This window comes from Homo sapiens, chromosome 3 (assembly GCF_000001405.40).
Source record: "Homo sapiens chromosome 3, GRCh38.p14 Primary Assembly".
Taxonomy (NCBI): domain Eukaryota; kingdom Metazoa; phylum Chordata; class Mammalia; order Primates; family Hominidae; genus Homo; species Homo sapiens.
Window position 1 is genome coordinate 139,832,382 of NC_000003.12, and position 1,153,433 is coordinate 140,985,814.

The following is a 1,153,433-nucleotide window of genomic DNA, read 5'->3' on the forward strand; positions in this document are numbered from 1 at the left end:
GTTAATCACATTTTTCATCTCCCAGGCATGTCAAACTCAACTTGTGCAGAATCAAGCTCAGCAATCTCCATTTCCCTTACCCCCAAAACCTGTTCCTTCTCCCAAGTTCCAACTTCAGTGAATGGCTCCATCATCCTCTAATTACCCAAGCCAGAAGCCTACTGACTCCTCTCTCACTCCCACAACTCACGAATCACTCAGCCTTACCTGTGTCCTGTCTCCCAAACTTGCTCTCTTGTCCTCATTACCATGGCCACTGCTCAAGTCCAAGTTCCAATCACCTGGCACCTAAGATGATGGGAAAATCATCTCATTGGTCTTCCTATTGCCTCCCCAAATGGTTTTCAACACCTACAGAGAGAGGGATCTTTATAAACATATGCAACAGATTCCATTACTTTCTATTTTAAAAGGCCTTCAATAGTTTTGTATTATTTATTGGATAATGTCCAAACTCATTAGCATGGCCTATTGGGTCCTCTGCAATCTTGTCCCTGCTAACCTACCTCACTTGAAAACAGCCCAATTCCCTACCACTTCATGTTCTGATTGAACTCAGTAAATTCACTTTCCTTAGGAGCGTTTGTCACTGTTTTTACTCACACACTTCTCTGGAGGGTCCTTCTCCTTTCGAATTTTATTTCAAGCTCAGCTGATGTCACCCTTCAGAAGACTTTCCTGACTCTTCCAGTTAGAACTGGTGTTCTGTGTTAGCTGTTGTCTGTTGATACTCAATGGTCCTCCTGACGTTCTAAGCTTGTTCTTGTGTCACAGAGCCTGGAAGTCTGGAAAGCACATTGTCCAGATTCCTTTGCCGGCAGAACATGGAGTGATAGAAAACAGGGGCTGGGTTGAGGCAAGACAGGTAAAAGTTCCAGCTTAAATTCTTCAAATGACAGACTGGCGCATGAGATTTGCAAGGCAAAAGCAAATAACAAATCATTATTTCTTCCAGGAATGGCAGATAGATGCATGGAGAGATGGCAGTTTTTGATGTTTTTCTTTTTTTTCCCCACTTGCTGATTTCCTGAAAGCCAGCATCGGCTTTCCATTCCCATTGCTTCCCCAGCTCTCCCACCAGTTTTATGAGTTTTGAATTTCTTGAGATAAATTCCTCCCTCTTGAAATATGCAGAGTAGTTTGTATTTCCCTAACGGATATGTGTGCTTCCTACTTTCTCAGGCATAATTAGTGTTTGTGTATCCAGCATTTCATCCAGGAGCTGGCAGTTAATAAGTATTAAATACTGTTGTTACTAAGTTAAATTGAATTGAATTATACAAAGAAATAAAAATACCATGGGTCACTTACCCATCAAGGCTAGCCCCTGAGGCGAGGTGTTTCACTCATTTCATTGCACCCGTTTCTTCATCCTCCTTCTCTGTATGTGTAATGTCAGATCATGTATGGAATGAAATGCAACAAAAAGAAAAATCCTTTGAAGTATGACAGTCATGGGTTCAAATCCCACACCTGTTACTTATTATCTGTGTGATCTTGAGCAAGTTACTAATTTCTCTAAGCCTCTGTTTTCTAATCCATATAGTGAGAATCTTTATGCTTTACAGAGTACTTATGAGGATACTCAATAAACATTAGTTCCCTATCCTTTCCAGTGTAGAAGAAACATAGAATTTTTGAAATTTAAGTGGCCTTAGAGATTATTTGTGACCTTATCCCCTCATTTTACAAGGAAACAGAGGCCCAGGCAGGGAAAGTGATTGACACAAAATTACATAGTTATTGAGTGGTGAAGCCAGGACTAAGGTAAAGTCTTTTGACTGAAAGTGCAGTTCATTTTTATATTATAGATATAAATAATGATGCTGATGAAAATGAATATAATTTATAATTGCAGAAGGACAGAGACGTTTCCTCAGTCAAGGTCCCAAATGAAGAAAACATAGAGCAAAGGACCCTCTTTTCCCACAGATGTCCTGTGACTTAATATAGTGTGAGTGGGAAATAAGCACTTGCTTGGCTACTGGGATTTGAAGGCTTTTTGTTACTGCAACATAACGTAGCCTATCCTGATTGAAAGAGGATGTGAGCTGATTGGGAATCCATGGTGTTTGGCTGATGTGGGATATAGCAACTCACCCAAAGCCTGTATGAGATGCATGGTACTCAGAATTGCCAGAAATATCCATGTTCCACATGAGAATTGAGAACTAGAGTATGGGAAAGAGACACAGGCTCACTTGTCTCATATACATTTTTTTTTTTGGAGTCTGCATCTAGGACCTAGAAAGATTCTTATGGGTCAACCTGGGATCCTTGTGTCTGGTTCTTGGGCTCCTGAAACCACCTCCTTCCTTATTCTCTCAAACCAGCTTTGGATTGTTCCTTACATATGGTCTGAGCATCCCGGTATATTCAGGGTCCTAAATGTGGGGTTGTTCCTCAGAGAAGTGGCAGATTTTAATCCATGAGTGGACAAACAGGTATGAGAATTCTGGCTATATAATGTAAATATCATTTTCCCGGATTGATGTGTCAAAAGTAAGATGGAATTATTATGAATCCTATGGCTAAGAAGAGAATTAAAAGCTTTAGCTAGAAAGAGTCCATGATAAAAGCAATTAGGGAACCCCTCTTTGAAGATGAGATGGCTATACAAGGAGGTTAAAGACAGTCTGCATAGAGTTGAGAAGGGAAGATGAGAATAGCCCAAGAGAATGACTCAAGCATATGAAGGCAAATTCAAGGTGCAGCACTTATCTGAGTGGGAAGGCAGTCCCGGCACAGGTTTTGAAGAAATGTGTTAGAAAAACATGTGAAGCTTGGACTGGAAAAGAAGTAGCAGAGCCAGGTAGGAAAACCATCATAGCTGAATGAAGTCCAGGTTAGATGTTGGACTGGTTTGCTGAGTGTAAGCTCCAGGAAGGCAGGGACTTCTTTTTGATCACTGCTGTATCCCACTATCCAGGGCAGTTCCTAGCCCGTAGCAAGGCCTTTATAGATTGTTGGATGAACGGCTGTAGAGAAGATACCCCCTGGTGTTTTTCCTTTCTTCAGAGTGACAAAGGTAGGCAGGACATATTTGGAAAATGGAAACTTTTGCCTCTGACTCTGGCTTTCTCTCTTGCTATGGGAGACCATACCTGACAAATACAGTCGAAGGCTAGAAACACAAACATCTGGGTCTGAAACAAACAAATAAACAAACAAAAAATAAAAAAATAAAGCACCAGGATCTGGCAGAAAAAAAAAAAAGAGAATACTAGCCCTGCCCATGGTAGAGAAGGGAAGAGGCTGACTGAAGAGGCAGGTTATTCATTTTAAAACTGAGCCTGAAAGGAGCCAGAGAATGACAGACAGAGGGAAATGGAATGCGAGAGGCCTGTCCCACTGCCCCAGGAAAGGAGGTGGCAGGAAGAACAATTCAGAAGATGAGGAGAAGTGAGGTTTCAGAAGGGAGCCCAGGGCAGAAGAGATGGTCTTCTCTGGAAATGTGAACAGCAGCTTCAGTTCCCAGTGTTCATATAGCTGAGTCAAGAAAACTAAGAAGAAAAATGCCCTAATTGACAGGATTCATAGGGCCTGGACTGGAGGCAGAACAGCAGCCAACATGGCCAGGCCAGGAAACATTCAAGGCTGCAGGTAACAACTCCAGAAAAGAGAGTGTGAGAAGAGCCACATGTGTTTGGCTTGGGCAAACCCTGCTTGCAGGAGCAAAGGGCATGGGAGACCAAACACATGAAACAGCCCCAGGGGTGCCGGGAACATAGGCTCAGACGTGAAATGGGAATTAGGAGTTTTTATAAATTTGAAGGAGATGGAACCCCAAGTAAAATCTGGAGGCTCGGCTGCACCTGGGCAAATGCCAGTCTTATTGGCAACTGTAGTGAGTTTGAAATTCAGAATCTTTTCTATGTCTCACATTTGTTTTCTCCAACTCTTCTTTCCCAGATGTCACCAAGCATCTGCTACATCCCATGGCTGGCAACAGAAACATGGCTTCTGAGAACATAATGTTGCTCAGCTAAATTTGGTAGGTTTGGGGCTGGGGCTGCGATATTCTTGTGTACCCTATTGACTTTCATATCCCTTGCAAACCAGGACACATGAGGGCCTTGGGATTGGATAAGTCCGACCTCCTTGTTGCTTCAGGAGTCACACCCATTCTGGGTAGACACGCAGTGAGCAGCTGCTCCCAAAGGAGACACTCAGACTCCAGCAGGGAAGCTACCCTGGTTGAGACGAGGGAGACTCCAAGTCTCAGGGAGGAAAGGCCTTTCATTTCTTTGGATTTTGATTTGCAAAGGGAAGGGAGCTCTGGTTTTGAACTTTGATTTTCCTCCTAGAATTTAATAAAGGAGAGGGCTCCAGAAGGCTGAAGTTCAGGGTATTTTTAAGTTGCTGGTATTGTGCTCATTGGGGTATTTTTATGCTGTCATGTGATGTTTGTGGCACAGCTTCCTCTACTGAGCTATATTGGACAGTGTGGCTTGAAATTTGAGATGGAAAATACAATCAGGATAAATTTTTGGCCCAGGGTACAGTGAGGACTTGGAGTGATTTTACTGAATGCCTTGTTCTGATTATTTCAGAGGCTTCTGAAGGTAACAGCTGAACTGCCCCTCCCTCTAGCCCCTGGGTAGTGATGAGAGGCATGAGCGTATGTTGTGAGAGTAGAGTGCCTCTGCTGGCCTCCATCCTTGGAAGGACAGAGGTACCCTGGCTGGTCAGGCTTGGCAAGTTGACCCAATGAGATAAGTAGACAAAACCTGGGTGGAATCAGGGAAGAACCCTAATCCCACCTGATTTCTGTTTTCGCAGAGAAGAGCCTTCTCTTTCTCTGCTATCTGCTAACTTAATCCTTCTAAGGGCGGTGGAGTTGCTAACATTCAGGCCAGGTGTTGACCAGGAAGTGAAGCGAGATTATTAAGAGTACACTTACACACAGCAAGCTGCATCACAAGTGCCTCAGAATGCTTGAAAATGAGGTCCTATCTGGCACAGCTGCCCAGGGTTTGGTGAGTAGATGTATTTGTGCAGGGACAATTGTGCCCCTTTTGCCTTTATAGGATGCTTGGTGAGTGAAGCTGGGGCTAGCTTCTAGTTCCTGCTTGTCTCCTCAGGGGATGTTTTCAGCCCTGAATACTCTTTCTTGCTCTCCACTCAGCACTAGGTGAGGCCAAACTGCAAGGCCAAGCTCTGGACCTTTACTCTCTGTTCAGCTTCTTGGGGCCTATGGTCTTCAAGTTGGGAGAGGCAAATGAAGGAAAATCTCCTCCTTAGCCCAGCTTGTTCAGTGGTTCATGTGCATTAGGAGTTACTGTGTACCCATCTGGCCCGTGAGTAAAACATCATCAGGTCCCTTCTACTTAGCATCCCTTGTGATATCCTCTGTCTGCCAGAGTCTTAAAAGGCAGGAGGGGTAAGAGAAATAATAAATCAAACTTCGCCCCGATTTCTAATAACAATGGTAATTAATAATATTTATTTTTTATATAATAACAACATGAGGTCTTGTGGTATTTAAAAACTGTTTTTTTAAGGTGATTTTATGTCATGGCTGAAGATTTTACACTGTGGCTTCTGACAGAAATGAATGATGTGTAAACCCACATTTTGATCCATCAGAGGCTTCACTTTTGCCCTCCTAGAACACTATTGCCCTACCTAGGGCTTATGAAATCCTGTTTGTAAGAATTTAAGCCAGAATATTACTCTAATAATCAGGCCAAGCCTGCTTCATCCAGGTATTCACCTATGACATGATCAAAAAGTGTTCTTTAATTAAGTACTTTGTAAGGTGGACCAAAGAATACATTGAACATGACTGAGCCTCATCCACACACAAAGAGGAGAAAGAAATACTCGTTATAGTTCTATGCATAGACTGTAAGAGATACATAGTGGGTTCTGATCACCATTTCCAAGTCTTGCACAGAACTTTGCAGAACCAGTGTGTTAACCTGGGCTTGTCTTCCTGCAGCCTTACCTGTTCACATCTGTGGGTTCTCTGTGATCAAGAACTGCCTGCCCTGGGAAATCCATTTGTTTTCCTCCACTCAGTGCCAAATGCCTTCGTCTTTGTTTCTGCAAGCTCTCAACATTCACTGTAAGTGTTGCTTGTGAGGGGGCTTTCCAGTCTTTTCTTGAGCTTTGCATAATTCTACCTGCCTGCCTTTGGTTTAATTCAGGAATGGCTGCGGAGGCTGCAGCTTCTGCTTTTTTCTAAACTGAGTGCCCTTATGCTAGGGGTTTGCCTGAGTCTGAGGGGTTTCCTGGTACATAGACTTTCAGTGCTAAAAGTAGGAACGTTCCAGGCAAGCCAGGATTTGTTGGCTTCCCTACCTAGTGCCCTGATTGTTTTGTCCTTCTAGTGGCTGTATTCCCTGTACCTGATGAGAATTGCCTGCTTGCTCTAATGCCAGCCCTTTGACCTTCTGGACTTTCCACCAGCCAGCAGCATGCTGTGTAACTGAGCTTGCATAGGAATATTGGGTGTGAGTTTGAATTATAATAGATAATTAAATTGAGCCTTTTCCTCTTTTGTGTGTCCTGAGCCTGTGGGAGAGAAAGCCTCACAGACATAGGTGTTTCCTATTGTCTGCAGGGTCCTGGCCAAAAGGCAATTCAGAAAGTGGGTCTTACTTTGGCATCCAGCCCCGCCATGCTTAGAAGTATTGTTGTGTTTCTCTGGATTAAAATAGCATCTCCACCTCTTCTACACAAAGTTGGCATTCTCTCTTGTTTCAGATCCATTCCATGCCAAATATGCTGAGGTTGGTTTGGGAGTTGTGTCACTTTCCTCAGTTTCTCTTGTTTCCATGGTGCTGACATGGCCAACTACCAAATTCCTAGGATTTTTTTTTTTTAGTTTGAAAAGTCTGGTCTGTTGCCACAGCACCTACAGCCATATGGAACTTTCCAGTGGCAACCATGTGACTCAACAAGGGAGCCAAAATGCAGTTTATAAGATCTTCTGGAAATCCGTGCCTATGGGTTTGGCTACAGTGGGTAATGTTCTGATACCATCAACTCCAGGACAGAAGTAATCTGTTTGCAATTCCAAACTCATTATTTCTTTATTTGCATTCAGTATCACAAAGCCATTCATGAGAAACCCATTTTTAAAGCCTCATTACTATGAAATTTGTTAAACTGAGTGTAAACATTTTATCAGCAATATGTTCTGAAGAGTCTTTTTTCTTTTTTAACCTGAAACATCATTTCACAGCTGCCTGGCTCCTAGGTTGGGTCACAAGTTAATAATGTCTCTACCTTGAAACAAAATTAGGCTGTGGCTGCCTGTCTTATAAATTAGGCCACAGTGAGATTTTCATTCCTTATGGCTGCAGCAGTAAGCAGTGCATCATCATTATGAAGCTTTCTTTTTTACTGTATCTTGTTCTATCAAGTGTAATCAGAGGGCCAGGAGGGCCTGTGTTCCTTGGAAGGAGATTTCAGGCACAAAAACATTTGGTTCATGGGCCTCAGGGGAGTCCTGGTGCTTTTCACTCTAGGGAGGTTGCTTGGCACAAATGTTGTCCAGACAGCAGAGATGCTCTGGGATAGAACGACCTTTCCAAGGGTAGAAACCAGATTCCCCTTTGGCTGACAGCATACTAGAGTTGAAATAGCCTCGACCCTTGACCTTTTCTGATGTTACAATATTTTAAGTTTAGGTTTACACGTTTATGATTCAAAAGTGTGTTTGTCTCTTCCCAGGCACATTGGTTGCAAGTGGTGGAATCCTCACCAAATGAATAGGAATAACTTGTGCTCAGAACAACTAAGCAGAAAAGGGGAAAATTGGGAGGGAACAACCCACTGTCCATCAGGTTCACCTGAGTTTATGTTTTTTATTTTTTTTCTTCTTCTACTTTTATTTTAGGTTCTGGGGGTACATGTGCAGGTCTCTTATATGGATAAATTGTGTGTTGTTGAGGCTTGGAGTACAAATGATCCTGTCACTCAGGTAGTGACCACCGGTACCTAATAGGTAGCCTTCCAACCTATACTGTCCTCCCTACCTTTCCTCTCAAGCAGTCCTTGGTGTCTTTTGTTACCATCTTTACGTCCATGTGTATTCAGTGTTTAGCTCCCACTTATACGTGAGAACACGTGGTATTTGGTTTTCTGTTCCTGCATTAGTTTGCCTAGGATAATGTCTTCTGACTTCATCCATATTGCCACAAAGGACATGATTTTGTTTTTGTGTGTGTGTGTGTGGCTGCATAGTATTCCATGGTGTATATGTACTTTCTTTATCCATGTATATGTGTTTTCTTTATCCAGTCCATCATAGATGGGCACCTAGGTTGATTCCATGTCTTTGCTATTGTGAATAGTACTGCCATGAACACACAAGTGCATCAGAGCAAGGAAAACCAAAACCAAAATGAGATACTGCCTCATACCAGTCAGAATAGTTATTATTAAAAAGTCAAAGAACAATAGATGCTGGTGAGGTTGCAGAGAAAAGGGAACATTTATACACTGTTGGTGGGAGTATAAATTAGTTCAACCATTGTGGAAAGCAATGTGGAGATTTCTCAAAAAACTTAAAACAGAACTCACATTCAACCCAGTAATCCCACTAATGGACATATACCCAAGGGGAAATAAACCATTTCACCTGAGTTTTAGTTTTGCCTGCATCTAGTTATGTGACCTTAGAGAAATTATTTAGCCTCTCAGCTTCATTTCCTTATCTCCAAAATGAAGATGATAATGCTCACCTTGGAGAGTAATTGTAAAGATTAAAAGATAAGCCATGGAAAAATTTCAGTAGAGGCTCTTTGCTAGTATAATTATGATGACTTTTTTTTTTTAACTGTTTCTAAAGCTGTAATCTCTGAGGAGACCCACCAAGCGTTTGTGCTATGCTGTGCTGTAGAGATAAGTGTGTGTTGGAGCTGTAAGTGCAGGGGTATGAAGACCATCTAAGATTCACTGTTGATGAGAGAACGGTCCCATCTATTCTCGTCTGAGCAACAACTGTAAAAGAGTACTAGTCGCTTCTTACGTTCGTATAATCATTTCAACTGAACTTTTCTAAAACACATGTTCCTCACTCCAGGCCTGTGGGCAGCACATAACTGTTTATCCACATTGGTATTAAGAGAAAAGCTCACTTTGGGGAAGAGTGTAGACTTTTATAGAACATTTGGAAAGCACTTGCAGCCAGATAACAACAGCTAGCATTAGCCTTTGCCTGCAGTTTTTAGAAGGGCCCTTGGGGAGCACATTCCTTACACTTGTGCCTTTCATGGAGTTTGGAAATAGAACATTGGTGTTTATGCTATTCCTAGGTTGATGTGAGGTGGTGAGGATCTCCAGAGGCTGAAGGGTTGGTTATAATCACCAGTCCTCTATGGAGACTGGCCTCACCTCTGGGACCATGTGGGTGGAGACAAAGAACTGGAGTCCCAGAGTCAGTACTTGGGTTCAGGATGGGATGAATCCTTTTGTTGTTGTTGTTGTTGTTGTTGTTTTTTAGTGCTGAGCTTCTGTTCCCAGGACCCTGATTATAATGCCATCTCCTAGGCACAAATTCTAAGACCAATATTATATTAGTTGTTCAAACTTCCAGGGGACCACAGTCCCTGCCATTAAAGAAGTTATAATGGGGAGAGATGTATCCCTATATAAAATTATCAAAAACATGATAAATGCTCAGATAAAGGGTGTGTTATGTTAGGAGGAAACCTAATGAGGTCCTGAGAAATTAGAGAGCTTCTAGAAAGACAAGGTTCTGAAGGGTAGGTAGGAATTTGCTAAGTGAAGAGAGTGACAGTGTCGTAAAAGTAAAACAGTATATGTAACTTTCAGGAGGCAGAGAAAGCACAGTGCCTTTGAGTAACTGAAATTGATTTGCAATAGTTGAAGGACAAGTGTTTGCTGGAGTTTGGAGTGAGGAAATATCAAGCACGAGTAAGATCATGCTTGACCTAGTACAGTGCAGAAAGGAGCTGGAGTTTGTACTTAAGACAATGGGGAATCCATTGAATAATTTTATAAAGAGGAATGACATGATCAAATTTGCAATAGAGAAAGTTCATTCTGTGGTGTGTGTGAAACATAGAGGTGAACCATGATATTGGCCTTAATTAGAGAAGTGGCAGTAAGTAGTGGATAGTGAAGTGTGTTAATAGGCAGAAGAAGATAAAAGAATAAAAAATAAGACCTAGGTTTCTAGACTAAGCTACAAAAAGTTAGGTGGTAAAGGAATCCTATTAGTTTTTTTTTTATTATTACAAATCTCTGGTAAAATGCTTTTTTAATCTATTTTCTTGATCATCATAATAATAGTTGTTTTAAAGTACATATCTGATAACTCTATTTTCTGGGTCTATTTATACTGGCTCCTATTTTGTTTCTTTATTTCTTCTAAAAAAAAATGGGATACATTTGCGTAACGTGCAGGTTTGTTACATAGGTATATGTGTGCCATGGTGGTTGGCTGCACCTACTGACCTGTCCTCTAAGTTCCCTCCCCTCACTCCGCACCCCCAGCAGGCCCTGGTGTTTGTTGTTCCCCTCTCTGTGCCCACGTGTTCTCAATGTTCAACTCCCATTTATGAGCGAGAACATGTTGTTTCGTTTGCTGTTCCTGTGTTAGTTTGCTGAGGATGATGGCTTCCAGCTTCATCCATGTCCCTTCAAAGGACATGATCTCATTCCTTTTTATGGCTGCATAGTATTCCATGGTGTATATGTACCATATTTTCTTTACCCAGCCTATCACTGATGGGCATTTGGGTTGGTTCCATGTCTTTGCTATTGTAAATAATACTGCAATAAACATACATATGTATGTGTCTTTATAGTAGAATGATTTATATTCCTTTGGGTATATACCCAGTAATGCGATTGCTGGGTCAAATGGTGTTTCTCATCCTAGATCCTTGAGGAATCGCCACACTGTCTTCCACAATGGTTGAACTAATTTACATTCCCACCAACAGTGTAAAAGCGTTCCTATTTCTCCACAGCCTCACCAGCATCTATTGTTTCCTGACTTTTTAATAATTGCCATTCTGACTGGTGTGAGATGATATCTCATTGTGCTTTTGATTTGCATTTCTCTGATGATCAGTGATGTTGAGTTTTTTTTTCATATGTTTTTTGGCCACATAAATGTCTTCTTTTGAGAAGTGTCTGTTCATATCCTTTGCCCACTTTTTAATGAGGTTGTTTGTCGTATGTTTAAGTTTCTTGTAAATTCTGGATATTAGATCTTTGTCAGATGGGTAGATCGCAAATATTTTCTCTCATTCTGTAGGTTGCCTGTTCACTCTGATGACAGTTTCTTCTGTTCAGAATCTCTTTAGTTTAATTAGATCCCATTTGTCAATTTTGGCTTTTGTTGCAATTGCTTTTGGTGTTTTTGTCAGGAAGTCTTTGCCCATGCCTATTTCCTGAATTGTATTGCCTGTGTTTTCTTCTAGGGTTTTTATGGTTTTGGGTCTTACATTTAAATCTTTAATACATCTTGAGTTAATTTTTGTATACGGTTTAAGGAAGGGGTCCAGTTTCACTTTTCTGCATATGGCTAGCCAGTTTTTCCAGCACCATTTACTGAGTAGGAGATCCTTTCCCCATTGCTTGTTTTTGTCAGGTTTGTTGAGGATCAGATGGTTGTAGATGTGTGGTGTTATTTCTGAGGTCTCTGTTCTGCTTCATTCGTCTATATGTCTGTTTTGGAATCAGTACCATGCTGTCTTGGTGACTGTAGCCTTGTAGTATAGTTTGAAGTCAGGTAGCGTGATGCCTCCAGCTTTGTTCTTTTTGCTTTGTTCTTTCGTCTTGGCTATACGGGGTCTTCTTTAATTCCATATGAAATTTAAAATACTTTTTTCTAATTCTTTGAAGAATGTCAATGGTAGTATGATGGGAATAGCATTGAATCTATATATAACTTTGAGCAGTATGGCCCTTTTCATGATACTGATTCTTCCTATCCATGAGAATGGAATGTTTTTCTATTTGTTTGTGTCCTGTCTTATTTCCTTGAGCAGTGGTTTGTAGCTCTCCTTGAAGAGGTTCTTCACATCCCTTGTTAGCTGTATTCCTAGGTATTTTATTCTCTTTGTAGTAATTGTGAATGGGAGTTCATTCATGATTTGGTTCTCTGCTTGCATATTGTTGGTGTAAAGGAATGCTTGTGATGTTTGCACATTGATTTTGTATCCTGAGACTTGCTGAAGTTGCTTATCAGTTCAAGGAGTTTTTGGGCTGAGAAGATGCGGTTTTCTAAATATAAAATCATGTCACCTACAAACCAAGACAACTTGACTTCCTCTCTTCCTATTTGAATACTGTTTATTTCTTTGTCTTTACTGGCTCTATTTTTCTCTTGGATTTCAATGATTTAGTCTCTTTTTGTGGCATGTCTCGTAATTTTTGTTTGAAATTTTTATTGAATTATGAACACTGTATTTAAACATTTTAGAAACTTTGGATGATGTGTTCTGTTGTCTTATGCCTGGGAGAAGAATAAGTCCCTTGCCTCCGCCTTTATCTCCCCCTCCTCTTCTTCTCTTTTTTTCTTTTTCTTCTTCTGGTTTTGAATCTTTAATGAGAAAAACAAATATAATATTGATCTCAAGAACACTGTGTGTTTGATGTGTCATCAGGTCAAGGGTTGAAGATATACATGACAGAGAGAGCAAACATAATATACATAAAGAAAGATATATACACAATCACAGAATGAAAAATTGGTGTCTGTACTGGCTAAGTTTCAATTTCCTCATCATTCAGCAGCATTTTGGGGGATCCTGAGGCTAATGAAGAACAGATTCCTGCAGCACATTGTGCATCTTCCTCAGAAATTTCTCCTCATGCTCTTACCCTTAGATTGGCCTTTTAAACACCTCAACCAGAAGCAAGATATTGGCCACCCTCAGAAGCACTGCCCACTTCATGTTGGGTACCATACATGCCACCAAGTCAGGATGACTGCTGTAGGGTTGATGTGAACCTCTGTGGCCTAGAGTCACCTGGGAAAGCCAGAGGGCCTCACCCCACACATGTGGGAGCTCAGCAGGTTGTGGGTGAGTAGCTTCATGTTGCTGTAACTCTTTCTCTAGGTCAGACCAGAAAGGGAATAAGTCTTCCTGCAAGCAGACAGGATATGGAGAAATCACGTTGATTCAGTGTAGGCTTTCTATTTATGATTTGTCCTTACCCCTAAAACAGCCCTTCTGGAGTCTCAACTGAAACTCTTGTGTTTACCAGGGCTTTACTCATGGCAGGCCCCAAACACCAATTTTTGTTTTCCTAGCACCATGAGGGTGTATAATCCTATGCTAAGATTTTTACTGTCTTGAAAGTTTTTTTCCACTTGGTTTCTCTGTCTCAACCAACATGTAGCTTGGAAATAATAAAATGTCTCAAGAAGGAATTGTATATCAGTTTTATCTTTTTGTGGTTCCCTCTTCTCTAGCATTTTGGGCCTCAAGTTTTGATTTCTTTGTAGCCTGAACTCTAATTTTTGTCTATCCAGCCCAGTGAGACTTCTGTGAGCTCTAGGGCACTGCCTTGCTTCTCCCCTTCACCCCATGCCAGGAAATGATAAACAACTCAAATAGAAAACACATTATTGAATGCAAGGCTCATCACAAAATGTTTCTGTTTTTCAGAGGCGTTTGGCCCCTCAGGTCTTAGATGCTTTGGTTATTTTCTGATGCCACCAGACAGCTGTTTTGGGACTGTTATCCAGCTTTTATAGTTTTTCTTAGCCCAAGTTAGTCTGATACTATCCACTCTATCTTAATTGGAACTGTAAATCTGGTCTTAATGTATTTCTTAAATATTCATAAACACAAAACTAGATTCAAATTCCTATATTTATAGGCTAATGCAAAAATATCAAAACAAATTAAGAAATTTCAACCATTAAATGTGATTAACAAATTTAACCAATTTAAAAAATTGATTAAACTTTTTTAATCCATGATGGATGATGGATTAAGATTTGTGACTATCTCCCAATTTCAGGTTTTTAATTGTGCTGTGTGATTATTCAATTCTCATATCTCCTTTCTCTATTTCTGCAATGTAATAACTTAAACTACAATTCATACCATGTGCTGTGACATTATTTGGCCTTCAGTTTGCATAAGCATTTTATTTATACATAGGATTCAACTATGTTCTTTTCATTTTGGCTCTGAGCACTTAAAATAGTGTTTTTTGGCACCAACACAATGATAGAAATGAACACAAATGTAGGCACTGAAATGTCACTGCAGTCCTTGCCTCTGGGTGGTCATCTTGATATTTCAGGATGTACTTATGTTAATGTTCTTAGATGATCATTAAAATGAAAATACAAATTTAAAAAATTACCCATATTGAGGCTTTAAGACTCTATGAATATGAAAGTGGACTCTAGTTATTGAAACAGCTCAGCCATGAGACCCAGCAGGGTAGGGTAGATCTGCTTGGGTCCCAACTCTCCTACTCTGTTCTTCATAGCCTTTTAACACCCACCTGTGACAAATTGCACCAAGCTCAGAAACCCTTCCTTGAAACCTCTAGGATCCCTTGGGAGCCCTCTACACTAACAGAAACCTTCCCCTTTCCCAGCCCTTGGCTAGCACCTGTTGCTCTCTTTCTCATTAACGAGGAGCAGGTGGCTGCTGAGGCACTGAGTTTCTCTTCCTGAGAAAACCTGAGATATAGGAAATCCCAGGGTGACAGGTACAGCTTCAGCCTCAACCTAGCATTTGCCACCTTCTTTCAATAGTTGAGAGAGTGTGTGAGTTAGGGACTGAATTGTGTCCGCCAAAATTTACATGTTAAAGTTCCAACCCCCAGTACTTCAGAATATCACTGTATTTGGAGATATGGTCTTTAAAGAGATAATTAAGTTAAAATGAGGTTATTAGGGTAGGCTCTAAGCCAATATTACTGGCATTATGACCTTACCAGAAGAGAAAATTTGGACACAGAGAGATAAGACCATGTGAAGGCACAGGAACAAGACAGCAATCTATGATGAAAGGAGAGAGCCTCAGAAAACTAACTTTGCTTACACCTTAATCTTGGACTTCTAGCCTCCAGATCTACAAGAAAATATATTTCTGTTGTTCAACATACCCCATTGGTGGTACATTGTTCTGGTAGCCCTAGCAACTAAGAGAGAGGGAGGGAGAAGAAGGGGGAGTAGGGGGAGAGAGAGGATGAGAATAGGGGAGGGGTAGAGAGGAAGTGAGAAATAAAATGAAAGAGGAGAGAGACAAGTTCAAGGTTTGTCAAGCATGCAGATGTGATCCTGGCTGCTGGTGAGTGCAGGAGTCAAGGGGGAGGCTGAGGGAATACCACTCTGGCTGCATCCCAGTCACTAAGGGTCTGTGCTTTCAGAGAAAACAAGACACTGCCTGAAGACTCAGGCTTTTATTTTGGAATGTGTTATACAACAGCAGCAAAAAGCAGCGGGCATCCTTGCTTTTCCTAAGTGTATGTTCTCCTTTCTGTGTCTGGCTGACCATGGGATTGAACAGACAGGATGATGAAGTGACCAACTCATAACCCAGAGCAGGAAGAAGCAGGGACAGATCTGGATGCAGAAAGTAAGCAGAGCTGATACAGATCTAGGTGCTGTTTAAAAAATCTTATAATCTTAAAACACACACACACATAGATATATTAAAGCCAACTTCCATAAGTTGGAATATTGGGAAATATATTGGACTTGGAGTTAAAGAGACTTGAATTTAAATCTCCACTCCCCCACTTAGTTGTGAATAACCTGGGTAAGACACTTAAAGTCCCTGAAACTGTTTTTGAATCCATAAAATGAAGATAATGACATCTGCATCACCACATTATTAGAGAATTAAATAAGAAAAATGTGTGGAAAGGGAGTTTGGCTGGTGTCCGGCACAGAGTAGGAGCTCGATAGATGTCACTTTTCTCTTTCAAGAAGAAATAAATCCTTTCCTTCCACTACCCAAGTGTAGAGTCCTTAACATTCAACAGTCACTCTGAAGTGTAAATTTAAAATGCTTGGTTATCTCTTGAGATTGGGTTTGATGGGAGTGAGGGTGTGGAGTATTGGGTGAAATACCAAAGTGAATGGAAGTAGGAGTGAGTGGGCGGGGGAAGGGGATGGACTGAAGAGGACACCTGGGGACATGGGGAAGGTTGACTTCATCATCAGAACAGCCCACCAAAGGGGGTGACAACCCTGTGGCTGCCACAGGGTGGGGTATCCTGCAAGTTAAGTGAGCTGAGGTGAGCCAGGTGTCTGGACCTGGGCAGCAGGAGGTGTAGCCTTGTTGAGGAGCTAAGGTGGGCTTCAGGAGAAACAGTCCAACAGTGGTGGCAGGGCTGGTCTATGCTCCTCTTCAGGTTTCTGAGACCTGGCTACAAACTGAAATGCTAAAACAAAGGGAGCCAGAGAAGTTATATAAGAAAGCCTGGGAGCAAAGAAGAGGCCAAGTTTCTCTCTGTCTTGGTTACTGTTTCTCACCGGAGAACAGCAACCATAGCAATTAACCCAACGGAAAAGCCTATGTCAGCAAACATACTCAAGGCTTGACTATCACCCTAATGTTTTCAGTGCCTGTAGTATGGTAGACACTTACATGCATTCATAATCTTCTTTAGATATCTCGTTTTATGTTAGGGAGGCTGAAAAAAGGTAAAGTCACCTGAACAAGGCCACAGGTTGTTGATTCAAAAGTTATGAATGTGAGACAGCTAATCATGGGAAGGATGACGGGGTCTCCTCCAAGGTTGGGCATAAGCTCCTGGATAGAACATACATCAGTGTGCTGTTCCTGTCCTGCAGTCAGAAAAGGGAAAACCTTGTACGGTGATTAGCTGGAATTGTTTCTAATATGGGCTGTGTGGGTGTGGGTGTTGGGGTGGAGAGTGGGGACCCAAAAATAAGGAAGAGATACTTCTAATTTTATTATTTGGGTCTGTTCCAGTATCTAGCCTAAAGCCAGGCACTTGGTAATTGTTCAGTATGTGCTTATTGAAGAATTGAAGGAGGAGAGGGAGAGCAAAAGGAGGCAAGGGGGAAAAGGAGTTATTACTAAAATAACTAACATTTACATAGTGCTTACTATGTTCTGTATGCTCCCTAAGAGTAATTTAATTCTCCCATCATTGTTATGAGGTAGGTTTTTATCACCATCATCATCACCATTTTATTTATTCATTTATTAATAATTTCAACTTTCATTTTAGATTCAGGGGTTTCATGTGCAGGCTCGTTACATGGGTATATTGTGTGATGCTGAGCTTTGGAGTATACGATTGATCCCATCACCCAGGTAGTCAGCATAGTACTCAATAGTTTTTCAGCCTTTGCCCCACTCCCTTCCTTCCCTCTTTAGTAGTCACCAGTGTCTATTGTTGCCATCTTTATGTCCACGTGCATCAATGTTTAGCTTCTACTTATAAGTGAGAACATGTGGTGTTTGGTTTTCTGTTCCTGTGTTAGTTCACTTAGGATAATGACCTCCAGCTGCATCCACGTAACTGCAAAGAACATGATTTCACTGTATTTTTTATGACTGTGTAGTATTCCATGAGGTATATGTACCACATTTTCCTTATCCAATCCACTGTTGATGGGCACCTAGATTGATTCCATAGCTTTGCTTTTGTGAGTAGTGCTGTGATGAACATGCAAGTTCATGTGTTTTTTTTTTTGGTAGAATGATTTATTTTCCTTTGGATATATACCCAGTAAGGGCATTGCTGGGTCAAATGGTAGTTGCGTTTTAAGTTCTTTGAGAAATCCCCTAACTGCTTCCCATAAAGGCTGAATTAATTTACATTCTCACCAACATGAATACACATTCCCTTCTCTCTACAACTTCAACAGTATCTGTTGTTTATTTATTTATTTTGAGACAGGGTCTCACTCTGTCACCAAGGCTAGTGTGCAGTGGTGTGATTATGGCTCACTGCAGCCTTGACCTCCTAGGCTCAAGTCATTCTTTTGCCTCGGTCTCCTAAGTAAGCTGGGACTACAGGCATGTGCCACCATATTTTTTTGATTTTTTTTTAAATACGGACAGGGTCTCACTATATTGCCCAGGCTATTCTTGAACTCCTGATCTCAACTGATCCTCCTGCCCCAGCCACCCAAAGTGTTGGGATTACAGGTGTGTGCCACCATGCCCAGCCTATTTTTTGACTTTTTAATAGTGTGTATTTTGACTGATGTGAGATGGCATCTCATTGTGATTTTGATTTGTATTTTTCTGATGATTAGTGATGATGAGCATTTTTTCATATGCTTGGCCGCTTGCATGTCTTCTTTCCAGAAGTGTCTGTTCATGTCTTTAGCCCACTTTTTAATGATTTTGATTTTTTTTTCTTGCTTGTCAAATTAAGTTCCTTATGGATTTGGGATATTAGACTTTTGTCAGATGTATAGTTTGTGAATATTTTCTCCCATTCTGTAGGTTGTCTACTTTGTTGATAGTTTATTTTGTTGCACAGAAGCTCTTTCATTTAATTAGATCCCACTTGTCAATTTTTGTTTTGTTGCAATTGCTTTTAAACACTTAGTCATAAATTCTTTCCCAAAGCTAATGTCCAGAGTGGTATTTCCTAGATTTTCTTCTAGGATTCCTATAGTTTGAGGTCTTATATTTAAATCTTTAATATATTTTAGGTTAATTTTGTATACGGTGAAAGGTAGGGGTCTAGTTTCATTCTTTTGCATATGGCTAGCCAGTTACTCCAGCACCATTGATTGAACAGGGAGTACTTTCCCCATTGCTTATTTTTATTGACTTTGTTGAAGATCATATGGCTGTAGGTTGTGTGGCTTTCTTTCAGAGTTCTCACTTTCATTGGTCTATGTGTCTGTTTTTGTACTAGTGCCATGCTGTTTTAGTTACTGTAGCCTTATAGTATAGTCTGAATTCAGGTAATGTAATGTCTCTGGCTTTGTTATTTTTGATTAGGATTGCTTTGGCTACTTGGGTTCTTTTTTTTTGGTTCCATATGAATTTTAGACTAGTTTTTTTCTTCTGTGAAAAATGACATTGGTAGTTTGATAGCAATAGCATTGAATCTGTAGATTGCTTTGGGCATTATGGCCATTTTAACTATATTGATTCTCCCAATCCATGAGCATGGAATGTTCTTCCATTTGTTCATGTCAATTTGTGATGTCTTTCATCAGTGTTTTGTAGTTCTCCTTGTAGAGATCTTTCTACATCCTTGGCTACATGTATTCCTGGGTGGGTGGGTGCATGCATATATCTCTGTGTGTGTGTGTGTGTGTGTGTGTGTGTGTGTGTCTATTATAAATGGAGTTACATTCTCAATCTGGTTCTAAGCTTGAATTTATTGATGTATATAAATGCTAATGGTTTTTGTAGATTGATTTTGTATCTTGAAACTTTATTGAAGTCATTTATCAGTTCTAGAATCCTTTCGGTATAATCTTTAGGGTTTTTTAGGTGTAAAATCATATCATCAGCAAAGAGAGATATTTTGACTTCTTTTTCTATTTGGATGCCTTTCATTTCTTTCTCTTGTCTGACTGCTCTGGTTAGGACTTCCAATACTATGTTGAATAGGAGTGGTGAGAGTGGGCATTCTTGTCTTGTTCCAGTTCTTAAGAGGAATGCTTCTAGCTTTTGCCCATTCAGTATGATGTTGGTTGTGGGTTTGTCACAGGTGTCCCTTATTATTTTGAGGTGTGTTCCTTTGATGCCCTGTTTGTTGAGCATTTTTATCATGAAGGGATATGGAATTTTATCCAAAGCTTTTTCCATGTCTATTGAGATGGTCATATGGTTTTTGTTTTTAATTATATTTATGTGTTGAATCACATTTATTGATTTGTGTATGTTGAACCAACCTTGCTTCTCAGGAAAGAACCCTACTTGATTGTGGTGGATTAACTGATGTGCTGCTGGATTTGGTTGGCTAGTATTTTGTTGAGGATTTTTGCACCTATGTTCTTCAGAGATATTGGCTTATAGTTTTCTTTTTTCATTGTGTCTTTGTCAGGTTTTGGTATGAGGGTGATGCTGGCTTTAGAGAATGAGTTGGAGAGAATTCCCTCCTCCTCAATTTATTTGAATAGTTTCAGTAGAATAGTTATGAGTTGTTTGTATGTCTGGTAGAATTCAGCTGTGAATCTGTCTAGTCCAGGGCTTATTTTGGTTGGTAGGTTTTTTATAACTGATTCAATTTTGGAATTAAATATTGGTCTGTTCGAGGTTTCAATTTCTTCCTTATTCAATCTTGAGAGGTTTTGTGTTCCCAGGAATTTATCCATATCCTCTAGATTTTCTAGTTTGTGTGCATAGAGATGTTCATAATAGTCTCTGAGAATCTTTTGTATTTCTGTGGGATCAGTTGTCACCTTTGTCATTTCTGACGCTGCTTATTTGGATATTCTCTCTTTTTTCCTTGTTAATCTATCTACCAGTGTGTTGATCTTGCTTATCCTTTCAAAAAAAAAAAAAAACACGAACTTTTGGTTTCGTTGATTCTTTGTGTGGATTTTTGGGTCCCAATTTTGTTTCATTCTGCTATGAATTTAGTTATTTTCCTCTGCTTGCTTTGGAGTTAGTTTGTTCACATTTTGTAGTTCCTGTAGGTGTGATGTTAGATCATTAATTTGAGATATTTCTAACTTTTAAAAGTAGGCAGTGCTATTAAATTTTCCTCTCAACACTATTTTTGCTGCATCCCAGAGATTTTGGTATGTTCTATCTCTGTTTTCATTTTTTTCAAATAATTTTTTGATTGCTCTCTGAATTTTATTGCTTACTCAAAAGTCATTTTGGAGCAAGTTGTTTAATTTCCATGTAATTGTGGGGTTTTGAGAGATCATCTTGATATTGATTTCTGTTTTTATTCTATTTCTATTACATTGGCCTTAGAATATGGTTGGTATGATTTTGATTCTTTTGAGTTTATTGAGACTTGCTTTATGGCCAATTATGTGGTTGATCTTGGAGTATTTTCCACATACAGATGAGAAGAATAAACATTCTTTGGTTGACAGGTGGAATATTCTGTGAATTTCTATTAGGTCCAATTGGTCAAATGTTGAATTTTAGTTCAGAATTTCTTTGTTAAGTTTTCTGCTTTGATGATCTGTCTAATGCTGTCAATGGGGTGTTGAAGTCCCCTACTATTATTGTTTGGCTGTCTATATCTTTTTGTATGTCTAGAAGTAGACATGCATGAATCTGGGTGCTCCAATGTTGGGTGCATATGTATTTAGGATACTTAAGTCTTCTTGAACTGAACACTTTATTATTACATAATGCCCTTCTTTGTCCTTTTTTACTGTTGTTGGTCTAGAATCTGGTTTATCTGATAAAGGAATAGCGACCCCTACTCTTTTTTGTTTTCCATTTACATGATAGATCTTTCTCCAATCCTTCACTTCAAGCCCCTAGGTGTTTTTATGTGTGAGATGGGTCTTGTTATTTTATCCAACTTGCCACTTTCTGCCTTTTAAGTGTGGCATTTAGATCATTAAAAGATTTTATTTCTCCTTTACTTATGAAGCTTAGTTTGATGGAATATGAAATTCTTGGTTGGAAATTTTTTCTTTACGAATGCAAAAAAAAAGAAAAAAATAGGCCCCCAGTCTCTCCTGAGTTGTAAGGTTTCTGCTGAGAAGTCTGCTATTGAACTGATAGAGTTCTTTTTATACAAGATCTCTAGTTTCCTTTATCAGTGTTTTCTAGCCGGGTGCGGTAGCTCACGCTTGTAATCCCAACACTTGGGGAGGCCGAGGTTGGTGGATCACAAGGTGAGGAGATCGAGACCATCCTGGCTAACACAGTGAGACCCTATTTCTAGTAAAAATACAAAAACTTAGCCTGGCGTGGTGGCACACGCCTGTAATCCCAGCTACTCGGGAGGCTGAGGCAGGAGAATGGCGTGAACCTGGGAGGTGGAGCTTGCAGTGAGCCAAGATCACGCCACTGCATTCCAGCCTGGGAGACAGAGTGAGACTCCCTGAAAAAAAAAAAAAAAAAAAAAAAAAAAAAGACTTTTTTCTTTAGCATTGACCTTGGACAGTCTGCTGACTATATGTCTTGGTGACATTCATTTGTATAGTATCTCACAGGTGTTCTCTGGGTTTCTTGTATCTGAATGTTTATGTCTCTGGCAAGATTAGAGAAATTTTCTTGAATTATTCTCCCAAATATGTTTTCCAGGTTGTTTATGTTTTCTCCTTTTATCTCAAGAATGTCAATAATTTATCATAGATGTGTTTGCTTTACATAATTCTATATTTCTCAAAAATTTTATCTTTTAAATTTATTTTTTAAAAATTTTTATCTGAGTGTGTTACTTGGAAAGACTGGTATTCAAGCTCTAAAATTATTTCTTCTGTTTGGTCCAGTCTATTGATAAAACTTTCAGTTGTATTTTTAAATTCCTTAAGTGGGTTTTTCAATTCCAGAAGCTCCAGTTGATTTCTTTTTAAGATATTTATCTCTTCCATCATTTCCTGCTTTAGAAGTTACTTTGTATTGATTTTTGACCTTGTCTTGGATCTCATTGTGCTTCCTTGCAATCCATGCTTTGAATTCTTTGCCTGTTATTTCTGAGTTTCAATTTTGGGTAGGAACAATTGCTGGAGAACTAAAGTGATCCTCTGGTGGTGTCACTACATTCAGATTTTTAAATGATACTAAAATTCTCATGCTGGTTCCTTCTTACCTGCAGATACATGTGCTTCTTATTTCTATAATTATTTTTGTTTAGATAGGATTTCTTTCTTTCTTTTTCTATAATATTATCGTTTATTTTCTTTCCCTTTCTCTTTCTTCCTATCCTCAAGCCATATGACTGTAGAGAATGTTGGGTAGAGCCTTTTGACTTTGCTTCTACAGCTGTATACAGTTCTTTTGGCTGGTTTATTGGGCTGCTTAGTTTGACCTATAAGCCTGTAGATGGCACTTATAGGTAAGAGCCAGCTGTGGACAACATGGCTCAGTATATACTTGATCCTTTTTTACTGGGAGAAGCTCTCTGTTGCCTCAAGCCAGGGGCTGATCCATGAAGTGCACCATGGTCTTAGCTCGCTGTTTATCCCTGTGGGGCAGGGGCAAAGAGGAAAGATGGGCAGGGCCAGACTGGTTAGGTCTGCCCACAGATCCCCTGACGGCAGTCTCAAGCACCAGTGCCAAGGGAGAATCCAATGGGCAGCCACCAAGTACCCAGAGGTATACCTGTGTGTGGATCTGGGAAACCTCCTTGGCCCCAAGTTCTCTGAATGGGGAAGGGAGTGAGATGGGCTAAACTTCTAATCCAGGAGCATGTACTCCAGGTGGCTGGAGATCTGCCTGGGAATGAAGTGTAGAAGACCCTGTTGCATGACAATCTCTGCATAGGAAGGGTGGGGGACACTCAAGCAGCTGAACCAGGCAAACAAGTGCTCTGAATGCCTGGAGATCTTCCTGGACATGTAGCAGAGAGGGTCTCCTTTCACCAGGATTTCTGCACAGGAAGTTTGGGCCAGCTTAGCTGCTAATCCAGGCAAACAGGTACTCCGACTGCCTGGAGGTATCCCTGAGCATAGGGTAGAGAGGGCCCCACTTCACCATGGTCACCAAGCAGGAAGGGCAGGCTGGCTTAGGCTGCTGATTAAGGCAAGTGTTCAAAATGAACGGAGATCTGCCTAGGTGTTGAATGGAAAGGGCCCCCCTTCACCACAATCTCTGCACAAGAAGAGTAGGGTGGCTTAGGCTGCTTGTCCTGGTGAGCTGGTCATCTGAATGCCTGGAGATCTGCCTGGGCATGAAGCACAGAGGGGCCCCTGTACCTAGATCCCTGCACTGGAAGGGCAGGGTAGCTCAGGCTGCCAATCCAGGTGAGCAAGTGCTTTGAATGCCTGGAGATCTTCCTGGGTGTGGAGCAGAGAGGGCTCTATTGCACCACAATCTATGCACAGGGAGGATGGAGCAGCTTAGGGTGCTAATCCAGATGAGTGGGTGCTGTGAATGCCTGGAGATCTGCTTTGGCATGAAGTAAAGAGGTACTTGCCTTCACCAGGATCTCTCATCACCATTTTAGTGATGAGGAAGCAGAGGCACAGGAAAATTAGGTAACTGCCTGAAGCCTAGGATTGCCAGTAAAATACAAAATGCCAGGTTAAATTTGAATTTCAGATCAACAGTGAATAAATATTAGTATAAATGTATCCTAAATATTGCATGGAAGTATTTATATTAAAAATTATTTGTTACTTATCTGAAATTCAAATTTAGCTGGGTATACTGTATCTTTATTTGCTAAATCTGGCAGCCAGGTTAAAGTGACAAGCAGAGCAAGGATTAAAACTCAGAGTCTTCACTCTCAACTACTATACTACACATTTTAAATGTGTCAAGTTTTTTTGTGTGTGTGATATGTCTTTGACAACTTATCGTTTTCTCTGGCTCTTGATCTGTTCAAGTTTCCTACTTCTTTTTGAATCAGTTCTGGTAGTTAATATTGTCTTAGACAACCATTTATTGCATCTAGGTTTTCAAAGTAATTGGCATAGTGCATTGGCTCAAATTTTTAAATCTTCTTAGTGTTTGTAATTTTATCTTTGTGCCATTCCTGATGGGGCTTACTGTCTTTTTGTTCATCAAAGTCATAGCCTTTCCATTATTTTTACGTTTTTCTGAAGAACAAACTTTTCATGTTATTTATGACCACAGAGTTTTCTTTTTGTTTTCTATTTCAGTAATTTCTGTTTTTATTTTTTCCTATTTATTTTCATTTTACTCTGTACTTTTACCTTCTTGAGTTGGATGCTTAGTTTCTTGTGTAAAATCTTCCTAGTTTCCTAATATATAACATTAAGGCTACACATTTTCTACTAAATATCACTATTTGACTTAGTCTTATAGTTTTTAGTATGTAATTTTCTCATTGTTTTTCTAATTAAAATTCCAGTTTTGATTTATTCTTTAATTCACAGATTATTTAGAGGATACTTTATAAAATTTCTAAGTGGTTTTAAAATATTTGTTTACATTTTATGGATTAAGTTTCTCTTGACTTTCTCCAGTTTTATTTTATGATTTTTATCTCATTTGGCAAAAATAGACGTTTTCCTTGAGCCATGGTCAAAGTTACATCCAGGGTGTGTGGTGTGTGTGTGTGTGTGTGTGTGTGTGTGTGTGTGTGTGTATCCATTGCATAAACTGTAATAAATTTGCCCAATAACTATAGTTCAAACCATGTAGATGTTTATATCTTGCTTACATAACAATACATAGTCATTCAGTGATACAAGCTGACTGTCATCTTCAGCACGTGGCTGTCTTTGACAGTCTTCCTTGGAGTTATTTCCATTTCAACCACCTGGAGGAGAAAACAGACAGGGAGAAGTGCATATGAGCGTTTTTTATGGGCAAAAAGTGAATATCATTTCTGTTTATGTTGAACTGGCTGGACCTCTCATAGCCACACCCAACTTCCAGGAAGGCTGGGAAATGCAGCCTAGCTGTGTGTCCTAGAATAAGAGGAAGAACCTGGATTTTAGTGAGTTGATAGGGATCTCTTATACACTATTTCCTTTTAATGACCAGGGTGTTTGAAAAGAATGTACATTTTCTATTTTTTGAGTATAAAATTTTACCTGTGTATGTGTATCAAGTTTGTTAAATATTATTCAAGTCATCTACAGTCTTTACTTTATACTTATCTACTAGATTTGACTAGCAGATAATTTAAGAGAAGTCTATTAAGGTGTATTATAATTTCTTAATATGATTGTGGCATTGCCTATCTGTTGTAGCTCTAACAATTATCATTTTAAATATTTTAAAGTTATGCTATTGATACATTAAAGCTTTTTGACTCAGAACATCTTTATGGATTTTTCTTTTATTATTACAAAATATCTATATTGTTTTACAATACTTTTAGCCTCAAAATCTACCTACATAATATAAATGTTGCCAACCCTGTTTTCTATTTGTTCCCACTTGCTGCCCTTCTTTTCAGGCTTTCTTTGTCCTTTCTAGGTATATGCATGGGCATAAAATTGGAGTATGCTTTTTCTCAATCTTAGAATTGTTGTTTTGTCTTTAAGGCAGCTTTATTAAGGTGGAATTGATGTACCATAACTGCAAATATTTTAAAGTGCACGATTGTACACTTATGAAAATAATCATCATAATGATTGTTTTTAATGATGGTTTAATACCTTTTTATCATTATTTATAATAGAGATGTTAAATACAATTGTGGTAATTAAAATGAAGGACATGTTTGGTCTTATTTTATCTTATTTTATGCTTTCTGTACTATTATGTATTATTTGTTCCTATTTTTTCCCTCACCAAGTTTTACTGTATTGAAAGAGTTTTTATTTTTAGCTACTCTCTTGGCATTTGATGATTTGGAATCATTTAAATGTTTCTATTTTTTGGTGAATACATATATTTTGAAGAGTGTCTTCAAGTTTGTATTTTTATACCAATACAGTAAACATCTCAATGTTTCAAGAGGAGACTTTTTAGTATAGCTTTTATTTAATTAAAATCAGCCATACACGCCATACTAAAATGAAGCTTTCAGGATGCTTTTACTTCTCTAACTTCTCTGTATCTCCCCCACTAACTCCTGGGATTTTTTTGGACTCCTTTGAAATTTTGGTTCCTAGCTTTTTAAATTATATAGTATGCCTGATCTCTTTCAATCCCGTATGTTGTAGTTGGCAATCCCTTTATAATTGTTTGTTCTGAGTTAGGCATGACTTTCAGTTCCTCGTAATTGCTGTCTAGACCCCTTAGTCCTGCCTCTCACTAGTTGTTGCCTCTAGCACCTCTAGCACCAGACTCACCCCTTAGCCACTCCTTTCATCATTGTGGGGCTTTATCACCATGTTGGTGATACAACCAACATCCTGATATCTAAATCCCATCCTCCAGTGGAGTTTTCTCAGGCATCACCTCAGTAAACCACTTGGATGCCCATTCCCCAGACTTTGTTATCATCAATAACTGAACTCTGTCAGCCATTGTAATGCCACCCTTTTTCTCCTCCCCAACTCCCAGCTCCCTTGCTCAGCCATTCTCCAATCTGATCTCACCAGTTTCACGGCCTCCTTCCCTTGCTCATCCAGCCTGGATTCCACAATCTAGCCTTATAGCTTCCTTGGCAACTCCTTTTAACTCACTTGCCTTCCGTTGTAGTGGGTTGAACAGTGGCTCCCAAAAGATAAGCTTAGGAATCTGTAAATGACCTTATCTGAAAAAAGGAATCTTTGCAGATATAATCAAATTAAGGATCCTGAAATGTGATTATCTGGATTCAGGCAGGCTCTAACCCAATGACAAGTCTTTAGAAGAGAAGAGAGGGAAAAATAGACAGAAACACACCAAGGAGAAGACAATGTGAAGACAGAGGCAGATATTGGAGTGATGCATCTACAGGCCAAGGAATGCCAAGAATTGCCAGCAGCCACCAGAAGCCAGGAGATAACAGATTCTCTGTTCGAGCCTCCAGAAGGATCCAATGCAGCTGACACCTTGATTTCAGACTTCTGGCCTCCAGAACTGTGAGAATAAATATCTGATGTTTTAAACTACCAATTTGTTATGGCAGCCTTAGAAAACTAACACATTGCTGCTCATGTACTTGACTGGAAAAGCCCTGAACTATTTAACCAACTATCTCCTTATTCCTCTTTCACATGTCCTGTTTCTCCAAATTAGTTAATCTCAATTCCAAAGCTTCAGTCCAAGCCACAATCATCTCTCTCCAAGACTGTGACAACGGCCTCTTGATTGATTAGGAGCCCTGCCCCTAGAACCTAGAGTATTAATCTGACCGTGTCACTTACTTTCTGAACTCCTCTACATCCCCCAACACATACAAACATATACAGTCCTTTTTGTTACACCTGGAGAGAAATTCAGACTCTGCGCTATGGTTCTGCAAGACCCTGCCAACCTGTAATGGTCAGAGAGCATTAACTGCTGTAATAAATTTGCCCAATAACTAACTATGGCTCAAATGGTGTAGATCTTTATTTCTTGCTCACATAACAACATACAGTCATTCAGGGATATAGGCTGACTGTCATCTCCTACACGAGTCTGTCTTTCAAAGTCACCCTTGGGGTCATTTCCATTTCGACTAGCTGGAGGAGAAAACACAGAGAGAAGTACATATGAGTGTTTTTTATGTGCAGAAACGGGTATCACTTCTGTTAATATTGCACTGGCTGGGTCTCTCATAGCCACGTCCAATTTCCAGGAAGGCTGGGAAATGCAGTCTAGCTCTGTGTTATAGAATAAGAGGAAGAACCTGGATTTCAGTGTGTTGATAGTGGTCTCTGCCACACTGCCTCCTTGATCTTATCTTCTCCCATGTCTGCCCAAATTCCCTATGCCTAGTCATTGTGGTTTTTTTTCTGAATGAGCTGAACACACTAAGCTTATTTCCTTCTGGAGACTCATTTCTGGTCAGAATGCTCTTCCATAAGTGTGCAGAGTTACTTCCTTCTTACGTTCAATTCTCAACTTGAATGTCTTCTCCAACTTTGCCAAAGCATTCCCTTTTCTCATTATCCTATTTAATCTCCTTCACAACATTTAGTATCTGAATATACACTTTTAAATGGCAGGGGCTCTGTCTTGTTCACCACTGTATTTTGGAACAGAATAGGAAATTAATGAATATTTTTTGACTGACTCCTACTCTTGGAATAGTCTATCATACCTTGAGATTTTTGTTCTGATTTTATTTTATTTATTATTGTACTCCATTAAGCAATTTACTTAGAAGGTGTATCTGGGTGGCACACATTATGAATTTCCTTGTGGTGAAAAACTTTTTTCTCTTCCCACATAAACATTTTATTGAATGGTGTAAGATTCATGGATCACAAAGCTTTTCTCTAAATGCTAAGCATATTTTGTTCCATTGTCTTTGAGTTTCTGGAGTTGCAGGTGAGAAATCTGTTGCTGATTTGATTCTCTTGCCTTTGAAACTAGATTTTTCTCCTGTTTGAAAACCTATAAGCAAATTTCCTTATTCTAAGAGTTCAGACATTTTACAAGGCATGTATATATATGTATACATATTTCATAATTCCTATATGACACTATAAGTACACTTTTCATTTGAAAATGTATATCTTTTTACAACTCAGAGTTTTTTCTTCTTCTTTTTACATTTTTTGCTTCTCTTAGGTCTATTCATTTGTCTCCTGAAACTACTCCATTTTGCATATTACATCTCCTGGATATATCCTCCATGTCTCTTATTCTTTTCACTTGTTTTGTTTCTTTGTATATTTTTGCTTTTGTGTAGTAATATAATTCTTACTCCACAAGAGTAAGATTACTTATTCAGTTTTCAGTTGAATCAATTCTATGTTTTAGTTCTGAAACTAAATTTTTCAATTCAGAATTTAAAAAATTTACCCGAATTCTTATTGCATAACTTTACATATTTTCTATGGATTTTTATTTTCTTTTCCATCTGTTTCTTTCATTAAAGCATCCTTATAAGAAAGAGGTCTGGCTCTTTGCTTGGTCTCCCTTTATGCTATGAAGTCTCTTGACTGGTAGTTATTCATTCTATGCCTATGTTGGCAGTTCTAGTTTCCTCTAGCACATGTTCAGATCAGGCTGATGGGTCAAGCTAAGGTGAATTGGAGGGTAAGGAGGAGGAAATGAAAGACTGTGATTTTCTTCAGTACTGTGAGCAGTGATTGGGTGGCAGCCACAGCTCTTGTCTGTGCTCTGGGAGTTAGCAGGCCCAGCACACGGAGCTATTTATGCTGATGGGTGGTCAGATGTCCTCACTCCATGCTTTTCCAGCAAAGACACCTCCTCCCTTACCATGGGGTCCTAGGTCCTCTGGGTAATAGAAGCAAGTTCCACAGAACAGACATTGCCCACTGCCCAGATCTGCCCAGTCCCCTTGGAATCTGAAACCTCAGATGTGAGTTGGCTTTCCATTAGGATTCAGCATCAGGTATACTCTCATTTTCAATGCCTTTTTTTGTGTTGTGGGAAGTCAGGGAACCCGAACAGAAGGACCTGCTGAAGCTGTGACAGAAGAATATAAATTGTGAAGATTTCATGGACATTTGTTATTTCTCCAAATTAATAATTTTATAATTTCTTACACCTGTCTTTACTACAATCTCTGAACATAAATTGTGAAGATTTCATGGACATTTATCACTTCCCCAGTCAAAACTCTTATAATTTCCTATGCCTGTCTTTACTTTAATCTCCTAATCCGTCATTATAATTTCCTACACCTGTCTTTACTTTAATCTCTTAATCCGTCATCTTCATAAGCTGAGGATGTATGTCGCCTCAGAACCCTGTGATGATTGCATTAACTGCACAAATTGTTCATAAAGCATGTGTGTTTGAACACTATGAAATCTGGGCACCTTGGAAAAGGAACAGGATAACAGCGATGTTCAGGGAACAAGGGAGATAACCATTAGGTCTGACTGCCTGGGATCCAGGCAGGACAGAGCCATATTTCTCTTATTGCCGAAAACGGGTAAGAGAAATATTGCCAAATTCTTTCCCCAGTAAAGAATAAAGATATATTTTTTGCCTTCTTGTTGAGTTACTGCTGGAGGGAATTTGGTGATAGAGGGTATCAGAAATATGGGCTCAGGCTGCCTTCTTCTCAGAATTCCTACTAGATCCTGATTTAATTTACTTGTCCAATGTGTAACTGTGATCACTCTCCAACTGTTCACCTCAACCCTACTTCCACTCCATTCCCAGGGCTGACAAGCTCAGGTCTGGGTCAAGGACCCGATAGGAACAAGGGCCCTATGAGACCATCACATTCTCCCCCAGGGAGGTGGAGTGAGATAAAGAGGTTGGGGCCAGAAATGGAAGGAGGAAAGATGGGTAATACCTCTTAGAGCACTGTGATCAGCTAGGCCTGAGAATGCCTCCTACACAATAGGCATTATCCCAGCAGAAACAGAGGGAAATCGAGGCAGAAATAGTACAACTTGTTGGGCCTCTGGTATAGTTCTCAAACAAGAGGGATAGGAGGGATCCTTGATGATTCCCATTCTTCAACCCATTACCCAGGCAGGAGAGAAGCTTGGAAGTTGCACTTTCTGAAGTGAATTTCCCTGGAGTGGCCATTCTGCTATTATACTTGGAGGACCTAGCAGGGATATCTGGGAAGTAGATTGGCCAGGGATTTTGGATAAGTCTTGACCATCTCTCTCCTTATGAAACACAACTAACATAGCTATTAGGTTGCTGCATAGGATTGGGAAATGTAGTATGTTTAGAAAAAAGGTTAAAGTTCATCTTGGAAAGGTAGATTCTTCTTTAGTGTTTATATCACTTTAAGACTTAGGCAGTCTCAAAAGTTTATCAGAGAAGAGGATTAATATTTCTTTCCGAACTACACGGGTAAAAATCAAAAGTTGAGGAATCACATTTGTCACGGAAGCTGAAGCAAACACAGATGATCTTCAAGAACTATCAACTCAGGTCCTGCTAGTCTTCCTGTTTAAAATAAACCAACTCTTTAACTGTTTGTCTCCAATGTGCCTGGATCTGCACTATGTGCTGAGGATACTGAGATGTATGACAAGATTCCTGTTCTACAGAGCCTCTCATATTGGGAAAGGGATATGAATTGAGGAAAGGTAAGAAAATACAAAGAAAATGAAATAAATGAATGATAAAGGGAAGCATGGGATACCGGAGGAGAGAACGACACCTAACCTGCCTAACCAGTCTGAAGGGCAGGGGAGGTTAGGGAGCTTTCCCTACAGAGATACTCTGAGCCAACTGGCTACACTTGGGCTGAAAGAACATGTGTTGCTATCTGCATCTATCCTATGATGTTATCCACAGGTCAGAACACAGCCCTGATGAAGAGAATCTGAACCACCTCTGCCACTTCTACCCTCGGCCCCTACCCAGAGGCACCAGGTGGGTCTGGTCAGTATTTGAAACCTGGACAACCCTGGCTAGGGAGAAGGACCTACATGGGTGTATAGAAGTGGAGGATTAGAGGACAAAGGATAGAGTATAAAATGCCAAATGCACTCAACAGTCTACAGGAGGGAGAAGAAGGCCAAAAATGGTCAGTAGAACCAAGATTTCAAGGGGTAATGTTGGAGCAGAGGCCAGAGAATCTGTCATGACACGATCATGAAGCTGAGAAGCCACATGTGACACATGTGCAGCAAGAGGACTAGGAAAATGGCTGGGACTGGAAAAAGAGGGAGGACTGGGCTGGCTAACTGTTCCATTAAAAACTCCAAAAAATAGAGAGAGGCCAGCTCCAGGTACCAAAAACTTTTCAAGCATCAATTTTCAAAAAATTCTATACTTATAAAAACTGCCTGAATACCCTATGTGTTCTTGAATTTCCAATAAGATTTTCTGAATTGGAGAAAATATTTCCATACTTTGGTACTTCTGCTAGTGTCCTGGAGTGACTGGTCAATAGGAGAGAATGACTGAGCATAAGTCTTCTCCTACTGTTCTTTTTCCTCTAATGGCTTTATTGAAGTTCAATTGGGATACAATAAACTGTACATATTTGAAGTGTAAAATCTGATGTCTTGCCAAATGTATCCACCCAGGAAATAATCATTAGAATCGACCCCATAAGTTTCATCATGCTCTTTTGTAATCCCTCCCTCCTGCCTACTCATCTCCAGACAACTGTAGTTGTCTATTACCACACATTAGTTTACATTTCCTTGAATTTTATATAAATGGAGTCATACATTACATACTCTATTTTTGTCTGGCTTCTTTCACTCAGCATAATTATTTTAAGATTCTTTCATGTCATGTATATTGATAATTCATCTTTTTATCACTGAATAGTCTTATTGAGTAGTATTCCATTGTATGGATATACCATGACTTATTATCCATTCACCTATTAATGAACATTTGGGTTCTTTGTAGCTCAGGAGTATTACAAATAAAGTTATAAACATTTAAGTATAAGTCTTTTTGTATAAATGCATTCTTTCTTTTCTCTTGGGTAAATAGCTAAGAGTGCAATGGCTGGATCATATGGTAAGTGTAAGTTTGAGTTTTTAAGAAACTTTGCCAAACTAGTTCAAAGTAGTTCTTCCATTTTACATTCCCACAAGCAGTGTATAGGGACTCTGGCATCTCAGCAACACTTGCTATAGTGAGAATTTCTTATAATGCTCATTTTAATAGGCATGTAGTGGAACTTCATTATATTTTTAATGCACATTTTTCTAATGACAATGGATATTGAGTTCTTTAGATATTGTAGATATATGTTCTTTATCAGATATATGATTTACAAGTATTTTTCTCCCAGTCTTTGGCTTGTTTTGACAATATTACCAGAAGCTTTTAATTTTAACTAAGTCCAATATATCAGTGTTTTTCTTTTATGGACTGTATTTTTGGTGCCATATCTAAGACATATTTGCCTAACCCAAAGCATAAATCTCATTTTAAGAAGGCCTTGGTGTTCCAGCCCTGTCCAAAAATTGGAACTCAAGGGCATTATTCAGGGAAAATCCCAAGTTCTGATTTAGTCTTATTTTCTTTGAAACAATTGTATTCTCCTGACTCTGTATCAGCCTATGGAGCTGTCACCCAGAATTATTGCCTTCCAGAGGGTCTGTACTATCCCAGATTATCAAGGAAGAGTGTTCTCTTGTGAAGGCTAGAACAAGGGCCTTTATGGGCACCAGTCCTGCCTGTCCTTGCTACCTGCTCCTTTCCACTCCCATGGCCCAGATCATTAGGGAAAGGGAAAGGTATCACATAGCAGGAGGTATGTTAAAGTCTGATGTGCTGTGCCTTGGATTTTTCTGGCAAGTGCTTCCTTCAGATTCTAGAGACAGGAGGAGGCAAAATGTGCTTCTTGCAATACTGAGGCCCCTTGCAAAATCAACTGTGTCCACAGAAAGGGAAACAGAAATCACTATTACAAGGTACCTACTTTGTGCATTAGTGAGCTCACAGAATTCTTGCTATGAGCTGTGAAGATAAGTATTACTGTCCCTAGTTCACAAGTAAGGACACAGGCTGAGAATTGTGACATAATCTGTCCAAGTTACACCAAAAGTCAGTGGCAGAGTTGGGACTTGAACCTATGTCACTATAATTTGAAAGCTTCCTTCTGGTCTCATCAAGGTGCGTCTTGGGAACAGTAACCATCTGGCAGTTGATTCATTCATACAAAGGGGTGTTTATTTAAAAATCACCCTCAGGAGAAGCTGTCTGTTTCCTATGGCTATGGGTTTTGTATCTGATTCGGATTGTAGGGGCAGTGTAGATGACACAAGACCACTTGTGTCATCCCCCTTCAGAGCACTTGAGCACACTGGGAAGTGCCTGGGTTTTGGAATCAGAGAAGTTTAAATCCTAGTCTCACAAGTTATTATAGTTGTGTGACCTCAAATAACTTTCTTAATGTTTCTGAGCCTCAGCCTTCTTGTTAGTTAGAAAAAAAAATTGAAATAGAAAGTCCTGTTGCTGGGGGCAATGTCAATATAAAGCTTCCTTGCGATGGAGGTAAGGTGCACAGATGCAGACACAGGAGGACCCAGGCCAAGCTGCCATTGACTACCTGATAGTTTGGAAATAGCAAAAATAACATAATTGGAGAGGGACTGTGAGTAACCAATATGAGCCCTGGATCTGGATAGAAGTTGAGTTCAGAGGGAGAGAGATTTAAAAAAATAAACCTTACTCAAGGTGATCCTGTAAATACAAATCCTAAAACCTAAGAGACAATCTAATGCTAAGAAAGATTGAAAATTGTAAGCTGAATCCACTCCAAATGACATAAAAATAACAGATAATGTGAAAATTATGTATGTAAAGATATATTTAGGATTCTCAAAGAGATAAAGACATCCAGGAACAAAATAGAAATTTATGAAATTAAACTGGCATAATGAAACAGGACAAGTGGATATGAAAATGAGTAATTTGAAATCCTAGAAATATGAACAAAAAATACTAAAATTAAAATATTAACGGGATTAACTTAACACTGGAAGCTGCTGAAGAAGGAACTCATTAATTGGAAGGTAGGCTTGAATTTATTTGGAACACAGCACAAAAAGTTTATAATAGAAAAGGGCAATTAGGGACACGGAGAGACTTTGAAGTGTGTTAAATAGATTTTCAGAAAAAGAAAATAAAGGAAATGGCAGAACAATTAAGTAAACATATTAAAAATAAAAACATAGGTATAAATGTTTATGACTTCAGATTGGGCAATAGTTTCTTAGAAATGACATCAAAGGCACAAGCAACAAAAGTTGATAACTTGAAAATCAATAAACTAAAAATTTATGTGTGTCAAAGGACACACCAAGAAAAGGGGAAAATTTTTGCCAATAATGTTGAATAAGAGACTTAAACCTAGCAAGACTATGTAAAGAAATACTATTAAATAATAAAAAGACAAATAACACAATTTAAAAATGGGCAAAGGATCTGAAAAGACTTTTGTCCAAATAAGATACACAAATATCCAAAAAAAAAAAAAAAGCTCAATGTTAGCCATCAGGGAAATGCAAATCAAAATCACAATGAGATATCAGTTCACATCCACTGGGATGGCAATAATAAAGAAGACAGGTAATTACAAATGTTGGTGAGAATGTGGAGAAATTAGAGCCCTCATACACTGCTAGTGAAATGTAAAGTGATGCAGCCACTTTGGAAAACAGTCCAGCAGTTCCTCAACAGATTAAAAGACTAGCTTCCATATGACCTAAAAATTTTACTTCTAGGTATATACTTCACTCCAAGGTAAAATGGAGGTATATATTCACACAAATATCTTGTATATGAATGTTTATAGCAGCATTACTCATAACAGCCAATATGTGGAAGCAACCCAAATGTTTATCAACCAATAAATGAATAAATAAAATGTGGTACATCTATACAGTGGAGTATTATGTGGCAATGGAAAAGAATGAAGTACTGTTACATGCTAGAGCATCGGTAAATCTTGAAAACATTATGCTAAGTGAAAGCAGTCAGTCACAAAAAAATTGCATAACATATGATTCCATTTATAAGAAGTGTCCAGAACAGGCAAATCCACAGAATGACAGAAAGTAGATATGGTTTGCTTAGGGATAGGATGGAGAAGTTGAGGAGAAATAAATAGGGGCTGCTATAGGTAGCAGCCTTTTGGGGGTGATGACATGTTCTAAAATAAATTGGGATGATGGTTGTACCATTCCACAAATATATTAAAACTATTGAATTGTACATTATGAATGGGTAAATTGTATAAGAATTATAACTTAGTTTTTTAGGTTTTTAAAGTTTTTAAATTTGAACTTTTATTGATGGCTCAGGGGTGCTTGTGCAGGTTTGTTACATGGGGAACTTGTGTGTCACAGGGGCAGATCTTTGATCCTCACTCTCCTCTGTCAAGTAGGCCTGTGTCTGTTGTTCCCTTCTTTGTGTACTTATGTCCTCAATGTTTAGCTTCCACTTATAACATGAGAACATGCGGTATTTGGTTTTATGTTCCCGTGTGATACTGGCCTCTAGCTTCATTCTAACTTAGTATTTTTTATTTTAAAAAAAGTGAACAAGAATAATGTAAACAAACAAAAACTAGCTTAAATAATGTAAACATTATTAATAATTAATAATTATTAGCATAATTAATAATTAATAACATTATTAATAATTAATAATGTAAACAACAAACAAAAACTAGTCTAAATCTTTCAAACCAGCTAAGGAGAAAAAGGAAAGAATAAGGAAAACTCTATCAATTCAACAGGAGGCAAAAAGAAGCAAGAAAGGAAATTAGAAGAATCAAAGAAGCAAATAAACAAAAAATTACCTGGTAATAATTAAATCTAAATATATTCACATTCATAAGCTTAAAATCATCTATCAAAATATGGCAACAACAATAACCAATATCACTGTTACAAATAGTAAAAGTCAAACTTTTTGTTGTTCATTAAAAACATCCTTAATACAAAATCACAGAGAACACAGTATTTGCAAATAAAGAAATGGGCAAGCTATACCTATAAATGTAAATAAAAGAAAGAAAGTTGTGTAACATTTCCAACATGAAGAAAATTGAATTTAATAGTGTATTATTAGGAATAAAAAGGGACTCTACATATTGATTACATATTCCACAAAGAAAATATAACAATCATGAATATATAAGTCATAATATATTTAGACAATGAAATACATCGCGACAATTAAAACGAATGAGCTAGGTCTTCATAAATCTTAAAAATGCATTATTGAGTGGAAAAACAAGATACATCTCAAAACATAAAGAACGATACTTTATGTGTACTTTTATATAAGTTCTAGAACATAGAACAATGTATCTTATATATGGATAAATATATAGTCCACAGTTTTTATAATTGTATGACATATTTTATGCTTAAATTAACGCTTAAATTCATTTTTCTGCTCCTTTAATCTAGGAATTGCAGGGAATAAAGGAAGTATTTTACTCCTTCATAGTATCTGAATTTGTGTAGTTTTTACCAATGGAAGCTAAATCCACACTTGGGTTCAAATTCCAGAAAATATACAGGATGCCTACAATATTCCTGGTCTGTTGTTTTATATTGGGAATAGGAAGATGAATGAGATACAGCCCCTGCCCTGAGGGACCTTCCAGAATGAGGGATAATAAAAGATAAACAACAATGTGATGTGACAGATGGAGGGATGAAAAAGTTCAGAGAGAACATACCCATCTCTCTCTGTGGGCTTTCTGGAGGAGGTGCCTCCTGCAGGAGTTTGAAAGAATGGGTGTCGCTCTTCAGATGAAAGTGATAGGTGAGGCTGGTGGGAACAAAAGCATGCAGCCAGATCAGCAAGGTCTGTGTGGGCACCCCACGTGGTTTGGGCATGAAGTTCAGGGAATGGATGGCATAGGTGGAGAGTATGCCTGGCCAGAGAGATGGGCAGGGGAAGATCACTGAGGACAATGTAGGCATGCCAAAGAACTGGAACTTGAACATAGGGGAAAACAGGAGCCACCACAGGGTTTTTTTGTTGTTGTTGATTGTTTGTTTGTTTGTTTTTTTAAGCAGGGCAGGAACATGACCAGATTTCTGTTTTAGATACTTCATCCAGACAGCCAGGTGGAAGAGTCAGACTCAGAGCCAGGAAGTGACTCAGAGAGGGGGAAGATCTGAGGCAGAACCTGGGGTTGGAGAAGTAGATACACCTAAGGAGATTTAGTAAGATTGGCATGAGATGGTGAGGAATTTGGAAATACAGCCAGGTTGGGGCTTGGTTGATTAGGAGGGGGTGATCTACAGGGTTTGGGGTGGGTGGATGTGTGAAGACAATTATGGGTTCATTTTCTGATGCTTCATGGCTCTGAAGGCCACCAAGGAGTTCAATCAACCCCCTCATTCTCATGACTGTGGACTGTGCAATTTATCCAGGTCATTGACAAAAAGTGTGGGAAGAAATGATTCGTAAATTATTTCAGCTTGTGGCTTTTTGATATTTCCTTGTAATAATTATCTTGAATTCACATTATCTGCTTTATGACAAGGAACACTGACACAAGGATTGCACTGCAAAGTTAAGCATTGCTGAATTGTATTGAAATAAGAGGATTGCTAATGTGTATTCCTGACATTTTAGCAGTATCAAATCTGATTTCATCACATTTACAAGGTACTATGAGCTGGGACCCAGAGGCGGTGTGTTATCATCGCCTAACATAGTGTTCCTTAATTATCAGCACTCTCACACTTCCTGCATAGCAGATTGGAATTGCTAGAAATAGCACAAACTTGAAAATTAGCGTTTTTCTCTTAAATAATCAGGATGCTATATTTATGGTTTTTATGGGATTGGTGTCTTCACGAAGGTAAACTAATTTCACACTCAAAGGTGAGGTATTTTTCTCCCTTCTTTTACTCCCCCATTTTCTAGAGTCTATTTTTTCAGTTTCTCAAAATTCATGAATAATCCTCTTCATTTCCCCCCTCCCCAAAAGGGTGTTTCTGCACTTGGCTTGCCCTTGTGATAATTCACTATGTTGGCAATGAGCCCATGAAGAAATGGAAGATTTTGCTCTTCTTTACAGTTACTCATCAGCCTGTGACATTAGCAATACTTGATCAAATGAATTGCACAATTTTTAAACTTCAAGAAAAGTCCAAATGCCTTGTCTAGTTCACTGAGTTCTGAATCACATATATACTACTGCCCATCTACTGACAATTGAGTGGAAAAGGAAAAGAGAAGTGAGAGAAAATTAAACAAGGACTAATGAATGGGTAGAATTCTGAGTGGTCTTTGGCACAGAAGTGCAGTAGATGTATTCAATGTAATGAGGTTTCCTCCACATGTAGATCATTTTTCTTCCCCTGTACCACCTTATCCTGCAGCACAGGCACATGATTCCCTATGGGGAGCCCCATGCAGGCCCACTTCTCCAATATGGATCCCTGGTGTAGAATCCCTCTCCTATCAGATTAAAACTGCCATCTTGCATTTAGATTGATACTGCCAATCTTAGAAAGTAAAATTTTGGAGCCAATTAATCCTCCAATATAAATGGGGAGTGTTCAGCATGCTAGTGATTCTCATTACGGGAATTTCAGGAAGTGTGAAGAGGTAAAGTGTGGAATCTGAAGTCCTGGGAAAAACAAAGTATTCAAGGTTTTGGATGCCTTTCCAGAGTTCCAGAAGCTTTTAGTTATGCTGTCTGTTCATAAGGCCAACCTTGGAAGAATGCACAGCCAGTACTGTCAGCATCACTCAAGTTGTACTCTCTTGTTATACTTCTGTGGTGAGCTTTGCATTGAATGACAGGTTCTTTCTGGCAAAGACATTGTAAACTTGAGGGAAGAAGTGTAGCTAATACATCTTTGTTTTTGCAATGTTGTAGCTGTGCACAGTGCCTGACTGTTGTGGGTGTTTGGTAAATTGATTCTGATAATAGACAAGGAGAGAGAAATAGAGCAAGAGTGAGAGTGAGAGCGAGAGCGAGAGCGAGAGAGAGAGAAAACAGAGAGACGGAATGACAGAAACAGAACAGGGATGGGAAAGATATAAGAAATGTTAAAATAGGGGCCAGGCTCAGTGGCTCATGATGTAATCTTAGCACTTTGAGAGGCTGAGACGAATGGATCACCTGAGGCCAGGAGTTCAAGACCAGCCTGGCCAAAAGTGGTAAAACCCCGTCTCTATTAAAAATACAAAAAGTACCCAGGCATGGTGGTGCGCACCTGTAATCCCAGTTACTCAGGAGGCTGAGGCGGGAGAATTGCTTGAACCTTGGAGGAGGATGTTGCAGTGAGTGGAGATTGCACCACTGAACTCCAGCCTGGGTGACAAAGTGAGACTCTGTCTAAAGAAAAAAAAAAGTTAAAATAATACTTAGCTGAAAAGAAGGAAGAAGAGGCTCAAAAGCACATAAAAACTAAAATGTAAAACAAAAGAGAAATTTAGAATTCTAGGTTTTTAGGCTTAGGGTAGAAAGAGATTTTAGAGGGCACTGAAGTCTGCTCCCATCTGAAGCCAGATTTCTGTGTCCTTGGATCATAGGAGGCTTTGTCTGTCTGGTATCATTAAGAAGTCAGCAAGGCTGGGTGGTCAGACATGATCTCCTTGAAGGTGGTGAACAGTGTAGGTGTTGGGCACTGGCCTGTGATGTAAGGCCTCCACATAGGGAATCACAACCCTGAAGGGAGACTGTTGTGAATTTTGACTGGTTTTACCACCTGGCATCATGTCTTCTTTCAAGGAAAATGACTCCAATTTACTACTGGAAGACCACCCCTCTCCATTCTCAGGCTAGATGCTGTAGGTAGTGGCTTGGTCGGTCACAGTAATGCATTCCCCTGGCTGCTGTGAGTGGTTCAAGGATGGGCACACAACCCAATCCCAATCCAGGAGAAGAAAACACAAACTTGGCACTTTTTGGAGCTGTTAGGAAAGAAGACCACCAACTCCAAATTTTCCTAAACATAAAAAATGCCGTCTAGTTTCTTCTGGCATGGTGGAGTAAAGAGACTCATGAATCCTCTGTTCAGAATACAACTAACAAACTGAAAATCATTATCAAAAACAACCATTTCAGAGGTCTGGAAATTGACCAGAGGCAAACAACATATTGAGAGGTGTTTATTCATGTAAAAACCGCTGAGCTTCAGATAAGAAGGGTAGAGTATGTGGCATTCCTGCCGGGGACTACTTTATTTCTTATTTCCCTTCCCTTAAGCTTAGTATCCAAAGTGGTTCTACCAGGGTGGGGTGGGGCACAGATACTAGAAGCTTAGCCATAACTGGGAAAAAATATTTGCAAATCATGGTATGCAAAGGATTTGTATTCAAAATATGTAACGAATACTTACAATCAAATAATAAGAAAGCAAGCAACCCAATTTAAAAACAGGTAAAAATTTGAATTAGATGTTTTACCAAGGAGATATACAAATGGCTAATATGCGCATGATAAGGTGCTCAGCATCATTAGTCATTAGGGAAATGAAGTTTTAAGCCACAATAAGATATCATTACACACCTGCTAGGATGGCTATAATCAAAATGGCAAAAATCAAGGCAATCCTAAGCAAAAAGAACAAAGCAGGAGGCATCGTGCTGCCTGACTTCAAACTGTACTGCAGGGCTACAGTAACTAAAACAGCATGGTACTGGTACAAGAACAGACACACCGACCAATGAAACAGAATAGAGAGCTCAGAAATTAGACTGCACACCTACAACTGTCTGATATTTGACAAACCTGACAAAAACAAGCAATGGGGAAAGGATGCCCTATTCAATAAAAATGGTACTGGGATAACTGGCTAGCCATATGCAGAAAACTGAAACTGGATCCCTTCCCCACACCATATATTAAAATTAACTCGACAGATTAAAGAGTTAAATGTAAAATCCCAAACTATAGAAACCCTGGAAGACAACCTAGGCAATGCTATTCAAGACATAGGGACAGGCGAAGATTTCATGATGAAGATGCCAAAGCAATTGCAACAAAAACAAACATTGATAAGTGGGATCTAATTAAACTAAAGAGCTTCTGCACAGCAAAAGAAACACAGTAAACAGACAACCTACACAATGGGAGAATATTTTTGCAAACTATTGCATCTGACGAAGGTCTAATATCCAGCATCTATAAGGAATTTAAACTGACAAGAAAAAGAACTAATAACCCCACTAAAAATTGGGCAAAGGACATGAGCAACACGTTTCAAAAGAAGACATACATGCAGCAAACAATCATATGAAAAAAAGATCAACATCACTTATCATTAGAGAAATGCAAATCAAAACTACAATGATATACTATCTCACATCAGTCAGAATGGCTACTATTAAAAAGTCAAAAAATATCCAGTGAAACCCCATTTCTACTAAAAATACAAAAAAAAAATTAGCTGGGCATGGTGGCAGGTGCCTGTAGTCCCAGCTACTCCGGAGGATGAGGCAGGAGAATGGCATGAACCTGGGAGGCGGAGCTTGCAGTGAGCCGAGATAGGGCCACTGCATTCCAGCCTGGATGAAGAGCCGAGGAAAAGGAACACTTATATACTGTTGGTGGGAGTGTAAATTAGTTCAACCATTGTGGAAGACAGTGTGACGATTTCTCCAAGACCTAAAGACAGGAATACCATTTGACCCAACAATCCCACTACTGGATGTATACCCAAAGGAATAAAAATCATTCAGGCAGGGCATGGTGGTCCATGCCTCTAATCCCAGCACTTTGGGAGGCCGAGGCAGGTGGATCACCTGAGGTCAAGAGTTCAAGACCAGCCTGGCTAACATGGAGAAACCCCGTCTCTACTAAAAATACAAAAATTAGCTGGGTGTGGTGGCACACGCCTGTAATCCCAGTTACTCAGGAGGTTGAGGCAGGAGAATCGCTTGAATACAGGACACAGAGGTTGCAGTGAGCCGAGATTGTGCCACTGGACTCCAGCCTGGGTGACAGAATGAGACTCCATCTAAAAAAAAATGAATATAAATCATTCTATTATAAAGGCACACATGAGCATGTTTACTGCAGCACTATTCACAATAGCAAAGACATGGAATCAACCTAAATGTATTCATATGCATAGTATTCTACGGTGTATTCTTGATAGACTGGATAAAGAAAATGTGGTACATATACACCATAGAATACCATGCAGCCATCAAAAAAACGAATGAGGGCATGTACTTTGCAGAGACATGGATGGAGCTGGAGGCCATTATCCTTAGCAAACTAACACAGGAACAGAAAACCAAATAGAGCATGTTCTCATTTATAAGCGGGAGCTAAATGAGAACACATGGACACATAGAGGGGAACAACACTCACTGGGGCCTATCAGAAGGTGAAAGGTGGCAGGAGAGAGAGGACCAGGAAAAATAATGATGGATACTAGGCTTTATTCCTGGTTGATGAAATAATCTATATAACAAACCCCCATAACACACATTTACCTATGTAACAAACTTGCATATTCTGCTCATGTACCCCTGAACTTAAAATAAGTTTTAAAAATGGCAAAGTCAAGTGCTGGAGAAGGTGTGGAGAAACAAATCCTTGTACATTACTGGTAGAAAAGTAGGCAGACTTTGGAAAACAGTTTGGCACTTAAAAAAATTAAACATGGGCCGGGCGCGGTGGCTCACGCCTGTAATCCCAGCACTTTGGGAGGCCGAGGCGGGCGGATCACGAGGTCAGGAGATCGAGACCATCCTGGCTTACACGGTGAAACCCTGTCTCTACTAAAAATACAAAAAATTAGCCAGGTGTGGTAGCGGGCGCCTGTAGTCCCAGCTACTCGGGAGGCTGAGGCAGGAGAATGGCGTGAACCCGGGAGGCGGAGCTTGCAGTGAGCCGAGTTCGCGCCACTGCACTCCAGCCTGGGCGACAGAGCGAGACTCCGTCTCAAAAAAAAAAAAAAAAAAAAAAAAAAAAAAAAAAAATTAAACATGAATTTACTATATGACTCAACAATTTTATCCTTAGATACCTACCCAAGAGAAGTACAAATATATGTTTACACAAACACCTGTACACAAAATGTCGTAGCAGCATCATGTGTAATAGCCCAAAGTAGAAACAATCCAAATGTATATCAACTAGTGAATAAATAAATGAAATGCAGTTTACCTATACAATGAAATATTATTCAGCAACAAAAATGATATTCTGATACATGCTACAGCATGGATGAACCTTGAAAATGTTATGCTAAATGAAAGAAGCCAGATACAAAACACTATAAGTTATTTATTAGGTTGTTATTTATTACTTTCATTGAATGGCAAAAATCACAATTATGTTTGCAGCAACCTAATATTTCTATTTATATAAAATGTCCTAAAAGGGAAAATCAGTAGCGACAGAAAGCAGGTCAATGGTTGTCTGGATCTGGGGATGGGAGCAGAGATTGATTACAAACAGGCACCAGAACGTTTTTAGATAGAGAAACAAGTTCTAAAATTAAATTATGGTCCTGGTTGCATGACTCTAAAAATTTGCTAAAAATATTCAATTGCACACTTACAATAAGTGAATTTTATGGTATTAAATTATACCTCAATAAAGTTGTAAAAAAAAGGAAGAGATGCCTAGCTTCACTAGTGGTAAGAGACATGCAAAGTAAAGGACCTGATAAATAACATTTTTCACCTATCAGATTGTCAAAAATAGTAAAGAGTTAAATCATGTATCACTAGTAAATATGCAGGAAAAAGTGGAAGTAATAATTATTTCAGCTTTTAAATAAAGAAACATGGAAATAACTTTTAAATTTAAAAACACCTGGCAGGGTACAGTGGCTCACACCTGTAACCCTAGCACTCTGGGAGGCCGGCGTGGAAGGATTGCTTGAGCCCAGCAGTTTAGGCTCCAGAGAGCTATGATTGTGCTACTGCACTCCAGCCTATGCAAAAGGACAACACCTTGTCTCTTAAAACCAAACCAAACCAAACCAAAACACACCTATGTTCTTTGGCTCTGGAATCCCACATCTTGAAATTTATCCCATAGGAAGATACAGCAGTAAGTATACATTTTTTTTTTAACAGGCAAGGAAGACTTTATTCAAGACTATTTCAATAGAGGAGACAAACTGAACTCAACTTCCTCAAAACAAAGGGCTGGAGAGTTCTTCTTTTTTTTTTTTTTTAAGTTGTGGGATACATGTGCTGAGCCTACAGGTTTGTTACATAGGTATACATGTGCCATGGTGGTTTGCTGCACCTATCAACTTGTCATTTACATTAGGTATTTCTCCTAATGCTATCCCTCCCCCAGACCCTGATCCTATGACAGGCCCTGGTGTGTGATGTTCCCTGACCTGTGTCCAAGTGTTCTCATTGTTCAATTCCCACCTATGAGTGAGAACATGTGGTGTTTGATTTTCTGTCCTTGTGATAGTTTGCTGAGAATGATGGTTTCCAGCTTCATCCATGTCCCTGCAAAGGACATGAACTCATCCTTTTTTATGGCTGCATAGTATTCTATGGTGTTTATGTGCCATATTTTCTTAATCCAGTCTATCGTTGATGGACATTTGGGTTGATTCCAAGTCTTTGCTGTTGTGAATAGTGCCGCAATAAACATATGTGTGCATGTGTCTTTATAGTAGCATGATTTATAATCCTTTGGGTATATACCCAGTAATGGGACTGCTGGGTCGAATGGTATATCTAGTTCTAGATCCTTAAGGAATTGCCACACTGTCTTTCACAATGGTGGAACTAGTTTACACTCCCACCAACAGTGTAAAAGCATTCTTATTTCTCCACATCCTCTCCAGCATCTGTTGTTTCCTGACATTTTGATGATCGCCATTCTAACTGGTGTGAGATGGTATCTCATTGTGGTTTTGATTTGCATTTCCCTGATGGCCAGTGATGATGAGCATTTTTTCATATGTCTGTTGGCTGCATAAATATCTTCTTTTGAGAAGTGTCTCTTCATATCCTTTGCCCACTTTTTGATGGGTTTTTTTTTCTTGTAAATTTGTTTAGTTCTTTGTAGATTCTGGATATTAGCCCTTTGTCAGATGGGTAGATTGTAAAAATTTTCTCCCATACTGTAGGTTGCCTGTTCACTCTGATGGTAATTTCTTTTGCTGTGCAGAAGCTCTTTAGTTTAATTAGATCCCATTTGTCAATTTTGGCTTTTGTTGCCATTGTCATGAAGTCCTTGTCCACGCCTATGTCCTGAATGGTATTGTCTAGGTTTTCTTCTAGGGTTTTTATGGTTTTAGGTCTAACATGTAAGTCTTTAATCCATCTTGAATTAATTTTTGTATAAGGTGTAAGGAAGGGATCCAGTTTCAGCTTTCTACATATGGCTAGCCAGTTTTCCCAGCACCATTTATTAAATAGGGAATCCTTTCCCCATTTCTTGTTTTTGTCAGGTTTGTCAAAGATCAGATGGTTGTAGATGTGTGGTATTATTTTTGAGGGCTCTGTTCTGTTCCTTTGGTCTATATCTCTGTTTTGGTACCAGTACCATGCTGTTTTGGTTACTGTAGCCTCACAGCATAGTTTGAAGTCAGGTAGCATGATGCCTCCAGCTTTGTTCTTTTGGCTTAGGATAGTCTTGGCTATGTGGGCTCTTTTTTCGTTCCATATGAACTTTAAAGTAGTTTTTTCCAATTCTGTGAAGAAAGTCATTAGTAGCTTGATGTGATGGCATTGAATCTATAAATTACCTTGGGCAGTATGGCCATTTTCATGATATTGATTCTTCCTATCCATGAGCATGGAATGTTCTTCCATTTGTTTGTATCCTCTTTTATATCCTTGAGCAGTGGTTTGTAGTTCTCCTTGAAGAGGTCCTTCACATCCCTTGTAAGTTGGATTCCTACGTATTTTATTCTTTGTAGCAATTGTGAATGGGAATTAACTCATGATTTGGTTCTCTGCTTGTCTGTTAATGGTGTATAGGAATGCTTGTGATTTTTGCACATTGATTTTGTATCCTGAGACTTTGCTGAAGTTGCTTATCAACTTAAGGAGATTTGGGGCTGAGACAATGGGGTTTCTAGATATACAATCATGTCATCTGCAAATAGCGACAATTTGACTTCCTCTTTTCCTAATTGAATACCCTTTATTTCTTTCTCCTGCCTGATTGCCCTGGCCAGAACTTCCAACACAATGTTGAATAGGAGTGGTGAGAGAGGGCATCCCTGTCTTGCAGCAGTTTTCAAAGGGAATTCTCCCAGTTTTTGCCCATTCAGTATGATATTGGCTGTGGGTTGTCATAAATAGTTCTTATTATTTTGAGATACATGCCATCACTACCTAGTTTCTTGAGAGTTTTTAGCATGAAGGGCTGCTGAATTTTGTTGAAGGCCTTTTCTGCATCTATTGACATAATCATGTGGTTATTGCTGTTCGTTCTGTTTATGTGATGGATTACGTTAATTGACTTGTGTATGTTGAACCAGCCTTGCATTCCTGGGATGAAGCTGACTTGATTATGGTGGATAAGCTTTTTGATGTGCTGCTGGATTCGATTTGCCAGTACTTCATTGAGGATTTTTGCATCAATGTTCATCAGGGATATTGGTCTAAAATTCTCTTTTTGTTGTGTCTCTGCCAGGCTTTGGTATCAGGATGATGCTGGCCTCATAAAATGAGTTAGTGAGGATTCTCTCTTTTTCTATTGATTGGAATAGTTTCAGAAGGAATGGTACCAGCTCCTCTTTGTGCCTCTGGTAGAATTCGGCTGTGAATCCGTCTGGTCCTGGACTTTTTTTGACTGGTAGGCTATTGATTATTGCCTCAATTTCAGGACCTGTTATTGGTCTATTCAGAGATTCCACTTCTTCCTGGTTTAGTCTTGGGAGGGGTACGTGTCCAGGAATTTATCCATTTCTTCTAGATTTTCTACTTTATTTCCACAGATGTGTTTATACTATTCTCTGATGGTAGTTTGTATTTCTGTGAGATTGGTGGTGATATCCCCTTTATCATTTTTTATTGTGTCTATTTGATTCTTCTCTCTTTTCTTCTTTATTAGTCTTGCTAGTGGCCTATCAATTTTGTTGATCTTTTCAAAAAACCAGCTGCTGGATTCATTGATTTTTTGAAGGGTTTTTTTGTGTCTCTATCTCCTTCTGTCTCTCAGACAAACTAAGATCTGCTCTGATCTTAGTTATTTCTTGCCTTCTGCTAGCTTTTGAATTTGTTTGCTGTTGCTTCTCTAGTTCTTTTAATTGTGATGTTAGGGTGTCAATTTTAGATCTTTCCTGCTTTCTCTTGTGGTCATTTAGTGGTATAAATTTCCCTCTACAAACTGCTTGAAATGTGTCCCAGAGATTCTGGTACGTTGTGTTTTTGTTCTCATTGGTTTCAAAGAACATCTTTATTTCTACCTTCATTTTATTATTTACCCAGTAGTCATTCAGGAGCAGGTTGTTCAGTTTCCATGTAGTTGTGTGATTTTGAGTGAGTTTCTTAATCCTGAGTTCTAATTTGATTGCACTGTGGTCTGAGAGACAGTCTGTTTTGATTTCTGTTCTTTTACATTTGCTGAGGAGTGCTTTACTTTCAACTCTGTGGTCAATTTTGGAATAAGTGCAGTGTGGTACTGAGAAGAATGTATATTCTGTTGATTTGGAGTGGAGAATTCTATAGATGTCTATTAGTTCTGCTTGGTGCAGAGCTGAGTTCAAGTCCTGGATATCCTTGTTAACCTTCTGTCTCATTGATCTGTCCAATATTGACAGTGGGGTGTTAAAGTCTCCCATTATTATTGTGTGGGAGTCTAAGTCTCTTTGTAGGTCTCTAAGGACTTGCTTTATGAGTCTGGGTGCTCCTATATTGGGTGCATATATATTTAGGATACTTATCTCTTCTCGTTGAATTGATCCCTTTACCATTATGTAATGGCCTTCTTTGTCTCTTTTGATGTTTGTTGGTTTAAAGTCTGTTTTATCAGAGATGAGGATTGCCACTCCTGCTTTTTTTTTGCTCTCCATTGGCTTGGTAGATCTTCCTCCATCCCTTTATTTTGAGCCTATGTGTGTCTTCTGCACGTGAGATGGATCTCCTGAATACAGCACACTGATGGGTCTTGACTCTCTATCCAATTTGCCAGTTTGTGTCTCTTAATTGGGGTATTTAGCCCATTTACACTTAAGGTTAATATTGTTATGTGTGAATTTGATCCTGATATTATGATGTTAGCTGGTTATTTTGCCCGTTAGTTGATGCAGTTTCTCCCTTGCATCAATGGTCTTTACAATTTGGCATGTTTTTGCAGTGGCTGATATTGGTTGTTCCTTTCCATGTTTAGTGCTTCCTTCAGGAGCTCTTGTAAGGCAGGCCTGATCGTGACAAAATCTTTCAGCATTTGCTTGTCTGTAAAGGATTTTATTTCTCCTTCTCTTATGAGGCTAAGTTTGGCTGGATATGAAATTGTGGGTTGAAAATTCTTTTCTTTAAGAATGTTAAATATTGGCCCCACTCTCTTCTGGCTTGTAGAGTTTCTGCTGAGAGATCCGCTGTTAGTCTGATGGGTTTCCCTTTGTGGGTAACCCGACCTTTCTCTCTGGCTGCCCTTAACATTTTTTCCTTCATTTCAACCTTGGTGAATCTCACAATTATGTGTCTTGGGGTTACTCTTTTCGAGGAGTATCTTTGTGGTGTTCTCTGTATTTCCTGAATTTGAATATTGGCCTGCCTTGCTAGGTTGGGGAAATTCTCCTGGACAATATCCTGAAGAGTGTTTTCCATCGTGGTTCCATTTTCCCCGTCACTTTCAGGTACACCAATCAAATGTAGATTTGGTCTTTCCACATACTCCCATATTTCTTGGAGGCTTTGTTCATTTCTTTTTACTCTTTTTTATCTAAACTTCTCTTCTCACTTTATTTCATTCATTTGATCTTCAATCACTGATACCCTTTCTTCCACTTGATCAGATCGGCTACTGAAGCTTGTGCATGCATCACATAGTTCTCGTGCCATGGTTTTCAGCTCCATCAGCTCATTTAAGGTCTTCTCTACATTGTTTATTCTAGTTAGCCATTTCAAGGTTTTTAGCTTCCTTGCGATGGGTTTGAACATCATCATGTAGCTCAGAGAAGTTTGTTATTACCCACCTTCTGAAGCCTACTTCTGTGAACTCATCAAAATCATTCTCCTTCCAGCTTTGTTCCATTGGTGGCAAGGAGCTGCGATCCTTTGGAGGAGAAGAGGCTCTCTGGTTTTTAGAATTTTCAGCTTTTCTGCTCTGGTTTCTCCCCATCTTTGTGGTTTTATCTACCTTTGGTCTTTGACGATGGTGACCTACAGATGGGGTTTTGGTATGGATGTCCTTTTTGTTGACGTTGATGCTATTCCTTTCCATTTGTTAGTTTTCCTTCTAACAGGTCCCTCAGCTGCAGTTCTGTTGGAGTTTGCTAGAGGTCCACTCCAGACCCTGTTTGCCTGAGTATCACCAGAGGAGGCTGCAGAACAGCAAATATTGCTGCCTAATCCTTCCTCTGGAAGCTTGGTCCCAGAGGAGCACCTGGCTGTATGAGGAGTCAGTCAGTCCCTACTGGGAGGTGTCTCCTAGTTAGGCTACACTGGGGTCAGGGATCCACTGGAGGAGGCAGTCTCTCTGTTCTCAGAGCTCAAACGCCATGCTGGGAGAACCACTACTCTCTTTAGAGCTGTCAGACAGGGAAGTTTAAGTCTGCAGAAGTTTCTGCTGCCTTTTGTTCTGCTATGCCCTGCCCCCAGAGGTGGAGTCAACAGAGGCAGCAGGCCTTGCTGAGCTGTGGTGGGCTCCACCCACTTCGAGCTTCCCTGGCTGCTTTGTTTACCTACTCAAGCCTCAGCAATGGTGGACGCCCCTCCCCCTGCCAGGCTGCTGCCCCGCAGGTCAATCTCGGACTGCTGTGCTAGCAGTGAGCAAGGCTCTGTGGGTGTGGGACCTACCAAGCCAGGTGCAGGATATAATCTCCTGGTGTGCCCTTTGCTAAGACTGTTGGAAAAGCACAGTATTTAGGTGGGAATGTCCCATTTTTCCAGGTACAGTCTGTCATGGCTTCCCTTGGCTAGGAAAGGGAAATCCCCTGACCCCTTGCACTTCCCGGGTGAGATGATGCCCCATCCTGCTTTGGCTCACCCTCCGTGGGCTGCACCCACTGTTCAACCAGTCCCAGTGAGATGAACCAGGTACTTCAGTTGGACATGCAGAAATCACCCTTCTTCTGCATCGATCATGTTGGGAGCTGCAGACCAGAGCTCTTCCTATTCGGCCATCTTGGAAGGGATCTGTAAATTGCATTTGTCTTTATAGTAGAATGATTGATAATCCTTTGGGTCTATACCCAGTAATGGGATTGCTGGGTCAAATGGTATTTCTGGTTCTAGATCCTTGAGGAATCACCACATTGTCTTCCACAATGGTTGAACTAATTTACACTCCCACCAACAGCGTAAAAGCATTCCTATTTCTCCACATCCTCCAGCATCCATTGTTTCCAGACTTCTTAATAATCGCTATTCTAACTGGTGTGAGATGGTATCTCATTATGGTTTTGATTTGCATTTCTCTAATGACCACTGATGATGAGCTTTTTTTCATTTGTTTGTTGGCCACATAAATACCTTCTTTTGAGAAGTGTCTGTTCATATCCTTTACCCACTTTTTGATGGGGTTTTTTGTTTTTTCCTTGTAAATTTGTTTAAGTTCTTTGTAGATTCTGGCTATTAGACATTTTTCAGATGGATAGACTGAAAAAATTTCCTCTCATACTGTAGGTTGCCTGTTCACTCTGATGATATTTTCTTTTGCTAAGCAGAAGCTCTTTAGTTTAATTAGATCCCGTTTGTCAATTTTGGCTTTTGTTGCAATTGCTTTTGGTGTTCTAGTCATGAAGTCTTTGCCCATACCTATGTCCTGAATGGTATTGCCTAGGTTTTCTTCTAGGGTTTTTATGGTTTTAGGTTTTCTATTTAAGTTTTTAATCCATCTTGAGTTAATATTTGTATAAGGTGTAAGGAAGGGGTCCAATTTCTGTTTTCTGCATATAGCTAGCCAGTTTTCCCAGCACCATTTATTAAATAGGGAATCCTTTGCCCATTGATTTTTTTTTCTCAGATTTGTCAAATATCAGATGGCTGTAGATGTGTGGTGTTATTTCTGAGGCCTCTGTTCTGTTCCACTGGTCTATATATCTGTTTTGATACTTTGAAAACTGGCACAAGATAAGGATGCCTTCTCTCACCATTCCTATTCAACATATTATTGGAAGTTCTGGCCAGAGCAACAAGGCAAAAGAAAGAAATAAAGCATATTTAAATAGGAAGAGAGGAAGTCAAATTATCTCTGTTTGCAGATAACATAATTGAATATTTAGAAAACCCCATCATCTCAGCCCCAAATCTCCTTAAGCTGATAAGCAACTTCAGCAAAGTCTCAGGATACAAAATCAATGTGCAAAAATCACAAGGATTCCTATACACCAATAATAGACAAGCAGAGAGCCAAATCATGAGTGAACTCCCATTCACAATCACTACAAAGAGAATAAAATACCTAGGAATACAACTAACAAGGGATGTGAAGGACCTCTTCAAGGAGAACTACAAACCACTGCTCAAGGAAATAAGAGAGGACACAAACAAATGGAAAAACATTCCACGCTCATGTATAGGAAGAATCAATATCATGAAAATGGCCATACTGCCCAAAGTAATTTATAGATTCAATGCTATTCCCATCAAGCTACCATTGACTTTCTTCACAGAACTAGAAAAAAACTACTTTAAATTTCATATGGAACCAAAAAAGAGACCGTATAGCCAAGACAATCCTAAGCAAAAAGAACAAAGCTGGAGGCATCATGCTACCCGACTTCAAACTATACAGTAAGTATACATTTTAAAGAATTTTGTTGCAGCATTCTATTTAGTAGCAAAATGAAAACAACAACCTGGAAACAAAGGAATGTGTATCAATGTGGAATGAATAAATGGTGATACATCCATATTATGGCTGTAGAGTTCAATTATAGTTAAGTTGAAGAGGAAGTGAGTTAACATGGGTGAATTGGGTAGGTACGCAATCCTTGATAGGGCTGGATTGAGGGTGCAGAGTGAATTTGTAGAATACAAGCATTGAACTGGCCCACCAAGATTGCTCCTCTCTCTGGCATGATCAGATAACAATGATGGTAGATTGTTGTCAGTAGTTGATTGGTAGATAATGGTGGTATTATTGTTCTCAATTATTTGCTCCCCTTACTTGTTAGGGGATTATATTTTCCACCCCATTAACATAAAGTGTGGCCACATGATTTGCTTTGATGCAATGTCAGTGGGGGTGATGTGTGCCAGCTTCAAATAAAGGTGTTAAGTGCCTTTACATAGTTCTGCTGTCTTTTCAATCTAGCACAACTATGATATGTCCTTGATATGGGCTGCTCCTTCACCCTGAGTTCAAGAATAATGAAGACACAGGAGTAGAGGCAAATCAAACCCATAGCCAAGGTGTATGCTCAGAGAGAAATTACTCTTTGTCTTTAGCCAATAAGATTTTTTTTAAGCAGCATGATCTAGCAAAAGCTGACTAATAAAGCTAGAGATTCAGGAAGCTGCAGCCTCAATTTCTGGACCCAAGATGCACTATGGTAGTCAGGATTTAAAGCAGCAAATAAGTGCCTTGCCCTTGACTCTTGGTATCCATGAAGCTAGGCACCAGTCACTGGGACTCCTAGGACAGCTCCCATGTAGCAGCCTCCATGACTGCAGCTGAGATGCCAGAAACAGTCAAGGCAAAATTCCTCCACACTTTGACTTCTGAATCTCTCAGGTACCTGTTTGGTAGAAACTAGGTCAAATGAGCAATCACAGGTCTAGGAGAGGCTGGAGATGTTGTCCTTAACACTCAGTAAGACATACTCCAACAAGATTAGATTGCAGGTGAGTGAGCTCGGCTTCAATATCTGCCACTCATATCACGAACTATCATTTAAGCTTTAGAAAGAATGAATTAACCTTCATCATTTAGGTTGTGGTCTCCAAATGGCATTTTATACTAGAAGACTGTCAAAGACTAGCAGACATGCCAAAAGAATATAGCAGTCAATCATAGGAGTTTCTGTTGGCTACAGTTGGGAAAACTTGAGTATTAAAATAATGATTGCAAAAAAAAATAAAATTTATCAAATATATACAAATAAGTTTTAGTGATACCCAAACAATGTTTGAAATAATGGATTTAGGCCCTTTAGTCCCAGTATCATTGAGTGAAAAGCTGTGGGAAAACTACAATAGATGGATAGGTTGACAGCACCTGAACCACCAATCCGTCTCCATATTACTGAAGGCGAAACAACCAGATGCAATGCAACAGGAAGCCAAAAGAGTTTAATCAAAATATCTAAATTGGGGATTAGATATTGGGCATAGTAGCTTACACTTGTAATCCCAGCATTTTGGGAGGCCAAGTTGGAAAGACTGATTGAAGCCAAGAGTTTGAGACCAGCCAGAACATCAAAGCTAGACTCCATCTCTACAAAATAAAAATGAAACAAACAAACAAACAAACAAAAAACAACTGGTGAGGGGGCCAGTGGTGTGCCGTTGTAGTGTCAGCTACTAGAGAGCCTGAGGTAGGCGGATCACTTATGCCCAGGTGTTCAAGGCTGTAGTGCGCTATGAATGCACCACAGCAATCCAGCTTGGGAGACAGAGCAACACCCCTTCTCAAAATAAATAAATAGATAGATGAGAGATAGATAGATGGATAGAATCAAGCCTCTAGCTCTAACTGCTAGTTTACAGGAAATACAGGAAATAGGTTACAAGTTAATTGACACCTTGAGGGTGTGGTTGGCTTACTTCAGACTGTAGTAAATTTTACTAAGCAAATGGACAGGTCTCTTCATGTGCGCGCACACACACACACACACACACACACACACACACACACACACAGTGCCTGTTTAAAAGGGGAGAAACGAAAACTATTATGACTTAAGACAAGTATCAATGAAATGTAACTTGAGGTCTTTAGAACCTGATTAAACACACCAGGTATAAAAAGAGACTTTTTCAGACAATAAGAAAATGCTAAACACACAGTATTACATGATATTAAGCAATTGTTCATTCTGTAAAGGATGATAGGTATTGTGATTATTTTTAAGCTCTTCATCTGTTAAAATACATAGTGAAATATTATAGTAAAATATTTATGGGTAAAATGCTATCATGTCTGAAATTCTCTATAAAATACTCCAGCCCCTACTAGAAAGAAGGAAGGAAGGAAGGAAGGAAGGAAGGAAGGAAGGAAATGAAGGTGTATTTGTTTTTCATTGTTGCTGTTGCAAATTATTAGAAACTGAGAAGCCTAAAAAAACACACATTTATTATCTTGCAGTTGTATGATTTGGAAGTCTGATGCTGGTCTCACTGGGCTAAAGTTAAAAGTGTTGGTGGGACTGTGTTCTTTCCTGAGGACATAGGAGATAATCCATGTCCTTACCTTTTCCAGCTTCCAGAGGCCATGGCTCATGGCCCTCTTTCTCCATTTTCAAAACCAGCAAGATGTGATTTCTTTAATCATCTTTCCATAGTTGCATGTTCTCTAATTACAGTGAGAAAAGATACTCTTATTTTAAGGATTCACAAAATTAGGTTGAGCCCACATGGACAATAAAGGATAATTTCTTCATCTCATGTTATTTAAATTTAAGCATATCTGCAAAGTCCCTTTGCTATGTAAGGTAACATATTCACAGAGAATTAGGATGTGGACATCTTTGAGGGGGCAATATTCTGCTTACCAGAGGAAGGACTAATGAAACAAGATTGGGAAAATATAAATATTGATCATTGTTGAAGCTGAGTGACGGATATGTGGGAGTTCATCATATGTTTCTCACTTCTTTTGTTTATGTATGAAACTTCCATAATGAAAACTCACAAAATATCATTGGGTGTTTTGTTAGTCCACTTTGCATTACTATAAAGGAATACCTGAGCCCAGATAATTTATAAAGAAAAGAGGTTTATTTTTCACAGTTCTGCAGGCTGGACAGGAAGTATGGCGCTGACATCTTCTCCTGGTAAGGCCCCAGGAAGCCTTAAATCATGGCAGATGGCAAAGGTGGAGCAGCCATGTCACATAGCGAGAGCAGGAGCCAGAGAGAGAAAGGATGAGATGCTAGGCTCCTTTAAACAACTAGCTCTCTTGTAAGCTAACAGAATGAGAACTCACTCATTACTATGGGGAGGGCAACAAGCCATTCATGAGGGATCCACACCCATGACCCAACACCTCACACTAGGCCCCACCTCCAACTTTGGGGATCACATTTCAACACAAGATTTGGAAGGGATGCACATCCTAAACCTTATCAAGTGCATTGCAGCTGACGATTTACACGATGAATTATAAAGTGGTAAAAGCAAACTTCAAAGAAGTACAAGTAATATAATCCCAGTTTAATAACACAGCAATGACTTAAATTCTTTATATTTGTTTGCTCCCCTCCCCTCCCCTCCCCCCTCCTCTCCTCTCTTCTCCTCTCCTCTCCCCTTCCTTCCTTCCCTCCCTTGCTTTCTTTTCTCTCTCTCTCCCTCCCTCCCTCCCTTCCTTCCTTCTTCCTTCCTTCCTTCCTTCCTTCCTTCCTTCCTTCCTTCCTTCCTTCCTTCCTTCCCTTCCTTCTTCATCATTTATCTACATATGATTAAATGAACCTTGAGAAAGGCAGGACAGAATATTTAGGTAAGCTGTTAATATATTGGCTATATAAGATGTGTCTATTGGAATAGGGGAGAGGTACACAAAAATCCAAACAGAGTTCAATAATTACTTGATTTTAAAAGTGAGCATATAAGCCAATTTATGTAAAGTTTATATATGAAAATCTATATTTGTATAGAGTCATGCACTGTATACATGTTGACTGAAATAACATTTCAGTCAACAATGAAGGTACATATATAATTGTAGTTCCATAAGATTATAATAAAACTAAAAAGTTTTTATCGCCTAGTGCAACACATTACTCACATATTTGTGGTGATGCTGATGTAAACAAATCTACTTTGCTGCCAGACATATAAAATTATAACATATATAATTATGAGTAGTACATAGTACTTAATGATAATAGATGACTATGTTACTGGTTTATGTACTTACTATACTATAATTTTTCATTATTTTAGAGTACATTTGTACATTTCTTCTACATATATGCACACACACATATAAACTGTGTGTATTTATGTATCCATCTACCTTTCTACTCTCTCTGTATATACATATTGACTGTAGAACAGCCTCAGGCAAGTTCTTCAGGGGGAATTCCAGAAGAAGGCTTTGTTACAGATGATGACAGCTTCATGTATATTATTACCCCTGAAGACCTTCTAGTGGAACAAGGTGTGTAGGTGGAACAAGATGTGGAGGTGGAAGACAGCACTATGGCTAATGTGTATGTTTGTGTCTTAGGTTTTAATAACATAGTCTAAAAAGTTAAAAAAAATAAGTAAAAATAAAAAGTATATAAAATACAAATATAAAACAATTTGTATAGCTGTGTACTGTGTTTGTCTTTTAAGCTACATGTTAATATAAAAGAGTTAAAAAGTTTATAAAGTGAAAATGTTACAGTAAGCTAAGATTAACTTATTGAAGAAAAAATATTTTTATGTAAATTTAGTATAGCCTAGTGCACTGTGTTTGTAAAGTGTACAGTAGTGTACAATACGAGGCCTTCACGTTCACTCACCACTCACTCACTCACTCACCCATAGCGACTTCCCATCCTGCAAGTTCCATTCATGATATGGGCCCTATTCAGGTGTACCATTTTTAAACTTTTACACCATATTTTTACTGTATCTTTTCCATGTTTAGATATGTACAGATACAGAAATACTTACCATTATGTTACAATTGCCGATAATATTCAGTACAGTAACATGCTGTACAGTTCTGTAGCCTAGGAGCAATAGGCTATGCCACATAGCTTAAGTGTGTAGTAGGTTATACCATATAGGGCTGTGTAAGTGCACTCTAATGTTCACACAATGACAAAATTGCCTAATGACACATTTGTTAGAATGCATTCCCATTGTTAAGCAATATGTGACTATATTTGTGTCATTTACATAGAGATACATGAATGGATACATGAATGGATGAAATCACCAGAATCTAGTTATCTCAGGGTAGAAAGTATTTGGGGTGATTTTTATTTTCCCCTTGCCATTTTCTATATTGCTTGAATTTTTTCAATAAACATACATTCTAAAAAATCATAACACAGACAATAAAGTGATTTTAATTGTGGAAAATAAAACATGAATGAATATTATGAATATTCCTTGTGTCATAGACTTCACCTCCACCCCCTGCTTCCTTCCTCTCTCACACCTCCTTAACAGAGGTAGAACTAAAATTCTACATACCATTGACACTGAAGATGATTCTGCATGGTTTAGAGGGAGAAAGTAGGGTCTAATATGCCAAACTTTACACGTTGTTAGAAGATATACAATAAAAATATATATTAAAAGTTTTGAGCAACCATTAAAAGAACAGAAATTGTAACTATCAAACCAACAAAAGGGGGAAAATGTGTATGTGTGTGTGTGTGTGTGTGCACAAAATAAAACCAGTGGAAAGAGGAAGTTTAGGAAAGAGAAAAAAATGATAAGTAAAACATGACAAACAAAGAATAAAAAAGTATATATTGGTAATCACATGTGTAAACATATTCAACTAACCATATTAAAGTACAGGGACTACCATGTTGACTAGAAATCAAATTGTTTTAAAATCCATTTCTTCACTGCTTATAAGAGTCACAACTAAAATTAATGTAGAAAGGTTAAAAGCATGAGCAGGCTCTTTGGTGCAATGGATAGCACATTGGACTTGTAGCCTAAATTGAAAAAGTAAATGATGGAAATAGCATATAAGACAAATGCTAGCCACAAGAAAGTTGTTCCATGAGATAAAATAGAATTTAAGGTGAAAAGCACTAAGACCTTGCATAAGTGGTATAATTCATTGAGATATATTAATTGTGACCTTATGCTACTAGTAACATGACCTAGAAATAGGATACAAGGTAAAAATGATAATCCCTAGTCCCAGTGGGAGGGTTTAATATAGAACCATCACAAACTGATGAATCAGGAAGACAAAAATTAGTCAAGGGCTTTAGGACCCATGAGTTCCACAAAAAATGGCACAGAAACAGAGCTGGGCAGGTAGAAGGAAGGAGGAGAAAAGTTTTGGGGGATGCCCATTTCCAGTCATCCTCAGGCACACGTCAGTGAAGATATAAACCTCAAATTTATTCTTTGCTCTGAGCTCATTCTCTTGGGTTTCAGAATCTGTTACCCTGCAGCCTAGAGAGATCAGCCAAGTCTTTAAGGCCAAATCAAAGCCAATTCAGACATTGGAATACAAATTGAGAAGAATTATTTGCTACTCACATACATTTTTTCAAGTATATGTAAGTTTTGGGCCAAGGAGAGGTGAAGGAATGTTTTATTCTGAAAATAAAGGATTGAAAAGAAACAACATTAATGTGAATGATGTTTACAGTGTGCTGTTAACAATCCTTGTGAGTGAAACTCAAATGCTAGAGTGATCACTCACTCTGAATTGCTCGCTTTGCAAAATGGTTTGCCACAGGGCACCCTTGAGTAATGAGTTCCTTGGTGCATTTTGTTTGGGGCACTTGTTTCCAAGGTGCAGCTGACAGCAGTTCTGGGGCCAGGAGTCCTTCACAGGAAGGAACGCCTAGCTTGGTACACTTTGCTTCTTATAGTTAGACTCCTGCAGCTGGGAATGGAACCACTGCCTTGGTGCAGTTGTACACCAGACTGCACATTCCAGGTGGCATTAGGGAGCTGGGGCCACTGGTGCTCCCAGTTCCCAGGGCCCACTCCTTAATTAAATGATGATGGGGTCATAAACCCACTGCTGGAGCATTCTTAGTAATGAAACTAGAAAGGATTATGGCTACGATGCCAGCCTTGTCCAGCAGTGCCAGACCAAGGGGATGGGGGTCTGAGAGTCTATTTAGAGTGGGAAAAACAAAACACTTCTGGAAAAGTCGTGAGCTCAAGAGAAATTCATCACAATGGGGAAAGCTGCACAGCTGGACACATTTCAATAACGTATAACTTGAGTGAATAACAGCTCACTGCAGAAAAATAAGAAAACATAGGCAAGCAAGAAGACAGAAAGTACCCCATTTGTCAGGTATGCCTGATAACCTGGCACTGTTTTTCTCCTGGAGGTGTTTTCCAATTTGAAATACCAAACAGAGGCTGAAAAGATAAATAGAGCTTTAATTATCTCATGAGGATGGATGTGGTAGACAAAAATATGAAGTGGAGCCCAACATCAGAGAGAGGCCTGGTAAACACCAAGCTTTCAACTAGGACTTTTAAAAGTTTGCAGCTTAGTAATACAGAAGCCTACTTGTGAATTATCTCAAAACCTGTCTGAATTTAAGCAAACTGTGCCCTTCCTAAATGCCTGATACAAGAAGACTAAATTCTTTTTGGAGAAATATAGCATTATCCAGTACCTTAAATGATTTCTTCAATTGTTCATATGCAATATCTGGCCTGCAACAACAATTGACAAGCATAGAAAAAAGAAAAAAATAAAATGACTCATGATCAAGATTTTAAAAAATTGGCAATATAAAAGGTCTGTAGGATATCCAGTTATTGGAGGCTTTAAACTATGATTCAGATTTTAGAAAATAAAAAAGAAGATAATTATAGTTGAGAACTGAAAACTACATATAAACTATATATAAAATGCATCAAATGGAAAAATTAATTACTCAATGACCTTTTAGATGCAGAACCTAGAATATCAATGCTTAACTCAAAGGAATGAATCCATGAGGACAGCATTTCAGGTGGTGCTGGAGGGAGAACAGCTCAGTCTGCTTTTACAAGACAGGGTGGGTTTTGTGGCCAGGTCAGAGTTCTTCCAGGACTCCTAATACCACCATTTAGTTGGAGTGATAATGAATAGTAGATGTGCTTTTAGCAGAAGGGCAATAAATTGTTTGATGAAAGATTTACTCTCATCCCCCCCCAAGGAATCTCTTCTCTTAATGGTCCTGTCAATAGTGTCTTTCAGGGAAGACATACAGTAAGTGGCACTTTTATGGAAGCTGATTGCCGAGCTCAGCCCTAAGAGCTAGATTCTGAGAGCTAGCTGGGATTAACAAGAGATGCATTATTACAATCCAGGGGAAAATCTCCTATTTGAGTTGTGTAAATGCGTTATATTTCTATAGCACTTTACCTCTTATTTATTTTTTGATAATCTAGTACATTTCTTGGAGAAAATGGGATAAAATTGCAGCAAGATAAATTTATGCCTATAATAAGGATGAATTTCTTATTGTGATGGTCATTAGGTTTAGGAAAGGGATTTTGCAAGGCAGTTGTGAAATCTCTGTCTCCTGAGGCTCATGAGAACAGACTCAGACACATTGGCTTATCTGGGGGTGGGGAAACTGGCCAGTTTGGTTTTCATCTTTTCTGTAGCAAAAACAAAAAGGCTAGAGAACATTAACCCTAAAATCTTAGGGCCTACCCATTCTTCCTGCTGCTCCCAAGCCTGCTCAGTCCCATCAGGTTCTGGGATTTCCTCTCCCTGACCCGCACACCTACTTTCTATTCAAGGGCTACATTTTATCTTCATTGTTGTCCCCATTTGCCCCATGCTCCCTTCCCCACTTCTGTTTGGGAGCCACGGGTGATGTCATAGGGGACAGAAATGGGTTTGGGCTCAGACATCCAAACATTCATCCACATACACTGAAGGAGGGCTTGCCATGGGCTGGGCATTGTGTAGAGCACACTGGTTAGAGCAATGTTTTGCCTTCATTCTACCGTGGGAGACAAAAATAAACCAGCAAATAAAAATATGAATAACGTGCTGTCAGGTAGGGATAAGTGGTAGAAACAAAGCAGAGTAAGGCATTAAAAAATGACTGGGGCAGAAGATAGTGCATTAGAGGTAAGGCGGTCAGAAAGGCCTTTCTTAAGAGATAATATTGGAGCAGAGACCTGAGTGAAATAGTGCAGAAACCATGTGAAAATGGGGAGAAATACTAGTGCCAAGGCCCTGAGACTGGAATGTTCTCAGAGTGTTTAAGAAACAGAAAGGAGGTCAATATGGCTGAGCTGAAGGAGCCAGATGGAGCATGATCAGAGATGAGACTGGAAAGCTAGGCAGGGGCCAGGCCATATGGGGGCTTGTTGGACATGCAAGCATTTTGGATTTAATTCTCAGTGATGTGGGACTGAGACAGCTTTGAAAGATTTTGAGGTGGGAAGTGACATAATTTGATTTCTATTTCTAAGGGGCTGCTCTGGTTGCTGTGTGGAATAGATTGGTTGGGTATGGTGGGAGACAGGGGTCAGGGATGAGGCTATGGCAACAGGCCAGGTGAGAAGCGATATTGGCTTGGTCCAGGGCAGCAGCAGTCAAGTGATGACTCATTTTGATACTAAGTCTGAATTCTGGCACTGCCTCTTACAAACTGTGACCTTGGGCAAGTTGTTTAGTTTCTCTGAACTTCAATTTCTTCTTTTTAAAAAATTGAAGATGAATATATAATACTTTATGGCCATTTGGTGCACTGTGGGCCCTCACAAGGGTCTTCACAGCAAAACTTCTGTCTTCTAGATCATTGTCCTCCTTCCCCTGAAAGGGAGTTCCTACAACCAATTTTTAAGCCTTGGGTGCAGATTGTTGAGTTAGCCTCTTCAGTTTGTGGCTCATAATCATCGTTGGTCCATGCCTCTTTTGTTTTATTTACTTCCTTATTCTCCATTCTCTATTCCCATTTCCTTCTAGCTTCTGCCCTCAGTCAGTCATTCTAAAGTGTTTAATGTGTATCCTTCTATAAATGACATACTGTTGTTCTGTATACTTGTATTTTAAATTTACCTAAATGGTATTGTATCATATATATTTCATTATTTTTCTTATTTTACTGAGCTCTGTGTTTTCCAGATCCATCCTCATTGCCATGTACATAGTTGATTGGTTACTGCTAACTGTTATCTAGTACATACATTATGGTGAGCATCACAATTTAACTAGCTACTCTTCCAACCTCCTGCAACCTGAAAGTTCAACATCTGCATACTCGTGCCCCTTGAACCTGTGTGAGAATTACTTGGGGCATATGCCCCAGGAGCAGAGTAGCTGGGTCATAGGTATGTGTATACCTAACTTGATTAAGTACCACCAGACTGTTTTTCAGAATGGCTGTACCACATTCATCAGCAGCACAAGACAATTTCCATGCCCCTACTTTCCCTCCAGCATTTGGCATTATCCAGTTTTCCAATTTTACAAGACTAATAAGTTCTAAGCTCAGAACTTATTAGTTCTCTTTGTTATTTAATTAGCATTTCTCTGATTAAAAATGAGTTTGAGCATCTCTTCACATGTTTATTAGCCCTTTGAGTTTTTTTCTATAAAATGCTAAGTCATATCCTTTGAACATTTTAAATTCAGGGTTGCTATCTATTTTCCATTTGACTTGCAGAAGTTTCTTGTATATTATAAATAATACATTTTTTGTTGATATAAAATGCCACAAATATATTCTTCCATTCCGTCCATTCTGTCACCTATTAACACCTATTAACTCTTTCCATATATCTTACATTGAACTGAAAAATACAAAAATACTTTTGATATGATTAAATCCACCTGTTTTCTGCTATGTGTTTTGTGTTTTTGAAACTGCTTAGGAAGTGCTTTCCTACCTCTATGTCACAGTGATATTATGCTTTCTATATTTTATCCTAATCATTATAGACATTTATCTTACACATTTAGATCTTGTATCCATTTGGAATAAAATTATATCAAGTATCATTGGATACCTGATATTAAATATTAGGATATTGGAATAAAATGATATTAGGATCCTGCTTTATTTTTCTTGTGTTCCAGTTTTGCCAGCCCTGTTATTAAACAATATTTTCTTTGATTCACAGTGTCATTTTATCCTATAAGAAGCATGGTAATGGGTCTGTATTAGCCCTCTATTCTGTTCTTTTGGTTTGTATTTTGTTTGTAGAACAATATTAGACTGTTTTTATTACTGTGGCTTTATAGTATATTTTATTATCTGATAAAGCCTTCTTTATTCTTCTTAAGGTTGACTTATTTAACTATACATTTTTATTCTTCCATAGAAATTATTGAGGCACAACTTGCATACATCAAAGGTTATATATAATTTTCAGTGGGCGCAGTGGCTCATGCCTGTAATCCCAACACTTAGGAAGCCGAGGTGGGAGGATTGCTTGAACTCAAGAGTTTGAGGCCAACCTAGGCAACCTAGCAAGACTCTGTCTTGAAAAAAATGATATATATAATTTTCAAATTCTTAAGCTGAATACTTATGATCTTTCCATGTTTGTTATGTATAAGAGTATATCTCAATTTATATGGAAGAATAAAATTTTTTACTAAATTTTTAATTTTAAATGTTTGTGGGTTCATAGTAGGTGTATATATTTATGAGGTATATGAGATATTTTGATACAGGCATGTAATGTGTAGTAATCACAAGCACAGGTAACCAAAGCAAAAGTGGACAAATAGGATCACAACAACTTAAAAAAGCTTTTGCACAGCAAAGGAAACAATCAATAAAAAGAATAAAAATTTTTAATTAGCTGAGACAGTCTTAGGATGTAGAATATTTTTATCACCCCAGAAAATTTCCATGTGAACTTCTGTCAATCCCCCCCACACTATGATCATTTTGTTTACTACTACCATTGATTAGTTTTTCCTGAATAGAACCTCATGTAGATGGAATTAGACAGCCCATATTCTTTTAGATCTAGGTTTTATTTTTTAAGTTTCACCACTGTTATTGCAAGTATTTACATTTCATTCCTTTTTAGTGCTGAGTAGGTTTGTTTTTCCATTTACCTGTTGACAGACACTTGTAACCGCTCTGAATTTTTTGATGTTATATAAATGAACATTATAAACATTATTGTTGAACTCTTTTTGTGGTCACATGTTTCATTTGTCTTTGGTAAATACTTAGAATAAATATTGCTAGGTCTTAGGGTATAGACTTACATTTAACTTTATAAAACAATGCCAAACTAATTTTCAGAATCACTGTAGGCTAGGCATGGTAGCTCACACCTGTAATCCCAGCACTTTGGGAGGCCAAGGTGGTTGGAGCACCTGAGGTCGGGAGTTTGAGACAGCCTGGCCAGCACAGTGAGACACTGTCTCTATTAAAAATACAAAAATTAGCCGGGTGTGGTGGTGGGCACCTGTAATCCCAGGTACTTGGGAGGCTGAGGCAAGAGAATCACTTAAACTCAGAAGGCAGAGGTTGCAGTGAGTCAAGATCGTGCCATTGCACTCCAGCCTGGGTGACAGAGTGAGACTCTGTCTCAAAAAGCAAACAAGCAAAAAAAAAAAATCACTGTAGCAGTTTACATTTCACCAGCAATGTCTGAGAGTTGCAGTTGCTCCACATTCTCATCGACATTTGGTATTGTCAGTCTTTTAGATAAAAGCTATTCTAGTGGGTATGAAATGTATCTCGTTTTAATTTGCATTTCCCTGGTGACTAATGATGGTGAAAACTTTACCTGTGCTTATTGCGTAATCTTTCATGAAGTGACTCTTCAGTCTCTTCCCTATTTTTTCTTGGATTACTTATCTTTTCATTATTGACTTATAGACGTTCTCAGCACTCCCTCCTCACTTCAATGTGTTGAACACGAGTCTTTTGTCAAATAAATATATTGTGAATTTTTTTCCAATATATCTATTGGAAATTTAAAATTTTCCAATTTTCCATATTTTCCAATATGGCTTGCCTTTTCATTTTCTAAATGGTACCATTTTATCAGCAGAAAGTTTTAATTTTGTGGGAGCTTAATTTATCATTTTTATTTTATGGTTAGTTCTTTTTGAGTTATCATTAAGAAATCTTTACCTACCCATGGTCACAAAGACATTCTTGTATGTTTTATTTAAGAAAGTTTATGGTTCTAATATTTAAAGTTAGGTCTATAATCTCTCTGAAATTATTATTTTTTACATATGTTACTGAGCTAGATTTTAATTTTTTTTCCTCCACAGAGATATCAGTTGTTTAGCACATTCTGTTAAAAAGACTTTCCTTTCCTCACTGAATTACTTTGGTTCTTTGGTCAAAAATCTCTATATGTGTAGGCATATTTTGGGATTTTCTATTCTGTTTCATTGACCTACAGGTTTTTTTTAATGCTGATAACACATGGTCTTGATTACTGTAACTTTACAGTAGGTTTTGAAATCAGGTAGTGTAAGTCCTCCAACTTTGTTCTTATTTTTTCAGATTATTTTGAATATTCTAGATTCTTTACATTTCCATATACATTTTAGAATTAGACTTACCTTTTCAATTTATTTTTTAAAATACTTCTAAAATTTCAACTGGGATTGTACTAAATCTTTTGGTTAATTTAGAGAAAGTAGACAATTTTATCAGCTTTGAATAGTATAACCCACGAATATGATGCTATCTTTCCATTTTGTTCTTTAATTTCTCCCAGAAATATTTTATAATTTTCAGGGTAGAAGTCTTGCTTATCTTTTGTTACATTCATCTTAGGTATTTTTTTTTACTTTTAAAATTTCATTTTCTGTTTATTCATACTAATATATAAATATATAATAAATTTTTAAATGTTGATCTCATATCCTTTAACCTTAGTAAAGTCAATTACCAAATTTAGGTGATTCCATAGTATTTTCTACATATAAAATTATGGTATTTGTGAATAAAGACTGTTTTTATTCTTCCTTTTCAATTTTTGCACTTTTTTTTTTCTTGTCTTATTGCACTGAGTTAAGAGTTCTCGGACAATGTTGTAGAGAAGTGGTGAGAGAAGAAATCTTTGGAAACAGTTGTTCCCAATCTTAAGGTATTCAATGTTTTACTTTTTACATTCAAATGTGAACTTTTTACTGCATGCTTTTCACTGTTGCCTTATATTAGATCAAGGAAGTTCCCTTCTGTGGTAGGCAATATAATGGCTCCCGAAGACGTCCATGTCCTAATTTCAGAAGCCTAAAAATATGTTATGTTACTTGCCAAAGTGGAATTAAGATTACAGATGGAATTAAATTTGCTAATTGGCCTTAAAATAATAGATAATTCTAGATTACCTGGATAGGCCCAAAGTAATCACAAAGGTCCTTAAAAGTGGAAGAGGGAAGCAAAAGAAGAGAGTCAGATGGAGATGGAACTACTAGAAAAATGGCCAGAGAGATCCATTGTTGGTGGTGTTGAAGGTGGAGAAAGAGGGCTACGTGCCAAGAATGTAGATATCCTGTAAAAACTGGAAAATGCAAGAGAGCAAATTCTCCTGTTGTGCCTCTGGAAAGGCACACAGCCCTGCCAATGTCTTGATTTGAGTCCAGTGAAAACTGTTTAAGATTTCAAATTCTCAAAACTGTAAGATCATGTTTGTGTTGTTTAAGCCACTATATCTATGGTTGTTTGTTACAGCAGCAATAGGAAACTAATACACTTTCAAATTTGACTTTTCTTAGAGGTTGTTTTTTAAATAAATGAGTGCTTTGCTGTTTCCGCTCTTGACCATGCATCACACTGTCTTGATTGTCCTGTGTCTCATAATTTTTAAACTGTATTTCAGACACTGTGTTAAAATCACAGTAGAGACTGAGGTAAATAATTTTGTCCTCCAGGAAAAGGCATGATTGATTCTTCTTTTCTCAGGCTGCTTAGTGTAGGGGATGAGTTAATCTAAAGTCTAGTTCAACTGGGCCCAGAGATTTCTTGAACTTTTAATTTGTTTCAATTCCCACTGGCTTCAAATATTTTGAGGGTAGAATCAAGACTTCCCCTTCAGTAGGGTTGGGGATCCAGGGATCCAGGGCTCTGAGTATCTCTTTATACTTTACAGCTTAACTACCAGCTTTCTGAGCCATGTTAGCTCTTTTGCTGTGAGGAGTTCACTCTGATTTCTGTCCCCACCCTGTCTTTCTACACCCCAGGAAATCTCTCTCTGCCTTGTTCCCCTGCTCCAGTTTTCAGAGGGCCACCTCAATGTACCTGTTGAGGTTCGTGATGTCTTTGAACTTTTCAAGAGGTTTTCAGCTCTCCAGCCTGTCCTCAACTGATGGCAGCTACTTTTTATGAAGGCCAGCATGCCCCAGAGGAAATCTTTTTAGTTCTCCTGTTTCATGTAAATTATAAAGTACATTTATCAAGTCCCTTTAACACTCCAGCTGGAAAATTAATTGGACTTACATTGAATTTATAAACTAATTTGGGGAGAATTCACATTCTTGTGATATTAACTGGCCCATTCATGACTTTGGAATGGGTCTCCATTTATTCAGATCATCATACATACATATATTTTTATTTGTTATAACTTTAAATTTTACTCACTGTAGGCATTTTTATTCTTACATATTTTGTGTTTTTTGTAGCTATTGTGAATGGTATCTTTTTAGAAATTATATTTGCCAGTTATTATACACTAGATTATTACTAGTGTAAAGAAATGATACTAATTTTTGAAATTGCTCTTCAATCCAGTAACTTCAGCAAGTTCTTGTATTTTGTTTGATTCTGCTGTTGTTTCTTGGTAGATGTTTATAACATTTCCAAATACTGAGTGTTTTATTTTCCAAGTATTTTACCTCTTTTTTTTCCCACTGCTGGCCTGGACTTGAGTGCTCTGTTGATCAGTGGCAGACAATCATTTTTATACCACCTGATGCTTCCCAGCCCCATTTCATGTCTTCCTGGCCACAGCTGTATTGAACTAAAAATGAGCACCTGATGTAAGCTGGGCTAATCAGATCCTCTCCCCCAGGAATTTGGGGTTGGAATTCAGAATTGGTGGGCAGCCTCTCTCCGGCAGGTGAATTAAAGGATATTGTAAATGTTGAACGGAAGCAGCCATGTTTGGTCACTTGCACACAAAAACAGAGAGAGAGAGGAGGAAGCAAGGAAAAAGAAGGCAGTTTAAGAGAGTGCAGAGAGAGAGAGAACAGGCAGACAAAAGGACACACAGAGACAGACACACAGATAATTATAAAGACATATGGAGAGATATACCATGAAGAGGCAAGGTCAGGGAGGCACACCCTACACATGCAGCCACACTTTTAGAGAAAGAGATGGACACACAGAAAGAAAGGCAGACAGGAATGGAGAAAAATGCAGAGACAGACACAGCAGGTAGAGAGAGAGAGAGACAGACAGACAGACTGGAGTCCCAGACTCAGAGAAGCCATATGAGACCATCAAAGATACAGAGGCAGAGAAGCTGCTTCCACTCCTGGGGTCTGCATGGCTTGTTGGCTGCAGCTCCTTGGGAGGACTGTCTATAATTTCTGCCCACAGGTTTGGTGAGATTCCTCTGAATCCTCATAACAAATCTGATTTTACATAAGCTTGCTTGAGGGGCTTCTTTTGACATTAAATGCACAATCCAGCCCAGAGCTCTTCTCTGCACTCCAGTTTTGAACAAAACTTTACTGTAGCTTAAAAGTTCAAAGACACCACAAACCTAACCCTTCCAAATGAAGCTCTTGATTATTTCCTCCCAAACACAACATCACACCCCTGTCCTACATTCTCAGAAATACAGGAGCCACTTTTGATTCCTCCCTTTCCCTCAGCCCCTATAGCCAACCCATCACTTCATTTGGTTAGTTGTGTCTGTAATTGGTCCACATTTCTCCATTTGCACATCCCCATCCTGGTCTAGCCACCATTGTCCCTCACCTGTATCACCCCAGCAGCCTCCTCATTTGTCATCCTGCCTTCGCTTTTACCCACTCCTATCCATTCTTTATACAGTTTCCAGAGGATTCCTCTTAAAATGTATATTATCTCATAACATGTCCCTGCTTACTTTTAGAAAGGCTTCCTATTCCACTTTGCACAAAATGTGGCACCTACTGCAGCTTAGCAGGCCTGCAGGACCTGCACCTACATCCTCCCTCAGTCACTAGGTGCCACGCCACACACCAAGCCCATACTGACCTCAGGGCAGTGGCACCTGCTGGGGTCTCTGCCCTGACACTTTCTATGGTCAGCTTCTTATCAGGAAGGTCTCACTTAAGTGTCATTATACCAGGAAGGTCTCACTTAAGTGTCATTATACCTGTTAGATGCTGTTTAAGTTCTTTCCTTATCAATCTATCTTTGCCAGTGGGTGCTTTGCCCTCATTTAGGAAGTCCTCTCACATGAAAGCCTAAACCCTGTGATCCTGGATGGTGCAACTCAAAGTCCCTCCAGGGAAGGTTCCAGGAACTCGGTTGTGAGCAGTTTTATCCTCCACTGAACTCTCAGATCACTTTGTCCTCTAAGTTCTTGTGACCACATTGGCAAGGAAGATATGTTTTGGGGTGTCTGTCTACCTCACAAACATCTCCTGTTTTGACAGACTGCCACCCCACAGCCACAGGAAGGGTCCCAGAGCTGTCTGCATCACATGGCCCATCTCCATATATTCCCCCATAGTTGATTGGATGAGAAAGGGCCAGGTTGGGTTAGCTGGACTCTCTGTCCTGGGATGCTGCTTTAGGCCTGAGAGGCATTGATTTCAAGCTGTGTTTTGAGGCTAGAACTAAGGCATTGTGGAGCAACCATGTGACCTGTGCAGCAGAGAGTATGGGGATGAGGCAAAAGGCAAGCTGGAGGAGCTGCTTCTAGTCTCAGGTCAGCCCCTGGGAGCCCTAGCTGTTCTTCCCTTTCCTGATGTAGTCATATCTATGTCTTTATAGTGAACAATTCCATGGCTTATGTCTACAGCTTGCTTTAGCTAATTTGTATAGATTTCTGCTACATACAACCACAAGTCTTGACTAAATTGGATATTTATGGCAGTGTGTTATGGTTACCACATCTTTCCTCTGAGCTTTCAGCTTCTGGAGGGCAGAAATCTGATTCCACACATTTTTGTATCCTCACAGTGCCTAGTGCAGTGTGATATGAACAGTAGGGTTTCAATTACAAATTTGTCAAATAAATGAACTATTTATACTAGAAAATATATCCAGATGACCTTATTTATATTGTCTACGAAATAGAACTAAATGCAGTAATAATGTTTTCCAAGAAACAGTGATTAATCTTAAAAATGCTTAGTATTCAAACAGCAGATACTTAAGAAAGTTTTCATTTTAATGTGAACTCAAGCAATCATATCTTGTAAGTAACTTTTTTTGATCCTTCTCTGCTTCTGAATCTTCAGTGACTCCCAGTGCCTACTGAATTCTATCCAAAATCTTAGAGTGGGAATTCAAGATCCCCCAGAATATGGTCCTAGGTTCTCTTCTCCATTTTATCTTCTGTCTCATACTCCAGTCAGATTAGACCACTCCTGATTCTTCCTCTCAACCATTTTGCTTAGACTCCTACTATAATACTTACGATGCCCTCCCTTCATCTTTACTCTCAAAATTCTTAGCTTCTTCTTGGAGTTGGGAACTGCATTTCTTTTTTACTTTATACAAATTCAACTTGCTCCCTCTTCCTCCAGAAATTCTCAAAGCAGTGCACAAAGGATCATGGTAGGAAGGGAAGTACATATGCAGGGGCTTGAGCTCAAAGAACCAAGGTGTAAGAAACGCTCATAAGTAAAATTAGTCCATCAATTAAATACTTTCAACAAATGCTTCCTGGGTACTTACAACATACAGACACTGCACCAATTGTTAAGGTTTTTCTTAATTTTTCAATAGCCCCTTCTCCACAATTGTTGACATGGACAAGTGGTATTTCCTCAATCCTTTTGAAAAGAATAGAAAACTACAGCTTTAGCTAGCCCTTACCCACCAGCTTGAAGTCCATTAACCCATTTCTGTAGAAAAATTCTTGAGCCTTCAATAAATAATAGCTTCAAGGATTTAAGCCCTGGAGACTGTGAGAACATAAAGAAAAAGGTACCCTCCTCCTCGTCTGGCTGAACCTAGGGATGTCAAGGAGGACTTCCTGGAGGAGGTAAACTGAGTTATGTTTGAAAATTATGGTGAATTTGTTTCTGGCAACCCATCTGAAGCTGCCTTTTGGTCTTCCCACACCATCACTCCTCTCCTTCTAGGTCTGGAGAGGTGGCTGAAGTGTGAATGCTTCTCCCACAAACCTTTTAGATAGACCAAAAATACCCCAGTGTCACTTACATTCATAATTAACCCTTAAGCACTTCATTTTATGAAGAGTAGCATTGTCTTCTCAGTTATTTCTGTGCTAATTCAGACTTTGAGAAATCAAGTTTGCTGAAGGTGAGGGGCCCCCAGACGCAGGGTGACAGTTGGTCAGGATCAGCACTTGCTGTTTTCTATATTCAGCATCTTAATGCGGCTGGCAAAAATCCATACTGCACGGCCTGCGCCTGCTGCACAAGTCTCTTTGGGTCATAGAAAACTCTATAATATTCATTTTCCAGAAATCGAAAATTTCCCTTCAGGTAACACATCAAGATTTACAGCACCTTGGACAAAATTAGGCATTGGATTAGGAATTCAATGCATGACAATCTGTCTTCCTTCCAGAGAGATATTGTTGCACAAATCAGAAAATCATAGCCTGGTTGTATAATCAACAACATTTCATTCCAGAAAGCATATTATAGCTGGAGTGATAAGGCCTATTGAAGCCACGGATGGCAATTCTTGAGGTTTCTGAACAGCCACACTTTCTGGGAACCCTTGTGGCTTTTCCAAACGCATTTGAGCATTTGAGGATTTTCAAGTCAGCTCTGTTCCTTGTAACAGGAGCTGATACAGCCAAGGTCATGGGTTCATTCCAACAAGGGACAGTTTTCTTCACTTTTTATGGCTATATTTTCAATCTTTAAAGCTGTTCCAGTGAATATCTTCCATGTTAAAAAAAAAACACAAAAATAAATCTACTAATCCCACATCTCATTCTTGTTACAATCTTATTTTTCAAATCCTTCACAGCCAAGCAACAACATTAATACATGTCATGTTTCCCCTAATTACCATTTATGGCACACTTACTATTTGTCAAATACACAATGTTTTATCTAATTTTATTTCATCACAGCAATCCTATAAGATCAGTATTGATATACCTATTTCTAGGTTGAAAAACAGAGGTTTGGAGAGGTCAAGAAAGTTCTTTGAGGTGCCACAGCTAAGACGTGGCACAGTGAGGATGACTTTCTGGGCCTCTTTTCACTCCCACTTGTACCCAGGGCAGCCTGGCTTTCTCCTCCATGGGGTTGCTGCAATGACTCTCATTGAGGACATCAGTGACTACAGTTAAATCCAGTGGAAAGTTTTCACTCCTTACCTTAGCTGACCTCTCTGCAGCATTTGCCACGGCCCTCTTCCCTCAGCCTGCATGATGCCATGCCTTCTGAGTCTCCTTCACCTCCACTGGATGCTCCTTCTGTCTCCTGTGTAGCTTTGCTTGTCTCTGTCATCTCTTGATGTTGGTGTTATTGGGAGTCCTGTGCACCTCACAGGGTGCCCACCCTCAGATGGTCTCATGGATCCCCATGGCTGCAGCAGCCATCTGTACGCTGCCAACTCCTAGGTCTGTATCTCAGCTTGGCCCTCTCTTCTCAGTCTCAGACCTGAAGGTCCCACCGCCCACTGGACCTCAATGTCCTGGATGCCCTGCAGGCACATCAAGTCCACACTAAAGGGAACATATGACACAGTAGTCCTTAGGGACAATCAAGATTGACCCAATCAGGCCTCCCACCACTGTGGATCTCTTACCTTATTCACACACTCTACATAGCTCTGTGTGGCTCAAGCTCCCCACCGCCCAACCTCCTATCCACTTCTCCTGCTGTCTGGGATTTATATACCTCTTCTCTGAATGATCCTTCCACTTTCTTGCTCTCATTGACACCTGAGTTCCCACTAGGAATATGACTGTCTCAGCAGCCTTCTCAAGTAGAGGCTGTCTTTTCCCTTTCAGAGCCTAGGCTTGAGAGAGGTGTCCTCCTTGCTCCTCATTGTCATTTCCTGGTGGTCATGTCTTCCTTATTCCTAGACAGGTCTCCATGACAGGCCTCCATGCTAGTTTGTTTGACTTGAACATCATTGGGTTATACACTGTCTAACACTGTTTGTTGCAATTATATACTCTCCTCTTAGTGACTCTTCTTCTGGTATCAGTCATCAAAGATTTTAACGCCTGGCTCACTGTATTTTTCTCCTCCACTAGCTCTGCCATCACTTGTTGTGACTTCAGCATTCCTGGAGATGAGTCATCTAACTTCCTGACCTCTCAGTTGCTTAACTGACTCATCTCCAATAATACCTTCCTCCACTCCACTTCAGTCATCCCCTCCCAGGGCCCACCAAAGACCTTGTCTTTAAAAGATCTTAACCCCAGAGTCTTAATGCTATGCATAGCTACTCTGACCACTGCCAGCTTTCCTGCTTGTTTCCTTTAGTGTCCTCCTTCTGGCAAGTCTTTGACTCACTGGGATCTCTAACATTGAGCCTGCCACATTTTCACTACCCAACACCATGATTTCTGTTATTTTAAAACTTCTATTCCATCACTATATTTAATTCTTGGATACACCTCTGCTTCTCTCTCTCTCTCTTTTTTTTTCATTATACTTTCCTGGAAAAATCCTAATCCTGTCAGTTAAAGCCAACTTTCCAAACATTCTACACCTGCATCTAAGTAGTTAGCCCTGGCCACAGAAAAATATCAAGTCTCATGTCTTAGTTCACTTTGAGCTGCTATAACAGAATGCCTGAGACTTGGCAATTTATACAGAATAGAGATTTGTTTCTCCCAGTTCTGGAGGCTGGGAAGTCCAAGGGTAAAGGTTCCACATCTGATGAGGGCATTCTTGCTGTTCATCCCATGGCAGAAGGCATCAAATTCATGAGAGAGAGAGAGAAGCGGGGACAAACTCATTTTTTTTTTTTTTTGAGACAAGATCTCGGCTCACTGCAACCTCCACCTCCCAAGTTCAAACAATTCTCTTGCATCAGCCTCCCGAGTAGCTGGGATTATAGGCATGCTCTACCATGCTCAGCTAATTTTTTGTATTTTTTAGTAAAGACAGGGTTTCACTATGTTGGCCAGGCTAGTCTTGAACTCTTGACCTCAAGTGATCTACCCACCTCAGCCTCCTAAACTGCTGGGTTACAGGCGTGAGCCACCGTGCCCAGCCATAAACTCATTTTTTATCAGGTGCCCACTCATGCATTAATGGCATCACTCCATTCATGACAGAAGAGGCTTTATGAGGTCCTACCTCTCAAAACTGTTACATTAGGGACTGAGTTCCAGCACAGAAACTTTGGGGAGACACATTTGAACCATAATACCTCATTTAAAATGTATCTTCACAGATCTCAGTGGGTCTCTAGATCTAAACAACTATTTCACACTTCTTTTTTTTTTTTCAAACTTCCCATCTTCTCACTCTCAGCATGAATCTTGCTTCTTCTTTCACTGAGAAAAAATAAATAGGAAGAAAACTGCCTCAATCTCCCACTAGCACATCCACCAGCCTACCTTCATTTGTGTCCAAGTGCTCTGCCTTTCCCCTTATAACAATGGATCCATTGTTCCTGCTCCACTCTAAGGCCAACCATTCTACCTGTATACTGGCTTCCTCAAGCGTTATTCTCCTACAGTTTTTCACTCTCTTTTTTTCTGTAACATCAGAATTCTCTTCTCTATTGGCTCATTCTTATCAGCTTACAAGCATGCTTTAACTACCATCTTAAAAGCAGAACATTCCTTGACCCCATATTCCTTTCTACTGCCCTATTTCTTTGCTCTCCTTTATAGCAAATTTTGTTGAAAAATTTTATAGTCACTGTCTCCACTTCCTCATCTGTTGTTTTTTGAGTGCACCAAAAAATAGCATGTGTCTTGACCACTTGACTGATTTCATTCTTGCTCCATGCTGCCAAATTAAAAAATCTATTCCCAATCTTTTTCTTAATTGTCAATCACTCTTTCTTTCTTGAAACCCTGTCTTTGCTTGACCACTGGGATACCAGGATTGACTTCTGTCTTGAAATATAGACTCTGCCTATCTGTCCAATTTGTATGTTTAACTAGCATTTCAAACTTAACCAACTTAGTATTGTTGATTTCTACCTAAACCTATGCCTAAATCTGTTTGTTGCAATTATTAGTTGTAAATCATTGGGAAAAAATCCATACCTGTGTACCTTAGTATCTTATTTGTAAATTGGGTGTGATAATATTACCTAATGTATAATATTGTAGTGAGGATTAAATGAGATAATAACATGAAAAGCACTGCTCTTAAAGCCTGGCATATAGCACGTGCACAATAAATGATGGTTCTTCCTGTATCCCTGCCCACACTGGTGTCTCCTCTTGAGTGTTCTCCACTCAGTGAATGGCATCATCCAGTCACCCAAGTCAGAGCTGATATCACCCTTAACCCCTTCCTATTACTAACGTCCCACATCAGTCAATAACTAAGCGCTCTCAAGCCTACCTTTTAAAATATTTCTCAAGCCCCTCTGTTTTGTTCTGTTTTGTTTCTACCCCACTCCCCTTATCCTCACTGCAGTCCATCTCTTGCCTGGCTGCAGCTTCTTGTTGGTTTTCTAGTCCTGTCTCCATCCTGTAGCCAGTGATTAACTTAAAATTCATTATCTTCTCATATAATTTCCCTTCAACTTATCCTGAGTTATCTCAGGAAGTGATTCAAATTCCCTCACATTTCTGTGCATTACGATTACTCAACAGGACACTTTTGAATTTGGCCTCAGCTCCTTTTCCCCTCTCACTGCTTCCCACCCTGTCTCCAAAGCCATGGTACAGAATTTAGGAACCATTTGCCATTTCCAGAATTTGCCATGAGTTCTTACATCAAGGCTTCTGTATGCATGGTTTCTTCTGTCTACGACAGTATATTACCTACCCACCTCACCCTTTTTACCAGACTAACTCATATCAGTTAGTGTCGGTCCACATATTTCCATTTCTAAGAGGCTGGGGTTGATTCTTCCTGTCCAGGGTTAGCCACTCCATCCTGCCAGCACTCATAGCTTCTTATACTTCCCTTGTGATTGCCCATTCAAATGATATGTTTTCCCACCAGCTCTGAGATCCTGGAGGGAAGAACCTCATGCTCAAAACTCCTGGAGAACACATGGTCTTTTTGGAATGCTGTCCAGTTTATTGATATCTTAGATGTACACCTAATTGAGTACAGCACACACGTACTTATGTGTGCCTTGACATACTTTTTTTTTTGATAATTAAAATGAAGCTCCAGGGTTATATGGTCTGTAAGATTCTTTCTAATTCTAAAATATTAGAACTGTCTGGTGTATTGGGCTCTATGGGGTCAGGATGCCACTCACCAGAATTGAAGAACTGAAGATACTGGAGGATTCTGAGCCCACCCTTACCCAGCCTAAAATAGCTGGGCAATTACTTTTTACTTTCCTATCTAGTTGTTTAGAAACCATGTAGACACTGTCTAAAAGCAAAGTTATTATTAAACCGTTTTCTTTGGGGAATGACTTAACTGTTTTAAATTCATTTTCGACCCAAGCTTCTTAGAATAATGGAGACAGCTAGATATAACAATTAAATGGTGCTACTCCCCAAAGGCCACTTGTTCCAGTTTATAATCCTGTTCCTGCCACACTATAGCAAACAATCCTTCCTACTGTGACTCCCCTTGGTGTGTTAATGAATTCATCTACTTACAAACCAGTGCTATTGCAGGCCTCGTTGACTCTTTGGAGGAGGAAAGTTTCAGCAGTTAGTTGTCTGGCATCTAGGTGAACCTGATGGAGAGAGACAAACTTTTTTATTTCTCTTCATAATAGATAAACTAATTTCTTTAATAGATAAATGATTGTCTATTAATAGATAAACTGTTAATTTCTTTAATAGATAACCTAATTTCTCCAAAAACCCAAACCCAGACCCAAGTTTTGGGTTTTTTGAGAAATTAGGTTATCTAGTATGGAGTGCCTATTTCACTCTGGGTCTCTGTGCTACCTAGTAGTGATGTGAAGACGAACAATACGCAGTCCCTGGCCTTAAGAAACTCAACAGCTAGAGAAGGGACAGCAAGAACAATAAAGTGTGAGATGTGATATGACAGAGGGAAGGAAGCCCAGGTGTGGGAATGCAGAAGACAGATACCTAACCCACATGAAGGCATTGGAGAAGGTTTCTGGAAGGTTCTGGATTTTTATGATGAGGCCTAAGTAATAAGTAGTAATTCGTCTGGCAAAGAAAAAAGTATAAAAGGTAAAAGAGCATAAGAAAGAGGGGAAAAACAAGAAAATGCATGTTTAAAACTCTAGGGGAATGAGAAAGAATGGCACCAGAGATCTGCAGTTCATATGCATTTCTCTAAGGAATGGCTGTAGGGTATGAGAAAGGAGCATTAGAGACATGGGCACCTCAGGGGCTTTCCCCATGAAGAGCCAGGCAATTGTCTGATGTCTAAGAGCCTTTGTATTTCTGAAATTGTAGGACACTTTGGTGCTTGGCAATAAATGGGGCTAAGGTATCACCAAATAGAATGGATACTGAAGGGTAATGAAGATACTTAAGAATTCTGAGACCATCTCTATCCGTTTAAAAATATCCATGTAGCTAATTGCACTTATTCCCCTTTCTGTTCAGTTGTTTGCAAAACATGTAGACACTATAAGAGCAGAAAGTTATTACACTGCCATGTTGAAGAGATTTACCTGATTTCTGAAGGCAATAGGGAGCCGTTGAAGATTCCTAAGCAAGGAAGTAACCTGATTTATGTAGTCTTTTAGAAACATCAATCTGCAGGAGCAGGAGAGATGGAGAATGCATTTGAGGGCAGAGATGAGAGGTAAGGGGACAAATGAAGAAGCTATTATGCTGTCAGTATCATCTGCAAGGACTAGAAAAGTCATTCTGCCTTCATGTTGCCACAGGCAGCCATAAGTGGGACCTGTGCAGGCTGGCAGAGAGGGAGACATGCTATGGGAGCTGTGAGAGGAACCAGAGGAACCAGCCCTTTCTGCTTGGGTCCTCTGTCTGCCCAGCTACTCCCTTTAGCCCCCATTAACAAGGTCATCTCACCCTTCTTTTTGATATCCCACCTCTGGTCCTTTTATTATTATTATTTTACTTTAAGTTCTGGGATACATGTGCAGAACGTGCAGGTTTGTTACATAGATATACATGTGCCATGGTGGTTTGCCTTACTTATCATCCTGTCATCTAGGTTTTAAGCCCCACATGCACTAGGTATTTGTCCTAATGCTCTCCCTCCCCTTACTCCCCACTCCCTGACAGGCCCCAGTGTATGATGTTCCCCTCCCTGTGTCCATGTGTTCTCATCGTCCAACTCCCACTTATGAGTGAGAACATGTGGTGTTTGGTTTTCTGTTCCTGTGTTAGTTTGCTGAGAATGATGGCTTCCAGCTTCATCCATGTCCCTGCAAAGGAGATGAACTCATTCTTTTTTATGGCTGCATAGTATTCCATGGTGTATATGTGCCACATTTTCTTTACCCAGTCTATCATTGATGGCCATTTGGGTTGGTTCCAAGTCTTCGCTATTGTAAATAGTGCTGCAATAAACATACGTGTGCGTGTGTCTTTACAGTAGAATGATTTATAATCCTTTGGGCATATATCCAGTAATGGGATTGCTGGGTCAAATGGTATTTCTAGTTCTAGATCCTTGAGGAATCACCACACTGTCTTCCACAATGGTTGAACTAATTTACCCTCACACCAACAGTGTAAAAGCGTTCCTATTTTTCCACATCCTCTCCAGCATCTGTTGTTTCCTGACTTTTTAATGATCGCCATTCTAACTGGTGTGAGATGGTATCTCATTGTGGTTTTGATTTGCATTTCTCTAATGACCCCACCTCTGGTCCTTTAAGCTAGTCCAACCAAACTTGTCCCAGATCCAAAGTCCTCACCCTCCCTTCCCTAACCTGACTTCCTCCTGCTTTGTTTCAGAGACCAGCACCACCAACCACTCGGCCTCCCAGGCTAGAAGCCTGGCCTGGATTTTTCCTTCCACCATCTATATCCAACCCACCTCCTAGTTCTGCCACTTTTTGCTTTTGATTATTTCTGGACTCCACTACCCTCAGTCAGCCCCAGGTACATCTGGCCTGGATTGCCACCCTGAATTCCTCGCCACTCTGCCTTCACATATTCTTTCCCTCAGCAGGGGCTTGTCACCAATGCCAGAGCAATCCTTCTGGAATGCAGAGCCCCCTCCTGACTCTCCACGACCCCTGAAGAGAGGCCAAACCGTTTGGTGCTCCCTACAAAGCTCTAGCCCCTGCCCAGCTCTCAGGCTCAGCCTCTCTCAGGCCCTGCTCCATGAGTAGAGGCTCCTCAGCCCCAAGCTAATCATCTTTCTTCTCCAAGCACCGTCTTGCTGCTTATCACCTTCCTACTTTTGCTTATGGTTCATCCTCTTTCTGACCTGCCCTCCTGATATCCCATCTTCCTCTTTACCGAGTTAGTTTCTACTCCCTTTTCAAGGCAGACCAAGAGTCAAGCCCTCCAGAAGCCTTGCCTGGCCCCGCCTGGGCGCAGTGGCCTTCCTCCATGGTTCAGCAGCCTCTGGCTGCCTCTCCAAGCATATTCACCCTGTGCTATAGCTGTTGTGTCTTCACTGGCCTCTTTCTTCCTGAATTATATGTTCCGATGGGACAGCGATTCTGTTGGGTTTATTTCTGCATGGCACAGACAGCAAGGCTTGGCCAACTTAGTAGGCACTTGATATATATTTGTTGAAAAATGAATGAAGCCATAGGTAACATGTACTGAAGGCTTCTTTCGTGCCAGGCCCCATGCTTACTTGACTTAAATGATCTTATTGGATCCTTATGTCATCCCAACAGGAACGTATTATTAAATGGAGTTTTAGAAGTACAGTCACCCTGTGGTATCTGAGGTGGATTGGTTCCAGGACTACAAGGCTCAAGTTCCTGATGTAAAATAACATAGTACTTGCACATAATCTATGTACATCCTCCCATGTACTTTAAATCATCTCTAGATTACTTATAATACCTAATATAATACATATATGTTACTACATTAGCATAGACTTAACATAGTACTAGGTGAATTTTTAAATTTTACTTTTCGGAATTTTGTGGGATTTTTTCCCAAATATTTTCCAGACGTGGTTAGTTGAATCCATGAAGGCAGGACCCATGGATACAAAGGGTCTGTATAAGCGTTAGAGCCAGAATTTAATCCCATCGTCTATACTCTGGAACTTGAGCTCTTTATCACAAATGAAATCACCTACTATGACAATGAAGAAAGCTGGGGCCCCCGGGGCCATGATGATTGTAAAGGAATTGCCCTCTGGAAATGAAAGATGGATGAGTGGAAGGGTTCAGGGTCTTTCTCTACTTGGCTTTCAACAGCCAGATAGAGGCATTGCATTTTTTAATTTAAAATTTTATTTTTAGTTGATTCAATGATTTATGGCATAGAATGGTGAATATAATAAATAATAATGCATTGTATATTTCAAAATGGCTAAAAGAGTACATTTTAAATGTTTTCACTACCAAAAAAATGAGTACATCAGGCAATGGATTTCTTAACCCATTGCACTTTTAACTTCCTCTCTCTTATTCCAAGGCTATAAGTCTGACTCCTATTCACATCAAATCCAGCCAAGTCTCAACTTGCTGCTGCTTCTGCCTCTGGACTTGGCTTTTAAATTGTCCTCTTTTTCCATGTTCCTTATTGCCTCTCATGAAGAACTTCTAACATAACTTGCCTCAGATTCTGGGTGAATACTGGACAGTTCTTATCCTGAAGGCTGACACAGCTTGAAGCTCAACCCTGCAATGAAGTTGGGGAGCATTTGCCGGAAGCCTGGCTCATAGCTCTCTAGCTGGAGCCAGCAGTTCAGTTTGACCTAGGGTGGGGGAGATGGTAGCTCGTCTCCATCTTTTATTCTGTTTATGGCTTAGCCTAGCTCAGGCTTGGGGCACAGCAAGGAGCTCGATAAATACTTGCTGAATTCAATTGAGAACCATCCTGCAACCAGGGACTTGTGATTCGCTGCCCAGCCTGCTGTTGGATATTCTAGTCATTTCCAAAAGGGGGCTTTTGTGTAAACTATCTGCTGGCTTTGCCTCCTAGAGTCCAGGTAGAGTAAATGCTTCATGAGATCCAGAAGATTAACCGATAAGAACAAATTATTCTACTTTTTTGTTCCTCCTGAAGCCATTTTCACACATAGTACTCTGTTAAGAAGCAGGATTGAGTCATTTATTTCTACATCAGTGAATCAAATCTGTCTATATAAGGCTTCTGTATCCCGAGAAAAAAACAGTTTGTGTGTGTGTGTGTGTGTGTGTGTGTGTGTGTGTGTGTGTGTGTCCATGCATGCGTGTATTTTCAGGCTAAAGGGATTAACTTCTCTGGGAGCTGAAAATTCTTCAGGAGTGTTGTGCATATTAGCCTAAGACTCTGCAATAACTGAAATGTGATCCTCTCTTCATTAGCTAATCAGTGGTCTTCCTATTACTTCCTATAGCAGACACTTGTAATTCAGTCTCCTTAATTTTAAATTTCATTTGAAAGGCAATAGCCTTCCAATACAAGGCAATATTTCCTATGTATGCCCTCTTTAGCCTTCTTTGGAGTGACCTGCATTAGCCTTACCCCCTTTGTTTGGTAGAGAAAGAGACCAGCTGCCCACACTGCTGATTTGTGAACTTCAATTTGTTTCCAAGCTGCCAAATGGCATGGGTAGAGCACCGAACATGAGGCCAGGCCAGGGCTCCACAGTTGGGAGGGCGGAGAGCTTAGTGCTTGGCAAAGTGCTCTACAGAACTCAGCCAGGCTAACAAAGCACAGAGTACTCTTCCAGGCCAGGACAGGCGACACTGGGCACATGGAAGTGTCCAGTGGCCTGAAAAACACATCATAGTCTGAATACAGAAGCTCAGAGTGGATTCCAAACTGCCTACCACCAAGGGCATGGTTAGATACGACGAAAAAAGATACTCTTTCAAGCATGGCCAACATCTGACCATTTTAATTTGGAGATCTCTGTCCAGGCCACAGGAGCACAGCTTGTCCATAATTCTCATATCTTTTTTTTTTTTAGTTATCAGTTTTTATAGAATGTAGCTATGCACCATGTTCTACGAGAGCTATTTGGACCTTGTTCCATTAGTCAGAGCTACCAAATGTTTCCCTTTTCTTTTTTTTTTTTTTTAGGTATGTGAATTTATTTATTTATTTTTATTTTTTTTACAATTTTTTAAGAGTTTTTATTTTTATTTATTTATTTTATTATTATTATACTTTAAGTTTTAGGGTACATGTGCACAATGTGCAGGTTAGTTACATATGTATACATGTGCCATGCTGGTGTGCTGCACCCATTAACTCGTCATTTAGCATTAGGTATATCTCCTAATGCTATGCCTCCTTGCTCTTCCCACACCACAACAGTCCCCAGAGTGTGATGTTCCCCTTCCTGTGTCCATGTGTTCTCATTGTTCAATTCCCACCTATGAGTGAGAACATGTGGTGTTTGGTTTTTTGTCCTTGTGATAGTTCACTGAGAATGATGATTTCCAATTTGAAAATGTTTCCCTTTTCAAAAGGCCATTTTCATTTTCCTCAATGGCAGTTCAAATTTATTTTTATTAGAAGTGAAAAATTTTGTGCCTCTCTCAAGCCCATTTCTCATCCTTAGAAGCACATTTTCCTCTTTAATCTTTGGATGAGGCTCAGATTTGGAGTTTCCTCACCATCTAGGGCAATGTGTGCTTGTTTAGAAGAAGAGGTGATCTGGAGGCAGAGGCCATGGCATGAATTGAATGAAGTCACCTCATGATTTTTCTCAACACTTACTCTGTTCCACTTCAGTCTCATCACCTCAACACTAAGAGGAGAGGCTTCCATCTTCCCCCCAATCAGCCTGGTCTTGCCTTTGCAAATATTCCAGGTGGAAGTAAACCTAGGGTTTAATTAGGACTGCAATGACAAGATTTATGAGACCATTTCATTTCCCTAAAACCCCACTGTAGCTTCATGAGATGCATGCAAAGAGGCAGTGTTTGCAGGGATAATCTGAGACTGGAATCTCAACGGCACATTGTTTATCTTGGATTGAAAACTCAACCGGCAGGCAGTGATCTAGGATATGTAGAGGAAAAGTCACATTTGCTATACCTGTGTTTCTTCTGTAATGTAGCAACACATACCCAAAGGGCATGTAACTGCTCTCCTTGGTATTTTGAGAAGCTGTGTGTTGGGCTCTAGTTAATAATTATTTCCCACAATTTAATTAAAACTGGAAGGCAAAGATAATCTCCTCCTTCACAGCTTTACTTACATGTTGCATCTGATTCCAGGATATCAGCTTCTGGAGTCTGGAATCATGAAGTCTGGAAGCAAAGAGCTCTTCCTCTGAGCCAGTTAAGGCTATCGAAGATAAGAACCAGTTTCCCTAGCTGAGTTGGTGGTTTTTTGTTGCCTCTCAAACCTCATTTGGAGGCTCATCTTGCTCTGTGTTCTTCAAGAAGTCCTGTCTAGGCTGGAAGTCCCTCTTCCGTAAACTGGGTCACAGCAACAGAGCACACAGCTGTGAAAACACAAGGGCAAGATCTGCCGGACTTGGGAATATCTCCCTTTGAAGGTGACAAGGCAGAGACTAAATCAGGAACATGCTCACACTTGCTCCCCAAACTGAGAGCCTCAGAGAGAGGTTGGCTTTCTGAAGGTTCTCACCTCGTGTCTCCACACCTGTGTCCTGTGGATCCACACACAGTTGTCTCAAATACGCTTTGCGATATATTTGGAAAAGAGATTTTTACAAGCTCCATTTGTCTTATTTTGTGATTACCCACTGTGCAACTTACTTTACATCTCCAACTTCCTCCTGCATCCTAGGGAAATGCAGTCTCGCAATGGGAAACAGAGTCCCTCTGCCACCCTGTGTTGGTCACTGGGTGAGCAAAGTCAGCCGCCCAGGTGAACCAGAACCTGCAGACCCCCTTAATAAGCCAAGCCCCGCCTGTCAGGTTGACAGCGGAAGGAGACACTTGGTGCGGGGAGATGTAGCTGGGCTTGGTAGCCCTGATTGTAGTCTTCTTATGTTTACATCCCCTTGAAGATTCCCGGCAAGTCACCACTCTCCTCACCACAGTGGCTTCATGGAGTGCCATTCCCCTTCCAAATCCTAATGACTTGTAGCTTTTCACTTATTTCCCTATGCGCAGCTGTTGGCAACAGGTGGGAATATTTAACCGAGACTCTACAACAAGCTCCTGGATAACACTAAGGAATAAACACACAGTAACTGGCAGCTCAATCGATCTGGGACTCCTACTTGGGGCCTCCTGGACCACCTCCATCATCAGCGGCCATCCCCACTGACCACTCTCACCAGCACACCCAAGTCCCTCAGGTCCAAGCTCTTCCCAAGATGCCAGCCCTCTTCAGTCCCAAGTCCTCCTTCCAAGGAACTATGTCTGGTCAGATGACCATCCCCTTCCATGGGTGATGCCCCTCCCTTCCCTTCTCAGGATACGTAGCCCCAACCCTCACTATCAAAATCCATCCTCTGCTGTGTGCACTGAGTAGGGGGCTGAGAGATAGAATGAAGAGCAGGTGAAAAGGCGGGAGACATTTTGTTCCAGAAGTAGTGAGTAGTAGTAAGTAGAAGTGGTGAGATATGGAATGTCCAGTAAATCTCTCCTCCCTTCCCTCATCATTTGCCAAACTACATCACACAAACCTTCTTCTGTAAGCACCTAGCTAGAAGATTGAAGATCTCTGTTAAAAAGAATTCATTTTCACAACTGATATAACATATTTAATCATTAACAATAATTCTTTAATGCCCTACACTCTTTTGTCATTGTCTCTTTTCTTGCCTGCCTCCTCTTCATGATGCAACCGCCTGGGGGAAAGATCTGTGGGTCTTTTTTTCTTTTTAATGTCCATTGCCTAAAATACAGTGTTGCCTAAAAAAGCATGACAACGAATAAATCTTAGGCACTCTCAGCCAGCACTGCATGAGGGAGTCCTGACCAGCAGGGGTTATTTTATGATTGTCCTGTTTGGAACCTGAAGCCTGGAATGAAAATAAATTTAGACTAGAAAGCATTCAATAATTAAACTTTAGTAACTTATATTGTAGATAGCAAAACATCCAATTAAAAAATTTATGAGTGCCAACTGTGTGTCTGGCTTGTGCTAGCTGCTGAAGATAAAGATAATAAGACTCGGCCCCTGCCCTCAAGGGGCTTACACTCCAGAGGTAAACCTATCCTGATGTTTGTCATAATCATGTCTGCGTTGTGCTTTATAGTTTTACTATATATGTATGTATCCATAAGTAATACAACCTACTTTTGCCTCTGAAATCTTATATAAAAGGAATGACATCACAGATACATCCATGTTTTTAAGTGTGTAGCTGTAGTTTGTTCATTTTCATTATTTTATTTTATTCCATTGAATGAAGATGTCACTATTTATTTATCCCTTCTACTGAGAATTGACATTTGGGGCATTTTCAGTTTGAAACTGTTTCAAACAATGCTTCCATAAACACTCTTGCCCATGTTTCCTGATCCACACCTGTAAGTTTCTCTTGGGGAAATATCTAGGAATAGTATTGTTGGGTCACTGCGTTACATCTTAAATTTTACTATGTAACAGTTTGTCAAAGAATTGTAGCAATTTCCACTCCAACCTGTAAGATAAGATAGTCTCCTTGATCCAAATTCTCACCAACATTTGATACAATCAGACGTTTAATTTTGGACAATTTAGTGGTTATAATTAATATTATAAATTAATGAGCCTACATATATTCAGGATACTAGAACTTAGTCACTTAGATGTATTACAAATACCTTCTAATGTGGCTCCTGTTTTCACTCTCTTTATGGTACTGGAAGATACTTATTTTTAATTTAATATAATGTTTTCCTTTATGGTATTTCTTGTTTATTGTTAAAAAAATACTCCCCTATCCCAAGGCCTTGAAGATGTTCTCCTATATTATCTTCTGAAAACTTTATGGATTTGCCTTTCATGTAGGGTTTTTTTTTTTCCTCCACATGGAATTGGTATAGGGTAAGGATTGAATTTCATTTGGTTTCCTTATGGATATCCAATTATCCCAGCACAATTTATTGAAAAGGCATTATGTCCTCATCTGTATCCAATACCTCTTTATCCATATATAGGTACATTTCTTCATACTTCATTCTAGTCCCCTGGCCTAGTTGTTAGTCTCTGAACAAATAGCATTCTATCTTAATTACTATAGCTTTATAATAAGTTTTGATATAAGGTAAAGCAGGGTCTCATACCTTGTTCCAAAAGAGTGTAATGGTTTTTCTTGTCCTCCTGTATTTATAAAATACATTTTAGACCAGCTTATAAAGCTCCACAAAACAAACAGTAAGCAATACTTTTTGGATTCTTATTGAGATTTCATTGAATTGATATGTTATTTTGGAGATAAATGACATCTTTACAATTAATACTTTTGATCCCATAACTTGGTATCTCTAGTCACTTTTTTAGGTCTTTTTAGTGTCTCTTGAAAATGTTTCATAATAATCTCTATAAAGGCTGCTTATACATTCCTAGTTATTTCATATTTTTTGATGCTTATATTTTTAAATTTTTTATTTTTAATTATTTGTACCTGGTACATGGAAATGCAAATGATTTTTGCATCCTGTTTTAGTATCTGATAATCTTGCTAAAGTTCTTATTAATTCTAATGATTTACATATAGACTTTTTTTAACTTTCTACATTCAGTCATATAACCTGAATCTGAAGAAAACAATAATTGTTTCCTTTTTATCTCAATCCTCAGAGCTTTTTCTTTCTTTCTTTTTTTTTTTTTTTTTGAGACGGAGTCTCGCTCTGTTGCCCAGGCTGGAGTGCAGTGGCGCGCGATCTCGGCTCACTGCAAGCTCCGCCTCCCGGGTTCACGCCATTCTCCTGCCTCAGCCTCCCAAGTAGCTGGGACTACAGGCGCCCACCACCGCGCCCAGCTAATTTTTTGTATTTTTAGTAGAGACGGGGTTTCACCGTTTTAGCCGGGATGGTCTCGATCTCCTGACCTCGTGATCCGCCTGCCTCGGCCTCCCAATTCTTTCTTTTTTTTAATCATGCTTACTAAATCCTCTAGTGCAAAGCTGAACAGAAGTCATGAGAGCAGCATTCTTACCTAATTCCCAGTCTCAGAAGGGAAAGCTTTCAAAGTTTCACAATTAAATGTGATATTTAATACATGACTTTTATGTATATTAATATGTAGTATACATAATATAAACTTAAATATAATACATACATAGATATGTATACAGAAGTGGATATATTCACTTTATAAGGGTGACGAACTTTCATAGTTTTCTGAGACTTTTTAAAAAATCATGAATATACATATAATTTTAAAAACACCTCTCTGCATCTTTTAAATTAGCATTCCATTTATTTCTTTAAATATCTTAATGTGGTGAATTACATTACTCTGTTTTCTGCAATTAAATGAACCTTGTGTTTTTGCAATAAACCCTAATCTTCAATACCTTGTTAGGTCACCTTGATAATTTTTTTTTTCCTAGGGGAAGGAAATTCTTTTCATGTAAGTTCATTAGTGAGTTTGCTTTTTAATTTCCTCTCTTTCTGTGCAGTCCTTGTCAGATTTGGCCATCATGATTTAGCCATTCTTACTTTTTCTATCTTTAGAAAATTTTATGTAAGATTGAAACTATTGGTTTCTTGAAAGCTTAGTAAAATGTCCAATGAAAACTGACTAAGTCTGGTGGGGTAAGATAGAAATTACTGAATCAATATAGATACATTGCTTGTCAGTATTCTCGTATTTTTCTTATATTTGTGTTGTATATAATACTTATATTGTTAATTTGTATTTAAATTATTTTGAAACTTTTCAATCCTTCTGAAAGGTTTCAAGAATCATTTAGTGAGTACTCATACCCTTCAGGTAGATTCATCAATTGTTAACATTTTGCCACGTTTGTACTTTCCTGCTTGCTGGAATTATCTTTCTCTTTCACCTTCTCCATCTCTCTCCTCCCTGTCTTTCACACACAAACACAGACAACATCTTGACATGGATTTTTATGAAAGATTTACCTTGTTTTAAATTTATTAGAATTTCTGTACTTGAGACTTGGTAAGGCTCAACAATTCTAAAACATTCTCAGAAACTATTTTTATATTATCTCTTCTTTTTATTTCTTCTGGAATTTCAGTTATAGTATTCTCCCTTTATCTTTTAGTTCCTTGAACTTTCTTTTAAATTTTTAAACCACTGGCCTGAATTTTACATACTTATTTGGATCTATTTTACAATTCAAAATGTATCTCTTTAGCTACATCAAGTTTGTTGATTATGTTACTCATTTTGGTTTTTTAGTCAAATATATTTATTGTATATTTTTTATTTCTAAAGTTGAATTTGTTTTTTTTCCAAAATCTTCTTGTTCATATATGATCCCTTCTATTCTATTGATCTTTCTAAGCTTGTCTTTTATTTCTTTAGATATATCTTCAACATAATTTAGACTTTTATGTCTGTAAATTCCAATACCTGGTGCTTTTGTGTATGTTTCTGTTGTCTCCTCTTTCTGCCTGTTTGTGTTCATGTAAGTGTACATAGTATTTTGTGCTACTTGTTTTATCTCACCCTTTACCTGTGGCGATTCTTTGATGCCTAGGTAAAGTTTTATTCCTCAGTGCACACAGTTGCTTCTGCCACCTGTAGGTGCTACCATTTTGGGACCTTCATTTTTACTTTCTGCATAGTAGGGTGACTATAGTTAACATAGTTAACAACAATGTATTGTATATTTCAAAATAGGTGGAAGAGAGGATTTGAAATCTTCCCAACACAGAACTAATAAATGCTCACTGTGCTGGATATCTTAAATATTCTAATTTGACTATTACATGTTCTATGCATGTAACAAAATATCACATGTACCCCAGAAATATGTACAAACATTATGTGCCAATTAAAAAACCACAAACGGCAAAACCAGCTTTGGTGCTCACACACTTCCCGGTGTTTCCGGTTTCACTTAATTTTAGATTTTGCGGAATCCTTATTTTTGCATCAGCTCAGGAATGTGTTTAAAACTTCTCTATTTTGTCCATTATTTTAATATCTAATCTATCACTCTGTTGAAACAGAAAATTTCCAACTTTTATTTTATGTTTGTCATTATGTATTTTGGTTTCCCCATGTGATGGGAGAATTTCTATTTCATTAAATTTAATTTAGTTTTATTCTATTTGATTTAATTTAATATTCCATTAAATATATATCATAATTTATAAACTTATCTTCTGTTAAAGGTTTATATTTTATATTTTCATAATTATGAAAAATGCTGCAACAAACATTTACATATGTTTTCATGTGCATGGGTATATTTTAAATATGTATAACTAGTAGTTATGGCTAGATGTTATGGGTAACATTTTGTCCTCCAAAAACTAGTACCTCAGAATATGACCTTATTTGGAAATACAGTTGTCACACAGTATCCATGGGTGATTGGTTCCAGGACTCCTCATGGATGCCAGAAATCCATGGATGCTCAAGTCCCTTATATAAAATGGCATAGTGTTTGTGCCTATCCTACGTATGTCCTTCCATGTACCTTAAATCATCTCTAGAGTACAGTGAAATAAAATGTTATGTAGTTCATTGTTACACTGTATTGTTTAGAAAATGATGACAAGGGCTGGGTGCAGAGGCTTATGCCTGTAATCCCAGGACTTTGGGAGGCCGAGGTGGGCAGATCACCTGAGGTCAGGAGTTCGAGACCAGCCTGGCCAACATGGTGAAATCCCATCTCTACTAAAAATACAAAAATTAGCTGGGCATGGTGGCCCGTGCCTGTAATCCCAGTTACTTGGGAGGCTGAGACAGGAGAATTGCTTGAACCCGGGAGGTGGAGGTTGCAGTGAGCCGAGAACACGCCATTGCACTGCAGTCTGGCACGAACAGTGAAACTCCATCTCAAAAAAAGAAAAGAAAAGAAAAGAATGACAAGAAAAAACATCTATCCGTGTTTACTACAGATGCTTTTTTTTTTTCTTTCAAATATTTCAATTAGCTGTTGGTTGAATCCACAGACGTGGAACCTACAGCCCCCACAGCTATTGAGGGCTGACTGCAGTCATTGCAGATGTATTTAGTTCAGTTAAGATGAGGTCACATTGAAGTAGGGTGGCTCCTAATCTCATATGACTGGTGTTTGTCTAAGAAGATGGCAGTGTAAAGATACAGAGACACAAGGAGAATGCAATGTGAAGATTGAGGTGGAGATTATGCTGCCTCCAGCCCGCAAACATCCAGAGCTACTAAAAGCCAGAAAAGGCAAGGAAGGGTCTTCCTCTAGAGGCTTCGGAAGGCACCACACAACTGACATCTTGAATTTGGACATCTAGCCTCCCGAACTGTGACAGAATAAATTTCTATTGTTTAAACCAGCTGGTTGGTGGTGGTGCTTTGTTACGGCAGCACTAGGAAATTAATATACTAGGTTGCAGAGTATGTGCATATTCAGTTTTAGTAGATTCTATCTCATGCTGTCTAAAGTGGTTGTACCAATTATATTTCCATTAGCAGTGTATAAATAGTCCCATTGCTCCTTATTCTCGCTAATATATAGTATTATTAGACTTTTAAAACTTTTCTAATTTGTTAAGTGTGAAATAGTATTTTGCTGTTATTTTTAACTTTTATTTCCCCAATGACCTATAATATTGAACATTTTTTTCTTGTGCATTTTCCTATCAGACTTATTTTTTATGGATTGCCAGTTTATAAATTTCCCCTTTTTTCTTAATTGTTTATTGTTACTGATTCGTAGAAATTCTTCATATATGTGAGACCAATCCTTTGTTAGTTACAAGAGTCACAGATATCAATCTTCACCTCATGGCTTTCTATTTCCCTTTATTTTTGGTGTCTTTTGATGAACAAAATTTCTTAATTTTGATGTGTTGAATATATCAATACTTTTCTTCATGATTTGTGCCTTTTGTGTTTAAGAAATTCTTTCTTACTTTTAAGTCATACAAATATTCTACTAATATTTTTTCTAAAACTTATAATTTTGTATTTTTCAGATTAAGCCATTGTTCCATTGAAATGATTTTATTACCATTGATAGAGTAGTCCATCTTTTCCTTCATTGACTTCTAAGCATACATTAAGTATTTATACAAGTATGTTTCTATTTCCAAGTTATCTATTCTGTTCCATTTCTCTATTTTTCTATTGCTTTAGCAATATCACACAATCCTAAGAACTATTGTTGTTCATTTTATGACTTTTTGTCTGGGATACTCAACAGAAAATTCCCCAGACTTTCTTATTTTCTAAGATAAGCATTAAAGGCTATTATTTCTAAATTCCATTCAGCTTCATTCTGTAAGTGTTGATATGTAGTATTTTCACTGTTGTTCAGTTCTAAATGTTTTCTAATTTGTATTTTTACTTTCTCTTTTATCTATTGGCCATGTAGAAGATTTTCCCCTCAATTTCCAAATATGTGCATATTAAAAATTGTTATTAATTGTATTTTGGTATAATAGTAACAAAAATATTGTCTACATAATAGAGATTCCTTAGTATTTGTTGAGATGTACTTTATAAATAGCTAACTTGTGCCTGAAGATAAATTGTTTCCTTTAATTGTTAATTGCTAGGTTTAAATTTGTCCATTTGAGCAGTTGTTAATAGTGTTGTTCAAATTGTCTCTATTGTTACTAACGTTTATTGTTTTGGTCCATACATTGCAAAATGAAGTACATTAACATCTTTTATTATGACTGTGAATTTGTGAGTCTTTTATTCTGTAAATTTTTGCTTTTCTGTATATTTTGAGATTATGTTACTAAGTGCATGGAGGATTAGAACTGTTATGTCTTTCTGACAAATTGAACATTTTACCTTTATATAGTGATCCTCATTAATTTTAGAACTTTTTTGCCTTAAATTTTATTTTATGTGAAAATAAAAAGCAACACTTATGATCTATATATATGTATACACACACACATATATGTGTATACACAATATAATACATATGTAAATATATATGCATACTCACATATACATTGTACATTTCAACTTTTCTGTGTACTTATATTTTCAGTGTGCCAATTGCAAACATATGATAGCATTAAAATATATCTAACTTCAGAATCTCTATTATTAATACATAAGTCTAATCCTTCCCTTTTTAGTGTGGTACATAGGAACTTATCATATCAATTTATTTTGTTCTAATAAACCTGCTTTTCTATTCTTCACGTTTTATTCCTTTACTATCATTTATTGGATGGGTTTCCTTTCATTCCCCTCTTCTTCTTGATTTTTTGGAAACTATTTGTTCTCTATCTAATCTTTAACTGTTCACCCTTAAAATCTTGACAAGAACACTTGCATGAGAAAAGTCTGAAAGTATTCTATATCTTTACTCTCCTTTTGAACAATATATGGAACCTAGGATATTTTAATCTTGATCCCTCTATTTTAGTTTTCATGTTACTTTTGTCTAGTATTTTGTTCCTATTTTGCTTACATCCCATGCAAATTACTCATTATTTAACTCTTATTTTAATTTTGTTTAAATCTTGTTTAGATCAATATATCTTTGTTGTTCACGATGCCTTCTTTCATCTTAAGGTTTTCTTTCATGATGGCCTGTTGGTTTTAAATGAGCACGGGGTATCTAAGAATGTCTAGATATCATATTCACTTTTGAGTGACAGCTTAAATATTTAAATAATTTATTAATTACAGACCTGTTTTAAGCACTTTGATGATACAGGCATCTAGTGAATTTCTATGAAGAGTGTAAAGGAAACCTTAATCTTTGTTTGCAAAGTACAAAGTTTCATATTCATGTATATGAATTGTATCATATAAATACTCAAAAATCCTTAATCATTGTTTATGTAGCTCCTCTTTGACGTTTCCCCCCCTCTTTCTTCCACTCACTCTCTCTCTTACTCCTCCTAGTTCAGCATTAAATCAATCTCTAGACCAGTTTTAAGGAAATGTATTTAGAATGGATTTTAGTAGTCTGCTTTAAGAGTATTCATCCCTGAATCCTAAAGTCAAAAAATAGCTGGATATCTTTTACCATAAAGTCAGCCTCCAATATTCAGTTACTTATAGACTAAAGCAGGAATGAAGCCACACTTTGCCCTTTAGGCATGGCATTGGGTGTTTAAGGTCCTTCAATTCCCCCACGGGCAAATACATACCGTTTATCATGTGCCATCCACTCTACACCACTTTTTGGCATTCCCAGATGTTATAGAACATTGTATGAAGATGATATAATATATCCTGTCCCCTTTGGACACATGATTCATGACACATAACCACGCCAACCTGGAAAAAAATTTCTTAAATACTGAGAAATGAAAGACATAAAACTTTAAAATTACTTAGGTGAAATGATTTCCTTGGAGCAGTCTAGCAAGTCAGCTTGTCGATCTTAGACTAGAAGGCTCTGAAGAGCAGGCATAGGCTGCTTTTTGAGTTGGGAAAGCAAATGAACGTTTAACCCTTCTCTTCTCTTTCATAGGGATCTCTCCATTGGGGTGTTTGTGTGGAAGGCATTTCCTGACTCCTAGCTCAGTCAGCTCCAGGCATTTTAAGCACTGGTGTTTGTGCACTCTACTTATTGACTCTGACTATGTACCAAGACATGATATAGAAAAAGAGTTCTGAACCAGGACTCAAGAAAACTAGAATCTAGCCCAGGCTGTGTGAGCTTAAGCCAGTGATGTAACCTCTCTTTGCATCCATTTCCTTATGTATAAAACGAAAACAGTATCTGTACTACTCACCCTTTAAAATGCTTTCTTACTTAACACCACCCTCCCACCCATGAGTATGAATTTTGCAGTATCATGCTCAAGCTACATGAAAATATAAGTTCTAGATTTTTATAAGAAGAATATACATTTAAGTGATTTTTCAATAGGATGTTTATGTCAATAGTCAAAAAAGAGGGATGCAGGACAAAACGTGCTCTGCTCAGAGAAGGTAAACCATTCATTCATGCATTCATTCATTCACTCAGTAAATAACTATCTAGCACCCATGTGTCAGGCACATGAGTCTCGCCTCTCCTGCAATTTAGGTTCTATTGGGAGGAGGCTGGAAATAAATGAGCAAGTAAACTTTCAAGAAAATATCAGCAAGGAGTGATTACAGAGAATTAAAAAAGAAACGCTATATAGAGTAATGGAATGACTTCCCTGGAGAAGTGACATTTAAAATGAAACCTGAATGCCATGTGATGTAAGAGGGAAGTACAATCCCAGTTTAAAGCAAAGGCAGGAAAGAGCTGGTTATGTTCAAAGGACCAAAGGCCAGTAGGCAAGGTGGGAGAGGTCAGAGAAGCAGGCAGGAATAATCAAGTTGGGCTTTGTGAGTTAGACTAAAATGGTTTAATTTTTTTTTTTTTATTTTAAGAGTGATGAGAAGCCTCTTGAAGACTTTAAGATAAGCAAGTGCTTGGGGAGGTAGAAAAAATATTTATTTTGGAAGTAAGACTGAGAAGGTTATTTGGGGAGAAAGAGGAAGAGACTGTAGGTAGGTGTATTAGTGTGGAGGGCTGCATAACAAAATACCACAGACTGTGTGGCTTAATAACTTATTTTCTGACAATTTTGGAGGTGGGAAGTTCAAGATCAAGGTGTTGGCAGGGTTGGTTTCTTCTTAGGCCTCTCTCCTGGGCTGGTAGATGGCTGTCTTTTCTCTGTCTTCACATTATATTTCCAAATCTCCTCTTCTTAGAAGGAAAGGCACCAGTCATATTAAATTAAGGCCCACCTTAATAACCTCACTTTAACTTAATTACCACTTTAAAGGCCATATCTTCAAATACAGTCATATTCTGAATCATATTCTGAGGTACCAGTGGTTAGACCTTCAACACAAGACTTTTTGAGAAACACAATTCAGCCCCACTACAGTAGAGGGTCTAGCGTGAGCAAAGGTGTAGAAGCAGGATTGGTGTGGTCCCTATTGAAAAACAGTGGAGTCCCCAGACTGGCTGGAGCAGAGTTTACATAAAATGGAGTCACAGGAAATCAGGTTATCAATGGAAGTTGAGGCCAGGCTGGTGAGGGACTTGAATTTTTGTTAAGCAACTTTGGCCTTCTGCAGTAAGTCTTGATGAGTCTTGGAAAGTATCTGAGCAGTGTAGGAGAGCTAGGTATTGATGATCAAACCACTGGTTATGTGAAAGCCTTGCAGGAGAGGATGGAGTCAGGAGACAGCCTGAGGTGTGGAGCTTGAGTCAGGCCCTTAGGGACAGAAAGGAAATAAAAGAGAAAGGAACATCTCTAGGGAAGATCTCCAGTACCAACTGAGACAGTGGGGAAACAGGATTCCAACCTGGGAAACTTCAGAGAATCACTGAAAGACAACGACTTCTGTGTAAAACCTGGGATTATGGCCAGAATGAGTCAGGGTAGTGCATTTGGTCTCTGTACAAACCCTGCACCTACAGCTGTGGTGGAGGCTGGACACATTGCCTCACTTGGCTGGAAAAACATGGCTTCAGAGTCAGACAGGACCCAGACAATTCAAATTCCAGCTTCTTCATTTTTAGCAGTGCACCTTAATTTCTTTGAGCAAGTTGCTGAATCTCTTTGAAACTTAATCTCCCTAGATGTCCAATGGAAATGATAAATCACCTTTCTAGACTTTTGGAGGGTTGAAGTAATATGTGCAGTGTCTGGCTCATCGTAGGTGCTCAATAAGTGGTAGGTTCCTTCTCATCTCCCTTAGTGGAACAAAGCCCTGGAATGACACAGAGCAGATAGATTTAGGTACTTGAGACACATCTGAATTGCTCTGGCAGGGCACGTGGGCTGGTGCTTCCTGTGGCAGGATTGGCAAAGGTGCTGGTGGGGCTGGAGCTTCTGTGGTGTCATGTGTGTCCATATCTGTCCACGTTTTACCTGCATAGAAAACACCAAATACTGGATCAAGTCAGGCAAAAGGCTATCCACAACCTGTGTGGCCCTGGGTGAGTGTCCATTGTAACTATCAATGGCCCTATTTACTGTATCCCTACCATCTGGCATGGAAAGAATTCAGCAGTTTACAGTTCATTTTACTCTGAAAACAACCTGCTTCATTAGTCTAAGTTTATAGATGAGGAAACTGAGGTTCAGAGTAAGTAGCTTTCTCGAGTCAGACATCATTAGAAAACAGGAAAGCTAGGTTTGCAACTTAGGTCTGTCTGATTCTAGAAATCATTTTCTTTCCACTAAGCTCTACTTATTCCTTGCCTTGGCTTCTACAAGTCTCAACATCTGAGCTACAAAATAGGACTAATTACACATGACTTGCCTCGAAATATAATATTTATCTTTTCCCAGCCTTTGTTGTAGGGAACAAATGAAAATAAATATGTTCTATTTCCTCTAGATGTATTATAAATGACACCAAAACTTAGTGGTATAAACAACCATTTGATTACATTCATGGATTCTATGGGTCAGGAATTTGGGCAGGGCATAGTGGGAAGAATTATTTGGAACTTTCAGGATAACTCAAATGTTGGACTCAGCTGGGGCTGTAAACTACTTATATACAGCCTTTCTGCATGGCCTGTGATCCTTAAAACATGGCGGCCTTAGCGTAGTTAGAATTCTTACATGGAGGCTCCAGCCTCCATATGTGAGCATCCTAGCAAGCAAGGCAAATGCTGCATCACCATTATTATCTAGTCTGGGAAGTCACACAGCATCACTGCTGGTGCAGTCTACTGATAGAAACAATGCTCAGATTCAAGGCTGTTTGGATTCAAGGAGAAGAGATATAGATTCCATCTCTCAATGGAGGAAGAGCCACAGAATTTTATGGCTGCTTAAAAAAACAAACAAGCAAAACACCACAGGGCATAAAATTCCAAGGAAAGTATACATAAGTGTACTGGAATAATGCCTTGCTATTATTAATGATATCTTTGTTTTCAGCCAGGGCACTCCACCTTGCCAAGCATAAAACACTCATGTCCAAACAATGCTGAACTGGATTTGGTTGTGAACAAGCTTTTTTTTTTTTTTTTAACTTTTTCCTGAAGAGAAATGCCTAAACTTTTTTTAAAAGAAGTTCCTTTGGCAGCAACAGCGTAAAAACTTCCAAGAACAATGTTAAAAAATCTGCAAACTGTCCAGTTGTTCAAGCGTCATGAAGCCCCAGTTTTACCTGTCAAGATGGGAAAAAAGAATGACAAATGACTCTAGTTCTGTAAAGATCAGCTTTTCAACCTTTCTTTTAAAGTTAAGTACTTTTAGTTGAATTAAATCTGGGTCATGGAGAAAGCCTCAGTTTAATTTTCTTTTTAAAAATAAGTTTCCATAAGTATATATAATTTATTTATTTTCTTTGATTACCCAGCTTAAATTATTTAGGGCCTGTGTTTTGGTGCTTAATTGGGCAACGCATTAATGATCCTGGTGAAATGAGAGGAAATGGCTATGTTTATATGGGGCCTATGCCAGTTAGATTCTATTTTCTGGAATAGGGGAGTTATTTATTTATTAAGAACTATTGACCCAGATAAATTACCTGAGATTCATTATTACACTGCCAGGTGGTGCCCCAGACTTGAGGCTTAGAGTGACCAAGCTTTACATCATCCTGTTCACCATTTTTTTTTTTTGAGATGGAGTCTTGCTCTGTCACCCAGGCTGCAGTGCAGTGGCATGATCTCGGCTCACAGCAATCTCTGCCTCCCAGGTTCAAGCGAGTCTCCTGCCTCAGCTTCCCGAGTAGCTGGGACTACAGGCACGCACCACCACACCTGACTAATTTTTGTATTTTTAGTAGAGATGGGGTTTCACCATGTTGGCCAGGCTGGTCTTGAACTCCTGACCTCGTGATCCGCCCGCCTCGGCCTCCCAAAGTGCTGGGATTACAGGCATGAGCCACCGCGCCCGGCCCTGTTCACCATTTTTTGAATAAAATCTTTAGAGGAATATGCCACAATACTAAGTCCAGAATAAGTAATGGATATTCAGAGATTTGTATCTCTACTTTGGTGACAGTTGGCTATTTAAATTGGTCCTTAATCAGAGGTAGTGATAGATAAAGGTTTTTTAAAAATCAAATCCCCAAAGCTATCTTTTCTGATTTGAAACTATTTTTTGTTGCTTACTTATCCCGCATGCCTCTCCCAAAGTCATGATGTGTGGGAGAAAGATGAAATTTGGAATTAAGCAGACATGAATTGATATTCTGCACAATTATGCAAATATGGATAAGTTGCTCAAACTTTCTGAGCCAGTAATCTGATTATGATTAAATAGGGAAAATAGCACAATTGTCTTAGTCAATTTTCTGTTGCTTATAACAGAATACCTGAAACTAGGTAATTTATAAAGAAAACAAATTTATTTCTTAAAATTATGGAGGCTGAGAGGCCTGAGGTTGAGAGTCCAAATCTGGTGAGGTCCTTCTTGTTCATGTGGATTCTGTAGAGGTGGCAAAGGGCATCACATCATGTAATAGCTCAGGTCTCTCTACTTCTTGTTATAAAACTACCAGTCCCATTCCCATGATAACCCATTGATCTATTGACACATTAATATATTAATCTATGCACAGATTAATCTATTCATGAGAGCAGAGCCATCATGAACCAGCCCCCTGCCAAATGTCTCACCTCTCAATACTGCCACATTGAGGATTAAGCTTCAACATGAGTTTTGGAGGGGACACATATTCAAACCACAGCACACTTGTTGCAAAGATTAAAGAAGGTGTAGGTGTGGAATGTATATCCTCCATTGTAAAGCCTGGCATGGAAAGAATGAGGACTCATTAACTGTTAGGTTGCTTTACCCCATCTTTTGCATCTGCAATGGCCCAGCAGAAGCAGACAGCACAGTAGTGCTCCATACAAATGATGTGGACTTAAAAGCTCTTATGTCTGAGTATTTCTAAGGCTGAACTTACTTACTTTTATCTCCTCTAAGGCAGGTCATTGTTGCCTGTTCCCCAAATGAATCAAATCAAATGTGTGACTGGCACACTTGTTTTCAGAGATATAGGAAGTAGGATAAGGGGAAGACATTTTTACATTTATTGAACATTGACTATGTGCAACATACTGTTTAACATATTTTTAAAATTTACTTCTTGTAATGATCTTATGAAGTAGGCATAATGCTGCTCAATCAATTGCTCCAGAACATAATGAATTAATGCAAAAACCACTTATTGTATCTCATAAGTCAGCTGGATAGTTCTGATGTGAGCCAGGCTTGGCTGATCTTGGTTGAGCTTACCTGGGCTTGCTCATGTGTCTGTGGTTAGCCAGCCTGTAGGCCAGTTGGTTCTGACCAGCCTAGTGTGACCTTGGCTGTCTGAAACAGCTCAGTTCTACTCCATGCAGTCTCCTACCCTTCTGCAGGTTAGCTTAGGCTTGTTCTCATGTCAGCAGCAGGGATTCAAGGCAGGAAGAAGCAACATGCATGCCACTGTCCCACTGACCAAAGCAAATCATATGGCCTAGCTCAGAGTTGGGGTGGGAGGGCACATCCAAAGGAAACAGATTCAGAGAAGCATGGACAAATGGCCATTAGTGCACTTGATCTACCACAATAGGCATTGTTATTACCCTCATTGGTAGAGGAGGAGATGGAGGCTAGCAATTTTGTGCCTGTTGGTAACTGGCCCACCCCCTAGTGTTTTTCTTTGCTGTGTTCTTTCCTGGCTATCTCTCCATGGAGATGCTTCCTAATAAGCTACATTTCCCCCTGTTTCTCATTATTTGGTCTGAATTTGAAACTTCACATAAAATTATTAGGACCAATCAGTGATCTTAACAAAGCCCAGTATAATGACATCAAAGAACAGTGCAGGTAAGTCAGTAAGATAGGTCTACTTATTAGAGAAAATGAAGGGAGGAGGGCAGATATGTAGTTGGGTGGAGCATAAATGGAAGAAAATGAGACAAATTTACATTTCTCTTCTATTTTCTGGCTTTTTTATTTTCCCTGGGTCAGCTACCACCTTTCCATGCCATCTTTTCTAGATTCTGAAACCAACATCTGACAAAGGCAAGGTCCTGGTGTCGGCCTGGGACATTTACTAGATTTTTGACCCTGAACAAGGAAGTTACCTAACTTCCCTGAGCCTCTATTTCATCATGTGTGAAATGAGAATAATAGCGCACATGTTGATTTGTGGGCTAAAGGAGACCTGAAGGTAAAGAGCCCCACATGGGTCTGAGCCCCATGCAGCCACCATGATTCACTGCTGTCCCCAAGCACATCCTGGTGCCTGAAATCCTGAAGAGTTGGCTTTCACCACTGCAGAGGCTCTGAGTGAGCTGCCAGGGCAGCAGAGGGAGGCTGAGCTGCAGGAGTGCTGTTAATGGATTTTATGGCTTTGTTGAGTACCTCAAACTACAGTTATTAATTAGAGGATGCTGTTTAGGCACTCTTGCAATATATACATTTTGTTAATTGATTTGTATAGGCTCATAGCTAGCAACATAAAGAATGTGCAGGACCATAACACTTACAAGGGATTGTAATTGCCTTTGCTGCCCTCTCTGGCTCCCCAAGCAGGGAACAAAAGCTTTGAGGATAGGACCCACTCTCTCCTCTGTCTTTGGATCTCCAACGACTAATCCAGTGCTCACTGTCAGGGTGATACAGCCTGTCTAGATGCTCAGCAAACGTCTTGAATCAATGACTAAATAAATAATATTGTTTGTTTCTGTATTTCCATATCTACTTTATTTCCAAACTATTCCTCATAAACCCTGCATTGTGTGTGATGTTGGCATTTCATTTAGGTAAATATGGTCAAGGATTTATTCTGAGTCCTTACTGTTTTTTTTTTTTTTTTTTTTGAGTACCTTTGTAATTTTTTCACGGCCTAGAGATGGTTGAGGATGCAAAGATATGCACTGGCTCCTGCACTCAGGGAACTGACAATACTCAACGGCACGAGATTTTACAATGCATGACGTCAAGTAGCCTGTTCTTAGAGATGCGGAGTGACAACATAAAGGTGGCAACTTCTTGCATGGCACCATACCGCAGGGAATTTTAAGTTTGACACCCCGCCCCCGCCACTGCAGCCTCAGCAGGCCCAGCACCCCAAGTTTTCTGATCTAGCTGTTCTATCAGCCTCTAAGAGCCGCGGCTGCCCCTGCTTCTCGGAGATGACGCGGAGCCCTGCCATTGCCATCCAGGTCCAAGGCTATCTACTCTGCCCGACAACCCCTAGCACCACTAGGCGCTGCTCTAGTGTGCGCCTGGCGCCCTCCCCAGACCAGTCGACGCAGAACGCCCAGAGACCCAGCCAAGGGCAAGACCCTTAGCGACGCCCGTCAGTCCTCTCCGCCCAGATATCAGTTCAAAGGGCATGGCAGGTCAGGGTCCCTCGCGCCACCCCAGATGACCCTCAGGCCTCGGGTGGCCACTTTCTGGGGGAGCCCTCCATCCCTTGCGGCAGCTTTTCCGAGAGTCGGAGTGGAGGCGCGGGGCTGGAGGGCTCTCCGGAGCCGCCCACCAGGGTCCTCTGGGGGCCCGGTCCCGACTGGGCAGGGGGACCTGGACAGGGCCCCGGAGCGTGGAGACGGCTGAGGAAAGTTGGGGGTCGGGGCCTTGGGGCGGGGAGCGCGGAACCCGGCGCCGATGCCCGCGTTCATGAATATGCACGAGCCACCTCCCTCCCTCCGTGACGTCACGGGCCGTCCCGGGGTGAGCGCCTGAGCCGCTCCGGGTCCGCGCCAGTGAGCGCGGCTGCTGCCGGCGAGCTAGCGGCGCAGCGGCGGGAACCCGAGGCCGAGCGCCGCGGCGGCAGCGCTAGAAGCGCACCCATCGGGCACGGCGAGGCGGCCCACGGTGCGGCAGGCACCGGGAGGCGAGAGCCGGCGCGGACAGTAGGCGGCGGCTGCAGCTCGTTGGCGGCTGCTGCGAGGATGCTGCCTGGGCGGCTGTGCTGGGTGCCGCTCCTGCTGGCGCTGGGCGTGGGGAGCGGCAGCGGCGGTGGCGGGGACAGCCGGCAGCGCCGCCTCCTCGCGGCTAAAGGTGGGTGCTGGGGAAGTTTGCTCTTCTCCCAGGAGGGAGGCAGGGCAGGCTTGAGGGTGAAAGCGGCAAGGACCTAGGCTCAAGCTGGATTTGCCCACCCTCCCTTGCCGCAGCTTCTTTGGCCTCTGTGCGCCCTGGATTCCCGAAGTCAGTTCCCTGCGCAGCGGACCAGAGAGGTCCACCCGCGGACGTCAACTCAACCCCTGGGCGGGGTCCGGGGGCTGAGCAGAAGGCGAGGTCTGGGGAGTACGGACAACTTTGAGGGCTGTCTGTGCCGGGGTGGGAGCGCAGTGGGTGAGTTTCGAGCTCTGGCCCAGGGACGGCTAGAGCAGGGCGCTGGCGCGCCGTGGGGACAAGCAGGTGTCTGCTCCTGCCTGGGGGAAGGATCAGCGGCGGTGCTTTCAAGGAGGGAGCCGAGCTGTGACTTGTCTCCCAGCTCGGGGATGGAGTGGAAACTTGTAGGCTCCAGGGAAGGCCCCGCTGACACTCCTCAAGCTCCCCCAGGGCGTCTCTGACTCCCCGGGGAACGTGTACCCTCCGGGTAGGCGGCGGGGTCCGGAAGAAGCGCGGGATGTGAGGCTCCCCGCTGCCTTTCCTACTCCGCTCTGACTACCGAGGACCGAGGAGCCTAACCTGGCACCACTCCCCTGCCCACCCTGTTCCTTTGAAGAGCTTGACCTCCCCGCGCCTCCCGCCCGGAAGGAAGCTAGATCCAAGCGAACGCCTGGCTCTGTCAGGCGAGCCTGGAAGCCGGCGAACCCCGGACTTTGACAGCTGCCTGGGAGCGTCGGGAGCTCTGGGGTGGGGGGCCGGGTCTGAAACAGGAGGTCACGTGCTTGCAGGGGGTGGGGAGGCGAGGGAAGAGCAGAGCTGGTGGGGAACAGTGGTGGGCTCAGGGGAGGCTGTGGCAGATCCTAGCTGGGGCGCACAGCTTAGTGATAACTTGTTGATTCTCTGCGCTGTTCATAAGTAGGGCTTGCGTTTGGTTTGTGGACTGTGGCCAAATCCGCCAGGTGACAATGAGGGGTACTTGGTCCCCAAATCCTGCCTGGCAATCATCAGAGGGCGGAGGGGTTTGCGCCTGTCAGAAAATAGATTCCCTGTTAGAGACAGCCTGATTCGGACGCTTGCTTTGAGCTACACTTGACCACTAGCTTAGGGGAGGAAATGCCTATCAGGCTGCATTACTCTTGGAGGTTGGGGAGAGCTGGAGGCAGGCAGTTCGCCTTGTCTGGGCTTTAGAAACTGGCCCTCCAATAACTTAGGAGTGATATATTTGAGAAGAACATGGGAGATTATGTTTATCTGTAATTTTTAAATTTTTTGGTGTCATCGTTTTGAAAATATTTTATAAGCAGGCATTCTGTTTCTTTTCAGCATTTTTTTTCTTGGTGTATCTTTGACAGGCAGTTTCTATTTTTAGAAATGAGAAATTTCATGAGAGAAAAACTCGTTATGAAAATATCTCAGAGTGCGGTAAAGAAGTGGCTGATATGAAGGGATCAAGCTGAGAGACTGTTGTTTTGGTGAAGACAAGAATAAAAAACAATGAACTTCCAAACATCTCCCCCCTGCTTTCCCAATATAGACACTTTGTTAAACAGGCAAATTACTTTTTTGGGGGGTGGGGGGGAGGAGATTTCCCATCACTTTGTAGCACAGTAATTGATATAAGCAGATGTCTGCAAACGGGAGTTTGAAGGAGGGTGAGAAGCACACAGCAAGTGCAGAACAGGGAAGAAATCATTTGGGAAGAGGATCTGGTGTGAGTAGTAATAATGCACGGCTGAGTTCTCAGGTCAGAATGGGAAGCTTCATAGAGGTAAGCGAGAAAGAGAAGGAGAGAGATAAAAAAGGAAAATAAAAACCCCAGGCTTTCAATGATTCACTTTATGTGGATAATTATGTGCATTTTAACCAACATCCGACTTAGAACATATTCATTTTTTGGTTAAAACTAGGCATTTGTCAGGTCGGGCATGGTGGCTCATGCCTGTAATCCCAGCACTTTGGGAGGCCGAGGCGGGCGGATCACCTGAGGTTAGGGGTTCGAGACCAGCCTGACCAACATGGAGAAACCCCGTCTCTACTAAAAAAAAAAAAAAAAAAAATTAGATGGGTGTGGTGACACGCACCTGTAATCCCAGCTACTCGGGAGGCTGAGGCAGGAGAATCACTTGAACCCGGGAGGCAGAGGTTTCAATGAGCCGAGATCGCGCTATTACACTCCAGCCTGGGCAACAAGAATGAAACTCCGTCTCAAAAACAAACAAACAAACAAACAAACTAGACATTTGTTTTTCCAGGGTAAAAAGTTTATTGGCCCTGCAGATTGAGAGTTAACTGTCCGAATTCCCCTTGTTCTCGCTTCTTTCCCCTTCCAACCACTGGGGGGCTGCAAAGAGCTCTGTTTGCTGCTGATTTTTTTTTCAAGATAAATGTGTAATATTTGATTACAACAGAGACATTTATTATGACACTTTAGTTAGTATTTACAGGACTGACTTTCCTTATAACAATGCACTTGCATTTTATGTTTCCAAATCATATGATCTCTGAAGAATGTTTGAAATGATAAAGCTGTATGTTTTGTGTATAATGCACCCTGCCTCTGACTTTGCCATTTTTAAGGTTCATACCATTGTTATTCCCATCACAAAAAAAAAAAAAAAAAAATCAGGAAGGCGTGTGAAGATTGAACAAAAAACCAGATACTTCTTTCGTACAATTCTGTATTCATGTGTAGAAAAACACTGGGAGTCTGGAGTCAAGCTTTCTGACAGAGTTGAATGCACCCTCCAAACAACTGTCTGGAAGCATGTGCTCCCAGCTTCAGTCTTGTGTAAGATGTTGTGTCTGTGGTGCACAGCTTGTTCTGCCTTTGTGCTTCTTGCTTCTTGCTTCTTGCTTTAGGGACTCGAGCAGTTAATCCCGGACAACTACCTGGGGTTTTCACAGAATCACTGTACTTTCAGTGTAGACATATTTCCAATTTCAGAAATCACACAGTGGCCAGGCAATTATAACTCCTTCCCTTCACCCTTACATATTTTGGCTATTCAAAAAAGATAAATACTTCTTGGATTCCATGAAGAGACCAGATCACATGCTCATGTTCTATGAGTAAAGCTGGTAAGGTGTTGTGGACCCAAAGAGTTTCTGGAGGCAGAGAAAGACATGTCTTATCCAAGGGAAGGAAGACAATGCAATCTAGACAACACCTCAAAGTTTGTGCTAAATTTGGCAAAATGTCAGTGGTCCCAAGACCTCAAGGACTTGGTACACAGTCCTTCTTAAGTTCCCAACATCTAGGCATAGAGGTCATTTGGAACAATACTCAAGTATAGACCATCAATTGTTGTAGTGCCCGCCTTGTGTGCTAAGAGCCTTGCTCAGTGCTCTGGTTCTGAGCCAGTAGCAGAGGACCACCCTCCACCCCTCCCACCCCTACCTTTCTTTTTTTTTTAATTTTTATTATTATTATACTTTAAGTTTTAGGGTTGAGGAGCTTCTGTTTTAGTTGGAGAGACAAGATTTTTATGTGAAAATTTTAAGAGAGTGGCAGCGGAGAGAATTTGTCCAAAGTATAGTATTGACTGTGATAGAGACACAGGCAAAGGAGATGGGAGTGCAGAGACAAAGTTTACAAAAGCAGCATGTGGTAATAGGTAAGGAGGAGGATGGAGCAGAATTATAACAACAGTATGGTGTAATTGTAGTAATTTCAGTGTATGGAGTCCCTCTTTAGTATGTCACAGGCACTGTTGCTAATCCCATTACATGGGCAATCTCTAACTCTTACAACACATGCAGAGCCAGTGTTAGCCCATTTCACAGATGAAGAAACAAATTCTATGAGAGGGTAAATGAACTTGCCAAGACCTCCAGCTAGAGGGTGTGGCACTGGGATGAGAATATAAAGGTCACTATACCCAGTGCCCCCTATTTGTCAGATAGTCTTCCCAGTGGTTTTGAAAGCAGGTCTAGGGACCACAAGGAAGCTGAGCTGTTTGCATCTTTGAGTTACCCAGGAGCCCTTGTGGTCCTGCCCACAGAAGAGCACAGTATGAGTGTCTAAGGCTGTTTAAAAGGGCATGCAGGTGAGGTGAGGGAAACGGACCTTGCTCTCACCATGGAAACCAATGTTCTCGCTTAGAGCAGTCACCTCATTCTCTCTCCCACAGATTCAAAAACCATCCTTGAATATTCCAGATTGCACACTGCAGAACTTCCTGCAGGGGCAAAGGTAGTGTGGAATTTTTATGGTGGATTGTTCTAAGTCATCTTTGGGTAAGTAGCAGGTGTCTTCTAGTGGTATAACAGAGTCATTTTTCCAACTGAAGCACAAATGCCAAAAAGCCCTCAGCAATGCATCAGAAAGTGTACTCTGACCTGCTGCCATCCTGAAACGCCTGTGGTTCTTGGACCGGAATGTGCCCTTTACCTCTCTTGGATTCTCTGGGCATCAAGCTAGTAGGTCACCTTCCTCAGCCCAATTTTCACTGTTACTCAAGATTTGGCCTTCCATAAGGAACCTTCCCAGGCTGGTTACTTCTGAGTGACTTGCCTCTCTTTCCTGCATGCCTGTGTTTCCTTGTCTGACTCTAGTCCTCAGGGCTCAAAGACCAGTGCTAGAGGCTCATTCTGACTCTCCTGGTATCTCCAGAGCCTTGCCTCAAGATATGAGATGAGCAGTATGCAGTGATTTGCTTGGTGAACACACCTGTTTGTAATCCCTAGTGCTGTCATTTCTTGACATAGACAATTTATGTGTTTTTCCTTCTCCTCTATAAAGTAAAATTTGGGCATATGGCCAGAAAAACTTGAGTTCCAAACCTGGCCCTACTGCTTCCTAGTTAGATGATCTTGGACAAGTTAGTTAACCCATCTGAGACTCAGTTTCCTCATCTCTAAAATGGGGATACAGAGATCTACCTTGTAAAATAGTTGTCAGGGCACTTAGCCCAGTTTGGGGCATGTAAAATGCACTAAATATACAATGACTAATTATTGATCACTTGAACAGTTAGTTTAGTGTCTGAGATTTGGTGAATTTTTTTTTTTCTGATCTCTTAGAAATCCAATAGCTTTGTTCATATCTTTTCTCAGCTCAAACTGTTATCCGTTCCTCTGTTTCTCAGTCTCTCTCTGCCTCTCTCTCCTTGTGTGGATATGCACCTGTGTGTAAATATCATATATAAATGTAAATGCACATGCATACACACGCATTTGGCTTGACTTGTTTGTAAAAAGACATGCTTTTTTTCACTAGTCTATGGATGTCTTTGAAGCCAGAGCTCCATCTCATTCATCTCAAAGGCCCTGGCACTTAGTGCAGGGCCAGCTCAGAGTAAAGGTCAGCAATATTTGCTATCTAAGTAAATAAACAAGCCTGTCTCCATGTGCTAGTGCCAGAGGTGTGGGAGGTTCTGGTCTCTGGAGGGAGAGCTTATGTGGTGTGATCTGGGTTGTAAGGAAAGATCTCCTGCCCAGTTCATACTTTCCTCCAAGCCCTGCTACCTGAGAAAACAGAAAGGCATACTTTTTTGTTTAAGGTATTGACAAGTTTTGTGATAATACATGTTTATATGGAATGGGGTAACTGAAGCTATGATATTCAAATAACAGCTTGAAATCGATGATTGTTTTATTAGCTGTTATCTAACCCATGACTAATTGGACCCTGTGGAAATGGTTCCCTGGGAAAGACAGGTTTTGAGGGTAGACCATGGGGAGGCCTGAGCTGGGGAAGAGCACTGAGCTGAAGATCCTGGCACTGTGTAGGACAGAGGATCATGCTCTGAGATTTGGGAAAGAAACAAGCAGTAGGCCAGAGGGAGTATTGGTCAGAGGAGAATGGTTAGAATGAGAGTTAGCCCTTCCAGACATGCACTAGGTCCTGTTCTCTAGCCTTTTCAGCCAATTACTATTTCTCAGCCTCCTGTTATTCTCTGTGAGGGGAACAAAAAGATAAAAGCAAGTTCCAATTATCAAAGAGTTCACACTCTGTCTAGGGCAAACACTGCACATCACACATCACACAAACTATTGCAGAACTTGGTGACTTATGGGAAAATCATAGATTGTGCATCACAGACCCCCCGAAGCCTTGCAGGAAAGGAAGAAGTTGGCAACAATAGAGGTCAGGAAAGACTTATGGAGAAAGTAAAAGGGATGTTGATGGGTGGGTAGGCATTGGGTAAGCATATGTCAGGGGCAGGGGTTTGCACTGGACAGGTAAATACAAGGTGGTAAGAGTGATTGGCACACAGGCACGAGTGAAGAGGGAGCTCAGCCAGGTCAAATATTATTTCTGCATCAGATTCCAGAGCTAATAAAACAGTGAATGTTTATTGAGTTCATACTATGTGCCAAGCACTATCTTGAAGCACTTCACATATGTCGGTTGGTTTGATCCTCGTACCAACCCTATGAAGGAGGTAAATCTACAATCTTATTTTTACAGAGGAGTAAACTGAGTCACTGAGAAGTGAGGTAACTTGCCCAAAGTCTCAGAGCTCAGAGGTGGTAAAACTGGGGTTACAAACTCAGAATACACTGGTAGGCATGGGTTCCCCTCTTCACACAGGCTTACCTATTCAGAATGATGTGATGTCTGCTTGAGGAAGGCTCTGAGTGAGGTCAGAGAGGCTCTGCTGCCCTGGAAGGCATTGCCTTGCTGTCCAAGAATATTTGCTTGGATTTTACTTCAAAATTGCTGAAAGAATCGGTTTCCCTGAAAGCCTCACTCTCTGACTCACTTCTCCAAGTGAGCAATACCTGTTTCTTCTCATCCAGACAGCTTGAAGCCCTCCTCACCTCCTGTCATGCTTGGCCTCAAGCAGAGGAGGCAGCCTTCTGCACTGTATAGTCCCAGATGTGTTTGGAGGGGTCTCCTGCACCAGAAAGACTATCCCAGCTGGCTGGCCTTTGTACCGACAGTTCTCCTGATTCGGTTATTCATTTGGGTTAAATATTGCCCTCTTCTGACTCCGTTTTAGGCCAGGATACATACTTTTAAACATATTAGGTGGCTAGATAACAAAGTGGATAAGAAGGGGATGTTGAGAGGTGTGCATGGCAAGGGCGGGAGGAGATCATATAGGAATAGCAGATAACCAGACTGTTGATCGGGCTGCCTTTTCTTCCACTCTCACGGCAGGATTTTATATATGCCCATTGTATTGTTCTCAGATACCCCTCTTACACATTGGTAAATGCACATTACAGGGCATATAGCAGCAGATCAAAAATCAGGACAAGGGGTCAGACTGTGTGCAGTTGATTGCAATCCAGCACCAGCGAGCCAGTGTGGTGAGCTAGGTGACATCTTGGACCATGGCCACTTGAAGCCCATTTCTTTCACTACTGAGCAGTTTTCTAACTCTAAGGACAGGCAACTTATTTCCAATACTTTCTCAGGATCTTGCTTGTCTCCAGCTCAAGACCCTCTACTCATATCAGTCCTCCCCAGAGATTGGCCAGAGATGCCCCTGATCAATACTTTTTTTCCCTAGCTCACTTTGAGCCTCCTACCCCACCCAAGGCTCACTCAGTATCTGTTTCCTTTAGGATGCCGCAGCCCCATATGTCCCAAACTAAGCTCTCATTTTTCCTCCAAGAATCTACTGCTTCTGCTGTGGCCTCTGGGTGAAAGGTACATCATCCATACATTCACCCAAGCCAGAGCCCCCAAGAGTCCTCCAGCATGCTTGTCTCTCCACAAATATCACAACCCATCCTTCCTCATGTCTGGTTGATCCTATCATCACCATCTAGAACCTCTCCTCAATTCCCATTGCTTCTGCCTTGTTTAGCATCTTGTGCAAATGAAAGCACTAAATTCTAATTTTGACCCCCTCTCCAACCCTCCCATTATGCTGCTGTCAAGGTGGCAGCATGTATGCCAGTCCCACCAGGCCTGCAAGAAACTCCATCTCAGTCATGAATTCTATCTTTCACCCTCCACGCTAAGGTCTGTAAGGTTTTTAAGAATAGCTTAACACTCTGGAATTGCCTCAGATTTCCCTCCCTCACAGGTTATTACTGCTTGTGATGCCCATTGTCCAAACAGCATGGTGCCTTGAGATCCTGGGGTGTCTACTTCCACAGGCAACAGACGATACCACCAGCACCTAGAATCTAATATTCATGCCACATTCTGTAGTCACTTCCCCAGGGGTGCTATCACCATCTGGGGATGGGAGCTGGAACAGGCTACCGGTTCCCATCCCAAAGGAAATCAGCTCGTCTCAGTTTTAGGGTGGGTACACAAAAGCCACCCACCTCCAACCTCTCCCATCCCAACCATAACCTCAGTTAGGGGCTCAGGCATTCACAGAGCAAAGGCCAGGACTGGAGGTATCTTCAGAGAACTTCTGCCTTCATCCTTACAACCCAAACCTCCTTCTTAGAACAGGCAGCCATACCCCTTCTGATAAACCTGTCCAGGGAAGCCCCAGACCTCCCAAAATAGATCCCAAACTCTCCAGCCTGGCGTAAAAGTCTACGATTTTGCCCATCTGGCCTTCTCTCCTGTCAGTGAACTTTCTAGAAATTTCCAAATAGTTAATGCTTTCATCTTTCAAGAACTTACTATGCACCAAGCACTATTCTGACTGCTTTATAGATATTAACTCATTCAGCCTTCCTGACCACCAAGTGAGATGTGCACTCTTATTATCCCCTTTACAGATGAGGAAACTGAGGCAAGGAAGGTTAAGCTACTTATCCAGTTTACCCAAGTAGTAAAACAGCAGAACTGGGATTTAAATCTAGAAAGTCTAGTTTCAGAGTCCCCCCTTTTATCCAGCCCTGGATGCAAAGTGGAGCCACTTGAGAGAGATTTAAAATAACACCAATGCCCAGAACCCATCCCAGAGATTTTGTTGTAATTGCTCAGGGACAGCACCTGGGAATCTATGTGAAGCTCTCCAGTATTTCTGGTGCCCAGCCAAGACTGAGAACCACTCCAGCAAACTCTACTGCTTCTGCCAACTAAGTGGTACTTCCAGGTGGGGGCTGTGCTCCTCTGTCTTTCACCCACCAGTCCTTTATTTTCTCTGTCAAAGCTCCCATTGCCACCTGTCTCCCAGGGTGGCTGTGAGCCCTTGGAGGGGGAAGTGCCCTGCTCACCTCTGTATGACTGTTGCCCAGCACTGTCCAAGGCCCAGAGCAAATGCTGAGTGTTGAGGGGGTGACTGGTGCTAGGGCGCTGCTGCCCACGCTGGCTGCAAATCCTGCAGGGCTCTGTGCCCATGTACCTTCTCCCGTCAGCACTGCTTCCTTCCTTTGGTCATGGGGAGGAGCTGCCCATCAGGCCTTTCCCTTTTAGTTATTTGACTATCTGCCCAAACCAACTTGCAGCATTTGCTCCGTAGTGGTTTAAAATACTCGCTTCCGCACATGCGTCAAGAGAACATTAACCACCTTGAAATGTATTAAACAGTCAGGCCGGCAGATACCAGTGGAATTCTCATTCAGAAAGGCTGTCGGTGTTTTTCTCATTGCTTCTGAGAATGCTTAATTGGCTAACATTTGACTTATTTCTATGGAATCACTGCATCAAATTGTCATGTGAAAATTGCCAGTTAAAAAAAAAGACATCATTTTTGTGACTTCAGCCACTTTGCATCTCTATGATGTCTGCTGTATTATATAGTTAGGTAAAACTTTGGAGTCTTAATCAAGTCTGACTAGAAAACCACTGTGGAGTATCAAAGAAAGGTCATGGTCTCGGACTCATGTGACCTAGATCCACTGATGAGTTGTGAGGTTCAGGGCAAATCACTCAGCCCCTCTGGGTGTGAGTCTCTATCACATGCAGAAAGGACACAATGGCACCTCCTCTACCCAAGAAAGTTCTAAGTATTCAAATGGAAGTGGCTCTGTATGCCTTTTGAAAGGATAAAGCGCTTACAAAAACAAGGTGATCATATTTAAGAAATCTTCGAGGCTTAAACCCCAAAACAAAACTCTACGTCTTTCTTTCTTTATACTGTCTTATTAATTTAGTTAATTATATTTTCAGGAGAAGTTTGAATTTAGTGTGAGTCTCTTCCCAGTTCTTTGATGTGTAGCCTGCATGTGTCACACAGCTGGTAGTCACCATGGTTACACAAAAAATGCAGCAGTTGCAGGCCCATAAATTTTCAGGAAGAACCAGTCAAAACTGTTAATATTATGTCAAGTTGATGTGTTGTTTTCCAATTTGCGTGGATAACTGCATTGCAGCAGATTAATTAAAACAGATAAATGTTAATCTAATGCATGTCTCCTTGTAATTAATGAAATATAACCATTACAGAGGTGTTTGATTTATTATTTTAATATATAAAATGCTGAATTCTCCTATAAAGTTAGTTATAGTAATAGGAAAAGCTGACCCATATATAGCATTAAGAAAAATAATCACATTTCTATAAATTAATCACTCTCTAAAAGCATATAGTTCATTAACACTATGAACTGAAAGTGTTGGATGTAAATTAGATTAACCTTTTTAGTGACACTTCCATTTATATTGCACATTCTCTTCAAACTAAAAGCACTTTACATATATTAATTCAATTAACCCTCCCTAGACCCTTGTTAAGTAAGTACATATATCAAAGTTGGAAGGGAGGAGAAATGAAACCCTTCAAAAATACTGAAATCCTGCCCTTAGGATGTATGATTTATGATTTCCTCTGCAGCAATACAGTTTATCCAGATTTATATGGCTTGAGAACATGGGTACATATCCATGCTTTCTCTCTCATGCTGCCAAGAAACCCTTAACATGTCACTTCATGCCTGAAGCTGGAGATGCTTCTGCCTGAAGCTTAGGCCAGATGCTGTAAGGAAATTTCTGTTTTATTTAATAAAAGGTACCCCAGCAACTCTGGGTTTGGTGGTAGACAGGGCATGTCCAAGTGGGTATGGGTGGCCAGACCTTAGTGCCCCATTCAACAACCAGAGGGCCATTGTCCCTTGGTCTTGCTGCTACTCCACCTCTACCCTTTTCACTTGATCATCTGGAGGCTCAGGTCAGACTGCAGCTCTTGAACAAGACCTTGGGATGCTACTGGGAGGAGAAACAAGGATCTGCAGGGAGGTAGGGATGGGCATCAATCTTCCTTAGCTGGGGTCCCTCCTCAGACCTGCCTTGGTGAGGGGCAGAGGCTGCTGCTCCCTCACCTGCTGAGATGGAGGGCAAGGATCAGCCAGAAGAAGACTTCATTCTCCATCCTGCCTAAAAGCCTGTTTCTCAAGGAAAGTTTCCTGAGTGAGGATCTGGGTCTTCTGCTGTAGTGTGTCACTAGGAGTGCCCCATCTTTTATGAGGCCATGCCTCTTTGGAGCACTTACCATTATTGCTCAGGCTTCCTGGAGATAACTATGCACCCAGAGAGAAGAAAAGGATGGAAGCAGTCTTGCATTATAAGAACTAGAAGACTCAAGGCAGAGACTACAAACATTTCCTTAGTTTCATTGAATATGTGTTTGGTGACTTGAGGTTCTGAATGTTCATTTTTCCAACTCTTTCTGCTCCTTAAAGTTCTGAAATGCACAAGCACTCTCCTAGGGGCAGTGTCACACTATATTCCACAAACCAGTCTTCTTTGAAATGGAGTGCATCTCAGATAACAGCCTACCTTTTAGCTGATGGTTCCAAACCTACCAAGGGCAATGGCTAACCCAAAGGAGTGAATCACTAATGATAAAGCATGAAATCTAGTGTAGAAAAAACATTTTGGAGTGTTTGGATTCTTCTCCCTGACTCTGCAGTTAGAAAATAACCTACTCTTGTCCTCCCAGCCAACATGCAAGGACAGTTTAAGCCCACAGTCCTAGAATCTCACCACATTGTACTCTGCCAATACTTATTGGTGCACATCTCTTTGCTGCAAATTGCCCTAGCTTCTCTCCTCTAAGTAGTGCCTCACAGGGATTAATAATCAGGACTTAAAGCCAAGAACTAAAATGTTATCATTCAGGAAACTCACAAAGATGCTGGAGAGTGAGAAAAAATATTCACTTTTCAGTTCATGATATTTTAAGAGTTTTCTTTTTTCTATGATGCTTTTATTTGTGGGAGAATGGACCATCATTTGGAGTAGGAAAGAAAGCTAAAATTACTCACAATGAGAGTAAAAAGAATGTCATAGCTAAGACCCCGATTTCACCTTCCTAGATTTATTTTTGTTGTTGTTTTTTCTCCCAAAGGAAAACCAATTATTTTGACTTTATTGTGCTATCATCAGAAATGTCAAGATGGCTGTATCTTGCTTAATTATTAATGTTAGAATTATATTTAAGACTTTTTAGTAATTTACTGTGATTTTAATTAGAAGTCATAAATAAAGCATTTTTATTGCACTTGCATTTTTTTTTTCCTTTTTTAACAACTCCTGCCTCCTTTCCATGCCAATCTTCCAGAAATTAAATTCCAGTCTTCCTAGGGAGAAGGAACTCAAGTCAGGGACCAGCCAAGAATCTTCTTAAAACCATAGCTTTTCCTTCAGTTTTGCTTTTTAAATATTCCACTACTACTTTGTCCCAATGGCCACAGCAACAGAAGAGGAGAACAAACAGAATCATCACATTAGCCTTTAGCACTCCTCTTGTCTCACTCTTCCCTTATCTTGCCCTCACCCCTCCAGGATCTTTCTCTGCTTGTCCTTGGTAGCATCAAGGACTGCTTTTGAAGGTAGGGTTTGGCTGCTCCCTGGAAGCCACTCCTTAAAATACTACCCATAATGGAGAGAATCATCATCACCCTAGCTTTACAATTTGTGTTTTCTCAATTCAATGGAAAATGTGAGCAAAAGCATCTTTAGAAAATATTGCTACTTTTTGGGCATGGTGGTGGGTGCCTGTAATCCCAGCTACTCAGGAGAGTGAGGCAGGAGAATCACTTGAATCTGGGAGGCAGAGGTTGCAGTGAGCCAAGATAGCGCCATTGCACTCCGGCTTGGGTGACAGAGCGACTCCATCTCAAGAAAAAAAAAAGCAAAGAAAAAAAAATTGTTACTTTTATTGATCAGAACCAGCCAACCTTGCTAAAGACCAAGGGCTTGCTATGAGCCACCATTTCAAAACAAGTCACCTGTTCTTATATAGGAGGCCATTTGATTGGAAGTGTGAATGAGGTGACTTGCTTTGAAGTGGTGGCTCATAGCAAGTCCTCTGTCTTTAGTACAGTGCTTTTACTCACATTTTCCACTAGCTTGTGGACTGATCTCTCTTTCATCCAGTTCTACACAGCCCTTGGTGGATCTTCCAGATACACACACACAGTCACTCCTGCTCAAAATTCCTCATGTGACTTCACCACTTTCATGATACAGTCCACATTCCTTGGCTTGTCTTAAAAGGCCCTTAGTTGGTGCCTACCTGTTCCTGGGCTAGAAATGAAGCTCTCTGTAAGCACAGCCCAGCACCTAGCCCAGTGTTGGAGTGAGCAAATGAGGGAACCCTCTCCACACTTGCCCCTCTCACTTCAGCCCCATCTGCAGGACGACCCAGTTTTCTGCCTGGAGGAGTTTTCCTGTGTTCTGTCTGCTGTGCACACTGCTCTGTCTCCTCCTATGCTTTGTCCTGCCTGGCAGCCTGGAAGGCCTCCCCCACGCTGTCAGCATTTCTGGGAATCCCCTGGGGCACTCCCCTCCCTTCATTATGTGGCTCCCATATAGAACTCCACAGTGACACTACTCAATTGCATTGTCATTGCTCACCTATCTGCGCCTCACTAGATTGCGTTCCTTCTTCCCAGGTTCTCAGACTCGGTCTAACGCTATGGATGAAGTAGGTGGATGAATGATGGATGGAGCTCCCTGGAACCCAGCTCTTTGCCTTGTGGGGGAATGTAAGGCTGGTGTGTGGAGTTTTCCTTGTCTAATCTTTCTCCTTCATTCCCTGGGATCCCCAGTGTTCATCTCCTCAGTACACACACATAAGGGCTGGCAGAGCAGGAGGATTAGGAGAGGTCAACATCCCAGGAAGGGCCCTACTGGTTATTGCTGGCATGAGCTGATACATTCAAGATGGGGAGATAGAGCCCAGCTGGGGTTAGGGACCTTTTGGGTATAAGTTATGGCTGGGGAGCGGAAGCTAGATAGCCCAGGGTCATGAGCCTCTGCAGCAATTTCCAGAGTGTGCACCCTTCCTGGATAATTAATGTAAATTACCTTTGCTATCAGTGAATTAGCATAGACATAAGGCCCCACTTTGCTCCATAGCATTGGATACCAAACACGTGGGAGAATATCTTCTGTCACGCACTGATGAGAATTTGGTTGTAACCATCAGCTGCTGCAGGTGGATCTGACACTTTCCTATGTCATTCCTTGGGTCCTCCTTGCTCCTATCAGCATTCCCTTAAACCCTAGACTGTACAAGTTTTAAGTGGATAAAGCATGCTCCATTTTCCAAACAGGTCATTAAAAACAATTTGCAATTTGTGATATCAGATGCATGTGTGTGTAGAGGCAAGAAGGAAGTTTTTAATTGGAAAAGCTTTGTCTTCAATTAAAGTGGGATGCTGAATGTGATGAGGCCTGTGGAGTTCTGAGCCTACAGCTAGGGAGGCAGGGCAGCAGGAAGAGGGGCCAACCTTTGGCTGTGCTGAGATTTCCAGGTTGTGTATGTAGTCCACAAAATGAACAAACGGGAGTCTCTCTGAAGACAGAAAATTTACTTTTTGCTGGGATTCCCTTATGGGAATCCATAAGGATAGGCTGGTTTGGTTCTGAGTGATAAAGCTTTGGCACTCTACATGGGGAAATACCATCTTCCTCAACCAAACCAAAATCCTGAGCTTTTGAGGCTGGTGTTGAGAGGGTCACCTTCTGAGGGACAGTCCCCAGGCACATGGATGAGAGCTAGGTTGCTAACAGCCCTGATTCTCTTCTTGAAATTCCCTTTCTTCTAGGGGTAGAGGTTTTTCTCCAAATAATGCTGCCACTCCCTACATGGGCTGAGGTTGAGCCAAGATAGAATAGACCATTTTTTCTGTAACTCTGGCTCTAGTGGAAATAACAATTCCCTTTAGATATCAAGGCTTGAACTTGGACCAAACAGGATTTTACTAAAGTTTCAGGATGGATAACGGAAATAAACATAAAGAATCATGAACTTTCAACCGTATCAGAACCAATGGTCCCTTTTAACAACACATATTTTGTAGTGCCCCCATTATTATTTCTGAAATGAAAGGTACTGATACTGTTATGCATTTATATAATTTAACAAATCAATATAATGTCTTCACTGAATACAAAGAAATTAGAAGTTAAATAATGTATAATAAAATGATATGTATTTCAACAAATGCTTGGGCCCAACCATACAAAAGGAAGTAGTGAATTAGATGCTTGTTGTCAGTTCGCAGCAACACCACGTGAATCACTGTGAATTCAACAGCTTACAGATGCAAACAGATCTGTGTGTGTTGTATTGGTGATTCAGATGTCATGGACATATTGTGGCGATGTGACTTTTTTAAATGCTGAAAGACTTCTGGCAATATTTTGAATAAGACAAAGCATTCTTTGGCCTCAATTCATAGGATGGTTGTATTCCTGGAAAGCTCAGGGTTTATCAAAGCTACACAGAGAATATCCAGCTGACTCACTTTAATGCCACTGGTACAGGGAAGAGAACTGTGGGGCTCTAGATGGTATGCTGGGGGCCATTCAAGCAGAGTGGTGCCTGGATCACCCCTCCACCACACATGCACTCACCATTTCCTGGTTCTAAGAGGTACCCAAGAAGTATCTCATATGTGCTTACAGGCCGAAATTGCCTTAAAGGGTAGACAATTTCTAGAACAGTAAATAGGTCTTTCTAAAGACATTTTTGGGGAAAAGAGGAAAATGTCACCAGCTGGTGGTCAACTGAAAGAGGCCAGGATTTCACAAGGAGATCTTCTGGAGAATAGGGTCTCCCTGGTGGGGGATGCTGGAAGACCACTTGGGGAGCCCATAGATCATGTGCGAGAACATCATTTAGACCAAGCAAAAGGAGAATCACTGCTTTGCCAGTTAAGCATGGGGACATCTTGTGGTCTTTCCCATTGCCTGCTTCTCTACCTGACACAGAAGCACTGTTAGGGGGTGTGCGGGGAGACCACACTGGGCCCAGAGACAATGACCTTTGGATCAGATATAAGATTGAAGTTTAAAAGTGAACTGGACTAAGTCTTCTTAACAAAAAAGAAATGAAAAGCTATGAATTGGGCTGGAATATCTTTAAGGCAGCTGCCACCCTTTGGGAAAGAGGAGCTTGACAAATCATGGTAGGGAGCAAAAATAACATCATTTGATGTTTATAGTCCAGTGGATTAGACTCCAGCAAACTGGCTAGAGTGTTTATTAAGGTCAATACTGATATTTCAGAGATAAAATGCTATTCTCTTGGATAAAAATTATTCCTTAATTTTCTCGTGGATAATTTATAGAGGTGAGGGTTTTTATTTTGTTTTTGTTTTAATCCCTACATGGCTCTTTCTTTTTCCCCCTCCTCACATAAGCTTGAAGTGTTTCTAAGAGAGAGGCTGGATTGCCTAAGAGAGTTTCAGCAACTTTGAGATGAAAATGCATTTTAATATTTTGATTTAATGGGGAATGGTATAGCCCCTTAATAAGTAGTTCAGTGACATTTGGTAGTTCTGTAATATTTGACTTGGACTTGAGTTTATAAAAATTTCAGCCCAACAGTAACTTCAGGGCACTAAGGGATGTATGTATTTCTGAAATGAGAAGACCTGGTTGACATTCTGATTCTAAAATCAACACCATTCCTTATGCGTCACCATATTTTCGATTATAATGGATGATGGGCTATGAATTTTAAAAACAGCTTCTCTGCAAGCTCCTGCACAGACCCAGCTTGTGCAATAAAAAGAAGAGCTTGGGAGAGAGAGGAGTGTCCTCATGCCCACTCTTCTGACTTGACTTACTAAAATGCTTCCTTCTCCGAGACTGCTTTGGTTTTTTGCCCCTACATTGGTTCCTTGGGAATTTTTTAGAACGTGGAATCTTTTCTAACTTTGTGGGGAATTTTTATCCTGATTTGCTGAAATGGTTGAGCTTAGGAAAGGTAAAGTCCTGTCAGTAAAAACCTGAGATTTTATGAAATACCTATGACAGCCAGACAAAAGTATTTCTAAAAAAAAATTGGGGGAGCAAAACGGATGCCTAGGGCATGGTGTTCTTGCATCTCTTTGCCATTTCAGGATAAATTCAGGCCTTTGCTACCTGTTCGTTTCCCATTTCACCGTCGTCTCACCTTCCAAGTAGAAAATACCCTAAATGGATTATATTAAGGTCCCAACATGTCATTCCTAGGCAGTGATTAAGGTCGGGGTTATTCTCAGGGAGCCCCAGGATGCAATGGTTTTGTGGGTACTGGGCTTACGTTTGTTTTTACCAGGAGGTTCAGAAACAGACCTCCCTTCACCAAGGGTGGTCACAAAATCAGGTCTGAAACGGCCCCATATTCTACCCATAGCCAGCTCAGAATGGGGAAGGGCCAGCCCTACCCGCTACCCCACTGTGCTGAACTGGAGGAGTAGAATGGTTGTTGAGTTAGGTGGGACCTGCTAATAGTGGCTTAGAATTTGGGGCTTCCTCCCCAGAGGGAATGTGAGCTTTGGGTTCAACCTCATAGCTGGCCTTGATACCTTCTAGGAAATGCCTTTCATCAGGCTCAATAAGGTACAGGTTGAATAGAGACTAGATAGTCTCTATCATATGGGCAGGGCATATCTGGTACAACCACCCTCTATGCCCACACAGATCCTCTCCCCTACAGGATTGAGAAACTACCTATTGGGTACTCTGTTTATTACCTGGGTGATAAAACAATCTGTACACCACACCCCTGTGACACGCAATTTACTCATGTAACAAACCCAACATGTTCCCCCTGAACCTCTAGGGAAGAGGGTATTTGCAGGCATAGAGGGTGGTTGTAGCTGTCAGTGCTGTGCCTGTATCCCCTCTGCTCATGCCTTTTTCGTGCAGGTAGGCCTGACTTCCAGCAGCACCTGTGGTCTCTCCCTGGCCCCTAGACCCCTCTGTGCTTGCCAAGTGTGGCAGGTCAGTAGTCAGAGGGAATTAATGCCTTTGGGAACTGTCCTTACCAATGACTCACAGGCATTGATGGAGCAGCATTCCAACTCCCCCTTCCCTCTCCCTCAGGTGGGAGGATGACTGAGGTATTTTACCCAGTGTCTGGGCATCTCCAAGAGGATTAAGCTCCAGTTTTGCCCACACTGGTAACTTGCTTCTAGCCTTTACTGGCTTTCTTCCCTTCCTGAGTCACTTCTCCACTCCCCTACTGGTATTTCCTGAGACCACCTCCTACACACACACCTTTGCTCAAATCCTTGCCTCAGGGCCTGCTTTTGATGGAGCTCAAACTAAGAGGGAACAAACAAGAGAAGGGCTCTGTGTGTGTGTGTTTGTGTGTGTGTGTGTGTGTGTGTTTGTGTTGGCTTTTTTCCCCTTCTAACTTTTATTTTGGGTTCAGGGGGAACATGTTGGGTTTGTTATATGGGTAAATTGCATGTCACAGGGGTTTGGTATATAAATTGTTTCGTCACCCAGGTAATAAGCAGAGTACCTGATAGGTAGTTTCTTGATCTTCATCCCCCTCCAACCCTCCATCCTCAAGTTGGTCCCTGTTGTTTCCTAAGAGAAAATATTTTGTAGTAGAGTACTTGACACTCTTCTGCATCTACCTATACAGTAAATCTATTTCAGGCTATCAATTCTGGGATTCCTTTGGGCATCCAGTCAGACTTGCTGGCCAGCTGTGAGGTTTGTGGGGCATTTGGAGAATACTGTGTAGTCATTGAACTCTCAGCGCTTGTGTGCAGCACTTAAACTTGTCTTCACATCCATCTGGGGCTAGGAGACTTTGCTAGAGTAAGCTGTGCTGTGTTCTGCAGCTGAGGCAGGCACTGAGCCTGGCAGTGGTGGTGATTTTTCCTCTGGGCTCAGGACTCTGAAGGCTCCTTGAGGGCAGGGTTGCCCTAGCTCTTTTCCCAAGATCTAGGGTATGGCAGTCACCTACCCTTTGGAGGTGAAATGACTTGAATTAAGTTGAGTGCCTGCAGCCTACATAACCCAAGTGTCTGGGGGAACATCTGGCACCTCTGATCACAGCCAGATTTCTCGAGTGTCTATTTTCAGTATTTTCCCAGAGCACCTATAAGTGGATTTGCAAAGCACTTACCTCTGTCTTCACCACTTCCTTTGATGGTGTGGAACAGCTGGCAGAACTAAAAATCCTTCCCCTGTATCCACCATAGCTTGTGCATAGGTCTAAATTACTACGGCATTTCAGGTATTTCAGGTAAGACAATGAAAAATCTGATTGATACAAATTCTGCGTTTCTCTAAGAGACTTAGTGCACCGAGCCATTGTCAGCTGAGCAGTTTGATGTGAATTAGTCCATTAGTTTAGACACATGGCCCAGCTTAAATGGATGGGATTTAGTATCTTTTACTTTTTTGACAGCCAAATAACTTTATTTCAGTGAGGAGAGTGTTAGCATATATAACATATATATTAAATATAGCATATATGTTGCTATATATACACACATATATACACATACATGTATATATGGCAATATTGCTATATATATATATATATATATATATATGGCAATTCCAGTCACTGAAATATAACATCTGATTTATTTGAAAAGTTCTCTTAATTCTGGGTGGCTGACCCGTGCATTGTGTGTGAATAGTGTATGAATCCTCACAATGCCACTGAGAAGCTACAGGATGTTGGATAAATTGCATAACTCCTCTGTGACTCAGATTTCTCATCTCTAAAATGGGTATATTAAACTCTGGCTCAAGAGGCTGTTGTAAAGATGCAGTAAGCCTGAGGATATAAAAACCTGGCATACAAGAGGCTGGTGTTTAGGTTATCCATTGCTGCCTAACAAACCCCTGCACAACTTAGCGAAACAGTGACCATTTGATTATGCTCACAGGTCCTGTGGCTCGGGCATTTAGACATGGGGTTATAGTTTATCCCTGCTCTACGATTTCTGTTGCCTTGAATAACTGGTGGTTGGGATCATCTGGAGGTGTCTTCGGGCCGGGCTCATGGGCTGCTATTGGCACTCCAGTGCACAGGGACTTCTGTGGATTCAGCTGAGTCCCTCTTCGAAGTCATCTAGAGCTAGGCCCTTCTCATCTCAGATGTGCCTCTCACTAGCTGATGGCTTGCATTTTCTCCTGGATTCCTTTTGTTCCTGACCTTGACATTAGCTACAGTGGTCTCTATGCTCTGAGAGAGAAAGGATGGATAGGGGACATTCGTTTCTTGGGGAATCACAGCCCCGGAGGTGGGCAGCATGCATGGAGGGAGCTCTGGAGCAAAGATGGAGTCCCTGGAGAGGGTTAGACCCAAAGGCTGGAGAGATGTGCAGTGACAGGGGGTGGTAGGACCCTGAGGATAGTTACATATCTTCGTTAAGTTGCATTCAGCCTGCCCTACAGCTAACACTTGATGAGCACTCACCAGGAGCCAGCCTCTTCTGGAGATTCCTCATGCATCAGACTACCTGAGATTTCCCTTGTCACGACTCTGTGAGTTGGGTCTCCTGACTTCCCTATTTTCCAGTTATGGAAACTGAGTCTCAGAGAGCTTCAGAAAGTCCATAAGTAGTGGTATTAGGACGTGAACCCAGAGTTCAGAGCCTATGCTGGTCATGTTGCTTCAGTATTCAGCCTCCCACTTGGTAACATGTTCTCATATTTTGTTCTGTATTTATTGTGTATTACTCATTTTCTCTAACTCTACTTTGTACTCATTGAAGGCGAGACTGTGCCTTCTCTTATATTCTCCTCCTCTGCAGATGTGAGTACCTCAGAAGAGAAGACTAGGGCTTGACAGAGAGGCCACCATCCCTCTCAGTGGCCCAGCATGGTGGTTGTCTTGTTAGTCACCCCCGCTGGGCTTGGGTCGATGGAGAACAGAGAAGGCGTTGTTGCTCACATCCTGTTCTCCAAAGGAAATTTTGTTCTAGTTTATTGTGAAAGTATTGGTTTTGAAATTGAAACACAGAGGTCTACTAAAGGGATGTTCTGTTTGGAACAGACTCTCTTTTTTCCTGTTTTCAGGTGAAAAGCAATAACCATGAAGAAAACAGAAAGAAAGCCCTCTAAAGAATATTGTCAATGGCTCTGACAGGTTAAAGCTATTGGATAAGTGCAGAATTTACATGACAAAAACTTTGAGTGCAATGCTGATTGTCATTCACCAGTAATAGGATTCCCTGAAAAGCAAAAATATCTTAATTAAAAAAATACATAATTTATTTTTTTCTGGTATGCATCCTTTTGCCTCACCCTCACAAACTAATTAGACTGGGATATCACTTTCCCCAAACTTAACTTTACCAAGGCTGTGTCTGCTTCATCCGTAATGCATCCTCCCCTCTTTCTGGGCTTAGCAGGCTGCTTAGAGCATAGAAAGCTGCAATGAGCGTTGCCAATTTGAAAGACAGGTTTTTTGCCCTCAGACAATTTAAGTTTTGATGCAGAAACTAGCAAGCTGACAGATTAAAATATTAAATGATGATGCTGTACAGGAGGGCAACACAGACATTGAATGAGGCTGGAGTCAGGATTGGCAGAGGTGATGACAGCAGGTGATGCCTGCTCTGAGGAGGGGCCATTCATCCCTCTGGGGCTGCCCAGAGATGAGCTCTCCAGCCTCATCTCTGCCACACCTGACACTTCGAGCTCAGGAAGAAATCAGGTGATTCACCCCTCCAGGCAGCACCACTTACTCTCCCAGCAGGATCTGGGATGCCCTCATCTTCTCCCTACCCACAGCCTACATCCAGATCCCAACTGGTGCAGAGAGATCAAGTATCCTCTCAACACTAACCTTCTCTATGTCATCTTAAAATGAAGTTTCATCTTTCTCCTTCTATAATTTTGCCTCAACTCTAACCTGTATATGCCTCAAATAGAGTTTATGTAATCTTTACTTTTTTTTTTTTTATCTGAGAAGCCTGATTGGTTTATTAGATAATGAGCTATGTGAAGGTGCAGGGCTCATGTCTTAATTCATACTGGCATCCCAGCATCTGGTAACTAATTATTGACTGGCTGAATAGACAAAGGAATGAATGAAGTGATTTAATGAGATGGTCTTAGAGCATGGGGGACTTTACAGGGGTAATGAGGGTTTGAGGTTTGAAAGGGTTTCAGAGAGGGGAAATGATGTCAGCTGATGGCCCTAAGTCAGCAGAGGACATGTGCTAGTTTGGGCACAAGCTAAGACCAGCCTGTTTGCCACAAGCTGCTCTTGGAAGGCCTGGGCAGAATAGGAATCCCATGATCTTGAGCTGGAGGGGCTGGGCTAGTGCAGGAAACTTTCTTGGGCACTCACAGTCTCAGAATCGCCGGGCGATCCCCTGTGTCAAACTCATCAAAGGCAAGCACTTGTCCTTGTTTTTCTGATTCTCTTTTCCTGCTGAGTTACTGCCTGTGTGAAAGCAGCTGTGAGGCCCCCGGTTTGATATTGATCCATCCTGCAGATGAAGTCAGAGCTCAACAACACAGGGCTTAGCCAGGGTGCCTGGCTGCTTGCTCTCCTTCAAAAGGAGAAACTAGGGGCCAACTCTCATACAGGAGGCCAGTCAGAGCAAATCCCTGCTCCTGCTTGATTTGTGGCCTGGATACATTGTTGCCCCTTGGCAGGGGTACAGCCACCAGAACATTTGCCCCATTGTGATGTCTCCTATGTCTCCACAGTCATCAAACACCAAGAATATTGCTGGCCACTCTTGGGAGGGCTTATCAGCCACAAGGTGTATGTGCCCACCACTAGCCCTTGTCAGGAGGTGTGAGGTGAGTTTTGTGTGCTCATTCATTTTTAGCTTTACCTTTCTGTTGTCTGTATTTCTCCTTCCTCTGCCTCAGTGATTACTTTTCTTTTGAGGCACACCATGCATTTCTGTACAAAAGACTGAAATCCATTATAGAATTTGGTAGGACATCAAGGAATAAAATAAATTTGATTTATGTCCAGGGTGGTATAATGAACATGAAAATGTGGCTGGCCATGATGTACCAGGTGGGCTGGGGGAAGGGAGATCAACTGGGAACCTGCAGAGAAGCACACCTGGCAGCTCTGTGCTCCTTCTAAGTGGTCGGTGTGTGATTCTGTAGACTCGGGATTTGACGACAGTCTTATGCAAAGAAAACCCCACATGTCTGGAACAATAGATAGGCCGTGAAGCATTGTACCATCTGATCCTGTCTCTGCAGGTATACCATATTTCATCAATTCTAAGATGGCTTTTGAAAAATAATAACATCTCTTAAATCAGGATGAGTCTTATAATTGATGGCATCCTAGATGTGATGAAATGTGTTAAATGATAGTGTCATTCATTTGCCTGTTTGGTGTCAGATCTATTTCTACCCTTCTGTTACTTAGCTCTGTAAGGTGGGAAACTACGTCCTCCAGATGTCTTGCCAACTTGCTTATGGTGAGGAAGGGGAGGCACTGGTGGAAGACAAGAGTGAGAGGAAGAGAGAAACCAAAGTATTCCCCTGTGTCTTTCTCTACCTTGGGCAATCTCACTGTCAGTGACCACTTCTCCTCTTCTGTAGCTCTAGCTTCTGGCACACGTCTTCTGTCTCTGCTGAGCCCCCCTTGCAGAGGATGGCTGCCAAAGTTCCAGGTCTACTATGTGGTCCCACTTCCTGGGCTGTGGAGACCGTGTCTCCTTCTTTTATCCCTCCAGCTGTGGGGTGGTAGTGGCCTCCTGCCTTGCCATTTGCTGCTTAGCTTCCCATTCTCCATCACTTGGGTAACTGATTTTTCATGTTACATTTCCTCTCTTTGAGGTACATAGTGTCGTTAGTTTCTTCTTAGTTAAATCTTGACTGTTACAATGATACATAATCACCAGATTAAACAGATATCGAGGGGGCATTGTTTCTCTTTTCCACATCCACACATTCTGCAGAATCTATTCTAGTTAGGGTGACCAGTGATACATTTGATGCCAAACTCAGAGGATTCTTTGGGGTCTCTAGTATTTGACAGTGACGCTATCCCCATTTGTTGAAGTTTCCTCTTTCATTGTCTCCTGGGTGATCACCCCTTCTTTCCTTTTGCTCCTTAAATTTTCCCCACTCTCCTTGCCAGTCATCTCTTCTGCAAGTCTCTAAACTATTGGGTTCTGTAGCGTTCTAAGCTCATTCTGTGCCCTCAGCCAACCCCGCCCCCCTTTTTTTACTCTACCTGCTCACACCCATGGCTTTAAATACAACTTCTCTCTGCAGCACAGAGCTCTTTCCCAAGCTTCAGACACAGAATGTCACTATCCACAAACCACATTCTTTGGATTATCTTATCCCACAAACCAAAATGTCTTTGACTGAGCTAACCTTCTCCTCTCCCACCCCCTACCAGCTTATTCTCCTGTGTTTTCTATCTCAAACGATGGAATTGTATCCATTCTAAAATCCAGACTAGAAACATCATGGGGTTATCCTGGACTCTTCTCTCTACTTTACCTCCCAAATCCACCTGGTTTTCAAATGCTTTATTCGTGGTGTGTGTAAATGCTTAAACACCAGCTTTTAGTGGGAGAGGGAAGGGAAAGCCCTCTGATTTGTAGCATTTGCCAATTTCTTTAGTGTAAATGCTCCCATCATGACTGATTTCAAGTTACCAATGCGATATCACTGAGCATGGGTTTGGAAAGTGATGCACAATTTGTTCCTGTGAGGTGAGCCAGCTCAGCATACTATGGTGCCGTATGCATCCTCTCATTCACATCTTCTCTTTCTCACCCTGGTTCAAGCCCCCCACATTTCCCTTTCAGAGTTTTGAGATGTCTCCTCACTATATTCTCTGTCTTGACCTCCTTTGAGGCATCCCACACTAGATGTGAACTTATCAGTCCTTAATAAAAAAAGCTTTGGTGGCTTCCTATTACCTAGAAGAGTATCAAAGATGGAATCTTCCAGGCATTTTTATTCTGGAGGACATGAGCCATGCTTATCTCTCCTCCAAGGCCTAGCACTGGGTTTGAGCCACTAGTACCCACTTACTATCTGTCTTGACATTTTGCCTTCCTTTCCTTCTCTGCCTTCCATCATTTTAGCTGTTTTAAGCATTCAATCATTTCATGAGCTTGATGCACTGCGTGCTGCACCATGGAGATAGGTTCAACCATGTTAGAATATTTGCCCAGTGGGCTGTGTGATGATGACCATGATAGAAGCCAGGGGCTGACTCAGCTTCATACTTGGGGGCTGGGAGACTCTTGAGATAAGGGGGCAGGATCTCCTCAGTGTGTCAATCATTTAGAACTGCTGCAAAGACTCTCGTGAAACACATTGTTTAGAGGGTTACATCTTTGAGAAATTATTAAATAGGTCTTGAAAAACTGAAGATTATCTTGGATGTATGTTATATTAGAGAAAATGGAATCAAATGAATAGCCATCCCTTTGCCAATTTGCTAACCCTTTCATCTAGAAATCACTCACAAAAATTTACCAAATACCCGCCTTGGGCACTAGAGATACAAAACTGAGTAGGATAGCATGGAAGCTCACAGGCAAGTGAGTGACTCCAGAGTACCAGTACTTTTGTCTATTGTTCACATAGGGAAGTCAGGGAAAGGCTCCTGAAATTAGACTCAGCCAAAGTTAGTCCTTTGATCTCATTTTCTTCTTTATAAAACGGGTCCGAAGTATCACATCCCCCCACCCCCAGGGCTATTGTTTTGTTGGAGTTTTGATTCAAAAAGGAAGGTGTTTTAAGAACATGATATAGCATTATTATGAATGTGTCATCATTGTGCACGTGTTTGTGTGTCCCCTTGTATCCTTAGCTTTTTCCTAGGTATTGTGGCAAGGTGGGATGGATGTGGCAGAGGAGGCATTAAGTGAAGAAAAAGACCTCACCTCTGTCTTCAGGAAGCTCACACTTAAGGTGTAGATAGAAGCAGAGTTTGAACAAAATATGCAACAAAGTTAGGTGAAAATGAGTGATGTTGATCTGCTGGTTCTCCAGGTTGTCTGAAAGTAGAAAAAGGAACATGGGTTCACATTATAGGGTGGCACTTTGCAGAGAAGACATTTCTACATTTTCACAGGGCAAGGATTGAAGAAATGCAATCTGTTTTTTTATAAGGGCTTGCCTTTTTAAGGGACAAGAAAGATTAGCGGATTTTCTTAAATATTGTTTATTTATTTTATAATAAAATATGTTCTTTAATGAAATACTTAAAAATAGTAACAACATTTTAAATTTTGCATTAAAAGATTAAAAATGAATGATAACCCCCATTACTCAGAGATAATCCTAAAGGTATTTCAGAGATTTTTCTATGCATATTTTTACATAATTTAGTTTATACCATATTTACAATTTATATCTTAGTTTTTTTCACTTAACACTAGCACATAAGTATTTTTCCAGGTTATTAAAAACTCCTCATAAATGTTACTTTTAATGGCTACATAATATTTCAATATGTGAGTGTACTACAATTTATTTGAGCAGGATTTTTTTGGTCAGATATATTAGTGGTTTCCAATTTTTTCATTATAAATAATTCTGCAGTAAAAATTTTGTAACTTATTTTATGTCCTTAGGATACAGTTCTAAAGGAAATATCAAAGAATAAAAACATTTTAAAGTTTCTGATACATATCACCAAACTGCTTTTCAAGAGGGATCCATCAATTTGTATTCCTATTTATATTGTTGCAAAACATTCTTTACTGTCATTTTTAACAGGTTTAATTAGCATATAATAAAGTGCACATATTGAAAGTATATGATCTGATAACTTTTGACGTATGTATATACCCATCAAGACATCATCACAACCAAGATAATGAACAAATATATGACCTCCAACAGTTTTCTAATTTCCTTTTGTAATCCCTCCCTGCTACTCCCTTCCAACCTCATTCTTCACTCCATAAGCAACTACTGTTCTGCTCTCTGTCACTATAGATAAGTTTCCCAGAATTTTATTTAAACAGAACTATATAGGAACAAGAAAGATTAGCAGATTTCCTTAAATATGATTTATTTATTTTGTAATTAAAAAAAGTTCTTCATGTAGAAATACTGAAAAAATAATGACAACATTTAAAAATTTGGATTAAGAATTTTCTTCTTTTCGTTTGGCTTCTTTTACTCAGTATAATCATTTTGAGATTCATCTGTTGTTGCATTAATAGTTCATTCTTTTCTATTGCTGAATAGTATTCCATCATCTGTATGTACCACAATTTGTTTCTCCATTCAGCTGATGGACATTTAGAGTGTCTTCAGTTTTTGGTTATTCCCAATAAAGCTGATATGAGCATTCATGTACAAGTCTCCTGTGAACATATGCTTTAATTTCCCATGGGTAAATACCTAGGAATGGAATGGATGAGTTGTATGGTACCTGTATGTTTAACTAACTAGCATATTTTGTGACTGGTGATTATCTCTTAGGATAACACATTGATTTAATATTATTATTATTATTATTACAACACATTAAATTATTTTAATTGACTCATTGAATATTATTCTGGTCCCCTCATAAAAGATGAGAATGAGGAGGAGGAGGGGGGCAGAGACCCCTTTCTTGCCATACTCTTCTAGGAACTCAGCTTGGAGTGACCAAAAGGGACACTCTGTGCACACAAGGACTTCTTCAGCCTCTGCTTCCCACACAGGGTTTGGAGCCTTACTTTTGCTCTACATACCTCCAGACCCCTCCCTGTTTTTCTTGGAAGAGCAGTCTCAGGTGCTCTGGTGTTTGGTTTGAATGTCCTGCTTGAATTCAGCTTTTTTCTCTCTCTCTCTCTTCAGTACTTTATAATGATATGATCTAGTCCTACTTTTCCAATCACATTACCTCCTTTTCCTCCTGTATGCCCAATAGACTTCCTAATATTAAGAGTGGGAGGTAGTGGTGATATGGGTAGGAAGAATTGAAAATAGCTCACACATGACCCACCTTGGAGGGCCTGCATTTCAGCATCTCTGGGGTTATTTTAGAGCTAGGAAGAGGGGCAGAGATTGGTATTGTCTCTGTACTAGTCTTTCCAAATTCTGCTGTGAGCTTTTTGCTTAGACTGTAAGCCTTAGAGTCACTCATCACAGTAATCCTAAAGACAGATGTTTCTGTTCTATTTGATAAGGCCTTTTTGTGGGTTGTGCCGACTGTCAGTTTCATGTTTGTTTGTTTGTTTTGGAACTGCAGTTACATCCAGGAGACCTGTGGTGAGCATAATGGGCTGTAGTTTGTGCAGTTGTCAGTATAGCTTGTTAGGGAGCTCTTCCTGGGCAGAGTCTTGCACAGCAGAGCCCAGTGCTGAGCTGAGTTCTTGGCACATAGTAGGAGCATAGCCTATGCTGTAGTGAAATTGGTGGGCAGGCACTGTCACATCACAGGTGGGCTTCAATGCTGTTGCCAGGGCAGCTCCAGGAGCTGTCTCCCCCACTCTCTCTATTAACTTCACCTTAGGGCAGATGTTCCCCAGCTGCCTTGGCTCACACCACCGTTTGTGTCTCAGTAATTTTTTTATATTTCCTCTAGGAAAAAAATCCAACATTTCATTTTATTGAATAGATTGCTTCCTAAAATGTAATTAGTATTTATATTCTAACAACATAGTGCTATAGAGCACTGCACCACATTTCAGATCACGATATCAGCAGCCGTACTCTCCTCCCTCAGCTCACCCCAGGGTTTATTGGGTTCTGGCAGTGTCCTCTGTTCCAGGGATACAGCCATGCAGGGAGTGCCCTTGGGACCTCCTAGTCTCATGGGCTAGAGGAATGTAGGAATGATCACAATGTAATCTAATTTGGGCCATGTTGGAGGTCGGTGCAAGTGTTAGGTGTGACAGGTGAAGAGCCCATTTCTAAGAGAGTACATGATGATATAAAGTAGGTGCAGGATATGGAGAGTCAGAGGAAGCTGCAGGGTAGAGGTGACACACAAACTTGGTTTCAAAGTGTCATCTGGAAGGGGGAAGAGGGCCTTAGTTAAGGGAGGAACCTGCCATTGTGCCTTGGCAGGGGGGTCAAGGGGCCAAGCTGCCCTGGAGGATCTCAGGGGAGGGCTGTGGAGCTGGACTGAAGATCTACATTTCCAGGGCTGAGATGCCTTCTGGAGGGAGTGAGGTGGGTACATGAACAATGAACATAAGGACTGACTCCTGTGTCTTCTCCCAGGAACCTGGACATTGTGCAACCTGAAACCATTTTTGCAATGATTTTTCCCTCTTCATTTTTATTTAAATGAGAAAGAAATGCATTTTGCTGGTTGCATGCAGTGCTATTTCCAGGAGGTTTGATTTTTACCTCCCGGCCACACATCTTTGTCCCATTACGGCTGCCTCACTTCTCTTCAATTGGGGAATGACCTGTTTTGTCCTTCAGAGCAGTAAGTTGACAAATACCATCTGATATTTCTCCCAGGCACCCCAATTCATCTTGATGGCAGGCTTCAGACAATGCCACTACGGTTGATATTTTATACTTTGGGAGTTTTCTTCAGTGATTTCATTTAATGTGCTTTTGATTTTCATGCCACCCTCTCTTGGCCCCACGAAGTTTGCATGGTGTTATTTGGTGAAGAAAATGCTGTTCTGAAATTCTGTTCAAAGCTGTTTAAAGTAATTAATCAAAGGTTCTATCATTAGCTCAAGACTGATTTTGGGCAGTGGTTCTGCATGGGAAGGATTGGAATTGATTGATCCATTGACAAGAGAGCTGAACCAACCTCCCTACTTTGGTATACCAGGCAGTCTCTCTCTTAACTTTTGCAGTGTCTCAGAGGAAGCAAGGAGCAGGGGCATTTGTACTTCTGAGAAAGTCATGGTTCCTGAGCAGCTCTGGAGGCAGAAGTCAAGCTGATGTGTCTCCGATGCCTCTCCAGGGGTAATGTGGGAGTGGTATTCTCCACTTCTGGGGCCTGGGCTCCTGGGCCATGGTCTCAGGGCCTCCCTTCTGGCGAGTACTGAGGGAAAAGGCAGAGAAGGGTAAATGGCAATGCTCTATCCAGATTCGAGAAAGAGTGTCTAGCTATGTCATATTGTATCAAAAGACCCACTTGCATTTTCTCAGAGGACGGGGGCAAACACAATCCTTTCTCAGGCTTCCAACCTCAAAGCTGGCTCAGCCCTTTTCAGAACCAGGTAAGATGGCAGAGCCTAGCTTTCTTGCATTCTGGGACCTGTCCCTCCTTCTTGCAGGGGCCCAGAGCCCTCATGTAGCCTCCTCCTTTCTCTAGAAGCCTCTAGCATCCTCCTGAAGCCCCAGGATGGCCCAGTGTTATTCGGAGGCATGCCCACTCATTTGTTTTCCCCAACAAACCAGTGACCTTCTCTCCCACTCTTCTTCAAAATCAACTTGCCCCGTCAACCCGTTAGATGGTGGTTTGATGTTAGCCTATTGAAATAGTGATCCTCTGGTTGCCCTAGAGTGTGCTAGCATTTTGACGCTAGCCAATGGAACACAGCCAGGTGCTAGAAGAACTGGGCCAGGGTCAAAAGAACAGACAAGCTAGTGGAAAAGGTGCTCTGGGTTCTGACTTACTGTGACTAAATGACAGAGAAAGACCTGGGCTCCACAGGGCCAGTGTTGTTATCCAAGTAGGTCTTAGCTGTGGGTAGGGGTAACTGCAGAAACTTCCTACCCAGTCCACAGCTCCTGCTCTCTCTCCACAACCTTCAATGTGCTCTGCAGCCAGGGACATCATCCTCAAACCCAGTTTTCACTGGGCTACTGTCTCATTATTTCCTGTCAGTAATTCCAGTCATATTAAGGACATAATTAAAGCTCCTTAATATGCATCTATGATCCTTTATGATCTAGCCCCAGCCTAACTCCTGACTCCATGGTTGTCTGTACTTCCCCTATTATGCCTTGACGATGGTGGTTGTTCTCTCCTGCTCTTGCTGATGCGGTTTCCTCTGCCTGGGATAGTTGTTTGTTTCCTCCCTGCCTCCCACCCAATTTGCCTGCCAATCCTTATTCATCTTTTCAGACTCAGCTCAGGCCTCACCCCTTTTAGAAAGTCCTCCTTGTGTGCTGCTGGTTGGGTTTGGAGCCTCTTCTCTGAGCTTGCATAGCACCATGGTCTCCTTTGGAGCATGAATAATACTGCATTCTCATGACTTATTTATTTTTGTGTCTCCTTCCCTAGAACATGAAATAGTTGAAGTAAACTGTTGCAATCCTCAGAGGCTCATAAGTGTTTGTTGATGGACTGAGTGAAGGGAAGGTGCTGAGTCAGGCCTATGGCTGAATTATCTTTTGGGTCTGTTTGTGCGAAGTGGGCAGGACCCAAGGTAGAGACTGAGGTCCTATGCTGATGACCCAAGAATATGGCTGCAGTAACAGTATTGAGTGAGGCAGGGGATCATCACTCTATCGTGCTGCCAGGGTTCTAGTCTGTCCTCACGGGGACACTGGAGTGCAAATCAGAAGAGGAAAATGGCTAGGGGCATACACGTGAGTAAATGTGTTGGAGGTGGAGGAAACTTGCAACTTATTAAGGTTATGCCTGATAAATTGCTGCCATCCCTGCTATAGGGCCTAGGCAGGGCTGACCCCTGGGCCAGTGCTCCTAAACACCTGCCCCTGTCCATGGCAGAAGTCATGGACTGACTTGGAAGCTGAAGGGATGATGGATAAATGGGATAGATTTGGGGGTCAGGAGAATAAGGACTACTTTGAAAGGAGGTCTGTACATGGGTGGGAGGCCTCCTGCCATCCTCTGCTTTCTTCTATGACTGGTCAAACAGCAGTCTGCAAAGTAGTCTTGTTTTCTAAAGTTATACCCACTAAGGTGTGATTGATTGAACTGGCTGCGCTTCTATCATACTTCTGGGCATTGGGGTCTATAAGAAGCTGCCAACTAGTGGGCACTGTTGTCTGCCAGCTGCACCTCAGCAACACCCATGCCTTTGAGAAAGGACAGCCAGGGAATGGTCATGGCTGTCACCTATGTTCATCCTTCAGCAACAAGCCAAGGGAGTTTGGCATGTGGGACTCAAGGCAGCTATCAGGAAACGTCACATACATCTCTGGAAGCCTCACTGTGTTTTCTCTGTATTATTTTGTTTCCAAGACTATGATACCTTTCTGTTTCCCCTCCTGTTTTAGAAAAGGCTGTATTGTTATTAAAAGTGGTTGCCAATTTATTCTTTTCTTGAAAATGAGAGCTCCCAGCTTCCCAGGAGTAAAATATTCCAGTTGTTTGCTAGATGTTTTGAAGTCATACCAAATAGCTATTTAAAAATGATTAAACAGTTCCATGGTTTTACACATCTACACTAATATTTAAACATGATGTGCAGGCAGAAACTACCCATTTTTCAGGGGGCCAATTTGCCTAGTGGTCCTGCCAGTTCTGTTGGAATGAAGGGAACTACATGTGATGATTCACACCTCTGAGGTCCCATAGTCTCATACAGACACATATATGTGTGTCTGTGTGTGTGTGTGTGCATGTGTGTGTGTAGCAGCAAACAGTTAAATATTAGGTACAATCAAAATATCTAATAATTGGTTATTTGGTTTAGAATAGGTGAGAAGCCCAAATAAGACTCTCCTTTTGGACGGCCTATATACCCTGTTGAACACATAAAGTGTCCTTCTAGAATTTATCACTCACATTAGAGGCCACAGAATAAACTGGAAGCCAGAATTAACCAGAATTCCAGAGTTCCAAGGACTTTGTTCCCTTGGAACAGTGCAATACTTGTTAATAGAATTCTGGGGATAATTGAGGATTGGTCTTCAAACCTGTTCTCTTCTGCAAGTCCCTCTCCTGTGTCCTCAGTTTCAATAAATATAATTGATTGAAGACCCCTGTCATAAACATGATGATCCTCATGGCTACCACCTTCAGAGGTGAACCCCTCATGAGTTGATTAATGCCACTATCAAAAGGGCTTGTGGGAGTAGATTTACTCTCTTCTACTCTTTTGTCATGTGAGAATACAATGCTGCTCCCCGTTTTGCTCTTCCACCTTTCACCATATGAAGACAGAGTGAGAAGGCCCTCACCAGAAAGCAGATGTCAGCACCTTGATCTTGGACATCCTAGTCTCCACAGATATGAGAAATAAACTATTCTTTATACATTACCCAGTTTGTGGTATTCTGTTACAGAAGCACAAATGCAACGAGGCAATGACTTCGTGGTTTGGTTAGTTTGGATTCTGAAGTATTCCAGAAACTCAATAGGTAGAATATATTGCTGCATAAAATATGGAAAAACTATAAAAAAGAAATTAAATATATTTTAAGAAACTCAAATGAAAAGTTATTGACATTTTAATTCAAATTCATATTGCTAAGTCGGTTCGCCAGCAACAGTAGAAGACATAAACTCTTTTTATTTGTTCATAACTTTAAGCTATAAAAGACATCATTATTAACACTTTTTTCTCATATAGTAGTGCAGCCTTCAAGTTTAAGAGCTTGGAAAAGTAAAGAGAACATGCAGAGTATTAATAACATTATGGAGTTGTCTAGGACTTGGTATGTATATGCTTTTTTATTCCTCTGACTTGTTCACATGCATTATCTCATTTGAGACTCAGAGCCAGCCTGCGAGATGGATAGGAAGGGTCTTATTCCCATTCACCAGAGCTGTATACTAAGGCATGGAGGTTTAAGTGACTTGCCCAAGGTCACCTAACTAGTAAATGTCAGGGCTGCTACCAAAAGTAAAGCCTCCCACGTTGCCAGTCACTGCTACATTTTGTCCAATCTGCCATCCCAATTGCTCTTTGTCTTTTCAGTGTCACTGCCTACCCTGGGTGGGTACTTAATTCCTGGGGAGGTTGCATCCTTCCCCTAGTTATCTCCTATACCAGTTAATCTGACCTCTCAATCAGTTTCTTTCTACAGTAGACCTTGAGTGCCTCCCCTGTGCCACAGCTAGAAGACTCTTCCTAGAGTTTATGCACAATCTTGTCACTGCCAGTTGGAGAGTCTTCAGGGTCTTCTTGTTACCAACTACATACATCACTACCTCCTCCCTCTGACTCTCAGGCCCTGCCATCACTGCACCCACCTGTCTTTCTAGCCCTGCCTCCACATTCTCCCTGTTAGTCTGCAAAACACCAACCCAACTGCGTGAGTGTCTTCACTTAGACCCTGTCTGCTCTCCTGCCTGCTGCTTTGTGCATGTTGTGTGCTCCACCTATAACACCTCCCACCACCACTCTTGGAGGAGGACCTGTGCCTCCAGCCTCCTTTCAAATGAGACTCTCCAAAAGCAACCATCACCCACTGGCTCCAAATTCGGGGATCTCTCCTCTCTTAAACCCTGTACCCCTTTGGACCCACATCATGGCATTGATTCTCCCCTGTGACACCCTAGACTGTCCTGGTTCTTTTTATTAGAGTCTGTGGGTAACTTGAAGTTAGGTACCTACAGAGTGACATAAAAGGAGAGGGCACCTGCTTTGGAGTCATAAAACTGGGCTCAATTCACCCTGTTCCCCTACTTACCAGCCATGGGAACTTCAATTTGTCATTAGGCTATTTCTGGAATGACTGGAATGTGTGATGGAGGGTAATACAAAGTAGTGTCTGTGTTCCACTCCAAGAGATTTGGATGTAATTTGGGCTGGGGTGTGGCTTGGACATCAGAATTTTTAAAAGCTGCTCAGATGACTCTGAGGAGGAGCAAAGTTTGAGAGCCACTTGGCTAACCTGCCTGAGTAAGTAGGTTAAAACTTACTCTGAGACCACATCCCTGCCACACAGGGTTCCTGGCACCATGTGAGCTGGCATGTGTGAAGCATCTGGGGGGGGATGCTCTCCATACGCTGCCAATAGATGGTGGTCATTATAATTATGATTACATTTTGTAATCTCCACAGTACTTGGCATCATATCTTGGACAGAGGAGGTGCTCAAAGCCTAGTTCTAAAATACAAAACATAAGAAAGTATGTGACAGATATGTGATCTGTCTATGACCTCATGAGGGCTTGTGAGGCATGTGTGAAAGCCCTTAGTGGAAGATCATTTATTGCGTGCTCCTCTGTGCCAGGCATCTGGACCATTTCGGTGATGATGCTTGTCACAAATGACCTGTAAATGGCTTTGCGTGCCTCATCCTGAACACAGCGGCAGTGGACCATAGTGGGCCCTCTGCCCCTGCAGATGCATGCAGGATTTCCACCTGAGATTGCCTCCTGCCATCCATTGAGATGGAGCTGACCAGGTGCTGAAATTGTTGTTTCCAAGGGTAACTGTAGCCTCCTCAAGTCATAAGTCATGACAGGACAGTGGTCGGGAGAGGGTGAAAACTGTAGAAATAGTTCTTATATGTAATGATGGGATTCAGCTAAAGCTAAGGGAATGGTGACAAGATCCACTGTGAACCTGCCCTTTGCCCCATGTCAGTGCATTACAGAGTATTATGGAGGGCTGATGGTCTTTGTAAAAACTGGGGTAGGCAACATTGCTTTTAATGGTGACTTTTTGCCTTGAGGAAATCAATCAAAGGGAAGATTATGGTTTAGAATTATCAAACTTTCTTCTTTGCACTCATTTGCTCTTTACAGTCTGAATAGCTATTAGTAGTCCTTTTTGATGCCAGAGAAAAGAAGTGACCACTGAAGATCTGGGGTCTTAGTACTGTTAAATGAAATGCCTACAGAATAAATAGTACCTCTGATTATGAGGGATATTGAGGAGCTTCAGTGCTTTGCAGGGCTGGAGAGAAATTAGATGAGAGGCATCATAAAAGAGCAGTCAATTATATTAAAGATGAGTTGGCATCTTTTAATTTCTCACCAGATAATGAAATATCTATTTGAGCCTGAGGCTGTTGTTTCATTTCTGGTGTATTCAACAAAATTTATTCAACAATCATTTATTGAGTGTTCCTCGGTGCCAGGCCCTGGGCTTGAGGCTGGAGATACACAAAGGAGTGGGCTACAGTTGCTGTCCTTGGGAAGATCCCTGTCTGCAAGGGAAAAGCTGTAGAATGCAGAGCATTGCAGACTTCCTGGAGGAGGTATGGCCTGAGACAGGCTTGAAGAAAGGGGAGCGGTTCCCCAAGCAGGAACAGTTGTTAAGCATGGAATGAGTCTATATCCAAGTGAGCCAAGGCTTACCCAGAAATTTAGCATTTCATTCATGAGCAGGAAGGTACCTTGAATTCTGAACCCACACATGGTTGCAGAGTACAAACCAGACCCACATTCCAGTCACAGAGAATGGGACAAGACAGATCTTCCTTAATCAGCAGGTAGGGAAATGGAGACTGAAGGATGGGAGACATGGATTCTAGTCCAGCTGTGCCTCATGCCCATGTATGACATCAGCCTTCCTGGTCCCCTGGGCTCCAGTGTCACCATCTGCAAAATGAAACCTCTGGTAGTCTCTGAATCCCTGACCATAGGTGTTGAGGAGGGTCAGGGAGACTGTCTGCAGAGGCTCCTTAAAAGAACAAGTTTGAGCCAGGCGTGGTGGCTCATGCCTGTAATCCCAGTACTTTGGGAGGCTGAGGTGGGTGAACCACCTGAGGTCAGGAGTTCAAGACCAGCATGGCTAACACGGTGAGACCCCACCTCTACTAAAAATACAAAAATTAGCTGGGTGTGGTGGCAGGCGCCTGTAGTCCCAGCTACTTGGGAGGCTGAGGCAGGAGAATCGCTTGAACCTGGGAGGCGGAGGTTGCAGTGAGCCAAGATCGCACCACTGCACTCCAGCCTGGGCGACAGAGTGGGACTCTGCCTCAAAAAAAAAAAAGTTTGATAGGACCCTGGGGGGTGTGGGTTTTACAATTTAGTGGGTCCTCCTTTACTCTTTCAGGCATCCTAAAAGTATTTCAGTCCTCTGTCCTACCTCCAGACTGCAGGCAGAGGCTGAGTGAAGGAAATAATGATGTTATTGTTAGCATCTCTCTGGGGATGTGAATACTAAGCTGAGTGGAGAGGAAAGAGTAGGCCACGGAGCCAGACAGTGGACTAAACACTCTGCTCCATCACTTGCTGACAACATCACCCCTATTCTCAGAGTTTTGCTCTCCTTGTCAGTAAAATGACTGCAACCCCAGTTATTCAATGGCTTATAAGGATTCCATGAGCTCATCCGTGGAAGCCCATAGCAGAAGGCCTAGTCCATTGCTAGCACTCAGTAAATTGTAGTCAAGGACATGCATTAATGCTGTGACGGCTCCCACAGTGAAGGGGATTCATGATGAAGAATGCAGGGAGCAATGCTGGAGGTACCTCCTGCTGCCTTCCGCCAGGAAGAAGAGTGTGAGGACTGTAGAACCACTGTTTCCTCCTGCCTGGCCCACAGGTGGCTCTCAGTAGTAGTATTACATGACTGGATGGATGAACGAATGAATGAATGAATAGACAGAAATGGCCCTCCAGCATTTTTGGCTCAGAATTTTTTCTGCATATGTGCCTCTATTACACATTAATTGCTCCTTTAGTCTACCTTAAAAAATTAAAAAGGACTTCTACAGTTTCATTTATGGATGAAATGTTGGATAATCAGGTTCTTGATCAGACTGGTGGGAAAGGAAACTGCTCCTTATTTGGTGCTCACTGTGAGCAGGGCTCTGAGGGCTTTCGTGGCAGATGTCTGAGGTGAGGCCTTGTAGCCAGGGACCCTTGATCCTATAGCCCTAGGTGGGCTCTGGCAGGAGCGTGATCTGCCATGAACCATCCCCACATTTCTGTGAGGTTTCCTTCATGACTGAGAAGCCACATCTCCATGGCTGCCTTGGATTCAAGGGAAGCATAATGTGGCTGAGAAGCAAGGCAGGGTGTCTGGTCTTCCCAAGCATCAAGTTCCAGCCACAGGCTTGTTAGTGACTGGCTCAGGTCAGTAGCCAGAACATAGAAACCCAGCTAAAAATTGGAGGGCTCATCTCAGTAGAGCTTTCATAAGTGAATTTGTCTGATCTAAAGATAAGATGTTAGGAACTTGGGGGTTGGGGGGAAGGACTTGTCCTCAAGAACAAGGGCCATCAGCTGGTCTGCAACACTGGAGACAGGGGTGTGTGGGGTAGAGGGAGAATAGGAACTTGGGGCTCTGACCCTGCCTGGCTGGGAAAAAATGGTACTCTTTCTCTCTCTCTTTGTCCTCTTTCTTTTCTTTCTTTCTTTTTTAAATTGAGACAGGGTCTCTTTCTGTCACCCAGGCCAGAGTACAGTGGTACAATCACGGCTCATTGCAGCCTTGACTACCTGAGTTCAAGCAATCCTCCTGCCCCAGCCTCCCGAGTAGCTGCAACTACAGATGTGTGCCACCATGCCCAGCTAAATTTTTAATATATTTGTAGAGATGGGGTCTCTCTTTGTTGCCTAGGCTGGTCCCAAACTCTTGGGATTCAATTTTCCCGCCTCGGCCTCCCAAAGTATTGGGATTACAGGCATGAGCCACCACTCCTGGCCAGAAATGGTACTTTCAAGAAGCTGATATTGCCCACCCTGGCACAGTTCTAGGGAAGGATGGGCAGGGTCTGTGGTTTTATCAGGAAGAAGAATTTAGTTTAGCATTGTGAAGCCTGGCCCTGGAACTTAGGGTGGAAACTGCTGAATTATTTAGAACAACTCAATCTTTATTGTTCTTTTTCCAAGTTGTGAATTTTGCAGTTCGACCCAAGCCCAAAGTGCTTGTAAGCCTGAGAGAAAGTGATTTTGATGTAAACATTTGTGGGAAACTGCAATGACAGGGTGAAGACGCAGGCTTTGGGGCCTCAAAATGACACTGCCTGTCCTTTGAGAACCAGTTTGGAAACTGGAGCCATAGGGCAAGGACTAAAATCTCTGGTTTCCTGGACTCAACCAAGACATGTTCACACCTTCCTCCATAAGAATCTCTCTCTGTACTCCTGCCCACATCTAGAAGTGGTCCAAGATATGCTGTCAGTTGTCCTGCTCCAGGGGAGTGATATACCAGGGCTAATTTGGACCACCTTTCCCTGCTTCCCCAGAGGGCATCATGTGATCTCCCCAGGGCCCAGCAAAGGGGAGATGGGGTGTCTGGAAGAAAAGCAACGTTTCCAGGGAGCTGCATTGACTGAATTTACACTCTTGCTAAATGTTTTACAGCATATGTTGCACTGAGTAAATTGAAATTGGGCAGGAAGGTTTTTAACTAATTCATCAGTCCAAGTAAATCCCTGTTAAGAGGTAGAAATGAGCTTTTATGGGGATAATAGCCATAGGAAAACAAAGTACAATAATATTCTTCTCTTTCTAAATTGTATATAAAATCCATTGCTGGTTCCCTACTAAAGAGCCTAATGCCTTGCATGGTAATTTATTCTGGGTAATCAGGCCTGAGGGTTGTTGGCAGACTGGCAGCCCCCTGGCCCTGTACAGAGGTCTAGGATATTCATCTTAGAGAGGAGAGCGGAGGAGGAGAGTCAGGTGGGATGGTAGTGGTGTGGCCAAGATTACAGGGCTCTAAGGGGCAGGTGGGGTGAGGGTGCTATCTCACTCTGAGTGCCTCACTCTCATGCTTCAGCTCACATAGTCCCAGGATATCTCTATGGAGGAGGAGCTGTGTGTGCAGACAGGAGGCTGAGACTCTGAGTGAGAAAGTGCATTCTAAAATGCCTCCTGGCTGGTTAGAGACAAAGCTGGGAGTGGTAACCTCCACCCTGGGCCTTGATATAAGAGCTGTAGCTTCCTAGAGCCCTAAGGAGGGGGAGTAGCAGGCACAGCCTCAAGAACTGGGGTGGGAGGTAGGGCTGAGGAAGTCTGCCAAGATAGCACCTTGGGCAAAGTGGGGGGCACTAGGAAGAACTGAATGAGTTCTTCAGGCCCTGGCATGGGAAGAGGAGGCTGCAGGACCTGGGCTTGATTGTGTACTCCCTGCAGTCAGAGGCCACACCTCTCACAGACCCACTGTCTCCGTAGTGCCTGGCATGGAGTGAGTGCTTGTTGAGTGTTAATGAATGAATACCATTATGTCTGATATTAATTGCAAATGTGACATAGGATTATGAGAAGTCATTCAACTTAATCAGGACCGAGAGGCTGATGGAGGCATCACAAAATAGCATTCAGGAGCTCTTGGTTATAAGAAAGAAGCTGTGATGTCTTGCCCTCAGACACATGTGAAGATAGGAATGAAACAACTTGGGCTTCTTGAAACACAACTTCATGAAGACAGGGACTGTGTTCTGGTCGTATGTATGTCCCAGCATCCAGGCCAGGCTGACACATAGTGGGACGCAGGGGGTGCTTGTCCAGTGAATGAGTGAATGGACAATTTCCCCACCACCTCTCTGCAGTGAATGGATGCTCTCTGTCATGCCACAGCCATGGCAACAGCTGCCACAACACAGGAGCTGCCACAACAACAGGCTGCATTGGGTTCTTGCAGCCTGTGAGGCAGTGTGCTAAGGGCTTTTGACACCGTACTACATGTAATTCTTATGACACAGTTATGAGGCAGGTACTAGTACAGAGAGACTCAGGTTTGTGGGTAGCATTAAGTTGACTTTTCCATGAAGTGATTTCAAATCAAAAGACTGAAAAATACAACTAATCAAGCTACCATAACCCCCATGGGCAGATCGTGGTTGTATGCAGAACATTGACATTTCAGAATCTGTCCAACACTCTGTCACCAAATGTTTTTGCAGAGTAGTCATAGCTGGCAGACTAGCCTGTAGATTATAGGAAGAGCCTGCTCTACTACCCTGGGGATCGGGAGCCTCCTGGTGGGATAGTGCCCTTATCTCCTTTGCTGATGTACCCTGATCCCTTTCTCTGGGTCCATCCAGGAATTAAAGGCCTTCCAGGATGGGCAGAGCCATCTAAATTTGCCACAAATCTGAATATAAAGAAGAGAATTACTAACATCTGCCACTTAAGGAAGCAGCATCTGTGTGCAAGGCACTGAGCCAGGTGCTCTGCATATGGGATTTCAGAGAATTCATCAAACAAAGTGGGAAGTAGGTACTGTTCTCCTCAGTGCACGGATGAGGGAAACTGAGGCTCAGGGACTTTAAACAACTTGCCCCAAGCCACTCAGCTAGTAAGTGGTAGAGCCAGGATTCAAATGGAATCTGCCTGAGGTCAAAGTCCCTCCCTTTCCCACTGTGCCCAGAGTGCCAAGTCCTGGGATGAATTCACTCAGCAGGGATAGCTGGGGCAGAGGAAAGAACAGTGCCCACTGTCCTGGCTCAGCATACAGTTGCTACTGTGGCCTCGGACTGGTCATCTCACCTCTCCAAGCCTCCTCTCCCACACCTGTAATATGAGGGTGTGAAACACGCTGAGGGGTTGATTCCCTAGGGTTATTTGTGCACTTCTGTGTGTGCATTGATGTGTGTGTGCATGCATGTGCACACATGTGTGTTGGCAAGAGACCTACAACCGTCCCAAGCAATTATACTGCCTAGAAGGCAAATATTCAGTTTACTCCTTTAGAGACCTCCAATAATGAAGCACCCGCCCGCTCCATCTGCCTCCTCTTCCTGCTCCAGCCAGTTGCCACCTGGACCTGGGGCCTGGGGAGGACAAGCAGACACTCCATTTGCAAACAGGAATCAGTGGGGGAGAAAAGACAAAACCTCAAACTCTCTATCCTGCCTGCCAGTGCTAGCATTTGATTTGCAGGTGAGAATATGAGTCAGTGTTATTCCCGCTGTTTCCTCAAGTGTTCCTGGGTCCTTAGATGATCTCTCATCCCCACCACATCTCTTCTACCAAGGAGCTGGCTGGGAAATGCTTTGGAGACACACAGGCAAGCAGGCTGCAGGTTCGTACAGGGATGGAACAAGGGATAAAGGAAGAATGGACAGAAGGAGGGAAGGAGAGGCCCCAGAGAAAAGCACCTCATGGTGGGAGAACACCATGAGCAGGAACCCTCTTTGGCTGGCATCCCTGGGCTCAGGCCTCCATGGTCTCCTGAGTCTTACTACACTGACCTCTGTTCTTCTCTTGTTCTTCCAGAAACCTAGATTGATCTTGAGTAAAATAAGGGCATTAGCCATAAACAGTATCAACTGTGCTGTTTTTACCCCCTTACTCATGAATGTCTCAGGAACCTGCTAGATTAAGTATTTTGGCATCAGGGTGGCTGAGTCTGTGCCAGCACCATTCCAATTCACATGCTTTGGACCATTTCTGGGACGCTCCTTTGTTCATACTGACTTTTTTGTTAACCAGGTCTGTGTGGCCTGGAGGCTGGTGGGGCTGGGGAGGGGGTGGGGGGCAGTGGGCAAAGCCCTGAACAGGCAGCCTGGGCATTGCAGAAGAGCCACTGCTTAGCATAGAACAGACCTGCAGGTGCTTCTGTATACTGGCCAGGGCAGAGGTCAAACACATTGTTTTTTATTCTTCACCTGCTGAGAAAAATATAGCTTTGGAATTGAGATTATTTTTCCATGGTCTCTGCTCAGCGTGTTCTTAATGCTTCCTTTGCTGGCCTGTTTCTGTGATGCATGATGACATGAGACAGAACTGACATTTCCCATTTCGACACTGGGAGGGGCTGGCTCTGAGGAAGGCCCCCAAGCAGGAACATTCACATCTGGGGAACCCTGTGCCAAACACAAGCACCAGAGAAAGGGCTTGTGCAGAGCTGAGAGAGAAACAAAAGAGACATTTTACCTTAATGGAACCAGGAGCAGAAAAAAGCAAGGGATCCTGAGCTCCTCTCTGCAATAGTTCAAAAAATTTGAGTCTAACAAAACCAAGTATCTGTTATTGCCAGGCACCCTGTTAGACCTTTCCCAACCCTGTTGGTGTTAGAACTGTTTTCTCATGGGATATCTATACACTTGTTTTTGAACTGTTGCTCTGGGGATAATGTCTTCTTCCTCATTAAAAACTCTCTGATATGTGAGAGCGTGGGACAGAGACTGAGAGAATGAGCGTGTAAACTTCAAGTTTGGACGTTTAGGTTTTGCTTAGTCTTATTATTGTTGCATAGAAAGTACCCAGAGCATAAGAATGATAGAATCAAGATGATTATTAAGTTTGGAAAACACAAAATCTTGTGCAAAAAAAGGAAAAGTTAACTATGGCATCTCTGTGACTTAGCTGGGAATAGCATCTATAGTCATCATTGTGTAAACACTGAATATTGAGCTAACCAAAGTACAATATAACTAACTCTGCTGGGAGGATGGGGGATGGGGGATTGTGTGTGTGTGTGTGTGTGTGTGTGTGTGTGTGTGTGTGTGTGTGTGTGTGTGTTGTGTGGAAGGGAGAGGGAACCAGAACTAAATCCTCATCTTCCAAAGTAGAAAGTCAATACCTAATGCCAAGAGGTGAAAAATTAGGTAGCAATATAAGCATGTTGTTTAGTGATGTGGAGGCAAATAATGAAAGAGTTGGCTAAAATAGTTCAAAGCAGTTGCCTCAGACAAGTGGAACATGGGGCAGAGGGAAGATTCAGGATAAATGCTATGTTTTGGCAACAAGCCCTGTAGAGTGATTTGACTCTTTTAAAACTATGTGCCTATAGAACTTTGATGACAAATAATTATTCATTTTTTTAAGTGAAATATTCAAAAATAGTTCTATAATACCCAGGGGATCCCCTTGTACATGCCCCAGAATGTGCGCCCCGCTTTGGAGGTGGAAGGCCTAGAGAACTGTGAGAGCTTGACCCTGGTTTCTGAGACTTACACACTGGTGCCTCTGATCTGCAATACGTGACCAGGATTCCAGGCCAGTCTTGGTGACTGTGGGCCTCCGTGCCTTTCCACACTGGCACCCCTGCATCTTTTGTGAGGGCTTCATTAGCAATGACCATTGCCCCAGATAGCAGAGCCCTTAAGGTTTCTCACCTGTTCACAGAGGGAATCCAGGGTGAATGTGAGGCAGTTCTGTGGTCATTCATTATTTAAATATTTCCTTGCTCATGGAGCTCAAAATAACTTTGGTCCATTTCTCACCAGGCAAGTAGCTAAAGTCCAGGTTCTGTGGACATGCCTGGATCTGTGGAAGTTAGGGCTCTCACACACCACAGCCCGCACATCCCTGCGAGATTGCTCGCCTACATGTCTCAGGCACAGAGGCACATTTCTAAAAAAATAATTTAAAAAATTAAGTCCAGGTTCCTATAGAGAGCTGCAAGAGGGGAGCTTTTACTATTATGTCTCAGTGGCCTCATCTCTTTTCTCACAACTTTTTGGAAAATGTCATTCTCTCAACTGACTTTTTGAGAAGATTTAGCTGTGTGCATGGGGAATAGTATCCCTGAGGAATACTATTTAATTTTTGAAAATCAAGATGAACTCTTTACTCTGCTTTCTGCTGTATCACCATTGGTGTCATTATCATCATCATTAGCCAGGATTTATGTGCCAAAACTGAACTCTTGGCTCCTCCCTCTCAAACCCACGACCCTTCTTCCCCCTCGCCTAGTGTTCCCTATTTCAGCAAATGGCATTTCCATTCATCTGCTTGTTCAGGTCATCTTGCAGTCACCTTTGACTCTTGTCTGTTTCTCTCACTTCACATCACATCCACTAGGAAATCCTGTGAATTCAACTTTCAAAATGCATTTATAATCTATTAACTTCTACACCTGTTTAGTGAACACAACAAAGACCTGGTTGGTCCAGGCCACCATCATCTCTCACCTGAATGACTGCAGTAGTCTCCTGATAGTCTCTTTGTTCCCACCCTAGGCCCCCAGTCTGAAAATGCAAACCTTAAAACTCTATTGCCTTCCCAGGCATCTATGTTTCACATGAACTGGCCACCTCCCCAGCTTCATTTTCTATCATTCTGTCCCCACCTTTCTCAGCTTCATCCACACTGTTCTTCTTGCACTTTCTTCACCACTTCAAGCTTACTCCTGCCTCAGGGCCTTTGCACTTGCCGTTCCCTGATGGACTTTTACTCCAGATGTCCATGTCCCTTGCTCTTTCACTTCATTTAAGTCTCTGCTGAAACACAGGCTCATCAGAAAGTCCATCTATGACTATATTATGGAAAATGGTTCCATAGAACTAATTTCTTGTCTCTTTGTGTGTTTGTCTCTTTCTTGTTCATCAAGAAAATGGTTCCAAGAACTAATTTCTTGTCCTTTATGTGTTTGTCTCTTTCTTGTTCATCACTCTCTCTTTCCTTCTCTTGCTTTACATTTCTTCATAGTACTTACCGATTCTACACTATATTATCTATTAGTTTATTTATCTTCTCCTCCAGACCATAATCTGTATGAGAGTATCTCACATTTTGATCCCCTGATTTATCCACAGCCCCAGAACAGTGCCACCACAAGTAGGCACTTGGTAGATATGTGCTGAATGTCTCAATGAAAGGATTGTGCACCCACTGTGGGCAGAGCACTTCCAGGCACTACAGGATATAAGAGACTTCAGACCTATGCCTACACCAAGTTTGTCATACATATGGAGAGCTATGTGACCACAAAAGTGGTCCACACTGACTTCCAGCAGCCATTGGGGAGGTCATTTACTGCCTTCTTCTTTCTTTCTTGTAACTTGTGCCTAGATAACTGAAATTAATGGTGTGTGCTATGATGTGGGGAGGGGCAGAGAATTCCCTGCAGTTGGAATTTTATGTGTGGGTTTGATTGGGCAATCAAAGCTATCTTGCCTGTGGGTCATCTGCACATATTTGGGTTTTACTATTATGTCTCAGTGGCCTCATCTCTTTTCTCACAACTTTTTGGAAAATGTCATTCTCTCAACTGACTTTTTGAGAAGATTTAGCTGTGTGCATGGGGAATAGTGCAGCCACCCACCCCCGAATTGCCCTCTTTGTGAAAACGCAGTGATATTTTAAAATCCTTTTGAGCATCTGCTGTATTCTTAGCTCTGTTCTAGGCAGTAGGGACACAGGTAGAACATCAGCCCTAAAGTTTAAGCTTCTTCACAGGGACAAGAATGAACCACATAAAATAGTATAAGTATTCTTGTGTTATTAATGGCCTTTGAAAGCACAGACCTCATGTAATTTTTATCATTGCCTATTCTTCAAGATGGCTATGCCAAGTTTCCATTACTTCAACTTTCTTCTTCAACAAATGGAATGCCAGACATTAATTAAATGTCAATGACTATTCCTGCCAGTTCAATTTTCTGGCTCTATCTGATTAGAATTAAATGGTGAGAGAGGTTAGGCAGACTAAATCAAAGGAACAAAAAGAGTTCAGGCGTCCAAACTGTGTCCCTGCATTTGCTAAATCAATTTCAATTAGCTGCCTAAAGCTATGTAGCTGCTTTGTGAGGCAAGGTGGTTGGTTGCCTTTTTGGAGAGAATCTTTGCTCTTCTCAGTTATCCACTTTGACTTTGGGCCACCCCAATGCCCTGAGAGCCTCTATCTCCTTTGGGTTCGTGCTACAATGTAAGCAAATGAAAAAGTGGATTTCCACACTGGGAATCACAGGTAGAGAAGGAAATTCTGTCTGTTTCCAAGGCTGCCCCACCCTGACCCCTCCCTCTCTTGCTGATCAATATCTGTCTTCAGTATTCCAGCGCAGCTGGGTTGGAGAGTTGCCATGATTTGAGCATTCCCTTTCCTCTATTGGCAGAGCAAGGAAGAGTAGACCTGAGAGATGAGGAGCTTGCTAATTCAGCCAATAATAATTTATTTGCTACTCAGGAGAAGCCAAATTTACTGTGGGCAGGTTTTCCTAACTGAATTAAGTGTTCATCAGCAAATTAAAATACACAACTAATTTCTTGTCTCTGTGTGGTTTGTTTTTGGTTGAATTTTTATATTTTCAGGTATTATTATTAATATAATTTTATATTACAGTCCGCCAAATGAACTTACCATCTGCTCCAATTATACTTTAGGGGGGCTTTTTGGTACAAAATTTAAATATATTTATACTTGTGAATGATAGTATATTATATTAATATTAAAACATCTTAAATTTTTTTTTAGTTACAAAATGCTCAGAGGTTTCTTAGTGGATATAATACCCTTGGTATTCAGATGCTTCTGTGGGGGCTTAATTTCTGCTGTATGAGAATATTTAATAGCTGCAAATGCTAGAAAGTTTTCAAACAAGGCTCAGAGAGGCTTCTTTATTTGGCATCTGCAATTTATAAACTTTCATAGATCTGAGAAAGCGATGTATGGCAACTCTGACCCACCACTGGGTGGTAGTGTTCAGAACCAATCTGTCTGTGAGTAAAGGTTCATCTGTAGTTTCACTGTGTTGCTGCTAAAAATCCTCCTGTGGAGTAATGCATCATGGCTAAAGTCTCAAATCAGCCCTTGTTGCAGCCTATGAGGAAGTAATGTGCATGTAACCTGAATAGAATAGAGAAAAATCATTATAGACTCAATAAAACTAGACATGTCTAGATAATATTGAGATAAGTTGGAAATGTTGATAGTGGACCAATTCTAGACATTAGTTCAGACTATATATAGAGAGAGACCATATGTATATTATAGATTACAAAGGGTATTACATAGACTATACACATATGACTATATATATGAACTATATTATATATACACTATATATACTTTATATATATAGTGTATATATATAATCTGGCTGTGCATGAGAGTTTTGTAATGATCAGTACTTCAAAGCAGTCACTGATATTTTAGAAACAAAAGCAACAAATAAAAACGTCAGAGATCAGCTCTTTCCTATGCAAGGTCTTCCTCTAATCTGGTATTTTTTGTCTACTATTACTGGAAGGATTTGGGGCTAGTTTTGGCATGTTATATTCATATATTTCGATTGGCGAAATTTGATTATACATGTGTTGCTCACCTTTAATAATTTCCACTCTTGTGGAAATCTGTTTATAAAAAGAGTGGACTGAAAGAAAAAAAGATGGGAAGGATGGTTTTCATCTGATTTAGTATAATCTAACCACATTAAAATCTTAATTAGAAAAGAAGTTTGAAGTTGTGGGTCTCATCTGGAGAAATATGCCTGAAAGCACTCCAAAGAGAGAAAAGAGCTTTTTCCTTAATTCACTATCATAAGGTTTACATATTCACTCCAAGGCCTTGAAATCATCTTCTGTTTTAACCTTAAAGCCATGAGAATCCAAATGCTGTTATGTTATGAACTTTGGAGATAGGAGGGATTATTTCATAGTAATAACACTGCTGTCTACTGGATTTCTAAAAGTATAAAATTGTATGTAAAGTCCATTTTTAATTAAATATTTAAATACCATTTAATTTAAATTTCTTGGGGAATCAAAATGCCTCTTTCTTTCAATATTATAGTTAATTAAACTATGTAATAATTTACTATGTAGTTTTAGCATTTAAAAAAATCAACCTCCAAATTATTTAGGAGATATTGTATATCTTGTTTTGTTTTGTATAAAGTGCTATACATGTTAAATGAAGCTTACCCAATCAATAGTATATTATTAACTTTGCATATTTGTAATAATATGAAATTAAAACCCAGTAGTCTAATGCTTCTAAAAATAAATATATAAGGCTATATTATTTCTTAATCATTTGTAATTTGATTCAACCTCCCCAAATGTTCTTCATTCCTTACATTTCTTTCTTTCATTCTTCATTCTCTCTTGGAACTGAAGGTAAAACTTATTGGCATCAGTCCACAAATTGATCTGCCTCTTTAATCAGCTAAGCAATGGGTTATTTGCAATAATGGCATGTTCAAAAATACTCATCATGGGACTTGAGAAGGAGAGTAAGAGGGACCTTGTGTTTGAGACAGCAGTGGAGACACCCACTGCGTGGTAACTGAGGGAACAGGTACATTCCAATTTTAGCCAAAAGCCTAGGTTGTTACTCCAGAAACTATTCTCCAGGATGATCCATAGTCATGGAGGCTGCAGGTGGTCAGTATCCCTCATAAACAAAGAATGTTATCAAAGATGCTGCTTCAGGAGATGAGAGCACTACCAGAAAGAGGTACATCTAGTCACTCTCTCTGCTCTTATTCTCCCTTCACCCTGTTCCTATTTGGTTTTGGTGGCCATGAGACATTGACAGGGTCCTGTTCTCACTGCCTGCTCCAAGGATTCTTCTTCATTCTTATATGACTGGATCTCTCAGCAGCCTTTAACATTGTTGACCACCTCTTCTCCCAAAAACACTGCCTTCTCTTAGATGCTGTGACACCAGAGTCTCTGTTCCTCTTACCTCCCACACCACTCTGTCCTGATTGTCTCTCTTCTTTCCAACTCCTCTGACCCTTGTATTGGCCTTTTCTTGGGCTATCTCCAAGGTGCTCTTCTGAGCTCTGCTTACATGACTCCCTAGGTAATCCTATCCAGTGCTGTGATGAGATGTTTTAAATATCATCTATAAGATGAAAGTTTCCAAAAGTTATACCTCTAACTCCTGCCTTGTATCTCAGATTCCTTGCTTGATATTTCCACTTGGATCCTAACTGAATATCTCAAAGGTCAAAACAGAATGCTTCTTCCCCTACTCCCCACTGCCAATCCTCAGCAAATCTGTTCCTTTTTGTATCTATACCACAGCTGCTCCAGCCAAAAATGTTTTCTTTACTTATTACTTGCAATCCAGTAACAATGCCATCAGCTTCATCTCCAAAATGTGTTTCAGATCTGCCCATTTCTCTCCATCTCCACTGCCACAAGCAAGCGCACACCATTGCTGCCTGTCAGGATCTCCTGTCACCTGTTACATGGTCTCCTGCTCTGGTCTCCACAATTCACTCTCCGTAGGCAATTCTCCACTCAACACATTTTTTAAGGCAAATAAGATTAGCTCACATTCCTGCTTAAAACCTTCCAATGGCTGCACATTGTCCTCTATCTGAAATCTAAACTCAGCCATGATGTGCAAGTCTCCGAGTGGGGGTGGACCGAGTCTAGTACGAAGTGAAAAACTGGAGAGTTGGCCATTTCTGTATAAGTAAGGAAAGACAACCCAAATAAAGCGGTGTGAAACAGAATTTGGAGAGCTTTTTGAGCTTTGTTCCCTCGCAAAACCTCTTAGATGACCCTCTCAGCTTGATAAAAGTCAACTGTTTCATAAATGGTCCTTTGGGGTCTCTAGATTGCGTTTCCTAGCTGGGGTGTCTATGGGTGTGTATGTCCTGAAACTCTGACATTGTTTGCAGAATTCTGTGTGCGTGTATGATTGTGTATTTATGTTCCCACGTGCATTGTTTTTCCTAAAGATAGAATCCATTGCTCTCATCAGTTCTCAAAGAGAACTGTAGCTGTCACTAAAAAAGGCTTATTTGAAACAGAGACTTAGGCACAAAGCTGGGGAAACGAAAGCAATTGAATCTTGGTTGCTCTGCCATGCCTTTGGAGTGTGTATTCAAGGTCTGGTTGCCAGGAGGTTCAGTTTATGTTATCCAGAGTGAACAGTAGGGCTTCCTTGGATTATGGGAATGTTCTGTATCTGTGCCATTCAGTATGGTAGTTACTAGCAATATGTGCATTGGAAATGTAGCTCGTCTGACTAAGAAACAGAATTTTTAAACTTCATTTAATTTTGATGAATTTAAATTGAAATAGCCACATGTGGCTAGTGGCTGCTACACTCGACATGGCAGACTCAAGCCTTGTTGTCCAGGTGTTTAGCTGGATATCAATTAACTATTCCTGATTATCTAGCATTTCAGTTCTTTACAAGCTCTTTAGCATCTCTTTCTCAAGTCATGGTAACCTTGGGAGGCAGATTGGGCATGTTTTCATCTATGATATTAGCGAGGAAACAGTCATAGCTGCATGATTGGTCTGGGTTTTTGAGAATACAACTGAATTTTTATAAAGCAAGTTTCAGAGTGTATTGGATATTTTAAAGTAAATCATTACATGCACATAAAGACTTTTGCTGTGAGTCATTACCATAATTATTAATAATAACAGTTACCCTTTATTCCATGGCTTCTGAGGCACTAGATATTAGGCTTTGTTATCTCATCAATCTCCTCCCCAGCCCTTTGAGGGAATATGGTCTCTGAGCCAGAGAGGCTCAGTATCTTGCCCAATGTAAGTGGCAGGGCTAAGTTCTAACATTTGGGTGTCTGTGACCCTGCAGGGCCTGGAATACTATAGGGAGGGTGTTTGTTCAGTGCAACCCTTCTGCCCTCTTCTTGTGGAGAACATTAAGCTTTCTATCATGTCTAGTAGTAGGGTCTCTGGTTTCCGTTCTCCTTCCACCCAGATTATTCAGCGCCTAGATTAAATTTCTCTGTTGCTTTTGGTGAGGTCTCCTCCAGCCCTTTATGGACTTTTCATTGTGGCATTGCACATTCCTATATTGTTTGATCGTGCTCAGCAATGCCATTAGCTGGTAGTACAATGTACACTCTTCCCTGCCTGTAAGGACAGGGATGTCTCTCATGGACTAACTCTATGGCACCAGCACACAAAGTACCAGAGAGCTGGATTTGTCTTCACCATCCATTGTACACTTGGGGGCTGGCTATGGGCTGTATTTGAAAGGTGGTGGAGATGCCTGAGAAACAGCGTTGGTATGAAGGCTGGGTATCTATATGGAAAGATACTTCTTAATCATCCTCAGTTACTGTTCTTACGCACTCTCCTTGACTTAAAATTATATCATACATCCCTATTATGTAGCTTGATGCTGTTAAAAAAAAATTCCCCTGGGCCTATCAATCCTAAGAATACAAGTCACCCACAATGATTTAGTTCCTCTGTCTTTTGGAGAGTCAAGTATTTTTTAATAATCCAATTAATGCAAACTGAAAGTATAGCTGCTTTTTCCTTTCTGCTCATATAACTTAAAAAGATAGTAAGGAATGGCCATGTCCAATGCCAGGCCCTTACAAACTTCTGGTTGCATGATGCTTTTGCAGTATGTGTCAAATGGTCTTAAAATGTTTATACCCCTGCATTCAGTAATTAAAGTCATAGAAATTTCCCTAAGGAAGGAATATTAGAAATGGACAAGAGCTTATACATTTAAAAATGTTAATTGCAGCATTATCTATGGCAGGAAAAACTAGATGGCAAACAGAGCCACTGAAAATAGACGATAAAGTAATTGGCTGAGCTAATCAGTCCTCCGTCTTTCAGCCTGACCCTCAAGTAGTCCCACCTTTCTCACCAACAGGGTCTCTTTCCAAAAGCTGCCTGCCATTATGCCATCGGCTTAGAGCTTATATTGCATAGGTAAGAGAGATATTAAATAAAAAAGTAAGAGCACTTCCTTAGAACTATTTTTCTGTCAATCAACAAACAGTACAGGGACATCATTGTTGTCAGTGGAATTTAATCACCTCAGGTAGTAGGAGGTTGCCAGGTCTTCTGCCTCCCATGTCCTTGATCTTCCTAGAGAGATCTGCTGAGGTACCAGGCAAACAACAAATCAAATTGTACACCCAGAGGGTGATAGATTAGTTGCTGAACCCCTGGGGAATTCAGTCCCTGAGATACAGGAACTGGAATGATTTTAATTTTCCAGAAGAAGACCTGTACTTCTTGTATAACAGCTGCCACAGTTACGCCAAACCACAGTGACGAGACAAGACAAGTAAAGTGGTTTTCTCACAGGGAATAAGGATAGTGAATGTGAATTCTCAGAAACAGAGAATGGGCCAGATCCCTTATTTAGCATTGGAAGACCAGCACTAGATATCTTCCAGCTTTTAGCATTGTAAAACCTGCATGTTTCTAAAAGCATCTTAATGGGAATGCTGCTTTTGGGACCTGGGGGCATTTGCTGAGTGCGGCTGGAGCTGGTGCAGCGCTTGTCCTTATAGCCTTGTGTTTCCCCTTTCAGGGAAGCTCTGACTTGGTGCTACCAGCCAGAGTTTCAAACATTTTTCTTTACTTTGTTGGGCCCAATTAGACTTTCCCTTTAAATTTCATACATTAAAAACAAGAAACAAGGGGGAAAAACAGGCAAATTTTGCTACATTCACAAAGATAGGCAAACTTCACAGGTTAAAATTTTAAAATAGAGTATTGACAGCACAACACCAACATAATGAGGAGAACTTCCACATACGGTGACCACTTGGTCCATATCCCATGGTGTTTGTGGAGCATCAGTTACAAAGTCCGTTTATTGAGTTGTGTTCAGTATGTACTGGCTGCTCTGCTAGGTAATGACATAAAAGGAGGAATAAGATATAGTCCCTGCCCCAGAAACTTTCTTGTGATGGAGAGGATAAGAAGTAAACAGACATCTGGAGAATATGGGTGCACTGAGGAGAAGCACTTGCCATGGTCTGTGTGGTTTGGAAGGCTTTCTGGATAGGCAAGGTGGTACCGTGGTGGGGAGCAAGGGGTGGGAGGATGTCTAAGCAGAGAAAGTTGCAAGGATGCACCAGAGAGCTTGGTAGGACTTGAGTATTGGGGAGGTAAGTATTGCCTCCATGCAAGTAAAAGTCCACTGCTGGCTGATGGGATCCTGCCTGGTTTTAGAAATTTTTATTTGAACAAATTCCATTAGGAGTTTGTGGCTTATAATGCAGATGGATTTGCATGATTACTTAGTCACTCCCAGTAAGCCGAAGGACAGAGTGTGATAGAAATGTGTCATCTCATGTGTGTAATATGAACAGGAGTTCAGCCATACTCCCTCCTCAGCAAGGGCAGGGAAAGCCCGCTAACCTGAGACAGCTCCTTCAATCTGCTTTACAATTTGGGGAGCACTTGGACTTGTGTTATTCAGTCAGTCCTTACAGCAGTGACAGCCAGCCCAAGTCTCACAGGCAAAAAATGGTCAAGCTGGGTCTAGGATTCTGCTGGGGTTTCTCCTCTGATGTTGCAAACCCTATCAGAGCCTCCTTATCTTCCCATTTAGCCTCAGGCCTGGTGCAAAGCCTTGAGGACACTTTGCAGCCACCTAGGACCCCACCTTATTACTGCAGGGGCAGGGTACCCCTTTTCTGTAGCCATCACAGCTCTATACTTCCTCTTCCACTCACCTTCCTCCCATGCTTTCCAGCTGTGGTTGTTTCCCCACCCTGCATTTCTGAGGCCTTTCACTCCCTACTCCAGATTGTTTATCTTTTCTGTTGCAGAGAGTGCTGCCCTCCACACGGCTTGTGCCTCTTACTTCCACGTGGCCTGTTACCAGTCTCCGCCACTCTCCATCCTTCTGGGTGTTGCAGGGCCCTTTGCTCTGTCTGCCCTCACTCCCCAGTAGTCTGCCTTCTCCTGGACCCAGCAGAGGTCAGAAAATCCTGGAACCTCCCCATGCCTCTGGATTTCTGAGCTCTAAAATAGGATGTAAGAATCAATTGAGATAATGTACTCAACAATTCTGCACTGAGCCTTACTGTGTCTGTAGTGGTGTCAAATGGCAAGCACCTCTACCTGCCACCACCCTTGGCAAATCCCCTACCTTTAAATTCCACCAAGAGGCTTTTCCCACCACCCGGCCAGTCCATGGCACTTCCTAGTTCTTCCCTTCTGAAAGACTCTTCACAGCAACAATGCAATCTATGTGAAATTGAATTAGCAGATTTGAAAAGTGTAATGTGAAAGTTTTAATTGTCACTTTATGCACAAATTTGGAAACAATTTGATCCTCCCATTATTTTTTCTTACAAATTACAAGATTTCAAAGCCAGATGGCTGAACTATAAACTCTGCTCACCCTTGAACTGGTAAACCGAAATAGCCCATCCTTTGTCCACATCCTGTGAATCTTTTGTTGCTTGTAGGCATTGGAAGGCTGTGAGTCATTTTGGTAATGATTGTGCTGTTATTTTAACATACACTGTTATTATAATTGGAAATCCTTTTTTATACCCTATAACAGTGTCATCCAAGTGTTCATTAAGGAACATTACTAGTCCTGAAAATTGCACCTGAATGTCAATAAGTTTGGTCCAGAAGGCATAACTGCTAAAATACCATGAAGAAGGCCAGATGGCTGCCATGATATGCTGGATGGTGGCGTAGGTGGGAGCACTCTGTGGAATATTAGGCCCAGTGTTGAGAAAATGAAAAGCAGCCTTAAAATCAAATATGCAAGAGTGTGCTTGCAGATTTAGGTGTTTCTAGGACCCGCCCCCTTACTTCATATTTATCCCTAGGTCTTGAAATTTACTTATTTTAAATTGTCTGACACCTTCAGAAATGCATCCTTTGCTTAAAATGTAATAACCCTGCCAGATCAAAGAGGTCATTCACTATGTAAAAGATAATTTTAACTTTTTACTGAAAGTCCCTAGTTTATCAATAAATAAGTAAATGCTTAATAAAGAGAAGGCTCACTACGGGGAGGTCCAAGGTAGAGACCCCACCTGGGGGGTGAGAGCTGAACAGGTAGATGTCATGTGACACAGATAGGCTAGGAAGGTGCTAGACAAGATGCCCTTGGAGTTCATAGGCTCAGGAAGGTGCTAGACAAGATGCCCTTGTAGTTCTCACTGTAATGGTTTAATTCACTTGTTTTCCCCAAATGTACCATAATGCCATTGTTGGTATACAGAATGACTTCAGATTGGTGCAGAGATAAACCATTTTTATATTAATTGTTATGTCTTCATTTTAATATTGTCTTAAAGAATAGCTAGCATAGCCAGCTCATTATATAAAATTTTATTTTTAAAATAAAATTATTTAAATGAACAAAGTGAGTCTATTTAAAGAAATATTTAAAGTAAATAATAGTACAGGTGGCACATAGCTATAGCAGAAATCATGAAAGTATCATGCAAATGATGATGGAATTATGGAAAATGTTGGTTTTATCTTATTTGGGTAAATACAGGTGCTGTGTTGATGGAAATTGTGATGAGCACATATTGTTCTTTTGGGGCAATATATTGCATACTTGAATGCAGTGCTATTTTATACGTGGCTAATTTCAGAAGCTAAAACAACCGTATCTATTAAATGCTATTTGATTTGATTAATAAAAATGCTAGATTGTTTTAGGATTGAATAAATATAAAATGCTAATTGGATATAAAATGCTTATTTATGTGACCATGGGCATTGCCATAAAACTATAAGACAGTTATTACTGTTTAATATTGCTTTAATTAGAAGTGCTCTTCCAAAAGTTAGAAGACAATAAGCTTCTCCTTATAGCAGTTCCCGAGAAACCAAAGTGATATTGCAATGAGATCAGCAGTCAAAATAGAACAGGGAGATTTTCTTTGTCCCAAGAAGACATAGAGTGATGTTAAATTGCACTTTTAAAGGCCAGAGTTTCAATAGGCTGCTACCGAGTTGCTGAATTTAATTAAATATTTATTTAATGTGCAGTATGCACCATGCTCTGTTAGATCCCTCGGGATATGGTGATATTTATATTAGCCAAGGTTGTTTCAGATGCAAGGGATAGAAAACTTGACTCAAACTGGCTCGAACACACAAACAGAGAAAGAATTTGTAGGTTTACACAATGAAAAGTCTAAGTGTGAACTTCTGGCATGGCTGAATCCAGGTGCTTGGGCAACATGGTTGTTATATAGCCTCTGTCTCTCAGGTTTGCTTTCTTCCTTACCCTCCCATACAGCCCCTGACAACTTGAGGTCATCCTGTTGATTTTGGGTCTAATAAGGAGAGGGATTTACTCCACAGCAGCTTTGACATCAGTCTTATAATTGAGACCCATTGTCCAGGTCTGCTTGTTCTGTTATGTGGGGTGGGGATGCAATCACTTGTGTGGACTGAAGGTGGTTTCCAAAGAAAAATAGGATACCTGCTACTAGAGGAATGGAAATCGACAAGTATTCTGTCTTCAAGGGGCTCACTAGCAACTGGGAAGAAGGTATCCTTGTACAAGACTTTTAACAGATGGATGAGTGTGGAGAGGGCAATTTATGAGGGTGTCAGAATGCACAAAGGCATGGAAGTATGAATGAGGATGGGGCATTTGGTAAATGAAAAATTGAGGATCGCTCGTGCAATGACTCTTAGAGGGAGAAGAGTAAAATATAGTCATGCCAGAATCTTCTCAGAATTGAAAGAATGCCTCCTTCTCTTTGATAACCCTGTACTCTACTCTTACGTCCTGAGACATGGTAGGAGGAGGGAGTGGTGGGCCAGGAGACATGACAGGAAGCTCAGAATCTGCCTGTGCAAAGCTCAGAAGAGAGGGCTCACCAGAGTCAAAGCTCTCCTGCAGCAGTGCCAGCCTCTAGTGCTATTTTTCCTGTAGGCAAAACAGAGCCTCAGCCATTTGTTCAACAAGTATGTATTGAGCACCTATTATGTGTCAGGCACTGTGCCAGACTCATTAATCAAATCAAAGCTCCTGTGCCCCTTATCTGCTGCAATACCATTTACAAAGTGCATCCTGGTTACCAGGGATTCTAGGAGCGGACATGGGAGTGTGAAACAAGAGAAGCAGAATTTTCCCTCAAGGAGAAATAGAAGAATATGAAGCCAGGAGCTCTGGAGAGGAGGCTGGAAGGTACAGAAAATTGAGGAGTAGAAGGGCTAGACAGTTGAAGGCTGCTTTGCTCTAAACCTCCTTATCTCCTGTTGATCCTTTCCTCTCTTCCTCCACTTCCCTGGAGACCAGACTACACTTAAGAGTGTACTCATGCACACTTTGAGTTCCTTTCTTCTGCATCCTATTGGGACGAACAGGAAGTTAATTTTATTTTCCCTTTTTGCAGTTCTCTCTTTCTTCTAAAGTTCATTTTCAATTCCCCTATGAGGAAAGAGGGCTGATTGGTCAATGCGTGAGATCTTAATTGTGCCTCAATTTCTGTTGTGTGTGTGTATGGGAGGGGGCGGTCAGTCACTCTGGAATGCTGGACACAGGCCCTCTTTCTTCTCATTCCCTCATAGGGAGATCCAGCCTGGCCTTTCCTCCTTCCCTCCTATTCCAAGAGTACCTCTTGGTGGGTAATTTAGGCTAAACCCTTCTTTGGGCTGATGGTCTCTCTCTTTCTCCTTCTACCTGCAGAGGTTCTAGCACTGGTTCCAAGATTTAGATTCATGTGGTTCTAGATCCATGTGGCCTGTACCTCATATCCTAACTCAGCTTGTACTGTCGACCCCTGTCCTGGGGATACTGGGTGGCCCTTCGTTTCCTAATACGTACTGCTTCCTCCCTGGAGTCTGCAAGGAAGAGGAGGGGTGAACAATGGCTAGTGTCCAGCTACTCTTGAGTCTGTGGCTAAAAGATGATCAAATGGATATCAGAGCCTCACCTTGATCCCCAGTGTGCACTCTCTTGAAGGGCCTTTGGCTCAAACAGTATATCTCACCCCCTGCACTCCATGCCCCACCCTGCCAAAAAAGAAACTCACAAACCGTGCCTGTACTTTCTGGATGTTGTTCTGATGACTTTATTAATGCTGAGGTCCCAAACAGTGGCTTTGTGGCCAAGAATGTATCAGTTTAAATCCTGACTTTGCCATAAACCACTTACATGACTTTGGGCCAGTTTGAGTCTTAGTTTCCTCATCTGACAAACGGGTATAAAAATACTGACAGATGTGATGGGATTGGGAGAACTTAAAGAAAGTATATGACAAGTGAATCACAAACGGCAGGAAACTGCACAAATGAGAGTTGTGACTGATACAATGAATCTGTGGAAGTAGGGCCAGTCCTTGGGAGCTATTTTCTGGGAGCTGCCTGGGGGTGGTTCCGTGGCTTGCTGTTGCCTAACCCCTAGGATGAGTGTGATGGGATCTTCACAGAGACTTAGGGAAGGTCTCCCAGTGGAGCGCTGAGTTAACCTCTCTCTCTCCCCAGGGATGATAGTTCTGCTCTTCACATGCACCTGCCACAGCAGGGGCTGCTGAGTAAATCTTATTCACAGGGGTCTTCAGGCAGACCCAGTGCTTTTCTGCTATGCCTAAACCAGTTCAGGTCTTGGGTTTGGGCACTGTATCTTCCTGCACTTTCTGCAGGCAAGAATTTGCAACTTGCCTATACCTAGCCACATTTTTGAGTAGCACTTGTCAGTGACCTTTCCTTGTGTTTCTACAGTGTTTCAAGCTTTTTGTCATAATTCCACATCCATGTCCATATCACTTAATCCTTACACAACCTTGGTAGTCATCATACCCACTTAACTGATGAGGAAACTGAGAAATGATGCCTTACTTTAGACTTCTGAATTTCTGATTTTGTGCTCACTCCACTGCCCTGGGCCACCACGTAAAGTATTCTGTCTTTATTATTCTTATATGGAGACAACTTTCTGTGAGGTGTTAATCCCCCTACTACTCTGCCCTCACTGAGATCCTGGGCTGCAAGCAAACCTTCCAGGATACACAGTTCCCTTGATAGGACTGCTCCCCTTTGTTTCTCCCTTGATACCCCTCCACTGCCAGCCTCTGATCCTGTTTAATGCTTGCATGACACGTCCTTCCCCTGAATATTTCCTGTTGCTTAAATGAGCCTCATGGATTGGAGGAACTGAGTAGGAAATAGACAGCACTTATTGAGAATATACTATGCCTCATATACTGCTAGGCAGTAAAGGTGCCGTAAAAAATTCACAGCTGTTTCCTTTGCCACTAAGGAGTTTACAAGAGAAAGATGGTCCCTTCCTTCTTATTTCTTTTCCTGCTTTCCTCTCTTAGATGTCCTTCCTAAATGACTCAAGTCCCAGGCCCAAAAGACTTTGGCTTTAAACCAAAAGAAAGAACCATGCATCACGGGTGCCTCAGACTTTATCTCTCTGACATTTGCTGGGGCACCTGTTCTGAGTTGTGGCTCTGGCTCGGAGTAGCTCTGGGGACAATTGGATCAAAAAGGCTGCTGATATCAGCCATGCCCACGGGTCTTCTTTGGAATCATCTGTCTTGGCTAAGGTCCTGATTGCTGTGAGCATCCAGGGAGGCATTGGAGGAATCACATTTCCTTCCTGAGCTCTCAATATCCAGTCTTCCCTCAGGGACCCCAAATGACCCCATCACCCATGAACAGAGATCTTTCTTCAGGAAATTGCTTTCTATTTCCAGCCTCCACACCTCACAGCATAGCATATTTTCCACATGTCAAGTTAAATACGCTATTGTCTATCCTGATTTTTCTCTTTCTCTCTGGGACCAAGGCAGGAAGTAGCTTGAGCTCAGGACTTTCTCAAGCTGGGAGCCACATGGCAGTTTCATGGACTTCTCATCCTTCTTCATTAGCAGTCTTTTCTCCTCTCCCCTTACCTTTGATCCCTTGAATTCTTCATCTCTGAATTGTCTGCAGTTCTGGACATCTTGATGTGGCTTCTGTGTACAGAACTTACCCACTGTTCCATACGTTTTGTCCCAGGTGACTATCTGGAGAGCTGTGTGGAAAAGGAATTTGAAGTCTTGGCAGGTCCATTGTTGAGGTCTGCCATGCCCATGACAAGGAAGAGTGGTTGCAGGATTAAGGGGCCGCAGATCTATCTGCCATCTGTGCTCAGGGGTAAAGGGGGAGTGCAGAGCCACATGGCCACAAGTCTCTAATCTGCAGCTACATGGATGGCAGACAGGAACTTTAATAGATGGAAGTTTTGGAAATTGCCGATCTTCAATTGCATCTATATCCTAGAATTTTAAAATTTGACCTCGGGTATATTGAATTGGATTAATCATAATTATTTTCATTATGTACTATTAGGATTGGCCCTCTTTTATTAAAAAATGTAATAAACACTTGTGAACCTATAGCTCAAACTAAGCATCATATATTACTAGTAACTTACATCTACCCATGTGCTCCTTCCATCTCCCATCTATCTTCCTCTTGTACACCACAGAGGTGACCATGATTCTAAAGGTTGTGATTATTATTATCTTGTTCATTTTTCAAAAGTTTTAATCATACATAATACCTTTACCCAAAATTGTTTGGTTTTACTTGTGCTGAACATTATAAAAACTGTCTTACTGGATATTGTCTTCTGGGACTTTTTTTTCACAGTATGCTTTAATATGTTACTTTGTGTATCTGTATAATATTCCAGTGTGTGAAATATCCTCATTTTATTTGTTCATTCTGCTGTTGGGTCTTTGGGTAGGTGGCTGTCCACATTTACAAGATAATGCCAAATTATCTTTCAAAGCATTTGTTGTTTTTTGTTTTTTTTGAGACGGAGTCTCGCTCTGTCGCCCAGGCTGGAGTACAGTGGCGCGATCTCGGCTCACTGCAAGCTCTGCCTCCCGGGTTCATGCCATTCTGCCTCAGCCTCCCAAGTAGCCGGGACTACAGGTGCCTGCCACCATCAAAGCATTTGTATCATTTTACACTCCTCCTGGTAATGTATAAAATATCTACATTAAACCATATTCTCTTGAACACTGAGTATTGTCAGACTTCTTATTTTTCCAACTGAATGAATTCTCATGGTCTTTATTTTTCATTTTCCTGTTTGCTATCAAGGCTTAGCATTTCTTCATATGTTACTAGCTATAAGTGTTTAATTATCTGTGAAAATACCTGACTGTGGCCGGGTGTGGCGGCTCATGACTGTGATCCCAGCTCTTTGGGAGGCCGAGGTGGGTGGATCACCTGAGGTCAGGAGTTCAAGATCAGCCTGACCAACATGAAGAAACCCTGTCTCTACTAAAAATACAAAATTAGCCGGGCGTGGTGGCGGGCACCTGTAATCCCAGCTACTTGGGAGGCTGAGGCAGGAGAATTGCTTGAACCCAGGAGGCGGAAGTTGCAGTCAGCCAAGATCGCGCCATTGCACTCCAGCCTGGGCAACAAGAGCAAGACTCTGTCTCAAAAAAAAAAAAAAAAAAAGAAAAGGAAATACCTGATCGTGACTGCTGCTGATTTTTCTATTGCATTGTTTGCATTTTAAAAAATAGTTTTCATAGGTGCTGTTTATAGATTCTCGATATTAATATATTAATGTTTTGTTAGTCATTTATTTCTCAGATCTCTTATCTGGGTTTTACCTTGTCCTTTTTCTTTGAGACGTCTTTTGATGAATAAAAGTTTTTAATTTTAGTGAAGTCAAATGTATCAATCTTTTATTTTATTGCAGTAATTTTCTGCTCATTCTGCTTCATTTGTCAGAAAGACGCAAACACACACAGAAGGTTGATTTTGTGAAAAATATGAGATAAAGATGCAATTGCAATTCAATTTTTACACATGGAGAACCAAATTTTGCAGCTCCATGGAGTGAATTGTCCCTCCTTTCTCTTGTGCTGTTTCTTTTATACATTAAAGTTCCATGTATATGAAGATCTCTTTATGTGCTATTTTGGTTCATTGTTAATTTTTTCTAGTCCTGTTAGTAAGACAGAATGGCATTCTAGTTAACGCCATTCTGCCTTAATCATTACACATCTGTACTTAGTCTTTGTATCTGGTAGGGCAAATTCCTCCACTTCATTCTTCTTCAGAAGTGATGTGGTCTATTTTCTTTCAAATACACATTTCAAATGTACATTTTCAAATATACATTTCAAATATACATTTTCAAATATACATTTCAAATGTACATTTAGAGTCAATTTGTAGAGCCTCTTGAAAAAAAATTTTTTTTGAATGGAGTTGCATCAGATTTATAGGCCACTTTTAGAAAACATCAGCGTATTTCTAAGTATTAAAACTTCCTTTCTATAAATGTGTTATGTCTCTCCATGAAAGAGAGACTTGGAATTTGTAGTTTTCTGGGGACCCTGGAGTTATAGGGCACATGTTTAGACTAGTGCCAACTTCTCTCTTCTTCCCAGTCAGAGGTATATCCAGTATTAGAAAAAAACCTTGATGGACATTTAGTATGGTCAAAAAGTTTTCTTTTCTACTTGCAAGTGGGTTGTGAGAATTAAGAGAAAGTCATGTTTGTACAGGGTCTTCTAGTGCAGTGTTGGTCCAGGACAATGGGTCAATAATCAGAACAGAACTTTGTGTGGAGAAACAAGCCTTCCTGAGCTCAGGAATCAGACAGACCTGACTCTACATTCTTGCACCTGCCAATAGGAGAACTGGAGCAGAGACTTCACATCTCCCAACCTCAGTTTTAAATTGGGATAATGGGATAATAGTTCCCCCACATGCCTTTTTTTTTTTTTTTTTTTTGTGACGGAGTCTCTCTTTGTCGCCCAGGCTGGAGTGCAGTGGCGCGAGGCTCACTGCAAGCTCCGCCTCCCGGGTTCACGCCATTCTCCTATTCTCCTGCCTCAGCCTCCCGAGTAGCTGGGACCACAGGCGCCCGCCACCACGCCTGGCTAATTTTTTTTGTATTTTTAGTAGAGACGGGGTTTCACCGTGTTTGCCAGGATGGTCTCTATCTCCTGACCTCGTGATCCGCCCGCCTCGGCCTCCCAAAGTGCTGGGATTACAGGCGTGAGCCACCGTGCCTGGCCACTTTTAGGAGAGTTCCCTAAAGTCTGCAGTCAGTGTTTGATGCTTGGCACAAGCTCAATAAAGAGTGGTTACCTTTCATAAATCAAGACCAGGGCAGGACATTGAAGATCTTCCTTCCAGCTTCAGAACTGCAGAGTCTCACCACCTGCTCTGGCCCAGAGCAGAACTTAGAAGCTGACATCCTCATTTTCTCAGCGGATTTTCTGGCTTATATTCTAGTCACACACACAGGCTACATAAGATCTAAGTAGGTTTCTGGAAACCTTGAGGCCAAATTTAAAATGAGATTACCTCTGATGGGAAGAGCAGGAGCTTCAGACTCAGCTTTCCTCTTCTGCCCGGACCTTGTGTTTTTTTTTTCTGAATCCTTTAATGACCCCATTATGTTTGCCTGTCCCCGTGACCTACCCGGCCTGGGAGCAGACACATTGCTGGTGCCAGCCCTTTGGAGAGGGGCTGCCTTCAGGCATCAGCCACTTGAGGCGGTCTGTGGTGATGGCCCCAAGGACCCTGAAGTTTCCTTTCATTTTTAAAATTTCAACTTTTATTTTAGATACAGGGGGTACATGAGCAAGTTTGTTACATGGGAATATTGTGTGATGTTGCTCCCTCCCTCCCTCCCTTTCCAGTAGTCTGCAGTGTCTGTTGTTTCCATGTTTATGTCCATGTGTGCTCAGTGTTTGGCTCCCACTTATAAGCAAGAACATGCAGTATTTGGTTTTTAGTTTGAGTGTAAATTTGTCCAGGGTGAAGTTTTCTAATCCTGACTTCTGGGGAACCTGGGAATGGGGAACTGATCCAGCATCCCATACCTGCCTGCCTCATACCTCAACGCTCTTCCTTTACCTGTGCAGCTCTTTAAAGGTGAATCTGAGTCCTGAATGGGGACCCTGTGGGTTATCTGCTTGGTCAGAGAGGGGCAGCTCTTCTGAGGGCCTCAGAGGGATCTCAGGTTTTCCTGATAGACATGGGACCAATTAAAATAATGTTTCTGCTACACTCCAGTAAGCTCTGATATTTGAACTTGCAACTCTAAACCAAATTGGAGACAGACAATTTGGTCTGACATATCTGTTATTTATTTAACTTTCATCAAGTACATTAAAAAGTACAATAAAAGTAGGTGTTCCTAGGTTTCATTTGCTGTGTGAATTATATGTATGGTCTAGGCATGGTGGCATGTACCTCTAGTCCCAGCTACTCAGGATGCTGAGGTGGGAGGATCACTTGGGCCTGGGAGTTTGAGGCTGCAGAGAGCTATGATCACGCCACTGCATTCTAACCTGGGCAATGGCGTGAAACCTTGTCTCAAAAAAAAAAAAAAATTACATGTATAGAACAGTTTTAAGTTAAAGATCCTCCCTCCCTCCCTCCCTCCCTCCGTCTTTTCCTTCCTTCCTTCTCATGTGAGGATCACTGTGATGGGCATTTCATATAGTCATCCCCTTTAAGATTTACAGCAGCAGTGTGGGGCTAGCAATGGTTAACAACATAACTACATTTGTAGATGAGGGAACTGAATCTCAGAGGCTACAGTTTGAATTCAATCAGACAAGTGTAAAAGGTTCCTGACATATAGCGGGCACTCAGCAGGTATTACCCATTCCTGGGGTAGTACTTTAGAATTGACAGAGAACCTTGTTAGCTGGGCGGCCCTGAGGAAGATATTTAGTTAGCACTTATTAATATTTTGGAAGGTTGTTATGATAAATAGTTAATATACATGTGAAATGTGAAGACCAGTGCCTGGCACATAGTTTGTGCCCATTAAAGATTAGCTACAGTTGAAATAAGATGTAATAAATCATAATAGTAATTAATACAATTGTGATAATATAATGAACATTGGAATTATCAGTTCATTTTATTCATGTCTTGATCCATAAAACAGGGGTTACCCAAATGGAGAAGGTTAGATGAGGACTTAACAAAGTGTCAGGACCCAGATGAGTATTAACTCCTACTGCATTCTGTAGATTGTCCCATTTCTGTGGTCACTATTGGATAATGGCCGTGGGAAGCCTCCCTAAGAGCTGAGCTGTTTAAAGGTGATCCCTGGGTGCTGCCAGGGGATGTTGCTTGCGCTGGTAGAGCTGCTAGATTTCTCATCTTGCTCTTCTCTGGCCTATATTATCTTTCCTTTCTCTAGTTTTCTATCCTATGTCATCTCTACTGTTGTCCAGGAGACAGGAAAAGCCATTCCATGAGACTTCATCCCTATACCAAAGGCCTGTAAGCCTGACAGTCCAGTATTAGGGGCCTTTATTTTAGGGTTCTGTGGTTATTGGCATGTGTCTTGATTCTGAGGCTCGTAAAATGAAGGCGCTTGTTGGACTGCAAGGATGGCTGTGAGAAGCACTCAGATACTACTTCAAAATAACTTACCTCACTTTTAAAAAGCCTACAGTGTTGACTTATTTGTTCCCATATTGTACATGCGGAAATTGAAGCTTGGAAGAGTTAGATCACTTACCAAGAATACTACTTACTCATCCTATAAGTAAGGAGGCTGAAGTTTGACTCAGGTCTTTCTGAAGTCAAAACACAGTACAACTCTTACTACGTGTAAGTTAGATTATTTGGCTGTTTCCCACAGAGCTCTTGTGCTCTTCTCTTCTCCTCCCATCCTTTTTTCTCTCTCCACTTTAGCATTGCTATCTACTAATCTCATCTTCTGCTTTATCTAGTTTGCTATCAAATACACCTGATGAGTTCTTAATTTAATACAGCACATATTTGAGTTCCAAATGCCTTTTAAAACTTTTTTTGTAAGTTCTAGTTTCTGTGCCAGTTCTCCATTTTTTTTTTATCTTTTATTTTCTTCAACTTTTTAAAAAACTTTTGTGAGTACATAGTAGGTGTATGTATTTATGGGGTTCATGAGATGTTTTGATACAGGCATGCAATATATAATAATAGCATCTCATAAAGTGGGGTATCTATCCCCTCAGCCATTTATCCTTTGTGTTACAAACGATCCAAAATACTTTTTTTAAGCTATTTTTAAATGTACAATTAAATTATTGACTGTAGTCACCCTGCTATCAAATACTAAGTCTCATTCATGATTTCTGTTTTTTTTTTTTCTGTACCCATTAACCATCCGTACCTCCTTCCCCACCCTCTTACTACCCATCCCAACCTCTGGTAAACATCCTTCTACTCTCTATCTTCATGAGTTCAATTGTTTTAATTTCTAGATCCCATAAATAAGTGGGAACGTGTGATGTTTGCCCTTTCTGTGCCTGGCTTATTTCACTTACATAATGACCTCCAGTTCCATCCATTTTGTTGCAAATGACAGGATCTCATTCTTTTTTATGGCAGAATAGTGCTCCATTGTGCATAAGTACCACATTTTCTTGATCCATTTATCTGCTAATGGACACTTAGGTTGCTTCCAAATTTTGGCTATTGCAAACAGTGCTGCAATAAACTTGGGAGTGCAGTGGGATTGCTGGATCATATGGTAGCTTTTAGTTTTCTGAGGAACCATCAAACCGTTCTCTGTAGTGGGATGTACTCATTTACATTCCCACCAACAGTGTACAAGCATTTTCTCCACGTCCTCACCAGCATTTGTTATTGCGTGTCTTTTGGATATAAGTTATTTTAACTGGAGTGAGATGATATCTCATAGTTTTGATTTGCATTTCTCTGATGATCAGTGATGTTAAGCACCTTTTCATATGCCTGTTTATCATTTGTATGTCTTCTTTTGAGAAATATCTGTTCAAATCTTTTGCCCATTTTAATTGGATTATTAGACTTTTACCTATAGAGTTGTTTGAGTTCCTTATATATTATGGTTATTAATCCCTTGTCAGATGAGTAATTTGCAAATATTTTCTGCCATTATGTGGGTTGTCTCTTCATTTTGTTTATTGTTTCCTTTGCTGTGCAGAAGCTTTTTAATTTGATGTGATCTCATTGCTTCATTTTTGCTTTGGTTGCCTGTGCTTGCGGGGTATTACTCAGTGAATTTTTGCTCAGACCAAAGTCCTGGAGAGTTTCCCCAACGTTTTCTTGTAGTAGTTTCATAATTTGAGGTCATAGATTTTTAAGTCTTTAATCCATTTTGATTTGATTTTTGTATATAGCAAGAGATAGGAGTCAAGTTTCATTCTTCTGCATATGGATATCCCGCTTTCCTAGCACCATTTTGAAGAGACTGTATTTTCCCCCCAATGTATGTTCTTGTCACTTTTATTGAAAATGAGTTCATTGTAGGTGTGTGGATTTGTTTCTGGGTTCTCTATTCTGTTCCATTGGTCTGTGTGTCTGTTTTTATGCCAGTACCATGCTGTTTTGGTTACTATAGCTGTGTAGTATAATTTGAAGTCAAATAATGTGATTCCTCCAGTTTTATTCATTTTGCTTAGGATAGCTTTGGCTACTCTGGGTCTTTTGTGGTTCCATATAAATTTTAGCATTTCTTTTTCTATTTCTGTGAAGAATGTAATTGGTATTTTGATAGGAATTGCATTGAATTTGTACATTGCTTTGGGTAGTATAGCCATTTTAACAATATTGATTCTTCCAATCTACGAACATGGAAAGTCTTTCAATTTTTTGTCTTCTTCAATTTCTGTGTTTTACAGTTTTTCTTATATAAACCTTTTACTTCTTAAGTTAATTCCTAGGTATTTAAATTTATGTGTGGCTATTATAAATGGGATTACTTTTTAAATTTATTTTTCGTATTGTTCACTATTGACCTATAGAAACACTACTGATTTTTGTATGTTGATTTTGTATCCTGAAACTTTACTGAATTTGTTTATCAGTTTTAATAGCTTTTTGTGGAATCTTAAGGTTTATCATTAGCAAACAAAGATAATTTCACTTCTTCCTTTCCAATTTGGATGCCCTTTATACCTTTCTCTTTTCTGATTGCTCCAGCTAGGACTTCCAGTACTATGTTGAATAACAGTGGTAAAAGTGGGCATCCTTGTCATGTTCCAGATCTTAGAGGAAAGGCTGTTTTTTTTTCCATTCAGTATGATACTAGCTGTGGGTCTGTCATATATGCCTTTTATTATGTTGAGGTATGTTTCCTCTATACCAAGTTTTTTGAGAATTTTTTGATGAAGGGATGTTGAATTTTATCAAATACTTTTTTAGCATCAATTGAAATAATCATGTGGTTTTTGTTATTCATTCTGTTGATGTGATGTAACACATTAATTGATTTGATTCTTTAACATGTTAATGACAATTACTTTAAAGTCCTTGTTGCCACTCCAATGTATGGATTATCCATGAGTCCATTTCTACGATCTTTATTTCTTTGATTATTGATCAAATTTTCTCGCCTCTTCATATGTCTGATAATTTTTTTGTATGCTCGTCATTGCATATAAAATGTTATGGAGGTGCTAATATTATTTTCCACAAGAGAAGGCTCTCCATTTCCTCTATTAGGCAGATAGAATGAGGAAATAATTACCTCAATTCAATAAAAAATATGCACTCATATTTTATACATCAAGCAATGCCCACTGTCTCTTTGAAGTTTCCATAGCCAGGTAGCCTTCACTGCAATTTCTCTTATACTAATTAATTAAATAAGTACCTTCATTAGTATGCAGTTCTCTTGTTTACTTATAGAATTAAAACAAAGAGAGATAGCTAATAAATTGGAAAGTGACTTTCTTATGTAAACAGAGGACTAATCTGACCTTGGTTTCCATTTATGACAGGTGCCATCTGGAGAGCCCTCTAGGTGAGGTGCAGGCATTGATTAGGTGAGATGTGGGAGAAGTTAGTGCAAATCCACCTCTGGCCATCTGGATCCCCACAGGGAAACCCCATACAGCAATCAGCACCAAGAGCCATTCACAGGAGCAGCAGGGAGGATGAACCTCTAAAAATATTTAAGCAGTCCTTCTTTAGAGAGCCTCTCTGATGCTGGGGCCCTCTTAGAAAGCTAGCTCCCTGCTGTTCATGGACTTTCAGTAATTTACTAACATAGTGGAGATTTTCATCAGGGAGCCAAGACTTGGAAAAGATATCTGAATTGGAAAAAAGAGACGTATTTCCAGTCAAGAAGGTTTGATTTCTGGCTCCTTTAATCAATACAAGTAAAATCCAGTGGGAGAGGCTGCTTGTGCTAATTTGATTGTTATCTTTGGCCAGTTCACAATAAAACCCAATGGAATTGTTTGTGGGGGCTCCATGGTATTTTATACCTTGTTAAGCAAGGTATAAAAATTGCAGATGAGTTTCTCTCTATCCTGTAGCTGATACTGTTGTGCTGTTCTCCACATATTGTCCATATAATATGCCCCTTCTATTGGTCCACTGGGACCACAGTTTATGATTCAAAAACAAGTGCTGTTGCATTAGGTGGTCTCTGTCTCCTATGGCCATTGTAGAAGGATAGGGAAGAAAGAGTGGTGGTCTGTGGCTAGCCCTGGATCTTACACCCACTAGAGAATGTGGAGCTGAAGCTGAGCTCCAAGAACCCAAGGGTAAAGGAGACAAGCACTAGAGACCTTGGCCCAGGAATGGAGGAAGGTCATGGCAGGGCAGCTCTGAGGAGGACAGTGTCCATGAACCCTTGGCCACTAGTATTCTCTAACACTCTGATGTCAGGCATGGCCTCAGTCCTGAGCCACATCCGTGGGTGGATTTTTGCCCCTCTCCTCACTCCAGATCTTCCACGCTTGTGTTGTAATTATTGGTTCCCTTGTTCTCATTCTCTCTCCATTTGTACTTGTTTGTTGATGACCTTGGCTTTATTCCCTGCATTTGGTGTTGATCCAGCCTCTTGTTAAATTTCCTTAGAGTACCAATGTAGTCCCATCAGGGCCCTAGATCTTCGTTCACCCCCTGCCCACCAGGACTCACACACAGAGCCTCTCCTGCTTTTCTTTGTGTCTCCTTTCGGCCTCAGTAAGCCTTTTACCTGAAGCTTGATATGTGCTCATCCCTAAACTGAATGCATGGGAGTAAGTAAAACAAAATTCCCACCGTTGAACAGCTAGTTAGACCTGAGGAGACAAAAGTTTCTCAATTTTTAACAAGATAGGACTGTATTTTAATTAAATACAGTGCTAAAGGGTGTGGGGCTAGAGAAGTCTGATGTGAAAAAAATTAATGCAATTTGAAGTGGGAAAAGCAGCAGATCTTGACTTGGGATATGTTTTCTGGTCCACTTTTGGACTTGGGCCAATGCCATCATCAGCTGGTAAGGTATGTGGCAAACAGCAATGGCAAAAGGCAAAATGATAACAAAATTGTAGAAAGGTGCCAACCCACACATGCCAGAATGGTGATAGCCAACACTCTCTAATGTAGGCAGCTTAGTCTGAACAATATTGTATACTTGATCTCATCTAAGAGTTAATATCTAAGTTCATTCGTACTACTGCTAATATTAGCACAATTATGATTCAGAAACCAGAGTTGACATTGATATTCAATATAATATACATGTTCTTGGAAAAAGAGCTTCCAGTTTAATCCACATTGAGGTTTTGTGGTTTCTCAGTGGAGTTTCCATGGGTCCCACGGTGTTAATAAGAATATGATATTTATGAGCAGATGAATAAACTGACCTATGGCTTTAAATCAAATTAGACATTTTTGCATGTGCAAGATACTTTGTTTAATTCTGAAAAAGAAATTGCAAGAAAAGTACTTGTGGCCACAGATTTTATAATAATCTTCCTCCCACAAATCTAAAATAATCTTATGAAAAATTCAAAGCCTGGGTTCTAAAACACCTACCAGGCTTTCTTTAGGATGTGACTCCTCTAGCAGGGAAGCCTTTCCTTAGTCCATATGCAAATGTTCATGGAGGCAGTTGGTCTCCACAGCCTCCTTCAAATCCCTTGGAACCTCTCCAGGCACCTTGGAATCCACGCTTAATCTCTCTGGCTGGCTGCATAGTGCTTTATCATGCTTTCCCCATGTCACTGCTCCCTAAATAAGATCCACAGCACGCTGGTATTTCCTAGTCAAGCATGGCTGTCTTTCCTGTCTCCTGAGTTTCTGTTCCACACCTGTTACCAGCTGTGTGATATTTGCTATGACATTTACTTTTGGTGCCTCAGTTTTCCCATTTGTCAAATTAAAACATTCCTCACTACGATTGAGAGTATTGCAAGGGTTATATATAAGTGTTTTTATAAGTGCAGTGTCTGGTTTATTATTGGTACTCAGTAAATAGTAGCTCTATCAATAGTAGCTCTAATGATTAGGATGAAATGAGGGAGGCGCTTAGCTGCAAAATTTAAGGAGGCACCAAAAGAAACCACTCTAATATCAGAATAAATATTTAATGCAATATTTTAGAAAATAAAGATTAATGCAAAAATCCATGATAAACAAATGTCAAGATTTCAAATAAATACAAGATTAGCGTTACTGATTTTTCCTTTTGCCTCAGGCTGTAATAGACAGTAGCATGTCACTGAGGGTGATGAATAACTACACATTCATGCCTATTTCTGACCCACCGAGAAGTTCCTTTTCCCTCTGTCACTTACTAGGGATATGAAAATGAGATGGAATGGGGTGGGAGACTGTCCATCTTGCAGAGATGGTTTCACTAAGCTGTTGGGCTTGCTGAGGAAATAGCACTCAGAAAGCCCTGCATGTGTCCAGAAGCAGACAGATCTGAGTTGAGACTGAATAACTAACTGGTGTGAGCCCAGGCCAAGGCCTGATTAGATGGTGTGGAAACAGGGCCTGGGGGTCAGGAGAGGCAGGTGTGCTGGCAGCTGGTGTGGTTAGCACAGGCATGAGGGGTGCCAATGGGAGCTGCTGGCCAGGGCTGCATTTCGACGGGGCAGCCTTTCCCCTTCCCCCATCCTGTCCCCTTTTCGTTTTGGGTTTATGGTAATCCAATTACAGGAATGGATTTGAGTCCCATGAAATATGAATTTAATTCATTCATCTGTGCTTCCAGCAGTTTTGAAAAGGAGAAAAGGAAGATGGTTTAAATAATGCTGGGGATTCCATCCACCATCCCACTCAGAGTGAGCTTGCAAGGCGGCGGTGGGAGGCTCGGTCTGGCTCTCCTCTCCGTGGGTCTCAGTTCCCACATACCTACTACAGTGTGAGAACCTTGCAAAGCTAAGTACGCTCCTTGTGTTTGTTACTTGTGTGTGCATACTGAGACTGTACATCATGTTAACTTTATGTGAGCCCCTTCCTCTGGCATTCAGCAGAGAACCACTGACCTTGTCCGGTGGTGGAGGAGAGATGTTGGCTGATTCTGTATGTACCTTCTGGGCAATCTAAGGGATTTCCTGGAGGTAACTTGAACTATCCATGATTTTCACAGCACGTGCTGATCTAGAACTAGCCTTTAGATTTGCTGTTTTATGCATCCATCTACTCATCTAACTGCCAACAGTTATTGAGTGAAGAGTCTTGGTTCAATACTGTGCCAGCTGCAGTGATGCCAAGTCTAGTAAGATGTAGCACCAGCTGCAGGAGTTCATATTCCAGGGGGAATAACCACACATGAATGCCTGATTTCAGAGTGAGTAGTGTTGGGAGCATGGTTCTGGGAGGTGATGACATCTCTTCTTTCCTAAGTCTTTGAATGTGTCCCATGAGTGTCCTGTGCTTCCTCAAGGGAATAGCTGTGAGCTGCCTGATTGCCCTAGGCCATTGCATGGCCTGTGTGACCATGCTTCTGGCATCATTGCCCCTGGTATCATTGCCCCTGGCATCCTTTTCTCTTTGCCCAGTATTCCAAGGCTCAGGTCGCCTCTGCTCCTGCAGCCTGCCTTACTTCTTCAGCCTGCTGTGAACACCTTCCATACTGGGCTGAGTAAGGAGGCTGTAGCCTGGTAGGTGAGACAAGCCCAAGAAAGCAGGAGCCATGCTGCTTGTGCAGGGCCTGGGACGCTATGTGGGAGACAGGCAGCTGTTCTTGCAATGTGTGGGGGTCCTCCGGGGCCCAGTTCCCGCCATTTGGCCAGCTCTCCACAGCACCTGCTGTCTGCTTTATTCTACTCTGCCTGGATCAGAGCCAATGCTTTGCCTCCATCAGGGCTTCCAGAGTTTCAAAGTTAACAGAATTTTCCTAATACGAACAATCAGAGTATTACAATTTGACTCCAGAAGGCCATCAAAGAGTCAGTTATGTTACTTGCCCAGCACATGTTTCCAGTGATGGCAAAGACGGAGCTGGCTGTGTTTGTGCCCAGTTACTGGCTTGATTGTTGGAAGCTGCATTCTCTATTATGCTAACACATCAGAGAAACATGGATGATACCATCAGTCCCCCTAGAAGTTGATCCAAATAGCATTTGTTTTGCAGACTTTCTCAAATATTTAGATGTTTGGAATACAAAGACTTTTTAAATGTAATTTTTTGGCCTCATGCACACAGAAGCCTTGTTGACTTTATTTTTGCATCAATGTAAATGTTTTCCTTTTACTAATATTTAACTAATGTGCAGTGTTACAGATAGCTAAATAAATAATAAACATGGAATGGACTTGTCTTGGACAAATTTTGGCTGTGACATTGAAGAAAGATTTCTTTCTCCTTAATGTTCATAGGAGGAATATTTCCTATCTATTGTACTTATCCAGCCATGCTATTTTCTGTTCTTTCCTGAAGCCCCATTTTCTGATTCCAAGTGTCGATCTTTAAAACTGACCTTGGTAAGTCATTGCCTGCTTTGAATAGATTTCCTTCTTTATTCCTGTTTATTGTGCAAGTAATTCATGGGCATTTTACAAAAAAAATTAGATAGTTCAGATAAACAAATTCAGAAAAGAATTTAAAATCACCAATAATCTCTTCACCCAGAAATAATGAATGTGAGTGTTTTATTTGGTATTAATCTGTTCAGATATATTTATTTGCTATTTATTCAATAAATATTTATTGAATTCCTATTTTGTACTCAATACATGGAATCATCCTATCCATATTCTCTGAGACCTGCTCATTTCTTCTAGATGTGTGTATTTTTCCAAGTCAATAAATTTATGTTTACATTGTCTTTTAAAGTGTTTTTCAGTTGTAAGTTTATATTGGCATGTCTTATTTTTAAGTTTCTGTTGTTATAAATTTTTGTTGTTATAAAAATTGCTGCAACAAAAAAGTTCTTGTAAATATTTCTTTGCATGCTTATCTGATCAGTTTGGAAAGATTTTCATATGTATTTATTTCCAAACTACAAAAGAAGCTGTAGCATCCACTTGTATTGCTCCCACAAAAGTGCATCAGCACTCATGAGTCACTAATAATGAAATTGCTGTCTCGGCAATGGGTCTTCACCCACGCTGTTGCCCTTGTCCAGACGTTGCTTCATGAGGCTCACATTTGATTGTCCTTCAGTTTCAATTTAAATGTGACATTCTGAGAATGTCTTTCCTGGCCTTCCCTCAGACTAGGTGTGTATTATTACTGTTGCCACCCACAGTCATCCATAACACCTACACTTCTGTTCTATTAAGATTACTGAACACAAGGATCCTGTATCTTTGGCTTATTACCGTCTTTCCAGCCTATTTGCATGGTATTTGGCCCGTAAATATTTGTTGAATGAATAAAAGTAACTGTTTGCGGTAGGAAACTTATGCTTGTCTTTTATTTTCATTTCTATCTTTTGGGAGATTTCTGTACCCTGCCATGAACTAGGAGGTGTTGGTTTTATTCTTTGTGTTGGTGTGAAGACTCTTTCTGTCATAAATAAGATGAGAAAATATTGACTCATGTAACTGAAAATTCCAGAGGTAGAGCTGGCTTTAGACATGGCTGCATTTGTGTGTTCCATGTTCCCAGAAATTCGTCTTTCCATTTCTAGGGCTGGCCTGCCTTGTTGTCTGGCAGGCGCTCCTCTCTGATCAGAGGAATGGCCCATATTTACATCTTGCTCTTTCCTGATAATTTCCAGGTTTACATCTTGCTCTTTCCTGATAATTCCATCAAACATCCTAGGAAGGACTCTGAATGGCCTGACTAGGGTCACAGGCTCCTCCATGAACCTCCTGCTGTGTCCAGGGTTATGATGTCCTCTGGACACTGCATCCCACAGGAGACCAGAAGGAAAGAGAGGAAGACTAAATTGATTACTCCCACCATCCACTGCACTCCCCAACTGTTGTGAGGTCTTCAGCATGCTAGACTTCCTGGAGCTTTGCTTTGTTGTTGATGATGATGTTCATGTAGAAAATTTGAAAAGCAACACTGGCTTCATTGTTGTGAGGACCCAGTGGAATAATGGATATGAAATTACTTTGTCAATTATAAAACAACTTTAAACAAGAAGGGCCCTTTTATATTCTAGATCTGGTAGTCCCTTTGTCTTTGTGCTTCAGATGCACCTGAATGGCCTGTGTGTTCTGGGGGTTACAGTGAGCATCAGTAGAGGGGTGGAATCTGAGCTGGGGCAGACGGCGGTCCTCCCAACCACCTGCAAAGGGGCATGTCACCATGGTCAGAGGATAAACAGGTTGCTGGCCTCAGCAGGCAGGTTGCTTCCACAGGCCCTCCTGGAAAGACCCAGGGACCCACCCCAGAGGGCTCTGAGCTTGAGCCATGGTGCTGTTAACCTAGAAGCCTGGTTAGGGAGCAATGTTTTCAGGAGTCTATAATCCTTGACTGGCATTTTGTCTACATAATGACAAGTATTGTGGTATCAGAGTTAGGCCTGTCACACCTCCTCTGCTGGAGTTTTGGTGGATGTCTTGCTTTAGGAAGTGGTCTCAGCAGAGCCGAGGAGCCAGCAGCAAAGGGTAGGGGGAGGTGGCTATTCTCTTCCAGGACATGAAACCTTGAACTGCAGACCACCAGCTCTTCCAACTTCATTTTTCTCTACCGCAGATGACCATCCTGCCCACTATGTGCTATGTGACCAGACCAACTGCTGAATCTCTCTGAACCTCAGAATCCATTCTCTGTAAAACTATCCCAAATGTGCATTTTAAAATGAGAGAATACACAGATGCTACCTGGCCTAGTGCTTAGTAGTACATAGCATATACTTAATAAGGGGTTATCTCTCCCTGGCCTCATCCTTCTCACAACTCACCTCAGGGCTCTTTGGTTCTTGTGTCCTAACATAAGCCTGGTTCTTCCTACATGCTTTGACTGCTGGGCCCTTTTTCCTGGCTGCTGTGACCTTGCATGAGAGTTTTGTTGAGTTCTGGCAGGATGGGTAAGTGTCTGGCAGGGGTCGGGGGGGATTGAATTGCTGACACCAGGGTCCCAGTGACAGGCAGTGGGTGTGGGGTGAGAGTGGGGCTGTGAGGGAAAGGACCCCAGATCTGGGGTGCCGAATGGTCCTAGTCAGGAAATTGAGACCAGGGAACCCTCTGGGAGACCTGAAGGCCATTGCAATACTTCACTGGAGAAAACCTGAGATTCTAATTGTGCTGGAGGTGTGCAGGAAACCCTGAAGAAGGCAAAGCTGACTGTGGCTGGAGGCTGACAAGGCTGGGCACTGCCTGAGTAAGGTGCACAAGGAAGATGGACGGGAGGGTGCTCTCTATGGTCCAGTGCGTGGTTGGCTCCTGCTTTCTCTCTGTGAGGCAGTACAGAGCGGGTCCAGAGTGAGTGCTCAAAAAGCACTTGCAAGGAGAATGCCAAGAGAAGGGAGGAAGGAAGGGAGAGGGAAACAGGTGATAGCAATTGAGTAAGAAGCTGTGTGTATGAAAGAAAGGGGAGGGAGCAGGGAGAGAAGAAATAAAGAATATTACTATGTGTATCAGTAAGGATGCTTTCACTGCAAGCAACAGAAAATTCAATAAAAACATGTATTTATCTTCCAGGACAGGCTGTCCAGAGCTTGGTGGCGATGCCGTCAAGGTCCCCAGCATTCTCTTCCTGCCTTCGACTCTTAGCCTGTGTATTTGCTGTGCCCCAGGGAGTCAGGACTGTTGTAGCAGCTCCAGATAATGCATCGATGTTGCAGGGAAGAAGGGGCAAAGGGGACCCAAGGAAGAGGGATGACCAGCAAAATCTTTCCCAGACTCCCCAGTGGACTTCTCTTTCTAACTCATGGGCAGAACTGCATCTCATCGACTCTCCCAGCTGCAAGGAAGGAGAGTCATTAGGTTTTGCAGCCTCCACAGTGAGGCAGGCAAATAGGAAGGGTTGGAAATGTGTAGAAGGTGAGCTAGAGCAAGTTCCATAGATCCTGCTGGGTAAGCCTGGGTGCCTGAGGCATGGAAGGTTGAATTAACACAGTGAGGAAGGTCAGAAAGCAGGAGGGACTTTAGAGGGAAACTGATGAGCCTGAAATTTCAAGGTGTATCTGAATAGAAACAGCAGTGGTGCTGGAAATGCAGCTTGGAGGTATGGCTGGACACAGAGACATGAGTGGCTGTTACAACTATGGATGATAGCAGCTTTAGGGGGAAGAGGGCTGTCTTGGCCCAGGCAGCAGGAGGGAGCCAGAGGAAGTGTCAGCATCATGGAGGCCAAGGGAGGAGGGCCTGCTCAATGGATGGATGAGCCAAGGAGCAGCTATAGGGAGAGACAGCCAGGAGAGCATCATCCACCAAGGAGGATGTGGTGGGGTCACAGAACCAGTAGGAAAACCAGGTCTCTTCAGGCAAACAGTTATCATGTACTTTCTGTACACCAGGAATTAATCCCAGAAACATGCCAGAGAGCCTTGTTGGGAATCCATGAATCTAATTGTGAGTGAGAGAAAGCCCATATGGGCCTGAAGCTCTGGAGCCTAGGGCTGGGGGTGAAGTCTGCAGGCTGTGCTGCCCTGTCCCAGCCACATGTGGTGACAGCAGAGCTTGGCATGGAGAGAAGGCCTAGCTACTTGTTCCGGCTCTTTGTTTTGGCTCACAAGGATCCGGAGTTTGTCGCTGGAAGTGTGGGAATAGAAAGCAGTGCGTGGAGACAGGGACACATGTGGGTGATATGGAAATAAGGCCGTTTGGGTGCCAAATATTGAAATATCTCTTTTCTGAGGCTTTTTCAATCCAAATATATAAACTGCATATATGAACACACAATGCTACATCACAGAAAATCCAGTGCTTAGATCTCAAGTTTTAATTTAAGAAAATCAAATTGCAAAACCCTAAAAATAATCAGAAACATAAATAGCAAAGAAGGCCTGTCATAATCACCAAACTAAAAACCATAACTAAAAAAAAAATAAGATGCTGTAGAAATGTACTAGTTGAATATATAAGCTGACTCCTCCAGATGTCACTAGCCAGCGTTAGAGGTGGGGGCAGCCTCCACCTCTTGAATGCCCACATCACTGTAGTTTAAGCCTTCTTTTAACTGAAGGTCAGAGCTCAGCCCTGTGTCACATCTTCCTCCCCAGGTATTTCTGCAACTCCCCAGGGAATCTGGACATTACACCAACTATGTAAGTCATCCCTTGTTCCCTTTGTTCTGGCTTCTTTCTGAACAGAAAGCTACTTCCTTCTGACTACTATTGTATTCCTTGATGCCATTTTCCAATTCCATAGCCAAGAGGACCTCAGGTCTGTTGCTGACCTATTGGTCTGCCATTGTCAGGGGTGGCACTGAGACTAGGTCAGTGTTGCCCTTTGGGGAACCTTGAGTTAGAGAAGTAATGTCGAGAGCCTGTGATGGCAGGGAGGATGCAATTTTGTTTTATTTTATTTTATTTATCTATTTATTTTTCAGACAGAGCCTCACTCTGTCACCCAGGCTGCAGTGCAGTGGTACTATTTTGCCTCACAGCAACCTCTACCTCCCGGGTTCAAGTATGCCTCAGACTCTCCAGAAGCTGGAGAGTACAGGTGCATGCTACCATGCCTGGCAAATTTTTGTGTTTTTAGTAGAGACGGAGTTTCACTATGTTGGCCAGGCTGGTCTCAAACTCCTAGTCTTAAATAATCCACCCACCTTGGCCTCCAAAATTGTTGAGATTACAGGCATGGGACACTGTACCCAGCCAGGATGCAATTTTAAATAGGGGGTTCGAGCTCAGTAAGAAGGGCATGTTGAACAAAGACAGAAGAAGATGAGCAAGTGGGCCAAGGGTGTGAGGGAAGGAGAGTCCCACAAACAGAAGAGCAAGTATAAAGGTCCACAGTAGGGCCTGTGCCCAGCGTGTCTGAGGAACTGCAGGGAGGCCCATATGGCTGGAGAAGAGTGAGGAATAGGGAGAGGAGCAGGGATGGGGTCAGAGACAGGATGAGATGGCAGAGTGTGCAGGAGGATGGGAGTGATCAGTCAGAGTTTTGTGGCCATCGTAAGAACTTTGGATTTTTCTCTGAAATGGGAGTGATTGTAGGATTTTGAGTAAAGGAGGGACTTGATCTGACTTAGATATGAAATGAGATCTTTGGCTCCTCTGTGTCAAGAACTGTGAAAGTTCTGCTTACAAGCTAACAGCCTGCTGCAGTTTCACAGATGCTAGCAGAGACACGGGGCTCCTGGTCAGAGACAAAGGACTTTGTGACCACAACACAGCAGACAGCGTGAGCCTCTTATTCACATCCATCCCCCTTGCTCCGTGAGTCCCATAGGGGTGGTTTGGAGCAGCCCTGTGGGTCTGTGTCATAGCTGAGGAACTCTGATCTTAGGAAACCCCTACTCTTACAAGGGACTACTAGCAAATCTGCCCTAACTTTGCCCTGGAGTAAGTCAATATCTTTATTATCCTGCTCAGGAAACAATCAGATCTCTGTCCAGGAAGAGTACACAGAGTATACCCCTAGGCATTTGTGTGTAAACATCCTTGACAAGACAGTCCAGGACAAATGCCATGGAGAACTGTCCCCCAACACTATGATGATGATACAGTAGGAGAAGGAGGGAAGTAGGAGGTTGTTGCTGTCACCTGAGAGAGAGAGATGACAGTGCTTGGATGAGGGTCACAGGAGTAGGAGTATTGCAAAACAAAAGCCAGAATCTGGGTGTACACTGGAGGTTGGTCAACAGGATTTCCTGACAGATTGGATAAGGAGTGTGAGAGAAGAAAAAAGCAAGAAGGACTGCAAGGTTTGGGGCCTGAGAAACAGAAGAATGGGATTTCTGTCAACCTAGTTGGAGGAACATCATGGGAGGAACAGATTTGGGTGGAAAGATCAATAGTTCTGGACATGATGAGTTTGATTTACCTGTTTATTTGAATGGCTCAGAAGCAAGACTGTGGAAGCTGGGCCTAGGGCCCGATGATCAGGCCTGTCTGCCTAGAGCAGTTGCTCTTGTGATTATGGCAGACTGTTCTGGTCAGGGCGGGAAGGACTCCCGGAAAAAGCAGGCTGTCAGCCTCTGCTCCACCTTTCTGACCACTTTCCCTCCTATGCCATTGTAATTGACTTTCTCTTTAAGTTTCCCAGTTGGTACCTGCTCAGGAACATTGGCCAGTATCTGCCCTAGGCTAGGCCGTTCTGGGACACAAAGCTGAGAAAGCCATGTCACTGCCCTGAAGAGTGCAGCCTCAGCCCAGAAGGGCAGCCAGATAAGCAGTCTGTAGTCACTTTATAGGAGGACTTAGACTGTTACACAGGTGCAGAAATGGACAGGCCTCCCTAGACAGGGTAGTGGCATGTGCAGAGGCATGGCTGTGGGGTGGGTGGGAGATGAAAGCTTGGACCTTTTAAGAGCTCTAGGAGCTGAAGCTTACTGTGGCAAAGGAGGTTGGCAAGAAATGAGGAGAGCTGAGACTGGCTTGGAATCCCTCAGTCTGCCAGGCCAAGAAATCTGGCAAACCAGTGATTTTCAAACTGTGACTTAAGACCTATGGAGTGGTTATACATTCAATTTAATAGGATAGAAGCAAAATTTTAGAAAACATCTGACGTGCTAGGATAGGAATAGAATAGAATACGAATTGACCCTTGAATAACATGGATTTGAACAGTGAGCATCCATTCATATGAAATTTTTTTTCAATGAATATATTAGAATATTTTTTGAAGATTTGTGACAATTTGAAAAAACTCACAGGCTGGGCATGGTGGCTCACACCTGTAATCCCAGGACTTTGGGAGGCCGAGGCGGGCGGATCATGAGGTCAGGAGATGGAGACCATTCTGGCCAACATGGTGAAACCCCGTCTCTGCTAAAAATACAAAAATTAGCTGGGTGTGGTGGCATGTGCCTGTAGCCCCAGCTACTCAAGAGGCTGAGGCAGGAGAATCGCTTGAACCTCAGAGGCGCAGTTTGCAGTGAGCCGAGATCATACTACTGCACTCCAGCCTGGTGACAGAGTGAGACTCTGAAAAAAAAAAAAAAAAAAAAAGAAACAAACAAAAAAACCTCACAGGTGAACCATGATGGATGCATAAAGTATATACATTAATCAACTGTTTATGTTATCTGTAAGCTTCCAGTCAAAGTAGGCTATTAGTAGTTAAGTTTTAGGGGAGTCAAAAGTTACACACTGATTTTTAACTGCACAAGCGATGTCGGTGTCCCTAACTCTTGAGTTGTTCTAGAATCAACTGTAGGCTAGAATTGAATATCAGGGAGTACCACAGGCAGTTAGAGTGCTCTTTCATGAAAGCTGTCTTTCAGTTACATGCCTGTGGTGTGTCCTGGTCCCATGTAGTTGTGTGGCTCGCTGTGGATCTTGTTAAATGTCTGGAAGTCCTATTAGTGTGCTCTCAGCTGATGACATATGTGCTGGCTTGACCTCTCAGGTCTGGAGATGGCTTGAGCCTGGGCAGGTACTCTCCAGGCACAGCCTCCTGTTTCAGCTACTGTTCCATGCAGAGGTCGTTGTTTCCTATGCATGCTGTGATACAGGAAGGTTGGGAAGTGCTTGTCAGAAGGGTGGTCACTGAAGGGTTTTGAAAGCAAGGAGAATGGGTTGGATAGGCATAGCTACAGAGAGGGAAGCCTGGAAAAGGCTGGACCTGGATATAGGGATGCTGAGATAACACCTGCCACTGACCTTCCATGAGCATTGACTATGTGGTTTCAACATTGGTCCCACCAGCCCCATGCAAAGTTCCTTGGGGGCCTGAGCTGAGCCGAGTGCCCCTCCACCTCCAGGCACATGTGTAGGGCTGTGCATACAGTGGAACACAACTAGGCTCAAGGCACTGTGTGGGATTGAGTTGGGCAGCGGGGCCCATCAGCCTTTGGATGGTTGGGGTGGAGTGACTCCTTTCCAAGAGGAGGGGAGGGAGATGACATTCTAGAGGCAACAAAGTGGAAGGAGACCTGGAGTAAGATTGTCTTCATTTTAGAGCCTCCCGCACAAGCAAAAGCTGGCCACAGGCCTGACGCAGGCCTTTGCTTCTACCTGCAAATGTGTAGGCCAGTGTCCTGAGGTTGGGCCATGCCAGGACCTGGGAGCGGCTTTATTGTCTCATCCTGAAGTATTTATGAGCACTCGGCCTATGCCAGAGATTATTTTTCCTAAATAACTCTGACAGTGGAGGAAGATATCATCTTGGTGCCTCTGCAGACAGACCAGTACAGTCTATTTTTGTTTCTAAAGAAGGAAGGAAGGAAGGAATGGAGGGCTTTGTTCTTTTGAGTCTGAGAAATGGAACAAAAATTATAAGGTACAACTTCAGGGCACCCCTTTTCTCCACATTTTAAAAGAAAAATATCTTTCTATCCTTACGTCTCATTGTAGTGGCTGAGCAATTGGCTGTGGTCGCTGTGTTTCTGTGTCTGGAAGATGCTTTCAATGTGACATTACGCTTCTATTCATATTTACTTAATGGTCAGATGAAAACCCACTTGCAGTTGTAATGTGATGCTTCTTTATATGAGTGCTCAGGCCTGGAGGGGAGACATTTTGCCATAACTCCAGCAGCAGCAATATTATAGCAGTCTCTGCTGGTAGAAGTCCTGCTTGAGCACGGGGGTTGGCTGTCATAAGAAACTTGTGCAGAAGCTAGGAAGGCATTGGATCTGAATAAGCCCAAGGCATGCCCTCTTCTAGGACTGCAGCCTGCTGCATAGGGCAGGGTGTACAGTCCTGTCTCCCTTGAGGGTCTCTGTGGGTAGTGGACTCTTTGTGCTTTGGTGGCTCTCTGAGGAGGAACATGGCAGGAAAAGGGTGGAAGAAAGTAGGTAGTCTGTGGGTTAGCTCAGTTTCAAGGCTGAGCTCCTGCTTACTGCAGTGTGACCTCCAGTGGGTCATTTCCATGTGCCTCTGGTGTTCTTCCTCTGCAGAGTAAGACAGTTTGTGTGTAAACAGCTGCATTTCCAAACGAGGGAGGGATCTTAGGGAATCATCCTCATTCATCTGCCCCAAGTCACTCAAGATAAGGAGATAAGCTAAGTAAACATTAAGTACTCATTGGTAGATACTGCATTGTAGGGGATGTTCAACTTATGTGTTCTCTAATGTTACTCATATTTTAAATACTTACTGATTTGATCCGCAGCACATCTTGCCTTCCCAGTTAATGGATTATTACATGTGTATGGGACCTTGACTCTGGGCATCTCTTCCCATTGCTTCAAGAGAGGGTCTAATCAGATGATCCTGGGAGTCTCCTCGGCTCTGAAGGTCTGGCTTCCTCTGCTTCAAACCACTCAGAGGAGTCTGCACTGGTCATGCAGGAGGGAGATAAACCCTCCTTGCTCCCCAAAGCCCCAATCCCATTATTATAAAAAAAGATGGTGTGACGGTTAATTTTATGTGTCCTCTTAACTGGGCCAATTTGCTCACATATTGTGTCAAACATCATTTTGAATGTTTTTGTGAGGTGTTGTTTAGATGTTATTAACACTTAAATCAGTAGACTTTGAGTAAAGCAGATTACCTTTCATAATGTGGGTGTGCCTCATCCAATCATTTGAAGGCCTGAATAGAATCAAGACTGACCTCCCCTGGGTAAGAAGGACTCCTGCCAGCCAGTGGCCTGTGAACTTCAACTGCAACCTGGGCTCTTCCCTGGGTCACCATAATCACCTGTTTCCTAAAATTAAATCTCTGTCTCCCTTTCTCTCTCACTCTTTTTCTCTGCACACATTTTATTGGTTCTGTTTCTCTGGAAAACCCAGACTAATACAGATGGCATAGTTGGGTATTTTTAAGAAATGTTTGTCAGACATATTTCCAGGCAAAGCTGATTTTGGCAGGAGTCACTGAAGAGTTTAAAGCAGAGGAAGGATATGATTGGGTTTGCACTTTAGAAAGGTTCTCGGAGGGTCAGATTGTGAGTAGGGAGACTGGGTTGAGGGGACCAGTGTACTTATCTGGGTGGGATGTGGCACATTTGGTGGTTGCAGTGGGCATGGAAAGGAGAGGCCAGAGTGGAAAGATACTTAGGCAAAATAACCTTAAAGGAATCAGGACCCAGTTCATGAGAGTCAGAGTGGGCTCACTTTCTGGCTTGGGTACCCAGGGGATGCTGGTGCCTGAGGGTGCAGATGAAGGCAATAGGTCGGGGAAGGTGATGAATGTTCTGTGGGGCATGTCAAATTGGGTGGAACCTCTGGGGCCTTCTGTGGGAGATGCCCAGGGAGCACAGATTTAGGAGATGGGAGCAACTAGTGTGATGGTGGTGAGGGCTGGTTGAAACCCTGGGGAGTATGTGGAGCTCATCTGTGTTTCCACAGAGCTTATCTCCCAGGAGATAGCCATCGGGAGTGCCTTGCCTGGCATGTTCCCCTGCTGAGGTCTGTTACCCAGGAGCCTGCAGACACAAAGAGCAGGCTGGTAATGCTGAGAAGCGAACATTCAGTACCTGTCACCAGAACCCAGCATGGGTGTTCAACACTATCTGGTGACTCTGTGAGAAGACCCTATGCTCAGGGGATGAAGTGTGTTGCTTGTGCAAGAGGGATGGAGAGAGAGTGTTTTCCAAGTATATGTGTGTGTGCATGTGTGTGTACCCAGGTGGAACCCTCCTGCATGCTCACATATGCCTTTATGAATACTGGAATCTCTAAACCTACCATCATGCATCTCGTCTTAGCTTCCTACCTCTCTCTTTCTACCCCTGCAACAGCCATGTTATTGCCAGTAACACATGAGAAGAGTGAGGGAGACCTGTCTGTAGACAAGCTCAGTGTGCTGCTAAGGAGGCAGGCAGCAGTTCTGTCCTCATGCGTTCCCATTGTGCCCTGTCCTGGGATGGCAAATGCAAGGCCAGACAGGCTCTGGGCTCTCTGGTCTGACCACTAATAGCATCTTCTCCTCCCGCTAGGCTGACCAGCCTCCAAGGCAGGACTCTGACACCAGGGTTATAAATGCATCTGTCTGGGCACATTATCTAAATTGTTATGTATCACCCTGGGTAATGGCAAAAGTAAAAACCGCTGTTAGCTCAGTGAATAAATCCTTGGTGCTGATCAATCATTGCACGACATAGACTCTTTTAATAGGCACAATTTACACAGAGGCTTGGCAGACTGCTTCGTCTTCTAATTGCCGATGGAAAATGGATGCCGATCTCTGCTGTGCCGTAAAAATGTAAACTATAAATGACTTAAAAACTTGTGTGCTCCCTTCTCCACCCAGCACTCATTTTAACCTTTTATTTAGAAACAAAACAAAGAAAAAAACTACTCTCTTGTGAGATAATAACTTTTACGATGTGGGACTTGATGCTCCTCCCACCTGATGCTCCAAATGCTTCCTCGAGCCAGGGTTTCCCCAGGTCTCCGTCCATGGGGGAAGCATCATTGCTAGCTACATAGACCATCCCCATCCTCCTAAGTGCCGTGATGTTATTACACACTCTTAAGTACTCTGAGTTACTGCCCCTTGTGCTCATTAATGCTTCTGTGGGCTGAAGGGATCTGGAGCTTCAAGAAGGGCTTCACTCCAGCACAGAGCCCTGGGAGAAGTGGATTCTAATGGCAGTTATGTGCCAGTGATGGACTGAAAGCAGAGCAGGACTGTCAACGTAGTCAACCCAATGGCGTGGCGTACCGGCAGCATTGCAGTGAGCCAGGCATGCATCATCCTATGTTTAGCTCCCAGACACCAGCAAGCCCTGTCCTGTTAGAAACTTCCCCTGTCAGAGTTAGAACCACCGGTGTGTACCTGGTATTCTGTGGTCTGGGTGGGTTGTGTGTGTTTATGAATGTGTCTCTGTATGCTGGGGTTGGTTTGTAATTTATGCTCCAGGAGCACCAAGGAAGTACACGTGACCACTCTGGGATGATGAGGGGAGCATCTGGAAGTACTCTCTTCTCAGGTCCAGAACTTTTACTCACCCACATGCCACTGCACTTGATATTCTACCCATAAGAGATCAATTTCTTTGGGGTTTAAGGCAAAAATACCCCCATTAAAATCCAGATGACAGGACTACCCTATAAGGCATTCTCCATTGTTAATACATTGGTTCACACAATAGTGGAGCCATTGAATGTTAACAATAAGATGATGCCATCCAACACACTCATTTTAGGGGTAAGAAGGACAAAGGCCAGAGTGGGTATATGACTTGCCGAGTCAGGCGGCAGACAGAACTGGGACCTGGGCACAGCTTTTCTGACAGGAAGTCACCTGGAAAGATGCTGAAGGCCAGGCTGTTTTGATGAAAAAAAATGGAAGCTTATGCTACGAACTCTGGGTCCTCCAGTGTGGAGGACTCACTGGGCAGCAGTGGGAATGGGGAGTGGCCTTGGCTGGGGGCAGCCTGGTTGCCCCAGAGGGCTCTGAAGGAGATGAGAGAAGCACAGAAGTGCTGGGGGCCTCAGCTGCTCTCTGCATGGTCCCTCCCTTTCCTGTGACTCTAGCTGGAGCCTGGCAGCTGGCTGGGGTGAGGAGGGAAGAAATACAGGCCACAGAGGGCCTGAGCCATCCCTGCGTATAGATGAGAGTCACTGAGAGTGACTGAGAGAGAACACTCCTGCCACCAGGCAGGTGCTGGGACAAGTTCACATGCGATGTGCAAGTAAGGGTTTGCAGAAGAGCAATGAGCCTGGGTCTGGAGATGGAGGCAAGCTGCCCAGGAGAGGGGTCCACTGAACCAAGGAATAGGGAGAGCTGCGTGTGAGAGGCCCAGACAGCACAAATGCTGTGAGGCTGAACCAGGCCAGGAGACTGGGCGCTGCAGGAGGGACGGCTGCACAATGAGCCAGCAAGGGCTGTTTGGTAAGGCTCCAGCCAGCCCTGCTGGAGGCAATGGGGAGGGCCAGGAAGGAGAGTGACCTAATTTCACCCATGGTGCTGCTGTGTGGAGAATGGGATGGAGGTGGGGGTGGTGGGCAAGTTTTATGTAATAGTGATAGACCCCCTTGCACAAGGAGACAGGTGCTGGTGTGACTTGTAGAATCTTAGGTAGTTTTATCCTTAATTCCTGTTTGGTCCCATGGGAGCTAAGGCATGAGCCTCTCCAGACAGGCCCAGAATCAGATGTTCTGAACAGGACATATGGAAAGGAGCAGATCCCTGAGTCCCTGTGCGAGCCCCTCCCAGGGGTAATGTCCTCAAGGTCCCAACCCTGCATCTCTAATATAGCAAAGGTGCTGATTGGGAGAAGAAAGTGAGGCAAAATTGGGAGGAAAGGGCTTCAACGTTCCTCTGCTCTTCTTTGGGAGCTGTGTGTTTTGGGAGCCCCTTAGCTTCCTGGCTTCACTGGTTATCCTGCCTGGCTCCTGGACACTGCCACTCACCCAAAACCAGTGGGTTCGTTTCACTGATCTCACCCCCAGGGAAAGGGTAACCAGGCCCAGGACAGTGAGAGGAGAGGTTGTCTTGCAGGTGGAAGTCACCTTCAGGGTAAGAGGCCATGTAGAGGGTGGCTGCTGCTGCATCCTGCCCTGTGTCATTGGAGGCTTAGACATGGGAGGCTGAGATAAGGAGCGCGCAAACCTCACAAAAACAGCTTAACTCCCACCACGATGTGCACCTGGAAACCTTGTGAGGCTTGTTATGTTTCTGCCTAAGTTATGGCCAAAACAGGGAGTCAGGGGGTAGAGTAGACAGAGGAGAACTCGCTCAACAGTTCAGAGTGAGGAGGACTGACAGACACACACATTGAGAGCAGATGGGAACCTCTGAAACACAGGAACGCACTTTCCTTGAGTTTGGGCCTGGACTGACCCTTGCTGTTCTGAGCCTGGTTCCCTATTTGTAAAACAAGAAAGCAGACTCCATTTGATGACCCTCCAAGGGGGGAGCTGCTCTGTGTCCCCAGCACACTGGGGCACCTCTACTGCCCCAGGAGGTGCTCAAGCTGAGCACCAGCCCCCTTCGTGTTGGCTGCAGGCCCAGGGGAGCTCCGAGCAGACTCCTTGTTTACCAAGAGGCTCTCCCTAGACATTGTGCCTCGCATTTTCACCTCCCCGCTTCGCTCACCCAGGCGCTGCTGCTTCTTGGCAGGAGTCTGGCTCTCAGGAAAAGTGCCCAGGCTGGAAGCACTGAGCCTGGGTGTGTCCTCCGTCTGGCACCAGGCTACGGGGCCAAACCACTGCAGGCCTCACTGCCTCCCTCTGCCCTGTCTCACAGTAGCAGGGAGGGCTCTTTGGGGGACTACAGTTGCTTCTAAGCAGTCAACAAGGAGGTTAAAGTTTCAGCCTCTGAAGCCAAACTGCTTGGGTGTGAACCCCGGCTCTGCTAATTGCATAATGTAGCCAATCTGGGTCTCAGTTACTTCTTCTGCAAAATGGGGGTGGATCATGTCACCAACTTTGTAGAATGGTGAGGACTCAATGCAAGAGTGTATGTAAAGACCTTACCACACTTCCTGAGGCATCTTTAGCCCTGATTAAATGCCAGCTGCTTCATGGTTATGACTAAAAAGATGTTATGAGTCTGAGTATGGAGGTGGCAGTGTTCCGCAGTGTGGGTGTCCTGCGGCATGGGTGCCCACCTTCTGCCTTTTCTTGTATCTGTTCCTCACACATGTGGGCGGCCTGGGAAGTGTGCTGCCTTCCCCAGGGAGCCCTGGACTGAGTCACAGGCAGGACCCACATCAGCTGCATGGCTGTTTTTTTGTTTTTGTTTTTGTTTTCTCAAGGAAGCAAGGTTTTCTTTTCCCTGGAGAGAACTAAGGGTGTTAAATGGGTTTTCTGCAGCCCCCTAGGCAGTCTCGGCCTGGCCTTGGTGTCAGCTAGTCGCAAACAACACCCTGCAGCTCAGGCTGCAGGCAGGAGCTGGGTACTCCTGCACCACACGCAGCTGGCTCTGACTGGCAGCTGGTTGTCAGAACAGGACTGTTAGTGTTGAGTCTCACGGTGGTTTGACTGATGGAGAACTTAGGAGAACTTAGGACTTAGGTGAAGGTCCAAATCTTGGCTTATAGCCTCAAGACAGTCAGACCTTTCCAACCTCTGTCTTGTCATTTATAAAATGGAGTGGTAATTCTTGTGTTGTAGGATTGTTTTGAGACTCAAATTACTGCAGATAAAGTACATGGCACATATTTTATGCTCAATAAATGGTAGTTGTGGCTACTTTTGTTAAATGAATGTATATAATGCCAGGGATTTGACTTTTTAGTGATAAATCTTAATAGTTATATACAAAGGTATTTGAACTAGACCAAGAATTTTGAGCTGGAAGAAACCATAGTCAAGTCCTTCCATTTTGCAGATGAGAAATTAAGCCCCATGGAGGGTTGGTAACTTGTCTAGGGTCTCCCTGGCCAGGAACCTTGCCATTTTTCAAATCCTTTCCCTTCAGCTCCCCATTTTTTGTTTGTAAGAACTTCAAAAGTGACCCCAGCATTGTTACCCAAGCAATTTTGTTTCTGTTTACTCTCTTGGATACATCAGAAATGTGCTCAGAAAAATTTTATTCCTGGGTGTGCTGACCCCAACTAAAGATGTGTACATCTAGTGGCAGGCCTTAAGAATACCTACAGAAATGATGGAAGTTCAGAAAGCTGATTCACTTTGTTCCAGGTGCAGCTTTGCAAGAGCAGAGTTCTGGGGGCTCTGGGCTCAGATCCTGACTCTGCAGCTTGTCCAGCTTTGTGACCTTCCACAAGTTGCTCATCCTGCCTGACCCTCAGCTTTCCGTCTGTAGAAAGGAAATCAAACAAAAATTAGGCCAACCATATGAGATTTTGGTTGTTGTTATTGTGGAGGTTATTTCAAATCTCCCCCTGCCTCCCAACCAATGCTCTTGTTGATGGGGTTGACAGATGATGAGGAGGGAGTTAAAATGTTCTTCACGAGCAAAGCAGGAAGAAGAGGAGAGAGAGAGATGACAGCTGCAGCCAAAGAGTTGTCCAAAGAAGATTTAAAAGAAGATTTTGGCATAACATATGACGCAGTCCTCTCCAAAATCTTCAGTGATATCTGTTTTGCTGAGTGTACTGCTCTACTGCATGAGGTTGGATTTGCTTTATGGGATGAGGATAGACTTGAGTCCTGTTTCAAGATGAACATGCGATGGAGACAGAAGCAGCTCACTGGGGCCATGTAATGAAATGATGTGGGCACTGGGCTGCGTGATAGTGGGAACTGAGCAAGTACCGCGCATGTGGAGTCAAGGGCTCTGTGGTTGCTGCTGCTGATAGTGAAGGTGATCCCTTGTTCCCTTCCCTCCTGACAGCCCAGACCCTGCTAGTTTCTGGAGATGGAGTGATGGGGAGCATTGGCAGGTCCATCTGCTCTCCAGGATCTCTCCTGGAGATTAAGCTCCTAACCCTACTTTCAGCATATTGATGAGTTCTGTTTGATGAATTCAAACCTCTGCACTTTAGTATTCTTGACATGAGGATATGTGGCTATGGAAAACATTGGAGTTGGGGACTATTAAAGTGTTTTCTGAAGTCAGGCCATGGACTGTAGATTTATAGGGAAGGATTTTGTTGGGGGGAAAGTGCCGAGAGCATAAAAGCCAACCATACCCAATATCTTTCCCAGACAGAAATGATATTTCAGTAAGTAAAATAAATAGTATATGGAAGTGCTTGCACATACATCACCAAGCCCTTTCTGTGCTGTGTGGGGTGTGTATGTGCTAAATGTGTCCCAAGGCTCAGGAAGCAGGAAAAAAACTAAATGGACAAAAAAGTTTGCCCTCACATAAAGTGCCATCTTTTCTCTGCTTCCTGTCTCTGTCATGAAATGCTTTGGGGTTTGAGAAACTGGATTGCTACTTGTTTCTTATTGGATTGATCACAGGGATGGGAGAAGGAGGGACTGGAGTCTACTCTTCAGAAGTTCCCGCCCCTCAGGGATCTTGGCCTCAGATGGCAAGGTGACCTTCCAGGCTGAATGGCTGACTGAGTGTGATATCTTCTCTGTCTTTTCATGGTCAGGAATGTCTTAGTCAAAGAACTGGCTCCTCATTTTACAAACAGGTATAAGAGGCCCATAGAAGGGAGGTGAGACCCCCTACTTCCTATCTCAGGGAACCCCCTTCCCATCTCAGAGGACTCCCTGGTCAGATTGACATTGCTGTTCCTGGGGTGGTCACTTTTCCTCTTGGCTGGATCGCAGGTCCCTGAGCCAAGGTGGGAGAGTGACTGCAGGAGCTCTGGCATGCAGCCTCTGCAGATCCATAGCCTTACCCCATGGAATGGAGCTCTGGGAATTATCGCCAATGGGAGCATAGATTAGACTTGGGGCTGGTGGTGAGATTTCTCTTTAAGCTGTGAATTTTAATAGAACTTTGAAAGACCTTTGATCATATCAGCCCTTCTTCTGAAATTGTCAGCCCAGGGCGTTCATCAGAGCAAAACTGATCTGGCAGGCCAAGTGGAGGGGCAGGAGAAATGGCTTTGCTTTAGATACTGCAGTGGGTTGGATTGAGTCTTCCTCAAATTCATGTCCACCCAGAACCTCAGAATATAGCCTTGTTTGGAAAGAGAACCTTTGCAGATGCAAATAGTTAAGATGAAGTCATACTGGATTAAGGTGGGTCCCAAATTCAATAACTGATGTCTTTATAAGAAGAGATGGCACACAGAGACACAAGGGAGAGGACCGTGTGAAGATGGAGGCAGCCCCAAACCAATGAATGCCAAGCTCCACCAGAAGCTAGAAGGGTCATCCCTTGGAACCTTCAGAGGGATCATAGCCTTGCTGACATTTTGATTTTAGACTTTTGGCCTCCACAGCCATTGGAGAATACATTTCTTTTGTTTCAAGCCTCCCAGTTTGTGGTAATTTGTTACTGCAGCCCATAAAAACTAATATAGACTCCATGATTCTCATTCCCCATCCTCAATCAGTGTGAAGGCATCATCCTGAGAACTGGAGTTCAGGTCTGCTGTCTGCTCATGAGTGAGCTTTGTGACCATTTAAGCCTTCAGACCCCAGTGTCATCCACAGTAAAGGAAGCCGCCACAGCTGATGCTTCTACTGACAAATCCCTGGGCTATAAAAATTTTGTTTCCGCAAAGATCTTTTAACCCAGAGGGGACAAAAGAGAAGGGATAGAGCAGGTAGCAGCTCACTCCGTGGTTGAGAGCAGAAGCTGTGGCATCATACCTGATTGGGGATACTGGTTTGCCACTGACTCGCTTGGTAACATTGGGGCCACTTACTTGCCCTCTCTGAGCAGTGGCTTCTTCATGTGTAAAGTGAAGCAATCCTATCACCCTCCCATGCATGCTGTGCAGAAGGTAATGATGTGTTCAGGAAGCTGGGGCTGTGCTTGGGTCAGAGCAGGTCAGGGAAAAGGTAGTTGCTGTTGTTCAGGAGGACTTTCCACATCCATGGGCTCTGCTGTCAACTAGGATGATGATCTCTAGGACTTCCTGGATCCCTAGCACATTGGGGGAATAGCAGCAACCTGGAGGGAAGGTCGTGTTTCTTAAGTAGAAGCTTGTCCTGGTCTCAAGGTTGTGCTGTCCATTCCCAGCAAGTGGCAGGCATGCACAGGGGAAGAGGGGCACTCAGACACTCAGCCAGGCCCCAGAACACTAGCTACTTCTCTTATCATTGTGCTGGAGCCTTTTGCACATGAGAGAAGTTGCCTGTCCCTTCACAGATACTCCCAAACACCAGGGCACCTCCCTTATGGTTCAGTGTGAACTCTTGACACCAGGGACTCCAGATGGAGGGTGAAAGATGCTGTGAGAGGAAAGGAAGGGCTCCCATGTTAGGATACAGATACCGTATTTCATCCCAAGATTATCTTACATTTCAAATACAACGATCGGAAAAGGAATTTGGGGCAGAGAATGCATGTGACTACAAGTGTGGGTGAAAGAATTGCAAGAATGGGCTGAGTGCCAGCCACAACAAATGAATGGGCAACTGCCTATGGAGCATGAACTGTGGGGTGAGAATCCCCGGCGCCAAGGCCATAAATGGTCCCTGAATGTCTTCTGTTAGTGTATTTTCCAGGTTCCCTTAATACAGAGCAGACAATATTGGGAGAAATAAGCAAGGATTGGTATTCTGTTAACACATAGGTCAGAAGGACAGGGCCAGGGAAAGCCAGATTGGTGTGTGACCGCTTCACTTTGACTGAAAATGGACCCTCTGGTCCCACACCTCCACTGCTGGTGCCCTAGTGTCGCTAAGCAGAAGACCCATTATGTGGTAGAAAAAGGCTGGATGACTCCTGCAAAGTGAATGGTGAAGGTTTCATGTTCCATTTGGAAGCAGCACTGACTAGCATGGAGTAGGTTATGCAGAACACTGAGGCCTTCGTCTTGTCATTGCACGATGAGTTTGGTGGGTGCACTTCCACATTCATGCTGATGTGCCTTCTTAAAATTGAGTCTACTTCCTTTTTTTTCTTGCCTTCTCCAAAACCTATCAAATGATCCAGAACATTTTCATTCTGAGAATCTGATACATACTTCTAAGTTTCTCTTAGGTTGTCTGGAGTGAAAGTGTGGGTTGGCTTGAATAAATGGAGGTTTTATGAAAAGAAGTGAATTCTATTCTTTGCCAATTCTTTTCCTACATTTTTACATCTTAAAGATAGCAAAAATAATGAGTTTTGTGACTAAAAGTATATAGTATACATATGGTATGTATATGTTCTTAAATTAATTTTTAAATTTAGGTCTGTAAAGGAGGCTGGGAGAAAATAGAACAGCTGATACGGATGTCTGCCCAATGCCTGCAAGACCTGAGTCCCACATGCTGATTTTTAATGTTATTGTTTGAGATCTGAAGTCATTTCTTACAAAACCATAATGTAGCCTTCAGAGCAATCTTCCCCAAACAGTTTGACTCAATGAATTAAGGACTTCACAGGGGATTTGGGCCTGGGGAATATCTGTATATAAGAAATGCACAGAAACCAAACACATAGAGATGAGAAATGCTTATACAGCAGGTGTCTAAAATTTTGTAAATTTTAAATTAAATTTTTCCCAATATTTTAAAGTTTGGGGTATTTTCACCTCTTGTCTTGGGAGCATTATCTTCCCCTGCGATTCCTCTAGGATTACTTCTTATTTTCACTCTCCAACTGCTGATACCTCTGTATCACTTGGTTCATCAAACACTGAGATCTCCAAGACCCAAATTGGAGGCAACCGAATTTCAAAGTTGCCAGAATGCAGAAGATGCCCTATAGAGGCCCCAGAGTTTTACTTCAGAGAAGGTAAAGCTATTTTCAAGAGGTCATGGTTTCAGCTGATTCTCTTCGCATCTCATCTTGGTCCTTTGCTTTTGTTCAGTGATAAAGCACGTTGCCAAATACTGCATTTGGCAGCACCAAGATTTGTCAGGAGCTGTGTGCTGGTAAGAGCAACAGACCGAGGGGACAGCAACAGGACCACAGAGAAAAAATTACTGTTTCCTGTCTGGAGGGCTTGCAATGTGCCAGGTGCTGTCCTGGGGACTTCACATATTCAACATGACAACATCCTTTGCAATCCTGTTGAGAGACAGATGATATTATTCCCCTTATGAACATGGATGTGAAGAGTTGGGTAGCTTCCCCAATGTTATACCTCTGGTGTGAGTAGAATATACTTCCTAGGATGGCTGACCTCAAAGCCCCAGCTCTTTCTTCTTTCCTGGATCCTGACTCTGATCAGCTGTGTCATTGGAAGGCTAAGAAGTAGACAGAAGGAGAGTGGGTAGGGGTGGGGGTGGTTCATTCCTGCAGCCTCCATTTCCCTTTTTTAAAAATTAGTCCAGGAGGTCTATTCTAGGTCACTCACTAGGCAGGTGGTAGACTCAGAGAACACTGGGTGGGAAGAGAGTGTGGATAATTTGACATTCCCTGCTTTTTACCACTGAGGAAACAGCACCAGGGTGGAGAGGACACAGGGCTACTCAGGTACCCTGACTCTCAGCTCTCTTTCACACCCCTCTGTGGTCCCTTATCGAGAAAGATAGTTCTAATACTTCGTAGGAGATAATTTAGCTGAAATGAAAATTCCTTCATATAGTTTTGGAATTGTTAATTAAAAAACGCATGCCCAACAACATCTTCACTAAGTACCCAAAATGGCAGATAAATTGCAGCTTCCGCCTTGAATTCCCTTTGGTGGGACGCATTATTAAAATCAGAGAAATTGTGTAATGACTCTGTGGCATAAATTAGACTGAGGGAAAGATGCACCCCAGATGAATGGGCACATTTCCTTCCCTTGTTTATGTCAGCCCTTCTGTTGGGGAGGTGCGTTTGCTTTGACACTGCCTCTTCTTGCTTTTATTCCTCTTGGGAAATCTTGACAAAGCCATGGCCAAAGGCTAGGATGCCCTTCTGCTAAAGACATCAACATACACTTTTAATTTTTCTTAAAAGCTTTAAATAAATCCAATTAGAAAACTGGCAGCAGTTTTCCTAGGAAAGCAATGTAGGGTCATGCTTTGCTTCTCTTTGGTTATGTTATAAATCAAACTGGACTTCACATGCAGAATGTGGAGGGAAGACATCCTTGGACTATGAAGAGCATTGTTTGGTCATTTTTGGTTCTTTGTTAGTGACGCGCAGCATGAAATTCTGAATTAGTGAGGAGAAAATAATCACTACATTCCTGGGATGGTTGAGGCATTGGCTGCCTAAACCCTGGTAGCCGCTTGGAAGTGTCCCAGGGAGGCATCCTCCACTATCTGAAGCTCTTGCCTTCCAAATTTAGGAGATTAATAGGTTTGGATAAATGTTTTGAAATAGGGCTGGTATCCTTAGCTAGCCAAATTCTCGCTGTTTTGCTATCCAACTTTCAGGAACTAAATAGGTTCAGATAATTAGGTATCCTTCTGTATTTTGGAGATACATCCTAGTTTTCTCCTTTCAACTGTATTGGTTTGAATATGGAGGGATATTTGTAGTTTCCTGATTCCAGGTATTTCTTGAAAACAAGGATAGTGTATGTGAGTTTCAATCTGATGCGATGGAGAAGACACAGACTCAGAAGCTGTTTGTTAGAGCTGGGTCCCCAACTGCTATAAATAGATGGGGTGATGCTATCCAAAGTCTTTAAGTAATCTGTCAAAGTCATATGGTTATTAAGAGGCAAAGCTGGATTCAAACCAGCCAGTCTGGCTCCAGTGTCCTTCAGCCACTGCACAATTGATGGTGTGATCTTGGGGAAGTCATTTGTCTTTCGGACCTCACAACCCTTCCGTAAAATGAAGAGGTTAGACTCCAGGGTTTCCAAACTGCTCACTAGTCCTAATACTCTGTAGCGATGGGAACACTGTTACATGGTGCTCTATACCCAGAACAAGCACAAGTAGAGGTGGGAAGGACCCTTGACCTCCTTCCCCCACAGACCAAAGGAAAGCGCTGCCCATGAACATATTGCATAGACTTGTCATGAAAGTTATAACTGCAAAATGAACAGACTTATTGGGGAGAAAAGACCCATACATTTACTCACAATGAAAAATTAATTTGTTAAAAATGTATTTCACATGTAACCTTTTTTTTTTTTTGAGTCTGCTTAAAATGTATTCTTATTCTCCTGCTTTCTCTGTGTGCTCCCACCAAGCCTAAGATCAAGGGCTAACAAGTACTTTTTTTTTTTTTTTTTTTTGAGACGGAGTCTCACTCTTGTTGCCTAGGCTGGAGTGCAGTGGCGTGATCTTGGCTCACTGCAACCTCCACCCCCGGGTTCAAGCGCGATTCTCCTGCCTCAGCCTCCTCAGTAGCTGGGATTACAGGTGCCAGCCACCACATCTGGCTAATTTTTGTATTTTTAGTAGAGATGGGGTTTTGCCATATTGGCCAGGCTGGTCTCGAACTCCTGACCTCAGGTGATCTGCCCACCTCGGGCTCCCAAAGTGCTGGGATAATGGGCGTGTACCACCATGCCCAGCCACAAGTACTTTTTTCTGGGTGGTCCAAAGCTGGTACAGGGTTGCAGAGGTATGTGCATGCCTTCCTGCCATATGGGCATCAGGCATGGGGTAGGATCTACAGTGGCTTCCAGCCCTGCAGCCCTGTTGGTTAGTCATCTGTGTGACCTTGGGCAAATCCCTTGGTCTCATGTCCCTCAAGTTCTCCAATTACAAAATGGCAATTGAGGATAACAAAATGCTCCTCTGGGTTTGTCTGTGAGAAATGAGTTGGTCTGTGAGCAAACTGAAAAGTGCTATAGATGTGGGAGAGGCAGACTGACCCTTACAGTAGAGCAAGGACATTAAAGTGAGACAGTACCCATTGAATCTGACTATACCTATGGACAGCCAGAAAGCCAACATGAGCCCCTTCACCTTTCTGAGCTTACTTATTTCTGTGGTTTACTTATTTTTAAAACTGGAATAATGATACTCGCTTCATAGAGTTGTTGCAATATTTGAAAAGAAATAGGAGGACTGACACGTAGTAGATAACACATAAAAACTATAGTGTGCTCTGAGACATCTTAAGAGAACAGTAATACTGCACAGACCTTCTGTGTAGACGGAGGGGGACTAGTAGGATGGCAGGATCAACCCGCTTCATTAGGGAACCAGGCAGGAATTAGTTTCTGTGCCCCCCCAAACACAATAGCTTCACAGTGATAGTCAAATAATTTTTATTGAGTGCCTTTCTTATGCCAGGTGCTGGCTTTGGATAAGAAAGAGGCTTCCTCTTCTGCTATACCTTGCTTTGAGTGCCAGGCATGATTCTTTGTTTTTCTTTTCCATTCCAATGGTACCTTTAGCCAGATGTCCTCCCCAGAGGCCATTAGCACATATTAAGTGTGTGTGCAAAATACCTGATAATTGAGCTTAAGAGCAGAGAAATGAACACAAACACCACTATCACTGTGTACCTTCACTACTTCATTCTGCACTAATCCCACAAATGAAACAGGCAGCCATTAGTTTAGTGACCTATTCAATAGACTGAAAAAAGAAGAGACGCAGAATATTCTTCAGGGTTCCTGGCTCTCAGGGAGGCTAGGAAATATCTGAAATTGTGCTTTATGTAAGTGCAAAATTATCTTTTTTCTGTGCAGGTAGGCATAGGCGGGTGAAATTATACATTTTTCTGGGGAGAGGGTCTATATCACCTTTCATATCCTTAAAGGGATGAAGATCTAAAAATTGTAGCCCACTAATCTACTGAGTTGTTATTTCTTTTTAGACAGGAGGAGGTTGAAATAATTAGCTTTACCTTAATATGCGGGAGAGAAAATGTCTCTCATTAGCCTTTAACAGCCTGAAAGGGTACAAACTTTCAAGACTGCACCAATGTACATTTTCAATTAATGTTGAGTAAATTTGCATTTTGTAAATGTGATCAAATGTGTATGACTCTATATTAAAAACATTTCTATGCTCTGGTGGAAAGCACAAAGCCAGTGCATGGGGTTAACACTGACAATCCTGAGTCAACTCTCTATTTGTTTTAGAGGTAGCTCTGCAGTGCATAGAAATTAATAAGTAATTTTCTTGGTGACAGCCTGAGGCAACTGAATGAATGCTTATATCAAAGTCATATGCAGCATGGAAAAGAGCAAATGATTTTCAGAGAGGGAGTCTATGGTAGTGGAGGAGGGAGTAGTGCTATGGGGAAGCAACTAATGGGAATTCTCATATTTTAGTCATTAACCTAGAACTGGGATGTCATCATTTTGTCAGAAAGAGGGAATAAAAATCCCAGAGGCCACAGGAGTCTTGAATGCCAAATTGGAATCAAAGTTTGAAATGGGGCTTGTACTCCCCATAGAGGTACCCTGTGTTCTTTTCTTGGGAATAATCCGCACCCTGCCATTAAGCATTCCACATGGATGGCACACTTGCAAATGCTGAGCCTGGCCTTACATGGCTTGTAGGCTTAGGGGAGCCCACCCTGCCTTCCTCTCTTTTGCCAGAGCATCTTCTTCAGTTGGAATTCCAGCCTCCAAAGCTCTGGGAGAGTGAGAAGCAGGGAGGGCGGGGAGGAGAAATTATTTGAAGTTTGGTATCTGTTGATAGCAATCAACTCTTTTCCTCCAACCTCCTCACTCTGTAGTGTGAGATAGAGACTGTAAGTCAAATAGACCTAGATACAAATGCAAATTTCTCATCCATAAAGTGGGGCTAGTAATGACTACCTCACAGGGTGACTAAAAAGCATACTACTTATGCAAACCCCAGATTGCACAAGAGGTACACAACAGAAGTTAGGATCTAAGTATTGTCATCCTTGTGTGGGCAAGAAGCAGTCTATCCACACACAAATCTTTTCTTGGGCTTTGGAGTTCCATTCTTGATGGCTCTCTTATGCCCCTAGCAGCCTTTATAGAAATTCCCGGGAACCTACCTTTACCTAGTTTGGGGATTATTGACACACTGAGGACATTGTTTTCTGCCTAATTATACATATTGGAGCTTTTTTGAAGTAAACATTTACCTTTTGGAGTTTTAAATCCTGGCAAGCCAGATTTCCATCCTAATGACCATTAGCCAAGAAACTTTAATGGACTCTCAGCTGTAGGAATTCTGATCAGTCCCAAGACCAAAAGAGAGCTTGGAGATCCCAGTGGTACCTTGTCAAGGGAATCACTAAGTAAGTAGCAATGGTCTATGGATGGGAATGTCATGGTGCTGTAAACTTTCTGTAAAGCACATAGGGCAGTAGGAAGTGGATGACTGCAGCAGCCTGCCTGTGCTTTTCCTTCACATCCTGTCCCTTTGCAGCCCATTTTCTCCATAGCAGCCAATGTGAGCACAAAAGGCAAAAGAGCATCAGGGACTGTTAGAGGGTGAACTGTAGAGTCAGTTGGAATCCAAGTTCTAAATCTTACTAGCTGTGAGAACTTGTGTGTATGTTATTTAACTTCCTTCTGCCTCCATCATTCCATGTAGGATAATAATAGTACCTGCCTCATAGGGTTGTTTTGTGGATTAAGTGAGGGAACCTATGTAAGCCCCAGAATGGTACTTGATTCACAGAAAAGCTTGCTGATATTAGCAATTTTTATTATTTTGCCAGTCATTTGTTTAAGCTACTTCACTGACTGAACACCAAAAGTTTTAGTATGGCTGTTAAGTCCCTGCAAGACCTGCCCTCTGCCTGCCTCTCCAACTTCATCCTGAGCTCCTTGCCTGTGGTCTTATTGTATTTGTTTTCTTTTTGTCCTTGAAAAGTGCTACCTTTGGAGCTCTTTTCTCCCTGTGCATTTTCTTCCCAACTCACCTTCCCAGTTGCTCGGGTAACATATGCCACTTCTCAGCTTGGACTCCAGCAGGGAGCCAGGGCTCCCTGTCATGAGCTCACAAAGTAGCCTCTTCTTTCTCTGCATGGCATTTATCACCACTTGTAATTATACACTGTGTCTTTATCTGATTAGAACCTGTCTCTTCCAGAAATCTGTGAGCTCTGCAGGGGCAGGGGCAGCATTCATTTGCTTGCCCTTGTTTCCTGGTGCCTGGCCTAGGATTCAGTACTATCTGTAAGCTAGATAGTATTTGAGGAGTGAGTGGTTGAGCATTCACTTTCTGAAGCACTAACAATCACATACATTCTACTTACGTTCTGTATCATTTTTTAGAACTGTTTCCATGTCATTAATTAAAACAATTATAGTCCAGCCCCAAATCCATATAGTGATTTATGCTGCTTTTAATTAGGGACCAACACTGAGACAGCTTGGCTGAAGCCTAGAATAACCCCCTCGGCCTTGTGAAGTGTTTTCCCTGAAGAATCAGAGGGCATTGTTCATCTCTACCTTTTCTAGTTGATACTTTTGTTTGAAGTAAGTGGGAAATAATGATATCCAGGGGCATGGTCTCAAAATACAGATATGTAGGTAAAAAGCCCAAAATGTGCACAACTCAGGAAATCTAGAAACATTTGGATTTTCACTTTAAGATTCTGCTTTCCTTCACAATTGTGTATGAAGTGAACATATTGTTAATATCCAAATCACAGCATTATGTCAAATGTCCCACCCATCCCTGTTGTTCTGATCACATCAGTGGGCATGCTAGATCTATCTTTACAGGGGGCCCAACATCAGATAGAATGCAAGGCATCTGTTACTCATCAGCATATTTCCAGTATTTAGCATGTTGTCACTAATTTCTGTCCTACATTTTAGATTATATTTATTTAGGATGAGGACACATTTACTCTAACTCTTGTATATTGTATATACTAAATGCTAGATGTAAAAATGCTTTTTCAATTAAAACACATGCTATTAAGTATAAAAGAAATACATAAAAAAATTAAAACATAATTCCTGTACCCTGAGATAATTAAAGTCTGCATTTGGAGTATAATTTATAATTTTTGTCTTTTCTCTTGTGTTATATGTACAACTGCATTTATGCACCAAGTTGGAATTATATAGTACATATTTTCTTTGAAAATAAATACATCAAGGACACTTTTAAACCTTCTTAATTATTGTTTTCAAACTTGTAAAAAAACTTTTGAGCCCGGAAACTTTCAAACATGCATAAAAACACAGAACATGGTAACAACCCTTTATGTACCTATTACCCAGACCCAACACCTACCACAGAGCAATTTTGAAGCAACTTTCAGCTATCACATTACTTCCTCCATAAATATGTAGCCTGGATTGATAAAAGATAAGGACCTCTTTTTTCCCCTAATCAATTGGTAATTTTGAAATTAAATTGTAACATAATCAAGAGGCTGTATGACAAGAGTGATAAAATTGTTAATGGAGATTAAGCACAAACTAGATGGAATTTGTAAAATCTCGTATTTAAAAAAATAATCTGGATGATGTTATGTAGTTTTTTGTTTGTTTCTTTCTTTCTTTTTTCTTATGCATTCGTCTTTTTTTTTTTCATTCAACTTTTATTTTAAGTTCTGGTAGTGCAGGTTTGTTACATAGGTAAACACGTGCCATGGTGGTTTGCTGCACAGATCAACTCATCACCCAGGTATTAAGCACAGCATCCATTGGCTTTTCTTCCTGATGCTCTCCCTACCCCGACCCCACTGACTGGCCTCAATGTGTGTTGTTCCCCCCATGTGTTCATGAGTTCTCATCATTCAGCTCCCACTTGTAATTGAGAACATGTGGTGTTTGGTTTTTTGTTCATGTGTTAGTTTGCTGAGGATAGTGGCTTCCAAATCTATCCATGTGCCTCCAAAAAACATGATCTTGCTCCTTTATATGGCTGCATAGTATTCCATGGTGTATATGAACCACATTTTATTTATCCAGTCTATCATTGATGGGCATTTGGGTTGATTCCATGTCTTTGGAATTGTGAATAGTGCTGCAATGAACATACACGTGCAAGTATCTCTATAACAGAATGATTTATATTCCTTTGGGTATATACCCAGTAATGGGATTGCTGGGTCAAATGGTATTTCTGCCTCTAGGTCTTTGAGGAATCACCACACTGTCCTCCACAATGGTTGAACTAATTTACACTCCCACCAACAGTGTAAAAGCATTCCTTTTTCACTGCAACCTTGCCAGCATCTGTTGCTTCCTGACTTTTTAATAATCACCATTCTGACTGGCATGAGATGGTATCTCATTTCTGATTTTGATTTGCATTTCTCTAATGATCAGTGATGTTGAGCTTTTTTTTATATGTTTCTTGGCCACATGAGTGTCTTTTTTTGATAAGTGTCTGTTCATGTCTTTTCATACTTTTAATGGGGTGGTTTTTTTCTTGTAAATTTGTTTAAGTTCCTTGTAGACTCTGGATATTAGACTCTTGTCAGATGGACAGATTGTAAAAATGTTCTTCCATTCTGTAGGTTGTCTGTTCACTCTGATGATATTTTCTTTCGGTGTGCAGACGCTGTTTAGTTTAACTAGACCCCATTTATCAATTTTTGCTTTTGTTGCAATTGCTTTTGGCGTTTTTGTCATGAAATTTTTGAGATAAGGCTTCTTTTATTAAATACATACCCACAATGTCATTATCGCTCCTAAAAAAGTAATTCCTCACTATCATGAAATATTTAGTCATGGTTAAATTTTACAAAATTGACTTATCTTAGTTTCTTGTATTAGAAAATGTTTTCTAGATACTAAGGGTGTTCTTTGCTACTAAGATTTTTCATTGTTCCTAGTCTTCTCATTAGATAGAGCAAAGGACAATGTATTAGGTCAAACTATAAGAAATTGTCTTGTTATTAGTTAAAGTGATCTGATATTGGCAATTTCACTTGGTTTAACCTATTTTTAGGACAAAACATATTATGAGTTGCAACTGACACATCCCAGTGAGTTTACTTGACTTCATTGGTCTTGGCAGTCTGACACCACTTACCCCAGATATCTGGTAAGGTTAGTTTCTACTCATTGCCTTTCTTCTCTTAAGGGATGTCTTGGTTTGGAACCTCGTTCATTCATCCAGTGGTTGCATAATAGTCCATCACTTACCTGTACCATAATTTATTTAATCCATTTCTTTTACCTGGATATCTTTATGCCCATATTTCTCTATTGTAAATGTGGTAGTGGTGAACACACTCACATTTGAATCTCTGTTTTAAATCTGATTATTACTTTAAAATAAATTTTAAAATGTGAAATTTCTGGGTCCAGGGGGTAGAACCCCTTTGAAGGCTTTTAGCGTTACTTTTAATGGTAAAAAAAACAGCAATCACTTTAGTAGCAGTGTAATACATTTTGCCAAATTTCTTTCCCCCCTTACTCCCATTGCTGTCCCACTGTTAGCTTTTCCATTTAATTCTCTATTCCTAGCTAATTGGATATTTCTAGTTTGTACTTTTTACATTTGCATATTAATACTTGTGCTATTTATACTAACAATATTTAAAAGCATGAACTATTTGTAAATAAATTAGAGTTTATTTTCTTCCATAACCATGCATGACATTCCTACAACTGATTCAGATTAAGGGCCTGTCTTAAAAATACTATTGATTTTCTTCTCCACAACAATGCTCTGATGTCTCTCCACTGCCACCAAGTAATTTGTGGGGCTGAAAACAACTCGAAGGCTAGGATTCTAGGCTCTGGAGAATGTCTTGTTTTGTGTGTATAGATTTATGTATGTATCTATTTATGTGTGTTTGTGCATGCATATGTGTATAAATAGACATAGATATATTACAAAGTATTTAACTTATTAAATAAGTATAAACAAATGAATTAAACAATACCAACTAGATTAAAAGATGACAGTAACAACTTCTAAGTATCAAGTATGTTGAGCTATTTCTAAGTTATTTTGAGTTAAATAAATCTGAACTTTCCTTATTTTAAGACGTTTTAAGAAATCAAGGCTCTCATATTAATTACAATTCTGTACAGTAAAATTCATTGTCCATCTTCTATAAGCCAAGCATTTTACTAGGTGAGTTTACATAGTTTATGACATTGTTTACTAAGTTGCTAAAGCTATAGTGTTTTGAATTCACCCAGTCTGATTCTCCCATGTTTTACACATCAGCCATTTTCAGTAGCTGTACCTTTCTTTTCTCATCTTTTTTGGTGTCTTTCAATGACCCCCTACATATGGCTGAGGCAATTCTCACCCTGAAACAGATGGCACTGCGCTATCCGTGTGCTCTCTAGCTCCTCTTTGCCATTTATCATAGAAACACATCACTAAAGTTTTAGTCAACACTCCTGGGGTGCTAATGTGCAAAGAAAGGAATAGTCTGAATCTGTTCAGGCCAGACAATGCATTGCATAGGTTAGATATAGTCAAATTACTTAACAGAACAGTTACAAGGTGTGTTTATGGAGAGGAGCAGATTCCTCACCCCTGGCAAGCATTCTCATATGCCCTTTCTTTGCTTGGGAGGTGGAGAGAAGAAGGTCAGTGACTAATGTCCCACAGGTGCACATGTTAGTATTCCTCACCAGGTAACTTAATCCTACCTCATCTGAATTCTGCCCGGGGTCTGAATATTTTATTCAGTGCTGATGGCTTTTCCCATTGGTGAAAGGAAAGTCAAGTCTCCAAGCAATTTGAGGAGATTAAAGAAAATATAACACTTCTTTAGAAATGTGCCTTTACTTCTTATTTAGTTTGAACACAGTGGAAAGAGAAAAAGAATAAAGTCTTGGCTTGGAGGCTGTTGATAATGCAGCACGAGTGACAGCCCTATTGAAGGGGAGAGGGTATTTTTCATGATTACAAGGTGGAGTGTGTGGATCTGGCTGTTAGGAGGGCCTTGTGGTAAATCTGTCATTTCTGGCATGATGGGAGGATGAGGAAAGAAAATGGGTCTTTGACATCCAACTCATGCTGCCGATGGCAGTGATAAATGAAGGAAATAAGTGCTCTCCAAATCAGACGGCCCGAGTGGAGAAAAGGCACAGTAATAAAGATTGGAGATATCTTTCACCGGAGCTTCTGTGAGCTCTCCCTGCAGTATATTACCTCTTCCATTCATCACGTTAAATCCGGAGAGCAGTGGGAACACATAACTGTTCATTTTTATCATCTTGAGATATACAGGCTGTGATCTTGACTTTAATTAACTGACTCGAAGTAAGTTTATTTAGAGTTGCTTCTCAAGGCCAAATAAAGGAAGGTCACTTGGCCACGTACAGCCAGCTCATGGCTGAGATGGCCAACTGCTCTGCACCAGTGACCATTTGGTGCATGTGCGAAGGTTTTTATTTTATAGATAACAGAGGGGTCAGCAGAAAAGGCTTCTGGGCAGACCCTTGTCTCTCCATATCCAGGAAGTTGGGAGTAAGAGAACTCAGGTTCACCTTACCAAAGACCTTCACTGAGGACAGTCCCAGAGGAAGTGCAGATTCTTCCCTTTATAAATTATGGAGAGGGGTAGGTGGTGGAGGAGGAGAGATGCAGAGCTGGGCCTCTCCATGCCCCCACCTGTCATTTTGGACTTATCTCCTTCCAGCCTTTGTATTCTGTACAAACTCCTTGTAGCTTTGAAAGCCTCCATCTCTCTGGCTTCCATGCTTTGCACATGTTGCTCTTTCTGCCTGAAAGGTGTTGGTCTCCTTTCCGGGCCTCACCGACTCCTATGAAGCTTTAGAGGCATATCTGTGTCATTGTGGACCATGAGTGTCGTTGCTTCTCTCAACCCATCAGGCAAGAACCTGCACAGAGGAAGGAAATTGTCTGTCTGGGTCTCTGCTGTGTCTGCAGCAGCCCCTGCGATAGCTTATACAGACTGGGTGAGACAAACCTGTGTGAGGAGGGAAGAGGGGGCTGAGCTGTTATCAGCCATGATACCTCTCTTCTGCTCCATCTACATGCCAGCCCTAGTCTTCGTTTGTTTATTTTCATACATAATGGCTGTATAATATATATCTCAGCTTTCTTGACATAGAATTTATCTGCCATACAATTCACCTATTTAAAGAGCATGAGTCAATGGGTTTTAGTATATTCACAGAGCTGTGTAACCATCACCAAAATTTTAGAACATTTTCATCAATGAAACTCCAAACACATTAGCAGTTAATACACATTTAGGTTCATTTGGTTCAGTATTCAGTTTGAAACCAGTAAGAAATCCCTGTACCCATCAGCAACTTTCCTTTTTCTCCACCAGGCCCCAGCAGCCACTAATCTACTTTATGTTTCTGCTGCACAGTTATCCATATTGAGTATTGCGCATAAATGGAATTAGAAAAAATGTGGGCTTTTGTGTCTGACTTTTTTCACTCAGTACCGTGTTGTCAAGGTTTACCATATTGTGGTGTCTATTAGTACTTTATCCCTTTTTATTTCCAAGTAGTATTTCATTGTATGGATGTACCCCATTTTATTTTTCCATTCATCAGTTGATGGGCCCTAGCCCAGATGCTTAATGACAGCTGTAGTTTCTTTTATTATTATTATTATTATACTTTAAGTTCTAGGGTACATGTGCACAATGTGCAGGTTTGTTACATATGTGTACGTGCGCCATGTTGGTGTGCTGCACCCATTAACTCATCATTTACATTAGGTATATCTCCTAATGCTATCCCTCCCTCCTCCCGCTACACCATGACAGGCCCCGGTGTGTGATGTTCCCCACCCTGTGTCCAAGTGTTCTCATTGTTCAATTCCCACCTATGAGTGAGAACATGTGGTGTTTGGTTTTCTGTCCTTGTGATAGTTTGCTGAGAATGATGGTTTGCAGCTTCATCCATGTCCCTATAAAAGACATGAACTCATCCTTTTTTATGGCTGCATAGTATTCCATAGTGTATATGTGCCACATTTTCTTAATCCAGTCTATCACTGATGGACATTTGGGTTGGTTCCACGTCTTTGCTATTGTGAATAGTGCCACAATAAACATACGAGTGCATGTGTCTTTATAGCAGCATGATTTATAATCCTTTGGGTATATAGCCAGTAATGGGATGGCTGGGTCAAATGGTATGTCTAGTTCTAGATCCCTGAGGAATCGCCACACTGTCTTCCACAATGGTTGAACTAGTTTACAGTCCCACCAACAGTGTAAAAGTGTTCCTGTTTCTCCACATCCTCTCCAGCACCTGTTGTTTCCTGACTTTTTAATGATCGCCATTCTAACTGGTGTGAGATGGTATCTCATTGTGGTTTTGATTTGCATTTCTCTGATGGCCAGTGATGATGAGCATTTTTTCATGTGTCTGTTGGCTGCATAAATGTCTTCTTTTGAGAAGTGTCTGTTCATATCCTTTGCCCACATGTTGATGGGGTTGTTTATTTTTTTCTTGTAAATTTGTTTGAGTTCTTTGTAGATTCTGGATATTAGCCCTTTGCCAGATGGGTAGATTGTAAAAAGTTTCTCCCATTCTGTAGGTTGCCTGTTCATTCTGATGGTAGTTTCTTTTGCTAGGCAGAAGCTCTTTAGTTTAATTAGATCCCATTTGCCAATTTTGGCTTCTGTTGCCATTGCTTTTGGTGTTTTAGACATTAAGATCTTGCCCATGCCTATGTCCTGAATGGTATTGCCTAGGTTTTCTTCTAGGGTTTTTATGGTTTTAGGTCTAACATTTAAGTCTTTAATCCATCTTGAATTAATTTTTATATAAGGTGTAAGGAAGGGATCCAGTTTCAGCTTTCTACATATGGCTAGCCAGTTTTCCTAGCACCATTTATTAAATAGGGAATCCTTTCCCCATTTCTTGTTTTTGTCAGGTTTGTCAAAGATCAGATGTTTGTAGATGTGTGGTATTATTTCTGAGGGCTCTGTTCTGTTCCATTGGTCTATATCTCTGTTTTGGTACCAGTACCATGCTGTTTTGGTTACTATAGCCTTGTAGTGTAGTTTGAAGTCAGGTAGCGTGATGCCTCCAGCTTTATTCTTTTGGGTTAGGATTGTCATGGCAATGCAGGACCTTTTTTGGTTCCATATGAACTTTACTTAAAGTAGTTTTTTCCAATTCTGTGAAGAAAGTCATTGGTAGCTTGATGGGGATGGCATTGAATCTATAAATTACCTTGGGCAGTATGGCCATTTTCACGATATTGATTCTTCCTATCCATGAGCATGGAATGTTCTTCCATTTGTTTGTGTCCTCTTTTATTTCATTGAGCAGTGGTTTGTAGTTCTCCTTGAAGTGGTCCTTCACGTCCCTTGTAAGTTGGATTCCTAGGTATTTTATTCTCTTTGAAGCAATTGTGAATGGGAGTTCACTCATGATTTGGCTCTCTGTTTGTCTGTTATTGATGTATAAGAATGCTTGTGATTTTTGCACATTGATTTTGTATCCTGAGACTTTGCTGAAGTTGCTTATCAGCTTAAGGAGATTTTGGGCTGAGACGATGGCGTTTTCTAGATATACAATCATGTCATCTGCAAACAGGGACAATTTGACTTCCTCTTTTCCTAATTGAATACCCTTTATTTCTTTCTCCTGCCTGATTGCCCTGGCCAGAACTTCCAACACTATGTTGAATAGGAGTGGTGAGAGAGGGCATCCCTGTCTTGTGGCAGTTTTCAAAGGGAATTCTTCCAGTTTTTGCCCATTCAGTATGATATTGGCTGTGGGTTTGTCATAAATAGCTCTTATTATTTTGAGATACATCCCATCAATACCTAACTTATTGAGAGTTTTTAGCATGAATTGCTGTTGAATTTTGTCGAAGGCCTTTTCTGCATCTATTGAGATAATCATGTGGTTTTTGTCTTTGGTTCTGTTTATATGCTGGATTAAGTTTATTGATTTGCATATGTTGAACCAGCCTTGCATCCCAGGGATGAAGCCCACTTGATCATGGTGGATAAGCTTTTTGATGTGCTGCTGGATTCGGTTTGCCAATATTTTATTGAGGATTTTTGCATCGATGTTCATCAGGGATATTGGTCTAAAATTATCTTTTTTGGTTGTGTCTCTGCCAGGCTTCGGTATCAGGATGATGCTGGCCTCATAAAATGAGTTAGAGAGGATTCTCTCTTTTTCTATTGATTGGAATAGTTTCAGAAGGAATGGTACCAGCTCCTCCTTGTACCTCTGGTAGAATTCGGCTGTGAATCCGTCTGGTCCTGGACTTTTTTTGGTTGGTAGGCTATTAGTTATTGCCTCAGTTTCAGAGCCTGTTATTGGTCTATTGAGGGATTCAAGTTCTTCCTGGTTTAGTCTTGGGAGGGTGTATGTGTCCAGGAATTTATCCATTCCTTCTAGATTTTCTAGTTTATTTGCATGGAGGTACCATTCTCTGATGGTAATCTGTATTTCTGTGGGATCGGTGGTGATATCCCCTTTATCATTTTTTGTTGCGTCTATTTGATTCTTCTCTCTTTTCTTTTTTATTAGTCTTGCTAGCAGTCTATCAATTTTGTTGATCTTTTCAAAAAAACCAGCTCCTGGATTCATTGATTTTTTGAAGGGTTTTTTGTGTCTCTATCTCCTTCAGTTCTGCTAGTTATTTCTTGTCTTCTGCTAGCTTTTGAATGCGTTTGCTCTTGCTTCTCTAGTTCTTTTGATTGCGATGTTAGGGTGTCAATTTTAGATCTTTCCTGCTTTCTCTTGTGGGCATTTAATGCTATAAATTTCCCTCTACACACTGCTTTAAATGTGTCCCAGAGATTCTGGTATGTTGTGTCTTTGTTCTCATTGGTTTCAAAGAACATCTTTATTTCTGCCTTCATTTCGTTATGTACCCAGTAGTCATTCAAGAGCAGGTTGTTCAGTTTCCATGCAGTGGAGCGGTTTTGAGTGAGTTTCTTAATCCTGAGTTCTAGTTTGATTGCACTGTGGTCTGAGAGACAGTTTGTTATAATTTCTGTTCTTTTACATTTGCTGATGAGTGCTTTACTTCCAACTACGTGGTCAGTTTTGGAATAAGTGCGATGTGGTGCTGAGAAGAATGTATATTCTGTTGATTAGGGTGGAGAGTTCTGTAAATGTCTATTAGGTCCGCTTGGTGCAGAGCTGCGTTCAATTCCTGTATATCCTTGTTAACTTTCTGTCTTGTTGATCTAATATTGATAGTGGGGTGTTAAAGTCTCCCATTATTATTGTGTGGGAGTCTAAGTCTCTTTGTAGGTCTCTAAGGACTTGCTTTATGAATCTGGGTGCTCCTGTATTGGGGGCATATATATTTAGGATAGTTACCTCTTCTTGTTGACTTGATCCCTTTACCATTATGTAATGGCCTTCTTTGTCTCTTTTGATCTTTGTTGGTTTAAAGTCTGTTTTATCAGAGACTAGGATTGCAACCCCTGCCTTTTTTTGTTTTCCATTTGCTTGGTGGATCTTCCTCCATCCCTTTATTTTGAGCCTGTGTGTGTCTCTGCACGTGAGATGGGTCTCCTGAATACAGTACACTGATAGGTCTTGACTCTTTATCCAATTTGCCAGTCTGTGTCTTTTAATTGGAGCATTTAGCCCATTTACATTTAAGGTTAATATTGTCATGTGTGAATTTGATCCTGTCATTATGTTGTTAGCTGGTTATTTTGCTCGTTAGTTGATGCAGTTCCTTCCTAGCATCGATGGTCTTTACAATTTGGCATGTTTTTGCAGTGGCTGGTACCGGTTGTTCCTTTCCATGTTTAGGGCTTCCTTCAGGAGCTCTTGTAGGGCAGGCCTGGTAGTGACAAAATCTCTCAGCATTTGCTTGTCTGTAAAGGATTTTATTTCTCCTTCACTTATGAAGCTTAGTTTGGACAGCTTTGGTTTCATCTTCTCTAGGAGGCATCCCTGGCTTACCTCTGTCAAAGAATTGTGGAAATTGTCTTTCTTTGTTCCACATTTGAGTGAAGTGCCTGACATTTCTGCATCCCTGCCACTTTGTAGCATCCTGGATTGGTGTTGCCTGCTTCCAACTGTCCCTCTAGGGGATTTTTGAACATTTGCCTACCACGTATATTATCATTGATATTGAGAGATTAATAAAATGAAGAAAAAGTCAAGAATATTTAGTAAATATCCATGTTGCTTCCACCAAGATTGCTAGCATTGTGTCACATATTCTTCAAGTTACTTCCTCTTCCTTTAAAAATAAAAAAGAAATTAAAACCTTTAGTAAACTTATGTGCCCTACAAAGGGGCCACACATCAATCTGAGCTATATTCCTTTCTCTTCTCTTTCTGCTTCACTTCCCATGGGAAACACCACCTTGTAGTCAATTTTGTGTATCTTTACAGAGTAAATACATATAGTAATAAGAAATCCTAATAGTAATATAGTGAGTACATTTTAGTTTCCCACAAATGATATACAACATATATATGGCCTTACAACTTTCTTTTTCATTCATCCATGTGTCTTAACTATCTGTGTTGGTATATAAAGTTTATTATTTCTAACTGCCATATAATATTCTATCTGTGCTTTTTATTTATATAATATTTTATTTTAACTTCTAATGTAAATTAATTTAGGAAGGAAACTCTATGTGTCTTAGTTCATTTTCTGTTGCTTGTAATAGAATTCCTGAAACTGGTTAATTTATAAAGAAGGGAATTTATTTCTTACAGTTATAGAAGCTGAGAAGCCCAAGGTTGAGGGGTCACATCTGGTAAGGATCTTCTCACTGGTGGGGACTCTCTGTGGAGTCCGCAGGTAGTGCAGGGCATCCCGTGGTGACGAGGCTGAGCATGCTAGCTCAGGTCTCTCTTCCTCTTCTTGTAAAGCCACCACTCCTGTTCCCACCATAACCCATTAGTTCGTTAACACATTAATCCATTACTCTATGAATTGGGCTCTGCCCTTATGACCCAATCACCTTTTAAAGGCCTCACCTCTCAATGCTGCCACAATAGAGATTAAGTTTCAACATGAGTTTTGAAGTGGCCAAGTAGTCAAACCATAGCAATACGTTAACGCTATAAATGGGAAATGATCATTACTTGCCTTAAATAATGACACAAGGAAATAAATGCATGGCTATTAAAGTTAAAATATGAAATATTAAAAAATGACCAGAAGAATATTGTTCCCATATGACTGAGGGGAGAAAGGAGGAGGAAGGAATATGGCTGAAAATTGTGATCAAAATGGGCATAAATTTATCTAAAATGTTGTCATTATTTAAATGGAAGCTGATATTTCTTGCCTTAAATATTGATATGAGAAAAACTTTTTAAATGCACGGCTATTAAAATTAAAACAATCTCTAGTGTAAACCCTACTGTCAAATTATATACCACAGTTGTGCATGGACCATATCTTGGGAAATACAGCCTAGGTCATAGTTGAATGAGTGGATGAATAAAGATCTCCAGTGAGATTTCTGGCACTAACCAACAACTGGTGGTGGGCTGTACTGAGATTCAGATTTCCTTAAGTCCTGCCTACATACTGAATGACTCTCAGAGTTGACCACCTTCTTGCTAACAGCAATGGTAGCTGACCCAAAGTAGTGCTTGCTCCTCGGGGGCCAGGCATTGTCCACATTCTTTATACACATTAATTTAGACCTCACAACAGCCCTATTGGGTAGATATTCTTACTATCATCACCATTTTACAAATAAAGAAACTGAGGCAAAGAGAGATTAGATAGATTGCCTAGGGTCATATAGCTAGAGAGTAGAAGAGCTGGGTGTGACCTGGGGCAGGTAATGTCGGCTTCCTTACTGGGGGGAGTGGGGGGCAGTGGGCCTGTGTTAAAAGCCTCAGGGCAAGCTGGAGAACGACCCTGTAAATTCCAGGTGCACTTGTACTGAGGCCACAGCCCTCCAGCTGCCACAGTTGATCCCACCAGGCCCACCACACCCAGAGGGAAAGACCAAACTCAAATCCTGCCCATGCCTCCAGCTCTCCCAGACTCTCACTTCCTGTTCTCCAGTCCCTGCTGCTTCACTACCTCCATTCCCTCCCGATTTGACCAGCGGCACTGCTCTAGGTGGCCCCAATGAGCACCTGTTTGTGCTGGTCTTTGCACACCCCCTCCCCCCATCTCTTGGAGGAGGCCCATGCAGGCAGCACTGGCTGGAACTTGAGTTTGAGCCAGAGAAACAATTGAAGGGACTGGGCAAGCATGGGGAGTTAATTCTATCTAAGGCACAGACGGCATCTCCATTGAGGATACACTGACCAGCATCCCTGAAGAGGGCCAGCTCTGGAGTGGAATAAATCACCTTCACGTCTTTCCCCTTTGGGTGGCCTCTGACTGACTTCTTCGTCTTCCTGAAAGCTGTTGCCAAGGAAATCCTGAAATTTAACAGTAAAATCAAGAAAACCATCTTTTAAGGAGAGTTTTTCTAACCCCAGTTGCAGAAAAATCAAAGTGTGATAAACAGTATTAGTCTCCCTTCTTAAATCACCAATTATAATCTTTAGATTAGAAATATTATTTCCGGAATGAGGGAACAGAACCAGCCATTTATTAAATGCTTATTAGGGACTACACATTTTACCCAGGCCATCTTTATTTTCTCTTCTCAGCCTCCCTGAGGGGGGACTATTACCTCCAGTACTGGGGCTGACACACATGAGCAATGAGGCCAGGTGGGGTTGTCCATAGACACCTTCTGCATAGAGAGTGCCTAAGCTGGGCCATGATCTGTCTGGCTCAAAAGTTTCCTTTTGACCACGTTGCTTCAAGAGACACACATCAGGATCCCAGTGGCTGAACATGAACTTAACAGGGTCATGGGAAGGAGAGGCGAGCTCTGCCCCAGCACAAGGCCTCAAGACAGTGGTGATCCCAGTGACCCCTCAAAAGGTGATCACAGTGTGGAGCCCTTAGCTAGCATATCTCCTTTTATTTTAATCAAAAGCATGGAAGCTTGTTTTATCCTGTCTTGTCCCTCCAGATCTCTTCTCTACTTTCTCTATTCTGTTTTGGGCCCCAGGATCCTGACCTCTACCGACTTGCTTCATCTGAGTTCACCTTCTCTCTTGCTTCTGGCTGGGTTTAACCAAAGGAAGGTACCTGGATTAGCTACCAGGGTCTTGATTTCTTCATTGATAAAATCTGTGTAACAGCAGTCCCTATCTCAGAGTATCAAGGATTACATGAGTTAATCTGTAGAAACTGCTTACACAGTGCCTGGCACACAGTATATTCTCAGCTTGTTATTGCTATTATTTTTTCAACCATACATTAGATAATCTTGAGCAAATCCACAAAGCTTTTTGAGTCTCTGTTTCTCACCTGGGAACAGGGGTCAACGCCATCTCTCCAAGCCTGCTGTGTGAGTTGAACAGGAAACAAAAGCTTGCTCAGAGCAGGTGATGAGAGACCATTGGAGAAAGGATGTTTACTATGTTGAGCCATATGAAATCACTACTATTTGACCTACACACACGGCAATTTCACATAGTTCAGAGATGTAGCAATGTTAAGGGATACCAGAAAGGGATAGTGAAATATTCAGGGCTAGCATCATGGAAGCCATGACCATCCCCAGGCTGAAGGAGAAGTGGAAAGAGAATTACCAGGAGCAGTTAGTGGGCCAGCCGAAGAGCTGCAGCTGTAGGAGTGAGGCCAGCCCATAGGAATTGTGACCCTCTGTTGAAGAACAGGAGACCAAACTGGGACCCAGCAGAGAGGAAGTCAGAGGAACAAATACTCTAACCTTTTGTTCCTCCTGCCCTTCAGTTTTTTGCTGTTTTGTCAAACCCAGCCAGACAAGGAGAGGGAGCTTGGATGAAGCAGTCCATAGAGGTCAGCCTCCCAGGGCACAGAAGAGAGAAGGGTAGTGGAGGATGGATATGAAGGGCAAGATGGGAAAATAGCAAGTTCACATGCTTTTGGTTTAGACAAAAGAAGATATTCTACAGGGTGCAATGCTGGGTCTGGTGCTGAGTGGGTGCCTCCTTGCTATTTTTATTGTTACTGTTGGGGTTTTGAAGGCTAAACAGGGGTAAACAAGGATGGAAGGTTTCAATACAAAGAAAGAAACACAGCTTTTGAACAACAAAAGAACACACAAAGGGCACATTTGGGGGCTGTCCTGGATTGAACACAGCGTCTAACATTCCCTGGCTGGGCCCGGGGGCTGGCCTGCCCACTCCCTCTCCCCTGCCCATCCTTGGGGCCTCCCTCAGCTCCAAGGGAACAGGAAACAGGGCTTCCAATGCCCATTCACAGCTCAGGCTTCGCTGATCGTGTGAACAGCTTCAAGGTCTTTGGTAGAACTGGGGTTTAAACAGCAAATTGCATCAGAGAGAGGCTGTCTGGAGAAGCCATCAATCTTGTGGGATGTGTAATTTGCACAAGTTTGCAGACCTTCAGGACTGTTTCTGATAAATGAGAAACAATCACACTTGGGTAAAATATTACAGACTTTTATGGAGCCCATTAAAATCATTGCTGAAACCCTTCCTGCCTTCAGTCCATTCCCGTTCCATCCTCAGCATGGTCGCTGCACATCTTCCTAAACATCTCTCTCCTTATTCTTACCCCGCCTGCACCCTTTTTGGGCTCTGCTGAACAGGCAAAAGGATAGGGAGGAGCAATAGTGCCGTCTGCTGGCTGCAAGGGGCCAGGAGGAGGGATTATTCACACGCGTGTTTCTCCATCTGTTGTCTCATTCTACTCCCTGTGAGGACTGTGTTGTTACTTCCAGAGAACAGTGGTTCTCAACCGGGCTACATCTGGAATCACCTGGGAAGCCTCAAAACACTATTGAGGCTGGGTTCCACATCATTCATATCAGAGATGGTGGTGTCATTGGTCTGGAATGTGGCTTGGATTCTGGGATTGTTGTAAAATCCCTCCAGGTGATTTCAATATGCAGCCACAAAGCACTACACCTTAGAGCAGGGACATGGAAACCACCTGGAGGGGCTGGCAAAACAGATCACGTGGCCCCCACCCCACAGTTGCTGATGCAGGTGATCTGGGGCAGAGCCTGAGAATCTTGCATTTTAAGAAGTTTGCAGGGCAGGCTGAGCTGCTGGTCTGGGAACCCCACTTTGAGAAGCATGGCCTTAGTGAAAGCGAAGACTCAGATAGTTTAAGTGACTTGTTTGAGATCAATTGGTCCAGAGTGGATGTAGAATTGAAATCTGTTTATCTTTCTCCAGGCCTGGCTGGCTGAGTCTGTGCAGTGGGCTCTTCTTTTTCTCAAAATATTTCTGTTATTATTTATTTATTTATATTTTGAGACAGAGTCTCGCTCTGTCGCCCAGGCTGGAGTGTAATGGCATGATCTCAGCTCACTGCAACCTCCACCTCCTGGGTTCAAGCGATTCTTCTGCCTCAGCCTCCCGAGTAGCTGGGACTACAGGCGCACGCCACCAAAACCAGCTAATTTTTGTATTTTTAGTAAGACAGGGTTTTACCGTATTGGCCAGGCTGGCCTCTAACTCCTGACCTAGTGATCCACCTGCCTCGGCCTCCCAAAGTGCTGAGATTACAGGCATAAGCCACCGCACCTGGCCAATATTTCTGTTATTAAATGATCCCAGGGTCCACACCTGCTCCCCACCCTGATTCTAGGTTTATTCTCATAGGCCTCTGTTTAGCAGCCTTGCTGGATCATAACCCTGGGGGAAGGCAGGAAAGGAGCACTTGCTTAAAATATTTATTTGTAACCAGCTGTGTCTCCCACCACCACAAAGTCGGATTGGAAATGCCCCCTGAGGTAAGAGTTGGCCTCTCTGAGCTTCTCTTTTGAAGCGTAGCCCTTTCATTCTTCTCCTCAGAAAACCAACTCTGCCCAGCTGATACGTGAAAAAACTCATTTTTGACATGGGCTCTGGAGCCCAACAAACCTGGGTTCCAAGCAAGCATGCCTATTCACAGGCTGTGTGGTCTTGGGCACATTACCTAACCTTCCTGAGCCTTCCTTCTCTGGCAGCCCCACATGTATATAGTGAGGATTTAATAGCAAACCTTGGGTGTGGTTGCAGCACATTGTTTCTCCCCCATGCAGGGCAGAAGCAGGCTGTTTGTAGGGACAGACACAGCTCTCATCAAGACAGCACAGCCAACCACGAGCCTGCAGGGGTGAGCACAGAGCCCTTCTCTGGATGGCGCTGGCAGTCAGGCCTCCCATGCATCCCTTTGGGCTCCCTGTCATTCTCGGGTGAGGGAGGACATGAAGCCTGAACACAAGCATCCTCCTGCCTGAGGGCCACTCCTCACAGTCAGCAGCCTCTGCTGAGCTCCTGCCATCCTCTGGACTCTGGATGGGAGGTAATTTCACGCTTCTGGCTCTTCACACCCTGGTGATGAATGTGTGTAAGTGACCTTGGCCCCTTCAGCCACCACCAGCACACAGGATGATGTAATTGAATTTGTATACACCGTAAATTTTATTAGAGGAAAGCAATCTAGTTCCAATTCTGGTTCTCCGGAGTTACTGGATTGTGTCTGAGGATAAACTCGCTGGTCAGCTGGGTGGGGACAGAGGTCAGAGTCACAGCTACTGTCTCACTAGCTTTCATTGGGCACGATTAACAAAAGTGTACAGCAGCTGCAAAGGCACCAGATGCAGCGTGGTGGTGAGTGTTAAGAGAAGGGATGTGTGTGGAGGACTGCCCAGGAGCCAGCTCGCAACAGGAGCTCAACTGACAAGAATTTACTTTTGCTTTTCACGTTTGACTGTCTGCTCTCTGTCTTCCCCATTCCCTCATCTCCCTCCTCTCTCTCTTATTTCTGTCTTCTCTTCCTTCTCCAAAGATCTGCCTTCATTCCTGCCCCCTGAGCTGTGAGGCTTTGGTGAAGCTACTAGCTCACCTTCATAAGCCTGTTTCATTATGTGTGAAATGGAATCAATAACACCTATCTCAGGGGGTTATTGTGGAGATGGAGTGAGATGGGTGATGTGAAGTGATTGGCACATAGTCAGGTATCAACACATGTAAGGAACCTTTTTCACTGAAGCCCCTTTTGGTGTTTGAATGACTTGTCTGTAGGCACATGTTTGCCAGTTGCCATCTCTGAGTTAGACTCGGGCCCAATACAAGAGGGTCATCACAGCTGGTCCTCGGGCAGCTACCATCTGGCTGGGAAATCCTGGCATGCACAGATGTTTAACTCTCACAGGGCAAGCAGTGAGTGACCAAAGACAAGGGGCTGGTGGTGACCAAAGGTACTATGGAGCTCGTGGGAGGGGGAGGTTCTTGGTCAGGGAAGGCTTTCTGGAGGAGGTGAGCTTGAACTAGGACTTCAAGAATGGGTCACATTTGGGGAGGGTGGAGAATAGCAAGGAGGCTGGGCATTTATCAAGTACCTTCCTGAAGCCCAGAATCTTATACTGTCATTTTTAAGATGCGTTTGCTTAACCCTAAGTAACAGGCACTTTTTTTCTCCCTTTGATAGTTGCTGAAACCTCAATGATAGTGCCATTCTAGCAGCACCAGGTTGAAAAGAAATGCTCAAAGCTGTCCATATGCAGATATCTGTGAAAAAAAAATGTGAACTATTTTGTAGCATTGAAGGTAAATAATTTGTCCAAGACCACGCGGTCAGTAAGGGGTGGAGATGACTTGTAAACCTAGATCTATCTGGCCACAGGCTTTGCTTATAGCCACCCACATACCCACTGACTTATACACTCTCCTGCTTCCCATTTCTGCCAGGGACCCTTACCTGCTAGCCAAGTGAGGAGACAAGATCTTCACCTTTTGACTAATAGAATGCAGTGGGCCATGTATAGGACAAGCCACTGCATATGAGTTTGTAGGGGGTGTATGTGATCATAGACAAATTCATTAGAGGAGGTCAACCAGAGTCTGTTGACTACTGTTAACTGTTTATCAAAGGTAGACTTTTTGGGGTAGGAAAAAGGAGAAGGGAGTTTGGGAGAAAAACTTAAAGCTGATGTCATAAGAGGCACTATGCCTATCGGATTCTGTAGCAACAAAGGTCCATCTCCCTCATTTTGGTAATGGGGACAAGGTCACCCAAATTTGATTTCCACCCAACTTCTCAGAAACCTGACTATTTATGGAATACACCTGGGATATGCCTGCAGGCTTATATATTGTTGTTTCTGAACTTGACAGGAAAATTGGCTTTGATTTTGTTGAAGGTTTTCTGTTTTATTAATGTTGGATTTTCCTTCTAGATAGGAAAGCAGCTCAGTGATGTGTAAAACTTTCATTTTCATCTCTCTTTTTTTCCTCAGAATTTCATTCCATTTCATCACCTGCTGCTTCCTATCTAAGACTTTCCAGAGATGGATGGCAGTGTCCAGAAACCATTTTCTTACTCTGCTTATCTTGTTTGCTTAAACTCTGGCCTGGAGGGGCCTGCCTCTCCCTTGAGGAAGCCTAGGATTTTCACCTGATTTTGAGCCACCACCACACAGCAAACACCTTATGTTTATCTTTCCAGATTGCAGCATTTAAGCAGATCTTTGGAGGTAGAAAAGAACATGTGTTCTTGGGAGAAAGCTTGTTGGAAGAAGTGCTTAGATTTCAAAACCACATGGCTGTTTTTACATTCGAGTTTTGCCACTCATTAGCTGTGAGACCAAGGACAGGTTAACCAACCTGCAGGTTAACAAACCAAGGCGTAAACCTTGGTTTCTGTACATGCAACAAGGAAATAACAATGCTTGCCTTACAGGGTTGTGGTGGGGATTAAAACAATAAAACTAAAGCGTTCAGCGTAGTACCTACCGTGAAGTAGGTGCTCAGTAAATGTTTCCTTTTTCCTTCTGTCTCCTTGAACAACAACAACAAAAACTCAAGTGTGCTCTGGTTTAGCACTAATCTTAGAAAGGCGCTAACAGGTAGGAGGAAACATCTCATTTTCAGAGCCTAGTTAATCAGTCTCCCAGTCCCAGTCTGGCACAATAATGTGTAAAAGAAGAAAGGAGCAGAGCCTTAGATCAAAGGAGGGTAGAGCCTGAGTGGGAATATAAGATGCATCTACATGAAAGAGCTGGATGCCCATCAGGCTGGCCCATTGAGAGTGAAGTACACAATGGCACTCATCATTGATATAAAGAGAAGGTCTTTGAGGAGGCTGGATTGGAGAGTACCAAGAACTTTGTGGTCGTTGGTACCAATACCACAAAAGGATGGGAGAGGGGGCCTACTCTGGAGGGGACATTTGAGGAAGAAAGACGGTTTGTTCGCTGGGAAGCCCAGGCCACATTGGAGAAGTCATGTCAGGGAGGCAGCAGAGTATGGAATGAACACTGAAGTGAGTGGCTAGAGGGAGCTCTCGTGGATGGCTGATTAAGGAAATGACATCATTCAATGATGTAACCTCAGCACCTAGCACAGTGCCTGGTACACAGTAGTTACACAATAAATAGTTACTGGCTAGATGAATGTCTGTTTGGATGTCAAGGACTCTACCAAGTATCTCCCCTCCTGCCAACCCCCACTCTGGGTTAGGTGACCTCCCCTCTGTACCCGCAGGGCTCCAGGTGTACTTCTCTGTCATAAACCATGCCCCACTGGGATGGCCTTGTCTGTTTCTGGCCTGTGACCTCCATTTGACTTCAGTCTTTCTGAGGACAGGACTGAACTCTGTATCCTCAGCCTGGGTGGGGAGCCTGGCTTATGGAACACGTGGGTTAGGTTAATGGCCAAAACATGAACTGAAGGATAGGGAGCAGCTCCCAGATAGGAACTGAGAAAGAGTAGAGAGGAAGTTTGCAAAATTCAGAGGCCCTTCAGGGCTACAAATTACACTCTCTAATTACAGTGTAATTGTGGGCACCTACAGTTGTGGACCTAAACTCAACTAAGTTGACAGTAGGTCATATTTGGAGAAATTCAGGCTATTTAGTAACAAGATATTTGTGAAAAAAAATGAACTATTTTGTAGCATTGAACAAGGGTAGGTTCCTTGAATAGTGCCTTGAAAATCATTTACTTAAATGCTATCATTTTATGGATACTGAAAGTGTGACATCAGTGCCCAAGATTACATGGCTTAAACTTAGAGGGTAGGGTGGGACCCAGAATCCTGACTTGTGAATCTCCCTTGCTAGAGTTTTCTGCCTCATGCCAGAGCCTCCTCCTGCACAGGGATTTCTCACGCCCTCCCCACCCTGCAGCTTCAATAGGGATTTTCCCTGGACATACTGGCTGCTCTTCTCCATAGTAGGCATTTTTCCATGAAGCAAGTGTCATTATGCCCATGCACAGATGAAGAAACTGAAGCCATGCATATGGAGGAAGCAAACCAATACACATCCAAAGCAATGCACATCCAATGACATGGATGATCCAAAGCCACTCAGCTGTAACTGCTGGAGCTGAGACTTGAGCCCAGTGCTCCTAACCCCTGCATTAGTGCCATTCTACTGATGCCAGGTTGAAAAGAAGCTGTACACATGCAGAAGACACTTTTGGGAGCCTTTGCAATAGCAGATGTTTTATAGCTGAGCAGATCAAGCTGGGAAGAAATGGTCGCTTTTCATAGCCATCTCTCTGCACTTGTTGGCCTTCCCTGACAGTAGCAACGTTCTTCATTCTTAGATCCCTTTCATCACTAAGGGGATGCCACTAAACTGAATTTCTTAGCATGGAAATGTTACATTCCAGGGATTGATTTTCCTGCATAGTATTTCTAGAAAAGTTAATCGCCTCATTAGTCATATTTACATTTTATTTTAATTGCATCCTCGAGAGCAAATGTATTCATTTTTTTCCTATGTTATAGTTCTCTCTTTAACAACCCCTTAATAAAGCAGAGACAAGATCAGAGCACATGAAGAGCACTTTGCTTTCTTAAAATATGCCACCTCCCAAAAATGTAGGGCCCAATTATCACTGCGGCTATAAGCTAATTATCAGATACAAAATATGGATCACAACTAATTATCAGAATCTGACCTTATTTCCAAGTCATAGATTCCTATAAACTAGGTTAACATTAGAGATTTAAGCAGGAACTCAAGAACTGCAGTAACCCATGGAAATGAATGTTTATATTTCTAACAAATGGCTAAGGCAAGAGATGATTTTCTGAGGCTTATGTCTGGTGAAATTTTCCAGAAGTTCACGCTCTGCAAGGCCTTATTAGTAGAACATGGATGATGAACGGTCCATTTCATTAGTAACCTGAAACCTTCTATTTGGAGATAAAGATGACTGCTTCCATTTAAAAAAAAAAATTTCAAAAACTAAACACTCAGGCATGCTGTCTACAGAGTTCTATGCTAGGTGAAGTGAACGGTTGTGAGATGACTAAGCCAGTATCCCTGCCCTCAAGGGGTCAAATCAGGTAGGTGGAAATAAGATGTGTTCCTAAATCCCAGGCAGTAGAGCACTGAAATTCTGTGTGGGTAGCTGTGGGTGAAATTCTCAAGGGAAAGCCCTCATCTGGCCTAGTAATATTGGAACTGGGCTTTGATAGGTCACCAGGATCTCATTAGGATTTTATTAATGATGGAGGAAGCATCATGGATGGAAGACATGGCATGAGATGTTGAAAGGGAGGTGGACAGATGCATTGTATGTTAAAGGAATTTAGGAACAGTAATAGAATTTGCATGCCTGGAGCGGAGATCTTCATGGTGAAAGCTTGAGCTGGTTAAGTCTAGGAAGGGGGTGATATCTTTGGGAAGAGCTCTCAATTGTTTGTTTTCCTGGGAAGGAAAGGTCTATAACTTTTGTCATCTATTCAAAAGGGCCAATGATTACCCCAAAAGTTTAGACCTACTCTCCTGGTGAACAGTTTTTGTCAACTAAGCATTGTAGAACAGAGGGAGATATGCAAAATTTTGTGCTGGACTGACTCTGGGGGGCCTTGAAGGCCAGGGTTAAATGTCTAGACACTATTGGGACCCATGACAAAAAAAAAAAAAGGTCAGGTGGGGTCCAAGACAGAATGAAGGTGAGAGGGGGTAGGTGGGAATTGGATGGTGTCCTGCGAAAGGCAGGAAAGCCAGAGGGAGGCTGCTGTGTTTCCAGGAGGAGGGGGAGGGCCCTGACCAGCAGGGAGCAGAGACAGAGAAGACCCAAGAAGCCATGGAGGATAAGAAGCTATGGAGGATAAGGTGAAAAAGTTTGGCACCCAATTAGCAGAAGTTAGGCATGTAAAGACCCATGGCAGTAGTATGTGATGTTGGGGTGTGGGCTCTGTCATCAGATTCCCTGGGTTCAAGCCCCAGTTCCACTGCGTCCTGCATGTGCAATCTGGGGAAATGTACCTAACCTCACTGTGCCTTGGTTTCCTTAGCTAACATACTAGCTCTTGCCTCAAAGTTTTATGGGAAAGGATTAAGTGAGCAAATGCACAAAAACTACCTGGAACCACCCATGATAAGTGTCCTAAGAGTGTTAGTTCTGATTCCCAGATGGCTGACAGCTCCAGAGGGGCAGGGCTTTGTGTTGTGTGCACTGCTGCCCCCCAGGGCCTGGAACTGTGCTGGGAACACAAGAGGGACTCCATAAATGTGTGTTCAATGTGGAATGGGTGGCTCAGGGTGATGTGCCAGGGAATTAAGACACAGGTGTGTTCCTGATGGAGCTAAAAGTGCTGATGAGCAGGAGACTAAAGAGAGCTACATGGAGAGGGTTCTGGGGGGCCATCAGACCCTGCTCAGTCTTCCCCTCAAGCCTTCCTGTCAAGCCCTCACTCAACCATCAGCTTGCTCAGTCCTCTTGGTGGCCCCCTCTGAGGATGGCAGGGTGGATATAATTATCCTTACTTTTCAGATGAGAGGATGAGGTCAGGGCAGTGAAGAAGCTTGCCCTATTAAGACACCCACTTGGAAGCAGCTGAAGTGAGCCTACTCCCAGGCACTGATGGTCTCTTCTCCATTCAGGCTGAACCTGCAACCTTTCTGCTTTCCAAAATTGCAATGGGAGGTATTTGTCTATTAAGAAGAAATGTCCAGGGAAAATATTTTAAATAATGAAAAATAAGGGCTCTTAGTTATAAAGAAAGACCTCATTCAAGACATTAATGGTTTTGCTTAATGATGGAGTTAAGAATAACATCCTAATACACCGATCTGGGGAGGAACTGGCATAATACCCTAGCCCTTCCACTGACCATGTCTGTGGCAATTGATGAATTGCTTAATCTCTCTGGGCCTCAGTTTCCTCATCTGTAAAATGATATAATAAATCTTCTTCATGTGCTGTTAGGGGAATTAAATAACATGTTTGTAAATAACTCAGCGAGGTTCCTGGCATATAGGAAGAGTTCAATACAAGTTTGCCATCATTTTCTTGCATCGTTATGCCTTTGTTCTTATAGCCTGGCACTGAGAGAATAATATATGTACCGTTGTGAAAGCTGAAAGACTGGTTCTCCAGATGGTAGGAGAGTAAACTTGGTGGGGAGGGTTGGTGTGATATCAGTAGGGAAGAAAGCTCATGGAGTAGGGGCTGGGGGTCATGGGAAGAAGACTGCCTATGACTCTTACTATAGCTGCCTCACTGCCAACTTGATGGCTTGATGAGGAGCTGCTTTAATACGATCCCCAAAATCCTCTTGGAAATGAACTCCACAAGGGTAAGGGTGGGCTTGACTTTCCCAGGTAAGTGAAATGTGTAGATTCCAGGAAATCCCTGGTCCTCAGGGGTAGCCCCAGCTCTGACACTTCCTGGCTGTCTGAGTGTCCTGGCCCTCGGCAATGGGAAGGCCGAAGGATGATTGTCATCAGAGCCCAGTGGATACCTGGCTCAGGGGAGGTGCTTCACTTCTGACTGTTAGAGCCAGCCCTGTAATGTCTGGGCCCATCACCAATAGGGCTGCCTGATGTGGCATCCAGAGTAACAAGGCCTGCGGTTGACCTGATGGGTAACTGGTGTTAACCACAGTGGTGGGCAACACAGGGACCCTTTTGTGCTTTGTACACATAGATACTGAGTTCAGGATCTGATTTTCGTGGGTGTGCTATTTCTTTTATTCCTTCATCATTTCCTGACCATCTCTTAGGGTCAGATCTTGTGCCAAGCCAAGCAAATCCAGAGAAGGATGAATTTCTGCCTTCAGTGAGTTTGCAGCCTGGAGAGGGAGACAGAGGAGTTAACGATCAGGACCAGACATAGGGTCAGAGCGCTGGCAGAGGGAAGCCCTGAGCAGAGGGGCATAAGAGAAGATATTACTTACTCAGCCTAGGGGCCAGAAAGCAAGATTCCTCGAGGCTTTTCTGATTTCTCCTAAGCTGCCAATATTTCAGTTTTCTCAATTCACATGGAAATACTAATGTTGGTCATTTTCTCAAAGTGAGCTTTTCTGAATCAACTTCTATTTTGCAACCAATGTGGTAGGTAAACCCTCAGGGGAGAGGAATTAAAGGGCCGGCAGATAAATGGATGTGAATGGACACATTTCCTTTATCTGGAGCATTAGTTGGTTTCTAACATAAGTCCATTTAGACCCCATGCTCTATAACACTGTGTAAATGAGAAAAGCTAAATCAAACAGCCCAGTACTGCAGTCTCAATTTGCCCACCCCTTTCCTACATCCCTGACTTTCTAGGAAGAGGATCTCTCTGGGTTGCCCTAGGAGACCTCATGGCTGTGGATTTCACACAGGAAGCTGGCTTACACCTCACCCCACCAGCCCTGCTTCTTTCCAGGTTTAGGGCAGTTGCTCTCCTATAGTGGGAGGTGGAAGTCCCCTGCACCACTCTCCTCTGGCCTGGAGTCCCCTCCAAGAATACGATAGAAGTTACTTTCCTATCATAACTCCTGCCGGGCTCTAAACCAAAGATAACTTTGCCTCTCTGAGAAATTCCACCTACATTGTTGCAGTTTACCCAGGGCAGGACACAGTTGCATTCTGCACCAAGGCAGATGGAAAATCTTGCCATGGCCTGAAAGGACCATGCTGTTTCTTGCCATAGTGCCTTTGCATGTGCTGCTTTCTATGCTTGGAATTCTTTTTACTTCCACACTTCTTCAAGAGTTAGCTAAAAGGTCAATTCTTCTAGGTGCTACAGAAGCCTGTGCTCGCTTCTCCTGACACTGATCACACAGTATTTAAAATGGCTGTTTTTGCAGAAGCTTCCTTTTATAGACTGAAAGCTCCTGTCTGCCAATAGTCTGCAAGCTGCAGGAGTGGCTAACCAATTATTATTATAGTTAGTATTAATATTAATAGTGGTAGTGGTAGAGTACTGTAGAGAAGTAATTTCAGGTGAGAACTCAGCATGAGTGAAATGCATCAGGTATGCAGGGAAGGCCAGGAGAGTGGTGGGTCCATGCCGTAGAGCCCCGGGTACTCAGTTTGCAAACTACTGGTCATGATGACGTCAGTCCTCCCTAAACATGTGAACATCCTCTTCTGAGAAGCACCTCTTTCTGGTTCCAAGTTTTCAATCTCAGCAAGTCTCAGGTAGCAGCAAAAAGAACCATACTCCACATTGAGGGGTCCCTATTCTACAGGCAGGCATGCCCACCCTCATGAGATATTATATTGAAGTATTCTATTATCTTTCTGAGCTGCTCAATACAATTATGAAGTATACACGTGTGTGATGTGGGTTTTAAGTGCAAAGAGAAATCAAGCCTCCTCACCCTTTTGTGTGGCTACTAAAGAATCATTTAATCTATTACCCAGTTCCATGTGAGCAGACTTCAGCAAAACAAATAATAAATGTTTGTAACCAGCTCCCTGGCTGAGCAGGCAGAGCTGCAGACTGCATAGATAGCTTTTTATTTTCCTTTTCCTTGCCCTGCCCTGGCTGAGCCAAAGTCCCTCTCCCAGAGCTGCCATGACTCATTATGTGACTACTGTACCCCTGTGTTTCCCCACTTTTTGTAAGCTCATGGTATGCTAGTAGGGTGGGAAAACTTGGGTTCTTGTCCCAGCTCTGCTGTGTGACCTTGAGTGAATCACATCTCTCCTCTGGGCCCATTTCCTTGTCTGAACCAGGGTTCTTAAACACCCTGGTTTTTATATGAGGGGTCTCTGTAGCAGTCTGATGAAGCCCCTATGTACATTATCTCAGCATAAAGATTCTTAATCAGCAAAATATAATACATTTGATTATAAAATAAGCTAATTATATTGAAGTAGAGTTATCAAAATATTAAAAATTGTGATCTTGAGATACATATGCTTCCTTCACACATTAAGTGACAAGATCTAGTTGTGGGTTTAATACCTAATCTAATTCTGAAGTAGTGATTAATGTAAATGACATTTTGAGATGTCTGGGGCAACTATGTCACATAAACACCAGTGATTTCTGTTGGTCACAATGTTCTAGATCCACAGCTAGGAGAGCTGTGGTCTGTCACCTGCATGCATAATGAAGGACATTCTATATTGCTATGAGATTAGTGAGGATCAAGTGTTTCCCACCTAAATTTTAGTACCCCCTGAATTCTACCCAGGAACTCCAGTAGTGAACCCTGGGCTAGATGGTATTGCTGGGCTTTTTTCTAGCTCTGGCACTTGAGTGGTGTCTGCTTTTGCAAGAGGTAGGCTGCCATCTCCCAGCTAGAACCAAAATGATAAAAGGGGAGAGGAGTAAAGCTCCTGCTTTCTTCACTCCGCGTCCATGCTAACTGAGCACCTGCCACATGTAAAGCTTTGATATGCATTGCAGTCTCCAGGGCTCACAGTCACACTGTGAGGCAGGTAAAGTCATCCTTATCTTAGGGAATACAAGAAGTGCATGTGGACAGAGTGTGGAAAATAAATCTTTTAAAAGTTAAATATGTAAATGATAATTTAAAACCCTGGCAGAACCCCAGCAGTCCTTCATTAAACAACCCCTTCCGTTGCCTCCTCTGACATAGGAATGTCTAAATCCCTACTATATCCTCCTTCAGTATCTTGTCACCCTTTTGTAGGAGGGGCCATCTTGCACCTTGAGCCCTGACATGGAGGAGGTTTCTTCATCTTTCTGAGCCTCAGTTGATTTATCTGTGAAGGGGACTAATAACTACTTCATAGGATTAAACAACTCAATTATGGAGTATCACACCCAGAACAGCACGGCCATTTGACCCTCTCTGGACAAGTCTAACAGTGACCCCTGGGTGCTGTTCTTGCAGCTGGAGTGCTTGTGTTCAATCCCAGAAGCCCCTGCCAGGGCCTTTGCTTCTGCTGCTCTGGATCTGTTCTGAAAGATGGAGCAGTAACCATTGGCTACCTTATACCTGCCCGGTGAGCAAGCGTGAACAGATAGCAGAGTACTCTGGGGAGCTGCCTCTCAGTCTGACTGAAGGAGGGCCTGCCCACTCCATTATAAGGATGGCTTCCAGCTGCTAAAAACACTTCTAAAACATCCAAATCACTTCCCTCCTCAGACCTAAGACAGGCCATCAACAGTTATGCAATCCCTTTTGCTGAAGAAGGATTGTAGGGAGCGTCTACTTATGCAAAAGGTTTTGATCTCCTTTTCCTGTTTCTGGTTTCATTGCTAATTATCACTAAAGTTTTAGGCTGGCCACTTCACCTCATCATGCTTCAGGTTCTTACTCTATAAAAAGTGGAGTAGAATGTCTTTCCTGCCTATGGAGAATCATGTTTTAGCACTTGTAATTAAAATCAAAGCAAAATAAAACCAAATCACATGGAAAGAAAAAAAGCATAGCTTTCTTAAACAACTTTGGGTACAAATGAAAATCAAAACCACAATGACCACCTATTACTAGAACAACCAAAACTTATGGGATGTGACCAAAGCTGTACTTAGAAGCAAACCCATAGCCTTAAATACCTTCTGAATCAATGAGAAAGAATGAAAGCATCCAACACAAGAAGTTAAAAAAGATTCATCTGAGGAAATTAAGAAGCAATAAGCCATAAGTATAAGTAGAAATTAATGTATTAGAAAAGAGAATAACATTAGAATTTATAAGTGAATCTAAAAGCTTATTCTTTAAAGAAACCAGTAGACATTCTTTTCTTAGATATAATTGAGAAAATAAGAGATAAAGCACAAAGATTAAAGATGACAAAGGGAATATCAAAAGCACAAAGATTAAAGATGACAAAGGGAATATCACCATGGATATGGAATAGATTAAGTCAAATTACAAGAAGATAATACATATAGATCTCAGCTAAGATATTGGAAAATCTCTGAAATGTATGGCATTCTGAGAAAGTATGCATTATCAGATTTGGCTCAAAAAGTTAACTTGGCTAACAACCATGGAAGCAATTTAAAATGATGATTAATGAATTATCCAAAAGAAGAGAAATGAGCTTCAGAGAAGAATCAAAACAGACTTAGTATTTTACAGGAGCAGGCAAAGGGATGGGGCCAGATAATGAGCAGGTGGTCTTCACCTGACTTCACCTGCAAGGGCAGGTGTGTGGAAGGTGAGGCCAGGTGAGCCGAAGGTCTGGGATGATTGGATTTGGAGACCAATCCACAGCGTCCTGTCTTTGAGGCTCAGGCCCTGCCTTCTGGGCCCTGCGTTTCACCTTCACAGTCATCTAGGGAGCCCCTTACCACTTACTCACCACTGAGTTTGACTGTCAATGGGAAAGGGTTTTAGAAGTTTTGAGCACTTGTTCAAATGCAATTTTAACAGTAACTTGAGGAGAAGAACTATCCTTATCTTGGTCAGGAAGTTGATTTATACAAAGCTATTGTGTTGAAAACTTCACAACTTCAGGTAATTCCTATGGACTTGAATGTGTTATCCTGAGAGGAGAAGCCAGGAGCACTGGGGGCAGAGAGAGTTGCCCTGGAAAGCAAATTCGCCTTTCTCTCTAGGTCAACACCCAGACTTAACTGGTCTCTAAGATACTATAAAGTCTCTCTAGACCAGAAGGTCAGAAGATGTGGGGATTTTAAAGGCCCACTTCCCTGGAACTATTAAATGCATCATAGGCTTTACTTCATTTGTTTAAATGGTGCTGTTGGCAAATACAGCCTTGGGAGTGAGGGGCACCTTATCCAATAAGTAGTAAAATTCTAGATGGAAATATTAAGCCTCAATGGGCTACTTTTATAATCCCATGGAAGGATTAATTTAATATGATCTGCCCAACCATGGTGGAAAGAGAAGGGAACTAATGGTTTTCATGTTTTCATGATTTTCCACCCATTTTGCATTCACTACCCCATATAACATTCACCACCACTGATTGATGGGCAGATATTATTATCCCGTTCAACAGAATTGGTAACTGAAGCTTTACGCAATCAAATAATTTGCCAATGGTTTTTCAGGTAGCAAGTGACAGAGATGAGCTTTGCCCCTTGATTCTAAGACCTTTGATATTTCTACTCCACCATCCTACTATATTTCAGACAGGCATAAATGCAGACAGAATATTTTGTGCATGTCTCATTCTGTGCTTCTCAGTGTCTGTGGAGCCCCCAGCAGCCTGTCTGTCTGCAGTCCCAGTGTGAGCTGCAGAGCAGCCTCCCACTTCCTACCTCTTAAAGGGAAGCACATAGCCTCCACCATGGTGTTTCTTCAAGACTCTTTCTCTAATCTTTACCTGGTGCCTGAAATTCTATTTATAGCTGCCAAACCCTTTGCTCCAGTATTAGAGGAAAGGCTTGGGTAGCCAATGACCCTGTGAAAGAAGACAAGTGGCTTTATATTAACATTAAAGTCTGACTGATTTTTAGGAGATAGTCCCCTGAGAGAAGCTCTAGAAAGGAAGAGGATTAGGGCTGAAAATACCAAACCTTTTTTACAGGAATGTTTCTGTGAGAAAGGAATAGGCCCAAACAGGAGAGGCTGCTGCATGTCAAGACAATCCACCATTTTACTGTTCTGCTACCTTGGGTGGGGGAACTCTACTTAGGCTCCCGATATATTAAGCAAAAGCAGTAGGTTGTTGGTTTACATTCATCTTTGACCACTATAACCTCCAGATCCCATTCTAATTCATCAGATGCATTACCTTTCACTCACAGACACTCACAGATGCTTAGGAGTCAGAAAACTATGGCAAAGAGGTAGCTGTGCATCACTATTCTTGTTCTTCTCTTTGCTGTGATCTCCCTGGACCAGTTGTCTGTGGCACTTCTGTCACTCACGTCTCTATGTTAAGGAGTTTAGTAATTTATCATTGGTGTATTTTAATCAGAGCAAGAGATGACATAAGTGGATTTCATCAATCTCAACGAAGAGGTTTGATCCCTGACCCTTTCCCCAACATCCAGTCTGTGTGATCTCATGATGGATGATATGAGGTGACATGGGGTAACAAGGAAGAAGTCTTATTCACTCAAAGGGGAATGTGGTGATAGTATACAAGCTCTCTGGGCCTCAGTGTCCTCCTCACTAGACTGGCAACCCTGGGACCTACTTGGCAGGGCCATGCTGAAGATCATGAGTGTAGAGCTCCAAGCAGAGTAACACATGCTTGGGGCTGAACAGCATTTGGTTTCTTACCTTTCTCAATTTGAAAACAAAAATAACAGTTATTGCTATAATTCTCTGAAACTGCAAAATTCGTGTTCAGCTCTCCAGCTCCATTGATGGGGTGATTCACAGCTTTCATCTGTTTCCCACAGATGAAACTCCCCCATGGTCTCTGCAGTTCTGTGCCGATATTGCCCCTGTAGCTCCAAGGAGGGAAACATCATACCAAGAACCTACTTGGCACAAAGGCTGTTACATAAATGCTCTTATTTAAACCTCGAGAAGGTCCATTCAAGTGGGCATTATGCCCATTTTAGAGAGGAGAAGGTGGAGTCTCAGAAAGGTTAAAAAATTTCCCAGAGATTCCACACTGGAAGAGGTGATGTCAGGATGTAAATCTGTGTGTTGTGGAAGATTAAGTGCCTGGATCACAGATGCTGTCACCCTTTCTGATCACAAGGGCTCCCCTGTGAGTGGTCATTTTAGGAAGGGATGTTTCCTGGGAGAGACGGGGCTGCTTCTATCGTTTTGATGCTGATATTTTTGCCTCATTGACTTTTCAGTAATGGGATTCTTAAAATAAGCAGTCTTCTTACCTCATCCTGCTGCCTTCCTAAAAAGGACTAAAAAAAAGTAGTAATGTGCATTAGGTTACTGTCTCTCTGGTTGAAAGGAAAATGCTGCCTCTTGTCAGAAGTGTTGGTAGAATCTTGGCACTGCGTGTACGAGACTTCTGTGGCTCATTCCAGGCTCTGTGCTGGACACTATGGACACAGCTCTGTTCTTTTAGGACTCCCAAGCCCGGGGGCAGTGGCAGAGAGTTAAATCCAAATACTCCTTGGAAGATGGTTTAAAAGGCAGCAAAGAGGCTGCTCCTGGGCAGAGCCAGACTTGATTCAGTTTTGAAGGAGGCAGAGTTTTCCCTGGGCATAGGCCACTCTTTCTCTGGGGACACATTGCAGCCAGGTTGGAGATGACACTGAAATTTGGTAGAAAGGGCCTGGAGCCACTGTTTCATAATCCCAGGTCTACCATTTATAAGCTCCACAAATCTAGACAATTCATTTAACGCTCTTTGGGCCTTAGAATCTTTACAAACAGACTCAATGAACCCTTTTAGAGTTCTTATAAGACCTAGAGAAACTGATAGCTGGAGGTTCCTGGCACTTGGTAGATTACCCTCCTACTCCAGATGGACTCAAACCCATGTCTTTGCCTTCTTCTTTCCATGCAAATGGACTTGAAAGAATCCCTGGGTACTTGGATTTGAGATGCATTCAATAGCAATGTGTTTTCTTTTTCCACTAAAGAACAATGTCTGTTGAATTCAAGCCCACCTTGTGACAGTTTGATTCCTGGGCAGGCATCAGCTGGAAGATTGCCTTTTAGAATCATCCTGACAAGATGACCAATTCCTGATGGAATATTCAGTTTCTGATGGAGTGGACAGTGTCTGAAATTATGGCCAGTTGGCAGGAGGCCAATTCCTAATAAGAAGACCAATTTCTGCTTCAAGAATAGGAAACTATCATTCATTAAACATCTACCATGGACACAGTGGTAGAAATTTATGATTGTATATATTTAAAGCACTGCATGAGACAGACATGTAAATGATAGTGATTAAGAGCCTAGGTTCTAACATCATACTGTCTGGTTCAGATTTCATTTTTGTCACTTCAGTCATATGACTTAACCACTCTGTGCTCTTTGATAATAATAGAATCTCTCTCATAGGATTTTGGGGAGGAATTTTTTCCTGCCACATAGTAGGTATTCAATAACATTTTGCTGCCCTTATTTTTGTCTACATCTTGCAGACAAGAAAGCTAAGGCTTGGGAAATGTCAGTGAGAGAGTCTTCCTCTTCCAAGAGGAAAATTAAATTTAAGTCTTGCCTGAGATCTAATTGTGGATTTCAGAGTTATCCTATCCTCATTCTCAGTACAGACCAGCTCTTTGCAATGTGAGGACATAACCCTCCCTCTCTGTATATAGCAAAACAAGTCTCTCACCTTTGGTGGGTTTGGTCTGGAGTCAGTGGCTGCCGGAAATTATACTAAGTGCACCATGTTAACTTGGCTATCAGGAGCATCCTGGGTACAGCATGACACCAAGACACCAGATCAATGGTAGGGCCTGGATAGACCTCTCCTGTTGAGATGCTGAGACCCCTGCAGAAAGCAGACCCCAACTAGTGGGAAGGGGGAGTGCACAATTTTCCATGGGCTTCATGGGCAGTGATGGAGGCTGGTTGATGCTAGTTGATTGTATAAGAAGTAAGTATGACCCTTCCATGCCTGAATGACAAGCTCCATATCATAAGAGTGGATTTCAGCTTTTATGCTTTGTCTCCACTAATCCCTATAGCCATGCTTGGGAGGTGTTCATGTTGCCCTTTTACTGTGAGAAAGCTGAGGTCAGAGAAGTTCACATCTTCCCTTATAGCGCATGTTGGCAAAGGCAAGATTTAAACTTGATTTAGCTAGACTCTGAAGTCTGTGTCCTTCCTCCATCCCATGCTGCTTCTCTCCATGAGGCTAGGACTACAGGGTTGATAGAGGGTCAGCAGGGGGCACTGGCAGGAGATTAGGATGTAGCTGGGAGTGCATGGATCAGACAATCCATGATCTCAATAAGCAGTTAGAACAAGGCTATATGGGAAGGAAGTGAGAAGACACCTCAGCATGAAAGTTAGGGAAAGTTGTTTGAGAGCAAGATTGATGGCCTCAGACCTTCTGGAATGCTTTAGCCTTCAGGTAGCACTGCCTGCATGGATGACAGTGGGAAAGTGCTCCATAAACCTGACCATCACACCTACTCTTGGATAGCCTGAGCAGGTCAGTGGCTCTCACTGTCTTTGGTCCTGCTGTCAGCACATTTGTGGTCACCTATATTTTGATTTCATTTAGATGCCAGATTCCATTTAGATAACAGCATCCTTGCCTTTACCTATCTTAAGTCAGAGATCTCATATTTGGTGCAGAAGAATGAATGTTGATCTTGAAGTTCTGGTGAAAGACGTAGACTCTCTTCCTAGAAAAATATACTTTTTCACAAATGTTGCATACAATTTCAGGAGGTATATAGCTCCCATAGGATTTCTCCATCAACCTCATGGAGGTCTACAGACCTCATTATAAGCCTTGTATTAAACTAGGAGGTTGACTCCTGATGTCTGTGCATCTTGAACAAAAACCAAAGGGAACAAACAATTTCATATGCAATGATAAACAAATAGAAAAACAGACAAAATACACTAAGCTTAACAAGAAATGTTCAGGAGCTATAGGAGAAAACTTCAAAATCTTACTGAGGAACAAAATCAAAGCTGTGACTAAGTAGAAAGAGTATATTTTTTGGATGGCCAGATTTGATACTTAAAAATGTTAATTTCCCAGCTATTAACTATTACATTGTAAGCAATCCCAAACAATAGTCCCAAAAGGTTTGTTTTTTCTTGGTGGGAAGAGTTTCCAAAATGATACTATGGCTCATTCAGAAGAGGGATTGGCAGTCTGTGGCTTGCTCAAATCCAGCCCACTGCTGTTTTTGTAAATAAAATTTTATTAGAACACAGCCACTATCATTTGGTTATGTATGGTCTGTGGCTGTTTTCCAGCTACAAAGGCAGAGTTGAGTAGTTACTACAGAGACTGAATGGGTCACAAAAGTCTAAATTATTTATTATCCATCCCTTTAAGAAAAAGTTTGCAGATTTCTGATCCAGAAAATTAAGCCCATGAGAAGACCTGTGAAAACGTAAAAAAAGAAGATTGGCACGGCAAGACTAGCCTTATCGAATTTCAAATGTTTTATAAATACACACTACTTACTGGCACAGGAATAGACAAATAGTTCAGTGCAACAGAAAAGTGCAGAAATAGGTACAAATATTGGGAGAACTTACATCTAGTATATGTTAACTTGACATTTCAAATGAGCAGGAAAAGATGGATTATTCAATAATAAACTATGTTGATATTTGGAAAAAGGGAAAGACATTGCAATACCTTCCGCATGCTTTCTAGACAAGAAATTCTAGATGGGTACAATAGTCAGTAAAATCACAAAAAGGTTACAGAAAAGGAGGGTTGATGTATTTTATTCTAAAAAAAAAATCCTGTTCAATACCTTTACTTTAGAGAAGCCAACAGAGACATGAAAAACAAGACCAAGTATTCCCCACATGAAAGATAAAGAAATGTTATGCAAAGATGACTAACAAATGAGAAAATCAATAAACAATCCAATAGAAAATCAGCAAAGAGCATCAATAGGCAATCCATACATACACAATAAAAAATGAAAAAGGCCGGGCGCAGTGGCTCACGCCTGTAATCCCAGCCCTTTGGGAGGCTGAGGCGGGTGGATCACCAAGTCAGGAAATTGAGACCATCCTGTCTAACACGGTGAAACCCCATCTCTACTAAAAATACAAAAAATTAGCCGGGCGTGGTGGCGGGCGCCTGTAGTCCCAGCTACCCAGGAGGCTGAGGCAGGAGAATGGCATGAACTCGGGAGGCGGAGCTTGCAGTGAGCCGAGACTGCGCCACTGCACTCCAGGCTGGGGGACAGAGTGAGACTCCGTCTAAAAAATAAATAAATAAATAAATAAATAAATAAAAAAGAAAAACACCAAACATGAAAAAATGCTCAACCTTCTTTTGATTAGAGAAATGTAAGTGAAAACAACTATGATATATCTTTATCTGTCAGATTTGCTGATTGGCAAAGATTCAAAACATGTCAAGGGTATGTTGAAATAGACATTTCCCATGCATAGTTTGAAAGAATAATTGCAATCTTGTTGGAGGGTAATTTAACAACATTTATGAGCATCAAACTTTCTTCTACAGTTTGACCCAGCATTGCCGTATTTAGAAATTTATCCTATAGGTATGCTCAAACACACAAAGATACTTGGAAAAAAGATTAATTGCACATTGTTTATATTTCTTAAAAAAAACAGAAAACAACATAAATATCCATTAGTAGGGTTTCATTATGTCAATGTTGCTGAAACCTGAGTAATGAATCAATTCCATTTGAAAGAAAAAGGAATTCTCAGAAATCCTTATGTTGAATCTAATGATTTTTATTCTGTTGTTTCTCTAATATGTGCAACTATTAAACTAAGTATAAATCTCATAGCCTTATAGTTCTTCTATAAATCAAAACCACGTGTGTTAGTTATATGTAAATGAATACAAATAAAATTCAAATTAACAATGTTAATTTTATCAGATGTATGTTTTCTGTTTAAAGTGTTGATGCTGTGTTTACAGTGGGGTTGTGTAGACACAGATTCAATTTATATGTAACATCTATGTTTTAGTCTAATAATACTAATGAAGGGAAGGCCTGTTTACAAAAATAAGCTTCAAAATTGTATTAATACATTGAGGCTTTCCTTGTTAGTTCAAGATATTCAGATCCATGATTAATCAAAATCTCCAAAGCCAGTTTTAATGAGCTGTCACTGATAATTCCATGAAGCTACTCGGTTTATTTGAAGATAAGGGTAGCATTGTGGCTTATTGAAATGTGTGTTAAATAGTATTTAATCTAATTATCCCTGGAACTGAGAACAGAGACATTTTTCCTGGAGTACTTACTGCCATCCTTATGCTAATGAACTGATGCGTGTTACCAAGGCACAGACTGCTACGGAGATTGTTTGAGTTCCGCTTCTTGCTTATTCTACCCGGAGGACTCAATTTATCTCCTCACTTTTCTCTTTTCAAATTACTCTGAAACCTTTATCTCCACAGATGACCATGATGTCATTCGATCTTAATTTGCAGCGACTGTCCTGGTAAACACAAACACGAATGGTGGCACTGGAACTTTGGGCTGTTCTTTGTAAAAAATGGCCACCCAGATGATCCAAAACACTGCTTTTCGGTCATTTTCTTGTAAGATATCATCAAAGTGAAAATGCAGAATTGACAAGTCTGAGTTCCTGACTACAAGACGATCCTGTAATGTGGTGAAATTGTAAAGGTATAGACGAGTGGGAAGAAAGAAGGAGAGAGGGGGATTATCCCAACTCCAAAAACACAGCCACATTTACCACTCCCACCCCCCAGGATGTATTTTCTGGTTAGGTTGTGTGGATACCCATTGAAAATATGCCAGAGCTTTGGAACTAAGACAATGTAGGTTTGAATCTGGGTTCAGCTGCTGCCTCACCAGCTGACTAATTTGGGACTTGAAGAATGGTGAGAGCCAAGCTGGCACTGCAGACAACTGGGCCCTTGGCACAGGCCACACACATTCCTTTGCCAGGCCCAATTGACCCCCTGCTCCTCATTCATGGTGCCATGCAGACATCCATCCCTGTAAAGCATCTCCCAATGGACCAAGGATGTACTTGGCCTCCTAGAGCACTGGCGAGGGTGGGGCAGGTACACCAGAGCTCTCCTTAAAGCACTGGACACTTAGCTGTAGGTGTTAAATAGATGTTGGCAGAGAGCATTTAAAATCCTTACCTCAGATGTTTTCACGCACTTCCCTGCCTAGAAGTGCAAAGGGTGCATGGTTTAACTGTGGTTATTTACAGCCAAAAGAAAGTGACTGGCAGTTCTTGAGAAGCCAGGGGTTTTATTTCTTGCTCTTGTTTTCCATTTCTGTGATTTACAGTCCTGTGAACTTGCCTGAAAAGCTCTGAACTCAGTCCATTCTGCCCTGCCCCTGTGAAAAGCAGACTCGGCTCTCTGGTGGTCAAGGAAGGCTGAAGAGCATGATGCCTTGTACTCCAGGAGGCCCAGACACAGGTGCTGCTGCCTGGTGGTTTTCAGCCTGGCTACCCTCCTCCACTTATGGCTACTGTGCACACCAGCACCCTAGCTCTTGGCATGAAAGCTGAGATCAAAGCTATAGCTTGCTGTTTTGCTTTTTTTTTCCCACCTGCCATTTGACCTTTGATTTTCCTTAGATAAAATGTTTATTTTTTAAAAATCACCCACTTCCACTCAGGGCTAATTATCATCAACTTTTGTCTTGATTCTTGAGCACTTGAGTATCTGAGAGATAATTCCTCACCTTGCCTCCCCCCACCCCCCAACAGTGGATGGACAGAGGGCCCGGTTTGGCATGTGCATTGGCCGGGGTGTTGACTGGAGATGCCCCTCCATTCTGGGCAGCATGTCGACAACCTGGGTTGGGGGAGTAGCTGTTCTTAGCCCAAAGGAGGTGCTTAATAAATGACTGCCGAGCAGATGGAGAGATGAGGGATGCCTTATTGTCTGGGCCTATTCACAGAAGTGCAGTTCTGGCTTCTTGCCCAAATTGGTACATTATACTACGTTAACAGAGGTGTAAAAATAATAATAGTAATACTCAATGCAGCTGAGTACTCTTTAATGTTCATGACAACCTTTAAGGGAGAGATGCTATCATTACTCTCGTTTTACAGATGAGGAAACAGAGGCACAGAGATTTGTACAATGTCACAAAGCTGGTAGTTGCAGAGATGGGATGCAAATTCAGTTCCATTTGACTCCGGAGCCTGAGCTTGGGGAGATTATGAGATGCAGTCTTCTTTCATATCACCTGTGTTCCCTCAATCATTAAAAGTTCTCCTTGTGGGATCCAACAGTGACCTACCCCCACTGCAATGCCTTCCCTGGCTTTCCCAGTCAGGGGCTCACTCTCCACCGAACCCCGGGCCCAGAGTACTTACTTTCTCCAAATCACTTCCTGGTATTTTTCATGGACACAGTTTGTCTCTCCCCTGCATTTTCAGGATCCTGAAGTAGAGGCCAAGGCTTTACCTCTGGAAGCACCAATAATACCCAGCTAAATGCCCTCACTAGTCATCCCTGATACTAGTTATTTGCTCCTTTCTTTTTGTGAGCCTCACCAGAAGTATATCAACTTTATTAGCTTTTTCAAAGAACCTGCTATTGGCTATCTTGGCCCTCTCTAAATTACATTTATTATTTTATTAGTAGCAGCTTTAATATTTATTATTTTCTTTCTTCTACTTTCTTTGGGTTCCTTTTCTCTTTTTCTAGTTTAGGTGGATGTTTCAGTGCACTAATATTTGTCCTTCCTTCACTTAAGTCTCTGCATTTTCCTCCACTGCTTCAGCCAAATCCTGCATGTTTATATATACATATCTCATAGAACTCGAAATAGTTTCCTGTTTGTATTATAATTTCTTTTTTGACTCATGGGTTATTTAGAGGTATGTTTCTTAACTTCCAAGTATATAGGAGAGTTTTCTGTTTTATCTTTTGATTATTGATTTTTCCTTAAGTTCTAATACTCTTACATCAAAACAGAAACACCCTCCCATTTATATCTCCTAACCTTGTGGCAGGAATTCCTCATTATCTCTGCTCCTTATGCCATCCCTGCTCAGGTGGTGTCAATTTCTCCATTTCACAAATGAGGATATTAAGGTTAGAGACTTCACCTGGTGTCAAGAAGCTATTATGTGTGAGTTGTTGTTGGGATGCAGAAGGAACGTGGTCCAGTCAAACTCAGCTTTTTTGGTTCTAGTGCTCAGCTTTTGCCTCTACCTTCTCCGCATGGCACAGTCACTGGGGATGTGAACAAGTTGGTGTTCGTGTTGGCGGAGGGACAGGAGGGGCCGTGTCATCATGTCTCAGGTGGGCACCAAATTCTCTTGCCCTGCAGGTATCTCTGCAGTTCCTATCTTGTGCTCCTTAAAAAAAAAAAATTGTAGTAAGAACACTTCACATGAGGTCTACCCTCTTAAAAATATTCCCTGTGTGCAATACAGTATTGTTAACTATAGACCCACTGTTGTACAGCAGATCTCTAATGGAAACTTTACACCTCTTACAGCCTCTTCCCATTTCCCCCTCTCCCCAGCTTCTGGCAACCACCATCCGGCCTTCTGTATGTGTTTGACTATTTACATACCTCATGTAAGTGGAATCCTACAGTATTTGTCCTCTGTGATGGGCTTGTTTCACTTAGCATAATGTTCTTCGCGTTCATCCTTGTTGTTGCCTATGGCAGGATTTTCACCTTTTTAAAGGCTGGATAATATTCTATTATGTGTATATGCCACGGTTGCTTTATCCATTCATCTGTTGATGGACTCTTAGGCTGTTTCCTCACCTGCTTTGTGCTCATTTTTACTAATTTAAAGCCTCCCTCCCAGACTTCCTGGGTTATTTTTGACAAACTCCAGGCTCTGCTCATTTTAGTCGCCACAAGAAGCAACAGTGCTCCTATAGTTAAAGCAGGAAAAGTCTCCTATAGCTTGGTAGGCAGGACCTGCCTTGGGATGTGAATTTCATGTCACTTGAGTGGCTGATGGATGTCAATGCCGGCCTCCCACACTCTGGCTGACAGGCAGACTTGCCTGCCCAACTTTGTGGTCAATGACTCCCCTCTCACCAGCAGTGTTTTTTTTTTTTTTTTTTTTTTTTTTTTCCTAGCCTTCGAGGCCCACCTTCTCTCTGAAGTCTTCCCTGGCCACCCTGGGTCACACTGTGCTGCCTAGGAACTCTACAGCAGTGAATGCCTGCATGATTTATTTGGTACTTAGCCTGTGCAGTGTGAATTATTCTGTATATCTTTATAGCTCTCTCTGGCCTCCCTACCTTGACCAAGGATGCCATGAAGGGTGAGAACACCATGAAAAGGGAGACCACAGTCCCTGCATCTGTGTGTTCACAGCTTTAAACACTGCCTTGCACGGTGGGATGCTCAGCACACACAATATGCCCGCCCAGGCACTGTGCTTTGGAGCTGGTGATTATCTGTCTTCTCTACTATGGCTCCCCAGCATTTAATGCCTGAATTACATTTTTCAACTCTGAATTTACAAGGACGACTAGCTCTAAGATGAATGAAGAAGGCCAAATTCTCTCAATGAAATGGAAAGCATGTAGAAGTTATTAGAAACAAACAAGCAAAAAAAGCATTCTGATCATCTGCAGGTTATGCCTAAGAGAGCCTCATTGTGAACCTGAAGTTTTCTTAGACATCCATATGTAAATTTGGATTCCCAGTCCTAGCTCTCTTCTGGGCCTCTTCTGTCCTAGTCATTCTCCGCCAGTGGCTACCTCTTCCTTTGTTCTTTGCCAGGTTACCCCTCTGTGCTCCTTCCTGGCCCATGATCAATCAGTTCCAGGCCACAGCAGGCTGATTGGCTTATCACAGGGCTCTCATTTACATCATAGAGTTCTCAGTCTTTCTGTCCAGCACCTGCTCAAAACTCCTTCCTTGAACCAAGGTTCTTAATCTAAGAGCTCTATTGGTGGTTCGGTTGCTCAGTTATTTCTGTTTCTGTTGGTACCACACATATGTCTGCAAATGTGCGAGATGTGGGGGAGACTCTCTTTAGTGAGAAGGGGCTCTGCCTGTCAGGAAGGCCTGCCCTGTACACTGCTGAGGCTTGCCTACAAAACCCCATTGTGCCTGCGGTGAAAGAGGTCTTCTCAGTTTCCCTCTCATGTAGAGGGGAGGAAAAAAAAAAAACCTCAAACCTTATAGTTTGAAAATACTCAAACCTAGAATACTTTTGCTCACTGCCCACAAAGCTCTTTCCTCTGTTGTCCTTTCATCCAGTATCAAATGCTCACTTTGCCGTAGCTGCTTATGTTTGGAATGGCCGGTTTGCTCCCTCTCTAGCATTTAACTGTTTGATAATTTATATGAACTCTCCTGGAATCCAAACCAGATTTGAGTGTGATTATTAAGGCTTGAAGTTCCTTCTCAAGGGAAGTTGTAGGAACTGGAGAGAAATGTTGCTGGGATTGGTAGAAAATTTCCCCTGCAAAGGGTCAACTGTGAAGCTGAATTTTGGGTAACACGGTGGATGAGGGGAAGATGAAAGAGGAAGCAGAGGTCACCATGTGTGCTGGTGGCATTTGGAGGCTCCCTCTAGCCCACTTGAGCTTTATCCTGTGGACTCACAGGACACCCTGCACCCTCTTTTGGATCAATGTCAGGAGATGCTTGCAGTAGTTCTCCTGTGATCAGCTCTAATCCTTAACCTTTCATTGGTGCTTGACTTACCTCCTCAATGGGTAAAACATTGAAGTACTGAACTAGCTCCTTCTGGTTAATTTGTTGATTGGATTGGAAATTAGAACATGGAGCTGGTCAATGCACGGTATCTGGTAATTGTGGATGGGGGAGATGACTGGGGCAGAACTGAGCTCTATTTTTGCCAACATAGTACCAATGTGTGATATAATGTACTACTGAGACCATTACAAAATTAAAGGTGACTTTTTAATCTGGAATTGCAAACCGACAGCAGCCTGTCTGGGGAGCTCCATGTAATGAGTGTATGTCTCCAACAGTCTTCAATGACTGACAGGTGAAAAGCTGTGCCACAGCCTGGAATTATTATGCTGACACACAAAAGAGGGCGGGAGTGACAGCGTGGTGATCTACCAGTGCTGTCTGTGGGGTTAATGGTAAGCTTTCCCACTGCTAATGGTTTATAAAAAGAACAAAGAAAAGGAAAACGGTGCAGGGGAAAATCAATAGTATTAACAGAGTCATGGTAATGAATGCAATCGTTTATTTCTGGGATGGCTTTTATTGAACTGGTTTTGAACTTGATACCTTTTATTTTAAGTTTATGAGTTAGTGAATAAGAAATTCAGGGAAAAAATCAACTTTCTGCCAGACACAGCAGCCATGTTGTGTTGATCAAAGCTAAAGTTTTCAGTCTTTGAAAAAGGGAATTGAGATAGGAATATATAAATGTTTATCCATAAGGAGGATACCATGGAAATGCTGGGGAATAAGGTGTGGTTTTTGATATCAGAAAGACCTATTTTTGAGTCCTAGTTCTGTCTGTTAGCTGCATGACCATTGATCAATTTCTTTTTGCATGAAACAGGATCTCCCTAGCCAGGGTTGTTATGAGACTCAGGTGACATCATGTCTATTTATAAAGGCTTCTAACATGGTGCCTGGTAGGTTTCCTACTTACCAAACCACAGGTATGGTTTGCTGATGCCATCATTATCTTGGTATTTTATACTTCATTATAGTCTCCCAATTCAATGAACTCTTGAGCTGAAGGCCAAGAAAGAGTTGTATGGTGTATGTGACCTTTTCAATCTGTTGATTAACGATATTCATATTAATATCAATTTTCAGGAGAGAGCATAAATTTCCAAGAGATAGAGAAAATCGTTCTAAAAGATGACAATCTCTAGAAATACTCAAGCAAATGTGGTAGGATCATGTACTATGGACACTGTAGAAAAGAATACCAGGGTAGGCTGGGTGCAGTGGCTCACACCTGTAATCCCAGCACTTTGGGAGGCCAACGCAGGGGCAGATCATGAGGTCAGGAGATTGAGACCATCCTGGCTAACACAGTGAAACCCCATCTTTACTAAAAATATAAAAAATTAGCCGGGCATGGTGGCACATGCCTGTAATCCCAGCTACTTGGGAGGCTGAAGCAGGAGAATCGCTTGAACCCGGGAGGCAGAGGTTGCAGTGAGCCGAGGTTGTGCCACTGCACTCCAGCCTGGACAACAGAGTGAGACTATGTCTCAAAAAAAAAAAGAAAGAAAAAAAAGAAAGAAACTAGGGTGGATGAGAAGGAGAAATAAGAGTTTACATTTGTTTACTTTTTACTCAAAATAAGTTTCAAATTGATATTTTTAAAATCTAGAAACAATTTTGATGAATAATGGTTTTTATGTTTTCATGTTTAGGTCCAGTGCATATAAGTTTATTCTTGATTAATGGCAGGAGGAATTAACATACACTAACTTTGAGGAAGATGTGCTCATATACATTATTTTTATAATTCAGTCATATGAGGCATTTTATTCACATCCTACATGAGGAGATTGAGAACAAAATATGTAATGTAGATTCAAGTTGCACAGCTAGAGTGAGGCCAGAGTTCATACCCCAGTCTCGTGGTCTTTCTGCAGCCTCATGATAGAGCAAGGATATTGTCACCTGAGAAACCAACATTGAACCTCCTTCTCTGAAGCCCAGTGAGTGCCCTTCCTCTAGACTCTGGCCACAGCTGGGCCTCCCTCCATCAGCCCACATAACTCATTGCAGTGTGCTTATCTGTTCACTACTCTTTGTCTTCAAAGGAAACTCCAGAATTGTAATAGCTGTATCCTCTTCATCTCTGAACCTCCAGGACTTCAAAAGAAGTGACTGGACGTAGTAGGTGCCTGGGAAAGGTTTTTGAATGAATGTTTGAAGACAGCATCTAGGTGTCCAGCTCCTAGACCTTTCTTTGAGCGACAGTGGGTCTCAGTCTCATCTATTCAAGCTCCTGTTTGGGTTCATATTTATCCCAACCCAACCTTCTTTCTCTGGCCCTTGAGTCTCTCTTCATTAAGACTAATGTTTTCCCAGCTCACCAAACTTGCAGTCTCCTGGGATTCTCTGCTTCCCCCTATTATTTTCCACTAGTCTAAGGTGCTGCTTCATAGGCTTTCACAGTCCCATCTGCAGTTCAAGCTATTTGGCTGTATCTGCTCATCAGCCATCAATGAGGACTCCAGGAAACCACCGCCCCAAACACCCTCCAATCAGTCCCCCTACTCCTGGGGGCTGGAGCTCTGTTAGCCCACAATGGCTATGCAGCACCCAAGGTTTGCCACAAGGATGGGGTGAGTGCGTGGTGTGTTACACGGATAAGTACAAGGCTATAAGGGTGGAAACTTCCATCCCACTTCTGCTTCTTACCAGCTATGGGACACTGCACTGTGAGAAGGCTGTGTGTGAAAGTGAGTCAGTAAAGTGGAGATAGGGATGAGCTGACCTCTGAATATCCTTCACTCCACAGCGTACTTAGCTGTGCCAGTGATGTGACACCGATGCTATGTCTTTGTGGAAAATGGGCCTCCAAAAGAAAGAAAGATGCTTATGTTGATGACAGAATGGAACAAAAGGTGAAGATGTGTGAGCAAGTGATGGTTCTCTGCAAGAAAACAGATATTCACGGGGGAAATTTTGAACAATAGTGGAATTTTTCAATTTGGTTTTTCCCCCCTTAGGGCAAATCCCTCACAAATGTCAAGACACTACTAAAAATGAACAATGAAGAAAAGATAAAGAATACGAAAGTATTGACAGCAATGGAAAGTTTAATTTCTTCTTTTGTATTGAAAGATTAATTTTCTTCGTGCCAAGGTTGATGTTTCTCCTCTTTTGCATGTTTGTCATTAGTATTCTGCGTGAAAAGTTAAACACTTGAAAGGGATAAAGATTACCTGCCAGTGCTTTCCCCATGAATCAGATTCAAAATGCAAACTGTGACATGAGGCGGAGACGTTTATTTTATTTAGTACGGAATCAGGAGAGGAAATTGCTCAGTTTCTGCGCTGCAGCCCCAGGCACTGGGAGGGTCACACTGGTGTATCCCTCCCCCTCCTCCCACCCTTACCCCCACCTGCAGAGTCCTCCCTTTCCTGCTCAATTCTCTCCTTCCCCTTCTCTTTCCCAAGCTGTGCCTGATATCATGATATCATACCACCCCTTCTGCACACCGCAAAGCCTCTGTCCAGAGCAAGGGTTAGAGCCTTGCTCATTCCGATCAACTGGATTTAGCATCACTCTACTCTGGAGACTGGAGAGAGGTTGGGGTTCAGCTATCCAGCTCTGTAATTCAAAAGCTGTTTGACCTTCAGCAAGTTGCTAAACCCTTCTGGATCTAGCTTACTTATTTTTTATTATATATAAAACTCAGCTGTAACTACCTATTGGCTGATTCATTTAACTAACTGTAACTTGTTCATGGCTCACCACCCTCCACCTACCTAGAGTTAATGTCAAGCAGGGCATTTCTCTCCAGCTTTTTGAAGACAACAAGCCTATTAGAGGTGCTAAAACACCTTAAATGGAGCAGCAGGAGTGGACCAAGGACTGCTTCTGACTCACAGCGGGTGGATGCCCAGTGGGAGGCAAGACTACTGTCATAAATATTGTTCTGTCCCCTAGAGCAGGAGAATTTTGAGCAATGTAATCCTTTCTGCTTCACACTGCAGCCTTTCTCCTGAAGTTATTTGACTACTGGGGGCTCTTCTCCTGTGGCTGGCATTCTTTCCCTTCTCTCCTATTCCTTGAATATAGAGGGCTGTGTGCTGCGTCTGGAGGGCTGGCAGGGGGAATGATGGGAATGTGCATTGCTTTTTGGCTTGGGGTTTATCTATTAAGAAATTGCGGGATGGGCCATCTTTTCAGGCTTTGCATTGCAGGGGACAGGCCAACAAGGTTGGCAAATGCATCTTTGAAATGAACATATCTCCATCGTGCCTCATTTCTGGGATCAGAATGAATTAAGTCCACCCTGGATTTTGAGAGCCTCCCACTGTGGCACCCACTACTTCTACAAGTCTCTGACTACAGTCTAATGCTCCCCCATACACCCCTCCAAACAGAGGAGTTGCTTCCTACACCTTCTCATCCCCTCGTTGTGTTGCTGCTTTCAAGCCTTGCTCTGTCACCATCCCCTTTCTGGAGTTGTCTTGCCAGAAGTTGTCTGTACAACTTCAAGTCTTTTAGCTCAATCCATGAAGCCCCCATGATCCACCATAGTTTCCTATGGGACTGTGTTAGGTTCTAGGGATATGAGGAAGAACTGGATGTGGTCCCTTGCTTCAGTGAACTCACACCTCAGGCTGTATCTTTTATATATTCTCCATCTTTGCCTTAGTAGCAAGCCCAGGTCTTGATGTCAAGGAGCACGTGGAAAATGTGTATACCTTCTACTTGGGTGCAGCCATGGACAGCACCATCATTTCAACCAGAGGGCCTTTACACATGCTGTTTCCGCTGCCTGAGAAAATCTACCTTATCCCTTCAATAATTAAACTTTATTAGGTCTTAGCTGACATGTTACTTCCTTGTGGAAGCCTTTTGCTGGACACTATATGGCTCATTTTTATAAGAACTCATGGCTTCTTGTATTCTTCTGTTATAGCATTTATTACGTTTTTTGCTGATTTGTTTGTATGATGATTTGAATATTTAATGTCGTCTTCTCAAGACTGTAAGCTCTATGATCTAATTTTTTCACCACTCTGTGCCCAGTGCCAGACACAGTGGCAAGTCTACTATGTTGCTATCTGATTAATCTGTATTAAATAAATGACTGGTAACTTGATAGCCCAAATTTTCTAATGGCAGCAAGGAGGGATGAATTTTCAAAGTAAATGTCTAAAAAGCTGGAAAGAAAACCTTAAATGGCTGGCTAGTTGGATGAATGGATGAATGAATTAATGATTGGTTGGATGAATTAATATTTCAGAAAATAAAACCAGGTCTTCCCGAGCAGCAAGTTCTGGCAATTGAGAGCCATCCAGAGATTTACCATATGTCTGTCTTTTCCTCTCCAAACTCTAGCTCATGTTTTGCCCCACCAATATTCTATTACCCCAGAATCCCACATTCTTACGTGTCTGCACATTCAGAGGCAGAACCTGGTGCTTGTGCTACGTGGCACATGATGAGTTCAAGTTTTAGTGTAGGATTTTCCATCCACTGGCTTTTATCCCACCTGTGCTGGGGAGTCTTCCCTGAGCACAGCAAAACTACACAGTTCTGGTGGTAGTGCAGCCCATGGGACATCTGTGGGCAGGACACCACCAAGGGAATACAAAGGAGTGAAGATATTAGCATGCATGTGTCTTAAGGTCAGCATTTTTTTTCAAGTGTTTTTTCATTTCTTTTAAAAAACAGTAAACTTTGATCTTCTGCCTCCATTCAGTAAGCATCAAAAGTGGACTCCTGATACTTCCATTTTTGATGTAACACATAAACTGGAGATCGGTAGGAGATATTCTTTATTGCCTTTAAAAGGATTTTACCAAAGAAAAGTAGTAGGTCCTCTTAACCTGGAAATGTAGACTTTTCATGATGCTGCATATAACCCTAGAGGAGTGGGAGGTCACATCCCGATGAATCAGCATATTGGTGTTCTCCTTGCCTTTCTTGTTTCAAATGGGATGCATGTACATCTCCCGTGTGCCCTCCTGAGAGGCACCACCACATGCTTGCAACATCACTACCCTGTGGTGGTGACCAAAGACAGAGAGGTACAGATATGAGGCCAGGATTCAGGATGTGACTATATGAAATAAGTATAGCCTCCTCCTACAGCCCAAGTAACTGAATGAAGTACTGGGCAGGGAATAGGAACATGAGGTCCTTATTCAGCAAAGACCTTAACCCCCTGTATGAGCTCTGGAAAGTCCTTTAATATCTGTGTGGTTTCACTAAGGTTAGGAATAAGTGTGTATGTAGATACGTATGCATTCAAATGTATGATAGCTGACTGACAAAATCTAATTTCCTTCAGTAGTCTACTGAAGTCTATCAGAAACCAAGTCTACAGACAACTGCAACAGAATGTGTTGCTGTTTTATGGTTATTTTACCAAATTCCCAGGTTCAAGGAAACTACCTGAGGGTTCTCTAATATACTTCATGGTGCAAGACACACTGATATGGGATATAACCTATTGCTGGACTTGAGCAAATTTTGAAATCACAAATTCTAAGGGATTCAGGGAAGCCTAAAGGCATTCCAGCCCCAGCAGATACTTGAATCTCCTTTCCAGCATCTGCAACAAGCATTTTCTACTCCTGCTTACCTACTTCCTAGCAACAGAGAATACAGTACCCTCCTGAGGAAGTCTACTTGCTTTTTGAATTGGGACTCAACCTGTGTATGAGTTTGTGTGAACTGAATGTGTGTGCATACACATAAGCATGTGTGTGAGTGCAAATGTGGTGTACCCACAGCATGTGCAATCCATGAGTTTGTTTCTAGTGTGTGTGTGGCTGAGTCTTCTACCGTTTACTTCTCCAACATTTTCAAGGAGAAATAAAACTTTTCTAGGATTGTCAGATATTTCGATTCTTGCAGCCTCTCTCCACCAGCACAGTTAATTGAGGGTTGATTTTGTTTGCACATGTTATGCATTATTCATCCAGGGTCTCTGTGGACACCTAATTTCCTGCCTTAGAAAAGAAATCAACAAACAGATGGATGTCACTGCTGTTGCATTGCTGCACTGAAAGAAAGATGGTGGGCTAGAGAACGTGTTCCCCTGTTTGCACAAGGTGCTTTTCTTGCCAGCAATGAGAGAGCCTCATTTTCTTACAGTGACAAGCTTTCTGACCAGCCTTTAGACCCGCTTACTTTCCTCATTACATATACGTAAGCAGGGCTGTGGTATAAGCTGGTATTTAACCACACTAGGGACATTTCTCCAAGTCTTCTGCTCACAGTCTTACCCTGCTGGGACCAACCTCACCTAGAAGCAGGGAGAGGCCAGTTGGGCTGTGGACATCTTCTCACCTTTAATGAGAATCCAAATCCTCTGGGGGCAATTTACTATGGCTAGAGAGCTGACACAACTAGTTGTGTATGGCTGGGTGCTGGAGTCCATCTGGTGAGACTCCGGTGTCATTTTTTTATATATCTTCTCTGAACATCCTGGCCTGCTCTACCTCCTCTGCCCCTCTCTCCATTGTTGGCCCCAGGATCTCCTACAAGCCTGAGTAAAGACAGGAGCAATACAACAATGTCTAGAGGGAAAACTTGCCTCTGCAGACTCCTGTGGATATAGAGCCTCAGAGAATGTTTTGAACTGTGATCTCAAAACTATGGTGTGACATAGTTGTGTATTCACCGGATCCTATGCTTTAGCTCTTCATGAAAGTCTGTGATGACTAGGTTGCAGAGAATGAGCTAAAGTACAGATCACTTGGGGCAACTCCTGGAGACTCCCTTCAGATGCACATTGACCTGTTAGTGAGAAGTATGATGTTTTAAGGTACATGTATTCAGCCAACTATAAATCTCTCATGGGTCTCTTTTCCACCAAGTCCATAATAATAATAGACTTTGCTGCCTTCCTTATGAATATTTGGACATATTATGCCAATGACAGGAATGACAAATGGATTTCCTCTGGTGTGATAATGCTAACAGATTAGGTAGGTGTAGTCCCTCTTAGTCTTTTGAGAAAAATGTTGAACCTATATCTCTGTTCGGTGATAACGAATGCTGGGGTTGGTTAGCAATGTCTGCTATGGGAATGGGATAGCAGAGCTGTAGTGTGCATGCTGTAGTGCATAGAACAGGCTGTGGAGCTGGACTTCATCAATTTAAATCCTAGCTCTAATATTTCCTATAATTGTGTGATATTAGACAAATGACTTAAACCCTTTGTGACTCAATATCTTCATATGTCATTGAGAATATTGATAGTACTTACCTGTAGGGCTTTTGTATGGATTGAATCATCTAATATGTGCAGGGTGCTTGGAATGGTGCCTGGCACATAAGTGCAACGTAAGTATTTGCTGTTATTGTAATTACAAATACATATCCGTGACCTTCAATCCAACAGGAGTTAAAGTTCACCTGGTTTATTTATCATGTATACACTCATTTTGGGTCCCCAGCCTTACCACTTTCTTTTCTAAGTGCTCATAAACCGTCTCTTTCAGATGTTTTCTACAGTTCCCCTGGATATCACTGTGTATCTCAGACATGTATTTTGGATCCATACTCTCTCAATCCTTGAAAATTAGGACTTTTGTCATTGCTTAATCTTCAGGCATTGCTCCAATTCTGTTTCACAGCTGTCTTTGACAGATCCTGGTGACATATTAACTAGTCATTGTGTATCACATACAGTTCTAAGAGCTTCCCATTTTCCTCATTATTCCTCACAATGACCTTTTTAACTTGGCACTATGATAGTCCCCACTTTACAAATAAGAGCTTTCACATTTAGAGAACTTAAATATCTGCCTGAGATTTCTCAGCTGACAAATGGTAGATCCCAAATTTGGATTCAGGTCATTGCTTACCTAAAAGGTGGTTTGAAGACCTTTTGTTTGGTGGAGGTTTTTTTAATGGAGGGAAGAGGATCATAGCTGATATAAGATTTGGGAGTTTGGGTGAAGTACAGGCTCAGAAACCGGTGTCTTGAGACCAACCAGATTGTAGTTGTGTTGTGTCCATTTAACCTTTGCTGAACTTCAGGAAGGAGGGAGAAAGAAGACTGAATTGTTTCCCTTAATTCAAAGGACAGTTTATGAAGATTAGGACAGAGCCCAGTGAGAGGTATACATCGAGGATCAGGCAAATGAGCTGATTAAAGGTTAAACATATGAATTGTAGCCATTCTTCTTATTGAATTTGTATTTTTAAGATCCAAGGTAAATTTGTAATACCTCTGCCCTGTTATTAATAGCTATTTCTCAGCATTCTGCATTGGAAGGGCTCAGCTTCTACCTCCTAGCATCTTTCTCTTGTAAGTAGTTCATTCTGCTATTCATCTGTCCACTGATCCTTCCCATCATCAATTTAATCATTCTTGAGCTAGATTGTTGTGCTGTGGATAATGGAGTAAAAAAGATAGACTGCTGTTTTTGAGGGTTGTGCTTTGAGAGTCAAATGGGGAAAATAAAAAGTAAACATACTCAAACAGTAAGATTGTGGCTGATATAAACAAAATATTTAGGTTCTATGGGGCTCCCAAAATGGATACCTAACCCAACCTGAGAGAGGAGAGTAATATCATTGAGAGCTTCTCAGAGGAGGTGAATTTTGAGTTAAGTGGATAAGTTGTTTGTAGCATGGAAGGAAATAGAGGTGAGGAGTTTGGGGCAAAGAGAGATAGTAGTGTCTGGAAGGTGTGGGAAACTTCAAAATGTTGGCATGCTTACAGCGTAAATTGCACAGGTGGCAGTGGCATGGGAGCTTGTCCCTATGCATCTCATAGTCCAGGTTAAGGAGTCTCGATTTTAAGGAGGTTGGAGCCACTGATCTCTGGGGGCTCAACAGGAGGCTAAAGGCAGGAGAGTTTGGTATCTCATCAACCGTTCGTTATGCCATGACATCTCTAACACAATGGATTATTTTGTGGCCCATTATTCGTTTCCCCCCTAAGAAAACCAGATGCAAACATAATCACTTGGTTAAAATAAGATTTAGAGCACTGTTATCACAGAAGAGATGGTACTATCATAAAAGCCACTGTCCCACAGGCAACATTTTCTATTAACAGTAGAAGATTTAACAGATGTCCATTATCTGAGAATAGGATTTGTTCTGATAATGGCCAGACAATGAGTTCCAGACAGTTTGTAATCCAGGGTCTCCTTCATTCTTGTGCAGACCACATAAATCAAGGTTGACTTTTATGTGACACCTGGACACACCATAACTTGTTGAGGGAGGAATTTCTCTGAAAGTCTTGTATTTTTAATCTAGAATCCAGCTGAGCCACAATTTCCCATCCCAACCCCATTTCACATTTATGGCCACCAAGTCTACACTGACATTTAAGGTCATTTGAGCTGCCCTTCACAGGGTTACAACTGCAGAAAAACAAAGGAAGCCATCTCTCCCTGGAAGCTGTCAGTACCACCCCTGCCCCCTCCTATGACTCTCCCCACCCAAAGTCCTTCCACCTCCATGTCACTGAGGTTCCTCGGAGACTGTCAATACTGGATTGACCTGACTGGATCTGCACAACGGATGTGGTGATGTCATGCCTCTCCCCTGGGTTTCTTCCTGGACCCAGCAAGGGAGGCCTTCACAGCTTGCAGTGGAATATCTGAGGCAAAACCTTGAAACAGAATTTCATAGTATCTGTCACATTCTCATATTTTCTTTCTTTAAAAATTTAGTTGAATAATTTCAACTTATTTCACTGGATAAAGTAAATAAATATTTTACATTTGCTAAAACTTTATACTTTGTTCCAAGTTTTTTAAGTGGAAAAAAATGCATGTAAAAAAATTTAAATCAACTGAGACAAAAAAAAGCACAAACATTAAAATGGAACTAAAAATGTAAGTATGCAAAACACATTGAGTCTTTTGGTCTCTGTCCCTCTTTCCTGAAGACCTGCTAGCTTAGAGGCTGCTCATGTAACTGGAGCTCCATTAAACAAGCTGACTGAGACCTGGTCTAGGGCTCACACCTTTTACCTCATGTCTCACTTGTTCATATCTCTTGGGATTCTGATTTGGGCCTTATTTTTCTCTGTGTGGCCTTGTGTGCCCTTTGAAATCAAGCTTAATTCTTCTAGTCTCTTGGAGTTCACCTCTGGCTTCCCTTCTTGGCCAAGATTCAGATTCACCCTTGGATTATGTGGCTTCTGAGTGCCCTGGTTCAACACCTGAGTTGGCTCCCTCAGTGCAGCCTTCAAGTCTGTGCCTCAACCCAGCTTCTCCAGCAGGGAAGTGGTCCTAGGGAAGCCCTTTTGTTCTGCCCAGTGGAAAAGGGGACCTATTAGTTCAGCAGGCTCTAAACTCCCAAAGCAGTAAAGAAATAAAGCCCCGTGTTTTTGAGGGTGCTCTATTTTGGTCTTCCTTTTCAGCTGGTTTTATTTATTTATTTATTTATTTATTTATTTATTTATTTATTTATTTTTGAGACTGGGTCTTGCTCCCATTGTCCAGGCTAGAGTGCAGTGGTGCAACCTTGGCTTACTGCAGACGTGACTTCCCAGTCTTGTGATCCTCCCACCTTAGCCTCCTGAGTAGCTGGGACTACAGGCATGCACCACCATACCTGGCCTATTTTTTGTATTTTTAGTAGAGATAGGGTTTTACCATGTTGCCCAGGCTAGTCTCAAACTCCTGGGCTCAAGTGATCTGTGTAAGAGTTAAAGAAAGGGGAAAGAAACACAAAACATGGCTTAACAGTTAAAGGAAGGTTTATTTTAGAGAAAAAACCTGAGAGGGGCTCCTGGCTGATTTCAGCTAGGATTGGCTTTTTTTTTTTTTTTTTTTTTTTTTTTTTAACAGACTGAGTATATATTGGTTTTAGGGTGAGGGGGCTTATTACAAGCTTGGAATGTTTCTGTGTGGGGGAGAAATTTATGGTGGAGCTGGAATGTCTCTGGATGGAGGGGAGGTTATCTTGGGGCTGATATCTTTCTGGCAGGAGGTGGGTTGTCTCGGGGCTGGCATCTTCCCGGCTGAAGGGGGGTTATCTTGGGGGAAGCATGTCTCTGCTTGGGGAGGAATTTGGAATGTTTCTGGTTGGAGATGTTATTTGTGGTTTATGGTCATGCTGACCTTAGCCATTAGGCTGATGCCCTTTGGATTTAGGTGGTTTTTGATTAAGGTGAATTTTAAAATAATACTTGTCCAAGATGGCAATAATCCTGCTCTGTCAATCTTCCCACCTTGACTTCCAAAGCACTGGGATTACAAGCATGAGCCACCATGCCTGGCCTTTTTCAGCTCTTTTATATTGATGAATCTGCTACATTGAAGATCAGTGAGAAAAAACAAAGGTACTATCAATAATGGATGGCCAAATGCAGGTCAGTTGCTTAATGCTGTCTAGTGTATGTCGGGTGATGTGGGTGGAAGCAAGATGAAGCATGACCCCTTATTCTGGGAGCGTAAGTCCTGTTGGAGGCACAACACTAACACAGAAAATAGGGAACAGTGAATCTCATGGGAAGAGTGGGCTACACCAGCCAGGAAAGACTTCCTGGAGGAAGTGAGGCTGACTGATCCTTGAAGGGTAGGGCAAACTTAGGGTGAAGTTTCTGAAGTGAGGAATCAAGACTCAGAAGCAGGCTGGACATAGTAAGGGCAAGATAGACCATTAAAGGAGGTGTACGGGGGCAGGAAAGGGTACTACTGGTCAGGGGGTCAAAACAGAGCTTTGTGGTAGGAAGTTAGAGGCCTTCAAATGCCAGATTTGGAACTGGGAATCTGATCCTAAGAGAAGGTGTATTGCATGTAGGTAGCCTGGTGATGGGTAGAGGAGTTCTGAGGAACTCTGGGCTGCTCCTACATAATGTGGTGGAGTGGCCCAGACTGACTCTGTCGACAACTGTGTCCCCTGGGGAGGTTGGTGGCTTTCTAGAGCCAGTCACCATTTCTTTATTTTAAACGTGGGATAATGACCCCAACCTCATGAAGCTGCTGTAAGGATTGTTGTGCACAAACATGGAGACTGGTGCCTGATGGATAATCAGTGCTTGATAAACATAAGGTGCCCAACAGCATGAGGCAGACCACACAGAGCAGCTGCGGGCAGGGAGAGATGACTCAGCTGGAAGAGCATACCCTTGGTAATATGTCCTGAACAGACTCTTGAGCCTTAACAAAGCAGTGCAAAATCCAGACACACAGGCAGCCCTCATCCTGGACACCCATTCCTTGGCTGTACCCAACAGACCACTGCTTTCAGGGAGCCGTGCCAGTGAGTAGCTGCCTTCCTTGGGGGAAGGAATTCCTAGAAAACACCAGAGCCTGCCTGGGCGGTATGTGGCAGTCACAGAAGCCCAGAACATTTCATTACCTAAATCTGTGTACAGTTTGAAGACATTTAAAAAATGTTTATGCTGACTTGCTGCACTTCTCTATGAAATCATTTTTTGAAATTACTCAGGAAATGAAAACATTTCCTCACTTTGATATTGAAATGCAGAAGGCGTGGGCCATCCACAGCTCCACTCTGGGCCTTCTGTGGTTCCTCAGGGCCAAACACAAAGCCTCAAACAAACACAGAAGGAACAATATCCCATTAGGGATTTTGTTGATGATGTACTTAAAAGTTATATTGTGTTTTAAAGTTCCATTATGAATGGGAACAATAGCCTCTGTGTTCGCTTTTATTGCCTCACCATACAACAATGCAATTTCCATTTGCTTTGTCTAATTTTCTCCATTCTTCGTGGTATTCCTAGTCCCCAGTCAATGCCCAGTACATAGTAGATGCTCAGTAAATGTTTGTTGAATAAGTAAGGATTCTCTAATTCAAGTCTGGCTGTGCCTCAATCCAGGAAGCTTTACAGAGAGCAGGTCCTGGGATTCCCTACCAGCCCGTTGGATCAGCCCCACCCTCTAAGTCTGTCTGCAAAGGCTGCTGTGAGAATACTTCAGCATCTGGATCCTTGATGAGACTATGAGGCTCCTGAGAGTGCATTGTGTGCCCCCTCAAACCTCCTGGCCCTACTTAGAAGTGTTTAGGAATTGGGATGCTGTCTTACTGTTCAATTCACTGAAGAATCCTCCCACAGTCATCACTTGGGAACACACTTTTGGACATGCTGGATAATTCTGCCAGGAAAAAAGTGAGCCTCTTGATAAAACTGTAAGGATGAGAGACATGCCCCTGTTTTGCTCTCAGTCCTGGGCACAGAGAACTGAACATTTCATGGGAAGAAGCTGGTGTTCACTAAATTGTACTCAGTATTGACAAACATTATCTGTTTCTCCTGGAAGGAGGCTTAGAGTGGGGTGTGTTTATTTTATTCATGGGCAATTAAGTGTTAGAGAGGCTTAGGGTCTTGCTAAGGTTGCAGAGCTGGGAGGCCCACTGATGAGGTCTTTCTTCCCAGGACTGTGCTCCCAGCCACTGCGGGGTGTGCCGGGCTGGTGCATGAGCCTTGGGAAACCATCAGGTGAAGTCACTTTGCAGAGAGCAGTAGGCTGGAAGTCAGAAGACCTCTGTCTGATCCCTGCTCTCAAACCTGATTCCTGTGGACTCGAGCAAGTTAATTACAACACGAGGGAGTTCCACGAACAATGAAAGCTCATCCAGTGCTCACCACCTTGAGAAGGGACTCAGCAATCCTCCTGCAAGCTCCTCCACTCCTTCCCTCCATGGTGCATTTCAGTCTCCAGGGACGGTGACTTGCGTGCTGCCTGGCTCCTCCTACCTCAGGGGTTCTCCTCGCTAAGCATGCTGGCCAGATGGCCAAGAACAAGGATGAGGGGTGAGTGGATGGAGGGTGCTGATCAGCTTTTTTGGAAGCCACTAGATTTATCTTTCCCCAGAGTGTGGGTATACCATCTGGGCCCCTGTGAGGATGTAAGCCCTTTGTTATGCACGGTATTCAAATGGGAGCTACAGAGCTGGACAGAGAGAGAGAAGGTGGGGAGAGAGAGAGGCTTTAGGCCCATTTTGTTACTGACTCCCTCAACTGCAGCACGGCCCAGGCTTCCTTGGGTGCGGTGGGGCAGGGGTGTCGCCTGCTCTGGTTGCTCCCTGAGCCATTATTTCACAGATATTAATTAAGTTGTGAAAGGAGTGTATTTAAAGTCCAGTAAATGACAATTGAAGTAATAAACAATGGCACCAGGTCATGGAGCCAGGAGATGGCTCAGCAATGATCTGTACCCGCCATGGCCTGAAGGTGTCCTCACTGCCTTCTTGTTTCATCCTACCCCCCAGTTAGCTGTCTCTTCCTTTAGCCTCTCTTCCCTTCTCACTTGTACCCTGGTTCCTTCCCCTCCCCTTCCCACTTACCTTCAATATTGGAGTTTAGGTCCCCTCTGCACATTTCATATTCTTTGCTGAATTTCAATGTCCCCTAATGCCAGTGACTGAGGGCTAGCAGAGGGTGGGGTGAGCTCTGCCTGAGCATTCACTGTTCTTCACTGTGGCAGGGTTGGGGACATAGATCTCGTAATTTTAAGATGGGGTGGGGAAAAACCATGGTGATCTTCCACTCTATCTCTCCCCTAAAGAAGGATTTTCCAATGACCAGTGTGCAAAATTATTTTGAATGGCATAAGGTGAACATGGCTATTTATAGGTATGTATTTAACTGTATGTTAAAATATGTACAATTAGTATGTCAAACCTACTATTTCTAAGTTACAAGTAGTAGTATCTTAAGGATAAGTCGTTAAAATGAGTTTATTCAAAGTCTAGTAAAAAGAACAGGAGTAAATACAAGTAGAGTCCAGATATGGCAAGAACCCTCAGAGGTAATATGGGAATGACTAACGTGTTGGAACACTGCCCGGGGGAATCTGAAATAGGAGAGCTCATGGCTGAGAGGACACAGTTCCTTCTGAAAGCAGCCCATGTGTTCCATATGAGAAATTCAAATTCGTCTCATTAATAGAACTTGGACTCATTTTTCTGTCACTAATATCCTTTTCATTTCAACAGACGTTAACCCTCAACCCCAATGCCAAAGTAAAACAGAAACACATCCTACACACATTTGACAGTCAGATCTTCCCTGCTAAAAACATCTTTTTTCTAATCCAGTGGGGTGGGGAGTAGGGTAATTGTCTTTATTTAAGGTCAAAGACTCAGGAAGGGGCAGAGCCAAGCGTCAGACCTGAGTCTGTCTGGCTTTAGAGACCATGCCCTTTCTCCTACTTTGCTAGAGGAGCTGTAAAGTCTCTTCAAATTCTATAAAATCTATGACTTGAATTAAGGATATTTTAATTTTTCTCCATGCCCTTTGAAAAATAAAACTGACCTTATATTTTCCTGGGGCTGGCTGATTCCTTTAACTCTTGCAGGCATTTTAATTAGCATCAATTCCATGTATTCAAGGAAATGAATTTTTATTTCAAATGGTACAGGAACCTCTAGAGGGAAGAAAGGAAAAAAAAATTAGCAAATGGAATGTTCAGTGCTCAAAACTCTTTCTAATTTAAAAATGTAACATCATAAGTGCCTAAATTAAACAGCTAGGGTGCTGTGCAATACTAATAGTGTATCCTTTAGTCTGCAGCAGCAGTGGCAGACAAAGGCTGGAAAAAAAGCAGACAAGAGCCCTCCCCAGTGTCTGTGCCCCCAAGTTATACTGTCAGGGGGCTCTCCTTGAATATGGAAATTGGCAATTTTCTGAAGTCTGTTGAGCACACTGTCTTCTGCTTTGTCAGAGGTTTCACTCATAGCAAACTGACTTTCCGTAAATTACGTTATAATACGTCAAGGATCGTACTGCAGCCAGGGCTTTGTAGTCATTGCTGGAACCAGCAGGAGTCAGTGGGACTTCAAGGTCTCAAAATGACTTAAATTAAGACCAAGACTGATTATAGAACTTTAAGTAGATTTTATTGATGGCATGATGCTCTCAGCTTGTGAGAGTCTTGTAGTATTCTTAACCCTTCAAGAGTCTTTCACAAAGATTCTACTAACTTAATTTCTCTACCCCTTTCTGATTAGTTCTGTCTCTCCCTCAACACCGTACCAGAGCTGCTCATATATTAAGGATGTCTGGGGGCTAGGAGCGTTAATGGCAGTGAGAATATTAATAGAGTGGTAGAACAAATAATAACTCATAACATTGACTTTTGTTCTGAAAGTTCTTCAGGAGCTACTGTCGTGGGGAGGACAGTTTCTGAAAAGCTGCCTTGTCAAGTGGGTATGGCCCTCCTTTATTTCGATACTCCAGATTGCTTAACCATATTCTTTGATGCCCTCAGGCCAAATATCCAAAATTAAAAATTACTTAGCTCTTACATACCTGTAGTTAACAGGGACATTGTATATGAATGTTTAACCCAGGAAAGCTCAGTGCCATTAGTGGAGAACTGGAGGAAGCAGTTGGCTATCTACAATTACTCCACTTCTGATCACGTCATGCATTTTCTATCCTACATAATAATTTGGATCAGGCTTTGGCATAACTACTATTATTCTATTCCAACTACAAACATCCCCAGTTCTCATAAAGTGTATGGAGACTTTTCCTGCATCCTGATTATGAGTATTGGTCACATGACACTAAATTTTCTGCACAAAATGAGAGAGGAAGAGTGCTTGGAAGCAAACACCTGGGGTATTGGGACCATGTCAGTGACCAGTGACGAACATCTGTGTCTCTTTAGTGCTATGTTTTCAAGGACGGTGACAGCCATTCCAAACCCCGTAAATTAGTGTTAGGACGCGCAAGTAATTGAGTTACAAGCTGGCACCCACACTGTTGGTGAGTGGGTAGCTGTTTGTTTGTCTGTGATGGGCTCTTGTTTGCAGTGATTGTGCAGTTTTGTCAAGTTGCTCTCCTAGGAGATAAAGCACAATGGGTAGAAGAGGAAATTTAAGGACACTGGATGATGATTTACTCAGCTTCTTGGAAAAACAAGAGCGCCTTTCTCAGAAAAGATTCTAAGGGAAAGTAATTTGATTTTACCAAATGACTGCAAAGCCCAGTTTTAGAGTTCTCTGCTTCATCATCCTCATGCCTTCCTGATCCTGAAATCTCATTTTCTCTTCAGTGTCCAGTGGTTTCATGCTGTCCCCAGCTCCCCAAACAGCAGAGGGCATAACTAATACTGCTTCTGACTGCTTCCTGTTTCCCTCTCTGGCCAATTCTATCTAATGCAAATCATGTTCTGCTTAGAAGTTCCCAGCTTTTGCAGTGGAAGGTTTCCGATAATTCAATTGGTATTAATGGTTTATAATATGTTACATCTCTCAAGAGCATTTGTGACGTGCCAGAGGATAAATGTCATCCTTGGAAGGGATGAAGCTCTGTTGGTAGATTTTGTGGCACTGGAAGTAAGGTGCTGGGAGAGAATATCTTGGCGGGAGTGCTTTCCTGCTATTGTGTTTTGTTTAATGATTTGTCCCCATTCTCATGACTACTCCTGGAGATAGTTATGAAGAATTCTTCTAGGTCATGAACCAGGACCACATCAGCTGGGAACATTAGCTGGTCATGTGCTTCACTGCAGATAGAGATCCATCAAAGCCTCTTTTGAAAATGCCCAAAGCTAGATGTGGCCCATATGGGAAGCCTGGCAGTTGCCCCAGGCTCCTGATTCAGAGTTGATCTTATTTTATCTCACAAGGGCTCTGTGATCTCTTCGTCTGGAATAGGAGGCTGTGCTGTGGGGAAGAAAAGATAAAAAGAAGGAGTTCATATCCCCTTGGAATTAGGGTTCCGTGTGAAGAGACATGAAAGAGGCAGTAGGCAGAGTAGCTATAGCCACAGCCTTGGTGTAGCCCGCTGGGTTCTAGTTCTTGCTCTGCCATTAACTCTGAGTGGGCAAATTCCTGACTAAACTTGGGTGCAGATCAACTCCTTTCTCTAAGCCTTGGTTTCTTCACTATAAGAACAGGTGTTGGACCAGCTTAGCTCTCAGAACTCTCCCAGCCCCAATATTGGGTACAATATTATAGAATTATTTTGTCAAATGAGTGGACACTTTTTGAGTATTGATAATGTGCCAGGGGCTTTACATATATTTTTCTAATATAATAACAACTATATTATTACCTTCACTTTATACATGAAGATGCTGAGCCTCAGAGGGTTTGGGTGACTTATGGAAGATCACAGAATGGAAGTACTGGGACTAGGGACTGCCTGTCTCCAAGCACAGTGGTCCTGTCCTCTCTCTACCCTACTTTTAAACTGAGAGATTTAGCAGCCATTTGGTTTGGATTTTCTGTTGGCTTGCTACAGCACCCCCTGCTTTACTTTCAGCCTACCATTTTTCTTGCGATCACCTTGATGATAATAATGCTCACAGCAGCCAATATACTTCAGCTCTAACTATGTGCCCTTGAAGAGCTTACAATCAAGTTGAGGAGATAAGACATACTAATATGAAACATTAGGTAAAAATCACACAAATCATTCAAATGCATACATAGTTGTATATGAAACCATGTTGTTCCCACTCCATGTGCTTTCGAATTTTAGAAAAGAAAATGATGGGGGCGGTCAGAGAGCCCACGTATTACCTCCTCCTCTCAACTAGCGTCAATTGCAGTGCAGTTACTAGGCTGGAAGGTGCTGATATTAAAATCTACAGATGGGATCCATTGAATAATTTGTGTAGTTGTACATTTTTATTGTCACAGGTGTTTGGAGTTTTCAGTAAGTGATTTAAGATTAGGAGATAAAGAATGTAATTATTTCCCCCAAATGCAAATGGGCAGCTTTGATTACATTGGATGTGAGTTCTCGTATTTTTGTTCTCCATCTAAAATACAAATGAAAGTTTATTTCCTGCTATTCGTCCCAGAGAAATGAATTTTGTAAATGCCTATACAATGCCATGATATAAGACATTGGACAGAGTATTCCTGAAAACAGCATTGGGGAGATAATACAAGCTGAATAAATCTGTCTATTCAGCATAACAGCCAAAAATGGTGAGACTGTAGAGTGAAGAAGCAGAGACAAAAAACAAAACAAAACAAAAAAACTTTATTTTATGCAAGCAGGAGAGCTAATTGGAGGTTTCAAGAATGCCACAAAGCAAACCACAGTAAGTATCACAACTCAGGTGGATACTTCTACAACCTGGTAGACACCTATTTCTGCAAATTCCTGTCATTTTTGTAACTACACCAGGCCTTCCACAATCCAAGTTGTAATCTTCTACCAACTTCTGCAAAGATGGTACAATCTGCAAAGTTAGAATAAGCCTTTTCCACACCATTAAATTTTAACATTTCACAAGTACTTGGCTACTAACACAGCATTACTTTTAATGAGAAATCTCAAAGCTGATTTCTCACCAGCTGTCACTGTTGAATTGTTTGATGTTAAATCCTTCAGCAAGACTGAGGGAGACAGAGAAAGAGCTATATAGTGACATTAATTGCTTAATCAAAATATGTTAGTTTGGAAATGTATAGACATTGCATATTTACTATTTTGAAGGCAGTAAATTTTTTTTGGCTGGAGATTTTATTCATTCCCCCGGCTTTAGAAGCAATTACTAAATACTCAAACATGTAATCTTCCCTGAATGCAGTTCACTGTTTTATGGTAGACATGAAGTCTGTTGTCTGCCTCCCATCTGGTTTCCAAATATCTTATTCTATGGGATCTGAGTTACTGAGCTAGACTTTGTGCTCCTGAAAGTTTGTTATTTTATGTGAGAGCATTAGGAGTCTGAATGCTTCCCTAGGAGCAGGGGTGAGAGCTAAAATTGACTGGACAGCCATGTCAAAAAGAAAAGTGGAGACACTGTCCAGGCCAGATCACAAATCCAGGCCTCTCCCACAGGCCCAACATACTTAAAGGTGAGATCACACACGGACATGGGAGGTGGTGAGAGGCATGGATGGAGGTGGAGAGCCTGGTGATGTGCGTGCCAGATGCCACAGTCCAGAGAAGGACATGAGAATCTGCTGGTCCGTATGTGGCTCAATCTCACCCAATTGCAGTTTTCTCTCTTAGGGCAGATTTTAATAGAAGAGTGAAAGAGTAGTTGTCAGCTTTTAAGGAGCTCTCCTAGAAGTCCTACTATATTAGCTTCCTAGGACTGCTGTAACAAATTACCAGGAACTGCATGGCTTAAAACAACAGAAATTGATTCTGTGCTCTCAACTCTGGGGAGCAGGACTGGGTCCCCGGAAGGCTCTAGGGGAAAGTTTTTCCTGGCTTCTGGTAGCTTTTGGTGACTCCAGGCATTCCTTGGCTTGTGGCTGCATTGCTCTAATCTTTGCCTCCATCTTCACATGGCCTTCTCTTCTCCATGCATCTCTCCTTGGTGTCTTATAGGGACTCTTGTCATTGAATTGAAGGCCAGCTTGGATAATCCAGGATGATCTTGTTTCTAGATTCTCAGCTAAAATACATCTGCAGAGACCCTTTTCCCAAAGAAGAACACATTCACAGCAGCCTGGATGTGGACCTATTTTGTCAGGGGGCCACTATTCAACTCACTACAACTTCCAAACTGCTGCTACTTTCATCTCATTGGCAAGAACTGGGTCCCATAGTCCCTCTGTCTGCAAGACAGAGTGAGAAGCTATATTTATAGTTGGATGCATTTCTGCTACAGAATTCCTCTCAGTGTAATGCTTCAGGTTCAGTTAGAGCTGGTACAGCAGATAAAATCTATTTGCCAACCCTGAAGAAAATGGCAGTCACAGGTTAAGGGGTAAGTTGAATGCAGGAGTCAAAGATGGATTTAGGAGACTGGATCAGCTTCTGTTGGCCAGGCTCTGGGTCACCTGTAAGATGTTCCTGAGGCAGCAGCACATGCCCTCATGACCTACTTTCTCTGGCAGTGGGTAATCAGGTGTTGCAGGGCAATGGCTGGCAATGCTGGATGTTGGCCATCCTCTTTCTCCTTCGTTTTCCCTCCTCCTGGGAGGTCACATAGAGTTTTTTCCCTTCTATTTATCGTAGAAACTCTTGCCTACATACATGGGCTGGATTACCCTTTTTAAAATCCAACATTATCCTCTGTAAGTTGCATTTCTCTTTTTTTTTTTTTTGAACCATGCAACTTTTGTAAATTCCTTTTTTCTGAAAGTCCTAACCGTCTATTTATCCTGATGACTCCCCTCATCTATTGCTGTGAACTCCTTTCCTTCTTGACTTGACACAGGACATTTTTCTATTATTTCCCTCCTTCTCCCTCCCCTCCACCATAAAATGTAGAGTTTGCTCCGATCCCAATCCCCTTGGCTGTGGACTGTATCAAGGTATTACAATTACCATCTGCATCCCTATGGCAATGCTACCTTATCTTCCACTTATTAACATAAGGCAGTGATCAAGAAAATGATTTAAAATGTTGCGTTCAGCATTCACTTTTAAACTCAAAAGATACAAGGGAAGGACTGAACACTGTGGGATTCCCTTAAGTTCTCTTCAAAACATGACTTGGTGATAGAAAAATGTAAGTTTGCAGTCACTAGAAGGCTTTACTTTCTTTTGCTTTCCTAAATGTACTGATTACCCAGCCTCCCACACAGCCCACTGAGGATCCAGGCTGTGTGTGGGCCACACGCATAATCCTGTCTGTGGGTGGAGAATAATTTCACGCATGTGTACAGCAGAGGTGGGCTGTGAGGCTCACGTTCTAACACGCCGGGAGACGCATCATCAGCCAGAAGGCTGCTGTAGAGTGTTGGCAAGATTCCGTAAATCCTGAAGTGATGGTTCATAATGGCTCCAATGCCCATGTGTGAGTACAATCACCCTTCCATGCTCATGTTGTGCCCTCATGCTCCTGGAGAAGAAGTCAAGCCTGCCTTTATTGGTAGCATTGTTGCTGTCCCTTGTAATTAGGATATATCACTACAGGCCTGTGTGCAAAGCAGAGGGAAGGGCAAGGCTGTAGAGACCCTGGTTGGAAAGAAGCACCTGGTACACTGGGGTCACACTGGGTGGGCCTCACTCATGATGTTGGGAACTATTGGTTACATGTCCTTTAACTATTTTTTTATTTGTAAAATGTGGTTGATAATGTCTACTTTATTAGGATTTGTATAAGAATAAATGAAGCCATGTTCCTGGTACATAATAGGCACTCAGTAAATTTGAGTTCTGTCCTCTACTCCTTTTCCCTACCCTCCAGTGGACTGCATAGTTTCATGCTGGCCATAGACTTACCCATTATTATTTTATCAGCTAGTCACCAAGCAGTAATAGTAATATTCATATTGGTTATTACTGCATATGCCAGTGTACATGTACATTAAAATGTTTGTATGCATCTCATAGGAATTCAGGAAAAGCTGAACCACCACTAGACATCAGGTTGGACAGACACTGAAGTCGCTCCCAGGTTGGGCAACTCTTATATGCCTCTTTCTCATGGTTCTCAAATTTCCTTTGTTCATTTGTGTCTTTTGTTTTTTCTCCCAGCTAGTTTCCCTGTGTGAGCTTCATAATGGCTTTGGCTCTGTATACTAGTCAGAATAGCCCAAGTTACACTTTATAACAAATGACCTTCCAAGTCTCAATGGTATAATAAAATAAGAGTTTATTTGTCATTCTTGCAAAGCTTGGTGTGGGTTGTTGGTTTTCCAGGACAGATCTCTCCTAAGGCATGGTTCAGAGCTTCAGGCTGCTTCCATCTTATAACTATGTCATCTGGAACATATGGCCAAAGGGAAGGGGAGGAAACGATGGAAAAGGCACAACTGCTTTTAACTGCGCTGGCCCAGAAGTGAAACAACTCAGTGCTGCTCATGGTCCGCTGGCCAGAACTAGTCATGTGACTGCAACTCAGTTGCAAGGGAGGCAGGGGCATGTAGGAGAGTACAGGGATGTTTGGGGAACATGAACTCTCTCTTCCATACTCTGGGTCTACAAAGTCTTAAATATCTAGTGTCTATAGCTAAATTCTAACTTCTCTGAGGATTTCTTAGTTCAAATTCTTGATGAAAGAGGCCATTTTCTAGGTCCTAATTTCAAGTCAGACCACACATGTCATACAGAGGTTGCTGGCTGGCAAATGGGCTTCCTATAAACTGCTGTCTACAGTTGGGCCAATCATTCGTGATAAGGAAGGACACCATCACATGCATTGCTGCCTCCTTGGCAGGGGCTGTGTTAGGGACATGTTCTCGAAGACGGAGTTGTAGATGGAGTTGACATCCCCAAAGAGAAGTTGTACCAAGGGACTTGCTCTGATCTCCCATGGACAATCTAGAACCAACAGTCCATGATTTGGGGGCAAGAAGCCTGTTGTGCTCAGACATTATTTCAGGCAGCCAAAAGCTTGTGGTCATTGCCTTGGGTCTTCATAGTGACTGAGCAGGTGACTTCAGGCCCTTGGAAAGCAGGGCAGGGCGGTAGATCATGAGACATATTGCAAAGAATCTTGCCTCTGATTTCAAGTTGAAACTTTGAAGGTCCTACTGTGGGTTGCCTGGCAAGATTTCCCACAAGCCAGGAAGTAATTTCCTTATGCAGACAACTAAAACTCAATTGAAAGCCATTGTCTTCTATGACCTACATGACTCCATTGTTTCTTCACATTGTTAATGATACTGGTATGAGAGGCTGGGGAACAGAAATCTCAGATTCACCCAGGTGTTGATGGAAGAGACTTGGAAAGAGAACTCTAGTTGTGGTAGTCAGAATGACATATGAAAACACAGAATAGTTACATGATGACCAGTAGTTGAAAGAGCACTGAAGTCAGACAGGTCAAGAGGTCCAATACTCCAGGCTCAAAACTTTCTGTGATAAGCAATTTACCCAACCCTTCTGACCCTCAGTTTTCTCAACCCTTCTGACCCTCAGTTTTCTCAACCCTTCTGACCCTCAGTTTTCTTACCTTTCAAATAAGGATATTAATATCTATTTTGAGAATTTGAAATCAAGTATGAAAATCACATAACTTACTGCCTAGAAGAGAATAGCTCAACAATTAAAGGTAGCAACCAGCATTATTATTTAATAGTGTGCTTAAGGCAGACTGACCTCAGTCAGACTGACCTCAGATTTCTGAGACTGACCATGTTCCCAGTACCTGGGCATTGCTTATAGCTTAGTCTGTAAGGTTGCAGCAGCTGGGCAGAACAACTGGAGATAATCTTGTTTTGATGAGAGGCTGGGCTGTATCTTTAACCAAGCCAGGATTGCTAACTTCCACATGGCCTTCTCACTGTCTTCATCACTCTCTGCTGCAGAACTGAATGAGTGATGCACAGCTGACTTACAGTGGGTGGAGAAGAGGCAGCTACCCCCTCCATAGTGTGCTTTCAGAGGAGACAGGAAGCATTTTTTCTCTCAACCACAATTTTCTGTCAACCTCCCACGACTGCCATAGTGCCTCCAATTCCATCATCATAGGCTTTTTGTGGCTTCATTTAGAGATTATACATTTAACTTTCCATCAGCAGCATTGATAAGTGAGTTCTGCATTCATGTATTTTTCAGGGTCCTTTTGAAGAAAATATTTTAGCTGTGATCTCAGAATCCTAGTCTCAATATATCAGATTAAGTCTACACTGGGTAGTAGGCTCAGCCATGTCTAGACTGTCAAAGATAAAATACAGAGTAGTTCCCAGGAGTAATACGTCATTTCCCCTTGTTTTCTGTGCCTTGTTGAAGTCTGGGAGAATCACAGCCAATGCAACAGGCATTTATAGAGCACCTACTATGGACCTTGTCCCAGTTGGGCTCTCAAAGAGTTTATGGACTAAATGGGGAGAAAAGATAAACACATAAAAAAGGGATTTGCAAGACAAGGGTTGTGCAACAATACAGAATAATATCTGCCAATAATTGAAAAACTGTGGTATTCTGATCTCCAGAGAACTAGGACATGATTGATGGAGAAAGGAGAGGGAACTGTGAAAGCTGATTAGAACGTTTTCTTCACCTTGTTCTTATCAGGGAACAAGGAGATACTTGTTCACATTAAAGACTGGTAAATTTAGCTGGAATGGAAGGAATTTCACAGCTTTAATCAGAATATTGCCAACTTGTACAATTCACTATCATGCAGTTAGTGAGGATATCTTTCCTCTCTGCTGACTCCAGTGGTAATAAAGATTGAGTTGCACCCTTCAAAGGATGACCTGGGTTTTTCCACAGACAGTTCCTCCCACCTGCCCTCTCCTTCATAGAGCAGCAGGCTGGCGGCACAAGAGAAAGAGATAAACTCTCTGAAGTATACCACCCACACTTGGAAGATCATTGTTCTTCTCCAAGAAAGAGCTGGCAGAGGTAGAAGTTTCTATTCTGTTCTTAGCACAAATGTCAGAAAAGACCTAGGGTTCTTTGTTTGGTGCCAACTAAGCAATGCTCGGCTAAGAGGAGCTCCTAGTTTTCTTGTTCCTCACCCTAATGCCATTGGCTAAGACTATAGTAGTGTTAGTTCTTGGCTGACTGTACAGCTATGGCAAGTGTGCAGATAGAATAATTCTAGCTTATACAAAATGCTCGCTGATTTACCCCATAAAGTGTAGCTGTTCAGAATTAAAGGAAAACTTAAGTCCAAGAGAAAGTGTCTAAAAAGAGAAAGTGTTGCTGACAAATAAAAAAATACAATTAAAAGGCAAGATTAGATATGGTGGCTCATGCCTATTATTCCAGCACTTTGGGAGGCCAAGGCGGGCAGATCACTTGAGGCCAGGAGTTTGAGACCAGCCTGGCCAACATGATGAAACTTCATCTCTACTAAAAATACAAAAATTAGCCAGGCATGGTGATGCATGCATGACTGTAGTCCCAGCTATCCTGGAGGCTGAGGCACAAGAATCACTTGAGCTTCAGAGGCGGAGGTTGCAGTGAGCAGAGATCGTGCCACTGCACTCCAGCCTGGGTGGCAGAACCAAGACTTTGTCTCAAAAATAAAAAAACAAAAGGTAAAACCTGAATTTATGGTGGTAATATAGAAATCTTATTCCAGGACAAGGGCTCTGGTGTTTTATTCAAGTCTTGTGATATTTCTAGCTTTTGGTTAAGCAGTGACTAACAGCAGGTAAGAATTGTGAGAGAGCAACAAGTTTATCAAGAGACTTACTTCTTTAAATTCATCCTCTTATGATATATCATCTTTAAGTAATCTAGTCTGACTTTAGCTGCTTTATTAAAGTTACTGACAAAGTGCATTCATATGCCTGTTTATAACTATGCTTAGGACAGACTCTTGGTTGAACATCAAGGCCTTCAGCAATGCTGATGCCCAAGTGAGCACAGTTCCTGGAGAGAAGGCATCATATCTTAAAACAGCCATAAACTCTCACTCCAAACATCTAAAGGGCCAGCATATGACACACATTTTGGTAGCTTTTGTAATAATTAGTGATTGGATAGTAGCCTCTGTTCCCTCTCTCCCAAGCTTCTCAGTATCTTCTCCCCTCCTCAGAGCATGCTGAAAGATTTGACTGCCCACTCCTAGGACCTGGGCATCTATATTAGGTGAATTTCTTAGAGCCATTCACTGGGAAAATATTTACTAAGCATCTAATCTATGCAAGGCTCCTTCCATGATGCAGACTTATTACTGGGGAGTGTGAGGCAGGGTGGGATGCTGTTTCATCAGACCCCCGGCACCATGGGCCCCAGCTTTCCAATGACTGTAAGATAGAGAAGGCCTCATAGACATTTAGCATCTTATCTCCTGTGTACAGGACAAGCACCTCAGCCTCAGGGACCTGTTTTCCTCCTCAGCATATGTGCTAGCTCAGAGAGGGCTGCTGTGGGTTGGTTTGATGCTGTGCAGCACATGGGACCCTCTCTGAGCAGAAGTCACACTCGGTGACCTAAGAGGTGATGGGGCCTGAGTAAAGCCTCCTTCAATGTGGAAATCATCCCCTATTTAGTCTGCAGAGGCTGGCATGGTGGGCCTGGTTTTATCGGCAGAACGTGGTAACTTCCCTAGGAAAGATGGGTGGAGGCCTTTTCCTTTTCAAATAGCCATGTGTATGGCAGACACCTGAAGCTGCCTTATATAGTCAGATCCAGTCTTTAAAGAACTGGTCTTTGTTCTTCTCCTTCTTTTTTACAAACAATCCAACCCTGAGCAGCATACCTTCCCTGAGTAACAGATTCCCTGAGTAACAGGTGACCAGGGTCTATTTCTATTCTGGAGAGAAGCCTCCTCTTAAGTAACTTGCATTGTCCTTAATATGTGGTTTTCCCTGACAGCTGATCCTAGGAACCTCCCAGAGCCTTCCAGAATTCTCCCAGAATAGACAGATTTGATCAAGAAAGGCTTCTTCCCATTGACAAGGTGAGCACAGCCTCATGCCTGGGTCTTGAACCTGAACCATGCAGGCCAGATGTCCACTGCCTCTGTCTTCTCAGAGTGAGGCCTCCCTGACACACAGGATGGAGCAGGAGGTGGGGTCTTTGTTGTTTCCAGAATCCTATGGTCTTCTCTCTGCCCCTGTGGGTGAGCACTGCTCACAGCTTCACACTGACTACTTTTGCCTAGAATTCTAGGCAGTGGCCCTTTCCAGAAGACAAGGTTCCTCTCCAGGATGGCCCACAGGAAAATGGGAGGATCAGTTAGGTCTCCCTCAAAACCACCATTCCAGGCTGGACAGTATTCAAGGACCCTGTTATTTAAACATAATTTTTACAGAAGAAAGGCTGTCTACAAAATGAGTCTTCAGAAAAGCAAAATAGCAAAATTTCTTGGTAGATTTTTAGAATACTATTAAGAAAAATATTAAATTATAAAAGCATGCTAATTATATCTTACATTTAACAAAATTATAATTGTGCCTGTGTGTTATTTTGGCTAAGTCAAGTGTTAATTATTTCTTTTCAACACTAGTGTTAAGCAGCGGGGGGATATCTGAGTAGGAATTCACTTTATAAGTGATCATTTAATTAGTGACATGACAATTTGTCCTTTTTTAATGCAATTTCACTACTGTCTGGCATTAAAGATAAAGATTTTAAGAGGACTAACAATCTATATGAATCCTTTGGTGAATGCTGGTACAGCTGAAAAAAGGCAGACATGAATGGACTAGAGGGCTCCCAACATCAGAATTTCTACAGAGCCCACAGGGAGCTTCTATAATAATATCCTCTATGTTGACATCTGCTTGGGAGCCTCCACATCCTGTCCTGGCTCCCCTGCCATCTTTCCCTAAAGTAGCCTGTCCTTTGCGGTCTTTAATCTTTACCCACTTATCAGATTCCTCTCCACCTTTTCTCCTAATATGAAAGGGCATCTCTTTTCCTGGATCCACTCCCTCTCCCTAGCCTTTCCCAAGCTGGCATCATTCTAATAGGAACAGTTCCTGATGTCATTGTTGCTCTTTGACACCCAAGAACAACTCCAGAAAAGAGTCTTGCAGGGTGGATTTTCAGGGAAGGGGTTTCCTGTCATTTCACCCTCAATGTGAGTGCAGACTCACCTGGTCCTTTAAGCACAGGTCCTACTGAATCAGATATCTGCATATTTGTCTCTTGAGGGGAATATTAATACTATTCTGAGTACAACTGTATCTAAACCCTGCCAGCTGAAGAAAATTTTCCTGTTTGTCTCATCAACCAGTAGCTCCCTCTTCATGTGCAGTCCATAAAGTCCACAGGCAAAGTAGAATTTGGTTCCTCACCTCTCCACCTTGGGGCTGAACCAAGGATGTAAGAGTCACATCACTCTCTAAAGCTGCTTCCCTTGTTATCCCAAGAGAAATGGATTATCATTTCACTTGGGATTCATGAAACTATTTTGTCCTCCTCAATCTTTTAATTCTCACAAGACTGCAGAGACATAGGTGTCCATCTCTCAGTTTGATAGCTAAGAAGAGGAGACTCAAAAAAAGTGAGAGACTTCTCTGAGGCAGCGCCTCCAGCAATAGGCAATTTGGGACCTTGATCTGAGCCGAGTCCATTGTTCTCGTGCCATTGTGCCAGAGCAATGAGTGGTTGATAAGGGACACCCTCAAGAAAGAGTGGCCTGTTGTGTTCTAGGAATGACGTGTTCCTCTTCAGTGTGTAGAGAATATAGAAATTACTTTTTCAGACAGCATCTTCTGAAATGTTATCTACTCATCCAGTGGTTCTACAAATACAGGTAGAACCACCATATCATCAAGTTCTGGAGCTGACACTGACCATTTCCAACCTTCAGTCATAACTTGCATGGCTGAAATTGAAGTGTGTTTGGCATAAAATATGCTTATTCTTTTGAGTATTAAGCCTCAGTACTTAATACTATATCACATGCAATTACTTAGAAGTCAAAGTCTCCATTACACTTGTCCAAGTCATAAGAAGAAAGCTCTTTAGGGATTCCTGGAGCCCATGGAACCTGGGAAGCCTGCCACAGTGGCAATGGGGCTGAATCCACCCCTCCCTGCCTCTTTCCATTCCCTTTCCAGGCATGTTCCTTACCTGTAAACCTGCTACTTTACCTGCAGCTAGAAGTCCCATTGAATTTTTTATTTGTTTTTGTTTTTTGTGTTTTTTATTAAAAAGAACCTTGGTGGAGTCATTCTTAGGTTTCAAAATACTCCAGTCTCAAATTCACAGTCAAGGCAGTTAAGGGCAAGATAAGACAGGGATTGGGCTTTGGAATTTGCTGAGATGCAGCTTGTTTCATCTCATGGTATTTATTTTGTTTTGTTTTGTTGTATTTTGAAGCCCTATTTCTTCTAGTAAGAAGCACGCATCTAAATATGCTATGTTCCCTCTTTGGACATGGCCACTTTAGAAAATGAGCCCAGAGAAGGAAATTCTTCAACCAAAGGAAAAGGATGGAGTTAGCATTTGTTGTACTCCTGCTAGGTACCCGGCACTGGGAGAGCTCCATTTATGCCCTGTCACAGAGGGGCAGAGAGCACCCTATGAACTGGGTATTATGGTCCTATTTTAAAGATAGGAAGGTGTGCCTCAGAAGGGTGAAGTATCTTGCTCAAGCAAGGCAGCTATGAAGTGGAAGAGCTTGGATTTGAACAAAAGAGACTGGGATGGATGGAAACCTAGGCACTGTGGTTCATGGCTTAGGGAGTTAATTCTGGGCATGTGAGTCTTTATGGGGTCTCAGCATGTTACACATGGAAACGTCTTATTTTTTTTCCTTGCCCCAATGTAACAGGACAAGATTACCTGCACCATTGCCCTTTACCTGATCTCAGGCTACTGGCTCCAGGATAGTTCTCTCTACTCTACCAGAAATCCAGGTATTACTGTAGAGAATCATAGTCACCTCCTGGAAGAGCCGGGAATCTCAGCACAGGCTGCTCACAGTGTCTCTGCATAGCTCCCTGGGAGAGACTGTGTGACTCAACCGAACCATGCCCTTAGAAGCCTTGATGTGCTCTAATTGGGAGAGGTGCTCTTGCCTAGCTGAGGTGATAATTGGCCCAGGCTTGGGTAAAAGTAGGTGGCGAATCTCCCTTCCTGTTGGCTCTGGAGGCCAGGAATGGATACAGTGGGGTCATGGGCTTTTTATGAAAAGACTGCTCCTTGGTCTTTTTCAAAGCTATTTTGAGCTTTGGAAGTCCCCATAATGTCTGTGCTCTATGAAAGCACTGAGCCCTGTAGAGATCTTTAGAAGAGCTAGGAGAATTCTTAGGGAACTAAGGAAGTTCCCAGGGTTGGTAGAGAGGGCAACTCTTTCCAGCAGAAGAATTTTCTGATGGCACAGAGACAGGACCAAAGAATTAGCCCAGAGCAAAAGTGACTATGCCTGAGAACTTGGATTTTGCGTGATCTAGTCAGGAGGCCATGCTTCAGTTCCAGCTTTGCAATTAACATCCAAGTGACTTAGTACAAGTCATGCTCCTCTCTGTGGCTTGTTTTTCCCCATCATCAGTGAAAAGAAATGTGTTAAAAGCACCCCAGGTTTCCTTGATCACAGTCAACCCTCCCACTCTGCCATGTGCCAGCCCTCATCAGCCTTCCCAGGACCATAAATCTCAGAATCATTTATGCCAATTTTATGCCAGGTTTTGCTAAAAATATGTCTTTATTCTAAAGGACTGGCAATTTCAAGTTACTACCATTCCTCTTAAAATCTGCAAATATTGGAACAATTCCACCTTAATCAGATTTTACTTTTCTAAGTCATTTTATTTTGAGGCACATATTATTTAGATGACTCAGGGCTTCCACGAGCTTTTTAATTAGGATGAAGTTCTTGATTCCCAAGTGGATGTTAAGACGACCAACATCTTCCTTACAGAGCTACCTACTCCCTGATTATTAACAAAGGAAATTTTAAAGATCAGGGCATGAACTACTCCATAAGAGAAACCTCAGAGCCTATTTTCACAGTAATATTTTGGCAGTAAGCAAAGAGGGAAATGTAAACATTAAACACCATGGGGCATCGTGTTATTGAATAAAGAAATTAATTTCTACACTTCTGTAGAGGATATAGAACTTTGATTCTAAGATCAGGACTTTTCACTTTGCTATTCCTTCAAAAGCTCTTATTTACTCTTTGTTATTAGAGAAAAAATTAAAAAGCTAGCTATGGATGTTCTAAAGTAATTCCCTTGGAGGATAGATATATTGCTGCAAATGCTGGGATCATTCCTCATTATTTCTATTGTAGATCTAGGGAAGCTAAGGTTCCTTGAAGTTTGATGCCTCACAGGCACACAGGTAGGGAAGGGCTTGCTTTTCTAACTCAGCCCTGGCTTCTCTGTGTTGCACCTCAGCCTCTGGGTGCCCACCTGGAAGCCCTGCCTCTAGTCAGATGGCAAACCTCTCTGGAGGAGGGCTGTTGGCTTCTCTTCTTTCTTTCCTCATAGCCCCTAGACCAAGATGGGACTTGCAATTGGCTCCCAGGAAGAAAATCAGGCCACTTTGATTCCAGAATCATTGTCCAGTTTCCAGGTTGTGGAAACACAATCCAGATTGTAGCTTGTCCAGATTGTACTCCTAGAAGGATCCTGGGCTCTTCAACCCCATTCTCCTATTGTTCTCAGGAGAAGAAGCTGCACATCCAAGGTTTAATGTGTATCACTCTATGCTTCCTATCTCATGGCTAATCATTCTTGAGGTCACTGCTATTCCAAGGGGGCCAGTGATTCTATTAGAGAGACAGTCTGCAGTAGTCCTGTGCTCAGTGTAACATCTCTATTTTATGCTTTGTATTTGCCCCTTTCCCCTACAGACACAACTCCTTTCTCGCTCCATGCCTCCATTCTTCTTTCCCTCCCCTCTCTATCTGAATTGTGTGTCATTGTTCATCTCCTCTGGTCAAATCTCTGAGTCCATGCTGAAGACTTCACAGATGCAGACTTAGTGAGGGTCTTCATCTTTTTTATCCAAGTCAGACAAATGAACTCTGCAATAGAAACATGAGCCACTGGGGCAGGCTACCTGGAGAGACCTCGCAAACGGGCCACCTTGAGACAACCCCTGAAGCCAAGTGGTGGAGGAGCAGAGTCTCTGTTTAGGCCTGAGCCCCAGTGTATCAAAGTGCCCCCACCCACACAGAGGAACACCCTCTCTACAAGGGTTCCCTTCTTATGTTGGGTGCAGATCTCTTTCTTCCTGCCCCGAGCTCCTGATCGACAACACATCAGTCTATGAGAGCTTGCTTTATACCTATACCCCATGTGTTCCTGGGGCCTACAAGAGGAGTAAAAATGGCCCGTCTCTTCAAGCAGTCAAGGTATAGTTGAAAAAACAAGGTAAATATCCTTGGAACAACTAAAGAGTATTATCATCATCATTTATAGACTGCCCCCTCTGCACCAGAAGCCACTGTGATAAGGACTTCATATGCACGATCTCATTTAATTTTTAGAACATCCCTGGAAGGTGAACTCACTTTACAGATGATGAAACTGAGGTTTACAAGAGTACAAGTGACTTACCCACGACCACACAGCCAGTGGTCTGCAAAAATGGGCTTCAAATCCACAGTCCAACCCTGGGACCTGTGCTTTACTCATCTCACAACACAAAAGTATATGCAGTTTGCAGGTACCAAGCATCACTGCTATGCCTTGGCTCAAAACCCAGTGAAAGAATTGGAAGGAATTCTTCATTCTGTTGAAACCAAAATTTTCTTTAAAATAGAACACACATTCATTTCCTGCTTAAGAAGACAAGAAAGGGCCATCTTGATGAAATTTTCACTTATGTTCTGTGAGGGGGTGGCACTGAAAAGAGAAACCATCCTTTAACTACTTGTCTTCTAAGCGATTTCAGGAACACCATTATTTGTGGAGCTTATTTTGCTTCTGAAATTGTAGATGAAATGAGGTTACAGGGAAGAGGAGCAAATATTAAAAGTGTGTGTGTGTGTGTGTGTTTTTTACTACACTCCAAATAATGACTTTTCTCCTAAATTTTCTGCCATAGAATATGCATTTTTAAAGCCCATAATAATAAGGCAGCTTATAATTCACAGGAGTGTATCTTCATGGAGAAATCTCAGCACGTGGTGCAGATGCAGACAGCCGTGCACCTGGACATTATACACGATGCCATGATCTCCTTCATAAGTCAGTAAATGGGAAAGTCATTTATCCCTCTGTCAAATATGGGTGAATCTGAAGGCTTGAGTCGCTCTAACCTCTGGCTTCTTATGGGTGCATGCAGTCCAGGGGAAATGCTAGGTTGCAAGCAGAGGCAGGATGAACCCGTGCTGAGACTGCACGTCTGACCTAGCAGGCACCGTGGTGAGAGAAAGAGCAGACAGTCTGCCCTTTCGAGCTCTAGGCAAATCCTGCTTGTTGATACTATGAAAAGGTAAATTTGAAAACCTCTCTCTGCTTTGCAAACATGCCTTTAGAGACAGAGCATGAAAAAAACAGACCATAAAAATCCCTTTGCAGCTGATTTTCATTTAACCAAACTGAAGTGCAAATGCTTATTACAGAAAATGGCTCATAATGTGTTTGTAGTAATTTCCAGGAGAGGCCCTAACATGCCAGAACCATCCTTCTGATGGCTGCCTTAGTCTTCTGCTGGAGCCAGTGCCTTCCAGCTTGTGGGAACCAATTGTTAAATACTCTGATTGGTTTTTTGAGCCAGTTGTTAAACTGTTAGTGGCTTGAAATTGGCCACGGATGGAATTTTACACCATGGAAATCGGCAAACACTACAAATTGCAGTTTCTTTCTCCCACTCCCCACTCCTGCCCTCGCAAGAGAGCCAGTTTACTAGCATACCACTGTGCCTAATTGATATCAAATTCTGAACATCCAGCAGCAACCCAGGCTGTGCTCCCCAAAGGTCTGCAGAGACCCTTTGAAGCCTAGGGGCTGGCTACAGTGCCTGCAGACTGTGTGCAGACCCCAACTCGCTCTCTCAGTGGCTGCGGCACTCTTGGTCTTCAATATAGTTTCAAAATGGGAACTGCTTCCAAGTAATCTCAACCCGGGGTTCTCACAGAGCACTTGTCTGAGCCGTCTCAGGCCTGTGCCCTTCCCAATCTCCTGTCCTACTCTTGGCACCAACTACATTCCTTTCTGCCCCTTTCTAACTGTGTGTCAACACCATTTACAACAGTGAGAAATTGGACTGTGGGGTTTAGGGTTTCAGTCACATAATTCCATTTGTCTTGGGTTAAAATTTTAAAAGACTCCTGGGAAGCATCTTACTTACCTTCATATTAACCCTCCAAGTTAAGTTGGGCATAATCATTCCTATTTCACAGACAAGAAAACTGAGGCAGGGAGTGCTTGGATACTTTGTGCAAAATTATGAAACTAATTGATAGTGACGCACGACTATCAGGTTGAGCAAAAAGATCCATTTTAAACAATGAAGTGAATGGAGCAATTGTGTGTGTGTATATATGTGTATACGTGTGTGTGATATTCTACACATGTGAATAAGTGATATGTAGTGTGGGAAGTTATTCATAATTGCGGGAAAGCCACCAGCTCTGTGGGATAACTGTGTTGGATCAGGCCAGTGAACAGAGAACTGGCAAGCTCTGGGGATCTGGTGATCTGCAGCAATTTACAAACTACCTCTGAGCAGACATGGATCCTTACCATCTTCTTGCTGGAGTTCAGGATGAGGCTCAGATTCCTTGCCTTGCCCATAAGGCTCAAAACACCCCATCTCCAGCCAGAGCTCATGTCACTCTCACCTGCTTTGGGAGTTCCCATCTCCAGGGCTATGCTCACAGTCCTTCCCACCCACTTTCCAGCTCTACTAAATTACTCATCATTCCCAGAATTTGTTGCTTCTCCCACTTTTTGTGCTTTGCATATGTTGTTTCTTTGCCAAGAATGCTCTCTGTATTCCTGTCCTCTCCTACAGGCTGGATTAGGTCTGCCCCATGGTGCTCCCGCTGGCCCTGCATCTGGCATCACCCTTATCACCTGGCATCCTGTCCTGTCCTCTGTCTTCTATTTGTCTCCCTCACTGGCCTGTAAGTTCTTGGGCAACAGGTTTCTGTGAGTCTATCTAAAGCTGAATCACCTAGCCCAAGCTTCTCAATAAATTTATGTTGGAAGAACAAAGGGGCGGTCTTAGACAAAGGGATAATAGCTCTTATTGTAAGATCCAGCTGATTGCCATGGCAGAATGTACGCATTCAAATTAGTGTTTTTCTTCAAATGGCTACTGCACACTGAATCCAGATATATTGGCTACTAGATTCTAAGGATCTTAGAGGCAGGATATCATATTTACATCATTTCTATTTCTGGTGTCTGACACACAGGGTTCTCACCTAAATATTTGTTGGAAGAGCAAAGATAATGAATAACAAATGGAGTAATATTGTTTTCATCATCCCAGCTGCACAGCGACCTTCACCTCTGCCCCCTCCCCCCATTTCTCCATTGTTAACATGGTTAATATTCTCTGATGTGGCTTTTCTAGGAGCCATTGCTGGGACACTCTCAGTGACAGCCACTGCAGTCTCCCTTCTGCCTTGATGTGACTGACACCTCGACTTTTGCCAGCTCTCTTCAGTACCTGTGTAGTATCTTCTCCTGCATTATTACAAGGCCTTTTGCCCAACCAACACTTTCTTGTTTCTAGGTGATTATGTGTGTAGTTCCCTGAAAGGAAGAAACAATAGCCCAGTTTATAGTTGAGGAAACTGAAGTTCCAAGAGTTGCAAGGCTGAATCTAAATCACATACTGTGAGCAAGTGAGGGGGAGATATGGAAACTATATCTTATTCTTCAGCCCCTAAGCCTATCTATTCTCTTCTCATGATGCTGTCTTTGCCTTCCTGGTTACAAGACACCATAGTGGGGTACATGACATTCACTTAAAAGATACATAGATTTTTCTCTCTGTGTGTGTTTACAGTGTTCAAAGATATAAAATCGTGAAATACAAGACAGCCTATTCCTTGCTTGGAGTGTCTGTGGGTGGGTGGGTAGGTGGGGGCCACATATTTCCTGGCCTCTCACCCCCACCTCTGGCTCATCAGGGCTAAGAAGAGGCCTCACTCCCTGCTCTTCACTGACACAAGGGCTGAGCAGAGAAATTTGAATAGCAAGTTCTCTGTAAAGGGCAGGGAGAAAAAGGCCCTGCTTCTGATTAGATTTTCTCCCCAAACCAGCTTGTCACCTCTGATCTCTGCCCCTCAGCAGGCAGGGCAGCCTGAGCCAAAAGCCTTTGTGTTTGACATTCTTTTCATGTGAAAGCACCAAAGCCATGTCCTCTTCAGTCTCCAAAATGTCATGCCCCAAGAGATGGGTTGAAACTTTAAGGAAGTCTTCACTGAGAAAACGTCCCCATCCTATTGTTCTCCTTGAAAAGCAACTGCTCCGAAGCTTTCATTCTTCAGGAAATAAAAAGTAGCTTCCTAGGCTTGATCAGAAATCCTCTACATAGAAGAGCTTCTGAGGTGATCCCAGAGTGGGCTCCGTTGTTAGGCTAAGAAATCGGATCGGTTGATGAGAATGTAGACACTTGTTTTTGCTGGAAATGTAGCCTGGGTTTGCTGTCCCGGAGCAGGAGTGGCTTCTGGGTTCAGTGGACAGAATGTCTGGTACATTGGTGCCTGATGTCAGGGGAGGGGCCGTTTTTGACCCCTCCCAGACTAACCTCTTTCTATTCCTGCAGCAGCTGAAGTGGGAATATCAAGTGTTTCCCAACCTTAGTCATACACATCCACCTCCACAGTTTTTGCCTCATCTACAAATCTCCTGGTCTATTATTGACTTAGTATTTTTCTTTAGAGAAACTTATTCTTTAAACTCAGTAAAATTCATTTTAAAAGGAAACTTTATATTTCAACCACAAATGGAAAAAAATATCACTTACTATAAATCTGTAAAAGTAAATATGGTGAAATCAAAGTAATATTATTAAATTCTAGCTAGACACCGTTGCCTGCAGGAGGCTCTGAGCAGGAGGCTTGCTCAAAGCCAGAATAAGTGCAGCCAGGTTTAAAGACATATTTGCTGCCTTCTTACAGGAATCAGGAATTTACCTTGAATTGAAAATGGACTGGTTTTCTCCTTTTGAACAGGGCCAGGACTAGGGTGGGGTCAGTGAGGCTCCTGTGTGCAAAATTTAAGGAAGCACTCACCTGCAGGGCCGATCCTGTACTTTTGTACCATTCTGAGAGTGAGAGCCTCCTTAACTTTTGCGCCCCCCAGGTGTCTTCTGGCATTGCCTCAGTCCCAGCCCTCTATGATTGAGTGTCATTTATCACCATATCCCTATATTACCTAAATAAATTACCTGAGCACCAGCCATGGGAAATACCCACCTTCTGCTCAGTGTTCAACCAGAAGAGAGCCTGAGTTGGTATGCTTGTGCTGAGACAGCCCTCAGTGATGGCTAGATCCCTTCTAAGCACCCATACACCTCTCAGTTAATTATCCCACTAGCAAAGTGCACTGAGTGCTTTATCAGGTTTTCCAGGCTCTAGTTTCCAGAATGTACCATTTTACCTTTTTTGACATCAGTGTACTATTGGCTTTTGGTCAGTCTTCTGAAATTGCTCCCATATTCTGGAGCCCCCCTTTCCCCTGCTCTGCTGTTCCGGGCTGGGAGGGGGACAGTTTGCTAGGATGGCCCTGAGTGCACTGTGGCGTTTCCTGTGTGTGAAATGTCTTTCTCAGCCTGCTGCTTTCTCATTCCTCAGAGTTCTGCTCAGGCATCCTCCTTCCCTCAGGGCAGTTAGCATTCCTCTGCCTTCTCCACGATGAAGAATGACCTCTACCCTGCCCGCCGTGGTTGCCTCTCTGCAGCCTCTGACCTTCTCAGAGCCAAGAATGTGTCCTACACAGCTCAGTGTCCTCAGTGCATGTAACCAGGGCTTGATCCAGCACATGGGGTGAGGGTCACAGTTTCTAGAATTAGATAGCCCTTAGTTCTGCATGCCTGCTCCACCACAGAACTTCCCGAAGCTTTCATTTCCTTGCCTATAAAACAGAGCTAACAGTACCTCCCACCAGGCTAATGGTGAAGATTTTATGAGGTAAAGTGGGCAGGTCCCTTGACTCAGAGCCAGCCTATGACATGTTCCCATGACTGCTAGCCCTCATGGAAGGGAGCTAATTAAAAAGGTGGGTCGCCTCTTGGGGTAGGAGAGGGGAAGCAGATATCAATTTTCTATAAACAATACTTACTGTTGTCTGCCCCTTTTCCTTTTAATGGAAATTGCAATAACCACATAAGTCCAGTACTTTTAGCCCCTCCAGGAACTTTCATAGCCACAGACTTGTAGGATTAGCAGAGCAATGGAGGGACAGCAGGGGCAGATGCAGTTATGCCCATCTTACAGATGGGAAAACCAGGGAGGCAAAGTGACTTGACCAAGGTTACAGAGCTCAGGGCAGGCAGGCCTGAGACTCTTGCTGGACTTCATATTCTTTCTATTCAGTCCTTCGTCTCTAGGTAACCCTTTCATCAGGATGCCCTGCTGCTAAATGCCTCCTTCTTAGGCCAGCAATGGGCTGAATTTTGTCTTCCCCAAATTTATATGTTGAAGCCCTAAGCCCCAGTACCTCAGGATGTGATTGTATTTTGAGACAGCACCTTTGAAGAAGTAATTAAGGTAGAATGAGGCTATCACAATGGGCTCAAATCTAATATTGGTGTCTTATAAAAAGAGAAGATTAGGACAGACACAGGAAGACCATATAGGGTCACGGTGGTCTGCAAACAGCCATCTGCAAGCCAAAGAGAGAGGCTTCAGAAGAAATCAATCCTGATGACACCCTGCTCTTGGACTTGTAGCTTCCAGAGCTATGAGAAAATAAATGTTTGTGTTTAAAGCCACCCAGTCTGTGGTACTTGGTTGTGGCTGCCTAAGCAGATTAATATGGGCCATGTGTTGGAATTGAAAGACAAAAGAAAAGTGGGATATCTGGGCAAGGAGAAATATGGAAAAACTTCCCATTTCCAGAGACAATCAGTGCTTCACGATTTGGTCTCATCGCTGCTGGGACCATCTGAGGCATGTCAAAGAGGAATGCTCTGGAGGACCTCAGCAGTGATGAGGCTGGGGAAACAAAAAGAGTTTTCTTTCACTGTCGACAGTGGTTACAAGGGGCAAAAATGGGCATATGTCAGTGGGTGCAATCTGGAGCCTGCCTAACCTCTCTTGGAAGACAGAATCAGGTAGAAAGACTGGGGGATAGAAGGCCTTAGAATGAGTTCTGTTGGGGAGTTTGCATTGGATAGGTGGGGGGCCCAGTCCAATTTCAGTGACTCCTGGGTTTGAATTACAGATACTGGAAAAGTTATTTAACCTCTTCAAGACTCAGTTTCTACATCTTTGGAATATGGATGACATGTTCTCTACTAAGGCAGAAATGCGTGTTATGTCAGGAATAGAAAGGGGCTCCCCAAGTGATGGTTGCAATCATTATTATCACTTCATTTACTAACAGTTCCTCTGGTGGTGGTCTTATATTCCCAGGACACAGTAGGAGTATGGGGCTGAAGGTGGGTAAGAAGCCCCAGATATTAGAAAAATAATAATAAAATAAACCCAACAACATAGCAGAGCAGGCAGGTGGGATCCAAGGAGGACACAGGGAAAGGGAGAGAGAGAGGAATTAGCTCCCCACTAACTTGGGCCCCAGGAGGGGCAAAATGCCTGCTTTGGAAGTGGGGTTTGAGATGTCATAGCTTGAGATTGTAACAGGTCATGATCATGTTCCTTCCTCTGTCAACTGCCGGCTTCTCCAAACTGCTTTCTCCTAGATTAGAAGCAGAAAAGGTAAACTATAGTCATGTCCCCACTCAGCAGAATCCCAGAATCAAGTCAACAGTCAACCAGTAATTGGTAATGAGCTCCCGTTGTCTATAGCTCTGCACTTAGATGCTGAGGCTTGGAAGGAAAGAGAAGCTTTAGTTCCTCCCTTTACTTAGGCTAGGCTGCTAAGATGTACAGACAAGACACAAGTCAAGTAATAAGTCTAAAACATGCAGCACATAGTACATGTTTGGTTAGTGTAAGCCGTTAATTATATCACAGTTAATTGTTGGAATGTATGGGAGGCAGCAGGGCACCTAATTTTGTTTTGTTTTGTTTTAAGACAGGGTCTTGCTCTGTTGCCCAGGCTAGAGTACAGTGGTGTGATCATGGCTCACTGCAGCCTTGACCTCTCAGGCTCAATCAATTCTCCCACCTCCCAAGTAGCTGGGGGTATGGATGCATGTCACCACACCTAGCTAATTTTTGTATTTTTTGTGGAGACAGGGTTTTGCCATGTTGCCCAGGCTGGTCTCAAATTCAAGTGATCCTCCTGTTTCAGCCTCCCCAAGTGCTGGGATTACAGGCATGAACCACTGTGCCTGGTCAGCAGTAGGGCATCTTATTGTCTTAGAACACTGATTTGGGAGTCTTTGCTGCTTGCAGTTGAGTTGGAGTCTTCAGCTGCCACTTAGGTGCCCAGTGAAGACTCCATGAGCCTCAGTTTCATCTCCCATGAAATGGGTATTGTATAGGAAAAACTCTCTCCAGCCACGTTATTCCTCTAGTCTTATACCACCACAATAATCACCAACACAGAGGAAGACTTCTGGGACCAAATGCGTAGAGGTTTTTCCCCACACCCTAAGCAGTGGATGCCAGCTAGGTGTCTTCCAATTCAATTTTGACACTACCTGTAGATAGTATCAAATCCCATAGGTTGGGGCTTAGTCATCAAGAATGCCTACCACCACCCCAGATACTAGCCTTGGGTCCCTGGGCCTCTGGAACTTCTGACCCAACCCACTTCAATTTGGAGTTTCCAGAAACCCCTCTTTGGATGCCGTTAATTTGTTGGAGTGGCTCACAGAACTCAGGGAAACATGTTTACTGGTTTATTATAAAGGCTATTACCAAGGATAGAGATAAAGAAACATGTAGAGTGAGGTATGGGGAAAGGCACAGAGCTTCTATGTCCTCCCTGGGCATAGCACTTTCTAGGAACCTCGATGAGTTCAGCTGCCTGGAAGCTCTCTGAACTCTGTCCTCTTCAGTTTTTATGAAGGCTTCATTATATAAGCACGATTGATTAAGCCATTGGCCACTGGTGATCAACTTTTCAGCTCCTCTCCCCTCCCCAGAGGTTGGGGAATGGGGCTGAAAGTTCCAACCCTCTGATCCTGCCTTGGCCTTTCTGGTTACCAGCCCCACTTTGAATTTATCAGACAAAAGACACACAAAACATCGTACTTTGGAGATCTTAGAGATGTTAGGAGTTATGAGCCAGGAACCATGGATGAATATCTTGTCTGTCTGTCTGTCTGTCTGTATATCGTAAGACCACAGCTATCTTCAGGGCTTCCTCACTGGGCTGTGAAGTGTTCCCAGTGGGAGTTCTGTTCAACCACCTGGGCTGGAGAATTTCTCCCTATAGAGGACTGTCCCATGCATTGCAGGTCATTAGGCATCCCTGTGCCCTGGCCACAAAACACCCTGGCGGCCAGGTACACACACATTTTCAATGCCCCTGAAGTATTTTGGAATCATCTACTAGTGTGAAATCAAGATAAAGCATTGTATGTGCCAGAGCCTCTGGTAAACAGGTAACACAGTCAATTGAGTTAGTTTGAGAATAATTTAATAAAGAATATTTTTGAATGTGTGGACAGGGGTGAGGGAAACCACAAGAAGTAGTGCGGTGTCTCAGAGCTAGAAACAGTGAGATATTACCACCCCTGCGCTAGAAATGACAAGAGGATGATGAAAAGGTTACAGGAACCTCAAGATAGACGGGGTTCTTGAGAGGACTGTGGCCTTCAGTGGAGGGATGCAGTCAGCCCAGAGTGTACCACGGGAAGAGAGCTGGGGCCATAACACCCCAATTTCCTCTCACGTGAAATGGGTATTGTGTAGGGGAAAACTTCCTGGGATTTCTAGATGGTCAAATTCAACCAGAAGCAAGAGACAAGGGAGTTTTCTGTTGCTGGCTGGATAGGTGAGCTTCCCAGGCCCAGAGTGGTGGAGCAGGGCATAGAGTAGATCTAGAGGTACAAAGTGAAAGTTCCAACACATAGTAGGGACTCAACATATAGTAAGCTTCCTCTCCCTCTAGGCAGAACTCCTTGCAGAGATGCAGAGAAAAGGGAAGCCACAAGAACAGGAGTTTAAGAATAAGCTAAGGTGGACCTCAAGTCCCAGAAACAAGGACCAGGAGGTGCTGGAGTCTCCTCACCTCTTCCAAGTCCTCAGTCCCCTTCTCACTCCACCTGACTGTAAAAAGGTTACTGCAAGGGAAGTTCTGTGGTCTGGAAGAAAAAGCATGAGGCTTGGCTTAGGTGCTGTTTGGTGGGCTTGGTGAGAGGGAGCACATTGAGACTGTCCATAGCAGGGCAATGTCCAGCTCTGAAGACAACCTCTGTCTTTCATAGGCTGGACATGCATGAGGAGGACTACGCTGCCAACACAGGAACAGGCAAACACAGGCAGGATCTGGCTTGATCTTACCTTCCCTCCTGAGAAAACCAATTCTCATTAAGTCTGAATTGGAGAAAAAAACACAACCCTGCTATTTGAAGTTGACATCAGTAATAGCTTTAGGGGGAGTGAAAAAGTAACTGTCATGGAGAGGATTGTTAATTATAGTTTTGATCCAATCAGGAGCAGCATGAAACCAAGCTGGCTGTATCTCCCCATGGTCTCTCTCCTGTTCTGCAACTCGACATTTCTCACACTGCCCTTAGAAAACACTTAGGTTTGACTACAATTATGGCTTCCATGGGTGCACACCAGCTTTCAGCATGCTTTTTGCAGCCAGAAGACACCTATCCCCACTACAGGAACTTGTCAATGCATCTTTAACAGTATGAATCTATTAACTGTGTGGGTTTGGTATTTATGAGGAGGCAAGCCTGGCTGGCCCCTCTTCAAAGCTGGCAAAATGCCGTGGATAGATGTGAGGAGAAGAACATTTGGTACACAACAGAGGCTAAATGACAAGGAGTGGTGATAACCACTAATGGAATCACGTTAGCTAAATCATGGACTCCTGATTCACAGTATAACTATTTTGTTAGATAATAAAGAATGCCTTTACTCCCAAGAAATGGATTCTTAGAAAATTTCCATGAAGAAGCCTCTTGAGCGCTCTGCTGTGTACCACATTAGCTCCCCTAATGGGCTGGAAATGCAATATTAATGGCACAGGGAGGGAGTGCACAAATCAGACACGTGCAGAGAGTGTCTGTCTGAGGGTGGCAAAGCAGTTGGTGCTGCACCCTCTCCAGAGGCCCCCAAGTGATGGGCCTGCCTCCTGTTCCCTTGGTTTCCTAGAGCAGGGGTCTGCAAACTTGATCTGTAAAGGGTCAGATGTTTTAGGCTTTGTGGGCTATATAGTTGCGGTCACATATTTTGTTGTTCTTCTTTTTCCTTTACTTCTTTTATAATACTTCGTAAAGCATAGTTTTAGCTTGTGAGATATACAAAAATATGCCATGAGCTGGGTGTGGCCATTGGGCCAAAGTTTGTCAACATTGTCTTGGAGCTTTGGAGAGGTAGTTAGTTCATGAGTGTCTTAGTCCATTTATGCTTCTATTACAACATTTCTAAGACTGTGTAACTTGGAAATTATAGGAATTTATTTCTCACAGTTCTGGAGGCTGTGAAGTCCAAGATGAAGGTGCTGGCAGATTTGGTGTCTAGTGAGGGCTGACTTTCTTGCTTCCAAAATGATACCTTGTTACTGTGTCCTCCAGGGCGGGGGGGTGGGGGGCGGGACATGAATGTGGTGTCCTCACATGGTAGAAGAGTGGAAGGTCAAGAGGGCCCAGTTGATTCATTCTAGTCCTTTTATAAGGCATTAATCTCATTCATGAAGGCAGAGCCCTCATGGCCTAATCACTTCCTGAAGGGCCCATCATGAACACTGTTGCATTTGAGATTAAGTTTCAACATGAATTTTGGAGGGAATGCAAACATTTAGACTGTAACAATGAGCTTCCCAGAGAGGAGGGCACAGCACTGAAGGAGCCTCATTTGGAAGTCACTCAGACAGTAAACCTCCCTGAGTGCCTCTGCATGCCAAGCACTATTCTAGAGCATGCGGGATACCTCAGAGGTCAAAGTAATCAGGGATCCTTGCCCTTGTGGTTCTCACATTCTAATGGGGTGTCTTAGTCAGCTCAGGCTGCCATAACTAAGTGCCATAAACTGCGTGGCTTAAATTACTGAAATTTATTTTTGCACAATTTTGGAGGCTGAAAGTCCAAGATCAAGGGCCAGCATGGTTGGCTTCTGGTAAGGCCTCTCATCCTGGCCTGTGGATGTTTGCCTTCTTGCTGTGTCCTCACATGGACTTTCCTCAGTGCATTCACATGAGGGGAGAGAGATGGAGACATATATATATATATATACACATATATATGTATGTATATGTGTGTGTGTATATATATATATATGTCTTCTATTTATAAAGCCACTAATCCTATCAGATTAGAACTCTACCCTCATAACTTCATTTAACCTTAATTACCTCCTAAAAGCCCTATCTACAAAAACAATCACACTGGGGGTTAGGGCTTCAACATAGAAATTTGGGGCTGGCAGCACTCAGTCTATAGCATGAAGAGAGAGACAATTTTAAAAACATAATTATAAAAGAGGTGGTGATAAGTGCTAAAAGTAATGTAGGAAACAGTATGAACTGCTGGAGAAAGGCATATGGGGAACAGAGAATAGCATCCTAGGGAGAGGAAAAGCACATGCAAAGACTCTGGGTGGAAACTGAGTGTATTGAAAAATAGAAGCCTAGTATGGTTGTTCAGTGACTGGGGATGGATAGGCAATGAGCTGGAGAGGAAAGCAGGGCCCAGATCAAAGAAATCCTCCTAACAGCTGAATTTTATTTAGTATTACCATGTGAAGCCATGGGATTGTTAGTGGACTGCTGCAGAGGGGCTGAGCTACAGTGGGCAGTGGTGAAAGCAAGGAGAGCAGTTGTCTAATGAAGTAAAATAGGCAAGGGATGATGCCAGCTTGCTCCAGGGCAAAAGTGGTGGGAGGTGGTGAGAAGTGGATGAATTTGTGAAAAAATTTTGAAAGTAGAGCCATAGGCCTTGCTGATGAATGAGATTTGCAGGCAATGTTAAGGGTTAAAGATAAGTCCCCTGTATTTGGCCTGATGAACTGAATGGATAGCAGTGCCAATAACCGGGATGGAGAAGATTGGGCCAGGAGGAGATATGGGGGCAGCCATCAGAGGCCCTGTTCTGAGCTGTTGAGATGTCCATGAGACAGCCAGGTGGAGATGTCAGTTTGGCAGTTAAATATTCAGAACTCAATCTTAGGGGAAAATTCAGGCCTGGGAATGAAATGGTGGCATCATCAGTGATAGAATATATGTGAAGTTTTAGTGCAGGATGAGAACATGCAGGAAGTGAGTGCAGATAGTGAATGGGGACAAGGACCAAGTCTTTGGCCAACAGTGAGTCCAGGGAAGGGGGAGCAACAAAGGAGACAGGGGCTAGGGCCATAGGAGAAGGAAACCAAGTGACTGTGGTGACAGAAACCTGGAGAAGGCAATGTTTCAAGAGAGCCAGAGTGATCCTTGCAGCAGTTGAGTAAGATGAGGCCTGAGAACTAACCACTGGATTTAGTAGTGGGATGCAAGTGATTCATGACATTGGGGGTCTCAGTGGAATGGTAGGAACAGAGCCCAACTTTAGTGGGTTGAGGGAGGATAGGGGGAGAGGAAGTGATAACCATGGGTCTTGTCAACTCTTTTGAGAAAGGTTGCAGTGAATAGGAGCATGAGAATGGGGTAATTGCTGAACAGGGGAGTGAAGCTGTAGGGTGGGGAGTGTCAGAGTCCATTTTAAGGCACACTTATATGTGAAAAAATTGTTGACCATTCAGGACAGAGAGGGCAGTTACAGGAGCAAAGCCCACAAATGGGCAATTCTGAGGCACAAGGGACACATCTAGGACACAAGTAGCCGGGTGGGCATGGGGAGGAGGGAGGTTTCTACCAAGATAAAGTGGGAAGGCAGAGTACATGAGAGCAGATACCAGTGAGTTGGAGACAGGAATATGAGGTGGCTCCTTGATTTCCTCTCTTTTTTAAAAGGAAGGATGAGGTGAAGGTATCAGCTGAGAGGAGTTGGAAGGGAGTGTGGGTGTTTTAAATAGAGAGGAAGGTGTGAACTAATCACATGGGGAGTGAGACAGCAAATTTACTGGGGAAATATAATAGTGTTGTCTGCAGTGCTGATTACCCACTTGAGATTTGGGTTCAGCCATATAGATTGAGCCTCATTGTCACTGTTTACGTGTTCTCCAGACACTTTTATGTGAGTGCAGAATCTGGCTGAAAAGGGGACTAGAATTGCAGTAATAGTTGGAGAGAAGGAAGGAGAAAGAGCACAATCCAAGGGGGTGAAGCAGTTTTGGAAAGGAGCACTACATGCTGGACTAAGCTGAAAAAGGAAGAAATGAGGACATGACAACATGACTGACAGGAAGGAAGTGAAAGTGTCATCGGGGCAGGGGGCTGGAGGGCCCTGGAGGGGTTCAAGGGATTGTCAGTGCATTTATACTAGAGTGAATGAGAGGAGGCGATAGGAGGTGATGGTCAGGAATGGATGATTGCAAGAGAAATGTGGGGTTGGTTCAGTGGTTGGTGATGATGTATAGCCTTAGGAGTGGGGCCACGAAGTGGGAGGAGAAGAGAGATCATTGGGTTGAGAAGGGCAAGGAACTGAGATGCTATGGGTATGGAGAATCCATTCTCATGGATGTTTAAGTCTGCCAAAATGAAGACAGGAGAGGTGATGGGGAAGAAGGTGAAGTGCTTGGAGAATGGCATGGTGGGGGTGGCTTGGAAGTAGGCAGATGGCAGCAGTGTGATGGTATGCTTCAAAAGAGCTGGAGTTTGAGGATGAAAAAGACATGAAAAGGTGTGGAAGTGGCAGTGGGGATCCAGAAGTATACTTCCACACCTCCAGACCCTGACATGTAGTAAGTTAGCCTCTACTCCTAGAAGAGTTTTGCACATACTTGTGCAAAAAAAGCCCTAAGGGACCTCTAGGTTTCCCTTAGAATGTGAAGGAACTATCCAAAGCTGAGACCGAGGCTAGAGGTGAATTTGATTTGATATTCTCCAAATTCCAAAGGGCCTAGCATATGGGTTTGGAGATCAGGGAGGGATACTGGGTGGCATAAAGGGAGACACAGTGGGTAGTATGGTCTCTATCACTTGCTTCTCCCATTTTTGCCAATATTTTCCTAATGACCTGTATCTTAAAGACTTGAGAACCATCTTTTTCAGCTTTATTCTTTCAAGCACCTTTGTATGCATTCATTTAAATGTTCACTGAGAGCCTGAATTGTGCCAGGGTCTAGGCTGGGTGCTGCAGACACAGGGATGGTCACATCTGAACCATGCCCATCATAGTGGGCCCAGTCACTGTGTAAAGGCACACCAGTGGCTGTAACCCATCGTGGGGTGGGTTGCAAGTACTGTGTTCCTGACAATAGTTAAAATAATGTAATTAGCAAAATATTGACTTCAAAAAAAAAGCAAGTTCAAGGTTATCACTATGTGTCATTATATGTGTCATATATATATATCATGTGTCATTATATGTATCATATGTCATATATATATATGTCATTCCTTCTCACTTGCATACTAGAATACTTTCTAAAGTCTGGGAGAAATGGATGATTTTAGGGCCAGTCAGCTGAAATTTGAGGGACTGCCCCCCATCATCAACACAGATAGTAACAATCTGTGTTACTGACAGGCTGCAGATCCCAGGTCCACTATTTATTAGGCATTTGACCCGGGGCAAATTGCTTAACCTCCCTGAACTTCTACTTTCTCACCTGTTAGATAGCAATAATAACACTCCATGACAATGGTAGAATTGTCATGAGGCTTAGCTGATAAATAATGGCTATAAAATTCTGAGAATAGGCCTAACGCAGTACATAAGAAAGTCTTAATACATTTTAGGTTTAACTATGATTACTAATATGCTGCAGCCTACCTTCTGGATCTTGAATGTCACAGTGAGAAAGATGTTGAAAACCAACTGACGACAGGGGCGGTGCACAACAGGTGACTGGAGTTCTGATAGCTGAGCCAAATGACAATGCTGAGAAAAAGGTGTTATGGAAGTTGGGATGAGGCGGCTGTCAGGAATCACAGCTCTTGGGCCCTTCCTAAGTCAAACTTCCTAGTCAAAAAGTGACTTCCTGCCCTTTATGGACAGAGACAGCCAGGCTCATCTCAAAGGCTTCAGGAGTATAGGCTGGAATAAGAATAGGACTGGCCTCATGGGGTTGTTGTGGGCATTAAACCAGTTAATATATATAAAGCAGGTAGAACAGGGCTGGGAAAAGAATAAGGGCTAGATGTGATCCTGTTATTATTTTTCTCCTATGTTATTTATGAGCCTCTAGAATTCTTGTGTTTCATACCAAACCCTGGCAATACCACACTGACTTGTAAATCTAAGTGCCATCCTTATTTAAATAATCATAGTAATAATAAAGCCTCTAAAATTGACTGTATCTTAGAATTAGGAAGCAAATACTCACACCATGATAGGATTCTTTGTTCTAATAAATAATGGATTCATTGTAGGGGTTCTTAACCTGTGGTTTAGGAACTGCCTGAAAATTTATGTAAATGTTTATGAAAACATGCATTTGTATATTTTTCTAGGTTGAGCTTTCATCAGATTTCCTAAGAGACCCCATGTCCCCAAAATAGGTTAAGAAATGTTAAGCTCTCCCAATTAAAATAGAATTCCATTTGAAAAAAAGAAAAAGGAAAAAATAAGACCAGCTCTTGGGCGAGGGAGGAGATATCCAGTCAGGCAATTTCCACCCACTGTGGGCCTGACTGCTTTGTAGTTAATTCCATAGATAATGAAACAAAGCATTAAATATGGTTTCTGCTCTCAAAGATGTTATCAGACAGCATCCTGGCAGGAAACAGATGGCACATTCAAATTAGGTAGTATGAGGAGAGGTTAATAAAAGGATTATTTACAAAAGTGTGGGCAGGATATTATAAACTACAAGGGGTAGTGTGATAGTCTGGGGCTAGACATAGTGGAATGAAGTGATCACCCCTAGGCCTAAAGGGGAGGGAATCATTAGGAAACCTGAAAATAAACTGGGCATGGAGGCTTCCCTGATGGAAGTGTGACCTTCCTTTTGATGGAGAGGATCAGCTGCATTACAGTGATCCTACTGGGAGAGATCTGGGCGAATAAATACCCCAATTCCTCTCTCCTCTTCCTTCCGTGGCTTCAGTGTTCTCTGTTGCTGAACCCAGCCAGGAGAGGGCAGGCGAGAGAGCTCATTGATGGGGTCCATGTGGCCTCCAGGGCACAGAACTGGATGAAGAAGGGAAGGTGGATCTGGAGAGGCCAGTGGGTGCTGTCCGGTTCAGAGACCTTGGCAGCAGAAGGGGGCAGAGCTGAGTGGATAATGTGAGATTAACACATGAGGTCATCAGAGATGCAGACATGGTGCATACTTACATTCTCAGTGGGGTAGAGTCAATAGTGTTTCGACAGTTAGGAGATCAGGAGTGTGAACATTTTAGGGGATGCAAATCTTAGTAAATACAAAAACTTGTAATCCTCAGCTCCTGGAAACTGAGTGGCCATCTCAGTTTCCCCTGATGTCAGCATAGAGCTGAGCCCAGTTTAGTAAGTGTTTATCAAATTGATTTGATTCCTACCACTTTTTTTTTTAACTTTTATTTCAAACTAATTATGGGCTCCTAGGAAGCTGCAAAAGTCGCACAGAGAGTTCTGATGTACCCATACTCTTTCATGAAAATACAGATAAGACAAAGCAGGAATAATGTCTGACACATTGTAGGTACTCCTTGTCAGTAGCTTCTATTGTCCACATAGCCGCAGAAAAATTACTAGCAAGGACTCTTAGGTCAGGTGGACCTAAGTTCAAACCTAGCTTCTTTTGTTAATTAGCTGTGATGATTTGGGAATGGTTAATCAATCCTTCTTGGTCTTAGGCTTCCCATTCTTTAAATAAGGATTATAAATACCCCATAGGGAAGTGGTGTAGAATCAACAAAACATTGCATGCAAAGTGTCTAGTACACAGTATGTGCTCAATAATTGATGTTCTCATTATTAGATGGTAGGTTAAAGATAAGGACTGTATCTTTCTTCTGTCTCTGCAGCATCTAGCAACCCCTTGGTTCACCCAAGATGCTCAGTAAATTGTTGACAAATGAATGCATGTATTGGGGACTGGAACTTGAGGGAGCTAGTGTTCTTGAACTACTAATCAGGCACCAGATCAGCTGGGCCTGGTGTGTTGAAGCTTGGAGCTGCCAGGAGCCCTTTCTCTTGGAGTGCCATTCATCACCCCTGACTTCTGCATGCCGACACAGTGAGTGATGCATCGTGGAGCCCCTTGTCACATGTCGGAAGACCACTCTCCAATCCCACTCTCATGTAAATGCAACTGGAACCCCATTCATCAAGGGGACACAGCGTTGTCCTGGAAAGTAAACTGCCTGATGTACAGTGAACACAAATTCTGTCTGCAGCATACTGAACAGCTTTAGCAAAGTGCTAGTGGGATGGATACCCACTTTGTCCTGCTGACATTCAGGAGATAAAACTCCTGCATGTTGCAATGTGACAGCCTCTAACACTGGTTTCTAAACTTGGAGGAGGGCTGGGGGCAGAGTGGGAGCTTCATGGTCCTAGAGATCCGGTGAGGCTCTAGCTTCATTCTGCACCGTGTGAATTTGGAAAGTTCCATGACCTCTGTGAGTTGCCTCCTTTGCCTTGTGGGAATGGCAGTAGCAAACTCAGTGGTGGCAAAAATTACAGTGCTCAGGGAGCCCTCTGCAATCACATTGGAAAGAAGCTGTTGTAACATGCACACAGCTGTTAGCTTAAGAACATGTTATGGGAACCTTCACTGATCCTCAGAGCAGGTACTAAATGCACATTCCGGGAAACCCTCCTGGAAGTTTTGCCTGAGGAAATGGACATCATGCCTTTAGGGAAGTTTGACTGGGGGACAGTGAAGGAACATTCATGCTTTTCCTCATTAATTCTCTCAGTGAACATTTACAGTTACAAACTGTATGGCAGGGAAAGATGCAAATACAAGAGCCCCTGCTGCTTAGAGGCTCACATTCTTCTAATGGCAAAGAAAACATGAAACTAATTTAATGTGCAGCATTGAGATGAGTACTTTACTGGGAGAAGCACAGGGGACTTGGAGGAAGGATGAGGCTCCTGACCCAGCCTGAAGGGTCCTGGAGGCCTTCTCAGGGGAAGAAAGAGGTGGCTATGTTTTCCTGTGTGTATATTCCTGTGATATATTTTGCGTCTTTGTTTTCTAGAAGTCTTGACATTTGCAATTTTGTAACCCAATTCAGAGCAATGCTTGGACCCTGTGTTTAACTGGCTTCAGCACTGACAACCCTTTACACCATAGTTTCCTGTTCCTGAGCTCTTAATTTTGCTTCTCTTTGATTTCATTGGACTGAGTTTCTCCCCCTGGACCCCTTTCAATAACAGCGCCAGGAAAAACATACCAGGGCCATGTTTTCTGAGTGTTTAAAGATTGAAGATGATCCTTCAATGGCCTTCAGAAATGAAGAACTTTCTTGTCATACTTCCATTGGATCTTAACCACTTTGTCCCTCAAAACCTGATATATCTGTGTCATGGCATTTAGTGTATTAAAAAAAAAAATCCGGGCTTTATTTCTTTGGCAGCAAACCCATTTTATAATTTCTAATCTCTGCTTGGGTTCTTATGATACCATTTTAAAAATTCTTTCAAATCCAAAATTTTGAAGAAGGTTGCAAAGAATGAGTTTCTTTATGATTTTTTTTTAATGCAATGATTCTCTAAGGTCATTTTTTGGCTCAGCAAATTTCTTTTTATGCTTTGTTGCTTCTACAGAACATGCTCTGTATTCTTGCTTTCTTCTGAAATACAAATTATGCGTGTGTTGAACATTTGCAATCTTCTGTATTTATCATTTTCTCTATCATGACTTTTATATTTATGTCCCTTTCTATAGTATTCTGACAGAGGTTGTCAAGTTCGTAGTTCACATTTAGAATGAATATCCACAGCCCCTTGGTGGCAACAGGCAGACCTACTTCGGCTGATTTCTAGCCTGATTTTAACTACTTCTAGAGTGGTCTATAATTCTGCTTCTACTTGAAAATGGTAGTTGTGTGAGAGGAGGTGGGACAGTCAGGTGGCTGAATCATGAGAGGCCTCATATCCTGATAGTGATGGGGAGCTTCCCACGACTTTTCAGCAAAGCATGGCACAGACAGCTTTGTGCTTTAGGGAGCTCACTCTGGCAGCTGTGTAGAGGAGAATGGATTGGAAGAAAAGATACAGAGGGGAGAATGCTAGCACCGAGAGCGGGCTAAAACTGTCCCACAATTGACCAGTATCTTATCTGAACTGGCTGGCAGATGGGGAATTAATGTAGACACAAACAGTGACGTTTAAAACGTTGAAGACTAAATAGATCATTGCAGCCATACTTGTGTGTGATTTAAAAGCAGGTGATACAACAACCCCCAAAGTAATAAGCTTCTCTCAGAGATGAATTAGGATTCAGTCTGGCAATTACATTAAGGTTTCTGATAGATAGCTCACATGGAGAACTGCAATTATGATACATATCGCTATTCTGCATGGCAGGCTCACATAACTCATGTTGGTTTGAAGTTTAACAGGAGGAAAAAGTGTAAAAGACTCCTGACTTTAAGGGGAAATGCCTTCCTCTGATTTCTATGATTTTACTGATAGCACTTAAATAATTATTTTTTTGTGTGTTTGAAGGTGAATAATAAATACATCCATATGCACCTTCCTTCTTATTTTTTCAAGCTAATGCAAGTAACCTCACTTAGAATGCATACATCTTCCAAAAATATTTTGTAAACCAACTTAGTCTCCCCATGCAGGATAAGAAAATAAGACAATTCTCCTGCCCTACAAGATGCAAAGGAAAGAAGGGGTGAGGCAGGAGAAAGTACATGGACCACGGGCTTTAGTGGACCCAATTTTTTGTCCAGGCTCTGCCACTTTCCAGAAATGAGGAGTTGTTTAGTATGTCTTGGGGTCAGTTTTCTGCCTGAAAGTTGAATGTAGTAGAGGTGTCATGAGGATTAAATGAGATGACATGTGAAAGTCTAGCACAAAATAGGTGCTCTAGGGAAGTGAATTCTTTTAAAACAGTTTTATACTTCTTAAAGTTTAAATACATCGTTAGTAGCAAAGGGAATGCAAAACAGTTCTTGCAAAAGCAACTCAACTAATATCCACAGCTAGTGAATAATCACTTCCTTGTAATTACATCTGTGTTCTTGTGAAAAGAGCAAAATTTACCCCTTACTCCATCCCAGGGATTTGTTTTGTCTAAGATATTGTATTGAAATATGTTTTCAATGTCTTTGGAAAATGTCTTCATTTTAAAGGATTTTTAAATGGAGATGGGGATATGCTCATAGAATGTTTGCTAAAAATATTTCTATAAAGGAATACCCAAGACTGGATAATTTATTTTTTTTAAAAAAGAGGTTTATTTGCCTCGTTGTTCAGCAGGCTACACAAGCATGGCACCAGCATCTGTTCAGCTTCTGCAGAGGCCTCAGAAAGCTTTTGCTCATAGCAGAAGTCGAAGTGGGTGTAGACATGTCACATGGTGGGAAAGGGACCAAGAGAGAGGGAGGGGTGCCAGGCTCCTTTAAACAACCAGCTTTCTTGTAAACTAACAGAGCTAGAACTCACTCATTACCATGTAGAGGGGACCAAGCCATTCGTGAGGGATCCGCCTCCATGACCCAAACACCTCCCATCAGGTCCCCACCTCCAACATTGGGGATCACATTTCAACATGAGATTTGGAGAGGATAAATATCCAAACCATATCAGCATCTCCTTATTGACTTTGAAACTACACAGAGGCCTGATTTTGCAGTAGAATTACAGTAAGTTTCTCCATGCTCAGGTTACTTGTGTTTGTACCTAAGGTGTCTCCAGAGAAACCTGGAAGCAGTTGGCACTTAGTAAATCCATAACCAGGGACTGGGTGGAAGCATGCAAGATAGTTTTGGGAAGGCCCAGGTTCCTCCCACAACATCTGAAGGTCAACTCCTGAATAATTGCAGAGGTGGGGGGGCCAGGAGGCTGCCCTCGTTGCCAGATTTAAGAGCATTCACAGGTAGTGTTGTTGGGAGGTCAACCGCATTACATAGTACTGGAATAGCTTGGGAGGCAGGACTAAAGATACTTCATGCAAGGTACTCAATGCAGTGCAGCAAAACCAAAAATATTTTGTAAACCAACTTAGTCTCCCCATGCAGGTTAAGAAACCAAAACAGTTCTCCTGCCCTGAGCAGTAGCCTGAGCATGGAGAAACTTGCTGTAATTCTACTGCAGAATCAGGCCTCTGTGTAGTTTCAATGTTACTATTCTCTATGGAAATAAGAGAGTAGTAACTGTCTTCCTTACCTAAATAGCCACAGCCTGTCTTGTGGGCAATAGTCACATCTGGCTGCAGTTTGGACCTTGAGAAGTCAGAGCTTGGATGGAATATCTCCTCCCTCCCATCCATGATCCTTGGGAAACTGTTTGTACTTAGAGTCCAGTGAGTGACTGACTTGAAATTAGAGCTAATTCTCACCTGGCTTGGAGTCCCAATTCCATCGTTTACTTGTGGGATCTCCTCTAAATCTGTTTCCTCATTTATCAATTTATCATATAGTTGTAAGCACTGAAGATGCCTTTATCCCTCCTCTCCCCCTATGTGCTCATTCTCTAAGCTGAATATTTTCCTTCTGGACATAGAAGAAATCTTTCCACTGCAGTTAGAACTCTCTGCTGCCAGAGTCTGTCTATCCCTTGCTTGTCTGATTCTCTGCTCTCCAGGTGACATCAGACAGAACAACTCCTCTCTACACATTAGGACTAATCTCCAACCCCCACCCCACCCATCTGGCCTCCTGGGAAGAGCAACCATGCGTGGGGCTCATAAGGCCCTCCAAGCAGTCTACAGAACTAAATTAAGATGTTACCCATAAAATAATGTTTCCATAGAAACTCAGCCCGTGCCAAAGCTGAAAAATTTTGGGTTTTAATCTGGCCTCTTTGGACATAGGGAGTTACCACATGGTTATCAGCTTAGGAGAGGATAACTTGATATTTTCTGAGTGTCCAATTTACAGATTTCTCTCAACACAGCATAGAGGCCACCAGGCAATACACTGTACAACGGCGATCATCAGTGTGAAGCTGGGCTGGGGGAAGGAGAGGGTGGAGGGAGCAGCTGTCACTTAGTGCCTAAGATGCATGAGCTGTCATTCCACTAATCCATCGGGGAACATCATATTCATCAAGAGCTTCAAAATACATGCAACTACCCCCTAAATGATGGCTTGTGAAGAATTACCTAAGCTGGCTTGTTAAAAGAAGGTTGGAAAGGTGACTATATGAACATTTTAGAATATAGAGCACATGGAATTCCTTGCCCCAGGATATTGTTCACTTTGCAAACAAAAATATCTTCAAACAAGATTTACCTAGTGTTTTCAAGAGGATGTTTCACATAACAATAGTCCAGGGTGATGCCTCTCAAAAAAACACACACACACACACACACACACACACACATATATATATATATATATATATATATATATATATATATATATATAAAATATGCTGGGTATTACAGTCATCCTATGGAATTATACAATACACATTTGCATATCAAAGACTTTCATATCTTAGTAAAGATACCTGTTTAATTTTGTTTCCTTCTGTGTTTCCCAAATGTATTGATTCTGGAATTCTTTTGATGTCCCAAATAACACCCTCTCCCTCTGTTGTGGTTGACACTTTGGGAAGCTCTGGCAAGTTTCTATCACACTTTTTCTCAGTGTAATCCTTGTGATTATCTCCAGCAGTAGAATCTTGAGCTAAATGGAGAATAAAGTTGATTCAATATGTCATTTCTGTTGTGTTTATATTCTCGTAGTCTCTACAAACAAACTAGTTTGGATAGAAGAAATCCATGAGCAACTAAACTTCTAGGAATGTCAAGGAAAAGCTGCTGAAGGAGGAAACTGAGAACGGATATTACAGAGCCATTTGGACAGCTCATGGCAGTCTGCCTTTCATATGCTGAGAGAGGATCTATAGTGGAGCACACAATAACACGAGGAACAATAGCATTGGCTCTTTGAGAAATAGGGACACTAGTCTGGTGGAAACATTTTGTAAACTGAGATCGGAGTATATGGCTCAACTATAATTTTTTTGCAGGGTACCTTTGTTATGAGAGTCTTTTCCTGTCCAGATCCCCTCCATTTTAGGAATCTGGCTTAAACTCTAATCTCTAAAATCTTGTAACCCCAAACTAAGTTATATTTCTGCTGTTTGTCTCGAGAGCATTGGTGAATGCAGATATATGCTTAGGAGATTTAGATCTCTATCTTGGAGCATTAATATGAGTAAGTCATTATTTATCTTGGACTTAAGAAGATTTGAAGATTTCAGATCCAGAAAGGCAGAGTGAGGGTCACTTTCATTCTTAATGAGCAGTTCCTTCAGAGCTTATTAAATAGAGTGAGGCTGATTATGCCTATCAGCCACAGCTGCCCTGAAATGATTTGGATGGATAGCAGTGCTCTAATAATTGAAAATATCTATCACCCTTGGTCATTGTTCCCCTAGAGGATCTTGGATTCCTATTGATGAGCATAGGCAAATCTCCCCCTTAATTCTTGCGATATTTGTAGCTGGCACTAATGTGGTTTTGTAGTTAGAGGATAGGCTGTAAAATTAGGCAAACTTAACTCCACCTCTTAATAGCTGTGTCCTAGAGAAAGTTACTTAAGCTTTCTGAACTTTAAGAGCTATATCTGTAAAATGGACACAATGGTATTTCTCTTGTAGGAATTGTCCTACGGATTAAGATGAAAATTAGTATTGTGCTTTGTCAATGAGAGCTGTGACATTCAATATACAGTCACTATTTTTGTTGCTACTATTTTTATTATGCGGTCTGTGGTAATGTTCCCTGATTTTAATCCAGGTGGATACTTGACCCAAAGTGTTTCAAAGAACACAGGTTTTGGGTCAAAGGTACTTGAGCTGGAATCTTGATGCTGTTTTTATTAACCATCCATGTGACTTCAGAAGAATCACTGGCATCTCTAAGCTTTAGCTTCTTCACCTGTAAAAGATGGTGACTCTCAATTGCCTTGCAGAGTTGTTGTGAGAATTGGATGGGAAAACCCAATGAACCCTGAGCATTGTCCTGGCAGGGAGCAGGAGATCAATGAATGGCAGCTCCTCTTGGCTGTGAGGAGGGGGTGATGTGGATGGATGGGGAAAGAATAGCTGAGTTTAACCTCAGGTATGACTGTGGAGAATGGGTGGCAGAGAATACAGCAGGTCACTGAAGAGATGGCTGAAGTCAGTTTATAAATGAAATGGCTATAACATGTGGGACTATTTGATACTGTATGGTTATTTTATCACAATTGTAGCCTGCTGCCTCTAGATTATATTGGAGGTTGAAGCTATATTTATTCAACAAGTATTTATTAACTACTAACCATGTGCTAGGACCTGGGCTTGGTACTGGAGTTGCCAATTGATTTATTATGAAGAGAGAACCATTGGTGAGGGATACTCCTGTTATCAGGAACAAAGAGAATTCTATCTTTCTCCTGCCCCAGCCCCAGAAGGGCTCAGGATCCCAATGATACAAAATCGCTGAAGCTGGGGGCTGGGGACTTTTGCAAATATCAAATTGCTGGAGTTACAAATATAGGATTCTTTTGATATAATATACATTCCTCACACATGCTGTTTCTTGCCTGGAAAGTTCTTGCCAACCCGCATCATTCTTATACATCCTGAGCATAGATCAAGGATCACCTCCTCCATGAAGCCTTCTTGGACCACAAACTAGACTAGGTTCCTGTCCTCTGCAACCCATAGTTCTCGCTCTGTGCTTATTTCCCACTAGATTAGCACATATCACTTCGTGTCCTCTAGTCATGAATGTCTTCATCCTAGACCCCAAGCTCTTGATGGCAAAGACTGTGTCTAGCCCAGGGATTGTCATGTGTTAGGGGTAGTAATGACGAGATTTGAATGTGTTTGGCATTGCATACTTACAAATCACAAAGAAACGCAATAATAGTAACTGTTCTTATGACTATGCTAATATTTACATAATGCTTTGCCGTTTACAAAGCACTGTCTCAGCCTTTCCTCACTTAATTCTCGCCCAGCCCCATGAGGCAGACAACATCGGTAGAGCAGAGACTGCTTCCCTATTCCTCTGTCTTTCAGATGAGGAAGACATGTCAGAATGATTGTGTGAGTTGTGCAGGGTTAAGCAGCATCAGGGTTTGAATTTAAACCCAGGTCCATGTGATTCCAAACGCTTTCGCCTTCCCTATTACAATAGGACTTTTGTGGGCTTGCTTGCTGTTTTAACAGAAGTCTTAAGGAAAGAGTAACATGCACAGAACCATACGACATACACATATTCACGTGCAGAACCATAGTGGTCAGTGCAGCATGGAAGGGTCTTTAGTAAGGAGTCTCCTTTCCCTAAATTACACTTACCCTTGCTTAAAGGTAAATGTCATTTGAGACGTGACATCTCTCCACAAGACCAAAAAGCTAACAGTACAATAGAGTTTGAGCTGTGAATATTAAAAGTACCCCAAATGACAGCAGATTTCTCCTGTGGCTCATGTGCTCAGAAGAAGGACCAAGTACCTTGCAGAAAGAGACAGGGACAGCTTAAAAAGGGGGGGAAGAACAACTTTGCTGCCCTCACAGCTCTGCTGTCCATGGATCTTTTTCTGTGTCTGTTTACCTTCTGCTTTTTACCTGCTGAACCAGGGCCAGCAAAGTAGGAGCTCCATCCAGCCACCAGGCCAGTGCTTAGGGAAAAGCATCCTTCCTGGGTTGGAGTCCACCTGAGGTAAGTGCATATTCCAGGGGTCTGGAGGTAGCACAGTTGGCAAGGAGTTTAATAATGGGGCTGTGGAAAGCCAGGTAGATGTGGGAACTGCAGCCTGACCTCAAATCTGAAGGACAAACTCATCAAGAATTAGAAGACATGTCAACATCTTATCTTGGAGTTTTGTGGCCCCGGAAAGCACATGGACACTCCCTTACTGGGTTTTGCTTTGAGCTATTTTTCATGCCTGAGTTACCCCCTACTCTCACCAAAGTCAATACGACCTCTGAGGTTCTCCTCTGCTCCTGGTTGAGCCAGGCCTTCTAGAAAAGAGGGAGAAATGTACAAAGTGAGTGGTAGAAGATGAGCCCCTTTCTAGTGTTGAGCTATTTTGTTGTGATGTCTCCAAATCAAGCTCCATTTTTAAGAGGCAGTGTCGGCATTTTCTCACATTCTTTCTCCAAGAAAGGCAGTGAAGTGCAGTGGAAAGAATATGGTATTTAGAACAGAGAAAGATCCAGGTCCAACTCCAGCTTCGTAATTTACTATCAATGTGATATTGAGCAAATTAATTATTTCTGTCACCTGGACTTTGTTTTTTATAAAAATGTGAGCAATTGCACCTCTCTGGCAGCATGATTGCTAAAAATGAGGGATGATGTCAAGTGCCTAGCACATGGTAGGTGCACAGTATTTGGCGGCATTCTAGGCAGAAGGGAGAGAGAGCATGTTGCAGTAGAGTGAACTTGCATTGTAGAGAACCAGGGCCAGGGATCCAGTCTCAGCTCAGTTCCTGGCCTCCTAAGCTACTAAGCATCTCTTGGCATCTCAGATGGCAATCTTTTTAATTCACAAAATTGAAATCATAATATTTTCCCTTCCTTTCTCTGAAGGTTTTGATGAAGTCTAAGTGACTGAGCTAATGAGCCAGCTTCACACCTCTGCAATGAGAATGGCTGGGGCTGGGCTGTCCTGCCTGCCTGAGGGTCCACCGCATTGCAGGTGAATCCACATGGTTCAATAGTTCACAGCCTTGGGCTGCATATTGGAATCATCTGAGGAGCTTTAAAAACTCTTCCTTCCTGCATCTCACCTCTGCAGAGGTGCTGATGTCATCTGAGGTGCAACCTAGGCGTCTGGATTTTTCAAAGCTCCCCAGCTGGTTCCAATGTGCAGCCAGGGTGAAAACCGCTGCTTCAGGGGCAAGCAGAGCTAAAGAAATATATGCGGCAGCCCATATTTAATTCGATCCGACTCTACCAGTGTATATTGAATGCCTGCTTTTAAGATGAGTTCATTACTCTGTGTAACAGCAACCACTCACATTCTTATTGGACTAGATTGAATCAGATGTGTTTTTGGCTTATACTTAAGTCAGTGAACTACACTTCTTTGTCCAGTGATGTGTCCCAAATGATCTTGGTTATATCACGACTTGCCTGGACACTGGACACTTCTTCAGTTCTATATCTGAAACCCAGTGCAGATGAAGGTCATTTCTTTGTCTCTGAATTTGGAAAGAGGGAACAGTGGCATGTACTTAGAGCCTACAGAGGGGTCTCAAACTTTAGATGCATCAACATCATTCAGAGGCCTTGTTAAAATGCAGGTTTTCTGGGCACCAGCCTCAGGTTTTTTGACTCAGTGTGTTTGAGGAAAGGCAGATAATGTGCATTTGTAGCAAGTTTCCAGGTGATGCTGATGCTGATGCTGATGGTCCAGGGGCCACCGTTTGAGAACCTCTGTCTAGGCAGCCTACATCCTTTTATTGTTGTGTTAGCTTATTTGCATTGCTATGAAGGAATGCCTGAGGTTGGGTAGTTTATAAAGAAAGGGGTTTATTTTGGCTCACAGTTCTGCAAGCCGTACAAGAAGCATGGCACCTGACTTTTGCTTCTGACGAGGCCTCAGGAAGCTTACTAACATGGTGGAAGGCAAAGGAAGAGCAGGTGGCATCACATGATGAGAGAGAGAGAGAGAGGAGGAAGTACAAAGCTCCTTTAAACAACCAGCTCTCCTGTGGACTAACAGTGAGAACTCACTTGTTAACAAGGGGAAGGCACGAACCCCTGCATGAGACAGCCACTCCCATGACCCAAACACCTCCTACTAGGCCCCACCTCCAACATTGGGAATCACATTTCAACACGAGACCTGGAGGGGACAAATATCCAAACCATTTCAATTATTTACCTCTAATCTCCAAAAACTACTTGAGTAGGTGCAACTGTCTCCATCTCAGGAAGATCAGATTGATAAATAGTTTGTTGTTTTATTTTCCTCTTCTGCAAAGTAACTTGATGAGGGACACACCTTTAAAGTGGCAAAGTCAGGATTGAACTCAGGACTGCCTAACTCTAAAATCTTCCCCTTTCTATATAGCACTCTGCCTCCAGGTTGGATTGGATTGAATTCCTGCTATATTCCCAGCCATGTTCCAGGCAGACTGAGTGACAAGCGACCCCTCCTTAACTTACATAAAATATTTTTTATGGCCTCCGTCAGGGAAGACAAAAAAAATTCTAGTTATCTACCACAGCAATAGCAATAGGGACTGATCAAGGGCCCAAAGGCTCCTGACATAAGACACCTTCTGTGGAGTCAGTCAGGGTGGAGAAAGCTGTGGGCTGCAGAGGTTAGGAAAGCCTTCTTAGATGAAGTCGGTCTTGAAGGACATAATGAAAGCAGAGAAAGAGGTATTCTATGTTCTACCCCTGCCTCAGTCATGGTTTTTGTCACAGGATGAGTCTGAGAGGAGGTGGGGATCTCTGCTTCTGTTTAATGCCCAGTCCCTGGACCTGGACTTTGTCCTAAATCCTGCCTCATGACTACTGGGATGTATACACTGATTCTGAAGGTCCCACCTGGCCTGGTACAGTCCTGTTCTGCCTCTTGCTTTGACCAGATGGAAACTGCTTGCCATCAGCAGAAGTGGGTGGTATCAGGACCATGCTGGCACTACTCGGAAGAAGGCACAGGCAGGAGTGACAGAGATAGACAGGGGCTGTTTTAGAGGAAGGATGGCAATGGCTGTGTATTCTAGGAAGTTATTATTGTTGAGTTTTTGGAAAGCCAGCCTGTCTTAGGAGAATAATGGCAATAATAGCAAGCCAGACAACCCCTTGGCCTGGCCAGTACAGGGAACAGCTGCTAACAACAAAATCTGCCACTGATCTCCTAAGGGTGGTCACCTGGTTAGTGTCCATGCCTAGCACCGGCAGCCAAGCTAGTCAGTTCCAGCATCTTATGCTGCCCGGGAACCCAGCCTCTAGCCCTCCTCAGACCTGGCACATGCACGCCACATAGCATAACTCTGTGCATAGTGGATGGGGCTGGTGCCCATGGTCTTTGCCTTGTGCTTACCACCTGAGGATGAGAAGCCAGCGTTTATGCTCCACCAAGCTCCCTGCCACAGAGGGCTTTTGCTTCACTCCCTGGAGGGAGTTTCATTGTTTCAGAAGCTGCGCTTACCCCAGAAGGGGTCTTGTCCTGAGTAGTTTCCCAAACTTGTCTCGTCCAATTAATAAAGAAAACAAAAAATAAGCAAAAAAATGGAACTGTTCAACTGGGATAAAATGAAGCAGCAACTCCAGGACTTGAGGATTTGAACAACCTCACAGCATTCTTCCTGGCCTCAGTTGCCTCATTTGTCAGAGTCATATATTCATTTGCGATTTGTATAAGGAGACAAGTGGGCTAGGAGGTACACATTCTTCATTAAACTTTGGCGTTCAGATGTGTGTTTGCGAAGTCCCAACTTGGCTCATGTTGCTTCCTTCGTATTGATGCTGAGGGCAGGGCTCGTGGTTTCATTGTTAATTTCATCAGGACTAATGGAGGTATCTGCTTGAAACAAGGGATGTCCAAGGGAGGAAGCATCTGAGTGCAGAAAGGCCACTCATAGAGGGACCCTTACCCTGAGATGAGGCTCAGAGGACTGTGGGACTGTTCAGGCCCACACTGGGGCAGGCCTCTCAGTGAGAAGGCTTCGCACCACAGCTGTGAGGGGGTAGATTGTCCATGGCAAATGCTGAGAAGTTAGGCAGAGCTGGGCCGCCCTATCCAAACCCACACCAGGTGCCAGAACACTCTTGGGTTGCATCTCCATAAATTATAGCAAAGGTCATTTGTGACTAAGTTCTGCACCTGGATTTCTGTGTTGGTTTTTCTTCTTATTTTCACATTTCTTTTCATGTGACAAGAATTATTGTCATTCTGCCTTTATCTGGAAATTCCTGCTCAAATAATGACCAGTCGGTGCTGTTGGGTCCTTTCGTGACCTGGAGAGAAACCCAGAGAAGAAGGAGGTGGCATTTTGACCTTGGTTTAGCCCATTGTGATCTAAAGTGATAAGCACCTAATTTCCTTGGACTTCAGTTTGCCCAGCTGTAAAATTAGAATAACAGCACCTGTCCTGTCCACCCCACAGGAAGTCAGAGGTGATGACCCATTTGAAAGTGCACTGGGATTTTGTAGACAATTTTAAACTCTACAAGCCTGAGTAGCAGATCAACTTGGACTTGAAGCACCTCTACTACTTACTAACATTATGTCCACTGAGTTCTCAGAGCCATATTTTTTCATCTGTTTGATGGGGATAATAATACCCTCATCACGACAGGGTTGTTGGCTGCTATGAATTCCAATAATGTGTCTGCAGCATCTAACACAGTGCCTGGCATATAGAATAAAAACCTGAGATGGCAGCTGCTGTTATAATGATTATAATCATAATGACAATCATCGTCATGTATCTGAGTATAAGTATTTCTGCCAGGCAGACCTGTTTTTGTGTGCATGTGTGTGTGGTGTGAAGAGAGAAGTTCCGCAATCTCACAACATGCCATCTGCAAGCTGGAGAACCAGGAAAGCTAGTGGTATAATTCATCTGAGTCTGAAGGCCTGAGAACGAGGGGTCCGGGGTCTAAGGGCAGGAGAAGATGGATATCCCACCTCAGACAGACAGCAAATTAACTCTCCTTCTGCCTTTTTGTTCTTTTCAGGCTCTCAATGGATGGAAAATGCCTGTCCACATTGTTGAGAGCAGATTTTCTTTATTCAGTATACTGATTCAAATTGCTAATTTCCTCCAGAAACACCCTCACAGATACACCCAGAAATAATGGTTTACGAGCTATCTGTACATCCCTGAGCCCAGCAAAGCTGACACATAAAATTAACCACCACCAGATTCTCTCTGTTGTGGAGGGATGTTTCTTTTGGCTGGGTGTGCCCAGTCCCACCTACATGTGCCAGTCAGGAAGCCTGCCTAATCAGTTGTGTAGGAACTTAGGATGCTCTGATAGCAAACTTCCAACCCTCCTTTGCCTGAAGTCTTTGAAAGAAGTGTGAAGAAAGACATGTTATGATTCTCACTTTCCTAACCAGGGAAGGCGTGTGGAGGGTGCTGTGCTAATTAGCATGCTGTCTCACTCACAAAGTGCCTTTGTGCTGTCTGTCAGCTTCCGCTCTGTAGATACTAAACACTGTTAAGGCAAATGATATCATGACTGACAACTTAATAGATGTCTTTTGGAGTTGAATGTGCTCCCCAGTGCTCTAGACGGATAAAATTAACAGAAGCCTTCAAGATCATCATTTCCAGGCTGAGGTTTGTGAGAGAGATGCGCTAGCAAGAGCCTCCCAAATCACATGAAAAGCATCAAACTCAGTCAAGTTGAAGATTAGGGAATTGGATGTTTGTCAACAGGAATTGCTAAAGAACTGACTTCCACAGTTATTTCTGATGACAGGTAAAAATTCTGAGGGGTGGAGACAAATATGACTCCTGTTAATGTAAATGGACCTCCAAATGAGGATTGATGTTAAAAGTAGTCCCCCTAGAAGATTGCAGACTTATTCTGATTACATTAAAAGTACTTAAAATGGGCCGGGTGTGGTGGCTTACACCTGTAATCCCAGCACTTTGGGAGGCCAAGGCGGGTGGATCGCCTGAGGTCAGGAGTTCAAGACCAGCCTGGCCAACATGCTGAAACCCCATCTCTACTAAAAAATACAAAATACAAAAATTAGCCGGGCATGGTGGTGGGTGCCTATAATCCCAGCTACTCAGAGGCTGAGGCAGAGAGAATTGCTTGAACCCAGGAGGCGTAGGTTGCAGTGAGCCAAGATCGCGCCACTGCACTCCAGCCTGGGCATCAGAGCGAGACTTCATCTCCAAAAAAAAAAGTACTTAAAATGCTTCCACCCATCTCTTTTTTCCTAAATATTGCTTTCAGGGCCCATAAAACCAAAAGAGCAGATTAGGCTCAAAGTGCTATTTGTACTGGAAGTTAGTGATACTGGGCTCCTCTTCACACCCCAGTCCGTGCCACCTGGCATCTGGAATCCAGGTCACACTGAACTACTTCTATTCACCCAACAGGCTGCACATTCTTCACCTCTGGGCCTTTGCATGTGACTTTTCTCCTGTCTGAAACAACTTCCCTTTCTCTGGGGCCTGGATGCCTCCTTGTGAAGAGTTATTTCAACTCATATCTTTTGTGAAAGAGGCTCTCACCTCTGATTTCCCCCAGAGGACCATTTCCTATCCTCACGCCCCTGTGGGCCCTTATGTACTCATTGGTAGTTTTACCACCTTGGAATAGTTTGATTAACGGATTATTCCCCATACTGTGATTTCTTTTAAATCAGAGGACATGTCTTAACAAAATCCTCTGTAAATGGCCTTTTAGCACAACACCTGACCTATGGTGTCACTGTGGTAAATATTTATCCAATGACTACAGATAGCTGTAGATAGGAAAGATGGGTGAGTGGCTAGAGCTCAGGCTATGTCTTCAGAGAGTTCTGATTTCAAACTCCTTCTCTGGCCCATAGGAGTGAAGGAGCCCCAGGGAAATCCATAACATCTTTGAGCCTGGTATAGCCTGATCTGTATAAAGAAGAACATGATTCCTAGAGGCATAAAGTTTCTGGGGGAAATGAATGACACAGGTCAAGCACTCCGCCCGGCACACATGGGCACTGTAGAGCAGTTGCTGAAAGGTCCATAGCTTCTGAAGGAAGTTATTGAGAGAAGTTCTCCAAACAGTTTCAGCAAGGCTGAATCATTGGAATAAGAAGATTCCCAAGGGATTACTTAGAAGAAATTTCTCTTGACCATCTCGGCAGACACTGGTGTGTGGTGGGAAATTAAGCTTTGCTTTCTACTAGCCAAGGCTTGTTGTGCTTAAGCAGCACCTCTGCCCAGGGCTGCTCCTGCACCCTGACCGAGACCCCTGGTGGCAAATTGTAACATATTTCCAGCTTTTTCTGCATGCTCTCCTCAGCCTTCTGCAATTTAACAAGTTCCAGGCAAGATTCCAATGCCTCTTCCAAGCACAGGAGGGTTTCTTGGGTTCAAAAAATATTCTTGGAGCCAGCAGAGTGATCTTTCCAACACATCCCACCCATGTGGGACAGATGGCATTATAGAACATTGTGTCTGATGAAAATCATTGTCTATGAGTGAGACTGCCTGGCCTCTGTGATGGCCTGCCATTTCAAAAACACTTTTCCACAAGAAGCCTACCTTGTTTCTGGGAGTTAGTTGGATGGACTTGGACATGGGGTCATAAAATGCTTGGAGCCACAGTGAAGACTCCGGGAAAACCTTTCCCAAGACATCCTGAGCCCACCTGTCACCCTCTGGTGAGGTATAATTTCCTATGGCCCTGCTCGTTTAGAAAGCCTGGTGTAAAAAATGTGTATGAAGGAGCACAGAATTCATTACAGTAGTGAAAATAAATAAAACTGGAAAAAAGTGGAATTTAATAAGTTCAACTAAGCATATAATAACTTATAATAGCTGGGAGGCCCAAAAGTTGCTGAACACACAATAAGGGAGGAGGAATTTAACTGTAGTTAAAATGCAGTGTGCAACACAGGTTGTTTTTCTTAGGAAAAGGATATTGTAGAACTAGCAAAAGCTCAGCAAAGCATTGTTGGTTGGTTGCTGAAAAGCAGGCTAGGTAGCTCAGACAAAGCAAAAGAGAGAATGGGAAGTGAGATGAAAGGGTTTTGTGGAGGAGTCTGTACTGTAGAAACAAATGGGAAGTCCTTCTGTCCTCAAAGCCTACTCGAGGATTTGCTAAATAAAGCAGGTAGGTAATTCAGAGGAAGCTCATCTTGGGTGCAAGAAAAATTTGAAAGAAGTTGTATTGCACTTAAAAAGTGATAAAAATGATCTAGTACATACTAGCAACACAAAGAAGAAAAGATCTTAGTCCAAAAGAGTAATGGTGCTGGGAATAAAAGTTTTCATGTGCCTAGGATGGCCAAGTGCAGGAGACATTTCTGGTCATTTGGGATATTCATGTCAGTCCAGAACCAGAGACTTTAGTCACCATGCCACCATCCCCTCCTTCCTCCTGCACCACCTCCTCTAATCCCTCCAGCAACAGGGTTGCCTGGGAACACAGCCCTGTTTACAGGATAAGTTTCCAGTCATCCATGCATTTATTCTTCAACCCTTATTTAGTATCTATTCAGCACTAAGCTCTGTTTCAAACACTGGATATACAGAGACAATACAACCAGCTGGCACCATGAAAGGAACATGTTGACTGTCAATCTGTTGAACAAATTAATGATTGAATGAGTGAATGAATAAATGGATGGATGAATGGATGAGTGAATGGATGTAGACACTCCCCTTCCCTAGCAGAGGTCACAGTCCAATAGATAGTAACAAGGAAATACAAGACTACTTCCGTGCATTTAGGTAAATGTCTGTACAGAACCCAGTGGGTCCTCTGAGGTGTGGACTACTCACCCTAGGAAATCAGGAAGAGCATCCCAGTGGAGACTGGAAGAACCCCTGAGGTTGAGGCTTCAAAGATGACCTTCTTGCTTTATGCCCACCTTGTTTCTTTTCTCTAGCTTCAAATGCAGGCCCCATCCTTGAAGGAGCCTTGCTTTCGGGAATGTCAGCTTCTCTGTTAAATCCTTAGCTCAACTGCTTACACAGTTTTCCATAGTGCCAGCCCTGGCATCTGTCCCCTATGATTGACCCACACTCCTATGGACATGACAGGGTTTCCTGCAACATGGCAAGTAGGTGTCTTGATTAAACTACCTATTTGTAGCATGGGGCAGAGAGGAGAGTGAGGATTGCTCAGTGGTTTTGAGGGCAGCTGAAAAAAAATGATTTTCATTGAACAATGAATATTAATTGAGAATTAGGGTGGTGGGGTAGATCTAAGAGTATAGGCATGCTTCCAACACAGTACTGAGTGCTTTCTCTGCACCAGACTAGATCCCGGGATTACAGAAATGATTTGCACAGTATTCTACCCTCAGGGAGCTCTAGTTTTTCATCCTTCCCTCCTCGCAACCCCTAACACAAAGTATTGACTGTGTGCTGGCCATTGCTATAGTGCATTACACACTTTTTAGTCCATTTAATCTGCATTGTGGCCATATGAGGAGGTACTACTACCCTTGTCATTTTTTAGAGAATGTCACTGAGGTCAGATAACTTGCCTGAATTCATCTTGTATGAGTAGCTACCTATTTGCCCTTGAAGGTAAAACCAGGGGGGATGCGGATGTAGCTCATTTTTGATAGTCTGCGACTTATAAAGAGGATCACAGTAAAAACTAAATGGCTGAAATGGAAAGGGTGGAAAGGGCAGGATTAAAGTAGGGATGGAGGGCTTGCCCTACTGTTCACGCAATTGCTCCCCACCACCTGCTACAGCCCCTTAGCTACCTCTGTAGGACCTCAAGGCTGCCTGGAACTTTGTGGGGACCTTAGAGGATCCTCTCACTCTCCAGCTGGAGGCTGGGTGAGGAAGGTAAAAACATTGAGTGCTGTCATCAGGCACCAAGGAGAGCTCAGAGAACTCTCAGCTGGAGAGATGGGGGTGGACCTCCCCTTTCTCCCTAAAGCCCTTAATTGCTAATGACATTGAGTGGGATTTGTTAAAGCAGTTCTTTATGTTCAACCATTTTTTTGTTCGAAGTCATTACTCACTGTGGTTAGTTTGGATGTTTGAGACAGCCCAGCCTGGCATATTCCCTATCATGGCACTTTATAAATGTTCATGCTGATTAGAACTTTTATTTTTCATAATGACCCACTAATGTAATGATAATGCAAGTAATAGTCCATATCTAATAGCTTCTTGTCCAAGGGCTGAGGAAATTCACTTAATGTGTTTAGTGCCAAACTCCTAAAAGAAACCTATTTAGGCTGCTGCATTCACTTATGCATTTTTATGAATCTCTGGGTAATAAACGGGAATGGCTCCTCTGGAAAGTTGGGAGAAAAGGAAGAAGTGCAGGTCATTTATGGTAACATTTTTATTGTCGATATGCCATTAGAGCTGCTAAGAAAGCCTCAAGTTCTAGGTCAGCTTCAGGATGAGGAGTCCCTGAGCAGGAAGCTGAGACTATTGCAAAACTTGGGACTGTTTCAGATGCAATGGCACTGGGACTCCAGACTTCTTGGTGGCTTACAAACAGGCCATGAATGCAGCTGGTTGTTAGTAGGCAGTGGTTTACTATGGGGGAGAGGCCAGAGTGTTTTCCTTCAAGCCAGAGAGCGGAGGTCCTTGAGCCTGCTGGGCAATCCTAAAAGACCAAAACTTCCTCTTCAGGGAGCTGTACTGAGCAATATGGAGAAGCTCACCTGCCTTGCACACCACTGAACTCTTTTCATTCTGAGAACTTCACCCCCTTAGAAATGTCCATTCCTGGCTGTCCCTTCTCCCCATCCGTGCCCTCTTGTGTGTGTTTTCAAAACCTGCTCTCAGTAACTCCTTGAGAGTGAACAAGTATATCTCAAGTATCTACTCCTACAGGGGTGTCAGCATGGTAAGCAGAAACTTTAACTGTGCAATGATAAAGCTTGGGTGCAGGTAAATGGATGTCAGATAACAGGCTGGAACCGTTTGGTCCAAAGAAACTCTGTCACTGAAATCACCTTGTAGATAGAGATGGAAGCCTTCCTCTTCACCCATGAGTAGAGTTGCCAGATAAAATATAGAGCATCCAGTTAACTCGAATGTCAGATAAATAGCATTTTTTTTTTTAGATGGAGTCTCACTCTGTCACCAGGCTGGAGTGCAGTGGCACGATCTTGGCTCACTGCAACCTCTGCCACCTGGGTTCAAGCGATTCTCCTGCCTCAGCCTCCTGAGTAGCTGGGACTACAGGCATGCTGCACCACCATGCCCAGCTAATTTTTGTATTTTTACTAGAGACAGGGTTCCACCGTGTTGGCCAGGATGGTCTTGATCTCTTGACCTTGTGATCCACCCACCTTGACCTTCCAAAGTGCTGGGATTACAGGCATGAGCCACCGCGCCTGGCCAATAAATAGCATTTTTTAGTAGAACCATGTCCAGACTATTGTATAAACATACTTATGCTAAAAATAGTTTATCTGAAACTCAAATTTAACCGGGTGTCCTGTATTTTTATTTTCTAAATTAGACAACACCATTCACAAATCCTAGCTCTGGTATCATGTCTTGGGTTCGTGACAAGTAGGTATCTTTGTTAAACTACCTACTTGTATCATGGGGCAGGGAGAGGAGAGTGAGGATTGCTCATGATTTTTCGGACAGCTGGAAAAAATGAATGTGGCCTAGGATGAGGCATCACCCTTCAGTGAAGATAGAGGTGAATATACATGTTTGTGGCATATTCTACTCATGCCCCATATTCACCTGAGAATGCACTACTACTTCCTTTTGTCATCCTAGTTACTTTAAGTAAGCATAGGCACTTGTGGTCTATTGTGTGCCCAGGCATTGCTAGGTGAAGGGACACAGTGAGTCCCAATCTACCTGCTTGGAAGGAATGAGCGTTGCACAGTGATAGAAGCATATGCTGTGGAATCAGAAATGAGTTCAAATCCAGCTTTAGGGCTTTGGTCAGTGCAACTCTCACCAAGTCTCAGTTTCTCATTTTTAAAATGGAAATGACATCTACATCATTGGATTGTTGTGAGTTTTCAAAGTATATGGTAAACCCAGCAATGTGCCACCCAGCTCTCCCTTCACTAAAGTATTAGTTGTCCCAGATACTGGGAGAACTGTTGGCAGAAACAGTTTTTAATTGTCAACCCTCTCAGGCATTGCATCAGCTCAGAGAAGTACTTTACCCAAAATTAAACTTCCTGGGGTGGCCCTTATTCAGTGACTGATAAATGCAAGAATATAAAGGCCCATCCATCTTAGCCCAACTCAAGACAACCGGGAAAGGGCCATTCAAACTCTAGAGCATCCAGAGGTGTGTTGAGGCTGCCATTGGGCTGTATCACAGCTCCACTTCTTTCTCTGCCCTTGCTGCTTTTTTTTCTTCTCTTTCACTGATATTGATCCCAAGGGGACACCTAAATAAAGATCCTGCACACCAAATTCTGTCTTAGAGTCTGCTTCCCAGGGAACCCACCCTGCCATAACATGGTGCAATTCCCAGTACATAAGATAGGTGCTCAGCCCATATAAAATATTAATATTAATAATAAAAAGCAACAGGAAAGTCAAAATTGATCTAATTTTATATGGCACCTCCTGCACCTTGTTCTTAGAAGGGCTCCTTATGGTTTTATCACTGATGTTGGATTGTGATCTTCACAATGGAAGGCCTGTACCTGCCCTGTACCTTCTTGGTGGCTGACATGGGTCTGAAAACACAGCAGGTACTTGATAAATGGTTGGGCAGTGCTTAGCTACTTGGCCTCAGAAGAACAGATGGAACAATAAGATCCTTTTGGACAAGTAGTTTGCAAATATAAACAGCTTCAGGAAGGTTTGCTTTTGAGCTTCTGCACAAGAGATAAGTGAGTGGTTGTCACAGGAAAATTAGTGGTTCGGGGATACCTTTGACCTATGGAGGAAGGTCACTTAGGAAGAGTGTAATCCCTTAAGACCTCTGGGAATAGTGGGAGAGAAGCTCTGAGCTAAAGGAAGGGGTGAAGACAGAGCAGGGAATACCCATAACACCTCAGGTAGCTCAAGGTGTCAGAAAAGATTAGGCAATAAGTGGGAATTACAGACAAGCAGAGATTGCAAAATGAACAGCCTGTGAACCAGGCTAAGAAGTGGGATCTTTATACACGGGGTGACGGGAGTTGCTGGAAGGGTGTAATCAGGGAGGTGGCTTGATCTGGTCTGTGTTTTAAAGAGGCCGTGCTTCCTGCTGTCGGGAGGATGCCTTGGAGGGTACGACATGGGAAGACAATCAAAGGCACTCACCTATCTCTTGTGTATAAGCTTATAAGCAAATCCTCCTGAAGCTATTTATGTCTATAAATGACTTGTCCAAAAAGTGGTATATTGCTCTGTCTGATCTAAAGCCAAATAGCTAAGTGTCCCTAAGCATTTGTCAGACACCTACTGTGCTGCCAGCCCCACTTGTCCCAAGACAATCATGGGGACTTGGCCTAAGCAGTGGGGGTAGAAAGCTGATTCAGAGAAGATACATTCTTATAAGGAGCAATATACAGATGTGCTGAGAGATGAGCTGACTGATGGAAGAAGGGAGGAGTCTAGGTGGATATCCAGGCTTTTCACCATCTTTTGCTTCTCCGCCCACTCAGATTATAATTTAAGACCCAGCTCTGGCCCAGCCCCTGGCTCCTGAAAGCCTGTAAAGATGAATTCATCCTTGACCTCCCCTTCCTCTGAAGTTTCTACAAAATTACATCTGTTAGATTAGCTATTAATTAATGTATTATTACTAAAAATTAATGTATTTTATTAATTCATACACTAATAAATTACAAAGAGCCCTGAATCATGTTCTAATGTCCTTGGGAGCTTTTCCAGGCAGAGCCACCCCTTGTCTCTCTTGTCTCACACACTAGATCATCTCTTTATGATTCTTTCTCAGATGGACCAGTGACTTTTTCTCTCCTTTCTCGTTTCCCATGCTGTTCTCTCTTCCTGGAACATTCTTCAATCCCTCTCAGTTCACCTGTCATTTTTGAAGGGTGGTCCCTCTAATATTCCCAATTAGGTCACTTCCCCTTGACATATATTCTTAGGGGATCCTGTACTTCTTCACAATTATCCCAATTATAATTATGTAATTACTTAGTATAATTGGGCAATTATTAGTATAACTATTAATGCTGACCCTCCAATACCTGGCATAGTCCCACCAAACCCAATAGTTAGTAAATAAATATTTGTTGTATGAAATTGCTGCTGTGGACTACACTGTATACATGGGCAATTGGTGCTCACGTTCTATTAGTGCAGTCTCATTTGTGGGTAGGAGCTGTTTTGGAAGTGATTTCCAGTGGGAATAAAGCTACTGCTTTCCTTAACCCCTATCTCAGGATTAAGTATAAGGTTTATAATTTCTGCTTTACAGGTACTCCCCTTTCCTTCTGCTGTAGGAAATACCATTTTTCCTGCTCCATGCTTAGTGGAGTTAGAGATAATCTACATACCCAAGACACAAATGCTTCATAATCCAATAAATCCTTAACCTGCTGTGTGCAAGCCCTGAGGACAGGCCCTGGAGCCAAAGTCTTTTCTTACATGCACTAAATTTAACTCAAACATTCCTAATGGAATCCCGACTGGAGCCTCATTGGCTGTGGAGCTTGGGTGCCTTCCTGGTTTATGTGGTGTCACAGGTTGGTGTGCGAACATTTTGGAACTGAGTACCAGGGCACAGTGTGGGACTTGTTAAACTCCAGTGGAGAAAAGGGGTTGAGGTTTTGACTTCCACTGTTGAGAGAGGGGTCCTGGTACATGTCCCCTGCACAGCCTCTCTCAGCTCCCTTGTGAGTTCTATAGCTTGTGTAGCCAGGGGCTGCTTTATAAAGATGTAGGAGTGGAGGAACAAGTACACCCGTTGGCACTGGTAATATAAGGGGCTGCCAGGCAATTAAAAAAGCAAATTGTCCTACACGAAAACATGAGCATGCTCTCCTATTGAGTGTGTAACTCTTCAAGGCTGGAGCCACCTCCTTGCAGTGAGAATTTGGCGGGAGCTGTGGCTTGGGCATTCTGCCCAGCAGCAGTGCAGAGCAGGGCTTCCCCTCCAGTTCTGGGGCAGGCCCTGCTCACTCTTCTCCACCAGCTAGGGCAGCCAGTGATGCTGAAAGAGCTATGAAGCCTGGGTGCACCTGTGTGTATGTTGTAGACAGTGGGGGACGGGGTGGTGAAGTGTTGTTAAAAAGGAAATCAAGGCACAAGGGGCCGTTCTCAAATTGTTACCTCACCTCTGAATTCCTTCTTTGAAAGCTTCATCCCTTTTGAGGGTAAAGGGCCTTGGGACTTCTCAAATTCTCTTTGCACAATAATGAGAGCCTTGATGTGGGGAATGTCTGAGCTTGCTCCACCTCAGGCCTTGGGGTAATGGGAAGAGGAAACAGAGGGCTGTGAAGGCAGCCATGGGAGGTGAGAGAGAACACTGGTGGGAGTGGAGCTTCCAGAGGGAGCACAGCTGAGTCAGGAAGGGGATCTACAAGAAGAGAGCTCATGTCTGAAGCTTTTCTGATCTCACTGACAGCCATGATGGATGCTAGCTCATTCACTGACTCAGCATATATTTATTGATAGCTGCCATTTCCGGGCACTGTCTAAGCTCCAGAGAAATAGTGGTGCACAAAAGGGACAAGGTGTTTGCTCTCAGGACTTGGATTCCCAAGGGGCAAGGATAGATGACAAAATAGTCAAGACTTACAAAGCTTAATTTTAGGTGTGATCATTGTGATGAAAATAATAAAATTTTGAGAGGATCAGTTGTGGGGCAGATGGAGGATCCTTCAGATGGGGTCTTCAAGAAGGGGTTATCAGAGGTCTGAGTGGAGAGTGAATGATAATAAGGAGCCAGTCATGTGATGGGGAAAAGTATTTCTGGCCTTCTGGTTGGGGGAACATCTAGTGCAGATACTCCAAGGAAGGCCTGAGCTTGGTGAATTTGTGGAATAAAAAAGAAGCCAGTGTGACTGGGGGTGAGGGAAGGTGGTAGGAGATGAGTTAGGAGTGGGTATAATAAACCATGAGAAGTACTTTGGACTTTATTCTAAGTGTGGTGGGCAGCTGGATTAGTCCATTTTCACACTGCTATAAAGGACTACCTGAGACCTGGTAATTTACGAAGAAAAGAGGATTAATTGACACAGTTGGCTGGGGAGGCCTCCGGAAACTTACCATCATGGCAGAAGGTGAAGAGGAAGCGAAACACGTCTTAAATGGTAGCAGGAGAGAGAGAGAGGGGAAGTATCACCCTTTTTTTTTTTTTTTTTTTTTGAGACGGAGTCTTGCTCTGTCGCCCAGGCTGGAGTGCAGTGGCCCGATCTCGGCTCACTACAAGCTCTGCCTCCCGGGTTCACGCCATTCTCCTGCCTCAGCCTCCCAAATAGCTGGGACTACAGGCACCCGCCACCACGCCCAGCTAATTTTTTGTATTTTTAGTAGAGATGGGATTTCACCGTGTTAGCCAGGATGGTCTCAATCTCCTGACCTCGTGATCCGCCCGCCTCAGCCTGGGAAGTACCACACTTTTAAACCATCATATCTCATGAGAACTCACTCAGTATGATGAGAACAGCATGGGGGAAACTCCCCCATGATCCAGTTACCTCCCATCAGGCCCCTCCCTTGACATGTGGGGATTACAATTCAAGATGAGATTTGGGTGGGGACACAGAGCCAAACCATATCCACAGCCTTGAGAGGGTCTAAACGGAAATTGCCAGGACCTGCTTCCTTTCTGAAGCTATTACTCTGGCAGCTCCGTGGAAAGGGATTGCCGATGATTAGAGTGAATGGATAGAGGTAAACTAAGGGGTTCTTGCAGAGGCTAAGGTAGTATCATCTGGGAATGGAATGTTGGCAGGTAGAGAAAGAGAAGTTCTATGTTTTACTGTGTTGGTGTAGGAATGGCAAAACTTGCTGATAAATTATGTATGGTGATGTAAGAACTGCTTGTTAGGAAAAAGCAGAAATCAAGGTACATCCTAGGGTATTGGCTTGAGCAGCAATAGTGTGCCATTTTCTGAGATAGTGCCCATGAGCTGAGGAGCAGGTCTGGGGAGGAAAGTTGGCTCTTGTTCCAAAGTGGCAGTCAGAGGCGAGGAGTTTCCTAAATATTTGAAGGGGAACAATAAGTTATATCTGGTCAGGGGCTCATATTTAAGAAAAGAGCAGGTTACTCAGATTCTAAGGCAGAACATCTTGTCTTGGCTGTCTCCCAAAGCAAGTGACTGGGTCTAGGTTATTCTGAGTATGCCCATGATCCTGTTTGCTTGGTGCATTGGGAAATCCTAGATAATACCCAAGTTGTCATGATGCAAACAAGTCTTCAATCTGGTTCATCACACACTTGCTTGCTGAGTGACCACTCTTAGCCAGCTTCCCTCGTCAAAGACTTCTAATGTCATGGAACAACCAGTAAGTCAAGGGCTTCCAAAATTCCAAGACAGTCATGACAATTCAGTGCATTGAGATTGCCATCTGCTTTGAAAACCATTTCCAAGCTAATTAGGCCCAAGATACAAGAGTAAGAAGCTGACATTAATATCCTTAGCCATGCTTTCTCTCATTTTTTTTTTCCCATTCAGACAGATTTATTTCCAGCCCTCCTAGGGGCAATTTTATTGATCTTACTTTTGTCCTCCTTCTTCAGCGTTGTTACTTATTTTTGGTGTATAACGTTCTTTGCATTTCTTTCCTCCCTCATCCCACTGTCCACTACTCTCCTAGGACAGGGATAGCAAATAAGTTTTATCTTAGGTGCTATCTCTTATTAAAAAGAGGCTGCCACAAACGTTGTGTTGAGAAAGAGTCTGAGGTCATGTTCAGGGTCAGTGGGATTGATTACCCATGCCTGCCATGGGTCTGAAAGGAGGACAGGCTCTGTTCACTTGTTCTACGATGTTTCAATTACAATTTACTCTAAATCAACCACTGCTAGATATTTCCAGGAATATGCTTCTTTTCCATTTTATTGCTCATGCTGAAATAGGGCCTTCTGTATCATAGATTCTCAATAAATATTTATTGAATTGATGAATGGTATTTGCCAATTTTTTTAAAGTTAACTTTAAGGGAACTGAGGACCTGACCAGGCATTCTATATGGCAGCTCTGAGAAAGTTTCTCACAGACTGCAACTTCAGGGAGTGTAATGAGGCCCCAGCTGCTGGGCAGTGAAAGATCTTGGCACTAATGCCATGCCATCCATGGGTTGTCTGAGCCAGTGACTGAGTGTGGGGATACTGAGGCATACTAAAGCAGACCTTCTCCTCGAAGAGGTGAGACTCCTCTGACAGTTGACTTTGACTTGAGGACACTGTAGGTGTTGGTTTCATCACCTCCTACTCAGACTGCATGGAAGTCTAGGACACTTTTCTCACAATTTATTTCTTCCTCTCCCCTCCACTGGGGTTATGTCTGCATCAAGGTCTGACCTCTTCAGACGTTTCTGGCTCCCTCCTTACTTTCCCTCACAAAATAATTTTTCTTAATAAAATCCTTGCATGTTTAATCCTGTCTTGGTGTTTGCCTCTCGGAGGACCTGGACAAACACAACCCGCTGACATCAGAGAGAAGTAAAGGCTCTTTTGAATCTGATTAATCCTGTCAGATATGAGCCAGGACACAGGGGAGGTCTTGCCCCTGCCCTTTGTAGAGGATACAGTGTGAAGTAGATTGACTTCCTAGAAGTGCTCAATGAGGGGAAGCATCGCTGCTCAGAACTATTCAATCTTTATTTTTTTAAAGAAAAAGATTGCTAGCATTTTGTTGAGGATTTTTGTGTCTGTTTAGTGGAGATATTGGCCTAAAGGTTTTTTTTTTCCCCATTGTGTCTCTTCCAGATTTTCCTATTAGTCTCCAAAGAATTGGTTAGGGAGGAGCTCCTCCTCCTCAATGTTTTGGAAGAGTTTCAGTAGGATTGTTACCAGTTCTTCTTCATATGTCTGGTAGAATTCAGCTGTGAATCCATCTGGTCTGCGGATTTATTTGGTTGGTAGGTTTTTTAAATTACTGATCCAATTTTGGAACTTGTTATTGATCTGTTCAGGTTTCCACATTCCTCCTGGTTCAATCTTGGGAGGCTGTGTGTTTCTAGGAATTTATCCATTTCCTCTAGATTTTCTAATTTGTGTGCATAGAGTTGTTCGTAATAGTCTCTGAGGATCTTTGTATTTCTGTGGGATCACTTGTAATGTCATCTGTCATTTCTGATTGTACTTATTTGGATATTCTTTTATTCCTTTGTTAATCTGGTTAACAATCTATCAGTCTTGTTTAATCTTTAGAAAATCAAGTCTTGGTTTCATTGATTGTTTGTATGGATTTCTGCATCTCAGTTTCATTCAGTTCTGCTCTAATTTAGTTATTTATTTTCTTCTACTTGCTTTGGGGTTAATCCAGTAGAACATAAAAGCTAATACACCATGATCAAGTAAGCTTTATTCCTGGGATGCAAGGCTGGTTCAATATACACAAATCAGTAAATGTGATTCAGCACATAAACAGAATTAAAAGCAAAAACCATATTATCATTTCAATAGATGCAGAAAAAGCTTTCAATAAAATCCAGTGTCCCTTCATAACACTTGATCTTAGCCAAAAGGCCGAGAAGCAATGTCCCTTCATAACAAAACCCCTCAACAGACTAGGAATCAAAGGAACACCTCAAAACAATAAGGGCCGTCTATGACAAACCCACAACCAACATTACACTAAATGGGCAAAAGCTGGGAGCATTCCCCTTGAGAATTGGAACAAGCTAAGGATGCCCACACTTACCACTCGTATTCAACATAGTACTGGAAGTCCTAGCCAGAGCAATCAGGCAAGAGAAAGAAATAAAAGGCACCCTAATAGGAAAAGAAGTCAAAGTATCTCTCTTCACTGATGATATGATTATATACCAGGAAAAACCTAAAAACTCTGTCAAAAGTCTCCTAGAACTGATAAATGACTTTTTTCCATGATACAAAATCTCTGTACAAAAGCCAGTAGAATTTCCATATACCAATAACATTCAAGCTGAAAGTCAAATGAAGAACACCATCTCATTTACACTAGCTATGAAAAAATTGAAATACCTAAGAATACAGCTCATCAAGGAGATGAAAGATCTCTAGAAGGAGAACTAAAAAACACTGCTGAAAGAAATCATAGATGACACAAATGCAAAAACATTCCATGCTCATGGATTGGGAGAATAAATATTGTTAAAATGGCCATATTGCTGAAAACAGTTTACAACACTATATCAAACTACCAATGTCATTTTTCACAGAATCGGAAAAAAAGACTCTAAAATTTATATGGAACCAAAAAAGAGCCTGAATAACCAAAGCAATCCTAAGGGAAAAGAATAAAAAGTGTCACACTCCCTGATTTCAAACTATGCTATAAGGCTGCAGTAACCAAAACAGCATGGTACTGGCACAAAAACAGACACATGGACGAATGGAACAGAATCAAGAACCTGGATATAAAGCCGCACAGGTACAGCCATCTGATCTTCAGCAAAATAGTCAAAGATAAGCAATGGGGGAAAGAACACCCTATTCAATAAATGATGCTGGGATAATTGGCTAGTAATATACAGAAGAATGAAACTGGACCCCTACCTTTTACCATGTGCAAAAATTAACTCAAATTGGATTAAAGATTTAAATGTGAAGCCTCAAACTATGAAAATCCTAGAAGAAAACCTACGAAATATTCTTCTCGACATTAGCCTTGGTGAAGAATTTTTGGCTAAGTTCCCAAAAGCAATTGCAATAAAAATAAAAATTGACAGATGGGACCTAATTAAGGAGCTTCTGCACAGCAAAAGAAACTATCAACAGAATAAGCAGATATCCTACAGAATGTAAGAAAATATTTGCAAACTATGCATCCAACAAAGGCCTAATATCCAGAATCTATAAGGAACTTAATAATTTAACAAGCAGAAAACATCCCCATTAAAAAATAGACCAAGGACATGAACAGACACTTCTCAAAAGAAGATATACAAGCAACCAACAATCATATGAAGAAATGCTCATCATTACTAATCATCAGAGAAATGCAAATCAAAATCCCAATGAAATATCATCTCACAGCCATTACAATGGCTATTATAAAAACAAAAAACAGAGGCTGGTAAGGCTGTGGTGAAAGGGCATGCTTTTACATTGTTGGTGGTAATGTAAATTAAATCAGCCACTGTGAAAAGCAGTTTAGAGATTTCTCAAAGAATTTAAAACAGAGGTACCATTCGACCCAGCAATCACACTCCTGGGTATATATCCAAATGAAAACAAGTCATTCTACCAAAAAGACACACACTTGTATGTTCACTACAGCACAATTAACAATAGCAAAGACATGGAATCAACCCAGTTGCCTATCAACAGTAGATTGGATAAAGAAATGTGGTACATATATACCATGGAATACTATGCAACCATAAAAAGGAACAATATTATATCCTTTGCAGCAACATGAATGCAGCTGGAGGCCATTATCCTAAACAAATTAGTGCAGGAATAGAAAATGAAATACTGTATGATCTCACAAGTGGGAGCTAAACATTGGGTACTCATGGACATAAAGACAGAAACAATAGATACTATGGACTACTAGAAGGGGAAAGTAGCATGGGGAGAGGGTGTATGTTAAAAAAACTTCCTAGAGTACTGTGTTCACTAACTCGGTGGCAGGATCTATATCCTAAGCCTCAGGATCATCAATATACCCATGTAGCAAACCTGCACATATACCCCGTGTATCTAAAATAAAAGTTGAAATTCTAAAAATATAAAATAAACAGATTTAAGAAAATGATATTTAGAGTTAATGTATATTTAGAGTTTCTGTAAATAATCTTTATTTTCACTGACATACAGAACATTCAATAAAACACTACCAAAGACATGACATCTATCTTAAATTTAATATGGTGAGCCCTGCACAATTAATTGCATTTATCATGCTTATAGGAATTTTTTAGACTCTCCCAACCCTAAATGAGTTCTTTGCTAGTAAATTTATGTGCTTTTTGCATATAATATGTATGTCTTTTTCACCACCCAAATGTTTCATGTAAATATGATTTTATGACTCAGGAATGACTTTTCCTCCTGAGACATTCTCAATTTCATGGAATTCTATAGCATTTTTCTCATTCCATGCTGGACTGTTCTAGGCCAGTGTTTACTGTCTGCCGATTTCTTTTATCTACAGTGTCTATTCATCCTATTTTTTTTTTCCTTTTCCTTGTTTCTTTCTTGTCTTATTATCCCCAGAAGTATTGGTGTATAAGAAAACCAAAATTCTCTTGGTCAACCAAAAGTTGTTCAGAAATAAGTAGGTCCCAATCTCTACCACATGGTGGGGAAAGATGCTGGGTCTTTTATGTCTATATCCCTAACCTACCACAATAGCTTTCAAAATACACCCAGGAACGCTTGGTGGGGAGTCCCTGAGTCCCTTTCAAGGGTCCATCCACAAGATCAAAATGATTTTCATAAAAGTACTAAGATACTATTTGCTTTCTTTGGTTCAGATAATCATTGAGGAGGAATCACTGTGTGTCAGTCTTTGCTCAGATAATAACAAGCAGTCAAAGCTTATTCATTCATCTTTTAACACACACTTAACACACACGGAGCACCTACCATGTGCCAGGCCTCAGGATTACTACTAGTAAGAGCAAAGGTCTCAGTTAGCAATTTTGGGATGTATGCCTTAGGGATTGAGAGACTCCTCCAGCTGGCAAGTACTTGTTCTATTTACCACTAGGAGACATTGACACCTTCAACAGTGGAATTACCCTTTAAAATCTCCAAGATCATGATTACTCTTTTGAGACACAATAGTTGCCTCCTAAACACTCTGAAAATTCAGAGTCCAAATGTATTTCAGAAGTTCCTCACAATGCTTTTAACCTTTGATGCCTTTTACAGAGATGATTTATGAAGTTTGCTTATTTTTATGGCAGTTTCTCCAACCAGGTTGCAAAAGATATAAAGACTGTGATTTCAGACAATTATTCTCCTGACAGCATGCACTCAAGTTCATACAAGAAAAGATGCTCCCCTTCCTTTTTCCAAAAGAATCAGAGGCTCTATTACCTACACAGTATCACAAAAATTGATGTGCTAGTGATCCAGTCAACAAGTTACTTTTCCTTCACAACCAGAACCGGAAAAAGAACCAATCTTGTCACTGCATTGATCAACCCTCCCTAACTGAGTTAAATCTAAGAAATAATTATGTAAGTCTTGCCTGGATAACTTTGGTTATCCTTTCTTTCTCTCCCCTCCTACTGTCCCTTTCTTCTCTCCCCACTCTCTTCCTCCCCTTACACTCACACTCTTTCCTACCTGAGCAGCATGTGCTGTGTTTCAAGTCCTTTGACAAGCCACATACTAAACTTTTGGTTTCTTAACAAGTTAGCATTCTTAAATGTTAACAAACCCAAAGAGCTTTCGTTTTGTAGGTTATACCTGTTACTATATATTGCATTAGCAATTTAAACTGACAAAATTTAAAAATCTATATTTATTAATTTACTTATAATTAACAATAAACTCATCAAATATTGACCAAAATAACAAACTTTTTACTTAAAACAACTGTTGACAAGAATTTTAAAAAACAGTGGGAAGAGTCTCATTGTTTTACATTTTTGCAATTATCTTTAATGTCTGGCTTAATAGAAGACAGCTGGATTTTTATATCTGCTTATAACCTCTGGAAAACTGCTCTAGAGAGAATAAAAGCAAAGAAAGCAAATACTATCTTAGCACTTCTGTAAACATAATTTTGACCTTGTGAACCCCTGAAAGGGTCTCAGAGACCCTCCCAAGGGTTCCTGGCCATATTTTGAGAACTTTTGTGCTGGGTTAGGGATATAGACATAAAACACACAGCATCTTTCTCCACCATCTGGTATAGAAAAGGTACAAAATGATATTTACATCCAGTATAGTACTTGCTATGCTAGAGATAAGCAGGGGACTTTGGGAGGACAAGGAGAGGGACTTAATTTAGTCTTGGTTATGTATCTAGGGGTGGAAGAGTAGAGGAGTGTCAGAGCCCCTGTCAGTGGTGCCTGAGCTGAGCTGAACTGAGCAGGCAGGAATGCAGACATGTGGATGCAAATAAAAGCAAATTCTCTGATAGACTGACAATCAGATCTGATTGTGGGGATGACCTAGGGTATTCGCTTGCAACTTTGTTATAATTATGTATTTGGCTGGGTGGCGGGGGCCTTTTTGCTTGTCTTCTACCTCTTATACTCTGTATCTTTTCAGGAAGGAGTCAGAGCTGGGGAAATGCACATAACAGTTCACATAAATAACAAGCAAAATTGGCCTGCCAGTGCTTTCTTTCTGAAGCATGGAGAAGCAGGCAAGCATTTTGCAGTGAATATACTGTAAACCAGATAATTGTCATCCATCGTTCTGGACATCTTAGAATCTAAGGCGTGAAATGGAATTCGCAGTAAAAATGTATCATGCATTTGCTACCTTCTAGAACAAAGTTGGTAGCATAAGCCACAAGGGTTTTATTTATTAGTTTGCCAGTAGAGAAACAAAAGTATAGCATTTCTTTCTAAGCTTTAGAGAAATTTGTACTATCCTATCAAATCTTCTCACTCAGTTTGAATACAGCAGTCTTAAAAACTTCTTCAGTGCATGTGATGATTAGTTTGTGATATGTCAAATTGTCTGGGCTGTAGTACCCAGTTATTTAATCAAACACTAGTCTAGATATTGCTGCGAAGATATTTTGTAGATGTGCTGAAGATCTACAATCAGTTGACTTTAAGTAAAGGACATTACTCTCACTAACATGGATGAGCCTCATCCAATCAGTTGAAGAGCTTTGACAGCAAAAACTGTCATTTCCCGGAAAAGAAAAAAGTTGCCTCAAGATTGCAGCATCAACTTCTGTCTGGGTTTTCAGCCTGCAGGCCTGACCTACAGTTCTCAAATTTGCTAACCCCCCACAAAATGCATGAATCAATTCTTTAAAATTTTCTATCTCTACACACACACACACACACACACACACACACAGATGTAGAGCTAGATAGATATAGATTTAGAGAGATTGTTATGTACTATTGGTTCTGTTTCTCTGGTGAACCCTGACTGTTCATTCCCCAGTCCACTTTAGTCTTGGCTATATTGTCTCTTTGTACCCTACCAAGCACTTGGTCCACAGTTTGACCCACAGGAGATGGAACTGAATGTGTGCCATTGCATTGACTTCTTGTGGGGAGAAGGATGACCATCCAGGGAGGAAATTTCAATTCTTCCATCTAGGAGCCGTGGCCTTGCTTGTATGAGTTCCTTAAGCTCTCTGAACCTGTTCCCTCATCCATGAAGTGGAGCCAATTCTGCCGTCCTGCAGGGGTGCTTGTGAGAATTTAATGAGAACACGACCGTAAAGGCTGGCACATAGTAGGCCCTCAGGAGTGGTGGCTTCTGGTTAGCTATGTTAATGATTCTGGTTTGTCAATGGCAATTACAGAAAGTTTTAGACAATTACATTTATTAGCATGAATTCCAAAGTAAGTTAAGGACTATCTTAGGGGTTAAAGATGTTTAAAATGCAATGAAGTGTGAGATATTGAAGTAATAACAATCTTGGAGAATTAGAGATATAACAATTTAATGCACACTTCAGTCCAATAATGTTCAGTAGGTAAAATATTTTGTGTAAAAAATGAGCTGACTCTAGCAAGTGAATGTGAGCATTAAACAATCACAGTCCCTTTTTCCTTGCCCCTTTTTATTCGAAATGATCTTTTTCTGCATGGCTCCTGATCTTCTTCTGCATGGCTCCTGATCTTCTTCATAGACTTAGTCTAATTTTTCCAGCCCTTGGGAGTTAAGCTTAGGGTTCTGTTAGGTCTTCATCCTACCAATGGATTAGTTGGGTTGTGGGCATGCTGGGTCCTGTGTGGGTCCTGATTCCAGCCTGTAGATACTGAGGTGCAGAACTGAAAACCTTTGCTGGCAACCTATAAAGTGCTAGTCACCAATGAGCCAGCTCTAACTCAAGAGTCTCATTTTATCTTCCTCTCAAAAACCTTGCAGAATTGGTATTACCTCCATTTTGTAAAAGAGAGTGGAGGCCTGGGACGTTTGAAAGACTTAACTAAAATATCCTGTTGGTATGTAAAGGCAGCACTTTGACATTAATTGCAATACCCCTTACACTCAACCTCAGGGTCTGTCTTAGGGTGAACTTTGGCCAGTTGGCTTGATCCAGATGACTTGTGTAGAGACAACTTAAAATTTAAGTTTCATAAATCTCACATGGTACCCCAGTGCACAATTTTTCCTAGCCTTGCTCTTGGTTCAGATGTCACTACCCAAAAGGATATTGCCATATAGTTCATTCCCAGGCTGGAGAAATTAGGTAAGTTCTTTGGGATTGTCCACACTCTAAACAATTGAGTATTTATGGGTAGAAAATGATAGTTGGAAGGAAAGAAGAAAATAGGTATGGTGAGTGGACAGATGGCTAGGTAGATGGGTGGATAGGTAGATGGGTGGGTGGATGGATGGATTGATGGATGGAAAGAAAATAGGAAAGAAGTGAGGAAGGAAGGAAAGCAATGTTCTGCCCCCACTGAAAGCACCTATCAAGCAGTTAAGGATTAATGACTCAGCCATCTGTCCTTCAAATACTTTTTCAATCCAATTAAAATAGTGAAATGTAATCTCATCTTCTGTGGATATTTTTCATGTATGAGTCACACACATGGGATTTGTATTTAAAACTCTCTAATTGGTACCTCTAGCAAGTAATATAGGTTGTCTCTGATTAAGTGATGGCAAATGTCACCCTAAGATTTGGGAGGCATGCCCTTTCTATTTGCGTGATACAGGAATACCTACTCATTGGAATCAAAGTGCTGCTCTTTGCTTCAGGTATTGGAGATGCTGGCAAGGAAAACGTGTGCTCACTTTGTTTACCAGTGACTCACTATATGCTGGGCACTGTGTTAGGAACTGTAGACATCGTCATGATTAGAATGGTGCCTCCCGGTCAAGGGGCCTCAGGGTTCTTCAGGAAATGGGAACAAGGAAAGATCCAATGGCGACACAGTAGACCTGTGGCATGAGAGCAGACAGTACAGGGTGACGGGAGAACAGGAGGGCAACCGGGGGAGGGGAGTGAGCTGAACCTGGAAGAATGAATAGGAGTGTAGGCACAGGGGTAGACAGCACAATTATGGCAAAGGCCTGGATAACCTAGAGAGCTTGGGGCCTAGGGTAGCCTCATCTGATCTCCTAATGGAGGGCAGGACAGCTTCCTAGCCTGGTATCCTAGTGGGGGAAGGGCAGAATCAGATTTGCCCTCCTATCCTGGCCTGACTGAAGCAAAGAATAAAAATACTTTTCAAAATGCTATTATAATAATTATAGTTAGAAATCATTTTATTACAAGAACAGATACTCAAACTAGCACAATTTTTCTTTTAAAAGTTGGAGGAGAATAACTATTGAAAGGCTTCACTTGGCAGCCTCACACACCCCACAGAAGGCTGATGAGTCTGTGAAAAGTGAGCAGGGGATGGGCTGGAAAACAGGAGTGGAGAGGTGCCTCTGTGTTGCCTACAGCCATCTGGGGTCCATTTCTTCTCTCTGCCTATCTACTCTCAAACCTTGTGTCTCCTGGCAGATGGCTGTCTCTCATTTAAATGGATTTTCAGCTCCCCCTAAACTTTGAGTGCTGATTGCATGAATGCTAGCCCCAACTCCCTATTAACTTTTGTCTCAAGATTTCAAGTGCCCATTGCCAAATGAGCTCTAGTTTCTGGCCTGTGAAATGAAAGTTTCAAGGTCTAATACATTGGCCTACTCCACCCATCAGTTACCCCAAGGGTCCAGTATCTATCTTGGCCTAAGCAGTTCTACTAGGAGATCAGATCAGAAGAGGAAGTTGAGCATGGCAGGCAAAAGACCAGCCTGACAATTGGAATAATATATTTACCAGAGTATAGTTAACCTTGTTAGAGCATTTTGCAATCAGTAAAGCATGTTTTTTACTCATAGTTTACTTTCACTCAGGGAGCAGTATTGGAGTTTTAAAGATCCAGGGTTGTCCAGAAAGGTCAGAAAGTAGCCAGAAACGTCATCTTTAGGTAAAAGCATAAAGATTCAAAAGGTAAATCATGAGCCGCTTGGCCCTGCTGCTTGGATGGAGCATTAATACACTTTTTTTGCAGTGTAAGCAAAGAGAAGAGAGCTGAGGAGCTCTCCTGAGGAATGCATCTGTGCTCTAGTTAAAGGCACATTGGGTGGCAAGACCTAATTTCTGTGTAAATGGAGCAGAAATATCACACTGGTGTTTCCTCTGCATGAGTGCAAAGACACGGGCATTTTCCAAATGCTGAAACATCATGGAAAAGAGATAAGAAAGAGGCAAGAATTAGTCCTAAAGGGGCATGATATGACACAGCTCAGCCTCCAGATGGGATGTGCAGAAAACAGGGATATTATCTTGTCAAGAACTGATAAAAACTTAGTTCTTCTGAAGTTAAATTCAAATGAAGCGAAGCATGAGCTGACTAACCTCGCTCTGTTGGAACAAAAAGACAAAGCATTTTGTTCAGGGAGGGAACATCAGGCTATGGAACAGATTAAATAAGGAATAACAGCCAAGCCACAGGCATCAACAGCCACTACTTCTTTCTGGAAAGGAGATGGTTCTCCAGCATCCCATGAAGCCAAGGTTTGGAAGTAGCTCCTGGATAATTTCTGTACATGCCAAAAAGCACTGGGTAATGTGAATGCCGTCTCAGTCCAGCACTGTGGCTGGCCTTGCTCCTTCAAACTCTGTTCTACAGATAAACCAAACTATTTACATTTCCCCCAAGATATATTAAATGCTTTTATCATTGGGCCTTTGCCCATCCACGTTCTTCTGCCTGGAGCCCTCCACATCCTTTATGCCTGCTTAATTCCTGCTGCTCATGACTTAGAGTTTACTTTCTCCAGGAAGTAATCCTGGGTTAGCTTGACTGAGTTAGCACTTCTCTTTTTCCATAGCACTCTGCTCTTCCTCTTCTCACCTACCTCTTACCATACTGTTTACCTCTCTAGTCTGGGAGTCCTTTGAGTACTAAAACTTTGTTCTTGCCCCACATGTATTGCGGCATAATTTACACAGACAGAATAAGAGTCATCTTTTTAAGTGTGAAGTTGGATATGTTTTGACAAACGCACACGTGCAGAAGTGTAACCACCACTACAATCAAGATACAGAATGGTTTCATCGTCTCAGAACATTCCCTTGTTCCCCTTCACAATCAAATCCCACCCCACCCCAAACCCTAGCCACTACTGATCTGTTATCTGTCCCTATAGTTTTGTGTTTTCTAAAATGTCATATGAATGGCATCAAATAGCATGCAGTCTTTTTTGTCTGACTTATTTCACTTCATTTCACCAGTGAAATGCTTTGGTGATTCATCTGTTTTGTTATATGGATCAGTAGTTGTTCTTTTATTGCTGAGTGGGTGTCCATTATCTGGATATTCTGCAATTTGTTTATCCATTCACTAGTTGACGGCCATTTTAGTTACCAGTTTGGCACTAAGTATTCTGAATAAAGATTCTGTGATCATTTCTATACAAGTCTTTCGTGTAATTTATGTTTTCATTCCTCTTGGGTAAATCCTAGGAATAGAATTGCTGAGTCATTTTATAAGAAACTATTTTGCAAAGTGACTGTATTAGTCTTACATTCTTACCAACAATGTCTAAAAGTTCCAATTACTTTACATGTTTATCAGAACTTGATATTGTCAGTTTTATTTTAGCCATTCAACTGGTGTTGTGGTGATATCCCATTGTGGCTTCAATTTACATGCCCCTAATGACTATTGATGTTGAACAAATTTTTATGCTCTAATTTGCTGTTTATATATTTATTTTAGTGACAGGTATATTCAATTTTTGCTTTTTGAAAATCAAATTGTCTTATTTAATTGAAAGAATTATTTATATATTTTGGATACAAGACCTTTATGAAATGTTTTGCAAATATTTCCTCCTAGTCTGTGGCTTACAATTTTTTTAGAGTTTTTCAAGAAAATAAGAGTCTATCATTTTTATAAAGTTTGATGTTATCAATTTTATCTTTTATGGGGCATGCTTTTTTTTGGAGCCTTCTAATCTAACCCAAGGACACTAAGATTTTCTGATATGCTTTATTTTAAAGGTTTTATAATTTTGACTTCTACATTCAGGACTATGACTCCTGTAGAGATAATTTTTGTTTGTATAGCACAATACAACTGGAGTTTATTTTTTTGGCATATAGATATTCATTTTTTCTCTAGCAGCATTTAATAAACTATTCTCCTCCCCATTTAATTGTCTTAGAACCTTTGTCAGAAATGAACTGACCATATGTATGTGTCTATTTCTGGACTGTTTCTTCTTTCCATTGATGTATACATCTATCTTTATATTAATACCACACTATCTTGATTAGGGTAGGTTTGCAGTAAGTTTCAAAATTAGGTAGTATAAGTCCTTCAACTTTGTTCTTTTTTCCTAAAATTATTTTTAGCTATGTCAGGTCTTTTTCATTTATATGTACATCTTAGAGTTTGCTTATTCTTTCAGAAATCCTGCTGGTAATTTTGGTTGGAGTTACATTAAATCTATATATCAATTTTGGGGAAAATTAACGTCTTAAGTATATTGAGTCTGCCAAATAATGAACACTGTGTATTTCTCCATTAAAACCTCTTCAGATCTTTAAATTCTTTCAGCAGTGTCAGGGTTTTCAGTGTACCAACTTTTGCATATATTTTCTGAAAATTATTGCTAAGTTTCATGTTTTTGATGCTATTGTAACAGTATTTTTTTAATTGAAATTTCCAATTGTTGATTTCTTCATAGAAATACCATTGCTTTTTTAATATTGACTTTCTATCTTCTGACCTTCCTAAACTCTTATTAGTTCTAAGCATGTTTTATTCCATAGAATTTTTGCATTGATTATCATGTTCCCTGTGAATAATGACAATTTTACTTTTTCATTTCCAATTTAATATTTTTTCTTGCCTTATTGCACTGGTTAGAACCTACAGTACAATGTGAATAGAAGTGCTGAGAGTGGGCCATCCTTGTATTCTTCCTGTTCTTGGAAGGAAAGCATTTATTCTTTCACCATTAAGTATGATATTAGCTATAGGTTTTTGTAAAAGTTCTTTATCCAGTTAAGAAAGTTGTTTTCTATTTTTCATTTGCTAATAGTTTTAATTATAATTTTGTCAGATGCTTTTTAAAAGACTTTTTTTCTCATTTTATCTCAATATGTATGTTTTCTGTACATTTTGGATACTCCATTAATATATATTGAAGGGATGAAGCTGGGTAGAACATTTCTGAGAGTGCAAGGGTACACCTTAGCTACCCAGGATCATGAGATGGGGTAGGGGGAGTTATGAGTATTTGAATGCCTGCTGTGTTCCTGGGTACTATGTTTGCATACATCATTTCATGCAATTTTCACGACATTCCTGAGAAATAAGTATCTTCATTTTACAAATGAAGAATGAGTAATGATGGGATGATTTACAAGCTATAACATAATTGAGCTCAGAAGAAATTTTATGTTTCATTACTCAATAGGAATAAAAAGGCAATAATCATTAAATTCAGGAAACAAAAATATACAAGGGAGGCTGCTTCCAAATGTGATGCAAGCTGTGATCATAGGAACATGATTCAGCCATTTGATGGAGTAAAAAATAAAGAATCCAGTTGATCTGGATGCAAATAATGTGGTCCTCAAAATGATCATTTGACCACTAAAAAGAATAAGTAATTATTGTACAATACTTGGCTCATCCATGAATGATATCTTCGTAGTCGAATTAACATAAATTAAGTTATTGGTTTGCAACCCTGATGATTTGATCTATAGACAAAGGATAGAAGGCAATTTTGTTTATGAATCAATCTTGACAAAGCAAAAATCCTGATGTGAGGGAAATTAGAATGTGGGAAAGAAGGGAGAAAATTTGGGGGATGTTAGCATTCTTACTTTCCAAAATGAGAACATTTAAATCCCTCTAAGCCTCAGTTACTCACCTGCAAAATGAGAAATAAATTATTTCCCAAAGGGGTTGTTGTGAGGATTAGTAAATGTATGGATGTCAAATACCTAATATGTGATAGGTACCCTAACTGAAGTAGTGACAGAGAGGAGTAAAGGAAGGCAGACCTGTACATAGAAGGAAGTCAGCTCATTTCCTAATGAGGGAAAAACCTCAACTTTTAAGTTGGTCTATAAATCACCTCTCCTGCAGACATTGTCACTGCCCAGCAAGCAGGGTGGTAAGTCTGAGTAATGAAAAAGCAGCAGCTGTGTGTCTAGCACAGGACATATGAATGACAGAACAACACTGTAAGTGGCATCACCATCAGCATTTTACAGTCGTGGGAACTGAAACTCTGAGAGGCCAGAGGATTCACATAGGACCAGGCAAAAGTGGCTAAGTCAGGGCTAAAACCAGGAACTGCAACTTTAGATTTCATTGCCTGCCACTGAGCCTATCTAATTTAGACCATTTAGATAGGCACAATGAATCTGAAGCACTGGGTGAGCTCCTGGTGTATGCTTTGTACACAGTTCTAATGGACAGGCCCCTAGGTTTAATTAAGGGGAAAAAAAGATTTAATTGTTTCTCCCAACAGCTGCAAATTATTTACATTGCATTTGTGTTGATGGCTAATAAAAGAGCAAAGGAGTGTGGGGACAGCCCAGTGTGGTTATAATTTTTCCAGGGTCCATAATGAAGCATCAGTCCGAATGCCAAACTGTGAAAATGGATGTACCTACTGTCCAATTCACACCTGCAGTGGCCAGAGCTTCTCTCTGCCCTGGGCATGGTCCAATCTGTAAAAATGGGTTTCAGGGGCCAAGACCTGAGAATAGCAAGGCATATGTCCCTGCCTCATTAGACTGCTTTCCAGTTAGTTTGTGATTGCTGTGGAATGGGTGAGAAGGAGCAAAATGGTGGCCTTGGTTGAGTCTGCCACTGCTCCTGGAACAGCTCTGAACTGACCTTTTGAAGGATGAGGCAGGAAGGGAACAGCCACTGCTTCAGAGCTGCTCTCAATTCTATAAGCTCTCACTTTGCTGTGGCTACTGAAAAATTTGTAATGTAATATATAAAATATATACTGTATAATGTGCATTATATATTATATAATATGTATTATATATTATATATAATACGTATTATATATTATATATAATATGTATTATATATAATATATATTAATATATAATATGTATTATGTATTATATATTATATATAATATATTAATATATAATATGTATAATATATAATATATAATATGTATTATATAATATATAATATATAATATGTATTATATATTATATATTATATATAATAACAATATATAATATAATATATATATTATATAATAACAATATATAATATATATATTATATAATATATATTATATATTATGTGTGTGTGTGTGTGTTTGCACTTCTCAGATATCACAAAGTATGAATTTCTGGTTTTCCTACTTATTAATTTTTAACCATATAATCACCTTGGGAAAGTTACGCTTTGTGGAGGTAGTTTATTCATCTTTATAATGATCATGCCTACCTCACAGGATGCTGTGGGAAGCACTGCATATGTGACCACACCTTTTAAACTATGAATTAGGGTGTGAAGTTTGGCATCGGAACAATTTTGATTATTCTAGCCCCCCTCTAACCTGTTATTTTGAATCTGATGTACCTACTCTATATCCAGACTTCTGTGAGGGTATTGGGGGTGAGCGGGGGGGACTAAAAAAGAGAAACCAAGTAGCTCACAGTTAAGTAATCAGATTAATGTTTTAGAAAGATCACTCTTGATACCAGTGTGCAGAATAGAATGGAGTAGGGCAAGATTTCCAATGGAGAGACCAGTCAGGAGACCCCTGCTGCCATCCAGATAGGAGTGGGTTGGGCTAGAACCCATCAAACAAGACATAGAAGGGGAAGGATTTGGCAAGAACTGGGTTCTCACCAGATGAGGTGAAAACTCCTGGCACAGTCTTATTTCAGTTCTCTACTCTTCATTAGTACCTGCTGATATAAGTATACTGTATTGATTTGCTAGGGTTGCTGTAACAGAGTACCACAAACTGGGTGGATTAGTCCATTTTCTTGCCGCTGATAAAGACATACTCAAGACTAGGCAATTTACAAAAGAAAGAGGTTTAATTGGACTTACAGTTCCACGTGGCTGGGGAAGCCTCACAATAATGGCAGAAGGCAAGGAAGATCAAGTCCCATCTTACATGCATGGCAACAGGCAAAGAGAATGAGGAAGATGCAAAAGCAAAAACCCCTGATAAAACCATCAGATCTCGTGAGACTTATTCACTACCACAAGAATAGTATGGGAGAAACTGCCCCCATGATTCAATTATCTCCCACTGGGTCTCTCCCACAACATGTGGGAATTATGGGAGTACAATTCAAGATGAGATTTGGGTGGGGACATAGAGCCAAACCATATCATTCTTTCCCTAGCCCCTGCCAAATCTCATGTCCTCACATTTCAAAAACAATCATGCCTTCCCAACAGTCCCCCAAAGTCTTAACTCATTTTAGCATTAATCAAAAGTCCACAGTCTAAAGTGTCATCTGAGACAAGGCAAGTCCCCTCTGCCTATGAACTTGTAAAATCAAAAGCAAGCTAGTTATTTCCTAGATACAATGGGGATGCAGACATTGGGTAAATACAACCGTTCCAAATGGGAGAAATTGGCCAAAACAAAAGGGCTACAGGGCCCATGCAAGTCCAAAATCCAGTGTGGCTGTCAAATCTTAAAGCTCCAATATGATCTCTTTTGACTCCATGTCTCATATCCAGGTCACCCTGATGCAAGAGGTAGGTTCCCATGGTCTCGGGAAGCTCCACCTCTGTTGCTTTGCAGGGTACAGCCTCCCTCCCAGCTGCTTTCATGGGCTGATGTTGAGTACCTGCAGCTTTTCCAGGCACAGGTGCAAGTGTCAGTGGATCTAGCATTCTGGGGTCTGGAAGACAGTGGCTCTCTTCTCACAGCTCCACTAGGCGATTCCCCAGTAGGGACTCTGTGTGGGGGCTCCGACCCCACATTTCCCTTCTGCACTGCCCTAGCAGAGGTTCTCCATGAGAGCCACTCCCCTGCAGCAAACTTTTGCCTGGGCATCCAGGCATTTCCATACATGTTCTGAAATTCAGGTGGAGGTTTCCAAACCTCAATTCTTGACTTCTGTGCACCTGCAGGCTCAATGCCATGTGGAAGCCACCAAGACTTGGCGCTTGCACCATCTGAAGCCATGGCCTGAGCTCTATGTTGGCCCCTTTCAGCCATGGCTGGAGCAGCTGGGATGCAGGGCACCAAGTCCCTAGGCTGCACACAGCTCAGAGGTCCAGCCCATGAAACCATGTTTTTCCTTCTAGGCCTCAGGTCCTATGATGGGAGGGGCTGCCATGAAGACCTCTGAACATGCCCTGGAGACATTTTCCCATTGTCTTGGGGATTAACATTGGGCTTCTCGTTACTTATGAAAATTTCTACAATTGACTGGAATTTCTCCTCAGAAAATGGGATTTTCTTTTCTATCGCATTGTCAGGCTGCAAATTTTTCAAACTTATCTGCTCTGTTTCCCTTTTAAAACTGAATGCTTTTAACAGCACCCAAGTCATCTCTTGAATGCTTTGCTGCTTAGAAATTTCTTCCACCAGATACCCTAAATCATCTCTCTCAAGTTCAAAGTCCCACAAGTGTCTAGGGCAGGGGCAAAATGCTGCCAGTCTCTGCTAAAATATAACAAGAGTCACCTTTGCTCCGGTTCCCAACAAGTTCCTCATCTCCATCTAAGACCACCTCAGCCTGGAGCTTATTGCCCATATCACTATCAGCATTTTGGGCAAAGCCATTCAACAAGTCTCTAGGAAGTTTCAAACTTTCCCACATTTTCCTGTCTTCTTCTGAGCCCTCCAAACTGTTCCAACCTCTGCCTGTTTCCCAATTCCAAAGTCACTTCCACATTTTTGGGTATCTTTTCAGCAATGCCCCACTCTACTGGTACCAATTCACTGTATTAGTATGTTTTCATGCTGCTGATAAAGACATACCCCAGACTGGGCAATTTACAAAAGAAAGAGGTTTAATTGGACCTCTTACCATCCTGTCTTACATGGATGGCAGCAGGCAAAGAGAGAATGAGGAAGCCGTAAAAGCGGAAACCCCTGAGAAAACCATCAGATCTTGTGAGACGTATTCACAACCACGAGAACAGTGTGGGGGAAACCACCCCCATCATTCAATTATCTGCTACTGGGTCCCTCCCACAACATGTGGGAATTATGGGAGTACAATTCAAGATGAGATTTGGATGGGAACACAGAGCCAAACCATATCACTGGGAATCTGGGAACAAAAACTTATTGTCTCACGTTTATGGATGCCAGAAATATGAAATCAAGGTGTTGGCAGGTCCAGGTTCCCTCTGAAGGCTCTAGGAAAGGCTCCGTTCCAGGATTCTCTCCTAGCTTCCTGTAGTTCCTTGGCCTGGGGCTGCACAACTCTATTTTCACATGAGATTCTCTCAGTATACATATTTCTGTGCCACAATTTTCCCTTTATACGAGTACACTAATCATATCGGATGCGGAACCACCCTAATGACATTTTAAAACTTGATTACCTCTGTAAAGATTCTATCTCCCAATAATTCACATACTGAGATTCTAAGTGTTAGGATATCAATGTATTTTTTTTATGTAGAGGACACAATTCAACCCATAAAATATATTTGATATGTGTTTTCATTGTATTAATTGTTCATTGGTTAATATTTAATTCAGCTAGTCAAATTATTGAAGAACAATTTAAGTTACCAATAATTTAGACCACTGAGATACACAGTTTTTAAATGATCAGAAAATATTCAAATATCTGTTTTATCTTTGCATATATAATGATATTTATACATATGTGTGTGTATACATGTATACATGTATTTAAAATGCAGTAACTTCTAATGATGGATCAGATTTGGTTGAGGTCAGAAAGCTGAGCATACATAGTAGTAACTGCTAGTTTATTGAGTGACAAAGCACTTTAACTCTGAAACATCTATTAATAGATGGTAGCATTACAGAATTAAAGCTTTCAATCAGTTCTCAGTAACATCTATCTGTACTGGGTATCCAGACATACAAATAATGGGATTTTGACGAGGTGAAGAATCCGTGGTCTTAGAGGCAAAACAAACAGTGTTTGATAGTCAATGCTGTCTCTCACCTTCTGAGTGGCTTGGGTGAGGTGTTGAACCTCTTCCCGCACTTCTCTGAAGCTTTTCTGGGTTTAAAATGGGATTAACATGTTCCATGTCTCTCATGGGATTGTTGGATGAGAGTCTATGATTGGGCAAATATACAATCTTAATAATACATTATTATGGGTTTGTTATTTAAATAATGATCCTTTTTGTTTTTTCCCCCTTATTTTCTAGTCAATAAGCACAAGCCATGGATCGAGACTTCATATCATGGAGTCATAACTGAGAACAATGACACAGTCATTTTGGACCCACCACTGGTAGCCCTGGATAAAGATGCACCGGTTCCTTTTGCAGGTGAGATTATGGCTTCGTACGGCTGGGCCTGGCTCACTTTGAAGATGTGCTGTGAAACCTCCACAAAGCCCAGAATATGGCTTTATAGCTATTGTCACCACCCTGTGCATCTCTAGATCAGCCTGTGATGTTAAAGCTGTATGCCTCTTATTTCTGGGATGGATTCTGGCTGTCCTTATGTTTTTGTTTGTTTGTTTTTTCCTTCATGTTGCCTCCAGTGCAAGACCCTTGTTTCTTCTTCTTCTAAGGAGTGGTAAATTGCTGAAGTGGCCTGTGGAGTTGGAGAAGTTGGGCTAGTAAGGTTCTTAGGGGAATTTTACCCATAGAGAGAAGACCTATTGGCCGACTACCCACATGTAATTGATAAGTGGAGACTCATAGCTTGGTACATTGGCAAGAGAAAAGAGAGAGAAAAAAAGACCAGGAAATATCTGCTAAGAGTGGCACAGGGTCTTGTCCTTGAGCTTCCAAGTGGGTGTGTCTCTGCAGGAGGAATCCCAAGGCAGTGCCATATTTCCCTCTTGTGGCTAGAGAGCCTCTCACTATCATCAAGGCTACCTCTGTTTCCTCCTCGGACCCTCTTCGAGGGGTAGGCCCCAGGAGGGGTGAGTGAGGAACTCGGCTATGCTTCATGCTTCCATGGATTTTGGCAAAGAGAAGGGACTGGTCATGGCAGTGGGAGGAGGGATTAGACAAAGGATTTCTGAAGATGCCTGCATCATGAGTAATATTGTTAACATTTTATAACTGTCCGGAGAAAGACAGGAAATTTAATGAAGGTTTTCAAGATTTCTAGAAGATTGTTTTATGATAGATGGGTGCCAGGCTGAGGTTTTCACCAGGATGAAGTCTATTTTTTTCTGACAGTTTGCCTGCTACATTATGAGCTGCTTGGGCAGAGAAAAGGGGGTTCTTTTGCACTTCTAAGAGATAAGCTTTGTGAAGACATCTTTCATTATGGAATATTATAAAGCATGGAGCGAGAAGGTAGTTATATTAAATGGGGAAATTCAGTATTATGTGAAGATAAACCCATAAGCATTCTTGCAAAGAGTGAGGGAGATACTCTATTCTCAGAAGAAAGCTTTATTTTATGTAGAATGAAAACCACTAAGGGTACCTGTGACTTCCGTGATGTTTAGAATTGAGGCATTTCCATACATTTCCCAATCACCCTTAGAAGTCCCAGTTTTACCAAATGCCTGTTGGAAGTATAAACTCCTTGCAGTCTTTACCACAAAAGATGAAGTATCTTCCCTAAACCTTCTTTGCCAGTCTAGGAAGACTCTAACACATCTCTTTCTTGGACATAGCTAATAATGGTATTAGTCAGTAATTATCAGCAACCTCCGGAAATGAGATTTTTAAACAAATATTAGTAAAAATGTTTGGGTCATGGAAATGTTTGGTTTATTATGCACTTAAAAAAATAGATGCCAGATATAGTGGCTCATGCCTGCAACCCCAGCACTTTGGGAGGCTGAGGCAGGAGAATCATTTGAGGCCAGAAGTTCAAGACAAGCCTGGGCAACATAATCAGAACCCATCTCTACAAAATAATAATAATAATAATTAGCTGGGCATGGTGGTGCATGCCTGGTCCTAGTTTCTCAGGAAGCCGAGGCAGGAGGATCGCTTGACTCAAGGAATTTTAGATGGCTGCTGTGAACTCTGATTGCACCAACTGCACTCTATCCTGTGTGACAGAGCAAAAAATAAATAGAAACAACATTTAGAAATTGAGAGATTTAGCATAAAAATGCAGGATTATGGTTTATCTTGATAAATCTGAAATACACAGCTGAATAGTGGCTTTCCTTTTTCCACTGAGCATGAACCCCTCACTTCCCTCATCCCCTTTCCTCCCAGCCTATATGCAGAGGCCCTTCCACCAAGAAGATCCTCTCATTCACCTTTCCATCTGAACATATGACCCCTCTTTCAAATATGACAGAGAAAAATAAAAGACAAACAGGAAGTAATCAGATGACATGAAGTCATTGCAGTGTCCTGAGGCTGGCACTTTAAAAGATGAGCAATGTGTCTGATTGTATGTCTGCCTTTAATGTCCTGTTCTCATCTAATAGTGAAAGGGAAACCGAAGTCGTTGAATAAGCTGTTCTACAGTAAAGTTATAAGCTCTCTAATGTACAGACCACAATAGAAAAAAAAAATACCTCAAGCAAATCTGGTATTTGAAAGTTTGGACTTACAAAAGGTTATTTAAGTTTGTTGGTTATAGGGCCGAAGAAGAATTAAATGTTTCATCTGAAGACTCACAAAAGGATTTCCTTAAGTCAGAAACCCACCAAATGCCTTTAAACTTGAATTAGTATTCTGACCATTAGATGCACCCACAACTGTTCAGACACTTCTTGAAACCATAGTTTCCTTCTAAGCCAAGTCTTGAGTAGTTATTTCCATTTAAAGACAACTTCTATACTTCTATGATTTGCAGCTGCCTTAAAAGAGTCTAGCTTAATGCATCAAGATATAATCCTCTGAGCTCTTAGGAGTAAAAAATAAAGGTGGTTTTAGAATGGCCAGAGCTATTTTTCTCAGTGTTATTTATGATCAGCTCTAAGACAGGACACAGGCACTAGCCATCCATCCATGCTGCAGGCGTTTATTTTAAAACATTTATCTTAAAAAGAAAATACCGAAGATTTATTTCAGATCCCTATCGTTCTCATAAAATTGAAAAATTCATATCTGCCAACTCCATCACTCCTCGAAGTCAACTGAAGCTTTTAGTCCTCGCTTATCAGCTGCTTTTGTATTGTGTGTCAGTTTTCCCACCCCTTTCCCAGTGGTCTTTATTTCTCATTTAGCCCAGGAGGTAGGCTCTAAGCTTTGTGGAAAACAATTTCATCCATACCATTTGTGCTCTTATTTCTCTTATCTGTCTCCCCCTTTAATTTTTTTTAAGAAAAATGTTTTACACATAGATTCTGCCATCTTACACATATCATTTAGAATCATACATGATCTCACGTGATTTTTATTTAAATAAATATTATGATTGCATTTTGTATATAAGTGCAAAATTCAAAGATTTAACATAGCTTTTATGGTATATCTCCTGATTATGACAAAAACAAGTGAGATATACAAGTATTTATTGTAGAAACTGTGGAAAATACAGTGAAACACACAGTAAAAGCATGAGGTATATGTTTTCACAACCCCAGAAAGGCTCTTTTAACATTTTAGTATATTTCCTTCTTGTCATTTTTCTACCTTTTTTTTTTTCAAAAATTGTGATCATGCTGGGTGCTCATGCTTGTAGTCCCAGCACTTTGGGAGGCTGAGGAGGGGAGGATTGCTTGAGCCCAGGAGTTTGATACCGGCCTGGGAAACATGGTAAGATCTTGTCTCTACAAAATAACAATAATAATAATAATTAATAATTAGCTGGGTGTGTTGGCACATACCTATAGTTCCAGCTACTCAGGAGGCTCAGGTAGGAGGATCAATTGATCCTAGGAAGTTGAGGCTGCAGTGAGCTGAGATTGTTCCACTGCACTCCAGAGCAAGACCCTATCTCAAAAAAAAAAAAAAAAAAAAAAAAAAAAAAAACCTTGCTATTATACCTCATTTTGAATACTATACCTTATTTTTTCACATTAATGAAAATTTGCCATTTTATTACATATTTTTCTGAAACTTTTTAAATGACTACATGATTTCCTATTTAATGAGTGTTCTAGAGTTTACCATTCTCTGACTGGCAGTTTGTCTATTTCCAATTCTCTTTTATTATAACATGTGTCCACATTTCAGATTCTGTTGTTTGGATGGATTTCCAGAATTTTAGTTGGCCAAACATTTTAAAGGTTGTAAAACATGTTAAATTGCTTTCCAGAAAAGTTGTATGAGTTTGCAGTTTCATTCACACCACCCAAGTCGCTCAGTCCCTGGCCGTCATAAGGTTCATTCTGATGGTGTGATTTAGTAGTAGCCTTGCTGTCATCATCTGTAAAAGAATATAAGCTTTCCAGGGCTGTTTGTTGTTTTGATGAAATTTAAAGAGTGTCTATGACACATCTTGCAATGATTCAAGATATAGGAGAAGTTTAATAAATTTGCGTTTCCTATTCCATACCCTCCTCCCTGCCAGTTGGCAGGGGAGATAACTAACTCAGAGACGCTAAGCAACTTGCCCAGAATCCCAGAACAGGCTAGCCTGGGGTTGAATCTAGAGCCAGGGCTTCTCAGCACTTACTCTAAGTTCTCTTTCCCTGTGATGTTTCCTTTTCATCTCTGCCCTACCTGATTAGTAAAGTGCTGATGCTCAGTCAGTGAAACCTCCCTCAGACTTCAGTCAAGTCCACTAGACTTGTCTCAATTCTTAACCCAGTGTCTGAGCTCTGTAGATTTGACCTTCTTAGAGAATCAGATACAGAAAAGAAAATCCTTGAGTAATAATGAAAATGCTGTCCGCTGCATGGCAAAAAATGATAATGAAAGCAAGCTGGGCACACCATGAACTTATTAATTTCTACCTGTGCCCCACCGAGGTCTGTTAGGAAACTGTGGAGACTTTTAAATTTCAAGGGAATTAGATTGCCTTTCAGAGATGATAGAACTGCTCATTTGTCTACATTGGGCCAGTCTGGACTTGTCTTTTATAAGGACAGGGCTGCAGAGAATGATCAGGCATAATTGGCTGACTTCTCAAGCTGGGTGACTCTCTGAGGGCTGCCCAGAAAATTGCCTGGGACGTGATTTGGCCTGGTTTTGATTAGCTGGTTACAGTGCTGGTTGCAGCTGGGAATGCTCTTTCATACATGGTTAACTCTGTTTGTCCTTTTGTTCAGGGCCTGCTAGTGTATCTGCCTCCTTATCTTGGGACCTGCCTCAGGGTCTTGTTCATGCCTCAGGCCCTATAGGTGCCTGATGGCAAAGACCCTCCCACAGGGATTGGGATAGACCCTTGGCAAAGCCTCTCCCACATGCTTGGGATAGCCATGTGTCTTATAGTGAGAAGGGAAGGCAGACATTGTGAATGGTCACAGGGCTTTGGCCCAAACTCACATAGGCTCTGCCACTTACTAGCTGTATGATCTCAGATAAGTCACTGAACTACTCTGAGGGACAGTTTCCTTATATTTAAAATGGGGGTAATCATAGTACCCACTCCTGGTGTTAATATGTAGATTAAGTAAGATACTAATGCAAAGTGCCTAGAGCTCTCTCTGGTAGCCAGTAGACACCCAATAAATCATAGTTGTGATAATCATAGCAATGATAATAATGAGGGTAATCAGAGTAATTGAAATTTGTATTATTATCAGTAAGCCACAAGTGTTTGATTCATTTGGGTTGATTACAATAGTGCAATTATAATCTGTGATTTTTTTTAAAAAAGAGAAAAGTTTTGAGTTTGTTCTAAGGCTTGATCACCCATTTGTACTGTCAAGGTATGTTGCCTAGATTGTTGGGTAGTGTAATGGTGTGGGACAGTCAGTTAAATAATGTAAGGGAAAATAGCTTGAAAATTGTTCAGGATTCTACAAATAAATATCAGTTAAGAATAAATTTTCTTACATTCTACCTATAATGTATCCCTATGGAATAATCTATTAGTTGAAAGATACAGTTTCAGACTGTTGCAAACCATGTGTCCTTTTATTACACACACACACACACACTTATGTCCAAACCTTACCAACCTTGGGGAACAGGTAGGTCAGCTATTATGATTCTGTTTTGCAAATGAAGACATTGAGGCTTTGGGAAATTTCAAATACTGTTCAAGCTTACCTAGCCAGGATGGATCAGTCCTGCCATTCAGTTCCATACTCTCAGACTCCAAGTCCTGCCTTCTTTCTCCTCTGCCAGTTTTCCAGTGTGTAGGACTTATGTCATTGGAAGTACAAGATTTACATGATACACAGATATAGCATTAAAGAGTGCTGAATCCCATGCTGAGTGAGTCATTCCCCTTTAAATTCTCTTTCTGATCATGTCCAGGAGAAAGGTGCAGCTTGGGAAGTTCAAGACATCTTCAATACCACTCAAATACTTGTTAATCTCTCTTTTTGACAAAGAGGAAGCAAGTTATATCACCAAGCCTTCAGTAAGCAACAACATCAAGCTAGAATTTTAATAATATTCGGTTGTATTTTATTTAGGTTATTCTCTATTCAAGGCAAGGATTGCTGGCTTTTCATTTTAGTCATTCTCTTTTAAAATAAATGCACTAGAGTTTTTAAAAACACCAAATTAAAAAAAAAGTAAACTAATATTTAGGCAGTTTATGGAAGCAGCAAAAATGATGAAAGAGGTCTGTGAGTGAGAACCACATGGGATATTGGGGAATAACCACATCAGGACCTCATTTCCCTATCCAGCGCCTTCAGGATCATGGGCACAGGACCCAGCCTTCTTCAGTCTGTCCTGCCCCACAGCTCTCTGAGCTCGGACCTCGCAGCAGAGATGCCATCCACATTAATCTCACAGTAGATGTGCCTTTGCATTCCAAGCTGGTTTGTTTGGGGGCCATTCCTGAGGACCAGAAGGCAGGGTGTCCCCTGGTATCCCACTCTGCTTCCCACCCAGTCATGAGGCTTCAGCCAAAGGTCAATTCTTCACCCTCCCTGCAGAAAATCAGCTCCAGACCTATCTGGAATCCACCATCTGGGCTACTGCCTCTCACCTACAAGAGTCTATTGTGTACTTCTCCATCATATTCTGTGCTCAACCTTGATGCCCCAGTTCTGTCCATGGCATCCTGATTGGAAGGAGTTTACTGGCAGTAGCTGGGGACCTGTGAAGATGGGCATACACAGCTCCTCCTGTGCTGAGTGGTCAGAGACAGGCTCTGAGGGCACAAAGCCCATGGAGGAAAGCTGAAGAGGTTGCCTCAAGGGGATGGCTAGAGGAGGGACTAAGAGCCAGAGTACAGAGGAAGGATGACAGGTGCAGGCTTCAGTGAGCCAAGAAGAGGGTAAAAGGTCCCAGGTAAATACCTACAGCAGGGACCATGGGTTTCATGGTCTGATTGATGGTAGAAGGTGAGGGATGGGGTCAGCAAGGCCTGTCACACCCATGCACCAGTGACCCTTACCCAGAGCTTTTGGATTTTCTTAATAAGAAGACTATTGATAGATCCTGCTTTAGGCCAAACTAATGTTTAGGGGACAATCAGTGGATACTTTTGGGCCATTTTCCCTCATTAAGGTTGAAAGGGGACACCCAGGGAGACAGACTATCCTGGTTTGCTTGGAAAGGAAGGATTTCCTGGGATGTGTGACTTCTAGTGCCCAAACCAGGAAGGTCCTCGTAAACCAGAGTGAGTTGGTCACTCTAACAGGAGACATGTGGAGTTTCAGGTTAGAACACTTGAGCACTGGCACTAAGAGATTGCTTGAGAGAAGCAGTTGAATGTAGGAATTTCAAGTTTTCTGGGACTCTGAGTTAATGACAATACTCTACTAAAACAAGATGAAAAGTGAATAATGAAATCAATAGTAATAGCAGATCTGGTGCCAGCCTATATACTAACTGTGCAAATTAGAAACAGGTGCCCCTTCTTATAGATGGACACTGTCTCACTCCAGAGCCCATGGCTTGGCAAGTAGAGAAAAAGGTGGATTTCTGCCCCTACTTGCCCCCTGGGCCATACATCATTGTACTGAAAACAACTTGTACACAACAGCACTGAAAATTAGCTAATGTTTATACATACCAGGCATTATTTTGCACACACTATATCATAATTTTAACAACAATCCTCTGAAATAGGCATTATTATTATTTTATAGGAGAGACCGATGTTAAGTCAGATTATATAATTTGCCAAGAACACAGTAGTAATGGTGAAGTTGTAATTTCAGCCCAGATGTCTGCAAGTATTGCTGTGCAACAACCACCCCAAAACTTATGAGCATCAAACAACAACCATTACTTCTTTCTTATTGGGCAGCTTCCTGCTTATTGGGCAGCTCTGCTCGTCTGAGCCAGGCTCAACTGATCTCAGCTGGGCTTGTTTATGTCTCCACCGGCTGTTAATGAGTAGGCTGTAGGCTGGCTGTTCTGTATGGTGACTTTGGCTGGGATGACACTGTTCTCCGTGTGTTCTTCCAGCAGGCTACCCTGAGCTTATTCCTTAAAGTGCAGAAATGTAAAAGCACATTGGCAAGCAGCTACTTATGAGAAGTTTGTTACTGTCTGTATTAGTCCATTTTCACACTGCTATGTAAAGAACTTCCCTGAGACTGGGTAACTTATAAAGAAAGAGGTTTAGTTGACTTACAGTTCTGCCTGGATGGGGAGGCCTCAGGAAACTTAAACTCATGGCAGAAGGGGAAGCAGACATGTGGTAGCAGGTGAGAGAGAGAGTGAAGGAGGAAGAGCCCCTTATGAAACCATCAGATCTCATGAGAACTCACTATCATGAGAACAGGATTGGGAAAACCACCCCCATGAGCCAGTCAGCTTCCATTAGGTCCCTCCCTTGACCCTTGGGGATTACAATTCGAGATGAGATTCTAGTAGAGACACAGAGCCAAACCATATCACTGTCCCACTGGCTAAAGCAAGTCTCATAGCCAAGCCCAGAGTCAGTGCAGGAGTGGACTACTAAAGGGCGTGGGGGGTAGGGTCATCAATGCAATCATTTCATCACAGCTTAACTGTAGGTCAAAATTATTCATACCCCTATTTCATGTAAAACATGCTCATCCCTATTCTAGAGACCCCCAAAATGTATCTAATCATGGCATCTGGCTTAAAGATCAATATTTTGTGATCCTTATCAGAACTGGATGCAGCTCCTCTTGATCCAGAGGCCGATAAATGACAAATTTTCTTCCCGCACATATACACCATGGGAAGGAAAACTCAGTAAGACTCCCACTCCAAGAGGAGAAGAATGGGAGGCACATAGCTACCACTGGTGTGGCCCATAGCAATTCTGATATCCTGCTGGAAAAATGTTGCCAGGTATCCCCCCATTTTAAGAGTGATTCTGCTCCTTAAAGGGGGCTTCCCTGTTTATTGTTCTCTGCTGCTCCCTGTTAACTTCTTTCATCATCATTTGGTTTTATTTGCTATATCCCAAGTCCGGGGGACTTGGCAAGAGTCTGCAGAATCCTCCTGAGTTCAGGATCCTGGGCTTAGTCCCTAAGAAAACTCTTTTCATTCATCTTCACATCAGTGGCTGACTCTGTCCGGCCTCAGTGCAAGACAGTGGTTCAAACCTGGAACTCCAAAGTCAGGGCTCTTTATACAATGAATCAGGAAAAACAAAAAATAAAGAACAAGACCCCCAACCACCTTTCTTTTTTTCTATTGGAAGAACACTTTAGAAGACTCAACAAGCTCCAAGCTTAAAGACATTCTGGGATATCAGAGAATTTAAATCAATGGCATGCTTCGTCGACAAGTAATGATGCAAACACATTATGGTATTTTCTCTGCTCACTGACCCGGTGGTCAAATTTCAAGCCCCATGACCCAGCCCACCTGACCAACTGTGATTGGGCCAGGGGTGGGCACCTGACCCAAGCTGCAACCTAACTTGCTAGCTGGATTGAAAAGATCAAATAGTGCAATTGGCTTCCTGTTTGAATGCTGAGAGGTTAAAAGGATGGGGGTGCAGGGCAGATGGAGATGGTGGGGGGCACGTGGGGAAGGGGGCAACTGTTGCAGGTGAAGCTTCCATAACATGCTCAAACTGCAGTTAGGAGTACCCTGTCAGCAGAGGGAGGGGAGGACAGTGGTCCCACAGAAGCAGATGTGCCCAGATGGGAGGGAGTGTGTGGTCCCTGAAGGGAATGATAGCCTCAGTTGCTGAGTGGTCCTGGTTGTCATATTGATCCTGAATTTCCACAAAATCATCTTTGTTGTTGCACTTTTATCCACTCTATCTCTTGAGATGGGTGAGTAAGAATAGCTCTGTCCTTGGAAACCAAAGAGGCCTAGTGAAAACTACCTGTTATATAGTTTACTGTGTTAAGGGGACGTGGGGCATCATTAAAGCTGAAGAAGAGTGAAAGACCCAAGAAAGCTCAGATAAGATGGCAGCATAGAGAAGAACGAACTGGGAATTTAAAACATTGAGGAAATCGTCTTTTAAAAAGACATAACTGGCAATCATCATAGCAAAATCAATGATATTGAGAACCAGCTCCTACTGCCAGTAATTGGACTGCTTAATAACAAGCTTAGACAAGTTAATACCAGGTCAAATTTCTCCTCCAGAAGCCATTTCTGTGGCTTACTGCAGTAGCCATATTGAATAGTCCTGGAATTGGAGCCCACCACAAATATTAATTATGAACATGAATTTTTAAGGTTAATGGTTTTACTTTAATGGGAATTTGGGGCCTCTGAAAGTCCTAAATGTCTCAGTGAACTTGTTTGAGATCACAAACCAAAGAACAAGAGTGCAACCAGATATTTATAGTTTATTCTGCTTGGCAGAGTGTCCAGAGTGAGATCACTGAATACCTTGGCATGAGTTCAGAGCTTGATTTTATTATCTTGTAGCTGCCTGTAATCACAGATGAGGCATCAAAGGCCAGCTGTCCCCCATGAATCTTGACAGTCTATATAAACTAATTACTTCTTTATGAGCTATCCTTTCAGAGGTTTGAAGAGAGGGCCTATTAAGCCAAGTTCAATATGATCTACAAACTTTAAAAATTATTATTTATCTAAGTTATAGTGCTGGGCCACAGTAAGTGACATCATTTGCAATGGTTGGCTTGGGTGGCTGTGACTTCATTGAAATACAATTTGTGTATTTTTTTTAATGGAAAGGTGAATCCCAGTGTGTTAGGGATTCTTTCTGCACATTAATGATACCAATAGCAAATTTCAAAGAGCAAGGAGTTAAAAAAACAAAACAAAACAAATTTGGGAAGTGAGGGCACAGAGGCACATGAGCAAATGGCTTTTTTTCTAACTCTACCAGGCTGTGGGTTGCAAGGGGAAAATCTTTATTCTCTTTGTCCCCAAATCCACTGCATGGCCCTTGGCCCTTTCCTTTTTTTGTGCCTTTCCCTTGAAGTCCCTAAAGAGGTGAGACACCAGGTATAACACTGCAGCCTGCCCTCTGCCACTCCTTGGGCCATTCCTCTTGGCTGCTATTCCCTGTTGCCTGTCATATCTGCACTGAGGCTGCCTTTGCTGCTCTGTCTCCCTGAGATGAGCCTCCACACCAGCCTCATATGTAGCAGGCTGGCCATACCACTGGGGTGTATGCTCTCAGCCTCTGCCTCTTGGTGACCACTGCCTGCCTCTGGATGCTTGTTACTATAATGCTGTCCTCACCAGCCCACCCTGATCCTGACATACCCCTGGATCATGCTGACCTCCCTTAATCGCCCCTCTCCCCAGCAAGGAGGAAAAGGCCTTTCTCTTCTGGCCTACTCTTGCTCAGGAGCTCCATCAGAGATGTTGTTTGAACTCTTAGTGATACTGTTCTTTCTATAATCTCATAGTCTTTCCTTTTCAGAGAAGGCTTGATGCTCCCAGGTTTTAGGTCTGAGTGATATATTCAAATACAGGCCTGAGCTGTCCTGTAGTAGGTAAACTTCCACTCAAGTATCTGCTGCTGATTCTGACCTCTGCCTTCTCAATTGTTTCTCATGTGTAGTGCTTTTCTTTTCTCTCAAGAGCTGATATTCCTGGCTTTCATCTGGTTTCCACTGTGTCTGTCCACTCACTCCTCCTCTCATGCCCACATTCAGTTCATCAGACATCATTATAAATGTATCAACTTGATTTACAAGAGGGCACTGAGCCAAATGCAACCCAACGTGGTGTAGTCAGACAGCAGGGGAGTGCTGAGATGGGCCATATAATTCCACCTGCTCCATATCAAAGTCTCACTTCCACCCCACCCAGGACTTGATATCAGCACTGATCAAAGGAATCCTTGAGTAGCATTCCTTTGGCTTCCATCCTCATGGCCACAGGTCCTGAAGTGCTCTCCTCTGGCCCAGCACTTGCCACAGTGGAGTGTACTTGTCTATTTGTGAGCCTGCCTTCTCACTAGTCTTAAGGCAGTTTCTGAATCCATTTTGTGTTTCTAGCACTGAGCACTGAGTAGGTGCTCAAAGTTTGTTGAATGAATGAATGATAGATTGTTACATTACATGCTTAAGCTGACCTTTCACCTTCTATGCTTTGGCGTGTTTGCTCCTGGGCTCAGTCCCGAATTCGGCAGCACTTGCAATGCAATCTATTTCAATGTCTGCTCCCCCTACCAAAGCAGGCTTGTTTATCCTTATGTCCTAGCACACCAGTTCGCTTAGAAGTTCTCAGTAAATATTTGTTGATTTGAATTGAAAAGGACTGAGTGGCTTACAACCTACCACTAAGAAGCATGGTGGTAGGGAGAGAGGGGCATGCCTCATCCTGATGCTTACATTGCACCTTGCAGGGGTTAATCCCAACTCCTCGTGGCCCTCTGGTTACTTGGAGCAATGCCATCCCAGCTGGTGTGCTTCCCAGATCACCATGCACATGCTTAAGGTAGCCCAGTGAAGGAAGAGGCCTGGCTAGGGTAAGTCTGGACTAGAGGGGACTGTGGTGATTCAAAGAGGAGACAGAGCAAGGAAAGAGACTGATGCTACCCAGCATTGGGTGATTATTTTTTAAGAAAGTTGTTTTTTAAAAAATTAAATTCTTTATTTTGAGGTAATTACAGATTCATATGCAGTTGTAAGACATCATACAGAGAGATTATGTGTATACCTTACTCAGTTTCCCCCAGTGATAACATCACGCAAAGCTATGGTAAAATATCACAACCAAAATATCGATATTACTACAGACAAGATACAGAGCATTTCTATCACAAGGATCCCACATTGCCCTTTTATGGCCATACCTACTCCCTCCCACCTACTCTCCTTAACCCTTGGCAACAACTTACCTGTTCTCATTCAGTAATTTAGTCCTTTTAAATATATGATATGAATGGAATCATACAGTAAGCAACCTTTTAGAATTGGCTTTTTTTCTCTTAGCATCATTTTCTGGAAATTCATCTAAGTTGTTGCCTATATGAATAGTCTGTCCTTTTTATTGTTGAGTGGTAGTCCATGGTATGGATATACCACACTCTTTTTAACCATTCCTTATTACCCATTTAGGGCTATTTTGAATAAAGCTGCTGTAAACATTTATGTACAAGTTTTTGTGTGAACATAAGTCTTTATTTTTCTGGGATACATGTCAGGAGTATAGTTGCTGGGTCATATAGTAGTTGCCTGTTAAGTTTTATAAGAAACTGCTGAAGTGTGTTCTAGCTGTACCATTTTTACTTTCCCACCGGCAGTGTATAAGTGATACAGTTTCTCTGCATCCACACCAGCATTTGATCTTGTCGCTGTTTTTTATTATAGTCATTTAGGTGTGTATGTATTATCTCATTGTGGTTTTAATTTGCATTTCTCTAATGGCTGATGATGTCAAATGTTTTTACATATGCTTATTTTCCACATGTATATCCTCTTCCATGAAATGTCTTTTGTTCATTTTATAATTGCATTAGGATTTTTGTTATTTATATTCTTACGGTTGAGTTTTGAGAATTATTTACATATTCTAAGTACTAATTCTTTGTCAGATATGTGGTTTGTAAATATTTTAATTTTTGTATAAAGTAAAACACTTTTGTATAAAGTAAAACCTGTACAGTTAGGTTGAGACTCCTTTATTTGTATTTTTTGCCTATGGATATCTAATTCCTCCCTCATCCATTTGTTTAAAAGTTTATCTTTCCTCCATTGAATTGCACCTTGGTCAAAAATCAGCAGGGCATCGTCTGAGTTCATTGAAGCTGCCATAAAAAAATACCATAGCCTGAGTAAGCTTATAAGCAACAAATTTATTTCTCACCGCTCTGGAGCCTGGGAAACTCAACATCAGAATACCAGCATTGTTGATTTCTGCTGAGGGCCTTCTTTCTCCTTCATGGATGTCACTTTTAGCTAAGTCCTCACAGGGTAGAAAGGGGAAGACAGCTCTCTAGGGCCTGTTTTATAAGGGACCTAATTTTACTTATGAGGGCTCTGCCCTCATGACTTAATGACCTCCCAAAGGCCCCACCTCCTAATACTATCACCTGGGGGATTACGTTTCAACATATGTAATTGCTGGGAGGACACACACATTCAGAACATAGCAGGCATGTTGTATGGGTCTATTTCTGGATTCTCTTCTCTCATCCATTAATCTTTGTGTCAATGGCCCCACCAAAATTATATAGTCTTGATTACTGTGGCTATATAAGCCTTGAAATTGTGTAAATGGATTACTCTCAATTTTTTTTTCAAAACTGTTTTAACTATTCTATTTCCTTTACCTTACCAAAAGATTTTAGGATAACCTCATCTATAGCTACAAAAAAAAAAAAAAAAAAAAAAAATCCTGCAAGGATTCTGATAGGGGCTGAGTTAAACATGTATAGCAACTTTAGGACAGTTGACATCTTACCTCGTTGTGTCTTCCAGTGCAGGGGCATGTTATATCTCTACATGTGTTTACATTTCTTTTCTTTCATTAGTGTTGTATAGATTTAAATATATATTCCTGCACATGTTTTCTTATATTTATATCTAAGTATTTCATTTTTTGAGTGACTGTAAATAGTATTGTATTTTTAATTGTGTTGTATTTGCTATTACTGCTGACATATAGACATACAATTTTTTTTATGTGTATGGTGCTATGTTTTATGTTATGCAACCTTGCTGAATTTAATAGTTCTAGATTTTTTTCTTGTAGATTTCTTGGGACTTTCCATATGGACAATCAAGTCATGTGCAGTTTGGGAGTTTTATGTCTTCCTTTCTGATCCTTTGGGTTTTATTTCCTTTTTATTGTCTTTATACTGACTAGAACTTCCAGCATGATATTGAACAGAGGTGATGAGAGAAGATATCCTTGCCTTGTTCCCAGTCTCAGGGGAAAGCATATTCAGTCTTTCACCAGTAAATATAATGTTACCTGTAGAGGTTTTGTAAATGCCTTTTTCAAGTTGAGGCAGTTCTTTATTTTTGGGTTTCTGTGAGGTTTTTTTAAAAAGTATAAATGGGTGTTGATTTTGTCAAATACTTATTTCCTGCATTCATCAATATGAATATGTAATTTTTTTTAGTTTGTTAATATAATAACACTGATTGATTTTCAAATGTTGAATCAACCTCACATCCTTAGACTAAATCCTACTCAATTGTGGTATATCATTCTTTTATAGCTTGCTGATTTCTATGTGCTAATGTTTTAGTGAGAATTTTTTAATCCATATTTATGAGGAATATTAGTCTGTAGTTTTCTTTGTATTGCTATTGTCTAGTTTTATGTCAGAGTAATACTACTTCATAAAGTGAATTGGGAAGTGTCCCCTCCTGTTTTCTGGAAGAGATTATGTAGAATTGGTATTAATTTTTCATTAAATGTTTGTTAAAATTCCCCAGTGAAATTCTCCATGACAGTGCTTTTAGGGGAGTTTTTAAATTATGAATTCAATTTCGTTCATAGTTACAGAGCTCTTCAATTCTCTATTTTATATTGGATGGGTTGTAGTTTCTGTTTTTCAAAGAATTGGTCCATTTTGTCTAAGTTGACAAATCTATGTGTTGACAAATTTATGTAGTTGTCTGTAGTATCCTTTTGATATCTGCAGGATCTGTAATATCTGCCAGTTTGCTCCTCATGTTGATAACTTATATTTTCACTATTTCATATTTAGTGCAGGTTTATCAAGTTTATAAATCTTTTCAAAGAAACAGCTTCTTATTTTATTGATTTTCTTTATTGCTTTTCTGTATTATTTCCTTCATCCTACTTGTATGGGCTTATTTTGCCCTTCTTTACCTAGATGTTTAAGGTGGGAGCTTTGATTATTGATTTGAGATGTTTCCTTTTTTAATGTTATAAATTTTCTTCTCATCACTGCTTTAGCTGTATCCCACAAATTTTGATGTGTTGTGTTTGTATTCAGTTATATGTACTAGCTTATTTCCACTGAGACTTCTCTTTTGGCCCATGTGTTTAGAAATGTGTTGCAAAGTTGCTAAATGTTTGGAGATTGTCCTGTTATCTCTCTATTATTGATTTCTAGTTTAATTCCATTGTGGTTCAGAAAGCATATTTTGTATGATTTCAGTTTTTTTGAGGTTTACTTTATATTCCAGTATATAGTCTATCTCAGTAGATATTCTGTGGGCACTTACTACAAATGCATGTTCTGCTTTTGTTCGGGTCTATAAACGTAGATTACATCCTGTTATTTGATGTTGAACTTTTCTGTATCCTAGCTGATTTTCGGACTAGTTCTATGAATTATTGAGGAACGGATGTTGAAATTTTAAATTACAATAATAGACTTATTTCTTCTTTTAGTTCTACCAGTTTTTCTTCCCATATTTTGCAGCTCTGTTGTTTAGTACATACACATTGAGAATTGCTGTATCATATTTGTGAAGTGGCCCTTTAATCATTATACAATGTCACTCTCTGTCTCCAGTAATTTTTTTTTTACTCTGAAGTTTGCTTTATCTGTTATTAATGTAGTCACACCGCTTTCCTCTGATTATTGTTTGCATGATATATTCTTTTTTTTCCATTTTTTTTTGTTTTACTTTCAAACTGCCTCTGTTGAAGTAAATTTTTTGTTAGCAGCATGTTGGGTCATGTTTTTCAATCTACTCTGCTGAGATCTGCCTTTTCATTGTTGTATTTAGATCATTTATATTTATATGGTAGGGTTTAGATCTGCCATTTTATTTTTGTGTTGTTCTATTTTTTGGCGGGGTAGGGGGAGGTTCTGTTTTCCTGCTTTCTTGTCAGTTGGACACATTTTAGAACTCTATATTGATATAACTATGGCTTTTTGAGTGTATCTTTTTGTATGGCTTTTTTTAGTGGTTGATCTAGGTATTCTACATAACTTATTATAGTCTATTGGTATTGTCATTTTATCAGTTCAAAAGATGTATGGGAATATCTCCTTTCCATTGCTTCTTCCTTCTCTGTTTGTAATTGTCTTAAATGTCTCTTCTATATATGCTTAGAGCCGTATCAGTATTATAATTTTTGCTTAAAATGTAAAATGTGATTTAAAGAACTCAAGAGGAGAAGGAAGGGCTTTTGTATTTACCATTATTTTTGCTTATCTTGTTCTTTCTTCTTTTCTGATGCTCCAAGGTTTCCTTTTTTATAGTTTTTTTTTTTTTTTTTTTTTTGGTTTTGAACACTTCCTTTAACCACCTTTCTTTCAGAATAGGCCTGCTGGTGACAAATTCCTTTTGTCTTTCTTCATTCAAGAATGTCTTGATTTTCTTTTCATTTTTGAAGGATACTTTTGCTGGATATAGGATTCTGGGTTGAAAATTCTTTTCTTTCACCACCTGAAAAATGTTGTGCCCTTCCTTCTAGCCTTTTTTATTTCTGCTTAGAAATCCATTGCCATTCTGTTTTTGTTTGTTTGTTTGTTTGTTTTACTATAGGTAAGGTACCATTCTGGTTGATTTTAACTTTGTCTTTTATTTTCAGTTTAATTGTGATGTCTTTTCATGAACTTCTTTGAGTATATCCTCTCTGGTGTTTGTTCAACTACTTGAATCTATAGGTTTGTATCTTTTGCCAAATATGGAAAGTTTTAGCCATTTTTGCTTTGAGGATTTTTTTTAGCACTGCTTTCTTTTTCCTATTTAGGATTCCAATGCCATGAATGTTGAATATTTTGTTATAGTTCCATAGGTTCCTGAGGCTCTGTATTTTGTAAGTCTGTTTTCTCTCTAATAACTAATTGAGTTATTCCTATTTTTCTCTTTTCCTGTGCATTGATTCTTTCCTCCATTCTGCTGATGAGCCCATGCACTGAGGTTTCTACTTAGGTTATTTTATTTTGTAGTTGCAAAGTGTCCATTTGGTTCTTTATATTTTCTATTTATTTGCTGAGACTTTCTACTTCTTTTCTTGAGCTTTCTACTTTTTCTTTTGATTCATCTGTGTTTAGAATTGACCATACATGTGTTTTTATCATGGCTACTTTAAAATCTTTGTCAATATCTTAGTCCATTTAGGGTGCTAGAACAGAATACCATACCCTAGGTGGCTAATAAACAACAGAAATTTATTTTTTGTAGTTCTGGAGTTTGAGAAGTCCAAGATCAAGGTGCTGTCAGTGCCTGGTGAGGGCTCATCTCCTGGTTTACTGAAGGTCATCTTTTCACTGTGTCCTTACATGGTGGAAGGGATGAGGAAGCTCTCTGGAGTTCTTTTTATAAGGGCACTAATTCCATTCATAAGGGCTCTTACCTCATGACCTAAGCACCTCTCAAAGACCCCACCTTGAAATATATCACATTGGGGATTAGGTTTCAACATATAAATGAGGAAATGGGGGGACATAAACATTCAGTCTGTAGCAGTTTGATGATTGTAATATCTCTGTTTTCTCAGTAGTGGCATCTACTGATTTAAAAAAAATCAGTTGAGTTATTTCTGGTTTTGAGGTAATGAGTAATTTTTCTATTGAAATCTGGGCAATTTTGTGTTATGCTCTGAGACTCTGGGTCTTATTTAAACTTTCTGTTTTGGTTAGCTTTTTCTGACATTGCTTCAGCAATGGGGGCATCACCTCCTTACTGCTAACTGGAGGTAGAATTCCAGGTTCTCTCCTTGGGCTTCATTGACACCTAAGTGGGGGTATCACCTCATTATTGCTGGGTAAGAGTGGAAGTTCCAGCTTCTCATATGGTATCCAGTAATACTGCAGTGGAAGTGGCTTTATTAAAAATGAGCAATGGTGAAAGTCCTAACTCCTCAATTAGCCTTTTCTGATACAACCCCAGTGGGGAGAGGATAGAACTCCTCATTACTGCCAGTGATGGTGGACATACAGGCCCCTCATGTAGTCTATAGGAGGTTCCTCATTGTACTACGGGAGGGTCCTCATTGCTGGCCATTGGGGATGAAAGTTCTAGCTTCCTTCTTCACTTCTCTGATATTCCTCCAGCTGGGTGTGGGAGCACCTCATTACAGCCCCATGAGTGTGGATGTCTAGGCTTTCTACTTACTCTTTGCTGACCTGGGTAGGAGTGAGGCCACAATTCTTTATGCCGTGTTTATCTGAGTAGAGCAGCTGTTGTCTGAAGGTTTTCTGTCTGCTATGTTGCCATTTTCCTAGCTCTTTGGCTAGAGAAAGCAGCCTTTTCTTGGGTATTTTTTGGTTTCTCTTTGTACCAGTTGTCATTTCTGAGTTGCTTTCTCCTTCTGCTCCAAGTTTTGGATGTATGAGGTAAGAAGAAAACCTAAAGAACTCACCACTGTGTCATTTCTTGGGTCTCAAGGCCCCTAGGTGGTCTGCCTTTTTCTCCCCAGCATTCAGAATCTTCTTGTGTTTGTTTTATATATTATGTCCAGGGTTTTAGTTTTACTTAGTGGGAAGAATAGTTAAGAAAAATAAAGCTAATTTATTATAATAAAAGAATGGTTATGAGAAAAAAATAGTTTTTAAAAAAAAATCTGGAAAGGCAAGCCCAAGGCTGCCAGATCTTGTCATTTTCCAGAAGAAGCCAGAATCCAGAGTTTTGTGTTGAATTTCCAAATGTATATTAAAAAGTAATTTAGTTTTATCTATAAAGCATCATGTAGAAAAAGAGTTTACAGATTAAACAATACTGCTGACTGTATTTCACTCCAGGCAACGAGCTTGTGAATTTTACTTGAAGTTACCTAGGCAATACAGGATAAAGGACTGTGAGTTTGGTACACTCAAAGGTTTTTACGTCTCAAAGATGGGTGCTTTTCCTATCCCACATTCATTCATATATAAGAAACTATTACCTATTGCATATAAACTATAAAGGGAATGAATGAGACAGATAAGGACTTCTCACTATGGAGCTTATATGAATAAACAAATGAAACATACCCTTCTATAGTGGATGCTGATGGAGAAGAGGTTTCAGAAATAGATGCGATGATGGGCAGCTCCCTAGTTGGGGCATCTTCCTGATGGTTAGTCCTAGGCGGATTTTCTCAAGAATCCAAAGGCATCTTTCGTGTTACCGAAGAAGAATGCCTGGGAACAGCCACACTAGCTCCAATAACAGCTGAAAGAGAAAAAACAGGCACCTTTTAGCTACATCAGGTTCTGACTTTGAAGGCATCCTTGTCCTGGCAGCTGGTCATTGTCAGAGATGGCGGAGCTTTCCCAAATCTCATGACAGAGGAAGGCGGGGGAAAAATCCAAGTCACACTAACGAAAGTCCAGGAAGGAAACAGGAGGGCTAAGGTGCAGATGTAGGATTTGTTCATGAGTTATCATTCCTGGGCAGGTTCTGGAAATGGGAGTGAAGGCAGAAGCAGTTGTCTCAGCATGTACTTGCCTGATCAAACCAGGTTGCTGGGAGGAACCAGAGTGGAATGGGTATTACTTGCTGTTTCCAGGGGAGAAAGAAGTCAGGGATATACCCATGAAGTCTCCAGCACACATTCCTTTGACCCTTGCTGGTCATCAGGGTGGATATGAGATAATCATTGCTGGCTCCGAAGATGCATATGTGCCTTTCAGTCCCGTGTAATTACAACCAGCATAAACATCCACAGTGGGGGTAGAAACAGAAAGAGGCAGCCAGAACAGACAAAGCTGTCCACTCTCATCTACTGTACAGTCTTAGACTTCTTCACACACAGGTTTCATGGGGAAGCCAAAGTTTGAAAACCCCAGAATTGAAGATTCTGTTCATATTCATATAGCACTGTGATCACAATAGCAACATGGTTATTTTGTTATGAAAAACATTATTTCTCTCCTGCTCTTGCACCTAGGCCTTTTCTGTCCCCAAATCTTGAAATTTTCAGAGGTCGTTGGCAATTCCACATTTTTTATGAGTTTTGGCAATGAAGGAGTTGACTTACTCAGCTAGGAAAAGGATGATAAATACAAATTGAATTTTACTTTGCAGAATCCTGCAGCTGGAGATAAGGAAGCTTAAAGACATGACAAAAACAAACAAATAGCATGTAGTTTGTTTTCCAGTATGGGCAAATACAACCCTGCCTGGCTTGCAAGCACTCTTTCTTTCCTCTAAATGTGAGAAGGCCACAGTCTCAGCTCACTGCTGCCAAGGTAGCTGTCCTCACTATGAAATGATTGTTCAGTGGCATTTACAGAAGATTGCAGAGAGGAGAAAGAGCTTGCTGGATATCAACAGCCTGGACCCTGATGTCAGGCCATCACATCTTCTAAAAGTAATAAAAATCATAGCCATTTCCAGTCTATTATGTGCCTGGTGCTGTACTGGGGGACTATACATATATGTGAATCTAAATAAAATCACTAAATATATATAAAATTTGTTTTATTCATTTTCACCAATCACATGAGTTTGTACAGGTGGCATTATTTTTCCTTTTTAAAGATAAGGAAACTCAGGCTCAGAGAAGTTAAGTGACTTGCTGAAATCACGCTGTCAGGTAAATGTTAGAGTGCAGTTCACATAGATGGGCATTACTCGTTCTGATCGCTGGTTCTCAACTGAGGGTGATCTTACCCCTCTTACTCTTCAGAAGCTTGTTAACAATGTCCAGAGACATTTTTTGGTTGTCTTAATGGGAGATTATAGGTTGCTGTGACATCTAGTGAGTAGAGGCCAAGGATGCAGCCAAACGTCCTACAATATACAGGATAGCCCCACACCAAAGAATTATCTGGCTCAAAATGTCAATAATGTTGAAGTTGAGAAATCCTAGTTCAAAAGGCAGAAGACCTCAGTTTTAGTTTCTATTCTGCATCTAGCTCAGAATGTATCCCTGGAAAAATTATTTCCTTTCTGTGATGCTGAGTTTTTTCATGTGTAAAACAAAGGGCCAGACTGTTTTACTGGATGATCTCTAAGGTATTTCTGGCTTTGTTATCCTGTGGATCCTGGGCAATTAGAATTTTATTTGTGGCTCTTGAAGTGGTCTTGAAAGTCCTCATGAATTGTACCAGTGTTTCAAGCAAAAGCAATGGAAAGGTTTTAGAAGGCATCAATAAATACATATAGACACTTCACATATTCTGCAATAGGAAAAATGTCTTTATATCATACTGTATCTGGGCCATAGTGGATGGTTGCTCTTAAATTTTATCTTCTTACTGTAATTAAGTTGCCCATTCTGAACCAGACAATGACTGTGTCCACAGTCCAGCTGCATACTTCATGTTGTGTTGGTGCCTTTGGGGCACCTGTATGAGTTTTGTCTTGCAGTGTAACAAAGCATCACACATTTAGTGGCTTAAAATAATACCCATTTGTTATCTCACAATTTTTGTGCATAGGAGACTGGGCACAGCGTGACTGGGCCCTCTGTTCACAGTCTCACCCAGCTGAAAGAAAGGCTTTGGCTGGGCTGCACTCTCCTCTGGAGCTCAGGGTCCTCTGCCAGGCTCACCAGCTGTTGGCAGAATTCAGTTCTTTATTGTCCTAGGGTAAGGTCCCGGCTTTGTTGCTGGCTGTCAGCTGGGGGATGTTCTCAGCTCCTAAAAGGTTTTGGAAAGATAACAGCAGGTAGTACACATATGCCAAGCACTTTATTTAATCCTGTAAAGAAGGGGTCAGCAAACTTTTTCGTAGTGGATCTAATAGTAAGTATTTTAGGCTTTGCAGGTCAACAGGTGACGTTTAGGCCATTATGTAGGTACTTAATCTAACCATTTAAAATGTAACCATTTAAAAATGTAAAAACCATTCTTAGTCTGCAGGCTCTAAAACAGTGGCTGAATTTAGCCTGTGGGTTGTGGCCTGCAATTCCCTGTTCTGAATAATCCCAGGAGGTTAACGTAGGTATGGATGAAATTATATCCCACTTTGAATGAAATCAACTGAGAGACAGGGCCTCTAGTTTACCTGCCTGGCTCTCAGCATCTAGGGAGGTCTGATTCTAATTCCCAGGTAGGATTCTCCAAGGCCCGGATGACAGCCCCTGTGTGGGGAAATTATTTTCTCATATTCCATGGAGATTCTAACTCTGAGCCTTTCTCTCAAGTCCTCAAGAAAGTGTCAGGGCCAGAAGATGGAAAATCAGTCTAGTCTCGGGCCTATCTTTCCATGTGTGAGTTTCCTTATCTTGTAAGTACGCAGAATATTGCATCAGACTTTTTCTCCCACTTTGGGCAAAGAACACTGGCTGATGAGGGTGGCTGGGAGCAGCTAGGGCTCTTTTGAGGGGGAAATGAGAAGAAACTATGGTGAATATGTAGGCTTTCTTCATCAGAATAACCCTTTATCTCATCATTGATTTCCTTTCCTGACCATCAGAATCACCTGAGGAGCTTTCTAAACACATTCTTGGGCTTCACCCCTTAAAAAAAATTAATTTAGTATGTCTGGAGTAGACCTGGTCAGAATTGGTTTGAAACCTAGTAGGCATTTCTGATACAGGGCCAAATTTGGAAGCCACTCAAGAGGTGGGTGTTTCCCAGAAAAATCCTCTCTGGTGGTAAGAATCATCAGGGGTGCTTATCAAACTAGGAGCCGCCCAGGCCCCTGCCCACCTGGTTATTGTCATCAAGGATGGTTGGGATATACTGCACATTTTTTTCTTTCAATCTCTTTCTACCCCAGATTTTCCACACTTGACTGATACAGCTGGCCTTCCCAGAAATGAGGCCAGTGGGCCTGGGGTGAGTTCTGGGTAGCTATACAGCTAATAAGCACCCCAGTTGAATCTGATGTTCTCCAAAGTGTGGGAACCACTGGGAGGAACAAACTGAGTAAGTGCCCCTGGCCATCAGGTGGACTCAGAGTTGGCTGCTAGTAAACACTTAATTAGACTTTAATGACATTTAATCCAAGCCAAACAGTGTATGTTTGAAATTGCAAAGGTCTTTTAAATTTAGTGGCACTGAACCCAAACACTATGCACAAACACAGTTCAGATTCTGACTAGAGGGCATTATTTATGCCAGGATTAAAAGCAGCTGGTGGCTCGCTGGGTACCTCCTACAAGGCCTTTAGTCCAGGCATGAAGGCAGTTCAGATTTAAGAGTCTGTATTCTACGTCTCCCCTTATATTTCTTTCCCTGGGAACTTTGTTCTAGGCAGGGGCTGTATGAACCAGTCCCAAGTTTGATCTTGATCAAGGCTATCATGAAAGCCAAGATTTCTTTTCTCCTCAGAGGCCTTGGTTATGGTATGATGCAGTGGTTTGTACATATTTTAAGATAATTTTTTTGAAATATAATGAAGGATACAGAACTTAGTGCCGTAAAAAATTCTTGGAGAATTTTACATAAGTTTCAGGGGATTTATGGATCCCCTAAGTCATTTCAGGAACCCCATCTTTAGACTCCACGTAATGACCGCCAAAAAGAGCCTGTGTTTGAAAACAGAGTCAGTATGCCTGTCAGTCAGCAGTCAACAAGCCATACAAGAAATAACAGTTTATTTCTTAGTCTGTGAAATGGCAATGCTAATAGCATGCTCTTTATATCTACAGGATAGTTGTGAAAAAAATATGCCAGGGATGTGAAAGCATCAGGAAGGGTTAATAAGGCTATATTGACACGCACAATCCTGCTATTAAGTTAAAACTTCTTTTTTTCTTGTCCTAAGGCACTAGAGTTTTTCCTCAATCTCATTAAGACATTGTGTGTATATAATCAAACATTTGAAAGAGCATGAAAGACAGAACATTTCTCAATGATCGAATTGAATTTAACACATATTATTGAGTCCCTTGCTGGTCTTTACTCTTGGACACCTCCCCTCCCCCACCTGCCTCCTCTTTTAAACACCTGCTCTTTCTTTGGGTCTTGGCTCAGGTGTCACCTCCTGTGTTAAGCCTTCCCCAGTACACCCCCTCCCTATCCAAGTTGACACATCACCAAAGGACCTTGATAGCATAACCTTGAAACTGCTTGTTCCCCTAGGAGTCTCCTCTCCCAAAGGGGCATCTTGAAGTCAGGGAGGTTGACCTCAATCCTAGCACAGAACAGAACTGTCTGTTAAATACAAATCTACATAAATGAGCATAAAGCCCTATACTTGTTGGCTGAGATGAACGTGACAGAGGCCCTGCCTTCAAAAGTTTTATTCAGAGGAGGAAGGAAGCTGACATGAGAGAGATACAAGAGAGCACTGTGTTGTTTAGAGACTGGTTTGGTGTCCGTTCAACTGGGGACATCAGGATAGGCTTTCTTGTGGGAGATGATTCTCGAAATAGCCATTGGGAGATGACTAGGTCTCAGGGGCTGCATTAAATAGAGCAGGAAAGCCTGGAGCAGAGACACAGAGGGGAGAAAAATGGGGCCTTGTCAAGGTAGCAGCTGTGCAGTCACTTTGCCTGGCACACAGGTCTCATGTGTAGGGGAAGTAGGAGCAACAATGAGAGAAGAGCACTGGGACAAAAATGCAGAGGATGTTCACTGACAGCTGGGATCTGTACTTAATGGAGAGCCAGGAAGGGTTAGAATGGCATGATTGGAATAGAGGCATGGGGAATCAAAGTGTCATACCTTAGCCACTGAGAGACTAACTCTCAATGTTCTACAACTTCTATAACTTCCAGTGGTGCAAAATACTAATTATTTATTTTAAAAATATTTATTAAGCACCTACTGTGTGCTAAGCTCTGTTCTAGAAACTTAGAATATATCAGTAAGCCAAAAAGTGTTCTCTGCCTTGGTGAAGCTTACATCACAGCTGAGGTAGAAGTGGAACACGGACAATAAATAACAGACATAGCAAATTATATGCACGCACACACACATGTATATGTGTGTGTGTATGTGTGTGTGTGTATATATAATGATATATAATAAGTTAGATACAAAATGAGGAAAAAAAACCTGAAAACACAGAAGAGGAGGAAAGGGAAGATTTAGTGTCAGGGTTTGCTTGACTGTGAAGATGATATTGAGCAAAGTTTCGAAGGAAATGAGGGGATGCACCCTGTGCTATCTGGCTCTGATGTTTTCAGCAGAGGCAACTGCCATTGCAAAGGTCTGGCTATTTAGGGAAAGCCTGGAGGTCAGGCAGTATTAGAGGTGGGCGGATCAAGCAGGGCTGTGGGCCATGGTCAGAACATAGGCTTTTCCTTTGTGAAATGGGAGCTACAGCAGGGGTTTGAGCAGAAGAGTAATGTGATCTGACTTACATTGTGATAGGGCCTCTCTGCTCCTATATTGAGAAGAGGTTACAGGGCTCAAGAGCAGTGTCAGGGAGACCACTTAGTAGGCCACTGCAGTAACAGCTGAGAGTGCCAGTGGCTTATATCAGCAGGTGAGAAGTAGTGGGATTGTGGGTGGGTATGTTTGGAAGGCCGAGCTAACAGGATTTCCTGATGTGTTCTATCTGAGGTGTGAGAGAAACAAAGAAGTCTAAGATGCCTACAAGATTTGGCACCTAAACAACTGGAAGGATGGAGGTGTCATTGCTGAGTTGGAGGAAGGATGCGGGTGGAGTAGGTTGGAGAAGGATGACCAGGCATTCACGTTAGAACGTTCTGTCTGCTGTGCCTTATAGCTTCCAAGTGGAGATGTGAAGTAGGCAGTTGGATGCCAAAGCCTGGAGGTTGGGAGAAAAGTCTGACTGCAGAAATAAATTTAGGACAATTGGTAAACAGCTAGTCTTTTAGGCCACGGGACATTCAGATGTTCAAGAGAAGAGATAGGATGAGAAAAGGAGATAGAATAAATGGCCAGTGTGTTAGGAGGAAACCAAGAGAGTCAAGTGTCCAGAAGCAAAGTAAAGACAGTATAGAAGGAGCGTGGAAGAGACTAGTGAGATGCCCACCCAACAGGTCCTTTTTTTCCTGAGCACATAACTAGTCTACATTTCACAGTCTCCCTTGAATTTGGGTCCATCCATGTGACTGAGTTCTGGACGGTGCAATGTGGGTGGAAGTGATCTATGCCCCCTCCTGGTCTAGCCAGTAAGATCTCCTGCAATCTTTGAGCAGTAGAGGACCCCGTAGCCTTCAGTAATAGTGGAACCCCAAGGTGGGAGGATCTGGCTCCTGAATGTCTACATGGAGTAGTACCCTCCCCTCCCAAATTGGAATGTGTCGTGGGCAAGAAACCTTTATTATTTTAAGCCACTGAGATTTGAAGTTGGTTTTTACAGCCTTAAGTGTACTCTGACAAAGATAGGGAGTGATCAAGTGCTGCTGCTAAGTCAAGTAAGATTAGGACTGAGAAAGGATCATTGCATGTAGCAACCTGGAGGTCATGGGTGACCTTGAAAAGTATAGTTTAGGGGAAAGGTGAACAAAAATCTGATTGAACTTGCTCAGTAGAAAATGGGAGGACATTAAAAAGGTGATAGTGAGGCAGGACCCACTCCATTTTTAGGAACATTACTGCAAAGGATAACAAAGAAATAGGATGTTGGCTGATGAGGGAAGAGGGGTTAAGAGAAAGTGTGGGTTTTTTTTTTTTTTTTTTTTTTTTTTTTTTGGTTTTTAAGATGGGAGAAATATGCACATCCTGTGCCATTTGTTGGTAGAAAATGTTAGCTCTTTTCCTGAGACCACGGTGCAATTTGGCGCATGGCCCGTGCCTCTGCCAGTCACCTGGGATAGCTATTTGTTTCTGCCTGAATGGCAAATGATATCATTTTGAAAGGCCTCCTGGTGCCTGATAGATTTGTTAGGGAGCCTGACAGCTTTAATGGACTTAGCTGACAAGACAATGGCTTCTCCTGGCAGTGCTTGTTTTGGAGAGATTCCAGGGATGGTAATGAGCAGTGGTAGGAACAATGACAGAGGAAGAGGAGGGAGAGGCTGCAAAGATTTTGCTTAAGGTAGAACCTGGAGCATGGTAAGAAAATAACCCGCAAGATTCTGTCTAATTGGCAGATGCCAGAGGAGGAAACAAAGTTGCTGGAGAAATGTGTCTCTCCAGGGTCTTGGTTAGGAGGAGGCAGCTAGGACCACTCCTTGAGAAGACATCCTCTTGCAGTTAATCTCCCTAGATCTCTTTCTTTCTGTCCCCCATTTTCAAAGAAAAAGTATCTTTTGGGATACAGTGTGGCATGTTAGACTCAGCTTTGAATTCCTGCTTCACCATTTTCTACCTGGGTGATCTTGAATAAATCATTTAACTTTTCAAATCTTTAATTTCTCTTTCTGGAAGATGGAAATAATATCTGAAATAGCATATGGCATGTGGAAGGTGTTCATAAGTGGTAGTTGTTTTTATTTGGGGCCACCCAAAAACATGTTTTGGCCTAGAGAGGCAGGGCAGGGCACTACCCAGAAGCTAAGACTGATGCCAGACCTCACGGCTTATCATCTGTCCCTTTCTCTCCAAACTTGCACGAGTTACTCACCCTTTCTCTGTGCCTTGGCTCATCATCTGTAAAGTGAGGTTTATCACAGTACCTACCCCACATCCTTGAGGGGAGTATTAACAAATGAATACATGTAAAGTACCTAGTATCTGCCACATAATCACTTCTCAGTAAATTAGCTGTTGGAATTATTTGCATGTGTATGTGTTTGTTTTTGTGTTAATTTGGGAAAAGGCAAATCCTTGGATTAGTTGATTGTAAAAGAAAGGCTTTACTGTCAAGGACAAAACTTGGGAGTGGCGGTAAGCTCTGGAACTAAAGGTAACAGTGTGATGATCAGCCTGTCACTCCAATATGCCCAAATGTCCCTGCCTGGGGAAACTGGATGTGCTGAGGGTAACCTTCTCTCATCTGAAGGGCAACGTGAGCCTTCTTGAGGTCCTTGCCATTGCCTAGGGTCTTATTCCCCTGGTTACTGCCACCACAGGCAGCTGAACTGCAGTGGAGGTTGTAATTGTCAGGTCTGTCTGTCCCGCTGTCCCCCATTCTGGCTATATGAGGCCACTGGGGAGAGATAGTCAATCCCTAAGGACAGTACATTGATGGGCCTCATGACACTATTGACTTGCTAATGATTCTTGAGGGGCTCAAATATGAAAGGGAGTTGGGGAATCAGGAGGGGTGAGGGGAGGTGGGTCAGAGTGGAAGAGGGAGGCTTATGAAAAGAGGGTAGGCATTTTCTGTAAGTTACGGCCCTTGTTCCATCCAGGAAGAGGGAAGACCTATTATTTGAATCTTCACGTTGAGGAAATCAAAAGTCAGATAGGTTAAGTAACTTGCCAAAGATCACACAGCATCCAAAGGTGTTTGCTGGGATTTAACTACCAAATCCTATGGGTTTTATTTCTTTATCATTATACCTACGTGTGGTTCAACTGAATTCAAATGCGTATTGAGCTCTCATGGAGTCCTTAGTGACACAAGGGAGACATAGATGCCACAGAGGCAGAAGGTGTGATATCTGCCTATAGGGCATGCACAGTGTAGATAAGAAGACAAAACAGATGTGCCTGAAGCACCTGAACATGGGATAAATATTTAAGGATTAAGTTAGTCACACCTTGAAGTAGGAGTTTAGAGGAAGACAATTTCCAGGTGCTACATGGTTCACAAAAGGTGGGAATATGGGAGGGAGATTAAACTGAGGCTGGAGAGCAGAAAAAATTAGGAAAGCCACAGAGGAGGTAAGGAGGATTGAGGATTGGGTACAGTTGTTGTTTGGACCTGACCCGCCCCCCACCCACACACACACACAGCCACCTGCTATGCATGTTCACAATTACAGGTCTTGTATAGTTAATGAGCTCATCAGTCAAAACACCACTTTCCACCACTCTATGATGATTGAGCCCCTACTGTGTGCAAGCACCATGTCACCAAAGGGCGATAAGGCAGGGTTGCTGCCCTAAGGAGCTTTTACTCCCTGATCAAGGCAGACAGCCATGACTCATGAAGCTCCAGACCAGCAGTCCCCACCGGTCAGTCCCTGGCTGCTACACAGGGTGGATGGAGCGCCTGTGTGCACTCACAGGTGCATGCACTGTGCCCCTGAGGGCTGGGAGCTCCATCTTCTCTATTCCCAAAAAGCACAGGAGCTCTCTACACTAGAAAGCACAGGAGTGAGGGATTTTATTAAAGATATAAACTTGAATCCACTCATTAAAAAAAGAAAGGAAAATCATTCACAAACTTCAGAACATTTGCTTTAATAAGTAACAAATTGCTGCCTGTAGAAGTACTGCTGCTGAGATCTAGAGCTGTAAACAACTCCCAATTAGTCTGTTCATGAAGTTGGGAGGGTGTATTATCTGGCACTGGAGTCAAGGGAGTTAAGAGAGGCAGGATGCAGCCCAGAGGGAGAGCTTCTCCTTCTCCAGAGTGCAGACCTGGTCTCAGCAGGAGGCAGAGGCATGGAGAGACACATCTCCTATAGATTGGGCTAGCCCTGCAGAGCTCCTCAGCTCAACCTCCCCTAGCTTGAGGGCAGAGGCCAAGCCAGAGGCTAAGGAAGAGTGGCAGGGCAGAGATTTGGCAAAGTGGCCCTAAAGGAACCTATCAAGGAATCACAGCCCCAGCCAGCAGGAAATGAGCTTGAAGTGCTTCAGGCTGGCTCTGGCTTCTTAATACCCATCGGCTCTTATCAAATATGAGGACACCTGACACGTGAAAACCAAACACTGGGCTCTTATCTTCCAGACCTAAATTAGCTCCCCAAAGCAACTCTTTAGGGCTTCCTCTTTTAAATAATGAAGTATCTGATAAATGTGCTGCCAAATGGATTTGAAGCAGCCGAGGAGAGAGGCTGAGACTAGGTTTAAAATCTCCCAGCAAAGCTTCCCACAAACTCTCCCAGGAGACATTTGTACTTGCCCTGTTAGAATCTCTGGGTAGAGAGAGTCTGATGGGCCTTTTTCTCTTTTGAGTGTGCTTGAAGTGCTGTCCAGGGTCCTTACAGAAAATGCCCAGTAGCCAATAGACATCTGGTGGGCAGATGCAGAACCTACAGCGCAGCTCTGGCCACCTGCCTGAGCTGGGAATTCCTATTCCCATGAGGGATCAGAACTTGCCCTGGCCTGAGTGGTACATTCAGCATTTGGTATTGGTTCCCTCTTTTTCCTGTAGTCCTCCTTTTGACCCATCCAGGTGCTTACTGTATACCCAGAGCCTATGGGGATGTCAGGAAGATTCTGACTCCTTTCTTCACATCTTCCCTAACTTCCTACTTCTCCATCAGAGCCAACCTATCACATGTCCCATTTCCAGCTTCTGGGGTGTTTGCATTTTACCTAATAAGCTAACAACAAAGAGAAGTGCTTTGAGAGTAGGCCCATGAAGTCGTTCTGAGAATGTTTGTATGCTACAGTGAGGTAGTGTCCCAGAATCATTATGTATGCCTTAGTAAGAAACTTCACCTCTCTAAATGCCAATTCATTAATTTTTAAGAGAAAGGAGTTGGTCTAAAGATTCACCATTCCCATCTTACCATTATATTTTCTGTCTTAATGGCATAATTTCAGACATCAGAGAAAACTTTGTGACCTTTAATTCAGGCTACACTCAACTTACCCTTTTGTCTTTCAGTGTCTTTAAATGGGGATAGAAGTAATAATGCTTTCCTCAGGAACTTGTTTTAAAAATTAAATAAGATGACATTTGTGAACATGCTTCACAAATTCAAAAGTTCAAAACACCTGTGAGGATTTATGTTCATGGTGGTTTTTAAAATAATCATGACCAGCTGAGAACAGGGTAAATAGAATATCCTGTGCCTATTGAAAATCCTCCTGTGTACATCTTGATGCACTTGTTTGATTGTTGCATAGGGTAAATACCTAGGATTCGAATTGCTGGGTCAAGTGTATACATCGTTAGTATTATTGCTACCCAGTGCAGAACTGGTTCTGAAAAAAAACTGGCTTACCAGCAGTTAAGAAGGCACCTGCTTCTCTTTGCTGTTTTGCCAGTTTGACAAGCAAAGTTGCTGCCACATTTTATTTTGCATTTTGTTGGTTATGGGGTGTGTGAGTTTCTTGTTTTGTAAGTTTAATATTCATATATATTTATAATTATAGTAATTATTGCTTCCCTATTAAAATGCAAAAATGTCTCTCTCTAACTTCTTTTTAATAGTAACCCATTGTCTGCCAGATTTTTTGCAAAAATATTTCTATTTTGTGCTTTTAAATTTTGATTGGGTTTAGGATATAAATTTTAAACTGTATTTGTCTAATCCATTCATGTTTTATCATTTTTTTCATTACTTTTTCTTCTAAGCAAAAACAAAGGTTCTCCAACCAAAACTCCAAACAATGCTAATATAGTTATTTCCAAGGTTATACATGGCTCATTTTCAAGGTAACTCTTTATTGAAATTTGTTTTGATGTACGATTGGAGGCTCAAACCTAATTTCTTTTTAATAGAAACAGTTTACTGCCTCAGAAATATTTATTAATCCTCAATAAATTTAGCTGACTGTATTTAGGAGAATAGACTTCACTAACTTTATCTCTTTTATGAAATACAATAAGATCTTTTAATCTTACAGTTATGATTAATTTTTTGTTTATTTTAGGCAAGGGGAATTTACTGTATCTTTGTTTACTGATTTCATTCTTTACAAATCCAGATGATGCTTAGGATGTCTGTTCTCAGTGCATGATGTGTTCTGACATTATTATTCATTACTTTGGTATTTTCCTGCCTTCTTATACATCTTCTCATTTTATTTTTTGCATCCCTGACTCAGTTTTCCAGTGTTCATTCAGCACCTGTGCACCACCAATGCAAATTTTAATTCTAAGGTTGCATTTTGGGATTCTGTCCCAATCCTTTTTATTTTACTCATCTTTTTTAGTTCATTCTCTGGGTTTTTCTTGTTATTTGTTGTTTTTAATGCAGTTCTGCCACATAAAGGCCGTGTGACTTGTTCTCTGTACTCAGGGGGTAGTTGGGAGAATAAAGGGAGTCAGTACTTACATGCTGCTGTAACCATGCCTGACACATAGGAAGAGCTCAGTAAATGTTATTCATGCCTCCACCCCACCGCCACCTTCACTGTCTGGCTATTTCACAGTCTGAAAAGATACAGTGTATATAGAAAGTGGCAATTCCCAGTGTGTAGTAACCCCAAGTGTCCTCACATCTTTACTACCATTGCAGCACCTTTCTATAAGAACAATTTATTTATGGAAAAAAAATCACTCCCATTCTGTCTACTCCACTCATCTTGCTCTCAGATTTTTTAAACCTGGGGACTCCAAGAATCAAAATCTATGATGTATGCATTATGATTGTCAGCAGGAGTTGGGGAGAGAACTGGAGAGGATGCAGCGAGCAGCACTCTGGCCACTGGAACTAGGCTCCCTTCAATAGAAAAGAGAGCTCAGTATTTGGGTAGGCATTGACTTTGCATCTCTGGATCCAGGGAAGACAAGGAATGAATGGACTCTGATCCCTTATGCTTTCAGGACAGTGGGTTCTCTTTCTTTCAGCTGTGTAGCTTTGGTGGCCATAGAGGGATTTTTATTTTTTAAAAAATTTCCATTTCATTGGTGCGAGATAGCTGCGAGATAGCACTCTCCTCTCAATTCTGGAAGTAGGTTAACTGCTGGGGACAGACTTTGGTGCTTTGGGGAGTGAAGGTTCATCCTATAGCTTTATACATACTTGCATGGGGTGCTGAGGGAAGCTGTGTTAGCTGCTGCTAGTCAGGAGCTTTTTAAGGCTCTGTTGAAGCCCAGCACTGTCCGTACTGCTGCCTGAACCTACAGTTCCCTGGGCTAAGGATGCAGAGGACACTGATACTCAGTGTCGAAAAGTTACACCCCCCTGTACACCACTCACTCCCTTGGGCTAGAAACTGGAGAGGACAAGTAACATAAAGGGGCTGGCATGATGAAAGGGAGTGAATTCAGTTCAGGTGGTGACAGAAGAGGGCTTTTCAGTGGTTCAATTCTGAAGTGAGTTGGAGCCTCAACCTAGTTCTCACTGCAAGCTTAGATTTCAAGGACTTTTCTAAGGACTTACAGGGCTGCAAATTAGAGGCCATTCAGGTGCTCATACATTCACTCCCTTGCTCATATTTATTGGGCTCCTGCCATGTACTAAATGCTGAGGTTACAGTGTTGGACCAGACAGAAGCTTCCCTGTCTCCTCTGAGAAAAACTACTCTTCATTCTATCATTCCATGACCTATGTTGTCACCCACATTTATTAAGAGACTTCTGTGCATCATGTCATCTGTGTGATGACTCTGGGAGGTTGCTGCTGTTGTCTTTACTTCACAAATAAGGAATCGAGGCACAAAGAACTCGCTGTTTGTGTTAGGGAAGGGCCAGAATCTTACCTTCAGTTTGCCTGACTCTAAAACCCTTAGCTTATGCTTACTAAAACCAATTCTCACATCCCATGAATGATCATATTATGTTTGCAAGGATGTAACTTATGAAGCAGAGACACAGTGTTCAACTTGATAGAAGCAGCAGTAGCCGAGGCAGGCTGTACATCTGGATGCTAAGAAACATCTGGAAGCAGTACACACTTTTAGGCAGGTGTTTGTCACCAATGAGCTATTCAACCCACATGATACACACCCTGCAGGAGAAAGACATTCCCAGCTGAGGTACAGACTTCTCAAATTTGAGAGCAATTTTTGGTTTTCTCGTGTTATACTGAGGGAATGTATATACCTTCCTGAGCTAAGGTCACAGATGCTTAAGGAAACATCAAGCTGCTTCTCTCTTGGTTGGATATTTTATCGCAGTGAATCCACACTGTGTCTGGACCAGTCTTCGCACCATCCCTGAGAGAGAATGCTACTTTCCTGGGTATTTCATCTTGGGTAGATCTTGGTGGACCCTGTTCATGCAGTGGGTTTGAAGGAGGAGGAGGGTCATTATAGAAACCTACAGAATGAACGTAATTATAACTCTTGAGGTGGGATTTGGATCAGGAAGACGGTAGTAACAAGCACCTAAATAGCTATGAATCTGAGGATAACTCAGCATTTCCTCAGCATCCTAGGAAGCTTTGGGTCTTCGATTCATAGTTCCCCCTCTTCACCAGCAAGTATTCCATCAACAGTGCACAGAGAATTCTGCTTACTATATAATTGTGAATATGATTTTAAAGAAAGATTTTGTAGGCTTGGGGTCGGTATGTGTGGTGGGAGAAGGTGTCTCATCCCTTAGACAGACAGAGCCTAGCTCTTTGGAGGGTCAATATGGTGAAATGGAAGCTCTGGACTGGCTGTCAGGAGAGTGGAGACCTGTGCTCCCATCTCTGTGCTCAGTAGCAGAGTGGCCCTGACAGATCATTCCCCTTCCTGGCCTCAGTTTCCTCCTTATAAAATAAGATCTTCAGATTGTATAATTTTAAAGGAACTTCCAAGCTCTATTATTTAAGATTCATTCCAGGGTGAATGGTTGGCAGGGATGAGTAATCAGTTCTCAATTCTCCATGACCAGTAGACATAAGGAGAGGCCTAAACCACCTGATATATGCTTGGTAATTCACACACACACACACACACACACACACAGTATATATATATATATTATTTATCAAAAATCACTAACATTCTGTCTACTCCACACTTATCTTGCTCTCAGATTTTTTAAACCTGGGGACTCCAAGGATCAAAATCTGTGTGTGTGTGTGTGTGTGTGTGTAGTGTGTGTGTGTATATATATGAATATATTTGTGTGTACATAAACATATTCATTTAATCCTCTGCAATAAAAGACTTTAGGTAGTTGTAATGCTTTTAGTACTAAAATGAAATTGAATAATAATACACATTTAACTTACTTGAATGACACCATATTTGAATAGGAAGAAACCTAAATAACCCACCCCTTACCCTATTTGACCATTTCTCCCTGAGCCCCTCAAACTAGACTTTAACCTCCAGTGAATCAGTAAAAGATGGGAAAAGAAAAAGAAGGAAAGAAAGAAACGGATGCTTTTGGGCTTCCAAGGGCCTAGTGCTCACAATTTAAAGAGGAGTTAAGGGTTTTCTTAAAGTGTAATTTTGACTGTGTTTAATCTTCAATTCTCAGCATGCCTACTGACTTTTAACTCTAAACCTGCATAGATTTTCCCTGCACCATCCATATTTTACATCAGATGAAGGAATGGATGAACAGGGATTAAGTAATCTTCCAAACATCATGGATCTCATGAGGGGCCAAAATTCAAACACATTTGCACCAAATGCTGACTCCACTGAATCCAAGGCATGATAGTTCAGTTCCTCGGGAACACAACAGGTGCTTGCTGTGAGCATTTCCTGAATGAGCAGTCATTTACACTCGACTATCTGGTGCATTATGTTTATAATTTTTAACAAAGATTTACCTTCTGGATTTGTGTTGGATCTGTCCAGTGTTAAAATGAGTTTACAGCCCTAGGGGAGCTGGTGACTGATGACAGAAAGGCAGCCATCAGTGTCCTGTGCAAGAATGGAAAATCGGTTTGGGGTAACATTTTTCATTTGCCACTGGTAATCCACAAGGTAATTAATCTGCATATAGATAATTACCAGTTGATTCTGTTATACCTCTTTGAAATCAAGACTGTGTATTTGTAAGTAGAATGCCTATAGGCCCTGTTCTGAGAACCACCCAAAGCCTCTCAGCCTTTAGCTAGCCTGAGATTGCTTAGTCTCATTTGCTTATAATCCTTCAATGGCTCCCCTCTGCTTTTAGGCTAAAGTCTAAAGTTTGTAACCTGGCCCATAAGGCCCTTTATTGTCTGTATCCTCCTATATCTCTTGTTTCACCTTTCACAGGTCCTCCTACCTCCCACTAGCTCTAACAAACTCATTTGATTTTCTCAAATAGGCCATGTTTCTGTTCACTCTAGATCTTGCCACATATTGTCGCTTATGCCTGAAATTCTAATCCCCCACCATAAGACCCACCAGGCCTCAGCCCTCAGGCTCTGGACACCCATCCCTGTGCTCCATGCCTGAGCTGTGTGCCCCCTCACAGTGCCCTTCATTCCCTGTTGTGATTGCTGGCTCTCTAGCATAGGCTCCTTGAGGGAAGGTGCAGTCTGTCTTCCCACCACACCCTGTCTCTTTACAGAGTGTCTGATTCCCAGGAGGAGCCTGATGGATATTGGCAAATAAATGAACCCATCATCAAGCAATTAAACTTCAAATAACTTCATAGCCATTAGCACTTTTCCTTTCATTTTTAATACCAGAAGTAATATATGAACATGTTCTCCTTGTTTAAGCAAAAAAGGAAGAAAAGAAACAGCAGATGAAGTTAAACTCCTCTCTGACTACCACCTTCAGTCCCAGGATCCTTCCCTAGATTTAGTATTATTTTTTGTAACATGTGTGTGTGTTGTGTGTGTGTGTCGTTTGTGGTGTGTTTGCATGTTTGTATTCATGTACCCACATATTACCCAAAGAAAATATGTGATATGATATGGAAATATCCAGGACTAGGCAGGGGTAGGGAAGCAATAAAAAGATCCTGAGAGTCCCTGGACAATACCAGTGAGCACAGGTTGCATAGGGCATAATCCTTCCACCTGCCTATTGCTTGGCATGAGCTGTGGCAGGAGCTAGTCCTAAGGAAGCTGAGAACCCAGGCCTTCTCTGCTGATTCTTAGCAGAGTAAAGTGAGGAGCACATGGCCCACAGGCCTGGGAAGAGATACAGGCCCAGAGCTGCCCAAGAAGCAGAGCTGAATGCTGTGCTGAGGAGTAGCAATTGGTGGACAGGGTCCCCTCCTCTGTGCTACATTTAGGAGGATGCCTGGTTTTAGCCTCATTCATCTATTCTAGGTCTGACCGTGTGATGGGGAGAATGCAGGGCCCCTTGGTTAGCGAGGAGGTTAGCAAGATGGTGGAGTCTCACTTTTCTTTGCAGAAGGTCAACATGGCCTTGTGTATTGGCTTCAGTAAGATTGGGGCTCGAATCCAGCCCTGCTCTGTATCAGTGAGATACAGAGTTGTAAGCAACAGAAAAACACCCAAGCTGACTGAAGTAGAAGAGGATTTGCTGGAGGGATATGAGAGCAGAGGGAGCTTACAGGCCTTGTAGGAGGTTGAACACTTAGGTTTAATTTCTATCCTTGAGCTAATCCATTCAATATTCAGTGATCAGAAAAGTTTAATTGGCCCAGCAGCTTAGTTTATAGTTCTAAAGTAAAATAAACAGCAATGAGTACAAGGTATCCCCAAGTCAACTCTACTAGATTTGTCTTAGATAGGGTTATCCGAGCCTCAACTTCCTTATCTATAAAAAAAAAATAGGCTAGGCATGGTGGCTCACGCCTGTAATCCCAGCACTTTGGGTGGCTGAGGCAGACGGATCACTTGAGGTCAAGAGTTCAAAACCAGCTTGGCCAATATGGTGAAACCCCATCTCTACTGAAAATACAAAAAAAATAGCTGGGTGTGGTGCTGGGTGTGGTGCTGCGTGCCTGTAGTCCCAGCTACTCGGGAGGCTGGGGCAGGAAAATCGCTTAAACCTGAGAAGTGGAGGTTGTAGTGAACCAAAATCATGCCATTGCACTCCAGCCTGGGCCTTGCAGTGAGACTCTGTCTTAAAAAAAAAGAATAGGTCCACTTTGAAGGGGTTTTTAAAGTACCTAGCATGAGTAGGTGATCAGTATTCTTCAGCTTCAAAATGTCCCAGGGACTAGAGCCAGAGTGTGCATCATCTCCAAGTAACCTGGTCACACTAACTCCCTTTCCCAACATCTTTCTAACACATCTTCACTACTTGCAGACTTTCAGTAAAGAATCCCCTAATTATTTAAATAGCATCTCCAAGGATTGCTTCTAGAGATCTAGGGGAAATTCCCACACCAAGTCATTGCTCATGTGGCAGACAGCTTTGAGAACAGGGAAAATACAGCATAGGGGAAGAAATTCAGTAACGGCATAATTTAATGAAAGCAATCTTTCTTTGACTGTCTGAAACCTTATCTGTTTTCTTACACTTTGGAAAAGCGTAGGTGCCATATATTTTTGAAGTCTTTATACAACATAATAAATTTAGACTATTATATGCACGTTAATCATAATGCATCAAATTTTTATCAAGCAACCAAAATAACTAACACTTATGGATTCTGCATTATAATGTAAATCTAGGGCAAGGGGATGAATATTTTAGTAACTGCACTTCTTGCAAGGAGAGAACTTGATCCCCTGGTAGAAATAGGAGGTGGGAAGATTCTCTTTTCTGCCTTTACTCTGATGTATGACTGGTAGGTTTTACAATAGGAAAAGCCTGTGGCTTTGCCGTCTTTCTCTCCTCTTCATCTTCTTGCCTTGACTTTTTTTCTTACTCTTCTCTTGGCCCCTTTTCCCTCATACACTTTCTCCCTCTCTTCCTCTTCAATCCTTCTCTCCTCCCATTTCCCCTTACTTGTGTTTTATATGGCAATACCCACCTATCCCTGGGCCTAATGGGATATGGCAGGCTCATTCTTTGGAATAAAACAGTTTCTTTGGTAAAACATAAAGAGCACATAGAACAAAAGGCAGATAACTCGTTCACAAACACACTTTAACTGTAGCAATTTATCTGTCCTTTTTTCCCATGATAGTTGTTTCTGTGCAGAAGTTTTGGAGAAAGAACCATTGGATAGGGGGTTGGAAATGAATGAGAATTCCTGCTTGGCTTTTGACTAGCTATGTAATCTTGGAGAAACCTGAGACTCCTTGCTTATTTAAGAATTTAGCACAATGCCAGGCATACAGTAAACATTCAGTAGGTGGAGAGAGTCAGTAGAGTATAGCAATAGTGGAGAGAGTCAGTAGAGCATAGCAATAATCATGCACAAGTAACTTACCCTCCCTGTGTTTCAGCTTCCTTATCTTTAAAAATCACAGTAATAGTGCCACCTTTCAAACCGCATTGTTATAAGGATTAAATGTGTTAATTCATATAAAATGCTTAAAACAGTGCTTGACATATGGTGAGTACTCAATATGTATTATCTAATATAAAGTAGGTGTATTAGTTTGGGTTTTGTTAAGAAAGTGGAAACACTAGGTATTTCAAACAAAAAGGGATCTCACAGAGGGAATTAGAGCAGGGGTCCCCAACCCCTGGGGCCTCGGGCCATTACTGGTCCATGGCCTGTTAGGAACTGCACGGGACAGCAGGAGGTGAGCAGGGGGTGGGTGAGCATTATCGCCTGAGCGCCACTTCCTGCCAGATCAGCATTAGATTCTCATAGGCGCATGAACCCTATTGTGAACCGTGCATGTGAGGGATCTAGGCTGTAAGCTCCTTATGAGAATCTAATGCCTGATGATCTGAGGTGGAACTGTTTCATCCCGAAACAACCCGCCTCCCACCCCCATCCATGGAAAAATTATCTTCCATGAAACCGGTCCCTAGTGCCCAAAACATTGGCGACCACGAATTAGAGGATACAAGATCTTTAGAGAAGCAGAAGGGATGAAGGAAAGGAAAAGCCACCACTAGTTCAGGAGGTGAGGAAGTACAGCACTAACGTGGGGGCTTCTCAGGAGGATGCCCAAATGTCGCTGGCCTCATTCCACTGTCTACCCTCTGCTGGAGGGCAGAGGAATTGCTTCCCACTACTGCTTCTGGAGCAATGAGTGCTCTGCTTCTCCTCCCCTTTAAGCTTTTCCACGTGTGCCTCTTTGCTGTGACTCTTACAAAAATTAAAAAACCAAACCTCTCAGTTGCTGATTAGAATGCTAGGAAATTTGGTTCTTGGGTGTTGAGACCCTGTGATTTAAGGGAAAGCATAGAGAAGAGAAAATGGTGCCTGGTTGTCCAAAATCAGACGGAAGGGAAATAATACTAGGAGCTGATGTGAAGATTATATGAGATGTAAAGTGCAAAAGCATTTTGTAAACTTCCAAGTTTTGTACAGATATTAGGTTTTGGTGGTAATGGATGTGAAATAGGAAGAATATACTCAGACAAGACCAGGCAGAAAAACCTGGGAAACTACAGTGAAAGGAGGTCCCACAGATAATCTGACATATTTAATTGACCATATGCCAGGCTCTGTCATAAATGCCTTACATATACTAACTCATAGTCCTTATAAAAACCCATGCAGTAGACATGGTTACTATACCCATTTTACAGATGAGAGAACAGTGGTCCAGAGAAGTGAAGTAACTTAACCAAGATCACGCTGCTGAAATGATCAGGGTACAATCTGAATCCCAGTGATGTGACTCCAGGGTGCAGTTTTTTTAACTCCCACATTCTTGTGGAAGGAGAGGATACACACGCCCAAATCTTCTGACTTTACAGTTTCCCTAGGAGTTTGCTCTGGCTGTAGCTGAGGGTCGGTTACATCTACCAGTGTAGTTTCACATCCTTAGAGAACAGTTTATTTTTAAAAGCACAGGTTTATTTCACTCTTCTAGAAGCAATTTTGTGCCAAAGTTGGGGATGTTTTCTCCTACCAAGAAGAATTTGACAAGGTAACTAAGCACCTATGGTCCTGAATGGCTGCCCAAGGAGCTGTAACCTGTAACCTGCCCCCAAGAACTAGCTTTTCTTGTAGAATTTATCTTCATTCAACCCACAATGAACCTGCTCCATGGTTTTCCGAGATCCAGGAAAAACTGGTTATCATTCAACATCACCACATAAAAAAGTTTTGTTAATTACTGTGTTCATGACAAAAATAGGAAAATGTATTAAGCAAAATAATCCTTGTTTAATATGATGATTACGATAGTCTCTGTACCTTTTTAAGATCTGGAGGAAATAGAAATGGTTGCTGTCTTGAGAAAGGGTTGACGTCCTAGGATTTGTGGCATATATGACACATTTCTTCTAATAACCTTCCCTTCCCTTTGGTTTTCTCCCAGTCAGCTGCTTCTAGAGCAAAGGGGGACATATTTGCCTTAGAAAACCAGAACACTATTGTTGGGCAAGAAAATGAAACTATTCAAAAAATGCCAGGTGCAGAGGAAGCATGGAAGTTATGAGTTTAAATTTTAAAGGTTCTCTACAGCAGAAAAGAAGGAAGAAACCAAACCTAATTTCCTTCAGCTCAGAAGCACATTAGCAATTCATGTGGCCCTGAAATGAACTGTATCCCCACTCAAAACCTTAATTTGATGACTCAATATACATGAACTGATCCATTTATGAGCAGCAGGATGACCAGGCATAGGACCCTGTGGTCCTTTTCTAAGAATTTATCAAAAGGATGGAACTCAGGAAGTAAAACAAAACTGAATGTTGATGAGAAAATGTAATGGCTATCATTTTTTCAAACATAATATTTTATATTATTAAGCTCCTGTCAGCAGAAATTTCCCAATTCTTGTAAGAAAATGATTAGCTTGATTCGCTGAGAGATTCTGGTATTTAGAAATAAAACTCTCCCGAGCCACTGCATTTGCTTTTGTTTTGCTTGTATTAATCTCTCTGCTATGCAAGTAAAGATGCAACCTTACCTATCCCTTAGTTGCAAAGCTGTTTGGGATCTTGGGTGGTGTTTCTGCCATAATCCAGGCACTAAAAAGCTTTTGCTCACTTATTATTATCCTTACTTCTTGAGCTGAAAAGATCCATCCCAGGACAAAGCAGGAAGTGAAAGAAAGTGAGATAGCAGGTTGTCATTAGAAGCAGCACCCAGTCAATCATGGCTTTATTGGAATGTTGTGACCCCCTGTTGTTAGATAGTCTGATTTTCAAGAGGAACCTAAGTAGATACATTAAAAAAAACCTTCCTGATTTTTACATATCAGCAACTAGTTCAAATTTTTAAAAATACTGAGTACGTCAAGCAAGCATAGCTTTGGACCAATTAAGCTCTCAGGAACTTTCTCCTCAAGAAGCTTTCAAGATAGATGGCAGCTTTATAAAATAACTAAAGCCCCATGAAACCTGGAGCGAAGTTAGTGTTTGGGACACAATTTGTTGAGGGAAATGATGACTTGGATTTGTTTCTAATAACAGAGTATGTGGAATCCCCCAGGGGGACAAGAATATAGAAGCAGCTTTCACAAATGTGGTCATGTGAGGCAGGATTAAAAAGTGGTAGACAGACAGCAGAGGGGAACGTAACCTGAATGGAGAGGAATCTCCAAATGGTGGTGTCTGATTCATACACGAGGTTGTTATAGGTGTCACGTGAAGCTGTTTTGTTTTGTTTTTAATAATTGGGAATTTAATGCAACTAGGGCATCAACTCCATCCACGCCCTGGTCCATTTGGGAGCATTCCTGCAGTTCATGTATCATGTATCCAAACAAAAGGCTCGAACTGCAGGAATACATGATACATGAACTGCAGGAATGTTGGAGACATGTGTGCCTGCTGCATTTATTTCTAAAGAGTGAGGTGCATAGCCTTCCATAAAGAGTAGGGAAGAGGGTGCAGAGGGCCTCACATGTGCAGCCAAGGACTTTAAAGTTTCTCATCTTATCAAAGACCTTCTCTGACCTGCCTTCCCTGAGAGCAGGCAGGGAACCTCTGGGCTCACACATTAGTTGCGCGTGAGTGAGTTTTAATTAAAGCCCAGGGCTTTAAAAGCTCCAGATTTCCCGCAGGTAACCTTTCAAACCACAGTTCCTTAAATCGGAGAATTCAAAGCTCCTTAAGAAAACAAGATGGCATTTTATCTGGGAGCGATCTTGTTTCCGGAGTTCTTTTCTTCTTGATGTATTTTTAATGTTTTGTGGTTGCTGCTCGTCATTCGGAGCGAGTGTATCTTGCTGTCCTAGAGACTGGTAAATACAGTGGGAGGCCTCCTCTCCACTGCCACCCTCCCTCAGTGATTGCGCCCAGCCCTTCCAGGCAGCGCTGCAGATTCAGCTGTGGAATTGGAGACAGCAGGGCCTCCTGCATAACCACTTAGCAAGGTAAGTCCCCAAGAAGGCAATTCCTTAGACGCTTTGCTTCTTTCAAGCATTTTGTTTGGTGTTGGCACCTCTCTGTGGATGTGCTATGTAAAATAGTGGGGCACAGCATCATCGCTATCATACCTACCTCTTACTCAGTAAGAGAGGCCTTACTGAGTACTCTCTCTTTTCTGTACTGTTTGAAGAGCTTTGGGCATATTTCCTCATTCCATATCACTTCAACCCCAGGAGGAATATCCCCATTTTACAGATGGAGAAATGGAAGAAGAACTGGCTTAGGTTATATTGTCAACAACCATAAATGGCAGAGCCTGGGTTCAAATCTAGACAGGCTCTGGATGCTGTACTCTGAACTGCTATGCTATACTGCCTCTACTGCTTTTCCTGCAGTCAGCAAAATAACGTCTCAATGAAAACAATCAAATGCTTTCAGTCTCAGCACTAGTGCAAATTGGGCTGTCATAGATTGGAGGACTTCTCAAGGTCTTTAGTCTTTTCTGCTCACAGTGCCTCCTGGTGGAGATCATCCACCTTCCAATGCCATGGCATAATGATCTCAATCCTATATATGTCAGTATTGTGATGTATTTGGTCACTAGCCTGTAATGCTGGTGGGGGCAGAGAGTGCAAGTTCCAAGGATAATAGAATTGTGGGCATTAGCAGGACCATTATTTGGAATTTGGCCTGTCGTCTTCCTTCTTGAGCCCCATGGTTAGTTTATAGTTTCCACTTTCAGTCTTAAGTTGGTCTAGATGCCTTTAGCTTCAGAACCAGGCATCCTTGCCTGGGCAGCATAGCAAGCACATCCACCATGTCTGTTATTATTACCTGAATAACTCATGAAGGAGATTCTGGATGCTTTCAGAGGCACATTTGCCAAGAGACATTTCCATTCAATCAGTAGAAATATCTTCAAATTCTAAAGATAATGTGAGTGGATTGGCACCTGCTTCCATGATGCTTTCTATCTAATTAAAAGTCCAAAAGCAAACATCCATGAACTTAGTGAAGAGAAAGAACAGAACAAGACTGAATATCATTTTGTGCTGATTTGTGATGGGGACAGGGCAGTTTTCATGCAGAGAAGGAAAGGAGAGTGAAACTCATAGATGCCTCTATGTGCCCGGGACTGTGTTCCCAGTGCTTTTGCCTACACTGTGTCCTGGGCTTCTCAGTTAGGTGGTGAGTTAAACATTGTTATCTGTATTAATATATACTGCAACTGGAGCCCTGACTTCCATGGACCACCCACCATTGTCAGGCTCAGCCGACAGGCTGGAGACTCATAGACAAGGTCTAGGCAGAAACATTCTGCTGCTGAAATAGCAGAATAATATTCTGGTTATTATTTTTTAGTCACTGTACAGTCAGCCAGGAGCAAAGCTCAGGGGACCCTGGTAGAGAGGGCATTTTCCCCAGTATAGACACAGCAACCCATTGCAGGGGTATCAGTGAGACAGGTCAACAATCTTTTATCCAAATTTCATAAAACTCTGAAAACAGAAAGTGTTTTTCTAAGTTTAATGCCAAAACTCATTTGGTAAAAAAATTATTTATCTTACTTAATGTGAACGTGTCTATGTTTAGATGTGGAAATAATATTTTTGATTATGGGGTGTTGCCCTCAACTTTGCAGAGGGTGCTACATAATATAAATTACACACACCATATTACATTTTTAAATTCTAAAAAAAAAAGTGACTTGTGGAACATATCTGGCTACAATGACTTTGGATAATGAAATGTAGACCAGGAATAGCAATAGTGGCAGTTAACACTTCTATACCAGGAAACAAACAACAAAGTGAAGAGAGCCCACAGAATGGGAGAAAATTATTTGCAAACTATCTATCTGACAAGGGGATTAATAACCAGAATATATAAGGAGCTCAAATGACTCTATCGAAACAAATGTAGTAATCTGACTTAAAAATGGGCAAAAAATATGAATAGACATTTCTCAAAAGAAGACACATAAATGGTAAACAGGTATGTGAAAAGGTGCTCAACATCATTGATCATCAGAGAAATGCAAATCAAAACTACAATGAGGTAGCATCTCACTCCAGTTAAAATGACTTATATCCAAAAGCCAAGCAAGGATGTGGAGAAAAGGGAATCCTTATACACTATTGGTGGGAAAGTAAATTAGTACAAGTACTATGGCAAACAGTTTGGAGGTTCCTCCAAAAATTAAAAATAGAGCTACCATATGATACAGCAGTCCAACTACTGGATATATTCCCCAAAGAAAGGAAATCAGTATATCAGAGAGATGTCTGTTTTGCCATATTTATTGTGGTGCTATTCACAATAGCCAAGATTTGGAAGCAACCTAGATGTCCACCGAGAGATGAATGGATGAAGAAAATGTGGCACATATACAAAACGGGGTGCTGGTCAGCCATAAAACGAATGAGATCCTGCCATTTGCAATAACATGGATGGAACTGGAGGTCATTATGTTAAATGAAACAAGCTAGGCAGAGAAAGACAAACATTGCATGTTCTCACTTATTAGTAAGAGCTAAAAATTAAAAGAACTCATGGACATAGAGAGTAGAAGAATGGTTACAAGCGGCTGGGAAGGGTAGTGAGGGATGGGGGTGGAAGGGAGGTGGGGATAGTTAATTCGTACAAAAAGAAAAACTTAGAAAGAATCAATAAGGCCTAGTATTTGATAGCACAACAGGGTGAGTATAGTCAATAATTTAATTGTATATTTTAAAATAACTGAAAAAAATATAATTGGATTGTTACACAAAGGATAAATGCTTGAGGAATTGACATCCCATTTTCCATGATGTGATTATTATGCATTGCATGCTTATATCAAAACATCTCATGAAACCTGTAAATATATATACCTACTATGTACCCACAAAAATTAAAAATGAAAAACTTTTTAAAAGAATGAATAGAACCTAGTATTTGCTAACACAGCAGGGTGACTATGTCCAAAATAATTTAATTATACATCTTAAAGTAACTAAAATTATAATTGGATTGTTTGTAACACAAAGGATATCCCACTACCCTGATGTGATTATTACACATTATATGCCTGTATCAAAATATGTCATGTGACCTGTAAATATAGACACCTACTACACACCCATAGAAATTGAAAATTAAAATTTTAAGAAAAAAAAAAAAAACACTGCTATGCCAGGCCTTACTCCTAAATGCCTTATATCTTTCTATCTTTTCATCTTTGCCCAATCTTAAATAAATGTCCTCATTTTTATCCCAGTTGTAGATATGGGGAAACTGAAACCCAGAGATACAACACTTGGTGTTGTAGAGTTAAGAATCAGACCCAGACAATCTGGCTTGAAAGCTTGTCTTCTTAACCATGTCCCATACTGAATTGAGATAATGTTGATTAAGAAATGTCTTTCTCACTCACCCAGATGGCCCTGTTCACTTGGGCCAGAAGCAACATCTTACCTGGAGATAGCAACAAGTCTCCATCTTTGGCTCAAGCACAAATCACAGGAGAAATCATCAACTGGAGAAAGGAAAAGTTTGTTATGATTGTGGTGCAACCCTAATAACATCAACAGTTTATTCACGCTGCACAGGCTGCTTTTCCTCAAGGCAGGGCAATGCCTAGCTAAGTCTTTGTTGAGAGGGCTTGCAAAGCAAAGCAGCCACCTCCCAGCACCTGGACCAGCCCCTTGTGAGGCCTGGAGCTTGTTGCCAGCCCTTGGAGGGAGCTAAAGGGGGTCCTTGGGTACTGGGGCACTCATTCTGCATGCTCCGAGAGATGCACTTCCAGTTTCCGAAGAAGGATCCTAGAATGCTTTTTTGCACCCGGCTTTTTACCCTATCATCATTCATTTTCCTAGGCAGTTTTGTTGTTTCCTTTCTTCTGCAATGCCGGGTAGATGTCTCTCACAGACAAGCTAGAAATGCTGAGAGCTTCTGATACTCTGTTTCCTGTGCCTCTGTCTACTGTGCTAAAATAAATACTTCTAACTTCCTTTTTGGAAACCATAGCAATTATTTCATTGCTTTGAAGACCTTCATACTCCTGGTCCCCACCCTGCAACATGGATTCCTGTGGCTGCTTTCTTCCAAATGCTACAGTGCTCAGTGTTGACTTTTTCAAGATGACTCACATGTAACTTAATGAGGATCAAGTCAAATATTTCAGGTGACTCGTGTTCTTGGTGATGCTGCAGTTCCCACAGGAGTGTGTGCCGTCCTCTGTAGTGAAGAAGGTTCTAGACATGTGTTTTCTCTCCAGAGAACTCTGGAAGGCTGCATCCAGAGGTGAATTAGCCCTGGGAAATGGGATATTTTGGTGAGGCCACTTAGGCTAATACCCTTACAGTATAGTGAGTGGTCCCCGGGTATGTTTTGAATTCATATATTTATTTATCCATTACTTCCTAGAAGCAATAAAGTGGAACAGTTACCAGCATTGGCTTTGCAGTCATATCCATCTAGATTCAAGCCCCAGCCTGGCCCCCTCCTATTTGTGTGACCAATGGCGAATCATTTAACCATTGTAATCCTCCACTTTCTCATCTACAGAAGACAGTAACGATAGAACTCAGTTCTTGGGATCATTTTGAAAGTCAAACAAGATAATGACAGAAAAAGTTTACAGTAATTTCTGGAACTCAATAAATATTCTGGTTATTATTTTTTAGTCATTTAGCTAGTGTTTATTGAGTAGTTAATATGAGCAGGGACTGTCCTAGACAGTGAAGACACATCAGGGAACATAATGAGGAGCCCTGCCAGCATGGAGTTTATATTATGTGTTCATGTGCGTGCAGGCTTTATAGACATGAAGCAAGCAGATCAAAGTCCTCAAAGTGTGACCCACAGAACTTTAGTCTGGTTGAAGCATCACAAAAAGTCAGGTTCCTTGGTCAAATAGGTTATAAAAATTTTATTATAATCATATAATCAGTCATAACCATGGAGTCTTACATAATAATATAGACCTTCTGTGCCCAGTCCTGTGTCAGAGGATCTGAGCAGCCCTCCATAAAGACACTTATTTAGCATTGATTAATCCACCATTCCCCAAACTTATGTAACCAAAAAACTCTTGTTTGCTAATTCCTATTAGACTCCCATTGACCTATGTTCTGAGAAACACATGAAGGAAAATACTAAGCTAGAGATTAGAGAGACTAGTGAAAAAGCAAGTCCACAATATAAGAAGAAATACCAGGTGGTCTGTGCCTAAGCCAAGCAACCCAAGGAAGGGCAGCCATAGAAAAGGGCTTTCCCTGCTCCACCAGCAAGTGCGCCAGCCAGCCCTCCAACATGTCTATGCTGGGCCCATCCAGGTTGCACTATGTGTGAATTCAGTAACAACTCACAATGGAGCATCAGTTCCAGCCATCTGGGTCAGCAGCCTCCCAGCTCGGAGCATAGGCTCACACCAATCACAGAGCTATCTGGGCAGACTCTCCACCCTTCCCCCACCTGCTGCTTTATGGGAAGGGCCCTGCTATCCCTGTAAAGAAGGACTCCTGTCCTTCTGGTTGGTCTGCCTTTCCAGGTGATGGTGAGAGAGACACCAGCCACCTTTCCTGGGCACACATCCCATTATCTGGCTCCTGGAGTGTGATTACATTACTTCAGTTGCACTGTTTCCATCTGACTTGAGCTACACGAATTGTTTCTCTTGCTTGTTTAATTGCCCATGTCTTATTACAGAGACAATTTATTGTTTTAGTGCAGCATAAAGTTCAAATATTTTATGCAAGATGAATACGGGCACTGACATTTTTGTTTGTTTGTTTGTTTGTTTGTTTTGAGATGGAGTTTTGCTCTTGTCGCCCAGGCTGGAGTACAGTGGCGCGATATCGGCTCACTGCAACCTCCGCCTCCCGGGTTCAAGTGATTCTTCTGCCTCAGCCTCCAGAGTAGCTGGGACTACAGGTGTGTGCTGCCATGCCCAGCTAATTTTTATATTCTTAGTAGAGATGGGGTTTCACCATGTTGGCAAGGATGTACTCAATCTCCTGACCTCATCATCTACCACCTCGGCCTCCCAAAGTGCTGGGATTACAGGCATGAGCCACTGCACCCGGCCTTGACACTGACATTTTCATGCCCTTCTCAAACTCACACAAATGAAAATCACACTGGAAACTTTTCAAACTGTTTTTGGCCAATAATGACCAAGTGTCAAAATCTCCATAAGTTGATTTTTTTTAAAAAAAAAAGGACTCTAAAAGAATATGTTTTCTTCTATAATATTGCTGGGGATTTTATTGGGTGATACCAACACAAGCTTATGAATAGCTTTCCTAGGGTGTGAAAATGCCTTGGAAAACACCTTGGGAATTAACTGTTGATATATACAACCACCTGGGTGAATCCCTAGAGAATTACACTGAGAGAAAAAAGCCAATCCCAAAAGCCTACATACATGCTGCATGATTCCATTTATATAACATTCTTAAAATAACCACAGAAATGGAGAACATTTAGTGGTGCCAGAGATTAAAGACAGGGTGGGGATGGGAGGGAAGTAGATGTGGCTATAGAAGGGTAACATGAGAGGTCCTGGTGGTGATGAACTGTTCTGCATCTTGACTGTATCAATGTCAATGTCCTGGTTGTGATATTGTGCTATAGCTTTGCAAGATGTTATCACTGGGAAAAGCTGAGTAAAAGACACATAGGATTTCTCTGTATTATTTTATACAACTGTGTTTAAATCTATAATTACATTCAAAATAAAAAGCTTAATTTGAAAATGTTGGAAAATAAGGTGGATCGACAGCTAGATAGATGGATAGATATGGGATAAAGTGGTATATGGGTATTCATTATAGAATTCTTTTAATTTTTCTCCATATTTGAAATTTTTTATAATAAAATGTTGGAAAAAAGATGTTAGAAATGTGAATAATTGCCTAAGAGAGACTAGATAATGGAACAGGACCTAAACTATGCAGTGCTGGTGTATTAGTCCATTTTCATGCTGCTGATAAAGACATACCCAAGGCTGAGCAACTTACAAAAGAAAGACAGGACTTACAGTTCCATGTGGCTGGGGAAGCCCCCCAATCAAGGCAGAAGTCAACGAGGAGCAAGTCGTGTCTTATATGGATGGCAGCAAAGGGAGAGTTTGTGCAAAAAAAAACTCCCATTTTTAAAACCATCAGATTTTGTGAGACTCTTTCACTATCATGAGAACAGTGCAGGAAAGACCCGCCCCCATAATTCAATCACCTCCCACCAGGTCCCTCTCATGATACTTGGGAATTCAAGATGAGATTTGGGTGGGGACACAACCAAACCATATTATTCTACTCCTGGTCCCTCCCAAATCTCATGTCCTCACATTTCAAAACCAATCATGCCTTCCCAACAGTCCCCCAAATTCTTAACTCATTTCAGCGTTAACTCAAAAGTCCACAGTCCAAAGTCTCATTCAAGGCAAGGCAAGACCCTTCCACCTATGAACCTGTAAAATCAAAAGCAAGTTAGTTACTTCCTAGATACAATGGGAGTACTGGCATTGGGTAAATACAGCCAATCCAAATGGGAGAAATTGGCCAAAACAAAGGGGCTACAGGCTCCATGCAAGTCTGCAATCCAGCAGGGCAGTCAAATCTTAAAACTCTGAAATGAACTCCTTGGACTCCATGTCTCACATCCAGGTCAAGCTGATGCAAGAAGTTGGTTTCTATGGTCTTGAAAAGCTACATTACTGTGGCTTCACAGGGTACAGCTTCCCTCCCGGCTGTCCTCATGGGCTGGCATTGAGTGTTGGTGGCTTTTCCAGGTGCACAGTGCAAGCTCTCAGTGGATCTACCATTGTGGGGTTGGGAGGATAGTGGCCGTCTTCTCACAGCTCCACTAGGGAGTGCCCCAGGAGGGACTCTGTATGGGGGCTTAGAACCCACATTTCTCTTCTGCATTGCCCTAGCAAAGGTTCTCAACAAGGACCCCAACCCTGTGCAAACTTCTGTCTGGGCATCCAGGTGTTTCCATGCATCTTCTAAAGTCTAGGTTGAGGTTACCAAACCCTCATTCTTGACTTCTGTGCACTTGCAGGCTCAACACCACCTGGAAGCTGCCAAGGCTTGGGGCTTCCACCCTCTGAAGTAACAGGCTGAGCTGTACCTTGGCCCCTTTTAGTCACAGCTGGAGTGGCTGGGACACAGGACACCAAGTCCCTAGACTGTGCACAGCATAGGTACCCTGGGCCTGGCCCACAAAACCATGTTTTCCTCCTAAACCTCCAGGCTGGTGATGGGAGGGGCTGCCACAAATGTCTCTGACATGCCCTGGAGACATTTCCCCCCTTGTCTTGGGGATTAACATTTGTCTCCTCGTTACTTATGCAAATTTCTGCAGCTGGCTTGAATTTCTCCTCAAAAAATGGGATGTTCTTCTCTATCTCATTGTCAGGCTGCAAATTTTCTGAACTTTTAGGCTTTCCTTCCTTTATAAAACTGAATGCCTTTAACAGCACCCAAGTCACATCTTGAATGCTTTGCTGCTTAGAAATTTCTTCTGCCAGATACCCTAAATCATCTCTCTCCAGTTCAAGTTCCACAAGTCTCTAGGGCAGGGGCAAAATGACACCAGTCTCTTTGCTAAAACATAACAAGAGTCACCTTTGCTCTAGTTCCCTAAAAGCTCCTCATCTCCATCTGAGACCACCTCAGCCTGGACTTTATATTCCATATCACTATTAACATTTTGGGCAAAGCCATCAACAAGTCTCTAGGAAGTTCCAAACTTTCCCACATTTTCCTGTCTTCTTCTGAGCCCTGAAAACTGTTTCAACCTCTGCATGTTACCCAGTTCCAAAGTTGCTTGCACATTTTTGGGTATCTTTTCAGCAGCACCCCACTCTTGTAGTACCAACTTACTGTATTAGTTCATTTTCATGCTGCTGATAAAGATATACCAGAGACTGGGCAATTTACAAAAGAAAGAGGTTTAATTCAACTTACAGTTCCACGTGGCTGGGGGCCTCACAATCATGGCGGAAGGCAAGGAGGAGCAAGTCATGTCTTACATGGATGGCTGCAGGCAGAGAGAGTTTGTGCAGGGGAACTCCTGTTTTTAAAACCATCAGATCTCATGAGACTCATTAACTATCATGAGAACAGAGCAGGAAAGACCCGCCCCCATAATTCAATCACCTCCCACTGGGTCCCTCCCACAACACATGGGAAGTCAAGATGAGATTTGGGTAGGAATACAGCCAAACCATATCAGCTGGAGATTAAAGTTGACCACTTGGTCCTTGGCATGGAGAAGAGAAAGATTATGTGTCCATTCTGTATGAGTCCCTTGAGGTGAGGAATTAGAGATTCTCCTGGTCTTCCCAAGAGCCAGAGAGAGGAACCTGAGCCCCACCATAGAACTAGGCTGGGTGACTTCTGTGGAGCAGATCCATGAGCATAAGCATGAGTTCCAGGATTGCAGGAGCCTAGATAGCCCCAGGAAGGAGAACTAGCCACCTATCCATATCCAGGATTTCCTGGAGCAAAAGCTAAAAAGAAGAAACGAGGAGCTCATGATGTGTACTTGAAAATGTATACATAAGGCATTCAGCCAAACTGAGTTCCAAGTATTTCTCAACACTGTTTATACCAATGCTTCATTAGCAAAGTAATAAAATCCAGGAACAGTCCACTGTTCCACTCACTGTCTGTGTTCCAAACTGGTCACTTAGATGCTGGAGCTGCTGTGGGGTCTGAGACGCCACATTCCCACATTTCTGGGGACACTACATGACCCAGTTCTCCTGCTTCCCACCCTCCTTTTCCTTTTTCTCCATCCCAGGGCTCTGGGCCTCAGATCTCTATGTTGTCTTCCACTTGACAAAGCACGAACTGAACTGATGCTCCTCCTGATTATTCAGGAGAGCTAAAACCCATTCAGGCAGGCAAGGAAATAGGTACCTGAGTGAGTGAAGGAGGAAGGGGAAAGCTGCTCTGCTCACTCTGATAGGCTTAAAACCCTGCTCCCGCTCTCACCTTCTCCACACATTCCTCTGGGGCTGCATCAGACCCAGTTTTCAAGTCTTTTTCCTGTCAAGATCTTCTCTTATAAAGGCAAATGAAGCTCCTGCTCTCTGAAATGTTAAGTACTAACCATGAAGGTTCCTTCCTGCCCTAAGGAGATGTTGAGCTTTCAGTCGGCTAGCTTTTCTCATACTCACAGTGTATCCTGATCGTCCCTCTGAGCAGGCTGTGATGTGGTAGCCCAGTTTATTTTTTTGGTTTTGAAGTACAACCATATAGAATCTCTTACAGTATATTGGAATTATTGCATTCACATCTGTCTTCTCTAGTAGCCTGTGAGCTGCTTGAGGTATCTTTCTGATTCATCCCCTCACCCCCAGGGTAAGACTTGTAAAGTAGATGCACAGCCAGCGGATGATTGGAATGGATGGATAGAAGGGGTCCTGATGGAATATCAGGCCGCAGCAAGCAGGGGAAAGAGGCCGTTTTGGCATGGTTGCTGATGTATGGGACATTACATACTGATTGCAGTGTTGTGAGGCAAGTGTACTTGTTGGGAAGGTTTTCTATGGCAGTGTTGTGTGGTCAAATGGATAGCATCATAAGAGCAAAGGCATATGTCAAACCAGTGGGTATTTTAGACCTACCTATAATTTACTCAATGACTAAAGCTAGTCTAGTGCTTGAAGCAAGCTTCAAATAGTAAATATGGCCTGTATGTTCTGAATATTTGTTTTTCCAAAATTTATATGTTGAAACTGTAAAACCCAAATACCCCAGTATTAGGAGGTGGGGCTTTTGGGAGGTAATTAGGCCATAAGGGCAGAGCCCTCATAAATGGGATTAGTGCCTTTATAAAACAGACCCCAGAGAGACTCCCATCCTTTCCACCTTGTCAGACATATTGAAAAGAGACCATCCATGAAACAGAAAGCTAGCTCTCTGCAGACACAAAATCTGCCGGTGCTTTAATCTTAGGCTTCCCAGACTCTGAAACTGTAAGAAATAAATTGATGCTGTTTATAAGCCACCCAGTTCATGGTATTTTGTTATACCAGCCTGAACCAACTGGCACAGCAATTTAAGACACCACCTTTGGACATCATATGAACCCTACAGATGATGCTAAGCTGGTATCCGTGCAGGGAATCACTCCCAAAGCACTCCTTCATTATATTTAGGTTTCCCTGGAGTCTTGGATAACACTGTAAGGGCAAAGAACCTTGTAGGCTCTCAGGAGGCTTCACTGGCAGCGTGAGGTCAGCCTGGCAGTTTCTGAAGGCAATAAAAGGTCTCAAACTTGGTTTTTAAGCAAGAAAATAATTATCTGATTATAAGTCAACTATTTCTTCACAATGAAACATCTTTTATAGATCTTCCCCCACTTCTAACCTTTCTCACCACCATAACAGTCAAAGTGCATGGTGAGAAAAGTATTATCCAGAGGTAGAAGGAACCACTATTAAGTAAGGGAGGTCTCAGCTTCTTTTAGGGGGCTCCCACTATCTCATCATGTCACCCAAGAGCCCTTTCTAACTGAAGCAGACACACCCTCCCGTCTCCCTGGCTCCAGAGCTGTCAATATTCTCCCTCATCATCTACTGCGGGAGTTCCATGACTCCATAAATCCCAACTCTCTAAGTTATAAATGTCTAGGTCTATCCCATCACAAAAAGAGATTGAAAAACCGGTTTAAAAAAAATGCAGACTGTTTCATGAGCAGTGAATTAACCATCACAAAAATACCATCTACAGGAAAACACACAAGGGGAGACAAATTCAGGTCAAGGCAAGTCTAAAATATACAGTGACTGTTCCCTTAAATTGGGTTGCCCATTATAGCTCATCTCAGGTGTGGAAAAGTACTCCACACTGAGGCACTCGATAGAGGCCTGTATTCCTCTCAACTGGTTCCTAGTTCAAGTCTCCTCTATGATGTCACGTTGCTCCATTATCTCTTCGTTGTTTGTCTTTCCTAGATAAGATTGGGAATCAATTATAGAAGGCACTGGACTCTAAGATCCATTTGAGTAGGAAATGTGATGTTTTAGATTGTTTTTGAATTGTAGCACCTTACATAATGCCTGGTATATGATAATCACTTAACTAGCCTTTGCTGAATGAAAGATTTCAGGTCAATTCAAGCTGTGTAGTGTAGTAGTTAGGAGCACAGACTTGGCAGCCACACCTTCTCTGTTTAAATCCCATGTCTGTCACTTTCTAGCTTTGTGACTTTGGGCAAGTTTGTTTTATCTCAATTTCCTTGTTTGAAAAATGAGGAAATAATGTAACCGGATAATGGGTACTATATATCTTTGGGTCAGTGTGAGGATTCAACGAGGAAAAGTATTTAAAATATCTATAACAGTGTCTACAGCACAGTACATACTAAATAAATGTTAGGTATCAATTCTGTTCTGGAAACCTGTGATATAGCTTGTGAGATGGAAGTACACAGGCTTCAAAGAAAAAAGCAAATACATGGTTCAGTCCCACCTTCAAAACTTATTGATGCTGCAAACCTGGTCAGATGTCAGATTGCTATATCCCAATGAGCTCCAGTTCCCTTGTCTGTAAAATTAGCATAATTGGATCTAGCCATAGAGTTATTGAATGCATCACATGAGATTATCTATGAGCCATGCTTGACATTGAATGTTAGCCACTCTCTCCTGATCCTCATTCCCTCCTCATGGGTGCCCTTTTCCTTTCTTCTCATGGTTTCCCTACTCTGCCCATCTCTCCCCAGGGGTCCCCTTGGACTCTCTGCTCTTCTTTCCCTATGCATTCTCTTTGTATGATCTTATCCCTGAGATCCCACGACTTTGATCACAGTTCCTACGGGCTGATGTTCCAAATCCCAACCTCCTGCCCAGATCTCCCTGCTAAGGTTCTAGTCCCATGTGCCTACCCACTCAGCATGTTTACTGGCCTCTTCTGTTCCAGACACTCAAAGTCAGCATGTCTAAGACTGAACTTATTACTTGTCCTCCAAACATTACCCCCTTATTGTATTTAATATTGCAATGAATGGTACCAATATCCACCCAGTTACTCAGCCAGAAACTTGAGTGTCTTCTTTAATTATCTTCACCATTGACATCTCAATATTGATCAGTCCTACTTCCATAATTCTTTGTTATACTACCCCCTCTCTCTGACCTGTGTCACTAGCTTAGTTCAGAACACCAGCTCTTTCCTGGGTGACTGCCAGAGCCTGCTGACTGACCTCCCCTCCGTCGTGCCCTGCCTCCCCTCACTTCATCCATTTTCCATGGAGAAATCCTTAGTACCAAGCTTTCTAGGTTTTAAAAAGAGAAATGCAGATGTAATTTCTTGATGGTTTAGAAAGCTTCAGTGCACCCTATTACCCTAAGAATTGGGCCCCACTACTTCAGAGAGTGTAAATGCCTTTTGTCTTTGATACTCTGACCCTAGATTCTCCCTCTCCCCAGCACCCCACTTTTCCTTCTCAGACTCAAGTCTCTGGTTCTGCACTTGCATTGCTATAACTGCCTGTGTTTCCTCCCGCCTCTAGCTTTTATGCATTGCTCACTCTGCTCCACTGACACTTGGTCGACTCCGCATTCGCCAAGTCCTCAGGTCTCAACAGAGGCTGACCTTCTTTCTGTAAGCTGCTCCTTATCCCCGGATTCTGGGCTGTATAGGTGTTCTCCTCCAAGCTCATGCAGCACCCCATGGCTATCTCCATTCCAGGAAGCACTACCCTGGTTTGGTTGTATCTTCCTTCCTCCTCGAGCTATGGACTCTCTGAGAAAAGGAATACTTCATTATTTATCCCATATTTATCTTACCTGCCATATAGTAGTCATTCAGTAAAGCTGAATACATAAAAATTAATTGTATATGTTAGATGACATTTTCTTCTACTCCAAAGGGCCCATCTAACAGGAATTTGATATTAATGGGCCAAGTTTTCCCTGCCATAAATGGTCTCATACTCTTCTTGACTCTGTTAAAGCTTGTGGTGTTAATCTCAGATACCCAGTATCCAAAGCTTCCTTGCCCTCCACTGAAATATCCTGCATCCAGCTGGTTTTTTAATATATCTGTTTAGCTTGAAACATATTTTCTCCTTCCACAATCCCTCTTCCAGAGGGGAACAGCTGGTGCTCTAGAATGGGGTGCTGCAAGCTGTAGCCTGAGGGCCAAATGCAACTCACCACCTGTTTTCATAAAGTTTTATTGGAACACAACCACACTCATAGATTTATGTATTGTTTATGACTTTTCTCACGCCACAGTGGCAGAGTTAAGTAGTCATGACAGAAACCATATGGCTTGCAAAGCTTAAAATATTTATTCTTCATCCCTTAACAAAAAATAGGTTGCTGATACCTGCTCTAGAGCTTTGTTCATGAGCATCTGGGCCAACTCAGCCCTGTGCTGCTGAGATTCAAATATGCAAGGCATAACCCGAGAAAGGGTCACGGTCACAAATCCAATTTCCATGGCTGAAAGGCATTTCTAATACCTTTTCTTTGATAAAGCTTTATGTTTTTGTAAGTACTTTCATGTTCATTAAGGAAAAGATCTTCAAATACAAATACCACTGCTTGCAAGTGATGCTGCTGCTGCCGCAGCTGCTGCTGTCTAGACGACACTCTGAGTTCCCAGGCCATTGAGGGTAGGCTCTGGAATCCCACTGCCTGTGCCTAAATTTGGTCCACTGCTTACCAATGGTGTGAACTGGAACAAAATAAAAAACTTAACTCTCAGGGTCTCGGTTTTCGCCTCTGTAAAATGTGGTCAATGAAAGTAACATCTAGCTACCAAGGTCATAGTGGAGAGTAGATGAGTCATGTCAAGCTCTTATCACAGTGTTTGGTTTATTTTAAAATGCTTAATATATTTCAGCTGTTGTGGTCTTATTTGCCTGTGTGCTGGTACCATGACAAGAAATTCCCTATCACAGCCAGATTCCTAATGCTTGCTTTCGTTCATGCTATCCCTCTTCATGAAGGCTTTGGTATATCCCAATGCCTACGTGAGAAGATCAGAACTGTGGCTCTACGTGTTTCACTTGCTCTGATGTCACTCAGCCTTCTGTCCCCATTGACAGGTCTCCTTATTGCTCCGTGTACTGCCCTGGTTGTTCTTGCACCATTGCTTTATCCATGTAGCTCTCCCAAGCTTATATTTTCTTGCTCCTCCTCTCTGCCTGTCTCTTAATGTTCTGCAGCAGCTCCATCTTCTGCAGAAGCCACACAGACACTATGGCTACCGCCACAGAGTTCCCCTCTTTCCCGGAGCTCACACAACTCCAGAAGAAGTGGCTTCACTGGATATGAGACTTATCTCCTTGGGTGTTTATTTAGCTGTGTCATTCAGCCTCTCTGAGCCTCTATGTCCTCAACTACAAAATAGGAATAATATTAATTTTTCAAGGTGGTTATGAGGATTAACTATAATATGACAAGTATTTCTAGCACATCGAAGTTTCAAAATATATTCGTTGTGTCCTCCATGCTTTTAGTACATGGCTTTTTGCACATAGCTGGGCACAATGGACTGATTAATGTACATTGCCTAAGATAGTAGATTCTCTCCCCATGATTGAACCCTGAAGGCCAGATGGGGGCCCTAACAGTTCACGCCACCCTTATTACCCTTTCCTTTCCACGAAGACTTTCCAGGTCAGCCATGTAGCCCTCCAAGAAAAAGGATGGCAGTAGAGGATACCTTGAGTGCTGCTGGGTATTGAAGCAGAAGTGGTCTGTGTTGGCAGAAATTTAAGCACATGCTTGGTGATAATGGTGTTAACTGATAAACCAGGACCTAAGCTGTGTCCAGTTGTGTGCAGCTCTGGGGATCCTCCCGTGGGTCTGAGTGGCTCTAATTAGTCTTCTGGTTTGCTATGACTGATAGAGTCTGGTCTTCTTCTGGCTTACCTTACCACTATTCTCTGGTGAGAAACCTTTGCTGTCTACCTTGTCTGTACCAGCAGATTCCAGAGCTATTCAGCCAGTGAAGCTAGGAGAGGTAGGGGTTAAGTGGGAAGCCCTAGAACATCCCCAGGGTTCATAAACATTCTCCTACTGAGTAGATGAATGCCTTATGATTGGAGGAGTAGGTGGTAGTGGGGGGCTGATTAGAGAAGGTGAGGACAGTTTATTTGTGGGAAGGGAGAAAATGAAGATAAATACATTGCTTAACAAAAGCAAGAGGTTTGGAAAGGAGATAGTAGTGAAGAACAGCAGTGGGAATAAAGCTGGAGAAAATAGGATGGTTTGTCATGGATGGTGACTGTAGCAGATGGTGTCAAGAGGACCCATGAGTTCCTGCCTGCAACTCATTCTGTGTCCCTGAGCAAGTGTTAGCCCCATTCTGAGCCTCAAGTAATAACCCTGTAAAATCACAGATTTGGAATTGGTGATTTCTGTGGGCCTCTCCACACACCTAAATATCTTGTATCCCTTGGGAAACTCTATGACTTTATTTTTAAAAATTTACCAAATACCTAAATATCAATTTTTTGTGCCATTATAAGAATTTTAAAATAATAATTGCCTCTTTTAAACCTTAACATAGCCCTAAGAGTTAATTTCTATTTTTTAAACTGTACTTTAAAGATGTTGTTCCACTGTCTTCTGACTTGTATTGTTATATTGTTTCTGATGGAAAGTCTGAGAAGTCTGCTATCAATCTTAGTTTATGTGTAATTTGCCTTTTTATGGCTAATTTAAAACTGTCACTCTCTAATATTGGTTTTCAGCAAGTTGATTTTGATGTATTTTGTGTTTTTGTCATTTCTTCCACTTCAGCCTCATTGAGCTTCTTCTTGGCTCATGGTTTTCATCAAATTTGCTAAATTTCAAATAATTATTTCTTCAAGTGCTTTTCCTGCCTCCACTCCCGTTTTCTAAGGATTCAGTTATATGTATGTTAGGCTGCTTCTCTTCCTATCCCATAGCTCACCGATGCTCTATTCACTTAATTTTTCAGTTGTATTTTTCTCTATTTCACTTTGTATAGTTTCTATTGCTATGTCTTCAAGTTCACCACTCTTTCTCCTATGGTGTCTAATCTGTTTTTAATCTCATCCAATATATTTTTAATCCCAATGTTGTTTTTGTTCATTTCCTATTACATGTTATGTTATATAGTGTGTGTGTGTGTGTGTGTGTGTGTGTGTGTGTGTGTGTATATAAATTTCACTGTCTTACCTTCTCATGCTTCCTTTTTTCTCTTCCTTCTGGAACATATGGAATATATTTATAATATTTTAATGTTTTTATCTATTAATTACATTATCTGTGTCACTTCTGGGTCTATTTCTACGAACTATCTCTTCTCCTTATCATGAGTCATGTTTTCTGGACTCTTTGCATGCCAAATAATTTTTTATTGGATTCTGGACATAGTGAACTTTATGTTGTTTAGTTAGTAGATTTTTATGCATTCTTTGAAATAATTTGGTACTTTGTTCTGGAATGCACTTAAATTATTTGGAATCAGTTTGAGCTTTTCAAGACTTGTTTTTAAGCATTTTTAAGTGGGAACAGATCAGCTGTTCTGTTCTGTTTTCTAGAGATAATTTGTTCCCACTACTGACGCAATACTCCATGTGTCGTACATTACAAGGCTTTCCCTCACTGGCTGGTGGGAAGACAAACTATCTGTAGCACTGTAAAAGCTCCAGGGATTATTCTGCCAGCTCCTTTTTAGTAGTTTTTCCTCAGCCTTGGTAGTTTTCTCATGTGCATCTTCTGATCAGAGCTCAAGGACTTGAGGAAAACCTTCTGGAGATCTCCATGGTTGTCTCGCTATGCGTCTCCTTCCTCTCTTACACTCTTCCCCGTACATGATAACTGCCTTAACCTTCCTGAACTTCTGACTCTGACTTCTTAATGCAGGGAAACTGCTAAGCTCTGTCTGGGTACTCTCTCCTGGTACTGCAGCCTGGAAAATCTTGCCAGGCAGTAAGCTGAGACATAACATTTACCTTATTTATTTCTGTTTCTTCAGAGATCATTATTTTTTGCTACCTGTTGTACAATACCTGACAGCCAGTTTAATACATTTTTGCAGTGTTCTGTTTTTTTAAGGCAGAAAGCTTCTATTATTTCATCATAGTATGAAGTGGAAGTCCTATTAGATACTGTTTTTATATTTATTTTACAAATGGTGAAACTGAGGCACAGAGAGATTGAATAATTTACCCAAGCTTGCACAGTTAACAATTACTCAGTAATTTGAAGTCATAATCTCAACTTTAGGCTCTGCTGTCTCAAAAGCATTTCTGTAAATCAAGTCAAAATCTTAATAATTTGGTAGTTCCCAATTACAGAGCAAGGACATCAACATGTGTTTGCACATCAACCTATTCAGTATTCAAAGGGACTGGTCCATTCTGCTTATCTTTGTGTTCAGAGATAATCATGGATGCTTTTTAAGGCATTAACTCTAATGCTATATTTGCATCCTATCTTACATCTGAGGACAGAAGACATTTCTTCTGACCCTTTGGGGCCACAGGATAGATTTCCAGAGCCTCCACTTGTGACAGATATTTGTATTGAATAGAAATATAATCTGACTTTTCAGTGCTCTCTGGAAAATTCCTGTTTTTGGAGCACAAACCATTTACCCAAACAGTGTAAAGAGATTATGGTTCACTCTCTACACTGAATTATGCATGGTTTTCAGCTAGGTAAAGTTCTCTATTTTCTATTTTAGGAACATTCCTGCACAGAACAGAAAAAAAAAATCTATACTTTCCAGAAGCAACCATTCTTGATTTATTTTAATTCTACTAGGAAAAAGAAATAATAAGTCTGAACCCTATCCATTTTTTCTGCATCTCGTTTTATAATTGGTAATCAGAGATTTCTCTTCATTTTCAGAAGTAGAACTTTCTTTTTATGTTTCATGACATTAGAATAAAAAAAGAAGAACATTTGGCCCAACTTTTACAACATCCATTGCAGCACACTCATTATGAGATCTTTTTAGAATTAGAATGACTAATCCTGCTTAATACATGAGGAGTGTTTGTTATTAAGCACTGTGCCTTCTCAGAACACCATGTCAAAACCATTTTAATTTGAGTTAGTGGTGATTAAAAAATGTCAGCTTTAAAAAGACTATTTCAAGAATGCCTCAGAGCCTTGGATTTGGCTACAAAGAAATATGTGATGCATTGAAATCATAGAACGATTAAGGCAAGAAGAGATTTGAATTCCAGGGTTTTAGTTCAGCATTGATGGTGTAATATACAATGGATATGGTTCTAAAAGGAAAGTTAGATTGCTCAGCTGAATTGAAGGCATTCATTTGGAGGAAAATACAAGTGACACATGGAAATAATATTGCTGTACTTTTCTCAAATGTACTTTTTATCTCATCTTCTATCCCAGCAATCTTTGGCCACATCTGGGTTGCAGGAAGGCTTCAGTAACCCTAGTTTTTGCTGCCAGTATCCCCAGATACTGGCTGTGAGGAGACAGGACAGAGTGCTTGGTGGTATGAAAAGCAAAATGAGTTAACTCCACAATTTTGATTCAGTCCAGACCTGCAGCTTGTTTTTGTTAGAGTTGCAGAATAGATACACACATACAAATACATACACGTATGATTACATACACATACTACATATGTGAGCTCAATTTATCAAAGCTGTGATATCAATTGTCATTTTATGTACCACTAGGAAAGGAAAAACATTGCCAGCTAAACTATGACACAATGCTTTCTTAATGCTTAGAAATTTTACTTCATACTTGTTAAAAGAGTTTTTAAAATGAATAAATGAATATCATCACTCTTTTGCATACTTAAAAATGATAATATAATATAGACAATATTAAATGGTTGAAATGTTCCCAAATCAGCTCCGTATTCAAAGACTCAATTTCGTAATCATTTTCAATTCAGAATTGTCCAAGTTTTTCCACACAATATCATCCTCTGTGTCAGTAAGGGCATTGCTAATGCAGTATTTTCTAAAAAGTGCTCCATTTTTGTGTCCAGGACTTTCTCCAAGTGCTAAAAGCCTTTCTGCAAATTTTGATGTGTACACATTATCAATTACAACTACGTCATGACTATAGCCAGGCCAGAGATTGTGAAATGCCATTGATTATAAAATACAACATGATTTCAATGATAAAATATGAAAAAATATACATTATGTATGTATGTATATATATCTGTGTTTATACATATATGTGTGTATACATACACACAAACACTCATATTTATGTATATATATGTGTATATATATATAACTAAAATAGACATCTTAAAACAAAAGCAAATTTTGTCTTGTAGGATATCATTGCAGAGGGCAGGATATGCCTTTCTACCTTTCCTGAGCACAGGAATTCCATCTGTGAATTCACCTCTGCTCTTGGCATTTCCTCAACCTCCAGCCTAGCTCTGGCCATAAAGCTATACCTTAATTGCACCTGGTTTCTCTCTCTCTCTCTCTGTCTCTCTCTCTCTCTCTCTCTCTATATATATATATATATATATATATACACACACACACACACACACACATATATATATATGCATATATACACATATATATACATATATACACATATATACACATATATACATATATACACATATATATATATACACACACACACACATACACATACACATACATATAAAATACTACCATATAGTACTGAGCTAGTTACATGAACAAAAAAAAAAGTCATGGGACAACGTGAAAGGAGAATGACATTTGGAAAGAGAAGATTTGAGCCCCTTACCTAGCTGTAATATTTGCCAGCTATGTGAACTTTGGCAAATTATAAACCTTCCCTGAGGCTCATTTACTCATGGGATGATGACCATGTGATAATACCACCTTAACAGGTTTGTTGAGAGGACAGATGAGTTAACATTTATACAGGTGTAAAGTGATACACAGATGGATAGCACTCTTACTACCAGGATGCTAACACACTTCCCACAAGCCAAGGGGTGAGGACTTTGCTGAAGCTAGGTGATCCTTGACCTTACTCTTGCCAAAGCAGCAGAATAGAGAGTTAAGGAGGAAGAGAGACCAGAACAAGCTAACTTTGAGAGACTGAAGCAATGAAGACTGATCATTGGGTAAAAGGTGTTCTGCAGCTGGGGTAAAAGAAGCAGCCAGATTTTTACGTGGCACTACTAGGGTCCCTGCCTTTATATCCCCTCTCCATGAGAGAACCTTTTTCTTCCTGGATGGGATGCTGGCCACCAACTAAGAGGCTGAGGTGGGGAGTGGCATGTATCGACCATCATGAGGTTGTAATGTACCAGGATCTCAGGAGATGAGGGACTGTAACTGTTGACAAGGTGACAGACATGGAAAATGATAATGCATGAAGTCAGCTTAGAAATCGTGACTTGTAGTTATGGTTCTATGCTTTCTGTTCTTAATATTTTTAGAAAAATAGTAAAATTTCAAAGAAAACAAGAAAAGAATACTAAGAGTGCCATCTCATGGTATGACTTATACCCATTTTGTCAAATTGTGCCTACCCATCCCTGCTGCCCATGGTCAGGATAGTAAATAGGTTTCATATCTCCTGACATGTCTAATCAATTAGCAGTGACTGCTAGGAATGTTCTCTTGTCCAATATTCTAAGGGTAAGTCCATGTTCAGTAAGAAAGTGTTGTGTGAGGGCTTAAATCTTAGTATCCATGTTGGATGAGGGAGAGGAGAGTGGACTCAATGTTTCGTGAGTCCACCGACCTTGATCTGTGGTCCAGGCCCCTTTTGAAGATCGTGGAGAATAAACATGTAAGAAATGACCTAGAAGGAGCTGATTCTGCACTTAGCTCCAATCTTGACTCATGTCCTGTAACTGTTCCTAGACCTCTTGCCCCTGATTCTAGTTTCCCAGACTCTTCTGCACAAGTGACTTGACTATGTATTCATTTATTCATTCATTTAACACATTTTGCTTAGGCACTTGTATACCAAGGATTGTGCTGGAGGCTGGGGATATACTAGAGGACAAAACAAATGGAGTCCTTGGAGTGTTCCTGTGAGGAAGGAAAATTGGCCTTTGACAGGCACACAATTTAATCCAGTTGCTTATGTGCTACAGAGGTCATATGCGAGATATATATATATATATATACACATATATATATATACACACACATATATATATACATATATATATACACATATATATACACATATATATATACACACACACACACACACACACACATATATATATATATATAATTTGACACAGAGTGTCACTTTGTTGCCCAGGCTGGAGTGCAATGGCACAGTCTTGGCTCACTGCAACCTCCGTCTCCTGGGTTCAAGCGATTCTCCTGCCTCAGCCTCCTGAGTAGCTGGGATTAGAGGCGCCCGCCACCATGCCTGGCTGGCTAATTTTTGTATTTTTGGTAGAGATGGGGTTTCACCATGCTGGCCAGGCTGGTCTCGAATTCCTGACCTCAGGTAATCTGCCCACCTTGGCCTCCCCAAGTACTGGGATTATAGGTGTGAGCCACTGCACCCAGCCACAGTATTTTATAAATACATAAAAATAGAAGAAACCTGGCCATTTCAGGAATTAATGAGTTTACTTGAGAAAGACTAACAGAAACCATGTCACCATTGTTAAATACATCCCCAATACTTCCCATGAAAACCTGTCTTTGAGACATTAGCAGAAATGTGAAGAAAGCACATTTGAAATATAATATTGGAAAAGGTGGCCCTAAGTCTTCCATGGACCAGCTTCTGAGGGTATTTTTTTACTTAAAGAGCCATATTGGAGCCCTGGTGTGCCTCATCTTGAGCCCCTGTTCTCTGAGTTCAGCCTCCCAGAGCCCAAGGAAGTTAACATTTTCCAAAATAAGACAGAGTCATGGCCTGTACCCCTACTTTTTCCACTTGGTTGGGAACTACAGGGTTTTATGGACCTCAAGAGTTTTGACACTCAGCCATCACCTTCTCCTGCGGGCACTTACCCAAAGCGAGAGCTCATGGGATTCTGCGCTTTATGAGAGGACATGATTCCCATTCCCCAGGATGCCTGTGTCTGGCATTCACAGAGGCAATGGGGCCTGACGGAGTCCTTGCTGCCCAATGGCCTCTGGAGGAAAAGTGCTCACTTCTCAAGAGGTTGCATCCCCTAGGAACACTGCACCGTTATGGCCTTGCCCTGGAGGAAGGGCCTGAGCTGTCCCACGCTGCCCTCATTTGGGACTCACATACAGGAGCCACACATGCGCTCATGGCTACTGCACTTCCTATGTGTTCACTTTCATCAACACCTGCTGCTGTTCCTTGTTCCTGACTCATTGTTAAGCTTGAAATCTTGCCAAGCTACTGCAGCCCATAGCACATTTCTTCTTTCCTAAACCTTGGAAGCATATGATTACTAATTATGTAAGTCAAGTCCCACTTTCCAAACCATACCCTGGGAATAAAGGCCTTCTCAAGTTTCACAGCTCACCCTCTCCCGTCATGGCAGAGTGGAGCACAAGGTCAGTGACATGGGAGGGGCACACAGTAAAGCCTGCTGTTAATGGAAAGGGACAGAAATAGACTTTGGTCTTCCCTTCCCAAGTTAGGACGTGATTACTCACTCTCCAAGGGCTAATTTGAGACTCAATATTTTTATCCAGACTTCAGAAAAGAAACCATTGATGGGTAAATGATAAGTCAGTAATGGGCCTCCCCATAAGTAGATCTTTATAAAGGGGTCTTGGTGTCCTGAGACATCTGGGTTATATTGCTGTCTTTTGCCTGTGGTTTAGTAAATGAATGCAAGTTTGGGGGAACATGGGAAAGAAGAGGGAGGGCCCATGCTTGTGCACCTATGTGTGCACAACTGCAAAGAGTGCATGTCATATGGGTGTCCCTGTGGCTGTCCATACATAGTGAAAGTGCCACACTTGGGCTTGATGGCTGAGGCACACAGTTAAAGATCTCCACTGTACTAGGCTGAAAACTTGGACACTCTAGACTGAGAGAGCAAGGAGAGCTTACAGTCTTGCTTCTCAAAGTGAAGTCCATGGGCTAGCAGTGTCAGCATCACTTGGAAGATGGCCAGAAATGCAGATCAGGTCCCCAGATCTACTGCATCAGATGTGTAATCTCCAAGTGATTTATAAACACATGAATATCTAAGAAGCACATGCTTAGAGTTTATCTCCCTGAATGGCGCAAGTGAGAAAACAGGCCAAGAGAGATGCTCCACAGTCAGTGCATGTCAGACTACAGCCAGGCCTGGTAAAACACAGAGTATAACTGCCCCCTCTTTGTGCAACCAAGACCTATAGCCACACATCTTCTGCCCATTCCATGGTCCCTCTCCTGTCAGGAGTTGTGTCTGTTTGACAGAAGTGCCTGAGGTAAAGTAGAGAGGAAGGCTGGCAGTGCTGAGTGCTAAGGGAAGAAGCGCTTGCATCTGAATTCAGTTGTGGCTAACAGGAGCAGAGTTGTCAAGCCAGGGTTATGTAGCAACATGCCAGAGGTCTCCTTGTACTGCCTGCACCTGGATGTGGCCCTCCGGGACTACACCACTTGACTGATGTGGCAAGGAATGGAATGGGTGCAGAGAGGGGTTACCTGATTGCATGAGGGTGGGTTTTGTGATGTGGTAGTCAGCTAGAAGGGAATTATTGTAGTGTGAAGCCAAACTGACATCACTGCCTTTCAGGGCATTATGTAGTATGGGACCCACCCTACAACCGTCAGGAAATGCTGTGCCCCTTTCTCTCCTCCACTCTACATCCAACTAGGTGGCTACGATGTTTGTGGGAAGGGTCCCTGTCTTAGTGTGTGTACGTACACACACCACGCTCATGCACTTAGAGCACCAGGCTCAGCCTTTATACTTGATTCAGTGTCTGGTTCATCTTTGTAACCCTGGCCCTTAAGTTCATGCCTGGCACATACATAATAGCTGCTTAATAACAGTTTATTGATGTAAACTTAACTGCAGTAAGAAAATGGCCTCTCTCCAAGACCAAGGCCTCACTTAACCAAAGGAGAGGTCATCCTATTGAACACCTTCCCAAACAGATTCCCTTTTTATTTGTGTTAATACCCTATTTGTGTTATACTGCATTTGTGTTAATATCTTATTAAGTTTGTAGTTCCAGTTTGATGTTTATTGCAGTTTATTCTCTGTAACACTCCAGCAAAATGTTAATTTTACCTTATATATATTTTTAAAGTTCTATAGCTTATTAAAGTTTGAAATGTCAAGGTTTGAAAACGCCATGGCATATCATGCCGTGGACTATTCAGACCTTAGCTGTGCTAACATGCAGGTGCCCCTGTGGGAAGTGGAGGTGTGCACAGTACTCCAAACTTGCCTCCCTCATACCACAGAGCCTCTTCTTCAGAGAGTCTTGATTTCTCAGAAGGTACTTCGGGAGACCCTGATCTAGTTATTCTGGTATGTGTGGCATCTGTCTTCTAACTTGATAACCACGTGTTCCAGGGCTGGCAATGTGTTTTACACTCGGCTGTTATTCCTCAGGGCTTAGTAGGTATTGAAGGAATGCCTACTGAATGAATAACTAAATCTAAGTAGGTCTGTGAAAAAGACAAATAGATATAAGTTCCAGGGTGGAATAAATTTTATTTAATTCTAATTTAACTCAATGACTATGTTCAGGTGACTGCTTCTGTGCCAGGCTGTGTGCTGAGCATGGTGAATACAGAAATGAAGAAGACCAAGCACCATCCCCAAGAAATACAAGGACTTGAAAGAGAGACAGATAAAGGCACTTCCCAACTGTGGACAAATGGAACAGATAATGAATTTACAAGGCTTGGAAGGTGCAAAGAAAAAGGAGTGTGCAATCCTTAACCTAGATGATGACTAAAACAAATTGTGGAAGGATAACTGAATTCACTGTGGTGACAAGAATGGGGCAGGGTGCAGTATGGTCAACAGCTTAGAGGTATAAACACATTGCCATGCCCCAGAGACCATTAGCTCCGCCCTCCCACAAAAAAAATGTGACAACTGACAAATGTTGGAGTTGAGAATGTCCTAGATCACAATAAGTAGATCTTTCCCTTCTCTAAAGTCAGTATATTTCTGTTGGGACAGTGCCCTGCTCTGATTCAGAAAGGTGCCAGTCTTCCTGACTTCAGGGACTTGCAGTGGCTTTGGACAGTGGCTTTGCACTTTGTGAGCTCGCACTTACTGAGGAAGAATGCCTTAGAGTGTGGCCCATGCTCTAGCCTGCATGGCTGGTGGCACTGAGTTAGGACATGTGTATCACTGATATTCGTATTTCCTAAAAGTCTTATTATTATGCTGTACAGATATGTGTGGATTTTTTAAAGCTTGCACTCAATAAACTGTGAATCTGCGACTGTAAATAAGACAACTTGTAAAAATGCGTTTACGTTGATCCTTCCAACTTGAAATTTATTTTGCTTTTACTTTAGCTTATTTATGAACCAAGAATGACACTGATAGAGAATGTTTCCACACTAATAACACTAAAATAGATTTAGATGCCTATCAGATGAAAGTTGAGTATCATTTTTAATTATGATTAAGGTGACGTTTTATTATTTTCCCCAGGAGAGTCATGAATTTTGATCTGCATGAAATGTTAATTGAATGCATCTCCTGCCCCTTCAATCAGAGAGCGTTCCTGGTAAATAACTGTGGTTCTTAGTGGCCAGTTGCTACTGGGGGATCTTTTACTACCATGGGTCCAAAGAAACAGTCTGGAGGCCTTTCTGCTTCCCTTCCTGTTTGAGCCAGGTGAAGGAATCGGACATATGTGAATCAGAAACCTTGCAGTACCACTTAGAAGCTGTACACACTTGATCAGTTATTTCATGTTCCTAGGCCTGTGTTTTCTGGCCTGCACAATGGGCATGATACTGATTTCAGAGAATGAGGATTTCATGAAACAATGTAACATACATAGCAAAATGCCCAGCACATCGTAAGTGCATTTAACACTGGTGATATTGTTATTTTCTTAAAGTTTCAACAGAAATGGAAAATGTCAAACTAATCAGTCTAAGGGCTGGGAAGAGAGCAACAGGGGCATATGTGGGCAGGTAGGAAGGCAGGGGGTGTGTCTGAAGGAATTCCAGAAGTGTCGGGCTTTTTAGCAGCTCCCTGTGGAGCTGCTTACATGTCAGGGCTTCCTTATTTGCTCCTGAGAGGCAGCAGTGCAGTAGGAAGGATATGGGCTATGAATTCAGATGGACTTGGGACCGAATCCTAGGGTTATTAAAATGGAAATAATAATGCTCTTATTAGTCATTGTGAGGATTCTGAATCAGGATTCCTGGTGCTCAATACCTGGGGGCCATAGTTATGGACTGATTCCAGAAAACAGAATGTAGAACACATCCACCCTGATGGGTTTATGAAGTCTCCTCTTCTAATTAAGGATGAACACCATTGAGAGATGGGCTTTGGTTTTCAGAAAAGTGAGCTGCAGATCATGAAAGGGCCTTGACATAGACGTTGGGGTCTTGACTTGGTTATCAGTTCTATCTGTACCATAGGGCTCTAGTTTCTAACTCTGTGTCTCTTTGTGGTTATACTGAGAGCCCAACTAACTACTAGCAGCAATTATGGCCTAATTCTTGGTAAAATAACAAGCTCATCCAGGTTTTCTTGGGATTTTCTTAGTGTTCTGAAAATCCTGCATCATGGGAAATGCTTTAGTTCCAGGAAAACAGGAGAGTTGGTCCTCTCTTGCCCCACTGTGGGCCAGGGGACCTTTGGGAAGCTCTGGCATCCTTATAGTGCCCAGAAGTACATTTACATGAAGCCACTTTTATTTGATGCCTAAAATTATCAATGTCAAACTGGCATACCAGGTAGATTTCTTTCATTTAAAAACCAAGCGTGAGAGCAGGGAACATCTGGATCTCTAAAGTAAAACAAAATGAGATGATTTATTTACTTTGCTGCAGTTCTGTCCCCTGATGGCCTTGGGTGTGTTTGTTTATACTTCTGAAGGGGGTCACATTTGAGTGAGAAAGGCGGCCATCTAACAGAGTGTGAGGGCAGTGTGGGGGGCTCATCAACAGTAAAGACACCTCCATCCCTCACAGTCCCTCCTAGAGAAAGCTTTTGTCTCCTTATGTGGCAAGAGATGGAACATCTCTAGCAGTCTGGAGGGCTCCCTCATTCCTCACCCCAGTTAATAAATACCTTCACAGGTAAAGACTTTCCCTGCCTTCCAGAGCTTTTCAAATATTTGGATTCCCAGGCCACACCCATAGACTCTGATTTAATTGGTTTGTGGTTGGGCCAGTCACAAGGATTTTTTAAAAGCTCCCAGGGTTGAGGTCACCTCTCTAATCCAGCAGGATGTATGAGTACTAGGTGGTTCCAAATGCCAGTACATTTCAGACCTGCTGCCTCCCAGGCATCCAAGGGCAGGAATTAATGGGTATGTGTGATGGGATCTTCAAAGACCTGTCTGTGGGTATCTGATGGAGGAGCAGGGCAATGTGAAATATTTTGCTGTGTCCATTTCCTGCGCAGAGCAAAGCATTAGCTTTGAATGCCCACAGAATAATAGGATATAGGAAAAGCCAAAGGGGCTATTTTGAAGTGTAGACACAAACCATACTGCTTAGGGACCCCATGAGGAAGTGCCACCACCAGGAACAAGGAGCTTTCTCCTGATTCCTGTAGGTAGTAAATGCCTGGGTCTGCAGAGAGGCAGCAGCTTCAAGTCCAAAGGAGAAAGTGGCAGCAGTTTTGGGCAGCACTAGAGGAGGCTAAGGCTTCTTCTCCATTGGCCTGTGGGCAGAAGGCTCTAGCAGGGATGTGGGGGCCAGAATGCATTCAATGGACTTGCTTGTGTGAGATTCACTCTGGGAGCTTCCAGCAATGTGCACCTAGGAAGACAATCGTTGGCAGTTGGAAGAGGGGCAGCTGACATCCTGCAGATACGAAGATGGGGCTGAAGGACTCGTTAGTTAATAACAGATCCACAGGCGTGGAGGCCTGGTAACAACAACTCTACCAGTTCACTCTAGTGCAGGATCACTGCATGAATGAAGGGTCCTTATAGAATTCCTCCAGTTGAGTGCTTTCATAATATGTTTGAAGATTATTTCATTATAAAATTTTCATCTATACATGAGAGACAGAAGGAACTACAGTCTACAGATTTTCAAGTCAGGTTTCAAACTCAATTCTCCCACTAAGTAACTATATGACCTTGGATAAATCACTTTCTCTCATTGGGCTTCCATTTATCTGATTTTAAAAGGAGAGAAGTGGATTAAATGATTTCTGGGGGATCTCTTAGCACTGACACATTGGAAATTCATGGGAGTTCAGTTATCTATTTAAAGAGAGATGCAGCATGGAGGGAGGACCCTGTAGGGTCTCTGTTTTTTTGCTCCCAGTCACAGTTCCTATTCCTTCCCTGCTGCTTCTGAGCACAACCCTATGACTACTGGAGCCATGGAGAGTCTGAGACACCAGCCAGCTTGGTACAAGTCAGGCCCTACCAGTGTAAGCCTTACTCTAACAAACAGGGCCCAGAGAGAGGCCGTCCTGTCCCTAAAGTTATTTCTCTGTTCAGTAACTCCAGTTGAAAATCTCAGCCTAGATGAAGATGAATGGACTGCTGCAGATGTTCTGGCTGGAGTGATTGCCTTGCAAATCACATCACCATGCCCAGCTGAGAGTATGAGCAGTCTGACAACATTGTGGTTTGGACCAGCACTCTGCAGAGGGCTAATCTGGCACCATGTTGCTTTGGGGGCTGGAGCTCTCAGGAGGAAATGACAAGGCAAGGTTGGGGCAGGTCATGGTTATAGATTCTGGTCTAACTAGCAGATGTGACCTAAGCTAGGGGCATAGCAGCGAATGGCTTCCATATTGGGCACTTACACAATTCCAGGTACGAGATAGGTGGTTTGCACATTTTATCCTTTTTACCAACTCTATGGCATTATTATCTCCATTTTACAGATGAGAAAATGGAGGATTGGGGGACTGATAGGGAAAGAGTTAGTTTGTACTTTAGACTGTTTAATATATGCAAGGCTATTTTCTTTCCTCTATTATGTGATGAACTTTAGCTATCGGCATTTCACCTACCATTCTTGGAAACTACTGAAACTCATGGGTCCCAACCAAGAGAACTTGACAGTGCAGGAGGTTAGAGATGTCAAGAAAGGGTTTAGAAAGGCCTGAGTTTAGAATGCTCACCAAAAACCCCTCACTCCGCAGGGCAACAGCTGGAAGGCAGCATCAACATTAATGCAGCTCTACATCCTGGCTTATGGCTTACAGCTGGCAGGGAAAGCTCAGAAAGACAAGTATTATGACCTCGGATGCCAGGCAAGTCATTTCAATTTAAGAAATTGCAAATATTCCTTTTCAAGAGATACTTGCCTAATTTTTTATTAGGCAAAAAACTTGAAGAATAACTTGTTTTTTGGAGGGATAAAGCCAAACAAGACTACAACACAATGTACTAGGAAGATAGACATTATTCAGCAACCAAACTTTTTGCGCAGCAAATGTGTCCTGAGGGATTATGGGTGAGTTATGATTCACTCAGCACAAGTTCACTGGTACCCACTCTGTGCCGAGCAACGTACTTGGATCTGGGAATAGAGTAAACCGGATATGGTCCTGTCTTTGGGAATCCATACATCAAGGCCTTCCAAAGAATGTGCTGTACCTTCATGGTGAAATGGGGGCAGATGGCTTGAGAATAAACTGGGAGAAAATTTCCATGGCCGGTGGCTACAGCTGAGAGTCACTATTTGGCTCTGCCTCTTTTCAGGGTTGGGACTAATGTTTCATGAAGTTTTCATAGGGAAAAATGTGAACAATCTATTTCAATTACTTGTTAGAAGTCAAATTTACATAATCATTTGATGTAATGCTCTTCCTTTGGGGCTTCCCTGGAGTGGTGTCAGAGCTGCTGTCCCTGCAAGTGCCTCAGCCCCTGGAGGAGCAGACAGACATTTCTCCACACTGGGAGAGTCAAGCTGCATTCAGCTGCAATTGGATGAGCCTTCGCCAGGGATAATTAGGCCAAATGGGTGTGAAAATCTACCCAAGGGGAGAGGAGCATTCTCTTTAATCACTTTTTTCCCCCAAACTCGAGAGTAAAACAGTGAAATTAAATCCATTTTAATAATACAGTCTTCATTAATGTGAAATGTAGTTTTAGGCAGACCTTAATTCAAAGGTTGCTTTTTTTTGGTGGAAAAGATATTGCTTTTTGTGTGACCTTTAGTAAATCCAGAAGTGACAACATGGAATTTTAAAGCATTTCTTAAGCAGCAGAATTCTGAGAAGAGTCTTTTCCTCACTGACTGGTTTCCATGTGGCGGATATGTCCATGCCATGACATTTATGCCAAGCATATGTTGGCCGCCCACATGTGGGACATGGGAGTGAGTAGTTGCCTCTGTGAATGTTTTGAAGGCCAGAATCACATCTTCTCTGGCTGGCTTTCTCTGCGTCTATCCTTGTAGACATCTCTATTTCTTTGTGGAGAGAAGGGAGGAATGAATGAGTGATGTTGCCAGATAGTGACTTCATTGTTCTCGGTACTGAAATTTGGCATCTCTTCTGTGGCAAGGCAATCACTGAGTTTTCCATTTGTAAAAATGTGTTCAAAATAATAATCATAAGTGTCTCCTTCTATTACAAAAGTGCTATGGGCTGTATGATTTATTCAGTATCTGTTGCTATACATTGGTAATTTGCCTAGGTATTAAACGCATATTTTGTGACTAAGAGTCTGAAGTGCTAATTTCCTTTTCTTGAATCTTTGGCAGAAAGAGCTAAAAATGTTTCAGAAACTTTGAAGATATTATCTTTAGCCTGGCATTTGATACCTGATTGTTTGATGGAGTGGCAGGAGGAAAAGAAAGTCAATAACGGCAACTCTTAGCTTCCGTTCCTTTCCTTTCCTTTCCTTTCCTTTCCTTTCCTTTCCTTTCCTTTCCTTTCCTCTTTTTGCTTCCCCTCCTTCCCTTTTTCCTTCCTTGTTTAGTGCTTCCTTTGAGCCAAGCCTATGCTTCATGCTGCCAATGGTACATTATGTATGTGACAGTAAGGACAGGTTTCTGCCTTCATGGGGCTCTGTCAGTGAGGGGAACAAAGAAGTAAACAGACAACACAAAAGAATGCGTTGAGTACTCTGAGGAAGTGGAATCTGTGTGGAGCCTGAAAGAAAGGAATAGGCTGGAAAGAGGAGGTTTCAAAAAACAGCAATGTGCTTAAAGCCTGGAGGCAACAGCTGTGACACACGTAGGAATTGCAGGGTTTGATGTGGCAGCTGCAGTGGGGAGACAGGGCCTAGGGTATAACAAGCCATAAATGCCATATTAAGAAGTTTGTTTTCTAAGCATGATGGAGAGGCATTGGAGAATTTTAAGCAAGAGAGTGACACGATGAGGCATGAACTTTATTTATAAAGAAATGTTTGGAAACAAAAGTGAGGGGAGCAGCAAGAGAGTGACACAACAAGGCATGAACTTTATTTATAAAGAAATTTTTGGAAACAAAAGTAAGGGGAGCAGTGAAGGAAGAGATTAGGCTAGTGATATGAGACCAGAAGGGTCAGGGTAGGGAGCAAACTCCACAGTGAAACTCAAGGCTTACATTCCAATCCTACATAAAGATTTTGAGCAGCCCTCCCTCGCTGAGGGTCCTGAACTAGCACTCAGAGATGCTTGGTACTCAAAGTGTGGTCCACAGACTAGCAGCATGGGCCTTATCCAGTGCTTGCTGGAAATGCAGAATCTCAGCCCTATCTAAGCCTACTGAATCAGAACCTGCATGTTAACAAGCTCTCTGCCTTTCCTGACACAGAAGGGCGTATAGATGAAAAACACAGCCAGAAAGGTAAAGTGAAAGAGCTGTTTCTTTATTTGCCAAAATCAGGCTCAGCTCCCTTCTCTGGAACATATATGGGCTTAATTCTCTTAATTATAAAATGTTATGCATGTTGACAAGCTCTCTGGGTCATTTGGACACATGTGAAAGTTGAGAAGCACAGTTATGCAGAGGATCATAGGAAAAAGGAGCACAACCCTGTAAGGGCAGGTGCCTAAGGTACAAGCAAGTTAGCTGTGTGGCGCATGATGCATCTTACTGAGTGGATTACGTTCTTCAAGGAAAGTAGCTCAGAGGCTTGAAAGGATAGGTGGAGCAGCTGAGAAAGCCTGTGAGCTCTTCCACCATGACCCAGCTCATCTGATGAAAGCCAGTGATGGCTAGATCTGTGTGGCCAGTGTGTCTCTGTGGAAGCCAGGGTGACCAGGCCAACAGCTAAGTTAATGCCAATCTCTGGATAGCCCCACCCCTCCCCACCACGCTACCTCACAGTCAGCCAAATGTGCATGTGTACCTAAGAAGACTGTTGAAATATGTGTAAGTTCGATCACTGGGATCAATCTGGCTGCCTGTGTAGACCAGGTACACCAGGCAAAAGACAGTGGGAGCCCTACCTAAGGTCAAGGCAGAGGGATAGAGAGTAGGAGACAGATTCTAGGTTACAAAGTTACAGCTGCAAAGACTGAGTCAGCTAGTTGTGGTCACGGGCAGGAGTAGGAGGAGGAAGGTAGGGGCTAGTCAAGGTCAGCGTGTTGGGTCCTGCTGCGGTCACTGCCAGGTTCTTCCATGGCTCCGAAGGTGGACCACAGGAGCTTTCTCCATCCCCAGAAAACCTGTTGTCAGCTCCTCTGAACTCCATCTACTGTGCATGTGGCACTGGAGGAGTCTGACGTTCCTTAATTAGTGTTGGCAGCAACTACATTTGTTTATGATATTACGTAATCAAATTTGTATAATTGCTCTTTTATAATCCACTTTAAAAACCCAAAAACAGCACAGTGCAGGCAGGGAAAGTATGAGCACAGGCCCCTGACATGTCAGCATTCCAGCCTTTCCTGACACGGAAGAGTGTACTGATAGAAAACACAGCCAGAAAGGTAAAGTGGAAGACCTGTTTCTTTATTTGCCAAAACAGGCCTGGCTCCCTTCTCTGGGACATACCTGGGCCTAATTCTGTTAATTATAATGAGATAGAAAGTTCAGGATCCCAGGAGACAGGAACCCACCAAAGGGTTTCGGTCTTTTTTATTTTTTTTTTCTCTTACAGTTACAGTACCATCCAGATATGGTTCTTGCCATTTAGTCCTCTAAGACTTGTGGGATTCCTTGATTGAGTGACACTTCTGGAGCTCCCAAGGGCTGCTTAGTGATGTGTGTGAACTGTTAGGGCTGTGCTCAAAGCCCTGAGAAGGCCTTTGTTGGGGTCAGTTGGGTGACATTTCACAGGGGTCAGGAAGTCATGTTTTGCCTCCTTTGGAATTTTCCTTGGGGTAAAAATTGTGGGTCCCTTACCTAATTTGGTCATATTTCTCTCTGTTCTTTTGTAGAAATAATAACATAGGAAGGAGAGACTCTTTACAAAATATTTGCAGACTTCTCATGTTCTCGACTTCCATTGCACATACATGACATAATCTGAGAAGAGATGCAGATCCTTGCAAACTTTAAAGAGTTATAAGAAATAGTCAAATTACTAATTTTTGCTTCCTGCAAGAAGAAAAAATCATTACATATATGAGTGAGGGGATTCTGCACCAGAGAAAGTACTTTTAGGAGAGTTTCCCAAACAAATTTATAAGAATGGCTCTCAATCTAGGCTTCATGGTGACTTCAGGGTTCTATGAACTCTCTAAAGTAATTGTGTGTATATTTGCATATGTGCATTTGTACATTTTTATGGGAAGCAGAACCATGTCATTTATGAAATTTCAAAGGCTAGGATTAAAAATAGCTGAAGAAACTTAGAGATTTTTAACAATTTTAAATTTATGAAGAGCCTGTGTGTGTATCCTATGTGGTCCTCATCTCTGTCATCTCTGTTAATGAGGAAGGACAGAGACCATTATCTACAGTTTACAGTGAGAAAATTTAGGCATACAGATGCAGAAGATTGAAACTGGACTCCTTCCTTCTACCATATATAAAAATCAACTCAAAATGGATTAAAGACTTAAATGTAAAATCTAAAACTGTACAAACCCTAGAAGAAAACCTAGGAAATACCATTTAGGACCTCAGTCCTGGAAAAATTTTATAATGAAGACTCCAAAAGAAATTGCAGCAAACACAAAAATTGACAAGAGGGACTTAAACTAAAGACTTCTGCACAGCACAAGTAAACAGACAACCTACAAAATGGGGGAAAATATTTGCAAACTATGCATCCAACAAAGGTGTAATATCCAGAATCTATAAGAAACTTAAATCAACAAACAAAAAACAACCCCATTACAAAATGGGCAAAGGATATGAACAGACACTTCTCAAAAGAAGACATACATGTGGCTGATAAGCACATGAAAATTGCTTCATATCAGTAATCATTAGGGAAATATAAATCAAAACCAGAATGAGATACCATCTCACACCAGTCAGAATGGCTATGATTTAAAAGCAAAAAAATAACAGGTGCTAGTGAGATTGTGGAGAGAAGGGAATGCTTATACGCTGCTGGTGGGAATGTAAATTAGTTCAGCCATCGTGGAAAGCAGTTTGGAGATTTCTCAATGAACTTAAAAGAGAACTAACATTTGACCCAGCAATCTCACATATGGGCATACACCCAAAAGAAAAGAAATCATTCTACCATAAAGACACATGCAGTGTATGTTCATTGCAGCACTGTTCACTACAGCAAAGACATGGAATCAACCTAGATGCCCATCAACAGTGGACTGGATAAAGAAAATGTGGTACATATACACAGAGGAATACTTCACAGACATAAAAAACGACAAATCATGTCCTTAACATAGAAACAGAAAACCAAATACTGCATGTTGTCACTTATAAGTGGGAGCTAAGTATTGAGTACACGTAGACACAAAGAAGGCAGCAATAGACACTGGGACCTACTTGAGGTTGGAGGGTGGGAGGAGAGTGAGGAATGAAAACTACATTTTGGGTATTAGGCTATTATCTGTGTAACAAAATTACCTGTACACCAAACCCCCATGACCATGACATGCAATTTACCCATATACCAAACCTGCACATATACCCCTTGAACCTAAAATAAAAGTTGGAAAAAAAAGAATTTTACTAAAAAGGAATTTTTTTAAATTTAGGCATAGAAATGTCTAGGGCTTGTTGATCCTATGCCTCTTGATCCTTAGAAACTGGACATATAACCAGGGTGCTGACACTTTTTTCAACTCTAGCACAAGCTTTGAGGACAGAAATTATTGGCTCTATCTACATAACCCAGGACATTTTGGAATACTACGATCCTCAAATGCTGAATCTAACAAATTGATTTTTGTGTGTATAAGCCACGCCTCTGCCAATCCAAATATTCCCTTTTCCCACATTTTTCTGATGTGAGGGTCATGGATAGTGTGAGATAATAAAGCTATTTCTAGGTCAAGGTTAGTCCTAGGTATGGCAGCTGAAGAACAAGAGAGGCCTTTCTTCAAAACATCCATGCAGCCTCCTCTCCCATCCTTCACCCCACTACTTTCCTAAAGATTGGGGCCCCTCCTTTCAAAATGTAGATGCCCATCTCTCTTTGATGTTTGCCTAACATTTAGACATTAAACTACCTTTTGAGTCACACTGCCCCAAAAAGCAACCTATGGAATTCTGTGTTTTTTCATTCATGATCAAACTAGTCCCCTGTGGAAAATATGTCTTTGAATGGTTGCAGACTGTTCCAACCTATGGTGGAAGTCTGATATTTCACTTCACTGAGGTTTATAAAAGGAATATCAGCACATCCACCTCACTGGGTTATTTGTGCAGATTTAATGAGATAAAATGAGAAAATGCCATTGCTATGCCTGGCACAGAGTAGGGCCTCAAAAATAGTTGTTTACCTTGGCAACCTTCAGAATTAGTTTCAGATTGATATTTCCATTCTCTGTCATCCCCACTTTACATCACAGAAGAACATATTTGGACCTGACATTCTAGGAAAGGAGTGTTCCTCAAGGTTTTATGGTACTTCCTTTTTGAACTGGGGTGTCCCCAGGATAAAAAATTTCTGATTGAGACTTCTATTTGATTCGGTTCAACAGAAAGACAGCCCAATAAATATCATTAACTAAAATATCATCAGGACCATTGCATAACGTTTATAATGCATTGAGGTTTTTTGGTTTTTGTTTTTTAAATTTACATTCTGATTCAAGAAGTAGCAGTCTTTCCAAGCCAGTGCACACTAGGCACTTGTTTGCTCTATGCTAACTCTATGCTGGGAAGTCTGGCTGGGAAGACAAACTTAAAACACAGGAGAGCAATGTGTGTATAGAAAGGCATACATAGGCCGGGCGCGATGGCTCACGCTTGTAATCCCAGCACTTTGAATGGGCACTTAATATTTTTTTAAAAAACAAATTTGTTCATGAAACTGAATCAGTGTTCACCAGAGTGACTGAAAAGGGATATTAAGGATCACCTTCAAACTTGTAAAGCAAATATGCTTTATGCTAATGAAGGCCCCTACAATAATTAAATGTATGCTCCATAAATAGCCCTTGGTGCATGCTACATGTGGAAAAGTCTCTGGAGATCATTTAGGGGATTAAATTTATCTAATAAGTAAAAGTATTTAGGTGAAAAGTGGAAAATCATGACACTGTGGACAAGACATAAGCAACAGTAACACAGCCTGCCCATGTAATGAAAAAAGTCTTGTATTTGGAGAAAGTGATAGAGAAAAATTGGCTATGGATCACATGTGTTATGACAGCATCTTCTTCTATCTTAAATTGACTATTGTTCAGTTATTTATAGAGAAGAAAATTTAAATAACCAGTATTTTCACTGGGAAAGAGCAGTAAGCACTGTTAGTATTCCCTGCCTATTTCTTTCTAGGGGTGTGTGTGTGTGTGTGTGTGTGTGTGTGTGTGTGTGTGTCTGCTATGAGATCACATTCTATGTACACAATTATTTTTCCGTATAATATTAAAGAATTTCTCGGTCATTAAAAATGTCTTGAAAATGTGTTTTTAATGGTTGCAAACTGTTCTGACACATTGATGTGTCATAATTTAATTAACAATTCTGCTGGGCATGTAGGTTGTTTCTAAACTTTGCTGATATAAACATAAATATTAAAAATGGCATTGTCATGATTTTTTGTGCTCAAAGATCAATCTCTAGTTCAGATTCTTTCCTTAAGATAAAGTCCCAATAGACAAATAACTGGGTCAAAAGATATAAACATAGTTAAGGCTCTTCACATATATTCTTTTCAGAGTTGTCATTTTGCATTTCTACTAACTGTGTTCAGTTACCTTTCCTTTCATGAAATCCTGCCAATACTAAATGTTATTATGTATTATTTTTTCTATCTTGGTGGCAAAATTATCTCATTTCTGTTTTAATTTGTTATTCTTTAATGATTGAGCATTTTTCCTAAGGCTTAATGGCATTTTTAATTTTCTTTTTTACACATTCTATCTTCATAGCTTTTTCAGCCCGCTTTTATTGTGCTAACCTCCCTTTAGTAAAGTTATTTAAACAGACCTTAGGATTAAGCAAAGGAAGCCCTTTGTGGAAACTTCCATCTTCCAATTTGCTAATTCCAGATGCGCATTGACTTTCTTAGAGACATATGTAGCTGAAGTTACTTTAATACTTTGTGCTTGGGTCAAATATTTATACACAGGTTTTTAATTTGACAGCTAATCCATGGCCGGGCTTTGGGAAGGCATTATTTCCTTCATGTGGCCGTAGATAATGGAAAAGGTCATTTCCAATTCATTTGTCTTTCTCTTTTTCATCTTCTGGCTCTCCTTAGTCAAATCCTTGGAAAAGCAGTGAATGTGTCACAATGAGAATGAGAAGTCATGTTTTTGATAGGAAGTGTGTCATTTCCCATTTGCTGCTGTGATATGTATTTGCTCAAAGCTGAAGGAAGGATAAATTTTCTACTTGCAGTTAAATTCTATAACTTCCTTCTTATTAATCTTTTCCCCCCTCTTTTAATGTCTTTTGTGGAAACTTCATCTTAATATCTTTGAACCGTTTTTTATGGGGCACAAGACCTCTTCGGGTTTTAACAATATGTTGGAAATTTCCATCATTCTGACACTGGCCATATAATTATCAGACACTTGCCATATGATTGTAAAACTCTCTGATGACAGGGTGTACTTAAAAAGAGACATCTGTGGAATTATCTTTATTTTCAAAACCTGTTTACAATATCTACTTTCCCAGTGTGGAAAATCATGTATATATGCAGATATGTAAGTCATGTATAGGTATATAACATCATGACTGCTTATGTGGAGCAGACACAGCAATACATGGACATATTTTTGGCAGTAAAACATGCCAAGTTTGGTGTCTATACCATGCTCTTGACTCACACATTTGGATCAATCCTTTTTATACTTTTATCTTAGCCTCCATGTATTTTTTTTTAAAAGACAAAATTTTAATTTTTTTCTTTAAATCTTTATCAAGAATAATTGATTGAAAAAAAAAAGCTGCACACGGGCTGGGTGCGGTGGCTCACGCTTGTAATCCTAAGCACTCTGGGAGGCCAAGGCGGGTGGATCACCTGAGATCAGGGGTTCGAGACCAGCCTGGCCAACATGATGAAACCCCGTCTCTACTAAAAATACAAAAATTAGCCAGGTGTGGTGGCAGGCACATGTAATCCCAGCTACTCAGGAGGCTAAGGCAGGAGAATCACTTGAACTCAGGAGGCAGAGGTTGCAATGAGCTGAGATTGCGCCATTGCACTCCAACCTGGGCAACAGAGTGAGACTCCATCTCCAAAAAACAAAACAAAACAAAAAAAGCTGCACATATTTAAAGTATGCAATTTGATAAGTTTTGACATTCCTGTACAAATCCATAAAACTATCACCACAATCAAGATGACACACCTATATCCTGAAAAGTTTTCCCTTGCCTCTTTGTAAGCCTTCCCTCCCACCTTTTCAAACCCCATCTACCCGACAGGCAACTAATGATCTGATTTCTGACCCTATAGATTATTTTCTATTTTCCAAAATCTTATATAAATGTAATTATACACTATATATTCTGGCATCTTTCACTCAGCATCATAATTTGGGGATTCATCCATGTTTTAGGATAGGTGAGTTCATTTTTTTAATTGATAAGTAATATTCCATTGTATGGATATGCCTGAATTATTTGTTCATAGATGAGGTGGTCTATTAATAAAGACAGATCTGTGTACTTTGTTCTAATAAAAATATCTTTTACCCAAACAGGAGAACAGTAGACACCAGGAGCCTACTTGAGGGTGGAGGGTGGGAAGAGGATGAGGGTTGAAAAACTTTCTGGTACTATGCTCACTACCTGGGTGATGAAATCAGTTGTACACCAAATCCCAGTGACATGCAATTTACCCATGTAACAAACCTGCCCATGTACCCCTTGAACCTAAAATAAAAGGTGAAAAAGAAATATATATATATATATATATATTATATATAAAATACTGTACACCATACAAAATTAAAATAAATGTATTTTATTTCTTTTCTTGCCATATTACACTATCTTCAGGACCTTGAGAACGGTTAAACGGAATGGTGAGGGCAGACATTCTTACCTTTTTCCTGATCTTAGGAACTATCACTGTGTCTTACACCATTAAGTATGATATTAGAAGTAGGGTTTTCCCAGACGCTCTTTATGAGGTTGAGGAATCTTTTTTCTATTTTTAGTTTCCTAAGAGTTTTCTAACAGCCCAACTGCTCCTAAAGGAGGGTACTGGATTTTGTCAAATTATTTTTCTACATCTAATATAAAAAGTTATATGGTTTTTATTTTTTAGTCTGTTAATATGGTAAATTACATTGATTTAGACTTTAGAACAATTTCAGAGTTATAGAAAAATTGAGAAGGCAGTACAGTTTTCATATACCCCATATCCAGTTTTTTTATTCATAGCTTACTGTAGTATGATGCATTAATTACAACTAATAATGATACGCTATTATCAACTAACGTCTATAGTTTATTTAGATTTTATTAATGTTTTTCTAATGTTCTTTTTCTGTTCCAGGGTCTCACTTAGGCTACCATATCACATGTAGTTGCCATATCTCTTTAGGCTTCTCTTGGCTGTAGTAGTTTCTCAGGCTTTCCTTCTTTTGGTGACCCTGACAGTTTTGAGAAGTTTTGCTCAGTCAGGTGTTTTGTAGGGTGTCCCTTATTGGAATTTATCTGATAGTTTTTCTCATGGTAAAAACTGGTTTATGGGTTATGAGAGTAAAACCACAGGGGTGAGGTACCCCTTTTCATCATGTTAAGTAAAGGATATGTAATATCATCATAACTTACTACCATTGCTGTTAAACTAGGTCGTCTGGCTCAGGAAGTGTTTGTTAGGTCTCCTCGCTATAAAGTTACTCATTTTTCCCTGCCCTCTTTTCTTAATACAGTGTTTGGAAATGACTATACATAACCCACACCTTCTTGGGGGTTATGCATTACCTTCTTGAGGGAAGAATATTTACATAAATTATTTGTAATGTTTCTGCCCAGGAGATTTGTCTGTTCTTCATTTCCTTCTATATTTAATCATTTATTTTTGCCAGTATTGATTCATGGATATTTATTTAATAGTTTGGATTATAATTCAGTACTACTTTATTTTACACTGTTGCTTAGATGGTTAACAGCTATGGCCATGGGAGACATTTTTATTTGGCTCCTGTTTCCCTTTAATATATCCCCATCACTGTCTTTTGGTTTTTGGGTTTTATTGAACACTTCTTTATTTTTTGGCACCGCAAGATACTCCAGGCTCATCTTCTGTATTCCCTACCCAAGTCTTAGAATAAACTGCTTCTCCAAGGAGCCCTGGTTCTTTTTATTGGAGACTGGTATTAGAAACCAAGAGCTGGGTGCTACGTGTACTTGCTGCTACTAGGGAATCATTGCTTCTATTTTCTCTCAATTGACAAGGTGAGAAATGTTTACTATGTATACTAGCCTGTTATATACATATCTACATATTGTACGTGTGTGTGTGTGTTACTATCTGCGTCTATAAGCTAAACATGAGTTTGTACTGATGTCTTCCATTCTAATGCACTAACACATGGATCATTGTAGCCACCTTCTCTTGCTTCTCTGTAAGCTCTCCAACAGTAGGAGACCTGGTTCCTAACATCCACCATTAATTTACTTAATGCCCACCTTCTATTTTTTTATGGCTTATCTTAGCTACCAAAATGTTTTTGGAGCTTGATCTGCCAGTTATCATTAATACTGAGAATTATTTCAAGGTCAATCTTACCACCAGGCTAATTAGTATGATGCCATAAAAAGTACAGATTTTAGAGTTGTCCTGTCCTGCTCAATTAGCTGTGTGACCTTAGTTTAGTTTCTTAACTTTCCTGAAGCTTAGTTTTTTGATTTGGGAAATGAGATTACAATAGAACCTTGGCAGGGTTTTGTGTTTATATTTACTGTGTTTATAAGCATGTTTATGTGCTGCTGGAAATGAGCCAGTAGAATATGAAAAAAAGTATAAACTAGAAGCAAGAGTAGCTGGTGGTTGGCAATCAAGCTCAGCATGTGAGTGGTGAAGCTGGCCTTCCAGAGGAATGAAGACATTGTTCCACCCATAGGATGCCAGTCAGCATGGCTTTCAATGGCTTTCCCAGCATGTTCAACTGCCCAGGGGCAGGCATGGCACAAGAGAGGGCTTATCCATGGGTGCTGTTTGGCCTGAGGTAAAAGAGAGAGGAGTGTAAGAAAGTTAAAGATGTTCGAAATGAAATTATTTTTTATGATGAATTATGAACTCTAACTGGTTGAAAGTGAATGTGAAGAAGTAATATTGTTGATGGGGAGTGAAAAAGTGGCAAGATGAATGGATTATATGTTTCATGGGGCCCATAGATTAGTGGTAATTGTTTTAGTAAAGAAAGTGAAGTGGAATTTCAGGTGATGGTGCAATAAGAGAAGACTGACTGGTATCTACATTATGAAGGTAGTGCAGTTTTCAGGGAAGATAGGACCTTTGGTATGGCCATGAGAATGAGTGGCTGGGAAATGATGAGAGTAAAGGTTTTTGGTCTGGAAGCAGTCAACAAAGAGCCCAGGATGTAGGACAGATTCTCCAGTAGAATGTTGACATTATGAAGAATGGGGACAGTAAGAAGTATGGCAAAGAAAATGGTAAGCCAGGACCGGACCTCTTCAGAGAAAGAAAGGGATCACTGGGAGGTCAATGGAGGAAACACAAGGAGGACAGTGAGTTATTCAGATTTGCAGGATGAACTTGAAATGAGCCAGGATTTTTGAAGAAGAACAAATGGTTTGGAGTGTTCCTGAGGTACTTGACCGTTCCCCACATCCCCCCCAAAAAAACCCCCAAGAGCAAGCAAACAAAAAAACATTACCCAATGAGAAGACTGCAAGGGAAGTAGTGTCCTCAGAGGATAGCCTGGCTTAGTCAGAGGAAGAAAAAGAAGGGGTTATTCAGAGAAGTGAAGGATATATGATGGTCAAGTACTGACAAAACCTCCAGTTGCAGAAACAACTGTGGAAATATTTGGGAGAATGGGAACTTGGTTCATGTTAGGAAATGTAGGGGACCTATATGTGGAGATTAGTGAGGGTGATAAGAGATGAGGTGGGACACTTGGGCTGAAGTAATCAGGGCCATGTGGAATGGTGGGATTGGTCCTAATGGGTTACAGGCACCCAGCTGGAAGATGTGGAAGAGGTTGGCCACTGGCTCACCCCCATGGGGTTCACTGGTTGCTCACTCAGGCAGGTTGTGGGGTGTATTGCTCTAGAAGGAGGGCCCTAAGCTTTGGGCAATGAAGTCTTTGTAGCTTCATCTGTGAAAAACAGGGAGCCTAATTACCAGTTAACCAGATTTAATGAAACATATGCATAGTACCAAATATTATTTGTACTACAGAGTAGATGCTCCCCAAAAAACTTACATCTCTTCCCTTTTTCTTGTTTGGCTGCAGGTAAATAAATGTCTTTGTGTCCAGTGACTTAGAACAACTAGCTCAACCTATGTATTCAATTTCTATAAAATTGGGTCCTTATTAAAACAAAAAAATATTCATATTAATTACTTATTGGTAATTCCAGTAGGGAGAAACATCCTTGAAAGAAAGTTTACAGTTGAACTCTTGATAGTCTGAAAACAACTGGAGCTGAAGTCCTCCAGGCATTTGTTATAAGTACCATATTTAATATTTTCATTCCCTATTGTATAATCATACACAGTGTTCATTATTTACAAATATTTGTGAATTAGCCTACTTACTATAAATTATCTGTACTCTCACTATCAAACTTGGGTGTTTTCACAGTTATTTGTAGGCATGTGCAGAGTGGTGAAAAATTTAAGGTACCCAACAATGTGTTTGTTCCCAGCTGAGGTCAAACGAGGTGATGCTCTGGCTTTTTGTTTCCATCTCTCATACTGTAAATAAATGTCCTTTTCCTGGTCTATTTAGTGCCACATGTTTTTCACTTTTATACTTTTTGTTGATGATTTTGCTGTTTAAAATGGCCTCCCAAGCATAGTACTGAAACACTGTCTTGTGTTTCTAAGTACAAGAAGGCTGTGATTTGCCTTCTGGAGAAAAGCATGTGTCAGGTAAGCTTAGTTCAGGCATGAGTTACAGAGCTGTTGCTGTGAGTTCAAGGTTAATGAATCAAATATATATATATATATATATATATATATATATATATATATATATATATATATAAAATTAGGCATCTTTAAACAGGAACACACATAATGCAACAGTGACATAAAACAAGGTATATAATGATCGGTTGACAAAAATATCATAACCGGAGACATGAAGATGCTTGACCCTGTATTTCCCTCCAAGTGATAGTTCAATATTTGCTAATTCAGTCTTTGCAGCACCTTTATAGACCATAACTGCTGCAAATAGCAAGAACTGGCTATAGTTGATAATGATTTCCTTTGAGGAGGATTCACTTACATTGCCTTTCATTGTCAAGAGATAATCTCAAGCCTCTTTGGTAAGTGGCCCAGGAGCATGGGACAGAGAGAGCAGAGTGAGAATTGCTCAGGGGTTTTTAGGACAGCTGAAAAAAATGATGATTTTCATTGAACAATGACTATTAATTGAGAATTAGGCCAGTGGGGTAGATCTAAGAGTACAAGTGTGCTTCCAACACATTTATTGAGTGCTTTCTCTGTGCCAGACTAGATCTTGGGATTATAGAAATGATGTGCACAGGTCTCTGCCCTGAAGGAGCTCATAGTTTTTCATCCTTCCCTCCTTCACAACCCCCAGCACATAAAGTATTGAGTGTGTGCTGGCCATTGCTGTAGTGCATTATACACATTTGTCCATTTAATCTGCAAAATGACCCTACGAGGAGGTACTATTACTGTTGTTATTTTTAGAGGAAGTCACTGAGGTCAGATAACTTGCCTGAATTCATTTGGTATGTGGAAGAACCAGGAATTGGGCCCAAACAGTGAAGCCAAGAATACTCAGGCCCTCAACCATGCATCTACACTGCCCTTTATGGCTGGGGAGACAGATGTGGAAACAAGACAAGAACAATTCCAAGTTGCAGGTGTTCTCTACTGGCAATGCACAGGGGGGCTGAGAAAGCCCGGAGGAGGAGCCCCAAAGCCAGTCACACCTCTGGAGGCTTCGACAGTAGTAGAAGAGAGAAGGCATGACCTAACGACCTCTCAGCAGAGGAGAGAAGGCTCAGAGACTCTGAGACTACCCAGACCCCCTGGAATCAGAGTTCTAAACCACAGCTGTACGTGGGCTGTCAGAGGCCCCATGAGGCCAGCCTTTAAGAAAACAAGCTTTTGTCAAAAAAGATAATCACTCTGGATGGCCTATCCCCACTGAGTGTGATTAAGCGCAGTTTCAATGTACTTTCCATCAGCATTGACTTTTAACAGTGATTCTCCTGCTGTTGATATGAAATAAAAGCCAGTTTTATCTGGAAAAAAGTAAAACCATCAGTGCTTTGAGTTTTCTTAGGTAAGGGCCAGATTTTCATCATTATTCCCACTCCCACACAGAGCTCCTGAAGAGGGAAGTTTGTAAGTCAGCAAGAATATTACATATCAAAGGGACACTCAGGGCTGGCGGCCTAGAAAAACTAGGCAGATAGAGGCATTTGTGTCAGTGTGAGTCTTCCTCTTGTGATATGATCCGATAAATTCAGAAAGCATCCCTGCACTGGGAAAATGAGGGTCTAGGGTTCTTGGATCCCTCACTGCATAGTTGTAGCTGGTGCAGACATCATCACTACATGGCCTCAGCTCAGCCAGCTAAGGACAGACCCACTGTGATTCGTGGGTGCCCTAACAAACCTTCCAGTACTGCACCTGACAGCCTTCAATAGCTCAACATCTGAAACAGAGGTGCTGGATTGCTGAGGGTGAATTCCCATATCCTGTGTCTGATCTCTCTCTGCACTCAGTATTGGCACACCCCCCATTATCCTGTGATTACCCTGATGGCTGGAGGGAATGGAGAGAAGATGCTATACCTTGAGTGGAAGCTCCAAAGTTCTTACCCATATAGGCGAATGAAACCAATAAAAAGCATAAATGAGCAGAAAATGAAACAAAGTAAAGCAACATTAGAAATCCCACAGGAACAGTGAGATCCAAAACAACAAAAGAAAACTTGAAAGAATTCATATTATAAGATAGTAGTGGTTGTCTTGATGTTCTTATAAAATTAAGATAGGATATTCCAATTTCCCTTTCAAGTTTAAGGAATGCCTTGCTTCACAGCCACATTATGTGAAGGCTTAAAGGACATTTCCAATTCTCAGCTACTGGAGAGCTATTCAAAGATGCATCACTGGTATTCTGTTTACCTATCTATTCCTAAAGCTCATCATTAGCTTTAAATAGGTTGTTCTGCCGCGAGTTGAAGCTGAATAAATGAAAAAATGTGCCTGAATTTCCACTGGTATGTTTTGGTTTCATCCACCTTGTCTATGCCAGGCATTAAACCTCAGAAAAACTATTGTTGGACTAATGGTCAAAACACAAAGATCTTGATTAGTCTAAGTGATCATGATCACAGGAAGTTTAAATAGAGACCCAAGCCGTGGGTCCATTGGTTGTTCCACCTGGCCATGGTGTTAATCAGCAATTTGTCCTTGGCTACATGGCAAGCACGAAAAGAGCTATGGCATTTTATGTGCCAACTCTGGTTGTTAGTTGTTGTCTGGAATGCTTTGTTAGAAAGAATGCTAAGGCTGAAATTGGCTCAGTAGAGGACAGTATCATGATCTGTTAGCAATGTCTGCCATGAGTGCTGGCAGAGAGAAATGGGACAAGTGAGACCTGTGTTTTTTATTCCTGGATTAAAGCTGCAAGATTTGGAAACCAGGTCTACCTGGGAATCCTTAGGTGGGTGAAGAATGGACCATGTTCCTCCCAGGTTCCCAGGCGGAGTATGTAGTTGGGAGAAAGTGTGTATCTTCCTGTTTGTTATACTGTGTTGGTCCCTCCTCTTAACCCACCAAGGTTTTGTGAGTTCCTATCATCCATTTAAAACCTCATATCTTTCCTTAAAAAGCAGAATGAGGAGAATGCAGCTTGAGGAGAAAATACAGAGAAATGAGATTTTGGAGCAAGCCCACTCTCTAAAACTACTCTGTAAGGTGTCTCTGATGTAGAATGCCTCTGTCCTAGTCTAACAGTCTCAGTCCACAAACTCCAATTCCTTGGTCTACTGCAAATCCCCAGGTTTCAGGGCAAGATGAAAGTCTATGGATATTGAAGGAACATTGAAGATTAGGGAGAAAAGCCAAACCTTGCCAAAGCAAAGAGAGAGATACAGGCAATAGCAATTACTGAAAGGACCTGAAAATAGGTGAACACATCTTTAGCCAAATAGGTATATAGTTATATTCTCAGAGACCGGGCTGTTTAAAACCACTGTGTTGCCTCTTTCAGACACAAGCCCAGAAGTTTTGCTGTGCCCCAGGCCAGGAGACAGGGAATCTTTGAAAATACAAGGGGAAAACCTCAGTGATTTCTAGTTTGGTTGGCCTGAGGGAGAGCTGTGCCATCTTTTTGCTACCTCAACATTACATTTGCACTGAAACTTGGAAAGGTGGGAACTGTGGTATGGCTCAGAACTCCAGCTTAGGAAGGATATAACTGTGAGCAGAAAAGCCTGGAGAGAATTCTCGGAAGACTGAATTCCTAGAAGGCACAGCTATTCTTGGACTCTGATTCTGTGAAATGATATTATACCCACATTGACATCCATTAGCTCCTGTTATATAAGCTTATCATTTATCTTTAAACACAGGCTACATAAAATGGGGAATGAATTGGAGGCAGAGGAAAAAAGGAGGGAAATACATTTAGTGCCAAGCTCTGAGCTTGGAGGCGAAAAGAGCTATCGGGGTGAACCGCTGGCTGCCCTCACATAGCCTACTGCCTAGTAATAGTAGTCTCATAAGTGCACAGATGACTCTGAGACCCAATAAGAAGGTTCTGAGAAGGACTCTGGGCCTTCAGAAGAGGGAGGAATCATCCAGCAGAGGGCTGGGCCAGGAGTACGTAGAGAAAGGAGCAGTGGATGTGTGTGCATGCATTCTTTCACTCAGCCCTTTTACCAATCATTCGTCCAGCAGTACAACACCCCCTGTTGGGCTGGGGACATAGAAGTGACTGAAGCTCAGTCTTTCCTCTGAGGAAGTTCAGGAAGATCTGTAGCAGGAGCTTGCCTATGGAAAAACATATACACTTTATAGTGTTATGGGTGCTATAATAGATCTGATGTGCAAGGACACAGGCAGGCAGGACTGGGTGTTGTGAGCTTTCATGTGGCACTCTGGGGCACATTAGAAAATGATAGCTTTCCCAGGCAAAACATCACTCACAAAAATTTGGCTTGACAAACAGAGGTGTCATTGTGCAAATTAGGAGAAGAGGTTCCATTCTCCTTCCTGGCTAACTCAGTATCCAGCCACAGTGCTGACTTAGCTAGTGAAGCACTGGAGTGTCCAGTGTCCTTGTGCAGGGTGCAACCTGCACAACTGTACATGGTATAGTTGGCAGTGGGCAGTGGCAGTATATAATCTGTGTCCTGGCTTTGATGCTGTACAACATTACGCAACCCACTTGCCCTCTCAGAGTCTCATTTCCTCTGTGTACAGGATAGAAACTATAAGGCACCTACCTTGATTGCTGTGATCGGCAATCAAATGAGATAATGTAGGTAGTGGTGTTCTGGGCCCTGGAAGGCTCTATATAGAAGTTAAATATTGTTATTCAGTAGAGATTTGTTTATTAATTGATCAGGGACGTCTTGAATAAATCTCCTAGTGAGTTAACATTCCATAGTGCCTCTTGTCTTCTTGCTTCTCTCACATCTACCTTTTACCATCAGCCACACCAAGTCATAGGCTTACTCCTTATTTACTGAGAGACTCCTTGTTTTCAGAACTTTAGTTAAGAGGAAGATTTTCCATGGATACAAGTTGGAACTTAATAGTATCCTTTGGGTGGTACCTTGCTCAGTTTCTTGCAAAACAGGATTTTCTTTAAGAGGACATAGAAAATAAACACTCAAGAAGTGTTTGTCCCCAATAGCTTTATTGGAAAACATTATTGGGCCAAATGAACCGAGCTGAACATTTGCATTAATTAAATTGACCATAAACCCAGCTTAATGTTTCATTTCACCTTTCTCCTGGCACGATGGTGCCTGAGTGTTTTGGAACTCAGATACATACCTGCTGGCAGGGATGGCTGAGAGTTCAGCGACAATCAATGTTTGTAATCAAAGAAGATTAGACTTGGTATTAATTAACAGAAATCTAATGCTCAACACAAATGTGGGACAGAGAGGGCCAAGCCTGTGGCACATTGGTAGAACTGGAGGTAATTAAACAGCCCCTTCTGGAAAGAAAAGCTTTCGATATTATTGAGTGAACTCTGTGTGCATAGCCCCACTTCTTGAACCGATGGGGGACCACATTATTTATAGGAAGTTATAGGAAGTTGGGACTGTGTGAGATGTAGCTCCTAAACTGCACCTACAGGGTACTTCTGACCCCAGGGGATTTTGAAGGAGTATTGAGAGAGGGATTACTCCAAGGTTCAAATCCCAGCTCCATTATTCACTAGCTGTCTGATCCCACCTAAGTTGTATAACCTCTCTGAAGCTTTCTCATTTGGAAAATGACAATCATAACTACACTTATCTCAGAGAGGTTTTGTGAGGATTTGATGAGGTTTTGTGAGGATTTGATGGTAGAGAAAGAAAACAAGAAAGAGGAAAAGCGGGCCAGTTTCTTGAGCAAATGTTTGCTGGGCTCCCATCTTTAAAGACAGGGCTACATTTAAGCCTCAAAGCCAATATATGTAGTACATGCTATTAAGCCCATTTTGATGAATGAACATGCTGAGGAAATTTCCTAGTGAATGAGGATGTGATGGCTACCATTAATTGGAGTACTAACTATGTGTCCACTAACGGCTCCTCATTCATTGCCTCTTACCTGTGATACTTGGAACCTCCTAACACAGGTGAGGAGATGTACACTCAAAGAAGTCAAGTGATATGTGAGAACCCAGGATGGAGGTGGACTCACACCCATATGCACCTGGCCCCAGAGCCTGGGTTCCACCACACTCTGCCATGTGTTCATTTGCCTGGGTGTGTCTGTGGGAGACAGGATGCTTTGTCAACCACTTTGTCAGCCACTTTTGTAACAAATGAGACAGGGTCCCTGGTTGGGAGGTGTCTGCCGTCCGGTTGTTAGGGAAGAATTTACAAGCCTGAAACAAGCTAAGAATGGAAAACCACATGTCACCTGGCCGCAACTCTAGTGCCTCCCATCCAGATGACTCACACATTGGACCAGTAAGAACATGAATCCTCTATATGAGCCTGGTTGTGTGTAGACAGGAGGATGGGGGAAGAGGGCTGTGGATGCTAGGGTGGTAGCAGGTTCACCTTATAGGTCTGTGGATCTACAATTGGTAACTGTGGTCCAGGAAGTGGCAAGTGCCACAAGGACACTCAGCATTTCTGGCGAATTTCCTCACACCCACAGAAGTATTGGAGCTTTATTCTCTCTTGAAAAGCATATGAATTTTACCTAGTCGCTGGTAGCAGAACTCCGGTACCTGTAGTCCAGAGCAGTCTGTGGCCCCAAGGGAAGACTTGCAGCTCCCTCCCTATCATCATGCTTCTCCAACAGACCTGGGAAGGTGTCTGCATTTGACCTCTCATTCTAGCATGGAGACAATTTAGCACCATTGGATAGTCTTGCAACAGAGTAATTTAAGAGGGATTACTCCCAAACATCCTCCTGCTAGATAATTCTTTAGCGGCGTCTCTGGGTGATTTCCTTCCCGGGGAGCCACATAATCACTTTGCACTGGCTCACCAAACAGCTGATGGCTCGGTGCATCATTGCTCCCCAGTCAAATGGATTTAGAGCACCATTGCATTCGGTGACCATTCATCTCAAAATCTCTTGGAGGTCACCTCTGCTCACCAGGGTCCCAGACACATGAGATGGCAGAAGCCCAAATGCCAGCTCGTGTTCAAGCAGGAAAGGGCAAGTGGCAGATTATTTGGTGTGCCTCTGTTAGCCCACCTCCCCTCCAGGCTAATTACTTATGCTACTGAAAAGTGTCTCAGTCTGTTTAGCTGTTATAACAATGTTACCGAACACTGGGATTACCCCAGTGTATTATGTACATGGCAAATATTTCTGTTTGTAATGACAGAAATTTATTTCCCACAGTTCTGGAGGCCAGGAAGTCCAAGATCAAGGTGCCAGCGTTTCAGTGTCTGGTGAGGGCCCATTTCTTATAGATGGCACCTGCTGTGTATTCTCATGTGGTGGAAGAAGAAAAGGGACTGACAACCTCCCTCAGGCCTCTTTCATAAGGGCACTAATCCCATTCAGAAGGACCCCCCTCTTATGACATAATCACTTCCCAGTGGCCCCACCTTCTAATACCATAACCCTGGTGATTAGCTTTCAATGCATGAATTTTAGAGGGACAGAAACATTCAGACCATAGCAAAAAGACTATGTGTTCATTAGCACATGAAGCTGCTTCTGGACTCAACTAGTTTTAAAAACAAGGAAAGCTCGTGAAAGTCACACGCTACATGTGCTTGTATAATGCAGACACCAGATGTGTAGGTTCTCAGCTAATGTGCAAAATGTGTTGGCTTAAGCCGATGAACACTGAGCTTCTATGATAGAAGTACAAACAGAACCCAATTCTGAATTCTTTAACTTCCTGTCCTATTCTTTCTCAGTTGTGATAATAGCGGTGTTTAGAGCAGCTACCAGGGCAGTTTCTCAAAATGAATGCCGTTAACTTTCTGCCATTCTGGAATTGGTGTGTGTGTGTCAAGAAGGGGCAATACAAGAAAGAAGCTGGATAAAGGACAACCTTCTCTATTTTTATTTTGCTCGTGTCTAGATTCCTAGAAGATCATGTAGGGATATTGGGGGAAAAAACAGTTTTTGAACAACCTAGATCTAGGCTCACAGCCTAGCTCCTCCAAAACTGGCTGAATGGCCTTGGGCAAGTTACCTATGATTGCTGGCTGCCGTTTGTTCCTCTTTTATGCCAGACACAGAGTAACCATGCAATCTATGGCCATATGCTGTGAATAAAGTCAGCAATTGATATCTCACAGTGTAAATATGAAGACAAATAGATTATATAGGAAAGAGTGTGCCTAGAATACAATAGCCAATCAGTAAGGTTATAATAATTAGAATGACTGGTCGGGTGTGGTGGCCCATGCCTGTAATCCCAGCACTTTGGGAGGCCAAGGTGGGTGGATCACCTGAGGATGGGAGTTCGAGACCAGCCTGGCCAACATGCCAAAATCCTGTCTGTACTAAAAAAATGCAAAAATTAACTGGGTATGGTGGTGCACACCTGTTATCCCAGCTATTTGGGAGGCTGAGGCAGGAGAATCACTTGAACCCAGGAGGTAGAGGTTGCAGTGAGCCGAGTTTGTGCCACTGCTCTCCAGCGTGGGTGACAGAGCAAGACCCTGTCTTCAAAAATAATAATAATAATCATTAGAATGACTATTTAAACTTTAATATTCAGTATTTTACACCTCATTGTATTGATTACTAGATGGGAAAATCATGAAATCTTTAAGGAAGGTTGTGATTGGCAATGTTCCTTTCAGTCCTGGCTTAGTTTTGAAATATGTGAAGGAAGTAGCTCTTGCAGTGATTATTATTTTGGGTTTCAGATTCCCCATCCCCATGTCCTCTTTGCCGCTGTCACTCAGTGATCATTTGATATATTCAGAGTCAGACAAAGAAGCACCCAAGAGGAGGGAAGCATCTTCTTCACATTTTTAGGGCAAACTTACTAAAGAGTGACTTTACCTTTGAAGTCAGACTCACCCTAGGAATAAAAAACTTTTATTCCTGTGGGTTGGAAGATATACTCATTTCCCTCTTCTTAAAAACATTCATTATCACAACACATACCGGAACCTGTCGGGGGGTGGGGGGCAAGGGCAGGGAGAGCATTAGGACAAATACCTAATGCATGCAGGGCTTAAAACCTAGATGATGGGTTGATAGTTGCAGCAAACCACCATGGCACATGTATACCTACATAACAAACTTGCACACTCTGCACATGTATCTGGAACTTAAAGTAAAATAAGAATATATATATTTACCATCCACCATGCTGCAAGATGCTTTTCCCATGTTCAGTTGCTTCTCACAACAATGTTAGAGCTGAAGAAATGAAAGCTTCACAGCTACATGTGGCCTCAGGATGACTTCAGAAATTATATTTTTCTTTATCACATATGAATAGGGATAATAATAATCAGGTGCAGAGGAACATCTGTATAAGCCATTGTGTGGTTAAGTGAACCACCGTGTCAGAGCCCCAAGGCCTGGTATAGAGTTGGTGCCTAAATGGATGCTAGTTTTTGATTGTCCTCTCCTAAAACCCAGCAAGGGCCTCCTCGTCAGCCAACAGAAGCAATTCCTCAGGGTAACTCGCCCACTCTACTGACTCATAGTGGTGGATGTCAGAGCATTGGGAAAGCCTTCAAAAAGTTGAATCCTAATAATTTAGTCATAGGAAGGCACTTTGTAGTTGATCAGTTCATATCACTACAAAGAATGTCCTTACCTACTATGGCTCTTTGGGGACCTGGCTCAATTTCAAAGGGGACAGGACTGGAGCAGCTCACAAAACAACAGGGGATGTTTGATAGTTGAACGCACAGAGCCACAGGAATGTGACCATCATCCTCCTCAGGTGACATATGTTAAGCAAAGGTTACAGCTCAGCCTCCTCCCGGCTCCAGGGAAAGAGCCAGGAAGAGCCTGCCTGCTGCACATGATAACCTCTGAGACAGTGTCCTGGGAGACTTGGCATGGTAACATTGATCTTACCACACAGGGCTTGGTGCCTTTTGGCTCCTCCCATGTGCCCCTCATGGGAGGGTCAGAATGAACCATACATCTACTAAGGAAAGGCCACATGGGTTAACACTCTGCTTCCTAGATAAGAAAGTATGACAGAGTGACAGAGAGCTCTGGCATTGCTTATCCTGAGTGCCTGGGAAGAGCTCTGACTGAGGACAACCTTGACAACAGACCCCTGCTGCTTATGAGGGAGGCTGGACCAGCTCCCCAAAATCTGATGGAAGCCACCCCAACTCTGTCCATTCAGCTAATCTTGATGTTAATTATTTGTTTAAATTGGCCCCGTTTTATTTTGTAAAGTTGCCAACCATGAGCCAGCATCTTCAGACAGTAATAGAACAAAAAGGTAGGAAGAGTTATGTTCACCTGCTCTGAAAATCCTGGATGTCCGGGGCACTGGGAGAATTGAGACAGGGCAGGTCATCAGGCATGTTGTCCACCAGGTCCAGGGATGGCGCACAGAGTGGGCAGTTTCCCAGCATTAGTGTAAGTAGCATCTTGAGAGAGGGAAGTGTATCTCTCTACAAGGAGGTAAGTCAGAGGTCTGGGCTCGAGAGGCAGTGGTCTCATCAGATGTGAAGAAAGAGGAAAGGCTGTCAAGGGTAAAGGCATCACAGGATCAGAGAGAAAAATAACAGGCACAGATCACAAAGCAGAGAGCAAGCGGGTCAGAATTTAAGCTGGGAAATCAGGAAATATTCCAGACACTTTGCTTCTGTGCAACAGCCACTTCTGGCGAGCATGGAGGCAGGGAACAGGGTGGGCTCCTGTGGCTTTAGTCCTCAGTGTTCATCACCTAGTCTCTTCTTTGGAAGACAGCTTTTGGGATCCTGGAATGGCTTTGTCTGTAGTTGAAGAGATGGAAGCATCTGGATATCTATGCATCCAACCCTGGGGCAGCCCTTAACCAATGACTGTCCAGTGAAGAAGCATGGAAATCCAGTTTCCTAGCCTCAGATCGGGGCAACTCCGAGATTTAACTTACATGCCAGATATCCCCTGCAGGACCAGGCTGAAGCCACCTTCCACAGAACTCCACCTGAAATCACATCCTTGTTTGACTTCCTCTTTTCCCTGTCCCAAAAACCCTTCCTTACAGGTACCCCTTGGGAGGAGTTTTTTTTTTTAAGTGAGGAGGTCTCACTGTGGCACCCAGGCTGGATTGCAGCAGCACACTCAGAGCTCACTGCAGACTTCAACTCCTGGGCTGAAGTGATCCTCCTGCCTTCCTGCCTCAGCCTCCTGAGTAGCTGAAACTACAGGCACCCAGCTTTTAAAATTATTATTATTTGTAGGGATGGGGTCTTGCTATGTTGCCCAGGCTGGTCCTGAACTCCTGGCTTCAAGCAATCCTCCCACCTTGGCCTCCCAAAATGCTGGGATTACAGGCATGAGTCACCCACTCAGCCAGGATTTCTTAATGAATCACATTTACAAGAACCTGCATCTCAGGGTCTTCTGCTAGGAAGCCCCACATAAGAAGCCACCTGACTCTCTACCCATGCTGGTTCATCACTGCAAAAGCGGGTTCTGAGCTCCTGCTGTGTGCTCTGGGTAGCTGTCACCACAGTGCTCAGGTCTCACTCCCTTGACACTCACCTCCAGCTAGGAAAGCAGCAGAGTAACTACACAAGCCATGGAGAGTAAGTACAAAAGGGTACAGACAATTAATGGAAAGACTGAGGTCAATGTGGACTGTGATGGTTGGTGAGGGCTTCCTGAATGTTACAGGGTTATGCTTGATCTTGAAGGGTAGGAGTTAGACCAAGGGAGGATTGTAAGCAGGGGCATAGGGTGAACACAGATACAAAAGCAGTGACCAGGTGACTAGCACTGGGGCACTAGTGACCAGCAAAGAGGGAAGTCCTGCTGCCTGGGCTTTAACATGGTTTGAATAGAGAACCTGGATATAAGCTGCAGAGACCTTGAAAGGGTGGCCTTTCAATTTCCACCCAGAGAGCAAAGAATGCACCTTTCTTCTCCCCATGAGGTGTAGCTCCATGGGCATGGGAACAGTGGAAGATGTGAAAGGTAGAGGCTGTTGCTAGTGTCTGGAGAACCAGCCAACTGACAACACCTTGCCCATTCACAGGTAACTGAGAATGCATATGTATCCCCTTGGCATGCCCAGTTTGAAGGCCCTGAGAGTCCATTTAACTTCCAGAAAGCAGTCTTTCCTTTGCTGTTTTCATTTCCATACCCTCTTGGCTCACCTTAGAGCCCACACCCTTCACGGCTCAGTTATGAGTAAGGGTCTAGTGTAAAGAGAAGGAGTAGAGGAAAGGCAGCCACCATGTGGCCAAGTACTATCTGAGTCTGGCTTTCTCTTGAGACTAGGAATTGAGTGTAGGTGTTTTATTTAGAAGGTAACCCCAGGAAGCTCCCACACAGGAGAACACAAAATAGGGAAAAGAGAAAAGCCAACCAATGGTACAGTCATGAACAGGTTACTGCTGTGGGTATCTGGGCTCCATTTCACTGGGGACCCTGTGAGGTATAATTAGGGTGACTATCCTGCTTTGCCTAGACTGATTATTTAGCATCAAAAGTCCCACATCCTGGGAATATCCTCAGTCCTTGGAAAACTAGTATGGTTGGTCTCCAGTATCACATAGAACGTGTATCAAAGGATGGGGGAAGTCAAAGTATTTGTGGACTTCTATTCCTCATTAGTTGAGTGTGGCCTCTAGAGGTCAGCACTCTGGGCTGCCTTTCACAAGCTATTATGGCACTTAAGAAAGCCTGTAGGCAGAGAAGCAGGGAGAGGCAGGCCCTTGAGGTAAGAAGCCATCAGCATACACAGGAACAGTCCATACAGTTGCAGACGTGGGCTGAGGCCAGCAGAATCAGTGTGCAAGCAGGATTAGAGTAGTCTGAGGGGGCTCATGCCTAAGCTCCTCCATGTAATTTGTATTCAAGACTGAGCACGCTAAATTGGATTACAGTAAGTCATAGATGCCTGGACAACTGTGGCCTGAATTTATGAGGAAAAAGAAGTAGGGCCAGATATGGTTATGTCTGTTATGAGTACCTGTGATTCTTGAGGTGCTTTGTATATGCTAACCATTTCATTGTCTGTGGAACTCTTCAAGGAGGGGATGATGAGATAAATTGCAGGTCTGAGGAGCTGAGTTACTTCCCCTAAGGTCCCTGGCTTTGTTTCTGCTGGAGAGGTCTGTCCAGCCTCAAAGCCCATGCTCCTTGCTTTTCACATGCTGCCTCCAGTTACCTATTTATCCTCCAGCTATCTCCAGTTGCACTGGGCCTGAGACAGATTCCTTCTGAATAGTTCTGCAGATGACTGCTCCAAAGAGAGGCTATTGAAAGCCATCCTAGAATTTACTTAGCAATAGCTCACCTTGAAAAATAACAAGGTTAAGTCTGAAGAATCTTCTATTCAATTCTGTTGTAATTAAGAGAACTTTTCTGCACTGCATGCTGCATAATTGAATTATACCAACGATTAATTTTTTTAAATAATTATTTGTAGATTTGTTTCCCCTACCAGTGCACTTAAAAAAAAATATACTTTGCCACTTAATAAAGCAGATAGATGCTGTAGGAGAGACAGTGGAGGAGATATTGTTTGCGCTGGGTGGTTCCATCATTACTATTGATTGCACAGTCTTATTATTCACCTCAAAGACACTACAATTAATAGAAATGGAAATGAAGGAATATCCATGTTCTGTGATGCTTTATTCCAAGAGGAAATAAACAATACATGTAGACAAGTAATAATTCTTTGTTGGCTGTGACAGCAGTGCTTTCAGAAGAAGGATTAACCTGCATCTTAAACAGGCAGCCCAGGTTCTTTCTGCCAATTCCGAGAGATATTCTCCTTAAAGACCGGCTGTCAGTCAGAGGCTCACCCCACTGAAGACCTAGCTGCCCCCTGAAGTGTCACAGGCCCGCAGAATCAGTGTGCAAGCAGGATTAGAGTAGTCTGAGGGGGCTTACGCCTAAACTCCTCTATGTACTTTGTATTCAAGACTGAGCACTCAAAATTGGATTACAGTAAGTCATAGTTGCCTGGACAATTGTGGCCTGAATTTATGAGGAAAAAGAAGTAGGGCCAGAACCAGCTGGTCCTCAGGGTGTTATTCTGAGGTATGCATGGTCCTCACACAGGGCCCCGCCTCTTTTCTACCCTTCTTTCCCAGTGCTTTTTGCTATTTTTCTCCAGGGCTCAACACTTGAGCGAGCGGGTCCCCACTACTCTTTACAGCTTCTCTCAGGCTTCCCCTTTGCCTGTGAAGCACTTTCTCTCCTTTTCCCAGGCTCATGGCTGCTCACCCTTCAGAATTTAGCCTTCCAGTAACTCCAGCCCTCCTCCTTCTGGCCTCCTTTCATGGTTCAGCCTACAAGGCTATGTCACCAGCAGACAATGAATTCTGCAAGGATGAGCACTGTGCGGCTTCATTACATCCCCTGGGCCAGTCCTGGAGGGGAAGATGGCACAGATTAGTGCCAGGAACTGTCTTTTGACTGGAATAAACTAAAGCAAGCTTGTGCAACTCGCACATCACAGTTACCTCTTTGCCAGTTCCCTTAAAGGTGTTTTGTTTTGTTTTTTAGAGACAGGGTCTCACTCTGCTGCCCAGACTGGAGTGCAGTGGTGCACTACAGCTCACTGCAGCCTCTACCTCCTGGGCTGAAGCGATCTTCCCACCTCATCCTTCTGAGTAGCTGAGACTACAAGTGCCTGCCACTATGCCTGGCTAATGGTTTTAATTTTTTCTAGAGACAGGGTCTCACTATGTTTCCTGGACTGGTCTTGACTCCTGAGCTTGAGGAATCCTTCTGCCTTAGCCTCTCCAAACTCTGGGAATACAGGCATGAGCCACCATGCCTGCTCTCCATTCTTCTGATTTGTATCACCATTGACCAGCTTTGCCTACTCTAGTACTATATATAAATAGAATCATGCAGCAAGTATATTTGTGTCTGGCTTCTTTCCCTCAACATTATGCCTATGAGATCCATCCCATTGGCTTCTATGTACTCTGTACTCATCCTATGCAGGACTTCCCTATTCAGATATCCACTGAGAGAGCCTTTCCTTGTGAAGATAGAGAAAAGCCCAGGGCTGCAGGCAGAGCTCCCACTGGCTGTTGAGGGCTCTGTGGCTCAGCATCCGAATTCAGCACATCTGGACAGTGTCCAAGTCCATGCTGGGTGACCAAGGATCCTTCTAGGGATGTGGTTCAGGCCCACAAGTTGAAGGTGCTGCATGCCTTGATTCATTGAAAAAAGACAGCCTGAGGTATGCTGCCAAAAGGTGTTACATTGAGCTAGGAGATAAATGGAGGAGGAAGGAATTGTCAGTGGTGGCTATGAGCAGATGGCTATGTTCTTGAAACCCCTGATTTGCTCTGCCAAGTGACCAGTCTGATGTAGTCTGCCTTTCTGATCACTGCAGTAATGCAGCTGTGTCTCTGCTCAGGCCCTAACAGGGAGAAATCTGGAAAGTAGGTGACGTCTGCTTAACTGTGGTGGATGAGCCCCTCAAGGTCAGCAGCCCGCCTTCTATGTCTCTGTGTCCCTGGCACCTGTCAGTAAAGTTACTGCCAAATGAAAAATAAAGAAAGAAAGAAATGGGCCAATAGCTCCTATTGGCATTCCTTTGCTCCTTCAAAATAGCCTTGTCCAAGATGATGATCAGGGAGAATTAGACCTCCTTCTCATGCTGTCCTGGGGTTTCTACACCCATTGGCATCCACTTGATCTGTCCCAGAGTGTAGCACAACCTTGCAGGTGCACAATAAGCCATCACCTGGTGGCTAAAGCAGTCCCTTGGTGGCTCGCTCCACTCTCTTGTCAGTCCCCAGCCAGTCCATTTCATCCCTTAGCTAGGGACCCTGTTTTGTTCAACTCTTTGCTTACAGCCCTGGTGCGGGGCCTGGGCCAGACAAGAGAAGCTCAGTGAAGAGTGAGAGTGTCAAACTGAAATATTCATGCTCCCTCTGAAATAAAGGGAGTTTTAGGGAAGGAAGAAGAAATGTGCAAAGTAGACTACATTCTGAGATTCTGGGATCTTACATAATAATATGTGTGCAAAAAGAAGTAAATATTACCATTTCAATATCCATGTTCTCTCCCGTACCCCTGACCCATTAGTAGGATGCTGACTCTGTCATTTCGGATCCTGGGTCTTTTTTGTGCAGAATCATGGTAATGAGTAAGTGGGAAAATGGAAGGGAAGAAAATCTGGCTAGATTTATTTGCATTGAAATAGACATAAAATTACTGGTAGAAGAGAGTAGGAGATATCCAGAAGGTAGAAGGAGAAAGGGCAGCAAGAGGCAGCTAGGACTAGTTTGAGGAGAATTCTTCACACTTCGGACAGTGAGGAAAGCAATTGGGAAGCAGCTCCCATGCCTATAAGGAACTGAGAAAGATAAAGAATGATAAGGACATTTTGCTGTGCATTAAGAATGAACTCTCCCTTGAAGCTTGAATTTCTGCTTAGTTGCTTGGCTGTAGAACTAGAGCTTCTTACAGTGTGCCATGATGCAAGATGGGGCCATGGAACAGGCTGGCTTTATGTACACTTCACTTGCAATTATGCACCAGCCAAGTGGTAGACGCACAGGTGTAGGTGCACAGGGCACTGGGGAAGGTGGGAGAGAGAGGGCTGCTTTGGAGGAACTTGAAGAACTTGCCTGGGGTCAGCCTGGGACTTTGTAAAATAAGGACTTTTGTACACTAAATTGGACCTGGGATGGCAAATAACCTTTATCTAAAAGTCAATTCAGATTAGTTGGTTGAATCTTCCCAGGGTGCTGTATTGAGAAGGATTTGAGGTAGGATCAAGGATCAGTAAGAGAAAAATAGCATGATTCACATAATTAGCAATATCTGTCCTGGATGTCTTAGAAGAGTGGCCATGGTTGAGTTTCTCAAAGTTTCCTTTCAAATGTACAGGTCTAAATGGGAGTGTGAGTCCATGTGTGTGACAGCCTCCCAGCAGGGGAGATGGCACATCATTACCTATTAAAATCTCATTCAAAGCAAGATGGCACATCACTACCTATTAAAATCTCATTCAATCAGCCCTAGAATACAATATAAATGAATTATTTTCATTTTAACAGATATTTACTTAGTGTCTAAGATGTGGTAGGTATGGTGGGAGATAACAGGAAGGAATGTTCCTGCCCTCAGTGAGCTCATGGACTTTGAGGCTCTTTCAGAAATGAAAACAAAAGCAAAAACAAAAAAATATTAGCTCACCCTTATCTCATCACCTGTGGGGCAGCTGGTACCTGGGAAAGTGTATCCAGATGGCTTCTCACTTATGGTGGAGCAGGACTGAGTTCCGTGGTCACTGCTATTTTGCCTGTGTCTTTTAATCCAGAAACACGTAGAGGAAGGGAAAAAAGCCCTTCTAGTTACCTAATTACCTAACTCTGGGAGATGTTTCCAGGATCTCATTCATAGTGCACTGGCTGAGATTTTATGGATTTAAAAATCTTCATGTCTGTTCTTCAACCCACAGCTGATTAGAAGCATCAAGTTTTGAGATGGGAGGTGGGGAGTGGATAATTTTAGAGGGAGTCTTCTGATTGAAATTAATAATAAAACTGTCAGAGAGAGAGCGAGAGAGAGAGAGAGAGGAGCCTGAAAACCATGTGAAACCAATGAAAGTCCAGCCTTAAGGGTGCTGTCTGGCTGGCTTGACTACCTGCCCTCCAGGCACAAGCTGCTTTAGCTGCTCTATCGGATTAGTTAACTGGTCCAAAGAGGACCAGGACACAGGGGCAGAGATATTTTCTGAAGGAGTCAGGCAATTGGCCACACTAATCCCAATGAAATAAAATGTAATAGTGACATTATTTGGGGCACTAGACATACCAGCCCAAAACTGTATGTGTTTGTGTGTGTATAGGGTAGATAGGTACCTTGAACCTATGAGGTACACTTACATGATGTTCTGTTTACATGATGCTCTGCTTACTTACACTATGTCTCTGCTTACACTGCTTACATGATGTTCTGCTCAGTCCATGAGCCAGCTCTGAATGGTTTATTCTTACAAAATAGCTTGGCTTTGATGCTTCCTGGAATTCCACTCTCAACTTCTCAGGGAGGCACAATTTGATGGGGGAAGAACTGCTAAACTAGGTTCTTAACCCACATTCCCTTTAAGCCTCACAAAAGGAGGTTCAATCCCAAGTGGTACAGGTGCAGAGAGGTGACACCATGTTTGAGTGGGCCTGGAGGGTCTGGAGTGTGACCAAGAGCATGAGGCGCCCAGAAAACAGCTGCCACCTTTCCCTTCAGTTTACTGCTGCATATAGAAGAAAGACCTGGTGAGGCAGAGCTTCAGATTATCCAATAAGCTGAAAATAAGAGCTTTCTGTGAAGTCTGCCAAAAATATTGGCAGCTAATTCAGTATTTTTAAAACACTCTATAAACCAAAGAAACTTGTCTGTGACTTTCTTTTTTTGGTCCAAGGATTCCTCCCATATTTGTCACATCATGTGTGATCTTCTTGGAGGGTACTATTATCCTGTGTACACCAAGAAAACCAACTTATAGAGTGGCCTGGTAATTTGCCAAAGGTGCCAGAGCTGGTGGCCAGAGAAACTGAGTTTTGAAGCTAGGTCTCAATTCAAAAATGACTCAGATTTCTCTCACTGTGCTGTTGTACAGTATGTGCATTACTTTAAAAGTTATGAGAGTATCTGGACTTTTCCCACTTGCAACCCATTCTGGCTAAGCTGAGCAAGGGACTTTTCCATCGCAAAAGATCCCTTCAACCTTCAACTGCTGTTTCCAGAGGAAAAGTGGGTCCTCAGGATGGCTTTCTCAACTAAAATTGAGCTGTTGTATCTCACCAGTGATATCCAGGGGCTGCTCATGGAGCTGGGAATGAGGTACAATCCCTAAATCATGTTGTTCAGAGTTCCTATTTTCCAATTGTAAGCAGACATTTATCCCTTTGGAATTTCTCTTTTAAAAAAATAATAGAAATACTTTATAATATACAAGGTTCTAGAGACTAATATGGCAAACTTTGTTTTCCTGTTACTCAGCTTAGTAAATAAAGCATCACTAGTTCAGGTGAAGCCCTATGTGCCCCTCTAACCAAATTTTCCATAGGTATTAATCAGATGAAATTTGGTATTTATTATTTCCATATATACCTTCATCTTTCTGAGGGCCAAAGTCGTACTTTTTCAGGTTGTACACATGCCTGCACACACTAGTACACCTGTGCAATCACGTTTGTGCACCAGAATATAGGGACCAGAACAGGTGATTCATGCTTCCCTTTTATCCTGTAAACTGAGCCTGTGGAGTCAGTAAAGCTGATTGTATTACCCTTGCTTTATGGAGGGGGAATATGGACTTCATGAGGGGTTAGGGGATGGGCACGAGGTCACCCAGATGGTGGCAGAGCCACACTGGTACCCTGGACTCCTCCTCTTGCCTCTAGGACATATTCTTCTTCCCAGGTCTCAGGGTCTTGGCTATTATTTCCTAAGTAGTGTTCAGTTACAGAGAAAGATGAATGAGTCCAAACAGAAAGCCTTTCCTCCTCAGACTGAAAATATCAAGCATCAGTTGGAATTTGTTTTTCCAATTTATTTAATGCACTCTTTTTTCCCCTTCTCTCATTAATTGATAATGTTCTCTGCTCAATCAGTTTCTTTGATTGCTTCTCCCCTTTAAAGCTTGGGGCCAGGAACTGGGTGTGTGGCATTTAAGTTATGACTTGTTTAGGAAATTGATATTGGCATTTTCTGCATGACTTGCCTTTCTTCAGTGAGTTACTTTGCTCTAATTCTCTGTTAGAAGCTCCAACTGTAAAGGAGGAACAGGCTAATTAAAAATTGGAAGCTGGTAAATTTCACCTTGAGCAGCTAGTATGTGCTTTTGGCAAGAATTGATGCAATTATTGATCAAATAAAATTGTCATCCAAAAGAACAGTTTTTATTTTAAGAGAAGGCAGCAAGATACTCACTGTTGAAATAAACCTTTATTCCAAAGATACAGCAATGACATGTGAAATCCAGGTAGGATTTTATCAAAATAAGAATTTCCTATATTTTAAAATCTAAATTCTATTATTTTTTTTAAAAAATACAAGAACAAATTGGGTTTCTAATTTATTTCTGGACTAAAAAGCACTGTGCTGGGACTGCCATAATTGCTTGTTAAATTGAACTGAATTGAAAAGATGTCAAAACACCATCACCCTTAGCCAGTCTTTAAGGTACAACAGCCAATTGTAGAGGTGTTCCACATATATAATGTTCATGGAGTCGCAAAGAAAATGTAAGAGTGACTTTTTTTCCTAAGAAAATCACATTATTCACAAACCGCAGGGGGTTGCGGAGATCAAGTCCTTGAATCAGGCCTGTGTTGCATTGTGGATTTCCTAGCTCAAGAGCCACTCCATCAGGATGTGCCCAGCCTCAGGTGCCTATTTTCTGAGGAAAGAAAAGCTCCAGCAGCACAAATCCTCTCTCAAAGTCAGTGCAAACCTCTGAGTGAAACAGCTCCTTCCAAAGGCTTTGTTCCCTGTTAATCTTCAAGTTACATTTGTCTATGTGAAGACTCCCTCTGTCAAAAGCCTGCATTTGCTGGGTTGGCAGAAACCTCTGCATGTCCCATCTGCTTGTTCTGACACTACAGACCAGGGAGGTGGACAGAGTTAAGACCAGTGTCAGAGGCTAGGAGTCAGTAGGGGCTTTGTCTTTCTCTAGCCCTTCCTGATAGCTCCCTGAACTAGCCTGCCAACCCCCACCTCTCACCCCTACTCCAAGAAAACCTACCCTGAGACAAAGGCTTGCATGCAGGTTTATTGCAAGAGATAGGATTGGGTGACTGAGTAGAGTAAAACAAGGAAAGAGGAAAAGCCAATACAAAAGGGCATCCTGGAGGTGGTCATTGCTGTGGGCAAGTGGAGCTCGGTTTCCCTGGGCTTTTTGGAGGAGCCATGTGGAACAATTCTGTCCAGTAGAACTTTCTGCAATGTTGGGAATGTTCTCTGTGCTGTTCAATATTCTGTCTACTAGCTACATGTGACTAGTAGGTACTTGAAATGTGGGTCCTTTATTATATTAATTTTAATTATTTAAATACTCATATATACCCATATGGACCACTGAAACAGACAGCTCATGTGTAGACTGGGCTTTCAAGTTGTCTATTGGGGAGTTGGAAGATGGTATCAATTATCTACTGGCAGCAGCTCCTGTTGCTTAAGGGAGTGTTATGCCCTCACGCTTCAGGTCGGCTTGCATGGGTACAGGTTGATCCTACAGACACCCTCCAGTGCTGCATCAGAGAAGCAGTTGCAAAGTGGGAGTTCTGGGGTGCAGCAGAAGCAGGAGCTGATGGGATACTCCTGTGTAAAGCTGGCAGCAACAGGTGTCACTAGAACAGTGGTTTTGAAATATGAGCCAGCACTGGGATCTCCCAGAAGGCTTGTTAAACACAGATTGCCAATTGCCCTCCCTAGGGTTTCTAATTCATTGGGTCTGTGGTGGAGCCTGAATATTTGCATTTCTAACAAGTTCTCTTGATGCCAATGCTGCTGGTCAGGCGACCATATCTCCAGAATTTCTGGGCTAAAATAAAGGGTGGGCCAGAGGATATAAGTTGGAACTAGAATAATGAATCACCCTGATTTGCCCAGGACTGGAGGGGTTTCCAGGACATGAGGCTCTTGGTGTCAAAACTGGAACAATACTGGACAAACGGTTACAAGTAGAACACTCAGGTTGGAGGGCAAGAGTCATCCAATACCATGACCTGGGGCTTAGCACTTTTCGAAATGGAAAGTTCAGGCACAGCCCTGCTGGCCTCTAGGGTGTTTGTGACAATGCAGGGGTGTTGTAATAACTGTGAAACTTTAGCGTTAGGCTCTAAGATGAGCTACTTCACTAATAGCAGAGGGTCCAGATGGCCCCTGGAGCAAGAGCTTTGACTTTATCCCCAATTTCTGAGCAGCTGTGGTCCACAACTGCCCCCGGTAAAGGAAGCAACCTCTCTGTCCAGGTCCTGATTCAAATGGAGGCCACCCCAATAGCCTGTGGAATAGACCATGGATCAGAGTTGTGTGCTGAGCCTTTTATTCATACCTGGCTGTGGTTTTCCGTCATTGATAGGTGTGGTGTTTTCAAGGAGATCTGGGGAAACTCTTTGGACTATTTCTCCTCCACAAATCAGTTAAGTGTTTATCGATCGTCCTTTCTGTTCAGTCCTGTGTAGATGTTTTGTAGGGAGGGGGCAGACAGGAGGTGCATAAAACTTGCTCCCCACTCCAGTGATGTCCCTGACAAATTAGGGAGAAAGAATGGTTTGATGATGCCCATTTTCAACTCTCATGTGGCAGACAGACAGTTATATATGTATATTCTTTTGCCGCCCTCTATTCAGTGTCTACCATAGATACGATGTATACCACTCTGCCTCCCTCCTCAGCCTTGGAGTATAAGCACCTTTAGGGCAGGGACCATGTTTCTCATCTCTCTCATTCCTGGTACTCAGCTCAGAGTGTGGTGGGGAGCTGGCAGTCAGAGGCTTGTCCTTGAAGAAAGGAGGAGCCTGCTCCACTTCACATGCTGTGTTGTGAGACAAATATTCTGGGAAGATAGCCCTGGATAGAAGAAGGAGGAGTAGTGGGGTCCTGGAAGAGGTAGTGTAGGCAGTGGACCAGAGGGATAGGTGGGCTTTGTAGGAGTGGGAGGTAAGCGATGATGTTTCAGGACATGAACAGAAGCACAGAAGCTGGAGGTCCTGGAAAGTCTAGGTGACAGGCTGAAGTGAGGAATCAGGCTGGTCAGGAGAGGGGAAACAGGTTGGCTCAATCCACAGAGCAGATAATGAAGGGCTTTAAGAGCCCAGCTCAAGGGTCAGCATCATGCATCAAAGTAGAATATAATAGTGGCAAAGGTTTCTGAGGATTAGAAACAATAAGATCTATCTAGCTTCCTGAATTTTAAGGATGTTGTCTGATTTCTTAAGGGATGCCTGAATAACTTGAAAAAATCCAGGTATGAAAATATGAATCAGCAATACAAAGCAGTAAATTACTGATACAACACGGATGAATCTCAAAATCATTATGCTGAGTGAAAGAAGCCAGGCCAAAAAAAAGTGCACATCGCATATGATTCCATTTATATGAAATTCTAGAAAATGCAAACTTATCTCTCAAGACAGAAAGCAGCAGATCAGTGTTTGGGCATTGGAGTGCATGGAAGGGTGGATTGTACAGGGACAGGAGGAAGCTTTTGGGGGAAAGAAGAATTCTTGTTATCTTGATTGTGGTGGTGATTTCACTGTATATACACTTGCCAAAATTGGTCAAAAATGTATACTTTAAATATGTGCAGTTTCTTCTACTTCAATTATACCTCACTAAAGTTGTAAAACAAAATTTTAAAGGTTGGCCAGTTAATGTAATGGAATACCATAAGAATAGGGAAGTTGAGAAAAAAACATAGTTTTTTTTCCTAAGGAAAATGGAATACTTGGTATATGTAAATTCACATAATTCTCTAAAACAGCCTAGTGATGTAGGTATTGAATTGCCATTTTACAAATTCTGAACAGAGGCTCAGAGATATTCAGTGACTTACCCAGGGTCACACAGCTTCTGAGTGATGGGCAGAGCCAGCATTCTAAGATAGGTCTATCCGATCCCCAAATCATTGAGCCATTTATTTTGTGTCTCTCAAAAATCAATGCTCTATCTGAAAGCATGCCCCAGTGCTCAGGAGAGAGAGATAAACTGATGAGCCAAATAACACTTCAAAATCTCAGAAGACTAAGTTGCTCATCTTTCAAAATGGGTTTGGGTTGGGAAAGGATTCTACCATATGCTTATCAGGATAACTTTAGCTCAACATTTTTAACTCAACCAACTGATGCCAAATGATTTCCTTCTTGATAGATGACACGTGGCCTTCATTTCTAAAGCAGTCTCAGCAGAACAGGAAACCGGCGGGGGGGGTCAGAAATGGGTGTGGACAACTGACCTTCCACATGTATACCTATTGTTATGTTTGAATGTCTGATTATTAACATGTTTTATATATCATAAATATAAGTAAAAAATTTATGAAAGAAAGTAGGGTGGGAAGAAAAGTGGAAGGAAAGAAGAACAGACAGAAGGAAGAAAGACCTGAAGAGAATAAGTGTCCGCTCTGGGTTATATGCCAGGATGAGTGTGCTGCCATCTCCCCTCCCAGACATTCCTTTCACACTGATGCCCTGGGATCCTCTCAGATATCCAGCTGTTCCAAGAGGATTCTATTGCAATCACTAAACACCATTTCCCAGGTGTTTTAGAAAGAGTCTTCAGCAGTGCTACTTGAGAAAAAGTGCAGCTAATTGAGACACTTTTATTCCCTCAGTATTTTAGCAGAATTCAGATTCCCAAGTCCAAGACATCATTTCTGTGGTTTGTATATTGGCTTGAGGAAATGCTGATCAATTGTTTTGATTTTCCTTCTTCTCACTATGCCCAGTTAGCATCTCCTGCTTCCCACCAACACCACTGACTAATTATCTCTTATGATACTGTCATCATGGCTATGGAATGTTCCATTAACAATTTCTGAGGGATTTAAATAAAAATGACTGTGAGCCAGGCTGGGGAACTAATGAATTAATCTTTAAGTGGAGAAAATCCAACTGATTCATAGCAGCCTGTGGCATTCTCCACAGTCCCCTGAGGGAGCTGGACTCTTTTCACTCACCCTTCATACCCACCTCCCAGTTGCCTCTTCTGGGCAGCCTCCCCAGACACTCTCCTCCCTGATCCCCCGTGCCCTTTTCCTCTTCACCTGGGTCAGCTGCTGCTGCTCTTTTGCTGCGTTGATTATGCTGTGTTGAAATCCTCTGGAATCTTCACTGGCTGCTCCTTGAGTATGGTACATGTTATTCACACAGAGTAAGGTAGCCCCAGTGTAGCTAATGTGACTGCTTACTGTGTGCCAGGCATGGTTCCAAGGGCTTTACCTGTATCTAATCCTTTAATCATCAGAATTCTATGAGATAAGCTGTGTTATTACACCTATTATATAGAGGAAACTGAGGCAGAGGTTCTGTTACTTGTCCAAGGTCACACAGCTAAAAAGTGGAGGTGCTGGGATTCAAACCCAGCCAGCCTGGATCCAAGCCCAATTTCATGGTTTTGTGTTTTTTTTTGTTTGTTTGTTTGTTTGTTTTTGCAGGGGGGCGGGGAGAGGAGCTGTATTCCCTGCAAAAAATCCACTGATTTGTATTTTTAAAATTTGGAGCCTTTCTTTTTGGTACCTAGTTAATCTCCCTTTGAAATTGGTCAAAAACTGAAGCCAAAAGAGTAGGAACAGCACCATAGCCTAATTCCATATCACAATCCCATCTGTGGCACAGCATTAACTGGGTCTCTGACCCTTTCATGGCTTCTCATTGCCTCCAGAATCAAGACCAAACACTTTAACAAACCTTCACTTCTTTTCATCATTAACAGACAATGGGTGACTTAATGTTTGTTGAATGAATGAAGAAATAAATGAATGCATGCACACACAAAAAGATACATCTGTATGAGGGCTCAGAGTTCAGTAATTGCTGCCTTTCTAAAATCACATTTCTGCCAACTTGATCATGAAATAAAAATATAACCCTGCCAATAATCTCAGAGATATGTTTCCTAAATATCAGACAAGGTTTAAAAACCCAAAATATAAAATTTTATAAGGATTCTCATGTATGTTAAATGATGACAAATTTTCATATTGAGTCAGGTGAAATTCTGTTTTCAGGTAAGAAGCAGGGCTTATGTGGCATGTAAAAGGGTCTCAGAAGTCTCTTTGATCAGCCTACTAGATGCTGAGCAGCCATTTTTAAGGCTTTTAAAACTAGACTTTATGTAAAAGGTAGAGAAATAAGGATCAAAATTCCCTTTAGTGCTCTGATTTTGCTAATAGGCATCAGAAAAGATTGTCATTATCTTTCTGTATTTTTAAGATGACAGATTCTGGAGTTATCTCAGAACACCCATTTCGATGAAGTGTTTGAGCCTGTTTTGGAATGTGATCAAGTTCATCTCACAGTTAGTTCAGTGAATAGTTTCCCTGAGTCAGGCACAGCACTGAGCCCTGGGGTGAGGGGCTGAGGAACTGGAAATACAGGGAGTTTAAAAGGTGACTAAGAGGACAGAGCTCTGCCTCCAGGGATCTTCCCATCCTCTGGGGCATTAACATAGTAGGAGGAGCCCACAATATACCCGAGCATTAGGAAGGGGTTCATTGATGTGGACTTTGGAAGACCAATGCATGCCTCTTAGATGGGGTGCCCTTTGAGGTGGGATTGAGGGACAGGAGGAGAGACCTCTACAAATGAGGAAAAGGAGGAGGTAGGGGGAAGGGAACACTCTCTTGTCTTCTGAGAAGTTCAGTCTATGGGGCAAATCACACACAAATACACCAATTACAATACAACCTACAAGCGACTGACAAGGAAAGGCTTTCCCTGGTTGCGATCCTCCAGAGTCCTGGTTGACCGCTAGCTTTGGAGCATAGAATGGATAATTCAATGTCTAAGCCTAAGTATCCTGATTCACACTTCCTCCTTGGTCTTCAAGCCACCTTTAGCTGCTACTCCTCTATCTGATGACCCAACGCCATGCTTTGTGAAAATAGAAGCTACCAGACAACAGCTCCTTTACCATCCTTCCTTTAGTGGAAGCAATGTCCTCATGCCTTTCAGGGCTAATTTTTCACCTGATCTGCAATGATGCCCTCCTTTAACACCCCTCTCTCCCAGATCATTTTCATCAGCATACAAACAGGGCCAACTACCTGATATTAAAAACAACATAAAATTTAAATCCCTGTCTTTTCTTCACATCACCTTCAATTACATCCAAAAATCCCTACCATCCTTCTCAGCAAAACATTACTCATCTCTCTGAACACCAGAGTATTTTTTTCTTTAAAAGGGGGCTAATATTAATAGTTGTCCCATGTGGTTATTAAAAAGTAGACATGGATCCATGAATTCATGTAAAACATATAGAAAGAGCCTGGCCCGAGATGAGCTTTCACTATATGTTAGTGCTTATTACTCTCCAATGCCTTGCGTACTCATGGCCCCGCCTCCTCACTTTATTACTCTCTCTCCCCTCCAGGCTGTCCTCCCTTCCTAATATGTATCTGAAACTGCCTTTGTCAAGGTCACCAGTAAATGACCTGATGCTAAATCAGATAAGTGCTTCCCCTCCCCCCCCAACTTTCTGCTGGACCTCTCCCATCACTCAGCAATGCTGACTGCCCCTCCCCTTTGAAACACCTTTCTCTCCTGCATTCTGTGATTCCATTGTCTCTTGAACTTCCTTCTCAGTTGTCTTTGCTGCCTCCTTTTCTTCCACCAGACAGCCAAATAATGGAGTCTTTTATTCATTGTTTCTGCCCCTTCCTCCAAAATTATCCTCTGGGCCATCCATATGCTGGCAACTTCCCCCATCTCCAGACGAGATCTCTCATGAACTCCAGTCCTGCGTATTCCCCTGTCTGCTTGGCATCTCCACTCTACCATCTCAAGCACTTTAATCCAATGCCAAAAGGAGAACTTTGCCGCCTCCTCACACCTCAAATGATTGTCCCTCAGTCATCCGTGTCTGAAAGATGAGCTTCCAACCACTCCAACTCAGAATCAGCCTTGATTCCTCTGCCCATTAACACCACAGTACAAGTCTCACCAGCTGCCGCTTGAAAACTTGTCTCAAACTGGTGTGTCCTCTCCATCTCCATCCCACCTGGAGGACCACATGAGCCTCCTAACTGGTCTCCCTACTCCACCTCACCTTTCCTCAATGTATTCTCCACTCAAAGCTGGAGGATCTTTCTAAAACAAAATCTAGATCATCTTTCTCCCCTCCTCAATTCAATTCAAAGACTTTCAATGTCTTTACAGTAAAAACAATGCCTCTGTCCATGGCCTATAAAACCCCCATGACCTATCTAAGGCTTGCCTCCCAAGCACTCCTCTTGCCACCCCTTTCCTTGCTCAGGACACCCAAACCCTCTCACCTCTCTCCATTCCTCCAACAGGCTGGATCCTTGCATGTGCTGCTCCTCCTCCTGGGAGCTGTTGCCTCATTCTTCCCATGGCTGTCAGCCGCTTCTTTCCTGTTACGAATATCCTGCCCAAAATATCTCCTCCTCAATTAGGTCTTCTCTGATTCACCCAGTTAACTATGTTGTCAATATTTGTTTTTTTTCTTCTTCCCTACTAAAATAGAGCCCCCAATGTGCAGGAACATTATCTGCCTTGAGCATTACTGTGTCCTGAGTGACTCACATAGTGATGGACTCATTCCTCAGCAAATCTTTGTCCAAGAATTAACAAATTGATACCTTTACCCATAAGCTGCAACATTAATCTCTAGTTACCCCAGCACTTCAGGCCTGTTAGAACTACTGCATAGAGAAGAGAATCATGCAAGTTGCACAGTCAGAAAACTTGGATGTAAATTCACCTTGCAACCTTTATTAATCAAATGACATTAAGTAAGTTACTTAACCTCTCTCAGGCTCAATTTTATCATTTGCCAAATGAGGGTGAGCATAGCAATATAGCCGTCATGGGGCTGCTGGGAGAACTACGCAAGATAATGTGTGTGTCTGTGCTTTAAAAATCACAAGGAACTTTCCAAATAGTTAATGACTAAATAAACCACAGCTTTCCACTTTGGAAGACTGTAAGAGAGTTTAGCCATTTATGAAGACAATGAGGCTGAGTCTCTGGTTGGTGGTTTGCCTGGAGTCACCCTGGCCTGCTGCCCAGGCAGTTAGTAAACTGTCCCTGCGGACTTAGAGTAGACGTGAGATAAACACTATTAGACCTCAGAACCAGAGTGGCACATTGATGGAGAAGCCTAGCAAAGAGGACTGGAATCAAGCTTGATTTGTCTTCCCTCTTTAACAACAGCATTCCCAGCCCAGTTGTGCAAGCTGAATCTTCAGGGTGATCAAATAATTAGGGATTCTTGGGAGAAGTGGATTTGAAAGAGGTATTGAAGGTGGTTCATTGGGTTGATAAGCAGGTGAACTCTTAGTGTAGACTGAGGGATGTAGAGTGACAGAGGAGAGGAGAGCACTCAGTGGGCAGCACGGAGGGGCAGTTGGCACTTTCCTTAGTAGGCCTAGCTTGAGCACACTCTGGTCATTCCTACTTCCTATCCAGGCAAGGCTGTGAATTATCTTCACAGCTACAGAGCTCCTCCCCTTCCTCATGGGTAGGCCATGGACAAGCCAGTCAGTGACAGGGGCCTGTCTTCCACATACATGTATCACAAAGCTTAACATTGGATATGTCAGAGAAAAGGTGCTTGGGCTGAGCTGAGAGGAATGTCCCATGATGATCATGATGGCCTAAGTGAGCAGTGGAAAGGATGAAATTAAGATATATTTAGGCAGGACGGTACCTAGAACTTAGATAATGGAGTGGATGAGGGAAAGGATGAGTTGAGAGAGTCCCAGGGATGTTATCCTGAGAGATGAAGAAGACGTTGATACCATTTACTACGTGAGAGGAACCTCAGGAGGAGTGATGCTGAGGCACCCTGACAATTTGATTCTGGGCTTGTTGGGTCCAAGCATTGATGGGCACCTCTGATGTCTTGAGCCAGTCCCTGACTGGCTGTTTTCTGGCTGAGAGCCAAATTCACCCTTTCCTTTGTCTACACTATATTCTTTCTATTCCATCCTCCTTCCACCTTTCCTAAGTTTTGTGAAGGCTCTAGAGTTTTCAGCATCAAAGACTGAGATGCAAACCATGGGAAGAATATAAGACTGAAAGGAAACCCAGATTTACTCTGTGCCCCATGGAAAGCACTGACCCTGGGCCTCCATTTACTCATCTTCCAAAGGGGCAGTTGGACTGAGGGATCTCTAAGATACCTTTTAACATACGAATCTTGGGTTACAGCATGTTATAGCAAATGGAGTATGGTTTCTATAAAATCAAAAGTCTTGATTTGGTCATTCATGTGATGTGACTATGAAGTTACCTAGCTTCTGCGAGCCTCAGCTTGTCAAGCTGGCAAATAGGGGAAATAATCTAACCTAACAGGGTAATTACAAAGTTTAGAAATTGTAACAGTCATGGGCTAAACTGTTAATCTCAGTAGATTAAAATACAAAGGTTTATTTATCCATGAATTAAAATAACAAAGGTTTATTTCTTACTCATGCTACATGCCTACACTGACTTTTGCTCCAAGTCTTTTTTACTGGAGGCCCCAGGCAGATGTCACCTCCACCATTAAGAACATCACTGATCACCATCATCATGAAGGGTGACAAATTGTTCCCCAGCTCCTAAAGGCTTCTGCTTCCTCTGCTTCCATTTCATTGGACAAGGCAAGTTATATGGCCTCCCCAATGTCTTTTTTTTTTTTTTGCCTGTTGGGAAACAGAAACTCCATGAGCCTAGGAGATCAATTTCCCTCCCTGCCCACAATGTGTGAGTGTATCAAACCCCTGCCATCAATGAACACTCATTTTCTTTCTCTTCCCCTCTCTCTTTCTGTCTTATTCAGGTGAGGCTGCTATAACAAAGTACCATAGACTGGGTGAATTATACACAACAGAAATTCATTTCTCACAGCCCTGGAGGCTGGAAGTCCAAGGTCAGAGTGCCAGCATGGTTGGGTCCTGATGATGGCACTCTTCCATGTTGCAGACTGCTGACTGCTTGTATTCTTTCATGGGGAGAAGGGGGTGGTAGAGCTCACTTGGGTTTCTCCTAAAAGGGCACAAATTCCATTCACAACGGTTTTGTCCTTATGACCTAATTACCTCCAGAAGGCCCCACCTCCTAAATGCTGTCACATTGGGGGTTAAGGTTTCAACATACACATTTGGGGTATTGGGGTCACAGACATTCGGTCCATAATACCTTCCTTCCCTCTGTAAAATTTTCTAGAAATACCTGGTTTTATACAAGTTGTTTTGCCAGTTTTCTAGGAAAAAGCCATATCTTGCTTTTTTATATTCATTTTATTATAAGTGAGTATGATCACATGACCATATTTTCATATGTTTATTGGCTGTTCATATTTTTTCTGTAAATTACGTATTTTCTTTGCGCATTTCTTTGTGGAAATATTGAACTTTTCCTTATGGCTTTGAAATCAGCTTGTATAGTGGGTATTTCAGCCTTTTATCCACCACATAAACTATTTCCCTTGGTTTTAAAATGCACCTTTCAATCTGTTTGTCATAGTTTTTCCTTTACAGAAAGGCTTCTGCCTTTCTTACCTCAAAATTATAAAAATATTTGCTCACATTTTTGTTGAGTATTTATGGACTTGTGTTATTTACCTTTAAAGTTTTGATCCATCTGAAATTTATTTTGGTTTAAAGTGATATAAAGTTCTAGCTTTATTTTTTCCCTGAAGTATTACACAACTGCCCCAAGTTTTTTTTATTTTTAAAGTATGATGCCAGTTATTTAAAATATGCAAATATGTAAAACAACATATATCACTTAGAGATAAGTACAAATACATTATAAGTATAAATGCTCAGAAATAATAAACACCAAACTCAGGACGACCATTGCCTTTGGAGGTACTGGAGAAGGAGGAGTCATATGATCAGAAATGAGGGACAAAGGAATCTTCAAATGTATCAGTAAAGTCCTATTTCTTAAGGTGAGTGGAGGGTTCATAAGCTCCTTAGATTACTCTTTAGAGCCTTTTATATGCCTGTAATACTTTAAATTCTGGTTTTAAGCAGCTAAAAGACCTTTGAGAAATAACTGAGACTAACTCAAGAATTGAGGCTATTTTAACTGAAATGTTATTATAATCCAATTCTTATATGTTGAATAGCCCTCTCAAACCCCTCCTGCTCTGATTTACAATATGGCCTTTATATCTGGATTTATTTATGAACTCTTCATGCTCTTCTCCTGACCAATGTGTCTTTTCTTGCATCTACCACCCGCAACTTCATAGCTTTAACTATCTTAGAATCTAGAAGGGGGAACCACCTTCCTCATTGCTCTTTCTGTTCTGAAGTTGTCTGGATGTCCTCACATATTTATTCTTGAAGATGATCTTTAGAATCACTATGTCAGTTCCCTGAAAACCAACCCGTTGGAAAGTTAATTGAGATGTGCTATGTAGATCTAAAATGTTGACAGATACTGGCAAATGGCTCTCTGGGAAATTTGAACTAATTTGAATTCTCAAAATTTCCTCACACTTCTGCTCACATCAGACATCATCACACTTTATCTGTATTGCCCTAACAGAAAATGATACGCCATTGTCATTTCAATTTCATATTTCTTTGATTACTAGTAAGGCAGAGCAACTTTTCAAACAGTCTCAGCTTACTTGTTATATTTTTCATGGATTGCCTAATTCACACTTTCTCCTATTTTAATTGGGATGCTCATCATTTTCTTACTGATTTGTAAGAATTCTTTATAAATTAATGATTCTGCCTCTTTGTTCATTATATACAACGCAAGTATTTGTTAGATGTATTTGCCTAAGTTAGTTTTCTCTATAGAGGTTTTTAAGGTTTCTGGCTCCGACCATCTGTCCCTTTAGGGCTGGGTTTTACTATTTCTAATCATAGCAAAGGCTATATTGTCACATTCGTTTTTCTGTTAGTTCCTCATAACCTCCCTGTTAGGTAGACAGGAAAGGAAGAACAGGTTAATTTACAGATTGAGAACCTGAGCTCCAGGAGGATAAACAAGAACGAGCTGGGGCTAAGCCAGCAGGAGTGGTCAGGCCCACCCTACAGGCAGCCTCTGCACCACTGTGCTGGGTGGATGGGTGGATGGTCAGACAGACAGAGGAGTGCTGAACTTCAGGAGCTATTCCACAGTGTGCCCAGCTTCCTTCAGGTGAAATTCAAACCCTCCAGCTCTTCCACTATGAGGAGCTCTTTGGACATTAGTCAGAATGATTAACTTCTGGCTACTTTTTTTGACTAAGAAACATCTGGACTCAATTTGTTGTGTTTGTTTGCCAAGTATTTTAAGCCAGTTTGGTGTTTATTCAGTCAGCCTCCGTCCTTGAACTGCTCTCCGCATCAACTCTGAAAGGCAATTTTGCACAGATATCACACAGCCACTCTGGGTGCTGGAGGACATAGAATCTCATGCCCACTGCTTGGGAACAGGGGCAAAGGATTTTGGGAAAAATGGCCATCTCTGGCACCAAAATTGTAACTAATATTAATACTTATTAACGTAAATGCCTTTGTTACTACATCTTCCCTTTCACTAAATTTCCACCAATAACATTTACTTGATTCTCACAATGAGCTGGTGAATTAGTCACTACAGACAGCAGGAATTGGCAAATGTTTTTTTTCTGAAAAGGGCCAGGTAAATGTTTTGGGCTTTGTAGGCCAAGAGGTAAAATAGAGTAACCAGTCTCCTGAAAGGCTAGAGTCCTTTTCTAAATTAGGAGTTAAAAATGCCATTCTTAGCTCACAGGCCATATAAAAATGGGTATAGGGCTGGATTCGACCTGTGGGCTGCATGTGGTCTGCTGACCCTCAGCATACAGCACTGTGACCAGTGAACAAATTAGGAAACCAAGGCTCAGGGAAGCTATGTGACTCTACACAAATGACATTTTCCTTAGCCTATGTGGCTGATACGTGGGCTTCCAACTTCCATCATGATGGCTCAACCTAATACAGGTGGTTCTCAGCTTACCATGGGGTTTCATCCTGATAAACCCATTGAAAGTAGAAAATACATTTACCACTTACAATATTGTCATCTGATGTAACCCCAACATAAGTTGAATGTATTAAATGTGTACTGCTTTTATACAATTGTAAAGTCAAAAAATTACTAGGCAAGCTATGGTAAGTTAGGGATCATAATTCATTCACTCAAGTCAACAATTTACTAAGCTTCTGCTATGTGCTAGGCATTGTGCTATAGAGGTGGGATATTGTAAAATAAAAAATAAACTAAATACATAGTGATTTTAAGCCCTGGCTCTGATTTAGACAGGCTTGCACACAATTTCTGGCTGTATACTAGCTGTGTGATTTTGGCCAAATCACTTAATATGTGTAAACCTCAGTTTCCTTATCTGTAAAATGGGCCTAATATAGTTTATTTATAAAATACATGTAATAGTTCATTTACTAATGTAAATATTTGAGGCCATAATCTATGTAAAGTCCTTAAAACACACCTAGAATATAGTGTCCATTAGACCGGAAGGAAATAACAATAGTAATGATGACAATAATCATAATTTATGTTGGCCTATAAACTTTCAAAGTGCTCACCATCTAGAGAAAAAGATAAACACTGAAACACATAGCTGCAGTTGTCTATGATAAAAAATGTTGAGGACACATAGGGAAGCTGCTTGTAGTATGTCTGGCAGCCTGAGCAGGGTTTGTCCCCCAGGAACACTGGGGAAGCTGTGAAGCCCAGGAGGGGAGGTAACTTGCCCAGGATCACACAAGAAGACTCATTCAGTTGTTCATTCATTCACAAAGCAAAGCTTTTGTCAGGCAAAAGGCAATAAACTTCCTCCAAAAGCCCATTGTCCAGTGGGGCAGCAACTGTGGATGCAGTGGGGGTAATTAACATACAAGAATGAGAACAGAATGCATGGTGTAAAAAGAAATGCAAATAAACTACAAAATTGGAGTGAAGAGGCATGAGGGTAGAAACCCACCTTGAAGAGGCAAGGAAGGCCCTTCAACCTGAATAAAAGCTAGGGGACTTGGGAATCTGAGATCCGGGAATAGGCTGCAGCTGCAAATGAAGAGACTCTGAATAGTGCCTCACCCAGTGGTGGACCTGTGGGGAGCATGGTCCCTGACCCTCTTCCCCCTGTACCTTGGTCTCCGTGCCTCACTGTCACCTGGGCTCTCCAGTGCTCACTTTCCCCTCCACTCAGCTAAGTGCTACTGGCTCCTAACAGCCCAGTGTCAAGTGCTCCCTCCTGCAGGAAGCCCTTCCAAACTACTCCAGGACACAACTTTCAATTATTATAGTGTGTGGCCCAAATGAATGGGAACAGCCCTGTCTAGGGAGGAAGGGGCTGTAACCCTGGACAGCCATTCACTCATCAGATCTTAATTTGAGTGATTATGTGGGCACCCCTGGTTCCCAGCCGTTGTCCTTAACCAAACCTATAGGAATCCTTAGCCAAAAAAGATATTTTAAGGTTCATTTATTATTGAAGCTCCAGTATATATAGTCAGTTCTGTTCAATTTAGTAAACCAGTGTTCTTAATCATAACATGCATATACTGTATGTATCTACATGCATATTCATAGAGATAAGTCATATTTAAATCCAACTGTAACGTTTCATTCGTGTTAACTGCAGTCCTTGCTTGTCAGGGAAGTAGCAGAGCCTTCAGCCAGGTGTAGAGGAGTGTGTATCAGTCCTCATCCTGTCTAGAAGCCCTTAATTGTCTTCTCCTACTGTGTTTTTGTGTCGGTCACCTATCTTTGGCTATTGACTTACATCCCACTTTGCTCTGCATCATGAAGGATGCTGCTTGTATAAGATTGAAAAGTGATTTTCAGAGACATCTTAGCCTCCATAGACCATTGCCCAAAGTTCGTAATAAATATGGTTTCTTCTTTGGCTATATTCTATCACACTAGCAAGTTTCTTTCTAATTTAGTTTGCATGGACATGTACACTTCTAGAACTTGGTGTGAGTTACACAGACTTGCACGTTGGAGCTCTCAGTGAGGGTTTTCTTTTTCCTCTTCTGTAATGCTAGTGTTTTTATTGAATGGTTGGGAGAATGCCACATGTGATGATGGTTTTGTGTACAGCCTTGCCTTTTGATGAAAAGAATAACTTCCGAATTGTGAACAAGCTGAAAATGTTTCCCCCTTGTTGCTCAGAAGCTACAGCTCTTGGCTCCCTCACTGGGAGCTATTGCCCAGAATGCAGTCTCGCTCCCAATCTCCACCTGTATAGGATTTGCTCTTTAATTATCTCTGGGAATAGGATGCCAAAATCTGCAGTTTAATAAATAACTCAAGGGATTTTATGCATAATAATGCATAAGAATCAAGTTCCTGATGCAGGGCTGGGCAGAGATTAGGCCCTCAGCAAATAACTGTGATTGGGAATTTTACAGGTCTTGCTGGTTCTTTGATGCTGATTAATGCCCTTCAACCAAAATTCCTACAGTGTCTGTTCTCCTACCTGTCTTGCTTCCTTCTGTCTTGCCTTTCTTCCTTCAGCATGTACTAAATTCTTTTTGGGTGCCAAGCCCTTTCTTTGGCATTGAGAATTCAGGAATGAAAACCACCCAGCCCTGCCTCAGAGAGTTGGCATTGGGAAATACAAGGAAAATCTATAAATATATTACTAGATAGTTGGTGCTATTACAGAGCCCAGCACAGGGTTCTTTTGGGGTCAGGGGCTCTGAGGTAGGTTCCCAGATGTGCCTTGAATGTAGATCTGAAGAATAATAAGTAGGAGCTAGGTGGGCCCATGAAAGGCTGAGTAATGTCCTAGGACAGTGGCTTTCATACTCTTTCAACTCAAGATATCTTTACACTCTTAAAAATTATTACTGAGGGCCACAAAGAACTTATTTGTAGTAGATCTGGATTAGTCAGGGTTCTCTAGAGAAGCAGTACCAGTAGGCGATATATATATATGCATACATAAAGAGATTTACTATGAAGAACTGACTTACACAATTATGGAGGCTGAGAAGTCCCATTATCTGCTGTCTGCAAGCTGGAGACCCAAGAAAGCCAGGGTATAATTGTAATCCAAGTCCAAAGGCCTGCAGACCAGAGGTGCTGATGATGTAAATCCCAGTCCAAAGGTAGGAGAAGACCTATGTCCCAGCTCAAGCAGGAAGGCAGGAAGCAAAAGGGCAATTTCCTCCTTTCTCTGCCCTTTTGCTCTATTCAAGCCCTCAAAAGATTGAATGATGCCCATCCACACTGAGGAGGACAGTCTACTTTGGTGAATCCACTAATGCTATCCAGAAACATCCCACAGATATACCCAGAAATAATGTTTAGTCTGGGCACCCCTTGTCAGCTTGACACATATACTTAACCATCACAGTGTTATAGCTATCAATACTTAACCGTATTAGAAGTTAAAGCTGATATTTTAAAAGTATTTACTTAATGTATTTTTAATAATTAATAACAAATCTATTACGTGGTAACATAAATTACATCTTTTATGAAAAAACATATTTTCTAAAACAAGGTGAATCCAGTGAGAAAAGTGGCCTTACTTTACTTGATTGCAAATCTCTTTAATGTCTACCTTCACAGAAGACAGCAGGATTCTTATTTCTGCTTTTACATTTGCTCTGTGGCGAGATTATATTTCATGTAGCTTTTATAAAACTTCACTGTTCATCGATAAGCAAAAACAAGTGAAAACAGCAAATAACATCTTCCTGTAATTTTGAAAATAGTTTTGAGTTCATGGATTCTTGCCCCAAAAGGGTCACAGGGAACCCCAGGATTCCCTGGACTATAATTTGAGAATTTCTATTTTAGAGAAAAGAATCTCAAGGACTTACAGTTGGCTAACTTGCCAGGCTTCAGACTTCTGCTGTGTAGGCAGGGAGACCAGGTACTCCTCCTGGAGGCTGTGTGACTGTCAAGCAGCAACTGCCCATCCCTACCTCCTGCCCAGCTAGCTACATGTCAAGCAAATGGGAAACGTCACAGCAATCTCAGGACAGAGGTAGAATTTCCTCAAACCATTATAGTATTTTTTTTTTTTTGGAAAAGAGTCTTTGCTATTAGGGTACACAGAATGGTGCAAAACCCTCAGGCCTCTGTTTAAAGCAAATATATTTTTAAGAAGGCAGATATAAAATATTCTGTGCATGGATTGGACTTTGTTTTTTGTTACTAATGTGGCTTCTATGCTGTTATGTAGAACAACATTGACATTTAGTTGATTAAAAAGCCACTAGACCCGTGTCTTAATATTTGGAACATTGTGATCATTTGAGGCTTGGTTGGGTTTTGCTAGTTTTTGTTTCTTGTGGTGGTTGTTTTTCCATTTAGAAAAACATAAAGAATTCCAGAACCAGAACTGTGACTTTATTATTGCAAGGCCAGGTGAGCTGTCAAAAGGGCTGTAATGCTGGAGACCACTTGTTAACTGTGCTGACATACAGGGACCATATTTATGAACTACATAGTTGAATAAAGTTGGGTTTATGGACAGAAAAAAAGAATGAGAGAGAAAATGGTGAATAACTGTGTTCATTTGGTTCCCTTGGGATTGGGCTTGTTTTCTGCTTCTTTGCTATTAATGAAAAGAAATCCAATTTGTTCTACATGGTGAGCTTTGTAATTTAGATGCTTATTAATTCTAGGTTTGCATAGGAGCTCTTTGAAAAATATGGTCTTCAAAGCATTTATTCTCAAAGGCTAGTAAACGTTGCCTGAAAACAAGCAAAACACGTGTGGCTAAAATGTTTTCTGTGTTTAACACAAATTTATTGAGTACCTGCCATGTGCAAAACTCTCATCCAAGGTTGGAATGGTTGGGGATGTGGAAAAGATGCCCCCACAGTGGCCTACTGTCCAGCTGCAGGAGTGAGGCAAGTGTATAGAACAGATAGAAGAATGCTCCACTTTGCTAGGCCAGGTGGGAGGGTTGGAGACAGAGAAAGGTGGCTTGTAGGAAGGGATGATGTGGGCCCAGTGTGGAGTCAGGTGGGCTCAGATTTCCAAATGATGACTGACATTCTGGTGTGAGCTAAAAGTGTGTCAGCCCCGGAGATGGGGCAGGACTGTGATTCCTCCGCCATTGCTGAGTTCTCCATCTCTGTCCAGCCCCGCGATGCACACAGCATAGCAGGCAAGAGCAAGATCAAGGTCCCTGCCCTTGAAGAGAACACAATCTTGTTGGGGATGCATATGAATAAAGGAGAAATGCTGACAGGAAAACCTAAGGCATTCTGGGATGAATTCAGATCTCAGTTTAGGTTCTAACTGTTCACGAGATGAAACAAGAGCATGAACATCTTTGAGTTCAGCCATTTGATTCATTCAGCAGATATTTCTTAAGTGCTTATTTTGTGCCAAGCATATACCACAAGGCTTGAGGAACCAGAGGAGGCCAAGATGTGGTCTCTCTCATTCAGGGACATGCATCATCTTTTTCTCCTGTGTGCCTGGCACAATGCTGGAATGCACAGTAGTTGCTCAGTTAGCATTTCTTTAACTTGAATCCAAAGGAAAGGTCAGACTCTAGTCCCAGCTCTGCGTCTGCCCAAGTTTGTGAACCTTGACAGGTCATTTAGCTTCTCTCACAGTTTTCTGCTTGTAGAAGAGAAATAATATCTAAATAATCATTCCAGTTTTTTTTCCAAGCATAATTACAATAACGTCCTTCAAACACAGAGGTCTCTACAGTTTACAAAATTATTTTACTTCCAAAATTTAAAATATATCCAACTGAAGGTCACTTGGGGAAAAGGAGATTATGGTGGCTTCTAGAGATGTCTGTAAAATGTTCCAGAACAAATCTGTGCCTGAAGGGATCATTCGGTGTCCCAACTTGACCCTGTTATTGTGACCTGGCTCCAGTAACACAGGGGCTCTAGAGGATGTAGGCAGTGCTCCTGTATCCTAAGAGGCATCAACTTGCTCTGGCCAGATGCATGAGGAGACCAGCCATGACCAGGAATCTCACTTTGGACTTCCATGGGATCAACATTCACTGGGAGGGCCTGCAGCTTTGGCACTTTAAAAATCTAGGATGCTGGGGAAAATGAAGTCCACAGAAGTGCCACTTCTCTGATTTTAAGCAAGTTACTTCTTTCTGTGGTCTCCTTTCCTCTGTCTTTGAAATAGCAACCAGAAAACCTACTCATTTGGGTGGTGGTATGGATTAAATGAGACAATATATGTAATACTCAGAAAAAGCTATGTGTGAGCTATGTGGTTATCTCTGAAACTCGCAGTGGGAAGATGAAATAGCTTCTGGCTATAACTACATGAAACTTCATTTCTTTGAATTTTCCGATAACTGTGGCTAACCTAAAACTCCTTCATATTTCTTTTTCCATCACTGATAATCTAAAATGCTGGGTTCAGTTACAAGTGAAGTCTTCTGCTGATGATGGAGCTCTGAATCTTTGCGTCTTAGTTGGACAGCCATAACAAAATACAATAGACTAGGTGGTTTAAACAATAGGAATTTATTTCTCACAGTTGTAGCTGCTGGGAAGCCCAACATCAAGATGCCAACTGATTCAGCTCCTGGTGAGGGTTCTCTTCCTGGCTTGCAGATGGCCATCTTCTTGTTGTATGTTCATAACGGCAGAGAGCAAGCTCTGATCTATCTTCCTCCTCTTATAAGGACACTAATCCCACCATGAGGGCCCCACCTTCATGATCTCATCTAAGCCTAACTAACTCCCAAAGACCCCACTTCCAAATACCCTCATATTGGGAGCTAGGGCTTCAACATATGAATGTGGGGGACACAAGCCTTTAATCCATAATACCCTGTTTGGATTTTGAAGATGACTCTCCAGGGCTGTAGTGGAACAGAGACAGGGAGGAAGCGTCTTTTCTCATTGAATCAGCGCAAAGGGTTAGTGGTGTGTAGTGGAAAGCAAGCTGGCTTTGGGTCCAGCCTGATTTGAGTCCCCACCCCAACCCCACCACTTACTAGGTGTGTCATCTTGGGTAAAATGCTCAACCTCTTCTCCTCAAGTAGGAAATTATTTTTTACTTACCTATTGTTGTAAGTCCGAAGTAAAATAACCTACAGCGATTGTCCAATGCCCTGAATGTTGCATTAGAGGCGAGCTATGCATGATAGTTTGCTTCTCCCTGGAGGACATAGCTGTCACACACACACAGAGACACACACACACACACACACACACACACACACTCTCTCTCTCTCTCTCTGTCTCTCTTTCTCTCTCTCTCTCTATGGTGATACTCTCTCTCTTCCTCCTGTTCCCTCTTTAGTACTAATCACTGTGTAGCCTCCACTCCGTGCTGAGGATCCTGTACGTGGATTCAAGCTGTCACCACACAAGACAGGGCCAGAAAGGGCTCCATTTGTATATTATTATTTATCTAATATATATTATATAATAGCCTGTTCATGCTCATTTCCAACAAGGAGCAAAATTAGAAATCACATCTCTTAATACTTTCAGAAACTGAATACAGGTCCCTTTAAACTCCATTCCCATTAGATAGTGTCTTCGAAACACCTTAAGTTGCTGTGTGTATAGTGTGGTGGGGGTAAAGGCATTTCAAATCCCTTATCTCCAAAAGGAAAGCAAGCTCTTCCTTCTTTTCCCTTTACATCACCTCAGCAAGGTCAGACACATCGTGAGAGGAAGCAGAACGTGCTCAGGCAGAAATGAGAAGCTCACCAGGGACTTTGGTACCAAGAAGAACCCTGGGATGCCTTGTTGAGCTCACCTTTCCATCCTGGACAGCCATAGTCCTTACCTTCCAGCACAGAATGACACATTTACAGGACAAAGAAGAACTTGGGGGGCCCTTAATAGAGCAATGTGCAGCCATGGAAATTCAGACTCTTGAAAAATATTTTAAAGAGACAAAATACGCCCAATATTTTGTTAAATAAAAAAAGTGAGGCACGGGATTGTATGTACAGTCTGATCATGAATATGGGTTTTTTTTTTCAAAGTGCACAAAATGAAGCCTGGCAGGACTGACACTAAAAACTGATAGATAACTTTTTAATTATTTCATTATTCTTCCCTGTCTTTCCAAGTATTTTTGCAGTGAACATGTGTTACTTTTATAATCGGGTAAGGAATGGCATTTTGAAATCTCCGTCTCTTTACTCTAAGAACAGACCATGGATACTATAGTCATCCCCACCACTAGTCAGTTACTCTCACTGTGCCCCCTACACCCTCATAGAAATGTATCTCCCTTTCTACACATATCCAGATCCTATACATCCTTCAAGGTCCAGTGTCTTCCAGATTGCCCTTGTCAAATATACTCACAGTTGCACATTCTGTGTATCCCCTTTATTCCCACAGGCCTTCCACTGTGTTAAACACAAAATGCTGGGAGCTCTGTGCACACAGGGCACTCATCAATAGTCTGCCACCCAATGAATCGCATGCCATGAAGAGTCTTTCCTTATTGTTTCCCTTAGTTATAAACACCCACTATCACCTCCTTCATTAGAAGATGTAATTCCTTCCCACAGCATCGTAATTCTAAGAGGACAGCAACATGTTTAGAAAAAAAAAAACTCAGGTTTTATTGCCAACTGATCCCAGCTACACTATGCTGTGGTCTTGGGTAAGTTATTAAAACTCTGAGGCCCAGGTTGAACCTTTGTAAAGTGGAAGTCAAAGGCAGACTGATCTCCTGATCTGCAGGACTTGAGAATTAGAGGAAATGAATATAATAAGAACAATGCCTGCCATCAAGTAGCTGCTTCACAGCCTTGCTCTTTGTCCTACTCTTCATGGACTTAAAGAGCTAGTTTTGCCTGGTCATTCACGCTGTGTGTTCTGGACACAGAACCCTATTACTATTTTGAGTCTCTAGTTTCAGCACCCACATCATGTGGCTTTTCCAGAAAATTCATGAGTCTGTCACTGAAGTGGTTTTCTACTTACCAAAGGCAGTTTGTTTCAACCCCATCAGAGTTCTAGTGTTCTGGGATCCATTTTTGTCTTTTTATTATTATTATTATTATTATTATTATTATTATTTATTTTTTCTTCTCTGTTGTTTCTACATGAGTGACATGGTTTGGCTGTGTCCCCACCCAAATCTCATCTTGAATTCCCACATGTTGTGGAAGGTACCTGGTGGGAGGTAATTGAATTATGGGGGTAGGTCTTTCCAGTGTTGTTCTCATGATAGTGAATAAGTCTCATGAGATCTGATGGCTTTATAACCGGGAATTTCCCTGCACAAGCTCTCTCTCTTTGCCTGCTGCCATCCATGTAAGATATGACTTGCTCCTCCTTGCCTTCCACCATGATTATGAGGCTTCCCCAGCCACATGGAACTGTAAGCCCATTAAACCTCTTTCTTTTGTAAATTGCCCACTCGGGTGTGTCTTTATCAGCAGCATGATAACAAACTAATACAACTCAGAGTCCCAAACCATGTGGGACATTTCCAAACCCTGTCTAGCTTCCTGCTACACACCTTGCCGGCCTCCTCCTGCTCTCCTTGCCCTTCCTCCTGGGCACTCCTGCCCCTGTGCTTTTCTGAGCTCTTTGGCAGAGCAGGGCATTGACTATGCTGCTGTCAATTATCATGTCCATGTCTCACTGCCTCATTCTACACAAACAAAAAAAAGTTTGATCTAATAACCTCTAAGTATTCCTCTCAGGATTCAGCATAAAGTATGTGGCATGTAGTAAATGCTGAAAAATCTTAATGACTTTGGAGGCGGTACTTAGTCACATCCATGGGACTATGCCTTTTTCAGGACGTGGCACATAGAGGGTACCCATTAAATGTTCATTGACTGAATTTTTCAGTTGGTTCGTTGTTTCTTCCTCTTTATCTTTTCTCAATAGTCCCTGTATCTTCTTGAAATCAGCTTCCCTAAAATGTCTGTACCCTAGCTTGTGAATATTCTGCTTTCTTCCACCATTCATGTGAGCAGAGGAGTCTGAGTCATTTCTGCTCTTTAAGGCTTCTGGTATATTAAAAATAGAGCAATGCCAAACCAATTAACAATACATTTCATTTAAATGTTTACATTTAACAATTAGGGTTGTATGGTGAAGGCTCCCTCAGAAATCTGTCAGAGTATCCTTTTAACAGGGTCTGTAGATATAATCCTTACAGGCACAACAGTCGGCCTCAATAATGTAAAGTTGGCTCATGAATGTGAAGGATGAACCACAGCACCTCCTCCCCACCCCATGATAGACCCCACCTCCATTTGCTGAACGTTGAACCTTAGGGGAAAGTATACTAGGGTGTCCAGTCACCTTAGAATTGGCTCTTGGCATCTATGGAAGGCTACAGATCCTTCAATCCTGGAACACTGACAGTAGCAATATCCACTTAGGAACCAGGCAAAATGGAATCAGAGAAAGAGTACAGGCTTCAGGGCCAGAGGGCCTCAGTTTTCCAGGCCACCTCTACTTCACATTAGATGTTGATGTGCAGGCAAGTTGCTTCAACACAGTGTAGGTGTAAGGGGCATCAGTTCAGAAGGTGGCATTCAATATCAAGGAAGGTAGCATTGGTAAACCCACTTAGTAGGCTCTCAATAAATGACTTCGATTGTTATATAACCTTTGCAATCCCTCCTGGAATTCACCCTGTGTCCTGATAAATAAATGTGTGGTGTTTATGGAGGAATCTGCATCTCCTTTGGGAGCATCTACCTAGTTAATTCTAGCAAGCACATTTTGAAGTGACTGACTGCAATTCTGAAGCATTGTGTGAGGCATTAAAATCAGATTAGTTGGCCTTCCCCAAGAGAACTGGTGAATTTTTCAAAACCACCCCTGCTCATTTCTCAGCCAGCTGGAGTCTGGATGTTGACAGTGTTGACAGAAACCTCTCAACGTACAGTGCCAAATTATTAAACAATGTTCAACATTTCAGAAGCACAGTCTTCACTCCAGTTTTATGCTAAGTCATCCAGTATTCTGAGAAAACTGCCATTTGTTGACATGTTAGAATCCCTTCCCATCCTCCCCCATTCTGCTGCCTCCCTAAGCGCAGCTCTAATGGAAATCCAAGGGCAAATTCTCCATTAAGAATCATTTCCTAACTGGACTGTCCTGAAGCTACACAGAACAGGTGATTTGAGTCCTGATTCAACATTTTACTAGCTGTGTAATCTTTAAGCCATGGTTTCATCAGTTATTTATTCATTTGTTTATTTAACAAATATTTATTGAGAACATGCTGAGTGCTTGACTCTGTCTTCTCTGTTCCCTACTCTCATAGAACTTACAATCAGGTAGGAGAGTCAAACATTAAGCACATAACTAAACAACTAATTATTTAAATTATGATCTTGACAAGTGAGACAAAGCAGAAGTATAGGGTCCTGGGAACATGTCACTGGGGTCCTGGCCTACCTGGCATCCGAGGGAAGGTTTCTCTGAGGAAGGCCAAGTAGGACATGTAGACAGAGGGGCAGTGAAGGACCAGAGGTGGCAAGATGCTTGGGGCATGTAAGTGACAGGAGGATATCTGGCCTACCTGCTGATCCTCCCCAGGAGATGGTCCCAGGTAAGGCTGGTGAGAGGTGGGGCCAGATTTTGCAGGCTGGACACTGGGTGTCTGTAGAGGAAAAGGAGGCAGGTACCCCAGAGGCTTCTGGGAGTGTAGGAGTGGGGCTAGTCTTACCAATAACATCACAGTATCATGGAGGGCAAGTGTTATCACAAGCAGGGCATAGGTGATGGCAATGCAGGCAGGCCAGAGAAGGTAGGACCTGTGGATTCCAGCAGACCTGCTGGGCACAGCAGGGTCCCTCAGTGATCAAGACAGCTATGCAGGGGCTTCAGGTCACAGCTAAAAGAACCAGACAGCCACAAGAGTCACCCCCACGTGCCCTACCAGAAATTATTCCCCCGTGACTAAGTCTTTCCTTCGTGCTTCTCCTTCCCTATTCTGTGGGGCCTTCGTGTCCTTATGTCTGCACCCTGGTTTAGCACTTGGCCCTGAACTTCCAATCTCTCAGGCCCGGGCTCTACACTCTCCTTCCCACTCTACTCAGCACATAAAAACACATATACCACATTCTTCTAGGACCGAAGCCTCATAGTTTTGTCAGGACTGACATTTCTCACCGTGGCGGCTTGTTCCCCAGTCATCCTGCTAGGGCCCCTTCTACCCTGTCCTCCTTATATCAACCCAAGGGAGATCTGGTCATGGGGTTCTAGCCTTCTCTGGTTTCCCTTTCCTGCTCTTCCTCCTCCATCTCCTCCTTTTAATTTGCCCTTTCTCCTCTAAGACTGCAGGAGCTCAGATCTAAACACATCCCCCGGGTTACTACAGCAGTCTCCCAACTTTTCTCCCCAATAAGTGCTACAGCCAGAGTTATTTTTATAAACCATAAACCTGACTGTCACTTTAAAGACTTCAGTGAGCACCCAAACTGGCCCATAGGCGCCCCCACCGCACCCCCTCCCCGCCCTGAAGTTTGGCTGGCCCCACCCATCTCCCCAGCCTCTGTCGCACCTCTACCCAGCACACTCCCTCTGGCCCAGGCTCAGACACTCATTTGGTTTCCCAAGCTCTCCCAGGCCTCGGTGCTTTTAACTGCTGCTCCTTCTTCTGGAAAGGCACCACCCGCTTCTCACAGACAACCCTTCCGCCCTCATTTCAGTAATGGTGACCTCTGTGGGACTGTCATCAATGTCTGCAAGCAGTCAGGGTGGCATTTCTGGGCTGCGTAGTGCCCTCCACTCGCCTCAGTCAGGGTGCTTAGCTCACTGATTATAGTGGTTTGTTTACAGGTCTCCCTCCCTCATAGACCTAAGCTAGGGTCATCTATCCTATTCTATTCTATTTTATTTTTTTCTAATTCACTCCACTCTCCTCTACTTCATTGCATTCTATTCTATTTCATTCCATTCAAGATGGAATTATTATGAGATAATACAAGAAAAGTGTTTAGAACAGTGTCTGGCACAGAGCAAGCACTAAATATTGTCTATTATCTGCTGTCTTATATATTAATTTAAAAAATTTATGTATTCGTTATTCAATGAATATTAATTGTGTACCTAGTACAAACCAGCCTCTGTGTTAGGTGCTGCAGGTTCAAGAACAAATAAAAGCAGACATTGACTCTGCCATTCCAGAGCATCCCAGGCCGAAGGAACGGCCTGTGTAAAGGGCCTATGGAGGAAGGGTGAAGCATGGCTAGTCAGAGAGGCTGAGGAAAGCCAGTGCCACAACAGCAGAGAGAGAAAGGAATAGGTGAGCCAGATTGGGCAGTGAGTCAATAGAGTTCTATTTTAAAAATAGTAAGAGGCTACTTACTGAATTCAGGCTAATATCACCAGATTTGCATTGCCCAGGATTGGGAACAGTGAAAATATCTAGTAAAAGCTGTTTGAACGAATAGATGATGCATTAGTGTGTGAATTAATAATAATAATAACAGCTAAGGTTTATTATCCTTTTTTTTTTTTTTTTTTTTTTTTTTTTTTTTTTTTGAGACAGAGTCTCTCTTTGCTGCCTAGGCTGGAGTGCAGTGGCCTGATCTTGGCTCACTGCAACCTCTGCCTCCTGGGTTCAAGCTATTCTCCTGCCTCAGCCTCCCTAGTAGCTGGGATTACAGGTGTGTGCCACTATGCCTGGCTAATTTTTTTTTTTTTTTTTTAAGTAGAGATGGGGTTTCACCATGTTGGCCAGGCTGTTCTTGAAATCCTGACTTCAAGTGACCTGCCTGCCTCCCAAAGTGCTGTGATGACAGGCGTGAGCCACCGCGCCCGGCCAGATTTATGATACTTATTATGTTTAAGGCACTATTCTGAGAGTTTTATATGCAATAACTCATGTAATCATCATGACAACACCATGAGATAAGTGCTATTTTCATCATCTCCATTTTCCTGAGGAGGAAAGTGAGACACGAGACATGGGGTGTTGACAAAATTGCCCCAGTCCCACAGTAAGTGTGGCCAGGATTTCTACACAGGCACTCAACCCCAGATCCTGGGCTCCAGGTGGATGGGTAGATGGAGGAACAAACTTTTGCTAATGAATCACCCAGGGAATGAGAAGGCTTATCTTGAGTCGCATCTCTAATTATGAAGATTGTTCCAGTTACTTCTCTACATGTGTGTCATCAGTGTTCTTCAATTCTCATTAGAGTCACTTAATTAGAGGTAATGCAATTAAGCCTGGTTCTGTTTTCTGCAGTTCATCCAGACTCAGAGTGCTTTCCCTTTCTCCCATGCAGTATAGGGATATCTTCCCCAAATGCTTGGAAGCCATGCAGATGTTTATTTTTAATGAGAGGGCCAGGATATGCATCTAAGGTCTTCTCCCAGTAGCTGTTTCCTCTGTGCTAGTTTTTCTAACAAGTCATTATTTTGAGATCCTAGGTGAGCTTTACTTTACCAGTCGGAATCCCAGTTACACAAAACTAAGCGACTTCTTCCCTTTTGGCATGTATGGATTCTGCACAGTGTGGCCTTCCTTGCTGATGGCTGGTTTGAAGAGCTGGCGCTTGGCCATTCACTTGTTAGCACTGGGCCCTTGACCTGCTCTATCATTATCGCATCTGAGGAATCTTTTTTCTCTTCCTTTTTCTTTCAAGTAGTTTTTCCCCAAGGAAATATACCAACAGCTTTGACAGCCATGGTTATCATCTTTCGTCTACAATTCTTTCTGTAGAATTTGAGCTGTGAGCATGTGTGAAGTAACTGCTCTGCATCAGAAGCATGCAAGAAAGTCTACGCCTTCTTTTAAAATAATGAGAAATACAGAAGCTGGACACCTCTGGGTCTCTTCTTCTATCATGTTGTTAGCATTGTCAGGAGCCAGGATAAGCCAGTGTGTTGCAATCAGCAGCAAAGTGAACTCTGTAAAACCACAATGAAATTGTAATTAATTTGAGTCAAGGAAAAAATTGGAGGTTTTCAGAGAAACATAATTTAGTTTGCCTTGGTTTCTGAGTCTGACAGTAGTTACATGGGAGAAAGAGAGATGGAAATTTGCATTTGTTTTGAAAATTGAGAGCAAAACCTTTAAAGGGTTGACATTTTCAGCAATTGGAGTATTTGTTAGCTTGTCTGCAAAGGTCTTCGACCGAATCCTGAACAATTTCTATTTTGTGTTATTGGTATATTTGTTAATTTCTTTTTGAACATAAGAAAACATTTTAAAGAAGCAATGCAAGGATTCTGGTGGAGCAAAAGTTTAGGCAATTATATTCACTGAATCAAGTAATGTGCCATTCATGGTTCTACGTACTGGGGATATAAAGATGGCTGAATCTGACACTGCCTGTACTATCCAGAAACCCTATTTTGGTAGAAAAGTCCCCCCCAAAAAAACCATCAGTGGAACAAATTGTTTTACAGCTCTTTATTGAACCCCTCCCCATGTCAGATGTCCTAAATTTCATGCTGCTTAATCTTCATAATAACACTGAAAATTAGAGACTATTAGTTCCTTTTACAGAAAAGGAAACTGAGACTCAGAGCTTTCTGACTCCAAGACCCATAGCTTCTGCAAATCACCACACAGCCGTGGTACCCTGACAGGAGGCTAAAAGGGGAGGAATTTTTTTTCCACCTAGGGAGGGCCCTCACGAAAGACTCCATAGAATAGATGGCAGTTCAGTGGAGTGCAGTGTCATTTTGAATTCTATGACAAATTACTGCTGAGAGAGGCCAAAAGCAGAATAGAGCTGAGAGTGCCTAGAGGAGGTGGCAGTTGCGGTCACTGCTTTGGAAGACTCACAAATGGGTAATAAAGTTGTAGCAAAGGGGCATAATGATTCCAAGAGTGAAATGACGCAGAGCTTGACAGTGAAGCTTTTACAGCTTCCCAGTGCATCTATACCAGCTACTGAGAGGCTATTTCTATACTCACAAAGTGAAGTGTGTCATGGGTAAAAAGTCCAGACATCATAATGACTTTGTGACACAAAGCGCAGTGCACTGATCTCCAAATCATAGCAAATGCACAGGCAAATTTTTCTGCCATTGCCTCAGGCCTTTGGGAAGGTGACATCTGCCAGTTTGGGAATATTGAGGGCAGGTCAAAGTGGAAAAAACAGGAACAGGCCCCACTTTTTGGCGTTGTCCCCTTTGACCTGCCCCAGTACCAGTTCCTCTGGTAGCCACAAGGCCAAAGGACTAGAGTGGGTAGTATACAGTGGTTCAAGGAAATGATGTGCTTTGTGTGACTGGGAGTTTTGACAGCAGTGAACTCTACCATTTGTAGAGCAAACATTGGTTCATGACAGACCCTGGACATTTCCCTGTCTCATGCAATCATCACAACAATCCCATAGGTGTTTTCTTCTTATTTCTGTCTTCCAGTTGAGAAACTAAATAACTATCCTCAAAGCCAAGCTCCTAGGAAAAAGTTGGGTAAAGATAAAATATCATGGGTTTAATTCAAAGCCAAGCACTCTTTCAAGTGAAAGACCCCAGGCCTCCTGACGTGTTGCCTCCCTTACTTGCTACCTTGGACTTGTTTCTATTATCATGGTTTAAATGCCAAGACCCCTGGGACAGGGAAGATATTAGGTTATCCCCTTGAGCCCATGACTCTGCATGCATTGTTTCTTGTGCCTCCTACCTGTCCTGCTCCCGTTATACTGGATGAGAGCTGCTAACTCTCAAGATCCCACCCATGTGCCACTCCCCTAGAGGCCTCATGGGACTTCTGGAGTGGTAGAGTTAGATGCTCTCCTCTGCCCCCATGATACCCTGAAGTATCAGCCAGTGCTTTTTTTTTTCTTTAAATAAGCCACTTTTAAAACATAAAACAAACAACAACAAAAATAGGGGCTTTTGCATACGAATCTGGATTTCTAATCTTTGAGTAAACCCAGAATATGTGGGAACTGGGACCCAACCATCATTTTGAGTCTAATAGTGGACACTCCCTTAAGAAGGAGCTTGTGCTGTTCACCATGGTTCCCACCCCTCCCTATTTTACTTACATCAGGCCCACTCATTGGTTTAGTGGTGGCCTGGCTCCTGGGGACATTGGTGTAACTATCTATGTAAATGTCTATCTCCCTAAAGGAAGGAATCCTCCTTCCCTCAGGGAAGGGCCCCATGGTTTCATTCATGAACAACCTCTGGCACAAAGCAAGCACCAGAGAAATATCCTTGAGGGATCCCATGGTTGCATTAAGTTTCTCTGGTCTCATTTAAATGAGAGAGTTAGATCACTTTCCAGCCTATGCCAAGGCAGTTATTAGAGTGTCCTGAAAGTTGTGAGTGCTTGCTGGCAAGGAGCAGAAATAAAGCACTGCTGATGAGGGAAGGGAGGATGGCCTTCACCCACATCCGTGGATCCTGCTCAGAGCTCCAAATCTGCACATGCACCAACCAGATTCGGAAGCTGTGGAAGTGATCTATGACCTAAATAAATGAAAATGTGTGTAAAATGATGGGAAACCCTTGAAACAGACCCTTCCAAAAGTCCAGTTATGCACAACACCTGCGATCTCCCAGCCAATCACGAATCCTGTAATTGGGAAAGGTGTATGCCAAGAGGATTTACTTAGAAGAAACTGTGTCAGCCCTAATTAATGACTCCAGAGCAATCAACCAGGCTTCTCTGATTTAAAGCCCCACAGACCAATCCATGTTAATTGAATTTGATTGTATTTGCTATTTTAATTAGTAGGCTAATTATGAAAATGTTTATTTGTTCATTTGGATGCCATTATCCTCTTACTACTGTGGCTTTTCTGCCTTCCACGTGGGCCAAATGTGAGACCTTCCATTGTTTCCTTGCTCAGTCCTTTAGTTGAAAACTGGTTTTTAACTAGTAAAGGAAGATTAAAAGGTTCAGGTGTCCTAGAGATGCTCCACAGAGTGGCTGTTACTTGAATGTGGGGCTCCCTCTAGCAATTTGTCTTCCAGGAGGACCCAAATGCCTTTTCTGTCTGAGCAAAAGTCCTAATCAGAGCTGGTATCTTTTAACAAGAGCACATCCCTCCCGTTATAATCAGTTTCCAAAGCAGGAGCTATCGGCTTAGCATGGCACAGTGTCAGGGTAGAGGGTAGGTAGGATAAAAGGTGGAGCGTGTGTGGCCTCTGCCTCCAGATGGTTTCTGTCTCTCCAAGGCAATTGATCAGAGAGAGGGGAGCTTAGTGGAAGGAGAAGCAGTCAGGATGGACTTTCAGAAGATAGTGCATTTACCCTTGTTCTAATTCTGAGGGAACTGGGAGTTTTTAAAATCATTCACTCATTTGGTAGGCATCTGCTGAGTGCTGGCTGTGCATTGGGCTCTGTGCTAGGTGCCAGAGGTACTGTGATAAATGAAACCCAGCCATGCTCTTTACAGCCCAGCTGGGGATAGATAGATTAGCATATGATTACCATTCAGTGCAAGCAGTGAGGTGAAGGAGGGAAGCCAGCACAGGAGGCTGGCATGAGGAATGGGACTTCACCCTGCATGAGAGGTAGAAACTCCTAATCTCAAGTCCTAGAGGGGAAGCAAGATCATGCCAGTGCCAACAATGACAGCTGTTTGAGCTTAGGTGAGCCTTGGATGTATCTCATAGAATCGTGATCAAGTCCAAATTCAATAGCATATATCAGGGGCCAACCATGATGCTAGTACAAGTAGGCACCTGCTAAACAGTGCCCACACTCTTGCAATTATTTCATTTCTTTTCCATGAAGCTCCTTCTTCTGCTACCCTGTCTTCTTTTCTTAATACCTCTTGGTGTCTGTGTCATTGTTTTGCCTCTTGGTGGCATGCCATTTTAATCATCAGTTCATTCTGCTGGTATGTCAGTTTCTTAAGGCCAGGGATTGTGTCTCAGATCTCTCAGGGTCGTGTGGGATACAAGCAGGTGCTTGGTGAATACCTGCTGGGGGTGATTAAGAGAGAGGCTCACACATTTCCCACAGTGGGTAGTAATGTGTGACCAGAAGCTGTAATTGCCTTGGAGGCAAGTGATATTCTAATCTGTCACTGTGTTTGTGAAGTTAATATTTCATTTCACATAGTGGAGGCATTGCTAAATTGTTATACCACTCAACTTTTGAAGAGACACCTCATATTAATCTCATCAAACTACTCCAAGTTTTAAACTCACTGTGAATGCAAATAAAGCCTGCCATGAAATAATGCAGGGTAGGCTGTCAATATACTGATGGGGAAATTGTCTCATTTTAGGGACAATTCCAGAACATTAAGAAAATTCATTCGTGGTGTTAGGCAGAGTCATAATAAAGTGAATCATCAGAGGTATTTCCAGTTGAGAGTTTCAGTGATTTCCCAGATTAGTGGATCCTCTGGGAACAATGCTTCTTTATAATGATGCTAAGACCTTAAAAAACAAACAAAAAAACAATCTTCATGAATTATACCAAAGAAGTGTTGAGTGGACCAGATGGCTCAGTTATAAAGAGGATTGTTGCTCCTTGCATCATCCTTTGAATGTGCAGGTGGGAAAAGTTCAGGGACTCTTCTCGGGGAGCTCATTTAATAAGTTTCCTCAAGTGGTTGGAAGCCATAGCTTCCTGATGCAACCTCAGCTGCAAAGACCAAAGAAGTAGGGAGTGAGTCTTCAGCAGCCATAGACCTGCTGGCAGCCTCCCAACCAGGCCTGTCTTCTGAGAGTGTCCCTCCCTTAGCTGCAGTCCACTGGAGGAGTGTGCCTTCTGTAAAAGTTCCTACAGCCTGTTGGCCACAGGACCCCAATTCCAGTGTGAGACCCATAAGTGACCACTGTCAAGATTCACCAACCTCTCCAGACTTTGTTTCTCACCTGCAAAACAGAAATTCTGTCTTTACTTGTTCAGGAGTACTGAGGCTCAAATGGGAACCTAACTTACTCTCTGAATACTATAAAGGTTTTTGACTGTTACCTGACTCAGTATACAATTGTTAGAGAAATGAATAAACATTGGAATTCATATTAAAGATGTAACTGTTTTCTTCTCCCTCACATGTAGTACCAGATTTGTTAGCTCCTTAGGAAGCCTCTCTGTGCCTCCCCCAGTTTTGTAATTTTTATAATCAAGGCTTTTAGAGACTGCATCACCTCATTACAATAAGATCATGCATTAATTGCTCGCTATATGAAGGTCAGGACCACCTTGTGCTGCTGTGCAGGCAGTGCATCATATCAATAGTGCCCGCTGGTGTCATGCACCTCATTCATTACATTGTGAGCCAGCGCACATTACCGCTGTATGGGGTAGGAACTATTACTTTTCCCATCTTAGATGAGGATAGTAAGATACAAAGAAATTAGGTGACATGTCCAAAATAGCTCACATTGTAAATGATGGAGCCACGGTGCCTGGCTCCAGAGGTAATAGTCTTAACACCTGCACCATATCATCTCTCAGGCAGTCTTCTGGGAATGGTTTTACCCAGGTAAGCTAAGGTGCATTGGGCAAAGACAGACGTGTGGTCCAGTGACAAGCCAAGGCCATGAGACACAGGGAAGGGAGCATGAGCCATGATGAAGTGGCAAGGAGGGGCTCGGAAATATAAGTAGTGAGATGAATCCCAATGGTTGTGGGGAGAGCAAAGGATAGGGTCAGGTTCAGTAAAGACAGAGCAGGTAGATCAGGAATTTGGGTTTTCAGACAAAGGGCGATGTCAGGATGCTGGGTTTATGCAGAAGCTCCTGGTACTTAGCAGAGTAGAGCAGCTATTGAAGAGCCCCTCTCGTATGTCTATGTCTAGGAGATTATCAAGGGCCCCCTCAGGTCTCAGGCTGTAACCTAAACATTAGTGATTAACTGTGCAAAGTTTGCTACTGCTAAAAGGTGATGATTTTCTTCATGCTATTGGCTAAACAGACTTTGGCATAAATGTCTCCAAATGCTAGAGTTCTAGGTACTTACCGTGATGCAGGAAAGGGTCTGGAAACCTGAGGGTCCTTATTGGAGCCACCAGTCTGTGCTGGGAGATCTTAGGTGTTATTTGGAAAGCATACTTTTAGTGCCTACTTTGTACCTAAGCTTGTGCTAAATGTTGAGGAGGAGTCCAGAGAAAGAGTAAAGTGGAGAATTTAAACTTTAAAATAATTATTATAAGTAATCCATCCTGCAAAACAATCTGTCCTCTGAGTTCTTGGAGGACAATCTTGATTTACTTTTCTTCCCTTCAATGAAGGTGAATTGTAAAATTTCTGCATATTACTGTGAGAATCCATAAATAAGAATAATTAAGAGTTTGGACTCTGGAGTTAAATTATCCCTGAATTTTATACTGTTTACTAACTATATAACTTTGGGCAAATTAACTACTCTCTTAATCCTCAGTTTCTTGATTAGTAAAATGAGAATGATAATAGTCCTAGATCGATTAGGATTTTTCTGAGTGTAAGAGTAATTCTAACTTACCCTGAATTTGGAATTAAGAAAATGTCTTGTTTCATACTACAAGACACCTAGAGCCAGGGTGGGCAAATCCAGCAGCTCAGTGATAGCATCAGGGACCCAAGTCTCCCTGTCCCTCTGCTCAGGCATCTTAAGCATGGGTGCCATGCTGAGGGTGAGTTCCCTGAGATCCTAAAGTGGCTGCCAGTGGTACTTGGGTCTGCGTGCCTCTTTGTTCTTGCCCAGCATGATAGAACAGGAGAATCAATTCCTCTGGCCCTGGCACATGTGTCCTTAACCTCAGTCTGTCTGAGCCATGGTCATGAAAATCTTTCAATTGAGTGACAGTGAGCAAAAGAATGCCGTACACCAATTTGCTTCTTAAGTAATCAGGCTGCCCCTGTAGGGTTAGGGAAGGGCTAGCTTCAGAACAAATCAGGATCTAATTAGGAAGTGGGATAGGAAATGGATGCTGGGAAGGCAGCCAGCAACAGCATCCACAGGTACCATGATAAGAGGTTTGTCAGGAATAGAGAGATGACACATGGAAGGTTCTGAGCATGTGCCTTAGCATGACCATAGATCACTCTAATAATAAGCAAAGGTGCAAACCCTTCTAGGAATTTCTTTCTGTCTCTGCTCCAAATAATAATCATTTTGCTCTTTTGAAACATGCCCCAGGCACAGCACCCTGCTGATGCTCTGGAGAAGTGGCAACTCAGTCACCTCCCCTCAGAGAAAAGGCTGCTCTTGCTGCAAACAACTCGCAGCTGCTTTATGGCTTTTCCATTTTATTGCAAGTGCATTCCCAGCAGTCTCTGAACACTGTATTCCAGTGTCCTAAACAAACGTCCTTGTCATGCCATGAGAGGCATTTGCATCTGAAGTGTCACCTGGGATCATAAAGTATGGCCAGGTCTGACTGCTAACCACCATGCATTGTGGCTTCTGGAAGCTCAGCTTCTCTGACAACCCTTGTGCTCAGGTTACCTTCAGGAGCTCTGCATGGTGCAAGCCAGCCGTGAGACCTAAAGAACCTAAGAACTCCATGCACAGAGGACAACTGCCCTCCTGGAGAACGTCACAGACTCTGGGCACTGGGGGGCCTTGTCAGAGTTCACTTCCATTTTCAGTTTTCAGGTAGAGATTGGGGCACTGGGTCAAGGAAAGTTAGGAAAGGGAGTTTCAGTCATGGGTTTAAAAAGGAAAGTAACAACCTGATCACCTCCCCCTAGAAGAAGGAGAAGAGTGAGCGATAGGACTAATAAGGAAAATGATAAACTGATGACACAGTCCTGACTTAGTGACTGTCAGATGCTACTGGGCATACTTTTTACCTGTTGGCACTGAGCAGACACCTCAGGCCAGTGGGGCTGCTGACAGTAGGGTGACACCGAGCAGGCCTGACCTGCAGCCATGTAATGCCCATGCTTCCATTGTATTTGTGTTTTTTTTGCGGGGGGGGGCAGGGGTCAATACACATATTATTATTGTATTATATGTATTTATATGCATAATGTATGTATTGACTATTGACTCCCCCTTCCAAAAAAAAAGAAAAAAAGGATACAGGAACAAGTTCATTGTTAGCTGGAGCCCTGAACCATGTCAAAAGCAGGAAAAGACCATTTTGAGGGATGCAACTACAGCCTCAAGCAGTTTCAGAAATGCAAACATAGACAGCGGCAGTGAGGGAAGGCAGGAACAGAAGACAAGGCAAGTCTCTGAGAGCCTGAGTTTGTTACGTTGGCTTGTTCATTTGATAAGAGGTGAACAGAGGGGACAGCAAATAAGACCTGGAGTAACTTCACTGGGTGCCAGAAGTAACCCTCCACCCAGTGGTACCATACAAAGGATGTGCTGGGAGTATCAAGGAATGCTCTCTCATCTTTCGCGGGGTATGGGCTGAAACTGACGGGCTTGGTTATGAAAGGTAAAGGGCAAGGTGCCCTAGCTGACTGCTTGTGAGAGGTTGTGGGAAAAGATAGCTTCCCTTGGCTGTATGATTCTATTCTGGGCAGAGTGCAGCTTGTTCCAGGAAAAGGGGCTTTGGAGCCTTGAAGAAGAGTTAGAAAGGGTCTAGCCCTGGACTCTCCATATCCATAGGCGCAGAGTAAATCTAACCCCATGCTCAAGCCTCCTAAGCCTGCCTCTGTCCTCACTGACACACCTTCAGCACCACCTTTGACCAGCTCTGTCAATCTCCTATGTGATTTCCTGCCAGGTGAGCATGTGTCCCTCAGCCCCTTGGACCTTTGAAGCTCCCAGGAGTGGCCTGTATTGTCCAGTCTTGGCACTGCCTTCTTCTCCCCTTGCTCCCTACACCCTCAGGTGTGGATTCATGCTCAGGTCCCCTGCCCTAAGCTGGAGAGAGACCACTGGGGACCCTCCAAGCTAATAATGTAACACCCCTGCAAGCTGATAGTCCTTAAATTTTTGCTGCACATTTTAGCAGTGAGGATAAGGGCAGGGAGGGGGAGGACCTGAGGAGGTACACACCCCACCAAAACCCTGGAGCCCTCAGATAACCCGAGTTCCCCTCCTAAGAAGGCAGTTAGGAGGCATCCATGATTCCTCAGCCCCACAACATCCCCCAGAGTTTATCAGATTGTCCTCTCTGAAAAAAGTTCTTGGGAATACGCTTTTCCCCCATTTCTGCTATTTTAATGTCTAGTACAGACTGGCACCCAAGGTACCATCTCTGTTCCAGCTTCCTTGAGAACGCAGGCTCGTAGGAAAGGAGGACTGAAGGCTGCAGCCTTGTGTAGTACAGGATCAGCACTTGGACCAGAGCATCCTCAGCTGGTGTTTGGCTGCAGGGCAGATGCCAAGGCCCTCACTGTCACTCTCTACCACCCTCTGTAGCTCCATCTCTTCAGACCTCAGGGCCCCAGGGGAAAGGTAGCCCTGGGACAGGCACCTTGCTCAGGGGCAGAGTGTTAGTCATAGCTCAGTTCCAGAACAAGCACTTTGTCAGCAAAAGGAAAGAAACAGAACTACAGTGTTGGGGAGAGGCAGGGCTTCCCTGGCCTGGGTAATGCATTTCTGGTCTCCATCAGGTGGCCTGGCCCAGCATCTGGCAGCAACGGACCAACCTGAACACTGAGATGGAAACCAACACAGAGTTATTTTCTTGTGCATCATTTGGGAGTCATTGAATAAACATGTATTGAGCACCTAGTCCCATGGCAAGCTTCATGCTGAGGACTAGGGATAGAAACACAAATATACAGTTTCTGCTTAAAGGACCTCAGATGCTGGTGGGGGAGATGGAGGACAAGAGAGCCAAATGTGACGCAGAGCAAGAGGTGCTGAGTAGGAATCATTTCAAGGGATTGTAGACAGAGGAGGAACCTCAAATCATCCCAAGGATAAGTGGTCAGGGAAATTTCTACAGCAGATGTCAATGTACTGAGTCTTTTAGAATAAGCCATTTGCTTTTATTTCTGTTGAACCTTAAAAACACATTAACAGAAAGATTTCCTCTAATGCAGGTTGTGAAAGAGACAGTGTTTGAAAGAGAAGGCACTTTGTATTTTAGACTCACACAACAACTGGAATGCTGTCACTCCTAGAATCTCAGAGTCCTGGTTGTAAAGCCTCTGAGGGATTTCTGGGTTACAGAACTCTGAGATAATCAGTGAATCAAAAAATAAATCTCCTATTTGCAAACCAGCATCATTGCCATGTGAAATCCTGTTTCTCTAAGCAGAAGTTTCTCACCCCCAGAAAATCATGTACATTATCTGAATTAAAATCTAAGGGAGAAATAAAAAACATACCTCATGCTGGGTTGATTTTCTCTAATGATCTGATCCATGCCGCTTTTTTGGGTGGGAAGTTATTACAACCATAAATATTTGTAATTCTTTCTCTGATGTATTATATTTGTTAACAGCGCCACAGGGTAGATGCTGCGCTTGAGAACATAAGCACATTGAATGGTGGGGACTAAAGAAAGAAAGCCAGGAAACGGAGGGGTTCTGTCCTTGAGCAGGCCTCCCCAGCAGTGGCTTCCCAGCAGTGGGTTCCCACAGCAGTGGGCTTCCGGGGTTCTTCCTGAGCACTGGAGTAGGGGGCTTTACGGAGGGCGTTCTGGACCACTGGTCAGGGAACTTGGATTCTAGTTCAGCCTCTGATGCCAGCTGGCATTGTGCTTTTGGACAGAACAGTTAGAAGTCTGGACCCGTCTCCTCTTCCACAGGTTATACAAGGGAAGATAAAATAAGTTAGTATGCAAAGAGATTTTATAAAGCAGTAAGCTCCACACATGCACATCTCAACAAAGGGTTTGTAAGCTAAGCAAGCTACCCACTTCCTCTTCAGCCTCATAGATAAAATGATTGGCATTCTTCACTTCTGTAATCCGCAAGGCTTTAGACTCAGACAAATATGGATTAAAATCCCAGTTCCATGATCTGGGGCAAGTTGCATAGCTCCTCTGATATTCAGTCTCTTCATCTGTTCAGTGAGGGGAATTACTATTCTACTAAAGATAAAGTATGTAATATATTTTATAAATGGTAGTCATTATTATGGTATGTCTTGGTTTCACTTTATCAGTTCAGATGCTTTCAGCTGCAATTAACAAAGTCTGACTCAACTGGAAGAAACAATGAGGAAAATTTATTTTCTCATTTAATAAGAAGTCTGGCTGTAGGACAGATAAGCAGCTTGATAACATCACTGAGGATCCAGTTTCCAGCATGGGCTTCTGTCCTGAGACTAAGCTCTTGCTTTTCTTCACAACATGGCTGCAACAGTTGCGAATGTCATATCCTCACCCAATAATGTTCAAAGGCTTCACCCTGAAGCAGATCCCTCCTGATGTCAATTGACTAAGAAATCCTCTACCAAAGAAGAATAGATCTCTGAGGGGCAGCTAGATAAAACCATCTGTCACACCTCTTCAAATAAGGCTCAAGGGTAGGGACATGATATTTTGTTGCCAGATCTCTTCTATACCACCTTGAAAAGTACTGTGGGCACCTTAAACCTTCACTGAAGTGTTACTACTAATTAAAAACAGTTGATGGAGGGCTCAGTTATTTAAAAATTGTCATGCTTAGCAATCTTGACCCTTTGTGTAGAAAGCTGTCCACTGTGGTCTAATTTCTAAAAGCAAGAAAGAATAGGAAACAATCTAATAATCAAGAAATAATTAAACAGTCCATGTTGTACCCCTCTAGTTCTAGAGTATTAAAAATAATTTTTAAGTGACATGTAAAAATGCTAATATATAATGTTAAGTGGGTAATATAAAGGATGCATATACACCACATTATTTCCACTAAGGAAAGCAAATATATGTAGAAAATAAAATTATGTATAGGGAAAAAGAATCTGCTATCAGAAAGTAGACCAAAATGTTGACAGCAATTTTTCTAGGATTGTGGAAACCTGATGAATTGGTTTTCCTTTTTCTTTCCCTATAATTTTCCAAAATTTGTATGATTCACATGTTTACTTTTTTAACAGGGAGAAAAATAATTTTTTAAAGCAATGGTGCTTAGCCTGATTGCAGAGAATGCCCTCTTGACATGAATCTGCATGTATATTTATATCTTTCTATTCCATCCAAATCAATGTGAAGAAGCAGCTCAGACTGTATGTGAAAATCCTTACGTCTCATGCATTTTTACCAGATTTGTTGAAACAAGTGAGAGATGAGGGAGAGGACTTCTTTGCACTGAGAACAGGTTATATAAACTAAAAGTGATATTGCCATGATGGTGACCACAGAAATGTGGGTTAGGGGACTCTTCAGGGATTGCAAATGTAACACAAAATTGTGGAAGATTTGGGAAACCACAGTTAATATCTATGACAAATTAAAGAGGATTGGCATGCATCCTTATTAAGAGAAGATTTGTTTTGATTACAAAGAGATTAAAGTTCTTTTTAAATTTTTATTTAAATTTTTGGTAGAGACAAGGTCTCACTATATTACTCAGGCTGGCCTTGAACTCCTGGACTCAAGAGATCTTCCCACATCAGCCTCCCAAAGTGTTGGGATTACAGGCATGAGCCACTGCACCTGGACAGAGATTAAAGTTCTAAGGATGCCTCCAAATCAAGAAGTTTGATGAGCTAGATCAGAAAGCATAAAATGTCCTTGAGCAGGCCTCCCCAGCAGTGACTTCCCAGCAGTGGGTTCCCACAGCAGTGGGCTTCCGGGGTTCTTCCTGAGCATAAAATGGAGTTGCAAGTTGCCAGAGGGCCAGTATGATGTGAAGGTGAATGATACAGTTCACCTCACCATGGATAGGTTGCTCATGAAGACCCCCTCCTTCCCCAAACACCTTGCCCATAAAGCAAGGATCAAAGCTTAAGAAGCCAAATGTATTGTAAAAAGTAAAAGTGGAGGTTCCTCTTCAAAGACTTTCCTCCCCATCTAATTAGGAATAAATAGTAACTTGTCTTAGAAGCAAAATTTATTCAAAGACCTGTGCTCCTAAATATTTGCCCTGGTATGTTTATACTGGTCCAAGCAAGCATTAGGTCATAGCCTGTTCCTCTTCTTTATTTTAAAAGTGTTTTTACCTTTCTCAGCATTCCACAAGTTACTTCCTCCTTCCTTTCTTCTCCTCTACCTTTGCCTCTTAAAAAGTTCTAAGTTGCTAGCCATTCGGGACAAATACAGAATGTGAAGTCCCGTTCCAGCCAATGGAAACCAGACACAGCAGTAGGGTGGACGCGTCAGGTTATAAATGACCCTGTCTCCTTTGTTCAGTGTACTCTCGTGGCAAAACTGCTGGTGAGTCTACCCTTTCTGCAGAAAGTAAAAATGGCCTTACTATCTAAATTAAATTTATGTTCAAGTGCTATTTCTTTACAGCACTGGGGAACAAGAATTTCAAACATATACTTTTCCTTTTCACACTCCTACCCCACAACAAAGTGTTAGAAACAAGACATACCATTTTAATGCATTATAATAAGTACTGGGTGTGTCAGAATTCCACACTCTTCTCTGCTGCCGGGTGCTGTGTCTGAAATGCCACCATTATGGCTTTACTCTTTTGAGCCTTGAATACTTCCCAGTTTCTTAAGTTTCCCCAAACCATACTTTCCTGCCAGGGGATAAATCTTCATGTCCTTGTCAGCAGCATCTCACAAGTTAATAGCTGACTACCAATAGGGAAGACTTCTGGATGTGGAGTTGGGGAGGCAAGACAGAGGGAAGAAGGGGCCCCAAAGGCAAGTTCTTCAAAGCTCTTATCTGTTGTATGCCTAAGGCTTCCAGAGATGATTGTTCCCATTAGTTGTTGCAGTCATCTGAAGTTGTACACTACCTACGTCTTTCATAGAACCAAGGGAAAAAGAACCTAGAATGGGCTGGGCATTTCCCATCCATAATACTGTTTCAGCCTCACTTTTCCAAACTGAATTTGGAGGTTTTCACATTAACACATGGCGTATTTAATATTCAAGGCTATGGTTTATTTTTCCATCTCAGATTCCTCCCAAAGATTCAAGAACCTGAGAGACAGCATTCTCCAAAAGCTACCACCCTTTTTGTCCTGCTATCTCCTGAAAGCCATGACATTGTGCTGATGATGAAGGACCCAAGGAATAAAAGCTTAGGGTCGGACTGTAATCTACAGCTTTCTTTTTGCTCCCACATTTCCAGACAAAACTCTCTCACTGACCTGTGTAATTCGGTGTGACATTTTCCAAAAGTGCCCTCTATAACTTTACTCGCTTTAGACATCTCTTTTAAGAGTGAAAGGTCGACTTTTTGGATGTGAAATATTTTATATCTGACCTTTTATCCATCATTGCTAAGATTAATACCAACTGTTTGCCCTGAAGAATAACTGAAAAAAAGCAATCAAATAAGATTATCTATTACATAGAAAAAAATAAAACGTCATTAAAGCAATTGTGTATGTAGCTCTTGGCAAACAGGTCAGTATCATTAAAACAATGCTGGAAAGAAGACAGAATACAAAGAGACAAGACTAACCCACAGAAACAGACGCACACATGCACATATACACATGCGCTGAATGAGCCAGGGTTAATTCTTGAGGGAAAAACAGAATCATTAGAATTGAAGCTAGGCTTACTGGTACCCAATCAAAATCTGATGCTCAACTGTGCACTAAAGCAACAAATGCTCTTATTCCTCTTCACAACATAGTCATTACCCTGTACTCCAGAAGGACAATAACAGGTAGAATAACCCTAAACACTCACAACCTGCCTCTGTTGCCCTAGCAACATGCATGGCTTATGAAGCACTTTCATGCATGAGAAGGACCCCAAAGGTGGCTTGTACCTTGATAGGATTAGTGTTCTGCTGGGCTCAGGTTAGGAATGTAGGTCTCTTGAAGACCACTAGCCAGACCTTCCTCATATCTCTCCTCAAACTTTAGAAAGGGAATTGGGGAAAACCTCTCAACATGCTACCTAGTATACTCAAAAGAATGTGCACTTTGGAGTCACACAGCACTCCTTTCAAGTGTTGGCTCCACTGACAAACAGCTGTGTGATCTGGGCAAGTCAACCATCATGAACCTCAGATTCCTCATCTGTCAAGTGAATGTAACTGCAAAGCCTACCTCTTAGTGTTTTTGTGGGGATTAAGTGAAATGAGTACCATGCACTTGATAAGTGTCAGTTTTCTTGCCACTCATCTTTAAAATACTGTAGGATCTGAATAATTCAGTGTAGCATAATTTCTAACTAGTTGTCAGATATACTTAGCGATAGGTACATTTGTTTAATGAAAATGTACTTAGAAACCTAATATTAAATTAGCCAAAAGCTGAGCTGTGGGGTTGGGAAACCTGGAGCCCTAGCACCTCAGGCCAGTTTTCCTTCAATCCCAGCCCTCTGAGGGCATCCCAGAAGCCCATGGGAATCACAAGAAGATGGTTTGTTAGTTGTTCTGGATTATCCTGATGCTTCCTTTCACTTGCATTGGTCTTGGTACTGATTTAACTTCTTCTGAAGGGAACTATGTATCTTCTCCAGCCACAGACTAGGAAGTTATGGGAGCTGGACTCTGCTCCCAACCAAACCAGGGCAGACAGACACTTTCAGGCATCTTGCAAAGTAAATAATGTGTCTTTTTCTTTTTAATCTTTCCCGAAGTTCTCAGAGAAGGACCACACACCACGATAATCAGCAGAGAGACCAACTCCTTAAGCTGTCTTGTTCATTTTTCAAAACCCAGGGCAGACTCACCCTCCACACAGAATGTTACTAAGCTGCTGGGTCCACACAGACTTCTTCCTTTAGTGTCCACCTCATTGAATTGTAAAACATTTGGGATTTTAGGGATCGTATGTGTTAGCTATCTTCCTATGGTTCCCACTCCTCTTTACCCTCGAGTTTTCCTAAGCTAGAAGCCCTAGGGGAGCTCAATACAAACACGATGGAAAGAAGAGAGCTGAGGCCTTCCCTCACAATACAATTCTGTATACTGCTTGTAGGCAAGGCCGCTCTGTTGAAACATGAGATATGGAGAATCCTGATGAGAACCAATCTAGTAGAATGGTAAAGACAGTGGATCATGGAGACAGTCTAGATGTGAACCCTGGCTCTATCACTGAGTAACTCTGGTCCAGTTACTTAACTTCTCCCTGCCTCAGTTTCCTAACATTTAAAATAAAAATGATAGTAGCAGTACTTTTCTCAGATAGTCATTGTGAGCATTAATATGATGGAAAGGCTTTAAACAGTACCTGGCATGCAGTATGCATTCAGTAAACTTCTCCTTGACACTTTACTCCGCATTTTCTAATGATGTGAGTTATTATGAGGTTGTCAAAAATAAAAACAAAAGCACTGAACTCAGAGTTAGTATCCAAATTGTAGTCTTGGTTTCTCTATCAATTTGATGTATGACTTTAAGCAAGTTACTTTCTCTTTTGGGACTCAGTTTTCCCCCATTCAGTTCATCATTTGGCTGGAATAGATGATCTGAAAGACTTCCTGTTGGCCGGGCATGGTGGCTTATGCCTGTAATCCCAGCACTTTGGGAAGCTGAGATGGGTGGCTCACCTGAGGTCGGGAGTTTGAGACCAGCCTGGCCAACATGGCAAAACCCCATCTCTACTGAAAATACAAAAAAGTTAGCTGGGCATGGTGGCACATGCCTGTAATCCCACCTACTCAGGAAGGTGAGGCAGGAGAATCAATTGCCTGAACCTGGAGGTTGCAGTGAGGCAAGATCACGCCACTGCGCTCCATCCTGGGTGACAGATTGAGACTGTCTCCTAAATAAATAAATATAGATGTCTTCTGTATCTTTTGACTTTACGACTTTGTGTTTGATGGGGCAGAAATGGCTGATTCTAGGGTCAGCTGCCTGGCCTCCTCCCCATGTCTGCTTCCTGTGCTGTGTACCAGGCATTCACAGAACAAACTCTAACCCTCTAGTGAAAGGATTGAGATATGGCTTATAAATGCATGTGACACATCTTGAATTAAAAAAAAAAATTCATCCTAACTTTATAAAAAATCAAACTCTTTTCTTTGATTTTATAGGCATAAGCACTTTAGGTCTATTTATGGGGTAAAGATCCAAGCTCTGATCAATGGTCTCTCATCTGGCTTCCTGTATTCATGGCATGGCCCCAGCAAAACAGGCATGGGGATCTATGGCCAGGTGCCACTAAAATATAAATGTCCCTTCATTTCTAATGGATGCTGAATAATGCAGCTTATATCATTAGGCCAGTCATAAAATATTAAAAGTTAAGTAATTCAATGTTACTCAAGAGCCAGGGCCAAGTTGGTGCCTTTTTCTTCCCCTGTTCAGGGAGGAATGGCCCTGAGTGCCCAGCCTGGCCCCTGAGAACTGGCAGGATGTGATGCCAGCACCTTTATTGTTTAGGGCTGGAAGTTGTCCTTCCTAGGGTTCTATGATGCTGGCTGCTTCAGGGGAATTAATGGCAGAGTGCCAAGCCTTCAAGCAACAGCTTTGGCTTCTCCTGGAAGAGAGACATACTTAGGGGCTGCTACTCTTCCCTAACTCTTTGGGAAGGGAATCTTCAGAGATTCCCAGTGTCTGATTTGGCAAGTAGATAGGCTGTGGCAGATACTTGTCGTGCTCCATGTCATGACTCTTCAACCCGCCTGATTTCAGTGCAGTGATGATAGGTAAATCCACATTGTCAGCATCTCCACATCTTTTTGAGTTCACTCAGCTCACATTCAGGTGCTGCCCGGAAGTGTGGGAAAGTTATTGCTCCTGTTGGTGGTTCCCAACTAATGAGGGGTGGTCAACAAGTGTCCCAGCCACCTGTCTTTTAAAGGTATAATTTTGATATGCATTTTATGTGTTTATTCAAAGGATCTCTGGCAGTACTAAACCCCAGTTTGCCCATAGCAATAACTAGCCCATTTCTGCACCTTTCAATGCTTCCTTGTCTTGTTTTTCTTGCCCTCTCACTCTGGCTTCCTGAGGTCACCTCCCAAGTAAATTACTTCATCCAAGTACTAGTCTCAGGCTCTGCTTACAGGGGAACCCACACCAAGATAAAGGTTCACCATATGGAAGGATTTCTGGAAGGAGAAGTGAACTTTGGAAGCTTGAGGCCTGACAAAAAAGCCAAATAGCTCTAAAATTCGGATTCTGTGAAAATAGCTGAGCTTGAGTTGTACCACTTGTTCTGTGCACATCTAACCTGGACTTGCAAGGTGAGAGCATTGTACCCAGTTGTGTAAGTTGGGCATTGTTCGTAGGCATCTAACCCTAGGGTTTAAAATCAGGCACTTGCTCTGCTCACCAGGTGTATTAATCAGGGTTCTCCAGAGGGACAGAATCAATAGGCTATATCTATATAGAAAAGGGAATTTATTAGGGAGAATTGACTCACACGAGTATAAGACAAAGTCCCATGATAGGTCATCTGCAAGCTGGGGAAAGACAGAAGTTGGTAGCATGGCTCAGTCCATCTCCAAAAGCCTCACAACCAAGGAAGCCAACAGTGCAGCCCTCAGTCTGAGGCTGAAGTACTGAGAGCCCCCAGGAGGTTGCTGATGCAAGTCCCAGAGTCCAAAGTCTGAAGAATCTGGAGTCTGAGTCCAAGGGCAGAAGGACAGGAAGCAAGCATCTGGCACGGGAAGAGAGAGAAAGAGGACTCGGCACGCTGCTCATCTCTCCTCTTCCACCTGCTTTTCTACCTGGGCTGGCAGCTGATCAGATGGTGCCTACCCACAATGATGGTGGGGCTTCCTTGCACAGTCCACTGATTCACATGTCTGAGTCCTCTGAAAATACCCTCTCAGACATATTCAGAAACAACACCAGCCATCTAGGCATCCCCTCAATCTAGTCAAGTTGACATCTGATATTAACCATCACACCAGGCCACACCCTGAAGTGCCAGGCTGCATCTACCAAAACAAAAGACTCCTTTTCCTAACACAAAAGTATTGATCATTCCCTAGGCTGCATGGCTTCAGGTTGACATCTTCACCAAGGATATCTGGACATCTTTTTCCAGTTCACACAAAGGCATTTTATAGGCTTGTTGTGGTCCTCAGTCACCTGGACTTCTGCCCTATGTCTGATGGCTTCTATTTATAAACCTAACCCTGTAACCAAGGCAGTTAGTCTCTCTTCCACATCCCCTGTGACATTTTCATTTTGGCATCTGCCTTTGGCTAATGCTGACTCCTTTACTCATTCTTCTTCCTGTAAGGTGCTTGTTTGCCAGTGCTTGTTCATTAAGTCTCCACTATTTTTAGTAAGCTTCCAAGCTCACTATGTCTGTTCCCTCCAAACCACTACCGTGCTTATTAGATTCCATCCATCCATTCATTTGTATGTTTATTCTTCAAGAATATTTTCAGTGTTTTCCAATAATATGCTTGGCTCTGGGTTTGCAGACATGAATCAATTCAATCCCTGTTCTAGTGGAAAAATAAAACAAGCAGAGAGATAAAGAACAGTGATAGAGGGAAGCACAGGGGCTCTGGGAGCCGGGGCAGGGTCCCTCTATCAGCCCAGGGGGCCAGTGTCAACCTTGTGGAGGCAGTGACAGATGATTACCTGAGCTGTCTTAACACTGGGTAAAGAGGGAGGGGAGGAGATGTGGAGGACAAACCAAGAGAGAACAGCAGGTTCAAATATACGAGGACAAGAAATGCACACAGAAGACTCTGAGCTGTTTAATGTTCTTGCGTTATCAAACTGGAGGCAGGAAAAAAGAGATGAAGCTGGGGGAGGGGTGAGCAAGGTCCTATCCTGGAGGAAAAGCCTATTAAGATGCTTATACTCAATGCTGCAAGCAGCAGGAAGACATGCCAGCTGTTCAGCAAGGGCTTTGTTCTTGCTTATCATTGGCAAATGGTAGAAATTTCAATAATTTTTTCAACATTTACCTGTTTTTTTATATGGATTGCTATTTGTTTTATTGGGCTTGGATGTACACTTGTCTGTAATGAGTGGACGAGAAATGTTGTGAATATACTTAGTCTTTTAAACCTGGAAGGTGCTGAGCAAATGAGGAAGTTCAGAGCCTATGAATAACTCTGTCTACCCCCTTCCTGTCACACAGTGTATGCTTGTTTTTTCTTTTCTTTTCTGGCAAAAAAAAAAAAAAAATTATAGGAAGGATCCCTTTGCCCTTCCGACAGAGATAGGTAGGAGACAAGGAGGAGTAAGAATAGGAGAGTCAGTTAATGACTTGGCAGTAGGCTGGGTGGAGGACCTCATCCCCTGTTCATTTCCTCTAGATCTTAGCAGAACCTTTGAAAATTAAAGAAGGCTCAGCTGAGCAGAAAGAGTTTGGGTCTTAGTGTCTTACTGACCTGTATTCAAAGCCAGGTTTAGGCTTAGGCAAGTTTTCAAATTACTCTGAATCTCAAATCTCCTTTGCAAGGGAGTCCATGATCCTGCACTGGGGTGTTAAGGCCATTAAAAGAGACAGTACAGCTGTAAGTACCTGGCCCAGAGCTTGACTGAGTAGGACCCCAGGTGGAGCTCACCGAATGTTGGATTGCTCCTCTCCTGCCTCTCCTTTCGGCGTCACTTCTCTCTGCCTCTCTTTCTGTAAGTGCACGAGCTTGTTGCCAAGGCATATCAGCATCATCCACCTCCTTCATCTCTCTGCAGATTAATCCACTTCCATGCTACCACCAGTGAGGACTTAACTGAATCAGAGATCTGATTATGCACTTCTTTTGCCAATAATTCGCCCTGTGACTTTTGGCCGGTCACATGTGCTGTCTGGGTCTTAGCGTGTCTCTCTGTAAAAGGGATGAGTGGACCAGATTATCTCTGAGAACCCCAAATCTAACATGATAGGCTTGTATAATTCCATGGCTCTCCACTCTAGAAAATAAAGCCCAAGGCCTTATCACATCATGTAAGCTTTCCCAGGACCCCTGTGCCCATGGTCTGACTACAGTTTTACCCCTTGTTTCCTCTTTTCCACTATTTAGTCCCCTTCCTCCTCCCCTCAGTAGAATTCTCTGCTACTACCTTGGTTTCCCGCCACATTAGGCATTTCATCATCATTTATGCCAACTTTCATCATAGAAACTAACAGTATTAGAGTGGAGACTGTGTGTGTGTGTGTGTGTGTGTGTGTGTGTGTATCTGAATTAATTTAAAATTATTGTGAGTAGGCATTACTGAGGGAAACACAAAGAAAGCCTTAACTTATTGTCATAAAATAGGTTGGTGAGTTAATTTGAACAGATTCTATAGAAAGTTGTTAGGGGTGAAACACTGACCCCAGAAATATTTGCAGCTCCATATTCAGTCCTCTGTTGATACTTTTATGAGCAGATCAGATAAGGGCTGGAGAAACGTGAAAAAAAATTGCACATGGATTTTATGTCTGGATGATATGTCACTTTGATCAAGGAGAGGCAGACTGTTGTTATGGAAAGAGCAAGAGAAGAAGGCGGGGGGTAGAAGCCTCATTTTGACTTTATCTTAGCCTTCCATGCGACCTTGGATATAGCTGCTTAACTTCTTGGGCCTCAGTTTCCTCATCTACAAAATGAAAATGCTCCTATTTCTGGAGGGGTGTCACAAATTGATGGAGATAGTACATATAAAGGTACATCAAGAAAAGCATCCAAATGCTACCCTAGAGGGAGGAAGTGTTATCATGAAGTCATTGCTTATCATCCATTACAGAAAAGCTTTCTAGATAAGAAAAAACAGTCACTACTCCAGCCACTGAGAAATGACACATTCCCATGGCTGTGACCTGAGTAAATGGAGGACTTGTGGCAGCACTCAAGAATAAAAATGAAAGAACAGTGTTGGTGGATTCATTCGTCACTGCCCAGCTGAAAGCTTCTGCTCTGTATTACTAGTACATTTGCTTTTCTGTGAATAGTGAGCACACAATATTTGCTAAAGAACTGCTCTGTGCCAGGCCCTGGACTGGACTGTGGAGTCACAGATGGAAGGACAGAGTCCCCACCTTACAGCACCTTATGAGGAGCCACATGAGGAGGCCCATCAACAAAAATAATTTCAATATGTTCTGCTAAATGACAGAATGAAGGGACATTCCTCCATGTGAAGCTGAAAGAAGGGTCACTAATTTATCCCAGAGCAATCAAGAAAGCTTCACAGAGGAGGGGGGCAACAGAAGTGGAGCGGAAACAGAAGGTGGCAGATAAGATGAGCCTTGGAGTTTGAGCTGAATGTCAACAGGCCGAAGTTGGAAGGAAGGTGTGGGAGTCAATGGGCAATCAGGCTTGAAGCCAGTCCAGCAATCTGGGAAGCTGACCCTGGAAATCAACCTTATATTTACCCCCAGAACCTCAGGAATGTGCGGTCATCGTTACCATTTGTTGCTCCCTCTTGGACAGGCAAACACAGAGCCTTGTCTCCAGGGGAGCTGGCTGAGTCCAGGAGGGTATAAATCTCCATAGAGGAATGGCAAAGGGGGGCTTTTAAGGGAGCGACTGGATCCTTACCCTGGCCAGACATTTCTTTGGCTGAAGGTTGCCTTGGTGGGGCCTCAAAAGCTGGAGAATCTTCACCCTCTACCTGATAAAGGCTGCTGCATCTCCAGCTCTGTGAGTAGTAAGTTGGACCCTGGTCTTGATGAAAATCCAAGCATGGGATGGGCAGCCTGCCTTGGCCATCCAGGCCCTTTGGACCTGGTGACCCATTTGGTGGCAGGAAGTGGAGTCAAGGCACAAAATTACCCATTTAAGAATCGTGTACTATATGGTGGTAGTAGTTAAAGAAATATAAATTTCGGTACCACCTTCTATTCTTAAAAATAGTTGATTATGGCAGGCAGCAGGTAGGGAAGTTATTGAGGAAACTCAGAGATGTGTGCATTTGCTCAGAAGATGTGAAAGGCCAAAAAAAAAAAAGCCCCACTGACCCTGGAAGTGGCTATTATCTGACCTGAGTCAAAAGGCACAGTGCAGCCCCCAGTTCTGGGGCCCTCCCCTCCTCCACAGGACCTGGGTCTGCAATATCCTAAGACATAAAAGACAGCTAGGGTTTCAAAGAGAGTTGAAGACAGAAGTCAGATTTCAAGCCTTGGAGACTACATTTCTCACTGATTACTATTATTTGTAATAAAGACAAGGGAGAATACAAGTACTTACAAAGATCTTTCCAAGTATCCGCTGGTTCCTGCGATGCTAAAATTAATTCAATCATACACCTGTAATTTTCGAGCCATGGGCTTAAGGAAGTCAATCCTTCAGAGAGGAGAGGAAGAAATGAACTAACAAAAGCCTTGAATGTGGCTGTGTGCATGTGTATGGCAGTGGAGAGGTGGAGTGTCCCTAATGGCCTTCTTTCATCTCATCTGCACTGCTGTTAGGATCCCTCCCGTCCCATAAAACTGGGGCTCCAAGCCACACCAAGTCTAGGTTAAACTAGACACCAGAAAATTGCTCTTTAGTCTTTTGTAGTGTCATGGTTGGGGCTTTGGAATCACTTGAAAAACTAGGATGAAGGAGCCGATTACTGCTCTGTTGATTACTGGTAAATCTGTTGTCAATTGGCAGTTATTTGTGGGTCACATACTGGTGACTCAGGTTATTGATGAATGAGTTATTGATGATCAGTACTAGCTACCATGGAATGCTGACTGTGTGTTGGGCACCGTGAAGGCATTTTAAACATTTTATTTCATGTAATCCTTATAGTAGCCATATAGAACTGATATTCATTTCTCCATTACACACAGGTGGAAACCAAGCTCACAAAGCAGCTCTGTAGTAGAGACAGGATTTAAACTCAGGTGGAACAACCAATTACTCAGAATTTCTGGAGCCCAGGGCAACAGAGAAGGAGATGAGGCTGGACTATGGTTAAGGAGGAATCATGAAGGATCTTGAGCACCCTTCTAGGGGTCTCAGAGTTTCTCATTCCTGGTTTTTCAGGTTCAGAGAATCTCCTGAGGTGTGCAAGCCCCAAGGCATGGCAGAAGTCTCTCACTGTTTAGCACCCAGATTCTGGGGCTCCGTCTGTCATAGAGACCCCACCTAGCCAGTGTGGGGTTGGGAACTTACCCTCTGCCAAGCACACAGACACCCCAGCTTTCATCAGCCTGTCAGAGCTGGCATAGACTTGCCAAGACTTTGTTGAAAACCAACTGCTTTCAATGTAATAAAAGCCAAAGTCCTGGAGGGGAGAGCTTTTGTATCTTTTTTCATGGAACCATTTGCTGCTGCTCTGTGGATTGTGCTGCAGAGAACTGGTTGCCAAAGGCTTTTTGGCATTCACTGGACAATGGGCTAACGGGGCTGCGTCACAGCTTCACAGGTGAGGGAGGGGCTAATGGTTCTCATTGTCCTTATGCTCCCATCCCGCCCCACCTTCCCCACACCACCAATAATTCAAGAAGATGAACAGGTGAGGGGAGAACTGAGCAGCTGTTTCCTCTCCATCAGTAGCAATTCTTCAGTCTCTGGAGGGCCGCTGCATCACTTGATGCTCAGCAGGCTGGATTACAGGATCCAGATTTCAGGAATGTGGGGCTTACTTCTTGGGAGCTGTCACTCAGCCTTTCTAATTCTAGAGCCTCAGTAACTGCCCATTCTAGGTTGTTGTATATATTTATTTCTTGGATCCGTTGAAACAAACACAAACTGGTTAGCTTCCACTACAGAAATTCATTGGCTCTTGAGCCTGGAAGTCCAAGATCAATGTGTTGTCACATTTAGTTCCTTCTGAGGGCTGTGCAAAAGGATCTGTTCCAGGCCTCTCCCTTAGCTTCTTATAGCCCCAGACATTCCTTGGCTTGTCAATGGTATTCTCCCTGTGTCTTTATATTGTCTTCCTTCTTTACATTCTGTCCCTTTACATTGTGTCCAAATCTCCTCTTCTTTTAAGGACACCAGTTATATTGGAATAGGGCCCACCCCAATGACCGTATTTCTACTTAATCACCTGCAAAGACCCTATTTTCAAATAACATTACATTCACAGGTACCAGGGAGTTAGGATTTCTTTCAGGGGACACAGTGCAACACATGACAGTTAAGATGCTGCCTTCATGCCTGAATCCGCATGGGAGGAAGTAGGTATTGGTAGGTGTCACAGCTAATGGAGATACCACCAGGTCATGGGGCTGGCCTTGCCTTCAGTAGGATTTCTTGAGCCCCAGATTAGGTTCTCAACTAAAGCATCTCTGCAGGGGTGTCATGGAAACTGAGACTCCACCAGCTGATTATTTAATCAGCAATGCCGCCTTCAGAAGTCTTTGGATACTAATTGAGCCCTTACTCATGGGCTAGAATTAGTTTATGGGGTTTATATGTATTAACTGATTTAACCCTTATAACTTCCACATGGGGCAGAGACTAGCATGATGCCCAACTTACTAAGAGAGCAACTCTCTTGTCTGGAGTCATGGAGCTAGGGAGTGATAGAGCTGGGGGGAAACAAAGGCACTCTGGATCCAGGACCCAAGCTCTTGATCTTAAATTATTGAAAATGCTAATTTCTAGGCTTTTTCCCTCAGAGTATATCTGAGTTGGGCCCAGGAATCTGAAGTTTAAGAGCACTTTCTGATGCAGAAGGTCATTGACCTTTGGGCCCTGGGACAGCACCAGCACCCTGGTTTTCTTTCTCTGACTGATCTCTCTCTCTCTCTTTCTCTTTGTGCTCCCCTCTCCTTTAAGAAACTTAGTGATAGATCTCCATCTGCATCCACTCCACTTTCTGCTCCGTACTGCAGCCAGTGAAATCTATTTGAAATGCAAGTTTAGGGTCATAAGTCTGTCTGTGATGCCGTAGCTCTTAGAATAAAATCTGAATCTATAATATCACCACAAGGGCTTCTGTAAGTCGACCCTGCTTATGCCTGGGTTCAAGTCTCAGCTCTATCAATGCTCTACAGCCAGTGTTTTTAGCCCTCGGAGCCTCATCTATAAAGGAAGAGTAATGCCATCTTTCCCACAAGGGTGGCAGAAGGAATGAAATTGGGAAATACACATAAAATGTCCAGTCCCCCCCCGGCCTCAGTAGTGCTCAGTGAACGGTGCACTCAGAATTGTCAGGTGTTGTGTGGCACTAAGCTTTTCAGAGAGCTCTTATTCGTGGGGACCCTGTGAGATCGTCTGATAACTTTACTGCATGGGCCTGGTCACTAGTTTGCACAAGGCTTTTCCTGCGTGAGGCCTAGTGGAACACACATCTTGGAGACCAGAAGGGGAAGTGTTGGTGGTCCTTCTTCCAGACCTGAAGATGCTCAGTGAGCAGGTGCAGCACCCTCCTTGCCCCCTTATAGCCTGGCTAGCTGCTACCTTAATCCAAAATGCACTGAGTTTATCTGTGTTTGTAGACACCGGGGTGGGCTTTATGGGCTGTTATCTAATGAGCTGGGGAGCACAGATGAGTATTCCCGCCGCCTGACACAGACCCACATAGGCTGCTCCACTAGGAGGGAGTAGGAATGTGTCATGCTGCGCAGTGGCTCACCTGGGTGAAGCTGCCGTGTGCTGGCAGACGTGACCCACAGCCACACCATCTGCTCCTTGGATGCTGGCTCATGTGTGGGCTCAAGGTGGACAGTCCAGGTTTAAGAATGGTTCTCAGAACGTTGGTACCTTGTCTGTACCATAAAGGGTTAGATCAAAGGTTCTCAGGGAAATTTTTTCCATTTGGACTATTTGTGCTTTTTTGAAATTTCAAGAATCCTTCCCCCATGACCAGTGTTCTGTGTGGAGGGTAGAAGAATGCTAGCAGACTGATTCTCTCTCTCTCTCTCTCTTCCCCACCTCCTTTCTCCAAGGAAATGGTATTTAGACCAGAAGAGGCCCTTTGGAATTATAGTGAGATTTGTGAAGAGTAATTACAGGGATTTAATTTGCTAATCACTTACTCTTAGAATCTCAAAGCTAGAAGGGCCCTTCCATCATAGTGGTTTTCAAATCTGACTGTGCATCCATGTCACCTGGGGAGCTTAAAAAGCTACCAATTTCCAGGCCATAAACTCGACCTACTAAATGAGATCCCTGGGGCTGAGAACCAGGAATCTTTGCATCCAACCTGGTGGTGTGCTACCTCAGAACCATGGGGGCCTTGAAACAGAGGCTTAGATGTTGTGTCCTTAGCGAAATTACATTCGCCCTGTGGTTCCCCAAGGTACACATAGAGCCACAGATACCACTCAAATACTCAAACTATGCAAAAACCATTACACATGACATGGTTAATGAACACTGTTATAGTGGCCGAACTGTGCTTAGTCATATACCCATTTGTTCTTAGTGTTCTTATCTCTAGAAGGTTGACTTAGTCCAAGCAACAACACTGCCTTATGCAGGAAAAAGAGCCCAGGTTTTAGAATTGGATGTGGGTCCTGACACTGGCTCCACCACACACTAAGTGTTATTTGGATGTGTGACTTTGGGCAAGTCACAGATATCCCTCAGAGCCCCAGTTTTCTCTCCTGAAAATGAGCGCATGATCTTGCAGGGTTTCCATGAGATTTGAAAGAGATGGTACTTGTGAAGGGAATGGCATATAATATAATGGTACAAGTCTAGGCTCCTCTCCCTCCCCTTCTCCTATAGGCTGCATGTATCCTTTATAATATTGTTTAAACTAGTCCTTTCCTAGCAGATGTCCTCCTACAATATGCATTTTATCTTAGCCCAGGCTAATTTGTAAAGTACGCCTAAGTTTAAGATGTTCTAATGTACTTCGTACATATACATCACCTTCCCCTGGTTATGGAATGTGATAGTAATGTATGCCGGCCAGCTTTGCAAATGAAGGCCAGAGTGGGAATGAAAAGGATTAAAAAACATAAGTGTAGAATAACCTTTATCTGGGTTAAAAAATACAAATAATCTGTATACCCATAGAATGATTGTATATGCAAAGAGAGGGCTATAAACCATGTTGTTAACAGTAGTTATGCCTGGAAGACACAATTATGAATGATTTTTCCTTTCCTTTTGTTGTTTAATAGACTTTGTTTTTTTAGAGCTGTTTCAGATTGACATAAAAATTTCAAATGATGGTACAGAGAGTTATCATAAACCCTACTCCCAGTGTACCCTATTATTAACATCTTATACTGATGTGGTACATTCGATATAATTAATGAGCTGATATTTATACGTTATTGATAGCTGTAGTCAGCACCTCATTCAGATTTCCTAACTTTTTACCTAATGTCCTTTTTCTGATCCAGGGCCTCATTCAGGACAGCACATTCCATTTAGCTGTCACGTCTTCTTAGACTCCTGTTGGCAGTGATAATTTCTCAGGCCTCCTTGTTTTTGATGACTTTGATAGTTTTGAAGTATACTGGTCAGGTATTTCGAAGAATGCCCCTCAACTGGGACTTGCCTCATGACTTTTTCATGATTAGATGAGGTTATGGGTTTTGAGGAGGAAGACCACAGTGGTAAGTGCCATTTTCATCACATTATATCAAGGTACTTGACTTACCACTGTCGACGTTGACCTTGACCACCTGGTTGAGGTAGTGTTTGTTAGATTTCTCCGGCATAAAATTACTCTCCCTGACCCTTTTCTTCCATGTGATACTTTTATTTCCTTTTTATTGCTGCATATTATCTAAGGTCCCTTTTTCCCCCAGTGAGCATAATTACTTGTATAATCAAAGAGAAAGGAGCTCTTTTTATTTTGGAAAACATTGACAGTCTCTTTAGACTTTCATCCTTTCCTTATATTTTGTCTTGGCATGGTTTTCAACACTATTGCACAGTCTTCCTCTAGAAGTCTCAGCTGCGAATTTGGCCACTGGCCTTGATTCCTGCTAAGTGTGCCTCTGACCTCGTCCCCATGCTGCCTGCCTTGCAGAGGGTGTATCCGGCAGAGCAACTTCCAATAGTGTCGATGGTGTCAGAATGAGCAGGCCCATAAATCAGCCAGGGAGGCTGCACCCTCACTGTAAAAGTGAAGGGGACTTTCAGCCGCATTTTCTTCTTGCTGTTGAAAGTAAACAGGGCATAAATCTTGCTGAAGAAGAAGGTTTCTATCCAGCCACCTGCAAACACCCCAGCAGTTTGGAGGACAGTCGGCTTACACCTTCTTCCACTCAAAACACAGCACCCAGCTCAGGACCAGGCACACTGTGTTCAAGTATTGCTGGTAGTGGGCCCCCGGGGGCCCCACACCTCCAGTGGCTTTTTGTCAAAGAAGTTAGTCTGCGATACATTGAAATTAGATAGCTTTTACTACAGTTACAATGTCCTGGCCACATGCAGCAGGCACTGTCCTAAAATTTACTATCCTTAGTGAATATATATTTTATATGTGTATATATATAATATTTTTTCAAGAGAAGCAGTCCTCCAGAGTGAGTCTGACAGCAGGTGGTTAATTGCTCTGTTTTAAAGGGAGCCAGGTGTGGAAGGCAAGGTTCAGTGAGGACATTGTGAGGGCTGGGCACCCTGGGGTAGACAACCTGCTTCACTTATTTAACATCTGAAAGAGAAGAAAAAGAGTCTTCAGTTATACCTTGTCATACATAGCCTTGTCTTCCTGGCCCAGGTAGCATTCCTTTGTGAAGATGGAAGATTCTTACCAAGTTGCCCAGCTATGAGTAGTTACTATCTTCTAAAGCAGACTCTCTCAACCTCGAACTATTGACATTACGGACTGGGTAATTATTTGTTATCCAGGGACCGTCCTGTGTATTGCAAGATGTTTAGCAGCACCCCGGCCCCTGCCCACTAGATGACAATAGCACCACTCCCTTAAGTTGTGACACTGAAAAATGTATCCAGATTGCCAAATGTCCCTTGGGGGACAAAATCGCTCTCACTTGAGAACCACTTTTCTAAAGGGATGAGTATCTTTCTAGGTCCTGTACAGTGAAACATATCTGTACTTCTTTCATATGCTTTTGTTTCTGCTTGGGGTCTGGAAGATACACTTCCAGCTTGTGTAGGGCAGATGACTTGCTCACCTTTCACTGCAGAGAGCACAAAGGAAGACTAGGGAGACAGCCCCCTCTCATGTTCCTATTCCAGTTATCTATTGCCATGTAACAACGCATAATGAGAGAAAGCAATGATCATTTCTGGATTTTGTGGACTTTAGAAGAAACACAGCAGGGATGATTTGCCTCTGCTCCTGATGTCTGGGGTCCTCACTAGGAAGACACAAAGGCTAGGGGTAACCTGAAACCAGGAACTGGAATTGTCCAAAGCTGTCTCCATGCACAGGCCCAGGAGTTGATACTGGCTGTCATCTGGAACAAAGCTGGGACTGTGGCCAGAACATCTTGCAGCCTCTGCATGTGGTTTGGGCTTCCACAGAACATGGCAGCCTCAGGGCACTCAGATGCTTACATGGTGTCTCAGGGCCCCAAAGGCTAGTATCACAAGAGAACCAGGTGGAAACTATGTTGCCTTTTATGGCCAAGGCTTAGATCTCATGTGGCATCATTTCCAATGTGGTCACAAGCCCTCCCAGACGGGAGGAGTAGTCAAAGTCACATTGTATGAAGAGCACATAGGCAGGGTACGTTTTTGTGGCCATCTTCTCTAGTTTCTTCCCTGACTTTATCTTTCTGTGGAATTTGTTTCCCATACCTCATCCCATGGGCCATGGCTCTTGGCTCTTATCTCCCAGGCTCACTGCTCTCCTTTCATTCACCACAGAGGCTGCTCCAGAGTGCCCTGAAAGAGTGAAACGAAAACTACCCCCTAGCTCTGCTAGAAGAGGATGAGGCTGGAGTTTTGTTAGGTACATTCCCTCTGAATATCATCAGTGGCTCTGAGAACCTTTTAATTCTCAATTCCCTGATCCTAATAATAGCTAACTCTACTATGCCTTAAGAAAGCTCATTTCAAGCCAAACCACAACACTGGTTACCATGAGGTTAGCTCAACAAAAAATTGTGGTGCTGGTGTACTTGACATAAGATTGCACGTAAGTCTGTACTTTTAAAAGACCATCTTAAAGAGTCAACTTGTATCTTCCAGGGACTATCAATGCAGTGCATAAACAGAGAGCTTAATAAATGTTTACTGAGGAAGTATTTCTGATCTCAGTGACTGGGCATTTTATTGTACCCAATATTATCTATATTAGAAGCTTGTGAGATGTTTCTTAAGCCTGGAAGTTCCAGACAAAATATTATTATAATGAGTTTGACTTTTCTTTCATGTTCATCCAAGTTCTAGTTACACTGAGTAAGTTTATACGGTTATTCTAACTTGAAAGAGTTTCTAGGCTGTGACCATAGCAAAAATTTTGCTTATGAATGTTTTGATCCAGTGCTGCAAGTAGTCTTTGTTGCTGATGTATGTGTAGCTCACTGGCCTTGGCAGAGGACTAGCTGGTTTGGTAATTCAACCGTCTTTACCGAGGAGCTGCTGTGTGCTCAGAACTGTGCTAGGTGCCAGGCACGGATGACTACCCAAAAGAAGGCAGTCCCCGCCCCAAGCCTCAGAGTCATTTTTGCTTCCTTTGGCTCTTTTCTGTTTGTTCCAGTTGGCTATAATTGGCAGCTTGTTTCTTCTCCAGCGTCCTCTCTTCCTATACCTCACCTTACCTGCTATAGTTTCAGTAATGCTACATAACAAGCTACCGCAGCGTTCACTGACATACAACAGTAAGCATTTATTTACCCCTCCCATGTGTGTCATCATCTGGAGTTTAGGCTGAGCTCAGTGGAGATTAGATTCAAGTCTGCTCTACACACAGCTCATTGTGCTGTGCCTGGAGGTTTCCAAGACATGATGCTGTCATGGCAAAATGGAGGAGCACAGAGGACAGGGCTGACTGCACAAGCACACATTAAGCCTGTGCTCACGTCATGTCCGTGAACATGCCAATGGCCAAAACAAGTTGTATTGCCACTCCAACATCACGTTGCATGCCAGAGACAACCCCAGGAGGCAGGAGGAGAGTGTGTAAATATTTCCTGAAGAGTAATCTAATCTATCACACCCAGTCCCTTTTCTATAAGTGCCATGGTCTTTCTGGCCTCTAGAGTTTTTGTGTGCCATCCCTTTGACCTGAAATACCCTCCCACTGGGGGTCCAACTACCGCACTCTCTGACTAATTTCTACTCATCTTTTGAGATTCCAGCTAGTGGCCACCTCCCCTGGGGTACCTTCCCTGATGACACACTTAGGTTCCTTGCCTCTCCTGTGGGTCACATAACAGCTTGCACATATAAACCTCATCACACTGCATATATTGAATTGACCTGTCTTTATCTCCCCCACCACTCCATGAATGTTGACCCACATCTTATCACCATTATTTCCCCAGCATGCAGCACAGTGCTTAGAGGTTTTGAAGAGCAAACGCATGCTGTGTTAGTGGTGCTGGGTGAGGGGATTGCGACTTCTCTACACTGATGGCTCTGGAGAAGCACAGAAAGAAATGGGGCTCTGGCATTTCCAAGTGGGCAGGCCATTTGGAATGAACCATACGAGCCGTCTGGGCACATCTGAGTGTATCCAAAAAATGCCATCTGCTTTCAGGGCATGTCGAGACTAGGAAATCAGTGTAGACCATGTGGCTTATGTTCTGTTCTGTATGGTGTCATATCCTCATTTGCCCTTTTGCCTTTTGTTTCCCTCATTTTTCCTTACATGAGGAGTAGGTTTGTTTCTTGCCAGTTTGTTCCCCAAAAGTAGTTTTGGGGGATCCAAGATCCAAGACAGGGTGGCATTGAGTGGATATAGCCTTTTTTTCTTTTTTTTTTTTGAGACAGAGTTTCACTCTTGTTGCCCAGGCTGCAGTGCAATGGCGTGATCTCGGCTCACTGCAACCTATGCCTCCCCGGTTCAAGCGATTCTCCTGCCTCAGCCTCCCGAGTAGCTGGGATTACAGGCGCCTGCCACCATGCCCAGCTAATTTTTTGTATCTTTAGTAGAGATAGGGTCTCACTATGTTGACCAGGCTGGTCTCGAACTCCTGACCTCAGGCGATCCGCCTGCCTCAGCCTCCCAAAGTGTTGGGATTACAGCCATGAGCCACCGCGCCCGGCCGGATATAGCCTTTTTTTATGCAGGATTTATCATTGGTGATTATGTGTGGAATTTTTTTTTTTTTTTTTTTTTTGGTACAGGGCATGGAGCCAGAAGCATGGAGCAGAAGGCCGTGCATGTGTGTAAAGGCAGTAGCATGTGTGTGGCTGCCACTCAGTTTTGTTTGGATTTTTCCAGAGGCAAATGGGTAGGTAGAGGGAACAGACTTGCTAGCTGTTTTTAATCCACTTCAGACTTCAGCTTCTTCAGAATGGAGCTGGAGATGGGAACGTATATGTTTGCCGGATGGTACTTTAAAGTCACAGCTGCTCCTAATTTAAAGGAATCCAAAGCCTTTCGCTGTGAATGATCATTCTGAAGGTAACTCAATTATCTGTATTTGCTGGTTCAATATGGTACACTTGGATGTCATAGCCCATCGTCTCAGCTTACTGCAACCATGCATGGCTTCCCATGCTGGGTCTCCATCCAGAGAAGTGAGTGGAGAGATTCAGAAGTCTCTTCCAAATCAATACACAGAATATGAGATATGGCAGGGGGTGGCACAGCCCCAAACCCTGCTGTCTCTTTTTGTGCCATTTCTAATTCCCCTAGGCTTGCAAATGTTCAGATGATTCTCTTTATCTGAAAGGTGTGTATTCTATGCCAGTCGAGTGAGCTATAAAATTCATCAGTTACCACACTGTTTATTAACATTTATAATTTCATATTTGCCAAGTCCCCTCAGCCACCTTGCATATAATAGCCCAAACAAGTTCTTTTGGGTATTCTCATTTAGGAAAGGGCTACAGATAGCTAGAATGAGAATGTATGGAGTAGGTACAGCATGTATCTGGCACCCTCATCTTGTTTCTGGTGACCCATACTCTGGTTGTTGCTCCCTTTCAACCCACTCCGTGTAACTATACCCTGTTCTGAGATCTGACTTCCCATGTTTCCAGATCTTCCAGGCAGTGTTCCCAGCAGTGGGCAAATGCTTTAAACAGAGTTGTTCAATGAACTTGTGGGATGAAATTATGAGGATTAAGTAAGCAAGTTTAGGAACAAGAGTCAAATATACAGAAACTCTGGACAAAGTCATTATTGATCCTTATCCAAAATTGGGGCTGAAAACTTACTTTTCAGTCTCTTTTCACAGTCAGCCTCTCCCTTTCCATAGTGACTCTTGGCCAGTGACTCATGCATCTCATGGTGCGCCCCTGCAAAAATGAGATAATAACAACCTTGAAGGTGGTTGGGAGGAGTGTGGGAATGGATAAAGAGGGAAGTGTATGTGGTTCTTGGTAGATGCTCCAGAGTCTGGAATAATGGTTAATATTGGGAACTTGCATCTCCCAATCCACTTACCTTACCTAAACTAGTAGCACAGATTTCCCTGTAGTAGTGCCTTAGCCTACTGTGCTGTTCTTTACTTCTAATGACTAGATAGTAAATACTGAAAGAATGTCTTTTCTAACTTTTATTTTTCACAACTTTTCTCTCTGAGGAGGGATTTCAAGGCTGAACTAAAGTTTTGTTTTATTTTCTTTAAAGGGGCCCAGGTTCTGTTTTCTCCTGAGAGTCATACACACATTTTGAACAGAATTGTTTTTCTTGATGGTTTTCTCAATAAACACCACTGACTGAAACATGGAGTAAAATGTGTTATTTGGCATCTCCTACTAGACCAACAACAACAAGAAAATACATTTTGCTATTGAACTTTTCCTTGTTAAACAACAGAGGTTAGGTCATTTCCAGTGACATGGAATCTAAGAGAGGGTTTGGAATCTGAACAGGTTTGGCAGGACTGCTGAAACTTGAGCCCACTCTGGTTTTGTTTAATGACTGTTAACAAGGAGGTGCTCCAGAGCCCACCATACTGGTGAGCTCCAGACATTTCCAAAAGGCCTAAACCTGGTGTGAACATATTAACTCATCATGATTCTGCTGTTTTCTGAGCAGGCAAATTCAATAAAACACAAACTACAATGTGTTCTTCTTGTTGAACATGGCAGGAGCTCTGCATAGATAAGGCCTCAGTGGATTATTTCTCTTCTGGAGTCAACAGGGAATGAGCCATCCTAGCAAATATACTTTCACAATCTCCAGGTAGTACTTGCTTTCCCCTCACTCTCAGGAATTATTGTTAATGGGTCGATTGTGTGTTCTTTTCACATGAATATTCATCAAATCATCATAGATCTACTACATATATACTACAGTACCCTATCCTAATTTGCCTTTTCAGGGAAAAATGCATAGAGATGGAATTGTTAAAGAATTTATATGTGGAATCTCTACATTGCTTTTAATCAAGAAAGGAAAATAAAGTTTTACCCAATAGACAAGTCCAATCAACTAATGCTGGCAGCCTGGAGAGCTAGGTTGAGAAGGATTCTGAGGCTGAAAATTGGCTAAGCAGGAAGGATGCTCTGATGAGTTAGCATTGACTATCACTTGGAATGTTATTGATTATCACTTGGAAAGTTAGCATTGTCTGTCAGTTGGAAAGGAAGAGTAATGGCACAGGTACTGAGTGTTAGCTCTACCTCCTAGACATACAAAGTTTACCAATTGTGGTCAAGTATGGAGCTTTGACCTTGGAAATGTTCTTTCCCCACTCTGGAAATGGTAGAGTTACCAACATGGAAGTAGTGGCTCTACTTCTTTGGATTCAGTTTCTCAGAAAGAAACCACATTTTGCAGTCTAGTCCCATAAGCTTGGATGAGCTGAATTCTAGAGCCTCATTTCTTCGTGCATTGAATCCCAAAACCAAGTTTTCCAACTTTTAAAACATGTATTTCAGCTTAAAAGGGCTTTTTCTTGCTCTGATCGCCCTTATATTCATGCCGTGATTTAGAGTCAATCAGCAAAGACTATTTTCAATTTCCTTATGTTCTTCTTTCTTCATCCTTGTGTCCAGGCCAGGGCAGTACCCCCTACCCCAGTCACTAACCACCATCAGGCATCAGCATCAGTCTGCTCTCCCAAGGGTATCTGCTATTAGTCACATACATCTCAACATGAGTTTCACTATTTTTCTTTCTCTTAGGGAATTATTTTAAAATCTATCCAAGGACTGAAAGATTTTCCCCAATTACAGGAAGGTAGGCCTCAGTAGTGGGTGGAGGATAAAATTTCATACAAGAAGACCTTCATATTATGCTCCAAATCACACCACATATGTAATAGCCCAGTCTGCCTAATATGTGAGGCCAGCCCTGCTTCTATTTCCTGTACTGGAGGAAATTCCTTCCCCGAAGGTTCCACTGTGTCAAAGATACACATCCACAAACACATGCACAGAGATGTTCTCTGTAGCTTAGGCAGTCTCTCCCCTGTTCTCCCAGTCCCCTGCTTCTGGCACAAATAGAATCCCCATGACTTTGCCAAGACTGGTTGTCATTACTGTGTGATATGGTTTGCCTGTGTCCCCACCCAAATCCTCATCTTTAATTATAATCCAAATTGTAACCCCCACATGTTGCAAGAAAAATCTCATGGGAGGTGATTAGATCGTGGGGGTGGTTCCCCCATTCTGCTCTTGTGATAGTGAGCGAGTTCTTATGAGGTGGTTTTATAGGGGGCTTCTCCCCAGTTCCCTCTGTACTTCTCTCTCCTGCCATCATGTGAAGAAGGATGTGTTTACTTTCACTTCCTCCATTATTGTAAGTTTCCTGAGGCCTCTTCAGCCATGCAGAACTGTGAGTCAATGAAACCTTTTTCGTTTATAAATTACCCAGTCTCGGGCAGTTTTTATAGCAGCGTGAGAATGGACTAATGCACTATGGTTGACTGTTTTCTTCATTTTATATCATAAATGAGCATCTGCTTTGTCACTGGGTCAGAACCTAATTACTTTTAAAGTGTGGTAAAGGAAGTTAGTATAGGAATAAAGGCTCGTGTTCTCTTTTGTAAAATGAAAATCCTTTTGCAATGGGGATAATCCATTTATTGATTCAAGAAGCATTTGTTTGTTCCCTTAATACAATCCTGTAGATTCTTAAGAAGACAGTAGATGACATTCCAGTGGGGATCCAATCTATGGCTGCAGTATTGGGTGTGGTATGAGGGGGTGGGAATCGCCAGATCTAAAATCTGTGAATCTGTGAAATCTTTGAAATGGTTGCTCAGACATTTGAAAGTTCAGGTGCTTGAATCAAATTATAAGGCAACAGGACCCAGAACTGAAACAACAAATGCCCATTTACAATCTTTGCTTGCTACCTTTTCACCTTGGCTCCACGACAGTTTCCTCTTCTAACAAGACTCTAAAACTGCATGTTGCTAGCATGGAGTGAGCACCCACCCACCTGTTTCACCATCACTCTGTCCTGATGGCAGGCTTCATAACAGAAGACAACATCTTATATCATGGTATCTCTATCCAAGACCACCTCTGACATCCTCCCCTCCACCACCTTGTTGACATCTCTCATAGATTGAATGCGTCATCTGGATGACAGTTTTTGAAACTTTGTCTGAAGTCCAGAAAAAAGAGTCAGGAGTTAGACAAAGGCTGAGGGTTAATGAACCTCTTTTTACTACACGCACACCTTGCAATCTCTGGCTTTGACAGCCCACGTGATTCTGCCTCTTGCCTTGTGGCAGATTAGAGTGGGGGTGGACAGGAAGAAAGATAATAACTTTGGAAGGCTGAATGGAGCACATTTCAGAAGACCAAATCTTTCTTTAATGGTGCCAAGAACACTACCTGCCAGAAATCCACGCTAATCTCAGAAAATAATAATAGCTAGAGGAGTTTCACTCATGCAAAATGAACTTGCAAATGCAGATATTATGTGGAAACTAAAAAGCGAGCTACAGAATTCTGCCTCCAACACAAAGCTTTGCCATGGCCATTGGGTTCCTAAAAGTCAAAGAGTGAGGAATTAGATCTAATGAAGAAGATGGGATGTGGGGTAGGGAGGGGGCATGAATTGTGAAAGCACCTATGCATGTTTTGTCTCCAAAGTAAAACACTGAAGAACATACTAAATAATGAGCATACCAATGACATCTTAAAATGGCAATAGTGGGTACTTCCCCTGATTGGGTTTCATTTACTCATTTATTCATTGCTTGCTAGAAACTTCTTGAACTCTCCCTTCCCAGATGTTTTGATAAAATGCTTCTAAGTTCATATATATCTTTTGTAGATGGCATGCATGTAATGAGGCACTTACTTATTTTGCTACATTTAAGTAAACAATGATTTTCTGCCTTTGACCCCAGGTTACTGAAGCCTGGGGCCCCTAATGGTTCTGAAGAGTTTGAGATTAGATGCTTGAGATGGAGGAAGTCAGGAGTAAAGTTGCCAAAAATCTAGTTAAGTGTTTCACAAAACCCTGGACTCAACAGCAATCCCTGCCCCTACCTGTCCTGTACATACCTGAGCTCCTCTCAGACCCTGCAGTAGATTTATTCCTTGTTTGCTCAGCATCCCTTGCTTTGCTCATAAACTGAGAGAATTAGTGCTGAGGAAAAGGTACTCAGGATGCTTCAGGTGCAGAGAGAGAGGCCAGTAAGAAGGACCAATAACAGGATGGAGAGACGCCAACAGGGAAGACTTCCCAGAGTGGGGGACAAACACTAAGTATTGAAGTGTGATTTAAAGTGGATGCAAGAGCTTGTCAAAATAAAATTTTCAAAAGTGTTTGTGTGTGAGAGAGAGAGAAAGAAAGAGAGGGTTTAATTTAACCTTTTAATGAAAGAACCAGCAGGATAACAAAATCAGTACAAAGAGAACATAAGAACTGAGATTTTATAGTCTGTGAAATAAAAAGGAAAGCTGAGAAGAGATACCTAAGTGAGATACAAAGCTGGTTCATTCTGCAGGGCAATAAAACTGTAACTTTTAAGATTCTTTACTACTAGCATTTCCCCTTGTCAGTTTTCTATAAGTTCACCTCTAACCTTTAAAGAGTACAAAATATCTGCACCCTAATCAATAGTAAATAGTATATCAAACACAGTCAAGTCTTCCTAGAGCAGAGGTCAGCAAACTAGTTCTGTTAGGGCCCACGTAGTAAATGTTTTAAACTCTGTGGGCCAAAAGGTCTCTATCACAACTACTCAGTCAGACCATTGTAGCACAAAGCAGCATAGGCAGTATTTAAATGAACGGGTGTGAAAAACAGTGGTGGGCTGCATTTGTCCTGCAGGCTCTAGAGGCCCGACCTCTGTTGGTGGAGCAAAGATATATAGCCTTAAAGGGTCATATAATCATCTTTGAAAACTTATATTCAGGTTTTGTTTTGTTTTTTTTTTTTCTTAATAGGCTTAAAGCAAATGAAACAGCAAGTGCAAAGGCATTGATGCATAAACTCACACATTTTATTTGAGGAGATATAAACAAGTAAAAATTCCAAGAGTACTGATATGTGTAGATTAGTGATACAGAGAAGGACAAAACTGGAAAGTTAGAAAGGAAATTTACCATCTTTTCTTCCTGTAGAGAATAAATGTGCCTGAGTAATATACCTTGGCAAGAAAATGAGACAGACCTGGTTCTAATCCCAATGAGTAGGCTGAGAAGATTGAGCTAATCTTCCTAAACCTTGGTTTTTCTGCTTAAAAACTAAAGATAATAGTTGGATCTTCCAGACGGTTGCTGTGACATTTAAAAGAGATGAGGTATTTACCAATACTCAGTAAGTGATATCTCTTAATTATAAAGTTATCATTACTATTCTTTATCAATCAAAGCCAAAGGGAGGTCCTAGGGCTACAGACGAATCCACAAACATTTGTTGGAAAAGCACAGGTGTTAGGACCAAAAAGGCAGGATGGAAGTCCCTATTGCTCAGTTTCTTCCCATTACAATACAGTCTTTGGTCCTTGAGGCTTTGTCCTAAGACAACTCAATCTTTCCCTCCAATATCAAGCTGGACTCAGAAACCAGGGCTTTTCTGGAATTGCTGTTAAGAATCTCTCACCCCTATTGTAGCAGCAGTTTATTAACTAGGATTCTGGAACAATTACCTTGTAAACAAGGGCACAGTAAATGTACGTTACAGTAGAGCTGCTTGGGTTAGCAAATACATTTGCATTCCGACAATGGATGTGCTCATTAACAATGATACTTACCTACTCATAAAAGCCTCTAAGACCCTGTAAGAAATACAGCAGTCTTTTCCCTTATGCCCCTGTCAGCATGTCCTGTGCTTCCTCAGAGCTGCTCTCTAAAATGATATCTATTTCTGGGACTTTTTTTTCTCTAACTGTTGGGGCCTGTTATCTTCTTCAGAGCAGGGAAATTCATCTCTTTCTACCCAACCTCCTGCCATCTCCAGTCAGGCTACATCTTTTCAGAAATTCAATCTCTGCCTTACTCAAGTTGCTAGTAATACAGTTGGCCCTCCATATCCATAAGTTCCTCAACTGTGGATTTAACCAAACTTGCATGGTAAATATTTGGAAAAAAATTATATCTGTACTGAACCTGTGTAAACTGTTTTTCTTGTCATTATTCCCTTAACAATATAGCATAACAGCTATTTACATGGGATTTATATTGTATCAGATATTAAAACTTATTATAAGTAATCTAGAGATTACTTAAAGCATACAGGAGGATGTGCATAGGTTATATGCAAATACTATGCTATTTTTATCAGTAACTTGAGCAACTGTGAATTTTGGTATCTAAGTGTGTTGGGGTTCTGTAGAGGGACACAACTAATGGAATATATATATGTATGTTTACACATATATATATATATATATATATGTTTATTAAGTTTTAACTCACATGATCACAAGGTCCCACAGTAAAGCCATCTGCAGGCTGAGAAGCAAGGAAAGCCAGTCCAAGTTCCAAAACTGAAGAAACTGGAGTCCGATGTTCCAGGGCGTGAAGCATCCAGCATGGGAGAAAGACGTATACTGGGAGTCTAGGCCAGTCTCGCCTTTTGACATTTTTCTGCCTGTTTTATATTTGCTGGCAGCTGATTAGATGGTGCCCACCAGATTAAGGGGTGGGTCTGCCTTCCCCAGCCCACTGACTCAAACGTTAATCTCCTTTGACAACACCCTCACAGACATACCCAGGATCAATACTTCGCATCCTTCAATCCAATCAAGTTGATACTCAGTATTAACCATCACACCAATGAGGTCCTAGAATCAATTCCCATGGATATCAAGGGATGATTGTATCTACCTCTCATAGCAGATCTAATGCTTACTGAGATGGCCAAAATAAAATATTAATAATTAATGATAATATCTATTCTGGGCCATTTATGTATTTTTCAATTCTAAATAGTAATACTCAAAGATTAATGATATGAATGCTAGGTGGTGTTGTCCATCTTTTCCTGGGTTCAACTAAACAGGCTGCTTTGTGATTGTAGGCAGAGGGACAACGCCAAAATGCTGAGGTCACATCAGACCATAGAGGTGCTGAACTACAAGAGTGGGCCTAAGGCAGATCTAAGGCTGAGCCTACTGGAAAATGTTTAGCTTGGGAAATCAGCTCAATATTCACCCATCACACATTAAGTACTCAAGAATATGCTGGCTTGTTCTGTAATGGCTCCTTCCATCTAGAGAATAACTAGGCTCAGAACCTTGAATTTCAGAAGGAAAGGGATGGAGGATGTAAGGCCAGACAAGGTATGAAAGACCCTTCTGAAAATGGCAAATGGAGCTTCTCACATCTGACAACATCCTGGTTCCATAGGATGTTACCCAGAGTTGCATGGATTAGGATGGAACTTTGGGCTACTCAAGGGCACTGTAACTCCACCTGGGAGTGCACCTCCTGTTTGTTTATCAAGCTTTGTAAGATTCCGTACATATAATGGTTAAAGACATCTCATGCCCTTTAATTGTAAAGAAATTCTGCATTCATTGTCAGTTGGTGATATCTTTCTACGATTCACACTGCCGTCTTCTCATGACAACCACGTATGCTTTATTTCTGTGTCACTCCATTCATGATTCCACCCACATTGACAAATTTCCTAGAGCTCTGAGTGGCACTCTTGGTGGAAAAGGATCTCTGTCTTTTACAAAATCCTCCCCAACTCCCCTCCATAGGCATCTCCTAAGACATGGCAGGAGACCATTTCCAAATAGTGCCACCCTAGCCTACATTGTAGCCACAGGCATGTCTGGACTTTAATGGGGGAGGGCTGTATCTGGAGTGAGCCTGGCTGAATTAGGCTTGGTCCATGGTTAGTGGGAATCAAGCATGAAAAAAGTAACTCCTTTTAACTACCTTTTGTATAAGACAGACTCCAAAACAGACTTTGCTTTCTCTCTGCTTCCCTGCCATGTTTCCCTCACTGTCTTCGAAGTTGCCGGGTCAACATTTACCTTTATAAGGTAGCACTTCTGGAGAATGGTGCCCCTGCTCTTGCACCTACTATTCTCCTGCTAGTTGTCAGACACTCTTCAGGGTGTGAGGTGGCTCTTCAAACACCTTCATTTGCTCCACCCCATGTGACACTCTAGGAGGCATCTGAAGAAGCTCAAGACCTGGTCCCATCCTTATGGGATCTAGACTTAGTTGGTAGGGGAAGGAGCTGCACCCAGCTCTCACTGTGTTATCAGAAGACCAGATGAGCAGTTGTATAAGCCCAGGGTGTTTTACACAAAGAAAGTGGCATTGGTTTTAAATTGTGCATGGATAAAAAAAGTAATGACACTTCTTAGAATGTCATTTTTTATTTAACAAAGACATTTCTTACTCAATTTTTTGAACCTAAATATGAAACTTCACTCCACTGGTAGTTGAAGTTGGACTATAATTGGACTCAGGAAATTTGTCTACAATTTTCTGTACATTTTAGTCATTTGAGTCTTGTTTTCTTTATCTGTTAAATGGGAATATTAATATCAATTTCATAGGATTGTTGTGAGGCTTAATGAGAAAATGCCCTCAGCATATAGCATAGTTCCTGAGATGATGCCTGGAATAAGGAAGTTGCTCAGTAAATACGTCAGTAGGTGGAGGGCTGTCAACAATATGGGCTTATCAGACACAATGTTGGGACAGCAAGCATTTGCTGCTAAATTTCAGGGATGAAGGGTTAGTGTGGATTGGAGCATCCCAGGAAGTGTCCTGGGGAAGGAAAGTTGTGCTGTGCAGCATGGGTCAGAAAATTTGAAAGGCAATCTGGCTGGTGCCAAGCATGGGGAAGTGACTAAGAAGGCAGGCTCATAGCACCTCGCATTCCCAGGAGCAATGGGGATGCCATGGCTGTATCAGTGGCTGCCTCACAGGATTAGTCCTGGAGGCCACAGCCTGCCAAGGGACTGTCATGTTCAGGATGTCACAGAGAAAAGAGGCTTTTATTTCATTCAAGGGCTGCATTTATTTTTCAGTAGGCGAGCATGTGCTTTTTGCCTTCTAAAAATGTAAATTAATATAAGCTTTTGTGTTTGAATAAAAAATGAATGAAAAGTTGACCATAAATATTTTTGAGTATTTTGCAAAACTCACCTTAGTGAAGACACAGCTCAGGCATCACCACTTCCTTCCAGAAATCTTCCAGGGTCCTTCATGCTGGGGTAGGGAGCCTTCCATTCTGTGGTATCTCCACCATGCAGATTTGTCACACTGAGTTCTGATTGCCTGTTTTTCCCATTGACTGTGAGCTCTTAGAGGGAAGAGACTGGCCAGCAGTTTGCAGAGCCTTGGACCTACAGCTCAATAAACATGGGAACTTAAAAAGAAGATGAGAATAGAAACAAATCATCATCAGAGGGAGCAGAAAGCAGAACGTGTGCTGGGAGTCAGCAGAGCAGAGATCACCCCATTGGACAGATCAGGGTAGATTCACAAAGCAGTCTGCATTTGTACTTTTACCTGGAGATATCTTTGCACCAAAACTTCTATGACTGACAAAACTCTCTGTGAGGCAAGCCCTACATGGACCTGAGCTGGGTGACATGTTAGAAAACAATTATCCTTAATTAAAAAGAAAAATTCCAGGGCTGGGCGCGGTGGCTCATGCCTGTAATCCCAGCACTTAGGGAGGCCAAGGTGGGCAGATCACAAGGTCAGGAGTTCGAGAACAGCCTGACCAACATGGTGAAGCCCTGTCTCTACTAAAAATACAAAAATTAGCCGAGTGTGGTGACGCACGCCTGTCATCCCAGCTGCTCAGGAGGCTGAGGCAGGAGAATTGCTTGAACCCAGGAAGCGGAGGTTGCAATGAGCCGAGATCATGCCACTGCACTCCAGCCTGGCAACAGAGTTGGACCTTGTCTCAAAAAAAAAAAAAAAAAAAGAAAGAAAAATTCCAAACATACAGAACATACAGTTCTAAATTTTGTATTACCTTTTCTGACAATGAAAAGGGGAAAGATAATTGGAAATTAAAATGCACTGGGTACCAGTTACTCTGTGGAGACCATGCTCTGCATTGTGTCTCAGTCTGATAGCATGCCAGTGATATAGTTGGCATGACCCTCCATTTTACAGGTGAAGAAACCGAGGCTGACAGAAGAAAGCAGCCCTGGGCCACAGGGATAGTACAAAGCAAAGCAAAGGCACAGAAGAAAGGTCCAGTCTAGAAACTCAACTCAACCATGTAACCATTGTGAGTCTTGAGCAAGTCCCCTCTCTTGAACCTCAATCTGGAAAATGGAGATGAAATGAGATATTTTATGCTAAAGCTCCTAGTGAAGGGTCGGGAATATAGTAAGTGACTAACAGATTTTCATTTTTCTTAAATTGCCAGAAATATTACCAATTATATTCATTATAGCCCACGAATCTTCTAAAGTTGCAACAATGGTTACCTTCCAAGGGATATATGCATCAGATGGTTAAAGAATGTCTTGCCAGGAAGGAGCCAGAAAGATGAACTCACCCTGCATTTCCGAATGCAGCCCCTGGGCCAACAACATCAGAGCCACATCCACAGACACCCCCTCCAGACGTCTTTCCAATGGACACATGCCCATGCATTCATACCTGTTATTCCTGCATATTCCAGATGCGCAGATGTGGGGTGGGGACAGACCCACAGAGGCCCTCTGGGAGAGGTTGCCATGACCTGGAGTGCTCACTTTAGCACTCGCCCTGTTGACCCAAGATGGTCCCTTTTGTGAGGGAGGCAAGCAGAGGCAGGAACACTGAGCCCAGGCAGAAAAGAGGCCGCCAGGAAAGAGAGAGCAGGGCAGAGACTCCACTATCTGTCTCATTTTGTGTTTTTCTCAACATGCCTTTAGAATGAGATTCAGAGACAGGGTTAGTCCTATGCAGAGTGCAGAGGAGTATGGTTTAGATGCTATCATCTTCAGCATGGCCCAGGGTCACCAATATGTTCTAGTCAGCTCCAATGCTGAGCTGACCAACCTCAATGACTTTATGCTTAGGAAAAATTTGAGTTTCTGGATTACATGTCAGGAATGCAGATGCTTTTATGGATTCTAACAGCCCATAGCAAGGGGTTAATGTAAAGTGCCCTGGCAAGAATGTCTCTCCCTGTTATAGCATGAGCCAGGCTGACACTGAGGGAGGCTACTCATGTCACATGGGGGTTAAGCTGTCTTTGATCCTCCATCAGAGCTGATGGCTGGTGAGTGCTTGCTGGGCAGGGTAGGACTCCCCAGGCTCTGTGTTAGAAGGTGGCCAACCAATGGGTCTCCTCGACTTGGAATTCTGTGAATCCTGCCTCTCCAGTCTCTCAAAGTGTTAGGGAGACATGGCCAAGCCCCCCCTCCATCTGTCCTTGGGAAAACTTTCTGGAAGCTTCCTGGCTTTAGGAAGCATTTAAAGCTCCCAGAGGTGGCTCTGGGCTGGGGTCAGCAGCTTCACAGGGCTCTGGTCCCGGTGTGTGGCTAAACAGCTGGTGACCTTGGGAAAGACTCTGAACTGTCCTTTTGGGGGAATTTTTAATCTATAAAATTTTTCATCCATAAAATGCCTGAAAGACCTACCACACTGTAGTATTAGTAATTTAAAGATCATTCCCTTAATGAATACTAAAGCACTTAGAAAAACATAAGGCATTATCAAAGGCAAGGTATCAGAAATGCCTTTCAGCCATGGAAATGTGATTAGAGACCATGACCCTTTCTTGGGTCATATCTTGCATATTTGAATCTCTGCACAGACCTAGAAGGGACCCAAGAGATTATTTTAGATTAATATTATTCTAGTTCTCAATACTGGCAACTTATTACCTGGGAGCATTCTCAGAAGTATCAATCCTTTACCAATGCCCCCACCTCTTCACTCCAATCCCCCAACTCCCTTATTTTGATCCCATTAGTCTGGGGGTGAGATAACAACACCTGTGTTTTTTTAATGCCCCAGATGACGACACCTGGGAAGAGAGAGGCGGATTTGTAGGTAACAATGCAACAGGGATCAGGGAATGGCAGGAATTCCCTGCATGGGTACACACCAAGGCTGTCACAGGTGGTGGAACAAATGAGAGAGCAGAGGCCACAGCTAAATCACCTCCCAGGCAGGACTGGCATCCAAACCCTCTTCCAACATTCAGACATCTATACCAAGAGCAAAGATCCTGTCGTTCAAAGTGTCACCTCTCATCTGCCATCACCCAGTGTCCCACCCATAACATCAGCCCCGTGAACTATTGCCAGAAGCAGGAGATGGCAGTTTCTTTGCTGGCATTTGTAGAAAAAAAAAAAAAAGGCTTTGGTTCTGCCTCCCACTTGAGACCCTAAATTCTTCAGAATAGGGGCTGCACCTCCTCATTTCTGCATCCATTGATAGAGGAAATCAAACAGAAAACATGTTTGGTGGGCGAGTGAGTGAGTGAATGAACAAAAACGTTGGAACTTCTCAAATGCAAGGCTTAAATTTAAACCATGTATGTCACATAATGAAGCCATTTCTATGCTTAACTAGCTCTTCTGCTCTAAATTTTAATTGAGTCAGCATAAAAATAATTTTGATAGTTAGCCAGGGCTGCACTGATGCTAAACATTATGTGTACACACATTAAGAAAGGAGAAGGAAAAAGGAATGGGGCTTTTGATTCTCTGCCTAACTCACAATAAACCATCTATGGTTGTAATTGTTTATAATAACTTAATGGCATAATTACTCCTGTGCAGGCTGTCCAGAGCAGCAGCAACACAGAATGATCTCAAATACATTGAACACGATTTAAAATGAAGGCGGACCTCACCTCTTGTCATTTGGGTAAGCTTAGTCACAATATTTTACCACTGACATTCACCAACCTCAACTTTAAAGGAAGATAATAATATCTACGTTGCTGAATTATGAAAAGAGAAACTTAATTACTCATTTCCAATTATATCCTCTTGCCCAGAACTAGTCACTTGACAGCAACCTAAGTGCAAGGGAGGTTTGGAAATGTGCAGTGAAGGTCTACTAGCTCTCTGTGGGTGGTGGAAGCTCAGCAGATACAGATATAAATATAGATAGATGTTGATATAAATATATACACTTTATATATGTATTTATATGTAATATATATACACACATACATACATATTTTATACACACACACACACACACACACACACACACACACATATATATATATAGTTTCCTCATACAATTTCTCCCACTCCCATGCTGGGAACACATTTATAATTTAGGAGTATGTACTGGTAAAACTACTATCCTGGAAAGCAAGTTACCCAAGTTTGAGAACTCATCTCCCCCTGTAATCGTTCCTTTTTTCTCTCCTTTATTCCTTCATTCACTCATTAATCAATAGATATTTTTCAGGCTCTCCCATGTGCCAAGTAGCTGTAGATGTGATTGAGGGTGGCCTCTGTTTTCATGGTGCTGACACCCTGGCAGGCAGGCTTAGGTGAGCATGGAGTAATAGACAATAAGTAAGTGAGAAAGTGACTTAATACACAGAAAAAATCCATATAGTGAAAAGTGATATACTAAAATAAAACTGGCTGGTGTGACAGCAAGTACCTGGGGAAAAGGAGAAGCATTTGAGTGATCAAGAAAGGTCTCTCAAAGGAGTTGTCATTTGAATAGAAACTCAGATGACTGAAAAAGTCATTCTTACACAGTCTTTGTCACTAAGTAATGAGAACGTGCTGTGCAACCAGAAGATGTCACTGCTGGGAAAGTGGGGCAGGGAGGTCAGCAAATCCTCTCCCTAAAGAAGAACAATACAAGTGAAAAAGCTCATCCAAAACAACCATCTCAGGACTCTGGGAATTTATCAAAAGCAAATAAAACACTGGGGGAATATTAGGAACAATTTTATGCCAATAAATTAAACAATTTTGATGAAATGGAAAAAAGTCGAAGAAAAAAAACCCCAAATAATTAAAACTGACTCAAAAAGAAATAGAAAATCAGAATAGACTTCAATAAGCAGACAAATGGAATTACTAATCATTAAAAATATTCCCACAAAGAAAAACTCAGGCCCAGATGACTTCACTGGTGAATTTTGCTACATACTTAAAGAAGAAGTAATGCAAATCTTTTACAAACTCTTTCAGGAAATAGAGGAGGAAGAAATACTTGTTGGTTTTTTCTGTGTGGTCAGTACTATTCTGATATCTAAGTCAAACAAAGGCATCACAAGAAAACTACAGAACAGTGTCTCTCATGAACATGAATTCAAATTTTCTCAGTGAAATATTGACAAATCATACCCAGCAGCATAGGAAAAGTATTATACAACATGACCAAGTTGGATTCAGCCTAGAAACCAAATACTGGGTTAACATCCGATAATCAATGTAATACACCATCTTCTTAGATTGAACAAAATTAGACCAAAATCACAGTCATCTCAATTGCCATAGAAAAAGGATGCGAAGAAATTCAAGACCTACTCAAACTAATAGAGAAACTTCTTCAACCTCACAAAGAGCATTAACAAAAAATGTACAGCTAATATCATGCTTAATGGTAGAAGATGGAAATCTCTCTCCATAAGATGGAGACAAGGTAAGGATACTCATTCTCCATACTTCTATTCAACACTAAACTAGTGATCCTAGACATTGAAATAAAACAAACAAAAAGATATTAAAGACATTTGGATTGGAAAGGAAGAAGTAAAACTATCTTTATGCATAGAGAACGTGAACCTGGATGTAGAAAATTCTAGATTCAACAAAATTATCTTAGAATGAATAAACAAGTTCAGCAAGATTGCAGTTACAAGATCAATGTTAAAAAGCAGTTATATTAATATTTTTATATTAGAAATGAACAATCTGAAAGTGAAATTTTAAAACTGACATTCAAAATAGCATCAAAAATGATAAATACCTGGGAATAAATTTAACAAAAGAAGTACGACTTGTATACTGAAAACTACAAAAACATAGCTCAGAAAAAAAATAAGAAAGATCTAATAAATGGAGAAATAGTCCTGGTTCACGGATTAAAAGCTTCAATATTATTATAATGGCAGTTCTCCACAAATTCATTGGCAGATTAAACGTAATTCCTACCAAAATTCCGGTAGGCTTTTTTGCAGAAATTGACAACCTGATTTTGGAAATGCAAAGGATCCAGAATCTCCAGAACAATTTTGAAAAGGAATAACGAAGTCAAAGACTTAGGCTTTGTGATTTCAAAACTTGCTATAAATCGACAGTAATCAGCACAGTGAGGTACTGGTATAAAACAGGAGTAAAGATCAACGGAACAGAAATAAGAGTCTACAAATAAACCCTTAAACTTTTATGATCAAGTGACTTTCAACAGAGATGCCAAGTTAATGTAATGAAGGGCAGTTGTTGCAACAAATAGTGCTAGTATAATATATCCACATGCAAAATGGTGAATTTAGACCCTTACCTCACAAAAGACACAAAGACTAAAAATGGATCATTAATTAACTTATACGTAAAACATAAAACAATAAAACCTATAGACTAAAACACCGGAGAAAATCTTCATGACCTTGTGTTAGGCAATTAATTCTTAGATATGACATGAAAAGCATGACTCATAAAAACATTTATATAATGGAGTTAATCAAAATTTTAAACTTTTGTGCTTCAAAAGACATTAAGAGCATTAAGAATGTAAAAAGATAAACAACAGACTTGGAGAAAAAAACGTACAAATCATATATCTATTAAGGACTTGAATGCAGAATATATAAATAACTCTTACAATTTAATAATAAGAGAAAATCAACCCAATTTTTAAAATGGGAAAAATGTTTGAATAGGCATTTCATTAAAGAAGATATAAGGATGTTCAATAAGCACATGAAATGGTACTCAATCAATATAATTAGTCATTAGGGAAATGCAATTTAAAACCACAGTAAGCTGCCATTTCAGGCTTCCAAGAACAGATATACCATAATGATTTTAAGAAGACGATAACAAGTATTAACAAATGTGAAGAAACTATAACCTTTATACATTTCTTGGTGGGGGTGGAAGAGTAAAATCATGCCACCACTTTAGGAAAACAGTTTGGCAGTTTCCTAAAACGTTAAATATAAACTTATCATATGACCTAGAAATTTCATTCCTGGGCATCATCTAAGGATATGAAAAATACATGTCTACATACAGACTTGTACATGAATATTAATGGAAGTATTATTTATAGTAGCCCAAAAGTTAACCAAAATGTCCATCAACTGTAGTGAGTATATAAACAATATGGTATATCTATACAATGGAATATTATTCAACAATAAAAAGGAATAAATTACTAATAAACAGTACAACATAAATGAATCTCAAAAACACTATGCTAAATAAAAGAAGTTAATCACAGTAGACTACATATTGTATGATTCCATTGGCATGAAAATGTCCAGAAAGGGCAAACCTATAGAGAGAGAAAGCAAATCTGTCTCAGGTGGCTGCCTGGAACTAGGGGTGAGAGCCCCCAACTTGACTACAAATAGGCACAAGGGATCTTTTGCATGTAATAGAAATGTTCTAAAATTGGATTTTGGTGACAGTTACAGAACTCCGTAAATTTATGTAATTGAGATATGCACTTACAGTAGGTTAATTTTAAGGTATGTAAATACTTCAATGAAATTGCTTTAAAAAATAGATTCTGATTCTCCAACATCACTGATAGCATAGCAGAGTCTTGGGTACCATGGCAGCTGACAGTGGAAATGCTGGGCAGTCAGAGGGACCCGGTAGGCACTTAGGGTTCTGTCTTCATTTGCATTTCTCCCTGCCTCACATTCCACCCAAGCCGGGTTCCTTCCCAAAGAGGTAGGATGGTGGTGAAAATGTGGAGGACCCTATCCTAAGGGCAATGGGCAACCATCCAAGATTTTAAGCTTGAGGGTAACAAGATCCAAGTTGGGTTTCACGAAGACCCTCTAGTTGCTTGGTGAGGGATGAATCGAGGAGGGGGAACCTGGGGGCTAGGAGACCAAGTGGGTTACTCTGGCAATGGCCAACTTAGAGAAATGAGGAGCAGTAGGAGGCAGGAAACCCTGACTGGGAGGCCTCTCTTGTTTCTCTCATTCGCAAACCAAGAGGTGATAAGTTACAGGATGCAGCACCACTCACAGTGCTTGGCATGTGGCCAGCACACACTCCCTGTGCGTTTAATCATCAGTAGGTGTTACTCTAAGGTCCTTCATTGCTGTACTGTTTTCTAAGTCCCGATTCTAGACCTCAAGGAGCACTTTTTTAATGAGTCCTCCATCTTATCCACCCGCTTCCCAGAAGTCACTTCCAAGGAGTGGACACAGTTATTTTTCGTGTGAAGCAGACAGTCATGGGTATCAGACACACTCACCCAGAGTTCCCTGGGAGGACCTTCTGGAGGGGACCCTGGAGGTCTGAATGGTGCTGGCCCTTCTCCTTGCCCTTAATGCCCTCAAGCTGGGGGCCTGGGGCTTGATGGATTCTGTCCTAGGGTATCATTCCCTTCTAAGAACACGAGTTTGAGAAACCAACAATTACCACAGAAATTGCATGAAGTCCCTAGAATCTTACCTTCCTCTTTGCACACCATTTGGTCTCTGGTCTGATTCTCTGGTGACCACCTTGAAACTTGTATGTGTGAGGCCACTGCATGTTTGAAGTTCCATTCAGATGCAGCAGTGAGGAGCAAGGGTACCTATGTCCAGGGCGCCAGGAGCAGGAGCTAAGGGTGGGGTAGGGAGTGAGCAGCTTACAATAGCAGTTGGAGAAAAAAGAGCAAGAGAGTCTAGTCCCTGGGGTCTGGGAAGGGGCTTGGATAATGAGGCAGGGGGAGGGCCAGTATAGAAGCAGAGGCCCATCTTGGGAAGATTCTTAATTCAAATTTCACATCATCGCTTACCTTTGAGGAAAATGTGTATTACAGCCACAGGGAAATTTATTCATTCATTCATTCATTCAGGAAATATTGATTGAGTGCCCACTGTTGTCCAGTCCTTACAGTGGGCATTGGGCACACATTAGAATCACAGTGGTGAATGAGAGAGACAGGTTCCTGTTCTTACAGAATGTAATGGTCCAAAGCTGGGAGGCAGATAGAAAACTAGTAGTTTTAACATGGTGCAATGCTGGGGGAGCCCAGGTGCTGAGGGATAACTGGAAGATCTTAATCCAACATGAAGATGCCTAGGGGCTGCCCCCTGAAGCAGGTGATGTGCCAGCAGAGACCTGAACAATGAGTGTGAGTTAGCAGGAAAACAGGGAAGAAAAGGGAGCATCCCAAACGGAGAACCAACCCTCAGCAAGGACTAGGCTAGGGAGAGCAAGGAAATTGCTGCCGGACTAATATTTCATGGAAGGAACTAACAAACTCATGTACAAATGCATGAATAAATGCTGCCTCCTAAAATAGGTGGAAGCCACAGAGTGTTTGGTGTTGATACAGAGGTGGAGATGCTTGAGTTGCTGAGCCAGGGCAGCTTTGAGCCAAGCAGAGGTGGCGTGCTAGGAGAAGATATTCCCATTTCAAAGGGATTTTTCAAGGAGACCCACTACAGGGCCCAAAGCAAAGAATTCTTAGTATCTTCAAAATGCAATGTGACTTACGCAGAGTTTTCAAAATCAATCAACAAACAAATGGTCTTATTTGCACAGCCCTGTACCATTGAATAGTCCTTCCACAGGTTTCCTCCCATGTCCTTCCCACAGCCCAGGGAGGACAGCAAGGCTATTGTGATCATCGGGGAAACTAAGGCCCAGAGAGGTGAGGGGACTTAAGGCCACACAGATGGTAAATGGTGGTGCCAGAACCAGGACTTCAAAATCTGACCCCTGGGGTTAAGCTTCCTCCCACCATTTCTTCATTTGCTCACTCAGTACTCACCGAGGCCTACACATGTCAATCTGTATTTGGGGTTGGTGCTTTGGAGATAGATGGGGCAGAGGGAGCTGCACATTTGAAACAAAAACATTTTCCTTTGCTTATGATTCACAAAGCTGCTGGGAAACATCTAGAGAGAAATCGAGGAACAACCCCACACCCTGAGCTTGCATAGAGGGCCTCCCAAGGAGCTTGTATTCTTCCTCCTGGGGGACCACGCTCCAGGGCGTCTCCTCACTGGCATTCTTAGAAAGGGGGCTGGCACTTGCTGGGCCAGAAACCCTCTCCACGCACAGCTGCTTACCTACTAGCTGGCCAAGGACAAGCTGACACAGGAGGGGAACAAGCCACAGTGCCCTTGCCATGACAGTCAGCCGTGTTCATCTGCTGCGTGTCAGAGAGGCACACGTGCACACTTTCCCTGATCGTACTGATCCCTGGGATGGATGGACAGTGTCCTTATCACCCCTCACCTCCCCTCCCCTCCCAGAAACTGCTGGCTAGGATTCGTGCTGGAGAAACCTTGCTGTGTAAATGGAGACACTGTCTGGGGGTAGGGAGAAGGTGACACTCAGAGTATGGGCAGCAGCCCCAGCCTAGAGCAATCAGTCTGATTATTTGTCTCTCCTGGAACCAGTCATGAGACAGGAGACAGGATCTCTTCTGCCTTGAGAGAGCATTTAAGAAAGCAGGCATGAAATATTTAGAAAGAAAAATATGTCAGTCTAAACCAAGACACTAAAATGCATGGCAGCAGGCCAAACCCCCAGGCTGATTTCAGACAGAGGTGCCTGAGGAGGACCCGCTTGTATAGGGCCCTTGCATTGTCATTAGCTCATGCTTGTCTTCCCTCTCTCTTCTACCCCAGCAAGTTGCTGCCTTTCCTGGGCCTTCACCTCACTTCATTTGCTCTGCAATTCCCTCCACTCTCTGCACCAGCTCAGACACTGCCTCTTCCAAGCAAGTGCCCACAAAACCCTTCAACTGAGAGTGATTGTTTATGTCTCTCTCAAAACTCCAGCCAAGGTTGTTCCTATTTGAAATTTGTCCTTGTACTCAGGACCTTTCTTATATATTTGGATTTTTCCCTTGTAGCGTCAGGGACCAGCTGGCAACTAGGAAATGTTGAAGAGCCGATGTCCTGGGCGTTGTGAATGACAAGGCTGCTCTTATCAGCCAACCCAGGGTAGAACTAGCACCAAGCAGGGGCTCGGCAGCATCTGCAGGAAGGCAGGCCAAGCCAAACTCAGGTGGACTTAGAAGGTGGGCTTGGTATGGTGGTTAGTGTGGGCATGGTGATTAAGCACTTGGTGCTGGGCCCACCACCAGATTCCAGCCCTCCCACGCTATGCTGGATGATCCACAGGTACACTGAAGGGGTGCTTTAGACACCAGAAGAATAGGAGGACACATAAAAAGGAGAAGAATTCAGCTACAGGGAAATGTATTTGGAACTTTACAATTATGGAACTTAGACGCTACACTTGATCTTAGCCAAAAGACCGAGAAGCAATGCGGTGGCTCACACCTGTAATCCCAGCACTTTTGGAGGCCGAGGTGGGCAGATCATGAGGTCAAGAGATCGAGACCATCGTGGCCAGTATGGTGTAACCTCGTCTCTACTAAAAATACGAAAATTAACTGGGTGTGGTGGTGCATGCCTGTAGTCTCAGCTACTTGGGAGGCTGAGGCAGGAGAATTGCTTGAACCGGGGAGGCAGAGGTTGCAGTGAGCCGAGATTGTACCACTGCACTCCATCCTGGTGACAGAGCAACACTTTGTCTCAAAAAAAAAAAAAAAAAAAAAAAGGAAAGAGAAGAATTCAGCTACAGGGAAATGTATTTGGAACTTGACTATTACAGAACTAGAAGCTATTTTACTTCTAGCACCTACCTGGGTTTTGTGTTCATGTCTTGAATTATTTGTTTCTATTTTGAACTGTGAGGGTTGTGGGGCTCCACAGCATTTTTAATACACGAGGTCCCTAATGTTCTTATTCCAGCCTTAGCTGTACCTCTTATTAAATTTGTAGCATTGGGTATAGTTGGGAACCTCTCTGAGCCTCAACTTCTTCATTTGTAAACCATAATGGTAGTAGTTACCACATAGGGATGTTTGATTAAATTAGGGAAGCCCAGTTTCAGTTCTCAGCTTGAGGCCTGGAGCAAAGTGAGTGCTTGGTTAACACAGTTGTCACTGTAGCTGTCCTGGCCCAGGAGGAAGCAGGAGTGGTCATGTTACATCACTGGGAAGAAGGAGGGAAACAAACTTGTCTTCCAGACCCTAAAATCTAAATCAGGGAGAATACTGGAAACTCCTAGGTGATGATTTTTTTATTTATTCCAGTGCATCTTTACTGAGCACCTAAAATGAGCCAATCACTGTGCACAGGGAGTGCAGAGCAGGGATGCCTAAGTTAGCCTGAGGATGGCCATGGTCAAGAAGCCTCCCAGATGAGGTGGCCCGGCTGTATTTTAAAGGACTAGTGGCAAGTTTTATGAATCTGTGTGCCCCCCAGAGCACTCCACGTGCTTTCCTGCATTGCTTGTGCCCTAAGCAGTTAGCACCATCAACAAGCTCTCTCCCTCTGGCTTCCAGTTGCTTAAGCCAGTGGAACCAAGCAAGAGCTCAGAGGAAGAAAAGGGAGTGATGCCAGGTTGTTCATTGCCCTGGGACCTTCCTGCCTAGCCATTACAGGCTGGATGCGCCCTTAACCAAGAGCTGGAAGTCCTGTTAAATGGCCCCATCATCACAGCCTCTGGCTTCGGGTCTCTGAAACCACTTTCTCATCCCCCACTCCAGGCCAAGGGGTGGTATCTATGTCCCTGGTTCCTGCCCGATCCCCTGTGGTTTCTCTACACTCAAACCTCACCATCATGAATAGGCCACTTAGGCATCCTTCCTGCTTCCTCCTAGGACTCTGACTAGCACAGGTAGGGAATTACACAAAGACAGAGGTAAAGAAGAGCCCACCACCTGTGCAAAGACTGGTCAGGACTTGAACCCTGAAAGGCCCTCTGCATGGGAGGCTGGTGGACGTTCAGGCTGGAGAAGTAGGCAAGGACTCTGTGACTTTTTGTGTGAAACCCTTTCCTTCCAGAGCACCCACAGCATACTATTCATTTTATGTGAACATTTTAGAAACATTTATATAGCATTATCATTCACGGATTTTCTTACGGTGTTCTGGGTAACCTTTAAAATGAAAGCATCTGGCAAGCAGTTAGAAAGGCAAGCAAAGCCTTCCTGCACTCTCCTGGTTAGCTTGCCTCCCTCACAGTGCATAATTTAGGCATTTTAACTGACTGTTTTCTGGGACAGTGTGAGCTCTTTTAGGATGAGACTTGCCAGCTTTTTCTGGGTCACAGTGCCCACCTCAAGTAGAGGTTCAGTAGCTTGTTTTTAAATAAATAAATGAGTCTCTGGCTAGATTGTTGCTGTTCTGTTACCCAGCAACATCTAAGACCGATTGTTTAAATGAGGAAGAATAATTAGTAAATTCATCAATTGGATTCTAGACACTTCAATTGTTATACCTTACAATTTAGTTGTCTTGTGTAAAATTCATCAGCAGTCATTATAAGTCAACAATAAGAAAATAAGAGATAGTTTTATGTCATAGGTTTTTATGAACTTCATACTTGCATTTCATTGCAGGCAACAGAGGGAGGCCAGCCAGAGAGCTTTCCTGCCCCTAACATCACAAATTAAACCTGGGATCAGCATAAACTTACTGTGATGATTTATCACAGAAGGTCTTGCATGGATGGATCCCTGCTTGGGCAATGCATTTGCTATCCTCTGGACACAAACAAAATCTGATCAGTTGAGATGTCTGATAATAATTTGTTAAAAAAAAATGAAGATATGCCAACATGGTCCTTTCAACTTCTGCTTGGCCGCATGAGTTGGAGCTAAATATTAGCCGAGCCACTTTGGACCAAACATGCTGCTCCTGTGGCCACAGCACACCCCTCCTCCACCCCCAGCTTGTTGCCCTTCACTCAGACCTGCCTCACTCATTTCTTACCTAGCCTTGTATTACTCACCAGGAATTAAAACCTCTAATTGCAGACTGTGGAGAATCATATCTATAGATGGACACACATGGCCCCACTATGGGTAGCACCACCCAAAGCAGCCAGTAGGCTCCCTGTAAGTTGTTTCTGGGGATCATTTTATGTTATAGATGTGTACTGTATATCAAAATAGAAAAGTACACATTTACAATGGAGACTAATTAGGATTCTTTCCATTGGGTTGTGGGTTGGGAGGTCATGTCTTTAGTCAGAATTGCCCCTTCAGGGCAAGTTAACTTTCACAGAAAAACACTCCATTAGTCATGAGTGACAGGTGAGAGGACGTGTGAACAGGTTGTCTGACAGGGACTGGGTGGTCCAGAGCAGGGCCTCTCAACCCTGGCCCTGGGTTAGGATGCACAGCCTGGGCCTTCCCTAGAGTCTGCTTCAATTACTCACCATTGAGGCCTGCTATCAGCATATGTCAAAGCACCCCCCATGCCCACGCCTTGATTCTCATGTCAGTCAAGGTGCAGAATCGCTGGTCCCAAGGAAGTCAGTCTTGTTAAGGTCAATAGTCATGGGATTGAAGTACAGTCCAGGATGGAAAGCTTGGGGTCTCTGCCTGTACCACCAGACCAGAGACCTAAGGTGGCTTTGTGTTGTTCACCCTGGATTTTTCACGCAACACAGCGTCTGGCATATGGTAGGTGCTCAGTATATATGTAGGAGAGGGAGGGAGGGAGAGAAGAAGGGAGGGAATTGTCATGGAAAGCTTATGACCTGGTTAATAATGATCTGGCAGTTCTAGAATATGGTTGTTGTATCAGGTTTCAAGAAGAAGGAGATGACCCCAGCACAACTCCACTGGTCTGAGAGAACTTTATTTACTCGGCATGCCCTCACCCTAGGCAGTCTGGATTAGAGCTTAAGTGGGAAATACACACAGCTGAAAAAAGAGAACCATTGGGCCTGCAGAAGAACAAATATACATTTCAAGGATGAGTTGCCTTCTGGGAGCTGAATAGCTTTTTCTGATGTGAAGCTCCCAGCAGTTGGGGGCATGCTGGATGCATAAGTACACTTTATTTCTTCCATCATAATCTAAGCACACACATGCCCCACCCTAGCACCGGCCCCACCCACCCCTAACCTGGACAAGCCAAACACATGACACATACCTCCAACAACTTGGCTGCGAGGGCATGGTGGCTCCAGACATCAAACACCCTTCTGAAGGTCTGTGATTTCTGCAGAGTTTGAGCCTCATAAAAATTTAAACACCTGCTAAGTGAAAACAACACCTTTTGCTGTCTTTCTGGCAAACACCTTCTGCAGAAATTTTCTCACTTCCAGAGGCAATGTGTTTCACAGGCAATTCCCCTGGTACTGAAGCTGCTAACAGATAAAGGGAGCCAGGTGAGGCATGCCTTCCAGGAGTCCCAGCAGGTACCTCTGGAGACAGGGATCTGAGAGGCCTTTGGAAGTGAGGGGTTCAGGGCTGCATTTAGGCTGGCCTTTGAAGATAAGGGGTAGAGGCTGGAGCTGGAAGGCATGGACCTGCAAGTTCATTGGAAAAAAATCTGCAGAAGATGGGAAAACCTATTCACTGGAACACAGGCATTTGGGGGTGGGCAGGGGTGGGAAACAAGGAGCTGTCATAACCAAGGACTGACCATGTTGTTACAGTAGCCCTCAGAGACTAATGCACACCCAACCCTGACCTTCCTCAGGGCTGGCTGGTGGCTGCCCCTGGAACCTTCCTGTAAATCAGCCCCTGAGGCCCTGCCCTCCAGTTGGCCACCTGTGCCTGGGCATGTTGGGTCTCAGTCCACACTCAGACCAGAGCCTCAATATCCATTGTCCCATGGAATCCTTCCTCACAGAAAGACAGAGACGGAAATTAGATCCTTACTTTCAGCTGAGAGACTGCAAGTCAGGGAGATTATAGGACTAGCCAAGGACCACACAAGCATTAATTTCTTGGCATCTCTACCAAACCAGTTATGGTCCAATAGCAGGCAGCACATGTTCAGAAAATATGTGGTCTGGAAGCTTCACATTAAACTGTGGCACTTCTGATAAGTGGGCATGCTGTCTGAAACTAGCCCTAACCCCAGGGACATACCTACATTTCCCTTCCCAGGCAGAGTTGTTGTAATACATTGATGTTTCATGATGGGCTGTGGGAGGCCAGAGAGACCAAGCCAGTAACGACTGCGTGGCAACTGGGTTTGTAACTGGGGATCTGGGTGGAGCAGGGATAACTTCAAGGACCTAAGATGAAAGTGGAGGACCTTGGGTGGGGATATCCCAAACCTGAAAGATCCTAGAGCTGGGAGGGAGGAGCAGGAGCTTTGTCTACTGTTGCCCTGCCTGGAATCCCACACTTGAACACTCATGTCTTTCTCCCCAGCCACCGTGCTCCTCGTAGTATCCGGGATGAAATTCTCACTCCTCAGTCTGCTTCCTCAGAGCATCTTGAGATGGCCTCCTGATCCCCGTTGCTGGTCTCATCTATAGATGCTTGTCTGAAGTTACCCTTCTCTTTAATTGTGCTGAGCTGTCTGCAGTTCTCCCAAGCATAGCATGCTGTGCTCCCTGGCCTTTGCTCATGTTGTTTATTTTGCTAGAGCATCTTTTCCCACCTTCCTGGTTAGGTATTTCCTCTTTCTGGATGCCATCCCTGAATGCAGATGATGACTTGGGATGAGCAAAGTATCCCTTCTCTATTTCCAAAGCACTTTATTTGCTGACAGTAACATTAGGCGATGTGGTGTTGCCAGCTGTGATGCACTAAAATTCCCCTGAATCCTTGAGATTCTGGTCTCAAGGCAAGTAATGGTGAGGTGAGTCTGAAGACAACCCTCAGAACACAGGCAACTCCATTAACATGGAGCTGGCAAAATGGTGAGATGGCCATTTGACCATCTATCTTAAGCATACCCTGTGAAGCACTAGTCCCATGTAATGCTCTATAAAAGTGCAGCTCCAAGAATGCATAGTAATGGGAACACTGGTTCTCTTGGAAATTCACAGTGCAAATGAGTATACTAAAGGTTCTGGCTCACACCTGTAATGTCAGCTCTTCAGGAGGCCAAGGTGGGAGGATGGTTTGAGGGCAGGAACTGGATGACATAGAGAAACCCCTTCTCTACAAAACATTTTTAAAAATTAGCCAGGCATAATGGCATGTGCCTGTAGTCCTAGCTACTCAGCAGACTGAAGCAGGAGAAATCAGTTGAGCCTGGGAATTAGAGACTGCAGTGAGCTGTGATTGAGCCATTGCACCATCCTGGGGGACAGATTGAGACCCTGCCTCTAAAGTTAATAAATAAATAATTTTTAAAAAGCTAAAAAGGCTCTGAAAAGTCTTGCAGTTAAGAAACCTGTTTTTAACTCGGTATTTTCCAAAGATATGTAGCTATGAAAAGAACTGTGACTGTGTATAACATTAAGAAAAAGCAGCCATGCCCTGGCAAATTCTGTCACAATTCTATTCCAACACTGACAATAGGAGAGATCATCACATGAAAACCCTGAGGACTGTTGTTCTTATTCTTAGGAGAAGCTGAGATCAGCCATTAGAGAAAGATGGCCTCTTCCCCCTACTGCTCCTTGAGTAACCACCAAGCATAAAACATGCCCAGTGTTAACAACTACATTTTCAACTGGAAAATGATCAGATTTCTGCCTTGCTGCACTCTCACAAAAGGTGCATTCTGAGTGCTGCTCTGTGATGTGCTGTCTATTATATTGAGCAGGAAAATCAGAGACCAAAAGCCCAGAACAAATCTTTCTGTCCTCCCTTGATTCAGGCTGTGGGGCTGCCCATCCAGAGTGCAGAGACCGTCTTTAAGAGAAAGAGCTCTCTAAGTGCAAAAGGGCACTGACAATCAGTACTATTAGCTCAGAAGAGAGAGAGCTCTATTTTAGGGCAAAGGAACAATCACTCTAACCTACATACACCATCATGTGTGAGGCTCTGACTGTTGGTAAGTCAGGAAATGCAATTGTCTCTTTGGAGAGCAAGGTGAAGCCTATCTTCCCAATCATCAGGAGGGGACAGGGTCAAAGCAAGGAGACAGGGAGTTCTCCACCAGCACTGGAGTGCTAAAATGGGCCATTAACACCTGCCAGGACTTTCTGATAGACTGGACATCTTGAGTGCTCTCTGCACTCTTCCCTTCCTGAACATTCAGGCTCTAGACCTTCTCTCCATCTTCTCTGCAGGCTCCAGTTGCAGGCCCTTGTCACTGAGCCTGGATGGCTTCCATCACCTCCTGACAGTCTTCCTGTCCCATGTTGTTTGTTCTTTGTTCCCCTGCAGAAAGGACCTCCTACAGCATGGCATCCTTCCTACACTTTCAATGGCTGCCCCTGACTTCAGCATATTCCACAAACTCCTTCCCACTGGTGTTGACATCACAGACCTTTATGATCTGGTCCTGATTTACTGTTTAATTCTGTGACCTTAAATTCTATGACAGAAGCCAGGTTGATCAGTTATCTGTTCTATGTCTCTGCTTAGGCCTTCTTCCCATCTCCTCCTCCTTTTTTTCTTCTTCCTTCTCCTCCTCCTCTTTCTTTTCCTCCTCCTCTCAGTCTGTCTAAACACTGTCATCCTTTATAACCCAACTCAAGTTCCACATCCTGCCTGGTGTGTCCTCACAGAGTGATCTTATGTCTGTTTACTATTTCATTAATCTCTATTCTTTGGGTATGTTTATTGAAAACACTAATAAAATTGTTAAACCTCTACTGAAGTTACAAAGAGAATAATAAATTTCCTGTATAATTTTAACAGGAATGAAAAAAGAAGACCCCAGATATTAAATAATATGGTATTACAAATAACTTAGGACAATAAATTTGAAATTTTAATTTTTAAGACCAAATTTTAAAAATAGAGCTATCAAATTAATGCAAGAAGAAATAGAAAACCTAAATGATCCTGTAGCTCTTAAATAAATGAAATCAGCAATTTTGTTAAGTAGATACCTGTTCTTTCTGAGCCTACTGAGAGCTTCCTGATAGCTTTCACGTTAGTCTTACATAAATAATATATATCTCAATTTTGCCTGATTGCTGTTATCAGCAGACCCTTTTTAGCACCGTGGTAAGGTTTGAGAGAAGGAAGTTGGTCACAGACAACTTTATCACTCCAATTATTCCCTCTGACTACACCAGCCCAGCTTAAAGCCTTTGCATTTTGCAGAATTTAAGACTCACAAGTTTCTTGGCCTTCTCCCTTCCTTTGCTCACCTAGGAGCCAATGTGGTAGCTCTGAGTCTTGATGCCTGGACTCTATAATGATATGTATGGATGGACAATGCTCTTTGTTGCTCACAAAATGTAGCTGAGGGGAGATGTAGTTGAGGGGAGATGTAGCTGAGGGGAAGTGTAGCTGAGGGGAAAGGTAGTTGAGAGGACCAGATGATCTGACTCAGTTTTCACTGAAAATGTGAGTCATGCTTTCATTCTGGTACATTGAAGAAACTGGAATGAGGAGGAGACACACATTCAAAGGGAGTTCAAAGGGAAAGGATAAATGTCGTGCTTTGTGATCCCTGGGGATCTCCACTCAGGGGATGTTTGCTTGAGGAAGGGGACCCCTTGCTATGGGTTGGCAGCTGTGGGAGGCCTGTGCACCTGTGGTGACTGACATGCCTGGGAAGGCCATGACAGTTTTTATTCATGGGGACCCAGCCTTAAGCACATGCCTCATGACCAAATGAGCTCTGTCTTCTTTTCCATTTTGTTTTATTGCCCAATTACCCTAGTTTTATACTTTGTAGATTATATTCTTTTAGTATCCGCTTTGCTCTTTTGTTTCTTGTATTTTAATTGTTCTCAGCTGACTTGTGCCTTAATGGCTCTCTTTTATCTCACTTTTACATTTACCCATGGCTTATATTTTATCTGGTCCTCTCATCACGTTCAACTTTTATTTTGGGCCTTATTTTTATCTTGCTCATTTTTATTTTAGCCCTGTTATTTGCCTTACATGTTGTTTTAAATGATTCTGTCTTTGATTCATCATTTTGTTGATAACTTACTATTCCTTTATTGTCTTTTTTGCTCTTTAATTACAAAACAGAAAGTCTGGGGCAGAATCATGAGGAAACTAGTTGTGAGGGTTTTAGAAACATCTTGGATGCCCAGAAACAGTAAACTACTTATGCTAACACCATACAATAAAGACTTATTAGGAGAATGCAGAAAAATATCAAAAAAAGAAGTGCAGTTTAGGATGTTTAAGCCTCATTAGAAATGAAAAGTTATCAAAAACTATAATCTCCCTGTGTCACTCACTCTGGGGTCCCTCTCTGCTCTTCTGCTCCATGTGCTCTCTCCAAACAATTGAGGTCTGCTTTTCCAAGCCAACCTAACCACTGAACTCAAGTTTCATGCCTTACAGTCCAGAACTCCCTACTATCTAACTGTCTCTGTCACTGTTAGCCAATTCCAAATGCAAAAAAGAAAGGATCAGAGTGAGCAGTTCAGCTTGGCTCAGTTTTCAACTTCTAACCTTCACCCCACCTCCATCAGCTATAGATGACAGAGGGCAGTGAGAGGTACTCAAGGCTGCCCCTTCTAGGCTGCTGCAGGTAGGCTCCTAACCAAGGGTGGTGATGGAGACGGATGGAATGGAGGCCTGATGCTTTCTTCTTTCCAGATAATCTTGTGGCAGCATCACAGCCTCCTGCCAAAGATTCCCCTCCTTTCTGCATTTTTCCTCTATTTCTTCTCAGTTTAAAAATATTTAGTAGAATAATCCAGTAGACAAATGGCCAGAATTCTAAGTCTTCCTTCTGATAGGTAAACTCTACATGGATTTTGCTTTTAAATGCTATTACAAAGTTGTTGCTGTTGTTTTTCACAACATGTTGCATAGGGTTCCTGTGAGGAGTTATATCCTAAATCCCATGTCTTGTCTGATTGTGCAATCACATTTGGCAAGATTTGCCAACAGGAGAGCAGTATCTACATTTAATTGAAATAAACTACCATGTTATTTGTAGTATTCTCATAACAATTCTTGGAAGGAAGAATAAGGAAAGGTCCACAGGCTGGGTTTGTATTGTTCTTCTATCAGTTTGTCTTGATGAAGTCTTAAAGTGAGCAAGAGCCATGTCCCTGCCCTCTGAAGTGAAGGAAAGGAACATACTTTTGCTATAGGTACTCCCTTGTCTTTTTCCCTGGTAGCAGATGCATACAGGAATTGGCCAGAGATTAGAGGATTTCAGGTTAGTGTGTTACACACACACATACACAGAGAGAGAGAGAGAGAGGATGTGTGTGTGTGTTATATGCCATAAAATGATGTTTTGGTCAACAACAGACCACATATGTGACAGTGGTCCCAAAAGATTATAACGGAGTTAAAAAATTCCTATTGCCTGCTGATGTCATAGCCATTGTAGCTCATATCATTGCACATTACTCATGTGTTTGTGGTGATGTTGGTATAAACAAACCTACTGCACTGCTAGTCATATAAAAGTATAGCACACACAGAAGGTATAGGACATAATACTCAATAATGATAATAAATGACTATATTACTGATTTATGTATTTATTTTTTATTGCTATTTCAGAGCATAGTCATTCTACTTATATGTTAACTGTAAAACAGCATCAGACAAGTCCTTCAGGAGGTATTTCAGAAGAAGGCATTGTTGTCCTAGGAGATGAGAGCTCCATGCATGTTATTTACCCTGAAGAACTTCTAGTCAGACAAGGTGGAAGACAGTGATATTGATGATTCTGACCCTGTGTAGGCCTAGGCTAATGTGTGTGTTCATGTCTTAGTTTTTAACAAAAAGCTTAATAAATAAAAATAAATTGCAAAAGTAGAAAAAAGCTTATAGAATAAAAATACTAATATAAAGAAAGAAAACATTTTTTTACAGCTATACAGTGTGTTTTAAGCTCAGTGTTACAAAACTCAAAAAGTTAAAAAATATTTAAAAGCTTATAAAGTCCAAAAGTTATTCACTAAGGTTAATTTATTATTCAAGAAAGAAAAATATGTTTAGCACATTTAGTGTAGCCTAAATGTGCAGTGTTTACAAAGTCCACAGTAGTGGGCAGCAGTGTCCTGGGGTTTCATATTCACTCACCACTCACTCACCCAGAGTAACTTTCAGTCTTGCAGGCTGCATTCATGGTAAGTGCCCTGTACAGGTTTACCACTTTAAAAAAATCTTTTACACCATATTTTTACTGAGCCTTTTCTATGTTTAGGTATGTTAAGATACACACGTAGTTACTATTTTATTATAATTTCTTTCCTACAGTATTCAATACAGTAATTTGCTGTACAGATTTGTTGCCTGTGAACAACAGGCTACACCATATAGCCTAGGTGTGTAGTAGTCTGTACCACCTAGGTTTGTGTAAAAGTCCACTTTATGATATTTGCTCAACAATGAAATTTCTAATGACAATTTTCTTCAAATGTATCCCTATCGTTAAGTGACACTTGACTCTCTCAATGTATATAAATGACCGGATACTTCATTTAGCACCTACTCTGGATGACATGTAGTAGATGCTCAGTAAATATTTGATGAATAAACTGCAAAGCCATCTGGCTCTAATAGAGTAAGGGAACTAATATCTAAATATGTTTAATTCTATTCCAGGCCCTTTACAAGCTTAGGCTGTATGAGGCCAAGGACCACAACCTTCCTAAATGAATAGAATTTTTCCATAGGTGAAGAGTGTTCTACTGACACTAGGAAAGGTGGAGCTCAAGACGCAGTTAATTTAATCTGTTTATTTATTGTTGGTGCTATAATATCTGCCTGCCAGGGACCCGAGACCTAGGCTTACTTGTTGGCACTATGATCCTATTGTTCATCTGAACTTGGCCATGGAGAAAGCAACAGGGAGGTTGTGAGTCCAATTGGAAGAGCTTCTTTGGATCCTTGTACTCAGAAAGAGCATGGGCACAGGAATCAGAAATACTGGGTGACTTACGGGCTGTGTGGCCTTGGGTGAGTCACGTAGCCTCTCTAAGCTCCAATTTACTTTTCTCTAAAATGTGGTAAAAATAGCTAGCTCTCAGGAGCATTACCCAGGATTAAGCATGCTGATATGTGTGAAACACCACATCTAGTGCTTGATGTATAGTAGATGCTCAGTTATATATGGTTTTACCCTTCCCTCCCACCTTTCCTCCTTCCTGCAGCAATCAGTGCAACTTAAATCATAGCCTCAACTTACTGAAATGAGCTTGAGATCTGAAGTCTTTATCTGTTGTGGTTGACTGTCCACATTAGCTTAGCAGCTGGGCTTCCCCTGCAGTAGCACATTCTGCTCCATTCCAATCTTGTTGTCTGGCAAGAAAGGTGCTAATTCAAACCCCAAAGAGCTCCCACATTCTGGAAGAATGAAGAGGCACAGATGAATCACTTTCCCCTTTAGTTGCTGCTGAGTGTTTGCCAGCAGGAGCTGAGACCATCTCACTTAGGCCTGTTGTTTCTCTGCTGACAGTGTTGGGTGCCAGCATGACCAAGAAAGGAGGACACAATCTCTGGACCATAATGAGAGGGATGTACACCCAGAGTACCCTAGGAGACTGATCCAGGGGAGGTCACAGTCATCGTGGAGGTTGCCGAGAAGGGAAGGGGAAGGAGGAGACAGTGACTCTTCAGAGTAGCTCAGTGGCTGAGACATTCTGTGGATTGTAGGGAAATCATTCAGCCAGGGTCTTCGACCACTATGGTGGCATCCACCCCATGAATTGGAAGGCTTGCTTCATTTCCTAGGAGGTTGACATCAGAGTAGTGGAGTGCTGAAGATGCAATGCCTTTCCTCCTGGGGAAGGGAACATGGGAGGCTTCATTCTAAAGTAAAATAGCAAAACACAGCATCAATTTTAAAATGTGCATGCCCAGTATATCCACTTTTAGGAATTCATCATCATTTTGTCATTGGGTACAGGTTAAATATGTTTGCCATATCCGTAGGATGGAATATTATGTAGCCACCAAAATAAAGCTTGTAGGGTGTCTTTAATAAGCTACGAAAATGATCTTATAATATGAAATGAAGATGCAGGGTACAGAATTATACATAATGTATGATCTCTACTATTTAATGAAAGCTCACTGAAAGAAGACTGTGGAAGTAAATATGCCTAAAAGTTACTACCAATTGCCTCCAAAAAATAGGATTACCATTCCTTTTTTGCCTTTTTATATTTATAAATTTTATCTACTGAGCATAAAAATTGACAATGAAACAAAACCCACCAAGAGATACTACTATAAGTGATACTGAATCCAAAGACATTGACTTTCTGGTGGAATTTCAGACAACACCAGGGGAAATTGTTGGAATAAGAGCCATCTCATGCCTGTTGAATGACCCCAGCCAGACAGTGATCTGTAGAATGGACCATTGAGCCAGCTCTGACAACACTGGGCTTGAGGAATGCCCAAAAATGTGTGAGGGGCAGTTGGGAGTGTGTGTCTGTCACAGAGTCAGGAGACCCCATCATAATCAACCCATTGTGGGGCCCTGGTGGAAGGGGAGGCAGGGCTTCTACTATGGGTTAGCCCTGTTCCCTGAGCAAAACAAATGGTGCCCTCGTGTGTGATCTAAGACTGTCCAGCCAGGTATAAATTGGAATGCTTCTCAGATTGTCTCCCTCAGGGGATGGCACTAACAATGAAATAATAACAGGTTTATTTATAGCTCTTTTATTGAAGTACTTGAGAATTTCTTTTTTAATTCTGCAATTCATCCAAGTTTTGGAAACATTGACAATTATTTTCATTTCTTCTTGAGAAAATATGGTCAGTGGCATGAAGCCTATTTAAGCACCTTCAGCAAACTCCAAAACACCTTTCTTACTGATCCTATTTCCTACAAAGTACCACCTTCTCTGCCTCACTGACTGGGCATCCATGGCCAACTCTGATGCATAACTCCTCACTCATTCAGTAAGCATGCTGTGAGCCCCACCATCTGCTGGAACCAATCTTTTCTCACAGAGACCGTGATACAGGGGGATTACAGACAGGCAACCCATGGCTGAACTGTGCATTCCTTCTGGGGTCCTGTCTTCTTCTTCCCCTCTGGCTTATGCGCAGGACCAAGGTGGATCTTGAAGGGCAATTGAAGAAGTGTAGTTGTGGGCCTGGTAGCTCAGAAAGCAGAGCATGTTTACCCTGGGTTTGGAGTCTGTGTTCGTTTTCTATGCTGCCATAACAAAGTACCAAACACTGGGTGGCTTAACCCAACAGAAATGTTTTGTGCCACAGCCCTGAAGGCTAGAAGTCTGAAATCAAGCTATTGGCAGGGTCATGCTGCCTCTGATGGCTAAAGGGGAGGATCTTTCCTCGTCTGTTCTAACTTCTGGTGATTGGAAGCAGTCTTTGGCTTTCCTTGGCTTGCAGATGTATCACTCCAGCCACATGGCCATTATCTCCCTGTGTGTTTTCACATCATCTTCCTAATGGTCATGTCTGTCTCTGTGTCCAAATTTCCCCTTTTGATAAGTACATAGTCATATTGGATTAGAGCCCACCCTAGTGACTTCATTTTAACCTGATTACCCCCTATACCAGATAAGGTCACATTCTGAAGTTAGGACTTCAACACATCTTTTTTGGGGGGACACATAATACACCCATAACAGTTCCTAAGGCAGACTCCACCAACTCTGTAGCATTGGAAACCATACAGTGTCTTTGAACCTCAGCCACCTCCTACTCTGTAAACTGGGAGTAAAAAGAATACCTAAGTCCTTTGTTGTCATTGTGAGGTCTAAATTGTGTAAAGCTCATAGCATGATACTTGACTTATCATAAATGTGAGTTCTCATTGTTCCACTTACTGGCCATACTGTTACCCCATTCAGGTGAGATTGTCTGGCTTTAACCAACTAGGGCTGACATCATGGCCTTGACTCCATAGGGCAGAGGATCTGAGTGTACCACACCAGCAGGGACCTCCCAGGTGGATCAGCCAGATGTTTCCAGCAAAAGCATAGTGCCAGAAACAGGCTGGTGATAAATCAGTTTGCTGAACTGAACAATTGGAGCTTTCCATTATTACACAAAGTCACAGAGGTCATCTTTGCCATGAAGTCTGCCAAATATTGGAAAACAAGGGTTCTTCAAAGAATAAATCTGGGGTCAGACCAGCAAGCATTGAATTGAATAACATGATGTGTCCATGCCTACTCTTTTATGCTACCAACTTCTCCTTCTCTATGTCCAGATTCCCTTTCTGTTCCATAAGAGGAGGTTTGTACTCCTGCCTCAAGGCCTTTGCGCTTGCTGTTTTTCTACCCAAAATGCAGTGTGTAGGTACCCTCCACCCTCCCATCTCTCTAATTTGTCTGCCTAATTTCTTATTATTTTTTGCTTACCCATTATATCTTCCCAGTTATTTTCCTGTTTATTTCCATCCTAACATTTAACACAGTTTGCAATCACATCTTTAATCTTGTGGTTCTTCATTTGATACTTGCCTTTTCTATTAGGCCTGGTCCCAGACTACATGGATCATGTTAGCTTGAGTCTCCATGGGCCACCCACCCTTAGCTCAGATCCTTCACAGAGTGGGTGCTGGACTGTTATGTGAATATCCTGTGAAGGGAAACAGTCACTATTCCCCAACAATGTGAGGGCCATTATGCTGAAGAAGGCTGATCATCCAGGGAAAATGAAAGGTTTATAGTCTGTACTTTCAGTTAATTTATATTTAAGCAAATCTGTCAGGGAAGTCAGTTCAATTTCATGGAAGTTGATAATCACTCCTACAGCCAGTGCCATCTTTGTTTGGGTCTGTGGGCTGTGCTCTACCTCATTCCTTTTGGGGCCCAGGTTAACAGGATAATTGTCTTAGTTCATTGGAGCTGCTATAATAAAACACCACACACTGGGTAGCTTATAGAAAACAGAAAATCTTTTCCCACAGCTCTGGAGGCTGAGAAACCAGCAGGTTGCCAGCCTGGCATGGTCAGGCTCTGCTGAGGGCCCTCTCCTGGCTTACGGACTGCTGGCTTCTTACTGTGTCCTCACATGGCAGAAGTGGCAAGCAATCTCCCTTAGACCTCATTTATAAGGGCACTGATCCCATTCTTCAGAACTCTGCCCTTATGTCCCAGTCACCTTCCAAAGGCCTCACCTCTTAATACCATCACACTGCGGATTAGGTTTAAACATATGAATTGGGTGGGGGTGGGGGTGGTCACAAACATTCAGACCACAGCAATAACCCTGCTCAAAAACCTCCTTCCCACAAAGAAGTAAAGTCAAACAAAGAGGAAACACCAGAAGATGATATTTTTTGCATAAACTCTAAGCATTCAAGCATATTTCACATACACTCTGTGAGGATAGTAAAATGACTTTATTACCTAAGGAGGAGAAATGAAGAAAATCTAACTAAAAGGTTTGGATATTTTCTACTGTATGACACTCAGTTGACCAGGAAATAGATTGTTCAGCTCAGGGGGACTATGTGAACCCAGCTTCTCTTCATAAGGGGATGTCACCTTAAAGCACAGAGATGTGGTCATATTTCTTTACCTTCTTTGAACTGCCTGGTATATAATGGGTGCCCATTAATTATTTCTAATATTCTGTGCTTGAGTTTGATTGGCTGAGAGAAGGGCAAGTGAGGAAAGATTTAAGTGATTGAATTCTAAGCTTATCGTGGAAGTTCTGGACCAAATACTATTTGCCAAACAGCTGATAAATTTGTGCAAAAACATACCATGCAGACTCCCCAATCAATAAAAACATAGGTAATTCTGAGCAGCTACAAAATGACTTCTGTCAATTTTATTTTTCTGAGGTATACAGAATTTCAGATCTTACTGGGGATAGTATAAACATGTGACCTTTGCTGCTGGGGGCAGGGAATTAAATTATCCTGGGCCTTCTACAAATATCCACTATATAGAGAGAGGAGGGAATTCCATCTCTCTTCCCACTTCTAGGCAGCTTGAAAAGTGAAATGCATCCAAATATATTTTGCATGAAAAGTAAGAGGTAGCATAAGGGTATTTACCATACAGTGAGATGGACCGTGTGGCTATAATTTATCTCACATTGGCCCAGTGGGGAAATGAAGCATCCTATTAGCATTGCTGGTCTGTGGAAATCACAATAGGCAAATTAGGGATAGAGCAAAGCACCTGTAATACCAATATCCACGTACTGTGAAGGAAAATGTCAAAGCAGGGTTTGGCTCTGCTGGAAACGGGTTACATTTAGAATGCATTAGCTCCTGACACCCAGGGCCTAGGTAATCTACAGCTCTTTCAAGTTATTTACTGTAAACTTGGAAGCAGCCAACCTTTCACGTTTACATTGGCTTTTTGTTGCCAACAGAAAAAAATAAAAGGTACATGAAAAGAAAATGAAAGTTGTTGTGAGGCAGTTGGCTGATAGGCTGTCTCACTGGAGTGCATGTCCCCGAACTGGGAATGCCTTGGCCATCATGGCTCACAGCCCAGGGAGCACGTTCCACTCCACCATTTCATTCCTGCTCCAGCTGATTTCCTAGCAAATAATCGTTTTATTTTGCTCCAGAATTAGAAAATGAAAATGAAGCTGGGAGTTATGAGTCTTAATTATCCTCCCTGGTCTTTTCTGCAGGAACCTAAAATTGATTTTCAAACTTCCCCTCCGAGTTTGATTTAACATTTCAGTCAGCATGCCTTCTGTGGGGGTTGTCAGCAGTATTGATGACAATGCAATGAAGAATTAGCCAGTCATATCGAAGGTGCTTGTTATCAGCTGACCAGTCCTAGCCTTGATGAGAGGTGCCCAGGGGTCGCCTGGTGCATGTTTAAGAAAGTCCCTTCATTTTCCACTCACTCGGATGAGAATGAATGCTGGAGTCACACCTGACAGGAAGCAGGCCTCTGAACTTTTGTTTTAAAGTATGAAACTGTGCCCTGAGATGCTGACTTATTAGCTCCAAGAATTGACAGAACAGTAAAAGAGTCCATATACTCCTGTAGTATTGATTGGGCTGTCATTTGTCTTTCTTCTTCAGCTCAAAATATGGATTTTCCTGACACTTTCTTTAACTTGAATTAAACATTTAAAATATTCCTGTTCCCCTTTGGGGTTCCCCACATGAACATTTGGGAACTTGCAATTTTGGGGTTATGGGTGAGACTTGTCAAGGAGTGGAAATATGGGATCTTTTGCACCTGCCATTGTTCATCAATTTCACGGGCAGCTTGGTTTAGTGTGTGGGCACCAGAGCCAGAAAAGAAGTGGGCAAATCCTAGTGTGACCTTGAACAACTCATCCAGTTGCTCTGTGCCTCTTTTGACTCATCTGTCAAATTGTTTGAAAACCCTGAGCAGCAGGGTTGGTGGTAGGGTGAGAGATCATGTAGTCAGTGTGCTCAGTGACTGGCAGTGAATTTGGGAAGACTAAGCAGTGTATCCAGCTGTGTTACTAAGGCAGAAGTAAGCCAGGGGAAACCCCTTAGCTTACATAAGGTCTCACACCTAAGAAGCATCTTGGTTCATAGTATGGGATCCATGAGACGGCTCACTCTCATGATGGCTCAAAAGATTAGAAATTTGGCTCATTCATTGCCAGTTGGGTCCCTGATGTTCTTTTTTTTTTTTTTTTTTTTTTTTTTTATCTGAGATGGCGTCTCGCTGTCGCCCAGGCTGGAGTGCAGTGGTGCGATCTCGACTCGCTGTAAACTCCTCCTCCCGGGTTCACGCCATTCTCCTGCCTCAGCTTCCCAAGTAGCTGGGACTACAGGTGCCCACCACCACGCCTGGCTAATTTTTTGTTGTTGTTGTATTTTTAGTAGAGACGGGGTTTCACCGTGTTATCCAGGATGGTCTTGATCTCCTGACTTCATGATCTGCCTGCCTCAGCCTCCCAAAGTACTGGGATTACAGCCGTGAGCCACCGCGCCCGGCCCCTGATGTTCTAACCTTAAACCAGCAATTTCAGAGCGGGGCTTCTCTCTGCCTGAAGAGGCCCTTGTCAAGCAGGTATGGGGTTACAGATAAACATCACACGTTTTCTTAGAATTCTAATTACTCACTGCACAAGGCCTGAGAAGCAAGCTGGGGTCTAGGGCAGGGGTCTGGGGCAGGGGCCAGACAGACCTTGAAATGAGGCTGGCTAAAGGAGCTGAAACTTGACAGCTGGCAAAGAGAAGCACGGAGGCAGGAGTCCAGAAATGGCCCTATTTGGATCTGACACTGGACAGTGATCTGCTCTGAGGGTCATTCCCTCCTATGAAGTCAAAACCATAAGAACATGAGTTTCACCTTCAGCATGAAGGTGCCACCATTCATGTTATCAATCACCAACCTTTACTATGTACTTTCTTCATGCCAGCATTATGCAAAGTGCTTTAGGCATTTTGCCTTCTTGACTTTAAACTTCACAATAGCCCAATACAGTATAATCTGTTATTACTCCCATCCTGTGCCTGAGAAGATTGAGACAGGAGAAGTTAACGTACTTTGGCCAAGGTCACAAAGATAGAAATGCTGCCGCTGGTACTTGAAACCAAGTCATTCCAATTACAATTCCAAAGACTCTGGTCTTAGCCAGTATAACTTTGTTAAACCCAAATGCCAGGGTCCAGTGTTAGGGTCCGGTTCATGCTGAGGTCCAATGGGAGTGGATGGATAGGCAATGGCTGAAATAACACTTGAGGGGCTGTAAGCAGATGAAATGTAGTTGTATTCAGCAGCTCTCTGATTAACAGCTCTCTCACACTATCTCATCAGCAGCTTTCTCACACTGTCCGCCCTGTCTCAGCTGCTTGAGCTGGTCGCTCCCACACACAGCTGTGCAGCCAGCTCTCCCCTGCCTTCAGGGTCAGCAGCTTAACTCTTTCTCTCTCTGGGTGTGAGAACAAGCTGTGCCATGCTGTGCTGTGCTGTGCTGAGCCATGCTCTGTCTCCCCTCTGTCCATCTGCAAGATGGACAGCTCTGGTTCTCAATCTCTCTCTCCCTTTCTCTGGGCACCAGCACCTGCACAAGAGCCATGTTGAGCCATACCCAAGAGCCAAGGCCTGTGCACAGTGTCAGCAGGGCAGCTATAATTTTTACAGACAATAGTAGCTCCAAGCCAAGTATGAACTTACACAAGCAGGTTATATAACATTTGGAGTATGCGCCTGTGCCCTAAACTTGCTGAGTCATGCAGACCTGGATGTCTGCCTTGGCCTAACCTTGACCAAAGCACATCCGAGTACCTTACAACAGTGCTTCTCCTAAACTTACTAAAATTTAGTCTTTTCTACACCCAACCAACTTTACGGCCTAGCTTAAGGCATAACTTAACATAGGTGTGGGCTGTGAAGTCAGGGAGATGAGATGAGGAAGTACAGATTCTTGCCTCATGGAGCTCTGAGGAGAAAAAAGATGGGTGAACACAATTGAAAATGCAGGAAGAAAAGCATGGGTAGGAGGAGAGCAGGGGGCACAGTGGAGCATCAAGGAGATCTCCACTGAGACCTTGGCTTGAGAAGCCAGAGCAGGCTTCTTAGAAGAGATTGTGTTTATGCTGGATTTTGAAGCTTGTGTAGGAGTTCTTCTGGTAGCTATAAGAGAGAATTCTCTGTTAGTTGATGAAGAGCATGTAGGATGGCTTATTTTCTTGGCAACAAAGGCTACTGGTGGCTATAACAGCAGTTTACTAACCTCTCCATTGGGCAGCCTGTGAGCCTTTCTGCTTCCACAGGTTCCTATTTGCGATAAATTGCAAAAGCCTGCTTGTTAATAGTGTTTGTTGTTCCTCCTTAATTTCCAGATAAAAAATTTGGCTCATTCTTTGCCAACTGGGTCCCTGATGTTCTAACCTTAAACCAGCAATTTCAGAGCAGGACTTCTCTCTGCCCGAAGTGGCCCTTGTCAAGCAGGTATGGGGTTACAGAAAAACATCACACATTTTCTTAGAATTCTAATTATACTCAAAGATACAAGGGTAAAATAGAATTAACTTCAAATTAAAAGATATTTAGCACTTTATGGAGTGAATTTCAAAATTTACATGATTTAATAATAAAAGCTTTGCTTTTTTAGAAATGTCATAGTAGACGTGGGCTACATTTTGGTATAGCAATTCCTTCTCCATAATTGGGAGATAATGGAATGGTTGAATGATTCAGATTTTTTGTTTCTGGCCAGTATAACACTTGCGATCATTCATTCACCAGTCCAAGAGCCAACCACTCATTCTCCCTATTGAAGGGACTGGGTTCTATTCCTTGCTGTATAATTTGGTGGTGTCTACTCTTTCATATCGACAAGCACCACGATTGCTTCTCACGCTTCACCAGCAGTAGCTGAAATCTTGCCGTGGTTTAACGTCTTGCCTGAAATTAAAGTAATGGAGATACAACCATAAGAAACCCACTACAGGCTGTGTTGAGTCATAAAACTGTAATGCTGTGAAAGTGCGGCAGCAAGAAATCACTGGTGATGTGAAAGGAGCAAAATAAATATCTGCTGGGTTTTTAATTAACTGACTGTAAATAATGAAAATGAGCAAGTTAGACTCACTTTTAGGAGGAAAATACCATTGTAATTTGAATATGGCTATTGATGGAGAGCATGGCACCTTTGATGGAGATACATAAATCACACAGCAACTCTCTAGCATCTCCTATAAACTGTGTGTTATTTAGCCTGTCTGCTTTGTCCCCAGTGGACAAACATCAGCAGTTATTTTTGCATCTGAGCCTGTAGAGGGTAACGTGTAAAGAAAAAGCCAGGCACAGAAGCTTCTACTCTCCCTTTAGATTCCTATAATGGTAATTATTATTATACTACTGAGAAGACAGTTGTGGTTAAGAGGTGGACTCTAAAGGCAGGGAGACCTGAATTCAAATTTTGGCTTATGATTATTTCATGACATTGGGCAAGTTTCTTCGCCTCTCTGTGCTTCAGTCTCCTTCTCTGTATAATGGAAGAGAACTTGGCACTTGCACAAAGGTTGCTGTAAAGCCATTGACATAGTACTTGGCACATATTAAGTATTCAAGGGCTATTAAGTGGTGAGAGCTGGCATCCTGACTTGTTCCTGATCTTAGGAAGGAAGTATCTAATATTTCACCATTAATGTTAGCTGTAGGTTTCTCATATATACCCTTTATTAGGTTGAACAAGTTACCAATTTACTGAGAGATGTTATTATATATGAATGTTAACTTTTGGCAAACTGTTTTTTGCATCTGTTGAAATGACCATATAGTTTTTCTCTTTTATCCTGTTAATGTGATTAATTAGATGGAATCTTGTGTTTCTGTGGTAAATCCTACTTACTCATAATCCCTTTTATAGAGTTGAATTAAATTTGCTAACATGTATTATTAAGGATTTTTATATCTATGTTCATGACAAATAGAGCTCTTTAATTTTCTTTCTACTTTAAGTTCTGGGATACATGTGCAGGAAGTGCAAGTTTGTTACATAGGTAAACATGTGCCATGGTGGTTTGCTGTATCTATCAACCTATCACCCAGGTATTAAGCCCCACATGCATTAGATATTTATTCTGACGTGCTCCCTCCTCCCACACCCCTGACAGGCCCCAGTGTGTGTTGTTCCCCTCCCCATGTCCATGTGTTCTCATTGTTCAGCTCCCACTTATAAGTGAGAACATATGGTGTTTGGTTTTGTGTTCCTGTGTTAGTTTGCTGAAGATAATAGCTTCCAGCTCCATCCATGTCCCTGCAAAGGACATGATCTTTTCCCTCTTTTTGGCTGCATAGTATTCCATGGTGTATATGTATTTTCTTTATCCAGTCTATCATTGATGGGGATTTGAGTTGATTCCGTGTCTTTGTTATTGTGAATAGTGCTGCAGTGAACATACACATGCCTGTGTCTTTATAATAGAATGATTTATATTCCTTTGGGTATATACCCAGTAATGGGATTGCTGGGTCAAATGGTGTTTCTGGTTCTAGGTCTTTGAGGAATCACCACACTGTCTTCCACAGTGGTTGGACTGATTTATATTCCACCAACAGATTAAAGCATTCCTATTTCTTCACAACCTCATCAGCATCTGTTGTTTCTTGACCTTTTAATATCTATTTTGACTTGCATGAGATGGTATCACATTGTGGTTTTGATTTGCATTTCTCTAATGATCGATGATGTTGTAGCTAATTTTCTTTACTTTGATATCTGTGACAGATTTTGGTATTAGGGTAATGCTAGCCTCTTAAAAAGAGTTAAAAACCATTCTTTCCTCTATTTTCTAAAAACAAATTATGTATGATTAATGTTATTTTGTTTTTGAATGTGATAGAATTCACCAATGAAGCCATCTGGGCCTGGACTTTTCTTTAAGGAAAGGTTTCTTAAAAAAAAAAAATACATAACATATTCAAATTCCTTAGCATATTACTTAAATATGATAATAAGTTTTGTGTTTACTTACTTTAGGTTTACTTTGCTTTTCTCTTTCTAGCTTCTTGATTTTATATTCTCTTTCTTTTATAATACATGCTTTTAAAGCTATGAATTTCTCTCTAAGCACAGAATTGACTGCATCCCACAAATTTTGAGATGTAGTGTTTGTATTATCTTCAGTTCTAATTATTTTTTCATTTTTCTTTTAATTTTTCCTCTGATCCATGATTCTTTTAAACGTGTACTGTTTAATTTACAAATATCTAAAGTTTTTCTAGATCTCTTTATTGATTTCTGATTTATTTCCATTGTGGTCAGAGAATATATTCTGCATATTTTAAGCCTTTTAAATTGATTGAGACTTGTTTTATGTCCCAGCATATGGTCTTTATGAACATAACATGTGAGATAGAAATAAATGTGAATTCTGCAGTTGGATGTAGTATTCTATACATATCAGTTGGGACAAAATGGTGATAGTGTTATTTATATTATCCATTACTTTCTTGATCACTTCATGCCTTATTCTTTATGATTGTGGAGTGTCTATTTCTCCCTTTAACTCTATCCATTTCTCCTTCAAGTGTTTTGAACATACCAATGAGAACTTATTTAATGTACTCATTTGAGAATCCAAACATCTGAGTTATCTCAGGGGTGACCTCTGTTGTCTTTTTCCCTTAGGAAAAGGTCCTATTTCTTGGCTCTTCACATGTCAAGTAAGTTTGAACTGTATCCTGGATATTTTGAATTGTTATAATGAAAACACTCTGAATTGTCATAGTCCTTCAAAAATTAGTAATGTTTTGTTTTAACAGACCATTAACTTGGTTAAACTCAAACTGCAAATTGTCTTTTTGCCTGCCATGGGCAGCAGTTCTGGTCTCGGTTCAAAAGGCTGGCAGTCTGTCCCCACATGCAGGGGACTGGGGGCAGCCAGAGACTTGGAAACGGTTTAAACACAGAGTTTGGGCCTCCCCTTCCCTGGCTATCTTCTCTCCAGGATTCTACTCTCACACTCAGGCAATCCTGTTTACCTGCTAGAAAGACAACAGGCTTTCTATCAAAGTTTTAGCCTCCACGCTGTACCACGGGGTTGCAGCTGCCCTCAGGGCAAAGGATCAAAACAAAAAACTCATCCATCCCTAGTAGCTTCCTCCAGGTTTCAGCTCCCCCACCAACATCTGCCTATTTTTAATCACTGTCTAGAGCCCTTCACTATTTGCGTGGGGGGGTGGGCGGGAGGGGCGGGTATTTTTCCAGGTTTGTGATGTTATTGTGAGAAGGTCAGTGTGCTTACTCATCCACAGCAGAGGCTGAACTCCCCAGGTCACTTTGCTTGCTCTCTATCCCCAGATTTCATTTAAACATGTGCAGTACATGACATTTTATATGAATTTGAATTATTCTAGTTAGAACTAGTGCAATAAGAATATTAACATGATATGATTTGATATGCGATATATAATTTATAGTGATTTTATTAAACTAATACTAATATAATATTAAATTTATTTTACAATATTAAGTTTTTTTAAGAATTATAATGTAATGACTAAGCAAATTATGAACTAGAACCCTATTGCCAAAAGACTTCCACCTTAGCTGATAGTCAGTCAGTGAAAGCCATTTCTCAGTACATACATCTGGATTTCTGAAAGTGACCAAGATGCTATTATTTTAAAATGTAATGTTTTTAAATTTTTAAAATATTTTTATATACCATAACAATACCATCTAAGCAATTATTAAGAGGCGATGATCATTTAAGACCTGATAACCAGCAGTTTGGGAACTGAAGCTAAATGTGAATTAACCATCTAAAGAAGGTCAAATCCACTGTTGTTTTAAGAGGGAACATTATCCTAAATATTAGAAACAATGCCAAGAAAACAAAAGTGAGCATAAAAGAGAATAATTTTATAGTTATTGTAGAGTGTATCCTCTTTGCTTTACATTTATTTCTATGAGCTTTTAATGATATGTGCTGTTGATTAGGTAGAGCAGCAGTATCCAACAGAAACATTACTCAAATTATACAAATAATTGTGTAATATATTATCTAGTAGCCACATTTAAAAAAAAGAAATAGGTAAAATTGATTTCAGTAATATATGTTGTTTAACCCCAAAATATCCAATATTATTATTTCAACATGTTATCAAATAAAAAATTGTTAATGAGAAATTTTCTATTCTAATTTTAGTTTAAAAAGTCTTTCAAATCCTGTGTATATTTTACAGTCTAAGACATCTCAAATAGGACTCTAGGTTTTTATCAGAAATATTTGATCTATATTTAGAGTTTATGTAATTTATAGTTGAAAAATTGATTCACATAACCAAACATACTTCAAAGTTTTCCAGTAACTAAATTGAGTGTGTTATTAAATTTAAATTTTTTAAAAATAAAGTTTAAACTCTAGTTTCTTGGTCATATTAGCCACATTTCAAGCATTCCAACACCACATTCTGGCTAGTGGCTTCTGCACTAAAGAGTGCAGACATAGAATATTAAAAAAGTCATTTTTCGAGGAGGAGTTTTCAATTTGTGCCTAAGTTCCTAAAGACACTAGTGATGAGAAATACTCAGAAGGAAGCAGAGGAAAAAAATAAATTTAAAAAGTAGATGGTGTCTTAGTCTGATTTCCTGGTGTTTATAATATAATAGTTGAAACTGGGTAATTTTTTTTAAAAAAAAAGAACTTATTTTTTTTTTACAGTTATGGAGGGTGAGAAGTCCATGGTCGAGGGGCCACAACTGGTGAGGCCCTTCTTGCCGGTGGGGACTCTGCAGAGTCCTGAGACAGCATAAGCATAAATATGACAAGAAGGCTGAGTGTTGTCATTCAAGTCTCTTTTCTTCTTTTTATAAATCCCCCAGTCCCACGCCCATGATAACCTGCTAACTCATTAATCCATGAATTAGCAGAGCCCTCCCGACCCAATCACCTCTTAAAGGCCTCACCTCTCAACACTGCCACATTGGGGATTAAATTTCAACATGAATTTTGGAGGGGACAAACATTCAAACCATAGCAGATGAGGACAAACAGACTTTGGGTAAACTTCTGACTGGTTCAACTTTGGGGCCCCATCTCAGCCCCATGTTTGGACACTGAAAAAATGGGGAGAGAGAGATTCCAAAGATTTTACCTGTCAGCATGATTTGCACCAATTCTATGTGAATATTAAGTCTTCCTCTGGTTAATTGAGGAGGCTGCAATATTCAGCCCCTATATCTTGAGTGCTCATTGACACTCAAAAACCTCAAATACGTTTAATTGTTTGGGCCTATGTGTAGCTTCTGTTTCTGAAACTTAACTTTAACCCGCTGAATGGAGTCTTGGGCTTCTGGGAAACTCCATGCCTGCTAGATTCCTCCTTACAGGAGGTGGCTGCTTACAGAGATGTTGTTGACAGAGGTAATCGGACATGGTAAACGGCCATTATATTTGTATGGGACTTCTTTAACTCTCCAAGGTGTTTCAATGTCTATTATTTTCCTAAAGGACAAGTAAGAGTTAACCAAGGTAGGATCTAGGTAATGATCATGGAGGGGTCTGACTAATGTATCACCTGAGAGCTGTGGGCAAATGAGATCCCTTCCTTGTTTAATAAGATTCTCTACTCCTGCTTGACAGTGGGAAAACAATTTATCCAGATCTTGTAACTGGGTCCAGGGCAGTATTTCTTGAGACATAGGGTTTAAAATGCTCTCTTGGCAAATATTAAAAATTTAGATATTACAAAGTCAGTCATCATCCTTTTCCAAGTGTTTTCATTGCTCTCTTCCTCCTCTTTGCAATCTTCCAACACCTGACTAGAATGGTGGGCACCTCAGAATCAACCAGTGCATCAGCAGGAGGGCTGGGAGTCTGTAAAAAGGGAAAGGGCACAACAGCAGAACCCGGGAAGTGCCTGTCTGGGCTGGTCTGCCATCCCTTTGTGCTGGCTTGCTCATAAAACTGTCTGACAGTTAAACTAGCTTTTTATAAGTCATTCAACCCACTCCCTGACTTACTACATTCTCAGTTTTTTCAAAAAAGAAAGTTCTATTCTGATTGTCGTATGATGACCATAGGACAATGGTTTTATTCCCATTTTACAGATGAGAAGATGGAGGTATGGTTCATTTTCAAATTTATCAAGATGATAAATGAAGAGTTGGGATTTGAATCCAGGTTTACCCTTCTTTTAGGCACTGACCTGTACTACCTGCAATATCTTAAAATAGAAGCACTGAAATGCCATTGTAAAGAAAGGGACATGACAGTGTCCAGAGGACAAGGCCTTGTCTCAGCAGAATCAGTTTCAGGAGCTGAAACTCCTTCCTTCTTACAGCTACAGCACTTCTCTGGTGGTTACATGACAGCAAGCAATTGATTCTGGAAGTATTTAGGAGGCAAGATTAAGCCATCATTGTCTGTGTTCTCACAATACCCAGAAACAACACCTATTGCAGCCTTTGCAGTACTTCATTGCACTTAACTTTTTGTCCATCTGCCTCCTTCTCCTGTCTGTAAACACGGAGGTGGTTTCTGATTCATCCAAATCTCCAGCCCCAGGCAGGTCAGGGCACAGAACGATGTAGGCTGTTTTCACTGTTCCCCTAAATAAGTGCCTGACCCATAGTAAACACTGAATAAGTATGAACTACAGTGATTTTTGTAAATTGTTATTATTATTCATTTTGTTCTTACTATATTATTTATGTCCAGGGATGGTTTGCTGAGTGAATGAGTACAGTAGGTTTTTGTACTTGGACTCCTTTAATTCCAGAACCACTGGGCACCAGGCAGACCATTATTTCAAGTTCCACTTGACCAAATTATGACTAGCTGAGTCAGAGGGACCTCTCCAAGTCTCTCAGCATATAAATAAGTTTTTACGTCATGTATTCACCCAACAAATATTGCCAAAGAATAAAAAAAGAATCACCTTTATTTGCTTTTCAGAAACATAATAACTGCTTTGTTAATCTTCCAAAAGAGGGAGATTTTGATCTTGGCACAAAGCTTTAGAAAAATGACTTTTAAAATAAAATAATATGTTTTATTTTGCTCAATTCTAAGTAGAAAGAAAGGTATAAATGGTGAAAACTGCCCCCTCCCCCTGCTTTGGTTGAATGGGAACCAAGGTTAAGTTATCACTATGCACCTAGCTGCTTGCAGGCCAGAAGGCAGGATTTATTATAATTGTAATAATAAAAAGTAGATAGACCTTTATACTTCCCACATCTCTTCCACGTTTAGTGTGTCATTGTAGCCTCATGGAACTTTCAGGATTAGGCATGGTAGTATCTTCAGCTGTAATAAAGAGAAACTTGAGAACCACCCAAGGTCACACAGCTGAGAAGGGCAGAGATGGAACTCAGCAGGGCCTGTCCGAGTATCCCCAACCCAGATGTGTGAAGAAACACCCTACGTAACATCCTGCAAATGTTTCCCTTTAGCTTTCTACTTTTGAAGATTTTAAGTGTTTCATCTGAAGTGGGAGGGTTTAAACTCAATGTTCTGTTACAATATGGATTTATTTCTACATTCAGCCCTAAAGTGATATTCTGGACATGATTACCTCTTGATGTGATTGGCACTTTTCCTTTCCTGTCTTATTATACTTAAAGTGACTAGAGATGATCCCATGTAGAGAGGGACTTTAAAAACTTCATCCACTCAGCCCTCTGGCAGTGTGGTCAGTGTTGACTGTCTGCCAACTGTGTACTAGAGAGGACAGTGTGCAGCTGAGAGCAGATGATACCATAATCTGTCTGGAGGGACCTCACCAATCTGAAGGAGAGGCTTTATAAGAGCCAGCTATTTCCTCAAACCTGGAGGCAGAGACTTGGCCAGGTGTTCGCTCCAGGAAGACCGCCTTCATGTTTTGAGTTCAGTGTTTCTCAAAAGAACCCTATAATCATCTGCAGTGAGATGATTCTTGGTAGTATACGACTGATCTGCTTAGGGCAAGATATTTAGCACCTTGACTCTTGCCCAGTGAATGCCATTAGCAATTCCCCATCACTGCGATGAGCAAAAACAGTCAAACAAAACATCCCCCTCACTAAACTCTCCCCGTGGGAGCAGTGCTGGCCCTCGATGAGATTATGAAAATGTAGAGGATGTTGTCATTCAGAGAAAAAAATGTGTGTAATAAACTGTGGCTGATAGGTGCAAGGTGCTTCAAGGAGTCAGATTGTTTGAATGTCACACATGTGACATTCAAAATATTTCTGATGTTGAAATGATCTCTACCTTCAGCCTTTTCAGTTCTTAAACAGGAACAGGGAGTTTGCCTGAGGTGTGTGACTTTTCTTCAATATAATAACAGGGAAGAGAGCTAACAATTACACAGTGCTTAGCATATGTTAACTCATTTAATCCTCCCAATAACCAATAACCCTATGAGTTAACTACTATTAATACCATCCCACTTACAGATGAGGAAACAGGCACAGAGAGGTAAGTGACTTCCCTACAGTCCCATGGTAGTTAACTGCATAACTATTTCATTCCAGCCCATCTGGGCCAGATTTGGATAGAGATGTGGAAATAATTTCCCCAGCCCCCCAACAATTTATTATGTGGACATGCAATTCTTCTTACTCTTACTACAAAGGCCTAGCTGTGGAATACAAAGCAAACTGAGCCGCTCTGAGGCTGGGAGCACTCTGCAAGGTGATGGGTCATGTTTTTAGCATCAGGAGCAGGGTATGGAATTATGAGCTGGGGGGACACTATTATTGGTAAATTGTAAAAACAGCAGTTCTCATGTTTTTTGGTCTTATGACCCCTTTACACTCTTAAATATTATTAAAGATTCTCAAGAGTTTTTCTTTATGTGGGCTACATCTGCATGTCCAATATTTACTATATCAAAAATTAAAACTGAGAAACTTTCAAATGTTCATTCACTTAAAAAATAACAATAAACTCAATACATATTAACACAAGTAACATAATTTGACAAAAAAAGATATATTTTTGGAAAAAAAAACAAATTAGTGAGAAGAGTGCCATTGTTTACATTTTTGCAGTCCCTAATATTGAGCTTAATAGAAAACAGCTAAGTCCTCATATCTTTTATTGCCTTCAACCTGTTGTGATATGTTATTTAGGTAGAAGTATATGAAGAAAATATGACCTCACCCAGGTAGGTAGTTGGAAAGGAAGTGGTATTTTAATAATATTATTGTAGATAATATTAAGTTATAGATATTCTTCTCTGATAGTACACCAGAGCTCCACAAATAATAATTTCTTAAAGATTAGGTAAAAACGAATCTGAAATTGCATTAAATTTATGCACTGTCTCCAACCATTAAAGCTGCTGTAACGAAATACCTTAGAGTGGTGTCTTATAAAGAACAACAATTTATTTCTCACAGTTCTGGAGGCTGAGAAGTCCAAGATCAAGGCACTGACACCTTCAGTGTCTTTTGAGGGCCCATTTTCTCATAGATAGCACCTTCTCACTGTAACCTCACATGGCTGAAGAGGACAGGGATCTCTCTGGAGGCTTTTATAAGAGCACAAATCATGACCTAATTAACTCCCAAAGGCTCCATCTCCTAATACCTTCACTTTGGTGATTTGGTTTCAATGTATGAACTTGGGAGAACATAAACATTCAGTCCATTGCACGTTGTTACATTAAAATCCATAAAAGTTTCTTGTGCTTTGAATCTTTTACTTGTACATGACTGTGTGACATTATGCATTGGTTGTTTGAGAGATACTGGTTCATTGTTAAGTGGTTCCTTCAAAAGTTGGTATATTTCATTATACAATATCAAAAGTCTCATGCATTAATATCACTACCCATCTTATCAGACAAGTATCAGACACAGGCTTCCCCAAACTGAAAGCTTCAGTTTTATCATTGACAGCAAATACTCTCAGTTCTTTTTCTTGGTGGGACAGGCTTACTTCCAAAAACATCTGCCACACATTCAAGTTTGAATAAACATAGTTCATCTGTCAATCATTCTTTCAAGTAAAAAATGTCATTTTATGAAAAAAGGTCCTAGTTCAGTTCACAATTTAGATCACACAAGTGCTTTTCCTAGACACAAACCAGCATACTTTGCCATGCCAAGGTGTTTAAAGTGCACTTTCCATTTCATCCCACAGAATATTAAAAAGACATGAACTCATTGTGATTTAATAAAAATTGATAATATTTACTGTATCATTAAAGTCATTCTTAAGTGAAATTGGCTTTTTTCCCCTACATGTATGCTTTGATGAAGAATGCAGTTAGCCACTCACTAAGCCACCAGCACTTTTACTCCCCATTGCTTTTATGTCATCAGTGCAAATGTCAACACAGACAAAAAGTCAAATAACATCTTAGTATTAATATGATGATCACTTTGACTTTTTGAACCCTTACAAAGTGTCTTGGGGATGCCAGACTGACAGAGCACACTCAGAACCACTGTCCTAGAACATCACACTCACCCAGTAAGTGATAAGCTGCATGAAAGAACAAAAAGGGTGCTGACCGTAGATGCCAAGATTTTAGTCCTTAGTTGGCTTTATGCTGTCAAAGTGACCTTGGATGAACACGTAATCTCTCTGAGGCTCAGTTTCCTCATCTAAAAAATTGAATTAGCTTACTTTGTTGTTCAAAAGTATTCAAAGGAAGGAGCAAAATGTGCTCTAAAAATCAAGTTAAAGACCTTTCCCCCAGAATCCTATGTGAGGTATTAGGAGACAACTACACCAACTTCTGCTGGTGTCTTTCTGCTGAGAAGCAGGTAACTGTGAGATACCTGCTCACAGGACTGAGGGTCCGGAGTGGTCATGTCTCACTCAGGCACAGCAGGGGCTCATCTTCTGGTCTGGCCCTGAAGGGGGCTCTTGGTGAAGCCCCAGTTCAGCCACCTTGGCCCACAGCCCATGTGAGCCTGGTGGCCTGGTGCTGCTGGCCTCCTTTTCCACGCAGCCCATGGCTAGCCTCACACCCATGCTCATCTGTGTGTTGTCCACACACAATTCCTGGCACAGTAGCAGTTCTCTCACCCAAAAGCATATTGGAGGGCAAGATTTTGAAAATGATATCTTTATATGAAAACCATTAGGTCTGATCTTTTACTTTTAAATGTATCATCCTCCCACTGCAGTGCTCTGTTAGTATAATAACAAATGCTAGTGACAAGCCTCACAAAAAAAGTTCTTGTATAAGACATAAGACAGCCTAATGTGTCTTACACTGACACTGAGAACTGCTGTTTTAAATATCTTTCTATCTAGAATTTTGTCCTGGGACCTTTCTTCCAGAAGTCTCTGTTTCAACTTGTCATGACGTTTTAAATATTCTATTTGGTATAGTTCTAAGTAAAGATATATTTAAAACTTTAAATTATTAGCTTGAATTTTACCTTTTCTATTATGCAATGTCCATTTTTAAATACAAATATAAGAGCATTTAGCTAGCATACAGAATACCAAAATTACAGAATTTGTATTTTACAGTTCATATATACATATGTATTTAATTCTTACCACAACAGTATAAATACTACACAAAACAAACTCAACTGTTTTAATTTGACTTCCATTTTTTTCTTTTTCAACTTTTATCTTAGATTCCGTGGGTGCATATTCAGGTTTGTTACAAAGGTATATTGCTTGGTGCTAGAGTTTGGAGTATGATTGATCACGTCACCAAGAAAGTGAGCATAGTACCCAATAGGTAGTTTTCCTGACCTTGCCTCCCTGCCTCCCTCCCCCTGTTTGTATTCCCCAGTGTCTATTCCCCATCTTTATGTTCATGTGAATATTACTCTTTACCTTTGGGTTACTGATAGCAAGGGCAGCCTGAAAAAAAAAAAAGCAATGAGTCGTCTGATCTTCCCTTTTCCCCTCCACCATCGTTTTCAGTGTAAGTGATTGGCTAATACAGGATGTAATGTGAATAAGACAGGCTACAACAGGGTTCCTTGGTTGTTCACATTTCTCAGTTTTCTACTCCCTCTTTTTGCATTTGAAACAAGTTCTAGTTCAAAGGGGAAGTGTGGCCTCTTGGGGAGGTCAGCTTCCTACTTAGTCAGTTGAAGACATAACATGATTACCTTGTTCTCACTCTGAGTCCCACTGAAATCCCACATGTTGTTGGGTCCATGGGAATTCTGAAAGCTATATGCAAATGGGGCAGCAAGACGTGGTGGACATGCGTATTGCAGCCTTCTCCTCTGCTCATAACATGCTCCATTGTCCCATCAGACTTTATTCACAAAACAGAGGTTCAAAGATAAAATTATTAAGAACTTCAAGGCTGAGCACAGTGGCTCACACCTGTAATCCCAGCACTTTGGGAGGCCGACAGGAGAATGGCTTGAGGTCAGGAGTTCGAGACCAGCTTGGACAACATAATGAGACCTCCATCTTTGCAAAATAAAAAACTTAGCTGGTTGTTGGTGGCACACACCTGTAGCCCCAGCCACTCAGGAGGCTAAAATGGAAGGATTGCTTGAGCTCCGGAGTTTGAGGCTGCAGTGAGCTATGATCACACTACCGCATTCCAGCCTGGGTGACAAACCAAGACCTCATCTTAAAAAAAAAAACTCAGGACAGAGACAGAAGAGATTAAAACCAAGCTCAGGATGCTTCTGAGCACAGGACCCTGGGTGGCTCTTAGGTCCCAAGCCTGTGAAGCTAGCTCTGCCCCACGGCCTCCACTCCTGCCACACTGGGCCTGCGGTCCCTTGGACTCACCATGTTCCTTTCTTCTGAAGGGTCCTAAGCCACCACATTCTTAGGGAGGCCCTCCCTGCCTTGCCTGACCAGGCCAGAATACTTTTAGCACACATAGCTCTCCTTCAGTGTACTCATCACCATCACCATCCTTCTTTCAGGTACTGATTATTTGACTGCTTATTTCCCTTTCTACCAGACTGCAAGCGGCTTACAGGCCAGCGCTGGGTCTATTTTTGTTTATTATTGGTTTACCAGTGCTTGGCACATAGTGCCTAAAAAATATTTGTGAGAAGAATGAATATTTATGAGGTGGATGAATAAATGAATGAATGTTTTTGCAACCAGAACCCAAGTGTCAGGTGAAGAGGTGGGATAAATGAGGGTGACATGAATGTTAGGTTCTGTTCTAGGTTTTGATGAAAACAAAGTGGGTCTTGATTGTCCTTTTTACTTGTCTGTCTTTTCTATCAGGTAAGAAGTACTTTAGGATAAAGCATCCTTATATTTTAAGGTACCCAAGTTGTTAGTCTTTGTGTCCTCAGACCTAGCACAGTGCCTGAGACTTAGCCCTCGGAAAAATTAGTTCTATTGAATTGAATTGTTCCGTAGATGGAAATATGTCACCTAAACTTTATCTTGTCTTCCCTTTGTATCTCCTCTTTCCTCTCCTCTGTCTTCTTTCCCTCTCTACTCTCCTTTTCTGTTGTTAAGGATTTCTGCATCTTGAAAACTACTTAGTTGTGATCAGATCTTTCCAAGAGAAGATTACACTCATCTATTCTAGGTTTGACTTGAGTCTTCAAAGAGAAATGGTCTGATTAGCCTTATAACCATGGCAGTGGTTGGGCACTCCAGAGAATGCCCCAGAAACAGTCTAGACACATTTGTTGATAATATTGTCATATTGGCATTGATCTTGGGAGAGAATCAAAAAGCAGCTACTTTAGAGGTTCATCTATTCAACGCTTCTAATTTAGAGAAGAAATTAAACTTGAGAATTTGAGAAACCCTATTCTCCTGCCCTGGAGGCTGCAGAACTTGTCAGAATGCACAGTACTGAAATGCCTAGTGATCCCAAAAAACGGAAGTGAATGGGAACTAGCCTTCTTACTGGAACTGGGTCCATAACCTGTCTTGTCCATTTATTCCACAAGTACATTGAGAAATGGCTAGGAGGGGTGGCGGCGGGGGAGTGGGAGATGGGGGTGGTAGTGAAAAGGAAATGTTAATAATGAAATTGAGGATCAATGAAATTCTTTTTGAAAAGCATAAAGGTAAGATTGGTATTGATTGAACATCTTGGAAAACATTGTTAGTAAGAGATCATGGCATGATTCCTATATGTAAATCAGAGGATTTCTTTCCTGAATGAGACTTGAATTGGAATGTAGAGAGTTTCTCCAGGCAATCCATGGAGTGGTTCCTTAGAAGTTATGGGGCTGTTTGGAGATGGTGTGGTGGGATAGAAAGTACATGGACTTAGGAATCAGCCATACCTGGGTTTAATACTTAGCTTTAGCTCTGTGACATTGAGCAAATATTTAACCTTTCTGATTTTATTTTTTAAAAATTGGAATAAATTGATATAAAATACTTGCCTTGCAGGTTTTTTATGAAGTTCAAATGAAGTTCTCTGGGTATGGGTACAAAGCTTGGTGCCTGGTGCAGAGCAAGCATGCAATCATCTCATCCCTTCTCTTCACTGTGTCAGCTCTTACGAATAGTTGGGCAGGACCTGGACTAGGGTGAGGCAAGAAGGTGCCTGGGTTAACCTGAGAGCAAGGCCCCATTAAATGATGCACCGTAGGTACCTTGCTTGCCCCTCCTTGGCCTCAGCAGTGCAGCTGAAGCATTGTCAGACCAGGGCTGGAGCATCTTAGGGTAGATGCCTCCCACCCCACCACCATCTCTGGGACCATCTTACGGATGACACAGTAGAGGCCCAGACAGTCAATATCATTTGATTTAAGCCAATCAGTTAGTAAGTGGCAAGCCTGGAATGTGAATCTAGGCCTCTGGGCTCTTGGCCTCTGTTTTGCTCCCTCAAAGCCTATAGCTAAACTCTTTTCTCTAATAAGTCTGTAAATTTTCTCAATAGGGAAAGAGGACATGTCTCAAATTTTCAGCACTTCCCAAGACATTTACTACAGGTCTTGCATGCAGTTGGGGTTCAATAAATAAACATGCACTGATTGAGAAAAAAGGAGATATTATCATGGCATTATAATTTTAATGCATAGAAATAGTTATAATAAACATTAACGCAGCTGAAGGAGAGAAATGCATTAATTTCACAACATGTTCAGCTCTTTAAGATGTTAGCTTTTCAGGCTCCACAGGGGCTCTGGAACTCTGGAACTCACATAGACTCACGCCCACTGTTTCAAAAGAGAAAACTGCAACTTGGAAGGGGAAATGGTAGCTGGAGACAGAAAATGGAGAAGTGGGGGAGGTAGAGGGAATTTAGCTTCAGCAATTTAGGCAGTGATTAAACCAGGAGTAAAGGAAAGAGGAAAGCAGTGCTGCTCATACATTAGTGAGCACACACATCACTTGAGGATCCTGTTAAAATGCAGATCCAGTTCAGGAGGTCTGGGTGGGGCCTGGGATTCTGTATTTTTAAGAAGCTCCCAGGCAATGCTGATGCTGCTGGCTCGTGGACCACACTATGTGCGTGGAAGAAATTGCATGGAGGCTTTGAGTTTGTGAATCTGGTCCAATGGAAGCACTGTCTTCAGTCTGGCAATTCTCAGGATTCCCACTCACTGTTTTCCATCCTTCTGCAGGGGAAATCTGTGCGTTCAAGATCCATGGCCAGGAGCTGCCCTTTGAGGCTGTGGTGCTCAACAAGACATCAGGAGAGGGCCGGCTCCGTGCCAAGAGCCCCATTGACTGTGAGTTGCAGAAGGAGTACACATTCATCATCCAGGCCTATGACTGTGGTGCTGGGCCCCACGAGACAGCCTGGAAAAAGTCACACAAGTGAGTGGCCTGACAGAGCCCTCTGGACGCCCCTCCCTCCCGTGCCCACCCCACTTCATTCACATGCTGCTCTTCAGATATGTTTACCCTCTTGTCACACAATGGTGCTCCAACTTTGCTCAACTGCTTGGCAGTTTCCTGGTCCCATGCAGGCATCTTCCCAGTCTGCTTTCCACACCTGCAATATTCTACTCCCTCTTCTTCACTGGAAGACACTCTTGTTTCACCCTCAGGTCTGAGTTTAGGTGTCACTTCTTCCAGAAAGCCTTCCCTAAGCTGGCCCACCCCCGCAGACCTGGTCAGGACCTTTCCCTGGGCCTCTGCCGTGCCATAAGCTGCTCTCTGTCACAGCAGTTTTCACTGTGGGTTGTCACTGCTTTTTCCCTTATGTTTATCTCAGAGCCTAACAGAGTAAGAGGGGTTAAATTCTTACTGAATGGAGGAGTGGATGAATAGAGGGAGGAATGAACAGTAAACCTGTTGCCTAAAGCTGGTGCAGAGGGAAGGGCATAAAAGTCTCTCTGGGATGGATTCATCTCAGAGCGTCAGAGCAAGGGCAAGTAGAGAGTCTCCAGTGAGAGGGAGGATGGGACACTCAGACAACTGCCACAATTGGCTGATGGTTTCTCCTTTCACTTGGCCTTGGGACCTCAGTCAGTGCCCCCAGGAGGTACAGGAGGTTGGTGTGACTCTTTCTTTACCACCATCCCTTCCTTTCTGTGTGTGGTCCCAGGGCCGTGGTCCATATACAGGTGAAGGATGTCAACGAGTTTGCTCCCACCTTCAAAGAGCCAGCCTACAAGGCTGTTGTGACGGAGGGCAAGATCTATGACAGCATTCTGCAGGTGGAGGCCATTGACGAGGACTGCTCCCCACAGTACAGCCAGATCTGCAACTATGAAATCGTCACCACAGATGTGCCTTTTGCCATCGACAGAAATGGTGAGTGACCTCAGAGGACCCCTGTGGGGTCAGGAAAACAAATCCATCGCCTCCACTCTGAAGACCCAACATGGGCTCTGAATATGCTTGGCAAGTTATGCCTTTCTTGCCATGTTTGGTCTAAGCTCCATAACCCAGAGCTCAGTCCCACACTTGAGGGAATGGCCTTATCTGATTAGCAGCCCTGCCAGGTCTAAAACACCCTCAGGAAACCTCAGAAACCTACTCACTCAATGTAGTCTGTACAACTCACAGTGCCACACATCTAGATACCGAAGATGGTTGATTTCCTGGTCAAATTTTCCAGTTGTCATCCAGATGTGAGCCATGCCATCAGCTTGGCCATATCTGGGTCCGTTTCCTATGTAATAAGTCATAATACCAGCCCTATTGCCTCTAGATGAAGACATGCTAACAGAGGAGGTGGGACTTTTGAAATCCCTTCTAAACCATAGATTCATTCAGGATTTTTTTTTTTGAGATGGAGTTTCGCTCTTGTCGCCCAAGCTAGAGTACAATGGCACAATCTTCACTCACTGCAACCTCCACGTCCTGGGTTCAAGTTATTCTCCTGCCTCAGCCTCCCGAGGAGCTGGGATTACAAGCGTGCGCCACCATGCTCGGCTAATTTTGTATTTTTAGTGGAGATGGGGTTTTACCATGTTGGTCAGGCCAGTCTCGAACTCCTGACCTCAAGTGATCCACCCACCTCGGCCTCCCAAAGTGCTGGGATTACAGGCGTGAGCCACTGTGCCTGGCCTCATTCAGGACTTTATAAAGTTCTTGCCAGTGTCCTTTTGAGAATTTCAACCCCAGTGAGAATGAAGAATGAAAGAACCCTCCCATAATAACCCAATCCCAGACTGAACAAGACTGGAAGCATTCCTATAAAGCCATTTGGACATTTCCCCATCACCACGAATAGAAAACTCATTGTAGTATAAACGCCACAACCAGAGCCCCAACAAACTCAGCCCACTTTAGCTGTAAATTTCAACACCTTCAACACCTAAAATCAAGTGTAATTATTTGCCAAGTACATTGTTTAATTATTAGTGTGAGTGTGTGGGTGTTTATATGTTCTTCCTACTTTGTTTCCAATAAGATTTAAGTAGCACACAAAGATGCAAAAGTTGCAAAATTCAAACTCCATTCACTCTGTAATTATTTATTGAGTGCCAGGCATGGTGCTGAACACTGGAAAGGAGATAGAGTGGAACTTAAAATAGACATGGGCCTGTCCACATACAGCTCATCATCTAGCAGAAAAAAATAGAAAATCCAGTGGCAGCAAGGGTGAAGATGGTGCACAAAGAATGCCATGAACCAGGGTTGGGCAGCAAATTAGCTCTGTACCTCCTGATAGCCAATGTCTAGAGGAAAATAGCATCAGCCACCTGCTTGTACACCTTCAGGAGAAACCCAACACTTCATGATGTTGAGACCAGGTAGAAACTTACTCTATGGCATTGTCTTCTGTACCCTGAGACTGCGGCAGATGCCATAGGGACTAGAAGTGAAGGAGACACTCTCATCCCTGTCTTTAAGTAGCTTAGAATCAGTCTTGGAAGACAGAACTAATATTCATAAGACAGAAAAAAATAATAATAAGGTAATTTCCCTCTAAAATGCTAAAACATGGGGAAAAGACAATTACATACCTGGATACCATGAGATAATTATACAGGCCACAGTGTCAATGCACAAGCAAGTAAAGGAGGAAATATAGGACTTTAATTAAAGTTTGGCTCAAAACTAAGAAGAAGGTAATTTTAATTAGTAGAGCCTGTCAGAATCGTTCCCCGATAGTTTCTCCCACAGGCTCTGTGAAATGACTAGCCTGTCCCCACCACAGAGGCACACATGTGCACACACCACTCCATAAAATATTGAACAACTTCTTTGTATTTTTCTCCTCTGGGTTTCTTTTTCTGTGTAATCAGTTGTGCAGTGTATCCCATAAAAGCTTTGGAATTTGGGGAGTGACAAGTCCATGGTGAATAGCAAGACTAGACAAGTGGAGGTATCTGTGCTCAGTGGTCAAGCTCTACTTGGCCTCCTGCCCTAGTTCTGAAGAGCCACAGCTCAGTGAGATGAGATGCAAAGTCTTTCTTTGGAGGGTAAACTGCCCCAGTCATGAAGATAATTACTCACCTTGATGAGCCATTTTGCTAACATATGCCAATTTATTTCCCTGGCTGTCTCATTAAAAGTGAGTAATGGGCCTTTGCCAGGCCTCTGCCTCTAATGCTGGTTTACAACCTAAGATGAAGAGGAGAATGGGCCCTCTCAGGGAGTGTGGGCCCCTGACAGCGAGGTGTACAGAAGCAGTCCTCCAGGTAATGAAGCAGGACCTAGGGGCAGACACAGAGACGGCTCCCATTCTAATGAGCTTCCCAATTGGCCCTTATCCATCAGTTTCTCTGAGCGACCTTTCTGACTCCTTGAAGAAGTACTTTGCATGCTCATAAGGAAAGTGCTTCTGAATTTAGAGCCTGCTCATTGAGGCCTAGGTTTCCCCTACCCCATGGCTTCAGATGGATGTCTCCTGGCCCCTCCAACTTTCCAGGCTCTGCTTGTGGGGTAAAGAATGGCAGCAGGGAGAATAGAAGACACAATGTGGAGTCAACCTGACCTGTCTTTAACCAGAGACTCACCCTCTTCCTACCAGAGGCCCTCAGACTCCCTCCCTTTGAATTCCTCCCCATGAAATTATGGCATTATCAGTCCTTACCCCATTGTGGGGTTGTGAGTATTCAAGGAGAAGCAGTGTGTGGGGATATTGTTTGCAGGGTATCTGGCATAGAGAGAGCACTCAATAAGTGGTGCAACAATTATTAAATATTTACCTGGATGATTGGGACTTGAGATTTATTTACCAGGCTTAAATTATGAGCAGATAACTATGAGTTCATCACATCACCTTCCTCTTGGAAAGTTCTGGATCTATTTGAGATGGCCTCATCTGCTAGCTAGTTTTTCTGAGATAAGTAGAGCTTGGGTCCTCAAAATTGAATCCTAAAACATAAAGAGCTAGCCTAATAACACTGTCACAGTGGTGATAGAGCTAGGACTCAACCCAGGTCTCCTGAGTGTTAGCCCCAAGACCTTTCCATCAGATCGCACCTCCTTGATGATAATTTACAGGATGCATGGCAGTGATGTTTAAGTTTGCAAACACGAAGTATGGGGCGATGTCAGCAAAAAGGCAGAGAAGGAGATCCCAGCCTTCATTCCCCGACAAAGTACAATCAGACAGCTATCTATGAAAGAAAATAGCTGTAGGAGAGCTCAGGAGTCCAGTTGAGAAGATACAGCAACACAGTATAAGAAAAACAATGAGAATAATTGTGCAAAAAGAGTAGGAAGAACAGTTTCATCTTGCATGCATCATCCCATCCCCCAGACCAGAAGTGCTTAGCACAGAGAGAGAACTCCTTAGCTCAAAAGTTACCCTTGAAGAGAAAAGGATAACAGGATGAACAATCAGTTTCCTGAGCTTTCAGGACACTCCCCCAAATGACCTCTTTCAATTTCACCCCACCCCATATAGCTAGGGAGATCAGCATGGCTGAGACATTTGGAGACATCTGGGAACAAAGAAGGGCGGGGCTATCAGTATCAGCCATGTCGCAGGAGCCACCAGGTTCCCTAGTGACTGCTCTGCATGGGACCCCAGCTGTCTTCTACCCTCAGGATCTCAACAGCCTCACAGCAACCACAAACCCCTGACTGGCTTTCACTGCCAAGGAGCCTACAGTGTTTACCATTACGGAACTCAGCAGCTTCTGCCACTGAGGAAACCAACAACCAGTATAGCCATAGGGGCCCCTCACAATTTTTGCTGAGGACCCCACAGTTTTTCACTTTTGCAGTTTCTAGGTACTTGAGTTACCACCTCTCTTCTTCCCCTCTCCCCAAAGCTGCCTTAGCTGCTGCCGTTGTAGACACCCCAACCCAGGAACCCAGGGAAGCCACTACATGTATGCCCCAAAATGGCCTGGGCTCCAGCCAAATATCCATCTGTCACAACCATGTGTGTACCTGTGGTTAACCCCTTTGCTGTGTGTACCTGAGCAGCTGCCCCAACTCCCATCACCAGGTCTAACAGTTGAAAATGTGTCTGTATCTGGCTTCTGTGCCTACATGCGTGCTTACCCAGCCCTGGCTCCTATCGCTGTACACGTGCAAGCCCCAACTTTTGTCCCTGGCCCCCACCACTGTGCTTGTACCTGCAGCTCGCCCCTGCAGCTGCATGCATGTACACTTCCAGCTTGATCCCCATAGCTGCACATGCATATGTAGCTGGTCTAACTCCTATTGGTGGCCCCCACCACCACATGAGTGCATGCAGCTGGTCCTTACAATTGCACATATGTATACCATGAGCCTTGACTGCTATAGTCATGCATGTACATGCCACCAGCTGCCATATAACCACAGTTGGCTCTGCCCCAGCCCTAACCATTAAGTGCATGTCCACAGCTGAGTGTGAACACACCAATGGCCCTGACTCCCCCTGCTGCCTGCACGAGTCCTTTGTCACTGGACCCAGGGCACCACTGAGTATACCTACAGTCCTGTCAGACACTGTGGACCTCCCACAGCCTTTGCCACACCAAGGAACACACAGTTGCAAATGTTACAGACCCCAGCTACCTGAACCAATAAGACATTGCATCCCTCTCCAAAACCTGGAGCCACCCATACACTAGGCACTAAGCATAGTGCCACAGTGCTCTCCAGCATTACCCATCCCCACCCTCACCTACCCATAGGTGAAGGATTTTCCTTAATGAATCCAGTTCATAAAGTCTGGAAAAGGTGATTATTTCTTCAAATGCTCAGACTCTTACACAAGACTACAAGTATCACGAAGGATCAGGGACATGTGGTAGCACCAAAGCAACACAATATACTGTCAGTAAGTAACCAACTCCAAAGAATAGCCATTGAATTCCTGATAAGAATTTGAACTAAATTGTTCTAAAGAAACTCAGTGATCTACAAGAGAACACAGATAAACAATTAACTAAATCAGGAAAACTTTGGAAGAAAAATACCAGAAGTTCAACAAAGAAAAAATATAAAAAGAACCAAACAAATTTTGGAGCTTGAGAATACAATGACTGAATTTTAAAAATGCAATAGAGAGCTTCAGTAGCTGACTCAACCAAGCAGAAGAAAGAATAAGCAAACTTAAAGACAGGTCATTTGAAGTTGTCCAGTAAGAGGAGAAAAAAGATGAAAAGAATAAAAAAAATCAAGAAAGCCTACATAATGTATGCAACACTATCAAGAGAGCTTATATTCATGTTTTGGGGGTATTTATATGGCTAAGAAAGAGGTAGAAAGCTTATTTAAAGGCATACTGGTGGATATGTTCTCAAATATGGAGAGAGATATGGACATCTAGGTACATGAAACTTAAAGTTCTCTAATTACATTCAACCCCAAAAGACTTTGCCATGACACATTATAATAAAACTGTCAGTAAATCAAAGACACAGCGAATTTTGAAAGCAGCAAAAGAAAAAAAACATATACATGGGAACCTCACTGAAGCTATCAGTATATTTCTCAACAGAAACCTTGCAGGCCAGAAAATAATAGAATTATATATTTAAGATGCTGAAATAAAAAGCAAAAAAAAAAAAAAAACCTACCAACCAAGGGTACTTTACCTGGCAAAGTTATTCTTCAGAAATTAAGGAGAAACAAACACTTTCTCAGACAAACAAAAGCTTAGGGAATTCATCACCACTAGACCTGCCTTACAGTAAATGATAAGGGGAGTTTTTCAAGCTGAAACAAAAGGATGCTCCTTGTTAATACAAAATCATATGAAGGTATGAAACTCACAGGTAAAAATCAGTAAATATTCAAATTCAAAATATTCAAATACTGCTAAGATGACATGTAAATCACTTATAATTCTAAAGGCTAAAAGACAAAAGTATTAAAATCATTATAGCTAAAATGACTTGTTAATGTATGTACAATATAAAAACATAAATTGTGGCACAAAAATATAAAATGGGAATAAAAGTGCAAAGCTTTTATGTGCATTTCATGTTATTTTTATCAGCTTAAAATAGACTGGTACAACCATAATATGTTTTATAATATGTAAGCCTCAGTAACCACAAAGCAAAAGCCTGAGTAGATACACAAAAAAATAAAGAGAAAGGAATCAAAGCATACCACTACAGAAAATTATCAAGTCACAAAAGAAGACAGCAAAAGAGAAAGAAAGGAACAGAAGATCAACAAAACAACCAGCAAAGGTTGACAAAATGGAGATATTAAGTCTTGACCTATCAATAATTACTTTAAATGTAAATGGACTAAATGCATCTATCAAAAGGCATAGAGTGGATCAAACAAGACCCAACTATATGATGCCTATAAGAGATTCACTTCACTTTTAAGGACGTGAAAATAATAAAAGTGAAGGTACGATAAAAGATTTTGTGCAAATGGAAACCAAAAGAGATCAAGGGTAGCTATACTTATATCAAACAAAATAGGCTTTAAGTCAAAAACTGCAAAAAGAGACAAAGAAGGTCATTATATGATAATAAAAAAAGTAAATTCATCAAGAAGATACAGCAATTGTAAGTGCATATGTACCCAACGCTAGAGCGTGTAAATATATAAAGTAAATATGAACAAATCTGAAGGGAGAAATAGACAACAATACAAGAATAGTAAGAAACTACTTTCAACAATGGATAGAGTATCAAGACATAAAATCAATAAGGAAACACTGGATTTGAACTGTTATACTTTAGATGAAATGGACATAGCAGACATATGCAGAACATTTTATCAAACAGCAGCAGAATATACAGTACACATGGAACATTCTCCAGGAAGATCACATATTAGGTCATTGTTTTCAATGAAACTCTTCAAGTTTCTCTACCAAGCTAGCTGGTATCTACTGTGCCCAGCAACCACCAGAAGCTCAGACAAAAGAACATCAGCAGGGGAATTCACCCATAAGGATCCCTTCGAGGCAGCCTTGCCATTAGAAATTAGGCTGTGGGCACAGCTTCAATGATACAACCATAGTGTGAAAGTTTAAAAGGTTTTAGTACGTACAGATTCTGGGAATACATGGCATGCCTACAGGCCACACAGAGAACAGGAAGTGCAGGCTGGTAGAGAAAAACAGACCAATGGGCCTATGTTTTTACTGAGTTCAAAGCATTAATTAAACAGATTTTCCACGGGGAGATTTGTTTTTGTTTTTGTTTTTTGAGACAGAGTTTCACTCTTGTTGTCCATGCTGGAGTTGCAATGGTGCAATCTAGGCTCACCATAACCTCTGCCTCCCGGGTTCAAGTGATTCACCTGCCTCAGCCTCCCGAGTAGCTGGGATTAACAGCATGCGCCACAACACCTGATTAATTTTGTATTTTTAGTGGAGATGGGGTTTCTCCATGTTGGTCAGCCTGGTCTTAAACTCCTGACCTCAGGTGATCCGCCCACCTCAACCTCCCAAAGCACTGGGATTACAGGTGTGAGCCACCACACCCAGCCCCATGGGGAGTTTTAATTGTTGGCTTTAAAACAAGCAGGCATGAGTTCTAGGAGGTCACATGTTCACTGAAAGGTAGTCACTGTGGCATATCTGAACAGTCCATGCAGAGTATGAGGGGCAGCAGGACCAGGCAAGTAGTCTGTATCTAGCTGTCCCATAGGGAACTGGTCACCAGGAGGCTATTGTATAAGGCAGTTGTTTGAATTAGCCACACAGAGAAACTTGGAGAACTGGAAGCTGTGTTAAGAGTGACTGAGTCCTGCTTCTGGTGTGGGGAAGTCCAACTAATATTCAAAATGAATGCCAAGGTAACATAAAATTGTAAGCATTCACTATAGCCATTAAGTCTTACATTTAAGATTTAAATCATATAAAATTTTTTTCTCAACCATGACGGTATGAAACTAGAAATCAATAGCAGGACAAAAAGCTAGAAAATTCACAAATATGTGAAATTAAATAACGTGGTTCTGAACAACAAATGGGTCAAAGAAGAAATCAAAAGGAAAATATCTTGAGGCAAATGAAAATGAAATCACAATATGTCAAAACTTTTCGGATGTAGGAAAGGCCATTTTAAAAGGGAATGATATAGGAATAAATAGAAATAAATGCCTAAATTTTAAAAGAAGAAAGATCTCAAATAAAAAACCTAATGTTATACGTCAAGGAACTAGAACAAGAACAAACTAAACCCTAAATTAGTAAAAGGAAAGAAATAACAAAGATTAGAACAGAAATAATGGAAATAAACACTAGAAGACCGTATAAAAGATCAATGACACCAAGTTTGTTTTTTTAAATAGATAAACTAATTGATAAACCTTTACCTAGGCTAAGAAAAAAACAGAGACAAGACTCAAATAGATGAAATCAGAAATGAAAGAGAAGACATTACAACTGATACCACTGAAATAATTTTCAAAGGATGGTAAGAGACTGCTAAGAACACTTTTATACCAACAAATTGTATAACCTAGGAAAAATAGATAAGTTCCTAAGGACATGCAACCTTCCAAGACAGAATAATAAGGAAATGAGAATCTGAACAGACCAATAATGAGTAGGAAGACTGAATTCATAATAATAGTTTTTTTAAATATCCCATCAAAGAAAATCCCAGGATCTGATGGCTTCACAGCTGAATTCTACCCAACATTGAAAGAACTAATACCAGTCCTTCTCAAACTTTCAAAACACTGAAGAGGAGGGAACACTTTCAAACTCATTTTATTAGGCTGGCATTACCCTGACATCAAAGTCAGACAAAGACAGTTCAAGAAAAGAAAATTACAGGCCAATATTTCTGATGAGCATAGATGCAAAAATAGTCCTCAACAAAATACTAGCAAACCAAATTCAACAGCACATTAAAAGGATCATACACCATGATTAAGTGGGACTTAGCCCTGGGATGCAAAGAAAGTTCAACATACACAAATCAGTAAATGTGATATACTACATTAACATAATGAAGGACAAAGATCATATGATATCTCAATAGATACAGAAAAAGCATTTCACAAAATTCATCCTTTCATGATAAAAATTCTCAACAAATAATGTATAGAAGGAATGTCTTCAACACAATAAAGACTGTATATTACAAGGCCACAGCAAACATCATACTCCACGGTGAAAAGTTTAAAGCTTTTTTCTCTAATGTAAGGAATTAGACAAAGATGCTCACTCTTGACACTTTTATTCAACATAGTACTGAAAGTTCTATCCAGATCAATTAAGGAAGAAAAAGAAATAAAATGTACTCACATCAGAAAGGAATAAGTAAAATTGTCTGTTTGCAGATTACATGATTTTACATAGAGAAAACCCCAAAGACCCCACCAAAGACTGCTGTAACTAATAAATAAATTCAGTAAAGTTGCAGGATAAAAAAGCAACACACAAAAATTATTTTCATTTTTGTACACTAACAACAAACTATCCAAAAAAATTTTTAAAAATGCATTTACAATAGCATCAAAAGAAATAAAATACTTAGAAATAATTTAACTAAGGAGGTGAAATATCTGTACACAGAAAACTATAAAACATTGATGAAAGAAAACGTAGAAGACACAAATAAATTACAAGATATTCCATGTTTATGGATTGGAAGAATCAATATTGTTAAAATGTTCTACTCAGGAATTGAAAGCCAAATACTGCACATTTTCACTTATAAATGGGAGCTAAGCTATGGGTATGCAAAGGCATACAGAGTGATATAATGCACATTGGAGACTCAGAAGGAAAAGGATGAGAAGTGGGAAGGGATAAAAAAAACTACCCATTGGGAACAATGTACACTACTTGGATGATAGGTGCACTAATATCCTAGACTTCACCACTATACAATTTATGTAAAAACCCACTTGTACCCCTAAAACTATTAAAATAAAAAAATTTAAAAATCTAATAAAATGTCTATACTACCCAAAGCAAGATAGAGACTCAATGCAATCTCTATCAAAATTACAATGGCAGTTTTCATAGTAACAGAAGATACAATCCTAAAATTCATATAGAAGCACAAAAGACCTCAAATAGCTAAAGCAACCTTGAGCAAGAAGAACAAACCTGGAGGTATTACATTTCCTGATTTCAAACTATAAAACTATATTGCAAAGCTATAGTAATAAAATCAGTATGTAGCTGTCATAAAAACAGACACATAGACCAATGGAGCAGAATAGAGAACCCAGAAATAAATTCACACATATATAGTTAGCTAATTTTCACCAAAGCCACCAAGAATACACAATGGAAAAGAATAGACTTGTGAATAAATAGTACTGAAAAAAACTGGATATCCACAAGCAAAACAAAGCAAAATTGGACCCTTCTGTTACACCATACACAAAAATAAATTCAAAATGGATTAGAGACTTACACATAAGACCTGAAACTATAAAAACCCTAGAAGAAAATACAGGGAGAAGGCTCCTTGGCATTGGTAGTGGCAACAATTTTTTAATTTGATAGCAAAAGCATAGGCAACAAAAGCAAAATGAAATGAGTGGCACAATATCAAACTAAAAAGCTCTGCATAGTGAAGAAAGCATTCAACAAAATGCAGAGGCAACCTACAGAATGGGAAAATTATTGGTAGACCATATATGCAATAAAGTTATCCAAAATATATGAGGAACTCATATAACACAAAATAGCAAAAAAAAAAAAAAAAAAAAAAAACAAACTGATTTTAAAATGTGCAAAGGACCTGAACGGACATTTTTCCAAAGAAGATACACATATAAATGGTCGACGTGCATACAAAAAGATGTTCAATGTCACTAACTACCAGTAAAATGCAAATCAAACCCTCAATGAGCTATCACCTCACAATTATTAGGATGACTACTGTCAAAAAGTCCATGAGGAGAAGCATTGGTGAAGATGTGAAGAAAAGGGATTCCTTGTAGACTGTTGGTGAAAATGTAAATTGGTACAGCTATTACGGAAAACATCATGAATGTACCTCAAAAAATTATGAATAGAACTACCATAGGTTCAGCAATTCCACTTTGGGGTATGTATCCATAGGGGGAAAATAATCCAGTATCTTGAAGAGATAGTTGCACTCCCATATTTATTGCAGCATTATTCACAATAGCAAAGATGCAGAAACAACCTAAGTGACTGTTGACAGATGAATGGATAAAAAATATGTGGGAGATACAAACATACAATGGAATATTACTCAGCGTTAAAAAAGAAGGAAATCCTGCCGTTTGCAACAACTTGGATGAACCCGAAGGACGTTATGCTAAGTGAAATATCCCAGACACAGAAATACAAATGCCTCATGATATCACTTGTATGTGAAATCTTAAAAGGTTGAACTCACAGAAATAGAGAGTAGAATGGTGGTTGCCAGGGTTTAGGGAGGGAGTGGAGGAAAAGAGAAGGTATTGATCATAGCATATAAACTTTAGTTATTAATATAAGATGAATAAATACTGGAGAATGTACAGCAGGGTGACTATAGCTAATAGTAATGCATTATATACTTGAAATTTGCTGAGAGTAGATCTCAACTGAGCTCACCACACACACACAAACACACACACACACACAAGAAAGGTAACTATGTGACATGATGCATATGTTAAATAGCTTGATCATGGTAGTTATTTAGTAATGTATACATATATTAAAACATCACATTGTATACCCCAAATATATACAATTTTTATTTGTCAGTCATACCTCCATAAAGCTGGAAAAAAATCCTGCAAGTTGGTGGACCCCACACTTGCATCTACCACTCGTATGTGTGTGTCTGTGTGGTCTTTGACAAGTTACTTGAACTTTGTCTCAGACCCTCACCAGTAAAATGGAAATTGAATATTGTACCGGTGCAGTGTGATTGTTATCTGAACTGATGCCAAAAAAATACTGGAGCCTCTGGCACAAGCCAGCCACTCAGCCATGTTAGAGAATGACAGTGGAGGGAGCGGTAGGCTCTCAACGACACCCAGTTACCAATTGGCAGATTTTCTACTTTTCAAGCAATTGTTTGGTCTTCATGCAGCCTCAGCTGGGCTCTCTCTTTGACAGAAGGCTGCCCTAGTGAATAACAGGATTCATGCTTCTGAGCCAAATGTATCCTAAAGACTGCTCATTCTTAAAGTGAATGAAAATGCTTATTTCCCATATGAATGGAAAAGTGTTATATGCCTTGTGTGGGAAATTTGGAAAGCACAGAGAAGTATGAAGTCACCCATAATCCTGCCAAAGTAACCATTATTAACAGTTAACCATTAAATCATTGTTTGCCAAATTTTCAATAGTTTTTCTGTAAAGTTTTTAAACAAAATTAGGGCCGCAATGTCCTTGCATTTGTCTGTCCTCCCTTTTTTCACTTAACATTTAACTATATGTATTTTCCCCATCTTTAAACGTTCTTTATAATCACCACTTTTACTACTGAACAACAATCCATCTTATGCATAGACATTATACTTAGCTCTTCCCTTATAGTGTCAGGCTATTTTTCAGTGCAATAAATACTAGATGAACATATTTGTACATGTATCTGCAATTGTATCATTTTTCCAGAATCAATTTTTAGAGGAGGAATTGCACTCCCAAAAGGTATAAGCAATTTCAAACTGACTAGCATATATTGCCAAGTAGCTTTCCAGATAGGTTGTTCCCATTTAAATTCTACTAGAAGAGTGTTGGTCAGTATGTCTGTTTTATCCCCTCAGCCCCCACTCTCCGAGTTTAAAAAAAAATACCTAAACTAATGTGTAAGGTAGGGACTGGTTGTTCTTTGAAGGTGAATTTTTCAAGTTCCTTTGGAGAAATAGCTCCAGGGACTTATGTTCACCATGGTTAACTGTGGGATTAGGTCTCCTGAGAAGACCGTGATAGAAAAATCATTCAAATATGGGAGAAAAAGATACAGTTGTAACAGAAGCAAAACAGGTGACTTTTCTGAGCTTTCAAAAAATTTTAAATGTGTATCTTATTGAAATATGACCTTCTCCCATGCAACAATTCATCACAATACTATACCCTCAGTTTTTAGCTAATGCTTCAAATTCTGTGCTTTGAAACTCATTTTCACATGCACAAATTTGGTGGTGGTGGAGAAGGTAAATTAGTTTCTCAGACACTTTCATTAAGACTTGTTATGGAAGTAGACCTGCAACAAATTGAGCCAAGGATTCAGCTTGTGTGTTTATTTTTCTACCACAATCAATAGTGTTTGGTCTGCTTAATGTTGTACACATTGTAAACTCTGAGCCTTCCTTTTGTAAGAGGAGTATCTTTTGAGGGCCATTTAATTTTAAAGAAAGTTAATTTTTTTTTTCAAAATTCAATGTGATGTTGTGAAAATATACTTCTCATGGTTATATTAAAGTGCTTCCACCTGACAGAATTCCTCCCCTGTGACAACTATAACCACATATAAGTTTGAGTGTTACCAACCAATACTGAGCCATTCCAGACCTGTGCAAGCCCTCAGAACTGAGAGGGAAACAATAATTGAGGAGAAATGAAAGGGATTCCGAACACCAGCCACTAAGCTAGAAACACATCAAACACGTTTTTATTGAGATATTTTTGACTGACTTTGTTAACTAAATTCTATCTCTAATTGGTGGATGAAGCTGTATTGTTAGAAGTAGTCCAGAGAAGATAGCAGAATAGATTATTCTAGTTCTTTCTTTCTTTCTTTCTTTCTTTCTTTTTTTTTTTTTTTTCTGAGACGGAGTCTCACTCTGTGGCCCAGGCTGGAATGCAGTGGCACGATCTCGGCTCACTGCAACCTCTGCCTCCCGGGTTCAAGTGGTTCTCTTGCCTGAGCCTCCCGAGCCACTGGGATTACAGGTGCCTGCCACCACACCCTGCTAATTTTTGTAGTTTTAGTAGAGACAGGGTTTCACCTTGTTGGTCACGCTGGTCTCGAACTCCCGACTTTGTTATCTGCCCACCTCAGCCTCCCAAAGTGCTGGGATTGCAGGTGTGAGCCACTGCGCCGGGCTGATTATTCTAATTATTGATCCAGTGTCTTGGGCAACTTCGTATTCCCTCCTGGACATCAGTCAGCGTCCAGGACAAGTTACTTGAACTTTGTCTCAGACCCTCACCTTCCCATTTCCTGCTCCTTCCACCCTCACATAGATTCACATGTGCAGCACCTGCTCATGGCCTGGGTACCAATACTCTTTCACTAATATTGTGTAATTGGTGGACCTTTTTTTAAAAAAAAAATCTTTCAAGCATTATTTGACTTTTCTAATTTTCCAAGCTTTCTTGTTTCATTCCATGTTCTCTCAATATGCATAAACAATACATAGCAGTTAGAAGAAAGCTCATTTAGGCAATTTTTCTTTAGTTTTGATGAAATATAAAAATATACCTGAGTCAGGCTGGGCATGTTGGCTCACACCTGTAATCCCAGCACTTTGGGAGGATGAGGCAGGTGGATCACCTGAGATCACGAGTTCGAGACCAGCCTGGCCAACATGGCGAAACCCCATCTCTACAAAAAACACAAAAATTAGCCAGGCGTGGTGGCATATACCTATAGTCCCAGTACTTGGGAGGCTGAGGCGGGAGAATCACTTGAACCCAGGAGGTGAAAGATTGCAGGGAGCCGAGATCATGCCACTGAACTCCAGCCTGGGTGACAGAGCCAGACTCTGTCTCAAAAAAAAAAAAATATATATATATATATATACACACACATATGTGTGTGTATATATATACATATATACGTGTACGTATATATGTATATATACATATATACGTGTACGTATATATGTATATATACATATATACGTGTACGTATATATGTATATATACATATATATGTACACGTATATATACATATATGAATATGTATATACGTATATATACGTATATGAATATGTATATATGTATATATACGTATATACATGTATATACGTATATATACACATATACGTGTATACACGTGTATACACGTATATACACGTATACGTGTATATACGTGTATATACGTATATATACGTATATGTGTATATATATGTGTATATATATATGTATATATATATATGTCAGCCATTACCTCTTTGTTTATTTTGTTGATTTTTTTTTTCAGACAGTCTTGCTCTGTCACCCAGGCTGGAGTACAGTGTTGCGATCTCTGCTCACTACAACCTCCACTTTCCAGGTTCAAACAATTCTCGTGCCTCAGCCTCCTGAGTAGCCGGGAGTACAGATGTGTACCATCACACCTGGTTAATTTTTGTTTTTTTAAATAGAGATGGGGTTTTACCATGTTGGCCAGGCTGGTCTCAAACTCCTGTCTTCAAGCCATCCACCCACCTCAGCCTTCCAAAGTGCTGGGATTACAGACGTGAACCACTGCACCCAGCCTATTTTGTTCATTTGTTTTTTAATTTCAGTTTTTAAAATTTAGTTTCTGGTAAACGATGATAACATTTGAGTTCTAATTTGCTGTCAACTCTGCCGCCAAAAAAAAAAAAAGTAGTAGGAATGAAATTATTCTCAGCAAAATATTTTAATCTATTAGAATTTAAAGCTTAAAAGTATTAAATTCACTTTAGGTCTTTATTAGTTCTTTGGAACTAAAATTGTATTTCAGCAAAAATAATGAATTAACATTTTGCTCATTAATTACCAAATATTTATTTCAGAACTATAATATGAAACCCACAGGAGCAAAAACACACAAACAACTCAGAAAAAAGTTACTTGGTCTCTCTTAGAGAAGAAAAATGTCTTCTTCGGGGCGAAAAGTGTGTTATTCTATGTCGCTTTCAGAAGGGAGGTCACACGTTTTCTTATTGATTTTACTTCCTATTTGGTAGCAAAAATAATGTGAGATGAGGCAGTGAACATTCCTGGCGACAAGCCCAGATGTTAAAAAATATGTGTCAGGACATTTTCTGAATTCCATCTTTTTCCCAGAGATATCCTTGCAGATGAATGGTCTTTGCCCTACATCAGGGACACAATCACACGGCTGTACTTCAGGAGGAAGTCTTCTGGCAGCCCATTACTTATAAACACAAGCCAGCTGGATTCCAGGCGTGTGCTCGAAATTCCCTGGCAGTCCTATTGCGCAGCTAGGTGGCTTCAGCCAGTGGGTTCCCAGGAATTTGCCACCAAAGCATAAGCACGCTACAAGTGGAGCCATGCTCCTGTTTGCCCTTGTTTTTACAAAGAGATAAGGAAAAGGGTCACTTTCTTCCTGTGAAGGTGGGTGGAGTGGAGAAGAGATTTGGGAGAAGTACAAGTGCAGTTAAATTGACCTGAAATGCTTTTGAACATCTCTGTTCCTCAGGCAACATCAGGAACACTGAGAAGCTGAGCTATGACAAACAACACCAGTATGAGATCCTGGTGACCGCCTACGACTGTGGACAGAAGCCCGCTGCTCAGGACACCCTGGTGCAGGTGGATGTGAAGCCAGTTTGCAAGCCTGGCTGGCAAGGTGGGCCTGTTTTATCAGTCTTGTGTGAAGGCAGCATGGTCTGATGTATAGAAGGTGGTGTACTTGTCCTCAAATCATCACAACACATAACTTTTTAAAGTACAGTCACTTTGCTGTGAGAAATAAAGTAGCTTGCTTATTCTCACAACTCTTAGGTGATATATTATCCCCATTTTTCAGCTGAGAATGTCGAAGACATCTCCTCTAACCTCATGTGCCCAGTTTGTCCAGTGCTCCCTTTCTCCAATCTCATGACATCTTCGATCAATAGTAATTATCTCACAGCATGTAGGAGAAATTGCCAGCAAGCCTATTCACTTTACCCCAGGGTGCTGGGTCTACCTGATGCATTTCAAGTTTTGCATCACGGATCAACACCTGGGGAAAGTCGCCATGTTCTTTGTGCTCACACAGAATGCACACAGGCAGAGGCGGGAGACCCAGAATCCAGACTCTGGATTAGGGAATGTATAAAATGTTGACTCTGGGAATGAAGAAGCAATGGCTTTGGATGGAGGTGGATTTTTGTGTCAGTTTAGAGCTCTTAGAATGCAAAGGAAACTAAATGCTTAGGTCACCCTTAGATAACAGTTTATCACTGAACTGAGGGCAAGTAAGGAAGGTGAGGACAGCTGCATAGATGGACCTTACAGAGATTTGAGTGATTTGTGGAATAATAATAGCTTTAGTGGTGATGCCAATAGATCTGGTGGCTGAGCAGGGATTCTAGAATTATCTCTGCACCATTATTTTGGCTGCCCGATGACTCCCTCTCTCTACTTCATGTGTTGAAGATGCTGCAGGCTATTGCTTACTCATAACTCATAAACTGCTTCATTTCTGTGTACTGCCTTCTCTTGGTGTGTCTTTAAGCTTCTGCCTCCCTCTTATATTCTCATATTTTCTCTCTTTCTTTCTCTCTCTCTCTCTCTCTCTCTCTCTCTCTGCTATCTTTAATTCTTAAATTCCCCAGAAAGAGTTGGTGTTAATCACTCACATCCCTGTAGGGAAGACTGATGCCAGACCACCCTATAAATCTCTGGTCAGTCTTTGAATGACTGTCTTTTAGTCAGTTATTCATTCCTAATCCAATTCATCAGGGTCAGATTGGCAGGACATCATGGTACAAAGTAAGGACACCTGTTTCAGAAGCTGCCTGACATCATTCCCCTCAGAAGGCAGTTCTCAAAGCACTCCTCCCTTGCACAACTTGATCTCCCTAAAACTTAAAACTGAAAAGATCGGAAGGGGTAATTTAACCCACCTCTGGAGAGAGCCAGAGTTGTATGCCTTTGAACAAAGTAGAAAAGATGAAATGCTCAGTAAAGGAACCACAGGTAAGGCACATGAGAGGTAAAGAACAAAGCAGAGTCATCTTTGTGTCAGTCTGTTAGGATCAAGGAAGAGACATAGAAAGAAGGACAAGCCAGAGTGGGAAACTTTGTTTTCCCAACCTCAGGGAGCCTGAGCTCTGATTGGCTATAACACTAGACCCGAGGACCCTGCAGACAGAATTCTGTCTTGTTCACCACTGAATTTCTCAAGCTTGGTGCAGTGTCTAGTGCCAATTGTGGGTGCTCAAGAAATAGTCATTGAATGAATGAATGAATAAATGAATGAATGAATGAAAGAAAAGGTATATGAGTTAAGAAGAACTCACCTTGTTTTGTTTTTAACTCATGAAGATTAGCTCCAATGAACGTGTGGCCTTTGAAGAGAAAACCTGGAAAGTATATATAAACTCTGTATGCATGAAATATGTTCACAATGAGAATTTAAGTAGGAAAAGCAAAACACACAGCTATGTCAGAAGAATAGTCCCAATGCTTCTTTGACTTTGACAAATGAGGCACCTACAGATGTGTGATTACATTTTTATTCCTAAATTTAAATATAATTTCCTAACAGAATTTGTACTTATTAAATGTATGCAAGGAAAAACCTGGTCACAATGTTTAACTCTACGAGTGAAGAATGTATTGAGCACCACCTTATAGCGCACACTGCTGTTTGCAGCTCTGGACAAATCTTGTTGGGCAAGGCCGGTGCCCATCTGCTATTATGTCTCCAGTGCCCAGCACACTCCAGTGCCCAGCACAGAACCAGACATGAGGCAGGCATTTAGCAAGTGTTTAATGATGGAGAAATGGTCAGCAAAACTTTGGTTAAAAAAATGTACCTTTCTGTGGAATAAAGAAAGCAGGGAAGAGGCAATTCCCTGCATCCATTCATAGTGTCGGGCACAGTGATTTAAACACATGTAACATCAGAATCAACTACTTCATAGTGGCTTCCCTGCCTTAGCTGTGTGGGATATGATGAGGTTTCTCTTCAAAGAGCCTAATCAATCCTTTATTCTTTAATTCATAGTACCCCCCACCACCCATTTTTTCTTTTTCTCTTTTTTCCTTCCTGCCTTTGCTACATGCCCAGACATGTCACAGTACCAGGCTTATCAGTACCAGCTCACATTCCTTTCCTTATTTGGAAAGAAGACTAGCTCTCTAGCTCATTGCAGACACCCCTTCCCCTTTTCCCCTCTCTCCCTTACGTGCCCACCCTATCTAAAGAAAGTTCAAATGTTTAGGCAACCGGGATTAGTTCAGATTGTGGGACCTGACCCTGGCCAATGGGGAAAGGGTACAGGGGCAGGACTTGCATCAGGAATAAAGGCTCTCCTGCCCCTTTGTTCAGGTGTGCTCTCATGGCGACTGGCCAAGGAGAAGCACCCCTCTGCACAGAAGTAAAATTGCTTTGCTGAGGATCCTTTGTTTGAGTGTTCAATTTCCTTAGGATTTTGAGTGTTATTCCCAACAGCTGCCAGCCTGTAGTGGCAGAAGCTGACAATGAGTTCTTCATCCTTAATTTTTTCCCCCAGCTTACCCCTTGCAATTCCTTCCTGCCTAAAGGGAAATGACTGAGAACAGGTACAAGAATTCAAACTGCCAAACTGTGTTTGGCATCCGGATCCAGAGTCTGGGATGTCCTCTCTCTCAGTCACTGCCCCAGTAGACTTCCAGATCATAGACAGGCCCTCCAGGCTCTCTGATATCTATAACAGGCCATAAGGCCTTTCTAGCATTCCTGTCCCAGCTCCCAGACCTAGAGAGGAACCTCCTCTCCTCCTCCCAGCCTACTGATTCACTTCATGCCTCCACTTGGACAACCCTCAACTCTTACTCACTCATCTTGGGGCCTATTCTCTCTTATATCCCTGGTCAGGGCTGCAGCCTCTTAACTGGAAGTTCACCTTTCTCCAGGTAAGAACTGACCACAACTGGTCTGAGTTGTATATCTCTTGTCCTGCCCCTTCTCCCAGCTGTGTAGAGCAAACTGGAACGAACTATGTTTTACTGGCTTGCTTGTTACTTGCAGATGATGCAGACTGCCCCTTACTGTGAGTGGGCATCAAATGCCTTGGGGGAAAGGTTTGGCTTTTCATGGAGCCAGTATGGGGTGAATCCTGCACTTTGTAAATGGACAAGGAACATAGAGAGGGGAGAACATTCAGGGGACCAGTGAACAATATGAGGAGAGCAGTTTGGCTTGCACAGAAGGCTGTGACTGGAGAGATGTGGAAAGCAAGATTGGAGGGGCCTGTGGTAGGGGAGGGTGGGTGGTTGAGGTTTTGAGGTCAGGGTGAGGAGCTGCAATGAGCCTCAACCCCCTCAGATCCAGCTGAGAGGGAGCTGTGTGCATTTGCCAGACGTAATTCCACTTAATTCTCTGGGAGAACAGAGGCCTCTCCCAAACTGACTCCTCACAAGCAACTGGAGTAACCAAGCAAATGCACTTTGGCAGTTTGAATTCTGGTACCTGTTCTAAGCCATTTCCTTTTAAGCAGGAGGGGATTGCAGCACAGTGAATCCAATCCATTACACGCAAGAGCTCCCACCTCCCCCAAGCACTCCCAATCAGCATGTCACCCAGTCCTTACTGTGGCCAGCTTCTTCCAGGGAGCTTTCTCAGAGCACGGAACCCTGCCCCACAGCTGGAGCCTTTCCTTCCTTCGCAGGGCCCATGAGGACTTGCTCTCAGACTCCAGTGATGCCCCAGGGCAGTGGCCCTCATTGTTTATCACAATTGCCCCTTCCATGGGCAGGACCAGAAGAGGCTTTCTCTGAATGCTGCTGGCCTTACCCAGCTATGCACAGAAGGACATCTCAGACCCCGGCTCTTCCGCTGCCTGCCTTTCAGACCTTGGCCAAAGTATTATCTACCAAGGCTATGGTTTTCTTATTCCTGCCTTTTCTCTGTGGGTTGGTCTTATCTTCTCCCTTAGGGCGGAACCACACTTCTTGCAGCCCATGGCACTGAACTTTCCATCCATCACCTAAGCATGAACTAAAAGTGTGTTTGCTAGCATCACTCACCAATGGGCAGGGTGGGGCTTATCAAGGGTTTAGCTTACAGCGAGGGGAGGAAGGAAGACTTTGCATTCAGAAAACAAGCCCAGGGTGCCAGGCACATACATTTTGCTCTTATGTGAGCTTTGTCTTCTCTGCTGTATTCTGAGGTTTTAACTCTGAATAGGTGATAATGGTCAGCTCACTCTGCAGTGAGGTGGAACTTTGCTGAAGGGAACACTCCCATTCTCAGTTGGCCAGGGAAGAGGATGGCTCAAAGCATAAGCCAGACCTGTGTGAGTGGAAGGGAGAACTACTTCTCTTTGTTTTGTTCTGAGCTTTGAGAACTCACAGTGTGCTTAGAGGTACCTCTAGTTTTCAGGGATGAAAAATTATATTAGGAACTAGGAAAGTGATGCACCTGCAGCAGGTCGCATGCTAATGACAGGCTTGCATCCTGCCTCTCATGCCAGGTTTTTGAATTTGCAATCTTTCTTTTTAAAGTTTAATTTAATTTTAAGTTCTGGGATACATGTGCAGGACATGCAGGTTTGTTACATAGGTAAATGTGTGCCGTGGTGGTTTGATGTCCCTATCAACCCATCACCTAGATATTAAGCGCCACATGCAGTAGCTATTTATACTAATGCTCTCCCTCCTCCCTGCCACCTGACAGGCCCCAGTGTGTGATGTTCCCCTCCCTGTGTCCATGTGTTCTCATTGTTCAGCTCCCACTTATAAATGAAAACATACAGTGTTTGGTTTTCTGTTCCTGCATTAGTTTGCTGAGGATAATGGTTTCCAGCTCCATCCATGTCCCTGCAAAGGACATGATCTTGTTCCTTTTTATGGCCACATAGTATTCCGTGGTGTATATATATGAACTACATTTTCTTTAAGGGATTAGGTTTTAACATATGAATTTGGAGAGGACACAAACGTTTAGTCTATAGCACTGACTGTCTTAAGGGAGAAAGAAGGAGATGACGTACAAAAGCTATCTTTGAAGTCTTTAAGGGCAGGGTCTTAGTAGAGTAGTTAGGATGGGAAGGAGAGGTTTTGAATGTTGTCCTCCTAGTAAGGACCTATGGTTACCTGATGTTATATGGGGCCCAGCAAGAAAGAATGAGTAAGGAGTCATCTGTGGAACCAGATAGACTGTTTGAGTTCTAAGAGTACTGTTTTCACTTTTACTGTTTATTTTCTTATATGGTATTTTCCACCTTTAGCAGATGAGCTATTTCTACAAAGCATCACTTAAAGAGAGAATGGGGCTGGGCGCAGTGGCTCACACCTGTAATCCTAGCACTTTGGGAGGCCGAGGCGGGTGGATCACTTGAGGCCAGGAGTTTGAAACCGGCCTGGCCAACATGGCGAATCCCTGTCTCTACTGAAAACACAAAATATTAGCCAGGCATGGTGGTGCATGCCTGCAATCCCAGCTACTTGGGAGGCTGATGCAGGAGAATCACTTGAACCTGGGAAGTGGAGGTTGCAGTTAGCCAGTAGTGCGCCACTGCACTCCTGCCTGGGCGACAGAGTGAGACTGTCTCAAAAAAAAAAAATATATATATATATATATATGTGTATATATATATATATATGTGTGTATATATATATATATACATATATATATACATAAATTAAAAAATAAAGAGAGAACAGGTTTGAGAAATAGTAGATAGACTCAGTGGACCATGGTAGATAAACTGGATAAGGAAGAGAAGGATAGGTCTGCCTCTCCCATTTGGCACATGGGCCCCCAGATGGATTATGATGCCAGTCGCTGAGGTGGCAACATGGAAGGAGAAGGAGTTATGTGCAGCAGCTGAAGAGTCCATTTTAGAGAAAAGATCAATGCGAGGTGCCAGAGATGTCTAGTGGGCAGTGGGATTGTCACATCTGATGCTTAGGAGACAGGTATGTGCTAGAGATGGAGATTTGAGTCTCCTGGATATATGTGCTTGATAGTGGAGGGCTTGGGCATGGATCTCATTACACGTAGAGTCAAAAGAAGGCTACAGACACTCCCAGAGATGGATAATCCTCTAAACGGGCTGCTAGATAGCCTGTGGGGATCCCAGTATGCACCTGTCTCAACTTGAGTGTTTCTAAGCTTTCTCTATTTTCTTTTTTTTATTATTTCCTCAGGTTTTTGGGGAATGGGTGGTGTTTGGTTACATGAGTAAGTTCTTGAGTTGCGATTTGTGAGATTTTGGTGGACTCATCACCTGAGCACTATACAGTGAACCCAGTTTGGTCTTCTTAGTGTTTCCCTCTTGTCAACTGAATGAAATTACCCAAGCCTGGGCCTGTGTGGGCTATGATGACCTGGAGAAGGACCTGCATCCCTTTGTGGACCACAGCACTGCAGAGGATGTAGTACCCTTGGAGGCTGTCAGGGTGAGGGTGGCAGTAACAGCAGTGGGCCCAGCCAGAGATTGAGCTTAGCCACATGTGCCTGCTGAGCCCTCCTTACAGGGGCACTGACCTGTCCTTTAGAAGATTGTTTGTAATCCAGTGGCTAGTTTGGGGTTTTTCTGTTTGTTTGTTTAGTTTTTATTTTATCTTATGTTATGCTGTTTGGAGAAATGCATCCCTTGTTTATGCTTTCCTTTATTCTTTTTAATCCCTTGGCCCATCTTTTTTTTTCTATGTTTCAAGCTGAAAAGATTATCTTCCACAACACTTACTTGGTACATTTTCCCTTTTATTGTTGCAAGTCAGATTTTGTATTCATTATTTGTTCTGCTAGAATGAACCCAAAGTTCAGTATTTCACTATCCCTTTATGCAAAATTATTCCCCTTTGAAGAGAGCCACCGGAGACTTTCCTTGTGGGCTTTCACTATTTTTCCCCAGATGTGTTGCTGACTGGACTTCCAGCTTTTCTGTGTCTGAGGCTCCCCAGACTGAAGAATCAGCTCTCCAGCCCCCAAGGAGCCCTTCTTTGTCTGCTCACCTCATCCGTGAGTGTGATCCCATGGCAGCTAATTACACCTTGCTCAGCAGCAATTCACACAACACCACCAGTTGGAAGAGTTTCTCCCACAGGCCAACTGATTTCGGTTCCTTTTACTTTCCCAATAAGATATCCTATTTAAAAGGAAAAGAAAGAGAGATGCAGCCACATAATTGAACCATTTCTTCTCTGTTCTTCGGGTTTTGAATAATTCTCCAAGTGCGTCAAATTGTCTGCACTGTGTCTTCCACCATCCCACAAACAGGTCCTTCATTAGGAAGGAAGGGTGGCAGCTTTTGGAGAAGCGCTTCTCAAACTCAAACATGCACATCAGTCAGTAGGGGGGATCTTGGTAAAATGCAGATCCCGATTTAACAAGTCTGGGGTAGGTCTGGCTGCTTCCATCAACTTCACTTTGACTAAGACCATGCGGAAAATACTTACTAGATGCTGAGTGTGTCTAACACTTTTGTGTTGAAAAGACAGTGGCAGAAAGACAGCATCTAATCAGCATTAGATTAGCAGCAACTAATCTAATGCTGGCTAGATTCGTTGCTTTTAGTTATTGGCATTGTGAGAGACACTGAAATTGAATGCATATTACCTGGTGGGAAATATTTTTTTTTGGAGTGAATTAGTTAACCCTTTAGTGAAGGCCTACTGTGTGCTAAAGGCTGGGGATACGGGTAGGATCTACCAGAACTCCGATTATAGAAGGAGATGATAGAAATGCTGAGGATAAAAGCTGCACTGGAGGGACCGTGGGAAGACAAAGGGGATACTTAACCTTGGACCAGGCAGGAGCCCCAGGGAGATGTTCCTGGAGCAAATCTAGAAAAATACTGGGCTTTAGCACAGAGAGGAGGGGGTATTCCAGACTAGAAAACAGGTGTTAGGTAGGAAGGAGCACAATGTGGCTGGATCAGAGGGAAGAAGACTGGACTGGCCAACTGAGGACCAGGTCATGGAGGGAGGGCCTCCTCATATATCATCCTGAGGACAGGGGACCACAGAGGCTTTCCTGCCTCCATGTGGTTAAGAGTATCTTAGGGACGAAGGACTCCTCGGCAAACCACATAGATGTTGGCTGGAATGCAGAGACTCAGGGGAGGGAGACCAGCAGAAAAGAATGATTATTTCTGAGTGCACTTTCAAGTAGAGCACTCCCCCAAAAGTACTAAAAGTCATGTATTTGTTTATTCCAAACTCAAGTTAAAGTGGGCATCAAGGTTAGATTTGCAGGCAAATCTCATGAGACTCCATAGGCAAAGGGACAAAGGTGGCAGTTGGGCGTGTCTGGGGCTGAAGAGGACCCTGCTACACCTTGTCAAGTGTATGTCCCAGTTCCCTCTGCAGCTGTCACCTGCCACCACCCTACCAAGGAGATAAACACCCAGTCCCCAGGGGTCAGCTGGTCACCTTGCCCCTTCCAAAAGTCAGATGGGTTATTAAATAAACTGAGGATCTGGCTTACATTTTACTACATGAAAGGCATTGATTTCAAATCAGAGGGTGATAAGCCCAAGAAGGTGTCCAGATTTGCTTGGAAAGTGGGCTCAGGGCATTGCCAGAAAGACAGAGTAAAGAAGGATTCTTGCCCTCAGTTCTCTCTTTTACTGTCCTGCCAGGGTGTCTGAGGTTCCACCATTGCAGTACCAACCTTTTATTTTAATAGATAATCCCCCCTGAGAAATGAAAATACCTCCTGCAGGAGTCAGGTGTTAAGCTAGGAGTCAGCAAAGTGTAGCCTATAGGCCAAATCTGGTTGACTACCTGTTTTTGTAAAACTGTGAACTAAGAGATGGTTTTTACATTTTAAATCATTGAAAATAAGAAAAATAATATTTCATAGCACATTAAAATTATATGAAGTTTTATTCTTAGTGCATGTAGATAAAGATTTATTGGAACACGGCCACACTCATTAGTTCACATAGTGCCTATGGTTACCCTACAGCAGCAGAGCCGAGTCGTTTCAATAGATTATGTGGCCCTCAAAGCCTAAATATTTACTATTTGGTTCTTTACAGAAAAAGTTTCGTGACCCCTGTGTGAAGCTCTTGTTGTCCATTGGCGCCTTAGCAGGGAGTGGGTGATTAGATGCGTAGCAAAGCCTTGAAAGAATGGGAGATCAAATGGACATATTTAGACAGAGGCAAAGAAGTGTAACAGTCCAAAGCAAAGTTCACTGCACAAAGGGCAGGAACATCCTGTGAGATAAGCAATTCTAGCCCATTTAATAGATAAGGAAAACTTAGAGAGATTGACTGTCTTGCCCAAAATCTCACAGCGGTAAATGGTAAATATGGAATTCAAATTCGTATCAGCCTATTCCAGAGGGCATCTTACTGTGTCAGAAGAAAGAGGATAGAAAAAGGGGATTGAGAATTTCCAAAGGGGGATGTTATGAGCTTTATAAAAGGGTATATCAGAAAACATTTTAGAAGAGAGACATAGCCTGCATGTCCTTAAGCAATGTATTTAACTTTTCAGTTACCTTATCTATAAGATGGTGATGAGACTTACCTGGAAATGGTAGCTGGAGTTCAATGGGACAATGTCTACATAGCACCTAAGAGGTGCCACAACTTTCATTTCCTTGATTGAACCAGGTATAGGGAACCATTGTCTTGAAGTTATAACGTGTTCAAAAATAAACCCAGGCTTGAAGACTGTCCATCTTTCAGATACTACTTGCCTGAAACTAAAGTTACCTCTGATTATCTCATGGGCCAGAGAAACACAAAGTGGGCCTGAGACTTGGGTGTCAAGCTTCAAACCCAAAGATGCCGGGCCCAGGTGTGGCTCCTTACACCAGGGCAGGAAGACTCTACCTTTTCCTTAAAGAGAATTCAGCATGAAAAATTACCCATATACCCTTCCATTCAATAGGACAGCACTGACTTTTTGAGCTTCATACCAGGTGGCTCAGCTTCTTCCTCTACCCTCACAATCTCTTTCCTATCTTTTTGAATCTCTCCTCTTTATCAATAACCTCTCTTCTCCCTGTCCCCGTTTTTGACTTGCCTCTCCTTCCCCTTCATTTCTTCTACATTCTTCCTCTGGTTCCTTCTGCTCCTCTTCCCTTTCCTAAGCATATGCCCTGAACCCCACACAGGGGTAGGTGATGGGGGAATGGGGTCAGGTGCAAACCAGTGGAGATGGAGCTAGGTATGGAGTGAGAAGGGCTGAACCCAACCCTTAGCTGGGTCATAATCTAGCCACAGGCTTTGCTTAAGCTATTTCTCTGGCTGAGCTTTGGTTCCCTAACTGTAAATTAAGAATCATAATCCTTGGCCAAGCTATTTTGTAAGATTGTTAAGACCAAAAGAGATTCCAGCATAGAAGTACTTCACAAAATTTAAATCCCTATGCAAATGAATGCTATGATTAAATTGGGAAAATAGACACCATCATGCAAAAGAAAACACACACACATGAGTACACACATTTAAATCCATAGAATTGAGTAAGGCTGTGTGGCTTAAGCATCATGTCCTGGATTTTTGTACTTAAGATTGGGATCAAAGGGAGACAGTGGGGTGCGGTAGAAAGTGTACAGTCCTGGGGGTCGGTCCAGGAACTCAGATTTCAGTCTCAGATTTCAGTCTCAGCTATGCCATAGCTCACTCTGCAACCTTGGGAAAGTCACTGCTGTTCAGCTTTGGCTTCCCTAAATGTAAATGCCTTGTTATGAGGACCAGCTGCAAGGCTGCCAGTGGAGAGCCTTGCACAGAACCACACACGATGGGGCTCAGAGAACAGCAGCGCTTTTTAGTTCCCTTTATCTCAATTTAAAAAATCACAATGGAGTACTTTTTCCTCAAATAATTGGAAAAATCATTATTGAGGCCTGAATTCCACTGACTGCAGCAGCGTGACCCCAGGGCAGGTGCTCCGGAGTTTGCAGCTGCTAAGGGGATTGCTCAGATCTTCCTGGCAAGCAGCTGAGCTTCTGGCGGAGGGCCTCGTGGGGGCACTTCTCCGTGAATAACGACCTGTTTTGACATCACTGACATAGCTGATCATTAAGGTGCAGCAAATGGCTCTGTACAGGATGCTGATTTACCTACTCAATGGTATCTTAATGTGCTTAAAGAGCTGCCAGATAAAAGTGCCCATGCTCAAGTCTGCTTTGATCTGACTCTCCTGTGGATAAGCCTGGGTAATGAGACTTGGAGGTTTTCTAGGTCCAATAACATCAGCCCTGAGGGGAAGAGGGTGTGGGCAGACTTCACTCATCCCAAACAGTACTCAATAATAATAACAGTAATAATCATTACCACTCACTGAGCACTTACTATTTGCCAAGCCTTATCTAAGGGCATTCATTGCATGCACGTGGTCATTTATTCTTCACTGAACCCTGAAAACTGTTATTTTCCCATTTTACAGATGAGATCACTGAGGTTAATACACTTGCCACACAGCTAGTAATATTGAGGCCAGCTCCATCTGTCTGCAGACATAGAGATCCTGCCCAATTTCCTACAATGCATCTCAAAGGAAAGAAGAACACTGCCATCTTTTGAGGCCATTGGAGGAAAGCTATTTGGGGGAAAGTTCTGAAATTAGAACTCTTCCCCCATGTTAAAAAGGAAATATGTCATTGGATAGTAAGGCAGACTTGAGAGAGGACCATGGCTTGTGGATGGTGGAGGTGGGAGGGGTATCACTCTTGTCACCCAGGCCCACCACTGGGACCTGTCTTCATTCAGGATAACAAGGTCATTCATCATTCAACCTTAGATGACCTCTCAGGCACCATAAGGGGAAAAGCCTTGCCCAAGGTTATGTAGAGAGGTGGAACCACAGCTAGAATCAGGCCTCCTGACTCAGAGCCCCACATGCTACCTCATCTCCCCATGGACCTGGGTCTGTCCCTGAGCTGCACAGTCTGCCTACTCCCTCTTCCACTGACAGTTCTTTGAAATTTTGCAGCAGGCCAGAATGTCTCCCTGCAGGGAGTCAGCAGAGGATACAGCTTCAGAGTGCAGGCTCCGAAGCCAGAAAGACCCAGGTTCAAATCCAGTTCCATTTGACTCAAGGACATTGGATAAGTCAGTGAACCTCTCAGAACCCTCAGATGTGGCATCTGCAAAATGAGGTTAATAGCAGTACCTATCGCAGAGGGTTGTCACAAGGCAGAACTGTGTCTGAAAGGTAGGAATGCCTAAATTAATTCTAGCAATGAGGAAAGTGAAGGCAGAGGAGAGCAAGTAGAAGTGACTAAAGTGCTTTTGGGAGTCTGGCCAGCCTGTCAGCATTATTTGCTGTCTGTGTGACCTTAGGCAGGTCATTTGATATCTCAGCCTCAATTGTCTCCATGGTAAAATTACCCTGCTAATCCCTTCCTCAGATGGATGCTGTGCAGGTTGATAACATGTGTAAGAGGCCTGGCAAAGTGCCTGTTAAATGGTGGCTTCCTTCCTGCTCTCTGCATGACCCAGTGGAGGGCAGCCCCAGCCAGCCTGGGTACCTATGCTGCCATCTGCCCACAAGCCATACTTGGATTCTCATAATGTGTGTGACCACAGAAAGTCACCCCCTCTCCCTGCCACAGTTGTCCTCATCTCTAAAGTGGGCAGAACAGTGCCCCCTTCTCCCCACATCTACCTCCCAGAGATCCTGGTGGAGGGAGGAACTGGATGGAGAGCCACGAGCTGGCCGAGGTTGGCCCCAGGAGCTCTGTTAAGTGTGGTGTGACCCATGAAGTACCAACTTAGGGGCTTGGAGCATTGACCCCACCCTAACCATGCAGAGGGACAGTGTAGTCCTGGCCTAACTGAGCTTCCACTCAACTCAAGACACTTCCCTCAGGGCCTACTCTGCACCCAACCAGCCCCTGGGAACCATGAGCTGGAGCGGTGGTGAGGTGAGGGCAGACAGGTGAGCACTCCATTCCAATACAGGGCAGTCAGGGCACTGACAAGCAAAGCCTAGGGTCTGTGAGAACAGAGGTAAGGTACAGTGGCCAGGCTTGAGAAAGCTTCCCCAAGAAGGTGGCACCTCGGCTGAAATCTGAAGGATGAATACATTAGCCAGATGCCTAAGGGATTGGGGAAGGGGCCAGTGATGGGAAGGAGCAGGGAACAGCATCTGCAGGAGAGCTTGCTGCTTAACTGCTACGCCTCCAGGGCATTTCCGTCCACTCTTCTGTCAACGTTGTGGCTGTATGACTGACAGGAGACAGGCATTTGTGTTGCAGAGAAGGGTTTTGGAGAAAGGTAAGTGATGGGGTAGATGGACTAGTGTGTTTTGTTTTCCTGTTTGTTTTCTTTTCCTTTTTTTATCTTGAATATATTTTTGTATCTTTTAAAAAAAATTTTTTTAAATTATTTTTACCACTTTTGTGGGTACATAGTAGGTGTATATATTTATGGGGTTCATGAGATGTTTTGATACAGGAATGCAAACTGAAATGAGCATATCATGGAGAATGGAGTATCCATCCCCTCATAAGCATTTATCCTCTGAGTTTCAGTCAATCAAATTGTATTCTTTAAGTTACTTTAAAATATACAGTTAAATTATTGACTATAGTCACCTTCCTCTGCTGTCAGATAGTAGGTCTTACTCATTCTTTGTATTTTTTATATCCATTAACCATCCCCACCTCCCCTTACCAACCCCCTACCACCCTTCTCAGCCTTTAGTAACCATCCTTCTACTCTCTATATTTATGAGTTCAATTGATTTGATTTTTAGATCCCACAAATAAGTGAGAATATGCAATGTTTGTCTTTCTGTGCTTGACTTATTTCACTTAACATAATGATCTCCAGTTCCATCCATGCTGTTGCAAATAACCGGATCTCATTCTCTTTTATGGCTGAATAGTACTCCATTGTGTATATATACCACATTTGCTGTATCCATTTATCTGTTAATGGACACTTAGGTTACTTCCAAATCTTAATTATTGTAGACAGTGCTGCAACAAACATAGGTGTGCAGATATCTCTTCAATACACTTGATTTCTTTTCTTTGGGGTATATACCTAGGAATCGGATTGCTGGATTAAATGGTAGCTACTTTTTTAGTTTTTTGAGGAATCTCAAAACCGTTCTCCATAGTAGTTGTATTAATTTACATTCCCACCAACAGTGTACAAGGGTTCCCTTTTCTCCACATCCTCGCTAGCATTTGTTGTTGCCTGTCTTTTGGATATGGGCCATTTTAACTGGGGTGACATGATATCTCATTGCAGTTATGATTTGCATTTCTCTGATGATCAGTGATGTTGAGCCCCTTTTCATATGCCTGTTTCCCATTTGTAGGTCTTCTTTTAAGAAATGTCTATTCAAATATTTTGCCTATCCTTCGATCGAATTCCTAGAATTTTTTTCCTGTAGAGTTGTTTGAATTCCTCATATGGTCTGGTCATTAATCCCTTGTCAGAGGGGTAGTTGGCATAGATCTTCTTCCATTCTGTGAGTTGTCTCTTCACTTTGTTGATTGTTTCCTTTGCTGTGCAGAAGCTTTTTAACTTGATGTGATCCCATTTGTCCATGTTCACCTTGTGAACATGTTGCCTGTGCTTGTGGGGTGTTGCTCAAGAAATCTTTGCCCAGACTAATCAGTGTCCTAGAGATTTTTCCCAATGTTTTCTGATAGCTGTTTTCATAGTTTGAGGTCTTATATTTAAGTGTTTAATTCATTGTGATTTGATTTTTGTATGTGGTGAGAGATGGGGTCTAGTTTCATTCTTCTGCATATGCATATCCAGTTTTCCCAGCACCACTTAATGAAGAGACTGTCTTTTCCGCAGTGTATGTTTCTGAAACGTTTGTCAAAAATAAGTTCATTGTAAGTGTGTTACTGTTGGTTTTTATTAGAGATGTGGTGAGGTTTCCAATGCAGACCATGAAGTAAGTAGATCGAACTGTCTAGAGAGATTCTGTGAGGCAGTGGACATAATAACCAGAGTTCACCTGGCAAAGGCACAAGGTAGGTCTCCTCGGGGAGAGCCCCTTCTCCCCACCTTCCATGGATCCCAGCCAGTCTGGGCCCCTGTGGCTTGGGTGTTCCCTGGTCAGGTGAAGAGGGCTAGTCCTGGCCACATGAGCAGCAGGCATGGACAGTGGGGCCCCGGCAGGTGTGGAAGCCCAGGGAGACCTGTGTGGGGAATGCGGAGAACCTGTCTGGGGCCTCTAAAAACTAATGCATTCTGAGGAGGACTCATTTCTGATAAGTTCTTGGTTGGTGGAGGTTGGTATTTAGGGCAAAATGTGAACTCACTTTCAGCCACAGTTTAAGACAAGCTTTATTATTTGGTTACTCTTGTTTTAGTAACAAGGCTCTGCTGGTGGACAGTGCTGAGAAAGCTGTGTTCCCTCTCTGTGTTCCCCAGTGCCAGTGTCTGTCTCTGGCCTGAGACTCTGCATCTCTGGTTGTAGCAGCCACCCTCACACAGGCTGAACCAGGCAGGCAAGGAGCAGGGACCTTCTACCTGCTGGGAGGTTTGGTTTTTTTTTTTTTTTTGAGACTGAGTCTTGCTCTGTCGCCCAGGCTGGAGTGCAGTGGTACAATCTCAGCTCACTGCAAGGTCTGCCTCCCAGGTTCACGCCATTCTCCTGCCTCAGCCTCCTGAGTAGCTGGGACTAGAGTTGCCCACCACCATGCCCAGCTAATGTTTTGTATTTTTAGTAGAGACGGGGTTTCATCATGTTAGCCAGGATGGTCTTGATCTCCTGACCTCACAATCCGCCTGCCTCAGCCTCCCAAAGTGCTGGGATTACAGGCGTGAGCCACCAAGCCCAGCCAGGAGGTTCGGTTAATAACAGCCTCACACATGCTGAATCTTCCACCCTTGGTGAGCTTCTAGGGAAATTCAGCCCTTTTCTCAGGCTCTAGATCCAGAAGAAAATATTATAATAACAGTATGTCATCCCTTCTCAAATTCCAAGGCTTTTGCTCCTCAGGCTCTCAGCCTCCTTGGGTTTCTAACAACCTCATCACCAAATGCCAACAAAGCACTCCATGTCTAATGCATGTGTGGGGCTCACACTTGCCAACGGGAGCCCTCTGTGACAACAGAAAGAGGCTGGCTGTCTGGCTGCCCAGGTGGGCACCCCCAGGCAAGGAAGAAGGATGTTTCTCAGGCAAGACTTATGAGCTCTGCATTCTGTTAAGAGAACCTGAGGTAGTAAGTGGCAATTGGACTGCCATGATATTTTTAATGTAATTTTTAAAAATTATAATTTTTTATCCTCATATGAAAATGTTTTTAAAAAGAATAAACTCAGTAAAAATTTCCCATAGTTCAATTAATGCAGTATTGTCAATATTGTTTTCTTCTTTCAATACATAGTCATTTGAACATTATGTTGTTTTTCCACTTAACCTTATGTCGTATTTATTCCCCCACATCATAAAACTTCACTGACCCCCTCAGTGGCTGCATAACGTCCCCTTCTATAGGTGTATCCAAATGTGCTTGACTGTGTCCTTGTAGTTAGATAGGGCCATGTGATTATCATATGTCAGCATGCTTCTGTTGTTCTTTTTAATGCAATGGCAATTAGTACAAAAGTCTTTGAATTTTGGCTACCTTTCTCAGGAGTCTATTTACTGGGCCAAAGTCTATGGTCATTTTGAAAACTGAGATACATTTTGTCAAGCATCTTGCTAACCATTTGTGACAGTGTACACTCCTAACCCTGTCAGAGAGCCACCTCTCCCACCCTCACACATGGGGAATAGAGGGTATCAGTGTATTCAACAGACTCTGGAGATTTAGACTGTATTTCCTGCAGAAGTGAGAATTTGATTTCAGCTTGCGACTCTTGTTCAGCGAAATGGGAAATCCTGCACTCCAGTACCACCTAGGAAAATGGTCCTTTCATTAAAAAAAAAAAAAAAAAAAAAAGCTTTGAAGCTGTGTGCAATTGATAGCTTAAAAAGAGATTTATATAACTAGAATATGAAAAAGTATACATAAGCCATCTTTTCAAAAAGATTGAAAAATATGTGCATGAAAACCTATACCCTTCAATTGTGAATGTTTTTCAAAGCCATGTAAGTAAAGATTCTTAAAGAACCACTGCTCCATCTTTACACTAATAATACATTTGTCAAGAGATTAAAAAAAATTGCCTGGAAGATGCTCATGTTTATTGTACATAAGAGAGAAGCATTTCTATACATCTAAGAGAAAGTACCCTGGTTGGCTGAATTCATTGATCTTAGAAGGATTGTCTTTCAGAAGGGCTGCTTTGAAGTGCGTGGTTTCTGTACCTTTCCAGCATCAGTTCTGCTGGATGTGTTTCTGTTTGGGAGCTGAGAAGGGTGTGAGCTGAGGGTCTTTAGGGTTGAAGGGACTGGGAGAAAGCTGCAGCCGAGCCTTGGGTGGGTCCAGGCTTCTGAACACCACATAGTTCTCTTCAAGTTTGGCTGCTGACCCACGGCCCCCCAGACAGCCAGGGTAAAAGGAAAGGAGGGCTTGGCACAGGCTCTAAAGAGGTGGTGCCCAACACCAGCAAGATCAGAGACTTGGTGGGTAATGGAAGCACTCATGCTGGCATGAGGGAACCACACAGAATAGGATGGTTTCCTCTCACAGCATGGGGAAGGCCAAAGCCTTCCAGGAACGGAATGTGGTGTCTCAGAGGCCTGAGCCAGCCATCTCTCCAATGCAGTCTGCTCAGCAAGCTGTCTTTACACACTGCCCTTAACTAGTGGCACCAGTTCTCCTGGCTGGCAGTGAGAGGCCAGGGAGGAGGGCCTGACATAAGCCTGGGCTTCAGCGAGGGGCTGCCTGCAGTTTCCCAGTTGCTACCAGAATAAGGCCCCAAAGTCTCTGCCAACGTGCATGACTCTGAGGTCTGCCAGATAGATGTGAAGCTTTTCTTAGGTCACAGAGTCAGTCATCACAGTGTTGATTTGGGGCCAAATTATATCTCCTCTGTCATCAGGAAACTGGAAAGAACATCGTGAGCAAGACAAAATTTGAGAACAGATTTCTAGTTCTTTCATTTGACATTTATTGAGAATGTCTAGGGACTAAAAAGGTTAAAAATATACAGAAAAATTGAAGCCAGTTTTAAGTGCAGTTTCAGGATTCACATTTGTCCACGACATTTCAATTCAGGTGGGTGGGGGGTGTGCACACATACACAGCACACACATGTGCACATGCAAACACACACACGTGCACGTGCACACACACGCACACACACACACACAGCAGCCATGTCTCAAATCCTTCCCATTTTAATGCCTAGCAGCCTATCCTTTGGCAGCTGGTTGGGGCTAAGCAGATGATTGATAAGTAATACGTACCATCCTATGTGAGAATTGGAGTGTGCATGTTTATATGTCTGGGTGTGTATCTATGTGTATGTGTGTTCTGATTTTCATACATCTGCTCACTCATTTCATAGATATTTGTTGGGCAACTTTTATGTGCCAGGCATTGAACAGTGATGTACAAGTCATGCTCCTGAGTGGGAACGGGACTTAAAGGAATCAGTAAATTCTCAGGGAGAGTGGAGGCTGGGGTGGAGATTGGGGGAGACTCATCAAGGTGAGGCCAATACCAATAAGGGCTCCTTTACAAAGTCACCTGTGAGGTGGGACCTGGATGAAGAGAAGGACCAGCCCTAGGAAGGGCAGGGACCGAGCGAGTACACAGGCAGAGGAACAGCAGCAGTCACAGCCCTGAGGCTTCACTGAGGATATGGCACAGAGATATGTATCCTTCCCCCACTTTCATTTTGTAGTTAATTATCTCTTCTTCATAGGAATTAAAAGGTAATAAAATACTCTTGTGAAAATAAAATATAGTAAATGGAAAAGGGTCAGTAATAAAGGAAAAGAGGGGATTCCTTATGTTCGTAATTCAGTTCAGAGAATTCGTGTTTTGTTTCTTTTTAAATGGTACCTGTGTGTAATTGTTTTTAATTGGAGAAGAAAAAGCCATGTAATTTAATGCTCAAAAATGTGTGTGCCTATGATGTGTCAGATACAGGGCTAAGTGGTTTGCATTTATTGTCTCACAGAAACCCTATAAACAACTCTGAAATAGGTAATGATATCATTATCATGTTGCATGACTAAACATAGAGGAAAAAAATGGCTTGCTCACAGTACACAATACCAAGTGGCAGAGCTGGAATTCACACCCAGGTCTGACTCCAAAGCCCTGATTCCTAGCAGTTATGCTCTGTGGACTCCTTTGGGGCAATTAATTAATGTCCCCATTCTATAAAGAAGAAACTGCGGCTCAGAAAGATTAAAGAATATGCCCAAGGTTGCTCAGCTGGTAAGGCAGGACCAGCTGCATAATTTGTGGGTCCCAGTATAAAGTGGAAACAAGGGGCTCGTTGTTTAAAAATTATTAAGAAAGTTAAGACAGCCACAGCAGAGCATTAAACCAAGATGGGGCGCTTCTGAGCATGAAACTGGTTGCAGATCCAGGGTTGAAGGTCCAGCGTCTCTGATTCCTCACCACCCCTGCCTCCTTCCAGCTGAATTTCCAACCTGATGGTTGTAGACCCATAATAGCAGTTAATGAAATGTAAAAAGAATATGAATTCCTAAAAGCAAGAAGCAAGACATTCTTTTCTGGTTTTGACTCAGAAGTTGTCCAACCTGGCACAAGTGCTGGCTCTGCACCAACTGGCTGTGGGACCTTCAGTAAGTGACCCACTCTCTCCCCAGTCTGGTTTCCTCTCCCGTAAAGGAGGAAAACATTCTCTCACAGAAGTTTTAGTACCTGCCCCTAGGAGATCCAGGAATAGTCCTTTCCTTGTCTCTCCTGAGAGCAGGATTTGTGACAAGGAACCAAAATTTGGAAGCCTAATAAAATAGCCCATGTTTCTTAACCACTCATTGTATGTCAGGCACTCTGCTAAGCATTTCACATTTATCATCTTACTTAGTCATCAGAACATCCCCATGAGATGTAGTTATGCTGTTTTCCCACTTTGCAGATGAGAAAATTGAGGCACAGAGAGGTTAAGTAACTGCCGAAGGTGCAGCAGCTGGTAAGCAGAGAAGGCAGGGTCTGGAGCCAGGCATCTGACCCCTCACTTTCAGCCTCTGCACTCTACTGTCTAAGTGACACCTTGGCCCTACCCACCGTTGGGTCCTGAGGAACTCATGCCTAGAGGCCACGCAGAGAGAGGAGAGAAGGCGAATCTCAGAAGTCAGCTTCTGTCACTCCCTTCCGCAAAGGCCTTGAAGAGTCTGTTTCTGACGCTCTAAATAACCCACTCCCTGGCCCAGCACCCAAGGTCCTTGTCTTCTGGCTCCAAAGTGCCTCACACTACACCAGGGCCCCATGAAGCCCTCCCGAGCCTCACATATGTCTGCACCTTCTGAGACATGGCAGCTGCTGGGTTGTACACTCAGAAGCGGAAGTACTATTCACATCATTTCCATCTGAATGGCACCACTTGAACCTGGAGCTGTACTGACACGGGGCCCTGATGAAGACATCCTGGAGTTCTCTTCTAGTCCAGCATTCCTCTCATTCTGCAATGCTATATTAACCATGCCTTTTATTTTCTAGTATATATTCTGATGTTTTGACATCTGGGGGCCTTACTGACCCTGGAGGGACTGTCCCTCTCGGGTTTAGCTGATTCTCAGAGATCCTAAACATCTCACCCTCTCACTTTTCATATGCACTCCAACCAATCTGGAGCCCACAACCCTACACACCCCTTTTTGGGGCTTTTACACTCTGGGACACCATTCACCTGCCCTAATCACCCCAGGGTCAGGTACCAGACAACTACGTCCAAGAGCTGACTGGAATTATTCAAACTAGCGAATCTTAAAATGCTTGCCCTGCCTTACCTGTTTCTTCCCATGGAAGCCACAGTAAAGCCTTGTGCCCACAGTTTCTTGCCTTCCTTCTGCCTCCTGGCTGACACTGGTACTCCTCTGCCCCCTCCCCTGCCTGTGGTGTGGTTATCCCTGAATCTGAATCTGTCCAGTTGCAGGGTTAACACTCTTAAATTTAACTCAATAGAATTGAACTAAACTTCAATGAATTGAAGTTAATTCCCTCTGGTATGGCCCTGTCAGTGGTGACACCTGCATGGATTGATCGAGGGGTGGCTATCAGGAGTATCCTGCTGTTCTGGAAATGAACACCAGGACTAACCCAACTGCTGAATGATGGCTCTGAAGCAGTCTGGATAGTTCACACCCTCGCTAAACATCCTATGTATGGCTCCTTACTGGCCCTGGGATTAAATCCAAACCTCTTACCCAGCATTCATCATCTGACCTTCTTTTACCTCTCCAGCCCATCTCTGCTTCCTGACTCACCCCCAATTCAGATGCACTGGATGGTCAGTGGAGATGACAGCACTCACTGCTGAGCAAAGGTACCCTCCTAGCTTCTTCCAGTAGGAGGGGAAGACCCTTGGTGCCCAAATCAAAGCCATTCATCCCTCAGAGAAAGTCCTAAAAGATGGCAGATAGTGAATGCTTGCAGATCTGGCTGCAGTGTCAGCTGCCTGAACAATCCCTGTTCTGGGGTACCCCATTCCCATCCCTCTCACTCCCCGGTATCCCAATATCCAGCCACTCACTTTGTGTAAATCCAGCAATTTCCTAGAAATCCTGATGCTTCTCCAGCCATTGGAAGCTGAGACTAGGAAGAACTGGAGGCTCCTGTGCGTGCACATTTAAGGAAGGAAGCGTGTGTTTGCCACACCTACCTCTTTCCCTTTTATTATTCTGCATCGTTTCTGACCACAGAATTGGAACAATGGACGGAACGTCTTAGATTACAACAGCGCCAAAGCCTATGCTTTCCAGAAGTCTCTTAGATTAGCTTTATTCCCCCTGTAGGCATCTAATATGAAACTTCCAAGTGGTTAATGTTCTCTTGATAAGAAAACATAAGTTACCCAAATGTAGAGGTAGTTATAATAAAATCATCATCTTTCTAAGTTCTTAATCCACAAAGAAGGGGTTTAAATCCCAATAGCTTTTTCAGGAATACTTACAGGGTAATTTAGGCCCAATTATTAAAACAGCAGGCAGGGCAGGCTGCTCCCTTTCTCTTCACTTAAGAAAAAAATTGAACCACAATTCATAAAGTAGTCTCTAGGCCCCTTATAAACTGAAAAGATTTTGTTTCCAAGTAGGACAGTTCAGAGAAGTTTGAGACACTCCTGAACCAATTGGTGGGATATTCCCATACCGAGCCTTCATTGGAAGGTCCCTGTGTTAGGCCCTTAGCCTGGCATATCTCGTGCTACCATAAGCCCACGAGGGGATATAATTTTCCCCAATCTGCAGATGAAGCAATGGAGGCTATAAGATGACAGCAGCTTTGCTAGATTCACATGACTCGCATTTGGCAGAGTTGAGATTCCAGCCTGGATTTCTGCAGTCTTCAGTGTCAAAGCAAACCTCCAGCCCCCATAAGCTGCCCTCAAGGTCAGACACTGATAAAACTGACAATACTTCTTGATCTTTTGCCAACATTGGGATTATCACTCTTTTAATTTTAAATATCAGCATAAATTGAACGTTAAACATGAATCTGTAAAAATTATAGTTGTCTCAGTTCTGGCAAATCCTCAGAATAGTGGAGGAGTTTTGTAAAAAAGCTATGTGGCCTGTAATTCTAGCACTTTGGAAGGCTGATGTGGGTGGCTCACCTAAGGTCAGGAGTTCGAGACCAGCCTGGCCAACATGGTGAAATCCCGTCTCTACTAAAAATACAAAAATTGGCTGGGCGTGGTGGCAGGTGCCTGTAGTCCCAGGTGCTAGGGAGGCTGAGGCAGGAGAATTTCTTGAACCCAAGAGGTGGAGGTTACGGTGGGCTGAGATTGTGCCATTGCACTCCAGCCTGGGTGACAAGAGCAAAACTCCGTCTCAAAAAAAAAAAAATGCTACATGGCCTTGGGCAAGTCACACCAATTCTTAGGCATGGTTTTATCATTTGTGCAATTAAGATACACTCCCCCACTGGGTCCCTGAAAGGATTAAGTGAAAGGATAGGTATAAAAGTGCTTGGCACCTTGTCAGTGCTTAGTCATTGATTTCCTCTTATGTCTTGCAATAAATGTTATTGAATAAACGGTAATTTACCAATAATATATCTATTGGTCATGGTCCTTGTGTTTGGTACTGAAATGACTCTGCATGTAATCCCCCCAAAATCCGGGGTGGTAGATACAAACTCTACAGAAGAGGAAACTGAGGCTCACGGAGCATACATGATTTGCCCAAAGTTACACAGTAAGTGGTAAGCGTGGGATTTAAACTCAGGTATGCTGAATTAAACATCTATATTTTTAAGAACGATGCTATCCTACCCTCCAAGAGATGAGGAGGGACAGACATTTCTTGTGGTAAAGCCTGAACTTGATGACTTGCCTTTTGCTCTCTTAAGCCCATCCCAACTCCTTCTTGGAAAATGGAAGATGTTTGTGTGAGCGTCTCACTCTCTCAAGTACACTGTGCTCAGAAAGCTTCATCAATTTCTTTTACTATATGGTTGCAATTTTGCCTGCTCCTCATAAACCCTCAAAAACAAGCCTCTTGAGGTCACCAAAGCAACTGGCAATTGTGATGTTCCTAAAACTCTTTTATACCTGATTTCTCCCTGGCGGCCAGAGAGGGCCCTGCCCTGCCAGCTAGGGGGTGAGTGAGAGGATGAAGACCCTACAGGATTGTGCTTCCTGGCTTTTCCCTTCACGATTTACTTGCTTGTTTATTTGAACTCCTTTTAAAAAAGATTTGAGGTGGAATTTCTCATCATAGATAACCACCAAAATATCTAGACGAGAAAGGGATGCCTGCAGCCTCTGCTGAATAAAGGGAATCAATGAGGAGGGTGTCTTGGGTTTCTCCAGAGAAAAGGCCTCCAGAGACCATGACCAGAGGGGAGGTATTGTGGGAGGGCTCTCCTACACTAGCAGAAACAGGAGAACCTCAAGACTGGTGCCGCAGGGTGCACACCAAGCTCCCACTCCCAGCACAAAACTGCTTTCTCCATTTTCAATGGACAGAAAGGGAGTTTATGGAGGGTTTGGGGAGAGAGGAGAGATAGATGATTCTATATAGAGAAGGGATAGATGGTCCAGCAGGAGTGAAGATACAGGCCGGTGGGATCAGTACCAGAGAAGCTGCAAACAAGCCATGGATTCTGTCTGCAGCTCAGGAAGTGCTACCAAGGCAGCAATCAAGGTTAGATGTCTGCGGCTGCCCAGATCCACCCAGCAAATATTTCCTATCAAAAGATAGCCTGTAGGATTCTGTCACAGTTTCTACCACTAGTGAGCATCTACTCTGTGCCAGGCACTGACTAGCACGATGAGGCCTCAGAGGCACCATGAAGCTTAGAGTCTAATGCTGCAGCCTCATGTTGAAAATACTGTAGAAGCATGGAGGAGAGAGGGCATCTACCTAGACTGGAGAAATCCCGGAAGGACACATGGAGGAGGTGGCAAGAGGGATAGTGATAGGGAACCCCAAGTAGAAGAAACAACAGAAATACGGAGTGGTACAAAGCATTTTGTACCTAGGACACTACACAGCTGGCCATGTGTGTGGAGGGCTTCCTATGGCACTATGACTTTAGATACACCAGACAAAAAGCCACCTTTTGCTCCAGTGGTTTGTCCTTAAGATTGCACTTGAGGCTTTTAGAGCATGGGCTGCAGCAACTTCATGATCTCATCCTCTGGGAGGGGATGGGCTAATCCAGATACAGCTCCTAAAGACTTTGAGGAAAATAACATAGAAGTAGGGATATTCTCCTTTACAATTAGTCACTCTCATCCAAACATCCTCTTATTATAAGTACCCTAGGGATGAATCTCACATCCGTAATGTGCACCCTCTACTTGTGACACACTCAGAAAACTCCATAAAGGGCAGCTGGTGACCATGGGGGCTCAGAGCTAAACTCAGATTGCAAAGGTACCTGAAATGTATCAAAGTTGTGATGCAGGAGGGCGGATTGTCTCCTTCCTTGACAGGGAACAACATTGATCAGTCCCTACTGCATGCTATGTACACATTTTCACACTCAATCCTTACCTCAATACTATTAGGTCAGTGCTATGGTCCCCATTTCCTTGATGGGATGCCTGAGGCTTGGAGACCTTCAATAACCTGCTCAAGAACTTCCTGACCTTACAAAGCCAAGCCAAGATTGTTGCTGCATCTGCTTCACACATGCTTCCCTGAGGCTTCCCCCAATGCATTTGTCCTTGATATTCAGGCCTCAGCTCAGAGGTTAAGTCTCAAGCTAAAGGAGCCCCTCTCTATCACTGGCTTTTCCTTTCATAGCACTTACTCCTTTCTGTTAGAGCAGCACAGGCTTATTCATCACCTGCCTCTCTCCCTAGGCTCCTGACTTGTTCACTGCTGTACCCTTTGTACTCCAAGCAGAGCCTGGCACATAGAAACAAACCCTGAACAAATGGTTGCTCAGTGAACAAAGCCGTCTGGCTAGCCCCAAAGCCCAGTCTCTTCCAAGATACCGGTATCACCATGGTGGCTCCAGTGGCCCATTGGGAACTGAGTAGCCTTCTGGTAACTGCAGCCTGATACTGAGTCCCACAATGCAGGACTTTCTGAGTTTCTCATGGGTGAGGTCAGGCAACTTTATAGATTTTTATTTCTACTTCAGCAAAGGGATATCATCTAGCAATGTTCTATGTGACAAACATTTGGGATTAGTAAACTAATAGCACCCATAACTCACATTGCTTGATGAGTCAGAATCACTCTTCTGCACATAAGTCTGGCTGAGGATGGCTGCACAGCCGTCTCAGACATGTGTCCTCCCAGAGCGTGGGATGCCCGCTGTGGGAGGCAAACACATGTCGTCAGTCACTGGGAGCCTGCCTTGAGTCCGCTCTGACTTTTCAGGTGCTGCTGTTATTATATCAGTCAATTCCTGTGTACATTCACTTGTAGAGTTTGTATGTGTTGATTGCTGTGTTCTTGCATGGTGCCATTTTAATCGTGATTTTGTTCCTCTCTAATGCTTTATCATTTCCACATTATTTTTTCACTAAAACGCAGTGACAAGACCATGAGACCTACTTCAGTAACTCACAGTTCTGAGTGTCTGAGAATCCTTTCACCCTACCTTGTGACCTCATGAGATCCTTGAACAACCATGCTTCCTTTTGTTTTATAACAAGGCACATGCCTTCCTAAAAATGACCACGTGAGGCAAAGTTAAAAAATGGGGTGAGGGGCACAACACTCAAAAATGTCATCGGTGGCACATTAGAAAAAAAGGAGAAAGAGAAAACATTAGCACAATATTGCACAAGTACTACAATAAGTATGGCACCTTGCCTTGAGGAGATCTGACGTTTGCCTGTGAAATGAATGTAAGAAGGTTGCCTCCCCAGGTACTGAAATAATCTGTACAACAAGCCCCCATGACACAAATTTACCTATATAACAAACCTGCACATGTACACCTAAACCTAAAATAAAAGTTAAAACATAAATTTTGAGATACTAAAAAAAAGGTTTGGGGATGATGGGGGTTGCCTCTGGTGTGTTGTTGTGAAGTCCTTGAAGGAGTATCTGGGAAATGAATGAAAAGTTGTAACTGCAGGCGTGGACGGGTGTGGCTCATAACACATGGTGAACTAAGTGGCTGGTATATGTTTGAGGGTGTGACTGTGTGTGTGTGTGTGTGTGTGTGTGTGTGTGTGCTCATGTGAGTATGCACGTGCCTGCACATGTTTTGTGTATTCCTATGTGGCTCAGTGCAGCTGGGTGCAGTTTTCTGTGTTTGCCTAGTATTTCCCAGGGAGGAAACCCTGCATAAGCAAATGTAAAACTGCCATTATTCTCAAACTGTTCCCTAATATCTAATATATGTGTTGGGGCAAATAATTCGTTGGAACAAATTCACATTTCTAAAAGAAATGTTCCAGCAGAACTGACTGCACCTGATTCACTTTTCATCCTTTCCTTGTTTGTTTAGACTGGACCAAGAGGATTGAGTACCAGCCTGGCTCCGGGAGCATGCCCCTGTTCCCCAGCATCCACCTGGAGACGTGCGATGGAGCCGTGTCTTCCCTCCAGATCGTCACAGAGCTGCAGACTAATTACATTGGGAAGGGTTGTGACCGGGAGACCTACTCTGAGAAATCCCTTCAAAAGTTATGTGGTAGGTTTTTCCCTTTTGGGATTTTAAAAATCAATTGCTTTTAAATGATGTATACCAAAAAAGCATATCTTATTGTCTTAGGCAAGAATCAACCCTCCCTTCCTGCACTGATATGTGTAACTCCTGGATGGATTTTAAGTTTACTTATGGCAGAAGGGTTGGAAGGCCCAGTTTTTGGCAGTAGACTCCTGACTCAGACTCCATTTATTAGTTATGTGGCCTTGGGCAAGTGACATGGAAAAGCAAAGCCTTTGCTCTTCTTTGGTAAAACGGGAATTAAATGGCACGATACTTTCAGGAGTACCTAGGTCAGGGCCCAAAGAAACACGAGTTCCTTTCTGCCCCACTGGTTTAGAAAAAGCAATCAGACCAGACCCAGTATGAAGAGTTAGTAGTGTCAGTCACCTGGAAAGGGATTGGTCTCCTCCCCAAAGCGCCAGCTATATAATTTGTGGGGCCCAGTGCAAATGAAAATTTGGGGCTCTTGTTCAAAAATTAACAAGAGTTTTACAACAGAGACAGCAAAGCATTAAACCAAGTAAACACAACTAAGCCTTGGGCCCTATATGACTACTCAGGTTGTTACTGACAAAGCTGGTCTTACCAAAGATGGAGTCTTTCCTTATTCAGTATCACAAAGCCAATACACAAAACCAAAAGTGAGTGTCAAGCAGTGCAGGCTTTATTCAATGGCCGTGGAATTGAGAAGCAGGAGATGGCTCACAATCAACTTCTCAACAAGTGAGGGTGAGGGGCTTAAGATACAGGATTTCTCTAATGAAGGAGGTGACATTAAAAGAAAAGGGAAGAATATTCATGTCTTTTCCAGAAGTGGGTGGTGAACCTCCTGGAATCAGTAGTACCGCCTCCCTTTTAGTCCTTTTACGGCTTCTTCCAGTCATTGTCATGGCAATTGTCAACTGTCGTGGTGCTGGAGGGAGTATCATTTAGCATGGAAATAAGATTATCATGAAGACTGAGGTCTTTTTGAAGTCCTTTGGTCAGCTGTCTTGGTTCTATGTACCAGTCTCAGCTGGTCTGGCTGCAAAGGGAACTTTTTATCACAGGCATTCTGTTTGTTAAAGATAAGCAAAGTTAGGACAGGGTAGAAATTCAGCTCTGTCACATAGTCACTGCCCCAGGTAACAAGGTCACATGCCCATGAAGCTGAGTCTGGCTGCCCACAGCAGAGAAGAGCTTGGGGTGAGGGTGACGGTAGACAAAGGAAGATACTCACTTGTGAGGGACAGAGAGGGCTTGTTGTCATTTGGCTGTGAGATGGCGCCACAAGAAAGGAGGCAGGCCAGGAGTTAGGAAACAAAGCTGATGGAGGGGTGCTCTGAAAGGTGGATATGGAGGAAAGCCAGCTTCACTGAGCACCTGCTCTGTGTGCCCTGCCAGCCTCTTCACATGCATTACTTTATTTAGTTATCCCATCTTCACCATGAGGAGGTCACCCATCCCATTTTAGAGGTGAAAAATTTGAGGCCCAGAGAGTGAAAATGACCTGTCTAAGGTCACACAGATAGAAAGCAACAGAGCCAGGATTTGAAAGTAAGTCTGTCTAAATGATGGGCATTTTAGCTCAGTATCCACTAAGGCTATCCATCCAGGCCTCCATCCAGGCCTCGGGAGCTAGAATGTAAATCTCTCAGTGAGTCTGTGAAATGAGAAAAAGAGCATCTCATAAGGCGAGAAGTGCCTCATGTGCTTAGTAAGTCAGACTGTTGACATGGTGATGGGCCTCCTTCACTCCTACTCCTGCACATAGTTGATTTCTTCCTTGTTCTCTCCCAAAATACTCAGGAACTCACACTGGACTCTCCAGCCATGTTTGGGAGCTTAGGAAAGGGCTTACTCTTACAGTGGGCTTGTATTTGGAGGTAACTGCATCTCCTCCAAAAGAAAAGGAGGCTGTGAATGCACAGTCTAGCCTGCCTTCCCCCAAGGTGGGCCTCTCCACTATTATCTTTGGGGCAGTTTTTCTCCCTCAACTTTCACACATACGTACACACAAGCACATACACACACATACACACACACAAGCACACACACCCCTTCACCCACACTGTTCTAACCCAAGGAACCAAGTAAAAATATTTAGAACTGAATGTGAAATAAACTCTGCTTGATATTGTCATGTTCCATTTTTCACGTCACCAGGCTGGCAGGGAAGGCCTATGGGGCTGCACACCTCTCCAGAATGATGCAGTAGATCAGAAAAATCACCACAACTTCAATATTCCATACAGCTCTTGCAAAAATGGTTATAAGGGATCTGCACTATTCAGAAAACCACCTCCAGTCCTCTCCTCCATTCTGCAGCAGAGAAGCCATCTAAGATGACATCTTACTTTGAAGGAATACCCTACTTTGCTCCCCATGCACCTGAATTATAAGTCAACGGAACCCCAGGCCACTGTGGGTTAGTTAGCATCGTTTCCTAAACTCCTCCAGGTTAGGAAGAGATGATGGGATCAGCTTGTTAAAGATCAGATGGGCCCAAGGGCATGCACTTGTGATTTGCTTTTGAATGTTGCTGGGGAGAGATGGGGAGATATGGAGTGTAATAAGGATTTCCTGAAGGAAGAAATTTTCGAACAAAATTGCATCTCATATGTTAACACAGCTCATTCCATCTGTACTGCCAACCTTGCCTTGCAGAAGGGCAGGTTAATTCAGCCAGCAAGGCCGTTTCCCCCAAGGTGTGGACTTATTTGGAGTTGGGAGCTGCCCTTTGAAGGAGAGAAGCCTGTGTTTCTCTCCATGGCACTGCCCCCCACACCTATGGTAATCCTGTCCCAATAACCCTGCTGAGCAGGATCAGTCCTGCCTCTACATTAGAAGCCTGGCTTTTGAACTGCACTGGAGGAGAGCTCAGATAAAAAGGGTGAAAGCAAATGAGTGAGGCCCAGATGCAAATCCGATCCTGGGGTCAGCTTCCATGTAGGGACTCAGGTTCTCTCCAACTATAAGGGAAATGTAGGCTGGATCACTTCTAAAATGGAAGCTGGGTTGTAATGCCTGACTCCTGTAGGGTACTTTCAGTTCCAGAGACAAGTTTCTGTGTGTCTTCAGTGGATGGTAGACAAGCTTCTTGCTGGGCTTCCCAACTGGGGAGCTGCCATGACCATTTAAGCCTCAGTATTCATGCATTTTTCATCCTACAAATCTTTATTGACTTTGGATGGAAACAGGGAGACCAATGAGGATATTAGAGCCATGGTCTAAGCAAGAGATAATGAGTTCTGAACCAGGGGAATGGCAGGAAAAATGAATTTAAGACAGGCTTGGAGACAGAAATCAGCAAGACTCAATGATTGATTAGCTGTCAGGAGTAAGAAAGGATTCTAAGAAGGCTCTTGTGTGAGTGTCTAACTGAATGAGGGTGCTGCCAACCAGAGCCAGGTATCCAGGAGCAAGGGCACACCTAAGGGACAACGATGGCAGTTGCCTGTGGTATACCCTGGTGTGGACACCACATTCTAGCCTGATTCTTGACCCTCCCAAAGATCAGCCTCTACCCTGCTGATCCATTACTACAGCACATTTCGCCCTGATGTTCTGCTTCTGCTTGGTCAGGGCACCTGCTTTGGTCCCTCTGCCTGGTTCCTTCTCATCCATAAGCCTTCACTCACATTCTCCTCCCACTAGGATGGTCTCTCTCCCCTTCACCTCTCCAAACCCTTCCCTCCAGTCAGCATTTGCCTGCCCTCTATGCACACCAGGAGTCAGTCTGTGGAGCTACCTTGGTAGTTTGAGTTCTGGAGTCTCCTCTGTGATGCTGTAGTCGTGCAGTAACCTAGCCACGGATATCTCCTCAGAGGGTCATCATGGAAATCTGGACATTGCCCACCTGCTTCCTCCTCCTGCAGTCTAGACCCCATTAGGAGCAATGAGGGAATCTGGTTTACTGGGGAGCTGGACAGTAGCTGGTGTCAAGCCTGCTGTCAGGAGGTACCTGAGTAGATGGAGAAGCACTTGAAATGACTCTTTGGGCCTAGGGAAGCATTGGATGTCAGGCATATTGCTTCATGGGTTTATGCATGGAGACACTGCCATTCTGCTTTGTACAAAAAAAATGGAGGTCCCCTGAACCTCTGTGTCCCCTTTAGCTTGTGGGGCCAGATGTAACTCAAGTGGCCCCCACCTTCCTTTGCTCTACATGAAGCCAGGCTTCCTAGAGAAGCAGGACCAACTGCTTATCACTTCCTCTGAATTCATAGCTCCACATGAAGGACCATGCCATCTAGGCACCAGGCTTTCCAGAGGTGCGTGTCACAGAACTATTTTGAGTATGAGATGAGAGTGCAGCCCTCAGTGAGACCTCTTGGCCAAATTAAATGTGACATTAACAACAGCCCAAGAAAAGGTCCACTTTGATGGCCCTACATCACTACGTATTACAGAAACTAGAAAAGTAGTCGGTGGTGCATATGCCCTTGGTGGTGCGAGGCCAGGAACCTTGGTGGTTCCTCATAGGGACCACAGGGCTCCTGGCTGCTGGCCAGTACCTCCTGCACATGATGTCTGGGTCAGCTGTGTTGTGTGGAGTGAAGAACACTGAGGGCAGGTCCTGTTGAACAAAAGACCACAGAGTAAGAGCATGCTGCAAAAATCATGTGGTTCATGTGTCAGAGCAGTGCGCCTGACCAGACCCTAAGTTGTTCTCAGGATTTATATACATGTGAGCCCAGGAGACTTTGGTAGAGGGCTCATTCATCATTCACTCCTGCACAAATTTATTAATTCAACAAATATCTGTTGAGTACTCAGATGCTGTGCCAACTCTTAAAATAATGTAGAGATTAAAAGATCATGTAGTTCTAGTGTTGTATTACACAGTAGGGCAACTATAGTAATAATACTGTATTGTATATTTCAAAATAGCTAGAAGAAAGCAGTTTGAATGTTCTCACCCCCAAAGAAGAGATAAATATTTGAATGGTAGATTTGCTAATTATCCTGAATTGATTATTACCCAAGGTATACATGTATCTAAATATTGCATTGTATCCCATAAATATGTACAATTGTTATGTGTCAATTTAAATTGTTTAACGTAAAAAAATTCAATCTTCTGGAGAAGACAGACATGTTAAGAAAATTATAATGCAATTTTTTTTAGGAGCTATAAAAGTTCATGGTTTTCTAGTGCACCTTGCAGCTCAACAGAACTTGTTCTCACTAATAACCACCATCAGAGGTTTTCACACCCTCATAACAGCCCAACTACAGGAAACCATGATGGGTTTCTTTAAGACACTGCTAAAGAGCTGGAGCTTCCCAGCATGACAGTGTCAGTCTACTAGTCATAGCCAGTGCCTCCATTCGCAGAGAGATGAAGTGGGCCTTTTACTTTAAGGAAAATAGGTGAACACCTGTTGGAAGTCTGATTAGATCCCCAATCATACAACAGTGAAGGGCTGCACACACTGAGTTATGGATGCTGACAGTGAGCAGTGGGCTTCTTTCTTATGCTTATTTCTTGCAGGTCATTTAAGCAACTACAATACAACATGGCCCACTATGTTGGGGAGGAGGTTTTTGCCTGCAGTGACAAAAACATACCAAGCTGGAAAGCAACTAGGTATCCATGGCTCTCACTCAGGATCCTGGCCAACCACCCAGATGAAGCAAAACCTAGTTTCCTTCACCTGGCAATCCAAGTTTCTGATTCCAGGGCCTTGGAGGAACTCCTCTTTTCTAGGATTCTAGAAGTGAAATGATAGTTTTATTGTGGGATCAATAGTGTGTGAGCTCCTGAAAGGACATCAAAAAGTCCTCTGTGCCTATGCTTAAGGTACACGGATAGAGAAATGGGAATTTTAACTGCTGATGACAATCACTGATATAGATTATCAGTCGGGGTAAGACAGGTTATGCTGTAGTAACAACTGACCGCAAACTTTCACTGTGTTAAAATAACAAAGGTTTATTTATCATTCTTACCACATGTCCTTGGATTGGCTGTGGCTCTGCGCCATGTTAGCTCCCCACTAGGATCCAGGAAAATGGAACAGCTTTGATCTAAAACATTGTTGATTTCCTGGTAGATGGAAAAGATGCATGGTGAACCACAGATGGGCTCTTAAGGCTTCTGCTCTGATATGACATATGTCACATGCACACATATTTCATCTATCAGAGCAAGTCTCATGGCCAAGCTGATATCAGTGGGTCAGAGATTTGTGTTGTGAATAGAATACATTCTACCACCACAAAGTCCCAGCAGTCCATACGGCACTTGTCAAGAGGGCCTCCCTCACTTCCCCTGAGATTCTACATCACTGAACTCCTCCACCCACCAAGCTTCTTCCTTCAGAAAATAAAAGACTTTCATTGCATCCCCCAAGGTAGAGCCACTTCTGTTGGGTTCATTGCTGCATTCTCATGGCAGTGCCTGTCATAACTTAGATATTACATAAATGTCTATTGGCATAATATGGAGTTGATATTGCCAATTGTGAGAATATCTTACAGAGTGAGGCCTGTGTCCTTGATTATACTGGATCCTCTCCCTGAGATTCCCCACTTATCCCTGCCCTTTCTCATGCCCAGAGGTGGACCCTGAGGAGGCACAACTGGTGGCCCCATGTCAGTCACTCTTGCCATAGGCTCCCTGAAGTGCTAAGGAACCTCTGGCCTCACCAAGGCCATCTAGAGAAGAATGCAAATTCATCAATTAAGAAGTTCAGACAGTAACTGCCATCCCTAGGCCCCATTTGGGCTTTTGTATCACAGTGTGCCCTGAAATCTGCCTCATTCATTGTGTCTGTATCTATTTTCTGGCTCAGAGTGGCTTCCCCACCCTGCTAGGGCCCAGGGACGTCAAATCAGATCTCATCCCTGGTTTCAGTCCCCCAGCACTCAAGCTGCAGCTGCTGTATACAAGACCAGAGTGAATCCTCAGCTGCCTGGGGCCCCAGGGACCTTCACGGAGGATTCCAAAGGAGCATCTTAAATACACCCTGATGTGTAGACAGTGCTGTATCATCACTGCAAGTGATGCATTCTGTTTACCCACTGCCTTCCCAAGGGATCCCTGGGGAGAAGAGAGACAGAAAAACCTTGGAGAAAGTAAATCTTCTCAGTTTGTTTAAATATACCAAAAAATGAAATACAATCTGTTAAGTTTGTGGAAGTCTGCACCATCTGGTTAAATGCAGCTTGATGGTTTCTGGCAGGCAACATCTGCGGGTTAGAGAAAGTGGCCTGCCGCTCCCCCTCAGCAGGGAAGACAAAAGAGCCCCACCTTATGGCTTTGCCAGGGCATATGTCCTCAGTGTGCCCCTCTGTCAGAGCAGTGGCCTGTGTAGGGAGGTGGAGTCCCATGTGACTAGGCTGTGCTTGGCAGGTCATATGATTGGCCCCCTGAACACTACTGTGTGGTAGAAAGAACACTAACTGGGTATCTGAGAGCTGGGCCTGCTTCTAGCTAGCTGTGACTGTGTGCTTTTGGTCCAGTCGTTTCCCCTCTCTGGGCCTCAGTTTCTATGTTTGCAAAATGAGCAGAAGGTTACAAGATCTCCCTCCAGGTCCACTGAGGAGGTGCAATGGGGAGCATGGGCTTTGGAGCTGGGAAGTCCTGGTGATGGGTCCACTCACTAGCTGGGTGCCATCCTGGGCTCACTCTGCCTAGGGCTCTTTATCTGTAACCTGGAATCTTAACGATATTCACCGCGCAGATGAGTAACTAAAAAGCATGTGTAAGGCTCTTAATTCAGGCCTGGCACCCATTCTGTGCCCAGTAAGGGTTCATAGGAAAACAATAAAGTTCTGTAACTATAAAAAATAAGGTTATATAGGCCAGGCGTAGTGCTCGTAATCCCAGCACTTTGGGAGGCTGAGGCGGGCAGATCACCTGAGGTCAGGAGTTCAAGACCAGCCTGGCCAACATGGTGAAACCCCATCTCTTCTAAAAATACAAAAATTAGCCAGACATAGTGGCGCATGCCTGTAATCCCAGCTACTCAGGAGGCTGAGGCAGGAGAATCGCTTGAACCCGGGAAGCAGAGGTTGCAGTGAGCCAAGATCGCGCCACTGTACTCTAGCCTGGGCGAGAGCAAGAGTCCGTCTCAAAAATAAAATAAAATAAAATAATAAAAATAAAATAAATAAGGTTACATAAATATTGGATATATCTATAGAATAACCCTGACCAGCACTGGGTTATTTTGTAACCAATTTTGTCTCCCAACCTTCCCTTGATGTCATCCCCCATCACCCCATGCATGGTCCTCTCTGCTGTGTACCTCTCTATATATATCCAAACCTGTTTGGAGGGAAATTCACAATCAATTTCTTCACTAGTCTAAGGTATTAATTGAAGTGTGAATTCTATAGGAACAGCAATGTCCTTAGCCAAAAAAAGGACCCTCTGGTGGTGGAGTTTCAAGCCCTGCTAGACCCCACCCTGCTTCCCCTGTGCAGAGGCCTTGGTGCTCCACATGGTGGCAAAGCTGGCCTCTGCAGCCACCACACACACATCTCTGCACCGGGCCCTGCTAGATCATATTGGTCCCATTGGCTTGAGCTAGAAGTCAGAAGCCCTGAGTGCTCAGCCTGCATCTCTCTGGCCGTCCCAGGTTTCAGGAACCGACATGCTCTGTGTGTACCTCTGTCACCATCTGTCTTCACACTGGACAAGTTTTGGTATCAGACCCAACTTAATAGGTCAAAGAAACTATTGCCATGTTGTGTTATTCCAGGGGTACTAGGAAAATGCACTTTCCCCAAAAAACCATGTATCTCCTACTTCCAAACCACTCACAAATCTCTCTCTGCTACCACCTTGATAGATGTCTTTCTTAGAAATATCTGTGGAGGGTGGTATTAAAGGACAGCAAAGATTTTATTGGCAATTAAAACATTTGTATAAATTAGTTTATCACATAAGTAACATGGATATCAATTAAGGAGTTAGCAGCAGGGGGTGAGAACAGGTAAGTGTGATGAGAGGCGTGGAGCGTGGACAAGGGGCTGGATGGACCCACCTAAGCATTGGGTGAATTTCCAGGAGCATCTCGTGAGAGCACTGAGTGGCAATTATAAATATTAACTGAGTGCCTACTATGTGTCAGGTGCAGTAACAGACAAAATCTCTAGGAAATACTCATGTAAATGATGCCGTCAACTCTGCCCACACTTCCCTTTGATACATACAAACTACAGCATGAGCATGAATTGGGAGATTTTAATCTCTACCTTCACAGACACCACAATTCCAGAAGCCTCTCCCAGAGTGAACCTGTCATGGTGAGAAGCAGAGCATCTGGGTTCTAAGGATACATGCTCTTCACATAGCATAACCTTCTATTGCTACCCAATGGATATAGACCTGATGATCTCCTCCACAGATGGAGGGAAAACTGGCTGAGTTGAACATTTTCAAACAAGTAAACTGATTTCCAGCATGGCATCTTCCTTGAGGAATCTTCAAAGGGTCATTTTAATGGTAGGAGATTTTTTTTTTTTTTGTAGTGGCTGACTTTGGAACCCAAACCCTAGGTGAGATGAGGCTCTGATATACAAAAGTCAAAAATCCAAAACCTGGGCAAATGGCAGGTAATACACACAACCACTGTCCATTAAACCCATCAGAGTTTATGACTGACTGGTCAGTGCCATATGAGGAAACAGCCCCCATACCCCTGCCCACCCAACTCAGGTCACACTTTAGACTCCCATTATTTGAAAATGACTGCAAGTTCCTGGCCCTCCTTCCCGTAGTGCTTGAGCCCTGTCTGTGTATAGAACAGAAGGATGGAAAGAATTCTGTATTTGAGCCTCTGTGGAGAGTCAGCGGAGGCCCCAGACCTACCCAGCAGGACAATCCAGTCTTCTCTGGCAGGACAGTTGTCGCCTCTCACCTCAGCACCCCCCTCCACAAAGTTGGTGATTCTTCTAAAATAAACCTGCCCCCACTCCTGCTGCCTCAGATGAAGTCTTCGTGCCTTAGCCTGAGTACTATTATAGTAGCAGCAGAAATAATAATAATGACAATGATAACATGATAGCTAACACTGAGTGAACCTTCGCCATGCAGCGAGCATGCTACTGCAAGCTCTAATGCATTATCTCATTCAGCCCTCACAACTCGCTGGAAAGAGGAAACAGAGTCAAAAAGGTCAACTTATTTGCTCATAGTCACAAAGCTAGCAAATTTTGCTGCCAGGTGTCAAATTCAATTTCTGCTGACTTCAAAACCTGTGTTCTCAACCACTGCATCATTTGGCCTCAACAAATATTTGTAAAAAAGTGTAATGAGTGGCTCATGCTCCTTCTTATGGGATCAGGATCTAGAACTTTCCCCAATCACAGCCCTGATCACATTTTGTCAACTTGCTGGCTCTGAACTGTGTCTGACTCACCTTCATAGAGCCAGCACCTAGAAGGGGTCTTGGCACATGGTTAGTGCTCAGTAGATGGCTGGCAGGTTAACAGATGGATAGGTGTGTGAGTGAATCCATCCATCCAAATCAAATCCTGGCTTTCTCCAGGAACCCTCCCTGCTAGTAAGAGCCCCCAGGGTTTTTCCAACTTTCTAAATTCCTCCGACACTTTTTTCTTGCATCCTATCTTGCCACATGCAGCACTTTTGTCTGTAAGTTACTGATGCCTCCCCAAGAAAACCATAAATAACTCAGGGGCTGGAACAGCATTTAGCACTTCTTTTCCTAAGTCACATAGCTCATGGTTAGGCACAGACGTCTCTGAGTAAGTACACTGAGTAGTTCACCTTGACCCAGGAGCAGAAAACAGATGAGGACACCGCATCATGACCTGTTATCCTTTCTTTCCTGACCCTCTGCAGGAGCCTCCTCTGGCATCATTGACCTCTTGCCATCCCCTAGCGCTGCCACCAACTGGACTGCAGGACTGCTGGTGGACAGCAGTGAGATGATCTTCAAGTTTGACGGCAGGCAGGGTGCCAAAGTCCCCGATGGGATTGTGCCCAAGAACCTGACCGATCAGTTCACCATCACCATGTGGATGAAACACGGCCCCAGCCCTGGTGTGAGAGCCGAGAAGGAAACCATCCTCTGCAACTCAGACAAAACCGGTGAGTCTCTAGCCCAGCCCTTCCACCCCTCCTACCCCAGCAGCTGCCCATTTTGTCACAGGTGGCTGGACATGGACACAGCCAAGGAGGATGTGGAAGAAAAGCAGGAGCCTGAGAGGAACCCTGCCAATATATATTCTGGTCTCTGGTTTTCTGGCTGCTGATTTTCCAGGCTTGGCTTGACGTAGAGCAGGAGCAGAAAAGTGGGGAAAGTAGGGGTACAGACACAAAGGATGTAACAGCTGGAATCAGTGCTTTTCAAACTAGATTCCTCAGAATGCTAGCATTCCCAGAAGTGTTTTGGGGCTGCTATAAGTGAGATGGGGGTGAGAGAGGAATCTTTATTCCTACTTCAAACAAAGAAGCTCCACCTTTACTGTATTAGATACAGTAAGATTTCCAAAAGCTATCTTTTGAATAAAGTACTGCTAATTTAGAATAGTAGTTTGAAAACCTCTGACATATATAGTAATGATAGCTACCATTCGATAGGCTTTTCAGCATGCTGAGCCTGTGCAAGAAGTTCACGGCTTGGTGGTTAAAAGTCCCCTAACACTGATTAGCTAGGTAACTTTGGCAAGTTGTTTAGCCTTTCTGTGTCTCACTTTACCTGTCTGTGAATGGGACGTTATAGTAGTATCTACCTCACAGGGTTCTTATGAGGATTGAATGACTTCATAATCATGAAGTGCTCAGAACAGTGCCTGGCACAAAGGAAATATGATAATCTGTGTTAGCTATTACTATTCTAAACACAAGTCTCTATAATTATTTTATAAAAGCCTTATTGTTTTTGCCATTTTAAGGATAAAACATTCCTTAGAGGTTGACTAACTTGTCACAAGTAGTTATACAGACAGTATCAGAACTAGAATGTCAGCTTAGATCCAACTAAATCCAAACCTATGCTCTTGTCACTACACCCACCCATCTGCACACACACATACACAAACATCCCAAGATCTTATGCAAATTGTACAACTCTGCATTTAATTATAATTCTACAATTTCCCATTTCAAATACAACTTTTGCTAAAACACCCCAAATAAATAACAATCACAGCAGATGTAACAGTAAAAAGACAATATAGAAGAAGGGCTGAAGCTCGGCCTCTGCTATTGGACAGCCAAAGTTTCCATCTCAGCTTGACCACTTCTTAAGGCATGATCTTTGAGGAGTTGCTAATCTCTCTGAGCCTCATTTTCCCCGTAGGTAAAATGGGGAAAATAAACATGAAATAAAGTATGAAATTACTTAGTAGCATCACATGCATAAATCAGTGTTCCAGTAATTTATTTGATGTTGTTATTATTATTACTTCCAGTTTTATTCCTCATTACACACTGCTACAAGAACGCCACATTCTCTGTTTCAATTGATCTTTATAATAAATGTTAATATATTTTCTGGATGCAGAAACTGAGAGGTGCCTGGCTTTCCCTATTTATATAGCAAGTCTATGTAGAAGTCAGTGCCAAGGACAGGTTTTTCTTTGGGACCTTCACGCAGGAAGGTGGAGGTTTGGGACGCAGTTCAGTAGCCTGTGCAGTGCCCTGTGAGGTATTCCCATCATAATCCAGGAGCCAGCATCCCAATGAGACAACAGCCTAAGAATGTGCAGACAAATACAAAGCAGTGTGAGCTGGGGTCAGTGGCCATGCACATATAGTCCTTTCTGAGCTATATCGAGTCCCCAGGGAGGTAAGTCAGACAGATATAAATGTTTCTGCTTACAAAGGAGGAAATTGGAATATGGAAGGCTGAGTGATTGGCCCAGGATAACACAGATGATTACCAAGAAAGACAGGATTGGACCTAGATCCTCTGACCCTGTGTCCCAGGCCCAAGCTATTGCACCAGTGGTCCTCATTAGAATATATTAGTGCACTTGTAAAAATGTGTAGATGCTAGAGCCCCACCCAGCTCAATAAGAATCTTGGAGGAGCCTAATGGGAAGCCATGGCTGAACTTGGCCTCAACTGTCATCCCAGCAGTCCCCTGAGAAGGCATTCAGCACCCCCAAATTAGCAGCACCCCAAGCAGCACCCAGTGTTCAGCTTGGGCCCTTATGTGAAACAACACTCAAGATTGGCACAGAGAAAGTGGGAAGATATTTCTCTAACTTTTCTGACAGCAAGAAAAAAATCTATAAATACCCCATCCTAAATTAAAAAAAAAAATCCAGAATAAATGAAAGCTTGATTATGGCTTTTTTACATCAAAATTTTTTTCAAGTCATAAAGCAATGTATGTCTATAGTGGAAACATGAAAAACACAGAAAAGCATAAAAGAGAACACAGAAATTAACTAAAATCCTAACCACTAGGGAAATATTTTCTGATAACATTTAGTACATTTCATTACAATGTTATTTTTGCTTCTGTGTATATGTAGAATGCCTTTAAACTTTTATAATATCTGTGATATTATTATGTCATCAGTTACCTTTATATAACATTATCTCCACATCATTTCTCCATGTGATAAAATATTTTTAAAAATATGGATTATTTGGGAGTTTAAAACTCTGCCATGTAGATTTATCATACTTCATGTCACTGGCCCCCTTTCATTAGATATTTAGATTGTCTCCTTTTAAATGCAAACACAGCAATGCTGTAAAGAGTATTCTGGTATATACCTTTTGGACATTTCTTATTATTTCAGCCAGAAGTTGAATTACTGATTCAAATAATAGAAATGTTAGGAAAGGAAGCTTTTGCTGTAAATTGTCAAATTGCTCTTCATGAAGATTGCACTAAGTTTGTCTGGTGTACTAAGTAAAACTTACTAATGCTGTTCCATTATAAATTATTTTATAAATAGCTGGATAACAGAATTGACTAGTCAGCAAAGGCTAACTGCAAAAAAGAGAGAGAGTACCACTAACACCACTACTTCCACCAAGAAAAACATCTCAGTAGGTAACATTCTTTCCCCATGGTTTTACCTCCTGTCATTGTCCAGCAGCCCCACATGGGTCTGGAGGGTAGGCAAGCTCTACTTTGCCCAGAACACTCAGTAGCCAAGGATTCTTGCATCATCTGCTGCTGCCATTTTCAACCATAGAACAGAAAGTAAGGCTAGAGCTGAACACAGAAGGATTTTATTGGCCAGAATAGAAAGTAGCATGTTTGACTTCTAATACACATTCCATTTGCCACAACTTGGTCACATTGCCCCACCTACCCATGGGGGAGGCTGCGAAATGAGTTTAAATGTGAACCTAGGAGCATAGGAAATAGGGTTAGGTGAACACATAGCCATGTGTCTACCTTGAGGTCATTGTGTGGGGCCCTGTGCCCCTCTAAGCCCACCTGTGTTGGGGTTTACCTCTCCATTCCTCCCATGAACAGTGCACTTTCCAGTCACCTTCCATGATTCCTCCTCAGCCCCTGCCTTGTCGCAGTAATCAATCCCCTCCTACACACATATCAGCTCCTCTTGCTGGAATCTTCTTCCCCTGGCATGCAGCCCTTTTCTGTCTCTGAGTTTGAACTGAGAACAATGAATGATCAGTGGCTACGTACAGTGCTAGCCACTTCCCTACAGGGCTTTCTAAGAGAGAGGGGCCAACCTTGTTCAGCAATCACCAGGTGAGAGAGATGGAGATGTCAGCCTGGTAGAGAGTGCTAGGATGGTCCCCCTGCCTGCTAGGAAAGGGATGGGGGTATTTTCACACTTACAGAGGTACCCAGAAAACCACTCAGAAGGATTGAGGTTGTTGTCTGTAGAAAGGAAGTGAGAACCTTACTTTTGCTGCCAGTTGGCTGAGCTGCAAACACTCTTAAGTCTGCTCCAGGCTGGTGTCAGAGCAGAGCCCAGGCGAGTCCTGGAAAGGCCTGACTCATGTCAAGTTTAGGGTACATGAAAGCTTGGCCCTGATTCTTGCCCAGGGTGTCTGAATGCAAGTGAATGACGGGGCTGCCACAATTATAGGGTGAGGAGAGAGGGGCCAGAGGGAGAGCAGGTTCCCTGGTACAATTTGGCAGAACACAGGTGTTTTTGTTATTGTGGGCCAAAGGGACATCCAGAAATGTGCAAGGCTAGCAACCAGAGGGCTGCCTGCCAGGAAGAGGGGTCCCAGTAGCAGGAGCTGATGCTGGAGGGGATTCCTGAGAGAAGGGAGAAGCTGAGGAGGAATTATGGAAGATCAACTGGAAAGAGCATCTTTCGCATGAGGAATTTGCCGCAAGCACAAATGTCCCAGCCACCCAGAAAAGGAGTGTGTCACTTACCATATCAATTCCTATGTAAAGATTTATAGCAGGGCCATCCTTACAGAGGGTGGGGAGGTGAAGATGGCAATTTGGAGACCTCTGCAGAGCCGTTGGAAAATGAAAAACTCTACTGGCTTTTTAAAGAGACTTTATACTTCTTTTCCTCTCATCCATATTCCCCTACCTCTGACCATGTTTAGAGCTAGGAGGAGGTTGGGGGATGAAGACGTAGAACAAGAAGAATGAAAGATCTTACCCCGTCCTTTCCCTATTGTGGGCCACCAAGCCACGGGTAAAGACTGAGTGGAGAAGAGGAACATCTATTTTAACTGGATGAGAGACTGATGTTTGATTTGGATTAAACCCTTCAAGACTATTCTAATTCAAGAAAGTGAGCAGAAGGCTTTAGGATCTACCTGAGACGTGGACAGAGAGAAGGGAAGAAAGATTCAATGAAGAATTCCTAAGGACAGGAAAAGGAATAAAATGGATTCCTGAGCAAATCACATCACCAACACAGTGAATAAATCAGGTACCCTGGCATATGAGTTGACTCTTCGAATTCAGAGAAAGGGAGTAGAAGGAGGAAGAAACTTCCCAGGCTAGAAGCTGCTGTAGTAGAGTGAGGTTTGCCCATCCATTCTTCTTGTTCCACCTCCTTAGCCCCAACCTCTCCTAACTCCAAATAAAACTAAAGGCAAAAATTCTTCCTTTCTATATTTCCTAAGAGTTATCAACAGAAGCCACAGAAAAGTCAGGTATACAGTGATGAGGGGGACAAGAAATCTTTAGTAAAATCCCCAGAAGCAGTCCCGGGTGTTTTGCCAATCCAGACGCTAAAAATGGTCCCCCAGATGTTGGCCGAGGCCAGCCCTGCCACAGTAAGACCCTGACCATTCTCCTTCCTGCCATCCTTTGGTTATGTTCTCAAGAATGGTGATGCTTTCCTGAAAGCACTACTTCGTTGTGTTGCCCTGGTCATGAGGCAGTGTGATAGTCCTTCTAATAAGTAACAGTTATGGAGCATTTGTTCTGGGCAGATGCATTCCACACATTTCCTCATTGTATCAATTAAGAGGCTTTCAGCTGCAAGGAGTGGAAAGTCCAGACCAAACTGATATCAGATAACCAAAAAATCAAACTAATACAGAGAATGTGGGTATCTTGTAACTGAAAACATCCAGAGCTATGAAGGCTCATGAAGTCATCATCAAGGTAAAGTGTATCTAAGGCCTGGCTCCTTTTCTCTGCAATTATTCAGATCTGTGCCTGTAAGTGTATCCATTTTACATTAGCAAATATGGCCGCACAGCTCCAAGCCTCCCAGTGGTATAATAAAACTTCCAGCGGGAAGGAAAGTATCTCTTCTGTTTGCTTTCTGCTAAAAGAGCAGTTCTCTCCCAGAACTGCTGAGAAAAGTGCTCATATCACTGGCTTGAACTGAGCCACTTGCCAACCCCTGACAGAAGTTTTGAAGCCAGGAGAATGGCCTGCACTAGGAACATGGTCATGGATCCTGAACAAGTCATGTGCTGGGCGATTCTCATGAGCCTGTTTGGCCAGGAGCAATCAGAGCCCATCCTAGAAATGTAATTGGTATTGATTCCTCCCACCTAAACTGTATAGGCATGGTATATACAGGATGTACAGGAATTGGTAGCAGTATTCCATTCTTGGGATACATTATGATAATCCAGCTTCAATGTCATGATATAGTTAAGGAAACTGAAGCTCTGAGAGGTGAAATGATTCTCTCAACATCACCCAAGTTACAACTCCACCCAAAGTCTATCTGAATCCAGGGCCCATGCTCTTTCCACTACACATGGGCACCTGCTCATCCAACCAACATTATGGAACACGCGCCTCCTGGTAGATGTCTGGTGTGTTCGATAATGTAATAAGGTTCAAGTTCTCTAAGAATTGGTCAAAGAACATTTCCTCTTCTGCCAGGATCCATGACACGAAATTTTCTAAGCAGGAAAGGAAGTTTCTACATTAGAGGAAAACTTCCCATTAATTGCCTGTGTATGGGGAGGGGATGTTGGAGTCACAAAACTATCTCTAATGCTGGAAAATCAACCTCTCCCCTCCTCCCAGCAGCTAAAAGTGAGGCAGCTCTGCTTCATATAGATTAGGTAGACAGAGAAGATGTGGTCACTGTTGTCACTGCTATCTGATGAAATAAAATAAAAACCCAGAACTCTAGAAGAAACCAGTATGTTAAAGGAGCACAGAGTGACTGATGTGATTGGCATATAGCTCCCTAAACCCTCCAGAAGCATCTGTAACCAACAAACAGGGAGCTTGTTAACCTAAGTAATTTGTACCCTGGGACTGATGCAGTATCTGAGTACAAGTTAGGTGGGTATTTAAAGTCCAGATGTCTTCTCAGCAAGAGTTTGGCTGTGGGTTTTCCTGAGTCTTCCTCTTCCACTTTGGAAGAGCTCTATCATGTGCGTTATAGAACTATCATCAGAGCCTGTTGTAAATGAGAAGACTGGAGTGCCCATGCCTTTGTCCTCTGTGCTGTGCTAAGTGAGTGAGCAGGAAGACTCCTCTGGTGGAGGCTGACACAGGGGTTCTCTCACTCTTCAAACCTTCTTTCTGCTTTTCAGAAATGAACCGGCATCACTATGCCCTGTATGTGCACAACTGCCGCCTCGTCTTTCTCTTGCGGAAGGACTTCGACCAGGCTGACACCTTTCGCCCCGCGGAGTTCCACTGGAAGCTGGATCAGGTATGGTGCTCACCTCACACCTGCTGCTACTCATGCCTCTGCGGGGGTGGCCAGTCCAATCCAATGGTGATGGCAGTGGGGAGGCACTGCAAGGTCCTGACCACTTGCTGAATTTTGGAAAAATCAGCTTAGGGAGACACACAGCATCTTAAAGTCAGGAAGGAAACTGCCTCCTTATAGCCAGGTGAAGGTGGAAAGGGATACGCTTCCCAGCTGGGATGCTGCTGGGTCACTGGACCTGTCATGTGCCGTTTGTCCATTTGCTCCACATCGAGCTTGTGGAAGCCAGTTCTCCTGATCCCCAGGCCCAGTTACGATCTCTGTTAGCACATCTTTAAATCACAAATGCTCCATGTCTTCCCTTGGTGCTCTACTACCTCCTTTGGGTGACACAAGGTTGAGGACAGGGACTTGAGGGCTTTGAAGTAAGCAGTGACACAGAGCACCTTAGGCAGTGCATGCTCTTTTCTGAAGTGGAAAAATCTGTGACTCACTCCAGAGCCTCGTGACTTTTGATCACAAGAGCCACTGCATCATACTTTCAATGACAAAGCAAGTGTCTGGTGTGACTCCAAAGCTTTGAAGTATGTTTCTGAGGACTGTGGAGCATTAACGGTGGAAGTAGTACTCACTTTTCTGGGTGGCTGTGCCATCAGGAAGCGTCTGTGTAGCAAGACTAGAGTTGGCCTTTGCTTAAATTTGAAAGGGACCAGGCGCTAATTGTTCAAAAGTGTTTTAAATTATCAAGAGAAAGAATGCCAGCAGTCAGAAAATGGGATTAAGGAATAGATGCTGCTTAATGAGGCAGAGGAAATGATGCCCTTTCTCTGACCCTTCCTCCCTGGGGCCCCAGGACCTCATTTTGTTTTTATTCTGCCCCTTCCATATGCTGGGCTAAGCACTTCTGGGACCCCCAGTCTTCTTTACTTCGTCCAAAGCCCACTGTGTGTACTACACTACCTGCCTCACCTTGCTGAGGGCTGACTGATTCATAATCCTTTCCCTTCTCCATCCTTGTTACTATATCTCCACCCCCACCCTCTCTCTGTTCCATCCAAGTCTCCAGTCCTCCAGTAAGCTGATCTTAGAGTGTTACTAGGAAGTATTCCAGGAGGAATTCATTCACACTGAGATGGAAATGATTGCTGCCACCTTTCATCCTCATAGAAGTACACATGTATGTTCTCTAAAACAAAGATTCATTAACTCTAAGGAATCTCTCAATGGTGGAACTCCAGGCAATGTGACAAGATTAAGGATGCCAAGCTGATGGAAAAGTTGCTAGGGGAGCCCAGTGGCAACTGCCTAATCCACTCCCAGTAAATCCCATCCTGCTGTATGCTAATTCTAAAAATATGGCATCTTGATTAGTCTATGTTCCTCTGAGTTAGGAATTCTGAATCTGGCAGGAATTGTGAAATCTTGACATTGTTTATTTTATTTCTCAGCAACCTCTCAGCTATGTCCTAAAGTGCCATATGGCTTTTATGGGATGTTTTAAAATATATAATACAAATTGAAGTGAATTAAAATAAATTCCATATTGTGAGGGTTTTTAAAATAGGAACACTGCTATACTGGTTGAGATAATTATAGATATCCTGAGGCATTTTCTAAGATGGGATTGAGAGGCATTGATGCAGGCAAATGAAGCCATGGGCTTGGAAATTAAAAATAGGTGAGGAAGGAATTCTGGTTCTGAAGATAAAGATATAGTGAATCTAGCAGGTTCTAACATCTGTTCCCAAAGTGGTGAATTTAAGGAGGGGCTGAGATTCACCAAACACATTCCAAACTACCCTGATCTCATTGACTACCGTTTATCAATGCCTGCTCTGTGCTAGGCAGGATGCACGTGGGAAATTATTCTCGTCTCTGCTACAGCCCTTCCTGGTGGCTAATGTGTGGCAAGAGACTGAGGTCCAGTAGCTTGCGCAAGGTCACACAGCAAACCGTGGGTAGGACCTGCCCTTTCCATTATGCCCGGCTGCTGCTTTGGTGTGCCAGCTAATTCGAAATTTTAAAAATTTGCATTTCTAAATTTACAAAAATTTTAGAGATCAGAATTATCACTGAAGTACAAAATGTTCATAGTCTTGATGAAATCCTCTAAAATGGTCACTTCTTCATTTTGCTCAAGCTGTCCTATTCTTTGTCAGCTCAGGCTGCCATAACAAAGTATCACAGGCTGAGTGGCTTAAATAATAGGAATTTATTTTCTCACAGTTAAAGGTGGTAGGAAGTACAAGATCAAGGTGCCAATTTGGTTCCTGTTAAGAGATCTCTTCCTAGCTTTTAGAGGGCCTCCTTCTCACCATGTCCTCACATGGCAGAGAGGGAGCACTCTTGTGTGTTTTCTTCTTATGAGGAACCAGCCCTATCGAAATAGTGGTCCACCCTTTTGACCTCATTTAACCTTAATTACCTACTCAAGGTCCTAGCTCCAAATATATTGGGGGTTAGGTTTTCAAAATATGAATTTGGGAGAGGCACAATTCAGTCCATAGCATTCCTCTACTAAAGAAATTAACATTTAAAAAGTTTAAAGACTGCCTGTTGATGATCAGAGCCCCAGCTCACCTGCACAGCTGCCCTCCCTCTGAAGGGAACCACAGTGAGTAGGGTGTAGGAAACCTCAACAGTTCCCATGCTAGCAATCCAGTGGTATATACTGAGCAACCCAGAGACCCCTCTTTCTCCTTACTCAGCTCCCTGTGTAGACAGAACCTTGCCAGAAGTTTCTTGGGTGTAAATCACTTGATGCCCAGAATGTGCATACCTAGTAAGGTCACCTCCCCCAGGAAGCCATCCTGGGTCACCCCCATGGGTGGTTTGCCTCTCTTCTCTGCTCCCCAGTCTCCAGGCAGAACTCCATCCCCATTCCTACTGTTCTGTAGTTACCCATTTATCCTGCCTGTCTGCTCACTTTGCACTGAACTCCTGGAGGGCACGGTCGTGTCTTACTCATCTCCAGCTCTTCTGTGCATGTTATAGGCATGAGCACATGGTTGGCGCCTAGTAAATGTTTGCATAACAGTGAATGGATGTCAAGATTAAAAGAAGGGAGAGATGAAGTGAGGCAGGGGAAGAGGGAGGGAGAGAGGAAAGAGGAAAAATCCAGAGATCTTTGAAAACCTCCGGGTGATTAATTGATCTTTAGACTCATTTTATTGAGCATTTTAAAATGCTTAAATGTTGCCATTTTTTACTCTCTGGATTTCAAACATTGTTCATCTTTGATCTTGATGTCTTATTTCAGGATCTTACTAGATTTACCACCAGTGGATTTGTAACTGTTACAGAACTTTCTGGCCTTGGCCAGAAAGGACTCAAGCCAGTCTAATGTATTGTCTATATTTTAACTCCTGGCCTACCTTGGGAATTTCAGCATTTTATCTGTTCTAATGCCTGATGGGGACTCGCTTATTTCTTTATTCAGCAGTTTATTCTGAGCACAAACTGTGCTCTAGGCTCTGTGTGGGGTACCTGGGATTAGTAGCTAAAATAAGAGTCTCTGTTCTTTAGAAGTTTCCATGATAATGGGTCAAACAAACACATCAACAGACAGTTTACAGTTCCATGTGATAGGCACGGTGGGCTGGGGCCGGATCAGGGGAGTCTGTGGAAGCCCATGCAGGGGCACCTGGGGCTGAAAGCCTGGGAAGGCCTCTGGGAGGGAACATCTGCAAGGAATGTGGAGTTCTCTGTGGTGCAGGGCAGGGCAGCCTAGTGGCAGAGCAGTGAGCAGGAGGGCTGGGGTCAGGGCGTGTGAGCTCTCAGTGTGGTGGGGCATAGGCATAGGCATGGGGCGGAAGGAGAAAGCTTTGACAGGTATTGGGACACCTTGTGGAGGAGCAGGTGGACATTAAACCCCAAGTGGCTTTTTATATCATATTATTGAGTTGGCGCTTTATCCCCAAAGGAATGGGCCATAATTGAAACATCTACTATTCAAGAGAAGACTGATAATTTTAGAGATGGGCAAATATAGGGAATTCTAGTATGACATTCATCAGATTTATCAAGTTTAAGCAAATATAACTCATGCGGGGCCATTGAATGGAGCCGGTGGCAGGGGCTATGTTAGAAGCCCCCCAGGAACCCCAGCCCTGGACAGACATGTTTGAACAGTGGCTCTTCATGGCACTGAAACCAGGCACAGTGGTTTTCACATAGCCCTTCAGGAGTGCTGCTGAGAGAGGCAGTTCCACAGAGGCACTGTGTGCTTTAGTCAGCCCAGCCCCTCTGCCCCGCACCGCAGCAGGCTCTGGCCAAGGTGGATGGACAGCCAGGTAAATCTATTACCAGGCAGCTCCAGGAGATGCCTGTGACAATCCAGGGCATCTCACTAAAGCCATCATAATGATGAGGAGAATGTCATTTTAATGGGATTTTCACTTATGATCCACTAATGCAAATCCCTGGAGCCTGCAGTGAGTCATGTGCAAACCCAGACAAAAGCAGAGGAGAGTGCCCAGCTGCCAGCACACACAGGATAGGTTGACTAACTTGCAGCCCCTCCTGGCTTTAATATCATTTGGATATGGTTGACTCAGTGTCACAATCTAATAATCTTCCCTTTGGACCTGGTATGGTGACTGCAGGGAAATCTGCTGATGTTTTACAGTATGTTCCACTTATGGGAAGACACAGCTTGAGTGACAGCCTCAATTGACCAGCAAGCGCACAGGTACCCCCAGCTCACATAAGGAAAAAAGTGCATCTCTGAAAAATTGCAACAAGCACAGGATGCAAATGTCGGATTCATTCAGTTGGCTGTTGCCCTCTCTGTGCCAGAAATTGTACTAGGCATCAGGGATCAAGAGAAGAACAACACAACTCCACCCTGGGGAAACTCAGCCCTGCTCAGTTTATACCCAGTTTACATATCCTTGGGAGCATCTTTTGCAAGAATCCCAAACTCTAATAATTGTGGGTGGGAAGAAGCATCAAGATGAGTGACAATACCTGGCTGGGTGAATGTAAGATTCAGTGGAAAGTAAAATAAAGTAATAAAGGTTTAGCCACTACACATCTATAAACTATACAAGAATCTGGGCCTCGTGCTGCACTTCCAGTTGCTCAGAAGTTAGAAATCAGATTTCTATGTAAAATTTCTCAACTTTAATATGTGCTCATTTACAAAAACAGATCATCTGGCCAAACAAAATATTCTGCAGTCCACCTTTACTCTCTGGTCTCTGGTTTGAGATTACTGATTTAAAAAGCTACTATGTTGATACAAGAAAGCCACACAATAATGTGTCTGAGAAGTTTGGATCCTCTTAAGAGGATTCACCTTTGTGAATGTTTCCAATTCTCTCTGCCCCTGCCCTACCTCCCACAGAGAATGCTAAACTCCCCGTATGAGGGGAGCTTCTCAGGTCCCCAGCAGCCCTTCACCATACCCAGAGGGTCCCTTCAACCCAGGTCCATGGTTTGGTGGTGGTATTCCTCCTTCTCATATAAATGAGCATAAGTCACAGCCCGAGTTCCCCAGAGCCAGGATTTGAGCACATTTGTCTTGGGCCAGAGCCTTTGCTTATCAAGTCCATTCTACTTGCATAGAATTCTAAAGCTCCTGGAAGGATCTAAAAGTGAATACATCCTTTATTCTTGGTGAGGAAAGTGTGTTAGAATGATGCAGAGTCAGTTTACTTGCATCTGCTCATTCGGTTTCACAGGGAGTCAAATAGGTTAGTTCAATCATTATTATAACCAAGTGCCAAGGAGTTAATTGGAGAATGGTCAGTGCAGTTCAGACCAGTCATCTTAATGAGCAAAATAATTGGGCATTGTCAGCACTCTAATCCTGCTGTTAAAGACTAGCTCTTGGCTTCATTGGGCATGTTTCTTCCAATGCAGCAGGCCACTCTGCTCGGCATCCCTGCCTGTGCCCTGCCCTCATTAAGACCATCTGTCCTTTAGGAACCAGTGTCCTAAACAGAGGGGGAAGGATGTCCAGAATGTCTTTTTTTTCTCTCTCTCTTTCAGGCAGAATTCCGAATGACTTTTTCTATGACATCAAATTGCAGGGTTGTTCTGGGTGAATAATATATGTATGTGTGTTTTGGGGGTAGGGAGACAGTCACAAATAGTGACTCACTTTGGATATGCAAAGTGAACCTAGTCTCTCTTTATTTCCCCATGATATATATGGCTTCCTGACAAGCCCCAGTCATATTCTAGTCCCTCTCCCTGACTGTTTCCATTTCAAAGAGAGCCTCAAGACATTTGGAGAGAGTTGGCTTCTGTAGCTTCATGGTGTTGGCAGAGAAGGGTCCTCAGACCCACATGGGACATCCTGGGCTTCTCAGGTCAGAGTTGTGCAATGGTTGGATTGTCCACTCTCTGGAAAGGTAGCTGCTGGCATGCATATCCCATTTGTTCTGCTTTCTTTTTGAGAGAGTGCCAGTGTGCTGGCACCCAGCACTGCACCCACTGCCTGAGCCATGCTCGTTCCATCTTAAAGCCCCTTTCCTGCAGCTTTTCATCATGCCTCAGATTCCTGCTGCATGGCTTCTCCTCATTACTCTCATGCCATGTCACCTTACCTGGCACCTCTGGGCTCTGTTAGGTGCCTGTGGCAGACGAAATAATGGTCCCCAAAGATGTCTACCTCTGAACCCCAGAAAGCTGTGAATATGTGGCATTACATGGCAAGACGGTGTTCGCATATGTGACTAAGTTAAGGGTCTTGAGATGGAGAGATGATTTTGGATTATTCTTATGGGCGCAATATAATAGTAAGTGTTCTTATAAGAGGGGAGGCAAGAGGGTAAGAGCCAGAAACAGAGATGTGAAGATGGAAGCAGAGGTCAGAATGATGTGAGACCATGATTCAAGGAATGCAGCAGCCTCTAGAAACTGGATAGGGAAGGAAACGGATCCTCCAGTACAGCCTTCAGAAGGGATGTGGCCCTGCTGACACCTCCATTTTAGTCCAGTGACATTCATTTCAGACTTCTGACCTCCAAAACTATAAGATAATAAATCTATGGGGGTTTTTTGTGTTTTTTTTTTGTTGTTGTTGTTTGTTTTTTTGAGACAGAGTCTTGCTTTGTTGCCCAGGCTGGAGTGCAGTGGTGCGATCTTGGCTCACTGTAAGCTCCGCCTCCCGGGCTCACGCAATTCTCCTGCCTCAGCCTCCTGAGTAGCTGGGACTACAGGCACCCGCTACCACGCCAGGCTAATTTTTTGTTTTTTGTTTGTTTGGTTTTTTTTAGTAGAGACAAGGTTTCACCGTGTTGGCCAGGATGGTCTCGATCTCCTGACCTTATGATCCACCTGCTTCGGCCTCCCAAAGTGCTGGGATTACAGGCATAAGCCACCACGCCTGGCCAAATCTGTGTTGTTTTAAGCCACAAAGTTTGTGGTAATTTGTTACAGCAGCAATAGGAAACTAATACCTCACTTGTGAGCCTTTGGGAGCCCTGGAGCTGCCTCAGGCTCATAAATCAATCCACCTCCCATCTCCCTACACCTTGCTGAGGTGACCCTGGGCCATCATTTCTGAAGAGGTGTGTAGGCTCTTCTGTACACCAGTGTATGATGTCTCTACCACAGGTCTCCACAGCCCTCCCCTTCCAGCTTGGGTACTAGGGAGGAAGGAGGAAGAGGCACTGCTTTTTAAAACCCCCATTCACTGCTTGCTCCTGGCTTTTCACCAGGCCTGCTTCCTTATAAGCCTCAGGACTAGGATCCCCATGGAGCAGATTTGGAGCTTTTCTTTTTCTCTAGTCACATTTTTCTAATAGATGAAGGTGCCAAATCGCCTTACCTGCTACAAGAAGTGGAAAAGAAACCTTTTGTCTGAGTCCTCTGTGCTTGGTTCTGTAAGTAGTAAAGCAAATTCATGAAATCCTCTTTCTCTTGACAGTGCTTCACTTGGAAGCTTAAAGTTAACAAAGTTGATATGAGAATTAGATTCTCTAGACCATACCTGCCTTTCCCCTAAAGCAGCACAGAAACCCACTTTACCCAGCCAATCTGCTCTGCAGTGCACACCCTGCACTACTGGACCGTTCTGTTTTTCTCCTCAGGGCCTTTTCCAAGGCTGCAGGAGTCTGCTGGGCTCCGGCGAGCCCAGTCCTGAACCACAGCAGTGTTATCACCCCTAGGAGCACCCCTCACCCAAAGGGGTGCAGAAGCAGTCAGTCCTGGAAGTTAGGAGCAATTCTGGGCAGCACCCTGCACTTTCTCAGGGGCCTCAGTGGAAAGAAGCCCCCACTACACGCAATGATAACCTTAACACCCTCTTGGATTGGCTTTTCCTCCTTCCTTAACTCATTCTCCTCACTTAATCTGTCCTCCTAACCTAGAATCACCTTCTAAATAAACTCTCTGCTCTAGCTCACCCTTGTAGTGCAGGTAGTTTCAGATCTATAGCAGGCAATGAACAAGTAGTGACTGCTATGATTATCAGCAAGTGAGAGACGTCTGCTGTGTTGCAGAGGCTGTACCATGACTAAAAGGAGGGAGTCACCAAGAGACCACAGTGAAGTGAATAAAGGGAAGGAAGGGAAGTTTAACAAAGTGCAGATCAGTGTTGCCCAATGTTGATGGAGCATATTGCATACCTAACTAATAGAAAAATCTGATAAGCAGATAATTCCATATGTGCCCTATTGTAGACATAGTCTCCACAAACACACTGATGGTTTCCATAGCTTATTTAACATTACATCCTGAGCCATTTCCTTGAAGAGCTGATTTCTCAAAGTTTTCTTGGGTTTTCATTATTACTTGGATTTTCTTTATTTTTCTTCTGAAGAGCCTATTCTAAAGAAGAATCCACACTCTCAGTGAAGAGAGCTACAGGGATGCCATTCTTTCCCTGCTGCCGTCTTACCCACTTCCCCTGCTTTCTCATCCTGACTTGGAGTCTAAGGTTATATCACTGTTAAATCTCAACAAATCAAAGATGCTAATGATTCTACATTTCTCCCCTTTTTCTGGCAAGCTTGGATCCTGTCTGGTCTCTTTTTTCCTGAGGAGCACCTGCTCAGCAATTCCGTTTGCTTCTGTAAAATCATTATTTGTGTTTCAGGCTGTACATCTGCCCAGAGGCAATGAATGCATGTTTTCAGTAGACATCCCCTAATACATATTTAAAATCAGCGTTAAAAAGAAGGGAATAATATAAACATTAAAAAGAATATTGTTTTACAGTTAAAAAGAATGAAGTAACGTCAACACAATTATAAATGCTTAGTAAATCAAATAATCTACTCAATAATAAATGAAGATACTCAAGCCATGGAGTAGTCCTGATGGAAGCAGCAGGAGCTCAGTCACTGCACCGATTGTGTCATGCTTCTACCTTTCTCGTTTCCTTTGGGGATTGGTGCCAGTGGGAGGGAGGGAGGCGTCTCCTTGGCTTGGAACCCAAATGTTTGCTTTCATAATATGAACGATATTTTCTGTCACTTCCACGATATGAAAGGGCAAAAAATTGGTAAAATTGAATCCTAATATGTAATGGCCAATTCGTTGCTAATCCTGCTTACTTGGGAGACATGATGCAAAGGCACTGGCCACTGTGAAGTCCACGTGCAGTGAGAAGGGAACTTGGAACCAGCATTTTTTCAGTTCTTATTTATATCAAGCACTTTCTTTTAGTTTTAACAAAAATCATGCCATTTAGGCAAAATGCCCAGATTATGGATGAAGAGTGGAAGACATAGCAAGGTGCTTTCCACATCTCTCATCTGAGAAGTGGAAAAACCTTGCATATGACCTCAAAACATACGTACTCCAAGAGGGTAAAAGGCACCAGTCTTAACTTGGGTGAATGTACAATCTTAGTGAATATGCACGAGGACAAGAATATACTCATATCCCTAAATGTTTAGAACCAGGCATGGATGTCCATCCAGAAACAGATTTCAAGTTCAGCTCATCAGGAATCATGTTTTAGCATCTTTTTTTTTTTTTTTTTTTTCCTGATATGGAGTCTCGCCTGTGGTCCAGACTGGAGTGCAGTGGCGTGATCTAGGCTCACTGCAAGCTCCGCCTCCTGGGTTCACACCATTCTCCTGCCTTAGCCTCCCGAGTAGCTGGGACTACAGGTGCCTGCCACCATGCCCAGCTAATTTTTTTGTATTTTTAGTACAGATGGGATTTCACTGTGTTAGCCAGGATGGTCTCGATCTCCTGACCTCGTGATCCACCCGCCTTGGCCTCCCAAAGTGCTGGGATTACAGGTGTGAGCCACCGTGCCCAGCCTGTTTTAGCATCTTTTGAAGCAAAGATCACCTCGCTCCTGAGGCAAGGTAATGAGAAGGCTGTTCATTCCATAAGACAAAAGAAGGCTGGAGCCAACTTCCCAGGGAAGACTACTCCTTTGAGGAAGTCTTAAAAAGCAATAACCCTGGAGGCCCAGCAGCGAGATTAATTTGCTCTACCATCCCTGCTTACTCCCAATCTCCTATGAGTCATTTGTTTCCATCCTTAATGTCTAAACATGCAAATATTGCTGCACTTACTACTCATTAGTTTAGCTAAAGGAAGTGCCCTTTAATTATACCTCTAAATAATGAACCTCCTTCATCACCTTGACAATCAGTGCACACTTAGAAGGAAGCAAGGTCTCATTATGAAGCAGCTACTGCATCCCTTGGTTACTTAGAAGACAGTAGCTTTGAAGCAATAGAAGTGGCAGTCCAAAGACAAACAAGCCTTGTAATTGCACTAACTCTTTGTGGTTTTAGGTGCAAGAATAGGAAACGTTAACCAGAAACATATTACATGTGAGGGAAAAAAGGGAAACTAGCATTTTTGAGAGGCTATAGTGTTCCAATCCCTAAACTCTTGATTTACATACATTAGGTCTAAACTACACAGTTACTTTTGAGGTTAAAACTTAACTCCATGTTATAAATACTGAAATTGAGGCTCTGAAAAATTAAGTCATTTACCAAAGGTGTTGGACCAAGCACCATGCTCCAAAGCTCCAAGTTGTTTTCCATTATGTTCTTGTCTTGTTGAGAAGATTTAGATAGTTTGGCAGAACTGGGTATCCACCAAGTCTTCACTATATTTCTTCATTTGTCGATCTCAGCAGAAACTCACAGAAATAGTTTGCTACAGTGCAATCCCCAATGGCACTGGCAGACTGGAAAATACTATCTGTGAACATGTCTACATGGTTCAGAAGAATAAAACACACTGTGTCATAGGCAGGGAAGTCATTCCCACTATCTGACTAGCCAATTACCTTTCATCTTTCAAGACCATACTCAGGGGTCACATCCTTCAGGAATACTTTCCTGTAACTTCCTCCCCAATAGAGAGTTGACCTTACCTTCATGGTGAAAAGGTAAGAAAAGACTGTTACCACAGCATTTTTACACCTTATGATACTTATTTATTCACTGGTTTATTTCTTTCACTGCATTGGACTATCACGTCTTGTTCACCTTTTTAATTTTTAGGAGTTTCTAACACAAATATGTGTTTAATGAATGCTTCTTAATTTTTTAAAAAAATTATCTAAATGGCATATGCTGATGTTCTACACTGTGGTTCCCAAACAGTGGTCCCTATGTCTACAAGCACTATTTCAGCTATACAGGTACCATCTGAGGATGAAAACATCCAGAAAAAAAAAAAAAAAAAAGCTGTCCTTTAACAGGTAAATAGTCTGTACGTGTCCATGTATGAAATGCTATTCAACAATAAGATGAACTATTGACTCATACAACATGAACGAATCTCAAAAACATTATGCTAAGTGAGAGAACCTAGATAACAAAGACTACATATTATATTACTTAATTTACATTAAATTTCCATAAAAGGTGATTTGTAGAGACAGAAAGCAGATTAGTGGTGCCTAGGGCATGGGGTTGAAGTGGAAATCAACTGCAAATGAGCACAGACTTTTTTTGGATAATGGAAATGTTCTAAAACTGGATTGCAGTGATGGTTGCACAACTATATAAATTTACTTAACACCACTGAATTATACACTTACAACGAGTGAATCTTATGATGCATACATCATACTTCAATAAAGATTAAAAACAAGAACTGAAAAAAGAGGGAGGAAGGGAAGGGAAGGGAAGAAGGGAGGAAGGGAGGAGGGAGGGAGGGATGGAAGAGGGAGAGAGGAAGAAAGGAAGGAAGGAAGGGGGAAGGAGGAAGGAAGGAAGGAAGGAAGGAAGGAAGGAAGGGAGGCAGGCATATTCTCTGAGCCTAAGGTGTTAGAGGATGAAATTCATCAATGCCAGAGTTGCCAGAAATTGAGTTAATACCAATAAGAATGGAGATGCAGGAAAGGAGGTCAAAATCTGATCATAAACTCCCCTCAAATCCCTGAGTATTCACAGAACTGTGTATATACAGAGGAGATTTCAGGAACCCAGGGAAAGCAATGTCAGGAAAAGAAAATGAAAAGATCTGAGCAGGTATTTTAGCTACTGTTCACTGCAAAGGAGACAAATTTTGGAATTCCTCCAAGAAGGGCTAGGTAAACATCTAGAGTTTTCCAGTGAAATGCAGAAGAAATACACCTTAAAAGCACAGACTATGTGCCAGGATTTAAGGACTGGCCCAGGACTAAGGGTAAATCTAAACAAACACACCTCTATAAAGGATAAAACCAAAACTTCTACAAGTGCAAGGTAATCATCCAGTAATTTAACAAAAATCAACAATAACAGAATCCAGAGTTTCTACTATGTATTATCCATAATATCCAGTGTGCAATAAAAATCACTGGACATGTGAGGAAACAGGAAAATGTGACCTAAGGTCCAGAGTAAAATCATTCAAGAGAAACAGACCCTGATAGAACACAAATGTTGGAATTAGAAGAAAATAACTTTAAAACAGTATTCTACATGTTTACAAACTTAAAAGTAAGGATTGTCATAATGAATGAACTGATAGGGAATCTCAGCAGATAAATGAAACTATACAGAAATGTAAAATGTAGAGTGGAAAAATACAATATCTAAAGTGAAAATATGGATTTCGCACATAAGAGAATAGAAATGGAAGAAAGAGAGCCTCAAAAGTACCAAAGGACAGGAAAAAGTGAACAAGGCATTAAATAATTAATTGAAGAAGTGGTGGAAAACTTACTATGTTTGATTCAAAACACCATCGTAAAGATTGAATAAGATCAGCAAGCCCCAAGCCGAATAAATACAAAGAAAGCAATACCTAATCACACTATCCTCAACCTGTTGATGACCGAAAATAAAGATAAACTCTTTTTTTTTTATTATTATACTTTAAGTTTTAGGGTACACGTGCACAACGTGCAGGTTTGTTACATATGTATACATGTGCCATGTTGGTGTGCTGCACCCGTTAACTCGTCATTTAGCATTAGGTATATCTCCTAATGCTATCCCTCCCCCAACCCCACAACAGGCCCCAGTGTGTGATGTTCCCCTTCCTGTGTCCATGTGTTCTCACTGTTCAGTTCCCACCTATGGGTGAGAACATGCAGTGTTTGGTTTTTTCTCCTTGCGATAGTTTGCTGAGAATGATGATTTCCAGCTTCATCCATGTCCCTACAAAGGACATGAACTCATCATTTTTTATGGCTGCATAGTATTCCATGGTGTATATGTGCCACATTTTCTTAATCCAGTCTATCATTGTTGGACCTTTGGGTTGGTTCCAAGTCTTTGCTATTGTGAATAGTGCCGCAATAAACATACATGTGCATGTGTCTTTATAGCAGCATGATTTATAATCCTTTGGGTATATACCCAGTAATGGGATGGCTGGGTCAAATGGTAATTTCTAGTTCTAGATCCCTGAGGAATCGCCAACTGACTTCCACAATGGTTGAACTAGTTTACAGTCCCGCCAACAGTGTAAAAGTGTCCCTATTTCTCCACATCCTCTCTAGCACCTGTTGTTTCCTGACTTTTTAATGATCACCATTCTCACTGGTGTGAGATGGTATCTCACTGAGGTTTTGATTTGCATTTCTCTGATGGCCAGTGATGATGAGCATTTTTTCATCTGTCTTTTGCCTGCATAAATGTCTTCTTTTGAGAAGTGTCTGTTCATATCCTTCACCCACTTGTTGATGGGGTTGTTTGTTTTTTTCTCGTAAATTTGTTGGAGTTCATTGTAGATTGTGGATATTAGCCCTTTGTCCAATGAGTAGATTGCAAAAATTTTCTCCCATTCTGTAGGTTGCCTGTTCACTCTGATGATAGTTTCTTTTGCTGTGCAGAAGCTCTTTAGTTTAATTAGATCCCATTTGTCAATTTTGGCTTTTGTTGCCATTGCTTTTGGTGTTTTAGACATGAAGTCCTTGCCCATGCCTATGTCCTGAATGGTATTGCCTATGTTTTGTTCGAGGGTTTTTATGGTTTTAGGTCTAACATTTAAGTCTTCAATCCATCTTGAATTAATTTTTGTATAAGGTGTAAGGAAGGGATCCAGTTTCAGCTTTCTACATATGGCTAGCCAGTTTTCCCAGCACCATTTATTAAATAGGGAATCCTTTCCCCATTTCTTGTTTTTGTCAGGTTTGTCAAAGATCAGATAGTTGTAGATACGTGGCATTATTTCTGAGGGCTCTGTTCTGCTCCATTGGTCTATATCTCTGTTTTGGTACCAGTACCATGCTATTTTGGTTACTGTAGCCTTGTAGTATAGTTTGAAGTCAGGTAGCATGATGCCTCCAGCTTTATTCTTTTGGCTTAGGATTTACTTGACAATGTGGGCTCCTTTTTGGTTCCATATGAACTTTAAAGTAGTTTTTTTCCAATTCTGTGAAGAAAGTCATTGGTAGCTTGATGGGGATGGCATTGAATCTATAAATTACCTTGGGCAGTATGGCCATTTTCACGATATTGATTCTTCCTACCCATGAGCATGGAATGTTCTTCCATTTCTTTGTATCCTCTTTTATTTCTTTGAGCTGTGGTTTGTAGTTCTCCTTGAAGAGGTCCTTCACATCCCTTGTAAGTTGGATTCCTAGGTATTTTATTCTCTTTGAAGCAATTGTGAATGGGAGTTCACTCATTATTTGGCTCTCTGTTTGTCTGTTATTGGTGTATAAGAATGCTTGTGATTTTTGCACATTGATTTTGTATCCTGAGACTTTGCTGAAGTTGCCTATCGGCTTAAGGAGATTTTGGGCTGAGACGATGGGGTTTTCTAAATAAACAATCATGTCGTCTGCAAACAGGGACAATTTGACTTCCTCTTTTCCTAATTGAATACCCTTTATTTCTTTCTCCTGCCTGATTGCCCTGGCCAGAACTTCCAACACTATGTTGAATAGGAGTGGTGAGAGAGGGCATCCCTGTCCTGTGCCAGTTTTCAAAGGGAATGCTTCCAGTTTTTGCCCATTCAGTATGATATTGGCTGTGGGTTTGTCATAGATAGCTCTTATTATTTTGAGATACATCCCATCAATACCTAATTTATTGAGAGTTTTCAGCATGAAGCGTTGTTGAATTTTGTCAAAGGCCTTTTCTGCATCTATTGAGATAATCATGTGGTTTTTGTTGTTGGTTTTGTTTATATGCTGGATTACGTTTATGATTTTCGTATGTTGATCCAGCCTTGCATCCCAGGGATGAAGCCAACTTGATTGTGGTGGATAAGCTTTTTGATGTGCTGCTGGATTCAGTTTGCCAGTATTTTATTGAGGATTTTTGCATCAATATTAATCAGGGATACTGGTCTAAAATTCTGTTTGTTGTGTCTCTGCCAGGCTTTGGTATCAGGATGATGCTGGCCTCATAAAATGAGTTAGGGAGGATTCCCTCTTTTTCTATTGATTGGAAGTTTCAGAAGGAATGGTACCAGCTCCTCCTTGTACCTCTGGTAGAATTCAGCTGTGAATCGATCTGGTCCTGGACTTTTTTTGGTTGGTAGGTTATTAATAATTGCCTCAATTTCAGAGCCTGTTATTGGTCTATTCAGAGATTCAAATTCTTCCTGGTTTAGTCTTGGGAGGGTGCATATGTCAAGGAATTTATCCATTTCTTCTAGATTTTCTAGTTTATTTGCATAGAGGTGTTTATAGTATTCTCTGATGGTAGTTTGTATTTCTGTGGGATCTGTGGTGATATCCCCTTTATCATTTTTCATTGCGTCTATTTGATTCTTCTCTCTTTTCTTCCTCATTGGTCTTGCTAGCGGTGTATCAATTTTGTTGATCTTTTCAAAAGACCAGCTCCTGGATTCATTGATTTTTTGAAGAGTCTTTTTTGTCTCTATTTCCTTCAGTTCTGCTCTGATCTTAGTTATTTCTTGCCTTCTGCTAGCTTTTGAATGTGTTTACTCTTGCTTCTCCAGTTCTTTTAATTGTGATGTTAGGGCGTCAATTTTAGATCTTTCTTGCTTTCTCTTGTGGGCATTTAGTGCTATAAATTTCCCTCTACACACTGCTTTGAATATGTCCCAGACATTCTGGTATGTTGTGTCTTTGTTCTCGTTGGTTTCAAAGAACATCTTTATTTCTGCCTTCATTTCGTTATTTACCCAGTAGTCATTCAGGAGCAGGTTGCTTGGTTTCCATGTAGTTGAGCGGTTTTGAGTGCGTTTCTTAATCCTGAGTTCTAGTTTGATTGCACTGTGGTCTGAGAGACAGTTTGTTATAATTTCTGTTCTTTTATATTTGCTGAGGAGTGCTTTACTTCCAACTATATGGTCAATTTTGGAATAGGTGTGGTGTGGTGCTGAAAAAAATGTATATTCTGTTGATTTGGGGTGGAGAGTTCTGTAGATGTCTATTAGGTCTGCTTGGTGCAGAGCTGAGTTCAATTCCTGCATATCCTTGTTAACTTTCTGTCGCATTGATCTGTCTAATGTTGACAGTGGGGTGTTAAACTCTCCCATTATTATTGTGTGGGAGTCTAAGTCTCTTTGTAGGTCTCTAAGGACTTGCTTTATGAATCTGGGTGCTCCTGTATTGGGTGCATATATATTTAGGATAGTTAGCTCTTCTTGTTGAATTGATCCCTTTACCATTATGTAATGGCCTTCTTTGTCTCTTTTGATCTTTGTTGGTTTAAAGTCTGTTTTATCAGAGACTAGGATTGCAACCCCTGCTCTGATTTTATTTATTTATTTATTTATTGCTTTCCGTTTGCTTGGTAGATCTTCCTCCATCCCTTTATTTTGAGCCTATGTCTGTCCTGCACATGAGATGGGTTTCCTGAATACAGCACACTGATGGGTCTTGACTCTTTATCCAATTTGCCAGTCTGTGTCTTTTAATTGGAGCATTTAGCCCATTTACATTTAAGGTTAGTATTGTTATGTGTGAATTTGATCCTGTCATTATGATGTTAGCTGGTTATTTTGCTCGTTAGTTGATGCATTTTCTTCCTAGCCTTGATGGTCTTTACAATTTGGCATGTTTTTGCAGTGGCTGGTACCAGTTGTTCCTTTCCATGTTTAGTGCTTCCTTCAGGAGCTCTTTTACGGCAGGCCTGGTGGTGACAAAAATCTCTCAGCATTTGCTTGTCTGCAAAGGATTTTATTTCTCCTTCACTGATGAAGCTTAGTTTGGCTGGATATGAAATTCTGGGTTGAAAATTCTTTTCTTTAAGAATGTCGAATATTGGCCCCCACTCTCTTCTGGCTTGTAGAGTTTCTGCCAAGAGATCAGCTGTTAGTCTGATGGGCTTCCCTTTGTGGGTAACCCGACCTTTCTCTCTGGCTGCCCTTAACATTTTTTCCTTCATTTCAACTTTGGTGAATATGACAATTATGTGTCTTGGAGTCGCTCTTCTCAAGGAGTATCTTTGTGGCATTCTCTGTATTTCCTGAATTTGAATGTTGGCCTGCCTTGCTAGGTTGGGGAAGTTCTCCTGGATAATATCCTGCAGAGTGTTTTCCAACTTAGTTCCATTCTCCCCATCACTTTCAGGTACACCAATCAGATGTAGATTTGGTCTTTTCACATAGTCCCATATTTCTTGGAGGCTTTGTTCATTTCCTTTTATTCTTTTTTCTCTAAAGTTCTCTTCTCCATTTCATTCATTTGATCTTCCATCACTGATACCCTTTCTTCCAGTTGATCGAATCGGCTACTGAGGCTTGTGCATTCATCACGTAGCTCTCGTGCTGTGGTTTTCAGCTCCATCAGGTCATTTAAGGACTTCTCTGCATTGGCTATTCTAGTTAGCCATTCGTCTTATTTTTTTTCAAGGTTTTTAACTTCTTTGCCATGGGTTCGAACTTCCTCCTTTAGCTCAGAGTAGTTTGATCGTCTGAAGCCTTCTCCTCTGAACTCATCAAAATCATTCTCCGTCCAGCTTTGTTCCATTGCTGGTGAGGAGCTGTGTTCCTTTGGAGGAGGAGAGGCACTCTGATTTTTAGAGTTTCCAGTTTTTGTGCTCTGTTTTTCCCCCATCTTTGTGGTTTTATCTACCTTTGGTCTTTGATGGTGGTGACGTACAGATGGGATTTTGGTGCGGATGTCCTATCTGTTAGTTTTCCTTCTAACAGTGAGGACCCTCAGCCACAGGTCTGTTGGAGTTTGCTAGAGGTCCACTCCAGACCCTGTTTTCCTGGGTATCAGCAGCAGAGGCTGCAGAACAGCGGATATTGGTGAACAGCAAATGTTGCTGCCTGATTGTTCCTCTGGAAGTTTTGTCTCAGAGGGGTACCCAGCCGTGTGAGGTGTCAGTCGGCCCCTACTAGGGGGTGCCTCCCAGATAGGCTACTTGGGGCTCAGGGACCCACTTGAGGAGGCAGTCTGTCTGTTCTCAGATCTCAAGCTGTGTGCTGGGAGAACCACTACTCTCTTCAAAGCTGTCAGACAGGGACATTTAAGTCTGCAGAGGTTTCTGCTGCCTTTTGTTTGGCTATGCCCTGCCCCCAGAGGTGGAGTCTACAGTGGCAGGCAGGCCTCCTTGAGCTGCAGTGGGCTCCACCCAGTTCGAGCTTCCCGGCTGCTTTGTTTACCTACTCAAGCCTCGGCAATGGCAGGCACCCCTCCCCCAGCCTCACTGCTGCCTTGCAGTTTGATCTCAGACTGCTGTGCTAGCAATGAGTGAGGCTCCATGGGCATAGGACCCTCCGAGCCATGCGCAGGATATAATATCCTGGTGTGCCGTTTGCTAAGACCATTGGAAAAGCACAGTAGTATTAGGGTGTGAGTGACCCGATTTTCCAGGTGCCGTCTGTCACCCCTTTCTTTGATTAGGAAAGGGAATTCCCTGACCCCTTGCGCTTCCCAGGTGAGGCGATGCCTCACCCTGCTTCGGCTCACACTTGGTGCGCTGCACCCACTGTCCGACAACCCCCCAGTGAGATGAACTCGGTACCTCAGTTGGAAATGCAGAAATCACCCATCTTCTGCATTGCTCACACCGAGAGCTGTAGAATGGAGCTGTTCCTATTTGGCCGTCTTGGCTCCACCCCACAAAGATAAACTCTTAAGAGCACCCAGAGAAAAAGACACATTACATATGGGAAAAGACCAATGTGTATGACAAACAACATTTTACTGAAAACTTTGGAAACCAAAAGACAATGGAATGACAAAGGAAGTCCTTCAAGTAGAAAGGAAGGGATATCAGAATGAAAAACAGATTCATAGGAAAGAAAGAGCATTGGAAATGGTAATTATGTAAATAAATATAAAAGACTGTCCTTCCTTCTTTCATTTCTTTAAATGACCATGACTGTTAAATCCAATGATTATAACTGTGTATTGTGGGGCATATAATGTATTTAAGGGCAAAGGAACAATAGAACAACAACAAAAAAAGGATGGAGGTGTTAAATGAGTTCTACTGATGCAAAGTTCTTAAACTTTATGTGAAGTGTTACAATGTTAACTCTAAGAATACTGTGATAAGACAAAGATGCATATTAAGGAAGGCCCACTTTAGTTCAGAGTCTATGAGTACTCAGGCAGAGGGAGGAGTACTCCCAGGCAAAAAACTTCAAGCTCCAGATGTCATAGGTTTCTTGAAATAGACAGACAAAAGGGCAAAGGTAGTATCATTGGCAAGAAGTGTTCATTATATATGGGCCACAGGTAGGAAAGGAGAAATTGGACCAGGAATATCTAGAGAATGCTGAAGGAAAATGCTGTAGAGGTGCGTGAATAATGAAGGAGGGCCCAGTCTCACCTTCAAACCCTGAATTGGAAGTTGGGCACATGTCCAGAGTTGCTTATTTGGCATGAAACAGGATTCTCGAAAGCCTAGAGAGAAAATTCTGAGTTTTGGACCTGGGAAAGTAAGAGAGCACCAACAGATGTAAGTTTAAGGCATTTGGAGAATGACTTAGGAGTGTGGGATTTGCTGATTCCAGGATGCACACAATAGTGTCAGCCTTGCCTCAGTATGGACCTGTGCTAAGGCCCCAAGGAGTCGAGAGGAATACCTGAAAGAGCAGGTGCCTTCTTTCCCTTTATAAACAGAAAAATCACTCTCTATTCAAACTGTTGATGATAGTCATGGAAGTGATTAGGGTGAAAGAGTCTGAAAAAGTAATGGTTTTAGCCATAAATTAGATGTTTGAAGGGGAAAATTATAGGTAGTATTCATGAGTTGGGTGGGTATCCACAAAGATCTCAGAAATTATTGCTTATATGCACCAAGAGTCTCCCATATTTATTTGGAAAATACTTTGAATCCTCATTGCTTATCTCCAGGCCTCTCAGCCATTTTTCCCTCAAGAGGTAAACCAGCTTCTGAGAACAGCCCAATAGAGGCTTTCCTGCCAGTTTCCTTATAATCTTCTAAGCTAATTAAAGGTAAAACCATAGTTTGACCTCCCCTTCTCTGTATCAGTGAGAATGAGTTGGTGTTTGTTTCAACACTGTTCTGATTCCAGTGTCCAAAGTAGAAAACAGAGAACAGTGCTAGAACTATTCCTATGCTAGACCCCATGGCTCCACATGCCTGTCTTCTCTTCAGCAAGCAGTAATTTCTTATGTGTTCATGGGAAAGACAGAACTCTCCCTCTCCCAACAGAAAAGCCTAACGTCTGCCTCCTCAGCATCACATGAAATGTTAGATACTGAAGACCCCTTGTCCCTCTGTTTAGGCTGCCCTGGAAGTGGAGAGCTTAGTAATAGCCCTGTCACATGGTCTGCTTCTGTTTCCATCAAACACAACTATGTCAAATGTTTCATTAGTCACAAATACAGGGAACAATAAGGCTATAGCTATTTGGACACAAAGCAAAGACAGAGTCTTATATCTATTATCTAGACTCAAATAAAAAGTGAGCCCACAATAGGGTTATAAATATGAACTGGAACTTGAAGAATTATTTGATATCAGCCACTTATTTTTCTGCCTGTAAACATAGACATAAAATGAGTCTTATAAGCCAAGAGCAAAGATGCACATTCGGGTTTATTACAAAACACTAAAAATATCCCTCTGCCACATCTAGCAACAGTATGTCACATTAGGAACCCAGAGAAGAAGAAAAAAAAGCATTCCTTAGGGAGTTTGAGTGTAGAACAAGGCTGTGTCTACACTGTGCCCCATGAAGTACATATTCATTCACTTATCCATTCATCAAGAAGTTTTGGTCAAGATCAAATTTAAAAATGAACAAACATATTTCAGGGACAAATGTTCATTATGGAGCAGTCAAAGGAATGTAGGCTTTGGAGTTTCTCAGATCTGTTTGCCACTCAGCTCTGTCTCTTATTATCTGTGTGACCTTAGGTGAGTCACTTCACTTCTCTGAGCCTTAGTATCCTCATTTGTAAAATGAGGATAAATATGAACACCTCAGGAGTGGTTATGAAGATTCAATGATGGTAATGAATGTAAAGCAAAATTAACATAGTGACAGCAGAACACTTGACCCATGGAAATGTTTTGTTGGCCATCACGGTCTCACACTCACATGCAGAGATAGACAGATGACTGACTGAGATTTAGAAACTGTAGATGAAGTAACCACAGTTCTGCTGTGGAATGCATTTAATACGTGCTTTTTTTTTTTTTTTTTTTTTTTTTTAGCAGCAGCTACTTCATACCAGTCACTGGAGCAGGGAGTATACTGGCGAACTGGCAAACAGAAGTATGGCAAACAGAACTGACAAACAGAAAATCACATTCAGATTGTGGTCTTAAAACACCATTTGCACTAAAAGATTCCAGAGTCTCTTAAAGAAACAGCTGATTCTGAGTTGGGGCAAAAATGAACAAAATAAGCCTAGATCTGATTGGCTATGTGCAGGAAATACTGGGACAGAGGAACACATGAGTGTGCAAATAACAAAATCCAGACTGGGAAAATCTATTATCCTGTGTTCTTCAACAGATAAATTGCAAGGAAAAGAAAACAATGAATGTATAAGCTACAGATTAAAAAGTTTTGAAAAACATAAATTAGTTTTTTCATGGACAAAACTCAACTACAGTGTCTAGGGATACAGATTTAAGTGATAAAATGGGAGAGAGGTGAAGACTGTAAAAGTCAAGACAATGGATACTTTTGGGAAGAGAGTAGTAGTTGAGAGGAGAGTGGTGGTTGGGAGGAGAATCGTGGTTGACATTGGGATGGGGTGCAGGGAAGGGGCTTCTGCACAGCTGGTAAGGTTTCAATTATTGGCCTGGGTGTGGCTATAAGGATGCTCACTCCATAATAGTTCATTAAGTTCTGCACTTGTTTTGTGTAGCTTTATGCATCTTGCTTTAGGATAAAAAGCAACTTAAGTGGAAGAAACAGCATGTGTTGAGGGCTGCTGTGTGCTAGAGAGTTTTCTGGGCCCTATGGCAGTGAGTGAGGCTCAATCCTGGCCCTGAAGCTTAGAGTTTAGTGGGAGAGAAAGGTAATTACAGTACCATGATCAGGGATAGACAGGAGCCACATACAGAAGACTGTCTGGGAGGGATCACCTAACTGGGCCTGGGGGTAGTGGAAGGCTTGCATGGAGCAGCAGGGAGAGGACCTGACAATGTTTAAACACCCACCACACCCCGGCCCATTCTAAAGATACTGGGATGAAATCAACCCTGTGTTGGCTCTAAAAGGGAACCAGAATGGGCTTTTTGGGAGGATGTAGGCAGATAAATTGTTCACAGGCCCTTGCTATGCATTTTACACATCTTCACCTCAGTGTCTCATTACCCATTACTCAGATGTGAGGTAACTGTGGCTTGGAAAGATTAGAAAACAACTGGCTCTGTATCAACTGGCCAGGAAATAGAAACGCTGAGTTTTGAATCAAGTGTGCATTCTTTTGCCAGAGAAATAGTGCGTCTAGGGTCCCGGACAGGTACAGGTCGTTAGTCTATAGGAGTGAGCAGCCCAGATCATGAGATGAGGAGGATGGCAACAGACAAGAAAAAAAAGAAGTACATGTGTGTGTGTGTGTGTGTGTGTGTGTGTGTGTGTGTGTGTGTGTGTGTGTGTGTGTGTGTGTGTGTGTGTGTGTGTATATATATATATATATATATATATATATACACACACACACACACACACACACACACACACACACACACACACATATATACAGCCTCTGCCTCTAACCAGATCCTCTGGGTCTCTGCTCTGTGGGCCATATGGAATCCACACCGGTCATTTCTCTGTGTATTCTCTCACCTCCAAGGATATGGGTGGAGGGCCTTTAAATCTCCTTATGAAGGAAGGATCCCTTCCTATTGGAGTCAGGGCTGTACATGAAGGCCCCCAGTTCCTCCATGCTAGACACATCCCCAGAAGCAGCACCTAATGGGCAACACTGCGGAATCATTTTCCACCCAGATCAGGGGCATCCCACGGACACTTATTCCAGAAAACTGAAGCTGGGCCACAAAGAAGGCTCTCATCCTTGCTGCTATTTGCCCTGGACCACTTCAAAATGTGACACATCGGGCTGCAGTGAGCTGAGATTGTGCCACTGTACTCCATCCTGGGTGACAGAGCGAGACCTTGTCTCAGAAAAAAAAAAAAAAAAAAAACATGGCACATCCACTGGGACTATGTTCTGGAGAGGCCCTTGGCTTCAAGAGTGAAATTCTGTGACTTCTCACTTAACAGTTATAGGAAGTCTTTCACCAAGCAGTGTCATAGGCTGAACATTGATACTACGATCTGCTCAGTAACGAGGAGCAGACCCCACACCTCACAAAGGTCTCGCAGCCTAGCCTGCCCAGCTGTGATGTCTAGTACCTGCCCACATGTAGCCAGGAAGCATTCATGTGAATGGCTGATAAGAGCGGCCAAGCCAGTGAGACTTTCTCACTGCACTTGATCACTAAGGGCTGTCCCATTTCTGCATTTCTTCTAATAGCAGTTTATCCAGAGAGACAGAGAGAGGCAGAACATTGGAAACCTGTTCATTAAGAAGATTTTAGCACGGTGTCAACCCCCGTAAGTCATACGTCCCTAATAAACTTAAAGCTTTTTATCTGTGGAGTAAAACACAAATGGTCACTTAAAATCTTGAAAAGCATACTTTATATGACAACCAAATCAAGTGTTAATTTGTCTTTCTCTGTCTCCTGGCCAGTCTGGTGCCCCTCCGGCCTTCTCTTTACTCCCTTCTACTTTGCCTTCATGATCTTTCTAAAAACCACCACTGCCTTGCTAAGACACATTTTCCAAATCCTCATTTCATCCTTGCCCTGGATTTGCTGGTGGTAAGGTAATCTAATCATAGCTAACATGTAATGAGCACTTAAATGTTTCAGTGGTATCAATTCATTTAATTTGAGGGATATTGATATACCAGCAATGACATTAGAGAGAGATATTAGAAATACTTGAATGAACTTTTAAAAATTTTAGTAGTTACCCATTTATTTTAATGCATAGGAGAAAAGGTGTAACTTACACATTAAAACATGACTTCACAGTTGTAAAATGAAATAAAATTATTTTAGACTGGGTGTGGTAGCTCACGCCTGTAATCCCAACACTTTGGGAGGCCAAGGCGGGCAGATTGCTTGAGTCCAGAAGTTGGAGATCAGCCTGGGCAACGTGGCAAAACCGCTCTCTAATAAGAATCCAAAAAATTAGCCAGACATGGTGCTACACATCTATAGTCCCAGCTACTCAGGAGGCTGAGGTGGGAGAATCACCTGAGCCCAGGAGGTTGAGGCTGCAGTGAGCCGAAATTGCACCACTGCACTCCAGCCTGGGCAACTGGAGTGAGACGCTGTCTCAAATACTTAAGTAAAAGTAAGCTAGTTTAAATAAAAATATTAAGAAAGTGACAGAAGAGGTATGTGAATTTGTTCATTTACTTAACAAATACTTCCTTTGGGAGACTCCTACCTGGCAGGCATTTCTGTGGAGCCTGCAAATACAACATTGAACAAAGAAGACAAAGACCCTGGACCTTCAAAAGACCCAAAAAAGCCCTTTAAGAAACAAGTTATCCAAATGGCCAATAAACACACGTAAAGGTGCTCAACTTCATTATATGTTGGGGAAATGCAAAATTTAAATCCACAGTGAGCTATACCAAGCACCCACCATAATGGCTTAAAAAAAAATAAATTTCAAAAGAGATGATACCAGGATTTGGCAAGAATGCAGAGCAACTGGGAGTTTTGTATATTGCTTGTGGGAGTATAAATTGGTACAGCCTCTTTAGAAAACTATTTGGCAATATCTGCTAAAGCGGGCCCAGTAGTTCCATTCCTAGTCACCTACCCAGCCGAAAAATACATGTGTTTATTAAAAGACATGTATAATCTTTGAGCAATAAACAGGTCTCAGAAAATGCTAATTGAAAGAACTAAAACCTATTCTGGAGCAAAGAAGTAGCAGCGGCAATAAGACATTATCCATGTCCATGAGGATAGTAGATTACTGTCATTGAACACACTTTCTCTGAGTGTATACTGTGTTCTGGATTTTATGCTGGACGCTTGAAATACAGGACTAAATCCAAGGTGTCCCTTAACCTCTCAGGAACACACAGTCACTCACCTTACAACCAGAAAAGCTAAGCCTTTTGAACTTTGCTCAAAGAAATTTGGATGAATGAACATCAAGATGGGTAACCTTGGTTTACATTCTATATAAATATGTTTATGTAAATAGTATCTCTCCATAAGAGTAGGAACTTTGTATTATTTCCTACTATATCCCCCAGAACTAGAGCTGTGTCTGACTCATAGTAGGGGCTCTGTAAGTATATGCTGTCTGCCTGGTTGGATGGATGGATGGATGGAAATGAACAGGGATGAGAAGAGCTCCAGAATCTGCAGACAAACTGCCCCCGCAGGAGACAGGGGACTCCCACCATATAAAGGAATATTCCACAGAAGAGTCTGACAAACCCTACTTATCAGGGTTGTCTGCCAAGGACACTCACCAGCAGTTGGAATTGTTACAATCAACCATGGAGGTTTTTATTTTTTTCACTTCAGACATAGATTAATATTTCAGGAGAACAAGGTTCTAATTTACAACCAAGACCTTTGGTTTAATCAGCAAAGGAAAAAACGTCTGGGAACATTATTGCCTCACTCATGTTTTCCCATTGCCTTCCTGGCTGGGTTTACCTTTTTGGCCTTTAATTATTCCATTCTCTCACATGGCTTTATCTCAGACACTTCGGGATGAAAATGTGATTTGCCATTTAGAGGTTTCAGCAAAAATCACACTCAAGTCAGCAAATTGAGAGCCTGATAAAGCAACAGAGGGTTGGGGCAAGGCTTTGAAAGGATGTCTTTAAAGTGTTTTTAATTAAATCTGTGTTATTATTTAGGATAGTCAAGAATCATTTACAGGCAATATAGGGTCTCTTTGGAATCTCAGTCATGCTGTTCTTATAACTGTAGCATTAGTCATGCAACCTAAGGGCAATGTGACAAGTTTGCTTCTTCAGCCAAATATTTGTGAGTAGCACCTACTGTGTATACCTACCTTATACTAGGCATGAACCAGGTTCTGTGGGCCGTCACCAAGAAATACTTGGCAAAGCTGTCCTATCATGTCAGGGGCTGGACAACATAACCAGGTCATAATATAACAGAAGGGGGAAGGAGAGGGTCAAAGGCACAAACATCACCTAAGCCTCTCTGTGCTAGGATCTGCTCTACGAGCTTTGCCTACATTTACTCTTTTATTCGTCACAGCAGTCTGTGAAGAGGAATCATTATTCCATGTCATAGATGGGAGACCTATGAGAATTGAAATGGCTTATCTTAGCCATACAGCTCATTAACCGGTCTCTCTAAAAACCTACTCTTACTAGGGCATATCTTGATGCCAACCTTTTAGACCACGTTGAAGGGTGTTATTAGAACCAATTCCCCAAATTCATTATTAGATTAATAAAGGGTGATGTTGAGGACAGAGCTGTCCACATCACAGAATGTCTTTTTTTGAAAACCCACAGAAGGATTTCTATCTGGACTCCATACAAGAAAAAAATCTGTTTTTCTTTAACAACAGATAACTTTTAATTTTATGGACATAATAAGACAATATTACATCAAGTTTCCTTTTGTATTGGCTGCTACAAAGCTTAGAACCAATTGTGTGACCCTCTGCTAAAGAATATAAACTCTGTCATCATACATTCAGGGTGCAAAGCATATACACCTCCTTCAAGGGTTCATCTTAACATTCCCTCTTAGTCTGCATTCCCAAAAAGCAAAGCCCAGTGCAAAAGTTTATGACGTTCTCCTTCACAATAAAGATCACAAGCCCAGGGAGAGGACTGTGAGAGGTAAGAGAATGAGGGAGGTAAACAAAAGGGTAGGTTATCAAGCCGGATACCTCTTCTGATCAAGTTCAGCTGATTGCTCTTCCAAAGCAATTATTTTTTGTTTGTTTTCATTTTGACCTTCAACTTTTAACTTCTGGGGTACATGTGCAGGATATGCAGGCTTGTTACATAGGTAAATGTGTGCCATGGTGCTTTGCTGCACAGATCATCCCATCACCTAGGTATTAAGCCCAGCATCCATTAGATATTCTTCCTGATGCTCTCTCTTCCCCTACCTCACCCCCAACAGGTCCCAGTGTGTGTTGTGCCCCCTAATGTGTTGATGTGTTCTCGTCATTCAGCTCTGACTTATAAGTGAGAACATGCATGTTTTGTTTCCAGTTCCTATGTGAGTTTGCTAAGGATAATGGCTTTTAGCTCCATTCATATCCCTGCAAAGGACATGCTCTCATTCCTTTTTATGGCTACAGAGTATTCCATGGTGTATATGTACCACATTTTGTTTATCCAGTCTATCATTGATGGACATTTGGATTGATTCTATGTCTTTGCTATTGTGAATAGTGCTGCAATGAACATATATGTGCATATATCTTTATAATAGAATGATTTATATTCCTTCGGATATATACCCAGTAATGAGATTGCTGGGTCAAATTGTATTTCTGCCTCTAGATTTTTGCAGAACCGCCACACTGTCTTCCACAATGGTTGAACTAAATTACACTCCCACCAACTGTATAAAAGTGCTTCGTTTTCTCTGTAAACTCATCAGCATCTGGTGTTTCTGGACTTCTTATTTTTAGCCATTCTGACTGGCATGAGATGGTATCTCATTGTGGTTTTGACTTGCATTTCTCTAATGACCAATCAGTGATGTTGAGCTTTCTGTAAATATGTTTGTTGGCTGCAAGAATGTCTTCTTTTCAGAAGTATCTGTTGATGTCCTTTGCCTACTTTTTAATGTTTTTTTTTCCTTGTACATTTGTTTAAGTTTCTTGTAGGCTCTGGGTATTAGACCCTTGTCAGATGGATAGATTGCAAAAATGTTCTCCCATTCTATAGGTTGTCTGTTCACTCTGATGATAGCTTCTTTTACTGTGCAGAAGCTCTTTAGTTTAATTAGATCCCATTTGTCAATTTTTGCTTTTGTTGCAATTGTTTTTGGTGTTTTTGTCATGAAATCTTTGCCCATGACTATGTCCTGAATGTTATTGCCTAGGTTTTCTTCTAGAGTTTTCATAGTTTTGGGTTTTACATTTGAGTATTTAATCTATCTTGAGTTAATTTTTGTATAAAGGTGTAAGGAAGGGGTCCAGTTTCAATTTTTTGCATATGACTAGCCAGTTCTTCCAGCACCATTTATTAAATAGGGAATCCTTTCCCCATTGCTTATTTCTGCAAGGTTTGTCAAAGATCAGATGGTTGTAGGTGTATGGTCTTATTTCTAAGTTATTTATTCTGTTCCATTGGTCTATGTGTCTGTTTTTGTACCAGTACCATGCTGTTTTGGTTACTGTACCCTTGTAGTATAGTTTGAAGTCAGGTAGCATGATGCCTCCAGCTTTATTCTTTTTTCTTAGGATCGTCTTGGCTATTCAGGCTCTTTTTTGGCTCCATATGAATTTTAAAATACTTTCTTCAAATTCCATGAAGAATGTCAATAGTAGTTTCATGGGAATAGCATTGAATCTATAAATTACTTTGGGCAGTGTGACCATTTTCACAACATTGATTCTTCCTATTCATGATCATGGAGTGCTTCTCCATTTGCTTGTGTCCTCTCTGACTTTCTTGAGCAGTGGTTTGTAGTTCTCCTTGAAGAGGTCTTTCACTTCCCTTGTTAGCTGTATTCTTAGGTATTTTATTCTCTTTGTAGCAATTGTGAATGGGAGTTCCTTAATGATTTGGCTCTCTGCTTGTCTGTTCTTGGTGTATAGGAATGCTAGTGATTTTTGCACATTGATTTTGTATCCTGAGACTTTGCTGAAGTTGCTTATCAGCTTAAGAAGCTTTTGGGCTAAGGTGATGGGATTTTCTAGATATAGGATCATGTCATCTGCAAGCAAAGATAACTTGACTTCCTCTCTTTCTATTTGAATACGTTTCATTTCTTTCTCTTGCCTGATTTCCTGGGCCAAACTTCCAATACAATGTTGAATAGAAGTGATGAGAGAGGGCATCCTTGTCTTGTGGCAGTTTTCAAGGGGAATGCGTCCAGCTTTTACCCATTCAGTATGATATTGGCTGTGTGTTTGTCATAGATGGCTCTTAGTATTTTTAGTATGTTCCTTCAATATCTAGTTTATTGAGAGTTTTTAACATGAAGGGATGTTGAATTTTATCAAAGGCGCAGGGTGGGTACTGACCTGTTGTTGGCCTGGATGCTCCTGTAGGGGGTGTCTGGAGACCCCTGTTGGGAGGTCTCACCCAGTCAGGAAGGACAGGATCACGGACCTACTTAAACAAGCAGTCTAGCCGGGCGCGGTGGCTCACACCTGTAATCCCAGCACTTTGGGAGGCCGAGGCAGGTGGATCACCAGGTCAGGAGTTCGAGACTAGCCTGGCAAACATGGTGAAACCCTGTCTCTACTAAAAATACAAAAATTAGCCGGACGTGGTGGCATGCACGTGTAATCCCAGCTACTCGGGAGGCTGAGGCAGCAGAATCACTTGAACCTGGGAGGCAGAGATTGCAGTAAGCCGAGATTGCGCTATTAACCTCTAGCTTGGGTGACACAGCGAGACTCCGTCTCAAAAAAAAAAAAAAAAAAGCAGCAGTTTGGGTGCTTTTTGGTAGAGCAGGTGTGCAGTGTTGGGGGTAAGCCTTCCTCGTGCAGATAGCTTGGACTCTCCAGAGCCAGCAGGCTGGAAAAGCTGAGTTGACTGAACTGCAGAGATGTTGGCCACCCTTCCCATCAGGGGCTCCATCCCAGGGAGGGATCAGAGTTTTATTCATATAACCGTGGCTGGAGTAGCTGATATTCTTGCAGGGAGGCCCCGCCCAGTCAGGAGGGATGGATTGGGGGTCCCATTTGAAAAAGCTATCTGGCCACGATCTGGCACAGCCTCTGTGCTGTGCTATGGGGGATTGCTTCTTGACCGAACCACCTGGACTCCCCGAAGCCAGCAGGCTAGAATGGCTGAGTCAACCTCACCGCAGAAATGGCGGCCGCCCCCACCTCAGGAGCTCCTTCGTCTCAGGCATTCTCCAGCCTGCTGCCCCTGCTGGCTGGAATTCCAAGCCAGTGGGTCCTAACTTGTGAGGTGCCATGGAAGTGGGGTCCACAGAACGACACTTCTCAGCTCCCTGGATTCAGCGTGCTTTCTAGGGGAGTGTACGGATGGATCTCCTGCCTTGCTAGGATTCCTGGGGCCAGAGTCTATAAAACTCCTGTGTCTCTGAGTGAGCCTGAGTGACTGCTCTGCCAAGACTCCACACAGTTCTGTGTATCAGACCCAAGACCCTGATGGCATGGACTCATGAGGGAATCTCCTGATCTGCAGGTTGCAAACATCTATGGAAGAAGCCTGTTTTTCCGGGAGGGGTCATACAATCACTCACAGCTTCCCTTGGCTGGCGTTGGGGGTTCCTTTGGCTCTGCACCACTCCAGGGTGGGCTGTCGCCCCACCCTGCTTTTCTTCCTTCTCCATTGGTCGAGTCTTCCACATATTCAGTCCCAATGCGAGAACCTAGATATTTCGGTTGAAGGTGCTGAATTCACTTGCTGTTTTCATTCTCTATGCGACATGGACTGCAGCTGTTTCTAATTGGTCATCTTGGACTCTCCCCCAAGACATTTTCTAATAATCTAAAGCAATTACTAACTAAAAATAATTAACTATTGTGTCTTGTGTGAGAAGAGAAAGAGAGAAGAGTTTATCCACTGGCGCCGGTCTCCAATCAGCCCAAGATTTTTTCCAGGAGCATTCATTCCCCTGCATACCTGAGTGGCAGGGGCATGAATTCTGCCACTCTTCAGGGACAATCAGGGAGCCCCCCTAATGGAGTGAGGTGCTGTTGGGTTGCACCTTTGGGAAGGCCATCCCTGGGCAGCAGCTGGGTGAACCACACAGAGTATTTGCCATGAAGGCAGCCAGTGCCAAGTGGCTATGCCCTCACCTTTCCTGCCCCAGATGGTGCCGAGCTCAGAGGGGAGCCCAGAGACATGTATGATACATCCAGTTTCCCTTCCATGACTACTATTTCTTTTTAAAAGAAATCTTGTATTGATTTTATTTTCACACGCCATATGCAGTTTTGGTGGGTCAAGGTACAAATAAAATTAAACAATTATTTGTTTTGTGCTAATTCACTCTCTTTAATGAAAGTTGTATCCTCAAGGCATCCCTTCTCTTTTATCCCCTGGAGTGACCCAGAGTGGCTAAAGTGGGTACCTGAGGATGTCTTGTCACAACCACTAGCTGTTGTCACCACCTCTTTACCACACTTGAATGGAATGTCTCAGGCCAAGTGTAAAGATTTTGTCTCCTGAAGGATTTCCTCTCAGCCTTGGTTACTATTGTCATTGGAAATCCAAGATTGTACAAAGACAGCATGCCTTTGGAATCCCCAGCACTGAGCACTCTGTCTGGCATTGTGAGCACTTGAATGTTTTTTTTTTTTTTCACTAAACCAAATAATTAACAATCATTATATCAAAATAATAACCACTTATTGAGCATTTACTATATGCCCAACAGTGCACTGGCTGGTTTGCCTTGTTTAATCTTCACACGACTCAACTATTACCAGCTGTGGCTCAGTAATATAATCTGATGAGAAAACCTACTTTCTATGGTTATAAATTTTGCTAGAAATAATTCATATACCTGACTCTGAAAAGCAGGGAGCTTCCACTAACCCACTATGGAGCCCTTACAGAGTTTGTCATCTGAAGACGCTTCTCTTTCTCTTGACTCCCTTGGTCTCAAGGTTTGCCTTTTCAACTGCATGAGCCACAGCCCCATCTACTGACTGTAATAAAAATAATCTACCTTTCTGGAATTCAGCAGCAAAGCAGACTTGAATTACTTACTGTCTTCAAGGACCCCAATGTGTAATTAGTTTGATTGGACCTTATAATTAAATGGTCAGCCAAGGACATGGGAGGATGCCTTTGGCTTGGGCATTCTTTTCTTTTTCTGGGCTGAGAATTGTAACCTAAGAAACAAAGGCCCACCTGGGTGCTGAGCTGCCCAATGGCCTGGGATACAGAGGGAGCATTTGGAGATAGTGAGGCTGCTCTTTATGCAGGACAGCTCTGCTCACTGACAGAATTGCCTATGGTGTAGGCAGGGGGTGGTAAAAATCACCCCATCCTCAAATACTTCTCACTGAGCTTCTCTGATTGCCCTGCCCTGATACCTGAAGTTCTGCCTCTTGTTATGCATGGGATACAGGTACCTAATAACCCTATAAAAATGCAAAGGTTCTGGCTGGGCGCGGTGGCTCACACCTGTAATCCCAGCACCTTGGGAGGCCAAGGCAGGCGGATCACGATGTCAGGAGATCGAGACCATCCTGGCTAACACGGTGAAACCCCGTCTCTACTAAAAAATACAAAAAAAATTAGCCGGGCATGGTGGCGGGAGCCCGTAGTCCCAGCTACTCAGAAGGCTGAGGCGGGAGAATGGTGTGAACCTGGGAGGTGGAGATTGCAGTGAGCCGAGATCATGCCACTGCACTCCAGTCTGGGTGACAGAGCGCGACTCCGTCTCAAAAAAAAAAAAAAGTTCTCATTGAGAAGTAGGAAAGATTGGAAATTAGGGAACTTCATGGGGAGCTCAGGGCTCCCAAGTGGGGTTTCAGAAATTCAGAGTCAGCTTGTAAGCCTTGAGGACTTTGGAAACAAGTATCTTTTCTTTTGTCCACTCGGTATAACACTCAGGCATTTCTTCTACTTGACTGTCAGAGGCTGGTCCAAAAAGCAGCCTTATTGGCAATTGTTTAAAGATCCAGAAAATATCTGGGTAATATATAGGACCCAGAAAGAAAGACTTACTTCAAAATTAGGAATGCACTCAGAATATCTGTGAGGGAAGGACAAACTTTCTGATATGAGCAATCCCATCATGGAACCAAAGTAAACCATTCAAGCAGGATTCTACAGTCATGAATGTAAAACAAGGATTATACTAAAGGACAAGAAATTGGGATGTTTCTGAATCAGAGGAGTGTTGGACCTGTCTATTCTTTGCCTGTGTTTGATTAGTGTTGTGTTTTTATTGTTGGTTTGGTTTTCGTGTTTGCTCAGTTGGCTGGAAAAGCCAGCCAAGGAAGAAGTACCTCCTAGAGTTAGGAAAGCTGGGCTCTGGTCCCAGTCCCCCAACCTCATAAGCTGCCTCTGATAAAATCATTGTACTTCTTCTGGCCTTACTTTTTTCATTTGTAGAACGCATATTATACCCACTCATCCTCCCAGGGAGACTGAGGAGAAAATGGAATATTGTGGGGGTACTTTGAAAATAATAAAGTATTATTTTATTAATGGAAAATGATTAGTGCTGTTGCCATTAACCATGGCTATTAAGAATCTATTAATACAAATTAACCCTAAATCTGAGAAATGGAGTATAAATAAATAAATAATACCTCAATTAACAGGTTTAAATAATTTAAATCATTATGATTGAGTACCAGTCTTGTTCCTCTCACTTCTAGTTGAGTGTTCGGGTGAAGGGAAGGAACCCCTGACACTGTTTAATGGAGCGAATCTTGCTGTTGAGAGAGCCAGCCCTTCACTTAACACACATGGTGCCCAAGTTACCTCATTCCCAAATCAGTCACTCTCGCTCCCTCCACCCACCTTGCTCTTGTTCTCTTTCTCTCTCTCCTGCATACTTTCTAGCTTGCCAATAATTAAGTTCCTGAAATTCCATCGCTTCCTCATTAAGCTAAGGGATAAAAAAGATTCAGTTCAGATGTTTGCAAAAGCAGCCCTGGTCACTCTAATGCTCTTTGGAGGCTGTTGGCTTCAATGGCCACCACACAAGGATAACTTCCTCATACCAGTCCTCCTGCAAACTAGCTTTCTCCTGCCTAGCCTGAAGGCTAGATGCAGGAAGGAGGGGCACCCTTGCGTCCTTAGGGATTAAATGAAATCCTTCAGGAGGCCTCGGCTCCTCTCCCAGACAAACTCTGTAAGAGCTCCACAGTGGGTTAATGGGAGCTCCATGCTTTTCAGAGTCAGTTGTATGAATTTTTTCTAGCAAAATTTATAACCATAGAAAGCAGATTTTCTCATCAGATTATGTAACTGAGCCACAGCTGGTAAGAGTTGAGTTGTGTTTCCCAAGGCCCTCCCCCATCCCACAGTGTCTAGTTCCATTTGACCTACAAGAATCCTTACACAGACACTCTATCTAAATTCTCATCCAATAAATGATTGTTTTTCTTTTTCTTTCTTGAGTGATAGTACTGCTTAGTGGTTTAGAGCAGAACTTCTCAAACTTTAATGTGCATGTTAATTGCCTGGAGAACTTGTTAAGATTCAGATTCAGAAGGCCTGGGGTGGAGTCTATGATTCTACATTTCTAACCAGCTCCCAAGGGATGCCTGTGCTGCTGGTTCATGGCCCACAGTTCAAACAGCAAGGCTGTAGACACAAACTCATTGTGTGACCTTGGACATGTTATTCCACCTCTCTGAGCTTCAGTCTATTTGTAAAATGGAGAAAATAATAGTAATACCTCCAAGAATTATTGGGAGAATAGGCAATGCAAAGATCTTAGCCCAGGGTATGGCACAAAATGTATGAAAGCAGGCTGTGCTTATGGTGGTGGTGGGTGAAGGGTAAAATAAAAAAAAGGGAACCTTCTCCCAAGTGGGCCTTTCCCCAGGGAGATGTCTCAGAGACTCAGAAGGGCACATCTTTCAGGCTCAGCACTGTCTGACCTGAAAGTCAACTAATTCTACACCTCTAAATGGAGCAAATTGTAGCAAATGAACACAGGCTTGTGGGGCTGAGCAGTGAAGGATGCAGGCCTGTTTGCATACAGGGTGGACAGAGGGCAGCTACTGACCCCTGTACCCCACAGTTCACTGTGAAGGCAATCAGGAATTGAGCCCTTATTAAACAGCTTGGGGAGTCTTAGGCATGCAGAAGCCACCAAGCAGAGGTGGTCTTTGGTTATCCTGTGTGTGGTCAGCCCAGCACTTTTAAACACCTTTTGGAAGATGAGCTTTTTGTTTGTTTGTCTAAAGTAATCGTGAATTACACATATTGATAAACACTCTTCAAAATACTGAGAGAATCAGAAATCAGAGCACATTGTGCCTGGCATCTATGAAGAATTTCAGGGCAGGGGATGGGGTGCAGTGGAGTGTGGAGCTGGCCTTGGAAAGCTGATTGGTCGGGAGAAGTGGAAGAAGGAGATGAGACAGCAGAGCAGAAGTGGCGTACACAAAGTCTAGTATAAAAGGGGAACATTGAGGAAATCAGTTTGTGTAGAGAAGCAAGGATTGTGTGTTGAGCAAGATGAGTGTGTTGGTTTCCTATTGCAACCATATAATATACCACATATGTAGTGACTTCAACATAAGTTTATTATCTTACAATCTTGGAGGTCAGATGTCTGAAATGGGTCTCCGGGGCTAAAATCAATCAAAGTATTGGGAAGGCTGTGCTCCTTCTGGAGGCCCTAGAAGAGCTTCTGTTTCCTTCTACTTTACAGTTTACAACACGCCATGGCTTATAGCCCCTTTCATCTTTAAGGTCAGCCACTGCATTATTCAACCTCTTCTTCATTCATCACATCATGTCTGGCTCTCCTGCCTCCCTCTTTAATTGTGAGGACCTTTGTGTAGCATTGGACCCACCTAAATGGTCCAGGATACTCTCCCCATCTCAAGATTCTTCATTTAATCACTTCTGAAAAGTCCTTTTTGCTGTTTAAGTACAGTCATGTGCCACATAATCACATTTCAGTCAATGATAGACTGCATATAGGAAGGTAGTCCCATGAGATTATAATACTGCATCACCATTTTACATTTTTTATATTTACTTGTGTCTAAATAAACACATACTTACCATCATGTTACATCTGCCTACAGTATTTGGTACAGTAACATCCTGTACAGGTCCATAGCCTAGGAGCAATAGGCTGTACCATAGAGCCTAGGTGTGTAGTGGGCTATGCCGTCTAGGTTTGTGTGAGTGCACTCTATGATGTTCGACAATGAAGAAATAACCGAAGGACGCATTTCTTAGAATGTGTCCTTGTTGCTAAGCGATGCATGACTGTAACATATTCACAGGTTTCAGAGATTAGGACATGAACCTATAAGGGGGCCATTATCCTGACAACACAATAGGAATGCTCTTAATGAGCCAGCTCTCCAGGATGTTGTTAGAAATTCAACTTTTTAAGAAAATTTCTTAAAAGGAACAAAATTATTATCCAACAGTTAAAGACAGCAGAAAAAAGAATTTTTCTTGATTCGGCTATAGCCCCTGGTTTATAAGTAGAAGTTTACCCTCACATGAGGACCTAGGACCCACAGTATGTGGCATAGTGGTGGGGTCTCCTTCCAAGGGGGCTCCTTAGGAAGAACTGCAGGAAAGACAGTTACAGGTGATGAGGACCTTTGAGAGCCTGCCATCTTCAGCCTCCCCTTTCTCTTCTCAAAACTGCCCTCCCCTTAGCAGATAAAGCCACAAAATCCCTTAGAATCTCAGGCATAAGAATCAATGCCCTCTAAAATAGTCTTCAGTCTGAGCACCTCATCCACTTCTGCCAGATCACTAGAGAGGGAGCCTACAAGGCTTTGCCAGGCAGTTCTGAGGCTCCAGCTCTTAGCTTTCTCTGTGTGGAGCAGGGCGCCTGATACATGGCAGGCTCCATGCATATTTAGTTAACAGATGAATGAATGAATGAGGTTTATGGACCTTTTCATGAGAGCCTTTATTGTCATTAACAAGGGGTCCTTCTTGAAAAATAGCACTTTCTGAACACATAGAACATCTTACAAATTACTAATATTATATACGATTCAAGGAATATTTTTCTCATGCCAAAAAAAAAAAGGTGGTGCTCCACTATTCTGGCCACTGCTTTTTCTGTCATAGTGAGTAATGGTATCAAATGCAGTGAACACTCTGCATTTTTATGCCCCTAGCCCTGTATTTGAGAGCCATAGTGGGGAACAAGAGAAGACCAAAACAGAGTCCTGGACTCTGAGGCCTTCCCAGTCTTGTTCTAAGACTGTATAATCTGGTTCCTGAACAGTGCAGGTTGGATGGAAGTCATCAGGAAGAATGAGCCACACTGATCTCAGTAAACAAGGGAGGCCATTTATATTCACATTTTCTTACATCCACAGTCACACCAAAGCTTGGAACCAGCACATGCTTTGCCTGTAATTGGCACTCACAAAGTCTATCCTAGGTGATTAATCAGAACCTAGCATGAAAGTATAAGGACTATTCCACCTTCTCTCCAGAGCCAGAGAAAGGTGGTAGGAGGAACGCTTTTGTGTTTGTGGCATTTGTTTTGTTTTGATTTTTTGGGGGAGGGGAAAGAGTATTACTGGATTTCAATCAGTTTCCAGAGCTTTATATGAGACCAAAACTCAAGTGAAAATTCCGCTTGGCAAATATCCGTAACAGCCTGTGCTTAAGATCTTAGATATCCTAATGGATTTAAAACTGCAACTGTTCTTCAAATATTTCTACAAATTCCCCCAAACTTAACAGACTGACTCGTAGTTCAAAGAAAGTATCTTTTTTTTTTGCTGTGGAATTCCAAGCTGAGACAACCTGTTGACAAGCCTTCTCTCGAGGTCCCTGTGAAATGCAAATTGGCCCTTCTGCAGAAATCATTCTACAAGGGGAGCAGGTGGTCCAGATGTGGCTGGAATGGGTTTGTCTTTTCTAGAGCAATGATGTGATGTTCATGGCATGACCCCACTGATGGCCTTTAATTTCATTCAGTGGCTCTGAATTCCACCAGAACAAGATTGGTCTGGGAAGTCCCTGTGGTGAAAGGTCTGTACTGGGGCTCCATTATAAATGCACATTGTTCTTCTCTGCCACTCCCCCACAGAGCAATCAGATACACACACAGGCAGCCATGTGGTTGAAGGAGAGTCCCGTTACCATAGAGCTGCTGGTTTACAGAGCCAGTAGCTGAGGCAGTCCCCAGTGAGCTCTGAGATGTGGGACATGCTTTCTCGCCAGCACGTGCTGTTTTTTTGTATGTGGAAACACTTACCCAATTCCATTCAAGACCAGTTCAGTTCACTTCTCCAAAGGAGCAACATTTATAATTGAATTATTTAGGGAAGGTTTATTTACCATCACTGAGATATGAGATATGTCAACTAAATTATAATTATGTTTCTCTTAAGACATCCACTGAGATTACTCTGTTATTTTTTTAAACTTGCAAGGAGGATTCCACCTCTGTTCTCCTAGAGACAGGCTGTGTTTACAGATGGCCAGCCTCGATATTCTGAGTGGCAGAATGAAAAATTAATTTTCTTCAACTACATTACTGAGTAGTTAACTGCATCTCAGCAACCTATTTGTTTAATACACTGGAGTCCTCTTCAAAGAGCCTATGATTTATTCTCACCTTTGCCAAGAACTTCTTTCGAACACACACTCCTGAGGACAGGAAACAGGATTTCTGGGCTCCATCCCTGCCACTAACAAGCTGTTTTATCTTGAGCGAGTCACTGGCAGTCTCTGAGCCACAGAAAAACTGGCCTCATAATCTGGGAGATCCTCCCACCTACTCTTCTGCAGCTGCCCACAAATGCCGGAATCCGTGGTGAGAAGAGTTTTGTGTAATCACTCTCTGCTATTTATCTGCCTAGGAAAGAATGAAAGGAGAAATTAAGCATGGAAAGAAACATTTTGCATGAAGTATTCTCTCTCTCATTCCTCCCATTAATCTTTGCTTCCCCTGGCAAGTCCTTAAGAAGCAGGGAAAGCCATGTCAGGAGATGCCTCCCTCCTTCTGCCCATTCTTCTCTTTGCCTGAGTCCTCTGGGATCATTTCTTTTTCTCCTTTACACAGCATGAATATTCCCCTGCCTCTCTTTCGTCACACTCCCCTCCTTATGATGCTGCCCTGGAACCCCAGGGTCCTTCAAGCCCTCCCCTCACCTTCTCTTTGGGATGGTAATTTAGCACTAGGTACCCAGGATTTGATCCCGTTGTGGCTAAAAGGCTCGGTGCCCAGTAACAGAGTAAGAGCCTGGGAGGACAGGTGGGGCTCTGCAGAACATGACCACCATTCATCGATCCACTTCCCCTCCACGCTCTCATTTGTGACCAACATTTGTTGTGCACCTACCTCATACCTGGAGATGTGGAAGTGGATGTGGTTCTTATCCTTGTGGATCAAAGAGTCAAGAGCTGGGCTATAACCCATAGGAGAGCCATTAGTCACCTGTGACTGTCAAGCACTTGAAATGTGGCTAGTCCAAATTGAAGTGTGCTGCTAGGGTAAAATCATGATGGATTGGAAAGAGTACAAAAACAGAATGTAAAATGTAATAATTTTTAATATTAATTACATGTTGAAATGATAAATGGCTATATTGGACTAAAGTACAGTATTAAATTCACCTGTTTCTTTTTACTTTTCTAATATGGCTACTGGAAAATGTAAAATTACATGTGTGTCTTGAATATGTGAGGGACCGGGATGGACAGAGAATGCTACAGGCTGGTGCAGTCACACTGGTCCAGATGGGGTGATGAGGAACATCGGGGGTTGAGCCTCTTCCTGGACTGGGCAGAGGGAGGGAAGAGGGCTCATGCCGAGAACCATGTAAGTATTATAACTGAGGGCCATGAGTTAAGGAAGGAATGTCAGGAGTAACACCTACTCCTTTTAGCACTTATGAGGTAAGCCAGTGTTCTAAGCGTTTTACATGTATTAACTCAATCATCACAACCCCTCAAGGTAGTTACTAGTGTTATCATTTCTGTTTGAGGCACAGACAGGAAATGTAACTAACTCTCCTGAGATCACGCAGTCAGGACGTGATCAAATCAGAATTTGAACCTGAGGGGTCGGGTTCCACAGCCTCAACATGGAACTGTGCTATGTATAGCCTTCCTCCAAGGTTGGAATGGGCATCCCCATGGTTTGGGGTGAGGTAGACCCACCGGTGTGCTGACAGGAGCAGGGGTAGGAGAAGGCACCTGCCCTCTACCCCTATATCACAAACCCACCCCTCGCTTCTGTGCCACAGGGTGCTGCCTTTGCTTGTTCTGTCTGCCTTGAATGCTGTGACATTCATCCTCGTCCTTTCCTTCACCATCACTTTCTGATCTCCAAAACTAGGTAAAATTCCTCTATTATGGGCTTGTATGACACCTTGTACCTCTACTCATAGGATGTCTTATAGACATAATGTTACATTTATTTACGTGAGTGTTTAATTTTCTGTCTGTCACCTAAGGGAAAGAGCTATGTCTATTTTTACTTTCTATATTCAGCACCTAACATAATGTGTGACCTCATACCAATAAATACCTATTTAATAAATAATCGATTCTTCCTGCAAGATAGATTTTCTACCCATCTTATAGATGAAGAAACTACACTCAGCAAGTTTAAGAAACTTGCCCCAAGTTCCAATCCCAAGTAAGTGGATAGAGCTGAAATTTCCCCTGAGCCAACTCACTTCAAAGCCACTACCTTTCAGTGGAAATCCAAATAGGTGCTGCTATCCCCAGAATGTGCATGGAAGCCACAGACTGGTGAGGAGACCTGTGCAACATGCATTGGCCCCTCCCTAGCTAGAGTCTTATGGGGACTCACTCATATCTGATGACTTGTACCCTCCTTCCTTCTCCCCATGGGGCCCTCATCTTCTAACCAAAACCCTCTGTGTCTGCCAGGGACTTCTCAACTCTTTTTCTTGGACAGACGGCACTGCTGAGTTTGCTAGAATTCCAAGGATTTGGCACAGACATGGCCTTATCCCCAGGAACGCCCTCCCAGTTTCCAAGCTGGACCCTCATATTCTCCTTTTCTACAGGAATCATTTCCAGGGTCGCTAGCTCTTAATGCAATCATTTGTTCATTCATTCAGTCAGTCAGTTGATCTGCCAATACATACTAATTGTTGAATGGCTATCATATCCCTTATACTTACCTTGAGAAGCTCAGAGGCTTTTGCAGGAGGTGTTAGAACCCATAGGATGGGACCTCACCCCCATCCTAAAATGACTCTCTTTGAAGACAATTCCTATTTGGAGGCAAGCGATCTGCTTAGTCTTTGTGCAGTTTATTGTGTTCAGAGAGGGAACACATGAGGAGAAATATTCCCTTTCCTAATTGCCAAATTTAAGACAGGTGCTTCCTGGCCTGCTCAAATATTAAACTCACTCTGTACATGGGCACTTACAACCGACAACAGGCAGGCTGTGCCTCTGCAGCTCTGAATCTGTGCCCAGGGCCCTGACAGACAGCAGCTGGTTCAGGAAATTCATGAGGAAAATATCCCTAGATGAATTCTGTGGCATGTCCTGCAAGCAAAAACCTGGGAGGAGGAAGAAAGCCTGGCGGGCCTAAGAGAGGGTTTTGCTTTTTTGCCCCCCTTTTTTTTTTGAGTGGGGGCTCACAGGTAAGAGGAGTCCTCATGCTCAAAATAAGAAGCAGGAAGAAATATGTCAGCAGAGGGAGGGAAGCTTTGAAATGGGGGTAGGAAGAATGGTGGGGCAAGAGGGAGACTGGCATTTGCTGGAAAGTGGGAAGGGGCTGGCTACAGTCTGTTTTGTTCACTGTCACATCCCCAATGCTTGGGAAGTACCTGGAACATATGTGTGAATGAATTGAGTGAATTTCACAGCATGTGTCATCTAGGATTTTTTGGTCCCTGAGATAGCCATAGGTACATAGCAGGAGGACAAATGTGGTCCAAAAATTTGGTAAACGGTCTACTCTGTTCCCCACCTTAGCATATTATAGTCTCTGAGACAGAGGTTCTCAAACTTAACCACACCAAAACCACCTGGAGGGCTTATTGAAACACAAATGGCCAAGCCCTGCTCCTGGAGTTTCTGATTCCATGGGTCTGAGGTGAGGCTGGAGAGTGAATTTATAGCAAGTTCCCAGCTGATACTGATGCTGTGGTTCAGAGACCACACTTTGAGAACCACTGTTCTGAGGCATCCTGCTGAAAGAAGCCTGATGGACTGTTAAATGAGGCTTTTCCAAAGCATTTTTTACTCTGGGCCCCTTTGTTCATGGTATATCTGGCAAGACAATCAGCACCTCAGTGGGGAAAGGAAGTCTGAAAGGGTCTGAGGTGAACATTTCCCTGAGTAATAGTGAATGGGGGGGCCTCATCTCCTCCTGGCATGTCCCATTCCTCCAGGCTCCTGCAGGAGACAGCACAGGGAATGCACAACCCCCACTTCGTTGAGACTGGATTTCCTGCCCTAACCTCTGGTTCTCACATCAACACCGTCAGCTCTACCTCTGTGGGGCTTTGTGGAATTTGCAAATCAGCCCCAGGCTGGGTAAGGGGAGAAGCTTTGAATTAGATAAGAGACTAATTGAAGTGGACTTTTTAATATAGATGCTCCTCAACTTATAATGGGGTTGTTTTCCAATAAGCCCATCGTAAGTTGAAAATACCATAAATTAAAAATGTATTTAATACACTTAAGCTACTGAACATCAAAGCTTAGCCTAGTCTACCTTCCATGTGCTCAGAACACTTACATTAGCCTACAATTGGGCAAATCATCTAACACAAAGCTTCCATTTTATAATAAAGTGTTAAGTATCTCATGTAGTTTATTGAAAACTATATTGAAAGTCAAAAACAATGGTTATATTAGTACTCAAAGTACAGTCTCTACTGAATACGTATTGTTTTTGCTCCATTGTAAAGTTGAACAATTATAAGTCAGGGATCATCTGTACATGAAAACAGTGACTTGAGACACTAACAGATCTGCCAAGGTGTCATCTAGGTGTGGAAAGGGAGATCTGATTGACACTGCTTAAGGGCAGTGGTGAGAAAGAAAGAAAAAAACCCCTGCTGATTATGTATGCAAAAGTCGCAGCACGGTGCTAGAGTGCTAGGCACATCATCAGTGCATAATAAAGGTGTGCTTACTCTCCCCGGGGATGAGATTAAATCCTGGGTGCAAAGCAAGTCTTGATTTCCATGCTCGAAGCACAAATTACAAGGATGGTTTTTCAGGATTGTTTTGGGGATTTGCCCAAATGTTGCTCAACCAAATTTCAAACGAGGGTGGTCTCTTTGACACAGGCTACTTTTCAGATTTCCTGCTCCCCTGCACTCCAGCACCCTGAGTCAGCAGTCACTTTTTGACAGGAGGCCCAGCAGGTGCTTTCTGAGCTGTCATGATTACCTTCCAGTGAAAACACACTACGCTTCTTGCTGCCAGTTTGGAAGTGCAGGCAACCTCCTGGGAAGATCTTGAATAGATTTGCAAATGAGAGTAACATCTTTGCCCTGGCATAAAGTTGATCTGGGTGCTAACCAAAGTCTCTTTTTTTTCCTTCAACTTTTATTTTAAACTCAGGGGTACATGTGTAGGATGTGCAGGTTTGCTACACAGGTAAATGCGTGCCATGGTGGTTTGCTGCACAGATCATCCCATCACCTAGGTATTAAGCTCAGTGTCCGTTAGCTATTCTTTCTGATGCTCTCCCTCCCCTTACTCTACCCCGTTCGACAGGCCCCACTGTGTGCTGTTCCCCCCACCATGTGTGTCTATGTGTTCTCATCATTCAGCTCCCACTTATAAGTGAGAACATGTGGTGTTTGGTTTTTTGTTCCTGTGTTAGTTTCCTAAGGATAATTAATGGCTTCCAACTCCATCCATGTCGCTGCAAAGGACATGATCTCACTCCTTTTATGGCTACATAGTATTCCATGGTGTATACGTAGCACATTTTCTTTATCCAGTCTATCATTGATGGGCATTTAGATTGATTTCATGTCTTTGCTATTGTGAATAGTGCTACAGTGAACGTACACGTGCTTGTATCTTTATAATAAAATGATTAATATTCGTTTGAGTACATATGCAGTAATGAAATTGCTGGGTCAAATGGTATTTCTGCCTCTAGATCTTTGAGGAATCACCACACTGTCTTCCACAATGGTTGAACTAATTTATGCTCCCACCAACAGTGTAAAAGCATTCTCTTACTCTGCAACTGTGCCAGTATCTGCTGTTTCTGGACTTTTTTTTTTTTTTTTTTTTTTTTTTGAGACAGAGCCTCACTCTGTCACCCAGCGTGGAGTGCAGTGGTGCAATCTCAGCTCACTGCAAGCTCTGCCTCCCGGGTTCACGCAATTCTCCTGCCTCAGCCTCCCGTGTAGCTGGGACTACAGATGCCAGCCACCACACCTGGCTAATTTTTTTTTTTTTTGTATTTTTAGTAGAGATGGGGTTTCACAATGTTAGCCAGAATGGTCTCAATCTCCTGACCTCGTGATCCGCCTGCCTCTGGACTTTTTAATATTAGCCATTCTGACTGGTGTGAGGTGGTATCTCATTGTGGTTTTGATTTGCATTTCTCTAATGATCAATGATGTTGAGCTTTTTTTTCATATGTTTGTTGGCCACAAGTATGTCTTCTTTTGTGAAGTGTCTGTTCATGTCCTTTGCCCATTTTTTAATGTGATTTTTTTTTTCTTGTACGTTTGCTTAAGTTCCTTGTAGGCTCTGGATATTACACCTTTGTCAGATGGCTAGAATACAAAAATGTTCTCCCATTCTGTAGGTTTTCTGTTCACTATGATGATAGTTTCTTTTGCTGTGCAGCTCTTCAGTTTAATTAGATCTCATTTGTCAATTTTTGCTTTTGTTTCAAAATTTTGCATTTGGTGTTTTCGTCATGAAGTCTTTGCCCATGCCTATGTCCTGAATGGTATTGCCTGGGTTTTCTTCTAGGGTTTTTATAGTTTTGAGTTTTATATTTAAGTCTTTAATTCATGTTGAGTTAATTTTTGCATCTATAGTTTTCTGCATATGGCTAGCCAGTTCTCCCAGCACGATTTATTAAATAGGGAATGCTTTCCCCATTGCTTGTTTTTCTCAGGTTTGTCAAAGATCAGACGGTTGTAGGTGTGTGGTCTTATTTCTGACTTTTCTATTCTGTTCCATTGGTCTATGTGTGTTTTGGTTACCAGCATCATTCTGTTTTGATTACTATAGTCTTGTAGTGTAGTTTGAAGTCAGATAGTGTGATGCCTCCAGCTTTATTCTTTTTCTTAGGATTACCTTGGCTATTTGGGCTCTTTTTGCTTCCATATAAATTTTAAAATAGCTTTTCTAATTTCGTGAAGAATGTCAATGGTAGTTTCATGGGAATAGCATTGAATCTATAAATTACTTTGAGCAGTATGCCCATTTTTAAGATATTGATTCTTCCTATTCATGATCATAGAATGTCTTTCCATTTGTTTATGTCATCTCTAAATTCCTTGAGTAGTGGTTTGTAATTCTCCTTGAAGAGGTCCTTCAGTTCCCTTGTTAGCTGTATTCCCAGGTATTTTATTCTTATTGTGGCAGCTGTAAATGGGAGTTCATTCATGATTTGGTTCTCTGCTTGCATGTTGTTGGTGTATAGGAATGCTAGTGATTTTTGCACATTGATTTTGTATCCTGAGACTTTGCTGAAGTTGCTTATCAGCTTAAGATGCTTTTCAACTAAGACGATGGGATTTTCTAGATATAGGGTCATGTCATCTGCAAGCAAAGATAACTTGACTTCCTTTCTATTTAAATACTTTTATTTCTTTCTCTTGCTTGATTTCCTGGGCCAAACTTCCAATACAATGTTGAATAGGAGTGGTGAGAGAGGGCATCCTTGTCTTGTGCCAGTTTTCAAGGGGAATGCGTCCAGCTTTTACCCATTCAGTATGATATTGGCTGTGTGTTTGTCATAGATGGCTCTTAGTATTTTTAGGTATGTCCCTTCAATACCTAGTTTATTGAGAGTTTTTAACATGAAGCGATGTTAAATTTTATCAAAGGCCTTTTCTGCATCTATTGAGATAATCATGTGGTTTTTGTCTTTGGTTCTGTTTATGTGATGAATCACATTTATTAATTTGCATAGGTTGAACCAAACTTGCATCCTGGAGATGAAGCCAAGTTTATCATGGTGGATAAGCTTTTAGATGTGCTGCTGTATTCAGTCTGCCAGTATTTCGTTGATAATTTTTGCATCAATGTTCATCAAGGATACTGACCTGAAGCTTTCTTTTTTTTTCTTTCTTTTTTTTTTTTTTTTTGGGTGTGTGTCTCTGCCAGATTTTGATATCAGGATGAAGCCAGCCTCATAAAATGAGTTAGGTAGGAATCCCTTCTTTTCAATTGTTTGGAATAGTTTCAGTAGGAATGGTACCAGCTCTTCTTTGTACCTCTGGTAGAATTTAGATGTAAATCTGTCTGGGCCTGGGCTTTTTTTGGTTGGTAGGCTATTTATTACCACCTTAATTTCAAAACTTGTTATTGGTCTATTCAGGGATTCAATTTCTTCCTGGTTCAGTCTTGGGATCTAGTGTATGTGCATACTGGAAATTTATAGTATTCTCTGATGGTTGTTTGCATTTCTGTGGGGTCAGTGATGATATTCCACTTATCATTTCTGATTGTGTCTATTTGATTCTTCTCTCTTTTATTCTTATTAGTCAAGATAGCAGTCTATTTTATTAATTTTTTCAAAAGGCAGCTCCTGGATTCATTTATTTTTTTGAAGTGTTTTTCATGTCACTATCTCCTTCAGTTTCACTCTGATCTTGGTTCTTTCTTATTTTGAATTTTGTATAGTTTTCTATATTTTTTCAATAGGTTTTTGGAGAACAGGTGGCGTTTGGCTACATGAATAAGTTCTTTAGTGGTGATTTTTGTGATTTTGGTGCACACATCATCCAAGCAGTATACACTGTGCCCAATATGTACTCTTTTATCCCTCACACCCCAAAGTCCATTGTGTCATTCTTATGCCTTTGCATCCTCATAGCTTAGCTCCCACTCATGAGTGAGAACATATGATGTTTGATTTTCCATTCCTGAGTTACTTCACTTAGAATTATGGTCTCCAATTCCACCCAGGTTGCTGTGAATGCCATTATTTTGTTCCTTTTTATAGCTGAGAGGTATTCATACATATACATATACTACATATACATATACTACAATTTCTTTATCCACTTGTTGATTGATGGGCATTTGGTCTGGTTCCATATTTTTGCCATTGCAAATTGTGCTGCCATTAACATGCGTGTCAAGTATCTTTTTCATATAATGACTTCTTTTCCTCTGGGTAGATTCCCAGGAGTGGGATTGCTGGAACAAATGGTAGTTCTACTTTTAGTTCTTTGAGGGATCTCTACACTGTTTTCCATAGTGGTTGTACTACTTAATATTCCCACCAGCAGTATAAAAGTGTTCTCTTTTCACCACATCCATGCCACCATGCCAACATCTATTTATTTTTATGTTCTTAGTGTTGCCATTCTTGCAGAAGTAAGGTGGAATTGCATGGTGGTTTAGATATTAGGGTGACACTAGCTTCATAGAATGATTTAGGGAGGACTCTCTCTTTCTCTATCTTTTGGAATAGTTTCAGGATGATTAGTATTAATTCTTCTTTGAAAGTCTGATAAAATTCAGCTATGAATCTATTTGGTCCTGGACTTTTTTTGTTGGCTATTATTTTTATGACCATTTCAATCTTGCTGCTTGTTATTGGTCTGTTCAGAGTTTCTGTTTCTTCCTGGTTTAATCTAGGAATGTTGTATACCTTCAGGAATTTATTCCTCTCCTCTAGGTTTCCTAGTTTATGCACATAAAGGTGTTCAGTAGCCTTGAATGATCTTTTGTATTTCTGTGGCATTGGTTGTAATACCTTCTGTTTCATTTCTAATGGAGCTTCTCTCTTCTTTTCTTGGTTAATCTTACTAATTGTCTATCAGTTTTATTTTTTCCCCAAAGAACCAGCTTTTGGTTTAATTAGTCTTTTTATTGTTTTTCTGCTTTGTTTGTTTCAGTTTCATTTAGTCAGCTCTGATCTTTGTTATTTCTTTTCTTCTGCTGTGTCTGGGCTTGGTTTGTTCTTGTTTCCCTAGTTCCTTGAGGTGTGGCCTTAGATTGTCCATTTGTGCTCTTTCAGACTTACTGATGTAGGGATTTAATGCTATGAAGTTTCCTTTAGCACTGCCTTTGCTGTATCCAAGAGGTTTCGATGGGTTGTATCACTATTATAATTCAATTCAAAATTTTTTTTAATTTTCATCTTGATTTCGTTGTTTACCCAACAAGCATTCAGGAGCAGGTTATTTAATTTCTATGTATTAGAATGGTTTTGAGGGTTCTTTTTGGAGTTGATTTCCAATTTCATTGTGGTCTGAGAGAGTGTTTGATATAATTTCAATTTTTTTAAAATGTATTGAGACTTGTTTTGTGGCCTATCATATGGTCTATCTTGGAGAATGTTCCATGTGCCGATGAGTAGAATGTTCTGTAAATATCTGTTAAGTCCATTCATTCTAAGTTATAGTTTAAGTAAGTTGTTTCTTTGTTGACTTTCTGCCTTGAGGACATGTCTACTGCTGTCAGTAGAATATTAAAGCCCCCACTATTATTGTATTGCTGTCTATCTCATTTCTTAGCTCTAGTAGTAATTGTATAAATTTCGAAGCTGCAGTGTTAGGTGCATATATATTTATGATAGTGATATTTTCCTATTGGACAAGTACTTTTATCATTATGTAATGTTCCTCTTTGTCTTTTTTTAACTCTGTTGCTTTAAAGTTTGTTTTTTCTGATATAAGAATAGCTACTCCTGCTCTGTTTGTGACCATTTGCATGGAATATATTTTTCCACCCCTTTACCTTAAGTTATGCTAAGTCCTTATGTGTTATGTGAGTTCCTTAAAGACAGCAGCTACTTGGTTGGTGAATTTTTATCCATTCTGCCATTCTGTATTTTTTGAGTGGAGCATTTAGGCCATTTACATTCAATATCAATATTGATATGTGAGATACTATTCTATTCATTCTGCTATTTGTTGCCTGAATACCTTGCTTTTTTTCATAGTTTTTTGTTTTATAGATTCTGTGAGATTTATGCTTTAAGGATGTTCTATTTTGGTTTATTTGGAGGATATGTTTCAAGATTTAGAGGTGCTTTTAGCAGTTCATATAGTGCTGGATTGGTAGTAGTGAATTCTTTTGGCATTTTTTTTTTTCTTTTTGTCTGAAAAAGACTGTATCTTTCCTTCATTTATGAAGCTTAGTTTTGCTGGATACAATATTCTTGGCTCATAATTATTTTGTTTAAGAAGGCTACAGATAGGGCCCCAATCCCTTCCAGCTTGTAGGGTTTCTGGTGAGAAATCTGCTGTTAATTTGACAGGTTACCTGATGCTTTTGCCTCGCAGCTCTTAAGATTCTTTTCTTAGTCATCAAGTTATCTAAAGTCAAGACAATGTGCTTAGGCAATGATCTTTTTGTGATAAATTTCCAAGGTGTTCTTTGAGCTTTTTGTATTTGGATGTCTAGATCTCTAGCAAAGCCATGGAAGTTTCCCTCAATTATTCCTTCAAATACGTTTTCCAAACTTTTAGATTTCTCTTCCTCCTCAAGAACATCAACTAATCTTAGGTTTTGTCATTTAACATAACTTCTTGGAGACTTAGCTCATTTTTTAAAAAATTCTTTCTTCTTTGACTTTGTTGCAGTGAGTTAATTCAAAAGCCTTGTCTTCAATCCCTGAAGTTCTTTCTTCTACTTGTTCCATTCTACTGTTGAGACTTTCCAGTGTATTTTGCATTTCTCTAAGTGTGTCCCTCCTCTCCAAAAGTTGTGATTGTTTTTCACTTATGCTATCTATTTTACTGAAGATTTTTCCCTTCATATGTTGTATTCATTAAATTGGACTTCACTTTTCTCTGGTGCCTCCTTGATTAGCTTAATAATTGACCTTCTGAATTATTTTTTCTGGTAATTCAGATATTTCTTCTTGGTTTGGGTCCATTGGTGGTGAGCTGGTGTGATACTTTGGGGGTGTTAAAGAACCTTGTTTTGTTATGTTACCAGAATTGTTTTTCTGGTTTCTTCTCATTTGGATAGACTATGTCAGAGGGAGGATTTGGGACTCAAGGGCTGCTGTTCAGATTTTTTTGTCCCAAGGGGTACTTCCTTGATGTGGAACTTTCCCCCTTCCCCTAGGGATGTGGCTTCTTGAGAACCAAATTGCAGTGATTATTATTTTTCTCCTGGATCTAGCCACCCAGCAGAACTACTGGGCTCCAGGCTGGTACTGGGGAGTGTCTACAAAGAGTCCTGTGATGTGAACCGTCTTCAGTTCTCTCGGCCGTGGACACCAGTATCTGCTCTGGTGGAGGTGGAGGGGAATCAGGTGGACTCTGTTAGGATCTTTGGTTGTGGCTTTGTTTATTGTACTAATTTTGTGTTGGTTGACTTCTAGCCCAGAGGTGGTGCTTTCAAGACAGCATCAGCTGTGGTGGTAATATAGGGAGGATCAGGTGGTGGGTGAGGCCATAGAGCTCCCAAGGGATTATTTCCTTTGTCTTTGGCTACCAGGGCAGGTAGAGAAAGACCATCAGGTGGTGGCAGGGTTAGGTGTGTCTGAGCGCAGACTCTCCGTGGATGCGGCTTGCTGTGGCTGCCTTGGGGGATGGGGTTGTTCTCAGGGGAATTATGACTGTCTCTCCTGTGTCACGCAGGTCACCAGAGAAGTAGGGAAAAGCCAGCACTTACAGTCCTCACCCAGCTTCCATGTAGCCCAAAAGGCCAGTCTCACTTCCACCATACTTATCCAACAGCACCGAGTTTATTTCCAGGCAGTGGGTGAGCTGGGCTGAGAACTAGCCCCAGGCTACCAGCCTGCCAGCTGAGAAAGCAAGCAGGGCTTTCAGGATTTATGCCTTCCCACCTGTAGCAACTTCTGTGGTGTGTCTGCACTCCTGATTCACTCTCACCTCCAGGAAACTTTGCATTCAGGTGAAATTGTTACAAAGTTCAGCTGGAAATTTCCTTCTTCCTGTGGTCTATTCCCATTTCCTCTGGCAGCCCTCCCCAAGAACCCCTGTGAGACAAAGTCAGAAATGGCTTCCCTGGGATCTTAGAGAGCCCCCAGGGCTCTTCCCCCTACTTCTCCTACTCCTGTTTTTCACTTGGCTCTCTAAATGTGTCTCAGCTTCAGGTAAGGTCAAATCCTTCTCTGGTGATCTGGACATTCAGGTTCCCCAGTAAGGGTGTAAATCCAGGGGCAGATGATTCCTTTTCACACTTTTACACTTTGGGAAATCACAGTTTTTCAGCTGTCTCCAGGGGCCTGCAGCAGGAATCCACTTCCTTCAAAGGGTCTGTGGATTCTCTCGGCTTTCCTGGTATGTTCCTGTGGGTAGTTCTTGGAGCAAAAGTTCACGACGTGAGCCTCCACATGTCGCTCTGTCTGTCCAAGTGGGAGCTGCAAGTTAGTCCTGCCTCCTATCTGTCATTTTTATTCTGAGTCCTGATCTTTATTTCTTGTCTTCTGCTAGCTTTGGAGTTTGTTTGCTCCTGGTTCTTCTAATTGTGATGTTAGGTTAACTTGATATCTTTCTAGCTTTTTGATGTGGGCATTTAGTGCTATAAATTTCACTCTTAACACTGCTTTAGCTGCATCCCAGAAAGTCTGGTACATTGTCTCTTTGTTCTCATTAGTTTCAAAAAAACTTCTTGATTTCTGCCTTTATTTCATTATTTACCCAGGAGTCATCCAGGAGCAGGTTGTGTAATTTCCATGTGATGGTGTGGTTTTGGGTGAATTTTTATATCTTGTGTTCTAATTTAATTGCACTGTGGTCTGAGAGACCGTTTGCTATGATTTCAGTTCTTTTGCATTCACTGAGGAGTCTTTCACTTCGATTATGTGATCAATTCTAGAGGAAGTGCCATGTGGCAATGAGAAGAATGCATATTCTTGAGGTGGAGAGTTCTGTAGATAGCTATTAGGTCCACTTAATCCAGAGTGGGGTTCAGGTCCTGAATATCTTTGTTAATTTTCTGTCTCTGTGATCTAATATTGGTTGGTTAAAGTCTCTCGCTATTATTGTTAAAATCTCTCGCTATTATTGTGTGGAAGTCTAAGTCTCTTTGTAGTCTCTAAGAACTTGATTTATGAATATGGTTCTCCTGTATTGAGTGCATATATATTTAGGATAGTTAGCTCTTCTTGTTGAATTGAACCCTTTACCAGTATGTAATTACCTTGTCTTTTTTTTTCTTTATTGGTTTAAACTAGGATTGTGACCCCTGCTTTTTTCTGTTTTCCATTTTCTTGGTAAATTTTCCTCCATTCCTTTGTTTTGAGCCTATGTGTGACTTTGTACGTGAGGTGGGTCTTGGGAAGACAGCATACTGATGGGTCTTGGCTCTTTATCCAGCTTGCCATTCTGTGTCTTTAAATTGGAACATTTAGCTCACTTACATTTAAGGCTAGTGTTGTGTATGAATTTTATCCTGTCATCATGATGCTAGCTGGTTATTTTGTAGACTCGTTTATGTGGTTGCTTTATAGTGTCACTGGTTTGTGTACTTCAGTGTTTTTTGTAGTGGCTGGTAATGGTTTTTTCTTTTGATATTTAGTGCTTCCTTCAGGAGCTCTTGCAAGGCTGGCCTGATGGTGACAAATTCCCTCAGCATTTGCTTGCCTGAAAAGGATCTTATTTCTCCTTCACTTATGAAGCTAACTTTTGCTGGTTCTGAAATTCTGGGTTGGAAATTCCTAAAGAATGTTGAATATTGTCCCCCAGTATCTTCTGGCTTGTAGGGTTTCTGCTGAGAGGACCACTGTTAGTCTGATGGGTTTCCCTTTGTAGGTGACCTGGCCTTTCTCTCTGACTGCTGTTAACATTATTTTTCTTTCATTTGGACCTTGGAGAATTGTATTAGTCTTTTCTCATGCTACTATAATGAACTGCCTGAGACTGGATAATTTATAAAGGAAAGAGATTTAATTGACTTACTTACCATTCCACATTGCTGGGAAGCCCCCAGGAAACTTATAATCATGGTGAAAGGCAAAGGAGAAATAGGCACCTTCTTCACAGGGCAGAGTCAGTGCAGGCAGGGAAAAGGCTGGATGCCTCTAAAACTATCAGATCTCATGAGACTCACTCACTATCACAAGAATAGCATGGGGGAAACAGCCCCCTGATCCAATTACCTCCACCTGGTCCCACCCTTGACATGTGGGGATTATCGGGATTATAATTCACGATGAGATTTTGGGTGGGGACACAGCCAAACCATATCAAGAGTCTTGGGTTGATCTCATGGAGTATCACCCTGGGGTTCTCTGCAGTTCCTGAATTTGAATGTTTGCCTGTCTTGCTAGGTTTGGGAAGTTCTGGATGATATCCTCAAGTATGTTTTCCAAGTTGGTTCCATTCTCCCCGTCCCTTTCAGGTACCCCAATCAATCATAGGTTCTGTCTCTTTACATAATTCCATACTTTTTGGAGATTCCATTCATTCCTTTTCATTCTATTCTTGTCTGCCTGTCTTATTTCAGAAAAATAGTCTTCAAGCATTGAGATTCTTTTTTCCACTTGGTCTATTCTGTTATTGATACTCATGATTGCACTGTGAATGTCTCATGTTGTGTTCCTCTCTAAACTGGCTATCAGCTCCCATATCGTTTTATCATGATTTTTAGCTTTTTTGCATTTTTTTTTTTTTTTTTGCATTGAGTTACAACATGCTCCTTTAGCTCAGCAAAGTTCATTATTACCCACCTTCTGATGCCTACTTCTATCAGTCCAGCCAAGCCTCAACTCAGTTCGGTGCCCTTGCTGGAGAGGTGTTGCGGTCATTTGGAGGAGAGGAGGCACTCTGACTTTTTGAGTTTTCAGCGTTTTTGCATTTATTCGTTCTCATCTTTGTGGGCTTTTCTACCTTCGATCTTTGAGGTTGCTGACCTTTGAATGGGATTTTTGTTGATGTTATTTTCTGTTTGTTTTTCTTTTAACAGTCAGTCAGGCTACCCTTCCATAGGGCTGCTGCAGTTTGCTGGGGTTCTGCTCCAGACCCTAGTTGCCTCAGTTTTTCCTGTACCTGGATGTATCACCAGTGAAGGCTGAGAAACAGCAGAGATGGCAGCCTGCTCCTGCCTCTGGAAGCTCCATCCTGCAGTTTAGTGACCTGTTGTCAGCCAGAACTGCACCTATAAGAGGTGGCTGAGAACCCTTGTTGGGAGGCCTCACCCAGTCAGGAGGAACAGGGTTAGAGACCTGCTTAAATAAGAAATCTGGCTGATTTTTGGTAGTGCAGCTGTGCTGCATTGTGGGGGACCCTTCCTTGTCCAGACCCTTGGACTCTCCAGAGCCAGCAGGCTATAACAGCTGAGTTGACTGAACCAAAGAAATGACGGTCACATCTCTCCCCAGGAACTTGGTCCTTCTCATGCAGATTCCAGCCTGTCACTTGTGGCTCACTGGAATTCCAAGCCAGTGGGTCTTAACTTGTAAGGTGCCGTTGAAGTGGGGCCCGCAGAATGACACTGCTTGGCTCCCTGGATAGAGCCCGCCTCCTAGGGGTATGTAGGGATTGACATTCCACCTCGCTGGGAATCCCAGGGCCAGCAAAACTGGGTCTCTGTGTTTGCCTGAGTGGCTGCTCTGCAGGGACTCCACACACCTCTGTGAGTCAGACCCGAGACCCTGGTGGCTTGGGCTAATGAAGGGATGTCCTGATCTGCAGGTTGCAAAAATCTGTGGGAGAAGCATGGTTTCCTGGGTGGGATCACTCACTGCTTCCTTTGGCTTCATGCTGTTCCCAGGTGGCTGTCGCCCCAGCCTGCTTTTCTTCATTCCCCACAGGTCGGGTTGTTTGCCTAGTCAGTCCCAATGTGAGAGTCTGGATATTTCAGTTGAAGGTGCTGAATTCAGGCATCACTTTCATTCCTCTCTGTGAGTGCCACAGACCGCAGCTGCTTTTAATTGGCCATGTTGGCCCCCAGGTCCAGCCTCTTTTTACTAGTGTTTAAATTAGTGGCCTGAGGCCGTATGGCCTCGCAAGTCTTAAGAGAATCTGGTTTGCATGGTTCCAATCCTCCTGGTAAACAGCTCTCTGTTTCATGAAATGAAGGTGACCCTTCAAATATGTCCTTTGGAGCAGGGGCTTTTGCAGTTCTGTCCATTGTCATCTAAACTGAACACACAATAAGGCTGTTGGAGTAAAGAATGGCTTTCTAGAATGCAAGGCACTAAAATAAGGTAACACACTCCTTACTGTAGCATGCTAGTCCGCTAGAGCCCAACCTCACCTCCAGCCACACATCTTTCAAGGATATTTGTTGGAATTTATCATTTTGTCATACAATCTCATCTATCTTCAGATTCACTAATTTTGTTCTCAGCTTTCTCATTTATATTTAACTTATTGATTTATTTTTATTTCCTTTCTGAAATTTTTATTCAGCTCTTTTTCAAACCTGCTTTCCCTGTTCCCTTTCAAACTGCTCCTGTGGTTCCTGTTATGTGAGTTTAATCATTTGCTGTGTTTGCTATTATTTCTCAGACAGGCAAAGGGTTGTTTCTTCTTTGTTTTGTAATCTTTCTTTTACTCTGAGCTTATCTCTAGTAGTAATTGTCTAACACATGCCCTAAGCTGTAAATACATCTGTATTGAGAGGTTTTGAGTTTGTCTTTGCTCAGTGCCCTAAAGACTTCAAGGATGCATTTTTAGGTTTGTTTCTCAGTTCAGGATTTCTACGGCATGTGAACTGTGTGCATTTGGACTTGATGCCCATGCACAGAGCAGGCCTGGGCGTCTAACTTCTCGGAGGTGACTTATTCCAAAGTGGTTGTCTGGCTTACTCCCTGCATCCCTCGGGCAGTGGCAGTGTTTATTCTGGGACCCGAATTCAGACAGTCCTTTGAAGCTTCAGGCTTTATGCAGACATCCCATCTCAAGTTTTCTTTGTGTAGAGAACTTAGGTTTCCATTCTTGCTACTCATGGACTTTAAAACTCCAGCTGAGGCAGTAGGCCACAGCTCCTCAGCAGCCACTCAGTTTCAGCCCCCCAGTGCAGCTATGCTTTCCTTGTTTTTGATTCCTGAAGAGTTCTCTTTCCAGCTTTTTTATTTTTGTTTTCTTCTGTTGTTAATGTTATATTATATCCAGCATCTCAATTTATTTGGAAAAGGAAAGCAGTCCCCTATCCAGTCAGGCTGAAAATATGTGCTAAACATTGTATATGCCTTACTTAGCTCAATTCACACAACAAACCTATGCATAGATACTATTATTATCCTCACTTCACATGTGAGGCTCCCAAGGATTAGAAGGGTTCCCTTATTTTCCCAAAGTCAGAACATGATTCCCTAGAAATTCATGAAGCAGCTGTGATACCCAACTCATTACCCAAAGACTTGGCCTGTACCAATCCCTTTTGCTATCCTGTCTGTCTCATTCTGTGGTTCCTCAAACCCCAGGGCAGCTGGTCACTTAGCAGACTGTTCGCTCTGTTCAACCACACTCACATCAAAGCCCTCTCATTATTCTCCTGCTACAAATGGTCCTCTTCCCCTGTTCAAATCCTTTCTGTCTTGCAATAGCCTGTCTCAGACTCACTTTCTCAATCAGTCAACCCTCCATCCAACTCTCCCTCTCTAGTGGGTATTGTAAGCACAGATCAGGAATGAGGGGAGAATAGATAAGACGAAAGCATTATCAGAACTGTGCAGTAAAGGAAGTGGAGAAAGAGTAGGGGAATTCAAAAGCAATGGCAGTATTCTGGCTTGGATAACAGATTGCATGAGGGAGTGTTTACTGAGGCCAGGGATCACAGGAGAGGGAGCAGGCTAGGCTGTAGCATGGGAAACACTGAACTCAAACTTGGACACAGTGTGTTTGAAGTACCTGTAGAACATCCAAGTGGGGCAATTTGGAGATACTCTGACATGCAAGTACACCATTTAGAAGATGATTCTCTGCTCAAGATCCTGATTTGGAAGTGAGCATGTGAAGCTGACATTGGTTACGTGTGAAGTGAAAATATAAGAGGCCATATGTGGAAGCCCACAGTGGTGTGTATGTTAGTTCTAACTTACAATAAGATTATATGTTCCTTGAGTTAAGATATCACGTCATTTCAGCCACACAATTGTGAGGGACTTCAACAGCCCACTGACAGTGTTAGTCAGATCATTGAGGCAGAAAACAAACAATAAAATTCTGGCATTAAACTAGACACTTGACCAACTGGACCTAAGAGACATCTACAGACTACTCCACCCAACAACCACAGGACATACATTCTTCTTATCTGCACATGGAACGTATTCTAAGATCAATCACATGCTCAGTCATAAAGCAAGTCTCAATAATATAAATACAAAAAAATCAAAACCATACTAAGCACACTCTCAAGACTGCAATGCAGCAAAAATAGAAATCAATACCAAGATCTCTCAAAACTGCATGAAAACATGGAAATTAAACAACTTTCTCCTGAATAACCCTTGGGTGAACAACAAAATTAAGGCAGAAATCAAAAAATTCCTTGAAATTATTGAAAATAGTGACCCAACTTACCAAAGTCTTTGGATGCAGCTAAAGTTGTGTTAAGAGGAAAGTGTATAGCACTAAAATGCCTTCATTAAGAGGTTAGAAAGATTTCAATTTAACAATCTAACATCACACCTAGAGGAAGAAGGGGAGAAAAAGAACAATCCAACCTCAAATATAGCAGAAGAAAAGAAATAACTAACATCAGAGGAGAACTGAACAAAATTAGACCCAAAAGTCCATACAAAAGATCAATAAAACCAAGAGTTGCTTTTTCGAAAGAATAAACAAGATTGATTGAGCGCTAGCTAGATTAACAAATACAGAGAGAAGATCCCAACAAACAAAATTGGAAATGACAAAGATGACATTACAATCAATCCCACATAAAGCAAAAGATCCTCAGAGACCATTATGAAAACCTCTCTGCATATAAACTAGGAAATCTAGAGAAAGTGGATACATTCCTGGTAACGCACAATCTCCCAAGATTGAACTAGGAAGCACGTGAAAACCTGAACAGACAAATAATGAATTCTGAGATTTTAAAAACCTACTAACCAAAAAGAGCCCTAGACCAGATGGATTCACAGCCCATTATCAGATCTGCAAAGAACTGATACCAATCCTACTGAAACTATTCCAAAAAATTGAAGAGAAGGAGCTCCTCCCTAACTCATCCTGTGAAACTAGCATCATTCTGATACAAAAATCTGGCAGAGACACAACATAAAAAGAAAGCTTCAGGCCAATATCCATGATGAACATAGATGTAAAAATCCCCAATGAAATACTAGCAAACTGAATACAGCAGCACATCACAAAGTTAAGTCGCCACATTCAAGAAGGTTTTATTCCTGGGATGCAAGGTTGATTCAACACATGCAAATCTATAAATGTGATTCACCATGTGAACAGAATCAAAAACCACACAATTATCTTAATAGATGCAGAAAAAGCCTTTGATAAAATCCAACATCCCTTCATGATAAAAACCTTCAACAAACTAGGCATCAAAGGATCATATCTCAAAATATTAAAGGCCATCTATGACAAACCCACAGCCAACATTATACTAAATGGAGAAAAGCCCAAGAGGAACCTTTCCCCTTGAGAACTAGAACAAGACAAGGACACCTATTCTCACCACACCTATTCAACATGGTAGTGGAAGTCCTAGTCAGAGCAATTAGGCAAGAGAAAGAAATAAAATGCATCCAAATAGAAAAAGAAGTCGTCAAACCATCTCTCTTTTCAAATGATATGATTCCTTACTTAGAAAACCCTAAAGACTCTGCCAAAAGGCTCCTGAAACTGATAAAGTTTCAGGATACAAAATTAATGTACAAAAATTAGTAGCATTTCTATATGCCAATAATGTTCTAGCTGAGAACCAAATCAGGAACACAATCCCATCTACAATAGCCACAAAATAAATGAAATACCTAAGAATTCGTCTAACCAAGGAGGTAAAAGATCTCTGCAAAGAAAACTACCAAACACTGCTGAAAGAAATCAGAGATGACACAAAGAAATGGGAAAACGTTTCATGCTTAAGGATTGGAAGGATCAATATCATTAAAATGGCCATACTGCCCAAAGCAATTTATACGTTAAATGCTATCCCTATCAAAATACCAATGTCATTTTTTACAGAATTAGAAAAATCTACTCATAAATTTATATGAAACAAACAAACAAACAAAAAAAAAAAACAACCACAGCAATACTGAGCAAACAACAACAACAACAAAAAAAAAACTGGAGGCATCACATTACTCGACTTCAAATTATACCATAAGGCAACAGTAACAAAAACAGCATGGTACTGGTACAAAGACAGACACATAGACCAATGGAACAGAATACAGAACCCAGAAATAAACCTGCACATCTACAGCCATCTGATCTTCAGCAAAATAGACAAAAATAAACAATGGAATAAGGACACTCTATTCAATGAATGGTGTTGGGATAACGGGCTAGCCATATGGAAAAGAATGAAGCTGGACTCCTACCTCTCACCATATACAAAAATTAACTCAAAATGGGTTAAAGATTTAAATATAAAACCCCAATTATAAAAATCCTAGAAGAAAACCTAAGAACTACCCTTCTCAACATCAGCATTGGCAAAGAATTTATGGCTAAGTCCCCGAAAGCAATTGCAAGAAAAACAAAAATTGACAAGTGGGAGCTAATTAAATTGAAGGGCTTCTTCATAGCAAAAGAATTTATCAACAGAGTAAACAGCCTACAGGATGGGAGAAAATATTAATAAACTCTGCATGTAACAGAATTCTAATATCCAGAATCTACAAGGAACATAAATCAACAAGCAAAAACAAATAATCTCATTTAAAAATGGGCAAAGGATATGAACAGATTCTTCTCAAAAGAAGATGTAAAATTGGCCAACAAAAATATGAAAAAAATGCCCAACATCATTAATCATCAGAAAAATTCAAATCAAAACCACAAAGAAATATCATCTCATACCAGTCAGAATGGCAATTATTAAAAAATCAAAAATAACAGATGCTGGCAAGGCTATGGAGAGAAAGGAATATACTGTTAGTGGGAATGCAAACTAGTTCAGCCACTATGGAAAGCAGTTTGGAAATTTCTCAAGGAACTTAAAACAGAATTACAATTTGACCCAGCAATCCCATTACTGGATATTCAGAAGAAAATAAATTGTTTTACCAAAAAGACACATGCATTTGTATGTTCATCGCAGCACTGTTCACAATAGCAAAGACATGGAACCAACCTAGGTGCCCATCAACAGTGGGCTGAATAAAGAAAATGTGGTACATATACACCATGGAATACTATGCAGCCATAAGAAAGAATTAAATCATGTCCTTTGTGGCAACATAGATGGAGCCAAAGGCCATTATTCTAAGCAAATTAACACAAAAAAAGAAAACCAAATACCGTATTTTTTCACTTATAAGTGGAAGCTAAACATTGGATACCCATAGACATAAATATAGGAATGATAGACACTGGGACTAATAGATGGGGGAGGGAAAGAGAGGGGAATGGGTTGAAAAACCACCTATTGAGTATTATGCTTGGGTAGTACTTGTGTGATAGGATCATTTGTCCTCAGAGTCACACAATATACCCATGTAACAATCTGCATATGTACCCCTCAATCTAAAATAAAAGTTGAAATTATCTTGAAAAATAATGTCATTTCTTTCTCCTTAATTTTCTAATAGTGCCTAAGACAGAATTGGTCCTCCTATTTTATAGGGTTGTGGTGAAGATTAAATAGTATAAGGAGGAATAGGAAAAGCTGCTTCAATACTGAAAAGCATGTTCCAAGACTGATGGATTGTTTTTATGACTATCACCCGCTTCTCCCACCTAGAAGCCTCCAGATCTCCCATTGCCTACAGAATAAAAGCAATCCAAGTCCTCAGTTTCAGATCTCTCCTTGCAGCCTTATTGCACACTCTTCACCTTTTGCAAATGCAGCCTGACAACCCCAAACTCTGTCATCCTCATCTACCTCAACAGGGTTAACATGGCACCTTGCACAAATCTGTGCTGGATATGAATCCCGATCTGTTATAAGCCTTTTTGTCAATTCCATGGCTGGACTATAAGCTCCATAAAGGCGGGTGCTTTTTTGTTCACAAAGTAGGACGTGCATTTAGTAAATGTCTGTAGGAGTTAACGAATGAGTGAATGTGTATATCTTTATATGTCCCCAAACCTAGTGCCTCTGACAAAAAAAAGATGAATGAATAGAGGAATAAGAGGTTTCTGCTTCATTGCCTTAGAATTTATTACTTGCCATCTATTCCTAATGAAATATTAACAGTTCTTCAATATCCACCCTAAATTCCACCTTCTCCAAGGTGAGAAGAATCTCTCCATTCCCTGGGACCTCACAGTGCCTTGCACCTGGTCTACAACACTTATCTCAAGTTTCATTACATTTGAAGATTTTGTGTACTTGATACAGCCCCTCCATTAGATTGAAAATCTTGAAAGCAAAGGACCTATCTCATAACTTCTGTATCTCTTGCAGCACCTAGTAGACATAATAGTTGACAGATAGTAGTTGGTAGGTGAATGTATCTTATGTTGAATAGCTGCATTCAAAAACACCTGATTTCCTGAGGAAACCAAGGCAGAACTTCCAATTTGGCCACTTATATAACACTTGGATCAACCAGTCAGAAACTACACAGAGAACCTCTCACCTGATTTTCTCCTCCTCATCTCATGGGAGGCTTCCCTGGCCCCTGACTCACACTGAAATTCCAGCACACTCCTAACTCAGACCTCCTTTGGCGTTGTCCCTGCTACCCTTCCTGAACGTGTATCCCTGGGTCTCTGGTCTCTGAGTCACTTACCAGCTATGCTGCAGCTGCCTGCCGTGGGAGTACATCTGCAGGTGTCCAGAGATTCATGTGTCTTTGGACTAGGCAAGGCCTCAGGCATCATTCTGGGGGATGGTGTCAGACATTCTTGGAGCTTGGACATACTTGGTGCGGCTGGATACACCAGTGATTCATGAACAGTCGGGAATTGAAGTTCTTCTCTCCCCCAAGGAAAGGTCACTTTGCTGAATTTTCTTCTTTCTTGGTTGAACTATGCATTGACACATTTATTTTAGCTGCCTCCTGGCTTGATCATTTTTCAATTACAGTTTGTCCCTGCAGTTCTAGCAGAGGGTCAATGTAGGTCTCTTCCTGATCATAGATCCACATTTATAAAACCCTAATTAGGCATTTCCTTTAGCTGCTGTCACAGATTACTTGGTGGAAAAACTCTGCAGGCATAAGCTTTGTATGAGCTAAAAGATTGTTTAGACGCCCAATTAGGAGCTCACTGGGGCAGCTCCCAAGCATTCCTACCTTTGACTCTTGGCTGAGGCTGTTCTTCACACCAACAATGCTCTCCCTGTTGATGTTGGAGAATATAAATCTTGCCATCTTTTGTGACCCATATTAAAATGAGATAAAATGTGTCCCTTTTATAGTAACAGGATTTTTATTTATTTTTTATTACTCAGTGTGGCAAGGGTGCCATGCATAAGCTCTCTTAACCTCTGTGAGTAGGAGTATAAATAGGCGTAACCTTTGCAGAAAAAAACATTGATAATATGTATCAAGAGTCTTAAAAATACCTCCAGCCTTTGACCCAGTAATTCCATTTCCAGGAATCTTTCCTAAGGATATAATCAGAAATGCAAACAAATATTTATACACAAGAAATTCATTATAATACCATTTATAATAGCTGTTACATAATTAATATCTGGAAATAAGTATAGTATATAGCCATATTACACAGCTACTTAAAATGAAATTTTTAAAGGCATTTTAGTGCTGATGCTACATGAAATATGCAAACTCTCAAATTCTTATGCAGTGTGATCCAAATAGACCTTTCCCAGCTGTTGTTTCACGGATGTTTATAGGAATGCTATAAATAGAAAAGTTCTATTTTTCAGTAAGGTTGAAAAGTTATTATAGTTTGAGAATCACTGTTTTTATGCTGCGCATCATGGGGGCTGTTGTTCAATCTAGCATACTTTGGAAGAACTGGAGAAAAAACACCTAGGAAAAACATTGTAATGTTGAGAGGGGATGCTGCTACTGTTGAGTTATAGAATTACTTCTTCTTTGCAATTGTTTATGTTGTCCTACCAAAATGCTAAGTGTTGTAAATGAAATAATGCCAGAGGATTATTCTCCATCCAGCTTCAGCAGATGTGGATTGCTGTAGAGCCAGCTAAAGCACATGGATTCAACATGCCAGTCACACAGAGAGGATGGTCACCGTGAGGGCAGTGATGGAGGCCAGGATGGGGGAGCCCCCAAGTGCTGTCTGGTTGGTTCTTGGCACTCTACCTACATTCCACAGGGCATGGGGTATGGTCAGGGTTACCTCACTGTCACCCACTTCCTCCCTGCCCAGGGCCTGACCAGAGATTTCCAGATACCTCTGGGAATATCCTCAGGATGTGAACCGCATTCCAGGTTACCTCTGTTGCTTGGCTATCCTTGATTGCAAACCCCAAGCCCAGGGTGCTCCTACCTCTTTGGGTTCGGTGCTTGATTCAGATATGTAGTTCTCTACTAGTCTATCAGCCCTGCACTCTGTGTTCAGGTCTGCCTGTGTGCCACCTGTATGTCTTGGGGTCACCCCACCCCAATAACAGGCCTAGCTTGAGAGCCCTGCACCCAGCCCAGGGTTTGGTCCAGGGCACCGAGCATGAGGGGAGTGGAAACTGGGTCAGGACCTCTCACTGAGTATAACAGAACTTCACAGAGATCTGTCTGGACCCCTCCTGCTTACCTTCCAAAGTCCCCTAAAATATTCATCAGGCTTTATCAGACTAATGGGCTTCAAAAGGAGCAGTTTTCTGAGACATGAGACAGGACAATATAAAAAGAACATTAATGAAAAAAATCTTATTTCAAACTGAAAGGAGAAAGATTATTTAGCATCCCTGTTGGTGTTATCTGTTCATGAGAAACAGCATATTTAATCAAGCATGGAATTGTAGGGAGGGCTTTGATGCCCTCACCTTGGGGTCACCTTCATTCAGAACTCATCTGTCTCCTCTGCCACAGATGGCAGAGTCGATGGAGACAAGAGGATGCAGATGAGAGACATTTCAGAGGGGTCCTCCACAGGGTGTGGGGGGATTAGAGGGAGCGTGAAGGAGAGTCCAGCATGACTCCCAAGGCACTTGCTTAGGGATAGGACCGGGGGTGGCATCGTTCTCTAGTCTTGCCACCTTTCATGCCTCCCATCTCCCTTTCCAAGACATGCCCATCTTGGTTTCTATCTTGTCTCATGCTGTATGAGTTCATTCCCTTGAGGTTAAGAATTGTGACTCTCTTCTAGCCCCCCTGCATCTCCACTAATCCACTAAGCTGCCTTCTGTAGCCCTGGGCACTTGTGGTTTCCCAGAACAGAGGGTTTGGGGATTAAACAAGTTGTGTGGGTATAAAGTGAGATCCTTGGTTCCTGATCAGCCTAGCAATAATCAGAGCCAACTGGAAATTTTGACACAAGATTCCCAGCCCTGAGACCAGGAGTCTTGGGTTTAAAAGGTTGTGAAAGGGTGCCCTGTACTGAGTCCAGGCCAGTAGGACCCACTTGTGGTTCTTCTCTGCCTCCCCAGGTGCACCATGGTAAGGCTGAAAATCTCCCCATCATCCACTATCTGCCTGATATCGGATTCTTGGGTGTTTCTCTTTCCCAGTTTGCCCCATCATGTTTGATGACAAGCTTCTATAACTTCAGTGTATGTCAACTGTTATATTCCTTGAGTGCTTTGCAATAAAAATTGTTGACCCAAAAATGTGTTGTTCTCCTTTCATAGAGTAAAAGCCTGTTTGATGTTTTATTACATATTCAATTTTAAATGTTGCTTCTCTTTCCTTTTCTTAGATTTGTGACAAAGAGTGGCACTACTATGTCATCAATGTGGAGTTTCCTGTGGTAACCTTATACATGGATGGAGCAACATATGAACCATACCTGGTGACCAACGACTGGCCCATTCATCCATCTCACATAGCCATGCAACTCACAGTCGGCGCTTGTTGGCAAGGTAATCCTAAGTGAAACCCTTTTCTCTGACCTGTTTGTGAATAGTTCTTGGAAGATACTTGTAGAGAAAAAGGAAAAGCAAGTGGTGTGAGAATAGTCTAGAAAAATTACTACCCCTTACAAAAAAAAATTCAAGACATATAAAAATAAGTATAAATCTACAAACTAAACGTATTGTATAATAACAAGCTTAAGGCCAGATTTTGATTTTTAGATCGACATGAGCAGTTTCATGGTTGTCTCTGAGTTTCTAATGTATTTTATTATTTTGAAGTCTTATTCATTTCCAAACTGGGGCAATGCAGAGAAAAAAACAGTATAGAATCTTGTGTTCAAACTTCTGGTTGGCTCTGATGAGTGCTAGGCTGATCAGGAACCAAGGATCTCCCTTTATCCCCACACAAATTCTTTAAGCCCCAAACCCTCTGTTCTGGGAACTCACAAATGCCCAGGGCTTGCCCAGAGCTGTGGAAGGCAGCTTGTCCACAAGCCACAAGGCCACAGAAAGCCACTCTCAAGGTCAGCTCAGCCCTCAGTGCCTTCCCTGGCATCTAAGGACAGAGGCCCTTTATGCCTTCCCACTTGAAGGTATCTGCCCCTTCCTCTCTTCTTGTGCTGTTGCCTCTCTCCTAATCCCCAAACCCAGGCTAATCTCCTTGGGATCAGGAAACCCGGCTCTCCAAGCATGCGTGTGATCTTTCTGTCTCTCACTCAGGTCTGCTGGAGTCTTTGTTTCAGCTCCTTTAAGGGCTGGGTATGCTTTGAAGTACCAGTAAGAGAGCAGAAGGATATGAAAATGCTCCCCAAATAAGCAGATTAGTACTTTGAGATGTGGCACAACCTTGTGTTGATGGATTCTGTGAAAATTACCAAGATTTGTGACTTTGACTCTTCACCATGAGGGGCTGGGGATAGAGGTGGGCTATAGTATAAGAATATGCCGGCCGTGCACAGTGGCTCACGCCTGTAATCCCAGCACTTTGGGAGGCCAAAGCGGGCAGATCACGAGGTCAGGAGATCGAGACCATCCTGGCTAACACGGTGAAACCCCGTCTCTACTAAAAAATACAAAAAAATTAGCCGGGCATGGTGGCGGGTGCTTGTAGTCCCAGCTACTCGGGAGGCTGAGGCAGGAGAATGGCATGAACCCGGGAGGTGGAGCTCGCAGTGAGCCGAGATCGCGCCACTGCACTCCAGCCTGGGCAATGGAACGAGACTCCATCTCAAAAAAAAAAAAAAAAAAAAAAGAATATGCCTTCAGAAGACCAACTGACCCATGAGTGAACTAGGACTGACACATGCCCCTGTAGGTTGGACAAAGTGAGTTATGGGCAGCTCCATGTAAAAGAAGATGAAAAGGAGTACATACAGTGCAGCCTGGAAGCACTAGAGATTCAAAACCCAGGAAGGAGATAAGGTATAAATGAGGCAAGAGAAAGTGTTCTTGAGCTGAGCCCACCTACTTGATGTCTCACTTGTGTCACATGATAGCAAAATGTTTATTAAATATTTCAGTAGAGCTTGGCAATGAGAGTATCTTCAGTTGCAGGCTCCCCAGAATGCCAGGTAGACCGTGTCACATGGCAAGAGTTCATGAAACTATTTAGTATAGCAGGGCAGTGATTCAGAGGTTGCGCAGGAATCAATAACACTGAACACAACTATGCTAGAGAAATGTTCCCCTGGTGTGGCTTAGTGCCCTAGCCAGACACACTCCAACCAGCCTGTGGGTGTTATGGAACATAGCCTGGATAATGCCCCTAAGAAAACATTGCCCTAATCATGTCCCCTTCCATGTTACCATGCTTCTTCTCAAGAGCCCCTCAGAAACCACATTTGAATCCCTGTCACCCCAGTGTGCAATGGAAACCCACCCCCATGTCTGCAAGGCCAGCTACAGCAACTGCTGCTGAGTTACATGCCTACTGCCCAGAGTGGGGAAGTAGCCCCACAAAATAAAATGTGATTTTATAAGGAACTAAAATCAATAAGAATAAGTTAAGTTGCACTGCAATGACAACAAGCCCCAACTCTCAGTTCCTAAAATAATTCTCACTTCATATTTACTGAAAATCAATGAGGGCTCTTTTCCGCCTTATCCACAGTCAGTAGACAGAGCAGCCACATTGCATGGCTGGATATGTAGCAAGAGGAAAAGAAAACATGGCAAATCGTGCACAAACTCTTAAAACTTCCACCTACAAGTGATGCCAATAATTTTTATTCATATTTTATTGGCCAAAGCAAGTCAGAAGGCCACATCTAACTACATCAGGGCAAGAAAGTGAAATCTACACTGTATCTAGAAGAAAAATTGAAAATATTGTATTAACATTGATGAACACCACAGTTTGTCCACCAGGCCAATAGATATTTGTTTGGCTCTCTTTCCCACGTAGAAAATACTCCCATCCTTCCTTAAATGGGACATGCCCACATTCTCACTTCTTTGTGGTTCCAGGCTCAATGTCCAAGCTTTCCGAGTGATTTCTAGTGATCGCCTCATCAGGGTGAGATGCACAGAGGCCTACAGCAGGCCACATAGTAGCTGCACTTGATGTGGAGACCTATATACTAATAGGACAAATTACTTTCCACCAATGCAACCACCATGCCCTCCCCACCAACACACACACATTCATGCATCTGCATATGTGCACGTGCACACATACCATACAACAGTAGAATGAAGCAGACCAACCAGAAAACTCTTTCACTAAGAGGGAGAAATACAGCAGTCTTTGGTCCATAGCAATTCTGAAATCCCTTGGGGCAGATGTTATAAGGGCCCCTCCCTTAGGGTGGGAAATATTATTTGTGGCCCTTTATTCCATTCCCCGGAAGATATTTCCTTCCTTAGTATCCTTCTAGGCTACATCTGAAGAGGACATTGTCACTCCATAAATAGCTGCTCTACTATTGTATCTCATTACAATTTATTTAAAAGCCATTCCACAAAAATGATTTCAAATGGGAAACCCAAGTATACATTGACTTTCAAAGAACACAGTAGAAAGAATGATGACAAGGGTGTTCACCAAGTATTTTTGGTCCTTTTTCCAGATATACGCTAGGACTGATCTCCCTTAGAGTTAGGTGTGGTCATGGGACTTGCTTTGGCAAATTAACTGTGAGCAGAAGTGCCTTATGTTGTTTCCTTATGGAAACTTTAAAAGCTGTAATTGCAAGGAGGCCCTTTATACACATGGGGTGTTCACAGTTCTGAAATAAAATGTTATTCGTCACAATTTGTAGATAAGGAAACTGAGGCTCAGAGATGAAGGGGTTTACCCAAAGTTGCTCAATTGAATATGCCCAACCTCAAGCCTCCAATGCCTATGCTCTTTTCACTGTGTCTCACTGCCCTCTATTGCTAATTGGTCATTTTGCTTATGTAATTATGTCTGGAAAAAGGCAGGAGCTAATGTGTACTGATACAAATGCTACAAACCCTTTAACTCCTGAGACATATGACAACCCTGTAATAAATTTTTAAAAACACACAAGAATGCTGCGTTCCCCTTACTAATCTTTTAAAAACACACAAGAATGCTGCGTTCCCCTTACTAATCTTTTATTATGTAAAACCTAAGTGACCAACCAAGGAACAATAAAAGAGTTTCAGCTTTGGGGTTAAAAAAAAGTGACCTCAAATCAAATCCCAGCCTTGCCATCTACTAGCTGTACGGACCCAGCAGTATCCTTAACTTCCTGGAGCTTGTATTTTATTTTTAATCTATGAAATAAGAGTAAGACCCACCTCACAGAATTCCTGTAAGGACTAGATGCTAGGCACATCTAGTGTGCTTGGCATGTTTTGCTTGAATGATTGTGTAAATTTTAGAACATCTCCCTGTCCCCCTGCCTCCTCCACAACCTTCTCTGAGCCTCTCATCTAAGACCAACACTGTAGACAATCTGCAAGACCATAGCATGATCTAGTTTCTGTGGCCCTGGCTTTCCCATAGCTCCTTGCATGCACTGACTTTTTTCTCCTTCCTCAGGACTAACCCTCACATATAGACCCTGATGACCTCACAGGTTCACTGATGGTCAGAAAGGTAAATGAAGCTGGAAAATAATCAGAAGACAGGTATTGGAAGGTGGGGCTTGAGATGGAGATAGGAACCTTATCATGCAGTGTTTTAGGCCATGGGAAGATTTGAGTATTTTCTCTAGAGAAATGACAACCCATTGGTGAATTTTCAGCAGAGGAAAAATTCTTAAGATCTTTAAAATTGGGCTTTATAGAATGTCTAACAGTTCACTAGGAAGGTAAGGGAGGCAACACCATATGCTATGGCAGGGAAGTTTGGCATCCGTGTATTCAGGGTTCCTTATCACTGGAATGTACGTGAACCAGAAAGAGTGGAATCTGGGACAAGGAGATGAGACCAAACCCTGGGACACCACACTGCTTTGTTAAAGACCTTGGATTCCCACAAATATTCACATCCTCCTTGAAGCCACATTTTTGTCTTAGATGAAAATATCAAAAGATCTTTCAATAAGACCTGATGCTGTGAAATTAATGGCCTATGATGCAGCCCTTATCTCTGCATGTTTCTAAACCTTCTGAAGTCCACTTATATACATAGTATAATCTCTCTGTGTGAACCTTTAATTGCCTTTGGGCTTGCAGTTGTGGGGAGTGTTTCAGGTGCTTTTGAGGTTGGCAAGGGAACTAGCTCCCATTTGTGAAATTTCAGACGAGGCTTTAACAATGGAAGTAGAAAATGGTTTGATAGCAGCTGCTTGTTGGGATCTCCTGGGAACTGGCTCTAGCACTGTGGCTGGTCAGTGTTCTGCAGCCCTAATTAGACAACTAGTCCTATTAGCCAATTTGAAAGCCAAAATAAACACTGAGACTTCATTTCCATTAGTATTTATTCTAGCAATGAAAAAAAAATGGGACTTCATTTACAGTTAAGAAATGTTACCGGAAAGGCCTACAGCATGTGGCATCTCTCAATTGTAGGGAAAGGCCTGTGCAGTCGGGATGAACCTAGCATCACAAAAGAGGTCCCCTTCCTCTGTGTAGCTGTGGCTAATGCACACCCCCTTGCTATCATTTCTGTGTCCAGGATGACACAATATTCAGGATGGAGGCAGACCCTCTCCCATGGCTGAGCTCACCCAGTGCTGAGTCAGATCCTCCTGGCTTTAGACAAATACCAGGTTCTTTATTTCTCTCTGGGTCACAACGTAAAAGATCATTTAAAAGACTAAATTAATTTGTCCTTTTCCTTAGATTTCCTACTTATCCCATTTATAAGAACAAAAATTCAAGTTCTACTCATAAACAATAAAAATTGTATACTCACATCTGCCTCAATCCTGGACCTCTAAACTGGTCCTGATCACCTGGGTACTATAACCCAGCTGTGCAAGGGAGTGAGTCAGGTAGGCTGCTGGTTGTGCCAGACCAGTGCCTTAAGGGAGCCCTGGGGTTTCCAGGAGATGCTGCAGCACGTGGAGGTCCAGGGCATCTCTCCCCGTGCCATGACCAGAGCAACTCTGTTTTACCTATTTTGTGTTAGCCGTTAATGAAATGGCTAAGCATGTTTGAAGAACTACAGTTCTAAGCACTTTCTCACAAAGCTACCACCCTGCTCCTTGCCTGATCCTCATCTATTCTTGGTGGAGATCTCATCTCAGGGTAGGCTACCTGTGACTCCACTCTAGTGATTGCCTCAGCCCCTGTCTCTGTCAGGGGACTCTCCTCCAGTGTCATGGGTTGTAACCTTCCTAGAGTGTCCAGCCTTGCCTATGATACCTCCCTCTAGTCTTAGATAAGGAAGCCTTTCTACCCTGGATCCTGGTCTTGCTGAATCCTACCCTCTACTTAACAAATAAGGCAGCAGGATGTAGAGAAGCTGTTTCTAAATATTAGAGCCTGTAAATAGACAGATGCAGAATCCTCACTGTGGCTTTTGGGAAAAGCCAAGGGAAAAGCCAAAGCAAAGAATAGGAAGGGTCAAAAAGGGATAAGAAGGCAGAAATAACCCCTGAGAGTTGCAGTAAGCAGTAACGTACGATTTGTGGGTATAGGGAAACTGGAGCCTCATGTGGTCCTGAGATCATGTGGTTGCACATTTTCAGGTCATTTTCTTCTGCCAGACAACAGCGTTAGTACAGAGGCTTGGAGTGCATGCCTTCATTTAATAAGCTTGGTCTAATTTAGTACAAACTTCTCTTAATAAAGTCTGTGTTTAAATTATCCTGAGTCCCTAGGGTGTCTACAGCTGGAAGAAAGAGGCACATGCTAGCAGAGTCTGCCTTACATTCAGGTCATGTTTTCCAAGGAGTTCTTCATGAAGCTCCAGTCCTACAGGATACCCTTTCACAAAAAGGCCAAGGTCAAGTCGGGGAAACAGGATAAGCCATTCCCAAACCACCATATTTGAGAGTCACAATGCATGTTCACTTATTAAAGGCTCTCAAAAGTACTCCAGTAAAGCAATCTGTTTGACTTTGATTCAGGTTCCTCAATCTTATGCAGCCATAGAACTCACTCTGTGAAACATCTTAAAGGAGTTATTAATGCAGTTCTTCCCTATTAGGTCAAGAGTTTGCAGGGGGCAAGGGCTAGCTGCTCTGAGAGATCCTCTCCTCTGCCTTCCTTGACTTCAGGATCTATAGAAGGTTAATAATTAATGTTTGTTAAATTATATCCTATTCTTGAGGCTACTTTGACAACTTCAGGATCTATAGAAGGTTAATAATTAATATTTGTTAAATTATATCCTATTCTTGAGGCTACTTTGACAAAGGTATGTGGCTCATGTTCTGGCACACACAGAGGTAACTAAAAAGATGTCTCTTAACATTGTCTATATTAAAAATCAAGAAAAAATTGTTTTAGGTCCTGGAGTCAATTTGATATGGGGGTGCATTTGGTGTGAAGATGATACAGATTAAAATCAAGTTTAAAGTTCAGTGAATCATGTCTGGAAACAGAGTATCACTGAGTTATAATTTTAACTTTGTATCAATTTTGAAGATGTTATTAATTAGAAGATTTGATGAGGGTCTGAAAGCAAAAACAGTATCGTCTCTGAGATACTCAGTGGGAGAGGGGAAGAGACCCTAAAAAACAAGACAGAAAACTCACCTGATGCATCCCATCCTGGGGTTTCTTGGCACCTTGCTCTCTATCACTGACTGCCAAGTCTGAGTTGTACGCAGCCAGTGCAGTGCTGAGCATCTTACATGTGTTCTCACTTAGTCCTCACAACCTGATGCATAGGCATAAGTATGACCCCCATTTTGCCAATGAGGAAACTGGGATTCAGAGGTAAGTACCTTGCTGCGAGTCATGTAGAGCTGGACTTGAATGCAGGTCTATGCCACCAAAGCCCTCGCCCCTATGTATACTGCTGGACCACCTCAGCCAAGTAAGGAAGGCCAGAGGATTCCGGATTTACCCAAACTCCCTTGGCATTTTTCACACAGATTGAGCAGAGTCAATCTGAGGACTAAAGATTGACAGGCCCATCAGACATCATGTTTAGTAGGGGGAGGGGTGAATTTGGAGTCAGTAGAGAATTCTAGAACCTTCCTACTGCTGCTTATTTGCTCTAGGTCTTTGAAGTCAGTATCTTCCTTTTTCAGGCCCTTAGTTCCTTCACGTGAAGAACAAAGCAACATTCTGGATGATAGATGAAAGCCCTTCCAACTCCACGAGTTTAGGTTCTCAACCCCAGAGAGCTGACATTTGTTGTCATCGCTAAGTTGTATGTTTCATTCACTGTACTGCTATATAAATATGTGCTGGAAAGCCTGCAGAGGCAGAGTCATAAAAATGAAAGGGTTGAGAAAGCCTGCTGGGAGTGTGCCATGGCCAGCCGTGATGACAGGTCATCTGTCCCCACAAGCCACCTGCAGCCTACAGCTGTGTGAGCATCCCCCGGGATTGTGTGGACCGAGTTTTAAAGCTGCACTTATAGGGGTCTATTACACACTTCACTTAGTCTTTGCATTCCACAGGTATCTACATCACTGAAATGAGGAAATGAGAGAAAGCGAGATTTCAGATGGTCTCGTTATTTGCATTGCTTAAAATTGACACCCAAGCATCCATGAAATTGTGTTCATCAAGGGGCATCCCCAGGAAACAGCCATACACAGAGCAGCATCCAACCCCAGCAAGAGGATTCATGGCCCCCAGTCCTTTCCATGAGTTTCTTAGACTAAATAGCCATGGGAATGACAGCTGGAAAGACCAGCAGCATCCTGAACACACTTTGCACAGGAAGAGACTTAGTATGTTCACACTACATAGATGCGTGCATATTTTTACCTCAAAATAGAAGAGGTAGACACACTGGTTCAAAAGCTGTATTTATCATGTGTGAGCCCCACCTCTCAAATGAAAGGAATCTGGGGGAATGAGTGTGTAGCTCTTCATTCCTGATGCAAACTCCGACTCAGAATAAGACAGTCTGCATTAAATTGTGTTTGCTAAATACAACTGTTTTTTAAGACAACCATGTATTCCAGCAACCTTAACACCAGTTTCTGGGAGTTGCTGCTGAAGCCATTCTGTGTCCACAGAGCCCACTATAACTGAATATTTTCCCCCAGCATTGAGTCAGTCCCAACCCATCCCCCTCCAAGAAATTCCCCCTTGAACCTTCCAAGCCACATCTCATTGTCTGGCATGTAGGCCAAAGGCTTGGAAGCAAGCTTAGGAGTTTGAATCTTGGCTTCACTCACTTCTGGTTATGTGGCTTTGGTCAAGTTACCTAACTTTGAAAACCTCATCTATTAAAGTTTTAAGTGTGGCAGATAAGAATCTCAATACACAAATTTAAAAATTGTCTTTCTCACATCCAGCCTTGTTTCAGTTCAAGTCCCCAGTCAACCTGAGTGGGGGAGATTTAAGTGCTGCTAATTTACAATTATTCATTTTCTGTAGGGTGCTTGGCTGATTGCAGGGAGATTTGCAAAGTGCTAGAGTTTTCAGCGGAGCCTCCAGGAACTTTTCCATGCATTGTGGAAATTGTGCTCACCAGTTCTGATTCTCGGTCACTAATGGTCTGTCAGAACTGGCAGCTGTCGGGATTACCTTACTTAGGGGGCACACAAATATTTCTGCTGCTTCTCATGCTTTCTCTGTAGGAACATCCGTGGTCCATCTGCCTAGATGTACCAGGCCAGCATTCCTTGTCGGCATCACCCCTGCCAGGGCTCAGCCCAGGAAGCAGGCTTCAGATGTCTCTGCTCTGCACCTCGGATGTCTTCGCCCCTTCCCTGCCACAGTCACACACCCACCTCCATGTCTAGGGTGTTCTTTATGACTCTGGGAGGAGGCCAGATTCTCTTATTCTGTTTTTCCCCCAAAGGCTGATCTATACGCAGACCTCCTCCACCCTCCTCATGGTTTAGGCTTCTGGAAACCACACCAGGCAGAGACTCAGCTCCAGGCCCCTTCTACTCTTCTCTCTGCCATGACCCTCCCTGCGACAATGAGCTAGAAGCCAGGGTGTATTTAGATGGAAGGTAAGGTAGAAGAAACAACTAGGGAAAAATTAAAAGAACAGAAGCTAAGACTTCAAAAATACTGTCCCTCCACTTAAGGATTAAGTAAAATAGCATGTGAAAGAACTTGTCATGTTTCAAGGGCCTAACAAATGATGGTTATTTTTTTTCCCTCTTACCTGTTGGACACATTGCCTATATCAATTGTTTGGAAATGAATCATATCCTGCCTTAGAACATCTATCATACTGGCAATTTACTCATATTTTTATTTTATTTTCAGTGTCAATATGTTATTCTCTCAAATCCATGTAAGCTCCTGAAGACCATGGTTCACATCTTAAATTAACTGAATCTAACAGAAGGCTAGTCATACAGAAAATGCTTTAAAAATGGGTGCAGATCTAGCATCAGGAATCCAAAATCATGTTTGCAAACATTTAAGGAAGATTCTTTATGGAAAAAATCAGGTTAAGATGATTCATAAGCATGTTTATGTCTAATTGTTAACCAACAGAGGAGTCACGTGGCCTATGCAGCCCATGCAGACACCCTAGATATTCAAAGGAAAGATTTTTCAATATATCTATTATTTTTTTTTAAATCCTGCATCATAACCACCTGAGTGCAAATATATTTCAAATTTTATACTGGCCTCCTGTTGAAAAATGCTCATTGAATCAATTTCCTGGAGCCTTGTCACTGATAAATAGAGTGCATCACACATCTGATATTCTTGAGTCAAAAATATAGAACATGAGTGTATTTTGCTGAGAGAAGATGGCTTATAGGAAACTGTCTTAGCATTCAAGACAGTCACAAAGCTTGGCCTTTGAGGCTAAAGCTGCTGAGTGAGCAGTTGAAGAGGGTTAGAAGATAGATCCTAATGGGCTTTCTGTCAGTCTCATTCTAGGCCTGGTTGCCTGGCACCACCAGGAAACCTCAGCTGGTCCTGTGCATGGATGGATGTACTCACACTATAGGAACACACATTTTACCACTTTCTACCGGTGTGGCTTTTGGTCACCTACTTCCCCTCTGTAAGCCTAAATTTGTTCATCTATAACTATAGAATGAGTATCTACCTCACAACAGTTTTATGAAGATTCCATGAGATGATGTACCCTGAGGATATCACATGGTGTTGGGTACATATTGTATGCCCAGTAAATGATAGTAGTTGTTGTTGGATTTGCTGCTCCACGGAGGAGGAGGCTGTGAAGAGATGACCAACTGGATGCCCTGGAGAGGAGCAGCTCCACCATTCACACACAGGCTCACACCCTCCGCCTGCAGATCAACAGAGATGCCCTTTTGCTGGGACGGGAACATGCTAATGGCTTGAAGGAGTACTTTATGCATGGGGTCACTGAAGATTTAAATCAGAAGACCCCAGTTAGCTTTCCCATAGCCGTGGGCCATCTCAACTAATTCCTCAAAGCCAAATCTGTTTAGAACTTTTTGTAAACTGAGCACCTCAAAAGAAACTTATCCTTTATTTCCAAAGTGAAGATGTTTTGGGTGGCAAGTAACAACACTGTGGGTCAAAATGGCTCAAACCATAAAGATGGATGAGTGGCACCCCAGGCTGAGAACGTCCCAAGGCAGGGCAGAGAGCAGGGCAGCTCAGGCTCTGCTCTTCCCTGCTGGGGCTCTCCTGCCACTGCCCTTCTCCATGCAGGGCCTTGGTCATCACCAGTCTGCTGGCAAGATAGCTGCAACAGCCAGCCTCCCATCTTCCCAGAACTGTGTCCAGGAAAGAGAGCAAGAATTTGTTCCAGAAACTTTCAGAAGAGAAAAAATGGAAGCTTTTTATACAGAGGTTGACAATCAACTTATTTCATGATACTGGCCTCAATTTGTTCTCATGATTCTTCCTGGATCAATTCCTGTAGCTTATTGAATGCCAGGTGATGGCTTCATCCTGGGTCCCAGGTCCACCCCTCAATCAATCACAGGTGCAATAGGGAAGGAATAATCTAATTAGCTTGAACTAAAGACAGTCTGTCTCTGGAGCTAAAGTCAATAACCCTAAACTTTAGGGCTGCCTTTGCAAGAAGGAAGGAGTGAGATGGATATTGGAAAGACAACCACAGGGCCCACCACTCTGCTGATATTCAAATCAACATCTCCTTCAATTCAAGCAAACAATTACAAAACGTCCGCTATGTGCCAGGCACAGTGCAGGATGCCAGAAAATTGCAAGATGCCCAGTGTTGTTGACAGGAATAAATGAGCTGACTTATGCAAAGTGCCTGTTGCAGCACTCAGCCCCTAACACTTGCTCAGTATTATCTTCATTAAAATGAATAATGCATGAGTGATACCTGCCATCCAGGAGAGAAAGACTCAAACTAATAAATTATAACAGTGTGCACAGAGTGACAAGAGTAAGCCTGCGGGTGGCACAAAGGATAGAGATCACAAGAGGAGTGTGCAAGAGGCCCAACCCCACAAGAAGCTATAGCCCAGTGGTTCTTAACCTTGACTTCACATTCGATTCACCTGAGAAGCTTTTAAAACTCCCCACACCAATTAAGTTAGAATCCCTGGGGATGTGACCCAGCACCAGGAATCAGTTTGTCTTTTTAAGGATCTCCAAATGATTAAAATGTGTAGCCAAGGCTAAGAACCACCATATTTTAGGCTACTGAGGACATAAACACCCACATGCAAACCATTAGCTAATAATGCCAGGTGGTGAAGGGTATGTTAAAATGAACGTTCTAAGGCTCAGGGTGGGGAGGGGGCAGGGTGGAGTAGGGCTCCAGGCAGAGAGAGGGTATGCAGGGGAGGGGTCCCAGGAGAGGGAGACACATGGTGGGCAGAGGGGGATCATGGAGGGCTTCCATGAGCATCAGGAAACAGGAGGCTTAAGGGGCCTTGAAGAACTCTGAGATTTGCCTAATCTAAGCTATTTAGGGGTGGTGTCTCAGTATAAAGAGGAATGGGTTTAAGCAAAGGCATATGGGCAGACATGGAAGGTATATGGATCTAGATTCAAACAGGAGAAAGAAAACTATAATTTCAACAGAAAAACCTTTCTAAAAATTATAAATATGGGGATTGGAGTAACATGGGATTAGTGGGTAAGAACTCTAAAGAGAACTCTAAAGAACATAGGAATAGATTATATAAGGACCATCCACTACCCTCAGGGCTGAGGTAGAGCACCCCAGAAAAAGCCAGCCCACCCCCAAGCTGAGGTCTAGACTTTGTTGGCACAGCATGGCTTGAAGAATAGCAGAGAAGTTGCAGGGGTGTCATTTGTTGGAAGTCTGGCCTCTAGAGAGCCAGAGAAGACTTTCACAGAAGGTGTCCCACTGGAGCACACACTGTTAGCAACTGCTGGCAGCAAAGAGGGCTGGGGAAGCTGCTGGCCAGGTGTTGCAAGAGCCAGGCATTGGGGAAGCTGAAGGAGCCACCAAGAGAGCCCAGGAGAACCTGGAGGCAAAACCCAGAAGTGTGCCCTAGGAGCAAACAGAGGCCCAGAGAGCTTATGAAACCTTCCCAGGAAACTAGCAAAGCTGGAATTCAACCCAGGCCCATCTTTTCTATGCGTTGTTCTTCTTCTCTGAACAAACAGTACAAGATCCAGGCTGGGAAGGTTGCTCAGAGATGGAAGGAGCCTGTGCTCAGTAAAATCAGTGAGGAAGGTCTCCTAGGGAAGGCGAGGCTTCAAATGGACCTCAGAGATCCGATTTGGAAAACCAGGGAGAAAAAAGGAGGGAGTGGATTCCAAGCTGGCATGGCAACACAAGCACTTGGAACACTTGCACATGGGTAAAAGTGGACCTGAGCTCCCATAGGACTTAGCACAGCCAGGAGAGAGTATGACAGTAAAAGAAAGCAGGCAATGAGAGGAAAGCCAAAGGGAGAACCACAGGAATCAGGGAAGTCCTTTTATGTAAAAGGCCTTGAATTTAAGCACGGGTGGAATCAACACATTGTGAGAAAGCCAGAGCTCATAAATGCAGCATTTCTAGTATTCCTCAGTCTCATGCCAAGCTCTCAGTGGAATGTAGGGAAGCAAATGCGAGCTTTGAGGTCAGACAGACCAGAACTAGAGCTCCAGCTGCAGTGTTTAGCTGTATATGTCCTGGGGCAACTACCTTAATGTTTTTGAGTCTCAGGGCTCTGCACCTGCCAGGTGAAAACAATGCCACCACATCATTGCAGGCTTGTTCAGATGAAGTCCCTGACAGACTGGCACAAGGCAGGCCTGAAGTTTAATCAGTGACACCTTCTCCCTATTTTCACTCACGAGAGCCCTCCAGTCTCCTAAGACAGTGTGCCCTTGAAAATAACCTTTAAAATTCAGAAATGCCAGGATTCCTAAATCTGGTGCAGCCAGGGAATGCCAGGGTATTAGCAGCGTATAACTTCTTACTGAGATTCTGGCTACTGTGTTCATCACTCAGAAGGAAAAGCTCAGGTTCAGGGGACACACAATCAAGGCGTCTTTGGCTGCATGGCCAAGTGGTGCCTTGAGGTGCTGTTTCCTACCCAGTCTTCACAGGGCAAATGATGGTGTTTGTTTTTTCAGGAGGAGAAGTCACCAAACCACAGTTTGCTCAGTTCTTTCATGGAAGCCTGGCCAGTCTCACCATCCGCCCTGGCAAAATGGAAAGCCAGAAGGTGATCTCCTGCCTGCAGGCCTGCAAGGAAGGGCTGGACATTAATTCCTTGGAAAGCCTTGGCCAAGGAATAAAGGTAAGGCAGGAGCTGGCATCACTCCCAATAAGACAGGGATTCATGATGCCCAGCCTGCACAGCGCCAGCACACGCCAGGAAATGGAGCTTCCTGGAACGTTACACAGAAATGGCAACAAGGCAAAGGTGCAGCCACGAGATGGGGGTTCCGGAGGGAGATTAGTAACCATGACTTCCACAATGGGCTTCTGCTGCCATCTTCTGAAACTCCTAGATCAAGCCCTTGTGTATAATCAGTCCATTACCCAAAAGCAGGCACATGTTCAATGTCCACCTGGAGGAAGTTGTTGTATTTCATTTGTTTGTGCGTTAGTTGGCTGCTCTGTTGTTTATTTGGCTAAAGGAACCAAAGGATGCAAGGATGCACATAAAAAGTAAACAAAAACTTAGGACCTTGTGAAATACAAATTAAAAAGGAAAGCGAAAACCTGGGTGAGGTAGAATGAGAAAGCAGGTATGGAGGTCATTCTGTCTTACATTGTCACTTCAAGGCACAAGAAACATGGGCTGCGCATGGTGGCCTGTGGCTCACGTCTGTAGTCCCAACACTTTGGGAGGCTGAGGCAGGTGGATCACAAGGTCAGTAGTTCGAGACCAGCCTGACCAACATGGTGAAACCCCATCTCTACTAAAAATACAAAAATTAGCCACACATGGTGGCGTGCACCTGTAATCCCAGCTACTCAGGAGGCTGAGGCAGGAGAATCATTTGAACCCAGGAGGCGGAGGTTGCAGTGAGCTAAGATCGCACCAATGCACTCCAGCCTGGGCAGCAGAGCCAGACTCCATCTTAAAAAAAAGAGGAAGAAGAAGAAGAAGAAAAAGAAAAAAAACATGAACAGTTCATGATTTGTATTGTTTATGCAAAATAGAAATATTCAAGTGATCTCAGAGAAGCAAAGCTTCTTCTGACTGAAGCTTCTCTCGTTCTCTCATTTGAGAGAAGCTCCTCCCAAAGAGGGCAGGGAGGGATGTGACAGACTATGGCCTCAGCAGGCACCCCAACAGCCAGGGTCACTTTCTAACCTCACCTGGACTTACAGAGCGAGCACTTGTTGGCACCTGCCCATGAGGTCCTGAATAAAGAGCAGAGCCAATATCACTGTAGCCCCCACTCAATCATAGTGGACCCCAGTGTGAAAAAACAGTCCCTCGGCCTCCTCTGGAAGTTGGAACAGACCAGCCTGTGCCTCCTGGAGCACAGGACAGCCCCATGAAGCCCCAGAAGCTATGAGGGTTTCTGTCCTTGGCCATTTCCCCAGAGAATGTGACAAAAGCAGAGGTTTCTCAGCTGGCCTAACATCCTTGACCCAGTACTGCCCATGGGCAGCTCTGCCCTGCCTTGGGCCTGCCTCTCCTGGACAGGGAGTCACCACTCCAGTAGAAATTTCCAGATCAGTAGCCTACTGCTAGTCAAGCTCTGGTGCTAGGTGCCCTTGGAAAAGCTGGTGGTCTGAGAGTATTCTTTAAATTGCAGCCACTTCCATAATCGTTCCATGGATATGCTAGTATTCTGTTATAGGCTAGTTTCTGAGATATGAAAAGAAATGTTCTGAGGAACTCAGTGACCCAAGCAGACATTTGTAATCCAGTTGATGACTACCACAATAATTATGAACACTAACATTTCCTGAGGGTCTCCCAAGTACCAGACACTGTTTGTTCTAAACGTTTTATGGGTATTGATTCCCAGAACACTTGTACATGAGGAACGAAAGACTGAAGGAGATGGGAACTTGCGTAAGATCCCAGAGTTAGTGATGAGTAGATTCAGTCCCACTCCAGAGATCCAGAACCTTGGAGACTGGCAGTCAGGGAAGCCTCCTTGGATGAGGTGATGAGGCCTGAGTAGAATGTTTAAGAATAGGTAGGAACCAGCTAGGAAAAAGGCAGTAGTGGAAAGGGGATGGGAAAGAGGGAAGTCATTCCAGGCAGATCCAAAAGTGTGAGTGATGAGAGAGGGCTGAGGAATAGCACAGTATTCACTAGAACTTCAACAAAGCCAGTGTTATGAGTCCCAAACTGCAGGAGGAAAAAGATGGAAGGTGCCAGAGAGGTAGGCAGAGGCCATATCAGAGCCCACCTATTAACCATGTTTAGGTGTTTACGTTTTTTTCTGTCAACAATGGGAAGCCACTGAAGGCTCAGGCAAGGGAGCATGATCTCAGCATATGTGGGGTTTAGGATGCTCACTCTGGAGACTGGGTAGCATGGGGAAGATGGGAGGAGTACAAAAGTCATGGCAAGGCAAGATTGACTTTCCAAAACAATGTTTCATGGATTAGATACACACACAGAGTTGCTCTCAATAGCTAATCACTTGTCATTGGGGCAAGCTCAAAAGACCATCTCATATTGGAAAGGCCAGTCTTGACGTACTGTTTGTGTTGCTTCCTTAGGGTTTTGTCAATCCAGTGATGCAAAAATCTGTCTTCCTGATGTCTTCTCTTTTTCTGATTCTAAATTTACTCTTTGCATCTGCGTAGATCTTCTCTGCTCTGAACTGTTCCAGGCAGGCACAGTTCCAGGGTACTAGGCCCCATAGAGCAAAAACACAAAGATGCTGGGCTCAAAAGTCATGCCTTTTAAAAACTATAAATTAAAGAACCATAGCAATTTCTAGAGTCATCATAGCCTATGAAAAGAGGAGGTGCTAAAATAAGTGGCACAAAAAACTGTGGGGACTGAGGAGGCTAATCTGATTTTTCAGGATACTGAAACTTTTTATAACCTTTTTATAACCAAGCCACTGCAAATGATCCTCTTCCATTCCTAGGGCATGGCTGGTAAGAACTAGAGCACCGTGTGAGAAGTTAATAAGACGCCCAATTTATGGAGCACCCACTGGGGGCTATTGTATGTTCATTATCCCTACTTCTCACAACAAATTAAATACTATGACCCCATTTCAAAACTAAGGGGACTGGGGCTCAGGGATTTGTCCAAAATCAGTTCATGCTCTTTCTTCCATATCAGCAACTCAGATTAGAAGACATTCTTGAAAATCATTAAAACAAATTTCTTTCCTTTCCTCCCTCCCTTTACTCCTCATGTCATTTCTGAATAATGACTACTATTTTATTGGACAGTTACTGCCCTCCTCCCACCTCTCTGGCTGGTCGAGAGAATTGAGGCCCTTTTGTGATTAAGGAAATTCTCTATCTGCTCACAGGGACAAGCCCATGTTTCTTGCTTTACCTGTCTTCTTCTGAATCATGCATATTTATGAATATTTCTCCAGCATGTCTGGAGTCCTAAAATGGTTTAGTGGCTGCTGTATTGTATCCATACAAGATACTGTGGAATCACCACATTCCTGAGTAATACCCTGTTCTGATTTTCATAGCACAATCCCTGCCAATTTTTCATCTCCATCATGTGGAAGAGTGGGAAAGAGCAAGAACTTTAGAACTAGACACTCCTAGGTTCAAATCACTGCAGGAGGAAAAAGGTGGAAGGTGCCAGAGAGGTAGGCAGGGGCCATATCAGAGCCCACCTATTAACCATGTTTAGGTGTTTACGTTTTTTTCTGTCAACAATGGGAAGCCACTGAAGGCTCAGGCAAGGGATCATGATCTCAGCATATGTGGGGTTTAGGATGCTCACTCTGGAGACTGGGTAGCATGGGGAAGATGGGAGGAGTACAAAAGTCATGGCAAGGCAAGATTGACTTTCCAAAACAATGTTTCATGGATTAGATACACACACAGAGTTGCTCTCAATAGCTAATCACTTGTCATTGGGGCAAGCTCAAAAGACCATCTCATATTGGAAAGGCCAGTCTTGACGTACTGTTTGTGTTGCTTCCTTAGGGTTTTGTCAATCCAGTGATGCAAAAATCTGTCTTCCTGATGTCTTCTCTTTTTCTGATTCTAAATTTACTCTTTGCATCTGCGTAGATCTTCTCTGCTCTGAACTGTTCCAGGCAGGCACAGTTTCAGGGTACTAGGCCCCATAGAGCAAAAACACAAAGATGCTGGGCTCAAAAGTCATGCCTTTTAAAAATTATAAATTAAAGAACCATAGCAATTTCTAGAGTCATCATAGCCTATGAAAAGAGGAGGTGCTAAAATAAGTGGCACAAAAAACTGTGGGGACTGAGGAGGCTAATCTGATTTTTCAGGATACTGAAACTTTTTATAACCTTTTTATAACCAAGCTTGGTTATAAAGGCTTGGTTATAAGCCTTTTTATAACCAAGCCACTGCAAATGATCCTCTTCCATTCCTAGGGCATGGCTGGTAAGAACTAGAGCACCGTGTGAGAAGTTAATAAGACGCCCAATTTATGGAGCACCCACTGGGGGCTATTGTATGTTCATTATCCCTACTTCTCACAACAAATTAAATACTATGACCCCATTTCAAAACTAGGGGGACTGGGGCTCAGGGATTTGTCCAAAATCAGTTCATGCTCTTTCCTCCATATCAGCAACTCAGATTAGAAGACATTCTTGAAAATCATTAAAACAAATTTCTTTCCTTTCCTCCCTCCCTTTACTCCTCATGTCATTTCTGAATAATGACTACTATTTTATTGGACAGTTACTGCCCTCCTCCCACCTCTCTGGCTGGTCGAGAGAATTGAGGCCCTTTTGTGATTAAGGAAATTCTCTGCTCACAGGGACAAGCCCATGTTTCTTGCTTTACCTGTCTTCTTCTGAATCATGCATATTTATGAATATTTCTCCAGCATGTCTGGAGTCCTAAAATGGTTTAGTGGCTGCTGTATTGTATCCATACAAGATACTGTGGAATCACCACATTCCTGAGTAATACCCTGTTCTGATTTTCATAGCACAATCCCTGCCAATTTTTCATCTCCATCATGTGGAAGAGTGGGAAAGAGCAAGAACTTTAGAACTAGACACTCCTAGGTTCAAATCACTGCAGGAGGAAAAAGGTGGAAGGTGCCAGAGACGTAGGCAGGGGCCACATCAGAGGCCACCTATTAACCATGTTTAGGTGTTTAAGTTTTTTTCTGTCAACTGATTATTAGCTGGGTGACCTTGGGCAAGACACGTTAATCCTTTAAGCCCGAATCTCTTGTGTATAAAATAAATTGATATTATTTACCTTGTAGTGATGTTGTAAGAATTTAATTATACATCTAAATTATATATTACATATAAATATATATTATATATTTAAATATATATTATATATTTTAGTGTATACATAATATATATCCTAGCAAACCTAATAGACTCTCAACAAATTATAGCTCCCTTTTGTGACAGAAGAACTTCTAAAGTGGCAAATCTTCATCTGGCCCCACTCAGAGAAATGGTTCAGCTGAATCTGTAAGTCAGAAAAATCAGAGTCCAAATTTACTTAATATGGACCATGGGCAGGCAGGTGTCATAGGGAGCAGCAGGGTTCCTATCAAGTCATAGCCAGCCTTCTCTCAAGGAACAGGCCAGGGCTTTGAGCAGGGACTTCCCTGATGGTCCAGCCTGCTGTGGGGCTGCAGATGCCAGTCGAATCTCTAAGAGAAGTCTCTAATAAGAAGACCATTCTGCAAGGGCTATCTGTCTAGCACCTTCTTGGCTCAACGAAAGGCTATGGTCACAGCACAGATACCCAAGGGCGAGTGAGCAATGCCACCCTTTGCTGGGTCCCCTAGCATGTCACCATCTCCTGCCCTGGTAGAGATGCAAGTACAAACAGGTATCTTGTTTAATCAGAAACCCACCCACAGAGCTGGGAATACCGCAGTTTAAAAAAAAAAAAAAAAAAGAACACCCAAAACCTGCTCTGGAGGTTTTATTGACCCTGCAAGAACTATGCTGATGGCTAGGCCAGTGCCCACATTCATGCGCTGTGACAGACCTCCCAATGCTGTGGCACAGACCAGGGTATTAACTGGAGATCCAACACACTCTCCTGGTCTCTCTACAGGTGGCTGCAGAGAGATTGTGCCCTCTGCTGATTGCCATAGGATACTGTTTATCCATCCCTCTAGAAGAACCTCTTGATTTTCCTAGGCAGCCCTCATGTGAGGCTCAGAGACCAACCTCCACTGCAGACCTATCATCTACCTCATGCTTTCGATGTGCTAGACCCTGCAGTGATGCTGAGGAAAAGTCAGTAGCCCCTGCCCTTGAGGTGCTCACAATCTGCTGGAGGATGCAGACGGACAGATAGCAACAGCACAAGACTCTGCTATAGGAGGATGGTGCAGGGGATGAGGCTGGAGAAGAGGAGCAGAAAAACCTTTTAAAACATAGATGGTATTTGTAGAACAAGGACCTTGGGTCTTCTCAAATCTGAAACTGATGACTTGCGAATACCTCATAACTAATCGTGACTCACTAGCGTGAGGCAGCTCCAGGAATAAGCACTCTAAGCTGGTGAGGCCTTCCAGGCAAGAGAGATGCCAACTCAGACACTGACTGTGGCATCAACCATGCATATGCCTGGGGGCTCCAAGATCTAGCACCAGAGGGTGGTGCTCTTGGCCTGATGTCACGGCTCAGTGAGACACCGCTCCTCAGGACTTGGAAGGACAGAAGAGAATTGTGTCACAAGGGTACAAGAGCAGTGAAGGCTGGGGCACAAAGACTCAGTGCTGGCATAATTACAATAGTAAGAATGATCATCCAAGCTATCATATATTTAATATCTTGTAAGTGCTAGAAACTTTATATATATTATCTCATTTAAGACCCACACAGGTAGATATTAATTTCCCCATTATTTAAATGAGGAAATGAAGTCTAAGAGGGAAAAGGAAATACTCCAAAGTTGCATTTTGTACTAGAACTGGAATATTACAGTCCACAAAGCCCATGCTCTTTTAAAGATGCCTTATGACCTTGGGGAAGTGAGAATCAGGCCTGGGAAGTGCTAAATTTTCCCAAACAGGCTAAGCTGTTACAGTAACATATGATCCCCAAACCTCAAGCTTCACTGGCTTAACATGACAAGTTTAGTTTTCTCTTATACTCAGTTAGGGAGGTGGGGTGGGGTTTCTGCATAGAATGCTGCAAGCCACTGAAGTGGAGGAAAAAAAGAGGCTCGAGCATCTTTCAGGATCTTTCACTGCCTCAGCTCAGAATTGCCACACCTCCCTTCCTCTCCTGCCCATTGGCCAGAGGTAGTCATGTGACTCTGGCCACCTGTGGTACAAGGTGACTGAGAAGTGTAGCCTCCGCAATGCCCAGGAAGGAAAGGAGAACAGGGTTTGGTGAGTACTGATAATGACTCCCACAGCGCTTCACTAAAAAGACAAGTGAAAGAAAAAAGTCCTTTTGGGGAGTGACAGGAGATGATAGTGAGTAAAATGTAGGCTCGAGAGCCTTCACTCATTTGTCTAACAGGGGCTTTCAGAACACTAAGGCTAAGTTCTGGGATTCAGGGATAAGAGGCAGAGTCCCTGTGCTCAGGGGCTACTGGCCACTGTACTATAATAGTGGTGTTACCATTTTGTAAATGATATAGGAGAAAGGCACCAAAGCGCAGTGGGGACCAAAATGAGAGAAGCTGGGAGGCCTTATGAGTAGGTACCAATGAAGTACACATGTGATGGTCGAAGGTGACAAAGATTGAGCTATCAGTTGGCTAGGGGACACCATGCAAGGGATTTAGGTGGTTCAGTGTCAACAATAGTGCTCATGAGACATCCAACTCCTGTTTCAGTCCAGACACAGAACAGAACACCCTTATAAAGACATTCAAGTCAGATCAGGGAAAAGTTAATATACATTTTTCCTTAAACCTATGAAAAGATATACTCAGATCCTCATACTAAGAAAAATACAAACTTAAACTACACTAAGATGGGATTTGTCATTTATCAGATTGGCAAAAATCCTGACATCTGATGGCATACTGTATTGTTGAGGAATTGAGACAAGCTGCATTCATACCCTGGTGGAAGGAGTATGTGTTGATATAATCTCTAGCAATGGAGAAGTTGGCAACATTTATCCAAGTTAAAAGTGCATATACTCTTTGACCTAGCAATTTCACTTGTAGTGATGTATCCTACAGATGTGTTTGCACAAGATTATTCCTTCTGACACCGTCAGTAAAAGATGACAAATAACCCAAATGTCCATATTGGGAAACTGGTTTTAAAGATTACAGTTTATCTATACAATGGAATACACCTACTAAAAAAGAATAAGGAAGCTTGTCATGTACTGATACAGAAAGAGCTCCAAGATATGAGCCAAGTGAAAAATAAAGTGTGATACATTATGTATGAGGTACTTTTGATATAAGAAAGAAAAAAATGGAAATCTATATTCACTGATTATATATTTATAAGAATACTTGAGTATAACTGTCAGGATAAGCTAAGTTATGCTACAGTAACAAATTATTTAATATCTAAGTGGCTTATACAACCAAATTTTATTTATTGCTCATACTTCATGTCCATTATAGATTGGCTGCAGCTCTGATCCATACCTCCCTCACTGTGAGATGCAAGCCGATGGACTAGCCCCTAAAGGAATGTTGCCAGTTTCATGGCAGAGAGAAAGGGATGTGGCAAACCATGAACTGGTTATTAAATCTTCCATAGCGTATGAATCAAACAATATTTCTGCCCACATTTAGTTGACCAAGCAAGTAACATGACCTCTGCTGAGTGCACAGGGCAAAAACATATATCCTGCAGGGAAGGGTACCATAAGTCATACGATCAAGCCTATTAACAATAGGGCAAACATGTATAAGTGTCCCACGGGAGGGAAAGCAACTAATTTTGAACAATAATGCAATTTACCACTAAGAAACTAACATAATAATGAGTACTTGTGGGATGGGACTGTGGAAACTGGGTGGATGGGAGATAGAAATGAGATAGCTACTTTTCACCTAGCACATGTGTACATTTGAACCATGTGAATATATTATCTATTCAAAAGGGTAAATACTTTTAAGTTAGGTAGCTACTTAAAAAAAATCTATGTCTCCCTTTCCTGTGCCATGAGCATTCGATATATACTCTGAATTCACAGATATGTTTCTGATATTTTATTGATAGCATTTCCTAATAATTCTTGCTCAAACGAGTGTCAAAGTCAATAATTCAGGGCAGTACAAAGGCAGTTTTCCCTGCCTCATTCCAAGAAGAGTAACTGCTGTGGGGACATGGAGAGGGCAAGGATCTATGTCCAGCTTGAGTACCCAAGTGACTCAGTGGGGAGAATCGCCGCTACATGGCCTTTGGCAAGTGTGGGATACCAGGGACTTTGGATGAAATGGATAGATAACAAACCCAGGGCTGCTGGCAGATGTGTAAGCAGCAGTTGTGTACAACTCATGGGAAACCAGAGTTTAGCACTTGAAAAGGAAGACAAAAAATTAGATCTGAGAGAGAAAGAAAGCCATTAACTGAAAAATGAGCTTGAAGGTTGGAAGCTAAGAAGATACGGCATGGGTCAGAAAATGGAGTGCAAGATGAATTTGGGGAGCAGTTCAAGGGCAAAGACAAAGACAGCAAAAGGAGTGAAAACGCAAGTTCTGAGTGGTCCAGACCACCCGGCTAGCACAGAGCATGGACCACTGTTCGCCAAGGGCTGGGCTGTGAGAGCACCGTGGCTGGGTTTTCAATATTCCTTCCTGTGGCTCAGACCGATATTACCAGGCACAGTCCCTGGAAAGACCTCATAGGAAAGGGCCGCAAAGCCCACCAGAGAGTAGGAGGAAATGCTTGAGAGTTTAAACACTATCATTTGTACACACAACTGTGTCACTGGCAGATGCTCTAGAGGTGTTTATGGTGACCCTTGGTGCCCTGTATGGACAGGAAGTGCTCCCATAAAACCATGTACATCACTGACCATTCTCTTCCATGATGCTCACTTTTGTCTTCCAGTATCACTTCAACCCCTCGCAGTCCATCCTGGTGATGGAAGGTGACGACATTGGGAACATTAACCGTGCTCTCCAGAAAGTCTCCTACATCAACTCCAGGCAGTTCCCAACGGCGGGTGTGCGGCGCCTCAAAGTATCCTCCAAAGTCCAGTGAGTGGACGCTGGTCAGCCTGGGGCCAACTGAGGCAGCAGTTGGGAAGGTCCCAACTGAGGTCCCTTGGGAATGTTCCCTCACAAAACAGGAGTTGCCTTTCGTCAGCTGTCCTCAACTTCTGCTATTCCTCTGAGGATGCCTCAAAGGATCTGTGTTCTTGTTTTCTTCCTAAGCAAGATGTTCTGTTGTTTTACCACCTTGAATCCACCTTTCTCTATCTTGTATCTTATCTAATGCCTAGAAGGTACTACTTTCTATAAATTCTCAGAGAGCTAGGAATTTGAAGTGATCTGGGTGTGCGTTTGAAGTGTTCTGATTTAAGGGCGCAGTGCGTGGTACACAGGAAGTCCTTGACAAATGTTTATTAAATTGAATTAAGTTAACCAACCCAGCTATGTAGAGTTCCTAAATCCCTTAGGTATGCCAGAAAAACAGAAGGCATGGTTCTTGTTTCCAAGGATCAGAATTAAATTAGAGGATTACTGAAGCCTTTGGACAACTCACTCACTGGCCTATCAAATCACTTCTCAGCCACAGTGGCTACCTTGGAGGGCTGCTAGGAGGGGGATCCCAGAAAATTCCTGGAAGGTAGAAGTGCAGTCATGCTGCACCTAGAGTCGGGAGAAGGACTCAGAAAGAGAGGAACAAGGGTGGGAAAGATGGATCTGCTGACTGCCACATTGTTGGAGCCTGGGACAGGCACCAGAAAAAAACCCCGCAGATGGTAGTTACATTCAATAGTTCTAGAACAATGGAGGGGTGCTCCACCCTTACAGGCTTAGGGGTAGGAAACAGGTACCTCCAGGTCGTTGCCACATTAGAGTGAAGATGAGAGAACAAATTGGCCTGCGTCCTGCTGAGACCAGGCTTCTGCAAACTGAAGAAAGGTCGGGAGTGCTGTGGGGTTGGCCTGGCACAAGTGGGAGAAAACTGGGAAGAGGAGGAGGCCACCACAGCTCCCACATTTCACCCACCCATAGAAGAGGATGGAGTAGCTCAGCATGGAATCCACCCAGACTACCATTTCCTTGAGAACTTTCCCAAGGCATGTAAGGTGATGGCTGTCACCAGCTGAACCCCACCTAGCACTCCCAGAGCATCTATCTGGCTCTGGGGTCCCCCGTTGTAACCTACATCTAGATGACCAGGGGAGAGGGCTAATGACATAATGCCCCCATGAGGTCTGACGAGAAGTTCAAATCAACCAGTGCTTACTGAGCTCAAACCATGATGCAAGCTCTGGTCAGCTTCTTTTCTATATATGTCTGCATTTAATCCTTTACTATAGGACAAAATTATTGTTATCTCCACTGTATAGATGAAGAAACTGAGGTTCACAGGAGTCAAGTGCCTTGTCCACATTTACCCAGCCCAGAAGTGTCAGAGCCAGGCCATGGATCCTTGTCTGTCTCAGACCTCGCTCTTTTGGTCACACCATTTCTGCCTCCCAGATAATTGTGTGGCAGTGTATCAGGAGAAAGGAGGATGATTACAATAGCACTTTGCTCTCACACCTAGAAAAGGCACACGTGTGTGATATCCACATAGAGATATATCGTATAAGCAGAGGCAGGAGAGTTTAGCCCTGGGGTCTCAATTAGTAAGACGGGTGTAACCAACCAGTTAGACAACAATTTGCTTACCAAATACTAAAGCACATAACAAGCAGTTGCTATCTAATTAATGTTGTCATTGATTTCTTTGTTAAAGGATAATGAAAGGTTTCATGGTTACGTGTTGCTCATATAGAAAATTCCCATTTCTCTCAGGAGCCAATCTTTCAAGTCCCTAGATCACTAGTGGTTTTGATTATAATGTGGCTTTAAATTTGAATGTCTGTTGACATCCTCAGAGACACTTACGCAGTCACGATGCCTTGTTAAGAACTGGAGGTGGCAACCCCTTGTTCCTGGCTGTATGACAGATGGTTTAATTGTTTGCTCATCAGTGCCATGACCGAGAATGTTTTCCCAGGTGCTTTGGGGAAGACGTATGCATCAGTATCCCTGAGGTAGATGCCTATGTGATGGTCCTCCAGGCCATCGAGCCCCGGATCACCCTCCGGGGCACAGACCACTTCTGGAGACCTGCTGCCCAGTTTGAAAGTGCCAGGGGAGTGACCCTCTTCCCTGATATCAAGATTGTGAGCACCTTCGCCAAAACCGAAGCCCCCGGGGACGTGAAAACCACAGGTACAGGTGCATTTGAGTTTGTGGGGAGGGTGGACCTTAATTTTTTACAGCCATGTGAAAACATACTTCAGAACAACAGCATTGTTCATGTAATGTATACATGGCTTAAATGTATACATGGCAGCGTAATGTATTATAGCAAAACAGACAAAGCAATAAACAAATGAAATGAATATGAGGTGAATGGATGGCTTAGCAATGAGGGATATGAGGTTGGAGGGAACGCATTTGTGCTAAATGGTAAGTGAAAAAATGCAAGACACAAAGTTACATAGTACCTACACATAGAATGATCTCAACCATTTAAGAAAAAAAAAAAAACACAGAAAAATGCCAAGAAGGACACACACCCTATGCTAACAGGGTTATTCTCTGAGAGGCATAACGAGAGCCCGTTTGTTTCTGCTTCCCTTCCCTTTCTGTAATTGCAAAAATGTTCTATAGTGGGCATGTGTTATTCTGGTAATCAGAAGAAAAGCTAAAGATATATAAAGAAAAAATATAGCTGCATCTTTATATATATAAAAGTTAGGTCTCATTCAGCAATATTACTCTAAGCTCTCAGGAAACTTTTAAGTTGTTATTTCCAACAACTTCATTATTGGGAAGGTTTTTCAGTGAAAGAGGAGTAATTTGAATTATCTACCAAAGAGAAACACTTAGTTATGCTGAAAGCTATAGTATATGCTGGTGGCGGGGGTCAGGGGGGCGGGGAAGGGAAAGAAGGAAACTGGGAAAGGAACAAGGGAGGGAGGGAAGAAAACCTCCCTTTTGTTACTCCGAGGGACGGGGGAAATATAAATTTCAGAAGTGTCCTTTGCTGCCTCTTCCAAGAGAATATATTCAACTCTCCCCTCCCCCTCCAAAAGCCACTGCTAATGATGTGCTGGTGCCTCTGGTCCTAAGTCCCTGAGGAGCTGCTGTTATAATAATCCTAATTACCTATTGCCTTAAACCACCCTGGTCCCTAGTGAAGGGGGTACTCAAGAGACAGCCCTTCTTAGCTCATAAAAAATAGATGATGTTTTACCACCTGTCCAGGCAGGGCAGTTTCCTGGTCACAGGCCAACATGCATTAGGTTGTATGATTGTCCCTCTTCCCCTGTTCTCATTTGTGGCTAAAATCAGAGAGAAATAAAGAAGAGCCTCTGACCTCAGTGGTTGCAGGCCATGACCAAGTGTCTGGATTTGCTACATCTGACACCAGCATACAGGCAATGCAGGGAAGAGCAATTATCTGGGTTCACATTTCGTCTTCTGTTTATGAGAGGTACAGGCAGAGCACATAGCCAAGTGTCCAAGCGCTATTATAAGTGCCTTTAAATTTTTACTCCTATTGTTGTTGGAATGGTCATTACTATGGATATCTTAAACAAGTAGGATAATGGCATTTGCCCCCAGGCCTCAGTGACCGGCTTCAGCATCATCTGCTGCCCCCATTGACATTCTCTTTATGCTGTCAATACCAAAGACAGGAGATTCCCCCAACATGCACACACACACGCCTCCCTCACACTCTGTTAGTTCACACCTTTGCTCTGCTCTCTGGCTGGAAGGTCCCTTTCCTTCCCTATCCCTTGATTCCTGGCAAATATCCCTGCCTTCAGCACCTCCCCAAGAAGGCTGTTCCACCACCACCATTCTGACACTTCCAACTGCTGGTGCTTCCCTCAGCACACATTTTTTAGCCCTTGGTGGTGATTTCCTGTTTATTAAACCAGACCAGGAGGACCCCGAGGGCTCATCCATGGCCGATTTGCCTCTGGGTCCCTGAACCCAGCACGCTCCCTTGTACACAGTGGGAATCAAGGAACCTGCAGATGGAAGATAATACCCATGGTGAGAGAGAACCATGAGAAAATGGCAGCCGTGACACACTCCCTACCTCAGGGAGCTCTCAGTCAGCCACAGCGGGAGGTAGGAACAAGGACGATATGACCAGACCTGACAAGAAGCCGGCAAAAAACCTGGAAACTGTGGGAAGGCCATTGAAATAAAGATGCACATACAGCATTGCTAATTATAGACCCTGTCTTAAGCGTATGTTATTGTGCTTTTAGATTTTGCTGATTATACACGAAACCATTGTGATTGACAAGCATTTAAAAATTAAGATAAAGAAATTATTTATAATAATATATAATATATACCTAGTGAGAGCAAATATATTTTTGATATCATTTAAAAACTTAAAAGATAATTATTTAAAATAATCCATCTTTAGTGAATTTTTTAAATTTCTGTTTTAATAAATGTTTTATAACACACAAAGTATATTTAGTACACTTTATAAATAAATAAATATACTTATTTAAATTATCTCTCTTCACAAGTTTTTCAATAAAGGAGTGCAAGATCAAAGCCACTTGAAGACAACTAGCCTATCATCAGTGAGATGGGGATAGTAATAGTACCCCCTTTTAATGTCTATTAGGATTATATTTGCACATGACTGGCACATAGCACATACTTCATAAATACCAGTCGCCTTCTTAAGATGGGATTTTAATTTAGGACTGCCGAACTCTGCCCAGCATTCAAATACTCAGACATTTCTTTGGGAAATTTGGAGTCATACAATTAGGCAAGGACAACTTGACTGACCAACTTGCTAATGTGCTCCCCTGGGAGTACATTAATTATATTAATTTATCAAATATTGATTATTGGTTATATCATATTGACTTGATTATTAATGATTCAGCTCCATTTGAGCAAGGTTTATTAATAACAATTCCATGCTAGCTCCTGGGTTAGACATTAAGGATTCAATCATAAAAAGATAGTGCTTCTGCCCTTCAGGATCTCAGGTGGTCAGGGAGACTACGATCACATGGAGAAAGCTATGAGAGCATGGTGGAAGGCCACTTACCTCTACCCAAATGAGAGCTATTGCTTATTGAGCACCTACAATGTGCACTGGACACTGTTTTCAACCATCCCAAGACCCTTGCCTGCCTTATAGATGAGGAAACTGAGTGGTAGGTAGTTCCTCTAACACTATGCAGCTTCTCAGTGGCAGAGCTGGTATTCAAATCACACCTTTTGGCTACAGTATTCCTGCTGTTCCCACTAATTCATGCTACTAATTCATCCCACTAATTCATCCTCAGGGATGCCTGGACATCTGAGCGGTGGATGTGGTATTTGGGATCACACAGACTCTGCTCCTGACCCAGCCTTAACCTGGGGTGCAATAACAGAGGAGGAAGGTGATTAGCAAGGGCTGTTTTCTGAGCTGTCCTTCATGCCTGCATTTCCCATGTCTGTCTTCCTACAGACCCCAAATCAGAAGTCTTAGAGGAAATGCTTCATAACTTAGATTTCTGTGACATTTTGGTGATCGGAGGGGACTTGGACCCAAGGCAGGAGTGCTTGGAGCTCAACCACAGTGAGCTCCACCAACGACACCTGGATGCCACTAATTCTACTGCAGGCTACTCCATCTACGGTAAGGCCACACTCAGCCCCCTTTGCCCCAAGGGTGTCCTCTTAGAATGTCCTTGTCCAGGGAGACATGAGTGAGATTGCACCTGTGAAGGAGCACTGTGAAGCCCCAGGGACCAGTTGGAGATCCTTGGCCTCAAGCATGGATTTCTAGACCCTCCTTTGGCAAGTTACTCCAGCATCTTGGGGACCAGTCCCACATTCCCACTCCTGGGGAGTTCTTTTGTAGAAGCTAGGTGGATGCCTTCTCTTACAATGTTTGATCTCAACAAATGTCACAGAAACATCTGGAAGATTAAGGCAGTCTGTATGGAAAGCTTGTGCATCAATGTAATTTTGGCTCCTTAGAACTTCTGCACATTGTCTGCCCAAAATATCTTGAGCTCTTACCCTCAACAAATTTACAAGACCCATGAGGTCTTGTACCACAAGCCCTGGCTTGTCTCCTCTCTTCTCTTCCTCCTCCTTTTCTGCCTTCTGATGACAGGTGTGGTCTCTTGGCACAGGTGTGGGCTCCATGAGCCGCTATGAGCAGGTGCTACATCACATCCGCTACCGCAACTGGCGTCCGGCTTCCCTTGAGGCCCGGCGTTTCCGGATTAAGTGCTCAGAACTCAATGGGCGCTACACTAGCAATGAGTTCAACTTGGAGGTGAGTGGGTCCTGCCATTGTTAGGGAAGCCAAGGCTCACCCATTCCCTCATTCATTCAGAAATGCTGTAACTGGCCCACCTGCCACTCCTGGGTCAATAGCACCTCTCCCCACTCTTCCCAGGTCAGCATCCTTCATGAAGACCAAGTCTCAGATAAGGAGCATGTCAATCATCTGATTGTGCAGCCTCCCTTCCTCCAGTCTGTCCATCATCCTGAGTCCCGGAGTAGCATCCAGCACAGTTCAGGTAGGGTGCCCAAGAGGAGGGACCCTCAGGACACAGGTCGTCATTGTGACTCAAGATTATCTACTCAACAGACGGTTATGTTGTAGCAAACGTAGGTGCCCAGAACTGAGGGAGGGAACCCAGCAATGGAGAAAATGTGCCCTGGCTTTGAGATACTCACACCCTCAATAGGCAGTCGATAAGTAAACAAGAAATTACGCAACACACATAATAGCAGAGGTCAGTACAAAGGGCTGGGACAAAATTTCAGGCCCAACTCAAAACAATGTCATGTATGAAGCTTTCCATGAGCCCTCTACACACACTCACACACACGTACACACCATATTGCAACGTCCTCTGCCCAAATTTCTATTTGAGCACTTGCCATATTGTGTTACCATCTGGTGGGCACTTGTATCTGTTTCTACTAAACTCTACAGTGCTTGGCTCTGTGGAAGTTTCTTTATAATTTGAGGGGTAAAGCCAGGAATAAAAGAGAATTTGCATTTAATGAACACCTATACTGTGCCTATGTGGAAACTCACAGATTATTTAATTTACACCTAACTATTACTCATAGGATAGGAATTATTATGTCCATTATAGAGGTGATGAAAGTGAAGCCCAGACAGGGTAAGGTACTGCTCTAGAGTTCTACAGCTGGGAAGTGGTAGGGCAGACTTTATCCTATGCACGGATGTTTCATTCATGCTCCCTCACAAGAATGAGCTAGGCCTTTGTTCACCATGTCATGCGAGTTTTTTCCTTGTTCCAGTGGTCCCAAGCATTGCCACAGTGGTCATCATCATCTCCGTGTGCATGCTTGTGTTTGTCGTGGCCATGGGTGTGTACCGGGTCCGGATCGCCCACCAGCACTTCATCCAGGAGACTGAGGCTGCCAAGGAATCTGAGATGGACTGGGACGATTCTGCGCTGACTATCACAGTCAACCCCATGGAGGTGATCCTCATGCACGGCTGGGAGTTCTGGGTGGGGTGCTTCTCCCTCTACCCAGCTCAACCCTTCCTATGCCTAAAGCAGCCCCATACCCCCTCCTTCTGGAAGCCCTGCCCCATCTAGTCCAGCTCCACTGATTCTTCCTGTCTCTGAGCTCCTCTAGCCCTCTCAGCCTGAACAGATCATACCTTCCCACCAACTACATTCTCTGATTTAAAATGTATTAATTGCTCTTACCCCACAAACAGAACCAGAAATTTTGTTAAAGCAAGCAAACACCACGAGGTGGCTAAGCCTTGCTTCCCCCATAGTATTTAGCTCAGAGCTAACTAACACTTAGGGACTCAGTATTGAAGTTTTGAGTAACTAACAGTGCAAATTAGATGGCTTTGCTCTACACTGCCTGAAGAGTTCACTCAAAGGCTTGGAACAGATTAAAAGAAAAATATAGCAGCAACGCCTGCCATTTATTGAGCCCCCATTATGCCAGATACTGTATAGAGTGCTCTATATACACCACCTCATTTAATCTTCCAACAGCCAATAAAATAGGAGTTATCATCTTCATTTACCAAGGTGGAAACCAACTAAGAAAAGAAGTAACATACTCAAATTAACACAGCCAATAGTCAAATTTAAGGTTATCTGATTCTGAAGTCTGTATCTTTCCAGTTAGCCAACAGCCCCCAGAATCTATCCATGAGTGTCAAAGGAAGCCCTCTACATCATGCCCTTTGCCCATGGGTTCTGGTTGATGATAGACACAGGCTTAGAAAAGGTAGGGGAAGATGATTACCCCAGCCTGGTCCCCAGTTTCCACCTCGGCTAGCCTCACACTCCAATTCCAAAGCCAGTGTGCTGATGTGGCTCAGTTCCTCCAAGCATGTGCTGTAGGTAAAATGCTGAGCTCAGTGCTATACAGACTCCAGAATTTCCACCTTCAAAGAGCTGAGCCTTGAGTGTAGAAAACAAGACCACTATACCTGGAGCAGTGTGAGGACAAGGCAAGAGTGTGCCTAACAAGGGCCAACCTTGTGATGTCAAAAGTCAATGACCTTGAGGAGGAAAAGCCTTCAGGACTGCAACAATCAGGGAAGATTCCTTGGAGGAGGTTGGCCTAGGGGAGACCTTGAAGAGTGGGTAGGATTTGGGGTAAGGTAGAAGGTAGGAGGTAAAAGACAATTCCTAAGAAGTGTAAGGGGAGGGGTTGGGTAGCCAAGCAAGGAGAAACAACTTTTATGACCTGGTTCATCAATGCAGAACATAAATCCAGAAATGAAATTTTGCTGGAATTATCCAAAAGCTGGAGGGAGGGGGAATTGGACTGGAAAGGAAGGGGTACAGCCTGAGGACACAAGTCAGGGGGTGAGCAGCAAGCATGGAAAGTGAGGACCAATAAATTTGTCCTTTCCAAAGGAATATTTTTGAGGGGAAGCATACCTGAGTCTTTGCTTAGAATGCCTTCTGCTCCCAGGGACATTGCATGCACACTTGGAAAAGAGACACAAGATCAAATGTCATCCTCTCACTGAGAAGCAAACACTAAGGCTTGGACAGCTCCATTTAAATAAGCTCCAGAAATGCCTGAAAACAAGCCTTGGCCTGAAAGGTTCAGTAAATGATGGATAGGATTGGCTAAAATGTCCAGCCCATCATTTATACCCAACAGTCTACCTTGAGTTCATGCCTTGGAATTTGCTATTTCAGGCTTTTGCCTTGAACCTTCTAGCTTCCTTTTTACCAGAAGACTTCCCTTCCAGGAAGTCTGTCTCCAGGCTGAAGAGTTTTGCACTAAAAGAAGAAATTCCAAGGGGCCGTAAATGTTTCCTTAATGGATGGAGAGACATAAGCTCCAAAATGGCCTCTGTTCAGCCCCTGATGAGCATTTGCTTTTTCTCCTTGATATCCAGAAACATGAAGGACCAGGGCATGGGGAAGATGAGACTGAGGGAGAAGAGGAGGAAGAAGCCGAGGAAGAAATGAGCTCCAGCAGTGGCTCTGACGACAGCGAAGAGGAGGAGGAGGAGGAAGGGATGGGCAGAGGCAGACATGGGCAGAATGGAGCCAGGCAAGCCCAGCTGGAGTGGGATGACTCCACCCTCCCCTACTAGTGCCCAGGGGTCTGCTGCCTGGCCCACATGTCCCTTTTGTAAACCCTGACCCAGTGTATGCCCATGTCTATCATACCTCACCTCTGATGTCTGTGACATGTCTGGGAAGGCCTTCTCCAGCTTCCTGGAGCCCACCCTTTAAGCCTTGGGCACTCCCTGTGTTTCATCCATGGGGAAGTTCCAAGAAGCCCAGCATGGCCATCAGTGAGGACTTCAGGGTAGACTTTGTCCTGTAGCCTCCACTTCTGCCCTAAGTTCCCCAGCATCCTGACTACCTGTCTGCAGAGTTTGCCTTTGTTTTTTCCTGCAGGGAAGAAGGCCCACCTTTGTGTCACTCACCTCCCCAGGCTCAGAGTCCCCAAGGCCCTGGGGTTCCAACTCACTGTGCGTCTCCTCCACACAGACCAGTAGGTTCTCCTATGCTGACTCCAGGTTGCTTCATACAAGGAGGGTGGTTGAACTTCACACACGTAAGGTCTTAGTGCTTAACAGTTTAAAGGAAAGTCCTTGTTGAGGCAGAACTAAGTTTACAGGGAAAGGTACACACATTCTCTCTCTCTCTCTCTCTCTGTCTATCTAGTTCCCCAGCTTGGAGAGCCTTTCCCCTTGCTTCTTTCTGAGGCCATATAAGCTTATAAGAAAAGTCCCAAACCAAGAATAGGTCCTTGGCCACAAGCAGGGTCTGATCCCCCATCAGAGCTATCTGAGCCTGCCTGTCTGGGCACCTGCTGCAACCATGCAGCTACCCTGCCAGGGGCACTCAGCAAACAGAACCACAGGGCCCAGGAGGCATTCCACACAGGCACTGCCCCAGGACAACACAACAAGGACAGTCACAACAAGGACAACAAGGACACAACACAACACACAACAAGGACAGTCACAACAAGCCTAGAGCCAGAAAGCAGATGGAAATGCTAATGAGGTCAAACGTAGGCTTCATGGTGGGTGGAGTGGGGGTGGCTGGGCTCCCCCAGGACAGAGGGGACCCTGAGGTTGGCAAGGCTCTCACCACTCAGCCTTATGGTCCCTTATCTCCTATCTTCCCTCTTGAGAAAATACACGCTTTCTGCATGTATTAGAAACGCACGAGCTCCACCAAGTCTACAATGAAAGTTTGAAATTTAACTGCAAGGAATTAGAAGCATATTTGCAATCATTGCAGCTTCTTCTTTCTTCTGCTCATAAAAGGAGGAACACTTTAGATAGAGGGCAAATATATCTGAAAACCTAATTTCTTTCTTTTTTTGATAAGGAAATCTTTTCCATCTCCATCCTAACATGCACAACCTGTGAAGAGAATTGTTTCTATAGTAACTGGTCTGTGATCTTTTGTGGCCAAGAGAATAGCAGGCAAGAATTAGGGCCTTGACAGAATTTCCACGAAGCTCTGAGAACATGTTTGTTTCGAATGTCTGATTCCTCTTTGTCATCAATGTGTATGCTCTGTCCCCATCCTTCACTCCTCCTCAAGCTCACACCAATTGGTTTGGCACAGGCACAGAGCTGGTCCCTAGTTAAGTGGCATTTATGTTAAAAAAAAATAGTTCAGAATCTCAGCCTTTTCTTTGTGTCATCAAAACAGCTTAAGAAGGGGACTACTGCCAATGTCCTCTAGTCTGACCTCCACCCAGGGAGGACCCATGGCAGGTCTTTTCAACTTTCTGATTCATGAGAACAACCTTGTGAAGCTTTTCCCACCTCCTAAAGTGTTTTCTGCATCTGTTCCTTCCTTTGGACCTCACAACAAATCCTGTGAAGTAACTGAGACATCTGTTGTTAGATACATTTTTGTGATGAGTAAACTGAGGCTTCGTGATTCAATGTCTTGTTCAGAGTCATTCAAAAGTATAGACAAGACCAGTCTCCCCAACTTCCACTCCTGGTGCAGGATTCTACTTATGTTCATAGGTATGCACCTAACAGACACTGCTGCAAACCTACTATGTGCTAAGCATCCTACCAATAGCTGTGAGAAAAAGAAAAGCTGAATAAGATAAGCTCCTTCCCTACATTATATTTGCAGACGGGAAATAAACAGGCCTAGAAATTACACAAGAGACAAATGAAGAGGAAGAGAAGTCACAAGAGAAGAAGGATGCGGTCACAAACTTAACCAGTGCTCTTATTTTTCCCTTCTCAGGGAAAAACACCAGAAGAAGCTGGGGTTTTATATTCATTGGATGGAAACAGATATTTCTCCTGGGAATTCTCCCAACCAAATAGCCCTTTTCTATTAGGCTGTGTCTGTACATCCACAAGAGGAAAGTCTATAGGACTGATTAGTTTTCACAATCCCATTTAAATAAAAAAAAGATCTTTAGTTGGGCATTTAGGAGCAACTGAATTCTCCCAAAATTGTGGCAGCAAAAAGAACACTTCATATGCTTAAAACCCATTCTTTTTGAATTAGATTTTGATTTTAAATATTTAAGTCTGGTGTTTGTGAGAACACTTTTCTCTTTGCTCAGTCTTTTCGATCTGGTTGGGTAGGGAAGGTGTTCCTCATGCTCTCTGGGTGGCTGCCTTATTCATAGTTGAGAGAGCTGTTAGGTAAAATCTTTATATGTGTTGGGGTTTTTTTGGTAGGGGGGGTAGCAGGTAAAGGTGGCCCATGGCTAGGGCAGCAAAGATGAATAATTTGAGGAAGCATTTGGTTGGTGGACTCATTTGCAGAGAAACAGTGGTGACAACAAATCAGAGCTGTTTCCCTCAACTCTGGCTATAAGAGGTCATTCTCTGCATGTCAGCTACAAAGATCAGGCACTTGAATGAATCCGCTGGGTTGGCAGGCATTGGTCATCTTCGCAACACCCTCTTCCTCACCATGGATGAGAACAAGACGGGAGTGGTTATATCCCAGTAACAGAAGCTTTGGGAGGTATCCAGGTGAGCAGGGTAATGTGGCTTGCCCTCCCCCAGATATTCTGATCCCAAGAAAAAGGTGTCATTAATCAGTCTGGCATTTTCCACCCTCCATATGCTGGCATCCAGGAACCAAAACCCCTGAAGGCCTAGACACCCTATGACCTCTAACTGAGATGTTGGCAGCCAGGCAGATGCAGGCTCATGTCCAGGAGGAACTGCTGACTGGTTTGGCCACAGCCCAGTTCATTGCTTGTCTTGCCAAGTGGACAACCAGATTCTGCCTTCCTGAGCTTGAAAATAGGCTACAACTCTCAGGTGATTCAGATGACATGGAGGAGAAGTTGGAGGAGAAGATTGAAATGCTTAAATCCCAGTGCAGAATGAGTTGCTTCAGTGGAGTAAAGCAACCGGCTAGTTGGTAGCCTGCCTTAAAAAATACTAAACATATATCATCATACATTTGATCAAATGCTGTAAGCACAGCCAAGGCCCAAATTCATCTAGATACCAAAAATGTGATTTCAGTGAAATCTCTTTTCATTGCCGCTTTCTTTTGTTGTTGTTTGTTTTTTGAGCCAGAGTCTTGCTGCTCTGTCACCCAGGCTGGAGTGCAGTGGCACAATCTCAGCTCACTGCAACCTCCACCTCCCGGGTTCAAGCGAGTTTCCTGCCTCAGACTCCCGAGTAGCTGGGATTACAGGCATCCACCACCATGCCCAGCTAATTTTTGTATTTTTAGTAGAGACAGGGCTTCACCGTGTTGGCCAGGCTGGTCTCAAACTCCTGATCTCAGGTGATCTGCCCACCTTGGCCTCCAAGGTAATGAGATTATAGGAGTGAGCCACCGCACCCAGCCCTCATTACCACTTTCTTGAATTTACTCAATCATCCTATCAAGCAGGGTTTAGACCAACATCTTTGCATTTAATAAGGGCTCTACTTTGTATACATGGACCATCCAGTGAGAGAGCTGGGGGTGGTGAGAAGCAATGTCCCCCATTCCTATATGTCAGGTGTCAGCAAACTATCTGTAAAGAGGCAAATAGTAAATATTTTGGGCTTTGTGAGCCATTTGGTACCTGTCACAGAATAGTCAGCCCTCCATATCTGAGGTTTCCAAATCCATGGATTCAACCAACCTTGAATCAAAAATATTTGGGAAAAAATGTATAGTTGCAACTGACCTGAACATATTCTTTTTTTCATTATTATTCCTTGAACAATACAGTTTAACAGGATTTACATAGCATTTACACTGTATTAGGTATTATAAGTAACCTAGAGATGATTTGAAGAACACAGGAAGTTGTGCATAGGCTATATGCAAATACTATGCATTTTATATAAAGGAATTGAACATCTGTGGATTTTGGTGTCCGAGGGGAGTTCTGGAACCAATCCCCTACAGATACTGAGGGATGACTGTACTCAGCTCTCCTATTGTAGCATGAAAACAGACAATACGTACAACAAATGAATGTTTCAATACAACTTTATCTAGTTTCCATAAAACAATTTAAAAACACTAAAAAAGCAGGCAGTTTGGATTTATGTAATTTTCATATCTTTTTTTACCCTTTTGATTTACATTTTTAATAATTTAAAAATATAAAAACCTTCCTCAGCCCACAGGCCATACGAAAATTAGCAGCCAGCTAGATTTGGCCCAAGGCCAAAGTTTGGCAACCCGTACCATACACCATGGAAGTTAGCCTTCCACCTCAGGAGAAAGCAAGCTGCTCTCATAAGCCTCTCACCAACTACCCAGTAGTCTTTGCCTCCAAACTGAACAACAGGAAAAAGTGCCATAGTTTTTAATTAAGCTGTTTTAAAAGTCCATGTTCCGGGGGAAAACAAAAAAGAAACAAACAAAACACTTGTTATTTGCTGAACTGACAAACTGACAGATATTCCACGAGAGTTGAAAGCCTTGGATCGAGGTGATTGCCTGGTTACTGAGTGCTAACTCCACTGAGGCAAGTGTTAGCCCCCCAAGGCTCAGTGCCTTCCCAGCACAGCTCAGCCCATAATGATCTCTGAGCAGGAGTGTTCATTATCTCAGACTGATTTTCATTTCAGCCCTACTCTTGCCATTGCTCTAAAAATGATCCTAAAGACTTGTGACTGTTTGAATCAATAGCAACATCATCAGTAGAAAGCCCGACCAAGCACACTTCGAAATTAGCAATCTTCTTGGCTCTATGGCTCAATATCAGCAAGAAGAAAAAAAGACAACTTTTTTTTTAATCATCCCCACATTTAAATTAACCAAATAGTTTTTACAAAAAAGTAGGTAAGTGGGTTTAATTCTTTGAAAGTATTTGCCAGTGAAAAGTAGATGATTTTTAGGTAAGATAACGTTTAGGCCTCTGGGGGATCCCCAAAGCCTTCTGCAATGTACTCTGGCAGGCTATGAATGGTACAGGATTCTGCATCTATATGAGACATTTATTGAGGCTGACAAGCAAAAGCCCTTGGCACAATTTAATTTTCACATAACCACTTTCCATTGTCCAGCTGCAGGCAAAAGAAATGAGCAATGAAAGTTTTGAAGTCTACCCCAGTACCCTCATTTCCTGTCTTTATTTCCTTTACTTTATAGATGTATTCTATACCTGCTATGTAGATAATGCTCTAGTTTTCCCTTTAGTGCCAACTGGAAAAGGAGAGTTGGCTTTACAGGGGCTGTGGATTAAGAGCCAGGCTTCATTCCATCCCAGGGAGACAAAAAGAGACAGAAGAAGTTACCTCCAGCAGCACCCCAGAAAGCTGACAGATATTCCCTGTATGCAGGTAGTAAACAGATGGGAGTCTGTGTTTGCAGCTATGTTCAGTGTAATTCAGCAGACCTTCACTGGGCACTTGTGATGGGTCAGGCCCTGTGCCAGCAACAGGGGAAGGGAGGATGAACAAGGCATGTTTCCCTGACCATGAGGAGCTCTTGGCCTGTGAGCTGTTGGGATGTCCCTTTGTGGTGTTGGAAGCTGTGCACGAGCAGTCAGGACTTTGGGGACAGAAGTTTAGTGTTAGGGAGGCAGGGTAACTTGCTTTGACAGCTACCCACCCTAAGTCAGATGACAGGTGTAATTCTAGGGGCCCTGATATGCATCACTGAGGCAGACTGAGGAGCTCTCCAGGGAAGTAGGCAATATTTCCCTGAATATTCCTCAATTCCAATCAAGGCTGACTCAGTTCACTTATGGATGAAAGCCAGTTACCCTGCCCACTGGGCAGAAATAACATGGTTGACAGCTGACATTCAGAGAAAATAAGACAGAAGCAGTCCTTAAATATAAACAGCAGCCAGGTGGACCTGGAAATTTAGGAAGGGTGATGCAGGTAGAGGGGCCAGCAGGAGCCAAGTCTCAAAAGGCACAAGCCAGACTGATGCAAGGGAGCCCTCCTGAGGCCCAACATCAGAGCTGAAGATCTAAGGAGGGCCCACCTCCACGAGACCTGCTGAGGGCTTACATTTGGTGCTGAGGAGCAGTGGTTCCCTGGGCCAGCTGCATCACCTGGGAACATGTGAGAAGTGCATATTCTTGGGCCCCACCCCAGACCTACTGAATGAGAAGCTCTGGAGGCAGGCAGTCTGTGATTTAATGAGCTTTCTGACACACACTAAAGTTTGAGAACCACTGATGCAGAGGATGAGGAGATGACTTGAGCTGGCATCGGGAAGAACTGACTATTAACTAACAAGGTAAAATCAATGACTAGTGCAGTGAGGGTGCCAAAGCAAACCACCCCCAGCCCCCATCCTGGGCCTTTTTGGCTCCAGTTTATACTCACTGAAGCAGTGGTTTCAAGGAACCTTGGTCCTAGTCCGCATCCTTCACCTGCCCTTGGGCATGAGACAATTCCTGCCTGCCTGCCCCTTCTATCCTAGAGAGAGAGACTGCCCAGGAGAGGCTGCCATGAGGTCACTCATCCCCAGGAAGGCCACCTGCCAGGTTTCTGTAAGCTGAGCAGCCTCTTCGAGGGCCATATTTTGTGGAGAAACACTGAAACTGCAGCAGTGACCCTGGTCACTAGGAGAGCTGCTTTCTACACAGCCTGTATGCTGGTGGAGACACCCAGGGCCTGGCAGAGTGTGGAGGGGGTCATTTAAGGACGTTGCCAGGTTGCCGCAGCACTGCTCTGTTTGTTTGTAATGAGACTGGGGCATGCAGCATCACAATTCAAACACTGAATTGCTTGGGGAATGGATGGCCTTCCTTGGAAGGGCAGTAACTCATTCTGGATGTTACTAAAAGTAGAAAACAAAAATCCAAAAACAAACCTACAGCCTCATTTACAATTAGAATCTGTCTGGGCCTTCTGATTTCTAAAGTCTGTGAGGCTGCCAGGATTCACCAATTCTCCTTTCCCCTGAGGCCCAGCAACTATTGATTTATAGCTTAAACTCTGTGAAGGTCCACAGACCTTTGAAAGGAACTTGCTGGTACTTTGTCAGTCGTGTACACCTAACTGACTCCTCCTACGAGGTACAGTCTCCTCATACAAGGGGTTTTGAGATGGAGAGTCAGAGGGCCAGGGCCCTGGGCTTTGGGGTGGAAGGACAGAAGAGTAGCAGTCTAGGAAAGGGACTAGACATGTAGCCTAGGAAAACTAGCACCATCTGTTGAGTTCTGAAGAACCCAGATTCTCTCCTGCTCACAGCCTCAGCAGTCTTTTCAGAGTCCTCCTGAATGGCCCAAAGACACCCCTGTTTCTGGGGAACAGAAGGGAGCTGGTACCTCTGGACCATTGAGGCAACACCTCCCCAGAGGCAGGACCCCGCCCCCATGAGAACATGCAGTTGAATGATGTGGTGCCTGGCCAGGACCTTGGAAAACGTGGCCATGTGAGACTAGTATAGATCTCCAACTATTGCTGCCTCTGCTGATATGGCCACCTCCTTAAGGTAAGAAGACTACCGACTTAGCTATTGTGGCACCACGGGAGCCTAGCACTGCACCTGGCCCATGACATGTGTGCCACAAATGTTGAATTGAATTGAATCCCAGAGATCACTTGACCTCAGTGAAGGGACTGGGTTTGAAGAATTAAGACCCCCCAGTGGAGAAAGCCTCCTCCAACTTCCTTCTCGGTTTGTGAGTCAAGGTCCTTTGTAAAATCAGATCGACGAGGGTGGAAGTGCAGTGAACAGAGGACAACATTTGTGATGCACGTGGGAGAAAACAGGAGTGGGGTTGTTTGGGGACTACCCCTTCCTAGCTATAGTCAGTAAATGGAGCCCCTAAGCAAGGAGCAGGGGTAGATGTGCCTGGGTGAGGCCTGCTTGCTCCACCGTCGAGGTCATGGGCAGCATCCCAACTGAGGAGAGAAAACCCTAATTTGTTAATGACCCAGCCTTGTGCTGCTCTCCAGTTCCTTTCATCAGATTTACTGCAGAGCAGATTCATCAACATGAAGTTCAATTCCCAGTAGACTAATGAAAAGAGGGCAACAGACTTGAGAAGAGCCAAAATGCAGACAGTGTGTATTAATCACAGACAACAGAAACGTGTTAGCTTTAATGTCTGTTTGCTTTTATCTTGAAATGAAAATGCATCTCTGTTACCTGGACCCTTTTTACTGCACATTTCAGAACAGAAATGGGACACCCACACACGTATTGAGGGTCCTTTTCCCCGGCAGGAGGAGCTACCAGAGAAATGAGCCCACATTTTGTGTGCAGAGAGAATCAACCCACAGGTCTCAGCTGCAGACTCCAGCACCTCTGCAGAGAAGGCAGGCAAAGGGATGAGGAGGTAGCATCTCCTCTTCAGAAGGATTCATAAGGGCCTCTGTGAGGAGGGCCTTGCTTGTGCCTGTGGGTCATGGATGTTAATATAAAGGCTCATCCACCCTTGGTGGCAAAAGTGCATCCATCCTGGCCAATATAGAACACTCACATCTGGAGCCCACGCCCACCCACCTCCAGCTCCTCTACATGGCTGCAAGAGCATGGCTGATGTGTGGGATTCAGAAGAGGTCTGCTCATGTTCACTAGCCAAACTTTAGGTGGTGTGATACAGCAAAAAGCTTTTTTTGTTTTTCTGTTTTTGTTTTGTTTTTGGCGTGGAGGAGAAATTTAGACTTGAAAGTCAGGGCTGATCACTCAAAAAGTAAGATAGGAGATATTGAGGGAAAATGTGACTCATAGTTGGAGAGGAAACAGGAGAGTGGGTACAAGTGACAGCACCAGGAACAACCCCCTCCCCCAGATGCCAAAGCATTGCTCTGTATCTAAAGATGCATCCAAGTTTGCAAAAAATTATGGGTAAATCTGGCCATGTGACCAAAGAGGCAGTCAAATCAATTGCTTCCAAAGTCAGAGCTGTTTGAAGGTGATCAGCTCTTAATTGAACTAGTCATGATGAATCAATCCAACTGACTGCATCCAGTCTGACCTCGGTGGTTTCCATAAAGGGTTGTTGATGTCCTGAGCTGGACAGGGTGGGCAGGAGGTTGAAGAAAACCAGTTGGTGAGTATAGAAAAGAAATTGCATGTAGAAGTTGTTTGTTCTCAAAGAAATCTGTAGGTGTTAGAGCTGGGTTTGTTATGTTATTGTCAGGGACATTATAATATTGGTAAGGAGGAGAGAATGATTTGGTAGGGGTATTCGAGAAATTTGAGTACAAAATATAAATTATCAGAGATGAGTAGGCTATGGACAGCTGATTATATATATGTGTGTGTGTGTATATGTGTGCATATATGTGTACATATACACATACCCCAAAGCCATATACATATCTATAATACAGAAGTAAGAATAAAGTCATAAGTACCAGCATATTTTAAATCCTTAGAAGCACTGGTTGGGATGTTACATGTTTTTTCACTGTTGTTGTTTACCGTTAGCTCTCAAAGCAGTGGGAATAGTGCTTGGCACATAGTAGGAGTTTGGTAAACATTTGGAAATTGAAGACCCAGCTTATCACTCCTTCATAGAGACTCAGTAGTATGAGTATACCCCAAATTGAATGAGCCACAGAGAAATGCATCCAGCCACACTCCCTCTTAGCTGAGGAGAAGCCTCTGTGAATCCACAGATTCCATGCAATATTCAGCCAGCCGCAGACACAAGGTCTGGCTCCCTTGTCGTGAGAGTGAAGGCATGCTGCACACAGTGGGTTTGCATGCACCTAGACTGCATCTGCTGAACACCCAACAGCTGTTTCTACAAGCTAAAGTTGTAGCTTCTCTCTACCACTGTCTAAAGCTGTAGCTTGTCTCTACTATTGTCTCTACACCGTTGCCCAAACACTTGGTATAATGCTATTGAATTTTTCACCTCCAGGCATGATTTTGTAACCAATGTAAAGGTTCTGGGTTCAGCCAGTCTAAAAAGTCTAATAATTTCTTCTCTCAGTCCTTCCCTTCTCCCTTGTCTGGAGCTGCCACCGCCATTTAAAAGTGTTGGACGCTGTTTATTCCCAGCTTCTCAACCTCAGTGTGTGTGGGAAAGGCCTGAAAGAGAGAGGTATGTTTTCTCTCCTCCAGAGTCTCTGTGGTGTTGACACAGCAGAGAGAGGAGGGGGAGCAGCCTCGTCTTGCAGAATCACCTTCAATCACTGCTACTGTCTGGGCCATTACTGCCAGTCTGGCCGGTGTCTCCCACAGTGGATGGCTTTGCCTCCAGCGGTGGACCAGTGTGTACCTGACATGTATCAGACTTCTGAGCTCTTCAAGCTGCCTCAAAGAATGAATCTTTTTAGTCTAGAAAATGTGTTTATTTGATAAATATACTATTGTGTATGAGTGTGAAACAATGCAGACTTTGGAGTATCTCATTAGAAGGACTGTATGAATTTATAGAAAATTGAATCTAATTTCAGAAGAGCGCACTGTCTTCTCAGTCAACAAGGTTGCCCAGCCACAGAGGGTCAGAGAAAATGTCCTTTCCCCTCCCCACTCCTTTTCATAGAATCCTCTCTCAGGCCTAACTGAGCTGTCATATCCAATTCAGACTGACACAGAGTGAGGGGCGCTGAGAGTCTCTATGTATATAAAGATATAGGAAGAAAATAAGGATCATCACAGGAATCTGTTGGGCTTCTCCCCATGACTGTGATCTTACCCATGTTTGAATCACAAACTTTAAATTTATAATAATTATGATTCTTGCAGTTTTCAAGTAATTTGTTAAATGCCTATTCAACACAGACAGATTTTTATTTTCAGCTGTGGCTTGTAAATGCCTACAAACTGATTCATGTTGGTGGTCGTTATGACACTTTCTGTGAATTGGTGAATAAATATGATTTTAGAATTTCACAGTAAAGATGACCTCTGAGAGTTTTATTCTTCAGACTATTTGATAAGGCAAGACACCAAGAACTGCTCTGGCTGGGTCAATACTCTCTGGGGCTCTGTCCTAAATCCATGCCTGGGGAAGAGAGATGGGCGGGATGTGAGGCTGGTGGCATGGCAAGTTGGCCCCTATCAGGCTTCAGTCAGGGAACTTTTTTACACCCAGAGCCAAATTTGGCAGCGCAGTTATTGGAGACCAATGAAAAGACGTTCCTTATAACACTGGGCATTTATTCAGCACTTACGAAGTGCTGGAGCTCTACATGCATGATCTTAACCCCCAAGGTAGGCTGTTTTTACTGTTAAATGTGGAAAAGATGAGACTCAGAGGAGTCAGGGGCCCTGCATGAGGGCAGCAGAATTGGAACCTCCCTGTCTCTCTCCTACTGCTTCTTTTGTTCCCTCTTGCTCCTCCAGTAGACCTTCGTCCTGCTGACCTGCCCTAACACCCAGATACCCCCCCAGGGTCCCCTTTCCCCCAAAGCCCACTGAAGACGGGCTCCCTTTGCCATCGAGAGCTGGCAGAGATCCAGAGCGCTTCCCTAGGATTCTGCAAGTTGTGGTTACTGCAGCCTCCATCCTGTTTTGTATTGGGCCAACCCAATACAAAACCCTATCTTTTGCTTGAATTCCTCAGGGCAGCAGGGAAAATTCAAACAAAGTATTGTTGGAAGTGTTGGGGTCATGAAGATGAATCACTTGCCCAGGATATGGCAAACAGCTACATATCACAATCGACATTCTTGTTTTTGGACTCCTTTTGGCCAGCCTCCCCAGCCATGTGCCATCTTCCTGCCCTCTCCCCACTCCCTTCTCTCCCTCCTCTCATCTCTCTTCATCCTTCTCAGATGTAAAAAGTGAGTTTTTGTTTTTTGTTTTTTGTTTTTTTAAGAGAGATGGAGTCTCTCTTAAAGCCTGTCACCCAGGCTGGAGTGCAGTGGCACAACCTCGGCTCATTGCCAACCTCCACCACCTGGCTTCAAGCAATTCTCTTGCCTCAGCCTCCCGAGTAGCTGGGACTACAGGCACGCACCACCACACATCCAGCTAATTTTTCTGAATTTTTAGTAGAGGAGGGGTTTTGCCACGTTGGTCAGGCTGTTCTTGAACACCTGACCTCACGTGATCCACCCGCCTCAGCCTCCCAAAGTGCTGGGATTACAGGCATGAGCCACCACGCCCAGCCTCTTTTTTTTTCTCTTTAAAGAGCAGCATCATCATCTTTTCTTCATTGCCTGGTCTCCTGCCAAAAGCCATACTCGTCCTCCTACCCCAAGCAGTTAATCAAGATTTGTTCCCAAATATAGATCATTCACACCCTAATAGGAATTTTTCTTCTAAACATTAAGATAAGATTTTTTTTCTGCCCAATGTTTGTCAACTGGAAATATAATTTTTCTTTTACATCTCAGAGAGTCAACAAGGAAACTAAGAAGCCTTCATCGGTTTGGTAGTCCTTCCACACTATACCTTGGTAACTTCCATGTGTACATGCGCGCGTGCGTGCACACACACACACACACACACCTATTTTTGGGCTTCCCTGGTGCTCAATGTAGCAGCTAACTACCAAATTTCTGACAGTTCGCACCACTCTCTTACTCTCCAAACAATTCTGGCCTGTGTTCTTGCTGTCTGATAGATTCTTCATTGCCTTTCTGTGTCTATTCCTTCTCATCTCTTTTAAAAGCATCTCCTCATCCCTCAGCCACCACAGCAGCCTCCTCCCTGGCTTCCATCTTTCCAGACTACGTACGTGCCATGGGGCTAACATTGCTGAAGTTGCAGTGGGAGGTGCCCCTCAGGCTGACAAGCCACAGAGACTTCCAGTAACTTATACTTTCAAAGCAAAGTCCCTGGTGCTCTAAGGATTCCCCAGTCCCTAGGGGGCCAATAAACTATACTCTTTATCCTGAAAAAATACTAGTTTATCTGGCTTGAATAAACTTGGTAGAGGTTCATGGCAAAAAACTTCAAAACAACAACAAAAACAAATGTATAAACTATGGATAAAAGTCCTGGACAGAGGTGTTATCACAATCATATCTGGGTTCATGCTCTAGTGGAGAGCTTGGGATATAGCAAGGGCTCAGAAATAATTTATTATACAGAATTGAATTAAACCTCAAATCCAAGGTTCTAAATGACCTGGCCTCAACCTAAGTTTTCATCCTTTTATTGCCCACTTGCCCAGCACAAATCCTAGGTCTTGGCATTCTCAAAGCACATGGCAGTCCCAAAGCACATGGAGACTCCCATCTCCAACGCTTTTGTTCCTGCTACTCCTGATACCTGGAATGTCATCCCTCCTTACATGTCTTACACAATGAAAATCTTATCCCTAACTGGAGGTCTCACTTCAGAGTTGCAGAGCTATTTATCAGTGAGGCCATGCTTGATTTCCCCAGTGGAATGTAATCCTACCATTCTATGCACCCCCGGACCATGTCCTGTCTTATTGTTAAGTTCCTTCTAGTGGCAGGTGGGGAGAACAAGACATAGAACATGTTGCTCTAAACCAAACTCAAACACCTGCAGAGGTAAGGCAGGTAGCATAAGTGAATACAGCTGCCTGAGTGGGACTAGGGTGAAAAGAAAAATGCATGGCAAGTGCAGAGGGCTTGCTGTACCTCAGCTTCAGCCAACTGTCTCAGTACAAGGATGGTTGCCAATTATTGCCAGATCTTCTGATTTTTTTTCTTTTAAGAGAAGTCAAAAACACAGATTTTCCATGTGAAATCTACCCGATTTAAAATTGGGGCAGGAAATTCACTTTTTAAACAAATGTTACAGGGGCCAAGTAAAATAAGTTGTCAGGCTGAATTTAATACATGGGCAACTGGGTTGCAGCCTCTATTCTAAACTATATTAGCATGGACCAGGTGTGTCAGATTAACCAGAAAAAAAATTGTCCCAACACCCTCAATTTAGGTGATTGGGTCTTGTAGGTGATGGGTACTCATAAATGCCACTGCAAGTGTGGCAGAAGGACAGAGATGGTAAAAGCAAAGATTAGCCATGTGAGCATCTCGGCAGTGGTGTGCTGGTAAATGGTTAACAACCCCCTTTGGGGTTGGGGCAGGTCTAATTTGTAAAGTGTTGATTCCCATGGTGCAAGTACCACCATGGCTGGTTTTAAGCCATCAACATGATGTCACTGAGCTCAGAGTTGGAAAGAGATGCTACCATTGGCTTTTGGGAGCCAGCTCTAGCTCACATCACTGTTTAAAGATCAGATATCAAGAAAAACCCAAGAGCACCTTTAACCATGAACAAATAAGCCTGCCACCTTCCTAATGACTCAATCTAGTATTGGGAAGGCTCATGACCTACATGAAAACCTCCTTCACACAACCAGGGATAAAATGCTGCCACTTTCATTGATGACTGTAATCTCTGTTAATAGCTAAATAACTTGAATGGGGGCTGCTGGTTACATTAAGTGAGGCTTAGTCACTGAAGACTCTGTGGGGAGAAGGAACCAGAATGGAGAGACAGAGTGCTGTAAACTGACTATGCTCCAAAAGACAGAGGAGCCTGGAGGGCAGAAAGGACAAGTAACTCAGCTACCTTTCCTCCATCACAAACCACAAACCATGTGGCCACCTCCTGACTTTTCATGACTGAGAAATGAGACACAGCCAGGGTACAGGGAGCAGGGGGAGGAGAGGAAAAGAGCAATGCTGGGAGAGATGAAACGAGGCCTGAAATAGAGGAGAGTTGACAATATCAGGACCCCACCTAGAAGAACAGAAAATTTTCAAAAGAGGCCCAACCCCTAGTGCTCCTGTTTGCTCTCCTTTTGGAATTTGTTGTGAATTTTATAATCTTCTCTAGACTCAGTACTGCCCTATTTAAAGCCAAGCTGGAAATGTGGACAGCTCGGTGGAGGGCGGGGCCCCTGTAGAAACTGCCTGTGTTCATCAGGATTCTTTTTGGTGGCAAATTGGACAAATCTAAGCAAAAGGATATGTATTTTTCGCTCTCATAACCCAAAAGTGACAAGAGCTGAGGTGTGGCTGGGCCTCACTGATGACGAAAAGCTTAGGACTTGCTAAGGTGGTTAATATCTAAATCATTACATAAATCTAACTAATCATTGTACATAACCATATATAATTCCATACTTACATATTATGTGCTTACATACAATTAGGACTTGCTAAGGTTATTGAGATATATATATATATACACCTATATTTTATATAACTATATAAAATTATATATGTTTGGTATTGTATATATTGTAATAATACATTATATAATTTTATAAATTATATATAATATATATTAACCTTAGCAAGACCTAAATCATTCTATATTATATAAACATATAATTATACGGTGTATATTAGGTAATTAAATTACATATTATACTATATAATTAAATTACATAATTATATATTAATTACATAATTATATTGTATACTATTTATGTGTTAATATCAACATTTTATGCTATATCATTTATTAGGCCCTAACTAGGTGCCCCTCATGTCTGCCCTTTTTGCATATTGGCAGGTTTTTTCTAACCAATTTTTATTACTAGGTGGGTTCTGTAGTAGATGGCAGCTCTCAAGCTCACATTTTGTCTGCTATAACTTCAGAAAGGGAAGTGCTCTTCTCCTCGGTACTGGCTCAAAGTCTTGATTAAGCACTGCTTTGGCCCTCCCTGTGTCAGGTACAGCCCCTGGGGCTATGCATGGGACTAGGGTCCATGTCTGACAGCCTCCCTCTCTCCTCACCACCAAGAACAAATATCTGGGAGACAGATGGTGCAGGGGAGAGGGGAGGAGCATTGCTCAAAGAAGACACAGAGAACCTTCACTGAAAGAAGGAACAGGGCTGGGAAGACACAAGAAATAACTCCCCACTGACTGCTTCAGTTCAAGAAGCCCTTGAGCCTGATTTTCCTAATGTGCACTGCATGGAGCACATAGAATATTCTTCAATTGATGCGATTTTTTAAGGCTCCCTGAAAAGTTCTGTTCTTGAAAATAATGGGTTGAACAGGTTTTGTTTATTCTAGGAATTTTCAGGATGTTTACTGCAAATCATCTAAGGCAATAGGCAAGTGTTTCTCAGACCAATTTGACTATGGAACCCTTTACCTCCTTAAACATTTTTGGGACCAGCATTCACTCCAACATGCTTCAGGAACTGTGACCTTAAGTCTGAGATAAGGACCTGGAGCCAAGATGTAGGGTTCTTCCCCTTGTTAGTACCTCATTCCGGAGAACCATCCTGAATTAGACAATTAAGCATCCATTTAATATGACTTCTAGGATGAAGAACCTGCTCCATTTCCCTCAAGGCTTGTCTACTCTGACTACCCATTTAATATGCCTTACCTCCCCGTTTGTACCCTCTTGACCTTGCTCAGGAAGGTCTGATCTCAGGTTCAATCAGCCTATTTCAAAAGCTGAGAAAAGTTATGGAGGCCAAGTATGCAGACACTGCAGCTGACTAGAGGATGCTGGTGCACAGGTGTGATGGCAGCCATGACTGGTGCTGACCACCTGAGTGTCGACACCACAGGCTGGAAGATGGCTGGTGTCTCCAACCCCACAATGCTCAGGCATGGAAGGGAAATGGCCAAAGACAAAGGACTCCACACTGTCCTCAAGGCCCAGTACCCCGAGTGGCACATGGCAGCCCTGGGAAATGCCTTCTCTCTTCCTCTTCACTAGTTGTCCAGAGTGTTAACAGCCTGGGTTAAAGCTCACTCTGGGTCAGTCCCACTAAACTAGGACCAGAATATGTTAGCAAAATAAACCAAGGTACAAACCTTCCAAAGAGCCTCTGTGTCTTGTTAGTGATCCTAAAGCTGAATGGACTAAGGCTTACAAATGTTTTTCCCTGTAACAAATTTTTCATGGGAATCATTATAAATATATGTACTTTATTAAGCACTAACTAGGTGCCAGGAATTGTGCTGTGCCTTACATACATTATTTCATCTTCACCTCACAAAAATTGTATCAGATAAACACATTTATATCTCCATCTACGAATGAGGAAATAAAACACAGAAAGACAAATAATCCAAGGCTATGTGATACCAGGGTTCAGGGCCATACAGGATCCCCATCCAACTTAAACTGGTGCTTTCAATCTATATGTCCACTCAAGACAGTCTGCTTCATGTCACTCAAAAACTGGGTGTCAATATTCCATGTGTTTCCAGTGTTATTACAACTATAAAGCTACTTGGAAGCCCTTAAGAGGGAAAGCTCTGGATGCTGACATACATCACTTAATTCACTACATGCAAAGATGTACACACGTGCCCAATGGTTTCATCAGTGCCCTTGCTGGATACTAGCCCTGCAGCCTTGGATCCTGGGATCTGTGAACCTTCTTGCCTTACTCAGAGGCTCAGAAAACTCTCCCAGGTCTCTCATCTCTAAAGAACAGGAAGGTAGCCCCAAAAGCCCTCTGTCAATTGCCTTTGTGTTCCCCTTCCCAAGGCTACCTTGTCAAAGCTACCATTCCTGTTCTACCCTTCACTTTATCTGCCTTTACTCTTCCAATCACCACCAACATTTATAGTCACTCAATAACTGTACAATCATGTCCTGGATGACTACTATTTTGGGGAGACTAAGATAAATACTACACATGTATGTATGAGTGTGATACATATATACATATACCCACAAATACATCTACGCACACACATACATATCTGTGGCCTTCTATTTTCATGACACCTTAGTAAAACCACTTACTAGTCATGGCACCACTGTTATGTGACAATTTCACTGAGGTTTTGTTTCCTCATTTGTAAAATGGTGACTATGGTAACTTTCTTAAAGGACTCTTACAATAGTTACATGAGATAATTTCTGTAAACTGCCTGCCACAAAGTCCAGCCTTTGGGCACTCACTAAATAATTACTGTCACCACTACTGTCCCAGCATCCTTTAGTAATGAATTGTATGGCTCACATTATCATTCATTCAAATCTTCCTTTCTTCATTCACTGAGTTAATTCACTCATTCATTCAGAGATTCTGGGGTCGAGCCTAGATAAAATTCTCCATGGGTGGCCTCCTCAGATTATTTTGAGAAAGAGGGGAAAAAGAAAGGGCATGGAGATGTATTATACAAAGATTTGCTGAGTATTTACTTTGGATCAGGACTTCACTAGTATTTTCTATTTAATCCTTCCAGCAACCATGAAAGTATCTTCATCCTCATTTTAATGAAGCAACTGAGTTCCAGAAATATTAGGTCTCCTGTCCAAGGTCATACAGGTGGTGAGAGGCAGAGCCCAGATTCCATCACAGATGTCACATTCTGAATACTGTGGTTGTATCCCTGAGCCAAACGTCTACCCAAACCACTAGGGAATAATCAGCCTTGAAGAGTAAAATGTGGCTTTTAAGAAAGCAGAGTGTACAGTACTACAACCCAGTGACAAATGCCATTTTCCTTTTTAGCACTTTGAGCTACAATCAGTCCCCAAACACACACCAGATAGGAACTGAAAAGCCCTGGTTATACAAGTACTGTTCCAAAAATAAAATGAGTGTTTTTTATGAAAAGCCAGAGAGAGACTAAAAAACAGCAGGAGCGCAAACTATGTGGAAATACAGACTTAGAAATAAGGGAAAATCAATCTACTCTCCCAGAGCAGTAACACCATCCTCAAGATCTCTGACCATTTCCATGCCCTGAGACCCACAAGAACCCTGGAAACATAGAGCAACCTGAAGTCCTTATTCATTAACTATTCATTGCCAAAGATGTTCTGCAACTACTGTAACTCTGTTCCTCCTGTGAGTCATACCCTGTGCTAAGCACCAGAGACACCTACAGCACCAGGTTCTTGCCCTCACTGAATTTCCACTCTAGTGGAAAGAAAGGATTATTAAATAATCCTATAAATAAGTATATAACTGCACTTACAATAAGCACTATAAAGGAGAAACATCTGGAGCTGTGAGCCTCTATAATAGGGTGAAGTGCCATAATCAGGAAAACCTGATTACTTTAAATTTACATTACCCTAAAGAAGTGAAGAGTAAGTTGAGAGAGAGGGAGAAAGCGATGTGTATTGGTGAAAGTTCTTAGATACAAACAAGAAAGTCACCTTTAGCTAGTTTAAGACAGCAGGCTTTTATGGAGGGATATTAGACAGCTCACAGGATCATGGAGAGGACAGAGAACCTGAGCTTCTAGCATCACCTTCTCCAGCAGAAATAAACTGAGGCATGGGTACCAATACGGGATGGTGATCTAGAAAGATTTCCAACTTGCTTCTCTCCCTTTCTTCCCATATGACTTTCATTTCAAACTTTCCCTGTGGTTTCACCTCTTGAAACACCATGTCTCAGCTTGGATGAGCCACCTGAAAGACAATCAGTGAGTGTGTAGAGTAGGCATGAGGATCTTTCCAAATGGGCTCAAATTTTATCACTCAGGATTATGCTGCTCCCCTGCTCAAAATCTACTAAGAGTTTCATGACTTCAAGATAAAAGTGAAACCCACTGCATGGCTCCCAGCACTGTTAATGAGCTGGCTATAACCTACATATAACAGACACATCCACACCATTCCTTGCCTATGTGGAATTCTGCATTCCAGAGCTCGCCTACACATCCAACAGATGTAGCTAAGCAGTGGGTAAGGCAGCTGGAAAGTGAGAAGTGACCACAATGAGCAGGCGGCCTTCTGAAAAATGTAGCTATTTATCTGCCTCACTAGTGATGAGCAGCCACAAGCTTCCTCTGACAAGGCGTTTAAGGAATGGGAAAACTGCATTGTATCCTTTCCTTCTGTTAATAAACGATAAAGTAATTTGCACTTTATAAAAATATGTTAACTCTGTCACTTGGTAGGAGAGTACTTTGATTAAAAAGGCCCTCTGTGTACTCCGTCTCTCAACAGTAGCTAGAATTCTATCATTAAAGCCTGCTTCTAACAGATTTTGGCCCAAATACTAGAAGCTGGTTCTTCCACTATGAGGTGCCTCCAACAGAGAGACTGTTTGACAGAGAGGCCACGGGACAGATGACTTGCTACTAGGAAACCCTAATGAAGGTTTCCACAAATGTGCAATCTGTATGTGTGTCCAGCTCGCCTGAACAGGTTTGGCTGCCAGATTCAGGCCAGAAAAATGTAAATATTTTGTCTAGACTCAAGGATAAAGGTGGTGTTGATGAGTTTGTCTCCCCAGGTGTATTATTAAGGACTAGGCACTTCTAGTTGAAAACAGAAATTTAAGGTAACAGTTTCAGAACCGTGTGCTGGCTTAGGTGGAACCTCCAGATTTTTCTGGGGGTGAAGGTGCATGCTCAGCCTGCACTGTAAGCCCATCATGAAGGCAAGCTGGACTTCTGAAATAAGGACCTCTGGAGGATCTCGTCTGTATACAGTGAAATCTTAACACAAGACAGATGGGTTTGAATGTATTTTTCCCCTGACGTAAACATCTCCTGGGGAGAGCTAAGGCAGACTAGTCTGGGGATGTTCTTCTCCTGGGTGAGAGGCTAAGTATGAATGGAGAGTCCAAGGAAGCCCCACGTCAACCAGGATAATGGTGCAGTTTGTGTGGATATCTTATGGCTATAGAGCCTTTATGTTCTCTGGGATAAAAAAATATTTCCCTCAAATGCGATATTCTGCTTTAGACAACATTGTACACCTTAAAAACATCCCCAAAATCATAGAGCTCCAAATTTCCAAGGCTCTTATTTTGACTAACACACCAGAGAGTGAGAGAGAGAAGGAAAGAGGGAAGGAGAAAGGGAGGGATAGATGGAGAGAGAGGGAGAGAGAGAGGGAGGGAGAGAGGGAGCGAGGCAGGTAGAAGAAAGAAAACCAGACCTCCCACCTTCTTTAGTTTTTTAATAGGTTTAATTTACTATAAGATGAGAGTTTTAACCCCCAGAAATGGTAAAAAAAAAAAAAACTGTATGTTTTTGTGCATTTAGATGGTAAAAGATTTATAGTAGGCATAAAGAAAACAGTGATAGTTTAAAACTAAATTAACTACTCCAAAGAAATCCTTAGTTAAAAACTAACTAGACAGATTGTTACATAATTAAAGTGATAATTTCTTCAAATTTACTTCATTATAAATAGCATCGTACATATGTGAGAGAGAGAATAAGGAGAAATGGTTAGTTAACACTTGAAATATTTTGAACAGGAATCCACACTTCAGAGAGGGCTGCTTAAATTCTAATTATGAAAATCTATATATGAGACTTGTTTATCAGCTAAAAAGAGATCAGAAATTTTTTTTTTCAGAACCCAATAGAAAAATGGGCAAATAAAATGAACAAACAATTAACTGAAGGGAAAACTCAAGATGCTAAAAAGCATATAAAGATTTCTCAAACTCATTAATTCTAGAAATGCAAATTTAAACCAAAATCTGACATTACAGACCCATCAGATTGACAAAACTAGAGAGCTGGATAGCATCAAAGTTGGTGGAACTTGGAACCGCTGTGCACTATTGGTGGGAACACAGGCAGGGGCTGGGGCGGCCATGCTGGAAAGCAACCCAGCACCATTAACTAGGACCCAGAAATTCCCTTCTGAACAACCCCCAGGGAAGTTTTCTCAAATGCACATGGTAAATGGGCATGTTTGTTATAGCAGCATTTGCAGTACAAGGAGTTGAGGAAATGGAGGATGAATGATGAGGTGGAAGGTATGCAGATCAACATGCAGCCTTGGAAGCCATGTGTCAAAGATGGCAGAGCCAGGAGATGGAACCAGTTGGAAAAGCACTATGTGCCAATCAGGAACACTTGCTTTGGACTTTATAGGAGCAAGTTCATGTAAAGAAATTAAAAAAGAATTAAAACATGTCATAGGACAAAACTAAGAGATGTAACATTTCATCATCTAGTAACCATTGTATACACTTGGATTTGTGTGTTTAGGTTTCTGCATTTCCTTAATCAGATCTGTTACATCTGCCTGCTTACCTCAGGAATTAACCAAAAGAGTACTCCTCATTTTATTTCTTAAATAATCAAACGTCGTTTTAAAAAATAATAAGAAATACCCAGGTGAGAAATATTCAAATGTGGCTCTCTTTATAGGGGTGGAAGCTAAAATGAGGCCACTTATGAATAAAAATCCAATATTTCTAATGTGCTGGTCAAATATATACGGTTATATTAAGTTTTTAATTATACAAGTGGCTTTATTTTAACTCACTTAAGTTCGTGAGATAACCCTAATTGCCTATTTAGTATCCATTTCCACTTTCTTACTAACAAAACAATTCAAACTATTCAGCCTCCCTGCTGTCCTTGCTGCTAGGCATAGTGATTCAATTCAGTCTGGCAATAAGATGTGAGTGGCCCTGACGAAGATGTTTTGTCTGAAATATAAAAGAAAGCTTTGTTGAGAGGTAGCCTTTTGCTTTCCCCCTTCCTCCTTATTTCTACCTGGACCATGGATGAGAGGTTTGAAGGGCAGCAGCCACCTCATAACCATAAGGCACACCAAGACTGAGCCAGAAAGTCTGCATGTTGAGGGTGACAAAACAGAGGGATTTAAAGGAGCTGGGTTCTGGTGGCTTTGCCGAGCCACAGGAACAGCCTGGACTCCCTGCTACCCACCAACCCTACCCTACTTCTTATAATCTGTTAGTCAGTGTTAGTTGGTTTTCTATTATTTGCAGAAAAACAGATTCCTGATACCATGTTAATCTTTCTGCACAATTTCAAATACAAGGACTTCTGTTTTCTTAAAAAAGTGGGGATGGTGGAGAAAGCCATGAGCTTAGTGTTCTATAATTTATATAAATGTCTTGTAAAGTAATTTAAATGTATAGTTTTAAAATGATATTCAGAAATTAAGTTGAGGGGGAAAAAAGATTGTCTGATAAGTAAGGGTTTCTCCTGAATATCCAACATAAAATATGAAATTGAAAATCTAAAACTCTATTTATAAAAGTGTATTTTTTAAAACTTCTTTTAAAAAGTCAGCTTGACAGTGTGGTGATTCCTCAAAGAACTAAAAACAGAACTACCACTGGCCCAGCAATTCCATTACTGGGTATGCACCCAAAGGAGTAGAAATCATTCTACCTTAAAGACACATGCACATGTATGTTCACTGCAACAGTGTTTACAATAGCAAAGGCATGGAATCACCTAAATGACCATCAATGACAGATTGGATAAAGAAAGTGGACCACCTGAGGTTAGCAGTTCGAGACCAGCCTGGCCAATGTGGTGACACTCTGTCTCTACTAAAAATACAAAAATTAGCCAGGTCTGGTGGCGTGTGCCTGTAATCCCAGCTACTCGGGAGGCTGAGGCAAGAGAATCACTTGAACCTGGGAGGCGGAGGTTGCAGTGAGCTGAGATCGTGCCACTGCACTCCAGCCTGGGCAACAAGAGGGAAACTCCATCTCAAAAAAAAAAAAAAGTAAGAAAAAGAAAAAGAAACTTGGTACATATACACCATAGAATACTATGCAGCCATAAAAAAGGAAGAGATTGGGCTGGGCGCAGTGACTCACACCTGTAATCCCAGCACTTTGGGAGGCTGAGGCAGGCAGGTGGATCACCTAAGGTCAGGAGTTCCAGACCAGCCTGGCCAACATGGCAAAACCCAGTCTCTACTGAAAATTAAAAAAATTAAACGGGTGTGGTGGAGGGCACCTGTAATTCCAGCTACTCAGGAGGGTGAGGCAGGAGAATCACTTGAACCTGGGAGGCAGAGGTTGCAGTGAACTCAGATCATGCCATTGCACTCCAGCCTGGGTGACAAGAGCAAGACTCTGTCTCAAAAAAAAAAAAAGGGGAAGGGATTATGTCTTTTGCAGGAACATGAATAGAGCCTAGAGGCCATTATTCTTAGCAAACTAACACAGGAACAGAAAACCATATACTGCATGTTCTCACTTGTAAGTGGGAGTTAAATGATGGGAACGCATGGACACAAAGAGGTGGCTGGAAGGAAGGAGAAGATCAGAAAAAAATAACTACTGGGCACTGGGCTTAGTACCCAGGTGGCTAAATAATCTGTACAACAAACTCCTGTGGCAGAAGTTTACCTATATAAGAAACCTGCACGTGTAACTCTGAACCTCAAAGTTTTTTTTTTTTTAAAGATAAAAACATTTTTTAAAAGTCTGCTTGAGAAATAAATATGTCCTAACTAGGAAAAAGTGTAATATATACAAGTGTTTGTAAACAGCTGCAAGTTATAATTTTTATCAATTTCATGATAAATTCAAAATCAGGAAATAGAATGCTATTATAATCAAATTGTGCTTTAATTACTAATTTTATTTTTAAATATAATCTTCTAAAAAGAAAGTAATTAATATGCTATGAAACTGGCAACACTCTAAAATTATACTAAAGTATAAAAATAGAAACTTAAGATAAACATAAAATGACATTAGAAGTTCAAGGATAAAATTTCCACCATGAAGTTGTAGAATCTGAGCCAAGAAAAGAAAACAGAACTATTCCCTAACTTGTCTTCTAAGAAAACAAATCTTACACATGAGCTTTATTCTCTCTAAATGATTGGTAATTTCAAACTTGGGAACTTTTTATTGAATGCTTTAGTTCAAAAGAAATAAAAACATATTGTATAATAAAACTGGGAAATTTAACTTTTCATAGTCTAGCAATTTCCTTATAAACTGAAATAAGAAAAAAACATCTATTGGTAATTTTTTTTGTTGAAATTCAATTCTTTATAAGTGACTGTGTGATTTATCTGTCTAGCATTTGCACAGTTTCTACAGAAAGCAAAGATAGAAATATATCATGACATATTTTAATTATACCAAGATTAGGTTTTATGGCAGAGGCAAAGTAGCTGAAACTTTTTATGACTGCAATTTTCTACATTTTTATACTTATTTTCATATAAAAACAACAATAAAATACAGTCTAGTTACTCTTAATTAAATTGATACTGGAAAATATATAAATGTAATGTTAATGTGGTATTACAATATTACAAATAATATTTCTAAATCCAAAGAACTGGGTTTTAAAAAATAAATTGCTTCTAATGAAACTAGATATTGTAAAATTATATAGATGCACACTGGGTTTACATAATTTTTAAGAAAAGTATTTTGGTAATACTGTTAATATTAATTGTAAGGTATCATTAATTTCCTTATATTTTGCTGCCTTCTATCTTCTGGGACCCTGGATTTATACAATATCGAGTGTGGCAGAGAACTGTACCACCTGCCATGGAGGAATTGTGCTCCTCCATGCAATTAGATGAGACTGCATGCTTAGTCCTGGCCAATGTGCTGTGGATCAAAGCGGTACGTGCCCCTTCCCAGACAAAGCATTGCAGAGACAGGATGTGATACAGCATCTCTCTTTTTCCCCTGCTGAGGATGGTGCAGTTTTAAGATGGTGGGCCTGGCAATGGCTCACACCTGTAATCCCAGAACTTTGGGAGGCTGAGGTGAGTGAATCACCTGAGGTCAGGAGCTTGAGACCAGCCTGGCCAACTTGGTGAAACCCCGTCTCTACTAAAAATACTCTGTCTCAAAAAAAAAAAAAAAATACGGTGGACCCATGTCAGAGTGAATCCCTGAGTAATCATGTGGAGCATAACTCCCACTGACCCATAGTAAATATAAACCATGAGTGGAAAATAAATCTTTGATGTGTTAAACTATGTAGATTTATTTTGGCTAATTAACTGAGATAATTAGTATGTCTCTACTCATCTAAATAGAGTTCAACACAAAACTATCTAGAATGAGAGTTAAATAATGTCATTAATAAATACACATGCATATGCAAAATCTAGGTTTACATTTTAGTCCACAGAGATAATTTCAAGCAAAACACAATATTTTCCATTTGTCTATGTTCTGTACTAATTGTATGGAATGTCTCCATCACATACCAAAAGTCCTATGGTTTTGTATTTCTTCAAGTCTTTCTGAGGAAAAATAAAAAGTGAATGAAAGTAGTTTTTTCCTCCAAATTATATACCATAACCAGATGATACCAAGAAGGAAAATTACCTGGAACTCTAAAATGTAAAACACACTCACCATTATTTGGGTCTTCACCAACCACCAAGTGTTTCTTGAAAGCTCTGTGGGATCTATTGTGCACTAAAAATCATGCTCAAATTCAGGACCCCCCCCCCCCACCCCTGGAGACCAATCTTCCTTCTACGTTTTGACCACTTCTTCCTTGTGTTCTCTGTATACTCCTCCTCTTCTTTGCCTTCAGTGGAGTGGGTCTCAGGGTTTGGTTCTATGTCCCTAACCCTTTCACTCCACACACTCTTCTTTGAAAAGCTCATCCCTATCTGTGGCTTCATTGACTTCCAAATCTCCCCCCACTATGCAGATCCCTTATCAGCAGTGTGGGCGCATGTGGCACCCAAAGGGCATCTCCACTTAGGTGTCTGGTAAGAACCTCAAGAAGTTCATCATTTCCCCCCAGCAAGCCTGCTTCTCTTCCTCTGTCCCTGCTCTCAGCATTGTCATCAACCCACACATCTAGAATATTATCCTTGGAAATCCTCTCTCATCAAGTTTCCTCCCACCCCACACTCCTTAGTTTTCCCATTAAACTCGGACCTTTTTTCACACACAGCTACACTCACCCATATTGCTGCACCAGCTCCAGTCTTACCCCACTCCTACCCATTCAACACTGCTTCAAGTGAGCTTCCTAAATGCCAATCTCACCTAAATCCTTCAATGCCTCCCCATCACCTAGGATTGAGTCCCCTTAGCATAGTACTCCAGGTTCCCTTTGATCTCATGCCTACATTTTTGTAATGGAGCCTCTTTTCTCCCTACTCCTCTCCCTAGCATCTGAGCTCCAGCTGTACTGAACTCCCTGTGCACCCTGGACTCTGCTTGCACCCTCATCTCTGGACCCTTGTTCATGCTATGCCCTGTGTCTGAAATGCCTTTCTCATCCAGTTCATCTGGTTAAGCACTAGTCATCATTCAGGTGTCAGTGTGGGCACTCCTTCTCTGAAGATGCCTTCTCTGCCAAGTTGAGCCAGGCTTCTCCTCTCTGATGTTCCACTTCCCTGTGCTTCCCTAAAGTGGAAAGATAGAATCACCCTGTCATTGCCTGTCTACTAGCCTATTTATCCTCCTCACTCCCAACTCTATGAGCTTTCTATGGGCAGTGTCAGAGGTAGATTCTCCATGAATCTGAGGATGCCCGAGCTTCAGGTTCCTCACTTGCCCAGCTCCTTCCCAGGGCTCTTAGAGGGGCCACAACAATGTCCTCAATCAGTGAGAACACAATCGTCAACAATGTCTTCTCATGGTCATATGATTTGTCAAAAAGATTCAAACACAACCCATTAAAAATGCCATCTTTTTCTACCTGACTTCCCCTCTATGTCACTTCCTTTCACGTGGGGTACACTGAAGTGGCTGTGGGATAGGTTTAATTTGGGGTCAGTGGGGGTATTTTACAAAAGCGCTTCACAGTAACTTCCGTGGAATATTCTTACTGTCTACTGCACAGACCCCTCCAGTATCATGTACAAAAGTGCAGGGCCAGAGATTGTGTTATGATATGAACATGTTCTACAGCACCTGGAGGTGGAAGATAAGCAAAGTTTAAAATGCTCAGAGCTGGAAGCTTATCTGTGTAATATTCTTAAAATCACAGGAAGAATAAAATTACTAGCAAAGACTTCTATGTTCCTCCACATCTAGATTGAAAATGCCTCTCAGGAATATATTCAATAATGTCATATATGGAATTATAAATTTGGCACACATTTAAACATTTTTTATAGGAATACCACAAAATAAATTGTGTCATAATTCTTGTGCTATAGGGCACAAACCTGTAACAAAGCTACAAACAGAGAACATGTCGATATGGGAAGTAGCATGTTTTAAACATCCCTATGGATCAGGGCAGATCTTGGTGTATCTGAAACAATTTGTCTTCCCCAAACCTGAAAGATTCAGATAAAACAGCATACAAAATCATCACCAATGCAGGAAGATGATCTGAAGAAAGCAGCCTGGCAAAAATGCTACACAATGTATGTAGTATAAAAGTAAGTTCACAGGGTACTATGTTAAACATGTATTTAAACTCCTTTGTGTATGCATTAATTTCAGAATAATATTGTCTATTTTTTGGAATTATCACTGCAAAACTCAAATATGACAGAAAGGAAGCATCCTAGTGGAAGCCAAAAATGTCAACTGAGAGACTAGCAAAGGCTTCACAATGTCCAAACCTCCTATGTCACATGGATTAAAAAGCTGATGGCACAGAGGAAGATAAGGAAAGAATCACGATATTCAAAAAACAGAAATAGATAAAAAAAAAAGAAGGGATAAAAAGGTTATAAGAATCAACACACTATCAAACAAGAAATAAAAGAGCAGAAGAGATGGAGTGCAGAATTCATATATCCAAGGTAGAGGTTTTGTCCACATTCACAACAATCCTCACTCTTACATGACATTACCGTAACGATGCATGAGGATAAAAAACTTTTCCCAGCTCTCGATAATATAAAGCAATTTTTGATGATAAACTATACAAGACAAAGGACTGAATCGTCTTTTGGTCCTTCTTGGAAAATAACATCACAAAAACATTGTCATATGAAGAGATGATCAAAGACCATGCTATCAAAATATAATAACAAATACTATAGATATATGTCAGTTAATTCAAGTAGAGGATTGTTTTTCTGAATTTTTCAGCTTTTAAAAATGTAAAATTTGATGTAATTTCTTATGCTAAATAAATATTCACATTTTACCTATATTCATAATCTTATATTATTTTCACTAAAAGGATACATAGCAGTGAGATCCACTCCCAGGTGGGTGAGGACTCTTTTTCATATTTCTACCCCCTATCTCAGCCCTGTGCTGGCACCTTGGACTTGCTCAGTAAATGAAAGGGATGAGTTAGTGAGCTGGCTATGTTACTATCACCCTGCCTCTGTGACTGCCTAAGTCATGCCACCCTTTAGGCCTCTGATTATTCCTTTACATACAGAGAGTCCTTTCTTTCCCAAGGGTTTGGACATCCCTAGGGCTGAGGGATCTGCCTCAGAGTCTGCCAAGTCAGTCAGCAAAACCGCAGAACAGCTTGTACTCCACAGATAAGCAAATGTCCTGGGAACTTTATTTGGCTTTTTGTTTGTTTGTTCAAGGACTTCAACTTTTTAGAGCAGTTTGAGGTTCATGGAAAAACTGAATGGAAGGTAGAGAGATTTCCCACATACCCTCTCCCCGACACATCTAGAGCCTCCCCCATCATCAACATCCCCACCAGAGTGGCACATCATTTCCACCCATAGTTTATACCAAGGTGTCGTACATCCTATGGGTTTTAACAAATGCATAGCAACATGGATCCATCATTATAGTGTCTTAAGAGTAGTAGTTTCACTGCCCCCCAAAATCCTCTATGCTTTGCTTATTCATCATTTTTTCTCCCAAACTATTTATCTTTTTACTGTCTTCATAATTTTGCCATTTTTAGAATGTCATATAGTTAGAATCATACAGTATGTAGCCTTTTAAAATTGGCTTCACTTAGTAATATACATTAAAGTTTCTTCCATGTCTTTTCATGGCTTAACAGTACATTAATTTTTAGTTCTGAATAATATTCCATCATCTGGATGTACCACAGTCTATTTATCCACTCACCTACCGAAGGAAATCTTGGTTGCTTCCAAGTTTTGGCAACTATGAATAAAGCTACTATAAAGATCTATGTGCAGGTTTTTGTGTGGACGTAAGTTTACAATTCCTTTGGGTAAATACCAAGGAGCATGACTGGGAGATAATACAGTAAAAGTATGTTTAATTTTGTAAGAAATCATAGAAACTTTGTTTTTGATGCACATGGCCCAGCAAGGAGTCCCTCTGTAACTGGGCCATTGTAGTTAAGCCAACATAGAAGTGATTGATCACCTGAAATCACATCCTATGTTGCACGTTCCTGCCCTATGGACAGTCTACAGGCTTGTTGATTTGCACATGAAATGGAAAGCATCTCACCATTCTCTAAAGCAATGGAAAATTCTCTCATCCTCTGTCATGGCTGATTCTTTGCACAGGTAACGTGCAGTGAGGATGCTCAGCTCACATTGATTTAGCATAGCCAGGCCTTCACTGTGTGTATTCTCCTGTTGGCTGCCTGAGTTCAAGGCAAGGCTGTTAATTCTCCTGCTTCAGGATGTTAGAGGATGGTTGAAGTTATTTTTTTTTTCCTGGGCATATTTAAATGGACCTAGGACATTGTAATGGCTTGCCACAAATGGACTCCCTTCCAAAGGCAAGCTGCCCAACTTGATAATTTCTTTGAAGGCTCACATTCTGCTGCTGTCTCCTTCTACCCAAGTGCTGAGCAGAAGCCATGTGTGGAGCCAGGCTTCTACCATGGGGACCCACCCACAGCCCAGTGCAGAAAAGGACATTCATGCTGAATGTGCAACTGTCAGAATAAGCTACCGACTGTGCACTGAAGGAGACTCAGTTTTTCTTGCTCTAATAAATACTATAGAATACTTCTAGTAAAAACAACTATAGGGCACAAGCCCTGCCCAAGAGCTTTATTTTTCTAGTCAATCCTCTCAACAAGGGCAATCAGTTGGTAATACCCAAACAGACAAAACTCCCTGTATTTAACACTGTTTGCTTAATTGTAAAATAGCAGTGATGACAGAAACCACAACTGACTGCACACCTGCCTGGTGCCAGACCCTGTCCTAGGCAATGGGAGTGAAAGGTGAGAAAAACACATTTTCTTCTCACAGCATTAAGGAGCTCATGGGGTCGGGATGGAGACAGACATTTAAACAGGGGATTTACAACAAAGCAAATCACAAACAACACAATGTTTAAAGGGAAGCTTGAGCAAGTCAGAGACATTTTTTGCTAATGCAGGACTAAAAGGAAGCTATTTGGCTTCCCAAAATAATTTTCTATGAAAACCCTTCCAGATTGTATTTAAAATAGAATTGGGTTTAGAGAAGGACGGGAAAACAGAGAGATGCAGACCCAACATCCAATCTTCATTGCTATGCATCTTTCCCCCATTAATCTTCACAGTAACTCCCATTATGTTATCACCACTTGATTATCTTTGTTTCTCAGATAAGAAAAAAACTGAGGCTCAGAGAGGTTAAGAGACCAAAGCCAGGTCACACAGCAGCACTAAATCTGAATGCAAGTGTGTAAAATTGTCAAGCCCATGTGTTCTCCAGCACCCAGCAATCTTTTCCGGAATGCAGACATAATACGAATAAGGGACCCCCTTGTATTATAGAACCTGGAACTTGAGAAACCCCCAGGCTGAATTGGAGGTGTTGAGTCCTGTTTCTTCATTTCTTTTTCCCCTTTCTCCTCCTGTTAAACACAGCTGCTTCACCTTACCAAGCCCAAAATTCATTGCTGCTGGTGTTCAGGCCTGAGCTCAGCTCTCTGGGGACCATGTTTGAGGAGCTTGGTGACTCAGGCCCTCCGCTCTAAATTCCTATTAAGCACTCTAGATTTAATAGCTGCTATTAATACAAATTATGCTTCATTAAGCATGAAGCTAAGGAGAATGCAACTTGGAGGCTCCAGTTCAATACAGGGCTGAAGGACAAACAGAACGGCTATTTTTAATCCTGGCAATGTCAGTGGGGAGAGAACAGCCTAACATTGCATGTGCCTGTCCCTACTTCTGCAAATTGAGTTTTCACATTTTCAAATAAGCATCCCTTGTTTTCAGCTTGTGATGTGTGACAGAGGTAAACCTTTCTAATCCTTGAGAGCTAGTAGTATCAAGAACATTTTTCCCTTCAGGAAACTTTTTTTCTACAAAACCTAAGAAGGTACAGGGAGCGAGAAGCTACCAGCAGGTCCCCTAGCAGGGGTTTCCGTTAGAAATCTTTCTGCAGACTCCAACTCCACACCTCAGTGAAGGCTCATGGGCTGGGGGTTAGGAAACCTTGCTATGCCACCCTATTCACCTCGCTGGTTTTATAGACTGTGTTCTATTCAGAGGCAGCTCAAAAGTAGGCAAAAATCATAACTGTGGAGTTCTTCTAGATTGGCAATCAGTAAGTATTTTCTGTAAAAGGCCAGAAAACAAACATTTTAGGCTTTGTAAGACCTATAATCTCTGCAATTGCCGCACAAAAGCCACTACAGACTACACATAAAGGTATGCGCATGACCGTGTTCCAATAAAACTTTATCTGCAAAAATTAGGTGTAGGCCAGATTTGGACCACAGGCCATAGCACCCTACTTCTGTCTGCTTCAAATTGTCTGTCTCATCATAGATTTTGTTGTCATGGGTATAACCTTAGTTTTGTAAGAATATGTTATGACAACTCTGTTTACCTACAAAATTGTGACAGCTGACAGTCATTTAAAAAGAAATTCTCTGTGTGATACCAGTACAGGCTTATGGCATTACCATGTTTGGATGGCTCGAATTTAGTTGTTAGTCCCACTATGTTCAACTAAGTCTGTATCACATTGATGGGGGTGCAATTTGCAATCAGCACTTTAGCTGATAAGTCAATTTGGATATTTTTGTATTTTATATAGTACATGATCATTTTTGTTATAAGAATCTGACAATGAGTACACTGCCCTTTCTTCTAATGAAATGTTCTAGTTTACCCACTATAGTAGGTAAGATATCTGTTTGGCTAATTTTCATTCCTACCTCCTTTTGAGAAGTTCCTTGCCCTTCAATTTGATGTTATTGCTTTGGCCAATGAGATATTAGAGCACATAAAGGGAGGAGAAGCTTGAAATGACAGGTCTGAGCATGCTTTCCACCATAAGTCATTCCAATAAGGTGATAGAGCTGCTTCCAAGAGTATATGAGGAATAGGGTAAGCCCTTGAATAAGATTGCTAGGGGAAAAAGAAAACAAAATTAAAAAAAAAAAAACAGATTGCTAGGCCAGATGCAAAACTAGTCACTGTCTTACAGGGCAGTAAGACCACAACTGAGGGTTGGCAAGGGAGAGGTTATTTTCTGTTAAACAGATTACAAATTGGCATATAACTTGACAATGTCTGGACCAAAATAGTGAATAGCAAGGTCAGACACAGGTACATTCTCATAGATATTAAAAATTAATCTTCAGTTGAACCTGTTAACCATTGGAAGGATATCTGCCTGCATTTTTGCCTTATTCTCAAGCTTTAAGCAATTTTTCTTCATAATGTTGAGGGCTACATAATGATCCCAAAGAATGGTCTTGAAGTTGTAAAGGAAAGTCAGTGCCTAAGCAACAGCACTCAGGAATTTCCTAGGTGCAGCAGATCTGTTGACTCATGCAATGATGCGGCCATTCATTGTAAATAAACCATAGGTTTTGTGTACCCTGTTGCCTCAGCTGTTCCACCCAGTGTCAGGGGCAGAATGGCCAGAAACCCCATGATAAAGGAAGGCACAGGTCTTTCTTCCCATGCAGTGGCTTTTGTGGACTGGCTTAGACTGAGAACAATTGCAGCATCAGTAGATCCACTTGAAGCTCCACTTCAATTTCTTTAGCTTTCCCTGACATTGAGGCCACTAAGAAGGTTCGAACTCATCCAAATGGGTTAAAATGAATAGTCATCTGATTTTATTGGCCTCACTATATCTATATAAAGCAAATACGTCAAGACTCCAGAATTGTCATGGTAATAACAGTATGCCTAAAGCTGAGACAGCCTCTGCAACTATTAAGGAAAGGGAGAAACACTGACCTTGAGTCCTGACATTGTTGGACCACTCAGTGAACCCTGGAATACCCAACCTTACTTATCCTAAAGTAAATCATAAATGTCCTTATGGTTTAGCCAATGTTGATTGGGTTTCTGCTTACATGAGGCCAAATGCACCCTAATTAAAACAGTGTGTGTGTATGTGTGTGTGTGGTGTGTGTGGTGTGTGTGTATGTATATGAAGATAAGGAGGTGAGGCAAGACCTCTCTCTTAAAATGAGCCTACAGACCCAAATTCCGAATGCATGAGGAAATCAAATGCAATGGAAGACAAAATAATCAAATATGAATTCATTCCAGATGAGAGTAAAATTATAGACACTCTGATGATGACTTTAAATATGTCTAGGATCCTTATGAGAAGAATTATAAGTAAAAGTGACAGGAATTATGAGACAAAATAATGCATAAATTAAAATCACAGTCAGCTATTGAAATATATTTAATTTTCAAGATTTCTGATTCTGTTCATTATCTTTTTATATTTTTTCTATTTTAAGCATTTTAAAGATGCTTTGGCCAGTATCAAATTGATACTCCTAAGGGTGTATCAATTTGACTTGACTAAAAGTCCCAGAAATATTAAAGATGACAAGATAGAAAAATATGCCTCAAAGAATGTAGAAATTACATAAAGAACTAAATTGTCTAATTTTATGTTTAACAGTTTCCCAAATGTGACAACAACTCTATTGTCCCAAATGTGACATTTATGGAAATAAAGTGTACAACTGAAAAACAATTTCCAAAACTATTGATGACAAAAAGCAAATTTGGATCAACCACACTAGAAGATTGATTGATTTACTATTTAATTCTCTCTATAAACAATGACATTGCCAAATTATTGACATGTGAGAAGGCAATCCAAAGAAGCAGCCAAAAATGTACTGAGAGGAGCTAATCCAGGAAACTCTATTTATTAGATGATGCTGAAGGCCAGTGTCATAACTCCACATCCCAGCACTAGCTGCATCTCCAGCCCCTCAGCACAGGTGCTGCCCTTGATCGGGCAGAGCACCTGACTCAGTACTCAGGGACACAGCACAGATTCTGAACACTAGTGGTAGGATGCAACTAAGCACTGTGACTTGCACCTCTCCACCCTGTGCCTACCTAGACAGCCAATCATCCCAATTGAACCCTGAACTAATACATGAGGTTGAGGTTTCTTTAGCTTACGATATACAAATCAAGGATTTCTGTCCTTTGACAAGCATTACCAATAGACCTGTAACCAGGTAAAATCTCTATTCACTGAATCAGAAACTTTAACCTTCAATTTCTTTAGCTTTTTGACTTTGAGCCCTGAGGCCAGTACTGATTAGTGAAGTTGTTGCAAGTAGTGGCAAATAACCCTATGGCTGTCTCTCCTTCAAAAGCTATTTTATTCGGGCTGCAGAGTCTGGAAGGCAGGCCGCTGTCCCCATTTCCCAGTTCCCTGTGGGTTTTGTTGTACTGTATTTTAGAGACAACTTACATGGAATACAGTCCTCCAATGTGAGACAGCTGATCATAGCCCACATAACCACTGCTCCAGACCCCAGAAGCAGCCCTGCCCCATCTGTCATTATTTAACCTTATCCATGTAACTGACCAAGATTGTTTAAAATAGCCTGTCGTGCAAAAATGCAATACAATATGCCAGATCTTTGAATTTAGCCATGGCAATTTTTCTGGTTCTTAGTCTTCCACTAAAAAAAATTATGTAGAGCAGATGTTGCAAACTAAACCCACAATGTGTTCAGTTAGGCCTACACAAAATTTTTACTAATTTTAAACTATTTAACAATAAAAATCAGGATACTTCACCGTCAGATCCACTTTTAAATTCAAATTTCTGCTTCTTTGGGAATATCACGGGCAATAGCCACACTGAGCTGGCACTCCTGCTTGGCACAGCATGTGTGGCTGGAGAGGGAGCAGCTCACTTCTTCAGAAAGGGCATGTTCCCTGCCCCTCAGTTCCCCACAGTCTCTACTTGTCTAACAGTTGGCTTCGCAGCTCCCTCCCTCTTTTACATTACCTGCCTGGATTCTGTAGGAGTTTGGGTTTGTGGTCCTTCATAACATCACAAGCACAGCAAAACCAGCATAGGTCTAACTAAGAGGGAAAAAAAATGACCTGGAATCCTGCCTTTCTAACTGCCTTCCACTAAAGTCAGTGTTCACTGGCTGGGTGACTCTTGACAAGTTCTATAACTTTTAGGAGTCTTGCTTTTCTCCAGGGTAAAATGAGGCTAACGGTACAGATCCTGCATGATGTTTATGAGGATTAAATAGTATAATATTTGCACAGCACCTGGTAGCTATTATTATGATTAGTTTATTCAGTCATAAGCCATACCCCATTTCTTAAAGATGGGCCTAAAGCCAGCTAGGGCCTAGCAGAGATCAGAAACATGCTGTGAATGCTGTTTCATATGCAACTTATACAACATATAGCTTGAAAACACATTTTTAAATATTTCATTAATTCCTCACAATGATCTTGGGAGGTCGCTATTGTTATTACCTATATTTAATATGCGAGGTTGTTGAGGCTTAACAGAGTCCCAGCCCCTGTAATATCCTGAGTACATCTTGGCATCACAGCACTTGCCAATTACATTATAATAGTTATCTATGCCTATGTCTGCTTTTCTTCCCAGGCTGTGAGATCTTTGAAATTAGGGACAAATTGAAGTCACCACTGCAACTCTGCTGGATCACAGAGTGTCAGGCCCAGGAAAAGTGCTCAGCCAGCTCTGGCTAAATCAATCAGTCTATGGACAAAGCCCCAAGGTCAGAGAACCAGTGAGTAACTGTGAGTCAGGTGCAGCCCTAGATCCACTTCCAGTCCACTGTTCTCTCCTTTCCTCAGTAGTGCTGATATTTTTCCTTCACTTCCTCAAACTTCTGAGCCTACAGCTTCTTCACCAGGCAGAAGCTGGGAATTTCGCCTGTGCAGTCAAACGTGGAACCCAGGCTGCTGATGGGGGCTCCAGTAGAAAGAAATGTGATGTCACCCATTAGGTACTAGAGGGAGTGGTTGTCTTCTATAAAGCTGCTGATGCTTTGCAGCCCAGGCTGCCCCTCTTTCCTCACAGTACTCTGCCATGCACCCTAAACCAGGTCTCAAGCACTCGGACACCTCACCCACTGTGCAATAACATGGAAACCTTGTAACCAGCAAAACAAAACACACTATAACAAGTTTTAAAATGAGAGTTACTGAAGTTTAACTTACATACCAAAAGTCAGCCATTTTAAGTGTACAATTTTATTAGTTTTGACAAATTGAATATAATCTTTTAACCACCACCACAGTCAAGATATAGAATATTTGCATTACTCCCAAAACATTCCCTTTGGCCTCTATCCCAACTTTCTTTCTTCAGGCAACCACTGATCTGGATCCCATCACTGCACTTCAGCTTTTTCTAGAATATCATACAATGGAAGAATAAAGTATATGGTCTTTTAGGTCTGGCTTTTTCACTCAACATGATGCTTTTAGGATTTATCTGTGTTGTTCCACATATCATTAGGTTGATCCTTTTTATTGCTAAGTAGTATTCCATTGTATGAATGTATCAAAATTTACTTATCCATTCACCTGTTAGTGGACATATAAGTTGTTTCTAGTTTTTGTCTATGTTGAATAAAGTTGCCATGAACGTTTGTATACAAATCTTTATGTGGCATATGTTTTCTTTTCTCTAAGATGAATACACAGAAGTAGAATGGCTGGAAGATAAGGTAAATATATGTTTAACTTTATAAGACAATACCGAATTATTACCTAAAGAGCCTATCCTGCTTTGCTCTTGCGTCAGCAATTTACAAGAGTTCCAGGTGTTCCACATTCTGTTTGACATTTGGTATCATTAGTCTTTTTATATCTGGCCATGTTCATGTGTATGTAGTGGTATTTCATTGAGGTACCATTAATTTGGAGTTCCCCTGTGACAAATAATGTTAAGCATCTTTTTATATGCTTATTTGCCATTCATATATCTTCTGTGGTAAAGAGCCTGATCAAATCTTTTGCCTTTTTAAAAATTTCAATGTTTTGATTCTTAATACTGAATTTTGAGAGTTCTTTATATATTCTGGATATAAGTCCTTTATTCAATATACAGTTGGCAAAAATTTTGTCCCAGTCTGAGGCTTGTATTTTCACTGTCTCTTTTTTTTTAACTTTTATTTTAGATTCAGGAGTATATGCAAAAGGTTATATAGGTAAACTCATATCACAGGAGTTTGGCAAACAGATTGTTTCATTACTCAGGTTCTAAGCATGGTACCCGATAGTTATTTTTCCCGACCGTCCCTCAAGTAGGCCCCATTTTCTTAAGATAGTCTTTAAAAGGGCAAAAGATTTGATTTTCATGAAGTTCAATTTATCAAATTTCTTTTATACTTTCTGCTTTCTGTGTTTTATCTAAGAAATCTTTACTTAAGCCAAGGTCAAAAAACTTGCCTCTATGTTTTCCTATAGAAGTTTTATGGTTTTAGCTTTTATATGAAAGTACTATCTATTTAGGGTTAATTTTTATATATATTGTATAAGGTCAAGATCAAGGTTCAGGACAGAGAAGAGCCAGGCTGAGTGGATACATTCTGTTATAAGTTTCCGAAGTGGGAGCTGAAGAGTGCTCTCCTGGGACACCAACACTCCAGGTCCTGCCTTTACTGCTCTATGTCCACTGCTCTTGGAGTCCCAGGTGACTCTCCCACAGCCTCTGTGACTCTATGACCTGCAGGTATTGGGAGACACATAACTACGATGCCAGGACCCCCAGAAGCCAGAAAATAGTGTTGCTATCTCTAAGCCAGACCTGATCACCTGCCTTGAGCAAAGGAAAGACCCCTGGAATGTGAAGAGATGCAAAATAGTAGCCAAACACCTAGATGTTAGATTTCTTGCTTTTTAAAAACTGAAAAAGCCAAGATGGCAAACTAGACTCAGCCAGGAAGAGCTTCTGTCACTGACAGACCAGACCATTAAGAAGACCAGCACATTCCGAGCAGATCTTCAAAAGGAAGGCGCTGAGAGCAAACAGAGGGAGGACACAGACCCTGGGCTGAAGTGAGAGGAATCTGGGAACCCTGCACAGGGTTGCTGAGCACCAGGACTTGTTCCTGGCCCCAAGTAGCTCCTGGGGAAAGAGTTACAACAGGCATGGAGTGAGCCACACTTGCCATGGGCCTCTGGAAATCCTAGATGCAAAAGACCCCACAACCCACAATGACATTTGAGTTGGCATGGAGAGCTGTTTAAAACGTTGGCAGGACCAGGGATCCAGTCTGTGTAGAGCCCAAAAGGTTTAATGTGGCAGTGGGGGCAGTGGAGCATGGCCAGGAATGCTCATCCACCAAGACTTGCCATGTTCCTCTAGGAGGCTTTGGCCTTTGTTGACTGTCAGACCTGGACAGAACAGGGATATCCTGCCTAGGGGAAGGGGTCAGTCTGATCTGAACACTGCCCTGTATGCCAGCCTCTCCCAGGGTCCCTGCCTGGTCACACCTGCTTACAACACAGCCTCGGTTGCCCAATCAGGGCACTTCCCAGCAGCTACCACCATAACTCTTTCACTGGCAGACTCCTCCTAACCATCAGAAAGCTTTTGCAGATGGGCCCTGTCAGCTCACACCCACTCACAGTCTGCCCCAACTGCATTGCTGGCAAATGCATGCAATGTGGACCTTACCACCTCACCACCATTGGCATACACGTGCAAGCACAAATACCACTGCCACTGCCCTGACAAAGTGCTTTTTCTGGCACCCCCGTCAGAGTATTGTTGCCAGTGGACCAGGAACACCTCAGCCCCTCCAATACAGCAGATGCTTAACCTTGAGGCGCCAGAGAATAAAGACACGGGCCTGGTCCCAGCCACTCAGGGTTAGAGCACTCAGCCAAGGAGTGCTGAGCTGAGACTTGGCACCTTGAAATCATCCAGAAGGAAAGCCAGTTGACTAAACCCAACCTATACCACAGTCAAAACCTCAAGAGCATCAAATAATATAAAAGCAGGAAGCCCCAACTAAAGGACAGCAACTTCAAAAATTAAAGGAATATTAGCCCACAGAGATGAGAAAAACACAGTGCAAGAACTCTGGCAATGCTAAAAGCAAGAGTGTCTCCCACCTCCAGATGACTGCACTAGCTCCCCAGCAATGGTGCTTAACCAGACTGAAATGGTTAAAATGACAGACACAGAATTCAAAATCTGGATGGCAATAAAGATCATCAAATTCAGAAGAAAATTGAAACCCAATCCAAGGCATCTAAGAAATCCAGTAAAATGACTAAAGAGCTGAAAGACAAAATAGCCATTTTAAGAAAGAACCAAATTGATCTGATAGAGCTGAAAAACTCACAATAATAATTTCATAATACAATCAAAAATATTAACAGCAGAATAGATTAAGCTGAGTAAAGACTCTCAGAGCTCAAATACTGATTCCTTGATCAACTCAGTCTGACAAAAATAAAGAAAAAAGAATTTTAAACAATAAGCAGAACCTCCAAGAAATATGAGATTATGTAGAGACGAAACGTATGACTCACTGGCATCCCTGAAAGACAGAAAGAGAGAAAAATCAACTTGGAAAACATTCAAGGATACTGTCCATGAAAATTTCCCCAACTTCACTAAAGAGGTTGACATTCAAATTCAGGAAATTCAGAGAACCCCTGCAAGATACTATATAAGATGACCATCACTGAGACACATAGTCATCAGATTATCCAAGGTCAACATAAAAGAGAAAATATTAAAGACAGCTAGAGAGAAGAGGCAGGTCAACTTCAAAGAGAACCCCATAAGGCTACCAGTGGGCCTTTCCACAGAAACCCCATAAGCCCAAGGAGATTGGGGGCCTATATTCACCATTAGGGGAACCTCATAAGGCCACCAGTGGACTCTATAAGCCCAAGGAGATTGAGGGCCTATATTTATCATCCGTAAAGAAAATAAATTCCAAACAAGAATTTTATATCCAGCCAAACTAAGCTTCATAAGCAAAAGAAAAACAAAATCCTTTTAAGACAACCAAATGCTAAGGGAATTTCTTACCACAAAACCTGCATTACAAGAAGTCTTCAAGGGAGCACTAAATATGGAAACAAAAGACCATTATAGGCCACCACAAAAACAAACTTAAGTACATAGACTATATACACTATAAAGCAACTGCACAATCAAGTCTACATTAAAAACCAGCTAACAACATGACAGGACCAATCCACACATATTAATAGTAACCTTGAACATACACAGGCTAAACATCCCACTAAAAAGGCACAGAGTAGCAAGCTGGATAATGAAGCAATACCCAACAATATGCTATCATCAAGACACCCACCTTATGTGTAATACACACATAGGCTAAAAGTAAAAGGATGGAGAAAGATCTGTCAAACAAATGGAAAACAAAAAACAGCAGGGATTGCTATTCTTATTTTGGACAAAATAGACTTTAAACCAACAATAATCCAAAAGGGTGTCACATCATGATAAAAGGTTCCATTCAACAAGAAGACTTAACTATCCTAAATATATATGCACCCAACACTGGAGCACCCAGATTCATAAAACAAGTTCTTAGAGACCTACAAAGAAACTTGAATCATCACTCAATAATAGTGGAAGACTTCAACACCCCACTGACAGTATTAGAAAAACCACTGAGGCAGAAAAATAACAAATATATTTGGGACCCAAACTCAACTCTTGACCAATTGGACTTTACAGATATCTACAGAACACTCCACCCAAAAACAAGAGAATAAACATTCTTTTCATCAGCATGTTGTGCACATTCTAAAATTAATGACATGCTTGGCCATAAAGCAATTCTCAAAAAATTTAATAAAACCAAAATCATACCAACCACACTCTCAGACCACAGCACGAAAGTAGAAATTAACACCAAGAAGATCTCTCAAAACCATACAATTACATGGACATTAAAATATCTGCTCACGCAGGACTTTTGGGTAAATAATGAAATTGAGGCAGAAATCAAGAAATTTTTCGAAGCTAACAAAAATAAAGATACATTTCAGAATCTCTGGGACACTGCTAAAGCAGTGTAAAGAGTCAAGTTTATAGTGCTAAACACCCATATCAAAGAGTTTGAATGGTCTCAAATTAACAACTTGACATCACACCTACAGAAACTAGTAAAACAAGAGCAAACCAACCCCAAAGCTAGCAGAAGAAAATAAATAACCAAAATCAGAGCTTAACGGAATGAAACAGACACATGAACAACAAAATGAAACAGATCCATGAAAAGATCAGCGAAACCAAAAGTTGGTCCCTTAAAAGAATAAATAAGATTGAGAGACAACTAGGTAGGCTAATAAAAAATAGAAATAAACATAGTCAGAAATGACAAAGGGAACATTACCACCAACCCCACAAAAAATTTTTAAAAACCCTCAGAGACTATAATAAACACTCCTATGCACACAAACTAGAAAACCTAGAGTAAATGGATAAATTCCTGGAAACATACAACCTCCCAAGGTTGAACAAGGAAGAAACTGAAATCCTGAACAGACCAATAAAAAGTTCCAAGATTAAATCAGTAATAAAAAAACATACCAACCCCAAAGAGCCCTGGACCAGATGGGTCCACAGCTGATTGCTACTGATGTATAAAGAAGAGCTGATACCAATCCTACTGAAACTATTCCAAAAAAATTGAGAAGGAAGGACTCCTCCCTAACTCATTCTAGGAGGCTAGCATTATTCTGATATCAAAATCTGACAGAAACACAATAAAAAAGGAAAACTTCACGCCAATATCTCCAATGAATATAGATTTAAAAATCCTCAACAAAATATTAGCAAGTGAAATCCAGCAGCACATCAAAAAAACCAATTCACCACAAATAAGTAGGCTTTATTCCTGGGATGCAAATTGGTTCAACATATGCAAATCAATAAATGTGATTCATCACATAAACAGAACTAAAAACAAAAACCATGTGATCATCTCAAAAGACAAAAAAGGCTTTCAATAAAATTCAACATCCTTTCATGTTAAAAACCCTGAACAAGCTAGGCATTGAAGAAACATACCTCAAAATAATAATACTTATCTATGACAAACCCATAGCCAACATCATACTGAACAGGCAAAAGTTAGAAGCATTCCTCCTAAGAACCAGAATAAGACAAGATGCCCATTCTCACCACTCCTATTCAACATAGTTCCGGAAGTTCTAGCCAGAGTAATCAGGCAAGAGAAAAAAATAAAAGGCATCTAAATAGGAAGAGAGGAAATCAAACTATCTCTCTTCACAGATGATATGACTGTACACCTAGAAAACCCCATAGTGTCTGCCCAAAGGCTCCTAGAACTGATAAACAACTTCAGCAAAGTTTCAGGATAAAAAAAAAGTACAAAAATCACTAACATTTCTATATACCAATAATGTCCAAGCTGAGAGCCACATCAAGAATCCAATCCCATTCACAATAGCCACAAAAAGAATAAAATACCTAGGAATACAGCCAACCAGGGAGGTAAAAGATCTCTACAACAAGAATTATAAAACACTGCTGAAAAAAATCAGAGACAACACAAATGTAAAAACACTGTATGCTCATGGATAAAAAGAATCAATTTTATTAAAATGGCAATATTACCCAAAGCATTTTACAGATTCAATGTGATTCCTTTCAAACTATCAATGACGTTTTTCACTGAATTAGAAAAAAAAATTGTAAAATTCATATGGAACCAAAAAAGAGCCCAAATAGCCACAGCAATCCTAAGCAAAAAGAACTAAGGCTGAGGCATCACATTACCTGACTTCAAACTATACCGCAAGGCTATGGTAACCAAAACATCATGGTATTGGTACAAAAACAGACACATAGACCCATGGAATTTGCCTTATCTATCCATCTATCTGCCACCTATCCACCAGCTAGCTAGCTATCCATCCATCCATCTATACATCAATCTATCAACCTATTTCTTTGGCAAGGCTATGGAAATGTCATAGAGAAGATGACCCTGTAATCATTGCCTTTGCTGCCAATGGTATATTTGGGGTAAACAAGAAAAAATATTTCTTCTGCAATGCTATACCCATTCCAGGTATGGCCCTAGATCTGTACTATTGTGGTAAACATGTTTTTTGTCCTCTTCCACATAAGTGTATCCATGCTATGGATACACTTGTCCATTGCTCTGATGACTCTGGAGAGGACATTGCTGGCTGCCCTCTCCCTCCAACATCTATCTCTTTCCATCCATTGTGTAGGCACAGGGTCTGAGTGAGATTGATCTACCAACCCCAATCCTGACACTAGCCCCAAAAGTCCTACAGCAGATCCTCCTCCTCAACAGAGTAATTGGTTCAATTAGAACAAAATTCAAGACTTTTGATGGTTTGGAAAAGAGAATCTCTCTTTCTCTGAATGGAATGGTGTATTGATGTGAAGCCCAGGAATGCTCCAACCATTGAACTCTAAGGCAAGCCAGTCTGGGAATGCAACTGACTCAAAATGGCAGAGCAGAAAGAATGCCAGAGAAATGGAGCCAGAGCCCTGGTCAGAATGTGCCTAAAGACTGCACTCTCTACTGCTAGACATTTTAGTCACGTGAGTCATTATTTGTTTTAACCAGTTTGCCTTCTTCTTTTCCATTACAGGTCTTGGGAACTAAATGCATCATTACCATGCTAGCCCCGAAGAGTTAAGGGTAATTGAGGAGTGGTAGGTGGAGACAGTTTATTTGGTGAAAATCCTCTTCCTCATTTACTCAGCCAGCATGTCGCCTAGGCTCCAGGAGCTTTCTTTGCTCATTTGTGATTAGATCAGCTCATAAGGAACCACTTTTTCTTTCTAAACCTGCCTTCCTCTACTTCCAGAATCTCTCTCACATTTGTGACTCAATCTAAAGGCCTTAATCTGGCCATAACTTAGCTGCAGGAACTCTGAGCCATCCACCAAGATCCTTTGTACTCTTAACTTCCGCCAACTGACAGTGCTAAGTGAGGGGGACTGGGAGCTGCACCTCTTCAGTCACAGGCCTGCAAGCCTCTGAGACAGAGGAAATGCCAACAGATCGAGGAATTGGATTAGAAATGCAATTCCAAAGCAAAAATGGAATTGGAGCCGATGGATTGGTGTGTCTATGAAAGAGTTCGGGAAAATCAGTCGCTGCTGACCACAGCAGCCGCAAGGCTCCTGCCCCTAACAGTCTGCTGCCACCATGTCCATGTCTGTTCAGACTCCCCAGACTACTCCATTCACCTTCCAAAGACAGGGTCCTTTCCTGGTCTCGATTTCTCCACTATCACTTTTCTATTATCACTACATCTAAAGTCCCCATTTCCAGCACCAGAGGTCTCAATTACTCTACCACCACCACCACATTCCATCCTTAGTAATCCAGTGCTTTCTCCTTGGCCTTCTGCCTTTCCTTGTTCTTCTGCCCTCTCTTGAGTCCTCTTGCCCCACCCCTCTGCCTTTCTAAATTCTACCTGTCCTCCATGACACTGCTTCTGAGTAGAAAATGTTTCAAAGAAAAGGCATGAGCTTTGAAATCTGGTTGATCTAAGTTTAAATTCTACCTAGGATGATTGTGAGTGATGGAAACAGGCTAAATTTGTCTGGATCAAGGATACCAAAATTCAGAATCCACTTCTGCACAGTCACCTGTTCCATTTCCCTTTCCTCCTCTATAGTGTCATGTATGCCAGGAAAACATCCTATGTGTTACCATGAAGGAAACTGTGGCCTCAATTCCACTCTAGCCCCCAGTAAGCTAGGATAAACTACGTAGAGGGCTTCTTTTACCTGAGAGGCAGCTATAACCAAAGTCATCTATAAGTCTTCCTTTCTAAAGTTCACCTCTTCAAAGAGGAGGAAAGGTAATTCCAAAGAAAAGCACCCAAAACATAAAAGGAAAGGATTTTGAACACCAAAAACAGAACTCCCCTTTTCCACCTACCACTCAGGCATTTTTTGGTTGAGGCAATTTTGGGGCAAAAGTTGTCTTGAACTTTGTGTGTAAGCACATAGGACATGAGAAAGGGGGAAAAGAAAGATTAAACTCAATTGGTTCATTGGGCCTTACAGCTTTGGATCAGAAAGACCATTAGCCTCTTCTGCTTCTTATTTCATCCTTGGCCATTTAAGTCCCTCCTCAAGCTTGTCCCTTAGGAGACCTCAGGACCATCAGAATAACCACTGGCCTTTTGGCATATAATCCTTTCAAAGAGTAATACATCATGTTAATTTAACTATGTAAGCAAAATAAATAGCACAAACCTTTCAACCCAGTGATTTTACCACCCAAATCTCCAAAGGACAAGCCATCTCAGAGTTTACAGGTCTATCTCTATTCTCTGGGAGCTTACCACAGTTTTGTCCTTAATGAATTTGCTCAAATACTTTTGTTAGCAGTGAGACTCTGCATTCACTGGAATAGAATTTTCCCTGGAAGCTCTTGAATTCTATGGCTTCTACTTATCTATAAGCATTTCTCCACTGCCTTGACTTTAATCTATGCAGCATGGCTGTCTCTCCCAACACTATCAGATCACTGTCCTGGCACAAGTTTACTGTTCTGTATTTGCCGTAAAATATGTCTACTGATAATGAATATTTCAAGATTAATAATTTTGCTTGCTTTCCTAAAAATGTTAAGAGCTTTTTGAGGAATCATTTGGCTAACCCAAGTCTGTTAGTAAACATTGCTCAAAGAAATTTGTGCTGAGGTCTCTTTTTCATTCTGTAAGTTTTGCTCTACAAGCAAAGGCATTCCAATGTCTTTGAAGCTATGGGTGTTTCTCGTAGAGTTTCAGTGATAAAGGTAGAATCCCTCCCTCTAAAACTATTAGTAAAGTGCTTACTCAGTATTTCATTCCTTCATTTCTTCTTACCTCCTTCCTCAGGTCAGCTGCTCAGATTCAGATGGAACATAAGCAATAATGTTTTTCCAAGGTTTCTCTTCCTTTTTGTCAGTGGACTCACTTGACATTTTGTTGGCAGCCTTCAGAGCACTTCAGGCTTCTCTGCAAGATGTTAAAAGCAATTTAGAGGTACTCAGCACATATAATAAATAAGTTTTCAAAACAATGTCTCTCAAAATTGTCAACAGTATCCAGACTGGGTAAAACACTTTTTTCTCTGTTGGTTTTTCCTGGGAGATGTTACCAAATAATTTTAAAGACTATCAAGACTGAGATAGCAGTTCTATGACCATAAATCACTGACTTTCTGTGACAAACTTACATTGCCCAAAAAATATGTTCCAGAAATGACAACACACTGGCATCATATTACTTCTTCCAATCTGGCTTTATGTCCAGAAGTTCAAAAATTCTTGATCAGAGTAGGTGTGGTGGATATCTGTTGCTTTGGCCTCCCATCATCCCTTTGCCATTGTGCTGGTGTCTTATCCCAGTCTTTCTCTGGGGAACCACCCTGTCTCATATTCAATCCATGTAATCTGAATGAGTTAAAGCCATGCCCAGCTGTAAGGGTAAACATGTAATTTGAGTCTAAGCCAATCAGCACACCGCATTTTTCTAGCCACAGTGATTGGCTTAAAGATGCTCACATGACCCAATCAGAGTCAGTAAGATATTGCTGAGACTTCTGGGAGAGAGACAGGTTCTTCATTTCTGGATTTAAACCTTAAGGACAAAGTGTGAGTCTGTTGCCACTATTATGTTACCACATAGAACCTGATACTGCAGCCGATATAGTAATGATGAGAACTGAGTCTTGAGACTATTTGAATCCTCAGAACCAGTTGCACCTGAAACTATCTATGCTCTTGGATTTTCAGTTAAATGAGCCAAAAACTCCTTTTCCTCCCTGCTTAAGCAAGTCTTCATTAGGTATTCTTTTATTTCAAAATAAAAAATCATGAACGCCCACCATATACCCTGATTTTGGTTTGAAAAATATAGTCAGCAAAGGCAAAAGTATAAACTGAATGATGTAATAAAGAACCTCTATTTTTACATTTCTTAAAGTAGCTAACACACCCTGGGCACAATCCAGCTTTCCAAGATGGTATGTATGTGTTTGATTGAATAAATAAATACAGATGGAAAGTTAAGAATAATTCATGCCAAGTGTTAGGGAATCCCTGAGTTTCAAAGCAATACTCATTGGAATTGGAAACTCTAGGGTGGATATGAAACTGTTGATCAATGTTGAATGAGCAGAGCTCACTAAATACTGAGCCACAGAATAAAACACCTGTGAGCAAGATAGCTCTCACTGACCAGGCTCTTGGCAAGACCACCTATCTTCCTGAAACAGGGAATAGACAAAGCCTGAGGGAAAGCCCTTTCTTCCCAGCCCCAACTGCAAATGTACTCCAGGAGGACTGAACAACCAGATTCAGGGCCTCAGAGGGCTCCCACCACAAAGAGGTCTAAAGATGTAGGCTGAGAGGGCAGTGCAAATTCAGAAAAGAACACCCACAGAGAGCCCAAGGTCCATCACAGCCTCTTCCTGACACTAGTAAGTTAAGCATGCCCACAACTCTGAAAATCTTTTTAGACAAGGAAGGCTCAGAACTCCAAGATAAAGGGTCCTCACAAGACCTGGAAATAAAATATGAACCAAAACATAAGCAAGAATGGCTTTAGAAAAGTGCAAATGGTGAAAAATTTTGTTCTCATCCATTGCAGTCTATGATTCCAATCAGCACCTTCCTCCAGAGGGCCAGGTCTTCCATCACTTCAGTCATAAAGGAAATGGGTTGGAGACTCCTTCCTTGTACAAAGAATTTGGGAATTAGTGTGAGAAAAGGGACACAAAGAATAGAAATCCAAAGAAAAAGAGGGATGCTCAGAACAAGGCCAGATTTTAACTCAGACTCACAACTTTCAGCTCAAGTGGTGAAATTTACCAGACATTGACAAGGCAACTCTGAAATCTCCCTCTCTGAACAAAGAATGGAATTCCATTGCTGTAGTTGTATTCTTTTAGCTTCTAACTTACATCATGAAAATACAGATCTCTTTGGAGAGAAAGTATCTTAGACTATTGTCAGTCATTTGCTCCTCTGTATAAAAGCTTTGTCACTAGAGAAGGGTATGATAGCTAGACACATAAATACATAAAGAGGGCAAGGAAATGGAATGTGACTGAAAGGAAAATGTATTTGGGCAAGTGACACACTAGACAGAAGAATACAGACTTTAGGTTTAGAAAGACCTGGATTCAAGTCTGACCCCACCACCTATTAACTCTTATCTTGGGCTAAGTACATCACTTCTTTGAAACTCAACTACTTTCTCTGTGAAGAGTGAATATTAATAACAATCTCCATGACTCTGATTATATTATCCTGTCTGTCTTGTATACCACATATACCTTGTCATTTGCTTGGCTAACTCCTATTCAGGCCATAGGCCACCTCATTTCACCTCCTCAGGAAGACTGAAATGGGGAGGTGTTCCTTGTCTGAGTCCCACAGCATCTACCTACATAGAGCAGAATTCGCATCAATTGTAACTCTTATTTTTCTGTACTATGAATTTACACTCTGATTGTCTCCAATAAAGCAAGAGGACTTTAAGACTCAGTGTCTGTATTTTATTCATGAGTGCATCCCCAGTGCTTAGAAAACCTGAAAAGATAAAGAAGAGGGATCTCACGGGCTCACCTAGGAGATATAGAAACACGGGCTTAGGAGAGCCAGGAAGAAGAAAGTGAACCCTGCAGGAGGCTGTTCTTCTACTACAAGAGGAAATAATGCAGACAGGGCTGAGAGAGAGATGGGCAGCTACATCACTTCTATTGTCCCCAAACCAACTTTCTAACCTAGAGCAGAAATCTGAATGGAGATAAGATAGGAGTTGTGACACTGTTATTAGACAAAGTTGAATTCAAGGTCAAAAGCATTGCATAGGGACAGAAGCAGTCACTTAGTAATGATGAAGTCTGCAGTCCATGGAGATTATACTGTCATGAACCATTAGGAATCAAATAACAAAGCATCAACATTTGTAATGGAAAATCATAGGAAAATAAAAGAGAAACTGACAAAAATATAAAAGTAATAAAAAGATTCAAGTGTACCTGTTTTGGTCTCTGACAGATAAAGTATATGAATATAAATAAGGATATAAAATATGTGAATAATTAAAATTATCTCTAGGTTGCTATAATGCATTTATAAAAATTAACATCTTTCAGGAATAAATTCCAAGAAGCTATTATAATACCAACCACATTCTAAGATGGCAATACAATAAAACAAATAAGTAACAAATGTAGAAACAGAAAAACCAAACACTGGAAAATCAGGAGAAAAACATTTCAATTAACTATTGGGTCAAAGATAATAGATTTAACTGCAATCGTTAACTATCTTTTAAAAATAACATTACAAATTAGAACTACAAAAACTTCAAAATTGTACCCAGAGGAAAGTTCATATCCTTGGACACATATCTCTAAACACACAAGAATGAAAATAAATAAATATTCATCATCAAAGATTAAAAGAGAAAGAAAAAACAATTTTTCAAAAGTTTGAGAAAAATATAAACAAAAAATAAATTGGTGGTAAACAAATAGAATTAAATATTTTAAGAGCAGATTCTTCAGAGAAAAAAATTCAATACAGCTAAAATATCATTTGTCAGTTTAGTCAAGAATAAAATGTAGAAAGTACAAAATTATAAAATAGGAATGAAAAAAGGAGAAAACACAAATGCAAGGAAATCCAAAGATATACACAAAAGAACACTTCATTCAACAATGTGTTAGGAATTTTGAAGATATGAATGAAATGTGTGATTTTCAAAGGAAAATATAAATTACCCAAACCAAAAAAAAAAAAAAAAAAATAGGAGAGGGAAAACCATGATAGAAACTAAGTAATATGTCAAAGAAGACCTGTGGAAAATGGCAAATAGGAGGCAAGACTAACTGTGGGCTCCGACAGAGCAGCATGTGGAGACCCACATCATGAACTTTTGCTCCAAGACCTACCACAGGAACACACCAGGAAAGCTGAGATAATCCACAGACCCTTGGAAGGAGGTGGATTGCCACTTCAGACTCCGTGGGACAGCTGAGGAACTACAAAGGACATACTCTCTTGGGAGTTCTATGGCCCTGCCCACCACCTGAGAAACCTCAATACTTATCTCTAGGTGACCCTAGGGCAAGCTTGTATCCTAGCTATACAACCACAGCTGAGGCCCTCTTGAAAGCACCACCTCCTGGCTGGAGGCCAACCAACACAAAACCACTGTACTTAACAAAAATAGAACCAAGGACCTTCACACAGTCTACTTTACTCCCCTGCTACCCTTGAATCCCAGATCTTCCCTCTGACATAGTCTACCCGAACAAGAAGGAACCAGAAAAACAATTCTAGTAATACAACAAAACAAAGTTCTTTAATACCACCAAAAGATCACACTAGCTCACCAGCAATGGATCCAAACCAAGAAGAAATCTCTGAATTGCCAGAAAAAGAATTCAGAAGGTTAATTATTAAGCTAATCAAGGAGGCAGCAGAGAAAAGTGAAATCCAACTTAAAGAAATTAAAAAAAAAAAAGGTACCAGATATAAATGGAGAAACTCCAGTGAAATATACAGCATTAATAAAAAACAATCACAACTTCTGGAAATGAAGAACACACTTACAGAAATGCAAAATGCACTGGAAAGTCTGAGCAATAGAATCAAACATGGAGAAGAAAGAATGTCAGAGCTCAAAGACAAGCCTTTCAAATTAACCCAATCTGACAAAGACTAAGAAAAAAACATTCTTTTTTTTTTTTAATGAACAAAGCCTCCAAGGAGTTTGGGATCATGTTAAATGACCAAATCTAAGAATAACTGGTTTTCCCAAGAAAAGGAGAAATCTAAGTTTGGAAAACATATTTGAGAGAAGAATTGAGGAAAAGTTCCCCAGCCTTGCTAGAGATCTAGACATCCAAATACAAGAAGCTCAAAGAATGCTTTAAAGCCATAGTTTTATAATTTATAAATATGGCTTTATAATACTATAAAGCTATAGTTATCAAAACAGCATGGTACTGTATAAAAACAGGCATATAGACCAATGGAACAGAATAGAGAATCCAGAAGTAAAGCTAATTACATACAGGCAACTGATCTTCGACAAAGTAAACAAAAACAAAGTGGGGAAAGGACACCCTATTCAACAAATGGTGCTGGGATAATTGGCAAGCCACATGTAGAAGAATGAAGGTGAATCCTCATCTCTCACTTTATACAAAAATCAACTCAAGATGGATCAAAGACTTAAATCTAAGACCTGAAGCCGTAACAATTCTAGAAGACAGCATCAGAAAAACCCTTCTAGACACTGGCTTAGGCAAAGACTTCATGACCAAGAACCCAAAAACAAATGCAACAAAAATAAATATAAATAGATTGGATTTAATTAAACTAAAAAGCTTCTGCACAGCAAAAGAAATAATCAGCACAGTAAAGAGACAACCACAGAGTGGGAGAAAATCTTCACAATCTATACTTCTGACAAAGGACTAATATCCAGAATCAATAAGGAACTCAAATCAGCAAGAAAAAAATAAAGAATCCCATCAAAAAGTGGGCTAAGGACATGAATAGATGATACTCAAAAGAAGATATACAAATGGCTACATATGAAAAAATGCTCAACATCAGTAATGGTCATGGAAATACAAATCAAAACAATACGATACCACTTTACTCTTGCAAGAATGGCCATAATCAAAAAATTAAAAAAAATATATACAGATGTTGGTATGAATGTGGTGAAAAAGGGAATACTTTTACACCATTGCTGGGAATGTAAACTATAATAGTACAACCACTATGGAAAACAGTGTGGAGATTCCTTAAAGAACTAAAAGTAGATCTACCATTTGATCTAGCAATCCCACTCCTGGGTATCTACCCCGAGGAAAAGAAGGCATTATATGAAAAAGATACTTGCACACGCATGTTTATAGCAGCACAATTTGTAATTGCAAAAATATGGAACCAGCCCAAATACCCATGAATCAACAAGTGGATAAAAAAAAATGAGTATGTATACACCATGGAATACTACTCAGCCGTAAAAAGGAATAAAACAACGGCATTTGCAACAATCTGGATGGAATTGGAGATCATTATTCTAAGTGAAGTAACTCAGGAATGGAAAACCAAACATTGTATGTTCTCATTCATAAGTGGGAGCTAAGCTATAGGACACAAAGGCATAAGAATGATACAATGGACTTTTGGACCTTGGGGAAAGGGTGTGAGGGGTGTGAGGGATAAAAGACTATGCACTGGGTATGGTGTACACTGCTTTGGTGATGTGTGCACCAAAGTCTCAGAAATCACCACTAAAGAACTTATTCATGTAACCAAACACCACTGGTTCCCCAAAAACCTATTGAAATAAAAAAAATTATGAAGTCAATCAATTAAATACACAGCCTTGAAAACAAATAACCTAACATGTACAAGCCTATGGATTACTTCTACAAATATAATATTGACTGAAATCTGCTTTTAATAGTATTTGAAACATTTACATCTTACCATCTTTTCTTTATTATCTATAGAAAGCAGATTGGAGTTTCTAAAAGTGCAGGCCATCAGGCTCTCTTCCCAAGTTCTTTTTTTCTTACCAATGTAATAACAACTGTTGGAATATGTAATCCACTCCTCTGGACAATGGCCACATTGATATGCTAAATAAAGATATGAATTCCTATCCAGAAAAACAAATATGTCAAACAGCTACCATCTCAACATCTCCCATTCATCCAAACTTCTATAGACAGATGATTTCACAAATGAATTCTAGCAAATATTCAAAATGCAGGTAATCCTCATATTACCAAAAAGAAAAAGAAGCTGTCTCGAATTCCTCAAAGTAGACCCAAAGGAAAGAGACAAACTCCTACCGCTATGATAAAAGAAGTCACAGGTTCACATCTTAAGAAGAACATATGGAATGGGAAATACTGTCCTGGCCATAACTGAAAAATACAATCTGTCTCACTCTCATACCCCCAACTACGGTCTCCTCTCACATGTGAGCTGTCATTCAAAGGGCTACAAAATAACTCTTGAATGTTACGAGAACATCATGAAAGATATACCTGACACTGTCCTGATATCCTGCTGTGTTTACTGTGCTATATCTTTCTGCTAGAAGCTGAAACCAACTGTGGCCTCACAATTGTAGTTAGGTAACTACAGGTATAATTATCAGGTTGAGCCTAGGAGCATGACAATGAGCTTTGCACTTCACAAACGTCTTTAAGCTCTTGTTCTACTTTTGAAGAACTCCAAATTGGAAATTGTGAACATACATAATCAGAAAGGTACATACTCAAAGAAAATGCCATAGCCCCACATCAAAAACTTGGTGAGTTGGTGTACAAGTATATATTTTATGTTTAAAAGTTTAGGGTAAGGGAATTCTATTTCAGTAACAAAAGAGTAACTTCCATCACAAACTCTCCCATAGATAACAATTATAAACTCTGGACAAAATTGGGAAAGAAGTAATCTAGTAGAAAACATTAAAGAGCAGCGAAAAGCAGGCAGAAATCGGAGGAGCATGATAAAGGGGACATCACTGGATATTGGTTTGTGCAGATTTCCTCCTGCAGGCATTCCCACATCCATACCATGGGGGTGTAAGTTAAGCAAATATTCACAGTCCTGCAGCCTGAGAACTGAGAGGCTGGAGTTCAGAGTTTCCAGGGTGGCTGAAAGGTAAGGAAGCTATAAAGGTAAAGCCGCACAATCTGCATGTAAAGCCAACCCAAATCCTCAGGTGATCAATGAAATACACATGCATGGGAGGAAACTTCAAAAACTGTGGCAAAAAGCAGTAAGTGGAGGACAGAAAAAGCTGAATTCAGCTGTTGCCTACCATAGGAGAGACAGAATGTGGAGTTGAGTCCAACGAAGAAACTGCCTCCTGATATAAACATCAACACTTTCCAGAAGAAGATAAGAGAACTCAGAGTTTCAATCATGTGTCATCCACAATATCCAATATACAATTATATCTTACTAGACAATGTGAAGAAACAGGAAAATATAAGTTAAAGTCATGAGAAAAAAATCAGTCAATATCAACTGACTCTGAGATAAGTCAGACATTGGAGCTATTAGGTAAGGACTTTAAAGCAGCTATTATTAATATTTTCAAGCACTTAAAGAAGTATATGGATGTTTAAATAAAAAAATTAATAGAAAAACGAATGAATAGAGGAGGATCCTCTGCAGAGAAGTGAAAACTATGTAAAATAAACAAATAGAAAAATCAAAAACTAAAAAGTACAATATTTGACATAAATATTTGCCAGATGGGTTTTCTTGTTGTTGTTGTTGTTGTTGTTGTTGTTGTTGTTTTAGTTTTCTTTTTGAGATGGAGTGTCCCTCCATCACCAGACTGGAGTGCAGTAGCACGATCTCGGCTCACTGCAACCTCTGCCTCCTGGGTCCAAGTAATTCTCCTGCCTCAGCCTCCCAAGTAGCTGGGACTACAGGTGCACGCCACCATGCCCGGCTAATTTTTGTATTATTTTTATTTTTTTAGTAGAGACAGGGTTTCACCATGTTGGCCAGGATGGTCTCAATCTCTTGACCTTGTGATCCACCCACCTCGGCCTCTCAAAGTGCTCGGATTATAGGGGTAAGCCGCCATGCCTGGCCTGCTGGATGCATTTTATAGTGAATTGGGAATGGCAGAAGAAAGAGTCATTGAACTCAAACAGATCAATATAGGTCTTCCAATGTGAAGGGCAGGGAAAACAGAAAACTTTAAAAAAATGAAAGGGCCACAGTAATATGTGGACCCATATTAAGCAATCTAACATACATGCAGCTAAAGACCCAAAAGAGGCAACAGACAATGGAGAATAAAAACATATTTGAAGAAATTATAGGTGAAATTTTCTCAAATTTGGTTAATATCAATTTATGGAACCAAGAAGCTCAGAGAACCCCAAACAAATAAATACTAGGAAAATTAGGGCTAGGCATGCATGATCAAACTGCTAAAAACCAAAGATAAAGTTAAAATGTTAAAAGCAGCCAGAAAAAAGCAACACATAATGTAAAAAAGAAATAAATGAATAATAGCTCCTCTTTAAAGACAATGAAGGTCAGAACACAATAAAATGATACCTCTAAAGTGCTAAAAAAATCCAGAATTCTGTATCTTGTCAAAAATTGTCCACAAAAGATAAAAGTGAGAAAAGACATTTTTAGATAAAACAAGATTGAGGCATTTGTTGTCATGAGAATACTACTTGAAGAAATGCTAAATAAAGTTCTAAAGACTGAAGGGAACTTAGATGGAAACTCAAATCTACACACACATGAACATGCGCGCGCGCACACACACACACACACTGAAGAGAACTGGAAAGATCTCTTACCTGTAAAGATACATGTAAATACAAAATATTATAGAATTTGTAATTCCTTTAGAGGATATATAACTAAAGCAAAAATTATAACACTATGTTACACACTTTATAACACATACAGATATGTTTCACAAGAATAGCACAAATGATGGGGAGTGGTGTACAATGAAACTATATTGTTACAAAAGGCAGCAGAAACCTCTGCAGACTTAAATGTCCCTGTCTGACAGCTTTGAAGAGAGTAGTGGTTCTCCCAGCATGGAGTTTGAGATCTGAGAACGGACAGACTGCCTCCTCAAGTGGGTCCCTGACCCCCGAGTAGCCTAACTGGGAGGCAATCCCAGTAGGGGCAGACTGACACCTCACAAGGCCGGGTACCCCTCTGAGACAAAGCCTCCTGAGGAACGATCAGGCAGCAACATTTGCTGTTCAGCAATATTCGCTGTTCTGCAGCCTCTGCTGCTGATACCCAGGAAAACAGGGTCTGGAGTGGACCTCTAGCAAAGTCCAACAGACCTACAGCTGAGGGTCCTGACTGTTAGAAGGAAAACTAACAAACAGAAAGGACATCCACACCAAAACCCCATCTGTACGTCACCATCATCAAAGACCAAAGGTAGATATAACCACAAAGATGGGGAAAAAACAGAGCAGAAAAGCTGAAAATGCTAAAAATCAGAGCACCTCTCCCCCTCCAAAGGAACACAGCTCCTTGCCAGCAATGGAACAAAGTGGGACGGAGAATGACTGACGAGTTGAGAGAAGAAGGCTTCAGATGATGAAACTTCTCCAAGCTAAAGGAAGAAGTACGAACCCATCGCAAAGAAGCTAAAAACCTTGAAAAAAGATTAGACAAAGGGCTAACGAGAATAACCAATGTAGAGAACTCCTTAAATGACCTGATGGAGCTGAAAACCACAGCACGAGAACTACGTGACGAATGCACAAGCTTCAGTAGCTGATTCGATCAAGTGGAAGAAAGGGTATCAGTGATGGAAGATCAAATGAATGAAATGAAGTGAGAAGAGAAGTTGAGAAAAAAGAATAAAAAGATACAGACAAAGCCTCCAAGAAATATTGGACTATGTGAAAAGACCAAATCTACGTCTGATTGGTGTACCTGAAAGTGACGGGGAGAATGGAAAAGTTGGAAAACACTCTGCAGGATATTATCCAGGAGAACTTCCCCAACCTAGCAAGGCAGGCCAACATTCAAATTCAGGAAATACAGATAATACCACAAAGATACTCCTTGAGAAGAGCAACTCCAAGACACATAATTGTCATATTCACCAAAGTTGAAATGAAGGAAAAAATGTTAAGGGCAGCCAGAGAGAAAGGTCGGGTTACCCACAAAGGGAAGCCCATCAGACTAACAGCGGATCTCTTGGCAGAAACTCTACAAGCCAGAAGAGAGTGGGGGCCAATATTCAACATTCTTAAAGATAAGAATTATCAACCCAGAATTTCATATCCAGCCAAACTAAGCTTCATAAGTGAAGGAGAAATAAAATCCTTTACAGACAAGCAAATGCTGAGAGATTCTGTCACCACCAGGCCTGCCCTAAAAGAGCTCCTGAAGGAAGCACTAAACATGGAAAGGAACAACCAGTACCAGCCACTGCAAAAACATGCCAAATTGTAAAGACCATCGAGGCTAAGAAGATTCTCCATCAACTAACAAGCAAAATAACCAGCTAACACCATAATGACAGGATCAAATTCACACATAACAGTATTAACCTTAAATGTAAATGAGCTAAATGCTCCAATTAAAAGACACAGGCTGGCAAATTGGATAAAGAGTCAAGACCCAGCAGTGTGCTATATTCAGGAAACCCATCTCACGTGCAGAGACACACATAGGCTCAAAATAAAGGGATGGAGGAAGATCTACCAAGCAAATAGAAAACAAAAAAAGGCAGGGGTTGCAATCCTAGTCTCGGATAAAACAGACTTTAAACCAATAAAGATCAAAAGAGACAAAGAAGGCCATTACATAATGGTAAAGGGATCAATTCAACAAGAAGAGCTAACTATCCTAAATACATATGCACCCAATACAGGAGCACCCAGATTCATAAAGCAAGTCCTTAGAGAGACTTAAACTCCCACACAATAATAATGGGAGAGTTTAACACCCCACTGTCAACATTAGACGGATCAACGAGACAGAAAGTTAACAAGGATATCCAGGAATTGAACTCAGCTCTGCACCAAGCAGACCTAATAGACATCTACAGAACTCTCCACCCCAAATCAACAGAATATACATTCTTCTCAGCACCACATCACACTTATTCCAAAACTGACCACATAGTTGGAAGTAAAGCACTCCTCAGCAAATGTAAAAGAATAGAAATTGTAACAAACTGTCTGTGAGATCACAGTGCAATCAAACTAGAACTCAGGATTAAGAAACTCACTCAAAACCACTCAACTACATGGAAACTGAACAACCTGCTCCTGAATGACTACTGGGTACATAATGAAATGAAGACAGAAATAAAGATGTTCTTTGAAACCAATGAGAACAAAGACACAACATACCAGAATCACACATTTAAGCAGTGTGTAGAGGGAAATTTATAGCACTAAATGCCCACAAGAGAAAGCAGGAAAGATCTAAAATTGATGCCCTAACATCACAATTAAAAGAACTGGAGAAGCAAGAGCAAACACATTCAAAAGCTAGCAGAAGGCAAGAAATAACTAAGATCAGAGCAGAACTGAAGGAGATAGAAACACAAAAAACCCTTCAAAATATCAATGAATCTGGGAGCTGGTTTTTTGAAAAGATCAACAAAATTGATAGACCGCTAGCAAGACTAATAAAGAAGAAAAGAAAGAAGAATCAAATAGACGCAATAAAAAGTGATAAAGGGGATATCGCCACCGATCCCACAGAAATATAAACTACCATCAGAGAATACTATAAACACCTCTACGCAAATAAACTAGAAAATCTAGAAGAAATGGATAAATTACTCGACACATACACCCTCCTGAGACTAGACCAGGAAGAAATTGAATCCCTGAATAGACCAATAACAGGCTCTGAAATTGAGGCAATAATTAAGAGCCTACCAACCAAAAAAAGTCCAGGACCAGAAGGATTCACAGCCGAATTCTACCAGAGGTACAAGGAGGAGCTGGTACCATTCCTTCTGAAACTATTCCAATCAATAGAAAAAGAGGGAATCCTCCCTAACTCAGTTTATGAGGCCAGCATCATCCTGATACCAAAGCCTGACAGAGACACAACAAAAAAAGAGAATTTATCCCTGATGAACATCAATGCAAAAATCCTCAATAAAATACTGGCAAACCGAATCCAGCAGCACATCAAAAAGCTTACCCACCATGATCAAGTGGGCTTCATCCCTGGGATGCAAGGCTGGTTCAACATATGAAAATCAATAAACGTAATCCAGCATATAAACAAAACCAACGACAAAAACCACATGATTATCTCAATAGATGCAGAAAAGGCCTTTGACAAAATTCAGCAGCCCTTCATGCTAAAAACTCTCAATAAATTTGGTATTGATGGGATGTATCCCCAAATAATAAGAGCTATTTATGACAAACCCACAGCCAATATCATACTGAATGGACAAAAACTGGAAGCATTCCCTTCGAAAACTGGTACAAGACAGGGATGCCCTCTCTCACCACTCCTATTCAATATAGTGTTGGAAGTTCTGGCCAGGGCAATCAGGCAGGAGAAAGAAATAAAGGGTATTCAATTAGGAAAAGAGGAAGTCAAATTGTCCCTGTTTGCAGATGACATGATTGTGTATTTAGAAAACCCCATCGTCTCAGCCCAAAATCTCCTTAAGCTGATAAGCAACTTTAGCAAAGTCTCAGGATACAAAATCAATGTGCAGAAATCACAAGCATTCCTATACACCAATAACAGACAAACAGAGAGCCCAAATCATGAGTGAAGCAAACAATTAGAAAATGAAACAAAAATTTTAATTACAGTCAACAAACATACCTTAGGAATAAAATCAGCATAGGATATCCAATACTGTATCATTTTAATGTCTCTATTATTTTAACGAAAAATAAAAATAAAATAATATGATCCAGAAGTAGCAGAAACCACATTGTAGAACTTTATAACCAGAAACAAGATTGGTGTAATTAACATAGTAGGGAACTGAGATGAAGTGGCTATCATAATGTTTTGATTCTATTGAACTTTTTTTTTTTTTGGAGAAGGAGTTTCATTCTTGTCAACCAAGCTGGAGTGCAACGGAGCAACCTCGGCTCACTGCAACCTCTTCCTTCCAGGTTAAGTTATTCTCGTGCCTCAGTCTCCTGAGTATCTAGGACTGCAGGTGCCTGCCAGCACGCTCAGCTAATTTTTGTGTTTTTAGTAGAGACAGGGTTTCACCATGTTGGCCTGACTAGTCTGCAACTCCTGACCTCAGGTGATCCACCCGCCTTGGCCTCCCAAAGTGCTGGGATTACAGGCATGAGTGATCGCGCCTGGCCTCTATGGAACTTTTGACAATGGCTAATTGACCACAGCATTCCTAAGAATAAAATAGATTGACAGTTTACTAAAGAATTACTGTACCTATATAACCAGAAATATTCTAAATCTAGCAATAAGAAGCTTGATGAATGGCCTTATAGAAAGTTAGAGCTTCTTGGCCGGGCACAGTGGCTCACGCCTGTAATCCCAGCACTTTGAGAGGCCCAGACGGGCGGATCACGAGGTCAGGAGATGGAGACCAACCTGGCTAACAGGTGAAACCCTGTCTCTACTAAAAATACAAAAAATTAGCCGGGCGCGGTGGCAGGTGCCTGTAATCCCAACTACTCAGGAGGCTGAGGCAGGAGAATGGCGTGAACCCGGGAGGTGGAGCTTGCAGTGAGCCGAGATCTGGCCACTGCATTCCAGCCTGGGCAACAGAGTGAGACTCCATATCAAAAAAACAATAAAAAAGAAAGTTAGAGCTTCTTGCAAGTTCTGAAAGCCCCTTGAAGGTAATATTGAGCCCTTCTGAGGAGGTCCCTGCATTACATCCACAGGTAAAAAATTTAAATCTTTCTACAAGTCTTACCCAGAAAGACTTGTGGCCATTTATGATGGTTACTTTGTACTGTGAAACCTTTAGAATTCCTAAATATGAGCTAAGTTGAAGCTAATATCTCAATGTTGCATTGTAGTGTAACATTTAATATTGAGGCTTACGGAGAATAGATGATAAGTAGTTTTGGCCAGGGAACATCTCACAGTAAGTCCAGTGAATCAACATACTCACCCTGTGATCACTCCCAATTTCCAGAATGTATAATCAGAATAGACATACTGAGCAACTGGTAGAATTCCTATACTGACCCCTTGAACTATAGAGTGGTGACTATTATGGCAGAAAGAAGCAAGTGGAGCCTCTGGAACTTCCTCTCTCTACCAGAATAGTTATTCCAAAAGAAACACCACATCCCACTGGGAATCACAGAGATCAGTAACACAAGACGTGATTAATACAGGAGTGGTAATTCCTATCACATACCCATTTAACTCACTCATTGGCCTATAAAGAAGAATGACAATGAATTATTGCAAACTTGATCGGGTGGTGTTCCAAATATAGTATCTTTTTAATGAAGCAAATCAATACAATCCTTGGCACCTGGTAGGCAGTTATTCTGCCAATTCTCTCTCTCTTTCTCATCTGGGCCTTCAGAATTCATTTCATTTATGTTTGGGACAGCAATACACCTTCCTTCCCTCTCTTCCCTTAAGGCTATGTTAATTCTCTTGCTTTCTGTCATAATCTAGCCACAGAGACTTAGTCATCTTGACATTCTACAAATCATTATACTAATCTATTAAAATGACATTCATGCTGATTGGATATGGTGAAAAGTATAAAACGCCTACCAGTACATGCACTACTAAAAGATAGGAGATAAACTCCATTAAAACTTAGAAACCAACCAACTTGGTGCAATTTTCTGGAGGCTTAATGGTCTGAGAATTTGTTAGGACATTGCTTCCAAAATAAAAGTTGTTTCTGCTCCCTGCATTGCCCACCACTAAGAAAGAGATCCAATCCTTGATAAGTCTCTTGGATTTTAAAAGCAGTATATAACACATCTGAGTGTGCTGCTCTGACCTGTTTACTGAGTAGCTCACATTACCCCCAGTTTTGTGTGGTGGAACAAAGCAAATGAAGGCTTTTGGGCAGGTTTGGTGAAATGCAAGCTGTTTTGCCTTTAGATCACGTGACCCCAAACACACAATAGTACTTGAGATATCTAAGGCAAGAAAAATACTGTATAAAGCCTCTCGAATTCTCCTAAAAGAGGATAAATAACAGCACAAGATTCTAGGGTTTTGAAGCAAGGCCGCGACCACTTTATGTAGTTATGTTAACTGTTACACCTGTTGAGAGAGAATTTTTGGCTTATACACCAGGAGAGAATGAATACCTGTCTGTGAAACATCAAATGACCAGATATGAGCTGTTCTTTGTCCATTTGGTAAAGCCATAAGACTAGGTATGTACAGCAGCTCCATCATGTAAAATGGTATATACAAGATCTATTTTGAACAGGTCCTTTGGGCACAAGTAAATTCCATGAGCAAGTAGCTGAGACTCTCACTTTACCTCTCCCTCATCTCAAACCTTCAGCATCATAGAAAATCTGTATGACCATTTGACAAATAATAAAAACTTAGGTCTGATTTACAGATATTACTGCACAATATGCTGGTACAAACTGAAAGTGGCAGCTGCAGAAGTTCAACCCCAATCAGGAGTATCTCAAAAAATAGTAGTCAAGAGAGACCCTCCTAGACCATTGAGCAGCACATTTTGTCATCTACTTTGTCTGGATAAGATTATCAGGAACTCGGGTCTACAATGATTCACAGGCAGTGGCTAATGGTTTGGCTACACAGATGGTGTTTGAAAAGAACAAGAAAAATATGTCTTTCCCCAGGGAGGTCTGCAGGGAGAGTATGTGGGTGTACCCCTACAAATGGGGATGAGTTGTGTACATTTGTGTCCTATGTGATTGCTCACTCATCCCACTCAGGAATGGAGGCTATGTATGAACTCAAAAAGGGCCTCCACCCATCAATCCTAATCTGCCTACCACCTCTGCTGAGTAGTAACTTGCCAGCAGCAGGGATCAATGCTGAAAGCCCAATGTGGTGCCATTTTCTGGAAAACCATCTAGTCACATGGTGGCACATTAATTACAGTGGATCTCTTCCATCACAGAGGAGCAACAGTTTCTCTCCACTATTAAATAGGCCTTTCTACAGAATGCAAATCAGCCTACTCTGCCCTTTGCCATCTGCGGATGTATGAAATGCTTATTCACTGTCTTACCACTCACAATATTGCTTCTGACCAAATAACTCATTTTCACAGCAAAAGAAACATAACAGTGACTCATGCTCATGGAATTCCAACTGGTCTTACCACATACCCCATCGCTAGATTGATAGAATCATAGAATAGCTTGCTGAAGACTCATTACAGAGCCAGCTGGGAAACAATACTTGCAAGGTTGGGGTACTATCCTAAAAGATGTTGTTGAATCTATGTCCAACATATGGTACTGTTTCCCCCAAAACTAGTGTACATGGGTCCAGGAATCAAAAGATGGAAGTAGGAATAGCCCCTTTCAACTTGAAGAATTGATACTTCCTGTCCCTATACTTTCAGGCTCTACTATTTTAAAAAGTCTTAGATCCCAAGAGAGAAATATTGTCACTGGGTGACACAACAATGGTTTCATTGAGTTGGAAGTCAAGACTGAGACCCAGTCATGTTGGATTCTGCATGCTAGGGTTACAACAGGCAAAGAAGTCGATTCTTCTTCTGCCTGGGACGATTAATCTTAACTATCAAGGGGAAATTGTGTTGCTGCAACAAGTGTCCATGTCTAGAACCCAACTAGTGGAACCCCTTCTACCTAATAAAAGCAAGTCATGCAGTACTGACAAGGACTCAGATTGTTCAAAGTAATCACACTGACGAAATAGTGTTAAGCAAACTCAGGAATGTCACAGAATGAGCATTATGAATAATAAGGCTGATGCTCCTTTTCATGCAGTTAGCACAAGAAAAACCTGAGAGTTCGCATTTAGCTCAGAGCTAATACAAAGTAAATACGTTGTTGACTTAATTCCATTAAGAAATTGCTTATTTTCCTTTGGAATTTAAAAAACTTTTATTGTAAATTAAACAGGGGAATGTGTCCTAGAAAGAAACGTGGCTCACCGTTTGGGAGCATAAATGTCCCCCAAAATTGGTCAATAAAAATAAAATGATTTCATAAAAAGAAAGCAACACTTCAAAGAACCTGGGTCCCAATACTGGGATATAGTTCCCAAGTGACTCTATGTTTCCTTGAGCTTTACCACATATTCACTCAACTTAAGAGTTTCCCAAAAGAGAGATCTCCCAAGTGGGAAGTGAAATGAGCTTCCTCAGGCAGAAGAAAGAAGCTCTCCATCACCAGAGTACAAGGAGAAGCTGGGAAGCATGAGTCAGAGATGTTGGGGGGAAGGCTTCTGTATCAACTTAGCTCATTTAACTCTCACAACCATCCAGTGAGGTAGATGTTACTATAATTCCCATTTTACTGAGAGAAAACTGAGGCATAGTGAGCTGAAGAGATTGCCCATAGAAAGCCAGATATAAGAGGCAGAGGCAGGATTTCCATCCAGATCTGGCCAATACCCAGAGTGTTTTCTTTTTACCTTCACCAGGTTGCCCTAATCTTTCTGTTCCCAAAAGATCTGCCAGGTTTGCTTACAGTGCAGTAATTCACGGATCAAGGAATGAAACATTCCCCAAGAAAATTAGAAGGTCACAGCCAATAGTGACTATGGAAGAAATATGGCTGCAAACTGCAGTGCAATCCTGTGCTTTTGGTAATTCTCTCAAGAGAAGATGCATTATGTTAGTTTATCATTTTAAATAAATTCTCAACAAGCTGTTTACCTGTCAGTCTGTATCTGTGGGGACTATTTGTGTAACATCAGATAAATGAGCAATTAGAGAGTTTAAAGGGCTCTTAAATGTGGTGGAGCTTGTAAACCTGAACTCCCAGGGATGGTAAATGTCACATCAAATGTCTTCAGTACATACTCCGTGTCTACCTTTTGTTTCAAAAGCTGGATCATGACACTCTCTATCCTAATCTAAGGACACCTGCCTCCCAGCAGCATATAATGGGAAAACTGGTGACCTGAGACACAAGTCACTTGGATTCTCGATTCAGCTATTCTTGGGTAACTTTGACCAAGTCAACATTCCTCTGTTATTTTGTTAATAAATTGAGAGGGTGAAATGAGAATTTTTAAAAGGGTACTCCAACCTCTTACTTTCTATGCCTGTATGGATCTATGACTTTATGTGTAGCTTCATTCTTTACAATTTCCTAGGCAGGATTCTAAACAAGAGCAAGTTTAGCCCTCAACAAATATTGGTGATCATCATCATCATTATTATTTGATAAAGTAGAAAAGCCTATATGAAAAACACTAGTAAAACTAGCAGAACCAGGATCTAAAATTTGACCATTAAAGACTAATTTATTTGGTTTTAAAAGGTTTAAAATATCTCAGACAGGAGGAATGCTTTAAGACAATGGATTTTTTTAAAGTAGAAACAATTTTTTAAAAAAGATAAAGCCCTGTACAAACCACAGGTATAAGTGTTTCTGTATGAATTGGGGATTGGGCAGAGACAGCTCAAGATCCCTCCAGTTAGCCATTATTTGACCCCCACTTGGGCCCCACGGCACTGTCTCAAATACCTAGGATTCCTCAGAGGACAATTTAAAATGTACTGCTTTAAGCCAACAACAATTTACACTCTTTAACGATTAAAGAGCCAGCAAAGATTAAGATGAGTGATTGGGAATGGAGAAGTGTAGGGTGAGACAGACTTAAGAATACAAGGGAAAGAAAAGAAACTGACCTTTATTGAGGGCCTTCTGTCCACCAGATATTTTGCTATGTTCTTTAAATTTGCAGTAATCGGAAAGAATTGAAATTATAAATATTTTCAGAGGCCCGGTACCATGCCATGGCTTTTTAAAGCCAATCCCTCTATTTGTGCAGCAAATCCCATCTCTACTACCCTGCTCAAGACATTGCCCAGAAAGTCTCACCTCTTTCTTCTGTCTCAGTCATCTCTCGTCTAGATCACACCCCTAGCTTCCTAATGGCTTCCCCACCCGTTCACAATGTATTCTAAAACTCACCACCAAAGTGACCTTTCTCAAGACACAAACCAGATCATACCTCTACTGTCTAGTGTCTGCAAATAATTCCCCATTATGCTCAGAGTAAAAGCCAAAGTTCTTCACAGGTCTCCAAGGGCCACACGATCTCAACCAGGTCCCTGCCTTCCCATCTTCCCTCACTTTCTCTCTGCTATAGCCACACTGGTTCCCTGCTGTTCCTGGAAAATCCCAAGCTTGCTCCAGCTTGGTGCCTTTGCATTGGCTATTCCCTCTGCTTGACACATGGCCCACTCTCTACTTCCTGAAGCCTTCATTCACTTAAGTGTCCCCTTCTCAACGAGGCCCCCCTTGAATTCCCTATTTAAGATTGCAACCCACCCACCCACTTGAGCATTTCAATGTCCTTTCCTTTTATGTAAATTTATATGTTGAAGTCCTAACCCCCAGTACCTCAGAATGAGATCTTATTTGGGAATAGGGTAATTGACGACATAATTAGGAAAGATAAAGTCATAGTGGAAAAGAGTGGCCCTAATCCAATATGACTGGTGTCCTTATGAAAAGGGGAAATTTGGACACAGAGATGGACACACAAACAGGGAGAAAACCTTGAGAAGTTAAAATTGTGCTGCCACAAACCAAGAACTATCAGACGCTAGGAAAGGGGCCTGGAACAGATCATTCCTAGTACCTTCAGAGGAAGCATGGCCTTACCCACATTTTGACTTGATTCCTGGCCTCCAGAACTGTGAGAAAATAAACTTGTATAACATAGTAAACATTAAATTAATATTTTCAAATTAATAAATGAAAAAATTTGCCTCCTTTGTGTTCTCAAGAAACAATCATAAAATTCTGCCTTACTTTTTTATGCCTTAGCTCTCAGACTTTTCTCTGACTCTCCCCCAACCACACCCCACCTTACCTATTTCAACTACCCATCTTCCTACCCCTGGAGACAATAATAACATGTTTGGTCCTAATAGTGAGAGGAGTGTGATCCAAGAAGGTATAGCTACACTCATGTTGCACATATTTAATTTTCATAGTAGCCCTGTGAGGCAGATATTGTAACACCATTTTACAAATGGGGGAATTGAGGCTCATAAAATTAAGTGATATGCCTGTAGCATCCTGTGCTTAAAATGTTGACCTTAGCACAGCAGCTTCTCAGAAGAAGGAGTGGCATCTTCACTTGTGTATTGCGAGCTCCCAGGCCAGGCTGGGCATGCAGTAGGTGCTCTGTGAACACTGCTAACCTCTCCATTGTGTCACCCCTGGCAAATGGCAAAGCAGGACTGAAACACAGCCTGACATGACAGCTCGCACTCTGGCCATACCCAGAGAACATGGCCCGCAGAACACGGGCCACACCATGGCTTCCTTTAATTTTTACTAAAGTTTTTCAGCAGCTTCACCTCCCTACTATCTACCCAAAACAATTTCCCAACCCATGTTAATAACCCTCTGGGCACCCTCACATATACAAATGTGCAAATGTAGGGTTTTTGTCTTTCTTTTTTTAATAGGATCTCATGCATACATATGTGCATCTCACTATTCTCATTCAGCAATATTCCTGAAAACTTCAGGTAAACTGGTTTGACGCTAAATTATTCTTTTTATTGACTACATGGTATGAATGCATCATCATTTATTCAACCTTATGCCATTGTTGGGTGTTTATTTCCTGGGCTTATTGGTCGGTTTTTTGTTGTTAGTGTTGCTACATAAAACATTTTTATTGGGGTGATATCTATAAATAGATTCCCTGGAGTGAGATTATCATATTAAAAATTAAATGTATATATGCTTCTAGTTGTTATAATGAAGACTTTCAAACATGTAATGAACTCTATTGCCCAGTTTCAGCAGTTATCAACTTATGTCCAATCCAGTTACCTCTAATCTTTTATCCATTTCCCTACAGTGCAGATTATTTTGGAAGGAAAAAGAACAGATTACTTTATTGCTTTATCTGTAAATATTTCTGTCTGTATCTCCAAAAGTTGAAGACTTTTTTTAGTTTTCTTTTTTACCTCATGAACTAAGACAGAGGACTCTTAAATAACATAATCAATATCATAATCACATCTGAAAAAACTAATAATTTCTTCCTCATGATCCTGAGGTCATCTGGGTGTCTCTATCATTAGAATGCTTAGGGATGGCCAGGAGTCTCTCCTGCTAAAATGCCTGAGGTTGGCCAGGAGTCTCTCCTGTTAGAATGCCTGGGGTCGGCCAGGTGTCTCTCCTTAGAATGCCTGGGGTTTTCAATGTTTAATTTTGCTCAACTGAATCATAAATTTACACATTGTTCAAATCAACATATATATGTTTTATGCATTATAATTGGTTAATATGCCTCTTGTCTCTCAGGTCTCTCTTATCTATGCATTCCCTTCTTCACGTATCCATGTCTCTCTGTCCTTCTGTTGGTCCCTGCTCCCCTCCCCTTCTCTCTCTCTCTCCAACCCCCCATGTCAATAACTTTGTTGTAGAAACCAGGCCATTTGTCCCGCAGAGATTTCCACAATCTGGAATTTGAAAATTGCGTCACTACAATATTATTTAGCTTATTCCTCTGTCCCCAAAAATTGGTACTTAGATCTAGAAGCTTGGTAAGATTCAGGTTAGACGTTTTTGCAAGAATACTACAGGTAGTATTGTGTACTTCCATCAGGGGGCACATAATGTCTAATTGTCTCCCCTTGGCGCTATTAGCAGTCACTGATGATCTTGGTCTAGATTCTTCTTTTCAGTAGAAGCGGCAAAGGGGAGATACTTTTTAATTCTGCCCTTCACTTATTAGCTGGCATACTTCTATCAAGAGGAAATTCCCTTTATCAATTCATTCATTATCCTGAGCTGCAGTTCCTATAAGAAAGTCTATATAAATTATTCTTTTCCTTTATTTACCAGGTTTAAAAATAATGAATTAGTTGGTCAAGCATGGTGGTGACATCTATAATCTCAGCAATTTGGGAGGTTAAGGCGAGAGGATCACTTGAACCCAAGTTCAAGATGAGCCTGGCCAGTATACGGAGACCTCGTCTCTACATAAAGATTAAAAATTAACCAGACATGTTGACATATGTGCCCATAGTTATCTGGGGGGGCTGAGGTCGGAGGATCGCTTGAGCCTGAGTAGAGATCATGCCACTGGACTCCAGCCTGGGCAACAGAGTAAGACCCCCTCTCAAATAATTATAATAGAATTTGTTTTCTAGTGAGAGTTGTTGGGATCTTTGTTTCACTTATCTTTATGAACTCATGGATTTTAAATGTGAACAGAGGGTTAATAAAACTCGTGCTCTTTCTCTATGGAAAAATGACCTTGATTTAACTTTCTATATCGGTTTCCCTGGAAACCTAGTAAAGGTGGAATGTCAGCTATGTTACCAAGCAACATTTCCTATGGTAAAAATGACTTCTAAACTATACCTGCTCTGGGAGAACTGTCAATGAATTATAAATGCCTGGTGGGAATCCATAGTTTGAACTTCTCTGAATGCAGTGCATTCTTGACACTGTGATGCACCTTGCTAGGACCCCTGGAAGCTAATCCTATGGGATGAAAAACAGATATTACCTTATATGGAGAATAAGGCAGTAAGCCAGATGGCTCCCATACTCATTCTCTTAGACCAAGTTCTGCAAGAAACAGACTGTGTGAGAGAGATTTGCACCCAAGTTTACTGGGGAGTGTTTTTGGGGAATGAGGCCAACAGGACTGGACAGATTACTGGGGAGTGCTCTTGGGGAATGTGCTGAACAGGACTGGACATAGGAAAAAGCTAAACTGTAATATAGTTACAGCTGTAAACTTTAGCCAATTCCTCAAGGACCTCCTCACTAGCGTGGGCGGCCCTTAAAGTTGTCTCAATTTAGGCAGGGCTGCTCCCTGAATAGGGGAGTAACCCTGGGCAAGAAGGCAGCTTCCCTCCTCTGAAAGCAATTCCCAGCGAAAGATTCAGCTGTGACCTATGAGCAGCCAACACTCTAAGCAATTAGAGAATGAGTGCCTCAGTCCTACAAAGGTAACTGTGCAGCACACCACAGCATCACTATACCCACTCATTTGGCTTCATTTCTTCACACCTGACCCTGCCCTGCTGGAGTGCTGTTTTTCCTGTTCTACTGTTTATCTTACATTTCCTGCCCAGATCGGGAATCACTCATTCCTCCAAAATGCCCTACTTCCTTTTAGTCATACTCAGAGACTACTTTGGGGAAAAAACGAGACCCATTACTACTGGGTAAGTCATGGTCTCTGGGCCTTTTATGTGGCCAGTGTTAGAAATATTCTTTTTTCCAGATAAAATACATCGTGGGTTGATATTGATATTTCAGACTCAAATTCAGGACTATAAGATTTTCCTGACTTCAGGAGTTGCCCATCGGTCTGTCCTTTCTATGTCAAAAATTCTGATTCACATTGACATCAACATAATTCATCATTTGTTTTATTGTATAATACATGCACAACACTTTCAGAATAACACTACCCCTAACAATATGACTACTGAAATAATTTTTAAATTATCTTTGTTTTATTTGTTTTTAGGGATAAACCCCACTGGAGATGTACAGTAAAATTACTGCGCTCTAAACTAACTTGAAATAATTCCCCACCAACTTAGTTTGTACTTACACTCATTTGTTTCACTTTGCTTTTTTTACAATTGCTCTTTTTACTTTTGTTTATAATTATGTAAAATATTTTGATGATTTTAAAACCACTTCTTTAAGTTGAGATATGCAGTCCCTTCCACTCTGTTCCCACCTTTGATCATAAATCTAAGCTTTTGGTTTATCTTTCCATATCATATGAATATATAAAACAGAGACCTAAGATGTTTACTGAGATGAATGGTAGCATATTATATGTACATTTCTACACCTTGCTTTTTTCACTCAATAATATATCTTTAAAACCAGTTTAGAATGCTAGACAGGGGTTTTTCTTGTTGTTATAATAGCTGCAGTAGACACCATTGTGTGGACGCACCCTAGTTTATATAACCAGTTCCTACTGATGCATATTCAGATTGTCTCTAGTTTTGTGCACAAATAATGCCATAATCATCCAATAAATGATTTTTATTTTTGTCCATGTATCTTTGGGAAAGATCCTCAGAAATAGTATTGTTAAGTCAACAGGTAAATGTAATTTAGAGAGTTATGTCAAATTCCCTTCTAATAGGGTTTGTGTCATATAACATTCTCACCAGTAATGTATGGGAACGCCTGTTCCCTGAGTTTCGCTATGGAGTGTGTTCACAGTTTTTTTGAATTTTGATAATCTGATGGGCAAAAAATGTTATCTCAGTCTAGTTTTATTTTGCATTTCTATTATGAGCAAAAGTGAGCACATTTACATACAGTTACAGGCCATTTATGTTTTTTCTGTAAACTGTCATATTCTTAGCTCATTTTTCTATAGGAGTCTTGATCTTTTTCATTTAAAATTTTAAGAAGCTTTCAAGATGTTAAGGAAATCAAATCCTTGCCTATGATGCAGGCCACAAATTATTTCTAATTTTTTATTGGTCTTTCTACTTTGTTAGTGGGGTTGGTATTCTTGTGGGTGTTTTTTTTCTTTTTTTCTTTTTGCTGGCTCTGTCCTTTAAAAAATTGTTGTTGTAATTATCAGTTTTTCATTATCAATCTTTTTCCTTTATTGCTTTTGTATTTTGTGTCATAATTAGAAAGTTTTTCCCCAATCCCAGGTAATAAAGCAATTAACACAAGCTTTCTTCTATTACTTATAAGATTTTTTTTAACCACATTTAAATCTCTGATCCTTTCAGAATTTTCCCTGGTGGATAGTATGAGAAATGGATCCAATTTTGTTTTTATACATAAGTCTATCCAGTCCTCCTAACCCCATATGTTAAATACTCCTTTTCCATCACTGATTTGAAAAGATATCATTATCAGACATTAAATTTCCATTTGCAATTTGGTCTATTTGAATTTTTTTATTCTAGCAGTCAGTCTATTATTTTACCACTACCAATACTGTTTGAAATGAAAAGTTATTGTGTTTTAATATTTATTATAACATTGTAATATTTAATACAGTATTTATTGCACATGGGTTTCTCAAATCTTTAAAGATTTATCAGAATTCCCTGTCAAAAAATATTTGGTCCTGGCGCCCATTTGTGGGAGAGCTCATTTGTTATTTTCTCTACTGATTCTATGACAGTTGGTCTGTTTAGACTTTCTATTACTGCTGGGATCAATATGGCAAGTTGCATTTTTCTTAAAAAATGTCCATTTCATTTAGGTTTCACAATTAATTTGTTTCCATAGTTGTACACAATAGTCCAGTATAATCTTTTAGAATTTCTGTTTTGATTATTACATGTCACTTTTATTTTGCGTATTTACACTTTCTCCATTTTTTTTCTGCTAGATATGTGGGTGTTTTGACAATGCAGTTCATTTATTTTTCAAAGAATAAACTTTTTAGTTTATTTGTCATTTGTTTGTCGACAGAAGTTTTCTGATGCATTAATTTCTGCTTTTATCTTTATTAATTTCTTCCTTCTGCTCTTTGTTTACCTTGTTCTTTTACAGGCTCTTTGAATTGGGTCTTAACTCACTTCTACTTTTTATTTTTATTGATAAAGATAGTTAATATTATAAATTTTTCTTTGAAGACTGCTTTATATAGATTATAATAGGTCATGCTTTTATTATTTTATCTATAATAAATTATGCAATTTTTTTTGCATTTTTGCTTTGATCTAAATGTTACTTAATATATGTTTTTTTAAGTTCCTGGGAGGAAGATCCTTTGGATATTTCCTTTCCAGCATTAATTTCATTAATTTTTTCATTGTGACCAGAAAATATTATTCCTACTCCTTGGAATTTATGGAGGTTTTCTCTGATTGCTAAAATATGGTTAATTTTCATGAATGACTCATGTGCATTTGTTTTTGCTTTTTAAGTTTTAAGTTTGGGGGTACATGTGAAGGTTTGGTACACAGGTAAACATATGCCACCGGGGTTTGTTGTACATATTATTTCATCAGCCAGTTATTAAGCCCAGTACCCAATAGTTACCTTTTCTGCTCTTTTCCCTCCTCCCACTCTCCCCCCTCAAGTAAACCCCAGTATCTGTTCTTTCCTTCTTTTGTTCATAAGTTCTCATCATTTAGCTCCCACTTTTAAGTGAGAACATATGGTATTTGGTTTTCTGTTCCTGTGTTAGTTTGCTAAGGATAACAACCTCCAGCTTCATCCATGTTCCCACAAAAGACATGTGCCTTTTCTTTTTTATTGTGGAATAGTATTCCATGGTGCATGTATACCTCGTTTTCTTTATTCAATGTGTCACTGATGGGCATTTAGGTTGATTTGGAGTCTTTGCTGTTATGACTAGTGCTGCAATGAACATTCATGTGCATGTGTCTTTATGGTAGAATGATTTATACACCTCCGGGTATATACCCAGCAATGAGATTGCTGAGTTGAATGGCAGTTCTGCTTTTAGCTCTTTGAGGAATCGCCATACTGCTTTCCACAATGGTTGAACTAATTTACACTCCCACCAACAGTGTATAACTATTCCCTTTTCTCTGCAACCTCACTAGCATCTATTATTGTTTTACTTTTTAATCACAGCCATTCTGACAGGTGTGAGATGGTATCTCATTCTGGTTTTGATTTGCATTTGTCTGATGATCAGCGATACTGAGCTTTTTTTCATATGATTTTTGGTGGCATGTATGTCTTCTTTTAAAATGTGTCTGCTCATGACCTTTATCCACTTTTTAATGGGGTTGATTTTTCTCGTAAATTTGTTTAAGTTCCTTATAGGTGCTGGATATTAGACCTTTATCAGATGCATAGTTTCCAAATATTTTCTCCCATTCTGTAGATTGTCTATTTACTCTGTTGACAGTTTCTTTTGCTGTGCAGAAGCTCTACAGTTTATTTAGATCTCATTTGTCAATTTTTGCTTTTGTTGCAATTGCTTTCAGTGTCTTTGTCATGAAATAGTTGCCCATTCCTATGTCCAGGATGATACTGCCTCGGTTGTCTTACAGGTTTTTTTTTTTATAGTTTTGGGTTTTACATTTAAGTCTTTAATCTATCTTGAGTTAATTTTTGTATATGGTGTAAGGAAGGGGTCCAGCTTCAATCTTCTGCATATGGCTAGCCAGTTATTCCAGAACCATTTATTGAATAGGGAGTCTTTTCCCCACTGCTCATTTTTGTCAGCTTTGTCACAGATCAGATGGTCATAGAAGTGTGGCCTTATTTCTGGGCTCTTTATTCTGTTTTATTGGTCTACGTGCCTGTTTTTGTACCAGTACCATGCTGTTTTGGTCACTATAACCTTGTAGTATAAAGTTGAGTAACATCATGCCTCCAGCTTCATTCTTTTTGCTTAGGATTGCTGTGGCAATTTGGGCCCTTTTTTGGTTCTATATGAAATTTAAAATAAATTTATCTAGTTCTATAAAGAATGTCATTGGTAGTTTGATAGGAATAGCATTGAATCTGTAAATTGCTGTGGACAGTATAGCCATTTTAATGACACTGATTCTTCTTATCCGTGAGCATGGGATGTTTCTCCATTTGTTTGTGTCTTCTCTGATTTTTTTGAGCAATATTTTGTAATTTTCATTGTAGAGATCTTTCATCTTCCTGGTTAGCTGTATTCCTAGGTATTTTATTCTTTTTGTGGCACTTGGAATGGGATTGCCTTTCTGACTTGGCTCTCCATTTGGCTGTTGTTGGAGTAAAGGAATGCTAGTTATTTTTGTACACTGATTTTGTATCCTTCAACTTTGCTGAAGTTATTTATCAGCTGGAGGAGCTTTTGGGCCAAGACTATGGAATTTTCTAGATACAGAATCATGTCATCTGTAAACAGAGATAGTTTGACTTCGTCTCTTCATATTTGGATGCCTTTTATTTCTTTCTCTTGCCTGATTGTTCTGGCTAGGACTTCCAATACTATGTTGAATAGAAGTGGTAAGAGAGGGCATCCTTGTCTTGTGCTAGTTTTCAAGGGGAATGTTTCTAGGCTTTGCCCATTCAATATAATGTTGGCTGTGGGTTTGTCATACATGGCTCTTATTTTGAGGTATGTTCCTTCAACACCTAGTTTATTGAAAGTTTTTAACATTAATGAATGTTGAATTTTACGAAAAGCCTTTTCTGCATCTATTGAGATAATCATGTGGTTTCTGTCTTTTTATGTGATGAATCACATTTATTGATTTGGGTATGTTGAATCAACCTTGCATCCTGGGAGGAAGCCCATTTGATCACAGTAGATTTGTTTTTGGATGTGCTGTTGGACTCAGTTTGCAAGTATTTTGTTGAGGATTTTTGCATCAATGTTCATTAAGAATAACAAATGGGAGAAAATTTTCGCAACCTACTCATCTTGCAAAGGGCTAATATCCAGAATCTACAATGAACTCAAACAAATTTACAAGAAAAAAACAAACAACCCCACCAAAAAGTGGGCGAAGGACATCATGAACAGACACTTCTCAAAAGAAGACATTTATGCAGCCAAAACACACATGAAAAAATGCTCACCATCACTGGCCATCAGAGAAATGCAAATCAAAATCACAATGAGATACCATCTCACACCAGTTAGAATGGCAATCATTCAAAAGTCAGGAAACAGGTGCTGGAGAGGATGTGGAGAAATAGGAACACTTTTACACTGTTGGTGGGACTGTAAACTAGTTCAACCATTGTGGAAGTCAGTGTGGTGATTCCTCAGGGATCTAGAACTAGAAATACCATTTGACCCAGCAATCCCATTACTGGGTATATACCCAAAAGACTATAAATCATGCTGCTGTAAAGACACATGCACACGTATGTTTATTGCGGCACTATTCACAATAGCAAAGACTTGGAACCAACCCAAATGTCCAACAATGATAGACTGGATTAAGAAAATGTGGCACATATACACCATGGAATACTATGCAGCCATAAAAAATGATGAGTTCATGTCCTTTGTAGGGACATGGATGAAATCGGAAATCATCATTCTCAGTAAACTATCGCAAGGACAAAAAAACAAACACCGCATGTTCTCACTCATAGATGGGAACTGAACAATGAGAACACACGGACACAGGAAGGGGAACATCACACTCTGGAGACTGTTGTGGGGTGGAGGGAGGGGGGAGGGATAGCATTAGGAGATATACCTAATGCTAAATGATGAGTTAATGGGTGCAGCACACCAGCATGGCACATGTATACATATGTAACTAACCTGCACATTGTGCACATGTACCCTAAAACTTAAAGTATAATAATAATAAAATAAAACAAAAAGAATATTGGCCTGACGTTTTTGTTGTTGTTGTTGTGTCTCTGCCAGGTTTTGGTATCAAGCTGATGATGATTTCATAGAATTAGTTGGGGAGGAGTTCCTCCTCATTTTTTTGGAATTGTTTCTGTAGGAATGGTACCAGCTCTTCTTTGTACATCTGGTAGAATTCAGCTGTGAAACTATCAGATCCCAGGCTTTTTTTGGTTCACAGGCTATTTAGTACTCATTCAATTCTGGGACTTGTTATTGGTCTGTTCAGGGAATCAGTTTTTCCCCACTCAGTTGTGGGTGGGTATATCTATCTCTTTTCTAATGTGTGTATGTAGAGGTGTTTGTAGAAGCTTCTGATGGTTGTTTTTATTTCTGTGGGGTCAGTAGTAACATTCCCTTCATCATTTCTAATTGTGTTTATTGGGATATTTTTTCTTCTTTATTAATCTAGCTAATGGCCTATTTTATTATTTTTTTCAAAAAAATCAACCCTTGAATTCATTGATCTTTTTTTTATTATTATACTTTAAGTTCTGGGGTATGTGTGCAGAACATGCAGGTTTGTTACATAGGTATACACGTGCCATGGTGGTTTGCTCCACCCATCAATCCATCACCTACATTAGGTATTTCTCCTAATGCTATCCCTCCCTTAGCCCCCCAACCCCTGACAGGCTGGTGTGTGATGTTCCCCTCCCTGTGTCCATGTGTTCTCATTGTTCAACTCCCACTTAGGAGTGAGAACATGTGGTGCTTTGTTTTCCATAGTTGTGATAGTTTGCTGAGAATGATGGTTTCCAGCTTCATCCATGTCCCTGCAAAGGACATGAACTCATCCTTTTTCATGGCTACATAGTATTCCATGGTGTATATGTGCCACATTTTGTTTATCCAGTCTATCATTGATGGGCTTTTGGGTTGGTTCCAAGTCTTTGCTATTGTGAACAGTGCTGCAATAAACATATGTGTGCAAGTGTCTTTATAGTAGCATGATTTATAATCCTCTGGGTATATATCCAATAATGGGATTGCTGGGTCAAATGGTATTTCTAGTTCTAGATCCTTGAGGAATCACTACACCATCTTCCACAATGGTTGAACCAATTTACACTCCCACCAACAGCGTAAAAGCGTTCCTATTTCTCCACATCCTCTCTAGCATCTGTTGTTTCCTGACTTTTTAATGATCACCATTCTAACTGGCATGAGATGGTATGTCATTGTGGTTTTGATTTGCATTTCTCTAAGGACCAGTGATGAGCATTTTTTCATATGTTTGTTTGCTACATAAATGACTTCTTTTGAGAAGTGCCTGTTCATATCCTTTGCCCACTTTCTGATGGGGTTGTTTGGTTTTTTTCTTACAAATTTGTTTAAGTTGTTTGTAGATTCTGGATATTAGCCCTTTGTCAGATGGATAGATTGCAAAAATTATCTCCCATTCTCTAGGTTGCCTGTTCGCTCTGATGATAGTTTCTTTTGCTCTGCAGAAGCTCTTTAGTTTAATTAGATCCCATTTGTCAACTTTGGCTTTTGTTACCATTGATTTTGGTGTTTTAGACATGAAGTCTTTGCTCATGTCTGTTTCCTGAATGGTATTGCCTAGGTTTTCTTCTAGGATCTTTATGGTTTTAGGTCTTACATTTAAGTCTTTAATCCATCTTGAGTTGATTTGTGTATAAGGTATAAGGAAGGGGTCCAGTTTCAGTTTTCTACACATGGCTAGCCAGTTTTCCCAACACAATTAATTAAATAGGGAATCTTTTCCCCATTGCTTGTTTGTGTCAGGTTTGTCAAAGATCAGATGGTTGTAGGTGTGTGTGGTGTCACCGATCTTTTGAATGTTTTTTTCTGTCTCAATTTTCTTCAGTTCAGCTCTGATTTTTGTTATTTCTCATTTTCTGCTAGCTTTGTGATTTGTTCTTGCTTCTCTAATTCTTTCAGTTGTCAAGTTAAGTGGTTAATTTGTTATCTTTCTAACTTTTTGATGTGGACATTTAGTGCTATGAGTTCTCCTATTAACACTGCCTTAGCTGTGTCCCAGAAATTCTGGTATGTTGTATTTTTGTTTTCATTATTTGCAAAGAACTTCTTGATTTCTGCCTTAATTTCATTATTTACCCAAATGTCATTTAGGAGCATGTTGTTTAATTTTCATGTAATTACATGATTTTGAGCAATTTTCACAGTCTTGACTTCCATTTTTATTATGCTGTGGTCCAAGACCATGTCTGGTATGATTTTGGTTCTTTTACATTTGTTGAGATTGTTTTATATCCAATTATGTGGTTGATTTTAGAGTATGTGCCATGTGATGATGAGAAGAATGTATATTCAATTGTTTTGGGGTGGAGAGTTCTGTAGATATCAGATCCATTTAACCCAATGTTAAGTTTAGGTCCTGAATATCTTTACTTTTCTCCCTCAGTGATCTGTCCAATACTGTCAGTGGAGTGTTGAAGTCTCCCACTATTATTATGTGAGACTGTATGTCTCTTTGTAGGTCTCCAAGAACTTGCTTTATGAATCTGGGTGCATATGAATCTGTGTTGGGTGCATGTATATTTATGATAGTTAGGTCTTATTGAATTGAACCATCTATGATTATCTAATCCTCTTTTTTCTTTGTTGGTTTGAAATGTTTTGTCTGAAATTAGTATTACAACCCCTGCTTTTTTCTGTTTTCCATTTGCTTGGTAGATTTTCCTCCATCCCTTCATTTTGGGCCTAGGAGTGTCATTACATGTGATATGAGTCTCTTGAAGACAGCATTTACAATTGGCTCTTGCTTTTTTACAATTGGCTCTTGCTTTTTTATCCATCTTGCTACTCTGTGCCTTTTAAGTGGGGCATTTAACCTGTTTATATTCAAGGTTAGTATTGGTATGTGTGGATTTGATTCTGTCAATGTGCTGTTAGCTGGTTATTATGTTGGCTTGTTTGTGTGGTTGCTTTACAGTGTCACTAAGTCTGTGTGTTTTTATATTAGCTGATAGAGTTCTTTTCTTTCTATATTAGTGCTCCTTTCAAGATCTCTTGTAAGGTAATTAATTCCCTCAACATTTGCCTATCTGAAAAGGATCTTATTTTTCCTTTATTTAGGAAGCTTAGTTTGGCTGAATATGTAATTCTTGAAGATTTTTTTAAGAATGTTGAAGATAGGCCCTCAATTTCTTCTGGCTTGTAGGGTTTCAGCTGAGAGGTAAGCTGTTATCCTGATGGAGTTCCCTTTGTATGTGACCAGTCCTTTCTCTCTAGTTGCCTGTAACATATTTTTTTCATTTTGATCTTGGAAAATCTGATAATTATGTGTCTTGGGGATGATCTTGTGTAGAGTCTTGCAGGAGTTCTCTGTATTTCCTGAATTTGACTGTTGGCCTCTCTAGCAAGGCTGAAGAAGTTTTCATGGATGATATTCTGAAATATGTTTTCCAAGTTGTTTGCTTTCTCCTCCTCTCTTTCAGGGATGCCAGTGATTCATAGATTTGGCCTCTTTACATAATCCCATACTTCTTGGAGGTTTTGCTTATTCTTTTTTTCTTTATTTTTGTCTGGCTGCCTTATTTCAGAGCACCAGTCTTCAAGTTCTGAGATTCTTTCCTCAGTTTAGTTTATTCTACTGTTAATACTTGTGAATGCATTGTGAAATTCTTGTATTGTGTTATTCAGCTCTGTCAGACCTGTTAGTTTCTTTTTTGTACTGACTACTTCATTCTTCAGCTCCTGTATTGCTTTATTGTGATTCTTATTTTCCTTGAATTGGGTTTTCCTATCGTCCTGAATCCTGATGATCTTAGTTGTTATTTATATTCTGAATTCTATTTCTGTCATTCTAGCCAGTTCAGCTTGGTTAAGAACTCCTGTTGGAGAATTGGCACAATTATTTGGAGGACAAATGATAGATACTCTGGCCATCTGAGTTACCAGAGTTCTTGCACTGGTTCTTTCTCATCTCTGCATGTGGGTGTTTTTTTTAACTGCAGAGTAGATTGAGTACAGTCAATACACTTATTTTCCAGATGTCTTGACTGGGCCAAGACTTTGTGCAGGATCTTTATTTGAAGCTGGTTTCTGTCTCTGGATTCAAAGGAAGATATGTTAGTGAGGCATTTTTGGTGTTGAAGGTTTAGGGTGCGATTCAGCAGGTGGAACTTAGGTTTATTGGTCAGTTGGTAGACTCTTACTTGGTTGTGTGGCTCCCTTATGTTCTGTCACAGTTGCAACCATGTTCCCTGCCAAAGCTTTGAAAGTGTGGGTTCCTCTCTCCCTTGAGTGATGGCTATAGATTGTAACTGGGCATTCCTGGGCTGCCCACTGCAGCTCTGAGATGATCTCCGTGTTTGTGTCCCTTCCCCAACTTGGAGGTAGTAGAGAAAGGGATCTTAGTAGTGGCTGTGTCCAAGGGTCATTTGCGTGTCTCCTGGCAGCTCATACCCCAGAGAGATGCAGGCCAGCAATCACTCAGTGCAATCAGCCTAGGATGGAGGGTCTGTTCTATGGGCCCAAGCCAGGGGTTTCCTGTCTTGTGATGAGCAGTAGGGGGCAGGGGGAACCCTTGGGAGAGAGACTGGACACTTCTCCTTGGGTTGACTGCAGCTTGTTGGAGGTATGGATAAGGCACTTAGGGTCTTTGGTCCTTCATTAGTACAAGGGTGGCAAGGGCAGTTCCACTGCCAGGCTTTCAGTTGCCCCTGGAGGCTCTCTGTCTGGGGAGTTGCCAAGTTGCTATTGGCTCAATAGCTCTGGTGAGGGGTGGCTGGAGGCCCAGGCCTGGAGGACCTGCCTTGTGAAGAGATACGGGAACGAGCACCCATGTAACAATCTGGCCACTTTTCCATAGAGCTGCTGTAGTATGCTTGGGGCCCATTCCATTCCCTGTTACCACAGAGGCAAGTTAGTGCTTTCTTTGTAATTAGACTATATCTGATATCTGTACAATATCTTCAGTTCTTCTTTACCAGGGGTCTTACTCTGTTCTGAAACATGGTATCTCAGGCAGCTCCAGCACCACTGGACACAGGAAACTCCTGGGTCTCTGACTCTAGCTCTCCTCAACCCCTTCTCTCATGTGCATTTGAAAAGATGGTCTGTTGTCTGTTACTAGGATTCAGAAGTATTCATTATATTCTTTAGATTTACAATCTTACAAATGTTTGTACAGTTGATCAGTCTTTGATTGAAGAGCTGTATTAAAGTCTTTAATTTTTTTATAGGTGAGTTAAGCCTATTTATGTTGTTTGATTTGAGCAGTATTGTTGGCTTTACTTCTATCATATTATTTTATATTGTACTTTTATTTTTACTATATATACAAAGACTATATTTAAGCTATATGCTCTATTTATGTTCTCCATTTTAGATATTTTTCCATTTAAAAATTATTTGTTTAATGGTTACTATACCAGATTAAAGATAGTGAAAAAAAATTCTACTCTTATATTGAGAAATAAAGTCTATAAAGTCTAATTCTTCCCCTTAAATCTTGTCTGGCTTTAGTAACTGCTTGATCAATAGAATGCAGCAGAAATGGTGTTGTAAGACATCAATATTAGGTCATAAAATGCCTAGTATCTGTCACACAGATCCCTTAAAACATTTTCCCTGAGAGCCTGAGCTGCCATATAAGAAGTTTGATTACTTGAGGCCACCAAACTAAAGAGACCATGGCAGTCTTAGCTGAACCCAGTCTTTGAATGAACTCTGCCAAAGTGGCAGACATGTGAGAAAAGCCAACTTGAATGTTTCAGAGTAGAAGACTTCTTAGTTCCAAGTCATTAAACAAATCTATGTCCAATCATTAGCTGACCATTAAGTTAACAGAATAGAGATTTCAGTGACCACACATAAAAAGAATACAGACCTTACAGAATTTGTTCAGAAAGTTACCTAGCAAACCAAAACTATAAGCAGCAACAACTAACCCTGGGGAAGGCAGAGTTTGAATTCCAGAATTCAGATTATTATCTTTGAAATGTCTGGCTTATTACTCTGTTTTTGTATTACTATAAATATATACCTGAGACTGGGTAATTATTAAAAAAAAATTCGCTCATCGTTCTGCAGGCTGTACAAGAAATACAGTGACTTCTGCTTCTGGGGAGGCCTCAGGAAACTTACAATCATGGTGTAAGGTGAAGGGAGACCCAAGATTTCACATGGCCAGAACAGGAGGAAGAGAGAGTAGGGGGAGGTAATAAATACTTTTAAACAACCAGATTTCATGAGAACTCTCTCACTAACACAAGAACAGCACCAAAGGGGATGGTGTTAAGCCATTCCTGAGAAACTGCTCCCATGATCCAATCACATCCCACCAGGTCCCACCTGCAACACTGGGGATTACAATTCAACATGAGATTTGGCTAGGTACACAGAACCAAACCATATCATCTCGTTATCAACAAAAAATTACAAGACATACAAAAAAAGAAAAAAAAGAGAAAGTATGGCCCATTCATGGAAAAAAAACAAGCAGTCAATATATATTATCCCTGAAGTGCAGACATTGGTTTTCTAGGAAAGGACTCAGAATTCACTATTTTAAAAAACATTGAAGAACTAAAGGAATTTATGCCTGCAGAACTAAATGAAAGTCTAAGAACAATAATAAAGATTATGAGTAAAGAGAAACATTAAAAAAAAGAAATTCAGCAGTCCATTAAAAAAAAATAGAAATTCAGGATGATGTAAGACATCATTGTCAGGCATGGTGCTTCATGTCTGTAATCCCAGCACTTTGGGAGGCTGAGGCGGGCAGATCATGAGGTCAGGAGATCGAGACCATCCTGGCTAACATGGTGAAACCCCACCTCTACTAAAAATAGAAAAAACTAGCCAGGCGTGGTGGCACGCACCTGTAGTCCCAGCTACTTGGGAAGCTGAGGCAGGATAATCGCTTGAACCCAGGAGGTGGAGGTTGCAGTGAGCCAAGATCCCACCACTGCACTGCCTGGACAACAGAGCAAGACTCCATCTCAAAAAAAAAAAAGACATCATCAAGCATACTAGCATAGGCTGGTATACGGTAATTATAGAAGTACAAAAGAGAGAGAATGAGGAAGAAAGAAAATTGAAGAAATAATGGCTAAAAACTTCCCAAAGTTGATGAAAAACACGAAGCTACATATCAAAAATCTCCACAAATTCAAAACATAATAATAAACTCCAAGATATTCACCCTGGACACATCATAATCAAACTATTCAGATAGAAACTTGAAAAAATAAGAGAAAAGCAATGAATTTACTTATCTCACATGAGAAGTGAATCACACACAATCTTCAGTAAGATTAACAGTAGATTTCTCCTCAGAAATAATGGAAGCCAAGACTACAGGGAGGCAGAGCAAGATGGCCAAAGAGAAATTTCCATCAATCATCCCCTGCCCGGGAACACCAAATTGAACCACTATTCACACACACAAAAAAACCACTTTCATAAAATCCAAAACTCAGGTGAGCAATCACAGTACCTGTTTTTAACATCATAGTAAGAAAAGAGGCACTGAAGGGGGTAGAAAACATAGTCTTGAATCACCTGCAACACACCCCTCTCTCATTCCCTGGCGGCAGCTGCGTGGCACACAGAGAGAATGTATGTGCTTGGGGGAGGGAGAGCAAAGTGATTGTGGGATTTTGCATTGGAACTCAGTGCTGTCCTGTCACAGCAGAAAGCAACACAGGGCAGAACTCAGTGGCACCCACAGAAGGATCATTTAGATAAGCCATAGCCAGAGGCAGATTGTCTATCCCAGCAGTTGAAACCTAAGTACTGGCAAGCCCCTCTACTGTTAGATAAGGTTCTCTGGGGTCCTAACTAAACTTGAAAGGCAATCTAGGCCACAAGGTCTGCAATTCCTGGGCAAGTCCTGGTGCTGTGCTGGGATTAAAGCCATTGGACTTGGGGTGCACATGACCTAGTGAGACACCAGCTAGGGTGACCAAGGGCTTGTGTCACCCCTCCCCGACCCTAGACAGCTCAGCTCACAGCTCTGGGAGAAACTCCTTTCTTCTGCTTGAGGAGAGGAGAAAAGACAGTAAAGAGGACTTTGTCTTGCAGCGTGAATACCAGCTCAACCACAGTAGAGCAGGGCACCAGGAGGGGTTGGGAGGCCACTATTCCAGGCCCTAGTGAGAGGTGACAGCGTGCTGGCAGCCCTCGCAGCCCTCACTCACTCTCGGTGCCTCCTCGGCCTCAGCGCCTATTCTGGCCGCGCTTGAGGAGCCCTTCAGCCTGCCACTGCACCGTGGGAGCCCTTCTCTGGGCTGGCCGAGGCCGGAGCTGGCTCCCTTGGCTTGCAGGGAGGTGTGGAGGGAGAGGCGCGGGTGGGAACCGGGGCTTTGTGTGGTGCTTGTGGGCCAGCGTGAGTTCCGGGTGGGTGTGGGCTCGGCGGGCCCTGCACTGGGAGCAGCCGGCCGGCCCCGCCGGCCCAGGCAGTGAGGGGCTTAGCACCTGGGCCAGCAGCTGCTGCACTCGATTTCTCGCCGGGCCTTAGCTGCCTCCTCATGGGGCAGGGCTCATGACCTACAGCCCACCATGCCTGAGCCTCCCCCCACCACTCCCGCCCCACCATGGGCTCCTGTGCGGCTGGAGCACCCCCAACAAGCACTGCCCCCTGCTCCACAGGGTCCAGTCCCATCGACCACCCAAGGGCTGAGGAGTGTGGGCGCACAGCACGGGACTGGCAGGCAGCTCCACCTGTGGCCCTGGTGTGGGATCCACTGGGTGAAGCCAGCTGGGCTCCTGAGTCTGGTGGGGACTTGGAGAATCTTTATGTCTAGCTAAGGGATTGTAAATACACCAATCAGCACTCTGTATCTAGCTCAAGGTTTGTAAACACACCAATCAGCACCCTGTGTCTAGCTCAGGGTTTGTGAATGCACCAATCGGCACTCTGTATCTAGTTAATCTGGCGGGGACTTGGAGAACCTTTATGTCTAGCTAAGGGATTGTGAATGCACCAATCAGCACTCTGTATCTAGCTCAAGGTTTGTAAATGCATCAATCAGCACTCTGTGTCTAGCTCAGGGTTTGTAAATACACCAATCAACACTCTTTATCTAGCTAATCTAGTGGGGACGTGGAGAACTTTTGTGTCTAGCTCAGGGATAGTAAACGCACCAATCAGCATCCTGTCAAAATGGACCGATCAGCTCTCTGTAAAACAGACCAATCGGCTCTCTGTAAAATGGACCAATCAGCAGGTCAGCAGGATGTGGGTGGGGCCAGATAAGAGAATAAAAGCAGGCTGCCAGAGCCAGCAGTGGCAACCCGCTCGGGTCCCCTTCCACACTGTGGAAGCTTTGTTCTTTCGCTCTTTGCAATAAATCTCGCTGCTGCTTACTCTTTGGGTCCATACTGCCTTTATGAGCTGTAACACTCACTGCGAAGGTCTGCAGCTTCACTCCTGAAGCCAGCGAGACCATGAACCCCCCGGGAGGAATGAACAACTCCAGATATGCCACCTTAAGAGCTGTAACACTCACCGCAAAGGTCTGCATCTTCATTCCTGAGCCAGCGAGACCACAAACCCACCAGAAGGAAGAAACTCCGAACACATCCGAACATCAGAAGGAACAAACTCCGGACACGCCACCTTTAAGAACTGTAACACTCACCACGAGGGTCCACGGCTTCATTCTTGAAGTCAGTGAGACCAAGAACCCACCAATTCCAGACACACTAGCTTCCAGAGGACATTTCTAGACACACTTTGGGCCAGAAGGGACCCACTGCCTTGAAGTTAAGAACCCAGTCCTGGAAGGATTCATCATCTGCTAACTAAAGTACCCTTGGGCCCGAAATAACCAACAGCGGTAGACAGGCTGTACTCACCTTGATGAGTACTGGGTCTCACCTTTGGTCAGAGTCAGTGCCATGCTGGCTTTAGTTGTGGTCCAGCATATTCCCAGCTGTGATGTTTAGGGTGAGAGGCTTCTTATGCTTGAGGAAAGGAGAGAAAAGATTGAAGGAGACTTTGCCTTGCAGCATAATATCAGCTAAGCCACAGTGGAGTAGAGCACCCAGTGGGATCCTGCAGTCCTCGATTCAAGGCCTTGGCTCCTGGACAGTATTTCTGAACCTGCCCTGGGCCAGAGGGGAGCCCAATTCTCTGAAGGAAGAGACATAGGCCTGGCTGCATTCATCACAGGCCAACTAAAGAGCCTCTGGGATGTGAGTGAACATCAGCAGTTGCCAGGCAGTGCTCACCGTGGGCCTGTGGTGGTGGTGGCTATGCAGAGAGACTTCTCTGCTTGAGGAAAGAATGGGAAGGACTTGGTCTTGCAGCTTGGGTGCCAGCTCAGTAATAGTAGAATAGAGTACTAGCTAGATTCCTAAGGTTCCTGACTCCAGGTCCTAGCTCCTGAACAGCACCTGTGGGTCTACCTTGGGCCAGGGAAACTTATGTCTTGAAGGGAAAGACGCAAGCCTGGCTGGATTTGCCATCTGCTTACTGTAGAGCCCATGGGCATTAAGTGAACGTAAGTGGTAGCCATGCAGTGGTCTCTGTAAGTTTTGGATGAGCCCCAGTGCTGTGATGCCTTTGAGTCTAACCTGGCACGGTCCCAGTGGTGGTGGCCACAGGGGTGTCTGTATCACCCCACAACCAAGTCCATGAAGCTCATCATGGAGAGAGAGACTTTGTTTGGGAGAAAGTAGGAGAAGAGAACAAGAGTCTCTGCCTAGCAATTGAGGGATTTCTACTGGATCTTACCCAAGACCCCAAGATGGTACCTATATGAATCTGCAAGAGCCACAGTGTTACTGGGCTTGGGGCATCCCCTAATGCAGATCTGGCAGTAGTAACCAAAGACTTAGATCACAACACCCAAATCCTTTTGAATACTTGGAAAGCTTTCTCAAGAAGGATGGGTACAAACAAGCCCAGAAGGCAAAGACTATAATAACTAACTCTTCAATGCCCAGACACCAATGAACATCCACAAACATCAAAACCATCTGGAAAAACATGACCTCACCAAATGAACTAAATAAAGCACTAGTGAACAATTTCAGAGAAACAGAGATATGTGACCTCAGACAGAGAATTCAGAATAGCTGTTCTGAGGAAACTGAATGAAATTCAAGATAACAGAGAGAAGAAATTCAGAATCCTATCAGATAACTTTAACAAAGAGATTGAAATAATTTAAAAGACTCAAGCAGAAATTCTGGAGCTGAAAAATGCAATTGACATATAGAAGAATGCGTCAGAATCTCTTAACAGCAGAATCGATCAAGAAAAAGAAATGATTCATGATCTTGAAGACAGGCTATTTGAAAATACACAGTTGGCGGAGACAAAAGAAGAAAGAATAAGAAAAATGAAGGACGCCTACAAGATCTAGAAAATAGCCTCAAAAGGGCAAATCTAAGAATTATTGGCCTTAAAAAGAAGGTAGAGGGAGAAATAAGAGTAGAAAGGTTTTTCAAAATAATAATAAAAGAGAACTTCCTGAACCTAAAGAAAGATATAAATATTTAAGTACAAAAAGATTATAAAACATCAAGCAGATTTAACCCAAACAAGACTACCCAAAGACGTTGAATAATCAAACTCCCAAAAGTCAAAGGTAAAGAAATGATCCTAAAAGCAGCAAGAGAAATCAAACAAATGATATACAAAGGAGCTCCAATATGTCTAGCAGCAAACTCCTCAGTGGAAAACTTACAGGCTAGTAGAGAGTGGCATGACTATTTCAAGTGCTGAAGGAAAAATATCTTATTCTAGAATAGTATATCTGGCAAAAGTATCCTTCAAACATGAAGGAGAAATAAAAACAAACAAAAGGGCTGGGTGCGCTGGCTCATGCCTGTAATCCCAGCACTTTGGGAGGCCAAGGTGGGTGGATCATGAGGTCAGGAGATTGAGACCATCCTGCCCAACATGGTAAAACCCCGTCTCTACTAAAAATACAAAAATTAGCTGGGTGTGGTGGTGCATACCTGTAATCCCAGCTACTCGGGAGGCTGAGGCATGAGAATCACTTGAACCCAGCAGGCGGAGGTTGCAGTGAGCTGAGATCGCGCCACTGCACTCCAGCCTGGCAACAGAGTGAGACTCTGTCTCAAAACAAACAAACAAAGAAACAAACAAACAAAAAAACCAAACAAAAGCTGAGAGATTTCATCAACACCAGACCCATCCTACAAAAAAAATGCTAAAGGGAGTTCTTCAATCTGAAAGAAAAGGACATTAATGAGCAATAAGAAATCATCTGAAGGTACAAAACTCACTAAATATATAGAAAAATAGAATATTATAACACCATAACTGTGATATATAAGATACTCATATCTTGAGTAGTAAGACTAAAAGATGAACCAATCAAAAATAATAACTACAAAAACTTTAAGAAATAGTAAAATAAAATATAATTAGAAACAACAGTGGAATGAATTTAAAGAGTTGTATCAGTTTTCTCTTTGGCTTTCTTATGCATTCATTATTAATTTGTCATCGGTTTAAAATTTGGGATTGGAGGTCAAGATGATCAATTAGAAGCAGCTGCAGTCTGTGGCACTCACAGAGAGGAATGAAAAAACAAGTGAATCCAGGATCTTCAACTGAAATATCCAGGTTCTCACATTAGAACTGACTAGGCAAACAACTCAAAGAAAAGCAGGGTGGGGTGATGGCCCACCCAGGTGTGGCACACAGCCAAAGAAACCCCCACCCCCAGCCAAGGGAAGCAGTGAGTAATTGTGCAGCCTGGCCCAGGAAACCACACTTCTCCACAGAGCTTTGCAACCCACTGATCAGGGGATCCCCTCATGAGCCCACACCACTAGGGCCTTGGGTCTGCTACACAGGGCTCTGTGAAGTCTTGGCAGAGCAACCACTCAGGCACACACAGAGACCCAGGAGTTTTATATTCTCCATCCCCAGGATCTCCAGCAAGGTGGAATATCTGTCTATACGTATCACTAGGAAGGGGACTGAATCCAGGGAGCCAAGCAGCACTCTTCTGTGGGCCCCACTTCCACATCACCTCACAAGATGAGAACCACTGGCTTGCAATTCCAGCTAGCCAATGGCAGTAGGCTGAAATCTTCCTGAGAGGTGACTGAGTTTCCAGAGAAAGGGGTGGTTACCATCTCTGAAGTTTGATAGACTCAGCCATTCCAGCCTGCCAGTGTTGGAGAACCCAAAGAGTCTGGACAAGGAAATGTTCCCCAAAAGGCAGCACAATTGCCTTGCCAGACTGGTCAGACTGATTCCTTAAGAGGGAACCCAATCCATTCCTCCTCACTGGGCAGGACTTCTCTGTGGGGGCTTCAGCCAATCCAGCCACGGATAGAGCTCTGATCTCTCCCTGTGACAGAGCTCCCAGTGGGGAGGGGCAGCTGCCATCTCTGTGGTTCAATAGATGCAGCCATTCCAGGCTTTGAAGAACCCAAATGGTCTAGACAAGGAAGGGTCCCCCCACCAACACAGGACACCTGCTCTACAAAGAAGTAGACAGACTGTGTCTTTAAGCAGGTTCCCTGATCCCATTCCTTGTGACTTGGTGAGAACTCCTAACAGGGGTCTCCTGCCACCTCTTACAGGCATGCTTGGGCTGGCAACAGGTCAGTACCCACCTGGAACAAAGTTTCCAGATGAACGATCAGGCTGCCCTCTTTGCTGTTTCCCAGGCTTCACTGGTGACATCTCCAGGTATGGGAAAAACCAAGGCAACTAGGGTCTGAAGTGGACCCCCAGAAAACCAAAGTAGTCCTATGGAAGAGTGGCGTGTTAAAACAAACAGACAAACAAACAGAAAACAAAAACAACATCAACAAAAAAATACCCCACAAAAACCTTATTCAAAGGTCAGCAACCTCAAAAACTGAAGGTAGATAAGCCCACAAAGATGAGAAAGAATCAATGCAAAAATGCTGAAAACTCAGAAATCAAGAGTGCCTCTTCTCCTCCAAATGACCACAATCCCTCTCCAGCAAGGGCATAGAACTGGGTAGAGGCTGAGGTGGCTTAATTGGCAGAAGTAGATTTCAGAAGATGGGTAATAATGAACTTCACTGAGCTAAAGGAGCATGTTGTAACCCAATGCAAAGCTAAGAATAATGATAAAGCAATACAGGAGCTCATAACCAGAATAGCCAGTTTAGAAAGAAACATAACTGACCTGATGGTGCTGAAAAACACAACATGAGAACTTTACAGTGCAATCACAAGTAGCAACAGTTTACAAGCCAGATTAGACCAAGCAGAGGAAAGACTATCAGAGCTTTGAAGACTATCTTTCTGAAATAAGACAAGCAGACAAGAATGGAGAAAAAAATAAAAAGGAATGAACAAAATCTCTGAGAAATATGGGATTATGTAAAGGGACCAAACCTACAATTGATTGGAGCACCTGAAAGAGATAGGGAGAATGGAACAAAATTGGAAACATACTTTAGGATATCATCTAGGAGAAGTTCCCCAATGTAGCAAGACAGGCCAACATTCAAATTGAGGAACTGCAGAGAACCCCAGTAAGAAACCCATGAGAAGGTCAACCCCAAAACACATAATTATCAGATCCTCCAAGGTGGAAATGAGAGAAAAAAAAATGTTAAGGGCAGCCAGAGAGAAAGGCCAGGTCACCTACAAAGGGAAGCCCATCAGACTAACAGCAGACTTCCCAGCAGAAACCCTACAAGCCAGAAGAGATTGGGGGTCAATATTCAACATTCTTAAAGAAAAGAATTTCCAACCCAGAATTTCATATCCAGTCAAACCTAAGCTTCATAAGTGAGGGAGAAATAAGATCCTTTTCAGACAAGCAAATGCTGAGAGAATTCATCACCACCAGGCCAGGCTTGTAAGAGCTCCTGAAAGAAACACTAAATAAGAAAGGAAAAACTGTTACCACCCACTACAAAAACAGGCTGAATTCCACAGACCAGTGACACTATGAAGCAACCAAATAAACAAGTCTGCAAACTAACTGGCCACCATCACAATGATGGATCAAATTCACACATCACAATACTAATCTTAAATGTAAATGGGCTAAATGCCCCAATTTAAAGACACAGAATGGCAAGCTGGATAAAGAGCCAAGAGCCATCAGTATGCTGTCTTTAAGAGACCCATCTCACCTGCAAAGATGCACATAGGTTCAAAATAAAGGGATGAAGGAAATTTTACCAAGAAAATGGAAAATGGAAAAAAGCATGGGGTGCAATCCTAGTTTCTGACAAAACAGAATTTAAACCAACAAAGGTGAAAAAAAGACAAAGAAGGGCATTATGTAATGGTAAAGGGCTCAATTCAACAAGAAGAGCTATCTTAAATATATATGCACCCAATACAGGAGCACCCACACTCATAAAGCAAGTTCTTAGAAACCTTCAAAGAGACTTAGAGTCCCTTACAATACAATAATAGTGGAAGAGTTTAACACTCCACTGACAATATTAGATACATCATCGAGATAAAAAATTAAGATACTCAAGACCTGAACTCAGCTCTGGCTCAAGTGGACTTGATAGATATCTACAGGACTTTTCACCCAAAACAAGAGAATATGCATTCTTCTCATTGCCACATGGCACTTACTCCAAATTCATCACATAATTGCAAGTAAAACACTCCTCACCAAATGCAAAAGAACTGAAATTATAACAAACAGTCTCTCAGACCACAGCACAATCAAATTAGAACTCAAGATTAAGAATTTACTCAATGCAACTACATGGAAATTGAACAACCTGCTCCTGAATGACTCCTGGGTAGATAATGAAATTAAGGCAGAAATCAAGAAGTTCTTTAAAACTACTAATAACAAACAGACAATGTACCAGAATCTCTGGGACACAGTTAAAGCAGTGTTAAGTGGGACATTTATAGCACTAAATGCCCACATCAAAAAGCTAGAAAGATCTCAAATTGACATCCTAACATCACAACTAAAAGAACTAGAGAACCAAGAGCAATCAAACCCCAAAACTAGCAGAACACAAGAAATAACCAAGATCAGAGCTGAACTAAACTGAAGGAGATAAAGACAAAAAAAAATACTTTCAAGAAAAATTAATGAATCAATCCAGGAGCCAGTGTTTTGAAAAAAATTAATAAAATAGATAGACAGCTAGCTAGTCTAATAAAGAGGAAAAGAGAGAAGAATCAAATAAACACAATCAGAAATGACAAGGTGGATATCACCACTGATGCCACAGGAACACAAACAACCATCAGAGAATATTATAAACACCTTTATGCATATGAACTAGAAAATCTAGAAGAAATGGATAAATTTCTGGACACATACATCCTCCCAAAACTGAACTGGAAAGAAATTGAATCCCTGAATAGACCAATAATGAGTTCTGAAATTTAGGCAGTAATAAATAGCCTACCAATAAATAAAAGCCTAGGACCAGAGAGATATACAGCTACATTCTACCAGAGATACAAAGAAGAGCTGGAGCCATTTCTACTGAAACTATTCCAAAAAAATTGGAAAAAAAGGGACTCCTCCTTAACTCATTCTATGAGGCCAGCATTATCCTGAGACTGACATCTGGCAGAGATACAACAAAAAAAGGAAACTTCAAGCCAATAACCTTGATAAACCTCAATGCAAAAATTATCAACAAAATATTGGCAAACCAAATCCTGCAGCACATCAAAAAGCTTAGCCACCACGACCAAGTTGCCTTCATCCCTGGGATACAAGGTTGGTTCAGCATATGCATATCAATAAATGTGATTCATCACAAAAACAAAACCAAAGACAAAAAACACATGATTATCTCAATAGACACAGAATAGGCCTTTGATAAAATTCACATTCCTTCATGTTAAAAACTCTCAAACTAGGTATTGAATAAACATACTTCAAAATAATAAGAGCCATCTATGACAAACCCATAGCCAATATCATACTGAATGGGCAAAAGCTGGAAGCATTCCACTTGAAAACCGGCACAAGAAAAGGATGCCCACTTTCATCACTCCTATTCAACATAGTATTAGAAATTCTGGCCAGGCAAATCAGGCAAGAGAAAGAAAGACAGGGTATTCAAATAGGAAGAAAGGAAGTCAGATTATCTTTGTTTTTTTGAAGATGACCTAATCCTGTATCTAGAAGACCCCACTGTCTCAGCCCAAATGCTCCTTAAACTGATATCAACTTCAGCACAGTCTCAGGATACAAAATCAATGTGCAAAAATTGCTGGTATTCCTATGCACCAAAAACAGGCAAAGAGCCAAATCATGAATGAACTTCCATTCACAACTGCCACAAAAAAATAAAATACCTAGAAATACAGCTAACAAGGGATGTGAAGGACCTATTTAAGGGATCTACAAATCACTGCTCAAAGAAATCAGAGGACACAAATAAATGGACAAACATTCCATGCTCGTGGATAGGAAGAATCAATATTATGAAAATGGTGATACTGTCTAAAACAATTTATAGATTCAATGCTATTCCCACTAAACTACCATTGACATTCTTCACAGAATTAGAAAAAAAACTATTTTAAACTTCATATGAAACCAAAAAAGAGCCTAAATAGCCAAGGCAATCCTAAGCAAAAAGAACAAAGCTGGAAGTATCATACTACCCGACTTCAAACTATACTACAAGGCTACAATAACCAAAACAGCATGGTGCTGGTACAAGAACAGACACATAGACCAATGGAACAGAATAGAGGACTCAGAAATCAGACCACACACCTAAAACCATCTGATCTTTGACAAAACTGACAAAAGCAAGCAATGAGGAAAGGAGTCTCTATTCAATAAATGGTGCTGAGAGAACTGGCTAGCTATATGCAGAAAATTGAAACTGGACCCCTTTCTTACACCATATACAAAAATTAACTCAACATGAATTAAAGACTTAAATGTAAAACCCAAAACTATAAAAACTCCAGAAGAAAATCTAGGCAATACAATTTAGGACATAGGCAATACCATTTAGGACATAGGCATGGGTAAATATTTCATGAGGAAAATGCCAAAAGCAATTGCAATAAAAGCAAAAATTGGCAAATGGAATATAATTAAACTAAAGAGCTTCTGCACAGCAAAAGAAACTATCATCAGAGTGAACAAACAACCTACAGAATGGGAGAAAAATTTTGTAATCTATCCATTTGACAAAGGCCTAATATCCAGAGTCTACAAGTACCTTAAATTGACAAGAAAAAAACCAAACAACCCCATTAAAAAGTGGGCAACAGACATGAACAGACACCTCTCAAAAGAAGACATACATGTGGCCAAAAAACACATGAAAAAAAGCTCAATATCACTGATCATTAGAGAAATGCAAATCAAAACCACAATGAGATACATCTTATGCAAGTCAGAATGGCTATTAAAAGGTCAAAATACAACAGATGCTGATGAGGTTGCAGAGAAAAGAGAATGCTTTTGCACTGTTAGTGTGAGTGGAAATTAGTTCAACCATTGTGGAAGAGTGTGGGGATTTCCCAAGGACCTAGAAGCAGAAATACCATTTGACCTAGCAATTTTATTACTGGGTATATACCCAAAGGAATATAAATCATTCTTTAATAAGATACATGCATCCATATGTTCTTTGCAGCACTATTCACAATAGCAAAGACATAGAATTAACCTAAATGCCCACCAATGACAGACTGGATATAGAAAATGTGATACATATACACCATGGAATACTATACAGCCATAAAAAGAATGAGATCATGTCCTCTGTAGGGACATGGATGGAGCTGGAAGACATTATCCTCAGCAAACTAACTCAGGGACAGAAAACCAAATACTGCATGTTTTCATTTATAAGTGAGAGATGAATGATGAAAACACATCAACACAAGGGGTAACAACACAAACTGGGTCCTGTCAGGGATGGATATCCTCAGGAAGAATAGCTAATGGATGCTGGGCTTAATACCTAGGTGAGGGGATGATCTGTGTAGCAAACCACCATGGCACATGTTTACCTATGTAACAAACCCACACATCCCGCAAATGCACCCCTGAACTTAAAAGCTGAGGGGAAACAATTGGGTTATAAGATATTATTTGCAAGCATCATAGTAACTTCTAGTCAAAAGACATACAACAGATACACAGAAAATGTAAAGCAAGAAATTAAAACAGGCCATCAGAGAAAATCACCTTCACTAAAAAGAAGACAGGAAGAAAGAAGGAAGACAAGACCACAAAACATCCAGAAAACAGATAACAAAGTGGCAGAAGTAAGTTCCTACTTACCAATAAGAACATTGGCGGTAAATGGACTAAACTCTCCAATCAAAAGACAGAGTGCCTGAATGGAATCTTTTAAAAGCAAGACCTAACAATCTGTTGCCTAGAAGAAACACATTTTACATATAAAGACACACATAGACTAAAATATAAAGGGATGGAAAAAGATATTTCATGCCAATGGAAACCAAAACAGAAAAGGAATAGCTACACTTATATCAGAGAAAATAGATTTCAGGACAAAAACTGTAAAAAGTTACAAAGAAGGTTATAATATAATGATAAAGAGGTCAATTTAGAAAGATGATATAACAATTGTAACTATATATGCACCCAACACTAAAGCACCCAGACATAGAAACTGGGTATAGAAGGAACATACCTCAACATAGTAAAAGCCATATACAACAGACCTATAACTAGTATCATACTGAATAAGGAAAAACCAAAAGAATTTCTTTTAAGATCTAAAGCAAGACAAGGATGCCCACTTTCGCCTCTGTTATTCAACACAGCACTAAAAGTCTTAGCTGGAGCAATCAGACAAGAGAAAGAAATAAAGAGCATCCAAATTGAAAAGGAAGAAGTAAAACTATCCTTGTTTGTAGATGATATAATCTTATATTTGAAAAAACCTAAAGAGTCCACAAAAAAACTGTTAGATCTCATAAACAAATTTAGTAAAATTCTAGGATACAAAATCAATATATAAAAATCCGCAGCATTTCTATATGCCAACAGCGAACAATCTGAAAAAGAAATCAATAAAGTAATTCCATTTACAATAGCTATAAATGAAATTAAATACATAGGAAGTAACTTAACCAAAGAAGTAAAAGAGCTCTATAATGAAAACTACAAAACATTTATTGAAGAAAGTGAAGAGGAGACAAAAGATGGAAAGGTATTCCATATTCATGAACTGAAAGAGTCAATATATTGTTAAAATGTCCATACTTCCCAAAGCAATCTACAGATCTAATGCAACCCTTATCAAGATACCAATAACATTTTTCACAGAAATAGAAAAAGAATCATCCAAAAATTTATATGAAACCAAAAAAGACCCAGAATAGCCAAAGCTGTCCTGAGCAAAATGAACAAAACTAGAAAAATCATATTGCCTGATTTCAAATTGTAACACAGAGCTATAGTAACCAAAACAGTATGGTACTGACATAAAACAGAGACCAATGAAACAGAAAATAATCCACATACTTACAGTGAACTCACTTTCAAAAAAGGTGCCAAGAATGTACACTGGAGAAAAGACAGTCTTTTCAATAAATGGTGCCAGAAAACTGAATATCTTTATGCAGAAAAATGAAACTAGACCCCTATCTCTCGCCATATAGAAAAATCAAATTAAAATCAATTAGAGACTTAAATCTAAGACATCAAACTATGAAACTCCTACAAGACAACATTGGGGAAGCTCTCCAGGACATTGTTCTGGGCAAAAATTTCTTAAGGAATACCCCACAAGCAGAGGAAACCAAGGCAAAACTGAACAAATGGGATCACATCAAGTTATAAACCTTCTGCACACCAAAGGAAACAATTAACAAAGTGAAGAGATAACCCACAGAATAAGAGAGAATATTTGCAAATTATTTATCTGATAAGGGATTAATAACCAGAATATATAAGGAGCTCAAACAACATCTATAGGAAAACATCTAATACTGCTATTTAAAAATGGGCAAAAGGGGATCATGGCAGATGGGAGGCAAAACTAAACTGTAGCTCCACTCAGACGAACAGAGGAGCTTGTGGAGTCTCACATTATGAACTCTTACTCCAGAACCACCGCACAAGTAAGTCAGGAAAGCTGAGGGAACCCACATATCCACGGAAGAAAGCAGATTGCTCCTGCAGGACCCAGGAGACAGCCCAAATGCTATGCTGTTATCCATGGCTGAGAGACCCACAGACGGTTCACATCACAGGACTCTGTGCAGACAACCCCCAGTAGCAACCCGGAGCCTGGTAAACCTGCTGGGTGGCTAGATTTAAAAGAGAGATAACAATCACTACAGCTTGGCTCTCAGGAAGCCACATCCCTAGGAAAATGGGCAGAGTACTACATCAAGGGAACACCGTGTGGGACAAAAGAATTTGAACAACAGCCTTGAGCCCTAGACATTCCCTCTGACAGAGCCCACCCAAATAAGAAGGAACAGAAAACCAACTCTGGTAATATGACAAAACAAGGCTCATTAACACCCCCCAAAAATCACACTAGCTCACTGGCAACGGATCCAAACCAAGAAAAAAATCCCTGATTTACCTGAAAAAGAATTGAGAAGGGCAGTTATTAAGCTAATCAAGGAGGCACCAGAGAAAGACAAAGCCCAATTTAAGGAAGTTGAAAAAAATGATACAAGAAATGAAGGGAGAAATCTTCAATGAAATAAATAACATAGATAAAAAGCAATCAAAACTTCAGAAAAAATGGATGCACTTATTGCAATGCAAAATGCTCTGGAAAGCCTCAGCAATAGAATCAAACAAGCAGAAGAAAGAACTTAAGAACTCAAAAACAAAGTTTTCAAATTAACCCAATCCAACAAAGACAAAGGAAAAAAAATAAGAAAATACCAACAAAGCCTCCAAGAAGTCTAGCATTATGTTAACCTAACAAGAATTATTATTCTTAGGAAGAAGAGAAATATTCCTGAGAAAGAAGAGAAATCTGAAAGTTTGGAAAACATATTTGGGGAAATAATCAAGAAAAACTTCCCTGGCCTTGCTAGAGATCTAGATATCTAACTACAAGAAGCTCAAAGAACACCTGGAAAATTCACCGCAAAGAGATCATTGCCTAGGCACAATGTCATCAGGTTATCTAAAGTTGAGAGAAAGAAAGGAATCTTAAGAGCTGTGAGGCAAAAGCACTGGAAAACCTATCAGATTAACAGCAGATTTCTCAGCAGAAATCCTACAAGTCAGAAAGGAATGGGGCATGATCAGCTTCCTTAAACAAAACAGATATCAGCCAAGAATTTTGTATCCAGTGACACTAACCTTCATTAATGAAGAAAAGATACAGTCTTTTTCAGACAAATGCTGAAAGAATTCACCACTACCAAGCCAGCACTACAAGAACTGCTAAAAGGAGCTCTAAATCTTGAAACAAATCCTGGAAACACATCAAAACAGAGCCTTTTTAAAGCATAAATCTCAAAGAAACCATTAAAAAATACAATAAATGTATTCCAATGAATGGAATAGTACCTTCCATCTCACTACTAACATTGAATGTAAATGGCCTAAATGCTCCACCTAAAAAATACATAATTGGGCTGGGTGCGGTGGCTCACGCCTGTAATCCTAGCACTTTGGGAGGCTGAGGCGGGCAGATCATGAGGTCAGGAGATCAAGACCAACTTGGCTAACACAGTGAAACCCTGTCTCTACTAAAAATACAGAAAATTAGCTGGGCATTGTGGCGGGCGCCTGTAGTCCCATCTACTCGGGAGGCTGAGGCAGCAGAATGGTGTGAACCCAGGAGGCGGAGCTTGCAGTGAGCCGAGATCGTGCCACTGCACTCCAGCCTGGGCAACAGAGCAAGACTCTGTCTCAAAAAAAAAAATACAGAATTGCAGAATGGATAAGAATTCACCAACCAAATATCTACTGCCTTCAAGAGACTCACCTAACACAAAAGGACTCACATAAACTTAAGGTAAAGGAGTGGAAAAAGATAGTCCATGCAAATGGACATAAAAAATGAGCAGGAGTAGCTATTCTTATATCAGACAAAACAAACTTTAAAGCAACAGCAGTTAAAGACAAAGAGGGACATTATGTAATGGTAAAAGGCCTTGTTCAACCGGAAAATACCACAATCCTAAATATATATGCACCTAACACTGGAGCTCCAAAATTTATAAAACAATTACTACTAGACCTAAGAAATGAGATAGACAGCAACACAATAATAGTGGGGGACTTCAATACTCCACTGACAGCAGTAGACAGGTCATCAAGACAGAAAGTCAAAAAAGAAACAATGGACTTAAACTATACCCTAGAACAAATGGACTTAACAGATATTTATACAACATTTTAACGAAAAACCATAGAATATATATTCTATTCGTCAGTACATGGAACTTTCTCCAAGACAGACCATATAATAGGCCACAAAATGAGCCTCAATAAATTTAAGAAAATTAAAATTATATCCAGCACTCTCTCAGACCACAGTGGAAGAAAACTGCAAATCAACTCCAAAAGGAACCTTCAAAACCATGCAAATACATTGAAATTAAATAAACTGCTCCTAAATGATCATTGGATCAAAAATGAAATCAAGATGGAAATTTAAAAATTTCTTTGATCTGACTGAATGACAATAGTAACACAACCTATCAAAACCTCTGGGATACAGCAAAGGCAGTGCTAAGAGGAAAGTTCATAGCCCTAAATGCCTTCAAGAGACACAAAAAGTCTGAAAGAGCACAAATAGACAATCTAAGGTTACACCTCAAGAAACTAGAGAAACAAGAACAAATCAAACCCAAACCCAGCAGAAGAAAGGAAATAACACAGATCAGAGCAGAACTAAATGAAATTGAAACAAAAAACTTACAAAAGATAAATAAAACAAAAAGCTGGTGCTTGGAAAAGATAAATAAAATTGATGGACCATTAGCAAGATTAACCAAGAAAAGAAGAGAGAAACTCCAAATAAGCTCAATAAGAAATGAAATAGGAGATATTACAACTGACACTACTGAAGTACAAAAGATCATTCAGGGCTACTATGAACACCTTTACACACATAAACTAGAAAACCTAAAGGAGATGGATAAGTTTCTGGAAAGCTACAACCCTCCTGAATCAGTAAGAATTAGATACTGTGAACAGACCAATAACAAGCAGGGAGATTGAAACAGTAATTTTAAAATTACCAACAAAAAAAGTCCAGCACCAGACAGACTCATGGCTGAATTCTATCAGACATTCAAAGAAGAATTGGTACGAATCCTATTGACACTATTCCATAAGATAAAGAGGGAATCCTCCCTAAATCATTCTATGAAGCCAGTATTATCCCAATACCAAAACCAGGAAAGGACTTAACCAAAAAAAGAAAACTATAGCCCAATATCCCTGATGAACATAGATGCAAACATCCTTAACAAAATACTAGCTAACCGAATCCAACAACATATCAAAAAGATAATCCACCATGATCAAATGGGTTCCATACCAGGGATGCCGAGATGATTTAACACATGCAAGTTAATAAATGTGATATACCACATAAGCAGAATTAAAAACAAAAATCACATGAACATCTCAATAAGTGCAGAAAAAGCATTCAACAAAATCCACCACGCTTTTATGATTAAAACTCAGCAAAATCAGCATATTAAGGGACATATCTCAATGTAATAAAAGCCATCTATGACAAACCTACAGCCAATATAATACTGAATGGGAAAAAGTTGAAAGCGTTCCCTCTGGGAAGTGGAATAGGACAAGGATGCCCACTCTCACCACTTCTATTCAACACAGTACTGGAAGTCCTAGCCAGAGCCATCAGACAAGAGAAAGAAAGGGCACCCAAACCAATAAAGAGGAAGTCAAACTGTTGCTGCTTGCTGATGATATGATTCTATACCTAGAAACCCTAAAGACTCCTCCAAAAAGCTCCTAGAGCTGATTTAAAAAAAATTCAGCAAAGTTTTTGGATGCAAAATTAACATACACAAATTGGTAGCTCTCTTATAAGCAAATGGTGATCAAGTGGAGAATGAAATCAAGAACTCAACCCCTTTTATAATGGCTACAAAAAATAAAACAAAATACTTAGGAATATACCTAACCTAGGAGGTGAAAGACCTCTACAAGGAAAACTACAAGACACTGCTGAAAGAAATCATAGACAACACAAACAAATGCAAACACATTCCATGCTCATGGATGGGTAGAATCAATATTGTGAAAATGACCATACTGCCAAAAGCAATCCACAAATTCAACACAATTCCCACCAAAATACCACCATCATTCTTCACAGAACTAGAAAAAATAATCCTAAAATTCATTTGGAACCAAAAAAGAGCCTGCATCATCAAAGTAAGACTAAGCAAAAAGAACAAATCTGGAAGGATCACATTACCCGACTTCAAACTACACCATAAGGCCATGTCACCAAAACAGCATGGTACTGGTATAAAAATAGGCACACAGACCAATGGAATAGAATAGAGAATGCAGAAACAAAGCCAAATACTTACAGCCAACTGATATTTGACAAAGCAAACAAAAACAAAGTGGGGAAAGAACACCTTATTCAACACATGGTGCTGGGATAATTGGCAAGCCACATGTAGAAGAATGAAACTTGATCATCTCTCACCTTTTGCAAAAGTCAACTGAAGATGGATCACAGACTTAAATCTAAGACATAAAACTGTAAAAATTCTAGAAGATAGCATCAGAAAAACCCTTCTAGACATTGGCTTAGGCAAGGATTTAATGACCAAGATCCCAAAAGCAAACGCAATAAAAACAAACATAAATAGCTGTGACTTAATTAAACTAAAGAGCTTTTGCATGGCAAAAGGAACCATCAGCAGAGTAACAGACAACTCACAGATGGGGAGAAAATCTTCACAATCTATACGTCCAACAAAGAACTAATATCCAGAATCTACAATGAACTCAAATTAGCAAGAAAAAAAAAATCATCAAAAAGTGGGCTAAGGACATGAATAGACAATTCTCAAAAGAAGATTTACAAACTACCAACAAACATATGAAAAAAAATGCTCAACATCACTAATGATCAGGGAAATGCAAATCAAAACCACAATGCTATACCACCTTACTCTTGCAAGAATGGCCATAATAAAAAAATAATAGATGCTGGCTTGGATGCAGTCAACAGGAAACACTTCTACACTGCTGGTGGGAATTTAAACTAGCACAAAATCACTATGGAAAACAGTGTGGAGATTCCTTAAAGAACTAAAAGTAGAACTACTACAAAAGCAATCCCACTACTGGGTATCTACCCAGAGGAAAATAAGTATAAGGAAAATTTCGTATAAGGAAAATTATACGAAAAAGATATTTGCATATGCATGTTTACAGCAGCACAATTCACAATAGCAAAAGTGTGAAACCAACCCAAATGCCTATCAATCAATGAGTGGATGAAGAAACTGTGGTATATATATATATATATATATATATATATATATATATATATATATATATATATATGACGAAATACTACTCAGTCATAAAAGGAATGAATTAATAGCATTTGCAGCAACCTGGATGAAACTGGAGAATATTATTCTAAGTGAAGTGACTCAGAAATGGAAAACCAAACATTGTATGTTCTCACTGATAAGTGGGAGCTAAGCTATGAGGATGCAAAAGGCATAAAAATGACACAATGGACTTTGGGGACTCAGAGGAAAAAGGTGGGAAGGGGATGAGGGATAAAAGATTACCAACTGCATGTACTGTATTCTTTTCGGGTGATGGGTGAAACAAAATCTCACAAATCACCACTAAAGAACTTACTCATGTAACCAAACACCACCTGTTCCCCAATAACCTGTGAAAATAAAAAAATTAAAAATTAAATAAAATTAACAAAATTTTAAAAATAAATAAATAAAATGGGCAAAAGATCTGAATAGACATTTCTCAAACGACATATAAATGGCAAACAGGTATATGGAAGGGTGCTCCACATCATTGATCATCAGAGAAATGCAAATCAAAAGTACAATGATATATCATCTCACCTCAGGTAAAAATGCTTTTATCCAAAAGACAGACAATAACAAATGCTGGCGAGGATGTGGAGAAAAGGTAATCCTTATACATTGTTGGAGGAAATGTAAATTAATACAACCACTATGAAGAAAAGTTTAGAGATTCCTCAAAAAACTAAAAATAGAGCTACCATATGATCCAGCAATCCCACTGCTAGGTATATACCCCAAAGAAAGGAAATCAGTATATTTAAGAGACATCTCACTCTCATATTTGTCGCAGCACTATTCACAATAGCCAAGATTTAGAAGCAAACTAAGTGTCCATCAACAGATGAAGGGATATAGAAAATAAGGTACATATACAAAATGCAGTACTATTCAGCCATAAAAATAATGAGATCCTGTCTTTTGCAACAATACGGAAGGTACTGGAAGCCAATATGTTAAGTGAAATTCGCCAAGCACAGAAAGACAAACTTCTCATTTTCTCACTTATTCAAAAGAGCTAAAAATTAAAAACAATTGACTCATGGAGATAGAGAGTAGAAAGAAGGTTACCAGGGTCTGGGAAGGGTAGTGGAGTGGGGGGAAATGGGGATGATTAATGGACACAAAAATATAGGTAGGTAGAATGAATAATATCTACTCTTTGATAGCATAATAGGGTGATCACAGTCCATAATAATTTATTGTACATTTAAAAATAACTTAAAAAGTATGATTGGAGTCCTTGCTTGTAACACAAAGAAAGGATAAATACTTGAGGTGATGGATACTCCATTTATCCTATTATTATTATGTACTGTCCTATTATTATTATGCACTGTATGTATCAAAATATCTCATGTACCCCATGAATGTATACATCTATTATGTACCCACAAAAATTAAAGACAAAAAAAAAGAAGTAATGGAAGCCAGGGGGAAATGGAATGACATATGCAGAGTGCTGAAAAAAAATAACTGTCAACCAAGAACTTTATGTCCATCAAAACTTTCCTTCAAAAATGAAGGAAAAATTAAGACATCCAAAATAAGCAAAACCTGAATTTATTGTAAGCAGGTCAGCCATAAAAAAATACTAAAGGGAATTCTTCAGGCTGATAAAAAAAGGATACCAAACAGTAACTTAAATCCAAATATTTAAAGAAAAATTAACACCAATCCTTCACAAACCCTTCAAAAAATTAAAGGAAGATAAACACTTGATAACTCATTTTATGAGGTCAGCATTATCTTGATACCAAACCAAAGACATCACAAGAAAGTAAAACTGCAGACCAATAACCTTTATGAATATAAATATAAAATTTCTCAACAGACTCAGTCCAAAAAATTCCTTAAGCTGATATACTTCAGCAAAGTCTCAGGATACAAAATCAATGCACAAAAATCACAAGCATTCCTATATACCAATAATAGAAAAGCAGAGAGCCAAATCATGAGTGAACTCCCATTCACAATTGCTACAAAGAAAATAAAATACGGTCGGCTGGGCGCGGTGGCTCACGCCTGTAATCCCAGCACTTTGGGAGGCTGAGGCGGGCGGATCACGAGGTCAGGAGATCGAGACCATCCCGGCTAAAACGGTGAAACCCCGTCTCTACTAAAAATACAAAAAAAAAAAAAAAAAATTAGCCGGGCGTAGTGGCGGGCGCCTGTAGTCCCAGCTACTTGGGAGGCTGAGGCAGGAAAATGGCGTGAACCCGGGAGGCGGAGCTTGCAGTGAGCCGAGATCCCGCCACTGCACTCCAGCCTGGGCGACAGAGAGAGACTCCGTCTCAAAAAAAAAAAAAAAAAAAGAAAAAAAAAAGAAAATAAAATACGTAGGAATACAACTTACAATGGACGTGAAGGACCTCTTCAAGGAGAACTTCAATCCACTGCTCAAGGAAATAAGAGAGGACACAAACAAATGAAAAAACAATCCATGCTCATGGATAGGAAGAATATCATGAAAATGCCCATACCCCCCAAAGTAATTTGTAGATTCAATGCTATCCCCATCACGCTACCATTGACTTTCTTCACAGAACTAGAAAAAAACTACTTTAAATTTCATATGGAACCAAAAAGCCCATATAGCCGAGACAATCCTAAGCAAAAAGAACAAATCTGGAGGCATCATGCTACCTGACTTCAAACTACACTACAAGGCTACAGGAACCAAAACAGCATGGTACTGGTAGCAAAACAGATATATAGACCAATGGAACAGAACAGAGACCCCAGAAATAACATCACACATCTACAACCACCTGATCTTCAACAAACCTGGCAAAAACAAGCAATGGGGAAAGGATTCCCTATTTAATAAATGGTTCTGGGAAAATTGGCTTGCCATATGTAGAAAACAGAACCTGGACCCCTTCCTTACACCTTCTACAAAAATTAACATGAGATGGATTAAAGACTTAAACATAAAACCTAAAACCATAAAAACCCTAGAAGAAAACCTAGGCAGTACCATTCAGGACATAGGCATGGGCAAAGACCCATGACTAAAACACCAAAAGCAATTGCAACAAAAGCCAAAATTGACAAATGGGATCTAATTAAACTAAAGAGTTTCTGCTCAGCAAAAGAAACTAGCATTAGAGTGAACAGGCAACCTACAGAATGGGAGAAAATTTTTGCAATCTATCCATCTGACAAAGGTCTAATATCCAGAGTCTACAAGGAACTTAAACAAATTTACAAGAAGAAAACAACCCCATCAAAAAGTGGGCAAAGGATATGAACAGACACTTCCCAAAAGAAGACATTTATGCGGCCAACAAACATATGAAAAAAAGGTCATTATCACTGGTCATTAGAGTAATGCAAATCAAGACCATAATGAGATACCATCTCATACCAATTAGAACGGCGATCATTAAGAAGTCTGGAAACAATAGATCCTGGTGAGGATGTGGAGAAACAGGAGCGCTTTTACACTGTTGGTAGGAGTGTAAATTACTTCAACCATTGTGGAAGAAAGTGTGGCAATTCCTCAAGGATCTAGAATCAAATACCATTTGACCCAGCAATCCCATTACTGGGTATATACCCAAAGGATTATAAATCATTCTACTATAAAGAACATGCACACGTATGTTTATTGCAGCACTATTTACAATAGCAAAGACTTGGAGCCAACCCAAATGCCCATCAATGACAGACTGGATAAAGAAAATGTGGCACATATACAATATGGAATACTATGCAGCCATTAAAAAGAAGGAGTTCATGTCCTTTGCAGGGACATGGATGAACCTGGAAACCATCATCGTCAGCAAATTAACACAGGAACAGAAAACCAAATACTGCACGTTCTCACTCACAAGTGGGAGTTGAACACAGGGAAGGGAACATCACACACCAGAGCCTGTAGCGGGGTGAGGGAAAGGGGAAGGAGAGCATTAGGACAAATACCTAATGTATGTGGGCTTAAAACGTAGATGATGGGTTAATAGGTGCAGCAAACCACCATGGCACATGTATAGCTATGTAACAAACCTGCACATTCAGCACATGTATCCCAGAACTTAAAGTTAAATTTTTTAAAAAAAGAGAAACCAATTTTTCTTATTTTTATTATACTTTAAGTTTTAAGGTACATATGCACAACGTGCAGGTTAGTTACATATGCATACATATGCCATGTTGGTGTGCTACACCCATTAACTCATCATTTAACATTAGGTATATCTCCTAACACTATCCCTCCCCACTCCCCCCACCCCACAACAGGCCCCGGTGTGTGATGTTCCCCTTCCTGTGTCCATGTGTTCTCATTGTTCAATTCCCACCTATGAGTGAGAACATGCGGTGTTTGGTTTTTTGTCTTTGCGATAGTTTGCTGAGAATGATGGTTTCCAGCTTCATCCATGTCCCTACAAAGGACATGAACTCATCATTTTTTATGGCTGCATACTATTCCATGATGTATATGTGCCACATTTTCTTAATCCAGTCTATCATTGTTGGACATTTGGCTTGGTTCCAAGTCTTTGCTATTGTGAATAGTGCCACAGTAAATATATGTGCACATGTGTCTTTATAGCAGCATGATTTATAATCCTTTGGGTATATACCCAGTAATGGGATTGCTGGGTCAAATGGTATTCCTAGTTCTAGATCCCTGAGGAATCACCACACTGACTTCCACAATGGTTGAACTAGTTTACAGTCCCACCAACAGTGTAAAAGTGTTCCTATTTCTCCACATCCTCTCCAGCACCTGTTGTTTCCTGACTTTTTAATGATCACCATTCTAACTGGTGAGAGATGGTATCTCATTGTGGTTTTGATTTGCATTTAAGAGAAACCAATTTTTCTACAAATTAATTTGAGTGCCATTTTGTTCCTACCAGGAACTTGATGGGAATCACAGGTTCCTGTATATTTATAAACCGTATATTTACTTCAGAATAATAAATCATATTGTCTTAGTCTGTTAAAAAATTTCTCAACAGAATACTAGCAATCCAAATCCAACAAAATATAAAATTACATCATTATGAAATGGGATTTATGTCAGGAACAGAAAATTGACTCAACATATGAAAATCAAATAATTAATTTGATTATTAAATTGACTCAGCATATGAAAATCAAATAATACAACTGAATCTGATAAAAGGACATCTGTAAATAACCGACAGCGAATGCCATAGTTAATGTTGAAAAACTAAAATTTTTTCCCTTAAGATTAGGAACAACACAAGGATGTCCACTCTTGCCAATTCTATTTAACATTGTACTTGAAGATCTAACCAGGGAAATTAGGCAAGGAAAATAAAAAAGGGCCATCTAAATTAGAAAGGAAAAACTGAAAATATCTTTATTCACAGATAACACAAAGTTATATATATAAACCCTTTAAAATAAATTTTAAAAATAGAGCTAATAGTGATTTCAGCAAGGTTGCAAGATATACACAGAAGTCAATATAAATGGCCCTATTAAAAATCAGTTGTATTTCTACACACTAACAATGAACAATCCAAATATAAAGAAAATCAATTTTATTTACAGTAGCATCAAAAGAATGAAATGCTTAGGAATAAATTTAACCATATAAGTGCAAGACCTGTACAATGGAAACTACAAAATATTGTTGAAAGAAATTAAAGGTGACCTAAATAAATAGTGAAATATTCTGTGTTCGTGGATCAGGAAACTTAACATGGCAATTCTCCCCAAATTTATCCACAGACTTAATGCAATAGCTATCAAAATTCTAGTGGACTTTTGCACAAAAAGTAGTAGTGCTGATCCTAAAATTTATATGAAAATACAAGATAATGTTAAAACAGAAACAAAAGTGGAGTACTCACACTTTCCAATTTCAAAACATACTACACAGCTGCAGTAATCAAGATGGTGTGGCTAGCACAAGGATAGACATATAGATCAAAGAAATAGCATTCAGAGTCCAGTAATAAATCATATATCTATGGTGAGTTGATTTTCAACAAGGGTTTCAAGACTACTCAATGGGAAACAATAGTCTTTTCAACAAATGTTGCTATGGCAATTGGATATTCACATGCAACAGAATGAAATTGGGCCCCTAACTCCCACCAAATACAAAAACAATTCAAAATAATTCAAATACCTCAGTGTAAGAGCTCAAACTATAAAGCTATTTATTATAGGATTACATAGGTGTAAATCTTCATGGCCTTGGATTGGGCAGTGGTTTCTTAAATGACACCAAATGGGCAAGCTACAAAAAAAATAGAGATAAATTTGACTTCATCAAAATTAAAACCTTTTGTGCTTCAAAGGACACCATTTAAAAATGTAAAGACAACCATAGAATGGAGAAAATAGATGCAAATCATATCTGGTTAGGGTCTAGTATCTAGCTAATACAAAGAGCTCTGACAACTCAACAATAAAAAGATATTAACTCCATTTTTAAATGGGCAAAAGATTTAAATAGACATTTCTCTAAAGAAGGCATACAAATGTCCTATAAGGACATGAAAAGATTCTCAACATCACTAGCCATCAGGGAAATCCAAATGTAAATCACAAAGAGATCCTACTTTATACCTACTATAATAGCTATAATCAGAAGAAAAAAAAGACAAGAAGTTTGGAAAACGATGTGGAGAAATGGTAATTCTCATACATTGCTGGTGGGAATGTAAAATTGTGCAGTCACTTTGAAAAACAGCTTGGCATTTCCTCAAAAAGTTAAACATAGGGTTACCATATGATCCCACACCTAGGAACCTACCCAAAAGAACTGGAAACATATTTCTACAAAAATGCTCACACAAAAAAAATGTATACACAAATGCTCACAGAAACATTTAAACATTTAACAGCTAAAACGTGAAAACAATCTAAATGTCCATTAACTGACAATGAATACAATGTGGTATATCCATGTGAAATTATTCAGCCATAAAAAAATACTGATACATGCTATAACACAGATAAACCTTGAAAACATTATACTAAATTAAAGCCAGACACAAAAGCCACACATTATATGATAGCATTTATATGAAATCTCCAGAATAGACAAATCCATAAATACAGAAAAGTAGAGTAACTGCTAAGGGCTGAGGGAAAGGAGGAACAGGGAGAGACTGCTAATGAGTGTTTTACGGGGGTGATGAAAATATTTTGGAATTAGATAATGGTGAGAGTTGCACAATTTTATGAATATACTGAAAACCATTTAATTGTTTACTCTAAAATGGTGACTTTAATGGTAAGTGAATTACATATTAATAAGTTTTTAATAAGACCTTATAGAAACCAATAGTGAAAATGTATCATAAATCTGGGAATGAAACTCTAACCTATGTGCCTGGAGGATGGAGAGAGAGATTGATAAAACTGAGTTTTGGCAAACGTGAGGAAAAGGAGTTTCACTTTTTTGAATGTTGTATGTTCCTTGCTGGTATTAACTGGCACATTTATTTGAGTAAGAAATTTAGCAGTTTGCCTTAAAAAAAGATAAAGGACATACCCTAAGAGCCGGGATTTTCACTTGTAGAAATCTAATATCAATGTGTGGCTGGCATAGTTGGCACTCAGTGATTTTCTCTATTATAAAGGTGATAACCATAGGGGGAGATACTAAATTATGCAGTAAATTCCTGCAGCTAAACTCAGCTCTCACTTCTGCTTCTTTTTCTAAAAACAAGACAGTATTCATACTATAATGTACTATGACCATGAAATTTCTGTTCTTTTAATCTTTGCAAGCTGCTTAAATGGGAAGGTGAAATTCTTCCCTAAAATATAGGGTCTTTTTTCTAGGAATACTGAGCATATACTAGCAGAACAGTTAAAGATTTAATGTAGAGTTCCAGCCTCTTTTTGGAGTGGGGGTAGGATGGGGAAAAGACAGAAAGCTTGAACCTCACCCAAACACCATGCAGCTACAAAAAACCCAAGAAATATTCAGAGTGACTTAAGTATAAAGCTTCATGAAAATGAGCAGCGACTATGCATTGATTGATAAAATCAATTACTACTGAAAGAAGTTCCTAAGTGAACCTATATATTTTTTTCTTTAACTCTTTCTCTGAATGGTGATATCTCTTTAAATATGGCATTGCTATTATTTGTAAACACTGTCCTTTGTTCAAATAGAATTCTATCAATTCCTCTAACATGTGGAAAACCATGTGAATCTACTTTTCTAATTAACCATACCCAAGCCTTTCAGTCTACGAAGACATAATCTGAAGTCCACTTGTCCAAATTGCAGGCAGAACACCAAACAAGGAGAAATAGCTTCAGAAATCTACTCCATTATCCAAAAGGTGACAAATGACAACTAAACTTCCAGGATGCTCATTGCATCACCACTCCTCTACAGCTGGTTCCATGGAAGCATGGAGTTTCCACCAACATACCAGCTACCACCCACAAGGCCGCATCCTGCTATCTACCTAGCATGGTAGAGAGACAGGGATTGTGACATAAGCAAATACCCTCAGACTGATATATGTAAATGCCAGCCTATGAGCTTCCTGGTAGGGACACCAGCTGTGAAGTCCTCATAACAGCCAACTTCTTGCAACTTTCAAGCTGACGGCCTCAGGAATGGGAGGAAGGACTCCTCCACTGGAGAACTGATAGCAGTATTCTGGTAGAGGAGGCATCAAGAGTCCTGGGAGGCCGGTGGTAATCATGTAGGCACCATGGAAACTGCTATGTGCGTTTGCTGTCCATGTTGTACATGGCAGAGATGTTGTCCTCAGTTATGCTCCTGTCTGTGCTGCAAGTTCATCTTCACCTCAGAGCGGAACTGCACCTGCTTCCCCTGCCCTTACAAAGATGAGCGGAACTGCCAGTTCTGCCACTGCACCTGTTCTGAGAGCCCCAACTGCCATTGGTGTTGCTGCTCTTGGGCCAATGATCCCAACTGTAAGTGCTGCTGCACAGCCAGCAGCAATCTCAACTGCTACTACTATGAGAGCCGCTGCTGCCGCAATACCATCATCACTTTCCACAAGGGCCGCCTCAGGAGCATCCATACCTCGTAAGTGCCAGGCACCAGATGTGGGGCCGCATTGGGTCATGAAAACTAGGGACCACTTGCCAGCTGTGAAGTCTACAGGGCAGGCCAGTGAGCCTCTGAGTTCATTTCTTTATCTAAAAGGAGGAGCCAAGAATTTTGTAGCAATTAATTGTATCCTAAATGGTCACTATGTATGTAGACCATGAGCTCCAAATCTAAGCGCCATTAACTATGTAAATGAGCACTTCACTCTTCTGAACCCCAACTCTCTCATCTGTACAAAACAGTAATAGCTAATACTTAGTGCTTAAGGAACTTGCCAGGCACTTCATGCATGACCCCAGCTAACCCCTCACCCTAAGTCCACTGTTTCCATGAGGAAACTGATCCTTTGAGAAGTTAAGTAGCCCCAGGATCACACAGCTGGAAAGATACAGAGTCAGGATTGGAACCTAAAATTTGGGATCTTAACTTTAAAATGCTGTATTGCAAAACGGAGACAATACCCCCCCCATGATATTGTAGATATAAGGATTAATGTATGTGCTTTGTAATCTGTATGTGATATAAAAATATAAATTGCTCTTTCTCTTCCTATGAACTCTTAATACCTGTAACTTTTAATGGAAAAGAAAGAACTTCTATGGGGCACTTTTGACCCTGCGGACCATATAAATACCCCATACATCCATGAACTCCTACTACCTTCTTTTTCCCATCCAGAAGTCATAGTACTTAGGGTCTCAATTATTCATTTGGAGTGCTAACCCTTCATATCAGGTCCTACATTATCCTCACCTGCTCTACCAAACCAGTCTTTTTATGTCACACATGAGGGGAGTCTGAAGTAGTAAGAGCACACTTCTTAGAAGCGGAAAGATGACAGCACCATAAGATGACAGGATTAGAAGAGGCAGAAAAATGGAAGGCCAGTTTGAAGGCTTTCAAGCCTGGAAAAGCAATTCTGTGAGCAAAGGTTTGGTGAATTCAGGGGAAAGATATTATCCATCTTGCAATTAAACATTTAGTAGATGCTTAACAAACATAGCTCTCCACCCATGACCCTCTCATAGTGTTTGCATAAATAGGAAATCCAGGGATTCTCGATGCAAGTCTAGAAATCCTAAAACATGGAAAATTGTGTCCACACTCCTCTCTCAACTACCTGTTGTTCAGTTGTGCAACAGCAACTGAACCTCTGAGCCCATTTCAACAGGAAAGGGATAAAATTGGTGCTTTAGGAAAATGCCTTAGGCTCAGTAGCTCCCCAACGTTACTGTGCATTGAAGTCACCTGAGGATCTTTTAAAATTACTGATGCCTGATCCCCACCCCCCCAAACATTGATTTTATTGGTCTGGGGTACCATCTGAGCATCTGAATTAATTAGAATCAACCCCCCCACCCCGCTTCAGGTGATTCTAATGTGCAGAATGGCCTGCAGGAGGCTAGGAGGGAAGCCAGGAGATTTGATAGGTGGTACAGTAAGAATCCAGGTGCAAGAACAGGCCTGATTTTGGGAGACAGAGGGGGCTGTGCAGAGGAGCAGAGACAGGATATCTCAGCAAGAAGATAAAAGCGCTGGGCTTGATGACTGTTTTGAAATGGAACCATGGCCACTGAATGCCCCGTCCAAGCCTGAGGCTTTTGGAGGATGGGCAGGGATGCTACCACAAGTGTTAGGAGGTCGGCTCTGGGTGCTTTTCTTCAATCTGGCCTCTCTCCTGGCTTCTGACCCTCTGCCTCCCCTGCTTCTCATCACCACCTTCTGCTCAGCACCTTACTTGTCCTGCCTCACTCTGGTCTCATTCATCCCTCTCCATCTTAATCTTTTTGTCACTTCCTTTTTCACCCCTAACACAGCTCCCTAGGCCATTAATACCTGTCTCTTAGCCCTGAGACCTCTTTCTCATCCTCCAACACCTCCCTCCCCCACTTCTTCTTTCTTTTTTGTGAAAATGCTAGTTCATGAGCTTCCTAGTAGAGATACCTCCTGTGAAGGCCTCATAACAGCCTCTCTTTATATTATACCTTGATTCTCCAGGCCTTACTTTTTTAAGCAAACTAAAGTCCATCCAGGCACTACATGGACAATTAACCTGTACCACCAGGTGATCCCTTCAGGACCCATGCAGGAATCTGGGAAAGCAGAGAGGAAATAGAGGTGAGAACATCGAGGCCAGCATGCCTAGAGCTCCCAGATCCCTAAGGGACAAATTTTCCAGGTGCCTTAATATACACAGGGAGCATTCTCTGTCACCACAGGGCCACTCCATTCCAATATACTTGGGAAGCACCTGTGACTGTCAGGACTCAGACATAGGCTCCTGGCCAAGGGAGCAGGGAAGACAGGGACACATAAGGAATGCAAGAAGACAAAAGCAAAAAGGAACACAGCCGCAATGTCGAGATTAGTATCCAAATATTATTATGCAAACAGAGGAGATAGCAATAGCAGCAAATTGTGTGCCTTTTACACCTCCATTCCCACAGCTATTTCATTTATTTTTATACACTGCATTTGCTGATTTTAAGTTCTTAGAACAGGTACTTGAATTTTACAAGTATGCTTTTACGCCATAGCTCTTACGATTAAATATATGAAATCAGCCTCAGGCATTAGACAAATGGAGAGCCTTAACACACATAAATGAAACAGTGGAAGCACATACTTTTCACAGACTTGGCCACTATTTTCCTATACTATGATTTCTCTCTACTGCAGACATTAGCTGGCTAGTAGCAAAGGGGTGTAATTATAGTGGCCACATTTATTGAATGCTTACTATGTACCAGCAGTTAAGCACTTACATGGATTACCTTTTAGACTTTATAAAAACCTCACAAAGCAAGTAGTACTGTGAGCTTTGACTTATAGTTGAGAAAACTGAACATGAGAGAGGTTTAAAAAAACATCTCAGAAGGTACAACTGTAAAGTGGTGCATTTTTTATCACATGCATTCTGCCTCTAAAGCCCAGATCCATTACCATTACCTATTGCTCTGGTTGGCAGATCACACAGGTTCTAGGCTTGGCTCAGGTACAGACTTGCTCTGTGTTCCATCTATTTACAATAAATAATGTCAATGTCCTCCAGGAAAAAAAAAACACTGAGAACACACCTGTAGTTGGACAAGATTGAATTTATTGACTCATTGCAACAAGTGAGAACATAAAGCATGGGAAAGTGTAAGGTACCTTGAAAAGTTATTACAGGATTTGGGCTCATGTTAGGTAAGGACACGGGAGTAAATCTATTGAATATCTTAATAAATCTTATCTAGAAGGTAGGAAGAACAGAGTGACCCAAAAGTTGTTAAAAAAAAAAAAATCAACTAGGTTTTTTGGTTAAAAAAAAAAAATCAACCAGGGTCAGGGGCCGTTGGATCATTTTTGTGATTTAGACAACGTTCTTGTCGGAGTCCAAACATTATTAAGTGGTCTTGTTTCTGCTTTGATCCATCAAAGTCACAGAGTGGCCTTGTCTCATATTGTGTTTTGATATTACCGATGTTCAACCGAACACCAAGGCCTAGCTGACAACGCCAGTCTCTGCTGCTTTTCCTTTGCTTAATAACAACAAGCAGTCTCAGCACACTGGCTGTGTACCACGGACTGCTCTTAGACTGTACAAGTATTAAACTCAATTTTAATCTTCTCAAGAAACTCTATGACATAGGTACTAATTTTATAACAAGGAAACAGGCCGAGAGGTTAACTGGCTTACCTGAGGTCACCCCGCTGAAAAACGGTGGAGACAGATTGAGAACGCAGGCACCTTAGCGCCCAGCTCAGGCTCCTCACCACCACACTAGACTGCCCCTCAGGAACCAAGAGTTCTTTCAGAGGTAGAGAAGCAGAGCAAGCTCTTGAGCCTGCCTCCTGAAACCCTGCCTTTGCTTCTCCTTTCAGCTCCAAGACTGCCCTGCGCACTGGGAGCAGCGATACCCAGGTGGATGAAGTAAAGTCAATACCAGCCAACAGTCACCTGGTGAACCACCTCAATTGCCCCATGTGCAGCCGGCTGCGCCTGCACTCATTCATGCTGCCCTGCAACCACAGCCTGTGCGAGAAGTGCCTGCGGCAGCTGCAGAAGCACGCCGAGGTCACCGAGAACTTCTTCATCCTCATCTGCCCAGTGTGCGACCGCTCGCACTGCATGCCCTACAGCAACAAGATGCAGCTGCCCGAGAACTACCTGCACGGGCGTCTCACCAAGCGCTACATGCAGGAGCACGGCTACCTCAAGTGGCGCTTTGACCGCTCCTCCGGGCCCATCCTCTGCCAGGTCTGCCGCAACAAGCGCATCGCTTACAAGCGCTGCATCACCTGCCGCCTCAACCTGTGCAACGACTGCCTCAAGGCCTTCCACTCGGATGTGGCCATGCAAGACCACGTCTTTGTGGACACCAGCGCCGAGGAACAGGACGAGAAGATCTGCATCCACCACCCATCCAGCCGCATCATCGAGTACTGCCGCAATGACAACAAATTGCTCTGCACCTTCTGCAAGTTCTCTTTCCACAATGGCCACGACACCATTAGCCTCATCGACGCCTGCTCCGAGAGGGCCGCCTCACTCTTCAGCGCCATCGCCAAGTTCAAAGCAGGTCCTCCCCTTTTCCACTCCTTCAGCCTAACTTCTAGTTCAGGAACACATGGGGAAGATGGCGTGGGGTAATCTGTTAAGTGAGTGCCTTAACAGATTCCACCTAGTGGAGCAATCAAGGCACCAGGAAACACTGTGCTACCCTGCAAGTCACTATCCTGGTGTCCGCTCCTGGCAACCACCACCAGCCACTTAACTTCCCCGTGCCTTGCTTTTCTCACCTATGAAACGGGAATAGTAGTGACCCCCTCACTGGGTTGCCATGAGGATTAAGTGAGTTCCTCTATGTAAAGCATGCAAAAAGTCATATGACAAGTGCATAAAGATTCTATAATCTTGATTATAATCTTCATGTCCTCAGGTCTCATTTTCTCCTTTGGAAAATGAAGACTTTGATCCTATAGTATACTGACGTTCTGTGACGTTCTAAGATGTTCTGTCACTGTTGGATCTCTTTGGTTTTCCTAAATATGCAGGGGGAGATAATTAAGTCAGTGCTGAGAATTATCTCAATGTTAAATTTCCCTCCATGAATTTTTTCCAAAACTTGCAGATGCCAAAGTAAATAAACTGGCAGCAAACATATAACAACAGGGACAACTCTTAACTAGCCAATAGCATTCTAGTCAACAGCTTATTTTTCCTCTGCATGCTTGTTCATGGTGATTTGGTTGTTTTATATTGTTACATATAATATTGCTTTAAGTGAAATAATATTTCAATGATGGTTTCAGTGATGGAAACAAGCATAAGAGTATTTCACAGGATTCAGCAAAGAGCCCATAATTTCTGGTTTCAGGGACAAAACCAAGTATAATAATATTTCACAGGATTCAACAAAGAGCCCCATAATTTCTGGGTATGTCTCTACCTGGTCAGACATGAGAATCCAAAAGATCCCTTTAGTGCCCTTTACCCCCAGGAATAGTTCTTTGTATAAAGGTCCACTTTACTCAGGCCTGTGGAGCACATTTTGTCTAATCTCAATAATGCTACAGTACAGGCATTAAAATGTCCTCCATGGATAAGACAACTGTGGTTCAAAAAAAAAATTAGGACAGGGAGCTAATAAGTGGCAGATGCAGTCTATTTGACTCCAGTGCCTATCATTAATTCCACAATATTCATTTGACAATCTACTTTGTGCTAAGCAGTGACCAGAATCTGAAGATGAAGAGATTGAAGGGGAGGGAAGGGGAACCACCACTACCATCCATGGTCTGTTTCCTTAAGGAGTGGCCTACAGTCAGTTACCAAAGTGCACCAGATCAACCCAGGCCTTTCTCTTTGTCAGATCTGTTAGTCTCCATCATTCAGATAGGCCTACACATTTGGGAGGGAGGCAGCTTTTCCTTGACCTGCACAGAAAGGTCCCATTGGATGTAAAGGTGGGTCAGAAACAGGCTTTGCTAATGACCACATCACCCCGGACCTCTCAGTAGCTTCAGGAATACCTTAATTTTTCTCAATGGCCACATACCTGGAAACCTTGCTTGTCAATTGACATTTATTTAATTTTGGAACCACCACCAGGGAAGACTTCATATTAAAGGAACCCTGCAGGAACCACATTACCAAGAAAATGGTAGAACTGTTGGTTCCAAAAGGGTTTTCTGAAGGTGGGACTCACTGCCTCCCTAGGCCAGGGCTTGGCTGGATTCTTTGGGTCCTCAGCATGGTGAAGGCACTGCCGCCTACAACCTACTGTGCCTTCCATCCCTCTGTAGAGAACCTCGTCCTTAATACAGGAGAAACTTAGGATAGTTTTCTGAGTCCAGGGCACCTAAAATTTGAGCAGACAACAAAGCTCAATTCAAGGTGGGGGGAAAATGCCTGTCCAAATTCCAGGAAACCCAGCAGTTGGAAAGGGAAAAAGGGATAATTGGTAAATTAGATATTAGCTGTAAGTAAAGAATTTAACCTTTCATCCTTGCTGAAGAAACAGACACACAAAAATTTTTTAACCAGGGTTCAAACTTGTTCGTGAGCATTTGATTCACTTTTCTGGGAGGTACCATAAATTGGCATTCTAAACAGATCTCCAGGTTATTCAAAAGCAAGTGATCTGGGAATACACATTGAGAAACTGGGGGACCTAGGGAGAAGATCCATTCTAGAAGCTTTACTAAAAACTGATGCCCCTGTCCCATCCACATAGAGGTGCAGGCTCAGCAAGATGGAATTTTAAAAAACTCCTCATGTGATTCTATGGTGCAGCCAAGGTCGAGAACCACTGAAATAAAGGGAGCTCAAAAGTTTAGGTCCCTGCCACTCAAAGTATGGTTCAAGGACCAGTAGCATTGGCATCACCTGAGAGCTTGTTAGAAATGCAGAATCTCAGGACCCACCCCAGGCCTAGTGCATCAGAATCTGCATCTTTATCATGATCCCAGGAGATTCTCTGGGTTCGATTCTAAACCTCACTGAAAACTGCCTCACCTGGCTTCCTGAGCCCCAACACAGGCCCATTGATTCAGAATCTTAGCAGATGAGTCCAAGAGAAGAGTTTTTTTTTAACACTCTCTCAGGTTATTCTGGTACTCAGAGAGGGCTGAGAGCCACAGCTGAAGCAATTAAGAACCTAGTTTGGAGCTAGACAAATAGAATTAGGGACAGAGCCTAGTTTCTCCCATTTACCTGATGTGTAACACTATACAGTCACTTAACTTCCCAGGGCCTCAAGCTTTTTCATCTATAAGTGGAAACAATATCTTCATTGTAAGAAGATATATGTGATAGATAAAAACATATGGATCTGGTCCATAAAAAGTGTTTAATAAATAACAACTAGTTTTAAGTGTATTGCCTAAAAGAGACCTTGATTTGACTTTGCTTTAAAATCAGCTCTTGCAGAGGTTTCATATTTGCAGAGGTTTGGGGTGGGACATTTGTGGCTTCCTCTGTCTTTTTTCTCCTCCTGGAGATGCCTTTTTCCTCTCATCTAAGAAATTTTTATCCTGCTTCTCAGGACTTTGCTCTACATAAGCCTAATCAATCCCTAATACAGCAAGAAATTTCCTATCCAAGTATCTTTAACAGTAGGTAACTATTGAATAGTCAAAGAAAATAATGCGCAAAGTAGAATTCTGGCTGCCACAGTCACAGTGCATTGGGGAAGGCAAGAAGCACTTCTCAGCACTGAAATCGGACCCTGGTAGTTTCCCTTTCAGTCTCACCTGCATCACCTCATCTTTTCTGAGCCAGTGTGAGGAAGGAGGTGGCAAGAAAACACTGGGGCTTCAGGGAGTTAGCCAGAGAGTGACACTGCTGGCATTCACCAATGAGTTGTTAGAAGACAGGAAAGAATGGCTTTTACTCAACAAATACATTTGCTCACCTCTACACACCATAGTCATAGTGGTAATGTGGTCCCTGTTCTCATGATCTGACAGAACACTAGGGTTTCCCATATTCAAGTGCACACCCTTGTTACAACGACCACCACTCACAGAAGTCCAGCTTCCTATGAACCCAGGATAATGTTATGAACCAAGTGCAAAAATAGCTAGTCATCCCCACTCCTGAGTAAAATTTGGTAAGGATTATTGCCCATCAATTCACTGAAGAGTTTACCTTTCATGAGAAGAACCTTACCCGTAGCATAGACCACAGAAGGGTGACATTCTTCAAATTGCTCCTTAATGCCTCAAATCCTTTAAAGCTAACAAAGGTATTCATTTCACCTTTCATATAAAGCTCATTTCACAGATAGAGATGTGCCACGTGCTTACCCTGCCATAGCATCCTTAAACTGTAGTATCTTTGGATTTATTCATACCTTGAGCACAGATGCCCTCTCATAATCATATCCATATTCTTAGTGCCTAAAAGATACATGGCATGTAACAGGGCTCCAGTAAATGTTTGTTGAATGACTGAGTGAACTTAAAATCCAAATGCCATATGAGGGGACACAGGGTAAACTGGTTTTCCTTGAAGTGTGACAGCAGACTCTTTTTTGAAAGGAGTGGGGGAAAGGCAAGGAGAAGTGACATAGCTGAACCACAAGAGGGACAAAGGGGGGAAAAGGGCATCTAAGAGAGCCACCTCAATGAAGGGAAGCTTTGCTGATTTCCCACTGTTGTATAGGGCTGGAGGCTTAGCGAATGATGCAAGACAACCTTTAGAAGTAGTCGGCAGAAACTTAGTTCTTCCTCTTACCACTGCAAAAGCTTAGGTTTCCTACAGGGAAAAGCAGGCACCAGTCATTTTGTGACTTCACCTCTTCTCAAGTCCAACTTGCAGACAACTGAAATCTGGTAAAAACCAATATCAAGGGTGGGCTTGAACTTCCAGTCTCAGACTCAAGGCCATAGGGATTACTGTTACAAGATAGAAATATCCCAGAGAAGGATCAGAGGGGGAAGAAGGGGAAGGGTGTACTAAGGAGGACCAAATTCATTTCATAAACCTATTCCAGCCTGTTTCAGCCCAACTACAAGTGCCTTCCCTCCCTCTTCATTCACCTCCTTGGAGCCTAGGGTAATTTGTTCTAGTTTGCTACTGACTTTGACACCTGGGGAGATGAAAATTTTAAAAGTAACTAACTTGGCATTTTTGCAGTCCGATATGAAATTGATAATGACCTAATGGAATTCAACATCTTAAAAAACAGCTTTAAAGCTGACAAGGAGGCAAAGCGAAAAGAGATCAGAAATGGCTTTCTCAAGTTGCGCAGCATTCTTCAGGAGAAAGAGAAGATCATCATGGAGCAGATAGAGAATCTAGAAGTGTCCAGGCAGAAGGAAATTGAAAAATATGTGTATGTTACAACCATGAAAGTGAACGAGATGGATGGTCTGATCGCCTACTCCAAGGAAGCCCTGAAGGAGACTGGCCAGGTGGCATTCCTGCAGTCAGCCAAGATCCTGGTGGACCAGATCGAGGACGGCATCCAGACCACCTACAGGCCTGACCCACAGCTCCGGCTGCACTCAATAAACTACGTGCCCTTGGACTTTGTTGAGCTTTCCAGTGCCATCCATGAGCTCTTCCCCACAGGGCCCAAGAAGGTACGCTCCTCAGGGGACTCCCTGCCCTCCCCCTACCCCGTGCACTCAGAAACAATGATTGCCAGGAAGGTCACTTTCAGCACCCACAGCCTCGGCAACCAGCACATATACCAGCGAAGCTCCTCCATGTTGTCCTTCAGCAACACTGACAAGAAGGCCAAGGTGGGTCTGGAGGCCTGTGGGAGAGCCCAGTCAGCCACCCCCGCCAAACCCACAGACGGCCTCTACACCTACTGGAGTGCTGGAGCAGACAGCCAGTCTGTACAGAACAGCAGCAGCTTCCACAACTGGTACTCATTCAACGATGGCTCTGTGAAGACCCCAGGCCCAATTGTTATCTACCAGACTCTGGTGTACCCAAGAGCTGCCAAGGTAAGAAAGGTTCTGGGCCCAGTGGGGAAGTGGGAGGGTGTGGGGCACAGAGTAGAAGTGAGTAGTCAGGAAAGGTTGCACTTACCTCTTTGACCTCTAGGATCTGGTCACTCATATCTGCTCCTCTAGACTCTTTGTGGTCATCCCATTCAAAAGGGATAAGCTCCTGGAATCTTAAGTAACCCAAAATTAGCTTAAACCAAACAGTCAATATATTTAACTCATAATCGTAAATATATCTGAAAGCCCTACCTCCACTGCAAAGGCAGCTTCTCAACTGAAAGAGAACCCAATTTGGGAACCAAAGTAATTTGAAGACACTACTTGGCAGTGTAATGTTTCCCAAAGGAAAGCCTGTAATAGAGACAGCACAGAAATTGTACTTAGAAATGCAGGCTCCATTACCTATCAGCTGTTTCCGTTAAATTGCTGCCTTTCCTAAAGCAAATATCCAGAATCTCTATGATTTGGAAAAATTGGGAGGATCATCCCCAATGAAATTTCAACTCTTCTGAGATTCAACCCGCCTTGAAGGGAGAGAGTGAAGAGTGGGGTCTGTCACAGACCTCTGTAAGTGCCATTGCCTGGCCTCAAGGGACATGACTTCCCTTTGACCCTCTTGACCTAACATGGACAACATGAACAAATGGGCTTTTCTTTAACATACCTTTCAAATCTAGCTGAACCCACACGGAATTGTTTGTAGAACACTTTATTAAGGTTTATGGAGGAAAAAAATTAACATGCAACTAAATATTCTATTAGAGTGCCTCTTTCCTCCTCTTGGATTTTTCCTACAGTCAACCCATGGCCTGCTCCCATGTGGCAGAGCTCATATTTTGTCTCCCATAATCTGAGAACACTCCCAAAGACTTTCAGATCCTTGAGTTCTCAAACATTGATGTGCACCTGGGGATCTTGTTAAAATGCAGATTCTATTTTAGTAGGTTTCAAAGGGGCCTGAGATTCTGGTTCTCACAAACTTCCAGGTACTGCCAATGCTGCTGTCTACAGACTACACTTTAGTATTAAGGATCTAACAAATGAAGGCCAGATACAGACCAAGATTTACTTTTCCATTCTCCTGACGCATCACAATCTATGTTTTATTGTCTATAATTAACACAAAGAACAACCCATACTTTGCAAGTTAGAACACTCCATGAGCTATCGACATGATGAAGTGTTTCTGCCCTTCACATAAGCAATGCCCATAACTGAGCAGCTGAACTACATTTCCAATTGATACTAGATCAGCAAGGCCTATCGTGTATGCTTATTACCTCAAGTATAGCACTGGGTCTCATCTCCTTGACCAACTGAGACCTCTTGAGAAGTTGGCAGGATCTTGCTCTGGAGTCAGAGGATTGCTAGTATCTGCTCTATACCTGGGCATGGAAAATAGTCACCCCATGCCACCTATTAGTCATCCCTGATGAGCTCAAAAAAGAGACCTACGCAAAACAACTCAGTCAAGTCATTTGCTGTCGAAAGAGGACACCTAAACCTACTGCCAGACAGTGATATTTGATTTTAAAATATCATCGATTCATATTTTAGGATAATGGAATGGACTTCATACAGGAATCATAGTGCTTAGCAATGCAGAAGATTAAGTTTATGTTAACATCACTCTCAAATCTTTAGGATTTTAGCATAGAAAATATTCTGAAACTTAGTGTTGTACCTTTTCAATATGTATTGTTAATATCATAGAGATTTTTTAAACTCAGTTTTAGTTCTAGGAATCTCTTCCAAGAAAATTATTAAAAATTCAGACAAATATTTATGCCCAACAGTATTTATTACAGCATTTATTTATTAGAGTATAAAATTAGAAACAACATAAATGTTCAACAATAGAAGGATTAAATTATTTTGGGAGAAATTTCAAAGATGGTAGTTTACTGAATTTTTAATGATTTAGGAAAACATACAACATAAGTAAAAGAAAATAGAAATCAAAGCTACTTAATCCAAGTTTTTATGTATATATATATATATATATATATATATATATATATATATATATATATATATATATGTTTGTATGTGTGTGTGTGTTCTGAAATTGCAAAGAAATAATAATGAATTAACTGAATTGTGATATTATGAGTGATGTTTATTTTCTTCCCCTCTATTTTTCGGTATTTTTCAAGCAGGAGGACAATTGTCACCTCCATGTCGACTGACAGTAACAGAACGGAAACCTTCTGTTTGTGAAACTCATTACAACCATCATGCCAGGCCTCATCACACAGTCTTCCAAGACTTGTGCATGGTCTAATTAAAAGTCTTCGGTAGCTACAGGGGATGGGGTCAGCTTAAACTCACCCCACAGATAGTCAACATCACAAATCTTTAAGGGAAAGAAAGCTGAATGATGTATACTAGTACCACACCAGTATGTTCATTTCTTCCATAGGTTTACTGGACATGTCCAGCAGAAGACGTGGACTCTTTTGAGATGGAATTCTATGAAGTCATTACTTCTCCTCCTAACAACGTACAAATGGAGCTCTGTGGACAAATTCGGGACATAATGCAGCAAAATCTGGAGCTGCACAACCTGACCCCCAACACAGAATACGTGTTTAAAGTTAGAGCCATCAATGATAATGGTCCTGGGCAATGGAGTGATATCTGCAAGGTATTGTGTGCGTTATTTCTCAGACAGATTTTTTTTTCTATGGTAGGTTCTGGATGAGGCCCTGTTAAGATGATCGTGAGATTATAGAACTCACTATGGGACTCTTCCTCTAAGCACAGAACATTTGTTAACTTGAGGCCAAAGAGAGGGCTGCTGGCCTCAACCAGACTTTGCAGATGTCGCCTGAGAATTGTTCTATTTGATTCAAAAACATTTGTTCTAGGCATTGTGTACAGATGTAGAGATTCAGAGGAAAATAAACATAATCCCTGCCTTCAAGGTGCTCAGGGTCTAGTAAACAAATAATTGTTGTGTGAGAAGGACATGAAATAATTGTGGTACGAGAAAGATAAAAATGAGGTGCTATTCCCAGGCAAGGATGGGGTGCCAGATTTAACTAATGAAAATACAGGATGCCCAGTTAAATTTGAATTTCTGGCACACAATAATTTTTATAAAATATGTCCAGTGCAATATTTAGAACCTATTTATACTAAAAACAATTGTTCATCTGAAAGTCGAGAAACTGCCACTAAGCAGGTCAGTGTGCCTTCCAAAAAAGAAAGGACAAAGTTATTCCTATCTTCTTTGTGATCCAAGACTTACTCTTCTTTATATCTCCAGGGAATACACATTCATGAGTATAATTTTATTGATATTAAAAGGAGAAAGAGAATAAAAATACCAAGACTGCCTAGAGCTGCTATCTTACCATATAACCATAAGGGTGTTCTTTGGAATCAGGGTCGATTACATCTTAATCAGGAATTCTTTAGAAGAAGAAGAAAAAAAAAAAGTCCATTCATTTCAGCTTTTGAAAAGAGAAATTTATGACAAAGATACAGGAAGTCTCATGAGACCACTTCTAGGATATGCATCTGATCTGATACCCAAGGGAACTGGAGAGTCATCAGTTTCTCTCCCTCTCCCTCTTTCTCTTCTCTTCCTCTCTCCCTGCTTCCTTCTCTCTCTCACTCTCTCATTCTCTTTGCTTCTCTCTGGATCTGCACCATTTTTGGCTAGCCCTTAGTTTCTGCTCCCTTAAATTCAGCTTGTATATGGTTTTGAATTGTCATGGCCCAACCCCTGTGTGACCTTAAAGCTCCAATGCCCAACAGCATCTGACCAACCATACTCTGTTTCCTTAGTAAAATGTTCGAGGAAAAGAATCCGAGTGGTTGCTACCTCTAGTAATAAAGGCAAAGCAGGAGTAAGGGTGGTCAGTATACCAATAGCAAATCTCCTAGGGTGGGACCACTCATCCTGGTTGCCAGCCCCAGGGGGACATGCTTTACCTCATAGAGTCCAGCACCCATGGACACACACACACATACACATACACACACACACACACACACACACACACACACAGAGAGAGATAGAGAGAGAGAGAGAGAGAGGTCAAACCTGGCACAGGAAGGATGTGAGATGGGGAAGCCTGCTAGCCACTCCTCCTGCCAGCCTCCAGCCAATTACACTGCTGCTCAGTTGCCCCAAAGCCCTTCTCATTCTTGATACCCTTCTCTTCAGAGCATGGAATGCCCGTGGCTGCCCCACATCCGCATGTCTCTTGACTATGGATTTTTCCTTCCATCTAATCTCATCTGCCTTCTCAGTTTTTAGGAATTCCTCAAAACTGTCTTGCCCATGAAGGGCACTCAGTACTGTTGCTAAAATATATGTAATCTATTATTTTCAGATGCCAGGGAAAGAACGGGTGGAGATACCAAAGTATGTCATCAGTCTACCATCTCAGTCCCTCTTGGCTTTTCTTAGGTAGAGGCTTTTGTTGCCCTTCTGAAATTATGGACTCCTTGAGAATAAAATTCACATCTAATTCATGGTTCTTTCTCCCACAGTGCTTACCACAGCACTTTGCATATAGCTGGTTCTTAATAGTTATTGAATGAGTATATGAGTGAAAATGTGACCAAATAAATGAACAAATAAGGAATGTCTAAATTAAAGAGTGAAGAAATAAATTGATAAAATTAATAATTACAAAGTACCGTAAGATGCCTGAAAGCTGTTAAGTGTTTTATACAGTCAAAAAATAGCATTTCCCTTGAAATTGTGTTTATGTGATTAATTTGCCCTCCCTGTAAGAGAAGGAAATGCATTCCAGTCCCTTTCTTTTTAACACAATATCTAAATGAGCAGAGCCCTAATTAATGAGGTTTTCTGAAAGCTTCATTTTTATCTGACTTGAGGAGCTGCAATATAGATTTTTCCTTCAGAAGTAATTCTTCCTCCCTTCTTTGTGGTTATATTAGCATTCCAGAGGAAACACTGGTTTCCTTAACATTTGTCATGATTTGCATAAGTAAAGCCTTCAATACCAAATGAAAATAAGATGTGTGTTTGAATGACATTTATAAAGTTTCATAAAAGTAATGACTTCATTTCTTACCTATAAAATCAAAATTTTTTCCTTGGCATCAGTTCTATGCAGGTATTCCTGAAAGGTTTCACTTAAAATGTTGCAATGAGGCAGCAGGATCATTTCTTATCCAAAATGCAATATTTCTATCACACGTATTTTTGTTTTAAAAAGTGAAATAACACCTTTTATATTTTATTTGCATAGTCTAGGACTTGATTTTTAAGAGATTTATTTGGTGTGTAATACATGCAGCAAGAAAATTAACTTTAATGATTTTGAAAGGTCCCATTTGAAGGTCATTTTTATGTCAGATGGGGTATATTCATTATCACTAATCATCCCAACCACTGGGAAAGGAGGAAGTGATTGCTTCCATTTTACAGATAAGAAAAATGAGGCTGTAAGAAGCAAAGTGTCTTCCATTTTACAGATAAGAAAAATGAGGCCTCATAGAAGGATGAGTTGAGTGGACACCTTGGTCTGTATCCAAGCCCACAGTCCTTTGTTCCCCTGCACCATGCTCAAATGGAACTAAGTCTGGAACAGGGTAGGCTCAGCCCTGGGGACATAGTACTTTACTCTGGGAGAATGATGTCAAAGCCAACAGCAGGGAGAGCTGAACTTTTATTTTTTGAAAGTCAAGATTACGCATTGAAAAGAGCATTGTATTTGGTCTTGTGTACCTGGATTCAAGTCCCAACTCCACTAGGCTCAGGTCCATGAGGATAGGTGTTGGTCTTACACACCCTTCTGTGCCCATGGTCCCTAGCTGAAAGCTTCTAACATCAAAGAGCCTAATTAATATTTTTGAAGGGTAGAGAAATGTGTTTTTAGGTAAGTCATGTACGTGTTGACCTCAGTTTCTTCCCCTGCTCTTCCTCTGGTCCTCAATATATCTGTTGACCATCATACCCATTTCTGAAAACAGTCTCCTTACTTTGACTCACTGTCTCCCTCTGACTTTATATCTCAGCTGACTTCCATGAAAGCTTCCCATGACAAATCTAACTGCCTATCTGTGTATTAGTTTCCTATTGTTGTTGTAACAAATTAGTAGTTTAAATAATACAAATTATTTATTTCCTTACAATTCTGAAGAAGTCCAAATGGGTCTCACTGGGTAAAATCTGTGTCAGCCATATTGCATTCCTTCTGAAGGGCCTGAGGGAGAATACATTTCCTTGCTTTTTCCAGCTTCTAGAAGCCACCCGCATTCCTTGCCTCATGCCCCTTCCTGAATCTTCAAAGCCAGCAACATTGGGCTGAGTTTTCACACTAGCATCTCTCTGGTTCTGTTCCACCTCCATCTTCCACCTTGAAGGTCCCTTGTGACTGCTTTGAGCCCACCTGATAATTCAGGCTAGTCTCCCTACCTGAAGACCAGCTGGGCCAGGTGCAGTGGCTCACACCTGTAATCCCACCACTTTGGGAGGCTGAGGGAGGAGAATCTCTTGAAGCCAGGAGTTTGAGACCAGACTGGGCAACATGGCAAAATCCTGTCTCTACTAAAAATTAAAAAAAAGTCAGCTGGGTGTGGTGGTGTGCGCTTGTCATCCCAGCTACTTGGGAGGCTGAGGCACGAGACTCGCTTAAGTCTGGGAGGCAGAGGTTGCAGTGGGCCAAGATCAAGCCACTGCACTCCAGCCTGGGTGACAGAGTGAGACTCCATGTCAAAAAAATAAAAAAAGACCAGCTGACTAGCAACCTTAATTCCCCTTTGCTATGTGTGTAACCTAACATATTCAAAGGTTCTGGGATTGGGACATGGACATCTCTGGGGTCCATTATTCTGTCTACCACAATCTGTAAAGTGGATGTCCTAGGTTACATCAGACTTGGAGGTAAAAATTCAAGCCCAACAATAGTTACAAATTGGTAATTTTCTGGGTCTTTCCCTGTTAGCTCTTCAGGAAATGCAGCAACCCCTGTCCCCAACCATCCTCTCAAAGCCCTTCTCAGTCTGCACTGAGAGTCATCCTCGGTGTCTGATGGGGCTGAGGAAGTAGTCCTGCCAGCTGCCCTGAGTCTCTGCAGTGCTGCTGTCTTCCTATTCGGCCTGTGCTCCTGCTGAAACCCCAGCCACACAGCAGGACTGCCTGGCCATCATGAAATTCCCTTCCTGATTTTTCCTCTTCCTGCTGCAGACTCTCAGGCTGAGCCACACACCTTCAAAGATTAGGGTTGGAGCCACACACTTTCAAAGGTTAGGGTTGGAGGTCATTCAATCTGAATGACCACCACTATTTCACACTCAAAATAACTACCCCAAGCCTACCCCACAGCCACCCACACACTCACAGTGACTCCGTGCCCTAAAATGAAACCAAGATGGTTTGCATTCTTTATCTCCTTAGGATTTATTCTTTTCTAAAGAGCTCGTGACCTTTCATGTAAGCAGAACCCTGTTGGTCCTTCCTTTGCTTGCCCTGTAGATAGGCTTGAATCCTGGAACAAGTATAATTTCGGATCATGCTGGACCTGATTTCTTTTTAACCTCATGTACAGAGGTCTGAATTAATTATACACCTCAGTCATGGTCCATCATTAGCACTGATCTATACAAAGCCCTATTCTTATTTATATATTCCCTTTTGTGACATCCATTCTAATATGTTTTATGTGTATCTTTTTGTTTTTATGTGTTCTTCCATGATTTGCATTGTTGTTTTCAATGTGTTATTAATTTACACAATTAGCATTGTGTTACATATCTTACTTTGTTTCTTACCTTTTTTTCTTAAATGCTGTGTTTTTATGATCCATCTATGTTGTTATGGGCATTTTGTCTTTTACTCCTGATAACACCTGATCTTTCAGAATGTGCATTTGTTCACCACATGTTACCTGTCTATTTCAGGCAGGATGGACACCCAGGTGACCTCCAATAATACTGCAGTGAACAGCCTTATATATGTCACCTTATGGACACCATAGGTGTGTAAGCGTTCTCTGGGTTATTGATTAGTTTGCTAAGGCTTCCATAAGAAAATGCCACAGACTGGGTGGCTTAAACAGAAATTAGTTTTTGCACAGTTCTTGAGGCTGGAAGTCTGCAATCAAAATGTTGGCAGGGTTGGTTTCTCCTGAGACCTCTCTCCTTGGTTTACAGATGGTCACCTTCTCACTGTCTCCTCACATAGTCCTTCCTTTGTGCACATGCATTGTGATACCTCTCTGTGTTTAAATTTCCTCTTCTTATAAAGACACCGGTTAGGTTGGATTAGGGTCCTCATTTTAATTAAATCACCTCTTCAAAGGCCCTATCTCCAAATATAATCACACTCTAAGTACTGGGGGTTAGGGCTTTGACATATAAATTTGGGGTCAGGTGCAATTCGCCCCATATTAGATACATATGAGTGAAATTTCTAGGCCATTGACATGTGGGTACTTAATTTGACCACATCCATGTACACTTCCATAAGGAATAGATTAGAGCCACTATACCCTAAGCCCCACCTACATTTAGCAAGATCCAGTTTTCTATTATTTTGCTAGCCCAATAGGCATAAAATGATATGTCCTTATTATTTTAAATTTCATTTTATATTTTTGTTAGTTTTCAGGATTTCTTCTTCTGTAAAGAACCTGTTGATATCCTTCGCCCATTTTTCTATTGCATTTTTCTTTTTCTAGGTGATTTGCAGGATGTCCTTATATATTCTAGGTAATGGTTTTAGACATTGGTATTATCTTCTCTTCTGACATTTGCCTATCAGCTTTGTTCATAGTGTACTTCATAAAATAGCAGAAATACTTAATTTTGATATAATCAAAATCATCAATTATTTTTTCTTTATAGCTTAACCTTTTGAAGTTTTATTTAAAAAGTCTTTTCTTAGGATTAGATCACAAAGATAACCTTCTATATATTCTTTTATTAAATTTACAGTTTCACCTTTCAAATTTAGCTCTTTAATCCATCCAGACTCTGCCTTTGTATGTATCAAATGTATGTATGTACTCTGCCTATGTAGTCCTAGGTAGGGATGTTCTTTTTCACCATGTAGTGAACCAGTTTTCCCAATACCATCTACCAAGAAATATCTATTATTCATATTTATACAATGGAAATGCCACTTTTGGTTTTTTTGTTTATTTGTTTGTTTATTTTTTGTTTTGTTTTGAGACGGAGTCTCGCTCTGTCGCCCAGGCTGGAGTGCAGTGGCGCGATCTCGGCTCACTGCAAGCTCCGCCTCCTGGGTTCACGCCATTCTCCTGCCTCAGCCTCCCTAGTAGCTGGGACTACAGGCGCCCGCCACCACGCCCGGCTAAATTTTTGTATTTTTAGTAGACACGGGATTTCACCGTGTTAGCCAGTATGGTCTCTATCTCCTGACCTCGTGATCTGCCGGCCTCAGCCTCCCAAAGTGCTGGGATTACAGGCATGAGCCACCGCGCCTGGCCAGAAATGCCACTTTTATATTCAGTTTCCATATATTTAGGGGTATGTCTCTGAGGACTCTATTACATGCCATGGGTCTATATTTCTGCTCTTATATCAATACCATACTTGTTTTATTATTTTTGAACCTCAGCTTTCTGCCATGTCTTTATGAACTGCTACGGTAAGTATGCCCATTATCCTTCTTTCTTTTTCAGAAATTATTTAGCTAATCATAGAAATTTATTTCTTCATATACATTTTGGAGTAACTTGAATTCTTAGAAAACATTCAGATAGAATTTATTCAGAAGGCATTGTGTTTCTAAATTAATTTGGAAACAAATGGTATTTTTGTAATATGTTTGAACATTTACTCAAACCATAGTCTATGTTCTTTACTGGGGTGTTTAAGTTTTCCTACATAGGTGCACATATTCCTGGTTAAACTAGATCATTTAGAGATCTAACGTACAGCATGAGGGCTACAGTTAATAATATTGTATTGATAGAAAATTTGTTAAGATTTTAGGTGTTCTTTTCACACACACAAAAAAAGATAACTGTGAGATGGTGGGTATGCTAATTTGCCTGCCTGTAGTAATTATTTTACTTTGTATACATATGTCAAAACATCATGTTGCATACCATAAATAAATAAACCAAATAGTTTACAGACTGTTGATATTATGAAAGTTATTTTATTATATTTTCTAATAGATTACTGGTTTAGAATAAAGACTATTTCTGTTTGTAGGGTAATCTTGATTCCAGCAATGTCAGAAACTCTCCTTACTATTCTGAGACCCAATCTGCTATTTCTGCTTGTTTTCCCAGGCATATGATCCTATCTCCTATAAAGAATGATGGTTTTATCTGTTTACTTACAATTCTCACAATTCTATTTCTTTTTTCTTTCCTTATGGCTTTGGCCAGAACCTTGAGTCATACATAAAATTGTGGCAGTGTTAGTAGATATCCTTGTCTTATTCCTGATATTAACGTTTCTCCATTGAGTTATTTTTTATTTAGTTTTTATGGTATATAATCCTTATTAAGTTAAGGAAAATTACTTCTAGGTTTCTGAGAAATAGGTACTTATTAAATTTTTTGCATTATTTGAGGTAATTACATGATTTTTCTCCTTCAGGCCATTATTAATGAAGTGAATTACATTGACTGATTTTTCTGATACTAAATTCCACTTCCATTCATGGAATAAATCCTGTGTGTTCATGATGTATTACTTTTTAATACAGTTTACTTCAGTTAGCTCGTATTTTATTTTGGTTTATTGCATCTATAATTATAAGGGAATTGGGCTCAATTTTTTGCTTATATTGTTTTTATCTGGTTCTGGAATCAATATTTCACAACCTTCATAAAAAGAGCTGGGAAACTTTTTGCTCTTCTATTTTCTAGAATAACTCTTAAGAGTTTGGTAGAATTCATCTGGAAAGCAATATGAGCCTGGGGCATTTGGGGCAGGGAAGAGATGTCAACTATCATTTCAATTTCTTTAATATTCCAAGTTTTGTTTTTCTGTTTCTTCTGTCCTTCTTTCTACCTGATTCCCTTTTTTCATAGACACACCTCAATCCTCACTGCTCCATTCACATATCACATACAGTCTTTATCTTTGAAGATTCTGACTATATTTTAAAGCAAAAACTCAATCTCCTATTTATGAGTTAATTCCTAACACCTCGTAACACCGTTCCATCTTCCTCATGCCCTCTGATAACTCTGTGTGTATCTTGGACATTATTTATACTACTTTTATCAGGGTTATCTCTATGCATTATTTCCATTTCTACTCAGCAATGGATAATCTAATATCATGTATATAATATGACCTTTGCCTTGCATGCAGCCCTGTCTTCTCTAAAACCAAAAATTTTGTAAAAGTAGAGAGCATAATGCTAATAAGGGTCTGGCTTCTTTGTTTTTGCCCTTTCCCTTTATATACAAATATAGAAGGTTAAAAGCTTTGTACATAGAGACTTTGTGCCCTGTATAAACATTCCTCTTCACCATACAAACCCCACCCCCATTCTATCTCAAGTCCTCATTCACCTCAGCAGAGCCCATTGATCCAGTGGACTGTCTTTCATCCCTGGGTCTCGACCTCACTCCATAAATATTTATTTGGGGGGAAGGAATGGGAATGCTGCCAGACCACAGTAGTGAAGAAACCCAGTATCTTCAAGGTAAGGCATGGAGGGCAACATCTAAGCTAACTTGGTGAGATTTCTAGGAGGGTTCTTCTTACCCCTCGTGCCCAGTACAGTCTTTCTTTTTCAGGTAGCACTGGCCATTCACTGTAATTAAAGATAGTATGAAGTGTTTCTGCTAGCATCAAAGGAAAACAACTGGCAGATTTACAAATTATATTATATTATAGTTCTATTCACTGTTCATATACTTCTCTAAGAATCTTCTCTTTTCCATAACTAGTGTTGGGACCACAGAGATGAAAGACTATCATTTCCCCCACACCCCAATCAAGGTGCTCATGGTCTGGTAAGAAAGTCAAATGCATTAGCTGAAACTTAACAACTGATAAAAGCTGTGACAGAACCAAGTTCTAATGGCTGAGGAAGGATACAGAGGATCCTCTATGGTGAAGCTCACCTGCGGTCCAGCCCCATCACTGTCATCAGCACTTAGTCACATGAGCTACCCTAAAGGGAAGTAGGATCTGGCCTATGGAATCACAATCCCAGGACACTATAGCTGTGGGGCTTTGGGAAACCTTCCTGGTCCTTCTGAGCCTCAGCTTCTTCATCTATAAAGTGGCACCAACAGCCACTGTGGTGGTCGTGAGGAGTTAATGAAATGATGTGTGTAGTGTCTGACATGCAGAAGGGCCCAGGCTACTGGGAGCTGTTGTCTATTGGGTGTCATGACTCTTCGCTTCTGATTGCAGGTGGTAACACCAGATGGACATGGGAAGAACCGAGCTAAGTGGGGCCTGCTGAAGAATATCCAGTCTGCCCTCCAGAAGCACTTCTGAGCCCCTTCAGAGCAGGAAACAACCTCAGACTCATCACAAAGTAGACATATACACACACATATATGTATGTATATTTTTCTCACCACATTCTTCAAGGAGGTTGTAGACAAATGTTTCCATGACCTCTCAGCTTTCCAACAGGAATCTTGTAAGAGCTAATAAAAGGAAATACCTGACATGGCTTGCTGTTTGTTCAATGACAACTATTTGTTATGATGACAGTAATAAGCAAGGCACTCAGCAAGTCTGTATATTTCCAGCTGCTCAGGTCTAGTCCTAGGCTCAGAATTCTGTGGTGTTTTGTAGGAGCAACACCCAGCTTCTAGGTGGTAAAAAGAACACTGTATTTTGCAGTCGGGACCCCGTAGGTGTGCATTCTAATGCTGGCCTAACTAGCTTTGAATGCTTGGGCAAGTCGCTGATTGCCACGGAATTCATTACCTCACCATGTAGTCTATTTTAAGGAGCCAACATTAAAATGTTTTTCCTAATTATTGAACTTGAATTTGCCTTTTCACAACTTTCAGCCCATGGTCTGAGGTCTACCTCTAAGCCATAAAGAATGAGAGCCCTCCCTCTTCTCCTTCTGGACATAGCAAAGGAAGAACGGTAGAATGCCTGGTTAGAGGATCCTCTATGGTCATTTGAAGCAAGGCATGGAAGAATGACAAAATCATGTATCAGCTCCAACCTCACTGAACTTAGCTTGGCCTTTCAGACAATATGAAGTCCCTAGAATTTCTTGTCATACAAGGCCCTATCTGCCAGAAATGACCCTCTACTGAACCCCACGCCATTTCTTCCCAGAAAGCACCACCTGTCTTTCAAGACTCAGCTCAACCACTTTCCCCAGTGATCCTCCAAATTATGATGACAACATCTTTCTCCCCTGCATCCCCACTAAGCACAGGGACCACCTGTCCCACCCCTATTTCCCATAAAGACACCCATTCCAGCCCTGTGATACTTAGGACTCATTTGTCCTGAGTCTTAGAGCAGAGATGGTGTCTCATTCATCTTCTATCCTCAGTGCTTGGGACAGTGAGGCACACATTACATGTTAGTACCAGGAGGGACACACCACAGCTGAAAGGCAGACACATAGAATGACTCTCCTCTGAACATCCCCAGGTGCCAGTTTGCACAATGAAGGTTTACACACATAACTGGGACTGTCCATGAAAAGGACCAGGCAGTAACTGGTCTCCATTTCCTCTAATCCCAACCTTTTCATGAGCTGTGCAACTGGCAGATGTGGCCAGCCCATCTAGCTTCACCAGTAGGACTTCAGCTCTGCAACCCTTTATTTTTCATCACTGCCAGAAAAGGGCCATTCCACAAAGAGATCCATAGTGAGGATCTTCTGATAATGTGAGAAAATGAAGCTAAGCAGATTCCTGCTCCACCCCCAAGCAGTATTACAAGAAGGCATACCCCAGGGAGCTTCATTATGATCCTATTACTGTAAATGATGGCTGGAATCCACCATCAGATTTGGTATTACCATATAATCATTTCTATAAAAGTCTTCGAAATCATTATTAGCACAGAGAACGAATTAAATGACACGCCAGCAGGGATTTTACTACTAACGAACTAAAATGAAATTAAACTAAAAAAAATAGAACTCTATGAATATTACATTGCAATGATCACACCAACTCATGGTGCCAACAAGGACTAGGCTAGAATTAAATAAACCACAGCACCCTGATCTTGTCTCTCTAGAAAACATCTAAACTTGCATTCAGTGACCAAGACAGCTAGCTAGATTCTTTGAGAAGCCCACTTAACCAGTAGCTGACCCATTCTACCAAATGCAATGTGGATTTCTTAATGGCACAGAAACTGCACATTATTTGGTCCCTGAGGTTATGATTTACATAGCTTCCCTCCTCCCAGGCCCATGTCTGAGGTGCAATATATAATGTGTGCGTGTGTGTGTGTGTGTGTGTGTCAAATATAATCAAGAGATTTGTAAGTATATGTTTATTAAAAATTCCACTATGTTAAGCATATTCTCTCTGTATACAGCTACATATTTCAACATCCCTAACAGCCTTTCTTTAGAGAAGTGTCTATGGCCCTAATTAGAGATAATTAGTGGCAGTGTCTACTTGAGAACATCTTGCAGCCTGTTAGAACAGTTGCTAGCTAAATTTGTATTAGTTTTTCTTGCCCCCCTTTTCTTTTTTTTTTTTTTTGATAACCATTCTAGATTCATTCTTTCTGTTAACACATCTGTAATGAGACCAGGGGACTGTGGGGACACAGTGGAGAATTACAGAGAAAACAGTCCCCACACCATGGACGTTATAGTCTAATGAGTAAGATAAAATAAATGAAGATATAAGCATGTAGATGACTGGAAATGAGAAGTGCTAGGAAGGAAAGAGGCATGGAGCTAAGAGGTACCAACCCTAAAGAGGATGCCAGTGAAAGTCTTCTCAAAGAGATGAATTACAAGCTGCTTCCTCAAGAATGAGCAGGAGCCAGCCATGTACGAGTGGAGGAGAAAAGCATTCTGGACAGAGGGGCAATAGGTACCACAGCCCTGGGGCAGGAAAAGGCTTGGCATGTTCAGGTAACGAACACAGCTAGAGGCTGGAGTTCAGGGAATAAGGAGGGGAGAAAAACAGGTAAATGGCCTTGGCAGGACTTGTGGGCCATCACAGAGAGTAAGTGTCTCAGGAAGCTGGTGAAGGATGTGAAGCAAAATTACTTCACACTTGTATTTCCAGTTTAGTAGCATTACTTTCAGTTCCATGTGAAAATGAGTTGTGGAGGGCCAAAGGAAAAGGCAGGAAGACTGTTAATAAATTGATGGTCACCTGGGCTGGGAGGTGGGCTCCAGGAGTCAGTAGCCCTTTCTTACCAATGGGGTGCATGGGAGAGAGCAATGCCTATGAAGGATGAGGCCTGTGACTCTGGATTAAGCACTGGGTGATGGTGGATCCAGACAGTATAGAATGACAAGTTTCTGGAAAATATCAGAGTTCTGCCTTGGGTGAGTGACGTGTGAGCTGCCTGAGGAGCAGCCAAGCAGAATCAAACAGCAGCAGCTGGGTATTGTAACAGTTCAACTGAGTCAGGAAAACAGAGACCACACCAGTTATTTTAAACAGAGAGAACTGAAGATGGGGACTTGGTTAAACAGGTATTATAGGACTTTGAATAGAAAAGGGACACTGGGATAACACAGAGATGGGAACTGCAGGGAGCTGCTATCACCCCTTGGGCTGGGCTGGTGGAATGAAAGAAACAGTCTCTTAGCTGGGATCCACATCTCTGAGGAGGGATCACTGCCTGGTTGTTGCGAGTGTATCTAAGGGACTTTCATGAGGCTGGTTCTAGGGGTGTGGGAAAAAGTTGGAAACTGACAGCAACTGCCATACTGCCACTGCCCAGGAGAGACCATTGCAGTGATGGTGTCCAGAATAGTGAAAAAACAGAAAGAAGCTCTTTCCTTCTCCCCCTTCCAAGCTTGCAGTCTTCCTGTATTCCTCTTGTGTCCCCTCATTGCAGAGCCTAGTGGAGCTAACTGGCCAAGGAAAAAATGTCATCTGCAAGAGCCCAAGCCCCAGCATTGCAGACTAAGTCCAAAAATGTTTCAGAGTTAAGAGGAAACAGCTTCATAATTAGCACAATTATGCAAGGCTGGAGCCCAAAGGATAAGCCTGGGATGGGGACACAAACTCAGAAATTATCAATGGATGTACTCTGATTTTCTAGAGTACTCAAGACATTGAGTGTCCTGACCTTAGCTAGGGTCTGCAGGGTAAACCGAAAAGGCACAAAGCTAGTTCTTGTCTTCAGGTTGCTTTCCATATTAGTCCAGTTTGCCTTGCTGTAAAGAAGTACCTGAGGCTGGATAATTTATAAAGAGAAGAAGTTTATTTGGCTCACAGTTCTGTAGGTTGTACATGAAGTACAGTGCTGGCATCTGCACAGGTGAGGGCCTCAGGAATTTTACAGTCATGGCAGAAGGCCATGGCAAGAGAGGGAGCAAGAGAGAGAGAGAAAGAGAGAGAGAGGCAAAGGTGCCAGGTGCATTTAAACAACAGGAGCTCACATGAACTGTAGGGGGGCACCAAGCCATTCATGAGGGATCCACCCCCATAACTCAAACATCTACCAGGCCCCACTTTCAACAGAGGTGATTACATTTCAACATGAGATTTGGAGGGGACAAACATCCAAACTATATATCATTCTGCCTTTTGCCCCCTCCCCCTGCTGCAAATCTCATTTCCTTCTTACATTGCAAAATACAACCATCCCTTCATAATAGTCCCTCAAAGTCTTAACTCATTCCAGCATTAACTCAAAAATCCAAAGTCTCATTTGAGACTCTAGGTAAGCTCCTTCTACCAATGAGACTGTAAAATCAAAAACAAGTTTATTTACTTCCAAGATACAATGGTGGTATAGGCATTTGGTAAATATTCCTGTTCCAAAAAAGAGAAATAAGCCAAAAGAAAGGGGCTACAGGCTCCATACAAGTCCAAAACCCAGCAAGGCAGACATTATACCCTGAAGCTCTAAAATAATCCCCTTTGACACCATGTTTCACATCCAGGGCACAGTGGTGCAAGGAGTGGGTCTCCAAGGCCTGGGGCACCTCTGCCCTTGTGGCTTTGCAGGGTGCAAACCCCATGACTGCTCTCATGAGTTATAGTTGAGTGCCTGTGATTTTTTTCCAACTGAGGGTGCAAGCTGCCAGAGGCTCTACCATTCTCAGGTCTCAGGGGTGTTGGCCTCATTTATACAGCTCCACTAGGCAACACCCCAGTAGGGATTCTGTGTGAGGACTCCAACCCCACATTTCTCCTTTGCACTGACCTAGTAGAGTCTCTCTGTGAGGGCTCCACCCCTGTGGCTGGCTTCTGCCACCTCCTTCTTTTCAATACATCCTCTGAAATCCAGGTGGAAGCTGCCAAGCTTCCTTCACTCTTGCATTCTACATGCCTGCAGATTTAGCACCATGTGGAAGCCACCAAGGCTTACAGCATGTACTTTCCAAAGCAGCAGTCTGTACCTAGGGCCTTTTGAGCCATAGCTGGAGCTGGAGCAGCCAGAATGTGGGGAGCAGTGTCCTGAGTCTGAGTAGGCCAGCAGCACCCTGTGCCTGGCCCCTGCAACCATTCTTTCCTCCTAGGCCCTTGGGCCTGTGATGGGAGGGGAGGCCTGGAATATTTCTGAAATGCCTTTGAGGCCTTTTTTCCATTATCTTGGATATTAGCACTTGGCTCCCTTTTATTCATGCTAAGTGAGCTAGCAAGTGGTTGCTCCACAGCCTACTTATATTCCCCTCCTGAAAACACTCTTTCCTTCTCTATTACATGGCCAGGCTGCAAATTTTCCAAACTGTTATACTCTGCTTCCTTTTTTATTATAAGTTTCAATTTTAAGTCATTCCTTTACCCCCATATCTGATCATAGGTTGTTAGAGGCAGCCATGTCAACTCCAACTCTTGAATGCTTTGCTGCTTAGAAATTTCTTCTATGACATATCCTAGGTCATCATTCTTACATTCCAACTTCCACAAGTCCCTAGGGCATGGACACAATGCAGCCAAGTTCTTTGCTAAGGCATAACAAGAGTGGCCTTTGCTCTACTTCCCAATAAATTCTTCATTTCCATCTGAAACCTCATCAGACTGGCCTTCACTGTGCATATTTCTATCAGCATTTTGGTCACAACAACTTAACAAGTCTGTAAGAAATTCCAAACTTTCCCTTGTCCTCTTGCCTTCTTTTGAGCCCTTTAAACTCTTCCAACCTCTGTCCATTACCCAGATTCAAAGCCACTTTCACATCCTCAGTTATCTTTGTAGTAATGCCCCACTTCTCAGTACTAATGTTTTATATTAGTCTATTTTGCATTGCTATAAAGAAGTACCTGAAGCTGGGTAATTGATTAAAAAAAGAAGTTTATTTGGCTCATGGTTCTGCAAGTTGTACATGAAGTATAGTGCTGGTATCTGCACTGGTGAGGACTTCAGGAATCTTCCAATCATGGCAGAAAGTAAAGAGGAACCAGCATGTCACATGGCAAGAGAAGGAGCAAGAGAGGCAGAGGTTCCAGGCTTTTTTAAACAACCAAATCTCATATGAACTAATTACCATGGTGGCAGGGGTGGGGGCAATGTTGGGGGTGGGGGGTACCAAGCTATTCGTGAGAAGTCTGCTCCCGTGATCTAAACACCTCCCACCAGGCCTCATCTCCAACACTGGAGATTACATTTCAACATGCAATTCAGAGGGGACAAACATCCAAACTACATCACTTTCTAACCATAAGAAAACCCCGAGGACAACTAAAAAGCAATTAGGCAGTTCAATATGTGGTTTTGCCTCTGCAGCAATGTGTCTCAAACCCAGATGAGCATCAGAATCACCTATGAAGCTTTTAAAAATGTGGATTCCCGGGTCCCACACCAGACCCCATGATCAGATTCTGCAGGGTAGGGCACTGGACATCTGTATTTTCCAAAAGTCTCTGGGCAATTCTGGTTAACAGCCCTTTCCCAACCCAACAAGCATTGGGAAGCACTACCTGGTGGCCTGAATTGTTGGAAGATGGTTTTTAGCTGTAGGGCCAGAGTTAGGTTTTGAAGACTGGCAGAAATTGGATGAGGTGAGAGCCAGAAGAAAGACTGCAATGAAGAGAGGATATCATGCAAAAGAGCAGAGACGAAGCAATGAAGGGGGACATGAACACCCAGAAAATGCTCATTTATTTCCATTATTAAACTTTCAGAGTTTACTATGTGCCATATCTCCCTTTTCTTGTTTTGAGAATGCCATGGTTTGAATGTGTCCCCCAAATGGCATATGTTGGAAACTTAATCCTCAATGCAACAGTATTGAGAAGTGGGGATCTTTTGGAGGTGATTATCCATGAGGACTCTGCCCTTATGAGTGAATTGATGTTGTCATTATGGGAGTGGGTTCCTTACAAAAGGACAAGTTTAGGTGTCCCCCACCCCCTACCCCATGCTCTCTCTCACTCTCTCTCACCCTTTCTTTGCCCTTCTGCCATGTGATGCCTTCCGTCATGTTATGATGTAGCAAGAAAGCCCTCAACAGATGCCAGCCCCTGGATCTTGGACTTCCTAACTTCTAGAACTGTGAATCAATAAATTTCTGTTCATTATAAATTACCTAGTCTGTGGCATTCTGTTAAAGCAGCACAAAATGGACTAAGACAGAAAGGTAATGAGAAACATGGCTTGTGGGGAAACGTTGATGTCATTTAAACTGTAGATATCATTTCCACATTGCCCAACTCCAAAACAAATAAATAAATCCCAGATTCCACTCTATGTATGTCTAATTAATAATGTAATAAGTGCCTGAATTTAATATGGGAGCAGTAGGAGAAAAGCACGAAGAACTTCAGCGACAAGGCAGGGAATATACACAGGGAAAAAAAGATAACCTGAGTCCCAAGGTGGTGGGAGCACTGCTGCCTCTGAGCCTCCCCGCTTCTGTCCATAGCCATGTCTTCCTTGGAAAAGTATTACCAGCACACAACTCCCCTTCCCCAGTGGGGAACACACATTCAGGCTCACACAAGCACATATGCATGCATGCAGAAACATACACAGACACACACTCATATATACACAAACACACACACATACACACACATCTGCAGCCACTGCTTCTGAACCACATCATCCATTCTGAGGTCAGTGAGAACTTATGAAACAATGCAGACCTACCTTGAGACTTAAAGGACTAGAAGATCTAGGAGGTATGTTTCTAAGAGAACACTTTGATATCTGTAGCAAGAGAGAGGATGAGGAGGAAGGAAGGGCTGGCATAATGAAGAGAGTGAAGTGAGGCATTTTCCTGTTACCCTGGTTTTCAAATGATCTGTCAGGCCATTTTCATTTGAAATCAAGGAGTTTCTCTGCCAGAAAATGACCAGAAAAATCAGGTTGTGTAGAAGTTCCCAGAAAAGCTAGTACATTCCAAGGCAAATAATTGACTAAATCTAGGAAAACATGCAATTTGGAGAAAAGCCCAAGGGGCACATGTTGTTGCAAACCTGAACCGGGCCCAGAAGCTTGAATTGTTTATACCAAGTTGTAGAAGTTAGCAAAATAGGGTCAAAAACTAGTTCTTCAGATGCTGTGAATTTGTGCATGACTTCATTTCCAGTCCTTCAATTCCACGAGGAGCTATCTAATTTCTAAATTTTCTTTCAGGAAAAAATCATTTAGTTCAGAAATAATGCTTTCTATATAAAACAGTGGCTGTTTCAAGGTTTATTTCTTTTATATTTTTTCTTCCAAGAAAACCATAATAATAATAAAAAGTCTTTCATCTTAAAGCCAGACATGGGAAGTTTCTCTCTGAGCACCAAAGCAGATAGCAAATTCACTCAATACAAATTGACTGAATGCTACATCGGCCTGACCCTGGGCATGAGGGGCAAATAAAGTTCCATGGGCTAACACACATGAAATGGCAGGAAAAAAGTCCAGTCTCACCCCATGTTGGCTTCAGTATCCAGGCCAAGTTTATGGAAGAAGTGGAACATCCCAGACATCACGAAAATGTAAGGGAATTAGAGCAGCAGAGAAAGAAACGTAGGCATGCCAGGTAGGGGAACAGCATGAAGAAAGGTAGAGGGGCTGGACTAGTATGTTAGATGGATGAATGACAAGCCTGGAGAGGGATCTGTAGCCAGATTGTAGAGGCCATTGAAAAACAGAATGCAAGTTTATCCTGTGGCTAATGAGAAGCGTATACAGGTGGTTGAGTTGGAAATTAATAATAATAATAATAATAAGAGTAATAGCAAACACTTGTAATTATATTCTAGTAACTATACCAAGTGTTTTACATATATTGGCTCATTTAGTTCTCACAACAACCCTATTATTATTAATAACACTATTATTATCTCCATTTTGCTGACTTGGAAACTGAGGCACAGAGATGTTAAGTAACTTTCCCAAGGTCACACAGCTTGTAAGTGGCACAGAGAGATTGAGATGGATCCCATCCCTTGCTCTGGAGGCTGTGATGCATGAGGGCTCCACCCTGCTTTCACACTATGCCCTGTCTCACAGAGAACTGGTCTTGAAGAATGATGCTGAAAGGCAGGAGAAACTCAGGTGAGAGGTAGAAGGGACCTGGCTTTGTTCCTGGGTCTGTATCAGTATCCACCCTGGCCTCTCAAATCCTCCTTCATGACTTAAGCTGGCTAGAGTAGGGGTTCTGCCATATACAAAATGCTTTCCCTCCACCCTTTACTATTATCAGATTGGGACTTCTGAGCTGGAAAACTGTGCCTTCCTCAGCAGCACTTTAGCAAGTGCTTACTAAGTGCCAAGGCACTGTGCTAATGCTGGAGCCACTGAGATGAGGGAGACAAAACCCCACCCACCATCAGGAGGGAAACTAGAGCTGTCCTTCTCCCACCATGATCCTGCCTCACCCTGCAGGCTGTGGCCTTTTTGCACAATTTCTGGGTTTCCCAGACAGACCCTTCCCCTTCCCCTGCATTGTGGTATCACCTCAGTGGTGGCTTTTCCCCACACACACAAAAAAATAATAATAATAATAAAATAAACAGTAAAGGAATGACTACTGTTGTCCAAAAGTCAGGCATTCACTGTCCCTAACTAAAGTGTTTGTTTCCTAGTTTAAAGGAAAGTCACAGGTCTTGTGCAAGTAAAAGTGAACAGTTATGGTTTACAGAAATGGAAGAGATGAGTTCTTGGAACAAGCCCATTGCCTCTATGAGTTTAAAGATGAGAATCTTCCTACTGGGGTGGAGGAAACTCCACCTCAGACCTCTCCTGTGAGCAGCAGATTTTCTCAAAGGATTGGTTCCCAACTACAGAAACAAAGTCTTCCTTCTCAGCTCTCAGGAACAGTGGATGGGGAAGTGAAGTTCCTAACCCATCTGCAGGAATTTCCAGGGTAATGACTCATTTGAACAATTGTTGCCTTCCTGGGGTGGTGCTCGGAGAGCCCCAACATCAAGGTACTCAGACTGGGTCTATATGCCTATTTCTACCATTTTCTGTAGGACCCTGTCAAGGTGTTTACACTCTCTTGATCTCAGGGCTTTATTCTGTAAAAGGGGATAGTAACACCCGTTGGGAAGGATGGTCATGAAGACTATAGGGCTTTGGAATGAGAATACATCCCCACAGTCTCAAGCATGGTGCCTGGTCTGTTGTTGCAAGTGCTCAACATTGAGAGTCATTGCTACAATTCCAGTGACAAGCCATGTGACTGCCATCATTCCAGCTAGACAAGTCTTGATGTGGTCTGCATCTTTCAAGGCAGAGGCATTCTGAACAACTTCCAGGGATACTGGACTCTGAGATCTGGAAAAATGGCAGACCATAATGAAAAGCAGATACACACAAGATTTTGCAAAGGATTTCAGTGAAGTCAAGAAGCCCCTAATCTCAATGTTGTGCCTCCACAGGATTCCAGAGATGCCAGGTTCAAAGGCCCTGCATTCAAGATAACTCGACTATCTCTGAGTTTGTTTATTTTGCACTGAGATCAGAGTGAGGTGACCTCTTTGTACTTTTTCCCAGGGCAGCCTTGGGAAGGCTGTCATCATCTCCACCATGAACAGCTTAGAGAGATCTTCTGGCCCAGGGAGGCCCAACATTTGGGGCACAGAGCAACCCACGAGCTCTAGGAATCATCATGCACACCAAACACTGTGTGCAGACTGAGAAAAGAGCAGCACTTATCCCACACATCAGCTTGTATCTTTCAAATGCAGGAAGCTGCTGGGGCAATGAACAAATACAAAATACAAAGAGCTGCTAAAAGCACATGCGTCAGCCTGTGGAGGTACCAGGAATATTTTGACATTTAAGGAGATCCTCAAACTTGACAGGGTCAGAAATCCCTGCTGTGATCCAACCGCCTTCTCCCTGGCCCCTAGTCCAGTGCAGGCATTGGTGATGGAGGGTTGCCTAGGCAATGCCTGAGCAATATGCCACCAGGAACAACTAATATAATTAAAGTGGACACCTTTTAGAGCATGGTTTAAATAGAAGAGAATCATACCACATCCAAGGGTTCCTTTGTTTAAGCTCCTGCAAATAAACCCCATTTTCAGAGTCCCTGGGTTGCAATCTCTGCTTGTAGCCACTTTGCCAGCTCTCCATACCTAGACTCTCATACACTAAGAGAAAGGTTTTGGTGGAGTTTATTTCTTTGTTTCTTTTTCCAAAATCGTTCTATCTTAAAACCACAGAAACTAAAGTTAATGCTATGGTTTGGATGTGGTTTGTCCTTACCAAAACTCAGGTTAAAATTTAATTGCCAATATAACGATGTTGGGAGGTGGCTCCTATTGGGAGGTTTTTGGGTTATAGGGGCAGATTCCTCATGAATAGATTAATCCTATCTGGTAGGAATGAGTTCTTGCTCTCATGGGACCAGATTAGCCGCCATGAAAGCAAATTGTTACAAAGCTAGACTGCTCCTGGTGTTTGGTCTGTTTGCATATGACCACTTCTGCTCCCTGCCATGTTGTGACACAGCACAAGGCCCTCACCAGATACAACGGCCCATCTTGAACTTTCCAGCCTCCAGGATCATCAGTCAAATAAATCTCTTTTCTTTATAAATTACTCAGACTCAGGTATTCTGTTATAGCAGCAAAAAATGGACTAAAACAGTTAAATTTAACAAAAACAGTTTTGCCTAATTTTCAGATTTGGGGAATCTATGTTTTAGTTTTCTCCCAAACCATTATTCAATCAAAATGTTAGGCTTAAACTGTTTTTAATCTACTGTCAAAACATCAAGAAATTTAACAATAGTAATAAGCAGAAATCCTGTACAGCAAGAAATTTAACAATCGTAATAAGCAGAGATACCTTATAACAAGAGAATTGAATAAATGAACTGTTTTTTGAAGCACTCCCCTTCACTTCTATGCATTCCTCCTCTGGTCCCAAGCCTGTGCTCCTTCCAGACTCTCACTTCTCCCTACATAAACTTCTAGGGGCATTTGCCTTGAAATAAAGATGAACAAGCTTGCCACTTCCTTTTTTCCATTTCTTTCTTTGCAAATGACTGATCACCTTCATTACCTGCAATTCAGGAAATTTCCACCAAAGGTGGTACTTCATTACTGCAGACCCAGAAATAATATTTGTATGACTTCAGAACCAAACACCAACATGTTCTATATGCTTCTAGGTAGCAGGATTATAAGCAAATCTTTTTCTGCATCTTTATGTTTTTCTTCTACTTTCAAGATAACGTATCTATTTGATAATCAGAAAATAAATAAGTTGAAAATATTTTAAAGTTCTTAAATAACAAAGACAGCAAAATTGATGCCAGGATATAACCTTTTTTTACTATTAAATATAAGAGCTTATGTTCCATGGTGTGCATGATAAATTCATGAACTGTGGATGCAATCACAATCTATTGCTTGCCCATACCATTAACAGGCTGTTTGTTGGCTGAGCATGGTGGTTTACACCTGTAACCACAGCACTTCGGAAGGCCAAGGAGGGCAGATCACTTGAGGTCAGGAGTTTGAGACCAGCCTGGCCAACATGGCAAAACCCTGTCTCTACTAAAAATACAAAAATTAGCTGGGCATAGTGGCACATGCCTGTAGTCCTAGCTACTTGGGAGGCTGAGGCAGGAGAATCGCTTGAATCTGGGAGGCAGAGGTTGCAGTGAGCCAAGATGGTGTCACTGCCCTCCAGCCTGGGCAACAGAGTGAGATTCTGTCTCAGAAAAAAAAAAAAAAAAGAGGCTGTCTACTGCTTAGTCATTTTTGTTTCCCCTGTAGTCTGCATGTTAGCTGGGCTCAAGGAGGTAGGCACCAACTGCTGCTGCTGCTGCTGCTGCAAAGAATCTGAATCCCATGGATTCTGATGTCTCATCTCTCCTTCGGCTTTAAGACACATGTTTACCTATGTAACTAACCTTCACATGTACCCCCAAACCTAAAATAAAAGTTAAAAAAAAGACACCCTTTCAGTCTTTCACTGTCAGTCACTGTATGCATGACAAAAGAGGAAAGAAGGCAACTGTGGTTTTTTATGGGTTTTCTTTTTTTTTTTTTTTTGGCCTTTATCTTCTCAACTCTAAGTCAGATTTACCACTGAGGACTTCCATTTTTACATCAGAATTGCTAGTCTACAAAAATTAAAGAGAGTAATAATGCCTCCTGCAATAGAGGTTTTGAAGAAATGTTATATAAAAATATGTTGGGTTTGAATTTCTCCACAAAAATGTAAAAATTGGTACAATCTTTATTTATTAGAGTTTATTGCTAATTCAGCAATCCCACTTTTAGTAATAAATTCCATGGAAATAAAGTGTATAAAGATACATATCAGGAATGCTTATTGCAAAGGTATTCAAAGTAACAAAAATAAAATAAAAACAGCCTAGATCTCTCCCATTTAAGAGCTTTGTTATTTAAATAATGATATCTTCATACATTTAAAGGATTGAGGCCAGAAACAGTGGCTCACGCCTGTAATCCCAGCACTTTGGGAGGCCAAGGTGGGTAGATAGCTTGAGTCCAGGAGTTCAAGGCCAGCCTAGGCAACATGGCAAAATCCTATCTCTACAAAAAGTACAAAAATTAGCCGGGTGTGGTGGCATGTGCCTGTAGTCGCAGCTACTTAGGAGGATTAGGTCGGAGGATTGCTTAAGCCCAGGAAGCAGAGGTTGCAGTGAGCCAAAATTGCACCACTACACTCCAGCCTGGGTGACAGAGTGAGACCTTGTCTGAAAAAAAAAAAAAAAACCAGAAAGGAATGAAAGAATTGTGTATGTCTTGTATGTCTTGGCATGAAAAGATGTCTACCGATTCATATGAAGGGGGGAAAATGAAGTAGATAATATGAGAAGAATTATAGCATATCCTATTGATACAGGTGTTAAGAAGAAATTATTTAGGCAGATAGTGAGGGTACAGAAATCCTCTGTAAGGTTCTCCTTTCAATGAAAAGCAGCCCCAAATTATCACTCTCATGGGACGAGATTAGTTGTCATGAAAGCAAGTTGTTACAAACAGGTTGTTCCCTTTCAAATGAAAAGCAGCCTGTAAAATCGAGCTGCAGACATAGATACTGGCAGTTGTGCCAATCATGTTCAAGATGGCGTTTCCATCTTCCCTTCTCTTTGTCAACCACGTGTGCAATAAGGAGCAGACAAGTTGGCCACAGATCAACTGGGAAGCCCATCTGCATAATAAGATTAGGGTGGGGCGACCAGCCTTCCCGAGCTATGTAAACATCATACCTGATCGAACCAGTTTGTGAGCCCTACGTAAATCAAACACCGCCTCCTCAAACCTGACTATAAAATCCAGCACATCTGCCGTCCACCAGCCTTTTCCACATGGAGACCCGCTTCTCTATAGAGAGAGCTATTTCTCTTTCTCTTCTTTTCTGTCTATTAAACCTCTGCTCCTAAATTCCTCGTGTGTGTCTATGTCCTAAATTTCCCTGGCCCATGATGACAAACCCCAGGGTATATACCCCAGACAATGCAGCTGCTTCACTATGGAAAGAGACTTTTCCTTTGATTGGGACTTTTTCCTTTGATTGGCTGAAGCTCCAAAGCTGAGATCAAAAGGTGACACATATATATATATATATATATATATATATATATATATATATATATGAGTATATATATATATGAGTATATATATATGAGTATATATATATGAGTATATATATATGAGTATATATATATGAGTATATATATATGAGTATATATATGAGTATATATATATGAGTATATATATGAGTATATATATATGAGTATATATATGAGTATATATATATAAGTATATATATGAGTATATATATATGAGTATATATATGAGTATATATATATGAGTATATATATATGAGTATATATATGAGTATATATATGAGTATATAGAGTATATATATGAGTATATATATATGAGTATATATATATATGAGTATATATATGAGTATATATATGAGTATATATATGAGTATATATATATGAGTATATATATGAGTATATATATGAGTATATATATATGAGTATATATATGAGTATATATATATATATGAGTATATATATGAGTATATATATATGAGTATATATATATGAGTATATATATGAGTATATATATATGAGTATGTGTATATATATATATGAGTGTGTGTATATATATATATATATATATATATATATATATATATATATACCCATTCTAAAGAGAATCCCTAGACACAGCCATGCAGAACTTGCTAAAAGACAGCAAAACCAGCCCAGTGACCACTTCTTCATTCTGGTTATAAATGAAAAGATGAGTCATTCAGACAGAGTTCATTGACTGTAAAGTAGGATTAGAGAATCAGTCTCCTCCCTTCCTTTACAATGGAGAGGAAGGAGTGGCCCCCTTAAGACAGGAAGAAGAGAATTGCTTGAAGAAACTGGTAATGTTTGGAAGTTGAGTTGCAGAAATGGGATTCCATCTCAGTGATTGTGGTAAACTAGATTTCTGTTGAGTTAATATTCCCTTCAATCAGACATCTCCACATTCTTTCCCACCCCATTGGTGTTGGGCATAGCATGTGACTTGTTTTGGCCCTACTGTGAGCAGAGTATACCTACCTCCTGACCCCTGAATTTTGAACTCAGTCATGGGACTTGCTCTGGCCAATGAGAAATTAGCAGACCTGATGTAAGCAGAGGTTTGAAGTATGCATGTGTGGTTTGGTTTTTTCTCCTGCACTTCTATCATCTCCTGGGTATAGCTTCCTCTGGGTAGCTGCTTCCCCTTTAGCTTTGGCCAAGAAGGAACATACATGCAGCAAACCTGAGCCCAACCAGCAGCTAGGGCCCAAGACCAAGAAGAACCACCACTTCAAACCAACCTGCCCAGGCAAGGCCAACTTGCATCAATTGAACTACAGCCCATGATTGTGAGAATAAATGTTTCTAGTTACATGTCACTGACCTTGGGAGTGGTTTCTTAAATAACATTACAGAAATAGCTAGCCCATACAATGGTGAGAGTTCTTCATATACCTTAATAATGTCCTTTGAGAGTTTTTGATATAATGAGCCTAGAGACTATGTTTGATTCCTGCCTGGAAAACCATAAGGACACAGCCTGGCAGAAGATACCTATGATGTTGGTACAAGAGGAGATAAGACAAAGTTGGGCAGGCTGCACTGCTACTATTTGGTGGGGCAAGGATGTGTGGGATTCCCATGTGCCAAGCGGACACCACAGAAGTTAGTGGGTTTGAGTTATCCTAATGGAGTCTGGCTCAAAAGTAGTGTCTGCCAGATCAGCAAGAGGATGCAGGTATTCCTTTGGGGGAAAAAAGTAGAGGGTACAGGAGCCAGTAGCAGGGAGGTGGGGGGAATGGGAGAAAGAGCAAAAAGTCAAGGACCTTCTTTCTCACCGAAAGGCCCTAAGTTTGGGTCACCTACACTGGGAGGAGGAGAGAAGTCAGATGTGAGATTAAAGTTTTGACTTATATTTGACTAGACCTTTTAATACCTGAAAATGGGACTGTTATAACTGAGAAGTGACCAGAAAGCTATGAATCTTGTTATCTGGAGGTAACATTATGGGGAGAGAAAGATCTAACAGGACATATTGGAAGACAATGATGGGAATTTAAACCGGTCAACAAAATTATTACACCATTATATAAATTATATGTGTGTATATGTATATACACAGACATATTTTTATATATGTACATATATTACAATTGTTATATATGTACATATATATACAATTGTTATATATGTACATATATATACAATTGTTATGTATGTACATATATATACAATTATTATATATAAACATGCCAATAGAGATACTTCTATTTTGATTTCTATTTGCAGAAATTGAATGTCCAGGGGTAGGTTTGAGCCAGGGCTCTGGGTTCAGCAGGGGCTCCTGTGGTGGAGGCAGATGCCTTGACTTCTCCTTTCCTTAGGTCTCTTGGCACCAACAACGGGGCTCATTCCTCGGCAAATTTTCCTTCAAATGTTCAGCCTGTGGCAATGAGATATTTTTACAGCTTTTTATTGACTATCCCCCTGAGAATTATCATTTGCTTTTACAGGGTATTACCAAGAAACAGAGGCAACAAAAACACACTGTAATTGTTCAAGCAATTTGGCTCTTCCTCTTTCATATAATGGTGAAATCAAAACCCTGGAGGCCAGAGAACTAGACCCAGGAGTCAGAAGATGGAATTCTTATCTGGTCAGTGTCCCAGACTCACTGTGTGGCTTTAACAAGGCCCTCAACCTCTCCGGGCTTCATTTTCTTTCTCATATAGATCATCTGTGAGTTATACCCCAAGCATCCTATGTACCAGGATAGTTTTTGTTGTGGAAAGACCCTCAGCTAGGTTGATAATCTATGTTCCAGTCCTTCCTATTCCACCAAGGAGCAAGGAGCACTATGACCTCAAACAAATGATTTAATGTCTTTGAGCATCAGTTTCCTTATCTTTTTTTTTGAGAGAGAGTGTCGCTCTGTTGCCAGGCTGGAGTGCAATGGCGCAATTTCGGCTCACTGCAACCTCCACCTCTCGGGTTCAAGCGATTCTCCTACCTCAACCTCCTGAGTAGCTGGGACTACAGGTGTGCACCACCGCTCCCGGCTAGTTTTTGTATTTTTAGTAAAGACAGGGTTTCACCATGTTGGCCAGGATGGTCTCGATATCTTGACCTCATGATCCGCTTGCCTCGGCCTCCCAAAGCTGGGATTACAGGCATGAGCCACTGTGCCCAGCCTCCTCATCTTTAAAATAAGAAAATAAGTCATGCCTTTCTACCTCCCAGGTTTTGCTGTTTTTTATATTTTTGTTGTCTAGTGCTACATAACATACTATCACAAAACATAGTGCTAAAATAATCCTTTACTTTGTTCATGATTATGTGGTTCAAGAATTTGAGGAAGGACCCAGCTGGTTGTTTAATCTTAGCTGTATGTGGCATCAGCTGGGGCCGCTGGAGTTGGAGGATTCCATTCTATGGTGCTTCTTTACTCTCATATCTAGCACAATGGCCTAGCACAATGGCACTTGTTGATCAATTTCCATCTCTCTCTTCTCCCTCTCTTAATCTCTCCCTCGATATCTCTCTGTCGCTATCTCTATACCTCTCCCTCCCTTCTCTTCTCTTCTTCTCCCTCTGCACATTGTTTCATCCCAGGCTCTAAACACATCTCTTGCTTTCTCTCAACATGGAAATCTCAGTGCAGTCAGACTTCTTATATGGAGGCTGCCTCTTAATGGCAGGCAGGAATAAGAAGCTCCCAGCCAATGAAGGGCAACTCCTAGAGCTGGTACAGCATAACCTCTGCTGTATTTATCCTATAGGCCAAAGTAGTCACCATCCCCACCCAGGTTCAAGGATGGAGAACTCAACCCCACCTCTTGATGGAGGAGTGCCAAGGTCACATTGCAGAAGAGCATATATTGGATGGCAGATATTAAGCCATCTTTGGAAAACAGAATCTGTCACATATTGTTTTTGTTATTATTGGAGGCAAAAATGATGGTAGATGTAGAAGCTCTAAAAAGTCAAATCATACATCAATCAAGTGCCATTATGATCCTCATTTCAGTATTTCATTTTTTTAATCTACTTATCTACTTTTATCTACAATTTATCTATTGTGACTTTGAGGTAATCAGTGGGTCAAAATCCAGATACAATGGTCTCCAAAGCATTATCTGTCCTTTAGATCAACTCCAATCAGGGACTCAGGGTAATTCCTTCAACAGGGGAACATAGGGCTTTTTTGGTTGAACAGACATACTAGACAACAATCAAGCAACTAACAACCCCAAAATCAATAGCTTAAGATAAGAAAAGTGTAACACTCCCTTACTCAGTGTCTATCACAGGTGGGCTGGGACTCTGCAGCTTAAGAGCCAGGCCCACACAGCATGACTTGCTGGACACCACAGCAAAGAGAGGGAGCACAGCGAGTCGTACACTCACTCTTAAAGGATCCCACCCAGCAGTGAGACACCTCACCTTCACTCACATTCCACTGGCCAACACAAGTCACATGGCCACATCTGACCTCAAAGAAGCAGTTGCATGCCACTTGCCACTACCTAGAAAGAGGAGAACTGGAAATACTGGAGAATTGCATTCCTAACAACAACACTTGGATTGGACATTTTCAGAGTTTTCCTCAAGGATGTTTTCAGAGCCCTTTCTGAATGCAAAAGAAGCACCCGTATAAAGTTGCAGAAAGAAAATGCATGCAGTGATACTATATTTTCCTGCTGTAATATGCTGTAATTTTTTGCCAAGCTTTTCTTCGCTGTTTCTTGTAAGATATTTCCCAGAGGAGTAACAGTGCTTGAAATCCTGACCCTGCCTGGAGATTCACTGAGAACAAAATGTTCCCGGGGGGAGTTTTACAATAGTATCCATCTGCCAGCTCCAGAGAACACATGGAGATGGCCCATGTGACCCACATTAGAGAGTCTCCACCCAAGGTTCATGTTCTGCCTTACATTGTGGCATGTTAGCAAAAGTCAGCACAGGAGAGTCCATAGAGCAGTTCAGTAGGAATCACACTGCCTGGATTCAAAACCACTATGTTCTAGCATGTGACTTTCAACAACTTATTTAACTTCTTTAAGCCTCAGTTTTCTCAGTGTGAAATGAGAATAGTAATAGTACTTACTTTTTGGAGCTGTTAGGAAAATCAAATGAGATAATATGCATAGAACACTTAGAACAGTGCCTAGAACTTCTTAAATTGCCATTGCTGTTGCTGGTGGCATGGTGTTATTTGGCCCATCTCTGCAAGCCCATGACTGGTGCTGAACCCTGTGGGAGGATTGATGGTTGCGCTCAGACAACTCATTAGACAGCATACCCAGTAAGTGCTGTGAGGCTATGAGGATGAAATTTAAGAATATGTGAAAAGCAGAGGTATTTTATATTTAACTATCATAGAATGAGAAAGTTTTGAAAGTTTTATGCATGGAACAAGGAGGTTGTTATCCCTTCTACTCAAAAATATCTCCCCTATCAACCTGTCAAGATGCCTTCATATTTTATTATCAGAAATTCATTCCTTTGGCTTAGCCATTGCCCTAACTAAATGCCTCACAAATATTTATTGAGTAAATGAGAAACACAGGAAAAAGGCTTAACAGGAACAGCCAAAGCATTTTCTTTTTTCGAGGTGTTGTCTTGCTCTGTTGCCCAGGCTGGAGGGCAGTGGCGCAATCTCAGCTCACCACAACCTCCGCCTCCTGGGTTCAAGCAATTCCCCTGCCTCAGCCTCCCAAGTAGCTGGGACTGTAGGCATGTGCCACCATGCTCGGCTAATTTTTATATTTTTAGTAGAGACAGGGTTTCACTATGTTGACCAGGCTGGTCTGGAACTCCTGACCTCATGATCTGACCCCCTCGGCCTCCCAAATTGCTGGGATTACAGGCGTGAGCCACCATGCCTGGCCCCAGCCAAAGCATGTTTTAACATACAGCTTAATAAAAAGGGCCAGAATGTTGTCCTGCCTATAATATTCTAGTCACCCAACAGGAGTAACTAAAATTTCACCACATGTGATGACATTTAAAATTCTTCCAAAGTGACTTTTTCAACTATATCACCAAAATGCTTTCTGAACCAGCATTCTTGTCTTCAGTCAGCCTCCTCTAATTTAGCCTCTAAATTATTGTAGGGTAATCTTTCTGCAAATAGATATGATCATGGCATACGCTTGTTCTGATGCCATTTGCTTCAAGATGGATATTAGTTCTTCTGTGTGGCATGGGAGACCTTCCATCATCACACACTTGGCCCCTCTTTAGCCTTGGCCTTGTCTTCTCTCTCCAGCTCCCTCATCACCAACCAACATTCTAACCCACCCCCAACACACATACACATACACACACACACACAAAATGTAGCCAGGAAGCATCCCATTCTTTGCCTGTCACCTTTACAGGAGTTATCTCCTGCCTCTATCACATGCAATAGAAATAGTGGTCTGAGAAAAGCTTTTCCTCCTTCAGCATTGCCATGTGACTCCTGAGGGACCAATGATCACAATTCTTATTCTTTCCAGACATAAGAATGGGCATGTGATCCAGGATCAGCCAATCAGAGAGCTGCTTTCCCTTGGAAAACAAGATGGGCCATATGATCCAAATGAGGTGAACCAAAGCCTTTCCTTGTGATTTTCTTTTTTTTATTCTCTGGTTGCATTTTCCTTCTGATTTTATTAAATGAGGAGGGGTAGGTTTTATCTTTTAGGTCAGGGAGCTGGAATAATGTAAATCAGGATCTGCCAGATGCCATCCTCCCCTCTTGCTGCCAGTGGGGAAAGATCTTCCAGCTGTAGGAGCTAAAGCAGGAAAAGAAGCAAGAGTGAGCAAGAGAGAGAGATTCAGAGATAATGATGGACCTCATTTTTGACCCTGGATCCAGTGAAGTCTGAGGTTTGGTAAATGTAACATATGTCCATGAATTATTTGACACTCCACTCTTCAACTCTTCAACAGATGAAGCCTAACTCCCCTCCCCTTACATGTGGGCCAAACCTACTGACTTGCTTCTAATGAATAAAATGTGGTGGAAATGACTGAGCATGACTTTTGAGGGTAGGTCTTAAAGGCATTGTGGCTTCCATCTTGCTCTCTCTGGGGTCACTTGCTCTGGGAAAAGCCAGCTGCCATGTCAGAGAACATTCAATCAGCCCTATAGAAATGCCCACATGGGGAGGAACTGAGGCCCCCTGTCAACAGCTGTAGAGGAACTGAGACCCCTTGGCTACAGCCATGTGAGTGAATCATCTTGGAAGTGGATCCTTCAGCCACAGCCAAGCCCTCAGATGGCTCAAACCTTGTCTACAACCTCATGAGAGACCTTGAGCCAGAACCACCTCACTAAGCTGCTCCTTAAGTCCCAACCCTCAGAAATTGTGAGATAATGAATGTTTGTTATTTTAAGTCACCAAGTGTTAGGGTAATTTGTTCCTCAACATTAGGTAACTAACACATGTCAGGTACACCCTTGTACATCTCATCATTTTTCTGTAGTTAAGTTTCGATCTTTTAAACCTGAAATTTCCATAATTAGAATATCACCCTTCCCTTCCTCTCCCAACTTCTTCACCTGGCTAAGTCCCTCTTCTTTTTCACATTCTTATTGGGCATTACCTTCTCTGGAAAAGCTCTGCCTCACTCCCCATGTTCCACCCCTCCACACTGGGTGAGGGTTCCTTCTCTGAATTCCTAGGGCCACAAGTGCCTCTTTCCATGTAGTATAGCCATTGTCATTTTTGTGGGTCTCCTCAACCAGACTGTGGGCGCTTGAGGACAGGGACCATATCTTTCTACCACTAATCCCTGTATCTCCATGACCAAGAAGAGTTTTCTTGAGAAAACTTTTATCAAGACCCTCAGTCAATGTAGTAGACACTGTTGGTGCCCATGCATCCCAGGAATCCCTTGGTCCTGAGCAAATCAAGATGGTTGGTCATGCTTACAGTGTCAGGTTACACCCAGGCCTCAGCTTCTGCTGTGAGAGTTGGTGCTACAGGTTTACACATGTGGCCTTCTCCAGATAATCATCTTTCACTCACAGGAGCTGCTTCACCCAGAGACACTGGGAGGTATATCGCCACCCTCGGGGGACCACTGGCCAACTAATACAGGGGTATGACAGCACAGCCCCATTATCTCAAGGTGGGGCAGCTCTGTGGTGCCATTTATGCTCTGGAGCCCCTGTGAGTCATGGCAACGCCAGACTACACTCAAGACCTCATCCTTGCTCAGCTCCTTCCCCTGCCCATCCTGCTTCCTTCACTTCCTTAATAGAATTTTCTGAAAACACTCCCTCAGTACATCAGATGCACCCAAATACTTGTGTCAGGCTCTGCTTCAAGGGAACCCAAACTAAGATAGTAAATAGTTATTGAGTGAGTGAGTGAGTGAATGAATGAAGAAAATCTTAGTCACTTAATATCTCTGATCCTCGGTTTTCTAATCTGTAAACAGGGGTCATAATGCTCATCCTACACAGATGTCATGAGAAATAAAGGATGTGGTATTTGACAAGTGTCTGGTGACATGCCCGCCCCATGAGGGGTTGTTCTAGAGCAGCTGTCCAATTCCCCTCCTCACCTGAAAGCCCACAGCATGGGCAGTCCTCCACTCTGCCCTTGGGTGAGCCAGGCCCTTCCCTCTCCCACAGTGACCTGTGGCTTTCCTGAGTCTATCCCAGCCCAGAGTCCTGATTTTGGACAATGGGGTTGTTCCTGAATTTAAGACAGGTGCCATCTGTGTGGAAAGTTAGGCAGGTAGACAGAGAGTGACTGATAGGCCATCTGATAGCAGGTTTATGTCAAAAACCTGTTTTGGCTGCAGCACATCTTGTTAGTTTCTTTAAGATAAAGCCAGCATGTTGAGAGGCTGCTAACAGGAAAATGTGAGTTTCTGTCTTGAGGAGAGGAGATGCCCAGACTTTTTCCCACTTTAATCTCTCCAAGTTCATCTGTCCTGTTGGTGAAGAGGCCTGGAACGTGCATGGGATCCTGGAGACAGCAACAGGCTATGTGTGATGGGAGCGGATGGAGCCGCAGAGCAGTCAGACCGAAGTACTCAGACCCTCCTGGCGGCTACCCAACAGGCACCTGACCCAGCTATACATGGGCTTCTGACCTATCTCCCAAAAAATCAGGGCTTCAATGAGAATAGCAACTTATATTCAGAGATTGGAGGCTTACCAAAGGGAAGACCGTTGACCTTGCTCTGGAACCACAGGCCTCTGAGGGGATGGACAGCACACCCTGCTTATGGCCCTCTGGGGAAAACTGCCCCACCTCCACCATCTAAACATGTAGCAGGCCTCTGGTACAAAGCGTGGCTCTCAGGATAGGGAAAAGAACTACTGCCAGAAATACCCAAAAAGTCTCAACATAAAGAGACCCAGCTTCAGAATCAGGCAGAAATGGACATAGCCTGGCCCTGCTCTTATTGGCTCTGTGATTGTGAATGAGGGCACATCTCCACATCTCTGAGCCTCCATTTACTCATCTATAAAATGGGTGTAATCCTCTCTGCTTCACAGGGTTCTGGGTAAGATTAGTGAGCACAACAGCTGTAGAGCACTGGGTTCACCACAGGCAACTCAGGACCTGTGGCCTCCTCCTGTGAGCCTGAGAACTGAGCTGGGGCACTCAGGCCAGGTACTGGACCCATCACAGAGCTCAGCTTCAGAGTCCCCAAGCTGTCTTCTCCACCTGTCTTCTTTCTTCAGTCAATACTGAAACCCAGTCCCAGCAAAATCTAGGGTAAAAGGACCTTGCATTCTAAAAGGGGACTTCCAAGTAGGTTAATGTCTAACTCATAGAAATAAATCAGTAATGGTGGAATTTCCACACAAAAACAATTGTTGGCTATTGAAGGTTCCAGTTGTTACCGCTCAACAAACCAATTCAAAACATAGTGCTTAAAACAAAAATGTACATATATCTTGGTTCTATGGGCTAACTGAATGGTGGTCACTTGGGGTCTCTCATGTGGCAACAGTCAGATAGTGGCTGTGGCTGGAGCCATCTGAAGGCTTGACCGGACTGGATATGCAAGATGACTCACTCACATGACTGACAGTTGATGCTGGCAGGTGCCTAGGCACTCAGCTGGAGCTCTCAACCATAGTGCCTATACGTGTCCTCTTCATAAGATGATGGCAGCTGGCTTCTGAAAGGGGCATTCCAAGGGCAAGCCTTCCAAGAGGCTCAGGAGAAGCTGCAATGCTTCAGCTCCTAGTAACCAAGCCTTGAAATTACACAGTATCATTTGCACTGCATTCTGTTGGTGAGAGCTAGCCCAGGTTCCAGGGTATGAATGTTGGGAGGCCTGGCTCACTGAAGGCCATCTTTAGAGACCAGCTACCACAGAAATGATGTTCATTGAGGATGGAAAGAGGAAGATCAGCATTTACCAAGTGCCTGTCTTGTACATGGTACTTCAAAAATATCACCCTGAAGTCCTCACAATAACCCATAAAGAGGTGTTCTTACTCCCCACTTTAAAGAAAAGGCAACTGAATTCAGAGAGATTACATGGCCGCCCAAGGTCATAAAGCCACAAAATGGCCAGCCCAGAGTTTGAACTCAATTCTCTGGCCCACCTCAGATGAGCCTGAGCTGCAGGGGTTCCCCAGGCAACCATTTCCTGCCATTCTGCCTCAAGAAGCTGAAGGCTTCACATGCTAATAATTCTCTTCTTCTTTCCACTTGAACAGGTTGCCCTTTCTTTGGAAAGGAAATGAGTTCCTGCTCCATCCAGTAAATGCTACTTTCTCTGCCCATGGAGACAGTGTGGCTCACCCATCACTAAGGTCTGGCTCCCTGGGTCCCTCCTTGCTGCATTAGCTCAGACTCCTGGGTCTGCCAGAGCAGAGGCAGCTGTGTTCTGGGTCCTTTTCTCCTCCCCTCTGCAGCTCTGAGACCCCATTTCTCCATGGATTTCAACTGGCTTAGCTAAGGTTCCCTGAATTTTATAGACATGAGCCAGAACTGGGTCATTAAGCCTGAATATTTTGAAATCCCAGCGATTCATAGTCCAATCGAACACCTGTAGTGGTGGAGGGCTGAAGTACATGTGATCTGGCACCATAGGTTCAGAGCCTGTAACTGGGCATCTGAGGACCCTGAGGGACCTGGATTAACTCCACGGGACTCCAGAAGCTGAAGATCAGGAGGCATCATAACTCTTTGCTGCATACTCCCATGTAACCAGCTGTGAGTCAGGGCTTGTGGGAGAAAGAAGAGAAGAGTGAGGGACTCTGCCTCCGAGATCTTTAATGGTTCAGCAGAGTCTTGGCATATAAATATTTGTTGATAAATGCATTAAAGAATGAATGCGTGAGTGAAACTTATATTAACAGCACAACAGCACATTCTATAGGAGGATATGCAATACCCCCAGAAGGCAGTATGGTAGGAAAAACACTAATTCTATTCATCTCCACTGAGCACCTATTTTATGCCTTCACCATTAAAATGATCAAGTCCCAACAAATAGCCCTAAGTTCACTTACCCACTTAAACATCTGGGGTGGAGAAAAGACTGAAGTGGCCCAAAGCTGAGGAAGCAGGCTCTGCCCAGGTGAACTTGCAGAGAGAGGAAACCCACTGCCTGTGGACATAGGACATGACAAGGAGCATGCCTGCAGGTCCTCTAAGACAGAGTAACCATGCCCCCAGTAAATGTGGCCTCCTCCAACCAGGTGCTAATTAATCATTCACAGAGGAAAATAAAGCAGGGTGGACACCGTGTTTGAAATGTCCCCACTCAACTCCTCCCTAATAGACAAAGGCTAAAATATGAGGTGAGGGCCAGAAACTTTCCCCCATCCCCTCTGCACAGAAGTGACAGCCAAATCAGTAGGACCCACAATGCTGAGAACTGTGTTTCTGAAGGTGGCCTTCCTTGATGGAGACCAGAAAGCATCTGCCCCTGACTGAAGGTTTTGCCTGAAGATTTCAATTTGTCAGCATCCTCAAGTAGTGTCCCTCTCCTTGGGCTTCAATTCATGTCCCCAGAATTCATGGGGTCTTCCCCATGGAGAAGAAAGGATGCACATCCTCCTATGGGCTCCTGGCCCCAAGAATCACTGTTTTCCCCAGACAGATGTCCTTGCTTCTTTCCCTGAAGGGCGTGAGCCTGGGAGGGTGAAATCACCCTTTCCCAGTCTCTTTCTTCCACAAGCACAGAGCACCTTCCTAACTATTGCAGCAAGTACATGTCCTCATATAAGCCTTACTTTATGTCAAAATCAAACTGTACTAGCTCACTTTCCTTATCTGTTTGAGCTAAATAAAAGCTCCTCCCGGGTCTTAAATCCATGAATTTTATGTCAGAGCAGTTGGGGTGAAGTTAAAATGGATTCACCCATAGAGAATTACCTATAACTTTTTTATTAGCGTTATCTCTGCTACTTTCAATCCCAGGAGTCACTATCCTTTCATTGCAACCCCCAGTCTGCCACTGTGTCACCTTGGGCAAGTTACTTAACTCCTCTGAGGCCCTCTCTTCTCATATGAAAATGGAGCTGAAGTTAGCTGACTCACAATGTCATTACAAAGATCAAATGAGATAATGTCTGCAAAGCACCTAGCTCAGAATGTACTCAGGAAATGCTCAGCTAATGTTAATTCCCTTCGGGTTCCTCCGATGTTCCCTGCTCAAAAAGAAATCCCCCAAAGCCTCACCTGCTCCAGCCCCTTTGCTATAGGAATAAGGTTTCTCCCATCCAGCCCACGTCCTTCCTCAGCTGGCTCACACCAACTTATGAGAGCTGATTGTGCTCATCTCTGCCCAACTCTGCACTCAGCAACCTCATAGTGGAAGGATTTACACTACAGTAATCAGCAAATGCTACGAATCAAAGCTCCTATCCAGCAGAGCCAACTTACCAGCACACACCTGCTGGCAGGCTACACTTCACCATCCCCACCCATTCGGCCCACCCAGAGCCCACAGAGGCAGGAGGATGGACTCTGTAGGGGACTTTGGACCCAAAGCACAGCTTTCCTCTATAGTAAATAGTTTTTTCAACAAGTTCTTCAGGGCCACTCAAAGGCCCACTGACAGCCATCTGCCATTGATTTTTCCGAGAGGAAAACGCAGCATGTGCTCAGAGGCCACCCAACCTTCAGATGAATCCAATTGAAAAATAACTGCCAACTGGGAGCAGTGGCTCACGCCTGTAATCCCAGCACTTTGGGAGGCTGAGGCGGGCAGATCACGAGGTCAGGAGATCGAGACCATCCAGGCTAACACTGCGAAACCCCGTCTCGACTAAAAATACAAAAAATTAGCCGGCTGTGGTGGCGGACGCCTGTAGTCCCAGCTACTGGGAGGCTGAGGCAGGAGAATGGCATTAACCCAGGAGGTGGAGCTTGCAGTGAGCCGAGATCGCGCCACTGCGCTCCAGCCTAGGTGACAGAGCGAGACTCCGTCTCAACAAAAAAAAAAAAAAAAAAAAAAAAAAACCTGCCGAAAAGCTTTTGGCCAGGACAGGATAATAGGGACTGTTTTAAAATAAAACCACTGTGTTTTTTAAACGTACAAAGTTGACAGCTTTTCTCTCCACAAACTGAAAAAAAAATTTATAAGAAAAATTTTTAAAAATTAGATAACTCATATGTAAAGAAATGGTCAAAATAATTAAAGTCCACAGCTTTTTCACAATTATAATGCATACACTATATGGCCCATACCACTCACCAGGCCCCGTTTTAAGCACTTCAGGAATGTTAATTCATTTAATTCTCACAATAATCTTGTGAGGTATATGCTAGTATTCTTTCCATTTTATAGATGAAGAAACTGAGGCAAGGAGAGAAACCCTGTGAAGTCAGTATCCACAAACTTTGGCCAGGTGGCCCCCACTAGGCTTTCTCCATCGTTTGGAGCTGCTCATGCTTCACACCCTCCCCAGGTTGTTCTTCTCTCCAGCAGCCTCCACTGCAGGGACCACTCCTTCCTATGTTTTATCTGGCAAACTCCTGCTCATCTTTCATTTTACATTCTCATCAGCTGTGGAAGAAAGAGGTTTGCTTTTTCTCTCTCAGCTTTCTTTCCTTCCAGTCTACTCCCTTCCTGAAAAAGAAACTAATAGCATGATAGCCCATCAAATGATGCTAGGAAATGCCATTGAGGCTGTGAAGAGAAAGACTTGCTTGTCTTTTGGAGCAGCCTCTGGCAACTCTAACCTTCCCCTGGGATACACAAGACTCAAGGTTCTTAAGCAGGACCTTAGAGGAGATAGCGAAAAGGCAGAAAAAGACTAAGCGTGGAGGCAGCTCCTGACTCCCACCATCATGGATCTGTGAGACTAGCTGGTGACCCTGTGAGAACAGTTGGGGAACATCTTGAGTTGACACCCCCAAATTTTAAGTGTGGGCTCTATCAGCTAAGAAAAAGACTCGCAGATGTCACGGGTATAACTAAGAGGTCATGTAACACATCTAAACAGCATAGCAGGATGTAAAGTAAAATGTAAAAATCAAGAATGTATTCAAGTATAAATATATGGAAAAAGGAAAAACAATTATGGAGGATGAAGGAATAAAAAAAGAACATAAAACTTTGGTAAGTCATCCAAACACTGATTTTTACATGAATAGGGAAATTAACCTGAAAGTACTTTAAAAACTGGAAAAATCAATATTTAATGATCATGAGTAAAAGCTGTATTTTAAATACTGAGCCATAAGTCAAGAAAAATAGAAATGAATAACCCCATTTAGGTTTTTACTTGATGACTATGCTATTTTCATGAATTTAGGAGTGTCATTTAATATATCTGTTACTTTTTCACCTTTTTAAAACATTAACTAACACAATTTCCTTTCATTTGAAAAACAAAATCAAGCCTCCATTTAACCTCGCTCAATTTCCAGGAAAATTGGTGCCCATCCAGGCTCATATTTCTTCATTCACATACATACACTCATACTACATTTTCTACATAATTGGAATCATACTCTACCTATTATTCTGTGACTCAATGCCTTAGAAAATCTCCCTGTCAATACACATAGGCTGACAAAAGTCTTGCTTGCCATTACATTACATTTCTTTCCGTAATACAATACAATCGTTCCTTAAAGAACAGACAGGTTCCAACGTTCTACTAATACAGACTATTACAATGAGCCTTGGACAGGTTTATGCTCATTAAAGTATTGCTAAAGAATAGATTCCTAGAAATGAATTTGCTAGGTCAAAAGGTGTGATGCGACAGATACTGACAAATTTCTTTTTCAATAATGAGGTAGCAATCAGCCGGGCACGGTGGCAGGTGCCTGTAATCCCAGCTACTGGGGAGGCTGAGGCAGGAGAATCGCTTGAACCTGGGAGTCGGAGGTTGCAGTGAGCTGAGCTTCTGCCACTGCACTCCAGCCTGGGCAACAGAGTGAGACTCCGTCTCAAAAAAAAAAAAATGAGGTAGCAATGAATCTTACGCCAAAAATGGATGCATATTACTGAATTTATAAAATAATTTGAGAATTATCGTCTTTTAAATGTTGTCTCTTCCCATCTAGAAACATGGTATATCTGTTACCTTAAACTTTGTCTCATGTGGATCACGTCCCTCTTTTGTTAGGCTTACTCCTAAGCATTCAGACTTTTCAATTTGCTACTAGTTCTAATCGTTTCTCAAAAGTACCGATTTCATTTCATCTTTTGTTGTATTATTATTTCAACTATTTATCTTGAAGTAAGCTTCTTCAGAAAGCCTTCACTCACCCTTCACTCTGCTTCTCTTTAACATAGACCTTAACAGGATACACAGAAATCATCTATGTGCTGATATCGTCCCACTTGCTTCTTATTACCACCATTTTAAACACATATAATGTGCCAGGGACTGGGCTAAGCAGTTTACATTCATTGCATCATTCAATTATTATATTATATCTCTAAAGAAGTAATTATTTTTCTCATTTCACCAATGAGGAAACTGAGGCTCAGAGAAGTGGTGTTGTGATCCTAGGTCCATACAGCTAATAAGATGAGGAGCTGAAATTTTAACTTTCATTTGATTGTCACAAGTCAGCAACACCCCTACTCTGTTATGACACTTTCTTAAAGACAGCAACTCATGTTATATTCATCCCCTCACGCCTCCTTCTAGCGCAGTCTAGGATGCATCATAGATCCTTGGCCAATGTCACTCCTTTTATTTGCCCTCAGTTAGGAAAATTCTAAATAATTCCCTAAGCATAAACAAAATCCATCAGGTCTCTACTTGTGGTCTTCAACATGTGGAAGATACTTTGAATAATACCACAGGATTGAAGTTTCAACACAAAAGAGGAATCTTCTGGTAGGAGGATGTATCAGACACCTCTTGTGCCTCATCTCACATCCTCTTTACCTGCCCTGTTACCACATCCTTTACTGAAGACACCAACTGTAAGCAAATGTAACCAGAGAGTCCTGCGTCCCCGACTGCTAGAGCTCCCCCACTCTCTCTCTCCTTGCTGTCCCCAGGCTTCTTTACTCCTTGCCTGTGAAATGCCCATGGCAAAGTGGTCAGCCACTCTGAATCATGAGGAAGCCTAAAAGGGCGAAAGTTGTGAACGCCCCCAGATAACGACTGCCTCTCCCGTCTTCAAGTGGGCCATTCCCAGGCACATCCTGGACAGCGCCACAGAGGGTTCCAGTGGGGCTGAGCCCAGCCATCCATGGCAGTGACCAGCTCGATGACGCATCCTTGGATTGGCGGTCCCACCTTCTCTGTTTCCCAACTCTCAGTTCCCCACTCCTGTTCCCTGGATTCACTTCCCAAAACAAATCATTGGCACAAAACCCTTGTGTTGGGCTCTGCTTTCTGAGGCTTTCTAGTCTGAGCTAACAGAGGGCATGGTGCATATGCCAGCTCACATGGGCACAGGCATGCACACGCTCACCTCCTTAGTCATGTATGTACATACATGTAGAGTATGCACACCAGTTTAAATCCCACAGGATTTGAGTTTTGCTTTATATTTTCCTCCTTCTCCTCCTTCTCCTTCTCCTCCTCTTTCTTCTTCCTCTTCTTTTTGGTCTGCATAAAGGAACTCAGCTATGGTCAAGGAAAATGAAGCATTTGCTGTTTCAGCATCATCAGGACTGTTTCTAGACACCATCATCCCTTATGCCGCAGTGCATAACATTGCTAAAAAGCAGACTCCATTTACCTAATGTCAATAAAGTCCATGCCAAGTCCATTTAGAAAAAAATTGTTTTTTCATTTCTCTATCTGTGCCTAATCCCCAACTCAGTCTCCCCCAACCTGTGAGAAGGAGGAATGCCAAAAGCCAAAGAACTAATCATGGGTTGTGGTCACTGACAATCCAAGAAAAGCGTGTTAGATCATATCACAGTAACTCTCACTAACAGTAAGGAGCACTTGAGTGGCAGGACCAGAGCTACAGTCAGGCTCTGACTTGTAGTATGACCCTAAACAAATCATATAATTTCTCTAAATCTATTTCCCCATCTGTAAGATGGAGTTTTTTTTACCCAAAATTGCCTCAAATTTAGATTTTTTACTAACTCACAATTATGTCCCCAGTTACTGTGAACCATTGATACCTTGTATATCTATGGGGAGAAAGAGGAGAGATTTAATACTACTGTACTAGGCACTGAGCTAGTTGTGATTTTATTACAGCCCTTATATCATTATGTCCACAGTAGCCTACATTTTTAGCTCTATTTTATGATGTGGCCACTGAAACTCAAGAGCTCAAATAACACTCTCAAGGTCAATCAGTTGATAAGTCGTAGCAAGAGGTCTAGACTCAGGTCTCTCTGAGCATAAACCCATTTACTTCCCACTGCTTCACACCACTGCTAACTAAAGGTGAAAGGAAATAATATTGTGCACAGTTAGCACTCAAAGATTCCTGTTGGTCTTATCTCAGAAATTGACCCACAATTGTCAGAAATTGAAAGCTCCTTAAAGGTAGGATCCCATGGATAAAAATTTTCATCTTAGCCCATTGTCTTAGTCTTAGTCTGTTCTGGTTGCTACAACAAAATACCGGAGACCAGGTAATTTATAAACAATATAAATTTCTCACAATTCTGGAGGCTGGGAATTCCAAGATCAAGGTGCCTGCAGATTCAGGGGCTAGTGATGGCTTGTTCCGTCTGCTACAAGATGGCACCTTGTTGCTGCATATTCTGGAGAGGAAAACTGCTATATCTTCACATGGCAGAAGAAATGAACAGGACAAAAAATGGATCACACTCACAAATATTCAAGCCAAACCACCCATGTATTAGCTTCCTATGGCTGCTGTAACAAATTGCTACAAATGTGATGGCTTACAACAATGCACATGTATTCTCTTACAGTCCTAAAAGTCAGAAGTCCAAAATGGTAAACAGTCAAAACCAAGGTGTTAGCAGGGCTGTACTCCCTTCAGAGACTCTAGGGGAAAGTCTCTTTCCTTGACTTTTCCAGTCCCTGCAGCTGCATTTTTCGCATATCTCGGCTGGCTCATGGCCCCTTCCTCCAACTTCAAAGCCAGCAGCTTCTCTCTCTGCTTCTGACTCCAATTCCCTCTGCTTTCATCACATGGCCTTCTTCTCTTCTGTCTGTAGCCCAATTTCTCTTTCCCTTCCTCTTATCAGTAATTTTTCTTACTACATTTAGCAGCCACCTAGATAATCCAGAAAAATCTTCCCTTCTCAAGATCCTTAATTTAAGCACATCCACAAAGTCCCTTTTTCTATATAAGGTAACATTAACAAATTCCAGGGAGTAGGGCCTGGATATCTTTGAAGACTATTATTCAACCCACCACAGCCACTCTAGAAAAGTAACCCAGAAAACTATTAAATTCTCAAGCGTACAGCATTTTCAGTCACATGCACTTTAGACCAACTCATAACACATTTATGAAATCAGCAAACTCCGAAGGCATCCCTGATGCCCTGACCTATCTTGCCACACCTGCCCCCCCAGGTGCTCAATGCCCTCACATTTTAATCCTCTTCTTTTTCTCCACATCAATCAATTCCCAAGAGAGAGAAAAATTAGCAATTTATTCTTCCAAGGTGATATGGTTTAGTTCTCATCTCAAATTGTAATCCCCACATGTCGAGGAAGGGACCTGGTGGGAGGTGATTGGATCATGGGGGCAGTTTTCCCCATGCTGTTCTCATGATAGTGAGGGAGTTCTCATAAGAGCTGATGGTTTTAAAAGTTTTTGGCAGTTTCCCCTTTGCACTCTCTCTTTCTCTCTTGCTGCCATATAAGATGTGCCTTGCTCCCCCTTTGCCTTCCACCATGACTGTAAGTTTCCTGAGGCCTCCCTAGCCATGCAGAACTGTGAGCCAATTAAACTTCCTTCCTTTATAAATTACCCAGTCTCAGGTAGTATCTTTATAACAGTGTGAGAATGGACTAATATACAAGGGCTTTCACCCTTAGCTTAATTTTTAATAGTAGGATGAAAATCCTTGTCCTCTGAAGAAGGGATTGCCAGCATCAGAGATTGACTGGGAGCTTCCTACTGTTCATGTAGACAGCCAATTTGGCCCTTTTAGCTTTTTTCTCGCCAAGGAAATACTCAGTGTCAAGCCAGAAATTTCCATCCCTAAAAATGCATTTCTTTTGCAGGCATCTTCAGCTGAGTAAAGATTTTTCTGAAGACATGTCTTCTCTCCTCCATCTTTTATTTATTTATTTGAGACCGAGTCTCACTCTATTGCCCGGGCTGGAGTTCAGTGTTGCGATATCGGCTCACTGCAAGCTCCAACTCCTGTGTTCACCCCATTCTCCTGCCTCAGCCTCCCGAGTAGCTGGGACTACAGGCTCCCACCACCATGTCTGGCTAATTTTTTCATTTTTAGTAGAGATAGGATTTCACCATGTTAACCAGGATGGTCTTGATCTCCTGACGTCGTGATCCACCTGCTTTGGCCTCCCAAAGTGCTGGGATTACAGTTCTCTCCTCCATCTTTATTGCTAGCAATACCTGCTATGTTTGTTTAACAGATTTTTGGCCTGCATGCTGGCCTCATCACCAACCATGGCAGGAGAAGCCAACAGCCAAAGCAAGCCCAGTCCCCTGCCACTTCCAAGCACTCATCCTTCTCCAAATGGCTCTCAACTCATCTCTTACCAGGTTGGATAGGTCATGAAGAATGTTGAGAAATGTAAAAACACTTAAAACTCAAAGGAAATAAGAACTATTGGTGACATTCAGGGCATCATAACAGGCAAGAAAGGAAGGTATTTGGGGATAGGAAAGTCTCCCAGGTGGCCTCCAAATCATACCATATAAGCAATGATACACTTTCCTTGCACATGCTCTACTAGGCAAGTATATTGTACTTTGAGATTTGTCTGGTTCCTACTGAAGGACAATTTGAGGGATTCACTTCTGTAAAAGTTCCAAGATGCATTGTTTCTGGCCATCACCCTAGGCTGCTGCTCCTCCAGCCATAGTGTTCTCTGTGCCCGTGAGCTCTTTAAGAGTCGGATCTAATTAAGTGTAGCTTTGCATGACCCCAACACCCACTATGGGACCTGGTCCCTATGGACAAGGATTCTGAAAAGCAGCTTGGGTTTTCGAACCCCACAGTCAACTCCACAGAGCTCAGCCAGCATTAACTTAGAAACTTGAACAGTTTACTTAATCTTCCTGAGCCTTACTCTTCCCCCTGTGGAAAATGGAAATAATGCCTCCCAGGGTTGTTGAGAAAAAAATTAGGTACATATGTAAAATGCACAGCACAGTGACTACTATATATTAGGCACTCAATAAATGCACTTATTATTAATATTATTTCTAATAATAATATAATACAAAGTCATACTGCTAGTGTACAGATTATAATCTAAAATCATAATCTATAGCTATCTGAGAACAAGAGTAATGACCCACGGAACTCTCTCTTTTTATGTTTAGCTATTAAACATCTCTCAGCCCTTTGAATATGAAGCAGTATGTTTTACTTTGCTGTTCAACATCCATAAATATCTACTGAGTGCTTTTTGTGTGCAGGAACACAACAAACTCAAAAAATGAAGTTTGTCCTAAAGGGAATTACCACCTTAATCATGAGTCAAGAAACAACAGGTACAGAAAAATGTGGGTCACAGTGCTGCTTCTCAGAGCCCATTTGGTCAGAGTGCTTCCAGGATTCAGAGAAGGTTTTGGTTTTAGGAGCAGGGGGCACACAAAAGTCCTCTTTGGGAAATTAACGTTAAAGGAAAGGTAGGATATGAACATATGGAGAAGAGTAGAGACGCATCCTACACCAAGAGCTTGCGAGCAAAGAGTGCTGTGGAAGGAGTGATGGGAATTTAGGTTGAGGATCCTTCCTGTATTTGTCTCCAGCTGCCTTTATGATGGGTACCAAGATAGTGCACAGGGGCCGGAATGCTTAGTGAGTTCTGCAGTTCTGTGAATCAGCACAGTAGTGAGCTGTGTAGGAAGTTCAGCCTGCAAGCCGATTTGCCAGTTTGTGCAGAACCTTCCCCTATCAACAAGTTGGGCCCTTCTTGGCTGGCTGAGAGAAAGAATGGTCTTGGAATTTTGCTTTCTGAAATAGATTTTCTCAATTCAAATTAACTACAATTGTGTTGTTAATCCCCTTGTTATGGGATGAGAATATACTGCATTGAGATTAGAGCCTGAGAGATATGTTGAAGAACCTTGGATTCAACTCAAAGTTCCAAACAATGTGGTCTTCCCAGTAGGCTCTGTGGGCTTCGGCTGGAACAATGGCACCACCCGGTGGCCACAACAGTCTCTATTTGGAAGAATTTCCTTTGGGGCACATTTCACGAACTCCTAAAGCCCCATGTGTGCTGGGGCTGGAGATACAATGCTGAATAAAGCAGGCTAACTCCCTCAGGGGCTTGCAGGCTGATGGGCCTCACCAGTCCAGGTCCTGTGGGCTCAGTCAGCTCTGGTCCCCAGGGATTGCCCAGTGGGGAGCAGAGACAGCCCTTTTTTAACCCAGAGCTGACCTTAAGGTAGATGTCTACAGAGTGGGATTCCATGGATTACAAAATGGCCTCTTGGATCCACCTAACCCCTAATGCCTTAAATCTCTTTCACAGTTGACAAAACCTGTTCCTGTGCTTATTCATTTATTTAGCATGTATTTATCATTTGCCTCTATGACCCAGATACTATGCTTAGGGCTGAAGACAAAAATTTGCCTAAGAATTAGCCCTTACTTTCCATGCATGGCCCAAAGCTAAAGACAAGTCCTTCCATTATCCCCTGCATAGACCATGGAGCCCCTCCAGACTAGCCGGGCCCTGTGGCATCTACCATCTCACGTCCCTCAACACAACAGGTCCCTCAGCCCCAGTCCCCACTGTTCCTTGCACACCCCTCAGTCAGTTCTGCCACCACACTTTTTCTTGGCTGCTCCTCTTAAAAGAAATGCCTTCTCTCTCTCCTCAAGGATGGCTGTTCTGGAGGCCCCAAGCAGGGAGGGCCAAGCCAATGCTGTCAGAGAAAAATGATCTCCAACAGCAGATACTGATGTGAGTGGCTGCAAACTGCAGCAGCAACTACAGGTAGGCAAGCAAGTCTGGACCTGGGGAAAAGAGAGACAGCAGCTCACAGGGCAGAGATGAAGGAAGCTTTTCATGAACAGAAGCTCTTGTTCCACCCAGGAGTTCTAAGAGAGGCTGAAAATAGCAAGAAGATTTAGATCTAGCAGCTCTTAGGCATGAGAAAATATGTTTTACCCTGAAACTCAAGAAAAAGTAGGAAATAGAGGTGAATTCTGGGGATGGTGAGCAGGAACAGGACTCTGTGGAGTAGAGTGAGTGGAAATGTCGCTGAATGTGGTGACCAAAAGATAAAGTGTGGGACTAATTCAAACGTAGACTGTCTGCATCATCAGAAGGAAACTTCTAAATCCTCAGGAAGGCTGCTACACTCACATTGACAAAACCTGAGGGTCAGAGAATTACCTAATAAAAGGAAGGTGTCTGCATGTCTGGGTCAATGCTATGCCATATGGAAAAAGCACCCACAGGCCCAAGAACCTGACCCATGACAGAACAGTGGGCACATAAGCCCCTGAGAAATTAACAATATCTGCTGGAGGTCTGTGAGCTTCCACGAGGCATAGAATGGGATTCTAAGCCAGCGTGAGGTCCTAGCAGCTGGAAATCCCAGCAGATACCTGGTCCATCCATGCACGTCTACATCCTTTCTCACAATAGGACTATTTTCTATCCATTGTCCCTGGGAACAGTGTGGTATTATGGAATAAACATAGGCCTTAGATATAAGAATATGCGAATGCCAATCCCAGTCCCTTCTTCCTCTCTGTGGGACCTTAGCAAATTGCCTTTCTCAGTCCCAATACCGCATCTAGAAGATGTATAGAAGCCATGTTTTTGAGGGTCAGCAACTTTATCAGTGAGGCTGGAGGCTCCTGGTCTGTGGCAAATATCCCCTAGTGAGGGTCCAGTCTGAGGGAGAGAAAGGAAACGGCTTGGGAGGAGTGGCGACATCTCCCCCTGCCCCTCTGCCAAGACAAATCAACTGCACAAGCCCTAAGAATGTGATGGCAAGCATCTGGGATTTACATGTGGTCACAGCTCCACATAGAATCAGAAATACATGTTCTCTGTCCTGTGTAACCCCTTGTCCACCAGTAGGTCTTTATGGGCTTCATTGTCAGAATGTGAATTCCAGCATGGTAGGCTTCACTAAGCTTGTTCTCTGTTGTAGAGTGGATCTGGGTCCTTGTTAGCAATGTAATGGGTGCAGCCTGGATTACATTCTTCCTACTGCTTTCCTAGGAAATGACCCTCCCTCATCCAATCTCAGGGTTGTAGCAGAAGCTCCATTGGATAATGTGACCCATGTGTGGCTATTAGAGACTGGTTCAAGGAAGGGCACTGCATTTAAGACTGAGAAGGGGGTCAGACTCTCTCTGAGTGGCTGGTTTGGTGCAGGCAAATTTGGGAGTGGTAGCAATGACCCTGTTCCACTGTGAGAACTGTGCAGCAAAGATGGTTGGACTACTGTAAGTCAGAGGGGCAGAGAAAACATGGATAAGTGAAAGAAAGTAAAGGCTCACTGGCTTGGGGTGGCACTCCACGCCACCTCTGGTCCTGCTGCCTGGCTTTTTCTCTGGGATTGGATTCAGAAACTCACTCTGAGATTTTTCCCACCAAGTCCTTCTTCACTTGAAGTAGACGGAATGGAGTTGCCAGAGCTGACATCCAGAAAAGGCCCAGCTAATGTGCAAACAAGGTTTCACTTGAAGGAGAGGAAGGACAAGGATGCTGAGTGCATGTGTTCTCAGATGAACAAATTGCCTCCAAGCTCAGCAAGTTGGGAAAACATACTCTAGCATTGTACACCTACAATCCGATGCCTCCCCTGGATGGTAATTTCACTCAGACACAGCAGTAACATTTTAGTATTTAATGGGATGCTTGTAGAGATTTCATTCCACGATGAGAACATTTCCTATTAAAGGAACAAAATGAAAAAAGAGTCATTCATTTCACATGAAAAACAGAGACTTTTTAAAATGGAAACACTGTCAATCAGGCTGAATCACAAGCTGTGATTAAAGCCTCCAGACTTTTTCCCATTTGTGCGAGCACATTTGAATTTTAGCCCAACACTGAGCCTGTATTATAAGAACGTCTAATGTATTCTGCTTTGAACATAATGCCAAACATGTCGTAAAAGTAAAACACTTATCACCTAAGTTCAAGCAAATTTTGGTCTTTTATTCAAGAAGCAGTCACAGCACCTCATTTACAACCTTAACTCAAAAGTAGATCTTCCTAATCAGAGAAATGAAGATAAAGCTGGAGTCTATTATCATCTGTGCTGCTGGTACATGAAGCATGGTTTATGGAAGAGAAGCCAGACATCTCTGGAAAAGTCAAGTTGTTCTCCCCCAGCCCACTACTGCTGTACCCAACAATGGGATTCTTTTTGCTGTTTCCATCCAAACAATGATTGAGCCCCCTGGGCTGTGGGCTGGATAAGTTAGACATGGTTCCTGCCCTCTGGAAATCCACCAGCTCATGCAGGAGGACTCTTCAGTTAAGGGACAATTATTACATGTACCAAGAGGCTGTGGATACAAGGAGGAGAGGCCTGGAGTGGGAGCAGCTGTCAGAAAGGGCTGCTGCATGATGTTGGAGTCAGTCTTCAGAGGAGGGGAAAGGCCTTCCAGGCACAGAGTGCAGCATGATGGGGCAGAGGTATGAAGAGCCTAACACATTAGGGGAACAGTGTGTCCTATGGGCAGCTCTCCCAAGGGCATGCAGTGACCTCTGCCCAGAACCTGAGAGGCCCAGGAACTGAGCAGCATCCCCTCTCAGGGAAGCAGAGGCGTACGTAGGTCTTAAGACAAGATAAGAGAAGCAGAAGATAGCCCCACGTTTCCTTGGTGATCTAAAGTGTTTCCAGAGACAGCTCTGGTCCAGGTAATGGGATAACTAAGGAAGAGACTAGAAACTGTTAACTCGATGCTCAGATGAACTAAAGAAAGTGGCATGACAGGCCTCAGCTCAAAACCTATTGGCCTTGCCCTCTCTGTGGCCAGTGCCCTTGCCAATTCCAATCTGGGGCCTCTGCTGACCTCAGAGACAGCCAGATCACCGCTTCCTAGATTAGGGCTTCTTCCTCAAGTCCATTCTCCTTTTTCCTTTCCCCAATATTCATCAGCAATTCTAATCAATTTTACCTCCAAAATATATCCCAAGCCTGCCCATGCCTGTCCCTCTTTTTTTGTCTCCACCTAGTCCTGGTCACCATCACCTCTTGTCTAGACAACTGCAACAGAGGGACATTTTATTTCATTATAAATCAGATCACAATATTCTACTCCAAACTCTCCAGACTTTCCTTCACACTTGGAATAAAATCCAAGCTCTTTTCCATGGTCAGGGGCCCAGCCCAGCTCTCTGGTCTCACCTTAGACCATCCTGCCCATGCTCAGCAGGTCCAGCTCCATCATCCTCCTTTCTGTATTCATCTTTACCCTGGCTCTTCTCACTGCCTGGAATGTGATTCTCACCTAACTCAAGAAGTCAACACAATGCCTAACTGATTGTCTTCATGGAACTTATTACTATTTTCTTATTGACTAGTCTCCCATCTCTGCTATACCATAGGTCTCATAGGAGGAGGGGCTTCTGAATCTGCATTCCTCAAGACTGTATTCCTAGAACAGGATCCATCCCACAAAGGGTATTCAAGGCACATTTACTGAGTGCACAAGTCCATGCATCTGCCAATATCTTTGAAAGCTTTAGACATTATGGAAGCCATGGCCCCTGGAATTTACCAGGCCAGAGAAGTGTGGCCCTTATGGAGGCTGCTGATGCAAGGAAGGAGTTCCATGTGCCCTGAGGTCTCCCAGACTGGGATCAAAGGCCCACTTTTCTGTGTTGGTAGAGCCTTCGTGACAGAGCATTGATGCCTCCACCACTAGCTGGCCACTCTGCTTCATAACTGTGCTGTATTAGTCAGGGTTCTCAAGAGAAACAGAAGCAATAGGGTATGTGTGTGTGTGTGTGTGTGTGTGTGTGTGTGTGTGTGTGTGTGTGTGTAAGAAAGGGGCGGATGGGAGAAAGAGAGAGATTTATTACAAGGAATTAGTTCACATGATTATGGAGGCTGACAAGTCACAAGGTCTGCAGTCAGCAGGCTTGAGACCCAGGAAAGCCATTGTTTCTGCCCTAAGTAAAGAAGGAACCAATGTCCCAGCTCAGCAGTCAAGCAAGAGGACTTTCCTCTTAATCAGCCTTTTTGTTCTATTCAGGCCTTCAACTGATTGGATGGGGCCCACCACATTCATGAGAGCAATCTGCTTTAATCATTCTGTAAATTTAAATGTTAATCTCACCCAAAAACACCCTCACAGGCACACCGAGAATAATGTTTGACCCAATGTCTGGGCACCACAACCCAGTAAAACTGACACACAAAATTAACAATACACACGCATTTTGTGTCTGTCTCCCCCACTAGGTGTGAGCAACTTGGGAAGAATTGGGTCTTATTTATACTGGATAATCTGCTTTAATACCTAAAACTTGGTAGGTGCTCAACAAATATCTGTAGAATGAATGAATGAATGAATCTCTGATTCCAAGAACTAGCCTCAGGTCTGGTCTAAGTTAAGACTCACAAACTTGGGTCACATTGAAGTGCCTATTGGCAAGGGATGGGAAGAGATCAGGATAATGTCTAAAGGTAGACCACCAGGCTGTCCAGAGGGTACAGAATATGTCATTCAGACCGTGAGAACTCACCCAGGAATCTCTGCACTGGCCAAGGCAGACAGGAGCAGTTTCACAGCACAGACTAGGCACCTAGCTACCGGCTGTAATGGCTTTGTCAGTTACTACCTGTGACCTGGTCAAAGACAATGACTCCTTGTGGCCTTAGTCTCTTCTTCCCTAAAGTGAAGGTGATAGTAATAACTTATTCACAGATTGCTATGAAGATGAAATTAGATAATCCATGAACAGAAAGTATGAGTTCATTTCATGACCCTTGGGGAAATAAAGACTTCTTTATTTCCCAAATCAGGTAAGTTTGGCTTGGATTGCAAGAAAATCAGATAAATAAAATGAAGTTATGTATAAAGAACTCATACAACTAAACAACAACAAAAAACCTGATTTTAAGAAGGGACAAAGGACATGACCAGATGTTTCTCCAAAGAAGATATACAAATAGCCAACAAGCATATAAAATGCTTGTTGCTCAACGTAACTAATCACCCAGGAAACATAAATCAAATCCACAATGTGATATCACCTCACACCCATTAGAATGGCTACTATTAAAAAAAAAGTAATAAGTGTGGGTAAGGATGTAAAGAAACTGGAAACCTTGTGTATTGCTGATGGGAATATAAAATGATGCAGCCATTGTGGAAAACAGTATGGCAGTTCCTCAAAAGCTTGAAAACATAACTACCACATAATCCAGTGATTTCAGTTCTGGGTATATACCCAAGAGAATTGAAAGCAGGGTCTTGAAGAGCAATTTGTATACCCATAGTCATAGAAGTATTATTCATAATCATCACAATGTGGAAGAAGCCCAAGTGTCCATTGACAGAAGAACACATAAATAAAATGTGGTTTTGTATTTAATAGAATGTTATTCATCTTCAAAAAGAAGGGAAATGTTGCTACATGTTACAGCATGGGTGAACTTTGAGGAGCTTATGCTAAGTGAAATAAGCCAATTACAAAAAGACAAATGCTATATGATTCCACTTATGTGAGATATCTAGAGCCATAGAGACTGAAGGTAAAGGGTGTTTGCCAGGGGCTGGGGAGAAGGGGAAATGGGGAGTTGCTGTTTAAACGAGTATAGAGTTTCAGTATTGCAAGATGAAAGAAGCTCTGGAGATTGATTGCACCACTATTTGAATGTAACTGCTGAACTGTACACTTAAAATGGTGAAGATGGTAAATTTTATGTTATGTGTATTCACAGATAAATCCACCTACACAACCAGTGAATCACGTTTATATCGCTCTTTGGGACTTTCCTATCCATCGCCATGTTCATCAACTCAGTTGATTTTCACAGCAACCCCCAGCAATCAGCAGAGTGGGTGGAATCCAGAGGGGCTCAGAAAGATCATGGATCTAGGACTAAGTTCCAGGTCTCCCAACTCCCTTCCTACTGGTCTCCTTCTACTGATCATCTTTCCTCTTGGGGACTATAAACTAGTGTTTACAGGGACTAGCCTGTCAGTGAGCCTTTAACCAGCATGACTAAGTGCTGACCCTACCTTAAAAATCATAAAGGCTCCAAAGAGAAGCCCTGCCCACTGTCCCTGAAGAATTAATACTTAATGAAGCCATGATTGTCCCCCAACAAAGAAAAAGATTGTCACTTTACTGTATACTCATGGCTGGAAATGTACCTTTCATCTGATGGCTCAGGGCAGAGAGCTTCAGAGAGTCCTCCTTGGTCCTTGCATCCAAAGTGGCACATCACATCAAGCCAGGGACATTCAACAACTATAATCCTAACTCAGCCCCATCTCCCCAAGGAGCCCCTGTAGCTGTTAAATCCACTCCAAGAAGCTACAGATCCTACCATGCCAGGGCCATGGGATGAGATCTGCATCTTAGAGGACGAAAGTCACATCTGTTAATATATAGAGAGCACTTAATACATGTAAGGTTCTACTTCTCTGTATTTTACATGTGTCCTGGGGTAAATTGTTAAGAAAGGAGTTATTGATGTCTTCTGGTTATTTTATACAGTTGGGTTGGTTGGTTGTTTTGTTAACTGTTATTGGTTTACTTTTTATTATGGGTTTCATTTGTTCATTTGTTTTTGTTTTAGTATTAGAGAACAGAGCCTAATCGAATGTGGTTTTTCTATGACTACCTGAAGAAAATGTCCAGGACACTCTTAAAATAAAATAATTAAGCATAAATAGGTTGGTTGCCTTTGTTTCTCTGGAAAATGTAATCTTCCCCTCACTGATTCTTTTTGTGATCTGAAAAGTTGCCTCATTTCTTGTGATCATTGGATCCCACCATCAACCACAGCAGAAGGCTTTGGGTAAGAGGGAGAACTTTGCATGTCAGCTATTGTTGATGCAACTCCAAGGAGAAAATTAATTGCTTCCTCTAGGTTTTACCCCACCAATACAACCCAATGCCCATCACTCAACTTTTCATTCACTCACATATCCATTCAATGTGTATTTATTGGGCATCTACTGTGTATGAGGCACTGTGAGGGGCAAAATGGACACAACCTCTGACTTCATACAGCTTACAGTTTAGTGGGAATATTGACATTAAACAGATAAATACGTAGAGCTTTCACTGCAGTTGTGGTATCTGCTAGGAAGTGAGACATGTAGTGTGCTTCTTCATTCATCCACTAGGTATTTACTGAGCACTAAGACAGGCAAAACTCTATTTCAAGTGCTTACTGGAACACGTAACTGGACAAAGCTGGGATGTAAGAGAAGATCCCCTAAGCAACTGTCATTCAAGCTGAGACCTGAGGGATAGAGAGAAGCTGGCCTGGCAAGGAGAAGACTGGAAGTGCATGCCAGTCCAAGGAATGGCGTGACAGGGTCCTAGAGCAGGATATGCCTGTGAGAATGAGAAGGGAGGCCAGTGGGCCTGGAGCACTGGGGCTTGGGCAGGGCAAAGAGAGGTTGAAGCAAGAGGAAGGGCCAGGGCTCTCCAGTTTCCGCAGGCTCCATGCTCCTCTAAGAGTTGTCACTTGATCCTAATGGCAGGGGGAAACTTCTGAGGGGTTTTCAGCTGAGAGATAATGTTCTCATCATTAAACTATAGTATATTTTACTCTCTATTTTGTCAAGATCCTAAAACAGGTCAAATTTCAGTATGTTGTCCATCAAAAATGTCATGCAAGTTCACATTTGAGGCATGACACACCCCTTCCCTTGGTACCTTTCAACATGCTGTTCTCCTGTTTTCTTTTTTGCTCTTTTCTTCCTGATGAACTCCTATTCATACTTCAAAATTCAATCTGGCCTTGGCCTCATCTGTAAAGCAATTTGACTTCCCCAGGCCTTGACTGCAACTTATACTCACCTCCAGATAATAGTAGACTCAGAGTATGGGCCAGGGCCAGGGACAACCACCAAACTATTTGTTACCCACGCATAGAAAATGAGGTAAGCACAGAAAGTGAACGTGTTTAAAAACATTTAGAGCAATTACACAGAACAATTTTATGACTATTGAATCTAATAATTTTGAAATGCAGGGCTTGAATTTTGTTAGCTATTTTAATTTTTTCTAATAATTCATCTTTATTATATTTTATAAAAGTATTGATCCACAAAGAATTGAAATTTATTTTTAAATGAAGGAAGGGGGCCTTCAGCACAGACGGTCTGAGAAGCCCTGTCCAGAGTACCTCATCCTGAAGGCCTTTCTCTGCTTCCTCCTCCCTCTTCGCTATCTGCTGACCACTGCAAGTTCACTACCTCATTTCATCTACTCAACTCCTTACAAGGAAATCAATCCCTAACTTACCTCCTCTCCTCTTATTAGAAGTGAGCTAACTGAAGCTAAAACGTAAAGCAGCTGCCTATATTGGTTTCCTATTGCTGCTATAACAAAGTACCACAGACTTAGTGGCTTAAAAGTATACAGATTCCTTATCTTATAGTTTTGGAGGTCAGAGAGCATAAATGGGTTCACTGGGCTAACATCAAAGTGTCAGTGCAGGGCCACATTCCTTTGAAAGGCTCTAGGAAATAATGCATTTATTGCCTTTTCCAGTTTCTAGAGGCCTCCTGCATCCCTTGGCTTGTGTCCCCTCCCTCCTTCTTCAAAGCCAGTAGTGTAGCATCTTCCAAATCTCTCTCTCTCTCTCCCTCCCTCTCTCTCTCTCAGCCCTGCTTCCACCACCACATCTCTCCTCTTCAACTCTATTCCCTCTTATAAGGATCTTTGTGATTACATTCAGCCTACCTGCAATATACAGGATAATCTCATTTCAAGATTCTTAACCACATCAGCAGAGTCCCTTTTGCCATACATGATAATATATTCAAAGGTTTCAGGAATTAGGATGTGGATATCTTCTGAAGGCCATCATTCTGTCTACTCTATAATGGCCAAGATCACACAACTACTAGGGCAGCTACTTCCAAGATTCAAACCCCCAGGTCTTGGCCTCAGAATCCATGCTTTTGGCTTTGTTTTATCTTTCCCAACTACTCCACTCTACCTTCTAATATATGTGCATATGTTAGTAGAAATACTTTGTCCCAGCTACTCAGGAGGCTGAGGCAGGAGAATAGCTTGAACCCGGGAGGCAGAGGTTGCAGTGAGCTGAGACCACACCATTGCACTGCAGCCTGGGCCACAGAGTAAAACTCCGTCTCAAAAAAGAAAGAAAGAAAGAAGGAAGGAAGGAAGGAAGGAAGGAAGGAAGGAAGGAAGGAAGGAAGGAAGGAAGGAAAGAAAGAAAGAAAGAAGAAAGAAAGAAAGAAAGAAAGAAAGAAAGAAAGAAAGAAAGAAAGAAAGAAAGAAAGAAAGAAAGAAAGAAAGAAACACTTTGTTTGAAAGCATTAGGAAATAGACACAGAGCTATGGTGTGTGGGTAGAAAGAGAATTTATGCCACTGCATGAGACATCTGAGGCCCCTGCAAGCAGTCATGCAAACGTGAGAGAGCTGCCGCAGGTAAGCTCCAGCTCAAAGACAGAGCGCCAGGAATGCAACAGCTTCTGTGGTCCCAGGAGGACCTTTGATAAGTCAGCTGGAGAGCACGTGCATACATCTCAAGAAAGACAAAATTTTCCCCAGCAAGGACAATGTTCCTTGGCAGTGTGGACTCTTTATTCTCCAGCAGATAGATAAATAGATAGGTGATTCTTATTAGCAAGAAGAATAACCTGCACAGAGTTTCTCCAGGAAGACATTAAGATAATTCAGCAGCAAAAATCCACTGTCAGCTTCAGTCAATTATTCATGGAAAACTTGTATAAATCAAACAGAATCCTTCAAGAACTTGTTCTGTGTTGTGTTGGCTGGTGCAAATGCTGGCATCATCCACTGTGTGGGGTTTGTTAAATCACAGTATTTCCCTAATCCTATTGATTCCAGCTTGTCCTCCTTGGGGGCCACAAGACCATCAGCTCGTCCTAAAGGCTGTGCTTGCCTCCCAGGGAAGTACGCTAGTAGAGGAAAGCAGAGACATCCTGAAGCACAGACCTGCTGTTTCCTCTTTGCTCTGCCCAGGGGCAAGGGCTGAGGAGCTGCCCAGCCTTGACAAGTGAGAGCTGGGGATGTTGGGGCCTCAGCAGGAGTGGGCAAGTGGCACTTCCTGTCCATGAATGTGATACAAGGAGCTGAGGGACCGTGCCAGAGTCCTCAAAGAACTGCTGGCCCAGAACCAGTCTTGGAGCCCACAACCAGGGACCCACCCCAACAAAGCCAGGCAAGGTCAGGATCAAGATGCAAAGGCAGATGGGGCCAAGTAACGACCTGCTGGACAGGGGAGAGGGAGGCATCCTGATGACTTGAGAAGCTCTTCAGAAGCCCCAGGCGTGGGCAATACAAGAGAATTTGAGGGAGCTTCAGGAAGCAATATTAGTGCCATCTACTGTGCCCCCTTTAGCCCTCTACTCACCTCTGTCTAAGCATATGCCATGCCGTTTATATTAATGTTTTTACTTACCTGGAGGACTGGTATTTATGGATGTTCAGATTGTACACTGTACAAGGTCACCACACCTAAAGAATGCCACTGGGCTCTCAGATACTCACTTATCTGAGAGAACACTGGAGAGTGTGTGGACTCCCAGCTAGGTGTGTCCTGGGGCAGTAGCAATGCGCTGCCACCAACAAACCCACCAGGCACAGCCAGCCCGGGCACAGTGTGCTCACTCAGGAGAGAAAGCCTCTAGGCTGTCACTGATTCATCTGTGTGTGCAGCTGTGCCTTCTCCCAATGTCACTTCTCTTGCCCATCATTGCTCCAGGAGATGCAATTCCACTCCCAGAACCCTGCCTCTGACTCTGATCCTGACTCAGTTGCCTGAGCCAAGGGCTGAGGAACAGGCAGGGATATTGGACTGTGCTCTTCAGCATCCAAATGTGCTGCCTGCCAGGACATGTGCTGCCTGCCAGGGCTCTGGAAAGCTCCCCCAGAGTGAGTCATGGTTTCTGGGCACCATTGTTCAGGTGGGACCATGTACTAACATTGATTTATTTTTTACTAGTGAAAGAAGCGCTTTTTAAATTTTTCAGAAAGGTGCCTCATGTTCTGGCTTGACCCTGCTTATCTCCCCCTCCCCATTTCAACTCACTCATTAAGCATTTGGATTAGGCACTTATTTATGCCTCCAGCAGCCAGCAGGTGATTTGTTCCAAGGCTAAGTGATGGGGAGGAGAAAGAAAAGAGGAAAGATGGGAAGAAAGGAGGGAGGGAAAGAGGAAAAGATCTGTAAGTATTTGGATGGATGGATGATGGATGGACGGATGGATGGATGGATGGGTGTCTTATACCCGTTAAACACAGAAATTCATCTTGTTCTCCTGTGGTCCTTCTGTTTTGACTATTTCAGTTACCCCCAATACTGTTTCCTTCTCTCCTGTCTCTCCCACATGCTCTGGTTTATCCATGAGGCTATCCACATCTTCTAGACTGAATCATTTTTGGGGCTCACATGTTGCCTTTCCATAGCTGCAGACTGCATCCCTACCCCTCTCTCCCACCCTTGCTGAAGCAGCCCACCCCTGGGAGCCAGGCTCCTGGCCAGAAGCATCCAATGATGCTGCTGTTCACAGCAATTCACAGCATTCATGCCCAGGAAGTGAGGGTGTCTTCCTCTCCCCTCTCTCTGGGCAGGAAGGTACCCCAGGAGGATCTGGCTGCCACTGCCTCCTTCCTGGAAGATGGAACTCCCTCTTCTATCTAACACAGTTTCCCCAAGCCCTACCTGCAGATTCAGCTTTTATCCTTGGGGAGATTTTTTTCCTGCACCTTCTCAATGCTTAGTGCTGTGAAGTTTCTTATATGGCCTGTTTCAGGGAACATTAAGCATTCTCAAGGCTCCAAGATGTTGACTGCAAAATGAATTTTCTTGGGGGTTGGGGGGCAGGGCAGGGGCTCTCAATAGGGACTCAAAAGGGTGAAGGTGGTGAAGGTATTTTTTTGAGCACCTGATCTCTGCTGGGCATTGTACTGTGCCCTGGGGAGCAGCAGTGAATAAGAGAGACCCCCATTTTCATGGAACATCCAGTCTAGTAGGAGAAAAGAGATAGTAAGTGAATCAATGATGGTACATGCTCCATCACGTGGGATAGGGGATGGACATGGCTCAGGGATGGTGAGTGGGAGGGGGACAGGTTGGCAGTGAGGCTCTTAAACCCAGGTGGTCTCTACAGAAAAGACTTTAGACTTATGACCTGAGCAATAAGCAGGAGCCACCGAGACACATGCAAGGGACAGGCAAGGGGAGAATGGGCAAGCCTGAAGAGTCGGGGGACAGACAGTGGCCAGGGTGGCTGGAGCGCATGAACGAGGAGGAGAGTGGGCAGAGCTGAGCTCAGGAAGGTGGACAGGAACCTTCCCAAACACAGTTACTGATACTTATATTAATGGCTACCCCATAGTGAGAGTGTGTTGTATGCCCAACACTGTGTTAAGTTCTTCACCTAAGTTATGTCATTAATCATTACAACAGCAATCTCTGAGATGGAGATTATTAGCCCACTTAACAGATACAAATGATAATGGCATGTACTGAGTATCTATTAGGGGCCATCCATCAGGATGTATGCTGTATATGCAGTGTCTCATTGATTCCTCATAACAGCTCCATAGAAGTGCAAGTATTCTTATTTCTCCATTGTACAGGTGAGAAAACAGAGATTCGGAGCATTAAAATGACTCGTTCAAGGTCCCACCATTGCAAGTCAGATCAAACTGTGGATGAATGGATCCAACCCTTGTGTCTGTTTGCCCTTCAGGTCTGTCTTGATGTTGACTTTGGGGAATGAGGGGCACAATTTCTGCCAGAGAGAACTGCTGGGGACATGTAAGGATTTGTCCTTTTATCTGGGCTCTTCCCAGAGCCCTGGGAGGGAAGCTGAAGGGAGGCCCAGAGGAGCTGGTGGGGGTGGGTGCATAGCACCCCTCCCAGCAGGCTGTGGGAGCTGGCCTCCCCAAAAGTGGGCTTGGATCATGCTCCTTCTCCAGAGACTCAACCCATTCCACCACTGCCTTTAAAACTGTTGCCACATTTGAGAAATATTCCACCTCTAAAGCCTACCTCCTGCACAGCACCATTTTCATCCTTCTTTGTCACAGCCCAGACCAACCCCAATCGACTTTAAAGTGATTTGCCTCCCAGAATTCTCCCAGTACTCCCCAACAGCATTTGGGCTAGTGTTCGGGCCAACAGACCATTTGGAATGTTTTTATAACATAAAAATCCAATCCTTTATAGCAAGCAATCAGCAGTCTTAAAATAATTGCCCATAACTAAAGACAAACCAAAGTAACAGCAAATGAAATCTGATTAATGGGTAATAAAAACTGATGTTCTCTAAAAAATTCCTCAGAATAAATTTCACTAGAATAATCTCTCCATGAAGATATTTCTTTAGGGGCTTAAGATAAATAGACTTCTGTTTTTCAAGGTACCTCATGACTAAATTACATAGCACATGGGGGAGGTTCTGGTTATTTTCCTAAGTAAAGAACTTTCTGTGTGCTTCTATTTTCCCTCAAGGCCATCACAGAAATAGAATAAAATTTCGTTTTCCCCCTACAATTATGTATCTGCATTATTTTTGTAGTAGGCTTACTAAGAACAAGCTCCCCAAACACAATTCTGCAACTGAGGCACACAGGGTTGAAATCAAGAGACAAATCCTCTTTGCTTATTTCTGGGCTGTATTTCAAAAGGTCAGTGTTAATGACAATTGAGAAAACTCAACTTCTCCTCAGAGGCCAAGGTTTTTAAGATGCCTCAGGTGGCAATTTGGAACAGAGCCTAACCTGTTGCAGGAGTGAAATGGGGGACTCAGGAGACCCAATTCTCACCTCTGCCCTGGCCCCCACTGGTTTCATGCCTTTAGCTCATGAAATCATTAAACATATAAGGTAGGACCTTAGAAATAGAGAAACTGAAAAGGAGACTTGCTGAGCTAATGAGAAGAGGAGGGGTGGAGGGTGATTAAAGGACTATTCCAAGGTGAGAAGAACGAATGGCGTTAGTCAGGTAGAGGGAACAAAATAAGCAAACTCCACGAGAGGAAAACATCCAGCTTCAGTGAGTGACCCCACACTAGAAGAGAGACCAGAAGGAAGGAGACAGAGCTGGGCAGAGATGCAGGTGGTTTTGGAAGATGGAACAAAAATCCTTTTCTGGATGAGAATCCTCTTCTGAGCATCAGTGGGAGGCCATGTCAACCTCCAGTGGAAAAAGGAGAGGTGCTGGCATAGGAGGTTGAAGAGAGGGGAGAGAGTGTAAGAGTTTTTGAGAGGACTGGGGGACACCACTGCCCAGGGCACATGTTCTTTCCAGGTAGAGTTGAGCACCTGACTCAGGTATCAGACCATGAGTTTCTGGTGACTCAAACAGCAACATTGTATAATTGTGCCCAGCAGTGTTTAGCAGGTAGCCCAGTAAGAGTAGAGATGGTGGAGGGCCAGGCTGCCCCCATGTGGAAGTATAGATAGCACTGAAGGGCAGATTAGGTAAAGGGAGTGAAGCTGTTGGCAAGAGAGAGACTGAGATGACAGACCCCAAGGTCAGGACTAGATTGAGAGGGAAGTAAGCAAATACAAAGACAATCGACGGATTAAGGAATTAGAAATCTCAATGTAGACAAAGAGCAGATGCTGTGAGATGAACCCAGGGAGAGTGACAGAAAAATGCAAGGTGTGGTCAAAGTATTACTGTCGTTTGAGATCCCAGAGTGGAGGAGACCCAAGTGATCACAAGGGTATGACCATGGGAATAGACAGCTGAAGTGGAGAGGAGTTGAAGGCTTCCTGAGTTAAGGAGATCAGGATTCTGAGGGGCCAGAGCATGGAACTGACCACCACAAAGATGCTGAAGTCCCTAATAATGGCAGCAGGACTCAGCATGGGGGAGAAAACTCTGCCCAATGCATTGGTGGAGTCTTGGGACAATCTACTTTGAGGAACTGGGACCCACCCTTTCCCCACCCCCAGTTCAAAGAAGCATTTTTCTAACAGGACTTTCTCCCTTTGATCAACAAGCTATATCATAAATTATCTGAAGCCTGAGGAACTTAAATTAAAAACAAGAGGACACAATTAGATAAAGGTGGAAGCTAGACTTTGAAAGTAAGTGCTGTATTTGAAATGTTATATCCCAAATATCTCTTTAAACCCACCAGCCTCTCTTGCTCTGAATGTCCCTTAGTCTCTGATACAAGTAACCTCATCTCCTGCTCCTCCTATGGCTTCCTAGTGATCCCACACCCCCATCCGAAGACTCTATTTCCACACCTGAGTCCCCGCAGAGCTACAGTGCAAAATAGGTCATGTCTTACCACACTGGTGGCTGCCAAACACTTCCCCAGTACCCTGTGACATCCTATAGAGAATGTACTCATATAACATATGAATATGGAATTTCTTGGTTGAAAAGGGATGGGAACTCTAGAGAGCTCTGCCTATTTAGCCTCCCTCTCACTTGGCCATCTACATCCCCATGGGCCTGTATGTTTATTTCTCTGTTCACTTACATGAAACAAAAGACTTATAAGAAGAATGGCAATAAGGTTTGACACAAAACAGTAGAGCAGGCATCATTCTATTAAGGGTACAGTATGGTACAGTCATTACAAATGGGGGTTCAAAATATAGGTGCTGGGTTTGAAATCCGGCTCCTTCACCTACTGTGTGATCCTGACAAGTTACTTATCCTTAGTTCCCCATTTTCTGCTGTAGTTAAGTGAGTATAATAAAAGTATTTAATAACTGTTAATAATTTACACCTATCAACCCTTGCTGGATACATGATTTCATTATGTGGATGTTATGAATGAGCTGTGCAACTGTTGGTGATGGATTAACACAAAAAAACAAGGAGCAAGTGACCAAAGTTAGCCCAGTCCCTGAGTCTCAAAATGTATATCTGGAAAACATGGGCTAAGCAGGCCTCGCTTGCCACTTGTCTTAGTTTATATTGCCCCAGAAGCAGACTTTGAGCCAAGTCTCTGAGGACAAGCCACCTATAGGGAGGTGCAAGGAACAGGGGTAGGAAGGAGGGCAAGTGGTATGGGAGGGGAAGGCAACCATTATTCAGCCAGCTACAACAGTGGAAGATTAAAGCTTAATCCCCTGGGGGCGCTCTGGTAAATAGCACAAAATAGGGTTCAGAATTATTTTGGCCAGGGAGCTGAATATTCTTGACCAACACTCATAAACCACTTGTCAGTGGTTAAGCGTGATTAATTCATAGGCACTTCCTGCTGGCTGTTTACAGGGACAAAGGGGTTTTCTGTACTCTGAAGGCAAACCACAACAAAGATGAAAGTATCAGTTACCAGACATCAGGTTGGCACAGGTGGAAATGGTGAAAATACCTGAGGAGCTATGGGCAGAACACACACTGCAGCTACACTAGTCATATTTGTATAGGTTTCCCCAATGGGATTACAATGATGAGGCAATTGTCATAAGGTGCAAATGTTGTTCTTAGCTATCAGTTCCCACCCTGCCCTTCCACTTCCCTTAAGACCTGTGTGATTTAATGCAGTCAATTTTCTCATGATAGCACTTGATCTGCCCCAGGTATGTGTACTGCTAAGAATGCTTGGCATGAACATGCCAGGGGTTTCCATCAGTGAATGGGAAGGTTTATGCAAATAACACTGCACAGCACTGAGACATTGATGCTGAACCTTGACTTTTCCCTGTCTTTTGCTTTACAATGCAAGTTGCAGATGTCGGGAAAGGAGCTGAGCAGGAAGAGAAAGGGAGCCAGCACTGTGCTGGGGTCTTTACGCCTCACCGAATCCACAACCAGTCCTGCAGCAGTAGAGAGTGAGTCTTCTTCCCCCTGCCTTCACCAGCCCTGGGAGACAGCCATCACATCCTTCTGTGCCAACCTGAAGGGTGGCAATGAATTCATTTCAGTGTTATTTTTACTTGAGTTGGCTTGCTTACAAATGACGTTGAACTGCTTTTCATGTTTATTGTTCTCCAGCCTTTTAACTTCTACATCATCTCTTTCTTCGGCACGCACATACCACTCCTCGCCTGTTTATAACATTGTTCCCCGGGGAAAGTCAATTTCTTGTCCAAGATGCAGTTTTGAGGAACAAGCTGTGTTCTCAGCCTGCTTGTGTTCACAACAGAACCAGGTGCAAGGGGTGGAAAAGAGGGGTCGAGACAGCAGTTTCTCCAGAGCCTTTGGGGTTCATGTCATCTTCCACCTGACTCTGAACTTGAAGAAGATAGAAGCCTGGATTATTCTCCATTTATAGTCACCCTCCATCCATTCTCTGCTCTGCATTGCACCTAGAGGCTGACCTCCAGGGACCACATCACAGTTCCCTTGCTTTCCAGCTTCCAGTTGGGTCCGGCCAGTGATAGGCATCATAATGAGAGAAAACAAGGGGACAGAGTTGAGAAAATTTTTTATCCTACACTAGTGTTAGTTTCCTAGAGCTGCCATAGTAAATTACCACAGACTTGGATGGCTTAAAACAACAGAAATTTATTCTATCACCGTTCTGGAAGACAGAGGTTTGAAATCAAAGTGTCAGCAGGGTTGGTTCCTGCTGGTGACTCTGAGGGAGCACCTGCTCCATGCCTCTCTCCTGGCTTCTGGCAGCTGCTGCCATCCACAGTGTTCCTTGGCTTGTAGGTGCATCACTCCAACCTCTGCCTCCATCTCCACATGGTGTTCTCCTCTCTGGGTCTGAGTCTGTCTCTTCTCCTATTATAAGGACACCAATCATATTGGATTAAAGACCACCCTAATCTAGTATGGTCTCATCTTAATTATTATGTCCTGATTTCATCACAAGGACTCTATTTCAAAAGAAAAAAAAAGCCACATTCACAGATACCAAAGGTTAGGACTTCAATATATCTTTGGAGCGACACAGTTCAACCCATAACACACCCCTGCCTGGCCACTGCTGTGGCTCTGGATGGCTCCTCTGAGCCACTACACCTATCCAGTGGCCTGTCTTTCACATCCAATATACTATTTCCTCTCCCAACCCTTTCAGGGCATGCTGCTAGTGTCCAGGAGCCTCACAATCTTTTGTCCTTGCCCTGCCCACACCGCCTTTACTCACAATCCCTTCACTGAACCCTCCTGAGCAGCCCTCTAAGTGCTCAACTCTTTCCTGGCCAATAAACTGGCCCATGGCCAAATTGTGAAGTCAGAAAAATGCAAGAGTATTACAAAAAACATTTGTGGAGTTTGACCTGTGTCTTTGGTGTGTGACAGGCACAGAGATGGCTGCACCACCTAGGTGTAAAGGAATGCATGGGAAGCTGGCTGAAACAACCTAGGAGCAAACTGCCTTCCACCCACAGCTGGACAGAGGTGCATCCTGTGTTTTAGCCCCAGGGCTGCATTATGGAAGCCAGATGGGTCATTTTGAAAAGACCAAAACTGCCTTCTCTCTCAGGACAAGGCAACCCCAGCAGGTAAGAACTTTCCTACCCCCTTCTTTCATTCTACTCAGGAGGAGCAAGAGGCAGTGTGGGGAAGAGGGTGGAGAAGGCTAGAAGAGCAATTCAGAGAAAAACAGAGGCTGACTGTCAATGCTCACTGCATCCTCAGTGCCCCCACCCAGCAAGGTTTCACATCCAGAAGTAGACTCACAGCTGGGGAAGTTGAAACTTGAAAACAATTCTGAATTTTTGTTACTGCTCAGAAGTGAACATTGAAACTATGAAGATGAGACTGTTCTTGTGATTGAAAGTGAACAAAGAATGTTTTTACCTAAGATTGACAAGAAAAGTTATGGTACTGTGTAGCAATTTCATTTTGGATGCAGGGAAGAGTGGTGTCCACAGACCAGGTCTGATGGGATAGTGGTGCAAAAGAATAAATACACATAAATACTTGTCTCCTGCTAGCACCTTGTCAGGTTCCACTCATTCTATGTGCTTGATAAAAGGAGCTAGAGCTAGATATATGAATATAAATATAGATCCAATAAACATCAGAAACTAGTGTAAATAAAGTAGAAAGATGAATCAAGAGACAGCATACATAAATATGGGGTTCACAGGGTCAGACAAGGGTGAAAGGCTGGACTGCAAATATGACTCTGAGATTCCTGGGAGCCAAAAGAAGACAATCAATTATGAATTTGAATCTGTCCATGGAAAATCAAGCATAGCAGTTTCTTGGATGAAACAAAGCCTTTCTTGTATTCAAGCCTTCAAATTTTCATGTGGCTCTTCAAACAGGGTCCACTGATTTAGTGTCAATATCCTCACCAACAAGCTATGATAAATACTGTAGAGGAGTTTCACTGATCAGCTCCCTACATCATCTATCAAAAGAAGCTGAGAACAGGGCAGAAAATGCACACTTACAGAAAGTTAACACAATCTGATATAAGTAGGTCACTCCTCTTGGTCTGGCTTGATGGGTTTTTACTGTTTTCATCGGAGCAGCCATTAGAAGGGTGCACACCTGATGAATTTCACAAATCAGGAGATGGGGGCAGCATGGGCAGATGGAAGGGCCCTGTGGAAAGCAAAGAGGTCACTATTTTTCATCATCCACATTCCTCAGGAAAGAAAACTCATCCATCACTGGCAGCAAACACTGGCATAAAAAGTCTAACCTGCTCAGGTGATTGAGACAACCTCAGGCTTTCCACGGTATCCAGAGGGCACCATATATATGAAATATATTTTCTTTTTGAGGAAGATTTAATTTTTTTCTAGGTTTTGATTCACAAAACACAATTAGGAGCTTATTTGTGTTAATTCCAACTACAACTGAACACTGAAGCTGAATGGTGTCAGAAAATGAAATGATCTTCCATCAAGATTAAATATGTGTGTCCTGAAAGACTGTTTTTCAAAAGTAGACTTATTCTAACAAGAAATTGATTTGGATGTACAAGTATACTATTATTCAAATAACTTTCAAACATAACAGGGCTTAGAGAAAAATGCCATTTTCTACCTCAACAGAGCATGTAATGGTTTGTCACTGCACGTAAAGTTTAATTTGCACAAAAACTCAATATGTCTTCCTGAAGCCCTCCCTCTCTGAGACCCAGGCGGGGCTATCTGGACCTCCTTTCTCACTTCTGTCGGCCTGTGAAGTTTTAGGAATGAATGAATACGACACAGTCTATTACCAGCTGCACTGTTTCCAACTCCACTTAAACTACAAGGAAGATTAAAGACGGTATTTGGAAGGAAATTCCCAAACCACATGGGCATCACCACAGTTAGGAACTAAGTCAGTGCTAGCCAGAGAGAGAGAGGAGCACCTGGGGCAGGTGGCCATGAGGACATCCAGACTGGGAGACCAACATGTGCCAACGCCAGAGGTTGCAGAGCCGTGAGAGCAGGTGCATGTTAGGGAGAGGATCCTGGAAGCACCCCAGGGCCAGGAAATGGGGCTGGTGCCAGGGGCAGGGGTCAGATCTCAAAGGTCTCTCCTCACGTGTCCTGGAAAGAAGTTTGGGTTTTCTTTCTCCTGAAGGTGATGGAAGACACACCAGTGAAGGATTTTGAGCAGGGCAGTGACACTGACCATCAGAAAGCCTGGAAGAGCATATCCCCAGACAGAAGCATGGATCTAAGATACCAACAGCATCCCACACTCCGTTTGACTTTTGTTCACATACATTTCAGGTGTGTGACTTCCTCCATTCACGGATTGTCAGCTTCCAGAGGGCAGGAGCATGTGTTCTTCTGAGTTCCCAGAGGTCCCTGACCTCACAGCTCATGTGTCCTTGGTATAGAGTCCACCTGCTTCTTTACACACATGGCCTTGGGTGACACAATAGCCTTGCTCTGGCATTAGACTGGTCAGTTTCCTTCTCTGATTTCACTAACCAGGAACTTTCTCAAAGATCCAGTGCCTTTGCTGTAATTAGGAAAAGGCCTCCCTCCCTCCGGTGCCCCTTCTCCAAATGCACATAGCCAGGGTGTGTGGCTGGGCAACAGAACACGGGCTGGTTCTCAGGCCCACTAAATCCTTCAGGCAGGCACTCTTGGACAGAGTGTAGCCTGCACAGTCATACCTGGCAGCCCTGTCTCTCCAGGTCAGGGACAGGAAGCACACAAATATTTGAAAACGACTGTTCGAAATCCTTCAAGCCAATACACATGGGGTGCTCTTGAAAAAAATCTGTGTGCTTTATTTGTGGTTTGGATATGTGCTTTTATACGTGCATTTTTTAAAAAAGCAGGAAGTATACAGAGCAAACTGTCATGAGAGGTTATCTTAGAGAAGCAAGACTGGAGGGAAGGAAGGTTGATTTTATTTGTGGCTGTTTTGTATAAGGAGCATGTATAACTTTTATAATGCAATTTTTCAAGTTAAAAAAAATTCCCTCAAGGCTCAGTTCAGGCCCTGATCCTGCAGTCTTAAGACTCCAAGCCTGTTGTCTTTCCTATCTTATAACACCTAATGGGCAGAGCAGAGACCCCCAAGTCAAGTCCATTGCCATGTGTTTTCTGATGCTTTCCCTTCATCTGTGCATAGACAGAAGGGTGAATGAGATGTTCCAGCCCAGCTCAGAATCACAACCCCGTGCCTGAGGATTTTAGTGTTAAATGCCCCTAATTATAAAGAGAGTACCAAATGCTTATTTTTTTATATATACTTTAAGTTTTAGGGAACATGTGCACAATGTGCAGGTTAGTTACATATGTATACATGTGCCATATTGGTGTGCTGCACCCATTAACTCGTCATTTAACATTAGGTATATCTCCTAATGCTATCCCTCCCCCCTCCCCCCACCCCATAACAGGCCCCGGTGAAACAACCAAGTGGTCCTATAAGCCTGCCCCACTACTCCCCTCTCCTTATACACAGACTAGAAAGTCAAAGGAGGTCATTAATGAGAGAAAGAGTCCCTGGGGGAGATGGCTATGAAAGAAGTGGGGAGATGAGTGCTCCTGTCCAACCTAGGCCGGGTGAGAAGGGCTCTTAGGACAACACTCAGCGAGATGCAGGATGCTGCAGAAAGGGAGCTTGACCATCCTCCCCAGCCAGATGCTTGCCGAGCTGCAGAAATCCCTGTCCTGTCCTAGGGCTGCCCCAGTAAAGAATGTGGGGACACTCTTCTTGGGAGACTTGGACAAGAGTTGCCTGTACTTTAGGGGAGAGAAGGCATAGTCTCCTGGATCTCAGCTGGAGAATTCTGAGGGTGGGAGGCTGAGCAGAGTAGCCCATGAGGAAAGAGAGCCATAGAATTTGGAGGAGCAAGGGTGGACCTCCCATAAGCCAAGGAGCCCCAGCAGGAAGGGACTGTGTTGTGGGCAGGAGCTGGGGACAGGAGCCACAAGAGGCCAGGCAGGGAGTGCCTCACCAGGAGGCCAGGGATCTGGGTGGTAAGGCACCCTCCTGAGAGGCTTCTGAAAAACCCACACATGTAACTGCAAGACAGCAAGCACATTCCTCCCTGGCACTAAAAACCATCCGTAGCCAGCCCCTGTGAGCAAAGAAGGAACCATAACAGCGGAGCCCATTAAGTACAGGGGCTTTGACCCCTTTCTTCAAGTTCTCCCTCCTCTTGCCCACCCCCCAAAAATCCTAATGACGAAGAGAGAATGAAAGAAGTCCTGAGTCACACACAGGCCAGGCTGAGCTGGGGAGAGGGAGAAGCTTTAGAGGGGAGAGAGGGAGGCTGAAGTTGCAATTTGACCCCAAGGACCATTTGCTGCCTGAACATGATTCCCAGCTGTCAAAATGACCATCATTGTAGCTGACAGGACCACGTTACAAGATCTGCCTGAACTGTTGTCAAGGGGTAGGAAAAGGAAAAACAACAGAGCATGTTTGAAGCCTGTGATTGGAGAAAAATTCTTGTTTTGTGCTGTCAGTTGTAGGTAAGTATGTGTATCATCAAGAAGATATAATCTCTTCATAGGAAAGGGTTATGTAGCCTATGTCCCTGGCATCAACCTGTCCAGCACTGGGAGCCCATGCAACACCTAATAGATCTGTACTGATCCATGAATTGTGGTCTGATTCAGCAAAACTCACAACCCAGACAGCCCCCTCCATTTGGAAACTGTATTAGTCTGTTTTCACACTGCTGACAAAGACATATCCAAGACTCGGGGGCGGGGAAAAAGAGGTTTAATTGGACTTACAGTTTCACATGGCTGGGGAGGCCTCAGAATCATGGCAGGAGGTAAAAGGCACTTCTTACATGGCAACAGCAAGAGAAAATGAGGAAGAAGCAAAAGCAAAAACCCCTGATAACCTCATCAGATCTCATGAGACTTATGCACTATCATGAGAATAGCACGGGAAAGATCAGTCCCCATGATTCAATTACCTCCCCTTGGGCCCCTCCCACAACACGTGGGAATTCTGGGAGATACAATTCAAGTTGAGATTTGGGTGGGGGCACAGCAAAACTTTATCAGAAACTGACCTCATTTAAAAAATAGAAGCCTCAAACACAAAGCAGGTGTTTTAGGCAAATGTTCACCAACCTGCCTGAAATTCAGAATCCTTTATAAAAATGCTTAGACCAAACTTTAGCCTCTCACTATGAAATGACCATTTTTATCTCTAATAATGCTCCTTGCATGATTTTAATACAGCCTATCAGTTATAAACTGGTATAACACCAATTTTCTTAGGCTTAGTATTTGCATGGTATATATTTTTCTTCCTATTCTTTCAATCTGTTGTGTCTCTGTATATCTTTTAAACAGCATAGGGATGGGTCTTGCTTTTTTATACAATCTGTCAATTGCTGCCTTTTAAACAACATGTTTAGTTTGTTTATATTTAATGTAATTCTTATTTTCTACTTATTTTTTCTGTTCTTTCTTCCTGTATTACTGACTTTACTGGGGTTAATTAAGCTTTTTTTAGTTTAACATTCTGTCTTCTCTATTGGCTTGTTAGCTATAACTGCTTTTATTATGTCTTCTGTTTGCCTACTACATTAAAATATGCATTTTTGTCATAGTCTGCCTGGAATAGATATTATACCACTTCATTATAATGAAGAAACTTACAAAGTATAATTCTGTTTATACTATCTCCTTCCCTTTGTATTATTGTTGTATATTTTACTTCTACATATATTTTAAATGCCACAATCCACTGTTAGCATTTTTGCTTTCAACAGTCCATTGAATTTAAGGAACATAGAAAATAAAGAAAAATAGTATTCTCTATTTACTATTTCCATTGATCTTCTTTCCTCCCTGTAGAACTAGATTTCAATCTGGTATCATTTCCCTTCCACCTAAGAAACTTTTTTAGCACATCTTGAGTTCAGATCTGCTAGCAACGAATTCTCTCAGCTTTTATCTATCTGAAAATGTTTTATTGTACCTTTTTTTCTATTAATGTTTTCTCATTAAAGCTCTCAAACATGCAGGAAAGTTGAAATAATATTACCCTGCGTATTTACTACCTAGAATTCAATGATTGGCATTTGATTATAATTGTTTTATTACATATCTATCATCTATCCATCTCTCTACCCATCAATTCATCTTATTTTTACATAAGTTTCAGATATAAGTACATTTTACCATAAATGCTTTAGCATGTGTATCATAACTATAGTTAGTATTTACATTTTTTTAATTTTGAGGTGAAATTTACATACAACAAAATGCACAAATCTTAAGTGTATCAATTGATCTGGCATATGTGTACACATGAGCAACCCAAACCTCTTTCAAAATACAGAACATTACTTCACTCCAAAAAATTCCCTCATGTCACTTCCCAGAAAAATCTCTGCCTTGCTCCTCAAGGCAACAACTGTTCTTTTTTTCCTCCATAGATTATTTTTAGTACTTTAGTAATTCATATAAATGAAATTACATAGTATGTGGTCTTTTTTGAGGTTTACAATGGATAAATCTGAGGATTCATTTATATCATTGTATCAGTGGTTCACTCACATTTCTGAATAGTATTTAACTGTTTCTCTATGTGTTTGCTGTTTGTCTCCTCTGTTTATTGTTCCTCTGCTCCGCCTTTCCTGCTTTTGTTTTGGATTAATTAAATAATTTTTAGAATTCTTCTCTAGCTTTTTGACTATGTCTGTTTGCATTGTAGTTTTTATGATTGCTATAGGAAGTATAATATACATCCTTAATTTTTCACAGTCTATTTAGAGATAATATTGTACCATTTTATGTTAAATATAGAAATCTTGCAATAATATAGATGCATTTCTCTACTGTGGTAGGCAGAATTTTAAAGATGGCTCTAAGACCCCTATCCCCTAGTTATTCAGTCAAATACTAATCTAGGGACTGCTGGGAAGGGATTTTACAGATATAATTAAAGAGCAAAGCCAGTTCATATTAAGATACAGAGATTACCCAGGTGGGCTTGAACCATAAGGTAAGTCTTTTAAAAGCAGAGAATGTTCTCTGGCTGGCAGCAAAAGAGAAAGTCAGAGATTTGAAGTACAAGAGGAATCTGAAGTTCCAGTGCTGGTTTAAGATGGAGGGGGCCATATGCCAAGAAACTTGGGAAGCTTTTAGAAATTGAGAGCAGCCCTTGGCTGACAGCCAACAAATAAACAGGCTACAACAATAAGGAATTGAATTTCACAAACAAACTGAATGAGCTTGGAAGTAGATTCTTCTCTAAAGCCTCCAAATAAAAGCTCCACCTAGCCAACACCTTGATTTTGGCCTTCAGCTGAACCATGTTGAACTTCCAACCTACTAAACTGTGAGCGAATAGATTTATGATGTTTTAAGCCACCACATTTGTAGTAATTTGTTAAGCGGAAATAGAAAATTAACACACCCATCCCCCATTCTTTATCTTATGACTTTTACACATTATTTACACTGACATATGTTTAAAATCCCACAAGACAATGTTATAATTTTGACTTTAAACTGTCATAATTTTTTAATTAAGAGGAAAGTAGTCTTTTATATTTTATTTGCCCACATATTTACCATTCTGATGTTCTTCATTCCTTTCTGCACATCTGAGTTTCTATCTGGTATCATTTCCTTTCAGCCTAAATAAATACCTTTAGTCTGAGTTTCTATCTGGTATTATTTCCTTTCAGCCTAAATAAATACCTTTAGCATTTTGTGTAGTGCAAGCCTGCTATCAATTAATTTTCGTGTGTATGTGTGTTTATAATCTGAAAGTGCCTTAATTTTGCCTTTATTCTTAAAGGATATTTTTGAATGACATGGTATTCTGTGTTGACAGTTTGTTTGTTTTCCCAATGCTTTAAAACTTGTTCTATTGTCTTCTGAGTCCCATTTTTTTCCTGAGGGTAAGTCAATGGTCACTTGGAACACGTTATCCTGTATGTACTGCACCATCTTTCTCCTGATGTTTCCAAGATGTTTTTATCTTTGGTTTTCAGCAGTTTGACAATGATGTGTCTGGGTGTGATTTTATTTGAATTTATCTTGCTTAGAGTTTACTTAGCTTCCTAGATTTTGGGGTTGTTGTTTCTTAACAACTTTTGACATTTCCAGCCAAAATTCATCAAAATGTTTCTGTCTCATTCTCTCTCCTTTCCTCCTAGAACTGTAATTACCTGTATTTTAGACCACTTGTTGCTATACCACAGGTCACTAAGTCTCTGTTTATTTCTTTCTACCCTTTTTCACTTTGTTCTTCTGTTTGGATGGCTTTTACTGCATGTCTTCATCTTCGCTGTTCCTTTTTTCAGTTGTATGTATAATCTGCTGTTCCACACAGTGAAATGTTTTTAAGGTGTATATATATTTTTTTTAATTTTAGGATTTCCAATTGGTTCTCTTTTATAGTTTTTACACCTTCTCTAAAATTTCCACATCTCTTTACTCACTATATTCATCTTTTCATGTAGCTTTTTTAATGTATTTACTACAGTTATTTCGAAGTTCCTGTCTGCTAATCTCAACCTCAGTGCTACTTAGTGATTTTTCTCTTGTCTATGGTTCCCATTCTCCTGTTTCTTTACATGTGTTATAATTTTTATATATGCCAGGTATTGTTTATAAAATAATAGTAGAGGCTAAAGTATATAAATTGTGTGCTTTAGTTAGGCAGCTGGGGTAAAGATGTTTGGTTGCAGCTTTGATTAGCTTCCATTAAATTAGCTTCCATTAATTAGATTCCAGTAAATATGTCTTCAGATACTTAAATAAGTTGAGACCTCTCCCTAAAGCACCACATGACTGCTAGACCTTAAGATTTTGAGACCACAGGCTGCTAGACCTCAAAACTGAAATCACAAAACTATTGAGAGCGCATTGCATGATATTATGGAACCTCAGAACTGCAGGGCCAGGAAACTGCGAGACCACAAGAATGAGAGACCATGAGACTTCAAGATCCCAAGATTTTGAAACTGTAAGACTGCAGGATCACAAACTTGCTTTCTGCTTCCCAGCTCTGTCTCAAAGCTCTGTTTATTACACAGGATTTCTATGTAAGAGAATTACTGGGCAGAGTAGATTATCTTTGCATTGAAGTCTCCTCCACATTCAAATCCAAAGGCCAGCCACAGATTTGTAAAAAAAATAAAAATAAAAATAAATTGGCTGTTTCTTCTTATCCCAGCCAAGACTCTGGCAGGCTTGCTCTTTTGCCCACAATGTCCCTAACCTCGGTACAACCAGCCCCTGATATGAAAGTGTCCACCCCCAGTTTACCTAAAAAGGACTGATATCTCTGGAGTCTATTTCTTTTCTATTTCTTTGCACCTACAGCTCTTTGATGGCTGTACAGACATGTTTGAGTCTATGGTTTGTTTATCCAGTGATTTCTTGTTAGCACTGAAGGTCATTTTTATCCTTCATTATTTGAATCAGAAGCAAACATTTTGTGTACATCCTTGCTCGTCTTCCGTTTCCACTGCCATTACCATGAAAAGCTTTCTGGGATTGGTCCTAGGACAGTGTTCTCAGATGGTGCTGATTAGGTGTGGACTATAACCCTGGAAACTGCAAGGATAAAGTCATGACAAGGAAGTTCATACCCTGAGAAGTTTGGCTACCCTCAATGATGCCAACTCCACAACCCATCACTCACCCTCAGAGATTCTCAGGGATCTGCTATACAGGAATTTTACTTATTTTAAGATTAGTTATATTATTAGCCTAAAAAACTGGTTCCTTAAATTTCTTCTACCCCACGAAGAGCTTCTCTTTAAGTTCTAAATTTATCTCCTTCAGACTTTGAGGAGAACCCTCTAATCCTAATATATTGCCTAATACATTAGGATTCAATTTCAGATTCTCAATGCATTATAGGGAAAGGGTCAATGTATGTGCAAGGCATGTATTTCAATGCCCCACTTCATTCCCTCCCAACATTGATTGTCCCCAAGCCTGTCAAGAGCCACTTCAAAAGAAACTGCTTGGATTTCAAACCTAGCTCTGCCACTCACTAGCTGTGTGAACTCAGCTAGCTCGTTAGCCTGCCTGTATATCAGCTTTCCCATCTTCAAAATGAGGATCAATTTTCGTAATGATACTACCCCTTAGTGTCATTCTGAAAATTGAGCTGTCATTTGTAGAATGTGTTATGTGTCAGGGCTGTGCAAGTCATTTTTCATCCATTTTCTCATTTAAACTTATAGCAACCCTTTGAGGACATATTATTATAATCCATGTTTAGCTGATGAGAAGAGTGAGGTGTAGACGGGAAGTAACTTGACCAATGTAGCACAGCTAATAAGTGAAAGAGTTGGGATTCAAACCCAAGTCTGACTAAAGCCTGAGCTCTTAAGCACTCTGCAAGTATTTCCCAGACTTGCCAGAGCATGAGAATTACCTGAGCTACAGAGTGAAAATTCAGATTCCCAGGCCTAACCTCAGACCTACTGAATTGCCTCCTCTATGATGGGGTCTAGGAATCTGTATTTTGGCAAGAGACCTCACATTACTTTTTTTTTTTTTTTTGAGACGGAGTTTCACTCTTATTGCCCAGGCTGGAGTGCAATAACACTATCTCAGCTCACCGCAACCTCCACCTCCCGGGTTCAAGCAATTCTCCTGCCTCAGCCTCCCGAGTAGCTGGGATTACAGGCATGCGCCACCACGCACGGCTAATTTTGTGTTTTTTGGTAGAGACAGGGTTTCTCCATGTTGGTCAGGCTGGTCTCAAACTCCTAACCTCAAGTGATCTGCCTGCCTCAACGTCTCAAAGTGCTGAGATTACAGGCGTGAGCCACCACACCTGGCCCCCACATTACTTTTTATTAGTAAAGTCTGGAAGGTGTCACTTAAATTCTATCCATGTGCAACCTATACAACTCATGCTGAGGACAGCCCTCCCGTCTTTGTTCAAATAATGAGTACTACCTGGCAGCTCATGGAAAACCAGTCCAGTACATGTACAACTAACTCTATAAAATGTTTTAATTCCATGCATAGGGCTAAGCATGTGGCATTCTGGGAGCACAGAGGAGGGACACTGTGCTATCCTCATGGCATGGGTTTTCCTCTCAACTTGGAAACTGATGGGACTGACAGGCTGTGTCTACTTTTATTGCTCTTAAGAAGAACTCATGAAGAATCTGTGAGTTCATTCCTAGGAAGCAAACAATGCAAATGCAACATAGGAAAGGAATTTTTAATGTTGGCAAAACTCATGCAAGCAGTCCCGTCTTTATCTGGAAAGTATGTTTGCTTGTGTTTTAGTATTTTTATCACATAATAAGAGGAGGAAAAAGATTTTCCCTGCCCAGTGTTTCAAATGAGGTAAGACAGCTATTATTATATTCCATAACTAGAGCTCCTCAAATAAGGTAAGAGCATTTCAGTTAAATATTACCAGTGACCCAAAATTTCTGCCCCAGGAAAGCAAAACAGAGAGGGCCAACCACTCCCTGCATTGAGATGGTTACCCAGGAGTGCTAACAGAGATTTAAAGCGGAGAGCAGGCATCCACCCTGCTGCCCACCCCGAAGACCAATAACAATAACAGAAAACCCTTACATAGCACTTACTACAAGCCAGCTACTGTACTAAGTACTCCACGTATGTTAACTCATTGTTCTTTCAACAACACCATGAGGTTGGTGCTATGGTCTGAATGTTTGTGTCCTCTGAAGTTTATGTGTTGGAATCCTAACTCCCATAATAATGGTTAGGAGATAGAGACCTTGGGAGGTGATTAGATCATGAGAGCAGAGCCCTCATGAGTGGGATCTGTGCCATTATAAAGGAGGCTTTAGAGAGCTGCCTTGCTCCTTCCACCATGTGAGGTACAGGGAGAAGGTGGGCCTTCACCAGACACAACATCTGTCCTAATCTTGGACTTAGCCTCCAGAACTGTAAGAATTAAATTTCTGTTGTTTAAGCTATCCAGTCAATGCTATTTTGTTATAGCAGCCCAAAAGGACTAAGACAGTAGGTATAGCTGTAAGAACCTCTATTTTGCAGATAAAGAAATGCAGACACAGAGAGTGACTTCCTGGTGTTACATACTACTAAGTGACAAAGCTAGAAGTTGAGCCCTGGCTGTCTGGGTTTGAGTCTCTACTCGAGTCCTGGACCAATTGGGCAAGTGACCATCTGGCAATATTAATGAGAGCCAGCTCTGATTTGACACTGCAGGTTTTAGGTGTCTGTCCCTCAGGTTCCTAAGACCTGTGTCTCATAGCAATTAAAACGGTCAGAATAGGTGGTGTGGCCAGAGAGAGAAGGTCCAAAGACCCCACTGAGAGGTGAATGATGCAAATATGAAGGTGGAACATTTGCTGTTTAATAAGAGTGAGATCAGGAAGCTAAAGGGATGAAAGGAATAGAGGGATTTAAAGTATGATCCAGAAAGTCTGAAAAGATTTGGAGTTGGGTGGGAGGGGGAATGAGGTCTTACCAGGCCTACTGAAATCACTGCACATGGGCAGCCATCTTCTCGGCCCACAGGCAGCTGACAGCTGTGTTCATCACGGCTGCTTATATGGGATTCTTTGAGTTCCATTTAAGTGAATTCCATTCACATTTACTGAACATATGCTATCTATTAGAGACTGTATTATGTGTTATAAATACCAAAATGAGTAAGGTCTGGGACATAGCCCTCATAGAGCTCAGAATCCAGTGGGGAAAGCAGAAATGCCAATCAATGGCACTTGTTTGTAGTAGCAAAATATTGGAAATAAATGAAATCTCCAAGAACAGGGGATTGGTAAAGTATGGTATTTCCATTGAGCACTAGGCAGCTGTAGAAAAGAATAAGGATGTTTATTTGTATTAGTATAGAAGGGGATCAATGATATATTAAGTAAAAAAAAGCAAGGTATGTTGCCTTCCACATAAAAATGGGGGGAAATTCCAAATTCCAGTATATATTAGCACAAAAACAGTCTGAGAAGACACTAAAAACACAAACAACAGTGGTTCCTGGGGTTGGAAAACTGGGAAGGGGCTAAAGGTGGGAAAGGAGAAGTTTGACTTGTTTATTTATTTTATTTATCTTATTTTATTTTGGAACGGAATCTTAGAACTATTCAAAACATTAAATTAAAAAATAGATGTAACTGCAGCCAATAAAAATAGTCTTAGCATTGCCTCCCCATATAAATAATACCCTGTTCTTTCTCCTTTTTCCTATCACGCCCCAGTGCTGAGTTCCTGCACCATCCCTGCACTCCTCTTCATTAACCTCCTGCCCCCATCAACAGCATAAGTGGATTATTTCAAAGCAAACCCTAAGCCTACTGAACTCTCAAAGGCAATGGAGGACTCTGAAGGCCAAGCTCAGCTAAATGTTTTTGCTTCTTGCCTCTTTCCTTTTTAATTACAGTGTAATTTGCATTTATGTGATTTCCTTCTGCCATTGGGTTGTGGACAGCATTGATGATGATCGACATTCCATAACTTCCCATCATAGCTGGAGAGCAGAAGGATGGCCGCCGTCTCAGATAAAATTCTATCCAATTAAACAGTTCAATGAACACGTCATGGTTTGAGGTTCTCATTATCCTCTGTGTGCATGTCTCATGGATATTTCTTTACACCCATCATCGTAATAAGGTCTTAGTGCAGAAGATGCTCCATGAATTATGCTCCCCCACTGAGCGTTATAATGACATTGACTTGAAAATGGGTCTCCTTAGACTTGCATGAGAAGCTGAGCTTTTTCATTTAATTGAATTGTTCTGGACTTTATTTTTCCAGGTCTTTTGTCTAAATGGTATCAGATGCTCCACATGATGAAACATGTCACAGACATTGACAAAATAATGTTGGCTCACTAACAGGGTACATCTACTGAGGGCAAATGTGTAAAAAGTTTTCTCCAATCAATACCCCAGCACATGCTCCCTGCTCTGGATGGTGTGGCTCACCTGGCAACTGTGGTTCACCTGGCCAGCTCCCCTGGTTGAAAATACAAGGTCAACAATTAAAAGTACATGTAGTCTGTGTAAGTGTTCACCCATCTGAGGTGATTTTAGAGACCATGGCTACCCCAAACCCATGCCCTACTCTGCTGCCAGGTACCTATCCAAAACATTGATCTGAATGTGTCACTTGCTAATTCAAACATCTCCATTTAAACCTCTGAGGAATGCAGGGTGGTTACTTGAAAATATCAAAGGTTTTGAGCAAGATGGGTCTGGGTTGGAACTCTGGCTGTACCACTTACAGGGTGTAAGAAAAGTTACTTCATCAGAGTTTCACTGTCCACATTTGTAAAATGGAAGCAATAATGTTGACCTGGTTACTTTGTCATGAAAATTAACTGGAGTAATTTCATTAATTATTGATCAATCTCAACAAATGACCATTCTAATCCTTCCCTTTTCCTTAGCAGAGCATTCAAGGCCCCTCTGGACTTTTCCAGCCTCATCTCCCAGCATCTCTCCAACCATACCCAAAATTACTTGGCACTCCACTAAAAACATTTGCTTTCAGTTCTCTTGATTTTGTTCAAATAGTTCCTTCTCGAAATGTTCTTCCTCTTTTTCCCTCTGAGAAATATTGTAACATCCATAAACCACGCTCAGAAAAAAACCCTCACACAGCACAGTCCTTCTCCCCACACACTCCACACCTGGCTCTGTGGCCTATCTGCAGCATTGACACAGCTGATCACTCTGCTGTCCCTCCTACTTCAACGTGCCTTCACTTGGCTTTCTGGACACCAGGTGGCCTTGGTGTCCTCCTATCTCACAAACTGTTTTGCTGATTCCTCATCTCCCTGACCTCTTAGCTCTGGCCCACCCCATGGTTCAGTTCTTGGACCATTTCACTTCTCTAACTGGACTGAATCCCTTAATGATCTCATCTGCTCTCATGGCTTTTCATGTCATCTACATGCAGATGATGACTCACAAAATTATGTCAACCTTGACCTCATGCCTAAACTCCAGACTCACATGTCTAACTGCCTGCTCAGCATCTCTACTTGGAAACCTACTAGGAATCTCAAAATTTAACAGGTTCAAAATCAGCTCCTAATCTTGCCCCCAAAACCCTGCTTCTACCAAAGTATTCCCATCACAATTAGTGGTAACTCCATGTCTCCAATTGCTCAGGCCAAACATCTCGAGTCACTCTGAATTCCTCTTTCACATCCCGTATCTAGTTCATCATCAAGCCCTCCACTTCTACCTTCAAATCCAACCCTCCTCACCACCTCCAGTGCTATCACCTACATGGAGCTACCATCATCCCCTCTCCCCCTGGATTATCACAAGGACCTCCTCTCTGGTCTAGCCACTTCTTCCGCTGCCCCTCACACACCCTGTCAGCCAGAGAAATTCTAGTAAACATAAGTCAAATCATATCCTTCCTCTGTTGAAAACACTCCACGGGCTTCTCATCATCCCCAGGGTTAAAGCCAAAGTCATTTCAGCAGGTTACTTCTGCTTTGACCTAATCTCCTGCCAGTCTCCTGCACCCTCTCACACCAGGCACACTGGTCTGCTCAACACTTCTCTCACAGCTCAGGCACACTCCCATCTCAGGGCCTTTGCACCTGCTATTCCCTGTTCTTTGAGATGTGCACATGGCTTTTCACTACCTTAGGTATCCACTCAAATGTCCCCTTCTTAGTAAGACCTTCTGTAATGACCCTTTTTAAAAATGCAATTCTTTCAGACACCAAGAGCCTCTGCCTCTCCTGTACCTTATTTTCTCTCTAACACTCACATATAAAATATTATATATTTAACTTGTTTTGCTCATGTTTGTCTCCCCCCATTCTCACGAGCATGTCAGCAAGAGAAGACAAAGATTTTGTCAGCTTCATTCCTACCATACGTAATAGTGCTTAGAACAGTGTCAGGCACAGAGTAGGGCCTCATTACATATTTTTAGATAAATGAATCTAAACAATATTGAGGGGGCTGCTTTTTAGTTTAGAAAAGGAAGACTTATAAAGAAATTCACCAAAATACCAGGTACGAAATTCACCTAAATACCAGTAGTAGTTACCTCTGTGTGTTCTGATTACTGGTGCATTTTTAGTTTTTTCTCAAACCTTTTTTGTGGTTTCAAAGTTTGTGTTTGATTTTTGTTGTTGCTGTTGTTTACCATTTAGCACATTTAATGTTATAATAAAATATTTTTAAATAATACTTATACCCATAAAAAGGGAAAATTAACAAATTAAAAAATGTTTATTTACAGCTGAGTCTATAGCCACTACTCTGACAAAGAGAGAGGAAAACAAGTACCAAAGATACCTTCTCCACAGTGGTCTGTTTGTGTCTCTTCCTGTGCCTTCAGAGCCCTCTAATAGGCCTGTCTACATCAGCCCCTCACCCCCACCCCATTCCACTCCACCCTAACCAATACATGTAAATTTCAAGTGCACCAGTGCCAGAAACCACACAGAACCACCCCCACTTTATTCCTGAACCATTTTTGTTTTCTCCACTTTCAGCCTGACTCCTGATTTTCTATTCAGGATCCCTTTCGCACCCCTCCCCTGTGCCATGGTCTTCGTGTTGATTTTGACTTTGCCTCAGACACAGGTCTCTGGTTCTTTCTACGCCAGACCAGAGTAAGAAGTCCACCCCAAGTATAGGTCCCCCCAGGTTAGCCCTCTGGGCCTTGGGGGTGAGAGGGAAATACAATCTGTAGGTGAGATTGTGCAAAGTAGTTTGAGCCATACTCTCTGGGGACCGTAATTAGTGAGCTGCTTAGGGAAAAAAACAAACGAACAAACAAACAAAAACATGAATGCAGTTTTCTTAAACTTCCTCCTCCAAACACTCATTATGTCTCATCTTTAAACTTGAGGTCTCAGGCAAAAGGATTACCACAAGAAAGTATTGCTTTGGGAGGTACCCTGGGGAGGAAATGAAATGTTTGTGAGGGTTAGACCTGTCTTATGCATTAGAGCCCACCAATTCTGAGGCTGCTCGCCTCCCTGGACTAAATGGTACTTCAATTTTTTTTTTTTTTTTTTTTTTTTTTTTGAGACGGAGTCTCACTCTGTTGCCCAGGGTGGAGTGCAATGGCATGATCTCGGCTCACTGTAACCTCCACCTGCTGGGTTCAAGCGATTCTCGTGCCTCAGCCTCCTGAGTAGCTGAGACTACAGGCGTGTACCATCATGCCTGGCTAACGTTTTGCATTTTTAGTAGAGATGGGGTTTCACCATGCTGACCAGGCTAGTCTCAAACTCCTGACCTCGTGATCCACCCACCTTGGCCTCCCAAAGTGCTGGGATTACAGGCGTGAGCCACCGCGCACAGCTTCAATTATTTTTAGTTAGGATAAAATGAAAGTTTTCAAAACCTGTCAACCTAGTCTCGAGGTCTGGCCAAAGGGTTTCACATGCCTTTTAATTCTATCAAATGCAAAATCCAAGCAATATCTTGTTATAACTTGCATTCTACTCAACCATTTCCCTAAGTAGCAGAATATTTCCTGATCTAAAAACTTTTAACCAGATCTGACATTTCTCTGTCAGTGTCTAAAGCCGATGGCAAAGGCAAGCAAACTGTCCCTGGAAAAGGTGGGACTTGAATGTCATGACCCTTTGTATTACTTTGCTGGGCAAAAATTTTGGGTCCAATTTTTGAAGCAAACTGCAATTGCAACTTCTTTTTTACTTATTTGGGAGTCAAAGGAACAAATTTCTCCTTAATTTCATTAGTTTCTGTAGAGCAAAAATTGTGAGTCTTCAGTAAAAGCCAAATACAAATTCCTTTTCATATAAACTACATATGTATCAAAAGATTAAATAAATGAAATTGCTAAACAAAAGGGGCTTTAAATAAGAATATGAGAATAATGTTCACTCTCCCCCAGTGAAAACCATCCAAGGTAGGGTATGTGGTTTGGGCCTACCTACTTAAGAGTAGGTGTCTCAAATTATTAATGCTATTTGTTCTTATAAGAAAGAAAAATTATTATTTGACCATACAAGGGATTTTAGACCTCATTCAAGGACTCAACTGCAGACCCCATATGATATTAATGATAGCCATTGGTCACTGTAGTCACCAATTACTATTTCCACTTCAGCATACATCATATTTTAGGCAAAAATTTCCTTTTTCCAAAGTATCTGTCAGCAAATAGCATGCAATGATTTGTTCCCCCAAAGTTAGAAATTTGCTCATAGATCATAAAGGAGGTCATTTCTAGTCTTTTTTTTTGTAGAAACCAAGATCCTTTTTTGTAGATACTAGGATCCCTCTCTGTGGTACTGTATTAGTCCATTTTCACACTGCTGATAAAGATATGCCTGAGACCGGGCAATTTACAAAAGAAAGAGGCTTATTGGACTTACAGTTCCATGTGGCTGGAAAGGCCTCACAATCATGGCAGAAGGTGAAAGGAAGGAGGAGCAAGTCATGTCTTACATAGAGGGCGGCTGGTGAAAAGAGAGAGCTTGTGCAGAGAAACTCCCATTTTTAAAACCATCAGATCTCATGAGACCCATCCACTATAACAAGAACTGCACAGGAAAGACCCGCCCCCATGAGTCAATCATCTCCCACCTGGTCCCTCCCACAACACATGGGAATTATGGGAGCTCCAAGATGACATTTGGGTGAAGACACAGTGCTAAACCATATCATTCTACCCTTGGCCCCTCCCAAATCTCATATCTTCACATTTCAAAACCAATCATGCCTTCCCAACAGTCCCCAAAAGTCACAACTTATTTTGGTATTAACTCAAAAGTCTACAGTCCAAAGTCCCATTCAAGAAAAGGTAAGTCCCTTCTGCCTATGAGCCTATAAAATCAAAAGCAAGTTAGTTACTTCCTAGATACAATGGGGGTACAGGTATTGGGTAAATACAGCCATTCCAAATGGGAGAAATTAGCCAAAACAAAGGGGCAACAGGTCCCATGCAAGTCCTAAGTCCAGCAGGGCAGTCAAATCTTAAAGCTCCAAAATGATTTCCTTTGATTCCATGTCTCACATCCAGGTCATGCTGATGTAAGAGGTAGGTTCCCAAAGTTTGGGCAGCTCCAGCCTATGGCTTGGCAGGGTATAGCCTCCCTCCCAGCTGCCTTCATGAGCTGGCATTGAGTGTCTGTGGCTTCTCCAGGTGCACAGTGCAACCTGTCAGTGAATCTACCATTCTGGGGTCTGGAGGATGGTGGCCCTCTTCTCAGTAGGTGGTGTTCCACTAGGTGGTGCCCCAGTAGGAACTCTGTGGGGGGCTCCAACCACACATTTCCTTTCTGCACTGCCCTAGCAGAGGTTCTCCATGAGGGCCCCGCCCCTGCAGCAAGCTTCTGCCTGGGCATCCAGACATTACCATTCATCCTCTGAAATCTAGGCAGAGGTTCCCAAACCTCAATTCTTGACTTCTGTGTGCCCCCATGCTCAACACCACATGAAAGATGCCAAGGCTTGGGGCTTACACCCTCTGAAGCCACAGCTGGAACTGTATCTTGGCCCCTTTTAGTCACAGCTGGAACAGCTGGGATGCAGGGCACCAAGTCCCTAGACTGCACACAGCACAAGGACCCTGAGCCCAGCCCACGAAACCATGTTTTCCTCCTAGGCCTCCAGGCCTGTGATGGAAGGGGCCGCCATGAAGACCTGTGACATGCCCTGGAGACATTTTCCCCATTGTCTTGGGGATTAACATTTGGCTCCTCATTACTTATGCAAATTTCTGCAGCCAGCTTGAATTTCTCCTCAGAAAATGGGATTTGGTTTTCTATCGCATTGTCAGGCTGCAAATTTTCCAAAAAATGCTCTGCTTCCCTTATAAAACTAAATGCCTTTAACAGCACCCAAATCACCTCCTGAATGTTTTGCTTCTTAAAAATTTATTCTGCCATCTAGATACCCTAAATCATCTCTCTCAAGTTCAAAATTCCACAAAACTCTAGGGCAGGGGCAAAATGCCACCAGTCTCTTTAAAATATAACAAGAGTCACCTTTGCTCCAGTTCCCAACAAGTTCCTCATCTCCATCTGAGACCACCTCAACCTAGACCTTATTGTTCATATCACTATCAGCATTTTTGTCAAAGTCATTCAACAAGTCTCTAGGAAGTTCCAAACTTTCCCACATTTTCCTGTCTTCCTCTGAGCCCTCCAAACTGTTTCAGCCTTTGCCTGTTACCCAGTTCCAAAGTCACTTTCACATTTTTGGGTATCTTTTCAGCAGCACTCCACTCTACTGGTACCAATTTACTGTATTAGTCTGTTTTCATGCTGCTAATAAAGACATACCTGAGACTGGGCAATTTACAAAAGAAAGAGGCTTATTGGACTTACAGTTTCATGTGGCTGATGAGGCCTCACAATCATGGCAGAAGGTGAAAGGCAAGGAGGAGCAAGTCACATCTTAAATGGATGGTGACAGGCAAATAGAGAGAGCTTGTGCAGAGAAACTCCTGTTTTAAAACCATCAGATCTCATGAGACCCATTCACTATCAAGAGAACTGCACAGGAAAGACCCATCCCCATGATTCAATCATCTCCCACCTGGTCCCTCCCACAACACATGGGAATATGGGAGCTACAAGATGAGATTTGGGTGGGGACACAGAGCCAAACCATATCAGGTACACTCTACTCAAGATCCCACCCACCAGCATGTTCTGTTCACTAGTACAAAAACATGAATAAAAGTACTCAATTCTCAGGCAGCATACTCCAAAGTCATAGCAACATCTCTAAGAATATTGTTGTTTGAAAATTCTAATGCCAGTCAAAATGAAGTAAGCCCACTTCAACTTTTTCTCCCACTGGTTACAACTAAAAACTCAGACAAAATACAAAAAGCAAATACTTGCTGACTCTAAAAAATAACAATAGTAGGTAGATTAGGGAAGGAGGCAACATAAAAAGTGATGTATTTCAAGGAATGTTTCCTAGTTTTTTTTTAATTCTTTTATCCTCTGAATTTGACTCAATGGTGGACCACTGCAGAACTATGCAGCAGACAGGGATTTTTAAATACTGAGAAAATCAGCGAGTCATGGTGGCTCACACCTGTAATCCCAGCATTTTGGGATTCTGAGGCAGGCAGATTGCTTGAGTCCAGGAGTTCAAGACCAGCCTGGGCAACATGGTGCAACCCCGTCTCTACAAAAAATATAAAAAATTAGCCAGGTATGATGGCATGCACCTGTAGTCCCAGCTACCCAGGAGACTGAGTTGGGAGGATCACCTAAGCCCAGGAGGTCAAGGCTTCAATGAGCCCTGACTGCTCCACTGCACTCCAGCCTGGGAAACGGGGCAGAGGATCTGGAAAAAGGAACCCTGTGAGCTAAAGAATGTAGATAAAATCTTAGAGATAAGATAGCTGGAGAAAGGGACCCCCTAATTCTGCCGCAAGTTCCAAGATAATTTCTAAGCTGTGCTTACACAAGATAAATCCAATGCATCATAGCAAAGCCTTTGAAATCTGAACTACAGTATCATCCACCACCCATGTCTCAGAATGTCATGTGCATGGACTACACCCAAAACAGTATAATAAAACTAGGCTAGCATTGGAACCACTGCCCACAGATGGCAAGAGAGAACTTGCACTTTGAACTTAATCGATTGATTACCTGCTAAAACAATAAAATTAACATTCTCCAGAGAATTTAATGGGACAGAGATTTATTACATAATGTTCAAAATGTTCAGAATAAAATAAAAAAGTACTCAATGGTTTTTTGTTTTTTGTTTTTTTTTTCTTTTGAGATGGAGTCTCGCTCTGTTGCCTAGGCTGGAGTGCAGTGGTGCAATCTTGGCTCACTACAACTTCCACCCCCTGGGTTCAAGCAATTCTCCTGCCTCAGTCTCCCAAGTAGCTGGGATTAAAGGCATGCACCCCATGCCTTGTTAATTTTTGTATATTTAGTAGAGATGGGGTTTTGTCATGTTGGCCAGGCTGGCCTCAAAATCCTGACCTCAAGTAATTTGCCTGCCTTGGCCACCCAAAGCGCTGAAATTACAGGCCTGAGCCACCACGTCCAGCCCAAAAGTACTCAATGTTTAAAGAACTAGTACAATGTGATCGACTTTCAAGGAAAAATATATTCAACGAATGCCAATTCTAAGATGAAACAGATTTTGGAATCATCAGACAAATACTTTAAAGAGCTGTTATAAACAGGCTTCATCAAGCAAAGGTAAACACTGTTTAAATGGAAAGGTAGACATTTTCATCCAGAGAAATTTAAAAAAAAATTTTAAGTGGACATTTCAGAACTGAAAAAGAGAATATGAACATGTGAAATAAATAATTCACTGAATGGGCTCAATAGCCCATTGGGCTCACCCCATGGTCTCAATAGCTCAATAGAATGGAGATGACAGAGGAAAGAGACAGCAAGCTTGAAAACATATCAGTAGAAATTACCTATTTTAAACAACAACAACAGAAGATTTTAGAAAGTGAATACAGCCTCAGGAACCTATGGAATCATATCAAAAGTTCTGACATTTGTGACTGACATTGGAGTGCCAAAATTAGAAGAGAAGGTTGGTTCAGATAACGTTTTGAAGAAATAATGACCAAAAACTTACTAAATTTTCTGAAAAATGTGGAAATGAACCTCTATGAATGGACACAGAATGGAAAGGTATTTATGTTCCATATAAATGCTCACCTAAGGAAATCCATTACAGAGGACGTTCTTCATAACATAGACAAGGTAAAATGTTCTGTGGATACAAATCACCCCAATGTGTGTTCAACAGATCATGTACATAGTGGGCATAGTGGCAGGGCATCAGTTATACATGGGCCCAACAACATAGATTTCCCCTCACCAAGGCAGACTTTACTACTGCTATTGCTAAGTATCTAACTTGCCAGCAGCAGAGCCCAACCCTGCATCCTAAAATGCCCTAAGGGGACTAGCCAGACACCTACACATAAGTTGACTATAATACATCCATTTCATCACAGAAGGGAAAACAATATGCTTTCACTTGACTAGGCATTAATTTTGGATGTGAATTTGTCTTATCTATCTATGCTTCTACCAGCATGGCATTCCATGCAATTGCAAACTGCCATGTCAACATCATGGTTTTCTACACATATTGTTTCTGATCAAGGAACTCTCTTCACAGCAAAAGAGGTGGAGCAATGGGCTCATGCCCATGGTATTGCATGCCTCATCACTCTAAAACAGCAGAACTGATAGAATGATGAAGTGATACGCTAAAGATCTAGTTACAGAACCAGCTGGCAGATAATAGCATGAATGGATAGGGTTCTATTATGCAGGATTCAGTACACAGTTTGCATTGGTCACAAATCTATGGTGCCACTTCACTAACTACAAGAATACAGCAATCCAGGAATCAAAGGGCAGAAGTGAAAACGGTTCTTCTCACTACAATACCTAAATTACACTAGCATAACTTTTCATTCCTGTTTCCTCCACCTTGAGTTCTGGTGGTTTGGAGATCTTTGTTCCCCAGAACAAAGGAATGCTTTCACCAGGACACAAAATAATGACTTCTATTGGATTGGACATTGAGACAAGTCACATGGTCATTTGGGCTCCTCATGCTGCTGGAATAATTGATCCTGATTAGTGAGGGTTAGGTTACCGCCACTAAATGACAGCACAGAGGACTATGTCTAAAACAAAGAGAATTTTCTGGGCTGGCTGTTAGTAGTTCCCTGTTCAACAGTGAAAAATCAATGGAAAACTACAGAAGACCAAAAATGGCAGGACCACTAAAGACTTAGGCCCTTCAGAAATGAAGGTTTCAGTCACCCCACGTCATAAAGAACACATACTAGCTGAGGTTTTCTAAAAGCAAAGGAAACATGGATATCGGAAGAAATAAATTATAAATGCCAGCTATAGACTTGTTATTAGTTATAAAAACATGGACTGTAGAGCTGTGCATACTTTTTTCCTTGCTTATTGTATATGTGTGTATATGTTTGTGTGTTCTGCCTCTCTCCTAGTTCCCCTTATTATTTTTACAAGTATTAGTGGAGATGGTTAATTATACAATATGAAGATAACAGTGTTCACATAAGATCATGATTGAATTTGATGAGATGGATACAAGAACTATCTTCCAATGTTTGTTGGAACTGTATATCTCCTCATGTTGGAAAAAGAGTGAATCTTTGTTTGTACAAAGTATAGTTGAATCCTTTTAGGTGAATATTTATAGCAACCTTACTAACAATAGTCAAAAATGAGGAACAGTCCAGGCACAGTGACTCACACCTGTAATCCCAACACTTTGGGAGGCCGAGGAGGGTGGATCACCTGAGGTCAAGAGTTCAAGACCAGCCTGACCAACATGGTGAAACCCCATTTTTACTAAAAATACAAAAAATTAGCCAAGCATGGTGGCACACACCTGTAGTCCCAGCTACTCAGGAGACTGAGGCAGGAGAATCGCTGGAACCCAGGAGGCAGAGACTGCAGTGAGCCAAAATTGTGCCTCTGGACTCCAGCCTGGGAAACAGAGCAAGATTCCATCTCAAAAAAACAAAAAGAGAAACAACCCAAATATTCATCAGTAAAGATAATGTGGTATGTTCATACAATAAAATACTACTTGATATGGTTTGGATCTGTGTCCCCACCAAACCTCATGTCAAATTGTAATCCTCAGTGTTGGAGGTGGGGCCTGGTGGAAGGTGATTGGATCTTGGGAGTGGAGTTCTCGTGAATGGTTTAGTGCCATCCCTTTGGTGCTGTTCTCGTGATAGTGAGTGAGTGAGTTATCATGAGATCTAGTTGTTTAAAAGTGTGTAGCAGCTCCTCCCTCTCTCCTCCTCTTGTTCCTGCCATGTAAGCTGCCTCACTCACCCTTTGCCATCTGCCATGATTAAAAGCTCCCTGAGGCCTCCCCAGAAGCAGATGTCACTATGCTTCCTGTACAGCCTGCAGAACCATGAGCCAATTAAACCTCTTTTCTTTATAAATAACCCAGTCTCAGGTATTTATTTATAGCAGTGTGAGAACGACCTAATACTCTACCCAATAATATAAAGGAATGTCCTGGGACTTGCACTTCCAGGAGATGGAGTAGATGTACTTTTCCCTATTGCCTCCTCTAAATACAACTAAAAACACTCTACATTTTACATAGAAGATAAAGATAAGAAGACTGAAAGTGTAAATAAGAAAGCAGACAAGCTAGGAAGCTCAGCACCCAAGGTGTCAGAGGTGATGTCAGAGAAGACTTAAGGAAGTGTCATCTGTGTTACATAAATGAGCCAAATATGACCTCTGTGTATTGGCCCCTGGCTTGTTTACTTCTTCACAGAAGGCTGAGATTAATTCACTCAAAAGCCAACTAGTATCAAACTCAAGTTTTACAAATCCAGTTACTTCAAACACAGCTCAAAGAAGCAGACTGTTAGCCATTTAGAGCCTGTCTGCTTTGCATAGCCTATGAAACTGTACCAAACATCTACTAATCATAGATAAGATAAAACCAGCAGTGATAACAATCCCATTCACAGCGCTCTGACCCAAAGACTCCTGATTACTTATATGTGTTAAGTTCCCTCTCTGATCCACCTCTCTCCTTCTCTGGCAAGACCCAGAGAAGATAAATCTAAAGAAATCCACACCTAGGTACTTTATACTCAAACTGTGGAAAACTAAAGACAAACAAAATGTCTTAAAAGCAGCAAGAGTGAAATAACAACTTATCTAACTTATCTATAGGTAGAAAACAGTTCAAATGACAATGAATTTCTCATCAGAAACCATGAAGGCCAGAAAATAATGACGTATTTTTCAAGTTCTGAAAGACCTGTTAACCCAGAAGCCTATATGCAATGAAAATATTCTTTATGAATGAAGGGAAATTAAGAAATTTTCAGATGAAGGAAAACAAAAGAATCTGTCTCCAACAGACTTATCCAAAAACAAAGCTTAAAGGAAGATCTTTAAACAGGAAGGAAATGATAAAAGAAGGCACTTTGAAACATCCAGCAGGAAGAAGAAACACAGTAACTGAACATAGGAGAAAATATAATACTTTTCTCTTGAGTTTTCTAAATCATATTTGAAATTTAAAGAAAAAATTATAACACTCTGTGATATAGTTCTAAATGCATGTCAAGAAAATAAGAAAATTATATTATAAATGAAAGTGGATAAAGTGACACAGAGGGAGGTAAGGTTTGCATACTTCACTTGAACTGGTAAAATGACACACCAGGAGACTGTGTTATGTGCATATAATGTAATACCTACAGCAGCCACCTAAAAAGCTATCTAAAAAGACATACTTAAGAATAGATACGAATAGATAATCAAAATGGAATTCTATAGAATGTTTAAGTAACCCACAAGAAGGCAGAAAAACGTAAACAGAAACAAAAAAGAGAACAAAGGAAAACAAAAAATTAAATGGCAAACTTAAGATCTAACATAATAATTACATTAAATGTAAATAGTCTAAACATGTTAAAGACATATTGACAGCATAGATTTAAAAACATGACCCCAACATATACTATCTACATGTAACTCATGTCAAATATTACAAGGTTGTATTTGAATATAGGCAGGTTGAAAGTAAAAGAAAATGGTAGATAGTAGAAAGTAAAAGAAAGTGGTAGATAGTAGATGATAGATAATCATGTAAACATTAATAAAAAGAAAGCAGAGTGGCTATATTATTAGACAGAGAAGACATCAAAGTAAAGAAAATTACTAAAGATAGAGAGAAACATTATGTAATGACAAAAAGGGTCAATTTACCAAAAGACATAGTAATCCTATATGTATATGTGCCAAACAACAGGGACATAAAATAATTGAAGCAAAATCTGATAGAAATGAAAAGATAAATAGACAAATCCACAATTTTACTGGAAAACTTTAACACCTCTCTCTCAACAATTGATAGAATAACTGGACAGAAGATCAGCAAGGATATAAAACTCAGTAGCACCACCGACCAACCATATCTAATAAAGATTTATAGGATGCTTCCCACAACAACAGCAAAATACATATTCTTTGCAAGTGCCAATGGCACAAATATAAAGAAAGATCATCTCCTGGGCAAACAAATTATACAAATCACAACAAATTTAAAATGACTGAAGTCATACCAAGTATATTATCTGAGGACAATGGAATAAAACTACAAATCAGTAGCAGAAAGATAATAGTCTCCAAACACCCAGAGCCTAAACAACATGCATTTAAATAATTTATGGGATAAAGCAGGAGCTACAAGATAAATTTTAAAAATACACTAAGCTGAATAAAAATAAAAATGAACAACTCAAACTTTGTGGAACACAGTGAAAGCATGCTGAAATGAAAATTTTTAGCACTAAAAAAGAAAAAAATCTCAAATCAATCTAATCTCGCACCTCAAGAATCTAGAAAAAGAAGAGTGAAATAAACCCAAAACAAGCAGAAGAAAGATAATAAGAAAGATGAAGACAGAAATTTATAAAATTGAAAACAGAAAAATAGTAGAGCAAATCAGTGAAACAAAGAGAAGTTTCTTAAAAAAAAATCAATAAATATCTAAAAGCCTCTAGCAAGAGTGACAAAGAAATAAAAAGAAGACACAAATTACCAGTAACAGGAATGAAACAGAAGATATTACTACAGACATCAAAAGGATAATAAGGGAATATTCTGAATAACTCCACATACAGAAATTTGACAATTTAGAGATTATAGATTAATTCCTCAGAAAACTCAAACTACCACAACTCACCCAATATGAAATAGATCATTTAAATAGCCCCACAACTATTAAGGAAATTGAATTAATAATTTTTTAAACCCACCAAAAGGAACACCCCAGGACAAGAAAGCTTCAACAGGTAATTCTATTCAACATTTAAAGAAGAAATAATGTTCATTCTACATAATCTTTTTCCAGAAAATAGTAGTGAATACTTTTTTGTTCATTTTATGAAGCTACTATTACCCTGATTCTAAAACATGAAAAAAAAAACACAAAAAAGAAAAGCACAGATCAAAATTCCTGATGAACACAGAAACAAAAATTCTCAACAAAATATTAGCAAATAGAATCTAGCAATACATGAAAAGAATTACATGCCATGACCAAGTAGAGATTATTCTAAGGATGTAAATCTGCTTTAGTATTCAAAAATCAATCAATGTAATCCACCATTTGAACAAACTAAAGAAAAAAAATCACATGCTTATATAAATTGAAGGAGAGAGATTGGTTTATACAACTCAACACCTATTAATGATATTTTTTAAATCTCCCAGCAAAGAATAGAGAACATTCTTAACTTCATAGAGAGCATCTACCAAAAAACCTTACAGTTAACATTATACTTAATGATGAAAAATTGAATGTTTTCCCTTAATGTTTGGAGCAAAATAAGGATGTCCACTATCATCACTTTTATTCAACATAAAAGTTCTAGCCAGTGAAACAAGATAAGTAAAAGAAATAAAAGATGCACAGAGTAGAAAGGAAGAAATAAAAAATGTTCTTATTTTCATATTGTCAGTGTTGAAAATCCAAAATAATCTTTAAAAAGAAAAAAAAAAGAAGAAATGAAACTAAACTGGGCAAAGTGGCTCCCACCTGTAATCCCAGCACTTTGGGAGGCCCAGGTGGCCGGATCACTTGAGGTCAGGAGTTCGAGACCAGGCTGACCAACATGGTGAAACCCCCATCTCTACTAAAAATACAAAAATTAGCTGGGTGTGGTGGCAGGCGCCTATAATCCCAGCTACTCAGGAGGCTGAGGCAGGAGAATTGCTTGAATATGGGAGGCAGAGATTACAGTGAGCCAACATCATGCCACTGCACTCCACCGTGGACAGCAGAGCAAGACTTTGTCTCAAAAAAAAAAGAAAAGAAAAAATGAAACTAATAATGAGTTCAGTAACGTGGCAGAATATAAGATAAATACATTTAAAATAAAATATATTTTATATATTCACAATGAATACATTAATATCAAAATTACAAACACAGGTTGAGCATGGTGGCTCACACCTGTAATCCCAGCACTCTGGGAGGCCAAGGCGAGCAGATCACTTGAGGTCAGGAGTTCAAGACCAGCCTGGCCAACATGATGAAACCCGGTCTGTACTAAAAATACAAACATTAGCCAGGAGTTGTGGTGGGCGCCTGTAATCCCAGCTACTCAGGAGGCTGAGGCAGGAAAATCGCTTGAATATGGGAGGCAGAGGTTGCAGTAAGCCGAGATAGTACCACTGCACTCCAGCCTGGGCATCAGAGCAAGACTCGATCTCAAAAAAAGAAAAAAATATATAAATGCAATGGTATTTACAATCACTAAAAAATTTAAGTGCTTAGGTATAAATTTAATAAAACATGTACATGTTGGATAGAATTACCCATTGAAGCTTTCTTGTCCTGGGGTGTTCCTTTTGGTGGGTTTAAAAAATTATTAATTCAATTTCCTTAATAGTTGTGGGGCTATTTAAATGATCTATTTCATATTGGGTGAGTTGTGGTAGTTTGAGTTTTCTGAGGAATTAATCTATAATCTCTAAATTGTCAAATTTCTGTATGTGGAGTTATTCAGAATATTCCCTTATTATCCTTTTGATGTCTGTAGTAATATCTTCTGTTTCATTCCTGATACTGGTAATTTGTGTCTTCTTTTTATTTCTTTGTCACTCTTGCTAGAGGCTTTTAGATATTTATTGATTTTTTTAAGAAACTTCTCTTTGTTTCACTGATTTGCTCTACTATTTTTCTGTTTTCAATTTTATAAATTTCTGTCTTCATCTTTCTTATTATCTTTCTTCTGCTTGTTTTGGGTTTATTTCACTCTTCTTTTTCTAGATTCTTGAGGTGCGAGATTAGATTGATTTGAGATTTTTTTCTTTTTTAGTGCTAAAAATTTTCATTTCAGCATGCTTTCACTGTGTTCCACAAAGTTTGAGTTGTTCATTTTTATTTTTATTCAGCTTAGTGTATTTTTAAAATTTATCTTGTAGCTCCTGCTTTATCCCATAAATTATTTAAATGCATGTTGTTTAGGCTCTGGGTGTTTGGAGACTATTATCTTTCTGCTACTGATTTGTAGTTTTATTCCATTGTCCTCAGATAATATACTTGGTATGACTTCAGTCATTTTAAATGGTGGGTTTACATTCCCACGAGCAGTGTAGAAGTGTTCCCTGATCACCGCTTCTATGCCAACATCTACTGTTTTTCAATTCTTTGATTATGGCCATTCTTACAGGAGTAAGGTGGTATCGCATTGAATACTACTCAGCATAAAAAGGAATGAATTAACAGCATTTGCAGTGACCTGGATGAGATTAGAGACTATTATTCTAAGTGAAATAACTCAGGAATGGAAAACCAAACATCAGATGTTCTCACTGATACCTGGGAGCTAAGCTGTGAGGACACAAATGCATAAGAATGATACAATACACTTTGGGAACTTGGGGTAAAGAGTGGGAGGGGGTTGAGAGCCAAAAGACAACAAATATGGTGCAGTGTATACTGCTCGGGTGATGGGTGCACCAAAATCTCACAAATCTCCACTAAACAACTTATGTAACCAAATACGACCTGTACCCCAATAACTTATGGAAAAATAAAATTTTTTAAAAAATAATATTTCAGCTTGCAGCTCAACCACACAAATGTTTTTCCTCAAAATAACCACACTTTATGGGAATAAATTTCCTGTTTCCTCACATAGGCTATTAAAGTCATGTACTCAAGGGTTGAGATATAATAAAATTAATAGTTATATGGCTGCATAAAGAATATTCTCAATAAAATTGGATTTCTTTTCTGTAGGGTATAGCAGTGAAGAATATAGTACACTATTTACACAATACAAGTACAATTGTGTCCCACAGCCTTGACTCCCGCTGAGACACCAGCAATTTTATCCACCATTGCAGATGTCAAAACAACAAAGAAGATGAGTGATATCTCAGTATTATCTTGAAAGTAGTTTTGACCTTGCAAATCCCTAAAGGGTCTGGGAGACCATCAGGTGTGCAGGGACTACTCCTTGAGAATTGTGGCACTTTGGCATTGTGATTTAAAATGTACTACAAGATGGGATAATAATATGTTTACAACGGATATAAGGAAAGTAGACAGGATGGTATTCTTACAGCCATGTTCCCACCAGGGTCAAGAGAAAAGAACAAAGCCTAGTACATGCCAGGGCCATCCCTTCCAAATGGGCCACAAATGCCCCTCTGGAGGCTGCTGACCTGGAGACCTGCAATGGACACATCTTGCCAGCTCTCCTTCCTCTTTCTCCAGAGGCCTGCCCAGCCTTGCTAGCTATATTTTACACCCAACAGAGCAGAGCGATACTGGAAAATAATCAAATGTTTCCCCTTTTAAAGTGTGGTTGACAGGGACCTTTTAGAATTTCTAAATGGTCATGTAAAATGTATTCATTTTAAGACAAATGATATTTGATTCCTATGAAGCAGCTAAGGATTTTTTCCTATCTCAGATTATTATAAAAAGTATCTGCCTAGGAAAAAAGTAAACTTCTAGAGATCTTAAATCTGAAATTATTTCTAAATGGAGAAAAAAATGAATTTTTCCAGGGGGAGTAAAATATCTATGTATTTCCAAATGATAGTGCTTTTCTTCACCTAAAGTTAGTCAGACTATGGCTCCATGTAAGTGAAAACGGTTAAAAAAAAATGGGGCTTAGTTCAAAACTGACATTGTCTTTTTTATTTGTTTTTTAAAACAATTTATTGAGATGAAGCTTTGATAAAAATTTCTTGAAGGAAAAATTCAATTGATTCTGATATACATTTTAATTTCAGTTTTAGAAAGTCAGGTCCTCATTATACTGACCATTTTTGGGCCTTTCAAAACACAAAGTTTTAAGGCTTAATTTTAACGAAATGTCAAAACTCAGAGTAAGGCAACAGCTATCAATAAATTATCTCTTTTTATCAAAAAATATATAGGACATTCATACTGAAAATGAAAAAAATAGAAGAAAGAAATCAATGATCTAAATAAGTAGAGAGATACACTGTTCTTATGAATTGAAAGATTTAACATGGTCATAAGATTAAGTTCCTCAAACTGATATACAGGATTAATTTAATTCCTATCAATATCTTCACAAGATCTTTTGTGGATATAGATGAGATAATGGGAAAATGTATATTGAAAGCCATAGAAGGTAGAATAGCTAAAACAAACTTTTTTTGGAAAAAAAAAAAGTGAGAGAAATCAGTCTACCTGATTTTATGACTGATTATATAGCTGTAGTAATTAAACTGTGTGGTATTGGCAGAGGAATAAACACGTAGATCAATGGAACAGAATTGAAAACGCAGAAATAGAGCTACACAAAATTACCCAACTAATTTTTGACAAAATTACAATTGCAGTTGGTTGGAGGAAGGATAGTCATTTTAGCAAATAACATTGGAGCCTGTGTCTGTTTCACCATTGGTTGGATAGTCATATAACTAGCATGCAAACAGCAGTAACACAGCATCTTAAAATCTTAAAAATGATTTCTAAATTTTGATACAGATTTAAATTTTGAAAATATTATACTAAACTTTTATGGATTAAAACATAGGGGGCCGAGCACAGTGGCTCACACCTGTAATCCCAGCATTTTGGGAGGCAGAGGCGGGAGGAACGCTCAAGCTCAGGAGTTCAAGATCAGCCTGGGCAACATAGCAAAACCCTGTCTCTACTAAAATTACAAAAAAATTAGCCAGGCATGGTGGCATGTGTCTGTGGTCCCAGCCACTCAGGAGAGTGAGGTGGGAGGATTGTTTGAGCCAGGGGGGTTGAGGCCACAGTGAGCCAAGACTGCACCACTGCACTCCAGCCTTGGCAACAGGGGTAGACCCCATCTCAAAAAAAAAAAGAAGTCTCATTGGCTGGACACAGTGGCTCACCTCTATAATCCCACCACTTTGGGAGGACGAGGCTGGCAGATGACTTGAGGTCAGGAGTTCGAGACCAGCCTGGCCAACATAGTGAAACCCCAGCTCTACTAAAAATATAAAAATTAGCCAGGCATTGTGGTGCACACCTGTAATCCCAGCTATTCGGGAGGCTGAAGTAGGAGAATCATTTGAATCTGGGAGGTGGACGTTGCAGTGAGCTAAGATGGTGCCACTTCACTCCAGCCTGAGAGACAGCGAGACTCCATCTCAAAAATAAATAAATAATTAAATATTAAATAAAATAAAAATGTAGGATAGTTGCACCATAAATTTTGAATAACCCTTTTAAAATATACTCATAAATATTTGGGAGAAAAATGTTTAAATAATAATTAGGTTCTGAAAACTACGTTATTATTCTCAAGTTAATTTAAAGTACAAGGAAATGTTACTAATCATGCTTTTAGAATTTTTTTTAAAATGGTATTTGAATAATTGAACATCCATAGGCAAAAAGAAAAAAACAAAAAACAAACAAACAAAAAACCTTTACCTGGACCTCATACCTTATACAAAAGTTCATTCAAAATGTTTTACAGACTTAAATATAAAACACAAAACTATAAAACTTAGAAAAAATAAACAGTTCTTAGATGTAATACCAGAAAGCATAATCTACTGAAGAAAAAAAAACTTTTCTTTAAATCGGACTTCCTCAAAATTTAAAACTTTTGCTCTGTGAAAGACCCTGTGAAGAGAATGAAAAGATAACCTATAGTCTGGGAGAAAATATTTGCAAACCAGATATCCAACAAAAGACTACCATCTAGAGTATATAAAGAACATTCAAAATTCAACAGTAAAAAATAAATCCAAATAGAAAATGGTCAAAAGACATAAAAGGACATTTCACTTAACAGGCTATAAAGATGGCAAATAAGCACATGAAAAGATGTTCGATATTGTTAGTCAATAGAAAAACACAAATTAAAACCAAGTGAGATATCACTACATACCTATCAGAATAGCTAAAAATTTTAAATAATAACAACACCATAGACAGTCAAGGATGTGGAGAAACTGGATTACTGATACACTGCTAGTGAAAATGTAAAATGGCATACCCACTCTGGAAAACAGTTTGGCAGTTTCTTTAAAAACCAAATATACAACTGCCATATAATCCAGCAATTGCATCCCTGGGTACTCATTCCAAAAAATAAAATAAAATAAAATCTTATATTCACACAAACCTGTACATGAATGTATATGCTTCTTTTTTTGTAATATCCAAATACTGAAAACAACCAGATGTCCATTAATGGGTTTACAGTTAAGCAAACTATGATACAAGAGTAACATTCAAAAAATGGTCAAATAGGAAGTCTCAGGCTCCATTCTCCCCCATAGAAAGTTCAACTAGCAAACATGCACAGACTAAAACATTCTTCCAACACCTAGAAACAATGCTGAGACACTTGTGTGGTATGCAGAATTGAACAAAATCCAAATTTTGGATTTTGATTTAAGATTTTGGATTTAAGAAAATTCCACAAGATACCAGAGAATATGGGTAGACAGTTCAACAAAATCAGGGAAACAATTTATGATGTAAATGGGAAATTCAACAAAGAAATAAATAACATAAGATATAAATCCTGAGTTGAAGACTTCAGCGAATAACATAAAAGATACAATTGAGAACTTCAACAGCATATTAGATTAAGCAAAAAAAATTTATTAACTTGAAGACAGATCTTTTGAAATAGACAGAAAAAAATATTAAAATGAGTGAAAAAAGATGAGACTTATGGGACACTATTAAGAAAACAAATTTTCACATTATGGGAATTATAGAGAAGGAAGCTCAGAGAAAGGCACATAAAGCTTATTTAATAAGCTGACAAATTGTAGGACAGATATGGATGTCCATTTCCATGAAGCTCAAAGCCCGCAATTAAATTCAATCCAAAGTAGTCCTTGCTGAGGCATGTTAAAATTCAACTATTGAAAGTCAAAGACAGAGATAATTCTAAAAGCAGCAAGAGAAAAGCATCCAGTCGTGTATAAAACAATCTCCATTAGACTATCAGTAGATTTCTCAGCAGGCCAGGAGAGAATGCAATGATATATTTAAAGTGCTGGAAAAAAAATTATTCAACCAAGAATACTATACCCAGAAAAACTATCCTTTGGAAATGAAGGGAAAATAAAGTATTTTCCAGGCAAGCAAAAGCTGATGTAATTCATTACGATTAGACCAGTCTTACAATAAATGCTGAAGAAAGTGGTCCAACTGGAAGCAAAAGGAAATTAATTACTGCCATGAAAACATATGAAAGTATAAAACTCACTGGTAGAGGTAAGCCCATAAGCAAATTCAGGATAATCATTTACTGGAATAGTAGTATATAATCTTTTGGATCTCTAATGTAAATGTTAAAAGTCAAAATGATCAATGATAGCCATAGCTGCAATAAGTTGTTAAGGAATATACAGTAAAGAAATATATAAATTAAGGCATCAAATTGTAAACTGTGGGGGAGAAAGTAGAAGTCTAAAATATTTCTGTGTGAGCAAAGTTAAGTTGTTATCAGCTTAAAAGAGTCTATAACTACAAGATTTTGTAAATGCAAGCCCCAGAGTAACAAAGAAAAAATAACAAATATGCAAATTAGAAAGAGATGGGAATAAAAGCTAATGACTACAGAAAACCACCAAATCACAAAGGTAAACAACAAGAGAGAGAAAGGAACAAAATATTTACACAATATCAACACCTGTGAAAAAAAATTTTTTAATCTACAAAGTAACCAGAAAACAACTAACACAATGGCAAAAGTAAGTTCTGCCTCATCAACAATAATCTTGAATGTAAATTGATTAAATTATCCAATAAAACATATAGGGTAGTTGAATGAATACAAGAACAAGACCCAACTATATCCTGCCTGCAAAAGACTCACTCACACACTGGGGAAAGAACAGTCTCTTTAATAAATAGTGCTGGATAAACTGGATATCTACATGCAGAAGAATGAAGCTTCCCATCTCTTCCCATAGACAAAATCAACTAAAAATGGATTAAAGACTTAGATGTAAGACCCAAAACTATAAAACTACTGGAAGAAAACCTAGGGAAAATGCTTAATGACATTGATCTGGGAACAAATTATTTTTTATAAGAACTCAAAAATACAGGCAACACAAGCAAAATGAGACAAGTGGGATGACATTAAACTAAAAACCTTCTATATGATAAAAAAATCAACAGAGTAAAGTGACAACTCACAAAATGGAAGAAAATATTTGCAAACTATGGATCTCAGAAGGGGTTAATATACAGAATATATGAGGAACTCAACACAATAGCAAAAAGACAATCTGATTTTAAAATGGGCAGAAGACCAGAATAGACATTTCTCAAAAGAAGGCAAAGAGCCAACATGTATATGAAAAAATGCTCAACATCACTAATCACCAAAGAAATGCAAATCAAAACCACAGTGAGATGTTAACTCACTCCAATTAGAATGGCTGTTACCAAAAAAACACAAAACAACAAATGGTGGTATGATTCTGGGAAAACAGGAACCCTTTTCTTATTTAATAGAAATGTAAATTAGTAGGGTCATTATGAAAAAAAAACAGCATGAAGATTTCTCAAAATTTTTTTTAAAAAAAGAACTACCATATGATCCAGCAATTTCACTACCAGGTATTTACCCAAAGGAAATTAAAACAGTATATTGAAGAGATATCTGCACACCCATGCTTATTGCAGCACTGTTCATAATAGCCAAGATATGGAATGACACAAGTGTCATCAGATAAATGGATAAAGAAAAATGTAATATATATACACAATGAGATACTATTCCACCATAAAAAAGAATGAGATTCTGTCATTTGTGGAAACATGGGTGAACCTGGAGGACGTATGTGAAGTGAAATAAGCTGGGCCCAGAAAGAAAAATAACATATGCTCTCACTCATTTGTGGAATCTAAAAAAGCTGATCTCACATAACTAGAGAGTAGAATAGTGATTACAAGAGAATAGAGAAGGTAAGGGAAATGGGGCTTGAGGAAACTTTTATCAATAAGTAAGAAAATTACAGTTAGATAGGAGGAATAAGTTCTGGCGTTCTATCTCACAGTAGGGTGACTATAGCTAACAATATTGTATTGTGTTTCTCAAAATAAGTAGAAGAGAGAATTTTGAATACTCTCACAAGAAAATAGTAAATGTTTTAGGTGATGGGTATGTTTAACACCCTGATTTGATCATTACACAATGTATACATGTATCAAAACATCACAATGTACCTCACAAATCTGTAAAATTATTATGTGTCAAATAGAAATAGAATAATACTTTTAAGAAAGTAAAAAGAGAATAGAGCTTCTTCCACCTAGCAGTTTAAAATATAAGTAATATATAAATATGTATGAATAATTAAAGACCAAAGATAAAGTGTTAAAAAAAATTGTGATACATTTATACTATGGAATATTATTCAGCAATAAAAGGGTATGAAGTATTGTTATAAGCAACGAGCTGGATAGATTGTCAGAGAAATACTGGGTTTAAAAAAGGCATTCCCAAAATGTTACATTCTGTTACATAAATTACTTCATTAATATGAAATAACCAAATTATAAAGATGGAGAACGGACTAGTGATTGCTAGGGGCTAAAGAGCAGGCATGAGGTTTCTGGTTTCCAGTCCAGCATACAATAAATTGGCAAGTTGCCACTCCATCTTAACAACAAGTAAAAACCTGTACAAACTGGAAAATCAACAACTCTTAGATTCGTTAAAGTGGTGTCACAGGGCAAACTGCTGACCCCAAAATTAGAGAGACTGACCGAGGAATAGAGAGAATCACAACTGGAAGGAGCAGAAACTGCTATGGGAACTGGTGCTGAGGTAAGAAAGCATGAGCTGCAATTGATGAATTGCTGGAGGCTCAGTGTGAAAAATCCTGAGAGATTAAAAACTCCAGAGGGAACCAGTCATGACCAGTGAGGGGTCCCCAAACTTCGGTGAGTTTTACTTTCTAAACCTCTACAAGGTTCTCATGGCAATATCAGAGAAAAATCTCCTCATGTCCAGGAGGGAGACAAGAAAATGAACCATTTAAAAATATGCCAAAGCATTCTGTTCTTCTTAACAAAGTCTGCCTTCCGGAGAAACTATTTTACTACAGCCTAACCTGCTGGGGTTTTGTCAGAGCCTAAGTGACCTGGGAAAAAGGAAATACCAAATTACAGCCCACTCTAGCTATCCTCTGTCATCTAAGGCAGGGCCGGGGGTGGGGTTAAGAATCACAGGTGAAGTTCACAGTCCCCAAGCACAAGCTCACTAAAAGACGGAGACCTAATCAGAGGACTACACAACAATTCTCTTCTCTATGCACCTTTCCACATTGCAAATGGCCTATTCAGAGCAGTTCCTTTTACCCAATAAATTGGGTCTGGCTATTAAAAAAAAATCACAAGACATACTAAAGAGTAAAAACAGTTTGAAGAGACAGAGAAAGCATCAAAAGCAGACTCAGATATGACTATGGCAGAGATGTTGGAATTAACATACAGAAAATTTACAACTTTGATTAAGATGCTAAGGGCTATCATGGATAAACTAGACTGCAGGCAAGAACAGAGAGATGGAAATTCTAAGGTAAGCAGAGAGATGGAAATTCTAAGAAATAATAAAAAAGAAATGTTAGAGATCAAAAACACTGTAAGAGGAATGTGGAATACCTTTTATGGGCTTAATGGTAGACTGAATGTGGCTGAGGAGGATCTCCAAGTTTTAGGATATCTCAATAGAAGTCTCCCCAAGTGAAAAGCAAAGAGAAAAACAACTAAATTAAAAGAACAGAATATCCAGGAAGTACAAAAGGTGCAACATATATGTAATGGAAATGTGAGAAGGATTAAAAAAGAGAGAGAAAAAAAATGAACAGAAGAAATACTTGGAAAAATGACTGAGAATTTCCCCTGAATTAATGTAAAACACCAAACCACAGATTCAGGAAGCTCAGAGAATACCAAACAAAATGAATGCCAGAAAAACAATACTTCAGCTCATCATTTTCAAACTACAGAAAGTCAAAAATAAAAAAATTCTGAAAGTAACTATGGCAGTCAAAAACAAATGACCTATAGAGAAGCAAAGATTAGAATTATATGACTTGTTAAAAAAAACATGTAAGCAAGAAGACAGTAGAGTGAAAAATTTTAAGTAATCAGAGAAAAAACAATAACCTAGAATTCTATACCCTGGAAAATTATCCTTCAAAAGTAAAGAAATAAGAACTTTTTCAGAAAAACACAATTTGAGTGAATTTGTTGCCAGTATACCTGCCTGGAGAGAAATGTTAAAAGAAATTCTTTAGGGAGATATACCTAATGCTAGATGACAAGTTAGTGGGTGCAGCGCACCAGCATGGCACATGTATACGTATGTAACTAACCTGCACATTGTGCACATGTACCCTAAAACTTAAAGTATAATAATAATAAATAAAATAAAATAAAATAAAGAAAGAAATTCTTTTGGGAAAAGGAAAATTGTCTAAGTCAGAGACTAGGATTTACAAAAAGAAAGGAAAAATATCACAGAAGGTAAAATAAAAACTTTTCTTTTTCTTATTTTTAATTGATCTAACAAATAACAGTTTCTTCAAAATAACAGCAACAATAGATTATATATGCACATGTAAATATATATATGTGTTTAAATGTAAGTGAAATGAATGATTGCAACAACACAAGGAATGGAAGGAAAAATTGAGATTGTGTTGTTATTATAACATACTCACATTACCTGTGCAGCAGTATAGTGTCATTTATTTATTTATTTTCTTTCAATACGTTTTTGGTGAATAGGTGGTGTTTGGTTATCTAGTGGTAATTTCTGAGATTTTGGTGCACTCATTGCTCGAGCAGTGTACACTGTACCCAATGTGTAGTCTTTTATCCCTTACCCCCTCCCACTCTTTCCCTCAAGTTTCCAAAGTCCATTGTATAATTCTTATGCCTTTGCATCCTCGTAGCTTAGCTCCCACTTATGAGTGAAAATATATGATGTTTGGTTTTCTATTCCTGAGTTACTTCACTTAGAATAATGATCCCCAATTTCATCCAGGTTGCTGTACATGCCATTATTTTGTTGCTTTTTATGGCTGAGTGGTATTCCATGGTGTGTGTGTATATATATATAAATATATATCTCACAGTTTTTCATCCAATCATTGATTGATGGGCATTTGGGCTGGTTCCATATTTTTGCAATCACAAATTGTGCTGCTATAAACATGCGTGTGCAAGTGTGTTTTTCATTTAACGATTTTTTTTTTCTTATGGATAGATACCCAGTAGTGGGATTGCTGGATCAAATGGTAGTTCTACTTTTAGTTTTTTAAGCAATCTCCACATTGTTTTCCATAATGGTTGTTTTCCATAATGGTTGTTTCCATAATGGTTGTTTCCATAATGGTTTTCCATAATGGTTGTACACTAATGCTTTCCATAATGGTTGTACTCCACATTGTTTTCCATAATGGTTGTACTGATGGGAATGTACTAGTTTACATTCCCATCAGCATTGTAAAAGTGTTCCATTTTCACCACATCCGTGCCAACATGTAAAGTTTCGCCCTTGTTGCCCAGGCTGAAGTGCAATGGCACGATCTCAGCTCACTGCAACCTCCACATCCCGGGTTCACATGATTCTCCTGCCTCAGCATCCCAAGTAGCTGGGATCACAGGCATGTGCCACCATGTCCAGATAATCCTGTATTTTTTTTTATTATACTTTAAGTTCTGGGATACAAGTGCAGAATGTGCAGGTTTGTTACATAGGTAAACACATGCCATGGTGGTTTGCTGCACCCATCAACCCATCATATTAGGTATTTCTCCTAATGCTATCCTTCCCTAGTCCCCCACCCCCCCGACAGGCCCTGGTGTGTGATGTTCTCCTACCTGTGTCCATGTGTTCTCATTGTTCAACTCTTACTTACGAGTGAGAACATGAGATGTTTGGTTTTCAGTTCCTGTGTTAGTTTGCTGAGAATGATGGTTTCCAGCTTCATCCATGTCTCTGCAAAAGACATGAACTCATCCTTTTCTATGGCCACATAGTATTCCATGATGTATATGTGCCATATTTTTTTATCCAGTCTATCACTGATGGGCATTTGGGTTGGTTCCAAGTCTTTGCTATTGTAAACAGTGCTACAATAAACATATGTGTGCAAGTGTCTTTATAGTAGAATGATTTATAATCCTTTGGGTGTGTACCCAGTAATGGGATTGCTGGGTCAAATGGTATTTCTGGTTCTAGATCCTTGAGGAATAGCCACACTGTCTTCCACAATAGTTGAACTAATTTACACTCTCACCAACAGTGTAACAGCATTCCTTTCTCTCCACATCCTCTTCAGCATCTGTTGTTTCCTGACTTTTTGATGATTGCCATTCTAATTGGCATGAGATGGTATCTCATTGTGGTTTTGATTTGCATACCTCTAATGACCAGTGATGATGAGCTTTTCTTCATATGTTTGTTGGCTGCATAAATGTCTTCTTTTGAGAAGTGTCTGTTCATATACTTTGCCCACTTTTTGATGGGGTTGCTTTTTTCTTGTAAATTTAAGTTCCTTGTAGATTCTGGATATTAGTTTAAGTTCCTTGTAGATTCTGGATATTAGCCCTTTGTCAGATGGATAGATTGCAAAAATTTTCTCCCATTCTGTAGGTTTTCTTTTCACTCTGATGATAGATTCTTTTGCTGTACCAAAGCTCTTTAGTTTAATTAGATCCCATTTGTCAATTTTGGCTTTTGTTGCCATTTCTTTTGGTGTTTTAGTCATGAAGTCTTTGCCCATGCCTACGTCCTGAATGGTATTGCCTAGGTTTTCTACTGGGGTTTTTATGGTTTTAGATCTCATGTTTAAATCTTTAATCCATCTTGCGTTAATTTTTGTATAAGGTATAAAGAAGGGATCCAGTTTCAGTTTTCTGCATATGGCTAGCCAGTATCCCCCACACCATTTATTAAATAGGGAACCCTTTCCCCGTTGCTTGTTTTTGTTAGGTTTGTCAAAGATCAGATGGTTGTTGATGTGTGGTGTTATTTCTGAGGCCTCTGTTCTGTTCCAGTGGTCTATATATCTGTTTGGTACCAGTACCATGCTGTTTTGGTTACCGTAGCCTTGTAGTATAGTTTAAAGTCAGGTAGCATTAAGCCTCCAGCTTTGTACTTTTTGCTTTGTTTTTGCTTATGATTGTCTTGACTATACAGGCTCTTTTTTGGTTCCATATGAAATTTAAAGTAGTTTTTTATAATTCTGTGAAGAATGTCAATGGTAACTTGATGGGGACAGCATTGAATCTATAAATTACTTTGGGTGGTATGGCCATTTTCACAATATTGATTCTTCCTATCCATGAGCATGGAATGTTTATCCACTTGTTTTTGTCCTCTCTTATTTCCTTGAGCAGTGGTTTGTAGTTCTCCTTGAAGAGGTCCTTCACATCCCTTGTAAGTTGTATTCCTAGGTATTTCATTCTCTTTGTAGCAATTGTAAATGGGAGTTCACTCATGATTTGGCTCTCTGTTTGTCTACTATTGGTGTATAGGCATGCTTGTGGTTTTTGCACTTGATTTTGCATCCTGAGACTTTGCTGAAGTTGCTTATCAGCTTAAGGAGATTTTGGGCTGAGATGATGGGGTTTTCTAAATATACGATCATGTCATCTGCAAACAGGGACAATTTGACTTCCTCTCTTCCTATTTGAATACACTTTATTTCTTTCTCTTGCCTGATTGCCCTGGCCAGAACTTCCAATAGTATGTTGAATAGGAGTGGTGAGAGAAGGAATCCTTGTCTTATGCCAGTTTTCAAAGGGAGTGCTTCCAGCTTTTGCCTATTCAGTATGATATTGGCTGTGGGTTTGTCATATATAGCTCTTATTATTTTGAGATACATTCCATCAATACCTAGTTTATTGAGAGTTTTTAGCATGAAGGGTTCTTGAATTTTATTGAAGGCTGCTTCTGCATATATTGAGATAATCATGTGGTTTTTATTATTGGTTCTGTTTATATGATGGATTACATTTATTGATTTGCATTTGTTGAACCAGCCTTGCATCCCAGGGATGGAGCCAATTTGATCATGGTGGATAAGCTTTTTGATGTGCTGCTGGATTTGCTTTGCCGGTATTTTACTGAGGATTTTCGCATCCATGCACGTTCATTAGAGATATTGGCTTGAAATTTTTTGTTGTTGTTGTGTCTCTGCCAGGTTTTGGTTTCAGGATGATGCTGGACTCATAAAATGAGTTAGGGAGGAGTCCCTCTTTTACTGTTGTTTGGAATAGTTTCACAAGGAATGGTACCAGCTCCTCCTTGTACCTCTGGTAGAATTTGGCTGTGAATCCATCTGGTCCTGAGCTTTTTGTGATGGGTGGGCTATTAATTACCACCTAATTTTCAGACCTTGTTACTGGTCTACTCAGGAATTTGACTTCTTCCTGGTTTAGTCTTCGGAGGGTGTATGTGTCCAGGAATTCATCCATTTCTTCAAGGTTTTCTAGTTTATTTGCGTAGAGATTTTTATAGGATTCTCTGACGGTGGTTTGTATTTCTGTGGGATCAGTGGTGATATCCCCTTTATCATTTTTAATTGTGTCTATTTGATTCTTCTCTCTTTTCTTCTCCAATAGTGTGGCTAGCAGTCTATCTATTTTGTTAATCTTTTCAAAAAACCAGCTCCTGGATTCATTGATTTTTGTGAAGGGTTATTCATGTCTCTATGTCCTTCAGTTCTGCTCTGATCTTAGTTATTTCATGTCTTCTGCTAGCTTTTGAATTTATTTGCTCTTGCTTTTCTAGTTCTTTTAATTATGATGTTAGGGTGTTGATTTTAGATCTTTCCCACTTTCCCCTGTGGGCATTTAGTGCTATAAATTTTTCTCTAAACACTGCTTTAGCTGTGTCCCAGAGATTCTGGTACATTGTGTCTTTGTTCTCATTGGTTTTAAAGAACTTACTTATTTCTCCCTTAATTTCATTATTTACCCAGTAGTCATTCAGGAGCAGGTTGTTCAGTTTCCATGCACTTGTATGGTTTTGAGTGAGTTTCTTAACCCTGAGTTCTAATTTGACTGTGCTGTGGTCTAAGAGGCTGTTTGTTATGATTTCCATTCTTTTGCATTTGCTGAGGAGTGTTTTACTTCCAATTATGTTGTCGATTTTAGAGTAAGTGCTGTCTGGTGCTAAGAAGAATGTGTATTCTGTTGATTTGGGGTAGAGTAGATGTCTACCAGGTCCACTTGGTCCAGAGCTGAGTTCAAGTCCTGAATATCCTTGTTAATTTTCTATCTCGTTGATCTGTCTAATGTTGACAGTGGGATGTTAAAGTCTCCTACTATTATTGTGTGGGAGTCTAAGCCTCTTTGTAGGTCTCTAAGAGCTTGCTTTATGAATCTCGGTGCTCCTGTATTGGGTGCATATATATTTAGCATAGTTAGCTCTTCTTGTTGCATTGATCCCTTTACCATTATGTAATGGCCTTCTTTGTCTCTTTTGATCTTTGTTGGTATAAAGTCTGTTTTATCAGCAACTAGGATTGCAACCCTTGCTTTTTTTTTGCTTTCCATTTTCTTGGTAAATCTTCCTCCATCCCTTTATTTTGAGCCTATGTGTGTCTTTGCAAATGAGATGGGTCTCCTGAATACAGCACACCGACGGGTCTTGACTCTTTATCCAATTTGCCAGCCTGTGTCTTTTCATTGGGGAATTTAGCCCATGTACATTTAAGGTTAATATTGTTAGGTGTGAATTTGATCCTGTCATTATGATGCCAGCTGGTTATTTTGCCCATTAGTTGATGCAGTTTCTTCTTAGTGTCGATGGTCTTTACATTTTGGTATGTTTTTGCAGTGGCTGATATTGGTTTTTCCTTTCCATATTTAGTGCTTCCTTCAGAAGCTGTTGTAAGGCAGTCCTGATGGGGACAAAATCTCTCAGCATTTGGTGGTCTGTATTTCTCCTTCACTTACGAAGGAGAAGGATTGTATTTCTCCTTTGCTTATGAAGCTTAGTTTGGCTGGGTATGAAATTCTGGGTTGAAAATTCTTTTCTTTAAGACTGTTGAATATTGGCCCCCCAGTCTCTTCTGGCTTGTAGGGTTTCTGCAGAGATATTTGCTGTTAGTCTGATGGGCTTCCCTTTGTGGGTAACCCAGCCTTTCTCTCTGGCTGCCCTTAACATTTTTTCCATCATTTCAACCTTGGTGAATCTGATGATTGTATGTCTTGGGGTTGCTCTTCTCGAGGAGTATCTTTTTGGTGTTCTCGGTATTTCCTGAATTTGAATGTTGGCCTGCCTTGCTAGGTTGTGGAAGTTCTGCTGGATCAAATCCTGAAGACTGTTTTCCAACTTGGTTCCATTCTCCCCCTCACTTTCAGGTACACTAATCAAATGTAGGTTTGGTCTTTTCACATAGTTCCATATTTCTTGGAGGCTTTGTTCGTTCCTTTTCATTCTTCTTTTTTTCTAATCTTGTCTTCATGCTTTATTTTATTAAGTTGATCTTCAATCACAGACATCCTTTCTTCCTGTTGATCAATTCAGCTATTGATACTTACGTATGCTTCATGAAGTTTTCATGCTGTGTTTTTCAGCTCCATCAGGTCATTTATGTTCTTCTCTAAACTGGTTATTCTAGTTAGCCATTTTTCTAACCTTTTTTTAAAGGTTCTTAGCTTCCTTGAATTGAATTAGAACATGCTCCTTTAGCTCAGAGGAATTTGTTATTACCTACCTTCTGAAGCCTACTTCTGTCAATTTGTCAAACTCATTCTCCATCCAGTTTTGTTTCCAACTGGCAAGGAGTTGTGATCCTTTGGAGGAGAAGAGGCATCCTAGTTTTTGGCATTTTCAGCCTTTTTGCGCTGGTTTTTCCTCATCTCCATGGATTTATCTACCTTTGTTCTTTGATGTTGGTAACCTTCAGATGGAGTTTTGTGTGGACATCCTTTTTTTGATGTTGATGCTATTGCTTTCTGTTTGTTAGTTTTCCTTCTAACAGTCAGGCCTCTCTGCTACAGGTCTGCTGGAGTTTGCTGGAGGTCCACTCCAGACCCTGTTTACCTAGGTGTCACCAGCAGAGGCTGCAGAACAGCAAAGATGGCTGCCTGTTCCTTCCTCTGGAAGCTTTGTCCCAGAGGGGCACCCGCCAGATGTCAGCCAGAGCTCTCCTGTATGAGGTGTCTGTCGACCTCTGCTGTGAGGTTTCTCCCAGTCAGGAGGCACAGGGGTCAGGGACCCACTTGAAGAGGCAGTCTGTCCCTTAGCAGAGCTCAAGAGCTGTGTTGGGAGATCCACTGCTCTCTTCAGAGCCAGCAGGCAGGAACGTTGAAGTCTGCTGAAGCTGCGCACACAGCTGCCCCTTCCCCCAGGTGTTCTGTCCCAAGGAGATGGAAGTTTTATCTATAAGCCCCTGACTGGGGCTGCTGCCTTTCTTTCAGAGATGCCCTGCCCAGAAAGAAGAATCTGGAGAGGCAGTCTGGCTACAGTGACTTTCCAGAGCTGCAGTGGGCTCCACCCAGTTCAAACTTCCCAGCAGCTTTGTTTACACTGTGAGGGGAAAACCACCTACTCAAGCCTCAGTAATAGCAGCTGCCCCTCCCTCCACCAAGCTCGAGCATCCCAGGTCAACTGCAAGCTGCTGTGCTGGCAGTGAAAATTTCTATCCAGTGGATCTTAGCTTGCTGGGTTCCATGGGGGTGGGATCCACTGAGCTAGACCACTTGGCTCCCTAGCTTCAGCCCCCTTTCCAGGGGACTGAATGGTTCTGTCTCATTGGCATTCCAGGTGCCACTGGGGTATGAAAAATAACTCATGCAGCTAGCTGGGTGTCTGCCCAAACAGCCGCCCAGTTTTGTGCTTGAAGCCCAGGGCCCTGGTGGTACAGGCACCTGAGGGAATCTCCTGGTCTGTGAGTTGAAAGGACCACAGGAAAAGAATAGTCTCTGGGCCAGAATGCACTGTTCCTAATGGCATAGTCCCTCACAGCTTCCCTTGGCTAGGGGAGGGAGTTCCCCAACCCCTTACACTTCCCAGGTGAGGTGATGCCACACCCTGCTTTGGCTCACCCTCTGTGGGCTGCACCCACTGTCTAACCACTCCCAATGAGATGAGCCTGGTACCTCACTTGAAATGCAGAAATCACCCACCTTCTGTTTTGATCTCGCTGGGAGCTGCAGACTGGAGCTCTTCCTATTCAGCCATCTTCCCAGCCACTAATTTTGCATTTTTAGTAGAGATGGTGTTTCACTTTGTTGGTCAGGCTGGTCTCAAACTCCTGACCTCAGGTGATCCACTTACCTTGGCCTTCCAAAGTGCTAAGATTACTGGCATGAGCCACTGCGCCTGGCCTATTTTTTGATCATGGCCATTCTTGCAAGAGTAAGATGGTACCACATTGTGATTTTGATTTGCATGTCCCTGGTCATTAGTGATGTTGAGCATTTCTTCATATGTTTGTTAGCCATTTGTATATCTTCTTCTGAGAATTGTCTATACATGTCCTTAGCTCACTTCTTGATGGGATTGTTTGTTTTTATCTTGCTGATTTCTTTGAGTTCCTTGTAGATTCTGGATATTAGTCCTTCGTTGGATGTAGAGATTGCCAAGATATTCTCCCAGTCTGTGAGTTGTCTGTTTACTCTGCTGATTGGTCCTTTTGCTGTACAGAAGTTTTCAGTTTTATTAAGTCCCATCTATTTATCTTTTGGTTGCATTTGCTTTTGTGTTCTTGGTCATCAACTCCTTGCCTAAGCCAATGTCTAGAAGGGTTTTTCTGATGTCATTTTCTAGAATTTTTATGGTTTCAGGTCTTAGATTTAAGTCTTTGATCCATCTTGGGTTGATTTTTGTATAAGGTGAGAGATGATCCAGTTTCATTCTTCTACATGTGGCTTGCCAATTATCCCAGCACCATATGTTGAATAGAATGTCCTATCCCCACTTTATGTTTTTGTTTGCTTTGTCAAAGATCAGTTAGCTATAAGTATTTGGCTTTATATCTGGGTTCTCTATTCTGTTCCATTGGTCTACGTGCTTATTTTTACACCAATATCATGCTGTTTTGGTGACTATGGCCTTATGGTATAGTTTGAGGTTGGGTAATGTGACGCCTCCAGATTTCTTTCTTTCTTTTTTTTTTTTTTTTTTTTTTTTTTGCTCTGTCTTGCTTTGGCTATGCAGGCTCTTTTTGGGTTTCATATGAATTTTAGGATTTTTTTTCTAGTTCTCTGAAGAATGATGATAGTATTTTGGTAGAAATAGCATTGAATTTGTAGATAGCTTTTGGCAGTATGATTATTTTTACAATATTGATTCTACGCATCCATTAGCATGGGATGTGTTTCCATTTGTTTGTGACATCTATGATTTCTTTCAGCAGTGTTTTGTAGTTTACTTTGTAGAGATCTTTCACCTCCTTTGTTAGGTATATTCCTAAGTATTTTTTTTTTTTTTTGCAGATGTTGTAAAAGGGATTGAGTTCTTGATTTGATTCTCAGCTTGGTCATTGTTCGTGTATAGCAGAGCTACTAATTTGTGGACATTAATTTTGTATCCTGAAACTTTGCTGAATTCATTTATTTCTAGGAGCTTTATGGAGAAATCTTTAGGATTTTTTAGGTATACAATCATATCATCAGCAAACAGTGACAGTTTGACTTCCTCTCTACCAATTTGGATGCTCTTTATTCTTTCTCTTGTCTGATGGCTCTGGCTAGGACTTCCAGTACTATTATGAAGACAAGTGGTAGAAATGGGCATCCTCATCTTGTTCCAGTTCTCAGGGGGAATGCTTTCAACTTATCCCCATTCAGTATTATGTTGGCTGTGGGTTTGTCATAGATGGTTTTTACTACCTTGACATAGAAGGTATGTTTCTTCTATGTCAATTTTGCTAAGCGTTTTAACTATAAAGGGATGCTGGATTTAATCATAAAGGGATGCTGGGTTTTAATCATAAAGGGATGCTAGATGCATTTATTGAGATGATCATGTGATTTTGTTTTTAATTCTGTTTATGTGGTGTATTCCATTTACTGATTTCGTATGTTGAACCATTTCTTAATACCTGATAGGAAACCCACTTGATCATAGTTGATTATCCTTTTGATATGCTATTGGATTCAGGGTTTTTGTTTTTGTATTTTGTTGAAGATTTTGGTGTCTATATTTATCAGGGATATTGTTCTCTTTTTTTCTTTTTTTGTTATATCCTTTTTTGGTTTTGGTATCAGGGCGATACTGGCTTCATAGAATGACTTAGAAAGGATTCCCTCTTTCTCTATCTTTTGGAATAGTGTCAATAGGATTGCTACCAACTCTTCTTTGAATGTCTGATAGAATTCAGCTGTGAATTCATCTGGTCCTGGACTGTTTTTTGTTGCTGGCAATTTTATATTACCACTTCAATCTCGCCGTTTGTTATTGGTCTGTCTAAGGCAGGGAAATGGGGCCTGGAGACAGGGAACATAAGGCCAATCCACAATGAATTCCTAGAACTAAATCAAATGAAAGCACTTCAGCAATGACAGGAATATGAATGGCTTTGTAACTTCACTTCATCCTCTCCATTCATGCCATTTACACTTTGTAACTTCACATTCATCCTCTCCGTTTACATAGATCACACACACCAAATAACATCCTCTCAATTTATAATAGGACACATTCTGAGTAAATGATCTGTGACTTCACTTCATTCTCTTTGTTTATACAGAATATACACCAAGTAACCAATGGGAAATGTCTAGAGTATTGAAACCCCAGAAAATTCTGTAAGTGGGGCTCTTGAGCCCCCCTACACTCAGGTCACTCCCACACTGTGGAGTGTACTTTCATTCTCAATAAATCCCTGCTTTTGCTTTCCTCGTTTTTTTTCTGCATTTTGACCAATTCTTCATTGAGATGCCAAGAACCTGGACACCTTCTACCAGTAACATGTTCAGAGTTTCTATTTATTCTTGGTTTAATCTAGGATGGTTGTATATTTCCAGTAATTTATCCATCATTTCTAGGTTTTCTAGTTTATGCACCTAAATGCATTCATAGTAGCCTTGAATGATCTCTTGTATTTCTGTAGTATCAGTCGTAATATCTCCTGTTTTCTTTCTAATTGAGCTCATTTGGATCTTCTCTCTTCTTGGTTAATCTCACTAATGGTCTATCAATTTTATTTATCTTTTCAAAGAACCAGCTTTTTGTTAAATTTATCTTTCGTATTTTTTTTTGTTTCTGTTTCATTTAGTTCTGCTCTGATCATTGTTATTTCTTTTCTTCTGTTGGGTTTGGGTTTGGTTTATTCTTGTTTCTCTAGTTTCTTGAGGTGTGTCCTTAGATTGTCTATTTGTACTCTTTCAGACTTTTTGATGTAGGCATTTAAGGGTTTGAACTTTCCTCTTAGCACTGGCTTTGCTGTATTTCAGAGGTTTTGTTAAGTTCTGTCACAATTTACTTTCAGTTCAAATAATTTTTTAATTTCCATCTTAATTTCATTGTTGAGCCAATGATCATTCAGAAGCAGGTTATTTAATTTCCATGTATTTGCATAGTTTTAAGCATTTCCTTTGGAGTTGACTTCCAATTTTATTCCTCTATGGTCTGAGAGAGTACTTGATATAATTTCAATTTTCTTAAATTTGTTGAGACTTGTTTTGTAGCCTATCGTATAGTCTATCTTGAAGAATGTTGCATGTGTGGATGAATAGAATGTATACACCGCAGTTGTGGGGTAGAATGTTCTGAAACAAAAAATCCATTGTTTTGTTGTTGACTTTCTGTCTTGATGACCTGTCTACTGCCTCCAATGGAGTACTGAAGTCCCCCACTATTATTGTGTTTCTGTCTATCTTATTTCTTAAGTCTAGTAGTAATTGTTTTATAAATCTGGGAGCTCCAGTGTTAGGTACATATATATTTAGGATTGTGATATTTTCCTATTGGACAAGTCCTTTTATCATTATATAATGTCCCTCTTTGTGTTTTTTAACTGCTGTTGCTTTAAAGTTTGCTTTGTCTGATATATGAATAGCTACTCCTGCTCACTTCTGGCATCTACTTGCATGGAATATATTTTTCCACCCCTTTATCTTAAGTTAAGTGAGACATTACGTGTTAGATGAGTCTCTTGAAGGTAGCAGATACTTGGTTAGTGAATTCTTATCCGTTCTGCCATTCAGTATCTTTTAAGTTGAGCATTTAGGCCATTTACATTCAATGTTAGTATTCAGATGTGAATTACTATTCTATTCATCATGCTATTTGTTGCCTGAATACCTTGATTGTGTGTGTGTGTGTGTGTGTGTGTGTGTGTGTGTGTGTGTTTCTTTTATTGGCCCTGTGATATTTATGCTTTAAGAAGGTTCTATTTTGCTGTATTTCAAGGATTTGTGTCAAGATTTAGAGCTCCTTTTAGCAGTTCTTATAATGCTGACTTGGTTGTGGTAAATTCTCTTAGCATTTGTTTGTCTAAAAAATACTGTATCTTTCCTTCATTTATGAAGCTTAGTTTCACTGGATACAAAATTCTTGGCTGAAAATAGGAGGCTAAAGATAGGGCCCCAATCCCTTCTAGCTTGTAAGGTTTCTGCTGAGAAATTTGCTGTTAATCTGATGGGTTTTCCCTTATAGGTTACCTGGTGCCTTTACCTCCAAGCTCTTAAGATTCTTTCCTTCATCTTGACTTTAGATAACCTGATGACTATGTGCCTAGGTGATCTTTTTGTGATAAATTTCCCAGGTGTTCTCTGAGCTTCTTGTATTTTGATGTCTGGATATCTAGCAAGGTCAGGGAAGTTTTCCTCAATTATTTCCTCAAATATGTTTTCCAAACTTTTAGATTTCTCTTCTTCTTCAGGAACACCAATTATGCTTAGGTTTCATCATTTAACATATTCCCAGACTTCTTGGAGGCTTTGTTCTTTTTTTATTCTTTTTTCTTCAACTTTGTTGGATTGGGTTAATTTGAAAACCTTGTCTTTGAGCTCTGAAGTTCTTTCTTCTGCTTTTTCGATTCTATAAGTGAGACTTTCCAGTGTATTTTGCATTTCTCTAAGTGTGTCCTTCATTTCCAGAAGTTGTGATTGTTTTTATTTATTCTATTTATTTCACCGAAGATTTTTCCCTTCAGATCTTGTATCTTTTTTATTTCTTCTATTTATTTCACCAAAGATTTTTCCCTTCATATCTTGTATCTTTTTTTTATTTCATTAAATTGGACCACACCTTTCTCTGATGCTGCCTTGATTAGCTTAATAATTGACTTTCTGAATTCTTTTTCTCGCATTTAGGGATTTCTTCTTGGTTTGGATCCATTGCTGCTGACCTACTGTAATCTCTTGGGAGTGTTAAAGAACCTTGCTTTGTAATATTACCAGAATTTCTCTTCTTGTTCCTTCTCATTTGAACAGACTATTTCAGAAGGAAGATCTGGGGCTCAAGGCTGCTGTTCAGATTCTTTTGTCCCACGTGGTGCTCCCTTGATGTAGTTCTCTCTTCCTTCCCCTAGGGATGGGGCTTCCTGAGAGCCAAACTGCAGTGATTGTTATTTTTCTTCTGGATTTAGCCACCAAGCAGAGCTACTGGGCTCCAGGCTGGTACTGGGGAGTGTCTGCACAGAGTCCTGTGATGTGCACTGTCTTCAGATCTCTCAGCCACGGATACCAGCACCTGCTCCAGTGGAGGTGGTAGGGGACTGAAATGGAATCTGTGAAGGTCCTTAGTTGTAATTTTGTTTATTGCACTAGTTTTGCATTGGTTGGCCTCCAGCCAGGAGGTGGTGCTTTCAAGAGAGCATCAGCTGCTGTGATATAGGGAGAATCGGGTGATGGGCAGAGACCTAGAGCTCTGATGAGATTGTGTCCCTTGTTTTTGGCTACCATGGGAGATAGAGAAGGACCCTCAGGTCGAGGCAGGGTTATGAATATCTGAGCTCACTCTACTTGGGTGGAGCTTGTTGCAGCTGCTGTGGGGGATGTGGGTGTGTTCCTCAGGCCAATGTTATGTTCCCAGGGGGATTATGGCTGCCTTTGCTGTGTCATGCAGGTTGACAGGGAAATAGGGGGAGCCAGCAGTTACCAGCCTCATCTAGCTCCCACACAGCCCAAGAGGCTGGTCTCATTCCCACCATGCCCCACCAACAGCACCAAGTTTATGTCCAGGCAGCTAGTGAGCAGGGCTGAGAACTTGCCCCAGGCTACCAGCCTCCCAGCTGAGAAAGCAAGCAGGGCTGTCAGGTTTCAGGCCTCCCCTCCTGCCATGGCTTCTGTGCTATGTCTGCTCTCTTGATTCACCCTTTCCCCCAGTTTCTATCCAGGAAACTTCACATTCAATCAAAACTGTTACAAAGTTCAGCTGGAAGTTTCTCTCTGTGGTCTATTCCTAGTTCTTCTGGCAGCCCTCCCCAGTGACCTCTGTGAGACAAAGTCAGAAATGGCTTCCCTGGGGATGGCTCTTCCTGCTGCTTCTTCTACCCCTGTATTTCACTCGGCTCTCTAAAATTGTCTCAGCTCCAGGTAAGGTCAAATCCTTTTCTTGTGATCTGGATCTTCAGGTTCCCCAGTGAAGGTGTGAGCTCGGGGGTAGATAATCCCCCTTTCACTTTGAGAACTCACAGTTTTCGGGCTGTCTCCCAAGGCCTGCAGGAGCAACCTGCTTCCTTCAAAGGTCTGTGGATTCTCTCAGCTTTCCTGGTATGTTCCTGGGATAGTTCTTGGAAAAAAAGTTTACGATATGAGTCTCCACACATTGCTCTGTCCATCCAAGTGGGAGCTACAAGTTAGCCCTGCCTCCTGTCTGCCATTTTCCTTCTGTTTAGTATAGTGTTATTTAAAAGTGAACTTGGATTAGTTGTAAACAGATATTGTAAATTCTAGGGCAATCATTAAAAAAATGAAAAGAGAACTACACTGACATGCTAAAAAGAAAAAAATATTGGAATCATGTAAGATGCTCAATTAACCCTTTTCTTGTTTAGGAAAAAAAATGTGCAGCTCACTGCCAGCTCTCACTTTATTTTATATAAACATGCTCTTTGAGGCTGAAGCAAATATGACTGATTTTCAATGTGAAAATAAATTATAAAAACTGTTCTTGGAGTTATTTCTAAACAGAACTTACATCACATTGTCTAAATTATCAGAATCATCTATCTCAGAAAAATAACATTTGTCAAATGAATCTTTGGCCAATAATTGTTCAAGAACAATATTAACATCATGCATAGGAATGCTACATTTTCTAGAATCTGACATTGTCAACAATAGAGAATTACTATATTTTGTAAATGGAAATACCACTACTAAAACCAAAATGCTATAAATAGAATAATGTATTTTGTTTCCAAAGTTGATATACTACAGTGATGCAAAAATAATAATAAAAGTGAGATATTTCAAGGCAAGGTATCAGGTTAAATACTGCAGCCACAAGCACCACCAACAAGTATTCTCAGGGCAAATGGGAAAACGGTTAAAACCACAAAAGACGGGAAGACAGTGAAAGACAAAAATAAGAGTAAAGTAAGACACCAAATAGAAAACAGTAACAAATATGTTAGATATTAATCCAACTATATCAGTAATCACTTTGAACATCCATGGTCTAAATGCACCAATCAAAAGACAGAGATTGTCAGAGTGGATCAAAAAACAAGACCAAATTATATGTTGTCTACAAGAAACTCACTTGAAATATAAAGAAACATACAGATTAAAAGTAAATGGATGGCTGGGCACAGGGGCTCATGCCTGTAATCCCAACACTTTGGGAGGCTGAGACAGGAGAATTGCTTGAGCACAGGAATTTGAAAACAGCCTGGGAAACATGGCAAGACCTAGCCTCTACAAAAAATTAGCTGGGTGTGCTAGTGTGTGCCCGTGGTCCCAACTACTCTAAAGCCAGAGGCAGGAGGATCACTTGAACTCAGGAATTCAAGGCTGCAGTGATTGTTCTACTGTACTCCAGCTTGCATGACAGAGTAAGATGCTGTCTCAAAACAAAAAGAGAAAGAAAAAGTAAATAAATGAAGAAATACATACCATGCTAACACTAATCAGAAGAAAGCTATATTAATTTCAGACAGTGAACTTCAGAGCAAGGAAAATTATCAGGAATAAAAAGGGGCACTGCATAATGGTAAAGGGCCAATTATCCAAGAAGACACAACAATTCTTAACATGTATGACCTAACAACAGAACATCAAAATATGTGAGGCAAAACTGATAGAACTGCAAGAATAAAGAGATGAATCCATTATTATTAGAGATTTTAACACACCTGTATCAGGAATGGTCAGGATCAGGCACAGTGGCTCACACCTGTAATCCCAGCACTTTGGGGGGTCAAGGTGAGAAGACTGCTTGAGCCCAGGAGTTTGAGACCAGCTTAGGCAATATGGCAAGACCCCATCTCAACAAAAAATTTAAAACTTAGGTAGGCATGGTGGTGTGCACCTACAATCCCAGCTACTCAGTGGGCTGAGGTGGTGAGCTGTGATTGCACCACTGTACTCCAGTCTGGGTGACAGAGCAAGACCTTGTCACAAAAAAATTTAAAAAGGAAGTTGGGCGTGGTGGCTCATGCCTGTAGTCCCAGTACTTTGGGGGACTGAGGTGGGCAGATCACGAGGTCAGGAGTTCGAGACCAGCCTGGCCAACATGGTGAAACCCTATTTCTATTAAAAATACAAAAATTAGCCAGGCATGGTGGCACACACCTGTAATCTCAGCTATTCAGGAGGCTGAGGCAGGAGAATTGCTTGAACCTGAGAGGCGGAGATTGCAGTGAGCTGAGATCACACCACTGCACTCCAACCTGGACAACAGAGCAACACTCTGTATTGGGAAAAAAAAAAAAAACAGATTCAGCTGGTGAAAAATTAGTAAGGACATAGTTGAATTCAGCTACACCATCAGTCAGTAGGATATAATGGATATCTATAGACTATTTCATCCAACAACATCAGCAGCACATTCTTCCAAGTTCATATGGAACACTCATCAAGACAGACTATATTCTAGGTCATAAAGCACACTTTAACAAATTTAAAAAAATAAAAATTATGCAATGCCTGCCCTTTGACCACAATGGAATTGAATAAGAAATCAATAACAGAAAGGTATTTTAGAATGTAAAATACTAAATACTAAAATACTTGGAGATTAAATAACACACTTCTAAATAACACATGGGTCAAAGAAGAGATCTCAAGAGAAATTTAAAAATATTTTAACCAAATGAAAGCGAAAACATTTATCAAAATTTCTGAGATGTTGCAAAAGCAGTGCTTACAGAGAATTTATAGCATTGATTGCATATACAAAGAAGAGTAAAGATCTAAAATTAATCATTTAAGCTTCCACCTTAGGAAAGTACAAAGAAAGGTCAAATTAAATCTAAAGTAAGAGGAAGAAAAGAAATAATGAAAATTAGAGCATAAATCAATACAATTGAAAACAGGATTCCAATAGAAAAGAATCAACCAAACCAAAAGCTGTTTTTTTAAGATCAATAAAATTGATAAGCCTCTAGTCAGGCTGAGGAACTAAAAGAAAGAACAAAATTATTCATATCACAAATGAAAAAGGGACTTCACTACAGATTCTGTGGAAATTAAAAAGATATGCAAGGAATACTATGCACAACTCTATGCTCACAAATTTGATGGCCTAGATGAAATGAATCAATTCCTTGAAAAACACAATCTACCAAAACTCACACAAGAAGAAATAGACAATTCAAATAGGTCTATATCTACTAAATAAATTGAATCAAAAATTAATAAGCTTTCAAAACAGAAAGTACCAGGCCCAGATGTATTCACTTGTGAATCCTCCCAAACATTTAAGGAATATCTTATACCAATTATCTACAATATCTTCCAGAAGATAGAAACAAGAGGGAATTTTCCTAACTCATTTGATAGGGCCAGTATTACCATAATATCAAAACCAGAAAGGTATTATGAGAGAAAAAAAATATCAGACCAATATCTCTCATGAAAATAGATGCAATAATCCTCAACAAAATATTAGTAAATTAAATCTAACAATGTATAAAAAGAATTATACACCATGACCAAGTGGTATTTATCCCAAGTATGCAAAGCTGTTTCAGCATTCAAAAATCAATTAATGTACTCTATCACATGAATAGGCTAAAAATGAAAAGTCACATGAACATACAACTAAATGCAAAATAAAGCATTTCACAAAATCCAATATTCATCCATGATTAAAAAAAGAAACCCTCAGTAAACTAGGAACAGAGGAGAATTTCCTCAATTGATGAGGAGTATCTACAAAAATCCACAGTCAATTTCAAACTTAATGGAGAGAAACTGGAAGCTTCCCCACTAAGATAAAAAAAACAAGGCAGGGTTGTCCCCTGTCACTACTGATTTTCAACACTATACTGGAAGTACTAGAAAATGCAATAAGACAAGAAAAGAAAGCAAAGAGTATACAGATGAGGAAAAAAGAAAACGTCCTTTGTTCACAGATGACATGATTGTCTATGCAGAATAGCCTAAAGAACCAACAACAAAAAACCCCTGGAACTATAAGTGATTATAGTAAGGTTGCAGGATATGAGGTTAATATGCAAAGTCAATCACTTTTCTACATCCCAGCAATGAACAAGTGTGATTTAAAATTTAAAACATAATATCATTTACATTAGCACCCCCAAAATTGAAATACTTAGGTATAAATCTAACAAAATATAAACAATGTCTATATGAGGGAAACTATAAATCTCTGCTGAATTAAAGTAAACAAGAACTAAATAAATGGAAATATATTTCATGTTCATGGATAGGAAGACCCCATATTGTTGTATTAGTAAATTCAGACTACTATAACAAATTATCATAGACTGGGTGGCTAAAAAAAACATATAATGCTCACAGTTCTGGAGGCTGGGAAGTCCAAGATCAAGGTGTCAGCAGACTCAGTGTCTGATGAGAGCCCACTTTCTGGTTTGCAGATTGATGTCTTCTGGTTGTGTCCTTATATGCTGGAGAGCAGAGACAGGAAGCAATCATTCATGTCTTTTCTCATAAGGGCACTAATCCCACTTCTGAAGGCTCTACCCTAAGACCTAATTACCTCCCAAAGTCTCCACCTTCTAAAACTACCGCATTGGGGTTAGGATTTCAACATATGAATTCTGGGGGCACACAACCAAACCAAAAAAATTATCAAGATGTCTGTTCTTCCCAGCTTGATCTATAAATTCAATGCAATTCCAATCAAAATCCCAGTAAGTTATTTTGTGAATCTTGACAAACTGATTCTAAAGTTTATATGGAGAGGCAAAAAAAAGAAAGAAAAGAAAAAACAGAATAGCCACACAATATTGAAGAACAAAGTTGAAGAACTGAAACTACCCAACCTCAAGACTTATTGTAAAAGCAACAGTAATCAAGACAGTGCGGAACTGGTGGAAGAATAGGCAAATAGATCAATGGAACAAAATAGAGAGCCCATAAATAAGTCCACATAGTCAACTGATCTTTGACAAAGGGACAAAGGAAATAAAATAAAAAATATAATCTTTTCAACAAACTGTACTGCAACAAATGGACATCCACATGCAAAAAAAATTAATCTAGACACAGAGCTTACGTCCTTCACAAAAGTTAACTCAAAATAGATCATAGACTTAAATGTAAAACACAAAACTATAAAACCCCTAGAGGATAATGTACAAGATCCTTCACTGAGGCATTATTTATAATACTGAAATATTCAAGGCAAACTGAATGAACATAAGGATTGATAAAATACTGTACAATAATGAAAATCATGTTAATAATATTGAATGACATATTTAAATGCTTAAAATATATTGTTAAATGGAAAGTATACATTATAAAAGAATATTTATAGAATGTCCAATTTTAAAAAACAAATATCTATTATTTTTACAGACCTACTATCTTTGATCTTTGTAGGAGTCATGTTAGAGATTGCAAATGATTTTTATTTTTCTGTATTATCTAAATTTAGTAAAATATTATAAACTCTAATTATTTACATAGAAAATAATTACATAGGAGAAAATCTAGACATGACTTTGAGTTACACAGTAACTTGTTAGATACAACACCAAAAGCACAATCCATGAAAGAAAGAATTGATAAGCTGGACTTCATTAAAATTAAAAATGTTATGTGAAAGACACTGTTAAGAGAATGAGAAGACAACAGATAGGGAGAAAATATTTGCTAAACAAATACCTGATAAAGAACTATGATCCCAAATATACAAAGAACTCATAAAAATCAATAATAAGAACACAAACAACCCAATTTAAAAAATGGGCCAGAGACCTTAACAAACACCTCACCAAAGAAAATATACAGATGGCAAACAAGCATGTTGAAGAGAGGATTCACATCATATGTCATCATGGAAATGCAAATTAAAGCAACAATGACATACCACTCACACCTATTAAACTGGCAAAATCCGGAACACTGACAACACCAAATGCTGATGAGGATACAAATAAACTCACTTATTGCTGGTGGGAATGCAAAATAGTACAACCACCCTGGAAGACAGTTTGGCAGTTTCTAATAAGTAAATATACTCTTACCATATGATTCAGCAATGGTTCTCCTTGGTATTACCCAAAAGAATTGAAAACTTATGTCCACACAAAAACCTGCACATGAAGGTTTATGGCAGTTTTATTCATAAATGCCACAACTTGGAAGCAACCAAGATAGCCTTCAGTAGGAGAGTGGATGAATAAACCATGGTACTTCCAGACAATAAAATGTTATTCAGCACTAAAAAGAAATGACCTATCAAGCCATGAAAAGATCTGGAGTAAACTTAAACGCATATTATTAAGTGAAAGAAGCCAATCTGAAAAGGCTACACACTGTATGATTCCAACTATATAACATTGTAGAAAAGACAAAATTATGAAGACAATAAAATGATCAGTGGTTGCCAGGGGTCAGAAGTAGGGGAGAGGGAGGGGTGAACCGGCAGAACACAGAAAATTTTTAGGGAAGTGAAACTACTCTGTATGATACTATAATGGTGAAACATGTCATTACATATTTGTCCAAACCCATAGAATATACTGATACAGGATAGGTGAGCTTCAAATTGGGGCTTAGCCTACAAGGGTTCTTGGCTTTGCCTGGGAAAGAATTCAAGGGCAAGCTGGTGATAGGGTAGAAAAAAAAACGGCTTTATTGAAGCAGCAGTGTTACAGCTCTGGCAGTGTTACAGCTCTGTGGCTGCTCCTACAAAGCAGGGATATTCCATAGGCAGCTGCTACTGAGAGTAGCAGCTCGGGGCAGCTATGCAGTCATATTTATACTTACTTTTTAATTACATGTAGATTGAGAAATGGTTTATGCAGAAATTTCTGGGAAAAGGGTAATAACGTTTGGGTTGTCAGGTCATTGCCATGGAAAAGGGCAGTAACTCCCAGATGTTGCCATGGCAATGGTAAACTAATATGGCATACCAGTGAGCATGTCTTATGGAAAGCTGCTTTTGCCCAGTCTCTGTTTTAGCTAGTCCCCAATTTGGTCCAGTGTCCAATCCTCACCTCTGGAGTAAAGACCCAACTCCTAACTCGGTACAACACCAAGAATAAACCCTAATGTAAACTAAAAACTTTATGTGATAAAAATGTATCAATATGGGTCCTTCAGTTGTAGCAAATATACCACTCTGGTGGGGGCTGTCGGTAATGGGGGAAGCTGTGCATGTCAGTGGGGGCAGGGGGCATATGGGAAATGTCTGTACCCTCTGTTCAATTTTGCTATGAACCTAAAACTGCTCTAAAAAATAAAGCCTATTTTTTAAAAAGAGGCAGCGGGTGTGATGAAAGTGGATGTGGCTAGAAAAGAGCAACTGAGAGATTTATTTCCTTGTAGTGATTGACTGTACCATTGTCCATATCCTGGTTGTAATAGTGTACTGTATTTTTATAAGATGTACCTATTGGGGGAAACTCGGTAAAATGTACACAAGGGCCCTCTGTATTATTTCTTACAACAGTATATGAATCTAAAATTATGTCAAAATGAAAATTTTAACTTAGAAAATGGACTACTAATACTATTAATACTCTTAACAACATGAGTGAATCTCTAAATGATCATGGTGAGTGAAAGAAGCCTAGCACAAAAGAATACATATTGTAAGATACCAATTGCTGCTGCATTTCTACACATGATACTATTGTTAGAGCAGAATGATACTGTACCTAACACCTGGCATGCATTATTAATCCAACATATACTTTCAATCAAAACAAACAAAAGCAGAATCAGTTTGTTTTTGCATAGACATGCAATGTCTGCATATATATGCATGGTTTAAGTTTCTCACAGGGTAAGGCAAGTCTGCTTTCTTTCATAGTATGTTCTGGAGAGAATTTATTGTCTTGATATTATGCAGTGAATGAGAAAAAAAATGACTTTTTCTCACTAAACCTGATTTTGTTATTCTCTAATTCTGAGGTTACCAACAGAAGATATCAAATCTAAGCCCAGAGCAGAGGCAAACTTCCCCTGGATGGGGTCTACAAAACATTAGGTGGCAAGTAGATTACATTGGACCTCTTCCAACATGATCAAGATGAAGCAATTTATTCTCCAAAAAAAAAAAAGGTACATTTTAAAGATATAACTTTTCTTCTTCCACAGTTCTTCTGCTAGCATCATTTGTTGACTTAGAAAGTGACTCATTCCTTTAGTAGTCCACAGTGTCTATTATTCTCATATTGTGTCCATGTGTGCTCAGTGTTTAGCTCCCACTTAACACTGAGGTACGTGGGGGCTGGACATTGAGCACATACGGACATAATATGCTAAACTCAAGCTAAACTTGAGGTATTTGGTTTTCTGTTCCTGTGTTAATTCACTTAAGATTATGGCCACTAGCTACATCCATGCTGCTGCAAAGTTTATGTGTGGGAGGCTGGTGGGGAGGATGAGTTAGAAAACTACCTATCAGGTGCTATGCTCACTACCTGGGTGACAAGATCCATACTCCAAACCTCGGAATCATTTAACATTCCCATATAACAAACCTGCACATGTACTCCTTGTTTCGAAAATAAAAATGAAAATAAAAACAAAATTAAAAAAATAAATACCTGAAAAAAAAAAAAGAATACATACTGGATGATTCCATTTTCATAAAATGCAACTTGTTTTAGTTTAAGTTTCAGAAAATACAAACCATTTATAGTGACAAAAGAAAAAAAAAAGACAGTGGTTGTGTGGGCCCAGAGGTAAGGTGGGATGGAATGCAAAGAGGCAAAAAAAATGATGCAAGTGGCTTTTGTCTTGATCGTGATGCTGGTTTTATAAGTGCAAATAACTGACGAAACTCATTGAATTGTATGCTTTAAATAGATGTGGTTTATCTCACAGAAATTATTTCTCAACAAAGTTGATAAGCAAAATAAGTAACTTCACGGTCCTGAAACCAAGGTCTGCAGGTAATGACATTATATAAATGTAAAGCCCTCAGCCCAGCCAGGGAGGACTTGTTACGGCACACCAGTGTTTTAAGAGCAAAGGTACTAATTAATCAACAAATTTTTTTATTTCAATTTTTATTTTTAGTTCTGGGGTGCACATGCAGGACGTGCAGGTTTGTTACATAGTTAGACATGTGCCATGGTGGTTTGCTGTACCTATCAACCCATCAACTAGGTATTAAGACCAGCATGCGTTAGTTATTTTTCCTAATGCTCTCCCTCCCCACAATAGGCCCCAGTATGTGTTTTGTTCCCCTCCCTGTGTCTATGTATTCTCATCGTTCAGCTCCCACTTATAAGTGAGAACATGCAGTGTTTGGTTTTCTGTTCCTATATTAGTTTGCTGAGGATAATGGCTTCTAGCTTCATCCATGTCCATGCAAAGGACATGATCTCATTCGTTTTTATGGCTACATAGTATTCCATGGTATATATGTACCATATATTCTTTATCCAGTCTATCATTGATGGGCATTTGGGTTGGTTCCATGTCTTTGCTATTGTGAATAGTGCTGCAGTGAATATATGTGTGCACATATCTTTGTAATAGAATGATTTCTATTCTTTATATACTGTATTACCCAGTAATGGGATTGCTGGGTCAAATAGTACTTCTGGTTCTAGATCTTTGAGGAATCGCCACACTGTCTTCCACAATGATTGAACTAATTTACATTCCCACCGACAGTGTAAAAGCGTTCCTATTTCTCTGTGACAAACATTTAAAAATTCCCTTTACATACGAAAAACACACATGGACCTCTATACAGTAACCAATACAGCACAGTCCTTGAAGACATGGAAATCATCATCTGATTAGAGAGATGTAGCACACTTGAGGAATGGAGACTCTGCCAGGCAGGGAACAACTGTGAGCCCAAAACAACTCAGGGAGGAGAGAGAAGCAGGAGCAGGAGCCCAGAGGCAAGCCCAGTGAGGACAGAAGTGAGCTAGAGGTGGTTGCCTTTGCAGAGGTAGAAAAGGAAAAAGTGAAGAATCCTCCTTCCCATTAATGTGAGTATCACCACATGTGCTATCCTCACCTATACCTAAAACATCAGTCATGTTTGCTTCCTCCTTCAGCCCCTACCCAGTCATATAGGGACTCCTCGCAGATCGCCTCATTCTAATGTCTCTGGCACCTCTCTCATTCTTTCTCTTCTCACTGCCACTTCCCCAGGTCATAGCCTTATTGTGTGCCTGAACCATGGCAGAGCCTCCTACCCTGTCTCCTTAGCACTAGGTCCTCACATTTCTGTGCATAATAACTGTTTTAGGTTGGGCTTCCTAGAAGCAGAACCTAAGATGGGGCTTCTTGTTCAAGTGATTTACTGGGGAATGCCCTCAAAGAAGGGAGATAAGGAAAGAAGGGGTTGGGGGGAGAGGAAAAAAACTAAGCCAAAGTGTGGTCTGAGTTTGATCCCTCAGATAAGTTCAATGGCACTAATTGTACCAAAGCTGGTCCCGCTTTGAGACCAGGTAAATTACCTCCCTGTGACTATCAGCCATTGACTGGGTGGTGGGTTGGGGGTGAGACATGGCATTTAACAGGCAGGGCAGCTCAATCTGTCCAATTACATTTAAAAAAAAAAAAGGGTCGGGGGGCCAGGTGTGGTGGCTCATGCCTGTAATCCCAGCACTTTGGGAGGCCAAGGCGGGAGGATCACGAGGTCAGGAGATCGAGACCATCCTGGCTAACACGGTGAAACCCCGTCTCTACCAAAAATACACACACAAAAAAATTAACCGGGCACAGTGGCGGGCACCTGTAGTCCGAGCTACTTGGGAGGCTGAGGCAGGAGAATGGCGTGAACCCGGGAGGCGGAGCATGCAGTGAGCCGAGATAGTGCCACTGCACTCCGCCTGGGCGACAGAGTGAGACTCTATCTCAAAAAAAAAAAAAAAAAAAGGAGGGGGCGGCGGACACCTCTGAGCTATTTGCAGCAAAACTTCACAGCAGCTGGGAGATGGGGACACCAACATAAAAAAGGGATTTGGGAAGGGCATCAACAACATCTGCTACAGTGGCCTTCCCAACAAACATATCTGATTGCATCACATCTTTGATTAAAACTGTCAGATGATTCCAACTGCACTGAGCTGAGGTAGGAGGTGCATAGACCAAATTTTCTCCATCTAAATGTAAGACCACCACGACAATCAGATCCAAGTCAAATCAGCCTTCCTAATGTCTCTCTGCCCCTCCCACTTACTCTTCCTCTCCTTCTCATCCACAGGGATGAAGTAGGCTATTGAGTAGAAGCAATCACCCGGATAATTCCCTTTCCTAATTCATTTATTTTAGAGTGTTAGAGGTGGCATGCTCTAGATTGCCTGTTATGGGTTGATCAAACAAAGCTGACAAGAGCATCCCCTCCTCTGTCACTTTGGCTCTGAAGATGCTGTCACCGAGGCCCTGTTTTCTTGCCTCCAGCTCTGAGGGGCTTAGAGAAGGTGACCTAGCATGTGGGTAGACTGTCAGGCTGCCAAGCGTGACATCCCAGCCCAATGCTCTTTTATCCCACATGTTTAATTGGGCTTCTTCATGATCACAGTCTTCTTAGGAGGGCAAGAGTGAATGCAGTCTGTGGAAATTAGAAGGTGCTGTCAGCTCTGTCTCTGGGGGTTTCAGGACCATGTCAACATGCTAATCTCAGACAAAGACACAGCCTTACATGGGGATGTCAGACTAGAAGCAGAGACAAGTGTCAGCGAAGCAGAGCTACCATAAAGATGACAGCATGCTACACACAAAAGTGTCTGTGCCCTGTGTCAGGATGAAAGACCTATCCCCAGGAAGTGACAGAGTCCACTGGGAGGGTGGAAGAGAAAGGGGCTTCTTTGTGCAGCTTCAGGATAGAGAGAAGGAAGGCTAGGAGGGGCCACAGAGGGCAGACTGCACCTGGTGATATATTCATAGGGTGGAAGACACCAGAGCCAAACAGGTAGGATGGCTAGCAGAAAGAAATGCCAGGAGCCATGAGGTGGTGCCAGGTGGGAAGGGGCTTTGAAGGAAAGGCAAGAGTCTTTGATGGCATCCAGAATCTTTGAAGGGGGAGATATTTACCACTGCTCTTTTTCCATCACCTAGCACAGTACCTAGTATCCAGAAGACAGTGTAAATGAATAAATTCATAGAAAGTGCTGGAAATACAGATAAAGGCGTGGCTGCCATAAGTTATCCTGCTGATAGCCAACCCCACTTATTACACCACTTGCAGGAGAAAATTCTGCTCCAAACAAGGCAGAATCAGGCTGTCACTCCTCTAAACCATCAGGCCTGTTCTGAGTCAGAGCCTAGGCCAGCTGCTGGGGGTCCTGTAGGCTGACTCCTACCTCCCTTAATGAGGTGTGATTGCTAAAGGGAAGCAGCTAATTGCATAATGTTTTATTAATCCTTTCTCCATAAAATATTAATTGTGAGCCTTCACAAATACAAAGATCTGTCTGCTTTTTAATGGCGTGGGTTGTGGTCTCTCCAGATAAATAGTTGAAGGTTTTCTGTTGAGGGACCAAGATGACAAGCATGATAGCAGATCCTGTGAAAGAAAGAGCAGCTGACAGCCCAAAATACACCAGCACGTCAAAAATGCCTCCCTTAGTTAGCTGCTCTGCCCAGAAGCCAAGAATATAAACATCAAATGTTTTATTTTATCCAACTATACCTGTGATTCTCAAACTTTAATGTACTTATGAATCCCTAGGGGATTCTGTTCAAATGCAGATGCTGACTCAGCAGGTCTGGGCTGAGGGCAGAGATTCTGCTTTTCTGACAAGCCAAGGCTGCTGGTTTGCAGACCGCACTTGCAGTAGCAAGAAAGGCTCCTTTGTGGGATCTCCTGTTCTCCCTTGTGGCTCTGTAAACATGGTCTTTGTCCTATTCCATAACTTTCTAACACTGTCAGGTTCTACTCATTCAGGAAGTCAAAGCTTGTTCCTGTTCATTGTTGAAAAAACTTCATTCAAATTTTTGGAACAATTCTTTTTCTCCAGTGTAGGCTAGAGCTGCCTTTTAGATTAAGGAGGGAGGATGTAGTCTTGTCCTGAGATACAACCCTATCTAAAGTGCATCTCATCAGGGGTTTGGGGACAGGGAAGATAAAAACAATAGAAATAACACACTTTCTAGGATCAGCCTTTCTCAAATTGATAAAGGGAAAAAAAGTGGGTCTTAGGGAATGTTGAACTTGTCTAGGAGCCTTCCTGATGCCCAGTGCTTTCATCCTGTTCCTCCAGCAGAGGCTGTCCTGCATCAAACCCCCACAGAGCCACCAGGTGGTCACAAGGCTGTATTCTGCACAACTCTGGAGTACCATGGTCTGAATCAACATAGCAGCCCTGCTTCACCCTCCTGGAAGCCTGTGCTCTCCTAACACTCACCCTTGTAAAAACCAAAGAGCAAAATTAGTAACAGAATAAGAGCACTAAACCGTATTTCTCAGCTCAGGTTTTGCTCCCATAAAAAACAGCAGGCCCTTCAGCCTCCCTTCACAGCACCCACCAACGGTGTCTCACACATGTGCATGAATAGTGTTCTCGGCCACCAGAGTCAGTCGTGTTGTTCCTCTCTGTTCCTGTTCCCCATAGTGCTCCCTGTAAACACAGAACACAGCAGTTCCCCATGTTCAGTGGAACTGCATTGGAGGTTTTCACTGACACTGTAACCTGGGCACAGCCTGCCAGGAAGAGGGCAAAGGACAATCAAGATTGCAGATCCTGGGGTATTCCTCAATCACCTCAACCAGAAATTTCTTCTCAAAAGATGCATTGCTTATATCTCTATGTACCTACACAGTTGACCCGTGAACAACATCGGTTTGAACTGCATGGGCACACTTATACCCAAAATTTTTTCAATAAAAGTTACATTTGCGGGCCTGCCTCTCCTGCCTCCCCTTCCACTTCCTCCACCTCTTCCCTGTCTGCCACCACTGAGGCAGCAAGACTAAACCCTCCCGCTACCCTTTCTCCTCCATCTACTCAGCAAGAAGACAACACGGATAACAACCTTTATGATGAGCTACTTCCACTTAAAGAATAGTAAATATTCTTCTTTATGATTTTCTTAATAACATTTTATTCTCTCAAAATTATTTTATTGTAAGAATACATGTAATACAGTATATAATACATAACATACAAAATATGTGTTAATTGACTTTTTAGTTTTTTGCCATTGTGTTTTTGTTTTTGTTTTTGTTTTGAGACAGAGTCTCACTTTGTAACCCAGACTTGATCACAGTGGCATGATCTTGGCTCACTGCAACCTCCACCTCCCAGGTTCAAGCAGTTCTTCTGCTTCAACCTCCCAAGTAGCTAGGACTACAGGTGCACACCACCACTCCCAGCTAATTTTTGTATTTTTAGTAGAGACAGGGTTTCACCATGTTGGCCAGGCTGATCTTGGACTCCTAAGCTCAAGTGATCTACCCACCTTGGCCTCCCAAAGTGCTGGGATTACAGGCATGAGCCACCATGCCCAGCTGTTAATTGACTGTTGATGTTATCAGTAAGGCTTCTGGTCAACAGTAAGCTACTAGTAGTTAAGCTTTGGGGGAGTCAAAACTTATACACAGATTTTCAACTGTGCAGGGTATTGGTACCCCTAATCCCCACATAGTTCAAGGGTCAACTGTATACGTATGCCCACACAGACGTATATACATATATATTTGATTAATGTTCTTCTCCCCCACTAGATGGTAAACTCTAAAGGAGTGAGATTATTTTTCTTTGGTTCATTATTGTTATTCAGCACCAAGCACATTGCCTGACACACGGTAGGGTTTAACCAATTCTTGAGTGAATAAACAGATAAGTGAATTTGTTGACTAAGTAACTTTCCACATTCAGCAAGTCTCATCCACTCTGAACCTCCATTTCCTTATGTGGAAAGAGATCAGAGTTTCTATTTCAGATGGTTGCCAGGAAGCTAACCTCTGTCTATAAATGTGCCTAACATGGGACTTTGTACCGAGCAGACTTTCAAAAAATATTTGTTTTCCTGTTGTCTATATAATGATGGTAAAGTGAAATTAATTGCAAATCTTACATAGTGTTTATTAAATGCCAACTAGGACCTAAACAAGCACTTTTTTCTCTTAGTCTGCACAATTCAGCAAATGTCACCTCCTCTGTGATGCCTTCCCCAGCCAGAGCCCCATTCTCAGGCACCATTATTTTTACATCCTCAATGCTACCTGGGAGCTTGATGAACACCTCTGCTAGAGCACTTATCACATCCTCCTATACCCAGATCTTTATGACTGTGACCTCCCTGAGGACAGGGCCTTATCCTTTGTACCTCTGCAGGCCCGATAACTTGAGCAAATGAATGAATGACTAGATGAATAAAGAGTCCCATGTCTCTTCTCTGCTCTCTTTTCCACTAACTTTTCAGGCTGAGAAACATGCTTACTCATTTTGAGCAAGGGCTTTGATATCCTACAGTCCTGAACTTGAACCTAGGACCAAATCATTACTATTTAATGACTTTAGACAGTTTCTTAACCACTCTACACCACCACTTTCTTGTATGTAATGTGGGATGAATAACACCTCTCAGAGAGGTTTGGGAAATTCAGTTTGATAATGAGTAAGTGGTGAAAACCATGTTGGTCACTTATTAAAAACTCCATCATATGTAAAAACAGTATTATTTTTACCTCAAATACCAATGTATACTAAGATGTGAATGGTAAGGGAGTTGTCATTTTGCTTTCACTCCCAGAGTATTTATAAAATTCACCTGAGATATCCTGATGTGTTTATCCTGAATTAAATGTTTCCTTAGTCTTTACAAATAAATCAAGAATAGTGAAATTAAAGATACTTAAAGTATTTTGGAACCGTGGCCTTGGTGAAACATCCATGAATATCACTAACACTTTTTATGCTGGCAATAGTGTTAATGTACTCATCAACAAGTGTTGTCAAAGCCCATACTTCACCAGTAAAGAAGGAGTTGAGGGGGGTGAGGGATGGATACAAAGATTCAGGCAATGTGATTCTGGCCTTCAAGGAGGTTTAAGGGAAGATAGAAGACCAACACCAATAGATTCATTTCACATCTCAGGCATACTAACCCAGCCATTCACCCAGCCGCTTCCTCTTCTGAGCTCCCATAGTGCTAGTGTATATATCAATTACATCATATGTTTAAAATTAATTTTAAAATTTTATTAGCCAGCCTGGCACGGTGGCTCATGCCTGTAATCCCAGCACTTTGGGAGGCTGAGACAGGCAGATCACCTGAGGTCAGGAGTTTGAGACCAGCCTGACCAACATGGTAAAACCCCCCATCTCTACTAAAAATACAAAAATTAGCCCGGTGTGGTGGTGTGCCCCTAGTCCCAGCTACTCGGGAGGTTGAGGCAGGAGAATTGCTTGAACCCAGGAGGCAGAGGTTGCAGTGAGCCAAGATCATGCCATTGCACTCCAGCCTGGGCAACAACAGCGAAACTCCATCTCAAAAAAAGAGAAAACTGTATTAGCCTACACTTATCGTAGCACTTACCAGCTGCCAACCACTATTCTAAGCCCTTCAAATGTTTTAACTCTTTAACCTTCTCACCAACCCCTCTGAAATAAATATTATTAATATACTTCATTTTACAGATGGGGAAACTGCAGCACAGAGAGATTAAGTAGCTTCCCAAGACCACACAGCTAGCAAATAATATCGCCAGGATGCATGTGCTCACCACTGTACCATCCTGCCTTTGCCTACACAGCTGCCACTTCTGATAAATGTTGATGACAATGATGATGATGATATTAATAACACATGACAAACTCCTCATAGGCAACAAGTCTTAATGAAGACTTTTAGATGTTCTCAGCATTGAAAAGATAATGATGTCTCCATCTCTAGCCATCATTAAAATTAAAAATTACAGTACTTAATGAAAATATATCACAAAAATTTCATGTATACTGAAATTAAAATAGCTTTTCTCCAGATGTTATGATTGCAAAATTCTGGAGGACTTTATCCAAGCTGAATATTTTGCAACATTTTTTCCATGCTACTACCTGGCTAAGGACCTAAATACTTGTTTTGTCTAAGATGCCTCTCAACCCTGGGGACAGGAGTCCACTTTTTAGGGCCCAATAAAGGGCCTCACATGTTCCTTCTCTACAAAGATTTGTTGAATGAATGCTTAACTATTTCTTTCTCTATTTGGCTTACCAGATAAAATTCAGACTTCCTAATTAAATTAGACATTCAAATAAACAATGAATAATGTTTTAGTATGTGTCCTGTGTAATATTTAACTGGGTATCCTGTATTTTTATTAGCTAAATCTGGCAATCCTACCCTCTAAATATAAGAGGAATTCAGAGAAGGGAGAGAAAGTGTGGCTTGTAATAGAAAAAGAGGCTGTCATGGAAGACAGAGAAATTGAACCAACTCAAGAAGGGAACATAAAATACATGCTAATGCGCCCCCAGTTGCACAATTGCAGCAGATGAATGCCTAGCAGATGGCGGGCATTCATAGCAGGAAAGCCAGCATGAGTAAAGGCCTAGAGGCTGAAGTGAGGTGGCAGAGTAGAAGACAGTGAGAAGGACAGCTGCCCAGACGCATATAATCCAATATTTCCAAACATCTTCCAGTTCCACAATGGCCATGCCCCTCCATGCTCTCATGACCATTGAGCCTTTCTGCATGCAGGTCCCTCTGCCTGGAACTCCTTCCCCTCCTCTCTGTCTGGCTACCTCCTAGTGCACTAGAGTTCTGGTATGTCAGCTGACTCACCTCCACACCAAATCCTTATGTGTTGATCTTAACAAACCTTTAAATGCTTGTGTGTCTTTCCTATAACCTTCTAGCATGTCTCCACTGATAGTTAAAGGAAGTTGAAGATGAATTTGTGATAAATACATTTGGCCATCCTTTGGGGTTCTGCCCCCACCATGGGAAATACCCTAACTCCATGTCTGCCTTGTAGAGCTGTGGTCAGAAGTCATCTACTGGCAGGATATCTCTGTCCTCCAGACATGAAACAGGGCAATGGGCTTCAGTACCATCCTGGGAATTCTTCAAAAATGTCTCCTCCCATGTGGGTTTAATAAGCCCAAGATCTGATTCACCCTGGTAAATGCTATCCTGAAGCATTCTGACTGAGCTATTTTTAAATTCATGCCCACTTCCCTCAAGAGGCCCTTCGTACTACCCCACAGTCATGCCTTCCCTCCAAGCTGGTCTCTCTCAATCTCCTAGACCACCTCATCCCTTCTCTCCACCCACAACTTTATCACCTCCTCCCCATCCCCATGCTCAGATGAGGACCCAGCTGCTCACTTCACTGAGAAACGTAAAGCCATCAGAGGAGAACTCCTGCACTGCACACCCCAAAGCCACCCACCCACCTGCCCTCCTGTTGCAGGAATGAGCTATTCCTACTCCTGTCCACTGGCTGTGGGATTTCATGCCTCTCACCTGCTAAGGCCATCATCCCTGCAGTTGTCACTCCCACTGGCACCATTGCTTTCCCTCTCTACTAAATGATGCCCATAAACATGTTGCTTTTCTCTCATCTGGGAAATGTCCTCCCTTGACCCCACTTTCCCTACCAACTATAGGCTCATCTCTCTGCCCCTCTTTGTGGCACAACTCCATGGAAGAGGTGACTCCATAGCCATTCTCCACTTCCCTCCTCTCATCCTCTCTGGGCCCATCCTATCAGCCTTTGGACCCATCACTCCATCAAACCTACTGCGACAGGGTTATCAGTGACCTCTGGTCTTTGCACCATTGACCTCTCAGCAGCATTTGACAGAGGTGGTCATTTCCTCCTCTTTGAAATGCTTGCTTGGCTTCCAGGGCAGCACACACTGCTTATTTTTTCTACCTCTCTGGCTGCACCCTCCCAACCTCCTTTGCAGGATCCTTCTCATCTCCCCAACTTCTAAGCAAGGAGGCCCCCCAGCTTCATCCCTCAGCCCTTATCTATTCTATCTTTAGAGTCCCCCACTTGCTGATCAATCTGTCTCACGGCTTTAAATAACAACTCCCAAACACTCCCTTGAAATCCAGGCTTGTATGATGATCTGCCTACGTGAAATCTCCACTTGAATGATAGCCAGGCATAACAAACTTAACATATTTTTGCTCCCCAAAACCTGTTCTTTTTGAAGCTTTTCCCATCTCAATTAATGACAAATCTGTTTTATCAGTGACTTAGAACAAAATCCTTTCAGTGATCATTGACCCCTTTCTTCTCTCACACCCGCATCCAAGTCATCAGCAAACCTATCCATTCTATCTTGTATGTATATCCAGAATCCTGCCACTTCCCATGCTTCCACCATAGCAAGCCACCACCATCTCTTGCCTGAACCATTGCAATAGCCTCCTTATTGACCTCCTTCATTATTGATCTTGCCCCTCTACTGTCATATCTCGACACAGCAGCTCTTAAATGTAAACCTTGCCATGGGGACAGAAACTCCACAACTTTATCCACTTCTGCTCTCCTCCTTGAGCTCTCATCACCTGGCCTTTCTGCAGTTCCTTGAACACACCTAGCACACTTCTTCCAAGAAACCTTTGCTCTAGTTGTGCTCTTTGCCTAGAGTGCTGCTCCCCTCCCCAGAAAGCCACATCGCACTCTTTTCATCAGTTCTTGCTCAAATATCACCTCAGCAGAGAAACCCAGACCACCCTATTTAAAATAGTGTATACCCACACACACATACAAGAACACATATTCTATCACTTTACTCTGCTATTTTTTCCATAGCACCTAACATATTATCTATTTTTGTTTATTTATTTGTTCTCTGCCCATCCCTACTAGAATGCAAGCTCCATGACAGCAAGTGCTTTGCCTATTTGGCTTACAGCTGAATCCACACAGCGCAGAACACTGTTTGGATACTAGAACTTCCCAAGAAATATTTACTGATTGAACAAATATATTAATTTCTTGTGTATGCTGGTGGTGGCAGCCAAAGTCAGCCAAGAACCTTAAAGTGCCTGGCAGCTTCCCAGAGCAAACAGAGGTACCCTCAACAGGCTTGGGAAGGATAAAGAACATCTCCACTCATACTTCTGGTCTCAGTTTGTATGTCATTTCTTTTCTGATGCCCTCCTCCCCTCAATAATTTAAAGAAACCTCTCTGTTAGAAATAGAGGATGCTATGCTCATATTTATTGTAATTTCTTCTTAATTGTCCTCCTTATAAGGCTGTATATTTTCTGAGGATGCATATGGAATTCTCAATAAATACCTGTCGAATGAATAAATGAATGAAGTTGAGTGAGCCGTGCATGGCATGAAGCTGTAACTAGGGGGGCTGAGCTTGGCGTCAAGGAAGAGGATAAATTAAAAGGAGAAGGAAGGGGTCATAAGTTTATAATATTATTTTATAATAAGGAAGGAGGAAGAGGAAAGGGAGGAGGAAGCTTGGTTTTATCTCCCTGCCAAATCTTGGCAAACTAACTTTGGCCCTAGAAGTATCTGCACACACAACCTAGCTGGCACAATGTAGTCAAATGACTTTATTGGTGTAGCCTATAGGACCTGCCTGTCCAGCTTTATTGCGTTATTCACTTTTCACCTTCCTTGTGATGAGTTCCTATGGGAATTCTCTTCCTCTAGGCAAGGTGTCCCCAGAGGGGAATGAAATTGATATCAGATGGAGCCTGGAAGGGTGAAAAAGTACACAGCAAGAGGCTCTTGCCTGTTCTGTGGTTCTGCTAGCTACTTCCAAGCCTCTTTTCTTGTATTTATTCACTGCTTATCTAACCTCATTTTTCTCATGCAATATATACCCTACATTGGGAAATGTACCCTGTCCCACCTCTCTAAAGCCTTTCCACCAATAAGGCTCAACACAGGCCCGACTTCTATAGGGACTTTACTCCAGCCAGTACATATCTTTTCTTTCTCTAACCTTGTTGGCATTTATTTTAAAATACATTCTATGAATAATTTCTTAGTATATTCTATTGGTATGCATATAGTAAATGCTAGATAAACAATAGCTATTAGCATCAAAATCATGCTGTTAGTATTCTAACAAACAGTAGGCTCATCAAGAGTAGGAATCATAAGTTTTCTTCCTTTCATACACCCCAGAGAACTTACCCCAGGGCTGTGCAGATACTAAGTGTCCAGAAAACACTTCTCCAAATATGTACTGTCTATAAAAGTTATTGTTGTAGAGTGAAACCAAGGAGCCATAGAAATGGTTTCCCTGTTGTAACAGCTATCTCAAAGATGTCTTTAAAATGCTGTCCGTTGCCCTGGCCCTATCTGAGGAGCACATACTTTATTCCAGGAGAGATGCTGTAATGGATGGAAGGTATGTTTCTGCTGAGTTAAGGGTTATAATGTTCCCTGCATCGAGGCACCAGATTGATGGGATATGCCTCTATGATTTATAATACATTAATCTCACTGGAGAGTGAAGCACAATTAATCTTAGAATCTTGCAGCTTGCACTTAACAACTTTAGAACCTTCCCTACGTACTCAGCCTGCATAGCAAATGTCTGTGCCTCCCCCAGACACTAGGACAACTGGGCATTGAGAACACAAAAACACCCTTCTCTGCAGTAGAATGCTGTGGCAAATGTCTTCTTTACACTTTCTACAATATTTACGATAAAACAAATTATATAGTAGGAACATTTTATAGTCACAATGTTACAAGTCCAATAATATCATTAAGCACATATAAAATCAAAACTAAATACACATTTGATGTCTCAGAAATGTAAGTAATCAGCTTCCTTTCCTAATCAGAGTGCTGCTGAGATCCAAGAAGCAGCAGATTCCCAAGCAACTGAAACAGATATTACAAGGTCTGAGCACTGATTATCATCCTAATTGTGGGAGAGTCCCTCATGTTATGCCCAAAGTATATTTGCTTTTACTTTGTATATAATTCCAGCAATCTTTGTTGTCTAAATTCTGAGACTTCACTAAATTCAAAGGACTACAACAAGCAAACACATTAATAGCTATAATAAAGGGTGACTAAAGAAAACCTACTCAAAAAAAAGAGAGAAATAAAAAACTATGTATGACCAAAAAAGTGATGCTTTAGAGCCTCTTCATATGAAAGTCAACACCCTCCGCTCCATAAATGGAATAACCATATTTTAGTACAATACAGTCATAATAATCCCTATTCTCCAACTCCAACCATCCACACACGGTTTGTTCTTTTTTTTTTTTTTTTTTTTTGAGATGGAATCTTACTCTGTCACCCAGGCTGAAGTGCAGTGGTGCAATCTCGACTCACTGCAACCTCCGCCTCCTAGATTCAAGCAATTCTCCCGCCTCAGCCTCCCGAGTAGCTGGGACTACAGTCACGTGCCACCACACCTGGCTAATTTTTTGTATTTTTAGTAGAGATGGGGTTTCACCATGTTAGCCAGGATGTTCTTGATCTCCTGACCTCATGATCCGCCCTCCTCAGCCTCCCAAAGTGATTGAGCCACCATGCCCGGCTGGTTCATTCTTTAAGCACCAAGAAAGCAAGAAGTATGTTAATATTTAGGATTTTCTTCTAAAGTGGTTCAAATGGAAAGGTCTGGTGCTTAAAGTTTTAACTCAGAGCTAGCTAAAATAATTCTTTAACTTTCTGCATAGCCAAAGTCAGGTGCGGTTTGTTTGTTTTTGTAATCTGTAATCTATTTTACTATTAAGTGGGGTAAGAACTCTTCTAAGGACTCTCAAACCTTCACTGTTTCACAACAGTAAAAACCCAATATGATAGATAACCTTAAAATCATCTTAGGGGCTTCTGGTATGTACATGGCTGCACATATCAGCTTATTTATCCATTTTCTCTATAAAAAACACATAAAAGGAGTAAGAAGAAATGAAAAAGAATCCAGAAACTGCATTTTCAGTGAAACAAGAAGAAAAATATAGTCTGCAGCCTCCAAAATATGCTTAAGAGTTGATTAAAAAAAAAAAAAAAGCAACTGAAATCAGACAGAAACCACATAGGAAGAAAAAGAAAGGAAGTAAGACTGAGTTGCAAGAGAACTTAGTGATGGCAGAGCTGAAAAGCCGGGTTGGGCAGGGAACTCCTGAAGGCAAGTGGCTCACCCTGAAGTGCATAAATGACATATCCTATTTGCAACAAAGTGCAGGAGCTGAAGGAAACAATTCACAGGTGAAGCCCCTGAAGTTCAGAAAAACAGAGGAGGAAGAGCAACACAAAGAATGATACAGATGGGCCGGGTGCGGTGGCTCACACCAGTAATCCCAACACTTTGGGAGACCGAGGCAGGCGGATCAAGAGGTCAGGAGATCCAGACCATCCTGGCTAACACGGTGAAACCCCATCTCTACTAAAAATACAAAAAATTAGCCGGGCGTGGTGGCTGGCGCCTGTAGTCCTAGCTACTCAGGAGGGTGAGGCAGGAGAACGGTGTGAACCCAGGAGGCGGAGGTTGCAGTGAGCCGAGATCATGCCACTGCACGCACTCCAACCTGGGCGACAGAGTGATACTCCGTCTCAAAAAAAAAAAAAAAAAAAAAAGAATGATACAGATGAACCGTATTTCCAGCAACTAGTGTTTTTCATAAACAGCAGAGGAACAGAATGCTTTGAGTTGAGATGCACTCCATCAGAGACCATATTTAAATAGCTGGAACTAAAAACTTTAAGTTAATAATAAGTGATTTTTTTAGTGAACTAACATAGCATATATACAAAGTAACTATTAGTTGAAAATTCAAAAAGAGTTACAAAATTTACCAAAATACGAACAACATTCATCCAAAAAAAAATGCTGCTGAAAGCAAAAAAAAAAAAAAATTACACATTAACATTTCACCATGAATTTTTAAATGCCAGAATTCAGGGAATTTGTAGCAAGAAAATAGGAGGAAATGAACTATGAGCCAGCAGAACTCTAGCAAAAAGTAGAAAACCATCAGAGAAATAAAGACAAAATTGGAAAGTATATAAGGTAGACTAAACATTGTAGAAAGACAGTAATATTGAGGACAGATAAAGAAATACAATCAAAAGGAACTGAAATAAAGATAGAATTAAAGTGAATTAGAGAGAAAATGACAGCTACAATAGCAAAGGAGATCAAACATACTTATAATTAGAGAAGAAAACAGAAACCATTTTTTTTTCTTTTTGTTTTGTTTGTTTTGAGACAGGCTCCCTCTGTCACCCAAGCTGGAGTCCAGTGGCATGAGCTCACCTCACTGCAACCTCCACTTCTCGGGCTCAAGCAATTCTCCCACCTCAGCTGAGTAGCTGGGGCTATAGGCACGTGCCACAACATCCGGCTAATTTTTGTATTTTTTGATAGAGACAGGGTTTTGCCATGTTGCCCAGGCTGTTCTCAAACTCCTGGGCTCAACTGATCTGCCCTCCTTGACCTCCCAAAGTGCTGGGATTATAGGCGTGAGTCACCATGTCTAGTCAGCTCTACATATTAAAAGGGCACAACATGGGCCAGAGAAAATTGAGTCAGAATAGTCAACGAGACACATCCTGTGAAGCTGGAGACAAACAAAGAGAGAGAAAGCACAGGGAAGAGACAGAGTGAGTGTGCAAGGGATGAAAGAAGGGAGGGAGAGAAAGAATTCTCTCTGGGAATGGAAACCAGTGCAGTGGTGGCACATGCCTGTAAACCCAGCTAATTAGATGGATGAGGTGGGAGGATTGCCTGAGCCCAGGAGTTTGAGGCTCACGTGAACTGTGATGGTACCACTGCACTCCAGCCTGGGCAACAGAGCAAGACCCTGTCTCAGGAAAAGAAAGAAAGAGAGAGATAGAGAGAAAGAGAAAGAGAGAGAGAGAGAAAGAGAAAGAGAGAGAGAGAGAGAAAGAGAGAGGGAAAGGGAAAGGGAAAGGGAAGGAAAGGAAAGGAAAGAAGGAAGGAAGGAAGGAAGGAAGGAAGGAAGGAAGGAAGGAAGGAAGGAAGGAAGGAAAGAGTTTTCTCTGAACATCCAAACAAAGAAATAAGCCATTAAATAAGGAAAAGATTCAAACACATCTTATATTTTTCCAAAGCAACATTCAAAATAAGAAGATTATGTAATTTACATCTACAAGATAGCCAAAAAAAAAGGAGACTTGTGAGGCAAGGATTTTATAGCCAGCAAAAAAAATTCATCTCAAAAGCAAACTAACAATTGTGAAATGTTTGAGCTTAAGTAATATGGTCCCATGATCCTTTCCTGAAGAATCTATAAGAGGTCAAACAATCGCCAACCAGGAGATAATAGCGGAAACAAACTGTAGCAAAAAAAAGAGGTGGTGAGCACTGTATACCGCAACTGCAAGATTAAGATTAAACAAAGCTGGAGATTGGGACAACAGATAGAATGTAAAGGTTATATGCTCTGACAATGTATAAATGATACAACTAATGAAAAATGGAAGGGAGAAAAGGTAGGGAAGGTGAAAAGTCGAGTAGGTTTGCAGATTATTGAATTTGTAATAGTGGAAGCAAAAGAAAAGATTTGATTGAAAGCTGTCAAACCAAGTAAGAACTATATGTAAACATCTTTAAAAAGACAGTGGTAAACATTGAGGTAACTAGAATTGGGTGGTGGAAGAGAGAGGGGAGGTTAGCAAAATGAGGCACATTCGTTGTACAATTATTCATACAAAAGAATTAGCCAATACCATCTAGAAAAATAGAACACTAGCAATATTATACAAAGTTATATTGTCATGAGAACAAAAATATAAAACTTTCTAAATATCAGAAGTGCAATTGTTTTAAAAGGCAAAGAAAACTCATTATGTAAATAAAGACTTGCTAAAACACAGTAAAAGAGAAAACATTAAATATTATGCCATACTGAGATCAAATACATCTGTTATATTAATAAATGTAAATGGGCTTTACCTACGTATTATAAATATATTTCAGGTTAAATTACAAAGCAAAACTAAACCCTCAGTTATATAGAAGAGAAATGCAAAACAAAGTGATTCAGAAAAGTTGTAAATAAAAGTATGGGCAAAGATAACAGGAAAATACAAACAAATAGCAAAAAAAAAATAAGCAGAGGGCATTATCTAAATATCAGACAAGGTTACATTCAGGACATACAGCATTAAACAATACAAAGGGCAATTTTTACAAGGCTAAAGGGCGCAACTCTCAATGACTAGGAATAGTGCTAAATATCTATGCAATAAGACATAGAAGCAACAGTCAAAAAACAGTGATTATAGCAGTTATAAGGAAAAATAGGCTTTAATAAAAACAGACTGGCAGTAGGGAGATTTTAATTCCTCTCTCCCAATCTATGACAGATAAAGTAGATAAAATTATTAAGTCAGGGTATAGATTATCTAAATAACATAGACATGCAGCAGATCTTACTGATATCTGTTAAGCGCTGTACCCTGAAATGCTTTTGGAATATACATAAAAACAATAATTTAAGTCACAAAAGAAATTGCACCAGATTTTAACACATAGAAATGAACAAACAATATTCTCTGGTCACAATATGATAGAACTAGAAATAACAAAATCAGAAAACAAGAGATTGAGATTTTTTAAAATTAACTCTTAATCCCTAATTCAATGAGAGAATTAATGTTCTGAATGTTCTGAATTTCTAAAAAACAAAATGTAAAAAATCTTTACATATCAGCACCTATGGGACAGAACTAAAACAGTACTCAGAAGAATATACAAATATTTAAATACAATAAATATTAAAATATATATATTTGTATTTATAAAATATATGTATAATATATAAAATAAATATAAAAAACAAAAAGGTGAGATTAATAGAAATAAGCTAAAATTAAATTTATAAAGACGGCCGGGCACGGTGGCTTATGTGTGTAATCCCAGCATTTGGAAGGCCAAGGCAGGAGGATTGCTTGAGTCTTGGAGTTCAAAACCAGCCTGGGCAATATAGTAAGACTCTATTTCTATAAAAAATAAAATAATTTTTTTAAAAAATTAAAAAGAGAAAATCAGATCTAAGAAATGAATTCAAAAGCTATATATGTTGACACCTACTCACATTATATATTAAAATTCACTCAAAATGTGTTAAAGACTTACATACAAGGGCTAAAACTATTAAAGCATTTGAAGAAAACAAAGGAATAAATATTCATGACCTTGAATGATTTATTCATTATGACACCAAAAGCACAAGCAACAAAGAAAAGACAGATAAGTCAGACATCACCAAAATTTAAAACTTTTGTTCTTTAAAGAGCACTGTCAAGAAAGTGAAAAGACAGCTCATCGAATGGGAGAAAAGCTTTGCAAATCATATATCTGATAAGAGACTTGTATATAGAACACTTATATTCATATATATACTTAAAACTCAACAACAAAAATACAAATAACCCAATTTTAAAATGGGCAAAGGATATGAACAGACAGTTCTCTAAAGAAGATGTACTAATGGCCAATAAGCACAAGAAAATACACTCAACATCATTAGCCATCAGAGAAAGTCAAATCAGAACCACAATGAGATAACCACTTCGTACTCACTAAAATGGCTAAAATCAAAAGACAAATGATTACAAAGTGCTGATAAAGATATGGAGAAATTGGCCGGGCGCGGTGACTCACACCTGTAATCCCAGCACTTTGGGAGGCCTAGGCGGGCAGATCACGAGGTCAGGAGATCCAGACCATCCTGGCAAACACAGTGAAATCCCGTCTCTACTAAAAATACACAAAATTAGCCAAGCGTGGTGGCGGGCACCTGTAGTCCCAGCTACTCGGGAGGCTGAGGCAGGAGAATGGCGTGAACCCGGGAGGCGGAGCTTGCAGTGAGCCGAGATCGCGCCACTGCACTCCAGCCTGGGCGACAGAGCGAGACTCCGTCTCAAAAAAAAAAAAAAAAAAGATACGGAGAAATTAGAACCTCCTTACGTGGCTGGTGCAAATGTGAAATGATGCAACTACTTTGAAAAACAGTTAAAAGTTAAAGTTAAAGGTTTAGTCAGTTAAAAAGGTTAAAGCCACCACATGATCAGCAATTCCATTCCTAGGTATATAAGTACAAGAGAATAAAAAACATATGTTTGTATAAAAGCTTGTACACAAATATTCATTGCAGCTTTATTCATAATGGCCAAAAAGTGGAAATAACCAAACGTTTGTCAACTGATAAATGGATAAACAGAATGTGGTATAGCCATATAATGCGATAGTATTGGTCAATAAAAGGAAACTAATTCCAGTACTGATATATACTGATACACGGATGAACCTTGAAAACATTAAGCTAAAGTGAAAAAGCTAGTCGTGAAAGACCACATATTATGTGAGTCCCTTCATATGAAATGTCCAGAATAGACAAATCCATAGAGATAGAATGTAGATTTGTGGTTGCCTGGGGATGAGGGGCTTGGAGGGAAATGGGAAGTTACTGCTAATGGGAATGAGTTTGTTTTTGTGTGTCTGTGTGGTAAGAAATATGTTCTAAAATGGATTATCATGACAGTTGCACAACTCTGTGAATATACTGAAAATCCCGAGTTGTATACTTTGAACGAGTGATTTATTTGGTATATGAATTAAATCTCAATGAAGCTGCCACTAAAAATAACAATAGTATGGAGCCTGGAAGTGGGGATGCTGTAGCAGTATTTTCCAGCTCAATGAGACTACTTTTTTTTTTCTTTTCTTTGAGACAGAGTCTCACTCTGTTGCCCAGGCTGGAGTGATGTGGTGCAATCTCAGCTCACTGCAAGCTCCACCTCCTGGGTTCAAGCAATGCTTGTGCCTCAGCCTCCCGAGTAGCTAGGACTACAGGCATGCGCCACCACCACCGCCTAATTTTTTTGTATTTTAGTAGAGACAGGGTTTCACCATGTTGCCCAGGCTGGTCTTGAACTCCTGAGCTCAGGCAATCCTCCCGCCTCATACTCCCAAAGTGCTAGGATTACAGGCATGAGCCACCATGCCCAGCCTTCAATGAGACTACTTTTAGATGTTTTGTAAATTGTTTGAAGTCATCAAAACATTACAAAAATAGTGGAATCACTAACATTGGCTCACAAATCAACCAGAATAGAGGTTTAATAAAGAAATGTGAGAAGTCAGGGGAATGGGAACAACCTATTTTTAGCCTGATGCTGAACATGGGATATTGTTTTACTCTTACATTCTCAGTTACTTGACTCAAACTAATATTAAAATAATTTTGGCGCCCCATCACAGCAACTGGCCCAATGAGCGAGCTTAGATTTGACACTGTCTGGAGATAATCCTCAGACAATGTGATTGGAAATTCACTCAACAATCAAGTTAAAATCACTGGAGGATAAAGATGGAGTTTATTGACCAGTCAGGGGGTCTGGATGAGCCCACATCATGTATCGTTTTCAACAAATGACCTCCTTCGTGGAAAAGTTTTGTTAATCAAAGTTGGGAGAAAGAGGAAAAAAGAGAGAGGGAGAAGTGTAGAGAAAACCATCTGATCCAGAGATGTAGGTGTTCCAGCAAGACGGATGTAGGTGTTCCAGCAAGACGGGCAACATGGTATGTTTTCCTGTCTCTGACCTCCCCACTGTGCCCTACCCCAGCCCCAGCCCCTCTTCACTGCTCCCTTTCCCCTGCTTCTTCTGAATACTCACCTACTGGTTGGTGGCTGGAAAAAATAAAATAATGTCCCATCCTACACCATTTGTATTTTCCCAGATGTCTTTGAAAGACACCAAAGTTCTGGAGAGCCAGAGTAATGAATTCCCAATGTACATTTCCTAACCCCTTGGCCAGCAGTTGGGAAAAGAGGGTTCCTAAGCCTGTGTCTCATGCCCATAGAGATCACTCAGAGGCCCCATGCCCTCTGCCTTCTCCCTGGGCTGAGCGTAACAAATTCACAAAATATTTGCCCAGTGCTGTTTTCATGTCTGTTACCTGTTCCCTGAGGAAGAGGAACACATCTTTCATCTCTATATTCCTAGTGCCAAGAAAACAAGTCTTAACAATTGCCTTATAAATGAATGTGTTAGTTAACGCATGCAAGTTTTAGATCATTTGGGGGTTTTTTGTGCTTCATGCTCAAGAGACATCTATTGGATCTCAGGGAAGTATGGTAGGAAAAGTGCAGGGCAGTGCACTGCAGGCCATCCAGCCTGTTGATGAGATGGAGAAAGGCCTGGAGCCCAGCTCTCCTGATGTCCAGTGTAAAGCTTTTCTCATTTCACTATGCTGCTTGCCCAGATGACAAAGCTCAAATGAAATGTAGGAACAGGACACAGTGCAACAGGTCAGAGGGGGCCAAGAGATTCCTCCATGAGCCAACAACCTATGTAGGGAGCCAACGAGCACCTGCTTGAGCCCTGACCCCAGCCCTTTTTGAGGAACTCTCCCTTATGCAAGTCGCATCCCCTCCCTAAACCTCAGTTTCTCCATCTGTACAATGTGTGTATAGGACCAGAGGATCTCAGAGATTTCTGTCTGCTCTAATTGTTTCCAATACAGTGACTGACTAGAAAAAAGCAATTATAATCAACAGGACAACCTCTCATTAGCCCCTGTAGATAATCCAAAATGCTTGGTGCAAGCGGTTGGCTGGGTAAGATACTAGAGGGAACCTCCTTAGCAAAGAGAAGAGAGAAATGTGTCACTAGTTGGCACTGCCTGATGCCATGTCATTTTTGTCTCAAATGGAAAAGAAAAGGGAAAAAAGTTGCATTCAGTTACAGGATAGACTGCCCATCTATCCATTCCTGGGAGGTTTGCTGCAGAGGAGTTCACACCAGCACAGCAGACCAGGACCTTGGTGGTAATACAAATTCAGGGATTAATTCTGATCAGGGGTTCTTTGAGTACACGTCACCTGTCAAAACTGAGAAGCTGCCCTGTGGTCAGAAAAAGGGAAAAGGCCCTGAAAGCCTACTTGACTAACTCCTGGAGATACCATGGTCCACCAGAATCAGGAATTCCTCCATGATTTTTAGTGGAAATGGGCCACCAGACACTGAGTCATTCTACAGATCTCCTCCTAGCTCTGCCCAGGATCTCCACAGACAATTAAAGATGTTCCAGGCACAAGAACCCCAAATCCTTTGAGCCTATGGAGACAGACGGGGCCACATAAACAGGAATGCCTCAAAGTTCACTGGCTCCTGTTACCCCCAGCCTACTCACTCAGAAACTCCAAACCCCTGCAAAGTTACCCTTGAGTGGGTCTGGTGCTCTCAGGGGCTGTATTCTATGTGTTCCCCAACACCAGGTAGCCGGCTGTAGGCACATGTCACTGCTGCACTGCAGACATCCACCAGACACATGCCAGCTATCCACCAGCTAGCACAGCACAAGCAGGGAAACAAGGGTCCAGCTCATGCCTGGCTGCTTCTTTTCTTAGATAAATTCCTTCCAGCTAATTTCTCCATTATCCACGTGGTCAAAGGCTAACAAAGTGCAACCTGCAACAAATGGATCTCAACTAGATACTCTTCTCAAGCTCACATGTCATGGGATTCCACAGTCAGTCCTCTTCTAGTGCCAAGTCTGTCCAACCAGGGCTTTCATGATTTTGCTGTCCTCTTCCTATGTCTTATCCATTGGGAAATGGCAGAAGGGAAACAATAGGACAATGAGATGTAGACATCATGGATATGGCACTACGCAGGACTCCTGAGGCTTGCAGGACTTCAGGAGTATGTTCCTGGTGCTGACCCTCACATCCATTGACCTAGTGCCTCGCACCTCTCTGAACCTCTGCTTCCTTGTTGGTAAGTGAAAAATGATATCACATTGCATCTGCCCATTGTGAGGATGACATGAGATAATATATGTTAAGTCATCAGAAGACAGATTATGGAAAACCTCATGTCCTAGATGTGTGCTGACAATGGTAATATAATGTAAGCCACATACGTAATTTTAGATTTTCTTTTTTTTTTTTTTTTTTTTTTTTTTTTTGAGACAGAGTCTCACTCTGTCACCCAGGAGTGCAATGGCGCAATCTCAGCTCACTGCAACCTCTGCCTCCCGCGTTCAAGCGATTCTCCTGCCTCAGCCTCCCAAGTAGCTGGGACTACAGGCACATGCCACCACACCCAGCTAATTTTTTGTATTTTTAGTAGAGACAGGGTTTCACTGTGTTAGCCAAGATGGTCTCGATCTCCTGACTTCGTGATCCGCCCACCTCGGCCTCCCAAAGTGCTGGGTTACAGGCGTGAGCCACCACACCCAGCCAGTAATTCTAGATTTTCTGATAGCCATGTGTGGTGGTTAATTTTATGTGTCAACTTGGCTGGGTTAAGGGATAACCAGAAAGCTGCTGAAACATTATTTCTGGGAATGTCTGTGAGAGTGTTTCCAGAAGAGATTAGCAGTTGAATCAGTAGACTGAGTAAAAAGGATACATCCTCACCAACGTAGGCAGGCATCACCAATTCACTGAGGGCCCAGAGAGAACAAAAGAGGCAAAGGAAGAATTCACTCTCTCTTCTGGGGCTGGGACATCCACCTTCTCCTGCCCTCAGACATCAGAACTCCAGGCTAAGAGGCCTTCAGATACTGGAACTTACACCAGCAGCCCCCCAGTTTCTTAGGCCTTTGGCCTCAGATTGAGAGTTGCACTATCAACTCTCCTGCTTCCCGGGCCTTCAGATTCGGACCGAATTACCCCACCAGCTTCCCTGGTGCTTCAGCTTGCAGATGGCATGTCATGAGACTTCTTAGCCCCCATAATCATGTGAGACAATTCAAAAAATAAATCCTCCAATATATCTATATCTATCTATCGATCCTACTGATTCTATTTCTCTGGAAAACCTTTATATACCATGTTAAATTTTTAAGTAAAAAAAGTATTAATTTTAACAATATTTTCTTTAACCCAATATATAAATTATGATTTTGACATGCAATTAAATAAAATTAATGATTTTTTTTTATTTTGTGCTAGCTCTTAGAAATCCTGTATTTATTGTACACTTATCACACATCTTAATTTAGACTGGCCACATTTCAAACACTCAATAGCCACATGCGACCAGAGGCTGTGGTATTGGACAGCTTTAGACTGAAGTTAGACTTCATTCCATGAACAATGGAGAGCCATGATGGATTTTTCCCAGAGGAGTGAAATGCACAGCAAGCCAGTTTAAGGAGCATTCATCTGGCCTTGGGCTCTGGGCAGAGCTGTTCTGCCTCAGTGGTCCAGTCACTAGACCGAGAGACAGCAGCTCTATTTTCTGTCTCCCTGGCACCTACACAGGGTCTGACAGAGAGTCCTTGGTAATTTGATTGGATGAAACAATCAATCAACAAATCAGCAGGCACTGCCTGGATCTGTAAGGCAAGTTAAAGTGAAGGGTCAAGATAAGTCTGAAGGTCGGAGCCTGGGATAGAGGAAGAAAGACAGGGCAGGAGGATGAGAAATAAACAGGCTGAATGAGGAACTGAGAGTAGAGGGCTGGATGACTTTCAATTTAGACCTGTAGTGCTAAACATGGCAGGTGGCCACTGAGACTTAATGACTGGTTTAGGGAGAATGCAGAACTGGAGCTCAGAAGATGCAAGTCACTCAGCAATCTCCGGGTAGCTTGGAGGCACCAGGCATGCTCTGAGCCACAGAGAATGAAGCTGACATAGTGAAGAAATGAGATGACAGTGGTTTAAATGGATGTGACAGCTAGAGAAAAAAAATTCAAATTTACATGGACACTCCAGGTCTCAGACACTTGGACTGGCTGGGAGGGTGCAGCTGGAGATGGGGAAGACCATTTGGAGAAGCTGTGAGGAGCCAGGCTTTAAATGGCCCCATATTTGCTGAAGCAGGCAGGGCATCCTCGACCAGCAGAGCCCTGGTCAAAGAGTCTGCACTTCATTATCCAATTGCATTCTCGGGGGATCTGAGGGTGCGACTGCTCTGCAAAAGCAGCTGCTTTCACTTTAAACAGTTTTAGCTCAAAGCCTGAGGCATACAAGTTCTCTGTGTGACACTGTTAATGAAGAAGAAAGTCTCCCAGGAGCTCAAGAAAATAAAAATAATGAAAATAAAAGGCTTTGACACTCATCCAAAAAAAGCTTTGCTCCTCAATATTTGCAACATCTATGAGAAAAAGTGTCAAGGACAGGAAAGGTCAGGGTAATGAGTGAAAGGAGCACACATTCCAGGATTTGAGCATGCTCAGAGAACCACCCATGACAGGCACCATGGCCTTCCAACCCAAACTAACAATTTCCTAAATTATGCAGCCCAGTTGCTCATGCTAACTCCAGAAATCCTCCTTGGGGAAAAGCAGAAGTAAACTGCATATTGCTGACTAAGAGATAAAAGGTGCACATTGTCATGATCACAAAGATGGACCTCAAAGAAGTTCTGTGGACATTCTCTCCTTCGAGTCTCATAAGAACACCTTAAATCACACAGGTTAAACATCACTAACCAGATTGGACAGATGAGAAAATTGAGGCTCAGAGGGAGTTAAATAACTTGCTCAATATATTTGTTCTGCTGCAAGTGAAGTAAACCAAGCCCCCAAAAAGAAGAAATAGATTAACAGGCATAATCAGGAAGGGAAGGGAAAACTGGGCTTAAGAGCAACTGAACCCAGGGATTCTACCACCATCAGGACTCCCTCATTCTCTGCCTCTTGTTTCTGCTTTTCTGGCTTTGTTATCTCAGGCCAGCTGCCTCAGAAGCTCCAAGCCAAAACCCTTTGTATTAGTCTGTTTTCACATGGCTATAAAGAAATACCCTAGACTGGGTAATTTATAAAGAAAAAAGGTTTAATTGATTTGCAATTCTGCATGGCTAGGGAGGCCTCAGGAAACTTAAAACCATGGTAGAAGGGGAAGCAGGCACCTCTTACATGGTGGCAGGTGAGAGAGAGAAGCCCAGGGGAAACTGCCATTTATTAAACCATCAGATCTCCTGAGAACTCACTCACTAGCATGAGAACATCATGGGGGAAACTGCCCCCATAATCCAATCACCTCCCTCCCTTGACATGTGGGGATTACAATTTAAGATGAGATTTGGGTGAAGACACAGAACCAAACCCTATCACCCTTATAGCCTCACAAATAACAAGAAAAGAAAGTCTTTCTGCCAGCTCCAAGTAGCAGAACCTTGGAGAGCATTCTAGTTGACCAGACTGGACCACCACTGTGGCTATAGGCATGGGAAACTATCACTGGCCCTGGATGTGTTTCTAGACCAAGTAAGGGGGATGGGGACCAGGCAACCAAAAACAGTAGCCTCTATAGTCACTGTTAGGAAGGCCACAACAAACAGACCAGGAGGCAGACCTTCCAACCTGGACCTCATCCATTGTTACTGACTCAATGAGTGCATGTATATTGCAGTAGATACCTAGCAAGGACCAAAACAGATGTGGTCCCTGCCCTTATGTCACAAAATCTAATGAGAGAGGCAGAAGATAAACAGGTAAAGAGACAGAACAGTAACTGCTAATTGTAACAAGTGCCATGAAGGAAGGCAACAGGGTGAAGTGAAAAAATTAGGCAGCTGTTCAAATGAGATGTTTAGAAAAGCTCAGAAGAGGGGCCATTTGAGTTGTGATCTAAGACTTAAAAGAAGCCAGCCAAAGAGAGTGAGGGGAAAACTGTTCCAGCCTCAGTGAAGGAGCTCTGTGTGCAGAGGCCTTGAAACAGGAAAGACCCTGGCCCCACGCTGGGAAATAAATAGAAAAACAGGATGCAACATACCTGTGAGAGGAGAGTGGAAAGATCTGCACCTGGGGAGCAGGCAAGATCCAATCACATAGTGCATGGCATGCCTCGGAAAGGAGTTGATATTTTACTCTAAGGCAATGCAAAGCCACTTGAAGATCTTTAAGCCTCAGAGTACAATGAAATTATTTGTACTTTTAAAAATTTATATGTGAAGAATAATTTGGAGGGGAGCAAGGGTGGAAAGAGAGGGACTGGATAAGAGGCTGTGATTGCTGTAATCCAGCAAGAGTTGATGTGGCTGAAACTACAGTAGTGGCTGTGGAAGTGGAAAGACTGAGAAGATGAGAAGTACACTTAGCAGGAGCAAAGAGACAGGGCTTGTAGAATCAGATGCTTGGTTTGAGGGAGAAAAAAGAATAAGAGAGGACTCTCTGTACTGAGCAGGTGGCTGAATGGTGAGGTCATTTCCTGAGAGAGAGAAAACTGAAGTTAAACAGTTTGAATAGGGAAGAGATGGAGATCTCAGCCTGCGATAACTAATTTTGAGTTGAATGTGAGATATGAAAGTGGTGAGGAGGCATTTACATATTTAAGTTTGGAGTTCATCCGAAACTTGAGCTGGAGATGGAAATTTAGAAGATATCAAAATATAAATGATAATCAAAGCTGAAGGCATCAATGAGATTACTTATGGAGTGACTATGGAGAGAAATAAGAGTAAGACCTAAGACTGAATTATAAGAAACTGCAAAACATAAAGGTAAAAGAGGAGATCCAATAGAAGAGACTGAAGATGATCAAAGAGATAGGAGGGAAAGTGAGAATGATTCCATGGAGATCAAAGAGGAGCGTGTCTCACTGAAGAGGAAATAGCTGTGTCAAAGTTTCTGAGAGGTCAAGAACAACGAGAACAGAAGAGCGCCATTGAACTTGTCAACACAGAGGTCCTTGAGAGCAGTTTTGATGGAGGATAGGAATGACACCCAGACAGAAGTGGGTTGGAGAAGGAGCGAGGAGTGTAGAGAATAAAGACAGCATGTGACACGCCCTTCCCAGTTTTGTGAGAGAAGTGAGAAGTGAAATGGTAGTTGGAAAAAGATTGGGGATTGAGAAAATTTTGTAAAGAACTAGAGGTAGTTACAAAGAAGCCGTTACTGTGTCTGCTATATAAATTGGATGACTGTTAAACAGTTCTCAGTTAAAAGCTCTCAGTTAAACAGTGTTCCCAGGCTTTAAAATGTTCATTCTGTGGAACTAGATGTTCCCCAAGGTTCCTTCCATATCTGTCCTTCTAAAATTCTACAAGTACTCCTTTTTCAAAAGTCATAAAGAAAATATCCAGGACTGATATTCAAGCAGCTCCTCCTCATTTTCTTCTCAATTCATTTGATCATTAATTTATTCATTCATTTCCCTAGAAGGTGAGTGCCACAAGGGCAGGATTTTTGTTCTTTGCAGATGGGCACGTAATAGGTGGTCAATAAATATTTGCTTAATGAATTAACAAATGCATAGATTCAATCAGCAGGCATAGAGTACCTACACATGTGGAGCTCACTCAAAACCACTCAACAAACATTCAGCACCCAACAAATGCCAGGCTCTATGCTAAACACAACTCAGTCAGCCTCTTCTTAAAGTGGAAAAAATTAGGATCTGTTCTACCTGCTTCACAAGGCCATTATGAGAATCAAATGGGAAATACAGGCTCTGAAGAAAACTTTGCAATAAACAGGGGGTGTAAAAAAGACTTTGCAAATACCATAGTACCTTAGAAAGATCAAATGTTATTAATAAACATGGCTCTGCCCTCAAGAAGTTTGTAGTGAAATTAAAGAAATGAGAAAAACATATGAGAGAGATGTAATCACTGTTTTGTGGGTACCTAAGTGTGCCTCAGGCAGTAGAATGCTTTACATGCCTTCTCTCGCCCCACCATTGTACCCACACCTGAGATGGGTATCAATACCTTCAGCATGTAGATGCAGAGACCAACGTCTGACAGGTTAAATCACTCAGCTAGTAGGAGACAAAATGGATGAAAAGCTAGGTCTGTTTCTTTTTCTAAAATATTTTCTTTCACACAAAAGTAAATCTTAGGAAGCATTTGAAACCATTGTCCCTGAATACTAGCAATGAGTAGGTGAGGGAGGCGGGAACTATCATTTACTGCATGCTTACTTGACGCTGAACTCTCTATATAGATATCATTTAACTCTTATTTGTGACATAAGGCTTACATCCATTTGGTACACGAACACAAATTTCAACTGAGGTCTCCAATTCACTGATAATAACTAAAGTAGGCTTAAGCAGCACCTGTTATTTTGTGGAAAACCCAATGCTATTTTCAAGGTTTTGGAAAATTCCCAGGGATTTCATGTCTTGAGGTAAATTCTAGTTCCAAACACACTTACCTCAACACATGCTGTGCCCACAGCTGATCTCCCCCTTCTGCTGGGCACCAGTGCAGACCTGAGATGCAGAGCCTTTGATTTCACGCAGAGATCACTCTCGCAAAGCATTAAAAAGCATATGGTAGGCTTTGCGTTATGTTTTGGGAGACAGAATAGCTTTACATCCTAGCAAAGTAAACAGCGTAAGATTGACTAGCAGACAACCTTGCCCATCATATCCTTTGTTCAGGTGACTCTAGGAGTTTCTCACTGTTAATTTTTCTGCAGACACTCCAGCCTTCCCCTGAAGACACTCCTCACATGTGATTCCCCTTGTGAACACCTACGGAATTGCCTATGTAGAAGCACTTATTTTAAATCCTGCCCCTTATCCATCTGTAATAATCCTGGGGGTTTACACGGTTCTTACATTACCCCAGTGACTGGTCAAGTTGTGGCCATCTATTCCATGTTCAGCCAATGAGGCCCCTCCCTGGGCATTTTGGAATCGGGACCAGAGAAGCAATTGGGTCAGCCCCTCTCTGACGGCATCCAGCACCTCTAGTGATTGATAAATTTCAGCATCAGCTTAAGCCAATGTAAGCTGCTGCTTAAGCATCAGCTGAAATGTATCAATCTCTAGAGGTGCTGAATGCCATGTTTCAGCAGAAAAAGAAAGCCAGTTTTCAGGGAGAGAATGAAGCATGTTTACAAAAAGGAGCCAAGAGGAGAAAAAACAAGATATGAAAAGAGAGATAGTCATGACAGTACCCAAGACACTCATTTTGGAGTTCCCAGAGCCCAGACACATCCGTGTTCTTCAGCTCCATCTCTTGGGCTGTCAGCTTCTAGCAACTGCTGGTGAATTTGAAATGTGATCCTCCTTTTCTCCTCCACCAATCTTTGTATGTAAATGAAAGCAGTAGAGAATTATCTCCCTCCACCATATGAATTATGCCAATCATGTTAGAAGATACAATCAGTTTACTCTTAGTGAAGAACTCAGCTAACACAGACAACCCCTGCCAGCTCTGACAGAAGCAAGGACACCCTATAATGCTTTCTACCAGGCATCCTACCCAGCCCCAGCAAGAGTCAGATGTCAGGGTTCTTCCCATCAACCTCATGCCCAGGTAGGATATGGCTTACACTGCTGACTTAGCTGGTGGGGTGGACACTGTCCAGGAAGCCTTGTCTGTCATCTCACAATGCACAAAAGGGAATGGAGTATCAAGGAATTTAAAGAACTTGCTAAAGTCAGAACAAGTAAGAAGAGGTAGAATTTGAAATTGGGTATGCTTGTGTGTCATTAACATGATGGTGGGACAGAAGTGCAGGCCCAAGTGCAGACCCAAGAAAGCAGGGCTGGGGGATGAGGATGGGAGAAACCCATCTACCAGGGGTCTATAGAGCTTTGCCTTTTCCATATTGTTATTTCTTTTCTCCTTCCTCCTTTATTCTTCTCCTACAATCGCTTCCTTCCTCTACCTTCTCCTCCAACCCTTCTGAGCCCCAGGACTCCAACTGGCATGGAGGAACACAAGTGGCTCCACTCTGACTACTGACCATCCCCCTGAGGCCAGTCAAGAGACCTTGAGCCCTCACCCTAGAAAACAAGACAATCTTGTGCAGAGGACACTGTGATCCACTAAGGACAAGGCACAGCAAAGAGAATTCCAAGTGAAAAAAAACAAAGGAGGCTGAAGAGAGGGCTACACATTGCTCACCACAGTCCTTGAATAGCCTTCCTTGGCTTTCTCTGGAATCCCCTCTCTTCTCATTCTCTGAAAAGGGAAGGCTAAGAAGGTATATCACAGTCTTCTATCTATCAAAGCAAAAGGGTTGTTCTTAGTCCTAAACAAGTTAATCCCAGCTTCTGTCCTGACTTCCACAGGAGCAATCTATGTGACCTTTGGAAAGTCATTTAAAAAAAAAAAGTCAAATCACTCTATGGAATATGATCCAAATCTCATAAAGTATGTGTATATAAATGGCTGCTTGCACAAAGGAAAAAAAGCAGAATGAAACACATCAAAATGTACTGTGGGGGAATTTTAAGAAATTTCTTCTTTATGCTCTTCTCTATTTACACTGTTTGTACAGTGAATATGTATTACTTTTATAATTATAAAATTCCTCACTGAATATCTCTGGGCTGTAGTTTCCAAGGGTATCGAATATTAAGTGTGGATTGCACCTGCTTTGCTTCTGTCATAGTGCTATTTTGGGAATAAATAATATAATGCCAAAAACTGCATGATCCGTATCACCAGCTGAGGTTACCAACACGAGCATGTTTCTTTCATTTTTTCCCATTAGTCACTTGAGCAGCTGCAAGCAGTTTAGTATCTACCACCTTGAGGTCTCACCCTTATAGCACTATAGAATGAGTTCCCCTGTAAACAACAGAAAACCCGATTCATAGTAGCTTACACAAATGGGCATGTGTTTCCCTTCCATAACAGGAAATCCAGAATTAGACAGCCCAGGGATGGAATGCTGCACAAGGATGCCATCAAAAATCCAGGCTCCTGTCTCACCATCCTTAGTATGTGATTCATTCTTGTGGTCACAGGAAGGCTGCTGCACCTCTAGACAGGAAGAAGAGGGAAAAGCAAAGGGCAAAGAGATTTTGCCTTTTAATTTGGCATGTGAATTCTGCCTACATCTATTGGCCAGAACCAGATCACATGACCAGCTCTGGTTGCAAGGGCAGCTGGGAAGTTGAGTAAGTTCATTTTCCACCCTCTATCACAGAGAAGCCAAGGAGGGAAGAACCTGTGAATGACTTTTGATTAACCAAGCACTTAGTCTACCACACCACTGGAGCTTATTTAACCTGAAGGGTTCAGTTCCACCTGAAGGCCAGGTGGAGTGTGAATTGGAAAGTCTGTTCTGTCCACAGGAAGACTCAGTTTTCATCTGTCATTGAATGTGTTGCTGCCTTCCAGGATTGCTGTTAACAACTAGTGCCAAACAATCAGCTGATTCCTTGTCCCCAGCAGAGGTGGTGCTCTTATTGCTCCTCTGTCCCTGTACAGGCCATAAGACTCTCACGGTTGGTTCATGTTGCAGTCATTTAAGTTACACTGTCATGCACAGCCATTATTCCTCAACCATAAATTTAGTGGAAAGGTGGGTGGGTCATAAAAGGCTTCTCACCTCAGCCTCATCTTGTATCAGAAATTGCTTCTCCGTGATCCCTTATCCCCTAATTTTGAGCCTGGGTTATCAGTCCAGACTTCCCAGAGAATGCCTCTTTTCTCACTGCAAGACTTCAGACTAGGTCATCCCAGTCCATTAGAGAAGGTCTACTACAGCTGAACTTCTAGATGATGGTAGTCAGACTCTCAATGCCTTCCCCACAGAAGACTCCTTGGCCCCTGTGAAAATTTGTATACCTTTTCTCCCAAACCATCTCAGATCACAAAAAGCATTTCTAGGACTTGTCTCCATCAGGCCACACAAGGCCCTATTATGCTCTTTCACCAATGGGGAATTTACACTTAAATAACCAAAAGGGCCCACTCCAACAGCTCTCCCTGAACATAAATGTACCCCAATGTAATTTGTTCTGAACACCTAGATGGAGAAACAACTATTCTAAAAATATGTTGTATTCCATAAGATGAGCCACCTGCTTTATGCATTTAAGATGCATTAAGATTTAAGATGGAAGAAAACCAAGGACTTCCAGGTCTGCAGTATGGCAGACTCTTGTGAGCTACCTTCAAGGAATGGGCAAGGGATGTGGGCAATCAAATCAAAAATTTTCTTTTACATCCTCAGCTGAACTCACAAAAAAGAATGGGAAATCTCCAGGGTCCAGAAATACAGAGGAACTAAAAACCAGAGAGGCAACTATGTCAACCATCTTATGGCTGCTCTGGTTTTTGTTTGTTTATTCATTTACTTTTTTATTGAGGTATAATTAGTATATAGTAAAATCCACAACAGTTAATGAATTTTTATATATACATACAACCATGTAACTGCCACCCAGCTCAGGATATAGAATATTTCCAGAACTGCACAAGGCTCCCTTATGCCACCCTTCAGTCAATAACTTCCCTCAAGAGTGACAACATTCCTGACTCAACATCAAAGATTAGTTTTGCCTATTTTAGAACTCCATAGAAATGGAATCACACAGTGGATATTCTTTTTGATGGATTATTTTACTATCTGTGACATTCAACCTGTTATTACATGTATTTGCAATTTGTTCTTTTTCATCACTGTGTAGTATTCCATTGTAAAATATATACCACTATTTATTTATCAGCTCCACTATTCAGGGGCATTTGGGTTGTTTCCAGTTTGGAACTATTATGAATAAAGCAGCTATGAACATTTCATATATGTTTTCTGGTGGATATATGAAAGGCATGGGTTTTCATGCTCAACTAGGGACATTGAGATGAGACCAGCCTAAGCAAAGCAGAGAAATGAAGCTTAAAATAATCCCACATGAAACCAGACCATCAAAGGACTGTACTCTTGGTAATAGTGTAGACTAGGAAAGAAATCCATAAGTACAGGGAGAAAAAGAAGACACCTATCCATCTCTGTCTGAGATCTGAGTGGGAAGAAAATTCTCCCTTGGAAATTTACAATCATAACCTCATACCTCACAGCTCTGGAGTTAAAATTTACACAATCAGCATGGTCCAGAAAACCCAAAGTGGATTAATTAACACAGAAACTTGCTACAAACCAAATGACAACCCGAGGCCCCTGACAGAAACAAACAAAAAACCATTGCAGGACACGATTTCATCCCCCATTGTGTATGAGCCCAACACATAAATGTCCACGGAAGCAAATGAGGAACCAATCCACCTTGAGTGAGAAGCAGAAAAATGAACAATTTAAACAGAAAAAAAAGGATGCTTACACTCACAAAAGTTTCAGATAATAGGACAACATAATAGGAATTGTTAATAACTATATTTAAAATAGTAACCCAAACTAAAGGAATTGAGACTTTAAGAGAAGGACAAGGCGCTATGGGGGGGGGAAGCAGACATTTTTTAAAAATTTAAAATTTAGCCATTTATGCCAAACACCATTAAATTGCACACTTTAAGGAGATAAACTATGGTATGTAATTACATCTCAATAAAGCTTATTTGAAAAATTCTGACATTCAAATAATATTTTAAAACTTAAAAGGTTTAGCAAAATAGTACTACACAAAGCAGAAAAGAAAAGTGATTAACTGGAAGATGGACTTGAGAAAATTCCAGAGATTCAACACAAAGAAAGAACGAGATGTGAAAATATGAAAGAACATTTATGAGAGCTGAGGATTAAATGCTAATGTCCACCTGTATGTAGTAGAATTTCCAGAGACAAGACAAATGAAGGAGGCAATATTTGAAGAAATAATGGCTGGTAATTTTCCAAAACTCATGAGAACATGGCTCTCAGGTTTAAAAAGAAAAATTTAAAAGAATGGATTTAAAAGAATTAATTGTATTCCAATGAATACAAAGAAAATAAATCTAAGCCTAGACACATCATAGAGAAAAACTGCAGCACACCCAAGACATAGAGAAGATCTTATAAGCAACTAGAGATAAAGGACAAATTTCCAACAAAATAATAACAATTACGCTGGTGCACACTGCACAATAACAGATTTTTTTACAAAATAGCAATTAGACTGTTATAAACTTCTCAACAGCATCAATGGTGGTCAGAAGACTATGGGAAAATATCTTCAGAATGCTGAGAGAATATGATTGTCAACTTATAACATTATAGTCACCTAAGCTTGTAGTTCACAGTGAGGTTATCTCAAGCAAATAAGGACTAAGGTTACTACTTCAGACCCAACTTGAAAAATTTTGAAAAACTACTACAGATGAAGGAAATTAAGCAAAGAATGAAGACACAAAAAGTAATTATGCTTATTTTTTCCCACATATTTATAATGTTTTATATTTAAGGTTAAGAGTGTGTGTGTGTGTGTGTGTGTGTGTGTGTACAGGAAGAGAAACAGAGAGTCTGTGTAACAGTGTTCTATACATGAAATATACAATGATTAATTAATACCCATTTGGGAAACCTGTCCCCTTCCAGGCCAGGCACTGATGATTAGATGCATAATGGTAAAGGGGTGTGGATTTGGAGACAACAAGAAGACACATGGGTGTGGTAGGGAAGAATCAGCATCAAGCTGAGTAATTCACGATGTGGAGAAAAAAAACAGGTAAGAATAGGGAAGAGCCAAGTACCCCTAAGAAGGAGCTGGGACATAGGGCAAAGGGGACAGGACCCAGGCAGACTGAGGCATAATTCATAATTCTCCCCTCTCACAGGATGAAGGTAACAAAGAAACCTACTACACCCAAGAGATAACAGGGTGTGTCAGGGACATAAATCGGGGATGAAGTTGATTGCTTGATGTTCTCACTGAGGCATCAAAATCAGCTGATGTTGTTACTGAGGCATCTGAGACTCTAACTGTTGGCTGAAAACCAGCCAAATCCTTGATATGCCAACCTGGTATCCTTTCCCAGATTCCAAAAGAGGTAAGGCAGCATACTGGAAGTTAAGAGCTTGCACTAGCGTGCTGGGATGAAACTAGGACAAGACAGATTCAAAAGACCAGAACTTATATCTCCATCTAATAAGAAAATCATGTCTAACTAAGAGAAAACTATGGAACCATCTCCTAGGATCCAGAAGCACTTTAAAAATTAAGACGCTATCTATAAAAGGAAATTGAATGTTCAAGTTGTTTATACAGAGAGGTTTTGGTTGGCTGATTGGTTAACAGAGGTGAAGGTGTAAGTACCTAATGGTTCATTTTGCCCACTGTCCAGATAGAGCCAATTTATCAAGACAGGTGAATTGCCACAGAAAAAGATTTTAACTCTCACAGACATGGCTAAACAAGAGACTGGAGTTTTATCACTGAAATCAATCTCCCCAAAAGTTCAGAGACTGGGATTTCTTAAGGATAATTTGGCAGGTAGGGGGCGAGGGAGTGGGAAGTACTGATTGGTTGGGCCTGAGATGAAATCACAGGTGGTCAAAGTGGTTCTTCTTGCTGTCTTCTGTTCCTGGGTGAGATCGCAGAACTGGCTGAGCCAGATTGTCAGTCTGGGTGATGTCAGCTGGTGCACCAGAATGCAGGGTCTGAAAAATATCTCCAGCACCAGTCATAGATTTTACAATAGTAATGTTATCCCTAGGAGTAACAGGGGAGGTTTGGAATCTTGTGACCTCTAGCTGCTTGATTCCTAACCCATAATTTCTAATTTTGTGTCTAATTTGTTAGTCTTAAAAAGACAGTCTGGTCCCCAGGCAAGAAAGGGCTTTCTTTCAGGAAAGGGCTGTTATCATCTTTGTTTCAAAGTTAAACTATAAGCTAAATTCCTCCGAAAGTTATTCTGGCCTACACGCAGGAATGAATAAGGGCAGTTTGGAGGTTAGAAGCAAGATGGAGTCAGGTCAGATCCCTTTCATTGTCATAATTTTCTCACTGTTACAATTTTTGCAAAGGTGGTTTCAAAGGTCCTAAGTAAGACCAGAGATAACCATGCTTTTCTGTGTATTTTGGAGCAAAATTTTTTGTGTTTGTTATTTTCATGTGTTACAGAGTTTCTCCTTATACATCTAAATGATAGCCGTTTATTTATAGAGATGTCTAAGTGTGAAAAAAAATTTTAATTGTGGAATATCATATATGTGATAAGATTACGAGATACTCATAGTTTATAAATTGTATTTATGAGTCATCATAAATTGAGCTGTTGAGATATTAACTCAAAATGAACTTTTTAAAATTATTTACCTGCCTCTCTGTGTTTTCCATAACATAAAATCCCTGTAGTCTTTCATTTGTGATTTTCCTTATACATTTCAATAAAATTAAAAGTGTTTTTATTATTTTCTAGATCTAGACACAATGTGGAGCTTTTAAAAATATTTCTGTTATGGTTTGGCTGTGTCCCCACCCAAATCTCATCTTAAATTTTAGCTCCCATAATTCCCACTTGTCATGGGAGGGACCCAGTGGGAGGTAATTAAATCGTGGATGCGGGTTTGACCATGCTGTTCTTGTAGTAGTGAATAAGTCTCACAAAATCTGATGGTTTTATAAAGGACAGTTCTCCTACACAAGCTCTCTTTTTGCCTGCCGCCATGTAAGACATGGTTTTGATTCTCCTTGCTTCCTGCTATGATTGTGAGGCCTCCCCAGCCATATGGAACTGTGATTCAATTAAACGTCTTTCCTTTATAAATTACCCAGTTTCAGCTATATCTTTATTAGCAGCATGAGAACAAACTAATACAATTTCATTCTTTTTACTATTATATTATCTGAATCAGGCTAGATTTGAATTTGTTAGCATAGCACTAGATCAAGCAACGTTAATGATCACTTCTTGTATAGCTACTCCATCTTGTGTGATGGGGCAAAGGTCATCAGTGGAAGGGAGTCCTCTAAGCATCTGGGTCAACTTTGTGTGAAGGTGGAAGCGGCAGAGAAGTTGCCAGGATGAGAAGCTTCTGCAGATACCCTTCAAACCTCTCCAAGTAACCTCTCTCTCCCACTGTTGATGGCTTTCTCTACACCAGGACATAAGTCTTTCCTTCTGCAATTAGAGAAGGCAGGTTACTTAAATTCATATGTTAAATTATTCATTGAGAGCAAGTTGTGATGGAAGCGTGGGAGGAAAAATTGAGTACTCCATTTGTACAGTCTCCAAATAAGGTACATGCATTCATTGCCTTTTTACAGTCTCACAAGCCTACGAGGTAGGAGTGTTGATGTTCCCATTTTACAGACAAAGACCCTAGAGCTTAGAAGTGCTGAGTGACTCCCTCTAGTTGCCATGGCTAATAGAGTAGGGATTTGAAGCCAAGCAGCATGAATTCAGTTGTAATGCTCTTAGCCACTGTGCTAGGAACTTGATAAATGGATTGGAAACCATGCCCTACGCAAATAGTAAATGCAATTTGGTCCAGTCCAGGCTGGGAGTGCATGTGCTGAAAAGGTGCAAGATAAGCATGCTGAGGCTGATTGATAGGGCTTTCTCAATTGCCTATTCCTACATTCTGTGTCTGCTTCCACACTGGTGACCCCCAACCCTGGGAAATGCTTTTCACACCTATTCATTAGAATATCATTCAAATTTACAACTACTGAGGTCACCTAGCAATTTACAATTGCTTTGTCTGCCTAGCTTGAGCCTGCTCAGAAACAGCTCTTCCTCATCCTACTCAGATGCCCTGTAAGGCCTCCTCCCTGCCCTACAGAGCAGAAAGTAATGAGGTTAGTGTATGCATTCTCCAAAATTCATATTTTTTGCTAACTCCCAAGGTGATGGTATTAGGAGATAGGGTGTCTTAGTTCATTTGGGGCTGCTATCACAGAATGCCTGAAACTGGATAATTGATAAAGAACAGAAATTTATCTCTCACAATTCTGGAGACTGAGATGTCCAAAACCCAGGGGACAGCAGATACTATGTCTGGTAAGGGCTTGCTCTTTGCTCCAAAGATGGCACCTTGTCACTGTACCCCCTCATGGCAGAAGGATGAACACTATACTCTCACAAGGCAGAAGGAATGAAAGGGCTAGGCAGCTCTCTGAAATCTTTACAAGGACATTAATTCCATTCACAAGGAAAGAGCCCTCATGACTTAATCACTTCCCCCAAAGGCCCCACCTCTCAATACCATCATCTTGGGGTTTAAGTTCCAATATATAAATTTTGGAGGGACACATACAATTCAACTCATAGCAACTGGTATTATCCACTTCACATCCACTAGGATAATTGTAATAAGAACATCATATAATAACGAGTGTTGGATGTCGAGAAATCAGAATCTTCATTTGTTGCTACTGGAAACATAAAAATGACACAGCCACTTTGGAAAACAGTGTGGCAGTTTGCCAAAAGTTAAACATAGAGTTATCATTTGATTCAAAAATTCCCCTTCTAGGTATATTATATCCTAAAGAAATAAAAACATACATGTCCACAAAAAAGCTTGAATGCTTATGTTCAGGGCATTATTCATAATAGCTAAAAAGTGGGAACAATCCAAATGCCCATCAAGTGATGAGTGCATAAATGTGGTATATTCATAGGATGGAAATTTATTTTGTCATAAAAAAAGAATGAAATACTCATGCTACAACATGCATGAATCTTCAAAACATTATGCAAAGTGAAAGAAGACAGTCACATTTATGATTTCATTTACGTGAAATGTCCAGAAGAGGTAAATCTATAAAGATAGAAAGCAGAATAGTGCTTGCCGAGGGCTAGAGAGATTGGAAAGTGACAGCTACAGGGTACAGTGTTTCTTTGGGAAATGATTAGACTGTTGCAAAATTTATTGTGATGATGGTTGCATACTTCTGTGAATATACTAAAAACCACTGACTTGTACACTTTAAATGAATGAATTTTATGGTATGTAAATTATATTTCAATCAAGCCACTAATGAAAAAAAAAGGTGACATAATGGAAGACAACATCCAGGCAAAAACAAAAATGATTTCAGTGGATGGATTGATCTGGCCTGGAGCAGTGGTCTCATTCAGGGGTGTACCTGTTCCTGAGCACCATGAGATGGCCCCTGGGAGGTCCCAGTGCAGAGGATCCTGACCACACGTGGAGAAAACAGCCTTGCAGGTAGTCTGCTTTCAAGATCGGGGGACTGGACTCAGAGACTAAGAGGCAGGAGAATGTGAGGGAAGGAAGCTGAGCTTTAGCACCAGATGCACCCAGGCCTGATAGCTGGTGTGCATGGCAAGTCAGTTTCTTCTTTTGAGCTCCAGTTCTACTGTCTACACCCCTGTCACTTAAAGCGTGCTCCTGACCAACAAGATCAAGCTGGTAGACATGCAGAATCTTAGGCCACACCCCAGAACTACAGAATCAGAATCTGTATTTTATTGAAGTTTAGCAAGCACTGACTTACACAGTGGAAATAACAATACTTTTTTCAAAAGGACTTTGTGAAGATTCTTAACAGTAATTACTACCATTTACTTGATACTCACTATGTGCTAGATACTAGGATAATCTAGAGGAGGGGCCTAGCTTAGTGCCTGCACATAGTAAGTGCTGTGTCTGAATGTTTGTGTTCCTCCAAAATTCACCTGTTGAAACCTAAACCCCAAGGTGATGGAGGTGGGGCCTTTGGAAGGTAATTAAGTCATAAGATTGAAGCCTTATAAATGGGATTAGTGTCCCTATAAAACAGGCCCCAGAGAGCTGCCCATGCCTATCCACTATGTGAGGTCACAGCAAGCAGGCACCAACTATAAACCAACAAACAGGCACTCACCAGATATCAAGTCCAGCAGTGCCTTGACCTTGGACTTCCCAGCCTCCAGAACTACAAGAAATGAATTTCTGTGATGTTTATTTTTTATTTTTATTTTTTGTAGAGATAGGGGCTTGCTTTGTTGCCCAGGCTGGTCTTGAACTCCTGGCTTCAAGTTATCCTCCCACCTCAGCCTCCCAAAGTGCTGAGATTACAGGAATAAGGTACCATGCCTAGCCTAAACTTGTTATTTATAAGCTATCTAGCCTATGGAATTTTTTTATAGCAGCACAAATGGACTAAGACAATAAATCTTCAATATGTGGCAGCTACTGTTTAAAAGAGCCTGACTCAGGAGGAGGAAGGAGCCTGAATGTTGGAATCTGACACCACCAACCCTCACACTGTCTCTGCCGCTCTGAGACAATGAGAACTTGGGTAAGTTATTTAACCCCTCTGAGCCTTGACTCGCTGATCTGTAAACTGGGCTTACCTCACAGGGTGGTTGTGAAACTTCAGTGAGAAATCGTGTGTTCAGTGGCTGCCCTGCACCTGGCAACACAAAGGAGTCCAGCAGATATCTGGTCATTTTCTCTTCTCCCTACAACCAGACCTAGCAAGACTTTGTTGTGGAAGAGACCCAGACATCTTGAATCATTCTCAATCTTGCACCTAGCCCTACCTCTCTATATTATTCATTCACGTATCTACTGAGAAAATGCTTTCTGAGCATCTACTATGGGCCAAGCACAATGCTATGTGGACAGGCACTGCAGCTGTGGTCCCTGACTCATGAAACCCAACCTGGCCTTGTAGAGAGAATAAAATAGGCCTGTTTACCCACCTGCTTTGAGAGCTGTAAAAACAAAGCACATTGTCTCTCGGCAGCCATCTGAAACAATTAGTCTCAATTCTCAGCCCTAATGTGCTTCCATACTGTGAAAAAGTACTTTTTCAAGGGGGGAAGAAGACATAAATTAGTATAATAATGCAATTAAAATGCATTTTCCTTCCACTTATTTAAATTACTCTTTTTTACATCTTAAGAAAGTGCATCCTTTCTTGGAAGTATTTAAAAAGATTCAAAGAGATTGTTAAGATGAAGCAAGAAATGCCCCAAACACAAAACACAAACACCGTGCCCTGCAAACCAAGGAAAGCCACCCTCCCCGCAATGATGACTGCCCATGTCTACAAAAGACTCTGGACTTTGGGGCTCCACAAAGGCCCTTGGATGGAATTTCCCAGGACCAGGTCACTAGCCCTCTCGGTAAACACTTGTTTGTGTATTTGTTCATTCTCTCAAAATTTTCTTCTGTGCTGGCACTAGGAATCTCTGGGCCTGGCACTAGGAACACTGAGATGGATAGTGATATTGTTTGAATATTTGTGCTTCTCCAAATCTCATGTTGAAATGTAATCCCCGGTATTGGAGGTGGGGTCTAGTGGAGGTGTTTGGGTCATGAGGGCATATCCCTCATGAATGGCTTGGCATCATTCCCTTGGTGATGAGTGAGTTCATGCAAGATCTGGTTGTTTAAAAGTGTATGGCACCTCCTGCTCTCTTGCTCCTACTCTGGCCATGTGAGACACCTGTTCCCCCTTTGCCTTCCACCATGATCACAAGCTTCCTGAGGCCTTCCCAGAAGCAGGTATCAGTGCCACGCTTTCTGTACAGCCTGCAGAACTGTCAGTCAATTAAAACTGCTTTTCTTTATAAATTACCAAGCCTCTTCAATGAAATTCAACATCCATTCCTGTTAAAAACTGTCAATAAATTAGGTATTGAACGAACATACCTCAAAATTATAATAGTCATCTATGACAAACCTACAGCCAACATCATAATAAATGGGCAAATGCTGGAAACACTCCCCTTGAAAACTAGCACAAGACAAGGATGCCCTCTCTCACCAGTCCTATTGAACACGGTATTGGAAGTTCTGGCTAGGGCAATCAGGCAAGAGAAAGAAATAAAGAACATTCAAATAGGAAGAGAGGAAGTCAAACTATCCCTGTTTGCAGATGACATGATCCTATATCTAGAAAACCCCATCATCTCACCCAAAAGCTTCTTAAGCGATAAGCAACTTCAGCAAAGTCTCAGGATACAAAATTAATGTGTAAAAATCGCTAGCATTCCTAAACACCAAAAGACATCAAGCAGAAAGCCAAATCATGAATGAACTCCCATTCACAATTGCCATAAAAAGAATGAAATACCTAGGAATACAGCTAACGATGGAGGTGAAAGAGCTATACAAGAATAACTACAAACCAGTGCTCATAGAAATCAGACATGATACAAACAAATGAAAAAACATATCATGCTCATGGATAGGAAGAATTAACATCATTACAATGGCCATACTGCCCAAAGCAATTTATAGATTCAGTGCTATTCCCATTAAACTACCATTGACATTATTCACAGAACTAGAGAAAACTATTTTAAAATTAATATAGAACCAAAAAAGAACCCAAATAGCCAAGGCAATCCTAAGCAAAAAGAACAAAGCTGGAAGTATCACGCTATCTGATTTCAAACTATACTACAAGGCTACAGTAACCAAAACAACCTGGTACTGGAACAAGAACTAGACCAGTGGAATAGAATAGAGAACCCAGAAATAAACCTGTATACCTACAGCCATCTGATCTTCAACCAACCCGATGAAAGCAAGCAATGGGAAAAGGATTCCCTGTTCAATAAATAGTGCTGGGATAAATGGCTAGCCATATGCAGAAAATTGAAACTGAACCCTTTGCTTATACCATATGCAAAAATTAACTCAAGATGGGTTAAAGACTTAAATGTAAAACCCAAAACTATAAAAACCCTGGAAGGCAACCTAGGCAATATCGTTCAGGACATAGGCACGGGCAAAGATCTTATGATAAAGACGCCAAAAGCAAACACAACGAAAGCAAAAGTTGACAAATGGGATCTAATTAAACTTAAGAGCTCCTGCACAGCAAAAGAAACTATCAACAGAGTAAACAGACAATCTACAGAATGGGAGAAAAATTTTGCAAACTATGCATCTGACAAACATCTAATATCCAGCATCTATAAGGAATTTAAACAAATTTACAAGAAAGAAAAACCACTAAAAAATGGGCAAAGGACATGAACAGACACGTTTCAAAAAAAGACATACATGAGGCCAACAAGCATATGAAAAAATACTTAACATCTCTGATCATTAGAGAAATGCAAATCAAAACCACAATGAGATACCATCTCACGCCAATCAGAATGGCTATTGTTAAAAAGTCAAAAAATAACAGATTCTTGCAAGGTTTTGGAGAAAAAGGAACACTTATACACTGTTCATGGGAGTGTAAATTAGTTCAAACATTGTGGAAGACAGGGTGGCGATTCTTCAAAGACCTAAAGACAGAAATATCATTCGACCCAACAATGCCATTACTGGGTATATACCCAAAGGAATATAAATCATTCTATTATAAAGACACATGCATGTGTATGTTCGTTGCAGGACTATTCACAATAACAAAGACATGTAATCAACCTAAATGCCCATCAATGAGAGACTGGATAAAGAAAATGTGGTACATACACACCATGGAATACTATGCAGCCGTAAAAGAGAATGAGATCATGTCCTTTGCAGGGACATGGATGGAGCTGGAGGCCATTATCCTAAGAAAACTAACACAGGAAGAGAAAACAAAATACCACATGTTCTCACTTATAAGTGGGAGCTAAATGATGAGAAAACTTGGACACGTAGAAGAGAACAACACACACTGGGACCTATCGGAAGGTGGAAGGTGGGAGGAGGGAGAAAATCAGGAAAAATAACTAATGGGTACTAGGCTGAATACATGGGTGATAAAATAATCTGTACAACAAACCCCCATGACACCCACTTACGTATGTAACATGTACCCCTGAACTTAAAAGAAAAGTTAAAAATAAATTAATTAATTAATTAATTACCAAGCCTCAGGCATTTCTTTATAGCAATGCAAAAATGGCCTAACACAGAAAGGACACAGTCCCTGCCCTCAAGGGGAATGTCTAGTAGGAAGGCAGTCAAGCAAAAAAGAGTAGGACCCCAGGACCACCAGTGCTCTAACAGGGACACACACAGAGAAAGGGCCCCACACAGCCTGGCAGGGGGGCAGTGGCAGGGTGGGCTCCTCATAGGTGACCTTTTAGCTGAGTCCCCAAGGATGAAAAAGAATAGCCAGATGGGGGAGTGGATAAGGGGTTGTCCAGGCAGAGGGGCCAGCAGGGACAAAGCAATGGGTGTGTGGGAGAGTGTGGAGAGGAGAGGGGAATTAAGTCACCTGAGAAGATTAGTGGCAGGAAGTGAGACAGGGCTAGGGTGTAGGGACTTTGTCCTGAGGACTTTAAGAAACCGGAATGAGCCCCCAGGGAGCAGAAGTGGAGGGCCTAGTAGCCCAGAAATCACAAAATGAAGCCAGACACCCAACCTGCGAAGGACACAGTGGCAAGTCCCATTCCGTCCTCTGGAAAGCGCCGAGATTGGTATCCTGAATTATTGGTTTTGTGTCGCCACCTGCTGGCAAATTTTAAATTTGGTTCAATCAAATATTCAAAGAGAGAAACTTAAAAAAAAAAAAAAACAGAATAATTGCAGGCAACTTCCTTGAAGTTACAAAAGACCAAGTTAGAGTAAAACTTATTATAAAAAGAATATTATTTGAATTTAATTCAATAACAGGAGAGGAAAGCCTCACCTGAGATTACTGGGTTCAAAACCAAGCTCTACTACTTACCTGGTAAAATCACTTCACTTATCTTACCTTGACGTCCATAAAGTGAGATAATATTTTCTCAACTCACAGTTGTTGAGGGGAATAAAAGACATCAAGTGTGTAAAGAGCCTGGCACGTGGTGGAAATCCAACAGGATTTGGGGTTAGGGTGGTGGAAAACCGGCTTTGCACATGACCTATGGCCACCTCCTGCAACTCCTCCACTTCCTGTACTGGAAAGCTTCACTTAATCCTTTAGGTCTGAGACCTCAGGGAATGACATAGCCCCACACATGAACCACAGGCCAGGACAACTCCCTGCTCCCTTTTCCACTTTCTTACAGACCCCAGGAACTGAGGTGTCCCTTTCTGTGTTTCATGACCTGAACACTTGACCTGGCTGCCGTATGGGCAAAGGTTTTTCCATCATGCCTCTTCCCAAACCTCCTGTGAAGCCTGCTGATACCTGACTAGTTGATAATCCTAGAAAAACAGACAGGGAGCAGCAGAAAAGACAGATGGGGGAATGAATAACTAAGCTGAAGAAATCTTTTGTGTGTGTGTGGGTTCATACTACAGGTATATGTGTGTATGTATGTATCTCATGGGTTACATGAGATATTTTGATATAGGCAAATAATACAGGCATTTATTTTTTGTGTTACAATCTAATTATATTCTTTTAGTTATTTTTACATGTCCAATAAATGATTGTTGACTGTAGTCACCCCGTCGTGCTATTAAATACTATATCTTACTCATTCTAGCTATATTTTTGCACTCATTAACCATCCCCATTACCCTTCCCACTAGCCTTCTCAACCTCTTGTAACCTACCTTTTACTCTCTATTTCCATGAGTTCAATTGCTTTAATTTTTAGCTTCCACAAATAAGTGAGAACATGCAAAGTTTGTCTTTCTTTGCCTGGTTTGTATCACTTAACATAATGACCTTAGTTCCATCCATGTTGTTGCTAATGACAGGATCTTATTCTTTTTTATGGCTGAATAGTACTCCATTGTGTGTATGTACCACTTTTTCTTTAGTCATTCATCTGTTGATAGACACTTAGGATGCCTCCAAATCTTGGCTATTGTGAATAGTGCTGCAACAAAATGAGAATGCAGATATCCCTTTGATACACTGATTTCCTTTCCTTTGGGTATATACCTAGCAGTGGGATTGCTGGATCATATGGTAGCTCTATTTTTAGTTTTCTGAGGAATCTCCAAACTGTTCTCCCTAGTGGCTGCACTAATTTACATTCCCACCATCAGTTTATAAGGGTTCCCTTTTCTCCACATCTTCACCAGCAAGTGTTATTGCCGGTCTTTTGGAAAAAGGCCATTTTAACTGGGGTAAGATGATATCTCATTGTAGTTTTGATTTGCATTTCTCTGATAATTAGCGATGTTGAGCAACTTTACATATACCTCTTTGCCATTTGAATGCCTTGTTTTGAGAAACGTCTATTCATATATTTTGTCTATTTTTAATTTGATTATTATATTTTTTCCTACAGTGTTGTTCGAGCTCCTTATATATTCTGGTTATCAATCCATTGTTAGATGAGTAGTTTGCAAATATTTTCTTCAGTTCTGTGGGTTGCCTCTTCATTTTGTTGATTGTTTGCTGTGCAGAAGCTTTTTAACTTGAAGAGATCTCATTTGTCCATTTGTTGCTTTGGTTGTCTATGATTGTGGATATTACACAAGCAATCTTTGCCCAGTCCAGTGCTAGAGAGTTTCTCTAATGTTTTCTTTCCATGGTGTCATAATTTCAGGTCTTATATTTAAGTCTTTAGTACATTTTGATTTGATTTTTGTATATGGTGAGAGATAGAAGTCTAGTTTCATTCTTATGTATATGGATATCTGGCTTTCCCAGCACCATTTATTGAAGACACCGTCCTTTCCCCCAGTGTACGTTCTTGGCAACTTTGTTGAAAATGAGTCGATTGTAGATGTATGTATTTGTTTCTGGGTTATCTATTCTGTTCCATTGGTCTATGTGTCTATCTTTATGCCAATACCATGCTGTTTTGGTTACTACAGCTCTGTAGTATAATTTGAAGTCAGGTAATACGATTCCTACAGTTTTGTTCTTTTTGCTCAAGCTAGCTTTGGCTATTCTGGGTCTTTTGTGATTCTATATAAATTTTAAGATTATTTTTTCTATTTCGGTGAAGAATGTTACTGGTAGTTTGATCAGGATTGTGATGAATCTGTAGATTGCTTTGGGTAGTGTGGATATTTTAACAATATTGATTCTCCAAATCCATAAACATGGAATATCTTTCCATTTTTTTGTGTCCTCTTTGATTTCTTCAATCAATATTTTACATTTTTCATTGTAGAGATCTTTCACTTCTTTGGTTAATTCCTAGGCATTTTACAGTATTTGTAGGTATTGTGAATGGGATTACTTTCTTAATTTCTTTTTCAGCTTGCTTGGTGTTGACATATAGAACTGCTACTCATTTTTAGATGTAGATTTTGTATCCTGCAACTTTACTGAATTTATCAGTGCTGAGTTTTCTTGTGGAGTCTTTGGGTTTTTCCAAATATAAGATTATATTATCTACAAACAAGGATAATTTGTCTTCTTCCTTTCCAATTTGAATGTTCTTTATTTCTTTCTCTTGTCTAATTGCTCCAGCTAGGACGTCCAGTGCAATGTTGAATAACAGAGGTGAAAGTGAGCGTTCTTGTCTTCCTACAGATCTTAGAAGAAAGTCTTTCAGTTTTTCCCCATTCAGTATGATACTAGTTGTGGGTCTGTTTTATATGACTTTTATTGTGTTGAGATATGTTTCTTCTCTACCCAGATTTTTTAGGATTTTTATCATGAAAGGATGCTGAATATTATCAAATGCTTTTTCAGCATCAATTGAAGTGACTATATGATTTTTGTCCTTCATTCTGTTGATATGATGTGTCACATTGATTGATTTGTGTATGTTGAAGCATCTTTGCATCCCTGGAATAAATTCTACTTGGCCATGATGAGTGACCTTTTTAATGTGTTGTTGGTTTTGGTTTGCTAGTATTTTGCTAAGGATTTTTGCATTAATGTTCATCAGATATATTGGCCTGTAGTTTTCTCTGATGTGTCTTAATCTGGTTTTGGTATCACAGTAATACTGGCCTGGTAGAATGAGTTAGGAAGTATTCCTTCAAAATCTCTGATTTTAATTATTTGGGTTGTCTCTCTTTTTCTTTTAGTTTGCTTCCTCTGACTGTATATTGTCAAATAGGCTATCTCCGAGCTCACTAATTCTTTCTTCTGAAAGATTAAGTCTCTTGTTAAGAGACCCCGATGCATTCTTCCGTATGTCAGTTGCATTTTTCAACTCCAGAATTTCTGCTTGATTCATTTTAATTATTTCAATCTCTTTGATAATTTTATCTGAGAGAACCTTCAATTCCTTCTCTGTGTTATCTTGAATTTCATTGAGTTTCCTCAAAACAGCTATTTTGAATTCTCTGTCTAAAATGTTACATATCTCTGTCTCTGCAGGATTGGTCCCTGGTGCTTCATTTAGTTCATTAGGCGAGGTCATGTTTTCCTGGATGGTCTTGATGCTTGTGGATGTTCATCAGTGTCTGGACATTGAAGAGTTAGGTATTTATTGTAGTCTTCATTGTCTGGACTTGTTTGTACCCATCCTTCTTGTGAAGACTTCCCAGGTATTTGAAGAGACTTGAGTGTTTTAATTGGTTTTTGGTCACTGCAGCCATATCTGCATTAGGGTGCACCCCAAGACCAGTAATGCTGCGCCTCTTGAAGACTCATAGAGGTACTGCCTTGATGATCTTGGATAAGATCCAGAATTCTCTGGATTACCAAACAGGGACTCTTATTCTTTTTCCTTACTTTCTCCCAAACAAATGAAGTCTCTCTCTCTCTGTGCTGGGCTGCCTGGAGCTGGGAGAGGGGTAACACAGGTACCCCTCTGGCTACCACCACTGAGACTGTTCTGGGTCAGACCTGAAGCCCACATATCACTGGGTCTTGCCCAAGGCCTGTGGTAACCACTGCCTTGTTACTGCCTATGTTCATGTTCATTTAAGGCTATAGGGCACAAAAAATCAGCATGTGGCAAAGCCAGCCAAGCTTGTGTCCTTCCCTTAAGGGTGACAAGTTCCCCTGGCCCTAAGCAGGTCCAAAGATGCCATCCAGGATCCAGCATCTGGCATCAGAAACCTTAGGAATTTACCTGGTGCTCTATTCTATTGTAGTTGAGCTGGCACCCAAGCCATAATACAAAGTCCTTCCCATTCTTCCCTCCCCTTTCCATAAGCAGAGGATTCTCTCCGCGTGGCCACCACTGTCCCAGGCACATGAAGAGTACTGCCTGGCTAATGCCAATGTTCACTCAAGGCCTCAAAGGCTCTCCACTCAGCTTGTGGTAAATGCTGCCAGGCTTGGGACACTCTCTTCAAGGCAGTGGGCTTCCCTCTGTTCCAGGACAGGTCTAGAAATGCCATCCAAGAGCCAAGGCCTGGAATCAGGGACCCCCAAAGCCGGCTTATTGCTCTACCCCCACTGTGGCCGAGTTGGTATCTAAGCTGAAAGATAAAGTCCCCTTTACTCTTCCCTTTTCTTTTATGAAGCAGAAGGAGTCTCCCTGTATCCAGTACAGCTAGGAATGAACGGGTCACACCTGAAGCCAGCATATCTCTGAGTGTCACCCAAGGCCCATGGTAAGTAGTGCCTGGCTACCACTGCTGATTATTCAGGGCCCAAGGGCTCTTTAATCTGTAGGTGATGAATCCTGCCAGGACTGAGTCCTTCCCTTTAAGACAGTAGGTTCCATTCTGGCCCAGAGTGTGTCTAGAAATGTCACCTGGGAGCTAGGGCCTGGAATGGGATCCTCAGAACTGCCTAGTGCCCATGTTACTATGGCTGAATTGGTATCCAAGTTGCAAGACAAAGTCCTCTTTACTCTTCCCTCTCCTCTCCCAAAGCAGAAGGAAGGAGTTCTTCCTGGAGCTACAAGCTACACCGCCTGGGGTTGGGAGGAGGGGTGACACAAGCACTCCCTTGGCTGCCTCAGCTGGTGTATCATTAGGTTATGTGCTCTCCAAGTCCAGTGGTTCTGAGCCTAGCACAGTGTCAGGAGTTGCCCAGGAATGGTGGTCCCCATGACCTAGACTGCCTTTCAGGTTCATTTAGGACTCAAGGTATTTTAGCCCACAGTGGCTAGGCCTGCCAGAACTCAGATTCCAACCACTGGGATGGGCAATTCCCCTTTCTCTAGGGTTTATCTAAATACTCTCTCCATCGGCACTGGCTGAGTTCTCCCATTGCTTTCTGCAACAGGGCAGCACTGAGTTCCAATGCAAAGTCTCACAATCACTGGACTCTCCCTCCCCCAAGCACATAGATTATCTCTCCATGCTGCAAAGCCATTGCTGGGGGAAGAGGGAAGGGTGCTGTAGGTGATTTAAGACTGTATTTTCTACCCTTTTCAGTACCTTTTCCTTAATGTGATGTCAAAACCAGGTACTGTGATCACTTATCTGATTTTTGGTTCTTATGAAGGTGATTTTTTGTGTGTATAGTTGTTCATTTGGTATTTTTGCAGGAGGACAAAGGGTAGAGGCTTCTACTCAGGCATCTTGCTTGTGATTGAATAAATCTTTAATATTTTATCGAGGTGTTAATAAAAGACTATCTTCACTTCACTGAACCCCAATTTCCCCCTCCATGAAAAGGGAACAACATATGGCTCATGAGACAAGTCATGTGAAGTTGCCTGGCACAGTCCTAGCATGCAAAAGACCTGCATATATGGAAGTTACTACAGGAATTATGATAGATAACCTACCTTATTGCAAAACAGCTTCAAGCATTGGATTAGGGGAGGGGGGCATTATATACCATTTTGGTCTCTTCCAGCCTAAGACTCGGTTCCATTATTTTAAGTCATCTTGAAGATTTGGGAGTGGAGCACAAGACAGGTAAGGCTTTATATTGACAAGAAAAGAGTCAAATGTGGGTGGCCTTGCTAGGAGGGCCCATATAGAGATCTATAGCACTGGGGCCTCTGGAGAAAGAGGGGGAAGGGAAGAGAATCCTGAAAGGAGATGTAGAATGAAAGATGCTCCTATCAATCAACATCATTTCACTGAAACACACCAGCCACAGCCTCAATAATGGTACAACTACCATCTGCCTTCCTTATGTTTATCCCCGTGCTAAACACACTCTGCTTAATAAACCATTCTAATTTAATGTTCTCAACCACCTCATGAGTAATTACTATTACTCCCATTTTACAGATGAGAAACTGGGTTTAGAGAGGTGAAGTTGCTGGTCACCCTGCCTAGTAAGATATGGAGTCAGGATTTCAACCCCACCTACCTCCAGAGCCTGTATACTATCTACCATTTCACTGTGCTACAAAATTCCATTTATTCTTTCTTCAAAATGCCCCGAGGAGTTGTCTTTCCTCTGCACCTTCCGATGTTCTGAGCTCATCATGTAACAGTTGTATTTCAGCCTCCTGACTTATGATCCCGCCCCATAAATCCATACCACACCACCACACTGCTTTCTGCCTGCCACTGCCACTGCAGACTCCAGGTCAGCACTGTCGAATAGAACTTTCTGCAATTATGGAAATGTCCTAAATCTGTTCTGTCCAATATGCTAGCCACTAGCCACAAGAGGCTACTGAGCACTTGAAATGTGGCTATCGTGACTGAGTAACTGAATTTTTAATCCCATTCCTTTTAACTAATTTAAATTGAAATAGACACATGTAGAAAGTGGCTGCCATATTGGATAGTGTGGATGATGATAGACTACTGTAAACTTAACTACGGGGCAACCACATTTGTAGCTGCTGTGCCAGAGATGATATCTTTATTAGAACAAATGAACATAGCCTCTGGTACTTCAAATGCAACAATTGATCTATCCCCAGTAACAAAAATAATTAAATAACTTTACATTCACCTGGAGTGGATAGCAGTGCATATTCATAATCTTGCCCTTGGGCTAAAGAAATGTTCCTTCTATGTTACAATATTTGGAAGGAATCTTGACTTTCCAAATGTCAGGAATCCTGATACTCAAAGGTTAGTCCATAACGTTGATGACATCACATTAATTAGACGTAGAGACTAGGAAGTAGCAAGTACTTTGGACATGTTGGAAAGATGTATTCTTACCAGAGAGTGGGAAATAAACTCTAACAAATGTTCAGAGAACTGCCATGTTGGTTCTTAGGAACTGTCATCCAAGTTTCTAGGAGTCCATGGTCTGGGGTATGCCAAGATAATTTCTCCAGAGTAAAGAACAAATTATTGTACCTTGTGCCACCTACCACTAACAAGAAATACAATGCTTGCTTCAGGTTTGGGAGAGGGCATATACTGCACTAGAAAATACTTCTCTGACCCACTTCCAGATAACAAGGAAGGCCAAGAGAGAGCTTTGCAGCACATTTCAGGCTGCAGTAGGAGGCCCTACTGTTTGGGCCATATGGTTTGGCAGATCCAATGATGTTAGAGGCAAATGTGGTCATTAAGGACACTCTATTGTGTCTCTGGTAATCCCTTATAGGAGAGTTGCAGCCCAGACCCCTAAGGTTCTGAAGCAAGGCCAGGTTGCCTACAGCAGAGAACTATTTGCCACTTAAAAAAGCAGCTCTGGCACACTACTGGACCCTAGAAGAAACTGAGCATGACCATTGAATATCATAAGCTGGTATAATTCTCAGACCCACCAAATCATAAGTTCAGGCAGGCATAGTTGCAATCTGTTATGCAATAAAAATGGTACATTTGGGATCAGCCTCAAGCAAGTAGGAGAAAAGTTAAATTGTATGAACAGGTGGCCCAGACTCGTAGGTACTCTGCCTCTCTAGCACTGATGTCTCACCATCAGCTCATACTGAGAGGTGAAGCTGGCTGGGCTTCTGGGTCAGGTAGGGACTTGGAGAATTTTTCTGTCTAGCTAAAGGATTGTAAATGCACCAATCAGTGCTCTGTGTCTAGCTAAATGTTTGTAAACACACCAATCAGCACTCTGTGTCTAGCTAATCGGGTGGGGACTTGGAGAACTTTTCTGTCTAGCTAAAGGATTGTAAATGCACCAATCAGCACTCTGTGTCTAGCTGAAGGTTTGTAATCACACCAATCAGCACTCTGTAAAAATGCACCAATCAGTGCTCTGTGTCTAGCTAAATGTTTGTAAATGCACCAATCAGCACTCTATAAAAACAGACCAATCAGCACTCTGTAAAATGGGCCAATCAGCAACCTGTAAAATAGACCAATCAGCAGGATGAGGGCGGGGCCAAATAAGGGAATAAAAGCTGGCCACCCGAGCCAGCTGTGGCAGCCTGCTCAGGTCCCCTTCCACGCTGTGGATGCTTTGTTCTTTCACTCAATAAATCTTGCTGCTGCTCACTCTTTGGGTCCGCACTACCTTTATGAGCTGTAACACTCGCCACCGAGGTCTGCAGCTTCACTCCTGAAGCCAGCGAGACCATGAACCCACTGGGAGGAACAAACAACTCCAGACGTGCCACCTTTAAGAGCTGTAATGCTCACTGGGAAGGTCTGTGGCTTCACTCCTGAAGTCAGTGAGACCACGAACCCACCGGAAGGAAGAAACTCCAGACACATCTGAACATCTGAAGGAACAAACTCTGGACACACCATCTTTAAGAACTGTAACACTCACCACGAGGGTCCGCTGCTTCATTCTTAAAGTCAGCAAGACCAGGAACCCACTGGAAGGAACCAATTCTGGACACATTTTGTTGACCACGAAGGGACTATCGCCTATCACCAAGTGGTGAGTACCATCAGACCCCTTTCACTTGCTATTCTATCCTATTTTTCCTTCAAATTCAGGGGCTAAATACCAGGCACCTGTCGGCCAGTTAAAAGTGATTAGCACGACCACCAGACTAAAGACATGGGTGTCAGGCTTTCTGGGAAAGGGTTCTCTAACAACCCCCGACTCTTTGGAGTTGAGAGCATTGGTTTGCCTAGAACCAGCTTCCACTTTTCCTGTACTTCTGGGCTGAGCCAAGGGTTGACAGAGAGGAAAGCCATTCAGCTCTGGGGTCCCAACAACAAGTTGGTTGACCCTGCGGCCATGAGCGGAACTCTTAAAGTCATGTCACCCAAGCGAGACTAACCCATCTATCCTATCTATCCTGACCCTTGCCTCCTGGGTCCTAATGCCCATCAGACAAACTTCCTCTCACCTCTCTTCTCTGAGGCTAGTCCTGCTTCTAAAAACCACTCCCTATCTCTGGTGCTTTTCTAGTTTCTCCTGTAAGAATGATTTCTAGTATAAACTTCAGGACTCTGTTACCTTCTTTAGGCACCTGGGCTTACCAATCAGAAAGACATAATTTTTGTCCAAAGCCCCGTCAGGGCAGGGGACTATCTTATCTGGAATTTTAGGATCCCTCCTCAGACTAGCAGGTCTAACAAAAGCTATTCCAGAAGCTAGGATATGGGAAGCTTCAGAAATGATATCCTTCCTATTCATGTAAGTGAGGACAAAAAGGCATCACTCTTCCAACTCTAGAGATTCCTCCCCTCCCTCAGGGTATGGCCCTCCACTTCATTTTGGGGGCATAACATCTTTATAGGATGGGGTAAAGTCCCAGTACTAACAGGAGAATGCTTAGGACTCTAACAGGTTTTCGAGAATGCATCAGTAAGGGCCTCTAAATCTGATTTTCCTTGGTCCTCTTTGTGGTCTAGGAGGACAGGCAAGGGTGCAGGTTTTTGAGAATGCATGAGTAAGGGCTACTAAATCTGACATTCCTCAGTCCTTCTTGTGTTCTAGGAGGAAAACTAGTGTTTCTGCTGCTGCATCAGTGAGTGCAACTATTCCAATCAGCAAGGTCCAGGGACTGTTGCGGGTTCTTGGGCAGGGGGAGAAATAAACAAAGCAAAACCAAGGGTGGTTTTGTCTTTCAGATGGGAAACACTCAGGCATCAACAGGCTCACCCTTGAAATGCATCCTAAGCCATTGGGACCAATTTGACCCACAAACCCTGAAAAAGAGACAGCTCATTTTTTTCTGCACTACAGCTTGGCCCCAGTATGCTCTCTCTTATGGGGAAAAATGGCCACCTGAGGGAAGTATAAATTACAGTACTATCCTGCAGCTTGACCTTTTCTGTAAGAGGGAAAGCAAATGGAGTGAAATATCTTATGCCCAAGCTTTCTTTTCATTGAAGGAGAATCCACAACTATGCAAAGCTTGCAATTTACAACCCACAGGAAGACCTCTCAGCTTACCTCCATATCCTAGCCTCCCTATAGTTCCCCTTCCTATTAATGATAAGCCTCCTCTAATCTCCCCTGCCCAGAAGGAAACAAGCAAAGAAATCTCCAAAGGACCACAAAAACCCCCAGGCTATCAGTTATGTCCCCTTCAAGCTGTAGGGGGAGGGGAATTTGGCCCAACCTGGGTACATGTCCCTTTCCCCCTCTCTGATTTAAAGCAGATCAAGGTAGGTCTAGGGAAGTTTTCAGATGATCCTGATAGGTGCATAGATGTCCTACAGGGTCTAGGGCAAACCTTCTATCTCACTTGGAGAGATGTCATGCTATTGCTACATCAAACTCTGGCCTTTAATGCAAAGAATGCAGCTTTAGCTGCAGTCTGAGAGTTTGGAGATACCTGGTATCATAGTCAAGTAAATGATAGGATAACAGCTGAAGAAAGGGACAAATTCCCTACCAGTCAGCAAGCCATCCCCAGTGTGGATCCCTACTGGGAACTCAACTCAGATCATGGGGACTGGAGTCATAAACATCTGCTGACTTGTGTTCTAGAAGGATTAAGGAGAATTAGGAAAAAACCCACGAATTATTTAATGATATCCACCATTACTCAGGGAAAGGAAGAAAATCCTTCTGCCTTCCTTGAGTGGCTATGGGAGGCCTTAAGAAAATATACTCCCTTATCATCTGACTCACTTGAGGGTCAATTGATCCTAAAAGATAAGTTTATTACCCAATCAGCTGTGGATATCAGGAGAAAGCTCCAAAAGCAACCCCTGGGCCCTGAACAAAATCTGTAGGCATTATTAAACCTGGCAACCTCGGTGTTCTATTATAGGGACCAAGAGGAACAGGCCCAAAAGGAAAAGTGAGATCAGAGAAAGGCCACAGCCTTAGTCATGGTCCTCAGACAAACAAACTTTGGTGGTTCAGAGAGGACAGAAAATGGAGCAGGCCAATCACCTGGTAGGGCTTGTTATCAGTGTGGTTTGCAAGGACACCTTAAAAAATATTGTCCTATGAGAAACAAGCTGCCCCCTCGCCCATGTCCACTATGCCAAGGCAATCATTGGAAGGCACACTGCCCCAGAGGACAAAGGACAGAAGCCCCCAACCAGATGATCCAACAACAGGACTGAGGGTGCCTGGGGCAAGCGCCAGCTCATGTCATCACTCTCACTGAGCCCCAGGTATGTATAACCATAAAGGGCCAGGAAATTGACTTCCTCCTGGACACTGGCACAGCTTTCTCAGTGTTAATCTCCTGTCCTGGACAGCTGTCCTCAAGGTCCGTTACCATCAGAGGAATCCCGGAACAGCCTGTAACCAGGTAGTTCTCCCACCTCCTCAGTTGTAATTGGGAGAATTTGCTCTTTTCACATGCCTTTCTTGTTATGCCTGAAAGTCCCACACCCTTATTAGGGAGGGATATATTAGCCAAAGCTGGAGCTATTATCTACATGAATATGGGGAACAAGTTACCCATTTGTTGTCCCCTGCTTGAGGAGGCAATCAACCCTGAAGGCTGGGCATTGGAAGGAACAAACTCAAGCTCCAGTCTTAAGCCTTCCCACAGGAAAAAACTTTTCTTTATACATCACAGAGAGAGCAGGAATAGCTCTTGGGGTCCTTACTCAGACTCGTGGGACAATCCCACAACTAGTGGCATACGTAAGTATGTAGATAAGGAAATTGAAGTAGTAGCAAAGGGCTGGCCTCACTGTTTATGGGTAGTTGTGGTAGTGGCTCTCTTAGTGTCAGAGGCTATCAAAATAATACAAGGAAAGGATCTCACTATCTGGACTACTCATGATGTAAATGGCATACTAGGTGCCAAAGGAAGTTTATGGCTATCAGACAACTGCCTGCTTAGATACCAGGCACTACTCCTTGAGGGACCAGTGCTCAAGTGCATACATGTGTGGCCCTCAGCCCTGCCGCTTTTCTCCCAGAGGAAGGGGAGCCGGTCGAGCATGGCTGCCAACAGGTTGTAGTCCAGACTTATGCAGCCCAAGATGATCTCTTAGAAGTCCCCTTAGCTAATCCTGACCTTAACTTATATACCGATGGAAGTTCATTTGTGGAAAATGGGATACGAAGGGCAGGTTATGCCATAGTTAGTGATGTAACCATACTTGAAAGTAAGCCTCTTCCCCCAGGGACCAGCACCCAGTTAGGAGAACTAGTGGCACTTACCTGAGCCTTAGAACTGGGAAAGGGAAAAAGAATAAATGTGTAGACAGATAGCAAGTATGATTATCTAATCCTACATGCCCATGCTGCAGTATGGAAAGAAAGGGAGTTCCTAACCTCTGGGGGAACCCCCATTAAATACCACAAGGAAACCATGGAGTTATTGCACACACTGCAAAAACCCAAGGAGGTGGCAGTCTTACACTGCCAACCCATCAAAAGGAGAAGGAGAGGGGAGAACAGCAGCATAAGAGGCTGGCAGAGGCAGGGAAAAACCAGCAGAAAGGAGTCAAAGAGAGAGAAAGAGACAGAAAATCAGAGAGAGAGACAGAGAGGAAGAGAGAGATAGAGAGAGGAAGAGACAGACAAAAAGTCAAAGAGAGAAGGAAAGAGAGGAAGAGACAAAGGATCAAAGATAGAGATAGAAGTAGTAAAGAAAAAACAGTGTACCCTATTCCTTTAAAAGCCAGGGTAAATTTAAAACCTATAATTGATAATTGAAGGTCTTCTCTGTAACCTTATAACACTCCAATACCACCTTGTTGTCAGTGTAAACAAAGGCATAGCCCGAAAGCACTGAGGCCACTGTCAACCCGTAGCCTTCCTATCAAAAATCCTTAACCCAGCAGGTTTCCTAACATGGGATCTAAATCTGAAGGTCCGACCAGACATAGGAGGAACTCCCTTCAGGACAGGACAATAGATGGTTCCTCCCAGGTGATTAAGGAAAAAGACACAATGGGTATTCAGTAAGTGATAAGGAAACTCTTATAGAAGCAGAGTTAGGAAAATTGTCTAATAAATTGTCTGCTCAAATGTGTCAGCTGTTTGCACTCAGCCAAATCTTAAAGTACTTACGGAATCAGGAAGAAGCCATCTATACCAATTCTAAGTTAATATGGACTGAACAAGGTCTTATTAATAGCAAAGAATAATTGAAATCCCAAACTTACAAGGTTTTCAACAAAAGTAAAGTTTGCTAAAAGTTAACAGTGTAAACATATATTATCCTAACTTCTAATCTTGCGGAAATCAGACCCTATCAGTACCCCTCAAAGCTCAAGTCTGTCAGCACAGAGCCATACAACTAATACCCCTACTTATAGCGTTAGGAATGGCTACTGCTGCAGGAACTGGAATAGCCAGTTTATTCCTTCATTATCCTACTACTACACACTCTCAAAGGATTTCTCAGACAGTTTGCAAGAAATAACGAAATCTATCCTTACCCTACAATCCCAAATAGACTCTTTGGCAGCAGTGACGCTCCAAAACTGCCAAAGCCTAGACTTCCTCATTGCTGAGAAAGGAGGACTTTTGCGCCTTCTTAGGGGAAAAGTGTTTTTACACTAACTAGTCAGGGATAGTACAAGATGCCACCCAGAGTTTACAGGAAAAGGCTTCTAAAATCAGACAACGCCTTTCAAATTCTTATACCAACCTCTGGAGTTGGGCAACATGGCTTCTCCCCTTTCTAGGTCCTGTGGCAGCCATCTTGCTATTTCTTGCCTTTGGACCCTGTATTTTTAATCTCCTTGTCAAATTTGTTTCCTCTAGAATTGAGGCCATCAAGCTACAGATGGTCTTACAAATGGAACCCCAAATGAGCTCAACTAACAACTTCTACTGAGGACCCCAGACCAACCTGCTGGCCCTTTCACTGGCCTAAAGAGTTCCCCTCTGGAGGACACTACAACTGCAGGGCCCCTTCTTTGCCCCTATCCAGCAGGAAATAGCTAGAGCGGTCATCGGCCAATTCCCAACAACACTTGTGGTGTCCTGTTTAGAAGGAGGATTGAGAAGTGAAGCCAGCTGGACTTCTGGGTTGGGTGGGGACTTGGAGAACTTTTCTGCCTAGCTAAAGGATTGTAAATGCACCAATAAGCGCTCTGTGTCTAGCCAAAGGTTTGTAAATGCACCAATCAGCACTCTGTAAAAATGCACCAATTAGCACTCTGTGTCTAACTAAAGGTTTGTAAACGCACCAATCAGCACTCTGTAAAAACGGACCAATCAGCACTCTGTAAAATGGGGCAATCAGCACCCTGTAAAACGGACCAATCAGGAGGATGAGGGCGGGGCCAAATAAGGGAATAAAAGCTGGCCACCCGAGCCAGTGGCGGCAACCTTCTCAGGTCCCCTTCCACGCTGTGGAAGCTTTTTTCTTTCACTCTTCACAATAAATCTTGCTGCTGCTCACTCTTTGGGTCCACACTACCTTTATGAGCTGTAACACTCACTGCAAAGGTCTGCAGCTTCACTCCTGAAGCCAGTGAGACCACAAACCCACCGGGAGGAACAAACAACTCTGGACGCACCACCTTTAAGAGCTGTAATGCTCACTGTGAAGGTCTGTGGCTTCACTCCTGAAGTCAGCGAGACCACGAGCCCACCAGAAGGAAGAAACTCCTCCAGACACATCTGAACATCTGAAAACACAAACTCCGGACACACCATCTTTAAGAACTGCAACACTCACTGCGAGGGTCCATGGCTTCATTCTTGAAGTCAGCGAGACCAAGAACCCCTCGGAGAGAACCAATTCCAGACATAATACCTATGGCCCCTTGGGGATTTCTCCACAGACAGTTGACAGAATAGAAAAGGAGCAGGAAAAGGGCTTTATAAGGATTAGGCTAGCATGATATGCTGGCGTGAGCTAAAAATATGGACTGTTGCTGCACTAAAGACACACCCAAAATAACTCTGGGTGCCAATTCAAGTCCAGTGGTCATCTGCTTTGTGTCTGGAGAGAAGCGGCCAAAAGTAAGAATATACACAGACTTCTAGGTGGTGGAGAATGGCTTGGTTGCTTGGTCAAGGGCCTCAAGGGAACAACACTAGAGGATTGAAACCAAGCATGTCTGAGGAAGAGGCATGTGGCTGGAGCTATAAGAATGGGCACATAATGTGTTGATCTTTGTGTCTCACACTAGAGCCCACCAGAGAGCACGTGTGGCAGAAGAAGCACTGAATAAGCATATGGACAGGATGACTGGTCTAATGAATGCCTGTCAGCCCCTGTCCTCAGCCATCTCAATCCTTACAAAGGGCCCATAAATGAATGGATTAGTCGTGATGGCCTGAAATGATGGGCTCTCTCTCTCCAAGGCTGATCTAGCTACCACCACTACTGAATGCCTGACCATTAGCAACAGACACCAATGCTGAGTGCTTGATATGGTACAATCCCTTGAGGACATAAAGCAGCCACTCAGTGGCAAGCTTATTACCCAAGGTCTCTTCCACCCTGGAGGACACAACAATTCATCCTTACTAGAAATGAGAATGTCAACTTATAAACATAGAAGAAATGAAGGTATAAGAAAATCATTATTTTGAAACCATCATAATGATGGTTCATGCAGACAAAAATCAATAATGAATATGCATTTGTAAAAGTTTGATGAGGAGAAGGATATGTCCACCATTTCAAAGTACCTCCCCCAAATTACTTATTTATTACAGAAAGTAAAATAGTAACTTTACTATGTAGAAAACTACTGGACACCATCTTAACCAAGTGATCAAAGTTACAATCCCAAATCATCATCAGTTGACTCCTACCATTATGCACTGAGAAGCAAACAATATCACTTATGTAGTACTTTTACCAAAAAAAAAAAAAAAAAAAAATGCATAGGCCAAATCTGACCAGGGGAAACACGAGACAAATTCAAGATGAGCAACTTCTACAAAATAACTATCTGTAGTCTCTAAGATATAAACGTTGTGAAAGACCAAGGAAACCCTGAGGAACTATTCCAGATTGAAGGAAATCTAAGGGCTAAGAGTGATGATAACTAAAAGCAACATTCTTCTTGGACCAGAAGAAACAATGCTATGAAAAGCATTATTGAACAACTAGCAAAAGTGGAATGTGGACTATATGTCAAATTGTTTAATGCTTAAACATCGAGTTTCTTTAATTCATTAATTATACTGTGGTCATATAAAAGAGTTATCTTGTTGTTAGGAAATAAATACTGAATTACTAAGGTTTGAAGGAGCATAATGTCTCTAACTTATTCTCAAATGATTCAGGGGGAAAAGAAATAAATATACATGTGCGTGTGTCAAATATATATATTTCACGTGAAATATATATACATTTATATTACATATATTTTCATATATATGATATAAAGATGAATGATAAAGCAAATATAGCAAAATATTAACAATGGGTGAATCTGGTTAAAAGATATACATGAATTATTTAGTATGATTCTTATAATTTTTCTGTAAGTTTGAAATTACTTCAATATAAAAATGTAAATAAGCTTTAAGAATAAAGGATAAGAAAATATATTGTAGAGCCAGGTGCAGTGGCTTATGCCTGTAATCCCAGCACTTTGGGAGGCCAAGGCAGGAAGATTACTTGAGGTCAGGAGTTGGAAACCAGCCTGGCTAACATGGCGAAACCCCTTCTCTACTAAAAATACAAAAATTAGCCAGGCTTGGTGGCAGACACCTGTAATCCCAGCTACTCAGGAGGCTGAGGCAGGAGAATCCCTTGAACCTGTGAGGCAGAGGTTGCAGTGAGCCGAGATCATGCCATTGCACTCCCAGCCTGGCCACAGAGCGAGCATCCGTCTAAAAAAAAAAATTATAAGTGAACTCCCATTCACAATTGCTACAAAGAGGAAAAAAATGCCTAGGAATACAACTTACAAGGGATGTGAAGGACCTCTTCAAGGAGAACTACAAACCACTGCTCAAGGAAATAAGAGAGGATACAAAAAATTGGAAAAAAAATTCCATGCTCATGGATAGGAAAAATTGATATCGTGAAAATGGCCATACTACCCAAAGTAATTTACAGATTCAATGCTATCCCCATCAAGCTACCATTGATTTTCTTCACAGAATAAAACACTACTTTAAATTTCATATTGAACCAAAAAAGAACCCACATAGCCATGACAATCCTAAGCAAAAATAACAAAGCCTGAGGCCTCACACTACCTGATACAAGGCTCAGTAGCCAAAACAGCATGGTACTGGTACCAAAACAGATATATAGATCAATGGAACAGAACAGAGGCCTCAGAAATAATGCCACACATCTACAACCATCTGATCTTTGACAAACCTAACAAAAACAAGCAATGGGGAAAGGAGTCACTATTTAATAAATGGTGTTGGGAAAACTGGCTAGCCATATGCAGAAAGCTGAAACTGGATCCCTTCCTTACACCTTATACAAAAATTAACTCAAGATAGATTAAAGACTTAAATGTAAGACCTAAAACCATAAAAACTCTAGAAGAAAACCTAGACAATACCATTCAGGACATAGGCATGGGCAAGGTCTTAATGTCTAAAACACCAAAAGCAATGGCAACAAAAGCCAAAATTGGCAAATGGGATCTAATTAAACTAAAGAGCTTCTGCAGAGCAAAAGAAACTATCATCAGAATAAACAGGCAACTTACAGAATGGGAGAAAAATTTTGCAATCTATCCATTTGACAAAGGACTAATATCCAGAATCTACAAGGAACTTAAACAAATTTACAAGAAAAAATGAACAACCCCATCAAAAAGTGGGCAAAGGATATGAACAGACACTTCTCAAAAGAAGACATTTATGCAGCCAACAAACATATGAAGAAAAGCTCATTATCACTAGTCACTACAGAAATGCAAATCAAAACCACAATGAGATATCATCTCACACCAATTAGAATGGCGATCATTAAAAAGTCAGGAAACAACAGATGCTGGAGAGAATGTGGAGAAATAGGAACACTTTTACACTGTTGGTGGGACTGTAAATTAGTTCAACCATTGTGGAAGACAGTGTGGTGATTCCTCAAGGATCTAGAACTAGAAATACCATTTCACCCAGCAATCCCATTACTGGGTATATACTCAAAGGATTATAAATCATTCTACTATAAAGACAGATGCATACATATGTTTAATTGCAGCACTATTTATAATAGCAAAGACTTGGAGCCAACCCAAATGCCCATCAATGACAGACTGGATAAAGAAAATGTGGCACATACACACCATAGAATACTATGCACCCATGAAAAAGGATGAGTTTACATCGTTTGCAGGAACATGGATGAAGCTGGAGACCATCATTCTCAGCAAACTAACACAAGAACAGGAAATCAAACACATGTTCTCATTCATAAGTGGGAGTTGAACAATAAGAACACATGGGCACAGGGAGGGGAACATCACACACGGGGCCTGTCCAGGAGTGGGGGGCTAGGGGAGGGATAGCATTAGAGAAATACCTAATGTAGATAACGGGTTGATGGGTGCAGCAAACCGCCATGGCACGTGTATACCTATGTAACAAACCCGCACATTCTGCACATGTACCCCAGAACTTAAAGTATAATTAAAAAACACAAAGCTTATAGGATAAAAATATAAAGAAAAAAAATTAGCCGGGTGTGGTGGTGCATGCCTGTAGCCCCGGCTCCTTGGGAGGCTGAGGCAGAGAATTGCTTGAACACAGGGGATGGAGGTGGTAGTGAGCTGAGATTGCGCCACTGCACTCCAGCATGGGCAACAGAGTGAGACTCTGTCAAAAAGAAAGAAAGAAAGAAAGAAAGAAAGAAAGAAAGAAAGAAAGAAAGAAAGAAAGAAAGAAAGAAAGAAAGAAAGAAAGAGAAAGAGAGAGAGAGAGAAGGAAGGAAGGAAGGAAGGAAGGAAGGAAGGAAGGAAGGAAGGAAGGAAGGAAGGAAGAAAGGAAGGAAGGAAAAAGAGGGAGGGAGAGGGAGAGAAAGAAGAAGGGAAGGGAATATTGTGAACAATATTGTATCAGTAAATTTTAAAACATAAAAAATAGATATTCCCAGAAAAATCTAACTTGATAAAACTGCAATCACCTGATGGGTTCTTCTTGCATGCTGCACGGACAGGGCTAATTCATTGAAACAGTCATATCGCAGGAGTTTAATAATCACAGGGCTAGCCAAGAGGAAGAACAGGAGCTTATCACTCAAATCAGCCCTTCTTGAAAGTTCAGAGGCTAGGGTTTTCCAAGGATAGTTTGGCAGGCAGGGGGCTAGGAAATGGGGAATATGATTGGTTGGGTTAAAGCTCTTCTTGCACTGAGTCAGTTCCTGAGTGGGACCACAAGACCAGATGAGCCGGTTTATTGGTATACATTATCAGTCCACATAGCACATCAGCTGGTCCATCAGAATGCAGGGTCTAGAAAACACCAATCTTAGATTTTGACAATAATGATGTTATCTATAGAAGCAATTGAGGAAGTTACAAATCTTATGAACTCGAGAGCAGTAAATGAGTATAGAAAGGCAGGCTAGGGAATAAGGGCTTGTTATCATTTAACTACACTCATATTTTAGCAGATTCAGACCCCTCCCATAATCTTAATCTTGTGGCTTTTCACTGTTCTTACAAAGATGGTTTTGGTCCCTGAGCAAGGAGGGAGTTAGTTTCATTAAGGGACTGTTATCATCTTTATTTTAGAGTTAACAAAGGCAGTTAGCTTGTGAGGTTAGAAGCACAAAGGAGTCAGCTATATCAGATTTCTCACTGTCATAATTTTTACAAAGGTGGTTTCAAAATTACTCAGCAAAAAAACTTAAATAGATTTATAGTCATTAAAGAAATTGTGTTAAAAAGTTTAAAACATTTTAAAATCCTTTCCAAAAATTAAACATCAGGCTAAACAAGACAGATATGCAAGTGAGTTCTACCAAACTTTTAAGAAACAGATACTTCAAACTACCCACCTTTATTCTTTCAAGCTATCATAACCTTGATATCAAGCCATGAAAGGATAAAATAAGAAAAATTGCAGGCCAATCTCACTCATTAACATAGACACAAAAATCATAAAATATTGGCAAACTGAATCCAACAATCTGTGAAAAATATAATGTATTCATTACCAAGTCGAGTTTATCCTAGGAATTCAAAGTATGTTTACTGTAAAAAAATCCATTAATATAATTAATTTAACATATTAAAGAAAAAATATAATGCATATTTTCCTACATTTTTAAAAATAAAAGAACAATTTCTATATAACAAAGAATCCTGGCCAGGTGCAGTGGCTCTGATTTGGTTTGATTGTGTCCCCACCCAAATCTCATCTTGAATTCCCACGTGTTATAGGAGGGACCATGTGGGAAGTCGTTGAATAATGGGGCAGGTCTTTCCTGTGCTGTTCTCATGATAGTGAATAAGTCTCATGAGATCCGATGGTTTTTTTGTTTGTTTTTTTGTTTGTTTTGTTTCTTTGAGATGGAGTCTCACTCTGTTGTGCAGGCTGGAATGCAGTGGCACAATCTCGGCTCACTGCAGCCTCCACCTCCTGGGTTCAAGTGATTCTCTAGCCTCAGCCTCCCAAGTAGCTGGGATTATAGGTGTGTGCCACCATATCTTGCTAATTTTTGTATTTTTAGTAGAGATGGGGTTTCTCCATATTGGCCAGGCTGATCTTGAACTCCTGACCTCAGGTGATCCACCAACCTCTGCCTCCAAAAGTGCTGGGATTACCAGTGTGAGCCACTGTGCCTGGCCAGATCTGATGGTTTTAAAAAGGGGAGTTACCCTGTACAAGCTCTCTTCTCTTGTCTGCCACCATGTGAGACATGCCTTTCACCTTCCAACATAATTGTGAGGCCTCCCCAGCCATGGGGAACTGTAAGTCCAATAAACCTCTTTCTTTTGTAAATTGCTCAGTCTCAGGTATGTCTTTATCAGTAGTGTGAGAACAGACTAATACAGTAAGGTGGTACCAGTAGAGTGGGGTGCTGCTGAAAAGATACTCAAAAATGTGGAAGCAACTTTGGAATTGGGTAACAGGCAGAGGCTGGAACAGTTTGGAGGGCTCAGAAGCAGACAAAAAAATGTGGGAAAGTTTGGAACTTCCTAGGGGCTTGCTGAATGGCTTTGCCCAAAATGCTGATAGTGATATAAACAATAAAATCCAGGCTGAGATGGTCTCAGATGAAGATGAGAAACTTGTTGAGAACTAAAGCAAGGGTGACTCTTGTTATGTTTTAGCAAAGAGACTGGTGGCATTTCACCCCTGCTCTAGAGATTTGTGGAACTTTGAACTTGAGAGAGATGATTTAGGGTATGCAATAGAAAAGAAAATCCTATTTTCTGAGGAGAAATTGAAACCAGTTGCAGAAATTTGCATAAGTAACAAGGAGCCCAATGTTAATCCCCTGGACAATAGGGAAAATGTCTCCAGGGCATGTCAGAGGTCTTCACAGCAGCCCCTCCCATCACAGGCCTGGAAGCCTAGGAGGAAAAATTGGTTTTGTGAGATGGGCCCAGGGTCCCCTTGCTGTGTGCAGCCTAGGGACTTGGTGCCCTGCATCCCAGCTGCTCCAGTCATGGCTGAAAGGGGCCAACACAGAGCTTGGGCCATGGCTTTAGAGGGTGTAAGCCTCAAGCCTTGGCAGTTTCCATGTGGCACTGAGCCTGCCAGTGCACAGAAGTCAAAAATTGGGGTTTGGGAACCTCCACCTAGATTTCACAGGATGTATGGAAATGCCTATATGTTCAGGCAGAAGTTTGCTGCAGGGGTGGGGCCCTCATGGAGAACCTTTGCTAGGGCAGTGCAGAAGGGAAATGTGGGGTCAGAGTCCCAACACAGAGTCCCCACAGGGACACTGTCTAGTGGAGCTAAGAGATGAGGGCCACTGTCCTCTAGACCCCAGAATGGTAGATCCACTGAGAGCTTGCACCATGCACCTGGAAAAGCCACAGACACTCAATGCCAATCCGTGAAAGCAGCTGGGAGGGAGGCTGTACCCTGCAAAGCCATATGGTGGAGCTGTCCAAGACCATGGGAACCCATCTCTTGCATCAGTGTTACTTGGATGTGAGACATGGAGTCAAAGGAGATCATTTTGAAACTCTAAGATTTGACTACCCTGCTGGATTTCGGAATTGCATGGGGCCTGTAACCCCTTTGTTTTGGCCAATTTCTCTCATTTGGAATGGCTGTATTTACCCAATGCCTGTACCCCCATTGTATCTAGGAAGTAACTAACTTGCTTTTGATTTTACAGGCTCATAGGTGGAAGGGACTTGCCTTGTCTCAGATGAGACTTTGGACTGTGGACTTTTGAGTTAATGCTGAAATGAGTTAAGACTCTGGGGAACTGTTAGGAAGGCATGGTTGGTTTTGAAATGTAAGGACATGAGATTTGGGAGGGGCCGGGAGCAGAGTGATATGGTTTGGCTGTGTCTCCACCCAAATCTCACCTTGAATTCCCACGTGTTGTGGGAGGGACCCGGTGGGAGGTAATTGAATCATGGGAGCAGGTCTTTCCCATGCTGTTCTCAAGATAGTGAATAAGTCTCATGAGATCTGATGGTTTTAAAAAGGGGAGTTTCCCTGCACAAGCTCTCTTCTTTTGTCTGCTGCCTTGTGAGACATGCCTTTTACCTTCCACCATGATTGTGAGGCCTCCCCAGCCATGTGGAACTGTAAGTCCAATACACCTTTTTCTTTTGTAAATTGCCCAGTCTCAGGTATGTCTTTATCAGCAGCATGAGAACAGACTAATACAAGCTCACATCTGTAATTCCAGCACTTTGGGAGGCCGAGTTGGGAGGATCACTTGACCTCAGGAGTTCAAGATCAGCCTGAGCAACATGGTGAAACCCCATCTCTACAAAAATAGAAAAATTAGCTGAGCATGGTGGCATGCACCTGTAGTCCCAACTACTCAGGAGGCTGAGGTGGGAGGATCACTTGAACCTGGGAAGTGGAGGTTGCAGTAAGCCAAGATCTGACCACCTCACTCCAGCCTGGGCAACAGAGCAAGGCTCTGTCTCAAGAAAAAAAAAAAAAAGAGAGAGAGAGAGAAAAAGAATTCAGCTGGCCTTTGTCCCTGGTTCCTGAGAGGTAGCTTCTAAACCTTTAAAATTTCCAGAGTGGTAAGAGTATCTTTGTCATTTATAGTGTGTCCCCTGAGATCACCTCTGAGCTTGTGCTAATCAACTAACACATGGTGAGCCACTAGATAGTTTATGCTAATTTGGCTCAACATGGGGGCTAGCCATGCCAAAAGACCAACCATGTGATTAAAAGATTAACACTTTGAACCAGGTGATATCAGCCTGACCTCCAGGGAAGGGAAGAGGAAATAGAGATTAAGTTCGATTGCCTGGCCAATGATTCAATTAATCATGCCCACATAATGAAACCCCAAGAAAAACTCTGGACACAAACTCAGTTGTGCTTCCCTGACTGGCAATCCTCTGCGCGTGTTGTTACACATCAACGTGCTGGGAGGGTGACATCCTGACTCCACAAGCAAAGGACACTGGAAGCTTGGTATTTGGGACCCTTCCAGACTTTGCCCTGTGTGGCTCTTCTTTTGGCTATTTCTGATTTGTATCCTTTTTGCTGTAATAAAACTGTAATTGTAACTATAACACTTTCCTGAGTTCTGTGAGTCACTCTAGCAAATTATGAAACCTGAGGAGGTAGTGAGCACCCCTAAATTTGTAGCCAGTTGATCAGAAATGAGGGTGGCCCTGGGAACCTCATAGTCTGCGGCTGGTTTCTGAAGTAAAGAGAGCCTGGTGGAGGACTGTGCTTTTAATTGATAAAGCTTGACCTAACTCTGGGTAGGTAGTGTCAGAAATTACTGAAGCAATGAACAATCAAACCAAAAACTAATAATAAATGATCATATAAAAGAGGAGGAAGAGAACAGATGGGCCGGGACAAGGTCGAAGTTATACCTCTCTGAATGTACCTTGTTTTAGGGCTTGACTTTGAAATCATGAAATTGTTTTTACATAATTGAATCACAAAATTGAATCAAGATAAAAAAAATCCCTAAAAATTAAAAACTGAAACAAAGGAACCTAACTCTATATCAAGTTAGTACCATAACCATACATAAAATTATTTCAAGTGACTTAAAATACAGTATTTTGATTGTACATCCCTAGAAGGGATCATAAGGTCAAAACAAACCAAAAGGAATCAATACTATATTCAGGGGTCATGTGGCCGGTTGCAATACTGGTATTGTTATTTTGAAAAGGTGTGGAGGCAACAGGCACACCCCAGCCCCAAAATTATGCTTTCTAAAACCATTATTCTTTAAAGGAAACAAAAGCTCTTTGGACAAATGACTGGCCCCACGTACGAGGAAGGAAACATACAGGAACCTAGTACATCTTGTCATAACAGAAATCAAAGAGTTTATCAAAGACTACTGGGACCCATCAATAGCACATTGGAGCCAACTTGAAGGAGCACTCACTGGCCAAAGATGGGATCAAGTGAGCATCAAAAATAATGATAATTGTGACAGATTGAAACATACCAAATATGTACAAATATATTTTTAATACATACAATATATAAAAATTCACTGATTCATAATGATAATTTTCTAAAGCCATCAATGGATATCTTTGGGGTTGCTGGGGTACCAACTTATTCTGAAATGACATACAAAAGGAAAGAATCAAGCATTTATCCTGCCTTTCCTATTCAGACTATATTTTGGGGTAACCAAATAATTGATAAAAATTCTTTGTCAAAGAATCACACCTAATAAGTGTAAGAAGAGTGAATGATTTAGAAAAATCACTATTTTGCAACATCTAATGAAATCATAGATACAGATAATGATTGTCAATGGCTTCCAAAGCACTGGGTGAAAGACTTTATAATGGAAGGATCAGGCTGAAACCACCTGAACCACCTGATCAGCATTAAGATCATTGAAAGTTAAAAAAACAGATTTTATATGCTTCCTGATGTGATTCAATGGGAAATACACAGCACCACCCATACAGTAATTTTGCCAAATAAATAAATATTTAAAAATTTTATAGCTGGGTGCAGTGGCATGTGCCTGGAGTCCCAGCTACTTGGGAGGCTAAGGAGGAAGGATCACTTCAGCCCAGGCTTTTGAGGCCAATCTGAGCAAAATAGTGAGAAATACCTGTCTCAAAAAAAAGATTAATGAAAAACCTAAATCTAATCAAATCTACAGTTCTAATTGCTCATTTTCAGGAAAAAAAAGGTAATGGAATAATATGTAACATGTAAAATCACAGTTTAAAAATTAAGTCAAATATAAAAGGCAATTCTATAGTTCAAATGACTCCATTTCTCATCAAATAAGTAGCATTAATATTTCAGTATTAGATGATTATGAAATTATAAATAGGTATAATAGATTAATATTATTATTTGGGGGTGTTATCATGGTGTGATCATGGGTATTGTGGCTAAGCTTCTGAAAAGTCTATCTGTTAGAGGTACACACTACTATATTTACAGATTAAATAATAAAATGCCTGGAAATTACTTTCAAATACTCCAAAAAAAAAAAAAGCATGGGGAAGAGATGATACAAGAATGGCAGGAAATTGATAATTAGTGAAGTTGGGTGATGGGTCATGAGTATTCATTATAACATTCTCTCTAGTTTTGTGCATGTTTGAAAATCTCTGTAATAAAAAGTAAAAGATAAACAAGATCATCTTAATTGATGCAGAAAAATTCATTTGATCATGTTCAACCTTCATTCATAATTCATTCATAATTGCTATTCTCAGCAAACTGGGAATAGAAGGGAATTTATTTAATCTGATAAAGTGTGCTTTCAAGATCTACAGTAAACATTATAGTTAATAATGAAACAGAAGTTCCTTTTTTTGAATCAGGAATAAAACAAGGATATTTTGTCCATAATATTACTATTTCTCAGCTACACTGAATTAGGGGACTTAGTACAAGCCAAGAAAAAAGAAACAGGAGTAAGAAGGAAGAGTTCATTTTCTCAGATAAAATGATTGTCTATATAGAAAACCCAAAGTAACTGTAAAAAATTAGAATTGTTAGCACCAGCATACAGATCTGCTGCAACCTCAATTATTGCCTCCTCAGAAGAAAGAATTCGACCAAGAGGCATAAGGCAGAGGAAGAGACTAAAGCAAGTTTTCGAGCAGGAGTGAAAGTTTATTAAAAGGTTTTAGAGCAGGAATAAAAGGCAGTAAAGTACACTTGGAAGTGGGGCCCAGCGGGCATCCTGAGAGATTCAAGTGCTCTATTTGGCCTTTGACATGGCCTTCTCCCCTAATTCTTCCTTTGGGGTGGGCTGTCCGCAGGCACAGTGGTCTGCCAGCACTTGGGAGGGGCCACATGCACAGTGTTTTATTGAAGTTATACTCATGCTCACTTAAGGCTGTTTGTTTGTTTGTTTTGCCATCCCTTCTGCTGAGGGTACCCCATAGTAGGCATTGCACTTGGAGTTCTAGGGGATTGGGACAAGGTTTGGAGATGACAGTACTGATAGCAATGAGGGCAGCAACCAAAACAAGCAAGCAAGGAGGCCTATAAACAAAGAAACAAGAGGGCAGGGAAAGCCGGAGCCATGAAGACCACTTTTTTTTTAATCTATTCTATTTTCTCATTTCAATAGTTTTGGGGGAACAGGTGATGTTTGGTTGCATGGAAAAGTTCTTTAGTGGCGATTTCTGAGATTCTGGTATACCCATCACCCCAGCAGTGCACACTGTACCCAATATATAGTCTTTTATCTCTCAGCCACCTCCGACCCATCCCCCTGAGTCCCCAAAGTCCATTATATCATTCTTTATGCTTTTGAATCGTCATACCTTAGCTTCTATTTATAAGTGAGAATACACAATGTTTGGTTTTCCATTCCTGAGTTACTTCACTTGGAATAATGATGTCCAATTCCACCCAAGTTCCTGCCAGTGCCATTATTTCACTCCTTTTTATGGCTGAGTAGTATTCTATGGTGTATATATATATCATATTTCTTTATCCACTCATTGCTTGACGGGCATGTAGGCTGGTTCCATATTTTTGCAATTGCAAACTGTGCTGCTGTAAACATATGTATGCAAGTCTTTTTTTCATTTAATTATTTATTTTCCTCTGGGTAGATACCCAGTAGTGGGATTACTGGATCAAATGGTAGTTCTACTTTTAGTTCTTTAAGGAATCCCCACACTGATTTCCATAGTGCTTGTACTAGTTTACAGTCCCACAAGCAATGTAAACGTGTTCCTTTTTACTATATCCATGCCAACATTTTTTTTTTTAATTATGGCTATTCTTGCAGGGGTAAGGTGGTATCTCATCGTGGTTTTGATTTGCATTTCCCTGATAATTAGTGATGTTGAGCATTTTTTCATATGTCTGTTAGACGTTTGTATATCTTCTTTTGAGAATTGCCTATTCATCCCAGTGCAGTGGCTAACGCCTGTAATCCCAGCACTTTTGGGAGGCCAAGGTGGACAGATCACCTAAGGTCAGGAGTTCGAGACCAGCCTGGCCAACATGGTGAAGCCCTGTCTCTAATAAAAATACAAAAATTAGCTGGGCATGGTGGCATGTGCCTGTAATCCCACCTACTTGGGAGGCTGAGGCAGGAGAAATCACTTGAGCCCAGGAGGCGGAGGTTGCAGTGAGCCAAGATCATGCCATTGCACTCCAGCCTGGGCAATAAGAGTGAGACTCTGTCTCAAAAAGAGAGACAGGTCTGTTCATGTCTTTGCCTACTTTTTGATGAAATTATTTGCTTTTTTTCTTGCTGATTTGTTTGAGTTCTTGGTATATTCTGGATACTGGTCTTTTGTCGGATATATAGTTCGTGAATATTTTCTCCCACTCTGTGGGCTGTCTGTTCATTCTGCTGATTCTTTCTTTTGCTGTGCAGAAGCTTTTTAGTTTAATTAGGTGCCATCTATTTATCTTTGTTTTTGTTGTGTTTGCTTTTGGGCTCTTGGTTATGAACTCTTTGCCTAAACCAATGTTTAGAAGAGTTTTTATCTATGTTATCTTCTAGAATTTTTATGATTTCAGGTTTTAGATTTAATTATTTGATCCATCTTGAGTTGATTTTTGTATAAGGTGAGAGATGAGGACCCAGTTTCATTCTTCTACATGTGGCTTGCCAATTATACCACCACCATTTCTTGAATAGGATATTCTTTCCCCACTTTATGTATTTGCTTGGTTGAAGATCAGTTGGTTGTAAATATTTGGCTTTATTTCTGGATTCTCTATTCTGTTCCATTGGTCTATGTACCTATTTTTATACCAATATCATGCTCTCTTGATGGTGATAGGCTTGTAGCATAGTTTGAAGTCGGGTAATGTGATGCCTCCAGATTTGTTCTTTTTGCTTAGTCTTGTTTTGGCTATGTGGGCTCTTTTTTGGCTTCATGTGAATTTTAGGATTATTTTTTCTAGTTCTGTGAAGAATGATGATGGTATTTTTATGGGAATTGCATTGAATTTGTAGATTGCTTTTGGCAGTATGGTCATTTCTACAATATTGATTCTACCCATCCATGAGCATGGGATGTGTTTCCATTTGTTTGTGTCATCTATGATTTCTTTCAGCAGTGTTTTATAGTTGTCCTTGTAGAGATCTTTCACCTCGTTAGTTAGGTATATTCCTACATTTGTTTGTTTTTGTTTGTTTGTTTTTGTTTGTTGGTGGGTCGGTTTTTTGCAGCTATTATAAAAGGGTTTGAGTTCTTGATTTGATTCTCAGCTTGGTTGTTGGTGGTGTACAGCAGTGCTACGGATTTGTGTACATTGATTTTGTATCCTGAAACTTAACTGAATTCATTTATCAGATCTAGGAGCTTTTTGGATGGGTCTTTGGGGTTTTCTAGGTATACAATCCTATCATTGGTGAACAGAAACAGTTTGACTTCCCCTTTACCAATTTAGATGCCCTTTATTTCTTTTTTCTGGTTGCTCTGGCTAGGACTTCCAGTACACTGTTGAATAGCAGTGGTGAAAGTGGGCATCCTTGTCTTGTTCTAGTTCTCAGGGGGAATGCTTTCAACTTCTCCTCATTCAGTATAATGTTGGTTGTGGGTTTGTCATAGATGGCTTTTATTACCTTGAGGTATATCCCTTCCATGCCGATTTCACTGAGGGTTTTATTCATAAAGAGATACTGGATTTTTTCAAATGTTTTTTCTCCCTCTATTGAGATGCTCATATGATTTTACTTTTAATTCTGTTTATGTAATGTATCACATTTATTGACTTGTGTATGTTAAACCATACCTGTATCCTTGGTATGAAACCCACTGATCATGGTGTATTACCTTTTTGATATGCTGTTGGACTTGGTTACCTACTATTTTGTTGAGGATTTTTGCATCTATATTCATCAGGGATATTGGTCTGTAGTTTTCTCTTTTTTTTAATGTCCCTTCCTGGTTTCGGTATTAGGGTGATACTGGCTTCATAGAATGATTTAAGGAGGATTCTCTCTTTCCTCTATCTTTTGGAATAGTTTCAGTAAGATTGGTACCAATTCTTCCTTGAATGCCTGATAGAATTCAGTTGTGAATCCATCTGGTCCTGAACTTTTTTGTTGGTATTTTTTTTATCAGTGTTTCAGTCATTACTTCTATTTGGTCTGTTCACAGTTTCTATTTCTTCCTCATTTAATCTAGGAGGGTTTTATATTTCCAGGAATTTATCCATGTCCTCTAGACTTTCTAGTTTGTGCACGGAAAAGTGTTCATAGTAGCCTTGAATGATCTTTTGTATTTCTGTGTTATCAGTTGTAATATCTCTTGTTTTGTTTCTAATTGAGCATATTTGGATCTTCTCTCTTCTTTTCTTGGCTACTCTCACTAATGGTCAATCAATTTTGTTTATCTTTTTCAAAGAACCAGCTTTTTGTTTCTAAGTCTTTTGTATTTTTTTGTTTGAATTTCATTTTGTTTTGCTCTGATCTTTGTTTCTTCCTTTCTTTTCTTCTTTTCTGTTTGAATTTCATTTAGTTCTGCTCTGATCTTTGTTTCCTTCTTTTCTTCTGCTGGGTTTGGGTTTGTTTGTTCTTGTTTCTCTAGTTCCTTGAGGAGTGACCTTAGATTGTCTATTCATGCTCTTTCAGACTTTTTGATGTAGGCATTTAATGTTATGAACTTTCCTTTTAGCAATGCTTTGGCTGTATCTCAGAGATTTTGATAACTTGTGTCACTGTTATTCAGTTCAAAGAATGTTTTAATTTCTATCTTGATTTCATTGTTTACCCAAAGATCATTCAAGAGCAGATTATTTAATTTCCATGTGTTTTTATAGTTTTGAGGGTTCTTTTTGGAGTTGATTTCCAGTTTTATTCCACTGTGGTCTGAAAGCGTACTTGATATAATTCTGATTTTCTAAAATTTATTGAGATTTGTTTTGTGGCCTATCATATGGCCTATCTTGGAGAATGTTCCATGTGCTGATAAAAATAATGTATATGTTGGTTAGAATGCTCTGTAAACATCTGTTAAGTCCATTCGTTCTAGGGTATAGTTTAAGTCCATTGTTTCTTTGTTGGCTTTCTGTCTTGATGACCTGTTTAGTGCTGTAAGTGAAGTATTGAAGCCACCCACTATGATTGTGTTGCTGTCTATCTTGTTTCTTATGTCTAGTAATAATTGTTTTATAAATTTGGGAGCTCCAGTGTTAGGTGTATATATGTTTAGGATTGTGATATTTTCCTGTTGCACCGATCTTTCTATCATTATATAACCTCCCTCTTTGTCTTTTTTAATTGTTGTTACTTTAAAGTCTGTTTTGTCTGATATAGGAATAGCTACTCCTGCTCACTTTTGGTTTCCATTTGCATGGAATATCTTTTTCTACCCCTTTACCTCAAGTTTATGTGAGTCCTTATGTGTTAGGTGAAACTCTTGAAGATAGCAGATACTTGGTTGGTGAATTTTTATCCATTCTGACATTCTGTATATTTTAAGTTGAGCATTAAATGTTAGTATTGAGATATGAAGTACTATTTCATTCATCATCTAGTTGTTGCCAGATGGTTTTTCTTCGTTGCATTATCATTATTGTTTTTATTGTGAGATTTATGTGTCAAGAAGTTTCTATTTTGGTGTATTTTGAAGTTTTGTTTCAAGATTTAGAACTCCTTTTACCATTTCTTATAGTGCTGGCTTGGTAGTGGTGAATTCTCTTGGCATTTGTTTGTCTGAAAAAAACTTTATCTCTCCTCCATTGATGAAGCTTAGTTTTGCCGGATACAAAATTCTTGGCTGGACATTATTTTGTTTGAGGGGGCTAAAGATAGAACCCCTATCTCTTTGAGCTTGTAGGGTTTCTGCTGATAAATCTGCTGTTAATCTGATAGGTTTTCCTTCATAGGCTACCTGATGGTTTTGCCTCATAGCTCTTAAGATTGTTTCCTTAGTCTTTACTTTAAATAATCTGATGTCTATGTGCCTGCATGATGATCTTTATGCAATGAATTTCCCAGGTGTTCTTTGCCTGGGAAACACTTGTATTGGATGTCTTGTATTTGGATGTCTTGTATTTGGATGTCTAGATCTCTAGTGAGTCCAGGGAAGTTTTCCTCAATTATTCCCTCAAATATGTTTTCTGAACTTTTAGATTTCTCTCTTTCTCAGGGAAACCAATTATTCTTAGGTTTGGCCATTTAACATAATCCCAAATTTCTTGGAGGCTTTCTTCATTTTTTAATTCTTTTTTCTTTGTCTTTGTCTTTGAAAGCTTTGTCTTTGAGCTCTGAAGTTCTTTCTTCTACTTGTTCTAGTCTGTTGTTGACACTTTCCAGTGCATTTTGTATTTCTCTAAGTGTGTCTTTCATTTTCAGATATTGTGATTGTTTTTTCTTTATGGTATCTATTTCTCTGGAGAATTTTTCATCCATATCCTGTATTGTTTTCTGAATGTCTTTAAGTTGGTTTTCACCTTTCTCTGGTATCTCCTTAAGTAGCTTAATGATCAACCTTCTGAATTTTTTTTTCTGGCAATTCAGAGATTTCTTCTTGATTTGGATCAATTTCTGGTGAGCTAGTGTGATCTTTCGGCGGTGTTTTATAGAACCTTGTTTTGTCATATTACCAGAATTACTTTTCTGGTTCCTTCTCATTTGAGTACACCATTTCAGTGGAAAAATCTGGAACTCACGGCCTGATGTTCAGATTTTTTTGTCCCATGGGATGATCCCTTGATGTGGTGCTCTCCCCCTTCCCCTAGGGATGGGGCTTCCTGAGAGCCATAGTGCAGTGATTATTATTGCCCTTCACGGTCTAGCCACCCAGTGGGGCTACCAGGCTCTGGGCTGGTGCTGGGGAATGTCTGCAAAGAGTCCTGTGATGTCATGAATCTTCAGCTCTCTCAGCCGTGGATACCAGCACCTGCTCTGGTGAAGGTGGTGGGGGAATGAAGTAGACTCTTTGAGAGTCCTTGGTTGTAGATATGTTCAGCGTGCTGAATATATGCTGGTTATGCTAGCAATGAAATTGTCCCATGGACAGACTCGGGATCTCTGGTTAGCCAGGATGTTGCAGGCAATTGAATTAGCTATTATTTGCTCCTTCCTTGGAGCAGGGTTATTCTGTCATGAGTTGCTGTAATGTCCTGACTTGGTTGGCATCCATCCAAGAGATGGCACTTTCAAGAGTGCACCAGCTGCAATAGTAGAAGTGGGATATAAGCTTGCCCTAAGTTGGCCAGTGTAAGTATTCAGGTTTCTCAGGCAAGGGGCAGGGTCATAAAGCTCCCAAGAATTTATGTCTTTTGTGATTGGCTACCAGGGCAAGTAGAGAAAGACCATCAGGTGGGGAAAGAGTTAGGCAAGTCTGACTCAGACTCTCCTTGGGCAGGGCTTGCTGCAGCCACTGCAGAGAACTGGGGGAGGGAGGAGGCTCTTGGGCCAATGGGGTATGTTTCAGAGCGGATTATGGCTGCCTCTGTGGCCAAGGAAGTGGGGGAAAGCCGGTAGCAATAGGCCTCACCCAGCTGAGATGCTGTTGGCAAGGCCGGTCTCACTCTTGCCATGCCCTGCTAACAGTGGTGAGTGCAGGCAGCCTACACACCTTATAGCATTTTTCCCTTACTAGTTGAGTGTTCCTAAAGGAAGGTCATTTACCAGTTAAACTCCATCATTTTGCCTCTTAGTGCACGTGCTTGAGCCCACTTGCCCAACTCCTCAGATCTTATCAGGAAGCTGCTGATCTATCTATTGGGAGACTTTCCCTGGAGCCTTTCCCTGGACCTGGCTGTGACCAATTATTATTTTAGAAAGACAGTTTAACAACGACCTGACCATCACCTGATGGTTACCTGACATTCCTGGTTATGGGGTGAGGGCCTCTCCTGGCCTGCTCGTCTGCCTAACTTTCTTTCTAGAATCACTAGGAGTTTAGCAAAGGAATAATAAAGATAACTGTCAGAATGGATTTTTCCTCAGGGGTGGGGGTAGGAAGAGGATTCCAATGGGGTAGGACACTGGTAGTGTGGAGAAAGCTGTTTATTATTCCATATACCTTGTAGTGTGTGTGTGCGTGTGTGTGTGTGTGCGTGTGCTTTTGTTTGTATGATATACTAATTTTTAAAAGCAACTAAAAAATGATTATTTGTTTCTGGAATATCTAGAGCATAAAGCATATGGAAACATCTGTTTGGTATACTAAAGACATAATGCTTGCTTTGACTGGGAAAATCACAATAACTTGTTCTTGAATGTCACTTGCCATTTTCAAAAGTATCACCAAGTTGTTGGCAAATGGTAGTGTGAACTTGGGGTTGCCAAATATTCAGATCTTTACAAGAAAAGCTGGAAGTAAAAATTTTTCATGTATGCAACTAATTTAACTATTTGGAAACAGTAAATGAATCAATACGATGAAGGTCAAACAAAGCCATCCATGTGTATGTTGCCAGGCTATGACCTCTGTTCTAGACTCATAGTCTCTTAGAGGTAGTCTTAGTCCCCGAGTGAGTAGGGTCATTCCTTTTAGATAGGACATGAGCTCTTCAGTATACTCCACAACTCCCCATTCTTCTCACATCCTGCCATCTTCATTCTTCTATATTTTCTGCCTGGCCCCACGAGATGGCAGTTTGTAAACCAACTCCTCTTCCCTATTCTATGACATTGATAGGAATCTACCTGTATTTCTCTCAATCCACCATCAGAGGGCAGGCATGGGAAATAAAAGATGAAAAACCATAGATTTTGCAACTACTGGTACATTCAGAGAAAGGAATCCAGGGATCAACCACAAAAGTCATTTTGTGTTTTTCTGAGTTTAGAAGTATTCTGCAAACATAAAGTATGAGGGTGGGAGTGTTCATGCTTTGCAATAGCTGACCTCTATAGAGATTCTGCTCTAAGAATCAGAGCTTGGCATTGCTTAGGGGCCTAGCTCAGGACAACCAGGAACATGGCTTCTTTCAGAAAGTCTTACAAATAAGTAAGAGATTCCATATGCTCTCTCACAGTCACACTTTTCTGCTGAACACATCTGTCAAAGGTAATCTCCTTGATAATCATACATTCTTTGGGGAGAGACTATGGAGCAGAGTAGGGATAAGCCAGCCTCTCCCAGTGGGCAATGGGCAATCACAGTGTGCAGTAGCTGGGAAACGTTTGGCAATCAGCTCTCAAAACAAACAAACAAAACAGCTCTGACTTGTAGCATTTGCCAATTTTTATGGTGTACATACTCCTTCCTTGGCCAACTTTAAGCTTCTAACATGGTGTCATTGAACACACAGTTGGGAAGAGATGCACCCAATGGGCTTTTGCCACAACACGCCTGCTTTACCACACCACTGACTCCCAGCCCCCACCTCCATTTCAAAGTTACATCTTTACTGTAAAAGCAGGCCTATCCCTAATATTTTTAGAGTTTAGGATACAGGTACAAATGGAGGCCCACATACTATATGTCTAGATATTTAAGGTATAAATCAAACTAACAAATTGTTCACTAAAATATGTCTTATCCTGTCACCTTGACAAATATACCTTTATAACTACCTAGAAAGCCAGGTTTAAATTCAGAATTCTATGCCTGAACATGCTTACATAGAAGAAGCCATCTCTGGCCCTCCAGCTCAGGCTAACTCCCCTTCTCTTCCCACCCTCAGCACACACAAGCCCTAGCCCTTGCTGCCAAGCTCTAACCACACCCTCTGCAAACAGCTGCCCCTTGGCCATTTCTTAGGCCTGGGTGTGAGCACATTGACAGTGTAGTCTGTGCACAGGAGAATGGGATGAGGGAGGAGGCCACACTCACCTAAAAATGGACTGGTGGTTATTTGAGAAGGGAATTACAGGGCTTCAAGTGCCTGAAGCATGGAGGTGGGGGTTAGGCTCCAAGAGGGCATGTCCTCGTTGCTCTGGGGATTCCTTAATCTTTGGGCCCAGGACCAACATGGGCCTTTTAAAGTACAGGACTCAGGGCAGGGCACTTTCTCTCCCACTCCTGAGAGTGACTAGTGTGCAAAAGTCTCTCCTCTATCAGGATCTTCTGATGACCTTCCGTGTTAAACATCCCTCCCTCATTGAGGCTCCTGAAATTCCAATCACTCAGACAGAGTATGTACTGGGTACTACAATGTGCTGGCTCTGAGGACAGCAAAGGAAGGAAAAGATTCTTCCGCCTCAACATTTCTTTCTTTCTTTTTTTTTTTTTCCAGACAGAGTCTCTCTGTGTCACCAGGCTGGAGTGCAGTGGCACCATCTCAGCTCACTGCAACCTCTGCCTCCCAAATTCAAGCGATTCTCCTGCCTCAGCCTCATGAGTAGCTGGGATTACAGGTACCCACCACCACGCCCGGCTAATTTTTGTATTTTTGGTAGAGATGGGGTTTCACCATGTTGACCAGGCTGGTCTTGAACTCCTGACCTCAGGTGATCTGCCTGACTCAGCCTCCTAAAATGCTGGGATTACAAGTGTGAGCCACCATGCCCAGCCTCTGCCTCAACATCTCCGAAAGGTTAGTCCATTATATTTGGGTCTTCACTTGTACTTTAAAGCAGGGGTCAGCAAACCAAGACCCACAGGCCAAATCCTGCCCACCCATGTTTGTACAGCCCATGACCTTAGAATACATTTTGAAAGGGCTAATGAAAAAAAATCAAAAGAAGTATATTTCTGGATATGAGAAAATTATACAAATTCTAATTTCATTATCCATAAAGAAAATTGTACCAGAACACAGCCCTGTTGGTTTACATATTGTCTATGGCTACCATGGCTGTTGACTGGTTGTGATGGAGACTCATTGGTCCACAAAGCCTAAAATATTTACTCCCTAACCCTTAAGAAAGTTTCCCAACCTGTACTTTAGAGTTAAGTTTTTTCCTGTGTTTCTCCAAAGAAGATTGGTAGTACATAGAGTAAGAAGGATGTGAGCCCCTGAGAGTGAGAGACAGGACTAGCTGGATTTCCTAGGCCAACTAAGGATTCCTAAGCCTAGCTGGGGAAGGTGACCGCACCTACCTTTAAACACAGGGCTTGTAACTCAGCTCATACCCAACCAATCAGGTAGTAAAGACGGCTCACTAAAATATCAATTAGGCTAAAGACAGGAGGTAAACAAACAGTCAATCATCTATCACCTGAGAGCACAGGGGGAGGGACAATGATTGGGATATAAACACCAGGCATTCAAGCCAGAAGTGGGCAACTCCCTTTGGGTCCCCTCCCATTGTACGGGAGCTCTGTTTTCACTCTGTTAAATCTTGCAACTGCACACTCTTCTGGTCCATGTTTGTTACGGCTCTAGCTGAGCTTTCGCTCGCCATCCACCACTGCTGTTTGCCACTGTCGCAGACCCACCGCTGACTTCCACCCTTCCAGATCCAGCAGAGTGTCCACTGTGCTCCTGATCCAGTGAGGCGCCCATTGCTGCTCCCAATCAGGCTAAAGGCTCACCATTGTTCCTGCATGGCTAAGTGCCCGGGTTCATCCTAATCGAGCTGAACACTAGTCGCTGGATTCCATGGTTCTCTTCCATGACCCATGGCCTCTAATAGAGCTATAACACTCACTGCACGGCCTGAGGTTCCATTCCTTGGAATCCATGAGGCCAAGAACCCCAGGTCAGGGAACAAAAGGCTTGCCGCCATCTTGGGAGCAGCCTGCCACCATCTTGGGAGCTCTAAGAACAAAGACCCGCCAGTAATAAGAGGGAAGGGCTAGGAGAGGACAAAAAGGTGGAGACCAGAATTTGGGGCTGGACAGATTGCAGAACTTCACCTCCTGAGAAAAGGGCCTGGGTACATAAGGACAGAAAGTGGAAGGAAAAATGGGCATGGGAGCCTGTCATGCTTCATCAACACACAGGCCAGTCTTTGCCTTAGTTTCCCCCATTAATCCCATATATGGTCTCCATTTAATTGGAACTTTAAATCTCCACCGTGGAACTCACCATAGTGCCTTGCTGTGCAATTAATTAACTTTGGGGTTGAATGGCATTGAGGGCTCATCATTAAAACATCTAGAGCAGCTCTGTCTAGTGTAAAGATAATGAGAGCCAGCTATATATGTCTAAATTTTCTAATAGCTTCACTTTCAAAAGTAAAAAGAAACTGGCAATATAAATGAAGTATTTTACTTACACCAATATATCCAAAATATTATGATTTCAATATGTAATCAGTATAAAAATTACTGAGATGTTCTATATTCTTTTTTTACACTAAGTCTTTAAATCTGGTAAATATTTTATTCTTACAGCACATCTCAGTTTGAAAAATCTCATGCTAAATTTCACCAGTAATACTTAATCTGTATTTATATTTCATAAAATTAATGGTTGAGAAAGTAGATTACGGACCCTTTTCATGAGATGGCGCTGAAAGCAAAGAAGGAAGCTGCTGCTGCTCCTAAAGGAGAAGCCAAAACAAAGGCTTTGAAGGCCAAGAAGGCAGTGTTGAAAGGTGTCCACAGCCACAAAAAAAAGATCTGCACGTCACCCACCTTCCAGCGGCCCTAGACACTGTGACTCCGGAGGCAGCCCAAATGTCCTCAGAAGAGTGCCCCCAGGAGAAACAAGCTTGACCACTATGCCGTCAAGATTCCCCTGACCACTGAGTCTGCCATGAAGAAGATAGACGACAACACACTTGTGTTCATTTGGTTGTTAAAAACAACAAGCACCAGATCAAACAGGCTGTGTGACATTGATGTGGCCAAGGTCAACACCCTGATTCACCCTGATGGAGAGAAGAAGGCATATGTTCGACTGGCTCCGGATTACAATGCTTTGGATGTTGCCATGTTGCCAACAAAATTGGGATCATCTAAACTGAGTCCATCTGGCTAATTCTAAATATATGTATATCTTTTCACCAGAAAAAAAAGTAGATTACATACTCAAAGTATTCGAAACATGCTTAAATATTTTCTAATATTAAATGAAGTTTCAATTGTTAAATGTAAATTTAAATTCATTAATATTAAATAAAATTTAAAATTCAGGTCTTTAGTTGTTATAGCCACATTTCACAGGCTCTATAGCCACATGTGGTTAGTGACTACCATATTAGACAAGAGTGGCTCTAGATAAATTCATGGTAACTGAACTTCCAAGCATGTTCTCTTTTATTGGTTTCTGTCAACAATAGGATGACAATTAATATTTACAGAGCACTTATTCTGTGCCTTTAAGCTCTTCAAGTCACAGGGAACTGTCATAAGAACAGACATATACAGTCATGTGTTGCTTAACAATAAGAATCCCTTCTGAGAAATGTGTTGTTAGGTGATTTTTGTCATTGTGGAAACATCATAGAGTATATTTACACAAACCTAGATAGTATAGCCTACTAAATACCTAGGCTATATGGTATAACCTATTGTTCCAGGGCTACAAACCTCCACAGCAAGTTACTCTACTGAATACTGTAGGCAATTGTAATACAATGATAAGCATTTGTGTATATAAACATATCTAAACTTGGAAAAGATACAGAAAAAATACAGTATAAAAGATTTAAAAAGTGTGACACCTGGATAGGGCACTTAACCATGAATGGAATTTGTAGGACTGGAGTTCCTCTGGGTGAGTCAGTGAGTGAGTGGTGAGTGAATGTGAAGGCCTAGGACATTACTGTATATTATTTTAGAGCCTATAAAGACTGTACACTTAGGCTATTCCAAATTTATTAAAAATATTTTTCTTTCTTCAATAATAAATTAACCTTAGCTTACTGTACTGTTTTATTTTATAAACTTTTTAATTTTTTTAACTTTTTGACTCTGTTGTAATAACACTTAATTTAAAACACAAACACGTTGTATAGCCATACAAAAATATGTTCATTCTTTATATCTTTATAAGCATTTTTTTTTTTTACTTTTTAACCTTTTTGTTAAAAAATAAGACACAAACAAACACATTAGTCTGGGCTTACAGAAGGTTAGGATCATCAATACCGTTGTCTTCCACCTCCACATCTTGTCCCACAGGAAGGTGTTCAGGGACAACAACATGCATGGAGCTGTCATCTATAAGAATGCCTTCTCACACCTGTAATCCCAGCATTTTGGGAGGCTGAGGAAGCCAGATCACTTGAGGTCAGGAGTTTGAGACCAGCCTGGCCAACATGGTAAAACCCTGTCTCTACTAAAAATACAAAAAAAATAGCTAGGCTCAGTGGTGCATGCCTGTAATCCCGGATACTCTGGAGACTGAGGTGGGAGAATCACTTGAATTCAGGAGGTGGAGGTTGCAGTGAACTGAGATCGGCACCACTGCACTCCAGCCTGGGCGACCGAGTGAGACTCAAAAAAAAAAAAAAAATGCCTTCTTCCATAATATCTCCTGAAGGACCTGCATAAGGTTGTTTTACATTTTTTATAAGTAGAAAAAGCACATTCTAAAGTAACAGTAAAAATTAGAGTACAGTAAATACATAACCCAGTAACATAGCCATTTATTATCATTATCAAGTATTATTTCCTGTACATAATTGTATGTACTATACTTTTATAGGACTGGCAGAGCTGTGCATTTGTTTACACCAGCATCACCACAAACATGTGAGTAGTTCATCGTGCTACAGCGTTAGGATGGCTACAGGGTCAATAGGCAATAGGAAAGTTTCAGCTCCATTATAATCTTATGGAACCACCATGGTATGTATGGTCCATATTTGACTGAAACATCATTATGTAGCACATGACTTATATACTCCACCGAGGTGAGAAATTTACATTTTAATCTAAGAACAATGGGAACTCATTGATGAGTTTTAAATTACCAGAATCAGGTAAATGGTTTATGCTTTAAAAGGATCACTCTGGGTGGAGTAAAGAAGAGAGTGAGACAAGAGTGAAAGCAGAGAGACTGGTTAAGTGGCTCTGGCAGTCATCCAGGCTGGAGATGAGGGAGCCTGGGCTATGGTGGAGACAGTGGAGATGGTGAGAACTGGGTCTCTAAAATCTACTTGGGAAGTGGAGAACATAGTACTTGCATATAGAAGCAGAAGTGAGAGAAAAATCAAAGATGACTCTTAGGTCTTTTCCATAAGGCAGTGGTAGTTCCACTTACAAAGATAAGGAAGACAGAGGCAAGCAGGCTGGAGTGGGAGCAGGAGGAAATCAAAAGTTCAGTTTAAAGAATGTCAAGTTTGAGGCACTAAATGGTCATCTCTGATAGGCAGCTGGATATTCAAACCTGAGGCTCAGCCAGGAGGTTGAGGTTGGAGATGTCAGTTTGGGAGTTTGAGGGCCAATTTTATAAGTCAAGTTGCCTGGGCTAGAGTCCCCAGTTAATCAAATATTAATCTAGGTGTTACTGTGAAAATATTTTATTGCTGTGACTAAAGCTCATAATCAGTTGAATTTAAGTTAAGGGAGATTATCCTGATTCAATCAATTGCAAGACCTTAAAAGTAGAACTGAGGCTTCCCTGAGAAAGAAGAAGTTTTGCCTATGAACAGCAGTTCACCCCATGCCCAAGAGCTGCTCTTCCTGACAGCCTGTGCTATGTAAGAATCATATAAGAAATGCCTTGCAATAAATCTTTTAATATATATTCTTACTTGCCCTCTTTTTCTGGTTGAATCCTGTCCGATATAGGAGTCCTCAAACAAATACATGACACAGATGATATCTTATGCCAAGGCTTGTCCAACTTGCAGTCTGAGGGTCACATGCCACAGAGAACGGCTTTGAATGCGGCCCAAAACAAATTTATAAATTTTCTTAAAACATTATGAGATTTTTTGTGATTTTTTTTTTAGCTCATCAGCTATTGCCAGTGTTAGTGTATTCTATTTGTGGCCCAAGACTATTCTTCTTCCAATGTGTTCCAGGGAAGCCAAAAGATTGGACACCCCTGTCTTAAACCATAAGACTGTGTGAGGTCTCCCAGAAAAAGAAAAGAGAAGGACCAAGGACAGAGCCCAGAGTACACCAACATTTAGAGGTCAGTTAAAAGAGAAAAAGAAACTGAGAAGGAATAGCCAATGGCGTAGTTTTCCCTTCTTAGTGTTTATTAGGTTTGGCAATACAGAAGTCATTGGCAAACTTAGTAAGAGTGACCATTTTTGTAGAATAGCGAGACCAGAAGCCATATGCCTCATGTGCCTTCATCTTGAATCTTCACAGCAACCCTTAAAGCTAAGCATCATTAACCTCCCGTATTATTCAATATTATGCACGGTGTTGAAGACTGAAGCTCTTGAGCCTGAGTGCCTGAGTTCAAATCCTGTCCCCTCTGCCTACTGACTGTGTTACCTGGCACATTATTTAACCAGTTGAACCTCAGTTTTCTCACCTGTAAAATGAAGTTACTGATAAACCCTCCTTCATATCATTGCTTTGGGAACTGTATGACTTATATGTAAAGCCCAGAGAAAGCTCCCTACGTAGTAACTACCTACCTTATCACTCCCCTTGTACAGATGAAGGAACTGAGGCTCTCAGAGCTATCTGTAGATCCCAAAATCAATAGCAAGGGCAGAAAGATGTCAGCCCTGTTGTTGTCTAGGACTTTACGCCCTGAGATAAAATTTGAAGGATGATTCCCACTCAGGGCAGCAGCTCAGATTCAGGTTTCTTTGAGAGGGAGAGGTTTCTTTCAGAGGACAAGTAAGCCAAGCGAGCAGCAGGACCCAGTAAACAAAGTAAATGTTTGATTAACTGGTACTCTCGGTCCCTCATGTGCCCAGAGACTGAGCTGGTCATTTGCAGATAATATGCACATGCCTTAACTGTATATAACATGAGCATCACTTCAAGTAGACAAAACACTATACACTTACATACAGTAACTTGGAGTTTTGTCTCATGTTTCTGAACATTGTTATCATCTTCTCAACCTATTCATTCAACTTCTCTCAGTTCTCACTGTTAATCTAAGCAAGAGAGAGGCTCTCAAAACAAGAGGTATTTATTTGGGAACAGAGAATTGCAATAGGAATATGCATGGCATGGTAAACTATGCATGTATTCAGGCAGGGAAAGGAAGACAAAGATTTTTAAAGAAAAAATGAGAAAGATTATATAATTGTTCTGAAATAATTATCTTTGGCTACGAATATCAATAACAAGAGTGAGAACAGTCAGGTTGGACAGGCAGTTGCTGGGCAGATGTCTTCACAGATGTAGTTTTCATGAAATGGCCTTTGTGCAAGGTTGTGGTTTTTGTAATCTTTTGTGACAGTTTCTGTTATAGACATACATGCATGAAAACCCTCACTTCATGACTTTCCCCAGCTTTGTTAGAGTTTTCTTAACTGACTCCATTTTGATTCTGAAAACTTTCATACCACATTCCTCTTCAGCCTGGCAATTTCTTACCTCTAGCAAGGTTATTCATTCTTTGTGAATGTTCCAATTATTTCCAGGATACTAGAAAACAAATTACAGTAGGCAAACATAATTACTATGAATAAACTCTTTAGGAAAGCAATAGGATGTTCTATATCCAGAATCAAAATTATGTTTGCCCATCATATTTACATCAAGCTAAATCATGTTTACCTTTTACCTATCAAATTCCATGTCTGGGAATTTATTGTGAGAAAATAATTCAAGAGAAGGAAAGGAAGTAATAGGCATGAAGATATGTTATTCAGTTAGATTTTCATATCTCTGTAGCAATTTGAAAATTATTTTCTCTCTAATGTAAAATTTTTTTAATCTAAAACTATGTCTGCACTCATCACATAACAGAAACTACACAAAAATTATGTATGCAAGGTAAAAGGAAATAACAAAGAACATTGTTTTGGGCCATCTTCTCTCAACGGTAGCTTTATTATCTTAGACAAGAACTTCATCCCTCTAAGACCCAGTTTTCTCACCTGTAATATGAATATAATAATAATCAATATCCATTAAGCATTTTCTATGTGCCAGGCACTGTGTGTGCTAAATGCTTTACAGCCCTTGCCTCATTTAATCCTTCAGTGATCCTGTAAACTACTGTTATCTTCTTTTTCCAGATATGGAAATTGAAGCTCAGAGACATGAAGTGACATATCCAAGATCACATAATAAAGAGGAGAGATGGAGAGACGGGAATTGTTTTTTTATTGTTGTTGTTTTTTGGTTTTTGGTTTTTTTTCCTGTTAAAAGCACTTCCCATAAGAGATGGCATTTGATTTCTTCCCAGATGATCTGTGAACCAGGGCTCATAATCACCTGGCTATAGCTGATGGTAATTGTGAAAATTAAAGTTAGGCTGGGCACAGTGGCTCACACCTATAATCCCAGCACTTTGGGAGGACAAGGTGGGCGGATCACCTGAGATCAAGAGTTCGAGACCAGCCTGGCCAATATGGTGAAACACCATCTCTACTAAAAATACAAAAAATTAGCTGGACATAGTGGCAAGTGCCTGTAATCCTGGCTACTTGGGAGACTGAGGTAGGAGAATCACTTGAATCCGGGAGGCGGAGGTTGCAGTGAGCCGAGATCATGCCACTGCATTCCACCCTAGGCGCGATAGAGTAAGACTCCATCTCGAAAAAAAATAATAATAATAAAGTTAATATGTAAAAATCTTTTAGCATATTGTAACTGCTAGATACATATATCTGTTTGCCTTATAGGTAACTGGGTAATTCAAAACACTAGGAATCAGGAGAGAGGATCCCAGAAGGTGCCCAGACGCAGAGGCAGACCAGAAGTTTGGGACCCAGAGAAGAATAATGATAATTAATTTATATTAAGTGCTGACTATGTACTAGACACTGTTCTCATTGTTAACTCATTTAATACTTGTAACAACTCTATGAAGTAGGCAGTATTATTCTCATTTTATAAGTCAGAAAACTAAAGCACAGACAGACTAAGAAACTTGCATGAGATTACATAGTTCATGCAATAAGCTATGTCTGGGAGAAAAATCCTAGGCAATCATGGCTCTAGAGCTCACCTGCTTTGTCACTTTGCTTTAGCTGACTCTGAAAGATTGCACCAACATTCTGCCCCACAATGTGGTCATTTCATAACTCTTTAAAGATTGTGGGTGAATATTTTCCTGCATTTCTTTGGAAGGTCAATGAATGTTGCCACCATAGTGTTTATACGATATCTTTTTTTTTTTTTTTTTGAGATGGAGTTGCTCTTGTCAACTAGGTTGAGTGCAGTGGTGTGATCTCGGCTCACTGCAACCTCCGCCTCCTGGGTTCAGGTGATTCTCCTGTCTCAGCCTCCTGAGTAGCCAGGATTACAGGTGCCCGCCACCACACCCAGCTAAGTTTTGTACTTTTAGTAGAGATGGGGTTTCGCCATGTTGGCCAGGCTGACCTCCTGACCTCAGGTGATCTGTCCGCCTCGGCCTCCCAAAGTGCTGGGATTACAGGTGTGAGCCACTGTGTCCGGCCTGATTTCTTTGAAGAATAAACAAGTTTTAATGAGCAAAGGACTTGAACAGACATTTCTCCAAAAAAAAAAATATATATATATATATATATATACATATATACAAATGGCCAATAATCACATGAGAAGATGCCCAATGTTACTAATCATTAGGAAAATGCAAATCAAAATCACCATGAGATACCACCTCACACACATTAGGATATCTATTATTTAAAAGGAAATGCCAAGAGTTGGTGAACATGTGGAAAAATTGGAACTTTGTGTGCATTGCTGGTGGGAATGTAAAATGTTACAGCCACTGTAGAAAACAGTATGCTAGTTTTTCACCAAAATTAAACATAGAAGTACTATATAATCTGGCAATTCTATTATGGGGTATATATCAAAAAATATGAAAGCAGGAATTTTTTTTCCTTTTTTTATTTTCCAATACAGGGTCTTGCTTGTTGCTTAGGCTGGAGTGCAGTGGGACCATCACGGCTGACTGCAGCCTCCACTTCCTGGGCTCAAGCAGTCCTTCTACTTCAGACTCCTGAGTAGCTGGGACCACAAGTGTGAGCCACCACAACCAGCTAGTTTTTTATATTTTGTAGAAACAAGGTCTAACTATGTTGATCAGACTGGTCTTGAACGCCTGCACTCAAGCAATCCTCCTCCCTCAGCCATCTGGGATTACAGGTGTGAGCCACAATGCCTGGCTTTTTTTAAACAACACCCTCTTGTGCAGGAAAGCAAGTACTTGAATAAATACAGGTACACTATGTTCATATCAGCGTTATCACAATAAAGGTGGAAGCAACCTAATATGGGCTGAATCCTCCCAACAAAATTCATATGTTGAAGTCCTAACACCCAGTTCTTCAAAATGTGGCTGTATTTGGAGATAAAGGAATAATTAAGGCTAAGTGAGATTATTAGGGTAGCCCTAATTCAATATGACTAGTGTTCTTATGAGAAGAGGAAATTAGAACAGACACACAGGGGGAAACCTGTGAAGACACGGAAAAGTTGGCCATCAACAAGCCAAAGAGAAAGGCCTATAAGAAATGAATCCTGTGACACAGATCTGGGACTTCCAATCTCCAGAATTGTGAGAAAACAAATTTCTGTTATTTAAGCCACCCACTCTGTGATACTTTGTTATGACAACCCAAGCAAAGTAAGGCATAACTCAAGTGTCCATTGACAGATGAATAGATAAACAAAAAAGTGGTATATATGTACAATGGAGCATTCTTCAGCCTTATAAAGGACATTCTGATACATGCTACCACATGGATGGACCTTGAAGACATTGGGCTAAGTGAAATAAGCCACTCACAAAAGGACAAATATTTTATGATTCTACTTATATAAGGTACCTAGAGTAGTCAAATCCACGGAAACAAAGTAGAATGGTGGTTACCAGGGCCCAGGGGAAAGGGGACATACAGGTGCGCGCCTGTAGTCCCGTGCGCCGAGATCGCACCACTGCACTTCAGCTTGGGTGACAGAGCGAGACCCTGTCTCAAAAATAAATAAATAAATAAAATAACCATATTAGGTTTCAATTAGGAAAACATAAATCACTCTAGATATTTTAAACAAAGAGAAATTAATACCAGGAATTGGTTATAAAGGTGTTGGAAGGAGAAAAAGAAAAAAAGTCTCCAAAAGATTACCAATTGCAGAAAGTGACTACTAACCCTGGGACTGAAGAAGAGGGAAAATTGTGTCATCCGGGGCCCAGAAACATTGTGCCTCTGAGGCTACCATACCCAGACGTCCGCCCCCGTTGGTGACAGCCTTTGCCTGTACAACCTCTTCTCTCCCCACCCTCCTCAAGAGTCCTCACCCCGACCCTGTGACTCCCAAAGGCATTACCAGAAATGGGGAATAAATGGCTGCTTGCTTTCTCTCACTTTCCAGTCTCCTGCCAGTGCCTCCTGTTGGAAGATCCTAACAGAATAAGCTGAAAAGGATTCTGGGAAATGTAGTTTTCAGGCTTCCAGCCTAGGGGAGAATAGAAGGGCAGGCTGATTGAGGATAGACATTATCCAATCCATAGGCCTTTAAACAAAGTGATCAGGAAAAAAAAAAAAAAAGGAGCAGCAATGTGGGGGGAAAAAATGAAGTTTTAAAACTCACAGGATTACTGTGGACATTTATTACCTTCTATCCAGTCTTTGGTTGAACTGCCCATTACTAATCCATGGGATTATGTGGGGCTATATCACCTCCTATTCCACAGGGGTGGACAAACCACCCAAACACATCAATCCCTGTTTCCTGTCCCCTTGAGCAGTGATTGGGTCACAGGCAGGTATGTGATCCAAGCAGGACTATTCACAGCCAGTTTTAGGAAATGCTGGGGGTAAAAAATATTTCTTACTTTAAGAGATCATGAGCCATAAGGATCCCGTAAGCCTGAAGCTGCTGGATCATATTCCTGCCATGGAAAGAGTGCCTAATTGGGAATATAATGTCAGCTTTTTTAGCCACTGTGTCAACTATGGGTTAGTGTTGGACCTCAAATAAATTTAAAACCCTGAAACAGCTGCTTCTGCTTCTCTCTAAAATTTTATCTTCAAAGCTTTCTCATGTGAAATGTTGCTAATGCAGTTCTCCTCACTCTCACCCGACACAGTGGAATTTTTCTTCACCCTAAATGCAGATTTAACAAGTTCAGTGATTTCCTTGTATAACCTTCTAGAGTTTCACTCAAGAGCTCCCCTCACAATATGGGTCCCTGTACTGTGACCCTATAATTATGTGCCTTGGGAACATCTGTAAATAATTACTTTGGATGGGGTCCAAGCAACTTTCTGCTGAGTTCAGTTGTATACAGAAAGGTGTCTCTGTGACCTGCCAGTATGTTTGTTTCCTTAGCTGCTTAGTGATAACAGGGGTCACCAAAGCCTAAACAAACCGAGAAACCACAGCCTCTCACCCAACCACTAGGTGAAAATTAGAACACCTTGTATGCAACCAAATATTGATGGAGTATCCTATGTCTGCAGTTATCGCTATGGTTTTATATAACTGGAACTCTTTCTGTTGCAGGTAACAAAAACCCAAATCAACCCAGCTGAAGCACAAACGGGAATTTGTTATTTTTTGTAAATGAACATTTTAGGGAAATCCTCAAGTGTGATTAGATCCAGGTGGTCAACTGCCCCTAGCAGGAGTCTCTCTCTCTCTCTCTCTCTCTCTCTCTCCCTCCCTCTCTCATCTCTTAGAAGCCCCTATCTCCTTTATTACTGAGGTTACCATGTTGCAATTCTGTTCAAGCATCTCAGGCAAACACAGTTCTGGTACTTGGTGAGAGCACATCTACAGAGTGATGTGCCATTCAGGAAGTTATTCTTCGAGCAAGAGGTGAAAAAAACTCAAAGGACATAGGTGGTGGCCTACCAAGGATGGAGCCATAGGAGCCATCTGCCTCAGCAGGAAGGAAACTTTTATCCAGTGCTTGATTGTTTAGAGTCACTTGCACTGATGATAATAAAGGGCAGGCTGACTTTTACTTAGGTTTATTATTTTTTAAAGTTACCTACAGACAATGCTCCCTTAATTTCTGCATTAAGTTCGTTGCTCCTACTACCCTGTCTTTGGCTGCACCACTATATATAGTAGTCCCTCCTCTCCCTCAGTACCCCTACTGGAAGAGATTATCAACAACCACAGCTTCACCTACCACCTACTGGCTAGTGCTTCTGAATCTCTCTCTCTCTTCCTTGGTGGGATCATCCAGCTGCCTAAAGCACGTTTCCACTTAAACATCCCACTGTGTCTGATACTGGACTCTACCTCGGCTTCTCCCACTGCAATTCAGATCTCAGAAGATGCATTTATATAACAAGCCATTAAAAGCTGTCAGGAATGTGTGAGATGCATCCTCATCTTTAAGACAAGTCACTAAGGGCCTCCCTCAAACTGCTCCTCTTGGGGGCTTCTCAGAGACAAGGCTCTCTGCTAAACATTCTGTGGGGCTGACTCAATGTGACCTGACATTGACATCAAGTTATTTATTCACAAAACCCCTTTGCAAATATCCAAGACACATGGAGCTTAAGGTTTCCCCCACTGCTTCTCTGACAAGAAAAGGAACACAGCGCAAGTCACGTTCCTCACTTCTCGCCCTTTGTTCCTGCCCGGACTCCTGCCTTCCTGCGAATACATGATGTCCAGGCCTGGAAGATTCATTAAAGAATGCCTGCATAGCTTCCCTAGTGGCCTCCTATGTATAGCTGGGAGGCCCTGAGGCCCACCTGGGGCAGTTGAGGCAGGGCTTGGAGGTAAGGGAGCACCACGGTGTTCAATCATATCTGAAATCTATCTCCATCCTGACCCCTAGACACCAGAATTTCAAGAGAATTATTTAGATTTGTTTCCACGATGCCCCACCTCCAACCCCCAACCCTGACAAAAGTGGTTTGTGCATGATATTAATTAAAATATCTCCCAAATGCCCAACCGTTTCTTTTATATTTACACACTCGCCTATTCTTTCCAACCACCCTTTGAGGGTTGGAAGTTATTTCCCCCACTTTAGAGAAGAGGAAATAAGTCTCAAATAGATTCATAAGACTTGGATGAGATCCCACAGCTGGTGACTGGGGGAACCAGGACAGAAATGTGGATCTGGCACTCCAAGATCTCATGCTATCCTCATGGGCAAGGAGCACTGTCACCACCCTGCATGCGGCTACTCCATTCACAAACGCCTCCCACACTGGCCTGTCCCAGTAATCAAATTACCACCCCTGGAGAGCCATCGCTTTGAGTAACAGTTGCGTTATTATACACTGGCTTGTATAAATTCATTTATCAGATTACCTCCTGAGACTACAGAACCAGGGATGTGGGCCTCTTGCTGGGAAGAAAAGGAAGGCACAGGCAGCCAGCCCTGCATGGAAAGAGGAGGCTTGCAAGGAACGCCCCAATGAGGTCTGAGCCCCTTAGGGCATGGGAATTCCTGGAACAGTATAAGGACCAGCAACAAGACAGTATGTTTGCCTTCTGGCTTGTCTAGAATCTCTATCCTCAAAGAGAGTCAAAATTAGGTGCAGGCATCACCCCCTACCCCTGCTCTGTCTGCATTTACCTGCCTGCAATCTTAAGGCCAACTCTGCTCAGCAGAAGGACAAACTTAAGGAAGGACAAAAGAGATCATATACGAGATTGTAACTTACACTGGTGTTCTTCCCTAAAGCCAATGGCCCATCTGATTCTGTCATGGTTCTAGAGAAGCATCAGTTCTAACCATGTTTTTGGCCATTCATGTATTCATCTGTTTACTCAAACGACATTCCCTGAGCACTCCATGCTGGCTTCACCATCCACACCCTCCAGGCCATCACTGACTTCCCAGCTCCGGTTCCCTAGTGCTCAGCCAGCCCTAGCCTCTTCCTAAAATACCAAACTCCTTGGTTAACTTGACCATAGATTAAAGTTTCTTAACCTAGGACTCATTGACTCTTGGAAGCAATCAATGGAACATTTGCACATTTTTATTTATGACTATGAGGTTTTCTGGGAAACAGCACCTTCGTTGGTTTCATCAATTACCCACAAAGTGACCAATTGCTTAGGTCATTACCACAGCAGTGTTGCAATGTTATTCTTCTGAAGGGGCTTCCAAAAATACAGAATGTACTACAGAATGCAACCCTTCAAGTTTGCAATGATGGGTACTATAAAAGGAATGGGTGCACAAATGAACCAATCGTGTAGTTTTGACTTTATAATAAGTTCATTTTTAAAATGAGGATTAATTTTATTCACATTTGGTAACAAGAAGCTAGAGCTGTCAACACAGACATTTATACATGTCACAAAAACCCTAAAATAGCCCTTGTAGCCAGCCACTAGCTTCCATAAAGCTGATGCCTTAATGGAACCATTCTTCCCTTATTGCAAAAATAGCCTCCACATTGATAAACATGTTGTCAACTGTGGCAAAGAAATGTAGGTTTGGGTTTTTTTTAAATAGTAATACTGCTGTTTTGTAGGAAGAACTGTTTACATTATATTTTCAGATTAATATTAGATTGGTATATTTTAAGTAGAATTTTGAAGGGTGAGAGCGGGTTTTCCTCTGTAGAAGTAAGATTAATTCACACTCTTTTAAAGAAATGAATCCAATCTGGTGTGATAGCTTTCCTGCTGTTTGCTAGCTGCATTGAGGGTTTTAGCAGTTAATTTGGAATCCCAACAAAATCATAGCAAGCAAAATAACATTCAACACTTTATATGCAGAGAAATTTGTGATATTATCTGTACTTAACTACTTTGCCCCTCTCCCTTCACTTTTCTTTCTTCCCTGATAATTTTCTGAGCTCAGAGCAGGGAATCTACTCTCAGCCAGCTTAAAATGCTTGATATCCTGAATAACCATAAAGTAATTATTGAGTGACTACTGTATGCCTTGAGTTGCACTGGGCTTTATTGGAGGTACTTTAGGAAAGGCAGTACTTCTCTCTAGGGAATTGGTGCCACATATGAGATAAATAGAAAGCAATGTAATTTAATATCTAATTAAGTACTAAATTGTGAAGTGTTGACTCAAAGTGCTATTCAAATTTAGAGAACAGAGATGGTTTGATTCTTGGGACAGATTTGAAGTAAAGGTAAAAATTAGGTTAGATCTTGAAAGAAGATGGTAGTGATAATACTAAAACCAGTACCATTAATAGAAAATAAAGTACCAATTTTTACAACCTACTATATGTCAGCAACCACTTTGTATGAGTAATCTCATTTAATCTTCAGAACTACCCATTTCACAGATGAAGGAACAAGCTCAGAGAGGTTAACAACCTTCGCCAGTGAGGAATCAGGTTTGTCTGCAACCTAAACACATCATGTTCTTTCCAGCACACTCCACATACCACCTCCCCAAGATGTGGACAACAGCACTCTTCCTCTTCTCTTAATGAAAATTGTCTTTTAATGATTTGGAATTGTAAAACTAAATAAAATTCAAGAAGAGCCATCCCCTGGCTGCACCTAGACTGTCAAATGGTAGACTTGGTTTCTTAGCTGACTTGGGGAAGCTTTGGTCATTCATTTGGTTCAAAGTGTGCCCTAAATCCCTGAAGGAGTGGAGTGAGAAGTAGGGGACTAGAAAGAAAACTAGGAACTAGAAACTAAAGTTGGGAGGCCAAAAGGAAAGTCCTCACTCCCAAAGTAGGAGGAGGCAAGCAAATGTTTAGCTTTCTAAGAGACTTGACCTTATGCTAAGGAACTCCAGGTAAAGAAAAGGGACCCCAATGAAGTCACATGGATGCCTGGGAAGCCAAGTCTACATGCTGTTATACCTAGAATCACAGGTCATGCAATTTAGTTTCACTGTAGGGTATGTGATACCCAGCCTCCAAGATGGCCCCAGTGACCCCACTTCCTGGATTCAGACTTTTAGGTTATAAAAGACTTCTAAGGCTCTTCTCTGTCTCTCTCTGTCCCTCTCTCTGTATCTCTCTCTTTCTCTCTCTCCCCTCCCCTCCCTTTCCCTCTTCTCTTCTTCTCTTCTCTTTTCTCTTCTCTTCTCTCTTCTCTTCTCTCTCTCTCTCCCCTCCCCTGCCTTTTCCTCTTCTCTTCTCTTCTCTTTCTTTCTCTCTCTCTTCCCTCCCCTCCCTTTCCCTCTTCACTTTTCTTTCTCTCTCTCCCCTCCCCTCCCTTTCCCTCTCCTCTTCTCTTCTCTTTCCTCTCCTCTCCTCTCCTTTCTCTCTCTCTCATCTCTCACATTAGCAGAAGCCAGTTACCATGTTATGAGCAGCCCTATGGAGAAGCCATGTGGTAAGAAACTGAAGCTTCTCAACAACCACATGTGGGAGCTTGGAAGCAGATTCTGCAACCTGAGTTAATCCTTAAGACAACTGGCCCAGGTTACACCTTGAATGCAACCTCATGAGAGATCCTGAGCCAGAACAACCCAGCTAAGGTGTGCCTGGATTTCTGACTTCAGAAATAATAGAGATAATAAGTATTTGTTGTGTTAAGCTGCTAAATTTTTTATTAGATCTTAGTAAGCTAATACAGGGTAGGATGGGCCTTAACAATCAGATAGGAGAGCTGCTCTTGACAAATATAGCTCAATGGAAGAAAATGAGCTCTGTGAGTCTCTTTCTCATGCTCCTGTTTCATGCTTCTATAGAGGCTATTCCTTCTGTCTGGGGCATCTTCCTCTACCTGTCTACCTGTCTGCCTTGCAGGTGTGGCCTCAAATATTACATCCTATAGAAGTCTCCTCTGATCTCTCCTCAGCTGGATAGTTCCTCTGTCTTCTAGGATCCCTCTGCTTCTCCCCACACCAGGCTTTCTTTTATCACAGCCACGATTTGTTAGGACTCATTTACCTGTCTGTCCACCCCACAAAAATGTGAGCAACATGAGGGCAGGGCTAATCCCAGCATCTAGCTAGATACCTGGCATGTAGTGGGTGCCCAGAAAAGTATGGGTGGATTTCCAGGAGCTCAGAGCCAAGGAAAGAACCTGGAGAAGAAAAGCAACTGCAAAGCAAAGGATGACTGGCTTGAAGAGTAAGAAGAGGATTTTGGGGCTACACAGAAAAGGAACTTCCCCTCAGAAAAGCCACGGTCCAGCACGGGGGTCAAGGCACACAGGCCACCTGCCTCAGGACAGAAACACAATTCACACTGGGCTGAGGAGGGTGACTTGGGGCCCATAGCTAGACATGAGATCAGAAATTAGCTCTGGACAAGACGCAGCACCCAGCCAGGCCTTGATGTTATGCCAACCCAATCGACCTTGACCTAAAAGCCAAGCTATATTTAATTAGGAGCCAGACAGAGCTGCCATCAGGGAAAGGAGCCCAGGGCCAGGTGTGTGATCAGCAGGGTCAGCTAGTCTAACCTGGGACTAGGCTTTGGTTAATCATAAACTAGGTTTCTAGAAGACGCTCAGGTGTAAGGCAAGGGTGGAGGGGATCAGCATGCAGGCGTTTTCCATTTGTTTCCTTTTTAAGATTTAATTTGGGAAAACTTGGTTCAAACTCAGAGAAAAAGGATATTTTTCACATCTTCATCAAGACACATGGAGAGGGAAGGAGAGGATTGAAATTATCTTGGATTCCAGTACCTCCGTATTTAACCTGGAACTGCACAAATACCCTAAAAAATCCAGGTATGTCAGGTCATTATCACCAACAGCAGCCGCAGCAGCAGAACACTAGTAGTCCGAAATCAAAGTTTGATGGTGAGTTTATTATGGTTGCATCTCTTAGTCCCAGGTAGGGAGACTGTCCAAATGGGATATGCTCTGTTATTATCAATCACTTCCTCCAGCAAGTCAACCCCCACACGATTAACCCAGCCCAACTCCAATCACCACCTTCAAACCTCAGAACTTATGTACATTTATATCCCTCACCAGGCTCTGTTTTGAGAAAATGGGTTTGTATTTACACTCTGTTTTAGCTAGAGAACTTTAGGAACAAGAGAAACCCAGTTGTAAATGTTTTCCTGTTTGCCACTTGTTTTTACTTTGCACATGGTATTTTTTTGCCATTCAGAAAATTTTCATTTCTATTATCAGATTAATTAATCTTTTCTTTTATGCTATCTAGGTTTTGTGCCATGTTTAAACATGCCTTCCTCATCCTAAAGTTATATATTTTTTAGAGTCTCACATGTTTTCTTCTAAATTTTTTATGGTTTCATTTTTTAAATCAACTTTATTGAGGTATAAATTACATACGATAAAATGCACCTGTTTCAAGTATACACTCCAGTGAGTTTTGACAAATATATACAGCCAAGTAATGCATTATAAGTAAGAGCAGTCCCATCCCCTTAACAAGTCTCCATCCGTTGCCGGGCGCGGTGGCTCACACCTGTAATCCCAGCACTTTGGGAGGCTGAGGCAGGTGGATCACTTGAGGTCTGGTGCTTGAGACCAGCCTGACCAACATGGTGAAATCCTGTCTCTACTAAAAATACAAACATTAGCTGGGTGTGGTGGCAAGTGTCTGTAATCCCAGCTACTCGGGAGGCTGAGGTAGGAGAATCACTTGAACCTGGAGGCAGAGGTTGCAGTGAGCCAAGATCGCGCCATTGCACTCCAGCCAGGGTGACAAGAGCAAAACTCCAACTCAAAAAAAAAAAAAAAACAAGTCTCCAACCCTTTATACTCAATCACCACCCCACCCTCACTCCTAGGCAACCATGGATCTGCTTTCTTTCCTTTTAGATTCGTTTCGCTTGTTCTAGAATGTCATGCAGAATTGTACAGTATGTGTTTTGTATCCAGCTTCCTTCACTAAACCTAATGTCTGTGAGGTTCATCTATGTTATTATGTGTATCATCTTTCTTTTTTATTGTTGAGTAGTATTTCATTGTATGGATAAACCACAATTTACTTGTCCCTTCACTTGTTGGATATTTTCTAGTTTTGGATTATTATGAATAAATCTGCTTGGCTTCACTTCGTTTTGTTTCTTTATTTTCTGATGGCTTACTTTTTTAAAATACTTTATTTTTCAGAGCAGTTTTAGGTTCACAGCATAACTGATGAGAAAGTACAGAGTTCCCACATACGTCCCGCTGCCACATGTGCATAGCCTACCCCATGATCAACATTCCTCCTGCACCACAGTTGCATATTTGTTAAAATCTGTGAACCTTTAGTGACATGTCATTGTCAATTCAAAGTTCATAGTTTGCATTGGGGTTTAGTCTTGGTGTTGTACACTCTATGGATTTTGACAAATACATAATGACATGTATCCACCATTATAGATTCATAGAGAATAGTTTCACTGCCTTAAAAATCCTCTCTGCTCCAGTAAAACAAACTACCAACAGAGTAAATAGACAACCTACAGAACAGGAGAAAATATCTGCAAACCACGCATCCAACAAATTGGATCCAGCAAATCCAAAAGATTCTGCATCCAGAATCTATAAGGAACTTAAATCAACAAACAAAAAACAAATAATCTCACTAAAAAGTGAGCAAAGGGCATGAACACACTTCTGAAAAGAAGACATACAAGCTCCACCAAACATGTCAGAAAATGCTCAGCATTACTAATCATCAGAGAGATGCAAATCAAAACCACAATGAGACACCATCTCACAACAGTCAGAATGGCGACTATTAAAAAGTCAAAAAATAACAAATGTTGGCAAGGTTGCAGAGAAAAAGTAGTGCTTATACACTGTTGCTGAGAATGTAAACTAGTTGAGCAACTGTGGAAAGCAGTTTGGAGATTTCTTAAAGAACTTAAAACAGAACCACCTTTTGACCCAGCAATCCCACTACTGGGTCTATACTCAAGGAAAATAATTTATTCAATCAAAAAGACACATGCACTTGTATGTTCATTGCAGTATTATTTACAATAGCAAAGACATGGAATCAACCCAAGTGCCTATCAAGAGTGGACTAAAGAAAATGTGGTACATATACATCATGGCATAGCATGAGCCATAAAAAAGAACAAAATTATGTCTTTTGCGGCAACATGGATGCAGCTAGAAGCCATTATTCTAAATAAATTAATACAAAAACAAAACAAAATAACACATATTCTCACTTATAAATGGCAGCTAAACACTGGGGACACACTGAGACAAAGATGGGAACAATAGGCACTGGGGACTCCAAAAGGGGAGAGGGAGGGAGAAGAGCAGGGGTTGAAAAACTGCATGTTCACTATTTGGGTGACAGGATTAATAGAAGCCCAAACCTCAGCATCATGCGATATATTCGTGTAACAAATGTGTGCATGTACCCCCAAATCTAAAATTTAAAAGAAATCAAGTATCTAATAAACAACATATCTCATCCATATCTCATCCTCTGTTCTCTGCCTAGTCATCCTTTGCTCTCCCCAACTCCTAGCAACTACTGATCTTTTTACTGTCTTCATAGTTTTGCCTTTCCAAGAATGCCATATAGTTGGAATTATCTAAGATGTAGTACTTTCAGATTGGCTTCTTTCACTTAATGATATGCACTTAAGTCTCCTCCATGTCTTTTCATGGCTTGATAGTGGGTATCTTTTTACTGCTGAATAATATTCCACTGTATGGAAGTACCTCCATAGTTTATTTATCCATTCACATACAGAAGGGCATCTTGGTTGCTTCCAAGTTTGGACAATTATGAATAAAGCTATTATAAACATCCATGTGCAGGTTTTGTGTGGACATAATTTTGTAGTTCATTTGGATAAACAGGACATAGTAGAAGTAACTTTAGTTTGTAAGAAACTGTCCAACTATCTTCCAAAGTGGCTGTGCAATTTTGCATTCCCACTGGCAGTAAATGAGAGTTCCTATTGCTCCATGTCCTCACCAGCATTTTGTATTGTCAGTGTTTTCGATTTTGGCCATCCTAATGGGTGTGTAATGGTATCTCATTGCTGTTTTAATTTGCAATTCCCTAATGACATAAGATGTTGAACATCTTTTCACATGCTTATTTGGCATCTGTGTATCTTCTTTAGTGAGATGACCAGGTCTTTTGCCCATTTTTAAAATCAGATTGTTTATTTTCTTATTGTTGAGTTTTAAGAGTTCTTTGTATATTTTGGATAACAGTCTTTTTCAGATATGTTTTGCAAATATTTTGTCCTAGGCTGTGACTTGTCTTCTTACCTTCATGACTTGGCTTCACTTTTTTATTTAAATCTTTGATCCACCTGGAAATTATTTTGATCTAAAGAATGAGGTTAGGAATCCAGGTATTGTTTGGTTTTTATAGATATGCTAATTCAGTTATCTCAACATGACTTATTGAATAATTTATCTTCCCCCAGTGATTTGAAATGCCACTTTCATGCTAAATTTTCATATGTACTTAGATCTAAAAAACAGAATGCTTTTTAAAGTCTGTATTTTGTGGTTACTTAAAATAGAGGGCACCTATATATACCTAACATTATAAACCACTGTTGTGTAACTGCATTGGGCTGGGATTTCCCCAAGGACTTATTGGGGACTCCATGAGAACAGAGGCCATTAGCCTGGGAGCTCCTTGAACTTGTCTACTCTCTCAAACTGACCATTCCCTAAGGGCAGGAATCCAACTGTACCTATAAAGAGGCCTTCCCACAAAAAGACATTCCTTCCCCCATTAGATAAAAGGGCCCTTTTGCTTCTGTGAAGATGAGAATGCCAAAGGCAGAGGCTGTGGCCTCTGTATCATCTCCACAAATCACTGGATACCTGCCTGGAATACTGGCCATTCTCTCCTCTTTATTGATTGTCTCTCCACTTCTTAAAACTGTGTTCCTGGCCTCAGGGCCTTCTGAAGAGAGGGTGGCAATGTGTGTTGTGGACCAAGTAAAAGTGATGACCACCTCTGTTTGGTGTCCAGAGCTGACATTCCTCCTGGACAGCAGAAAAACACTTGGGGATAGAGGGTTGCCTTCCCTTCAAAGTCAGGCCTCTCAGGAAGTCAGGTTCCTTACTTCTTGGCCAGCTCAGTGGTCTGGGCAGGAAGAAAAGGTCTTCAGCTTCGTGACCTCTGCATGTCCCATTCCTCACCTCCTCCAGAACTGTTTTGCTTTCCTCTGCATTGCCAGCTGCTGCCCTCCCCACCCTGGGCTTCTCCTTCCTTTTGAATGTTTTATTTTCCTTTTCATAAAAGATAAGTTTGCAGCTTTCCTTAAGAGATCAGGATGGAGTTGAGCAGAGAGTCCTCTAGGTGGAGTAGTTATCTATGGAGACACAAAGAAGGGGATGTTGATGAAACCCTCAGTATCATCAGTGAGGGTTTCATCAATATCCCCTTCTTTGTCTCACCACAGATAACTACTCAGGAACCTGAATTGGGGGAGTTTTAGTATTTTCAAGAATTCCACATGTCAAAGTTACTCACTGCTGCCCAGACTTTGTGTTAGCAAAAATTCATTATTATTATTTCATAAGGAATAAATTAATAAAACATGCAATTAAATGTTCCCTTTTAGCAACTCTATATCATTAAGGCCTGCAGGCTCAGGTCTCCACTGATGAGCTTGCTCCGCAGGCAGATCTGAGACAGAGGCTCAGCTGCTCAGGTGAGATGGGGCAGCCAGCAGCCCTCCGCTGAGCCCCACAGTAAGCAGTGGAGGGAGAGACTAGCGCAGAGGACAGAAGGGCACTAAGGGATGTCAGGGAGGGGTTGGGAGGTTGGAGGGTGCATTTCCAGCTCTGATACTCACCACTGTTTTCACTAGAGTCTCTGTTTCTTCATATCTAAGATGATGGTGGCAATTCCCTCTCACATGATTGTCATGAGGATGAAATGAAGCTGCATATAAAGCAGGTATCTGGCATATAGGGACTTGAATGGCACTTACTATTCCAATCAAGTCATCCAAGACTCATTACAGTGGCCTTGTTGTAGTCATGGAAAGTGTTCATAGATTAGCACCTCATACTGCAATGATGAATTTGGGTTGATAATTATTTTACTTTATTTTATTTTATTTTTTTGAGAGGCAGAGTCTCACTCTGTCACCCAGGCTGGAGTGCAATGGCACAATCTCGGCTCACTGCAACCTGCGCCTCCCGGGTTCAAGTGATTCTCTGCCTCAGCCTCCCAAGTAGCTGGGATTACAGGCACATGCCACCACACCCAGATAATCTGTTGTATTTTTAGTAGAGACGGGGTTTCACCGTGTTAGCCAGGATGGTCTCGATCTCCTGACCTTGTGAACCTCCCACCTCGGCCTCCCAAAGTGATAATTATATTTTTATAAAAGATGCCATGCATTTTCTCTTTTTGTTTGTTCTTGATTGACTAAAACAGCAGAAGGTGCCATGTACTTTCTTCCTCATCCCCACCCACTTACTCTCCCCCTTATCTTTGGCCCTCCATCTAGCAGAAAATCTGTATTCCTCTATGAGTACTCTAAGCCACACCTACAATCGCCCTAATCTAACATGACTGATGTCCTTATAAGAAGAGGAGACTGGAACACAGATACACACTGACAGACAACCATGTGGCAGGGTCCCAATGAGAAGGCAGCCATCTGCAAGCTAAGGAGCAAGACCTTAGAAGAAACCAAGCCTCCCAAAATGTCCATCTTGGGCTTCTAGCCTCCAAAACTGTAAGCAAATTTCTGTTGGTGGAGCTACCTGATCTGTGGTACTTTTTGTTATGGCAGCTCCAGCAAACTCATACTACCCACCTCTTCACGTGGCTGGCTCCTTCTTATTCTCTGTTTTCAGCATGAATGTCATATCCTCAGAGAGTGTGCCCCTAACCACTCGGTCTAAACAACACCCTCCTCTCATTTGTTTTTCCATAAAATTGTTTACATTGTAAAATTATTTTACTTACTGACCAGTGTATTGTCTGTTTTACAATAGAATATAACTTCAGCGACAGCTGTCACCTTGTCTGTCTTACTGCTCTGCTAGGACAGTACTTGGCACAGGGTAGGCATGTGGAAAAATATTTCTTGGATGTCCATGTTGCCAAGTGCCAATGAAGCTACAGAGACAAATATGAGATGGCTCCCAGCCTGGGACAGCACAGTGCCTTTCGTATGCCAGGAATCTTGGCACTCAGGGAGTACATGAGCCCAAGGTGTGGACAGAACGGGGTCTGGTGAGGTCAGCCCAGAGCTGCGGAGGCCTAAAGTAGGGGAGAGAGATTTTCCAGAGGGAGGCATATCTGAAAGCCCAAAAGAATGAAACAACTGTGTGAGTATGAACAACAGCAGCAGCTCAGCAGGCCTAGAGTAACTTGTGCTTGTTCAAGGCAGGAGGGTGGGAGGGAGAGGTAGACACGGATTTCACCATGAAAGGCTTGAGTGCCAAGCTAAGGGATTTGAACTTTCTTTTATCTATTCCCACCCCTCCTCTCCCTTATAAGTAGAAAAATGAATAAATTCAACCTACAAGGTTTATCTCATATACTTATATGTGAGATAATATGTTATGTAAAAGCATCCACCAATAGGTCAGATACCTAGCTGATAAAAATCAGTTGAATAAAAGTTAGTTGCATAACTGTCAATAGACATTTTCTTTCTTAGACCCAAATGGATGGTGGACAATTTCTCACCCACAGTTACAATTGTACCAACTTATCACTTATTCAGTTATCTACCTATTACATACACACATTTAGCAATCACTTCATTCCATTTTCACATCCTCTCTTTGTCCTTATAAGGGTGGAGTTGTACACACACTTAATTTAAGGAATCAAATTACATGAGCAGTAGATGCACTCAAACCTGAAACGATGCTACAGTTCAGCTAAAATCATCATTTCTGATTTAATTCCATTGTTCAGAGAACATCATTTGTGTGACTTGGGCCCTTTTAAATTTTTTGAGATGTGTTCTGTGGTTCAGAATATGGTCTATCTGGTAAATGCTCCATGTACACCTGAAAGGAATGTGAATTCTGCTGCCGTTGAGAGAAGTGTTCTATAAATGTTAATTAGGAGACATTGGTGGATAGTATTGTTCAAAGCTAGTATATCTTTGCTGATATGGTCTGTCTACTTGTTCTATGACAGAAGGGTATTAAAATCTCTGACTATGGTTGCAGACAGAATTTACAGTTCTATCAGTATTCACTATGTGTATTTTGTAGCTCTGTTATTGTATAAATAAATATTTAGAATTATTCTATCCTCTTGATGAACTAATTCTTTATCATTATGAAATGACATTCTCTACTGCTGGTAATATTATTTGCTCTGAAATGTATTTCGTCTAACATTTATACAGCTACTCCTGCTCTCTTTTGACTACTGTTACCATGGCATATATTTTTCTGTCTTTTTACTTTTGACATGATTGTGTCTTTATATTTCAATGTGGTTTCTTACAGGCAGCATATAATTGGATCTTGCTTTTTGGTCCTATTTGAATATCTCCTCCTTTTGATTGAGATGTTTAGGTCATTTACTTTTAATATGATTATCTATATAGTTAGGTTTAATTCTGTCATCTTGATATTTGTTTTCTATTTGGCCCATTTGTTCTTTGTGGCCTTTCCGTCTTTTCTTGTCTTTTATTTGATTGTGTATTTTTTTATGATTCAATTTTACCTTCTTTGCTGGATGTTAGCTATAACTCTGTTATGTTACTGGGTACTTTAGGGTTTATAGTATACATCTTTAACTTATCACAGTTCACTTCAAGTGATACTATACTTCACACATAGCAAAGAAACATACAATAGTATTTTTGGGTCACATTTTCCTGCTTCTTTGAATGGATGCCAGACATTATAAATTTTATTTTGTTGGGTACTGGGATATTTTTGTATTCAATAAAATACAAAATACATCCCTTTGGTCTGGGATGCATTAAATTGCACACAGTTTAATTCTTTCACATTTCACTTTAAAGATTTATTAGGCAGGATTAGAGCAGTGTTTAATCTAGGGCTAATTCTTCCCTACCGGTGAGGCAAGACCCTTCTGAGTACTCTACTTAATGCCCCATGATTTTTGAGATTTTTCATTCTACCTGATGGGAATAGGCACTATTCCTGGCCCTGTGTGAATGCTACAAACTATCCCTCCTCATTCTTTGAAGAGGATCTTTTCCTCCCTCAGGTAGTTTCCTCACATGCATGCACTCATCAGTACTTAGCCAAAATGTCAAATAAAACTGTCAATACCTGGGGTTCTTGGTACTCTGACACACAAATCCTAACAGCCTGGTCTCCCTAGACTCTCAACTGCATGTCCTCAATCCAAGATGTCTGTTCCTGCCAGGCTCTGCCTGGTTCCCGTCTTCCTGTGCTGTGGCTTGGAAACTCTCTCCAGGTAATAAGCTGTTGCAATTTGACTTGCTTTGTTTCGCATCTCTCAGGAATCACTGTGTTTCATTACCCAGGTGTCTTAAAAACCATATATATACACGTGTCTATATATACATATATGTACTTATATATACGTATATATAAATATATGTATATGTATATATATCCTGGGTGTTTTTGTTGTTGTTTTGTTTGTTGTTTGGTTGGTTTGAGACCGGGTCTTGCTGTTGCCCAGGCTGGACTGCAGTGGCATGATCATGGCTCACTGCATCCTCAAACACCTGGGCTCAAGCCATCCTCCCACCTCAGCCTCCCAAGTAGCTGGGACTATAGGTGTGCATCACCATGCCTGGCTAATTTTTTATTTTTTGTAGAGATGAGGGCTTACTATGTTGCCCAGGCTGGTCTCAAACTGCTGGGCTCAAGTGATCCTCCTACCTTGGCCTCCCAAAGTGCTGGGACTGGTTTTTAATGTTATCTCTGATCTTATTACTCCATCCTGTTTGGAAACGAAAGCCTTACTCAGCCAAAATTATGAAAAAACTGTGAAAACAATTTTAAGTATTTCACAATCAATGACAGAATGAAAGACAAACTATTTAGCTGTGGCCAAGAAATTGAGTGGCAATGGTTTCATTGACATCTTGGAAGAAGATACTAGAAGATTCATTGAAGAGCAGAGATAAATATTAGTACAAAAAAAGAGTATCTCCTACTTCTGGGAGATTTCTAGGCTTTTCAGAGGTAATTCTGACTATAAGTTGTGGGGCTTTCCCTTCCAGCACTTATCTTTGACCCTGACCCAAGCACAATGAGACTCTTCTGCACTGTTCTCCATTTCCTACCTGTTCACCCAACTATTAAGCAGATTAAGAGGGGATGGCTTTTAAAAGTAGAGGCTGGAGAAGCCAAAAAGTTGCTGAACTGGTTCTCTTAACCCCAGGCTGTAAAATGAAGCTGTTATCACCCCCTTCGTTACTAAATATTTGTCAGATGCTGCCTCTAACAGCCGTGCTGCCAAACCAGAAGTCTATCCTTTCAACTAATGGCTCTTGACCCCAGATGCTGACCCAGTGCTAACATTGTGCCAGGTACTGTAGAGGAGAAAAAATATCAATCACTTTTTGACTTTGGGGAGGGCTCAGAGACCCAAGGTGGCACCTATGAAACCATTAAAGACAGTCCAAGGGCAAATTACAGATTTTCCTCTTCAGACTGCAAAGGCCAACTGGGTACCCAGCACAGTAAATGTAGAGACCCCACCAACATCATGATACCTTGTGTCAAAAATTTCCTAAAGCCAGAGATAAAAAAATATATATCCTAAAGGTTTTGGGGAAGATGGAACAAGAAAAATGGGGAATAAGAAAATGGAGTAAGAAAGCTAAATCTGCATTTATTATAACCAGAAATGTAATAAATAATATCTGAATTTAAGAAATTCAAAAAAACATCATACACTACTACTGTTGAGAACTACAGAACTAAAGAAAGAGGAAAAAGTTGAATGTGGTTACTTCTAGGTACAAAAATGTGGAGATAGAAAAAAAATGGGGTGGGGGTCTGATGTTTTTCCTTATAACTTCTCCAGTACTACACATTTACTTTTTTATAACCATGTGCATCACCTGTAATTTTTTTTATTGTGGTAAAATATATACATATAATATAACGTTTATCATTTTCATCATTTTTGAGTATATAATTCAGTGGCATTAAGTACATTCACATTGTACTGCAGCCATTATCAATATCCATTTCTGGAACTTTTTAATAATTCCAAATGGAAACCCAAACCCATTAAACAATAGCTCTCCATTTTCTCCTCCCCACAGCCCATAGAAACCACTATTTCTTTGTATGAATTTGACTATTCTAGGTACCTCACATAAGTGGAATCATTACAATATTTGTCCTTTTGTGTCTGATTTATTTCACTTGGCATAATGTTTTAGTTTCATCCATGTTGTAGCCGGGGTCAGAATTTCCTTTCTTTTTAAGGTTGAATAACATCCATTGTATGTATGTACAACATATTGTGTATCCATTCACCTGCTGATGGACATGTTGACAAGTTGTTTCCCTCTTTGAGCTATTGTAAATAATGTTGTTATGAACATTGATGTGCAAGTATCTGTTGGAATCTCTGTTTTCAATTCTTTTGGGTGTAGACCAAGAAGTGGAATTGCTAGGTCATACAGTAATTCTATGTTTAACTTTTTAAGAAACTGTGATACAGTTTTTCACAACAGCTGCACCATTTTACACTCCCAGCAGCAATATGCACGAGTTTCCAATTTCTCCACATCCTGGTCAATACTCTTGTATCTTCTGGGTTTTTTAAAATATGCACATTTGTTTATAGCCATCCTAATGAGTGTGAAGTAGTATCTCATTATGGTTTTGATATATGTTTCCCTAATGATTAGTAATGTTAAGCATCTTTTTATGGGCTTATTGCCATTTGTATCTCTTCTTTGGATAAATGTGAATTCAAGTCCTTTGCCCATTTTTGGATTGGTTGTTTGTTTTTATTATTTTTTCAATAAAAACAAGGAGTTAATGTTAAAAGCAAGATCTAAATGCCAACATGGAAGCTGAGTTTCAAAGCAGTGGCTCTTGATGAGGCCCCTAGATCGGTTCCTAAATGGGAAGCAGGGTACTACTCTATTACCACAGTGTTGAAGAACTAGGCATGTCCATGCAAAATAAAAAAAGTGTGTTACACCCTCTTCTCAATGAAATCTACATATTTCTTTGCAAGGCCTTCCCTGTCTTCTAATACCCTTCTCCTGAAATATAAGAAAAATCATGTTTGTTTGTTTGTTTGTTCATGGCTCCTGGGACACTGTCCTGAGAAATACAAGGAAAATGTTGATTCACTATGGGGAAAATCCCTTTTTACAAGTAAAGCTTCTTATCTAGCCCCAGTACTACTTCTGTATGCTTGCCACCATTGTATCTAAGAACCATTAAACATTATTGATTCAACCTCATTCTTGTTGGAAAAAAAAAAAGAAAAAGAAAAATTTTTGAATACACAGAGTGGCTGATAGGAGTGGCAGCTCCAAAAGGAGATTAAGTCCGCATTAGGGAACAATTGCCCTCATGACTTTTCATCTGGAGCTCAGATATAAGTGAACATTTTGTCTTCTTGGGCACCAGTTTCTCGTTGTTGGGGGTGGTGGCGGTGATTGCAGGAACTACAGCTTACATTTTCAATCAACAAAGAAAACTATTGAAATGGTGTAGAATAGAAGGCAAGAGTGTAGACTTTGGAGCCAAACTGCCCATGTTTCCATCCCAGCTCAGTGACATTCTAGCTAAGTCACCTTAACAAATTCCCTGACCTCTCAGTTTCCTCATCTGTAAAATGGCACCTCATTAGGTTGTAGAGAAGATTAAATACTGGCAAAGGGCTTGCAACAATGCCTCTAAGTGTTGTATAAATCTGAAGCACTTTGAGATAATCACCAGCTTGGCACGGAGAGTACCCAGAAAAACATTTACCCAACTGTTGGGATTCCCCTGAGGAGTGGGATTTAGGAAGAGAGGTTGATGGGAGGATTTTAATTTCTATCTCATGCACCTTTGTACTCTCTGAATTTACTAGTTTTTACTAAAAGTAAAATGAAGAAAAAAATTAAGATAGCATATGGCTAAGAGAATATGAACAAATCTCTTCCAATCTCCCACTAAAATAGTGAAGAAGACATAGAAATAAAATAAATAAGGATAAATAATAGAAATAAAATCAATAAAAATTTTAAAAAATAAGGAATTTTTTTTTGACCCTGGATGCTGACCCAGTGCTAACATTGTGCCAGGTACTGCAGGGAAGAAAAAATGTCAAGCACACTTTTTGGCTTTTCCGAAAAGCCACAGGAATTTTCTGAACCCACAAGACCAATAGAGGCCAAGGTGTAGGGGTTGGGGAGGATGACATCAGTGGTCCATCTAAGCTCTACTCCACCATAGGTATTAACAACTTTTCTTCGGCTTATTAGCAATTAAAAGTTGAGACCAGTACTAACCCGGAAATCTAGTCCCCTTTACTTCATAATGAGTTTGCTTGTTTGTTTTGAGGCTGGCATTGGGTTGAGAACACACTGATGGTGAAGATCCCTTTCTCTTTATTCAATAAGAAACTACAACTCCCAGAAGGCCCCTCAGCAGGAATAGGTGGTGGGAGGAGGTGAAGATGCATCTAATACCAAAGCGTGGTCTTAGTCCCACCCACCCTGCCCTAACGACTTTCTTCTGGAAGCATGTTTGTGCAAGGGCCACGGGCTCCAGAAACCTCACGTTTGTACTGATCTTGATGGAACCACTTGAAGAAGCATTCGAAGAAACACGAATGAGGGGGAAGGTTATAAAAGAGTGGGCAGATCACGCTTGCACCTCAGCAACTCAACCCTGGAATCCCAGCAAGGATGACGACTAAGGCAACCACACCCGAGGGGGCGGTCCCCAGGGATACCAGCCAGAATGTGCAGAGGGCAGAGTCGACTTCCACGGTGGCTTCTGAATGAGGTTCAAAAAGAACCCATCACATTAGGAACTGTCATTACACATAGAAATAACTCTTATTGCACATAAGAACTCTGGCTCCCTCCTTACCAGTTTCAGAAACTTCATTAAGTGTAATTACTATGGCATTCACTATATCAAAAACATGAGCTACAGCTATTGTCTTAAATGAAATACACCTAAAATGGTGCAGCCACTTTGGAAAAGATTGGCAGCACCCCAGAAGGTTAAACATAGGGTTATGTAACCCAGCAGTTCCACTCCTAGGTATATGCCCAAGAGAATTGAAAACATATGCCCATAATAAAGCTTGTACAAGAATGTTCATAGCAGCATTATTCATATAAACGGATAACAAACAAGCAGAAACAATCCAAAGAGCCATCAATTGAGAATGGATAAACAAAATTGATATATACATAAAATGGAATGTTATCAGTCATAAAAGGGAGTGAAGTACTGAAAAACACTGCAACATGAATGAACCTCAAAAACACTATGTTTAGTGAAAGAAATTGGATACAAAAATGCCTCATATTGTATGATTCATTTGTATGAAATGTCCAGAATAGGCAAAACCAAAGAGTTAGAAAGTAGATTAGCCAGGAGATAAAAGAGGGAAATGGAAGTGACTGCTAAAAGGTACAGGGTCAGTTTTTGGGTAAGAAAAATATTCTGGAATTAGGTAGTGGTGATGATTGCATAACCTTGAAATATACTAAAAACCACTAAATCATACACTTTAAGTTGATGAATTTTATGGTATGTGAATTGTATTTTGATAAAGCTGGTATAAGAGAGAAATAGCCCTCAAATGTTAACGCAGTGTGTTTTTGGAAAGTATGGCTAGGAGTGCCCCAATTTTTATTTCTACTTTTCTGTTTTTGACAAATTTTGTCAAGTTTTCCCCTTCTGATGGCAGCTTGTTTACCAACTGAAGCTATGGAGTCAGACAGACTGGTGGATTCAAATCCAAGCTCCCCTTGGATGAACTGGGTAATCATGACCAAGTCACTTACTTATTCTAAACACAGTTTTCTCATGTGAAATTAAGGGGATTATATCACTTATCTCATAGGGTAGTTGTGAGAGTTTAATGATAAAATGTTATAGCTGGGCATGGTGTTGTGTGGCTGTTGTCCTAGCTACTCAGGAGACTGAGGCAGGAGGGTTTTTGCATCCAGGAGTTTGAGGCCAGCCTGCACAACATAGCAATGTAGCAACTCTGGGCAGCAAAGAGAGATGCCATCTCTAAAATAACAAAGAGAGTGTTATAAAGTGCTTAAAGCCTGGTACATTAGTAAGTCCCCAAGAAATATCAGCTACCATTTTTAAATTTTTGTTTATGAGACAGGGTCTCACTCTGTTGCCCAGGCTGGAGTGGACTAATGCTATCATAGCTTACTGCAGACTCTAACTCAGCCTCCTGTTTTATTTTTTGTAAAGACAGGGGCCTCACTGTATTGCCCAGGGTGGTCTCCAACTCCTTGCCTAAAGCAATCCTTCTGCCTTGGCCTCCCAAAGTGCTAGAATTATAAGCATAAGCCACAGCACCTGGCCCATTTTTGTTATTAGAAATATGAAGGATCTTGAAAAGGTTCACGGAAAATGCATATTATAAAAAAAACTATGTATCCCGGGCAAAATGGCCAAATAGGAACAGCTCTGGTCTGCAGCTCCCAGCAAGACCAAAGCAGAAGGCGGGTGATTTCTGCATTTCCAACTGAGGTATCCAGTTCATGTCGTTGGGACTGGTTAGACAGTGAGTGCAGCCCACGGAGGGCGAGTGGAAGCAGGGTGGGGCATCGTCTCACCCAGGAAGCACAAGGGGTTGGGGTACTCCCTCCCCTAGCCAAGGGAAGCCATGAGGGACCGTGCTGTAAGGGACAGTGCACTCTGGACCAGATACTACACTTTTCCCACAGTCTTCACAACCCACAGACCAGAGATTCCCTCGGGTGCTTACAGCACAAAGGACCTGGGTTTCAAGCACAAAACTGGGCAGCAACTGGGGGAGACACTGAGCTAGCTGCAGGAGTTTTTTTTCATACCCCAGTGGCACCTGGAACGCCAGCAAGATAGAACTGTTCACTCCCCTGGAAAGGGGGCTGAAGCCAGGGAGCCAAGTGATCTAGCTCAGCAAATCTCACCCCCATGGGGCCCAAAAAGCTAAGATCCACTGGCTTGAAATTCTCGCTGCCAGTACAGGAGTCAGAAGTCAACATGGGACGCTTGAGCTTGGCGCGGGGAGGGGCGTCTGCCATTACTGAGGCTTGAGTAGGCGGTTGGTTTTCCCCTCACAGTGTAAACAAAGCTGCTCCAAGTTCGGACTAGGCAGAGCCCCACCACAGCGCTGGAAAGCCACTGTAGCCCAACTGCCTCTCCAGATTCCTGCTCTTTGGGCAGAGCATCTCTGAAAGAAAGGCAGCAGCCCCAGTCAGGGGCTTACAGAGAAAACTCCCATCTCCCTGGGACAGAGCACCTGGGGGAAGGGGCAGCTGTGGGTACAGCTTCAGCAGACTTAAACGTTCCTGCTTGCCGGCTCTGAAGAGAGCGGCAGACTCTGCTAAGGGACAGATTGGCTCCTCAAGTGGGTCCCTGACCCCTGAGCGTCTTGACAGGAGGACAACTCCCAGCAGAGGTCAACAGACTCATCACACAGGAGAGCTCCAGCTGGTATCTGGCGGGTGCCCCTCTGGGATGAAGCTTCCAGAGGAAGGAGCAGGCAGCAATCTTTGCTGTTCTGCAGCCTCCACTGGTGATACCCAGGCAAACAGGGTCAGGAGTGGACCCCCAGCAAACTCCAGCAGACCTGCAGAAGAGGGTCCTGACTGTTAGAAGGAAAACTAACAAACAGAAAACAATAGCATCAACATCAAAAAAAAAAGGATGACCAAAAAAAGCTCCATCCGAAGGTCACCAACGGCAAAGGCCAAAGGTAGATAAATCCATGAAGATGAGGAAAAACCAGTGCAAAAAGGCTGAAAATGCCAAAAACTAGAACGTCTCTTCTCCAAAGGATCAAGGGAACAAAATTGGATGGAGAATGAATTTGACGAATTGACAGAAGTAGGCTTCAGAAGGTGGGTAATAACAAACTCCTCCAAGCTAAAGGAGCATGTTCTAACCCAATGCAAGGAAGCTAAGAACCTTGATAAAAGGTTAGAGGAATGGCTAACTAGAATAACCAGCTTAGAGAAAAACATAAATGACCTGATAGAGCTGAAAAACACAACATGAGAACTTTGTGAAGCATACAGAAAGAAGTATCAATAGCCAAATCAATCAAGTGGAAGAAAGGATGTCAGAGATTGAAGATCAACTTAATGAAATAAAGCATGAAGACAAGATTAGAGAAAAAAGAATGAAAAGGAACAAACAAAGCCTCCAAGAAATATGGCACTATGTGAAAAGACCAAACCTAAATTTGATTGGTATACCTGAAAGTGACAGGGAGAATGGAACCAAGATGGAAAACACTCTTCAGGATATTATTCAGGAGAACTTCCCCAACCTAGCAAGAAAGGCCAACATTCAAATTCAGGAAATACAGAGACCACCACAAAGATACTCCTCGAGAAAACAAGCCCCAAGACATATAATCGTCAGATTCACCAAGGTTAAAATGAAGGAAAAAATCTTAAGGGCAGTCAGAGAGAAAGGCTGGGTTACCCACAAAGGGAAGCCCATCAGACTAACAGCAAATATCTCTGCAGAAACTCTACAAGCCAGAGGAGAGTGGGAGCCGATATTCAACGTTCTCAAAGAAAAGAATTTTCAACCCAGAATTTCATATCCAGAAAAACTAAGCTTCATAAGTGAAGGAGAAATAAAATCCTTTACAGACTAGCAAATGCTGTGGGATTTTGTCACCACCAGGCCTGCCTTACAAGAGCTCCTGAAGGAAGCACTAAATATGGAAAGGAAAAACTGGTACCAGCCACTGCAAAAACAAACCAAAATGTAAAGACAATCAACACTACGAAGAAACTGCATCAACTAATGTGCAAAATAACCAGGTAGCATCTTAGTGACAAAATCAAATTCACACATAACAGTATTAACCTTAAATGTAAACAGGCTAAATGCACCAATTAAAAGGCACAGACTGGCAAATTGGATAAAGAGTCAAGAGCCATCAGTGTGCTGTATTCAGGGGACCCATGTCACGTGCAAAGACACACATAGGCTCAAAATAAAGGGATGGAGGAAGATTTACAAAGCAAATGGAAAGCAAAAAAAAAGCAGGGGTTGTAATCCTAGTCTCTGATAAAACAGACTTTAAACTAACAAAGATCAAAAAAGACACAGAAGGGCATTATGTAATGGTAAAGGGATCAGTGCAAGAAAAAGAGCTAACTATCCTAAATATGTATGCACCCAATACAGGAGCACCCAGATTCATAAAGCAAGTTCTTAGAGACCTAAAAAGAGACTTAGACTCCCACACAATAATAATGGGAGACTTTAAAACCCCACTGTCAATATTAGATCAATGAGACAGAAAATTAACCAGGATATTCAGGACTTAAACTCAGCTCTGGACCAAGTGGACCTAACAGACATCTACAGAACTCTCCACCCCAAATCAACAGAATACACATTCTTCTCAAGACCACATAGCACTTATTCTAAAATTGACCACATAAAACACTCTTCAGCAAATGCAAAAGAATGGACATAATAACAGTCTCTCAGACCACAGAACAATCAAATTAGAACTCAGGATTAAGAAACTCACTCAAAACCACACAACTACATGGAAACCGAACAACCTGCTCCTGAATGACTACTAGGTAAATAACGAAATTAAGGCAGAAATAAGTAAGTTCTTTGAAACCAATGAGAACAAAGACACAATATACCAGAATCTCTGGGACACAGCTAAAGCAGTGTTCAGAGGGAAATTTATAGCACTAAATGCCCACAGGAGGAAGCAGGAAAGATCTAAAATTGACACCCTAACATCACAATTAAAAGAACTAGAGAAGCAAGAGCAAAAAAAATTCAAAAGCTAGCAGAAGACAAGAAATAACTAAGATCAGAGCAGAGCTGAAGGAGATATAGACACAAAAAACCCTGAAAAAAATCAATGGATCCAGGAGCTGTTCTGAAAAGATCAACAAAATAGATAGACCACTAGCCAGACTTATAAAGAAGCAAAGAGAGAAGAATCAAATAGACACAATTAAAAACGATAAAGGGGATATTACCACTGATCCCACACAAATACAAACTACCATCAGAGAATACTATAAACATCTCTATGCAAATAAACTAGAAAATCTAGAAGAAATGGATAAATTCCTAGACCATACACCCCCACCAAGACTAAACCAGGAAGAAGTCAAATCCCTGAATAGACCAATAACAAGGTCTGAAATTAAGGCAGTAAGTAATAGCCTACCAACCAAAAAAAGCCCAGGACCAGATGGATTCACAGCCGAATTCTACCAGAGGTATAAAGAGGAGCTGGTATCATTCCTTCTGAAACTATTCCAAACAATAGAAAAAGGGAGACTCCTCCCTAACTCATTTTATGATTTTATGAGGCCGCCATCATCCTGATACCAAAACCTGGCAGAGACACAACAAAAAAAGAAAATTTCAGGCCAATATCCCTGATGAACATCGATGCAAAAATCCTCAATAAAACAGAGGCAAACTGAATCCAGCAGCACATTAAAAAGCTTATCCACCACAATCAAGTTGGCTTCATCCCTTGGATGCAAGGCTGGTTCAATATATGCAAATCAATAAACATAATCCATCACATAAACAGAACCAATGACAAAAACCACATGATTATCTCAATAGATGCAGAAAAGGCCTTTGATAACATTCAACACCCCTTCATGCTAAAAACACTCAATAAACTAGGTATTGATGGAACATACCTCAAAATAATAAGAGCTATTTATGACAAACTCATAGCCAGTATCATACTGAATGGGCAAAAGCTGGGAGCATCACCTTTGAAAACCAGTACAAGACAAGGATGCTCTCTCTCAACACTCCTATTCAACATAGTATTAGACGCTCTGGCCAGGGCAATCAGGCAAGAGAAAGAAATAAAGGGTATTCAAATAGGAAGATAGGGAGTCAAATTACCTCTGTTTGCAGATGACATGATTGAATATTTAGAAAACCCCATCATCTCAGCCCAAAAACTCCTTAAGCTGATAAGCAACTTCAGCAAAGTCTCAGGATACAAAATCAATGTGCAAAAATCACAAGCATTCCTGTACACCAATAATAGACAAACAGAGAGCCAAATCATGGGCAAATTCCAATTCACAATTGCTACAAAGAGAATCAAATACCTAGGAATATAACTTACAAGGGATGTGAAGGACCTCTTCAAGGAGAACTACAAACCACTGCTCAAGGAAATAAGAGAGAACACAAACAAAGGGAAAAACATTCCATGCTCATGGATAGAAAGAATCAATATCGTGAAAATGGCCATACTGCCCAAGGTAATTAATAGATTCAATGCTATTCCCATCAAGCTACCATGGACTTTCTTCACAGAATTAGAAAAAACTTCTTTAAATTTCATATGCAACCAAAAAAGAGCCCATATAGCCAAGACAATCCTAAGAAAAAAGAACAAAGCTGGAGGCATCATGCTACCTGACTTCAAACTATACTACAAGGCTACAGTAACCAAAACAGCATGGTACTGGTACCAAAACAGATATATAGACCACTGGAACAGAACAGAGGCCTCAGAAATAACACCACACATCTACAACCATCTGATCTTTGACAAACCTGAGAAAAACAAGCAATGGGCAAAGGAGTCCCTATTTAATAAACTGCTAGCCATATGCAGAAAACTGGAACTGGACTCCTTCCTTACACCTTATACAAAAATTAACTCAAGATGGATTAAAGATTTAAATACAAGACCTAAAATCATAAAAACCCTAGAAGAAAACCTAGGCAATATCATTCAGGCATAGGCATGGGCAAAGACTTCATGAATAAAACACCAAAAGCAATGGCAACAAAAGCCAAAATTGACAAATGGGATCTCATTAAACTAAACAGCTTCTGCACAGCAGAAGAAACTATCCAGAGTGAACAGGCAACCTACAGAATGGGAGAAAATTTTTGCAATCTATCCATCTGACAAAGGGCTAATATCCAGAATCTCCAAGGAACTTAAACAAATTTATAAAAAAAAAAAAAAAAAAACCAGCTGGGCACAGTGGCTCATGCCTGTAATCCCAGTACTTTGGGAGGCTGAGGCGGGTGGATTGCCTGAGGTCAGGAGTTCAAGACCAGCCTGGCCAACACAGTGAAACCCCGTCTCTATTAAAAATACCAAAAAAAAAAAAAAATTAGCTGCGCATGGTGGCAGGCACCTCTAATCCCAGTTACTACGGAGGCTGAGGCAGGAGAACCACTTGAACCCAGGAGGTGGAGGTTGCAGTGAGCTGAGATTGCACCATTGCACTCCAGCCTGGGTAACAAGAGCAAGACTCTGTTTCAAAAAAAACAAGCAAAAACAAAAACAAAACAACAACAAAAACAATCCCATCAAAAAATGAATGAAGGATATGAACAGACACTTCTCAAAACAAGACGTTTATGTGGCCAACAAACATATGAAAAAAAGCTCATCACCACTAGTCATTAGAGAAATGCAAATGCAAACCACAATGAGATACCATCTCACGCCAGTTAGAATGGCGATCATTGAAAAGTCAGGAAACAACAGACGCTGGAGAGAAGGTGGGGAAATAGGAATGCTTTCACACTGGGTAACAGTGTGGGAGTGTAAATAAGTTCAACGATTGTGGAAGATGGTGTGGCGATTCCTCAAGGATCTAGAAATACCATTTGACCCAGCAATCCTATTACTGGGTATATACCCAGAGGTCTATAAATCATTCTACTATAAAGACACATGCACACGTATGTTTCTGGCAGCACTATTCACAATAGCAAAGACTTGGAACCAACCCAAATGCCCATCAATGTTAGACTGGATAAAGAAAATGTGGCACATACACACCATGGAATACTATGCGGCCATAAAAAAGATGAGATCATGTCCTTTGGAGGGACATGGATGACGCTGCAAACCATCATTCTCAGCAAACTAACACAAGAACAGAAAACCAAACACCCCATGTTCTCACTCATAAGTGGGAGTTGAAAAATGAGAACATATGGGTACAGGGAGGGGAACATCCACTCTGGGGCCTGTCGGGGGTTGGGGGGCAAGGGGATGGATAGCATTAGGAGAAATACCTAATGTAGACAACGAGTTAATGGGTGCAGCAAACTACCATGGCACATGTATACCTACATAACAAACCTCCACATTCTCCACATGTATCCCAGAACTTAAAGTATATTAAAAAAAAAAAAAAAAAAGGAACTGGTAACAAAGAAAATCTCAGAAAGTTTCTTACTCTTTTCAGTTAAGAGAAGGATGGAATATATGTAAATTTAAATTTATATAAACATTTTTCCTAACTAAAAAAAAAACTATGTATGAATTTCAAACTTTTTTGCACCAAAAATTCGTACTCACTTGTTATAATGTATCTGAACAAGATCTAGTTTGAGGCACTAAAAAGGATAAGACATCAGCTTGAAAACAGCCCCTATCAGAGCAGCATGAATTGAAGCAAGAAAAAACATCAAATTTATGGTCAAGATTGGGTGGAAGAATGGTGAAATCAAGGATGCTTTACAAAAGTTTGATGGGGAAAATTCCCCCAAAGAAATCTGAAGTTTACAAATGGATAACTTGTTTGCAGAAGGGATGAGACAATGTTGAAGAGGAAGCCTGCAGTGGCAGACAATCCACATCGATTTTTGAGGAAAAGATTATTCTTCGGTGTGCCCTAATTGAAGAGGACCCACAATTAACAGCACAAATAATATACAACACCATAGACATTTCAACTGGTTCTACTTACACATTTCTCACTGAAAAACTGAAGTTGAGCAAACTTTTCACCCGATGGGTGCAAAACTGTTGCACCCAGATGAGCTGCAGACAAGAGCAGGGCTTTCAATGGAAATTGTAAACAAGTGGGATCATATATTGAAACATTTCTTTGAAGAATTGTAACAGGAGATCAAACATAGCTTTCTCAGTATGATTCTGGATCAAAGCAATAGTTACCAAGAGGTGCAAGTGGTCCAGTCAAATCAAAAGTAGACTGGTCAAGAGCCGAAGTCATAGCAGCAGCTTTTTGGGATGCTCAAGGTATTTTGCCTGTTGACTTTCTGGAGGGTGGAAGAGCAATAACATCCGCTTACTATAGGAGAAAGTGAAGCAAAGCTTTAGCATAAAAACACCTACGAAATCTTCACCAGAGAGTCCTTCTCCATCAGGACAATGTTCCTGCTCATTCCTCTCTTTAAATAAGGGCATTTTTCCAGGGATTTCGATGGGAAACTATCAGGTATCCATCTTACATTCCTGACCTGGCTCCTTCTGACATATTTTTGTTTTCTAATCGTGAAAAATCTGTAAATGGCACCCATTTTTCTTCAGTTAATAACGTAAAAAAGCCTGCATTTTCATGATTAAATTCCCAGAACCCTCAATTCTTTACAGATGGACTAAAGAGCCGGTATCATCACTTACCAAACTGTCTTTAACTTGATGGAGCTTACGTTGAAAAACAAAGTTTATATTTTTAAATTTTATCTTTTAATTCCATTTCCCATGAACTTTTATTCTTTTAAAAACAAACCCAAGTATTTTAATTCTACTTGCCTTTTTTACTTATTACACACTTCGGGAGATTTTTTGCCATATGGAATCACCTCATCCCTTGTCACGATTGCATAATATTCCATAGTAGGAATGTTTCATGATTTATTTCTTCATTCCCCCACTGATTTCAATTTTCTGCAACTGCAAGCATTGTTCATAATTCTGTACTGTTTGTGAGCCTATATAGGAGTATCCGTGCACAAACCTTTTTATGCATTGTGCGAGGGTTACTCTGAGATAGACACCAAGGGAACTGCTGGGTCATAAATCCAATTTTTTCAAAGTAAATCCGCTTGCGAACCCGGAACCAAGTCGATTTTTCCCGCCCCGCCAGTTCCCTGTTCAGGAGAGTGCAGCCGTGATTGGCGCGTTCACTCAGGCCAGGGGCGCCCCAGGTCTCAGGTGCTAGGAGCGCGGTGACCTACCACCCTCCGGGCACGCGTTCTGGCCACGCCTCGCGGCCCCTTTCATTGAAAGAGCCCGTAGGGATCACGTGAAAGAACACTGCAGAGTGCGTGACGTCACGACGCTCACACCAATGGGAGCCTCTGTTTATGTCGGGAGCCATCAAATAGTCATCTTCCCCCTACCATCCCCCGCCCACTCTCCGTCGCGCTGCGCTGCGTCGCTTTCAGCCTCTGGTGAAGGGCGGCGCGCTTAGGCAGGCGGTGGCGCGGCTGGAGTGCCGCGGGGAGGGCTGTGCCGGTTGCTTTCTGCAGCCGCATCTCGGCCAGCTCTCCTCGCCGTCCCCGGGGCGCTGTGCGTCTCCAGTCCGGGACCGAAGCCGCCTGCCGTAGCGGGCGGCCAGATCCGCGTCCCGCCTCAGCGGCCGGAGGACATGCGGGAGAGAGAATGAGCCAGAGGGACACGCTGGTGCATCTGTTTGCCGGAGGGTAAGGTCCTGGCGGGGCGTGCGCACTGGGGCTGAGGGTGCTGGGGCCGAAGACGCAGGCGAGGGGGGCGAGGGGGGCCGAGGGGGGTGGGGGGGTGGGGGGGCGGGAGTGAGGCCTGGGCGGGGAGCTGCCACGGGCCTGCGGGTGAGGGGAGCGACCCAGCCCGTGGGTGGTGAGGGGGGCTCCGGTTCGGGGAAGCAAGGGGGTGAGGCCCGGGCCCGAGGGCGAGAGAGTGAGGCCCGGGCAAAGAGGGTTGAGGCATGAAACCCGGGCCGGGAGTGAGGTTTTGGGCCCGCGGGGCCGGGGTGAGGCGGAGGCCGAATCCATGCGTCTGAGGAGACGCGGGCAAGAGCTGGGGTCGGCGCTTGATTACCCGGACGCCGCTGGACCTGGCCGCACGCCGCAATCTAGCAGGCGTCGGGGATCCAGGGCCGCTTTGAGGAGCCTGGCTTCGGATTTCGCGTAGGTTGCATGGCCCAAGGGGACGGGGCGGAAAGTGCGGAGGCTGAGGACAAAATGGGCGCCGGAGACTCCTTTAGCCCTCGCTCCTTGCAGCGCTCGCTTGGGCCTCTGCACGTCACTCACGCCCCACCTCGGACCTCGGGCCGCTCATTTCCGGGCTCGGCTTTGCAAGGTGGGTGGTAAGGGGGCTACGGGATCGAGCGGGGAAGGCTTTGGTATTCTCCCGTGGTTGCTGTAGGGTGTTTCTAGCCCTTGGAAAATTTCTTGCCCGAGGTTTTCCAGGTGGTGAATGGGGTGCAAAGCTTTCCAGTACCTTTGGGGTCAGATTCCTTTCGAGAAAACCACCCCTCTTGAACACCGCTTGCTTTTCTGCTGCTTAGGAGAAAGTAGGAGTGGAGAGAGGTCAGATTTTTTGAAGATAGTGTTAATAGTTACTATGTGTGTGCAAGATTAGGACTAAGCCTAAAGTCTTAGTTCCCTGATTGCCAAAATGAGTGTTAGAGCTTCCAGTTTAGCCTCCTGTTTAGATTTGCTCCTTCTAAATCATTTGGAGAATCATAGCAATTTTAAGAGTTACTTATTTGGAGGATTATAAAGAGTTTTCTTATCAAAAATGCCTTCGGTGAATTATGCTGAGACTCTTACCGGCATCTTCTTAAATCCTGCAGTTTTTAGATCGACTTTTAAGAATATGAAAGAAATACACACGCAGTTCTATTCACGGTGCCTTGCTTTGAGTTGGACATATGGACTCTATTGAGCCAGTGATGGCAATACTTTCTTTAGGTTGGCACACTTTCATCAACAAATATTTGTTGTACACCAATTATGGGCCGGCCACTGTTCTGGCATAAAAACAATATTTTTCTATTGATCTGTGAGACCCAGTTTAGGCAGTTTGCTTTCCATATTTCTGAAATGTTTACTGCCAATAATCAGGCAAATTAAATCTTTTTAAAAAAATTCTGTAGCTATGTAGATGCTCTTGAAAAGATCTCATGCAAATAATTGAGCTCCCTCTTGTAATTAGATCTATAACCCTGAAGTGAGGAGACCGCAGATGTAGTCTAGCACTATTTTAATTTGGGTGAAAAATGGACACTTTTATTTCAATTGCTTCATCTATAAAATTAGGAGGTTGTATTATATGATCTCTAAAGCCCTTCTCTAGCTCCTAACATTTCTATTATTCTGCGTTCAGGATTCATGTATCAAGTTTAGTTAAAAATGGGGCATACTTATATTTGAAATAAATGTTAGCTTGATTGCACTAATTTCCCACTTTGGATTAGGATCATCATTTTGTTATAAAAACATGTAAATATAGGTTTTCTGGTTTAAGAACAGGAATGGGAGGTGTTTGTAGCATCTAAACACACAGATTAGGAGCTCCATCCCCTCCCCCCCAGTCTAGCATATGTAGTTAGAGTATTAAATGAGATATGGTATGTAGGATTTGATACAAGATAGGTGCTCAGCCGTATAATTTCTCTTCCTTTGCATCTCATCTTGATTTTATTTTTATATGTGGTTACATAAGTGAGTTCAGTAAAACACACCTTATCTTTTTAAAGGAAGCCCAGTATATTTTAAAAGAACCAAGAGTAACCTTTCACAGAGTATTTAATCTTAGGCAAGGGTTTTCCGAATATGGAGCCTTTAAGTTGTTTTTCTGATAAGTAGAATTGTAATATTCAAATATGTTTATCGGAATCCCACATTTCTAATAGCCTAGTAGCTGTATTGTTAAACACCAGCACTGGACCTTGGTTCTGGGTGAAATACTCACATGCATAACTCGTGCTTTCTTTAAGACACCCTTTGATCCCATTATGCTTTTGCCAGAGTTAATATTCAGAGTTTGTAAGGTCAGTAGTTAGGTTAATTGAGTTAAGGAACGATATCATGACAGCCTGTAAAAAAGGTGTAAATGTGATTTAATTTTAGCTGTACCTCTAATGTATGTATATAGAGATGAAAGCACTATTAAATGTATTTTTAAAGACTGATAGAATTGTACATTGTCTAGTTATTGTATCAGCTGCATATATCTACAGAGGCAGCTCATTTTTTTTCTATTTGAGGGAGATATTGTCTCAAATAGGAGCTATATACCTTAAGATTTTAAGTGGATGAAGTATTTTCTTTGCAGCTCTTATGACAGATAATTTAATATATGTAGTGAGTAAAATCAAAGATGATCTAAGAACTGTCTATTTTTATATCCTGGAGCTCATTCATTTGCTCAATCATTATTATTTATTCAGTAGGAAATTCCCATTTGGGTATAATGAACGATATTTGTTAAATTATTTCACCTGTTTGCTTGAAGATCAGGGCAGAAGTAGAATACTTAAAAGTATAATTAATGTGATTTATTTCCGCTTCACTCTGACCATATTTTTATTAGTCTCATTTCCTTAATTTTTACTACCTCTCCTTTTCCTCTGTCTTGCTCTGTTTAAGCTGCTATTACAAAATACCAAAAACTGGTGGCTTATAAATAACAAATATTTCTAACAGTCCTGAAGGCTGGGAAGTTCAAAATTAAAGCAGTAACAGGTTTTTTGATGATGGTCTACTTCCTCATAGAAGATACTCTCTTGCTGTATCCTCACGTAGTAGGAGAGGCTAGCCAAGATCTCTGGTGTCTTATAAAGGTACTAATCCCAAATGTCAGGGCTACAATCTCATGACCTAATCACCTTGAAAGCGTCTACCTCCTAATACTATCACCTTGGGATGTGAGTAGGATTTCATCTTACTAGTTTTGGGGGAGACAAACATTCAGACATCCTCCTTCCCTTTTTTTCCTTCTAAAAATGCATTCCGTTCTTCTTACTAATAGACTGCAAAACTAAGGGAAGTTTCTTATCCTGTTGGAGAATATTCTCAAATCATTTTTCTATAAATGAATTACTGTAGCACAGCAGCTACCATTTTTCTGCAAATGGATTAGTGTAGCACAACATTGTGGGTCAGGGATTCTCCTTCTTGAGACCCTTGTTGTGGTCTGAGAGTTTAAAACTATTTTCATAAAAATACATTATTGGCACAAATTTGTTGACATTTGTCCTGATGGTGCAAAAGCAATGATGGGTAAAACTGCTGATGCCTTAGCATGCATGAAGGCAGTGGCACCAGACTGTAGTCATCGTATTCACCTCCAGGTACTTGCAATTAAAAAAAAAAAAAAAAGCCAGTTTAACCTAAGAATGCTCATGAAGGAGTAAAAATACTAATTTTATTAAATCACAACCTTTGAATACCTCTATATTTAATATTTTGTGTGACAAAATGGGAAATAGACATGAAGTAACTGTATGCCGAAGTGTGGTTCTGCGTTGTTTCAATTGCAGGCTACACTAGCTTCTTTTTTTCATGGAGTCAGCCATGGGTAAAAAAGTCATTCAGATTTTAAAATAGACCAGTGGATTTTAATATAACAGTATGAAAAGTTTACTGGTATAGTTCAGATTCTACATTTCAGCTAACCTTTAAGAACCTACCACTTGTCTGGTTGTAATATAGTATTGAAGAATATCGACAACCGGACAGCAAGACAAGGGACTGTCTTGTCTAGTAATTGTTATCATTAACTAGAAGGCATTAAGTGCTGTGGGAAAAAAAATGGTGCACCTTAAAGGACTGTGGTAGGAGTGCACTCTAGTACTAAATCGAATGATGATGAATCTTACTGAGATGACATTTGAGTAAAGACTTGGAAGGGAGAGAATTAGCTATACAAAAGGAACTAGCCCCAGTAAGACCCTAGCCCTGGTAAGAGTGAGATAATGAAGCAGGTATGGCCAGAATGATAGAGCCTTCTTAAGCCTTTAAAGGACTTTGACCTTTTCTATTGAAATGGGAGGAGTCATAGAATTTTTAAAGGCTAATTGGTCTCTGCTAGACTATGCGTGGGACAGGGGCAGAAGTAGGGAGTTGATCAGGCTATTTCAATAATCCACTTGACTGATAATGGTGATTCAGACTAGGTTGGAAGCAATGGACATTGTGAGAAGTGGTTGAATTCTAGTTAGACTTCGAAGGTAAAGATAATAAGATTTTTGACATATTGAATGCAGAGTGTAGAAGAAGAGCGAAGAATAACTCCAGGGTTTTTAGTTTGGGCACCTGGAAGGGTGGAATTGCTGTCAACTGAGATGGGCAAGATTGCAGATGGAACAGAGTTGGGGTGAGGGGAGATCAGAAGCTCCATTTTAGACATGGTAAGTTTGAGAAGTAGAGAGGTCAAGAAGCTGATTGTTTAAGTGATTGGATTACTAGCCTGGAGTCCAGGAAAGAGGATTGGACTAGGGATATATATTTAGTAGTCATTGGAACATAAGTGGTGCCATGAGCCTAGTTGAGATCACTAAGGGAGTGAATATAGAGAAGAAGGGACCACGAGCTACCTACCCTCTGGGGACTTCAATAAAAGAGATCAAGAGAAGAGGAATGAGGAGAAGAGGAGGAACCAGCCAAGTACACTTCATAGTGACCAAAAAAATACGGTATCCTGAAATCCAAATGGAGCAAATATACAAGATCTAGAAAGGAGTAAGTGATCAACTATCAAATGTTACTGTCATTTAAGATGTCTGAAAGCTGTTAACCACTGAATTTAATTGAGGAACTTTGGTGACTTTTAGTAATTTCCAGGGCAGGGGAGTAAAAGTCTGGTTGGAGTAGGAGAGAAATTAGAGACAACAAATAGACAGTTTTAAGGTTTGCTGTAAAGGGTAGCAACGAAAGGGGGAAATTTACTTTTACTAAACCTGCCACATTCCCTCAGCCTATTTTGTTCCTATAATGGATTTTTTTTATTTCTCAGTCTCGTATCTTACTATTTTTCCTTAAAATAGTAAGCACTTTGAAGCTCCCAACAAAGGCCTTTTTCTTTCTTACAAGACCTATTTGCACAGAGATTTTAGTTTTTGTTTGTTTAAACCAGTCTTGGTTACACTGTGCCTAGCTTTACGAAAACCAAAAAACACTCTAAATAGTAAAGACTCTACAACTGCATCTTGGGCTGTATGATACGGCTTGCTTCCATGTTTATCTAAGTTGGCTAAAATTTTCTGTATTACTAGTCTTGATTTTGCTTTATCATCCACAATAAGAATAACGTGTTAATTTTTTCCTGCATCAGAAACACTTCCTATACTTAAAAAAATGCTGTGTTATTCTCAAGCACGCATTGCTGACTTTTCCTAAGTTGGTCTATCAGGTATATAGATGTCCATCACCATTTCAAAAACTTGTATTGCTTCTTGTCTAAACACTAAAGCTTCAGAGAAAATAGTTATACAAGTGTACTACCAGAGAAACAATTTTTGGTAAGACTTCCTTAATGATTTGTATAGAATTTCAGGGAGAGTCTACGTGGTTTTTTTAATTATTATTATTTTTTGAGATGGAGTTTCACTCTTGTTGCCCAGGCTGGAGTGCAGTGGCACGATCTCGGCTCACTGCAACCTCCACCTCCTAGGTTCAAGCAATTCTCTTGCCTCAGCCTCCCAAGTAGCTGGGATTACAGGTGCCTGCCACCACACCCAGGTAATTTTTTGTACTTTTAGTAGAGACAGGATTTCACCATGTTGGTCAGGCTGGTCTTGAGCTCCTGACCTCAGGCGATCCACCCACCTTGGCCTCCCAAAGTGCTGGAATTACAGGCCTGAGCTACCACGCCCAGCCCAGTCTACATGTTTTAAGATTGAAAAACTCTTTAAGTTTGGCTAGCATTTTAAAGAAACTTCATCTTTAGTGATTGATATTTCTTTTTTTTTTCTTTTTTACAATTTTTAGTAGAGATGGGATTTCACTGCGTTAGCCAGGTTGGTCTCCATCTCCTGACCTCATGATCTGCCCACCTCGGCCTCCCAAAGTGCTGGGATTACAAGCGTGAGCCACCGTGCCCGGCCAGTGATTGATATTTCTTAATGTAACTAATGCCCTAAGTAGAGTATCACTGTAGGCAGAAAAATAAAATATTTTATCCTTTTCATCTTGCTTTATAAAGCTAAACACTGCTTAAAGTTAATAAAATGAATTCTGAAGTACCTTTTTAAATAATATGCACATACAAATATTGTTGACCTCATCAGAAAATATTTTGTTCATCTATCTGTTACCTTGCCTGTTAAAAACAAGTTTCCTGATCCATACACGCTCAAGAGGTTAATATTGAGGACATATATCTAACAGTGCCTTGGATTTTTTCCAGTCCTTTTAAAGCTGGGGGAGCCAGATCTAGTGGTTCAGCAGCTTAGGACTATCCAGTCAATGGGGTTTTATGTCTATGTACCTGTCTTAGGGATTCATGACTGGGTATGATGGCTGAAATTCATCTGCTATTCATATTCACTTAGTGAACAATTTCTCTTTCTCCTTTCTCTCCCATCTCCCCACCCTCAACTTTTGATTCCCGTGCTTCAATAACTAGTGTGGGAGAGCACTTTGAGGCTCCCAACAGAGGCCTTGCTCTTTCTTACAAAACTTGTTTGCACAGGGTTGTTTTATTTGTTTTGTTTTTTAAACCAGTTTTGGTTACACTGTGCCTAGCTTCAAAAACAAAAAAACACTATCTTTTTGCCACTTCTTTACTCAAGAGGTCCATAAAGGCCCTTAAGGTAGCTAGACCCCCTGGCATGCTAGAATTTTTATCTTCATTATATGCACTAAGTAGAAGCAACATTTGAAAGTTCTTAGACAGTTAAACTCTAAAAAGTTTGGCTTTATTAGCATCTGCAGTATTACCATAGGCTAGAGATGTGTCCACATTCCAGTAAATTACCGAGATGACTTGATAAACTTACTGTACAATTTGGCAAACATCATTAAAATAGTTTTAAATGTCTTATAAAATGCTTTAGTGATACCATATTAAACAATTTTAAATATTCTATAAGATCAATACATAGCTATGTGATTATTTGACTCACCAAGCGATCTTGGCCTTCTCGTATCTTTTAAGATATAGGACATTTGCCTATAAAACTTTAAATGAGTGTCAATCTAGGTGGTTTCACTACGAACATAAAGAACATGTAGTTATTTCTAATCTGGGTATACCAGGGGTATAGTGACATTTAACAGTGTTGTTAGATTCGTAACCAAGAAACTCTCCTTTCTGAATTTTTGATGTTACAAAGTAATGAACTTACACCCTTCTGTTACAGACTTGGCTATTCTGTCTTTGGAATTCTTTGCCAATCAAGAAAGCACACAGAACAAACCAGTGACTGTTTTATAGAAATAACTTTGAATTGTAACTTTTTAAAAATAGTAAAGCATCCAACCTTGAACTATGTTATTTAATAGCAAATTACATTAGCCACACCTTGCAACTGATGTCATCCACATCACTGGATCAGAGGGAAGTAAGACCAGTAATGAGTGCCTGCTTCTACTCCACCATTTTTTTCTCTTGCTTTTTCTTGGTTTTCAAATTAATATATTATACATCATCTTTCTGTTCTGGTAGATGAGGATTTAGTTATATTGTACCACTCTCTTGTTTCCTTTTTCTTTACATCCTCTCAATATATAATTTGATAACAGTTTTTGTTAAAAATCAAAAGTCAGTGCTTACCTTATTGTGACAATACAAATATTGTTCACTGCAGAGCTAAGTTTAAGTTGTCTATTATGTTGACCTTTCCTTTCTTGAATAACTTCATTCCTCCCCGCCCCCACCCCCCACTGCCCCTGAAGTTAATAATTGCCTCCATTAAAAAACTTTTGCTTAGTTATGTGAGTACTCATACTTGAACATTTGTTTTCATATGGTCAGCTGTGTTCATCTGTCAGTCTTTTTTCCTGGAGACTTTTGTCCCACTGAATTCTGTCATCCTAATCCTATCTTGATTGGTTTTTTTTCAGGTCTGCCATTTCACTATCATCTTGGGACTTCTGTCTTGGGTTATTCTGTTCCTGCATTTGGTTCCCTCCCTACCACCATCTTCTTTTAGTTTACTTTCTTAATTTGTGGAATACATTTTTTAGTTAGCTATGTAAGAAAAGGGTATACAGTAGGCAATTTCTTGAATACTTCTTTGTCCCAGATGTATAGTTTGGTTTGGTATAGAATTTTAGGATAAGTAATCTGCAGTTGTCGAGAAGTATGATGCTAATCTGGTCACTTTTCCTCTATTATGTGACCTTTTTTCTTTCTGGAAGTTGAAGTCCTTGAAAGATTGCAGTAGCGCATCTTGGTGTGGATTGTTTTTGCATCCTTTGTTCCTGCTAAACCTAAGTTCAGAAATGTTGAGTTTGTATTCTTCAGAGAATTAACCTTCTGCCTAGGAATGTAGTTTTATCCAGCGTGTGTGTGTGTGTCTCTGTGTGTGTCTGTGTGTCTGTGTGTGTGTGTGTGTGTGTGTAAGGCATAGAGCAACACTGGGCATCCTACCTTTGTCATACAGACTGTGACAGCAGCCAGTCCTGTTTTCAGTTCTTTGCCTTAATTCCCTCTTGAATACTTGGTGCCCTAATCATTAGGCCTCCTAGGGATTCTGCAGGGAAAAACTGCTGCTTTTTGGTATTTCCCTCTGCAAGCCTTTCTTCCTCTTTACTAAGTTGTCTTTCCCATTTGCCTCATTGGTTGAAAACTTGCAGCTGCCGATTTCTCTGGGCCTCTCTGTTCTTCTGGCATATTCCTTTAGACAGTGAGATTTTTGACATGGAGAAAAGATAAATCTAATGTAGTTCATCCCAACTTTATTGAAGCAATAGTTTTGTTCTCTACATCAATTCTGATTTCAGTGTGCATAATAATTATTTTTAAATTGCAGCAAGAGAAATACCAGAGTGTCACCCCTATACTACACATCTGTTGCATTCTATAATGTAAAACTGCTTCAGGACAACCTAAGTGCTTGTGCATATACCCACTTATGCCACCCCCACCTCTGTACGATTTACTTATTTATTTATTTTTTGAGATGGAGTCTCGCTCTGTCACCCAGGCTGGAGTGTGCACTGGCACAATCTCGGCTCACTGCAACCTCCGCCTCCCAGGTTCAAACAGTCCTCCCACCTCAGACTCCCGAGTAGCTAAGATTACAGGCGTGCACCACCACGCCTGGCTAATTTTGTGTGTGTGTGTGTATTTTCAGTAGAGGTGGTGTTTCACCATGTTGGCCAGGCTGGTCTTGAACTCCCGAACTCAAATGATCCGGCTTCCTCGGTCTCCCAAAGTCCTAGGTTTACAGGTGTGAGCCACCACGCCTGGCCTTATTTTTTTGTTGTTTTTTAATTTTGTTTTGTTGTTGTTGTTGTTGTCATTGTTTTGAGACAGGGTCTCACTCTTTGGCCTAGGCTGGAGTGTGATAGTGCAATCACAGCTCACTAAAGCCTTGACCTCCCAGGTTTAAGTGATCCTCTTACCTTGACCTCCCAAGTAGCTGGGATTACAGGCATGTGCCACTGCACCTGGCTGTTTTTTCCTTTCTTTCTCTCTTTTTTTTTTTTTTGCGATGGAGTTTCACTCTTGTTGCCCAGGCTGGAGTGCAGTGGCACAATCTCGGCTCACTGCAACCTCTGCCTCCTGGGTTGAAGCGATTCTACTGCCTCAGCCTCCGGAGTAGCTGGGATTACAGGCATGCACCACCAGGCCCAGCTAATTTTTTGTATTATCAGTAGAGACGGGGTTTTATCATGTTTGCCAGGCTGGGCTCGAATTCCTGATCTCAGGTGATCCACCTGCCTTAGCCTCCCAAAGTGCTAGGATTACAGAAGTGAGCCACAACGCCCGGCCTCTTTCTTTCTTTTTTTCAGAGACAGAGTCACTGTGTTGCTTAGGCTGGTTTCAAACTCCTGGACTCAAGTGATGTTACCACCTCAGCCTCTGAAAGGGATTACAGGCATCAGCCACCATGCCTGGCCAGTTTAGATTCTCATGTGTTTTACTTGCTGAAGTGTTTTTTAAATATCATAGTATTTACCTTGTCTGTTGGTCTGGCCACAAAATATTCATAAGACTTCTATTACAAAATTTCATAGTTACCATTATCAGTAATGGAGACACATAACTACATAGCTAATATTTATTGAGCACTTTTTATGTGCCACTTTACAAAATGCTTTATGTGGATTATATTATATCATCTTTACAACAAGCGTGTGAGGCATAGGTATTGTTTTTACCATTGTTGTTTTGTTTTCGTTGTATAATATTTATTTTCTTGGAACCAGGAATGACTGGGTAGGAATCATGGCTTTATGTGCTCATGTTGCTTTTTGTTTGTTTTCGTTTTAATTATAGAAGTAATTCATGTTCATTGAATACATTTTTTAGAAGTTATTCATATTCAAGAATACTCTTTCTTAGGTTTTACAGAATATAAAATCAAAACATGTACATGTTTATTATAGATTTTGGGCCTGTTTGTGGGTTTTATGTTCAATAAATTTACAAAGTAAATACACTAAACTGCTAAAAAGAAATCAGGCAAAGACAAATTGAATTATGGTTTGCCATAAATAGATCACTGTTATAGTGTGAATATGGTATGGACTAACCCACAGGTTCTTCTGAGTCCTACATTGCATATACTCCAAGTATACTGTGTGATGATGACTCATGTCTTTTACCACTTAGCTCTCAACTCTTATCTAAGTAAATTTATGGCTTCTATTTAAGATTCCTCTTGTGGCCTCATATATAATGAGGTTTTAAGACTATTTCATGGCTGTTTGAAAATATCTTTTCCTTGTTTATTGAGTATTGAGGTTTCTAAGTTCTACTTAATTTTGTTTCAGATTTGCTATAATCCTACTACTTTTTGTCTAATTTTGTTGAAATCTGACCGTATAATTGTGGTTTCGACATTTTTTGGGGGGGGGGTTAAATTTTTTCAACTGCCTATTTAAAGCTATGAGTGGAATTTTTTTGAAGTGTTAAGCTTATTTATGATTGAATGTTTCACATAATATATTCAGCCCCAAGTAGTTCATATATTAAGAATTCTTACTGGTTTTCACATATTTTTCAAATCAGATTTGTCAAGGTATCGTTTACATACAGTAAAATCTACCCTTTGTTAAATGTATGCTGTTTATTGACTTTTGGCAGATGTATAAAGTCATTTAAACACTACCATAGTCAGGATATTGGCTGGGCCTAGTGGTTCATGCTTATAATCCCCGTACTTTGGAAGCCTGAAGTGGGAGGATTCCTTGAGGCTAGGAGTTCAAGACCAGTTTGTGCAACATAGCAAGACCCTGTCTCAACAAAAAAATTTTAAAAAATTTAAAAAATTTAGCTGTGCATGGTGGCATGTGCCTGTAGTCCCAGCTGCTAGGGAGGCTGAAGCAGGAGGACTGTTTGAACCCAGGAGTTCAAGGCTACAGTGAGCTATGATCGTGCCACTGCACTCCAGCCTTGGTGACAGAGCAAGACACTATCTCAAAAGAAAAAAAGAAAAGGGATATTGAACAGTTTTTGTTATTCCAAGAATTCCCCCACACCCCTTGAAGTCACTTTCTTCCCTCTCCTCTACCCCTTGGAAACCACTGATCTCATTTCTGTTCCTCTCATTTTGCCTTTTCTAGAATATCATAAAAGTGTTTGCTTAACGAGGGGGATAATTTTTTTAACGTCAAAAATAAAAGCCTTTTGTGCTTAGCTTTTTCAATTAGCATAATGCTTTTGAGATTTACCCAGGTGGTGGCTTTTTACTGCAGAATAGTATTCTATTATATAGTTGTACCACAGTTTGCTTCCACTAGTTGATGGACATTTGGGTTGTTCCCAGTTTTTAGCTATGAATAAGTATAGCTATTATAAACATTCATGAACAAGTCTTTCTGTGGACATGTCTGTTCATTTCTCTTGGGTCAGTACCTACAAGTGAGATAGGGCTGTGTGGCAGTGTTATGTTTAACTCTGTAAGAAACTGACAAACTGCTTTCTAAAATGCCTGTACCATTTTTAATTCCCACCAGCAGTGTAAGAGATTTCCAGTTCAGCGGTTGGCTGTTTGTTGGTCAGTCTTTTTAATTCTAGCCATTTAATAGATGGGCAGTAGTATCTTATAATGGATCTACTTTGCATTTCCCTGATGACAAATGATTTGCAGAATTCTGTGTGTTTATTTGCGTCTATGTATCACTATCTGTTAAATCTCTTACTGAATTACTTGATTTTATTCCTGACTGTAAGCACTTTTGCAGGTAATGATTTGTAAATATTTGTTCTCAGTCTATGGCTTTCATTTTCTTCTCAGTTTCTTTCATTGTGTTAGCAGTTTCTTTCAGAGTAGAAGTTTTTAGTTTTGATAAGGTCCAGTTTTTCAGTTTTTTTCTTTAATGATTTGTGCTTCTTTTGATGTCCATATAAGAAGTCTGTGCCTAACGCAAAGTTAAAAGATTTTTTTCCAGATGTTTTTTTCCTAGATGTTTTATAGTTTCATCATTTTAAACTTAGGTCTGTGATCCATTTCGAGTTAATTTTAAAATGTACTGTGAGGTAAGGGGCATGTTTTTTATTTTACATATAATGTTCTTTATTTTTTAATAGTTTTGTTGCATAAGTTTTTCACTCTAGTTGCATACAGTTTGGTTTTATCTTATTTTCTTTGTGGCATATACTAATACACCAATATGACATATTTTTATCTTTTAAAATTTCTTTTACATTCTATTCGGAGTGATATTAACATTGCCATGCCTGCTTTCCTTTATATATATGTGTGTGTGTTTTTTTTATTGTGGAGGTAGAATTGTTTAGTGTATTATTGCATGGGTTGCTTTTCTTTTTCTTCTTTTAATGCCCATTTTGAAGGTCCACGTTAACCTGACTCAACTAGCTTTTCTCTTTCACCGCACTAAGAGCTTTTCTGAGTGATTTTCCCTTTTGGTTAGAAAGCAGTTCTAAAGGCTTCACTTGGTAGTTATTAATGTTTTAAGAGGAAATTATTTTCTACTCTTGTATTTTAAAATAAGAAAATAATAATTACTCAGCCTATATCTTACATACCTTTTAAACAGTTCAATGTCATTAAGAGCTTTTGTTATTATTGTTCTGGTGATCAGTCCTTTTATTTAAGTTGGATTCTTCTAACAAGCCTACCTACATTGTACAGTTTTCCACGTGTAGGCCTGACAGGTATTAATTGTGAGACTCAAATGCCAATTTTTTTTCTTTTTTGAGACAGGGTCTCACTCTGTTGCCCAGGCTAGAGTGCAGTGGCCTGATCATATTCACTGTAGCCCTGAACTCCTATGCTCACACAGTTTTCCCACCTCAGCCTCCCGAGTAGCCAGGACTACATGCATGCCCCACCACACCTGGCTAATTTTTTAAACAAATTTTTTGTAAAGTGGTGTCTGGCTATGTTGCCCAGGCTGATGTCAAACTGGCCTCAAACCATCCTCTTGTCTCCTCCCAAAGCTCTGGGATTACATGTGTGAGCCATGCGCCCAGCCCTCAAATGCTGTATTTTTTTGTAGGTGAAATACTTCTGAATATTTGGGGATTTAAAATAAGAGAACTATGTATGGTTAACTATCAGTGAGTTCTTCCTTATTGTTCAGAAGACCATTTCTTCAGTTTGAAAGGACAGGAGTTTGAAAGATAGGATATACTTCAAAGAATGGCCTAGATTTTAACAGAGCCACAAGTTATATATATACATGAGTACTAAATCAAACCTTAGGACAGTATTTAAAGCCATTATGTGACTTACCAGTACAATTTTAGTAACAGCACCTATCAGTTGAAGTGTTTAGCAGTTATTCTTGCCAGATAGTTACTAAGCTGTGTTCATTTTAGTTACTGAAGAAGTTTGTATGAAATCAAATAATGGAATCTCTTAAAAATCAGTTTAGTCATCTAACATTAAAAATTATAAATTTTAGTATGTTGGCAAAGCTCCAGGTACCCATGTGGATTACAGCTCTGGGCATATATACTAACTTATGAATTAAGTAGATAAGCTGTGTTCTTTTTTTTTTTTTTTTTTAGATGTGGTGGTACAGTGGGAGCTATTCTGACATGTCCACTGGAAGTTGTAAAAACACGACTGCAGTCATCTTCTGTGACGCTTTATATTTCTGAAGTTCAGCTGAACACCATGGCTGGAGCCAGTGTCAACCGAGTAGTGTCTCCCGGACCTCTTCATTGCCTAAAGTGAGAGCATAGTATTCAGGAGTGTTTTTTAGTTTGTTTGCGTTAGTGAGTTCCAGATGTTTGTTTACTTATATTCTGCCACATTGAAAATGATTTTTTATAAACCTATTTACAGAAGTTACTCTGAATTGTACTCATAAGGAATGATAATCCCTAATGGAGAAGAACAGTTAGACAGATAAGATAAAGTGTAATTTTACTTCCAAATCATGTGTATTTAGAATATTTCTACATTTATCCAGTGGAGTTTTTTCTAAAGCTATTATAAGTATTTTATTTTGGATTATTCATTTACTTTTGAAATGTGATAATGTTTAATGCTAACTCCTTTCGTGTATATTTTTAATGTTCCAAGTAAGTACATCCAATTAATGATAATCTGTGATTTTTATGTAACCTAAGTACAACTGAGACAGCAGAGTTCTAATGCTGTTCAGTATTTGTTTAACATTTCCTGATGGTTTGGAAAAGATTTGTTTTTACAGTTTGCCATACTTCATTATGTTGCAATTGGATTTGAAATTTCAAAACTATTAAAATTAGGTTTCGTATGTTTATACTTGTAAATAATGGAATGCCTTCGTGTCTGCCTTATCAGCTCAGTGTTTGAACTTAGTTCAGTAGTGTTTATTTTGTAATAGCAAATAAACTCATTCTGTGTATTTACCTTTGTTACTAAAAGGTTTCATCAGCCTTTTCTTTTTTCAAACTTGTTTACATAAGTACATGAATAGGTAGAATAAAATTGATAACAGTTTTGAATTAAAATGCCATAAGTGGTGGCTCACGCCCATAATCCCAGCACTTTGGGAGGCTGAGGTGGGTGGATCATCTGAGGTCAGGAGTTCGAGACCAGCCTGGCCAACATGGTGAAACCCCGTCTGTACTAAAAATACAAAATTAGCCAGGTGTGGTGGTGCGCACCTGTAATCCCAGCTACTCAGGAGGCTGAGGCAGGAGAATCACTTGAACCTGGGAGGCAGAGGTTGCAGTGAGCCGAGATTGCGCCACTGTATTCCAGTCTGGGTGATACAGTGAGACTCTGTCTCAGAAAAAAAATGCTATAGTTATACATAAATACTTCTATCTGATTTGTAATAGGAAAAGTATTTTAATATCATGATTTTGATATTTATTACCACAGATTGCCCCTCCTTAAAATTCTTCTTTTGACCTCTGTGATAATACTTTTTAATTCTCTTTTTCAGTAGTTTTGCCTTCCCTTCACAGGAGCTTTAGTAATCCTTCTGGGCTGTGTTTTAGTTCCGAAGTTTTTCAGGCGCTCTTTTAAGCTCTTTATATATTAATTTACTTAGTCCTCACAGTAACCAGTAAAGGGGTACTGGTTTTTTTTATTTACTGCTGATGAAACTGAGTATGAGAGTAAAGTTATTTCAGGGTCGTAGGGTTATCCATTACCAACGTTGGGCTTCATATCTGAGAAGTCTGGCTACTCAGTTCAGGCCTTAAATTAACCATTAGACCCAACTACCTTTAAAAAGATCCCTCTTAAGCAGATAGATGTTTGAGAACTACTTGGCCTAGTCTGTTAACTCTGAATTAAAATACCTACTCTTCAGTTTCTATTCCTTCTCACTGCCAAAACTTCATTTCATAACTTACTCCAGGAAAGTCTTCTGTGACTTACACATGGCTCTGTTCCTTTCTCTGCTGGGCATATATGTATCTAGGTTGTATAGTATTTGCTTGTTAATATGGTCTGTTAATTTATTTGTTTTGTTACAATTCTTTTTACCAAAACAAAACAGCAAATTTCCCAATGTCAGGGGCCTCGCCTTCTTTTTTCTATCTACTTACTTTTTCTAGTTATAAACAGCTAATTATACAGTTAAATACTCAGTATAGCAACGGTTAACTGAGTGGCAGGAGAAATAACAGGCCAACCATTCTGGTACCTTAAAGGACATTAGGGTGATAGATTCTGCTACAGCATTTCAATGGAATGGGGATGAGATAATACTGTAGTAGTAAGAAGTATTGTCCAATGTTGAGTAAAAGACCTGAAAACTAGGAAGGAACTACATTTCTAATTGGCGGGTAGTTATTAAGCTTTCAATTTGCTGGTAAAGATAGTAAAATTAAGGAAATCGAAGATAAGAGTAGCATGATCATATGAAAATAATGTAGAACTCTTTATCATTGTGTCTTAATCTTTCAGGAAAGAATCTGAACAGATTTTTTAATCATTACTAGTAAATCTATTATCAGTCTTCAACAATTTATGCTATGTCATGAAAAAACAATGTTTTGTGTGTGTGTGTGTGTGTGTGTGTGTGTGTGTGTGTGTGTGTGTGTGTTTTCTTTTTCTTTTTTTTTTTTTTGGAGACAGAGTTTCGCTCTGTCTCCAGGCTGGAGTGCAGTGGCGCAATCTTGGCTCACTGCAATCTCCGCCTTCCAAATTCAAGCGATTCTCCTACCTCAGCCTCCTGAGTAGCTGTGATTACAGGCATGCACCACCATGCCCAGCTAATTTCTTTATTTTTATTAGCAACGAGGTTTTACCAGGTTGGCCAGGCTGGTCTTGAACTTCTGACCTCAAGGAATCTGCCTGCCTCAGTGTCCAAAGTGCTGAAATTACAGGCATGAGCCACCATGCCTGGCCACAAATTTTTAATAAGTAAGGAAAACTCACCAGAGAAGCACAACATAATACAAATGTACTGGATTTAGACTCTAACTTTATATACAAAGTAAATAAAGTACCAGACTTTGAAAGATATTTCTGATAGAATTTTTTTTCTCTCTTTCAGGGTGATCTTGGAAAAAGAAGGGCCTCGTTCCTTGTTTAGAGGACTAGGCCCCAATTTAGTGGGGGTAGCCCCTTCCAGGTAAAAAAAAAAAAAAATTGTTTAAAGCAAGTTATGGCAATCTCTTTTGTTTCAGCACACCTGGATTTAATCATTTATAGATACAGTTAAATTTATAAATGTAGTATTCAATGTTTATGGGAAGTTAAAATACTTAATTTTCTTTTTAAGAATTTCAGATTCTAGCCAGAACAAATTTATATAATAAAGTAATGTTTGGTGGTAGGAAATGATACTGGATATTTTGAAGACTTAACAGTATTTCATTGCTGTTAGAAATTAACAGTAGTAATATGAATACAAAGGCTATGTTTCATAATGTGAGGGAGAAGGTATAGTATTTGCATTAAATTATTGATAGTCTTATACTGGGGGAAAATAATAAAGTATCGCATATTATACCTAGAAGTTTAAGGAACAGTGTATTTATAGATAAGAGTTTTAAATGTTAAAATTCTATAAATGGACCTGAGATTTTTTTGGGGGAGATGTTGTAATCAAAGTTGAAAATAATGAATATATTATATATCTTTATATTGCATAGACTAGGAGATATAAAATTACTAATATTTGCAGGATAAATGGAAATACTCTCGTAGCTAGTGGCAGTGTATTGAGTCTTCTGGGGAGATGCTTATCCTCTCATCTGACCATAGGAGTTAGAAGAATTTGGGGGTGCAGAATTGAAAATCTACACAGGGCTAAGGCTGCAAAATACTCCTGATATTTTGAGATAAGTGTTTGCTAGATTTGTGAGTTTAACTAAACCAGCTCTTGCATCTTGAAAAATTTTGACTCTAAGAAAGGTAAGCATTCTTTTAAACAAAATATTTTCCTTGGGCCAAAAGGCATTTAGGATATCTCGACTTTTTCTGCTTTTCATAGCTGTCCTGCTGTGCGCTCCACCTGAAGTTAGTGTTCCTTTCTCACTTTCCACATAGAAATTAAACTTCAAAGAAACAAGATAGAAAATAGAACCAAAGGACTAGGAAGGATGTCAGGGCTTAGAACAGGGTTGAAGAAAGGGACAAAAAGTCTAAAAACCTGAGAATTTGTGTATCGTTGAAGGGCAGTAAGTGATGTACATGGCCTTTACCATAATAAAAAGGAAGCTATTCAAGGAAGATGCTGAAGAGGTGTCAAGGTGATAAGGATAAAGAACTATGGTGTGACAAACAGGTATCAGTAACCATCTAAAAGGATGGGCATGGCACCATGTGTAGGTGCAAAGGACCACATAGTAAGACCATTGTGAAGTAGTTTTTAAAAAAGTCAAAAGACAGAGAACAAGCAAAGGAACTAATAACTAAAGGAACAACCAAAGGAACTAGCAGTTAGAAAGGGGAAGATCTGGAACTCTTAAAACTAAGTCATTGTTTGGCTTATGGGACAAACCAAACAGATAGAATGGTTGCAGTCCCTATTAAGCCAAAAGGACATGAAAACATAACTTCGTCATTTTTCTCTGACACCATTGCATCTTAGATTGTTAACCTCTTCCATGATAGAACACTGTATAAAGTTCATATTTAGAGTGAAAATGCTTTCTGTATCCAAACCATGTACCAGATCCATGTCTTGTTATTTATTACGTTTCAACTTTTTATGGGTTCTTTTCTCTCTTTAAGAAAATATCCAAAATTGCATCCTAATTATAAAACAAGTTAAAAGAAAAAAAACACCATTAATAGACAGTTCATGTATATTCTTCCAGTAATTTTTCTCGGTTATCATATACATAAAAACATGTATACTTTATTGTGCTTTACATAAACTGAATAATACTAAATGTTTAACCTAATCTAACTGAAGTTTTTCCATGATAATATGTGGGGTGATTTTTTTAAAATTGTATAGCATTCTAGCACTAATAAACATTTCCTTATTATACATTTAGATTATTTTTAGATTTTCATTGTATAAACAATGGTTCAGTAAACATACCTCAACCTTTATCTTTGAATACTTTAGGAAGTATATTTTTTTAGGATGGTCACCTAAAATTAGAATTTCTGGATAAAAGGGCATATGCATATTTAAGACTAGTGAATATTGACCGGGCAGAGTGGCTCACACCTGTAATCCCAGCACTTTGGGAGGCCAAGGCGGGTGGATCACAAGGTCAGGAGATCGAGACCATCCTGGCTAACACAGTGAAACCCCATCTCTACTAAAAATATAAAAAAATTAGCCGGGTGTGGTGGCGGTCGCCTGTAGTCCCAGCTGCTCAGGAGGCTGAGGCAGGAGAATGGCGTGAACCCGGGAGGCGGAGCTTGCAGTGAGCCAATATAGGGCCACTGCACTCCGGCCTGGGCAAAAGAGCGAGGCTCCGTCTCAAAAAAAAAAAAAAAAAAAAAAAAAAAAAAGGCATACTGGATTTTTATCCCTTATCCATAGCCTTACCAATGCTGGCTACTGTCCATCTTTTTTAAATACTTACCAAATGGACTAAGAGGGATTTTTCACTGTTTTAATATGATTTATTTAATTTTTGGTGCAGTCATACTTTCTTGTAATTTGTCATTTGTATATCTCTCCTGTGAATTGCCTATATATATTTCATGGCCATTTTCTCATTAGGATTTCTTTTTTTCTTACCAGTTTCTAGAAATGCATTGTTTATTCCTCTTCCCAACTTGGCATCAAGTGTATCTTATGTTTTTCTTTCTCATAAATTAGAATGTTTCATTTTCAGTTATATTAATTTTCCTTTTTTCTTAAGTACATTAAAAAAGGTACAACAGTGAAATTCTCATTTGTATTTGTCACTCTGTTTCTTATTGGATGAGTAATCAGGATTTTTGGGGAAATAACTGGATATTTCATACAGCAAGCAAATAATTCAAAGCATGGGAAGTTAACATAGAGGTGGTAGTGGGGATGCATAAAATCGTAGTCAGTAAGTTAACAATGAGGGAAATAATTAAATTTCACTCAGTGTTTACAAACATTGGAAAACATTCTGACCTGATGGGTCTGATTTCTTTTGTTGGAATTGTTTTGTCTGTTTAAGGATAATGTGAATTACTGTGTGTGTAGTATAATTAGAATATACCACAGTATCTTAAAATTGTTTAGCATATACTTTAATCAGTTGGATCTGCTTCACCCTCTTCTCCCCATGAAGAAAATTATATGTTAAGTGCTCATACCATATCTACTTATCTTCAGTAACTATATTTAGCCTTAGCATTACACCAGCCTTACAGCCTTATTCATTCATTTAGTTTCTAAACATTAAAATCTTAAATACTTTTTGTTTAAATTAGTTATTATTTTGTTTTTATTTTTTTTTAATTTCATTTTTTCTTTTTATCTTCTTGGTTACCAAGTTTTAGTGAGTTAAGTGGCTGTCAGAGTATTGGAAGGGGGTCTGTTTGAGGATGAATGGTAGGAATTTTACATTTGATGTTGTCTTATTTTAATGAGTCAATACAGAAAGTACTTCAGAGTATTTATGAAAAGTGTAAATCTAATGTTACATGAGAATGTGGCTAGGACTTTATGGTTTTTAAATTTCTCCATTCTAAAATTATGAAGATCAATTTATATGTAAATCTTACGCATTAAGAACATGCTTATTGATAAATCTAAATCTCTATTTTAGAGCAATATACTTTGCTGCTTATTCAAACTGCAAGGAAAAGTTGAATGATGTATTTGATCCTGATTCTACCCAAGTACATATGATTTCAGCTGCAATGGCAGGTATGAATGTATAATATTAAAAAAAAAAAAAACTTTCTGAAACCTAGAGGCTTAATATTGAATTATAAGTTTGTAGTGAAAAGTTGATGATTAATGTGCTTTTCATTGATTAGATGATTTTTACGTTTATCGATATAAACCAAATTAGGTATATGTAAAATCTGTCATCAGTTGACATTTTTGTAGTCAGGAGTTTACATGCTAGGGTACAAGTAATATATTTATATTGCCTTGTGTAGTCCACTGAATGTTTAGTGATCATTGTTAACAGTTTTAAGAATCCAACCATAATTACACTATAAATAAGTTATGGAGCTGTAATTTACTCTTCTCTCCTCAATTTCTGTTAGTGCCTTTTCCCTTTTTGCTGCATGTTTTGGCTTCTGTCTGAAATGTGTCGGCAATTCTTGGTAAAGTATTCATTTTGTCCTGTGCTCAAATGCTGAAATTTTTGTGAGTGATGTATTATTATTGACAATTCAGTTACTATGTGTATTTTTTAAAATTGTTTATTATTCTACATAATTCACACTAGACAGCACCTGAAATTTAGACACTGGCTATGTGTACATGCTTACTATAGAAATGTTTCCAGGAACTCTCTGTTTCTGTCATCACTGATAAGTATATATGATTCTGAATTAAAATAACTAGTTTTAGGTCTTTACCCTGCCATAAAGATAAACAGTTGGTTTGACCAATCTGGTTCTGGAATCATTTGCTGCTATGCATGTTAGACAAAGCCACGAACTTTGATTTTCCATTGAAAATTCTCCCTAATATCTGAGATTTATTGTATATTTACTCATATCTCACATTTTCAAATTATGCTGTAACTTTATAAACTGTAGCTGCTTTCATCAGCTATTGATCAATAAATTGAATGTCAATTATGTGCTTAATAATGAGTGCCTTAAACTGTTAAACACTTTTGGTTTAGAAATAAAGTGAATCAATTTGACCTATATACTTCATGAAGTAAGTAAGTTTGAAATACAAATTTCTGAAAGGTCAATAGCCCTTATCGTATTACAAATTGTTTTTAAGGCTTTTTGTATTTATTAATTGTCAGTTGATTCACTGAAGCTTTAAAACTGGAAGGGACAATCCAAAGGTCAAAAGAGTGAAATACAATCATTTACCAATAAGGAAACCTTGGGCAAATTATGTAATTTATGTGAACCTCTCTTAGCTTACCCATGGAATGAGTCAAGTGGTCTACATAGATTTGGATTTTGAGAATTAGTTCTTTCATTTAGTGTTATAGAGATTATCTTGTTACAACTAGAATTATTTTTAATGTAATTTTTACAGATGTTGAATATTAGTAGATAGGATTTTTCCCCTACGAATTTGGATGTAAGGTAAAGGTTGGTGGCCAGTGACAAACCTTATAACCACTTTATCAGGTTCTTTAAAAATATATTTCTGAATTACCAGTGATTATGTTTTTGGCTTATAACCTCAGATAATTATAAAGAAATGTTAATCTTATTTGAAAGAATTGGAATCTAGAAAGTTAGATGAGCAGTCATTTTATATTGATATTTGTTATATCAGTATAGCAAATGCAGAGGTTCAGAATATCTTTATTTCCACTGGAACATCTTATTTCATTGGAGTATCTCATCAGAATTTATTACTGTATTTGTATCACATTGCAAAGAATTTCAGTAGAATTGTCAGTTTGCACTTTTTTCTCAAATGTGTACAAATGTTAACATATAGTTCATTTTTATCTGTACATTGATGCCATTTCCCAACTTGAATTCCTCAAGTTTTGGTAAACTTACAATCTCATACTTGTTCAGAGGTTATTGCACTGTACACTTACTGTGTAGAAAATACTGTTTGAATTTGTTTGCAGTTACATTGTTCTGAGAACTGTGCTCTCAGAGCTTCTGTGCACTATTCATGAGCATTAACACTTAGCTTTGCAGTTTTATACATAACTATATGGTTAGTAAAACTGAATGGTCCAATGCAGACTCATTAAAGTAGGCTTTTGCCCCCTTTGTTCTTGAAATAATCTAGACCAGATTACTCGGGGTTTTTTTTAGGATTATTTTTATAGGTCTAAATATGAATGATTTGGGGGTATGAAGTACTTAAAGATAGTTCTGTGAAAAATCATTTTCAGCTGTCTATTCAAGGGAAAAAATGCTAACCTTGTCACTTTACTACACAAAACCACACTAAAATAAACCATTAATGATACTGCCTGCAAGATTTTAACACACCAGATAGCACACACATTAAGGATTTATAAGGCACTGTACGTAATTTTTATTCCAAGTGACCTCTCAATTCATTTTCATTTTGCATTTTATCCATATGAACTCATGTTTAATTTAGATAATAAAAATTTATTTTATTAAAAGGACAGTTTATTTAAAGTGGGTCTTTTTATTTGTTGTAGTGCATACTATAAGAATTTGTAAGCCTCTAAAGTTGAGCTATAAATTTTCATGCATTAAAAATTTGTTTCAGTTGTGAGGATATTTAATCAGATTAAATAATGTTGACTCTTAATATTTTGCCTGCCTTTTTTTTCTCCTACACATGACCTTTGACAGACTAAGTATATCTCAGCTATTGAGGGTATCTGTTTTGTTGCCTGTATATTTTGTTTAAATTAACTTGTATATTCCTTTGTATACACCTAGGCACAGATGTATGCAAAAAAAATTTGTTAAATTACTTCTTTCTTTATACTAATTCTCAATTTTTAAAAGATTTTATCTGGCATGTATATACTTTTATATAGAACATTATAAATGTAAAGGAAATGAATTCTAATTTTAATTGGATTATGTATTCATACAGTTATTCTCAATTTTTAAAATACTAATAATGTAATCATTGAATGTTTCCTACATACGTAGTGGGTTTTATTTGCTCACAGCATACAGTTATTTTTCAATTTATGTTTTTCTATTAGACTTAAATTTCATTATAATAAAGGCTTTTACTCATTAAATACAGGTATTGTCTTGCATTTATGAAATATTTTTTAAAAATATTTTATTTGTCCATGGCAGTTAATTCAGCCAGATGGATGGTTGGACAGATGTTTTGTGTGTTTGTGTGTAAACATTCTTCCTGTTTTTTGTTTTGTAGAACACAAGAAATTAAATACAAAATAATGCAAAATATTTCATAAGTATGGATGTGCAATATTACTGGCCATAGTGCAAAAGGTGAAAGGTACTATTGTAGCAACGTATTCTTTATTTTATTAAAAATTTATATAAATAGCTCCAAAATGAAGTTACTTGAATATTCTGTTGGTTTTTTTTTTTTTAAGATTTATTAAGTAGGCTGATTGTTAAAGGATAGAAATTGTGTTTTCATCTCCTTAATTATAATAGATAATAGTGGTAGGAAAATGGGAGATGATGATCCCCTCTAAATATTCCCTTTTGACAAGGTTAGCATTTTTTCTTTAAGGCAGAATTGATCTTCTTTTAGGTAAGTATTTAGATTCTGAAACTGCTGCAGATGGCAGGATTTTCAGTACTCGGTACATTTTTTTAAATGGCCCATTTTGATATTCCTTTCTTTTTTTTAACTTAAAATTTTCAAAAAAGTTAGATCTCACAGTAAATATTTCTCAAATCCTTCCAATAGGATTCAATTTGTACACATGTTTCTGATGAGGTCACTGCTTGTTGTTATGATACAGAAAAGCCTGTGTCTATTTTAGGCATTTACTGTACATTTCTCCCGAGAAAAGAGTGAGATCGTGTCATCTCATGCTCCCCATCCGCAGGTCACTTCCTGTAGAAATATGGACTAACTTAAACCTCGTGAGTACTGATCTGAGCATCTCTTGCAGCCTGTAGTATAAGAAACCCACCCTGGGATTTTATGATAGCTGTGGAATTAGAAGGCGGGAAATTAACTTTTATTTCCTGAATTTGTGTGTGCATTGCTAAGTCTGATTCCTTTATAATATTCCTTCTAGAAGGAAGAATGAGGTATTTTTCAGTCATCATGTAATAAAAGCCTGGGGTCTTCAGCTTGGCCATAACAGCCTTGACCTCCAAAGAATGTAATAACAATATATATATAGCTGTAAATGGTATTATACTATCTTAAAAGTTTTAGATAAAATCATAGTTCTCTTTGCTTAGCATAACATATTTAAAAGCCTAATACAATGCTTTCCATTCTTTTTTGTCTGTTGATACTTGGCTTTCTTAGAACTCTTTTGCAAAAAAAACAAAAATTAATTACTTTGCAAATAAATGCAGGATAAGAATATATGGGATCTTAGCTGTTTTAGTTTTAATTACTTTTAAAAGTGGTGTTAATACATTTAGGAGGTTAGGTGGGCTTTGTTCTTACAGAAGTTGAAATAAAAAGTACTGAAAATGCAACACTACAGGTATCACTCACTTAATGAAATCAACATTTTCAGCAAGTTTAAGCAGAATTTTTCTGTTAATCTGGTTTTTAATTGCTCGACACTATCAAATGGAATCTTACTTAGATAAAGCAAAACTTTTAAAGTAGCATTTTTAAAAATTTTTTAAGCTTTCTAACATACTAACCATCCTACTAAGAGTATGGCCAATATATTGGCACTTTGCTTTAACTGACTGTGGAGCAATATTAGTTCTTCTTAACTTACAAATGGATCCCTCATGTCGTCTTAAGTTCATTTTCATGTTTCACTAGGTGCTCAGAATCTTAATATAAATTGGCAAATTATGAAAATGTCACAAAATTAAAATGCAAAATAAAAAGTAATAGGCAATTTCTAAATTTCAGGGGCACCATTCCCAGTATCTTTGTGTGTGTTTGTCATATAAGTAGTGGGAAGATATGTTTAGCTTGGGCTAACCTCAAATTGCCTTACCATATATAATGCTAAGTTACGATAAATTTTTGTTTTTTTCCATTGGCTTCATTTCTTAGATTATTAGATTATATTTATTAGATGTAATTAGCCTAGTAATGTCTATTTAGTTTGTTAAAGTGTCTTTGGTTAGGAGAAAGTAATAGCATAAAACTCAAGGACCTGAGTTTTTAGCGGTAAAGGGCTAATAGCTAAAACTGTGGATTGTGTCTAGATTCTTTACCTAACCCAATGGTTTGCTGGCATTTAGGTTAGTGTCTTTATAAAGAGCTAGCTCTCATTGGGAGAGTTGAGCCAGAGCAACCATAGTAAACATAGCTTACTGATAATAGCAATTACGTAGGGATAAGATAACATTCTCTCACTTACCTAAATTTTAATGTGTCCTGTTACATAGGTTAATTTGTGCTTGGAAATGAATTTTAGTTAAGTGAGAAATACCTGTTGTTTGCTTTCTGACATTATAGTAATATGTACAGAGAATAATTTAAAATTATAATTTATGGGTCTTTAAAAGGTTTTGTTCCTAACAACATTTATAAAAATTTATTGTACTATTGTAAAGTTTTTTATATATGGGTTTTTTTCCAGCCTCAAATTCTTTTGTGACTTGGAAGAGTATTATGGACAGAAGCTTGGGTACTGCTTAAAATTTATGTTTTTAGAAGTAGAACTTTTATTTAAAAAAAAAAAAACTTAGGTGCTCATCTTCTTTTCAAATAAGTATAATAAGATGAATGAGAATTTTTACCTAGATTGGCTGTTTTTTAAAAAGTTTGATGTAAAGATTCCCAGTTTTAAGCTTTTAAAATTCAATAAAAAGCAAATAGTTTTTCTTAAGATTTCTATAAAATGATTAATAAAAATCATTATAGTGATGCAGAATATTTTGTTGGTTTATGCTGCTTAGCAGCTTTTTACTCATAAACCCTTAATTTTGCTGTACAGACATATTTAGCTATTACAAATATTTAAGTTTACAAAACAAGAATCATTAAATTGGAGTTTGACCAGAATATTGATGTCTGATTGCTTTAAAATATAATTTGAATATCCTAGCCTTTTCATGTAGAAAAATGAGGTTCAAAAGAAGAGAAAAATAATACTCTATAACTTTATTCTCAGTTAAGCTAGAACCATGCAAGAAAATATTTAAACTGGTCTGATAGTTTCATGTTTTTCTTTTCTTTTCTTTTACCAAGAATATATGCATGAAAAGAACCTTTTATTTAAAAAGATGTTCCTGGCAGCCTGCTCAACACTTTAAATTTTATCAGTTTAGTACCTGCTGATGCGTCTAAAACTGTTGGTCCCATTCTAGTTTTATACTTACATATGTAGTATTAAAAGCACTTAAGAGAAATGTAGAATATATAATCTTTATAAAAGTATTAAAGGAATTATTTAAATTGAATTTGTATCCCATTTATCTTGCTTGCTAAATAGATTTAATTGGAGCATCCATTTGTATAACGTCTGGCTATTTCTACAATGTTAAAACAGTGGGTTGAGGAAGTAAAATTTGAGTTACTCAGTTACTGACATAGAAAAGAACCCTGTGAGACCAAATTCAGCTTTGGAAACAATTTAGTGTAATTATTTTGCATATGTAGATACACCTTTGAAAGCCAAGAAAGGTTTATGATTGGATCTGTACTATATTAATTTAAAAACAAATTATTCTTAAGTATATTGTAGCATTTCTGTTCCTGTAAGTACTTTACTCATCTTAAATGTACTGATCATTAGCCACCTTTATAAAAAGAATGTGCCTGACCCACTAGTATTTGATAGAAATATTAAAACAGTTAAGATCCTTAAACATTTCTGCATATAATTTTTTATTGAGTAAATGTAACTTAACGTAAGTAGTTCTATGAAGTCTGTGTAAATTAAAACCCTGTTTTGTGTAGATGAAGCAATCTTTATAAGTTTCTGTCATCAAGACTGTATTTTGTGTGCTATTTTTCCATAGCTAGGAAGGTGGCAAGTAAAACATATGCACTATCCTAGAAACATACTGTTCCAGGTAGATCTTAATTTACTACCTGGAATGAGCCATCTTAGGTGACCACCATTCTGCACCAATACCTAGTACATAATACTTTAGTTTTAAAGTAAACTAGAGCTGTCTTCTACCCTGAGTTTATTCCATGTCTATAAAAGAGGGAACTTCCAATTTGTGACTTTTTGAACTTTTGAGTTTTTGTATGTGTTTAAGTAAATGACGATAGGCCTGTCCTATTAACCCTAACAAAAACCTTACTGTGATACGGTTATTTTAACAGTATTAGTATGTATATATGTAGAAAGTATTCATGGGGCCAAACAACAGTCTTTTCCACTATATAATCAACTAAAGATCAAACTATTGGTAAAATTTGACATTTGTGTAGAATTCATTTTGAATGTAGTGATTTGGGATGCTAATCAAACCCCAGGTAACTGTTTTTTTTAGCTGGTTTTAAGGATCCCAAGTGCATGCTTTTTAGCCGTAGAATACACAAAATGTCTATGTGTTTGTAGAGATGGATTTCTGAATTCAGCTTAGACAGTAGAGAGCACCCTAAAGGATATTCTAAGTAGGTTGGGAAAGCAATTTATATTCATTTTGCTTTTAAAAGAATCTGTTAGTTAAGGACAGAATTTGAGAATTCATATAGATTGGAAGTGAAGACAAATGTTTGTCGTATGTGAAAAGTGTAATATATACATAAATTAGTAGTTTATTTATATACATTTTCTTGAATGTAGATTTATCTAATTTTTAAAACCTTAAAGTTAATAGTGAATTCTTCATTTTTACCAGAGTTCATTTTAAACATGTTTGTTTAGGTTTTACTGCAATCACAGCAACCAACCCCATTTGGCTTATAAAGACTCGGTTACAGCTTGATGCAAGGTATGTTAATTCCTTAAAATAAAATTGGTTAAAGTGGATTTAACTAATTTTTTTTCTACAAAGTTTTTCTTTCCTTTGCTGCTGAATTTGTTTGTTGTTGTAGTTTAATTTTGAAACTTGGGTCTGCCATCAGAAAAAAGATAATGTAAGAGTTGACAATATGAACTTTTCCAGGTGAAAAAAGTATATTATTAATATGTGTTGTTTTGTTTTGTTTTGTTTTAAAAAGAGTGGCTAGAAAGATACCATAGAGAAACAGAAAGGAAAGAAAGAGATAGATTAACCCAGCCCAAAAGGTAATACTTTCCTTACATGGGTACTTATAATTGGCCTCGCAGAAGCTAAGTAAGCCACAAGGTCAGCTAGTCTAGACTGAATCTTTGAGGATCATTGCTCAAATTTAGTGACCTTGTGAATAGAGAACCCTAGGCTGACAGACAGTTCTCATATATCGTCTGTTACCACTGACCACTTTATAATAGCAAGATTCATTCATTCAACAAATCTATATTAGCAGATACTGCTACGTCTTAGAGATGCACCAGGAAACAGTGGGGACTTATTTTAAATGGAATAATCAAGGAAAGGTTTTTTGAACCCATTTTAAGCTGAGGAACCAATCGGTGCAAACCTCAGAGGTTCTAAAGTGTAGGGCCTTTGGTGTTCTGGGAACTGAGAGTAGGCCAAAAGCAGTGCTGCGTAGGGTCTTGCCATCTCAACTCTCCTACTGGCTTTAGAATAGAGACTCTTAAGTAACGAGATGGTCCTATCTTATATGTTACAATAATAATGTTAATGGTTTTAAACTATTTTAGACTTTCAGTCTGGAGTAGGTTCTGTGTATAACATGTTTCTACTGTTTTTATATTTTGGTGTTTGGGAAATAGTGTTATGTCCTATAGGCTTTAGGTAAAACTGATCTAATAAATCATTAACAATTATGCCTGCTTAAATATCTGTTTTCCATCTTCTGTTATGTTGAACTATATACTATTTGGAAACTTGAAAAGAAATATCTAATTGTTTCATCTGAAATAGATCTTTTAATGAAATCTTAAGTGTTGTAGCAAAACTCCAAGTTTATTTCTTAAAGCCACATATCTGAAAAGTAGTGGTAGCTAAGACTTATTCCAAAGATTAGAAAGTACAAGATGCTAGTCCACATTATTCTATTGTAAACTACCAGAGTTAGGTTTCACTATGTTTAGCGTTGCTCTATGAGGAATCCAGGAAAAGCATGACTTAAAACTCTTTAATATTATTTTTTTCCACTTATAATTGTAACACAAGCTGGCACAATTCTTAGGCTTGTGGGGTTGGGGAATTGGATAGGGGTGGGGTAATAATGAAAGGTTGACTTGAGGATTCTGGTTTATAAGGCTGAGGGCTGAGCGCAGTGGATCATGCCTGTAATCCCAGAGCTTTGAGAGGCCAGGGCAGGAGGATTGCTTGAGGCCAGGAGTTTAAGAACAGCCTGGGCAACATTGCAAGACTTAATCTCTATAAAAAATGCATGCCTATAATCCTAGCTACCTGGGAGGCTGAGGTGGGAGGATTGCTTGAGCCCAGGAGTTTGAGGCTGCAGTGAGCCATGATTGCACCATGGAGACTCCATCTGTTAAAAAAGAAAAAAAAGAAAAAGAAAAAAATTAATAAAAAAATAAAAATAGGGCTGATATGTCACCTTTCAGGATTTGTATCTCTTTTAACTTTCTTGTGAGGAAGGATCTTTAATGAAACTAGTTACAGTTGGTTTGTGGATCATTTATCTAATAGGTATTCAATATCTAAAGACAATCCATTCATAAAACTGGTGGAATCTGTAGGTAATTAAGTGGGTGTTGTAGTTGTGATTTTATTTTATGTCAGAAACAAGTTAGGTATAATTTATAAATAGGTAAATTTTCTGTTTTTTTAGTAGGTAGCATTTAAACCTGTCTCTTATAGATAAGGACCTGTTGGGGGAATCAGTGTAAGGTAACAAATATTGTTAAAACTCAAAATTACATGTGTAGGAGATGTTGTATTCTATAAGAGTAGGTGCTGCCCCCTTAAGTAGAACTAAGGAAATTGTATTAGGAAGAGTACTGAATAAATATAACACTACAGTTTCTCATTTACTAGTCACCAGGGAGACTGATATGACCATTGCCTTTAAATGATCATAGGGAATTTGACTTACATTCACCCTATCACTTCTTGGGAGAATATGAGTGGGGTTGAAAGAGAATCCCTCAGGTGCACAGAATTTTAGTTAATCATACTGCCTGGTTTATGATATTCTATCATCATTGGTGTCTCAGTCATTCTATTTATGTTACTAAATGCAAAGGAAATTCAGCTTACTTAGAACTGGAATTAATACAGTGTGAGGATTTTTGTTTACTTTGTTTTGTTTTTGTCTTGAGCTGCAGTCAGGGTGTATAGTTCCTAAAGGATTTTGTTGCTTATCCCTGCCATGTGAACCCCAATGAGGACATGAGACCGAAGATTCAGTGTAGTGCATTTTGCATTCAGTAAAATAAACTATTTACATATCACCCATTTAATATGACAAATTTGGGACAAAAGAATAGGAAATCTAAAATATGAATATTGTTTTAAAATTCTAATTCTTCATGAGTTAAAGAAGGCCATTCTTTTATTATTAGAATGACATATTTTATTATATTTTACTTACTTTAAAAAACCTATCAGTAAGATGTTTCTTTTTGCTTTTCAGGAACCGCGGGGAAAGGCGAATGGGTGCTTTTGAATGTGTTCGTAAAGTGTATCAGACAGATGGACTAAAAGGATTTTATAGGGGCATGTCTGCTTCATATGCTGGTATATCAGAGACTGTTATCCATTTTGTTATTTATGAAAGTATAAAACAAAAACTACTGGAATATAAGACTGCTTCTACAATGGAAAATGATGAAGAGTCTGTGAAAGAAGCATCAGATTTTGTGGGAATGATGCTAGCTGCTGCCACCTCAAAAACTTGTGCCACAACTATAGCATATCCACATGGTAAGAAGAGTTATCTATTAAATCAGAAATATTTTCCCACCCCAGCCAACAGCTCACTTATTAAAGCATTTATAATTTTACTGCATTCTGGTATAACAAAATACAATTATTGGGAGTTCATAATGAGATTAAATCTGGTTAAGTAATGTAGGCTGTATTAATAGGTCAGTATTATGCTATCAAATAGCATGGTGGTGATTGAGCATGAGCTCTGAAGTCAGTCAAATTCCAGCCTTACTCACTTCAGCTTGGTGACTTTTGGGCAAGTTTCTAAGTTTTGAAAAAAGTATGTATGTAGGTGCTATACTAGATAGTTTACATACATTACTAATCTACATAAAAATTCTCTAAAGTACTTATTTTCCCTGTTATGCTAGAACATAACCAGAATTGTTCTCCTTTTCAAATTGAATACTGAAAAGAAATGTAAACATGAAATAACTTGCCCAAGGTCACATACCTACTTAATGGTGAAGCCCAAATTTGAATTAAAGTCTGTAATCCCAAAGACCAAGCTATTTTACATTATTTCATGTTGGCAAATAAGTATGTGTTAATAATTCCTTTTATTTCTGTATTTAAATTTTATAATAGCCTATTTCATTAATAGCTAGGTAAATCACTTAAGAATTTATCTGCTACATGCTGAGGTTTTTTGGTAGCTTTTTTGGTTGTTTTAAGTGTCGCTTTTGATTTTTGCATGTTTAAGATTTGTTTTTTAATGTAAGCGCTTCATTTTTGTTCACTTACACTGATTAATATTTACCGTCTCCATTGTATATTATATCAGGAAAAATGAGCCAGGCCTAGAAAATGTGTATTTGCTCTAATAGTAATTTATGAAACCAACTCTTTAACCAGGTTGGACTATGAACTTATCTCAGTTTCCTGAAGGAAGTTCCTGACTTTTCTAAAAGAAGTCAAAATAGGACAGTATCAGCAATATTGTTTAGATACTGACCTATGGGGTAGGTTAGGATGGTGGCCTGCTAAGGTGTAAGGAACAGAGTTTTGGGGTTTAAACAGTCTTTTCCCTTGAAGTGAGATGATGTCATTACAGGAAGAGGTACAGTTGATAAACAAGATACATTCTTTTTTTTTTTTTTTTTTTTTTTTTTTTTTGATAGGATCTCACTGTGTCACCCAGGCTTGAGTGCAGTCACATGATCATAGCTCCCTGCAACCTTGAACTCCAAGGCTCAATTAATCCTCCTGCCCCAGCCTCCCAAGTAGCTGGGACTATGAGCTCAGGCCACTATGCCCAGCTAATTTTTTAATTTTTAGTAGAGACATAGTCTTGCTGGGTTCCCCAGGCTGGTCTCAAACTCTGGGCTCAAGCGATTCTCCCACCTCGGCCTCCCAGAATGCTAGTCAGGCTCAGGCATGAGCCACCACACCTGTCCAAACAGGACATTTTGGAGTTAAATGGCACGAATCTTTAAGACAGAACAGATTTCAAGTAAATAGTTACAATTGCTGTGGGTTGCTTTAGACTATTTCCCTAGGCCCATCTGGAATACTGTGCTGAAAAAATTTGAGGAATAGTGGATGTAAAAAAAAGTAGTTACATAGGAAGCTGTGAGTTCTTGTCCCAGCTTCTACCCACAACTGGCCAAAATTTCTCAGTAGCTCCAATTTCTCACCTTTTAAAATGAGGAAAAATTGGACTGACTAATCTTTAAGGTTCATTCAGCTCTTAAAAATTTATTATTTTTGCTTACCTGATTCCCAGACTGGGTTTTATAGCTGGCAGCTAGTGTTTGGAACATTGTCAACTTCTTTGTCCACATGATGTTTCACATTCATATATGTGGACTGTTTTGAATAGATTAATAATGCTATTGTTTCTTTGTAGTACTCACTTTAAACAAATCTTTTCTGCTTGTTTCTCACTGTATCCTTTTTATATTCATCCTGGATGCCACCTCTTTACTGCCTCTTCACCTTTTCCTCCTTCTCATTTCTATTCTTCCTTTTATCTGTTTATCTAGCATACAACTGATACTTCTCTCTTGTTATATTGTGTCTTTTTACATTCAAAGACTATAAAGTCTATAATTAATGTACATGATTTTGGCCATATTAGAAGTTTGATGTTACTATAATGTGACTGGTTTCAATAAGCTACACATTAGAAGCCATCCTTTTTTATCCTGAGCTTACACTTACAGACTGATAAATGGGATGTGCTCAGTTATAATTAGAAGAGTGTAAAGATATCAGTAATGTTTAATTTTATTTCTTTCCTACACAGAAGTTGTAAGAACAAGACTACGTGAAGAGGGAACAAAATACAGATCTTTTTTTCAGACTCTATCTTTGCTTGTTCAAGAAGAAGGTTATGGGTCTCTTTATCGTGGTCTGACAACTCATCTAGTGAGACAGATTCCAAACACAGCCATTATGATGGCCACCTATGAATTGGTGGTTTACCTACTCAATGGATAGCAGCACGAGGACTGCTGTACTGCAAAAAAAGAAGACCAAAAGATTACAGTGGACCATGGGATACAGAAGCCAGCATGGCAGACAGAAGAAAAATAGTTTGGGAACATGTAACTATTCTAAGTGGAAGTTTTGTTGTAGGAATTATAGTAATCACACCACATTACTTGGCCTTTCGGTAATGTGAAAAAAAAAAAAAACCTCAGAGCCTCCAAGGAAATGCCTTTAGAAGCACTCCTCTCTCAAAATTGCCATTTTCTCTACCATGTCCCCCAGACACAGTTGGGTTTTGTTGATTTATGGCAGTCTTCTAAACAAAGCCATCCTTAATTTTACATACTGTATTGTAACTATCCAAAGATAGTATTGGCAGTCATAAATTTATAACTTCTGGCCTTTGTTTAATTCCAGTAAAATAACAGCAATGACAATGAGATCGTCAGTATTATTTTCACATTTCCCTGAGAGGACCTGGCACAATATTTTAAATTTAATTATTTGGCAGTAGTCACTGTTTTTGACAACCAATGAAATAGCGTCTAAATATCTTGTATATTTTTTAGCATCAAAATGTTTTGGTTTCCACTGCTGACAGGTGCTTGTTGTTTAGCCTAATGTGGATATTTAAATTGTTAACATACCAAACACACATGGTAATAGTTTGGGACAAAATAACTAGTAAAATGTTGATTTCTCGGCTTTTTCACTGACTGCGGCATGTCCTCGTGTCTTCTCTGATTTTGTGGTACATGAATGAATGCATTTATCTTTTTAGTGACTTACTAGTTACGAACTTGAATTATCACCTCTTTGTCATACTTAAGTATCATTTACATAAAGTGTAAAAGATTTTTTCACTTTTGAATCTTTACCTACTTGCTTTCACATTAAGAATTTGAACTTTTGAGTTTTTTCCAGGTCTATATATAATAGATTACATTTATTTTGTAAAGAAAATAGTAATTTAAAGTTTTGCCATTTTAAGGTGACAATATTTGGGACAGTATAAATATTATAGACAAGGGCCCCCTTGCTGTCTGCTTTAGCAGGTAGTGACATTAATTGACTTATAGTTTTGTGTAAATGAACAAACTGCTTTTGACAAGAAATTTATTCTGTCCTAGTTTCCTGCGTGGTAAATCATAGAAAGATTCAAGTTCATTTGGGTTAAATGTGCTAATAGGATGTAGCTTTTAAATTCTGCTATTGAGTCAGCTGTACCTTTTAATACTTTAAATGTGTTATTTGTATGGCCCTTATAAAGGTGTTTGCTGTAATTCTGTTAAAAGACTTCGCCTATGCCATACTGGTGTATAAAAACTGCCGCAATTGGACGCCGGTGTGGTACTCATTTCAGTATACCTGAACTGTACATTTTGTGCAATGGCTTTATCTAAAAGAATGACGCTTCGTGAAAGCACTTTGTGGCCTTTTTTGGGGGGGAGGGTGAGAGAGTAGGAGAGAATACCATGTTAAGATTAAAAAAAAAAACAAAAACATTGGTCACGTATTAGGCAGAAACAGTGTTCATAACATTTTTCTGGGTTTTAAATATGTTGTTTCGGATATCCTTAATATAAATGTTTTAGGTATTCTGTGTACCCTGTCGTACCCCCAACATTATAGAATATTGCAGCGTGTCATTGCAAGCTTTCTCTGCTGTCACCAGTGAAACATAGTGCCCTGTTAAATTCCCCCACTTTAACTTCCTTGTGATCAACAGTAACTGGATGTTTTTGAGGTGCTCAATTGGAATAAAAATATTCCAATCTATTTGGAGACCAAAGGCAAAATCAGTTTTCTTACCTTTGGAATTATTCGTACCTTTTATGGTAAATTTCAGCTTTGACATGTATTATGAGGAACGTACCAAAAACCGGTTTGTAACAAATCTGTAGAGAAGGTCTGAATCTATCGTGTTTGCCTTTTCAGGTGCCATTTCTACTGCCTAATACAGTGCCATTTGCCTTGTGAAGACCCATAAACATTCATTGTGTTGAATGTAAGATAGAGACTCTCCCTAGTCTTACTGATCTCAGTACCCCACAAATGATTAAGAATGATATGAAAACCAGCAGCTAAGGAACATCTTATTATTTAGTTGTAGCATATTCATAACAAGTGTCCTTCAAGGATAAACATATATTCTCTATTTGTATTTAGCAAGTAAAACTTGTGTTGACCTTTAGTGCATTATATTCAGCTTTTAACAGTATTATGTATGTACTGGAAAGCAAAGAAATCTTAGAGTCTTGGACATTGTTTATTTGTGCAACAACTAGAAAGGAGCAATGAAGTTTATTTCAGTTGTATTTTTCCCTAAGCACAATCTGCAATAGTTTATGTATGACAGAGATAATTCAAAAAGGAAAACTATATATAAAAGTTGTATATAAAGTTTGTCTCTGAAATATTTCTTTGAAGTTTTTAAAAAATCGACTCATGTTTAAAAACAAAAACACATATTCAGAGCATTGGACTTTTTTAACTTGTTTTCATCTGTTTATCATGACTTTTTTATTTCTGGTGTAGAGTCCACATTATTTAGTTTGTTGTACTTTTAAATTTCAAAGTTCAAATCTGAAGAATTAGCGTTTGTGATTTCGGGATACCATGCAGTGGTTTTAATCCCAGGAAAAAAACTATCACCAAAAGTTCGTTTGATTCTCATTATGTAACTTTGTAGAACCATCCTTTCTAGATGGGTCCACCACAGTGAATTTGTAACTTTGAAGTCAGGATAGAATATCATTAGATTATCTGTGAGATAGCATTACTATGTTAGGACCAGCAGAGTTTGGGTTGGTAAAAATAATGTTTGCTCTATTACTGGGTTACAGACATTTCAGCATTTTTAGGTTGGTTTTAAATCACTAAAAATATTTATTCGGATTTGAAGGATTTAAGTGCTAAAAATCAATCCATTTCTTGCCCTTCAATAATTGTCCATGCCTGCCTTTTGTTGTTTACATGCTCTTCTGCCCAGACTGTTAGTAATCTAGGGACCCCCTTTGGAGCTGATAAGTACAGTTCAGCCTTTTCTCCTCAAATATATAATGACTTTAACATTCCTAAGAATATAGGTATTTCTGAATGATTTAAATTTGAGGAATTTTAATACATAAAATACAATGTACAAACTTTCTGCCCACTCAGATCTCTTCTCCATCATGTACTTAGTATTTCCCATTAACCTACACACTGATTTTTATGCTACTCCTTGTAGAAACAAAATTCTGGTTTGACTCAGTTTTTGTGTTTATAAACTTTTGGAATGTGTACCCCGTTTATGTGAAGAATTATGACCTATCAGTCATAGCTAAATAGTGAACCTCAAAAGTGTTAACTTTTGACTATTCATGTGAGGTTTGGTATCTTGCATTTATGTACATGGCTGTAAATTATGTGCATTTACTCTGTATTTATGTTATCTAGCTGACTTTTACTTGAATTGTTCAAATTTTAAAAATTAAAATACGCTCATGAAAATATGGCTTTTTCTGTAATATATCAACATTTTATTGAGAACATAATCACACTTTTTTGGATTATCCTATGTGTGGAACAAAAATCCATTGCCATTTTCAGGTTAAGTTTTAGGCTCGCTTGATTCAGTCAGCAAACCTTATCTTGAGCACTTTGTATCTGTTAGATCTAGTGATGTCTGAAGGAACCCAAAGGTCAAGTAATCCAACTCCCTCATAGTGTACAAAGAAATCTTGCATATCTTCCACAGGTTTATTGACTTTTATCCAACACTTTTCATGTTTTAATTTCAGCCTTTGTGAAAGTTGATATTAAAAATACAGAGGTGAGAACTTGTTAGAATAACCAAATGAATCCACATAATGTTAGATCAAAATACAAATGACAAAGATAAAATGCTATGTAGTGCCTACCCTCTTTACATTTTGTCTATTTTATTTAAGTTTTTCTGTATTGTAGTTAACATCAAACATTGTCCAGTCTTGAGGAAACCAGGACGAAATATATTTTGTATTTCAACATTGACATAAATCTGAAATTGTTGGTTCTACTAATAGTACTCTGCACTGAAGGCACTGGCAAAATAATGGTTAAAATTGAGCACAGGTGTTCCAAGTTGTGTGTGTGTGTTTATTACTGAACATTGGGAGCCGTGATAGGGAAGTAATTTGTGAGTTCATGATTTCTTAAGGTTCTAGTGTGACATTTATACACTGATAAAACTCAGGCAAGCAAAATGTAATTAAATGTTCCCCCTGCCCCCCCCCCCTTTTAATATATATACACGGAGCTTCACTCTTGTCACCCATGCTGGAGTGCAATGACATGATCTCAGGTCACTGCAACCTCTGCCTCCCGGGTTCAAGCGATTCTGCCTCAGCCTGACTTCCCTTCTGTTTCTTTATTTTCGCACTGTGTAGACCAGCTGACTGCCTTAATATGTATTGAATCAATTCAAGATTTATGTTCATAGAGTGCTGTGTTTATACAGTGGTGTCATGTGATTTCTTAATAGCCTATAGATCCAATAAATACAGAGGAATATTAGTTACAACTGGAGTTTTTGACTTGAGTGCTCTGAATCTTAGTCCTGTGTTTTTTTATTTACTACACTAGGTTATTCACCAGCACTTGACAATAGATAGATGTTTTAGAAACTTCGTTCTAAAGGAAAGATGGATAGAAGTTGGCTCTGAATGAAACATTAGGAAGTAATCAGGAACAGAGTTGAATACATAAGAACAGTATGAACTGTCTAGAAGCTAACGTATATAGACCTTAGGTTACATCCTGAGGCCAGTGGAGAACCTCTCAAGGTTTTTTTCTCCCAAAGAATGATTAGCAACATCCTAGAAAGCCAGACTTAACAGATACTAGTTTGTCTTATGTAAGTTGCTCTTAATTAATACTGTCTTTGAGCCTCGGGAGTGTCAGAAGGTGATCTGTGTTCTCTGAAAGTAGTAATTCTTTTAGCAAAATCTTGGTTGCATGGAGAAAATGGCATTTTAACTAGGCTTTGAAACAGATAAAAAATTTTACAGGCTGACATGGGGAGGGGCATTCTTTGTTAAAGGTCAAAGTGTTTTAGCCCAAGTTAGGAAAAATAACCCATTTTCTTTTGTTCTTATCTCCTAGGAATTGACTCAAAAGGTGTAAATGTCTTGAGATTTTAAAACCAGGGGTAGACCAGGATTCCAAACCTAATGTAACTCAGGAGCTTATCAAATCCAACCAAACAATTTAGTACTAGACCTCTGATTTTCTGTTTCCCAGTCCCCTCCCTGCTCTTCCAATGCACTGTAGAATTCCTCCTTGAGTCATTGTCAAGGATAAATAGCCCTAACATTCTTCAGCCATTACTTCTGAATCTTACCTTTTAAGGTTCTCCAATATGATCGATCTCCTTAGTATGAGCTTAAGTGTTTTAGTGGCCCAGACTATTTGATCTATACCTTCCTAAATTAGATACTGATTTTTAGGGTTTTTTGTTGTTTTCCTAACTTGGAAAAATTGTGCTGGAGCAACTGGACATCAATATGAATTAAAATGAAGCATTATTTCACTTCGATGATCCAATCATCTCCCACCAGAACCCCCACTTCCAAAATTGGAGATTACATTTCAATATGAGATTTGGGCAGGGACACACATCCGAACTGTCACTGTACATTTAAGATTTGTTCATGTTAAGCATTTTTAACCTAATGCAAAATAAAAGCATAAACTAGATACTTATCTCTTTAAAATACTTTACCCAAAAGACAGCAAAGAGATAAGAAGAGGACTATATGGAAGAAAAGTTAGGTATCATGGAGAATGGGATAAGTATGTCTAATGTACTTCTGATCGGAGTTCCAGAGTAAGCAGAGAGGATGGAGAAGAGACAATATTTTAAAAGGTAATTGGAGGCCAGGCACGGTGGCTCACGCCTGTAATCCCAACACTTTGGGAGGCCGAGGCGGGCGGATCACTTGAGGTCAGGAGTTCGAGACCAGCCTGGCCAACATGGTGAAACCCTGTCTCTACTAAAAATACAAAAACTAGTTGGGTGTGGTGGCGGGCCCCTGTAATCCCAGCTACTGGGGAGGCTGAGGCAGGAGAATCACTTGACCCCAGGAGGCGGAGGTTGCAGTGAGCCGAGATTGCACCACTGCACTCCAGCCAAGGCGGCAAAGGGAGACTACTTCTCAAAAAAAAAAAAAAAATGATTGGAAAACTCCCAGCGTTGATGATAAACATGAATCCATAGCTCCATGAATCACAATGCATTCTAAATAAGATTAAAACATGCCTATAAACATTGTAGTGAAATGGAAGAATATCAAAACAAAGTGAAGATACTGATTTCTGCTACCTAGATGATGGGTTAGGAATGAGGGTGAAATAAATTTCAGAAAAATTAAAACAGTTTGCCACTAGCAGAAGCTCAAGCTCACCAAAGGAAATCCTGTTCTATACAACTGTAGGATGACTATAGTTAACAATAATAGATAGTTTCAAATAGCTAGAAGGAGGAATATTAAATGTTTCCAAAACAAATGATAAATGTTTGAGATGATGGATATGCTAATTACCGTCATCTGATTACTATACATTGCATGTAACAAAACATCACTATGTAGCCCTTGAATATTTTTTTAAATTAAATTTTTAAAGACGTCAGAAAAAAAAGGATGTGCTTTAGGCAGAAGGAATGTGATACCAGAAGAACTAAGATGGAAGAAAAAAAGGCAAACAAAACAGGTGGGCAAGTGCAAAAGGTGATTTACCATATTAAAAAGTAACAAGTAAAATATACACAATAGGCTGGGCACGGTGGCTCACACCTGTAATCCCAGCACTTTGAGATGCCGAGGCGGGAGGATCACCTGAGGTCAGGAGTTCGAGACCAGCCTGGCCAACATGGTGAAACCCTGTTTATACTAAAAATACAAAAATTAGCTAGGCATGGTCGCACACGCCTGTAATCCCAGCTACTTGGGAGGCTGAGGCAGGAGAATCATTTGAACCCAGGAGGTGGAGGTTGCAGTGAGCCAAGAGCGCACCAGTGCACTCCAGCCTGGGCCACAGAGCAAGACTCCGTCTTGGGGGAAAAAAAAAAAATATATATATATATATATATATATGTATATATATATATATACACACACATATATATGTATACACATATATGTATATATATATATATACACACAATATAGTCTATTACAATTTAATCAAAGTAAGGAGGGAGAGAAATGGAGTTAAAGAGTTCTACAAAGCATTGTGTTATCCAGGAAGAAGATGAAGACTAATTTTAATTTTTGTTAAGTATACATATTGTAATAAGTGGGGTAACCATAAAAGAACATAAATAGTGTAACTAGTATACTTGTAGAAGGAGAAAACATGAAAGAATTCTTTTTTAAAAATCAGTTCAAAGGAAGGCCAGAAAGGAAAAGTAGTATGAAATAATACAGTTTTAAATCCAAATCTATCAGTACCATTGACCCTTGAACAACACAGGTTTGAACTGCAAGGGTTTGCTAATACATAGATTGTTTTCAATAAATTTATTGAAACATTTTTTTGGAGATTTGTAACAATTTGGGGGAAAAAAACTCACAAACTATGTAGCCTAGAGGTAACAAAAAAATTAAGAAAAAGTTTCATATGTGTTCCATGACAGATCCATATATACAGACACAGAAGGGGCCTAGAAATCAAAGAATGAGGCAAACAAATCCGTTTGTCAGTATAGGGTGATTGGTTTAGAGAACTTACCAACAGAAGCATGGTCTTGGGCCACTGCAAGACAGGCAGAGCTTTGCTGTTACCCTCAGCCCCAGGGCTTTATACCATAGAAAAAGGGGGTACATGTTCTGTGCAAGACAGTTAGAGACCACCCTCCAGAACAGGCAAGAGAATCCTGTGTGCATCATAGCCTATAATTTGTGCAATAACATTAAGGTTGCTTTGATCTAAAGGCAAGATTTATAGTGAGTACATGCTCTTACATTAAGGATAGTAAATAAAGTGAAATCAGGAGGCATTCATGATACTGGGGCCAATCATAAGTCAACACGATGGATTAGCATCCAAGATGGTGTCACTTGTGTCTCCACAGTATGTGATGAATGCATAAAATAATTGTAGATAGTACTTTATAATTTACTACCATAGAATATATACAAATCTATTTTAAAAAGTCAAAATTTATCAAAATTTATGCTCACAAACCATACATGGTGCCATTCGCAGTCCAGAGCAATGTAAGCAAATGTAAAGAGGCAGTATTATAAGCATATAAAATTAACTAGTGCATACTTTACTACTGTAATAATTTTATAGCCACCTCTTGTTGCTATTGTGGTGAGCCCAAGTATTGCAAGTATCCATTTAAAATGCTGTGTGACATGACACTAATCATCTCAAATGAGCAGTTCCTCTCTCCGGTAAATTGTTCATTGCAGTAAAAAGTGGTATCTCTTGGTTCTCAGGTGTTTTTTGTAGTGTTTAGTGCAATACCATAAACGTTGAGTAACACCATTAGACTCATGCAAAATACAACTATAAGTGCTGGAAGTGCTCCCAAGAAGCAGAGAAACGCATGACATTACAAGAAAAAGTTTAACTGCTTGATGTGTGCTATAGACTGAGGTTCGCAGCTGCATTGGCCTGCCATTCAAGATAAATTAATCTAGCTAAGGACCGTTGTACAAAAAGGAAAAGAAATTTGTGAAGCCATGGCTGTGGCTACACCAGTAGGTGTGAAAACCTGGCACTTTTTTTGTGAAATACTTTTTTATCTCATTGCAAATGCAGCTTTTATGTAAGGCAGGATTGCTATAAAAAAGGCATTACCTATAGACTAATACGATTTGAGAAAAGGTGAAGTCACTATATGGCAACTTAAAACAAAAGGAAAGTGAGGGGTCTAAAGCTAGAGAATGTAATGCCAGCAAAGGATGGTTTGATAATTTTGGAAGAGATTTGGCTTTAAAATTGTCAAGATAACAGAAGAAGCAGCTTCTGCCAACCAAGAGACAGCACACACATTCCCAGAAACCATTAGGAAAATCATTGAGGAGAAAGGATAGCTGCCTACACAGGTTTTTGTTTTGTATTGTTTCCATTTTTGTTTTCTAGAGAGCGAGTCTTGCTCTGTCACTTAGGCTGGAGTGTGATGGTGCAATCACGGCTCACTGTAACCTTGAATTGCTTCTGGGCTCAACCAATTCTCTCACCTCAGCCTTTCAAGTAATTAAGACCATAGGCACGCATGACCAGGCCCTGCTAATTTTTTTTCCTTTTTTTTTTTTTTTTTTGTAGAGACAGGGTCTTGCTATGTAACCCAGGCTTTGAACAGGTTTTAATGCAAACAAAAGTGCCCTATTCT

The 1,153,433-nt window shown here is 41.4% G+C and overlaps 3 protein-coding genes, 5 long non-coding RNA genes and 2 pseudogenes across 21 annotated transcripts, besides 23 other annotated features; 5 read left to right on the forward strand and 5 right to left on the reverse strand.

The window, feature by feature from the left end:
- Nucleotides 12,697-13,030, reverse strand: TRMT112P5 (tRNA methyltransferase subunit 11-2 pseudogene 5; annotated as a pseudogene).
- Nucleotides 102,802-102,851: a silencer, noted in NCBI's record as "silent region_14770". NCBI's record gives its function as "represses an Ori minimal core promoter by ATAC-STARR-seq in GM12878 lymphoblastoid cells {active_cell/tissue: GM12878}" and the evidence as "EXISTENCE:reporter gene assay evidence [ECO:0000049][PMID:35858748]".
- Nucleotides 102,804-745,016, forward strand: CLSTN2 (calsyntenin 2). Of its 2 annotated transcripts, none has more exons than NM_022131.3 (17): nucleotides 102,804-103,102; nucleotides 343,570-343,692; nucleotides 571,248-571,443; nucleotides 572,177-572,385; nucleotides 588,744-588,893; nucleotides 616,138-616,323; nucleotides 627,140-627,388; nucleotides 634,229-634,350; nucleotides 699,943-700,105; nucleotides 714,134-714,300; nucleotides 724,132-724,280; nucleotides 726,259-726,476; nucleotides 729,757-729,927; nucleotides 730,430-730,575; nucleotides 730,699-730,822; nucleotides 731,580-731,764; nucleotides 733,672-745,016. In NM_022131.3, the coding sequence occupies exons 1-17, from the start codon at nucleotides 102,994-102,996 to the stop codon at nucleotides 733,870-733,872; spliced, it is 2,868 nt and encodes a 955-aa protein (NP_071414.2). In that variant the 5' UTR covers nucleotides 102,804-102,993; the 3' UTR covers nucleotides 733,873-745,016. The 2 variants fall into 2 exon arrangements, with proteins under 2 accessions (NP_071414.2, XP_016862511.1); XM_017007022.3 differs by lacking the exon at nucleotides 102,804-103,102 and adding an exon at nucleotides 260,223-260,560.
- Nucleotides 102,892-102,951: a silencer, noted in NCBI's record as "silent region_14771". NCBI's record gives its function as "represses an Ori minimal core promoter by ATAC-STARR-seq in GM12878 lymphoblastoid cells {active_cell/tissue: GM12878}" and the evidence as "EXISTENCE:reporter gene assay evidence [ECO:0000049][PMID:35858748]".
- Nucleotides 338,418-338,537: an enhancer, noted in NCBI's record as "active region_20616". NCBI's record gives its function as "activates an Ori minimal core promoter by ATAC-STARR-seq in GM12878 lymphoblastoid cells {active_cell/tissue: GM12878}" and the evidence as "EXISTENCE:reporter gene assay evidence [ECO:0000049][PMID:35858748]".
- Nucleotides 366,282-367,481: an enhancer, noted in NCBI's record as "BRD4-independent group 4 enhancer chr3:139917505-139918704 (GRCh37/hg19 assembly coordinates)". NCBI's record gives its function as "activates an origin of replication core promoter dependent on BRD2, P300/CBP, MED14 and CDK7 cofactors, and independent of BRD4, by STARR-seq in HCT116 cells {active_cell/tissue: HCT116}" and the evidence as "EXISTENCE:reporter gene assay evidence [ECO:0000049][PMID:35650434]".
- Nucleotides 371,661-372,233: an enhancer, noted in NCBI's record as "OCT4-NANOG hESC enhancer chr3:139922884-139923456 (GRCh37/hg19 assembly coordinates)". NCBI's record gives its function as "activates a minimal SCP1, AML or CMV promoter by ChIP-STARR-seq in naive H9 embryonic stem cells {active_cell/tissue: H9 hESC(naive)}" and the evidence as "EXISTENCE:reporter gene assay evidence [ECO:0000049][PMID:30033119]".
- Nucleotides 372,234-372,805: an enhancer, noted in NCBI's record as "OCT4-NANOG hESC enhancer chr3:139923457-139924028 (GRCh37/hg19 assembly coordinates)". NCBI's record gives its function as "activates a minimal SCP1, AML or CMV promoter by ChIP-STARR-seq in naive and primed H9 embryonic stem cells {active_cell/tissue: H9 hESC(naive and primed)}" and the evidence as "EXISTENCE:reporter gene assay evidence [ECO:0000049][PMID:30033119]".
- Nucleotides 393,222-413,663, forward strand: LOC124909440 (uncharacterized). The gene is made up of 2 exons (XR_007096118.1): nucleotides 393,222-393,259; nucleotides 412,945-413,663. It is a non-coding gene; the product is annotated as an uncharacterized LOC124909440 (long non-coding RNA).
- Nucleotides 432,958-433,459: an enhancer, noted in NCBI's record as "NANOG hESC enhancer chr3:139984181-139984682 (GRCh37/hg19 assembly coordinates)". NCBI's record gives its function as "activates a minimal SCP1, AML or CMV promoter by ChIP-STARR-seq in primed H9 embryonic stem cells {active_cell/tissue: H9 hESC(primed)}" and the evidence as "EXISTENCE:reporter gene assay evidence [ECO:0000049][PMID:30033119]".
- Nucleotides 466,052-466,732: an enhancer, noted in NCBI's record as "OCT4-NANOG hESC enhancer chr3:140017275-140017955 (GRCh37/hg19 assembly coordinates)". NCBI's record gives its function as "activates a minimal SCP1, AML or CMV promoter by ChIP-STARR-seq in naive H9 embryonic stem cells {active_cell/tissue: H9 hESC(naive)}" and the evidence as "EXISTENCE:reporter gene assay evidence [ECO:0000049][PMID:30033119]".
- Nucleotides 508,621-509,228: an enhancer, noted in NCBI's record as "OCT4-NANOG-H3K27ac hESC enhancer chr3:140059844-140060451 (GRCh37/hg19 assembly coordinates)". NCBI's record gives its function as "activates a minimal SCP1, AML or CMV promoter by ChIP-STARR-seq in primed H9 embryonic stem cells {active_cell/tissue: H9 hESC(primed)}" and the evidence as "EXISTENCE:reporter gene assay evidence [ECO:0000049][PMID:30033119]".
- Nucleotides 509,229-509,835: an enhancer, noted in NCBI's record as "OCT4-NANOG-H3K27ac hESC enhancer chr3:140060452-140061058 (GRCh37/hg19 assembly coordinates)". NCBI's record gives its function as "activates a minimal SCP1, AML or CMV promoter by ChIP-STARR-seq in primed H9 embryonic stem cells {active_cell/tissue: H9 hESC(primed)}" and the evidence as "EXISTENCE:reporter gene assay evidence [ECO:0000049][PMID:30033119]".
- Nucleotides 553,859-555,058: an enhancer, noted in NCBI's record as "BRD4-independent group 4 enhancer chr3:140105082-140106281 (GRCh37/hg19 assembly coordinates)". NCBI's record gives its function as "activates an origin of replication core promoter dependent on BRD2, P300/CBP, MED14 and CDK7 cofactors, and independent of BRD4, by STARR-seq in HCT116 cells {active_cell/tissue: HCT116}" and the evidence as "EXISTENCE:reporter gene assay evidence [ECO:0000049][PMID:35650434]".
- Nucleotides 590,581-591,780: an enhancer, noted in NCBI's record as "BRD4-independent group 4 enhancer chr3:140141804-140143003 (GRCh37/hg19 assembly coordinates)". NCBI's record gives its function as "activates an origin of replication core promoter dependent on BRD2, P300/CBP, MED14 and CDK7 cofactors, and independent of BRD4, by STARR-seq in HCT116 cells {active_cell/tissue: HCT116}" and the evidence as "EXISTENCE:reporter gene assay evidence [ECO:0000049][PMID:35650434]".
- Nucleotides 592,188-593,072: an enhancer, noted in NCBI's record as "H3K27ac hESC enhancer chr3:140143411-140144295 (GRCh37/hg19 assembly coordinates)". NCBI's record gives its function as "activates a minimal SCP1, AML or CMV promoter by ChIP-STARR-seq in primed H9 embryonic stem cells {active_cell/tissue: H9 hESC(primed)}" and the evidence as "EXISTENCE:reporter gene assay evidence [ECO:0000049][PMID:30033119]".
- Nucleotides 617,106-620,156, reverse strand: LOC124900599 (uncharacterized). Its single transcript, XR_924548.3, has 3 exons — nucleotides 620,072-620,156; nucleotides 617,561-617,662; nucleotides 617,106-617,395 (listed from the first exon to the last, which is right to left on the reverse strand). It is a non-coding gene; the product is annotated as an uncharacterized LOC124900599 (long non-coding RNA).
- On the reverse strand, nucleotides 620,204-642,178 carry LOC105374132 (uncharacterized). The gene is made up of 3 exons (XR_007096117.1): nucleotides 642,131-642,178; nucleotides 622,276-622,372; nucleotides 620,204-620,284 (listed from the first exon to the last, which is right to left on the reverse strand). It is a non-coding gene; the product is annotated as an uncharacterized LOC105374132 (long non-coding RNA).
- Nucleotides 634,272-635,471: an enhancer, noted in NCBI's record as "P300/CBP strongly-dependent group 1 enhancer chr3:140185495-140186694 (GRCh37/hg19 assembly coordinates)". NCBI's record gives its function as "activates an origin of replication core promoter dependent on BRD2, BRD4, P300/CBP, MED14 and CDK7 cofactors, with strong dependence on P300/CBP, by STARR-seq in HCT116 cells {active_cell/tissue: HCT116}" and the evidence as "EXISTENCE:reporter gene assay evidence [ECO:0000049][PMID:35650434]".
- Nucleotides 673,237-676,408, reverse strand: CLSTN2-AS1 (CLSTN2 antisense RNA 1). Its single transcript, NR_108084.1, has 2 exons — nucleotides 674,271-676,408; nucleotides 673,237-673,784 (listed from the first exon to the last, which is right to left on the reverse strand). It is a non-coding gene; the product is annotated as a CLSTN2 antisense RNA 1 (long non-coding RNA).
- Nucleotides 689,068-689,569: an enhancer, noted in NCBI's record as "H3K4me1 hESC enhancer chr3:140240291-140240792 (GRCh37/hg19 assembly coordinates)". NCBI's record gives its function as "activates a minimal SCP1, AML or CMV promoter by ChIP-STARR-seq in naive H9 embryonic stem cells {active_cell/tissue: H9 hESC(naive)}" and the evidence as "EXISTENCE:reporter gene assay evidence [ECO:0000049][PMID:30033119]".
- Nucleotides 708,030-708,089: an enhancer, noted in NCBI's record as "active region_20617". NCBI's record gives its function as "activates an Ori minimal core promoter by ATAC-STARR-seq in GM12878 lymphoblastoid cells {active_cell/tissue: GM12878}" and the evidence as "EXISTENCE:reporter gene assay evidence [ECO:0000049][PMID:35858748]".
- Nucleotides 708,150-708,199: an enhancer, noted in NCBI's record as "active region_20618". NCBI's record gives its function as "activates an Ori minimal core promoter by ATAC-STARR-seq in GM12878 lymphoblastoid cells {active_cell/tissue: GM12878}" and the evidence as "EXISTENCE:reporter gene assay evidence [ECO:0000049][PMID:35858748]".
- A 4,500-nt stretch (nucleotides 745,017-749,516) lies between the features above and the next one.
- On the reverse strand, nucleotides 749,517-845,622 carry LOC102724068 (uncharacterized). 3 transcript variants are annotated; one of them, XR_001740935.3, is made up of 4 exons: nucleotides 845,358-845,622; nucleotides 824,315-824,450; nucleotides 820,587-820,672; nucleotides 803,850-803,970 (listed from the first exon to the last, which is right to left on the reverse strand). It is a non-coding gene; the product is annotated as an uncharacterized LOC102724068 (long non-coding RNA). The 3 variants fall into 3 exon arrangements; XR_001740934.3 differs by having other exon boundaries at nucleotides 820,565-820,672; XR_007096116.1 differs by lacking the exons at nucleotides 803,850-803,970; nucleotides 820,587-820,672; nucleotides 824,315-824,450 and adding exons at nucleotides 749,517-761,086; nucleotides 780,669-780,800.
- Nucleotides 756,057-756,646: an enhancer, noted in NCBI's record as "OCT4-NANOG hESC enhancer chr3:140307280-140307869 (GRCh37/hg19 assembly coordinates)". NCBI's record gives its function as "activates a minimal SCP1, AML or CMV promoter by ChIP-STARR-seq in naive H9 embryonic stem cells {active_cell/tissue: H9 hESC(naive)}" and the evidence as "EXISTENCE:reporter gene assay evidence [ECO:0000049][PMID:30033119]".
- Nucleotides 845,623-845,682: 60 nt separating the features above from the next.
- On the forward strand, nucleotides 845,683-868,769 carry TRIM42 (tripartite motif containing 42). Of its 2 annotated transcripts, none has more exons than NM_152616.5 (5): nucleotides 845,683-846,189; nucleotides 850,081-850,778; nucleotides 855,341-856,161; nucleotides 858,587-858,811; nucleotides 868,507-868,769. In NM_152616.5, exons 1-5 carry the CDS (start codon nucleotides 845,849-845,851, stop codon nucleotides 868,591-868,593), a joined length of 2,172 nt encoding a protein of 723 aa, NP_689829.3. In that variant the 5' UTR covers nucleotides 845,683-845,848; the 3' UTR covers nucleotides 868,594-868,769. The 2 variants fall into 2 exon arrangements, with proteins under 2 accessions (NP_689829.3, XP_011511042.1); XM_011512740.4 differs by lacking the exon at nucleotides 868,507-868,769 and adding an exon at nucleotides 868,035-868,361.
- Nucleotides 850,446-850,946: an enhancer, noted in NCBI's record as "H3K4me1 hESC enhancer chr3:140401669-140402169 (GRCh37/hg19 assembly coordinates)". NCBI's record gives its function as "activates a minimal SCP1, AML or CMV promoter by ChIP-STARR-seq in primed H9 embryonic stem cells {active_cell/tissue: H9 hESC(primed)}" and the evidence as "EXISTENCE:reporter gene assay evidence [ECO:0000049][PMID:30033119]".
- Nucleotides 1,031,477-1,031,526: an enhancer, noted in NCBI's record as "active region_20619". NCBI's record gives its function as "activates an Ori minimal core promoter by ATAC-STARR-seq in GM12878 lymphoblastoid cells {active_cell/tissue: GM12878}" and the evidence as "EXISTENCE:reporter gene assay evidence [ECO:0000049][PMID:35858748]".
- Nucleotides 1,069,798-1,070,317, forward strand: RPL23AP41 (ribosomal protein L23a pseudogene 41; annotated as a pseudogene).
- Nucleotides 1,109,429-1,109,798: an enhancer, noted in NCBI's record as "active region_20620". NCBI's record gives its function as "activates an Ori minimal core promoter by ATAC-STARR-seq in GM12878 lymphoblastoid cells {active_cell/tissue: GM12878}" and the evidence as "EXISTENCE:reporter gene assay evidence [ECO:0000049][PMID:35858748]".
- Nucleotides 1,109,455-1,148,614, forward strand: SLC25A36 (solute carrier family 25 member 36). 10 transcript variants are annotated; one of them, XR_007095700.1, is made up of 8 exons: nucleotides 1,109,866-1,110,176; nucleotides 1,124,146-1,124,310; nucleotides 1,127,082-1,127,159; nucleotides 1,130,746-1,130,846; nucleotides 1,133,967-1,134,053; nucleotides 1,134,553-1,136,349; nucleotides 1,138,546-1,138,612; nucleotides 1,141,335-1,141,399. XR_007095700.1 is itself a non-coding variant. In NM_001104647.3 (7 exons), the coding sequence occupies exons 1-7, from the start codon at nucleotides 1,109,674-1,109,676 to the stop codon at nucleotides 1,144,070-1,144,072; spliced, it is 936 nt and encodes a 311-aa protein (NP_001098117.1). In that variant the 5' UTR covers nucleotides 1,109,455-1,109,673; the 3' UTR covers nucleotides 1,144,073-1,148,614. The 10 variants fall into 10 exon arrangements, 4 of the variants coding, with proteins under 4 accessions (NP_001098117.1, NP_060625.2, XP_047304396.1 ...); XR_007095701.1 differs by having other exon boundaries at nucleotides 1,134,619-1,136,349; XR_007095702.1 differs by having other exon boundaries at nucleotides 1,134,619-1,134,655.
- Nucleotides 1,109,892-1,110,739: an enhancer, noted in NCBI's record as "H3K27ac hESC enhancer chr3:140661115-140661962 (GRCh37/hg19 assembly coordinates)". NCBI's record gives its function as "activates a minimal SCP1, AML or CMV promoter by ChIP-STARR-seq in naive H9 embryonic stem cells {active_cell/tissue: H9 hESC(naive)}" and the evidence as "EXISTENCE:reporter gene assay evidence [ECO:0000049][PMID:30033119]".
- Nucleotides 1,110,379-1,110,608: an enhancer, noted in NCBI's record as "active region_20621". NCBI's record gives its function as "activates an Ori minimal core promoter by ATAC-STARR-seq in GM12878 lymphoblastoid cells {active_cell/tissue: GM12878}" and the evidence as "EXISTENCE:reporter gene assay evidence [ECO:0000049][PMID:35858748]".
- Nucleotides 1,148,615-1,153,433: the final 4,819 nt, after the last annotated feature.

What these genes read in the sequence shown, in the direction of transcription:
- CLSTN2 (NM_022131.3), top strand. Translation starts at nt 102,994, where the DNA reads ATGCTGCCTGGGCGGCTGTGCTGGGTGCCGCTCCTGCTGGCGCTGGGC. An exon ending in TTTTGCCATCGACAGAAATG is followed by an intron (nt 572,386 to 588,743) that starts GTGAGTGACCTC and finishes TCTGTTCCTCAG; the next exon opens with GCAACATCAGGAACACTGAG. An exon ending in CGGGGACGTGAAAACCACAG is followed by an intron (nt 726,477 to 729,756) that starts GTACAGGTGCAT and finishes GTCTTCCTACAG; the next exon opens with ACCCCAAATCAGAAGTCTTA.
- TRIM42 (XM_011512740.4), top strand. Translation starts at nt 845,849, where the DNA reads ATGGAAACTGCTATGTGCGTTTGCTGTCCATGTTGTACATGGCAGAGA. An exon ending in CATCGCCAAGTTCAAAGCAG is followed by an intron (nt 850,779 to 855,340) that starts GTCCTCCCCTTT and finishes GCATTTTTGCAG; the next exon opens with TCCGATATGAAATTGATAAT. An exon ending in TGTACCCAAGAGCTGCCAAG is followed by an intron (nt 856,162 to 858,586) that starts GTAAGAAAGGTT and finishes TTTCTTCCATAG; the next exon opens with GTTTACTGGACATGTCCAGC.
- SLC25A36 (XM_047448440.1), top strand. Translation starts at nt 1,110,040, where the DNA reads ATGCGTCTGAGGAGACGCGGGCAAGAGCTGGGGTCGGCGCTTGATTAC. An exon ending in AGCCTGGCTTCGGATTTCGC is followed by an intron (nt 1,110,177 to 1,124,145) that starts GTAGGTTGCATG and finishes TTTTTTTTTTAG; the next exon opens with ATGTGGTGGTACAGTGGGAG. An exon ending in GGACCTCTTCATTGCCTAAA is followed by an intron (nt 1,124,311 to 1,127,081) that starts GTGAGAGCATAG and finishes TCTCTCTTTCAG; the next exon opens with GGTGATCTTGGAAAAAGAAG.